General features: G+C 43.1%; 12 protein-coding genes across 41 annotated transcripts; 7 read left to right on the forward strand and 5 right to left on the reverse strand.

Annotated features, from left to right (window-relative positions):
* The first annotated feature begins 66118 nt into the window (after positions 1-66118).
* DCBLD2 (discoidin, CUB and LCCL domain containing 2) lies at positions 66119-147104 on the forward strand. Of its 5 annotated transcripts, none has more exons than XM_075914424.1 (15): positions 66120-66357; positions 95565-95792; positions 102069-102206; positions 103704-103755; positions 105957-106029; positions 108107-108240; positions 112359-112399; positions 113808-114023; positions 120097-120221; positions 136195-136342; positions 136763-136888; positions 139501-139594; positions 140200-140249; positions 141846-141986; positions 143209-147104. In XM_075914424.1, the coding sequence occupies exons 1-15, from the start codon at positions 66261-66263 to the stop codon at positions 143634-143636; spliced, it is 2091 nt and encodes a 696-aa protein (XP_075770539.1). In that variant the 5' UTR covers positions 66120-66260; the 3' UTR covers positions 143637-147104. The 5 variants fall into 5 exon arrangements, with proteins under 5 accessions (XP_075770593.1, XP_075770539.1, XP_075770710.1 ...); XM_075914595.1 differs by lacking the exon at positions 66120-66357 and adding an exon at positions 80385-80516; XM_075914478.1 differs by lacking the exon at positions 95565-95792 and having other exon boundaries at positions 66119-66357.
* An 870-nt stretch (positions 147105-147974) lies between these two features.
* Positions 147975-175037, reverse strand: LOC102443686 (uncharacterized). Of its 3 annotated transcripts, none has more exons than XM_075914979.1 (10): positions 173443-175037; positions 169777-170488; positions 169367-169429; positions 165732-165834; positions 163759-163877; positions 160548-160649; positions 154159-154385; positions 152079-152142; positions 149721-149783; positions 147975-148172 (listed from the first exon to the last, which is right to left on the reverse strand). In XM_075914979.1, the coding sequence occupies exons 2-10, from the start codon at positions 170476-170478 to the stop codon at positions 147975-147977; spliced, it is 1641 nt and encodes a 546-aa protein (XP_075771094.1). In that variant the 5' UTR covers positions 170479-170488; positions 173443-175037. The 3 variants fall into 3 exon arrangements, with proteins under 3 accessions (XP_075771094.1, XP_075771020.1, XP_006130743.1); XM_075914905.1 differs by having other exon boundaries at positions 173224-175037; XM_006130681.3 differs by lacking the exon at positions 169367-169429 and having other exon boundaries at positions 173224-175037.
* A 6457-nt stretch (positions 175038-181494) lies between these two features.
* On the reverse strand, positions 181495-198489 carry LOC102444078 (cell cycle control protein 50C-like). The gene is made up of 7 exons (XM_006130683.4): positions 196101-198489; positions 193451-193561; positions 191672-191773; positions 189076-189166; positions 186277-186417; positions 185095-185304; positions 181495-182851 (listed from the first exon to the last, which is right to left on the reverse strand). The coding sequence occupies exons 1-7, from the start codon at positions 196302-196304 to the stop codon at positions 182655-182657; spliced, it is 1056 nt and encodes a 351-aa protein (XP_006130745.1). The 5' UTR covers positions 196305-198489; the 3' UTR covers positions 181495-182654.
* Positions 198490-201617: 3128 nt separating this feature from the next.
* Positions 201618-554531, reverse strand: CMSS1 (cms1 ribosomal small subunit homolog). Of its 9 annotated transcripts, XM_075915140.1 has the most exons (11): positions 372407-372706; positions 353230-353281; positions 227465-227565; positions 221739-221810; positions 218544-218673; positions 213925-213984; positions 211602-211704; positions 208850-208910; positions 207299-207386; positions 205599-205687; positions 201618-201882 (listed from the first exon to the last, which is right to left on the reverse strand). In XM_075915140.1, exons 1-11 carry the CDS (start codon positions 372689-372691, stop codon positions 201799-201801), a joined length of 1125 nt encoding a protein of 374 aa, XP_075771255.1. In that variant the 5' UTR covers positions 372692-372706; the 3' UTR covers positions 201618-201798. The 9 variants fall into 9 exon arrangements, with proteins under 9 accessions (XP_075771255.1, XP_075771417.1, XP_075771827.1 ...); XM_075915302.1 differs by lacking the exons at positions 353230-353281; positions 372407-372706 and adding an exon at positions 554201-554531; XM_075915712.1 differs by lacking the exons at positions 353230-353281; positions 372407-372706 and adding an exon at positions 407809-407831.
* On the forward strand, positions 246607-541193 carry FILIP1L (filamin A interacting protein 1 like). 5 transcript variants are annotated; one of them, XM_075914071.1, is made up of 7 exons: positions 246607-246882; positions 376374-376449; positions 415149-415423; positions 418466-418639; positions 434594-434772; positions 520342-523081; positions 539746-541193. In XM_075914071.1, exons 3-7 carry the CDS (start codon positions 415166-415168, stop codon positions 539932-539934), a joined length of 3540 nt encoding a protein of 1179 aa, XP_075770186.1. In that variant the 5' UTR covers positions 246607-246882; positions 376374-376449; positions 415149-415165; the 3' UTR covers positions 539935-541193. The 5 variants fall into 5 exon arrangements, with proteins under 5 accessions (XP_075770186.1, XP_075769956.1, XP_006130747.1 ...); XM_006130685.4 differs by lacking the exon at positions 539746-541193 and having other exon boundaries at positions 246611-246882; positions 520342-523449; XM_075913841.1 differs by lacking the exons at positions 376374-376449; positions 539746-541193 and having other exon boundaries at positions 246610-246882; positions 520342-523449.
* Positions 554532-558848: 4317 nt separating the features above from the next.
* TBC1D23 (TBC1 domain family member 23) lies at positions 558849-607213 on the forward strand. 4 transcript variants are annotated; one of them, XM_075914320.1, is made up of 20 exons: positions 561423-562166; positions 566434-566438; positions 569026-569137; positions 569380-569485; positions 572559-572763; positions 577485-577608; positions 581639-581763; positions 581869-581915; positions 582972-583075; positions 583746-583868; positions 586086-586178; positions 590071-590241; positions 592001-592043; positions 593309-593418; positions 594832-594974; positions 596195-596239; positions 599104-599192; positions 601834-601969; positions 603482-603676; positions 605501-607213. In XM_075914320.1, the coding sequence occupies exons 1-20, from the start codon at positions 562110-562112 to the stop codon at positions 605580-605582; spliced, it is 2115 nt and encodes a 704-aa protein (XP_075770435.1). In that variant the 5' UTR covers positions 561423-562109; the 3' UTR covers positions 605583-607213. The 4 variants fall into 4 exon arrangements, with proteins under 4 accessions (XP_075770378.1, XP_075770268.1, XP_075770345.1 ...); XM_075914153.1 differs by lacking the exons at positions 561423-562166; positions 566434-566438 and adding an exon at positions 559371-559527; XM_075914230.1 differs by lacking the exons at positions 561423-562166; positions 566434-566438; positions 596195-596239 and adding an exon at positions 559371-559527.
* Positions 607214-610642: 3429 nt separating this feature from the next.
* Positions 610643-639517, forward strand: NIT2 (nitrilase family member 2). The gene is made up of 10 exons (XM_006130687.4): positions 610643-610779; positions 621931-622049; positions 626669-626789; positions 626929-627017; positions 628621-628714; positions 630525-630599; positions 632590-632668; positions 633463-633561; positions 635867-635922; positions 638510-639517. The coding sequence occupies exons 1-10, from the start codon at positions 610692-610694 to the stop codon at positions 638599-638601; spliced, it is 912 nt and encodes a 303-aa protein (XP_006130749.2). The 5' UTR covers positions 610643-610691; the 3' UTR covers positions 638602-639517.
* A 3586-nt stretch (positions 639518-643103) lies between these two features.
* Positions 643104-706999, reverse strand: TOMM70 (translocase of outer mitochondrial membrane 70). 2 transcript variants are annotated; one of them, XM_025188459.2, is made up of 14 exons: positions 706824-706999; positions 706117-706334; positions 672197-672565; positions 663236-663409; positions 661942-662068; positions 658430-658539; positions 656361-656509; positions 653917-654124; positions 651089-651223; positions 650109-650216; positions 649283-649399; positions 647836-647933; positions 647148-647270; positions 643104-645193 (listed from the first exon to the last, which is right to left on the reverse strand). In XM_025188459.2, exons 2-14 carry the CDS (start codon positions 706165-706167, stop codon positions 645040-645042), a joined length of 1923 nt encoding a protein of 640 aa, XP_025044244.1. In that variant the 5' UTR covers positions 706168-706334; positions 706824-706999; the 3' UTR covers positions 643104-645039. The 2 variants fall into 2 exon arrangements, with proteins under 2 accessions (XP_025044244.1, XP_075770981.1); XM_075914866.1 differs by lacking the exons at positions 672197-672565; positions 706117-706334; positions 706824-706999 and adding an exon at positions 670183-670500.
* Positions 670617-704246, forward strand: LNP1 (leukemia NUP98 fusion partner 1). 4 transcript variants are annotated; one of them, XM_075915954.1, is made up of 6 exons: positions 671484-673757; positions 674254-674417; positions 680560-680793; positions 691714-691959; positions 701873-701965; positions 703395-704246. In XM_075915954.1, the coding sequence occupies exons 3-6, from the start codon at positions 680650-680652 to the stop codon at positions 703488-703490; spliced, it is 579 nt and encodes a 192-aa protein (XP_075772069.1). In that variant the 5' UTR covers positions 671484-673757; positions 674254-674417; positions 680560-680649; the 3' UTR covers positions 703491-704246. The 4 variants fall into 4 exon arrangements, with proteins under 4 accessions (XP_075772132.1, XP_014432765.2, XP_075772069.1 ...); XM_075916017.1 differs by lacking the exons at positions 671484-673757; positions 674254-674417 and adding an exon at positions 670617-670632 and having other exon boundaries at positions 703395-703778; XM_006130688.4 differs by having other exon boundaries at positions 671484-674417.
* Positions 707000-714822: 7823 nt separating the features above from the next.
* Positions 714823-741742, forward strand: TMEM45A (transmembrane protein 45A). 5 transcript variants are annotated; one of them, XM_006130690.3, is made up of 8 exons: positions 714823-715075; positions 720736-720798; positions 721651-721705; positions 727221-727431; positions 732269-732481; positions 733571-733755; positions 736522-736667; positions 738160-741742. In XM_006130690.3, the coding sequence occupies exons 4-8, from the start codon at positions 727242-727244 to the stop codon at positions 738251-738253; spliced, it is 828 nt and encodes a 275-aa protein (XP_006130752.1). In that variant the 5' UTR covers positions 714823-715075; positions 720736-720798; positions 721651-721705; positions 727221-727241; the 3' UTR covers positions 738254-741742. The 5 variants fall into 5 exon arrangements, with proteins under 5 accessions (XP_006130752.1, XP_006130753.1, XP_006130754.1 ...); XM_006130691.3 differs by having other exon boundaries at positions 721651-721695; XM_006130692.3 differs by lacking the exon at positions 720736-720798.
* Positions 741743-746505: 4763 nt separating this feature from the next.
* Positions 746506-795812, forward strand: ADGRG7 (adhesion G protein-coupled receptor G7). Its single transcript, XM_006130737.4, has 16 exons — positions 746506-746661; positions 761987-762088; positions 762954-763082; positions 764465-764574; positions 767200-767346; positions 767855-767961; positions 771569-771687; positions 771787-771897; positions 776225-776391; positions 782372-782524; positions 784827-784939; positions 788335-788666; positions 790754-790835; positions 791945-792106; positions 793642-793798; positions 795293-795812. The coding sequence occupies exons 1-16, from the start codon at positions 746550-746552 to the stop codon at positions 795503-795505; spliced, it is 2316 nt and encodes a 771-aa protein (XP_006130799.4). The 5' UTR covers positions 746506-746549; the 3' UTR covers positions 795506-795812.
* Positions 795813-809213: 13401 nt separating this feature from the next.
* On the reverse strand, positions 809214-811025 carry LOC142826875 (uncharacterized). The gene is made up of 2 exons (XM_075919826.1): positions 810275-811025; positions 809214-810018 (listed from the first exon to the last, which is right to left on the reverse strand). Exons 1-2 carry the CDS (start codon positions 810746-810748, stop codon positions 809854-809856), a joined length of 639 nt encoding a protein of 212 aa, XP_075775941.1. The 5' UTR covers positions 810749-811025; the 3' UTR covers positions 809214-809853.
* Between the last annotated feature and the right edge of the window lie 1595 nt (positions 811026-812620).

Consider the following 812620-nt stretch of genomic DNA (forward strand, 5'->3'; position numbering starts at 1 on the left):
CAGATCTGCCACATTGCCTTCGGTGAGTCATTTTACTACTTTGCGTCAGTCTAACCTTCTGTAAAATGGAGGTTCATTCATGTTTAAGATGCTTGACTGGGAGGTCCTGCAGAGATCCAAAGTACAGTAGACTGTCACTGTTATGAACCTGTTGGGAATGTTTGTAATTATGAACAAAATATTATGGGTGCTGTTTCAACATTTACATCTGAACATTGACTTAATACAGCTTTGAAAATGTACTATGCAGAAGAAAAAGCTGCTTTCACTATTTTTTGTAAGTATTTACATTTAACTCAGTATTGTGCTGTCTGCTTTTTTGTTGGTTGGTTGCTTGCTTGGTTGTGTCTGCTGTTGTCTGATTGAATCCTCCTGGTTCCAAATAATGTGTGTTTTTAATCGTTTAGTTTGTAACTGTGGTGGTTGTTACTCTGAGGTTCTCCTGTAATCTTGTTGTTTATGATCACTAGTCAATTGTACCCAAGCCACTGATGAAAGAGGGGGAAAAACAAGAAATGAAGGACTGATAATTTTAACTTTTAACAAATACTGCCCCCATACTCCTCCTATGTAAAGCAATCGTTGATAGCACATGTACTATGGCCAGGTACTGCTAGACATCTTGAGAACCATTTGTTCTATTTTACGTTTGTCAATCTCTCCATGGTCTCTGTGCAGCTCCTACATTTTAAAAGGTTAGAAATTCCAATCTCTGTCCCTTCACAGCATGTAGGAGAAATAGCTTGGCAGGTTTACAATGGGAAGGAGATGTTGTATGTTACTTTATATGAATGAATAGCTATGTAGAAGAATTTATTGGCATAAAGCTAAGTGGAAAAAATGACTTTTGCCTTTAGTTCCAATGGCGGTGATCTTTCTTATCTCTTGCAAGAGTGAGTCATATAACATAGGGTCAGCTCCTCAGAAGCCTCTCATTTAACAAGCCTCTCCTTATTGACTGACACCTTTATTGTTCTGATGGAAGGAACTGTTCTGAAAGGTCAGTAAGGGTACATTTACCCAGCAGTGGTATTTCAGAATAATGTCAGTTATTCTGAAATAACAAAGAGTGCGTCAACACTACAACCCTTTATTTCAAAATAATGCTGAGCTGGAGGACTTCTTACTCCAACTCATGGTAACCTTCATTTTACGAGGAGTAAGGGAAGTCAAAAGGAGTGTGTTCTTCCTTTGACTTCCTGCTGTGTAGACAGTGCCAAAAATTGAGTTAAGCTATTTCAACCTCAGCTGCGCAATTCCAACTTTAGTCCTGCTGTGTAGTCATACCCTCAGGAGGAGGCGGTCTCTGGGGTAACAGAGCCAATCCCATGGAGGACTTTGAATATCAGGATAGCACCGGACTAGATTCTGCATTCTGTGGGGAACTAGTGCAGACAGTAGATCACTGAAGGTACATCTACACAGCAGGGCTAAAGTTGAATTAAGCTACGCAACTTCAGGTATGTCAATTGCATAGCTGAAGTTGAAATAGCTTAACTTAACTTTTGGCACTGTCTACACAGTGGGAAGCTGAAGGAAGAACACTCTTCCTTCCACTTCCCTTACTCTTCGTGAAATGAGGGTTACAGGAGTCGGAGTAAGAAGTCCTCCAGCTCGACATTATTTTTAAAAAAACGGCTTGCTGTGTAGACATGCTCTTTGTTATTTCAGAATAAAATAGTCTCTCTGTCAGTGTCTTTAAAGCTCTATGGGAGGCCTTTCTATCACTGTTGTATCTATTTTATGTTGTATTGAGACTCCAACCCTTCCTCAGCTTTGTCAACAATGCTAGTCTTGATTTCCCATTTGTCACGTTTCCCAGCTAGCACCTTTGTGCATTCTCCCCTGCCACCGTAACGTATAGGAGCCCCATCAAAATCCTCAAGACCATCACATTGTCCTTTAAGTCTCTCCCATAAATTCACCTGTGTCGCAATGCCTACGCAGTTCAAAAAGGGTTAGGCAGCTGATGGGCTGTAACCACTTCTAATCAGGCCAATCATTGTTACCTCCTGCTCTCCCAATCTGTTGTCTCTCAGAGTATACTTAATTTGTAAACTCTTTGAGGGCAGGGACAGTCTTTGTTCTGTTTATACTCTGTGGCTCAGAGACTCTTTGGCAAAAGGTCCCCTGTTCTTTGCCAGCTCCTCACATCTCAGGATAGATAAACTCACTAAGGATGTAATAGTGTAGTTGATTAACCAAGTAATCAATAAGCAAAAGCTTATAGGTTAATGCTATAGACTACATGTATTCCTCCACATCCCCTCCTCCCCCGCCGGTAAATTTTTTAGCAGTCTGGATAGCAGCCCGGCTCAATCCTAGCTCACGCCAGGTCCAGGACCTACCCCTGCCGTGGCTCTGCATTTAAAGTGTATTAGGAGCTGGACAGGTAGACAGCCCAGTTCAGTTCCAATACAGAGACAGCAGCAGGGAGTGGCAGGGGGATCCTTGGGAGTGAGGTGCACTGGCTGTTGGCCTTACCCCCAGGAACTATAGAATAGTCAACTCACCGATAAGAATTCATGAGGTTACTCAACTAGTCGATTAACCGATATTTAACATCCCTAAAACTCACTACACCAGACACAAGTTTTAGAAGGTATCATCGATAAAGTGTAACATGGACGATGTTGTCAGTCTGGCGGGGTTGTCCCCATGGGTTCCTGCTCTGTCAATGATGATAACCAAAAGGCTGCTTGTGTGTGTACTCAATGGTGTGTGCTGTGTTGACTTACGCACTTGGTCACCACAGCAGACCCCAAAGACCACAAATCAGATGAGGTTCGAAGGTGCCCAGTCAGGTTTATAGTTAAGTGAAGTACAATAATAGTGGTTAGTAGACTCTACCAAATCACCACATTTATGTACTCATAACAATAGACTCAGCTCAACCAGTGGGAGATCCCCACTGCCCTCCCCAGTTGGACAAAGACTATCCCCCCAAGACACCACTTTATATACAGATACCAACAAGTTACACATCACTCCTGGCATTGTCAGGTTACCACCCTGTGATGCTACTTATTTACCACCCATCGCTGTACCTCGTGGTTTGATTAGATCATCTCTAGACTGTGACTAGTCAAGATTCATAATCATTGTGAGATGCATGTATAGTAATATTTAAGGAATAGTGTATTTATTTTTTAAATATTCTTGGGGTAAAAGTTAAGCTATGTCTACACTACTGCCTACTGCCTACTGCCTACTGCCAAAACATTTCACCTCCCCACCCCTGAGTGACAAACATTACACTGACATAAGCACTCGTGTACCCAGTGTTATGTCATTGGAGGAACTTCTGCTGACATACTCTGCTGGTGCAAGCAACCAAAGCTGTCTTCACTGTATTGGGACAGCTGCCCTGCTGCAGCACTGTACATGTAAACATGACATTAACCAGGGGATAACGTATCTGGGCTATGCCCCATTCAGGCAGTGGAAAGTTGTCAGCCTGCCCTTTCTAGCTGGCGACACAATGCAAGGCTGTTATTTAACCTTGAACAATGCTAAGATTTGCAGTCAATAACAATCAAAAAACAATTACAAATAATCAAAACCACTTGAAGGCAAAAAAGGAATGGCTCAGCAAGACATGGGTTTGCCTTATCTGTGGATAGAAACAAAAGACTGTTTTCAGTAAAAACACAGAGGAGGGAGAAGCACTTATTATCCATTCACTGAGAAAACCCCTTGTGGAGCAGAGGAAGGAGGAGGTTTCATTAACTAGCCAGCTCCACAACAGACTGAACTTCTGGGTGGGGGGAACCTCCTTTATTAAATAGGAAAGATAATTATTTAAGTATATATAGATTTGATTATTGGTTTTGTATTGGAACCATTTGTTTCCACAACTTTCTCTCATGTCTAGTGACATCTTTAGTCTTTCTTTAATAAGCCTCCTTTATTATAAGTGCTCACAAATGCTGTGCGGTTTAAGGTAAAACTATCAGACTGTGCCTTTGGGTGCAAAGGATCTGGGATGTCTGTGAGTAGCCGCTCTCAGGGCTGAATATCACAAGGGAAGGGCACATCTATTGGCCTAACCCAGAGCAGAGTGACTTAAGATGACTGAACAGCTGTTAGCATTAGGGTGTGGCCACCCAGGCAGACACAGGCAAAGACACCCTGATGCTGGAGGCAAGGGGGGGGGGGTATGTCTACATTACAGAGGGTTTTTTTTTCGGAAAAACAACCGTTTTTCCAAAAAAAGTCAATTACATCCACACTGCAGTCACATTCTTCCAAAAGAAAATCGAAAGAGCAGAGGGGGTGTTTTTGATATTGGTAATCCTCATTCTGCGAGGAAGAAGCCTTTTTCTGAAAGAGCTCTTTTGGAAAAAGGTGTGTGTGGACGGGGAAGAGGGAGTTCTTTCGAAATAGAAAAGAGGAAAAAGCACAGGTGCCCTGGTGGCCACTCCGTCCATAGTAATCACAGTTGAAACGCGAGAGAGCATCCATTCAGTGTGGACGCTATCTTTCGAAAAAGCAAATAGCTTTTTCGATAAACTTTTGCAGTGTGGATTCTCTCTTTCGGAAGAAGTTTTTTCGTAAGATCTCTTCCGGAAAAGCTTCTTCCAAAAGAAGCCTGCAATCTAAACATAGCTGGGGTGACAACTCTCTGTTCTGACCTGAGAACCGCCTCAGATAGTACCTAGCACAAAGGGGTTAAAGCTTCTATGTGCTTCTATAATCCAAGTAAAAAACAGTAATAATAATGGAGTCAGTTCACCTTTGCTATTTTAGCTTCCTCATTTTGTTAGCTCTTCCTTTTTAGACAAGCTTTTCATTTTCCTGGTTTGAGTCAGAATAACTGTCTTTTCCTGAGTCTTTGGATCATGTTCTACCATATTTAACTGATTTGTTGGTTTTCTGTTGTTAGAGACTTTCAAAGCAAACACCATCACCATCTGCATTCCTAAACTGATAACAGGATTTTATTGTTAAAATATCTTGACCAAAATTTTTTTTTAAAGTTAAAACAAAACATTAAAAAAATTGCTGTCCTGCTAAGACTTGAATGGAGGCCTGTCATAGCTGGTTAGCCAGGGAAAAACATCAGACTTCTCTACTCTGCTTCAAGTTTTAATGGCATCTTCAAGGGTGTGTCTAGACTACATGCCTCCTTCGACGGAGGCATGTAGATTAGCCAGATCGGAAGAGGGAAATGAAGCCGCGATTAAAATAATCGCGGCTTCATTTAAATTTAAATGGCTGCCCCGATCTGCCGATCAGCTGTTTGTCGGCAGATCGGGGGAGTCTGGACGCGATGCCCCGACAAAGAAGCCTTTCTTCATCGACACAGGTAAACCTGGTTTCACGAGGCTTACCTGTGTCGATGAAGAAAGGCTTCTTTGTCGGGGCATCGCGTCCAGACTCCCCCGATCTGCCGACAAACAGCTGATCGGCAGATCGGGGCAGCCATTTAAATTTAAATGAAGCCGCGATTATTTTAATCGCGGCTTCATTTCCCTCTTCCGATCTGGCTAATCTACATGCCTCCGTCGAAGGAGGCATGTAGTCTAGACACACCCCAAGGGAAATAAAACTGAAGGAGAATCTATTTTTCCAATAGCATCTTTTGGATCAAATGATAAAGTATCCTCCATGTGTGTACCTGGAAACTTTTGCCTGCATACTTTGGGTTAAATCCATCCACAGGTCTCAATTCTAGAGTAGAAGTGTGTGGGGGAGAACATGGGCATCAAGTGTAATGGGTGGGGGAAGGCACTACCTTCCCAAATTGCCAGCCTGGCTCTGCCCCCACTCCACCTCCAGAATGCCTACTATGCTCCTGGCCAGGGAGGCCGGTACTCTGGCCCAGGACACTGGAGCTGCTCCACCCACCCTCCTTCCTCCCAATGCTCTGGGGCAGGGAGGCTGGAGCGCACATGCCCTCCCTGTGGTGGGGGGAGGGGTGTGTGGAAGCAGCTTGGCTCCTTTGGGGATCAGGCCTGGTGGGGGGCTGGAGGCTGGTCTCCCCCAGCCCTATCTTCACAAACCACCCACGGGGGTGGAGCTCATCTCCTTAGCTGCCCCCCAGGTCATAGAGTAAATGCTGAGCCATTCTATGGGTATGTCTACACTACCCTCCTAATTCGAACTAGGAGGGTAATGTAGGCATACCGCACTTGCAAATGAAGCCTGGGATTTGAATTTCCCGGGCTTCATTTGCATGAAGCTGGCCGGCGCCATTTTTAAATGCCGGCAGTTCGAACCCCGTGCCGCGCGGCTACACGCGGCACGGAGTAGCTAGTTCGGATTAGGCTTCCTAATCCGAACTAGCTGTACTCCTCGTGGAATGGGTGTGTGCCTGCCTCTGGGGAATGGTAGGAGAGGAGGATTGGTCTGCGGGGGTGGTGTGCCTGGCTCTGGGGAAGGGGAGGAGAAGGGGATTGGGTTGGGGTGTGCATGTGTGTGTGTGTCTGGCTTTGGGGAAGGGGAGGGGGACTGGGTTAGAGCAGGCTGCTCTTCCCCTTCCCCAAACAGTTGGCATGCTTCCTGAAATGCCAGGTCTGTCTCACCACTGGGGACTTTTCTCCTTGCTGTCTTCCTGCACAGTGGGAGATGGGGGAGGGAGTAGGAATCCTGGGACTGCATGCCAGCTCCAACTTCTCAGGAAGCACATGGATGTCGTGGGAAGCAGAGGAAGAGCACACGCTTCCTGGGAAGTTGGAGCTGGCACGCAGTCCTGGGACTCCTACACACACACCCTGCGCAGGCAGTCAGCAGGGGGAAGGAAGTCCCTAGCGGAGTGACAGACCAGGCATTTCAAGAAGTGCTCTTCACGCTATCTCCACTGCTATTGTGGCTCTTCATCTGGAATGATTTGGCCACCCCTGTAATTAGGGAACCTCCAGAGACAAAGGAATAAATGAATTAATCTCTTTCAGGGATAGTCAATAAGTCTACCATGGGCCAAATCTAGACCACCAGACACTTTGAAATAGACCCTAACATATTTTTATTTACTTATTATCATCATGATTATTCTTATTTTGTATTATTTTCTCTGGAGTCAGGACCTTGACTGTACCTTGACCAGAAATTTGAACCTTGACAAAAACTAGTTGCTTCCCTCTCTACTGCTTGAGCTAAAGAGGCAGGTTCTGTAGGTGATGTCTGTAACAGATTTCCATGCTCCATGGTGGTCACATAAAACATACCGACTAGTGGGTTATCCTTACATACACACCCTGACACCTACTAGGCCCACCAAGGGCGGGGGAGGCAAAGAGGGCAGCTGCCCTGGGGCCTGGTGATTTAAAAGGGCTCAGGGTTCCCGGCCACTGTCACCACTACAGACGCAATGCCAGTAGCCAGAGCCCTGTATCCTTTAAATCACTTCTGACGCTGTGGGCAGCCCTGAAGGGTCGGCTGGGGGAGGCTGGCCCACAGCACAGTCCCTTTCGCCTGAAACACTGCCCCTTCCAAGGGCCTGAAGCCAGCCCCTTTCCGCCTCAGTGTACCCTCTAAGATTTCCCATCCGTGAGCAGAGTGAGTTTTGTCTCATGCACCAATACTGACGTCATGCGCGCTTGTTCGGATATGTGCCACTGTGACACCCCCCAGTTACTAACAAAATTATGTGAGTGTATATAACAATTTAAATTATGTATATAAGAAAAAATACTAACCCAAGGGATAATTAACAAGGTGCGTGACACTGCGGTAGAGGAATCAGGACGGGGGGAGTTCGGGCCAGGGGGTGTAGGATTCATGACAGGTGGGAGCTCAAGATAGGGACTTGAGAGGTCAGGGAGGTGGCAGCTCATTTTGTGGGTGGTGGCTGGAGCTGGACTGCCCATTCCTCCAGCATTTCCTTGCAGGGGGTGGGCCCAGGACTGGGTTGCCCAACCCTCCCTTCTTTCCCCCAGAAGCTGCTCGCTGGAGTGAAGCAAAGCTGGCTGGTGCTGCAGCCAACAGCCAGAGGAAACATTTGGGGATTACACGATGGCCTCAGATCCAGCGGAGCTGCTGCCACTGCCCACCATGTAATGGCCACAGTCGCTGGAGCTGCCGCTGCCACCCACCACCCAGTTCTGGCCGGGCCTGCCACAGCAGCCACTGCCTGCCACGTGGCCCTGTCAGCCAGGCTGCAGCATCCCGCCCGCTGTAGCTGGAACTGGGGCCAATGAGGCTGCCCTGGCATGGACAGCCTCACTGCGCCCCTGCTCCAGCCAGAGCAAAGGGGGCAGGGCACCCACACGCCGCCATGTGGCTCTGCCAGAACCCACCAGGCTGCCACTGCCACCACCACTCACCTTCTGGTCCAGCAGGGAAGTGAGTGGTGGTGAGCGCTGCTGAACAGCTCTGCAGACAAGGTGGTGGGTGTCAAATTGCTTGAGCATGGCTGTGCAGGCAAGCAGCTTAGAGGGAACCCAAGCCTCCCCCAACCTTATCCAGCACCTCTTGAAGTCTATTGGCCACCCTGACCCCAACACTTCTACCATAGATATATAGGATGTAATTAAGCCAAAAAGTCTGATGTAGTAATGCTTAACCCTAGACAACAATGGAACACAAGTTTATCATTAACCAATCTGAACATTAAAATTGCTTAAGTCCTCTCTCTCTCGCTCTCTCTCACTCTCTCTCATGTGAACACCCTTATGTAAGCTTCAGGAGGTAGCTGAGTTAGTCTGTACAGAAAAAAACAACCAATAGTCTGGTAGCACTTTATAGACTAACAAAACATGTGTCATGAGCTTTCGTAGGCACAGCCCACTTCTTCAGATGACCGGAGTTTTGAGATGACTGGAGTAGGCCTATGCTTCAGATGACAATATGTAAGCAATAAAGTGAAGAGTGTTATTTCACATACTCACATCATGTAGAATCTCTCTTTACATCTAGGAAAAGAAAATGTGCAAGCGCCCCAGTCCTCATGAGAAGACTCTGAAAATACACATCATGGTTTGAAGCTTTTGGTGAGAAGAGGAAATAATTTTGAGTTGGGAGAGAGAGGGAAATAAGTTCTGAGATGTTACCATTTATCACCACTCTGTTTATTATCTCAGCATCAGTCACCTCTGCAACAGGAGATGGCATATACAGTTTTCTCTTAAGCTAGGTCCATGATATAGCCTTTTTTTTTTTCAGAAAAAGCTACACAAATTATGCTCTGCAATTTGCGTAGCTTTTTCCGATTGCTTTTCCGGAAGAGGCTTTTCCATCATTTAGCCCTGTCTAGACAGAGCTCCCTGAAAGAGTGCATTTGCTCTTCCACAAAAAAAAGTAGAAGAGCAAATGTGTTCCCTGGATACGGAAGAGTTTTTCCGGGATACCTCCAGGGTATCCCGGAAAAACCCCGCAGTCTAGACATAACCTTGGAGGGGTAGCCGTGTTAGTCTGTAACTAAAAAAACCTTAAACAATAACAATGGTCCTGTAGAACCTAAGAAACTAACCAAAAAATAGGAAGTTTTATGAGTTTTCATGGGCACAACCCACTTCTTAAAGTTTTCTCTTGTTGCATTTCAAAGTGGCTAGGAGTCCATGTGCCATGGGTAAAGAACAGAGCCACCATCATCAGTCCAATAGCCAGAACCTTGCTAGAGAGGACCCTGAAGGATGGCAAATCTCAGAATTGCTGATCAAACCATATGGGCTGTGTCTAGACTGCATTCCTTTTCCGTAAAAGGGATGCAAATTAGACACATCACAATTGCAAATGAAGCGGGGATTTAAATCCCCCCCCCCGCTTCATTTGCATAAACATGGCTACCGCTTTTTCCTGGCTCGGAGCTTTGCCGGAAAAAAGCGCCAGTCTAGATGGGGATCTTTCGGAAAATAAAGTCTTTTCCGAAAGATCCCTTATTCCTTTTTTTAAGATAAGGCTTTATTTTCCGAAAGATCCGCGTCTAGACTGGCGCTTTTTTCCGGCAAAGCTCCGAGCCAGAAAAAAGCGGCAGCCAAGTTTATGCAAATGAAGCGGAGGGGATTTAAATCCCTGCTTCATTTGCAATTGCGAGGTATCTAATTTGCATCCCTTTTACGGAAAAGGGATGCAGTCTAGACACAGCCATGCTGTGCCCATGTTTCTCCAGCAGTGAGGTTTCAAGAGAAAGGGAGAAAAGCTCCATTTTCTGTCCCCTTTTGTGTGTGTTTATCTGGTTTTATCTTCTAGGAAATTTGATCTGCCTTAACAACAATAGCTCCACAGTGTCTCAAACAACTGCTCCTTTCTCCAGAAAAGACAGTTAATACCAACTCATAAAACACCAACAAGACTGTCAAATGGAGGAGTCTTTGTTGGCAGCTAAAAGGAAAAGGAATAAGGGATATTGTTAAAATGAAAGCCTTACATAATACTTGAGACAAGGTGGATGAGGTAATATCTTTTATTGGCCCAACTTCTACTGGTGAGAGAGGCAAGCTTTCAAAGAAGTTGGTCCAGTAAAAAATATTACCTCACCCCCCTTGTCTCTCAAATATCCTGGGACCAACACAGCTTTCTTAACACTTCACATGTCAAACACTTTAACTGTTTTTCCATCTTCCCCTGTACTATTGATCAAAGGTTTTTAACGAGGGTTGTTACAATGGAAGTCGCCAGGATGACTTGCCCCAAAACTCCAGATTGCATTTTATAGTTTAATAGTAAACAATGGTTTTATTGACATCTTATCCCTTGTTTGGCTGGAGCCACCTTCCTTTTAAACACAACAGATTTCCTCCCATGTCCCTCTAAAGCAAATGAGATTAAGGGCCTGGGCCTGCTCCCAATGATATCACTGGAATAATCTTTGGACCTCAAATTGGTACTTCTTGATCATTGCCCTGAAGATTATCCTGGCCTGAGGAAGGATCTCCTCAGTGGTGAGGCCTTACCTGGGGAATCCTTTTGCCAAAGGTGCCTGTTGGAACTTCTTGCTGGCCATTTTCAGGCCTTGCTGTCAGATTCTTTCTCTTGGGATCATTTTCTCTAAAGCACTTATTTTATCAAAAGACTGTTATGGGGGCGATTTTAATCATCACTGACTTATAAAAGTCAAAAGCTTCAGGGGGTAGCTGAGTTAGTCTGTACAGGATAAACTTTAAAAATAACACATGGTCTGGTAGCACTTTAAAGACTAACAAAACATGTAGATGGTATCATGAGCTTTCGTGGTCATCTGAAGAAGTGGACTGTGCCACGAAAGCTCATGATACCATCTACATGTTTTATAATAATAGAAATGTAGCCGTGTTAGTCTGGTGTAGCTGAAGCAAAATACAGGACTATGTAGCACTTTAAAGACTAACAAGATGGTTTATTAGATGATGAGCTTTCGTGGGCCAGACCCACTTCCTCAGATCAAGTAGTGGAAGAAAATAGTCACAACCATATATACCAAAGGATACAATTAAAAAAAATGAACACATATGAAAAGGACAAATCACATTTCAGAACAGGAGGGGAATGCGGGGGGGAGGGGGGAGAAAGGAAGGAAGGTAAGTGTCTGTGAATTAATTATATTAGAGGTAGGGAGAGTTAGATGTCTGTGAGCTAATGGTATTAGAGGTGATAATTGGGGAAGCTATCTTGGTAATGGGTAAGATAGTTAGAGTCTTTGTTCATTCCTTCCCGGAGAGTGTTGAATTTTAACATGAATGACAGTTCAGAGGATTCCCTTTCAAGTGCAGATGTAAAAGGTCTTTGTAGCAGAATGCAGGTGGTTAAGTCATTGAGAGTGTGTCCTTTCTGGTTAAAATGGCAAGAAACTGGTTTTTCTTTGTGATCTTGTCTGATATCTGTTTTGTGGGCATTAATCCTTTGGCGAAGTGTCTGAGATGTTTGTCCAATGTACATAGCAGATGGACACTTTTGGCACATGATAGCATAAATTATATTTCTGGATGCGCAGGAATATGTGTTCTTGATCTTATAACTCACTTGGTTAGGCCCAATAATGGTATCAGCAGAATGAATATGTGGACAAAGCTGGCAACGGGGTTTGTTGCAAGGGAAGGTACCAGGGTTGGTATTAGTGTGGTATGTCCTGTGGTTGTTGGTAAGAATCATCTTGAGGTTAGGTGGTTGTCTATAGGAGACTATGGGTCTGTCTCCCAGAGCCTCTTGGAGTTTTGTATCCTGTTCCAGTATAGGCTGTAGTTTATTGATAATATGTTGGACAGGTTTACGTTGAGGGTTGTAGGTGATCTGCACTTGACAGGGAATCCTCTGAACTGTCATTCATGTTAAAATTCGACACTCTCCGAGAAGAAATGAACAAAGACTCTAAGGGCATGTCTACACTACCCTCCTAGTTCGAACTAGGAGGGTAATGTAGGCATACCGCACTTGCAAATGAAGCCCGGGATTTGAATTTCCCGGGCTTCATTTGCATAAGCGGGGAGCCGCCATTTTTAAAACCCCGCTGGTTTGAACCCCGTGCAGCGCGGCTACACGGGGCTCGAACTAGGTAGTTCGGACTACGAGGTGTACCGGTAGTTCGGAATAGGAATCCTAGTCCGAACTACCTAGTTCGAGCCCCGTGTAGCCGCGCTGCACGGGGTTCGAACCAGCGGGGTTTTAAAAATGGCGGCTCCCCGCTTATGCAAATGAAGCCCGGGAAATTCAAATCCCGGGCTTCATTTGCAAGTGTGGTATGCCTACATTACCCCGCTAGTTCGAACTAGCGGGGTAGTGTAGACATACCCTAACTATCTTACCCATTACCAAGATAGCTTCCCCAATTATCACCTCTAATACCATTAGCTCACAGACATCTAACTCTCCCCACCTCTAATATAATTAATTCACAGACACTTACCTTCCTTCCTTCCCCCCTCCCCCCCCCCCCACATCCCCCTCCTGTTCTGAAATGTGATTTGTCCTTTTCATATGTGTTCATTTTTTTTAATTGTATCCTTTGGTATATATGGTTGTGACTATTTTCTTCCACTACTTGATCTGAGGAAGTGGATCTGGCCCACGAAAGCTCATCATCTAATAAACCATCTTGTTAGTCTTTAAAGTGCTACATAGTCCTGTATTTTGCTTCATCTACATGTTTTGTTAGTCTTTAAGTGCTACCAGACTATTTGTTGTTTTTTAAGTTTATAAAAGTCAGTTTGGGCACTTTACTACTGGCTAGTCCTTGGCTGGCATCTGTTATTTCATGGAAAAATATGGCCTCACTCAGGGCTTGTGCTTATTCTCTGTTAACATAAAGAGGCTTATTTCTAGGGCTGTGTGAAATTTTCATTGTGAACCCATAAATCCTGTTCATTATTTTTTGTTGTATTTGCTGGTAATTCAACCTTTTGGAGAAAGGGCTGCTCCATTCCAGCACACCTTATTTTTCTGCTTGTTCCCCTCAGTAAAGATACCATGTTGGATTTGTGTCACCACATCCATTATCTAGTCATGAGACTGGTGGGTCTCAGTCTTTTCCAAATCAGAACTTTTTTCCATCTGACTGGAATCTCCCTATCGTTTAGCAATATAAGAGGAACCAGAAAGTTTGTGACAGGAGAGGGAGAACTCACACGATAGATTGATCTCCAGGGGTGGTTGAGAGTTTTGCGGGGCCCAGGGTGCAGGGCCTATTGAAGCGTGGGGCCCGGGGCAGCACAATTTCGCACATGTGCCACGGCCACAGCCAACAGGAAGTAGCTCATGCACAGAGCCTATTGAAGCACAAGGCCCCGGGCAGCCGCCCTGCTCGCCCTGCCCTATATCCGCCGCTGTTGATGTCAGAAATATAAACTTGTTTGGCTTCACAAAAATGATCTGGCAGAAAGAGGAACTGGATTATAGGGGAATTAAAATGTTATCCAAGAGCAAATAGGCATATAATAGCAACAGGAATAACAGGCAATGGCTAACCATCTAAACAACTTTGTGTAGTGATAGTCCCTTTAATTGCTACACTTTTCATAGGGATATTGAGTAAAATGCTTAAACGGCAATGGATTATATATCAAGCCTGTGCTTGGAGACTCCCAAAGTTCTGCCAGAATGTAGAGAAGCAGAAATGTACAAACATACATTATATCATGTTACCAAAAATAAAGCCATTTGAATTTAGAAGAGACTGAAAAGGAATGTTTACTTACTGTATATATACTTAGCCCGCCAAGAACTGGAGTAGGTGGTGCTGAATACAGACCGTGCAAATTGGATCTGTAACTGCTTCCAGCTGTTTGAAAAACAGCAGGAGAGCTGGATAGGAAGATCTTAAGTATAGAAAGTGTCTTGATCTGCAACACACTTCAGAGAGGAAGGAATAAGTTTACTCTTTCATAGTAAGGCATAATGCAAATCATCTGAATTTATTTCCCACTTATTCTATACAGTACTTGAAAATGTTGCAAATGGGCCTTCTCTTCTGTGACACGCCAAACCAAAACACTGAATTTGCCTATCCCAGTATTCAAGGTGTTTGAACATCTGCATCTGAATTTTGCCATATGATCCTGTGATGTAAATAGCCATGAACCAGGATACCTCTGTCAGTGACTTGCCCCTTTAAATCTTCAGAGGTTTGCCTGTGATCAAACTCAGCAACTACTTTGTCCTCAGAGTTAATACAGGTTGTTATTGAAGAGATCTAAACACTTGTGAACACTGCTTGAGTTGCACTTAATCTAACCCAAAAGACATTCAGAATTAAAGCATCTGGTTGCTCTTTGTGGAATGAGGAAGAAAACAAAGGATACATCTACACTACAGAGGAAGATCGAACCTGACGCTGTCAATCTTCCATGATTCGAATTAGCAGGTCTAGTTAAGACAGCTCATTTGAAGTGAGAGGGGCACTCCGGTCAATGCCGGTAACCCTGCTTTCATGAGAAGTAAGGGAAATCAAAGGAAGGGTGTTCTTCCTTTGAATTCCTGCAGTGTAGAAAAGGCCAAAGGAGTTAAGCTACTTTGACTTCAGCTATGTGATTAGCATAGCTGAACTTGTGTATCTCAATTCGACTTTGTTCTGTACTGTAGACGTATCCTAAGAAAGCCAGACTCTTTTAGATGGGGAATGAAAACCCAGAGGAAATAACATTTTGTTATTTAAAGAGAACCCAAAATGTCCTACTTTTTGGAAGAAATGTCCACTTTATCAAGATAAAAAGCATTAAAATGCCTTTTCAGTTCTTCATTTCCTTCCTGTCCTTTCACTGGCATGTTCAAAGTGAAAAGAGGGCTCAATCCTCTGAAATTAAATCAAACTGTAAACAAATAACTCCATGGGAAAGCTGGCCCAACGTGGAATTCAGTGCTAGAAAATTATTTCTCCAGCTACATTAGCCTTCTCCTGTGGCTCAAATGTGTATCAACATTTTTCTGACATCTAAACACTGGCTGTTATATTTCTGTGTACAATACATCTGAGATGCTCGTGGGACATTTCCAAGTTCAATACAACTTTATTTCAATCAAGCTTTGGAGCCTGGAGCATTGTCAGACCCCTAAAAAACCAGCAGCAGGCAAATGACATATATAGACCTTAAATAAAGGTTTCTGTCTGAAAGCGTTATTTCCTATATGAGGAGAGTTGATTTCAACTGAGTGCAAACCTTAACTTAATTTTTTCATTGGGGAACAAGGAGATATAAATTATGTGCTTCTGATCCTGGTTGGAATAATCAGGTACCTTGGGAAGTATTTGCACAATTGTCAATTGTGCTGTCCCCCAGGAAGAGTTCAGACAAGTATAGATTGGAAAATTAAACTACAGATATGAGATGTTTGCAACCTTTGTCATGCTGCTCAGATGGTTAGGATCTGTAATTTAAAAATCTTTTAATTTAGGATAGGTGAATCAAAAAAATGGGACAAGGTTTAGTTTGAATGAACTGCATGTGTGATTTAAATACTTGTTGAAGAAAGCAGAATGACAACTCTGGAAGCTGAAATCCTGCATTATTCTGCAGAATTGAGAGAGTCAGTTGGGAAGCAGTGCAGATTTCCCCATGGTGCCCTGCTAATTTGCCTCAAATTTGTTCTATAGTGGCTGCTTCTAAGGCTGTCTGGGTAGGTCAGTTTCCATGGCCATTCAATTCTCAGCTTCCCTACTGAGACAGCTAGCCATGTTTCTGGTCAATGGAGTGTATGCCGGTGATGGGTTTTATGGGGTGATTTTACCACCAGCTCCTTTTGCATAAGCTATCAATCAGGCACATTTTTCAGTGATATTCAGACTGGAGAGATAGCAAAGAAAGGTTCTATATTTCCTAAGCATCTAGTCCTCCAAAACTGGAATGAGTTTTCAAGCTTGTCTGAACCTCATTGGCCTGAAAGTCCCAAAAGATTCCCAGTACTTCACAGTTACAGCTGGACTGAAGCATGATGAAAGTAACCTTTTATGACATTTTGTGCTTCATAGTCACAGATGGAAAACAAAATCCACATGCTTTTAAAACCAAAATATCTTCTGACCCTCAAAGTTTTAAATGTTGTTGTATTCTAGTTTTAACTGAAGGTTTGTCAGTTTTTTTAAACCACACTCTGTGCTAATAGACGCCATTATCTTGCATTTTGCTAAAGCAGTAAATAAATTAAATGACAGACTACAACGGACTCCTCAAAGATATGGAATGCCATACAAAATCTCCTGCAAATAAACAAATGCTTTTCCAGAGCCTGTGCAGTTTTGAGCTGAATTGGATGGAGTTTTTATTTAATCTGTCCCTAGATCTGTATTTGCTGGAGGAGGCTTTTAATTTATCCCACCAAAGTTTTAAAATAAATAATTAATTTGACATATTTTATCTGGTTTTCCCCATAATGCTCTGCTGAGATCACTAAGGATTTTCTCCAAGGCTGACTGAAATCAATGGAAAGATTCCCAGTAACTTCAATGGACATTGGATCATGTTCCAATTATGTGTGCTGTAAAAGTAACAACAGTCAGTGTTTTCTAGAAGCTGAGCACTTAAAGTGGCCACCCAGAAGAGATTTAAATGCTGCCTAGCTGATCAGCAGAGTGCACACAGTGCCCACTGTTGGCAGCATGTGTTTCTACTGGTGGGGCACATCTGCACATGCCTTGGTGCACATAACATTTATTCTGCAAAAATTAGAAGGGAACATTGAATAGCATGGTAGAAAATTATTTCAATATGTACGTGAACATGTCTACATAAATGACTCTTCACTGGGTTATTCTGTCAGGAAAAATTAGCTGGAGAAAACTCAGTCTTTTTGTAATCAGATTTCCTTTTTTGTAATGTAAGAAGTTAGCCCCTAAGGGCCAGACTTGGTTCCCATTCTAGTCAATGATAAAATGTCTCTTTGCTTTCATGGGGCTGAGATTACCCTAAAAATAAACCAGTCCCTTTGATGATCTCTTGAAACATTTTGCAATCATAAACACGCGATTTGTACAAGTGAATGCACAGCAAAGATGAAATTGACATCAATTCAACTGATGTCCTCAGGGACCAATTCTCTGCTATGCAGGCAGAGCCAAGCAGACGGAGAGATAAAGGCAGCGGCACATTGCTTTTTGAACTATCCAGATGCTGGGCTGACATATGTCTCAGCTGCTCTAGTTCATGGCTGCCCATGGGCTGCAACTTAGCCTGAAATACCCATAGCACCATGTGCTTCCTTTACATCAGCCCTGTGCTGAAGAAACCCCTTCTTGGCCACTTGCAGTTCCTTTGTAGCATCTGTATGCTGCCAGTCTTACCACACAGGGTATGTCTACACTGCAACATAAACCTGCGCTTGAGCCTAACTGCCCCCCCTTGTGTCTTCAATTGTATTAAGCCGGGTCTCAGACCCAGGATCCCAGGACCCTGCAGGAGAGTCTGAGCTTGAGTGAAGCTGGGACCCAATGACCAAGCCCTATTGCTTTGCAATGTAGATGCAGCTCTGCTTGACTCCAGTCCCTGGAATCAGCTGAAAGTATCCCACAATGTCATAGGGCAAATTCCATAGTCCTCTCCATCCCAACAATCTGCAAAACACTCTATTGAAAATGAAAGGCCTGCCCCCCCTTTGTTGATGGCAGGAGTTCAGGTCAGTATTAACCTGTTCTCTTCTAATCATGGATCTGCCAGCACACCACCAGAGAGCCTCCTGGGTTTGCAATGGAGAGCAAATCAAGCAAGCCTTTTGGAAAGCAGGTGGCTTCCTAGTAACATGCAGGGGGACGGTAAAATTTTCCCAGAGTGCACCAGTGTCATAGGGCTAGCGCAGACACAGTTTGGGGATGGAGATCACTAAGGACCCTGGGATATGGTTACTTTGACTTGGCTCCACCTGCGCACTGCAGTGTGAACACCAGCACTCTAGTTTCTAGCATAGGTTAGAAGAGTCTTAACATCGGATTAAAATATAATGTAGATGCTCAAGCATCTCTAACACGGGTCGGCTGATACAAGTTCTACTAGCCCATGGTTTGCAGCGTGGTGTAGACATGCCCATAAAGGCTATGTTCTACCTTTGAGTGTTTTGCAAGCCTCCCAGATGACATGACAGATGCCACAGACTGAGGACAGTGTGGAATCCTACATTTTTGTTCCAGCCACAGGCCAAAATGGAAATAGGCCCTCTCCTTAGCATGAGTTTGAGATCCCACGCCAAGGAGTGCTACCCCATTACAGCCTTTGAACAGTCAATCTTTGCACTCTGTGCTCTCTCCTTTGACAGTTTGTATGGCCCTAATCTTCCAGGAAAGAGGAGAATTTCAAACCCATTCCAATTTCATTTGCAGCAAAAAACAATGAGCAGCCTGTGTGGGATGAAAGGTCCCTGTGTGCCATGGGGATCTGTTTTAGCAGCACTTTACTCTTGCCATAAATGAAGGAGCTGGACAAAAGCTGTTTGAATTGTCCTATTTATTTAGTTCCTTAAGCAGCATGGGAGAAAGAACGGCACAAATACAATACTTATCTATCCAAAAGCACTTTCCAGGAGCTCTCAAGCATCACCTCTCAAAACAATGCTTCCACGCAAAGCCTACCTCGATGAGGGACAGCAAAGCATTTTGTCTCTGCATGCTCCGGTTGCTCTCACTCGGGACACCACAGCACTCTGCAACATGGAACCAGAGCTGCCCCTGGGCACTCTGGTGCTTCTCGTGGATGTGTTGCTCCGAGCCTGGCTGCACTTTCTGCAGGCTGCCATCTAGGAGGTCCATCGGGGGGCTGTCAGTATCCAGGAGGCCCTGCGGGAGAGCTTCCACCTTGAGGAGCACTAAGGGCCTCCCTGGTCTGCCCCAGTGGGGGCTTGTGCCTCATTCCTCCCTCACATCCTTCCACTTACCCCTCTCTAACCCCCTTCCTGATGTCAAATTAAATATATGTATTTTCATGAACACAAACTCTCTTTATTTAACAAAACTCAGGGGGGGGGGGATGAAACTCTGGTGGGACTGGGGAAAGGAGGCAGGAGAGGGGAGAAGAAAGGGTGGGAGAGGGGAGGGGGAAACCTGGGAGGAGGGGGCTGGAAGGGGGAAGCAAGGCGAAGAAGGGGGAGGGGAAGCTCAGGGTTCAGGGTTGAGGGGGTCTCGCTGGACCAACTTGATTGTCATGCAAACCTGCTCCTTGGTTCACATGTGGCCTTTGGTGGCCAGGCTGGCAGCTATCCTGCCATAGACGACCGTGTTCCTCCATCTAGTGCAGAGATCATGGATGTTGGGGGCATCCCCCGCAAACCTGAATAAGGTCCACAACCTCCACCCTGGACCAGGAAGGTGCCCGCCTTGTCTGGGCCCTGGCAGGTTCCTGGGAGCTGGCAGACTGCTCCTGGGGAGTGGTGGAGGGCTAGTTGCCAGTGGCTTGCTGGCTCATGTTTTGGAGCCACTGGGTCAGGGGCAGTGACTGCTGGCTCTGGGCTGGCAGGCTTGGAGCTGGCACTGGCACTGTGGCCAGAATCAACCCCTTTAAGGGCTCCAGGGAGCGGGGAGGGAAAGGAGTGTTCTTGGTTGAGGCTGGAGTGGCCACTACGGCACCCTGAGAAAGCTGGAGGCCTCCTATTTTGATATAAGTGTCTACACAGCACTTATTTCGAAATACCTATTTCAAATTTGGCATTATTCCTCGTGGAATGAGGTTTACCAAATTCGAAATAAGCACTCCGCTATATCGAATTCATTTCGAAATAGCAGTTTGGCTGTGTAGATGCTGGTAAAGTTATTTCGAAATAACGGCTGTTATTTCAAAATAACTTTGCTGTGTAGACATACCCTGAGAGCTTAAATCATAGAGAGCTATGTTAAGTGGGAACTCTAGAATTCCAGAGGGTGCCACGGACAAGTGGCTGGCAGAGCAGTAAGTGAGGCAGCTGTGGAGTAGTGACTGGAATGCCTTGTACCTCTTTCCCCCTGCCGGGGTAGCAGGTGAACTCAAACGAATGCACCTCTGAACTCTGATGACCGAGGACTGAGTGAGGTGCAGGGGAGCTGGAAGGGAGGGAGACATTAAAGAAACTTTTGGTTGTTAGACTTCAGCACCTGAGGCAAAAGACTCTGCCCAATGTACTTTGGGGTGGATGTTTTGACCATGGTGTTATGCTTATGAATCTAATGTTTATGAAACTTGCTTCTGGTGTTTCATGCCCGCAAGGTCATGGTGGATTCATTCCCTTCTTTTAATAAAAAGTGTCTTTTCAACATGGAGACTCAATGCTTGCGAGTGAGAAGTATCACCTCCAAGAGGCACCCTGGGGTGGTTTTCCCAAATTACTGGATAGGCTCTGGAGCCAGTTTTGTATTGTATTGTTAAGAGGGACCCCCTGGCTGTTGAACCCTTGTTTCTGCAGAAGGGTTACACAGACATTTTACAACCATCAGTATTTTTGGAGCAGGAGATTAGGAAGAGTGGCTAACCACTTTGTTGTAGTTTCCGTGGTACAAGAGTAAGGTAGAGCTGTTTTGAAATACCAGAGCTGCACTGAATCACTAGCATGTTCAAGCAGAAACATCGCACATTTGAATAACCCGGTTGGTTCACTTTTTGCCCAGCATCCTGGGTATGTGAGCCAAAAACGAAGGGGTTAATTTATCTAAGATGAAATCCTGAGATTCTTTTTGACGCAAACTTCACTGAGTTTCCTCTTGATCTCAGTGGTGAGTCAGAGTTGTGTTAGGCCCTTAAACTGTAAACTCTTTAGGACAAGCACTCAAATGGGCCCTTGCCCCACCATAAAATTGTGGTGGCAGAATGATTAAAGCACTCTGAATATCCTGCATTTGAGTCTCAGGCTACCTCCACTTTACCTACCTGTAGAATAGGTTAGCACAGTCAATGGTGATTAGGTGTCATGCTGGCCATGTTGTTCTGTTGGGTATGAAACTGACATGCCTTAGCTGACATGCCCAGTGATCCACTGATAGGGAAATGTTGACTTTTTACATTATGCTGTAAATAATATAACACAGAATTATAAGAACAAATTCACACATAGGAGTTTTCCAGTCTCACATATTTTCAAGTAAGTTTCAACTTGGCTTCTAAAATTGAAGTTACAGTTTAGAAAGTAAAAATTACTTTGTGGGTAAAAATTAATATAATTTGGTTTCAAACTTTTTTAAAGAAACAGAATGACTGACAATGTCAATTATTTGCTTGTATACACACTATACACAGTAAACGCTCATATCTAACTACCTGATTTCCTTGAAGCAAATTGTTCTATCCTATTCTATTCTATATAGGTTTTATACTGCACTGCGTACCTTCCCCTAGCACATTAAGCAGTATGACTACACATCATATCTCATTTGTTCTCGCATCCTTTTCCCAAAAGGAGAATCGTGTGTGGTAAAGTGTCCTGTTTTGGAGTTTGTAATGTAAATATGAATGTTATGTACTTATGAAAGATAAGGCAAGGTCAGAGAAATGTTGCCTTGCCCTTGAAGCAGAAAGTACTGAGGAGATGGTTCTTAGCTCCTGGGGAAGTTCATCCCACAGTTTCAGACCAGAGAGAGTTCTGTCAAGCTTTTCTCTTATTGCTGTGAATGTCATTGTGCCTGAGGAGCATTGTTGATGACCACAATCTGCAGCCGAAATCTGAAGAGAAAATAAGGGCTTTCAGGAAAAAAATGATAGATAGATAGATAGATAGATAGATAGATAGATAGATAGATAGATAGATAGATAGATAGATAGATAATATAGTTGTAATTTTCATCCTTATTTTGATTTTGGAGTGTGTATATATATACACACTTAAATCAAAAAATAAGAATAAAATATTAAAGTTCTGTGACTATACTGAACTTTTCACAGAGCATTTCTGGGAATTAATGCACCATTGTGGAGCATTGTGGGTTTTCTACCAGCTGAGGGCAGCATTTCCCTAAGATAGCCTCTCAACAAAAATGCTACATTGTTATGTTTTCTCTTACATTTGTTTACTGTCTATAACCAAAGGCATGTCTACTCAGCAGGGCAAAAGCCGAATTAAGCTACACAACTTCGGCTACATCAATTGCATAGATTAAGTCGAAATAGCTTAATTCGGCTTTTGGTGCTGTCTATGCAGCAGGAAGTCAAAGGAAGAACACTCCTCCTTCCACTTCCCTTACTCCTCGTGAAATGAGAGTTATAGGAGTCAGAGTAAGAAGGTCTCCACCTCAACATTATTTTGAAATAAAGGCTTGCTGTGTAGACATGCTCTTTGTTATTTTGGAATAACATCAGTTATTCCGAAATATCACTGCTGTGTAGCCCAAGTGAAGAGCCTTTCCTATATTTTACATTTAACTGCTCTCTGTCTTTTCTATTTAACTGTGCAGATAAATTCAAGTACTTGAGTTTCCACTAGTAAGAGTCTTGAATGATTATTGTTACTTATACAGCCATTAATGTCCACAGTCTTAGTAACCACATACACACAGATTCCTTGTATTAGGAGAATTTACAGCTGAACTAAAACAAACATGATGCATGAGATAGCAAGCATCTGCAGGAAGAGAAAGAAACAATACTAGTGAGCATATCAACATAAAAAGGCTCTACGATTTCTATGTGGCATTTTGAGACCTATTCTGAGTGTTGGAAATCAACCACTCTCATCCTTGTGCTTTTTTTCTCTGTCTACAATTTCACCAGAATAACTTGTTTAAAGCCTTATCTGTGAGACAATATTTTAAAGCCCTTTTGTTCCAGAATTTACTCTCCCCCCCAAAAAAAGGAACCTAAATGTTATTTTGCCAAGCCAGGCTCTTTTTATAAAAACTCTTATTAATCATTATTATTTATTTATTATCTTTGTTGTAATTTTATAAGACATACAATATCTTCCAGAATAGATTATTTTGAAACAGAGCATCCACACTACAGGGAAGTCTCAAAATTAGTCTAAGGCAGGCTCCTCTAATGTATATATGCTATCTCAGTTTAGAACCGTAGGAGGCACGGGGAGGAATAACTTTAGAATGGCCCTGATGAGGAGCTATTTCGACATAGCAGCAGTGGAGCATCCACACACACCCTCTTCTGAAGGAGCTTTTTTGGAAGAGGTGTTATTCCTCATGGAATGCGGTTTTCCAACATACGGAAAAGCCCTCCATTATTTTGATTTTCTTTCAAAATAACTCAATTGCTCTTGGACATTAGTATTGTTTTTCCGGAATAATGGCCGTTATTCCAGGAAAACAGTGCAGTGTAGATGCACCCGTAGCCAATATCCTTTTACCCAAGGAAGAGATTGTGGGGGGGAAAGAACCCTTCTTGCACAGCATGCTAGTACCACTGCATTATCAGCTAGACAAGGCGTTACTAAAAACACAAGTTTCAGAGGGGTAGCCATGTTAGTCTGTAACGAAAAAAACTTAAAACACAATGAATAGTCCTGCAGAACCTTAGAGACTGACAAAAATGTAGATAGTATCATGAGTTTTTGTGGGCACAACCCACTTCAGATGAAATGTGGGTTGTGCCCACGAAAGCTCATGATACCATCTACATTTTTTTAAAAACACAAGGTATCCTTTGCTGGCCAGAAAGCAAGAGATTAAAATGTGGGATATATCTGAGGTCAAACACATGGCAGAACTGAACATAATAGATCGTGGTGTCTTTACCTATCTTGCTGTACAGCTGTGTTTTGCCACAGGTCATTCCAATAGAGTCCTTCTGGCTTTTATATCAATGACCCTGGCTACCTACCCTTCCCTGACATATCTGGAATTACCCTAACCTCCAATATCCAGACCTTGTATGCTTCAAAAACTTCAGTTTAGCCCTTTCTCAGCCTAAAAAGTGAAAAAGTCCAGATGGATTCTGGGGGATTCCCCTTGGAAACTGGATCATGTGTTACCAGTTGAGTAAGTTAGTATAACATTTTAAAACTGGAATATTATTTCAGTGACCCTCCTCAACTTGCTTCATGAAACCCTTTTCTTATTGACACTCACCACTTGGCCTGTGGTCTCTGAGCCCTGGTCTTCACTAGGAAGTTATTTCAAAATAACCCCGCTTATTTTGAAATAACAAGTGGAGAGTCCACACTGTCAAGCCTGTTATTTCAAAAGAAAGGACTGGTTATTTCAAAATCTGTACTCCTGCGTTCCTCAGGGAATAACACTTCTTTCAAAATGATTATGAAATAGCAATAGTGTGGACACTGTGCTACTGCTATTTCAAAATAACTACTTCCCAGAGCAATTTGAAGTAATTACTTCCCAATGCTTTCTGGAGCTCTAAATTGAGGTAGCACGTCCACATTAAGGGAGACTGTCTCAGACTAATTTCGAGGCTTCCCGGTAGTATGAACATGCTATTTTGATTTTGTTATTTTGGGAGTTATTAAATCAATTGTAGTTATTTTGAAATAGTTTCCTAATGTAAACATGCCCTTAATGGAACTGATCTGAGGGTTGATGGTCATTTATTGGTTCTTCTTTTGATTTCAGTGAATAGGGGAAAGGACAGTGAATAAGGGAAAGGAGAGACTAGTAACAAGAAAAAAATCCCGTTTACCAATAGGTTGTTTGCTATATGACACCAAAAGACATTTTAAGGGGACCACAAGACTCTGGTAGAGCCAACTATTAAAAGCAGAACAGCTCGAGGAATTAGTTCCACTATTTAGTGATAAATACATTTGATTCTAGTTTAGGCAAACAGTCAGACAGTAAACAACAATGAAAGAAAACAAAATTCAAGTAATCTATTTTCTATCAGAATTATATATAGCAAGTTATTGGTATGCAAAGCAGTCCAAGGCATGCAGGTACAATAATGCAGACTGGCCTATGCCACAGCATCTGAAGGCAAATTACCAGTATGCAGAAGCAATCAGAGTTATAGAGTAACTCTAAAGCAAATTATCATTACACAAAATCAAAACTATTAATAGAAATACAGTTTAATTGCTATAGTTTAAAATAAAACAATACCTTGTTCACATATAAAAGGAAGGCCCTTTATTACGGCTGGACTATACTTTCTGTGCTGAAGAATGCACATCTTTTGGGCCTTGTGCTGTGGCTTATGTATGCTGCACCACTAACACAAAAAGTGAGGCTGAGGCCAACATAGCCAGCCATGAGAGGATCACTCCTGTATAAGAGGATCTTCTGAGGACCGCTCCCTGGCTGCTTATGTGTAAGCAGCGTCTGAATGAATTCTCCCGATCTCGTTTGCATGGACAAACACACCCTGGCTAGGTGTTTACCATGCTGGGATTGCTTGCCAAAATGATCACTTTTGGCTGATGTTGGATTCCCAGTCTCCTTGTTATAGAAGCAACAGTAATGAAGAACTGTTTTCTTTGTGTGAATCGAAGGCAGTAGAACTGTGCCTGGCATACCCCAATGGAGGAACTCCCCCTCAAGGAAATGACAATTCCAAAGCCAAGTGAGTTGAGAGGGGGTAGGGTCAGGTATCTGTAGGTGATGGTGTTGACTCTGCTTAAGGGTCGTAGACACCATTTGATCTCCACTGCATAATAAAAGAGTTAATCTAAACTCACTTGACAGTCTTGTTGCATGCTGTACAGCTGAGATCAATGATACCTACTTTTAAGTATTAGATCTGCTTTGGGACAGTATCTCTGATGAAGAAACTGTGCACCAGCAGTGAGGCTCTCTCCCTAACATTGAGAGGCTCTCTCCTGAAATCATTGAGAGCTTTGTTAAATGGTAAGCTATGAACACATCTTGTTGATTGGCCAGCAGGGCAGCTGTCTGAGAGAATTGGAGCAGAGAGAGGAGGAGAGGCACTGTGAATGGTCAGCAGGGTGGCTGGCAGGGGCAGCGAGTGTGTGAATGTCTGAGCATTGGAGTGAGTAAGGTGCCATCTTATCACCTACTCCACCCAGGGTGGGAGGTGACCCTGGAGATATCCCTTTGAACTCTAGGTATGCACTTACTGAGGGCAGCAAGGGGTATGTCTAGACCAGTGTTTCCCAATTGGTGCTCCGCGGAAGCAAGGGTTCTGTGAACAGCTGGCCCGCCCCCGCCTGCTCTTAAAAAGACAGAGCCGTGAAACGTGGCAGGGCCCTAGGGGTTCCGTGGCCAAATAAAATTGGGAAACACTGATTTTAGACTACAGAGTTTTGCCAGGAAAACGGCCATTTTTCTGACAAAACCTGAGTTACGTCCACACTGCAAGCATGTAAATCAAAAGAACAGAGGGGTTTTTGTGCAATTGGTATTCCTCATTCTACGAGGAAGAAGCCTTTTTGCGAAAGAGCGCTTTCACAAAAAGGTGTGTGTGGACAGGGAAGAGGGAGGTTTTTTTGGAAGAAGAAGAAAGAGGAAAAAGCACAGATGCCCTGGTGGCTATTCTGTCCATAGCAATCACTGCTTACATGCGAGATAGCGTCCATTCAGTGTGGCCGCTATCTGTCGAAAAAGCGCATCGCTTTTTCAATGCACTTTTGCAGTGTGGGTGCTCTCTTTCGCAAGAAGCTTTTTTGGAAGATCTCTCCATATTGGCTACAGCAGCCAGCACAAGTTAGCACAGCCCTCCAGTCAGTTTTTCATATCCCATGGGCCTGGCCAAGTATACATGTTCAGGAAAGCAAAAAGGTGCCTTAGAGGCCACTTTACACAAACGCCTAACACCTCTCCTGTTGTTGAGTTGTACATGTCTCAGCCACAGCTGAAGACGGGACTTTTTATCTTAAAGAGTAGGCCCAATTAGCTCTTTCTGTCACTTGCTTGGTGCAGTCCAGACATAAGTCAATCACATCCTGAAGCCCACTTCCTCCAGCTCTCTGTCCTTAGTGAAACTCTACAGAACTTTTGGGGTCATTTACAAATAATAATTTCTAGCAGTTCCTCTCAGTAACCAGACATCTTTTTGTTGAAGCTCACTTGATTGTGCGTAACAAAAAAGGGAGAGTACATTTACACAGCAGGAATAAAGTCAAATTAAGATTTGCAACTTACTCCTCATGAAATGAGGGTTACCAGGAGTCAGGATAAGAAGTCCTCCAGCTTACCATTATTTCAAAATAAAGGCTTGTAGTGTAGAGGCATGCTATTTTGTTTTGGAATAATGCTGCTGTGTAGATATATCCTTATTTAGCATAAACTCTTGCTACAGAGCATCACTGGAATTAGCAGAAGTATCTTCAAAAGGCTTCATTCTTGGACCTGGTTTCTGAAATAATGCTGCACATTAAGGCCTGGTCTACACTAGAGTAGAAGGTCAACTAAGATACGCAACTCCAGCTATGTTAATTGCCTAGCTGGAGTCGCTGTATCTTAAATCACCATCCACATAATGGGAGGTTGATGGGACCAAATTCTCCCATCAGCTTCCCATACTCATTGTGAGAAGCAGGATTACCCTTAGTGATGGGGCAACCTCTGAGTTCGATTTAGTGGGTCTTCACTAGACCCGCTATATTGAACCGCAGAAGATCAACTGCAGCAGCGTCGATCTTCCATATAGTGTAGACATGGCCTAAGACAGACATTCTGATTTCTTTGAGAGGTTCTAAAGAAAATGAGAATTCTTTCCTAGGAGAGGGTTGGAAATCTTGTTTTCAGTGGCACAGACTGCATTAGAGTTGTGACAGATTATTTGTTTAGGCATCAGTCACTGCCTGTGCATGATGACCTGTTCCTTAGCAAAGTTGAGGCCTGAGGTATCTGCCTCTTTATGTACCTGTCTGCCCAACCGTAAAGTCTAACTGAATGAGACCAGATCACGTAATATCCTCACTCTTTGGTCTCTCCTGGGCTGTCTGAAGCTGAGTCCTCATCAGATACAGTAACAACTATCTGATTTTTCTTGGGGTTGCTGAATTCATTATTTTGTAAATACATTTTTCTTACTTCCCAGTTCGTGGTAGACAGTCATGTGATGTAAAGTTGCCTTTATTCTTGGACTCGGAAGACTATAACAACTAAATTAGGGGCAAGTCATTGTCAATTTCAAAAGTATTGTTCTGTATACTTTTAATACCATTTTACATCTATTCTCATTATGGAAACTTATTTTCTGTTCTTGACTGAAGTCACCACAGCAATCTGTGATATTCCTCAGAAAGCATGTTCCTGACTGGAAGGGCAACATTCTTGCTCTGCAGGTGTCCTGCCTAAATATTAAGGGATTGATCCAGTGCCCATTAAAGAAAATGGGAGTTTTCCCATAAATTTCTGTGGGCATTGGAGCTGAACATTTGAAACAAAAAAAAAACCCAGATGTTAATAGTGACTCTTCCCCCCATCACCCAAACTTAAAGGCACATATTTTCCTAAATAGTGAAAAATTCAGCCCTCATTGTTACATTGGTCAGACAAATTCATCTCAAGTGGCAAATCACAAGCCATGATAATAAGGCAATTGCTCTTTTAAAATCTAATATTAGAACAATGTTTGTCTCCATAAACTCTTTAAACCCTGGCCAATCTTCTAGTCCTTCCGCTAAAGGAAATTAAAGGTTACAAGGAGACCAGGAGAAATATTTGCATTTTAAAACAAGCTACATGTCCCCCAGTATCCCACCAGAGATGACATTATTGCTCTTAACTGGCAAGGTCTGGTCACATGGGAGGTGATGGTTTTTATTATGATCAGCTGCAAACAGAACTAAAGTGGATGATCTCATCTGCAGCTGAATATGTTTGAACTTTGTACTTTTCAATATGCAGCACCAAACCCCTCTTACACCGAGGCATGCAGAATAGTCAGATTTCTGGTATAATGTGAGATATCAATGAATGTCTAAAAGAAATGAACGCTTCGAGAGTGGGGGAAGGGAAAGGTAAATAACTCAAGTGAACCCTCATACTGTATATGCAAATCTTTCAATCAGGTCCCATCTGGATTAACTACAAAAGAGCCTTTCTCGTGGTATAAATATCAGTCTTGATGCTCATCCTAAATTTTCAGAATAGTAAAAAGTAATTTTTTATTTTTTTTTAATTATTATTTAATGAAGTGGATTCTAGGGTCATGATACTGGAGACCTCCTGGGAGATGCTGAGAACCCTCAGCTCCCAACGGGAGTTTCACAACTAGGCTTGTAGTCAGGCCCTTGATCATGCGTGCCACTTCTGCTTCTCTGGGATAATTTCCAGGGACTGTGCACTTCCCTGGCTTTCAAGGGGGAGCGGATGGGAACCTAATGGCACATCTGGTGTTCTCTGCAAATCAGTTTACAGTAGCCAAACAGATATTTGAATTTGTGCTCTCTCATAAGTGTCCTATTCTTTGTTCATTTCATCCCACTCCCTGAGCTGCTAAACAATGAAGTTTACCTTAATTCAGATTTTGTTTAAAAAATGTTCTGATACTTTGTGCTATGGCTAAGTTCTGAGGCAGTTCCTGAAATAAAAGCAAATAACTCCTAGAAAAGTAGGAACTCTGATAACAGAAACAGTCATTTAATAAGCATATTTCTGGAATCAGGGCTAATTAACAGGATCAGCTTGTAGACAGAGGGAAAGGGAGCAGAGGGTATAAAAATATTTCTCTCCACAGCTAATCTAGTCAAGTTTATTTACATATTTTAAAGAGACAATGCTTTCAAAATAGCTTCCTTTCCAAGGTAGCCTAGGAAACCAACCTAAGGGAGCCCTGTGTTTCTGCCTACTATTAAGACTTCACAACCATTTAAAATGTATGCATTCGACTCATATTATCTGTCTTACCCAATATCATATATTCAGGTAACACTGAGTTATTCTGAGAAACATCTTGGTGAAGTCAAGAAGTAAAGAAAGCAGAACTTTGTCTGGAAAATGTTTCCATTAAACAGTCTCTCTTTCTTTTTCTCTTTCTCTCTCTGTTTTATGACATAAGTGAAGGCAAAAGGCAAGTGCTACTATACTATTTGTTGGTTTTTAAGTTTACAACATACTGTAATCATCCATAAGGATATTACCACAGGGCTAACTTTGAGTTAGAAATATACTTTCTGATCTTTCTGTATTCTAACTTGGGATGTGAAGTGTAAGTGGGAGCAGTTTGGCCCTGAGCATTTGTAGGAGTTAAAAAGTCTGAATTTGGAGATAAGATGATGGATTGGAACTCAGCATATCTGGTTCAATTCCTGATTTGGCTACAAATTTCCAAGTGGCAACCTCTGTCCCTCAGTTCCCAATCTGTAAAAGGAGGACCATGATATCTCCCTATCTTACAGATGTGCTGTGCCATAAGTACATAAGAATGGCCATGAATGGGATAGACCAATGGTCCATCAAGCCCAGGAACGTGCCTCCTGACAGTGGCCAGTGCCAGATGCTTCAGAGAGAATTAACAGAAAAAGGCAATTATCCAGTGATCTATCCCCTGTCCTCCAGCCTCAGTTTCTGGAGTCAGAGGTTTCTGTCACACCACACCCAGAAAAAGGCAGTAGAAAGCTCCTCCAAGCTGCCTAGAATTGCTGTTTGGGACGCAGCCAATCAAAGTACAGCTATAGCAGTGGTTTTCAAATGATGGATCATGACCCAGTACTGGGTCATGGAATGTCAGGCACTGGGTCTCATTGCTGCAGGGGGATCAGGTGACCAGTGGGGGTGCCAAGGCAGCTACCTGCCTATCCTGGCACCACAGACTGCACAGTAGGCCCAGCTCCTAGGTGGTGGGAGTGGGAGGGTGAGAGCACAGGATTCCATGTACTGCCCTTGCCCTGAGCATTAGTTCTGCACTCTCATTGGTTGGGAACCTGCTGCTGGCTGCTTTGGGGCGCAGCATGGTCTGCGGTGCCAGGAGAGGCAGGAAGCTGCCTTAGCACCCCTGCTGCACTGCTGACTGGGAGCTGCTCAAGGTAAGTCCCCTCCTGCCCCAGCTCTGACCCCCTCTCAAAGCCGTAGCCCCCTCCTACAACCCAAAGTGCTCATCCTTAGCTCCACCCTGGAACCCACACTCTGGTCAAATTTTGTTGCATCATGGGCATCAATAATTTTCTTCAACTGGATCATGAAAAAAATTTGTTTTGAAAACCACTGAGCTTGTATAAGGAGAGCTGCAAGGCCAGAGGGAGCTCAGTTCCTATCTAGAGCTAGAGGAGAGCAGATTGTGCTCTGGGCTGACTATTGGGACTCCACTGGAAAAAGGCCCTGAGGCAAGGGTGAAGAAGGTGCTGGGGACATGGGGAAGTGCCCCTGGGAATTATAACAATAACGCAGTTACTTAAAGAGATGTTGCAGACATCTGCTATCTTCAGGGCCTGTGGGTTGGGGCCTGGAGTAGAGGGCAGGCCCAGATTCTCCCCAACTCCCATTAGTCCTTGGGGAAGATGTGGCCTAGACAGTGAGGCACCTCAAAGCAGGGAACTGAACTTTAGTGACCCAGCTGAAGGGCTTGAGCCACAAACGCCCTAAGAGGGCAAAGACATTGTTTCTAAGAACGGAGCTCTGAGGCACTGCTCTGTTTTAGAGTGGAGATAAACAGAGGGCTTATTTACACTTACCATGAGATTGATGCTGCTCCCATCGACATCCGTACTCCACTGGATCGAGACAAGTAAGGGGAGTCAACAGGAGAGTTTCTCCTGTCAACCCTTTGCAATGGAGATGTTACAGTAACTCAAACTAGGATACAGAGACTACAGCTACGCTATTCATGTAGCTGGAGTTGCATATCTTAGCTCAACATTGCCCCTTACTGTAGACCTGACTAGAAAGAGACATTACAAAGGACACTCAGAGTATATCTACACAGCAAGCTGTTATTTTGAAATAATGTCAAGCTGGAGAACTTCTTTCTCTGACTCCTGTAACCCTCATTTCACGAGGAGTAAGGGAAGTCGAAGGAAGAATGGTCTTCCTTTGATTTCCTGCTGTGTAGACAGCGCCAAAAGCCAAATTAAGCTATTTCAACTTCAGCTACACAACTGACGTATCTTAATTTGACTTTTGCCCTGCAGTGTAGACGTGCCCCAAGGGTATGTCTACACTACAAGGGTATTTTGAAATAAGTTATTTGAAAATAGTAACACTCAAAATAACTATTTTCAAATAGCACATCCACACTACAGGGAAGCCTTGAAATCAGTCTGAGCCAGGCTTCCCTAATGTGGACGTGCTACCTCAATTTACAGCCCCAGGAAGCGCTGGGGGTTATTACTTTGGATGGCCCTGGGGAGGGCCTCTATCAAAATAGTAGCGGTGAAGCCTCTATGCTACCGCTATTTCAAAATAGCAATTTTGAAATTGGCATTATTCCTCATGAAATGAGGGGTTTATTATTCCAGAATAAGAAGCCTGTTATTTCAAAATAATTTCCAAATAGTGGGCTTGCTGTGTGGACGCTTACCTTGTTATTTCGAAATAACGGATTATTTTGAAATAACGCTGTAGTGTAGACTTGCCTTGAGAGAGACCACTGATAGACTTAAACTCTGGAAGGAATTTGCCTCCTTATTTCTAACACAAATTGTTTGTGATTTGGCCAGAGGGCTGAGTCATGAAAGAACCACCACAAACAGTGACAGGGTACTGGCACATGCACTTGTCCAGGAGGTACTGCACTCCGGGAGAGGTGAGTGCACCCCATTACCACTTCCTTATTTTTGTTACAATTTCATTGGTTGTGACCCAAAGTTTTGGTGTTACATGATGGAGTAAATAACACTTCCTTATTCACTTTATAGATCTATATAAATCCAGTCTGATCTTTCCGAGATCCAAAATTTAATAAAGGATTGTTTTGGTCTCATCTTAGTCAAAAATTTAGTTAAGAGCCTATTTTTGCTCTACTCTGCGCTGGTTAGGCCTCAATTGGAGTATTGTGTCCAGTTCTGGGCACCGCATTTCAAGAAAGATGTGGAGAAATTGGAGAGGGTCCAGAGAAGAGCAACAAGAATGATTAAAGGTCTAGAGAACATGACCTATGAAGGAAGGCTGAAAGAACTGGGTTTGTTTAGTTTAGAAAAGAGAAGACTGAGGGGAGACATGAAAGCCATTTTCAGGTATCTAAAAGGGTGTAATAAGGAGGAGGGAGAAGACTTGTTCATCTTGGCCTCTGAGGATAGAACAAGAAGCAATGGGCTTAAACTGAAGCAAGGGAGGTTTAGGTTGGACATTAGGAAAAAGTTCCTAACTGTCAGGGTAGTCAAACACTGGAATAAATTGCCCAGGGTGGTTGTGGAATCCCCTTCTCTGGAGATATTTAAGAGTAGGTTAGATAAATGTCTATCAGGGATGGTCTAGACAGTATTTGGTCCTGCCATGAGGGCTGGTGACTGGACTCGATGACCTCTCGAGGTCCCTTCCAGTCCTAGTATTCTATGATTCTATGATCAGTCTTTAACAAAAGATACTGATCTGTAAGCTCTTTTCCAATCTGGGTCTAACTGGAACAGTGGAAACCTGCCAAGATATTAATGGGATGCTGCATTGTGTAATATGTGAAATATTTGAGACAACCACTGAAACTTGGTTTGGTGATGATCATAGTGAACTCATTCTAATTAGCATCCACTCCAGGTTACGTCTTTATTTCCAATGATTTTATCACAGCTGTGATTTTCTGGCCATCTCTCGGCAAGATGAGACTCTCAGCCTCTGTATCTGCAAACCCAGAGAGACCAATCATATCTAAAAGCTACCTTACATGAACAGACAGGTTCCTAAGAGATCTTTTTGTTAAGGAACTGATGGCTTGGACGAAATGGTACTGTCATCTCATCCAAAAAGATGATAGATTTTGTGAGTAATGGAGAAAAATGCTTGTAATTGCCAGATTGGACTGTTGTTTTCCTAACTGGAAGTCTCCTGGCCCTGTTCCTATGGCCATATGTAGTATTATAGTATCATTTACTAAAGATAAAGTGATGATATTTTCAAAATTACAAATGGATACCGTGAGGTGACAATGCTTATACAAAAGGACACTTTGCTTAAAACATAATGCCAGTCTTGTCACTGCCATCTTCTGACTCAGCAGCAATGCATGAATATTTCTTGGAATGAAGGCTTTTTTCCAGTAGCCTTCTGAATGTTCTGAATTTGTTGTGTGGCATTGAACAAAACAACAGTTATGACTTTTCTTTTCACTCCAAATACTATTTATCACAATGGACACCCATTCCACTCGATGGTTATTCCCAGTAAACATGAAGAAAAATCTGTTTTCTATAATAAGTCATGAACAAATATTTTGAAAAACTTAAAAAACAACAAATAGTCTAGTAGCACTATAAAGACTAAAAAAACATGTAAATGGTATCATGGCTTTCGTGGGCACAATCCACTTCTTCAGATGACCAGTGTGTTGGAAGTCTAAATAAGACATAACAAGAATAAATAAGGGAAGGCGAGAGGGAGGAAGAAGGAAAAAAAATTGAAGGGGAGGAAGAAGAAAAAAAAACCAGTGAGTAGATAAGCTTCAGAGGGATAGCCGAGTGAGTCTGTAACAGGAAAAACTTAAAAAACAACAATTAGTCTAGTAGCATCTCAAAGGGTATGTCTACACTTGCACCCTCCTTCGATAGAGGGTTGCAGATGAAGACATTCGAAATTGTAAATGAAGCCAGGATTTAAATATCCTGCACTTTATTTGCATAATAGTGTTATGGCGCTATTTCGAAATAGCGCTATTTCAAAATAAAACATGCTGCGTAGATGCGTTATTTTGAGAGAAAACCCTTCTCTCGAAATAACTCTTATTCCTCATAAAATGAGAGAAAGGTTTTCTCTCGAAATAACGCGTCTACACAGTGTGTTTTATTTCGAAATAGTGCCATAATGCGATAATGCAAATGAAGCACGGGATATTTAAATCCCGGCTTCATTTGCAGTTTCGAATGTCTTCATTTGCATCCCTCTATCAAAAGAGGGTACAAGTGTAGACATATCCTTTAAAGACTAAATAGTTACAAAAAGCTGATAAGAACCATTAGTTAGCACTTGGAAAGGAAGATGAATGTTTTGAAAGAATATTTTGACAGAATATTTTGAAGTTACTTTAAAAATGAATATTTTGAGTGTTAGAATAAAAACCCTGAAAGTTCAAGAGACACCATCACATCAAATGAAAATCCTGGACTGTCCTGGTAAAAGGAGGACATATGGTCACTCTGCTTTAGTTAAAGAGTTATATTAGTTAGGTTACTTTTGGTTTGCAAGCCCTCAGACTGTTCTGGGTATCCTCAGAACAGGGGTGGACTGGCCCGGTGGGATACCAGGAATTTCCCAGTGGGCCGTCATGTGGTGAGCCATTTTGTCAGCACGCTGTTGCCCCTCACTCCGAGCGGCTCTGCGTCAACACTGTATGCAGCACAGAGAGCCCGACCAGCCTCCTGCGCCGCATTCCGGACATGACGCAGGAGGCGGGGCTTGAGGGGCACACAGGGGTGATGTCACGGGGAGGGTCTTTCTCAACCCATTTCCTGGGCCTATTTTGATTGCCACTATGCTCCTACCTCAGAATAATTCACCCAGAGCACTCTCTCAGGCTAGGTCTACACTAGATCCAGTAGCTTAGTTTAAGGTACGCTACTCCAGCTATTTATTGCCCTATAAATAGAGTAACTGACATGCATCTGATGAAGTGGGTCTTTGTCCATGAAAGCTTATGCTCCAATACATCTGTTAGTCTATAAGGTGCCACAGGACTTCTCGTTGTTTATGCAGATTCAGACTAACACAGCCTCTTCTCTGATACTTAACTCCATCTGCTTCCCTTACTCCTCGGAAGAGCATGAGTATCAGATGCCAGCGGGGACAGTCTCTGAGTTTGATTTAGAAAATCTTATCTAGACTTGCTAAATCGAACTCTGGAAGATCCATCAAGGCAGTGTCAATCTTCCACGGAGTGAAGACAAGGCCTCATTCAAGAGACACAGATGAACTGTTCTAGCACTTTATTTATAGGACAATAACCACTAGTCTTTTTTTTCTCAACGTTGGTTTTGGAGGCAGATGGATCAGACATACCATTTAATATTGCAGAAGCAAAATACTAAGAAGTGGGGATTAAGAACAGACCATACATGACAAGGACTGGTTGCAGAAGCAGAGTATTAAACTATTTGCGAATTTTTAGACAGATTGAAATAATATATCTGAGATATCAGCTGACCTGATGGATTGTTAACACTGGAACTTAAATATGATAATTTAAATACAGGCAGTCCCCGGGTTACGTACAAGATAGGGACTGTAGGTTTGTTCTTAAGTTGAATCTGCATGTAAGTCGGAACTGGCGTCCAGATTCAGCCGCTGCTGAAACTGACCGCCAGTTCTGACTTACATACAGATTCAACTTAAGAACCCCAAGCGTCCCCAAGTCAGCTGCTGCTGAAACTGATCAGCGGCTGATTCCAGGAAGCCTGGGGCAGAGAGACAATAGTTCAGGGGCCCGGCCTTGCTTCAGGCCCGGGCCATGGGGGAAGAAATTCTGCATATACTTCAGTCCCTTAACTCAGTTAGGGCAGGGCAACAGTCCTAGTCCTGGCCCTTTAAAAAGGTCCGGTCCGGATCCTGGCCGGGTACCAAGACCACCATACGGAGGCCCAGGCCCTCGAGCAGGGCAACAAATGGCAGCAAACCACAGTAAGCTGAGCCGGCCCTAACCCAAGGCAGGGCCGTAGACAAACACCCAGGTTTGTAGACGCTCCTAGTTCAAGAGCTGGGCAGGTAGTGCACCTGCATCAGTGGCAAAGGGGGGAGACTGCCACCCGGTTAGTGGGTGGCAGGGGGGGGGCGCAGGCCCACCCACTCTCCTGCGCCCCAGCCCAGGGGCCCTGAATGCAGCAGTTCAGCTGCTACGGGCTCAGCAGGGGCTCCAGCCTGCAACTTGCTGGCCTAGGGCAGTTCTCAGCCCATGCTACCCCCTGGGCCGCTTCTTGTCTCCCCCTTCGCTGGTACCTGTACCTTCAGCAGGTCTGAGCAGGGAGTCGAGGCGCTGTCGTCCCAGCAGGGTCCGGCTGGCCCAATCCAGGGGTCAAGGGGTTGGAACCCCGCAGCGTCCCGCGGGCTCACCCGGCCCCGGCGTTCCAATACCCATCGGGGTTCCAGCTGGTCCAGCGGCTCGGTCCAGTCCTCGGGGTCCCCGGGAGGTTCCGCTGGCTGGCTTGGCCAGGCCTCAGTAGCCCTGGCAGGGAAGCCTTGGCTGGCTTCCGAGGCGGCCGCTGAGGGCGGCCTAGCCCAGGTCTTAGCCTCCCCAGGCAGGAGCTCCAGACAGGCCACCGGCTCCTTCAGAGGCTGGGCCCCGACTGAGCTCCCCGGCAGCCTTCTTATAGTCCTAGCCCCGCCCTTTGACTTCCGGTCAGGTGAGGGGGCAGGGCTAGGCTGGGCCCAAAATGGCTCCCAGAGGGGTTCCTCCGCCTCTGGCTCAGTGGGTGGCCATTCCACCCCACTACACCGCGCTTCTGAGGCTTTGCTGTAGCAAAGCCTCAGAAGCGCGGGAACCCGCCGCTGCTGCGGCTTCAGTCCCGGTGCCCCTGGTCTGCTGGAGACGGTCTCCAGCAGACCAGGGGCACCGGGAGCAGCTTACGAACGGGGTTTTCTCGCCCCGGAGCTCGCAGGTAGCAATCCGCCACCTCGACCTCCAGGGCGAGAAAGCCCTGTTCGTAAGTGCGGATCCGACATAAGTTGGATCCGCGTAAGTCAGGGACTGCCTGTAGTAGCATTGATAACTGTTTCACTGCTGATAAGGCGCTTTCCATGCTTCTGCAGCTGCTGCAAGGCCCAACTCCCTCATGCCTGGCCACCACAAACTTGCTCTTCCCCCAACAGCTTCTACAATATGGTTATATATCAGAGGGGTAGCCGTGTTAGGCTGAATCTGCAAAAGCGGCGAGGAGTCCTGTGGCACCTTATAGACTACCTGAAGTGTAGGAGTATAGCTTTCGTGGGCAAAGACCCACTTCGTCAGATGCATGTCAGTTATATGTTATACGTTTTCTACACACAAAATCTGTGGCACAATGAAAATGGAGGCACAGCATAAAATGGATATCAACATAAGAAGCCCAGGGCTTATTGTGCTGAATGGATAGCTTGATGTAATATGCTGTTAATTAAAAACCTACATTTTGAAATTTAAATGAAGCTGCCATAAGATTTCCAGCTTGCTGTACCACAGTGCCGCAGAACTCAAGTATCTTGCTACAGAATTTAGGTCCAGCTTTTCTTTGAACACACAGAGCCTTGAATATAATAAAATAAATACAGCCTCCAAAATGTATACATTTGATTATTTTTTAGCTGAAAAGTTATCTTCTGTGGCTACTGTAGTCCAGAGGAACAGAAGAAACCAATTATACTATTGAGAAGACCTTAAAAGAGCTAATTTACATAATTTGTATTCGAAACTATATAAAATATATGAAGACATAATTTTGCAGCTCTAAAAATACCCTTCTTTTGTATAGCTTAGAGGATTTATTTGCATGATACAACCAAGCACTGAACAATTCATTCCCATCTATATAGGTACTATTTAGGTAACTAAAAGAGGGTCATACACCTAAGATTCAAGTTTAAAAAACCTTAACAATTCTGTCCCAACAAAATTCATTTTGGGGGTAAAAAAAGTATTTATGTTTAAATTATGGTTAAAGAGTTTAAGGTTTGTACTCCTTTTGGAGTATAGTTGTCTGTGTCAAGTTAGCATTGACTGGACTTTACATATACTTAAATACATTTTCATGAGACAACTCTAATTTGGAGTCCAAAATGGAACTGTAGGTGAGCTGGCCACACCCTCCACTGGTAATATTCTCTGGAGGTAATATTAGGGCAGAGGCCATTTAATCTCAGTTATTCCAATTTTGATGTGCTCACATTGGTTTAGGTTTTTTTTGTTTTGTTGTTGTTGTTTGTTTGCTTGTTTTTGTTCATCTCTAAATTGGAAATGTATGCCATCTTTATTTTATACCAGAGATTACGGGATTCATAGCAACCGCATATCAGCAGCATGCATAGGTGTTACAACTACATAGGCAGCCCCCAGATCCCTGCAGAGCAGAGGCACCCACACACGGATGTGAGTCATCCCAGGAGACTAGCAGAGGACAACAAAGGGGTCAGCCAAGTTCAGGGAGCATCTAGATGTTGTCAAGGTTGGGCTGAGACAAAGCTAGGGGTATCCGACTCCCACCAAAAGTGAGCAGAGCTAAGCAAAGCTGAGACAGGGGAAAGAGGGCATCTGAAATCTAGCCAAGCTCAGGTAGTTGTCTGAGTTTCACAGAGAAGGAGCGAGGCTGACCAAAGTGGAGCAGAGCTTCATAAAAGTCCCTCATTATTCAGTTGAACTAAAACCCACCACACTTTACACAGTAAATTCTGAAGCTGTCTAGCTCCAGCATTATAAAACAGTGCAACAGCAAGAAGTTATTTTATTGTGATGACAAGCTGTCTCTCATTCTCCCTCCCCCCTCCAGCCCGGTTAAGATAACATAACATATACATTCATTTCAGTTTGCATGCTGGTGGAAGACTGATTCACTCCATCCACAGCACTAACCGTTTCCTCTTCCCCATAAAGAAAAATGTATCTCTGATTCAAGCCACAGAATACTTGTCTGGGTGATGACTCAGGGCGAGATTCTGCCACCTCTACTCATTCTGGGTATTGTTCTATTTCCTGAGAATTTCCATTGATTTTAATGGGGCTAATTCCCAGTATAAAATGCTATTTTCAGAGTAAGGATGACATGATCTGTCCCTAAAAGGGTGCATGATATGTGTAGAGTTATTTGAGGGCTGTAATCTCCTAGGCTGTGTCTACACTGGCATGAATTTCCGGAACTGCTTAAAATGGAATACTATTCCGTTTTCAGTTTTTCCAGAAAAGGAGCATCTACATTGGCAGACCTTTTTCCGGAAAAGCATCTGTGGCCAATGTAAACGCGCTTTTCCAGAAAAGAGCCCCGATCGCCATTTTCACGATCGGGGCTTTTTTCCGGAAAAGACTACTGGGCTGTCTACACTGGCCCTTTTCCGGAACAGTGTTCCGGAATAAGGACTTATGCCTGAGTGGGAGCAGAATAGTTTTTCCGGAATAGCGGCTGATTTTGTACAGTAGAGCGTCGTTGCTTTTCCAGAAATTCAAGGGCCAGTGTAGACAGCTCGCAGCTTATTCCGGAAAAGCGGCTGATTTTCCGGAATAAGTGGCCCAGTGTAGACACAGCCCTAGGGTATGTCCAGCCCTCTCTCACTGCAGCAGCTTGGACTCAGATGAGAAGCTCCTCTCCATTCCTTTTTAACTTATTCATAAATGATCTGGAGAAAGGAGTAAACAGTGAGTTGGTAAAGTTTGCAGATGATACCAAACTGTTTAGGATAGTCAAGACAGAAGCAGACTGTGAGGGACTCCAAGAAGATCTCACCAAACTGAGTGATTGGGCAACAAAATGGCAAATGAAATTTAATGTGGATAAGTGTAAAATAACCCCAACTATAGGTACAGTATGATGGGGGCAAATTTGGCTACGACAAATTAGGAAAGAGATCTTGGAGTTATCGTGGACAGTTCTCTGAAAACTTCCACGCAGTGTGCAGCGGCGGTCAAAAAGGCAAATAGGATGCTAGGAATTATTAGGAAAGGGATAGAAAATAAGACCCAGAATATCTTACTGCCCCTGTATAAAACTATGGTACGCCCACATCTTGAATACTGTGTTCAGATGTGGTCTCCTCACCTCAAAAAAGATATTTTGGCCTTAGAAAGGGTTCAGAAAAGGGCAACTAAAATGATTAGGGGTTTGGAACGGGTCCCATATGAGGAGAGGTTAAAGCGACTGGGACTTTTCAGTTTAGAGAAGAGGAGACTGAGGGGGGATATGATAGAGGTCTATAAAATCATGAGTGGTGTGGAGAGGGCCGATAGAGAAAAGTTATTTATTAGTTCCCTAAATAGAAGAACTAGAGGACACCAAATGAAATTAATGGGTAGCAGGTTTGAAACTAATAAAAGAAAGTTCTTCTTCACACAGCGTGTAGTCAACCTGTGGAACTCCTTGCCAGAGGAGGCTGTGAAGGCTAGGACTATAATAGAGTTTAAAGAGAAGCTGGATAATTTCATGGAGGTTAGGTCCATAAAAGGCTATTAACCAGGGGATAAAATGGTTTCCTTGGCCTCTGTTTGTCAGAGGCTGGAGAGGGATGGCAGAAGACAAATCGCTTGATTGTGTCTTCGGTCCACCCGGTGCTGGCCACTGTCGGTAGACAGGATACTGGGCTAGAAGGACCTTTGGTCTGACCCAGTACGGCCGTTCTTATGTTTTTATGTTCTTATGGCTATTGCAGCTCCAGCGGGCACAACTGGGGGAGGGGTGCATGTGCCCATCTGGAGCAGGTCCAGATTCATCTCCCTGCTGTTCTCCCCAGCCAAAGTGAGGAATGCAGCACTGTACACTTTCCCCTCACTCCCTGGGGAATTGAAACAAGCACCAATGTTCCTGTATGACTCAAGGGGGATGGGGAGAAGTTCAGCTCCCCCATCCTCCCTAAAAGGTGCCTGGGGAGTGCAAGGCTTGGCTGGGGCAATCCAAGAAGGGGGGTGCCCCAAACCAGGCCCTTTCACCTGCTTCATAATTCTGTCTCTTTTTTGTATCGGTTTACTAGAAGACTTAACCCGGCGTAGCCTAGGGATTCTCCTTGGGGAAGATGAAGTCCATACATGCCATCAGCTGGCACTCCCTCGGCCCAACCGAAGGGGGAGGAAACACATGCCACACAGAGAAGCAGGGGCCACACCTACCACCTTTTCCCCGGGTGCAGTGTGGCCACTGCCCCAGGGCCATCCACTGGCCTTTTGCCTGGTGTGGCATAGGACACCTTCCAGCTTTTCCCTGGGAGCAGCAGGAACCTTGCATGCCACCTGCCAGCACTCTCCTGGACTGGCTCAGGGCAGCGGGGGCCATGTGGCAACCAGCAGCTGCTCCCCAGGGACAGCTATTGTGGAAACAGCCATGCTGCCAGCCAGCAACTGCTCACTGGGGTGCTTGCTGCCCCTGTGGTCATTTGTGAGTATCATTGTCGCCAGTGCTTGCTGTCCCACTGAGATCATCAGTGAGAATAACTGTTCCTGCTATCACACCCCTCCCTTTCCATTTGATACAAAACAATCACATTCCATGTACATCCCATTATCCTGGCACAATTAAACCCTCACCTTGCTTTAAATTATGATAAGAGGAAGCTGTATCCCAAATTTGGTGTTCCTAGCTCTGACCATTTAGGAGTTCTTGAATAAACAGACAGACACACAGACAGACATACTGTCTCAAATAGATAATAGATTTGCAGGTCTTTTCCATGTCTAACTTCCATAATTCTATGCCGTCTACCTCCTCCTTGCTCCCACATAGACATTCTCTCCATCATTGAAAGGCCTGCCTAATAAACCCCCTTACAGAGACTGTTCTTTAGTTTTCCCACAACATTTAAGCCCAAAACTTGGAGTATCCTTATATAGATTTCCACCTGCTTCAGTGGCCCTTAGTCTATCCTTCAGTTTTGTCTTATCTTGTTCGCTTTTTAAAATCTGTTTCCATCTGTTACTCAGTTCAAAAAAAGGGGGTGGGGAGGTGCTACTTAGTACTGCTGCTAATGAGAAAAACTTACTTTTAGGGCTCTGCTTGCAACCTGCATGTGATGGTCTTTTGAGCCAAAACACAAGTATTCTCATTCTTTCTGCTTAATATCACATCTTGAAGCTTGCAGTACCAGTGAGGGTGATTTTTATAGAACTGGTTCCCATACCTCTAATTTCTTCACAGTCTTTCTGTGTACATTATTAAATGTACATACATTCACTACTAATGTTGTGTTGGCATCATTCTTCATTTTCCAGTTAGTTAATCTATTCATATGTACCCATCTAGATCTGTAAGAAGTGTTTGCTTTTCAAAGCCAAGTTTTCTTACATCAGTTTGACATTTTAGTAACTTGGACAAGCTGATTAATGGTGTTAGCATAGTGCATTTGCTTTGTAATGAATACTAAGCAGCTGTTCTACTGGCTTGTTTCCTTACATGATAGCCACTAAGGACCTGATCCAGCAAAACCTTATTCATGTGATTAGGCCCATTGAAACTGATGGGTTAGGGTGATTAACACCTAAAATTTCTTTTCAGCATGAACCAAAATGGCAGAGAATTATACCTTCGTCTCCTACACTGATCCTGCTCTTATGTATAAATGATAATAATTTGTTCACCAGGTATTCTGAGAGTGTCTTTATTTTAGAGCTCTAGGGCCAAAACCTGCACCACCCCAATGCAGATAAAACTCCAACTGACTTCAGTGGGAATTTTCTTCTGACTGCAGATTTCATTACATGGTATCTCGCTCTGTGTATGCATGCCTGCGTGTGTGTGTGTGTGTGTGTGTGTGTGTGTACACATTTGTAAGTTCTGATTATGCTGTGTTACATAGGGACAGGAGTGGCTCTAGAGCTGCTAGTAACTGGTGCCCTAGGCGAAACGCATGATCAGCGCGCGATCGGTGCCCCCGCCACCAAAGCCCTCAACGGCCATTTATCTTGGTGCCCTAGCCAACCTCCAAGTTTGCCTGTATTGATGGGCCGCCACTGCATAGGGAGTAACATCAGGAGTAAATCCTTTGAAATAGAATAGGACCAGTGTCAAAGCTGTGCGAGAGCGGAATCAGGCCCATCAATATATAAAGTGAGCCTGAGTTACCAAGTTTGAATTCAGATCCAAAGTTTCTCAAAGTTCAGGCAGTCTTTAGACCCAGGGTTTTAATATGGGTCCATGAAATGTAATTCATAAAGCGTGCATTGTGGCTTATATCCTATGAATGACCGGCAAAAGCTTTGAATACGTGTGTATTTCAGATAGAGATATAACTAGACTAGTTGAGTCTGCTTTAACCTGGTTATTAAAAATCCCATAGAGTTATCAGTACACATTTATTTTCCAAAGTGATTTTTCCTTCATTCTACACATAGTAACAAAAATAAATAGAATAAGAACATATGATTAAGGCTATGATTTTGTCATGGAAATATTTAGTAATGTCAGAGCAGAAGTGCCGTGAAAATATGACAAATCACAGAAAAGTCATCAAATAATGTTGTTTTTTCTACATTAACATACATAAAAGAGTACATTACCATTCACGATGCAATTTAAGGCCCATTCCCCTGGGAGTTTGCCACATAAAAGAGCTTTTCACCAGTTCTATCCCCTTCAGACTCATTTTTTCTCCCCAATTGCATGTAATTTTGCAACTGGGGCCGTTACTAATGGAAACAGGGATAGGAGGTGGGAGAGGGCATTCTCTCTGCCTGTTTCAAATGCTTCCTTTCCTTGCAATTTCCATACAATCACTTCTTTTCACACTGCATGACAGAGGAGACCATCTGTCCTTTTATTCGGACAGATATTATACCAATGCATATAAATCAGCGATTGAAACAAAAAAATACCTTGAGAAACATTACACTGATTGGGCTTCTATATCAGTCTGGGTCCTCATGTCTCAGGAGAACAGAGTAAACAATCCTTTTGTGGCCCATTGACTTTCATTGTTACAGCTCGTGAATTTTATGTGACAGGGTGCAGGAGTGATACCTGGCCGTGGTGAGCAAAGGGTTAACTCCAGTTCAGCTTCCCACTTCTATTGCTATAGAATTATAAAAATGGCTGTGTAAGAGACAGGAGAAATAATGACACTGGGAAGGGTGCACTTTCAATATTAGTCAATAGAAAGCAGGGGCATACTTTCTGAAGAAAAAAAAAGGTTGCTATCTTTGATTAGATCTAGCTAGACTCCACATCTCAATATCATAGAACTGGATTAGATTGTAAACTGGGGAGTTTTCGTGTTTACCTTCAGATTTTGTTAGCATATTTTGCTGTTTTGTTATAAACACTGCAGGTATGTCTACACTACAAAGTTAATTCGAACTAACAGACGTTAGTTCGAATTAACTTTGATAGGCGCTACACTAACGCTCCGCTAGTTCGAACTTAATTCGAACTAGCGGAGCGCTTAGTTTGAATTAGGTAAACCTCATTTCACGAGGACTAACGCCTAGTTCGAACTTACTAGTTTGAACTAAGGGCTGTGTAGCCCTTTAGTTCGAACTAGTCGGAGGCTAGCCCTTCCCAGCTTGCCCAGCTGGCCACTCTGGCCAACACCAGGGAAACTCTACTGCCCCCCTCCCGGCCCCGGAGCCCTTAAAGGGCCACGGGCTGGCTACAGTGTTTGTGCCAGTTGCAAGGCTGCCAGCACCCTGCCAGCAGACCCTGCACCTGACACCCCATGAGCCAGCCACCCGATGCCCCCCAGCCCTCCCCCTCTTCCCAGGACCAGCCTGGCAGCTCCCAGGAGCCTGCACAGGGCCACAAGAGGAGGACGCCCGTCTGGTCTAGTGCGGAGATCGTGGACCTCATCCAGGTTTGGGGGGAAGCCTCCAATGTCCACGATCTCCGCACTAGCCACAGGAATGCGGCCGTCTACGGCCGCATAGCTGCCAGCCTAACCGCCAGAGGCCACCACCGCAGCAGAGAGCAGATCCGCTGCAAGATTAAGGACCTGCGGCAGTCCTACTCCCGGGCCTGCCTGCCAGGGGCCGACCCAGAGGCCTGCCCCCACTTTCTGGCTCTGGACCGCCTCCTGGGGGCTCATGCCATCCCTGCCCCCCAGGAGGTGATTGACCCCGGGGCAGAGGGACCGCTCCCTGACACGGAGGAGGAGGAGGAGGACACCAAGAGCCAGGAGCCTGCCGGCAGCCTGCCCAGGACCCAGGACCTCTGAGGCACCCCACTGAGCCGCTCGCCTGTGTCGTCCGAGGCCGGGGAGGCCTCCACATGTGAGTACCATCATGCTCCCCTTATGTGTACGGAGGGCTGGGGGGGAGAGGGAGCCCAGAGACCGTGCGCCTGGGCCTTGCCCACCACGGAGCAGCAGCTGGGTGTCATGCAGGGGCCCTGGCCTTGCAGAGGGGGGCTGGGTTTCACCCACCTAGGCCCCAGGGAGAATTGACCGCTGCTCTTGTTTCACCACAGCCGCAGCACCTGGGCCTGCAGGGCGCACCACCCCGCCTGCAACAGCCACCCGTGCCCGGGCCAGCAGGAGAGCCAGGAACCAGGAGAAGTACCAGCGGCGGCACCTCCGCTTCCTGGATCACCAGCTCCGCATCCAGGACCACTGGGTCCAGGAGGACCTGAGGATGCGCCAGCAGAGCTTGGAGGCGCTGGAGGAGCAGGGCCGTGCCCTCAGAGGCCACCTCCAGAGCCTCCTCAACCGGTTCCCGCTTCCTCCTGCTCCTGCTCCTGCTCCCCCTGCTCCCCCTGCTCCTGCTTCCTCTGCAGCCCCCGTTCCTCCTGCCCCAACCTCCACACCCATTCCCCCCCCGAGGCTCCCGCACCCGCAGTGCTGCAAGACGGGAGAGGCAGCCGGACCCCCACCCCTGAGCTTTCCATTCCCTTCCTCCCTTCCCTCCCCTTCCAGCTCCCTCCTCCCAGGTTTCCCCCTCCCCTCTCCCACCCTCACTCTCTGTCCCCCCACCCCACTTATGTTAAATAAAACGAGAGGTTGTTTGCCAAAACAGGTGTCTTTATTTGACATTAGGAAGGGTGGTTAGGAAGGGGAAAGGAAAAGGGGGGGAGGGTGGAAGAAGGCCCCATTGGGGCATGCAGGGAGAGTTCAGTCCTCCTCCTCCTCCACCAGGAAGCTCTCCCGCAGGGCTTCCCGAATCCGGACGGCCCCCCGGTGGGCTTCCCGGACGGCGGCGGTGCGGGGCTGAGCATAGTGGCCAGCCATGCGGTCAGCCTCAGCCATCCAGGCTGGCAGGAAAGCCTCCCCCTTTCTCTCACACAAATTGTGCAGCACAGAACATGCTGCCACTACAGGAGGTATATTGTGCTCGGCGAGGTCCAGGCGGGTGAGGAGGCATCGAAAGCGGGCTTTCAGTCGCCCGAAGGCCCCCTCCACCATGATGCGGGCCCTGGTGAGCCTGGCATTGAAGGTCTGGCGGGAGGGATTGAGGTGCCCCGTGTAGGGCTTCATCAGCCAGGGCTGTAGGGGGTAGGCGGCATCCCCCACCAGGCAGACGGGCATGTCCACGTCCCCAATCCTGATGTGGCGGTCAGGGAAGAAGGTCCCGGCCTGCAGCCTCTGGCACATGGAGGAGTTGCGGTACATCCGTGCGTCGTATGCCTTGCCGGACCAGCCCACATTAATGTCCGTGAACTGTCCCCGGTGGTCACACACGGCCTGCAGGATCACGGAGAAGTACCCCTTGCGGTTGACGTACCGGGAGGCCTGGTGTTCCAGGGCACGGATGGGGATGTGCGTCTCGTCGATGGCCCGCCCCTCAGTTGGAGAAGCCCAGGGCGCCAAAGCCCCGGATGACGGTGTCCGGGTCGGCGAGGCGCACCACCCTGCGGAGTAGCATCCGGTTGATGGCCTTGACCAGCTGCAGAGAGACACAGCAAAGCGCGAATCAGTGGGGCACCCGGGTGGCTGGGAGTGTTCGTGCCCTGGCAGTGCCCCGCGCCCCACTCCCAGAAGCAACCCCCCCGGGCGGCGTGTAGTATGGCTGGGAGAGACCGGTGCGGGGCACTTTCGCCTCCTCCCTTCCCCCCCCTTTTTCCCTGGGCCGGCCCATCCCCTCCTTGCAGCTCTCCTCCCCCGCCGGTCCAGTGGCCGGCGAGTGCTGTACCTGCAAGAGCACCGCTCCGACGGTGGATCTCCCCACGCCGAACTGGTTCCCGACAGATCGGTAGCTGTCCGGTGTGGAGAGCTTCCAGAGGGCGATGGCCACACGCTTCTGGAGGGGGATGGCGGGCCTCATGCAAGTGTCCCTTCTGCGCAGGGCTGGGGCGAGCCACTCGCAGAGCTCCAGGAAGGTGTCCCTCCTCATCCTGAAGTTCTGGGTCCACTGTCGGTCTTCCCAGCGCTCCAGGATGATTGTAGCCAGACACAAAACCCCATCTTGTTTTTCCACGAGCCCCATCTTGTTTTTCCCCCCCCCAGAGAGCAAGAGAAAGGCAGTCAGCCTTTGATGCCCTGGGAACACAGGTTTGCTGCCTGTCCCTGACTCTACCATAAACAGAAACCAGACAGTAAATGGGCTAGCTGACGACCCGGGGCCTCCCGTCGCCCTGATGGCTAGTACCAGTAATTGACACGCCTGCACTGTCCCAGGAGAGGAATCTTCGCCCATCACATACCAGAGGTGCCCATTGTCTGCATTTTCCCAGGTGCAAATTATGCTTTGCACCCTTCGTGGGAAACTTGGCATTCAAAGCCATTTTTCCTAATTGGCCACTTAAAACCAGGAAGAAGCCTACATGACCCAAGGGGTATAAAAGAGGTTCAGCAGCCCACCCCATTTGAGCTCCAATCATCTATATCTGCTGGCAGGTATTGATTGTCTCCCGAGGTCTGTGGGACGCCCAACCTCGCCCTACTTCTTCCCGAGGGATTGAGAGAAAGACGCTGGCCACGCCAAGTCTGGAACGCAGGGGTGAGAATATATACCTGCTATGTGTCTATTTTGCATGCATTTAATAAGAGCTCAGAGAACCAAAGGGTTTCATGGTACCTGTAAGTGACTTATTAGTGTAATTTCTGTCCTGTCCTTTGTAGTGTCTGTGTTATCTGTAACACAGTAGTAGCATTTAACAACTAAGTTTACCCTGTAACAATAAATAGTAACTGTTTAAGCTTTAACCTGACTCCTTCAGTTGCTGTAACAGAACCAAGCACAATTTAAAAGAACTTCAGCTGGTCATAAGGGACTTACTGCCCTGACCGTCGGCTGACAGATGATGCGGTCCCACCAGTCGCTGCTGGTGTCCAGACGTCAGATGCGGCGGAGCATGCCGGTGTCCGGGCGCCGCCGCGGCTCCTCCACGGCCCCCAGGGCGGAGAGGCAGGGGGCTGACGTGCACCAGGTGGTGCCAGGCAGCCTCCAGCCATTGCTGGCAGGCTTGCAGCAGCAAGTCCAGAAAGTGCACCAGAAGGTGCAGGGCGAGCTCTGGCTCCATGTTGCCACCTGCGGCGGCGGCCCCGAAGGGAAGCACTGACACAGACAGGCACAGAGACGAACGCTTTGCTGTCCCTCGGTGAGGCTGGCAAGCAAGCAGGACAAGCTGAGAACCGGCTGTCCAGGGGAGGTCCCTTTAAGTACGAGCCTCAGATAGCCTCAGACAGCAGCCACACAACGCAACTACTGACCTGATGCCCTGCCAGAACCGGTTTCAGGTGCCCTTAAATGCGCCCCTGCATCCAATCAGTGTGGATGCGCTAGTTCGAATTAGCGAAACGCTAATTCGAACTAGTTTTTAGGTCTAGCTGCGTTAGTTCGAATTAGCTTAGTTCGAATTAACTAATTAGCGCTGTAGTGTAGACATACCCTGAGGGTGTGTCTAGACTACAGGGTTTTTTTTGAAAAAAGTGGCCTTTTTTCAAAAAAACTTCCCCCGTGTCTAGACTGCTGCCGCGTTCTTTTGAAAGTAAATTGAAAGAACGCAGCAGTTTTTTCTACCGCGGAAAACCTGGTTTTACAAGGAATAATGCCTTTTTCCGAAAGTGCTCTTTCGAAAAAAGGTGGTATGTAATGCAAACTGTGCTTTTTTCGAAAGAGAGCATCCAGAATGCCTGGATGCTCTCTTTCTAAAAAGTGGCTTGCTTTTTCGAAAGTACTGGTTGTAGTCTAGACGCCCTTTTTCGAAAGAGGCTTGCACTCTAGACGTAACCTGAGTCTTGTGGAACAGCTCCTGCTGATTGCACTGTTTCTTTCTCTGCTAAGATCGGCTCTGGCCGTTCCACAAGCATTCATCTTTAATATATTCATATTTTCTCTCTTCTAGGGCTACGTCTTGCACTCCTAGCTCCCAAGAAACTCCTTTGGAAATGAATGAGTTTTGCTCAAATAAGGACTTCAAGATTTGGCTCCTAACTTTTAGAAACAAACAAAAAAGCATCACTTATTATTTCTTTTTATAATATAATAAATTGTGCTAGAGACTATACAAACAGGCAGTGCTATGGACTGTGCAAACATTTAGTAACAGATAATCTCAGTCTAAGGCAGGTCCACACTATAGGAGAAGGTTGGCGTAAAGTACTCAATTCCAGCTATGTAAAAAATGTAGCTGGAGTTGACATACCTTAAGCCAAGCTTTGGCACTGTCCTCACAGTGGAAGGTCAATGGGAGAAATGCTCCCATTGACTTCCCTTACTCCTCGTGAGGAGTGTGAGTGCCAGTGCCAACAAGGGTGCTTTCAGCTTTAGATTTAGTAGGTCTTTACTAGACCCGCTAAATCAAATGCCAGAAAATTGACTGCCACAGCTTGATCTTCCCACAAGCAGAGACCTGGCTTAAGTAAACACAAGAGAAAGGAAATATTATCCCCTTTTTACGCATGGGATGCTCACTTCTTAAACCTCAATTTTCTTCACTATCTGACACATCAAAAGGTAAAACACTGAGTCTTTAATTTGCCAAAGTGTTTTTTTTTTCACTTTACTTTACTTTATTATTATTTCTAGCTGTAAATTATGCAAACACAGATGGACATCTCTTTTAAAATGCAATGCATTAGGAAAGTAAAATTCTCTTCATTGAATGCTGTGTTTGTGATTCAAAGTTGATACAGGGATATGTACAGAGAATACAATAGAGCAATTCAATTTGGGCCAAATCCTGATGTTTTGTATGTGGGAACAAAGGGTCATATAAATATGTCTGAGAGCTCTGCCCTGGTTTGACTGAAGCGATGTAGGCAGGCATGGAAAAGGACTTGTGGAGATGGAGGAGGGCATAAAAAGGTTCTTCACTGTTAGTTGCCCATACAAGACCCCAGAGCAGTGGTGGGGATTGACTTTGGGTATGCATACAGAGTAATCAGAGGCTTGGCTCATGGTCAGCAGGAGGCCAGGGGAGGCTCTTGCCCAGAAAGTGTCAGAAGAGCTGCTCTGTGGTGCATTGCCCTGCTACTCCCTAAGGGTATGTCTACACTACCCTGCAAGTTCGAACTAGCGGGGTAATGTATGCATACCGAACGTGCAAATGAAGCCCGGGATTTGAATTTCCCGGGCTTCATTTGCATAAGCCGGCCGGCGCCATTTTTAAATGCCGGCTTGTTCGAACCCCGTGCCGCGCGGCTACACGTGGCACGGGCTAGATAGTTCGAACTAGCAAGCCATTCCGAACTATCTGTACGCCTCGTTCCACGTTGCTAGTTCTAACTATCTAGCCCGTGCCGCGTGTAGCCGCGCGGCACGGGGTTCGAACAAGCCGGCATTTAAAAATGGCGCCGGCCGGCTTATGCAAATGAAGCCCGGGAAATTCAAATCCCAGGCTTCATTTGCACGTTCGGTATGCATACATTACCCCGCTAGTTCGAACTAGCGGGGTAGTGTAGACATACCCTAACTGCTTTGTTGGTGCCTGACTGCAAAGGCTCTAGATTAGGGTTTCCAACATGATCATTAAAAACCAGACACTCCAGCAAGAGTGCCTTAACCTCCCCCACACTCCACTCACCTCCTCTCTCAAAGGCCCTGCCTCCCAGCCACTCCTCTTGTGATGAAGTGGGGATTGTATTTGCTCCGTTAGCTTTGTTGTGTTGCATGTGATTTCTGCTGTCCTGTAGTAACCCTATGTGTGCCTCAGTTTCTCTGGGCACTGCACCAATATCTTGATGGAGATGGGAATTTTAGTGTGAGTGTATCCCTCACATAACCTGAGGCTGGGAGAGAGGTGTGACCGGGTGTCAGCCGACTGTCAGGGCAGTGAGTGGTGTGTGTGTGTGTATACTATACACCCAAGACTTCAACTGCTGAGACCGGGGTCCCTTGCAGTGGGCAACCTGGAAGAGGTTGATGGGCGCCCCAATAAGTGTACAGGAAGAGCTTATTACACTTCAGATTTCAGCTGCTAGAATTCATAATTCCTTCACAGCAGGCAGCCTTGGGGAGGCTGAGAAGTGCCCCAACGGAATGTGCCACCTGGGTGTGACACAAATCCAAACGCCCAAGCTCTCCCTATATCTGTCCCTTTATGACCGGCTGAAGTTCTTTTAAATTGTGCTTGGTTCTATTACAGCAACTGAAGGAGTCAGGTTAAAGCTTAAACAGTTACAGGTTTATTTGAGGAAGCTTATAAATCATGTGGTTGCAATGGCTATTGTTCTATTTCTTAACTGCTGGCAAATATATATAGATCTTAAAAACAAAAAAAAAATGGTTACAAGGAAAATAAAGATAGAAAATAGAAAATAATGGTACCAAATGACAGCTTAATCTTTAAAGAGCTCTATTCTATGCATGCACTAAAACAAAAGGACACATACAGGTACAATTTTTACCCCTTTCTGCGTCACTCGGTCCCAGCGTGTCAGGCCAGGATTGATCCCTCAGTTCCTCGGAAAGACGAAAATACGAGGTGGGCGTCCCCGTGGACCTCGGGAGGTCAAACACCTAACCCGACCAGCAGGTAGAGGGCAGATTGACACTCGAAGTGAGTGTGTGCTGGCCCATCTTATATACCCATTGGGTCACGTATTTTCTCTTTCTTATCTGTAATGCCAAATGATGCTGGTCTGTCTTTTGTGAGACCAGTTCTTACAAGGGAGTTGTGAACTTAATTTATACTTGTAAGAGAGAATTGAGATGATTAAATTGGAAGTACTGGACATTCTTTTCTCAGTGGGAAATTCCTCTCCCAGGGACTGTGTGTGTTCGAATCAACATAGGTGCCAGCCTGACACTTCTTGCAGCCTCGAGCTTAGCTTATTTCCTTAATCGTTACTCAGAGTCAGCGAAACTCGCATATCCTGGTCAAAGCAGATCAAAGCTTAATGGCTATGCTGATCTTCTTATTGTTCCTTCTCTGCTCTGTATACAGACATCTCAGAGGGCAAGCAAGATTGTTTGAGATGGGGGGGGGGGCTGTCTGGCTACACCGGGTGACCCCTTTTCCCCAGGAAGCTGGACAAAGGCTGGAGGCAGGGCAGGGATGGGCTTCTGAGTGTGTGAGTTAGTTTTGCTGGCTTGGGGTGCAGAGATGGGGGGCAGGGCCCTTGACTCTGAGCCCCCTGTTCCCAAGATGGATTGTACTGACTGCTGGTTTCTGTGCTGACAAGTCTGCTTTACGCTGTATCCTTGTCAACTAATAAACCTACTGTTCAACCTTCTGGCTGAGGGTGACATCTGGCTGGGGATAGGGGTTAAGGGCCCAGTGACTCCTCACACCTCGTCTGGACCTCTACCCACCTCCTGCCCATTGCATGCTTCTTTTCCACTCCCTCCCTCTTGTCCAAGTCAGGAAGAACTTGCCTGTGGAGGTAGGCTGGGAGTTGAAGCTCCCCAGTACAAGTAGGAGGCAGCCCCTGCTGAGGCTGGTGCAGGTTATGGGCTGGTGCCTCTCCGCCTCTCCCACCTGCAGAAACCAGACTTCGGAGTAAGTCTGACTGGACACTCTCAGGTCCCCTTTTTGGCTGAAATTTCTGGTCGAAAATCTAACCACTCTACTCTGGATACCTCTGATCTCCCCCGTTCAAATGCTCCAGCCACAGATGAGAGTAAGCCAGTGTGTTTTGGTGCGGAGCATGGGTAAGAAAGTTGCTGGCTGGGGGCAGGGCCTCAATCCTGTCCTCCCTTGAAAGTTGAGGTGAGCAGCTGGGACCCTGGGCATGGGGGGCTGGCAGGAGAGCTCTGGGAACACGGCGCAGGCAGCTGGGACCCTGGCGCACAATGCGGGGCTGGCAGCAGAACAGCCCTGGATGCGTGGGCCGGCAGCCAGCACCCAAGGTGCTGGGCTAGGATCCCGGGGGCACAGCAGAAACCTGCCCACTCTTAGCTCTCCTCCCATTCCCATTTGGCTGGGAACAGAAGCAGCATAGGGCAGGGTCACCAGCAGGGGCTAGCCTCCCATCCTGTACTCCCCCCTACACACAACCACCCCAGCCCCCTGCCCTGACTCCGGCACCATGCCCCACACACCTCTAGCCCCCTTCCCAGATTCCCCCACACACCCCACCCCAGCCCGGAGTTCCACACACACTTCTACCCTGACTCTTGGACCCGCCCCCCCCCCACATCCCAAGTCCCCTGACCTGACTCCTACACCCTCTCACACCCATCAATCCTCTACCCTGAGCCCCCTGCACTCCACCCCACACTTAAATTTCTTACAGGTACTATCATATCTCAACCCCCCATATCCTGTCCTAGCCTCCCGCCCTCTCCCCGCCGAGGGGTGGATTGTGATAGGATAGTACTTGTAACAAATGTAAGTTACTTTCACCCCCTGGCTCCAGCTCTGAATAACCCACCCGCCAAGGCATAGAGCACTCTCAGAACTGCCAATAACAAGACTTAAAAATCATGAGTCGGGCTCTTAATAGTCATGAGACTGGCTTAAAAATAATGTTTTAAAAAAATAATAAATTTTGGATCTTTTTGTTTATCGTTGGCATTTTCAGCCTTTCACGTGCATGCAGGCCATACTTTCAAGCTTCTGTCCACAACTATGAGGGGAAGAAACTTAGGTTTGCTTTTCATTTGTTTTAATGAAAAGCGAGATTCTTACTTATTCACTTGTCACCAGCAGCTGGAAACATATATCATGAGATTCAAGATAAAATCAGGAGCATTGGCACTGCACTCCAGAGACAGATGCTGTCACAGTTTGACCTAAAGTATGCAGCTAGGAGTTTATGAAGGACAGTTCAGTTAGTTCTCTAATTGCCAGTACATTTTACTGTATGCTTTCATTTTTATATACAGAATTATTCATGTAGCACAACATTTCTTCTAAAATATGTAATTTTTGTCAGTCTTTTTTTCTTCCTTAATTCCAATTCCTTGTTTCCATTAAAGACTAAAGTGAATTATAAGGACCCATGCAATTTTCACCTACACATACCTGCTATTTAAATTCCAAATAGCCATCAAGCTGTGAGTGCCATTCAGCAACTGCACATTATTTAAACCTGTGCAAAAGTTGCATACAGTTTCTATCAGTGATCTGGTGTTCCTTGTTTTTATTTTCACACACTGATATTCTCTCTTCACTGAAAAACCTTTTTGCTTTCCATTTAAGTGATATGCTTGCAATTTAGCTCTGGTCATTGCTATGATAGGGTTGCATTCAACCATAAAAAACATTTAGGCTCCTGCCCAAGTTCTTTATCTGTAACAGACAGGGTTGATACCAATATTTTTCATGGTCTGATTCACAATTTAAGAGCAGACAAAATATAATCTTTTGTAGAGTGGAACTTCTTTGCTATTGAGATTCCTGACTTCATGTGCAAAACATATCCTAAAAGAACATATTTATCAAATACAAAATTCTATTTGGCGTTGTGTCTATTGGATCTTAGATTCTAGGTACTGTACTTTATGGATAAGATTGCTGGGTTTTTGGGATTCTCAAACCTTATCTCACCTCAAGTTTGCACCTTCATTTCTGGCTACTTTTTAAATCTATAGACAAGCATAAAACTCGAATCATACAGCTCAGCATAATTTGTCATATGTCCTTGACAAGAGGCGGGCACCTTCCTGGGCTAGTGCAGACATCGTGGACCTCGTCCACGATCTCCGCACTAGGCACAGGAAAGTGGCCGTCTAGGGCAGGAGAGCTGCCAGCCTGGCCACCCGGGAGCAGGTGTGCATGAAAATCAAGGGGGTCCACTGAGACCCCCGACCCTGAGCCCTGAGCTTACAATGGCCGTCCTGGGTCAGACCAAAGGTCCATCTAGCCCAGTAGCCTGTCTGCCGACAGCGGCCAACCCTAGGGACCCTGGAGGGGATGGACCGAAGACAGTGACCAAGCCATTTGTCTCGTGCCATCCCTCTCCAGCCTTCCACAAACCTTGGGCAGTGACACCACTCCTACACCCTGCCTAATACCACTCCATGGACCCAACCTCCATGACTTGATCTCACTTCCCTTTAAACTCTGTTCTAGTTGTAGCCTTCACAGCCTCCTGCAGCAAGGAGTTCCACAGGTTAACTCTTTGCTTTGTCAAGAACAACTTTCTCTTACTAGTTTCAAGCCTGCTACCCATTCCTTTCCTTTGGTGTCCTCTAGTCCTTCTTTATGGGAACTAATGAAGAACTTTTCTGTATGCACCCTCTCCACCCAACCCGTTTTTAGAGACCTCTATCCTGTCCCCGCTCCATCTCCTCTTTTCTAAGCTGAACAGTCCCAGTCTCTTTAGCCTCTCTTCATCTGGGACCTGTTCTCAACCCCTGATCATGTTAGTTGCCCTCCCCTCTCCCAGCCTTTCTCTTCCCCTCTCCCACCTCCTTTTCCCAGTCTCCCCCAGTTTTGTTCAATAAAGACAGAGTCAATGTTGGAAGAAACGTTATCTTTATTTTGCACATCAGGAAGGGGGCTAGGGAAGGGTAAGTGGAAGGAGGTGAGGGAGGAATGGGGTACGAGCCCCCGATGGGGAGGACTGGGCTGGCTCTGCGGGCTTCTGGGGGTGGAAGCTCTCCTGCAGCCCCCCAATTACCTCCTCTCCCCTGATGGCAGCCTGCGGCAAGTGCAGCCGGTCTGATGGCCGAGTGCTGTGATGTGCCCAGTGTGGGCACTCCGGGCACTCCAAGCCAGGACTGGTTTTCAAGCGGGGCACCCCTGAGAACTGTCTGTCCGGGGTGGGGGTCGGGTCCCTTTAAGCCCAGCCCTCGGCTAGCCTGAGACAGCATCTCCACGCTCTAAGTCCTCCTCTGATGCCCTGCCGCCACTGCTTCTGGCCATCCTTAAGCCCTGTTCAGGGTCCACTCAATGTGGACATGCTAGTTCGAATTAGCAAAACGCTAATTCGAACTAGTTTTTAGTTCTAGACGCGTTAGTTTGAATTAGCTTAGTTCGAATTAACTAATTCGAACTAAGTTAGTTCGAACTAACTCTGTAGTGTAGACATACCCTTAGTGAGGATACAATCAAAACAGTAGACTCAGAGGCCCTGATTCAACAAAGTACTTAAGCACATGCTTGAACATAAGCATGTTTTTTGGTTCCATTTATTTCAATGGGACTAAAGAATGTTAAAAATTAAGCATGTGTTTAAGTGCCTTGTTGAAATGGGCCATTCTAATGCTATTTTATTTCTGCAACTCCCACTGAAATTGAGGATTCACTTCATCCATGTGTTTTGCTTTTTGCAGCATCAGGCCGATGGTAACAACATATATTTCCACTTGAGCTTTGCTGTAACTTATTTGACATTGAAGCAGCTTTCTAGTGCTGGGCCTGGATCCAACAAACATGAGTCGGTTCAAGGGTGGAAAACCCGTCTGAAATTATCCCAAGTGTTTTCTTCCTCCAAAGTTAGGTTACACTGCCTACATAAACACAAAACATTCAGTTTTTCAGCATTTTCTTTCACATTTCACATTTGCAATGCAAGAGAAAATACTTTCTGTTATAAAAAGAAATTGTTCTTGGGATTTATGCCACAAGTGTTTCCCCAGATGATAATTCTAAGGTAAAATACATTTAACATATTTCTTGCCAAACCAAACCAGAGCTAAATTTAAAATCATTCATTCTGTATTCAGAATTCTCAAAATATTATTAAACAAGTATTTCCAGACACTAAAATACATATGCTCATCATGCAATTGTGAAATTCTTATCTAAAATTAATTAAAATTCATCTTTGAAAAAGTTCTGCTAGAAATCTGGTAAATAACTTTCTGATGAGATTAATTATACCTATTGATGTGAATAACAAACAATTCCCATTTTCTATTTAAAAATACTTGTAACCAGAGCCACCTTTGCACTTGGGCTTTCTTTTCTCTTAAAAATGAACACAATATGCAGAAAATACAGAGCAAAGAGAAAAATTAAAAGGAATCCCTTACTGAAAATTATATCATAGTGGAACAATCAAATAAGACTCAGGTGACTGGTTTCGGGATATAACAGCCTATCCGCTCTAAGCCTTGGTCCTGCAAACAATACGGCTGTGTCTACACTGGCATCCCTTCCGGAAAAGGGATGCTAATGTAGCACTTTGGAATAGGCAAATCCGCGGGGGATTTAAATATCCCCCGCGGCATTTGCATTAACATGGCTGCCGCTTTTTTCCGGCTTGGAGATAAGCCAGAGAAAAGCGCCAGTCTAGACGTGATTCTCCGGAAAATACTTGAAAGTAGGAATAAGAGATTTTCAGATGATTTTGCGGAAAAACTTGCTAGTCTAGACACAGTCTTAGGGTATGTCTAGCCTGCGAGGATCTATCAGAAAAAGATAGGTAAAATGCGCTCCACATTTTGTGTATCATTTTCCAATACTTTTGTCAGAAGAGGCTTTTCCAAAATTTTGGAAAAAAAACCCTCTTTTGAAAGCCCCCTTCTTCCTCGTGGAACGAGGAATACAGGAGCTTCTAAAATGCTCAAAGTGCACTAAGGTTGTTGCATTTAAACATGTGAACAACTCAATTTAAGTCAGCGGTTTACTAACATGCTTAAAATTAAGCACATACAGTACACTGAAGTCTTTTGCAGGCTCATAGAGATCTCATTACTTTGCAGGATCAGACCCTTATATCAGATGTCTCTGACTGGCTCTACTATAAAGTGAATATACAATAGTGAAACAATATCTTTTATTGGACCTGCTAGACTGCTGATGAGACAGACAAGCTTTTGAGCTTACACAGAGCTCTTCTAAATGTCTGGGGTATGTACTCAGAGTGTCACAGCTAAATAAAAAGTGGACCTGATTGTTTAGCACAAGTAGTTCACACATTTCAAGGGACCATTCAAGATGAAGTGACCAATTAGCATTTCCGTCCAGTCATAGGCAAGAAAGGAACTGGGGTGAAGGCAGCTGAGGGGGATTGTTAGTGGGTTATAGCTTGTCTCTCTCACCAACAGAAGTTGGGCCAATAAAAGATATTGCTTCCCTCAACTTGTCTCTCCAATCAGGGCTGTCCTTAAGATTTATAGGGCCCTACACAGTATTATTAAACTGGTACCCCTATGCCCAATGGCAGCCTGGGAGAATGATGATTTTTAGAGATGTGATTTTATAATCTTCAGCAACATACTAATGAAATATTTTTAAACCAAAATTTAAACTAGGGTCCTGTAGACTAACACAGTAAATTCTGAAACTGACAGCACATACCAGTGGTTGGCAAATGCCTGTTAAATGGCTTCATTACCACTTGAATAGCTCTTTCACAGGTTTGATGTTCTGCTAATAGATCTGGCAGACTTTTTCACTTTTAAGTTAAGTAGATCCTCTTTGGAGGAAGCGGAGTCATAGATCAGGGATAGGAAGAGGCAGGTAGGTGGATATTAAGACCCAGTATTGCCCCAAATTTTCCAGTGCCCTATGCAACTGCATATTCTGCATATGGGTATGGATGGGCTCTGTCTCCAATATTCTAGAACAAGGACAAACACAGCTACAATAAAACTCCACATGCAATAGTGAGACATTCGATTAATGTGTTTTGGTGTCGAGCTCTAAATCCAGCAGCCCAAATTGATTGTAGTGAAGCAAAAGATGTAATTTAAACAGCATTAGGAGACCATGCATGTGATATGCTTATTATGTAGATAGTATCATTATCTTGGCTAAAAGCCCAATCAAGCACTGGAGTGAATTTTGAGAAAAGAGGAACAAAACAAATGGACTAATTATTAAATGAATAAAAGAGATACTCTGTTGTGAACCTGAGTATGAAGCAAATCATTTTAGGTTTATAAAGGAGTGAGTACATCTGTGAACAATTATTGTCATAATCTACCAAGCATATCGTTAATTCCAGTAGGGGGAAATTATGCCCTCAGATGGACATGCAGAGCTCCCATTAGCTTTCAGGCTAATCACACTGCTATAGACCACATCTGGTCGAAATGCAAAATGTCAGGCTTTGTTGTATGGGAAAGAGAAGGTGAAGGTGTTTGTAAGGATATGAAAAAAATGAAATGTGGATGAAAAAAATAATTATTACTTATTTGTCCATTTGAAAATTAAGTAAATTCTTTCTGCTACAAAAGCAGAAGTAAAAAAGCCAAGTAAATCATAGACGTTAGAGAAAGAAAAATCGTATAAACTCATCTAGAGCATCCCCTGCCAAGAAAGATCTGTTCCCTGTATATCATCTAGTGATTTAGCCATTGAAAAATGCATCTTAAATACAGTAAAAGAACCATGAAAACTAAAGGGTCAGGGATGGGGAAGAAGCATTGTGCATCAGAATCCTCTCCAGGGAAAAGAGAGAGACAGGCAAAATGAACCATACACAGAGGTAATCATTCCATTTACCTCTGGAAATTGCTAGAGATGGAAAATAACCATCAGTGAAAAGCTCACTGATGCTTTTTCTTTAATGGGCTAGCAGTCTTGTATTATATATGGTAAAATTTGTTTCTCTTTTATCTCTGAAAAGGTTACATTCTTTGTATTTGTTTCTTAATATTTAATGGGAGCTAGCTTCATAATACTGGTGATTTATACATATTTTACATAATACTTTAATACAATATTTGTCTGTTGGTATTTGTTTTTTCTAAAGCATCTGTCACCATGGTATCTAACTGTAGGGCTCACTAGCTTTAGGATGTGCATATATAGACCAGGAATGGCCAAACTTACTGACCTTCTGAAGCCACATACAATAATCTTCTGAAGTTTGAGAGCGGTAAGATATGTATAACCTGCCCTGTAGAGTGGTGCCTATCGAGGTGTGGGGCTTCCTTCCACCCCCACTGACCTAAAGTCCTTATATCCCCTTCCCTGCAGGGCAGAAGCCTGTAGTTCCTCCACCCCACTGCAGGGCAGAATCCACAAGCCCACACCTGTACAGTCCTGTAGGTGGAATAGAGAAGAGGGAAAGGAGGCTCCGCAGCTGCATTTTAACTGTAAAATAGCCACATGCCGTTCCCGAGCCAGTTTAGCTACACCCTGACAGACTAAGCTGGGATCCATGTGAGCACCACTGTTCCTATTAACAACCACATTCAAAGGTTGCTATTTAAGGAATTCTGCAGTTATTCTAATTAAATCTGATTTGTGTTGAAATGTATTTCTAGAAGCCAGCAAGAGACTGTTTGGATATAGCTCTCATTCCCTGGAATGATTTTGCTGTGTTTAAATAAAAGGTATTAAAGTAATCACTTGTGATAGTTGTGCTCCAGTGGGACAATGCAGATCACAAAACCCAGAACAAGTGTATGAGAGCTTTGGACAAAGTGTTCTTAGTCAATGGGATCTGGTGATGGAATTAACTTCCAGGGGCAGTTAAGAAAATTCAGAACTTAACTGTCTTTAGGAAATTCTGCAAAAACCCTTCCTTTTAGATAATGAAATAGCAATCAACCAAAAGAACACACAAAAATTAAAATAAAATAATAAAGTAATTAAAAACCTGTAATGTAAAAACTAGCCCCTAATTAATGACCTAGAAAACATTCCCAGCAGATATTTTACCCCTAGAAGGGGAGAAGTGTTAGAGATTACATGAAGCCCAATAGGGACTTTCTATTGCTATTGATTGTGTGTGGAAGATGCTCAGACACTATGGTGATGATGAGGGCATAGATATATCCCAGAGGGTGATTTTTCAATATTTCAATAGTTACCACTAATTATGGCAAGTTCACACATTTTCTAATTCAGAAAGGATTATTTTACAATTATGTAGCTGCTTTATGTGCCAAAGGGTGAATTGAATTTCTGTGCCCGGTGAATAAAGCTCAAAGGAATGCATACATAGATGACTTCTGATTCATGTTTCATCATATGCTGCAGAATTTCTCAGAAATCAGTGCATCCCACAAACTGACATAAAACAGCCTTAGGGAGGACATCTTTCCTTGTTCCCTGTTTTCACATGCATCTCTTCATTGACTGTTCTGTTTCCTTTGCGATAAGGAACACAATCAATTTCCTATGACAACAAATCATCAGTCTAAAATTTCATTTTCTGCACATAGAAAAAATGAAAAGACCCTCTCCCACCATTCACCAAGTATTTGAGACACCAAAGTATGCACCAACACTTCGTTGTATTTTGCTTAAGACCATGTTGAATTCTTGCTGGATTTGGTATATATGGAGTGCCACAGACATGTATAAGGTGACGTAAAGGGTAGGGATGGAGCCAGACAAAATTCTGCAGGTTTCTTTATGAAAGAGGTTCACAAAATCTCCAAATACACCAGAATACAGTTACATAGAATCATAAAAGTGTAGGACTACAAGGGTCCTTGAGTGGTCATCTAGACCAGTCCCCTGCATACAACGCAGGACTATGTAATATTTAGACAAAATAGTATGGCTGTGCTAGCTGCATAAAACTGGAGTTATGTAGTATATAAAATCTCTCATACACCAAATACAGGAAGAGACCCTATAGTGTCTTCTTCCATTGGTTGTAAGACTTTAGGCAAACATGCTTCCAGAGAGAATCTCCTGTTAGTTTTGCATTGGGGCAGTTAATGGTTCAGGTAGAACTTGTTTTGTAAACCAAATCTGAGGTTGTTCTGGTCTCTTGCCATATGCCTCCCTTTCTCCCCCCTCCCCCCGGCAAACAAAACAAAACAAGGCAAGACTTCAGATATATAAAAAATAATTTGTGAATACTGTCCAAATAATAAAAGCAAAAGTCAAGGAAAACAACAGGTTGCAGGGACAAATATAACGCAATGATATGAATTACTGCAACTCACCTGAAGAGAACCATGTCCCAGTCAATGTGATGTGATCTGCCTTAGCAAATATTAACTAAATAATTCTCACAACAACTCTGAGGTTAGTAAGGTAAAGCATCTATAAAATCACTTCATCTACCATGAAACATAGCCGGTAGCCACCCTTAGCTCCAGTAACAATAAAGGTTTGAGAGGAAATGTATATGAATACTTTTCAAATTAAAACTTAAAGAAGTAAGAATGGAATCATATGAATTGCAGTTTGGCCAGGGGACACTGTGGCCAGTACCTACAATGACTTTTTAACAGGAGAAGAGAGGAAACTGTGGAATCAGGTTTCATGGCTGTAGAGCAGCCACTTTTCAGAATCTTGGGTTCCAGAAGCCCCATTTGCCAGTCCAAGGAGGTTGATGGATGGGAGGAGATTCTCAGAAATCTCAGTCAATGGGGCTCTGAGGAGGAAAAGATTCTGAGCTGAAGAATTTCAGCATGATTGCTGTCTCCTCTCTTCACAGCATGGTAAGGGTACGTCTACACTAGCTCGTTAGTTCGAGCTAGGTAGGGTAATGAGGGCAAGCGGAGTTGCAAATGAAGCCCGGGATTTAAATATCCCGGGCTTCATTTGCAACTCCGCTTGCCCTCATTACCCTACCTAGCTCAAACTAACCAGCTAGTGTAGACATACCCTAAGAGACTGGAACAGAAAACACTGTGCTTAACTACTCTGACAGGAAGTTATTAATAATATCTAATTTAAACCTCCCTTTATGCAATTTAAGGCCATTACTTATTGTCCTGTCCTCAGTGGCTAAGGAGAACAATTTATCCTCCTTCACTTTATAACGGGCATTTTATATGCTTGAAGACTTGTTATCATGCACCTTCCCCCACCATTTTCTCTTCTCCAGACTAAAAAACCCCATTTTCTTTCAATCTTTCTTCATAGGTTATGTGTTCTAGACCTTTAATCATTTTTGTTTCTCCAATTTGTACACCTTTCCCAAAGTGTTCTGTCCAGAACAGTACACAAAACCCAGCTGAAGCCTTATCAATGCTAAATGGAGTGGAAAAATTACTTCTCATGTTTTACTTACAACACTCATGCTAATATAGCCCAGAATGATGTTCATATTTTTTGCAACTGTATTACATTGCTGACATATTTAGTTTGTGACCATATATAAACCCAGATCCTTTTCTGCAGTACTTCTTTCTAGGCAGTCATTTGTGCAATTATTATTCCTTCATAAGTATAGTATTTTGCATTTTTGTCTTAATGAATTCAATCCTGTTTATTTCAAAAAGTTTCTCTAGTGTGTCAAGATCATTTTGAATTTTAATCTTGTCCTCTAAAGTTCTTGCAACCACTCCTGCACCGCAGTTTGCATACCTTTTTCCGATAGTTTTGTCGGAAGAGGCTTTTCCCAAATTTGGCCCGTCTATACTGGCCCAAATTTTGGAAAAACCTCCTCTTTCGGAAGAGCCCTTCTTCCTCATGGCACAAGGAAGACAGTGCTTCTGAAAGCTCACGTCTGCTCTTCTGCAAAAAATTGTCAGAAGAGCAGGCGCGTTCCCTGTATGCGACGGAGTTTTTCTGGAATACCTCTGGTATTTTGAACCCCCTCCCCACAGTCTAGACATAGCCACAGCTTGGTATTACCTGCAAACTTTATCAGTATTCTCTCTCTGCCATTATCCAATCATTTATGAAAATATTGAATAGACTCAGACCCAGGACAGATCCTACGGGACCCCATTCAATATGCTAACTACTTTTTGAGTATGTTTTTCCAACCAGTTGTGCATACAATTTATACTAGCTTTGTCTAGTCTATATTAATCAGACCTATTAAGACTATGATGAAACATGTAAGCAGTTAGATATTGGAAGAAAAGCTGAAATGATAGTTGTGATACACTCCTTTTTGCAAGCTGGACATTATCAATAGAGATTGAGTGACTCTCTTTAAATTCATTTCTTGGATGTGAAGCTGCTGCCTACAGACAAAACAAAAATAGTAATGTCAAAAACATCACATTTATTTTTCTTCCATTGAACTGCAAATCAAGGTACACATGTTGAACAGTTTTTTATCAATTATGATTTTTTTATCCTATGGAATACTTTGCAAGGGTGCATTTTCTCCAAATCAGTTTTTTCCCCTTGTATGGGAATGAAGTTTAATGTGTTGACACACCTGTTACGATTCTTGTGATTTTTTGGTGTTTTTTCTATACCCCCAGCTCTTGGAATCATATGATTACATAAAACTCTCAGCTTCTTTTTTTAAAACAGCTAGTTTGTAGCCCTCATTTTTGCAGAATAAAGTTTATAGACATGAACCCTAAAAGGTTCAAAAACTAGAAGACAAATAAAAGGACTGAACATTTTAATACATCATGATTCTAAGCCAATCCTGACTTGTGATTTTTGAATACTTGCAAATGGTTGGCAATACTGAGTCCAGTTCTCTTATGTAGGTGTTTTGACACTGCAAATTCATATTTTTCCAGAAAAAAGTTGGACATATGCTTTGTGAAAATATAGGACACTTAAAGGCATGTGCAAAACACAGAGAATATATGAGTGTGTGGATGAGGCTTTGGGATATTTTAGTCCATAGGCATGTTTCTCCTCAGAAGAATTTGACTCAGATTGAGTGACTGGTAACAGAGAGGTAGCAGTGTTAGTCTGATCTTGGTAAAACAAACAAACAAAAGTTATGTAGCGCTTTAAAGACTAACAAGATGGTTTATTAGGTGATGAGCTTTCCTGACTGCTGAGGCTTTGCACATTTGTAATGTAGGGCATGTAACCTGTGCACCTTTTCCTGTCTAGATCTGATTAGATGGGGGGGGGGGGGGGGTTGGAGCTATTAAGGGCAACCTAGGGAAGAGAGCAGGAGCTGAAACTATAGGAGTGCAGCTACTCTAGTGGGGTTCACAGGGGCCAGATTCAAACCAGGAGCAGGTCTCTCCCGCTGGCATTCTGTCCCAGTTCCCTACGTTGCCCTCTGGCTTGGGCACGTTCCCGCCCTGGGGTGTGCGGCGGGGGCTCGCTAGGCTCTGGCTGCGGGTACCCGAGGGGCGGAGAGGACGTGGCTCTAGGCGGGGGGGGGGGGGGCAGCGGGCGCGCGTGGGGGAGGGGCGGGTTGTTTCTCGGTGGCGCCTCCCCCGCGCCCGCGCCGCCGTGTGCCTGGGCGGGAGCGGCCCCTCGGCCCCAGAGGCGGGGCGGGGGCGGCCGGGGGCAGAGCCGCGGACCCGGAAGCGGTTGCGCCCACGGCAGGGGGGCGGAGAGCGCGGGCTCGGCGGCGGGATGCGCTGGAGACGCCGCGGGGCATGCTGAGCCCGGAGCGCCCGCTCCCCGCCGGGACCCGGCCGGCGGCCGCGCTGCTGCTGCTGCTGCTGGTGCTGCGGGGCGCCGGGGCGCAGAAAGGTGCGTGCGGGGGCGGCAGAGGGGCAGCCCCGGCGGGCGGGAGGGGGTGGCCGGAGCGGCAGGGAAGCCCCCCCCCTTGGCTCCCCCAGGAGTCCCCAGCGCCCGGAGCCCCCCCCCCCCGAGGTACCGGGAGACCCGGGGGCGTTGCATCCCCTCGCTCCCCCGGGCCTCTGGCTGGTCCCGCCTGTGCCTGGCCGCCCTCGCCCCGTTCCCCCGCGGCTGCTGCAAACAAAGGGGGCAAGAGGGGCCCTGTGGCCGTAACCCCCTTCCCCGCCCCTGCTCCGGGACCTTCATCGCCGCTCCGAGGCGGGGGGTGTCTGCTGTCCTTGGCCTCGGGGCTTAGAGATGGGCCACCCGACCCAGCCCTCTGCAGTGGGGGCAGAGACGAGGGGCTGCCTGCCTCTGATATAGCCCCTCTTGCTGATTTCAGTTTCCCAGGAGAGCCGTGGTCTCTAGCGGAGGAGATGCCTTATGCAGCCCTTCTCTTTCCCATCAGTCACTGAATCCCCCTCCCCCCCCCCGCGATTGGACAGGGAGGTGTGGAAACGCTTCATCGTGGGCCCTAATGTGGGAGAAAGTTGGCTTTGGTTGTATCACTTTAATGGTGCTTCGGCTCGCATTAAAAGATGAGGTGGGAAGCTTTCCTGCAAATGGGATGCATGTGGGAGGATGGCAAATGAAAGTATGATGGAGATGCCTTCTAGGATTTGGGGAACAGGAATCCCTTTCCTCTTGTGTTTTGCATCACACTGTCATGTATGAATTGTTGTGTGTGATTTTTCTGGCATGCTCTTTTTCTGAATTGCATGTTGCTGTATTTCTGAGGTGATTTGAAGAGAGGCATGGAAAAAAAACTTTGGGAAATGAAAGTTCAGGAGCTAGAGAGCAAAAGGGCTATACTAATGTTAGAGTGGAGGGTGTATATTTTAAATAAAACATAACTTCTCTAGGATTTCATTAATTGACAACTTGCAGGTTTTTTATCTCTCCACCATGTATACAAACTGGCATCAGGTAGAAGGCAGGAGTTAAGGGTGGTTAATTTATGAAAACAATTACAAACATGGGAGATATATAACATAATGGCTGCGTCTAGACTGGCATGATTTTCCACAAATGTTTTTAACGGAAAAGTTTTTCCGTTAAAAACATTTGCGGAAAAGAGCTTCTAGATTGTCATGGACACTTTTGCGCAAAAGCGTCCGTGCCAATCTAGATGCGGTTTTGCGCAAGAAAGCCCCGATCGCCATTTTTGCCTTCGGGGCTTTTTTGCGCAAAACAGTTTTTAACTGTCTACACTGGCCCTCTTGTGCAAAAGCATTTGCGCAAGAGGGCTTTTTCCCAAATGGGAGCAGCATAGTATTTGCGCAAGAACACTGATAATCTTACATTAGATCATCAGTGTTCTTGCGCAAATTCAAGCGGCCAGTGTAGACAGCTGGCAAGTTTTTCCGCAAAAAAAACTTGCCAGTCTAGACGCAGCCAATGTGTATAGGAACATCTTTTGTAAAACAGATCATAAAATGCACAATTATTTTAGGGAAATTGAGGAGTCTCCTTTTTTGTGAAATAACTGCACTTTAATTTGCTGAAATTTACAAGGCAGCATTTTTTTTAAGATGGTGAAAGAAGTGGGAATGTAACATTAACTATCAGTTTGATCGTATGCTAGAGAAATTGGTTGAGGGGAATTCTCTTAAAATATTAATTCTGTAACTAAGTTTTTAAATAAAATATTTTCCTTTAAATCACTTTTTTCCCCCCAGTTTACTTTATTTCTGACTATCCATTAGAAATAGTGATTCTGGCTATCCAGATATCTCTGTTCTTGCATATATCTTTCACATGGTAAAACAGTAGAAGAAAGCATTTTTTTTAAATTGCCAACTTCAGTGGGACTCAAAGACAGATGTGATTGTTAATCAACATTTAACTCGTTTTTTGAACGGTCGGAGATTGCCCAAAAAGTGGTCCATAGAGCATAGTAATACTATAGTTCTGGCTTGCCATCTTATTTCCAACTATACACATTTAAAAAATATTATTTTTACACATGAAGTAGTGTATTTTTAACATAGTAAAGCAATTGCCCTAGTAGCCACAGGAATGCCACATTGTGAATTGTAAGCAGCAGGAAAAACAGTCCATTTGTTTGTGATTGGGAAGGCTGTTGAACAAGATAAACTCTTAAGATATCAATGAAATAGTATAGGAGTTCCAAAACTAGTTTTCAAGCTGATGGTGTATTTTGAAATCACATTTTAGGACGTCTCTCCTGAATTTAAACATTGCTGTTGTGAGGAACATCACAGAAAAGTTAAATTTCTGTTATGGTGTTAGTTTGAAAAAACAAAAAACCTTTCAAAATACTTCCATCTGATGTAATCCATGAAACATTCCATGCAAAACACGAGAAACTATTATATGCAAAATGCACACCTAAACCTATGTTTAAAAGAACATTATTGAAATTGCAAGGATTAACATGCAAAAGTAAGAAAATTCCTATGTAATCTTAATTCAGCCCCCTTGTGCATAGGCATTACGATGCAATCTTTAATTATATGATCATGCTATTTTTTCCCCAAAGGACCCCTGCCTTATTCGGTGTGCATTATGAACAGTGCTCACTTAATGAGAAGCTGATAACTATTTTTTTGCCTCATTGCCCAGTACGAGGGCCTAGGTTTTTTTTCTGATCTGCACAAACCCTACTCTGAAGATAGCATAATTAATTTCCTTGAGAGCTTTTCTAAGATATTCATTATAATATCAAAGTGCTTGAAAAATGTTAAATTATCTTCACAACACTCTTGTGAGATTTAGCAGGTCTATGATTTCCATTTTACAGATGGAGAGTTGCGACACAGAAGAGTAAGATGAAAAGTGTCCACAGATTTGGGGTGCTCCATTTGAAACACTAGGACTTGAATTTCCAGAGAGTTTAGTGTCACACAGCATTTTATACATTCAGAGCACAGGTTCCATTGACTTCATTTGTGGATATTAATGCTTCTGCTAATCAGACACCAGGGTCTCAAGTCAGTCATGCATAAAATGAGGAGCACATCATCAGTGCCATCCTCTGAAAACTTTGGTTTAACTGATGTGCCCAGCCTCACAAGGAATCGGAGATGGGGAGAGGACTGATTTCTCTGGGGACATTTTCAACTGCCTTAATGATGAGACCAACCTTTCTGTTCTGCAATCCTCTGCTGCATTTACTAAATACCTTCTGCAACAAAGAGGTTGGGGTCATTCATTACACAGTCTTGATTCATCTCCAGAGCAAGTCCATACAGTGCACTGAATGAGACAGGGATTCTGTAGAAAAATGTGATCATGTTGTTAGATTGTTATTAATATGCCCAAGGCAGGGTGGATAAAAATCAGATATTTTTATTAAATCACATTTTTTATTTTTTAAAATCATCAATAAAACACTGAATTTCTCTCACTTAAAAATAAGTTACAATTAAATCGTATCACAAGCAAGCTAAACCTAGACTTAGTCTCATAAAAATGAATTAATGTCTCTAGTCTGTTCAGCCTAAGTACTACCTCCTTGCTTCTTGAAAGTTCTGAGATTCAAGTTTCTGTTTCTCAGCAAACTAAAATCACGTGCAAAGAAAGACACAGGCTGGATAGCATTGTTGTTCTGTGCTTATGTGGTGGTGGAGCTGAGCCAAGCAAGGAGGAGGAGTTAGGCACTGTCTTAAAGACAGAGAAGTAATATATAGGAAAGGCCGGAGGCAGAGTTGAAAGGAACAGTGGAGAGGACAGGAAAGAAAAAGGAAAGACGTTATTCAGTACATGCACAGCTTCTCATATTCCTCCACACTTTTGCCACAGAAAAGCTCAGGGCTTCTGGGTGTAAGAGGAACCCTATCAGAATATATTGAAATTCCCTCCCTGGATGAAAAAGGAAAATGTAAGCAAGTGCAAGGAGATGCAAGGGCTAGCTGCAAGAATGAAATGTCACAAGGAAAATTATTGGGAGAATATTAAGTGGATGAAGATATGGATGTGTCCTGAAGTACAATGCGGATCAATTAGCTTGTAACTTTAACTAATTCACTTTGCAATGCAGCATTGTTCAAGACTCTCTCTATGCCTTTTAGTATAAATGTAAATTCGCAAGTTGTCTGTTTGTTAGAAGTTCCCAGGGAAACAAATTAGCCTACCTAATCTTTGTTTAATTAGCTAACTAGGTTTAGGATCTATTATCCAAGTGTACTGCAGATTTCTGTACTGTAAGAGAAATCTAGAGGTGTCCAGTAGTTACTGGGTAGGGATGTAACAATATAACTATTTAAATGGTTAACCAGTGTCCCGATCTTATCAGTTACCATTAACAGTTACATGCATGTTTCTTGTCCCACTCCTGGGGAGCCAGTTGCCATCCTGCACTGCTGGCTCTGTATCCGAGACTGGTATACCAGCTCCCAACCCTGAGATCAGGGTTGGGAGCTGGTATGCATTGGGCCCGAGAAGCTGGTACACGCCGGAAGGCCAGCTGCCATTCCACGCTGCATATTTTGCAGTATAAAGTTTATACTGCGGGGCCTGCAGTGCATTGGTTCCCCAGTAGTGGGGCTAGCCGGCTGTGCTCCTGGGGAGCTGGCTGCACTGTGAGCCCAGCAGTATAAGCCTGCAGTGTGTAACCACTGAGATTCATCAGTTACATGGTTACCTAATTAACCGCCTTATAACATCCCTACCATTGGGTGTAATATTCTTATGTAATAATAAATAATACATGCCCCTTGTCTTGGAACATCATGGCCACAGATCATAATGATGATACTATAAGTCTAGTCCCCGTTTCAAAGATTGAAATGCCCCGCTGGTGGGGAGTCCCTTGCTGACCTCCGGCTTCATGGGGCACTTCTGTTTTGAAATGTACAAGAGCCGCACCAGGGACCCTTGTACATTTCAACGGTGAAATGCTGCTGCTGCGTCCCTGCCCCTCCCACAGAGCTGAAGCTGGGGGCAACCTGCTTTTAAGCTACCTCCCCCAGCACCTCTCTTCTCCCCCTCCCTTGTTCCCTCTTTCTGATAGAGGAAGCATGTGGGGGGGAGTGACTAGCTGACTAGTGTGTTAGCAAACGCTTATCAGATAGTTTATTGGATAGTCGATTAGTCGCTCACATCCCTAAAAGATACTTAGAAGAAGAAACAGAAGAGTGATTCTTTATTTAATGATATATTGCTGCAGTGCCCATTTAATGCATTTTTTAGCCAAAGACTTAAGTATGTTTTCTCCAAGAATAAAAAACAAGTTTCACAAAATACTTCTGTAACAATCATTTTGCTGCAGCTTCACTGAAGAGAGCAAGAGGATCAAAACTTATTCTCCTTCAAGGTGTTCAATAGAATTCTGCACATGATCATTTGAACAATTTATTAAGCACTGGCCTATTCTCATAAAACTTTGTGTGGGGGGGGGGGGGTAGAAGGATATGATAAAATATATATGGAAGTATCTCATCCAAAGTATCTAACATTGGATTAAAGAGGAGTGTAGAGTATATGCTCAGTATACTGAAGCCTGCATTCATAGCCTTAAACAAACTGCTGAGAAATTGCTGCTGCATTGCTGATGTTGCTGAAATTTGGAAGGCACTTCTGGAGACATTGACAAAAGAACTACCTCACCAGAAAGTTAAACTGCAGGCAGTAAAGAAGCAACTCAATCCTGCACTAACTGCAGCTTAATTTCTTGCAAACATTCTCACCCTAAGTATAAAGATAGATGCTAACTTCTGAAGAAGCTAATAATGCCATGGTGTGGACATCTCAGAATTAGTTCTCAGTTATGCCAGTCATAATACATCTTAGGGCTGGAGAGAAACCATTTAATCAGTATATGTTTACTGATGATTTTGTGAACAAAGTCACTACCCTGAATTGGTGTAAATCATTAGCTAGTTACCTTGAAACAGAATTTGTTCAGTTTCCAGGCCAACTTTTCATAACAGTAGCTTCCTCTGCTGCACAAAGATAATATTTTCCAGCCCTAGTATTCTGATTCTATTTTCATTTTTTGGTGGTATTCACTCAAAGCTAAGAAATTGACTGGGAGTTGCAAAGACCTGTTTAGGTCTGTGAATAAAAATGACAATGGGAGAAGGGAAGATCATAACTAGCTGTAAAAGTTTTAAGGACACTGTTTGTTTAGTTATGATGACTTGTCTTTTAGAGTTAATTCATTTTTGAAAATTAAAAAAAGTTTAAAGTTTAAAGACAGCTAGCAACTCAGACTGCTGTCATTGCAAATGTGAAACATTCATGTAGCAGTAGAAGACTTTACCACTGTTGTGAGTGCATGCCTCCCACCAGTGTTCCCCGGGTGGGAGGCCTGGGGAAAATGAGGAGTACAGGATCTTTTGAAATGGGGCATTACTGTTGAAAATGCCCCATCTAAACTGCCATTTTTTTTTTAAAAAAGTCCCGTTTAGGGGGAAAAAAAGCAGTGGCTGCCATTATGCAAATGATATTTAAATCCCAGCTTCATTTGCACTTTCCATACATCTAGTTTACAGCTCTCTGCCAACAGAGGGGTGTAGTTTAGCCGTAGCCAGAGACGGGGCCCCCAGCCTGGGGCTGCACAGAGAGCCTGCCTTCGCCGTCCACCATGGCAGTGCTGGGTAGCTTGGTGGTGCAGGGAGTGGGTGGGCTGTGGAAGTGGGACCAGCATTCCTAGGGCCAAGGGGTAGGAGTTTGTGAGGGAGTATTAACCTGGGGCAGTGGCAGGCAAGATAGTGAGCCCTACCCCCAGCCGTCCCCAGCCCCCTTGGTGGTATGGCTGCCTCCCACCGCTTTGGTCACTCTGCAATATAGTTGTCCCCTTGTCTCATTGCCCCTAGTGGTGACTGTGAATATAGCATCCCTCTGCTCAATCCCCTCCCTTTCAATGTTATGGAAAGCAATGGAATTCCTGACACAAACAACCCTGACTTTGCTTTAAGGAAGGCTAAGAGGAAGCTGCATACCAAATTTGGTGTTCCTAGCTGTTACTGTTTGTTAGTAGTTTTTGAACGAACAAACTCACAAATTGATGCACAAATCTCAAATATTTATGATTTAAGTTTTAGTTTAATAAAATAAGGAGTGCTATTGTGTGTGTTTTAGATTTAGTTCTTACCATCCCTAATATACTGGTGCAGCATCTGCAGCTTGACACAGGTAATGAGTAAAGTTAGCTAAAAATAACACAGAGTGTACCCTCCTAGATGTTGTAAAATGGAGTATCGAGTTATAAATTAACAAGTTTTGGTGGTGATATTTGCATAGTTCTTTAAAAATATGTGAAAAAGTATCAGTGGGAAACTTAATTTAAATCAGTGATTTTTTTCTTGATTGTTTAAATCAATCCACCTTAGAACAAGGGGGCTTCTTTAAGGGTTGCAAAGGTTACCCACTAACTTTTGAGTGTTGGACTTTATGTGCTTAATGTTCTTTTAACCTTTTTTTGCACAGGTTGAACCTCTCTAGTCCGGCACTCTCTGGTCCGACAAGATCTATGGTCTGGCATGATTTTAGTTAACCAGATGTCCACTTATCATGAGTGTGGCCAAGTTTGTTTACTGCTACCAGTCCTGGCTCTCAGTGTTCTGTGCTATTATTTAGTTCTAATTTACTTCTAAATGTCTTCTAAGAGCCCAGTAAGCAGTGGAAGTGTTGGTAATGCTGCTAGACAATATTGACCGCCCATGGTTCGGCAAATTCTGTGGTTTGGCATCAGTTAGGTCCCCGAGGAGCCAGACTAGAGAGGTTCAACATGTACATGTAATTTCTCCTAGGTTAAAAATAAAACTAACACAGAAAAAAAATTCCGTTATGTGCTATTGTATTGGCACAAGATTGGAATCTTTATCCATCCCATGGTCCCCTGTTTGAGTTGACAGCAATAGTAATTTGTTATCTTGTATGTGTAGAACAGCACTAGAGCACGATGAGACAGTTTGCCTTGAGTTTTATGGCTATTTGCTAACAACAGAAGAATGGTGAAAATCAGGAATGTTTAATTCCATTACAGCTGCGAAGGAAAGTGTGCTTTATTGGGCATGGATTCTTCTGCCATTCCTCCCAAGCTTGATCCATTCTGAGCTTCCCCCTCTTCCAATACAGGGTAAGTCTAGACTACATGCCTCTGTCGACAGAGGCATGTAGATTAGGCTACCAGGCATAGGAAAATTAAGCAGCAATTTAAATAATCGCCGCTTCATTTAAATTTACATGGCTGCTGCGCTGAGCCGACAAACAGCTCATCAGCTGTTTGTCGGCTCAGCGCTGTAGTCTGGACGCGCGGGTGTCGACATCAAAGGCATTTGTCGACCACCCAGGTATACCTCATCCCAGGAGGCATAGGCCATAGGCCATCCTAGCCTCTTAATCTGGATTCCTCATAACAGTCCAAGTCTCTGGTACTCCCTGGTCTTTTGTGGCTCCTTTGCTTAGCTGTGCCTTTCCTGCTCCTCTGATGTCCCCAATCCCACTGGCTTCCAGTTTCCCTACCTGGCCTCCTTCTCAGTATCTCATTCTTCCCTCAACAATTCCTTCTCCTAGCTGTCTCTGACACATACACACATGGTCTCATCTCCCCTTCCCATACCTCGTTCCTTCTCCCACACTAGTTCCCAGTTGTCTTGCCCAGCCATTCAATCTCCCTTCACCGTTTCGTCCTGGACAACCTTTAATCCCTGTTTCCTCATCTCCCCTCATTCACAGCTCCTTGGCCCGTGTACTCCCAAACATCTGACTCTTGTCCCATCTGCAGTTGAATCTGGCAGTTTCCTCTTCTGTGCTCCCTGGGCTCAGCAGGGAAGTCATTGAGAGCACAGGAGACACAGACTCCCTGTTCTGAGTCCTGGTGTTAGACCAATGCTGTAGTTACAAGGAAAGTCCTGCTTAGGCCCAGGCTTGGGCATGCCCAGGCAGAAGGAATCCTCAAGGAATTTAGCTATGAAATTCTGGCAAGTGTTGACTGACCATGTGCAAATTGGGAATTTTCAAAGGCAATAACTTATCCACATTTGGGTGGATTTTCATGGGGATGGCAAGAGACATTCCTGACAGAGAGGCAAATTTCAAGTTGTGTGCGTCAAAAAAAATTCAGCCAGAGGCAAATACCCAGAACAAAATATTTCAGTTTAAAGGGCTACAGTTCAGTAAAGTTATAAGCAACTGAAAATGGAGTTTTTTAGTGGGAAGTGCTGGGTAATCTTAATTGGTTGTGCTGTCGCCTCACCGATAATAATTTGAAGGAAGTTTGATAATTTCTCAGGATGCCTGAGTGCTGGGAGGCTTCCAGCTGGGGCATGCCTGTATGGGAGGGTACCTCCAGACAATCCCTTCACCTGCTTGGTGACTGTCTCATTTCTGTATGGTTCTATAAGAAGCAATCCAATTTTCCTGGCACAACCAAACCCTTGCCTTGCTTTAAGTTATGTTAAGAGGAAGCTGTATGCCAAGTTTGGTGTTCCTAGCTCTTAATATCTAAGAAGAGTCCTTGAACAAATAGCTAGATAGACACGCTTAGACAGACAAACTCTTTCAAATATATAGTAGATAAGAAGTAATAGCAGGTAAAATATGCATGCCATCTTGTAATGTTTTTATTCAACATGGAAGAATGTACACTATGATTTCATCAGTATGACAGTAATTGTGAAATATGCAGGATCATTATAATCTCATTTCACAAATAAGAAATGCTACCAATTGCTAGAAAGTTCTTGTGTGTTCTTGGAAATGTTTAAGTTCTGTACTCCACAGTTTCTTCCACATTCTCATTAACAATCAAAAATTAATGTATCAGTTTTTGAGTCTTATGGCCAGAGCTCGACAATTAGTGAAATCTACTTGCCCGTGGCGAGTAGATTACAGGATGGCACAGCTGCGCAGCGCGGTCTGTGCATGTGCAGCGTGCCGAACCGTACGGCTGGCGAGTGGGGCTCGCCGCCGCTTGGCGAGCCCTGCTTATGACCATACTGAACTGTTATCATACATTTGTAAAATTGTCTGCTGTTATAAACACAATGACTATAGATGATAATGAGTAATTAGTGAGGTATTCAACATGCTGTTTCACAAGCTACTTTGTAGCAAGGGCCATATTTAATACAGATTCTCTTGGATCACCACTTATCCTGTTCACATTTGTGCAGACCAAGTTCCTTTGCTCTCATGATTCTATAACATCCCTGGGGTAATGATAGCAGTTGCTTACATGGAAAAGTGATATTGGGAAAGTATTTAATGTATTTTTTAAGCTGCTTTTAATGCAGTTTACCAGCTGGAAATGAGAGAGAGCCAGCATCACGTAATCAGCCAGCTCTCTATGGACTGCATTTTGGGAACTTCTGCATGTAACAGATGTTCAGCTATTGTCTTTTACTCAGTGTGGCCTATTTGTCAGTTAAACCTAAGTAATTTTGGCTGTCCAGGAACAAAATGACCAAGTGAGAAAAGGATGCTTACTTTTTTTCAGCATAGAAATTAAAAAATGTTTCAGTAAAGTGGAATTTATTTAGATCGCTTTCTCTTCTTTATATTAAAGCAATTGGTACAGTTGGGGTGATATATTATGGCGGCATTTGTAGTGACTCCATACTTAAGGTTGTGCTATGATTTACACTTAAAGAAGGAATACATTTCCTTTTTTTCCCCTTTGAATTGAGGCTCTAGATTTGACACACGCAAATGGTTGAGGATGGTTGAATATTCTGTGTCCATTTTTCAGTAACATCTTTTAACTCTTGGCTATGAATCATCTTACAATGTACCACTGTAAATTTAGTATTTTCTCCATTATGCTTTCTTTTAAATGACTATCACCACCACAAATGCCAAACTTCAGAAATACACATGTGGATATAAGCTATATTGAAATTTCAAAATTAAACACATGAAGAATTATTTTCCTTCTTATATCCAGGGTGTGAAAAATCCACTTATCCAAATATTCATGATGAGTAGAAATCTTTCCAGGATGCATGTCACCGACTTCTCAACAGTCTAAGCCTGTACTTAAACAACAGCAACAAAAATTTCTAGTCCTATGGTTGCGAAGATAACCATCCATATGTGAAAACTTCAATTTTAAAGCAATGCATCAGTGTCATTGCAAGCCTGCAGAGACACAATTCAGCTGACACCACTGGTGTTGGATTGCAGGGAAGCACGTGTGGCTGTGGCTGCTGTTAATTAGCCAGTGTAAGCAGGGCTGGCTGCCATTGGGGATACCTCCAAACTTCTGGAGCAGAGGGCAGTGGAGGAGTGCTTCCCCCTAGAATAGAGTAATGTATGTGTCCAGTGTAGATTGATTTAAATCATGAAACAGGAAACCTTGAATTGAATAGCCAGTTTTAATCTTGTTTTGCATTTGCACTCTTAGTTGTTTTCCTAAAGGAAGGTTTGTTTGTTATTGGTTGGTAAACATTAAAACATGTTGATTTGCACCTAAATTTAGCCTTTCTACTAAATTTGATGCTACTTTTAGATGACAAGGAAGATGTATGGTATCTATACACATGTAGTTAAGTACTTTTTTTAGCTTTGCATACATTTATTCAAATTCTTAATTTTTCATTGTTATATTAAAAAGTAGTGAATGATGCATTTTTTGTTTGCTAGGGAAATGTTTTAGCTGTAATGTTAAATAGCATTTGGATAAAAATGTGCATTTAATTAAAAATGCACCAAAATCAGCATTTTAAAATGTATTATTAGCTACAGAAAATATGTGCAAGATATAGAAGGGAAAAAAAGCGTATCAAACATGTTTTGCATTTAAAACTGATTTTATTAAACAAAGTATTATCTTTAGGTAGTGACAAACTAGTTGAATAAACTTAAATGAAGAAAATATTCTTCCTGCATCTGCAGAAGAGGTTACTGTTGTCAACATCTGGATTAACATGTCAATAGACTATGGCTCCAGATGTTTAGCCAGTGACTTCCATTAGTTCTGTGGATTGACTTATTTGAAGCTGGTCAGCAAACATACTGCTTAGCATTAATTATTTAATATAAATTATTTGAATAGATGATAGTAAATGTAAGCCTCTTAACTAAGTTGTCAGCATTTCAAATTTAATTCAAGATAGATTCCTTTTTTTAAAAATGAACCTGTTTTATAGTCAGCTTAGAAAAAGTCATATTTTAAAAAAAGAAATAATTGATTTGTATCCACCTTGTAGTGTTTCCGAAAAGCCAGGTAGCAAACTGTCTGGCTTCTTGGTACTATTTAATAGAGATCTACTAGACAGAAAGGAATTTTCTAAAGCTTTTTGCTTGGGTGAGTGATGGTGACCCAAGACCACCCCCATCCAAGAACCCTTTGCTGAGGTGGAAAGCTGGAGCTTTGCTGTTGCTGATCATTGGGTTCATTGGGATCTCCCTGCTCCTCAGACTCTTTCTCTTTGGTTGGTAGGACTAAGATCTGTTCCAGGAGGAAGGAAACCTGTATCTTTTACTACACCAGCAAAGGACAATGTGTTTGACAGAATTTATGGAGGGGAGCAGGGGCTTGTCTGGTAGTAATCTGTTTGTGTGGTGTTGGTAACGTACTTTCTTTTTGTGGGATGAGGGGCAACACTAATTTATTTAGTATTTGTATGGAGCCTCTGGCAATAATTAGGATTGCAAATGTCAGCCATCACGAGATAGTGCTCTTTATAAGAATGTAAAATCCCATTTAATTGGTTAACCGGTTAAACTGTTTAATCGATTAACCAATTAAAGGGGGGACTGATTGGAGGGCTGCTCCAGCCTGGAGTAGTCCCTCCCTGTGGGGCACCTGGACCTGCTGGGGACAGAGGCAGCTCCAGATGGCCGGAGCAACCCCCTGTCTGTGACAGGCCCCATAGGGCTGGAGCAGTCCCCTGCCCATGGCAAGCAAGGAACTGCTCCAGTCTAGGGATGTAAGTGACTAGTCGACAATCTAATAAGCATTTGCTTAGTGATTCGACTAGTCGCCTCCCCCCCCCACCACCTTGTCTGCCTCTGAGAGAGAGGCAGCAAGGTGGGGGACAGGATCTGATGCTGGGGGGAGGCATCTTAAAAGCCAGTCCCCCCCCTCCCCCAGCACTGTCTCCGTGGGGCAAAGGTACAGGGGTGCAGCGGGGAACTGGCAGCACTTCTGCCTTTGAAATGTAGCAAGAACACGGCTCTTGTTACATTTCAAAAGCAGAAGCATCACAGGGAGCCTGGGGCAACCTGGGGACTCAAATAGTCCCTGGCTGGCCCCAGACTCTTGGTGGCGCTTCTGCCTTTGAAATGTAGCATGAGCCGGCAGGGCTCTTGCTATATTTCAAGGGCAGAGGTGCCCTTATCAACTAATTGAATAGTTGATGCAAATTACATCAATTGGATTAGTTGATTAATCTAAATTTAACATCCTTATGACAGCCCCCACTGATTAACTGGAACCCGTAAGCATCACCCATTAAGCATGATGCTTAAGGGTTAACCTTTCACATCCTTAGTTCTTTGGGCACAAGAATTTTAGGGATACCTAATCAGGAGGGAGTATAGCCCAGAACACAGATATATTTGACTTTGCCTGGAGGTATTAGGTGACGTTTTCAAGTCCTGGTCATAACCTAATGCAGTTCTGTCCAGTTTAACTGACAGCTGCTGCTATCCATCAGCTAATTCTGTTTTGACTCTGCCTGCCTGATTCACTGCCTGTATTTTGGACATACTGTGGTGAGTCATGTTGGATATCAGGGATATGGGAAGATGGGGAGAGATGAAACTTTGAGGAAATGGATTAATAATACGGTTAGCAAGGATGTTCAAGAATCTTGGGAGGAACAAGCTTGTATTTGGAGGCTGTGGTAGAAAATATGGGAGGAGAGTGCAGTTCTCCTTGTTGTTGGTTATAGGCATTTGAAAGCCTTCCATGGGACTCTTTAACCATTGGTGCTAAAATTTACCAGTAGTGGTAAATTTCAGAAGAGATGCCTCTTAAGAGTCGGAATTACAATATACTTTTCCTTTTTCTTTTTCTTTTTCAGGTAGTGGTAGTCCTATTGGAGCAGGTTAGATACACATCTGTCAGGGATGATGGTGCTTGGTCCTGCTGTGAGTACAGGGGACTAGATTTGATGACCTCTCAAAGTTCCTTCCGTTTCTAGCATTCTATGATCGTAAGACTTCATATACTGCTCTGTGAATAGTTTCAGTAGTTGCTGTGTTTTCTGTTGCACTGAGCTTTTCCAAGCTGCAACAAAATTAAGTTGAGGTGATTTTTGTTGATTTCACTGCTGCCAACATTCATCTGAAAAATGGAAATGAAAACTGACAGTATTATTGGCTGTGGCTTGTGGAACCTGTGAGTCAGCTGCAATGGAGTGGTCTGATGGCTTAGCAAGACAGAATGCTTTGGTTTAACCTTGGTTTGTGCTATCTGCACATAACTATGAGAGCTAGAAATCTGTATTTAAAAAAAAAAAGGAAGGGAGAGAGAACATGCTCTTGTTTCAGAATATTTCCAGTAGAAGCCTTACCCTTTGGCCTCTTCACTAAACCCAGAGATTTTACCAAATGCCTAGCTTGGATAAGTATGTAAGGAGGCAAGTGATTTTTATCTTCCATTACGTAGACAATTGGTTACTGAAGCCCTTGCCCAAAGATGAATTAAAAAGACATGTTCTCCATTCAGAACCTTAGGTTCCCTCATAAACAAGACCTTGTCTTTCCTGGTCTTTGTCAGCTTTTGGGAACTGCATACTTGTACCCTTGAAGCTATTGCCTATCCTCAGTTTCCTCATTAGGGCACAGGTTTGTATAGCTGTTTATTCTTCGAGTGGTTGCTCATGTCCATTCGAATTAGGTGTGCGCACCGCATAAACTGCATCTTCTGGAGCGTTTTCCCTAGCGGTACCCATAGCGCCAGCAGGGCGCCCCCTGGAGTGGCATAAGTACCCCTGCTGGTGCTTCCCTACCTCAGGGTATGTCTACACTACCCTCCTAGTTTGAACTATGAGGGTAATGTAGGCATATCGCACTTGCAAATGAAGCCCGGGATTTGAATTTCCCGGGCTTCATTTGCATAAGCGGGGAGCCGCCATTTTTAAAACCCCGCTGGTTCAAACCCTCGAGGTATACCGGTAGTTCGGAATAGGAATCCTAGTTCGAACTACCTAGTTCGAGCCCCGTGTAGCCATGCTGCACGGGGTTCGAACCAGCGGGGTTTTAAAAATGGCGGCTCCCCGCTTATGCAAATGAAGCCCGGGAAATTCAAATCCCGGGCTTCATTTGCAAGTGCGGTATGCCTACATTACCCTGCTAGTTCGAACTAGCGGGGTAGTGTAGACATACCCTCAGTTCCTTCTTACTGCCCGTGACAGTCGTTGGAGCGTGTCTCTCTGTTAGTTCAGTTAATGGTTTTCGTTTCTCTTAGCATTGTAGATAGTTCTAAATAGTTCAATTAGTTAGATAGTTAGTGTCTCTTTGTTTTCTTCTCCCCCTTCAGGGGTGAGGAATGCCAGGGCTCCAAGGCTTTAAGGCATGCGCTGTCTGTGCAAAGTTTATGTCCGAAGGAGACCCTCACAACAGTTGTCTGAAGTGTCTGGGTGAGGCCCATCTTACAGACGCCTGTAAGATCTGCAAGTTGTTTAAGCCGCGCACTAAGAGGGAGAGAGACTTTTGTCTAAAACTTCTCCTCATGGAGCCAGCTTTACAGCTAGCACCAGCTGGACATTCTGCGGTGCACAGTGCACCGGCGTCCACGCGTGATGCACCATCTCGAGACCAGGCCTCGGTGTCGAGGGTTCGGCACCGGTCTCACTCCCTGGCACCGAAGAGGTCAAGAGCGTCCTGTGGTAGGTCTCCAAGCTGGAAGTCCAAGTCGGGCCTACACCGCAGTGCTGAGTCTCCGGGGCACACATCCTCATCATGGTGTGGTGTAAGCGAGCGGGGCGCCCATCCAGTCCGGGGCAACTGCCCTCGCACCACCCTTCCACGCCGGACACTTTTGAGGCGGTGCATGATCTTATTAGCCTCACTACCTCCCCTCTGTCGTCGGTTGAGGCGGAGAGGTTGAGGTCGCCTACACCGGAGGCCGTGTTGGCTCCAGTTTCGCCTCAGCACCGGCACGACCAGACGGTACTGTGGGACCAGTACCATTTGCCTCCACATCAGTGCCGGCCTCGATGCAGGCCACCAGGCTTCACTCGGTGCCTGACTGGAGTTGACCTCCCTCGATGTTGGGGTCTCTTCCAGACCCTGTCTTGGCTGCACCAGTTCCGTATCACCCAGGCCTTGCGGCACCGTCTACGGCACCATCATCGGTACCAGCACTGAGCAGCTTTCCCGGGGTGCCGTTTCAGTCGTTGGCACCAGGCCCTTCAGCATCAGCCTCTTCAGACCGATGCAAGTTTCGGCACCATTACAGGCACCGGCATCGACCCCTGGCCATGCCGGTGCCGCCATCACCGGTGACGTTGGCCTCTTCGGGGTTCGTCTCGCTACCGATTCCGACTTCGGCACCACAACCTGCATTGGAACCTGTCCTCCCGGTACTGCAACCGGCTCCAATCCTGGCACCGGGCTTTGTCCTCCTGGCACCGCTCCACTCCCGGCACCGGGACTGGTTTTCCCAGTGCCGCAACCAGCTCCGCTCCCGGCACTGGGACCCGTCCTCCTGGTGCCGCAACAGGCACCGCAAATGGCACCGGGACCGGTTTTCCTGGTGCTGGCATGCCCTCATCGCGTGCACGTGGGCAAATCCGAATTTATGGCCAAGTTTGCCCCCCACTTGGTGGCAGGGCGTTCGTCATCTCCAACTCCCTGGCCTTAGTCGGACTACTCGTCGGATTCTGATGGGGCGTCATTCAGGTCGGAGTCCTCGGGAGCTTCCTCGACTCATAGATCCCGTTCTCAGCCCCAGCGTGATCGTTTGCGGGTGCAGCAAACTTGGCCGCCTCAACCGCAATGGCCTTTCTGGACGCCGTGGGCTTACCACCAGTGGCAGGGGCCTGTGCCCTCCTCTGTGGTGTCTGGTGGGTCGGGGCACCATGCGCAGCCGTTGGCGTCACTGTCACAACCCCCTCTTTTCCCCTCTGAGGTCGGTTGCTACAGATGCCGCTGCTGAGCCACAGGCCTCAGTGCCAGAGCCGCTTCTGCAAACGGTGCCGCCTGCCCAGCTGGCTCTTCAACCGGGCCCTACACTGGATCCGGTACTTGTCCAGGAATCGTCGTCATCATTGTCTCCTGATGAAGCCTTGGTGGATCCCGCACCAGCACTGCCTACTATGGATGCTAGAGCTCATCAGGCTCTGCTTAGGTGTCTGGCCTCCAATCTGGGTGTCCCAGTGGAGCCAGTAGTGGAGGACACGGATCCCATAATTGACATCCTCTCGGATGATGCGCCCGCCCGTTTGGCTTTGCCACTTAATAAAACCATGGCCAAGATTACTAATGCCCTGTGTCAGACCCCGGCGACCCTGACCGCTACCTTAAAGGGAGTTGAGAGGCGCTATTACATTCCCCAGTCAGGGAACGAACACCTATACTCCCAACCTGTCCCGGGGTCCTTGGTCGTTCAGGCTGTGGCTCAAAAGGAGAGGCTTCCCCAGCTGGGACCGTCCCTGAAAGCTAGGAAGCCTAAACGCCTTGACCTGATGGGCAGTAAGGTGTATGCCACTGGCGGGGTGCAACTCCGCATTGCGAACCAGCACACAATGCTGAGTCGTTATGCTTATAATACTTGGCAGGCCATGGATAAGTTTAAGGATAAATTGCCTGCTGAGACCCATCAGGAGTTTGCAGCCATGACTTCGGAGGGCAGAACCATTGTCCGCACGGCCCTTCAGGCTTCCCTGGACGCTGTTGACTCTGCGTCCCGCACCATGGCGTCAGGTGTGATTATGTGCTGTGGTGCCTGGCTGCAGGTGTCTGGAATACCTCCAGACGTCCAAACCACGATCCAGAACCTGCCGTTTGACGGAAAAGCCTTGTTTTCAGAGCAAACGGACTCCAGGCTCCATACGCTTAAGGACACGAGGTCTACTCTCCGGTCCTTGGGGATCCACACGCCAGCCCCTCAGCATCATCAGCTGCCCTACAGACAGCAAGGGAGAATGCAGTCCCAGGTCCCCCATGGGGATTACTGGAGATGCCGTCCTCGTGCCCCCCATGAGGTGCGGGGGCTCTTGCGGGCCCCTCGTCCGCAAGGGGTCGTCGACGTCGCCCAAGAGGGGACAACCTCCATGGGGTTGGTCAAGGCTCCTCCCAGCAGCCCAAGCACCAGTTTTGACGGGCTGCTAGAGAGTTGCGCACCAGCCTCCCACCCTGGCCCCCCCGTTTGGGGCCAGGTTATCCTGGTTTGCCCACGCCTGGACAGAAATCACCACTGATGCCTGGGTTCTAAAAATAGTCAGAAATGGCTATATCATCCCCTGCCTGGGCTCGCTCCCTTCCAACCTGCCCGCCCCATCCCTTTTCAGGGACACCTCTCATGAAGGCATCCTCCGTCAGGGTTTTACTCCCGGTATTTCGTTGTCCCAAAACCCAAGGGTGGGGTTCATCCCAGCTTAGATCTCAGGGACCTCAACAAGACTGTGGTGAAATCCAAGTTCAGAATGGTAATCCTGGCCTCGGTTATCCCGGTTTTACAGTTAGGAGACTGGTACGCAACTCTCGGTCTCAAGTTACTTCCATGTGGCAATAAGACCCAGCTACAGGAGGTTTCTACGTTTTATTGTTTCCTGATGTCACTTCCAATTTACAGTGTTTCCATTTGGCCTTTCAACAGCACCCAGGGTCTTTACAAAATGCATGGCGGTCATAGCGGCATGTCTCCACAAAAAAGGGGTACATGTTTTTCCGTACCTAAACGACTGGCTGATTCGTGGTCGTTCCTATGAACAAGTGGAGGCCCATGTTTCCCTCACAAGGGCCCTCTTTGTAAGGCTGGGGCTCATGCTAAATGAGGAAAAGTTGACTCCCTCCCAGCACCTTGAATTCGTAGGTGCCCTCCTGGACACCAGGGTGGCAAGAGCACTCCTCCCCAAAACCAGGTTTCTGTCCATAGTGGAGCTGGTCTCCGAGTTAACCTGGTTCCCCATCACGACCGCTTGGGTCTGCTCGAGGCTGCTGGGACACATGGCGGTATATATGTATGTGGTACGCCATGCTCGAATGAGGCTCAGGCCTCTGCAAGCCTGGTTGGCAAGGGCATTCAATCAGTCCAGGGGTCTCTGGGACATGGTTCTCACAGTGCCTCCGGAGTTGATAGCCTCCTTACAATGGTGGACCGAGGAGGCAGTGGTGTGAAGTGCGGTTCCGTTCACTATACCTCCCCCCTCACTTACACTGGTCACGGATGCTTCCGACCTGAGTTGGGGAGCACACCTGGGGTGTCACAGGACCCAGGGGTTATGGTCCCCTGCAGAGCGGGCTCTGCACAAAAATGTCTGGGAACTCAGGGCAGTCAGGAGAGCCTGCGAGACCTTCCTGTCGAAGCTCTTTCGCCGCTCTGTCCTGATCCGCCTGGACAACATGGCAGCTGTGTTGTACCTCAACAGGCAGGGGGGAGCCCGGTCGCCTCCCCTCTGCCACGAGGCTCTGTGCCTCTGGAACGTGTGCGTAGAGCACGACATAGTTTTGCAGGCAGAGTACCTGCCAGGGTGCAAAAACTTGCTGGCCGATGCTCTGAGCAGGTCCTTCGGAGCCCACGAATGGTCTCTCAAGGATTCGACACTCTGTCAGATCTTCTGCAGTTGGGGTTGTCCCCTACTAGACCTGTATGCCTTGGCACGCAACACCAAGTGCCGGAGCTACTGCTCCCTGTTGGGACTGGGGGAACACTCCTGGGGGTATGCCATGACCGTCCTGTGGCCGGTGGGCATCCTCTATGCTTTCCCTCAGTTTCCCCTAATTCCCAGGGTTCTGACCAGGGTCAAGACCTTCAGGTCCACGGTCATCCTGATAGCCCCTCGGTGGCCCAGGCAGTTCTGGTTCCCTATCCTGGTGGACATGCTCAGTGAGGAGCCTGTAACACTCCTGCTGGTTTGGGATCTCCTGACCCAACCCTGGGATGGGGGGACCATGGTTCACCCGAATCTCAGCTCTCTCCACCTGACGGCCTGGTTTATCTGTGCCTGACCCAACTGGAAAGGGAATGTTTCCAGGAGGTACAGATGGTGCTCCTAAGTAGTAGGAAACAGTCTACCAGGCGGTCGTACGCAGCCAAGTGGCGGCGCTTCTTGTCTTGGGCGTCCAGAAGGGAAATGCACCCGTCCCATGGACCAGTCCCGTCCATTCTGGACTACCTCTTTGAACTTAGGTCCAGTGGCCTCTCTACCTCCTCTATCAAAGTCCATGTGGCATCTCTCTCCGCCTTCCATGTTGGTTTGGCAGGAGTTTCTCTGTTTTCTGACCCTGTAGTCAAAAGGTTCCTTAAAGGTTTGGATAAGTTGTATCCCTCGGTTAGACCCCCTCTTCCCGCTTGAGACCTTAACCTCGTGTTGTCTAGACTTGTCACCCCCCTTTGAGCCACTGTCCTCATGTTCTTTGAAGCACCTCTCTATGAAGGTTGCGTTCATAGTGGCCATTACGTCGGCTTGCAGGGTCTCCGAGGGCGTTAACTGCGAACATGCCCTACCTAGTGTTTACTGACAATAACGTGAGACTCCGCCCTCATCCGGCCTTTCTCCCCAAGGTGGTGTCACCGTTTCATTTGTCCCAAGAAATTTACCTCCCAGTTTTCTTTCCAAAGCCCATGTCTCCCCTAAGGAGCAAGTGCTCCATTCCCTGGATGCTAGACGTGCACTAGCTTTTTATATTGATAGGACTAAACCCTTTCGCAAATCCATATAATTGTTTATTGCTGTTGCTGACAGAGTGAAAGGCTCCTCATATCGACCCAGAGGTTGTCCAGTTTGGTCACAGGGTGTATCAGGGAGTGTTATGCCTTGGCCGGGAAGGTCCCATCCCGGGTTACAGCACATTCCACCAGGGCACAGGCGCCCTCTGTAGCTTTTGAGGCACAGGTTCCAATCACTGAAATCTTCAGGGTGGCCATGTGGTCATCACTCCATACCTTTATGGCGCACTACGCGCTGGCACAGCAGACTAGGGAGGATGCAGGGTTGGGCTCTGCGGTCCTCAGCTCTGTATTGTAAATATGTTGGTTTTATCTGTGTCACATTGCACTTTCTACAGTTTTTCTGTGTTCGCTTAGTTCAGGCATGTCCAAAGTCTGGCCCGCGGGCCAATTGTGGCCCGTGTTCCGGTTTAATACGGCCCCCGCTTCCTCCCCCTCTCCTGGCTCCCCGGCGCTCTTTTGAACTGGCGCGCCTAGCGCGCCGCTTCCGGCTGCACCACCGCCGCCGCCGCCCATGGCCTCCGCGGTCCTAGAGCCTGCCCTGTAGGGCACGTCCGCAGCCCCGCTCCCCTGCTCGGCTGCGGGTTCGCCCTGTCCCCGTGCCGCCGTGAGGCCGGCGTGCCCTGCGCTCTCCACCCGCCTCCGACCACGTGGGCCCTCCGCCTTGGGGCTAAGAGTGCAGGGACGGCCCTTATGCATGTTCACTTCTTCAAATCTGGCCCTCTTTGAAAAAAGTTTGGACACCCCTGGCTTAGTTGAATAAATTTGTTTGGATTGTTCAACTTTCGTGGACTTCTCTTTCTGGGTGCTCCGACTCCTCCTCCTTGAAGCAGGGTTGGCTTGGAAGTCACTTAATTCGAATGGACATGTGCAACCTCTCGAAGAAGAAAAGAACGATTACTTAACTGTAACTGTTGTTCTTCAAGATGTGTTGCTCATCTCCATTTGATTCCCTCCCTACCTCCCCTTCGTCGGAGCGTCTGGCAAGAAGGAACTGAGGTGGGGAAGCGCCGGCAGGGGTACTTACGCCCCGCCATAGTGGTGCCACTACAGGGGGTGCCTTGCCGGCGCTACGGATACCGCTAAGGAAAACGCTGTGGAAGACGTGTTACGCACACCTAATTCAAATGGACATGAGCAACACATCTCGAAGAACAACAGTTACAGGTAAGTAACCGTTCTTTTCTCTCATATTCCCGTACCCATTTTTTTGAAGCAGATAGGTTAGTTTGTGTACGGTAAAGAAAACAAAATTTGAGAGAGTTCTGTTTTAAAATTGTTACTGTATCCTACATGTTAAATTTAAATTTAAAGTCCAAATACTAAACGTTTGCTGAAAATAAATTTGGTGTCAGAAAGCGGTGCTTCACTTTTTCCATCTGTGATAAAGTGGAAGTGATGGATACTCACCTTACTAAAGCTTTTTGACATCTATGCATAACATTCATTGATTGCTAAGTTATATTAGTCTAGAGCATGGTTAGCACTAAGTAAGTGAAAAAGGATCAAATTGTTATTCTGACATATTTAAAATTGATTCTTTTAATGTAAGAACAAAAGGTTGTAAAATCCATCAAGCACGAAAGGCGTGTTTAAGGCTTTTGGCTTTTTTTCTCTTTGATCCGTAATCCATTGTTCACTCTTAACTCCTTTCTCCATTTGCTTTCTTGCCTCATACCAATGTTTTCTCCCACAGAATAACAGCAATATATTTTTATTTATATTTTGTTTCAAAACAGAACTGTGTGCTAGAATTTGCATTCTCCCAATGTAAAAATTGCATAAACATAAATGATAATGAGTGTGGATAAAGGGCAAACCTGCTTAGCTAGAAGGGAAGGAGAACTCTGAGAGGGAGGTGTCTGATTTTCCACACAATGAAGAGCCACTCCCGCTGAAGTCAGTAGGAGTTCTATGAGTGGGATTGGGTCTGAAAGCGGAAAAAGACTGAAAGACATTTGTAGTTTGGGAACCCTGTTTTCATTACTTTTTGGTATTTCTTTTCCATTTTTTTTTTTTTAAGTTTTCCTGCCTTGGTTGAAAGGAATGTAAAGCTGACATGGTATCTTTGCTGCATGGAACAGCAGAACAGTTCTGTGCACATCACCTTATTGGCTCCTCAGAGCAAGAGAAGCCTATCAAAATAGAGGGTTGCATATTCAGAGTTAAAATGAGCAACTTGAAATTCCATTCTTTGCTAATTCATATAAGATCTCTGGTGCTGCCATCATTCCATGCAGTCGAGAGTTAATTTTTCATGATATTGTCTCTTGAATTCCCATTATTTGTTTTTAGAATCTAGTACCTTATGCAGACAAAATCTCAAGAAGCCTAACAGCTATTCTCTCTCCAAACATACACTGCATGCATTAAAATTCATTTATATTTTGATATGTATTTTATATATTTTGCATCCTGTACACTTTGCAGACTGTAATCAAAGTGTCTTTAGATTTGGTTTCGTTTCATGCCGTTCCCTTCTCCATGTTAGGAATGGGAAGATAATTTTCTTGTATTAAGTTTCAGATTTTTAAAATGATTTTGATAGAACAACACTAAATGTCATTTGAGCTGCGGGCTGTAGTTCAATTTGTTCTCCAAACAAAGGTCTCCAAGGAAAATTAGAGCAGATTAACTATGCAATGCAGATCTCTAAATTACAAATTGCTTCCAAGATTGGTCTTTACTTAAACACCCTCTTCCACATAAGTACTGTCTTCTAACTTGCTACAAGGGGGTTAGCAGGCTTTTCACATTTTGTGTTGTACCTCATATGGTGGCTATAGCTTTACAATGTCTTTGTATTGGTTTCACACATTTCTTTTGAGAAATTGAAAAGTTAATTGTATTGCAGATTACTCATTCAATCACTTGGCCAGAGCAAATTTTCTGGATGATCTTTTCAAATGTCAGAGATGCCATTTATTAAATACAATAGAACTTGTCCTCCCATTCAAGAAAAATGAGGATGAAGGCTATTAAGATTCTCTGTCTGAATGCTAGTAATCCAATTTAATGCCCGTGTGTCCAGCTCATGAGAAGCTTGATCCTATGATAATTGAGTTTGATGATGACCTTCAGATCAATAAAACAGATGTCATAGTGGAAATGTGCCTGGAGTGCAAAGCACATTTGCAATGAATGTTTCCTCTTTTTCTTGAACTTGCCTTTAGAACATTGCCCCGGATCAAAGACGTCTGCCTCATATGATCAATAATGTCACGTAACTTAGAAACAGAGAAACACTTCTTATGCAGAGAGGTTCAAGTACTACCCTCTCAGAGCCAATAAAACAAAACAAGATTCCCTTGTTTAGCAAGTCTCAGTGGAAACAAATAAAAATAATCCAAATAGTTCTTGAATGATGATGATGTCCTTGACCAACAGTACACTGGGTACTAGACATGCAGCAATAATCCGTAAATTTTTCAGGCATAAGAATCTGAAATTCTGTTTTGATCCCAAATGAGACACTTACCAAAAAGACATTAAAATACATGGCCAGTGTGAGCCACCAGAGACAGTTGATCCTAGTTTGGGCTGCACATGCCAGGTGGCACAAATCAGACCTTCTATGAGTACATGTAATTTAGCAAATATACCCCGCACCCGAATATACCTCGCGTTTTTTTCTATTTGAGTAAAAAAATCTTGTATACCCCACGCACGAATATAACCCGCGGGGTATACAAGACTTCTCTGTGCCGGGGGTATATTTGCTGGGGGGTATATTTATGGTGCGGGGGGGGGGGGGGGGATAGCCATTCAACGCCCCAGGTTCCAGCGCAGCTGCCAGCCTCTGGGCGAGGGAGTGCTCATCCCACAGGTTCCTCTGCAGCTACAGGAAGGGGCGGGTGTGCAGGGTTTGTAAAAACAAATATAACACGTGGGTTATATTCGCTAAATTACAGTACCTTGAATATTTCCTCCTATTTCTACCCCTGTCTAGTGTCTGTAAAGCTATTAAGGCCTGATCTACACTGGTTAGATTAGTACAGCTTAAAAAAATAAATTCACACTGCCTAACCATCATAATTACACTGATATGAACCCTTACGTGAACTCAGTTATATTGGTGTAAAGGTTCCTTATGTTGATATAGTTATTTCCCTTTCCATGTGAGAATATTTGTACTGGTACCAATTTAACTGAAACCACACTAGCAACATTGTACTGCTTTATACCAGCATAGTTAAAATTATACAATTTATGCAAGGCCTGACTGTGATTTTGTTCACTTAACTTTCAGAGATTCTGAAGCAAAATGTACACTTTTGTTCATAAACGGATAGTCAGGTTCTCTACCAGTAAATAAGAAGAGGTTACTTAAGGCCAGTGGAAACAAAACTGAACTTTCTGTACTTTCAGGGGGTGAAACTGTTATATTTATATTGTGTTTAAAAATGCATGTTAACATGTTTTAACTGATACATTTTAAATCCCAATCAAAAAATTTTGCCCTCCCGGTTCAAAGTCAGTGCTGGATGTTTGGGTAATTATGATGATGACATAACTATGTACTACATTGAATACATAATTAACTAAGTCATTCCACATCATGATACAGGAAAAATGTAAGTAGGAAGTATAGAGAATCAGCTGAATAGTTTATTACTTAATATACAACCTGTAATCAGTTGCCATTTATGTTGAAATTATTTTTATGCTTGTGATATATAAATGGTTTTGAAATGTTGGCTATAGGTAAAATATATGATCTGTATGGATGGGCTAAAGAGCTAGATATTTATTTTATAGTTATTAACCCACTGAGTGAGTTCATGCTTTTGAAAGATAAAAATTTTGTCCTCTCTTCTCAGCAGGAAATCCTTTGACTTTGCTGATTACTAGCGAAGGAATTGGAATTTTTTTCCTGAGTTCTAAAATATTCTGAGCAGCAAGGATTTTTACAATTAAGGGCTGTTTTTAGTCAGTTTGCTATAAAATTTCTTAATAAGAAATCTTTCATTCACAATCTTTCTTTTATTGCGAAGCTGAAAAATCTTTTACAAACAAACAATATACAGCTGGTCCCTGACTTACGAACGCATCGACTTACGACCAACCTCCTATTAACCCCATTATGGCTGGTCCCCAACTTACAAACGCACCATCCGCACTTATGAACAGCGCGGCTGTATATAAAAGCATGTATTTCCGACTTACGAACAAATAGAGTTACGACCAGGTGTTTGGAATGTAACCTGTTTGTAAGTCGAGGACCGGCTGTACAAAGTGCACATACACCGCTTCAATGATGAAATGAGGCAACTATTTACTACAGGTTGAACCTCTGTAGTCTGACACTCTAGTTCAGCAGCATCCGTGGTCTGCCATGATTTTCATTAGTCAGATCACTTATCATGGGTGTGGCCAACTTTCCATAAAGTTCCTTTACAACCCACCAGTCCTGGCTCTCAGTGATCTGTGCTGTTGCTGTTGTTTAGCTGTCTTCTAAGAGCCCGTTAAGTAGTGGAAGTGTTGGTAAAGGTGCTAGACAATACTGACCACCCATGGTTTGGCAAATTCTCTGGTTTGGCACTAGTCACATTTGGTATACAGCAATGCCTTTTTAGGATAGTAAATAAAAAAGACTTTGTTAATGGGGAATTTAGTTAGAGGTTATATACAGGCAGTCCTCGGGTTACGTACAAGATAGGGACTGTAGGTTTGTTCTTAAGTTGAATTCGTATGTAAGTCGGAACTGGTACATATTGTAGGGGAAACTCTACCCAAACATTTCTCCAGAGCTCAGTTTTATTCTCCCACACCTCACTTCCCTCAGTCCTTTATTCTCAAGCTGAGGTGTCTGCTGAGAAAAGCCGCTCCGCGTCTCCCTGGTCTGCTGGGGGGGGGGGGGGGGGGCGCTAGCTTCGCTTCTCCCTGGTCTGCTGGGGGGAAGCAGCTAGTGCGGGGTTGCCTTACATCGGATCCCTACTTACAAACGGGGTAAGTCGGATCCATGTAACCCGGGGACTGCCTGTAATTATTTCCATTTTGGTAATGGGTCAGTATTATGGAATATAATATATCAAGTGATGATGTATTTAAAACAAAATGCTAAAAATAAGATAAAACAAAGCATTGTCAAATGAGTGCTTTATAACAGAACTTGTGAGTACACAGAAAGCCATTTTGAATACGTTACCTTTCCCAAAAGAAAATACACACTAGGGATGTAAAATCCTGTTTACTTGGCTAACTGGTTAAACATATATTTTAACCCAGTTAACCGTATAGCTTGACTGGTTAGCCAATTAAAGGGCAGTTACCACCCCCCCCCCCCCCACCTGCTACTGAGCTGGAAGTCCCCCTCTGCCAGTGCAGGCAGGGGCTGCTCCAGCATCCTGGTTGGAGCAGCCCCTGCTCGTGGGGTGCCCTGGCTTGCCACAGACAGTGCTGCTCTGGAACAGCTCCTGTTCATGGAGGGTCCTCTGTGGGACTAAAACAACCTCCTGCCTGCTGCAGGTGGGGAGCTACTCCAGCCCCACCATTTAACTTTAACCAGTAACTCTCACCCACTAGGGGTGAGGCTTACTGGTTAACTAGCAATCAGTTAAACCTTCACATCCATAATATATGCTATAGTTTTAAGACCTGTGACTCCTTTCTGTTTGAAATGCTAATCTGAATACTAGCAGCACCAGCAGCTGGAATTTTAGAACATACACGTATCTTGCCTTTTTGAGGTCCTTGCGAGTGCAAAGAAAATAGTTTTTTTTAAAAATGGAAGGCTCTGCAGGATTAAATCACCAAATATTAGTTTTTGGAGGCTTTTCTGTGCAGTCAACTTGCTGCTACAATCGTTCTAGCAAAAGACACTGTCCATTTTAGGAGGAATTTCTTTTTTGTGCGTGTAGTCATTACATAGTCCTTTGACTTTTTAGCATGGATTGTTTTTTTAATCTTAGGGCACAGAGTTGAAGTTTAGTTTATAAAACAATGGCATACCGTGAAAGCTTATATCTATTGTATCAGAAAGCTGTCTTGAAGAGTAATAATAATGATGTCTTCTGTTGAGAGCTGGATTCCCTAAAGAAAAAAGTGAGGGGTGAAATGAATCTCTGAATGGGGAATATAGTGCAGGGAGGGCAGTACTTTTAAAAGACTGTTGAATTGGATTTGTACCTGCATGTCTACTGTTCTTACTTGAATGTGTAAAATAAAGGCTTATTACCTGTACTTTGAATGTGATCTTGTGAGCTGTTGAATATTTCCAAAGGGCCCCTCTGGAAGTGCACTACATCTCCCAGGGTCATGCATTACAGGAATAGCGCAAACCCTAGTATAGTAATTTCATACAACTGACTTCAGTGAGTTGGCTCCTTTGCTTCAAGTGCTAACACAAATATTTCAGTTTGCAGAGAGTTGTTTTATTTCAAATGTTACAATTTAGCTGGGTTGTAGACTTACAGTGAGAACTACTTTCAGGAGAACAATGTTCATTGAGTCCTTATTGTTACTCATGTAGCACTCTCATTTTCAAAGCAGTTTACAAATGCTAATGCATCTTATTGGCTACAGTTCCTAGTCTGCTTTTGAGTAAATACTCATAGGCTGCTTATTTACTTTGCCCTTGTTATAGATGTTTTGCTAATGTGTTTGTAAATTTACAAGCATAAATCAATCACATGAGATCTTTCTACTCACAAATTCATAATTTTCTATACTGTATTATTATTAATACTTTATTATGCAATTATAGTGGGTTTTTTACATTTATAAAGTGGTGGTTCAGAAACCTCCTAGGCATTACTTAAACATAGAAATTGCAGTCCCTGCCCTAAAGAGTGAGCCAAGATTAATACAAATGTATTTTACTGGCAACCAAATACAGTCACCACCTTAAAATTATGCAGTTTATGGCCACACTTCTCTTTAGCTATTTCCAGGGAGTTGCTTTGTTCTCCATTTCCCAAGAGATCATGTTGCGCATCTGTTCCTATTGCCAAAATATTAAGAATGCAGAACCAGCAAATAAACTGTCTTCCTAATTAGAATCACAATTACAATAGGTTTGGATTTCCTCTCTCCTTTTTGTTAAAATAACTTTTGCGTGTGTGTGTCCATAAAATTGAAGAAACACCTATCCCACTGTTTGTGCTATATGCGCTTTTTAAAAAAGCCATCACAGGCATTACCTATTGCAGTTCCCCTGTCAGATGTGCTCAAGATGTGTATTAGGTAATGTTGGACAAATCCTATTTTGTCAGTTATAGTTTCACCCGTCTATTTTGGTTTTGAGCCTTTTCACAATTGTAGCTGGTAAAAATGTCATTTTGAAAAAAATCTCCTGCTGTTCCTAAAGATCAGTTTGACTACTAATGAATGAACGATTTGTGATAACGTTTTTTCTTGTTTTAAGGTGATGGTTGTGGACACACAGTTCTGGGGCCTGAAAGTGGAACTCTTACTTCAATAAACTACCCCCAGACTTATCCTAACAGCACAGTGTGTGAGTGGGAGATCCGTGTAAAATCTGGACAGAGAGTTCAGCTCAAATTTGGTGATTTTGATATTGAAGATTCAGATGCTTGCCATTTCAATTATTTGAGAGTTTATAATGGAATTGGACCTACCAGGACAGAGATAGGTAGGAGCTTTTGTGTCCCTTTGTTTTGTAATGTTTGAATGCTGTTGTGTGGGATAGAACTTGAAAATTTTTCACTCACTATTTGTTTGCTTTCAGAAATACCTTTCAGTAAACTGCACTGTCCAAGAACTAATGTATTAATAGTATATACACCGTAAGTCTTCCCAAAACTCTGGAGGATTGTTACAATTACATTGGGTTCTAAGCAGGCTGGGGCCTGGTCTACCTGTGTATGTGCACAATGCCTAGTGCAGTGAAGGACTTTGGGTGCTACATATATAATGAAATAGAATGAGATGTTTATTATATATGGAGCTAAAGAGTAAATAGGGTGAAGGAGAAAATTTAGTGTATAGTAAAGCCAAATATTCTCCTATTCCCAGAGCAAGAAAATCATGCAAAATGTGTACTATGATAGCATGTGCTCTTCACACTATCAGAAGAAAGTTCACTAGAATGCAGCCAATTTGCTGATGATAGCTCTGTCCTAAAAGCACTCTTTTAGAAGACTTGTTGTTGTACTGTATGGTTTTCTGTTACAGTGGAAGGAAGAATAGAGGTGAAAATCTAACCGTATAAAATGTAAGAAAATAATCCAAAGAAAGGGATTCTCTAGATTTTCTATGCATATACATTTTGGCTGTTTTACACCACCTTCTACAGATATTTCTTTTGGCAATTGTGTGTTTATGTATAATCAAAGAATATTGAACTGGCTAAACCAAATCTTGCTGTAAAAGCACTTGTGGAATACTGCTTTTTTTTTTCCCTTCAATCTGACTTGTCTTACTGTTACCTAGATGACTGTGTGAAAATAAGTATGTACCATCTGAGTTCTTGAGCCAGACTCACTCTAAAATAACAAAGCACTGAGGTCCTTAAATGGCAAGGAACGTCCACTCTTGATCAGTGTTACTTTTACAAGTGAGTTAACTGACTCAAATAAATGTTCTACTTCATTTGTTTCTTTTGTCTTTCAGCTGCAGCCAGCTGGCGTGAGTACAGTATGTTGAGCAGTGTCTTTCTGCTAGTAGCAGATTAATTCATGGAACTAATAAGGATGCTAAAAACTTGCAGCCATGGCTAACTCAGTTTCTTGAATTTACATATTTTAAACAGCAGACAGTGGAGAATTTAGACATCTGATTCACATTTTGACCCTGGCTCTTGATGTTGTCTCTAGGCACTTAAGCAAAATATTAATATAGAATTAAGGTGGACAGCATATCTCAGCTGCCAAAAAACTCATAGGAAAATGTTCAGGATTTCATCTCTTCCTTTATAGCCCCTAAAAAATATCTAGGAAATTCCAACTCAGAATTCAGTTTAGCAGGCTTTGGATTTTAGGTTTTATTTATTTATTGCACTATTACGACCAGTAAAAGAATCTTCACTCTGAAGTGTCATCTGAGAACAACCTGAAACTTGGAGGCAATCTTGTGCACCCATGTGTGTATTTTGAATACTCCTTGCCTCTTAACTTTTCTGTGGCCAGCATTCAGACCCTTCTGGTAAGATTACCCAATCCATCCCTGCTGAGCCTCAACCACCTTCATCTGGACTAGGGATATAAAATCCTGTTTAAAAATGTGAAGTGGTTAAACTATATTTTTAACCAGTTAACTGAGATGTTACTGGAGCAGTCCCCCACCCGTGATGTGCCGTGATGGGCCTCGCCAGGCTGGAGTGCCTGCGATGCGGTGGGCTCAGCCAGGCTGGAATAGGCCCAGCAGGTGGGAGTGGGAGGACTGTTCCAGATGGGCCAGGAGCCAGTTAACTGGTTACCCTGGTAATCATACTGGAAGTGCTTACCGGGTAACTGGTTATCCCTTTATATCTCTAAGCTGGACCCCCCCCCCCCCCCCCAGCAGAGTCCCATTTTCCCTACACTCAGAACTCCCTATGCATCCAGATCTCCCACTGAGATGCCTTCACCCATTGTCCCGCATAGAACCTCTTTACCCCACACTTCGATCCTCATTCCACACTAAGTCCCTCCACACTTGGATCTTGCTTGGTTGAGCTTGCCCACCCGTACCTGGTAGGTACACATTCCTGTGTTTTCTGGGGCAGGCCTGACCCTGGTGCTTTGTCAGGGTTGGGTGAAGCCTCATCACTGAGTCCTTGACTGGTGGAAGTAGTAATAGTAAATTAGAAAGAGTTGATGTTCCATAGTGACCATCACTGGCTAGCTGCTCATTTCAGCTATTAATTAGTACCCAGATATGGATTAGGTAGTTGTTTACTATTAAATATAAAAGCTTGATTAAAATATACTTTCTTCTGGGCTTCTAACTTTGGGATTTAATGCCACTGGTATGGTGCAGTGTGAGAGGCATGATGTATTAATGGAGTCTGCTTTATGACCTTTACATATGTTGGAAGATAATATCTGAATGCTCAAGATGATTTTAGTGAATATTAAATTAATTAATTAACTGCGTAACTTGTCATCTCTAAATGTAATAGTTCATGGATTCATCCTCAAGGAGTAAGGGGCTACGTCTAGACTGCAAGCCTCTTTCGAAAAAGAGTGTATAGACTGCAAGCAGTACTTTCGAAAAAGCAAGCCGCTTTTTCAAAAGAGAGCACCCAGGCAGTCTGGATGTTCTCTTTCGAAAAAGCCCTGTTTGCATTCAAGAACGCCTTTTTTCGAAAGAGCACTTTTGAAAAAAGGCGTTCTTCCTCGTGAAATGAGGAGTACCGCCATCAAAAGAAAAGCCGCATTCTTTTGATTTAATTTCGAAAGAACGTGGCTGTAGTCTAGACACAGGTGAAGTTTTTTCAAAAAAAGACTACTTTTTTTCGAAAAAACCCTGCAGTTTAGACACAGCCAGGGAGAAGTTTCTAGTAGATCCCTAAAGAGATTAGTTGTTAGTTCAGGTCTGATCGATATTTGTATAACTAACTGGAAAAAACTCCCAAAATAATTTCTGATCAAGTTTGCAGATGGAATCATGCAAACACATACATTTTTTTCACGCTATCTAGTAGTCTTAGCCTTTCAGCTAGTAGTTACTAGCTAAGATTTTTATGCCTTTTTTCTAGCTTCATGTTTGGACTTGCAATATACTTATGCTTGGCAGACTTCCATTTTTATTTTTTATAATTTTTCTGGATAACATCTATTTTTAAGCATTTTTTTATTTTTATCTATTTAAATGTTTGCCTTTGTAGGAAATTGTGGGGAGTGATGTGTCAGACAATTATTGAATGACAATAGATGTTTAGATTTAAAAAAATTAAAGCTTTATAATTGTTGAGAGACAAATAGTCCTCATCACATAATGTACAAAGTAAATATTTTTAAATCAAACTCTAATAAATTCTGATGCAATATTTGACTGTGTTTGCCTATCTGTACATTTTGAATACAGGCAGTCCCCGGGTTACGTACAAGATAGGGATTGTAGGTTTGTTCTTAAGTTGAATCTGTATGTAAGTCGGAACTGGCGTCCAGATTCAGCCGCTGCTGAAACTGACCGCCAGTTCTGACTTACATACAGATTCAACTTAAGAACCCCAGGTGTCCCCAAGTCAGCTGCTGCTGAAACTGATCAGCGCTGATTCCAGGAAGCCTGGGGCAGAGCAACTCTGCCTCAGGCTTCCTGTAGTCAGCGCTGGTCAGTTTCAGCAGCGGCTGACTTGGGGACGCCTGGGGCAGAGCAGCTGGGGTGCTGCTGGGTTGCTCCAGTAGCACCGCTCCTCGGCGCTACTGGACCAACCCAGCAGCACCCCAGCTGCTCTGCCCCAGGCGTCCTGATTCAGCCACTGCTGAAACTGACCAGCAGCGGCTGAATCAGGACCTGGGGCAGAGCAGCTGGGGTGCTGCCGGGTTGGTCCAGTAGTGCCCAGAGCGGGCGCTGCAGGACCAATCGGCAGCGCCCCAGCTGCTCTGCCCCAGGGTCCAAAAAAAAACCCTGGTCTGCTGGGGGGGGGGGGCACACTAGCCGTGCCCCCCCCCCCCCAGCAGACCAGGGACACGGAGCAGAGCGGCAGCGGGGTGCGCGCCTCTGAGGCTTTGCTCTGGCAAAGTCTCAGAGGCGCGGGACCCCCCGCGGCTGCGGCTTCAGTCCCGGTGCCTGTGGTCTGCTGGGGACGGTCCCCAGCAGACCACAGGCACCCGGACTCAAGCGGCAGCAGCGGCGGTTCCGCGCGCTTCTGAGGCTTTGCTCTGGCAAAGCCTCAGAAGCGCGGGAACCTGCCTGGTGCCCCTGGTCTGCTGGAGACGGTCTCCAGCAGACCAGGGGCACCCGAGCAGCTTACGAACTGGGCTTTCTCCCCCGGAGCTCGCAGGTAGCAATCCGCTACCTCGACCTCCGGGGCGAGAAAGCCCCGTTCGTAAGTGCGGATCCGACATAAGTCGGATCCGCGTAAGTCGGGGAGTGCCTGTATTGATGGAAATATTTTTCATCAGTTTGTATATGTGTAACTTGACTTTTATTGATATTTACTAATAAAAATCGAATCCTTCCAATCCTAGGGTATACGGTGTTCATTAGGAGTCTGGGTTCATGGTAATCATCAGGCATTGCTACCAACAAGTGTTTTCCCAGAACTAAAACCAGACAGTATTTGAACTAGGGACATAAGTGAGTAGTCGACTACCCCATAAACCCAGGCTTATCGGGTAGTTGACTTGACTACTCGCTACTGTATCAGAGGCAGCGAAGTGGGTAGGAAGCAAGACCCAGTGCTGGGGGGAGCTGGCTTAAAAGCCGATTTCTCCCCCTCCCCCCCCCCACGCTCACCATCTCCATGGTGCCACCTGCACTGCTGCAGAAGCACCAGGGGGAGCCAGAGGAGGCTGCTACAAAGCAGCCTCTGCTCACCGCGGGCCCAGGCTCACCATGGGTAGAGGCTGCTCCAGCAGCAGTCTCTGTCTGTGGGAGGTCTCAGCGGGGAGCTGGGGGACACACCCCCACCGTGGACAGGGGTTGCTCCCGTGAAGTAGCCCCTGTCCATGGTGGCCTGTGTTGGCCGCAGGCAGAGGCTGCTCTGGCAGCAGCCCCTCTCCATGGGGGATCCCAGCTCTTACCTGAGCCCTGCACCTCCAGCTCTTACTACTTTAAACTGCAGAGCACTGCGGGGGTAGCTCCTGGCCCCGGCATAAACTGGGACTGAGCAAGCCATCCCTTATCAGCTAACCATGTAGTCAATACAACTTTTATTGGCTACATGATTAGTGAATTACTCTCCTCTTAACATCCTTAATTTAAACCTGTTTTGTGCCCTCCAGATCTTAATAATATAGGAACCTGTTGATTTAGTCTTGCTGATATTGGGGCTTAATTCTCATGCAATCTGCCATATGATATTTTCTCCTATTTTACAGTGGGAAAAGGTTTAGGAAAATGTTATCTGAGGAAATGTTTACGAAAATCTGGAAATACTTTGTCTTGAAAAGAGAAGCGTAAAGGGGATATAAGTCTTCAAATGTATAAAGGTCTGTTATAAAGAGGATGGTGATTGGTTGTTCTCCACTGAAGTGACACATGAAATAATGGGCTTAATCTGCAGCAAGGGAGATGTAGGTTAGATATTAGAAAAATCTTTATCTACAAAGCTAGTTAAATTCTGGTAATACGTTACCAAGGGAAGTTGTGGAATACTTATTGGAGGTTTTTAAGAATAGGTGGAACAACCTCCTTTCAGAGATGGTCCAGGTTTATGTGGTCCTGCCTCAGAGCAGGGGTGATGGGTGAATGATCTCTTGAGGCTCCTTCCACCCTGACACTTCTATGATTCTGTGATAGTCCTATTTAAGACTTCTGCTGTTTTAAGATCAAGTTCATAGGTATCTGTGATTGAATCAACAATTGCAATGCAACCGCCTTGCTCTACTACATTTAAAAGGCAGAGGCGCAGCACGGAACCCCGGTGACTCTTACTACATTTAAAAGCACAGGTGCAGCATCTGGGACTGGGTGCGAGCTGGGACAACTAAGTCCCAGCTCGTGCCCAGTCCCCTGCTGCACCTTTGCCTTCCCTATCCCTCTGCAGAGGCGGTGCCAGGGGGAACCTGCTTTCAAGCCAGCTCCCACTAGTTCCTGCTCCCTCCGACCATTGCTGCCTCTGTCAGAGGCAGAGAAGTGACTAGTCAAGTAGTGACTTGACTAGTCACTTACATCCCAAATTTGTACTCTCCATCCAGTCGAATTACTGAGTATATTCTTCACTTAGGCATGTTTCTTTTTAGTATCCGTGTAGTAAGAAAAGTTAATGTGAACTTACACTGAACATAAACAGATTTGTTAATGAGTTTTTTCTTCCTAGGAAAATACTGTGGTCTGGGCTTTCCAATGGACAGTTTAATCGAGTCAAAAAGTAATGAAGTCACAGTACAGTTCATGAGCGGGACACACATTTCTGGTCGTGGATTTCTTGCCTCATATTCAACCACTGAAAAATCAGGTATTTGTCAGATTTAGTTGGTTATTCAGCATAATGATTAAAGTTAGACCTGTATGATGAGTACAAACTTTTTTTTCTGTGTTCTCAACATAAACAGTGGATATCTAAAAATACAAACTCTTACATGTCATCTTAACACTTCTCAACTGTCCTGCCCCCTAGATGCACTAAGTTGTCATTCAGGGTGGGTTAAGGAACGAAACACATGAAGCAGCTGCTTTAGATAGAAGATTAAATACGTTGTTTGGAGTATAAAAACCAAGATGTTAGATGAAAGATTTTTAGAGTAGATCATAGTAATGTGGCAGTACTATGGAATTCTGATCTCTTTCTCTCTCTCTCCGCCCCCCCCCCCCATTCATAGTCTCCTGTAATCTCTATAACTGTTGCATTTTTCTGTTGTGACACACACATATCAGTTCTATTTTTTCTGTCTGATTTAATCCATGTTACCTTGTCCCTGCAGAATCTTATGACTAGAGCCCAGCTTGTGGCTTCTTGTTTGTTTTTCTGCAAACTGCTTCTTTGTTCATCTTTCTTACTTTTATCGTACTGTGGCCTGAAATGGAGACTGCTATACCTGATCTTCCTCTTTCTTTATATTTGATTCTACTTGTGTTCCACCTAGACATCATTAAAAGTGGATGTAGAACTATGTGTGATCCTTTAGTTTTCTGTGGACCACCAGCAAGTATTTTGCTGGCCATATTTTGAAAATCTCATGGTTAGGATTGATGCTACAAAAACGTGGATGAGGTCGTCTTTTCATTCTAAATTTTCATTCTGTGTGTTAAATTTGTGCAAGTTAAATTAATGTGTATTTAAACTTGATAGCTCAGACTGACAGAAATAAACATGTCAAATTTTGATAATGTGGGAAAGGCCGTCCTATGCTTTGTACTTCATCCTGCTCCACATGTGCAAGGTGCAAGTGTTAAAACTCTTATGTAGCGTACTGATTTCATCCTCTCAATTCGGTTTCCTCTTGTAAGCAGAGAATAGGAAGTTCTGACTTAAAACATGCTAGAGTGCACTTATAAGCATTCTGTGAAGCAATACTGTAGATAATAAAAATTAAATTATGCAATATAAATGAACAAGAACAATTTTGTTATGAAGCTTCCGAGGGGTAGCTGAGTTAGTCTGTACAGGATAAACTTAAAAAACAACAATAGTCTGGGTAGCACTTTAAAAACTAACAAAACATATAGATGTTTTGTTATGATGTAACCTTAAATTTGTAAAGTTTACATGTTAAATTCTCAGTGGGTTTCCCAATCATTAGTACAAATTATCAAGGTTCTACTGTACTAAATTCACAGCTAGTATGTTATTTATCAGATATGATGTTTACATTTTGAGGGTTTTTTATTGAACCACACACAGAACTGATGAGCCTGAGAGATTCAATTTGATGGTCTTCATGTATTTTCTAAAAAGTTGGCTAACATCACTTGTCTCTACCTTCTTCCTGACTTAATTTTTTTTTCTTTCCAGACCTAATAACCTGTTTAGATAATGCAAGTCACTTTTCTGAACCAGAATTCAAGTAAGACCGATTTGCTTAGTTTCTCCCCGCTTCACTAGATGGTTATTTTAAAGTGGTTTTATTCAAGCTGTTACACAAATCATCTTCCACTATGTCACTTGTTTCGAAGAGAGTGCTTTGGATGGCAAAATCTAAATGATTAAATAACAATCATAAGTTGTGACCTTATTGTTACCAAAAATGAAGATAATTGTTTTATTATGCAGTAAACCTCGCTAATTTGCAATAAATTCACACACTGAAAAACCAGCAGTGTTCCCACTTTCCAGCCAAAAGTTAATGGTGCTAATGAGCACTCATAGCACTAAGAATTCATTGCTTTTACAAAATAGATTACAAAATGTGCATTGCTTAAAGGGGAAATACACATGTCATCCCAGGTGATAGTACTTTTCTGAAACTGTTTACAGTGCTAGTGACCACCATCACGTCTCCCATACACACTGCTTTTTCATTCCTGGAGGAGGTGTGGTGACCACTCCCCCACGGCCCTTAAACATACTATGGGTGGCTACAGTATCTGTCATAACTTAAATCTAACATTTATCACGATAAAAGCACATTTTGTGATGCATTAGATCTTGATTTTCTATTATTCACTTACTAATTTGTAAATTAATTGCCATTGGCCTCACAATTGGTGTAAATTAACGAGGTTCTTCTGTGATGTAATAGACAGTTGTGTTCATTCTTATGAATGGTATACAAGCCTGGACATCAAGATACACTTATTTGGGAAAAACATGTATTATTTAAAGCTAGAAGGTATTGTAAAGCCAATAAATTAATTTGGGTTACAATACTTACATTTTGGAGGAGCTGTAAACTCATGGCATCCCCACTCTTTCAAGATTTAACCTTTGCAATCCCCACATATTCCACATTAAGGCCCCAATGAACCATTTGCCCATTTATTCAGCAAAGTCTTTAAGCACTTGCTCAAGTCCTACTGACTTTATTGGAATTTGGGCACATGCTTAAGTATTTTGCTGAATAGGGGGCCTAACTGATACCCGTGTATTCCAACTTTCTTCCTCAAGTTTTTGCTTATTTGCAGTAGAGAGTGGCACTACAAGGTGAATATGTACTTTCATCAGAAATACAGCTATCTTGCCTCCTGCTATGCTCTAAAATAGGGATGTAAGCGACTAGTTGACTGTCCGATAAGCATAAGCTTATCGGAGAGTCGACTAGTGATGCGACTAGTTACTCCCTCCCCCCACTTTGCTGTCTCTATCAGAGGCAGCAATGTGGGGAGCAGGAGCCAGTGCTGGGGGGAGCCAACTTAAAAACCAGTCCTCCCCCTTCCCCCCCCCCCCCAGCACCGTCTGCGTGAGGCAGAGATATCATTTTAAAAATAATAATTATAGATCTATAGGCTAATATTGTATAAAATAAAAATTACTATTGCAATTTTGACAGCTTCAAAATTTTCAGATATGTAATAATGGTACCAGATATAGGGATATATACTTATTAAAAATGTAGTTAAAGCATGTGCTTTTATGATATTCTTGTCAAATGCCTGGTTTTTATTGTTCTAACTCTTTTTTTCCTGTATATGTATATATATATATATATATATATATATATATATATTTCTGATTTATATGCAGTGTTGTATAGCCATGTTAGTCCCAGGATATTAGGGAGACAAGGTGGATAAGGTAATATCTTTTATTGGCCCAACTTCTGTTGGTGAGAGAGACAAACTTTTAAGCTTATGCGAAGTTTCTCTTCAGGTCTGGGAAACATACTGAGTGTTACAGCTAAATCATACTAATCAACACATTTTTCAACAGACCAATTTAACAGGCCTCTTCATCTTTAATGGCCCCTTGAAATGTGTTATCTACTTGTGTTCAACAATCACTTCCACCTTGTATTTAGCTGTGATGCTGAGTGCATTTCCCAGACCTGAAGAGCTCCTTGCAAGTTTAAAACCTTGTCTCTCTCACCAACAAAAATTGGTCCAATAAAGGATATTGTCTCATCTGCCTTCTCTCTCCATTTCTGGCTTGACAGTTGTCAAATTATAACACACTGATAGATGGTGGTTTTACACAGCAATACAGTACAGTATTACAATCCTACCATGTGATAAGTTGTCTGTTCAGAGTTTGAGATACAAAACTAAATTACTTTCTAAAATGAAGTGCAATGGCATCCATATATTGACTTTATATTCCTTTTTCTTCCAGTAAGTACTGTCCAGCTGGATGTGTGATTCCTTTTGCTGATATTTCTGGCACTATTCCTCATGGATACAGAGATGTAAGTCTATTTAGACAAAAACATAATGTTCATTTTAAGTTTGATATAAATTTTGCACTTTTTTAATACAAAATCTGCTATACAGGCAGTCCCCGGGTTACATGGATCCGACTTACATCGGATCCCTACTTACAAACGGGGTGAGGCAACCCCGCACTAGCTGCTTCCCCCCAGCAGACCAGGGAGAAGCGAAGCTAGCGCCCCCCCACAGCAGACCAAGGAGACGCAGAGCGGCTTTTCTCAGCAGACACCTCAGCTTGAGAATAAAGGACTGAGGGAAGTGAGGTGTAGGAGAATAAAACTGAACTCTGGAGAAATGTTTGGCTAGAGTTTCTCCTACAATATGTACCAGTTCCGACTTACATACAAATTCAACTTAAGAACAAACCTACAGTCCCTATCTTGTACGTAACCCGGGGACTGGCTGTATATACTTGTTTTCTATCAGCTCTTTTTCTTTGGCTCTGGGAGTAGATTCTTCCTAATGTGACATGTTACTGATTTTGCTTGGCTATTTAATGGCAGGATCTCTGGACCTTGTCTCTAAGTAGTGGTTAAGCACCTCGTGCTTTTGATTATATCCTCTGTGAAATGTAGATCACTAGAATAATCTTTGGTACTTATAATTCTGTTGGTGGGCTCTCTCAAGCCTGTAACATTCAGGTTTCTGGAAAGGAGTCTAATTTCTTAATGGCATCTTCTGATTTCATGACACTGTAATGGATTTCAATGAACAGCAGTCATATTCTAGCTCTTCCTTACAGAATGGAGTTTATCATGTTCACTATACTGTACTCTGGCTACAAAAATAACTGGTTATGTAGTGTTTACTTTTGTAATGTGCATAAAAGTATCTAAGTTGTGTCTTTAAATGCTAAAAAGAGTATTCTGTGCTGTCTGTTGTCATGGATGGTGCTCTGGCAACAAATAAGTATAGTGAGCAATTATATCTTCTTATACTTTCTGCTAAAAGAAGCAGGTTACAGTAACCAGTTTTTTCCAACTAACTTTTAGAATGTGTATATACACATATTTCCCTTGCATAGTCTAACCTAAAAGATTCTCAAGAAAATAATCATAAACTGAAAATCACTTGAATCACTTCAGTATGTAAGTTCCAGATGAAGACCTTATTCAGTCATAATGTTGTATTCCATTCACGTTCATTATACTTCTCTTTTAGAAAACAGAAAAATGCAAAGATCAACATTTCATGCCCTATAAATTAAAAAATGAATAGTGCCTATGGATAATGGGGAAACAAATACTGTAAAACTCCATTAGTCCGGCATCCAATGCTCCGGGACTCCTGATGGTCCGGCACCATCAGCAACCCGGAAGTGCTGGGGCAGCCGGACAGGCTTCCCACATTCAGCTGCTGCTGAAACTGACCAGCAGCTGGGGTGCTGCCAGGTTGGTCCTGTAGCGCTGCCCCTCGGGGCTGCGGGACCAACCCGGCAGCACCCCAGCTGCTCTTGGGGATGCCTAGGGCAGAGCAGCTGGCGTGCTGCCGGGTTGGTCCCGCAGCGCCAAAGGACGGCGCTGCGGGACCAACCCGGCAGGATCCCAGCTGCTCTGCCCCAGGGGTCTCCGATTCAGCCGCTGCTGAAACAGATCAGCGGCTGATTCCAGGAAGCTGGGCAGTACCCCAGCTGCTCTGTCCCAGGTGTCCCCAAGAGCAGCTGGAGTGCTGCTGGGTTGGTGCCGTAGCGCCGCCCCTCGGCGCTGCGGGACCAACCCGGCAGCACCCCAGCTGCTCTATTGCAGGCATCCCCGATTCAGCTGCTGATGAAACTGACCAGCAGCGGCTGAATCAGGGACGCCTGGGGCAGAGCCGGACTATCGTAAGGGGGGGCTATGAGGGGTCTGGGGTGGCATCCCCTCCCACCCTACTCCAGACGCCTCATAGCCCCCCCTTCTGATAGTCCCGCATATCTGATAATCCGGCACCCCCTGGGTCCTAAAGGTGCCAGATTATCGGAAGTTTACTGTAGCAGTTTCTTTATGGTATAAAATGTCACTGAAACAGTTTGGGGGAGAAAAAGAATTTGAATGTTACTTTCTGTTTTCTTCAAAGTCGTCTTCACTGTGCATGGCTGGTGTGCATGCAGGAGTGGTGTCCAATATTCTGGGGGGCCAAATCAGTGTTGTAATCAGCAAAGGCATTCCATATTATGAAAGCTCTTTGGCTAACAATGTCACCTCAAAAGTGTAAGTATATTTGCCATGCTGTATTCATATATTTAATGCTTACCTCTGGTTTTCATCTCCTATTACCAAATCTGTGATCATCAGTTGTGTCAAAGGGAAAATTATAGTAAAATTACTCATCCATAGGAAGAGCAGATTCTATTCTAAGTAGGTTTTTATGCTGTACTAGTCATTTTTGTAGTATATGATTTCCTGTCCAAATTACTGGAACATCTATGCCATAAGTGAAAAATAAGACTTCATTGCAAAACTAGGGAATTTTCCTGCAAAATTATGCAGCATGAACATAAACTCCTAATAGTTTTTTGTTCTAAATAATAATAATCAGGGCTCAACAAATAATGTAATCTACTCACCTGTGGCGCGCGCATTACAACCTGGAAGAGCCAGCGCAGAGCGATCTGCGCATGCACAGAATGATCTGCACATGCGTAGAGCGCAGAACCGTGTGAAACCACGTGGCTGGTGAGCGGGGCTCGCCACCACTTGGTGAGCCCTGATAATAATAATTATTTGATTGAATATATGCTTGTCTTGCTTGCTACTTTGTAGTTTGTTGTTCATATATACAGGCAGTCCCCGACTTACGCGGATCCGACTTACGTCGGATCCGCACTTACGAATGGGGCTTTCTCGCCCCGGAGGTCGAGGTAGCGGATTGCTACCTGCGAGCTCCGGGGCGAGAGAGCCCCGTTCGTAAGCTGCTCCGGTGCCCCTGCTCTGCTGGAGACCGTCTCCAGCAGACCAGGGGCACCGGGCGGGTTCCCGCGCTTCTGAGGCTTTGCCAGAGCAAAGCCTCAGAAGCGCGGGAACCGCTGCTGCTGCCGCTTGAGACCCGGTGCCTGTGGTCTGCCGGGGACCGTCCCCAGCAGACCACAGGCACCGGGACTGAAGCCGCGGGGGGGGGGGGGGGGGGGGGGGTGCCGCGCCTCTGAGACTTTGCCAGAGCAAAGCCTCAGAGGCGCAGCACCCCGCTGCTGCTCTGCTCCCCGTGTCCCTGGTCTGCTGGGGGGGGGGGGGGGGCGCGGATAGTGTGCCCCCCTCCCCCCCAGCAGACCAGGCTTTTGTTTTGGACCCTGGAGCAGAGCAGCTGGGGCGCTGCGGATTGGTCCTGCAGCACCCGCTCTGGGCACTACTGGACCAACCCGGCAGCACCCCAGCTGCTCTGCCCCAGGTCCTGATTCAGCCGCTGCTGGTCAGTTTCAGCAGTGGCTGAATCAGGACGCCTGGGGCAGAGCAGCTAGGGTGCTGCTGGGTTGGTCCAGTAGCGCCGAGGGGTGCTACTGGAGCAACCCAGCAGCACCCCAGCTGCTCTGCCCCAGGCGTCCCCAAGTCAGCCGCTGCTGAAACTGACCAGCGCTGACTACAGGAAGCCCGAGGCAGAGTTGCTCTGCCCCAGGCTTCCTGGAATCAGCGCTCCTCAGTTTCAGCAGCAGCTGACTTGGGGACGCCTGGGGTTCTTAAGTTGAATCTGTATGTAAGTCAGAACTGGCGGTCAGTTTCTGCAGTGGCTGAATCTGGACGCCAGTTCCGACTTACATACAGATTCAACTTAAGAACAAACCTACAGTCCCTATCTTGTACGTAACCCGGGGACTGCCTGTATAATAAAACTATATCATTTTTGTCATTCTTACTTCAGTTTTCTTACAGTGGGGTAACTTTTATTTTTTTCCTCTTCCCTTTAAAAAAAATAAATGGCCAGGGAAGGATTTAAACACAATCTTACCCATTTCAGCGTAAAACTTCTGTTTGAATCTGAAAAGCTAAACTTATAGCATGCCCTGTGGCTGACTGATACATTGAGGAAAGAGCAGGTGATTGCTCTTTTTGTTTTAACTGAAACCTGTTTTTCAAGGCTGACTGCTCAGGCAAACCTGAAATTCATGGTGTATGTTTAGATAAATTGTCTGTTTTGAGACCCTACCCCCATCTACATTTGGAAAAATTTCTGAACATTTTCTGCCATTGCTTACCCTTCTTCAGCCCCATTGATGACAGCTGTGTTGGGAGCACTAATGTAGAAAGGCTGTTGGCCACACCTGGCATCTTTAATACTGTATCCTGAAAACTTGTTCAGAGCACATCTAATTGGCATGGAGGAAGTGCCAGTGTGTCTTCTACTCTAGGGATCCCAACATTGCTAATAATAGTGGAGCTGCACTAGTGTGGGTTGCAATGGGAAATATTTAGAAAAAGTTAAGTTTAGACATGTTCTGAATGAGCAATTAAATTTATTTTTTAAGGTATTCATAGCCATGTTTTCTTCTGAAGAACCAACATACCATGTTACAGAGTCTCTGGGACTTTCTGAGGATTAAAGGTTTATATATTGTCAGAAGATCAAAAACTGAACTGGGCTGTTAGTATTTGTTTAATTTTGCAGCATCAGTGCTGCACTGCTCTTTGAAATATCAGAACCTGTAGAACAGAGCTTAGATTCAGTTTGATCTGTTGATGTTTCAAGTATAGTTGTGCCTGGACATTGGGAGAAGGAATTCAGAGTAAAGTGGTGGTACTCTTGTTTTAGAGTCTCTGTTCTTCAAAAATCCCTGTAAATGAGAGAGGTTTGATTGGGGGTAGTATTTTCTTGTTCAGCTTCATCATTTAAATAGCCAAATGTTTTTAAGTGGCTTTTCTTTTAGATCTATCAATAGCTACACTTTTTAAAAACTTTTATTTGACATTTGAAATCTTTTAGAGAACAGGCAGTCCCCGGGTTACGTACAAGATAGGGACTGTAGGTTTGTTCTTAAGTTGAATTTGTATGTAAGTTGGAACTGGCGTCCAGATTCAGCCGCTACTGAAAGTGACCAGCGGCTGACTACAGGAAGCCCGAGGCAGAGTTGCTCTGCCCTGGGCTTCCTGGAATCAGCCGCTGATCAGTTTCAACAGCGGCTGAATTTGGACGCCTGGGACAGAGCAGCTAAGGCGCTGCTGGGTAGGTCCCCGCAGCGCCACATCTCAGCGCTGCGGGGACCAACCTGGCAGCACCCCAGCTGCTCTACCCCAGGTGTTCCCAAGTCAGCCGCTGCTGAAACTGATCAGCGGCTGATTCCAGGAAGCCGGGGCAGAGCAACTCTGCCTCGGGCTTCCTGTAGTCAGCCGCTGGTCAGTTTCAGCAGCGGCTGACTTGGGGACGCCTGGGGCAAAGCAGCTGGGGTGCTGCCGGGTTGGTCCAGTAGCGCCGAGGAGTGGCGCTGCGGGACAAACTCGGCAGCGCCCCAGCTGCTCTACCGCAGGCGTCGTCGGCGAGAAAAGCCTGGTCTGCTGGGGGAAGGGGGCACACTAGCTGCGCCCCCCCCCCCCCCCCCCCGGAGACCAGGGAGATGCAGGTGGCGGGACCGCCGAGACGCGCCGCGGTCCCGCCCGCATCCTCCGCGGCTTTGCTCCACGTCTCCCTGGTCTGCTGGGGGGGGGGGGGGGCGGGGAGGCGGGCCTCCCTCCAGCAGACCAGGGAGACGCGGAGCAAAGCCACGGAGCACGTGGGCAGCGGGACAGCCCAGACGCGCTGCGGCTGTCCCGCTGCCCGCGTGCTCCGAGGCTTTGCTCCCCGTCTCCCTGGTCTGCTGGGGGGAGACCCCCCCCAGCAGACCAGGGAGACGCGGAGCAAAGCAGCGGAGCATGCGGGCAGCGGGACAGCCCAGACGTGCCGCGACTGTCCCACTGCTGGGACAGCCGCGGCGCGTCTGGGTTGTCCCGCTGCCCACGTGCTCCGCGGCTTTGCTCCCCGTCTCCCTGGTCTGCTGGGGGGGCGCGGAGCAGTTTTTCTCGCCCGGGAGGACGCAGGCGGCGGGACCGCGGCGCATCTGGGCGTCCTGCTGCTCGCGTCCTCCTGGGCGAGAAAAGCCCCGTTCATAATTGCGGATCTGACATAAGTCGGATCCACGTAACTCGGGGACTGCCTGTAGATGCTACCTTGTAGGCCAGGTTTTGGACTGGAGTGCTGAAACAGAGTACACAGTGGTGTTAGCAGGGCTACTTCAATAAGAAAAAATATTTGGGTATGAATAGGTTCCTGGTGTGATGCAGTAGTAGGGAAAAAATAAATGTGAGAACAATTTGCCTTAAATGTTTCATTGACAGTCACAAAAATAGCTTTCTTCTGTTTCCTGCAGAGGACAATTATCTTCAAGTCTCTTCACATTTAAGACTAGTGGTAAGCATTATCACTCTCATATTAATTTTTATATAAACTTACGGAGTGGGAAAAGTGTGGTGTTTTTTTTAAATAGAGCTGTTGTGCTTGCAACGAAGACTTTTTTTAACTGAGTTAATTAAATACCTCTTATGTATTTATGAGTTTTCACTGGATTGTTGTGAGAGTGAATCAGAGTTTAAGGGCTTTGAATATACGGATAAAGGCTTAGTATGCTTGGTATTGACAATTTGATTAAATGAAACCCTTTAATTCAATTGCTCTGAGTCCTATTTCCACTTCCTCATTCTTAAATTTAACCTCTCCATTTCTAGATTTGAAACATTTGAAAATGTATTGTCTCCAGCCCCCAAAGTTATTGTTTAGCCTAGTTATAATTATTTGTCCTTTGAATCTTTCCCCGTATGCTAGTACTCAAGGTTTTTTGTGCGGCTACATAGAAAGAAGTTCTTCTACCTTTTTGTTGGTCTCTTAATGTAGTTTAAAATATAAGAATGTAAATATAAGTATGCTGAAAAGTGGAAAGGTCAGCATTTGCTCATTTTATATTTTTAGTAATTTTTTTACATTCTATTCTATTTTACTTAGTTTTTACAGCAAATGTATTACCTATTGCTGAGTGTTAACTGAGTTTGTTAAAAAATATAACCTTCAAGCCTCTTAATTTATATTCTTCTTTCTTAACTTTCTGGTATTGAGACAACACCTCTTCTCCCCTCTCCCCCAACTGAATGTAACATTTCAATCCAGATGTTTTCTTGCCTGAGCCTTAGCAAGAAACTGTCACACCCTTGCAGTGGTAATATGAATACTCCTGCACATAAAACCACAAACTTCTTTGATCCTTTTTATTGGTGAATATGAAAATTCATATTTATTTGCTGTTCAGCATAATCAGTGTTGCACCTTTTAGAGCATTGCTGCTTTTCATGTTTTTCCCTTCCTTCCAATATATTTTCCAGATGATTTTCTCCAAGATACATTAGCTGTTGTTTTCCACATTGAATTTCACTTTTCATTATTTTTGTCCCTATTGATGTTTGTAACCCTTCCTAATTTAATTTCCTTTGTAAATTTCATTGATGTGTTGTTTACCCACTATGTAACTCCATTAATGAAGAAATTAATATCAGATTAATGTTGCTCAGTAGCCTACTTGACAACTCTTCTGTAACTGTGTGTTGCTTTTTATCCTTACCCTTTATTTACAGTTTTCCAGTTTGAATTAACTTTGTGAATTTTTAGACACTGAAGTAGATAGTTTACCATGGTATACAATTAAATACCAGATTTGAAAAATCATTTTATTACACAATATAACTTTAATTTAAAAGGAAGAATTCAGAGCAAGAAAATTTGGTTGAGTAACTTTCGATTTTGTATTTTAATCATTTCTTATATTGTTCAGGTTGCTATGGGACACTGGGAATGGAATCTGGAGTAATCCCTGATTCTCAAATTACTGCATCATCAAGTCTAGAGTGGCCTGACCAAACAGGCCTGGTAAACATCTGGACCCCTGAAAGAGCCAGATTGAAAAGGGTTGGACCTCCTTGGGCTGCTTTTGCCACTGATGGATATCAGTGGTTACAAATAGACCTGAATAAAGAAAAGAAAATAACAGGTAAGCAGATCTAAGGTGGCTTTTAAAAGAATATTTGGAAATGTAGGGAATGGGTAGGTTCATAACTGATGGAGTTTTAATCTGGGGGTTATAAATGAATTTCAATTGGCTTCTGACTACGATCAGAACAATATTTCCATGGTCCCTACTTACTCTATCCAAGAAATTCTAGAATTAGAGATGGACAGCTTAGCGGATGGTTTCGCATAAGAGCCACTCAACAAGTTTTGTGTAACTGTTTCTGGTGATTGTTCTTTTGGATGAAAAAGGCTTTCCTGGCTTTCTTATATATATGTCAATTCTGAATTAATTCTTTGTAATGTAGCAGTATGCATTCTTTGAAGTGGATCACCCAAAGAAAAAATTACAGTTTTATGTAATACTTAACTTTTTTTGATCGTTGGCTTCAATCTTTTCGTTTTAGTGCTATCTACATCTTAATTTTCCTCCTTGTTTGTGGAAAAGAATGAAGACTAACAGATATCACTTTTAGATCTTGTTACTAGTCCTCTTTTCTGATTATGTAGTTAGATTTTATATCAACTAACCTTCCTGAGATTTCTTTTCCCCTTGACATTAACAAAAATTGCAGGGTTATACTTCTACTTAAGATCATTCTTAATTTGAAGAATGATGGATTCCAAGACTCATGCCTTGTGTTGGTCTGATGCTTTCTTAATCACGTTGAAAGCCCTGTACATTCACTTCTCATTTCATCATCTCTTTCCTTTTCCTGTGCATAAAGTGATATTCTTCTCCCACTTCAAAACTCACTATTTTCACCTTTCCATTTCCTATTAACCTGAACTCTAGCTGTTGTCACTCATCCCTCATTATATTAAAAATATGTAAACAGAACCAAAAAAACCCCAAAAAACAACCCAGGAAAATCACTACATTGAACATTGTCCTTTGCTCTCCCAACAACTGTTTAATTTTCCATTATTCCATGTGGCCTGTTGTCAATTTTTCCTGATTGTTGTACTTAGCGTATAAGGATGTATGAAATGAGAGCCTTGCCAAATGCCACTTTAAAAGGTTGTGTATGTCATGAAACTATAGAAATAGTTATGTTCTTCAAACATTTTCGGTCACATTTGTGTCATGGTGACTTTTTATTATCAGTTTATTAGTGTTTCATACCTTTGAACCCATATCAGTGTTGTAGACCAGAGTTACCTTATTTGATTACTTCAGATGATAAATTCACTTTTATTGACCTACCAAATTAACCAAGTTGGCATTAAATATATGCATATGATCTCCTTAAAGGAATTCCTTTGTTAGTGTTGTAGTTTTCTGTCTTTTAAAGACCTTTTGTCACAAAGTTGAGTTTGGGTGGCAAGATAACTGGTACATTTAATCTGGAAATTCAAAATTGATGCCATGATTTAAAAAAAGAAAAAAGACAGTGAATAGTTAAACAGCATTAACTCTGATCCTATTCACCGCCACTCTTGTGCCTATTTCATCTTGCATACAAAATAGAAGACATAGAATCATAGAACCATGAGATTACAAGGGACAGCAAAGGGTCCTCTACTCTGATCCCCCAGTCAAGAAGCAGGATTTGCTCTGGCTAACCCAGTCAAGAAAACTGGTTATCCAGTCTCTTTTTGAAAACCTCCAGTTAAGAAGATTCTATTGTCTTACTGTTCTTACAGTTCCAAAGTTTCTCCTGAGATTTAATCTAAATGTGCTGTGTTATTGTTGGAACCCATTGCCTGTTCTTCTGTCTGCTGTGGCAAGAGAGGACAGTTTTTCTCCATCATTTTATAACTACCGTGACATCTTGTTGAAGGTTTTTTTATAAGACTGAAATAAGCCTATTAAATCCAGGTGTATTTTGTCTGTGGAGTTGGGGATCTTTGATATAAATGTTACTTTATACTCATATTTATAGGATCCATCACTACCCCTCACTTCTTGTATGGAAACACAACACTTAAAAGGTTCGTCGTCTCCAATTAAGTACTTAGGAGTAATATGTAATAAGTCCTGAGGGAATTCTGCACCAAAAAATTACGAATTCTGTGCATAATATTTTAAAATTCTGTACATTTTATTTTTCAATAAATAAATGTGGAAAGTCCAGCATGGCAGTGGGGAGAACAGGCCATTGGTTGCACAGAGGTGGGAGATCACCCAGCAGCCCCAGATATGGCGGTGAGGCTGCACATGATCCTGACACAGCGAAAGGGCTGGGAATGGCTTAGAAACATCCTGGGGACCCTGTCCTTCTAAGCCAGGTGTGGGCAAGTGAGCTCAGCTTAGCAGGAGCCAAGTTTGGTGGAGTTTAGTGTGTGGGGGGGAGAGGGGAAGGGAGATTCAGATGTGGAATGAGAGGATTCTATGTGGGGCAGTTTGGGTAGTTCAGCAGGAGATCTGGGTGCTGCAGAAATGGGTGTCTGGGTGCAGCTGGTTGGTGTGGGGGGCTTTCTGATGGCCCAGGTGTGGACTTGTGTGCATCAGTGAGGTGAGTGTTGAAGTGAGGGGGTTTTAGGTGGAGGGAGTCCAGGTGCAGGGTGTTGCAGCTTGGCAGCAGGGGTTTGGCTGCAGTGGGGCTCCAGATATGAGGGGATCAGTGAGGGGAGCTGAGTGAAGGGGAGGGTGGAGTAGGGTAATTTAGATATATGGGTTCTGGGTGCAGGGGAAGCTGCTTCCTGTACAATGACCCCTGACTGACAGGTAATGGGGACAGGAAGCTGGGGGGGGGGGGGGGGGTGAGAGTGAGGAGGTTCCTGCAGCCTGGGAAGGTTTCTGGGGGTGAATCTGACCCAGTCATGGACATTCCTTGCTGAGGAAGAGGAAGTCCTGCCCTTGTGCAGCCCAGCCAGGTTTAGCAGCTGAGCCCATTCCAGGGTAGGAGCCACCATCCCTATCTTACAACCGTCCTTACTCCACTGGTAGTGATAAACCACACCGTTCCAGGCACCTGAAATGATGCACCCACATTGCTGTGGAGATGTGTGTGACCGCCCTTGCAGCTTCCTTTTGCTTTCCCATTGGAAAGGGATTTTTCTGCAGGGAAACAAAGAAATCTGAAGGGTTATGAATATTGTGCATGCGTAGTAGCACAGACTTCCCTCAAGAGTAGTTTGTACTGTATCTCATGTTTTGAGACACATTTGCATTAGGGATGTCAACGTGTAGTTTACTACATTAGTTAATCTTGTCAACTACACCCATGTCCCCTCCACTGTCACTGTATCCGAGGCAGTGGTGGGGCGGGAGAGCGGGAGCTGTTGCCTGTGAGGTGACTTTAAGCAGGCTCTCCACGAGCAGCTGATCTGCCTCCTCCCCCCACCTCTGCACTGCTGCCTGTGATAGCCAGCTCCCTACATGCGCCAGCTCTGCGGACCTGCCTTCGAGGCAGTGAGGGGGGTCAGACAGGAGCCAGTACTGGGGGGAGCTGGCTTAAAAGCTGGTTCCCTCCCAGCACCAGCTCCGTGGTGCTGCCTGCCCCCCTCGCTCATGCCACACTCCTGATTGTCTTGCCCCAGGAACTATCCAATAGTCGTGTAACCACTAAGGTTTGATGTGGTTACATGACTGTTCAATTACACGATATCTAACATTGCTAATTTGCATTTCAAACTGCATTTTTTCTTGGGATTTTTCCCTGAGTTGTCATTTCTTGTCAGGAGATGTGAAAGCCTGCCTTGGCTATGTGTGATCTTAAAGAAAACAGATGTAATTTACAATAACTACAGATATAAGGAAGATACACTTCAGTATAAATGCTACATTTGTGTGCAAGCAGCCTCTCATTACATCTGATCTCTTCTCAGTTTTCCTAGTCACTAATAGAGAACAAACTATGAGAGATCTTCCAACTCTAATGCTAGTTGAATATATGCAGGGCTTAGATTGTCTTCAGTCCATAGGCAGCCATGTGATGAATAGAGCTGTAAGGTCCATGAATTACAAAAGTATAATATCCTCAGATTGTAATCTCATTTATGACTGTGTGGTTTTGAGTGCATAATATTTCATGTTCCTTTTTCTACTGTCTCATTCCCCACACTCTTACCATTGTTGTACAGCATGTGTTCACATTGTTTAGGAGAGACTTTGGACAGACTTTATAGCAAATATATACTTTTCACTTTACTAAAATGGGGTATGTGACAACAAAAGGAGAAAGTAGCCATTTTTCGTTCTTCTATGTTGTGTGCATGTTACTAATATCCATGCATGTACTCTTTCAGCATTCATGTTTCATTCACTTAATCTGTGTGCTTCAAAAATATTTAATTTTAACAATATAGATGGCGGAAGTAGCAATGCTTATTTTAAATCTGCTTTCTGGGTTTTTTTCCCCTACTTTGTAATTTCCTCCATATTGTTACTAAGATATTTGGGTTGTGATCCAGCACAGCAGATATGTGTAAGCTCAACTTTTATGAATAGTCAAATGGGCTATTAGTCATAAAGTTAAGCAAGTGCTTATTGCTTTCCTGGATTGAAGCCTCAATGAGTGGGATGTTTGTGTCAGCTACTGCTACATAGCTGTTAATTCACTGATGTTTTGCAGTTCTACTGCATACTGAACAGGAATGGAGTTTGGAACAAGCAGGTGGCAACTGTTACATGAAGGGACTGATAACTATGAAACAGTTGGTCTTGGTCAGGGTCTGAGGATGTCCTTTACATCAGTGGTTCCCAATCTTTTTTTTTATACCGGGGACCGGCAAACCCATTCACAAACTTTCAGCAGACCAGCAACATTTTATTTGCATAGTCATTATTTACAGAAAATGTTACAGGTTCTCCAAAATACGTGCCCCAGGCCCCTCATACACTCCAACCCTGACACCTCTGTTATTCAGCTCTGGCCGCCAGAGCAGCCGCCCACTGGGCAGCCTTGGCCTCTGCAGCTGGAGAAAACCCTGGCTCCCCCCAACCACACAGCAGGCCCTGGCTCCCTCCCGTCGTCTCCCCCTCCCCAGCACCGCAGCTGCTCTCCACGCAGCCCCACCAGGCAGGCTGCATAGCAGCTGTCAGAGCTGGAATTGGGACCACAGTGAGGCTGCCCCAGCTCCAGCTGTGGCACACCTGGCTGCCAGCTGCCCCATTCACCCTGCTGATGCATGGGGAAGTGGGTGGGAAGGGAATCCCCTTATGGGGAACCCCTGTGGGTGGGACTAATTAAAAGTTGGGGGCATGGCCTGGCAATGTGCTGTGTCCCAGCAGGATGGGATTTGCGACGCACCACCAGTCCGCAGGTGTAGGGCAACCATTGCATGAGAGGTTGCATTCTCCTCTTTTTTCTCTTCTGCATTAATTCTTCAAAGTTGTTTCACCTTTTCCGTGTGTGTGTGTGTGTGTGTGTGTGTGTGTGTGTGTGTGTGTGTGCGCGCGCGCGCATGTGTGTTAATCTGCCTCATGTCAAAATTTAATTAGTTTTAGGTGGAGCAGATATGTTCTTTAACACCTATACTTCAAGAAGACAATCCTAAACTATCCTCTTTGAATTGGTCAGTTCAGTGTTACAGCTGTCTCAGGAATGATCTTTGTAATCCCAGATAACAGTCTCACTGGAACATCAACTTTCATACAACAAACTTTTGTTCTCCTCTTTCCATCTTTGCTCTGATCTTTATACTCTTCTTTTAATTTCATGTCTGTATCGATGCTTTCTATAAAAATGTTTCTTAGACTATTATAATACTTGTAAGTACATGCTTAAGAAAACTTGTGGTGTCTCAGTACTGCTTTATATATAGATAGTCTGTGAATTCAAAACCAGAGTGGCTTTAGTTTGTCTTTGTAAATCCAGAATACAAGGCCAAAATGCAGCAGACTTACTCCCTACAAAGAAATGCAAAGAAAAAAAAGTTAAGGACGTTTTAGAATAGTAAGTTAAAATAATTATAAGAACACAGTCACAAATGTTTAAAAGGAAAATATTTCAAATATTAACTGATGCAGAAGAGAACATATGCTTGATTCCTCTACCTAAAGTTGCCGTATCCTGGGTACATGCTTTGTATTCTAAAGCAGTGCATGAAAACATTGATGTAAACATTTTTCCAAGCAGACCTATAAATGGAAACCTTTATATTTACAGGTATTATAACTACTGGATCCACCATAGCTGAGTACTACTATTACATCTCTGCCTACCGAATTCTATACAGTGATGATGCACAGAAATGGACAGTATACAGAGAACCTGGTGTTGATCAGGATAAGGTAAAATTAGAATAGACTGTCTAAAGAGACAGTCATAATGAGTCTGTGTATACTGTGTGTATATATATGACTAGGCATAATGAAGAAAATCATCAAGTGACTTTTCTTCACAGCTTGGTAAATTAGTGTTGATCCTTGGGCCAAGAATAGCATATAAGCAAAATTAAATCTGAACTCTCACAAATATAATCACTCCTGAGATGTGGAAAATATACTATTATCCAAATTGATGAGGAATTCCTGGAGAGTATTCATGCTGAAGCTGAGGAAGCTGTCCAACTACAAAAGTCCATGGTACACCACTGGTGGAGGAGGAGATGGTTCAAGGGGGACATGGAAAGCTGGCCACCCCTGTACCCAACCCTCCCACCATGATTCTGGAGAACTGTTATGCTGTAATGGATGCGGGAGATAAGGAATCACCCCTAGAGCAGAAGAGAAGCCTCATACCCCCAAGGCTGGGAGGTCTGCAGCCACTGCTGCGAGAAGGAAATGTAGGGTAGTGGTGGTCGGAGACTCTTTTCTGAGGGGGACGGAGGCACCCATCTGTTGCCCTGACATTTCATCTTGGGAGGTATGCTGCCTACTAGGAGCCCCTATCCGAGATATTACGGAGGCAGTGTCAAGGGTTATCCAGCCTCTGACTACTACCCCATGCTACTCATCCATGTGGGAACTAATGATACTGCAAGGTATGACATTGAGCAGATCAAGAGTTGACTACATGGCTCCGGGAGTATGGGTGAAGGGATTTGGAATGCAAGTGGTGTTCTCTTCAGTCCTTCCTGTCAATGGTAGGGGCCCAGGCAGAGACAGGTGTATTCTGGAGGTGAATGCCTGGCTATGTAGATGGTGTTGCCAGGAGGGATTTGGCTTCCTTGAGCACAGGATGCTATTCCAAGAAGGACTGCTAAGCAGGAATGGGGTTCACTTTTCCAAGAAGGGGAAGGCTGTATTTGGATGCAGACTGGCTAACCTAGTGAGAAGAGCTTTAAACTAGGTTTGACGGGGGCAGGTGAGCAAAGCTCACAGGTAAGTGGAAAAAAAGGGAGACCTGGGAGATGGGTCAGAAATAGGAAGGTGCCTGGGCTATAATAGCAGAGATAAAGGATGGACAAGGCAGAACTGGGAGGCAAAATCAAATCAGTATCTTAAATGCCTGTATACAAATGCAGGAAATATGGGTAATAAGTAGGAAGAACCTGAAGTGCTAATAAATGAACACAATTATGACAAGTTTCAGAGGGAAAAGCTTAAAAAACAACAAATAGTCTTTAAGGTGCTACTAGTCTAACAAAACATGTAGATGGTGGTATAAGCTTTCATGGGCGCAACCCATTTCTTCAGATGACAGGAGTATTAGAAGTCCAGATCCAAGAATAAATTGGGGGGAGAAAAAAAGAGGGGGAAAAAGGAGAAAAAAATAGAGAGACTGTGAGTAAATGGTTCAAATAGTTGCAACAGGCTGCTAAGAACAATTAGCACCTCCGTTGTTTGGTTGGTAGGTTAAGTCATAAGATGTGGAAGATAGTGTGCGAGCCAGCCGATGTCCTTGTTCGTACCATTTGCATAAGAATTAAACTTGTAAATGAAGTTGTTCTAATCCTTCTCTGTGTATTTGGCTGACGGAATTGGCCTGAAACAAAACGGTGACTTGGAGATCCATTAATGATTGTCCAGGTAGATTAAAGTGTTCTCCAACAGGTTTTTGTGTATTGCTTTTTTGGATATCTGATTTGTGTCCATTAATTCTTTCCTGTAGGGACTGTCCAGTTTGGCCAATGTACATGGAGCTGATTGCAGGGGTGGGTTCCTGGATGATTATGACCACATGTCATGGCTCCTTCCCCACTCATGGCCCTCAAAAGTACCCCAAAACTGTATCTTTCCAGGCTTTGATAAAAGCTTCCCCCCAAAATCTTAACCTAGATTTTGGGGATAAAAACTTCGCTGCCACCACCCAACTAATGATAAGAAAATCAGGGGAGGGATCGCTTGGGAAATCTTACCCCTAAGTACAAACCAGGACACAAAAATTAACCAATACCAGGTTAATACAATGAAAAGAGAGAGAACTTTTATTATCAACACAATATTCCTGTTGCAAGCATAATGACTAGATGGTAGAGTCACAAAGTAATAACTCATGGAGGGGGGAGCTTAGTTACAAAGGAGAGCAAAACCCATTTTAAATGCATAAACATCAGATCCCACTTCCTAAACCATAAAACAATAAAACCTAAAAGATTTATCTAAACTTTACCCTACTTACAGAAGACTGAAGAGTCTATTCTTAGAGGGAGACATTCTGTTTGACTCCCTCAGTAGCTGGAGAGACAACTGCCCAGAACAAAGGAGGGAGAAACCAAACATTCCTTTGTTCTAGTTTGAAATTCCTACCTTCATTCCTCTTGGCCAACTCTACCTGGGTTAGGTATGTTAACCCCTTAGTCCCCAGGCTGCTGGCTAACCCTCATGATCATGACACCACGCAACACCCCTCCATCATAATCATAATCATCCCAGTGCCAACTCTGCCTACACATCTACACAAGCAATTTCATTACTGGATCCAACCACATCAGCCACCAAATCAGAGGCTCATTTAACTGCACATTCACTAATGTGATCTATGCCATCAAATGCCAACAATGCCCCACTGCCATGGACGTTGCACCCACGAAAGTTCATGATACCATTTACATATTTTGTTAGTCTTTAAGGTGCTACTAGTCTATTTGTTGTTTTTTAAATTATGACATAGTTGGTTTCACGGAGACCTGATGGGATAATATACACAATTGGAATATTGGCATAGAAGGGTACAGCTTACTCAGGAAGGATAAGTGGGGGGGGGGGGGGGTGCCATGTATATTAAAAATGTATACATTTGGACTGAGGTGGAGATGAACGTAGGAGATAGACTTGTTGAGAGTCTCTGGGTTCGGTTAAAGGGGTAAAAAACAGGGGTGATGTCATGCTAGGGGTCTACTACAGACCACCTACCCAGGCAGAAGAGGTGGATGAGGCTTTTTTTAAACAACTCACAAAATCATCAAAAGTGCAGGATTTTTGGTGGTGATGGGATACTTCAACTATCCAGACATATGTTGGGAAACTAACATAGCAGGACACAAATTATCCTATAGTTCTTGGGCTGCATTGGAGACAATTTTTTTTATTTCAGAAGGTTTAGAAAGCTATTGGGGGAGGGAGGGAGCTGTTCTAGATTTCATTTTAACAAATAGGAAGGAACTGGTTGAAAATTTGGAAGTGGAAGGCAGCTTGGGTGAAAGTCATCATGACATCATAGAGCTGATGATTCTAAGGAATGGTGGAAGGAAGAACAGCAAAATGGAGACAATGGATTTCGTGAAGGCAGATTTTAGTAAACTCAGAGCTGGTAGGTAAGGTTCCATGGGAAGCAAGACTAAGAGTAAAAAAACATCTGAAGAGAGTTGACAGTTTTTCAAAGGGACATTATTAAAGTGCTTAATGACTTCTTTGTTTTGGTCTTCACCAGGAAGTTTAATGAAGGGATGCCTAATGGAGTTAATGCTAGTGGGAAGGGGGTTGGTTTAGACATTAAAATAAAAAAAGAACAAGTTAAAAATTACTTAGAAAAGTTAGATATCTTCAAGTCACCAGGGCCTGATGAAATGCATCCTAGAATACTCAAGGAGCTGATAGAGGAAGTATCTGAGCCTTTGGCTATCATCTTTGAAGAATCATGGAAATCAGGAAAGATTCCAGAAGACTGGAAAAAGGCAAATATAGTGCCCATCTATAAATAGGGAAATAAAAACAACCCAGGAAATTACAGGCCAGTCAGTTTAACTTCTGTGCCAGGAAAGATAATGAAGCAGGTAATTAAATACAGTAAAACTCCATTAGTCCGGCATCCAATGCTCCGGGACTCTTGATGGTCCGGCACCATCAGGAACCCGGAAGTGCTGGGGCAGCCGGACAGGCTTCCCCCATTCAGCTGCTGCTGAAACTGACCAGCAGCTGAATCGGGGAAGCCGGGAGCAGAGCAGGTGGGGTGCTGCCAGGTTGGTCTCGTAGCGCTGCCCCTCGGGGCTGCGGGACCAACCCGGCAGCACCCCAGCTGCTCTTGGGGACCCCTGGGGCAGAGCAGCTGGAGTGCTGCCGAGTTGGTCCCACAGCGCCAAAGGACGGCGCTGCGGAACCAACCCGGCAGGACCCCAGCTGCTCTGCCCCAGGGGTCCCCGATTCAGCCACTGCTGAAACAGATCAGCGGCTGATTCCAGGAAGCCTGGGGCACAGCTGCTCTGCCCCGGGCTTCCTGGAATGAGCCGCTGATCTGTTTCAGCAGCAGCTGACTTGGGGACCTCTGGGGCAGAGCAGCTGGGGTGCTGCCAGGTTGGTCCCACAGCGCCAAGGGGCGGCGCTACGGGACCAACCCGGCAGCACCCCAGCTGCTTTGCCCCAGGCATCAGGATTCAGCCGCTGCTGAAACTGACCAGCAGCGTCAGTTTCACCAGCAGGCTGAATCCGGATGCCTGGGGCAGAGCAGCTGGGGTGCTGCGGGGTTGGTCTCGTAGCGCCGCCCCTCAGTGCTGCGGGACCAACCCGGCAGCACCCCAGCTGCTCTATTGCAGGCATCCCCGATTCAGCTGCTGCTGAAACTTGACGAGCAACGGCTGAATCAGGGACGCCTGGGGCAGCACCGGACTATCATAATGGGAGGCTCTGAGGGCTCTGGGGTGGCATCCCTTCCCACCCCACTCCAGACCCCTCATAGCCCCCCCTTCTGATAGTCCGGCATATTTGATAATCCGGCACCCCCTGGGTCCTAAAGGTGCCGGATTATCGGAAGTTTACTGTAATTCATCTGCAAACATCTGAAAGAAAATAAGGTGATAGGTAAGAGCCAGCATGGATTTGTAAAGAACAAATCATGCCAAACGAACCCTGATAGGATAACAAGTCTTGTGGATAAGGGAGAAGCGGTGGATATGGTATACGTAGACTTTAGTAAGGCATTTGATAGGGTCTCTCATGATCTTATCAGTAAACTAGGCAAATACAACTTAGATGGGTCCACTATAAGGTGGGTGCATAACTGTCTGGATAACTATTCTTAGAGTAGTTATTAATGGTTCACAGTCATGCTGGAAGGGCATAACAACTAGGGTTCCACAGAGGTCTGTTTTGGGACAGGTTCTGTTTAATATCTTAATCAACAATTTAGATGGTGACATAGAGAGTACTCTCATTAAGTTTGCAGATAATACCAAGTTGGGAGGTGTTGCAAGTGCTTTGGAGGATAGGATCATAATTGAAAATGATCTGGACAAACTGGAGAAGCGGTCTGAGGTAAATAGGATGAAGTTTAATAAGGACAAATGCAAAGTACTCCACTTAGGAAGAAATAATCCGTTTCACACATACAGAATGGGAAGTGACTGTCTAGGAAGGAGCACTGCAGAAAGGGATCTAGGGGTCATAGTGGACAACAAGCTAAATATGAGTCAACAGTGTGACACTGTTGCAAAAAAAGCAAACATGATTATGGGATGCATTAACAGGAGTGCTGTGAGCAAGACACAAGAAGTCATTCTTTTGCCCTATTCTGCACTGAGTAGGCCTCAGTTACAGTATTGTGGTCAGTTTTGGGAACCACATTTCAAGCAAGATGTGGAGAAATTAGAGAAGGTCCAGAGAAGAGCAACAACAATGATTACAGGTCCAGAGAACATGAACTATGAGGGAAGACTGAAAGAATTAGGCTTGTTTAGTTTGGAAAAGAGAAGACTGAGAGGGGGACATGATAGCGGTTTTCAGGTATCTAAAAGGGTGTCACAGGAAGGGGGGGGGGAGTGTTCTTCTTGGCCTCTGAGGATAGGACAAGAAGCAATGGGCTTAAACTGTAGCAAGGGAGGTTTAGGTTGGACATTAAGAAAAACTTCCTGTCAGGGTGCTTAAACACTGGAATTCTAGGGAGGTTGTAGAATCTCCATCACTGGAGATATTCAAGAGCAGGTTAGACAGACATCTGTTAGGGATGATCTAGACGGTGCTTGGTCCTGCTGTGAGGGCAGGGGACTGGACTTGATAATCTTACCAGGTCTCTTCAAGTTCTAGTATTTTATCCTATTCAGACATGTCATTCCAACACTTGGTTCTCTTGGGCAGGACCAGACTTTTCAATCAGCAAAAAGGAGCTTGGCTCACCCTTCTAGAAAATTTCCTGGTTCCCTCTGCCTCTTCCCATGAAAGCATTGCAAGCACTTAGAGGAAATAACTCTGAAGTCAGACTAGAATTATTTTGTTTGGCCTAGGTGGGAACATCTGTTTTGGTGTCCGGTATCTTTTGGTCTCTTCCCTCTACCTCAGGGCCACCCTCCCCCAGCTTCAAGCAGAGCCAGAGATAAAAATGCCTTACATGGACAGCTGCCCTGCTCCCAGAGATTCCAGGCAGAGAAATCTTGTTCTTTCTGTATCCGGGGGAACCCTTTTCAGTGAGTGCACTCCTGTTTCTAAAGAGCCCTCCTGCCAGTTGCTCAGATGAATTGAGGAACCTGGCAGGCTGGGATGAAACACATCAGCAATAATTCCCAGCAGTAGCCAAACAGGAAGTCCTAATCAAGAGAATTCAATAGTTGAGAGCAACATCACCATTGCTATAAACAATGGTGTCCTAGTTACTAGTTGTATGTAAGCTGACATACCAGTAACCCACCTCCAAAGCATCCTCAGATGCCTCTTTCTGCATCTTCAGTTTCCTGCATGCCCCTGAGAGTTTGGAGCTGATAGGTTGAATTCTGCTTCAGAGCAGAAAACCTTATTCAGCCTACAGTCACTGAAGAGTTGCCAGTGTTCTCAGCCAGCTCTGGGATAACTAATTCACCATTGCTGATTTTAAACCCTACAGTTACCTGAGAGGGTACCCTTCTGCAGCATTCATTCAGTGGCTGTTGCCAGTCTCAGACAATGAAACTGCTTGGTCGGCATCCCAATCATCAGTATGGATAGTGTAGGATAGCCCACCAACTGAGCTGGTTCTGAGAGCATCCTTTTCCCCTCTGTATACCAAATGTGCCCTCCCTCCCCCGGGAAGGACAGTAAAGGTTAAGTATGTGACTCAGAGGGAATTTCAAACGAGGTGACAGTGATCCCTTCTGCTTTGGACTCCTTTCTCTTGGAGGCGGAGAGAGTGTTCCTGCAATCTATGAGAGGAAGCAAAAGCAGTCTTCATCCTTCCCTGCCTAGCCTCCACCAGAATCTGAGAGAAATTAGACTCAGATCTGAAACTGTTGGAGCTAACCAGTCTCACTCATCCCTCCGTATAAAAGATTAAATCTATAGTTCTAGTGGTGAGAAGCCAAAAGACAGACAGGCATGTACTTAGCTCTCTTAGGATACATCTACATTAGGAAATTATTTCAAAATAACGTATTTTGAAGAAATAACTCCTGAAATAACTATTTTGAAATAGTGTCCACACCACAGGGAAGACCTGAAATTAGTCCGGGGCAGCTTCCCTTAATGTGGATGCGCTACCTCGACTTAGAGCCCCAGGAAGCACTGGGGAGTAATTACTTTGAATGACTCTGGGGAGTAGTTATTTCACAATAGCAGCAGTGGAGCATCCACACTATTGCTGTTTTGTTGAGCTGTATGTTACTGAGTGCTTTGCATGCATAGACAAAGCAGTTCTGGAAGTTAAAGATTAGGATGAGAAAATCCCACCTCTGGCAAGATACCAGAGGAAAGATTTACAAACCTCCAATTTAGGAACAAACACTCCTTTTGAGGTTCTTCTTCATCTGACTTCTGCCAATGAGACAGTAACTTGATGGAGAGAGTATTGGAGTGGATCCTGCAGTAAAAAGTACCAGGAATATTTTCCCCAGCTATCTACCCTGAACAACCAAAATACTTCCCTTTTCTTCTGTACCCATCCAAAAAGGGGATCCTTGTGAATCCATGCTTTTGTCAGCCAATAGTGCACCCCCTTCTTGGATCAGTGGGAGACAGAAGCCTGTAGTAGAATTCCAGTCCTTTTCCACTGATTCCTCCCACTGTGCCCCTTTCTCATTTCCAGTGTCTGATAGAGTATATCCAGAAGCTGGCTGCCCTGAGTCCTCTGCTCTGAATTTCTCCCTGCCCTAAAATCATGTATATACCTCTGTCCTGAGCTCCCCCACAGCCCCACACAACTCCCAGTTCTCTGCCCTGACTGCTGCTCCCCTACTTCCTGCCCTGAGCCCCCACAAGGACCTGGACAATGCTGGGTAAATCCTCTAGTTGCTTACATTAAAAAAAGACATTGATCTTTGGTAATCCTAGGGAAATTAATCTTAACACATAGAACTGAACATATTTGTTCATCAGAGTCATCATTAGTGTCATCTCCACACATCACATTGACCTTCCTCTATGATGCTGCACTCCCACATGTTCAGACAAGACAGGCTACCAAACGTTTCCATGGTAGTGACCATCTTTGGTCTTGCCACACAAGCATTTGATTAGTTGAAGGATTGACTTGGAGCATGTGGTATTTCGCATATCCTCAGCATCAAGCACAAAAACATAATTGTGAGGAAGTCTTGCGTAGCATTTCCAGACCAACGATGTCTTATGCGAATATCCAAAGCTTAGTAGCACCTCTGTGACACAGTCTCAAAATTTTGTCTTTAAACTTTGTGTTTCTAATAGTTTCTAGGTTTAGGTCAGTCAGGTAAATTGTTAGCTTCGATAGCTCTCAGCATTAGCTTCTTCACCTCCCACTCAAGAACCAGTGGGGCTGACAATGACAGTGGGCCCCAGGGCACGTTGTCGGGGGGTGCGGAGGCTGTTCACAGCGGCTGTGGGGTAGCCGCAACACAGTGACAGGACTGGTCCTGCTTGCTGAAGCTACCCAGGAAAATTGATTAGGTACAGTGAACTTTGGGCAGCCTGAGAAGAAATATATTCAACCATTGACTTTTAATTCTAGCTTTGACTGTCCTCCTCTGGCCTTAAGGTAAAATCTTCACTCTTTAGCCTGAGAATTAGACTCTATGATTATTGTCGAAGATGATTTAATTGGATCATTCTCCTGCCTGAGAATAGAAAGATTTTCTATGTTTTTTTACTTGGATATAAAAGTGTATTTGAATTGTGTTTCTTACCCCAATGTAGTGATCTCCTGCAAACTCCTAATGTGGAATGTAATATGTACTTTGGAATTCCATTGTACAACCAGGACTTCCCTTGTCTGGCAGCATCTGTGGTCTAGCATCCCAATGGATGCTTCAGCCTCGGAGTACCCACAGGGAAAATCTGGGTGCCCTGCCAGCGGCATCAGCATCTTCTCTCCCGTCCTCTCAAAGCTTCTGGTGTTCAAACTCAAGAAGGGGGAGGGGGAAGCAGTAGCAATGCGGGGGGAGACGCTTGAGGGAAGAGGCAGTATGACTATGGAGCTCTGCAGCCAAGAGTGCATCTCTGTGGCTGGCAGGGGGGCTGGGAATGCAGGCCACTGAAGAGAGGTATTATTTACACGACTCTCAAATAACCACATGAGTAGACTATAATTAGTATAGTATTTTAACTTTCAGTACTCCCTGGCCACAGCAAATTTGCTGTGGCCTCATATTTGGCCACAGAGAAAACTCATTTGAGGTGCCCCCTTCATAGATCAGGACCCCATCCTACTAGGTACACAACAAAAAGACTGTCTCTGTCTCAAAGCGCTTACATTGATCCACAGTCTGGCAGAAAATGCGTGCTTTCTAGGACGTACCGTGATTTCTAGGGGATTTGGCTTTATCTAGACTCTCTTCCATCCTATGTAAAGCAGTGCAAAACTTGCAGTTGACCAGAATATAAGACTGTTGTGCATTATATGACTGTACCAGTGCCATAATTTATCTCCACAATTAGATCTTTGTATAAAAGCAAAGACTGTATTGGTATGTGTGTATCTCCACAAGGTGGGAATGAGAGGTTTAGGGTACATGTTCCTGCAATGGAAGACTGCCAATGATTTCTTCTATTAAAGCATGTTTTATAATCCACTGCAATTTGCACTCCATTCTTTTACTTATTTAATGACATAAAATTCCTGAATGAGAGGTCTTATGTTAATCACATGCAATTTACAGTAGATACATTTGTGTTATTGTATAAATAATCTTAAAGTAAGAACGGAGAAACTAATAGAAACAAATAGGAAGACAAAACTCACTCCACACATGGATTGAAAATCTCAAAGGGAACAATACCTCTGGTGTAGATGGGAGTTGATGTATTGATGGGGGGGAGCGAAAAGGCAGGTGTTTTGACTTTCAGTAGGAATTAGCTGTCTTTACAGCCTTTTTCCTGTAGATGGAGCTAAAAGTCCATGTGATTTGTTCTATTGTCAATCCTAGTTATCAATCTGGTTTTCTCAGGCTTGCTAGTGATAGATTATTTCAGCTGAAATTGCCATATATGAGTAAAGTTATCCTATTAACATGCCAACAGAGAAGTGCAGGCTCAAATATACCTTGGTTCCCAGGTTTTTCCCCACCAAGAACGGTCTAGTGATTAGTATTTTTCAAGGCATCCTTCTGCTTACAGTGCAGAGGAAGGAAAATAACTTCCTATTGGGAATCTCATTTCCCTCTCCCTCTCCTCCCCTTTGTAGTTTGAATCAACCAACTCATGCCCTCAAATTTTCAGAGTTGTCTGATCATGTTCAGTATCTCATAGGCAGTGGATTTGGTTTCTCTTTTCCCATAATACATTCAAAGTAGTCATTTTAATGTGTGTATCAAGTATAAGTGGTGATCTAATAGTAACTCTATAATAGGTAGCATTCGTTTGATTTATTTGGTGAAAATGATTTGTGGCCAGTAAAGTTCCATGACCAAAACCATCCACTATTTTTTACCATAAACAAACTTAAGGAATTGTTCTTTGAGTAACTACTCGTGCATTTCAACAGGTATGCGTGCCGTGTGCATGATCATGGGAAGGCTTTTTTTCTCCCCACCGATACTCATTGGGCTGGCTGGGGAGCTTCCTAAAGTGACACCTGCATGGTGCGGTAGATGGTGCTCAGCTGGCCCGCTACCTCCTCAGTTCCTTCTTATCGACACTGATGATCGGTGGAGCGCTTGTGCTCTTGCTCTGCAAGATGTTTCTTTTACCCATTTCTTGTATATACTTCAGTAGTTAATACTGTTGGCAGTTAGTTAGCCGAGAGTGCAGTATTTGTAGGAATTTCAAGCCTCGGACTAAAAGAGCAAGATCAGCACTGGAAACTCTTGCTCGTGGAGTCAGCAGTTCAACACCCTGTGCTGGATGGACCTCAACACAGTTGTTTTCAGTGTGTAGAGTGCTGGTTTCTAGGGATGTTAAAATGTGATTACTTTCCTAATCGATTAGTCGTCAGATTTTCTGTCGATTAGTCAATAAGGGTAGGCAGCGCTCAGTCTGGCGCGGTTCACACCATAAACTCCCCAGCTGCCGCTCTGCATTGCACAGCCTAGGGAAGCTGAGTATGAAGGTGCTGAGTCAGTCCCTGCTCCATTCATTTCTGTTCATTCATAACCACATGCACGCAGACTCACCAGGCTGAATGAAAAGAAACACGTGGAGGAGGGACTGACTCAGCGCCTTAGCGTGCGGCTTCCCTAGGCTGCTCAATGGAGAGCGGCAGCTGGTATCTGTATGGGAGGGGGAGAGGGGTGATGAATGAAAAGAAACATGGGGAGGACAGACTTACTCGGCACCTTCGCACACTGGCTTCTCTCAGCTGTACAATGCAGAGTGGTGGCTGGGAGATGCGACTAATCGATAGTGCTAATTGATAAGCTCCTGCTTATTGGTTAGTCGATTAGTCGCTAACATCCCTACCGGCTTCTGTGCAGAATGCACCAGCTTCAGTGGGACACATCAGTACCTCATAAAGAAGGCCCAAAAGAGCACTAGCATCACTCCCCAGCACGCAAGACAAGCTCCTCTGCTCATCACCTCTCTCCATCTCCAGTGCTGCATAAGGAGGCCAGGCCTAGCAGAGACCAGTTTCCAGCCAAGGCGACCAGCAATCACACAGTCTGTCGGTGCACCCTGCAGTGGGTCATCTTCAGGACAGTATAGAGCTACTGGCACTGACTCCGATCCCGAGGGAGAGGCCATCAATGGCATGGTGTCACTGGGCTCCCCTGGGCAGAAAGTCCTCAAAGACCACCTGGACCTCTCTTTGATGCTGGATACCTTATCTGAATGAGACAGCATGCAGCCCTGGCTCCGTTGCAGTCTGTGCCTCTGGCACTGAAACCAACTGTGGGCTACTATGCTCTGCCCTGGCCTCTGGCACTGTCCTCGCAGTCACCAGTCCTCATGCAGGCACCAGCCACCGTACGGCACTGAGGCAAGCCATGGTCAGCCGCAGAGTATACGTCGGTGTCAGAGGTGGAGTCTGTTGTGTCTTGCAGTGGCTGGTACTGCTCCAGTTCCTGCTCCCAGTGCCATAAGTGGGAAGTTCCTTCGGCCCCACCACTGGCTTGGTCCCCCATTGTGGTAGGTCTTTGCACAGTAACCATTTTGGATGCCTTGGGCTTACCATCAGGGTCAGGGCCTGGTGTCATGAGAAGCTTCGGCAGCCTCATTCCATCAGACACTTGTGGTTACTATAGTGGCTCCTGATTTTCCCTGAAGGACCCTAAATCTGCTCCAGTTCAAATGATGACTCAGCATTTGCCAACAGCCACTGAACCACTAGTCTCTCAGCCTTCCAGTGTCTCTGGGGACACGAGGAACCCCAAAGGACCGGATGATCCTCCCCCACGGGAATCTTCCTCTGCAGACAAGACTGTTGCAGATGCGTCCTTATCGCTTCCTGCCCCTGATGCGAGATAACGTCAGGACCTTTTGTGGCAGGTGGCCTGCAATCTAAATGTGCCCACAGAAGAGGCATGGTAGATGCAGAATCAGCGGTGGACATTTTTGCCCCTCAAGACTATCCAGTTTACCACCAGGGTGGTGTGGTAGAACCCAGCCTCCCTTCTTCTGATGATGAAGATGTGGAAAGATGCTACTTGTTCCCCTTGTTCACCTTTTGTTCACCCACCTCCTGAATCCCTCGTAGCTGACATGGGTAACTATAAGAAGCAGCAGGGGCAGCTCAGGCTGGCCTCTAAAAACAAGGAGGCAAAGAAGCTGGACCTCATCAGCCGTAAGGTCTGTTCAACTGCGGGGGCTCCAGATTTGCAGCTCAAATCAACAAGCACCATGGAGCTGCTATTCCTACAGTTCTTGGCATGTGCTGTACGCGTTTCAGCAACTACCTGCAGATTTGCGCCCGGAGTCATGGCAGCCCTGGAGGAGGGCAAGACTGTATCCCACACTTGGTTTCAAGTGGCCCTGGATTCTTCTGACTCAAGTCACTAGATCAATGGCTACAGGTGGCTACATGAGGTGCAACAACTGGCTGCAGGTGTCTGGTATCCCTCTGGAAGTCCAGACTACTATCCAGGATCTCCATTTTGACTATGTGGGTCTCTTCTCTGAAAAACCAGAGGCGAGACAGCACAACCTTAAGGACTCCCAGGAAACTCTTAAGTCTTTTGGGAGTCACACACCAGCACCTCAGGGCAAACTGTTTAGGTCCCAGCTTCTCTCACACTTCTCCCAGGGCCCCTTCGGCAAGACTCTTCCTGCAGATGGGGCAGAAATAGCGGTCGGTGGCAGCTTTCCCAATTCTCCTCAGCCAGGGACAGGGCCACTCTAAACCACCTTCTGGCCCTAAAACAAGGTGTGCTCAAGGACAGCGCACCAGTCCACTTTCCAGACCTGTCCCCCAGTTTGGCAGTCATCGATCCCACTTTTACTGTGTCTGGGCCAGTATTCCCTTAGATGGTTGGGTCTTCAGCCCGGTAGAGGCAGGATTTTCCATCCAATTCTCTGCCCTTGCACCTCCCTTCCCCGTTTCTCTTCAGGGACCCTTTTCACAAGCAGCTTCTCAATTCAGTCCCTCCTGGAGTTAGGGGAGATAGAGGAGTTTCCTCAGGAATTCAGGGGCTGCGGTTTCTATTCCCAATATTTCCTTATCTCCAAGATCAAGGGTGGACTCAGGCCCATTGTAGATCTTTCAAAGCTGAACTTCTTTGTGAAGAAATTCAAGTTCTTTATGGATTCCCTGGTCTCCATCATCCCTTCCCTAGATCCGGAAGATTGGTATGCTGCCCTCAATGTGAAGGATGCATATTTTCGTCATTCCTGTACACTGGCTATTTCTCAGGCTTGTAGCCGGTGGCTGCCACCACCAGTTCACAGTTCCCTCTGCTGACATCTCCATGGCACCAAGGTTGTTCATGAAACGCATGACAGTGTTCACTGCCTTTCTACACAAAGTCCAGATACCTCAATGATTGGCTAATGCTGGCACAGGCAACCTTTGCCACGCTGGGTCTTAGTCTCAGCGTTCCCAAACTCAGCTGGTCTTGGCTCAGAGTATAGAGTTCATATCCATGTGAGGGCATTCCTCCCTGAGTTCCACTTTCACATGCTCACAGAGATTATTCCCACCCTGCAGTGTTTCCCTACCACTATGGCCAGGAATTGCATAAGTCTCCTGGGCTACATAGTGGCCTGCAGGTTTGTCGTATGGAACACCAGATTCTGCCTTTTGGCCCCACCAGACTTGGTTTGCCATGGTCCACAGGCCCAACAGGGATCCGCTCGATGTTCTGGTCACCGTAAGAGTCAGTTCTCCACTCTCTGAATTGGGGGCTGCCGTCCCCAAGAGATAAGTGAGTGTGTGTGGCGTGGGAGTGAGGGGAGCTCACTAGCCCCCAACCCTCCCTGTCTCTGTTCACAGATGCTTTGGAGATGGGTTGGGGAGCGCACCTGGGTGGACTCGGTACTCAGGAGCTGTGGTGTCAGGCAGAACTCCCCCTGCACATCAATGTCAGGAAACTCAGAACAGTTCGTCTTGCTTGTCAGGCCTTCCTTTGCCATCTATGGGACCAGAGCATGGCCATGCTGATGGACAAAAAGGCCACAATATATTATCTAAACAGACAGGATGGTGCTCACTCTTCTCCCCTCTGCCATGAAGCACTCAATCTGTGGGACGTTTGCATCACTCACCAAATCCACCTGCAGGCCTCCCACCTGCTGGAGGCCCAGAACACTTTGGCCAATTCTCTCAGCCGCTCTTTCAACACCCATGAGTAGTCTTTTTAGACAGATATCACCCTCTCCATCTTCCAGAGGTTGTGTCATCCCCACAGGGACCTGTTTGCCATTTGGAGCAACAGGAAATGTCATAGGTTCTGCTCCTTTCGGAAACAGTCATTGCTCCAGAATGGATACATTCCACATTTGATGGTCAGGCCACCTGCTGTACCCTTTCCCTCTCTTCTTCCAGTGTACACAGTCCTCAAAATTCAGCAGGACAGAGGTAGATGTGGCCGTGCTCTAGTGTGGCCGTGGCAGCATTGGTTCATGATGTTCCTCAGCCTCTCAGTAGACATGCCCAAAGGGGCCAGGGAGTGTCTTATATAGTATAGCATATGGGTGCCACTGCTGGCCCTTATGGGTACTGCTGAGGGAAAAACTTCCAGCACTGGTGCATGTGGCAGGCACACGCACCTGTGTTGAATGGACATGAGCAACACATCTCGAAGAACACTAGTTACACAGGTAAATGTCTTTTTGGGTTCATACTCTCTGCAATCTTCTTAGTGTATGCCCAAGGTGCCTCAGGTGTTCTCTGCTCAGGATTCATCACTGAATTTGGTCCACTAGTTGGATCATTAGCTTCCCAGACTGGGTACTCTGCAATTAGTCACTCTTTCTTTTTGAGAAGGTTGATCAGTTGTTCAAGGAAACAGGAGGGAGACTCAAATTAAATTGCACTGCCTATTTGGTTAATTGAAATTGGTAAATCTTTCATAGTGAACAGTGAACTGGTGTAGCATACATTGAGCTAATAATTAAGTTTTAATGGTGGTTTTTTTCTTTTTTCTAGATATTTCAAGGAAACACTGAATATCATCAGGAAGTTCGCAATAACTTCATCCCACCCATTATTGCACGTTTTGTTAGGGTTAATCCCTTAAAATGGCATCAGAAAATTGCAATGAAAGTGGAACTGCTAGGATGTCAGTTTAGCATAGGTAAGAAATTAAAAATGTTTCAGCTGTGTGTAAGAAATCACTGTGAACCATTAGAATGTTTGTAAATATCACTTAACTTCTGGACTTGTTTTTAGAAAGAAATTGGCTCAAAACTTTTTTTTCTCTAAATAATGTATTGAGGACATGCAGTAAATCTAATCTGATCATTTAACATCCACTGGATTAACATTTATACAGCTTGGAAAATGCCTGTGTGAAGGTGCTACATGGTTAAGATCTTTGTATCAAGGATCGTAGTAATTTGCTTTTTCTTGTCATGGGCTCATGTTCATTTTGATAAGTCAGAAAAGTGCTCTGGTAAATTGGCAGCATTTTCCTTCCGTACAAAGAGAGCTTCTTGTATGTAAACCAGCACGATGATTGGGTAATCTTTTTTTTTTCCTAAATATATTTATACAGTTCGGGCTCCAAAATTTACACTACCACCGACATCACAAAGTAGCAACGACTTCTCCATCCAGACTGATAAAACAACCTCCAGTCCTGAGATCAAAAACACTACTGTGACTCCAAGTGTAACCAAAGGTATCAAGTCTTAAGTGGTGATAGTATTTGAGAATGATAGTAAAAGGTCTTATGTGAACTTATTTTCCATTGCTGTTGGTTTCAGGATATTGGAGACAAGGTGGGTGAAGTGTTACCTTTTTTGGACCAACTTCTGTTAGTGAAACAAGAGTTTTCAAGCGTCACAGAACTCTTCCGCTGTGTAGCTCAAAAGTTTGTCTCAACAAAAGTTGGCCCAAGATAGTACCTCACTCACATTATCTCTCTTATGCCAATGTAGTTTATGTACATGTAAATCCCAAATATGGGATTTACTTTCTGCCCTTTATGGTGCTCAGAATTTATTTTGTTCCCAGGCTGCTTCGTAACAAAATATATCACCCTCAATTTTTTGTCTTTAAATATTTATATTACTATAGTAGAAACCCATATGATGGGGGGTGAGGACGGTATTTATAGTGACAGTCTGCCCTCAGATATACAAATCCAGGGGAACAGTGGGGTGTGGCCCACCTTCTATATGAAAGATTTAGAAGACTGGGACTGTTGAGCCTAGAAAAGAGATGACTAAAGAAGGTATAGTAAGAGTTCTATAAAATCATGGTGTCGAAGAAATGAGTAGAGGAATGTTATTTACCTGTTCACATAATACAAGAACTAAGGGTCACCCAAGGAAATTTAATAGGTATCTTGTTTAAAACAAAACCAAGGAAGTAGTTCTTCACACAACACACTGTCAACCTGAGGAACTCATTGCCAGTGGATGCTGTGAAGTTCAGTAGCATAACTGGGTTTAAAAAAGATTTGGTAAGTTCACAAGTTTGCAAGATCATCCCTAGGGGACACGGGCGTAGAGCATCCTCCCTCCCAGTGCCCTAGGCCAACCCCTCCCCTGCCAAAAGCCTCTCTCCCCCCCCCCCCCCAACAATGTGAACCAAACTGGGGAAGGGAGGGGCTTGCACAGGGCAGCAGCAGGGCTTGGGCCCCTTTCCATGCTCACAGGAGCTGTGGGAGCTAGAACCATCCACAAGCCGTTGGAATGTCATTGACACCTTCAAGGCAATTTTAAGTACTGTAAACTGTTCAGGTTAGGGATGTTAAGGACTAGTTGATGATCCAATAGGTCGATTCCTCCCCCTTGCTGCCTCTATCAAATAGAGGCAGCGAAGAAGGGGGTACTTCAAAGCGGCAGCGCCACACAGCTGGGCCCAGGATATCTCTGGGTTCTGGGGAAATGCTGTGCAGAACTCTGTCAGCTGGAAAGTCCCCATCTGGTCCCGGGTTGTGCTGAAATGCCTGCACGGAGCCAGGATCAACTGAGGGGAGTCTCCAGCTGACTCTGGCTCCGTGTGGCATTTCAAATCAACAGCACAGCATGGAGCCCGGGGTCAGCGGGGGACTTTGAGTCCCCCACTGACCCTGGGCTTCATGCTGCGCTGCTGCTTTGAAATTCACAGGAGCCCCAACTGCGGACTCTTGTACATTTCAAAGCTGGCACCACATGCAGCCCGGAGTCAGTGGGACTTCCCACTGGCCCCGGGATGCATGCGGAGTTCTGCTTTCCTCCTTTGAAATGTACAAGAGCCCTACTGGGGCTCTTGTACATTTCAAAGGAGGGATGCAGAAGTGCCTGTCAAGTAGTCGATGGAAATTCAATGAACTACTTGACTAGTAAAATAACTGTTACTTAACATCCTTAGTTTAGATTTGCATATTCCTGTTATCTAATTTTCTTTAGATTGATGTTCAGGCAAATAGTAATTTGAACTTTGTTTTAAAATAAACAAATACAGTAAACTTCCGATAATCCGGCACCCTTGGGACCCAGGGGGTGCCAGATTATCGGATATGCTGGAGTATCAGGAGGTACTCCGGCGGGGTGCTGTGATAGATCTGCCAGAACCTGCACTGCGTGGGGGGGTCAGCAGGGAACGGCGAAGGGAAGGGCGAACCCTCCGCCGTGTTGCGGGGAGGGGGTGGAAGCCCCATGCAGCCAGCTTGCAAATGGGGAAACTTGTAAGTGGCAGGCAGCGGAGAGGGGGTGAGAAGCAGGCAGCTGTTTAAGGCAGGCGGTCAGGACTGTGGGGGAGAAGGGGGTTGGCAGGGAATGATGCCTGCCTCTCGCCCCCTCTCCGCTGCTTACAAGTTTCCCCGCTAGCAAGCCGGCTGCATGGGGCTTCCACTGCCTCCCCGCAACAAAGCGGAGGGTTCGACGCCCCTCCCCTTTCCTTCCTTAAACAGCTACCTGCCTCTCGCCCCCTCTCTGCTGCCGCCTCTGGGTGGCTCCAATTGTCTGGCTGGCCAGAGCACTTCCAGGTTCCAGTTGGTGCTGGACTATCAGGTAGTGCCGGACCACTGGTTGCCGGACAATTGGAGTTTTATTGTACTTCAGAAATTGAGTCTGAGGCCGTAACTTATAAAAGCTGCTGATTGAACATATATGGAAAGACTGAGCGTTAAATGCATTATTATTATTTAAAATAAGGTGGCATATAGAGGCCAGCCTGGTCAGGACCCCTTGTGTTAGGTGCTGTACAAAACACACAGAAAATTATGGTGTCTTTCCCAAAGAACTTATGAACCAAAAATGCAAAAAGTTATTCTGTCCTACACTTTTGTTTAATGGATTTCAGATGTGGCACTGGCAGCAGTCCTGGTTCCAGTTTTGGTGATGGTCTTCACTTCTTTCATTCTGATCTTAGTGTGTGCGTGGCACTGGAGAAACCGGTAAATGAATAAATAATTAGCACTCATGTAAAATACTTTAATGTAATCTATAGGTATAAAATACACTGCATATATAAGTATGAAAATTGTAGTTAAATCATTTCCAGAAGTGATGTATTAGTTTTAAATAGTCTCATGTACAAAGAGGAAAGGGTCTGCATTTTGAAGACTCCACATTTTATTGATTGGTATTATGAAGGTTGCCTCTATTGATGCTTTTCTTGAATTTTTGGGTGACATTAGTTTGCTGTGGATTTATATTTTCAAACTTGAGCACCAGCTACAGCCAAGAGCGAGCAATCAGGATTTTCACTTTCCAGTCAACCCAAAGGGATCCATCCTAGTATAGGAGCCCAGTGATCTCCTGTCCTGTTGTCCAAGTGAGGAAAAGCTTGCAGAGAGCTGAAATTGGAATGTTCCAGCTTCGTATCCTCCAACAATTGCCACCAGTGATCAGGAATTACAGAACTCATACTAATCTGTAAACATTTTAGTGCTCTAACTTGTCAGTTTTTCTTCTGCAGGAAAATGTTTGTTAAATCAGTATTAATGTTTTTGTATTTGAAAATGGTAGAAAAATGTGCTCAATTTTTTACTTTTTCCAGGAAGAAGAAAGCTGAAGGAACATATGACTTGCCTTACTGGGATCGTGCAGGTAACAGAATGGTGGCAAAATCTCTGGACTCAATGCCAACTTTCATCAGCATTGTTTAGCACACATGGGGCATGTCGATGCAGTATTATTTTGGAATAACATTAGTAATTCTAAAATAACGTAGTGCATGTCTACACAACAAGCCTGTTATTTCAAAATACATTAGAAAAAATGGGCTTCTTACTCTGACTCCTGTAAATCTAGGAGTGTGTGAGTAAGGGAAGTTAGGGAAGAGTGCTTGATTGTGAAAAAACAACGGTTAGACATTGCCAAAAGCCGAAATAAGCTATTTTGACTTGAGCTATGCAATTAGCATAGCTTATTTCTAGTTTAGCCCTGCTATGTAGACATGCCCACACTGTAATGTATGTAATTTCTCAACCAGTGTGGACTGAAAAATGATTCTAACAGTAATACTGAAATCTGAATTTCTATTCCATTCAGACTTGTAACTTTTATTTCTGTAGCTTCAGGGGGTAGCCGAGTTAGTGTTACAGAAAAAAAAACAGGAAGCAAATGATCTGGTAGCACTTTATAGACTAACAAAACATGTAGATGGTATCATGAGCTTTCGTGGGCACAGCCCACTTCTTCCGATGACCGGAGTTATGATTAGAGGATAAGGAAACTCGAAATAAATAGAAGGGAAGTGGGGGGAGGGTACGGGGGGGAAAGATGTTCTGTTGCCCACCCTCCTACCTCTATGCATAAAGTATCAGGAGAAAGGGTATTAAACCTGAGTAGATAAAGATCAAAGTCAGTGGATGGATAAGGCAGGAAGGATACTATTCGGAAAGTAGTTAGCAACTTCATCGATATTTCTGCGCATTAGTTTAAATAGAAAGACTTTGTTTTTTTCTGACATATATTATTAGATTGCCACTCAGAATCTTATTATACTGACTTGAAAATCTATTATACTGACTTGAAATTCTATAAGGTTCGAATTTAAGGTTTCCCATTTAATATATGAGAAATAAAACAAGGAATCTCATTTGAGCAATAATTTTGTATATACAGTAATCAAATATCCTATGAGTTCTGAATATTGAAGAACATATGTAGGTCTGACATTTTGTAGGACTTTATAGTATTGAAAGTACGTGGCTGTTACAAGAGGAAGGAGAAAAGGTGGAGGGTGGTTTAAATCTGTAGCATAGGAATTCTAATACAGGAGTCCCTTTTTACAAAGAATGCTTGTGTTGTTCAACACAAGTAAGCTTGTGTTTAAAATTACCTAAATGCCCCCAGTAATATTTTCCATGTTATATTTTGAGCCTACCAAAATATCTACATCTGCACAGCAGGACCAGCAATGGTGGTAACACAGAAATTCAGGGCTAGAGTAGTCATTCTGTCCCAGTTGCTTTAGTGAAATTATATAAGTGAAAATGTCCTGTACATAGGGTTAACTAATGTCTTGACATGTCATTTCTGGGGGGAGAGAAGAAAAGGTAGGCTAGTCTCACAGAGACTAAGAAATGTGTAGGATGCTTTTAGCTTCTTTAGTAATTTTACTTGAATGAATTACCAGGGTCTTTTTATTAGCAACATTTTAAGTTCTTACATTATTCTTTTATTTCTAAAATCTGGAAGGATGGTGGAAAGGCATGAAGCAGTTTCTCCCTGCCAAGTCAGCAGAGCATGAAGATACCCCTGTTCGCTATAGCAGCAGCGAAATTAGTCACCTGAGAGCAAGAGAAGTCCCAGCCATCTTACAGACAGAGGAGTCTACAGGTACCAGTTTTTGGCTTAATGTGTGATATGTTTTATACTGCATGAATTTGCTATCATTGAAATCCGGTTTGTGCTCGAGACAGAGAGCACAAGACTTTACTTTGGTATGTTCCTCCATCCTCTTTACCTGTTCTGTCATCTCGTTGTTTAGATTAGGCAACCATAATGTTCTTTCAACTTAATTTGTGTGCAGATGCCTGATGCCAGGTCTATACTGTAAACTTACAGTGGTATAACTGTCACTTAGAGGTGTGAAAAATACACACTCGTGCGATGCAGTTTTACCAAGCTGATAGCACTATATTCATGGGAGAAGCCCTCGTCAGAGGAATAGCATTCTCAATATAGCACTACAGCAGCACCACACAAGTGTTTTCAATAGGCAAACTGAAAAAACACATTCCATCATATGAAATCATATTAACCCTTTTAACAGCACTGTAGAAACCCCTGCCTCCACAGCACAGACCTCTACTATTTGAGTTAACAGAATGACTAACAGAAATAGTAGGTTCCATCTTCTTTGTGGACCAGCACTACAGGGGAATGAGGAAAGCTGCTGCTGACATCAGAGGAACGTAGAGATTCAGGAATCCAGGGTTTAATTCGACTCTGTAGTGGGCTCAAACCCTTCTGCCTGCATGTCGCCCACAACTTGTCCCAGACGTATCTTCCCATCTCCTCATCTTAGTCTCTTCCCCACCCTTTGGAATTGTCTTAGGGCTTCCCTTGCCAGTCTCTCTCACTCAGGATTTGTTTTCTTCCCAGTCTGCACCTCAAGTGACCTATCAAACTAACAAAACTCTACTGAGCATGTATAAAATTATTTTTCATGGGTGAGCAAAAACCACATCTTTGACATCTGGGAATTGGAAAGAGCTAAACCGTTTTAACTGAAATGTAGATCTACCAGGCAGATATCCAGCATGTGAAATTTTCAGCCCAAACAACTGAAGTTTGGCAGTTATAAAGCAAGTGAAATCAGGGTCTTTATAATAGGAAGTCTGTCAAGATTAACTATATATGGTGCTACTGCTCACACTAAAATAGTCTACTGCTGGATTTCTTGTACCTTCTTCTGGAATAGATGGGCCATTGGAATTACCACACTGGACCAAGTCAGTGTTCCTAATGAGGGGCTTCTCTTTTTAATGTAATGCCACTATACTAGACTTAAACTGCCTATCTGTAAATTTCTCTCCTTTTTTGTGGTATTATACAGAGTATGCTCAACCACTGGTAGGAGGAATTGTTGGCACACTTCATCCAAGATCTACCTTTAAACCAGAAGAAGGAAAAGAAGCAAGCTATGCTGATGTGGATCCTTACAACTCACCTGTACAAGAGGTTTATCATGCTTATGCTGAACCACTGCCTGTCACTGGACCAGAATATGCAACCCCAATAATAATGGACATGTCAGGTCATCCCACTGCACCTCTTGGTGTCTCTTCTATTTCTACTTTCAAGGCTACAGGGAACCAAGCTCCTCCCATAATGGGAACTTGCAATAAAGTTACAGGTAGGACAGATAGCTCATCATCTGCACATGCATTGTATGATACACCAAAGGGGATGCCTGGACCAGGTTCTGTAGATGAATTAGTGTACCAGGTACCACAGAGTATATCTCATTTCACAGGAAGTTGAGGAGAACTGAGGTAAGTAATGAATGAGCTTGGGGTAGCAAATGTGGGTTCTTAAAACAAAATTCATTGAAGGTGACGGGATCATGTCAGCTTGCAATCACATTGAATTTTTGTATTATTAAGTTGTAATGTGGAGTTAAACAAAATGTGATATATCTAAGGTCTAGGAAACTAACAATTCTGCCATTTTGTGAAGGTATATACATATGATTAATGCTTGCCTGTTGAGAAATCATGAGAATCCAATTTACTACTGTAAATGAGGAGCATGCTCTAAGATGAACTTCAGAGATTGATAGTGGAAATACTGCCATGCTGAATGAAGAGGAATGATACATTTTCTATAACCTAAGCGCCAAACATTTAGACAATGCTGAAGGTACTGTTCCTGAAATCCACAACTAAGAACTGAGGAACTGCACCCATCTTCCCTAGAAGAAAACGTCAAAAATTCTTACGGAAGTTTCTGGGACTGTTCCTGTTAACTGAACTACAGGACAAAAGTCCCACCACCAACTGTATTGGAAACAGGATTTAGCACAAGTGTTATGCCTTTTGTGTGACTGGCAATCGAGTTGCTGAAAATCTCTAGGTGAGTGACTTCTGAAGGAACAATTTTTTAATGTTATCTTTGCCACGTATTCCAAGTCTCATTGATTTTTAAGGTCAGAAGGGACCACCAGGATCATCTAGTCTAACCTCCTGGCACATTACAGGCCACAGAACCGCACCCCTGCTCTTTTCTAGGGATAGGTTCCTCTCTGTACAAAGACTTGACTCTCTTCTAAACAGCAACTACATTATGATTAGTGTCCTTAATAATTGTTACTTGTGAGTTTATTGCTAGGAAGTGAGACTACTGAATTATCCTAATTGAAGCCTCTGATGTTCCCAGTTGCCTCTGCCATGTGGCTGACAATTTAGTTATTCAAAGAAATTGCAGGTTTATTTGAGACTAATCTTTTTAAAAACTCATAGTGGGTTAAATCAGTAGGAAAGTATTGCTGAGAGAGGACAGACTTTCAGACTTGTGCACAAAAATGCCCAATGAAAGCACATACATGAGTGAAAGTTTGTGCATATGGTTTATTTGCAGGTGCACTGTAAGCAGGTATGTTTTGGCACAGGTGCACTTGAAAATTGGGTCCTCGTGACCCTTCACTAGAATGAAGGGTAAAAATAAATTTTAAGAATCAAGATTTTTTGTGTGCGCAACAGGTCAGAAGCCACTATGTAACTCATGGGATTTGTCATATACTGGATTGTTTCTACTTTACCTGTATTTTATAATAAAAGCTGTGCTCAATTTCATATTAAGAGAAACAATTTTCTAAAAAGAGATTAGGTCAAAGACATGTAGGTAGAAGTAGATTAGAAAACTCCATAGTTTTGTCAAATGAAAATTAAACCTTCTCTAAATGCTGTTTGAAGATGGCAAATACTGTGACAAATTATTTTAAATCACTTGTCTTGTGGAAACAAAGCACAGCTTGTTATGAGTAATGAAAAACAGCTTTATTTTAATAATATAATAGCACTGTTGGGAAGATAAACAATAATTTATAAATAAGTGACATCCTTGACTACACAGTAGCCCAGTTTTATGGACTTTAATGTTAGAATGTTTCCTATATACATATTTCAAAGGAGCCTTGCTTTTTGTCCAAGGACTGTATAAATGGATACAAACTAGTGACTGTGCCACTCCCCAGTGTTAGAAAATTTTATTCTTGCTGCAAATCAAAAAGATTTACTGACTTTTCCCTTGCTATTTAGTTTTTATAAAATGTGATACGTAATTTATTTTTCTCCTGTTTCTGAGGTACTAAGACTTATCACATTTGTGATTATCTACACTGTTTTAAGGACTGATCCTGCAAACTCTCAACTCATAAGGACTACTTGTACTGATCAGAAAAGTTTTGTAGGATTGGTCTCTAAATGTGAAAGAGGCCTACAAGCATCCGCCTTCTGATGGAAGTTTAAACAATGGACTAGTACAAAGAGGGTTAGTAATTTAGTGGAAGGATAAAATTCTGACAGCTGGTGCTTGTTCTGTGGTATGTGCCTAATTGTATTAATTTGTTTAAAGGAAACTAAGATGTTGGAGATTCTAACTTTTAAAGTGTCTGACAATGCTTTTAAAATAAATTTAATTACACGAACCTATTTGGTCCAATAGGACCATCAATGAAGCTGGACCAGAAAACCCCAGCAGCAGAGCACTGGTCCAACCTGTCAAAACAAACATCACAACTTATTTCATAATAGCTTGAATGGTGCAGGGAAAAAAGATTTGTGTCTGTACCAATTGGAGCACATGAGAACAAGTGAATTTTATTCAAAGCAACTCATTTCTTAAAGCAGATTCAAATGTTAGTAGGAAAAACCATCACAATGCAAAATCCTTCCACAGCAGTAAGTCTCTATAAATAGAAAGCAGCTGATGAAATCAGTAATGACTTAACTTCTTAAAATTTAGATTCTTTAAAGTTGATTTGGTTGTTACTGATCTTAAAAGATCAGGACTTTTTAAAAAAGCCTAAATATTATACAGTTCTCCTTCCAGGTTTACAAAATCTGTTCAGGTTTCTTTTGCTACATTTAAAACATTTGCCCCATGCATTTGATGAGTTAAATGTATATGCTGCAATAGCAAAATATTGTTAATGTACAACTGCATAATATACATTTGGCAACAAACTTGAACCAATGGGCGTAGTGTAGATTTAACTCAATTTTTGAATGTGAGATGGACAGCTACAGGTGGCATTGTCCCCTGTATAATAAAACCAGAGGTACACTGAAGGGTTCTTTGCTATAGTGGGGGTGGGTAATAATTTGAGGGGGGAATGCACTCCAAGAATTTGGTCAAGGGCACTCTTCCATATTAATGGAGGAGGTTGGGGATAGAGGTTAGGAGCTTGAAGTTAGAGATTGGGATGCAGAGTCTAAGAGGGGGACTTTAGGTGAAGGGCACAGTTGTGATCTGGTTTGGGGTGCCAGAGGCAGGCTCCAGCTGGGAGACTTACCTGCTCAGACAGCCTGCCACACCCCCCACACTGGCTCCAAGACCCTGTGGTTTTTGAACAGCTTGGAGGGGGAGGGAGGTGCTTCACAAGCTGCTTGTGGACAAGAGGCAGCTCCCAGTGGCCATTTTCCAGTCAATGGGATTGTGTGGGGGGCAGTGCATGAAACCTCTCCTCCCTCCATTAGACTCAAAGATGTTCAGACCCCCGCAACAGCTGTTCTCCAGCAATAACAACTACAAAATATTGTAATGTTTTGTTTGGTATGAAAAATGTCTATTCTTCTCCCAGAATGTACTTTCTTACCTCAGCATGTACTGTAGTTACTGATTTGTATATATTGCTAGAATTTAGATTGCATAAATAATGATTATGTATTTTAAATAAATGTGTGTATATAAATATAAAAATCATGTTCAAGAATGATCATTTAAAACAAACATCTAGGTTGTAATGTGTATCTTTGACAACTCATACTGAGTCTAAAACTAGAATGCCCTGTACACTTATTTTGTATGGAGGGTTCATTTTTAGGTTGCAGTGTAATTTCAGTGCCCTTAAATTATGACACTATTTCTAGCCTACATACGTTGCTCTTTTCTTGTAGGAGCCAAAGATGTACTCCTTCCACACTATTATGTATTCAGTTTTTGCTTAGGTGAATCTAGTTCTTCTATAATACATTTAACAATAGGAAGAGAAGGGGCCCATGCTATTTTAATAAATGTAAAATTATGTACTCTCATGGTTTCCTATAGAAACTACTAGCATTAATTTCACATTTTGTAAAAGTTTATTTTACTATGCTGACTGTAACTCAACTCCATTTATTACTTGTTTTAAAGCAACAGGATTTCTAAAGAACAGTTTAGAGGGAAAAGGCTTCCCTTTCCCCACCCCTCCATGCTATAGTATGGTGAATGAAAAGCACTGTTTCTTACAAAAATCCTGGTGTCATGTTGCAGCTAAAATTAATTCCTAACCTAAGCAAGTACTTCTAAATTCACACAGGCACTAATACATAAATTATATATAACTTATATACACACACACACACAATGTGGTAAAAAATAGTTTAACTTTACCACTCACCTTCAGTGCAAAATTCCTGATGGCTTTCACACTTGATGGTTCAAGCACATTAGAGTTCTCTTATGTCTTTCTCTCTAAACAGTCATTAGCCACAAATCTTATGATTCTGGCTGCATCTAAATTGTGAGTAAACAGATTATATAACGTGGAGAAAAATGCACGTATACTGCCAGCCTTAAAAGCTGAGTCGACCTAGTCATCTGAGATTTGATGCAGACTCATTCCAAAAGACCAAGTCTTTTGATAATTTTTTCCCTTTCTAAAAATATATCTGTTCTTCGCAAGAGTCTGTTAAGTCTTCTCTTAAGATAATCATTGTCAAAACCTTGGACATTTTCCAGCACCTGAGAAACAGTAGTCTTCTCTTTTAAAGTGTGCCACTTCTCTATTTCAACTCTTGTGTTACAGAGCTGTACCTAAAAGGCAAAAAGTTAAATACAAACATATTAACTAAAATTAGATGTAGAGGCTATTCATATTTTCCCTCAGCCATAAGTTTTAAAAAAATGCCTGGTGTTTCAAAGCTGCCTTGGGGGCAGCAGCTATGACACTGATAACCAAGGTTTCAATAGTTGGTCAGGTTTTTCTTTGAACTGAGTACTGCATTGACCACACTGGAAAGATTCAAATGCCATCTAGCTCATCAGTGGAGTACCCACAACTGCCAGCAGCATGTGTTTCTATTAGTGGAGAAAATCTGCATATGCCTCAGTGCACATAACATTTATTCTGCACATGCATGGAAAAAGTCAGAGGGAACAGTAATCATGACTACACAGCCACCATACAGACTGTTCAAGGGTGTTAATGTTAGTAATTCTATGTGCACTTTCAACCTAACCTTAATCTCTTACTATGTTGAACAGATTGGGGGAGGAGGGCTGATACAGAGGAGTGAAGGTAGTAGGATAGTGAACCTGCTGCCACTTCAAAGCAATCCTCCTTGAAATTTAACAATTACTTTGTAATTAAGTCTCTATATTAGTATAAGGGAATGTATAAAATACTGAATATTGGGACTAGGGATGTGAAAGTAACTGTTTACAGTTTAACTGATGAGCCTAGGCTCATCAGTTAATGTGTACGTTATACACAGTGCCTTTCCCCTCTCCCCCTGCTGCCTCTGTATCAGCCTGCGGGGGGGAGGGGAGGGGGAGAATACATGTAGAGAACTGACTTAAAAGCCCCTTCCCATGCACACCAGCTCCTGCCTGCCTTCCCCCTTTCAGCAGTTACACATTTACGTAACACTTTAACATCACTTAAAAATACATTTAGGAACCGTAGTTCTCTCATGCTACATAGCCAAGCTAAGATTGATCATGGAATATATATAGGTCAATCTGTCAAGGACAGCCATAAAAGTCTCAATGGGAATAATATCCTGCCAGGTGACATGCAGGGGAAGAGGGGAATGTAATAATGTAGTTAATTAACTGATAAACAAAAGTGTATAGACTACATGCCTTCTCTCCTCCCCCCTAAAGTAAATTTTTTAAGCATGCTGGCCAGCAGCCCAACTCAGTGCTGGCTTGCACCAGGTCCAGAACCTACCCCTGCTGCAGCTCTGCAGTGTATTAGGAGCCAGGTGGGCAGGCAGCCTGACTCCATTTCAGCTTGCATCAGGTCTGGGAGCTCAGTCCCCCCACCCACTGGGCTACTACCACCCTGCACTGCTGCCACTGGCTCCCTTCACAGACCAGCTCCCACCTGGCAGGGAGCTCCTTAGGAGCTGCCAGCCCCAGCCCCAGGGACTACAGAATAGTCAAGTAACTGATAAGAATTCATGAGGTTAATCAACTATTCAATTAACTGATGATATTTAACATCTCTAGTATGGGCAGCTGAACAACAAAAAAAAGCTCAGGACTATAGTTACTATTTCTGCACAGTGGAAGCCAAGCATTTAGAGTGTGCCACAGCCCCACCTCCTCCAAAACACTGCACCCACATTCATGACTGACCTGAACTTCTGCTAGTTTTGACCTTGCTGCTTCAATTTTGCATTTCAGATGCTCCACATCTTCCTGGTAGAAAATAAAGATTAAATGCAATAGCTATTAAGTGAATTATAGATGGCTAATCCCATGGACAGAGTACAGCAGCCCCTGCAAATGGTGCAGGGCATAATATGTACTGGAATTTCGTATCTGCTCCCCAATGCCTGTGAAAATGATGGAGAAGCCACACTGTACATACATTTCTTGTTATCCTCTACAGTCACTGAAAATCAAATAGGAGGGCACCTTAAAGAAGTGGTCTCCAACCTTTTTACATGTCAGAACAAGCCAAGATCTACCATCCCATCCTTCCCCCAAGACCCTGCCCTGCCCTCGCTATTCTTCTCCTCTCCATCACTTGCTATCCCCAGCCCTTAAGCACTCTACACTGCTGCTTTTTTTTTTTTTTTTAGATTCTTCTGTAAGAAGAGGTTTTTTCCAATATTTGGCCTGTCTAGACTGGACCAAATGTCAGAAAAAACCCTTCTTTCAGAAGCCCCCTTATTCCTTGTGGAACAAGGAATACAGGGGTTACCGAAAGACCATGTTTGCTCTTCCACTAAAACAAGTGGAAGAACAAATGCATCCCTGGATTTAGAAGAGTTTTTCCATGATCTCTCTGGAATCCTGGAAAAACTCCTGCACTCTAGCCGTGTTGAGACAGAATGTGTGGGCCCTGGGATGGGAATGAGGGATTTGGGTGCGGGAAGGGGTGAGGTATAAGGTCTGGGAGGAAATTTGGATGCAGGAGAAGGGGACACTTGTGGGGGTGGAGGCTCCAGGCTGAGGAGGGTTGGTGTACTAAGCAAGCCACAGGCTTGTGGATGTGAGAGGCTCGGGGCAGGGGGGTGCAGTGTATGATGGGCTCAGATCTAGGGTGTGTGCACGTGTGCCCAGGAGTGTTATGAGGCTGTGGCCAGATGGGGGCTTGGCCCCCAATTGAGGGTTTGTTGGCCAGGCTTCATTTTTAAATAAAATACAGTGTCAAACAAAAAAGTTTCTACGTTGTCTTTATGAGAAAGGCAGGGAACCTGTTTTGAGTCAGGGGTCACTGACCCAAAGAAGAGTCATTTGGAGGCTATACATGCGAGATGCAAAAACAAAAACAAACAAAAAAAAAAAAACCACGCCACCAAAAAACTGCCAAGCCTCACTAATATGGCCCCAACTGTGCTGGTGGGAGGAAGGGACATGGTACTGGGTAAGGGTGCTAGTAGGGACAGGGGCAGGGTGCCAGTGGGGGATGGGGAGAGGGGACAGGGTGCCAGTGGGAACAGGGGACAGGGCACCCCCCGCACCTGCCTCCTCCCAGGATTTCCCCCCCTCATCCCCCGCCCAAGCAGGGAAGCCCCAGTATGTGCCTCCTCTGTTGACTCTGCCCCCCCACCCAAGTTTCCGGCACGCCACACAAACCTAGGGGAGGGGAACAGCCAGCACACTTCCAGAAGCTCCGGAAGTGGCGCGCAGCTGCAGGACTTCCATCCACCCCGCAGGAAGCTGGCACCATCTCCATTGTCGCTGGAGGTAGGTAGTGGGGCTTCTTGGGGGTGGGAAAAGATGGGGAGGGCCCCCAAACGCCTCACAATTGACGGGTTGGTGACCAGGGCCTTAAAGGAAATGCTTACAGCACAGTTCCAGGCTACAAAAGTTCTGCACTTCTAGTTTACTTATCTCTAGAGATGAGCAAAAAGGTTTTTCACATGGAAGGAAAAAAAAGTCAACCAAATTTGCTACCGATCCGTAAACAGTCCAAATGTTTGGATGTGTACAGCTTAGTTTTTCTTGTCAACATGATCAGCCTCATGTCCTTCCTTTGTATTTCTAGGCTGAGGCTCCCCCATAAACTAAACTGAAGGTGCTGCAGCTGCCTGAGCTACTAAAGCATAATCTTTATTTTTTAACCAGAAAATTCATGAAAGCTCCATAAAAAACGTGCACAGGCTCTATTTGTAATAAGCAATTTTACCGTTCCCGCACCCCTGCTTTACAAAAGTAAGTAATCTTAACCTGCAAGCTTTGTAATAGTGAGTGGGGAAATTGGGCTTCAATCTCTGCACCTTTATCATGCCGCCACCACCACTTACTACAAATCACCTACTTTCAATGGACCAGGCCTCATTGTCTTTTTTCCATAAACACACTTTTTTCTGTACTCCCATAGCCCTTCCATCATCTTATGCTGCAAACCATTTTATCTGCTGAACTTGTATCCCAGATACTATTTCTTTACAAGTCTGTATACTGTACTCTAGAAAGCCATGGGAATTATTAGGAGGAGAGGTTATTTCTGAAGATAATGGCAACAAAGATAATGGAACATACTTGTGCTTGCTGTACGCTGTGTTCTGCTTCCTGTATCCGTTGTTTACAAAACCCTCTTTCCAGCCTGGAAAACACACACATTAAAAGTGTCCTTAGTATGCTCTCTAATTCTGATGGTCATCAGAACTCCTTTATGGAATTACAGCCTTTTTAATAAATTGGTGTCAACAGGCCAGAGGACAGGGACGAAAGGGGAATATTTAGTTAATTTAAGAATTTGCATGAGGTTATGTTAAATCCTTCAAAGAAGTGACTTCTTCAAAGAAGGGTTGTTCGAAAAATATAGGTGGTTTTAAGCCACAATGAAATCAATGCAGCAAACTGCTTCTTAGATACAGTTCAAAAGACCATTTAGTGCCATCAGTATTCTCAGATAGGCTCTGCATGCTTGTACCTCAGTATGCTTGCCACCACTGAGGAGTTATGCACGCCGAGCGGCGGTAAGCCCCACTCGCCAGCCGCGCGGTTCTGCGCATGCGCAGATCGCTCCGCGCCGGCTCTTCCTGGGTGTAATCTACTCGCAACAAGCGAATAGATTACACTATTTGTTGAGCCCTGTGCATAAGGATCATATTCACTTTTAAATAGGTGTAATTCCAATTAGCATTGGGCATGGAACTCAAATCAGTTCAAATGCTGGTTATTCGAGTTACTGGCAAAAGTCTTAAATAAATACAGTGCCATTCTATTCTGAATGGAGCCTTGAGAGCATGATTTGAAATATGCACATTAACTGAAATGCAGTGAAATTAGACTTTTCAAGGGCTTAACAACTGGGGAACCTCTTCTGACACAGTGAAATCAGTGGGACTTGTTCACAGCAACTTTTGCATGCACCCACAATTTGGACCCTGATGTTTTGTATTTGTGACATTTCTTATCTTCCCATATAAGGCATATGCTAACACTTGTTGCCCTCCCTCTCTGTACAGCTGAATGGACAAAGTGTAGGGAACATCCAGCCAATTGGAATTTGGGATGTAATAGTGTGGTCAATTAAACAGTTAACACTACCCCAATACATGCATCCCCCCCCCAGTAAATTTTTTTTTAGAGGGCTGACCAGTAGCCCAACTCAGTCCTGGCTGGCACCGACTCCAGGAGCTACCGCAGCTCCTACAATACTTTCAGTGCAGAACCACAGTGAGGGTAGCTCCCAGAACCCGGCACAAGCTGGGACTGAGTGCTTGTCGTCAACACTTTTGTCAACTATACGATTAACGAATTACACACTTAACATCCCTAACTAGAGTGCAGCATTTAGACATCTATTCAGTATGCAGTTAACCCAATATCAACACAGATAGCTTAGGAACTGCACAAATGAGCCCCATGCTTGCCAGAATATATATTTATAGAAAGTTTCTCACAGCTCAACTTTTCTACTCCCGCAGAATGCGCTACATACATGGTAATAAGTCCACCACACTTAGTTTCTTCTCTGCATCCCTTTAATGTAATTCAACAATCCAGCCTGAGACACAAAACCCAGCTTGCACTTGTATTATATATAAGGATGGCTTTTAAACAAGGGATGTTAGAGCGCAAACTAAATGTTTAAACAATGGTTAATGGTGTCAGTTACACTAAAGTCCTGGGGAAGGTGACTTCGCTGCTGCAGGTCAGTGAACTTCCTCGCTGGGAACTGGTTAGGCAAGAGCTGCTCACTCTGCTCCAAGGGAGGTTTCCCTCTGGCAGCAAAGCTAAGTTTTCAGGGGATAAGTTATCATCGGTTAATACTACCGACTACATGCATTCTCTCCCCCTACCCACCCAGTTATTTGAGTTACTGGCAAAAAAAAAGTCTTATGTAAATACAGTGCCATTCTATTCTGAATGGAGCCTGAGGATTCAGTTGCCCAAGCACAGCTTTCTTACATTAGGCTTCCGAGTCCTCAAACTGGGAGAGGAGAGGGGTTGAGGGAGGAAGGGAAGCTGTAGCTTACGTTTATTCCACAGTCCTACTTTAGTCATGGTATGTTTAAACACTATGAAGTTGCAATTAAGTGTATTAATTAGAAAAAGATTTTCAACCTCCCTCCCCTCCAAAAAAACCTCTAAACCTACTGGTTTCTTCTACCTTATTTCCTGTTTCTGAGGCAACTGGGCAAGGGAATGTTTTAGCATCTTTAGCTCTTTTTGTAGTGCCTGAAGTTCAGCCTTCTCCTTCTGTTGGGTAAGCTGCAGTTTCACAGGATTCAGTTGCCCAAGCACAGCTTTTGGTGGCAACTTTTCAACAGCGTCAGGATCCGTTCTCTTACCCAGGAATGCTCTTCCAAGTTCGACTGTTCTATCATAAGAGGCTTTCTAAAGTAAAGACAGAAAAGAAGAGGTTACTTACCTCGTAACTGTAGTTCTTCGAGATGTGTTGCTCATGTCCATTCTGATTAGGTGTACGCGCGCCGCGTGCATGGATTCCGGAGCTTTTTTCCCTTAGCAGTATCCATAGGGCCAGCAGGGAGCCCCCTGGAGTGGCGCCAGTATACCAGTGCATATATACCCCTGCTGGCCCTCCCACCCCCTCAGTTCCTTCTTGCCGGCTCCTTCCGACACGGGGAGGTGGGTGGGATGCAGAATGGACATGAGCATCACATCTCGAAGAACTACAGTTACGAGGTAAGTAACCTCTTCTTCTTCTTCTTCGAGTGCTTGCTCATGTCCATTCTGATTAAGCGAGTCCCCAGCCATGTCCCCCCTCCGGAGGCGGGGTCGGAAGGTGACTAACTACTATTTTATTATTCTGCAGAACACAGAACTGCCGTCCCGATGGCAGCATCCTCCCTGGCCAGATGCGTGATTGCATAATGCTCTGCAAAGGTGTGCACCGATGACCAGGTTGCTGCCCTGCAGATTTCCAAGATTGGCACGCAGGCCAGGAACGCCGCCGACGTTGCCTGGGCTCTAGTGGAATGTGCTGTTATGCGCGGCAGTGGTCTACCCGCGCCCTCGTAGCACAGTTGAATGCAGGAAGTAATCCACAAGGATATACGCTGCGCTGAGACTGGCTGACCACACATCCTTTCTGCCACTGAAGTAAACAATTGAGTTGACTTATGAAACTCTTGTGTCCTATCTATATAAAAAGCCAACGCCCTCCTAACATCCAGGCAGTGCAGAGCCTGTTCCCTGGGCGACGCGTGTGGCTTGGGGTAAAACACTGGCAGGTAAATATCTTGGGACATGTGGAAGTGCGAGACCACCTTGGGAAGAAACCCCGGGTGTGGACGCAACCTCACCTTATCTTTAAAAAACACCGTGTAAGGTGGTTCTGAGGTGAGATCCCTAATCTCTGACACCCACCTGGCCGAGGTAATGGCCACGAGGAAAGCTACCTTATAGGACAGATGTATCAAAGAGCATGAAGCCAGGGGCTCGAACAGGGGCTTCATAAGGGCAGTCAGGACCAGGTTAAGGTCCCAAGCCAGTACCGGAGGTCTCTCATATGGCATCATCCTGTTGACTCCCTTTAGAAATCTTTTAACCAACGGATTGGCAAAGATAGACCTTTGGCCCCCCCGGCGTGGAAGGCCGCTATGGCCACCAGGTACACCCTTAGGGAGGCTGTAGCCAGGCCCTGTTTCCACAGGTGGAGAAGGAATTCCAGGACAGTCGGAACCGCCCCTTCACCTGGAGCGAGCGTCCTGCCCTCCAGCCAAGAAGTAAACCTCTTCCACTTAGCCTTATAAAGGGCTCTAGTGGACGGCTTTCTGCTTTCTAAGAGGACCTCCTGGACTCCTCTGGAGCAGGCTCGCTCCGACACTGGGAGCCACTGAGGAGCCACGCTGCTAGGTGGAGAGATGGAAGGCTCAGGTGGAGTGTCACCCCGGCCTCGCAGCTCTGAGTGATTAGATCTGGCACTGGGGTAGCCTGAGCAGGCTCTCTACAGTCAGATCCACCAGGCTGGTGAACCAGTACTGTTGAGGCCATACTGGCGCTATCAGGATGATCCGGGCCCTGAACCTCTGCACTCCGAGGAGTGCGTCGTGGATCAGAGGGAATGGGGGGGAAGGCATAGAGTAGGCCCCTGGGCCAGCTGACCTGCAGTGCATCTCCCCGAGAGCCCAGACCGTGCCCCATGTACGAACAGAACTCCCTGCACTTGGCATTGCTCAGAGTTGCAAACAGGTCCAGGCGGGGAAACCCCCACCTTTGGAAGACCCCGTGAAGTACATCCCACCGTAGCACCCACTCGTGCGCCTGGATCGAATGGCTGAGCCTCTCCGCTAGCCCGTTCCTGGTTCCCGGAAGGTGAGATGCCTCCAGGAAAATACCGTGGGATACACAGTTCCCATAGATCTAGGGCTTCCTGGCACAGGGGAGAGGAACACGCCCCACCCTGCTTGTTGATATAGAACATGGCTGTAGTGTTGTCTGTCAGCACCGCCACCACTCTGTTCTGTAAGTGGGGAAGGAACGCCCTGCAGGCCAGCCTGACCGCCCGCAGCTCCTTGATATTTATATGGAGGTGAGCCTCCTCTGTTGGCCACGTACCTTGCGTCCTGAGGTTGCCCAGGTGAGCGCCCCATCCCACGTCCGAAGCGTCCATGACCAGCTGCACTGACAGGGACGGTTTGGTGAATCGGACCCCCGCACACACCATGCCCTCATCCTTCCACCAGTCCAGCGAACGAAGAATGTCCTGAGGGATAGTCACTACCTCGTCTAGCGGCGACCTCAAGGGGTTGTGCGCTACCTTGAGCCACCCCTGCAATGGGCGCATACGCAGCCTGGCGTGTTGGACCACGTAAGTGCCCGCTGCCATGTGGCCTAGGAGCCTCATGCAGGTCCTCGCTGTAGTAGTCGGGAACTCCTGCAGCCCCTCTACCCGAGAGCGAATGGTCATAAATCTGTCTCTCGGTAGGGACGCCTTGCCCAAAGGCGAGTCCAGATGGGCCCCCACAAAGTCTATGACTTGCGTGGGCTCTAGCAGTGATTTGGCCTCGTTTATGAGGAGGCCGAGACACTCGAACAAAACCCTGGCCCTTGAGACATGATCCAACACCTGTTCTCGAGACTTGCCCCTTATGAGCCAGTCGTCCAGGTATGGGAACACTTGGACCCTGTGCCGCCGCAGAAACGCGGCTACCACCATCATACATTTGGTAAAGACTCTCGGGGCTGTACATAGTCTAAAACGGAGGACCGTAAACTGGAAGTGGTCCTGTCCCACCGTGAACTGTAGGAATTTTCTGTGACTTGGAAAAATTGAAATGTGGAAGTACGCATCCTTTAAAACAAGAGCAGCATACCAGTCCCCCTTTCTGAGCGATGGGATGATGCAGTCTAGCATCACCATCCTGAACTTTGTCTTCCTTATAAAGGGTGTTCAGGTTTCGGAGGTCTAGTATGGGACGCATACCCCCTTTCGCCTTGGGTACTAGGAAGTAGTGGGAGTAGAAACCCTTTCCCCTTACGTCTGGGGGCACTCTTTCTATGGCCCCTAGCGTCAACAGGTTGGACACCTCCTGCTGAAGGAGTGTCTCGTGAGAGGGGTCCCTGAAAGGGAAGGGGATGGGGGGGTGGGAGGCAGGGTAGGAAAGGAAGGGGATAGTATATCCCTGCTTCACCAGATCTAGGACCCAACGGTCCGACATGATCTTTAACCATTCCTGGTAAAAGAGGGAAAGATGGTCCCCAAAGGGTGGACAGATAGGCGCTACTGGTACTCTGCCCTTCAAAATGAGGGCTTAAGTTTGGTGACCGGGTGACGGACCTGAGCCTCTCTCGGAGTCTGACCGAGGGCCCCTACGCCTGCCTCTGAAGAGGTCAGGGCGGCTATTTTTGCGGCCTCTCCTGTGACCCCATCATTGTTTTGCCCCCTTCTAGGGTAGAGTCTAGTCTGGAAAGAGCGCCTCTGAGGCGCCGGGGTATGTATCCCTAGTGACTTCAGGGTCGCTCTTAAGTCCTTCAAGCTACGCAGCTTGGAATCACTCTGCTCTGAAAACAAGGCCGGCCCCTCAAAGGGTAGGTCCTGAATGGTGGTCTGCACCTCGGGTGGGATGCCAGACACCTGCAGCCAGGCACTACGCCTCATAACAACCCCTGTGGCCATAGTGCGGGCTGCCGAATCAGCTGCGTCCAAGGCCGCCTGGAGAGAAGTACGCGCCACTGCTTGTCCCTCTTCCGTCAGGGCCCCGAATTCCTGGCGGGATTCGGGAGGAAGCTGGCTGGCAAATTTCTGCATAGACACCCATGTGTTAAAAGCATAACGCCCCAGCATCAGTTGCTGGTTAGCTATATGCACCTGGAGGCCCCCCGTGGTGTAGGCCTTCCGGCCAAGTAGGTCCAATCTCCTAGGCTCCTTCGCCTTCAGAGTAGGACCTGGAGGCCCTTGGCGCTCCTTCTGCCCAGCGGCCTGAACCACTATGGATCCCGGAGCTGGGTGGGTAAAAAGATGCTCGTGCCCCTCCTGGAGTACACAGTACCTTCTCTCGACACCCTTCCGGGTCGGTGCAATAAAAGCCGGCGTCTGCCACAGAGTTTTAGACAGCTTGTCCACCATTTTATTCAGCAGGAGCGCCACTCGACCAGGGCCCGCTGCCGCTATGATGTCCACCATAGGATCCAGGTCCTCGTGAACCTCCTTGTGCTGGACCGCAAGATTGACCGCCAGCCTTCGGAGCAGCTCCTGGTGCGCCCTGGAGTCCATCGATGGGGGCTGGGGCACGGGGTCAGCCAGGGCCTCGTCTGGTGAAGAGGACGAGAACTCCCTTGAGGGAATTGCCTCTTCCTCAGCTATCTGTGCCCCTGGTTCCCCCTGGGCAGAGATTTCCACATAAGTTGAGCCCGGCTGGGACATAGCCCCCTGCCCCTACCAATAACCGGGGGTCTTGGCATCACCACCATAGACAAGCTGTCTCCAGGCGGGGGGGGGGCTGTCAAGGGGGTGGCAGACGGGGTGCTACTCCTTCGGGACGACCCCGCTGCTGGCCCCGTAGGGGGAGGCCCCTGGGCCTAATGGTATGCCCAGGGCGTCCAGAAAGCCCACTGGGGTTGCCCCTGCCACTGGTCCGCCGGCTCCCAGTGAGATGATCTGACCGATAAGCGGAACCTATGACGGGGCCATGACCTATATGAAGACCTGGCCAATGCCACCAACTCGGCCTCCGACTTTGAAGAGTACTCTGATGCTGACCAGGGAGGGGCCGATGAAGCCTGCACCCTTCCCTGGGCTGCCATGGCTGGTGGCTTACCCCTGTGCACCGCACGCAGTGCTGGTGGGGGCATGAGTGGAGGTCCTTGCTGCGGCGGTACCCTGCCCAGCTGCATCTGATAGGCCGGTACATAACCCTCCGGTGCCGTCATGTGCAGCGGCGCCGCACCCTGCTGCTGCGCTCCCAAGGTGTAAGCAGGGATCGGTGCCGGGAGAGGCATCAGCGTCGGTGCCGTGCGGGGCACCTGCTGTGGCACCGCAGATGGCGCATAGTACGGTGCGGGGCCCTGCACCGGTATACCGGCACCACTCCAGGGGGCTCCCTGCTGGCCCTATGGATACTGCTAAGGGAAAAAAGCTCCGGAATCCGTGCACGCGGCGCACGTACACCTAATCAGAATGGACATGAGCAAGCACTCGAAGAAGAATGCAGTGTTTCATTAACAGGAAAAAACACATTTATTGCACAAATCAGCAGGTTTCATATGTTAGAATGCACATATACTTGGTTAACAGATGGTAAACGCTATTAAACACTCATACTTCTAAAAACTACAAATGATCAGGTGTTTATTAGAAGATGTCATCTTAAAAGCAAGATCTGCAGCAGCATAAAGGTGTCTAGCACCATGCTTTGCCATTGGTTCAGTAGCAACTAATTTAGAAGCGTGACACTTCTGAATCAGTAAGACTACTTCCTGCACTATCTGGGTATTTTTAGATCTTCCACATCGAAGTTCTGATCCAACACAATAACTTATGAAATACAACGATCATAGCACACCTACACAAGCATTCTTCATATGAAGGTTTAAACCACCTTCACTCACAACCACAACTCCTTTTAGGTCCTTCAAACAAACATAGGCACACTAGAGAGCAGGCAAACAAGTTATTGCTCATTTTCTATAAGTTGCTGTTTAGCACCACAAGGAACTCCCACCCTATGCACTCACAGGAAGATACTCTAGCAATACAATAATAATAAGATGATATATGGAGATATACCATCTCACAGAACTGGAAGGGACCTTGTGGGGTCATCAAGTCCAGTCCCCTGCCCTCACAGCAGGACCAAGTACCATCCCTGACAGATTTGCCCCAGATCTCTAAATGGTCCCCTCAAGGATTGAGCTCACAACCTTGGGTTTAGTAGGCCAATGCTCAAACCACTGAGCTATCCCTCTCCCTATATAGAACATTAAACCACAAGACCTATCCAATCAATATAAAAACTATTACTTGAACTGAAGAAAGGAAACAAAACTTGGCAGTATTAATCATGCATCATAGCTTATACAGAATTGGTCAGTTACCATATGTACAATCTCTTCGTGCACTTTCTTTCGCTGTGCCAGGAGCAGCTCCTTTGTCTGAACCACACTGATTAGTTCCTTTTGTAGATGTAAATATTTTGCCTGCAAAAGCAGTTTGGATCTTAGTATCACATACAAAAGTTATTTAAGTACTGTATATAAATACAAAGCATTTCCAGTTAATAAAAATAAAAAATAATCTGGAGTATACAAAAATAAAACAAACTTTTTACTAAAAACATTTGTGATTCATTTAAAAACAAACAAACAAACAAACAAACAAACCCCAAGCCACTGTGTAAAGTTAAAAATCAGATAAAATATTGGAGCTGGTTGCTTACCAGTCTGTATTGCACATAACTTTGCTTTTACTGTTACACACATTTACAGAGCTATTCATCAGCATCTCTCACCCTAGGATGGCCAATATCTGTTTTTATTAAGCCATGTAAGTTGCAAGCTTTATTTCTGTGTTACCGTACAAACACAATACTATATTGTTACAGAGAAAATGACCTGTTGTATTATATTTCAACTTCATAGCTTTTCAGATCATTAGGTTCCCAAGTGATTTTAATAGATGCTGGCACTGAAAACCTAGACCAGCTGTGTGCTGGAAGCAGGAGCCGGAGCAAGCTGCATGAACCAAAAAAGTGCAGTAGATGCTGCCAAAAGTCAGTAAAAGTACTATCTGCTCTGCACCGTAGTGAGGAAGCCTGGCACTCCATTGCCAACAAGAAACTCCACGGCAGTTGTGTCAAGCCCAGGAATGTATGTGAAGGGGAAAAGATGGCAACAAGGTCAAACAGCCAGCCAGCCTCCAGCCTCCGCCCTGATGTCTAAGCAGAAATTGGGGAATGAGTTAGGGCATGAGACTGCATGCTCCACCCATGCATCAGATCTGCCCTGCACCTTGGTGATGAGCTAGGTGTCTCCAGGCAGAGATCTGGAGGTCAGTGACCCTGTGTGCTCTGCCCACCCTCTGATCAGCATTTTTTTAAAATACAGGCAGTCCCCGGGTTACGTACAAGATAGGGACTATAGGTTTGTTCTTAAGTTGAATCTGTATGTAAGTCGGAACTGGCGTCCAGATTCAGCCACTGCTGAAACTGATCAGTTTCAACAGCGGCTGAATCTGGATGCCAGTTCTGACTTACATACAGATTCAACTTAAGAACCCCAGGCATCCCCAAGTCAGCTGCTGCTGAAACTGATCAGCGGCTGATTCCAGGAAGCCCGGGGCAGGGGCTTCCTGTAGTCAGCCACTGGTCAGTTTCAGCAGCGGCTGACTTGGGGACGCCTGGGGCAGAGCAGCTGGGGTGCTGCTGGGTTGGTCCAGTAGTGACCAGAGCTGCGCTACGGGACCAACCGGCAGCGCCCCAGCTGCTGTACCACAGGCGTCCGGAGCAAAACCGCGGAGCACGGGGGCAGTGGGACAGCACAGACGCGCCGTGGCTGTCCTGCTGCCCTCAGGCTCCGCGGCTTTGCTCTCCTTTGCTCCCCATCCCCCTGGTCTGCAGACCAGGGGGACGGGGAGCAAAGCGGCAGAACACGCGGGCAGCGGACAGCCCAGACACGTCTGGGCTGGCCGCGTGCTCCGCGGCTTTGCTCTGCTTTGCTCCCCTGGGCTGTCCGCTGCCCGTGTGTTCTGCCGCTTTGCTCCCCGTCCCCCTGGTCTGCAGACCAGGGGGACGGGGAGCAAAGCAGAGCAAAGCCGCGGAGCACGCGGCCAGCCCAGACGCGTCTGGGCTGTCCGTTGCCCGCATGTTCCGCCGCTTTGCTTCCTCTCCCTGGTCTGCTGGAGACCAGGGAGAGGGAGGGCCCCGTTCGTAACTGCAGATCCGACATAAGTCAGATCCGCGTAACTCGGGGACTGCCTGTACCCCCACAGCAATAGTAGCAATTTCCAGAAAACATTAGCCCTAATTATGACCATACTAAGCCAGTAGGTTCATACTGTACTATAATGTCAATCCTGGAGACATTGATCAAGAAATTTATAAAAAGTAAGTTAGTTATGCTCTTTCCCAAACTTACTAGACTGACAGCTCTGGAGACCTCCATTACAGATAGAGCACTAGCAGTGCAAATGTCCCCAGCTGCCCTGCTAGTTTGCTTCAGCTCTGAACACGCATGGATAAAAGGATGCCCATTTAATCTTTGGTCTCTCAGACTACTAAAAAGGGTACAAATTATACTACCAGAGAAATTCTGCACCAAAAACTTAATTCTGCACATTATTTTAAAATTCTGCAAAATTCTGTGTATTTTATTTGCCAAAATAACACAATATCACACCAGTTTTAATTATTTTCTCAATGTATTTCAAAATGCCTATCAGCAAGTATGCTGTCAATGCAGAAAACAAAAATGATTCACTCAGGAGCAGACACTTAATGAAACCTCTAAGACAACTCATATCCAGTTGAGGGTGCTAGAGAGGGCTGTGAGGGACTCCCTGACCCAGACAGATGTCCCCTACCTCTCGAGCCCAGCTATAGGCTCTTCTCTGTATACTTTTTCCTGACAGAAGGGACTGGGCATGGCCCTGGCCTTCCTCGCCCTTTGCCAGAGTCAGATCTCCCAGGTCCACTCCCATCCCCAGGCAAATGAGGGTCAAGCTGGTCAGCCAGAGTGAGCACAGACTCTATCCCCATTAGGATGGCCAGTGGCTCTGCAACCCCAATTCTGCAGACAAAACATGAAATTTTACGCAAATTCTGCATTGCACATGCAGAATTCCCCTAGGAGTAAAATCAGTACCAGGACACAGTTTTGAGCTACTTGACTACTGGCTAGACTAAACTTATTTCACACAAATTACAAACTGTTATTAGATATTAACAATCTGGACTGAATTTGAAAGCTAACCCCCCCTCACCCTCACAAATGCAGGGATACATGTCATCAGAGGACAAATGAGCTGCCCAAAGGGGAAAAATCTCAATAACTGTGTAGGAGAGCACACCAAGAGTGGAATACATATGTACAATAACTCAAAAGAAGTGCACAACTTTGTGGCAGCAAAGTGATACCAGAGATTTAGAATTTGGTTTCTTATTAGAGAACTTGCACTGTTACAAAGTGACCAATAGTTCTAAGTGCCCTCTTCCTAGTCTATGTGGGGGTGAGGGAGTGGAAGAGAGATGACTAAACGGATTTTTGTGATCCTTACATTTTAAGATGGAGACTAAAAGACAGACAGCCTTACCTTCAATTTCTGTGCTTGTTCTCTATTTTTCATGTATCGAAGGAATTCTATATCTTCTTTAGTGCATTGGTAGTCTTTTATTCTGTTAATCATCATTGATACATTCATCTCATTCAACCCTAATCAAAACAGAAAAACAGTTCAAGGAACTAGAAGCTGAAATAGAGGCTCATTACTGCCAAGTATCTGTATATGCTCCAAATCTCAGGATAGATCCAGTGCCACTATCGTCAATGGGAGTTATTTAGCATCAGTTTTAATAGGAATAAAGATTTAGCTCTTAAAATGCTCTGACAATTATGAGGTGAGCAAAAAGTCACTTATTAGCATGGTAAAAACAGGAAAGAAGCTGTCTGCTTTGTATTCGATAAGCAAAGCAAGGACTTCCTTTCTAATAACTTATGAGACGCTACAGAGGACGGTACTGGGAAAAACACTGTACAGGGAATTTTAAATGAAGATCTCCTGCTAATCTTTAAAGCCGCAATAAAAACAAAACAAAAACAAACAAACCAGTGCTGCCTGTATCAGACACCTCTTTTAGAAGCTGCCGTGATCAATCATTAAAAAGCTTTAAACAAATAAGACACAAAGTCAGAAATATTTTCAGTGTCATAACTTTCTGAAAGTGAGAGGAAGCAGAACTTCAAGTTTAATAGCGATGCTCTAGCATGATAAATAGAATCAAAGTTAAGTAGAAAAACTGCAAACAGGAAAATGCTTCTAACAACATCTATTAAGCCATGGACTTGTCTCCTTGGGAAGTGTTGGAAGCCCTGCAAGTCATTTTAAATAAGGCTGGACAGCAATACAAAATATATTGTGAAGAAACTGACAAGAAGCTGTGAGGAAAGAAGACAGAACTCATGTCTTCTGTTCTCCAACTTCTATAATAATAAGTGTTGCAAGAATGTGAAAATACATGGGCTTGGTGGGACGCTGCACAGCGGGTGACTGCCATTACTGAAGAAGCACTAGGCATAGCTACCATGCAGGGAAAGGTGTCTCCTCTGTGGAAGTGTGGTCCATTTAAAAAAAAAAAAAAAAAAAAAAAAAAAGCAAAAATCAGAAAATGGGGACTGCATGTTAGCACTTTTCCCAGAGATTCATATACAAGGCCTCGGAATGACAAAGGAGAATTAAAGTCATCTACTTAGTCCAGCGCTTGGTGAATTGATTTAGCTAGATTTTGTTTTGAATTTTTTCTGGTTCTAGATGTTAGAACAAACATTACTAAAAAACAAGGTATGCTGATGACCAGGGCTTGATGAATGGCAGAAAAAGCCACTCGCCAGCCCCGCACTGCGCATGCGCAATATGGGCCTTGCACATGCGTGCGCCAAAAACAAACGGGGCGGGGCGCTCAGCTGAAATCTACTCACCACGGGCAAGTAGATTCAATGCTTTGTTGAGCCCTTCTGATGACAGTAACCTAAATAAATTACCTTATAACTATGAAAATAGGCACTGTTAAAATTAGATAAATATAGAACGAGCAATAGATTTTATTTGCAATGGTACCGATTGAAACTTTAGTTCAGCACCCAAGCAGTTTCAAACAAGAGAATTTTTCAGACCATGAAAGGTCAATGTTGTCTAGCAACATTTCCAATGCTACGAGGTTTGTTAGAGGACATTTGGGGTAAATTAGAGATAATTAACAGCACAGAATGCAGAGCTAGGCCTAGTGGCTGTAGACAAATTGTATGGGACCGGGAGAAACTTGGCCACACTTATGAAAAGTGGACATCCAGATAAATAAAATAATTCCTGATAACAGATTTTTCCAGACCAGAAAGTTCTGGACTAGAGGGGTTCAACCTGTACTACTAAAGTCTTCACACCCATCCTAAACTTGCACATGAATTGTGATATATTTAGGAACACATTAGGAACACATTCAGAAGCAAACTAATGGACAAGCATATTTTAAACAAAATGCTCTCTATAAAGATAACAAAACCAGTACATGCCTTGAACTGGTATCTCACTTATTCTCCTGTTTGTTGAAGTAGTAGTGAAACACTTTGGTACCGGACAATCTTGCAGCGGTTCAATTTGTTCATGTAAATTTCGCTGTAAAGGGCAGATGTTTACTATTAGTAAACCAAAAAGAGGCTACATAAAGAATATAAGCTTCTTTGTACAATAGCTGTTGAACAGGAGGATAGAATTCAGGAGCAGGTTCTATATACAGGGATTCAATATACAAGTGACTGAGCATTCAATCCTTTCTACATAAAGCCTGGTCTATACTGGAAAACTAGGTTGATGGTATATCTCTAAGCGATGCGGTTAAGCCAACAGCATGGAACAGACAACTCTAGGTTGATGGGAGAATTTTCTTGTCAACCTAGCTACCATTTCTCCAGGAGGTAACCTCTCCTATTGCTGTAGATAGCATCTACACTGAAGCATTAAAACTGCTGCAGCTGTAGCAATCTGTGTATAGACAGGCTCTTGGATTAGTCAAAATGGGCTGTAGAAAGCAGATAATAGCTTTAAATACCTTAGTAGTAAGTTTATTCCTGGAAAACCTCACTTTTTCCTTGTGAATTATTTTAGGAGTTTGTCTTTTAAGAGCTCTTCTTAAAATGGTCATCTGGGACTTTTGCTTGGCTTTGCAATGAATTTTAGAGGCATTTGTGAAAAAACAACATGCACTTTCTAAACAACTAAACTACTACCTGTAGCTGTCTTTCCTGAAACTGGACTCATGAAGGCAGATATTTACACTCTACAGATTTCATCAGGGCAATCTGTCCACAAAAAATCCTATTCAAGTAACTGTATCTCCACATGGTCACAAAGATCTGCCTGTGCAAGCCAAATTCAGGATCAGAACCTAACTATGCAACAAATTCCTAAAAAAACTACAGTGTGGACTTCAAACAATCTATTTTTTTAAAAATCTTCCTATTCCTATCTCTAAGACTACTAGAAGACTTACTGGGCATTGCCCAGATCCCGTCCAGGGCAGTATGGGCCAGGCAATTTGCCTGGCTGACCTAGGGGCCACAAGGGGAGAGGGCCACAATCAGAGTGCGTCAAATAATCGATTTTAAAGAAAATGTTCACTCTCAACTGTTTGATAACCATTAAAAGATGTTGATTTATAACTAAATATACACTTTCCACTAAATTTGGTTCTTCTTGCTAACCAGGAAGATGCTCTATCTACAGTAAACTTCCGATAATCCGGCACCTTTAGGACCCAGGGGGTGCCAGATTATCAGATTTGCTGGACTATCGGAAGGGGGGGGGGGCATGAAGGGTCTGGGGTGGGGGGGATGCCACCCCAGACCCCTCATAGTTCCCCCTTCCGATAGTCCGGCTCTGCCCCAGGCGTTCCTGATTCAGGCACTGCTGGTCAGTTTCAGCAGCGGCTGAATCGGGGACGCCTGCAGCAGAGCAGCTGGAGTGCTGCCGGGTTGGTCCGGTAGCGCCGACCCTTGGCGCGACGAGACCAACCCGGCAGCACCCCAGCTGCTGTTGGGGACGCCTGGGACAGAGCAGCTGGGGTGCTGCCGGGTTGGTCTCACAACGCTGCTCCTCGGCGCTACTGGACCAACCCGGCAGCACCCCAGCTGCTCTGCCCCAGGTGTCCCCAAGTCAGCTGCTGCTGATACTGATCAGCGGCTGACTCCAGGAAGCCCGAAGCAAAGCTGCTCTGCCCCAGGCTTCCTGGAGTCAGCCGCTGGTCAGTTTCAGCAGAGGCTGAATCAGGACGCCTGGGGCAGAGCAGCTGGGGTGCTGCCGGGTTGGTCCCGCAGCCCCGAGGGGCAGCGTTACGGGACCAACCTGGCAGCCCCAGCTGCTCTACCCCCGGCTTCCCCGATTCAGCCGCTGGTCAGTTTTAGCAGCGGCTGAATCGGGGAAGCTGGGGGCAGAGCAGCTCCAATGGTCCGGCTGCCCGGAGCACTTCTGGGTTCCTGATAGTGCCGGACCATCAGGAGGTCTGGCATCTGATGGTCCGGCACATCAGAGTTTTACTGTATCTAAAAACATACATATTTTATTTAAGCAATTCTATAGTACAACTTTCATTTGTTCAGATTAATATTAATATTAAAATTTACATAATTTTTACAAGTGATTTATGTCAAAAGTGCAGGAGGTTTAGAACTTGGAATTTAATTAAAATCCAGCTATATGCAAGTAAACATTTTAAAATTATTTTATTAAATACAATTTCCTAATGCTAAATATGTAAGCAACATATTATCAAAACATATTTTGCATTTAAAACTGACTAAACAAAAGTAGTGTTAGCTAATCAATTGATAGATTATTTCACATCACCATGGACCTGATTTTCCAAGATATTTTATGTGGGATTTTCTGAAGTTTTTAACCAGCTTAGGTGTGTAACAAATTAGTGGAAGTTAGACACCTACTGGGGTTTTCAGAAGCTTCTAAGTGCATCTTGAGATAATCTCACCCCATGCCTTCAAGAGGTTTTAGAATTAGTAGAGCTCTTCCTCTCTCACCAGGTTTTTAATTTATTAGCGAAGAAGAAAACAACTAATCTCTGGCACTGATAAAATTGATCTGCAAAAACTAAGGTAGGGTATCAGTGTTGTATTGTCAAATTTCACACGTCACTGAAAATGTAACTAACAGCATTTTCAACTAGGGATGTAAGCGACTAGTCAACTATTCAATAAGCAAATGCTTATCAGACAGTCCATTTGACTAGTTGCTTCCCCCCGCCCCTTGCTGCCTCTATCCAAGATAGACAGTAAGGGGGGAGGAGGGGAGGGGAAGAGTAGGAGCCAGTGCACCAACTCTGCAGGGAGCAGGGTAGGCAGAGGCACAGCGGGAAACGACGTAAGCGGGGGCTGCTTCAGTCCCTGTTCACGCTAGTTCCCACTGCAGGCGCTTCTGCTGAAATGTACAAGAGCCCCGAGGCTCATTTCAAAAGCAGAAGTGCTGCAGGAAGCAAGGGGGAGCCAACTCAAAAGCTGGTTCCCCCCAGCACCATCTCGGTGTGCCGCCTGCCTCACCTCCTGCTGACTCTGTCTGCAGGGGTCCCAGCAGGGAGCTGGGCCCCATGGCCAGGGGCTGTTGCCGCCAAGCAACCCCTGTTCACAGCGACCCCAAACAGGGGCTGCTTCGGCACCCAACAGTCCCAGCTCACACTGATCGCTGTGCCTCTGTATTTTAAATGCAGTAAGAGCCCAGTGGCTCTTATTATATTTAAAATGCAGAGTTGCAGCATGGGTGACTCTGGAGCTGACACAAGCCAGGACTGCTCAGTTCCAGCTTGAGTCGGCTCCTCTGGAGCTACCAGAGCTGTGGCTCTGCAGAGGCGCTTATCAACTAATCATATAGTCAATACAATAATTGTATTGCATTTTAACATCCTTATTTTCAATAGACATGCCCACATGTTTGCAGAACTACTGGTCTTTTTTCCCAAAAAAGTTTGCATGTTTATGACAGTTAAAATCGTACATAAATAATTTTATAAAATCATTACACTAAAATCTCTTTACTCTGGCAACCCTAGGAAACAAGGTATGCTGGACTGAAGATTTTGCCAGGCCAGGGAGGGTGCTGTGGGATCTGAGTCTGCGCATGAGCAAGATGAGGAGAGGGTGCTTACCTGGTACCCTGCTCCTTGGGGGACACACAGCTCCATGCTGCTCCCAAACACCACCTCCTGCCACTATGGGAGCAGAGGGGAAAAGCCACAGGGGAAATGAGTCACTGTACTGCCCTACCTGTGGGGCACCCTGGCCTGCCACAGACTGGGGCTGCTCCACTGGCATGGCTGAGCAGCCTCTGTCTGCAGCAAGCCAGGGTGCTTGGCTAGGTAGGATGTGTGTTTTTCACCTCAGCAGCGTCCTTTAACTGGTTAAACACTATGTTTAACCAGTTAGCCAATTAAACAGGATTTTACACCCTATTCCATGCCAGAGGTGTTCCCAGATTAGGGACACCTGGAGCATGGAGGGTCAAGTGTATTTGCATAAAACACAATATCAGCTCTAAAACAACTGAAAAATATCTTACCTCATCCTCAACAATAGGTGATGCCACTTCTTTGCCATTTTCTAGAATGTCAGTGGTGTTGTGTTTGTCATCCGGCTGCTGCGTATGTTGGCAAATGGAAAATTTTCTCCTGGGGTAAACCCATGTATCTGAAGCACGAGTCTTTACAGAAGTCTCCGCCTTCAAAAGCTTCTCTAACAGATCAGCATCAACTTGTAATTGAAATGCATCACATTCTGAACGACTAGGTTCAATTACATCTGTTGGATGTCTCTCATTCAGTACCATATGGTCCTTTAAAGCTTCTAATAAAAATTTCCCTTGTTGATTTACATAATTAGGGGTACGAGGAAGTTCTCTTCCTGTGGGAATAATATGGTCTTTGAAAGTTGTTATACTCCATTCTCCTAATTCAGGAATTTTTTTCAAAGAGTAATGTTCTTCTCCCACAAAATCAGTTGCTTCAGATGGCAACAGTTGTAGGATCCCTGAAGCACTTCTTGGAGTTTTCAGACCAAGACAGAGAACATTCTGAGGAACTGGACAAAGGCTTTCATATTTGATTTCAGATTTTTTCTTGTATTTGCCATTCTCTCTCTCAGTCATGCTAAGATTACTAATTTCACTGAGAATATTTTCAGCTTCATCTTTATTCAGGGCAGTTTTAAAGAAACTTGCATCTAATTCCCTTGTCTCCATTCTTCTCCCAGTTGTAAAAAGCATCTCATATAGACTAAGGAAAATGTGAAGAAAAAAGTTAATTTTCTTTGGCCTCCATAACAGGAAAGAGTCTTTATAATATCCGAAGAAAAAAAAACTATAAATTATTTTCATATAACTTGAGACAAAGGTCCATCTAAAGTATGGTTCTATTCAATAAAATGCCACTTTCTTATTCAAAAGTGGAATTCTACTTGTGTATTCAGAATCAAATCTATTTACATAAATGACTAAAGTCTATTGCTTTTCAGCACTGTTAGCCCTGCAGAGCCATTACAATAGCGTAAAAGTTGGACTGTCTTCTGGCTCACTAATCATCAGCAGAATTGTGGCCTTGGTCATTAGGGATGTAAAAGGTTAACCATTTAAACCAGTTAACATTGTGGCCTTGGTCACAAGGGATGTAAAAGGTTAACAGTTTAAACCAGTTAGTGTTTAAACTGGGTAACCAGTTGGATGGCCAACCAAGCCAAGCTGGAGCAGAGCTGGCTGCGTCACCTGCACTAGAATAGCAGGAATGCAGCCACAGTGGAGTGACCCACCAGGAATGGCAAGCCCTGACTCCAGCTAGGTGGCGCTGGCAGGCAAGGTCATAGCCAGAGCAGCCCAGAAGAACCCAGGCAGGACCCCAGCCTCAGCCAAGCAGGAGTGGTGGAACCCAGTCCCAGCTAGCCTGAGAGGGACAGCAGGACCCCATCCCAGCTGCACCAGAGCCCCAGCCATCCTGAGTTGGCCTTGACAGGCTGGTAGAATCCCGGGCCTGGCCACCCTGAAGTGGGCTGGTAGCTTCCAGCTCTGTCTGCCAACAGTTAACCAGTTATATTGTTTAATTGGTTAACAATTTTCATGGTCATTTACATCCCTATTGGTCACTGTTACTGAATTTACAATTGCCAAAATCCTGACGAGAATGTTTTGGTATTGAGGTAACCAGGAAAAATCACCTTTACTTTTAAATCCCCAATACGAACTTGCATGACTTCTAGTCGTAAAAATCAAGGTGTTGCTTATAAAACAAGCACTTTATATTGAGTCATTGAGAATCAACAAACATGAAGCCTCTCTATGCCATTTTAAAAGTCAATTTTCAGAGCAGAATTGCTCTTGAAGATCCTGAGAAAATCTGAGCTGCAGACTTCCTGGATTCTCTGCGAGAGCAAGTAACCTTGCAATAAATTACACAGGAAATTGCCATGATCAATGCAACTTCAGACATGTCAAAGGCTATAGTCATCAACATTGAAGACTTCTGCTGAATAAGTTTGAGCTACAGAAGGCATCTTTGAGAGTTAAAATAAAAAATTAAAATGAAACATTTTAGTCCACGTCTCCCTTGATTTTATAAAATTCCTGCCTCCTCCAAAAGAAAGTAAAAATTAAGAACAAAAAACCCATACATCTGGGCTTCCACTGTGAATGCAAGTTTCAGGCTAAAGGAAAAAAGATGTTATCCAATTTGGGTGGCAGAAACATAGGAGACTGAACTGGGGTAAGGTTTCCAGTGTATGTTTTTTACAGTATAGCCACCAAGTAAACTCACTAGTGGAGACACCACAAGCATGAACCTTAGGTCTTGTTTGTTTATAAATAACCCAGCATCACTAACTCAGAGGCAGGCAATAATTTTTAAAAGGGGACCACCTCAGAAATTTCTGAATTGGTGCTGGGCCTCCAACAGAAGAGGCAGGGCCTCCAGCGAAAGAGGCCAGGCCAGGCGACTTATTGTGCTCTCTCCCCATCCCTTGAAAGAAATACCAGCTGTTGTAAAACAGTTCCCTCTTGGTGCCTAGCAGGAGATGACCACACACACTCTCCCTGCCCCCAGACCAATCACTGTGTGAAGTCTGACACCCACAAGAGTGTGTGGTGGCTAGACACACAGCCGGCTGTTTTAAAACAGCCAGTGTCTCTCTAGCTGCTTTGCGCCCCTGGAAGGGTGGAGACAGGACACGAGAGACTTTGTGCACTCCCAGTTCCCAGGCCCTGATGGACCTGGGGGCAGGGAGCACGCAAAGCTAACCCCTCTCCCCCGGCCAAAGGCACTAGCTGCAGGCACTCTTGCAGGGGAGGGGAGAGTTTGTGCGCTCCCCTCCCACCCCTAGGCCCTCACTGGCCTGGGGATGGGGGAACAGCAGGGAACCCAGGGGACAGATCCATTGGCTTGGCAGGCTAGATTTGGCAGCAAAGGGCTCTTTGCCCATTTCTGCTGTAACTACTTTGACTTTGACTCTGAAATAATAGGACAAGCCAGGGTCTGCACCAGCAGACGGGTAAATTGAGTATTAGTTTGGTGAAAACGCTGGCTCACCCATGGTCCTGTTAAACCAGTTTTAACATTAGTGGTTTAGCAAAATTGATTTAAAAATCGGTCCTGTTAAACCCCTGAAAGTTCCGAGCAAAGGGGAACCTCAACCAGTTTAACACTGGTCTTTGATCCACTTTGAACTGGTCAGCTCAGGTCTCAGGTTTAACACACACACCCCGCCCCCGGAAGGGGAGAGTAAAGGAGGCAGCGCAGCCTGGCGGCTAAAGCACAGGACTGAGCCGGCGCTTGCTCCTGGATCTGGGCCTGGCTACACTTGTGCGGGAAGCACATGCCCGGCTAGCAGGGGTAGATGGCAGCGGCGCGGGCAGCAAGTCCCCTGCGGGCCTGGCTACGCACCCAAGCGGCGCCTCCCCCATCTACTCTGCAGCGCGCAGCAGCGGGACGAGGCCTCTCCCTGCCGCGCAGCGCCCGCCCCGCCTCACCTCAGGCAGCGGGGAACGTGCCACCGCCAGGCCCCGCGGGCACCAACCCCCACAGCGCCCGGTGACCCGACAGAACCAGTATCACCCCAGCGCGCGTCTACACAGGAGCGCCTAATCCGAATTCAGGCAACCGGGAGTGGGGGGAAGAAGCGGCGTCAGGAGTCCCCGGCGCAGCTGCCGAGCAGGACCCGCGCGCCGAAGCACTCGCCGCCGCCTTACCCGCCGCGGCCGGCCCCGGTCCTTATAACCGCTTCTACCTCGCAGCGCCCAACGGCCGCTCTTTCAAACGGCCGCTCCTGGGGGTTTCATTGGGCAGAACGATCAACGCTAGTCGCCAGCTGATTGGCCAGCCGCTCCAGGCCGCTTGGCTGGCTACCTCTCCAGCCAATCAGAGGCGAGCAGCCATGCCGCTGCACCAGTGATTTCTTAAGGGGTGGGAGGGGCGGCCCGCTCGCTGCTGGCTGCCCCCTAGAGGCCGGCCCAGGAAAAGCAGGGAAGGGAAAGCCCTTACCGCCCCCCCATCTCCTCCCTACCTGCGTGTGCGTCACACACCAGCTTCTGGTCGCAGTCCAGTTCCCCGAGCAGGGGAAGAGAGAGTGGTGCCCTTTATTTTCATTGACAGCCGCTGTAGCTGGAGCATCATTAACAGTCACACAGCAGTAAATAGGGAAGGGATGAAATGGAGTCAATGTGGATTTAATGCACAACACTGTAAATCTGACAGAAGGGAGCTGAATTTCACCAATATAAATGAGCTGCTTCAGGCCCAGGTTAATAATCTATAGGGTCAATAGAATTTCTTCATTCCAATAAGATACCTGGTGCTAGCAAAATGAACAAACTATTTTGGTTACATCTCATAAAAGGGCCATACTCTATCAGATCTGACCAATCAGGCTCCATTTTCAAAACACAACAAACGCTGAAAAAAACCATTTTAATTACAGTTATTAGGAGATAAAGAATAGTATACTACTGTTTATAGCATCTATGCCCTGCAGTAAACTGCAATAAAACATTATTTCATTTTTGTGACAGGTACTTAATACTTAGGAAGAATACAAATTACCTGATCAAAACCACATGTGCTCTGCAGAATCATCAGCAAATTTTTAAAGCTGAAATGTTTCCAAGTACTGGTTAAAGCATTCAGTTACTAAAGCAAGAAATACAATATAAATGCCTACAGACAAGATGAGCAAATATAGAGAAAATGCACATGACTTCCCTCAAATGCACAGGAGGATGTGAAAGGATTCTCATGATGGGAAAAATGTCACAAATGCAAATCTAGTTTTATTGAGACACCATGTGACGAGTGTCAGACTTTTCATTTGTACTTCCCATGAAAGATGGTGCCCGCAGGAGCAAAGAACTTCTAGAGCCAAATCAAGTTATTGTTTCAGGACTATCTTAGAGGAACTGAATCCCCAATACCTTTGATTTTCTTTGGAAACCCTTCATCCAAGTAATTGACAAGCCTCAGCTTGCGAGATCACAATCATAGCTCACAGATTCATTCATCACATACTTTCTGTAAGTCCATGCCAGAACTAAATCTACAAGTATGTCTGCCATGATGGTTTTGTGTTTCCAGTCTACCTTATTCTCCTGGAACTACTAGAAGCCTGTCTGATCTGCCAGTGAAAGAAGAGGGGAGATACAGCTCATATCTCCAGGAAATTCCTGCCTCTGTCCCTAAATTCATGTTTGCAGAATGCTTCATCAACCACAGATGACATCTTCAAGACAACTTTCTTCTCTTCAGTGACAGTGTCCCTTTTCACATAGGTATTTTTAACAGGCAAACCTAAGCAAAATTGGTCTAGGGGAGTTCCCCACACCCCACCAAAAGCCTCATAATAATGTAAAACAGTTATTCCTCTGAAAAGCACTCCCTAGCTACACCACCAAAAGCATAAAAATCATACTTGGGTGAAAATTGTCATTTTCTTTTATACCGTATTTCAACCATCAAAGCTCTGAATAAAAATCTTTAACAATCTAGTCGTTACCAGCTGTTAGACTTTTATGGCTTTCAGACTGAAAACAATTAAAAGCTACTGTGAAAAATCAGAGTCTCACATTAAAACCATCTGTCAAATTGTACTATCCAAAGACAGTTGACTTGTTCTTTTGATGACTCCTCCATGCAAGAAGAAATGGCACTGTTAATTGTACTATTATAATCAGTGCATCAAAATGTTTGGGATTAGGTTAAAAGTTCATGGCAGTTCTCAAGTAACAGCAATGTGAATCTCCAGTGCTATCCTCGCTGGCAACTGTATATTGTGAAAGCATCACTGGGAGAATGGCATGTCAACATGAAACACCGAGTCAAGGTCAGGCACTACTTACATCTAACACTGTAATTACCCAGATTATTATAATGACTAACATTTGTAGAATCTTTTTTATATCCAACACCTTTTATAGACTGAACCACTTTGCCCATCAAAGACAGCCTCCTCTGATGTAAAATGGAACAGTTATTTCCCAACACACAGTAACATTACAGAATAGACACTTAGGACAGTTGGAGAGGACAAATAGCATATCCAACTGAAACTGATGGGGAATTTATGCAGGCATAATACAATTACCCAAACTGGAATTCGGTCAGGCAGTCAGTTACTCTTGGAAAATGTGTCACAATATTTTTAATGACTGTGGAGGTCAAGAATAGGTCCCAACAGCCCTGTGTCCATAATGCTATACCAAAGCAGGGATTTAATACTGACTCAAAAGGAAACATGCCACTGGTGCCCCATTATTGCAAGTAATGGAACTTGTTTTAAAATCCTACTTAAAAATAAAGTTGTTCAGATACAGTTCTTGTGTAGGCTGGCAACATGTTGGTTTTACTTTGCTTGTTTAGTGGCAGGAAATGTGTTTTACACTGCAATGCATCATTAAAGTTTACAGCACTATATATATTATTAATAATAATCTCCATGCTGAAGAGCTACTTGTATAGAATAGCTACAGTGTACTATGCCTTTCAGTTACTGTAGATCATAGGCCTTTCACAATAATCCGAGAGTCCATCCTTCTTTTATTTTTGGCCCAGATGAGCTAAGCAAATGTGCCTGTTTGCAACAGAAGAAAACTAACCAAGGCAGACAGATGTTGGATGTTTCTGCATTAGTAATGAAACTAAAAAGCCTGAAAGGGACTTGGCAAATATTATAACCCATGTGCTATTGAAATGTCCTGTAATTCATGCTTCAGTTAATATATATTTCCTATTAATGAAATTCAATCCTGATGGGAGCTGGCAACAAAATATAAGCAGTGTATCAGTTTTTGACATTAAAATATAAATCCCTTGTATGCTGCACTCTCACTTACAAAATAGATTTGGATTCAAAATAAGATTTTTATAGTAGTAAGATATTTTTCTGTATGTAGTTTTAAAGTCAAACTACATCACTTTAAAAGGTAAATATGTCAGAATTCAAATTAGCAATAGATTCAAAATTACAAGTAAATTGATTAAAACACATACACAGACATAAACAAAATACAGAAAAACCCTACTAACCCTAGTCACATTAGCCCAAAATTCCCTCTTATAGGAATCTAGATTGTCACTTGATTTCAATAATTTACCAGTATTATTCAATTATTCATCCCTCCAATTATTTTATTATCCCTAAAACATTCAGATGAAATAAGATTTCATTTACAATAATTTTCTCTGATATTTATCTGCTCTGTAAACAGTTGATGACAAGAAAACCAGATGCCCTGCAACGCTTTAAGCATCTATGATGTCATCAACTCTGGCAAGACAAATTTAGAAGCTTGTGTTCAGCTTTTGGCAGGTGTCCCTTCTTTTTCTGTGTGTAATAAAAATATATAGATCCATATGCTTCCAAGTGCTGGCTACAGTTTAGCATTATAAGATCAGGTTTTAAGTAGTCCTGGCAATGGCTTTGCAGCACTTTCCTTTGCAAGCAAGAATTATGAGTGGAATTATTTTAGACCATTAGGCCACTTATTGGGAAGTGCCAGCATCTTTAAGATTCAAAACATGACTAGTTTTCACAGTAAACAAGTTGACTACAGGCCTCTGTGAACGTAAGGTGACACTGTACAACAAAGTATACAACATTTGTTCAGACAACTGTAATGTTCTATGGGGGGTGAGCAAGGAAGCCAGATCTATATATAGAAAAGGTGGTCACTGCGAGAATTGGGAAAGGCAGAAACAAATAATTGAAAATATATCCATGGTTGTTGCACAGATTACTTGGAACCCTAGCAATATAAGTATTACTCAGACCTGTCCAAACTGCTCACATGCAATATAAACAGTTGTAAGAATGGAGAAATTATGAATGAGGAAAGTATTTGGAAAAAAGAAAAGGTCTGTATGTGTGTGGGAGGAAAGAGAGGGAGAGAGGCTAGATAGGAAGAATAGGTATGGCAGTTGGAATACTAAAAGCAGGTGATACAGAAAATCTGTGTAGGAAATTAGATTATGCCATGAATATAGGAGCCAACCTATGAGAGGTGAGCCAAAAGCAGGTATAATTCCTAAAAACCACCACAGTCATCAAGAAACATTTAAAAATTGTTCTCCTTAGTCTAATTTGCAATCCCAGTTGGGGGAAAGACTGTGCTAAATGAGACATGGCTCAATTACATTTGTTAAACGATTTCCTAAGTATAATTGGGAGCTTATTACATGGACATTGGCCAGTAGTATGGAATTCTTTCTATTCTGTAAAATTGAACGTTAGTTTCAAATGGACCCTAGGTGGTAGAAGGTTACGATTTGTGAATGGACTCAATGTGCTGTACTGATGGTCAGTCCCTTGAATAGAACTCTCGTAAATACCTATCCAATCATTAATGTTGTCATTTTACTATTGAGTCACTCATGTGCCGTATGAAAGATAATAAGTGGGCAGTAAAGGATGAGGAAGGAATGCTTGATCATGCAGATTTCTCTGGGACATGTTTGGGTATACATGGAGCTCAACATGCAGCCCATAGGTGGGATCCTTTGAACATGGCTTCTGTTGAGAACACGATCCACAATGGCGAGGCATCTCCCAGGTGGAGTGAGCATTGAAAGATGCAAGCAGACGGGCTGGCTGGAACAGACGGGTACAGGGTGTCGGCATTTCTAGCTCCCAGAGAGGAGGTGCCAGGAGCGCCAGGGCATAGTGGGAAAGAAACTCTTTGCATATATATTTGCAGGTGTATGCACCCACACATAAGGTGCAGCCCTTGGCATGTGCTGTGAGTATCATTGTGGCCCCCAGGCTTCCAAAGTTGAGTAGCCCTGATTTAAACAATCCTGATAATGTGTCAAATATCACTTTGGAAGGGCACAGAAATTGAGTAATACTCTCAGAAGGCACACAGTGCAGCAATGTGTCATTAAAGAATATTGGGAAATGAAAATTGGCAAATGGTGCCCCCCCCCCCCCCCATCACTCAAAATGTAATCTGGTCAGCGAAGATTCGAATGAGAGATTCTGTTATCAATGCATTGGAGGGCCTTGCTGAAGTCAGCAGAGGTTGTATGGGGCAATGCTCAAGAAACAAGAGTCACATATCCGCAGGTTAAGTGTGGGTGAGATGGGAAAACTACCACAAGGTTGGGAAAAGACAAGAGACTAGTAGAAGCCAATAACTTGTGGGATGACTTAATGCATTTTAACATAGAAAGTGGAATACAACACCTGAAGCCAGTGATAATCATTTGTCTTATACAGAAGTTAATTATAATTTGCATGTTTTGCTTGTGTTTTGCTTAATAGAGTGGTTATGTGTCTATTGATGCAAAATGTTCACCAAGACATTGTGTGTTCTGGGTTCAACATTTCCAGGCCCATGAACATTAATTGGGAAAGGAGTCTCATGCTGGTATTCTTACATAAGAACATAAGAAAAATGGCCATCCTGGGTCGCACCAAAAGTCCATCTGGCTCAGTATCCTGTCTTCCGGATGCCCCAGAGGGAGTGAAAAGAACAGGGGATCCTCAAGTAATCCCTCTTCTGTCATCCATTTCCAGCTTCTGACAAAGACTAGGGACACCATTCCTACCCATCCCGGCTAATAGCCATTGATGGACCTAAACTCCATGAATTTATCTAGTTCTTTTTGGAACCTGTTAAAGTCCTTGTTTTCACATCATCCTCTGGCAAGGAGTTCCACAGGTTGACTGTGCGCTGCATGAAGAAAAACTTCCTTTTGTTTGTTTTAAACCTGCTATCTAATAATTTCATTTGGTGACCTCTAATTCTTATGTTATGGGAACAAGTAAATAACTTTTCCTTATTCACTTTTTCCACACCAGTCATGATTTTATAGACTTCTATCATTATCCTCCCCACCCCTTAGTCTCCTTTTTTCTAAGCTGAAAAGTCCAAGTCTTTTTAATCTCTCTTCATATGGGACCCATTCCAAACCCTTAATCATGTCTGTTGCCTTTTTCTGAACCTTTTCCAATTCCTGAGATATGTAGGGCATGGATTTGAGTTGTGTATAGCAAGTCCACTGAAGGACAGAGCTAGGAATAATCATCAAATTGATGGTCACCTGTATCGAAGGACTCTGCCACGGACTTATTCAGGCGTGACAGAGGAACAAGGCAGCTAGTGATGCTACTGTAATAATGGACATTCTGTATGGAAATATTAGACAAGAGTGGCAGAACACAGATGGCACCCTGTATCACAAAGCCCACGTATTGTACAGGAAGACATACTAACTGGAAGGAATGAAGAAGTGTAATAGAGTGTAGAAACAAGTAATGGGATAGTAAGTACACATAAAACAAGAAAAGGAGGTGACATGTAGGATGTAACATGCAGAATTGCATTAGGGATGTAAATGTGTAACTATTTAAACGATTAACCAAGAAGTATCAACTTATCGGTTTCAATTACAATTACATGCAGGCTCCCAACCCTGCTCCCAGAGAGATGGCTGCTGCCACATGCTGTGGGCTCTGCAATATCAAGCTTATACTGCAGAGCCCATAGTGCAGCTAGCTCCCCGGGAGCGGGGACAGTGGCTGGGAGCTGACACAGGCTGAGAGGCGGCTTATAAACTGGCTCCCACCATGTCCCGGCTCTTGGCCCCACTCCACGCTACTTATACTATAAGCCAGCTCCCATCTCTTGGCCCCACTCCCAGGGTGCTGTGGGCTCTTCAGTATATGCATAACCACTAGGATTTTTAACAGTTATATGGTTACATTTTTAACCATTTTTTACATCCCTAGAATGCATATTTTTAGGTGCTGGGACACGTGAAAAGAAGCCTGCTTGTCTGGAAAGAAAAGAGAACAACCAGCAACCTCATCCAGTAAACTGGGCCAGCAAACTAATCTTAGTGCTAGGGAGAAAACAAGTTTATGCCACATATAATGAGGAATTTCGTAACGTATTTATGACAAGCACCTGAATGTCTGGGAGGAGGGGGGACACTTGCATTTAATCCTATTCTGTGCACTGTTTCAGTGGACCTATTACCCACTAAAGCAGCAAATAAACTACATACTTCTTAGCTCAAAAATCTGTCTGTGTCTCTGTGCATTCTGGGTGGTGGGAAAGAATCAGGTCTGCACTATAAACGTACACTGGTATAACTATGTCACTCAGGAGTGTGAACAATCCACACCCATGAGCACTGCAGTTATATCGGCCTACCCCCAGCTGTAGGCTGCATAATGTTGATGGGAGGACTTCTCCCACTGACATAGCAACCAGCTCTCATGGAGGTGGATTAAGTACACTGATGGCAAAAGCCCTCATCAGCATAATAGCATTTTCAATGAAGTTCTACCATGGTGCATCCGCATCGGTGCAGCTGCGCCATTACAACATTTTAAGTGTAGACCCGCCTGTAAGCTCCTAAATGTAAAAACTCTCTTTGCCTCAACTTCCCCATTTGTACAATAAGGCTAATGACTATTTCACAGGGTGATGGGAGGATTACTTAGTTAATGTATGTAATAAGCTCTGGCGATCAATGTTAGGTTTTTTTTTTTTAATTTTGGGAAGTTTATAAATGACTATAAAATAGTGAACACAGAAACTCATTTTAAGTAAATGATATTAGCTTTAATTTCATTTGCACTTTCATCATGAAACCTCCCATTAATAGTCATCCACGTTCTCCATGGCAAATTTGACCTACATTCTGCAGCAAGGTTCCTAGATTCTGCAGCAGATTCTGTTCCCTTATGCTTATTTACATTTTAAAAAATGAAGGTTTATAAATGAACTAACCTTGAAAACGAATGACACAATTAAGCAGTCTGTGTATTTATTTTTAGATTAAATTCAATGAAGTTCATCCTGCCCTATATTTTCAATTTGTCTCTGATTTTTCAACTGGCAATGCCATAGAAGTCATCTGGTAAGAAGCTGGAGGTCTTGGCGACTGTAGCGGACTACTGAAGCTTTTTGGCACAGATGAGCAAGAGACAATTTGGGACTATGGTCTAAGCAAGTTAGCTAGATGTTTCTGCTGCAGCGATCGGCAGAGAAATAGTTCATACTGACATTTAAATGGTCATGTTTAAGTTTTAGCCCTATCTTTTTCTTGAGAGTCTGAACTTTAGCTTTTTGATCAGAGAAAATCACTGAACAGCTGACCCTTTACTCCAGCCTGACAGAAAACAGTCTTCAGCTAAATAGCTGCAAAGAAGGTTTAAATGCATTCAGCGAGGAATCAACTCTACTCAACTCCTTTCAGTTAAGCAAGATGATTCTCCCAACTCCTAATGTCCAAAGGTGTACTCCGAAAGGCCCAAATCTCAAGATTGTTACTCAGGCATCGACGCTGCAAAGCTCTTAGAACCCCAATTTTAAAGGCACTTAGGCACCTTACGCCCACTGAAATCAGTGTGAGTTAAGCCCTAAATACCTTTAAAATTAGACCCGTAAGCTTGTATGTAACTTCAAGCATATGAATAGTCCCACTCATTTCAGTGAGAGTGCCTGATGGGTTGGATCAGGGCATCAACTGTTACTCACAGAAAGCTCCCAGTGAAGTCAATGGGAGTTCTGCCTGAATAAGGACTTAGATCAGAAGACTGAGTAAGGACTTGGGCGGTTGGCCAGTTGGCTTGGGTATTTGTACTCAATATCCTTTCTGGAGTTTGTAGTTCTAAAATTGCTAAGATTTCTCTTACTGATCCTCATCTTGGACTTTGACGGGCAATCATTAGGGGAAAATGTACTTCTATGTAATTCATATGCTAATAAGACCATAAGCCACCCTGACTGAATTATGTTTGTTTTGGGTTATGACAAATCATCACTTTGCTTATGACTCCTTTGCATTTACCAAATCCATGTCATGACTGAAATGAAAGACAGCATGAAAGGTCCATAGCCCGCCCCAGTGCCCCCGTACACTAGCTCACAGGTGTATCTTGATGTTTGTTCAGAAAGCTATGTCATTTGGGATGTCTCTGAAAGTATGTTTTCTTTTTTCTCCGCTTTAAGTGAATTGCAGCAATGACAAAGCCTGCCAGCACTATTACTGCGCCAGAAACCGTGTAGGCGATTCCCAGAAAAAGGTTACTCCCTCCACTCCACGTGATGGTCGAGAGAACCAGCTGCTTTTTGCCTTGAAATTTGGTTACAGGGAAATCTGATTAGGCAAAGTTAAAGTTTCATTAACAATCAGGATGACATAAAAAGTGAGGAGAGTGCAAAAAATACTCTTCAAAGTAGGCAGGAATTTTTGCATTTTTTGTAAAAAAATTTATGGTACTTTTACCTATTCTATATCCCCTTGCCTCTTGTGGCTCCACAAACCCCAAAATGGTTGGGCGAGGGTAAGAAATTCATATACATTTGGTGCATCTACAGTCTTAGCAAAATTACACTGGATTTCTTTAATAATATGATGTCAGATTTATGCACATATAGCTTTGTACTGCAGTGGAGCTGCATCATCATATTTAAAAGCAGCCTGCAAAACTTACTGGGAAAATACCTTTTAGGTTGCTATTGTACTGAATGACCTTTTAGCATTGTCCTTGTCACTTCAGCCTCTGCTATGAGGACACTCAACATAGCATCTTTGTTATGGCCCCACCTCTCAATTCTAAGTCATATTTCTTCATCGAAGGCCTTGTCTATATGGAAGAGTTTTACTATGCATGTCCAAATAGCTATTCCGGTATAAGCCCATGTGTGGACAATTTAATTCAGTTTAACTTAAACCTCTTCCCAAGAAATGTAAACTGGAGGCTCTTAACCATCTAGTCCAGTGGTCCTCAACCAGGAGTGAGTCTACCCCCGGGGTACACAGAGAACTTCCATGGGATATATCAACTCATCTAGATATTTTCCTAGTCTGATAACAGACCACATACAAAGCACTAGCCAAGTCAGTACAAACTAATACAGGTTGGACCTCCCTGGTCCAGCACATTCAGGACATGATTGATTTTATAATTATATAGTTAAAAATGAGAAAGTAAGCAATTTTTTAGTAATAGTGTGCTAAGACATTATGTCTGATTTTTATAGGCAAGTCATTTTTAAGTGAAGTGAAACTTGGGGGTATGCAAGGCAAATCAGACTCCTGAAAGGGGAACAGCAGTCTGGAAAAGCTGAGAGCCACTAACATCAGCTGAGCCAGAAAGTAGCTCTCCCACAGTAGAGTAAGGGGCATCTACACTGCAGCCGAAGGTGTTAATGACAGCTCATGTAAATGTCTCCATGCTAGTGGGACTCTAGCTAGCCCACTAAAAACAAAAGGGAAGATTCTCCCACGATCTTCAGCACGGGCTCCACAAGCCAGCTTGACTCCCAGGATTGCGTACTCATGCACGCAGCCCTCATGGAAGTGCATGCCATGGCATTCTCACTTTTGTTTTTAGTACACTAGCCAGAGAACCACAAGCTGCCATTCACAACCTTGACTGCAGTGTAGAGAAACCTGGAGTGTGTCCACATGGGAATAGATAGTGCTTCCACTATCTGATCTGAGGAAGTGGGTCTGGCCCACGAAAGCTCATCATCTAATAAACCATCTTGTTAGTCTTTAAAGTGCTACATAGTCCTGTATTTTGTTCCACATGGGAAGCGAGAGGAGTATAATTATATCAGTATCAATCCATCCCTCCATTTTTGCTGTGTGGATAAAGCCCAAGTCTCTTATTTTCCCAGAATCTGTACCAAAGCTGGTGTTGCTTCCAGCCACAGTTCATGCCTGAAGCTGCCTCAGCAGTTAACTCTAGTGTCACATATTGGCCTGATAAGGACCATTTAAATGACATATCTTAACTGCACTAGCCCAGGCTGCAGGAAATCCAGGGCTGCCCCCAAACTAGGTTTTTTTTTGTTATATTACTGGCATACATTACCACACTAACAGGCATCTCCTTTTTTTTACTTAGGATGTTAAATTTAGATTAATCAACTAATCGAATAGTCGATGTAATTTGCATCAACTATTTGATTAGCTGATAAAGGTGCCTCCGCCTTTGAAATGTAGCAAGAGCTCAGGGGGGGCTCCTGTACATTTCAAAGGCAGGGAGCGCGGGGCCAGCAAGGGACTGCTCGAGTCCACAGCTAACCCCAGATTCCCTACATCACTTCTGGTTTTGAAATGTAGCAAGAGCCTTGCTACATTTCAAAGGCAGAAGCGTCACCAGATCCCCACTGCACCCCATGGAGATGGTGCTGGGGGGACCCGGCTTTTAAGTCAGTTTCCCCTGCACCAGATCCTGCACCTCCTCCCTTCCTGCCTCTCTCTGGCAGAGGCAGCAAGGGGGGCAGGGAGGAAGCGACTAATCGAGTCACTCATCAACTACTCACTCATATCCTTATTTTTTACCTGCCTAAAAATTAAGGAGTGCCTTGAACAAGAGGAAAGGATACTGTAGGTAATGTGGAAGGTGTAATTCCCTGCTGGGAGACCATCAGCAAATTGGTTTGTACGGCTGAGGCGACGGTAAAGGTTTCTGAACGTGGCAAAGGCTGACACCCGCATCCAGACGATAAGGTCATCGTTTATATAGCCATTGTTCCTTTCATCCTTCTCATCCAGTAAATAGGCTGGTTTCTGCCAGTAAGGAGGCCTTGCTGTTCCTGCAGAGGAAGATGGAGACTAGGGATGAGCTATAAATGGTTAGAACACCTCTAAGATAGGTAGTTAAAATTATTTAATCCTTCTGGATTTCTGATGTTCAACCAAAAATACAGACCAGACAAAGGTTCTATCCATTATCCACAAGACACAGAGCAGAACACATTTTCCATCCAAAGATCTCAGATCACCTCTCAGACATTAATGAACCTCACCTCACAAAACCTCTGTGGGTGTAGGTACATAGTATTAGCCTCATCTGATAAATGGAGAAACCATTCAGAAGAGGCAAAGTGACATGTACAGGAATAGTACCCCACTCTAATTATAAGGCAACTTTCCCTCCGCATTTCATTGTTCACCTTTATTTTTTTCTTTTTTATTCACTGATTCTTTTCTGGATACGTACAAATGCTCTAAAAGAGCAACAACCATATGCATCTTATTTGTCATTAATTTGAAAGGTGTTCTACAATATTTAGGTTGTTCGTTCTGAAGGGACAGGGGCCGTTTTCGTGTTCTGTGTTTGTACAGCACCTAGCAACATGGGGTTCTGGGCCCATGACTGGGACTACTATATGCTACTGCAATACAAACTAATAGTAATAGCAAAACAGTGCTGATGAACACGTATTTAATATGTGATTCCATTTGGTTAATGCATTTTGCCCCGGACCTTTAGTGGGTGAGGATGAGGAGGAACATAGTGGGGCTCCACTGTCCTGACCGTCTAGAACATCTTTTTTTCTTCATAGCATCTCCCAGGCTCCTTCCCAAATGTGGTGAATTTCCCATTGAAAAGCTGGAGAAGATCTCGTGAGGTTGCTCTCACTGTGCTTCTCCTGGGCAAGTTCTCCTGGGCCTTCAGGAAGAACATTTAGACCCTTCTCCAAGAGATTGTGCCTGTCGCAGAAGATTTCCACAAACAGAAGAAACACTTCTGTACTAAGGCATGGCAATGGAATCATTCTTACCTGCAAATGCAGAAGAAAGATTGTATGATGTTGGATTCCGAAATTTCACATTTTTATCTGACCACCAACTATTTCCATTCTTCAGCAATGGCACTTGGATAGCAGTGGATGAGTTCACATAGTAAAAAAGTTGAACAGTATCTGCAGGTAGAGCCGAAGTAATATATGTTATTAATAGGCCTACAACTTCCAAGAGTCACTCCAGTAGTGAACGTGACCAGATGAAACTCTGAACAGAGTGAGAGGGAGGGAGAAAGAGAGAGTCCTGTGAACAAATGGAAAGAAAAGACTAGGTGAGGGTTTTATCATTACTTTATCATGTACACATTTTGTGTGCTTCACAAATAAAGGACCATTTACCTTTCCTGAATTGGCAATGTAAAAAGCTGACCATATCCCTATTGAAAATTCTCCTTGTGTCACTCTGACAGAATACTCACAGATGCTATCTCATGATTCCTCTGTGATCAAATTCTTGGGATTGTGTCACCTGAAATTGTTTGTTTGTTCTGAGATGCTAGACCAGGAATGCTAGTTACAGTCTATGAAAGGGCTTACTTTTCTAATTACAGGTACTCTGCTTTGGATTTTGTCAGATAGGGTAACTGAAATGAATGTGATCCAGTTTGCAGTTTGAAGTTTCCACTTGCATTTCAGAAACAGGTTCTATTATATGCAAAAATCAAATGTCAAAGTCATATGGAAGAAGACTCATTAACTGAAGCTGCTATAGGCTAAAGCTCCTTTGTAGTTTGTTACCAGCAATTTCTTCTAATCATCTTTTCCAACATCCAAAAAGAAATGAAGGGAAAGTATACTAGAGTTATGTGCTACCCTTGCATTTTTATGGAACAGACTGTAAATTTTTGTCCATGTTGAGAAAAATATGCAAAGAGATAATGGAACAAATAGCTACCACTTTGAACTAATGGATTTTTTAAAAACCTGATAACTAATTATTTATTAATTAGCTTGTCAACGATAACTTGGTAGCTTCTGAGAACAAAATCAGAATAGCTTTCTCCATGTAAAATCCTGGTGGAGACAGAATACAGATAGTTTTCACCACAATGTTGCTAGCTGAGGTCAACACTAAACCCCCCCACCCGGGGTTTTCCTCAATAAAATACAAAGAGTTAAAAACTACCTGTCCCTTGTCTCTACCAGGATCTTACAGGAGAAAGTTACCTTGCTGTATAAATTGCACTTATTTTTCAGTAAAACTATAACCCACGCCATTCGTGCCTTGGAGAAGCATTCTGATTTGTCTTTATTTCTCTACACACTGAAGTTGTGAGAAGAGGAGCAAGATATACTAATATAACGGTGTCCATATTAGAGTTGCTGTATCAGTATAACTATATCGGGGGGGAAAAAGATACGATTTGCTGTAATTATGCTTGTACAAAAGCAGTTGATGTGCACAAGCTGGCTTTACGCTGATTTAAAACTAGCTAAAAGAGTTTAGTCTGCACATGTAAATTCATCGACAAGTTAAATCACTATAAGCCAGGGTTATTTAACCAATACAAGTGTATCCATAGAGAGTTTTGCATCATCTTAGAAACACAATTTTAGTTAAGACAGTGCAACTGTTTGTGCAGATCAAGCCTAAATCTGATTCTCCATAACAAGAATGAGCCACGCACTTTTAAGCTGGTCTCTCTATTGAAGTACGGGTTGGACCTCTGTGGTCTAGCACCCTCAGGACCTGATTGGCCCCGAATGAGGGAATTTGTTGGACCAGGCGAGGTCCCCTGTTACTGGCCCCCCAGCCTGCCTACCCTCTCTGCTACCAGCCCTAGCCGCTCCCCCTGTTGGGCTGCCATGATGGTGCGGCCCCGGCAGCCTGGACTGCCACTTACCCAACCCTGCTGCCACGGCTACAGCAGCCTCAGCCCTGGCCTGGGGCTGCCAAGTCCCTGCCTCGCCTCTGCTACCAGGGATGCTGTGTCCCTGGCCCCACTACTGGGGCTGCCATGGCTGCCGCATCCCTGGCCCTGGCCCAGCTACTGGGGCTGCCACAGCCCCAGCTGTGCTACCACGGCTGCCACAGCCCCAGCTGTGCTACCAGGGCTCCAGCCCTGGTCCCAGACCATGGATGTTACTGGATGAGGGAGCCCCAGTTTTTGGAGGTCCAACCTGTAGAAGTCGAGTTTTTCAGGCTCACCCAGGCAATGTCTAGACCACAGAGTTTTTCCGGGATACAAACATTTTTTTGCAGAAGGGCAGATGAGTTCTTTCAGAAGCCCTATCTTTCTCGTGCCACAAGGAAGAAGGGCTCTTCTGAAAGAGGTTTTCCTGAAATTTGGCTCAGTGTAGACAGGCCAAATTTCAGAAAAGCCTCTTCTGACAAAACTATCAGAAAAAGGTACACAAATTGCGGAGCACAATTTGCATACCTTTTGCCGATAAAAAGCGGCAGTCTAGACGTAGCCCCATAGCCTGTTGTCAAGATAGGAAGAATATAAGGTTCAGTCTGTAAAATACTGTCTTCCTCTTTTTCTAGGATACACATTCCACAGTTCCTCAGATCATCTGGGCGAATTCTTGCACTCGCATGGAGTCTCACTAGTAATGTAAGTGAAGTCATTGCAGTGCAGCAATCAGGGTGCTATATCACCTGCAAATGGTTTAACAGCCATATATGAGAGAGAGAGAGAGAGACAGAGATGTAAGGATCAGAGAACATGAGAAGATCAGCACTTAGACAGGGCTCTGTGAGGTCTCTGGGACACAGAGATATTTAAATTGACTACCTCTGTGCAGGTGAATATATCAGCTGTGGAAGATACTTACCATTGAACATACTGTTGGCGATGGCGCCGCAGGGAGCCATTGGAGTTCCATTTGGATAGGTTGCGAAAGGTGCACAATAGCTGTTCTGAATCTGAACTCAAGGTCAAAGAACAATTAGAAATGTCTTTTCCAGATCAACTTCTTTTGGTCAGTCTTTTACTCTTATTTCCCTCTTTCAGCAAACAAACAAGCAAGACAAAAACCCCTTCCAAAAACAAAAGCACCAAATACCCAAGAGTGCTAGGCGTTGCCAGTGCTTTCCAATTACATTAGTGATGGGCCCAAATAGAACGAGACTAGGGTGAGACTTACCTGCTGTGGTCTAGTGGACTGAGGGTTATGTCTATACAGCTGCTGGGAGCATACTTCCCAGCATAGGTAGACTGTTGCTGTGTGACAAATCCACCCAAACAGGGAAAACCAATTGACTACACAGGAGAAACTATGAAGGTGTTTATGCAGAAACTAAACATACTGAAAACAGTAGAGACTTGTTTTCTCTGGTCTTCTTTCTGTTCCTATTCATATTTTCCAGACAAGGGAATGCATGCAACACGGAAAAAGCAGCTAGGTCTGTTAACAGGATTATAAAAAGGCTTTGTCCCATCTGCAGTGGAAGTCCATGGTATAATCACAGCTGTGCTACAGTGATGTTGTAACAATGGGCCTTAATGCTGCTGTAAGGGCAGGCTGATCTGTTAAAAATGGTTTTGGTTGTCTCAGTCTGTCGGAACTCCATTTGAGACTCCTTAAAGGGGCCTGGCATTCAAAGGCTGACTGTTCAGCACTCAGGGCCCATCTAGTCTAGTACTACAAATAACAATTACAGCGAGTTACAATGTTATAGTCCCTGACTCAGGTGGTTCAATTTTTCAGCACAGACAGGACATTTAACTGTATTCCCAAACTCAGCTAAACACTGGACTTATTTAAGCCTTTACCATGGATTGAAGACATGCATAAAAAATGGCTAGGTGTCATCAATTCCCCACGACAAATGCCATATAGCTCTGTCCCCAACTCATGTAAATTGGGTCTAAAACTGCTAGCAAACCTTCAATAATGCTAACAATTCTCAGCACTGGTGAGCTGTAGAGACCTCGAAGCACATATCAAAACTCTTTTTCCAGGCACTGAGCTTAGGACAGCTTCCCTGTTCGCATGTTACAACTTCTAAGACAATCAAATCATTTATGTTATCAAAGTTAGAATACCGAATGTACTTAATACCGAAGCTTTGCAACATCTCTGCAAACTGTGCTAAGTAGGAAAGGTTAGCAGAAAGGCTTATAGTGCCTTCTAACCTCAAGGAAATGACACTCACTACAGAGCTGAGAAAGGGAACTTAGCCCCAGGGAGCTGACCACATTTCCTATTGCCCACAAATGAGATGGCCCAGATATAGAGCTTCAAAATTTAAAGAAACTGAGGAATAAAAACATTGAGGTCTGTTTTATAATTACAGCCTAGCCTAGAGGGGAAATAGAGGGGCTTTGTTGGAACAAGACACCCCAGGAGGAACTCTGGTGATCTGAAATTACACAGCAACAGAGGAGAAACATTTTTTGAAAAGGCAACTGTGGTTGTAAAACCAAAAAAAAGTTAGAAAGACCCAAAGGCAGGTGTAAGACTAGAAATGATTTTTTAACCAGAGAAATGGGGCACAGATTTATGACTCTCATTTACAGAGCTACTTTTAGTCTATTTCCTCTATAGTCAAGCTGTAGGTGCTGCGATCTTACGACATATCAAATTCTCATTATCCATTTCTGAATGATGAAGTCACAACCTTTTCCTCCCGACCCTATACTTCCTACCCAACTGCTCCTCCGAAAGAGTGAGAGAGATAAGAAATAGGTCAATTCAGAATAATTCCCTAGCCCATACTAAAAATACCATCCAACAGACATGACTTTGAAGTTGATAAGCATCACTTGTGCGCTCTTGTTTTAAGCTACTATTCCTTTCTAGTTAGTGTTGTAAAAGATGAAGGATTTCTCTGGAGTGTCAGCTGATAGCCTTTATTTATCCACAGAGAAACAATGCAGTACAGGCAGTTGCAGTGCAACCTTTCCCATGTTTCCCCAGCAATACCCCCAACCATGAACTGGACAGCCCATTTCTAGGGACAAGAAGACATTAGTCCACTGGGGCCACCAATAATAAATAATCTGTGCTTCTGTAACACCTTCTTCCAGATGATGTCAAAATGCCAAGAAAACTCCTGTGAATGAAGCCCTGTTGTGTCTTATCCACATTTTACCAATGAGAAAACTAATGCACAGAGCAGCAAAGTGACTTTCCCAAGTTCACAGCAAGTCTGTGGCACAGACAGGAATACAATCCAGACCTCAACTCTCAGACCCATGCTTTAATCCTCCCTCTCTACAAAGACATCATCATTTTCTCACTAGCTCATTTCACATGGGCCACTGAAGAACCAGGAGAAGGACCTAATAGTCAAATGCTTTGTCTCATTACAATTCCCCAGAGCCATCCAGATTCCCTCATTGTGAGCCTAAACGAGGCTAAGGTAATTCTCCACACACTAAGAACCCCACCCGATGAAAATATTGATGCTGTAACAATAACTTACATTTACATCTTGGCCTAGCAATTGTGCATCACTTCTGGAGAGAACATACCGACGATGGTTCTGATAAAAGTTTTGCAGGCGATAGTACATAAAAATATCACCCTAGAATACAAAAGAGAATAACATAGGATGAGGAGAACATAACTAATATAGGTCTTTTTAACAAACTGTTTTAAAAAAACATAGTGGGGAGGAGAGGGGAGGAGGGAATGACAGCCTGATGGATGTGTTGTTAACATTTCAGCTAACTATTTTACCAGAAACATTCACTTACCTTGGGCTTGTGGATTGAGCCTGGAGAGAATACCATAATTTCCCAAGCAAGAAATTTTGTTTAAAGTGGCACTGTTGGCTGTAATTCTGGAAATGTCTGAGTAGTTCTACTGAGGTTACAGTCTCTTTATTTGTAAAGGTTGCAGGATTGGACCCACAGTTTTCTAACTATGTTAAGATTATTAAATGCAATTATCATTTTTAAAAAATAAATAAATGTAAAGTAAAGTTAGAACTTGTGCTTCACTGAAGTGATATAGATCAAGGGTAAAATTTTCAAAAATGCTTACCAGGTTAGGAGTATAAATCTTATTATTTTGAAAAGTGACCTAGGCACTTTGGGCTCCTAAGTCCCTATTGAAAAGGAGACTTGAAGCTTGTCTACATGGTGCCAAAGACCAATCAATGAAGATGTGAACTGCAGAGTGCTCTAATGACCCCTTCAGTACCGCACACCATGCACTGGCTTAGTCCACAGTATTACGTTAATGCTCGGTAGATAACTTTTAATTTGCACCATCCAGGTCTACAAGGGCTAGGTAGAGAGCAACATGTTAGAGCAGTTTGCAGTTCACACCCCCATTGGCCTGTTTGCAGTGCAATGTAGACAAGCCCTTAGTTCTTTTGAAAGTGTTCTTGAATCTACAGACCAGCCCTAATACAAGCAGCAGAAGTACCAGTTTATACATACAATATGAGAAACTGACATTTTTACTTTTCATTTCAAATGTTCTTCAAATCTCAACCCATTCTTATGGCTGAGGGATTTTCACGTCTAATGTTTTATAGCCCCTTTACTCTGAAGAATCCTAAAACTGCTTTATAAATTTAAACAAACACACAGTTTAAACTTTAAAGGATCACTTTATTCACTACTGAAATGCACCCTCCCTCCCCCAGGACAAAACAGAAGGTTTGCTTTAACAGCACAAAACAACGTTACCCAGCAGTGTAGCACAGGAAATGAAGAATGCCTTTTCCAACTGAAACTGAAGAACAAAATCACTAGCTTTGTCCTAGAACACTGGACAATTAACACTGTAACTTGTGGAAATAGCTGGAGGAGTTTAACTGACTAAAAGTGGCCAGCACTTCAGTTTTATGTCTTGTTTGAAAGAAGGTCCTACCCAACTGCACAGTACCAATTAACACCAGGGAGTGGCACTGGGTCACTACTAAGGCAATGACTCACGAATGATTCAGAAGAAAGAGAAGTCACCTCTTGAATCAACAGCACTTCTTTCAGCTCTGATTTTCAGCTGGGAGGTTTCTAGTCTAAGTATTAATGTAGCTGATCTTGCTTAATTTATGGGAGTTACAAAACGAATAGCAACAATGGTTAAAAGGACATATTTTGGGTATAAAGAGCTGTAGGTTTGTGAAAGATATTGATATAAAGCCCTTCAGGAACTGGCTTAGTGTCATTTAAAGGGCAAAATGTATACTACTTACACATACAGAAACATAGGAACTTTAGTCTATGCTGGGTTCCACACATTTACCTACCGGCATATTTTCCTGCAGAGTGAAGTGGGCGAAACAGTTGCATTCTTTATCCCAGTTAGAGGAGCTTTCACGCAGTTTTGAACAATTCAGACATACATCTGAATAGTCAATCTGTCAAAGAAAGAAACGTGCAAACATTAGGCTGCAAAACTCCACTTGGACTCTCAGCTCTCAGGGTCTACAGTCCTTTCTCTTCAGGCTTGCTTGAGGCAGGCATGCACGTAACCAGGGGTAAAAATTTCAAAAGCCCAAAAGAAACTCTGGAACTTGTGTCTTATTTTTCCAAAGCGACTTATACACCTAGCAACTCTAATCTCACTGGACGTCAGCGGGACTTAGAAGCCACTTTTCAAAGACACATTTGAAAAATCCGACCCCTAACTTAAATCCTGTTCATGAGACTTATGTGCTGATTCCTGAGGGGCCAGTACCCTCACCCATCTGAGGGCAGTGCCTTGCCCTGTTCTATAGCACTCCACTGGTCTCACAATGTGATAAATCCACAGACGCTCAAATAGCTTGGTGCCTGCCCTTCTCAGCCAGACAGATGGTCTGAGAGTGAAAGCTCCGACTGTGATTCATACTCCAACAAAGAGGGTAAGTATACAGAGCTAGGTTCCCTGTTATGCCTAATATCCCACCGGAGGTCCAATTCTTATGTTACCCAGATTCTTTAGCAAGCTTTCTACCAGCCTGGAAGGAGTTCAGACTGGCCTGAAGGCTGACCTGAATTCCGTCAGATGGTAACCATCCCCATAGGTTGTCTGACAGATAACAAGGTCTGGAGTGTTGGGGATTCCTCCCCTCTAATCCAGAGTTGCAGGGAGTTTGCTATAGGAGCCATTTATGCTGTCGCAGCACTGGGGCTACATCTAGACTGCAAGCCTCTTTCGAAAGAGGCTTTTTCGAAAGATACTTTTGAAAAGCCTCTTTCGAAAAAGAGCATCTAGACCGCAAGCAGTACTTTTGAAAAAGTGAGCCGCTTTTTCGAAAGAGAGCACCCAGGCAATCTGGATGCTCTCTTTCGAAAAAGCCCTGTTTGCATTCAAGAACGCCTTTTTTCGAAAGAGCACTTTCGAAAAAAGGTGTTCTTCCTCGTGAATGAGGTTTTCCGCCATCGAAAGAAAAGCCGCGTTCTTTCGATTTAATTTCGAAAGAACGCGGCTGTAGTCTAGACGCAGGGGAAGTTTTTTAAAAAAAAGGCTACTTTTTTCGGAAAAACCCTCGAGTCTGGACACAGCCTCACTGGGCATCCTTAGCAAACAAAAAACAAATAGGGAAATCCCCAGTTGAAGTGTGGGGGATGAAACCAGTTTCTGCTTTTTTCGTCCCACCTGAGCAGCACAAAGAGAGCAGAGCATGAGTGAGAGTCAGGCAAAATCTATATAGAAAAGAGCATTATTTTTAATTGTGTTTAATAGTTTGCACTTATTTTGTATCTTTTATCCAAAACAAGTGCATTTCACAACTCAAAAATAATACCCTGCTACTTTAACATTTAGCAAAAATGTATAACGAGGGCCGACAATTTCTTTTTATTTTTATATTGTGTCCATTATAGTGCATACTTAGACTACAAACGGTAAGAGGCCCAGTTTGGGTTGTGAGACCATCCTAATGGAAAAACAAGCCACATTTTTTTCCTAGAAGGTAACTGTCCCACGCAAAAGACCTTGTACTATTTTGTTTTGTCCCTGCCCCCACCTCCACCTCCAAAGCAATAATCTGGCTGTACGTGTCAGTTCTAGAGGGTGATATATACAGTATGTGTATCACAGATGGCAATGTGCTTTAGCAGTTTGAAGAGAGAACTTGAAGCCCATCCTCATGTGCTGGCCAAATAATTCACTGAGAGACCAAGTGTAAATCATTCCGTGTTTTAACATTACGCACACATCCCATAGAACTGATATTAAATTACCTAATTACAGCTAAACCGGGTTGAATTATTCACTGGGAATACTATAAATTGCAGATTTATCCTTCTTTCCTGTTCACAAGTCAATCACAAATCAATCCTGATGTTTGCTGGTTCTATTAATTATCTAGGCTGTGTGACTGGTACTCATAGCATTGTACTGCTTCCCACGTGGATGACAATTGTTCAAAACTAGAGAAGAACAAATAATGAACTTCTAAACCAATTTATCAGCCCAGTAACAATTTTTGCTAGAGTTGACCATGAATCTTGAAAGATTCGCGGTCATTTACACAAACACTAGAATTCTAAACACTCAAAAAGGACAATGTAATCGGAGGTAACAAGTCAGTGGACTGAATCTAGAACTTTCATTTTGAAAATGGCCTTCAACCTTTTCTATTTGCAGTAGTCATGATTAACAAATGAGGAATCTCTTTGTGTTTTAGAATTCTGGCTTGGCAAATATTTGACATATTTCTAGTGCCTAACAGCATCAGAGTTACCACAGTTTATTTCCTCCCAGGGACAAATGGCAATGTGCCAGATATTTCCATCTGGTAAATTAGCAAATGCTGACTTTTACCACTTTCACATGATGGACTGTGAGCTAATTTGAGTACATCCATGATAGAATCACTACCCCTTTGGTCTGAAGCACAAACAGTTATTTTCTCCCAAACATGAGCCCCCCTCTACTAATACTCATTAAGAAAATAATCCCAAACAAACCTGAATTTCGTTGACGCTTCTTGCAGATAATATTAGGCAGATTCCCACAAGGAGGCAGAAGAGTCCAATGACAAAGAAGCTGGAGAGGACAGTTGAAGCTGTGAGCTTGGGCTTCCAGGCTGGCAGTTTCTGTTGCTTAAATGCGCTGCTATCTGGACATCTGGGGTTACTTTCCTGTGCACTTTGGTTGTCCTTATTTTTCATGCTGTTGCTGTTGGAGAGGAGTGTATCTTTTGGGGGGGGGGGTGGAGGGTGAGGGTATCTAGTGTGTTCTTAAGCTTAGTTTTAAAATTGTGAGAGCCTCTCTGATGTCGGACGCTGTATTGTTTCTACAATCCTTTGTTACTTCCTGGGATTACTTATTAACTAGACCTCTTCCTCAATACAAGCGCATCATGTCCGTTGGTGACCTTAATCACTTTAATCAGCTGGTGCTATCAGCCGCAGGTGTACTTTAGTCAGCTACAGGGACAGCATCCCACACACACTGACACTCTGGGAAAGTTACTAAGAGTCTTCTTCCGCTGCCCCACTTCGTACACTAGAACTGTAGCGTGATAAACCCCTTGGAAATGGATGGTTGTCCGAAATGCACGTAACTCTGAACAAAGCATTATGGTGGATTTTTCAAAAGTTTACAACTGAAAATTGATCTAATACAGCTTGGAAACTTTACTAAACAGAAGAAAAATGCTGCTTTCCCTTCCTCCCCCCTCCTCAGTAGTGGCTATATTTACTGTTTTCCTCCTCCTCCTCTTTTTTTTTTGGGGGGGGGGGGATGTCTCTTGATTGCATTCTTCCAGTTCCAAATGAGGTGTGTGGATGACTGGCCAGTTAAATCATAACTCTGAGGTTCTACTGTAAAGAGTTTTTTTAAGTTCCACTAGGTTCTGAGCTGCTGATCGCTTGCAGGAGTACTGCCAGCTACTTGAAATGTCTGTGCATAGTCTGGTCCCTTACTCCTTCTCTTCCTTTTATTTCCACAGTCACCCTAAACAGAGCTGTGTTAGCAAAAGCAAGAATGGCGATTACAAGAGGATTCCGTCTTGAATGAGTCCCTGTATAGGATGAGTCCCAAGGCAAAAACTGCAATGCCTTTTGTAAGGGCACAGCATTTGGAAAGTTGATATGACCCTCTGAGTTCTCCAGTGCTTGTTTTGGTACACCCCTCCCTCTATTGCACTTTGAGCACAATGAGCACAACTAGTCCAATGAGTGTATTTTACTCTACATGCTCTATAGAGCCAACATACCCAAGGGACAGCAAATTGGATTCTGACATCACAGTAATCAGAATTATCTAAAATTCTAGTAACAAAAACTTTATTTGCTGTGGAAACCAGATAAACCTCTTGAAAAGAGTGATAAGATTTCTACTCATCACAAGTGTTCAGGGCTTCAGTTTAAAGTCTATTTGAAAGAGGGTCCTACTGCTGCAGCACCATAGCCACTAACACTAGGCAACAGCACTGTCTCACTACTGACTCAGAAGAAAGAAAAGTCACTTCTTGATTTCAGATTCCTACCGGAGCTTGCAAGGCCAGCAGTATGCCAAGAACTCTTTTTACTTGTAAACTGAGCAGCTTTGATCTGCGAGACAAATATGGAGCTCCATGATACTATTATTTACAAGGCACTTTTCAAGATAAGACTGCTTCCAAAGAGAGAGCGGAGGTGCAAATACAGCTCATTTCATGAAGGGTAGTAGGAATGACATCAGATGCACCTGACAAAGTGGGCACCAGCCCACGAAAGCTAATGCCTAAATAAATTTGTTAGTCTTTAAAATGCCACAGGACCCCTTGTTTCCAGTGGAAGACTCAAATTCTGAACATTCTCGTGAATCATGGTTTGTATTATTCTCCTGCAAATAGTCATTTGGCATAAAAAGAACAAACAAGTGGATCTGATTAATTCTTTCCTGGTCCGACATTAGCTGGATTGTATTAGAACGCTACTACGCCATAGTGCACACATGCTATTTAGTAAATATATTAACATCCAGCCATGAGTGTTTTGTCACCCACAATTAGTTTAAAGGTCAAACTCAGGTTCTAATACCAGTAACAGATATAACAGTCGCTGCCTTAGTCACAATGTAATAAATCCCATGGAAGTTAGAATCATAAAATAGTTACATACCTGATATGACAAACGATAGAAAAGGTTATTCTAATAATGTTTTGTTTGCTTGTCAGTGACTTTTCAGGATCCCTCTATTTTGTCCCTACTTACTCCTACTGCTTCCCTCTGAGGAAAAAAATATCACATAACATGAAGGCTACGTCTACACTGGCATGATTTTGCGCAAGAACTCTTTTGCGGAAGAGTTCTTGTGCAAAAACTCTTCCAGAAAAGAGCATCTACACTGGCATCTACAAGAGATGTGCTTTTGCACAAGAGCATCCATGCCAGTGTAGATGCTCTCTTGCGCAAGAAAGCTCTGATGGCCATTTTAACCATCGGGCTTTCTTGAGCAAGAAATTCACGTTGCCTGTCTACACTGGCCTCTTGTGCAAGAACAGTTGCGCAAGAGGGCTTATTCCTGAGTGGGAGCATCATAGTTCTTGTGCAAGAAGCACTGATTTCATACATTAGAACATCAGTTTTCTTGTGCAAGAACTCACAGCCAGTGTAGACAGGCAACAAGTTTTTGCGCAAAAGCGCCTGCATTTGCGCAAAATCATGCCAGTGTAGACGTAGCCCTAGAAGATAGGTGAAGAATATTTGTACTGCTGTGACCACCCAAACTGCTACCCTGGCTTCAGTCCCCAGCAATGTAAAGGGATAAATAGCTGTGTATTGTCTATGTAGTTGGACAATTTAACAAATAGACAATCAACTTTCAATTTAATGCAGTTTAAAAGTATAACTTACTATTCAATAAAAGAACAGAACGCTTGGGGAATATACTGGGTTACTCACCACGTAATACTCGACCAGCCAGCAGAACACAACAAGAAAGTGTTTGACAAACCAGTTATCTGCTGAAGACTGGTGCAGTTTGCTAAACACTATTCAACTGCCTCAGCACATCAAAGGCAAAAGTCCCTGTGTCACAGGAGTCTCTTCAGGGAGAGCGAGTGGTAGGACTTGTACTTACCTCCTTCTAGAAAGATGTACAGCCTTTGTCATCTCAGAGTGTGAGACACAAGAGTAAAGTCAAGTGGCAGAACAGGTCTTACACCTCTCTTTTCTAAGGGCTTTAGTCTACACTAGAAATGCTTGGCCAGTACAGAACTCATTAGTACAGAAACCCCAAATGCAGACAAAAGTTCTTTTGTCAGTCCCCAAACTATGTTAGTTATGTTAACAGAACTGCTCTTCTTTCAACACAGTTGCACCTACACTAGAGTTTTTGTTAGCATAGCGAAGATGGGTATCTGGTGTGGTTGGTTTCACACTTAAGCCAGGCCAAGGTAGCTATGCCAACAAAACTTTAGACCTGGCCTCTTTTCCTTCCTTTGGAATTTTGTTCTTTAATGACAAATCAACCCTGTCTCCTGGAATCACAACGTGATTTAAAGTGATCTGAGGGCACTGCTAAGCCTTTCCATGCCAAATGGAGGAATGTAATGATATTTTTTGGTTGGAAGAGCTTGTTTAAATGCAATAGTTCTATTTCTTCCTTCAAAAGGGGCTGGGGAATGAATCTGAATCTTGGACAGCACAAAAAGATGGCTATCAAGGTAAAATCTACTAGTGATTAAGTGCTGCCTCTCTCTGCCCAGCTCTCTGGAGGGTGACCGAAAGCAGTGACACTGGAGAGTCTGACAAAACTGGGACCCAACTGCCAAACCGTTGCATTAAAAAAATCAGCAAACAAATCCAAAACAACTCTTAAAATACTCATATGGACTCTCTATACTGCTGAGAGAATCAGATCCTGAAAAGAGCAAGAAATAGGAAAATGCATCTGGGGATGGGCCACTCTGACCTGCCTGTGTTGCTAGGTGGAGAGCTGTCTTTCAGACCTCCCTCATGGCACTTTGTGACCCCTGCAATCCTGCTGTGGTCAAATCATGCTATGTTATAACCTAAGTAAATACTAAGTGAGGTTTAAACTTCTCACTTCTGAACGATATTCAATAATATAGAACTGGCTAGCTAGGTATATAAAAGCGCCCTAAAACGAAGCTCATTAGGCAAGTTCATTAAGCAAAAACATGAATCAAGATGTGTAGTCAAGTCCCCACGCCATTCCAGTTAAAAAGCAAGCGCACCACCAACCCAACTATCATCATGATCCTACAGCTTCTGCTTCCTAACAAGAGCAACACAGAAGCTGGTGAGATTACTTACATGAATAAGAGGTGCACAAATAGACCATTTTTATGCAGTAGGTATCATGGTAATTGCTCTGTCATAAGAAACACTCAGCCTCCAAAGTTTCCTGTCTGAGCATGAACAGTGCTGAGAGTGCAAGAGCCAATGTTATTTTCAGGATATAGCTTTATGAAATACAGCATTGACAGGCAGGGCCTTCCATAGGAGGGTGCAGGGCACTGAACAAATCAGCCTCCCCACTAGTGTCCTCACCACCTCCTCACCCCTCCACCTGCCACTCTCCTTCTCCTCACTGTCCACTTACTTGTCAAGGGCCTCCTCACCTGCCTGCCCACTAGTCTCCTCGACATGTATCTGGCACCCGCCTCATCCCCCCTCCTGTCGCTCTCCTCTTCACCATCCACCTGCCTCCCTCCTCACAAACCTACCTGTTAGTCTCACTGTCCATCTGGCATATCCCATTTGCCTACCTGCTGCTCATCTCAACATCTATCCACCTGCCTACCACTTCAACCCCTCCCACCTGCTGCTCACCGCCTCACCCACCTGTCTGCTGCTCCCCTCCCCATTAGACTCCTTGGCCTCCATCCCCTGCACTGTCCCCGTCTGCTGCTCTCCTCCTTGCTGTCCACCTGCTTCCTCACCCGCCCCTTGCCTCCCCATTCACTTCTCACCCTGTTTGTCCACACACCTCCTCACCTGAAATTGGGATAAAAGATGTCCCGATCATACATCAGTCAGAACGCAAGACAAAGATCTAAATATTAGGACAATCTGATTTTATCAAAGCATGGGGCCAATTTGCTTTTTCCAAGGGAGGGCTCTGGTGACAGGTTTCATAGAGGATGAGAGCGCTCTAACACATGAAAACGCGTTGGGGATAACTAAATAAGGTACTTAAAGAACGATATGGCTAAAACGTCCGGACTAACTCTGGACTGGTCTCGGTAATGGCCAAATCCAAATGGCAGCAGAGAATGATGGGAATTTTGGGGTCAGAAATGTTCAGAGCTTGCATAGGCTTTTATCACTCCTAGAGGGACAGTGACGTGTCCCTTTGGGAGAGTGGGAGAAGGAGCCAGAAGGAGCTGTGGGAGTCACTCAGGACAGGTACACTCATCGTCAGTATCCTAATGGTAGTAGAGAACCCACACCTCCTGTTTTACATACAACATACATCTTATTTCAATATCATACTGTGCATGCAAGAACAATCTCTGGTACAGAATCTACTTAAAACCCTTTGCTTTATTATAAGAGGGCCAGAAGCAGACAAAACATTGAGATACACGTTTCCGCCAAACATCTCAGAAACAGAAGAACTGAATCCAGTCAGCCACTGAACAGTTGCCTATTACAGACAGTGATAAGTGAAATACAGCTGTAAATTTCATCCTCATAAGTTACACCTTTAAAAGAGTCCCAGCTTCACAGAATCCTCTCTGCACAGCTTTATAATCCCCATTTCCAGAAGGTCAATTGTTTCTTTCCTGATCTGAAGGAAACAAAAATTAAACAAGACATGAAGCAAGGTGATTACTGAACGTGCTCTGTACACACAAAGTTATTCTGTTCAGCTACACACGTTTTATTAGAGGCTGAGTAAAAGAGAGACTTTCACGTACAATGCAAGTTTTACCACAGAAATAAAATGCACTTTAGAAACTGCCTATTTAGTTGAATATTTCCGAGCTTATCTACTTTAAATACCACAAGGTATTATTAGAGAGGAAATATCGAACAACACTTTAGCAAGGCCAGGAATTCCACTGCAGTTATGGTTACACAGAATTCCACCAGGTGAAAAATTAACTATGCACATCAACACGCCCAAGAAGGGTTGCTCTCTGCCCTGCCCTTAACTAGCTTACAGAGCATGCTCTTAGTCCTCAGCCTCCATCTGTTCTGCTGCCTTTTCCACTCCCTCCTAGAAATGAAGTAAATGGGCATTTGGTGGGAGCTGTGGGCACTTCACACCTCTGAAAATCAGGTTATGAGTTTTCCATACCCTACTATAAAAATGTGTGTGTATGTTTCCAATGGCTTCTATGTATTTAAACAAACAGTACTGTGTATTGGCAATAAGATGCAGTAAGTCATCCTGTTAACTCTATGCAACCAAAAGTTATTCTGCAGGCACAAGTTACTGAAGAAGCCACCATGGTTATATTGTAAAAGGGCCTCTGCCTAGTCCACAACTGTACTGGTGAAATTTTTCATCCATGATTACTTATGGATGCAAAAGAATTAGCACATCATCTGACTAAGTCTGCTAATTGAATTGCTAGCAGCTACACCTTTATCATCACTTCCACCTTCACTTAACTGGACACCCAATTAGTTGTGTGATCATTTGAAGGCTCAAAAACTGGAAGCCATTTCTGAAAATCAGGCATCGTCATGTTATTACTTAGAATGATTTATAGTGCTCTTGACATTTTACACAAGTAGCAGAACAAGATTCCTGGCTCAATGAGATTTTAATCCAAGTGTAAAGTTTTGTCTTTGCCAGCATCTAATGTAATTCATTAAAGATTTTTTATCAGATTTTATCTGTTATTTGGTATCTGAGTACAGTTTACTAAAGCCTTCCAAAGATACAATTTTCTGGACTCTGTCTAGTATATTCTGTAGAACCAAACACTGTGCCACAAGATGCTTCACATACATAAATCAGAGTCGTTGAGGGGAAAAACCTTATATATTGTGTTATTTGAGAGATAGCTCAGTATGATTGAAGGGTATTTCATAATGCAAAAGGTACACAAAAGGGCACAGTTTGGGTTACATACTCATCCTTAACTTGCACAATTCCTAAGCTTTTAATTGTGTATTCTTAATGTTTACACTATTTTTTGTCGGCAAACTAAAAGTTAGAGTCACTATTTTGCTACTGCTGTAAGGAATGATTAGGAAGCCTAAGTCTCAGGTTTGCAATAGTGCTGGTTCACATCCAGCCAGATCAGCCAGAATCTGCAGTTTACTGCCTGCAGCTAACTCACAGAAATCCTAGTCCATCTGTATGCCGCATAAGCCTGTATTGCTTTTTGTAATCATAAAGCTTTGTACCATGCCCTTTGCTAACATTTCTGTGATCTATTCCTCAGTATGCAACTAACTTACATATCCTTACAAAATACAAGACTATGTAGCACTTTAAAGACTAACAAGATGGTTTATTAGATGATGAGCTTTCGTGGGCCAGACCCACTTCCTCAGATCAAATAGTGGAAGAAAATAGTCACAGCCATATATACCAAAGGATACAATTAAAAAAAATGAACACATATGAAAAGGACAAATCACATTGCAGAACAGAAGGAGGATGCGGGGGGAGGGAAGGAAGGTGAATGCCAGTGAGTTAATGATATTAGAGGTGGGGAAGGGTAGATGTCTGTGAGTTAATAGTATTAGAGGTGATAATTGGGGAAGCTATCTTTGTAATAAACCATCTTGTTAGTCTTTAAAGTGCTACATAGTCCTGTATTTTGTTTCAGCTACACCAGACTAACACGGCTACATTTCTATCAATATCCTTACAAGTTTCAGTGCAAGTACTCCTATCAAACTCACAGGTTGAGAGGTCTACTACAGATTTACCACAAGGGGGAGCCTCTTTGCTTCACTAAGTGAAGCTACTCACTTTGCTAGTTGTTTTTTCAAGGTATTTTAGCAGACACTGTAGTTCATCCTGGAGCATGAACTTTACTCACTTGGTGGTATGTGATTCTACACACACTAAAATATGTTAAAGTACTGAGCAGGGTGTGGTTTGGGACAATTTTCTTCCTTGTGAAAAAGTCTGTGTTCTGTGCCAAACAGATTATTCTCTGGAGGCTTCAGGTACTGGCTGCTTAGAAAGTCTGGTAGCCCTGTTAGTCTGTAACTTTAAAAACAAGTAGTCCCGTGGCACCTTAGAGATATTCATGCATAGGAGTGAGGTAGCCTTCTCATACTGATTCAAGAGACTAGTGGGGAGTTCTCTCTCTGGGCTGAATACTACTTAGCTATATAGCCTACTACATGTGAAACAGCACAAATACGCACACTTAAGAATGAGAATCCTACAACATGCCACTGAGAAGCACATGGAATCATGAGGAGGAAAAAGTTCTACCGGCGGCCTACAGGCCCGTATGACTTGCTGCTTTATGGTGCCATATTGTTCTAGAGGAGGCTGTAGTGCAGCGATAAGAAACCTTTTTGAATCGGAGACCGCTGACCCACAGAAAAATTAGTTGGGGCCCACACACAAGCAGGAAGCAAAAAAACAAACCAAAACCAAAAGTCCCAAACCCTCACTGATGTGACCCCCAGCTGAGAAAGAGAAAGACACTCCTCACATTCTCCTCGCACACCAGAGCTTGGGAGGGCCCAGTCTAGTAAATTTTGTCTGCTTCAGCCCTGCAGTGGGACTGTGGGGGGGAGAAGAGGTTGGAGCACCAGTATGGGCTCCCCAATATTGGGGGAGGGGGGTTGAGACTCAGGTGCTGGATCGAGGCATGCAAGGGGCCACATCTGGTCCTCGGGCCTTAAAATCCATACTCCTGCTGTAGTGTGACTTAACAGGCCAATGTGCTCCTTCCATCTTGGGGTCACGTAATGTGTCTTCAAAAATTGCTCAATCTTATTTCCTTTTTTTTTTTTTCAGTTTTTTAAGGAATCTCTCCCCCAGGAGCAGCTTGCTGAAAGTCTTTAGGAGGGACAGTGTTACTAGCTCACAGACACCTCAGCAGGAAAAGTAGGTAGAGGGCAGCTGGACACAATAGTGCTAGGGATGTCACCATTTAACCTTACCGGGTGATACTTACCAGTTATAGGTTAACCAGCGGCCTGACCGGGTTGAAGCAGCTCCCCACCCACAGGATCCTATTTAAGCAGTTAACTGGTTGAATTTGATATTTAACCAGTTAACTAATTAAGTGGGATTTTACATCCCTAATTGGAACTGTTTACTGATGCTCATGAGATGTGGAATGAAGAAACAAAATTCCTCAGTTCTGAGCTGGAGACACGAGGGGTGCCGAATGATTGGGAAAATGCTAACTCCTTTGTGTTCCTTGAGAATTGATGTCAGAAGTTCATTTCAAATGGAAAGAAGTCCATTGAACAGAAGAAAATCCTGACTTCCCAGGATTCATGCATTAACCATGTCTAGACAGAAAGGTTCAAATAATTACAACATTTTTTAGAAAGGTGGTCATAGTGTACCTCAGGGATATCTATCATCCTCCTCAACTTCTGATCTCTCCAGTTCCAATCCAAAATGAGATACTTCAAGGAGTTCAAGCTAAGGCCATCTGAAAGGGCAACACAAGTCTTACTATGATACAGATAACATGACGTGCTTATCCACATGATTTTTGTCTTTTTCATCCTTTGCTGCCTGTTCCCAGGGCAACACGTCTTTGAACATTATGCACCACATTTGCTGGTTAGAAAACTGATGCAGTGACACTGCAAGCTTAGCTTCCTTGCACATAATCCCATTACTTTTCCAGAAGATAAACACAAAAACAAAGCAACTGCTGTTGCCAAGCTTGCCAAGAGCTAATATCCTGCCTGCAAAGAATTCCCCAGACTTCCTCTTCATGAAACCACAGGAGTTGAATTTCCATGGCTGACGACAAGCTGGTAAATTATAAGGACATGAGCCAGCAAGAACCACGCAGTGGGAACTAAGGATGCTCAGCAATTTGCACAATCAGGCCCGAAACGAGCTTCAGGTCAGCAGTATTGCGAAGGGCTTTGATCATCTTCCATCTGAATGACAGGAGACAAGGCGGCAGCTGGTTCTTTAGGAAATGACCCTCTGCCAGCTCTGCTAACTCTTCCCTATCTAGCTGGTGATGCCCACAACTTTTTTCACTAGCTTTTTCTCAATAACCTCCCACTGCAGTACTGAACTATCAAACAGCCCTAGACATGAAGAACACACGGCCAGCTTCTGGTCCTGGCCTGCCATCTTTCCTGTTGACATATCTTTGGGCCGATGCAGCAACATCAGCTGTATGATGTGTGTTGAGTTGAGTTTTTGTAACACTGTTGTTAAAAACAAAAACATAGCAACCTTGAAACATCTTGCTGTTCCTGTGGTTTCTGGAGGGAGACACAGTGGAGTCCCATGCCAGAGCCAGCCCTCACCCTCAACCAGGATATAGCTTGGCCAATTGACCTGAAGAAGGAACCATCACGACTGGACTATGGTTAGTATCTTGTGAAATCTTCACTACATTTTGTTTTTATTGCAAATATCTACTTGATAAGCAAAAAAATATGGGAGAAAAAAAATCTTAGAACTGGGAAAGAGAAGGATGATGAAACGGGCTTTGTCTTTACTACACCTTAAGTCAACGTAAGTTATCAGACATAAGTCGACTTAGTGAAGTAACTCACATGGGCTCAACATGGTGATTACACCATACTTCGTCAGTGGAAATACTCTCCTGTCAACATAGTTTCTGCCTCTTGTTGAGGTAGATTAAGGAAGTCAACACGAAAACGCTCTCTCATCGATTTATCCTGTCTTCACCAGATCTGCTAAATCAATGCCATTGTTTTGATTGCAGCGGTGCTGATTTAGCACCATACTGGTGACAAGCCCAGGGAAACTAAATTCCTACTCAAGACTTTGATGCCTGTCAAATCTAGATTTTTTTTCTTCATTAAAAGCTTGAATTTAATTCTGAATTATGCACAACTCAGTTCCTTTTGTCAAAGTCAATGTGTTTGGCTTCTTGGATTTTTCAACCTTATATTCTTGGCCAGCATTCGAGCAATATCTGAGAGAGCTGATCCCCAAATTCACTGGCTCAGGTTCATCCAAAACCTTCAAATTCCATTGAAGTTTCACTTATTCTGCCAAGTTCAGTATGTCCATTACCAGAGCCCACTGCAGCCTCTTCTCTTACCTTGCTCTACTAGCGCTTTTATCCTTCCAGGTGTTCCTACACCCAAGTGGATGACACCATTCTCCAGCATGTGCATTTGTTCCTTTATCTAATTCAAGGACAGACAAAGAAAATATTGTATCAGCAATCCCTCAAGTGTTTAGGATTCCCTCTTTAAAAACATTTTATTCCACATTGGAGGTAAACTCCTAATATCCCAATAACTCCTCTTAAAACACTACGTAAAGATAGGTCTAAATATAGGGAGTAGTGCACAGCAAGCTGGGGTATAATCTACAGTATTCTAGAACACTGCACAAATCTATCCAGGTGGGCTCTGCTACCATGCATTAAGAGTTCTGTAAGCACACTAGGAATTTTTAGTGTGTGGTAGCGGGATCCACGTGGGCAGTTAATGTGTAGCAGCTAAAGCACAACATACTAAGACAGTCAGACACATATTGTTCATCTCTCAGATTGTACAACTGATACATACAGGGGAAAAGCACCAAGGGCAGTGAGGTGTCCAACTCCCTTTGAAAGTCAAACATTGAAATTCAGTCAGTTGTACCTTTGAAAATCTCACCTCAAGCTCTTTTTCTGAGGTTTGAATAGCACTGGCCTCCCCACAAATAAATCAGACTTCTAGAACTAAGTGCACAACTGGATTCACACTAATCTGCCAAAGTCTGGAGAAGGATGAAATATACTGTGTGTGACATTCACCTGTTTGATGATATTTATATAGAACACAACTTTTTCACTCACCATTCCTTACTTCCTTGCTTGCAAAACACACCCATCATTTGTACTCTCAAACAGGCATTTACTTTGGGTAGCTGAGCATCTGATTCTCCGATTTATGTCCATGAGTGTGGGTGAGGGTATTGTTTTGTGAACGCAAACATATACACATACTGTTTTGGGTTTCTTAAATAGGCACAAAATCAGAGGCTGGTTTGGGGTACGCATGTTAAATATAGATTAATCGGCTAATCGAACAGTTGATACAATTTGCATTGACTATTTGATTAGTTGATAAGTGTGCCCCCACCTCTGAAATGTAGCAGCAGCCTCAGTGAAAGCGCTGCGGGAAGCACGGGGCCAGCGGGGGACTCAAACAGTCCCCTGCTGTCCCCGTGCTCCCCCTAGCATTTCAAAGTGGCAGTGATGCTTGGAGCCCAGGGTCTGGCCCTGGGCTCCACGTAGCACTACTGCTTTGAAGCACCCCCTCTTGTTTCCTCCTCGTCCCACCCCCCGTTCCTGCCTCTTTCTGATAGGAGGGGAGGAGAAGCAACTAGTCTACTAGTCATTCACATCCCTAGTTTGAGGCACAAAATGTTTGCCTGGGTACCATGCAGATTATACAGGTTACTGATGTTCCGATCATAATGTAAGTGCTCACGTGGCACAAACACACACAGGAGAGTTTGAGGAATGAGCAGAGGAATGGCTTGGTTGAATGCCCAGCACTGTGTTGTTGGGGTACAGAGAGGAAGCTATGTGCATGAAAAATATCCTTATAATGTCAAAAGACCCATTTTTATCAAAACTAGCTCTGAAGTTGCTTACCTTTATGTGTTTTGCAAACAATTTCATAACTTTGCAGTCTCCTTTGAATGCTGTCATTGACCTACCAGAGGATAAATTAAAAAATGAGCTCACATATTAAAACTCATATTAGGAATAGACAGTCGGCACAAGAGGGAATCAAAACTTAAGTCAGTGTTTAAGACAAGAGTTCTAAATGAGTTAGGTGCCCAACTCCCACTGACTCCTATCTGAGCTTTGAAAGGCTCCTAAAAAATTATTATTTACATCTATTTGGTACTTATAAAGAGCTACAACAGGACATACATACTAGAGGGTACAGTTTAAGAGAGATGACTATGTATCTGTCGCATAGAGGTATTTATGTAATATGTAAAGGACATGTACTTTTACAACTGACTTCTTTCAAGACTACCATCTAATCAATTGCCAGATTTAAATACAAGAACAATTACAATGTTGAATTATAGGCATATGAGAAAGCATTCTTAACTGGAAATTTAAGGTTTTATTATGATTTATGCAATGCAATTATTGGAGAAATCATCTCTTCTGGCCTGTCCTAACCCTTACTACACAAAGTAATATTGAGATTCACACTCAAGATTTGTGGACCACAACTTGTTTATCAGAAGACCAGACCTGTGTCCTGAGCCTCTGTTCTGGGGCATGGTTCTACGTATAGAAAATGTCACGATCTGTATAATAAACTCAGCAGGAGAAAATGAGTATGGAGCTTAGAAAGCCCCCGTTGAAACAGACTTTTTCCTGAATTCAGGAAGAAAACAATGCCCCCAAGATCTTCCTTTACAACAAAGAAGACTAGAAAGTTTTTTAAATTTTGAAACACGGCTGAGATTCAGCTGTCATCATTTGAAGTCTAGAGCCAGGAGAGGAAACATGACCATCGTTTGCCCACCCTCAACCCAGCACTGTGTTTCTCTGTTCTTCACTCCATGACGTATTGTGGGCTAATCAAGTACAAGGGGAGAATAGGGGAAAGAAAGCAGTTTTCAGCCACTCGGAGCAAGCAGCCAATACAAAGGGTTTTGCCCTGTGATGTCCAGGTCATAGTAAGGGGCAAAAGCCTGCTCTATCTCCAAAACTGCCTTGGCTTAATACACTGAGTGGAAGAGGTGTGAAGGAAAAGAGAGGTAGCAGGGCAAAGGTAAACCAATTCCATCTTCAAGGTGGAAATCAGTATGTGATCTCAAATGCTTCCAGGTTCAGTCCTCCCCTGGAGACCGCTGTCCATCCGTTTGGAAAGGAAAGAATATGACTCCCACAAGTTTGCCAGCCACCTCAATTAATCCCCTTGTTTGGAGATGCCAAGATGTGAGATGCAGAGGCTTAGGCTGAGAAGCTGTGACAATTTGCCCCATTGCTGAGTATGTGTGCGTGGTGCCAGAATGAACAATGTGGACAGTTCTATTCCAGTTTCTAGGGCATTACAAATTGCAGGATTTGCCAAGTAATACAGAGTGATTGCCAGAGAGAGAGAACTTATTTTAAGGCAGCAGCACAAGGGAACAGAGATACAGTGGATCTTTCAACCTTCACTCAGCACACACTGATGTCTGACTGCTTCATTTTGGTCAAGCAACAGGCACATTTCCAGGTGACTGGGGAGTAAAAAATTTCAAAATTCCAAAAGGAGACAATTTCAATTTCCACACTGACCTCCTACTAGGGGTAGCTGAGAAGGAAGAAAGGGGTTCCTGGCCAGGAAGTGTCATTCCATGTCCAGAGCACAGCAGGGTGATGGGGGGGACAGGACTGCTTTCCTTCGAGTTCTGTCAGGGGGCTACTACATCAGTGTCCTGAGCACAGCAGGGTGTACAGAGGTCAGGGCTGGTGTCTGCTAGTCCTGGTCAAGTGGTACGTTAAGGATAGCAGCCTTCCTGACTCCTGATCAAACAATAAATGATTTCCAAGGCTTCACAAGGCACAAGGAAAGCAAAAGTGTCTTCTTCAGCCCTACTCAGATGGTGTATAAGAGCCAGAGCTGTTCAGAGTACGTGGGAGCCATTATAAATATACAGGCACATGAAAAGAAAGGAGTACCAATCAAGAGGAAGTCCAGAGTTAAAGTAAATTCAGTCAGAGAGAATGCTACCCCTCTCATACAGGTAGACTAGTGTTTCTTAACCAATGAACTGTGACCTTGAGGAGCAGCAAGCCCACAAAAGCCAAGTAGGGCCGAGATATGAGGCACTGAAAAATGTATTACAATCTATGATCATGGCTACATTTTCTTTACTTTTTTTACTTTTCTAGTAAATGCAAGGGGGAGGGGGGGTTATGAAAATAATGGTGAATATGGGGTTGCCAATCTGAAAAGATTGAGAAACACTAATACAGGACAGATGCATTGGTCTACACAAGCTCTAGATCACTGTGTTTCTGTTGAACTTTGCAATGAAAATGTCCTGACTCTGCAATCGAAATGGTAGTGCTGAGCTATGCATCTTTATGCATTTAATCTGTTCTTAAGCGTGATAGGGTTGTATATCTTTCTAAGAGCAACTATACTTTACTTTTGGTTTGTAACAAAAGCAGTAGATCAGTGCAGCTAAGTTATTAAGTTCTACTTTAGCCTAACCCAAATACCACAGTACCATGGTTTGGAGGAATGAAGGCCATTGCATCAGTCGAGACTGTAATTGTGTTGGCTAGCAAAGGACAGTGTCCCAGTTTTGCCTTTATGTTTAGAGTTCCAGACAAAACCTCTGACCAGGTGCCAGTCTCAACATCACATTTGCTCTCAACCTACTTAATGAGCTCCAAACAACGGAGAGCAGAACTGCAGACGATCAGCATCAGCACAGACTTCTTCTCCTTGTGGTTTTTACGGAGTTTTGCCCATTTGGGACAAACTGTAACAAGAAATAAAACATACACAGAGAAAGCTATGACTTAAATACACACTGCAATGCTAAATCACGTAAGTACCTGATGAATAGCTGCTGGCCAAAAGAATATACTTCCTGTACACTATTTCACAATCTCAGTTTGCAAAATATGTAAATTAAGATATTTCAAAAAAAAAAATTAAACAAAATTTCTCATGTTCCAAACAATAAAATATGATTGCTAAATAGGTTACATGAGAAAACACATTATATAAGGGTCAAAATGCAGCCAGTGTGTGAACATGCACTAATCCATTGACTTCATTTGTCCTTAAATTTGCAATGTAATTTGATTTACAGCAGTGTTTTAGAAAGAAAACCTGTTAAATGTGATACACTAATTGCATGTGTACCACAAGAACATAAAAGCAGACCTACTTACCCAGGATAATTTCAGTAGCCAGGGATAAATAGAAATGGTTCAATAAAATTAAGACAACCCACTTAAGCCTTGTCTAACAGTGTTGGTGGCTATAGGATACACATAGTTACATCATGCAGTGACAAACGCAAGCTGCATCAACACTGAGGTGTGTAGCTACACATGGCAGTGAAAAGCTCTGGTGGCGGGGGAGGGAGTAGGGAAAGGCTCCAGTGAGGCATAGTTGGCAGAGCCTTTTCCTGCGGTGTCTCCACTGCCAGAGTCTGCCCATGCTGCCAGGAATCTTTCACTGATGCAGGGAAAGGCCCCAGCTGCAGGGAGCTGCCTGAGGCTATGTCTACACGGGGAAGGTTTGGCAACAAAAGTGCCGTCCACATGCAAAAGTCATCAAAAGTGAAAACTGGTCAGATCAGTTTTTCTGCCTCCTATTGTCAACATTTCATGGCCACATTGCTAGTTCCCCTGTCGACACACAGAGTGAAGTAATGCAGGTGAGCATCGCACAGTGCAGTGCTGTGGGAAGGCAGAGCTGATCCCAGTGCTTCTTGGGACTCCCTCTTAGCTCTGTGAGCTCTCTGTGCTGAGAAATGTCAAAGCAGCACAGCAGTCTCTCTAGCCCTCCCCCTGTAGCCGCTGTCTGCCTGCTGCTGTGTTCCTAGCAGGGCAGAACAGAAGCATTCAAATGATTTGTTCTTTGTTCCCCAAATGGACCATCTCACTCAGCTGTCAGATCTTTCTTGGACCTTTGAAAGGGGAGAGGTGCATGCTTGCAGAACAACAGAGATCACAACACACTGAGCACAGCCATCAGGACAGGTGTTGCGGGATATTGGCGGAAGCCAGTTCTCTCAACAAAGCGAACAGCAGAGTCCACACCGGCTCTTTGTTGGCAAGAAAGGGAGGGGAAAAGACAAAAGTCTCTTGCAGGAGTGGAAGTTTTTTGTCACCATACTGGGTGCTTTTCCTAACATAAGTCCCATTGTAGTGTAAACACTCCAACTGTTTACTCACCAAAAGACAGTTTTTGGCAACAAACATGCCAGTGTAGATAAGGCCTGAGCTTCTCTCTGCTACCTTGCCCTACTCCCTCCAGTTTTTCACCATGGCCAGAGCCTTTCCCTGTGGCAGGGAGAAGCTCTAACAGCAAGGAGGCAGTGGGTACTGCACTGCTAAAGACAGCAGTGCAAATAGGGCAGCACTATTTGGGCATGTAGAGAGCATGCAGGAGCGTCCCGAAGCCGGCTGCAGCAGCTGGCGCCCTAGGCGGAGCGGCGCAATCAGCGCCCCTGCCTGCACGTCTGTGACATCATCACGGGGCGCCGGGGCACGAGATGCCCTAGGCAGCTGCCTTGCTTGCCTAGGTTCATGGACCACCCCTGCCATATGCCATAAGGTTCTGGCATGTGTATATTTCACCAGCTACAATTCTATTTCTACCCACACTAGGCAGGCTTGCACTGTATGTAGTCTTCACACTACTGCAAGCACAAACACAACCTTACATATTTAACAAAGCGTGGTCAAATATTAAGTAATATTTCCTAAATATTATTTAAAAGCTAAACTGAACTGAACTATTTCAATGCAGAAAATTAATTTTACAGAACAGAAACATACAGAAACATAAAAGATGCAATATAACTGATTTTATGAATATTTCAAGGTCAAGATTAATGTTCAGTGCGTAGATGTGCAATACTATCTTGTGTAAATCATGAAGCTTCTACTTTCTCTTGAATACTGAACTAGAAAAAATGTTATAAACGTAATTCCGCACTTTCTGTGACCAATATTTTACTCACTTTCCTTCAGGTACGAAGAAAAACTATGGGTGAGGTCATTGGCTGGCAGGAAACAGGAATCTGAAACCGTAAGAGACAAAATGTTTTTGTTGACAGATTTGCAACAGAACAATGGAGTGTGCATACATATATATATTTCTTGGATTAAATCTGTCAGTAATGCTTACTCTTTGAAAACCATGTAGATTGCCTTTTGGAAAAGTAGAGCTTCATGGTCTCTTCTATACAACTGTAATGAGTTTGTGAACTGGTTAACCAAATCATGGTAAAATCTATCAACATAACTGAATTCCTCCTCAGTTATCTGAATGATTTCTCCTCTCACCTACCCTAAGTACAGCATTGTACAACTGATCACATACATAATGGAGGGTTTTCACAAGCCTTTCTAGCATCCCTCAGAAGTTACTGTCAGAAGCATTATGACTTGTTGGACCATTGGTCCAATCTAGCATGGCAAATCCTATTAAAATAATCAGGATTGTATTACAGAATAAAAAAAGACATGGGTCATTCTCTTATCAATTGGGTTACTTTCTCTCCGGACTCCAACATTGCACAACTTTGTAAATTACACTCAATAACAGTTACATAAATATTTACATTAATTTTAATTCCCTATCCTGAATAGCAGGCTTCATCCCAGATATAAATCTGCCAAATTTTACCCTATTCAGTTAGACCAATAGCCATTAGCCTACTACTTTCTGTGAGAACACAAACTCACAGTTTTAACATTTAACTTCCAGATGCATCCTACTGCACCATCATCATGTTGCATGAAACCCAGCTCTTCAAGAAACTTATCTTTAGGAGGGGTATGTTTGGTCATGTAGGTAGGTTAGATTTATTTTTTTTTTATTCTGACAATGGTAAAAATCTCTCTGATCATTTGTAAAATAGCTTACATGTAAATTAAAGGCAATCTGTAAACCCCAATGAGAGGACACAAAAGATTTATGTTTCCACATGATTTGTGTCAAGTACCAAGACTGGGCCGTTTGTTTCCGATACTGTCACTGTGATTCCCCCTTAGAATATGGTTGAAAGGTGGATGGCAGAAAATTCTAGCCTGAGGTATTTCAAAGTGCTAAATGCAGAATGACTTGCACTGAAATCACAGACAGAACTTCACTTGCTAGTTTAACAGCTGTCCTTCTGTTTGCCTCTCCTAGTCTACTACATATTTTACAGAGTTTGTCTGTTTGATCAACAACACCTCCTAAACAGTAAGAACTAGGACCACCAAAATCAGTATACTGCTTCCTCTTATCATAACTAAATCAGTGTAAGGGTTTAGTCGTTCCAGGAAAACGGAATGTGCCTGGAATGAGATTGCTTCTCATAAAACCAAACAGAAAGGAGACAGAATTACAAAATCAAGTACAGTTCTTAAAACTGACATAATGGAGTGAATGTTGAAAGAGACAGAACCAAGATGAGCCAGAAAAACAGGATGAACCTGAAACAGGACTGCTTCTCAATAAACCTTACAGAAAAGAGATAAAACCGAGAAATTTGGAGTAGTACTCTGTTTTGGAGCAGCTAAATCAATACTTAAAGTTTGAAAACTAGAAGACAATATTATCAGAAACAAATTGACTATAGCCCTTTTTTATTAAAATGTAGAGAATGATAAGAGTTTATAGGGATGAAGAAAAAAATATACTGGATGGAATTCACATTTTAAAAAATGTACTAAAATTAAGTTCATAAAAATAACACTGTATTTTGAAAAATACAATCATTTCAATAAAGCAAGTATATTTTTCTTTTTAATTTATTTTTTAAAAATTAAAAGGACCCAAGCAATGCCAGGTAAATCTTCTAGTTTTAAATAATTGATATGAATTGATCATGAGAAATCACTTTGATTGTGGACGCACTTGTAATTATCAACATGTTACTTGTTAAAATGCTGAACAGATCTACCCTCTAATCAGACTAATCCCAGCAGATATCTCTTGTCAGCTGATCCCCAGGCACCCAAGGGGGGAATCACTGGGATTCAAATAAAGTGGAGGCTATATTATCGCTGCCAACTTCACACCACCATTTCTGACTGGGTAGATGGGAAGGCAGACTTCATTTGTAGCTGGAGCACGGCATTACTGCAGTCTTACATTTATACCACCAGAATCTGACCCCTTGTCAGTTCTTATTTGCTTATGTAGTGGATGGGGTCTAAGAGAGGGTGAAGGTGCTCAAGACTTCACAGGATCAGTTGATTCATGCTTTTTTTTTTAAATTTACCGATACACCTTCCCTGCACTGTAAGATAAACTGCTAAGATTTCAACCGCAGTTTGAATTCCAAAGGTGAAGCTCTCAATGCTGAATGTGGCCAAAGGGCAGTACAGAAAAGACTTTACAAGGAGTAATTTCACAGCTCTAAATGTCTCTGTTTGGTGATGTCTTCTTATAAGTTCTTCAGGATAGTTGTGTCATCTGTCTTTGTCATTATTTCTCCTAATGAGGGCTCAGGCAGTCTGAATACTGTAACTCATTAATGACTTAATAATGCTGAATGAGTTCAGAGGAAGATATAGAACAGGGGGTGCCAACCCGTAGCTCTTCCTCCCCAAAAAGTGCAGCTCGCGAAGCCGCTCCTGCACCACCACCCCCCAAACAGTCCCCCTTAGTCCTCCTGTGCTCACCGGGGCAGTGATTCAAAATGGCAGCCTTCAACGGGAGCCGGATATGGCCAAAAAGCCTAATCTTGTTTCTTAAAGGGGCAGTCTCTTTTTTTTTTTGCTTGACAATTCGGGGGGGGGGGGGGGGGGGGCTTTCCTTTTTTTGGCTCTCTTTGTTAAATGGGTTGGCCACCCCAGATATAGAAGGATACAGTTATTTTAATTTTCTGACTTCAAAGGGAAACTAAATATAAGTTGTGGGTCAATGACTATTTGCACCAACCAGCAGAACTGGAATGCTAACAATACCTTAAAAAACCCAGAAAGGATTAAAACCACATAACTACAGTTTGCAGAAGCCAGAAACCACATTGGCTCAAACCTGAATATTTACGTTTAGTATTTTGCAAACACAACTAAACAACTTCAAGTAGCTGCTCTCTATACTGCCCAGTGAGTTGATATGAATGACTTGACAGCTACTGAAGCCACCAATGCCTTTAGCTTTGTACGCTTCCAATTCCTCCTTCAAAAAAAGAAAGAAAAAACACCCCAAGACCCAATCTATATGGAAATAAGCCGTTTCACTAGCCTAAAGGCCTCTCTAGATAGGAAAGCGACAGGGTATTGTTATTTGCATAAAACCCTATGGACAAATAGAAGTATAAAACGTAAGCGCTTCACAGCAATACAGAGGATAAAAGAGATTTTTAGGATGCAACATGGCAGCAATGGCAAAATTCTCTCCTGATTCAAGAAGAAAGCTAAACTAACCCCAGGGAAAGAAGTGAGGGTCAATATAGCATCATATGTCTCTGCATGAAGCTGGGAAGAAAGTGCAGTTAGAAAGACAAGATTTAAACATTCAAAAACATAGAGTGCAGCACAAATCAAAGGCTCCTGGTGGGGGCAGAAGTCACACAGAGTTCAGTGACTATCAATGGGATAAAACAAGAACCAACAATTTGTTGCTGGGGCTTTATTGTCTCCAAGTATACAATATCAATAAATAAGAGCTCAGCATATCTTCATATATAACACAACAATAAGAATTAATACTACAACTTGGGCTCAAAATAAGGAATCATGAAACTTTTTAGGCTAATGCTGTTAGGGGTAAGGTAAGCTACAGGAGAGAGAAGCCATCTAATCCAAAAAGAAAATTGCATTTATTTTTATTACAAACTACTCCTCCCATGCGCACACACACTTTGTGAATTCAAGCTTCTGGAAGATGCTGCATTGACAGCACTGGAAAATTAATTCCACTTTGTTCATAGAACGAAACACACTGCATTGTAGTTTCCTCTTCATCTCAAACCTTTAGAGAGGTGCAATGGGAGCTCAGTCTTCATGCGCTGCCCGTTTTAGCAGTGGGTTCACGAGTCACTCTCTCCAATCAGACTGCCAACACACAGCCAGTTTTGGTACAAAATCCATCCACCAGGCCTGCCAGCTCATTTCATAAAGCTTACTAAATAGCCAACAGGTGATAAGAGCAGTGCATTCAGCATTCCATAACTAATCCAGAATACTATCTGATTACTCTTCCTTCTTTAGAATGTACTTCAGCTCAAGTGAAGCCTTATGTTAAATGTCTGAGTATAGTTCCACTAACTTTAGGAATAAAGCCATTTTGCTGGCTCTCTTTCCCTTGGAAACTGTTACTTAGAAATCTCCATACTTCTATGAAAAAGATACTTCCTGAAATTAATTTTCTGCGTTGATTGGATATGTTGAAACAATGCTTCTTTTTATTTTCTTAATAGCACCGTTTAGAAAACAAAACCATGTACTTATTCCAAAAGAACTCACAACTCAGCTTAAACAGCATAGCAATACCTCAGAAGAAAAAAAAATCTTACAAACACCCCTAGAACTCAGGAGATCTGACTTAGGAAATCCTTTATTTTCCTAATACATATGAATCTCCATCCCCCACTCAGAAGGCAATGCACAAGATGTCTCTTGGATGCACACATTTTACCTGGCAGTTTTAACTCTTCTAGTTCAATCACTGAACGTTTACTACCAAAGTGTTGATTAAGCAGCTTTTGTAGGTCTTCAGGGACGCCTGGTTTTGGAGATGATTTTGCAAGAATATCAGAAATTTTCTTCTATTAACAAAAGCAAAAAAAAAAAAAAAAAAAGGAGATGTAAGGCATTTTCAATATGTTGTTCACTATTTGACAAGCTAACGACAGTCTGTAAGAGTATATTTCTTCATAATCTCAGTGCTAACGTCCTTATAATTGGGCAAATCTGCCATTGCTTTCACTGGAGCTGTGTCTAGACTACATCCCTTTTCTCGAAAAAGGGATGTAAATTAGACACTTCGAAATTGCAAATGAAGCCAGGATTTAAATTTTTTGAGGGGGGGGGGGGGGGGGAAAAAGCAGCCGCCATTATGCAAATGAAGCACAGAAAATTTAAATCCTGGCTTAATTTGCAATTTCGAAGTGTCTAATTTACATCCCTTTTTTGAGAAAAGGGATGTAGTCTAGACATAGCTTGGCGTGAAAATTACAGATTGGGTCTACAGCCTGTGAAGATGCACTGTGAAGTAAAAACCAAATCATTTTTACTGTGTACCTCTGTTGTGCATTACTGGCACACTAAAATATTCTCAAAGATTGTACTGGGGAAGGAGGTGGGGTTTTTTCGATGTATTACTTTAGCAGTGATACAAAGCCTCACAAACATATCACAAATCTTACAATAACAGGTGTTTTTTTCTCTTAAAACTCCAGCTACAGGACTCAAGAGATTACTAAACAATTTTAGCTCTCATTACATTAAAAAGATTGCATAGAACAGCTTGGAAACATGACTAGAGAATACCCTAACCACTCAAAACCCAAAAAGCTACAAAAAAAACCCCTCCTCAACTTTATTTGAAATGTTATTCTTTTTAAATTGATCATGATTGGTGGGGAAGGGGCTAGTGCATGATTTTTGAATGAGTGGGGTTGGCAATAATGTACTAGAAATATCAAGACGAAGTGGGTCTTTGCCCACAAAAGCTTATGCTCCTATACATCTGTTAGTCTATAAGGTACTACAGGACTCCTTGTTGCTTTTGCAGATCCAGACTAACATGGCTACCTCTCTGATACTTGATAGAAATATCAAGAATACCAGGTCTCCATTTATATATTTTTTTGCTGCAGGATATTGGCAAGATCTTCTAGGACAGGAGATAGCTCGTGGGACTGAAACCTAAAGTACAGTTTTCAGTCTCCAACTGGGTGATGGGAGCAGGGATTCTGGGTTGTATACCATAAGGACATTTGAGCAGTTGAAATTTCAACTGCAGAACTATATATAACACTTTGAGACCCACATTTTCATACATCATCAAGGAGAATGGCAAACATTTTAAAAATTCTGAGCAGTCCACCTTTAACAAGCAGTCAAGAAAATGGCATTTTTTAAAGGAAGACTACATTTAGGGCTTCATCTTAATCTCACTTCGTAGTTATAATTTCACTTTCTAATTTCATTAAACCAAAGACAAAGAAAGAGAACCTGGGTTCCTCTTTATTAAAATGATTTTACTACTTTTTAAAAACGGGAGATTTTCAAGCAGAGAAAGCATCTTGGCATGACAGAGGATATTACAATATGGACAATCCTAACAGCCAGACTGTGAACTCTTTATTCGCGTCAGTGACACGTTACTCGCTTGAATGATCCCAGCTAACTGCTCACCCATGGGACTAAAGGGATCATAACCTGGCCCTAAGAAAGCTCTTGAAACCACAGATATCAAGTTCTTTGCCCAGTCCCAAAGCACTTAGGCCTTGATCCAGAACCTTTTGAAAGCACTGGGAGCTTTTGTAACAGATTTTGGCGCAAACCCTTGCAGTGTTCTCAGTGAACAGCAGTAATTAAAGTTCCATCCTGATTTGGTAAAATTTTCCTGCTGTGTAATGACTGCAAGCTGGGCCACATTTTGGAGATGTTTTATAGGGGGCAGTTATCTAGCAGATAATAACCCAAGATCAACAAGACTCTTTCTGCAGAGTACCACAGGATAATTGCCATTTCACTGGCTCATTACGTCATTCACTGACTCACTCAATCCCTTCTGGAAAATTATGGTTCTCTTGAGGAAGATGCTGATGTTAACAAGAAATTCCATAACAGTCAATGCAAGGACACCTGATCACACTCTTTTTCTTCAAGGAGAGCTGGGGGAAAATGTTCTTCACACAGGAAGTTTTATTATTTTTCTTCCAATTCATTCCAGATGCTTAAGGAGCAAAGGATTTTATGTATTTAATTATTTATAAAAGAGAGACTTGTTAGTTTGGGACCTTTAGGTTAGTATGATAAATTTCTTCATGATGATTACTTGACAGGTTATGTGTGCAGACTTTAGTGGCATATTACCACAGAAATAAAAAGTCTAATTAAGCCTCTAATGTTTGCATGAAAACTGGAGGTTTATGATAGGTCTAGTCACTCACTCATTTTCATCCTGGGATGTATTTGTTTTGGCTGCAGCAAAAGTGACATGGTTATTACTGCCGGTGTTGCCTTTAGGGCAAAATCCTCCCATCCCCTGAGGTGTGTGCAAGGTCTAAGATGAAACCAAACCCCCGTGCATCTACTCTGTGAGATAGCTAAGCATTTTAGTCTGTACAGAAAGACAACAAACTTTGTGTTGTATCATCTCCACCAGGACTGTGGAGGGTGCCTGTGGGCGCACACACAGGTCATGGACAGAAAATCAGTACATAACAAGGCCCCCCAATATATCTGCTCTGGGGAGAAAGGGGACCAAAGCACTTTTGCCCATGAAATGCAGTAATGGATTGCCTGGCTGCAATTCCATCTCCCCCAAATGCTCTTGCAATACCTACATTAAGCTCTTTCAGTCAACTTTGAACACAAGCTGTGGCTGGCTAGGTAGATGTGAAGCAGGTATTTGAGTGGAGTTGAGAGAGGTTTCTCTTCTAAGACAGAGCTGATTTTCTCTTTCATAAAACTGGATGCAACGTTGTGTTTCCAGTAAACTACACACAGGGAAACCAGTTTCTAAAACCATTTAAAAGACATCACTGTCATTGTGCTGTCCTGAAACTGGCATGTTTTACTAAAGCAACTGTACCCATCCAGCCCCCAAACATTGTTTGTGTTGAACTTTATGGCAGGAGCAGGAGAGACTTTACAGTACCTTCCTTCTCCTCTTCACCTTCGCAGTGCTTTCTTCTTTTTCCTCAGGCCGAGTCAGAAAACATTCTGCAGGCTACAAAGCACATGTTGTAAAAAGAGATACATCATCAGAGATATATTACCCGGAAACACCACAGAGCATGATGGTGGGTGGGGGCAGAAGTTGCGTACTGAAATTTAGATTCTGGCAGAGAGAGGAGAAAAATTTATACAAGTCTGGGATAAAACTCTGCTCTATTACAGTGGTGTAAACATGAAATAACTTCTGGAACTACTTCATATACGCAATATGGTAACAGAGAACAGAATAAAAGCACAGAAACCTGAAACATGAGAATCACAGGCACACTTTTATCACCCAGTTTACAGCAGATTTAATACAATAAAAAATCAGATGGGAAATGCGAACAGAGCTTTCAGAAATTAAATACTTTTAATCTCTATTATTGTCTGAGATACTCATTCTAACTTTGCCAAACAGGCCTTTGTAATAAATGGGTACAACCAAACAACCAGCAGGTGAACCATACTGGACAGCCACGAGAGAATAATCAGAAATAATGATTTTTCTCTATTTCTGATTTCCGTTCTTTTATGTTTAAAATGTAACATTTTTCAAGAGACGTTTTCAAATTTTGCTCTGTGCTGTTCCTCATTTTATATCATGAAGACTAATTTTTAGCTCATGAAATGTCTCTTTGGTTCATTTTTCCCCCACTCATGTGTATTTAGGATGATTTGTTTATGAGCACTCAATTTGTAAAGGTGGCAACTAGTGATCTCTCATGTCCAGAGGTCACAGGAAAATTAAATACAGTGGCAGCTCTTGTGCTGTCAGTGGTACATATACAACAATTTGAGACCTGTAGGTGTAGCTGGTAGCTGGAGTATTATTAAAGGGGCTTAGTCCCACTAGCTCCTAAAACCTACCACTGTGAATATGATTAATACAGTTGCCATGTGTTACATTACTAAATTAAAGTCAGACCATCTTCCTAACTCTGCCTGAGATTATAAACGGAGCCAGCAAGGGGAAATCTTTCTGTTGTCCATTTCTTACCTCTTTTATCTCAATCCTACAGGTCACACCATTTCAGCTCCATTGTCTGTGCTGTTATCACTAGGGATATAATCCCGTTCAATCAGCTAACCAGATACATTTATAATTTAACCAGTTAACCCCTTAAATAGGGCTGGTGGGGGGCTGCTCCAATCCAGCCAGGCTGGAGTGCCCCGTCCATGGTGTGCTGCTCCGGCGGGGACAGGCCTGCCATGGACAGGGGCTACTCTGACCGGACTAAAGCGTCTCCATCCCACAGCAGACCCTGCTGGGCTGCAGCAGCCTCCTGCCTGTGGCAGGTGGGGGACGGCTTCTGCCCCTGCCAGTTAACTGCACTGGTAAACATCACCTGGTAAGGGTGGTGTTTACCAGTTAACCAATTAACTAGTCACACCCTATAGTCATCACTGCTATGAGAGGGACAAGACAGGTGAGGTAATAACTTTTATTAAACCAAGGTCTGTTGATGGAAGCTCTGTGTAGTTCAAAAGCTTGTACCTTCCATCAACAGAAGTTTGTCCAACAACACATATTACCTCATCTACTTTGTCTCTCATCTCCTGGGACCAACAGGACTACAACAATTCTGCAAACAATTATTGCTACAGCTTACTTCTATTGTGGTAGCATCTCCAGGATCAGGAGACCATTGTGCTAGATGCTGCACAAATATAATGCCCTGGCAATGTCTCTCTCCCCCTGGGTGCAAGTCTTTCTCTTCTTGTCTAGACACCCAAATAAACCCTACCCACAAGACTGATTCTATCTTGCTGGCCCAAACCAGTTTCATTAGTATCTTGTTTTTTTCTACCCTTCCAGATATATATGTCATAGCTCAGGGCAAGTCGACCTGCATTTTCCCCCTTTCCAGCCTCCTCAGAGTCACCTCTCTTGGGCGAAGACTCCAGACTCCCTTCCTTCTGACTTGGGTTCTTCCAGGCTTCACAGCTCTAGTCCATACTGTGAATTCCCCAATAATTCAGACCGACTAAGGAGCCCTGCTTTGCCTTCTCCTCAAAGGAGACAAGCAGCAGAGGTAGAAGGTACCACACAGTTCTTCATAGCAAGTACATTTTTTATTCTTAAAATAGTCTTATTGAAAGCATTACAGAAAATACATACGATAGAAGAGCCTACACATATGCTACCTCAGCTACACATATGATCACCTCAGCTCCCGTAGGGTTCTGTTAGGTGTCAGTCCTTCAAAACACACACCAGATTTTTTTGTCTGTGGTAACAAGTTCAAAACACCTTTTGCTCAGAACAAGACCACACAAGAATCTGAGAGTCACTGCTTTACACACTTCTGACCTTTGATATTGGGACTCTGAGAACATTTAATCAGAAGATAAGGAGAGTCTCCTTGAGACCTAGCTTCAAAAGGTTGGATCTGAAGGTGGGAATTTGCATTCTCCTCTTCCCCAGTATTTCCTATGAAACCCATTCAGCTAAAAATTCATTCTTGTTTGGCCCACTGTTTAAAAGAGTCCTTTGAAGATCTCGTAATACTTCCCAGCGTTTATATTAAGTCATGTCTCTCCTTTTAGCAATATTACATACAATTCCACATAAACATTTGCATTTTTAATACAGGTTGAATCTCTCTTAACAGGGACTCTCTGTTCTAGCAACATCCCTGGTCCAGCAAGACCATGGATGTCCCAGGACCAGAGAGTCCCGATGGAGAGCTGGGAGCTCTGTAGCAGGACTAGATCTTAGTAGCAGGACTGCTGCTTAGTGGTTGCAGTGTGCAGGGGTGGGAGGCAGCAGAGCCACCCAGCAGCACAACCAGGAGCCCAGCAGCCTTGCTTCCACCCAGCAGCTCAACTGTCCAGTGGGACTAGGAGGCAGCATGGCTGTCCTGTGGGGCCAGGAGCCTGACCGTGGGGCTGCCTGGTAGAGGGGCCAGGAACCTGGGAGTGGGGCTGCCTCCTGCAGCTCTGCCTGGTAAGGCTGGGAGGCAGCAGAGCTACCGACTGAGGCTGAAGCCCAAGCAGGGCTGTCGCCTGGTGGTGCAGCTGAGCCCAGCAAGGGGGCTGCCTTGCAGGGCCAGAAGCCCAGCAGTTGGGCTGTGCGGGCTGGCAGTGGGGCTGTCATGATGGGGCCAGGAGCCCTGTGTGCGGAGGGGCTGGTGGCAGGGGGACGCCAGCTGGGCGGTTGACAGCAAGGCCATGGCTGGGGGGGGGGCAGTGACAGGGAGCCCTGAAATGACCTTCCCTGGTCCCACAAAATCACTCATCAGGGACCGGTCAGGTCCCAAGGGTGCCACACCAAGGAGGTCCAACCTGCATAATGAACTCCCAAAATACTTAAGCAATTCAGTAAGGTTTGTACAGGATATTGCAGGAATGGCCATATTTGTCCCCATGTGGACTAGAGCTTCTCTCCATTCCTAGTCTCCATGTGCGCAGACCATGATTTTCCACTGGACCTAGCCTAGACACATTGGCTATTTTGTTCCACTAAGAAGCACAAGACTCCTTTGGGCCTGGGGAGCTGATGAGCCCAGGAAAACTTATTCAGACACAACTCCACACCATATATTACTGAAATATTCAGATAAATCTAATTACAGTGAATGACTGTAAACTTATGTAAACTTTTGTTGCTGGTTGGTATCTTCAGTAGCTTCAGCATCTTATCTACACGAATCTTCAGACCCTTGTATTGTTTCTCCTACTCTTGCTCATTCTGCAGCTTTTTGTAAATCGCCACTAAAAATAATTATTTGCATTTTTTCCTTCTGAAATGTACTGCGTAGACTACCCACTGATTTTGACCTGGCTCCATGAGCTCTGTATGTTTTTGTGCTATTTTTATATGGAAATTTTAAAAATGCAGAAAAACAGGAAATTTGTGTTGAGACCTTTGATTTATGAACTAAAATGCCATGAATTCCATGTTTGTTAATCATAGACAGAACATAAAATGTTTCCTGTGTTATGTTTCTTATGCAACATCTCTTCACATGTCGCCAAGTTACTGAAAACCCAAAATGTAAACTGAAAACATTCTTGTGTCTGAAAGAGAAAGAGTGAAAGTTTGCATTCCAATTAGTCCATCCACTGAATTTGGGAGTTACTGACAAAATAAACATTTAAAATGGAGACAAACTGTTCTTTTCATTGTGGGTCTGCTGACAGTCTGTGAATTAAACAAACTATCAAAATAGTCTGTAGACTGAAAATATAGATGTTAATAATTCCATTCATATCTCTCCTGACTGGTTCTAGATACCAAGTCCACAGTAAAATAGTTTTTGGAATGGATTAGACAGGAGTGAAATGAATTAAATCTGCAATATAATACGAAGCAGAAATGGAGGTTTCAGGTGAAATGCAAACATTTAGATTACAGGCACCTCTGTAAACATACCTGATTAGTGAACTTTCCTGCAACAAAAGATATTGTAATGAATTTGTGGCTTCATGACACCACACTTCATTGCCCCATGGAGCGTTATAGCTGCTATAGAGCTAAAACTCAGAGCCCTTCTTGGTCCAAAATCCAGGCTTTTAATCCTTAAACTAAAGATCTCTGTGAGCACCACATCATGAGTCACAGTTAAGCAGACTAATTCTATCCAGTAGGAGGCAGTGCTACACCAGCTTATTCTTTTGCGAGGACATTTATTTTATTTTAAATGTTAAGCTGTAGTTAGTGGTGAACTCTCTTTATCTGAGGTTCAAGACGGACAATTGTAGCATAAGCCTCCCCCACATTATTCTGCCAAAGGTCCCTTGTCATGACCAGGCGGTAGATAAATGTTCACTCTCCATGGCCCATTCATTCCCTGATGCCTCTGCACCAAAAAAGGTGGCAATAAATGCTAATGGTATTGCTGACACATGTCCATCACATGCTGGAACAATACCACAAACTTATTTCACCTACGCCACTGAATAGCCATCCTACAATTAGAACATTTGATTACTACTAATGACCTGGGTCAAATAGAAAACTGATGACCTAAAGCAGAAAGATTCTTATCTCATCCCTTAATACCCACCCAGTTCACTCCCATGTTTGTTACCTTGAAGGCAACCCTACAAGGAGACCTTTTAAACTCCATAGTGGGTTAAGGATGACTCTTCTTTCTGCCTACTTCTCAGCTTAGACAGTGAGCTTGCTGCATCTTTTATTAAGTGTATCCTGTGAGGTGCTGAGCATCCTCAATTCCTGCTGATTTCAGTGGGAGTTGAACGTGTGCAACATTTTGAAAAATTGGGTTCTAAAAACGTCCATTACTTGGGACTCAATCATTCCTCACTAAAGTCTAATGGTCTTTTCAATGAGGGCAGGTTCAGGTTGTCTCTCTGGATGCTGTAAATGATAAACCATAAGAATCCTCAGGCAATGTCAACATGAAAAGATTGGCACATCACTTATCCCTACACACACCACTGCACAGTCACCTGACATAAGCCTTGGGAAAGAGATGGGCTATGCTCCCCATTGCATCTGTATAAAATGAGACTAAAGTTATGACTGAACTCTCTTAAGATTAGCACCTAATCATTTCCAAATAATTCAGGCAACACTGCAGTACGAAGCAAGACTTCTGGACAGCAAGTGGAGAAATGCACCATTAATTTAGGGTGGAAAGCCTGATTTCACGATGCATTACTGTCTTTGTGATCAATACATTCACAAATCTTACCAACCTGCTTTCTTTTCTTCAGTGAAGCGGGGTTAGAGTCTAAATCATGCTGCACTGGTTTACTTGTATCGGTTGATTTTTCCATTTCATCATCAGCAGACGGATCTGAGAAAAAATACAGTTTTTTAAATCCACCTGTTAACTTTCCATTAGAAAAAAAACAACAATAATAGTGACAATGGTTTCTACTAAGAGGGGAGAGGGCTGTCACTATAACATCAGACCCAATTTATTTACATGAAACAACTTCAGCAGCAAGTAGCATAGTTCCAAAATACAAGATATTGAAGATTACTTCCATACTCACTCTTAATATTTTCAATCCTCTGCTCTATAAGGCAAGCTATTTTCCTAGCTTTGTGGAATTCAGTGACTAACCTGACACATGCAGTATTTTTAGTAGCAATTTACAATCCATCCAAGAAATCTCAACAAAAATGGTTCAGCAAAATGACCAAAAATATTCATTCAGTTTTACAAGTTTGGTTACATTGCTCAAATTTATTTCAAGACAAGTAAAAGCTGACCTTGATCCCTGACCCAAGATTTATTATATTCAGTTGTGAACCAATCCTAATAAATTACTGCTAGATCAGCAAACCAGCGGCAACTCTACTGACAGAATGAAATCATTTTTAAACCATAGAATTGCTGGGAAAACATCCCTTTTTTGCTTGATTTCATGGCATGTCTCTTGGAAGAAGTCAGCTACTTTTCCTCCTGCCCCCACTCTCCCAAAAAGACACAAGACTTGCAGTTTGAGAAAAAAAATACCTCAGGCCAAAAATCCAAACTGCTTTATTAATTACCTATAACAGCAAGAATGTGAAACTTAATAAAATTTTGTTCTATAAAGCTATATCTATTCAATACTAAGTGTAGAATTTTAGGCAATGCAACCCTTATTAGTGACGATTAAGCAATGGCACCATTCCCACTCTTAGAACAAAATGACTAGAAAGCAAAAAACGCTGATGTTTTGAGAAATATAATATGGGCCAAGGAACATTCTTAATTTTTTTAAGGTAGGCACAGGGAACAGAGGCCATTCAAAGACATAACATTAGCCTCTCACTGAAAGGAGATGCCAAGTTAACCCATGAAAGCAGTTTAGATGCTTTTATTCAACAATAAAACTTTCTATTGTAGAACAAATTACTATTGATAATTACTCTTCTGCTAAAAGCTGGAATCCACCTCCTCCTATCAATTTTAATTATTAAAAGTGACTAATTCAATTTCTGTATGAAATAATTTGTAAAATGGTATTTTTCTGCTCTTAATTCATACTGACAGTAGTTGAAATCACCTGAATTCTGTGCTCAGCAGTAGCCTGGTCTAAACAGTTTGCTATTGATTTCAAATGTGAACAATATGATACTGTAAGCCTCAAACTATAGAAGACATACCCATTCATTGTTATGCAACATCTGTGTGACCAGCAACAGTAAGTACTTACAGGCTCCAAAAGCTAATAGAGAGAGACAAAAGAGAGGGCGAATGACCTCTCTTTTGGTACTTACTAACTCACTTTGATTTATTTATTTATTGAAAAATGAAGCATCAGAATGAAAAAGTCTGTTTAGTTTTTACTCCTGCAGAGATGCACCAACACACATTAAAATTTTCTAATGGAAGTTTGGAGATTTTTATGAACTGTTTTTTACACATCAACACAATAATTTGGAAAACACATGGGAAAATCCTAGTATAACATAATGGCTATCAATGATTTTATATATTTATCCCTGGAGAATATTACATTCTAAGTTCCATGCCTTCTCATATTCTGGAGAATCTGAACAACAGTAAGTATCCTATAACTGGACTTTGACAGCTGCTGAGTATAAAGTTTGGAAGCTTGATAGCTAGTAATGGAAGAAAAAAAATCAGCAAACACTCTGTAACAGATTGGATATCCTCTGCCAATCTATTGGATATAGATGGGTGTATAGCAAACTGTAATCACTATAGAACTTTTTGGCATCACGCCCCCTTTTTGATTTTTAAGAAACCCTCACGCCTCCGCCCGCCCCGGGGCTGAAAAACAGAAAAACAAAAATAGCAGCAAAACTTGGGGGAGGTGGGACTGGATTGCCTCGTGCCCCCCGCCCCCGGAATTTCTTCATGCCCCCCCCCAGGGGAAAACGCCCTCCAGTTTGGGAACCCATGCTTTAGAAGGTACCCTGGGTACCACTCTAGAAGGAGGATGGGGATTGAAAAGGAAATGTGTTTTCTCTGTCACAGAAGTAACGGCCCCCTAACCTAGAGGGACCTATTAACAAGCTAATGAACTGTACTCACACCAGAATTGTGGGCCACGAAAGACTAGGCATTCATTTGTCACCTCTGAAAGACCATGGGAGATGTGGAAATCCTCAGAAGAAATTGAACAAAACCATATCCTAATATTGGAGATCTAGAATGGTGGTGAAAATAGGGTTGCCAGATGGTTTCAACAAAAATACCGGACACACTTGATATTACATCACAATCTACATTACATCTTATTTAGAAAATACTGGACATTTCTATTTTCTCATTTTGATTTTCTCAATTTGTTTCCTGAACAGAAAGCTCAAATACTGGACTGTCTGGTTCAAAACCGGACACCTGGCAACTCTAGGTGAAAAATATCCCTGGCTCTAAGTACTGAGTCAAAGGCCAAAGAGAAGTTAAGCTAAACACTTTATTATGAGGAGGAACTATGTACAGAAAAAGAAGTAACAAAAGTTTCTACTTTTCTGCATAGGTGCAGCCTGCAACTGCCTTGTTCTGGGTGTCTTTGTTTCTGGCCCAACAGAAAGGGTGGCATAGGAAATCTAAGGGAGAGTTTGCAGGAAGTGTGGCAAGCCGGAAGCCCCACATGGGGCCAGAAGCAGCAGCCCCACGCAGCACTGCCACTTCCAGCCCTGCATGGGGGCCACCCACGGCCGCCATGGATGGGGAGGCTACTCCCCGAGTACCAGTTAACTGTTACCCGGTAAGCATCACTTATTAAGGGTAAACAGTTACCCTAGTTGCTACAGTATCTTCAAGTGTTTGCTTCTGGGAACTTGGGCAAGCAGCCCATTATACATAGGTGATCACGTCTTCCCAAGGTGAACATGTCAAGTTCAATTTTATCCCATAGAATTGTGAGCTGTTTATGTGCTACCTTTGGTTCTTCCTGGGGATGTCAACATGTAGTCCACTACACGATTAACTGATAAGCCTTGGCATATTAATCAATCTTATCGACTACACGCACTCCCTCTGCCCCCGCTGCCTTTGTATCAGATGCAGCGGGGGGGGGGGGGGGGGAGAGGGTAGAGGGAGCCGCTGCCCATGAGGAGCTGGCTTTAAGCAAGCTCCCCACTCCCACCAGATCCGCCTGCCTGCTCCCAACCTTGTGCTGCTGCCTCTGATAGAGAGGCAGCAGCATAGAGGGTGAGGGGGGCAACCTGGAGCCAATACACGTGGGGAGTAGTCTTTAGCTCTCTGCATGTGCCGGCTCTACGGACCTGCCAGCCCCCCTCCTCACTGCCTCCTACAGAGGCAGCAAGGGGAGACAGGCTGGAGCTGGTGCTGGAGGCCAGCCTCTGTCTGCAGCGGGGCCCAGGCTCACTGCAGACAGAGGCTGCTCCATGGGAGGTGGGCAGCCACTGTCCACGGGGAGCTTCGATCTCCATGGATAGAGTTTGCTGCCACCCTATGCTGCTGCCTATCAGAGGCAGCAGTGTGGGGAGGCAGGCAGCTGGTCTGCACAAGGAGCTGTTTTTTAAACACGGCTCCCCTTGCAGGCTGGCTCCTGCCTGCCACCCCATGCTGCTGCCTCTGATACACAGTGGTTTGTGGGGGTACCCTGCAGCTCCTGACTGCATAGGATAGCGGAGCCCCAGGAGCTCTGAGCTACCAGTGATGGTGGGGATGCTACAGTTCCCAGTTGCTGTGGGCAGCGGGGGGACGGGACCCTAGAGTGCTGAGCCACAGCCCTACGTCTCCCCATTTTGCCTGGGCTCATCGATTAACCCTGACAGTTACATGCAGCCACCCTCCCCCACACTGCTGCCTCTATATCAGCCAGCTACCCATGTGTGCCACTCCCACAGAGCCATCTCCCCCCCCCTCCCATTGCGGCCTCCCACAGAGGAAGCAGCGTGGTGGGGGGGGGGGGCAGGTGGAAGCTGGCACTTGCAGGGAGCTGGCTTAAAAGCTGACTCCCTGCAAGCACCAGTTCCCCCACACACATGAAAAGGGGAAGTAGAGGGGGAGCTAGTGTTCCTGGGTAGCCAGCTTTCCGTGAGCAATGGCTCCCCCCCACATGAAAATGTCAGCAGTTACACATTTACAAAAATTAACGAATTTTAACATCCCTAATTGTTCCTCCATTAAAGTGTCCCCCACAACTTTTGACTCCAGTGTTTGGTGCTCTTTACATCTCTCTAATCCACGCCAACCTCTCTCGGCATGCCATCATCTGTACAGAATGCGCTGTATATACCGTATTTTCCGGCGTATAGGGCGACCCCCTAATTTTTTAATTAAAAGATAGGGTTTCATCTTATACCCCAGCGCCCCTCCGCCTCCTTTGCTCCCGGTGTCCCTGGTCTGCTGGAGACGGTCCCCAGCAGACCAGAGGCACCGGGAGCAAAGCCGCAGCAGCTTTGCAAAGCCTCGGGGGAAGCCGGCGGGGGGGAGGGGGGGCAGCCCAGGCGCATTCTGCACATGCCAGTGCTGGAACAATTTAAATAGTGGGGATGCTGAGAGCCATTGCACCAAACATATAATAGAAATCACTTCATGTCAGCGGGCACAGCTGCAACCCTAGCACCCCTTAGTTCCAGCACCTATGCCATCTACAGTCTACAGGAAGTGTGGCATCTATACACTTGCTGGATGACTTATTCTACTCTAGCATAACTCAGGGAACCTCTGTGGCTACAAGAAGTGACCAGAACAAGGGTCACAGGTTACATTTTAAAAACTTCACATAGAATAAGTTTATTCAAAAACATACATTTCAGTTCAGTTTAGGATATAAAGGCCTCTATAATCTAACCCTGGACAACAGCCATGTCTGTAATATTGTAGATTCATCCGGTTAAACAAATTCATCTAGCTCTTAGAGCTCAGGGGTCTGCATCAGTCAATCACATTTTCACTTCCTTTGTTCCCCTTATAACATAATAGCCTCTTAGAGGCCCATTGAGAGCGTTTCCTTTTCTGTGCAATAAATCCTATTTTCTTCCACTGTGCCTGTAGATTATGCTCTCCTGTCAGATAGGTGTAGTAGATGTGACCCTCCATTAGTATAAACTGGAAAACTAGGAGTTCCATTATATTTTTGAAGTTTTCACACACCTTTCGTGACCTGCTGGCATCAGAGCCCTATGTAACTCAGCCTAGGATGGTGTCTCTCTCCAGTCCCTTTACTAGCAAGTCTCCAAGGTGTCACCTGGGGGGAGCAACTTCCCTGGCTATAATGAAAAGGTATCCTGCTTTGGCAAATGATAGGTTCGCTCTCTGTTCCACCACCTCACAGGAAGCTGGTAGAGTTACCAACTTCTGCACAACCTGCTCTAACTCTGCAGCATACTCTAGGGCCTGGTTATGTGAATGCAGTCCACCCAACAGTTCAACTCCACCACCCAATCCAGCTGAGTCCATGCAGCAATATATTTGTTCATCTCAGTTCTCAGGATACTTGCCACATATTGTAACTACCAGGCACCGCACAGGGAACAGATAGCCAAGAAAACAGACAACTCTCTAAACATTTCTTTATAAATCCTAATTTGGCATCTCCAGAAAGGGAAGAGTGAGAGTTCTTAACAGCAAGTTATAAATAACCCCTTCTCTTGTATCTATCCTAATACTCTGACGGTTACATAAATCTAAGAGAGGACAAATGGTGTCCTAGATATAACCTCACAAACAATGCACCACCTGTTCACTGCCTGTCTGAGTTTTGGACCACACTTCACGATGCAAAATCTTTGTCCTCTTCCAGCTTGGAATAAAAAGAAGAGCAGGCTCTGAACACAATAATAAATGTCCTACACGCACAGGCCTCCAGTTGGAGCATGTCTTAACAACCTATTTCTTATTCTAGATGATATCTGGACTTGGCATCTGTTCTGGAAAGAGTCATTCATATGCCCCAATATGGCTTCAAACTATCACTGTTTGTGATGTCATGTCAACTCCAGTTCTAGCAAAGCTAGAATGGTTTTGTGGTGTGTGTGTGCAAATGCCAGAAAGTCAGATTCTGCCACCCTTAATCACATTAAGCAATACCTTATTCTGTGGATAGTTACCCTTACAGTTAACGGGGCTGCTCACGGAGTGAAGCATTGTTCAATGTGAGTAAATGTGGTAGCAGCAGGCTCACAGTTATCAGCATACTCACACTAGGCTAATATGATTTGCTATTGGCTATATTTTCAAAATCCAGGTTATCATGAAGATTTCTCTCCCACAGAAAGAAAGGCAAAAATAGTTCTTGCTTCATTATGTTGGTTGTGGGGTTCCTTAGTGTTCCTTTCAAAGATCCAGAATCTGGTTTGTTAATAAAATGTGGCTCTGCACCTATACCGGCATGTTTGTGACTTGATATCCATGCACAGATGGAACAGTTTGCTGCATGGATGGTGTTATTTAAAGTAACAGGTGTCTGTATCAATTTCCCTATACTGATGTTTACTCTCATATAAGGATATTGCATTTTCAGGTATGGCTTTTGATAGGGATAACTAAATAAAATGGCTATGGCGCTGTTTCACTTTTTCTTTCAGCACCACCAGCTCTATATCACGTCTGCAAGAACTGACAGACTCCCTCTGATCCCAGACACCCCATATTCACACTGTACACACAACACAGCTGCAATAATTCTTGTACAAAACCAGCCTCGTGAGGTACAACATGAAAGCCAATAACACACTGATCATTAATATTACTGTATGATGTTGTTATGACTTCCCTCTGTATGTTGTTTAAGACAAGAGAAGACAGCCTAGCCCAGAGGATAAACAAATGTCTCTTAGCTGAATGTGGTCTATTTCAATTTACATATTAGCAGTAAACAAAGCTATCAGAGTAAACCAGCAGAGAATCTCTTGCTCCTGAGCTTAAGAAATAGTGAAATAACCATGGTTCTTACGTCCCAGAAAAACAAAGGAGACTGAATCCCCAAGAATCTTTCCTGACCTGTAAGATAAAAAAATCTCTACGTCATGGTATACACTTGCTGCTGGGTCACCTCCTTGTGGCTGGGTAAAGGGATTAGCACTTGCCTGGCCTGGCCCCTCCTTCCATTGGTTCTTGCACCCTGCCTCTCTCTGAGTCTTGGGGTGCTCGCTCTTCATGACTCAGCCCACTGATGTGGTCACTATACAGTCCTCTTCTTCTGACATCACACTGGATCAACTGTCCAGATGCCACCTGGACCAGGACTGAGCTATTTCCCAGTGGCTGTTAGAGGAAGTCAGGCCGGCTGACTACCCCAGGATAAAGTTCAGGGACCCTTCCATCAGCAGCTAAATCTGCACAACTTCCACCCTCACTGCTTTTTACCTGGGCTTCTTCCTACTCTGCTTTATGTAGGTTTTCTTCCCCACAACTCCTCTAACAAATCTCTCCCTCACGGCTAGGATCCTGTGACTTTTGGTTCCCTTGGGTCTTCTCCTCCCCCACCTCTCTCAGCCCAGAATGTGGCTGCAGATTCTCCCTGTATCCTCCTTCTGCTGAAAACTTCCTGGCCTTACACAAGCTCAGTTTACTCCTGCCCAGCTGGGCTTATCATTAATTAGCTTTTTTCAGTCCCTAGCTCTCTAGAGAGAGACCATATAGGTTAACTGACCTCTTCTAAGACACCTTAACCCCTTCAAGACTGGTGAAGGATAAACACCCCAATACTATGCTATACATAACAGACAGACTCCATCTTAAGAGACAGGGGCAATGAATCAGTGTTCTCGTCACAGACTCCCTGAGGATCCAGTTCATACTGGACAAAATGATTATCCAATCAGCAGACTGTATTCAAAGTCCCTTCTAAGGCTGAATCGACCACTGAGTCTGACACTCCTGATGCAATTCTGACCTTCTCCCTCAACTAGTTCTGCATACTGCAGCTCAATTACTGAGGGATTGCCAGCAACTAAATGCAGCATTAACAGTGATTTATCTTGATTTAATTGCATGAAACATGAATCCCACACAGTCTACCTTAGACTGCTTTAGGGCGACTCTTTCACATATCTTAACCACCTGAGGAAATTGCAGCTAAAGTATGGATGCATAATAACCTCCTAAACAAATTGGTTGGCACTTCTAGGCGAGCAAACCCTCTGCTGTCCTATTATCTGATTAGCCTGCAGCAGAATGCTGTGCTCTGGTTCAGCTCCATTCACCTCACCTCAAGTTGGCTGACACGCAATTACACACAACCATGTGCATGGAAGTTGGGATGAGTACATCAGTGCCGTGGTTCCCTGTGTTAAGGAACATCACTCCTCCACACATCAATTGGTGAGGATGATACAGCCAGACTGGTTGAAAAGATCAAATACACATTCCTTTTGGACCACCCAAGAGCTGTTGAAGAACCTGTTGTAGGCCCTCTAGCCTTACCCAGATTTCTCTGTGAAGTCTGTGTAGCTTGAAGAATGGTCTGCAGCTGACATCAGAAACAGGTCTCTTATAACTGACTCAGCCACGAGTGTATCCAACTTTGTCTCCCTACGCTGTTTATTAACCCTTCTGAACTGATTTTGAATGGTCCAGGGTCAATGTATAGCCAGCCTTCCCATCTCGCGCCAATGAGAGGTTCCCACAGGCAACTGTGGCCAGACAGACAATGTCACACATCACTTATGACTGCCCTCTGACCAAAATTGATGGTGGTCTGAGGGCTCTGCACTTTGCTGAGGAGGCTGCCACAAACTAGCCTGGCAAGCACTGCATCTAGTAAGAAGATCTGAGGAGACGAAGAAACTAAGCAATCTGATCTCAGTGATGCCTGCTGGCCAGTAAAAAGCTGGAAAGGAGACTGTACATAAAATAAACAAACACTGTATCTTGCCAGAAAAAGCTTTAGACTTTTAGGTGCATATTATCCCTTTTATTTGCTTGTAGCCATCTTGACCTTTCTCTCTTTCCCTCAAAATAATCTAATCCATGCTCTTTTGTTAATAAGTTTGTTTTACTTTTACTATAAATCATTTCAGTGCTGTGTTTCAAGAGAAGGCTGTATTAACCCTCAATTAAATTAATAAATTGTGACATATTGACTCTAACAAAGTAGCGAACTTCATATTTCTGTGCATACAAAGTGTCAGGAGCTGTGTATTGCACAGAAACAGAGAGAAGCTATGGGGGCTGGAATTCACTGACTGTTCTTTGCCGGTGAGATTTGGGCTAGGAGAGTCTGGAGAGATTTGCTGTGAAAAAGACAGACTGGTGCAGCAGGGGGCTGACATACAGTCTAATCACCAGCAAAAGTCACTTTTGCTGAGATAGAGAGATAACACCATCACTCACAGCTCTGAGTATTCCTAATAGCATATTACATCCCCCCAGGCACTGGACATTTAAATATAGAAATACCGTCACACATTCATTCTCTCTCTCTCGGTAATCATGAAAGGTTTGCCATGCACATGTAAGATTTCATACTTATTTTTCAAAATTTTATCACATTTTGAACATATCCAGAGCTATAACAACTTTTTTCCATCCACACATAGCAGATCCCCTTTATTGTGTGTCTTATTAAACATCACATCTGCTTAACAGGAATATTTGCCAGGTAACTTTGTCCAGGCTGTACTATTTAATGACAAACAGCAATTTAATGATATACCTGGTCATGAAAATTAAGTACCATTTCTTAGAGAGGGATGCAAGTATGTTCATATTAGTTAAATTGCTGTGGATTTGTGTTTGCTGGCATGATCCCTCATTAATAAACCATTTATCCCTCTTCATGACACTCCTTTACTCTAATGTATGTGACAAATGAGTCAAAAAAATCTTTAACATAAATATCTAACTGCTTAAATGACTAAGAACAATTAATGAAATACATTTGAAATTCTTCCAGGACAACGCAGTCTTGTGAGCCACTGCACAATATGCTGCAGCAGTCAAAACTGCAAAGAAATGTCAGGATACAAAGAGTGCGAACAAATTCTGAAAATATGATCATGCCATTATGTAAGTCAATAGTATTATCTCACTAAAATACTGGATTCATTTCTGGTCTCACTCGTCACAAAAAAATTACAGAATAAAATAAAACAGGCTCAGAGATGGGTGATAAAAATGGCAAGAGGCATGAAGAGCATCTGAAGAGATTGTTAATTGCTTCCTTTAGGAAGGCTAATAGAATAAGAGAGGGATACAAAGTAATGGATGGCACAGACAGAGTTTATCAGGCACTTCTATTTACCCTGTTTCATAACATGGGAATAAGTGATCATTCAATTAAAAAGAAAGCAACAACTTACAAAGATGAAATACTTCTTGTTTCGTTTTTGATACATAACATGTTCCTGACCTACAAGAATCACATCTGTAAGACATCACTGAGGTCAAGATCTCAGCTGGATTAAGAAAACGACCAGATTTTGATATGGATAATTAAAACTATTCACCGTTGCATTAGGACAAAATGATGTTTAGAAGCCATATACTACTCCCGTTTTATGATACGAGGCAGCTGTTGTTACAGATTCATGAAAAAACTTCCCTTACGGGGAGACTAGGCTATCATTGTGCACTTTGGGGTTTCTTTCACCTTTCTCTGCAGCATTCAGTGCTATTCACTGTCAGCGACATGATACTGAGCTAGATGAACAGCAACTTTTCTGGTAATTCCTATATCCCCCTTCCCTTCTCCCCCATTGCCCTCTTTGTGCCATCATGTAGCTCTCTATGAATGGAACATACTTGAAACTGCTTACTTTCTTTTTCATCATTCAAATCATTCACTCCATCGTACATACAACCAAAACTAACCAAGATCAGGATACGCCTAGACTGCAGGCTTCTTTCGGAAGAAACTTTTCCGGAAGAGATCTTCAGAAAAAACTTCTTCCAAAAGAGAACACTGCCAAAGTGCATCGAAAAAGTGACCTGCTTTTTCAAAAGATAGCATCCACACTGAATGGACGCTATGTCACATTTAAACTGTGATTACTACGGACGGAGTGGCCACCAGGGCACTCTTCTTTTCTCTTTTTCTGAGAAAACTCCCTCGTGTCCACACATGTCTTTTTCTGAAAGAGCTTTTTCGGAAAAGGTGTTCTTCTTCGTAAAATGAGGTTTACCAATGTTGGAAAACTCCCTCTGTTCTTTCAATTTTCTTTCAAAAAAATAAAATAGAGTGTGAACATAAGTGAAGGGTTTTTTCTGGAAAAACAGCTGTTTTTCTGAAAAAAAACCTGCCATATACACGCACCCTCAGTCAGAGAATCAGGGAGTGTAACAGAAATGAGCAGGAAAGAAAATAAATTAAACAATAAAGGATAATGTAGCAGCCCTAGTCAGATGTTCTCATAAAAAACCCAAGTTACTACCTAATCTAAAATTAGAGTGTAAGCCTTCAGATTTTATTTGTTCTTACAAGGTGCCTTCTACCCCAGGTGCTGTAGAATAATCAGACTATTTTTTGGTATGCTGTCTTCCTAAACATACTGTGGCATAAAAACTTAATTTTTGATTCTGTAGGTAAGGTCCAACCAGTCAGGATATGAGGTCACCTATTAACAAGAGGGTTTTCTTGTTTAATCAATCAATCAAACAAACACACACCTACACCCACACCGAAAAAGAAAAAATGTGCCCTATACCATACTCATTAACTTAGGAAGAGTTTTATTTTGCATAGCTGCCAGCACAAAGAGAAGTATTTAACTCCTGAAATTACTATGCTCTTGCTTGAAATTTCAGATTACTTAAGGAATAATAAATAACCACCACCACCCAGGCAATTGCACATATTTTTCTTACCTCGGTCATTTAAAAATACCCAAACCCCCTCCCAAACCTCAGAACCTACACCCCCCTCTCAGAGCTTGTACCTTCTCCCATACCATAGCCCCCTGCCTCAGTTCATAGACCCCTCCCATAATCTGAACCTCTCGTCTCCACCACCCATCCCAGAGTCCCTTCCTGCACTCCAAACCCCCTAATTACTAGCCCCACTCCAGAGCTCACATCTCAAGCTGGACCCATCACCCCCTCTCTTAGTCCCAACCGCCTCAGGCCGGAGTCCCCTCCTGCACTCTGAACTCCACATTTTTGACCCCACCCCAGGGCCCTCATCCCCTCCAATACCTCGAGTCAAGGGTGACAATGAGTGAGTGAGGGTGCAGAGAGTGAGTGACAAAGGGAAGGGGGCTGGGCCTCAGAGAAGGGGTAGAGCAAGGGGCAAGGCCACAGAGGAGGGTGGGGTTGGGAGCACGGCAAGTATGTTTGGTTTTGTGTGTGCAGAAAGTTGGCAACCTTTTCACGCTCTCCATAAATTACTTCAAATGTACATTTTACTTCAAGTGTGCATTGTATGACCGCTTCAATCAGGTTCTCCTTTAAACAGAACTGCTGCAAAACAAAACTGCCTTCCAGTTCACCCTAGCTCAATTAGAATTTGCTCGGTTGCCTCCATGCCAGCGCTGCAAACCATGGCTGCTTTTAAAGTAGAAGTACCCCCACACCACTATCCCTCAAAGCAGCTTGTGACAAGCCACTTTCCCTCCCAGCCTAGCTATGATGCTCCATAATGTCTAGGGGAACAGATTGGCTGCTTTTAACAGAATGAGGCTGAATTGGGAGCTGACCAGCAGCTGTCGCATGGGGCAGATTAAAGAAAGAGGCATCTTAGAGGTAGAGAGGTAGAGAGAGAGAGAGAACTGAGGATGGCAGGTAGGAGTACTTTGAGCTACCTACTGGATGGGATCGTGCTACCCCTAGTAGATGATCAAATGGTTGCCAAGCAGCTTTATTACAAAACCAAAACTACATTTTACCATATTTTTTGTTCTGTTTGTTCAGCCCTAGGCACAATGGGGTCCTGGTCTGTGATTGGTCTTTAATAAATAAATAATAAATACAAAAAATCAACATCATAGAAGAGATCAACTCATCATCAAAATCAGCTACAAGTGGTTGCTTCCCTCACTTCTAAAGCATCACGGTTAATTGGACAAAGAAAAGACTCGAATGGCCAAACGTTTCTGCCCTCCCTCTTAAAAGACTGTATTCAGACGTGCTAGAACTAGGAGAGCTGGTAATACAGCAGCAACCCTGGCTTGAAGTGGATTCACAGTTTGGTTAAATAACTCTAAGCACTCCCACTGTGCAAGCTGTTCCTGTGGCCCTGACTGTTGAGGTCTTCTCTCCTCTCCCCCTCACCTTCCTTTTCCCCGCAATGAAGCAGTACACTGAAGCACTACTGAGAAATCAAGACTGGAAAAAATACTCAAAATGTTTCCCTCTTGGCTAAGAATTAGCAAAACATGTTAAAATTCAGACAATAAAACAAGATTAAATACTAGAAAGCATTAAGATACCAAGTGTAATGACAGGAAATGAAAAATTAAAGTCTAATCACATAAAAGGGCAGAATATAGCTCACTAGATATCCTTGATGTTATATGGAAAGACAGGCTGATTCAGTAAAGTGCCTCTCTTCTTTAAAAATTAATACCGATCTTTCCTTTCCAATGTATTGCACAGGAGATTTTTCAACTTAATACAACTTGTAGAAGTAACTTTTTCAGGGCCTTTTTGGTCATGGGTCCATGACATGGAATCCATTTGAATGCATAGGTATCTCAGCACTTGGGTTCTAACAGCAACAAAGCAAGTAGCTGGGAACTAGCAGAATTACTAGTAGGCACAGTTCACAGTAGCACATGAAGCTTTGCTTTACAATGACTGTGTCTCTTTAGTCCTAGCACCTCTGTCAACCTTTGCCCAGTCTGTTCTTGGCTGCGTAGGCAGAAACCTGACTCCATGGTTACATCACCTCTGAATCTTGCTTATGTTTGACATTCCACTCCTTTCACCAACCATCACACTACACCCTGTCCATCTCCTTCCTTCACTTCTATGCACTGGGCTTCCCTTTTCCAGAACAGGCTTCCTCATTTATTAAGGGCAGTGGACCTCCTAAGCTCTCAAATTGACTTCAAAATCCCTTATTTTAATTGCAATGAGATTCCTGAAATGGTGTGTGTGTAGCCAAAGAAAGCATTGTAATGCACATCTGAGAGTAGACCCATTGGCAGCTGCCCTTTCTGACTGAGCAGAAACAGGCAGTAACTCTGTCCTGTACAAGATATCTTCCCTGGAGATCTTATGTAGCCTATGCCTAATCTGTGGCTGTTATAAACTATCTGCAAAGATTTATATTTTTGGTTCCAAATGACCGTTTCATGAAGGAAAATTCCTAGCAGAATGTGAATATTCATCTTGGCCAATTCATAAAAGAAATTTCTGATGCTGAATTGCCACACAAGTCTGCCGATAGAGTCATCAACATAACTCCCTTCTTCCTTTGCTTAGTGGCAACTTGATCTAAAACTCCTATCATTTCAGCTGGCAAGAACAGTGCTTGATGGCAATGTTTCATGTTATTTTTAGATTCACTCTGACGTAGTCCAGCATGCTTAGTATGCCGATATTAATAGCTGTCATCTTCTGTGTCTGCAAAGAATTCTTCACGGAGCATTTCTAAGAATTTCTTGTTCCTTCAACTCCTCTTTTCATGTTCAACTTTCACCTCCCCAACCCTTTCACAATCAGAGCTGATTCTTTTACACGATTTGTGAATTCACCCTGATTCACTAATTGGAAATGAACCAGACCAGAAAAAGGAATCTAAGAGCAACAGACAGGTAGAAACATCTAACCTAGCACACTGAAATAACATTACAGATCTGCGTCATATGAGATCAGTTCTACAACACTGTAAATTAGACTGACTACTTGACATTTAAAAAAATATTGGATCAAAAAGTAGCACTAGAGAAAGGAGGAACTGTACAAAAATGATAGCGAAAGATCAGCTAGAGATAAAATAGACTGTTATCCTCTTTCTAACCAGCAGTACCTCCTGATACTAACCAAAATTATTGTGTTCCTCTATAATTGAGGGGTATGATGTATTTCACTTCTGCTTTCTGACATAATATGAATACTTTTACACAGGGACAGAAGGCAAATGATTTTAGAAAATGCTCAAGGATTAGGGCGTTCCGATTATCTAAAAATTCCGTTTATCTGAGGGTCCCATCAACCTAGGAAAAACCAATTCACAATAATAGTAAAACTGATGTTTTTAATATTTGGTAGTTTTGTAGTATGAGGCAGTTGGTCTCACATTTCTATTTTGAGTTAAAGATGATTAGTACTTCTTAAATAAAAAAAATTGCTAAACCAGTCATGGTAAACCAAGCCAGGCCTGTGCGCCTGAAGATGTGACAGAAGTGGCTGAGGACAATGATGGTTAACAACGTTTTCTGGTTAACAGAGTGCCAGATAACAAAGGTTTCACTGTACCTGGTTTTCAAATTGTAGGTGGTCAAAGAACAAACCAACAGATACAGTGTGAAGCATCTGACACCCCATTTTACTGTTTTCCCATTCTTGTTGACTTCCTCAGAACTAGCACCTCATTGGAACAAACTGGTGCTTCAAGATGCCTTTATATTTTAACAAGATATGCAAAACAGACCCATCACCAGCCATGACAATGTTAAAGTAACTGATACTCTGTGAACCTTCACTAAACAACTCAAATGCTGCCAGTATTGGATTTAACATTGCGAACACCACTGCCCATTGTTTAAAACAGCAATGGAATACTACATCTAATTGAAAACCATAGAAGAATTGAGAGTTTGATTATAATAACCACCTTAAAATGTGGACAGAATACAGGGGGTTAACACGTCTAATCTTGTGAAAAGTGAGACAGAATTTTGATGGCAACAACTATCCAGGAATTGTGATTTTCCTCAGAAGGTAAGTCAATTGAAAAGCATCATCTAATGAACAATGCTCTGCTTAAAAAATGCCTTTATGTGGAAATTTTAAACTCACCCACATACCCCATTTATTCAGTACTTCTGAAGTACCTTCCTGTAGGCCATTGCCTTTAACACTGGATATGCACATATTACTAGAACTCACTACCTTAGAAGTACTTTCCAAACATTCTAAGGAGAGCACAGTATACAGACAAAGAGACAAAAGCTAGCAGAAGGGAAAAAACGGACAATTCACTTCACTAGACAGAAAATGGGTCTTTTAGAAAGATTAATACAGGGAACACCCAGGCAAAATATCCATAGAGAACTTCGCCTCATCATGAGTTAATATTTATAGTTTAACTTTAAAATTAAAAGGCTTCCCTCAGGCTATGAGGTTTAGGAACAGCCAGAATTTACATAGCCACCTTGCATCTACACCAGAATGTATCTGCAGAAAAGAGCACCGTTAATAAATGCCGTAACAATGAACAATATTCACTTTAGAAAGGATTTTTTTTCTTACTCTGTTCAGGACTGAAGCAATGCAGTCTGCTGACTTTCTGAAATTATGATCCTTCCTTCATTTTGTTATGGTGTGAGGGATGGTGAGGCGGGAGCAGTCTGGCATTTCACCCATTGCTGGTGAAATGGACTGACAGCTCCAAAAACAGACAGATGTTCTCCATACACAGAAGTCATGTTGCATAGGCAGTGGCGGAGCAAGGTTTCCTTGCATTGCCCAACCAATGCATCGCAAATCTTACCTAGAAGAAGCTCCCTCCACACAACCACTTCAACAGAGGATTTGGTCTTAAGAGCACATTCGTTATATACAACTGCCTGCACTCTGCGAGGGAAAGAAACTGGAAGAGGTGTAGCACAACCACAGGCCTCTTTATTAAAAGCATGCTCAAGATACCACAGGAATGCAGTACCAGAAAGCAGAAACCTTGCTAATCCAGTCCATAAACTAGATTATAGATTACTAGAGGGCTGCGCCCCCTGGTTGCTCTGCTCGCCAACCCACCTCTCTCTGGCTGCTTTCGCGGCCAGAGCGCCTGATGATGTCATTCTGTCGCAAAACAGAAAACACTGTTTTATATATAGAGAGAGATTTTCTATGCTAGTCCTGATATCACCTGGCGTCAGGATGAGGAAACATATTACCATAACATCATAACAGTACCAGGGAGTCAATCCCTGAGAATGTACATGAAGAAAACAGAGGCTCCCTAATTCATTTTTCATATTCTCTTTCAAAGTCAAACACCAATTTCCTTTATTAAAGCTGGCTTTTTTGTCCTACAGGAGCCAGCCATAAGATGTGATAACACACAGTCTAATAAATATTCCATTTAATTAATAACAGGGTTTTTTTATATCTTTGACTTTAGCATTGCTGCTCAGGGTATTGCTGTTTTGCTTCTTTCTATTGCTATTCAATCTCTTTTTTTCTTTGTAGGCATAAGTTAATCAACATTAAACTTGCAGTTAAATAAAAGTTTAATACAAATCTGGGGTGTATCTGCAGGGGGAGGGGGTCATATGTATGACACAAGAGGTGACTGTTCCACTCTACTCAGCATTGGTGAGGTCTCAGCTGCTGTACTATGTCCAACTCTGGAGTCACCCTATAGGAAAGATGCGAATGAACTGGGGAGAGAGTACAGAGGGCAACAACAAAAAAGATAAAAGGTTTAGAAAACCTGACCTATAAGGAGAAGTTTAAAACATGGAAACCGGAGAAAGCAAGATGGGGGTGGGGGCAGGGTCTTGATAATCTTCCCACACATTAAGGGTTATTTTAAAGAGGAAGGAGGTCAGCTGTTCTCCATGATCACTGAAGGAAGAACAAGGAGCAATGAACTACTGCAGCAGAGACTTACATTAGATATTAAGAAAAGCTTTCTAACTATATGGATAATTAAATTCTGGAATCGGCTTCCAAGGGAGGTTTTTTAATCCCCTTTGATGGAGCTTTTTAAGAGCAGGGATGTCAGGGAGGGTTTAGGTTTATGTGGTCCTGCCTCAGCATAGGGGGCTGGGCTTCCTTACCTTGAGAGGTCTCTTCCAATCTTACATATCCATGATTCTGTGGTGTGACATTCAATACAAGGGAGCCAACTCGAGGTTGCCAACAACAATCATATTGAAATGAAGAGCACTATTGCAAACAAGCCTATGTCCTGACTTCCCCAATATAATAATAAATGTGGATATAAAAGTTGTTTTTCACACAAGTCAACAAATGACAGTGTAACACAGTTTTATAATATATAGCAAGGTATTTCTGCATCAGCTTAAGAAGAGATATCCTGATACATTACCTCTTAGGGTTAGTGTAAAGCTCACTGGAGTATAAAGATGAATATTGGTTTAAAAGTGCAGTTCTCCATCAAAAGCCCAAAAGGTTTTATTTGTATAATTCACATATTTCCTTTTGCACAACTTTTTCTTCTGCATATACTCACTCTTCCCTGTAAATTGGTGTCAACGTCCCTCACATACAGTATACTAATTTGTAACACTTTCATACATTAAATTCCAGGGTTTAACCCAAACTTTTTTCAAAATCTCAGGAAAACCAGCAACAAAAGGGGAGGGAGTGAGGGAGAGAGAGAAAGAAGGAAAGAAAGAAAATAGACATATAGATCTTGTTATAATGTTATTAATTGAAGCACTATACTACACACATTGCTTTCAGAATAGGAAATGTCATGCCCTTCCTACTCCTACTCATTGTACTTCAAGGCTCTGTAAAATTTTAGGCTGGAAGGTACAAAATGATTCAAAGCAATACCCCATCTGTTATCCCTGTTCCAAGCTTGTATGAAGAATATATGTCTGAAATGACCAAATAAAGAACTGTAACTCTTGATGGAGACTGTAATTACCATAAAAATAGAGTTCATACCTACACTTGTTTGCTACAGACAGATGGCTGCTTGCTTTTTTGTCCCATAACACTGCAGCTCTGTCCCATTAGATTCTCTTTGTGGAGAGTGACAGCCTGTGAGGTCAGTTTTCTGACAAGGTCATCTGCCTTCAGAGTGTGAAGAGAACGGCATAGAAAGTGGGTTGGTTATATTTAGAGTTTGGTCCAAGTCAGTGCCATGGTTCTGCACTGTCTCTCCCTTACAGCGCTGTCTCATGTCTCTGGGTCTAACTCTCTGCTGTTACTTAGTCTACTGAATACAGAGAAAAATCATTTTGAATGACTGTTGGAACTAGGTTTCTCAACTTACTAAAACAACTAAATTTGGAGCTCCGAGAAGGAGTCCTTTATTCTGTAGCTTTAAATAGACAATATTCTTTACGGGAGTGGATTTTCCCCTTTGGAGTAAAAGAGAGAAAATTGAAATTGTCCATAATACAACAAAGGAAGACTTCCTGCACTAAGGTAAGCCTATTTTACCTTGATGATATCAGCAACATTGAAAAAATTGGGTTGATTGTTTAATGCACCAGACATTATTCTTCTGTTATACCTATATTCCATTTACTCTTAATTTGAAGGCTTTTGGGGGTTAATGAACTGATTACAACTCTGGACAAATTCTCAGCTATTCAACTGATGTTGTACATAATATCAGTTTGCATTATTAATATAGGAAGGAAACAAGAAAATAATAATATAACAGCATGTGTGATACAGTAATCGCTGTATGATTAAACCAGACATAAGAACATCAGAGATATTACAGATTTATTATTAGAAAGAACGCTCCAAGAAAATAAACTGTTATATTCTGAAAGTAAGCAAAAAGCTTGTGTATCTGAGATTATATGTGAAAGTACGCATGTGTGTGCAGTTAGTGATTATATATTATGTGCGTTTAGTAAATGCAAGCTCAGAAAATATGCTGTCTATTGACAGTAAGCTTGCAAAACAGAGTTCACTGCAAGCTGCAAGGAACATTTTTAAATAAAGGTCACTCCAAAAGGTGCTCAAAGCGCTCTCACATTTCCAAGAAAGTTGCACATCTTTAGCACAGCTGCAGGCAGGAAACAGGGGTCATATGACAGAGGTGTTTCTTTTCGGCAGAATGCTTCAGACTGATAGCACATTGTTTCCTTATAAACTTAAAAGCAAAAACTGTTTAATTGTTTTCCTTAGCCTTCCTTGGTCTGTTTTGATGTTTAAAAAAACCACACAGATGAAGTATAACATGCCATATGTGGTAAGGATTAGGAAGAAATCTATGCAACTAGAGAGCTAAGACATTTATCAATTACACATTACTGAATAATATAATGCTAATTTCCTTTCAACACTCTCATGATGAACAAAGGAATCTGTTCACTGTGAAGTCTGATATAACTGAATCTTGGTTCATAATGGAGTAAAGAATCCTGAATTGTTTCAGTGCATTGAGGCACGCAGACTTTAGTTTTGGTTACAGTGAATTTCTATTTAGATCTAAAGACTTTTGGAGGGTGAAAAACTGGCTTTACTTTAAGAGGCTTTCCTGTGTATATGCCAGTCCTATTAAGCTGTTTTAATGTAAACAGAAATGATGCTCAAACAATATCGCTCCCATACTTGAAGTATAAAAGTACAATACACTTAATGAAATTAGTATTTTGTTACTGCCAGTCCATTCTTTGGTCCTGAAGGCCTTATGGAGTAATCTGTGAGGTAAGATACACCAAAAGAAAAGATGTAAGAGCAGTTTAATACAATAGCCTCATCCATGCTTATTTCTGTAGCCTTAATAAACAGCTCTACAAGCCTCTCCATTCACAGCAAATGTGGTAGGACCATCAAATGTAATACTTTAGAGTCTATTTTTGCTTTTCTTTTGCTCATGTACCCCCCACTGGAGTTAATGACTGTTATAAGGATAACTGATAAAGCTATTACTAGCCCCCAAGATTGTGACACAGTCTGGATCCATCCCTTGTTCTGCTGGCTGGCAGAACAAATGAAAAAGTCCCTAACATACTTCATCACAGGACGTGACCATACATCTTGGCTGTGTCTACACTGGGCCACTTATTCCGGAAAAGCAGCTGCTTTTCCGGAATAACTTGCCAGCTGTCTACACTGGCCGCTTGCTTTCCCGGAAAAGCAATGACGATCTACTGTAAAATTGTCAGTGTTTTTCCGGAAAAACTATGCTGCTCCCGTTCGGGCAAAAGTCCTTTTCCGGAAAAACTATTCCGGAAAAGGGCCAGCGTAGACAGCACAGTAGTCTTTTCCGCAAAAGAGCCCCGATCGCAAAAATGGCGATCGGGGCTTTTTTCCGGAAAAGCGCATCTACATTGGCCACGGACGCTTTTCCAGAAAAAGTGCTTTTCCGGAAAAGCATCCTGTCAATGTAGACGCGCTTTTTCCGGAAATACTTATAACGGAAAACTGTTCCGTTTTAAGCATTTCCGGAAAAGGCACCGGTGCCAGTGTAGACGCAGCCCTTGAGGAGGTTGTTACTAATTTACTATGTGATGAAGCTATATCACAATGTATTAATGCAGCGTTTCTCAAACTGTGGGTTGTGACCCCCAGGGGGGCCGTGAGCAACTTAGAAGGAGGTCACAGCTGGATTCAGTTTTTCACTTACGGCCCCTCTCTCCTGAGCTGCGAAGAGTGGCAGGGCGGCGGAAGGTAGCCGCCGGCCAGCCGTGCAGCGTGGCCGGGGCCGCGGGACTCCAGGAGCGCGGCTCAGCTGCAGCAGGAAGCAAGGCGGCTGGAGAGTGAGGCCAGCGGCAGCGCAGGACCAGACATGCGAGGGGTCGGCTGGGGCACGGTTGCCGGGCGACCGAACACTTCCCCAGCTGGGAGAGGGTGGGGTCCCTCAGGCAGCAGGCTGGGGGATTGGGACGGGGCAGAGGACCCAGAGGTAAATAAGGGCACGTGGGGGTCAGAGGAGGAGGCAGAGAAGAGGAGGAACCAAAGGGACACGGAGTGGAAAAGAGGCACAGAGGAGAAAGAGATGGGGGGAAGGAGTCTGCAGGGGGGAAGGGCATTGAGGACCGCAAATGCCTTGAAGGAACCCCAGGAGGGCAAGGAGTCTGGTGAGAAGGGGTAAGGAAGCGACCCAGGGCAGTGAGGGTGGGGGTGGGGGTGGGGGAGGTCACAAATTCATTTAGCATCTTAGGGGGTTGTGGTATCACAAAGTTTGAGCACCCCTGTATTAATGGAATGTAGGTGTATACACTAATTCAACACCACAATGGCTTTCTGAAAAGCAAATGCAATAGGTGGCCATTCTAGAAAACACTCAGCCAATAAGTTTGACATCATCGCACTAGAAGTTCTCCTTACCATCCCCAGTGCAAACTTTTTGCAAAAGCCTACACCTCAACTGAAGCAAAATGCAGGACAATGTAGCACTTTAAAGACTAACAAGATGGTTTATTAGAAGATGAGCTTTCGTGGGCCAGACCCATTTCCTCAGATTAAGTGGGTCTGGCCCACGAAAGCTCATCATCTAATAAACCATCTTGTTAGTCTTTAAAGTGCTACATTGTCCTGCATTTTGCTTCAACTACCCCAGACTAACACGGCTACATTTCTATCACCTCAACTGAGGCATTTGAAGGCTAGTGGCCTTTATTTTAGGAAGAATAATAAGGCAACAAAAGAACACTACCATTCACATGGAGTTAGTTCATCTATGTAACGCTGACCAGTTCAATTCCTGTAATTAATTCCGGCCTCCTTTTTTAATATACCTGCTATTAAACTCTTTTGTATAGCATAGTGTATTAGACTATAAAAATATAATGCTTACATTCTGGCACAATCTCTCACATGCTGAAGGAATTTATCTTGATCACTTCTCCTAACATATAGAAAATTATTCTCTGACCTTTCCTTCTTTCCAATTTCATTTAGCAATGTACTTGCAAGGCTGGAGTATTTGACTGATTTTTGGCACAATAAAATACATAATGGCTGACATCCATTTCCACAAAAGCTCTTCCTAAGAGTTCATGGCTTTTAACAAATAATTGTTCAAGGGCTCTGTCATTGCATAGATTCGGGCTAAGTAGGAGGTGATCGTTCAGATTTTCTGGAGGGTTTTTTAACGTCAGAAAATTGGATTGCATGTTGGACTGTGTGTTACCTTCATTACTGGTAAAGGACTTAGCAGTACAGGTTGTACCTCTCTTAACTGGAACTCCCTGGTCCAGCAACATCTGTGGTCCGGCAGGGACCATGGACGTTCCTGGACCACAGAGCCCAGGAAGAGGGAGGTCTGGCAGCTGGGTAGAAGCGTCATAAGGGGCACCGGCAACTCAGCCAGGAGTCCAGAATACATGTGTGTGGGGGGAGGACAGGCGGCATGGCAGGCAATTCTGGCCCCAGCAGCCGTGGACCCCAGTGGCAGCCAAGGAGCTCTGGCCCTGGCCGCACAGCTCTGGCCCCATGCCTCCGCCCCAACCCCAGAGCTCCAGCCCCAGCTGTGAAGACAGACAGCTGCAGAGCTCTGTCGCTGCTGCGCAGCTCTGGCCGTGGCACTCTGTCCCAGCAGCAGCGGGCCCAGGGAGAGCCCTGGGGGGCTGAAGGCAGCAGTGGGGCAGGCTGGAGTCCTAGCCTGGTGGCAGCATGTCCACGAGAGGAGGGACCTTCCCTGGCCCAGCAAATCCCCTCATTTGGGACCAGACAGGTCCAGAGGGTGCCAGACCAGCGAGGTCCAACCTGTAGTAAGCAGTTACCAATATAAAATAAAAATACCAACTAGTTTTTGTAGATAGAATTGTCTTTAGATGGATGGAAAGTGGTGGTGCTCTCACATATGCAGAAAGAGGGTGACGGGTCAGCTATTAGATAGCCAGCAAGAACAACAAAACTGAAGTTGAGCAAAAAATTCACGGCATTATTTCATTTTCTGTTGAAGAATCAATTTCCTCTCCTAGTTTCATTGGTGACAGGAAGGAAGAAAAATCAGAGTTGATATTCACAACACAAAGCCCCAAGCTTTGTCTGACCTGCTTTTACAAATTTATTTCCCACAGCCAGACAGAAAAAAAGAATTTTGCCCTTTGTGTGTGGAGATGTCCCAGTGACAACTGAGTGTAGAACAACAGATATTTTGCTCTGAGAAAAACAATGGACTCTACAGCTTGTGCGCTCTCTCACAGTCTAGTACATAGTATAAACAGGAGCATCTCCGACACAAGGCAAATGTAGTGCCCATCTTTAAAAAGGACAATCCAGGGAACTATAAACCAGTCAGCCTTATCTCAGACCCTGGAGAAATCATGGAGGGGATTCTCAAGGAATCCATTTTGAAGCACTTGGAAGAGGGGAAAGTCATCAGGCATAGTCAACATGGATTTACCAAGAGCAAGTCATGCCTGACCAACCTGATTAGCTTCTATGACAAGGTAACGCCTGTGTGGACATGAGGAAGGCAGTGGACGTGATAGACCCAGACTTTAACTAAGCTTTTGATATGGTTTCCCACAGTATCCTTGCCCTTGCAAGCAAGTTAAGAAAGTATGGATTGGATAAATGGACTGTAAGGTGGATAGAAAGCTAACTAGATTGTCGGGCTTAACAGGTAGTGATCAATGCCTCGATGTCTAGTTCATGGTCTGAATTAAGCGAAGTGCCACAAGGGTCGGTTCTAGAGTCAGTTTTGTTCAACATTTTTATTAATGACGTGGATGAGGGGATGGATTGCACCCTCTGCAAGTTCGCAGATGACACTAAGCTGGGGGAGAGGTAGATACGTTGGAGGGCAGGGATAGAGTCCAGAGTGACCTAGACAAATTGGAGGATTGAGCCAAAAGAAATCTGATGAGGTTCAACAAGGACAAGAGCAGAGTCCTGCATTTGGGACGGAAGAAACCCAAGCACTGTTAGAGGCTGAGCAGCAGTTCGGCAGAAAAGGACCTGGGGATTACAGTAGATGAAAAGCTGGATATGAGTCAACAGTGTGCCTTTGTAGCCAAAAAGGCTAATGGCATATTAGGGTGCATTAGGAAGAACACTGCCAGCAGATCTAGAGAAGTGATTATTCCCCTTTATTCAGCACTGGTAAGGACACATTTGGAGTAGTGTCCACTTCTGAGCCCCCTACTAAATAAAGGATGTGGACGCATTGGAGAGGTTCCAGTGGAGGGCAACCAAAATGATTAGGGGGCTGGAGCACATGACCTATGAGGAGAGACTGAGGGAATTGGGTTTATTTAATCTACAGAACAGAAGCATGAGGAGAGATTTGATAGCAGCCTTCAACTTCTTGAAGGAAGGTACCAAAGAGGATAAGAGAGAGGCTGTTCTCAGAAATGACAGATGATAGAACGAGGAGCAATGGTCTCAAGTTGCAGTGGGGGAGGTCTAGGTTGGGTATTACGAAAAACTATTTCACTAGGAGAGTGGTGAAGCGTTGGAATGGGTAACCTAGTGAAGTGGTAGAATCTCCATCCCCTAGAGGTTTTTAAGTCCTTGCTTGACAAAGCCCTGTCTCGGATGATTTAGTTGGGGTTGGCCCTGCTTTAGGCAGGGAGCTGGACTCAGTGACCTCCTGAGGTCTCTTCCAGCCCTATGATTCTAGGATTCTATGATATAGCTGCTCCCCAAGTTACGACCACCTCCACTTACGACCAAAGCTGTCGTAAATGCAGATCCGAGTTACGAACGGCGATCTGCGCTTACAAACAGTGCGGTCGCCATGTAACTCATTGGGATCCAAGTTACGAACACTTAGAGTTATGGACCAAATGTTGGTCCGTAACTTGTTCGTAACTCAGGAAGTGGCTGTACTGCATTTCAACTGTGCACTAGAAAATATTACCTACATATGGGGAAATTCACCCTCTCTCTCCCAAATACAAAGCAGTTGGCTTTGTATTTTCATCCCAGGAGAGTCTGGGTACAGCTGCCTGCAGTTGACTTATTATGCAGGAACCACCTGAGTTTTGCATGCATGCATTTCTGTGGGAATTTGTATATCTTCTTCTGATCGTATTTTTGAAAGAGGATCTTTTGAAAGTGAAAGTAGTCTGGACCAAAAAAAACCCCCTTTTTTGAAAAAAACTGCTCTTCCTAAAAAAGGAGGTTTACGCGGTTTTTCGAAGAAGGGTTTTTTTTTCTGTCCAGACTACTTTCCCTTTCAAAAGATCCTCTAAGACCTTCCTAAAACCAACTCCAGTAAGCAATCCCATTTTAAGGAGATATTTTAAAGTAACCTTTTCTCATTCATTTTCTCCAACTTTTATTTAAAGCCACCTTTTCTAACGGTCTGTTTACTACTAGCTCTATTAGGTCAGACATTTTCATGGAAAGAAATAATAGTGGAAAAGCTCTCTTATGCAAACAATAAACAGTATTTAAAAATCAATATTAGTTGTGCCAATGTATTTTAATTTACCAGAGTATTTGTGGAATCTCCTATTCCACAAACAATGCTGCATGAGAGAGCGAATGCATAACCAAAAGAGGGAAAAAATCAAGACACTTTCAACAATAGACTTTTTAAGATAAATATTTGGGAAGATATCTCTACAAAGAAGTTTAAACTACTTGAAAAATAATGTGCATAGTACAGTGAGCACCGGATGAGTTAGGCCAAATCTTCTTTGTCTTAGTTACATGAGTAGTCCCATTCAATAAGGCAGAAAATGTCACTTATTTTCACATCCTTTGTTAGGTGGGGCAGAAATAACGGTTTGAAGGGCAGTGCTTACTCTTTTGCTGATCCCCAAATGAGACACTAGCATTTGGCTTGTAAATTGTTAATCGGGATCACGCACTACACAAGGGACTTCAGTTGCTGTTGGTGTCACCATGTGAACTCATTTTAAGATTTGGTGTTTTTGTTTGGTCTTCAGAAGTGTTATGCCAAGATCAGCTGTTTGAACTCCCAGTTTGGAACAGAAACCTGCGGTAGCTGCTTATGCAAGTAAAGTGGGGCTCAGATATGCTGCTGACAAGAGTGGCATTAGACTCTGAATAGAACAGGACTGCCTACAAGTTAGTTTTAGTCAGCTACTGCAAAAGTCACTCTACCGCTCTCCCAAAAATAAACAAAACAAATCTCTTTTTGATTCCTTTTTGCACATCTTTAGGTTTCAGAATTAAACTCTCCCATTAGCTATATATCAATAATTAGGAGGGGAAATCCCACTTACAAAAGGGTGGGGGATGGGTTTTGTGTGTGTGTGTGTGTGTGTGTGTGTGTGTGTGTGAATACTTAATTTATTTGCACTCATGAAAAGTGACAGATTATAAACAGACTCTACGGAGGAGGGATAGCTCAGTGGTTTGAGCATTGGCCTGCTAAACCCAGGATTATGAGTTCAATCCTTGAGGGGGCCATGTATGAATCTGGGGCAAATCTGTCAGGGATTGTACTTGGCCCTGCCATGAGGGCAAGGGCCTGAACTAGATGACCTTTCAAGGTCCCTTCCAGCTCTATGAGATGGTATATCTCCATATATTATATTATTATTAACCAATTGACTGGATACAAATGCACAGCAATCGGTTGCTCTGCAGTTCTTCCTACATAGATGTGCCAGTGCACATCATGCCTCAGCAACAACATACCATGCGGTGTGAGTGCTCAGGAGATAAGTCAGAAAAATTGTTTAATTTCTTGTTGTTTAGATGCGGACAAGCAGACCTTTCAAGTTCAGACTGAGTTGACCCTCCTCGTCAGTTTGTGACACAGAACTTGTGTCAGAGTTAACTTTCTCAGTTAATCCCCCATTATAACTATCTTCACCTGCCCACTAATCAGTCTACATAGAGCAGAGGGGAGAATCCTTTTTGTTCAGGGGCTGCTGACCCACAGAAAAATCATTCGCATCCAACCCCCCCAGGCCTTAGGCTCCCCGCCCTGACGTAGAGGGACAAGTATATTGCACATATTCTTTGTATAGATGCCTGTTCCAATCATTCAGAGGAGGTGGCCCCAGACAGTACACTTGGGGTGCAATTATATGCAGATCTGTGGGAAAGGGTGTCAGGTAGTTTTTATTAGGAATCTGGGGGCAAGAATTCCTGGAGCAAATTCCTAGCTCTAAATTTGACACGGTTGGGATCTTTGGCAAGTCATTAAACCTCCTTTTGCCTCAGTTTGTCCATGTGTAAGTAAGGACCCAGTAACATTTTCTATTGTCAGGACTGAGCCCCTTCAACTGAGCCTGAGGACTGTCTGCCCAGCCTCCAGGCAGCTATATGAGCTCAGCCAGGTTCAGGGGCACGGGACCATTTTGTATAGCGAAGGAGCAAAGAGTCATTGAACCAAACTCTAAACCCTGTGCATAATGGAAAGTAGTTCAATCCAGGGGTGCAAGAACACCCCAGCATGCCCACTTCCAGCACCTATGACTGGGCTGCAATAGGACTGAGGGACTGGCAACCCACCCAATTGGCTGAAGGGTGCCAGGAGCAATAGCAGCTGCCAGGTGCTCAGCATACTACCTGACTGTTCATGCTCCAGTCTGGCTCCTGACTTGTTCCTGCCCTCTTCAGCCCTGTGTCCCTTTCCCGGCTTCTGACATCAACTCTTACCCTTCACTCTGCATCCTGGCTCCTGACTCTGGCTCCACCCCTTGGCTTTGGTGTCTGGCTCCCGACTCCACTCCTTGGCTCTGGTTCCTAGCTCCTGAGTCTGGTTCTGATCTTTGGCTCTGCTTCTTGGCTCCAACAATTGGCCTCCAGCTCCAGTTCCTGGCCACTCCCCCAACTCCCAGTCTCGTTCTAATCACTGAGCTGGTTTGCCAGCGTTCAGGTTTGTGACACCTACCTTACTGGGGTGGTTTGAGGGTTAATTAAATATCTGTAAAAGGCTATGAGATCCGTATGGGGAGGGGAAATGCTATAGACACACAGAATTATTAGTGAATTTACTCCCTTCATATTTCCCTGGTACAGTAAGGAGAGAAGGAACATAGAGTCTCTGTGTGATCCACTGAATAAGCAGTGGTTTGTAATGTGCTCCATGTATCTGCCATCGAAATGTCAAGATGAAAAACTAGTAGGCTGTCTCTACTAGAGAGGCAGCTCTGGCTAAATGAGATACAATTTAACTCTGAAATTACAATTCTGCATAGTAATAAGAAGTATTTGAAGTGTCACTTTCTCATAGCTCTATTAGACAGAAATAGTCTAAGAGAATGTGTTGACACTGAATAAAAAAATGGAGATGGATTAGTTCTATCCAAAGGGTTTGACTGCTGCACACAACCCTAAGGAATTACCGGAGAAAGATTTTGTAAAGACAGGATTGGAAAATATGGTATAGAACAGTGTTTCTCAACCTTTTTTTTTTTTTTTAATAAAGTACCCCTTTTTAAAAAATTATATATAAAGTACCCACAGTACCTACAGCTTTCAGACACACAACATTTTTTTCTACCATTGCAACACATTTGTTTAAACAACTTTATCATAGCCGGGCGAGTGATGAAATTTTTGGGTGTAAAATATACAAAAATAATAAAGTGCTATAAAACCTAAAACAAAAATTCAGTTTCCAAATTTCAGTTGTGTTGATGTACCCCCCCGCCCCACAGACTTCTCTCGAGTACCCCTAAGGGTACGCGTACCACTGGTTGAGAAACACTGGTATAGAAGATACAGAAGCAGTATGGGTATGTCTACACTAGCCCCCTAGTTCAAACTAGGGAGGCTAATGTAGGCATTCGAAGTTGCAAATGAAGCCCGGAATTTAAATATCCCAGGCTTCATTTGCATCTTCCCGGGTGCTGCCATTTTTAAATGTCCCTTAGACCGAACTCCATGCCCGCGGCTACACGTGGCACGGAGTAGGTAGTTCGAATTAGGATCTCTAATTCGAACTACTGATACACCTCGTTCCCCGGGATATTTAAATCCACGTGGAACGAGGTGTACCGGTAGTTCGAATTAGAGATCCTAATTCGAACTACCTACTCCGTGCCGCATGTAGCCGCGGGCACGGAGTTCGGACTAAGGGACATTTAAAAATGGTGGCGCCCGGGAAGATGTAAATGAAGCCTGGGATATTTAAATCCCGGGCTTCATTTGCAACTTCGAATGCCTACATTAGCCTCCCTAGTTCGAACTAGAGGGCTAGTGTAGACATACCCTATCTTCTCCAGACCATGAAGGTCTCAGTGCAAGAGACAATGCTTTGCAAAGCAGATATCCACAGATTCCATGCACAATTTCACACACTGAATTTCTGACTCTAGGCCCTGCCAGTTGCTGTGGTTTCCTCTTGTTTCATCTATAGCAAAACAAATGGCAGGAAAACACACGAAGGTGGAACTTTATCACTGTTATAGAGAAGTCTGAATAAGAAGCACTACTAGTGAAGAAGACAGCAGCATCTAAATATACCAGCTTTCACAGTTGTTTGCCAGTTACCAAAACTAGAATTATTCAAAAGCATTCAACGGTTAAACTACTGAAATAATAAATGTGCTTGTGTCAGGGTCAGTGTGATGTTTTATTAGTTGCACATTGCTGGGAAGGAACATCTATCCATAAGTCACTTCATCAAACAACCAGACCAAAGTAGTGAGAGAAGAATTAATCCTATATACAGTGTTTGGTGATGATGTCTGGTCTGGCTAGAATTCTGACTCAAGTGGCCAACTAGCACTTCTGTGGTAGAGAATGGAGGTTCGGCAGAGAAGGTGTCATCAGGCTTTCATTGAACATAAAGCTTTGGAGACCAAAAACACACACTGGTTGAATGGAAGTTTCAATTGAGTAAGATTTAATTAATCAGGACTGTCTTGTATTCTGAATTCCCATTTACCTCAACTAACTCCACAGACTGAAATACTGATTTTAGAACAGCTTTTAACTTTTTTTTTTTTAATAAACTCTCTACCATTTCTTGCAAGCCTCAGAGGTAACTTAAGTTATTTTCGATGTTTTCCCATTCCTGTGATGGAGACTTTCAATCCTCTCTCATCCTATAAATCTGTATGGTGACGTAGCTGCTAAATATTGCATATAAATTCAGATGCCAAATCTTTTTCAATATATTTTTTAATTTTTAGGATCCCGAGTTTCCCAGTTAAAAATGATTTTTTATAATTGCAGAACATTTTAAAGATATATAGAGCTCCATTATCTGGATTATTAACAACTCTGATGTCATGAGGTCTGGATATCAAAATATTATTATTACAAAGACATGCCACCATTATATGTAGTTAAAATATTTAGTCACACGTTAGAAAAACAGAATTACTTACGATTTTCTAACCATTCATTATATAACATATATCCAACTCAACAGTGACTGCAGATAAGCAACAAGTTATCCATGCTGAAATCTTGTAAAGTTTCCAGAATAACCCCCAAAGCTGTGATGTATAGTAATTTGTTATATTTAAACTTATCCAATGATATACCTTGACCAATGACAAACCATCAAGCAGTTTAGCCCGACATTTAATGTTTGGGTAAAAACATTGTGAAACCTAGTAGAAATGACTCTATGCACATTTTTAAATTTACAGTAAACACAGGTTTTTTTAAATTTTCTCATTTGCAGACCAAACATAGGAGAACCAAAATCAGAAACTGAAACTTTCTAGAAGTCTAGTTTTATTGCCAGGAGAAGAGGCACGCAAAGAACAAAAACAATATTAACATGGAAACTTAAATTGGATTGGTGAAATCCTCAAGTTTTATTACCCTGAAGTGTTAACAGTAACACTGGAAAGGAGAGAGCATGTCTTTAAATCCCGTATATACTCGAGTATAAGCCGACCCGAATATAAGCCGAGGCGCCTAATTTTACCACAAAGAACTGGAAAAAAATATTGACTCGAGTATAAGCCTAGGGTAGGAAATGAGGCAGCTACTGGTAAATGTAAAAAATGAAGATAGATACCAATAAAATTACATGAATATTTATTTCAAAGAAAAACAATAACCTAGCTCTGTAAGTGGAAAAGGGGGTCAACAAAAACAATATGGTATCAAAAATACCGTAACTCCCGCTCAAAGTCCTCCCGCCAATCCAATGAGCCCCTGAAGGGCCACCTGCAAGAAAGCGCCCAGCGCCAGCACCAGTCACACACGGGAACAGACGCTCGGACACTCGGCCCAACCAGCTCAGCCCCCACCGCCCCCGCCCGGACCTTTCCCAGGCCAGAGCCCCTCTCGGCTGCTCCCCGAGCCTCCCTGCCGGCGGCCCCGGGGTGAGGCCGCTGGCTCCGAGCAGCGCCTGCGGGCGCACCCGCAACCCAAGCGGCCGGCAGAGGCTCCGAGCGCCCCGCGCAGCGACGGCCCCCGACACACGGAGCCCAGCCCGCTCCCGGCAGCGCCCCCCGCCCCGAGCGCCTCGGTTACCGGGGCCGGAGCTCCGGGCTCACGCGGCTAGACCCGGCCGGCGGCAGAGACGCGCTGAGCCCGCCCGTGAGCAGGAGGCACGAAGCCGTTTCTGGAAAGGCCCCGCCGCGCAGTCCATAACATAACGACAACCTGGATGCCTTAGAACCTGACCAGCGTACTCACTTTCCTCAGTTCTCGAGACGCTGACTCGAGTATAAGCCAAGGGGGGCATTTTTCAGCACAAAAAATGTGCTGAAAAACTCGGCTTATACTCGAGTATATACGGTACATGCATTTATTTTAACCTGATAGAGTTTTCTTTCAACATTTTGAAGTTATCACATACTGAATGGCTACAACCAGGCTTCTCAAGTACTTCTCATTGCATAGAAAACCTGAATATTTCTCTGCTCCATTCTGTGAAGGCGATTAAAATGGTATATTCTAGGTTAACATTTGCCTACAACACAACACAGGCAATAATGACCAAGACATGGGACATTTCCTGAGGATTAATTATAGTTAATATTGTCCAGTCGCTAATCCCCAGGAAATGTCCTGAGCCTATATTTATTACTAGTATAAACTAGAGGAAAAAAAATCCATCTTATTTTCTTTTATAGTGGGTAATGCAGTTTCAGTTGGTCTATGCTGCCTGTTTCCATATACAGTACACAATATGAATGCATTGCACGATCGCCATGCAGACTGCATGAATGATTTCTTAAAAGTCAGCATCAATGATTTCTTAAGAGTCAGTTTGAGGTATACCATATCAAACTAGAATATATACTTTGCTGATCCCTTGTTTCAGGTCCCTGATTTCTTAGGCTTTTAACCAGTCTAGAATCTATCCTACTCCAACGAGTAAAACTCCATTTGCAACTTGTTTCTTTACTATATTTTTCAAATAACTGAACTTCAAGGACTTCACTCTCCTTAAAGGAGAGTGCATGTGAAAATACCTGGAACATGACGGCATGAACATTTCTGAAACCCATGTGTCTCAAAAGCGCAGCTGCACTTGATCCTGTAGCTTTAAATGGGTCCAAGATATCTAACAGGATCCTGGTTCAAAGATAGATATCATCCTCAGTGCTCTGATCTTTATTCTATTCTATTCTATTCTATTCTATTCTATTCTATTCTATTCTATTCTGACAGTCAATGTACTAAGTACAGGAATTTCACTCCAGAAGCTTTTACGGACAGGTCTACACTGAAATTAAATACCCATGGCTGGACTGTGCACACTGACTTGGGCTAATGGGATTCAAGCTATGGGACTGTTTAACTGTGATGTAGACATTCAGGCTTGGTCTGATAGCCAGATTCCCCGCCTCCCCCCATAATCCTAGAGCTCGGGCTCCAGCCCAAGACTAAAAATCTACACCGAGCCCCGCAAACTTGAGTCAGCTGGCACAGGCCAGCCTTCTGTGCTGAGTTCCAGTGCAGACGTTAACTTGCCAGAGTGCAGAGTGTTGCCACTTATAAGAAGAACTAGTGAGCAAATGAGTCTTTTCGTGCCTCATAAGTTTATCCCGACTTCTTAGGATAGAGAGTTCCTTGGCTCAATGCTTTTCGCTAAGAATGACAGCAGCACATTGAATGTACTGCTCACCAAACCCAGAATTTGTGAGCAGAGAGAAGGAGCTCTTTTAGAGAGATGGATCCTAGCCCAAGGAACACTTGAAAGAGAAGGACCATGACTCTGAATATTGACTGGGGCACCAGTGAAGAGTGTGAGGTGTTGCTGTCATTTTTTGTTTTTTGGAATATACACTTTGCTTAGGGCAGGGGTGAGGAACTTTTTTGGGTCAGAGGCCGCTGACCCACAGAAAAATCAGTTGGAGGCTGCACATAAGTGAAAAGAAAAAACCCCCAAATAAACCCTCATTGACATGGCGTGGCCTCTTACTGAGAAGGAGAAAGGCATCTCCCACTTTCCCCTCGCACACCAGAGCCTAGGGTGGCCCAAGCTAGTAGATTTTGTGTTCTCCAGCCCCTGGTGAGGTGGGGAGGAGAGGCTGGAGCACCATCACAGGCTCCCCAATACTGGGGGGAGCCCTGAGTCTCAGGGGCCGGATCCAGGGAAGTCGGGGACCGGAGACTGCATCCAGTTTCCCCACCCCCTGGTTTCGGGGAAATGCTGTTGTATTTTGCACATCTCCTTTGTTAGCCCCATGAACTCGGAGAGTAGCAGTAGCCCTTCTCTAACAAAGGCGATAGCCATTGTTTCTAGGCTTTTATCTGAGAGAGGAGGAGGTGCAGTTATCTTACAGCTAGAAAGTAGAAAAGGGCATTTCCAGCAATAGTGGTTATACGGGCACTGGAGTAGGACCATGCACCTCTCTGGCAGTCAATAAAATAGGTGATCCCTCAGGGGAATCATGAACCTAAAAGATCTTAAATGTGTCCCCTTACTACAAGCATCACACCCATTTTACTTGGGTTGCGTTTGAGACAGCTGGAGTTTTTCTGCACAACAGGGAATCTGGGTGACAGCACCGTCTGCCTCAGACAAGAAGAGTAATGTAGAGCTTCAAGGGGCAGGGGTCTAGCCTTTTGGAACGCCATGGTGAGCACTCACAGTGAGGGAGAGCAGCTGCTCATTTCAGCCCGCTGATGAGAATGAGATGAACCACCTGAGACGGTTTCCATTGCCTCACATTTGGTTCTGCAGTCAAGTTAGCGGTCTCTTGGGGATGCCTGTGTTGAAAGCTGCAGACAACGCCACAACCCCCGGAGAGCTCATTTTTCGGGTGTGTGCACTTTCCAACTCTTTGAGAAAATACCCCCATTATTCAAGGCCAGAGCAAGAGGAACCTCCCGGTTTATACTTGTGCAGCTGAACGTAAGGATAGTGCAAACAGGCGTGGTCCAAGCCATTTTACCGGCCAGGGTAGAAAATATGTTCACTGCCCAGCTCTGAACAGCTGAGCAAAACACAACACGCAGCCAGCCAGTCAGAAGAGGGAAGGGGAAAAACAGCAATACAGCATCCTCTGGAGACAGGTGCCCAGAGCAGCCACCCTGGTCCGCTAACTAGAGCAATCTTGAGTACTGTATGAGATGCTCTGAAGTAGATACTAAAGAAGAATTTGAGTGGGCAGCTGGTATAGTAGTTGCTCTTGAGTGAGAATACCTAAAAATTATTTCTGGTATCAGTCAGAATCTGATTTGAATAAGAGAATCAGTGGGACTATTGAATACTTTTCCTTGACTGTGTTGCTTTCTTTCCTTCAGTGTGTTTTGTAGTGGCTTGGTACAGCTGAATAAAAAAAATGAAGTCATAATATTCAGTACCCTGAAATGACTGAGACAAAAATAATGCTCTCATTTATAAAGAGGCTAGCAGTTACCAATCTCACCAGACTGTAAAATAGGCAAGAACTGCTTAAGCATTGCCAAGAATGACTTGCTTCATCCTTGTCTGGAATTTTTTGCTTCTGGCAGGTTGGTTCTTAAAAAGGAGAGAAATTCACGTATTTTGTTGTGCCTAAGGAAGTACAGGCAGTCCCCGGGTTACGTACAAGATAGGGACTGTAGGTTTGTTCTTAAGTTGAATCTGTATGTAAGTCGGAACTGGCATCCAGATTCAGCCGCTACTGAAACTGATCAGCAGCGGCTGAATCACGACTCCTGGGGCAGAGCAGCTGGGGTGTTGCCAGGTTGGTCCAGTAGCGCCAAGGAGCGGTGCTGCGGGACCAACCAGCAGCGCCCCACCTGCTCTACCACAGTCCCCGGGCTTTGCTCCACGTCTCCCTGGTCTGCTGGGGGGGGGCACTAGCTGCGTCCCCCCCCAGCAGACCAGGGAGACGCGGAGCAAAGCTGCGGAGGACCCGGTCCAGACCGCGGCGCTTCCAGATCAGCGCCGCAGTCCGGCCCGGGTCCTCCGCCGCTTGGCTCAGTGTCTCCCTGGTCTACAGATGGGGATTTTCTCGCCCCGGAGGACTGGAGACCAGGGAGACGCTGAGCCAAGTGGCGGAGGATCTGGAAGCGCAGCAGGTCCGGCCCGGGTCCTCCGCCGCTTTGCTCCGCGTCTCCCTGGTCTGCTGGCTCCCCCAGCAGACCAGGGAGACGGGGAGCAGCTTTTCTCGCCCCGGAGGAGGCGGGCGGCGGGACCAGGCGTCCCGCCACTCCAGTCCTCCGGGGCGAGAAAATCCCCGTTCGTAACTGCGGATCCGATGTAAGTCGGGGACTGCCTGTATCAGAATTCCTCAGTAGGAAAAAGCCTCATGGAAAGGTGGATACTATACATGGTAGAGATTAGCCCTCCAATAGTGCAGGATGGCATTCTAAATAGTTATTTCACTTAAACAGCCTGAATACTATGTATCAGGGATGTTAAAATCGTTTATTTAGGTAAACAGGTAACTGCTGAAAAATTACATGTTTACACACCGGGGGAGGGAGGAAAGAGCTAGCACACCATGGAGACGCTTGTACCCCATGCTGCTGCCTCTTAAAAGCTGGCTTCCCACGTGCACCGGCTTTCACCTGTCCCACCCCTTATGCTGCTGCCTCTAATACAAAGGCAGCAGCAGGAGGGCAGGGCTGTGTATAACCATGAAAGTTAACCGATGAGCCCAGGAATGTTTACACTTTCACATCCCTACTATTAATGTGTAACAATCACACTTCAATCTCCTTCCCCAAACTTTATTGGGGAGATATTACTGCATTTCACACATTTCTGGAGCAAAAACCAATTTCTTTGTAATATCTGGGTGAAGTGTTTTAGGGAAGTGAAACATACAAATCCCACCATAAGGAAACTTGTTACTCCAAGGTGATATTGACTCTTTTGAGCTGTGTGTGTCTTGAGAGCTCCTATATTAGACCTAATGAATTCTGGAGGGAAGTCTGGAGCTTAACCATGTTGTTGTTACATGTGTTTCTACAACACTCACCACTGTAACATGTGGGTATCCTGCAAAATTAAAGACAGATTAATTCTAGTTAGGAGAGACTTCCTCCCATGTCCTCTTAAGTTGCTCTGTTGTTCAAACATTCATTTTAGAGATAACTACTGGATATCTCACAATTCAGTTGTTAGGAAGAAACTCTTGCCTGCATATACACACCTAGCAAAATGATGTAAAGATGGTGCAATTCTGACATAATACTGCCAATCACAAGTGCTCACAAATCATGAGTCAGGGCCCCTAAAATGAGATTGGCATAAAATCTCATGATTTTTTAAAAAAGTGAATTCTTATTATTTGCCTTTTCATTCCTGAGCCTTTGCGCTTCATGTTTTCCTTTGTGATCATAAAGGCTGTACAGCTCTTTTTTTTTTTTAAATGAAAGCTTAGATTCTCTAGTAACCATGGTTCCAGGAGTTGTGGCTTTAAGAAAACCACCAAATATCAAGAGACCTATGATAAAATTTCTAGATCTATGACAAATGCAAGTCCACAACTGCAAACTCTCAGTGCAGAATGCCTTGTTTCTGACATCATGGTTCAAACAGAGCTCCATCCCTGCTAAGTGGGGAACAGAGAGGGGTGAGCATTGAGATAGCTGTGTGCTAAGCCTATTTAGGAACTGGAAGGTTGAGAATTAGGACTTAGATGGTAGCATTTGGGTGACGGGATAAGAAGTTATGCCCCAGCTATGCTTGTTAGGGGATTAACCTGAAGTGCAGCATATTGTATTTGCTTATTATTTAGAGGTATATAAATTGGAGAGTGGGAAGGAGAGATGAGAAATTAGGAAATTTCTAGATAAATTAAGGCAGTGCTGTGTGCACGCTGCTACTTTCAACCTTTCTTGGTGGGGGACTTCCCATTCCCATTGCTTGCCAGGGCAGTTAGATCAATAGTTACTGTTGTTCTGAGCTGAACCCAGTGCTAACCTTCAGCATACACAGCAGGTGTTAAATGCATCACTTCAGCTCTTTTGAAACCTGAGCTAAGCAGTCTGCTGGTAACACAGTGTGCAAAGTATCTGAATGCTTGGAACTTGCAAGTCTGTACTGAAACTGCTTCTCAAAGTCAAAAAGCTGGGCTTTTGCCTTGTTCTAATGCAGTAATTTGATGCTTTACCCTTTTGGCTTTTTAGTCTAAACTCTCAAGCCTTGGTTCCACAAGCAATTATTGCTAGACACAAATGGTTGTTTTCCAGTCTGGAAATAGTTTAGATGGGCCCAAGAATGTAATTGTCTTTATAAAGCTGTGGTTGTTTCTGCTACAAATTACTACTGTAATATTTGCTGTAAAACCCACCATAAAATATCATAGTACTGTCAGGTTAAAAACAATTAAAGGGATTGCAGAAAGGGTGCTTGGCAAGGGATCATTTTTCCCAGACAGGAGCCTATGTCTTTATCGCTTCGACTAGCGAAGGAAATCCACTATCATTACTGTAAAGCATGGGTGCATTTTATTGCTTTTAAACTGAAATGTTCCGACCTCCTCCCCCTTTTTTCTTTGTTACTAAAGTAAGTCTCATCTCACGTTTTCTTACTTTGATTTATGTGCAGCGGTCATGCAGATGCACAAAGGGAAGGGTGAATGCAAGGAGGCCTGACCCTTGCACAGAATTTGTGCTCCTCACAGGAAGCAGGCAACAGAAAACTAATCCATCATGGAGGAGAGTGCATGCTGTACTCCTTTAAGAGGTGTATTAGCAACCAACCACATTCCTCCTATACAAAGGGGAGCGCTGGGCTTCGTTCACCTTAACAGCTACTTCTGAAACATTGGTTCCACACCAGCCTAGATACAGCCTAGTGCCTTATATACACAAAAGAGTCTTCTTCCCCCCTAAAGATTGAAGACCTTGATGTCTCCTAAACATCAAGTATGCAGTGAAGATCTCTAGTTCATAGCACTGATTTTTTTTTCTGGGGGATATGGCAAGGGGCTATACATGCATACATGTGTATGTCTAAACCTCAAAACAGCCCACACATGATGCTTTTTTTTACTACAATAAAGAAACAGAACCCGCAAATGTGACTTTACCTATTTTTTTCTTTGTTATGGATTTGCACACAAAAATGTGAAAGTGTGATATGTTTACCCTCATCTTAGAGCTGTGAAATAATGGATTTTTTGTTTTGCTTGCAATCCATTTTTTTTAATTTAGTTAAAATGGAATGTTGAAATGTTTTGAAAATGAAAAAAATTGGAAAAAAAAGGTTCCATTTTGACCATTTCAGAGGATTTTTTATTAAATAAAACTAAGAAATGTATAACTGAAAGGTGGTTTGAACTGAAAATTCTACTCTATTCTTCTGTGGGTTTTGCACTATTGCCCTGTGATCTCAGTGCCTTTGGTGAAAAATCATCACCAAATAGTACGTTAGTTGCCTCAGAGCTAGAATTCTGACTGCCTCCTAATCCAGGCCTCCATAGCTATCTCCAGTCTTGCCATTGTACAGAGGCTATTGCCTCAGCTTTCATAGGCTTCTCTGCAGGCTGTCTTCTCTAATGAGCCCCCAGATCCTCCCCCCTCTTTATTCCCCCTATCTCCCAAAAAGGAAAAACTCACGTAAGTTGCTACCAGTGACCAGAAGTCAGTGCATTTAACAATTATTTTCTTCAGTAAAAATTGGATTTAGAACATGTTAGCATGATAAACTTAGAGTCAAAGGAAGCTTCCTAAAGGGTAACAATATAAAAAGAGTACAGATGAACAGTGTCACCCCACCCACACTTCACCATCAAAACAAGTTGGAAAAGATGTCATAGTTAATCACACTTTTTTGAAAAGCACATCTTTGATAAGATGAATTACCGATTTTCTGAAGTACTCAGCCCAGATCAACATGATTGGATTTATATCCCTGCCTACCTAAGCATTTATACCACACTCACTGTTATATTATCACATGGCTTCACCCAAAGTAAACAAAAAGTTGCAAAGATATGTAGGCACTCAACTTTATCCAAATATTTATACTTTGCACAAGACCGTGATTGGCAGCCAACATTCCCGTGTATCAGACAATACATGCACTAAGGATGTGAACAAGTAACCAGTTAACTTTACCGAGTGATGCTTACTGGTAACCAGTTAACCAGCAGCCACAGGGCTGCCAGTCCCATCTGTGGATGGGATCTTGCTTGATCAGTTAACGGATTAAATGGAACATTTAATTGGTTAACTGATTAAACATGATTTTACATCCCTAACGTGCACATTCAAGCATTTATCACAATGCATAAAAGCTCTCAAACACTAAGAAGGCTGAAAATACCAAGAGAGGAAACTACTTTTAAATTTCTCAATTTTTTGAGTTTTTAACTTGAGACCGCGTGAGCCTGATTTTCAGCAGTGCAGCTCAGCTTCTGAGGCTCCCACTGGCTGTAACCAAAGCTCTGGATATTCAGACCCACTGAAAAATCAAGTTTGCTCTTTCAAGGAATCTGTTATTTAAGCAATTTGAGGAGAATAAGGAGCTATATGTAATCATTTTGTTCTTTAGCTATACTAGTCTATTTACTTAACTAGTTCAAAGGAGATTCCTAATGCGAGGGCCACATTCAGAGATGATATATGTCCTACCCTAGCCAAATGGATTTGTGTCACCTGCAGTGGCTGTACCACATGAAGGGATTTATCAGTTTGCTACCACCTCTGAGTTGTTAGACTGGGTTTTATTAGCTCAAGCTGTATCTCCTGTTAGGTCCTGAGGTCTCAAGTTCAATCCTCACCACATCCGTTGTCACAAGATGGAAGTAGTTAGTCTCTTCATTCCCCAAACTCCACTGGACCAAATTTACTGTTATACAAGTGCTAGGAAGTCTAAATAGGTGGGAAGGAATCTTCAATCATCACATTGAAGGTCAGATAAACATGCATGTTGCACCAAATTAGATTCTTGGTAGACTCAGACTCCTCTGAATTTGGATGACAGATTAACTACAATTTTCTTTGAAACCATGGCCACATGGCAACAACTCTGAATTTCCCTATTGCCAGTCCACCAACTAAACAATAGTTTAGAGAATCTGCTAGCTAACAGACACAAGTTTTGAGCCAAGACCTTGCCCACGCATGTGGAATGTAGACACGCTCAAATGGACCTGGAGCAGAGAGTGGAATGTTGCTTATACTGGCCAGGGTAAATATATTTATTCAAGTAAAAATGCAAGGAGAGCAAAGAAGCTTTGAATGCTGAACAAAATTATGGTTGAGTCTCTCACACATTATAAATGTTTACAGAAGAGTTCATAATTGTTCTCAGAGTTGTCAGGCTGGATTACTGTCTGCTTAGGTGTCAGTGACAACAACAGACAAAACAACTTCTACTTTATTATGTATATTTTAGAGAGTTACTAATAATTAATCTACTATATATTTCAGTGAGTTTGTCAGTCTATCTGTCCGTCTGCCTGTCTATCTGTTCAAGAACTCCTCCTAAATGGTAAATAGGACCATCAAATTTGGAATACAGCTTTTTCTTAGCATAACTTAAAGCAAGGTCAGGGATTGGTTGTACCAGGAAAATGAGACTGACTGGAATGGGATTGATTGTCATTAAACCACACAGCAAAGAGACAGAATGACCAGGCAGGTGAAAGGAGCGGGCTGGCGTCACGCCCTCTCCCCTTCCCAAAAGTGCTACAGAAGAGCTGAGTGCTTTACAAAGGACGGCAAGTTATCCCCATAATAGGACATGAAGTACAGAAGGATAAAGTGACATATCAGGTGAGGGGTAGTGCCAGAAACAACACCCAAGTCTCCCATTTCCCAGTACGGCTCTTCATTCACTAAATCATGCTAAGTTATTAGTTATCTAACACAAGAGATGTCAGGATTAATTTTTGTCCAGTGCTTTAAAAATGTAATCGGCTATATATAAGCACTAAAGATCTCTATTGCCTTATTACATAGGTGTAATGTCACCGAGTTATTGCTACAGTGGGAACTATATATTCAAATAAATTGGCTTTGATGCAACTAAATTTCAGCCTTAATGCTGCAATTAGAATATGCAGTTGTGTGTTTAATGTTCTTGGATTTTTTAAGTACATTTGTGGAGCTACTAACCAAAGAGGCCCACTATACTTGGCCATGGGAGCAGGGAGGTTGGAGGACTGGGCAGTGTTCTGGCGCCACAAAATTGCTCACAGAGTGTCTGCTTTCTAGCGCCCTTGTCCGTGTGAATAGCTGGGAAGAATGGGCCCTAAAAAGGGTCTGACTGTACTTCCATTCCACAGCCTCTGTGAAGCAAATTCCTATTTCCTCAGACCCTGCAGAACTCCTCACCACACACACAGCCAGGTCACACAGGCTGTATGTGTGCACAAGCAATATAATATGGACCGGAGAGGCATTTTTTGACGATCCAATAATTCAATTGTTGCAATTAGCATGTTTATTCCCAGTATTAGGGCCTAGTTGTGCAATTCTTATTTATGTTGGTAAGCAGATACTTGGAAAAGTAGGGCCCCTTTATTTCAGTAACACTGTTCACATGGCTAAGAGCTCACCCACAGACGCAAGAGAGGCAAAATCAAGCTTGAAAATCAGTCCCACACCAGAAATAGGAAGAGAGTTGTAGTTAGAGGGTAGATTTTCAAAAGCAGTCATCATTGGACTAACATTTCTAACTGAAGTCAATGAACTTCAATCGGAGTAGAATTATGCCCACACTGACTTTCGCCCATAATTATTTAGAGAGGCTAAAAAATGATACAAAGCACGGCAAGTAATATCAACCTTAGAAGTCCCATTCCCCACCCCCATCCTTCTCCTGTCTTTCATACATCAAATTGTGTCAGATTCTTCCACCATTAGCCAAATGCAACTGGGCGAATAGTGATTTATTCTATGTTGGTGTAATCAGCTGGTGTAATCAGATCTAGCCTTACATTTCAGAAGGTATGAAGTTTTAAAGGCTTTATTCCCTCGCTTTCGCTCATACCTCCAGAGTGAGCAAGTAACATTTAAATATATTTTAAAATAATATGAGAACAAGAAAAACGTGGATGAGAACAAGAAAAATACCAGCACACAGGGTAACTTTTTGCAATATAGCATGAGCACCTAGACATAGGTTAAAACTGTCCATGCCCTCTGAAATGTAAGGCTAACTCTGGTTACTTTTACACCAGCATAGATTAAATCAGACTAAGAAGTGCCCGCAAACTCATAACAAAGATAAGAAAAAAATAACAATGTTTATTAAGGAGAGAGAAAAAAAATCTGAATTCGACAGCACTTTACCATCAGACTGAATCTTTTGGTGCCTACATAATTATATTTATTAGTGTCTGTGATTTGGGATCTGCAAATATCCACATAAGTTGAATTATACACATGATGTCCTTTTAAAATTGCTATACATAAGCCCTGCTTTCTCAGATTAGATAATTCATAGGACTCCAGCTCACAGATAAACTCACAACACTTAAATATAGTGAGTGGTATGATGTGTTGGGTCATAGAGATCCCCTTGAAACTGTCACCTGCTAGGCTGATCATAATGCTGAGCCCGCCTACCTGCCCTATGGGGTGCCCAACTACCAATGTTCCCTCTAATTGTTCTCATCCACGTACAGATTTTTTTTCCATTCATGTGTGGAATACATTTTTTCACGTGATCCGAGTCACATGCCAATGTGCACCACCAGTAGAAACACAAAACCTAGCTGTGGGCGCTCTGCTAAAATAGCTGGACAGCAACTGAATTTCTCCTGAGTGGCCACACAAGCACACAACTTATAGGAACACTGTCCACCACCTTATCCTGCTGAACCAAAAGCTGTAGTCTCCCCCCAGCAAAGACACAGAGTTGGGGTCACAGCCCACAGCAGAGCAACTCAGCTGTGGAAGGGCTCAGTCGCAGGGACCTGACAAAGTACCCAGGTGCACAGCTCCAGTGGGAACCAAAAGCCCAGATAAATCCATCTTATGCAACATGAAAGTTTTACACAGAGCAAGCTCATAAGTTCACTCCCTTTATCAGTGAAAGAGAGGTATATCCAGATGTTGTCTCATGTATCCCCCCCTTATTTACTCTGGATTTATTAATAAACAAAAGTGATTTTTATTTTAAGTATAAAAAGTAGGATTTAAGTGGTTGCAACTGATGACAGAAAGATCACAGTAAGTTACAAAGCAAAATTAAACAAAACACGCCAGCTAAGTTAATATTCTAAGAAACTTGTTACATGTAATTTCTTTTTAGGCTAGTCATCTTTCTCACAAGATAGGCAGCTTCCTAGTTTGGGCCCAACTCTTCTCTCTGTTCAGTCTTAGATGTTTCCAGCAGTCATGTTGATGATAAGCAGTGGATGTCATGATGTCCTGCAACTGCTAACTTCCGTATTGTTTGGTTCCTTGCCTATTAATAGATTTTGCCCAATGCTAGAATCCTTTGTGTTCCACTTTAACCCTTTCATTCCTCCATGGAAGAGTACCTCATTCAAAATGGGTTCCACCATCAGATGACTTGGCGACATGCCTTAGGACACAGGTGGGCAATAATTTTTGCCCAAGGGTCACTTCAAAATTTTTTGAAGTAGCTCCGGGCCACCCCAGAAGGGACGGAGCTTAAACAGGAAGGGATGTGGCCTAAACGGGAAGGGGCGGGGCTACCCCACTCTCAAACCATAATGGGGGTGAGGGTGTCCCTTTGCCCCCCTTTCCCACTAGGCACCTATGCCCTGGAAGAAGCTTGACATGTTCTCCCAGCCCCAGGCCAATCAGAGCCTGGGGGCGGGAGAGCACGGGAAGCCTCCCCCCTGCCCTGCGAGCAATGCTTTGAAATGCCACGGGCTCCTCGCAGGGACGGGTGAAGGAAGTTTCATGCAGCTCCCCTGCCCCCAGGCCAATTAGGGGCTGGGGAGCGCACGAAGCCTCCTCCGCTTTCCCCTCCGGCCTGCAAGCACCACATGGTGCCTCAAAGCACCATATGTCATGGCAGGGCGGAAGGAGGCTTTGCGCACTCCCCCACCCCCAGCCCAATTTAGACCTGGGGGCAGGGAAGCGCGCGAAGCCTTCTCCGCTCTGCCCCCACCCTGCCAGCAATACACAGTGCTTTGAAGCGCTGCATGCTGCTCATAGGGCGGGGGCAGTGTGGAGAAGGCTTCGCGCACTCACCCACCCCGTACCCCTAATTGGCCTCGGGGCGGGGGAACAGCAGGGCTTCCGCTGGCTGGATCCGGCAATCCGGCCCCTCAGAAGCCTTTTTGCTCACCCCTGCCTTAGGAGGACCAACTCCAGGCTTATGGGAAGCACAAGACTATTCACAGATCATTGTTTTGAGCACCAGGCCATTAAATTCCTTGAAAGCACATACAGTAAAACTCCAATGGTCCGGCATCTGAAGGTCTGGCACTCCTGATGGCCCGGCACCATCAGGAACCCGGAAGTGCTCCGGGCAGCCGGACCATTGGAGCTGCTTTGCCCCCAGCTTCCCCGATTCAGCCGCTGCTAAAACTGACCAGTGGCTGAATCGGGGAAGCCGGAGGCAGAGCAGCTGGGGCACTGCCGGGTAGGTCCCCTAGCGCTGCCCCTCGGGGCTGCGGGACCAACCGGGCAGCACCCCAGGTATCCCCGATTCAGCCGCTGCTGAAACTGATCAGCGGCTGACTCCAGGAAGCTCGAGGCAGAGCTGCTCTGCCCCGGGCTTCCTGGAATCAGCCACTGATCAGTTTCAGCAGCAGCTGACTTGGGAACACCTGGGGCAGAGCAGCTGGAGTGCTGCCGGGTTGGTCCAGTAGCACCGAGGAGCGGTGCTGCGGGACCAACCCAGCAGCACCCCAGCTGCTCTGCCCCAGGCGTCTCCGATTCAGCCGCTGCTGGTCAGTTTCAGCAGTGGCTGAATCAGGGACACCTGGGGCAGAGCCGGACTATCGGAAGGGGGGGCTATGAGAGGTCTGGGGTGGTATCCCCCCCTTCCCAGACCCCTCATAGCCACCCCTTCCGATAGTCCAGCATATCTGATAATCCGGCATCCCCTGGGTCCCAAAGGTGCCGGATTATCGGAAGTTTACTGTACTAGGCTTTCACTAACGCACCTAGATCAATAAACAGCTTTATACTTCATATTTTTAACTTCAACTACAAGAACAACAACATACACACAAACAGAATATACACATTAACGTGATTACAAGCTCTCCAATAATGTTAAATGCCCCATTTTCATAAAACATATTTGAATTAGGCATATTCATATTCAAACATAAAAATATGGGAGCAGAACATTACAGTTGGCCATAGCTAAATTAGCTGGATAGGTGAAGAATTCAAAACTCATCATATCTAATGAACAAACAGACGGCAACTTGGAATGCACATAACTGATCCAATGCTGAATTCAATAATTCAAAAAATGTAGGGTAAAAACTTCTTTTTGTTTTACATCATTTGACAGATTCCAAATCAGAGCATGAGCACACATTTGTGGGGCAGGGAGAAGGGTTGGCAGAAAATCTGACCCTAACTCTTGAAATGCAGGACTTTTCCTACTAGAAGACATCCTTTTTGTTTAAACTCAGGAATGCCGTTTTCATAACGAATGATTACCACATTAAGAACATTCTATTTCCTTTTTTCTTTTTTTAAAAAAGCATACTTTCTTTGAATAAAGAACCCTTGTAGCCTAATGCCAGGAATATGCCACAGGTGCCAGTGAATAAACTGACAATTTCAGTGTAAGGGTATTATTAAAAATATCCTCAAACATTCCAGCCCTCTATGAATCAACTTCTGTCATTTTAAGTGACCCACTCAGTTTATTCTCTCATTTCCCAGGTGATGACATGGCAGGTCCTGGGCTTGCTCTTCTGTAACCAGTGCAGGAGAGGCCACTGACTTGGCAATAAGAAAGTGCTTTCGAGCCCGCTGAGGGGAGAGTGTAGGGAAGCCTGTACAGCCCAAGCCACATGACCGAGAGGGTACGCTGATAGTTTGCTATCATTAGTGTATTTTTTCCTCCTTAAAGGCTTTAGTGTCACAACAGCCTGTTTATGAGGAAGTTTTGCAAGCAGCTCCTTCACTGGTAACTTTCCCAACTGTTTGAAGTGGTTGCTAGAAAACTTAATAGGATGCTCTCCCTTCCCCAACAGCCCATGATCAGGATAACAGAGCTGATGTCTGGAACTCTTCCATGGCAAACCAAGGGACTAAATGACCCAGTACAATAGTTCCTACAATTTTGGGGGCTCTGTAGCAGTTTACCTCAGTTCGGCCTCCACCCCCTGTTTTTACTCAAACGATCTGAATTTCACCAGTGGCCAGCAACCCCACTTATTACCTTAATGACAAGCTTTGGATTAACCTTCATATTTTTCAATACTTTGTGCACACTTTCTGTTCAGTTATGTGTGTGTTGATTTGCTGTGGAGTTTGGGCTGCCTCCTACAGCTGCCTTGTGAACTCTGCGAGTTAGAGAACAAGTACAGTAGGGGAGGTCTATGTTGGATATTAGGAAAAACTATTTTACTAGGAGGGTGGTGAAGCACTGGAATGGGTTACCTAGGGAGGTGGTGGAATTTCCATTCCTAGAGGTTTTTAAGTCTCAGCTTGACAAAGCCCTGGCTGGGTCGATTTACTTGGGATTGGCTCTGCTTTGGGCAGGGGGCTGGACTTGATGACCACCAGAGGTCTCTTCCAGCTCTATGATTTTAAGTAAAAGGAACACCATGAAAATGAAGTATAGTTAGGCACTGGGGATGCAGCCAGAGCACAGGACAAAGACTGAACCCAAACTGCTTATTAAGGTAGGGAGAGGAAGTCTACCAGGTGGGAAGGCAGCCAACCAGCTGTGTACTGACTAACTTCAATGGGAGTTCAGGACTGCTGTAAACAGAGATATGGGTCTTCCCCCTTCTCAATCCTGTAGCTGAACTGCCACTATATTACTGAACCTTAATGCTTCATTTGAGACATAAAAATATAAGGTGTGGTTGGTTTAAGAGGATCTCTGGCTAGTCTTGTACCTTTGTAGCAGTGATGCTACTTAACCATTATCCACTGCCTATTACTACCATTAAAACTACTATTTAAATCATTACTACTGCCACAAAGGCCAAGACACAAGATGCCTGCTCATCCATTAAAAGAGTGATAGAAGGATCCTTCACTGGAAAAAGTTGTGCCTGGGTAAGTAATGCAGCAGCATGTGGAAATAGTTGATGGAGATGGAGCAAGCAGACAGTGCCAGGAGGGAGAAACAGAGCTTGGTAAGGATGGCCATAAGGGAGCTGGTTACCTGTTTGAGGTCAGCGGGAGGGAGCTCTTGTTTATCCAGCTCTTAAAAGGTTCAGGTTTTGTTCAGAGGAAGAAGTGCAGTACTAACAGATGTCAAATCTGTTCACACGTTCCTGGATGACAGCAAGGGAACCGCTGATGGGATACCAATACAAGCACTTCCATCAACTGTGAGTACAACTAAGAAACCACGAAGCTATCCACATCAGGTGGCAGGAAGTATTAACTTAGTTTAAATACAGCAATTTAACAGACTTGTTCTTCCTCGGGCCATGCTGTGGAATTACTTTTCACTGCAGCCAACTCCCTTGCTGCTGCTGACATTGACGAAATACCAGGAAGACGAAATATTATTTCCAACAAGCCTGTTCTTTGACTTTGCTCTAAGACCTGTGGTGATTGACTCGCAGAGTTACTCCATCACCTGCTCTGGCTTGCGCACGAACTCCATGTCAAGTAATCTGAGGCAACTTTAGCAATTCAATGCTCACCGCAGCTTTATATCATGGTTTGACCAAGTGGCACAAACACTTAACCGCAATCCTTGACAGCAGCAGGCTGCATGTACTAATCCCCCACTGACATTTCATGTCAGCTCCTATTGTGAAGTTTCAATACACTTCAGTTTAATAACGCGGCTTTTCTAATGCTTTTGGAAGTAAGGAGATGTTTATTGATTATATCTAAATGGCATAACAGCCCTTCCTGGAAGTATGACACCTTCAGAAACATTGTGCCTTACAAACAGCTAAAGCATGGTCAAGATTGCCTTTGCTAAAAGTACCTTAAACATTGAAGTTCCATGAGGAAAAACAGCTAAGAAATTGATGCAATGTCCATGTTAGCTGGCTCTGAAAAGTGACCTTGCCAACAATGGAAAAAGAACATAATAGTACTATTAATAAAGAAACATTTGAGTACATTATTCATTAACATGGTTAATCCAAACACAGCCACCCACACATTTTCAATGTTCAATATGCACAGTAACAAGTAAAAGCACAATGTACACTGGGAAGCGCTAGCCACTGAAGGAGATGCCCCCAGACTGACACACTAAGTCCCAGCTACAAAACAAAACAACAATTTCCAGTAGTTTCTACTGGTTTCAGTCTTTCCAGAACTTTCTTGCAACAAGATGGACTATTACTGAGAATTACATGAGCAATTCAAATAAAGAAACAATCCAAAATCCATTCAAATAGTGCTAGTGCCCCATAGACAGTAATGTTACCTTTCCACAGAATATATAAGGAAGTAGCCTCCTAGATGTATTGTTGTCTCCTCAGTGAACAGTACAATAAAAAAAAAACCCAGCTAGGTGAACAAAGGAAAACTAAACCAATTATATTTACATAACATTTCTCTCAACGCAGCATTTTGATACTGTAGGTTAAGCAACACTAGTAGAAGTCTAAAGATGAACTAAAAAAACCAAACCAAGTAAACAAAAATAATGCACCTGACACATGCATGGTTTTTCCAAAAAATTAAAACAGTATCCAGTTTTCCATGCTCAAACATGCTTTTTTAGGTAGACTGAGGATAAGGGGAAACAGGTTCTGGAAGCAGGCATGCTGAGGGGTGCTACCGCAATATCTAGATTGAAGTGGTTTCCATTATATATACAGGGTTTGCAGTTTGGCTCAGTGGCTCTCAGCACCTCCCCTATACAAATGGTTTCAGCAGCTCTGGATTAAGAAAAGAGAACCTAGCTAAATGAAGTTAAGAAACTGTCCCAAACTGCTCGCAGAAAAGTCAGTTATTTCCTTCCAACTCATCTCTTTCAGCTAGGGCAAACAATGTACTCAAGAGACATCAATGAGTTCAATCATAGGGATTAACTGAAAAATTAGATAGCCAGTAATTTTTTAACGGGAAATGAAGTCAGAACATGTTTATTCTCTCAGTGACAATATAATTTATGAAGCTTATTACTTGGTCATATAGTAGGAACCAATGTTCTGCTAAACATGAGCTTAAAATTTGGATTTCCCCCCTCCTTTAAAACAGTAGGTCTTTCCAAAAAACCTCTACATATAATCCTGAAGTTTATAAAATAGACAATACACATGCTGTTGCACTTCACCACAGTGAACTACATAATGCACTGAAAATCTCGAAGGAAATGCTAGGATAATATTTAATGGTTGGGTCCCTGGAGCAACGTTTTTCAAAAGACCTCAAGTTTAAAGTTACTGAAACTTCAAAGCTGCTTTGCAGACTTGTAGCTCTGGGCACTGGCTCAAGTTCTTTTAAAATATACTTTAAAATGTACAATAATATAGAACAACAAGGAAAGCAAACCGAGGAAAACTAAAGAAAGTACCTAACAAACAGAAGTAGGTAGACCCTGTATGTAATTATTAGCATACCTGGAAGAGTTTGAAAAGAGTGCCAAGACGACACCTAATTCATATATCACAGTGCATTTTATTTCACACTCTCAGGTGCTAATACTAAGAGTTCTGGGGTTGCTGTTGCACCCCCTGGCTTGAAGTGTTTTCCATTATGCATAGAGTTTACAGTTTGATTAAATGGCTCTTGCCACCCCCACTGTAAAAATCATTCTAGGTTAGAATGTGTTCAGGTTTTCCAAATTTGAGTGAGACTTACTACTCAGTTATGTCTAGACACCTTATAGTATGAAAAGTCACACAACTGCCATGTGACACAATGGCTGCATCCCAGATTACTACTTCTGAACCTTTCAGAATTTTTACTTTCCCAAATTACAGTGCTATCAGCTATGACCAAACTACTATACAATTTCTCAACGCTTGCTCTCTCTCTCTCTCAATATTGGCTCAGAACCAAGAATTCTGCTACTGAACAACAAGTGCGGAAGAGCTGAATCACAAGATAAGTAAAAAGAATTACGGCTGACCTCATTAACTCTTCTCCATAGCACATCATCAAGATTGCATCAGGTTCCTGGAAATGTTTATGAAAATTAGGCTTTGATGTTTTACCATCCATGAGCAAATAGTAAATAGCGTTTGGCGCTAATTAAATATACTTGTTAGTCGAAGAAATTGAAAACAGAAAAATTGTAAAAAATGTTCCTAGGTTACAAAGTTACTAATACAATAAGGACACAGAGCTATGGTACCAAGAAATGGCAACATTTAAACCTGCAGATTGGACATATGTGCACATCTATAAACCTTTGGAAAGAACTACAGACCACAAGTTTTTGAACATTCCCTAATGTTCTGGTTTGCGCATTCTAGGGGTGAGATTTTTCAAAAGAACTCAGTGTTGGCTCATCTGTGATCCCATTGAAATCAATAGTAAAAGCTCCCTTTTCTGTCTATGGAAGAAAATTAACTGGCCAATACTAAACATTTTGAAAATTCTATCCTAAATGTTCTTTGTGTTGGGATGAGGACAAGGTGCATGATCCATGTAAATCATTATGTATTTTTCATTAAAAAGTCAAAAGCACAGAGGGTTTGTATTCAAGGAGGTGTTGCTAGCATTCCTTGTCACTGAGATTGTTCTTCCAAGGTGGTATGTTGAAAAATACACATGAACAAAGGCAACTCTAGAAATACTAGTATTTTTAGAGGAAGGGAAAAGGTAAACATTGTGTCCCTGTTTTTTAAATGATTTTGTGCCCACAGTGAAATGCATACCAGTCTTGTGCCTGCAGATCATTCATGTTTCTTCCTAGTACAATAACCCCCTAAATGGATGGTCTGTAGATTTAACATGGGATCTGTGGATCTAAAAGCCCTAGCCTCTGCTGACCAACCTAAAGGACTCAGTCCTGTAGCTAAAGACAAGGGCTGACAAACTTCCCTAGTAATCAAGTCATTAGTAGGGGACAAAGACCCACAGCAGGTTAGGGTGGGTTACACCAGCAATGCACTGCACATACAAAATTGAGAATACCTGATATTAAAAGAATCATGTAGCAATGTAAGCATTTTTTATTACTTGACTCTGGCATATCTTCCACTTTCATAGAGATGTATATAAAGATTCTTGGTACTAATAAAGGACTGTCGATATGTTTTTAACTGCCATAGTAATTCTATCTCAGAGAATCTGATAAAAGATACCAAATTGAACGAAGACGAAAGAGGAAAAAGCACAGGTGCCCTGTTGGCCACTCTGTCCATAGTGATCAAAGCTAACATGCAAGATAGCGTCCATTCAGATGGCTTTTTCGATGCGCTTTTGCAGTGCGGACACTCTCTTTCGGAAGAACTTTTTCCAGAAGATCTCGTCTGGAAAAGCTTCTTCCGAAAGAAGCCTGCATTCTAGACATAGCCTCAAGTGGCATCTGGACGCCAGACTCCCTAGAGACTATGAAAATTCCTGCCTCAATATTATTTTGCTCCAGCCCTGAGCTCTTGAAAGCTAACATGCGTTATCAAAAACTAGTCTTTTTATTTCACATGACTACTTAAATCAAAATTATATTGCAAAAGGTTAGCCCTGCAAAGATCATCTTGCTAAAGACATAAAACCAAGAATCCTGTAAAATAGAACAATTTCAGGGGAAGTGCTCTGTTGAGAGCAACACATTGAGCAAGACATTGAGCAACAAAAAGAGTATTTCCTTCCAACAGCCATTCTTTAATGTTCACCTATAATCTAAAAAGTTAACATTCTACAGATAGTGTTGGTTGAAAATAACATTGGTGGTTTTGGCTTTTGAGTTTTCTGACAAAAAGTCAAAATTTCCTGAGAAAGAGAAAGGGGCAAAGAGAAATTTCCAATCAGCTCTCTCTCATGCAACCTGGGCCATTTACACAGTAAAGAAGCACCCCCATGAACATCTGGAGCATTTAGAAAGCCCAAGTTTGTACGTTATTCCATTGCCAGTACACAGTGAAACAGGATAATGTGAATTTCTATATAATGCCCAATGAACGACACTGCAGATTTTAACTAATATATGCACATTCATCTCAAGTGTGTTGTGAACCTCAAGGCTGAAGGTCAAATGCTTACAAATCGCAAGTGCCTGTGCATTCAGTTCTGTCAAAGGACACAAAAGAATCACAAACCACAATATGTTCCAATAAACCAAAAAGTTTCTTCTGTCCTCTCTGCTTTGTAATTTTACATAGTACCTGGATAAATCCATCTTTAAATATGCTCAGTTTACAAAAGGTGGAGTAATCGTGTCATCTGATGAACTGTGACACACACAATGCACACAAGCATATTAGTAATAAGGACTGATTCCGAGCTCGCAACAATGTGAATGAGAAGTAAATCATCTGAAGTGAATGGTGTTACATCAATGTATGTGAGATCAGAATCAGGCTCCCTTCAGAATTATCTCTAATCCTAAAATCACAGTTACAGCATCCGTGGCCAATGTCCATATTAGCCACGTGTGCACTATCCCAAAAGGAGGTTTCAATTGTATTTATTGTGAGATAATGTTCCCATGACTATGTTAAAGTTATAGCAGGACAGACCAATTACATTTAATTCTTGAAGAGACAATAGCAAACATCTGCACCAATATAGCTACACAGGGAAGACCCTGTTTTTTTCATCTTTTTAAGTAACCAGTGACATTGCGCAATGCTTTTCCATAGCACTGCAAAGCTATTGACCCTGCATTTGAGAAGTCACAGCTGAGGCCAAGCACACAAAGAGACAGTATTTCACTTTGCCAGTTGCATGAAAAATGTGTAACACAACATTTCATTTGTAATGTAGTGTTAATTAACATATTTACATATTTAGTTTTGCAATGTAGTGTTAGTTAACATATTTACCACTCTTAGGGTGTGTCTAGACTACAGAGGTTTTTTTTTTTTTTTTTAAAAAAGTGGCCTTTTTTTAAAAACAACTTCCCCTGCTTCTAGACTGCCACCGCATTATTTCGAAATTAAATCAAAAGAACGCCGGGGGGAGGGTTTGACCATGGTAAACATCATTTTATGAGGAAGAATGCCTTTTTTCGAAAGTGCTCTTTAGAAAAAAGGCATTCTTGAATGCAAACTGGACTTTTTCAAAAGAGAGCATTCAGACTGCCTGGGTGATTGCAGTCTAGATGTTCTCTTTCGAAAGAGGCTTGTAGTCTAGGTGTAGCCTCAGCCAGACAAACCTGACTTTCACTTTCAGAACTAAAAATACATTGCAAAGCTTTTTTTATTAATAGCTATGACACAGACCTCATATTTGGAATTTTCTTCCCTTCATATCTGTGGATTTTCAGGGCATGCGCTACAACCCATCTACCTACCTTACTTGGATTGTAAGTTTCTTGGGGCAGGGACTTTTTGTTTTGTGTTTGTGCAGAGCCTAGTGCAATCAGATCCTGGTCCAGCCCAGGCACTACCAATAATATAAATATTACCTAGCCTCATCACTCCAATATAGGAAAACTTAAACATGGATGAGTTTTCACAAGCCTTCTTGAGCTATAGGAATATTATTAACTCCACTTTACAGATGTACAACTGAGGCAGCCAGTAAAATGGCTGATTAAGGCTTTTTTACTCAGGAAAAAAATGGTCCTTCTTCTATGCGTTAGCTTGTCAGCATATCCCAGTATGGAGCCCAGGTTTACCTCCGCCAACTAACTAGGTTCAAATTACAATTGACATGGTCTACACTAGGAATGATGCATCCTACTCATCCTACCCGACTAAGATGTTGTAGTCAGTGTGGAACCTATTGAAAGTTCCCCTGTGCCTTATATACCCAACCCTGAATTCTTTTAGCCAGCCCTATCACTTGAGGTCAAGAATGCACCCAGAGCCTCTTCGTGTTCCTATACATGGGCATAAAGAGTGTAGCAGCCATCACACTCTGTCAGCCTCCTTGCAATTGGAAGCCTATAATCTGATCAAAAACCACATTTCCTTCTTCATCCCCCCCATCGCACCCCAGTTTAGACATGGCCTTAAAATTGTATCTCTTATCTTTGTCGAATTGAAAGTACCAGCCACCATGCTGGGAAGGTTCCTATCAAAGTTTCTTTGCAGTGGGAGGATCAAGTATGCAAGCAGCATTCTGTACATGTAGAGTTGAAGTGAAGCTGTAATTAAGCCTACAGTGGCCTTGCTTTTGTCATATCCTTGACATCAGGCCAATACACACTGTGCTTATGTTAAAACAATCCTAAATACAGTATATCTGCAAGTTCATACTCTATGCTGGCTTTTTTATAAGGATTCATATACAAGGAGTTTTAATCTTCTTTGACCTCAGTTACATCAATGCATTTCAGTAAAAGGATCCTCTGGAAAAAGGACAATTTTAATTTAGGAAGAAATCAAGTGGCTATGGTCCACATTAATTGCATTAAGTAATTCTCTTGGCTGTTTTGACAAGTAGGTGTGCATGTAACAACATTAGGAACACAGTAATTTAATCCCAGACCTAAATATGCATTTTTTAACAGAACATACAATCACTAAAACTGAGAGATAACTTAAGACAAAATAAAAATGGGAACACTAAACTTCTCCATAGTTGCTTACAGCAGGAACAAGTACAGAAATGGAAAAATCTATGGAATGGAACAGGGAATAAATTGATAATGTTTCATAGAACTTAAACGAGGTTATTGTTATTGCATGTAACAGAGCAGTGCAACAGAAATACGTATTTATAGTCCGACATATATAGTTAGACGAGACAAATTCTTGTTTACACATTTGTTTTATTCAAAGTATGACCAAGAAAACAATATGTGGTCTTGTTTGTAGCCACTCTGCTCTTGACTAACTTTTGAATTCCAGTGGCATTCAATTATATCCTAGTCCATTAAAAATAATGGAGTAGCGATGGAACAGTCCTGGGTACATTTCCCACAGAAATGTAAATTAAAACTCTCTAGAAGTTTTGTTATGTTAATGCTTAGAGCTAATTCCCGAATGACAGCCCTAGAGACATACCACATGGATATATACGCCATGTGCATCTATGATGGGCATCTGCCCTTCACTGGCCCTTTAAGGGTAAAACCCACCCCTGGGAGAAGGCTGGAAGAGTGGAGCCCACAGCTGAGGCAGAGACAGATAATTAGGGCCCAGGTGGGGCTGCATAAATAAGGGCTCCTAGAGGGAGGGAGGGACAGGCTCTTGCTCTAGCTGTGGAGCAGAAGAGACCTGGCTGCCAGGGAAGCTGGAGGCTTTGAGACAGGGCACTGCTGGGGAAAGGCAGGCAGGGCTGGGGAACTCTGGCCTGACCTCACTCCCAGGCTGCAGGGCTTGAGGCAAAGCCTTAATGTAGGAGGGCTGCAGGGAAACAGCCAGGATAGGCAAAGGCAGCAGGTCCACACCCCCTTGCCAATAATGAGTGGCTGTTTCAGACTGCCGTTTGCCCTGAGGTAAGGAACTAGATGAAGACTGGCAGAGGGGTCGCTGAGGCAAGGTGGATATAGGGGGATTGGGAGGGAGGACTCTAGAGTGCAGGGGCACTGACCTAGAACGGTATCAGCAGGCGTGACACGCGCCGAAAGGAGGCATTCCAGGGCTGAAGAACTAATTCCCAAAGTGACCAGCAGGAGGTGCCCTTGGGAATAAGTGCCCACCCCATGACAGCATCCCAGTAGCAATTTGGGGAAGGAAAGCATACAGAATCAATGTGTAAGTAACCCATGTTGACTTCAAAGATGACAAGGACATACACATCATCTCATGAAAGATAATATCTCTGACATAGTTGCTTTGATGTATCCAATTTGTGTGTTATGTTATGTTGGCATAACTACAACAAAGTAAACCAAAATAAAACTGTTGCATACTTGAGAATGCTGCAGCCGCAAAGAGAAAAGAGCTGGTATGTTGGCAACAGCTTTTATTGGCATGCCAAGAGTTCTAGGTCCTGAAAGCAAGATAAAACTGAAACTGAGTTGGGTAAAAAAAAATATTGTTTGTGCTTTGTGCTTCATACAATCAAAAAATGTGATATTTCAAAGGAGCTTTAACTATGTGACAGTTTAACCAGCTGCAATGCACCGTTTTCCATTAAAGCCAGGATTTGCACTTAAACTTTATGAGCAAAACTAATTTTTCTTGACACTTGAGGATTAACTAGGACATGAGAGACAACTGTCTAAGGTACTTAACAAGGCCTCCATTAGCACAGTATCTGATCACCTCACAAACTTTTTACTGTTATCCTTACAGCACCCTCTGTGAGATGGGGGAAAGAATAGTTATTTGCATTATGGTATCTGTGGCTTTTCCAAGATACTGTAGTCAGTGTGAAACCTACTTAAAGTTCCCATGTGCCACATATACAACACTTTAATTCTTTTAGCCAGCATTATCACTTGAGGCTATCCATGGACCCGGAGCCTCCTCATATTCCCATACACGGGCATAGGGTGGAGCAGCCACAACATTCCCTCAGCCTCTTGGCAATTGGAAGACATATCTGCTGAAGATTCTGTAAGTAGGGACAGAGATTGGGTCCACAGCAGTGTTCCCTCTAAGCTCCTGGCAGCACAACTTCGCAGGTGATTAATCAGCCCTGCCTAGTCAGTCAGCTCCTGAGCCTCTGACTGGACGGGGCTGATTAATCACCTGTCAAGTTGCGCTGCCATGCAGCTTAGAGGGAACACTGGTCCACAGGATGCACACTGACTACATCTTGAAGAAACACAAATACTGCAGGGTGAGTAACCATTTGTTCTCTGCTTATGTGTCAGCATGAATCCCACTCTCCATGACTGGAAACCAGTATCCTCCTTGGATGGTAGGAATGAGGAGTCACAGTTGATCTAAGTTTGCAGTATTGACATTTCTGCCCTGACTGCCACATCAATTGTGTAAGTTTCAGTGAAAGTCAACAGCTTACTCCATGTGGTTGTCTTGCAAATCTTGGAGACTAACACATTTCTGAAGCAGGCTGTGCTTTGGGGCAATGCATCCTGATATTCATTCCCAGGCAGCTAGCAACCAACAGAAATGTACAATATAATACACGTGGTGAGTCTCTGAAAAGACTCTCTGGCTCTTTGATATATCTAAAAAGGCCACAATGAGAGATGGAGAGAAGGATGGAAGGACTTAGTATTGTCTGTGTACTAGAGCTGAACTCCTGAGATGTCCAGAATGAACAAGAGAAGAATGAGATTTCAGAAAGAAGATCAGCAATGGGATACAATTCTGAGATCGCATTGAAATTCCGAGATCACCTTGGGAATGCAGTGGGTGGGTGTCTGCTTACCTGTGAAATATGAGTTCAGCCATTAGGCTTGGATTTTACTGAATCGCCACATCGACATCATGACAACTAAAATGACCATCTTGATGGTAAGGTGGAAGAATAAACATTCTGAACGAGGTTTGAAGGGAGGTTCCATGAGCTTCAGGAGAACTGGTTCAGGTGTGAACTGGGTCTTTAACTGAAGGTCTGGCATGAAGAAAGCCTTTGATCAATCTTGAGGCCACAGGATGTGAAAAAACTGAATGTGACTGAACTTATACTTGATGTACTGCTATTGCTCCCAGTTGGACTCAGATTGCTAACTGCCACTCCTGACAGATTCAGGAGCAGCATCTGGTCCCAAATCTTTGGAACTGGGGCTTAGACCAAATTCACATTGTTCTGGGCTGGTTTGATGCCACCATTGGTGCTGGTTCTTTACTTGCTGCCACTTCTTTGCGGAGGGCCTTGGGCATCACCAGACTGCTTGATGAAATGTATAGGTTTGCTGGGTATAGGTGTCTGTGACGGGGCGAACAGGCCCCGCACTGCTGGGCCAGGAGTAGCCCAGGCTCAGCTGGCGGAGAGGGCCCCGCCCTTCTGGGCATGCTCCCAGCAGAGGCCAGGTATAAAGGCAGAGGGAGCCCAGCAGGCAGGAGGGCAGCTGGGGGAGGGAGGAGGCCAGGCCAGGCCAGTGTTTTTGCAGCCGCTGGGACCAGAGCCGCTGCCAGTGCTGGACCCTGACACCAAGGACTCCGGGAGACCGGAACGTCCCCACAGCCCCGGCAGGTCCTGCCTCAGAGGCCAATGGGCCCCAGGGGAACCGGGGCGGGGTAGGAAGCAGCCCAGGGCAGAGGATACAAAGTCGGGCTCGGCCTGTATCGGCCAGATCCCCCGCCGAGCCGGCAGGAGCCACAGACCCTGCCTAAAGGGCCCTGGGCTGGGACCCGGTGGAGAGGGAGGGCCCGGGTCCCCCTACCACGCAGCCCCCCCCCCCCCCCCCCGGATAACCAGGCCTGGGGCCAGGAGAGGCTCCTCAGAGGGACTAGGCCTTTGATACCGTATATCCCCTGATAGAGGGGCCTGGACTTTGTGTTGGGACATTGATACCGTATATTCCCCGATAGAGGGGCCTGGACTTTGTGTTGGGACATTGGATACCGTATATTCCCCGATAGAGGGGCCTGGACTTTGTGTTGGGACATTGATACCGTATATTCCCCGATAGAGGGGCCTGGACTTTGTGTTGAGACATTGGATACCGTATATCCCCGGATAGAGGGGCCTGAACTTTTGGGGACTTTGGGGGGTGCGGTATAGGCCCGGACTGAGACGCGGGTCAGTATAAGGGAGTCAGCAGCCCCCGTCAGGGGTGTACCCCCTGACAGTGTCTTATCTGCTGGGTCTTCTCTCCTGAATATTCTAATGGTTGAAGATGGGGTCTCAGATCCCATGATTTTCAGATCTGAGTAGAGAACAAGATGCAAACCAAGCATTTACTTGGGATGTGGAATTAATCTATGCAGAAAAGGCATTTCCTGTGCCTATGCATGAGCAGACTAACTCCACCATAGAATGGGGAAAGCATGGAGTTTGTCACCTTAATGTCCTAGATCAGAGGGGCTCTGCACAGAGAGGCAGGAATGTACAGGAGGGTCTAAACAAGGAGGGGAGGGACTGTAATGGGGATCTCTATGGATGGACGTCAAAGAATTTTGATCCAGGGTTATTCAGTCCAAGATGAAAGTTAAGCTTTGAAAGCTATTCAGAAGGTGTTTTCAGAAAGTTAGATGATGACAGCTAATGCTGGAGTTGTCAGTAGAGAGGATATCACTAGGGTCCATCCATGGACACACATACACGCACGCACACATATGCACACAATACCTTCACAGAGTATAACTGACAAGCAATTTGTTAAGAGAAAAGAAAGACAAAAAAGATCTACTATTCTTCCAAAGCAATATGTCAAAATAATTTTAAAAAATGAACACACCAAGAATGGTGGGAACTAAGTATGAAATCCACTTAACTGTCAGATATATTATTTTGAGATTTCCCCTCCTCAATTGATTTATTATTACAGACTTTTTTTGTGCACATGCAAAGAAAATGTAACTGAATCCTGAAATAGGGTCAAGATACATGTTTATCACTAAATGAAATTAGTTTGAAAACACAAAACAGAAATAAAGAACCATCTTTTTAAAAAATCACACTTTCTGTGAAAACATGAAAGTCAAATTCATAACAAGGCCCACACTCAAGTGGACGATGGAAAATACTTCTTAACATGACATTTCCGAAGTATGGCACTTCTGACACACTGCCAGCAATGTAGTAGATAAAACATGGCAGGATACTAATTGTTCTCATGTGTAACCACAGTGACATTACAGAACAGGTTATTTAAAGCCTAGGGGGATTTACTTATGACTCTGGATAAAGAATATTTTTAAAGTATTCCGCTGACACAGTCCGAAAATCTGTTCCAAAAAGCTGAAGCACAAATTTCACAGCTGCTAACACTGATTTACAGTAAGGCAGTTCATGACCTGTAAAATCATCAGAAATCTTTTATCTTTTTGGAATACTTGGCATCCTTTGCTCTTGCAAACAAGTTTTTATATTTTGCTCCTTAAACCATAAAAACGTCATGAGAGCTGTTGGTAGTTTGCAATGAGCTCAATAAGATCAGGGTTGTGTTTTTTTTTTAATTCCTCAAGCTGTCTAGTGATCAAAACTTAGCAAAGTGCATAAATAACATTTTGTAAGAGGACTGTAAGGTCAGCTGGCTTTATATTCAAAGAACTACAAAATAAAATACCCACAAGATATTATGGCTATCTATTTTTTTGTATGCCGATGGTACTGGCATGCATATCCCTCCCTCCCTCCCCCCAGATAGCCATTTACTTCCCTTTCCTACAAGAACATAGTTTAAAAGAGCATGGTTGCAGTACTTCCATGATATTGTTGTCAACTGGTCATTTTTTCTTTTAAAAACCCTGACATGGAGTCAGTAACATGACTACCAATTATTCTTTTGTGTGAGCATTAATTATGCCAAAATAGCCAGCAGGACTGAGTTATTAAAATGTTGCTTGGGTTGCAACATTTACAGGATGGGAAACTGATTTATAATATTTTGACAGAATTACTGATGCCAGATTCTGCCTTCAGTTCTATGAGGAAGCTGCACTAGTGTAGCGGAGGACAAAGTTTGTCTTACAAGAAGGATCTTAGCTAGCATTTCCATGTCAGTTTACATAGAAGGGAAAATGAGAGAGAGCTAATACATATTTAGTATTTGCAGATGATTCCTGCGTAAAGATTTAGGTTTTGGCTTTGAGCTATATGCCCTTCTCCTCAAATGATACTGTGAACGTTGTAATCATTTGAGACAATCCATCTAGAGGCCTCCTAGTTTAAAACTATCTCTGTAAAACATGTACTTACATTACCTAACTTCTGTAGACTATTCACCTAAAAGGTACAGTGGGACAGGCTAAGCAAGTTATTTCACGTTTATACCAGTATAATGGAGCAGAATCTGGCCTAGATTTAATTGCCATAAGGTGTAAACCCTGATACCGCTGATTTCTGCGGAATAGGACTCAGTTCCAATATTTCATAATGCAAGCACTTAAAAAGCACTTAGGGACCCTAAAACTTGCTCACTCAATATATACATGGAGGCAAAGTATTTTGCTACATCTCACAAATCATCACACAAAGTCAGTCAAAAATACTCACACAAAATTAAAATCCCATCACATTTATGCTCTGTAAATCACCATGCCCCTCTGTGGTATTTATTTACATAAATAAAAGCAATACGTTCTAACTTTACAAAAGAATAAATCAAACATAACAGACTTCCATGCACTCCTTCATAAATAGTATAAAATCAGAAATCAGTGCCTATAAGCACTTTAGTATTTTTTTTAAATAGAAGTTTCTTTTTGCAAGTCCAGTAGTGTTGTCAACTTTTTTCACTAAGAGAAAAGAGACATTGTGCAACAAATTAGAATAAATATTATTTATTGAACATCAAAAAAATAAGCGAAGTCTTGGCAAAGCAAACAACGATGTTTAACAACCTTTTTAAATTGTCTTGCTGGCTTTTATATTTAGGAAAAAAAAGAGTACTGCGCCATAAAAAGCTTTTGCTAACGTAAAAATTAAACACATGTCTGCTAGAGTTACGAGCATCTTACTCACCAAATGTGATAGCCTGCAGTTATTTGCCATATTTCCACTAATGTGTGTCATAGGCATCAATAAGAATTGTTAGAAAGGGTTTAAAAGTCTCTGAGGACAGTTTAAAATGAAAAACTATGAGCAAGCGATGTCCATAGCATGTCAGTGACAGACATGGAAGCTTTCCTTAGTCTCATGAACAGTTAGTTTTAGACACATACAGTAATTTATTGAATAATAGGTGATCTGCAGAAGCACTACAAAAGGACCATTTCACTACAGGTTGGACCTCCCTGGTCCAGCACCCTAAGGACTTGACCAGCCCCAAATGGGGGATTTTGCTGGACCAGGGGAGGACTTCCTGTCCCCTTTACTTCCATCACTGGCACCTCCCAATGCTGGCTTTGCTACCAGCCCTCCACCGGGACTCTCTGGTCCTGCAACATCCATGCCGGACCATGGATGTTGCCAGACCAGAGAGTCCCAGTTAATAGAGAACAACCTGTATTAAATAGCATATTATACACAATGCTCTGTTTTAAAGCATGTTCTGTTTTCTCATCCAGGAAAAGCAGCACAAAAGCTTTCTTCTTCGAGCCTGACGCAAAATGTATTTGTTGCATTTGGGGTAGAGCAAGTTTTATGTAACTCAGTGAGAGAAGAAGAAAAAGGGGGGAACTTGAGCTGAGGTTTGTAGAATAAGCAGAACAGCAGAAGCACTGCATACTAGTAGAATGAGCATCATGTCTGTCCACACTCACCTAGGATGGGGATAATAAAAACAGAATTACTCATTTCTTGGAGGAGCTGCTGTTTTTCTTTCCAAGTACACACAGCTCTTCCACAGCACAGCAGGATATTCACGCTCCCCAGGTCAAGAGGAATGTAACTAGCCCAACCCACACTCATGTCATTGCATCCCAGCTAATAAACCTAAGATACTTAGAAAGCACCTGTAAAAGAGAGTACTGTACAGAATACAGTACTGCAGTTAGCCGCATCAGAGAGTGTACCGTGAGGAGTTCAGTATGTCAGAGAATGGAAATGGAGATTCTGCAAGTAACTGAGTTTCTGTTCATCCCTTCCTCCATGAAGGCAATTCTATAGATTTCCTGAATCACTTACTAAATAGAATGGGAGCTTTTTTAACGAGCATGAAAGCAATGGATCCTGAAAGAAAGGGGGAGGGGAACACAATAGGAGTGATTTACTAGACTAGTGTAATAATGTTTCCATCTGTAATGGAGACACTGAGGCAGCGAGCTAAAAGGAAGACCAGCTCCCTGTCCAACCAAGAATGCACAGAATCATGGATATGTCCAGAAGTTCTGTGTCCACATACTAACCAAATCAGTATAGCCAACAAATCGCAGGATGTCTCCAAGACAATAATAGGATACAGTGACAATCCAAATATGATCTATGTATCGAGTTGCTTTTATTGTATTCAGTAGGTCTTACCAAAGAGATTCCCACAGCACACTTCTTCTTTAAAGTCCTCCTTTCAAAAATACACTCAAAATTTGAAATAGAAATCTCCTCTCCAACACATTGTATCTGGATTTACAAAGATGGACAATGTGGCTTCTTATTTATAAGTTGCTGCACAGACTCCTCCTTAAGGAGTTTCACCTTGAGGCAAGCTTGAAGCTAAAGACTTACAATCAGGGGCTGAGTGGGTGATAGTGGAGAGGAAAGAAAGTAATGGTACTCTTCGTAGGTGCAACCCACACAATTAGCTCCACTACCTGAGATACTGCTCACAAAAGCCCAGGACACTCAAAACATGATTATGTGCACTCTAGTAGGCTCACTGCTCTTGGCTACTTCTTAAAAACTGAAGCTCCTTGAAGTGCAGATCTAGTCTGAAAAAAAAATGTGAAACTGACAATATGTTACTCAATACACTTTACAATCTGGGAAAAAAACTCCTCAAAAGGACAGTTACAGCCACTCAATCTCATTCTATCAATTTGTCTGATCTCAGAATCTGAGATGTGATGGATGCAGCCAGTTCTTCAAGGGGAGGAATTACAGTGTTCAGAAATCACTTCAGAGATTCAGTACTTTACCATAGACTTTACTTTGAATCCTATTCAAAACATTCTGCTTAGGTATTGCTTTAGGGGTTCTATCTTTTGCCGGAAACAGAAAACATAAGTCTTACCCACTTGTGCTCACCAAAGATGTTAATTCCCAACTCGCTCTCCCAGGCTGGCTAAACTCCAACCTGAATGATTTCATTCCATCTCCCAAGATTCTCTTTACACTTTCAGTTGGATAAGAGATTCTTCAATTTCTGTCCAAAACTGCTACGGTAGCGCACTCTTAAACAGCAGCCATGTTTCATCCCAGAGACGGCCGCATTTCCTCCATATGTCTCTATCTGTTGAATGTTCCTAGGGCATAGATGCCAGTACACTTTTCATTAAGAAAAGTCAAGCTCAAGACTTGTTGATAACTTCAAAGTTTTTCCTTTTGAAAAAAACTTTTTTTTTTCCCAATGAGCAGTGTTTGGGTTGAGCAAACTACTAACATTTGAAGGAAAGTAACTGCTATTAACAGATACATTTGCAACTTCAGTGATGAATGAAAACAGAGCTGCTAGGAAAGTTTTAACAAGCCAAGTTGGCCAAGGATCAATGGATGAGGTGCTTGCACGCAGCTGCAAAATAACTGATGGAACTTCCTTAGCAATTTTAGCAGCACAAGGACAGATGTTATTCACATTTTATGCAGGAGTGAATTCTCACAAATCGCATCCATCAAGAAATGGAAGTTATGTTCTAATGTTACTAATCTTGTCAATCACAGAAACTGATTATTTCTCTGTGTAGAAATATTACAACCAAAACGTGGAGATGTGAGCAGAATGAGAAAGCAGCTAATGCCTTAAGGAAGCATGAGAGACATTTGTACTTATCTACTAAATATAAGATTTACCCAGACTTGCTCAGGTCCTTAACTAAATTTTTGTTTTTCTTCATTTAAATCATTGCTTTGGGGTGGGGCTGGGAATGAAAGGTGCAGTATGTAGGCTTCCCCAGGGAGATAGGACTACCCTAGCCTTCTCTCAGTGCAACAGCTTGGGGCCTTTTTCATTTCATTATTAATTTGTTAAGTTCCGATAGTAGACCTGGCATTGTACATGACACAAAATATGGATGATTCATATATCTGAATGAATATATGAATCATTCATAATTCATGAATAAGTTTACAGGCTGTAAATGTACATGATTGCAGTTGCACTATCTATATTTGATATGGAATGGCACCCTAATTGCCCTCCTTTTCTTTTACAATTTATGGACACCTGCTCTCACACTAGAGCACTGGGTCATATTTAAGGGAGGAAAGAGAAGCATTTACTCTTTATTAAAAACACAGATTGAGTAGCATTAGGAGACCAATCAACAGGAGGTCAGAATAGATGATTGCAGTGGTCCCTTCTGGGCCTAAAATGAATTAATCAATGAAATACCCCAAATTAAGAAAGTAAGAGCTGCCATACTGGGTCAAGACCATGATCCATTTTGCCCACTATTCTGTCTTCTACAGTGGTCCATTCCAAAGCTTCAGGGGGGAGTACAGAATAGGGCAATTTTGTCTTGATCAATCCCAATCTTCCATTCCCAGTTTCTGGTAAATACGGGCTTCGGGGTTATTTTCGGCATAGGGTTGCCTCCCAGATTCATATTAGCTAACAGCTATCAATGAACCCATCTATCACAAATTTACCTATTTTTAACCCCGTAATGCATTTGACCATCACAACGTCCCATGATAATGAGTTCCACAGATTAGTTGTGTACTATACGAAAAAGTACTTCCTTTTGTTACTATTAAACCTGCTGTTAATTTCATTGGGTGATCTTGGGGTTTTTTTTAATTTCATGAAAAGGTAAACACACACATCTCAGTTCACTTTTTCAACATCATTCATGATTCTATAGACCTCTATACTCTCCCTTCATAGTCATCTCTTTTCTGAGCTGAGCAACCCTAATCTTCTTAGTTTCTCCTTGTATGGAATCCATTCCATTTCCTTGATCATCTTTCTTGCCCTTCTCCCAACATTTTCCAGTTCCACATCCTTTTTTAAATGTCTGGTCAGAAATGGACACAGGGTACAAGGTGTGCACACCATGGATTTATCATTTTCTGTCCCTTACTACATTACTAACACACTGTTAATCATTTTGACCAGTACTACGTTTGAGGAGGAAGTTTTCAGAGAACTTATCCCTGGTTACATCCAAGATCTCTTTCTTGGTTAGTTAACAGTTCATTTAAAACATATCATTGCATGTGTAAAGTTTGGGATTATTGTTTGCAACTTTCATGACTTTGCGCTCAGCAATGCTGAATTTCATCTGCCGTTTTGTCATCCAGTCACCCAGTTTTGTGAGATCCCTTTGTAACTTCTCACCATCTGCTTTGGACTTAACCATTTGGCATATTTTAATATCATTTGCAAACTTTGCCACTTTGCTGTTTCCCCCCCTTTCCATATCATTCATAAATAGGCTAAACAATTCAGATTCCAGTGTTCTTTATTTCCTATCTTTTAGTCAGTTACCTATCCATGAGAGGCCCTTCCTACTTATCTCATGATAGCTTCATTAACTGATGAGCCTTTGATGAGGGACTTTGTCAAATGCTTTCTGAAAATCTAACTATGCTATATGCCCTGAATCACCCTTATTCACATGCCTGCTTGACTTTGACCCTTTTCCAAAGAATTCTACAAGATTGATGATTCCCCTTATAAAAGTCATGACTCTTTCCCCCAACAAACCTGGATACACAGGCTGATTTCAGTGAGAGGTTCAATAGTTCTACAGTTTCATAATGGCAAATTAAGGTTTGTAGACCTATTGCTGTCAATGGGAATAGAACATGATTAGGCACTAAGAGAGAGAACATCAAGTGCATTCAGTTTTAGTGAGAGGCAAGAAGTTACTATAGTCAACACCATTATGCCATAAATATAGTGCTGAAAGCAAATCTGTGTTATGGGCTCATGCCTACTTATAGTTCAACCATAGATTTACAGTAGGTATCTGTTTCATTGGTATCATGGTAACTGAGAAGAAAAACACACCAACCTGAAATAGTAGCACTCATATACCTTATTATGGAAATAGCCAAGTACAAGATTATCATGTGTCCTGAAAACTGAGAATGTTCCCATTTTCAGAGCCTGTCTCAGTTGTCAACACTGTTCTGAACAAAATAAGGTTGGTTTCAGGGCTGGCCTTACCATGAGGAGAACTGAGGTGGCCACCTCAGGTGCCAGAGGATGGGGGTGGGGAGCGCCACTATGATCCAGAGTGTGGAAAATTGTGTCTGCTGCTGGTGTGTATGTAGGTAGCAGAGCAGTACCATGAGAGGAGTAGAACAGGAAGAAGGCAGAATTGAGACCTTTCAAAGTTTTGGCCCAAGCGAGGGAGTATGGGGGTGTCATTTGAGCTCCCTGCCTCAGGTGCCAAAATGTTGTGGGCAGGCCCTGGTTGTGTAGTTTTTACAAGTCCTGCAAACTGTCCCCCTGAGGAAATGAAATTGAAAGGCTAGCTGAACAGAGGTGCACTTCCAGGATCTCTCCTACTTAGGGATGTGAACGGTTAACCAGTGAAGTGGTAAGCTTACCGGTTCCGGAGAACTGGTATGGGCTGGAACAGCTCCCTGCCCACAAGGCCCACTAAAGGCAGGAGCTGCTCTGACCTGCCGGAGAAGCTCCTATCGGGCGGGCCCAGTCTGCCCCCGCCCTCCGCCGCAGGAGGGGCTGCTCTGACTGGCTGGTGCTGCCCTTGTCCGCAGCAGGGGAGTGGCTCTAGCCCTCCTTTCCCAACCTTCCTCCCTTTAATCAGTTAACCAGTTAAACATAATATTTAAATGGCTGATCAATTCAGTGGGATTTTACATCCCTACTCCTAATCAGGCTGGTTACATGTTTCAACACTACCTCCTCCTGAGGCCTCTCAGTGAATGCTCCGATAACCCCCATTTAAAATCACTCACATGCAGGCCCTGATACCCACACTTCTAGACATCCAAGCTCGCCTGCAGCCACAGAGAAGTCCATGTGGCTCCATGGAAATGTGGGGATCTGTTCACGAGGATCAGTTTGCAAGATCAAGGCCAAAGAGCCAAATCCACCTGATCAGCCTCATCAATATACCCTACCACTATTCTCCCCCGTGCTTCCTCTGCAACTCTACAGGACTCCTTTGTAAGGAGAACTATAGAGTTTAACAGGCATCACATAAATAAGGTACTACAGAAAATACTGTAAAAGCCTCTGCAATTTAATAGACTGCAATTCTGCATCTGTAAGTTTTGCTGAATAATTATATAATTTTTTATTAAATTCCATATGGCTGTTCAAAAAAATCTGCAGCAAGATTATAAATTTCTACTAAAATTCTATAGGAATGTGCTCCCACCCCCAGTTTTTTCCATTTTGAAAACCCAGTCAAATTTTTCAGAGTGGGGGAAAAAAATGATAACATTATCTTGTTAAGCATACTTAATAATACCAGATTTGCCATTTCAAAATTACGTGTATTCAAGTTCATCCCACAAAAATAAAGGTAATCAGGATTTCATTTTGAAGAGATATTTTAACCCTCTTGTAACTGCTAAACATATCAAAGCATACCTCCTTTCTCTCCCTTGCCCCTCTCCCAAAAACCCCACCAGCCTTCACATTTCCAGTGGCAGTGCATGAAAAATATCAGCCTGATTGGTAAATGTTTCAGAAGGTTGTGAAAACAGGGGACTGGAATATAAATTCTTTTGCAGTTTTTAATAATAGTGATGGCAACTAGCCCATTACAATTATTGTGCACATTTTCATTTCCACTAAAGCAGTGATTTTCAACAAGGGGTCTGCAGACCATACTTAAGAGGTCAGCAAGCAGTTGTCATTACCACAGAAAAGTGATTTTCAGCCTGTGGTCTGCTCACCACTGAAGGTCTGCAGACTAGGCGTAAGATTTCCAAAAGGGTCCACATCTCCATTCAACCATTTTTAGGGGTCCACAAATGAAAAAAAAAGGTTGAAAACCACTGCATTAAAGTAAGACTACCTATAAGCCCCTTAGTGGGAAAAAGGGATGACAATTTTTGTTTCTTAGACTGTAATATCCATGACTCCTTTCAGTGCTAAAAGGTCTCAGACGGGTAGCCATCGTGGTCTGAAACCTTAAAAACAATGAGCCGTCGTGTGGCATGTTAACACCAGGAAATTATTTTGAAATAACTAAATTCAAAATAATGCCCATCATGTCCCCACTACAGAGGAGACTCGAAATTAATTCGAGGCAGGTTCCATTATTATGGACGCACTACCTTGACTTACAGCCCCAGGAAGCACTGGGGTAAGTAATTACTTCAAATTATTCTCGGGAGTAGTTATTTCAAAATAGCAGCAGCAGAGCATCCACACTACCACTATTTCAAAAGAAGTGTTATGCCCAAGGAAAGTAGGAGTACAGATTTCAAAGTAACCAGCCTGTTATTTCAAAATAATGGGCTTGGTAGTGTGGACTAGGGAATGTTAAATTTCAATTAATCAGCTAATCGAGTAGTCAATGGAATTTCCATCGACTACTCAATTAGTTGATAAGGGGTGGGATGGGTGCTTGGTGTCCTGGCTGCGCTTCTGCCTTTTAAATGCAGTAAGAGTGGCTCTTACCACCCACTTGCTCCGGGTTCTCGCTGCACTGCCTCTGTCTTTAAAATGTGCCAAGAGTCCTGCGGGGCTCTTGCTACATTTAAAGGCAGAGGCGGCACAGCAGGAATCCAGGGCAAGTGGGAACTCAAGCAATGCCCGCCCGCCCCAGGGATTCAGTCCCTGCTCACGTTGTTTCCCTGCTGCACCTCTGCCTCCCCTGCCACCTCCTTATCAGTAGTCGACTAATCGCTTACATCCCTATTGTGGACGCTCCGCTTATTATTTTGAAAGAAGGGGTGTTATTTTGAAATAACTCCCTAGAATCATAGAACCATAGAGCTGGAAGAGACCTTAGAAGGTCATCGAGTCCAGCCCCCTGCTCTAGGCAGGACCAATCCCAACTAAATCAACCCGGCCAGGGCTTTGTCAAGCCAAGACTTAAACACCTCTAGGGATGGAGACTCCACTACTTCCCTAGGTAACCCATTCCAGTGCTTCACCACCCTCCTAGTGAAATAGTTTTTCCTAATATCCAACCTGGACCTCTCCCACCACAACTAGAGACCATTGCTCCTTGTTCTGCCATCTGTCACTACTGAGAACAGCCTTTCTCCATCCTCTTTGGAAGCTCCCTTCAGGAAGTTGAAGGCTGCTATCAAATCCCCCCTCACTCTTCGCTTCTGCAGACTAAACTGACCCAACTCCCTCAGCCTCTCCTCAGAGGTCATACGCACCAGCCTCTTAATCATTTTGGTTGCCCTCCGCTGGACCCTCTCTAATGCGTCTACATAGTTTTTGTAGTGGGGGGCCCAGAACTGGACACAATACTCCAGATGTGGCCTCACCAGAGCCGAACAAAGGGGAATAATCACATCTCTGGATCTGCTGGCAATGCTCCTCTTAATGCAACCTAATATGCCATTAGCCTTCTTGGCTACAAGGGCACACTGTTGACTCATATCCAGCTTCTCATCCGCTATAACCCCCGGGGCCTTTTCTGCAGAACTACTAGTTAGCTGGTTGGTCCCCAGCCTGTAACAATGCTTGAGATTCTTCCGTCCCAAGTGCAGGACTCTGCACTTGTCCTTGTTGAATCTCATCAGATTTCTTGAGGCCCAATCCTCCAATTTGTCTATGTCACTCTGGACCCTACACTAACTCTCTAGTGTAGACCAGGGCTGAGAACTAACAAATACATTATATCGTGAGCTTTCGTGGGTAAAACCCACTTCTGTTTGCTTTTCCCCGAATCGATGTTTAAAACACAGTCACTAGAAATGTCTGGCATTCTTTTTAGGCCAACTCAGAGAGACCCCAGTGGCCATCTGGTCTGCAGTTCTCAGAAAACACAAAGCTTCCAAAGCACGGCTGTCATGTGCTTTAATAGAAATGGCATTTTCCAATGGAAGCAAATCTGTTAATGTTTAAAGAAAATGGTCATAAGGACTTCCCCTTTTGAGGACTTAAAAATGAAGACGCCAGGAGTTTTATGAGTGAGGCTAAATGACTAAGTGACAACACATTAGGAAAAAAAATTCCTGTGTGTTTTGTACACTTGAAATTAGCTACATTTCTTGTCTGACACAGGAGGTTTTTTTACTATCAGCTCTTATGAAATACAACTCTCAGATGACACAGCTGCGAAGTGTAGGGTTTTTCTGTTCACTAGCTAGCAATGAGGTTTTGTAATTATTTGCTATGGTTGTTGATTGTTGTTGTTATTGTTTATAGTGGGGGTGTTGTGGTCGTTGATGTTAGCCAAAAGCGTGTTAGGCTCTTTACAGACAAGAGAAACCTGAAGACAAAGTTTCTACCTTGTATCTGCTCTATACACAGTATCCATAAGATATTCAACCTATCTGAATACATCAGTTTTATTTTCACAAAATGTTTATAGCCAAGCCATAAGTTATGACACAAGAACACAAATACAATGTAAGCAATACTTGGCCTTCCCCCCCCCCCCCCCATTTCAGTCTGCTAGCTCACAATGGGATACAACTTGTTGTGGTTTTAAAATCTAGCTTCAGTGCTTGAAGAACACATTTGTAGAAGGGACTGGTATTTCTGGTGTGACAGAGGGAGGGAGAGAGAGAGAGAGAAAGAAAGAAAATGTGTGTGAGAACATACAGATGCTCATGCATTTTAAAGTGCAACTATGCAACAATAAGAAGCTATGTGACAGGAAAACACTAGTCGATTAGACAGACATCTGAAAATAGTGTGTCCTTCCCAAAGATTCCATTAACTCAGGACACAGGCAGGTGTGAAGCACCTCCTCCCTGGGGCCTGACCCTGAGGCACTAAAGAGGCATAATAGGCCAAGGAAGACTTGGGAGCTTAGCATCCCTAAAAGCAACTCATATTACATGGACTGCATGAGGAACATTGCTCATTCTCTACAGCCTTGATTAAGAGGGTCATTGCAGCAAGTCTGAGTAAAAGTGACAGCAAGAGCAAATCACATACAGAAAGAAATGGTCTCTCGGGGACAGTTTCCAAGCCATTATAAATCAAATCCAACACCTTAAACTCCACCCTGGAACTACTATGCAGCAACCGAGAGTGTCATGATCCTGCCAAATAGCAACACATTCAGGACAGTTTTTAAGTAGAGTGAAGGTGTAGGCCCAGGCAGAACACAATGTAGCCATCTAGTCTGAAAATGACAAAGGTTCATATCAAAAACAAAAGGGCTGCCAACCTTCTAGCCAGACATAAGAGGGAAAAACAAAAGACACTTTTGCTCAATACTGCTAGCTGGATAATCACCTGACAGCTGCTGGTGAGCTAAGAGCTCCAAATTGTCAACTCTATTAACAAGCAGTTGGGTACACAGTCTCCGGAGTTGATTAATTTAAACTCATTTGAGTGGGGAAAAAAGTAGAAAGAACCAGAAATGGACTCATTAGCTTAAAAGAGGCAGAGAGGAAAACCTCTGAAAAACAGAAGGGACAGATTTCTGGCAGGAGTTCATGTTAAATTGCTCTCACGGGGTGTTGCCTACTTGTGCAATCATAACATTAACAATTGGTTTGATTCATAAAATGCAACAACAACTAGATTCAGTAGCAATACTTCCTGCAGGCCAGACGATGTTTTCATAAGGCAACTAAGGAGATGTGCCCTCTTTCTGAAATCTTCAAGGGCTTTCCGATACGGATCTGTGGCACGTGAACTGCTGTCTAAACAAATTGTGGATTCTTGAGGAATGACAACAGCGTATCGGCTCCTTCTGAGGTGACAGTGAATGTTGAAAGGATCTATGTTTACTTTATCCCATTGTGGAAAAAAGTGTGCGTAACGTGGTATGGTGTGATGTGCTATTGTGGCAGTGTTTTCTGTCAGTGCTGCACTTCATTTCCAAAACATAGCTGTGTAGGATGAAGTAAGTGTTACACTTCAGTTTCTCTAGTTTACTGGTAAATATTACACTTGGGCTCTAATACTGCAGGAAGACAGAAAATTGAATGAGAGAACACAGTGTGACACATCCCAGGCACTAGGGATGTTAAATTTAGTTTAATCAACTAATTGACTAATTGATGGATTTTCCATTGACAAGTCAATCAGTCGATAAGCGGGGGAGCTGCAGCAGGATTAGCTCCCACCCAGCAGTGGCTCTGCCTTTTAAATGTATTAGGAGCCAACAACATCTTAATACATTTAAAAGATTGAAGCACAGTGGGGGACAGCCAATTCCTGGCTCGCACCGTGTTCCCCAGCTGCGCTTCAGCCCTTTAAATGTATTAAGAGCCTGATGGATCTTAATACAGTAATTCCTCATTTAACTCTATCGATATGTTTCAGAAAATGATCGCGTTAAGTGAAAACGTGTTATGTGGGGTCAATTTTCCCATTGAAAATAATGGAAAAGGTGGGGGTTGCGTTTCAAGCGGTGGGGTCTGTTGGGACTGGGACATAAGGTTGGGGGAGAAAGGGGACTGGGTTACAGCAGGGAGGGGAGGTGTTTGGCTCTGGGGAATGGAAGGGGAGGAGAACTGGATTTGAAATCTATTAAGTATAGCAGGAAAACCAGTCAGTTTTTCTATGCAGGATTATGAAAACCTAATCGAAATCACTTCAGATGGCCAATTAATACAAAAATTTAAAGAAGTTTCTCTGATTACGTTTTGAGGCGGCTTATGTAAAAAATATTCAGCTTTATCAAGATGTGCAGTTCGTCAGTTGTTAACCTTCACCAGCACATACTAGTGTGAAACTGGGTTCTCGAATTATGCAGCAACAAAAACAAAATACAGAAATCAACTGAATGCAGCACCAGATATGCAAATCCAACTTTTTAGTATTAAACAAAATATAAAAAGAATTTGCCAAGAAAAGAAGAAAAACCACTCTTCACATTGAAAACTGCTAATATAATTCATATTAGTTTTCTAGTTTTAATTTTTTGGACACATTAAATGTGATTTTAAAAAATATGTGCAATTAAATTAAATGTTGCTCTCATGACCTTATTTACCATTTGTTCATTATTATTATCCTTACTTATTTGGGAGCTGAGCGGGGTTGCATGTCATGGTGCTCAGGACCGGCGGCTCTTTTTTTTTTCCCCCTCGACAAAATTTCCTTAGGGGTTTCTCGAAATTCTCCCGAGTTTAAAAGGGTTCTATGGCCAAATAAAATTGGGAAACACTGCTTTACTTGCCCAGGTTTTTAATCTCAGATACGCCCCTGATTAGGTACAGCAATTTTACAATAGCCATTGGACTATACCAGTGCTCTGGATTTGCACTGGTGTAACTGAGCCCGTAAGTGGCCTGATATCTATTACAGACATTTTACTGCTGGTTTTCCATTATTTCAAATAAAATATTTCTTCTTCTTCTTATTATTATTATTATTATTTGCAGGGCTCGCCGAGCCATGGTGAGCCCTCCTCGCCAGCCGCACTGTCTGGCGTTCTACGCATGCGCAGATCGCCTGAACCCGGCTCTTCTGGGGTGTAATCTACTCGCCATGGGCGAGTAGATTACATAGATTGTTGAGCCTTCATTATTTGCATTATTGTGGGTTTTGCTCTAGTTACAAACCAGGACCCCACTGTGCTAGGCCCAGTACAAACACAGCACAAAAAGACAGACTCTGCCCCAAGGAGCTTACAATCTATGCAGATGGTTACTGACAAAGGAGGGGGAGTACAGGTGAACAATAAGACTACCATATACCTTGTTTCTCCATTGAGCATCGTGACAGGCAGTGGCCTCCACACACCTTCTATTCAACTGTGGTCACGTTTTTTGTAGGCATCACAAGAAAAGAGAGCTTTGAGCAGGGATTGGAAGGTGGATAATGAGGTATCTTGGCAGATATTTAGAAGGAGCACCCGAGCATGAGGATTGGCACACAAGAAGACAGAAAGATGACTGAAAATGTAACAAGTGGAAAATTGAGGCTGTCATTATGGACTGATTGGAGGCAAGCATCAAGAAATAATCAGTAAGGTGGGACCTGAAGGGATTCAAAGTGAATAGAAGCTGTTGGCATTTGATGCAATAAAGAAGAAGGGATGCAGAGAGAGGGATGACATGGCCATAAGAATAGCCATATGGGGTCAGACCAAAGGTCCATCTAGCCCAGTATCCTGTCTTCCGACAGTGGCCAATGCCAGGTGCTTCAGAGGGAATGCAAAGGATATGTACTCATCAAGTGATCCATCCCCTCATCCATTCCCAGCTTCTGACAAACAGAGACTAGAGACACCATTCCTACCCAACCTAGGCTAATAGCCATTGGTGGACCTAACTGAGATGAACTTATCTAGGTTTTTTTTTCACCCTGTTCAAGTCCTAGTCTTCACAGCATCCTCCGGCAAGGAGTTCCACAGGTAGATTGTGCACTGCGTGAAGAAAAACGTCCTTTTGTTTGTTTCAAACCTGCAGCCTATTAGCAACAAGCTAGAAAAAATTATCTTTGCTCCAGCACTGTAAACGGATTTAAGCAGGGAAAGATAGCATTTGTCAAGGACAGAGAGAAGTATGTTGCAATAATTGAGGTGTGAGCTGATGAGAGCCTGGAAGAGAGTTTAACTGTCGATGGGTAGAAAAAGAGAAGTTAGGTGGAAAGAATCTGAACGATTTAGACATAGCCAGGAAGTGAGGATCTACAGAGAGGTCTTAGACAAAATAGTCCTTTTTAAACTACTGCATTTTGTGGCATCTGAGATGCTGCCTAAAGGCTACTTCAATTTTGCAGTGACCACACTCAATAAACTGCTGCTGTGCTAATACACAATTTGTTACGTTTTCATGAAGTCTCATACTTTGATTTAAGGCCTTGCCATTTTAGGTGGACAAAATAAGATGAAAGCCAACATATACTCCTCTCCAAAGATTATATCCTTCCTATCTGGTGCAGTAGTGGTGACCATTTCAGGAAGAAAAATAACACTGCCAGCCACACATTCTGTAATTAAGAGGACTATTGACCTGGTCTAACCAGTTAGATTGCTTGTATTTGTTAAACTGGTCGTTAAAGCTACCTTTGAGACCCTGCCTAAGAATTCAGAAACATCATTTCTCATATGGAGTTCTGATTCTAGTTTCTGAATTTTTCATACTTTTATTAAAGTAGACTTAAAACTTTACATTTTATACCCACATAAATGGAACAGTTCTTCCTCTCCTCAAGCTCCCAGCCTCAAACATCCTGGCATACAGTGATCAAACACAATAGGTGACTTATGTTTTTACTGGTTCCTCCAGACTATGATGACATTTCCTAAAACACTGAGCCAGGAAACTATTAATGTTTCTGAAAAACTGAAAAGGATCAGGCTATTCTGAAGGGCACATTCAGCATACAGTGGCTCAGAAGGCTTCCTTTTAGCTGATGATTCAATAAAAAATAATAATATTTAACATTACCCAGCACATTCCAGCATCAAAGTACTTCACAAATTTGCTTTCTAACACCTGTCTGGCAAGGAAGTATTATCCCCATTTTCAATATCAAAATCTAGGTGATTTGACCTAGATCACATGGAGCCAGAATTATAATTCAGGTCTTTTTTCTTCCAGTCTCAGTCCAATAGAATATGGTGACTTTTCAAATCTTGATTGTGTTGACTTCAGCAGCAGAGAAAACAATTGTCTGAAGCTATCACTCTAAAAAACTAGAAGGATCATCTTCTAGGTTTATCTCCGGTTTGTTGCCTCAAGTCTACAACCTGGTCTTTAAAGGGGGGAGGGGCGGAGGGAAGAAGGAACAACTCTCACATGCTTCAGATGTATCCAAGACCAAGTGACAGGTGGAACTAAAGATTATTGAAAAAGTCAGTTGAAATGTATGCACTGTTCAAACAGCTGAGTTTTTCAATGATAGTATAGTACTGAGGGGAAGGGGAGAGTGGAAAGATCCTACACAATATCCAAAAGCGAATACATCAGAACACTACATCATGTTCTACAAAACCTTGTCCATAAGGTAAAACAGGTTAAGGATTAAGCAAGAATTAGGGTCCTCTGATAATATGGGAATGCTATCTTTCATATGTTACATCAAATTAAACATGTTCAAAAGGCATCTGTGCTTTTAAAATAGTAATAGGACTCATTTCATTTGCAAAATATTCTGGGCTTGATTTGGATATTGATTAAATGGGACCATAGCAACTCACCTGAAATCAACAGTGCTAAATAGTTGTAAAAGTGGCCTACAAAGAATCAGGCCCTGAGTGTTCACAAAAGAGTACTGCAATAGTGTCAAAGAAATAAATATTTAATTCTTCTCTCTAGGGACCCTATTCTGTGCTAGCAGTGAGTTGGACTCAACAATCTAATAGGTTTTTTTTACCTATTTCAATCCAATTACATCACATGGACACAAGATAAAAATCCCATTATTGCATAGTGCCATCTGCTGGGCAAGGAAAGATTGAAATAAATCCATGTCTGCAGCTTCAAAGCGTACTTCGTAGCAGTTGGGTCAGAAGTTACACTGTTCTCAATACACACGCAATGGATTCAGAAGACAGAGTTCAGTGTTCATGATTCCCCTGTAGTGAATTGTGGCTTGAGCAATTTCTGCTCTTGACTGCAATTATGTTCTCAGCAAATAAACCTAAACACTGAATTTGCTACTGTACTGCTGGTTAATCACAATGTACTGATCAGGGTTTCCTTTTAACATTGAAACAGGAGCACAGGAAGTGAAAGCACAATACATTCTTGTATGTTAACTAGTTAACACGAGGCATTTCAGTAGCAAGTTTTCTTAAAGTCCATCTAAAGCCAAGCACATTGTCTGTTCAGTTTCAAACATTTCATCTTTCTCCAACTCAAGCCATGTGTGTTAAAAGAGATATACATGTGTCACTCAACACTGCAGCCCATAAGCTTCACTTCAGTGACTGGAGAACCTCTGGCTGCAGTTTACAGCGGAGGATCCCACCCCATCTTAAACAGTTATTCAGACTGTCCTGTAAACTTCAGTGCCCATCTGAAATCCAATGCTGAGATTACTTTTCAGTCACTCTCTAGAGTGCTGTACCTCTGGTGGCCTCAAATTAGGAAGCAAGAGACTCAGATCTAACATAAGCCAGGGCTACGGTGCGGTTTCCGTTTACACGGGGTTCGACACGTGGCCCGTGGGAGGGATCCTTTGAACACGGCTTCCACTGGGAACATGCTCCACAATGGCAAGGTTTCTCCCAGGCAGGGTGAGCACTGAAAGATGCAAGCGGATGGGCTGGCTGGAACAGATGGGTACAGGGTGTTGGTGTTTCTAGCCCCCAGGGAGAAGGTGCTGGGAGCACCAGGGAATTGTGGGAAGTGCTTTGTATTCATGCCTGTCAGTGTAAAAGAAGCTATTTGCATATATACTTGCATGTATAAGCAATCACACTTAAGGTGCGGCCCTCAGCATGTGCTGTGAGTATCATTATAGCCCTCAGAGCTTCCAAAGTTGAGTAGCTCTGACATAAGCCCTAGTCTTCTCCTCATCCCCCACCTCCCTCAAAACCTCATTCTGCAGCTGCTCTTTTGTTGCAGCGCAATTGGGCAGAGAGAGAAATAGGAGTGAGAGTCACTTCATTAACACTCCCTCCTTACTCATGTCCAGGGGCGACCCGTGAATGTAGGCAACCTCAGCAGTTGCCTAGGGCGCCGCGTTATATGTGGCACCCAATGATGATGTCACACCATTGAGGGCTATGGAGGCGGGGGCGCCAATCACGCATTCTGCCTAGAGTGCCAGTTGCCAGCAGCTCTCCTCGAGCTGCTCCTGCTCATGAACTTGCAGGGAGGAGGAAAACACAGGTCAAAACATGGGGGGAGAGGGGGGGCATGTAGCCCTGGTATTGTGCTTCCTTCTTCTCCAAAACTGCTGGGTATAGTTTGGGAAGAGGAGAAAAGGAAGTGCTGAGACCACGAAGTGCTGAGACCACCTGTTCTCCCTCTAGCTCAAGATCTCCCATGGGGCAGAAGGAGGAACAAAGAAACCCTGCAAGTGAGTTGGAAGACCATGAAGAGTAGAGGATAGATGAGGGACAGGTTATGTAACTGACTGGGGTGTCAGGGCACAAGATAGTCTTCCTGGGGAACAGGAGATAGCTAGAAGACTTGACTGGAGAGCAAGAGTAAGGAGTCAGAGAATCAAATATTCATGGATTGTACGGGGGAACGGGGACAGAGGAGCAGCAAATCAGCTGATTAAGGACTGAAGCTAGATTAATGGAGCAGCAGGAGAGCAGAGCACAGACTAATGGAGAATAGTGTGAAAAGGCTAGAAAGAGATGGGAACCCCAGCAAGGGCAACAGAAAGGAAGAGTCGGGACACTGGAGAAGTTGGTCAGGATAAGGGGAGCAGCTACAAGCAGGAGGACAGAATACGGCTTCTTTTGTTTGGCTAGATGTGGGGATAAGCCATCATACGTCAAAAACAACAATTTCTCTGAAGTCCTTTGCTAAAAACAACAGGCCCTAACCTGTCAAGTAAATTTGAAAATTAACTGCGGGGGCTCTTGTACATTTCAAAGGAGGAATGAAGAAATGCCCATCAACTAATCGAGCAGTCAATGGAGATTCCATCAACTAGTCAATTAGCCACTAAAAGATGCTTTCGAAAAAGAGCATCTAGACTGCAATCAGTACTTTCAAAAAAGCAAGCTGCTTTTTCGGAAGAGAGCACCCAGGCAGTCTGGATGCTCTCTTTCGAAAAAGCACAGTTTGCATTACACAGCACCTTTTTTCGAAAGAGCACTTTCGAAAAAAGGTGTTATTCCTCGTGAAATGAGGAGTACCGCCACCGAAAAAAAGCCACGTTCTTTCAATTTAATTCCAAAAGAACGCGGCTGTAGTCTAGACGCAGGTGAAGTTTTTTCGAGAAAAGGCTACTTTTTTCAAAAAAAACCTGCAGTTTAGACACAGCCTAAGTAAGAGCCTGAGAATTTAGCTCTTGCATAGACTAACACAGTAGGTCATCAACCAAATTTTGCCCCCTATAATCCTGAGATCTTGGGTGCTACTGAGATCCATGCTGATGAGTTCCATAGAAAACCACAGACAACTACGTGCTTTCAATAAAATAAGACACAGACATGCTGCTTCTCTTAGCAGCATCCAATATATGCTCTGCTGCCAAACACTGTATTAAGTATCCACAAAACTGAAGATACTGTTGACAAATATCCAAAAAAGGAGTACAAATATTTCTTTTTTAAACATGCTGACTGACTGGATAAACAAGATTATACTGTAATGGATTATCTGATGTGTTTATCAAGGGTAAGACTGAAGCAGGCATAAAAATTTTCTGTGGATAGACCTGGTGTGTATATGTGTTGTGTGTGTATACATGTGTGTCCATCCCATGTGTGACAGGAGCAGAAATTCTGATGTTTGTGTGGCTTGAAGGCAGCAGGTGACCCATAAAAGGCTACATTTTAGCTAAGCCAAGATAAGTGGTATTTTTTGAAGCAAGTCACAGAAAAATGGGAGAAATGGGAAATTCAGGCTAAACTGTAGATGTTTTAATCTGAGATCCTGAATAGTGAGCTGGTCCACTAAGATTCATAGAAGGGTTGGGACAAGATCCCAGGGATAAGGAACATTACCGCCAAGGTTCCTAGAGGATATATGTCACTGATATATCACTAATATACATGCCATACTCAAAGTCTGGCTACAAATACAAATCAGGCAACCACAATTATCAGGAGTTTAAAGAAAGGGAAAGAAAAAACACCAAAGGATGCCAGTCAATCCTCCAGTTTTTCCAGATAAGGTCTTTCAATGATCTAGGTCAGTGGTCCCCAACATTTTGGGGCTGCCAGGCTCCCGTAGGTGGGACTGCGCATGCACCGCGTGTCCGGGGGCGGGGCTGCGCGTGTGCCACGTGCCCGGGGCACAAGAATGGCTTGGGCCAGCCCTGATCACTCGGTGGGTGCACAGAAATGCCCCGGCGAGCGCCATGGTGCCCACAGGCACCACATTGGGGACCACTGATCTAGGTCAAGGAATGCAAAAACTGGGGAACTGTAAAACAGCAAAGTGAAGGTGATTTCAATATAGAGACTGTGGTAACTGATGAAGAAAAGCAGAAAATGAACCATGTGATTCCAATCTAATGACTTCCAAAAATAGTTGAATGCCACAAGCTCAGAGGAAGGTTTGCAAGAAGCAGGAGAGAGTAATGTTGCGGTACTTATTGATTCCTGTTTTTTAAAGGATCCAAGATAGTGGCTCAAATACATTTCAGATTCTGTTGGTCAAATAATTGTTCCATCTGGTGCAATGAATTTCAAAAAATCATAAAAGTTAGTGAAGATATTGATGGCCACAGTTTACCTGCATTTCTTTTGAAATGTAAAAATTCTAACAGAGAACATGACTTGCTCGGAATGCTACTTACCAATCACTGTACAGCTCTCCATGTTCACAATTTTCTGAAGAGGAAGACAAACAAGTAATACAGTATACTGGTAAAAAGTGAATGATGTTTGCCAAGTTTGTAAAAATGGCAACATCTATGTAATAAACTTCCTGACTATGAAAAGAGCAACAGAAGATAAAACCAGCTGTTGCCAGTGGAAGGAATTAGAGCAGTCGCTGTCAGGTAGAATAGACGGGGAGATTCAAAATCAAGCATTAAGAGAAGCTGTGAGATGGAGAGCAATATTGGAAAGAATGTTGGATATTAGTTGATAACTCACTTCAAGAGGTTTTGCATTCCAAGATGATAATCTGACTGGTGATCCACACAACAGTAACCTTGTTGGAACTCTTGAGTTACTAGCTCATTATGACAGCATAACTCATGACAATTTGGCAGAAGTCAAACAGAAGCAGACAGGCAGAGGATGGATCAACCCATGAACTCTAATGAGAGAGTCAGGACACATGTATTGAATTATGCAGTGAAAGCTTGCAGAAAGCCATTCTTGCAGAGAGAGAGAGAAAAATCCATATATTATTTATCATATGGGAGGCTAGTCCTGATGACTCTCACTACAAACCAAATGGTAGTGTTCAGGTTTGTAGTTCAGGACCATGAGAGTAGTGCATTTCATATTCAAGAAAAATTTCTTGAGTTCACCAACTTTGATCAAAAGAGTAGAAAACAGATAAGCAGCCTAAATGCTAAGAATGAGAAGAAAACACTATAACATTCCACATGATGACCATAAAGGTCTGTGATTTAATAATAGTTCTAATATGTCAGGAAAATTAAAAAGCATTCAGGCCTGCATTATGTCAAAAAATAAACATGCTGTATATTCTCCTTACCCTTCTTATTCACTTCATTTCATAGGCATTCATGCTGCAACCACACATTCTGAAATAATAACTCTTTTTGGTAGTGTGCACTGACTTTTCAGGATTTTAGTTCCAGTCCCAGGAGGTAGAAGATAGTAACTAATTAGATGCTCTAATCCAGGGGTGACCAACCAGTTACAGACAAAGAGCCAAAATAGTGCTGGATACAGTGCAAAGAGCCGAGGGAAAAAAGTTGTTGAACCAAAAAACAAAAAAAATAAACCCAAAACCAGGCCATCACTCTTGGTCGAGCAAAAAGTTTGCCCTTTTAAGAGCAGAGCCATTTTAAGGCAGACATTTTAAAGGCCATTTTGAAGTCTGCACTTGACACCGTGACTCCAGCTCTGTCTCTTTTAGACAGAAACATGCTTCCCCTTTAAGAGCCGCGGGCATGGGAGCCGCAATTTTTTCTTTGAAGAGCTGCGTGCGGATTGCAAGCGATGGGATGGCCACCCCTGCACTAATCACTTCATTTTAAATCAGACACATGCTAGGGTGCATGTGCTGAAGCTATCTGTTCAATAACAAAATTTCTCTCAAGTATACTGGAAGCACTGGAATGGGCTCTTGACACACAAAACTTGACCAGAAGTGGCAGTGCTAAAATTGTATTTCATCTTATTTTCACATCTTTTAGTTGCTAGCTTCTGGTATAAAGTTCTTCCAAAATTGGTGAGAGATACAAGATTCTACAAGTGTGAGGAATCTTTCTCGGTTCAGGATCAGTTTTCATTGCCAATATTATGAAGAATTAAAGCAACTCAGAGATCAATGGCTCAGTAGTCTACTGGAAGCATGCCTTGTGGTGGTACTATGGGAATTTTACCATACTTACCACAGAAGAGAGAGCAAATGAAAAATATTTGAAGATGAGACACCTGAGGAATCATGTTCTAATGCCTCTGAAGATGAAACAACCTTCATTCAGAAGGAATGTGTTCTGTGGAACTGTGCATAATGTTACCTCTGAGCTGTAGCACTGATTCAAAGTAACTAATGACATATGTTTACCTTCAGTTCTAAAATATGTTACACTCCAGCCTGAGAAACAAGAACAAGCATCCAAGTGTCTAGTTCTCAAGTACCCCGTGGAACCACATGAAATGTTGCATGGAGGTTGGGGGGGCCTCCAGTGAACTTTTGGAAAAGAACTTGAAATAGCTTATCTGATTTCTCTGACCACTTATCTGACTTAGTGGAATTTAAAAACAAAAAACTATCACTAATTTTTAGTGAGGTATGCACAGTCCTACCCAATTTTTGCACATTGCCAGTAACTGTGGCAGAAACTGAAATAAGTGTCAGCAAGCTGGCACTCATCAAAACATGTGATTAATCTACAATGGTACAGGAACACTTAAGTTATCTTCCAGTTCTGTCCACTGGATGTGAACAGGGGCGGATAAGGGTTTTGCGGGGCCCCGGGCAACACAATTTCATGCCCCCCCCCCTTTGACATGGCGCGTGCGCCATGGCACCACAGCGCATGTGCTGGGCCTCTGGAAGCGCGGGGCCCAGGGCAGCCGCCCCGCTCGCCCTGCCCTATATCCGCCGCTGGATGTGAAATCATAAGCAAAATTACTGTAGTGATCCCATTTGTGATTTTGCAATGAAAAGGGTTAAAAAGGCTGTAAAGTGAGAAGGTCTAGCTATGCCATTTCACAAAATTAAATACAACTTTTTCTTTCAGTAACTGTATGGGATAGGTAGGGACTTTGTATAAGAGAACCCACCTAAAACAAGGCATAATGTAGTTTCACACACATGGTCCCAGTTTCTGGGAAGAGTTCCATTGCACATAGTTCTAACCGGGTGTGCGTGTGTGGAAAAGACAAGCTGGAATGCAGACAAGTAACACAGACAGATGGTAGCCTGAACCAGGATGGTGGGTGGCTCTGGGAGAAGCTAGAAAGAGAGTTTTTTGGTCTGGTGCTGGCTGATACCTGGAGCTATAGACAAGGAGGCTATCCCATGCATTTGGTTCCCCCAGAGTTGCAAGAAGCAGACCCTTGTATATTATTTGTAAATAAAAGCATAAAATAAAATATCAGGCTTCATCACCAATTTATATTTTCAGCCGAAACAACACACAAGGCCCCAAATTTTGACTACCTGCTGCAGTTAAAAATGGTAACACTACATATATGAGGCCCTATGCATAGATACATCTTTAGTCTGTATTTTTCTGTTGTTAATATACCTTAGGTCCTTGAATCTTATATGGCTTACACTAGTTTCTCAGATATGAGCTCTGTCTACTAAAATGAAACAACCAATGACTTGAAAGGGAAATAAAAAGTTCAAGAAAAGAAAAAAGTTCTTAATCTCCTCTTCCTCTCCACCACCACATACCTAAAATTATCCACTTTCTCATTCCATAACACCTACCTATTTACTTCCCCCCCAGTAGTCTTCACATCCTAGAATCCAGTGTTGTTTCTACCAAAACCAAATAAAACCACTCCACCTTCTGCAAACAACAACAACTTGTTGAGTTCATTATGCCAGATTTGGCCACCCTTGCTATTTACATATAAGGACATGCACTTTTGATAAATTTACATATAAAAATGAATACACTGTCATTGAAAATGGCATACATTGCTCATTCCTAACGCGTCTATAAATGTAATTACTGTATCTATTTACATTTGGCATGTATCCTACTAATGGCAAGAAAAATATTTTTTCTCATTAAAAATTGATATTATATAGAAAATGTCATTCTCCCATTCTTCACAGAAACACTAAAGAGGGTTCAAATAAACCTATATTTTACTGTTTGGAATTTGGCGCTATTTTAAAGATGTTGAGATAAAACATAAGGGTGACTGACCTGATTCAGCAAGGTGGCTCCACTGACTTCATTAGAACTGAAGAATCCCACTGAGTTGGGGCTGAACTTGAAATGCACAGGTGGCTCCCACTGGCTTCAGTGGGAGCTGTGTGTTTGTGTAACCACCACCAGGCGGGCTTTGAACCTGGGACCTCAGGAGTTGAGTATAGGAGCCTCTACCCTCTGAGCTAAAAGCCAGCTGGCTCCTAGCCCACGCTGTGGAGGTCTCTTGGTCTTAACTGTTGCTGTGATCTAGGTACTACTTGCATTGCTCAGTAACCACACTAGGGGTATGTCTAAACTATATGGCTGTGTCTACATTGGCCCCTATTCCGTAATAGGGATGCTAATGTAGCACTTGGGAATAGGCAAATCCGCGGGGGATTTAAATATCCCCCGCGGGATTTGCATTTTCATGGCTGCCGCTTTTTTCCGGCTTGTAGATAAGCCGGAGAAAAGCGCCAATCTGGACGCGATCCTCCGGAAAATAAGCTCTTTTCCAGAGGATCTCTTATTGAAAGTAGGAATAAGAGATCCTCCGGAAAAGAGCTTATTTTCCAGAGGATCGCGTCCAGACTGGCGCTTTTCTCCGGCTTATCTACAAGCTGGAAAAAAGCGGCAGCCATGAAAATGCAAATCCCGCGGGGGATATTTAAATCCCCTGCGGATTTGCCTATTCCCAAGTGCTACATTAGCATCCCTATTACAGAATAGGGGCCAATGTAGACGTAGCCTATGGCTCCGTCGACAGAGCCATGTAGATTAGTGTACTCAAAAAAGGGAAATGAAGTGTCGATTTAAATAATCGCTGTTTCATTCGCATCAAAATGGCTTCTGTGCTGTGCCGATCAGCTGTTTGGAGGCACATCGCAGTAGTCTGGACGCTCCGCAGTTGACAAGGGAAGCCAGTAAACCTCATTCCACAAGGGAGCCCTTGTCGACCGCGGCGCATCCAGTCTACCACGCTGTGCCGCCAAACAGCTGATCGGCAGAGCATAGCAGCCATTTTGATGTATTTAAATCGCCGTTTCATTTCCCTATGTCTAGAAACCTCATCTACATGGCTCCATCAAGGGAGCCATGTAGTCTAGACATACCCTAGGTGTGTGGGTTACATTTGCACATCAAGTGAAATAATCTGCGTTAAGGTTCCTCACCTCCCTGTTTCATCTGCAGTGGGGATTATAATTCTCTGAAAGACTGTGCTGCAGGCCACAGGTGCTTTTCACAAGTTACCTTTGTCACAGAAAATAGTAATTGAATAAAGGGAAACAGTCACCATGCAATCTAATTGTTTAAAAAGAATTAAAAGAAATGACACACACACACACACACACACACACACACACACACACACACACACACGTTGCCCTGCAAATTCTTACAGCTTTGCAATCAAAGTTTCCTAGCGTTTGAGAAATGCTTTTCTTCTCCCTCGTTTCTGTCAGAAATCCGCACAAATAATGGAGGGAAACACACTTGGTTAGCTGGCTAAACAAGCAGAACAGTGAAACAATATATTTAAAAGGTGCCAAATGTACAATTGAAAACAACTGAGAACTTTTTTTTTTTTTGCTCTGATCAATTTCAGTTAAAGCAGCTGTAGGTATTACTTGTAACAATTATGTACAAAAATGTTATGGCTGGTGTTTGAATTTTAAGGTGATGATGTCCATTTATTTTATCTGACAAAGTGTTGCCCAGGCCCGCCAAAACAGGCGGGTCGGGGGAGGCAGTTGTCCCAAGGCCTAGCGCTTCAAAGGAGCTTGAGGCTCCCAGCTGACACTGGTGCTATTGTGGCAGCAGCTGGAGCCTCCAGCTCTTTAAATTGCCACTGGAGTACCATGCTGCGTGCTCTGTGTGGCTCTGAGGGCCAGGGGACGGGGGCACACAACGCTCCAGGTGACACTGAGGGTTGGTTACCCTGGCTCCATCCCCTTTGCCAGAGGACCCACCCATTCTGGGCACACGGAGCTGCCCCCTCCCCCTTGCCCAGGGACCCCTAGAGGCTGTTGTCTCCTCTGGAGTGGCTACATCTAATAATAACAAGAACATTTTGAGATTGGCCATAGACTGGCATTTGTTTTCTCGCTCACTGTGGCATACTTTTCGTCTTACACAATACTTACTGTACATATTATAAAGACAGATCGTTGAAAGCTCTCAATAAAGCTTTCACAAACAGTCATGGGGGAAATTTGATACTCCAAAACACACACAGCACTTCTAATTGTTTTTCCTTTCCCTTTTTTGTACTCTTTGGTAGTTGTTAAACTAATATTTCCTGATTAGCTCTTCTAACCCAGTGGCTCTTACTTAATCTTTCCAGACCACTGTACCCCTGTCCATTTTGTCTTGTGTACCTCCAAGTTTCCCTTCACTTAAAAACTACTTGCTTACAAAATCGGACATAAAAATACAAAGGCACACTACTGATGAAAAATGGATGATTTTCTCATTTCTACCATAATTTTAAAATAAATCAACTGGAATATAAATATTGTCTTTACATTTGAGTATATAGTACATAGAGCAGAATAGTATACAAGTTGTTGCCTATATGAAATTTTAGTTTGTACTGATTTTGCTAGTGCTTTTAATGCAGATTATTGTAAAAGTAGGCAACTATAAAGATGAGTTCATGTTCCACCTCTGTGTACCCCCAGTTGAGAACAACTGCTGTAACCTCTCTCCCTGCCTTTATGAAGCCTTTTATCAGCCCAGTTTGAGATTTAGATTCCAGTTTCTGAGAGGAGAAGGGTTGGGTTTGCCATAAAAGAGACTGTGGGTCACCACACAAAAACAAACTGCACCACCATAAGTTCTGTTGATTTTACAGTGTCTCAGAGGAGCAGTAGTGTTAGTCTGTATCTGTAAAATGTAGGAGAGCATTTTAACTTCCCTGGATAGTCAATCGTAGATTTAAAAGTAGCCATTCTTCTACAAAGGAATTTCACTACCCAATTACAGAGACAGACAACAGAGCTGGAATTCATTTGCAAATGGCATTGTTACCCTGGACTTGAATAGAGACATTAACTGGTTAACACACAACAAAGCCAATTTCCCTGCCTTTAATATTCACATTCCTACATCCAAAAGTTATGAATGGGACACATCCAGCCCACTTACCGGTAATTAGCTTCATTAACACAGATCCTACAATTGACTGCTAAAATGCTTTTTGCTGTTTTATACATCTTAGATTCTGTTATTTCCGCTCCAACTCATCAGATAAAGTGGGTTTTACCCATGAAAAGCTTATGATTCTATATATACATTTGTTAGTTTCCCAGCTGCTACAGGACTACTAGCTGATTTTACAATATCATTCCATATTTTACACCCCAAATGCTTTCTTTTATACGATTTTTTTTTTCAGTATATGCGGATTCCACAATAGTTAGGAAACAGAGTAACTTTCTGGGGGACAGGGCAGCAGAAAGACCAATGAAATCTAGGACCATATTAGGTGGTCTTTCATAGAACAGTCCTAATTTAACTGTAGATGTCATCAAGGCAAATCTGTAGCAATCCTCATGAATCCAGGTGTCAATCAAGGTTTTAATAAAACTTGGAAGATATTTTCACCGAAGCCAAGTGTTTCATTAGCTATCTTTCTCTAGTTTCTCTGTTTAGATTTCTACATTTATAAAATCTTGCCAAAGCTACCTCTTAAAAGACTCAAGAATGAATTAGCTGATACTTTCCAGGTGGCTATTTGTCACTGAGAAAAGCTTGCAAATGTGGAAAGTTTAGCCTATTCGGATCTTGTTTCTTTTCTGTTGAGAAACTATGCTTAAATGTTATATTACTGGGCTGACTGTGAAAAACAGATGAAAAAGAAACATTCCTAGGCTCAGCCTCAGAGATATTTTAAGGGGTTTTAATTTTTTTATTAAATTATCACTTAATTATTAAAAGAGTGGAGTACTGCAAATGAGACCCAATAAAATAAACTATTTTAATGCCACACAAAGATCTCAAAGTTTTAAGAAGCTGTACAAAATGGAATTTTGAGAGACTAAACAGGTTTAGTTTATTATTAAATATTAAAATAAATTAAATAAATGGGAAATCACTTATTTCCCATAAATAATGAAATAAATGGGAAAGTAAGATGATATATACAGCCTGTTCATATTACAGTTCCCCTTTCTAAATAGCCAGAAGTTCAAACAATGTTATGAACTGCTGCTTAGCAGCAATGAAAACCTGCCTACCACTTCAAGCTACTATAAGGAGTAAGATCCTCCTTTCACTTAGGCCTTATCTACACTAGAGACCTTACAGCAGCACAGTTGTACAGAGGCAGCTGTGCCACTGTAAAATCTGCATAGCTGTTGTATGCCGATGAGAGACAGTTCTCCCGTCAACAATCACACTGCTCCCAAAAAGCGGTGGTTAGCAGGAGAGCATAGTTTGGTGAATTGTAATTTTGAAACCTAAACATTTTCAAAATGAAATCTCTACAACCATTCTTAAAATATTTTTGATGTCTTGTATTTTGGAAACAAAATATTTCTATCTTAGAGAAGGAAGGAGGGTTGGAAAAGGATGAGGAATTTGGTTTTTGAAGAATATCTCATAAGCTAAATAATTATTTGGACATTTGATTCGAGGGTTTGGAATACCAAAAGAAACGTTCAACAGCAAGGGTTAGTTTTCAAACTTTACAGTGATGGTATGCAGTTAACGTTTTGTAGGCTCTTGTGCAAAGGTGGAATTTTTAAGAAAAGATTTCAATGAGGTCATTCCAAGCAAAGGCAGCAGGGAAGAAGACAGACACAACTATGAGCAAGAGAAATGGAAGAGGAAGAGTCTGGTGTCACTATCAGAGCAGAGGGAGCTGGGAGGGGAATCAAAAAGTGAGGATAAAACAGAGATGTACGCAGGTCAGTACCGTGTTGAGCCCTGAAAGATAGAAAGTTAACATGTTCTGTACTGTGCAATGGAGAACGAGTGAGTCAGAGGGAGCAGGGTTAAGTGACATGAAGAAAGGAAGGATTAGGAAAGATGCTTTCGGCAAGCAGCAACTTGGACATGTTTGAGGAGGAAGATTAGCACAACGAAGATCTCAGAGGAACATAATGCAAAAGTTAAGGCACGAGATAAGTGATCCAGCAAGACAGAAAGGAGGGGTCATATTTTAAAGAACATAGGCCAAGAAGTAACAAGACTTTGTTATTGTCTGTGCATTGGGGGAGAAAGGAGAGGGCAGCTGAAGATGATTTTGAGGTTGTGAGTTTAGCTGATAAGAACAGAGAGATACATTTGCAGATAAGCACCTACCTTGACTCTCAAAGTATAAGTAATCTAATCCTATGGAGCACCTGGAACTCCTACTGACTTTCACTGAGAGATCAGGATGTTCAGTACCTTCTAGGATCAGACACCAAGGACTAAATGGTCCTTTCCAACTGAAGTTAGACACCATATTCCAGATATATACAATTAGACATGAATTTAGGTATCTAACTTGTAGGCACACGAAGATGGGAAATTCTGGTCCTAAGTGATTTGAGCAGCCAAATGAAAAACTCTGAACCCACAAAAAACATTCCATTAATCTCTCATATCACTGGAGCGGGCCTCAATAACAAAGGAACATTCCTCATTGTGGAGCCAATCTGACCTGAGGGCCACATGTACATCCTCAAATCTCAATTTTTACTTTTTACCAATTGCTGTTTTTTCCCCCAGAGAAGAAAGAACACTCACCCTGCCATCACCAATAAACTAAAACTGAGACTCACATCTGAGTGGTAAATCACTGTGTCTCAGTCCTGATGAGGATATTTCAGACCTGCAGGCAAGAAAGTAGTTTACTCGCTAAGCTCTCAGCCAAGACCCCAATTATTAATATTAATTATATGTATTACTGTTGCTTCCAGATGCCCTAATTACAGAGCCAAAGTCCATAATGCTAGGTGCTACACAGACACAGCAAAAAACAGCCCTTACCCCAAGAAGTTTACAATCTGAGTAATGCTAAATATGTGGGGTGGGGTTGCAATGTAGACAGTTGTCCAGTGGGAAAAGAACTGAAACTACTAATTCATTTCACACAAGCCACTAAACAGTTATCCAATAAGCCAGCGTGTTATCCAATTGTACCTTCTTTCTGTTACTACTGATCAAGGGTGGATTTCAACTGGCAATTTGGAGATAAAGGGCATTGATAACCAGGAATACCTTACTAATTCCCATCCTTGTTGTGTCACCCACCTTATTACAGAAAAAAAGATCCAATAATGTGAAAAAGTTTGAGGTCAAGTACATAAATCCTAGACAAGAGAGCTACCCAGGTTAGATGTATCGAGAGATATGGACACGACGTGTCCCACTGCAACCCAGAAAGAATTGATTTGTCAGGCTTTCTGTGGTTTTGCACAGCTTTCCTGGCATGGAATATATTTCAATAAAAACTCTGGCCATGCCCTAAGTGATTACAGAGACATCCCCAATGTTTTTGGATGACAAGGGCAATAGAAAGCTAAACCATGACCCCCAAATTCCTCTCAAAATGAGAAGTGTAACGTGATTCCCACCCAACACACACATTTTTTTAAACTGTGCCAGAATGCAAGGCATGCTATGACAAATCCTGTATTAAATTTTCCAAGATTTATGCACTCCATGGGGGGGCGGGGGGAAGGAAGGAGACAGTTTGAGCACAGTCCTACATCTCTCATAATGAAGAAGCAGCAGCTAAAGGCCCCAGAGCAGCACAAAGGTCAGCAGCAGAGTTCCCTATGATAACATGAAAATAAGAAAATAAAAGGAAGGACAGTTTAACTCTATGCAAACAGAAAATGACAAAATATCCAGTCACTTGCAGAAGATATTCTCCCCTCCCCCCACTATGTGCTACAAGATGCCAAAACCTACCACTATGAAAACCTTTTGCCATGACAGCTGAAAGCGTAAAGAAACTTGCCTGGTTTTTCAATGTTTCAGGTCCAAGATTCTGGGCTTGAGTTAAGAGTAAACTCCCTTCTTCTACAGAGCTTTTGGAAAAGCATTTAGGGTTTCATCTGAAAGCAGTGCTGTGTGAGGCCAGGCAATACAGGAACATTTTAATCACTGGGGTTTCTTTTCCTATAGCTATTTAGATTACAGTAGAGCTTCAGAGTTATGAAACACCAGAGTTCCAAACTTAACTGTCAGCTAAAAAATAGACCTCGTCCCCAAAGCATGTTCAGTGATGTGCTATGTTAACCGTAAAGCTCTGCTCCTCCTCCCCCTTTTCCTCATGATAAGACCTGATAATTTGCCTGATAAGAAATGGAAACAGTTTCTATTTCCCAGTTTCATTTGGAAAGTGTGTGGCCCCAGAAGAAGACACCCACTCCCCATCAACTCCAGCCATGTTTCTGCCAGCCTAGCTAAATCAATCTCAGTTGCAGCACTGAGCAACAGACTATAATGACAAAACTGTGGAGAAAAAGATTTGAAGCAGAAGCTTCTGCTTGGAGTCACAGGAAGACTGGCCCAGTGGAGGAAAAACTGCTCAGGAAAATCTCTGGAGCAAAGGGGGATAATTTGGGCTTTCGTTCAGAAGTCTGAGAATTCCATAAACAGACTGCAGAGAGAAAGTGCTGAGCTGGAATTTACATGCAAATTTTGCACCCTGAACCCAGGTCTAAATAAACACATGGGCTGCATCTAGACTGTCATGATTTTGCGCAAAAGCGGCCGCTTTTGTGAAAAATCTTGCTACCTGTCTACACTGGCAGCGAGTATTTGCACAAGAACACTGACTTTGTAATGTACAAAATCAGTGGTTCTTGCGCAAATACTCTGACGCTCCTGCTCAGGGATAAGCCTTCTTGCGCAAGAATTCTTGCGCAATAGGGTCAATGTAGACAGCAACGTTAATTTCTTGTGCAAGAAAGCCCTATGACTAAAATGGCCATCAGAGCTTTCTGGCACAAGAGAGCATCTACACCGGCACGGATGCTTTTGCGCAAAAGCAAATCTTTTGCGCAAAGGCACATGCCAGTATAGATGCTCTCTTGCGCAAACACTTTTAACGGAAAAACTTTTCCGTTAAAAGTATCTGCGCAAAATCATGCCAGTCTAGATGCAGCCACGGAGTAGTTCTGCCATTACAAGAGGTAATTTCCCATTCAGGCACTCTAGCTTTCTCACCGCTTTGGAAGATAAGCCAGATCCATTCTGATTTAGTTAGCGCTGTTGTCACACTCCCATAGCTGTATCCTTTTTTCTTTTCTTTTTTTTTTTCCCCTTCAGCATCTGAGGAAGTGAGTTGTAGTTCATAAAATCTTCTGCTCTAATTCCCTAATAAATTTGTTAGTCTTTAAAGTGTCAATGGACTCCTTATTGTTTTTCCCTCAAGAAAGAAATATGCAACTGACAAACAGATTCAGGGCTGTTAATTCACCAGCACTTGGCTGGTGAGCAGGACTCAACCTCTAGCCCGCATCACAAATGGACCAGGCCAGAAAAGAGGGGGAAAGAACAGATGGAGAAAAGAAGTTAGGAGGAGAAAAAGAAAACCCCAAAGAAGAAGAAGAAAAAAAAAAGAGGAAAAGGTGACTAGCCAAAACTCAAATCTGCGAGCAGGAGAAAGGCAGACATACAAATAGAGACATGGAAGTAGCCAAAAAGTTAACTAAATCTGACTTCCCTCCCAAAAAAACGGAAAGAAAAAAAACCACACTGAAATATAAAAGTAGAAGTGGAGGAAAAATAAGGCAGTGATTTTTAATAACTGTACAAAGTTGTTCTATGCAACAAACTGGGTTGAATATTTAATGGTGGCATGCCTGTTTCTAGCAGCATCAACAATTTACAAACTCTATTGGCTATGAACATGAATGGTGAAAGATCTTATGGGTGCTACCAGAATGATCTCCTTTTCTTTTTTGTTATTATTAAAATCAACTGCTTATATAGATGAACACTCAACTCTGCATGCTGGATCAGGGTAGACAGGAGTGAAACAGCTGCTGCTTAAAATGATAAATGCTTGCTCTTCCATTATGATGATTACTGCAAATGTCAAAAGGCCAGCAAATATGCTGAACCACAGAGATGCCAGACCTAATTCTAAAATTTTAGGGTGGGGGAGGGGGGACATTCCAACAATAGCATTCAACTCAGAAATAAAAAACATGATGGCCACAAAAGCAAAGCAGACCTTCCTTTATTGTCTGCAGATTGGAATGTGTCTCAAAAATAGCTACACAGCGATGCATGCTGTGTATGAGACTCGGTCAATGTTTTCATGCTAGCTGCCAATGTCAGAATAGTTTCAAGACCATTTCAAAAGATTACATGACTCCAGCAAGAATTAAAAGAAAAAACGTCTGGGGCCTTTAATAGATTTTTTTTCCTTACTCCTGTGAAGATGAAGCACACAGACAGGCTTTGTTTTAGAAAGGATAGTTCACTGTGAAACAAAGAGAACCAAGATAAAATCCATTATCAGTTTATTAACTGCTAATATGCGTCTCAATTTTCAAAATGGAGAGAAGTGACTAGTGGTGTTCCCCAAGGATCAGTACTGAGACCAATCCTATTCAATAATATTTATAAATGTTTTGGAGAAAGAAGTAAACAGTGAGGTGGCAAAATTTGCAGATGATACTAAACTGCCCAAGATAGTTAAAAGCAAAGCAAACTATGAAAAGCTTCAAAGGATCTCACAAAACTAGGTGATTGGGCCACAAAATGGCAAATGAATTTTAATGTTGATAAATACAAAGTAGTGCATATTGGAAAAAATAATCCCAACTATACATACAAAATGATGGGGACTAATTTAGCTATAACCACTTAAGAGAGAGATTTTGGAATCGCTGTGGAGAGATCTCTGAAAATATCCACTCAATGTGCAGCAGCCATCAAAAAAGCTAACAGAATGTTAGGAATCATTAAAAAAGAGACTGAGAATAAAGACAGAGATCATTTTATTGTCTCTACATAAATCCATAGTATGCCCACATCTTGAATACTGCGTACAGACGTAATCTCAAAAAAAAGAGATCTTGGCATTGGAAAATGTTCAGAAAAGGGCAACAAAAATGATTAGGGGTTTGGAACGAGTGCCATATGAAGAAAGATTAAAAAGATTGGGACTTTTCAGCTTAAAAAAAGAGAAGACTAAGGGGGAATATGATAGAGATCTCTAAAATCATGACAGATATGGAGAAAGTGAATAAGTAAAAGCTATTTACTTGTTCCCATAACTTAAGAACTAAAGGCTCACCAAATTAAATTAATAGGTAGCACGTTTAAAACAAACAAAAGGAATTTTTTTTCCACACAGTGCACAGCCAAACTGTGGAACTCTTTGGCAGAGGATGTTATGAAGACCAGGACTTTAACAGTGTTCAAAAAATAATTGGATAAATTAATGGAGGTTAAGTCCATCAATACTTATTAGCCAGGATGGGTAGGAATAGTGTCCCTAGCCTCTGTTTGTCAGAGGCTGGAAATGGATGACAGGAGAGGGATCACTTGGTGATTACACCTGTTCTGTTCACTCCCTCTGGGGCACTAGACATTGGTCACTGTTAGCAGACAGGACACAGGCTATATGGACCTTTGGTCTGACCCAATATGGCCATTCTTATGTCTTGTCTGGAGACAAAAACTAATCTGACTCATCCATGGTTTGGCCTAGTGTAAAAGCTGATAAAGAGTCTTTAAGGTAGAAAATGTATCAGGAGGTGGTTCTGAGTTTTTTTTGTTGTTGTTTCACGGGCAGGGAGATACATAAATAGGCACTAATGGCTGGTGAGGGGCTAATGGCAGGTCAACTGAGAGATACATTGACTCACTGTATCCTTCAGCATCTTCTGCCAGGAGACTTTGGCACCAAATAAAATTTGCTCCTACCATATCATCTCTCAGGTCAATGTGTGTGTGTGGCAGAGGGGGGAGAAACACTACTTCCCCTCACTGAGGTTGAAGCCCACAGCAAGGTGCAGGGGTTTTTATGGGTTGAGGGACATACAATTTACCCACCACTACACTGACAACAGTTAATTTGACCCTATAACAATCACTGAATGGATTTAAACAAAGAATTTATTGTTCTTTGACAGCTCAAACTCCTCCCCACAACTAACTCAACTCTGTTTCTTGAGACGACCAGCACTAAGGTTGAGGACGTAGTTCAGTTTGCCATCCCTTTCAGTTTATGGCAGTGTTTCTTAAACAATTAAGTGGCCACTGCCATGGTGGCTTCTCCCATTGGAATCTGCCCACTGGAAACTAACCTTGAATCAACCCATTTCACATGAACATTCATCAGCTGATTACAGATCTAAATTAGAGACTCATTGATAAGCAGTTCTGGATGCGAGTCTTCTGAGCTGTTCAAGAGGCTTTTGCCTACCCCCTTACAGCCAGTGCTGCAACTTCCCAGTCAAAGAGGAAGTTTCCATTAAAAAAACACTTGCAAAAATACAAATTATTTTTCATGCTCAATGCACAATTAAAATCTATATTTTTATTATATGCTTAGGTATAATAAGTGAAAAGGGGTGCACAATGTGCATGGATTAGATAAATACAAATATTTGTGTCATGAGCTAATTTAAACGGTTAAAGACTGATACTGCTACTTCAAAAATGGCACAGCATCAAAGGGGCTAAAATATTACAGACAGACACGAAAGTGAGAGAGCTCTGGCAAGTACTGATAGAGTAACATTTAATTTGAATGAGAAACAGGAGGAATTTAAAGACACATGGCTACAATTCATAGAAATTTATGACCAAGACATTTCTTTTACTGTGATTTTCTTTGTACCATGAGACATGTGTAATGGCTCATTCTTATAAGTGCAACATCCATTCATGTCATGTCTGAGAAATGTAAAGAGAGGGTTTTGAATTTAAGATCCATTGTCTGGCAATACTGTGTGTGTAACCTTAAGCAAAACATCTATCTAAGAAAATTGCCCTAAAGTACTCCTCAACTTAGTATCATTCTCCACCTCTTAAACATCTTTTCTATGTGTTTTCACAGTTCCACAATGTATTTTTGTGAACGTTGTGACACCTGCACTAATGGTCACTCCCAACAGGCTTGCTACATTCCCTTGCTTTCTCATATGATCCTGATCCTGGTCAGGCTTTAATTAAGAGACTGCTATATACTACTCAATTGATTTTTGCTAGTCTCTTGGATGGTACTTTTGCTAGTCCCTTAGGAGGCTTGTCTCTCACACATACACTATATTCAGGCTTATACGCCTTGTCATAAAACTACTGAAAGATAAAAATCACAGATGTTTAATTAATCTAACTCATGAAGTTATAAACAGTGTCCTCTTCTCCCTCATTGGACAATCAATATCCAGGATCCCAGATAAGTTGATGTACTTTATAAGCTGGTAGAAAGACTCTGCACAGGAAAAAACACAAGTCATAGGCAGTGAAGTTTTTTCCTGTATTTAAGTTCATACACCTAAAAATTAAACAGAAAAACTCCCCAGCATGATGGTCAGCTCTGCCCTCTGACTTGTGGATGTGATGCCTGACCCTCCCAAAGGCAATCTCTTACCATACCACCAGTCAGGCAACTTCTCTGACAGTTCCTCCTATAACCATTTATTTAAGGAGAAAGGAAAAAAGAAGCGTGAGATCTTAAGAAACCAGGTAGTGCACCTCCATCCTATCACAGACTACTTTACTAACTTACTTTGATTCACCTTGTACTGTTCTGAGAACCTCAGGTAAATGTGTCTGGCTGTTGAGACAACTTGTTTTCCTCTTTGTATAAAACTTCCTGGTGTTTGCAGGGCTGTTTGTTATACTGCTGTAACCATGTTGGTCCAAGAGTATGAGAGAAAAGGTGGGTGAGGTAACATATTTTACTGAACCAACTTCTGTTGCTGTGAGGGACAAGCTTTAAAGCTCCACAGAGCTCTTCTGGTCTAGAATACTGTCTAGTCAAAAATTAAATACAATGCATGAAAGAAATGCAGAGAATATATTTCTGCAGCGGGACCCTCCACAGTGAGTGGAGCCCAGCCTATGAATTATGAAGAGGTCTTATATTAAATACAGGCATATATCAGGGAGTCTATACAAAATATAGGGAAGCCAACAGCATGCTCTCCCTACCTGTGTTTCTTTATCAGATGTCAGCTAGGATGAGACACCAGGACAAAGAGAACTTGGGAGCTCCACACAGCTATAACTGCAGGAATGGGTAGAACAAAAACTCATATGGGATTAAAAAAAAAAAAAAAAAAGCACAAACTCAAGTAATTTGCTTTTGAGTTTTAAACTCATTTGCTTTTGGCCAGCAAATGAAGGCTGGAATTTGGAAAGAGTGCCTTTGGATAAAATTTCAAAAGCACCCCACTGATTTAAGAGCCCAATTTCAATTTTCAAAAATGACTGGCATAGTACTTTGGGCATCTACATCACTTAAGCACTTTTGAAAAAATACAGTATGTGCTGGTAAAGTCTCATTAAAGTCCAAAGAAAAATATTGTTCTGAAAGAAAGCAAAATAGTTTTAAGTAGACAGCCCTCTCCAGCATCACTTCATTAATTAAGGATAACCCCTTTCAAAATCATTCTGTTTTACATGCTTCTTATAAAAATAATACATTTTCCAAACAGACCATCTTGTTTTGCTTTTTTTTTGTTGTTGTTTGCTTAATAAACCAAAAACAACACTTGAAGAAAAAGCTCCATGTGGGAGAAGCACTCTTGGCAGGAAAAAAAAGCACTTCACGCACATAGCAGGAGCATCACCAATTGCATCACTCTATTGGAATGCTTTATAAAAACTACTTATATACCATTTGGTTTGAAATGCCATAACAGTTCTTGATACTTCACCTATATATTTTTGCATCTATCTATGAGTCCATTTGTTCAAGAACTCCTCCTAAACGGTAAGAGCCAGGATTACCAAATTTGGTATGGTGCTCCTCTTAGCCTAACTTAAAGCAAGGTGAGGGTTTGTGCCAGGAAAACAGGATGTGCCTGGAATTCGATTGTTTTTCATAACATGAAGGGGACGGGGCCGAATGGAGGGACGCTATATTCACAGTCACCACTGGGGGCAGTGAGCACAGGGGACAGCTATACTGCAGAGTGACTACTGGGAGCAGCCGCATCACCAAGGTAGTGGCCATCTGGGGAATTAACATGGAATTAACATGTTGCTGGCCACCAACCCTGGTAAATGGCTCCCCTGCCACAAAACCCTACCCACTTGGTCCTTGGCTCCAGCATCAGACTGGGGGGAGGAGGGAAGCATCCTTGGGAGCACTACAAGGGTTTGGTGGTGCAGCCCTGACCCTCATCACAGGAGCCACAGCCCGCTTTCCCCAGCACCACTGGGTTGCCCAGCCCAGCCCTTCTCTTCCCTTCCCCCAGCGCCAGGCTAGGCCAGGCCAGGCGTAGCCCCTTCCCCCCAGGCCAGACCCATGCACTAGTATCTTTGTGTGCGTGCGTGTGTGTATGTGTGCGTGCGCGCGCACATGTGCACTCCAAGCATATATACAGGCAGTCCCCGGGTTACGTACAGGATAGGGACTGTAGGTTTGTTCTTAAGTTGAATTTGTATGTAAGTCGGAACTGATACATATTGTAGGGGAAACTCTAGCCAAACATTTCTCCAGAGCTCAGTTTTATTCTCCCACACCTCACTTCCCTCAGTCCTTTATTCTCAAGCTGAGGTGTTTGCTGAGAAAAGCCGCTCCGCGTCTCCCTGGTCTGCTGGGGGGAAGCAGCTAGTGCGGGGTTGCCTCACCCCTTTTGTAAGTAGGGATCTGATGTAAGTCGGATCCATGTAACCCGGGGACTACCTGTACTTGGAACTCTCACAATATAGGTAATATTGTGAGAGGTCCTCTTATGATATTTAGTCTACTTCCTAACTTTCATAACCTGATTACTGAGTCCATTAGATTTCAATTTCCCTCTTTACAACACCGAAGAAAAAGGATTATCACCAAGGAAAATAAAGAGGAAATAACACTTGCTATTGGGTAACATTTTTAGACGCGCTCACATGACTGGGGTGCCGAAATTCCAGTCATTTTACATTAACTAAAACACCATAAGCTGTTACTTAGTCCCTCATGCTGACTGGAAAAGATGGCGGATATGTACTAGGATGAGCAGAATGCAACAAGAATTTTATACCACTGGAGATCTGACTTTCAGTTTTCCTGAACTGTGGCGATCTCTGCACCAATCCAACTATCCTCACACATCACATTGATAATTCAGTATTGAAGATGCTGAAAGGTAATGTTACTACACACAGCTCTCCATAACAATTTACATTATTCAGACATTTGAAAAATTCATGTTTTTCTGCCTTTGCTAAAACTTGACCCACCTTTGTTTCATTTACTACTGGGTCAACTATGAAAAAAAACCAGTTTTTAATCATGGAAAAATTAGGGGCACTGCCAGCTATTGATTCTGATAAGCTGCTTTAAAGCCTTTACTGATGTTTCTGAGGTTTTTAATTTCAAGTTCCATATTAAAATAGGAGATACAGTTACATAGAGATTACGACACATTAGGCTAAAGGATTATGAGACTTCAAGTGGTTCGACATGCACTAAAAATGAAGCTGAAATGGAACAGCATGCGGTATGGGAAACGCTCCTCCATTGCTGTAACAACAATTGACAAAGTATAATAGAAAAACACCCAAAAGAAAACAATGATTCACTATATATTTACACTCAGAGACGTGCATGTTTAAAAATGGTTTATATGAATTAATTGCTGTACAACATATAAGCAATAAAGCTACTCTGATTTACTTGGGGATTAAACTGTATTTTTATTTTTTATATGGAATACTTTATATAACGAGTAACAAAGTATAATCCCTCCCATAAAACAAATAAAGGGGGGCAACTTCTGGGTTCAGCAGATGGGAAGCAATCCTTTGGCTCAATGACTCCCAGAGAAGACAAACCCAGATGAGGTTGTGAGAGACAGGAGGTGGTGTGAAGCTAGGCCGTTGGCAGATCTTTCATTCTTGAGCTTTAAGGGCTAACCCTTCCCTCACCCCCCAATCATTCCATAGATGCAAAGGGAAAACTCTCTACACCAACATACAGAGCGAAGGATCCAGCCTAGTCTTTGCTAGATAACATGGATTGTTACACATGCTTATAATGTGGTCTGGTTTAGTTTACACAGGTGAGATCAAAACATGTTATAACATGGTCAGAGCTGTAAAGTGTTGGAACCTCATTATAGGAAAATGCATACTGTAGACAGAACTTGCCTGTACGCTACCGAGCCTTTTGACAGTTTGCCTGTGTCCCATTACTTGTATACTGTTGTTCCAGGGAAGAGAGCCTTGCAAGAAAATGAAATACAGAACAGTAGTATAGAGTCTGGCAGCTTCATGGGGTTCTATTTCCTATTTACACATTAATAATTGTATCCTTAGTTAATGAACTCTGAGGCCAAAAAAGCAACAACATTTGAAGACCAGGATGCAGTTATTGCCATGAACTGTAGCCATTCTTCAAAAGCATTTAACGTCATATCAGTGGGGCCTTCTTCACTTCCCTAAGAGACTATTCCACAGCCCAATGTGTGTGTCAGTCAGAAAATTTCTCCTGCAATATTATTTTAATATTTTGGAGAAAGGGAATTGCTCCTTACCCTGCCCCCTCAAATCCCTGCAATGTGGTAGTACATGTGCTTATTATATGGTAGAGCAAACCACTGCAAGCCAACTAACTTTCCTTACTAGGTAGTTGTAACGCCAGGGAAACATGAGAAAAGTTAAGATTTCCAATGGCTAATCCTTGTACTGAATTGAGAGTTGCAAAATTTCCTCCTGTCTGAAAAGGAGAGGAAATGGGGGTCAATTTAAAAAAAACGGGGAAGCAGAAAACATTCACCCTGTTTCACCCCTGCCTGTCATGCTGACTGCATTCTGTCTCTTTTTGTAACCAAAATGTATACAACTAATTCTGTTTTCTAGCACTGCAACTGTTGATTGTTGAGTCATCTTTCCTATAAATGTATTTTTTTAAATGATTTTGGCATTGTTCCTTGAAATTCCTGTCTAGCTATGTAATGGAAATTTTGACCTCACACTCTGGTTTCTTTAATATCTCAGATACCGAGATTATGAGTTTGGGAAGACCAGCCAGTTGATGAAGAGAGGCAGTGGAGAAATGCGTACTTTAGAAAGGAACAAAGCTGAACTAAACAAATGAGAAAGTAAATATTTAGTTCTATTGATGTTCGGGTACATTCATAATACTAGAACAACTCATTTGTTACAATTAAGGATATGTTTGGGGTTTTTTTCAGAAGTTTATCATTTGGCTATAGAAAGTAATTCTCAAATTAAACTTGGCATACAAGAACTCAGCCTGGAAGCAATATGTTCTTTTAAGCAGGCCAAATTATAGATTCTAAAAATGTTGTAATTAGTAGACAGAAAGCAAGATTAGTGATATAAGACTAGAGTTATGCATTTATGTAACTAGGAAGACCTCTAACATAATAAGCAATCCGTCAGCATAGTACCGGGTACTCTGAATGTTTTTGTTATTTCAATTATATTTAAGATCAGTGGTTCTCAGCCTCTCCTTCCCATTTGACATTGTGGGAAGAACACGCTGGCTGAGCCCCCTTCTCCCAGAGGGATAAGGCCTGGAAGTTGAGAACATGCGGCCCAGATATCAAAATTTTGTACTGCATCAATCTGCTTTGTAACAATAATACAGCAATAACATTATGTGAGAGATTAGAATGGATTTTCTGGAGGATCATATATTGAATCAGAGAAGCATATATGCACTTTTTTTTTTTTATTTACACAGGAAATTGGAATAGGTCAGCTTCTAATTAAAGAAGTAACTTCACAAGACATATAATCCATATGCAACTAGTGAACCCCATCCCATTTAGAATACAGGCAGATACATCTACACCAGACAAAGCTTTTGAGTGGTTCCCATGGTCAGCGCTGGGTAAATCATGTTGTTCCAATGATATGTAGGAAGGGTCAAATGCACAACTCTCTGCGGCTAGGGCTGCCAACAATGAAAGGGGGCTTAATTCCTAATCCCCTGTGCTATCTGGAGTCTTCATATGGAAAGATATTACAGTATGGCTGAAACTGTGGACCGATGACAATCAATGGGTTGAGCTCCCTCAAAGAAGGATACTATTCTGGTCCCTGGCGTTTCTTCAAAGTGATGCCTCCAACAATCGTCTCTATCCTGTCCAGATTTAGTTTAAGATGACTGGTTATTAGCCCATGAGGCCCTCATTATGGCTGGGGACTGCTGTGCCTATACTTAGTGAAAAGGAGACAGAATTATGCTCCTTCAACATACTGATGACGCTGCAGCCTACACTGCCTCAGTCTTCCCCACAGATTTCATTTGCACTTTGGACAAGACCGACCCCAAAACTGGACCTTCTAGAATCTTTGTGGAAGAGCAGTTGCCCTTCACAGCTATCACAGGTCTCTCTGAAAGCAATGAGCACATCCCACACTATTAAAGCGACTATCCATACATGCCAGGACCGGCAATAGTGTTGAGAGCACCTCACAACCAAATGTGTCAAGGACTAATGATAGGTTTTATAATACTAGCATAGATGTCTGTCCTATGTCCATTGCCAGGGGAAAATCAGTTACCATTGCTGTGACACCTGATTGACAAGGATCTCAAGAAAATTTTGTGGGAATCAGCCTGCAACAAGCTTCCCAGTGAAGTTCCCAAGAAATAAACTCTCTTTTCCGGGAATAAGTTATCAGAGAATCTGGAACATTATTCAATGACTTCTCTCTGGCCACCCAGCAGTGTAACCAGAGATAACAAACCGGTGAACAGAAATACCAAATCTCCTGCGTAAGTGTCCCTTGAAATAGTCTTAGGCCAAGATGATTTATGTGGAAAAATTCCTTCATCTGTAATCGGAAAGCGGGACATAGAGCAAGAATCAGGTTAAATATTTACACACACACACGCAAATGGAGGATGGCAGGATAAAATTAAAACTCAGCCCACTTGTGATTAAGTAAAATTCAATCCACCTGTGATCAAGCCCACTGACAGGGGTGGGTGGGAAGGGGGAAGTTGGCCCGTGTCCCAGCAATTTAAAAGGGTCCAGAGACCCTGGCCACTACTGCTGTTACAGCAGCAAGGGCAGAGGCTGGCGCTTCAGGCCCCTTAAATCTCCACCAGAACCCCTGGGTAGCACTGAAGAGCTGACTGGGGGAAGCTAGTCCTCATCACTGCTCCTTCCGGAGGCCCAGAGCCACCCCTCCCACACACCTTACCCAGAATCTTCAAAGTCGGTCAGCTGCCCTGCCTGTGATCTAAGATAATGCATAGACACTTTTAGTACAACGCATCCCAAAGCGTCCACTAACCACAAACAATCACTGAACACAGGAGTGGAAATGTCAAAAAGCTTCTTTATGACTGTGTTTCCTTTGCAAATAAAGCAGTCGTCGTACAAATCACCCTTTACAGGCCTATAAATATTAATGGTTTCAAGCTCAAGGCGTAGAAATGGAGCTATGGGGACCTAGCCATTGTAATGATGAACATGCAAATGTGCATAATTGAAAGAATTATGTTGGACAGAATATTAAAAAATTACCCAAGTTAATGTGTATGTAGTTATTTGAGCTCCTAAAGAAACTTGCACCAGATGTTTTTAGATGTTACCTCAGCTGCCTCCCAAACCACTATCACGTCTTGTTCTTCCTTATTAAAATACCAATGTTATTAACTGGAACCATGCATGTGTTTCTCCTGGGAAGAGTTTTAAATATTCCATTTATAGGCTTGCTGAGAACTGTGTCTTTATTAGAAATGAAAAAGCACAAGAAATGTAACAAGTCAAAATTCAGTAACAATGACTACATTTAAAAATATATAATATGCAAATGAAAGAGCAAGTAAATATTTTCCCCTGCTGGAAAATACAAGTAACATACAGCCAGAATCATTTTTTGCACACTGGCAGTACTTTCCTGTTAATTGTTAATGAGAAAGACTACAGTTTAGTTTCTTTTCCCCCATAAATCACATTTGGAAATCTGGGCAAATGTACCACAGTCATTACCACAAAACCAAAGAACCACAAGAGGGGATGTACTAAAAATGAATTACAATAAACACAACATAAAAATCACAGCTTTACTAGCCACTTCGTATCAGATGAAAAGGAACAATGTCAAGTGCTATACAAGCCTGAGATTTGGAAGACCCAGGTTCAATTCCCTGCTTTGCACCACAGAGTTACTGCAAGATCTTAAGCAATTAAATCTGTACCTACCTATTGCATCTGTAAAGCTCGTACGATACCACTTCCTCATCCAATGGTGTTGTGAAGATAAATGCATTAAAAAGCAGGAGGTGTTCTGATACTAGCTCACTTGGAACCATTGAGAACCAAAGATACATAGGTGAAAATTAATAACTGCATGTTATTAATGGGATTCACAAAAACTGTTTTATGCTTCAGTACTTTCTGTTGACTTTCTAGTATCAGCTAGCAGTCCTGTGGCACCTTCAAAACTAACAAATATATTAGATCATGAGCTTTCGTGGGTAAAACCCACTTCATCAGATGAGTTGGAGTCCAGCTCATCTAATGGAGTGGCTTTTACCCACAAAAGCTCATGATCTAATACATCTTGAAGGTGCCACAGGACTGCTTGTTGTTTTTAAAGTTACAAACTAACAAGGCTACCGCTCTGAGACTTACTATCAGACATAAATGCCACCCCAGTGGTTTCTGTGGGCCTATGAATCTGCTATAAGTGCTAGAACTAGCGGTGCTACCGCATCCCGTAGCTTGAAGTGATTTCCTTTATACACAGAGTTTACAGTTTGGTTCAATAGCTCTCAGCACCCACACTACAAATTGTTCCAGCATCCTGGATCTGCTTTCCTCAGCATAAATTTCTCTGTTGTGAATGCTGTGATATCCAGACATCCTCCACTCCTGTTGTTCTTCTGTTCAGTATGATTTAAAAGAACAGCAAGGGGAAAAAAAGATACACACATGGAGAGTGAGAGTAGGTAGAAAAGAACTGAAACAAACTCAGTGATGCAGGAGAAAGAAACTTCTGACACAGAAGGAGCCCAGCTCAGAAACATAATGAAGAGAACATTACATGGTGAAAGCGGCGAGGAGTCCTGTGGCACCTTATAGACTAACTGAAGTGTTGGAGCATAAGCTTTCGTGGGCAAAGACCCACTTCGTCAGAAAGCTTATGCTCCTACACCTCGGTTAGTCTATAAGGTGCCACAGGACTCCTCGCCGCTTTTGCAGATTCAGACTAACACGGCTACCCCTCTGATACATTACGTGGTGAATGATTCTATTCTTAGTCCTCTAAGATTAGTCCTCTTTTTCCCTGTTAGATTAAGGCAGCAAACATTTCTACCAAGGTAGTGATCTTTTATGTCAGGTCATCCTGGATCCAAAGTGCAGTAGCAGCTGAAGAAAGGTAGCTGAAGAAATGTCATCAACTACTGCTAAAGAAAAAAAGTATGAACTAGAGCACTGAGGTAGTATAGTAGTTTAACAACAATTAAAGACACATTGTCCAGTGGAGCAGTATATTTTATCTCAATACAAGAACAATAAGAGCAGGTCTACACTCCAAATTTACAGCACCGCAGCTACAGTGGCTCAGGTGCACTGCTCTAGCATGTCTGGTGAAGACACTCTAAGCCAGTGGTTCCCAAACTTTTTGGCATCACGCCCCCCTTTTGATTTTTGAAAAACCTTCACTCCTCCCCCCCAAAAAATAGCAGCAAAACTTGTTGAGTAAAACAAGGGGGAAAAAAAGGAACTGAGCGGGGCAGCAAAACTTGATGGGGGGGGAGAGGCTGGGTTGCCTCATGCCCCCCTGGAATTTATTCACGCCCCCCAGTTTGGGAACCCATGCTCTAAGCTGATGGGAGAGAGGTTTCCCAATGGCTACATGACCTCCAACCATACGGAGAAGAGAAAGAATCATCAGGTATGTGAAAAGGGCTGGCTAGGGACGTGTTCCCCTCCCCAACCAAAACTCCCCCAAGCCTCCCACCACTCAGACTCCCTTTAAGGAGGGCACCTCAGCCACTCTACCGCCATTCATATGGGAACATTACTGGCTGTTTCCTTTATCATTGAGTGATATAATTCTGGCTGAAGAGTGCATGGGGCAGATGAACCTAGACCTGCCCCAGATGGGGGACATACACTCCTTCCCTGGCTGAGTCCGCTGGAGCTCCAGCGGCCATGGAAAGGTGCTTCTCACCTGGCCCCCAACTACCACAGTGAGAGATGGCTGGGCTGTCCTCTCTCCCTGAGGCAGCCTGCATACTGAACCCCCCAGCCCCACCCCGGAGCAATGATTCAAATGAAACATGTACATTTTAATTTTATTTTCCAAAAAACAAAAATTGAGTTAAGGAACTGAGCAATGCTGGGTAAATTTTCAAATAGGACTACAACACTGAGACAGGATGTCAGTGCATCAGCATATTAAATTTTAAGTATTCAGTCCCATTATGAAGGTATTATTACATATATAAACAAAGTGCTAATGGATCATGCCCAGCTGACCTCTATCAGTTTACTGAATGTTCCAAATAGGTTTGCCACAGCCCAGGCTGTTTACTCTCCGCTCCAAATAAAAGTTTATAGTTATTTATTATGTACCCTATTTACTATTCAATAGGGAAAAAGCACAGTAGAGGTTCAACAAATGACTCACAGTCAAGAATTATGCATTCTAGTGACACTGCTGCTGACCCATAGAGTAAGACTGGAAAAGTCATTTAGCGTCCCTGTGCTGTCATTTGGGTGTCAGAAAAAAAAAAAAGAGTATGCACTTAATGGCCACAGAAGTGATAGCAGGCTTATTTAACTATTGAAAAGCAGCTTGGGACCACTAGACTATAGATGATACAGAAGTGGAAAGCATTCCAGAGTATGCAGCACACTGAAGATGAGAAGACACCTTCCCATCCTGACCATACACATTCGTTCCAAAAAGGACACATCAGAACTCTTATTTCCTATCTACAGTGCTCTGATTTTCATGACGTATGTAGGAGGGTTAGAGAATGGGTCTAGAAAAAAAGGTGGGGGGGAATACAGTAAGAGGCTCATACACTGGTGTAGTTTACATTTAGCCCCTTTCGGCATGGGAGCTGACCAAGGGCTTCATGTTGTTCAGTGAAACACAGCTGACTCTGCAGTACAGGATGGCACCCTCTGTACAACAATGTGGAGTGGGAACATTTTGTTCCAAGATACTGAGAACATCCTAAGGCGCTGTTAATAAGGGTTTCTTAGCACTAGGTTGTGCATGTAAGACTAAAACCCTGCATGAGGTGAGAGGAGGCATTGTGTATGATTCTGGGATCATGCCTCAAGAAATATCAGGTATCTGCAGAACAAAGTGGTCCTCCCTTAGAAAGAACACAGCAGGTGCAAATCCCCTGACCAGCCCAGATCAGTTGGCTGGTCAGGAGGGGGAGAAGGCAAGACTATAATCATGCTCAGCTTGCTGCTCTCTTTAGAGAGGCCAGCACCATGCTGTGCAGCAACTTAGACAAGACCGTGTTGCTCAGGAGCTGAGTGTGTAAGGAAAGTTCCGCTCTTGGTAGCAACAATGAAAGGTATAATGCAGGTGTACTTAGGGTTTGACAAGTCAGTGATTAAAACACTCAATTTTGCTCTCCATGATAGTTTCCAGTTGCTACCACTAAAGGAGATGCACCCATGATAAATAATGATTGCAAAGTTTGCTTGGGTAGGGTGCAGAAGATCTGAGAGTATGATGAGTCCGTTTGCAGGGTAAGAAAGAGGTGAATGGATAGAAAAAGCGTTTGGTATCCTCTCCCTCCACCATCTGTCCAAGTCTAGTCACAACCTAGTCTAGAGCAGAAAGGAATTTGGTTTAAAAGGCTTCCAACAACAGGAATGATCAAAGATATTTATATTACCGTATTAAAGGAATGTCATCTACTTCCTCTAGTCCACTTTAAAATAAGAAATAAAATGATTTTTCAGGTACCTGACGCTGAGTCTCCATGCCCGATGCTATGTTTTCACATCCACATTTTCCTAATTTCGGTTGATCTTTTTCTTTTCCTCTATCCCAGTGTCAAAGACCCATACAAAACAAAGAGATAAACTTACTCATCTTCCCTGACCGTACAAAGGAAACACTGAAAGTGACCACCCCTCTCCTCACCCAGCTAGGACTAAAAAAAAAAAAAAAAAAAAAAAAAAAAAAAAAAGCTTCCCTAATTAGTAGTAGTAGTCGTAGTACTTCAATACCTACACGCCCCGGTCATGGGCCAGGACCCTGTTGTGTTATGTGCTGTATGAACACACAGCAAATATCCCTGCTTCAGTACCTTTTGTTTTCAACAAATGCACTGTTTCTTGTAACAATACAGTGCAAATATTTTTCTGACAGAACTAGGATTTCTGAGTTGACTGTGACCCTTTAATCAGCATTACCTCAACTTGTAACTCTTGTAATATATGGATAATGGAAATAAACATTTCTCCCTCTGTGCGTCAATTCATGATTAAGCTAAACAAAATTAAAAGTGACAGAGGGCATAACACCAATCGGTCTCTCTGAGTGTTCATCTATACTGCACGTCTGGTTGTGGTTTCAAAGAAATCTGGATTAAATAACATGATTCATATGTGAAAAGGCTGACAATAAACAGGATTTTAGTATCATTCGGTCGTAAAACAGCCAGCATTTGCTCTGCATGTCCACATTATGTCCACAACAATTTTTTTTCCTTTGAGAGCAACATATTAGGTGTTTAATCTGTTCACTTCAAAATTAAAACCTGATTTCTCTCCTCCGCCTCTGCACACCTTTCTATCAACGTTTTAAACTTAAAGCAGAGACACTAAAACCTAACTACTAAAAATACAAGCACCCTTTAAAAAAATCTCATCAAGATAAATTTGTCATTTTGAATAAAGCCATTATGGAATGCTCTCTCTTAGAGAATCATGTTCACTGCAAACCAGGCCATTAATGGCTTGCTTCTGTGAGTCATTAACTGAAGTGGATCTGAAGCCTTTGATCAGTGCAAAAGCTGTTCACTTGTGCATGTTACGGTGTTAGAGTAAATTTAGGCCTATTCCAGGGCAAAGCAACAGAAACTCCTACACAACACTGCATGTAAAGACCCAACCTCTCCCATACTCCATAAGGGTTGGGAATTCTTCACTCCTGCTGTCTTGAACATTCTGTCATGCCTCTGAGTAACAACTGCCTGAAGGAGAGTTTAAGTATGGTAATTATTTAAGTGCATGGGACAAAAAATGACACACTCTTGTGTGGAGTGGAAAAGAAATGATGCAGTTGGGCTCATGTAGGGTTCCTAAGGATATCTTTCTGTTGAGTGTCCTAAACTGCGGTTGACTGAAATCCTTATCTTTTTGGGTAATAATTATGTGATACAATCACATATTGCAGCATATAATACAGTATATGGACGATGACTAAAAGAAGCCAAGCAGAGCAGTCAGGTGCACTTAAAGTCACACTATTTATGTGTGGACACAGAGATTACTATCAATATTTGCCACATTGAAGAACACCACAATTTTTCTGATATTTGAAACAACGACAACAACAAATCTGCAACAAGAAAATTGCCTATTGGGAGACTAGCAATAAATGAGCTATAGCAGCTCTGACTTGGGTTATGAAGTTACCAGAACCTCTGAACAGCATTACATCCTTTATTTACATGACTGCTTAACTGTAGTTTTTATATTTAACAGATGTGGATTACGCAAAGATACTTACAAATGTCTGCTCTGTTTATCAACTATTCTGAAGTACAGTGTTCTAATTGGGCAAAGACAACATGAAGTTTGAGTAGTTTACAAAACTCTAATTGTCTGGTGTCAAGAACCAGGGCCCCAGGATTTCAATCTCAGTCCTGAAATGCACGCTCCCCTTTGTTGCTCTGGGAAAGTCACGTATCATCGGTATGTCCGTTTCCGCACTTGTAAAGCCTACTTCTTACAGGAAGTATTGGGAGGTTAAATGAATGAACATGAAACATTTAATATCACTGTCTAAACTCAGAAATAATGACTTGGCCAAATCCTTCTGTCCATATTTAGGCAAAATGGTAGTTGAAGTCAGAGGATTCCAAGGTGTAGCAGGAAACCTCAACTTGAAGCTACAGAGCCTGAATGGGTAGCAGCTGAGGCCTTTATATTCCTCCACTAGACAATGGTTTTAGTGGTCAACACCAAGAGGCCTATTTATATTATGTTGCTGTTAGATCCACTCCTTCCTCTGCCATATAATTAATGAGAACAAAAGAACGGCCATACTGGGTCAGACCAAGGGTCCATGTAGCTCAGTATTCTGTCTTCCAACAGTGGCCAATGCCAGGTACCCCATAGAAAATTAACAGAACAGGGAATCATCAAGGGATCCATTCCATTGCTCGTTTCCAGCCTCTGGTAAACAGAGGCTAGGGATACCATCTCTGCCTGGCTCATAGCCATCGATGGACCTATCCTCCATAAATTTATCTTGTTCTCTTTTAAACCCTGTTATATAGTCTTACAATATCCTCTGGCAAAGAGTTCCACAGGTTGACTGTGTATTATATGAAGAAATACTGCCTTTGTTTGTTTTAAACATGCTGCCTATTAATTTTGCTAATTCTTGTATTATTAGGCGTAAATAGCACTTCCTTACCTAATTTCTCTACACCAGTCATCATTTTATAGACCTCAATCATATTGACCCATCATTTTATATGTATAGTTGTGATTATGTTTTCCAATGGGTATTACTTTCATCTGCCATTTTGCTGCCCAGTTACCCAAATTTGATAGATCCTTTAGTAGCTCTACACAGTCTACCTGAGACTTAAGTACCTTGAGTATTGTTCAAGAGTGTTGCTTTACCATATAACTACACTTCAGCAGACTTCAGCTTCCTGAAGGGAGGTTCCAAAGAGGAGGGAGAGAGGCTGTTCTCAGTAGTGACAGATGGCAGAACAAGGAGCAATGGTCTCAAGTTGTGGTGGGAGAGGTCCAGGTTGGATATTAGGAAAAACTATTTCACTAGGAGGGTGGTGAAGCACTGGAATGGGTTACCTAGGGAAGTAGTGGAGTCTCCATCCCTAGAGGTGTTTAAGTCTTGGCTTGACAAAGCCCTGGCCGGGTTGATTTAGTTGGGATTGGTCCTGCCTAGAGCAGGGGGCTGGACTTGATGGCCTTCTGAGGTCTCTTCCAGCTCTATGGTTCTATGATTCTATTGCAGCTAGCTGGGGCTCTAAGACCCCATGTGGTGGGAGAGTCCCAAACTTGGGCAGCATGTTTAACCCGAAAGTCTACACTGCAATTAAACAGCCCCTGAGCCTGAGCCCTACATCCCTGAGTCAGCTGGCACAGGGCAGCTGGAGTTTTATTTTCTATTTTCTTATACCCATGGTGATTTCACATTCAGAGAGCTCCCTAAGCTAAGGATTTTCCTCTTAACTTTCTTGGAGTGGCCTTGTGCACTACTACCAGTGTTGTTTGTTTGCCTAAATGCTGAACAAATAGTGTCGTTCACACATTAGCAAAGAATCTTTTTTTCCTCCAAGTGCAATACGACTGCCTACATAGTAAAAGGAAAGGAAAACAACTAAAAACACTAATTGAAGTGCATGCAGCTGGCAATCTTTCAATAATTTCCAAGTTATCTAACAGTGTGTCTAACTCCAATCAATCTAGGCTATCTTATATGATTACTTGTCACCATGCTGTCTCTACTGGCTGTATAGCAGGAAGCAAAATTTCACAGATGTGATATTGTTGTGTCGTCATGTTTCACACAGAGAATGGTTTTAGGTGATCTTGTGTGATTCAACAGATTCCAATATATTAATTCCAGAAGGGACTATTATGACCTGCTAGCCTGATTTTATGTATAAATACCAGGCATGGAACTTCACCCAGTAATTTCTGCATCAAGCCCATAACATCTGCTTGTGCTATAATATGTCTTTTAGAAAGATATCCAGTCTTAATTTAAAGACTTTGATGGATAATCAACCAAGGTAACTCCTTCCAATATACCCTAAGATGGTCAGTTTATTGTAAGTTCTTTTTTTCCAGTGTTTTTACAGCATTTGGCACAATTAGGTCCTGGTTCACAGTTGGGACTCTTAGGTACCATGGTAATACAAATGAACAAATACATAACACAGCAGTCAAATGTCAGACAAAAAGACAAAAAAGCTATCAGACAAAATGAGTACATTTATAGCAGTCATTTGGGCTGTAATAAAAAAACTACATGAATTTAGAATGGAGACTACTCTAGGCATGGACCAGACCTTCACTTCTACGTCCTGTAGGGTTCATCTACATCAATGGCTTTCAAACTACGGCTCATGACCCAGTACTGGGTTGGGGAATGTCAGGGTCTCATTGCTGCAGAGGGATCAGGCAATTAGTGTGGGTGCTAAGGGAGGCTACCTGCCTGTCCTGCTATCACAAATTGTGCTATGCCTCAGAAGCAGCTGGCAACAGGCCTAGCTCTTTGAGGGGAAGTCTAAGCACTACCCCTGCCCTGAGCACTGGCTCTGCACTCCCGTTGGCTGGGAACCTGCCATTGGTTGCTTCTGGGTCACAGCATGGTCTGCAGTGCCAGGAAGCTGCCTTACACCCTGTACAGCACTGTTGACCGGAAGCCACTCAAGGTAAGCCCCTCCTGCCCCAGCCCTAACACTCCCACAGCCAGAGCCCCCTCCTAGACCCCAAAGCTCTCATCCTCAAAACCAGCCCACGCTCTAGTCAAATTATGTTGGGTCATGGACATCAACAATTTTTGTCAACTGGGTTGTGAGAAAAAAGATTGAAAACTACTGGTCTACACTGCGGTGTAAGTTCAGGCTCAGGCTCAAGCCTAACCTGCCCTCCATCTACACACGCTAACCCAGGGCTCAGACCCAGGGTACAAGGGTTGACCCTACATTCCAGCAGATACCTAAAAGCCAACAGCTTTGCTAACTTTCTTGACCAGTGATGGGAGCAGATTAAGCAGTTCAAGCGCAAGTACCAGAAGCTCAGGGACCAGAATTGCACCTCGTTTCAGGCAACTTGCCAATCTCATGCCCGTTTCATGAGGAGATTGACAGGGGACTGGGCACTGAATCTAGCACAGAGCCAACCATGATGCATGATGACCTGGCTGGCTAGGAGAGTGATCTGCTGTCCCTTGAATACAGCATGTGGACTGCTGGGAGCCAACAACAGACTCTGAGCAAGGAGTATGAAGAGAGACTGTTTCTGAAACCCATTCCAGAGCAGGCTACGGAACAGGATCAGCAAAATGTGTGTCCAAGCTCAATGTCACCATTATAAAATATCCAAACAAATACATGATACACTGGAACTGACCAGCACCACAGTGTGATGAAGTGAATCACATGGGTCCAGTGGGGATTTTCATCTTATGTGCAGATCATACCACTGAGTCCACCACCTGCCCTCTGGGGCTCCCACCACCCTGTCCTGCAGGGCCAGAAGCTCTTGTCTCCCCCACCGAAGGCACAGAGTTGGGGTAACAACCCCCCAGAAGACACAGACATCGAACCAGTTCAGCTCTGGGAGGGCTCAGCAATAAGGCCATTGACAGCATCCAGGAACACAATCCCCAAAAGAGGACCAAAACTCTTAAAAAAATTCAAAAGTTTTACATAGAGAAAAAGCTTTACCCAGAGAAAGCTTATAAGTTTGCCTTCTTTATCAATGAAAGAGAGCAATGCACAGTGGATCTTCTCCCCCTTCAGGTAACAATTATATACACTGGGCTTGATAATAAACTAAAGCGCTTTTATTAAATATAAGAAGTAGGAATTAAGTGACTGAAAGTGAAAACAGATCAAAGTAAGTAACTAAGCCGAAATAAACCAAACATGCCAGCTACTCCTAATAAACTAAGAAGCTTGTTACATGCAAATACTTACTCTAAAAATTGCTAATTATCTCTTTCACGAGGTTGGCAGCCTCCTAGCTTGGGCCCAGTGCTTCCCCCTGTTCAGGTTAGATGCTTCCAGCAGTCATCTTGTGTGATAAGAGGGGGTCTCCTGGATTCTGGCCACTTCTCTATTGTTTAGTTTCCCCTATTTATGTCCCTCTTGCCCAAGGTGGAAATTCTTTGTGTTCAGTTCAAACCTTTCTCCACCTTGAGTGGAAAAGAACCAGATCCAAAATGAGTTCCAGCATCAGGTAATATGGTTATATGTCTTCGTAGTCCCAACCACAATTTGAACTTACAAGAAAAACAAAAAAAACAAGAAATAGTCTAGTAGCCCCTTAAAGACTAACAAAACATGTAGATGGTATCATGAGCTTTCATGGGCACAACCCACTTCACAGGTTGTTGACTTGATGACCCAGCTATTAAGCTCCTAAAGTATCACTAATGGCTTTTACTAGAACAGAGGGATGTAATAGTGTAGACATTTAAATGGGTAACCAATGATCATGTTCTCTAGACCTTTAATCATTCTTCGTGCTCTTCTCTGAACCTTCTCCAATTTCTCCACATCTTTCTTGAAATGTGGCACCCAGAAGTGGACACAATACTCCAACTGAGGCCTACTCAGCACAGAGTAGAGCGGAAGAATGACTTCTTGTGTCTTGCTCCCAACACACGTTGTTCTTGGCTCCCATGGTCCCAGCTCCAGCTGCAGCACACAGGGCAGCCGCCTGCCATGCAACCCCACCAGCTGGGCCTCATGGCTGCTGATGGAGCAGGAATCCACTGTGCCACCCCCTTTCCAGCAGGAAGGTGAGTGCTGTTGTGCGGCTCTGCAAAGGAGGCAGGTAAAAGGAAAATTTTTTGTGCACAGCTACTCAGGCGCACACCTTACAGGGAACTATGGCGACAGCCAGTGCGCACCAGGAGCCAGAGCATGCTTTACGAATAGGCAGTGCCCAGGTCCTGGCTCCTGGTGAGCAGGCTGCCGCCCTGTGCTCCAGATGCATGTAATCGCTGAAAATTTCAGCACTTACTCGGATAGCCAATGACACTCATTTAACATCCCTACTAGAATACCTGGGCTAATGAAACAGTTTCCTACTTCATAGTTCACACACACGAAAGATACATGCACATTGATACAATATACAGATTCAGTGGATTATAACTTTTAAAATGATGTCACACAATGTACTTTGCATAAAGAATTTTGAGTTATGTATATTAATAAGTCTAATTTTTATAAAGTGTGTGGGGGGAGGGCATGACAAACTGGATCAATGTCCAGGTGCTGAACATCACTATCCTATGGGAAGGTGTCATTCACATTACAGGCAGTCCCCGACTTACGAACGGGTTACATTCCGAACACCTGGTCGTAACTTGATTTGGTCATAAGTCGGAAATAACCTTAAACGCGCTGTCCGCACTGTTCGAAAAACTTGACGTACATGGTTCTCAATTCTAAAATATTATAATGGGGTTAATGGGAGGTTGGTCATAAGTACGGATGGTCGTAAGTCAGTGTGTTCGTAAATTGGGGAGTGGCTGTATCTCTTAATTAGATAATGATACACATTAACTAGTTTTTGTGTTCCTGTAACTACAGAGCACATGCATCAAATAATGGAATTATTCAAAATCCATCACTAATCTTTAACCTCCGTGTCTCTAAACCAGAAGCCAGCTGACCTCCATCTGGTGGAAAGATGGTTCTTTCTCGGGGTATACTTCAGCCTCTGTGCAGAATCTATTTTGGTATTTCAGTTAAAGAAATGGAAACTTGTGAGCATTATGTTACACTTTTCCAATTTCTGTCACTATTATGCTAGAAGAGTATCAAAGAATTACAGATGCCATGTCGCTGATTGTACATTGGATATGTGAAGGCACTCAAAGGATTATCCTATTCTAAATGGTTCCATTTATTTTTTGCCTGGAAACTTCTGGATGTCAAAACAAACATGGGATAAATGTTTTCCTAAATTGAACTCAGAGACAAATAGACTTTCTTTCCACTGTACATACCATTTGTTAGTAGGCCGGTGCATATTTTCCATCCCTTTACATTCACTGGCACCATCTATACTACATTCTCATCTCTTCTCCTATGAAGAATCTCCTCTAAACCTCATTAGCTAAACTGAAACAAAGTAGTGGAAAGACTCACAAGGACTAACATACATGTAAAAACAACATGTTGATCTCCAATCAACTGTAAAAAGTGGCATTGATTTTAAAAAGCCATTTAAAAACTGCACTAAGTAGTCCTCTGGCTTTTTGATATACAGTTTATACATATGTAACACACACAATAAGATGTTGTATAATTAAGAATCCTCACCACATTACAGTTTTGTATTCACTTAAGCAAGGTCTATTATTTTTAACATAGATAGGGATGTGATTTTTCAGAGACAGACCACCACCTACCATGAGTACAGCCCACAAAGAAATTTCTGTGAGATTCCTCTCATGGAAATCCCTCTCATCTCACAGGGGAATTAGTGGTTCTCTACCCTTCTCTGAAGAAAAGCCACAGGTCCCGCTCCCTAACATGGCATATCCTGGGGCATCTGCAGCTAGGTTTCCAGCATCAGCTCTGGATCTTATCCCTGGCTTTCTGGCATCACAGCTCCATTACAGTCATGCTACCAAGTATTCTCCTTGGCCATGGCTGCCCCTAGCATCTCCCCCAAAAAAGGTTAGCAAGTCCTAGGTTGCATTGTCGTTTCTGACTAAGTTTCACGGGGCTGAAGGGGAAATATTGTGTGTTCTCTCTGACACCCATCTCCAATTATTTATCTATCCCCAAATCCACACCTGTAGAGGGATTTCTGCAAGAGAAAGAGAGGGGGGAAGAACAATATCATAGATATGACTGATTCCCCCTTTCCATAAAAAAGTGGGACGATCCAAGTGTAGAAGGCCTCCTCCTTTCCTGGATATTGGTTTGAGTGGGGTAAACTTACTCCTAATTTTAACTCTGTGGTTAAAAAGACTAAGCAACCATGGAAGCCAAGAGGAAGTTAGTAAGTACCAAAGAACAGCTGAGTAAAGGGGCTTTAAGATTAGCCCCCACTGCATAAGAGTTTCTATGTAAACTCACAGGTATTACATGAGCTAACAATGCAGTCCATTTTAAATATTTTCATTTTCATTTATAGCATCAAAGGTATGCTAAGAAACAGAGAGCACAAGTTTAGGCAGCACCAGAAATTCCATGTTTACAGTACTTTTAATGTGCATAATGAAAATTCATAACTTGGTTCCCACGACTTCAAGATACTAACCGCTTCATCTCTGATGTAAGAGTTGAGGGGGCTTAACAACTAACAACAGGTTATAAACATCTCAGATGGTCCTGAGTACACACTTAAATTCCTATGGCAAATCTGTACATTACTTCATTCTTCATATGTCCTGGATTTCCTTCTATGCCTATAGATAGGATCAGCATCTAGATACAGTACTTGGCAAATGACTATTGTTCCTATTCCTCAACTAATGAGACAGCTAATATGGATATTCCTGCCTTTCTCCTTAACTATCAACAATATTTATTTTAAAGACAGTGCACCAAAGTCTATTGCATTAGTTCTTTCATGTTGGTTACATTGAAACAAAACATTTTGGTCTGGAAAAAAAATGTCAAATTCATGAAGTTAAAACTCAAGATGCACAAAACTGAAGCATTCCAAAGTTAAAAATAATCATTTTAAACTGCAAAAGCTGTGCTGTAATTTTGTGCAGTACAGCATGACATCATGATTTATATAGGGCCAGTACAATAAATCAAACCTCACCTAATTAGAGATCCTACTGCATATCTACATTATTCAGACAAATAATTAAAACAGCACAATCCATAACACAAGCCAGATATGTTTACTAAAATATGTTCTTTTCAATCTTTTTTAGCTTCACTGTTGCTTACAGAGCTTTCACATTTACTAAATTACAGACCTGAAGCTTTTATTTTAGTCTGACTTCACTTTCAAGGAATTCTTCAATTAACTTTACACTGCTTTAAACTCTTCATCCAATGAGAAAACAATCTGTGGTTTCTAACCCCTTCCAATGCCAATGGCTGCCATCCATGTTCAACTTTCAGACATACTTTTCAGAGCCAGGCTCTGTTTGCTTAAAACCAACAAGCTGTCATAGCATTTTGACAAGATATATATATATTATATAAAATGAAAATAAAGGAACATTACTTTGTAATAGGTAAATTTATATGAATAATTAGGTTTACCGTCCCTTTCTAAACAGATTACATCAAAACCTTGGTTAAACCAGAACAATTAACTCAAAATGAAAAGCCCTTATTGATCAGGTTGTTACCAAGTCTTCTGTGCATTTCCTGATCATCCATGACCTGCTCCTTTTTTTTTTTTTTTTTTTTTTTTTTTAAATTGTGGAGTTTGTTGAAAGCAGAAGTTTGTGAAATGTCAAAATCTTTGAAGTTCAAGAGAAGGATGCTATCCAGCTAAGGCTACCATCAGTGGAAATGCAAGAACCTTTTCGAATCGCCAGATACCCTGCTGCTGGTGCAACAATAATTTATGATGTACAAGATATCAATGAAAATCATAGAAGAGTTTTAATTTTCTATAATATTTATTAGGAGTAAAAATTAACCAAACCACACTTAACACTATCACATGCAATGCATAACTATGTTTACAAAAGACACGTCAAATGGATTTCCCGTGAGTACATGCAGGATAAATAGGTGGACAGAAGGATCCTTCCAAACTTTTGCTAGACATACTTTTGGTTAAGAAAATATTATGCCCAATCTGTGAAAAATAGAACTGAAGAAATGTTGGCAAGGTAGCAAGAGTGTTGAGGTCAATGGTGTACCTGGGGGTCCTTGCCCAGAATGTTTCAAAGAATCTGACCTATAGAAATAATCCAAATAATTTTTTTTACAAGCTCTCATCTATAGTCAGGTGCACAGCTATTACAATTTCTACAAACCAACAGCTAAGTTAACAGGGCAAGATGCTACTGGAAAAGCACAACATTACTCAATGTTCCTTCCTTTTGTTCTCTTTCACAAGCCTTGCTCCCAAAGGTCCTTGGTGGGGCACAGTAGGAAGCACAAATCTATTGCACTTCAGCTCACGTGTTTATGCAAGCTACATTCTAGAGCAAGTAATGGCAAGTGCTAGGCGTAGTCCTATAATTTAAGCAGCAGTAAATCTCAAGCCCCTTGAAAGAATACATGCAGACATGGAATTATACACGGTCCTCAGTAGCTAACAAGGGGATTAGCTAAATGCTTCGCTCTTAAACCTGATTCTTCCTATCAAGCATGAGTAGTTGGGTGGTGGCACAGGAGCACTCATTAATGCAGGATCACGTTCTGCTTATCACTTTATATTTTGTGTTTCACATTTGTGCCATACACAATTATGCCCTTAATCTTCACCAGATGGCATTTATATTATCACAGTTTTAATGGGCAGCATACACAGAACTATGATTAATTCTGTCAAGATTTGCTAAAGAAAAACCGATCTCCAGACTCTCTCCTCCCACCCCACCCAATATTCAAACCCTTCTTATCCTTTTCCACTTGACTTTATTTAAACACGGAATAAACAACATTCTTAAAATGTTCAGAAAACAAGTGGGTCAGACGTCCTATTAAAAATCATACTGCAGCAATGTACTGTAAAACTTTGTACATGAGCAAGGAGCATAAAGGTGGGAGGAAGCGATTTCAGTGACATCATTAATCTTAATTCTACAATCTCAAAGAAGCTTTTGGAGAAGTTGTGTAGGTCTTGAGGCCCACGTACGGGAAAGACCAGAATGGCTCCTCTCTATTATATTGTTTTTCCCTTCCCCTGCAAGGAAAAAAAGGGGGTAATTTCAAATTGTCCTGGTGGGCATCAGCATCACAAGATTTCTCTTCTGCAGCTGCCCGTTCTTCTTTCAGGCAAGTTTTGGGTTAGACAGGGATTCTTATTGTCAAAAAGCCTCAGGGGAGCTAGGGCTCAGTTTGAAGGCAAAGGACTTGTGAATCTTTAGGTTTTTGCTTGTTTATGAGGGTGGCATTCCAAGCTAGTTGCATGAGGGGGAGCAAACCCCACACACTTCGTGAAATTATACATGCTATGGTAATCAGTCCGAAAATTTTCCATGCCCCTGTGTGGGAATAACCCTATCAGGGATACGTACTGGCCCAGAATTATTGAATCAAGATCTTCTCTCAAGCTCTTCCACATTTTCCCCAAAACACTTGTCTTCCTGCTTCTTCATCTAATATAAACCATTTTTTGAACAATGGCCAATATCTAATATGTGAACTATTGCTCCTGTTAGTCTGATATGTAATTAAAAGAATCAAAGAAAGAAACCTTAAGTCTCATTTCTATTATAGTATGCCATAATAAACTAGTTTGTAAAGTAAATTTGCTTTGAAATGACTACCAGTCAGGCCAGAAACATAATGAATAATCTTTGGGACCACTATCATAAATGTTTCCTCTCATCACCAGGAAGTGACCAATGATCTTCTAACAAAACCCCAGGATTTCCCAAAATTACTTCTGCAAGCAATAGTAAAAATTAAGAGGTGTCCTCCCCAGAGCAAAGCCACAGACCTATTTTTGTAACATGCATTTGAAGCCCTATCCTTATAAAATGAAATATTTTCATTCTCTTGTGTAAACTTGTACAGATTGCATGCTATTGATCTTCTGAGTCATGTTTCTGGCAGTAAATTAGTAACCTAGTAGAAAATATAAGTTCTATAGAACAAATGATGTAATGTATTAGTACTTTAAGCCTGCATTTAACTCTTTCAACATACTAGCAAGAGGGAAATGTCTGTACGAATAGGAACATTCAAAGACCTTGAAAACAAGGAAACAAAATATTTAGAGTAAAATTTAAAAGATCACATTTTAATGGGAAGGATTTGGATTAAACTTACTTTAAAAAAATACTTTAAGATTGTGAGCTACATAACACACTCTTACTGCATTTTTTAAAATCAAAAACAGTTCTTTCAATTTAAATGCTATAACAGACAGAACAGGACTAATCAAGCTGCTGAATTTCTAATTGCTTTCTTGTTATCTTGACTCCACAGTAGAGCACCTGCATAAGCCATAAAGAAAACAGCCTTCCCAAAAGTCTTACAATGCTTCATAGGATCACCTCTATTCTATCTGTGCTTACAGAAAGCCAATTGACTAAAAGCTAATGGAATATAGCTGGGGTGGCCAATCTTACCGACCCTCCGAGCAGCATACGACAACCTTTAGAAGTTTGAAAACCAGGGTGCGCCTTCCGGGGCTCAGGACTTAAGCCCCGAGCCCTGGCAAGCATCTTTCATGGGGCTAAAGCCCTGAGACATCCTTTCCTCTGCTGGGCAGATGCTAGAGCTGACACATGCAGTTATGGAGGATCACGTCCCACACCAGATTTTTTGCCGGGGTTTACTGGACCCCTTCAGACACATAGTGCTCCTAGGCCCTTCCCTATTAGGCAGTTGCTGGAGTTGGCAAGCTGGAAGCTAGGGCCCTAAAAGAGAGGTATCAGCAAACAGCTGAGGGCTGCAGAGAGACCCTGCTTTTGCTGCTGCCTCTCCCTGTGGAGCTAAAGTAGTGGCCTCTTCCTGCAGCTCCCCCTTCCCACACAGCTAATACCTGGAACCTGCAGGGATGGGCCACTGAAGGTAAAAGGAAGGGTGCGTTTGGGGCATAAGTAGAGCTGTTGGGAAGAGGAAGTGAACCTTTAATTGGGCCCCACTCTCAGCAGGCATCAGTGGGTTTCTGGCAGAAGGACTCTAGCCACACACATCTCACGGAAGAAGCCCTGAAACTGCCCCTCCCCCCACGTTGGTAGACAGAGAATGGGAGGGTTCTGTGAGCCACATTTTAACGGTAAAAGAGCTACACGTTCCAGTTTGGCCACCCGTGGAATACGGGTTAAAGAAAATTACACACATACATAGATGGCTGCACTCTGGATAGTGTATGTATACAAACTGTATGTGCATTTCAGGCCAAATACTGCACAACCCAGAACAGATGCTCACCAATAATACAGGTTCAGGGGTCCCTCTCATAGGAAGAGCATTCCACCTTCCTTACCACAAATTCATCCAGATAGTTTCAGGAAAATCAGAAATAGTCCGCAGGGGAAATATGTATGTACAAAAGCCAAATGGCAAGGTAGGGCTTGGAGTTTCTGGTGCCAGCAAAGATCAGCATAAAAATCTCCTGCCCTTTACTGGCAACAATGAACAACATGCTCCCAGAATGTGACAGACTCTATAGTGTTAACCAGAGAATACCATCAAGCCATCTAACAGGCAAAAGCACAGAAAAGAAGCATGCCTGCATCTTCTGAGCATTAGAGGACTTAGCCACACAACTTGCACTGATTTTCGTGGAGTGTTATGGCTAAATTCCAAGTAAGTCTTTTCCAATAATTATTTGACTGCAGGATGAAGTTCTTTAGCCTGTGTTATGCAGGAGGCCAGAGTAGATGAACATAAAGATCTTGCCTAGCCCTAAAATCTATGGATATTCAGATGGCATAATTTAAAGATCAGGAGATCTCATTTCCCAGCATGTGTTGCATTACTTCTTTATTTGCTGTCCTTTATAAATGTACAAAACTCAAATGAATACACAGTATGTACAGACTGCAGAAAATGTGCTCTCAATTGCCTTAGATGCCAACAGCTACATACTGTCTAAGTGACACATGGTTTTGACCAAGGAGATAGCAGTATCAGTGTTTCCATAACTCTTTGTGAAGAATTGAGGATTTAAAATGCCTCTTTCCAACATTACCTCATGTCTGGGCCTCTTGCTGATTAATTAAAACTATATAGATACAGAAAAAACAAACATCAGCACTGCAACACTATGTACCAATGTACAGTATCCTTGGCAAAAAGAAATGGCCTGCTGTTCTCAACCAACTCAATTTCCATAATTGTGAACTGTGATCAGACAAGATCTCTTTTCTAAAAAACATTCCAGCAACTGGCAAATGTGTCCAATACACAGGAAATTATATTTATAGTTGCATTACTCTCCACAATGTACCAATTCTCCTCTCACTAGAAGGACCAGTGGCTATTTCTAAATGAATGGTTTTGTCCCTATAAATCTATCATCACAACATACAATCGTTAATTCTAGAGTCCATACTGGTGGGGGGAGGGGAAATATTGCAGAAAGAACCCTTCCACTGCTAAAGAATCCATAAAATAATGACCTATAAGACTTCTCTACTCGAAAGAGCAAGAGTTTGAAATCTTACTTTTGCAATTCTTTGTCTCTTCATTAAATCTGTCTCATGTTAAACATGTGCTTAAGTTTATGCAGAAGAGAAATCCTATACTATCCATGTCCCTAAGTATCTCCAGGAAATAAGGCCTAAACAAGTTGCAGACTCACCTGTACCTGCTAATTATAAACTTCTTTAATATCCTTATATTTTTAACACTGAAAACTGGTTAAAAAACAACAAAAGCATTTGATGTGAAACTTACAAATGCCCTTACAACAAGCATTTAAGAACATGTATAATTACTTGGCAGTCATCGTGTCCTTCATGTTTTTTGCTACGGTTCAGAGAACCATGCAAGTCCGACTTTGAAAAGCAGAAAGCACGAAGCTTTTAATAAAGATCAATGAATACTTTACCACATGAGAAACTCCACCAAAGGCACAAGCATGTTGCAAGAAGTGTTCTTACCTAAAATTAAGAAAAGTAAGAATGATCACTCCTTCTTCCTATATCACACTTTAAAAACACAGTAATTCCAATATAGGGAATGGTGGATATCATAATAACCATGGAACAGCCCAAAGAAAACAAGAACATGAAATTGCCATTCCTTTGATCAAGAAATTAACATTAACAGGGAGACCACTAATATATTCAAACAAGCAATAAAAGAAATTTTGCATTAGTACAGTGAAAGCCAAAGGACTAGGGTGGTGGTGTTTTTTTAAGTTACTTAATAGAGCTGGGGGTTCAACTAAAATGCTAACAAAACTGTACTGAGACCCACATGTGGAGACTTTCAGATGGTCACTTAAGAGAGAGCTTGCCTGCTGGCAATGAAGGTCCTTCATTGAGAAATCTGAACAGGACTGTTCCTATATTTTTACATTAAAATCTCCATGTGCAATGATGTTTTAGAGACGCTTTATTTGTTCAGTAAGTATATGGCAAGTCTCCAAAAAGAGTCATATTTTTTGGAGTTTAATGCACCCACATTACACACATCATATATTACTTGAAAGCTTATTTTTATGTCCATTTAGATGAGGCATGATGTAGAGCTAGCAAGTGGTGCTGCATGCCTGTAGGAGAGATGAAACAATGGTACCCCAAATGAAAAAAGTGTCCCCTTTTTTAAAATAATTCTAGCCATGTTGCAGTATGACTATGTCTACAGATTTTACTATTTAAGTTAATTTTATTTCTTTAATGTGATGTTTATTGGTCAAAGCCACCAAAAGAGAATGTATTAAAATATTTCTATTGGTTTTGCATGAGCAAGATTTATTTTCTCCCAGAAATGACAGCACTATTTAGCATGTGGCAAAAATGGTGAATATCAACATTTTGTGATAAGCTAACATGAAAAGTTTTCACATCACATATTCTTAATTCTTAAAGAATCTCACAAGTTTTCTCTATTTTTTTACTGAAATTTGATGACCAGTCAGTCTCACTGAAGACTCGGCACCAACAGGAGTATATTCCATGCCCTCAGTTTGTACTGCCTAGTGGGTAGATTGTACTGCCTAGTGGGTAGATATAAACGTATGTGAATACCTAATGTAATGCTATTCGATTTATGAGCTTTTGTACATACAGTGCTGCACCTAGTATGTCTAGTAGAACGGTATTTCTGAAAGTGTTCCGCAGAATCACTTTGAGAAACAAATTAATTGGCTGCCCCGGTTTGTTTATTTACCAGAGCCTTGGCCACAGAGCCTCGTGGCTCCTATTGGCTCCGTTTCACTCTTTGCAGCCCAGGGGAGCCGTGGGAAACAGTGGCCCAGCCCACACCGCTTCCCATGGCTCCCCTTGGCTGCAAAGGAGCCTTGTTACTTGGGGTGCTTCTTACTATGCTGATACAAATCCAAGCCCTGACACCAGTAGCTACCCTATGGCTGCGTCTAAACTGGCACGTTTTTCCACAAAAGCGCTGCTTTTGTGCAAAAACTTGCCAGCTGTCTACAGCGGCCACTTGATTTTGTACAAAAGCACTGATGTTCTACTGTCCATAATCAGTGCTTCTTGCGCAAATGCTTTGATGTTCCCGTTCGGGCAAAAGCCCTTTTCCAGAAATGTTGTTGCACAAGAGCGCCAGTGTAGACAGCTAAAAACTGTTTTGTGCAAAAAAGCCCCAATGGTGAAAATGGCGATCGGGGCTTTCTTGCGCAAAACCGCATCTAGATTGGCACAGACGCTTTTCCGCAAAGAGTGCTTTTGCGGAAAAGCATCCGTGCCAATCTAGACACTCATTTCCGCAAATGCTTTTAACGGAAAAACTTTTCCGTTAAAAGCATCTGCGGAAAATCATGCCAGTCTAGACGCAGCCATAGGGTAGCTACTGGGGTAGCCTATAAGTATACAGAAGAGGTTTCATAGTGTCTTCCATCAGCCTACTTACTCTTTGCAGGGTGGCCCAAGAAGCCATTCCAGTCCCATGTCTCTACAGATCCATTTATCCCTAGTTCTTAATTACCAAACACTCAGACTTTTCCCCACGTGGGTTCATCACCCTCAATGGAATGAAACTTGCCCCCAGTTATCAGTTCTTTCTTTCTCTCTCTCTCTCTCTCTCTCTCTCTCTCTCTCTCACACACACACACACAATGTGCACAACAAGGAACTAATCGGGATAAAAATAAACAAAGGGTGTTTTTGATAGAAAAATGACAGATTCAAATATGAGAGTCAGCGGAAAGCAAACAGAGACAAGTCACACAGAAAATAAACAAAGACAGAACCTCATGTTTTAAATTACTATATTAGCTAAATATCTTTTTCTAATACATTACCTATTTCCTCTGAACAGTTTCTAATGTAGTTCTATCACAAAAAGGAATATCGGTACAGACAGCGCTCCACCTAGATGTCCTTCATTTCAAACCCCTTGTCTTTTAAGGATCTGCAGGTTTTCCTTTCTTTCTCTCAGACTGTGGTTGTGTTGCTCAGGGGTGTGCATACGCCAGTCCCACTGTGTGATGTAAGTTACACTCACCGAACCACTGATATGGACAGGGCTATATCAACAGGAGAGCTTCTCTCACCAATACAGCTATTGCCACTCACAGGGGCTGAAGTACTTAAGCTGATGAAAAAGTTCTCTCATTGGCTTAGCATCTGCACTAGCCGTGTAAGCTCTTTAGCGTAGCCATAATCTAAGAACATGTCTACACAAGTGACCTTACAGCAGCACAGCTGTACCGATGCAGCTGCATCACTGTAAGATCACTCATGCAGCTGCACTAAATTGGCAGATTCTCTTGTTAACAGCATAAAACCACCTAAACAAGTGGTAGCAGCTGTGTCATATGAGCACTCCCATCAGCAAAACTTACGTGACTTTGGGTGAATTTTTCACACCCTTGAGTGACATATGTTTTGCTGACATGAGTGATAGAGTAGACATGGCCCATGGGGTTTTCTTTTCAGTTTCATATTATATCAATGTTTTCCCCTTAACTCTAACGGTCCACCATTGTCTACTCCTGGCTGGCCAATGGAGTGGTGCATAAAGTTAGCTTCATGTAAATAGCTGGCTTTGGAGAAGACCCTTGCTACTATGAGTTGTACCTGAAATTGTAAAACCAGTCATGAGCATGCGGCTAGTCTATAAACGTAAAGACACATATTTACAACCACAGTCTGTCACATAGCTTATAATGACCAGCCAATTGAAAACATTACAAGCATTCACAAAACACTCTCTTTGGCATATTCTTATACACAACAACAATGTACACAGCCAGCTGATTCAATTTCTCATTCTTTGTGTTTCTCCAATTGGGGTGTCTGGACGTTGATTGTGACAGTCACTTCATACTTCTGCATGTCATTTGTGATGCACTCACTCCTGACTTCTGCAACATACTCCCTCCTTTACACGCATTAACAGAATATGACTTTGTCACTTCCCTATTTTATATTGGGGGGGGGGGAACTGTTGCCAAACTGGGAGAGAGTGACTGACAAGCTGCAATTTCTGCAACAGGAAAGTTGATAATTGTTCTGTATGACCACCGTAGGAAACAAAACGGACACTTGAATTGCTTGCACCTCCATCTCACCTTCAAAAAGGACAAATCACTAGCTCAACTAACACCTGTGAAGGCTGGTTTGAAGAAGATGTCTAAAGAGCATCTTTGCAAACGAGATCTGGATTCTTTCACACTTAGGTGAAATGTTGGATCAAATGTTGGATCAACCCAGCAACACAGATGGAAAAAAGTGGATGGTGAACTACTGCCTGTGTGTCAAGAGCCCAGTCCCTGCAAAGAACTGTGTACATGTTAACGCAATGAAGATGATGGCAACGCACTGAGATCATAACGCTAAATAAGGTGGCAATGGTGATGTTGACTAGTCATGGCATCTGCAAGCCTACATTTCAATGATACCTGTACACACGGACTACTAGATTTTATTTTATCCTTTAGATTATTGGGATGCCTTGAAGCCACACAGAAATCCAATGTTGTGTCTTGAAATAAAGTACAGAGTCATTAAACTAACAGGAACAATACAGGTTGGACGTCCCTGGTCTGGCACCCTCAGGACCTGACCCGTCCTGAATGAGGGAATTTGCTGGATAAGGGGATGTGCCCTTCCACCGGCCTCCCAGAACACTGCCCCCCCCCCCCACCCCTCCAGCTGGCTCCACTCCAGTCCCACTGCCACTTGGCTCCAGCCCTACTGCTACAGGGCTTGGGCTGGGCTCTGGCCCTCTGCTGCCAGCCAACTGGGACTCTCTGGGAACAGAGTTCCCCAGCCGCTGTGGTTGTGCTTCTGTCCTACCTGGCCAGGGCTTCCCAGGTCTCTCTGGAACTCCATGGCTGCCCCACTGCTGCCGCGCCAGGATGGAGTTCCACGGCTGCCTCCCCAAGAATGGGGCTCACCTTTACCGATAGTGGGGCTCCCTGCCACTGGACTCCTGACCGGCTTGCGCTCCTGAGCACCAGGGCTCTCTGAGGGTACGTCTAGATTACGTGCCTCTGGCGACAGAGGCGTGTAGATTAGACTACACAGCATAGGAAAATGAAGCAGCCATTTAAATAATCGCCGCTTCATTTAAATTTAAAAGGCTGCCGCGCTGAGCCGATCCCAGGGCATACCTGGGAGGTCAACAAATGCCTTTGATGTCGACCGCGGAGCGTCCAGACTACCCCGCTGAGCCAACAAACAGCTGATCGGCTCAGCGCGGCAGCCATTTAAATATAAATGAAGTGGCGATTATTTAAATGGCTGCTTCATATTCCTATGCCGGGTAGTCTAACGTACACACCTCTGTCGCCAGAGGCATGTAGTCTAGACGTACCCTCAGACCATGGATGCCGCCAGACTAGAGAGTCCTGGATTTAGGAGGTTCAACCTGTATTTCAAAGTGCACTGTTTGCCCTCATTTCAAGGTGTAACGTGTGGATCGTGTCACTGTTTGCCCTCATTTCTATGGCAACAGCACCACTTGATAGCTCCAAATCATGTCTCATCTTAAAGTAGACATGTAAGCTTTCAAATGAGAGCACATTAAGTTAATCATATTGGTGATATCTGCTGCTTCCTTTATCACAAGGCTCCTCTTTATCAAAGTTCCCCTACACTAAAATGCTTATGGCACCTCATTATTAGAGACATTGGGATCCAAGGGAGGGATCTGGCTAACACTGCATATGATTGCCTTTGAGAAAGATTGAGACAAAAACCCACTGTATGCAGGCTTGTAGGCGAGCACCTTAGCCTGTCATCTACCACAGCTCAGTTCCTCCTCATGGTCTGTAGCATTTGGTAGCTGCTCTATGCACAGTGAAGTGGACAAGAAAGCCTAAGTTTAGGGAAGGAGAAAGAGTAACCTGAATAAAATAAACAGATAGAAACACTTCTGATGGTGAGGGGCTGGATTTTTTTTAAAGACTTTGTTTTATAGATCAAGTAATATTTAAATTATGAAAGGGGTTTTCCTATTCTCCGAAGCAGTTTCTTGCAGTAGTAACAGTAAATAGATACAGACCTCTGCTGACACTTCACACATACAGGGAGGGACTACCCCAGGATAAAAGTCTTGTAGGAGAAACAACAACAGATTCCTGGCTAAAAAACCTCATGCATACCTAACAGAGGGATGCTGGCTCAATAAAATAAAGGACATGCTTTCAATGGAAAAAAAAAATTACAGAATCCTCAAACCTAACAAAAATGTACAATCTAGCCGTCCCCACTAAACCAGACAGTCCAATGACCTTTTAAATCTCATTGCTGTAAGTAATGTAGCTTGGCATATTGCATTTAATTGTGAATTATCATTGAGCAATTAGTACTGCCCAAACACATAAGAGAAAGCACTTGCCCCCAACAGCTTACAGTGTAAATACACAAAATTGAGAAAGGAAGGGAAATGGGAGCAGAGCGAGAGAAATGGGCTTTATCTATAAACCATGTGGCATAGCCCCAGCTCAGGGCCTTAATGCCCAACACATTTTGCTAAAGTTACAGTCCCACACTACATCTGCCCCGGAATTAAGTCCTGTCTCTTTCCTGATTTTTGTATACTGAGTGTTATCTCTCACAACATGATATAAGCGATAGTTTTATTTCATTCATATAATATTTTGCTTTTTTCACCTTCAAAGTACTTGACAAACAGTAAACAACAGTACTGGAAATTTTGGGGGTTTGGAATTCTTTGGAAATTTGAAATATTAGTGAAAACTAAATGGAAAACAAAAAGGAGGGAATTGTGATTCATTTTCCCCTATATGTTCCTACTATTGATAATATTATCATCTCCATTTCACACACAGTTATTGAGACAGAAAGATATCAAGCATCATAGCCAAGCCAAACGGAGTGTTGGTGTTCAAAGAACTTGGGCATTCCTGGCTCCTTGTCCAGTGCTCAGGTCATTAGAGCATATCTTTTTCTCAGTAGCCAGGCATTTCGAACATGGTTAATGCTCCCTTTCACAAGAAGGAGAAGGAAAAGCAATCTTAAAAGGAGGCAGATAAGGTGGTGCCATATGTCCCCCCACCCCACACACAAATTATAACACAGATAGTCAAAGCTGCTGTAATTAATACTGCATTTTCTATTGGAACTTTCAATCAAGATCCTAATGATACAGTTGAGAAGGGAGCAATCTGACCCAACACATGACTCTCCTCAGTAAAATACTGTGCTTTGCATGTTGGATTCTGACTCTAGGTTCTAGCACTGCTTCTCTTCGTATCTTTCAGCCACATTACATCTGTACACTGCCACTGACTGGCATGCACTTGACTGCCAAGAGTATCTGCATCCTGGTTTTGGCAGCTCTGTTTCTATCTGCTTAAGATTGTCTGTCCTTCCTTTAATATCATTTCCTTTCCCCTTCCTTATGATATATGGCACCAGTTGTGTAATTCTATTGGTTTCGTTTTGGGTCATGTTTGTTGTTTTTTTGCTCATATGATTAATTTACATACTAAGAGTGCTAAAAAAATCCACCTTTTATTTATGGGAGCAAGCTAAGCTAACAATTGAAGAGCAGATTTCATGGATTCTCTACAGCACATAAGAGTAATGCCATCTAACAAAGATACATACGTCATCTGCATCCTCCCTTTAGTCTTATTACTACACCATTGTGATTTATACACTGCAAATGGCAATAGAAATACAACACTTGCTCCCATTAATAAAAGATTTTTTTCTGCTTTTTTTTTTTTTTTTTTTGAGGAAATAGCACAGTGTTTCTTTTAGTCCTGCTCTATACTAGGGCTTTATTTCAAAATAATCCCCCTTAGGTTGAATTTATAAGCGGAGGGTCCACATTACCAAGTCCGTTATTTCAAAATAAGGGGCTGCTTTACTTCGAAATCTGTACTCCTGCTTTTCTCAAGGAATAACACTAATTTCAAAATAGTTATTTTTAAACAGTGGCAGTGTGGACACTCCAATGCCACTATTTCGAAATAACTACTCCCCAGAGTTATTCGAACTAATTACTCCCCAGTGCTTCCTAGGGTTCAAGTTGAGGTGGGAGTTAAGTTGAATTGAGTTATGGAGAAATAGTTTCCTTGTGTAGACATGGCCTTAGAGACTCATGCTATATTTAGACTGCAAGTTTTTTTTTGAAGAATCTTTTCCGGAAGAGGTCTTCCAGAAAAGCTTATTTCAAAAGAGAGTGTCCTCAGAGCAAAAGCGCAAGGAAAAAGCAATGTGCTTTTTGGAAAGATAACGTCCACACTGTTTGGATGCTACCTCGCATTTAAGTTGTGATTAGCATGAACTGAGTGGCCACCAGGGCACCTGTGTTATTTCCTGGAGGCCTCTTTCAAAGAACTCCCTCTTCTGCATCCACACATGCCTTTTTCCGAAAAAACTTTTTTGGAAAAAGGCTTCTTCCTTGTAGAAAGAGGTTTACTGCTGTTGGAAAAACCCCTCCATTCTTTTGACGTTCTGTCAAAAGCACACAATAGCAATGTTTTTGCACATGGTTTGCTACTTAATTCAAGGAGCTAAGTGAAATTTCCGTTGAAAATTAACTGGGCTGCTGCTGAAGTATAGTTTTTCTGGAAAAACACTGCAGTGTAGACATGTCTTCAGTGAAGGATACTGTAATGTTGTTGGCCCCTTTTGCATATTAAACACTTGACAGAACACAAGAAAAGCTTTAAAAATGAAACATTGAACTGGAAAAACTGTTTAACTTCGGACATTAACAACCCTGATGATTACAGTAAAAATAGTGATGGTGAAGCACTGTGTAGCACTGGCTACAGACAAACAACATGAGAAGGCAAGACACTATAAAGTAATGAACAAAATAAGTTACTTTTGTTCTGAATAAGACATATCATGTATAAGCAGTATACAAACCCCTTATAGAAACTAAGAATTAGATAATCATATAATAGCAGACAATGCACTATAAACGTAACTTGCCTGTCCATTAAAATAACTTGGTTATTTTGGCTCGTTACCCTTGTTATTAAGCTACTGGAGCCAGGATAGTCTTTAGTAATATCTCTTTCTTGCTTTTGGGCCCTTCCTTAATCAGAACTCACATTGAAATGAGGAAGGGGCTTTGGCTGCATAAGGAACACTGAATAGGCCTATTTGCACATAGTTTGCTACTTAATTCAAGTAGCCAAGTGAAATTTCTGTTGAAAATTAACTGGGCTGCTGCTGAAGTCCTTCCTCAAGATCTCAGGTGATAGGTTTTTACATAATACAGTGAAAATATCTATTTATATTTTATTTTTACTTTATTAAAGAAGTTTATGCTACTAATTTAATTTCAGTGAACAAAAGGAAAAAAAATAAAACAATTTTTTAAACAAGTTTAAAATATTTCAATGAAAAGCTACTTATAATACATTTCTGAAACTTTTGCAGCTCACATAATGTTAGCATTAGAACAAGAAAGTGCAACACATCAGACTTGTTTCATTGCTCAAGCTGAAAATTATGTAAAAACCTCACACACAAGTAAATGGTGCAGAGTTAGATTTTTCAATTCTTTCAACATTAACATATTCACGGTTTTATCTATAACTCAGTGAAACCAATGCAGATTTCATAATTTTAAGTAGGAAAAACGTAAAAACAATGTTGAGGTGCGCATGAAATTTAACATTGTCTTTTTGAATATATGTATTACAATAATTTTTAATTTCACGATCACTTATTTCATAAATACAGTAACATTCATTTTCAAGCGTACATCAGTCTGAGGGATGTCATTCATTTCCGTCCCAACATTATCTATGCTCTACACAAACTTTGGTTCCCTCTCTTTTTTATTGTTAAAAATATAAGAAATTAATTATGAAACTGCGCTTATAGAAAGAGTTTGGCACGTTAAAAAAAAAAAAGAATCACGAGACATTTTAAAGTTTCAATGTGTCTTTTTTTTTTTTTAAATCAAACATTTTAGATCTTTTCCCACATATTGTGTCTCCTGTTAGGGCATGGACATGTTGAACAGTAACAGCTGGCTGAAACTTTTCACTACTGCCATACTTAATTTGGATTATGTTGTGTAAAAAGTGTGTGCTGTTTATACACATAGTTGCAGACACAGTGCTACCATAGGCTAAACTTGGGTGTATGAGTGTGCCAAAGACATCATGATAGTCTGATACAGGGAAAAGACTAAGCTTACAAAAGACTGAAAGCCTTCTGCACAATGGTTACTGTCCTCATGCCCACAGTGATCTCTTTAAATGGAACTTGAGACCAGTTGGCATCTCTCAGAATTATGCCCTAAGCCTAACAAATCTAGTGGCAAACTCTCAAGTACACACTACCAAGAGCCTGTCCGAAATCGATGTCTTAAAGAAGAATAGAACATAACAGAAAAAGGAGACTGAAAAAGCCCAGACTTGGGAAATCATGAGCCTTCACCTGGTTATATACTGAACACCCCCACACATCCCATGTGCCAGCTAATCACAAGCTAATCACAAGCCTGACTCCCATCTGCTGGAGAAGATCCAAGATTTTAATACACATCAGGGATAAAAAACTTTAGAGGGGTAGCCAAGTTAGTCTGTTACAGGAAAAAAACAACAAATGGTCTGGTAGCACTTTAAAGACTAACAAAACATGTAGATGGTATCATGAGTTTTCGTGGGCACTGCCTACTTCTTCAGAAATCCGGTCAACTTTTTAACAAGTTTTGTTAGCCTTTAAAGTGCTACCGTACTATTTGCTGTTTTTTAAATTTAGCAGGGATAAAGTTCATGTTCCATCTTCACCACTATCTTAAACTTTTTTGTAACCTTGTTAAGGAATCGATTTACAGTGCGCTTCCCTGGGCCTCAACTCAGGTGCCTGAAAAGCCACAGCAGGATTGAAACATTAGTGGCTTTGCTACAAATTTACCTGTGTGTTTACAATATAAACTTTCATGTGTGTACACATCTATCAGGATGACTAATGAAAGCCAATATCTGCATATGGTCCTAAAGGGAAGCTCATTACTGCTGTCAAGCTATTATCATTAAATCGTCTGGCATTTTAAAAGAGCTAAAGTTGATAAAAGCAGAATTCATCTAAGGACAACAATATCCCCACCGAGTCTTCACAGTTGCGTGAACCTTAAATATCAAATGGCTCTTTCTGCTTAAAAGCTAGGTCACTTATCTGCAAAAATTATATTTAATGCTTCATAAATATAGGGCTTAAAACAAAAGTGCTTCTAATCAGATCTGGCATGAAAAGAAGAAATGCATAGAATGAGGTAAGTGTGATCTTACCCCGCTGAAGAACAGGAGATGGCAATGCGTCAGCACATGACTCACACAGACACTAAACAGTAGAGAGCTAGAGATAATTCTCAGGTAAACTTTGCACGAGCCACTACGTCATCCCTCTTTAACCTTGCTGCATTAATCATGTCACAAATAACTTTATGCAACCCAAGAAGAATGTCTGATTTACAGGGAGAAGGGTAATGTTAACAGAACAAACACTTTGGCATGTCAAGAAATGCAAGACCAACCAGAATTTCATTTCAATTCCTTAACACACCCCAGCAGAAAATAAATCCTTTCCATTCCATAGGAAAATTGCCAGTTCAGGGATTACTGATTAATCAGTTATTGAGAATACAATAAATAATAAAGATGTGCAAATGGGGTGGAGTAAAAAGAGTCTGCTTGAACATGTAACTCAAATCAAAACTTTGTTTTGGAGCTTGTTAAGAAAGATGACAGTGTCTTTCATGGCAAGCGGGCCAGCGGGCAGCTGGAAGTATACACAAAAAAGCCAATCAAAAGAATCCCTCTGTTCAGGGGATTCTTGACTAGTCAGAGAGAGCAAACTTCTGAGATTTCACATAGAGGCCATACATAAGTATGGTCCAGGGTAAACAGGGATTGCTGAGCCCTGTTCATTCCATAAATGATACCTCTAACGGCACAGGAAGAATTCTGATCTTAAGAACAGAAGGTGTCTTCTTAGAAGGTGTCTGAAATTGTTGTGATCCTTTCCATAACATGACACCTGTGAATCAGTGATACAGAATCATGAAATCATAAAAATGTAGGACTGGAAGGGACCTCAAGAGCTCATCAACTTTAGCCTCTGGCAGTAAACCCAGACCACTCCTAACAGGTGTTTGTCCAACTTAATCTTACAAACAAACCCCCAATGACTGGGATTCCACCACCTCTCAGGAAAGTCTATCGCAGTGTTTAATTACTGCTATAGGTAGAAAGTTTTTCTTAATACTTACCTAAATCTCCCTTACAGCAATTATGTCCATTACTTCCTGTCCTGCCTTCACAGAACATGTTGAACAATAGATCCTTCTCTTCTTTATAATATCTCTTATTTGAAAACTATTACTCAGACTTCTTTTCTCAAGCATAAACATGACAATTTTTTTTAACCTTTCCACATAGGTCAGGTTTTTTTAAACTTTATCTTGTTTGCTGCTCTCCTCAGGACTTTCTCCAAATTGTCCATTTTTCCTAAATTTTAGTAGCCAGAATTGGACACAGTACTCCATCTGAGGCCCCACTAAAGCTGAGTAGAACAGGACAATTACCTTCTGTGTGATAGACATGACACTTATATGAACAAATCTCAGAACAGCAGCAGCCTTTTTCACAACTGCATCACACTGTTGACTGTCATTTGTGATCCACTTCACCGCTCAGATCATTTTCAGCATTACTACCATACAGCGAGTTAGTCCTCATTTTGTAGCTGTGCCTTTGGGGTATTTTCCCCCTAAGTATAGTATTTTTCTCTTGTATTTTCTGAAATTCATCTTGCTGATTTCAGACCAATTCTCCAATTTGTGAAGGGTCATTTTGAATTCAAAACCTATCCTTAAAAATGCTTACAAGCTCTCCCAGCTTGATGTCACCCATACATTTTATAAGCATACTCTCCACTCTCTTGTCTAAGTCATTAGTGAAATACTGACTAGTACCAGACCAAAGACAGATCTTTACAGGACTCAACTAGATACATCCTGGCAGTCTGACAGCAAACCACTGATAGTTATTCTTTGAGAACAGCCTTTCAATCAGTTGTACACCCATCTCATAGTATCTTCATTTATACTACATTTCCCTAGCTTGCTATAAGAATGTGACCTGGAACAGTGTCAAAAGCCCTACACTCAAAATTCAAGATTTATCGTATCTACTGCTTCACCCATCCATTAGGCCAATAACCTTTTCAATAAAGGAAATTAGTTTGGTTTGACATGATTTGTTCTTGATAAATCCATGCTGGCATTTCCTTATAACTTTATTATCCTCTAAGTGTTTACAAATGGATTGTTGAATAATTTGTTCCAGTATCTTTCCTGGTATTAAAGTGAGGCTGAATGGTCTATAATTTCTCTGCTCCTTCTTGTTCCCTTTTTAAAGAGAGCCACTGTTTTTCCTTCTTCAATGCTCTGACCAAACCCATCCTCCGAGTTCTCCAATATTATTGCTAACAGTTCCAAGGTTGTTTTAGCTAGATTTATACCAACTGTGCATGATTAACAGAATTGCACTGTGTACATAAGGCTATGTAGGACACATCATGTGTAGGCCTGGTCTACACTATCCAGGTTTGTTGATAAAACATATGTCAACACCTAATAGTGGACAAAACAAAAATCGCCAATGGGTGGTCACACTTGCTCCCTCTGTTGACCGATCATGTTCACATTGGGGGAACCATCAACAGTGTGAGCAACACATTGTGAGTATGTATCTCAGTGCAACGTCATGGGAAGGAGAAGTTGATTCCTGCACATCTTGGGATTCCCTCAGAGTTTTCCCACAGCCTCCTCAACTGCCGGGAACAGCCCCATGAGTAGCTTTCTGAGGTCTCTGTGCTGAGGAATGCCAAAACAGTACAGCAGTCTCTACCCTCAGTTTCACCCCTCTCTGCAACCTCAGTCTGCCTGTCACTGAGTTCCTAGTGCATGGTAGAACTGGAGTATTCTAATGATTTGATCTTTGTTTTCCAAACGGAGCTGCTTACTCAGCTACCAGATAGTTTCTGGAGCTTTGAAAGGGGAGGGGTACATGGTTGCAGGGCAGCAGAGATCAAAACACTGAGCAGAGCAATCAGGGCAGGCATTGTGAGATGCTGGTAGAAGCCAGTTGTCACAATACAAACAGAAGTGTCTACCTTGGCTCTTTGTCAACAATAAAGGAGGGAAAAGAAAACAAAGGTTCTCATAGGAGTCTACATTTTGTGTCACCGAAAACAGGCATTTTTTCCAACAAAAGTCATATTGCAGAGTGAACATTCTCACTGTTTTGACACCAACAAGCAGTTTTTGGTGACAAAACATGGTAGTGTGGACAATGCCTTAGTGTACAAGACAAATATTTTAATGAATATACTAAGACATCAATTAGGAAAATAAGTGTAAATGTAAACTGTGTTTAAAATTTTTCTTTTTAAAAGATTGCAATATAACCTGGTTTAGTAAAAATGTTTTGTGGGATATACAAAGACTGTTTGAATTAGAATGCATGGCGATTGTACCCTTTGATAGAATGGTTATTTGCAAGGATTGCTGATAATTTGCATGCACCCTACATGTGATTAAAGGTTAAACAATTTACTTTAAAGCTGAGGAAAATTATCCTACAACTGTTCCACTTACATTTCAATAAAGCTTTCATAGCAAGATAGGAATGCTGTTTATTAGACGCACTGCAAAACATGCAGGGCTTTTATCAGGGGAGCTGTGTGACTGACTTCAGTAGAAGCAGGTTCCTACTTGTATTTATTGGAGTGTCCATTGTACAAGAGCTTTCTGAAGTCTCTATATGTGTATGTAAATATCCCCTCAGCATTATTCAATATCCCAGAGCCTGTACTCGTTATTCAGATTATTGCAATTATAGGAAGTGTAATGAATAAGCAGGCAGTGATGCTAAACATGCTGCATGTTTCTCTCTTAGCTCCAGTTTTTTGGAACTTTATTTCATTATGTCACATTAGGGCCCAACCCTGTGAACTGCTGAGCAGCCTCAACTTCAGGACATCAAATCACAAGATAATGGCTTAATTTTCCATATCAAAACCATGTTTTTTCTTCTCCAAATTCTCACTACTCTCATGCATCCATCTCCTCCTCTTCCCCACTTCCATAGCCCACATCTGCATTGCCAGATGCTAGCTGTCAGCTTTACTAGTTGTCAGCTTTATTATTTCTGTATTCATTTTGTTGCTGCTCTCGTTTCCTTTGCACCATTTACTCAGCATGTAAGTATCACAACAAATAAATATAATGTTTGTAACTTAAATGTAATACAATACATATCTATATCTATTCTTCTTCGTCCTTGCCACTTCCCTATTAAGGGTCGGCAACTTTCTGCAGCATTCTTCCAAAACTCACGCTATCAGACTGGTCCAGCAACATCTGGTCCATGGACTGTATCTTTGGACTTCCCTCTTGGCTGTCTTCTATCCAATATCATTACAAGTGGCATCCTTCCAGTATAGCTCTCCAATCTCTACTGGCTACACCCACACCAACATGGCCTAGACCTCCGTTAACTTGTCTTCAGTTGGAGAAAACATGCCCCTTACAAACATGTTTCATTCCCTATCAGGAAGTGTCTAAACATTTTACCAGCTCAACATCTTCATTTTCATGACAGAAAGCAAACTGATTTCCTTTCTTGTCACTACCCACATCAAAGTATATAGTTTTACACCTTCTACCCTACTGGCATTTTTGTCACAGAGAACTGGGATGAGTTGCCATTGGCATTACTCTGCTTCAGGATGATCTTGGTATCAGGAGAGCACCAGCAACCATTTAGTCTAATGGCTGACATACTTCCACTCTTATAAGCTCTCAGCCAGCAATATCCTTTGTGGTGAGTCCTCCTCCCTCGGTTAGAGCCTTGGTCAGTATTCATGCTAGCATAATGTAACATGGTCGAGTAAGTGACAAAGATACAAACATTCTGTTCCAATACCTCTGATAGAGACAAATACCTACAAGACCTTTATCAAGCATTCTTAAAATTACAATACCCACCTGGGGAAGTGAGGCAACAGATTGACAGAGCCAGATGAGCACCCACCTACTACAGGACAGGCCCAACAAGAAAAACAACAGAACACCACTGATTATCGCCTAACAGCCCTCAGCTAAAACCCCTTCAGAGCATCATTGACAATATACAACCCATCCTGGAAAACGATCCCTCACTCTCAGACCCTCACCAGCAGCCCATACACCACACCAAAGGAACACTTACCCAGGAACCAATCCCTACTATAAAACTTGTTGTCAACTCTCTCCATGTATCTATACAGGCACCACCATCACAGGACCTAATCACATAAGCCACACCATGATGGCTCCCTCACCTGCATACCTACTAATATGGTATATGCCATCATGTGCCAGCAATGCCCCTCTGCCACATACATTGGACAAACCAGACAGTCTCTGTGCCAAAGGATAAATGGATACAAATTGGACATCAAGAGAGTAACATATATAAACCAGTAGGAGAACATTTTAACTTCCAACAGCTACAGCGCAACTACAAAGCCCTTGGCCCGAGCCCTGTGAATCCTACTCAACTGGCATGGGCTACTGCAGATATCCAATACTAGTATAGACATACCCAGAATGTCACAGCTATTTGCGAGATTGAGCAGATAGTTTACTATAAATAGTTTGCACATATTCTAAGGGACCATGCAAGGTGAAGTGGCTCATTTACAGCCCTGTAGTCACTGGACAAAAAGGGGAGTTAATGGATTACAGATTATTGTAATAAGCCTTAAATCCAGTGTCTTTATTCAGACCATGAATTGTAGCATCTAGCAAAGGAATTCAAGTTCCCAGACTTGTCTTTTGAAAATGCTGGTCAGGTTTCCTGTGAGGATGTGGTGTGATACATGGGTTATAGAGTGATTGCTTTGTGAAAACTGTTTCCCTACCGGGGAATATTACCTCACCCATCTTGTCTTGTTCATATATGTGATGTGTCAGTTTTAAACAGAAAAATGTAGAGAGTAAAAATTAAATATAAAGGAAACAATTTTTTTTTACATCACTTTGGGTAGTGTCTCTAGTGCATTTCATGTATCTTTTTTTAAGTGATTAAAGCTATTTTATTAAAATTAAAACTTGAAAGTCAAGATGGTTCAAAGGCTTATGTAAATGGGTCCTTTCCACCTTCAGTTCACCAATTTAAAACCTGCCGAGATCAGTGACTGACAGCCATTTTCTTCTGGCATCTATTCAGTGACCTACATGACAGAACTTGTTGATGTACATTTGCAACAGGCAGGCATCTGCCTCGCAAATGCATCTAAGCTGTTAATCTCAGCAGACTGGTCGAGGGCTGAATGGACCACAGAGACTAAACTAGCCTCGAGAAATGGTCCTTCCAAAAATAGGATTGAGGCAAACTGGCAGGCCAGTGTCAGGGGAAGCTTGCCCTGCCAATGCCATGCCCTGAAAATGTATTTTACACATTTCTGTGGATTTCCTAGTCCAACCCTATTAATAAAGTATTAAAGTTCACTTCGATGGTTTTTTTTAAAACACTTGGAAAAAATTGAACAAAAAATACAAAACTGAAAAGAATGCCAAGGATCCAGAGACTACGGGCTAAAGAAGGAATTTTGTGAGAAAACAGATTTTACTTTCAAGTTACTCCAGGTTTAGAAACAGTGAACAACACTTATGAAGCCAAACTTGACTGTGGTCTTAGAACAATTACATTCAGACTTCAAATACTGAAATTTGCTTTGTTTATCCAAATCCAAAGCTTTGATCTATGTCCTTAAAACATTTATTAGTGGGCACGTCAGCAGTTTGCCCATAATGGGTATATCTACACAGCCCATGACAAGTCTTCCAGCCCATTTGACAAGACCAGCTTGCAGGGTTCACACTACTGCTCTAAAAGTAGCTTTGTAGACAACTCTTTCAGGTTGTGACTTGGGCTAGAGATCGAGATGTGAAGCATCGGGAGAAGGGTGGACTTCAGAGCCTGAGATACAGCCTGAGCCACAACTTCAAAGCACTGTCTACCCCAGGCGTGGGCAATAATTTTTGATGGGGGGGAGGGGCACCACTCTTAAGAATTTGGAAAGCAGTCAAGGGCTACACTCTTCCATATTAATAGAGAAGGTGGGGGTCTGGGATGGAGGTTGGGTGCAGAAGGAATTTGCAGTAAGGGATTGGGGTGCAGGAGAGGGTGTAGAGTCTAGGAGGGTGTTTGGGTAAAGGAGGCAGTCGTGACCTGTGTCAGAGGACTAGCATGCAGAGGTTTGGGCTGTAACCTGGGACAGGGGATTGGGCTGCTGGATGGGGGTGCAGAGGGTTTGGGTTATGTGGGGTGGGGAGCAGAGGGTTAGGGTGCCAGAGGCAGGCTCTGGCCAAGAGACTTAACTGCTTGACTCCCAGCTAACAGCCTTCTCAAGCAGACACCCTACCTGCTCCACCCTTGCACAAGCTACAGGGGCCATGTGGTTTTTGAACAGCTATGAGCCTGATGAGAAGGGAGGAGGTTGACAACAGGCAGCGCCCATTAGCTGGAAACAGCAGCATACCAGAATGCCAAATTGACACAAGATACACAAGAGTAAATGGAGCCTTCCCTGCCCCCTTTATGTTCCTATACAAGGACCATTCACATTTGCAGATCCTGCTCTGTCCTGACTGAAAAGGCTGCTGATGCAAAGTTAATTATGTTCTTGCCACTGCTCCATCAAAATATACCACTCCTGAAATACACAGCTTAAAAATCCACTTTGCAAAAAGCACGTTTTTCAAGATTAATGATAATTCTTGAGACACTTTTTATTTTTGCGTAATTCTTTTACATAAAAAATGTACAGATGTTTGCCTGGGAGCTTTCCAACAATGTTTTCAGATAGTTCTCTGCTAAAAAATGTTCACTGTGAAATGGCATCTGATTTTGTTCCTTGTGTAAACTTGATTGGTTTGTCAACTTTGCAAAACACATAAAAGTCATTTTATTATAATGACTTCAGAGTTTGAACATATATTTTCATTCTAAATTCCTTCAATATATCTTTTGGCTTTAAAAATATTAATAAGCAATATTATGAGAGGGAGGTCATAGGAATTTATATATACTCCATTTAAATAGAAACATGTACTATAACAGTTTGGTGGTCCAGTGTGAAGGATTACTGTTAATTTAGAAGTGCTATTTTAATATTTAAAGGGCATAACTTCTCTTGCATATATATTATTGAAAGGGCAAAACTGCAGAATTGCAAAGAATAACAATATTTGATGTTTTCTTCAAACGATGAACATAATATTTTGTATATCATATTTTAGATTACAGACGTGTAATACAAAGCAGCCCTTCTCTATTATGTCTGACTTTCTGACAATGGAAGAATGGAAGGTCATACTGTGAAAACATGACAAATTCTGAGAAATTAAAAAAATGTATCCACAGGTTGAACCTCTCTAGTCCAGCACTCTCTGATCCAGCAACATCCGTGGTCTGGCATGATTTTAGTCTGCTGTCCACTTATCATGGGTGTGGCCAAATTTCCCATGGTCCTATAAAGTTTGCTTATAGCCACCAGTCCTGGCACTCACTGTTCTGTCATTTAGCTTTAACTTACCCCGAAATGTCTTATAAGTGTCCAGTAAGCAACTGAAGTGTTGGTAATGCTGCTACACAATATTGACCTACTGTGGTTCGGAAAATTCTCTAATTTAGCACTGGTCAGGTTCCAAAGGTGCCGGACTAGAAAGGTTCCACCTGTACAACCTGTCTGAAATATAGAATAAAGATGAAAACATTTATGGCATTTTGACAATGGAAAGATTTTTAAACATATAACTTTCGAAAGAAACTGGGTACCCAAATGCCTTTTGTTGATCTGGTGGGAATGCTGAAGGACCATATAAATTCGGGGTGGACAAAAGGGCTTCTTCGGGCCAGATCCAGCCTGCCAAGCGGGTGGATCTGGCCCACGGAAAATCTGCTGCTGCTCCGCCCCCAAACCAATTAGGGCCTGGGGGCAGGGGAGCACGTGAAGCCTCCTCACACCCTGCCAGGAGCACATGGTGCTGTGAGCACAGGTGCTGCTCACAGGGCAGGGGGTAGGTCAGGAGTAGGGTTTGCGCACTCCCCCGCCCCCAGTCCAATCAGCTTCCTTCGCCTGCCCTAGCCACGTGCTCCTTGCAGGGGAGGAGGAGGTTTCCTGTGCTCCCCCGCCCCCACGTCCTGATTGGCCTGAAGGTGGGGGAGCATGCCAAGCCTCTTCCAGGACATGGGTGCCTAGTGGGAAGGGGGGGCAAAGGGGCTCTCCCATCCCCAGACCACTTATGGTTTAGGAATGGGGTAGCCCCACCCTTTCCATTTAGGTCCCGCTCCTTCCTATCTGGGCCCCGCCCCTTCCAGGGTGGCACAGGGCTGCTTCAAAAAATTTTGAAGTGGCCCCTGGGCAAAAAATATTGCCTACCTGATATAAATAGCTTATACAGGTTGAACCTCTGTAGCCATGCACTCTCGGAACCTGACTGGTGCCAAACCAGAGAGTTTGCTGGGCCACAGGAGGTCAATATTGTATAGCAACATTACCACACTTCCATTGCTTGCTGGGCTCATAGAAGCCATTTAGGGGTAAATTAGAGCTAAATAACAGCACAGATCACTGAGAGCCAGAACTAGCGGCTTTAAACACACTTTATGGGACTGCAGGAAAATTGGCTGGACATCCAGATAACGGAAATCATGCTGGATCACGGATATTGCTGGACCAGAGTGTGCTGGACTAGAAAAGTTCTACCCGTATTAACAGGAGCACAACACTAAGGAGAGAAGTATGACAAAGAAAACAATAGAACTCTCCAGGGTTATTAGAAAAAAACAAAACAAACTAAACCCATCACTAAGTTTGCTGCTATCTAAAGAGTGATTAAAGAAAGCAAACAGCTGTTTGGTTCTTAACAAAACAGTTCTGTCACAATGAGTTAAGAGCTATTACACTGTCATAAAGTAACAAACAGCTGTGAAATTGGTCCAAATTTACTTTTCCCCTTTGGATTATTATTCTATTAAGTACTGCAATGAGATGGGATTTGCCACATAGAGCCAGCCCACTGGTCTATCAAGTCCAAATCTAATCTGCTTCTAAGACTGTCCAGTAACTGATGCATGAGAGAAAAGTGAAAATACATAATAAAACCATAGCTAATTATGCAAGATTATACATCAGTAGAGCTCTGCACAGATACAAACTTTGTATCGGCATCCGCATCTATATCCACAAAAATTAGCTGAGAATATCTGCACTGATGTCCGCAGATGAGGCAGACCCATGGATATAAAGTGTATATCCATAAATGTGCAGGGTTCTAAATACAAAATTTGTATTCACATACATATCTGTAAAAATGAGCCATGGATATTGCATCCTATTTGCATTCACATCCACATTTCTATAGATCAGGCAAAGAGTTCTTCCCCAACTCTGAAGCCTACATTTCAATTCCTCTTACTTTAGATCATCACTGATCATAAAAGTATTTGGTATTTTTTGTTTTTAAAGCTATAACAACTTAATGGCTTTCTTGCAGCCAAGAATTCAACTGGCTAACTATATGCAGGTGTGAAAAAAGTACTATCTACTATTCACTCCCACAAAGGAAGGGAGACTAGCTGATTGTCTAATATCTTGGCTTACCACTAACACCTACAATTTGTTATTTTCTTTTCGCTGCAAATGTAGCACTTTGCATAATAACTTAATTGAGCTACATGGGGAATATTCCTGTAACTTCCTCAAGTCCCTCTAAAAAATAAACTGCACTGGGGAATGAACCGGTTACCCAGGAGGAGGGGCTAGATTAGCTCCCTGCCTGCTAAAGGCAGGCTGTCACTCCAGCCCTGCGGGAGGAGAAGGGGGGCACCCCTCCAACCCAGTGGCATGCAAAGCCTAGCAGGGCTCGAGTGCCCCTCCCCCATTCCACCTCCAATTTAATCAGTTAACCCGTCAAACAATATGTTTAACTGGTTAAACAATTTGAAAGAAATGTAACTTGAAACAGAATACATAATTGAACTGAATGGGGCCATTAGGCAAATATCTTTGGATCTGTAAACTCTAGGGATTTAAAATCCCAAATAACTGGTTAACCAGTTAAATGTTAGGTTAGCGTTTAACCGATTAACCAGCTAAGCAGGATCCCTGGCCCCGGGGCTGGGTTGGGTTGGGCTGGGCTACTGCCAGGGAGGGGAGGAGGCTGCCACTGGCTCCCAGCCCCACTGGGGCAGCTCTCCACCCATGGCAGTATCCTGTAAGCATCACCCAATGACCAATTAACCAGTTACCTGTTCACATTGGAAGTAAACCCCAAAGTATATTTCATTAAAATGGACAATATTGTTCTAGCTAACAAAACATTAATCATCTTATTATAAAATTGACTAGAATAGGATTACAGTATATGGTACACTACCTGAAAAAGCACTACCTGTTGGTGGACTATGACATGACCTGTCAGTGACTTGGGAAAAGAGACAATTCATCATGTCAAAAATGCAGTGAGACATCAGCATAGAGTAGTAGAATTTCACAAATCTTCAGAGTTCACTGAAGAGTTATCCAGAATATATGAGCTAATGCAGACTAACTGGTGCCTTCTCCTTCTGCTCTGTCATTATCTATCAGTAATAGATGGTTTAATCCTAAAATTATATTATGTGGTTTTCAGTTTGGCACTAGATTCCAGATGCAGTGGGCAAAATATGAAATGTAATTTAGTTTGAAAGGGCTCTCTGTGTGAATTCAATAAATAAGTTGCCCAGTAAGACCAGAATAAAAATTGTTTTTGTAATTCCAAAAAGTCACATTCAGCTTTTGCTTTTTCTTCTTTATTAGGTTTTTGCTTTTTCTGAACACAGACATCGCTGATTTTATGCCTCAGAGTACAAGAGGCTTTTGGTATTTTTGTCTAGTGCTTTATTTTAGTGACCAGCCTTTATCTCCCTACATCATCAGCTCAACACTCTGTAACACACATGAAAAAAACAAAGTTCCTAACCATTTAATGATCAATATCAGTGCAACACCATTTCTCTGTCATGTCCCCAAATCTGCTATACAAGAGACACTGAACTACACAACAAAGAGGCATGCCTGAAATAGCTGTTTGCCCATTTTAGCTAATAAACATGAATATTTTTAATAGAAAATCCCAAAGTAAAATTTGCCGTATTTTTCTATTTTTCATTATGAAGAAAAATTACATTTTTACTGTTTTATAGGCAGAAGAAATATTTTTTAAAATAAAATACAAATAGAAAGAACACAATTTATATATTTCTTTCATGGACACAAGCCAATTACAAATGAACATGGTCTGTAGACTTTGTAATTTAGATTGTAGAAATTGTAAGGAGAAACAGACTTACTACTAAAATTATTTTTCAGAAATTTACCAAGTTAGGGTATAATCTGAAGCCCACTTAAATCAATGGATATCTTTGCATTAACTTCAATAGGTTTTAGGAGCAGGCATTTAAATAATGCTTACCTATGCTTGTTATAAAACTGTGTTATGAACTTTTTTTTTTTCCAGATTCATACTATGACACATATTTCTGGACACTGCTACAGTATGTGACCAAGTTTTCAAAAAGAAAACTATAAGACTGGTAGGAAAGATTTTATTTTCATGTTTTAAGAAGTTAATAAATAATCAGTAATGCAGGTTGAACCTCTCTAGTCTGTCTTGGAAAGTGTCTGTTAATCAAACGTGTCAAAGTTTTTCCAAAACTCCTGGTCCTTGGTTTCTTATATCTCCTGAGCTGAATTTAGAATGGTTCATTTATCTGAAGAAGTGGGTTGTACTCATGAAAGCTCATGATACCATCTACATGTTTTGTTAGTCTCTAAGGTGCTGCAGGGCTATTTGTTGTTTATTACGTTTTTTCTATTACAGACTAACACAGCTACCCCTCTGAAATTTGTGCTAAAGGGTACTGTGTTAACATAACCCTTAACGTGAAGTAGGTACTATTTCATTGCACTAGCAATGACTACATAGGGCAGTTACAGCTCAATTAATGCACACTTCAGTTTACATCCGTGTAATTGGTACTGTTGGCTTGTGTAGACAAGCTATCACATAACACTAGCAGTTTCTTTTAGATGTTGTGAGGAGGAACTGAACTGTAGTCAGGCCTACCAAGTTCTTGTCTCTATTAGTTCCTTGCTCTAACCAGTATACATACTCCCAATTCAGTTCTACTCTTTCAGGGCTGATTTGACAGTATCCCTAATTGCATGATTTTCTGAGGTAAACCTCCATTCATGGATGATAAGGTAAGGAAACCTTAAAACACCGTGCCATTTCTGTACAATTTCTTCCTCCAAACTCTCGCTCTTCTCTTCATATAACAAAATCTATCCAGGTTCCTCAACTAGTTGTGTCTCATCTATGATCATTCTTCCTCAGAAGCTTATGCCCTAAAAAATCTGCTAGTCTCTAAGGCAAGCTTGGGCAAAATACAGCCCCAAGACGGATCCAGCCCACCAAGACACCAGATCTGGTCCGCGGACACTGTGGGGAGCCCCAGGCAGGCTCTCTGCTTGCCTCGCCCCACGCACACGCCGCTCAGAAAATGGCTGCCAGGCCATTTCTCTTTCAAAACTTGGCCCAGGGTGTGTGTGGGGGGAAAAGGCTTCAGGCACTGCCCACATCCCCAGCACAATCCCATTTGCCAGTTTCTGACCAGAAACTGGTCAATTGGAGCTGCCTGTTTGAATAATAGGCACCACATGAAGCACCTCGCCTCCCACTCTGGGTGGTAGTTAATCACACATGCACATGACCCTGCAGCTTGTGTGGGAGTGGAGCAGGCTGCCTGCCTGAGAAACATGCTGGGCTGCTGGCCAGGAGTCACCCAGATAAGTCTCCCAGCCAGAGCTCCAGCCCTTCCCTTCCCCAACCCTTTGTCCCTCTCACTCCACATACCCAAACCCTCTGCCTCCCTTGTGCACCCATATCCCCTCCCAGATTCGGCACATCAATCCCCTGCTTCAAATCACAATCCTATCCTGTACTAGGTCACAATTCAAACCTCTGCCCCCCAGCCCAGTGCCCCAGGTCACAACTGCCTCCTTCTCTCACCTAGACCCCTCCTGCACCCCAATCTCTTACCCCAAGCTCCCTTCTGCACCCAAACTTTTTCCCAGACCCTGCATTTTCTCCATTAATATCATGGAAGACTGCAGCCCTCAACCACATTTCAAAATTTTGGATTGGCCCCCCCATCAAAAATTATTGCCCACCCCTGCTCTAACCATAGCTAATGGCTACTTCATGCCTCACAATATAAAGAGCTACCCACCAACTGTAATGCACAAATTCAATCAAAATCTGCATATCCCTGATCTGTCACAAGAACAATCTCAAACACAGAATTAAAATCACCATCCACAATGCCACCACTTTCCCTGTTAAATACATCCATGAAAATTGTCATCACTTCTCATTCTCCTTGCCCCAAAGAATCTCCTTCCCATTTGCACATTCCTTATTATTTCCCGAGAACGTAGGCAAAAGGAAGCAAGGAGTGGTCCTGTACCAGCAATGTCCCTCTGCCAGGTAGACTGGCCAGACCAGACAGTCTCTGCATCAAAGGATAAAAGGACACGAATCAGACTTCAGGAATGGTAACACACATAAGCCTGTGGAACAACTGGATTATTCTTTGGGCAATAGGCGAGGAGCCTTTGGACTGGAGCTATTGAAGCATGATTCATGCAGGACAATGGGAGTCTTTGCACTGACTTCAAAAGGCTCTCAGTCACGATATGAGATTCAAGGTTGCTTCATTTTTTTCTTCATCACACCACCTAGTGCTGGGTGTTGCACAAACACCTCTCCAAGGGGAAATCTGTCTCCTGCACTCGGAGTCCCCCGGCTGACAAATCATATCTTTAGGGGAAGGCGTTTGTGTCTCTTAGAAGGAGCAGGGCACACAAACGGGGGCGAGAGTTTCTTGTCTGAATCTGTCTCTGCTCAGGCTGTACCCAGAGAGACAATCTGCAGCTCCCTTTGTGCATTTACCAGCCAGTTCCTCCCTCCCTGTGGCTGTCCACTAAAGCCAGGAGGAAAATGAAGCTCTGGCTCAATTTTGCTTTCTTACTAGTAGCTTTGGAAGGCAGAAATTTCAGGGGAACTTCCCAGCACGTTATTCTCTCTCCAGAGGTGTCTCAGTCCAGCCTTACCCTGTGACCTGACCCTTACTCTGTCACTAACCCGCCGTAGCAGCCCCACTATGCCTGGGCCGGGGCTACATGGTTCAGTCTGCAATCCTCCTACAAATGGATAGTGATCAGGGCTGGAAGCAGTGCTAGGGAAACTGTCCTCTGTGGGGGCATCTGGTTCATCCTTTTCCAATCCACATGTGCAAACTGGGTCTCAATGCACGGCGTGGGCACTGCACACGAGGGACAGGACACCATCAAAACCAAATGTGGCCCACTAAGCCACCAGATCTGGCCCACGGATGCAATGTGGAGCATCAGGCAGGCTCCTTACTTCCCTTGCACCACCTGCACGCCGCTCAGAAAAGCGGCGGCCACAATCGTTTCTCTCTTGCAGCTGAGAGTCCAGAGGTTTAGGGAGAAAGGCTTCATGTGCTATCCTTCCCCCAGCATAATCCAATTAGCCAGTTTCTGGACAATGGGAGCTGCCTGTTTGAATAACAAGCAGCACATGATGCACCATGCCCCTCTCACCTCCGGCTCACAGTTATTCACACACATAGACTGTCTGAGAAATGTGCTGGGCTGCTAGCTGAGAGTCACCCATGTATTTCTCCTGGCCAGAGCCTGCCTCTGGCACCCCAGCCCCTCCCTTCCCCAATTCTCTGCCCCTCACTTCTGCCCCCCTACTCCACATAACCCAAACCCTCTGCCCCACTCCTGCACACATACCCCTCCCAGATCTGGCACCCCAATCCTCTGCCCCAGATCACAATCCCCTCCTGCCCTAGGTCATAACCCAAAACCCTGCCCCCAATCTCCTGCCCAAGGTCACAACCCAAACCTTGCACCCTCTCCTGAACCCCAGTCTCTTGCCCCAGGTCACAACAGCCTCCTTCCCAGGCAAACTCCCTCCCAGACCCTATACGCCCTTCTGCATGCCAGTCCCTTACCCCAAGCTCCCTTCTGTACCCAATCTCCATCCCAGATCCTGCACTTCTTCCATTAAAATCATGAAAGAGTGCAGCCCTCGACCACTTTCCAAATTCTTGGCATGGCCCCGCATCAATAAATATTACCCATCCCTGCTCTAAGGAACCACAGGACTCCTTGTTGTTTTTGCAGATTCAGACTAACATAGCTATCCCCTCTGGGACTCATCCACAGAAGTTATGCAGATCTCCCTCATCTTGGGAATCTGGGTTCAGAGAGCTTTCACTGTGGTATAACACTGATCAGCAGAATTGAAGATGGGACCTCTGGAGCTTAGTGCATGAGCTTTAACGCATGCACTTAGCTAATGCTGTAGAGTAGACTGAGTATTATTCTCTCTGCTTCCCGCCGGCTGGTTCTTTCCCCCAATCTCCCCCAGCCAGCCCCACTCCTCCCAACCCCCTCCCAGCCAGCCCCGCTCCCTGCAGCCAGTCCCTCTCCCCACGATCTTCCCCAGCCAGCCCTGTTCCACCCAACCTCCTCCTGGCCAGTCCTGCTTCCCGCCGGCCAGTCCTCTCTCCCGCCCCCCCCCCCCCCCCGAACCAGCCCCGTTCCCCTCCCAGCAGGTCAACCCCTCCCGTTCTGAGATCATGTGTGTCCTAATCCTGGCACCTTGACTGGGGAGTACTACAATACAAATAACAAGCCGATCCTAAATTCAGGTCATTATTCAGTGTTTCTTCTCTACTTGGGCAGAATTCCCACTGACTTCACTGTAAAATATAGTCATCATACAGGACTCCCTCCTAGCAGGGAAGTTTCTTCATATGCTATGAGCAATCACTTGAGTGTTGATGAGAAGCAATTTTACAAGACTGTGGCTATGTCTAGACTACAAGCTTCTTTCGAAAGAGGCTTTTTCAAAGCGAGCTGCTTTTTCGAAAGAGAGTCTAGATGCTCTCTTTCGAAAAAGCACAGTTTGCATTCAATAGCGCCATTTTTCCAAAGAGTACTTTTGAAAGAACGCGGCTGCAGTCTAGATGCAGGTGAAGTTTTAACTGCGGTTTACTGCAATAAAAAAACTGCCGCATTCTTTCAATTTACTTTCGAAAGAACGCGGCTGCAGTCTAGACACAGGTGAAGTTTAAAAAAAAAAAGACTACTTTTTTCGAATAAACTCTGTAGTCTAGACACACCCTGTGTTTGAGTAACATAACATAAGAATGGCCATACGGGGTCAGACCAAAGGTCCATCCAGCACAGTATGCTGTCTGCCGAAAGTGGTCAATACCAAATGCCCCAGAGGGAGGGATCACAACAGGTAATCCTCGCATGATACCTCTCCTATCATCCACTTCCTGAGAAATCTAATAGACATACAAATAATCACAGTGCATCTTAAATATCTAACTAACACAGCCAGTGGAACTCATGGCTGAGCTGAAGCATTATTTTATAATCTGGACAGTCCTGAAGATCACTGTGCCTGATTCGGAAAATGAACTAATTTAGATAGCTGATTATTTAAATCACAAAATAGACTGATACTTTCACTCACATGGATCATCGGCCTGTCTGAGCCCTGGTCTACAAAATAACAAGCAGAGTCCACACTACCAACCCTGTTATTTCGAAATAACAAGGGGCTGGTTATTTCAAAATAATAACTCCTGCTTTCCACAAGGAATAAAGGTTATTTCAAAATAGCTATTTCAAAATAGTGGTAGTGTGGACACTTCACCGCTGCTCTTTTGAAATAACTACTTCCCAGAGTCGTTCAATGTACTGTAATTGCTCCCCAGTGCTTCCTGGGGCTCTCAGTCAAGATAGTGCATCCACATTAAGGGAACCTGCCTTGGACTAATTTCAAGGCTTCTCTGTAGTGTGGATGTGCTATTTTGAAATAAGTTATTTCAAAATCATTTCCTAGTGTAGATATGCCCTAAGATACTTATCTGGCCCCAATGACTATCATAAGATAATTACTTCACAGTCTTCAATTTATTTAGCCTCCTGGAAGTATGGAGGTTATACCCATTTTCCGGAAAAAGACCAAGTCACGGAGAGACTGAGAGTCACTTTTTGACTGGAATTTAGGGGCCTAACTCCCACTGCAATCAAGGGTATTAGGTACCTACCTGCATTTAAAAATTCTGACTCTAATTGATTTGCCTAAAGTCACAAAAAATGTCTGTGGCAGAGCAGGAAATTGAACCCAGAGTTCCAGGCTAGCACCCTGACCAACAGGCCAATCTTCTAGTATCCATATAATTAAGACTGATGATACAGAGTCTACCAGTTGTAATCCAGGCACACTAATTTTATCCCATGTGTAGAGCCAGGTTTACATCATTGATGTGGAGGAAAAGGAGAAAATATTTGGGGCAGAACACTGAACAACATAGGTGCTGAAATCATGGGTGTGGGTGTGCTGTGGTTCTCACTATATAAAGGGTTTACAGTTTGATTCAATGGCTCTTAGTGCCCCCATTATAAAAACTGTTCCAGCATACCATGTTTTAAAGCACATCACAAGGCTCCTCAGCATTGCTCTGCAGAGTCCCACTTGGCTGTTTCGCAGAATGCAAAACAAAAAAATATTTACTCAGATGGAACCACAGCAGCATTCCTAAGGTTGTACAAGCAGCAGAAAGTAAATGTAATTTGTTTAGACTCCATCATAAGATGGCACCTTTATTTCCTTCCCCAACTATTACCACAAACTTTGTTTGAGTTCTCAGGCTGGAATACTGGTTGTCTGACCCTACCCTACACTCTTGATATCAGGAGGATTAACAGAAACCATTTTTATTTATTTTCTCAGAGGAATTTTGCTGCTTTCCTTTGCAGCATGGCATTAAAATTCTCTTATAGCCTCACTGTTAAGATTACATTGGATTTGATGAGGAAGAACCATGACCTTGCAAGACATCAGGATCAAAATTAGCGTCAATGCAAAAAATCAGGATCAAAATTAGCGTCAATGCAAAAAAAGGAAAAAAAGGAAGAAACAAACTTTAAAACTCGTGGCAATTGTTAAGTACTACTTGGTGATTGACCAAATAACACATGCTCCCTAGGAAGATAATTGAGAGCCTGAACAAGAACATCCAGAAATATTCCAGTTTGTGAAAACAACTTTAAAATTACATCATTCCTTCAGGCTTCACTAACAATACATTTTAATCTTGTACTGAACGTGTGGTGTGTATAAATTGGCATCTAATTCAGTTGAGATACAAGCAGCAAGGTTCTTCAAAGATAAATTATCTTGGATGGAATGAAAAAGTTGTTCAATACTTATATAAAATTTAAGGGATCGAGATTCATTTTCAAATTAAGGCCTTGATTCAGCAATATGTGCCTAACTTTAAGCATGTGAGTAATACTACTGACATTAATGGGACTAGACATATTCTTAATGTTAGGCACCTTCTGAGATACCTTGCTATATACAAGATTTAGATGAAAATTTAAATATCAAGATTTCCAAGTAACCAGCTTTCATTTTGAAACTCTTTCTGAAGAAAGGAAAAAGTAGTATAAGAGAATCTAACAAGTACAAGAATATGTACTTTACCTACCTTTTGTACGAGGTGTTTTACAAAGTTCACAGTACCCTCAAGAAATGAGTATCATTATATTATCTTGTAAGTAAGAGGCAGCATCAGAAACAAAACAGGAATCCATTTGCTGGAGTTATCAGCAATGCAATCCCTGTATGTTGAGATGTAAGTTCAGTTATGGAATCCTATAAAGACCAACATGATTTAGACTAAATATAAAGAGAATTTCCTTACATCTTAAGAAGACTGTGAAATAATTTTCCAAGGAGAATGGTGAAAGGCTCATCCCTGGAAATACTAAAAACTGGACTGGACAAAGCAGTAGGCAGTAACTGAAGAGAACAGCCCTGCATTGGTGAGTTGATCAATTATGAGAGACTCTTTTCCCCATTGTATCTCCAATAGCTATCAACATTCTCTAGGAACTTGATGAAGAAAGGTAGAAGTTTTGGTTTGGTGCTGCATACATACAAGGCTAGCAATTACAGTTCCATGTTAAAATGTCAATTAACATGCTCAAAAATACTTGCAGATTCCTGATAATGAATCAATCCCCTCTATTATACACTATGTCAAGAGAAGCCCAGATTATTTCAGCCTAAAAAGATGTATGTATGATAACATTTTTTTTAATCTTGTCATATCAGGTTGGCTTCATCATGCATCAATTTAATCACCTCTCCCCAGGCAGCCCTTGCGTAAACTCCATTGGGAGGAAGGAGATGTTGAAAGATAAAGGAGCCTGAAGCAGTTCCCATACTGCCTTTTTGATAAATGTGATAATCAGCTTGTAGTTGGTTTCACAATGTCAATGGCATTAAACTATCATAAGATGCTTTCTAACAGTGGGGATTACTCTGTCATCTTTCTTTTTAATGGCATATCTTGCAATGAAGACATTTGTTTTTTGACCACAATAGCACTTACTCTCATTTAGTGCTCTCATGGAAGTGACTGTTTCTTACTCAATAGTAGACCTGAGTCACAGTTTGATAAACATGTTCTAAGCTGCCCTCAAACAGTAGTAATACATAACGTTTTCCTCTGATTCCACACGCATATTATCGTTCTTATGAGACGCATCCCTTCACAAAAAAGCCAATTCCTCAGGATTTTGCAGGGTGTTACCCCAAACTTATATTGTTGCCGCTCATTAACCTAAGATTTTTGTTCAAATAGGGACACTGGACATCAGACATTTCTAAATTCCATTATCTCCCCTCTACAGCGTTTGTATAGTGAGTACAGAAGAGAAAACTGGCAATGTCTTAGGATTTAATATAGATTAGTTCCTAAAATTCTCCTTTCAAGAACTATTCCTTCCCAATGCTCCAAATGTAGTTAAGATAGCACGTATATAGGACTGGTTTGGTCAGTTCTGCCCAAAAGGCCTTTCTGAGTTAAGTAATATCTCCAGTAAGTCATTTAGTTTGACAGTTCTTCTATTGCATGCAGTCTAAGAATGCTCAGTGACAGCAAAATAAATCTTATTACAATTTATATTAAAAACAGCAAAAGTAGATCCTTAGTTATGGTCTCGGTGCCATCATGAAAAGCACCATAACTAACTGCCTTCTCAGCAGAGAGGTTAACGATTGTCTAGACCTGAAGAACCATCTAATGCCTGAAGATGGTTTCTCTAGATCAGGGTTGAGCTTTGTCTAGAACACTGTCTGCCTAGCTCATTCATAGCCACAGTCCATGATGTTTCTGATCTTTTAACGAGACTTCCTCATTCTTCAGGATTGCAATCACCTTTTGCCAGTACTAATTACCCATGGAAAGCTTCAGCGGCAACAGCAGACCTTAAAGTCTTCAACAAATCTGATGGAGAACATGTATTAAAATGTAATGTCTCAGCTCCATTCCATACATAATTTAAATACCCCTCTAACAGAAGGGTAGCAATTTCATTTCATTCCTGTCATAAGAACTTGGCACAGTTCTGTATATAGAAACATGAATAATTTTCTATGGAAATAATTACTCATGGCAACTACCATTTTCAATATAAAGCATAAGACAAGTGACGTTATTCTGCCTTGCCACTGTACAATTGTTAAAGGATGGAAAAAAACCATGTTATAATACCAACTTCCAATAACTGTAAGTTGACATCGAAATTCTTCATTACACACTATTACATTCGGGATATCATTGGAAGCCACTGATAAATTTATAAGCTAGTACTCCATCTAGAGCATTTATTTTACATATGTAAATATTTGAAACCCAATTAATTCATCAACTGAATTTCAGTGCATTACACTGGACTTGAATTCATTTTTATTATGAAGGGTTTTTTTAAATGTACTTTTACCTTGGAAAGATGGGTGTTAGCTTCCTATGCCTAAATTTGCTTTGTACAGAGCACTTTCTTGTACTAAACAAATGATTTTTCATTTTCTAAATTTCCATGAGAATTAATCTCTACTTTCAAAATCATGGATAATTAAAAAACAAAGTAAAATACATTGTGTACAGGCCAAAATGATTAAACTTTGATGCCTAAAGTTAGGCTCACAAATCCATGTTTAAGTATCTGCATGAAAATTGCCTGATTTTCAGATGTACTCAATGTCTGCAACTCCAAACAAAGTAACTTTTGGGCATAGCAATTTTCATTCAACTTTCCTTCTTCAAAGAGCTGTCAAACTCACTCCTCAGAAGAGGCCTGTGAAATACATCATTCAATATTAACCTCATCATTCAGAAAAAATGGAGGTATGGAGAAGCAACTTGCTTAAGACTACACACAATGACTGTGTCACTGGAGAAAGTTCTTGACTCTTTGTCTTGCTTATTGGACCTCCCCCTCCCCCCGGAAGTGCTTTTCCAAAAAGATTTTAAAGTACTCATCAGATTAACTTCCACTGTTCCACAAAGCTGAAACAACAATATTTTCTGACATTCACCCCTTTCCCCAATATTCCAGGTCCCATTTCCTCCACAATGAGGAGGAATTAGGACATTGTTTGTTTGCCTGTTTATTCCACCTATGCTGTCTCCTCCCGCCCCCCCGTCAAACGTGGGGGAAGAGAATGATCTATAGGAGCAGCCCCCAGATGCTAGGGTTGCCAGGTATCCGGTATTAACCTGGACAGTCCGGTATTTCACCTCCTGTTCGGTTAAAAAAAAAATCAGAAAATACCAGACATCTGGCAACCCTACACACACTCAGGAACTGGGCCCAGCCCCCGAGTCCCCCCCCGACCCAGTCCCCGGGCCTCTCCCAGACCCTCCTCCAGCCTCGCCGTTCTCTCCCCCCCCCATTTTCCTGTTTCCGCATGGCAGCTCTCTTCCCGCACAAAGTAAGAAAAGAAGATAGGTGCTGGAAAAAAAACCAAAAAACCGTAAAGGCCTTAAAAGGGCCATGCTGGGTTTTTTTTTGGGGGGGGGAGGGTTGCTGGGGGGGGTTGCTGGGGTTTTTTTTTGCGCTTAATAACTGTCAGGGTCCTTTTTTTTCCCAACAACTTTGATCTCCCTCCCTTTTCCCCCCTCAACAGTGGGTTTTTTTTTGGGGGGGGGGGAGGGTGCTGTTCGGTATTTTTGGTTAAACGTCTGGCAACCCTACCAGATGCTCTCCTTTCCCTGACCTTCCCACATGCTAGGTTTCCTCCCTTTCTGGCCTCTCATGCATGACAGAGCAGAGGGATTCACCCTTCAGCACCCATCCTCAACACAAAGCCAAAGGAAGTGACTGGGAACTGCACATTCAGTCTCTCTCTCATGCTCTATTCAGTACAGATTCTTATACCACCCTCATCAAAGAAGTATTTGCACACCATCCAGAAGAGCATGAAGCAACTAACATAGCCTTTTTATTTAGTTCATTTTTCTTTTGTCTTTTTCCTGGCGTGGGGGAGACTGCGTGTGTAGGGTTATGTTTTGGTAGGGTGTGTTTTCTCCCCATTTTCCCCTGCAGATTTTCCTTTCCTTCTGCCCCTCTGTAGTATGCTTCTGGGAAGCAAACTGAATTCTACACCCACAGGAAAGTTTATTAGCAGGGGGCGGGAGCTTAAGACCACAGTCTGCGCCTGCTAATTAAAGCTCTGAGACTGTCACAAGTGGAAACCCTGCCAGGGCCAGGATGGGAACAAAGGTCTTAAGTGCCTCCCCACTCACAATAGCAGTTGTGGGTACACCTGGCACTCATGCATCTTGAAAATGCCTGTAATTCCACTGTCACGTCTGCACACCAAAGGAGCAATAGGCCTTGGCTAAATGAGGCAACTGCAAATTCGACAAAACTATTTCTTACAAGTACTTACAAAGCCAAAAGGTGTCTAACTCTCAGGTGGTCTGTATAATTTCACAAGGATTCTGTTCTTAATATTTTTCAAAGTCTGCACATTTATTACTATAGTCTTGCCTAAGCCCTCAAAACTATTTTTATGAGGCCCTGAACAATAATAATAATTCCGGGTCAAATTAAACTTGCTAAAATGAATTATATCTAGTACAAAATCTTAAGATCTAACAGCCCAACAATCCCAATTACCAGGGAGAACACAGGGCTTGTACTGAATGGAATATTGTTGGCTCTATAAATATATTTGAGAGAGTTTGTCATCTGTGTGTCTGTCCGTCTAAGAACTCCTCTAAACGGTAAAAGCTAGGACTACCACATTCGGTATTCTGCTTCCTCTTATAACTTAAAGCAAGGTAGGGGTTTGGTTGTGGCAGGAAAATAGGATGTGTCTGGAATGGGATTGCTTCTCATAAAACCATACAGAAGAGAGACAGAATGAAAGGGGCTAGCTGGAGGCAAACCCACTTCCCCCATCCGTGACTGTCCCAGTCCCGAGCTCACACCTCTCAGGTGTTTTCTCCCCCTCCCCCCCCCCCCCACAATTTGCACAGGAACATTGCTGGCTATTCCCTTTCACCAGCGAGTGAGGGGAAGTGCATAGTTTGCTACATTCCTCACTCTGGCTGGGCAGTGCAGAGGGCAGACAAACCTGGGGCATATGCACCCCACACTAACTGTGCCTGCTAGAGCCAGAGTGGCCATGGAAAGTGAGTCTCACCTGGCCCCAAGCTACTGCAGGGAAGCTACTTCTATACTGCACCCTTCTTCCGCAAAAGCTTATGCAAATGAAGCACAGATTAGCATATTGCCATGCGTCATTTGCATAATTAATTAGGGGCCATTTTTGCGCAAGAGGCTTTTGCGCAAAAAGGACCTTTGTAGATGGCTCCTTTTTGCACAAAACCCCCCTCTTGCACAAGAGCTGTTCTTTCTCATTTTTTCAGGAAGTTCACTCTTTATTATCAATGTACAATTTAAAAGGACAGTACAGTAAGGTAAATTAGATACATGAAATGATTTTACTTCCATTAATAACACTGTCGAAGATTACTAAAATTGAAAGGATATTTAAAAATATCTTGTTTACCTGTAACCAGCAGTACTTTGCATTCACTTTTTTGCATTTTCCTTAGATTTTACTATGAAAACTATTCTTGGATCTATGAACAGCCCTGATGCTCTCAGTATTTTAATTGGAAATGCTGCAAGGAAATTACTATATCTGCAAGACAACACTATTTGCTCTTGAACTTAAAACAATTAATGAAAAAATATGTGCTTAATGTTAAGCTTTATAAAGTAGTGTTTTGACCAGATAGCCTCTTTGAAACTAACTAACTAACTAACTAATTTTCCCCATCAGATTTGTACTGGTAAGAAAGTTGCATAAATAAAGGCCCAATCCTTCAATTCTTAAGGCTTGTCTACATGCTACTTTAATTCTGTAGCATACTTCAGAAGTGTTGACACAATAGTTTGACGCAGTTTAACTCATCTACTTCAAATTCATACCTTATGTTCTTTCAAATACACTTTCCTGAGACTGGTTTACACTAGAAAATTGGAGCTACATCACAGTTGTGAAAAATTCACATTCTGGAAAGATGTAGTTAGAATGACCTACCTAAGTCTCCCATGTAGACAGCACTAAGTTGGTAAAAGAATTCTTCTGTCAATCTAGTTATTGCCTTATGGGGAGGTGGATTAGGCGTACTTCTTCTGTCAGCATATGTAGTGTCTACACTGAAGTACTACAGCAAAATAGAGCCTGTGCTGTTGCAGCATTTCAAGTGCAGACATGCTCGGAGTCTCCTCAGAAAGGCAAGCCCTACTCATATAAGTAATCCTAGTTCATGTGAATAGTCCTACCAACATCAGTAGGATTATTTGCATGAGTAAAAGTCAAAGGATTTTACCAGGTATACCCTCATTTCTGCAGCGTTCTGCTCAGTAGCAAGTGGAGGAAGGAACCTTTAATTTTTAATAAGGGTAACTCTGTTTTTTCTAACTACACATATTCAGACTGCAAAAAAAGTAACATTCTGCTGTCAGAAAAATATTACAATTTATTACCTGTGATCATGCCTTGCATTCTAAATGGCATGTACTCAAAGCAGGGGTTGTTCAAGTCTGGATATCCTCTTAATCAAGGTAAATCCACTCTACTATTAACGTGTTTTAAATACTTATTCACTCAACAATAACGGAATTGATCAGAATAGAGTGTTAAGAAAATTTATCCTCTTACAGAAATAATATATACTTTTAATCTGCTAGTATATTTTAACACTAAATTCTTACCCGTTCCCTGTTAAAGTACTCATTTCTTACCATTTATGAATGAAACGTCACACAAAACACCTTTAAAAAAATTAAGCAAATGTTCATAAACTAACCTCCTAGATGTTAAAATGTGAAAAACAATGAATGATCCTGGCAGCACCTTAGAGACGAACAAAAAATATAGATAGTATCATGATCTTTTGTGGGCACAACCCACTTCTTCAGATGAGTGGAGCAAGTGGTCGGCTATGTCTAGACTGCAAGCCTCTTTCGAAAGAGGCTTTTTCTAAAGATACTTTTGAAAAAGCCTCTTTCGAAAAAGAGCATCTAGACTGCAAGCGGAACTTTCGAAAAAGCAAGCCGCTTTTTCAAAAGGCAGTCTGGATGCTCTCTTTTGAAAAACCCCTGTTTGCATTCAAAAACGCCTTTTTTCGAAAGAGCACTTTCGAAAAAAGGCGTTCTTCCTCGTAAAATGAGGTTTACCACCATCGAAAGAAAAGCCGCGTGCTTTCGATTTAATTTCGAAAGAACGCGGCTGCAGTCTAGACGCAGGTGAAGTTTTTTCGGAAAAAGGCTACTTTTTCGGAAAAAAACCCTGAGTCTGGACACAGCCGTCCAGAGGTACAAATAAATAGCAGAAAACATGAGAGACTCCTAGATGTTGGAAGTGATTTTTTTTTCTTCTGATATAAATATCACCTCACAATGCAGGTATGAGCCTCTAGTCTCTAGCTAGATTGATTTGGAAAAGTGCTTTAAGTCATCAAACACAGAGGATGTGATGTACGAGGTTCATAATGAAGTGGACATACTACAAAATGCTAGAGTGCCCCTGTGAAGTGCTGAGCAACCTGAACTCCTAATCGTGTGGTGTGGAGGGTGCTCGACAGTTCTCAGTAGCTTCTATAGTGAGTCCAATGTGTGTTCAACTTTTTGGAGGGTGGAAGATTTGCACATGAACTCAAGTATTCAACAGCCATGTTGTTTCAGTCTCCATCCTCTCACCTCCAGCCAAACAACTGAACAAAGCCTACGTCTGTCCCACCACCAAAACAGCATGCATTGCAACCAAATAAAGGACCCAGTGATTTCCCTTCATTGTCCATGCTATGGATGTTAAAGACTAGTCGACTATCCAATAATATCCGATACTGCTTATCGGATAGTCTGTCGAATAGTCGATTTCCTCGCCCTCCCTTGCTGCCTCTATCAGATAGAGGAAGTGGGGGGGGGGGGATGGGGAGTGTGGGGGAGAGGATGGGGTACTTCAAAGTGGCAGCGCCACATAGCTGTGCTGCCCCAAGGCAGCATTTCAAAGGGGCAGCCACTGCACAGCTGATCCGCGGATGGAAATTCTATCGACTAGTCAATTTATCATATTTTAACATCCCGAGTCCATGCCACCTCAGTAGCCAAGGTCCAAAATAATATTTTAAATACCTCTGTTAGAGCCGTCTCACACCACCAGCACCCTGATTCCTACCGTTCAACAATCAAGCATCAGGCCAGCTTCAAGCAACAAACAGGAGAAAATTCACCACCACTCCCTTCTGTATCAAAAAAGGATACTTCAAAACATCCTTCCACCTAACCATGTTGTACTGGTGCCAGGCAGCTTTGCTGGGAATGATCAGAGCTTTGTTTAAAACTTTTATCAGACATATTTCTGAAAGTCCATGAGAATTTACACAGGGATTTACAGAGAACTAAGGGAGTTAAGGCAAACAAGTCCCATATACTTTCAGTGCCCTTATGCCCCTTTGAAAATCCAAGCTTTAAAAATAATATCATTGCATAGCCATGTGTGTTTCTGTGTCTTCCCTCTATCCTTGAATTCCAGCTACCATTAGGGTAAGAATTGCTACAACCCTCTTTATCTGAACAAGTGGAAAAACAGAGAAAGGAACAAATGACAATGTGTTCAAAGACACCTCTGAAATACATGTTACCCCAAGAAGACTGAATTACAACATAATCAGAAACAGAATGAAGTCACAGCTGTGGCTTCAAATCAGGAACATACTTCCTGACGTATGGAGCCTATGTAGCGGAATTGTGAAATCTGCTATCTAATAGCAGAGGACATTTACAAGTTCCACCTCCTCCCCTCCAATCAGAGATGACAACCTAAATACACAAAATTTCAACCAAATAGATTGGGGACATGCAAGAGGCAATTCTACCTTGCATACAGGCATCCATTCCACTTCCTTTTTTCGGTGTGAAGGCAATTTAATTTTACTGCTTTCAAGAAACTTCCTATGAGAAAGCTATGCTTTCCAATGGATTTTTATTGCATTTTCCAAAGTTACATCATTGGAGCTGGGTAAATTCCCAATGGAACTGAAGGGTCTAAAACTGTAAGCTACTACAATAAATAATAATGAATATCATGGCTTATAAAATTTGCAATCTGAACACACAGACAAAAAAGAATTTTCACCTTATATAGTTACTTCTTAAAAACCTGCACTTTTCATGCTCCTCTTTGCCTGCCTGCCAAACATGTACAGCCACCACCACCAATTAATAATATTAACCATGTAATATATATAAACAATCACTCAGAGCCAAAAGCATGATTTTACTTGGGCTCATTTCAGGCAATAAGAAAAAATTAATCACAACAAAAATACCTCTTTGCAAAAAAAGTAATGAGCAACAATAGAGCTCACGTGACAAGCTACATGGAGACTTGTATTTTCTTCAGATTATTATTCATTTGCCTAAGGCCTCAGACACTTTACAGTAGGTAGAAAGTAGAAAATAAAGGGCATGATCCTACTGCCAGTGAAATAAATGGACATTTTGCACAATGAAGTTTAACATAACAAAACAAAACACAAAATCCGTGCCCTAAAAGAGATTATAATCCCAAATCTCAATCATGCAGAAGTGAAGACTCCAACTCCAATCCCCTTCTCTGAGACTAACCTAAGCAGGGCCATAGGAAGCACTCTCTGGAAAGGAAGTCTTCAAGAGAACTGAAGATCTGATCCGGAGAGATCCATGTCCTACTGGTTCCAGTTCAAAAGGAGTTGTGGGAGCTCAGCACCTTTAAGCATTGGGCCCTAAATGTGCGCGGGGGAGGCGGAAGGGAAATGGAAAATATTGAATGACTTCCCATAGGGGCAAAAGTAGAGGTGAGGAAAACCCAGCAAAGCTTGTAAAATGTTTCTATTTTGTGCTACTTTTCAGATGAAGGAAAGCAGCTTAATAGAATATTTGACATAGAACACAAAAGACTTCTGCTGCCCAGTTTATGCAGGTTATTTGGTGTCTAGCATAATATTCACTATGTGTTAATTTACAATTATAAATGTTGTTGAATAAACAAACCAGAGAACAGTAACATGTGAGATCCCACCTTCTGTATTACACAGGGTGTACCCCGGGTGTGTGTGCAAAGGATGCAAAAGCACCCCCTCATGGTTCCCCAAATAAGCATGCCCTGGCCGGCTAGGGGAAGGCTGGGGCTGATTTCCCTGTGTACTTGGGGGGAGAGAGGAGAGTCACAGAGAATACATTCACACCCTTGCAGTCCACATTTACAAAAAAAAAGCGCACACACCCTCACACAGAAATTTGTGCGCACGGGCCTGTTACAGTGTGCACAGAAGGAAAAACCACGATAACACTATATTCCCCAAACTACTGAAGCACAATGTAGTGGTTCACTGAACATAAAGCAAATCTGAACTCGAGCTTTAGCATGAAAAGGGGAAAATCCAGATTATGAATTAGATGAATGCCCAGAAGTGACAGTACAAAAGAAAACTTACATGGTTTAATTTCTGATTGAATGAACTTTGATGCTTACTTTCAGATTTCTGAGTGGCTGCAGAATAAGGTCACAGGGCTGTGTGAAATCTGTTATGAAACTCAACACCCAAGAATTAATTACAAACTTGAATCTCAACCTAGTTTTGTTGTAATCTAGATGCTTAGATACTATGCTGAAGAGTATGGTATACAATGTCTGGAATAAAATGCTGCACTAAACAGTCTTAAAAATAAGGAAAGTCTCAAACGGGTAGATGTGTTAGTCTATAACTTTAAAAAGAAGTACTGCCTCTCTCCAAGTTACGAACGAGTTACAGACCAAACACTTGGCTGTAACTCGAGCTGTTCGTAACTCGGACCCAATTGAGTTACACGTGACCGCACTGTTCGTAAGCACAGGTCGCGTTCGTAACTCAGGGACCGCCTTTACAACCGCTCCCTGGGAGCTTTGGTCGTAAGTGCGAATGGTCGTAACTCGACCGTTCGCGACTTGGGGAGCGGCTGTAGTCCTGTAGCACCTACAGACTAACCAATAGATATAGATATAGAATCATGAGCTTTCTTGGGCAAAACTCACTTCCTCCGAGCACAGTGGAGAGAAATGAGGGAACACTCACAATTTATAACAGAAAAAGAAGGGGAGAGCACCTGTCAATTGTAGGACCAGTGCTAATGAGGCTAATTGAGTGGGCCAGAAGTGTCCCATACTTAGTTTTTTTATGTCAATTGGGTGTTGAAAGTAAGGAGAGCAGGTTTTATAATGGGCCATCCAGTTCAGGTCTTTGTTCAAGCCACGAGAGAGTGTGTCAAATTTGTATATAAAGGCCAATTCCCCACTCTCTGTAGCTGGCTTTTGAAATTCCTTTGCAGAAGAGTTTTCAAAAGTTTGAAAATGCTGGATTTGAGAGACATTGACAAACATGTTTAGAGCAAACTTGGGCGACTCATAGTTTTGAATGGTTTACATGAAAAACCAGGTCAATCCAGACACTCAAGCAAGCCAAAAATCAAAGTGTCGATGAACCCTTGTAAACCAAATCTGATTATTGTACACCAATTGTAAAACCCATAAAATGGCTACAACTGAATTTTTAAAATGTTAAGTTAATGTCCCCACTGCACTTATGAACATGAAAAACACCAAATATTTTTGTCTGAAATTCAAGTAGATCATCCCACACAATGCAGGGGAAGCACAGCAGAGGTCTGGACTTGTGCACAGTTGTTTTATTCATGTCTTGATAAAATTATGGGACATCTGTGGGGCTTTTTATCTTTTTCCCTCTTAAAACAAGAGTCATTTACACTCAGACTAAGTAGCAAATGATCAAACAAGTGGAATAATGATCCTAATTGTCCTTTTACTCACTCACCATAGACATGAGTTCATGAGTGAGACAGGCATGCAGTCTCATCAGACATTAGTAAATACTTTTGATCTTCCTTTGAAGAAACTCTTCTCAGGATATTCAAAAGCCTGTGGTTTATTTTCATGTATGCAGGAGAGCAATGGTGAAGAGAACACTCCCACATACAGAAATCTCAGCAAAGCTATGCTTGTTAAACTATCCCTGAAGGAAAAGAGCAGCAAATTAGGATGTGCTCACTGAGCTGTATTAAGTGTACAGTTTCACTCTTCAATCCATGCTGCAATCTCTATTTTCGATTTGACATTTCTTTTACATGTGTAGAGTTCCCATTGCTGTGTTTTACAGTTTACTGTTTTCATTATAGCCTTATCTCCAACTCCACAGCAAAAATCAATGAAGATGGAAACAGAAGGACGCAAGTGGTTAGGAAGCTAATGGGGTGCTGAGAGCCCACACTAACTTTTCTCTTTAAAAATAAAATAATTTTTAAAAATAAAAACAAACAGTAAAATCCCCAAATCTGGTGGTTACTTCCTTTTAATTCATCTAGAACTATAAAGCTGACATTATAAAACCATTTGTTTCTCAAACTGAATTATCTTGAGAGAGCTCAAATTAACAAGAAGTTTTCAGAATATTTTATGCCACTTAATTGGAGTCCACAAACACATATAACCATATACTTTATCACAAACTCTGTATTAGAAGAGCAATTCTGCCTGTCACCACAAGGGGATAATCGGTATATTGCAAGTAACATACTGGCAGGTAAGAGAGTGAAGAGGTAGACTTAATCACAGAAGTCAGGTATGGAAAAGTCACATTAGATGACATCTCATTTTTTTTCCTACCTCTCTCTACAAAATTGTTCTATATTTTGTATCATGAAATCAAACAGAAACTAGACAGAATCACCAAGTCAAGTACAGTCCTCAAAATTAACATAATTGAACGAATGTTTAAAGACATGGAAACAAGATGAGCTAGAAAAAAAAGGATGTACCTGGAATAGGATTGCTTCTCAATAAAGCTTACAGAAATGAGATTAAACAGAGACATTTGGTAGAGTGCTCTGTTATGGTACAGCTAAATCAATGCTTAAGGTTTGAAAACTAGAAAAAAATGCTATTACAAATCAAGTTAATTATAGCCCTTTTTTGTTAAAACATAGTGAATGATAACAGTTTACAGGGATGGAGAAACAAAATACACTTGATAGCTTTCCCAAATTATGGATCTGAGCAGTGCTGGGTAAATCTGCTAGTACAGGCAGTCCCCGAGTTACGCGGATCTGACTTATGTCGGATCCGCAGTTACGAACGGGGTTTTTTTCGCCCCGGAAGACGGGAGCGGCAGGACGCCCAGATGCGCCCCGGTCCCGCCGCCCGCGTCCTCCGGGGCGAGAAAAGCTGCTCCGCATCTCCCTGGTCTGCTGGGGGGGAGAACCCCTCCCAGCAGACCAGGAAGACGCGGAGCAAAGACGCGGAGGACGCCGGCAGCGGGACAGCCGCGGTGCGTCTGGGCTTTCCCGCTGCCCGCGTGCTCCGTGGTTTTGCTCACCGTGGTTTTGCTCCAGCAGACCAGGGAGACACGGAGCAAAGCCGCGGAGGACCCGGGCAGCGGGACTGCGGTGCGTCTCGGTCCGCCCCCTGCGTCTCCCTGGTCTGACCTCATCAGACCAGGATTTTCTCCGGCCTGTGGTAGAGCAGCTGGGGCGCTGCCAGTTGGTCCCGCAGCGCTGCTCTGGGCGCTACCGGACCAACCTGGCAGCACCCCAGCTGCTCTGCCCCAGGCGTCCCCAAGTCAGCCGCTGCTGAAACTGACCAGCGCTGACTACAGGAAGCCCGAGGCAGAGTTGCTCTGCCCCGGGTTTCCTGGAATCAGCCGCTGATCAGTTTCAGCAGCAGCTGACTTGGGGACGCCTGGGGTTCTTAAGTTGAATCTGTATGTAAGTCGGAACTGGCGTCCAGATTCAGCCTGTTGAAACTGATCAGCGGCTGATTCCAGGAAGCCCGGGGCAGAGCAACTCTGCCTCGGGCTTCCTGTAGTCAGCCGCTGGTCAGTTTCAGCAGCGGCTGAATCTGGACGCCAGTTCCGACTTACATACAGATTCAACTTAAGAACAAACCTACAGTCCCTATCTTGTATGTAACCCGGGGACTGCCTGTACTGTATAAAACTGTTTTGTATACAGCAGGTTTGAAATGTTTTAAATGTGATTACATTTGCCCAGTTAACCAGCATTGCAAGAAATTATCCAATACATAAAAAATTGTATAAATAATTATAATGTAGCCAGGGCCGTCCCAAGGGGGGGCAGGACACAGGGTCTGGCGCAACCCCCTCCCAGTGCCACATGTGGGGCCAGAGGCAGCCCCCACACTATCACAGGGCCCATTCCTTCCCCCCACCACAGGCCCCATCCCCTTGTCTCCTCCTGTGAAAGGCAGCCCTGGGGAATTACTGGGGCCTGATGCAGCGGCAGCAAGGTTCACCCGCCCCCACAGGCAGCGGGAGCCAGAATAGCTCAGCAGCCTGCTCCACCCGACTGCGCTACTCTCCCAAGCTGCTGCGCCTTGCTTTTCCATGAGCAGTGGGAACTGGAGCACCTAGGGTGGGGTGCTCTGCTTCCTGCTGCCCCTGAGAAGCCGCATGCCAGGGGCCGGAATACGGCAGCAGGACGGAATAAGCTGCCAGGCCTTTCTGGTTCCTGCTGCCCACATGGCACGAGAGTCGATCCTGCTGCTGCCACCGCCGTTGTGCCAGGCTCCTGTAATCCTCTGGTCCCTCCCAACCATAGGGCTGTTTGCGGGAGGCTCCAGTGGGGCACCCAAAGCATGAAGACTGGGATGCCTACCCCAATTCATCCAATGGATGGGCCGGCTCCAAATGTAGAACTAACATCAATAGCCTGTCAGTGACAGTAGCCTGTACCAGCTCCAGCAGGCAGTTATGGAATGACATGCCCACAGGGAAAGATTCTGCTTAACCTTAACCCTGACCATAAAGGCCAATTCTACACTATGACCCCCGCCCTCTGCCCCTACCATCGATCTAAAATATGAAACTTTGGCTATGCAAATAGTGCAGCTGAATTCGATGTACTTAGACCTACTTATTGCAATAAGGCCAGCAGCTGATGCTCTCCTGTCAACTCCACCTACTCTTCTCATCCTGGTGGAGTACCAGAGTCAACAGGAGTACATTCGGAGGTCAATTTATCTCATCTAAGCAGACACAATAAATCGACTGCCGGTGGATTGATCACTACAGTAGTTGGAGACTAGGCCTAAGAGTCTCTCTTGTGCCCTAAAATACAAGAATGTATATCGCTTCCAAAACTTTTTAAAAAAATATTTACTTTACCACCCTGGATATTTTTGTTATCTATCAAAATCACAGAAATGTAGGAATGGAAGATGGGACCTTGAGAGGTCATCAAGTCCATCTATCTGTTTTCACCATGTAAACCTAGACCAATCCTGACCGATGTTTGTCTACCCTGTCCTTAAAAACCTCCAAAGATTGGCATTCCATAACCACCCTTGAAAGTCTATTCCAGGACATAAATTGCCTCATAATTAGAAAGTGTTTCCAAATATTTAAGATAAATCTCTCTTGCAGAAGGGTAAGTCCATTACTACTTCTCCTACATTCTCTAGACATGAAGAACAACTGATCACTGACCTCTTTATAACAGCCATGAATGTATTTGAAAACTTATCAGATCCCCCATCATGTTTCTTTTCTCAAGACTATACATCCCAATTTTTCAACCTTTCCTCATAGGTCAGGTTTCTAAGCCATTTATCGGGGTTTTTTTTTTGTTGCTCTTCCCTAGACTCTCTCCAATTTGTCCACATCTTTCTTAATGACTGGCACTCAAAACTGGACATGATATTCCAGATGGGACCTCACCAGCATCAAGCTGAGCAGAACAATTGCTTCTCAAGTCTTACTTATGACATTACTGTTAGTATACTGCAGAAAAATATTAACTTTCCCCACTCCCAACTGCTTCATATTTTTGGCTTTTGAGATCTACTATAACCTCTGAGCAGTACTACTCCCTACCAATGTTCCCTGTAAGCCAGGGCTACTCAACTTTGGAAGCTCCGGTGGCCACAATGATACAGCACATGCTGAAAGCCGCAATTTAAGGGTGGTTGCATATATATGCAAATATATATGCAAATATATGCAAATAGCTTATTTCATACTGACAGGCATGAATACAAAGATTAAGGCAAGACTACACAACACCCCGGCCCCATTTAAGTCAGTTCTGCTGATTTTAATAAAATGCAATATTGACCTGATTTCCACCCATATGACAGCACTTTTAATGAGTAATGACAGTCCAGGAATTTAACTACTAAAACGAGCGTCAACAGAAGACTATTATATTGACTCACCGTTGTGGAGTGTGTTCCCAGTGGAGGCCATGTTCAAAGGATCCTACCTGCAGGCTGTGTGTTGAGCCCCACGTAAACCCAAACCGCACCGTGGGCCACAAACAAACGGGTTGTGGACCGCATGCGGCCCATGGGCCATGTGTTGAGTAACCCTGCTCTAAGCTTTTCCATCAATGTGCAGAATAAAATCTGTCATGTGCACCACGGCACATGCAGATGTGCACCACAAGTAGAAACACGTGCTTATGGGCACTGTGGGTGCTCTGCTAAACAGCTGGGTGGCATTTGAATCTCTCCTGGGCACCCACACAAGCACTCAGTTTACAGAGAACACGGCTCCCTACCCAATTATTCCTAATTTTGTAGTTGTGCATTTGATTTTTTCCTCCTACGTGAAGGACTTTTGCACTTGTCTTTATTTAATTTCATCTAGTTGATTTCAGGCCAATTCTCCAATATGCCAAGGTCATTTTAAATTCTAAACCAGTCCTCTCAAGTTCTTGTTTCTTCTCTCATCTTGGTATCATCCACAAATTTTAAAAGCATAAGCTTCACTCCATTATCGAAGTCATTAATGAAAATATTGACTAGTACCAAGCTCTGGAACGATCCTTGTGGAACTGCACTAGATACTCCCTTCCAGTTTGAGAGGAAACCATTTAGAGTACTGTATGGTTTTTCAACCAGCTGTGCACCCACCTTATAGTAATTTCATCTCGACCGCATTTCCCTAGTTTACATATGAGAATATTATGTGGGACTGTATCCAAAGCCTTATGAAAACAAGCCTTGGGTTTATTAATTCCCCCCATCCACTATACCACTAAGAAGGAAATTAGATTGGTTTGGCATGAGTTGTTCTTGAAAAATCCATCTTGGTTGTTATTTATCAACCTATTATCCTCTGGTACTTGCAAACTGACTGGTCAATAATTTGTTCCAGTAACTTTCTAAGTATCAAAGTTACGTTGACTGTTATACAATCAGGTCCCAAGATGCTGGACTAGAGAGGTTCAACCTGTAGTTAAGTAATCCTACAGAAAATAAGACAGGAAACTCCTTTTGTGATGACTACAGCTTGGACCTCCTTGGTCCAGCACGCTTGGGACCTGAGCTGTCCCGGACCAGGGAGTTTGCTGACCCAGGGGAGATCAGTGCTCCCCTGCTGGCTGAGCCGCTCCCGGGTTTCTCTCTCTAGGGGTCCCTGCCCTGCTGCTGGCCCAGCATGACTCCCCACCTTGCTGCCTGCCCTGCTGCCCCAAGGTCTCCTGGCGTCCCCACTGCCAGTCCTGCTGCCACAGATTGTTCTCTAGGGTTCTCAGCTGGGACCACCCACTTGCCACCGGCCCTGCTGCCACCGGAGGTTCCCCAGCTGGGGCTGCGCAGCCACCCCACCCCACTGCTAGAGCCACCTGCTGCCACTGGGGATACCGGTCACCTGCCTCTGCCAGCCTCACTTCAGCCAGGGGGTTACCCAGCTGAGACTGCCCAGTCACCCCAGCCCTGCTGCCAATGGGGGTTTCTCTAGATTCCTGGCTGGGGCCGCCCAGCTGCAGGCAGCCCAGCTGCAGGCAGCCTAAGCTGCAGCTGTGGATTCCCCAGCTGCCCCCACTAATGCCCCATGTGGCTCCACTAATGCCAGGAGTTCCCCAGCTAGGGCTGGGGTTCTCCAGCCACTGCCTGGCCCCATTAATGCTGGGGGTTCCGTGCCAGGACAGGGGCTCCCCAGATGCTGCCTGGTCCAGACCACAGATGCTGACGGACCAGAGAGTCCTGGATTTGGGTGGAACACTAGATTAGAATTAAGTAGTCAGGAATCTAGTTTAACTATAAAAGTTGTCATTGACAATAATTCCATGTTATATCAATCTCGAGTCCAGTGTCATTTCCTGCAGTTCCTTTGCTCATCTTTTTAAAGAAAGATACTATGTTTTCTCTTTTCCAGCCTCGAGGGCCTCACCCAGCCTCCATGAGTTCTCAAAGATAACTGCTAATAGTTCTGAGATTGATTCAGTTAGTTCCTTTTCCCTAGGGTAAATTTTTTATGTCTCTACCAACTTAAATACATCTAACTTTTCTAGATATTCTTTAACCTGATCTTTTGCTATTCTGGCTTGTGTTCTTCCCCCTTGTTAATACCATATTAAGCATCCACTCAAAATGAGCTTGCTTAGAGAAAAATGACAAAGTAGGCATTAAACACCTCAATCTTGGTGGTCTCCTTCCTCTTTAAGGCCACGTCTACACTAGACCTGGAAGGTCGGCTTATGGTCTGCAACTCCAGTTATGTAGAATACATCACAGGAGTCGGCTTACTTTAAGCCGACCCGTCAGCTTCCCTTCCTCCTTATGACTGCGAAGAATACAGAAGCCAGATGGAGCTATCCTGAGCATTCAATTTACAAGTCTATACTAGACCTGCTAAATCAAATGCCAGAACATCAATCTCTGGTATGGCAAGTGAAGATGTGCCCTAAGTGTCAAGCCTACACTTTCTTTCATCTTTCTCTTGTTCCCAGTGTATGTCTAGAACCTCTGCTTCAGACCTTTTAGGTCTCTTGCTATGTGAAACTCAGTTTGTCTCTTAGCCTCGCTCTCATTTTGTCCCTATATGCTTGTGCTATTCCTCTGAATTCATTCTTAGCAATCTGTCCACATTTCCACTTTCGGTAGGATCCCTTTTTTCAATTTTAGGTAATTAAAAAGCTCCTGATGGAGCCACATCAGCCTCTTACTTTTTGTGGGGATAGTTAGCTGTTGTGCCCTTAATATTATCTCTGTGTGAAAATGGCAGTTCTCCTGAACTCTAAGTTTTTCTTCTCCAAGCCTATGAACCTATGATCATATCCACCCAAATTTTAATCAATTTCCCAATTCACAACCAATTTCTCTCTGTTAGAATAAGGTTTAAAATTGCTCCTTCTACAGGTACTTTCTCCATGTTCTGAAACAAAAAGTTGTCCATAACACACATTCCAAGAATTTAGTGAACATTTTGTGTCTGCCACCTACCCCCTAACATCTAATCCCATCTTGAGTTAGTAATGTTGAGTTAGTAATGTTAAATTAGTAATGTTTAATCAGCTATTCAGGTAGTTGCTGGAATTGTCGACTACTTGATTAGTCAATAAGGAGGGAAACTGCAGAGCCACAGAAGGATTAGCTCCCAGCCCTAGGACCTAACCCCACTGTGGCTCTGCCTTTTAAATGTATTAAGAGCCTAGTGGCTCTTAATACATTTAAAAGGCAGAGGCGCAGTAGGGGGACCGAGCGCGAGCCAGGAATCAGCTGATTCCCGGCTCACACCCGCGCTGCGTTTCTTCCTTTTAAATATATTAAGAGCCTAGCAGCTCTTAATATATTTTAAAAGCAAAGGCACAGTGTCTGGGACTGGGCACGAACCAGGAATCAACTGATGCTTGGCTCATGCCTGGTCCCCTGCTGAATCTCTGCCTCCCCTGTCCGCCCACAGAGATGGTGCCGGGGGGGAGCCAGCTTTTAAGCCGGCTCTCCACAGCACCAGCTCCTGCTCCCCCCTTTGCTGCATAAGCTTATTGGTCAGTCAATTACTCAACTAGTTGTTTACATCCCTATCTTGAATCCAGCTTAACTTTCTGCCTCAGTGATATCCTGTGGTAATGAGAGCACCCCCAATGAGAGGCCATTTGAAAAAAAATAATTTGTTTAATCAGCTATTCATTTCCCATCTTTCAATTCCAATGAATGTCTCATATTCTGAAAGAGAGAAAATCAGTTTCTGGTCTACTTTCTCTATACCATTCTCTTTTTGTCCTTAAAAAAAATACGAGAGTCACATACATCTTCAAATATTGTAAAAATATAAGATCTTAGTCTTTCTGTTACACAGTTGTCTGTTAGCCACTTAATTTTAGGGTACATAGATAAAGGCTGCATTTGGGTATATAATTTGTAAGGTAGGAACATTTTTCTTTTCATGTAGCAGTATTTCCAGCTTTTGCTTTGGATAGTCCTGTAATTACAGACTATACTTATATACTGACAGCTAAATTACAGCAGATGCATAATAAATATTAAACCACAAAAGCTATTTAAATAACGTGAACTGTGTCTTAAGCTCATAAAAAAGGCAAACACACATATACTTGGAATGCAACCTGGCATAATAAATGAACTATAATAATGTTGTGTTTTATTTCAATGGGTGATACTGACGATCCCAGGTGAACATCATGTCTTTGTTTAAAAGGGAGTAAAAGATAATGTAGCTCAGTTTCAGATGTTTAGAACTGTGTTCTTTAACCAGGTTTCTTCAAACACATCAAAAGTGTTTGTCCTCACTGAGAACTAAGTTCCACAGTAAGTTCAATGTATTAGAAAGAAACCATTAAAATTATAAACTAAGCATGTGAATCATTTAAATACAGGTTGAACCACTCTAGTTCAGCACCCTCCGGACCTGAGTGGTGCCAAACCAGAGAATTTGCTGAACCACGGGAGGTCAATATTGTGTAGCAGCATTACCAACACGTCCACTGCTTACTGGGCTCTTCGAAGATATTTAGGGGTAAATTAGAGCTAAATAACCGCACAGAACACTGAGAGCCAGGACTGGCGGCTGTGAACAAACTTTATAGGACCACGGGAAACTTGGCCACACCCATGATATTTGGATATCCAGCTAACGAAAATCATGCTGGACCACGGATTTTGCAATGTCAGAGAGTTCCAGACTAGAGAGGTTCAGCCTGTAGTGAAAAAACATTTCCTTCAGACACTGATATCTCATAAGCAATCCGGTGGAGTTAAATGAACCTCCCCTCTCGGAGAAGAAGGAAGATCAATTTTAGCTAAGAGTAATCTGTCTCCCTTTCCCCCAAAGTTATAAACTCCTGAAAATAGGGTCGTATAATGGCAGAGCTTTGTCACTCATCACTACTTTATAGCAAGCTATATACATTATGTATAGAATAATTTAACTTCCGAATGACTGATGCTAATCATCTTTCCATTGAAATCAATGGAAAAATCTTTGACTGGGCTAAATTCCGCAGGAAATCTAAGTACGTCTACATCTTCAGTATTTAAGTTATATTAGAATACATTCTGATCCCACAGACTATCACCTACATAGAAAAGTTTAAACACCTTTACTCAATCTAGAGGATTTGCAGCCAGTTTAAATGTCGCATATGAAAAAGGAAAGCAACATACAGGAAGGTGCAATAGAACATGTGTTTTTTGAGTAATGGTCTAGGTCTTAGGGTATAGCTACACAGCAGCTGGAAATTACACTTGCTATGTAAGCAACTACTATAGCTGTGTGAACAGAAGAGATAGCCCATGTAATCATGACTTAGAGGCTAGCAGATTAGCGTAAATACAAGGGAAGGTGGTTGGTGGTATCAGAATCAACAATACAATCTGTAAACCACACTACAAACGATTTGGAGACCCCTGATCTGAAGATCGTAAATTGAAAATATAGACAGCAAGAGATCTTATCGAAAAGTAGTTCCTGGAGACGTACAATATCTGCAGAATTCTGGTAAAAAAAAAAGTCTTCCTATGCCAATTCTGCACAGTCTGTCAAATGATCCTTCCAGACCTTTCCCAGGCTCTCCACATCCTTAAAAAGGGGAGAAAAGTCATAAACTAGACTCAACTTCCACAGCACTGACAACCCACCGGCTGCTTCTTCAGATCATGAATGAAGCAAAGACTCAAATCTACCCATCAGCCTAGGAGAGTTTTCTGGAGATGCGCTTTCAGTGCTCTTTTGCAGGCTTGTATTGGCTTCTGAGGCCATGCTGTCAGATCTCAGCAAGGAGTAGCGATGAAGGAAGCTAGTTTATAGGGGAGGAGGGTGTGTCATACCACTTTTACCATGAGTTATTGCTATGGAAGAATGCTCTCTGATGACCTCAAAAGACCCCTGGTGGCAATCTCTGACCCAGATGGGCTCCCTCATGCAAAGAGATGGTAAACTAACCATTAGTCAATGGGAAGAATGTATCAGGCCCCCATCACAGAAATGGCTGTCAAGATGCTCTTTTTTTCTTTCTTTGGAAACATTGAACGTAATCTGTTGGAGCCAGATTCTTGCCCAGTTTGAATAACTACTCTTCTGTATTGTGTTGCAACTCCTACATGGTCCTGCCATGAGGGCAGGGGACTGGACGCAATGACCTCTCGAGGTCCCTTCCAGTTCTAGTGTTCTACAATTCTATGCTACTGCAGGATCCTTAAGAAGGTAGGACCAGGAGTGCAGTGCTCCCGCTAAACTGCAGTGGCAGCACAGCTTCACAGGTGATTAATCAGCCCCGCCCACTCAGAGGTTCAGGACTCTGTGCATAAAGCTGACTGACTGAGCCGGGCTGATTAATCTGTGAAGTTGTGCTGCTCTGCAGCCTAGAGAGAACATTGACCAGGAGTCCCAAGTTTTAACAAGACCCTATTACAGAGAGAAATCCAGGACACTTATTTACTCTCCCTGTGACAGCAGCTTGGCTTCCCTGTGATAGCACACCAGGAGGGTCATTGGAGAGCAAGAAGGGAACCTGTCCTGCCCCTGGATCTCCTGGACACCTAATTCCATCTTGCAGACCCTGTCAAGAAACAGAAGCGTTTGCTGAATCTTTGAGAGCTCCCAGGCGAGTTAGCTGTTGAAGAAAAGAACTCTCTTTTTTTGACCATATCCCTTTAAATAAGAGGGTTTTTTTTTTTTTAAAGAAACACATAATTCCTTGCTTAGTCATGGACTATTGGAAGGAATACCAAGTTCTCATCAATCCAGGACCTATATCATGGGATTAATGGACGACTTGCTCCTGTGAGCGATTTTGTTAGCTCATAAGTCAATCAATGGCTAAAGGAGAACATACTGATGGGAAAAGGAAAAAATATGTATATTACTTAAAACTGTACAGTATCTGTGGTGAAGTCATCTCTGCAGGATATTTCAGTCTTTCCCACAAAAACAGTGGGGATTTCTGAGCCACCTGCTTATCCACTACTGCCAAAGAGACTAATGCAGTTTCATCTCCCTCGTAATATGATTGAGAGAGTGAGACCAAATTAAAGTCATAGAAACATTCAATCATTTGTTAATGTGGCTCTTAAGGAGAGTACGTTTAAATCTACAGATTAGCCCACCAATACGATTTCTTTCTTAAATGTAAAGAACATTCATGTTAGGAGATTAGGGGGTAAAAACAATTTTACAGGACCTCAACCCCCAAGAGGAGATCCTAAGGTCTTAAACCTCCCTGAAGAAATTACTTCCCCTAACTTTGGCTTTCCAAAGGTGTGTCTACACAGCACCCTTACCTCGAAATAAGCTACGCAATTTACGCTATACAAATTGCGTAACTTATTTCGAGTTAATTTCAAAATAGCTTATTTTGAAATGTGGTGCTGTCTACACAGCACCAAATTTTGAAATAACTCTCTATTCTGAAATGCCCCTGAATTCTCATGGAATGAGAGTTACCGGGACGTTGGAATAAGCCGCCCGTTATTTCAAAATCTATTTTGAAGTAATGAGCTGCTCCAATAGACGCAGAATAGCTATTTCAGGATACTTCCGGTATCCCAAAATAGCTCCACAGTGTAGACATAGCCCAAATGGAGAGAGGGGGAGAGAGTGGAGAAATGCTGCAATTTAAGACCCACTCATTCGTTTCTGGCAATGTGACTGTGACAGGGTCTACAGAGCTGCACTGCCTCTGGTGAGCAGATATATCATCACCGTGCCATGTACACCAAAATGCCTTTGCAAACTCTACCATGAAAGCAAATAAGGGATCATCTGAAGGTAAGTAAACTGGCTGAGGTTGTATAGCTAGTCAGCAAGAGTTCCACATGGGAATGATCACATGGAATAGGTAGCAAGCATAGAATTCTATTGCAATGTTGTAACTAGACAGTAGAAGTACCACCACTGCCTAGTGAATGCTTTACAAACAATAAATACTAAAAGAGAGATGCAAGATGGTATAAGGTCTCCTCCTCCTCCTCTCCTTATCTCGCTGCTAGCAGCTGTTATTCTGTGCAAAAGTTACTGGGGGGAGACTTAATTAGCTCAAAAGAAGAAGATACTACAAAAAGTGATACAGTTGATAGCTCTGTCCTCCAATGGGGATTACATTAATCTTACCTCAGTATGATCTCCATCTCCGCTACAAGAGGGAAGAGTGTCTCTTGATGTGGTTATTATAGTGTATAGCTAAGAGATGGGTATGCAGAGGAAAACATTTTCCACTCATTAAGCTAATGTTCAGAGCCCTGGCTCTAAAGAGCTGACAGACCCTTTAGAGTGCCATGAGACAGCTGATATCCAGAAACTTCATGGTGCTATTAAAACGTTCTCCTCTTCCGTTCATTAACTTTCATGTGGGTGGAAAATGTTGCTTCATGTAAAAAGACAAAAACGCTAGTGGAATGTTTAATGACTTTGTTCCAATTTATGTGTTACACTGGAACCATTCAAAAGCTGACAAACCTTATACAGAAAATCGGTGTAGTCTACACTACAATAGATTATCTCTCTGCAGTGGCCACAGGATAGTACTCTGCAGCCAGTGGGTGGTCTAAACTAGAGGTTTTCAAACTCTGGGTCATGGCTTGTAGGGGCAAGCTGCTAGCAGGCCATGGGACACTTTGTTTACCTGTGCCTCCGCAGGTACGAGAAATTGCAGCTCCTGTTGACCGCGGATTGCCTTTTCCCACCAATGGGAGCTGCAGGAAGCAGAATGGACACAAAGTATCTGAGAACATCCACTATAGACTAAACAGCAAGCCAGCACAGAAAGGGATTTTTTTAACCTTATCTTCACAAACAATGGGAGCGTGAGAGTGATTCTCAATCTGGATTAAAGTAATTAACTGGAATAGTCTTTTGCATACTAATTCCCAACTGTTCTTGATCATCTGTTTATCTTTATTATTTGAAATACACATTGTATGATGTGACACAGTAATACAAATAAACTTTCTTGATTAAAAAAAAAACCGATTTGTAAACATGTACTAGAAGACATACCCAGCATTGCCCAGGTCTGGCCCAGGGCAGGAGTGGTGCCATGCATCCTAGCAGCTGACTTCTCCCTGGATCAGCCAGGAAGGAGCAGAGGGGACTGTCTTGGTGCTGGCTGCCCGGTGGTCACGGGGTCATCAGAAACCAGCCCAGGGTCAGGTGTGCACCTCAGACAGTGGCTTGACCCCGGGGCCAACTCGGGAGTAGGGGTGGGTCACAGAGAACACCTGCCAGCGCTCCCCGGTGCCAATCCAGGTGTGGGGGAAGCCATGCAGCAGCTTGCAGCTATTCCCCAGGGCAGGCCAGAGTGTCAGCTGCTGCTGGCCTGTAGCTTCCCACTGGGGCACTTGCTGTCCTCCCCCGCTCCTCGCCCCGAGGCCATTCCACAGAATAACTTCCTCTTACTAGACTCTTCCCTTTCCATTTTATGAAAAACAATCAAATTCAAGCCACATCCCATTGTCCTGGCACAACCAAACCCTGACCTTGCTTTCAGTTAGGATAAGAGGAAGCTGCATAGCAAATCTGGTGCTCCTAGCTCTTAAAGTTTAGGAGGTGCTCTTGAACAAATGGACTCAGAGGTGGACAAACAAACAGACACATTTCTAAAATATATAGATAGATTAGAAAAGTACAATGTTCACTCATTGCCAGATAGGCAGGATGCCATTACCACACCAAAACAATGACAGAACTTTAAAAAAAAAAATCAGAACATCAAAAGAAAACACATAAAAGTGCATGAACAAGAGTAACCAAGTGAACCATGTACAAAAACTCTCAACTCTGACATGTTCCTTGTTCTCCTTTCTCTGATTGCTAAACACTTGGTGCTAGGGAGTAGGGATGTTAATTTCGATTTATCAGCTAATCAAGTCGTTGATGGAATTTCCATTGACTACTCAATTAGTCAATAAAGGGGAAGGAGGGTACTTGCTATCTCTGCTGCGCCTCTGCCTTTGAAATGTAATAAGAGCCGTCTGTGGCTCTTGCTACATTTCAAAGGTAGAGGCGCAGTGGGAAACCCCGCACAAGCAGGGACTGAAGCAGTCCCCCTCGCACCAGATCCGGACTGCTTTTACATTTCAAAGGCAGAGGCATAACAGCTGGGACCCAGCACGAGGGAGGACTGCTTCAGTCCCCAATCACGTCAGGTTCCCTGCTGCACCAATGCTTCTTCTGTCTGCCCCCAACCCTGCACCATGAACATGGTGCTGAGATGAACCAGCTTTTAAGCTGGATCCCCCCCAGCACCGGCTCCTGCTTCCCCCCACCTCCTTGCTGCCTCTAAAATAGAGACCGGGGAGGGAAGGTGAGAGTACGTGAGTAGTCAACTCAACTACTCTTTTACATCCCTACTAGGGAGCTGGTGGAGGCATCCACAGGAGATGGGGCAATACAGAGGAATGATTGGCCAGTGTTGCCCTGCCCAGCTGCTCCTGGGGCCTGCTTGCCTGGGCCAAGCAGCCATGGAGATTTCCAAGCTGTTTCTGGTCAGCGTGACCTGGGACATAAGCCGTGCCATGGTCAATGCGACAGGCGCAGGTACGCTTGTGATCATAGTGTTTTCAACTGCTCAAACAGCTCTTGCTGCTGAGCTCTGCCCACCTCCCCCTGCCACCATGCTTGTTCCAAGAACTGCAAAGCAAGTGCTGGCTCCTATGCTGAAAGGCTGTCCTGAAGCTATGCAGCCAGCCTCGGCCTTCCCTCTTGTCTTTCCTCGAGCCTAAAATCCCTTTGCTTTGGTGTGGGAACTGCGTGTTGGCCCTGTCCAGAACTTCAACTACGAGTTCATCATGGAATCACTTCCTCTTGCAACGGTCCATGAAGGTACATTTGCCCAGGCTTCTGCCCCAGCATTGGTGAGCTGTGGAGGTTTTGTAGCCTCTACAGGTTGAGGGGCTGGACTAGGACAAGATAGAAAATTATTGTCTCAAAAAGCTCAGTGCAGGAGAACAAAAAAAAAATCCCTAAGGAATTTCTGACATAAAATGTTACTTTTCCAAACTGAGCTTCAGTATGTGGTGAGCAGGATGCTACAGACCACAGAAGCTCCCTAGACACAGCCTGGGTAATTGCAGCAAAAGAAATGCAGAGACAAAGGTAAGTACAAATTCAGACCTCTTTATGGTTTCCTAAAAATTCCAGAACTACGTGGATCTAGGCTACAGGGATATCAATGGCCATGCTAAAAAAGTTTTTTTCCTCCCTACCATTTCAGGCCTTTCATATTCTGGAGGACATATTTTGGTGGTGCCCAACTGGCAAGAGGAGATGCTATTCCAAACTACCAGTGGGACACTTAAAGCATATGCAACATAAGCATTCAAATGGATAGTGACCAAATAACACATCTATCAGTGGAGTAGGCTGGTCCTCAAACTGAGAGGAACACAGAACTTGCCATTGCTGTTCAGACCATTCCTCTGCGAAGTCCAGAATCCTGCTACTAGTTGTAGCCAAAACCTCATGTTTCATAAGAAGAGGAAAACTCCCTTTCACTGGCCTAAAAGACAATTCTGTACCTGGGGAGGAAATGCCCTCTTGGAACTCTGCAATGCTCAGTTTATAACAAGCAGGCACTTCAGTTTAGAGTGCTGCATAAAGACTATGCAGAACCCTGTAGAAGAAAAATAGAAGTGGCTTTGTGTATTATTTATGCATTTGATGGCATTCTACACTTGCAATATAGTGGTGTATAAGAATCAGATGACTGACTGACTGCTTCACCCCTGTATATATTGCAATGATTCTTAGTGACCAATTTTACTGGGTCCTATTGTGGCAGGCATTGTACACACATACAGTTATAATCTAAAAGGCAAGGCACCACTGGCAGATAAAACAAATAAGCATGTTGGGTGGGATGTGAGGGGGGAAAAAAGAGGGTAACATAAATATTAGGTGCGTCAGAGGGGTAGCCGAGTTAGTCTGTAACTGGAAAAACTTAAAAAATAACTAATAGTCTTGCAACACCCTAAGGTACGTCTAGACTACAGGGTTTTGTCGACAGATACTGTCGACAAAGCTTCTGTCGACAAAGAGCGTCTAGACTACATTCAGTTCTGTCGACAAAGCAAGCTGTTTTGTCGACAAAACCCTGTAGTCTAGACACAACCCTATATGCAATAACACCTTCTGTCGACAGAACTCTGTCGACAAAAGGCGTTATGCCTCGTAGAATGAGGTTTACCAGCATCGACAAAACTGCTGAGTTCTGTCAACGTTATGTCGACAGAACTCAGCGGTAGTGTAGATGCAGGTATAGTTTTGTCGACAAAAGTCCACTTTTGTCGACAAAACTCTGTAGTCTAGACACACCCTTAGAGACTAAAAAAACATGTAGATGGTATCATGAGTTTTTGTGGGCACAGCCCACTTCTTCAGATGAATGGAATTATTAAAGGTCCAGTTTCTAAATAAATAGGGTCTCTAAGGTGTTAGTCTCCAAGCAGCAGCAAAACTATTTGCTGTTTTTATAAATATTAAGATAAGCACAATTCTTAACCAATCAAACTGTAATCACAACATGCCACCTGTCTCGCCATAATTATATTGCGTCTTCCAAATACATTCTAGAAAACATAAGTTTTGAGGAGGCACTTGAATCAGGAGGTGGTGCTGGACTTATCGTGAGCTCCTACCCTTAAACAGGTATCATGAGCACTTTGCCCAAAACTGTTATATTCTGGCTCTGGGATACCAGAAGAAATAAGTTTCCTCCTATGAGGACTTTAAGAATACTTTAAATTCATTATGTATCTTTGACAATGAGACTTTACCATCATAGAAAATGTCCAACGATACAGGACTCTACTTACCTTTCTATAATGTTCTTAGTCAATATTAACTGATCAATCCATATTTATGTTGAAATACAAGCTTCCTCATCTCTCCTACTCTTTGAATCATCCTCCTGCGGTGAATGGAACATAGTTGCTACTGAGGGGTAGCCGTGTTAATCTGTATCTTTAAAAACCACAAGTAGTCCTGTGTCACTTTAAAAACTAACAAAGGTATAGGATCCTGAGCTTTCGTGGGTAAAACTCACTGCATCAGATGAGCTGGAGACTCTCTAACTCATCTGATGAAGTGGGTTTTACCCACAAAAGCTCATGATCTTTAACCTTTGTTAGCCTCTAAGGTGACATGGGACAACTTATTGTTCATAAATGCTATTATATTTGTTACTAGAAGATTTACCCGGCATTGCTCAGGTCCCTAACTCCATTTTTGTTTTTTGGAAAATAAAATGAAAATGCACATGCTTCATTTAAATCAATGTTCTGAGGCGGGGCTGAGGGTCAGAGGTTCAATATGCAGGCTGCCCCCAGGACAGGGGACAACCCCAGCCCTCTCTCATCACAGCAGCTTGGGGCCAGGTGAAAAGCACCTGTCCAAAGCCACTGCAATTCCAGCAGGCACAGGTGGGAGAGGAATGCACAACCTCCATTTGGGGCAGGACCAGGCTCATCTGCCTTCTGTACTCCTCAGCCAGAGTGAAGAATCCAGTAAACTGTGCACTTTCCCCTCGCTGTGTGACAAAGAGGAACAGCCAGCAATGTCCCCATTTGAAATGGGGCGAGGGGTTCCTTGGGTGGTAGGAGGCATGCCCCCATCCAGCTCCTTTCACCTGCATGGTGATTCTCTTTTTTCGGTATGATTTTATGAAAAGCAATCCCATTCCAGACACATCCCATTTTCCTGGCACAACCAAACCCAACCTTGCTTTAAGTTATGGTAAGAGGAAGCTGTATACCAAATTTGGTGGTATTAAATCTTACTGTTTAGGAGGAGTTCTTGAACAGACAGGCAGAGACAGACAAACTCTGTCAAATATATAGTAGATGTCGTGATAATTGACACTAATAGCCAACCTTATTTAGAGATGTGAACCACAGATCAGTGGTTCAATTCAAGATCAGACAAAAGGAAGAACTCTACTGGAGTATTATTATTCATAAATTCCCAGCAGATCTTTTAGAAAAATGCCCAATCTTGATTAAAAATTTTCCAGTGATGGAGAATCCACCCCAACCTTCGGTAAGTTAATTCAATGGTTAATTACCTTTGTTATTAAATATTTTCACCTTTTTTTTCACGTCTGAATTTCTCTAGTGTCAACTTCTGGCCACTGTAACCAATTGTACCTTTGCCTGCTAGATTGAAGGATTCTCAATTATCATGTTTCTGTTCCCCCTACAGGTATTTTTAGACTGAGGTACAGCCATCCGCTCACTTTCCTTTTGAGAAGCTAAATAGATTGAGTTCCCTGAGTTATGGAATGTTTGTAACAGTAATACTATTTATTTACAACAATGTTTAGGATGTTATATTTATATAAATAATAGTACAAAAAAAACCTCAGTAGGATTGGGGCTCCATTAGGCTAGGCACTGCCATCTGCTCCTTAACTCAAAATAGGATTGCCAGTATTGGTTGGATGTATTCCTGGAGAGGTCATTCCATGACCATCTTTAATTTCTGGAGACTGGAGAACAATCCTGGGGGGGTTAACAACCCTATCCTAAAAGCTTACCACAAAAAAGGGAGAGCGCTTTAATTCATAAAGATATCCAATAGCAGTAGACAGAGTATGGTACATTATAAATTCCTTCTTGGTGAAAACACTCAATGCATATGTGCCCAATCTGCAAAGTCTCTGGTGAAGTTCCCATGGTCTATATTTAACATTGGAATTTGTGTTATGGATGAAATTCACAAGGCACTAGTTAAGATCCATTTAGATCCTCAGGGCAAAGTTCATCTCAATGCAGTCAGTTCACACAAGTGCCTCTGGATATACTGACCATATTTTCAAACTAATTTCACAGAGATCAGTTGTGGGCCAGAGGCTGACACCCCCCTCCTTTATGTGTGTCTGCAGAACGTGCAGCTCCTGATCACAGTTCTGGCAAGACCAGTATGGCCACAGAGATACCCAGCAGTACCTTGCAACTAGTCAACATCCCCCAGCTCTTTACCCATCTGTTGCAGAAAACAAATGAGGCAGCCTGAATGGCCAGCACCTGCGAGGACGTGCTTGCTCTTGCCAGGGCAGGACTAGCTGCATAGACACCAACACAACCAAAGAGAACACAAAGTGCACTGAACCCTCCATCTCTCTCCTGGTCCAAAGTAGGGCATCTGAGAAAAGGACTGTAATGGTTGGGGCCAAACAGGAGAAGGAGCATTGCTATTGTGGGAGACAACATTAAAAAATTAAGAGTTGGAAGCTCTTTTGCTTATAAAATGGGTCTCTCTCTGACAAACCAGGAGACTTGGTCTCCTTAAGGACCATTTACACCACTAATATAGGATTTGGGTTCCACTTAAGTAGAGTACTCAGACTTCTGTGGACTCTCTCTATACTGAGGTGAATGTCACCACTGATAATTCTCTATGTTCAGTGATGGTTAAAATATTTAACTTCCTTCTCCTCCTCTCCCCTCCCCTTCTAGCTCCAAGGACATAAAAAATGCGCTCCAGAAGTAACAGCACAGAAAGCCCAACCAAATCAAAACAGTGCCAGCCAAGATTAAGAGGACCCCATACAGAAGATACAGTTTATGATGGGAGAGTAAACGTGAAAAGGGAAGAAAAGGAGAAAGATACCAGCACCATCCTAAGAAGCCCCGAATCTGAGAAAAAACAAAGAAGATATTCCAAAAAAGGAGATGACCTCTCTCGAGATGATCTATTATTTCTTCTTAGTGTGCTTGAGGGTGAATTACAGGTGCAGTCTTTTTTTGTTTTATTTTCATTGCATAATTTACTCTAAACTGAGTATGTGAAAATGTGGTTACTTTCCTAATCAGTAATCAATAGAATTTGTATGGACTACTCAATTACTCAATAAGGGTAGGCAGTTACAGTGTTTAGTCTGGCTCACACCAGGTGCCAGTACAACCTGCCCTGCTGCCATTCTGCACTGTAAGGGATGGGAGAGCCAACATGTGGGAAGAGGGCAGCTGGGGAGATTATGCTGACTGACGAGAGAGCTGGGGGACCAGGGACTGAGTCAGCATCTTTGCACACCGAATACCCTGTCCTTTAATATTGCAGAGCCACAGGGGGCTAATTGATAAGCTCCTGCTTATCCATTAGTTGACTAGTTGCTTACATCCCTACTGTAAATATATACTTGTTTTTCTATTTTAGATAGTATACCTATTATAACTGGTACAGGTGTACAAATGTGCAATGTGAGAATACACAAAAATATTCATCCAAATATCACAGAAAGGAACTCCCAACCCAAAACAAACACTAGAGATTTTCCCTACTCGTCCCAGTATATAGCACACATATTTGAAATGTCAGTGCCATGGTGGCCGAATGGTCCTATTACTCTCAAAGTGTGCAGTGACATGTGAATTCATTCCTATTACGAACTCATAAAACCACACAGTCCCCATCATGTATTCTGAATATGATATATTGGTTATATAAATATATTTCATGAATGTTTTAAAAAAAATTTTTAAATGTTTATGGGGCATTTCTTGTATCCCTCCTGCAAGGCCAGATGCATTAATTACTTGGAGTCTAACTATACAGGGTTCAGGAGGAGCAATAAAATCTCTTAAAATGTACTACAACAGACTTAAAATATCTCAAAAGGTCCATTATATCATGCCCTATAGAGATAGGAATGAGTGTTGGCTTCCACCAAGGCCATGAGATACTGGATTTCAAAATTGTGACATTTTCTATATGTAAAAGCTCTCAACGGCTGGGGCTAAAGGCTGCCCACCTAGGGCAAATATAATTTAGGAGTGAGAATGGAAGTCTGTATTTGCAGAAAAAAAGGAAGGGAGGTTTCTGAGGCAGGGTGATTTAATGAAAGTAAAGACAGCTGTTTGAAACTGCTCATGAGTTTGGAATGTGTGAGAGCAGAGGTCAGGTGAACTGGTCAAGGGTGCACGATAAATGGATTTATCACATGGTTTCACAGTTTTAACTTCTGGGAATTACCCATGTTAGTAATTTTATTATTAATATATGTATATGTAGACACATGTTAATACTATATATAATCTGCATATATGTTCCACTGGTCATTCAGACATATAAGCGACCAGCTGAGTGTAGCTACACGTGTACACCCCTCCCAAATCTATTGTAAATTCTAGTAAATTATGTTATTTTGGCCTTCTCCATAGGGAAAGTCCTAGCAACTCTTCCCCTCTCTCAAACCCACCAATTCTGCGCCCAAAATATAGGGTAAGTTATTTCATATGAAATCAGGAAGTGATGTGTACAATATATTAAGAAAAACATTGCAGTATGAAACTTTTCCAAAGTTATCACCCATTTACCTGACTTCCCTCCAACTCTAAATCAAAAACCAGATTTCCCAAACATTCTCTCTGAAAACGCAATTCTAAGAAAATACATCTCTGTCTAGTTAAAAAAAAGTTTAATCTTCTTTGTAGGTTGTTCCTATAGGTCAGAGAGAAAATACCTTTGCAGAAGAAAGTGGGAACAGAATTTTTTGAATTCTTTATTTGCCAGAGAACAGTACTGTCAACTCCACGCCTTTTAAAATTATGACTCTATCCCCAAAAATGATGAGATTATCTTAAAAGTTAGATTGCTAAACATTATAAATCTTGTCTTATTTGGCTTCTGTTTTCCAAGACATTACTTGAGCCCTTTAATCTTTTCTCCATCTCCAGAAAAGCTAGAAATTTTTTGAAGCTGTTACTTCATGAGAATCACATGACTACAGGAGCTGGAGCTTTAAGAAAAGTACGACACTCGTAATAAAGTTGTGAGACTTAGAAATACTGAGTGCACAACCTGAAGAGGTCATTACAAATTTTTTGTAGGAATTCTAGTATACAATTATTTTAACTGACTTGACTTCATGCATTTCTTTTTGACATTTTTAGATTTAATATTAACAAGCATTCCTTCCCTGCTCACTTCTTGTCATCTATCACCATGAAGAAGAAACAACTTATTCTTAAAAAGGGCATGACATTTTGGGTGGGAAACCTGAAACATCATCAAGAGGACTAGTTTTCAGAAGCAGAGCTCAAGACCTTCTCTACTCAAGATACTTTATAGTGCCTTGAAGGGGCACACAGGATTGAGAACTCTAATATTACTAGTTACTGTACTTTTGAAAATCTTGGCCTTATGTATTTCATACGCACATGCTCCCTTAGACATAGTCACTTCTGCCTGCTTTAAGGGCAATTAATCTTGTTTTAAAGAGCTGACATTATTGCATGCTTTTGGAATGCATGTTGTGAAAGATCACATCCTCTGCACCATGTACCTCACTGGCTTCAGTGTACAAACATGTATATGTAACAATAAAAGCTGACTACCTCCAAGTCAGTTTAAACAATAAAATGCTGCCTTTATATCCTGTGTGTACAGAGAATACAAACTTCTTTGCTTCCCAAAGTACATGAAAAAACTAAATGAAAATCTAAAAACAAATGCCAATACCTGAATGACATTTTGTTCTAAATTCTTGTACAATGTAAAGTGTGTGCTGGTACAAAAAAAATGAGTTATATAATCTATCTTTAACAAAATACTCATTTATACATTTTAAAAAATTAAAAATTGAATTTTGAAAATACAAAGACCGATATTTCTCTTATAATTTTAAAGTGTTCAGTTTACTAATTATCTCAAGGGTACTTAACATATAATTTGAAGAACTGAAAAAAATATTGCCAAATGTTAATGTAGAAGCTACTCTCTGAAGATGCCAATACATAAAACTAGTTCACTGGAATTCTTTGTGTTTCTGCAGGCTCAGGATGAAGTCATCGGAGTTCTTAAGGCTGAAAAAATTGACCTGGCTTTGCTTGAAGCACAATATGGCTTTGTTACTCCCAAAAAGGTATTAGAGGCACTCCAGCGAGATGCTATTCAAACCAAGGCTGCACAATGGCAAGAGGATATCTATGAAAAGCCTATGGGAGAGGTATGCATAGTAATATACAATATTCACACACAGGGACTAATTATGTTATCAAAGTCAATAACAAAAGTCCCATTGACTTCAGTGGGAGAAAGATATTGCCCTGAGACAGCACAGACTACCAGGTAGCAGAGCAAAGTACAGAATACAGTTTGTTATAAATTATAAGACAACATGATCCAGTTGATTTAGCATGGAGCAAAGACCCAAGCCAATCTTGGCTCCCACAGAAATCGGGAACATGACCCTGGAGAAGTAATTTGCCTTCAGAGAAGAATTCAGCAGGTGAAAACTCCACTGTAGTCAATAAATTTAACCTACAAGATTTGCTTTCCTCATTCACCAGGAACAGGAGGGAAGTTGTAGTAAAAAGTGTTAATTTCTACTCAAACCTTTAAAAGTTAGCTGAACATCTATGTTGTTTAATAGATCAGTTTGCTTTCTGGAGGATCAAATACACACCTGGTACAAGCGGATGTATCTCCATTAGTTTCATGTGAATTTCTCTGCTTGTGCCAGGTGTGAATTTGGTTGCAAAGGCACAACCTTGAGTCTCTTCATGCTCTATGCTCCCAAGTTATGGTGCACAATAACTGACTTTTTATCATTTATTAATATAGGATAGTAGGATCTGATTTTTTTCTATTTATTCAAATTACTGAAGTTTACAATCATCAAAGCAGAAATGTAACACTAATAATTAAGCAAAAGAAGTCCTCCTTTCTAAGCTGTTTCTCTGAATTTAAATTGTGATCCCCAGTGTCTATCACTTACACAAAAAAACTCTGTTAATTCAAATACATTCTTGAATGTCCTCCTTCCATTCAGATAAACACGATTGTAGTGTTCATTATAGATTACTGTTATTTTAAAAAGTAATTAACATGACTTCTTCCATCCAAGTGTTTTCCAGGTTCTGTAATAGAAAAATACCTAAGTATACAGAGTTCATTTCACAAAAAATAATGTCAGGCAAAAGGTCAGCAGTCATTCCAGGAGCTCCAAATTTAAAATCACTAGCTATAATCTAAAAACAGATAAAGTTAAATTGCAGAGGTTAATTTATTTTAGAACACTGTGGCATTATATCATAGATACTTTGAATATGAATGGAAATGATTTGAAGAACAGTCAAAAGAAGTTTATAAATGTTAAGTGCACTATGCTGTTTTGCGTAAGTTTAGGCACAGGGGTTATTGTTTTGTCCTCTAACACTTAATAGCACCAAAAGGATTTTTTTAACATCGCTGGACTTAAGCAGTTAAAAAGACAGAGCTACACACTGTGAACATGGCACAAAAGAAATAGATCCTTGGTACTCCGTACATTTCAGTAATCCAAATGACTGACAAACTTCATAGCATATTTTTAAATGTTTTAATTTATTTTATGTTTTAGGGATAAATTTAGTTTTTTGTTTGCTTTTTGAAAATATGTACAAAAAGTGAGGGAAAACCATACTGTGGGAAAAAGGACTCTGTGAACTTCCCTATGTAGCTCTGGTATATATCTCTGTTCTGGCTTGTTGTGAGCATTTTCTACTAGGGTTACCAGATGGCTTAAAAAAAAATACCGGACACACTTGATCTCAGATCGCAGCCAGGGGGAGGGAGGGAGAGAGGGAGAAGAGAGTGGGGGAGGGAGGGTTGGTGTGATGCGACCAGCTGGGAGAGGAACGGGGCTGGCCGGGAGAAGCGGCGCTGGTTAAGGGAAGAGAACCAGCTGGCGGGAAGCAAGGCTGTCCAGGAGGGGGGAGGGGGAAGCGGGGAACCAGCTGGCGAGAAGCAGGGCTGGTTGGGAGGAGGGAACGGGGTTGGCCAGGAGGAGGTCGGGGGGAGAGAATTGGCCGGCGGAGAATTGGCCAGGGGGAGAGAATTTGCCGGTGGGGAGAGGGGCTGGCCCGGGCGCATGCAGATCCCGGGGTACTGCCCGTCCCGCGCACAGTCCCAGCAGAGCGCACAAGCAAGTTCAGCCCCGGGGATTCCATCCCCTCCCTCCTTTCTACTGCATAGTTGCATACTGCCTGGCTGGTAGACATGCTCACGCAGTGTGACTCACGCAGCATGAGCATGTCTACCAGCCAGGCAGTATGCAACTACGCACTGAAACTCATAATAAGAAAACTTAATTAGAAAATACCGGACATTTATATGTCCGGTATTTTCTCAATTTCTTTCCCGGACAGAAAGCTAAAATACCGGACTGTCTGGTTGAAAACCGGACACCTGGCAACCCTATTTTCTCCCCATCTTGACAACTATGAGATGGTTTTGTGAAATATGTAGAACAATACCTTCAAGGGGTGAAATGTAGAAGGCCCATATTCAGTTTAAACTGTGGACTTGATTCAAATGTTAAGTCTGATTAAGAGCACTGCTAAGGGCAAGAAAAATACACTGTTTTATCTGTCCTTGAACAGATTCCAAGTGGCGTCGTAGCAGCAGGGAACTTGGTCTTTTAATCAGGAAAAGTTTGAGGATCCCTATGTGATCTGATTGATCTCCAGGGGAACGGACAGCCACGCCAGCCCCCTAAGCGAAGTGGGGGTTGGGGCCTGGCTCTATGCTCCCAGAAGAGGCGGGGCCTCTGGTGGAAGAGATGGGGCCGTGGCAGCAAGTGCGCCATGCCAGTCCCTGCCCAGCCCCGACTAGAGCATGGTGCACCCTCCCCCCTCCACAGTCCTTAGAGCCAACTGGAGCACACTGGGCAGTGCTTTGGCAGCAATTTAAAGGGCCCAGAATTCTGGACCCATTAGAATCGCTAAGCCCTGAAGCAGTTGCTCCCTTTGCACACCCTCCTCCTGACCCCCCATCGGTGGGCCTATTGATCTCAAAGGCTCTTAGGGCTTGTCTAGACTACTGCTCAAGTCAATGTAATTTATGTTGCTCAAGGTGTGAAAAAGCCACCCCTTTGACTTAAAGCGATATCTATACCACATTATGTCAGTGGAAGCACTCCAACCAACATAGCTTCCACCTCTCTTTGAGACGGAGTAATTTTGCTGATGTCAGAGCACTTCCTTTCGCCATAGAGCGTTTTCACCAGTCACACTACAACGGCACAACTGCTCAGATGTCAAGTGATAATGTAACTTAGCCCTTTGTTGGACTCTACTTCATTTCGTGGGTCACTCCACCTAATCATACCATAATGTTACGATTGTTTTAGGAGACTTAAAATTGTGCTGGGGGCTTTGGTGCTTGGAGAGCTGCTTTCTTAGGAACAAGACTGAGAACACCACTTGATTTCATGTAATCCAAGAAATCCACCAAAGCAGAGAACAGAGGCAAACTCTTTCCCTCATTGCAGAGCTGATTCTGAATAAGTGAGCTAAAAAGCTGGCCTTCCCTTGGCTGTGAAGGATTTTTTTTTTAAAGCAGAAAAACTATCAAATCAAATTTTCTTTAGTTAGGAGTAATTTCTCTGTACAACCAAAGGAAAGGTTCTTGCTCCCTATGGTCAAACATACAATAAATGATTTTATATTGATAGGAAACCTATTAAGAAAAAATAGGATTATTTTTATTTTGTTTTTGCTTTTTTAATTATATATAAAGAATGGTTAAAAGGATTTTTATTCCCTTGATAGGTTTTAATGGGAGAAATGCGGGTTCAGTCTCCTTCCCAGAACATAATGTATGACAGTAAAACCAATAGGTGTCATATCAAAATACTAATTTTTATTCAGACCAACTCCAACACCTACCAAAACATTCAGGGATTTTTGTTTGAGTTGTTGTTTTTCCTGGAAGGAGGTGGGGCAATTGTTCTGTGAAGATTCATTGCTCTCATCCAGTTAATAAAGGCTTCCCAGAATTCCCAGTGTATATACCTAAATTCTCAATGGAAAATGATGTGACATTTCTGATATTTTCAGCTGAAAATTAGAATGAAAAAACTTCAAACATCCAAGCAGTTGTCACTGTTTGGAAGCAGGTGATTCTGAAGATCCATTGCCCTACAGGAAGGGGAAGTTAAAAGACCCTAGATCTATGGCTGCTAATGTTGAATAGGTTCCATTTTTAATTTTTAGTACAGGCAGTCCCCGGGTTACGTACAAGATAGGGACTGTAGGTTTGTTCTTAAGTTGAATCTGTATGTAAGTCGGAACTGGCGTCCAGATTCAGCCGCTGCTGAAACTGATCAGTTTCAACAGCGGCTGAATCTGGACGCCAGTTCTGACTTACATACAGATTCAACTTAAGAACCCCAGGCATCCCCAAGTCAGCTGCTGCTGAAACTGATCAGCGGCTGACTCCAGGAAGCCCGGGGCAGGGGCTTCCTGTAGTCACCCACTGGTCAGTTTCAGCAGCGGCTGACTAGGGGACGCCTGGGGCAGAGCAGCTGGGGTGCTGCTGGGTTGGTCCAGTAGCGCCGCCGCTCCTCGGCGCTACTGGACCAACCCAGCAGCACCCAAGCTGCTCTGCCCCAGGCGTCCTGATTCAGCCGCTGCTGAAACTGACCAGCAGTGGCTGAATCAGGACGCCTGGGGCAGAGCAGCTGGGGTGCTGCCGGGTTGGTCCAGTAGCGTCCAGAGCGGCGCTATGGAACCAACCGGCAGCGCCCCAGCTGCTGTACCACAGGCGTCCGGAGCAAAGCCGCGCCGTGGCTGTCCTGCTGCCAGACGCGCCGCGGCTGTCCTGCTGCCCTCGGGATCCGTGGCTTTGCTCTGCTTTGCTCCCCATCCCCCTGGTCTACAGACCAAGGGGACGGGGAGCAAAGCAGAGCAAAGCCGCGGAGCACACGGGCAGGGAGACCAGGGAGAGGGAGGGCCCCATTCGTAACTGCGGATCCGACATAAGTAGGATCTGCGTAACTCGGGGACTGCCTGTATTTCAAAAACTGATCTAGCCTCTTTAAGCTAAAAATCGGTCTCAATTTTCTTAATTATTTGCTAACCACAAAGCACTGATCCGTGGTCAAGAACATGTTTGTAACTTATACATGAGATGTAACTTATTTTCACTGGGATCAAAGAGGAGAGAGTTGATGTTTTGGTGGAAAAGATTATAGCAGTCCTTTGACAGACTCCTAGGTTGTCTCGTGCAAGGGTGTCCCCCCTAAGGTAAACACTGAGGAAAAAACAGGGAGATTGGTTCATTCCCCTTCCTCCCCCCCAAAAAAACAAGATGTATAAGACAAGACAGGAGTTATTAGAAAGGATTCCTCCCTGCCTTGGACTGGACAGTAAAGAGCTCAGACTTCAATTCCAGCTCACAGAATGACTGGCACGTCTCAAAACAATTCTTTCATGTTAGGCGGAGAGGTTCTCTTCTTAGTGACCTCTTTCAGAATGGAGTCCAGGTGTTAGAGAAGAGGGAGGAAATGAAGCTATGGTGAGACTGTTCCCCACAAGGTGAATCTAGAAAAACTATGAGAGCGTCCATGAACTGAGGATATAAGCTTCAAAACGGATGGACTTCAGGTGAATGCTGCTGAGGTTGTAAAAACCTATCAAAGCACATGAAAGGTTTCTATGGATCAAGGGATGTTGTCTTAGATATGAAGTAGCTACCCTAGAGGTATATATGGTGAAGATGAAAGTCGTCATACTCAGCCAGCTGGCAGGTTTTCCTGACTATATTACACACTGTATGATCTGGAGCAGTGGTCCTCAACGCGGTGCCTGCGGGTGCCATGGCACCCGTTGGGCCATTTCTGTGCACCCACCGAGTGATCAGGGCTGGCCCCGCCTCCAGGCGCACGGGCGGAGCCAGCCCCTGGGCGCATGGGTGGCGCCGGCCCCAGGCGCGCGGCAGTTAGGCGGCCCCACCCCCGGGTGCGCAGCGCGAGGTCTGTGCTGGCCCCGGCCCTGGGCATGCAGCGTATGGGGGGTGCCAGCCCAGGTGTGCGGCACAGGGGCGGCACTGGCCTCTGGCGCGCAGCACATGGGTGGCCCCGCCCCCAGGTGAGCAGCACAAGGGCTGTGCTGGCCCCGGGCTTGCAGCGTATGGGCAGTGCCGACCTGGGCGTGTGGCATGGGGCGGCGCCGGTCCCAGGAGCGCAGCACATGGGCGGCCCCGCCAGCGGGTACGCGGTGCATGGGCGCTGCCGGCTCCTCGGCGCGTGGCACAGGTGCCAGCTCTGGGCACGCAGCGCATGGACGGTGGAGGCCCCACATCCGGGTGCGCGGGACATGGGCTGTTCTGGCCCTGGTCGCGCTGCGTATGGGAAGCCCCACCCCTGGGTGTGCAGCACAGTTGTGGCGCCAGCCCCGGGAGTGTGGCACACGGGTGGCGCCAGTTCCAGGCATTCTGCGTATGGGTGGCCTCGCCCCCAGGTGCATGCGCAGCCCCGCCCCCGGGTGCCCGGCATATGAGCAGCCCTGTCCCCGGGAGCCCGGCAGCCCCAAAAGGTTGGGGACCACTGATCTGAAGCCTTAAAAGGCTTGGGTGATACCCTGAAGAGACTGTACCAACCGCAGCTGCCACTGAGAAGCAGGAGTACAACTTAGGGACAATTCTACTCTATCCTATATTAGTTCTTGTACAATCCTCATCACTGCAGAATCTGAGCACCTTCCAGTAATGCTTTTAGTAACGTGACTAATGCCTGTCTCATGTGTTTCATTTGCCTGCCCTGTGAGAGAGAGACTGGACTGCTCATGAATAACCCTGACTTCAGACTGGTTGCCATTTGTCAGACAGATGATAGGAAATGCACCAAACTTATTGATGGCAACTGCATGATAGAAGCTCCTTCCCCAACTTTGAATTTTTTTAATGGGATAGGAGGATTAACAGTCTCCTCTCTTTTTCTCTTTTAATATGCCGGTCATTAACAAACATCTTCATAATTAGAACTCTCTATGGCCACTGGTAGCTTAGCTATAGACCAGCAATTTTGGACCTCATGTTCTGAAGCTCAGAAGCTTGCCATCACCTTCCTCTCTGGTCAGACTCCAAAGGGTCCTAAACTGAGATCTGTCCAGTACACCTCCCATCATCTTGAATGCTCAACTTCCAGATGGGGTGGGATGGGACAGGCACTAACATAGTGCATCTGTTTAGCCCTGATCAAGTTTTAATCCATCTGTTCAAGACCAGTGCTGAAAGTCAACCAGCTGTGAGAATGATACACTCTTACCACCTATTGAATAAAGCACATTCCATGGCGCATCTCTCTATTGTTGGCCCCAAATTTCAAATGTCCATCAAAGTAGACAGGCAGTGCCCATGGGTTACAGGAGGGCAACAAGTAACAACAGTACTGGAAACTTGGCAACTAGAACAAGCATATTTTCTCTAAATAAGCACTTGGCTCAAACAATGTCGGAAGGGAGAAAAAAAATGCCATTTATTCAGGAAGAGCTGAATCTCTGTCTGCACAGTGCTTTATCATACATAAACTTAAAACAATCTTATTTATATGCACATACTCTAACGGTACATTATTTATTAATTTATTATCTGAACACTGGATTTATATAAAGAAAAGCAACTCCGAGTTTTATACTGGCGCAGTGCCACTAAACACAAACCAGCCTAGAGAAAAAGTTTTAGAATCCAGCTCGAGCACAACAGATATCAGGCAAGCTATTCTGTTTTGCTTTTAGATAGCAGTGGGTGGTAAAAATGTTTCTAAATGATTAAATTCCTGTGACTTTCTAGCTTGTGAAACTATCCAGTCTTATGCAAGAACTAGGCTCTTATTTTTCCATTGTATTGTACGGTATGTCCAAGTGCTAGATGTAGCAAAAACAAAACAACAGATCATTTAATCAAAAATGTGTAATCCTATTTTTAGTGGATATTTGAAGGGTTGTTTGTCATCACTTTCTTGACTCTTTAGTCAGACACGGTATTTAGAGCCTATTTTTGCAGATGCAGTATTTGGCCAGGGAGATTTGAGAGGCAATCATGCCTATTCAGAATTCTTACATCCACTATTTATTGGGATTGCAGTTCATACCCTTCCAATCCTAGAGTTGCCGGTACAAAGTACAATGGTGAAGGATAGCGTTACCTTTTGCCCCCCCTCCCTCAAGCGTCTTAGAGTGCACTCCACCCCACGACAAGCCCTTCACCTGCACCACTCTCAAAGCAGAATCAAGGGGATTGCCACAGGTAGGCCTGGCTAGGCCCCAGTCCTCCCACTTAGCATGTAGGTCCATCCGAATCTAAGCAAGAGTGTAGAGCTGCCACGATCATGACTCAGGCAACTGAAATCCAGAACGGAGTCATGTGCCTTCCCTTCAAAAAACTACACTCTAGTCAGGGCCTACCCAAATCCCCATTCCTAGATACGCCACTGAGCAGAACTCCACAACTGCGCACTCTGATATCTGTCCCCTGGCTACAGCACTGTGTGTACCAACAGTGATTGCTCAGAAGCTCTGGGGTCAGCTACCTACAAAACTTTCCTTCAGCAGTGAACAGTGATCCTACCAACCTTTTCAAAACGGAGTATTGTTTATTTTCAAAGGCACAATCAAAGCATAACAAGCAAGGAGGAGGCTTTTTTAACACAATAAACACTCCATACATCTATTTGTCCTATCTAGAGGCTGAGGCAAGCCTCATTATCACCCTCACCCTTCTGGGAACTGGTGTTCAGTCTGCTCTCCAGGATCCTTGCCTCACTCTCCCTTGTTCTACAAGAACCTGTCCCTTTATCCACACCAAATTCTTTGTCCTAATTTTCTACCCAGCGATGTCCCCATCCCACCTGGTTATAGCCAGACTGTTGTCTCAGTGAGGCCAGAGGCAAAACATCAAAGTGAATGATAGCTGTGTTGTCCATTAAGTATCAACAAATGGAACAATGTGAATTTTTGTCCACTTTCTTGCATACATACAAGTACCACTGATTTAATAACCCCCCGGTAATTACAGCAAACACCACGATAAAACATCAACCAGATAGAACACATAATATTTATAGAATACTACAGGCAGCTCCCACGTCCCTCACACAAAAAAATCACAAAGAAGAATATTTTCCCCTTGTTAATACCATTTATTCATATCAGATTGACTACCGTGAGCACACATTTCCAACATTCATTTATGTGCTAGGAAACCAGCCATTCCTTTATGTTTAGCTTTAATGAAATGTAAGCCAAGAAGTTTCATACAGTTTTCTAAGACCGTAATTTCCACCCTTTGGGAATTGTATGCACATTTTTTGATCAGATGGACCTCTCAGCTTCTGGCTTCCTTCCTCCCTGTCCCCACAGATACATACCCTCAAAAATCTCAAGTCTGGCACCTCCTATCAAACCAGCGAGTGACCTGTGCCCCACGCTACAGAAAGTGTAAAAACATCAGGGCCTCTGCCAATCAGATTTGGGGGAAATTTCCTTCCAAGCCTCAAATATATGATGATCAGATAAGGCACTGAGTATGTGGGCAAAACCTTCCAGCCAGATGCCTAGGAAAGAATGCTCTGTAGTAACTCACAACCTTCCCCATATGTCAAGGAATTGAGAATTCTTTTTTATTTATAAGTCTTCTCTAACTCAGTCATTTAGATTGAAAGTAAATACTTGGATAATTGCAGTCTTCTACTTTACACTCCTCCGATAATTTTTTGCGTAAGAAGGAGATCTCAAGAGCATCATAGAGGCCCACGTGGAACCATAAACCCCAAATTAAAAAGGCCCAACATTACCATGCTTACCATTTGCACCCCAAAGTATCATACCAATCATAGACAATAAAGTATATATAAAGAAGAGTGTCATTACAAATCAGAAATAGTGCCTAAGTAAACAGGAAAGAGGACAAACTAAGGGCAGTAGGCTGATCTTTCAATTCAACAACCTTCAGTCCCTGGAATTCATGGCAGAATTTAGTCAAGTGTACTGTAAGGGGGAGATCGTGGTTGCTGGTAGAACAGCCATATGTAGATTTCAAAGAAGAAAACATTTTTCACAACTGAGAGAGAGATTCTTTTAGCCTGGGAAGTCAAGACTGTCTTGATCAAAGGACTTCCAATCCTGACTGACTGATGGAGGCTGGAGAAGAGCTGTTTCATTTTATGTTTTACTTAATCAGGCTCAAATACAGGTCCCTATAATAATAAAGGTCTTTTGCCACTTCGAAGAAGAACTGAAACGGATATTTACAGAACTAGAAAATGTCTTCTCATTCTGAATTTTGACTGAAATGCTGGAATTCATTGCATTCTGGTTACACAAAGAACTTTCCCTCACCCAAGAAATAATGGCTAGGAAAGACAGGAAACAATAACTGGGAAGAAGCAACATATGAAAAAACACATATGAAAAATAATCTTTTCTGTCTGGATTATCAACTTGCCAATGCTTCGGATTGCCACATGCAGCCCATCTGTCATCCTCCGAACACTGCAAAGTCATCAAGGCTGTCACATTTTGGAGAGCAAACATCTACAAGCCTTATAGCATTAGCTGGGATCAGCAGAACCTTCCAAGTTTACCACGCACAGCTGTTTATGTCGGACATTTCAACAGACGTCAAACAGCTACCAATCATCACATGCACAAAGAAGCATCAGTTGGACCTGCACAAAACCAACGTGGAGAAATATTATGCGGCACTGGGACAGAGCATAATAATGATACCATACCAGCACATCCCCTCAGAACAGGGTTACAGGCATTTCTATAGTCATCTACAAAGCAGCTACTAGAGCCATTCCATGCCCTGTCTACATCCTCTGCCTTGAAGAAGAGCATGCTGCTCTACTCAAGCAGTATGAGTCAACCAGTGACCTGGACATGGTCGAACACATACAACTTTGAGCTGTGCTCAGCATGCCAGATGAGAGAAAGAGACTAAGAACCCAGATTTTATTTCTTCCCACTGGAAATGCTTGCATTTACTTTGTTGCTTTGAAATAGCTCAGCAATCACCTACAGAAAACTGATCTTCTCAGAGTGCTAAACAAATAGCCAGGCACCTGCTTCATATGAGAAACGGACCACCAGAAAAAAAGCAAAGAATCAAATCCAGAGTGAGTGGAGAGTGTTCTACAAGCAACACAAATTCCATAGCTTGCCCCGAACCTTTCACAGTTCCGGAAAGAAAGTTATATAATACCACATTTGGCATGACATCATTCCAGAGTGCCAGAAAATTCTTGGCTCACATGCCTGCTCTTGGCTAGCTCAATTCTTCACAAGGGTCACCATAAAAGGAAGATTGCTGAAAAGCTGGCATATCAAGTCACTGGTCTCCCAAAACCTAGTGAAGACCACCACCTAGTAAAGAACAGGCATTATACTACTACCCAATATCATTGCTTTCTATGGGCTCATCTAGACTATGCTGAAGTATCGAAAGAGAATATGCAAATTCCAATCTCACTTTCGAAAGCGGAGCTTTCTTAAGTGAAAGTAGTTAAGATGCGTTTTTTTCGGCAACCCTCCCTCTTTTTATATGAAAAGACGTATAAACCTAATTTTTTGAGGAAAAGTGGCTTTTCAAAAAAGGGGAGGGTTGCTGAAAAAAACGCGTCTTGACTACGTTCACTTTCGAAAGCTCTGCTTTCGAAAGTGAGATCGGATGAAGATATGCAAATTCCCACTGAATTTGCATATTCTCTTTCGACACTTTAGCGTAGTCTAGATGAGCTCTAAGTGTCCCAAAGTTCTAGAGTACCTAATTTTACAGCAATACCAGAGTTGGAGAATACTTTGAATTAGGGATGTAATAGTAATCAATTCACCAATAAGAAAAGCTTATAGGTTAACAGTATCGACTTCATACATTCCCTGAACCTTTGCCGCCCCCCCCCGCCTGTAATTTTTTTTTAGCAGGCTGGCCAGCAGCTCGGCTCACTCACAGCTTGCGACGGGCCTGGGACCTACCCTGCTGCAGCTCTGCATTTAAAGTGTATTAGAAGCTGGGCAGGCAGGCAGCCCAGCTCAGTCCTGGCTCAAATTGGGTCCGGGAGCTCAGACGTTCTCTGGACAGGAGCTGCTGCCACCCCTTGCTGCTGCTTCTTTATTAGAGGCAGCAGCACTGGGCGACAGGCAGCCTGTCTGCAAGGGGAGCTGGTTTTTAAACTGGCTCCCCTCATGGACCAGCTCCTGCCGGGCAGCCTATGCTCTGCCTCTGTATCAGAGGCAGCAATGGCACGGAGTGGCAGGGGGCTCCTTAGGGATGAGGCCGGAGTGCACTGGCTGCTGGCCCTGCCCCCAAGGACTATAGAATAGTCGACTAACTGATAAGAATTCAACTATTCAATTAAGCAATATTTAAGGTTAATAAGGTTACTCGACTATTCAATTAACCAATATTTAACATCCCTACTTCGAATGTCAAGCAAGCAGGCTATCAACAAGGTCAAAGCACATTTAACCAAGATCTTGCACTAACCATATTCCTTGGAAATAGTTTTCAAAGAAACTTCAAAAACAGATGCTGTTTTTTGTGACCTCACCACAGTGTAATACATGATGTGGCACATGGGTCTACTTGTTAAAATATCAAGAAGCCTTCCCCTCATGGGTTACAAATGCCATCAATCTGCTACTCTGAGACAGATGGTTCAAGGTACATGTGGGTGAGAAAACAAGTGCTTGGAAAAAAAAACAGATGAACAGTTCCCCCAGGAGTCTGTTCTAGTCCCAGTCTTCTTCAATCTACTTGCCACCAACCCAGTCATGGACATTCATTTATGCACACAATCTCTGCTGTGGGCTAGACCCTGAGTGATGATGCTACAAAGCTGGTTGACTACTACAAGATCTAGCACATTCAGTCTTGCATCAGCAAGACTGTAGCACATTCCACTCCTCCATGCCAATTCTAAAAGGAACTACTCTTCATAATGAATGCCCAGAAGTTGAAGCATGAAGCATGCCCACTTTATCGAGGGCATGATCCTTGACTAAACACTGACATATATTAGTCACCTCAACAAGACAGCAGCAAAGGCCAAGACATGCAACCACCTTCTCAACAAATTGGAAGATTCTTTTTGTGTAGCAGATGCTCCAACAGTAAGGGCTTCAGTCCTTGCCATTTAATACTCGATAGCAGAGTATTGTGCCTCAGTAAGAGTGGGCTGGTGCACACTCAACTTGTTGACATCCAACTCAATTCAGCAATGCACATCATCACAGGCACTCTCTCTGACTCATCTTCCATGGCTTCCAGTTCTGAATCACATTGTTCCCCCTAACATTAGAAGGGAGAATACAGCTGGCAAGCTACTCGAGAAGCTCCGTACCAACCCACACTTGCCCTTGTTTGACGACCCTTTTAGCCCACATGTCTTTCATCATGACACCTACTGTGGTTGAAGCTGCCATGACAGTATATGACAGCAGAGTCTCTGTGGCAGGAAGACTGGTGCTTAACACCAACCATCAATCAGTTCCTCATCACAGAATCTACTGCTCACCCAACTGACTTTGACCTACCATGTCATCAGTGGTGCTTTCTGAACCAATTCCAGACTGAGTAAGGCCTCTGTGCAGCCAGCCAGCACCATGGGGGTCTTGGAGACAATCCAATCTGTCGCTGCAGGGCAGACCAAATATTGATACACATTGTTTAGAAGGCTAATTAACCAAATTCTGCTATGCCCGTAGATCTCCTCTTGGCTACTAAAATGCTATTGCTTGGTTTGGCGAATACACACGTGCAAAAATAAATAAATAAATGTGTCTGATTTTGTCACTAATGTCAGCATCACCAAATCAGTCAAGAACGATTAAAGAAGAGGAAAGACAGCCCACGAGATCTATTTGAAATAAACCATACACAGGCCAATAAACCTGCAGAAAGATTACAAAGAGTCTGGATTATGTCCTAGGGATGATACTGGTCCTGACTCTGGGATCCACAGGGGAAGAACAAAGAATGTTTGTGCTCATCCAAGGAACTTGTGTGTTTGTAACAGGTTGGCACGCACCTCACCTGAGCAACTCTTGTCTGGCCAAGCGCGTTTGCCTGTGCTGCCCTTTAAAAGCCTTTCTGGCTACTCAGCCCTCTGGCCGAGTCACACTCTTTTACCTAATCACAAACTCCTTCCAGGGTAGGCCCATCCTGGTACCCTCTGTAGAGTGTCTCTCTGAGTCAGTCTCTCAGTCTGTTTCTCCACTCAATAGGAGAGTGGTACCTTCAGGGTTTCTCTTCCTGGAGACAGAGTCCTGAACAGCTCCTCACTCTGAGTTGTCCCTGGTTCTGCCAGCCAGCCCCCTTGACCTTCTCCCTTCAGATCTGGGCTTCAACTGAGCTGCCTCTGGTTCCGCAGCTCCTTTTGGAGTCCTCCCTGACCCGATTGGCCGGTTCTTCCAGCTCCTCCTTAGCCTCTTGGAGGACTTCTCTATGGCCCCCTTGGCCTTAGGGCCTAGCCCCATTACAGCGTAATTCTAGACGTAAGGGCAGAGGTATAGTGCCTACATTTTCCATTGTCTCATCTTGGCAGGACCTTCTATGAGCATTAACTGAAAATGAGCATAATGCTCTTTGGTATTAAATTCTTTGTAATGAGTTGTGGCCTGGAGGAACAGGAAGTGACTTATGGGGGAAAAGATGCAGCAAATGAAATCAAGATCTGGGCCTGCTGTACCAGTGCTGATGATTTCTGAATCAGCATAAAACACTAAAAACAGTCATGACCTACTAATACTGAATGTGGTTAAAAGAAAGCCCTAGCCTATATTGAAGACTACCTTTCCAGAAAAAAAGGGGGGGAAAGCAGCATGATCAAGTCAGCACAGGAATAATGACAACCTTCAAAACGGAAGAAAATGAAGTAATGGGACATAGATTCAGAATTCCTTCTAATTTCTCTGGCTGCTAAGCAATTCTTCTCATACTTCCACTACAAAGGGTCCTAAGTGCAAAATCCTACCCAGTTTTTCACAAGTATTCCTGCACATTTTAGGGGAACTGAATTTTAAAAGGTATCAAGTCTTCTCACAACATTCAGCTTAATCAAGTATCAATTAATAAAGCATCACTCCAGTTACACCAATTGCAATATAAACATTTAAGCCACTTCAGAAAATTAAAATATGTAGCCTAAATTTTCAAAAAGTGATTAGCAATGTTTAAGCATAAGACATATGTAAAAGGGACCTGAAAATGGTGCATGTTTACCCTCTGCAAGTCATGCTCATTTAAGGTATCTCAAGTTGTAGACCTACAGAACAAGGCAACCCAAACCACTAACTACTTGTAAAAATGTAGGCTTCTATTTCTAAGATGCATACTTTTCTTTGAAACAATCCTGTCACATAATGAAAATAACTCCGCATTGTTTAAAATTAGTTGGTCTCCTACCAGTTTTGTTATTTTTCGTAAGGTAAAACATTCAATTGTGTACATCCCACACAGAGGAGGAAGTGCAGCCAAGTGTAATAAACATAGTATAGAACCAGAAACTGAGTTCGAATCTAGGCTTTACTATCCATTGATTATAGTTCCTTGATGGAAATCACTTCTTGATATATGCACCTACCTCACAAGGATGTTGTGAAAATCACTGTTATAGTTTGTAAAAGGTTTAGTGTAAAACACTGAATTGGTGCTTAGTATTATTTCAAATGGGGAGCTGAAATTAGGATGGCTATTTTGCTTAACAACAACAACAACAACAACAACATCTCCTGCATAAAGTAAAGAGCACTCTATGCCAAGACATCTGCTTCTCAACCAAATTATTGATGATACGAGCACAGCTCTGGGAACAGTAAATGTTAATAGCGGCTAAGGACCTAGCTGTTGAACACAGCGAAGTTGAGAATCCCACAGAAAAAACCCTTAATTTACTTTACAATTTCTCAACAACAAAGTAGTGGAATTAAATAATAATAGATTCCGAAGAACTTAGCCATCCGGTGATAAAGTCTATTTTACAGTAGGTTAAACTTTGGGCCTTCACTATTTAAAAATGTCTCTCTAAAAGATTATATTGATAGCCAAGAAAGAATTTAGTATAATCTGTGGTGAACAAATAAACACTAAAGCAAGTAAGAATTTTACACCACTGCAAGAGTTTTTCGTTCTTTTGCAGCTTGACAAACTTGTTGAGAAACAGAAAGAAACTCACAGACGAATGCTGGAGCAGCTTTTAATGGCAGAAAAATCACACAGACAGACTCTATATGAGTTAGAGGATGAGAAGAGGAAACATACAGAGTACATGGAAAAGAGTGATGCATTTACAAATCTACTGGAACAAGAACGAGAAAGGTAAGGTTGCCTTGTATTTGTTACCAAAGTGTTACTTAATTAAAAAATGACTTCTAAGTGGCTCTCTACTTTCTCACTCTGCGTTAAGTCTAAAATCAGAAAATAATCTTTAAAACAAAATGTTTTGAACATTCACGTGTCAAAGAAAATACTACTAACACACACACACACACACACACACACACAACCACACACACACACACGAAACCACCAATGTTCACAATTCTGTGCAGCCGGTGAAGTGAGCCTCATCCCAATCAACTTACAGCTTCCTATTTTAACAAGGATATTATACTATAAATCTCACAAATGTATGAACACGTTATAAGCTAAATGCAGCACGGAACAGGTGTAACTTTCAAAATTTTGAAGGACGTCAGTGTGCAGGACAGTATGAAAGAAAGGCATGCAGTCTGGGGTGGGGGGAAGGAGACTAATTATCTAGGTAGGAAATGGGCTGATTGAAAAGAACCAAGACAGGGTAGAAAAAGGCTGAGAGGAAGTTATTAACGGCTTCCAACAAGAGGAGAAAGCCTTCAAGCACCTTCAATGGTATCAAAACAAAAGTTTCTTTCTAACATGCAAGCCTGAATTGCCACAAACATCCTGCATAAGAACAGTATGAAGATTTTGTATTGCATCCCATAACAGAAGGATGAAAAGAGTCTGATGTTTGTCTGTTAGTTTACTGTCTTTAAGAAATAACTTTTAAAATATCTGGCCTCTTTGAAACAGAAATTATCCCTAAACATATCCCCAAAAGGTATAGGAAAAAATAATTGAGGATCATATCCTATTCCCTGGACAGCTACTCCAGAAGATATGAGAATATTGTCTCTATTTCCTTTTGCTTAAGAACAGCTTCCAGATGGAAATGTTTGGGTGTGAGAACGTCAAGCCTATTCTAAACCCACATGATGCGTAGATAATTCTTCCTCTGCTTCGCCTGTATAACATCACGTCTCATGTACTTTGGCAATGTTAACTACTTTCACCCTTCCTGCTGCACCCCTCTCATTCAGTGCTGTCAAAAACAGCATACATGCTTTCTACAAAGGACAAATCCATGTGTATGGAACTGCTATTAAAAATAAATGCTGTACACATAACAGAAGAAAAAACTGCCTTATTCATAGATAAATATAAACAGATGTAGAGGGACATGGACATAGAAGGCAGAGAAGAGCAGGGTCCTCAGGAGACACATAGTGGGCTTTTACTGCAAGCACGATACTGTAAAATATTGATATATCAGGAGCCAAATCACACAATGGTCCATGTTGTGGTCTACACTCTTCTTCCCAAGCATGCACACCTCTCTCAAAAAGTAAGATAAACTCACTTCCAAGAGCTTGAGCATAATAACCCAAGAAACTAAATCAAACAAAATGTTACATGAGCTATATTCAAATCAGTGAGTGTGTACACAGAAGGAGAGCTGAACTCCACAATCCTTGTAAAATTAGAGGGGGGGGGGCAAACATACAACTAAGAACCTTAAGGAATAAATAAATAATAATAATAATATTATAAAAGATTTACACTATTATCTGCTGCATTTAGTAATATCTGCAGATGGAGCAGGGTGGAATTACTGAGGTGACTAATTAGACCTTAGAGGATGTAATACTAGATTTCAGATTATGTCCCAATTTCTGTGTTTTCTTTGGAGAGCTCATTTTATGTGGAAAACCCTAAAGGAGTGTGATGTCACATGTTGAGCAGAGTCCAAAATGTTTGCCAAGTGATGTTGCCATCAAGATCTCTAAGCAATTGCCTGCCATATTGGGCGGGGGGCGGGGTAGGAGAGGGGGAGAGTAAGAGGAAATCTCACACAAGTTAAGGCAAAGCTCCCTTAATGTTATGCTGTACAGACTGAGGTTTGAAAAACACACACAAAATGATTTCTCCTTTCAATATTCCCACCTAATTATCAATATTCTGAGTACCTGAGGTTTACATCTGCTTGTGAACAAGCCGAGCAATGTGAAAAGCTTCCCATGTAAAGCAATGCCAATGATCTGGGGGTTTATTTTTTATTTTATTCTTTTTTAGAGAGCAGCCAGTTTTCCGTAAATGTAGTTTAACGGATTTTTCACATAAGAAAGAAGCAGTCTTCTCCTGCAACATTTCAATTTCAAAGCAAAATCCAGAACTTTTGTTCTACTTTGTCTCATGAAATAATGAAATTACAGTGTATTAAAGAAAGCTTAACTGTGGAAGGGTAACATGAATGAAAGCCAAATGGGATTATGAGTAATAAGGGATTATGCATCCAAAATAATACTTGGATCTCTTGGATCAGACTTTAGTTATGCTGGAACATTAGAGATTGTTATTTAAATGCTAGTGAGAATAGAAGAACTATCAGTCAGCTGCAGCTCTTATTACTGAGTGCCTTTTTCAAGGAGAGAATGATCATCTTCCAATCTCAACAGAAAGCAACCATCTCCTATTTCAAGGTGTGCAAGAGCCAAGAGCTGAAATGATGAGTCTTCAGTGACAATCTTGGTGATTAACCAGTCACTTATTTATCCCCTCCTCTCCAAAATAAAATAAAAACCACAATTCTCCATCTTTCTGCTGAGTTAGTCTCCTCATACATTGCTTTTCTTTGCAACCAAACAGATCTTATGGTTTAATCCTACAAAATGCTGAGTACCCTGGCTCTGATCCAACAAAGCACTTAGGCATATGTTTAACTTTAATCATCATAGGACTAGTTTGATCGACTTTGTGGGATGGCAACAACACATAAATTGCAACATCAGAAATTTAGGTTTGCAAGAAGACCAACGCTAGATTTTGTCTCATCTTGTCCCACTATCTTGTCCTATTGAAAACCAGTTTTTCTCATTGGGAAATACAAAATGGTTTCTAAAGTGCATTTGAATAGTTAATATCCCCTTTCTGAGATTAACTGTAGAGATCAGATGACACATATTGAATTTATTTTTCCTAGGGTTTTTTGCTTTTTGTTTTTTAATTGCTGCTGGTTTGTTAGTAACAGGAGGAAAACTGAACAATGCTTTCATTACTTTTATTCATTCACAATCACATGTGCCCATTTTATATTAAACTTATTTTACTTATAAAAACATAATAAAATAAATAAAGGAACAGAAATTATTGCAAATGCTTCAGTAAATGTAAGGACTGCAATGAGTAAACACTGGTTTTCCTTTATTTTTTAACACACGGCCAACTGTACAACAGATTGCTCTTTGCAATTTTTGCCAGCCAACAAAACAAGCAGAATGTTTTGAAGACTACAGGGGCCACTGGACAACAAGGTGCAGACAACAGATGATAACTGGAAATGTCTTTCACATTTAGGCGCAAAGTACAACCCACACGTGCGCTGGCCAGGCAGGAATGCATTTGCATCAGTGCTTCATATGTAATGATAGAGGTGCAAGCAATTTTTTCTTTCTTTTTACTTTCGTAACTGATGTGGGTGGTGAGTCAGGGAGGCTGGGAGAGGCAAATGCCTCCCCAAACAGCCAGGGATGGCCTCACCCACGCTCCACACTTACACCCCTGCTTCAGCTGTGCTACTGAGTTCTAGGGGGTGGACTCACCTCTGCCTGCCTTCCGGGATCAGGGATGCTGCCGCAGCACCACTATATATTCTTCTTCTCAGTGCTTCAGTGGTGGTGCCACATGCTCTCCCTCCTGGTGCTCCGGGACTGGGGCGGGTGCAGGTACTAGCTACCTTGGGGTGGGAGGCGGCTATGAGGTGCGAGCTCTGAGTTCCAGGAGGCACATAAGGGGCAAGGCCATGGGCAGTGGGTAAAGCCCTGGCTAAGGGAAGGAGCCCCCAGCCCTGCCTGAAGTAGGGATGTTAAATTCTGATTAATGAGCTAATCAAGTAGTCAATGGAATTTCCATCGACTACTCGATTAGTCGATAAGAGGGCGCTCGCTATCCCTGCTGCCTCTCTCCCTTTGAAATAGACAAGAGCTGCCCCTGGCACCTGTACATTTCAAAGGGAGAGACTCAGCCTTGACTCTCCCTTTGAAACGTATAGGAGCCCCCCACAACTCTCGTACATTTCAAAGGGAGAGAGATAGCAGGAATCCTAACTACTTGCCACAACATGCAATATGATTAATAAAGTGGGAGCCGTTTTACAAAACACTTAGGCAGTTTGATTAAAAAGCCTGAAGAATTTTAAAAAAAAAAGTTACAAGAAATGTTAGGCTTTCATTTTAGCATCGATCAAAACCAGACAAGGTTATATACACTACCAGCCCATGAATAAGGGAATACATACAATAACATTCTCCTATGAGGAAGGCCAGGGAAGAACCTACTCCAGGCATGAGCAATAAGTGGCCCATAGGCCGGACGTGGGTTCACCAGGATTAGCCCCGGTGGGCCACCAGATGCTTTATTTACCTGCATGTCCACCAGTACAGCCACTTGCAGCTTCCATTGGCCCAGAAACGTGATCCACGGCCAACAGGAGCAGCAAGTGTCTATAACACCAAGGGCTTATCCTTGCAAATTACGTCTAGCTCATGGGCTGCTTATTACCAGCCTGACCTTAATTTTCCTTAAATTGATTTCCTAGTAGAGGAGATTTTCATCTCCATGAGCACAACTAATAATATACTTTTTTGAGAAGAAGCAAGTGCAATGGAATATAGCATGAATTTCAGGGGGAGGGGACTCTTCAGACAGTTTCTCAGATACCCAAAGTCCTATCGCACTCACAGACTCTTTGCCTACACAGACCTAGAACACCGGAGAATCCTAGAGAAGGATGCCCCTGGCATGCATCTGTGTGATTCATTTGCCTTCATGTAACAAGGAAAACAAGAGTGCCTCGCAATTCCTATTGTTAGGCATGGAGGGAACAGAAGAATAGGTCCTTTCTCCCGCATTTAACTTGTCACTACTTGGTCAGACATCATCCATGCCCATCTTCTTAAAGATGTAAAACTTTTTCCTCTGTGCATTTTAGTTTTTCTCCAGCTATTTTTCATTCAAACTAAAGAGAAAAAAAATGTTACTATAGACTTTGTGGCATGCCAACAAAAGCCATCAATTAAAAAAATCCAAATATAAAATTAAATCAGATTATGGTATGCAACTGATAGTTTTACAATATTTAATTCTAGCAGAGTTATAGAAATGTTTCATATAGTTACGCATTGTTAGTGTCTGTATTTAAGTGACAGGTGAAGTAACTGACTATCAGACTATACTGACACAGTTATTCAATACTGATTGCAAAGACATTTGGAATCCATTTAGACAAAAAGGTACTATATACTGTAAATGTAACTTCAGATTTATTGTCTTTAATTCTGACATATTCAAGAGATACTTTATAGGATACAAAAACACCATACTGTATATTTTACAATGGAGAATTCACTATTCTACAACAACAATTCATATTTTCATTTTAAACAATTCATCTTTTTAGGTATTCTAAGAAGCATGACACTGTCTATATAAAATGTTACAAGCAAAAGTAAACACTTATGACTTATTTATTCTATGTGTGACCAGCAGTTTTTAATTTCATGCACACTAAACTATTGTTGTAGATTGCATTGTACTCAAATGCAATCATTTCCTTTCGGTTTTCTGGCAATGGGTTATATATTACATATGCCTGAGACTATGTCTTGCAAGTTGTGAAATGGATGCCAGATCTCTGTTCATTTGACCTTTTTTCATGGGTATCTAGTGTATGTAGGTGAATGAGTGAGACCCACCACAAACACAACTTTAGCACTGTAATTCTATACAACACCCCAATGGGACAGGTCTACAACTAATACCACTGAGGCATAAAGACAAACTTCAGGAAGTGATGCACACAGATTTTACCTCATGCTTGTGTATGAAAAACCTACATAAAATTACATAGCATAACTTTCAACAGATGTTGTGAAGCTTAGGTCTTGTCAAAATCCACATGATTCTAAGGTTTTCAGAGAGTTCCTTGAGCATAATGCAGGGTTAAAATAATGATACAAATATATTATTTTTTAAGTGAAAGTAAAATCAAAGAAAGCAGAAAGTCAGAGGTAGAACAGCTTTTGGACATACATTAAGAACTCGTTTTTTCTGTATGTTAGATTAAAATAAATGTCTTCAAAATGCAAAACAAACAAAAACAATTCACTTCCTTTACAATCAGTGTAAAATGCAACAGTAAAAGCATTCATTAGTTCAGTGTCATTTTAAAATGTTTTACCTATTACAAATTTGGATATAGACCAAAGGACTGTAAGTCAAGTTCATTTCTGCCTCACTGAAGCCAGTGAAGTGAGAAATAGGAATTAGGAGGCTATTACTATTTATTTATTTATTTATTTAGATAATCATTGAAAAGATGCCTACGTGCAGGACTAGACATCTTGAAACCAATTAAAATCATAGGCAACATTGCACAATACAAGACTTCAATCTGCTTAAAACTTTAACAAAATAAACAAACCAATAGTTAACTTCACCTCAGACATTTGGCTGGGGAAATTGACATGCCCTGTAACATACCCTAAAGGTCAATGGGGCTAGCCTGTATCAGACCAAGAAAGGAGAGTGAATTTGTAAATCATTTGGCCCTCTTAAAGTGTGCTTTACCAGTAGTTCCAAGTCTGTCTTTCTAGTTCGCAGGTACCAGAATATTTAGGGCTTCATAAATCATCACCAACTCCATATATTCTACCTAGAATTTAACCAGCAACCAGCACAGATCATTGAGCACTACTGTAATGCATTTCTCACAAGATGCTACTTTCACCAATCAGATAGTCACATTTGGCCTCGGTTTAACCTTACAAATTATAGAAGTGCAATGGCATCACTACAGTTAAAGTTGTGTTAACTTCCTTTTTATAGGTCATGCTTTATTACGTTTCTCTAAAACTGACATGCTTAATTGGTTTCCTTTGAAATTTGTATGCTTCCAGAGGACCCATGATCATCCCTAATGCTTCAGAGGGTGGTGTTTAAAAAGTAAACTACACAGAATATTTTTTCTGGGGGAGGGGTTGAGAGGGGAATCTCTGCCTTGCCCCTGCAAGTGGCTGGCTGAAACACTGAAGCATAGCTTTTAGAAACATAAGACAAATGGGAAGGGAGCCCCAATGCATTAAAGCCAGGCCCCCTTGAGTATCACAAGCAACCCCATCATACAATTACATTCACAAATTTGTTCATCTCGCTTAAAACTAAGTTATTTGCCCCCACAACTCCTATTAAGAAACTGCTCCAGAACCTCACTATTCAGTTGATTAGAAATCTTCTAATTTTCAGCCTCAGTTTGATTCTGACTAGGTTATAGTCATTTGTTTTCATGCCACCACTGTGCTTAAGCTTACATAGGTCTTTACTCTCCCCCATGGCTGCCCTGGTGGATTGAGGAAAAATGCTGATGCCACTGCACTAGTGAACGTTCCATCACTCACATATCTAGTCCGAACCTTTGCATATCTGTGTAATAGTAATTCATGTTTCTTGCTACAAGTTGTCTTTGTTATAACCTGTTTATTTTCTGGAGTGGTTTACTATGAACAGAGCAGAATAGACAGCAGCTGGTCTAAAACAATTTTTTTTATACTGGGTACAGAGAAGGATGGCTCACATAGGCTGTGGTGATGAGGCTAACACCATGATGAGCAATGAGGTGGGGTGGCAGACAAGTTTTTGGATTGGTTGTTTGAGAAAATATATATTTTACTAGTTCCTGGGTAATGGAGTGCAAGTGGCTATTTCTTGATCTAAAGGTAGATTAATATGGCTCTTACAAAAACACGTTGTAAAGGGTGTTTGGAAATTATAGTGTGGCTAGGTTGTGGGGGGAAGAAGGGTTATTGGTCCTTTACTAGCATTAGATAGGATCCTGTGGGGGAGATGAACAGGGTGTGAAAAAAGCTTGTACATTTCAGCAACTCTGGTGCTGGCAGAGTGAAGGCACGTGTGTTATTGGGCCATATTGGGGCATTGTGGAAAGGCAACAGAGTTAAGTTTCCAAGGGCAACCTTAATGGTTCACTTCCAGGTTTTCAGATGTTTTGAGTTTTCTTCAACTGTAAACTCTGCACAGAAATAAAATACCTCGAAACAATAATTAACTCTGCTCTTTTGTGGTGGAATAAGACTGGGCGTGTTGCTCCATGCATAGCACATTCTAATCTTAAAGTGACTATAAAGCATGGATGACACTAATAAGATCTGTGCCTGAAAGAAGCAGATATACATTTCTGGCTAAGGGCACGTCTTCACTACAAGCTGGATCCATGGCAAGTAACTGATCCAGTGGGGGTCAATTTATCACATTTTTATTACATCTAGTAAAGACATGATAAATCGATTGCCAACTGCTCTCCACTAAACTCCACCAGACAAGTGGATAAGCGGAGTTGACAGGAGAGCATCCACTGTTAACTTACTGATATGAGGACACAGCAGTAAGCAGACCTAAGTACATTGACTTCAACTATGTTATTCACATAGTTGAAGTTGCGTAACTTAGGTTTATGGTAGATAAGGCCTTAGTGGAAAAATGTGGCACTGACATTTCTAAATGGGAATCTGAAAAAATGTTTCGCGTATAGAAAATCTCTAGTTCATTTCCTTGGATGGAAGAAAAGGGTTGCGAAAGCGTTACTATGATTTTCCAAAATAAGATGTTGTCAAGGGAAAGGTTATATGCCTGTCTGAGAAGAAAAAGGTTATATGCAGTTAAGATCTCTTCCTGTGACAGAAATATTGATCAATGTTAAAGTGCTATAATTAGTCTTATAACTTAACAAGACAACAAGACAAAAATGACCATGAGAAGAAATAACATAAGCCAATCATCAGTAATGAGGCATTCAATCTAAATTCATAATTAAATTTCCCATGGCATAATATGAACATTAATTATTTAGGTCTTGGCTACAAAATTACTGAAGATTTTTACATTCGCTATATACCCATACATACAAGTGTTCTTATGGATCACATGTACTATTGGAGCTCAACAGAAAAATGAATGCCACAATACCAGGAATCTGTGCTTAAAACAGCAGTTTTAAACACAGGAATAACAAACACAAATAGGAAAAGGTAACTGAATTACTGGCTACAAATCTACTGAGAACTACAATAAAGACTGTTTTAAAATCACCTCAAAATTCCCTTAGCTGAAAATGCAACTTTTCATGCATCCACAAATATTTTCTTTCTTGAATCTGTAGTGTATACCACAAATGACAACCAAACGAACATGTACATTCAGAAAAGGTAATACATAAATGTACTCAAAAGTGTGACCATCAAGCAGAGTGACTAAGCTGAAATAGCAGTGCATTGTATTTGAACCACACAGTCTGTGTCTTTACTTAGGAAAGTTGGGACAAAGACATAGGATATGTGTATATGCAAAAATAGCTTCTTGGGAGTTACACCCCCCCCCCCCCCCAAAAGTTAGGATGTAAACTTGAATACATTTGCTTTTTTATTTCTTCCATTTCAAAATACAATATTAGGCAAATGGATGCCTCATGAAATAGCAAGACGGACTGGTACAGGAATATCTATTAGCCTACTTGGACTTAGTAGGATTGCTCTCCACAATACACTGTCTACTGCTTTGTCCAGTCTAGTTTCAAATGTCCTAAGCTCTTTCACTCATTGCTCTGGGCACGTTAATCCTGGTTAGAACCTTTGTACTCTTTAAATATTTGTGGACAGTAATGTCCCCAATATAAGTTACACATTTTGGTCATCAGCTGAAATCAGTGGGGAATAAAAGGCATTAGCCTGAATGCAATAAGCTTGTTTGTCTCAGTAGAGTTCCAAAAGTCCACCTCACCTCAGAACTCGGGCATTCGGTAACACGCCAAAGCAAGGCTTAAAAACTGTCTTTGTTGGCAGACTGAGGAAAAAAAAAGACAAGGAATGAAAAGACAAGAATCTAACATTCATTTTACCCTAGAGGCTCAGGTCAATGATGAGGGACATGGACAGAGAGAGGGGCATGTCAAAGCTTGAACTACTGATCCTCATATGACAGTTCTGTGGAGAGAAGACTTTAGTGTTCACGGCTATCCATACAGCACCTTTCAGCAACTATAAAATTCACTTTAAAGTGTACAATTAAAATTGCTGTCCTAGTTTGAGTGTGATCGGTTGATGAATATATCAAAGTAGTAAAAATATTTCTCCATAAGGCATATTTTTATTCCCCTCAGGGACACTTTCCAATAATTAGCTGGAAATACAATTATATTGAAAATGTGCAAATAACACCCTCCCCCCTCCCCTACCACACACCAGTGGGAATGAAAATAACGCACACACACACACACACACACACACACACACACAACCCCCCCCCAGAGGGAATGAAAATAAAAAATACCAAAACTGGAGAGGAGAGTTCAAACCACAGGTTCCCAAAATGCACGACTATGTTACAGCCAAAAAATTCATTCTTTATAGACTTAATTGTACCACTATAAGCCACATCTAACATCCAGGCTCATATCAGTCACTAGTACTATTGTCAGACTTCCTTCTGTGTTTCGTAAATGGGCCAACTCATGGAATCCAGAAAAGAAATTGGCCAGGCAATGTATCACCAAGAGCTTTGCTTATAGGACTGCCTTTGACAATTTGCCCCTGCATTCTTGTATCCAGGAAACTCTGTGCAACACAGAAAAGAGTATTGATAGTGTCAGCTTGGAGTTAAGTTATTATAAAAGGCCATTAAAGAGACTGCTCTTCAGAACAATAATACTTTATTTCTGTCTTGGGGATGGCTCTGAACATACATATCTTGGGCCAACTCCTGAGACCAAAATGCCTGTTACTATACTGACTTCAATGGTAGTTCCTGTTATTCCACACCTCACAGTGTTCGGTCCATTACCTAACACTGTAAAATTACTCATCCACACTGTTTGATGTAAAGAGCTGAGTATACTCAAACCCCAGGTTATCCAGAACCTTGAAGGAGATGCTTTACACCTCTCAGAATCAGTCCCTCACTCAAACAACTCCCAGTGAAGTAAATAGGAGTTTTAAATTAGTAAGGACTTAAAAAGGACTATATGATTTGGCCCATGGACAGCAATATTCCCTCTAATCTTTTCTATCCATGTGCGGAATAAAATTTTTATGTCCACCAAGGAATGTGTGAATGTACAGCACCAGTAATGCTCTGCTTCTCCTCTGGGCAGCATTTGAATTTCTCCTGAGTGGCCACACAAATGCATAGCTTACAGGGACCACTGATGAAGAGAAAATTCTAGTAGTTGCTTTGTTCTGTAATAGTTTGGTTAACAAGTTTCCTAGAAATACCCAGCGTTAAGGAACTTGATCTTCGAGTAAAAATAAGATTCTTCAACAGAACTGGGACAATTCAGTTTGGCATTTCTAACACTGTTTTCCAAGGCTGTTTTCTGTTCACAGCTTCTTTAAAAGTCAGATGTGAGGTAAGGGAACACATCAGAGGCAGCTTCAATTAAAGCTACTGGAACACATGGCAATTATTTATTTCCAAGAAAAATATAACGGTATTAACAGACAGACTTTTTAATACCTTTCAAGCTGTACCACTAGTTAAGACATCTCTGGTCATGAAATAGCAATGGGCAGAATTATGGAGCGGTCCTCTGAAGCAGCCAGTATTGACTGCTGCCAAGATACCATATTTGTTTTGGTGTCGCGATTCATGTTTTCCTGGGCCAAATCCTGAAGCATTTCTAGTCAAAATGCCAAAGACACTGCCTATGCAAACATGAGTAAACCGTGAATGAGGACCTAAGGATAGCAGTCGAAAGAACATTACTTTAGGTGAGTCATTTGCAGAGATGTACGCCCAGCTAGAAACGTTCCGGCAAGTAGCCACCTCTTTGTTTTTTATAATTAGCTAGCACAGTCAATGGATAGAAATATTTGTTCTTCAGTCACACATCTAAAAACATGATGTGATAGGGAAGAATATTTTATTTTTGTCTTCCTCTGTGTTTTCCAAGAACCTGTCACAACAGGGCCCTGATGCTGCTGGAGGCCTTTTAGCTCTACTGCAATATACATATTTATTTGGATTTGTGAAAGTGCACCCATCTGATACTCTTAGTGTATGTGTGTTAAAGACAAGTGATAAGTTACCAGCTCTTCTCCCTCTTCAAGCTGTCAAAAATGATGAATATGGCCCTACTTAAATCCTATTACACCCAAATCTAACTGCTCCTTCCTTGAAAGACTGGAAAAATCATCTTCCTGAACCCACATAGGGAAATAAAATTCACTAGACATAGGAAAATTCTTCCAACTTCTCTTGCAACTACCTCTTTTGCTCTGCTGCCTCATTTCAATTTGCACAGATACTTAGAATGTCATGAGATTGGAAAACTGACAGCACCGTACAGTAACCTGACATCTAACATCAAAACCAGTGAATTTGATTGAAAGTCAAACGGCCTGATTTTCAGGGATGCACAACACCTGCAACTCCCTTTCTAATGAAGTGTGCTCAATAGTTCTGAAAAATCACATCATTTATTTAGATGTCCAGACAGAAAATGAGGCATGCTCATACGAAAATTGAGACTATATTTTATTTGGGAGACTATTAGAGAAGAACGCTACATAACTGAAATCCTGAAAAGCCTTTTTTGTTTCTTGGAATAGTCTTGCCAGCAGAATTTTGAATTTATTTGCATTCGACCAGATGGGAGAGCGAGCCAGTTTGTGTCTAACTGGCTTTCTAACAAGAAAACTGAGAAATCTGATGACATATTTGGATAAACATGCTCACTGAATAGTTACTTCAGCTTTTATATCTCTTCAGTTTTCCATAAACTTCTGAAATCCGTATAGACAGGATGTAAGCTAACTTTAGCCAACACAAACAAAATAAACAATGAAAACTCAAAGGACCTTGTAAACATGCTTATCCAAGCCTCACAACTGGAATACAGTGGGACAGCCAGAAAATCTGAGTTATTAATCAGTAGTCACTCACATCTCTTACTGAAGCATCATACCTGTAGATCATCTTCATTTCAGAACTAAATTTTCTCATGATCTATGAGCATACGTTAACAGACAACACTGTAACTCTGACTGTCAGACTGATTAAAGAACAGAATTTGGAGAGTTCACCCCCAATTAAAAGTGACGGGAGACAATTGCTTGTACATCCTTCAGAAAATTTTTAATGTGATAGTCTGCCCTGGAAACAAGTGATGGTTGAAATATCTTATTTCAGCCCCACATACAAGGGCAAACACTGCACTGATTTGTATCCTCAAGAATGTGGCCCAAGAAAAAGTGACCCATTTGAAAATCTTTGCCCCAAAAGAGAATGAAACAACAGGATCTTCATTGCTCTTTGCCATTAAACATCACACACCCAATATCCCAAATGTTGAGGCAAATATTTTGCAGCGTACTACTACTGATCTGTTTGGGTTTCCACTCTTCTAAATTTTGCTGTAATATCAGCTTTTATGTCTAAACCATGTGACACCGTAAACTTTGCATGAATTCAGTTTTAAGCCACAAATCATTCCAGATTTGCTGGACAGGCCCTCAAACTTAACAAATAATTATAGAATTAGCTAAGTCTGAATTTCATGTATGTAACAAATCTTAAAACCATGACAATTTTACATAATGTTACATCATACTGCTAATATTAAACAGAGCACTGTAGCTTAAAAACTTGAGGTCATACCTACTGAGCGATCTCAGTCTTCTTAAATGAAGTATGCAATCCTGCAATGGAGACCTCAGAACAAAGCTGCAGCCCACCTCAGTGTAATAAATTAATACTTCTATTTAGACTAGCTATGTTATCTGCATTACAGTGTCACCCAGAGAACAATAGTTATTCCAAAAAACAAGATACATATCAAAATAGTTATCTTCCTGACAAAAGAAAAACAACTCACCCGTTTTAAATATGCAGTGCTAAGACAATGCAGTTCCCCCTCTGAAGTTACTAAATAAAAATGCTACCTCCTTACTCAACAGATCTGATCCCTGTGTGTATTAATTTATATCTGCTGACTGTGACAAAACATAAGGATTTTAGTGCTTTTTTATTTCTGTATGCCTTGCTGCAGAATTATTACAGCTAAAAAAAGAGACGCTGCTGGATTTGTACACCCAACAGAAATGTTTACCCCATTCCAGTCAGTTACATCTGTGCATGCCCATTTATTTTTATGATGATGATGAAGGAGAGTTTCCCCCCCCCCCCCCTTAATTCTCAGATTCCAGGCAGAGTCTGAAGGCCTTGAAGTTAGCAAACAATCCATTGAACATGACTTGATGACAATCATTCAGGGTCAATAAGGATGGAAATTCCTTTTATATAGGACACAGTTTCGAAAGAGAACTACACAAATTATTTGAAGGTACATATATGTCAACATGACAAGTTTGCACAAAAGAGATCTGAGGAAAAGATTTTGATCTGAGGAAGTGGGTCTGGCCCACAAAAGCTCATCATCTAATAAACCATCTTGTTAGTCTTTAAAGTGCTACATTGTCCTGCATTTTGCTTCAACTACCCAAGACTAACACGGCTACATTTCTATCACAAAAGAGTAGGACAGCTATATGCCTTAGCACAGTCATGCTGCTTGTGTTGCTGAATCACTTAAACACTTACAAATATCCCACCTGTAGTAATGAGTCCATTCAAATGAACCCAAAAAGTCAGAACACCTACTGTAAATTAGCGTATATAACCCACACCCATGCATAACCCTCAGTTTTTCCTAAACATGTAAAAAAAAGTCTAAGATAAGGTGCGCATGTGTATAGCCCGTGGGTTATATACGTTACTTTAAGGTACCTGGTAATTGCAGAGAGTGCAGGCGAGCTGGCTGGCCTGCATGAGGGGAGCAGCAGTCACGCCCAGGCAAGTAAAATTAAACTTGTATACCCCACGGACACGTATACCCCGCAGGGGGGTTGCGGGGTTTGTAAAACTTTGTATAACCCGCGGGTTATATGCGCTAAAACATGGTACTTTTTCTTGTAAGTTGCTGTTTCACTAAGCAGTAGCTCTACATTAAATCATGATATTTTCCACAAAGGTTAACATTCAAAAGCCTGCCTTTACCACACACAATTAAAGAGACAATCTTGTTTCTGAGGATTTTGAGATGTGGAGAGCTGTTGTGACACCTAGATAAGGAACAGAGGTTTGTTTGTTTTTCTTTAACAAAGAAACAGTGCAGGGAGGGAATTAAAAGCAGCTGTGCCTTTAAGAAAAAAACAATACTTTTATAAAGAAATATTTAACACCGGGATTTCCAAGTATTCAGCACCCACAAAACAGGCTCATTATGACAGTTCAGTGAAGTGAGGCCAGATTTTGAAAAGGCCCCCAGCACCTCCTATTGGAAAATCTGGCTCCTCAGTTTAGATGCCTAAATGGGAGCTGAGCTCCTTTGAAAACCAGGCTAATGAAGATTCTTTCTGGTGAAGCCGCAATATAGCAGAGGTGCTACATTATAACTGTGGCTTATTTGAATGCTTCACAGGTCCTGTTCAACAAGAACCACCCAAGTGTTGTAACCAGGCAAGAGACACATGTGATGCATCAATTCCTGAAACATGCAATGGGGGCTTCTAGGTACCTCCCTCCCATGCAGAGCATTCCTCTGCTAAATAGCAATATAGACAGTGTGGGCGGGGATGCTCAGACCCAGGATATTGGTAAACATGAGGGGCAGTCTACATTGTAGCTGAAGGTTTAATTTCCAGCTCAGGTAGACAAACACATTAATTTTGATTAAGTGAGCATGCTATAAATAGAGTGTAGTTTCAATGTCATGGGTGGTCCTACAGACAGGCTAGTCACACAAGTACTTACTGATGGTTTCAAAGGGAACCGTCCTGGGGCAGCTAGCCAGTGGTCCCATGGCTATACCGCTATTTTTAGCACCCTTGCTTAGCACTAGTGTGCATGCACCTACCCAACCTGTAAATTACAACTGCAGTTGCAGGGTACACAGACTAGGGATATTAAATATCTGTTAACTGAATAGTCGATTAACCTCATGAATTCTTATCAGCTGACTATTCTATAGTCCTCGGGCAGCCCCTGTCTGGGGGAGACGCAGCACAAGCAGTAACTGACTATGGCTGGCTGCCCGCCTGGCTCCTAATACACTTTAAATACAGTGCTGCAGCGGGGGAAGGCCCAGGACGCAGTGCAAGCCGGGACTGAGTTGGGCCGTTTGCCACCCTGCTAAAAAATTACTGGCAAGGGGTGGGGAGAGAAATGCGTGTAGTCTATAGCATTAACGTATAAGCTTTTGCTTATCGGTTAATTGGCTATACTATTACATCCTTAACACAGACCTTAAGACTGCTTTTGCAAAGCAAATTCAGGACCCTGTGGAAAGCCACACCAGGTTGTTGTAACTCTCAGGTTCCTGTCCTTATTCGGTAAGGAAATCTTTGTCGAGATGTCTTCTCTACTCAACTTTCCTAATTAGACAATGGAAACAGGAATCAAGAAATAACTTGCTGTGTGTGGCTGCAAGACATCTCCCAGCACTGTGCCTCAGTTTCTCCACATGTTAAACTGGGATAATGATAAAAAACTAAAATATCAGCACTGGAATAATCTATTACCTTTCACAAAATGCAGGAGGACATTAAAATGACAAACACACAAGATAAAAGCACAAACACAGGAGTATAGGTAGTACAGATTATGGGGTGTAATTAGCATACACAGTTCTCTTAAAAATTTATATTTTTAAATGAATTTATTACCCTGGGTCCATCCTTCCTCAGATACGTCAGCTGTTAATACATTAATCATTCTAATTCTCTTAATTCTTTTACCTTTGTCATCATTTTAATACATATTCTATACATGTATTGCTGCTGTTGAAACACATTTATTGGCCATTGTCACAAGAATTCTCAGTATGTATCTTTGCTGATTTTAAGTAAATCAGGCCCCTTCTCTGATACCACAATAGGGATTATGAGCGCTAAGTTCCCAGAGTTGGCTCATGCGTCAGTTTTCTATCACAGGCCTTTCAATTTGTGAAAATCCCAGAATCCTCTCTCCTGGGTCTTGTACTAATAGTTTGCTAATGGAATTTATGTGACCAAAACCCCAAAGTTAACAGGAAATGGTACAGCAGGGATTTATGCACAACTAACCAGAAACAAAATGGATGCCTTCTCATTAAAGGTCCCTGATTTTAATCCAAAAACTCTTCTCACATATACTTAGTCAGATATTTCTGGTCTAATGGCTAGAAGTGCACCACAGGGCCTCAGGAATTCCGAACTCTATTCCATACTTGGTCAGTGACTTTGGCAGCACCTCACTTAACTTTTCTGATACAGAAGCTTCAGGGGGTAGCTGAGTTAGTTTATAAAGTGCTCCCAGAGCACTTGTTTTTTAAGTTTATCCTGTACAGACTAACACCACATGTAGATGGTATCATCTTCAATGACCAGAGTTTTGAGTTTAAGATGTGCAGACCCAAAATAAATAGGGGAGAAGGGGGAAGGAAAAGAAAGGAAGGGGGTGGGAAACAAGGAGCAGAGGGTATGAAAATATCAAAGGGAAAAACAAGTAGGCAGAACTGGTAACCTATAAGCACCTAAAGATTGGATAGTTAAAAGATAGTTCCTCCCCCCCCCCCCCCTCCATTTATTTTGGGTCTGCACATTCTAAACTCAAAACTCCGGTCATATGAAGAAGTGGGCTGAGCCCACAAAAGCTCATGATACCATCTACATCAGGGGTCTCCAACCTTTTTAAGCACAAGATCACTTTTTGAATTTTAAGTGCAATCCAGGACCTACCTCAAACCCAAATACCTTTGCTGGGCCTCCTTAATGCCCCTTCTCCGGAGCCCCACCCCAGCTCACCCTACTCACTCCATCCTCCCTCCCTTTCATCAGGCAGCAGCAGAGAGTCGGGGACAGGCTCTGCCCTTGGTCTCCTTGGGCTAAGGGATTTGGAGTGATAGAGGGGCTCTGAGCTAAGCTTGGGGCAGGGAGTTGGGGTGCAAGAACGGGTTCAGGGTACAGGCTCTGAGAGGGACTTCGGGTCCAGGGGGCTCAGGGCTAGGGCAGAGGCTTGGGGTGTAGGAGGGGTTCATGAGCAGTTTGGGATTCTGGCTCCAGCTGAACAACTTCATATCTCAGGTGGCTCCTGGGTGGTGGTGCAGTGGAGCTAAGGTAGGTCACCCCTGCTCTGGCCCTGCACCACTCTCAAAAGCAGCCAGCAAGCTCCCTCTACCCCCGTTCTGTGGAATAGGATACAGAGTGGAAGAGTGGGCATCCTAACATCAACTCCCCCCAGCTTTCCCTTCCCTGCCCTGCCCAGCAAGCAGGAGGCTCGCACTGTGCATATTCCCCCGATACACATCTCCAGCCCCACCTGCAGCCCATGGCAATTTCAAACCCACCAGGAGCCCCCACCACAAGTGCAGCCGGGATAGATGGCTTCCTGCAGCTAGCTCCATGCCACTGTTGGCATGTCCCTGTGGCCCGGGGAAGTTGTGTGCAGAATAGGGATGAAATAGTGTAGTCAATTAACCAATAAGCAAAAGCTTACAGGTTAATGCTATAGACTACATGCATTTCCACCCTCCCGCCAGTAAATTTTTTAGCAGTCTGGCTCAATCCTGGCTCGCATGGAGTCCAGGGCCTACCCCCGCTATGGCTCTGCATATAAAGTGTATTAGGAGCCAAGTGGGCAGGCAGCCCAGTTCAGTTCTGGCTCCTGCTGTGTCCGGGAGCTCAGCCCGCTCCCCCCACATGAGAGGTAGCAGCGTGGGGCGACAGGCAGCCAGTCTCCAGGGGGAGCTGGTTTTTAAACTAACTCCCCTTGTGCACCAGCTCCCACCTGGCATCCATGCTGCTGCCTCTGATACAGAGGTAGCAACACGGAATGGCAGGGGGCTCCTCAGGAGTGGGGCCAGAGCACATTGGCTGCCAGCCCCACCCCCAGCAACTACAGAATAGTCGACTCACCGATAAGAATTCATGAGGTTAATTGACTATTAAATTATCCTTAGCACAGAACCGTCCTATCCATAGGTGTAAGCTGTGAAACTACTAACTCATTTTGTGAAATTAACTAAATATCAGTGATGCCAACTTTCCTGATTTGATCACACGCTTCCTGGTAATTGCCACTTCTTGTTATTTCTTTTCCCTGAGAAGCCCCAGCCCCATTATAAGAATTGAAACAGATCTGGGAACTTCACTACCCGATGCCTCCTGAAGCACTATCACCTGTGATTACTCTGACTTAGTAAGTTATATTTGTTTGTTGGGGCATGGTATTAGAAGAGACTCCCAGCCTTCTTTTCCTTTTCTTTTTTAAAAGGAAGACTTTGGGTCTCATGGTTTGTGGACGAAAGCTAGAAAACATGCCCCAAGTTCTGAACTTTTGGGGTTGGCAATACTGTACATGCAAGTTGATAGTGGACCCCCGTGTCCAAGAGCCCAGAGACCAGGATCCAAAAATGGACTGATCCCACAAAGGAAACTGAGCCCTCACCCTGACACCTCCATGTCCTCATGCTAGGATCCCCCCCCCCCCACTAACATCCATGTCCTTGCACTGATGTCCTGCTTCTTCCCACAGCTAACATATGCATCCTTGAGCAGGGATCCTCCGCCCATGCCCAGGGTAACCAAAACTGAAACCTACTGGCTGCAAAAGCTCATCAGCTCAGGTGGCTCTGGCCAGTGCAGTTTGCATCACAGCAGAGGCTTCCCGGACTAAGCAGTGCCCTCTGTGGCCAGAGGGGTCTGTGTGCTGCTGGCAGCTCTGTGCGAGGATGAATCCCTGTGTGCTGCCCACCTTCCCCACCCTGGACCAGCAGCTACACAGGCTTGATTAAATAATTTTTGACCTATTTCATGGGCCAGATTAGGGAAGTACTCAGGTCACAGATGGCCCCCTGGCTGGGAGTCTGAGACCCTTGTCGTAGAGGGAAAGCAAAGAGGCACCAGAGAAAAAGTCCTGAGGGACCCTGAGAGAGAAACAACTGAGAGGACTGGCTGCTGCAAAAGTATCAAGAAGGATAAGGAACAGAAGTTATCACTATCCTCTGTGTCTCCCAGTGCACCTCATTTTCTGTGTGTCTTTTGAAATGTAAGCTCCTCAAACAGGGTTTGTCTTTTGTGTCTCGTGTACATGTTGTTAGCACTTTCCTAATAACATTTATCATAAGGTCCCTGCCATAAGCTTACAACTTAATTCATGTTTGGAGTTCAATATTTATGAATAGCTGTGATATCTTCAGATGAAAGGTGCTCTCTCTCCTCCTCTCTCAAGTATTATTACTGCACAGCAGATCATTGTGCCTGTATAACAGATAGCTTGTGTGTTAGTTCTTTTCCTTCCATGGAAAACAACCTTTTGGAAACATCGTAAATTTGAAAAAACAGAATCCTAAAAGTCACTGGAAGCTATATATTTTACACATGCCTACCAACTTTCAGTCGCTCTTCAGTTGTCGGGAACAAAGGGAAGCAGGGTTGGAAAATAATCTGTGTGTAGAGGTTGAATTATTTCTTACAAGGTTCCACTTGGCAGTAAAAGACTAAAAGCAGTTAGAAAAATTGGTGCTACAGCCAAAAAAATACAATTAGGAGTAAAGAAAAATATCTTCCCAAAATTACCACTTTTTCCCCTCCATATTTAAGATCAATATTTTTATTTATCAACAAGGGAAAAAACTGAAATATACCCAGTCTAAGGGTGCCTATATTTTTTAATTACTGAAAACTTACAAAAATTTACATTTTACATTTACAGTTTACATTAAGAACCTGAGTTTTGTTTAAATGTTTAGTTTGAAAATAGGTAGAGCCAAGATACTGGTAAAGTAAATTGTGTATTATCATTGTCAGCATAAATTACAGGTCTTACTTTGCTGTAATCCTTTGCAAAGAGATGCTGGCAAAAAGCCAAACAAAAGTGCATAATTTAAAACACTCAATCACTTACATTATGAGGCATTTGGTTAGTGTTTAATAGCTTCTCAAGGGACAGGGAAATTGCTAAAGTGCATTGTTTTGACATGAGCTAAAATGAGTCATCTCTCGTCACTACATTTTTGACAATTTAGTATTAATTTTTAGATTAATTTAAAAATTATAATAGAACATCTTATATGTATGCATATACATACACACATACATATTATGCACAGTATAGACAAAATTAATTTTGTTAAACAATTTTTCAAAGAAAATGTCCTTTATTATTGAAGCTATAAACTAGAATGTTTGTGTTTAGGAGGCTTTTTAATTGACATTTTATCCATTTTACCTGGCTTCTATACACCATCTTGTTACTTTACATAGTTTTATAAGAGGAGACTTTATAAAAGCAACTTAATAACGTCTTCAGAAGGTAGATCAGGATCTTCTGTTCTTCCTATCTCGTAATACAAGACATTCAAGTAAATTAAAAGGTGGCAAACTCAAAACATAAAAATATTTTTTCATGCAATTTCATGCATATTTCAGCTGTGAAACTCATGGTCACAGCAGGTTTTAGAGGTCAAGAATTTAGTAAGATCCAAAAATTGACCCGCCATCTATATGAATGACAAGAATATCCTGTAGGGTTGCCAACTCTAGAAGCTATTTCCAGGAGATTTTTTCCCTCCAACATGACGTAATGTCATTTGCTTAAAATATTCTACAGGTTGAACCTCTCTAATTTGGCACCCTCGGGATTTAACTGGTGCCAAACCAGAGAATTTGACGAACCACGGAGGTCAATATTATCTAGCAGCATTATCAACACTTCCACTGCTTATTGGGCTCTTAGAAGACATTTAGGGGTAAATTAGAGCTAAACAACAGCACAGAACAGAGAGCCAGGACTGGTGGCGGTAAACAAACTTTATGAGACTGAAAGAAAGCCATAATAAGTGGACATCCAGCTAACTAAAACCATGCTGCACTATTAGGGTTACCAGGTGGCTTCAAAAAAAAAAAAAAAAAATACTAGACACACTTGATCTCAGATGCGGGGGAGAACTGGCTGGGAGGGGAGTGGGGCTGGCCGGGAGGAGATAGGGGGAGTCGGGGGCAGCGGGGCTGTCTGGAGATCGGGGGGGGGGGAACCAGCCGGCAGGAAGTAGGGCTGGCTGGGAGGTGGTCAGGGGAGCGGACCTGGCTGAGGGAAATTGGGGGGGGGAACCTGCAGGAAGCAGGGCTGGCTGGCGGGGGGGGGGGGGGGGAGGAGTGGGACTGGCCGGGGGGTGGGGAGTGGGAGGAGAGAATCGGACAGCAGGGAGTGGGACTGACCCGAGCACACGCACTCCCGGCTCAGCACAAGCAATTCCATCCTACCCTGGCTCCTCCCACCCCCATGTAGATGCGTATTTCCTGGCTGATAGACACTCACGCAGCGTGAGCATGTCTGCTAGCCAGGCAATATGCAACTACGTACTGACACTCCTAATAATAATAAAACGTACCTAATTAGAAAATACCAGACATTTTACATGTCCGGTATTTTCTCAATTTGTTTCCCAGACAGAACCCTCAAACCCGGACACCTGGACTATGGATGTTGTTGGACCAGAGGGTGCTGGATTAGAGAGGTTCAACCTCCAGGATTGCTTTCAGTAGTCATCGGGAGGTCAATGATAATTCTGGGAGACTCCAGGCTAGTCCGGGAGGGTTGATAACCCAAATACCCAGAGTTACAGCATTTAAAAAAAATTAGAAGATTTTTAATTCTTCACGGCTTAGGCCTACATCTCTTGGAGATCAAAATAAGATCTAGTGTGGGAGACAGATTACTTATATCGGTGAGATTGTTATACAGGCAGTCCCCGGGTTACATGGATCCGACTTACATCGGATCCCTACTTACAAACGGGGTGAGGCAACCCCGCACTAGCTGCTTCCCCCCAGCAGACCAGGGAGACACGAAGCCAGCGCCGCCCCCCTCCCCCCCAGCAGACCAGGGAGACAGGGAGCGGCTTTTCTCAGCAGACACCTCAGCTTGAGAATAAAGGACTGAGGGAAGTGAGGTGTGGGAGAATAAAACTGAGCTCTGGAGAAATGTTTGGCTAGAGTTTCCCCTACAATATGTACCAGTTCCGACTTACATACAAATTCAACTTAAGAACAAACCTACAGTCCCTATCTTGTACGTAACCCGGGGACTGCCTGTATCTCACTCTGAAGCAGCTGGTGCAAGCCAGTGTTGGAAACAGCATACTATGTCAGATAAGCCTTACATCTCAACCAATATAATGAGACCTAAGGCCTCTGTTACAATCAGCAACTGACATCACTGTTTTTGCCATTATATCATGCCACACGTAACATGACAACTCAAAGGGAGAACAATAATACAATCTCCTATCTATACCAGTTCCAAAGACTTGCTTCCAAAGCTAGTTGTGTTGCGTCCTCTTCAGTGTTTTCCAGCGGTAGGTATGTTCTGTAATTCTTTATACTGTCTGACTTGTTACCTCATTTTAAACCCTCTGAATATGGATACAAATAAATTTTGGATTGCTCCTGGGATCTGGAAATGCTGCATGTGATTAACTGGAAACAGGAAGCCCTTCCAGATAAGGTAATAAACCAGGTAGAGGACAAGAAAGGAATGAGATGCAATGGGCTTTGCATGTGGGAAAAACCCTTTATATAAGAAAGCAGGGAGAAATATTATTGCCATGAGGGCAACAGCACTTTTCTAATTTCAATTGATTAATGAAGACTTACCTCTCCCTTCCTTTTCAAGCTATTCCATTAAAAACAGCTTAGAATGTGAAAAACTGGGGAGGGCCACTTTAAAATTGTCATTGATTTATTTGTGATGTACAAAGAAGGACCGTTCTTAAGGAAGAAGGACTTTAAGGCTTGTGGGTGGTTCTTTTTATTTCTGCATGTTTTTCTTTTAGAAATTCAGATCCCCTTTGGATAATTAGGAGGTCTACGGACACCAAGGCAGTGGGTATCCTAAAATTAAGCTTGATTCATTGAGAAGGGAAGTGTATTTTATATACAACATTTAAAAGATGTTTGTGCATGGTGGTAGTGACAGGATGGAATGTCAGATTTGACTTTTTGAGCATATATTTATCATTTTACCTACTGGGATGAGAAGCTCTTTTTGTTAAACACTCAATACTTAAGAAGCTATATTTCTGGATGCACCAAGGGAGATGTCCAGCAGAAAAAGAAGGAAGATTAAAAATGGCACGGCTAATAATTCTTAGATTAAAAAAAATGAGAGAGAAGTATTAGGGAAAATTTTCTTGTGACTTTTTTAATCCATCATAAACAAAGGACAACCCTGCAACCAATGTCCCAGTCAAGTCAATGGGACTTCCTACATGAGTGATAATTTTCAGGATCAGACCACTGTGATTTGGGATGTAAGCAACTAGTTGACTACCTCATAAGCCTGGGCTTATGGGTAGTCGAGGCACTACTCGACTAGTCGTGTCACTACTCAATTAGTCCCCACCCCTTGCTGCCTCTGAATCAGAAGCTGTAAGGGAAGGGGAAGGAGGCAATGCTGGGGGGAGCGAGCTTAAAGCCCGCTCCCCCCAGCACTGTCTCCGCAGGGGACAGTGGAGGCAGCGGTGCAGCGGGGGAAACAGCGTGAGCGGGGACAGAAACAGTCCTCGCTCATGCGGGGTCCTGACTGCTGCCTCTCTTCCTGCTGCACCTGCCCGCGGCTCTTGGACATTTCAAAGGGAGAGGCGCAGCGGGATAGTGAGCGTCCCTCCCGCCCCTCAACTTATTGAGTAGTTGATGGAAATTCCATTGACTACTCGATTAGCTAATTAATCAAAATTTAACATCCCTGTCTATGATGTAAAATTTCCAGCCAATTTCAGTGAAAACTCTTACTCTTGCAGCACTTTAAATTAGACTTTTTAAACAATAAACTAGAAGTTATACTGTAGGGAACAATCCTTCCTTAACAGGGAGAGAAAGATGATCTAACAGATTCCCTCCCTCCCCCCTCCATCTTTGACACCAGAGATTCAGCCTCATAGTTCTACCTACACAGGGTAGGTACTCACTGTTTTCTGCACTCATGTAGATAAGTTCTGTTCCTGCCAAGCTCCAAACATACTTTGCTCACTTGCTGGCAGCTGTACTGAGAACATGTATCTATGCAGGGCCTTCTGTTCCAAGGAAGACCAGTGCTAAGTACAAACTAGAAATGTGGGAAAAGAAGCCTTGGAAAGAGGGAAATAGACTGTAGATGGTGCCAGCAATTAATTGACATTAAAAGGACATGGATCAGTTGAGATACATCCTATGCCCTCATTGTTTCCCCTTATCTCTCATGAAATATTTAGCATTACAAACAGTGTGTGTTTAAGAAAAAAATTTCTTGTGGTGTTTTGTTTTAAATTTTATTTTATGAACCAACAATTGTTGGGTGGTGGTTGCATTATTACACAAGAAATAGTTTGTCAGTTAACTTTACTCAATTTTAATTGTGCTATCATATGGGTTTTTAATTGTCTTTCATATGCTTTGGGACTTGCCATGGCTGAATTAAAGGGTTTTGCCTCAGTATACTGGTTAAATGTACCAATCTAACCTCCATTCTCTGCTAGTGGGAAAAAGCAGACGGTCCTTAATGTTCTCAGAAAGCCATGATATATTGCTCAACTGTGAAGCTGTGGTCACAAAGTATGATATTTTTATCCACTGAGAAACTCCACAGAATTTGCACAACCTTTTTAATCATCAGGGTTGTAGGGTATACACTGTCAAGATATGTATGTGCATGCAGGTGGGCATTGATTCATCAAGTGTCTGATTTTTATTTCCTGAAGTTAACTTGTGTAACTCCTACAACCCTTCCACGATAAGCGAATTCAGCGCTTCTCCCTTACCTTTCTCTCTTCCTATCCCCTGTACCCAGCTACAACTCTGCCTCCCTCCCATAGCCTGAATGCTCAATGAGATGTTTAATATTGATAAATGCAAAGCAGTGCAAAAACATGATCTCAAATATACATATAAAATGATGGGGTATAAATGAGCTGTTACCACTCAGGAGAAAGATCTGTGTGTCACTGTGGATAGTTCTCTGAAAACATCCATTCAATGTGCAGTTCCAGTCAAAAAAGCAAACAGAACATTGGGAATCATTAAGAAAGGGATAGATAATCAGACAGAAAATATCATATTGCCTCTGTATAAATCTGTGGTATGCCCACATTTTGAATGCTGCATACAGATATGGTCGCCCCATCTCCAAAAAGATGGCTTGGAAAAAGTTCAGTAAAAGGCAACAAAAACGATGAGGGGTATGGAAGGGCTTTCTTCTGAGGAGAAGTTAAGACTGGGACTTTCCAGCTTGAAAAAGAGAAGACTAAAGGGGGGGAGAGACACAAATGAGGTCTATAAAATCATGACTGGTATAGAGAAAGTAAATAAAGAATGCTATTTACTCCTTCCCATAACACAAGAACTAGGGGTCAAACGAAATTAATAGGAAGCAGGGTTTAAAACAAACTGAAGGCAGTATTTCTTTACACAATGGACAATCAACCTGTTAATCTCTGCCAGAGGATGTTTGGAAGGCCAAGACTATGAGTATGGCTAGCCTACAAGTTTTTGTCAGAAAAAGGTATGCAAAATACGCTCCACATTTTTGTACCTTTTTCCCGATTCTTTTGTCGGAAGAGTCTTTTCCAACATTTGGCCTGTCTAGATTGGGCCAAATGTCAGGAAGCCCCCTTCTTCCTCATAGAATGAGGAATACAGGTACTTACGAAAGAGCATGTTTGCTCTTCCACAAACGAAAAAGGGGAAGAGCAAACACGTTCCTTGAACACGGCAAAGTTATATCCCCAAAACCCCACACAGTCTAGCCGTACCCCAAAACAGAGTTCAAAAAAGAACTAGATAGATTCATGGAGGATAGTTCCATCAATGGCTATTAGCCAGGATAGGCAGGGATGGTGTCCCTAGCTTCTGTTTGGGAATGAATGACAGGAAATGGATCAGTTGATGATTACCTGTTCTGTTCATTCTCTCTGGGACCCCTGGCATTGGCCACTGTCAGCAGACAGGATAGTGGGCTAAATGCACCTTTGGTCTGAACCAGTATGGCCATTCTTATGAATTTCCTCAGACCCATTTTACAGGTCTCTCAGGCATTCGACTCACTTTCCCTGAGCTACTGCCTCACTCTGCCTTGATGCTGGAATGACTGCCTGCTGCTTATTGCACTGCCATCTCCTTCTAGTTCTTAAAAGAAGGACCTCGGAAACTGGGAGTGATGGCAGGAATCCAGGAGACACACATGCCGAGGAAAAGGGAGGGAAGACAACCAAACATCTTCCTTTTTTCCAGTAAAACAATATGTCCATGTCCAGAATCATCTCAGGCTAAAGGAGCCACCTCTTACACAAGCTATTACACGGTTGATATCTTAATAGTTAATCTTTTGTGATCCATCAAACACAAGACATGAAAACTATGAGGAAGATTATGCACATTTCTCAGTGTGTTGATAACACTCCAAATTTCCACTAGCTTTTTGGAGATTATCATATTCAGAAGAAGTTATCTACAAAAGAGACATCACATACATTGCAACCTTTGGCTCAATTTTGCATATCTGCAGCAGGACCCAGATATCACCGTGACCTTATTTTCCTCTACTGTCTGAGTAAGACAGTGATGGAGACCAAGTTGTCTGGGCCTCCCCTAGAACAAACTGAAGTGATCCAAGTAAGCTGAGGACCCATTTGGAGACTCTGACAAGTCTATTGATGGGGTTTGTTTGTCTATTGTTCATGTAGTTTGTCATTGAAAGCAGGGTTGAGTGTGTTCTTTCATTCTCACTTGCATCTGAATTATCTGACAACAGCAATAGCTTTGAGTATTTTATTTCATATCTGGCTAAAAGGTGGCATTTGTTTGCCTCAGTTGCAACCCCAACTTAGTTATCCTCAAGACTAGAGAAATGCAGTGGTTCTCTAACCTTTCGGGGGAAGAGGGGAAAGAGAGAGAGAGAAACCTTGTCATGGATCTAGCTTCTTTCCCAAAACCTCACTTGTGGTTCGCTAAGTACATCATTCTTTAGACCACTAGGAAGATGTTCAAAGACTGCAGTTTGAAACTACAAGACTAGACCAAACTTCTATAACTGTAGTCACTTATAAAGATCACTAAGAATTCAGCTTGTGCAGAATATTGTGACAAATATCCTTATTAAAAAATAAAACCTTTGCCTTCAAAGGTGTTGGCCAAATTAAGGGTAAGGTCTGTGTATAATTAGTTAGTAACAAAAGCCTGTGCATCTTCTCTGATTTTGTTTTATATCTGCCAACTCATTTTTCACTTGTTGTTTTAGTAATGCCTATAAAAAGGCCGGGAAATATCCATAATTACCAGAACTGACTAGAAAAAAAATCTAGTGAATTTAATTTGTTTGGTTTGGGAAATATTTTTATTCCCTATAACCATGCAGTTATAAATGAAGCTGACTGTTCTCATTTGTGACATATCCTACATAGACACACAAAAAGGGTCTTAAAATTCAAGGTTAAAATATATTTTGTGATGTTTATTCTATGAAAAAGAAGAAACATTTATTAGTGTTTTAAAGCCAAAAAATGTAAGTTCTTGTGAAATTCCTAACATGGTGAGCATGATATTTCAACATGTATGTATACAGCCTTCAACTCACAGTATCCTGTGTCATATCTTTTCTGTGCATACTTTCTAACATTTCATTTATTTTCCCATGAGTAAGCTATTTTAAATATATTTTAATTTTCAACTGCCTCAACTAGCCAGTATGTTAGTGTTCACATCATTTAAGAACATGCAAAAATTTGAAATTTATATACAAGGAGCATCAAAATGCATTACGGGCTTTAAAAAATAGGTTTACTCAGTATCTCCTCAATGAGCATATTACACTCCCGGATAATTTCTAAGCATCTGGTTAGTAAGAACCATGTTTTCCTCTACCTGTTAACAGGCTGCTTTGATTTGCTTATATAACACAGGGGTGGGGAACCATTTTTGGGTCAGGGGCCACTGACCCACAGAAAAATCATTTGAAACCCCACAACAAACCTTCACTGATGTAGTCCCCAACTGAGAAGGAGAAAGACACTCTCCACATTTTCCTCACACAGCAGAGCCTTGGTGGGCCCAGGCTTGAAGATTTTGTGCACTCCAGCCCCACAGAGGGGCAGGGGACTGGAGCACCATTGCAGGCTCCTCAGTACCGGGGAGCCAGATCCAGAATTCAGCCCCTGGGCCTGAGGCTGCCCACCCCTGATATAAAGGCTCCATAGCCAGCCTCGCAGCTCCCCTGGGCTTCACTTCCCATGGCTCCCCTTGGCTGGAAATGGCGAAGAAAAGTCCACGGGAGCCACAAGGCTCTGTGGCTATGAAGCCTTTATATAAACAAAACTCATTAGCAGCTTTTAAACCTCTATCACTCAAAATGAAATCTATCCAATAGGAAGGGATTGAGTGTGTTCAGAGGACTAGTAATGGGATATGAATATCATTTCTAGTTCACTATTTCAAATGCAGTATGCGTTGATAGTACTGGACATTTGTTCCCAACTAATGACTACTTGGCAGCCTAAGTCAAGTGAGCATGCTAGTCCTTCTAGCATGCATACAATAATTCATTTTTCACCTACACAATTGTGGCTAATTGGCGTCTCTCTTTTTGTCAGCCTCAGAAGAGATGGCAAAGATTGAATACTCCACAGAGACAAATCTAGCACCTGAACAATTGTGTCATGCTATAAAAGGGCAACAAATTCCAAGTGTAAGCTCCTGTAAGGTCATCTTACACACTGACTACCCAACTATAACTCTCCAGTGACTCAGTCACTATGCCAAGAGAGAAGAGAATACCTGGAGATATTTTGATGAGGACTGGTTGAAAAATCTCTGGTAGGGAAAAAAAAAATGAATCAATTCTGTGGCACTCCCACTGAAGCACCAGCACTCTTGGAGACAGATTATGGATAGAGTACTAGGAAACAGAGAGGGTTTCTCCTGACTTGCCCCATAGTAACCCACCTATTTCAAAACATGAATTAGACCCAAATGTCGGGGGTAGTAATTATGCAGCACAGTGGTAGCCATACCAGTCCCAGGATATTAGAGAGAAGATGACAGTAATTGTTCCAACACCAACACCCTAAAATTCAAGTACTAAATCAGTGTTTATTTAGCCTTGAAAATATTGTACAATATGCTATGCTACCTCTTCTTTATAGTAAGTATAGTGGTTCCCATAAGACTTTTACCACTTGATTTCCCAAGAACTTTGTTCAACTCCAGTTTTATCACTCAGGTTCCTTTATCTGGAATATAGGAAAGTTATGCTGAGTTGATCAGACTAAAGTGTTACACAGCAAACCTTTTCCTTCTTCTACAATTACAGATTTCATTGCATTTCTATATGTTGCATTACACGTTTTTAGCTTGGCTGGATTACTTGGCAGGAACCAACCCCAGTGCAGCATGCTCTGTCCACATATTATCCATGTTCAACCTACTTTTTACCCCATCTCTACATTCCTAACTTACTTCTGTGCTCATTGTTATTTTATTTGGGTTAAATGGCTCCCTGGGTATTCTTCCTCCTATCTAAGCTGGCTCAAATATTCTGTCTTCACTTTCGCTTATTTAAGTTATACAAATGCTTATTCAAGTTACACAAATACGCCATTTTCAGCCTGTTAATTAATTTAGTCCCCTACCCCTGTCTTCCAAGAAATCAGGCCTCCCTCCATGTTTGTTTGTTTATTTCTGGCCAATTCTACATTCCTACTATGAATGAATACATAAAGTTGTGTAAACTATGTCAGATTATTGTGAATTTAACGTGAATTAAAAGCCATTATACTTCCATTTTCAACTTTACTTACCCCCCTTCCTTATGATGTGCTAATTTTTTGTGTATGAGCAAGGGAGTGTTTTTATACCCAGGTTTCCTCACTCTACTTCTCGGCAAAGATTCCCTACATCACACACACATCCTTGTGTGCCACCCCCTTTGGAAGCTGCCCAGCCCTGGGTTTAACTTGCATGCAAGGCAAGCTATTAAGGAACTGGAAAGATACAGACTATATACAGAAATCCTGCCTAAGTGGGGCATACAGTTTTTTCTTTAAATAAATCATCCTTCAGTAGTTAAGTGTACCAATTATGTGGCTAACATTAGGGCAACAAATTTTCCCTTGCCTTCCTATTGCCATATGCCTGTCATTTTTTCCTACAGTTTCCATTCACTGTTTCAAACATGTGTTGCCACTTATGTGCCAAGAAAGGAATCTCTGAACTACCCCCTTTATGTATGATGAAATGGCAGACTGAATGGAGCCAGGGAGAGCACCATTAGCAGTTATTCACACTTCTGTTTTCTCTTAACTTCCTTTTCTTTAAAGTTTATTCCTTCTATGCAAGGATGTGTAACTATAAAGACATCCATGACTCATGCTGCAGAATATATAACTTTAGTCATGTATTGCAAAACCGAGGTTTTTTTTTAAAAAAAATAAAGGCCACCTTAAATAAACTTTTTCTCCTTTACATTTCCAGATGGCGAATTCTTTTGTGAATTGCTTACCGAAGCATCAAACACTGGTAATCCAACATTCTTTTCTTGTAAACTCATTGCTACAGTTTACCAGTGTTTAGGATCCTATCTTTTTAAGGATCACTTGTTCTTTTAGCATTAGATTAGGTTGTGCATTTTTAAGTTTTTCAAAAGCTGTAGACGTCAGAAAATAATGAAAAACAGCATTTTTCTCCCATAACAAAGCGATGAAGGGAAAAATCCCTGTACACATTTCTCCACAGAATACAGAAAGAAGTGTTCAGTAAGAAATTAACTTAAAAAAATCATCTTGAGCCAGTGCGATGGCTCCATCCGTTCTCCTAAGGATTGCTCCTATTGCGAAATGGACAAAAGTTGGAAATCCAGCTGAGCGAGAGCCCAAGAGAGCAGGTTATCTAAGTTCTGTGCTAGCTCAGTAAAGCAAAGTCAGTTGTTAGGTTATGAGTCATGCACTGAAATGGATGATAGCTCCAAACTATCCATTGTAGGTTTCCCAACAGTGGAGCGTGGTAACAGGAAGTTAACCCATCTGAACACATGTTAAAATATGGGATAAAAATAACCAAACATTCCCAAAGTGAGTCATTCTAGCTGGACAGCATAAGTATAAAATAGATTGTAAAAACAGAATGTGTTGAATAGAGCTAAAGAGATAAAATAACATTCAGTAACAGCTGTAATAAATCTTTCAAAAATAAAAGATTGAAAAAAATACTAAAGTACAATTGAATCTTAAAATTGTGAGGATTAAGTAGAGTTTCAACTCAAATATAAAAGCAATTGGATGTGTGTAGTTTACAACCAATATATTATCTGCACAAAATGTCAACTTTGTGGGATCACATCAAGACTATGCAAACTCTAGGCAACATGTACTTAACCACCATTAATGATGTACAGTAATGAATGGTAATTTCTACACACACACACACACACACACACACACACACACACACAGACTCTCTTTATAAGGTAAAAACCATTGTGAATAATTTAAGTGTTTAAAAATAATTGCATAAAATCATTTTTGTCTTAACATCATGCTTATATTGATTAACTTTATAAAATAATTTTTAAAGGTGTATTAAAAATAAGTTAAAATGAAATTACTAAAGAGAATGTATCTGCTAACAGCCACTGACTTCTAGAGCTCTTACATTCTTATGAATTTTATTTCATTTAAATTATTCAGTGGACAAAGAGCAACTCCCCATTACGTGTTCTTAAAAATTATTGCATTTAAATAATATGCAGTTAGGTATAGAGGACTGCAGAGGTTAAGTATTGTCAAAGGAATTTCAGGTTTTGCCCTGCACTGCACAAGATTTAAGTCAGGGTATAATCTATTAATTTTATATGAAGATACAGGTTGGACCTCCCTGGTCCAGCACCCTCAGGACCTGACTGGTCCTGAATGAAGGAATTTGCTGAATCAGGGGAGGTCCCCGCCACCAGTCTCCCAGGACATGGCCCTTCCCTTCTGCTGGCTCTGCTCCAGCCCAACTGCTACAGGGCTTGGTGCTTGGCTCTGGCCCACATCTGCCAGCTGATTGGGGCTCTCTGGGGATGGAGCTCCCCAGTTGCCATGGCTCTGCTTCTGTCCCGTCTGGCTGGGGCTTCCTGGGGACAGGACTCCACAGCTGCCCCACTAGGTTGGAGCTCAGTGGCTGACCGGCTGCTGCCGTGCCAGGCTGCTGCTGCACCGAGTTGGGGCTCTGCAGCTGGGCTCCTGACCAGCTTGCACTCTTGGACACGGGCCTTCTCTAGTCCAGCAACATCTGTGATCCTACCAGACCATGGACGTTGCCAGACCAAAGAGTCCCAGATTTTGGAGGTTCAACCTGTACTTAAATAGTTGAAAGTGTAGGTCTGCTCTGCAAAAGTCATTGTAAAAATGACAGTTTACAAGTGCTCCACATTAATTACCTCTAAACAACGTCCAATTAAACATGCTCCATTTACAAGGAAAATTATATTTTCCCTTAAGCGTCAGTCCCGCAAACTCAGCCTTTGATCTGAGAGTCAAGCTGAGCGTTCTTTTCCTCTTGCTCATCATCATCAATTCAAAAATTCTGCAAGTGACTGCTATCACTGATTCTTGTGCAATCTCACTGGCAGAATTTAGTAAGCAATTCTCTTGACTTGCAAGAAAGAGGGAAAAAATTCCAGTTCACAATCTCCTCATGGGGCTATCTGTGCAACCATAACAGACATAAAATGCACCTGTCACTTAATGTGAGCAAATATGACCTAAGAGTTCTCTAGAGTAAGTGTTGCACTATTTTCTCAGCAATTTTTAAGGAAAACTGTACTTCAAGTAGTTTTTACCAAAATGGTTTTTCAACAGCAGGAATGAGAAAAGAATTCATTAACGGGACCTATCAGCACATATTGTGTGCTTTGTGTCTTCAGCCTTCACTGATGGGATGCAGTACACAAGAAAGTTCTGTGATTTGAACAATCCCCCAGGAAAGAGCCTTTGGTATAAGCTAAGCAGGCAATGGACAAGATGGATCTAAACCTGTACTATATGATCTGTCAAAAATAGGTATGTCCCAAATCCCTCAGGAGTATATATCAGCCCAGATACCCATTCAACAAAGAATCCTTGTTTGTAAGGGCAGATGAACAAGAGGCACATTTAGTGCTCATAACCCATAATTCTTTGTGCTCACATCTGCTTTGGAACACTGCTAGGGTGGATACAAAGATTATTGGAAAATATGGAAAACAAGGGTATCTGCCCCCACCTTAATGAGCAACAAGGAGCTCTTCCGATGGAATGCCACACACAGAGGAACAGATCATTTGCTGAGCTGGATGGTTAGTGAGAGGAAGCAAATGGCAGGGCACCAATTCCCATCTTTGGCTTATAGTAATTACAATTTGCATATCATTTTACTTCTCCAAAAACACTTTTGAGACAATATTTACTAATTACCAAAGTAAAAAGCACAGCCTTATTCTTTCTCGGGAGGGTATAAGGGTAGAAGTATTAAATGGTTAGACGTAGAAACTCTCTGTTGTCAGATGTGAACGGATACAACTACTGCAGCATCTGAAATAAAAAGACTTCAAGCTTCTTTAGCATCTTTCATCCAAGGATCTCAAACGTTAGAAATGTTATAAGCCAGAGATATTGTCTCCAATTTATAGAAGAGAAAATGGATGCCTACACATTTGAGGGAAGCAGTCTCTGACTTTGGGTGCCCAAAAAAAGAGTTCAGGTAATAGTGGGGGTGCTCTGAAGGACAAATCTAAAATGTTTGTGATAAAATCTGACGTAAGTCAGTAGTGTTTTGTTATGGTATCTAACCATCATCAACAATTTAGATGAAGGCATGCAGTGGTTCCCAAAAAACCAAATAGCAGCAAATAGGGCCAAAAAACAAAAATAGCAGCACAACTTGCGCACAGGGCAGTGGTGGGGGGGAGGGGCGGGCAGGGTTGCCTCACACATGCCCCCCAGTTTGGGAACCCATGGCAGAGAGAGTATGCTTATAAAGTTTGTGGATGATACCAAGCTGGGAGGGGTTGTAAGTGCTTTGGAGGGTAGGGTCATAATTCAAAATGATATGGATAAACTGGAGAAATGTTCTGAGATATTAAACTTCATCCTAAGGACAAAGGCAAAGTACTCCACTTAGGAAGGAACAATCAGTTTCACACATACAGAATGGGGAGCGACTGTCTAGGAAGGAATACTGCTGAAAGGGATTTCAGGATCATAGTGGACCACAAGTTAAACATCAGTCAACAGTGACACGCTGTTGCAAAAAACCCAAACATGATTCTGGGATGCATTAACAGGAATGTTGTGAGCAGGACACAAGAAGTCATTCTTCCACTCTACTCTGTGCTGATTAGGCCCAGTGGTGGCCATCAATACAGGCAAACTTGGCGGTCGCCTAGGGCGCCAAGATAACCGGCCATTGAGGGCTTTGGGGGCGGGGTGCCAATCGCGCATTTCGCCTAGGGAGCCAGTTGCCGGCAGCTTGTTTAGGGCCGCTCCTGATTAGGCCCCAATTGGAGTACTGTGTCCAGTTCTGTGCACCACATTTCAAGAAAGATGTGGAGAAACCGGAGAAGGTCCAGGGAAGTGTGACAAAAATGATAAAAGGTCTAGAAAACATGACCTGTGAGGGAAGACTGCAAGAACTGGGCTTGTTTAGTTTAGAAAACTGAGAGGGGACATGATAGCAGTTTTCAAATATCTAAAAGGGTGTTACAGTAAAATGCCAATAGTCGGGCATCCAACTGTTCGGCACTCCCAATACTCCGGCATCAAAATGCCAAGCACTCCTGACCAGCTGATTAAAAAGCCTGCCACTCAGCACACGTGCTGGCTGTAACCAGAGGGAGCATAAGGTTGTGGGAGGGGAGGATGGAGTGGGATCCTGTTACAGTATGGAGAAGAGCGTTTTGCTTCAGGGAAGAGGAAAGGGGAGGGGAGGGGAGGGCGAGAAGGATCAGATTATAGCACAGAGGATATGCGAAGAGGAAAGGGGAGGAGAGAGAGAGGGAGATTGTGTCCTGGCCAGCTGTTAAACCGTGCAGCTGTATCGGACCTCCTGATTCTCCGGCAAATCTGATAATCTGGCACCATCTAAGTCCAAAAGGTGCCAGATTATCAGAAGTCTACTGTACAAGGAGGAGGGAGAAAAATTATTCTCCTTGGCCTCTAAAGATAGGACAAGCAGCAATGGGCATAAATTGCAGCAAGGGAGGTTTAGGTTGGACATCAGGAAAAACTTCCTGTTACGGTGGTTAAACACTGGTTTAAACTGCCAAAGGAGGTTGTGGAATCTCAATCACCAGAGATATTTATGAGCAAGTTGGATAGACATCATCAGGGATGATCTAGCTTGGTCCTGCCATGAGAGCAGAAGACTGGCTCGATGACCTCTCAAGGTCCCTTCCAGCTCTAGGATTCTATGATTCCAGCCTAAGGGCAGCTAATTACACAGACCTAATTCTAAAGTTATTGAAGATTTAACTATGATCCTCAAACTGAAAACTCAATCCACAGAAAAACTAAAAAATAAGTATATGCTAACCATATTGTTCAAGGTAGTGATTCTCAAACTGGGCAGCAGCACCACTCTGCAAAAGCTGCTAACGGGCGGCTCTGGTTTGTTTACTTAATGGCTTTGCAGCCATAGAGCCTTGCGGCTCCCATTGGTCGCGGTTCAATGTTTGCAGCCAAGGCGAGCTGCGGGAAGGGGAGCAGCCCATTAGCAGCTTTCACAGAGCGGGGCTACAGTCTACTTTGACAAACACTGCCTTAAGCTCAGTAGATCAGTTGCAATTCTTTTACATTGTAATTTTTGAGAGCTTTCATTTCAAACATGAGACACCTATTTTAAAAAAAATCAGTTTGTAAAAACAAACTTCATTAAAATTATATTAGAAGGAAAAATATCAGAACAATAACAATGATATTTTGATATCACTTTCACACAATCTGAGAAATATAAACCAATACCACATCCTCAATAAAATTCTTCCTCCATGTTAGATCAGTTTTGAATTTGGATATTTGAAGTGGCCTGGCAAACAATTTTCCACATATGGTATTTAACAAGTGAACAACACTAAAAGGGGTTTAAATTAGCATAATAAGACAAGCTTGATATTCTATAACTGAAGAGATTTCCTTTCCAAGATTTGTAAGTGGATCACTCCAATAAATTAAACCAATGATTGTGTGGAAATTGTGCTCTTTTATTTCAATTCATTACAGAAGCAATGAAACTATTTCAACAAAATGGTCAGTAAACCTAGCTGTAAACCCCCCCGCCCACAAACACACAAAAAAACCCCAACACACACACACACACACACACACACACACACACACACCTTACCCAGTGCTTACATATTTCTTCCTGATTTGACCAATACACTGGTATACTTACAACTTATAATGTGATGCCTGGGAAAAGACTGATTTCATAAGGTTACTTCTTCCACAGGTAACTACCATTTAACAACTAAATAAGACTTTGCTCTGATGGTGTAATGTTCTTAATTTTATATCCCACTACAGACCTTTTGTGCATGCAAAGACAAGTATAGAAATGATTCCCCAATTTCTGCAGAAAAGGACCTGGGGATTACAGTGGATGAGAAGCTGGATATGAGTCAACAGTGTGCCCTTGTAGCCAAGAAGGCTAAGGGCATATTAAGGTGCATTAGAAGGAGCATTGCCAGCAGATCTAGAGAAGTGATTATTCCCCTTTATTCAGCTCCAGTGAGGCCACATCTGAAGTATTGTGTCCAGTTTTGGGCCCCCCACTGTAGAAAGGATGTGGACACATTGGAGAGGGTCCAGCTGAGGGCAACCAAAATGATTAGGAAGCCGGAGCACAATACCTATGAGGAGAGGCTGAGGGATTTGGGTTTGTTTAGTCTGCAGAAGAGAAGAGTGAGGGGGGATTTAATAGCAGCCTTCAACTTCCTGAAGGGAGGTTCCAAAGAGGATGAAGAAAGACTGTTCTCAGTAGTGACAGATGGCAGAACAAAGAGCAATGGTCTCAAGTTACAGTGGGGAAGGTCTAGGTTGGATATTAGGGGAAACTGTTTCACTGGGAGGGTGCTAAAGTACTGGAATGGGTTAGGTAAGGAGGTGGTTGAATCTCCATCCCTAAAGGTTTTTAACTCTCGGCTTGACAAAGCCCTGGCTGGGTTTATTAAGTGGGATTGGTCCTGCTTTGGGCAGGGGGCTGGACTTGATGACCTCCTGAGGTCTCTTACAGCTCAATACGGCAGTGCACAGGCAATCCAGGAAGTTTTTGGAGAATGTTGGAGATAACTTCTTGGCACAAGTGCTGAAGGATTCGACAAGGGGTTGTGCGCAGCCTGACCTTCTGCTCACAAATAGGGAGGAACTAATAGGGGAAATAGAGGTGGGTGACAACCTGGGAAGCAGTGATCATGAGATGGTAGATTTCAGGATCCTGACCAAAGGAAGAAAAGAGAGTAGTAAAATACACACCTTGGACTTCAAAAAAGCAGATTTTGACTTCCTCAGAGATCTGATGGGCAGAATCCCCTGAGATGCTAACATGAAGGGGAAAGGAGTCCAGGACAGCTGGCAGTATTTTAAAGAAGCCTTATTGAAGGCACAGAAAGAAACCATCCCAACGCGTAGCAAGAGAGGCAAACATGGTAGGAGACCCGATTGGCTTACAGGGGAAATCCTTGGTAAACTTAAGCACAAAAAGGAAGCTTACAAAAAGTGGAAACTTGGACAAATGACCAGGGAGGGGTTTAAATATATAGCTCGAGAATGCCGGGGGGTTATCAGGAAGGCGAAAGCACAAATGGAATTGCGACTGGCTAAGGATGTGAAAGATAACAAGAAAGGTTTCTACAGGCATGTTAACAAGAAGAAGGTGGTCAGAGAGGGTGTGTGGCCCCTACTGGATGAAGGAGGTAACCTGTTGAGAGATGATGTGGGGAAAGCTGAAGTACTCAATGCTTTCTTCGCCTCTGTATTCACGGACAAGGTCAGCTCCTGGACTTCTGCGCTAAAGTGACGCAAGATGGGATGAAGATGGACAGCCCGTGGTGGGTAAAGAACAGGTTGGGAACTATTTAGAAAAGCTAAACATACACAAATCCATGGGTCCGGACTTAATGCATCCGAGGGTACTGAGGGAGTTGGCAAATGTCATTGAGGAACCATTGACCATTATCTTTGAAAAGTCATGGAAATCGGGAGAAATCCCAGATGATTGGAAAAAGGCAAATGTAGTGCCCATCTTCAAAAAAGGGAAGAAGGACGATCCAGGGAACTATAGGCCGGTCAGTCTTACCTTGGTTCCTGGAAAAATCATGGAAGGGATCCTTAAGGAATCCATTTTGAGGCACTTGGAAGAGAGGAAAGTGATTAGGAATAGTCAGCATGGATTCACAAAGAGCAAGTCGTGCCTGACTAATCTGATTAGCTTCTATGATGAGGTAACTGGCTCGGTGGACATGGGGAAGTCAGTGGATATTATATACCTTGACTTTAGCAAGGCTTTTCATACGGTCTCCCACAATATTCTTGCCAGCAAGATAAGGGAATGTGGATTGGATAAATGGACGGTAAGATGGATAGAAAGATGGTTAGAAGGCTGTGCCCAGTGGGTACTGATCAACGGCTCGATGTCAGGATGGCGGTTGGTTTCTAGCGGAGTGCCCAAAGGTTCAGTTCTAGGACTGGTTTTGTTCAATATCTTTATTAATTACCTGGATGAGGGGATGGATTGCACCCTCAGCAAGATTGCGGATGACACTAAGCTAGGGGGAGAGGTAGATATGCTTGAGGGCAGAGATAGGGTCCAGAGTGACATAGACAAATTGGAGGATTGGGCCACAAGAAATCTGATGAGGTTCAGCAAGGAGAAGTGCAGAGTCCTGCACTTGGGATGGAAGAATCCCAAGCATAGTTACAAGCTGGGGACCAACCAGTTAAGTTGTAGTTCTGCAGAAAAGGACCTGGAGGTTACAGTGTATGAGAAGCTGGATATGAGTCAACAGTGTGCCCTTGTAGCCAAGAAGGCTAATGGCATATTAGGTTGCATTAAGAGGAGCATTGCCAGCAGATCCAGAGATGTCACTATTTCCCTTTATTCGGCTTTGGTGAGGCCACATCTGGAGTATTGTGTCCAGTTCTGGGCCCCCCACTACAAAAAGGATGTGGACGCATTGGAGAGGGTCCAGCGGAGGGCAACAAAAATGATTAGGGGGCTGGAGCATGACTTATGAAGAGGCTGAGGGACTTGGGTCTGTTTAGTCTGCAGAAGCGAAGAGTGAGGGGGGATTTGATAGCAGCCTTCAACTTCCTGAAGGGAGGTTCCAAAGAGGATGGAGAGAGGCTGTTCTCAATAGTGACTGATGGCAGAACAAGGAGCAATGGTCTCAAGTTGTAGTGGGAGAAGTCCAGGTTGGATATTAGGAAAAACTATTTCATTAGGAGGGTGGTGAAGCACTGGAATGGGTTACCTAGGGAAGTAGTGGAGTCTCCATCTCTAGAGGTGTTTAAATCTCGGCTTGACAAAGCCCTGGCCGGGTTGATTTGGTTGGGATTGGTCCTGCCTAGAGCAGGGGGCTGGACTTGATGACCTTTTGGGTCTCTTCCAGCTCTATTATTCCATGATAATTATGACAATGTAATGTTACCACGGAAGTGACTTGGTTGTACCAGTTTCAAGCCTCTCAGCACATCTGCATGCCTGATGTGAACCAGAAGTCTGAGCATTTTGAGTTTGAGCTGATTTGCAATGTAACTGTTAAAGTGCTGTGCCTACTCTCCTGAACAACCTGGCTTGTGAGTTCTCCTTAAACTTCTGACACAAAATAATGTTCTCTCAAATCAAAGGTAGAACAATTATTTCAAAATTCACTTCATTTTCTAAATAAGTTACCTAAAAATATGGTTTCAGTTTCACCTAGCAGTTCTTAAACTGTGATCCATGGATCACAGATGGTTGGCTCATTAGGATGGCAGGTTATGTGGTCTAATTTACACTAAATCATACTCCAAATGGAATCAATCTCAAAAACTTGCATTTGTGATTAAGCCTAAGAATACTAAAGATATGAAGAATGTATTTTCTAGCAGTGTATTAAGATCATGATAATCATGAGAAATGCATCCAGGCAAAGGAAAACTTACATAAGAACTGCCATACTGGGTCAGACCAAAGGTCCATCTAGCCCCCCAATAGCCTGTCTTAGAACAGCTGATCACCATGCAATCCCTCACCTGTAACCCATTCCCTGCTTCTGACAAACAGAAGCTAGGGACACCATCCATGCCTATTCTGGCTAATAGCCATTGAGGGACCTAACCTCCATGAATTTATCTTGAATTTATCTAGCTCTTTTTTGAACTTTGTTATAGTCTTGGACTTCACAACATCCTCTAGCAAGGAGTTTTATAGGGACTGAGTGTTGGGTAAAGAATGTGTGTTTGTTTTAAACCTGCTGCCTATTAATTTCATTTGGTGACCCTAGTTCTTGTGTCTTTATTCATTTTCTCCACATTTTATCTTTAACTTTTTTCTTCCAGCAGCATCAGATCAAAGGAATATATGTAGGATCTGTGCATTTCTTAACAGATACCAGATACATGGGCAAATATTTTATAAATGCAATCTGTAACTGAAAGATGTGAAGGATTTTTACTAATCAGAACGTCCTTAAGGTTTAAGACATAAGTTTTACAATAAAGTCACACATTTCTACAATTCTCATTGTTAGATAAAGTGGAAACAGCAATATTTGTATGTCCTGTGACTACAGGTTGAACCTCTCTAGTCCAGCATCCTCAGGACCTGACCAGTGCCGAACCAGAGAATTTGCAGAACTGCAGAAAGTCATTATTGTCTAGCAGCATTACTAACATTTCCATTGATCACTGGGTTCTTAGATCATTTAGGGGTAAATCAGAGCTAAACAACAGCACTGAACACTGGGAGCCAGGACTGGTGACTGTAAAAAAAAACTTTATGAGACTGCAGGAAACTTGGCCACACCCATGCTAAGTGGACATCTGGCTAACTAAAATCATGCCAGATCACAGATGTTTCAGGATCAGAGATTGCCAAATGAGAGAGGTTCAACCTGTATTTACATTTTTTATATATCTCTGGCTTAGTCCTGGTCTATTACTAAAACTTAGATTAAAACATCTGGGAATTCATTCATTCCCTAGAGGGCTAGCTCTACTGCTTATAAGATATCCTTAAAAGATGCCTACAAGAATTAATTTCTGGTAACAATGGAGCAATGACAATGAGTCAAAATATATTTAAGCAACCCAGACTCTGACAGCTATATGCGTACAGTACTTGCATTGACAGCACTATTACAGTAATGCGTTGATGTCACCAAAACAAATGTCAATGCTGTATTTGAAGCAAGGTCTTGAGAAACACTGCTGATAAATCTCTCCTTCCAAAGCATACCCAAGACATCTCAAAAGCCACAAGAACTGAAGAAATCAGGAACCTCAGGCATATCAACCATAAGAGCTTAACCAGACCCCATTACATCACCCTGAGTCAAACAATGTTTAAAGTAGCTGATAAAAGAAATGCTATCATGTCCTGAAGCAAACTTCTTGGACATACTTTCAGATCTAAAAGTCTTTTAACACAAACATCTGTAAAAGATTTGAATGGGTGACAATACATTGCATGTGTCACTTGATTTTTCATTTCCAATTCAAAAGTAGTGCATTATTAGTTTCTGGTATTTGTGTACATGGGGGTACTCTTCTCTCTTCTTTTAAGGGTTAGAAAAATTAGTTTTGCCTACTGTCCCATTGCCTACTGTCTCTCAGACAGAACTAACAACTATGGTGTCATTATACCCTTTTAACAGTGCTAATGTTGTAATGTGAATACCTGTTCACTATGAATTGTATAGAAAAATCTCATTCCTGTCACAATATTCATCAATAACTTTCAGGCATTACTGACGCTGGTTTAGAGTCCCCATTAATATTACAAGTTAAAGTGTCAAGTACAATTTTCAGGACTCATAGGTCAAAGCCATTTCATCCATGCCAAATAAAACGTTTATTCCTATTGTATTTGCTTTATAATCTCGGCCATTCCTTAGCTGTGATAAGGCTTTCCTCTACCAGGATAGCTTCTGCTAATTTAGTGTCATTGTGTCCACTCCACCTTCTTCCTTTCAACATCAGAGATATAAAGTATTAACCAGTCACATGTGCTACCTCCTCTCTGTTCTCTATTAAGAATACCATGAAATAAACAAAAAAGACATAATGAGGCTATATCAGACTACACAAAAAATGCAAAGTATTCAAAAAATATTGAACATGCAAATAGTAATCTAGGTCCAATGGGTCATGACTGGATCTTACAGACCAGCACAGAAAGGTTCAGGGATTGAGAAAAGATATCTAGTGTAAATTATCCTTAAGTTCCTCATCACATGTTAAGTTCAAACTTTTGTATTGTATTGTATTGCACTGTAAAAACTTAAATACAATGAACAGTCCTGAAGCACCTTGCTGTGCCCATGAAAGCTCATGATACCATCCACATTTCTTGTTAGTTTCATAGGTGCTGCAGGTATTTGGTGTTTAAGGTTTTTCAGTAATAGACTAACATGGCTACCTCCTGAAACTTTTGTATTGTATTGTATTATTTACACATATAGAGCCCTATGCCCTGTACTTTGGAGGGCCCTGCACTTCAGGGAGATATGGGGTCCAAGATGGCCTGGAGGGGGACCTGGAGGAGGGCCTGACTGTGGCAGTAATGAATGACCTAGTCCCATCCTGCCCTGTTCTGTTCCGCTGGCTCCCAGCATGATTGGGAGAGAGACAGAAGCTGGAAAGAGGCAGGGCAAGGGTATGGAAGAAGGTATGGAAATGGGGGTGAAGCAGGGGCAGGAAGAGGCAGAGGGGCCAAAGGAGGTCATCTCAGGTCCTGCACCCCTCTAGGCATGGTCATGTGTGAGTATAAAATTAGCAAAAAAAAAAAAAAAGATAACTTTGTCATTGTACAGAAAAGATTCTAGAAGTGCTGTTTATTGTACTGCAGCAGAGTAAGACAATTTTCCTACCTCGGCCCTGACTTCTGGGTGTACCTATGAATAAACATTTGCATTTTCTAAGGAGAAAAAACAGTGCCTAAATCTCTTTTATCTATAGAATCATCCAAGAGCAAGTAAGTTTTACATTCTTGTGAAAACATTCTTCCGTCGCAACATCACCATTAGGAAAGAGAGACATGTAAAAGAAATAGAATAATTATTATATGGAATATGCCTTATGCTAGGCCAGCTCAGTTTATCTTTCTATTAAGTAACAATGTAACATCTCTCAGAGGATCAATCATTAATACCCCTAATTTTAAAATTAATTTTGCAGAAGAACTGTATACTTTATTGGACATTCGATTTTTTTGAAATCAAAAGTTCTATCACTACAGTAAAACAAACCAATGCATCTCTTAGCATATACTTAGTCATATACAAAACAAAATCAAACACAAACATATGTGCTGTGATTATAAGCCAACTTTGTTTATGGACTGCATTTATCCTTCATCTAAAGAGCATTAAACTTTACATTATTATTATTATTATTATTAATTATTATTATTATTTGCATTATTGTAGTTCAAAGAACACCAGTCATGAACCAGGATCTCGTTGTGCTAGGAGTTGTACAAACACAGAACACAAAGATGGCTCCTACCTTAAGGAGCTTACTATCCAAGTATAAGATAAGAAACTAGAAATGGATACAGACAGGTGAGGGACTACAGGGAAATAATATGGCAACATAGGTTAGTATGATCAGTAGTGGTCTGAGCGCACCAACAGCATAACCATTGAACTGACTGTGAGGGGCAGCACGGGAGAAAGCAAAAGGTGTTTAACAATTTAAGAAGTTGATGGGAGCACTGACGGCTCAATATGGAATGAAAGGTGATTCATAGGCTGGAGAACTGGCTGTGAAGCTTGTGTTTGATGCAATACAAGGTAAGGAGTCAGTGGAAAAATGCAAAATGAAGGGGTGACATGATCCAAAAGCAGACTAGAAAAATAAGAATCTGGGTTTGAAGGCTGGAGCCAATGTAAGCCAAAAGTGAGATTCTATCAAAATCCCTTTAATTTGGAAAAAGTTATTGTGGGCAATAACATTACAAGGAACAGAACATAAATTTTATCCACCCATTTTATTAAAAAAATTATAAGAGAGCTGAAAAGTTAATTGGAAGTAAGTGAGGTAACACACACACACAAAAACCCACCAACGACACAATGTCTTCACACTATAGAAAACCATTTGGAAGAGAGTGTATGAGGCAACTGGAATTTCAGAAAATGGAAGTTTTGGTGTGGGGTTTTTTGTTAACTATGAATTGATTTGAAGGCAGTCCCTTGTGCCCCAGCAAAGTTTCCTGGAACAAAACACACTGTGATTTATTCAAGCATTTAGATTATCCCATTATATGGTATTCTGAGCAACAGTTCAGTCTTCTGGAAGTGTACCTGGAGGTATCAGATTGATGAAAGCATTCCCAAATATCAACGTATCCCTATTATGGCTGAATTTAAGAGGATAGCATCTCTGCTGACTTCTCCTTCAGAAGTTTCCATAAAAGGGCAGGTTAACCAGTACCCCTCTTAATGTATTCCCTCTCCTCCTACCTCAAGGACATTGTGAAATTTTTGTTGCAGTCTTCAGCAGCAAACTAGTATCAGAAACCTGCAAACAAACTCTCTCAAAACCCAAGAGACTCCCTTGAGTAGTACCAGCTATGGACAATGCTCATACAAAAAATGAAGTATATATTATACTCTAGGAGATCAAGAAATTCCATAAATACTTTTCCAGACTAGAGAACTGAACCACACAACCAAGACAAATTCCTAAATCATTAATTCATCAGATAGCACAGCATTTCTAAATCCCAAATGGACCAAAGTTTTTCAAGTCATGTAACATCCCTAGAAATCCACAGTTCAAAACAGTCCATCTGGGATGTATTAACCACTGTGTTAGTTCATCATACATTCCTCAAGCAGATACCAAAATGATCAGTATCCTTAAAATACTGTGATAGCTATTGTGTTGTTATTCAGCGATTAGTGTCTGGCTATTGGGATAGTGAGAAGCAGAGCTGTGTTTACTTAGGAAGGAAAGAGAACATTTTCTTTTAGAGAACCCTAATAAATATCATTTGCGGTATATATTGTATTTATGTTTATACAGATAGAAAATAAGCAGTTGTGAAGCTGTAATTATGAGTACTGCTAACAACTCATTTATCTTTAGCAAAACCCCACTGTAATGGCTGTACTTTCACTGGCTAGAGCTGCAGGCAAGGGGAGATGGGAAGACACAGTAGAAAAAAAATCATAAGAATGGCCATACTTGGTCACACCAAAGGTCCATCTAGTCCAGTGTCCTGTCTGCCAATGGCGGCCAGTGCCAAATGCCCCAGACGGAGGAAACACAACAGATAATCATCATGTGATCCCTCTCCTTTCATCCATTTCCAGACAAACAGAAGCTAGGGACACCAGTCCTATCCATCCTGGCTAATAGCCATTGATGGACCTAACCTTCATGAATCTATCTAGCTCTTCTTTGAACCCTGTTAAAGTCCTAGCCTTCACCACATCATCTGGCAAGGAGTTCCACAGGTTGACTGTGCTGAGTGAAGAAAAACTGCCTTCTGTTTGTTTTAAATCTGCTGCCTGTTAAATTCATTTGGTGACTCCTAGTTCTTATATTCTGGGAATATATAAATAACTTTTTCCACACCAGTTATGATTTTGTGGACTTCTATCATATCATCCCCTCAGTCTCCTGTTTTCTAAGCTGAAAAGTCTAAGTCTTTTTAATCTCTCTTCATATGGAAACTGAGCCAAACCCCTAGTCATTTTGTTGCCCTTTTCTAAACCTTTTCCAATGCCAATATATCTTTTTGGAGATGAGGTGACTACATCTGTATGCATTATTCAAGCTGTGGGCATAGAATGGTTTTATATAGAGGCAATAAAATATTTTTTGTCTTAATCTCTATCACTTTTTTAATGATTCCTAAAATTCTATTTGCTTTTTTGACTGTCGCTGCACACTTAGTGGGATGTTTTCAGAGAACTATCCACAATTACTCCAAGATCTCTCCCTTGGGTAGTTGTAGCTAAATTAGTCCCCATCATATCGTATGTATAGTTGGGATTATTTTTTCCAATGTGCATTACTTTACATTTACCAACATTAAATTTCATTTGCCATTTTGTTGCCCAATCACTTAATTTGATGAGATCTTTTTGAAACTCTTCACAGTCTGCTTTAGTCTTAACTATCTTGAACAGTTTGGTATCATCTGCAAATTTTGCCACGTGACTGTTACCCCGTTCTCTACATCAGTGTTTCTCAACCTTTTTTTTTTTTTTTAAACAAAGTACCCCTTTAAAAACAATTACAAGTATCCCCAGTACCTACAGTTTTCAGACACACCAAATTTTTTTCTACCATTGCAACACATTTATTTAAGCAACTTAATCGTAGCCATACGGGCGATGAAATTTTTGGGTGTAAAAAGTACAAAAATAATGAAGCACCGTAAAAATTAAAACAAAAATTTCATTTTCTCCCAATTTCAGTTGTGTTGACGTACCCCCCAGAATTCTCTCAAGTACCCCTAAGGGTACTCGTACCACTGATTGAGAAACACTGCTCTACATCATTTATAAATAAGTTGAATAAGATGGGTCCCAGGATAGACCCTTGGGGGACCCTACTAGTTACCTCTCTCCACTCTGAAAGCTTACCATTTATTCCTACCCTTTGTTTCCTGTCTTTTAACCAGTTATCAATCCATGAAAGGACCTTTCCTCTTAACCCATGACAATGTACTTTACTTAAGATCCTTTGGTGAGGGACCTTATCCAAGGCTTTCTGGAAATCGAAGTACACTATAGCCACTGGATTCCCCTTGTCCACATGTTTGCTGACCCCCTCAAAGAACTCTAGCAGATTAGTAAGGCATGATTTCCCTTTATAGAAACTATGTTGACTTTCCCCCAACAAATCACGTTCATCTAGTGTTTAACAATTTTATTCTTTTATTATAACAACAAAACAATAATAATGAAATAAAATATTTGAGCATATTTTAGTCCTAGACTGGTCCTGATCTGTAATTTTTTTGGTAGACCATGGCCCTTAATGAATCTTATAGCATTTGGGATTCCAGAAGCAATACACTAAATGCCAGATCACTTCAGCCTGCATGTTGGGCCTCAGTTCCAAGGCATCTCTGGAGCAATGAATATCAAGCAGGGTACATGGTGGTCTCAGTTGTGCATGTGAAGAGTCAGACAGAAAGAGAAATAGAACAGTGCTAAGAAGCTGAAGGGACTTCAGACACCATGAAATGCTTCCCTGGCCTATCTATTGTAAGGCCTATAGAGGCAATCCTTCTGCTGACACTGTTTAAAGCCTTGTCTACATGGAAAAGTTGCACTGGTTCAATTTACATTGTATTTTAAAATGCATTCAGTCATGGGTGGCCCATGAGCCTAGGCAGACGAGGCGGTCGCCTAGGGTACTGCCGGCCCGGGCGCCCGATGATGACATCACGGCCATTGATGGGGGGGCGCAAATGCAGGTGGGGGCACCAATCGCGCCTTCTGCCTGGGGCACCAGCTGCGACAGCTGGCCTCAGGCCGCTCCTGCATTCAGTTAAACCAATGCAAGAGGGTCCATAAATGAGTTTATAATGTTATAACTAAACGGATGCATTTCACTTCTTAAGTTAAGCCAGTGGCCCTTTCTCAAAAACACAAAGCATGACAGGAAACAGATCTAAAATTGAAGAGAAGTAGGGAAAACTCTAAACCTGAAGTTTTAAGGGAATGATGTTGGCCTGATTAAACATAAATGTTAGTTCATCAGCCTTATCTGCTGGAACACAATGACAAACCAGAGAGAAACACTCTTTCATACCCTGTTTTAAGTAGTCATGCATGGAAAGCATACATACACGATCCTCTCCAAAGCACACAACTACATGAGAGTCTATAAATGATAATGTCTCTATGGGTATGTCTATACTAGGAAATAATTTCAAAATAAGCACAAATGAAATAACTCCCAAAATAACAAAATCACAATAGCATGTCCCCACTACGGGGGAGCATCAAAATAAGTCAGAATTATTTTGAAATAGCGTGTCCATACTGATGAAGCCTGCCTTGGATTTAGAGCCCCCAGAAGAACTCTGGGGAGGGCGGACACTTCCTGCGGCTGTTTGGTTTGGCAATCTGCAATGCGTGCTTTCGGGTGCTCCTCTCTTCGGCCTCGTCTCACACACCGTTCCTCCGTGGCCTCCCCACTTGCAGGACACAAAATGGACACAGTGTACCCTGGTTGCCCTTGCGGATGCCACAGCACTCAAAGCATGAAGCCGGAGCTACTGCAAAGCAGTGCCAGGCTCAAGGGCCTCGTGCTGCCCCTTGTGCCGCAGTATTTCCACACTGCCTCCATGCTGCTCCAGCAGGATGAGGAGCAGCCTGGACCCCAGGACCTCATCACCCAGGTCCTGGTGCTTCTGCTGCTGTCTGGACACCATGGCACACTGCTTCTGGCAGACGGAGACCAGTTCGGACTGGTGGGACCGCATCGCCCTACAGGGATGGGACGACCAGCAGTGGCTCCAGAACTACCGCATGCAGAAGGCCACCTTCCTGGAGCTCTGCGAATGGCTCACCTCTGCCCTCAGGCGACAGAACACCCAACTGAGATCTGGCGATGCGTTTCTGCACGGGGTTGGCAACACCCCGTGGAAGCTCACCACACCAGACAGCTACCGCTCCATCAGGAACCAGTTCAGCATGGGGAAATCCAGAGTCAGGGCTGTGCTCAGAACAAGTAGCGAAGGCCATCAACCACGTGCTGCTATGGAGGGTCATCGCTCTGGGAAATGTCAACACCATCGTGGATGGCTGTGTCGCCCTGGGCTTCCCCAACTGCGGGGGAGAGGGGAGGAATAAATGGCACTCACATCTCCATCCTGGCCCCCGACTACCATGCCTCAGACTACATAAACGGAAAGGGATACCCCTCCATGGTGCTGCAAGCCCTCATGGATCACAAGGGACACTTGCTGGTCAGGGAAAGTGCACAATGCCTGCATTTTCCCAAACTCCTGTCTGTTCCGAAAGATGCACACTGGCACTTTTTTCCCCAACCACATCATCAGATTCGGAGAGGTGGACATGCCCATCTGTATCCTGGGTGACGCAGTCTACTCCTTGCTCCCCTGGCTCATGAAGTACTACACGGGCATCCTGGACCCCACCAAGGAGCACTTAAACACCAGGTTGAGCAGGTGCCGCATGGCCATCAAAAGGGGAGGTTCAGGAGTCTCCTCTCCTGCCTGGACCTGAGTGAGCACAACATCCCCTTTGTGGTGGCTGCCGGCTGTGTGCTCCACAACCTCTGTGAGAGCAAGGGGGAGACTTTCCTGCCAGGGCATATGAAGAGCTGGACACTACCCGTGCCATTCAGAGAGCATATCAAAGGGCTTTGCTCATCAGGGAGGCCTTGATGGAGAGTTTCATCCAAGGCCAGCTGTGACACTCTCCCCCGTGTCTCCCCACAAGGGGCCCCTGCATGCCCTCCACGTGCCTTTCCCCACCCACTTCCCCTGTCCTCCCTTTCCACCTTTTTCCCTCTCCTGCAGAGCAAGTAAAAAAGCCTTAATTTGTGAAAAAACAGGATTATTTATTGCGGGGGGGGAGGGGAAGAGGAGGAGGAGAGGGCAGGATATACAATAGTGGAGAGACTGTGGAAAGAACCTGGAATGGGGAAGGAGGAGAGGGAGGCTCAGGGATGGGGCTGGGACTGGCATCTGAGAGGCTGCCTGAGAGGACCCACCACTCTGTGTTCTGGGGCCCCGGTTGGCCCCTGGGGGCTAGAAGAGGAAGCCATGAGGGAAGGGGAAGGTGGCTGGTGGCCTGCTCCATGTACGAGGCCATGCACTCCATCACCGAGGCAAGGGAGGAGCACATGGCCTTGTGCTGACGTGCCGGCTGGTCCCAGGCACTCCTCCGGTCAGCGACCAGCCCCTGCTCCCGCATGAGGTCCTCTTGGGTTCTCTTCTGCCTGCGGATCCCATAGAGTCATTCAGAGAGAGTTCTCCACATGGCACATGCCCTTCTCCTCCTGCCTGTAGTTTTAATCTCTACAGGAGAAGGGGAACAGTGGAGATGGCAGGTGTGGCCAGAGTAGTCACAAGTGCAGCTGTGAGAGGCCTCTGAAGGCCAGTTATTTTGAATTAGCAGTACTGGATCTTCCACACTAACACTATTTCGAAATAACAATTTTGAAATAAGTGCTATTCCCCGAGAAAAGCGGGAGTACAGATTTCGAAATAACCAGCCCAAATTAACGGGCTAGGCAGTGTGGATGCTCTGCTTATAATTTCAAACTAAGGGGGGTTATTTCAAAATAACTCCCTAGTATAAACCAGGACTGTGATGCTTCTGAAATACTTATTGATAGGGCCTTCAAAATCCGCAAATATCCACTTCATATCCATGAGTATCCACATCAGCAGTTGTGGATGCAGCTATAGTTGTGAATGCAAATACAAATTGTTTTATTTGTGCAAGGTTCTACTTATTGAAGCAGCTGCATCACTGACAGGGACAGCTCAACCACCCCCACCCCCACACCCCCACCCCCACACGGTAAAACTTCAAAGCACAACCAAAAATGTCAAGTTTCTAGGTAAGACCACAGAATGTATGAAAATTATCCCAATTCAGTGTGGTTGGTGGGGGGGGGGGGGGAGAACAGAACTACAACGGGGGTAGCACACTAACAAAACTAACATTACTATAGGCTTCAAAAGCCTACCAATTCATCAGACAAATAACGTTCAGATAACTAGTCAACTTACCACCTACAGACAAAATTTCAAAATTTCCCAATTTTCTTCTTTATGTCTCGTGTCCTCTCTCACCCCGTTGAGGCAAAGTTTGTAATAATTTATGCTACAACAGATTTTTCTAAAACTTTCTCCAGGTCACATATATACAATAAGGAACCAAATGCATTACTCTGTAGGGAACGTCTTCCAACTCTGTCAGAGAAAAGGAATCAGTAGCTAAGTGAAGAAATGCAGTTACTGTATGTCTTGAGGCTGTGCTTTGAGGAAATAGGACCTAACTAATCCTAATAAAATCTGGCACAGAAGTTAGACAGAATCTGCCATATAGGGTACAATACAAGAATTTGGATGGCTAATTCTCTCCCTTTGCTAAAAGAAGATCTGAAACTGCTTCCATTGATGGCCCATAGCAAAAGCCTTTAAGAACTTTCCACTGTTTCCCTCCACATATACATTCAGACTCTTATTTAGCCATAACAGCCTCAACATTTATTTCAGTAAAGTGCAGAAACTAAATCCAAGAAAGAGTTAGTCTGAAACCCAGAAAAGCAATTTCATAGTGAGATCTAGTAGTCTACAATGTAAGGTATTAAGGGAAGGGGAAAATAAAAATAAAGTGTTTTAATTATTTAATTAAAGGTTTAACAACGAATTATAAAAGGTACAGACTGATTTTGCTCGCATTTAAATTAATGGCAGAGTTCCCACAGACTTCAATAGGAACAAGGTTACATATGGATTCAGAAATAAAATAATACAAAGTTATTAGAACAAATATTTGGACATCATTTCACCTTGTTCATCAAGTATGTTAGGCAATGAAACTAGACCGATCAAGTTCACTTTGGTTTTCATTCCCTAAATCAACACTGCTTTCTGTTATCTTTAATTTTCCAACACTGCATGTAAATGCTTAGATCCATATTGCACAATCACCGTTCCCCAGAAGAAGAAATGGTCTCAAAATATGTACAATTTTAATTTAAAAAATTGACAAATTTTCTGTGTGTGTCTATTTGTTATAATCCAAAATTTGGACCCAAACTACTTGACAGTATCCTGGTAAAAGTAAAAAACAAGAATCGTTCAGGCAACACAAAACATGAAACTAGCTCACTGAGGCCCTATTTCAGCCAAGCATTAAAATATGTGATAAAACTTAAGTAGGTTCTTAAGTCCATCCTATTCAGCAAAACATACAAGCATATGTTTAAATGTTTTGCTGAACTAAGGTCCTTGATTGATATTTCCTTTATCTTAGACGCGAATCGCGAAGGGAAGAGAGTCAAATGCTAGAACGAACTTAAAAAACAACGAATAGTCTGGTAGCTCTTAAGACTAACAAAACATGTAGATGGTATCATGAGCTTTCATGGCAGAGCTCACTTTTTAGTTCTGGACACCCAACCCTCTGGTCATCTGAAGAAGTGGGTTGTGCCCACGAAAGCTCATGATACCATCTACATGTTTTGTTAGTCTTTAAAGTGCTACCAGACTATTTGTTGTTTTTTTAAGTTTTTCCTGTACAGACTGACTCGGCTACCCCCTGAAGCTTTTGAAAAATGATAGAATGGTTAGGATTATGAAATTGTAGATAGGAAGACTGGGTGATGGAAGGGAAGGGAAAAAAAAGAGATTTAACAGAAGAAGTGAGTTATATGTTTTGTCCTTAAAATTAAATTAACATACATACACACACAGAGAGTGATGAGGGTGATGATGGGTTATATATTTTCCCTTACCCTCATGTACTTGTATCATTTTAGTTCTTCAAATTAGGGACCTTTTCTTCATGCAAGCTCCTGCACAGAGTAGACACTATCACAATTTAAATAATAAAATTAAACTGAAGAGTAATCAGCAAACAAAAAAATACATTTGTGAACACGCTACAAAGAGCAGTCCTGTTCTGGCATAGGTAGGCTAGATCAGTATGTCTCAACCTTTTTTTATACTGTGATAGAAATGTAGCCATGTTAGTCTGGCATAGCTGGAACAAAAAACAGGACTATGTAGCACTTTAAAGAATAACAAGATGATTTATTAGGTGATGAGCTTTCGTGGGCCAGACCCACTTCCTCGGATCAAATAGTGGAAGAAAATTGTCACAACCATATATACCAAAGGATACAATTAAAAAAATGAACACATATGAAAAGGACAAATCAAATTTCAGAACAGAAGGGAGATGGGGGGGAGAAGGTAAATGTCTGTAAGCTAATGATATTAGAGGTGATAATTGGGGAAGCTATCTTTGTAATGGGTAAGATAATGAATGTCTTTGTTAAACCTAAGTGTAAAGTGTCAAATTTAAGCATGAATGACAGTTCAGAGGATTCTCTTTCAAGTGTAGTTTTAAAAGGCCTTTGAAGCAGGATGCAGGTAATCAAGTCGTTGAGACAATGTCCTTTCTGATTGAAATGGCAAGAAACTGTTTTTTCTTTGTTATCCTGTCTAATATCTGTTTTGTGGGCATTGATCCTTTGACACTTGGCCAATTTTCTTCCACTATTTGATCTGAGGAAGTGGGTCTGGCCCACGAAAGCTCATCACCTAATAAACCATCTTGTTAGTCTTTAAAGTGATACATAGTCCTGTTTTTTTATAAAGTACCCCTTTTAAAAAACAAATAAGTACCCCCAGTACTTATAGTTTTCAGACACACAATTTTTTTCTACCATTGCAACACATTTTTTTAAACAACTTAACGGTAGCCAGGTGGGCGATGAAATTTTTTGGGTTGTAAAAAGTAAAAAATAATAATAAAGTGCTGTAAAACTTAAAACAAAAATTCAATTTTCTCCAGATTTCAGTTGTGTTGTCGTACTCTCCAGACTTCTCTCAAGTACCCCAAAGGGTACTTGTTCCACTGGTTGAGAAACACTGGGCTAGATGACCTAAGAGGGTTTTTTTTCTTTTTGTCTCTAATTTTCATGACTCTTTGGTTTTTCTATCCCACCGTAATACTTGAAATGGTAACAACAATTTTGAAAACTATGATTAGTCACTAAGGAAACAGAGCTTGTTTTCAGGGAGACAGAGAAGCAAAATGACCTAAATAATAGGCTCTCTCCTCTCTTATCGAATTATTTTATTCGAGAGAACACTTTGTCAGCTAAGTGTTCTGCAGTCCCTCTCGATGCAGTAAGTTTCTGGGTTTTTTTTTTTTTTAAAACACTGAGTACAAGGTGGGACCAACCATTTTGCAGAATGAAGGTTTCTTCACCCCTCCTGCTAAAATCTTAACTGACAGCAATTTGGGAGTTTATGGAGATTGTACACTTTTTTGTTCTGTTAGTACACTGCATAACTAAAACACTAATTTATGCTGAGGGGACTTTCTCTACTATACAAAAATACACACACACACACACACACACACACACACACACACACACCTTGTAGGATTGTGTCCTGACACCATAGAAACATGTGAGCATAATCATTTCTGAAGGATGCATACATAGTTTTAAAATACAAAAATACACTTTTTTTTAAAAAAAGTGTTTTTATTGGTTGCCTATACATTTAATTTAAAAGAATAGGCTGCTCTAGCATCCTAACAACTTCAACCTCGTCACTGAAACCAGAAAACCTCAGCTTTAGCAGCTGAGTCTACAGAGGAAAAGTGATCACAGTCTGGATTTAAGCTACTCTGAGCTCTAAAACTTGAAGGTTCATGGGCAGCACAGAATGTTAGGTACATGCATTCATTATGAGAGAAACACGGCAAATCAGGATCATGACAAAATGGAGTCACTCATTGATTGGGAGAAGTAAATGAGTACTAACATGTACAAGGTGCATGGTTGCCATTGAGGACACGTCTATATTGTAGCTGACTGACTCCCTGCCCAGGGAGGCTCTGCTCAAGCAATTACACTAAAAGTAACAGTGTGGATGTTAACCTGGGCTAGCCAACAAGCACAAATCTGCTTTACCTACTTGTGTCACTACTCAGGTGGATAGCTTGTGTCCAGACTTCTGTTTTTCACACGCTAGGTCGGTCAACCTACACCACAGTATAGACACATCCTGACAGGGTGAATTGCTGGCTTTATTGATGTCCAAGGGAAATTTGCCATTGAATTCAATGAGGCCAGGATTTCACCCTAAGACTCTGGGCTAAAGATCTAAGAGCAGGGGCAGCAGGTATCATAAGCGGGGGAAGGCACTGCCTTCCCAAACTGCCAGGCATGGTCCCACGCACACTGTCCCCAGAATACTTACTATAGGCATAATGGGGGCAGAATGTTGCTGCCCCCAGCGCCTGCCATCCCCAGTGCACCAGAGTCAGGGAGGCTGGAGCCGCACATTGTCCACCCTCCTCGGTGCTCCGGCGCTGGGGCCGCACGCCCTCTTCCCTCCCTGTTGAGCCAGGGCCGGGGAAATTGGGACAATGCACCCTCCTCCATCCCATGGTGCTGGGAGGGAGAAGCTGAGGCCGTGCATAGCCCCACCTCCTAAGGTGCTGGGGGTAGGGCTTGGGCAGAAGGGGAGGGGTTGGGATGGGACTGGGCGGGAGCTGCGTCTTCCAGCCCTACCTTCACCCACTGCCCATGTCAAAGAGGCACCAAGGAAGGCTCCGGGCACACAATTACACAGAGACTAATGGAAAAAAAAATTAAATTCTTACTACATGTTTCCTTGACATACAATTCTTCACTATTTCAACTTAGTACTTGAAATAGTTTTTTATCTTAGGCACTATTAAACTGTGACATTGAAACAGGTAATTACAGACTTGGCAGATTCACTGTGGCAAAGCGGCTTTGCAACAGACCACAGATGTGAACATTTTTATGGTAGAGCAGGATTAATTAGGAACACTCCAAGGTCATACTTTGGCCATCCCTGCTGCAAACATGGATTTATAAACAGGGGGATTTGCATTCCCTCCCCCAGGCAAAAGAATGTCACAAGCTTATAATCAGAACTATCTGGGCTTTGTTCCTTAACAGCGGGATGTCCTTGTAGCAGCATCAAAACAGAGCCAGATTGGGAAGGATGGTCCTTTTGTTTTAGGGATGTTGGGACATGGGACCTTCTAGCCCACAAAGTTTTGCATTCACCATTCTAACAGACCATACTGTGTGGCATGGCACTTAGAATATAGGTAAACTTAGCATGGAGGTGGGCTCAATCAATGGAGCGCAGGCATGAAGAGAGAAGTACACAGAAAAAAAACAGAGTGGGGGAGGATGAAGGAAAGCAATGCTTACATTTCCTGTCTTAAAGTGTGATGTATTGCTGCTATGCTCTGTTGAACAGCTGCTGAGATCCACACTAAGGAGGTGGCTTTTCAGTGGAGAGTGAAGTGAGCTACAGCACCTCCCTGCAGTACGGTGATGGCTAATTAACATTTGTAAAGTACTCTGATGAAAGGTACTTGTACAAGTGTAAAGTATCATATCCTGGTCCAACAGGAGGGATCTAAGCACAAATGTCAGCCAGTGGACGGTTATCTGCCTATAATGCTAAATAAATTATTATGCACTTCTGTCAAGAGGACTGGTAAACCATAACAAGGCTTGAAATCTTGTCTCTCTCACCTACAGAAGTCGGTCCAATAAAAGATACTACCTCACACACACTCTCTCACAACAAGGCATATCAGTCTTCCCAAAAGACAGGCTTAGGGAGATTTCTATATTGATGTTTATAATGCTAACTAGGTTTGAAAGAAACTTAAAAAACTAGTGGACCTATAGCACCTTAGAGATTAACAAAAATATATATATAGTATCATGAGCTTTCATGGGCACAACCCAGGTCTGATCCCCTCCTATGTAAGCAGATAATAACCCTCCCTCCCAAAATACATACACAGGGGCTACGTCTACACTGGCCCCTTTTCCGGAAGGGGCATGTAAATTTCACGAGTCGTCGTGAAATAAAAATGTCCGCCGCTTTTTTCCGGCTTTTAAAAAAGCCGGAAAAGAGCGTCTACACTGGCCCCGATCCTCCGGAAAAAGTGCCCTTTTCCGGAGGCTCTTATTCTTACTTCAAAGCGTTTACTCTACTTATGTTTTTTCCTCATAAAATGCATATTTTTGGTATTTATTTTTCTAACACATGGAAACAATACCTCTATCTAAACATAAGTATTAGCCCTCACACTGGCCTTCTTAATCACATTTTAATAGAACATTTTTATTATGAGTTTTTAAACAGATTCAAGTAAACATACGTATCAACTCATCTGAAAACTAAAATGTCAGGGTGTGCAAATGAAGCAGATACATTCATAATCCATTTTGAAGAGCAAAACGTAACCGTTTAGAAAGCACTTAATGGTTTAATTCGGATATCAATTTGTAGGGGGATTTATTTAGTTAACTTCCTCTAACTCTAAATGGGGCTTCAGCAAGGATATCCCCTGCATATTGCAGATCTCCCCCCCCCCCCCCCAATGTTTTTAGGGAATAGTTGGCAAAAATGGAGGGGAGGAAATAAGAGATATATTTTAAGTCCCACAGTTGTATTTTCCTGTTTGGCCTCTCAGTTTCTTCATCAAAAGATTAGTTTCTTTTAAAATCTTCTCACTAAAAATAGTTGCTCAAAACTCTAATGGCCTTAGCTGAAATATAAACATGCAAAAAGGAAAAAAGGGTTTTGTAGGAAAAACACTGAAGGGGAGGGGAGGAAGAGATTTCATCTGGCCTTCCCATCATCACTTGAAGAATTGTTTTGTAGTTACATCATCAGGAAATAAAATACTATCCTCTGTGGACCCAGCTCTTTACAGAAAGTAAAAAGGAGAAGGCTTGAAGTTCATATCACTTGCAGAGGAGTTCAGCTAAACGTACACTTTTTGTCATCTTAAGAAAAAAGAAAAGAGACAAACCCTTTCAAGACAACTTATTAAGTAAGATGCCCATTTTTTGTTTTTGGTTTTTTTACATGCTGGGCTAAGAAACTAAGAGGTAAACATTATCTTATAATCAGCTAATGACTTTCCGTGACTTTATTATCAAAAATAAAGAGAAACTGCTGTTACCCGTGCCTTCCGCACATTCTTTTTGGCCATGAATTGGGTACACAAATGAAATATTTCACACAGTCTTGAGCGTCAGCTGGAGCCAGAACACACTAATAAGCTTTCTAAGTTCTGGCTATCACTGAAGTACACTAGTCAGACACTACGAGTCTGCACAACACTGAGTTCCTTATATGGTAATGCAATGACGTAATGCTTCATAGGCTTGGGGCATGCAAGGAGTCTATCTCTCATTGTTTGGTGTAACTGCTGGAATGCTCACATCTCTGATGCTTAGGAGAACTGAAATCCCAACACCATAGAGCAATAGCTAAACCAGGGAATTCTACAGTCTATGCATATAAGGTAAGAGAGAGGTGGGAGGAAAACTTCTTTTAGCAACCAATGGCCATTTTGGGTTAAAAATATCATCAGCATCAATAATTATTTCCAAAAACACGGGATTCAAAAGATATGTTTAGTTGCTCAAAACTAGAATAACTATTGAAACAATTTCTGAACTTTTTTTTTAAATAAAAAAATCTTGCAGATGCATCAGATGAGGCATTTATTTAATGTTAAGTGGGCAGGGGGAGAGCTATGAATTACACACACTTTCCAAATGGGCTGGACAGAATAATGACTGCATTTAAACTGTGGAAAGAATCCAACTGTATTGTAATACATTACATAGAGCTACTGCATTTCTCTTTATATGATGTGTTTATATGTGTATGCTATATATTAAAAGACATGCATACACACGTGTATACTAGAATGTATTTGTACTTTTGAGCATCTTTTATTGTAGTTTACAAAGAGGCATTTAAACTGTACTCAGAGTGTTAAAATACTGCTGGGAGCACTACTTTTTAATAAGATTACACTTTATTTAAAAGCATACATTAATTGAATGTATACAAACTATTCAAGTCCAATATACTAGTTCCCTCTTCTGCATCTTGTGTGCAAATGTCAGAGAGAGAGAGAGGAAAGAACTGTCAATTTCAAGAATTCAATATTGACCATCTAGCAAGTGATGATGCTTTAAAAAATAGAGATAACTCATTACCTTCTAGGGCAGATTCTGCAAGGTCCTAAATACCCAGCAGTTGAGAGCATTCAACACATATCAGGAGGTGTTTAGTATGTTGCAAAGTCTAATATGATATTGTGTTTGGTGTCTGCATCTTGCAGAAACACACTCCATTGTAAATTGTTACTCACTGGAGTAATCCTTACTTATAGTCATAATCCCAGTTCAGGAAACTAATTATGAAAGCAAGCACAAATTCAAGCACAAAGGTTTGCAGGATCAAGTCCCAAGTGTACATTATTGACTGCAGAATAATGAACATGTAAATTGATTGTGTAAATTAAATTCTATGAAATACAAAGTCAGACTAACACATCCTACACACTAACCCATCAAGTAAACAAAAAAGCCTATATGCATTACTTTTTCAAAGTAATTAGTAACTGTCCACACGATCAAAAGAAGTCTGCATAAACTATTGGCAGAGGTTTGTTTTTATTTAATGAAATGCTGAAAATCCTGAAGAATCTAGTTTGGAAATATACAGGGAAGAATGAAAACTATTGCATCCATGACCACTTCTATATTGTCACTTATATGTGGCTTTAAAGACAAGCTACAAAATTTACTGTTACGAATTTCTTTAAATAAGATCTTTTTTCCCCCACAAGAGACTAAGAACAAGGGCTGGCTGGAAAAGTAAATCACTGTCTTAACATACTCATAATAAAATGTTCTGCTTTTCAGCAAAAATTAGGTCAGTAGGCATTTCCCAGATGCTCCTACAACTTAATTTATAAACTGAAATTTCATGTAATGGTAAATTGGGAACTCCTGTATTACAAGCATTGGCATTTAAGTAGTAATCTCTCTCATCCTTGTTTACAAGATAATCCTTATTATAATCAGACAGCGTTCACATCTCGATTGATGCTTTCAGTCTGTCTGGCTACATAGCTGACAAGAAAATGCTATATTGATTTGCACAATGAAAAAAATCCTTGCTACCAAAACAGCTGGTATTTAAAAAAATAAAATGCCAAATTTGGATTCCACTGCCGTAATACCCACAACTTACTTTTGCCATACCTGGGCTTTCTTATCCTCTGTCCCCCACAATAATCTTTTAACAAAACAAAGAGGTAACAGTATTCCCTAATTATTATGTCCAACAGATTTAATGTAATGCCTGGTTTAGTAAATTAAACAATGAAACTATCAGATGTACATTGGAGAAATATCAGTGAAGTTAAAAAAAAACCAACAACCGCCAGATTTCTTAAAGCAAAGTCCACTAGCAGATTCCCAGAAACTTCTCATTTAGTCAAAGAACAAGAAGGTCCATAACAATTTGATGAGGAAACAACAGACAACTCAGTTCTATGGAAATATTTCATTTGCAATAGAAAAACTATTTGATTAAGCCTATAACTGGAAATGGCAAAATTCTACCCATAGGAGAGAAACGGTTCTTGAATGTAACATAGAAGGAGGGAAACAGAAACCATTAATAACTGTTACAGCAACTCCCACTGTACCATCTGTACTATAAACTGCAGTAAGCCTGATGCAAATCATAGCATCCATCAGTGCATTAACACCTGGGTTCCCTGTAGTCAGCCTTTTTTTTAGTTGTAAGGGGAAACACTTATTCTGCACTTTCTTATATTAATTCTTTTTTTATTTATATTGGCATAAATCTGGAAAAACTTCACTAAATTTACACTGAAGAATATGGCCCACTGAATTTACACAGCTACAGCTCTTTGCTTTGCCCCTTCCATCATTTTTACCTCTCATTGCTAGTGTGAATTATTTCTCTCTACCTCTAGTTGCTTTCAATGTAATATAAAATTATTTAAATAGAGTAAAGCTTGTTTCAGGGAAAGATCTCATTATGACATCAGAGGTGCGGTCTTTATCTTTTTTTTCCCACTCTTCAATATCAGTAATAGTTATTATTTTAATTAATTGCCCAAGGAATGTATTGAGAACATTTGATTAACAGTCTTCAAAAGTACAGCTCTTAATTTAAATGTAATATTATGGTAGAAAGCATTTCAACACTCAGTCTGAATTATCATGGACTGTTAACTTTTCATACTAACCCATTAGCTGGTTGTATGAAATACCATTTCTAAGTAAAAATCCATGACACTCCTATTTTCCTTTCCCCCAACAAAAGAAATAATATCTAACTGGTTTTCCATGTTTAAATAAAAAAAATTAAACTTCCCACACCCCAATCAATTCCAGATAAATCAGGTTACTGCTTGACTTTGCTAATTACTGACATTTTTGTCTGATTTTCATAATGCTGGGATGGATTCTTCAAAAAGCCCCAAAAAGCCCTTCCAAATTTCACTTCTAACTGCAATTCCTATTATGTACAAATTCTCAAAAGGCCCATGCCTTTTTTAATAAAGATCTCTGCCAAACATACTTAGAGATGGGGAAGTGAAAGATTACTAATGGTGTACATTCTTTTGCAATTGTTCTGCAAGCAACTTCTGTCAGCTCCTGTGTATGGCAGTAACTAGATAATGCTGATGCATTTAGAATTAAAAACTGGTATATAAAAGATAGCATCCTAAATATTTTATACTGTAGAAGTCATTAAACTTTTAAGACCAATAAGTAAAGTTTTAATTCCTAACTCTGAGAGTTCAACTCTAATATTTTCACCTATCATGTAACTGGTTAGAACACAACACTATACATTATTTCTAATGTAAACCATTTTGAATTGTTTATGTCCATCTGTCTGTGTCTTATTGAGTGGAACTCCTGAAATTTGATTAGATTGATAGGCTGCTCAGTTCAACCGCTGATTCCTCAAAAATAGTTTAATATTCAACTCCAGGTGGGCATGAGGCACTGCCAAAAAATTAAATGTAAGGCCTTTTTAGGTAAATTAAATCAGTGGGAGCTGAGGCGCTCAGTAACATTCAGGATTAGGCCTTTAGTTTGATATCTGTCACTGGCACTGTTTTCTCTTAAAAGAGCAGGTTTTTTTGGTGTTTTCAAGGTCCAGATTGTTCCTATTGAAGTCAATAATAAAACCTTCATTGACTGACCATGGGTGCAGGATCAGGCCTTTAGAACTGTCTCTCTCAAGCTTCATAGACTTAGGAGAAAAAGTCTATAAAGTTATAGACAGACAGAGATCAGTAATCTCCAGTCTGCAAACAATCCAAAGTCAAACTCTCTCCTGATGCTGTCTCCACATTAGGCTAGCTTACGTGGAGAAGAGAAATTAGAAGGGGGAAGAGAAAACTTTAAGCAACAGGTTAGAAACAGATTAAATTCTGTGAAGGCAACATTAAGGCATGTGTGACAAAATTTCATAATATAACCCTTTTTTAAAAATAAATGAAGTGGATGAATCTAATTAGAAACTGAACATTCAAACACATTAGAAAAAAGATTCCTTTCATCCTGCTCATTCAGGTGTAGAGTGCACCGTGCCCTTTTCTGCCGCAGAGGTCACCCTCTGCACACGTCCCATCATGAACGTGCTGGCAAAATCCATAGCCCCTTTTAGTTCAGCTTCAGGCAAAGCATACAGTTGGTTGACTTCCCAGGAACAGAGTATACAGAGGCTGAGTTATCTGAGCGGAACAGTCACCTAACAGATTAATATATGAGGGAGCTGAACAACTGGACTCCCTAAATTGGAACTGTGGGTGCTCAACTATTCAGAAAACTAGATGTTACGTATTTCAGGTTAGGCACCCAAAATAAGAGACTACTTTTCTGTCTTGAAAATTAAAACCTGATTGATTACCATCAGAATCAGGGCTTTCTGGTCCTTTAGAAGCTTCTGTGAGATTTGTGTGAGGTGAGTTTTCATTAGAAACAAAAAATAAAACAAACCCTTCCTGATCTTGCAAGCAAATCGTTCAAATAGACCAGATCTAAATGTCCCTTTCTATGTTTGAACAGCACCCAGCACAATCAGTCCCAATCCAAATTGGGTTATTTAAGTCCTATTTCAACTTTAAAAAATATAAAGCAAAACAATCTTTCTGGACAAAATTTTTTTCAAGGTTTTTTTTTAATAATTCTAAAAAGAAGACATGAGTCCAATTGCATTTTCCTTTGTAGGCTCCCACAGAGCTGCCAAGGAAGAACAGCCTAGATATAATCCACCAACGTCAAAGGTAAATTTGGCAATAAAGATAGGTCTTAAACCTAACATTTCAACTAAGTTTCTTTCAAATTCAGTGTAAACAGGTGGACTTTTAAAAATTAACTGATTTCTCCGTCAGTGTTTGCAAAGCAAATATTAGAGCTTGTGCATGACAAATTAAAGAGAAAACTAACTAGAAATGCATCTAAACTATGCCATGTGAATAATGGCAATGTGAACTGCAGCCCACATACTCTTACTGCCCTGAAGTGTATTATGTTGGTGCAAACTGAAATAGTCAAGATTATGTTAAAGCAAACTAGGTACCTTTTAGTTCATGCAAGTTGTATCCATGCAGTACAGTTACAGAGCAGCATGCTATCGTGCACTATAGTTTACATCCCCCATAGCCCAAACTCAGGGCCACATAGACAAATCCTCAGTAGCATATTGTGGCTGCCCTATGAAAATTGCATAAACAGAAAAAAAGCAGATGAGACCTTAAACATTCTTACCTATTAAACATGTATTTGTGATGTTATGTGTATATCGACTACAATTGTTTTAAAATTATTTTTAACTTCAGTGTTTCTTTAAAATAGTTGTCTGTATCCATTTTATGGCCTAAAACTTACATGAGCTGTAGTCATCATATCCAAACTGTTAAAATCTCTTAATTTCTTATAATCTCAGACTTGCCTGTAGATTTCCTAGAACTAAACATATGTATCATCCATCGCATCAGGAAAAACTCCTAAACCCTGAATATATTATAATTAGCTACAAATACTCCAAAGGGGGGAGGGAATGCCTAGTAATTTCCTTAAAACCTAGTTTTCAACTTTAAAATATTCCATACTTTTTCAGGTATAGCAGAACTTTCAAGAGGAACAGTTTTGTTTCAGATCTCTGTAAAACAACTGCATGAATAAAGTAGACCTAGTTTGTACAAATGGACACCTAAATAGAGCACCCAACTTCACAGCTGAATACCTGAAATGCATCACCCAACACACTAACTTGGATGTACATTTCTGAAAACTAGGATCTCCAAGTGCTGCTAATGAATTTGCGTGAGAACAAAACAAGTTTTCAGTTAATTTATTTGCAAAGATTTCTTCCTATTACAAAAATATTATTGATTTACGAAGTAGAACTATGCATTGTTTTAGATAATGAGATAAAGCCTTTCACTTGAGAATTTAATTTATGTTGCAAGTATAACAACTTGCATTCTGAACAGTGAAATTGCTGATACTATCAATTACAGTTTTCTTTCTGAACAGGTCTCCCTGATACAAAGGGGAAAATGATTAACCTTTTAAAATAGGTTCTGCAACAATCTTATTATTGCATATAGTAACAACTGTAACACAAACAAAACAAACCATGGAGATTTGATTTGTTGGGGAACAGAGTATACCTTGCCCACTGTACTTCACCTCCTTTCTGGCCTTGCAAGAGACTAGAAGAGACAAGACTCTTCAATTTAAACTCCTTGCTCACTTATGTAAAGTTAGCAGAAAGGCAATACAGTATCCCTTACACAACTACATCCCTCTTAGTACACTAAGGGCAACCTTATTCCAAATGGCCACTGATTTTGGATATCTCCATTTTTTGGTGCCCAAATAGACACCTTCTTCTTGATTTCCAGAGGTGCTGAACACCTGTCATCACTCCTATTTACTTTAATTGTAATTAAACCTCTCTGAAAGATGAGATTCAGAGCTCCTTGAAGTGGACACCTAAAATTAGTGGCCTTTTGGACATTTCTGGCCCAGACAAGCTGGGTTTGCTATTGCTTTCACCTGCTTCCTCAGCCTAGAGTTTTAAATTATTTCCACAATCTTTTTGAAGGCAGACTTTTGCAACTTTGATGAGGAGTCATTAAAAACGTGCAGGCTTAAAGAAGGCTTTGATTTAGTTTCTCTCATTGACCCTTAGATGTTCCTCAGGCTACTGAGGTGTGTAACAAATCAACAGATCCAGAGATACAGCTTTTTTCCAGATTCTACATTTGAACTGATTTTTAATGTAATATATATAATTATATAATAATAAACATTATTATTAATTATTATTATTATTAAGGAATAGAAGTGACAGCTGAAAATAGGGAAATATATCCTAAACAATATAGATCATCAAAGTCAGGAGTGCCATAGGGGTAGGAAAAAAACCCAGACAGAACACCCAAAATAATGCAGTTCCTACGTTGCATGAAAAAATATAGGTAATATAGATACAACAGCCACTTGTTTTCATAACAGCTTGTCTTTGGGCTTGGGTGTAATTTCTAAAATGCACCAACATGCTGTGCATTAATTGGTCTGTGTGGACTCTGCTGGTATGCTGTGAAGATTCTGTAGTACATTTTAACATAAAGATGAATGCTGAAGTGCACTACTGAATCTTTAGGGCATGCCAGCAAGGTTTACGTGGACCCATAATGCACACAGCATGTTAGTGCACTTTAAAAAAAAAAATCACACCTCCATAGTGTGCATTACCTACCATGTTGATAAATCCTTGGATTAAAGTAGTGAACATATTCAAAGACTATTAGCTATACAAAGATACAGAGACATAAATCAATTCTTGGTACAATTAAGTGCTATGGGAAATGCTGTAAAATGACCAGCTCATGAAAGACTATAAATCAGTACATCCACATTATTTCACCGGGGGAGAGGTGGGGGGAATTAAAATCGGCAGGGTGAACAAAGAAATATTTGGGTTTTAGAAGTAGGCATGTTTGCCACTGACAAATGTGTTTAAACAGCTAGACAGTGGCAAATTCTGGAAACACATTATACTGTTTGCATTTTAAATGGGTATATGACGAAAAGGATCTCCAATTATAACCTTCATGTTAAAGCAGAGAATGTGAAAGTAAATGCAGTAAAACAGAAAACCCTATTCTGATACACAAGAAACAATTGATCTTTGGTGCTTGCTATTCAATAGTAGACCAGTGGTTCTCAAACTTTTGCTTTTACTACCCAAGCTTAATACTATTATAAATGCTAGAGGTGAAATGGGGTTTTGGGGTGGAGGCAGACAGCTTGCAACCACCCCCACAATAACCTCATAACCCCTGATGGATCATGACTCCCCACCCCTCCCATCTGAGACCTCATTACCCCTTCTTTAATTAAAAGCGTAAGAATAGTTGCTTCAAAAGGACTATTTTTGCCCCATCAAGTGTTATTAAAGGGGTTATTTAAATATATCAAATGTACCTATGAATAGCCCTTAGTCACAATTATAGTAGGATCCTTATAAGAGTACTCATGATTCACTGAGTAATAGAAACATTAAGTTTTGATTGCAGATTTCCATTCTACAATCTACTCTTAAAACAGCCAAGCCTACCTTACAATCAGCCCCTCAGGCAAGAGCCTGAGATAGGAAATGTTCTTATTGACATTAAGGATATAAAAATATAACCATTTAAATGATTAACCGATAAACCTGGGCTTATTAGTTACCATTAATGGTTATTTGCAGGCTCCCACCTAGCTCTTGGGGAGCCGGCTGCTTACCCATGCTGCCAGCTCTGTATCAGAAACAGCAGTGCAAACCAGCAGCTAGCTCCCTAAAAGCAAGATGGCAGGCGGGAGCCGGTGCACACCAGGAGCAGGCTTAAAAGCCTGCCTCCAGCTCATACTGGTTCCCAGGGAGCTGGCTGTCACCCCACTTTGCAGGTACGTGTAACCCCTGACATTTTCAGTGGTTACAGTTACACAATTACCTGCTCTTTAACATCCCTAATTGACATGTCTGAGGCTTATGGTCAACAGGCTCAAGTTTAACAGGCTGTTATGATTCAATTTCCACGCTTTCAGCTTTGCCTTGTTCAAATCTAAGATGTTTAGCAAGAATGACTGAGCTGACCTCAATAGGTTGGGAAAGATCATAACCAGACAGGTTTTCCCCCCCATGTATCCAAAGATCCTATCAAACCTTGTATCGCACTTGAAAGCTAAAAAGCTATCTTTGTTAATTTCAGAAAATACATTATCAAATCTCCACTCTAAAGCAGACCTAGATGGTGGCAGTCTGCCCCAGTGACAGCTTCAAACTTGGATTGAATAATAACCTCAGATACACCATGCTGCCATCAGTTCAGGTTGCCACATTAGCGAGAAATGGATGGATTAACCTTACCACATATAGATTACAAGATTCCTATTTAGATCATAAATGAAAATTATGTGTAAGCATTTTTTCCCACTGCAAATATAGTTCCCATTTTCCTTTGCTTTTGTTATTAAACAAATCCAGGCCATTTTTGTAAACCAAATTTATTAGGGTCTTTTGTTTGTTTGTTTGTAAAGGCTTGATTATAAAACTTCAGAAAGTTTAGCATCAACAAACATTTTATCAATTAAAGTTCTCTTTTATTTGGGACAGAAAAGTGATTTCACCACACATGTATTTCCAATAAAGTAACTGCACACAATGAAACTATAACCATATTAGCATGAATATTTAATATAATGGCTTACTACAAGTGATCACCATGGCTATGTCAACACAGCAGCATTATAGCATAGTCCACGTCTACACAGAAAGCTGTTATTTCCACATAATGTCGAGTTGGGGGACTTCTTACTCCAACTCCTATAACCCTCATTTTACAAGGAGTAAGGAAAGTTGGAGGAACAGTGCTCTAACTCGGACTTTCTGCTGCATAGACAGTGCTGAAAGCTGCAATAAGCTATTTCAACTTAAGTTATGCCAAGGGTGTCCAAACTTTTTTCAAAGAGGGCCAGATTTGATGAAGTGAACATGCGTGAGGGCCGACCATTTTGCCTGACATTCTTTGAACCATTAAAATTAAATGCAAATTAACTATTTTATGCAAAGTTTATTGCAAACGGCATACTTTTCATTTCGTCACATGGATGACAAATCTAAACAGGTGTTAAATCACTCTGCCTTTCATATCTGAAGGCCAGATGAAAAAAAAATCCAGGAAGCTGAAATATATGTCAGGAACATTGTAAAGTACATTACATATTATTGGTAATAAAGGTTGTCTGTCAACTTTTAAGTTCAAAAAATATGAACAGGAACATAACACCAAGTATATATGTTGTGTCCAAATATATTTATAACTGATTTAGACCAACTGACATTAACTGAGATTTTACAATGTATTCATCTCAATACATATGGATTCGGTGGGGGCCATAAAAGATAGATATTGCCAAATTACCTGTGGGGCCGTATTAAACCGGAACACAGGCCGCAATTGGCCCGCGGGCCGGACTTTGGACATGCCTGAGTTATGCAATTGACATAGCTCAAGTTGCATAGCTTAGCCCTGCTGTGTGGACGTGCCCTATGTGAGCTAGAGGCTGACACTGGCACCTACAGTTGCCTGCTACCAACAGCTAAGGATTTCTGCTTTAGTTTCATAGTACTGCTGAAGGTGTACATGAAGAGGGCCATAGTTCATACATCCAGGAGTATAATATCATGCCACCCATTCTGCCAATGGCTGAAAATTTGGCCCAAGAATGTGTTTCTATATAATACATGTTAAAATTGCTTCAGAGAACATCCAGTTCCTGGAAATGCTGTGGGAAAATGACATTTATGGCCAACCAGCCTCCTCTGAGTAACATGATGAATTATTGTTGGAAAACAGCCACTCTCAAAGTCATCCTAAAAATATTAGCTAAATTTAAGTACTTTTTTTGTTTTGGGATACTTGCATAACAATGATCTGTGCTGGTCAAGATATCAGCACAGCTCATGATCAATCATATACCAGAAATACCAAAGCAATCCATGGATCTACATATTATAGAAAATAATGGAAGAACCAACAAATTATAGTTATCCATGTAGAAACCATCTAAAGGATGCATGTCAGAGATATTCTTTAAGAATTGAACAGTAATATACTATTACTGTTCATGGATAATTTGCAGAGGTTGCACTTCTGATAGGGACCTGAATTTGAAAGTTTCATAACAAGCTTCATCTGCAAGACACATCTTCAGCCAATTCAGTCATTTTAATCTTTAAAAAAAATTCTCATTAGAAAGCAGTCAAAATTCAGTCATCTTCTACTCAGGCATTTTCATAATGTTTGCAAAAAGTGTTCAAACATAGTTCCAGTTAAACATATTTGAAATAAAGGGCTCTGTCCCATAGTCTCTGAAGTCAGGAGCACAATTCACACAACCAAAGGCTGTAAGACCAGGTCTGTAGTTTACCCACGCAGTTTGGGTCAAAAACACAGTTTCAAATCTGGTTTATGGATTATATTTAAACAAAATGTAGATAGGCTCCTCTACATATTATTTTTACTGTCACCCTTAAAATGTAACTATCTAGAGAATACTGTAGTATGTATATTAATTAGCAGTAATTATGCATGCTTAGCTCTAGGATCTGAAATTAAAGCAAATTTATTTTCCCCTTGAGACTTCAGAGCTGGGACAGAAAATGTTATTTTGTAAGCTCTGCTGCAATTCTATGAACAATAAATAAAATTTACTTAGAAATTTCAAACTTTGGGACTTGTTAAATAGGTAGCATTTACTGCAGTGCTTAATCACAGACTAGAAAATATTACTTCTATTTCCATCCCAGCCAGAGACTTCTTTATATTTGACAAGTTAGTCTGTCGTTGACTTCATTTCCCCATCTGTGGAGAGAGAGGAAGAATACTGACCTACCACACAAAGGGGTTGGGAATATTAATGCATTAATTTTGGCAAAATTGTTTTGAGGTGCTCAAGAAAGGTTCTATAGAAGAATTATAAAAGATTTTCTACAGTAATCAAAGTTAACTCTTGCACATAATTTTCACTTGCTGTGTGATAGCAGCAACATACTAGCTGATAATCATATAACAAAACACACTTTCACATATACTTGGCCATAGAGAAAATTTAACAAGTTGTTTACCTGCAAGGCATTGAGCATTCTGTAACAGTAGATATTTGAAAGGATTTAATACCTGGCTACTGAGAAGAATAGAATTTTCCAGCAATACATTATACAAAATGCACCTAAAAAAAAGGTGTAGAACACAGCTATCCCCCATAAATACAATGTATTAAAAATGTAATCAATTTGTAATCTTGGAATACAAAAATTATCAATGTATTTCACTGGATCTGCCTTGACTTTTGAGAAACAGCAGTACATAGCACTTTTAAAGCATTTTTCTACATTAATCATCCAAAATGTACCTATCAAATAAGTCAAATTTGTTATCCCCGTTTTATAGATGCAGAAGTTGAGATACAGTATTTAATTTATTCAAGACAAAGAGGAAGACGGAGGCATAGTCTGGATCAGAAGTCAGGAGTTCTTGCCTCATAGTCCTATTTTTCTGACCACTATACCACATCTCTAAAGACTCATCTTTCCATTTCCTTCTGTAAGCTTTCCATCTGCAAAACTATAATTTCCTGGCTGACGTAAATTCAAGGAGTTCCAAATTCTGATGTTACATCTGAAGTTACTTGCTTTATATCTGGCTTCATATGCAGTTTGCTTTGCGGAAAGGAAGATGGAAAAAGGATGCGCTATGGTAATAGTAAAAACAACAACAAACCATGAGCTAAGAAAATAAAAGCATCCTCCAGGTGTGACCACAACATTAATAATTCATAGCTTCAATTAAAACTGACAGTCAAAGAGGAAACAAGCCCTCAGAATAGAAACATTTACATTCACGTTGCATCACAATTATATGCCACTGACATTAACAATAGTAGATGTCAATTCTAATAATGATCAAGAATGATTCAAATAGCAATTAAATCCAAGACAGGGAGTGAGGGAAGAAAACAGTATCTCAGAATGTAATATCAGAAAAGTACAGCTCAGAATTCATCCTGCCATGTCATCCAAAAGCTGCCCTTCATCTGTGGGAATTCCTCCGGAATAATCTCATGTAAAGTTCATTATCACAGTCAAGTCAGTATAGAGATCAATTGTAACTATATTTTTTTTTCAAAAGACCATAAAGTCAAATTTGAGAGAAAAAAAATCTAATTAAAGAGGCACACCAATAACTTGAAACCCACATTTCCATGGGAATTTTTTTTACAGCAACTGTAAGAAACAAGAAATAAGAACAGCCAGACATGCTCAAATCAAGGGTCTGACTGGCCAATGCCAGGTGCTTCAGAAAGAATCAACAGAAAAGGTAATCAGTAAGTGATCCATCCTTGCCATTCATTCCCTTCTTCTGTCAAACAGAGCCTAGAGTCACAATCCCTGCCCATCCTAGGTCAATCATTGGCTATTAGCTATCACAAGCCTATTTTTGGGAGCAAAAAATGATGCAGTAAAGAGCAGGGGTTGGCTTATGAATAGGTCATTGCATTTTACCAATTTATTTTTAATTGGGAGGGGGGGGGAAGGTTGCAAAATTCAGTTCCCAGCCCAATAGGGCAAACTGCTAGAGCCGTGATGTTTTATCTACCTGCCTTGTCTGGAGGCACAGAGCCCCTCAATTTCTAGTGGCTGCTGTTCACAGTTCTGGGTAACAGGAGTGGCTGGAAGTGGTGGCCAGCACATCCCTTGGCCCGCATTTCCCATTAGCTGAGAACAGTGATCAGAAACCAATGGGACATGAGAGGTTCCATGCCTGTAGACACTCCAGGAAAAACAAAATGTCTCAACATGCCAGCTGGGACTGGAAGTTTGCAAACTATCGCTATAGAGTTGGCTTACAAACGAGTTATTGTAATATTTACAAAAAAAATTTAACATGGGGTTGGGGGGGCTGGCATATGAACAAATGGACTTATGATCAAGTATTTACAGTAATTTCTTTTTTAAAATCCTGTTATAGTCTTGACCTTCACAACATCCACTGGCAAAGAGTTCCACGGGTTAACTGTGGATTATATGAAGAAGTACTTCCTTTCATTTGTTTTAAAACTACTGCCTATTATTTTCATTTGGTGGTCTCCTTGGTCTTATACTATGTGGAGGAATAAATAACACTTCCATTTTACATACTCCACACCAGTTATAATTTTAATAGACTTTTACCATATCCCCCAGTCATCTCTTTTATAAATTGAAAAGTCCTAGTCTTACTAATCTCTCCTCCTACCCCAAATCATTTTTGTTGCCTTTTCTGTATCTTTTTTAATTCCAATACATATTTTTGAGATGGGATAGCAGATCTGCATGCAGTATTCAAGATGTGGGCATACCATGGATTTATATATAGGCAATAGAAAATATTGTATTGCTTGTATCCTTTCCTAGTAATTTGCAGGATTCTGTTCGTTTTTTGACTGGTGCTGTTCACTGAGTGGATGTTTTCAGAGAACTATCCACAATGACTCCAAGATCTCTTTCTTGAGTGGTAGCATCTAATTTAGACCCAATCATTTTATACAGATAATTAGAATAATGTTTTCCAATGTGCATTATTTTGCATTTATCAACACTGAATTTAATCTGCCATTTCAGAATTTTGAGAGATCACTTTTTAACTCTTTACAGTATGCTTTGGACCTAACTATCTTGAGTAGTTTATCATCTGCAAACGTTGCCACCTCCTTGTTCGCTGCTTTCTCCAGCTCATTTATGAATATGTTTAACAAGACTGGCCCCCAAACACACCTGTAGGGTGGACACCACTATTTACCTGTGTCCATTTTGAAAACTGACCATTTATTCCTACCTTTTGTTTCCTATCATTTAATCAGCTACGAGTCTGTGAGCTTCCCTCTTATCCCATGACTAAAGGGGCTAAAATAAGTCATGGAGTAAGGGCTGAAGGTAGAGAGATGGGATGAATAAAGCATCTGCCTCCAGAGCCTAGGGTTAAAAACCTATGGGTGAGGGACCTTGTCATCTAAGTACATGATCATCCTTGTTCACGTGCTTGTTGATCCTCTCAGAGACTTCTAGTAGACTGGTGAGGTATGGGTTTCTTTTACAAAAAACATGCTGATTCTTCCCCAACAAATCATGTTCATCTATGTGTCTATTCATTCCATTCTTGACTATAATTTCAAATCATTTGCTTGGCACTGCAGTTAGGCTTTACCAGCCTGTACCTGCCAGGACCACCCCTGGAGCTTTTCTAAAAAATGGGCCTCAAATTAGCTATCTTCCAGTCATCCAGTGCAGAAGCCAATTTAAATGATAGGGTACATACCATCGTTAGCAGTTTTTCAATTTCACATCTGAATTCTTACAGAACTCTTAGTGAAAATCATCTGGTCTGGGTGACTTATTACTGTTTATCATTTTGTTCTAAAACCTCCTCTAATGATATCTTACTCCGGGTCAGTTCCTCAGATTTGTTGCCTAAAAAGAATGGCTCAGGTGGGTGTAATCTCTCACATCCTTAGCCATTAAGACTGATATAAAGAATTCATTTAATTTCTCTGCTTTGGCCTTATCCTTTAGCATTTTGATCATTCGTTGGCTTCACTGGTTGTTTAGCAGGCTTCTTGTTTCTATGTAAAAAAAAAAAAAAAAATTCCTGTGATTATGAGTCTCTGGCTAACTGTTCAATTCTTTTTTAGTCTTCCTAATTATATTTTCACACTTCACTTAGCAGAGTTTATGCTCCTTTGTATTTTCCTCAATGGGATTTTATTTCTACTTTTTAAAGGATGTCTTTTTGCCTCTAACTGCATCTTTTACTTTGTTTGGTCTTCTTACTACATTTTCAATTTGGGGTATATTTTTAAATTGAGTCTCTAGTACAGGGCTACTCAATACGCGGCCCATGAGCCACATGCAGCCCATTTGTTTGCAGCCCACAGTGCTGTTTGGGTTTACACGGAGCTCAACATGCAGACCGTGCATGGGATCCTTTGAATATGGCCTCCAGTGGGAACACGCTCCACAACAGCAAGTCAATAAAATGGTCTTCTGTTGATATGCATTTTAGTAGTTAAATTCCTGGACTGTCATTGTTCATTAAAAGTGCTGTCGTATGGGTGGAAATCAGGTAAATATCGCATTTTATTAATATCAGCAGAACTGACTTAAATGGGGCCTGCGTGTTGTGGCCCTCGGCATGTGCTTTGAGCAAAATTGCAGCGCCCGCAGCTTCCAAAGTTGAGTAGCCCTGCTCTAGTATGTCGTCTAAAACGTTTCTATGCAACTTGCAGGGATTTCACTTTTGGTACTGTACCTTTTAATTTCTGTTTAACTATTTCATTTTTGCGTAGCTCCTGTCTCAACTTATTGCTACCATGGTGGGCTGCTTTAATGTTTCCTCCTAAAGAAGGGGCATCAACAGGCTTCGCAGGCCCTGGCCTAGGCAAGGGGTGGCCGGGAAAGAGGGGGACGAAAGATGGCTGGTTCTGTGCTCACAGAAGGAGTGGAGCCTCAAACAGAAGGGGTGGGGTCAGGGCTGCCAGTCCTCAGCTCTGTCTGGAGCACACTGTGCTGCCCCTCCCCCACAATCCTTACTGCCACCCAGAGCACGTGGTGTAATACTTTGGTGACAATCTGAAGGGCCCAGGGTTCTGGCCACCGCTAGAGGAGCAGTGGCCAGGAGCCTCGCGCAGCTTTGAATCACCAGTTCCCTGGGCAACTCCTGCCTTTGTCCCCCTCCCCATTAGTGTGTCTGTCCTGAACAGAGATGATATATTTTACTATGTTAAGGATACTATTATCAAGCAGTTCAGCTATAGTCACCTTATTTATTTAGGGCACTGACAGTATAGTGTACAGTCATTTTCACAGATTTTTTTGTTTATCGGTTAGATTAACTTCTACCTTATGCACAAGATGGGGTATCATTCTTGTGCATTTCTGATGGGGAGGAGTTTTTAGAAACACACTTCCCAAAGCCCTGCATGAGAACAGTTAGCAATAACAGCAAAGTTTGAACTGAAATCAAGGAGGCAGTCATATACAAAAGCAGGATAAAGGGGGGAAATGGGTAGAATCTTGCATGGTTTTTGCTGCTGTTCTCAGGACTGTCCAAAAGATGTAATAAACATCAAAAGTGGAGGAAACTGTTGAGTTTTCCAAGAAATGTTGAGAGTCTGTGCTCACAGCTTCTCTCTCCATGTGTGCATCCAGAATGTGTGCGCGCATCCAAAGCACACAGCCTTCAGATCTCCAGATGATTAGGGCTATATGGATGGATAATTGCCAAGGCACATTTAGATAAAAAGAACTGTGGTTGATAACTCAAGAGCTACAATTTCTTAGCAGTCAATACTGAACAGGTGCCTCTGGGAAGATGTTAAAGAGGCAACCGCCTTTTAGAGTAAGACTAAAACCCAACTCCCAGTCACTGTTGTTGTTATAAAGAGCCTATTACTTTTCCCCCCACTCCTGAATACAACTGCTCTTGTGTGAGTGTGCATACCCAGGATCATAACTAACATCTGACTTAGATAAATATATTCTGGATACCTATTCTTTACAATTATAGATAAGGTATGCCTCATGTCTTGTCTTAAACTGTTGATGTCTGTGTTTCATCCCAGAGGTGGCAACAAGGTCGCTGTATAATTATTTATCTAGGAATTGTTTATAAAAATTAGGGATTATAAGGATGATATACAGATGTGATTAACCACCCAGTAGAAAACATAACTTATTGTAAGAGTTCCCATTTTAAATTAAACTGTCATATGACATTTGTCTAAAATTGCTCTCAAATCTTGTATCTGTGCCTTTAATTTTCTTTTAGTTCAAATCTGGACTTTATTTTAAAACAATTTTTTTTTAAATTATGTCAAATACTGAGATGCACAATTTTAAAATAAGGAGTTACCATTCTGTTGGGCAATGCTAACTGACCTAGACAAAGCCAACATATTATAGGATAGCTGTGGTATGATGTTGCTGCTATAATTTTAGAAGCTTTTTATATTTTCCTTTTATAAAAAAAAGTAAGCACCAATAAAGATAATGTAAAGGATATAAAAATAGCCAGAACATAGGTACTCAAACAGTATACATCAATAAGCAGAATTGTAAGGAAGGAAAAAAATACATGCATACACATTCTAAGACTGGAAAATAATTAGTAAAGTCAAGCTTTACTACTATAAGCTATGGAAGGGAATGCAATACTGGCTTTCTTCCGGAAAGAAATACTTAACTATATTGGTGTCAAAACTCGCACCAATTTGTAGGATTTACCAGAAGTGATGAAGCATGTTTCTTCTCTTGTTAATGACCAGGATTTGGGTTTTCTAGTTATTGGGAAGAATGCCTCAGAGTAAGACTCATGATTTTATATATATTTCCAACTTTCAGCTTAACATTTTTATTTGCATTTTACAAGGGAATTTCAAATATATGTCCAAAAACATAGAAGCAAGCCTCCTCAAGTTGACACCTGTATAATATTCACTGAATGACATCTTAAAATTAACTATAAATACATTTTAACCTTTACAAATACAGAAAATATTTTAGATTAACACATAGCTTCCAACTTAGACACCAGACTATAAAAATTCTATTTAAAAATATGAATCTGAAGCTTTATAAAAGTCTCTGGGTCTCTTAGACACTTAAAATACAGGCAGTCCCCGGGTTACATGGATCCGACTTACATCGGATCCCTACTTACAAACGGGGTGAGGCAACCCCGCACTAGCTGCTTCCCCCCAGCAGACCAGGGAGAAGCGAAGCTAGCACCCCCCCTCAGCAGACCAGGGAGATGCGGAGTGGTTTTTCTCAGCAGACACCTCAGCTTGAGAATAAAGGACTGAGGGAAGTGAGGTGTGGGAGAATAAAACTGAGCTCTGGAGAAATGTTTGGCTAGAGTTTCCCCTACAATATGTACCAGTTCCGACTTACATACAAATTCAACTTAAGAACAAACCTACAGTCCCCATCTTGTACGTAACCCGGCGACTGCCTGTATCTGTCATTTCTATGGCCTGTACCAAAATTCCAGCTAGAGCAGCTTCTTCATTATTTGAAGGGAGACTTGTCAAGGTCCAAATTTTGCAGGGCAGGAGTCTTTTCAAGAGTTCACAGTGCAGAAATGTTGTTTTGGTTTATTCTTAGTGTGTGTATATATATATATATATATATATATATATAAAATCATTCTTGAACAGACTAAATATGAGAAGAGGCAAAAGATTACAAAAACAAGAATTTTATGATCTCACCTCTGCCACAATCTCTTAAGTTTCCTTACAACACAAATTTAAAGACCGCACTTCCCCTAGTCTTCAAAAAAATTCCAGTCAAACTATACTGATGTAATGTAATACATGATAATACTGGAAAATCCCATTTACAAAACATATCACATGACACCGCAAAACAATGTGCTGTTAGATATGACTATCTGCCTCTTACAAAACATATGACACTTAATACAACTAGTGCAATCTATCTCAGGGAGCAGAGAAGAGTTGAATGGAGAAGAGTTGAATACATATGGAAACTCCAGCAGGCTATAATACGTGCACTGAAAAAAACAATTATGATTAAAAAAAAAAAAAAAAAAAAAAAAGAGAGAATTTCAAGGATGATCATTTTTTTTAAAAAGAACGGGCAACTATCATTCCACTTGTAAATGTGATAATACTGTAAACCAAAATCACAGAATCATAGAACACTAGAACTGGAAGAGACGTCGAGAGGTCATCGAGTCCAGACCCCTGCCTTCACAGCAGGACCCAGTACCATCTAGGCCATAAATAAAGGTTAATAACTTATATCATCATAGCAGAAGCTCTAAAGACAGGCAGTAATAATACACTGCTTTTACTCTGTTTACCTAACAAACATTCAGGTCTATAAAACAGTTTGCAAGACCTATTTTTGCCCAAGTGTATTCAGTGAGTACACTTGTAGAACAATGGGATCAAGTATTTGGCATTTTCTATGAATGCTTTGTGTAAATGATGCCTCTACCTTTGTCTAAATTTAACTACATTGTTATGAAATACATCTCAAAATGAAAATAATTTAAATATTTAACCTAATTGGACAGCCTGCTGATTAACTGACAATTTTCTGTCTTCCCTGATCATTCTCCAGTAAAATTTATTAGGGTCATTTAGAGGAGACTTGGCAGGTTTAAAAAAAAAAATCACATTTAAAAAAAATAAACTTAGCTATATTATGGGCAATTTCAACTACAAAAACTAAACCTCAAAACATCATACAAGAATCAAATTTGCTCTTTAATGTTATGGTATTTCAAGATTGACTGAGTGATGCATAAAAAGTCCACACCACCACTCAGGTGGCCAAGTACTAATCCTGCAAGGAGCTCCATAGAGGAAAACCCCTACAGAGAGCTCCTCAAGGTCTAGCCATACAGAGCACATTGCAGAATCAAGGTCTAAGTGTCTGCAGGAAAGAATTTTCCATCTGTTCAATGAAAGTTGACTGTAGACCCGTTTCATGTTTTTGCTGTCAATTTCACTTTGGTGTTCGCAAATCTAGTGTGATGTCTGAATTGCAAACACTACAGGCAAATGTTTACATCTGACCAAAAGAGACAATGAAAATGTTTAATGTTAAAGCAATTTATTTTACTTTTCCAATCTCGATAATGAATACAAAATTACACTCCCATAAATCTCATATTATATACACATATTGTACATGTCTAATACACAGAAAAAAAAACTAAAGTTTAACATACACATTAACATCATTGTCACCTTCCCAGAATTCCTTTAAAAAAACAACTACTTTTACATTTTTGGATGTGAAGAAATTATGAGACCTAAAAAAATATTCCATCTTGCATTTGATTTTTGTTTCAGGTAACAATATTTTTAAGAAACCTACAGAAAAATCTTAAAAATTGAAATATTTTATTATAATTACTACACTGGACTAAGTGTAAGAGGTATGTTATTTGACATAGCATTTTTGTTTCCACTATTTTTTAAAAGAAATTTTAGAAAAACAAAACAGGAAACCAATGTATTCTGTATTTTTAATTTTGCACTGTTTGTATGTACTTGCTTTTTTTTTTTTTACTAACAGCATATGTACATGCAACAGGATTTTAAAGAAAGATAGAAGCATTATTTAAACACATGTCCTCTGTGCATTTTGTATTTTCTAAATACAGAGGAAGATACAATCCATGCCTCCCAAAGCATACATTTTATAAGGACAGATGAAAAGAAAGGGAATGAAGCAAAGTGATGAAATTACATGTATTACTGTTACTTGATTTGGGGGTAGGTTTTTTACAGGAGTGGGGAAAAATGTATCATTAATTATACTTATGTTTAAACACACTAAAAATTCCTTTTTTCTTCTAATGGTTTTTGAAGTACACATCATAGTCTACATTAGCATCAGTAATGTGATTTTATATAAGGCTTCTTCCCTTATATAAAAAAAAGAGATGCATTTGAGTGTGCACAAACACTTTTTATTCCCAGTTAAGTTTTCAAAATTCCATTTTATTTTTACATTGGTTAGGTGAAAAATAATGTTTTCAATATACCACACACATCCCTTCCAGATCCTGACTAGCACTTCAGAATAATCACACAGACTGAGCCCCAGAGAATTTAACAGAGTTAGTCAATAACCCAGGACAGGTACCAGTAACAGAATTTGCTTGTTCAAATACTAACTAACACAGAGCAGACTTGATCAAAGCTCAATTTGTGTACCTCAGTCGAATCTCAGGACCTGATTCAGCAAGGACTTTATTAAGACTTGAGTTCCTTACTTTAACAAGCAAGCCCAGTTACTAAAGAGATAACACTATAAAAGAGCATGAAGATATGAACTGGAATGCGTAAACAGTATGCATGTTGAAAGATTTCTGTGCTTACTCAGACACCAGCCAACTGAAATTAAAGAAAATTTTGTTACCTAAACTGCATTATAAAATCATTATAGAAAAACCATGGAAAAGTTAGAATTGTTTAAGGTTTTGTGGCCAATCACGTGCTCTAGAAATAAAATTTTAAAGCACAACAAAGAGTTAAAACATTTTTGTTTGTTGGGCTAAATAGATATCACTAGCTAAAAGATAGATGTTGAATATATTTCTGATTAATTTAGGTATTACTCTTTAGGCTCTTGCCCAGATAGTATCCTTTTAAAAATGAATTATAAAAGTTAAGGAAACAATTTGATTAAGTAAAACCAAGACTAATAATTTGGAATAAATTCAGGCTGCATTACTGTAAGATGGCTAACCTCAGACACGGGCAAAAGCTGAACAAGTCCAAGTAAATCTGCTAGTTATGCTTCTGTTATGGTTTTGTATCTATGGTAACACCAAATCATCAACTGAACTTCTCTACTGAAGCACTCAAGGGTAGGACTAGGGAAGACAGGGAGATTTACACCGTTGGGAACACAAATACAAGTTGTAATATATACAAATGAAAAAGAGTTATTAAGTAGAACTTTTTTTAATGCCAAAAATGTAGTAATAAGTCTTTGACTCTGTTTTTCCTGCCATCTTGAGCAGACATCCTGAATTTGTCTGCTTTATCAACCCACTATCATTTTTCAAAGCTCATTTGAAAACAATTCTTCCCTTATCAACATCTTGTAATGTCCATTTCCAAATTATATTATTAAGCTCTATAAATAATTTTAAATTTAAATAATGGTTTTATAAAGTATTCCTTAAAATAAGGCTGTCAACTAAACAAAAATAGAATACCATTTATTTAAATATTTTGGTTGTTTTCTATAATTTCAAATATATTGATTTCAATTAGAACACAGAATACAAAGTGCACAGTGCTCACTTGATATTTAATTGTTATTACAAATACTTGCACTGTAAAAACAAACGAAATATTTTAATTCACCTAATACCAGTACTGCAGTGAAATCTCTTTATCATGAAACTTGAACTTACAAAATGTAGAATTATGTACAAAAATTAACTTCATTCAAAAATAAAACAAATGTAAAACTTTATAGCCTAAAGTCCACTCGGTCCTACTTCTTATTCAGCCAATCATTCAAGTTCAGTGACAATTTGCAGGAGAGAATGCTGCCCACTTCTTGTTTATAATGTCACCTGAAAGCGAGAACAGGCGTTCACATGCCATTGTTGTGGCTGGCATCTCAAGAAATGTACCTGCGCTAAAGATTCTTAGTCCATACTTCAACCACCATTCCAGCAGATGTATGTCCATGCTGTTGACGGATTCTGCTCAATAACAATCTAAAGCAGAGTGGACCAATGCATGTTCACTTTTTTCATCTTACTCAGATGACACCAATCAGAAGGCTGATTTTGTTTTTGGTGGCCTAGGTTCTGTAGTTTCCACATCAGAGAGCTGCTCTGTTAAGATTTCTAAAAACATGCTCTACACCTCATCCCTGTCAGATTTTCAAAGGCACTTCAAACTCTTAAACTCTGAGTGCTGTAGCTATTTTTAGAAATCTCAAATTGGTACCATCCTTTCGTTCTAATATGCTACGAAAGTGTTCTTAAAATAAAATGTGATGGGACATCATATGAGACTGCTATAACATGAAATATATGGACAAATGATGTACAATTCTCCCCCATGTAGTTCAGTCACAAATTTAATTAATGCATTTTTTTTATAATGAGCATCATGAACATGTCCTCTGGAATATTGGCCAAAGCACAAAGGGACATATGAATGTTTAGAATGCCTGGCACAAACACCTTGCAACACTGGTTACAAATTGCCATGTAAACACCCGTTCTGACTTTCAGGTGATATAATAAACAATAAGCTGGCAGCATTATCTCCCATAAATATAAACAAACCCGATTGTCTTAGCAATTGGATGAACAAGAAATAGGCCTGAGTGGACTTGTAAGGTCTCAAGTTTTACTTCTTCTTTTTTTTTTTTTTTTTTTTTTTTTTAAAGAGTGCCCTTACCTAACAAAAATATCTACATTTGTAAGTTATACTTCTATGACAAAGACATTGAACAACAGTAAGTGTAGGAGGTGAATTGAAATATACTATTTCTTTTGGTGTTTTCCAATGCAAATATTTCTAATGAAAAATAATAATAAAGCAGCAAGTGTACACTCTGTATTCTATCCTGTACTATACATTTGAAAAGATATTAAAAATCCAAAAATATTTAATAAATTTCAATTGTTATTCTGTTGTTTAGAAGTGCAAATAATCACAAATGTATCATGTTTTTAAGCACTTGAGTTCATTGTATGTGATTTATAAAAGCCCTAAATTTAAGCTTATCACATTTCACTATTTTTGTTCATGCTGTCAATATTGCACATAAAGAATTCCACCGCAGAAGCAATGACTTCTTGGCTGCAACAATAATACTTTGTGTACAGCAAAGGTGATGAGAGAGAGATTGTTGGTAATCTAATGTCTGAAACCTTTACCCATTTCTACCATAAGAAAAGGACAAATACCAGATCAATTTGTTTACCATCACTAACTTTCTATTACCATGTAAGAATCTAGACTCAGTGTACTGCGAAACGTAGGTGTTGCGGAGTCTGCATGCAAAGCCCTCAGGACTGTGTTCCTCACGTCACTTAATCACTTATTAAGGAGCAGCATGGATGGGAATACTACCTAGTTCAGTATCAGAGGGGTAGCCGTGTTAGTCTGAATCTGCAAAAGCGGCAAGGAGTCCGTGGCACCTTATAGACTAACTGAAGTGTAGGAGCATAAGCTTTCGTGGGCAAAGACCCACTTCGTCAGATGCATCTGACGAAGTGGGTCTTTGCCCACGAAAGCTTATGCTCCTACACTTCAGTTAGTCTATAAGGTGCCGCAGGACTCCTCGCCGCTTTTACCTAGTTCAATAGATCAAGATCTACTGGTAGAGCTTGGAGCCTCTGACAGGTGATTCTGACTGGTTTGGCTGGGAGGCTATCAAGTGCCTGCACTTCAGCTGCCCCTCCCTCCATTACCCTGCTGTTCCTGTCCAGAGCCTCAGAGCTGCCCCCAAGAGCCTCCTTGTTGTGCAGAGCAGGGGAGACAGACGAAGGGGGGTGTTGATGTCACAGTCCCCCTCCTCTGTACCCCATTTTCCCAGAGTGAGGAGGATGGGGCCTTGGTGAAGGGATGGAGCTGGTCCTCGGAGAAGAGGGGGAGGGGTATTTGCATTTGAAGTAGACCCTGGACTCATTTAAATTCAAAAAGTGATCTTGTGCTTAAAAAGGTTGTAGACCACTGACCTAGTTCTTCTTGAATGAGAAGGTGATGGTCGCAACATGGGCCTTTAGATAGAGTCCTACCACAATCTCTTTTTTCCTAACAAAGGTCATTTAGTACAGATATTACTTTTTACACACACACACACACACACACACACACACACACACACACACACAGAGATTTGTGTTTCTGTTTTATGTTTGTGCTTTTCTAATCTCTAAATGAGCAAACTTTATGGGAAAGAAATAAGTGAAGAGCTGATGGAAAGGAGGCAGAAATACTGAAGATGTCAAGATAAACTTAAAAAACAACAAATAGTCTGGTAAGTACTTTAAAGACTAACAAAACAGGTCGATGGTATCATGAGCACAGCCATCGACCTGTTTTGTTAGTCTTTAAAGTGCTACCAGACTATTTGTTTTTTTTTAAATTTATCCTATATAGACTAATTTTGCTACACCCTGAAGCTTTTGAAGATATCAAGTCACCTTTTATTTCAACCTCAAATATCACCAAGACAAAAAAGAAAAGCCAGTGAAAAACCCAAATACTAAGATTTTTTTTGCAGCACGCAAAAGCACAACCCTAACATAACAGCTGTCACAACTGAAATATCCTGCATCTCATAACAGGGAACGGTCATATTTGAGTGACATGTAAATCTGATTTTAGAAAAATCTCATGGAACACTTTAAGTCTTCAGGAAAAGGCAGGGTTTCATACTATATTTTCAGATACATCAGCAACTCAGAGTTTTACATAACGAATTTGGGGGTTTTGACGTTCAAAATAACCATGACCAATCAAAGCAGTTCCCGGTTGTACAGCAGAATTAGACTGCTACAAGATGGAAAAGAACCCTTTTCACTTAGGAGGTGCTGACACATAATATCTATTTATTAAACAGATAAATAGGAATAAAAACAGTGTGTTTAGACCAACTTTGGGAACCAGACAATTTAATTTTGTTCTAGAGTGGGGTGTGTGAAGCTTGCCCAACTGATGCACAGGAAAATACAGAAGCCTGAAGGTAGTACCTCTACTGCTCAAAGAGTAGAACCCACAGGCCTGAATAAGCCAGATGGACTGGCATGTCTGGTTAAAATGAAGCATTTAATGTGAGGACTTATAGTCCCCATGGCCTTTTCCATTGCACTGTAGAGTCAGAGGGCCTCGGGTTACATCATAGATTGCACTTTGTTCATCTCTACTCTAGATGGTATCAGAATTCTAAACACATCTATCTTGAAAAATCTACTGCAAAAACAAAATAAAACATCTTTTGTGTTTTTCAGATTGAAAAAGCTGATTGACCAAGAAACAGCCTATCAGGCAAAAAAAGAGAAGGAAAACAACAAGAAAATAATTAAACTGAAAGAAGAACTGACAAAACTGAAATCATTTGCTTTAATGGTGGTGGATGAACAACAAAGACTTACAGAACAGCTGAACCAACAAAGTCAAAAAATCCAAGAGCTAACCACTACTGCCGAGCAAGTACACGAGAAACTCACAATTGCTGAAGCAAAAGCACAAGAGGAAAAGCAGAAAGCCATCAGACTAGAAGCAGAATTGCAAGCCCAAACCAAAAAGATTTCCCAAGAACAAGAAATAATGATGGCCAAATTAACCAATGAAGACAGCCAGAATCACCAGCTCCGGTCAAAATTAACAGCTCTCACTCGACAAATAGATGAATTAGAGCAAACTAATAAGTCTTTACGAAAAGCAGAGGAAGAATTGCAAGACATACGGGAAAAAATAAATAAAGGAGAAAGTGGAAATTCCACCCTTATGTCTGAAGTGGAAGAATTACGGACACGTGTCTTGGAAATGGAAGGTAAAGATGAAGAGCTCATAAAAATGGAAGACCAGTGTAGAGAGCTTAATAAAAAATTAGAAAAAGAAGCAGCACAAAACAAGAACTTTAAAGCAGAAGTTGACAAACTCAACAAAAGAATTATGGAATTGGAGAAATTAGAAGATGCTTTCAACAAGAGCAAACAAGAATGTTATAACCTGAAATGCAATCTAGAAAAAGAAAAAATATTAACAAAGCAATTGTCTCAGGAGTTGGAAGGCTTAAAAGCTAGAATTGGAGAGCTTGAAACCACTGAAATCAAATTAGAAAAAACAGAATTCACACTCAAAGAAGATTTAACTAAACTGAAAACATTAACGGTCATGCTTGTGGATGAAAGAAAAACAATGAGTGAAAAAATAAAGCAAACAGAAGAAAAGTTACAATCTGCAACTTCCCAGCTTCAGGTGGAGCAAAACAAAGTGATGTCAGTTACAGAAAAACTCATTGAAGAAAGTAAAAAAGCACTGAAATCAAAAACTGATGCAGAGGAAAAAATGTCCAGTGTAACGAAGGAAAGAGATGAACTGAAAAACAAACTAAAAGCAGAAGAAGAGAAAGGAAGTGATCTCTTTTGCAAGGTAAATATTCTAAGGAAAAGGCTTCAGTCACTAGAAGCCATTGAAAAAGAGTTTCTTAAAAATAAACTCAAAGAGACCACTAAAGCAAGCACATCCTTACAGCAGGAGAACAACAAGATCAAAGAACTTGCCCAAGAAGTTGAGAGGCTGAAAAATAAGCTGAAAGAAATGAAGGCCATAGAGGATGATCTCATGAAAACTGAAGATGAATTTGAGTCTCTAGAACGAAGATACATCAATGAACGAGACAAAGCTAAATTTCTATCAGAAGAACTGGAGGGTGTGAAAATCGAACTGGCTAGATATAAGTTAGCAGAGAAGGCAGAGTCCAACCATGAAGAGTGGATTTTCAGAAAACTTAAAGAAGAAGAAGCAAAGTCAGGGCACCTGTCTAGGGAGGTAGATGCACTGAAAGAGAAAATTCATGAGTACATGGCCACAGAAGACCTAATATGTCATCTACGGGGTGATCATATAGTCCTACAAAAGAAACTCACCCAGCAAGAAAACAAAAACAGAGAGCTAGCCAGAGAAATTGATAGCCTTACTAAAGAATTAGAGAGATACAGACGCTTCAGTAAGAGCCTTAGACCTAGTCTTAATGGAAGGAGAATTTCTGATTTGCAGGTTCTCTCTAAAGAAGTCCAAACAGATCCAGCAGACAGTGAACCACCTGATTACAAGAGTCTTGTTCCTTTAGAACGAGCAGTCATAAATGGGCAGTTGTATGAAGAGAGTGATAATGAAGACGAAGACAACGATGAGGAGCAAACAGTGTCTTTCAAATGCAATTCATCCATTGCAAATGCAGTAAACAAAAAATTATGGATCCCATGGATGAAGTCCAAAGAAAGCCATCCTCAAAATGGAAAAATTCATAGCAAACAGAATGGAAATTGTGCACAGCCACGAGATTTAGTTCTAAATCACACGCCTGGTCAACCTCTTCATATAAAGGTTACTCCAGACCATGGACAAAACACAGCTACCCTTGAAATAACAAGCCCTACTACAGATAGTCCTCACTCTTACACTAGTACAGCAGTTATACCCAACTGTGGCACACCAAAGCAAAGAATAACCATTATTCAAAATGCCTCCTTAACTCCTTTAAAATCAAAAGTAGTTGATGGTTACATGAGTCCGGAGCAAGCCATGTCACCTATTACAATGGCAACTTTTGCAAGATCTCAAACTCCTGAGTCATGTGGCTCAATAACTCCAGAAAGGACAACGTCTCCATTGGCTCTGACAAGTTCTCCAGAACAAATGCTTTCTTCAGAGCCTTTGGAAATTGGTGCCAAGCATACTGTTTTCAGAGTGTCCCCAGACAGGCAATCGTCATGGCACTTTCAAAGATCTAACAGCACTGGTTCAAGTGTAATAACTACTGAGGATAACAAAATCCATATTCATTTAGGAAGTCCTTATGTTCAGGCTCTTGCTAATTCAACAAAACCTTGTACTCCCAGTCAGGATAACAGAACTCCAGCACTAACTAATGGAACAGCCATTAAATCTACTAGTAAAATCACAAGCAGTATCACTATCACACCAACAGCCACTCCTCTCCCACGGCAATCACAAATTACAGTAAGTAATGTCTATAACTGATCCCCCATCCATGCTGACTCCCTTACCAACAACCCATCCTATTTTTCACCCCAGCAAGAATTATTTGGAACACACCCTTTATTTTGGGAGAGACCTGTGCATGAACTATACAATGCTATTTGGAACTAACATTAAGTTTTGCCTGCTTAGTCATATTGAGTGTGCACTTACTGTATAACTTCTCACTGAAGTATCTCTATGTAAAATATGTAGTCTTCCACTTGTATAAATTCATCTTTATGTATTTCCATTTTCCATAACTCACATTACTTTTGATTACTAGGTGTTTTGGTGAAGAACTATTTTAACATTACAAAAACAGTAAATCATTGGTTGGTTTTACCATTGCTTGCAGACTTTTTTTGTTCTTTTGGTGGGGAGGTGTGCACGCGTTTTGTATTTTTGCAAGTATGACAGACCTACTTTAATCCTGGAAATACCAGCCAACTACAGATAAGAACAGTTTCATTATCTTCCTTCTATTCCCCAATTGTTCCTAGCCTTATTAGTCAAATTATTATTTTTAGATCAAACACACACATGTACAGTAGCAATTGAAAAGTTCATGATACATAAATCACATGTTTTGCAGCATGTCAATCACTGGGAACTTTGAGTGTGGATTTTTTAAAACACTTTGTCATTCTGTTAAAACTCAATCTGCTTCCTCCCTCAAATCTTTCCTTTGTAATTGAGTTGAGTTGAGAAGTTTATACCACAGAATTATTTTCTTTTTCCGTAAGGCAAGCTCTTGGTCTACATTAAAAATACTAGTATTCAAAAGACCTTGTAAAAAGGTTAACAGCAACAGTTACATTTTAAAAAGACTAACTAGAAGAATGGCACCACAAAATGATTTTAATATTCAAAGCATGAGAGAAGGAGGGTGCATGGTTGGAATCTAGATTACAGTCCATCATTCTACATATTAGATCTGTGAAGAAGAGAAAGCAAAATGAATGATAGGACAACTTATAGTTTCTGAAATGATAAAAGAAGTTTGTCTGTAGGATGTATATATTCATATTAGCTGGGCTATAGTATAATTTTTTAACAGAGTACAAACATTAATACAGTAGTACAATGTTGCTATTTAGACAAAACTGGGTCACATGAAACAGTACTGGATGCTATATTAGTGCCTATAATAAATAATGACAATATCATAAGCAATGCTGTCTCAATTTGTATTTAAAAAGAGTAAGCAATCAATGCTAACCTTTTGGAGAATATTACATCCAGTGATACTAGAACTTCATTTTTAATTATTTGTAAGACCAAACTGTCTTGAATTCATTTCCAACATTCCTCTTTCTCTCAATAAAGAGTTGCTACTGAAATTCACTCTTTTAAAAACAGCTTTTCAAAAAAATTAAACATCAATTTGAATTATGCATTTAGCAAACAAATCTATTTGTCACATAGCTAATTATCATCAAAATACTTGTGCTTAAATAGAAGCTGTCTACTTCATACATCCCAGCTCAAGATGAATGGGGAAGAATAAAGATGACAATCATTTCCGTGATTATGAACTGTGATATTAATTGTCCTTCAATCCCTGATTCAGCAAAGGACTTTAAGCATGCACTAAAACTGAATGGGGAGCTAGCAATTATGACAGAAAACAATGACCAATTGTAAAAGGAAAAGTTTCTATTCAGAAAACACAAAAATGTATCTTGATAATCAGCAATGATGGAAAAAGTAAAACCCATGGAAGTTTCCGTTAAATCAAAATTTTTAATAAGTGCTCTAAAATATTGCAGGAGCACTTTTTAAAAGATTTAAACTACACAAGAGAGCGTGAGCTCAATCCAATCTCATAGCCTGATCCAAAAAACAGGTTTTGGATCAGGCCCTTTAAACCTGTTTTACCAGTACAGGTTTTCCCTGCTATACGGCGCCCTGGTATACATCCGTTCTGCACTAAAGTCATTGATGCTTGTAGGAAGTTATGCATTATAAGTCCTCCCATTTCCTGCTCATAAGTTGTACACAAAAAAACTGAGCAAATGGAAGTCAGCCACGGGAAAAAGATTCCCCACTTTAAGTTGTTTCACTTTAAGTCCAAGTTTTCTGGAACGCATCTTGGACTGACAGCAAGGACAGTATGCAACTGCAATCACTTCAAAAGCTGAATTGTGAGAGATCAGAATCAGGCCCATTTTGTGACATTCCTAAGGCTATTATCCTACAAGATGCTTAGAAACCTCAGCACCCATTAACTTCAATGGGAGTTATTTCTCACTAGGTGCTTAGCATCTTATAGAACCCAAACCGAAAGGAGTATAATCTTATATGACAGTAATAACATACACTTTATTACAGTTGGCTTAAGCATTCTTTTCTACAGTGCCAATCCAAAACAAACATTAGATCTCTACACGAGTAATTTTCATCATACACCTTTAATATCCTGTACATACGCACATGTAGCATCAGTACATAACTCTGCAGTAAACTTCAATATTCCGTTAGTAGACATTTGAAAACACTGGAAATGCTCAGCAGGGCCGAAAGCTACCGCAGGCCCCAGGGCAAAATGTGAGGGGCACTGCCACCCTGACAGAAGGGATGGGGCCTCTATTGGAAGCGGTGGAACCAAAGGCAGTCAGACTTTGGTGTCACCCAGACCATGGCTCCTGTTCCCCATTACATGCTGGCAGTAATTCAAAAGGGGACTGTGGCTTCAAGCAGACACCACTGCTGCAATAGTTGTGGCAGCAGCTGGGAGCTCCTGACAACCTTTGAATATTCAAGTCCCGGGGATAAATGCCCTCTTTACCCCCACCTCCACACCCCTAGTCAGAAGGCCTGGAAATGATATGTTCCATTTAAAAAAAAAAAAAAAAAAAGTCCAATTCTAGTTCTCGTACAATTAGCTTTACATTTTGTTTTTATTTTACAATTATATAGAAAACCAAATATTCTGTTTTGCATCTCCATTCTACCCATATACACAGAAACTGATTGATTAACAACAATTAGGAAGCCAACTGGTATAACGTCTTCCAAAAACTACCTATACAGCAGGAATTAAGTTTAGTCATTTCTAATAAACACTCTTGTCCTTTGGACCGTTGTCTAATTCTTCTGAACAAAGACATTTAGAGTTCAATGTTAGGTGAATAAAAAAAATCTTAGACCAGTGATCATGCCATTAAAAAGTTTTAATTATTCAAAAGAATAGTGCTTATTCTTCCTTGTTAATTTTTTACTAAGAGACAATTTTCACTACAGGATACAAAAAAAATCAAATTTGTAATTAACAAAAGGCAAGGGAAACAAGCCATAGGATAATACTAGTCAATTATAAGTTGCATCAAACTTGCATGTAAGCAAGCATTTTTGTCACAGTTCCCCAGAACAGTATACCTTTTGGTTAAGATCAACAGATACACCTTTTGCCAAATCAGTTCCCTGACCTCTATGTGACCCCTTCTCCTAACAAATCTTTGAACAAATTCTTCCCTTCAACCAGGTAGAGTCTCAAACTGTCAGGAAAGGAGGATGGGGGGGTTAACTGGTTACAGAAAGGGAAGAGCCAGCACTCCACTCTACATAACCCTTTTGAGTACACTTCTTTGAAGCCCAACATGACTGTTCCAGGTATGTCCTCAACCACATCTTCCCATGACAGTCACCCCAGATTGTCACTTTGAAGATAAGGAGGATGGGAGCAGCTGGGTGCTCAGTATCCTTGAAAGTCAGGCCACTTATTTAAGATATCAAATACGGAAAAAAATAGTGTAATTTTAGGCACACAGATGTGAAAACCTTGGCCCATTTATTTTGGAGGAGAGCCAGCCTAGTAGTACTGCAGTACTCTCTACTGTTTTGCAAGAGACATACTTTTGACCTTTGGTCCCAGTCTCCTGCTGTGGGAAGGGGAGAAAAAAAAATCACAGGTTAAAATACTGAGAAAACAAAGTCCTCATCTGACAAGTGAGAGGCAGCGCCTGACATTATTCAACGACTACCCTTAATAGCCAACTAAGGAGATTGAATTTATGAAAACTGAAGGTACAGCCAGCTAAATGCTCCTTATCCAGAAGAATTTTAGAAAACAGTGTGTCTGGAGATAGTATAAAGCTGTAAGAAAAAAAATGGGACTACTTACATCTCTTACAAGGTTTTAAAATGCATCCTTTCACACACAGAAATTAACTGTAGGGCAGCACGGAATTATTAAAATGAAACTGATGCTGCTGAATTGGGACAGAGATGCCAGAACTATGTGCTTGATGACTAGGAAATATCAGCTATTGAGACACATAAAACAAAAGATGACAACTCCCAAATCTCCAGACTTAAGCAATGGGTAGAACAAATATTATGTTACCAAGAAACAAACAAACAAACAAACAGAAAAAGATCTTAAGAGTTCAAAGCTTCATGGGTGGTGTAAAGAGACATTTTGATGCTAAAATCAAGTACCATGAATGGGAAACCACCCCAGAAATGGAGGGTTTTGACAAATATAATATGACTGTGAAATTTTATTACAAGGACAAATCCTTCAACAGCCACAGAGCATAGCTGCATTCTCTACCTGAGAAAAGCCTTCTGGGACAAAATGCGGAGGGGACTCCAACATAAAGAGATATTTAAAATAATCAGATTAGTTAACTGTTACAACCAAACTTTAGTCACAACAGGGCACAGACTGGGATTCACATGAGAAGAGGTTTTTAAATATACCAGAAAAGGCTTTCATCTTGCTGGTGGTTTCTCTGAAATGTGACACTGTGTGTATTCACTTAATTATTACTACCTCCCTCCCTCAAAAATATTTAGTACATAGAGTAGGTAATCTTTATAATTAAAGTTCACTGTGCTCCATGAGGAAGATAAGAAACAATGTCTTCATTTTACAGCTGGAGAAACTGAGAAAGAGGAGTTAAGTGATTTCAAAGCAGCAAAATGAGTCAGCCCAGCACAAGATTAAAACTCCTGAGTCCTTAAACTCACACTCAGGCCATTATAAATCACATTTTTCTTTTAGAAGTAAACACCACAAGCAAACAAAAACAAACAAAATCACATCCCACTACACTACAAGATTTAACACACACACACACACACACACACACACACACACACACACACACTTAAAAGCTTTTTCACAGAAGAAAAACCTTACCCTAAAATCTAAAGAACTTCCCAAGAATGCAAATGTGGATCCCACTTGAGAGCTCTTTGAGAGCTCTTTATTATTTTTCAAGTGCTTGTGCACAATCCAACACAACGAAGTCCCTACATAGTTGATCTCCGTGTGCTCCCACCAAGTATATTAAATAATAATGGGGGGAGGGGAATATAGATTCAATTTTTTGCATGAACAAAATTGAAGAATATTGAAGAAATTTCTGCTTTAAAATATATTTACATTTGGCCCTATGGCTTCATATGCATCTCTGTTTAGGGTGACCAGAAAGCAAGTGTGAAAAATTGGGACACTAATTTTTTGTTTTTAATTGGAGTGGGGTGGAGTGCCCTATAGAAGACAAGTGATAGAAGACAAAGTCCCTTATATCAGGACATCTGGTCACCCTAATATTTTTCAAAACAAACCACTATAAAAAAAAGTTATCACAGCCCTCCTTAGTAGCCCAGGACCTGCACAAAAGAATCTCTGCTGCCAACAATCTTATGGAAGGAAAAGATAAACAGATTTAAGCTAAGAGGAAGTGAGTTTACTGAAAACATTACCAATGTACATGGAGGTAACAGACAAGTGTCAACTCTGCCCTCTGCTGGATACAATCAATCCTATGCCAATATTTCCACCGTTAGGGACGAGCACAAAGTGAACAAGTCCTCTAATCAAACTATTAACAGAAAACGGAGAATTCTCTTTAAGCTCATGCAGCACCTTGGTTTTGGAGCACAGTCTTGTCTTCACTAGAAAACTGTATTGCATTTAATCACAATTTTTAACTCCTGAATTAAGCGACACAACACTGACACTGCAGACAAGAACTAATTGTGTTCATCACCACATCAGCTACTCCTTGGATAACCCCTGGTCCCGGTAGAGTTTGTCCAAAGCTCAATGATGACAACCTGATGATGGGCATAACTAGTCTTTGCTTACACCGATCAGTTAGCACTATGTCAGCTAACAACCATTTAAAGTCAAGTTTGAAGATGTTAAAATATAGACTCATAGACTTTAAGGTCAGAAGGGACCATTATGATCATCTAGTCTGACCCCCTGCACAGTGCAGGCCACAAAATCTCACCCACCTCTCCTAGAATAATCCTCTCACCTATATCTCAGATATTGAAGCCTTCAAATACTTTGAAGACCCCAAGATGCAGAGAATCCTCTAGCTGTGATCTGTACCCCATGCTACAGAGGAAGGCGAAAAACCTCCAGGGCCTCTGCCAATCTACCCTAGAGGAAAATTCCTTCCCGACCCCAAATATGGCGATCAGCTAAATCCTGAGCATGTGGGCAAGACTCAGCCAGACACCCAGAAAGTTCTCTATAGTAACTCCTATCATCCCTCCATTGACCTATTTCCCACTGATAATGAATGGTCAATTAGTTACCAAAATCATGTTCTCTCATCAAACCATCCCCTTCATAAACCCATCTAGTTTAATCTTGAAACCAGATAGATCTTTTGCCCCCACTACTTCCCTTGGAAGGCCGTTCCAGAACCTCACTCCTCTAATGGTTAGAAACCTTTGTCTAATCTCAAGTCTAAACTTCCTACTAGCCAGCTTATATCCATTTGTTCTTGTGTCCACATTGGTATTAAACTTAAATAATTCCTCTCCCTCCCTGGTATTTATCCCTCTAATATATTTAAAAAGTGCAATCATGTCCCCCCTCAGCCTTCTTTTGGTTAAAGTAAACAAGCCAAGCTCCTTGAGTCTCCTTTCATAAGACAGGTTTCCATTCCTCGGATCATCCTAGTGGCCCTTCTTTGTACCTGTTCCAGTTTGAATTCATCCTTCTTAAACATGGGAGACCAGAACTGCACACAGTATTCCAAACGGCGTCTCACCAATGCCTTGTATAATGGCACTAACACCTCCTTATCCCTACTGGAAATACCTCGCCTAATACATCCCAAGATCGTATTAGCCTTTTTCACGGCCATGTCACAATGGCGGCTCATAGTCATTCTATAATCAACCAGGACTCCGAGGTCCTTCTCCTCCTCTGTTACTTCCAACTGATGTGTCCCCAGCTTATAACTAAAATTCTTGTTATTAATCCCTAAATGCATAACCTTACACTTCTCACTATTAAATTTCATCCTATTGCTATCACTCCAATTTACAAGATCATCTAGATCTTCCTGTATGATATCCCAATCCTTTTCTGAATTGGCAATAGCTCCCAATTTTGTGTCATCCGCAAATTTTGTTAGGACACTTCCACTTTTGGTGCCAAGATCAGCAATAAAAAGATTAAATAAAATTGGCCCCAGAACTGATCCCTGAGGAACTCCGTCCGCTAGTAACCTTCCTCCAACCTGACAGTTCACCTTTCAGTATGACCCGCTGTAGTCTCCTCTTTAACCAGTTGCTTATCCACCTCTCAACTTTCATATTAATCCCTATCTTTTCCAATTTAACCAATAAATTCCCCATGTGATACTGTATCAAATGCCTTACTAAAGTCGAGGTAGATCAGATCCACTGCATTTCCTTTATCTAAAAAATCTGTTACTTTCTCAAAAAAGGAGATCGGGTTGGTTTGGCACGATCTACCTTTTGTAAAACCATGTTGTAATTTGTCCCAATTGCCATTAGCCTCAATGTCTCTAACTACTTTCTCCTTCAAAATTTTTTCCAGGATCTTACATACTACAGATGTCAAACTAACAGGCCTATAGTTACCCGGGTCGCTTTTTTTCCCTTTCTTAAAAATCGGAACTATATTAGCAATTCTCCAGTCAAATGGTACAACCCCTGAGTTTAGAGATTTATTAAAAAATTTTGCTAATGGACTTGCAAGTTCATGTGCCAGTTCCTTTAATATTCTTGGATGAATATTATCTGGGCCCCCCGATTTACTCCCATTAAGCTGTTCAAGTTTGGCTTTTACCTCGGATATGGTAATATCTACCTCCTTATCTTTAGCCCCATTTGTTAACTTACCATTATCCCTAAGCTCTTCATTAGCCTCATTAAAGACTGAAGCAAAGTATTTGTTCAAATATTGGGCCATTCCTAGATTATCCTTAACCTCCACTCTATCCTTAGTAATTAGCGGTCCTACTTCTTTTTTTGTTTTTTTCCTATTTATATGGCTATAAAACCTTTTACTTTTGGTTATAATTCCCTTTGCAAGGTCCAACTCTACCTGACTTTTAGCCTGTCTCACTTTATCCCTACATGCTCTAACCTCAATAAGGTAGCTTTCTTTACTGATCCCTCCCATTTTCCACTCCTTATATGCTTTCTGCTTTTTCTTAGTCACCTCTCTGAGATGCTTGCTCATCCAGCTTGGTCTAACACACCTGCCTATACATTTTTTCCCTTTTCTAGGGATACAGGCTTCTGACAGCTTCTGCAACTTTAACTTAAAATAATTCCAGGCCTCCTCCACTTTAAGATCCATAATTTCTTTAGTCCAATCAACTTCCCTAACTAATTTCCTTAATTTACTAAAGTTAGCCCTTTTGAAATCAAAAACCCTAGTCTCAGATTTATTTTTGTTTATCCTTCCATTTAATTTAAACTAAATTAGCTCATGATCACTCGAGCCAAGGTTGTCTCCTACAACCATTTCATCTATGAGGTCCTCGCTACTCACCAAAACCAAATCTAAAATAGCATCCCCCCTTGTTGGTTCAGCAACTACTTGATGAAGGAATTCATCAGCTATCACATCTAGGAAAATCTGAGCCCTATTATTATTACTAGCACTTGTTCTCCAGTCTATATCTGGAAAGTTGAAATCTCCCATGATTACACAGTTTCCATGAGTATTTACTTCATTAAAAACATTAAAGAGGTCTCTATCCATACCCAGATTGGATTCTGGTGGTCTATAACACACCCCAAGCACTATCCCAGGGGAGGATCTGTTAGTTTTCTTCCCCAATGTGATTTTTGCCCAAACAGACTCTGTCTTCTCCATTCCATCACTTTTTATTTCTTTACAATGTACCTCATCTTTGATATACAATGCGACTCCACCACCTTTTCCCTTATTTCTGTCTTTCCTAAACAGCACATACCCTTCAATACCTGTACTCCAGTCATGCCTAGTATTCCACCATGTTTCTGTTATTCCTACAATATCTGGTTTCACTTCCTGGACCAATAGCTCTAGTTCCTCCTTTTAGTTACCTAGGCTCCTCGCATTGGTGTACAAACATCTTAATTTTTGCTGTTTGGCCTCATTCACATTCTTTACCCAATTTGGCACAGATGTTATACCTCCAATATGACCTATTGGACTAGTATCCACCCCACCCTTCCTCATGTTCATTCTCCCACCCCCAGCTATATCCTTTCTTACTTCGTTTTCCTCCCTCTCAGTGTTAAAATCTGGCGTAGAGATTACCTGGGCATCTCCCAACCGTCTCCCCCAAATTCCTAGTTTAAAGCTCTCTTAATCAGTTGAGCCAGCCTCCATCCTAGAAATCTATTTCCCTCCCCCTACTTAGATGAAGTCCATCTCTAGAGAACAGTCCTCTGTCCATAAATGCCTCCCAGTGACCATACATCCCAAAGCCCTCCTTATAGCACCACTGCCTAAGCCATCTATTGATCATCATAATCCTGTCACATCTTAGTTGCCCTTCTCTAGGAACAGGAAGAATCCCACTAAAGATCACCTGAGCCTCACTTTCCTTAAGCATCCTTCCCAGCCTAGCATAGTCTCCCTTAATTAGTTCCAGCGAGAATCTAGCCGTATCATTTGTTCCTACATGAAGGATGATCAATGGATTCCTTCCTGCTCCCTTAATAATTCTCTTCAACCTCAGTTCCACATCTCGTTTCTTAGCACCTGGCAGACAGCACACCCTTCTATTCTCTGGATCAGCTCTGGTTACAGGCCTATCTATTTTTCTCAATAAGGAGTCCCCAATCACATAGACCTGCCTTTTCCTAGCGACAGTGAAATTCTTTGGTCTATCTCTAGCTTCCTCTGGCTGCAAGTCCTTGCCATTCCTATTTTCCCTTGTAATCCTAATGCTCATTATTGGTGTTGTCTCCATTGAGTCTTCCCCTTTATCTATGGGACTAGCCACTCTTCTCTTCTTCCTTACCCTTCCATCTTCATTATCTACCTGCTGTACCCCTTCTTCATTTTCCAGCTCCACATACCTGTTCTTGAGCTCTATTTTTCCTTCACTGATCCATCTTTTCCTCTGCCTGGTCCTCTGAGTCACATGCTTCCACTGTCCATTTTCTTCACCCAGCAGTCCCCCCTCTGAGGCCCTTGATCCTGGTTCCATCTGCATATCTAAGCTTTCCCCTTCAGCCACGTCATGCCTTTGCCCCATCATCTGCTCAAACCCCCTTCTAAACTCGACCAGAGTTTCCACCTGCATCTCCAGTCCTCGGATCTTTTCTTCCATCAGCTCTATCAGACGGCACTTCATGCAAACAAAACTCCTTTCAGGTACCCCCTCCATCATGTACATACCACAGCTACCACATCCAATCATCCTCCTTGTGTTCTCTACTACTTGGGCCATGGCCACTAATGCCTCTGTGTTTTATCTACTTTCTCACCAAAATCCTATTAGTCCGGTGAACACAAAAACAAACCAAAACACCCTCTCTACAGCAAAAATAAACTCCAAACAAATCCCACAATCCCAACTCCCACTCAAACTCCCCTGTTTACAGCTCTGTTTGCTTGGCTCCTGTGCCGCTGCAGCTATCTGTGTTAAGACAAGCCTGAAGAGAAGATGTTGGTAGCTACGGCTTTTGAAAGGGACTCAGGCTTCTATACCCAACTCTGCTCGACTCCCTTTGTGACCTCTCTCTGTAACTCAGATGCTCACCATCAAAATAGAGTTATTAAGACTTGCCTTTTTTAATAAGGTGCTCAGATATTGTGGAGGTGAGCTGCACAGAAAAGTCTATAAAATATCTTTATGTGCTAGGCTTCCTCTATGTAGCTGGGCTTTTGACAAGGATCATGCCACATGCGTAGACACTGCATTTACTTTCAGTATGGGTTTCCCTTCTGAATAGCACAAGTTTATGAAATTAAGCAGGTCTATCCTGTCCCTCCCAACACACACACACACAAAAAGTGAAACACTCTACAATAAAAATCAAAATAACTTAGGGACATCATATGCATTGTAAAGCAAAAATCAACACCACAAGTTATTACAATTAACTCCTTCCCAATCTTTTCCTCTTCCAATTTAAACAGTAACAGCTAAAAATGGTAAAATCCAAGAATATTTTGTTCCACAGCATGAGCTGTCCACTATATGCAGAATTATAGGGTTAGAATTCTCCAGTGATCCAACTGGCTCAACAATCATGGTACTTGATAATATGGTAATAGTGAGCCATTCATTCTGCTACAGTTAAGGACCTGTCAGCATTTCTACAGACACACCAATTTCTAAGGCGTTTACAATTCAACCATAAAAACATGCTTCAGTTTAAAACTTGGCATGCAGGCCTGAATACTCAGGAGTATTTCTTTTCTTTTTTTTTCTTTTTATCTCTGTATACAATTCAAAGTTAATTTGTTTTTTTTAAAGCCACTGTCAGAATTTTTTTAATTTCTCCCACAAGTTTTGAAATGCTTATGTACACTTTCAGTATAAAAGCAGCCATCATACAGTGAAAATGGCTTTATTGACATATTTTTCCCCTGTACTAATTGTAACAAAGACATTGTAATCACAAATCAATAATGACATGCACAGACTTAAAAAGACCAGCCTGTCTTATCTGTGTTCAAAAGGTACTTTATAGCACAAGTAGTCCCATCACAATGGGTATCACAGTCTCACAAAAAGCACTTTACAAAGCATTTTACAAAGAAGGAAAAGTATCATTAACCCCACTTTACAGATGAGGAAACAAGTGCAGAAAAGTGAAGTGACTTGCCCATAGTCAAAAGTGAGTCAGTGGCATAGCCATAATTAAAACACAGGAGTCTAGATTCTCCATTCTGCAATGTAACCATGCACTCCACTCAGTTACTGTAGTGTTTATTTATGGGCACTGCACAAGTACCTACTCCTCTGCAGCTCCTGCAAGCATCTCTACCGTAATAATTTTCTCTTTATTCAAGTCTCATCTTCAAAATGTCTTCTTCATCCTCAGCTAAGGAGGAACTGCGGGTGCTCCAAACCTCTTAAAAGCCAGACTACTAATTCAGATAACTTTCAGAGTGTATGTAGGCTGCCTAAAGTTGAGCATGAAGTTGGGAATTCTTGGCCTGAAGAGTGTTTTATAGGGTTCCATAAGGCTACAACAGAACATAGTACATTAGCAACTGTCAAAACTAAATACTACATGCAGCAAAATGCAGCATTTGGGACCTTTGCTGCAGAACAGTACAGTGTTTCTAAATAATCACACCCAGAGGAAGGCAGAACAGCTGAAAAGTAAAAACCTTCATTCTGACTTCCTGAAAGATTTCAGAATGAAAACACAAGGGGGGGGGGGGGGAGGAGCGCTAAGTAAAATAGACAGAAACTATTTGACATCTGAAGAGAATGATACTGGTGGGCCCAATTCTGCCATTTCTACTTAGCTCTAACTCACTCCTGAGAAGAACAGCAAGACTGAGCTTCTAATGAGCTCAGGAAGCACATGGAGAAATGTTCTAAAATAAGGGGTAAGCAATCACCACATTTCTTTTTGGCAGTCTCATACAAGTATCTCAAGATGTGAATTTGGTGTTTGCATAACTGGGCTACACAGAGCCATCCCACCTCCAAGGGAAGAGTTTGAGCAGAACAAAAATTAAGAAAGGACTCCCTCTGCTGTTCAAATCTTTCAAACTACTGGAAAGTGCTGAAAGAACCAAACCGAATGTTATCATTCCTCATACATCTTTCTGCAGCCATTATGAAAATGCTTCTAGGAAAGTCATGAGCAGTACATGCTCCCCTTTGCTCTTTAATGAAAGGCATAAATCCCTAAGGCAAGAAACATGCAGCCACACATCATGCTATATTCCACAGAGAAGTCAAAATGAGGGTTTAACAGGGTGAAACTTCTTTAGGTTGATGGAAACAGCCTGATTGCTAGAATAGGTACCTTTTAACATGCCCATCTTGTCCCCACCCCATCTGCTTTTCGTGCCCCTCCCCCACATCAGTACCAAAAAAAAGGTTAGTTTACATTGAACACTTTGAAAACATAAAAAAAGGAGAAAAAAAATCTAACTTGTTAAAATGTCTGATAGTGTTCATTTTAAGTCAGGCCATCATTACAAGTCCTTATCAAAGAAATGCAAATAATAAGTTACAAACATATAGTGAATAGAGATTTTGATGATCAGAGCACAAGCCAATCACTGACTGCCCCAGCATGTTATTCCATAATTGTCCCTTGAAGAATTTCTTACCCCTACCCACTGTCAAAAAAAGAACTCAGGGCTAGCTGAGTCACTGGTCCAATTATGCATGAAAATTTCCACATTACTAGATACTTGCTCTTCTGACTCAGTTTCTATTTCTGATAACTGACAACCACACTGAAAATTAAATTTAAAAAGCAGGAAGACAAAGTCTGGTTATCAAATTACTGTTCACCCTGGTTCTCAGCACCTTGACACTTATTTGCTTGGACAATTAATTTTAATAGTTCATTTCAGTGACTACTGATATTATTGACAAAAATCATTACCATATTTTATGGGGATGTCAACATGTAGATGACTACACAATTAAATGGTATAAAACAAAGATTATCAGTTAATTCTGTAGACTACACACATTTCCCTCCCCCTTGCTGCTTCTATCAAGGGCAGCTGGGGGGGGAGGTGGGAGTCAGTGCCTGGGGAGTTGATAGAAATGCAGCAGTGTGGCGGGTGAGAGGGGCAGGCAGGAGCTGATAAGCTAGCTCTCCTCATGTGCCAGCTCCATGGACCCCCTTGACCTCTCCTCGCTGCCTCCTACAGAAGCAGCAGGAGGAGGGAGCAGGCAGGAGCCACCTTACCCCCGCCACCCACGCTGTTGCTTCTTTCAGAGTGAGTTTTTAAACCGCTCCCCTCACAGACTGGCTCCCACCTCTAATAGAGAGGCAGCAGCACAGGGGGATGGAGGGCTCCCCAGGAGTGGGGTTGGGAGCGCACTGGCTGCTGGCCCTGCCTATGGGATAAGGATATTAAATTTTGATTAAATCAACTAATCAAGTAGTCGATGGAATTTCCATGGCGGCTCTTGTACATTTCAAAGGGAGAGGCACAGCAGCAGGGATTCCTCTGCCTCCCTGCCCCTGCGGAGATGGTGCTGGGGGGAAACCAGCTTTTAAGCCAGCTCCCCCAGCACCAGCTCCTGCTCCCCTTCCTGCCTCTCTCTAATAGAACACTTAAAAAGCAACAAATAGTCTGATAGCACTTCATAGACCAACAAAACATGCAGATGGTATCCTGAGTTTTCATGGGCACAGCCAACTTCTTCAGACGACCAGAGATAGGCAGTGGGGGGGGGGGGGGGGGGTGAGTGTGTAAAGTGACTAGTCAAGTGACTACTCAACTATCTAACACGCTTATGCTTATCAGATAGTCATCTAGTTGCTTACATCCCTACTACAGGGACTATCGAATAGTTTTGTAACCACTACATTTTTATGCAGTTACATGTGTATTTAATTATCCCTCTATGAAATAAGGGATCTTTCGGAAAAGGCTTTATTTTCCGAAAGATCAGCGTCTAGACTGGCGCTTTTTTCCAACAAATCTCCATGCGGGGAAAAAAGCGGCAGCCATTTTTATGCTAATGAAGCAGGGGAGATTTAAATCTCCGCTTCATTAGCAATTGTGATACGTCTAATTTACATCCCTTTTACGAAGAACTTGTGGCTTATTACAATCACCCTGTGTAGCAATCAATCATCCCTGACAGAGGCTTATCTAAGCTGCTCTTAACTGAACATTATGTCTGTGTTCCCTCTGTTTTCCCTCTGTTTCCTAAATAAAAATGACACTATTATTCTGAAATCATGCATTTTTCACAGTGGTTTACAAGGCAGTACCTGTACAACAGGGGGCAAATTGATAACTGTCAAATCATTGTCTGGTCATTCATGAAACTGGTTTTCAAAGTCTCTCTGATGTGCAGGGCATCTTGATGTACTCTCCCTCAGGGGCGGTCCATGAGCCTAGGCAAACTAGGCAGTTGCCTAGGGCGCCGCTGGCCCGAGCGCCCCATGATTACATCATGGCCATTGACGGCCGTGCAGGTGGGGGCGCCGATCGCACCTTCTGCCTGGGGTGCCAGCTGCCGCAGCCGGCCTCAAGCTGCTCCTGCTCTCCCTTACTGCCCTGGTGTCTGGCTGCTCTTCATTGTCTACCAAGTGATCTGCCTCAACCTCCCCACCCTGTCAGAATATTTTTCCTCTCACAAATATGCAGCACACTGCAAGCAACAACAACAGGAATATTGATTTCTCTGAGCTCCAACCTAGTCAATATACTTTGCCAGCATGCTTTTAAATGGCCAATGACACATTCTACCACCATTCTGCACTTGCTTATCCTGAAGTTGAACTATTCCTTACTGCTGTCCAGGCTACCTGTGCACGGGTTCATGAGCCATGGGAACAAGGGTTTAGCTGGGTCTCCAAGGATAACTATTGGCATAGTCTCCAAAGGGTAATTTTCTGGTCTGCAAAGAAAGTTCTGTCTTGCAATTTTCTGAAGAGACTGGGGTTTCTACAGATGCACGCATTATGCATCTTTCCCAACCACCCCATCTGGATGTCAGTGAAACAGCCAGTGTGATCCAACACCATTGATAAAGCACCCCTTGTGGTTTATGTATGCTTTGTCAAGGTGGTCTGTGGCCAAAATGGGGATGTGTGTTCCATCGCCTCACCACAGTTAGAGAACTGCACTGCGGCAAAGCCATCCACTATGTCCTGCACATTCCCCAGATTCACTATCCTTCCTAGCAGAAGAGCATGAATTGCCTTGGTTACTTAGATCAGAGCAGTCCTCATTGTGGATTTACCCACTCCAAACTGATTCCTGACTGGTAGCAGTCTAGAGTTGAAAGCTTCCACAGGGAAATCTTTGCTAACAGGGCAGCTCCAGCTCTTTTTAGTGTTCTCCTGTAAACTCTCATCGGGGTTTTATAGCTGGATATATGAAAGAGAGAGAGGCAGAGAGAGTTTAACACTAAGAAGGTGCCCAGAACCTATTTGTGTAACTGCAAAACCACATAAATTTTTCTAGTCTTTGCTGCATGCAAAGTCATGAAGCTTGCAAGAATCCTCAAAAAGTAATAGAACACTCAGTTTTTCCCCCATCATTTTCACATTCAAAAACTAACATTATGTCACATGCTTCATGGTATCTTCAAAAAAACCAGAAAAATAAGGAAAGCTACACTGGCAACAGTTGTTAATCAGATCAATGTATTTGTTACTTCTGAAAAGCTGAGAAAAAGCACTAAAGAACTGTACAAACCACCTACCCTAACTGCTTACATTTTCTCTTGGTTTATTTCAAGATTGCTGATGTTTTCCATCGTACAATTCCTACTCGGATCCCCAAACCAAAGTCCACGAGCTTGACTAAATTACCTGTGAAAACACCTACTGGACATCTCAATAAACCACTTCAGGAAAGCAAAGTTGGAAAGCTACACATCATGAGAACTGTATCTAACACTTACCTTCAAAATGGAGGGAAAAGGTAAACTCCTTTCTGGAATATCAAGGAGTAAAATATATTTGTTGAGTAATATGAATCACTGCAGCAAATACTTCTAAAGGCTGTTTCAGAACCAAAAAAAAATAGATAATGTTTCCACAAGTAGTGAGATAACACTGGTCTATAAAAAAGAATGCAACAGTCACGTAAGAACATCAAGACTTCAGTAACACTGTCTGGACCAAACTCTGCTCTCCCTGCTCCAGTGTAAATTTGGATTTATACCAGGTTAAATGACTGAATCTGACTCTAAACATCAAGTGGCAAATTAAATTACAAATGAATTTTTATTATAAACCAAAATTTGACCTAAAACCTCTGCAACTAATAACCGCAATTTTAACTTTACCTTAATAGGATTATAACAATGTATTACGGTCATAATGATAAGTTATCATACAAGGATTTTGTTTTCAGTTGGTCTTATATTTGTGTTTCAACGTGGATATTTTTATGTTAAAATTTAAATGAGATGAGTTCACGACTGGAAACTATCCTGATATGAAAGAACATAAAGAAAGAGTAATAGGCCAACTTGAATGTGCAAGGAGCTCTTTAAATAAACCGAAAAGTAAAGGGGAATCCTACAAAAAGTGGTAATATAGGTGAATTGTTAAGGATGACTACAAAAGACTAACACAAACATGAAGGGACAAAATCAGAAAGGCAAAGGCACAAAATGAGTTACATTTAGCAAGGACCATAAAAGGCAATTAGAAATTATTTTATACATAGATTAGGAGTCAGAGAAAGACTAAAGAAAAATGCAGATACTCAGCTTTTGGAGTGTAGTGTAGTAGGAAAGAGAACTAATAACTGACAATATCAAGACGACTAAGCTGCTTAATGCTTATTTTGTTTCAGTCTTTACTAAAAAGATTAATTGTGAACAGATGCTTAACACAATAAATATTAATAACTAGCTGGAGTTACCCGGCATTGCTCGGGAAGCCGGAGGAACAAAATGTAGAAAAACAGTAGTCCATTATCTTTTTTTGAATGGTAGAAAAGTTGCACTGATTTCTATAGGGATTAAAATATAGATCCACGTCATCCCCAGAAATGGGAGGGGGGTGAGACCCTGGGTAGAAAGGAGGTTACACACAGGAGAAGTGCCCCAGTTTGCGCCCGGAACTGGAGGTGCCACAGGGGGGCAGGGCGGGAGCCTGAGCCGTTCTGTGTGTGGGGAGTCAGGGAACTGCATGTCAGGGTGAGGGGAAAGGGGGAAAGAGTCGTTTATGTAACTTCACAGGCGGGAGGGGGCAAGTCCCAGATGGCGCTGAGGGCTGCAGGCAGTGGGCACAGGACCTTCAGTGAGTGGAGTGGCCCCTCCAGCGCAGTATGACGGGTTGCTTTTTGATTTTTACAGCTTGAGCTCGGGCCTGATTGGGTCCAAAAGTACCTTAAAACCTTCTCCTGGAGGAAAGGTTATCCCATGCAAAGTTTGGTTGCAGTAGCTCTTATAGTGTCCAAGGGTATGGCTACACTAGCCACCCTAGTTCGAACGAAGGTGGCTAATGTAGTCATTCGAACTTGCAAATGAAGCCCTCATTGCAGGAGGAGTAATGGTAGTTTGAATTAAGAGTGTTAATTCAAACTATCTAGTCCGTGCCGCGTGTAGCCGCGGGCAGGTAGTTCGAGCTACCAGGCATTTAAAAATGGCGGCACCCGGGAACATGCAAATGAAGCCCAGGATATTTAAATCCCAGGCTTCATTTGCAAGTTCGAATGACTACATTAGCCACCCTAGTTCGAACTAGGGTGGCTAGTCTAGCCATACCCCAAGTTATTAGTGCACAAACATACATACATTCTCCTTTATATATTAGAAGATGGAGAAGTAACAGAACAAGTTACAAAATATTAGGTAAGTTAGATGCATTAAGTTGGCAGGGCCTGATGACTTTCACCTAGGACACTTAAAAAACAAACAACTAGCAATTGTCTTCGAGAATCTTTGGAAGACAGGTGACTCCCAGAGGAATGTAAAATGGCAAACATAGTATCTATCTTTTAAAAAGGGAACAGAGGACAATCGAATTGTAGACCTGACAGCCTAATGTTGATGCCTAGACAGATACTGGAATAAATTACTAAATCCATTTGTAGCGAGAGGATAATAGCGTGACAAAGAATAACCAATGAGAACAAATCATACCAAATCAAATCAATTTTCTTCTTTGGGAGGATTCCTGACCTACTGCTTGGGGTGAGAAGCAGTAGACATGATACATCTTGAGTTTAGAAAGACTTAACACGTGACTCTTTCATAAGCAGACTAGGGAAATGTCATCTAGATGAAAGTACTAAAAGGTTGTTGCACAACTGTCTGAAAGATTATTCAAAGAACAGTTATCAGTAGATTGCTGTCAAACAGGAAGCATGTATCTAATGGAGTCCCACAGATGTCTACAGTAGTCAATATTTAAATTAATGAGTTGGATAATAGAATGAAAAGTATGCTTATAAAATTTGCAGATGATACCAAACTGGGAGGGGTTGCAAGCATTTTGGAGGACATAATAGAATTCAAAATGACCTTGACAAATTGGAGAATTGATCTGAAACAAACAAGATGAAACTAAATAAAGACAAGGGTAAAGTACTACATTTTGGAAGGGGAAAAAAAAAAAAAATCAAACGTATGACTACCAAATGGGGAAGAACAGTTGTGTGGCTTAAAAGGATCTAGAGGTTATAGTGGATCACAAGTTGAACGGGTCAACAATGTGATTCAGTTGGAAAAAATTGCTAATATTCTGGAGTATATTAAGAAAAGTGTTGTATTTAAGACACGAGAAAAAATGTTCCTCTCTGCTCAGTACCAATGAGGCTTCAGCTGGAGTTCTGGTCCAGTTTTGGGTGCCACACTTCAAGCTCTGGGTAAATAGGAGAGTGCCAAAGAAAGCAACAACAATAATCCAATATTTAGAAAGCCTAAGCTATGAGGAAAGGTTAAAAAACCCTGGTCTTAAGAAGAAGGCTAAGGGGGAGGACCTAATAACAGTCTTTGAATATGTTAAAGTTGTTATAGAGAGGACAGTAATAATTTGTTCTCCATGATCATTGAAGGCTGGCAAAGAAAGAAACTATGGAGGAAAATAAAGGCATTTTTCTATTGCACAATAAAGTTTTAAAGCTGTATTAAGCTTTTGAAAAGAAAACCATTGCGTTTTGTTCAGATTTACAAACAATCTCCATTGTTTGTAACTCTGAAGTTTTACAGTATAAGGATAAACAAGTCCTCTGAACCTCTTTCAGTACAAGGAATCCTGTATCACCACAAAAAACTAACAATTGAACTACAATTCATATGCATGTGTGACACCACCAGAATGGGGCTGAATAGGGACTGGGAATGGCTCTTTCCATACAATAAAAACAACACATGGTCTGGTGGCGCTTTATAGACTAACGAAACATGTAGATGGTATCATGAGCTTTCGTGGGCACAGCCCACTTCTTCAGATGACCGGAGTTATGAGTTGGGGAAATGAAAACTCGAAATAAACAGGAGAGGGGAAGGGGAAGGGGAAGAGAAAGAAAAAAAAGAAGGGGGGTGGGAGACAGAGTATCATTAAGTATCTGGAGAATGGGTACTTAAACCTAAACTGATAAAAATCGAAGTCAATAGATACATTACTAAAACAGGAAGGATACCACTCAGGGAGCTGTTAGCACCTTCAGTGATTAAGTAGGTAGAGTCCCCACCAGCACATATCAGTATTTCAGTTTTAGAAATGCTCTATAAAGATCCTGTAGGTTACTGTCTCTGTCTGTGGCGTCGGAGCAAATCTGGTTGTATCGTAGGTCTTGGCTGTATACAATCGACTGAAAAATGTGTCTTATGTTACAATATGCCAACATCTTTATGGCTGACCTTGAAAAATGTTTCCTCAGCTCTCGCCCCCTAACACCCGTACTTTACTTATGCTACATTGATCCACGGTGAAGAGACTCTTGAAGACTTCCACAAGGATTTCAACAACTTCCACCTTACTATCAACCTCAGCCTGGACCAGTCCACAAGGGAAATCCACTTCCTGGACACTACAGTACAGTTAAATAATGGACACATTTCTACCACCCTTTATAAGAAACGTACCAACCGCTACACTTATCTTCATGCTTCCAGCTTCCGTCCCAGACACATTTTTCAGTCTATTGTATACAGCTAAGTCCTATGATACAACAGGATTTGCTCCGACCCCACAAACAGAGACGTTCACCTTCAGGATCTTTACAGAGCATTCCTAAAATGGAAATACCCAGCTGGGGACATGAAAAAACAAATTGACAGAGCCAAAAAAATACCCAGACATGAACTACTTCAAGACAGACTCAAAAGAGAAAACAACAGAACTCCTCTTGTTGTTGTCTACAGTCCACAACTCAGACCCCTCCAACACATTATACACAATGTCCAACCCATCTTGGAAAATGATCCCTCACTCTCAGAGGCCTTAGGAGAAAAACCTATTCTTGCTTACAGACAACCCCCAACCATGCCACACCACCACATAATAAACCTCCAGGAACCCAGCCCTGCAACCAAAAAAGATGCCTACTCTGCCCACATATCTACACTGGCGAATTCATCACTGGAGCAAACAACATAAGCCACAAAATCAAAGGGTCATTTGACTGTACATCCAGTAATTTGATCTATGCCATCAAATGCCTGCAGTGCCCCCACTGCTCTATATCTATATCTATATCTATATCTATATCTATATCTATATAGGACAAACTTTCTCTTCAAGAAAGCATCAATGGACACAAATCGGATATACCTAAAGGGAACATAAAGAAGCCTGTTGGTGAGCATTTCAGCTTGCCTAACTACAGTCTGACAGACCTGCAAGTAGCTGTCTTGTCACAAACCAGCTCTACAAGCCAAATACACAGAGAAGTCCTGGAATTCCAGTTCATCCACAAATTCAATTCACATGCTAATGGACTCAATCGTGATATGGGCTGGTGGGGACTCTACCTAGTTAATAATCACTGATGTGCTAACAGCTCCCTGAGTGGTATCCTTCCTGCTTTAGGAATCTATCTATTGACCTGCTTAGGTTTAAGTACCCATTTTCCAAATACTTAATGATGCTCTGTCTCCTGCCCCCCTTCCTTTTTTCTTACTCTCCCCCTTCCCTTCCCCTCTCCTATTTGTTTCAAGTTTTCATATCCAGGGCTCAACAATTAGGGCAATCTACTCACCCATGGCGAGTAGATTTTAGCCCGGCATGGTGCTGCAGCGCAGTCTGTGCATGCGCAGCATGCCAAACTACACGGCTGGCGAGCAGGGCTTGCTGCCGCTTGTCAAGCCCTTTTCATATCCCCAACTCATAATTCTGGTCATCTGAAGAAGTGGGCTGTGCCCACGTAAGCTCATGATACCATCTACATGTTTCATTAGCCTATAAAATGCTACCAGACCACCTCTTGTTCTTTTTCTGTAACAGACTAACTCAGCTACCCCCGAAGCTCCATACAATAAGTACATTTCCACTTTAGGTAGTCCCACCTTCTTATCCACATCTACCGTGATTGAATTAGTTCTGACCTAGCACTCCCATCACTGGATCTCTATTATCTGTTTCTTTTTCTTTCACTTCACCCATCTGACAAAATGAGTTGCAACTCTCAAAAGCTTATGTCATAATAAAGTTGTTAGTCTTTAAGGTGCCACTGAACTCCTTGCTGTTTCTGCTGAAAGACTAATGTGGCTACCTCTCTGAAAGAGGTTACCTAACAAGGTTGTGGAACGCCCTTCAAGTGGTTTTTAACAAGAGGTTAGACAAACATCTGACAGAGATTGTCTAGATATTTTTCCTCCAGACTCAGCGCAGGTACGGATGCACTATATGACCTCCCCAGGTCCCTTCCAGACTAATTTATATGATTCCATGAATGGAGGAATAAATTTAGCTTGCCATTGATTAAATAAGCTTAAATTAATGCAGAGCTTTAGATTGTGCACACCATTAATTTTTTAAAACGTAATCTGAAAGGGGTCGAGTTCCCTAATGTATTAGTTAACTAATGTGATGTAATTACACTTGTTTGTGAGCAAACACTACCTTATGAAAACATATGCAAGAATTACGATCTCCTTTTTTTATTAGCTGTATTAATCTTTGCAGGTATTATAGTATATAGATCTCAGTTTATGCATGCTGTCTACTGAAGCAGAGTTGAAGTTGTGGTTATTTAATTAAAATTAACATAGAATTGCAATCTTAAGGTCAGTCTACACAACAACTTAGGTCGACATATTCAGCATATTTGTAATGAGCTTGTCTACATTACGCAGTCCCTCCTATTGATCTAAAGGGCTGTTAAAATCAATCCCGCTACTCTACCAGTGAGTGGAATAAAACCTGAAGTGACACTCATGCATCAAATTAAGGGCATTGAATGTAATTTGGAGTTACTGGCTTCCAGGTGATGAACTAGAGTGCTCCAGTGTGAATACTCAGGCAAGTACTTTTAACCCGAATGCTCTTTAGCCAGGTTCAGGACTGTGCTGCTTCATGCAAAACCATCATCTTGGCACCCAACCAACACTATGTATTAATTTTGTAGCTAGAAATGTAAATTACTTTAATCAAAGATATTAAGGCAACAATAGGCAATCTAGGCTAGTGAGCAACCTGCCTAATTGGTCCTCCATCTCGGTAACCTGCACGATTGTCATAACCAAGATGGCCTCCTGGAATAGGGTAGTTTTGCTAACTGCTCTTGCATACCTAAGCATTTGTGGCAAATGAACTGTAGCAGCGCTTTGATTGGACGCAGAGGGAGTACATGGCTCTCACAGTCTATGTGTGTAAATAATCACACACCTCACTTCACATGCCCTTGCTTTACGTGCATATCATTTCAGTAATACCACTAGTCAACCAATGATGCGACTAGTTGGTTCCCCACCCTTGCTCCTTCTATCAGAGAGAGGCAGCAAGTGGGGAAGCAGGAGCTGGTGCTGGGGGTAGCCAGTTTAAAGCCTCCCCTGCCATCCCTCTTCCCCACTGCCCCATGGAGATGGTGCTGAGGGGAACCAGCTTTTAAGCCTGCTCTCCCCCAGCATCAGCTCCTGCTCTCCACCTTGCTGCCTCTGAAGTAGATGCAACAAGGAGGGGAGGGCGAGGAATCGAGTAGTCAACAACTCTTTTACGTGCCTATTACAGAACTATGGGCTTGCTGCAGAAATTACTGGGTAAAGTTCTTCAGACTAAATGATCATAACGGTCCCTTCTAAGCTTAAAAATCATTTAATAATTAATCACACACAAATAGCATATACATCCACATCACCAGAAAGTGAGAACTATTAGCAAAGTATTAATTTTTCTTTATTCTACAATAGTTGTGATGATATAAATATGAAAGAGGAGTTGACATAAAACATTCTAATGGTATTGCAAAACAATACACAAAGGATTACTTACTCCCATTCACATGCTAGGATATTATGTTTTGTTTTCATCTCCATTGGGTGAATTTGAAAATCTGTTTCACACACTTTGCTTTTCATGATTGTTTCTCCTAATTTTAAATGTTGCTAAGATAAGGAACACACCCCGGGGTAGGTTGACAGAAAATGTATTGATTAGCAAAAGAAGCTTAATCCATTGGTTAGTATATATTTTGTGCACTCAAATTGGTCTGAATTGTCCTGTCAAAAAAGTATGCTGTTTTTCTAATTGTGAAGCCTAAATATTATTCTGATAAACACCTACTGCTTTAGGAAAAACACTTTTCAAAATACTGAACAAATAAAGTTTGACAAGAAAATAGTATTTTATTTTTTTAATCCCAAAATTGGCAGAATATTTTAAATGTATGCATCTCACATTGTAAATAAATGGATTAAAATAATGGAAAATTCTGTGACAGCTTCTTAATTTACTGGTCACTTGCGTCAAACTTAGTGCTTTAAATTCAATTTGCTAGAGTGAACTTTGCTTCAGTAATTATCGTAACAGATTGTTACTGTGTGGCTACGTCTACATTGCACTCTGTTGAGCAAGAACATATGCAAATGAGGTGCAGCGATGACTATCGCCATGCCTCATTTGCATACTTAACGAGCCGCCATTTTTGTGCAAGGGGCTTTTGTGCAAAAAAGAGCCATCTACATGGCTCTTTCTTGCACAAAACCCCCCTCTTGTGCAAGAGCCGTTCTGCCTGAAAATAAGCATCAGAATGGATCTTGCTCAAGAGGGGGTTTTTGCGCAAGAAGAAGTCGTGTAGACTGCTCCTTCTTGCACAAAATGGTGGCTCATTAAGTATGCAAATGAGGCGTGGCGATATTCATCGCCACGCCTCATTTGCATATGTTCTTGCTCAAGAGAGTGCAATGTAGATGTAGCCTGTGTGTTCTAGATTGGGGTTGGCAATAAGAGGCTGATAGGACAGAGGCAATTCACCAGGGTTATGCTTCACCAGGGTTATGCTTTATTTACCTGTGTGTTCACAGGTAAGGTGGCTCACAGGTCCCATTGGCCGTGGTTCACCATTTCCAGACAATGAGAGCTGTGCGGAATGGCATGGGCTGGGTCACTGTTTCCTGCAGGTCCCAATGGCCGGGAACAGTGAACCACAGTCAACAGGAACTTCAAGCAGCTGTACCTGCACATGCTCAGGTAAATAAAGCATCAGGTGGCCCACAAGAGGCTAACCCTAGAAAACAGCATCTGGTCCAGGGGCCCCTTATTGCCCATGCCTGTTCTAGATAAACCGAGTAATATTTATATTTATGTGTTTATACTTGGCAGGTTTAAAAATTTTATGTCAAGGTCCTATCTTCAGGATAATTGATGACAAACTCAACATAAATGGAACTAAGATAGATAATGCAACTATATACAACATGCCAATTTGCTCACTGCAAGTTGTTACCACTTAACATTGTTGGGCTCTGATTAAGTGAAATTGATTAGGCCAGACCCAACAGGACTTGCACAACCTAAAAAGCTGAACTGTGGTTAGTGCTCACAGCCCTTTTCACAAGCCTGCAAATTCACCATATTGCATTTCAGAGCATTTTGTGTTTCATTTTTGCTGCTTGCTTCCAACATAAAACTCAACATCACAAGTGTAAAAATTCTAGGGAACTAGGTAGCCTAGGGAACTGGGGTTCAGAGCTTGTCACCTCAAACTTGCTGGTTCAAATCCACCATCTGCTGACAGTGGCCAAATGCTATTCCCACCTGGCAACTGACTAATGGAATGCATGAAACTGGTTGATGATGGCTGCACAGTTACTAGCAGAAAGCTAACCAGTGCTTTAATATTGACATCAGACAACACCATTAGCTGGCACGTTCAAAAGACAGGCCAAGGAACACAAATAAATATATTTCACTTATGTAGAGCTTTTCATTCAAAAATCCTAAAGCACTTTACAAAGTGGATAAATATCAGTAACTCCATTTTGCAGACTGGGAAGCTGAAACAAAGACAGTCTAAGTCAGTGGTTCTCAAACTTTTTGGGCTCCGGAGCCCTTTACATGCGTAAAAATTTATGCAGCACCCCAGCGGTCCACTGATTGTACGTGTTGAACGTATCGATGTTTCCAGTTTGTCAACCTCGCAGAGCCCCTGGAGATGTCTCGCGGAGCCTAAGGGGCTCCACGGAGCACAGTTTGAGAAACACTGCCTCCAAACAGCATCATTCTTCCGAGTAGACTTGGAGACTAAATTATCCCCAAAATTTGACATGGTTCACACCAGGTCTGAAATTAGACATGTTGGTAACAAACATTGAGATGCGAAGAGGAAAGGGGAGGAAAGAGGGAGGGAGATTGTGTCCTGGCCAGCTGTTAAGCTGTGCAGCTGTACTGGACCTCCTGATTCTCCGGCAAATCTGATAATCTGGCATCACCTATACCCAAAAGGTGCTGGATTATCAGAAGTCTACTCTACCATGTTTACACCCACACAAAAAACTGCAAGAGTCCACCTCACTTTACCTTACCAAATCTGACCGTGTAATAGTATTCAGTAAATCATGGAGGGCTGACTACAAGACAACTTGAATGTTACTATACATTTTATAACTGAGAGATACAACACAATTGAAAAATAACAGGAGGAGAGCACTGAGTTATGCAATCCATTACAAGTACATGGCCCTGCACCAATACTTCAGAATATAACTATCCACGCATTGGCCCAACATTGGCAATTTATCAAACATCACCCAATTGACTCCAGTTTATACCACACCTCACTCCTATCAGAAAATATTTTATGACATATTCCAGTAAGATTTATGGCCCATCGTTTTTATAAGACCATTTTGAGGATTTATCTATGTACAGTTTATGAATTCCAGTTTGGCATTATGAACTCTGTGTATATTTAGGGCTGTTTGACTGTCCAATGCATGCATTCGTGCATCACATGTCTTATGTTAAGAAGGGAAGAGGCCCTTGAGCATTTGACTCTAACAACGTGGTCTTTAAGAACCACTACCAACTGAATAGGTCAGAAGTGGGCAAAGGAGCCCCCGCGGGCTGGATCCAGCCCACCAAGCGGATGGATCCAGCCCGTGGATGCCCTGCCACTCCCCCGCCTCCAGGTTAATCAGAGCCGGGGGGAGTGCATAAAGTCTCTCACTCCCTGCCCCCTCTGCAAGGGGTGAACGGGTCCACTCTAAGCACTGCGCACCCCTTGCAGGGCAGGGGCAGAGAATGAGCGACTTTGCGTGCTTCCCCTCCACCCTCAGGCCCTGATTGATCTGGGGATAGGAGGAGCACATGAAATCTCCTCCTGCCCTGCAAGTGATGTGAGTGCCTAGAGGGAACCACCACCTATTCAGAACAGCTGACAGTTCTCTATAGGTGGGAAAGCAGGGGAAAAGACTGTACGTGCTCCCTCTCCCGTAGGCTAATCAGGGTCTGTGGGCAGGGGAGCACAGAAGTGTCCTGGCCCTGCCCCTTCTGGGGTAGTCCCCATTTAAAATTATTGCCCACTCCTGGAACAGGTCCTGCTCTTACTCTAGATGATCAATAGTTATGCCAAAGAGTAGGACCAAAGCTGCAATAAAACAGTATGTCTGGATTCCAGAAGGGTGGTGACCAAGCATCAGACCACAATGGAGATGGAGGAAGACATACCTTGAGGTTGACCAGGAGGTTCACAAGGAAAAGGGACTTGACATTATAAAAGGACTAAAAGGACCTGCTCTTTCTCTCACAGTCAAGACAAGAAAACAAAACAAAACAAAAAAAGAGCGAGAGAGAAATATATATGCAGGAGAGAAGAGATTAGTCCAGGAGAAGGGTTTTGGTACCTTGAAAGGTCAATGATGAAATCCCAAAGAATGCTCAAGAGTGATGAGTAAACTTAGGCAGGTAATGGCATAGAGATTTTTTTTTACAATGATATGTATGTCTCTTATACTGTCTAAAATAAAGAGTGACTAGTTTAGAAATCCCAATGCAAACTTTTCAACTATCAAACTGTAAACCAGAGTATTCATTGTGACAAACTGAGAAAATGTCTGTATTATCTTTTATAAATATGTGACTCTTTTCCCCTCTTGAGTTTGGAATTATCTTCCTGCATGCACATTGTTGAATCAAAAGAGGCTACAAAAAAAAGGGGGGGGGGGCTGTTAAGGAACCTAGAAAAGGTAAAACAATGACACAAAAGACAGCCTCTAACGTACCCAGCTTCAAAGGAGGTAAGATATCAATGGCTGGTTCCATTCAGGTTAAAATGGGGCACCCTACCCAGGTCTGGGATCAAAGGAAGCAATAAACTTAAAAGACCCTAGAAAAGGAAGGTAAATTAGAGGGTAATTGGAGAGAGGCTGGCCAGGATGTGTCAGTGAAAAGGCTGGTAGTTTGATTAAGACATACAGATGCCATAAGCAAGACGTGCTGATACTCACTGGAAGAGATAAAGTTAACTGGGCTGGAGGAAACTTACAAAGGTACCAACAACACCTTTGCATGCTGCCCTTTTACTGTTGTTGAACTTCACTCTAAATGCATAGTGCCTTTATGAAATGAATTAACAATACGCTTGTTTTGAAGAGGCTGTTTAAAGTCATTTTTTGCATCAACTGTTGTCACTGGTTCCCAACTGGAAACCCTGGTAGGGTCCATCTGCAGTTGGACCTACTGACTGAGTCATGGTTAGTTACCAAGGGGTTGTAACCCATGTCCTAAGGTCTATGAGAGGGCAAGTTATGGAACTATCCTCCCAGCAGAGATGAAAGGCCAAAGCCTGATACCTGTGGGGTACAGTCAGAGAGACCACTAGAAGGGAGAGCAGTGCAACTAACCCCGTAGCCAGGATGCATTCTAGCGTGGAGCTCTGAAAAAAGATGTCCCTAACCAATAGGGGAGTGCAGCACTGGTTCTCCCGGGAAGTACTCCCTGTAAGCTGTGCACTTATGCAGCTGCTCAGGAGAGAGTCAAATGCTGCCCAGCTGATTAGCAGAGTGCTCCCCAGCTAAGTTATATGTTTCTACTGACAAAAAAAAAAATCCACAAATGGATGGAAAAAATTAGAGAGAACACTGGTTCTGGCATGAAGGGAGTTAGACTGCCCAGTCCCACTTGTGAAAAGGGCACCAGAGAGTATATGCCCTGGCAGTGAGCCTAAAGGCTAAAGAGTGAGCCTACTCAGGCCTAGGGGAATTTAACACACATGAACTCTGTGTGTGGGTCCAAACATGGGCCAGGCCTGCAACATAAATGTATTCTATTTTTAATTTATTTTAGGGTTTTATATTTCCGCACATTACCATAATATCAAGCACCTTCCACATAAAATAGATAGTAAAAGTGAAGTCCCTAGAGGACTTTGTGAAATATTTCTCTGGTGTCTCGAACCACAGATACACTCTCAAAGTTTAAAAATAAACCATTGGAAAAAATCTAAAACTTTACAATAATTCCATTCTGAAAATTTCAATTACAAGATGTCTTACAAAAACAAAAGCACTCCATCCAACCATAACAATATCATACCACGGGATTTTTCTTAATATTCTCTCAATCTCCAATCCCTGTCTATGAATCCCTAATGTTCCCTCTACAAATACAATATAATCAGCTGTCATGTAAACCAGTTGCAACACAATTAGAGTTTGTGGCATAAACTGAAGGTTAATTATATTTTAACTAATTATATTTATTTATACCATAACTAGACACATAAGGGTCATCAACACTGCATAGTAAAACAAGGCTCAGACTCAAGTTTAAGACCAAACTCTATTCTGTTCATACACAAGTCCTTCTGATTCATGCTAGAAACAGGACTCAAAGGTCTCCAAACCTGCTGAAAGGCACTGGTCTGAGTCCCACTAAGACACAGGTTGAAGCCCACTTGTTTTGCAGACACAGTTTTACTATGCAACATAGGCATATTTATACAGGCCTCATTTTAATTGAGGGCAGCTAACAGTTTATTTGGCTAACAAATCCTACCCAAAATATCCTACTATTCAAAAAATAAAAACAAAAAAACAACTACAATGTTAACTGTATCAGCTTGGCAGCAGCCCAATATCTTTAGCTATCCTCTGTCAAGTGCTTTGAGAGAGCTACTGATGAAACATGCATTATAACAGTTAAGTATTAATTCTTACAGGGCAAAGCAGTGGTAGAGCATCAGCTGAAAAAACGTGGTGGAGGGAGAGCTAGTATTCAGTTCCTATTCTGAGGCACATGACAGTGGGGATAACTGGTGATCAAACCCACCAACTGCTGCACGTGTTTACCTCCAAAGATTTTACAAATGCCCCATTTCCTAAGTATCAGCCCTTCCAATACATTGAAGACCAGAAGTGATCAAATCAAGCAAAGCTTATAAAGCGTATGCTCAGTACAGCCAGGGGCAAGGTAAGTTCTAAACTCAAAAGCATCCAGTTCCTCTTAGTTATCTTAATTTACCTATAAATCGTCTGTTTCAGAGACTATTTCTCTTTGACGTGGTCTGTTTAGAACTCCTGCTGGGGAAGAGGCGTGAACATTATTGGGCATTTGGTTTACAAGCAAACTTGAAATACTCGCACCCAACGAGGGAGGGAGCGAGGCGGGTGGCAGGGAGGGAAGGAGCAAGGGCGTGGAGAGAGGGAAGGAGGCCCGGGATCGAGTGGGAGAGAGAACCAAGTGAGGAAGGGAAGGTGGAAAGCAGGAAGGAAACCACGCGAGGTGCAGCCAGCGAAGGAGCTGCTGGGAGCCCAGCATAGGGAGGAGCAAACTCCCCACGTGGCGAGCGGGTACCTGGGCTGTGACTGTCGCTGCTACTGTGTGTTCCGGGCTGAGGCTCCCACCAGGGCTCCTCCAGCGCGTCCCCCATGTTGTCCCACCGCTCCGCAGGCCACGCCGCTGCCCTACACCGGGAGGAACCGAGGACCAGCTGCAGGACGCCGCGGCCGGCTGCTGACGCTGCCGCCGGAGACACGCCCCCGCCCGCTCCGCTTTAGGACCCCAGGGCGGGTTCGCTGCGAAGCGCGCGAGTCAAGCACAGAAGCAGCAGCCGGGGATGGGCCCAGGCTGCCCGCACACGGGGTGTGGGTGCAGACTGAGACAGAAGAGAAGGCCCCCGCCTCGTTAGGTGAGAAAACTGGGGACATTTTGACACCCATTGAAATCTAGTAACGAAGGAGTAAGGAGAACGCTTCGGACCAGCATTTGGAAATAAAACGGGAGAGAAGAAGTTAAGGGCACAATTGTCATCACATGTAGTGGGGATGTGTCTTTAGTGTGCATGTGGCTCGCACGTGTGCGGGTGTTTATGTAATTTTTCCGATCCTTGCTTCATAAATATGTAACTATTTTATTAGTAAATAGCAAGAAAAAAATCGCTGCTTAGTTTTCAAGTGCAGGGATCAACTTAATGAAAGATTGACACGGGGAGAAAGCTGCAGATAGAACTTAATCATTGAAGGTGTTTATGTCCGATTTCATGTCTTGTTTGGCCCTGGGCGATCTATGTCTTTGGTGCTCCATAGCCTGTTCCAAGAAGATGTTATAAATATGTGAAAATATATAGTGATAGAAATGTAGCTGTGTTAGTCTGGTGAGGCTGAAGCAAAATACAGGACTATGTAGCACTTTAAAGGTCTGGCCCAGGAAAGCTCATCATCTAATAAACCATCTTGTTAGTCTTTAAAGTGCTACATAGTCCTGTATTTTGCTGAAAATATATAGCACTCTGTAACATTTCCCCCTTCACCTACAACATGGATGCTGCACGCTCTTACAGCATTTTTTGTAATTTTATTCCCAACAGCAATTATACTGAAGTCAAGGGTATTTGAATGGCACAATCAAACTAAATAAAGTTTATTTAGGTTCCTTAGAAATATAACTGGCTACAAAAATTCAAGTAGCAATTGCTTTGAAACAGTCTTCTCGTGATAATGTAATACTATTTGGTCATTGAGTGTAAATCTTCAAATTGCCTTGGACCTGTATAGCACAGTATAATCTTGCTATGTATATACAATCTCTGGAATCAATTCAAAGCAGCCCATAGCTAGGAATATGAAACTGGGAGCAGTATTAAGATTTAACAATTCTACTTTAAGGCAATAAAATATTGAGAACACATTTAATGAGAATAAAAAGGCCTGGTCCTAGAACACTTATGTACTGACTTAACTTGACTAACTCGAGTAGTCTTGTTGATATCAATGGGACTCACTACTCAATTTCTTGAAGCTAAGCATAAATGAAGTGTTTTCTGGATTTTCCAAGAATTCAAAGAAAATTGTGAACCTAGTCTGAGTGAAGCACAAGGTTTATAAGCAGAGCCTAAAATGTTAAATATATTTATAGTCTATTGTTCGCATCTGATATGCTTTAATGTCCTTTGCAACAAAAATGCTGTAAAAAGAAGCCACGTATGTCAGATTCATAGCAGATGTATAGCTTAAAGCTATACTCCAGTGGTGGGGAACCCTTTTTGGTCAGGTGTCACTGGCCCATAGGAAAATCAGTCCGGGACTGTACACAAGTGAGAAGCACAAAAAAAAAAAAATCACCTCTCACTGGGGTATCCCCTGACTGAGAAGGAGAAAGACACTCCCCACATTCTCCTTGTACGCCAGAGCTTAGGGAGGCCCAGGCTAGTAGATTTTGTGTGCTGCAGGCGGGCTGGAGTACCAGTGTGAGCTCCACAATGCTGGGGAGCCCCAAACCTTGGGGACTGGATCCAGGCAACCCAGGGGTCACATCTGGTCCTTAGGCTCCCCACCCCTGCTATATTCCATGGCTGTTCTTAGTGTCAAAGAATATACATGTGTAAACTTAAAAAACAACAAATGGTCTGGTAGCACTTTATAGATTAACAAAACATGTATGGTATCATGAGCTTTCCAAGGCACAGCCTACTTCTTCAGATGACTGGAGTTTATTCCCAACAGCACTAATGTGTAGTAATTTAACTGATCATTGGATGGCACTATTGTTCCACAGAACTTAATCTAATGCAGTCAATGCTTTTTTGGGAAAAGAAGAGACTGCATGTTTGAAGGCTACAGGGAGCTACATTTAGGCTTAATGATTCATTAGTCATTATAGAGGGCAAGTATTATAATAAAAGTAGCTTGTTATACATGTGGGCTGTGTCTACATTTGGCACCCTTTTCCGAAAAAGGGATGCTAATGAGACACTTCGGAATTGCAAATGCCGCGGGGGATTTAACTATCCCCCGCAGCATTTGCATGAACATGGCTGCTGCTTTTTTCCAGCTCAGGGTTTTGCCAGAGAAAAGCGCCAGTCTAGACTGGATCTTGCAGCAAATAAACCCTTTTCCGGAAGATCCCTTATTCCTACTTCCAATGCTTTCAAGTAGGAATAAGGGATCTTTCGGAAAAGGGTTTATTTTCCGCAAGATCCCGTCTAGACTGGCGCTCTTCTCCGGCAAAACCCCGAGCCGGAAAAAAGCGGCAGCCATGTAAATGCAAATGCCGTGGGGGATAGTTAAATCCCCCGCTGCATTTGCAATTCTGAAGTGTCTCATTAGCATCACTTTTCCGGAAAAGGGTGCCAATGTAGACACAGCCGTATTATAGTTCTGTAAAAATGACTATAGACAGAGTGATTTGACAGAGCTAACACTCAATAGAAGTAAATATAAAAAAGTCCATTACAACCATTTAAGCAAACTTTTCTGGGAAATTATGTCTTCCTAAATTGACACACTGTCTTAAATCTTTTAGAGGGGAATGTCTTTGGAACTGTTAATTACATCTGTTATTTTTCATGTTTTTTATTTTTTTCCCCTGCCATTCTGCTCTTTCGATGACCACCATAGGCCTCTGACTCCTGTAATTTACTTCTTGCCTGTAATCATATCATATCCAAGCTCTCAGTCTTCACCTTTGAGGAACCACATATTCTTCATCCCACTTACATGTCTGCTACCATTTTTTTAAGTTCTCCTGCTTTACTGCTACTTTGACACTCTTGGCTTTGTGGCTTTTACCATACTTCTTCCCCTTCGGTCTGGAACAGTCCCCACTTCTTGTATATCAAGGCAATGAACTGAACTAACAAAACCAAATATCTTTCCGTGTGATCAGTGGTATTCATAATAATTAAATAACCAGATGACAGAAGCAAAGCATAAGAACAGGTAACCTGGATAGACTAAATATTAAGGGATACAGAGTACAAGTGGCTATTTCATCCTACTACTGAAATGTAAAGTCCTAAGCAGTAAAAAAGAAATAAATAGCACAGATTTTTATAAAAGAGTACTGTAATGGCGTGTGACTCATCACCACCACCTCCTGCTGGTCCTTTTGAGAATTAGCTCTTAACCCCTCCAGGTCACCTTCAGCTAATGGTATCACATCTGCCATCAGTGCTGTCTCCAATTTTGACCCACATCACTCCCTGGACCACAGTGTCCAGTTCTAGGAACAGTCCTTCAACTGTCCTCTATTCAGTTTTTCCACCTCTGATGGGGGACCAACCATCTTCAGATCCAGCCACTTGACCCTGGGGCAAACTGCATTCTCAAGTCTAGCCACTCATCTCAGTGGTACACTGCAGTATGTCCTGAAGCCATTCCTCTAAGTGGCAAGTAGGGGAGAGACCCAGGCCCACCCACTGTACTGGGGCCTAACCACTGTTCCCTGGAAACTGTGCACTTGGACCACCACAAAGGAGAGGTTCAAATGATACTCAGCTGATTTAGCAGCACACTCACAGCTAGCAGCAGCTGGCAACATGCGTTTTTACTGGTACTGCACATGCACACATACCTCAGTGCATATAACAAAATGTATTCCACACGTGGTAGAAAAAATGGAATAGTGGATGCAATCCAGGGACCCTATAGTTAGCAGCCACATGTTACTTCTCCAGCTTTTGCTGCTTGTTTCCCTGGGCTTGAAGTTTTTCTGTGACATGGGGGGGGGGGGGAGGGGGGCGAATTTCTGCTGGTGCTCTTTTGTAAACTGTTTTGGGCTTAAGTAAAACAAAGTAATACCATTCAGCTACTCTGGTTTTACTCTACACTTTCACATCAGACTGACACACCTGTTGTTCTCAGGGAGTTTTTGTGCCAAATTATTAGTTGTAGCCGAGTTGCTGATATCTGCTATGCACATAAAATAACTGCAAGCTGGTGTTGACTTTGCTGCTCCCATCTGCTGTGATGCCTCTTGACAACTTTGCTCAGGGACTCAAAATCTTTCCATAATGTGGATCATTTAGCAGAGTGTTCTTGTGGATCAACTCCTCCCTCATTCACATGACAATAGGAAAATACATTTGGACAGTAATTGGGTTTAGAGTAACATATTGCCTTTTCGAAGAAAACAAGGTCATCACCCGGCAGGGGTAAAAGTAATTTAAAAATCATACCAGTATGGGGGCCTGGCGAGGGGCGGAAGGGGCAGGGCTGGGGGCTCTGGAGGCGCTGTAAAGAGCCTGGGGCTCAAAGTGCTGCCGTGGCAGCGCTGCTGGAGGCGGGGGAGAAGCAGCGCGTTCACATCTGCCGGTACTAGCGGCTACTGCTCAGCGGTGCATGCCCTACTCGCCTCTACCGACCCCCTGTCACCGCTCTCGCGTGGTCCCCTGCTCTTCAGTGCAGCTGAGCTCCCCACCAATGCCCCCACTCCCCCCGCAGCCTGGGCAATGGGTCCCACGCCGGGCCAGGGGGTGAGATGGGGGGAAACGCTTCCTATTGCATCCTGTGTATTAGCGGTGGTTGCACCGAGAGGCCCCGGAGCAGACCCGCCGCGTGCGAGGCGCTGGCCGGACCCAGCCATGAAACGGGCAGCGCCCAGCGAGGGGCTCCAGCAAACACTGCCCGCCTGCGGCGCGAGCCGAGCCAAGCCGCGTCCCCGGCGCCGCGTTCCAAGGGGGCGTGTCTGAAACCCCCATCGCAACCGCAGCGGCCCCTTCGCCTTCCGAGAGCCCCACGTCACCGACCGCCGATGCCGCGCTTTACGGCCAAGCCTGGACGTTACGACAGTGCCGGGGGAGGCGGATGTCTTCCCCGGTTGTCGAAAATAAACCGCGGTTTACGGCCAAGCCAGGGCACGTCAACAGCTATGGCGGAAGGGGAAGAGGCGCAGCCGGGTAGCTGGTGAGTGAGAGCCCGACCCCCCCCCCTGCCCGGGAGCGAGCCCCTGCCCCTGCGGAGAGGGAAACCCCGCCGCTTCCGGACCGGTCCTGGCTGGGTGCGCGGAGGACGGGGGGGAGCCGGGCCGGGGGAGGGGCTCGCGCCTCTGCCAGCAGCAGCGTCCCCCGCGAGCCCGGCTCCCTCCGCGCCCCCAGGGGAGGCAGCAGCAGCGGGGCTGGCGTCGCCCCCGGTGAACCCCTCGGCGCTGGTTCCGTGTCCTGCGCCTGGCTAGCGCGGGGGCAACTGGACCGAACCCCTCCCCGCCCGCGGCGTTCTCTGCCGCCTCAGCCCCGGCTCACATCTCCCGGCCTTTCCTTTCAAAAACAAGGCGAAGTCCGGTGGCGCCTTAGAGATTAACAGCTTCGTTTGGACAGACGGGTAAAAACCACTTGGTCAGCTGTGGTGGGTTAAAACCACTTGGTCAGCTGCATTGGAGTGGAAATGACTAGAGGCGGGGATTTATATGTACACACAATTATCTATCTCAAAGGGGGTTACTTGTCAAGTGGAGGGCCAGTGGTACCAGGCCATTTCATTCAGGGTGGATGGGGCTCATTTTCTAGCACTGATGGGGAGATGTAAATACCGAAATATACATACAGGTTGAATTGCTGTAGTCCAGCACTCTCTGGTCTGGCAACATCTGTGATCTGGCACGATTTTAGTTAGCCAGATGCACACTTTTCATGGGTGTGGCCACATTTCCTGTGGTCCCATAAAGTTTATAGCCACCAATCCTGAGGCTCTGTATTCTGTTCTGTTGTTTAGCTCTAATTCACCCCTAAATGTCTTCTAAAAGCTCAGTAAACAGTGGACGTTTTGGCAGTGCTGCTAGGCAATATTAACTTCCCTAGGTTCAGCACTAGTGAGGTCCCGAGGGTGCTGGACTGGTAAGGTTCAACCTGTATATATATCTGTATATTATCTCTGTCTCTTGTAATTTCCACACAAATGCATCTGACAAAGTGAGTTTAACTCATTGCCCAAATAAATCTTTTAGGCAATGTCTACACTGCATGCTTCTTGCGCAAGAATTGTTTTGCACAAGAGCATCCATGGCATGGCAGTGTGGATGCTCTCTTGTGCAAGAAAGTTCTGATGGCCATCCACACTGCCTTCTTGTGCAAGAGGACTTATTCCTTGTGGGGAGAGGAATAACTCTTGCGCAAGAAGCCCTCAGTTCTGAAGCCTTACTGTAAATTTACTTGCGCAAGAACGCACGTGCAGTGTAGGCGCTCCACAAGGTTTTGTGCAAGAACAATTGTTCTTGAGCAAAAAGCCTGCAGTGTAGATGTAGCCTTAGTCTTTAAGGTGCCACAGGAGTCCTCGCTGTTTTTGCAGATGCAGACTAACAAGGCTATCCTTCTTAGACTTGGTCTTTACCTTGTACCTCCAGAAAGTGTCATGCTGCTAGAGAAGCTCAGAGTGAGAGAGAGAGATAGCCCTTACATGCCTTCAGAAGCAATCTTCAGTGACCACTGTGATGCAGTTTTTGGTCTTTGTGTGCCCCATAGGCAACAAAAATGGCATTTGGAATAGTTATGTGACTTCTTATGGTCAATTGAAAATAAATGTAATTGTGGTTTTGGACAATAAAGTTAAGCACTTGCAGCACTATCTCCCTTCCTTTTTATTCCTCTTCTAGTATCCCTTGCCTTTATATGACCTTTCTCTGTTCTCTGCTGTCTCCTTGCTCTTAGTCCCTTCCACATACATACCTACAACCTTCCTTTGGTTCCCTTAGGGCAGTCGCCTGTGCTCTTGCCCCACTGTTTGTGATTGTCATCTGTATTGATCCACTTGTCTTACTGTTAGTGTGCATGTATCATCTACACTTAGTACTAGGTATACTTTCTATTGGTCAATCTGGTCCTAATATAAAGGAACTGGAGTTGATGTGAATGTTGGTGTCAAGTAAGGTCTATGACTAAAATGTAAATAATGTAGTTAGGTCAGACTATAGATGCAGGTAGGTCAATGGAATCTCCTACCCCCACCTCCCATGGGGGTGGATTTATTACACCAACAGAAAAAACCCAGTTATTGCTGTAGGAAGTTGCTGTGCTACTGCAGCTATGCTACTTGTAATGTAAACACATATCTTGCCATAAATAGCTCTCATTTTGTACTATGGCCCTATGACCTGCATGTATGGCTCCCAAGGGTTTAAATCATTCATCTAGTTTTGTTCACTTGCACTTGTAAACTGACTATTAATTTTTCTGTAACCAGAAGAATGCAAAGTACAGTGTCCATTAAGATATATGGGTCCGTTGTACAGATAAAACACCATATAAAATGTTAATTGTTGTCATTTCTAAATAAAGGTCTAGCCATATGAATATATTATCATACACTAAAGCACTCACGTGTAAACCTGTTGGGTCTTGAAACACTGAAGCATAATTTTTCAGATGAAATCTAAATCATGTGGAAGAATCTCCACTTCTGGCAGTTCCAGTAAGAATTAGTGAGAGCACATGCAACCTTGAAGATCTAAAAACATTGCTAAAACTTTTATTAAAAAATTAAACAGGGAGTTCTTCATGAGCTATGCTGGTTCCATACAGAATCACTGCAAAAATATGAAGTCTTTACTATGGGTGTCCTGTCTTTATACCATGATGAATCATAATGTTCAGTTGTAATCAGTGTTCCCTCTAATTTTTCTCAACCCTGAGTGGAATGAATTTTGTGTGTATCAATGTGGAAGAGATGTGAGACACGTCATCTTCATATTGGTGCACAAAATAAAATTTATGTGGCAGGAGTGGGGCAAAGGGATTCTGAATGTGAAAAGAGGCTCAGTCCTACGGTAGTGGGCTGGGGTACGTGGATCTGATTGCAGGAGAAACTTGTGAGAGAGTTTCAACTACAGGAGCGGCGCTGCGGGGACCTACCCGGCAGCGCTCCAGCTGCTCTGTCCCAGGCGTCCAGATTCAGCTGCTGTTGAAACTGATCAGCGGCTGATTCCAGGAAGCCCGGGGCAGAGCAGCTCTGCCTCTGGCTTCCTGTAGTCTGCCGCTCGTCAGTTTCAGCAGCGGCTGACCTGGGAACACCTGGGGCAGAGCAGCTGGGGTGCTGCCAGGTTGGTCCAGTAGTGCCGAGGAGCGGCGCTGCGGGACCAACCCAGCAGCACCCCAGCTGCTCTGCCCCAGGCGTGTCGGATTCAGCCACTGCTGGTCAGTTTCCGACTTACATACAATTTCAACTTAGGGACTGTAGGTTTGTTCTTATCTTGTATGTAACCTGGGGACTGCCTGTAGTTGAAACTTTCCTGCAATCAGATCCATGTACCCCAGCCCACTACCCTAGGACTGAGCCTCTTTCCACATTCAGAATCCCTTTGCCCCACTCCTGCCACATGCATTTTGTTTTGTGCACCAATATGAAGATGACGTGGAGCTGCTCTACCCCAGGCGTCGGCGAGAAAAGCCGACTAGCTGCGCCTTCCCCTCCCCCCCCCCCAGCAGACTAGGGAGATGTGGAGCGGCTTTTCTCGCCGTGGAGGAGGGGGCGCAGCTAGTTTGGGGTTCCCTCACCCCGTTCTTAAGTAGGGATCCGACGTAAGTCGGATCCACGTAACCCGGGGATTGCCTGTAGTTATTTCAAGCTGGTTTCTGGTGGTTTTTAGAGGTTAAAGGTATAACTTTGCTTTCATTGTTTTTTCTAATTGGCGAAGTTCTGGGGAAGAAATGCAAAGTAATGCCTTTAGTATCTTGTAAAAAGCATCATTCAATAATTGTGCTTCCCAAATCCATCCAAAGTAGCACAGGTGAGCAGGAAAGTTCTGCATATGTAATTATTCATGTATAAAGCGACTATTTAGTTATGGAGGTCACGGCAGTCATTAGGGATGTTAGTGTGTAGTCGTTTACACAATTAACCAATAAGCCTGGTCGTAATGGGTAATCCTAACAAATCCCACATTCCACCCTCTTACAGAGGCAGCAAAGTAGGGGCAGGTTAGGGTTCTGTGGGGAGCTGGCTCCTGCGGAACCACCAGCCATCCCCCACCCCCATGCTGCCTCCCACAGAGACAGCAGCATGGTGTGGCAGGCCGAGTTGGTGCCTGGGAGGAGCCACTTCTCCTCCTCTTCATCCCCGCATGCAGGCAGTAGTGTGCAGTGAGGGAGGCAGGCGGGAACTGGTATGTGCGGGAAGCCAGTTCCATGAAGCTGCCTGTGCCTCCCTTTGCCTCCCACAGAGGCAGCAGTATGAGGGGGGATGCAAAGCTGGTGCTTGGGGGCAGGCAGCTTAAAAGCCAGCTCCCACAGAGCTGCCTGTTCCTTCCCCTCATGCTGCTGCCTCTGAGAGAGCGGGAGCCAGTATACACAGGAAGCTGGCTTTCAAGCCAGTTCCCTATGTGTATCAGCTCTTGCCGAGCTGACTCCCCTCTCCCTACCCCCCTGCCTCTGATACAGAGGCATCAGGGGTAGGGAAACAGGAGCCAGTGCTTGTGAGGAGCCAGCTTTAAAGCAATACATGCATCGACTGAAAATTTCTGCAGATACACATTTACATAAATAAATGCATTTTAACATCCCTAGCAGTCATGGATTCTGAGACTTTACTGGACCTCTATGACTTCTTTGGATTCAGCTGTCAGCAGATGAAGTTGGGACGGGAGGCAGGACTGTGTCCCTACCCCACAGCTGGAAACTTCCTAGGGCCATGTGAAGAGATAGGTTTGCATATTTTTGACCAACTATGTGGGCACCAGTCAACCATGTTTGTCCTATGTGCTGAGGAATGCACATTTATTTTGCTTCGTTGGGTTTTATGCCTACATTGCAAGCACTAAAATAATGTAGAACATAGAGCTGATAATATTTACTGGGCAGTGCTATCTGCAATGTCTGGTGTTTATCAAATGGAGTTTGACCCTGTCGTTTTTGCCTTTCAAACTGGACTTCTGACTAGGGATGTAAGCAACTAGTCCCTCAACTAGTTGCTCCCCCCAAACTTGCTGCCTCTGATAGAGGCAGCAAGGCAGGGGGGACAGGAGCTGGTGCTGGGGGAGAGCCAGCTTAAAAGCCGCTTGTCCCCAGCACCAACTCTGCAGTGCCATCTGCCCCGCCCCCCCTCTTCTCCCATGGGAGAAGCAGCATGATGTGGCAGTGGAGGCTGCCATAAAGCAGCCTCTGCCTACAGCAGGCCCTGGTTCAACATGGGTAGAGATTCCTTTGAGGCAGTAGCCCCTGTCGGGTGCAGGGGGGCAAGGGCAGGTTCAGAACCCTCCGCAGACGGGCTGCTGCCAGAGCAGCCTCTGTCTGTGGCCAGTCCAGGCCACCGCAGACAGAGGCTGCTTCGCGGAAGCCTCCCTTGCACCCTTTGCCCTCCCAGCAGCCTCTGTCTGCGAGAAGCTCGGACCCCCCCGCAGGCAGGGGCTGCTGCTGCCTTTGTATTGGAGGTAGAAGTGTGGGCCGGCTGGCAGCCGGTCCATGAGCGCAACTGGTTTTTAAACTTTCTCCCCTCGTGGACTGGCTCCCACCTAGCACCTCACACTGCTGTCTGAGGTGCAGCGCGTAGTGACAGGAGGCTGCCTGGGAGTGAAGCTGGAGTGCACTGGCTGCTGCTTCCACCCACAGGAACTATAAAATAGACGACTAACTGCCAAGAATTTATGTGGTTAGTTGACTAGTATATTACCGGCTGCCTAACATCCCTAATAGGGAGGTTGAATTTTGATTAATCAAGTAATAGATGGAATAAAAAGCCAGTTCCCCCTAGCACCGGCTCCGTGGTGCCGCTTGTCCTTCCTTCCCCTGCCCTGCTGCTGGATCTGGCAGAGGCAGCAGCGCAGGGCAGGGCTCAGGGGAGGCTGCCATGAAGTAGCTTCTGCCCAAGGCGGGCCCTGGTTCACCACGGGCAGAGTCTGCTTCATGGCAGTAGCCCCTGTCCGTGGGAGGCCTGAGCTCAATTATCTCCACAGGACTAGTCATTTTTAAAGTTACAGACTAACATGGCTTTCCCTCAGACTTTTTTTTTCTCTTTGGGAGGTTATTCAAGTGAGCAGCTTGCTTTCCTCGTGTCTTTCTTATAGATGGGAATGAAAAGATAGAACTGAATTTTGTTAATGAATGACATCATGATTATTTATTAAGGTTATAGTAGGAAGCATTATGCTACAATGGATAAAATGTTAAACTTTGCAGCCTACTGCTGTTTCATTAGACTCCCGGTTGAGAACCATATTCCATGCTCTTCTCCCTCTTCACAAAACCATACTTCGAAGACAGGCATCTTTATTGCACACCTATGAAGACAGCTTTGTTGTTTCTCAACTAAAATTGGCAACTGCTCTAACGTAAACACGCATAACAGTTTTGGGAAAGGGGGCGGGTTCCTCTCCAACAGATATGTACCTGTAACCTCAGAGTCGTAACTAGCTAATTTGGCGTCTGAGGCAAGACCGTTCTTGGCGGGGGTGCTCATGAGGCATGAGCACAGTGTAGTAGTTGTCTTTTCTGCGCCCCCTCAGCTATGCACCTGAGGCAAGTGCCTCACTCGCCTTGCCCTGCGTAATCTATTTCAAAAACATAACTAGAACATGATGTGGCATCGGTAGGCAGCTGCTTATGAAACTAATAACTTTTAATTACAGAGTAATGTGTAAGAGCAGGTCTGTGGCTGTCCAGAGTTTCAGATTGTAAAATCTCTGTACATGTACAGTGCCTCTTACCAGTGAGATCAGATCTGGGTTTGATGAGGCGTTAAAAATACTTACAGCTAGAACTTCTTGGGTATTCTGTTAGACTGCAGTAATAGTGTTAAAAGCTTTTTGATATCTTTTCTATACATTTACTTGTTGGGAGGGGAGTTGTTTTCTTTTACATGTCGCATTAATTGTGCCAGATAAAACTGAAGACTAGGTTAGTTAACTGGCTAATATCTCATGACATGAATATGTCTGGGGGAAAAAAAGGAAATACGGAGTTAAGAGCTAATTATTGATAAACCACTGGAAAATATTTTCCAGTATTTAGGTAAGCTGATGTATTTTATGAGAGACTGCCACCTAATCTAGGTCTCAAATTTACATTTGAATCTGTTTGTAAAAAATGCTTCCTTAGAATCACTAATTTATCAATAAAAATTGTGTAGCTCATTAGGTTTAAACATTCTTCTCTAATGTTAGACCAGTTTTGTAGCAATATGCCACTTCATGAGAAAAATAAAATGAGATACAGGCAGTCCCCGGGTTATGTACAAGATAGGGACTGGAGGTGTGTTCTTAAGTTGAATCTGTATGTAAGTCGGAACTGGCGTCCAGATTGAGCCGCTGCTGAAACTGACCAGCGGCTGACTACAGGAAGCCCGAGGCAGAGTTGCTCTGCCTCGGGCTTCCTGGAATCAGCCTCTGATCAGTTTCAACAGGCTGAATCTGGACGCCAGTTCCGACTTACATACAGATTCAACTTAAGAACCCCAGGCGTCCCTAAGTCAGCTGCTGCTGAAACTGATCAGCGGCTGATTCCAGGAAGCCCCGGGGCAGAGCAACTCTGCCTCGGGCTTCCTGTAGTCAGTGCTGGTCAGTTTCAGCAGCGGCTGACTTGGGGACGCCTGGGGCAGAACAGCTGGGGTGCTGCTGGGTTGCTCCAGTAGCGCCGCTCCTCGGCACTACTGGACCAACCCACCAGCACCCCAGCTGCTCTGCCCCAGGCGTCCTGATTCAGCCGCTGCTGAAACTGACCAGCAGCGGCTGAATCAGGATGCCTGGGGCAGAGCAGCTGGGGTGCTGCCGGGTTGGTCCAGTAGCACCCAGAGCGGCGCTGCAGGATCAACCGGCAGCGCCCCAGCTGCTCTACCACAGGCATCCGGAGAAAAGCCTGGTCTGCTGGGGGGGGGGAGGGGCATACTAGCTGCGCGCCCTCTCCCCCCCCAGCAGACCAGGGAGACAGGGAGCAAAGCCTCTGAGGACGCCGGCAGCGGGACATCTGCAGCACGTCTGGGCTGTCCGCTGCCCGCCTGCTCCCCGGCTTTGCTCCCCGTCTCCCTGGTCTGCTGGTCTCCAGCAGACCAGGGAGACGGGGAGCAAAGCCGCAGAGCATGCGGACAGCCCAGACGCGCCGCGGCTGTCCCGCTGCCGGTGTCCTCAGAGGCTTTGCTCCCCATCTCAGCAGACCAGGGAGACAGGCAGCAAACCCCATTCATAACTGAGGATCCGACATAAGTCGGATCCGCGTAACTCGGGGACTGCCTGTAATTCATTTTCAGTATTTAAACTGTGTGGAATGAGAAGTCAAGCAAACATAAGAACAGTCATACTGGGTCAGACCAAAGGTCCATCTATCCCAGAATCCTGTATTCTGACGGTAGCTAATGTTAAATGCCCCAGAGTGAACAGAACAGGGAATCATCAACCAATCCCTTTCCTGTCACCCATTCCCAGCAGTGTACATAGGGGCAGCACTGCTGATCCCCGGCTCAGGTGTGCAGCAGCTGCCCCTTTGAAACGCTACCTCAGCATTTCAATGAGGCAGCACCATGGAGTCCAGGGCCAGTTGGGGTTCTGCGTGGCATTTCCCCAGAAGCCAGGGTCAGCTGGGGAGTCCCAGCTGACCCTGGGTTCCATGGCACTTTGGTGTTTTAAAGGGACAGTGCCGCACAGCTGAGCTGGGTATCCGCTGTGTGGTGGCTACCCCTTTGAAATACCGCCATGGGGTTTTAAAGCAGCAGTGTTGCACAGCTGATCTCCAGCTCAGTTGTGCGATGCTGCCACTTTGAAGTACCCCTTCTTCTCCCCTCCCCCTTTTGCTGCCTCTACTTGATAGAGGCAGCGTGGGGGTGGGGAATCGACTAGTCAACTGACTATCAGATAAGCATTTGCTTATTGGGTAGTTGACTAGTCCTTAACATCCTTAGACCCCACTAGTTACTTCTCTCCACTCTGAAAACTGACCATTTATTCCTGCCCTTTGTTTCCTGTCTTTTAACCAGTTATCAATCCATGAGAGGACCTTCCCTCTTATCCCATGATAATTAATTTGACTTAAGAACCTTTGGTGAGGGACCTTGTCAAAGGCTTTCTGAAAATCTAAGTACAGGATATCCACTGGATCCCCCTTGTCCACATGTTTCTTGACCTCTCAAAGAACTCTAGTAAGGCATTATTTCCCTTTATAGAAACCATATTTACTTTTCCCCAACAAATTATGTTCATCTATGTGTCTGATAATGTTATTCTTTACCATAGTTTCAAGTAAGTTGCCTGGTACAGATGGCACACGTTATGAAAGATAAATCAGGTTTTACAATATTTGGTTTATGTAATCTGAGTTTTTATGAACAGCCAATCAGGACGCTTATTTTAAATGTTCTTTTAAGTTGATGGCATACTCTAGCTTGCAAGAATCTTTAGCGGATACAACAGGAATGTACATACAAGACAATATTGAATAATCAAAACATTTTTCTGTTTAAAGTACTTTTAAATGTGTTACAAAATATTTTATGTAGGGAAAAAGACCTTGAAGAAGCTTTAGAAGAAGGAGGTTGTGATCTTGAAACAGTAAGAAACATAATTCAAGGAAGACCATTACCAGCTGATTTGAGGGCCAAAGTCTGGAAGGTAACTATCTCTCTAAGTAGTATAATACTTGTAGACTTTTTTTTTTTACTTTGAAACTGATGATTTCAGTATCATGAATAATTATAGAAGGATTATCCCCTCTTTGTGAGTGCATGTGTGCCATGCAGAATTCTGACATGTGTATATTAATTCAGTTTTGAAATGTTTATTCTCCTTTGAGCTTAATCTGAAGAGATGGCATAGGTAAAGCAGTAATGCTTTGAAGAACTGTTTATTTTCAGATTGCACTGAATGTTGTAGGAAAAGGGGACAATCTGGCATCCTGGGATGGTTGTTTAGATCTTCCGGAACAGAGCATAATTCACAAGGATTGCCAAGATCTGATTGGTAAGTTTGCTAATTACATTTCTATAATGCCTGCTCTCTTCCAGTCATGTAGTTAGCATAATTGCCTTCCCTATTATTTAAATTATGATGGGTGTTTTGGATATGGAAGGTAAAAGCTTAGCACAAAAGAATAATTGGATATCTTTGATGTGCAAGCAGAACTTCATATTTGAATGGAAGATATGAAGGAAGTGCCAGGTATTATCTGTTATGTGATGGGCTGCATAATCCAAACACAATCCAGTGGAAAAAAGGGACTGAGACTGTTCAAACTGCAAATTACCACTTAGCAAAAAGATTGGTCTGTTGCATTTGATAATTTTTATGTAGTGCCCTTTGTGTTTTGAACTTTGACGTGAATTGACAGCTCGTGCCAAAGAGCAACACAGTACTTCTTAGCATCATGATAAAATGTTGTTTCAGAGCTGACTCTCAAGTTCAGTATGCCCATCCACTTAACTATCAATACTACTTTCTACAGCTTTTGAGGGAGAAACAGTCTCCCACTGCACTACTTGTCCTGGCTTACCTCATTCTTGCACCATTGGATATTCAGATGGGGTACCAACTACCACAGTGTGTAATACTTCTGTAACACAGTTGCATGTATTTTGGGGATATTTGTAAAAGAAATGTAAAACAATGAACTCATTTGTGTATCTTAGAGCATGGTGACTTCCTTTGAATTTAAATTACTCTTTTGTCTAGAACTTTTTGTCAACTGTAGTTAGAAAAGACTGCTAAGTTTACTAGAACTGAAAGATGAGAAAGGGGTAAGTGACTGTGGCTTGTGGCTGAGGGCATGGAAAAGTGGGAGGCTGGCTGTGTTTCTGTGAGCTGCACATAGCCTTGTATAGATAATCAATGTTGTCAAGCAGGAAGACGGATTTTGCAGGACCAGAGAGTCCCAGCTATAGAGGTTGCAGGCTGGGAGCAGAGAGCCGATTTGGTGGCAGGCAACCTGGTAAGGCCAGCGGCCAAGAGCAGAGCCAGCCAGCCAGGAGCGGCTGTGCCTGGTAGGTAGGCCCAGGGCACCATGCTAGGTGGGCTGGGGGCCTGGAGGAAAGCCCTGGAGAACCCAGAAGCCTGAACTTTTGTAGGCTGGCAAACTCTCTTGTTTTGGACCACTTGGGTCCCAAGGGTGTCCAACCAGGGAGGTCCATGCTCTTGTGAGAATGAACCTCTCTTCAAGAAAATATCTAAAAAGTATAGTTGAAAAACATGATTAAATTGCAAGTTTAAATAAGTAAATGTAAATCAAGGATTTTGAGTTGTGATTAAAATTAGTGTTTTAAATTAATCCACCCTGAATAAAACTGTTAGTCTGCCAGTTACATCCTTTTTCCAATGCTGCCAGCTGAGCTTTTTGTGTACACCTCCCATCACCTTGAGCTTTAGGAAGGCAGTGACACAGGCTAGTCAAGCCTCCAGCCTTTATGCTTCCTTATTCCAAGGTCTGTATCCATCCCAAGCTCTGTTACTTAACTTGGTATTTGCATTTATAGGCTGGCTATTCTGAATGTAATCTGGTTAAATAGACAGCTGGCTCACTCATTAACCTATATTCTTTCTTCCACTCCAGTTATGTACTCCTCTTTCACTCCTTCCAGACTGCTGGTGACCAGTAATGTTTCTCAGTGAGAGTCCTATCCTGGGTTGTCAGATCAGGTTTCCTCTTGTGGTTCACCAGACAGACTTGCTGTTAAGAGATTCAAACTGTGTTTGTCAATCTGATTTTTCTGCAAGTCTTTCTCCTTTGTCTGCCACTTCCCCTCATTTCACAGTCCTTAGTAGCCAGAGGAGACAGGGTGGAGAAAGGTAGGAGGGGAAACTTTAAACTTTATTGAGCTGCCAAGCATAGCCAGCGCTAATACAACCTAAGAGATACATATTTTGTGTGTGACATTTCTACACTTTTGCCATCAGAAGACATGTTCTGATAGTTAATCTATCCAAGATCCAAATTTGTGTTTTGTATGTAAGTGGATTTTTGAGGCATTGAAGACGTACATTATGGAATAGTCTGTTGAATCAGTCCCTTTTGACTTGTGGAGCTTGGGAGATTGTGCTGAGTGCTCCAAGTTGGAATAAAAGATGGGCATTTAGCACATTTTAAATCTACCTCTTTGTTTCACATAGGCTGGAAAAACCAGTCTTATCTGTTTCCACTTCATTGTGACATTTCAACTTGCTTTGAAAATTTAGTCCAATGACTTTTTCTTAAAACTCATTTTCACATCACTTCAAAAATCTGATTCAAGCTACTTGTATGTACATAAGAACATAAGAATGGCTGTACTGCATCAGACCAAAGGTCCATCTAGCCCAGTAGCCTGTCTGCTGACAGTGGCCAGCACCGGGTTCCCCAGAAAGGGTGGACCGAAGACAGTGATCAAGCGATTTGTCTCCTGCCATCCCTCTCCAGCCTCTGACAAACAAAGGCCAAGGACACCATTTTATCCCCTGGCTAATAGCCTTTTATGGATCTAACCTCCATGAAATTATCTAGCTTCTCTTTAAATTCTGTTATAGTCCTAGCCTTCACAGCCTCCTCTGGCAAGGAGTTCCACAGGGTGACTACAAGCTGTGTGAAGAAGAACTTTCTTTTATTAGTTTTAAACCTGCTACCCGTTAATTTCATTTGGTGTCCTCTAGTTCTTCTATTTAGGGAACTAATAAGTAACTTTTCGTTATTGGCCCTCTCCACACCTCTCATGATTTTATATACCTCTATCATATCCCCCCTCAGTCTCCTCTTTTCTAAACTGAAAAGTCCCAGTCGCTTTAACCTCTCCTCATATGGGACCCGTTCCAAACCCCTAATCATTTTAGTTGCCCTTTTCTGAACCCTTTCCAAGGCCAAAATATCTTTTTTGAGGTGAGGAGACCACATCTGTACACAGTATTCAAGATGTGGGCGTACCATAGTTTTATACAGGGGCAGTAAGATATTCTGTTTCTTATTTTCTATCCCTTTCTATGTGCATTTATAGTTTTGTATATGAATGTAACTACCATATGAAACTATTCCTTACCTGTCTCGGAAGTATTTGTTATATTTTTCTATTTCCAGATCAGCTATCAGTGCCAGAAGAAGAGAAGTCAGTATTACTTTTGGATATTGAATCCATTATTACCTTTTATTGTAAATCACGTAATGTTAAATACAGCTCCTGCCTTGGTTGGATACATCTACTCAAGCCACTGGTGCATCTTCGAATTCCACGCAGTGATTTATACAATTGCTTTTATGCTATCATGAACAAGTATATTCCCAGGTAAAGTGTGTATGTGCGTGCACGTATATATGAGAGAGAGAAAAGAAACAACTGTTGCTGACATTGAATGTGTTAAATTTTTAGAACTAATTTCTTTGAAAAGATACATTAATGGTGAGTTTGGCAAACAATATACAGTAAAACTCCAATTGCCCAGCATCCAGTGGTCCAACACTCCCGATAGTCTGGCACCAACTGGAATCCAGAAGTGCTCCAGCCAGCTGGACAATTGGAGCTGCTCCATGCTGCTTCCCCAAGTCCTCTGCTGCCGCTGCTGAAACTGACCAGTGGTGGATTTGGGGAAGAGGCGCAGAGCAAAGCAGCTGGAGGCTGCCAGGTTGGTCCCGCAGCGCCGCCCGTTACCCCCCCTGCTCAGCGCCCGGCAACACCCCAGCTGCTTTGCTCCGCGCAGCTGCCGCTGCTGAAACTGATGAGTGGCGGACTTGGGGAAGCTATGGGGCAGAGTAGCTGGAGTGCTGCCAGGCGCCAAGCAGGGGGGTAAGAGACAGGGCTGCGGGACCAACCGGGCAGCACCCCAGCTGCTCTGCCTGTGGCTTCCCCAACTCCGCCGCTTGTCAGTTTCAGCAGCAGCAGAGTTGGGGAAGCCGTGGGGCAGGGCAGCTGGGGTGCTGCCGGATTGGTCCCGCAGCGCCGCTCAGGTGAGGGGTGGCGCTGCAGGACCAACTTGGCAGCACCCCAGCTGCTCTGCCCCGCCACTTCTCCAAGTTGCCACTGCCGCTTGCAGCCCCAGCTGGCCTGTCACCGGCAGCTGCGCGGGGCTTCCCCTGCCTCCCTGCAAAACAACAGAGGGTTCTCCCCATGCTGCACCATTCCCCGCCGACCCACCTCTCCTTCCAGAGTACCTCCTGATACTCCAGCATATCCGATAATCCAAAACCCCCTGGGTCCCAAAGGTACCGGATTATCAGAAGTTTACTGTAGTTTTCTGCAGTAACAGAGTAGCATTGTTTGAAGCAAAACTGCCAGATTCTCTCAGATCATTGCAAAATTGGAGATATACATGAACATGTAATTAATCTAAATGCTACATATGTGTTAGATATGATCCCAGAAAATAAATACTGAAGTTTTCATGGTACAGGTCGAATCATTCTGGTCCAGCATGATTTTAGTTAGCTGGATATCCACTTACTGTAGGTTTGGCCAACTTTCCAATGGTCCCATAAAGTTTGTTCACAGCCACCAGTCCTAGCTCTGTGTTTTGTACTGTTATTTAGCTCTAACTTACTTCTAAATGTCCTCTAAGAGCTCAGTAAACAGTGTAGGTGTTGATAATGCCCGTGGGAGGAGCTGCTCCAGCCACCGCTGGTTACCAGTTAAATTGGTAATACTTTCCGATTCCAGTTAGGGTGATATTTACTGGGTAAGCAGGTATCCAGTTAACCTTTCACATACCTATTTAGTATGTGATCTGAAATAGTGATAATCACCATAGAATGCTGGTGGATGATTGATAGTAATCTACAGTATTTCCCATCCTCTTTTGATAATGCTGGCAGGTGTTAGGTTAAGAATTCTTCTACATCTGTTCTCTCATGGCAACATTACTTCTAGTGAGGGATGGAAAACAGATTCCTCTTAAGGTTGTCTACTCCTTTTTCTTTGGCTAGAAAATGATGTCTAAATTAGCATCTCAAACACTTTTTTTCTTTGCTTCATATTGCCTTTTTACCTCTTCAGTGACTGAGGAGGTTAACTATTTGAACTCACTGCTCTTGAGAGGCAGTGAGTTGCATTTCAACTAGACAAGTGACAGGCTACTAGAGGATTGATTGACCTGGTAAGTAGTAAAGAGCAAAGTTATTCAGCAGAGCAGTTTAAGAAAAATCCTACTACATCTAAAATTGAGGTCTTATTTTTGTCATTGTAAACTGAAATTCCGATAAACTAATTTTCTAAATTCTGAAAGATATTTTTAGCCCACTTTGAATATTGGTAGCTGTAAAGTCTGAGTGACTTGAGCTTTTTTTATTAACCATTCAGATGAAAAATAATTTTGATCTTAAATTGTTACGCCAAAAATAAGACAATGGAATGTCTGTCTTCAGTTTGTACCATTACACTGTTAACTGAATTAGAAAGCACAGATTTTAATATCCAAAATAATGCATTTAATTTGTGGAATATTTCACTTAAGTTCTAACACCACGGAACTGCCAACATAAGAGACACTCAAGTTAACTACATTGATTGGGAGAGCTGTGTATTGAATGGGTTTAACTTAGAAAGGTCTATTTTTATTGTCTTGCATACTATGATTTGACTCTATTCTTTTCCTACTAGTTGCTTAATATGAAATGTTTATTCAGATGTACATGGAGATTTTTTTTAATCACTTTAGTCTAATGAAACTGACCAGTTAACAATTGTCTCTGTTTTGTTTGAGGCACACTCCTACCCAAAGAGCTTTTTACAAAAGAATGTTTAAACTTTATTATGATATTTAAATGTGGTGGCTTAAATTGTTTAAAAATCATAGAACACTAGAATTGGAAGGGACCTTGAGAGATGATCAATTCCATGGCAGGACCCAGTGCCATTCTAGAACATCCCTGATAGATGTCTTTCTAACCTGCTCTTAAATATCTCCAGTGATGGAGATTCCACAGCCTCCCTAGGCAACTTATTCTAGTACTTAACCATCCTGCCAGTTAGGAAGTTTTTCCTAATGTCCAACTTAAACCTCACTTGCTGCAGTTTAAGCCCATTGCTTCTTGTCCTAGCATCAGAGGCCAAGGAGAACAATTTTCCTCTCTCCTTGTGACACCCTTTTAGGTACCTGAAAATTGTTATCATGTCCCCTCTCAGTCTTCTCCTTTTCAAACTAAAAAGCCCAATTCATTCATCTTCCTTCGTAGGTCATGTTCTCTAGACCAGTGTTTCTCAACCAGTGGTATGCCTAACTTTAGGGGTATGCAAGAGAAGTCTGGGGGGGGGGGGGGAGGGTTTATCAACACAAGTGAAATTTGGCATAAAATGTCCGGGACTGCCCTGCAAAGGATCAGGGAGGGGGCGGTGGCACATGCCTGTCAAATTGAATGTTTGGAGCCGCACGCCTGGATGTTAACAGCCGCTATGCACATGCACCCCAGCACTGGTGGGAAAAGTGTATGGCTGTGGCAGCTCTGGTGAGACCCAAGACAGTTCCAAGTTGGGGGGTGGGTTTGGGCAGGGAAGGGAAAAAAATCACTTCCACGGCTGCGACTCCTAGTTCTTTGCCTCTCTAGCAGCCTCCCTGGGGTGCTCCAGCAGGGAGGGTGGCCGAACCTGGAGATATGCATTACCCCCACCCCCACCAGCAGCTCAGTACAATGCATCCCCATCGCTCCTTCCCCATGGCACTGAAAAGAGGAGCTTAAAAGGCTGTGAAGCTTTGCTCCAAAGGAACCCCGGCATCAGTGGTGTAGTGAGGCGGGGGGGCATTTTCTTCCAGGCGCCATGCTAGGGGAGGCGTCAGAGTGAGGTGGGAGTGCACAGCCCCTCACAGTGAGCCCGGCACTGGTAGGGCTCTTGTGCCCTGCAGACAAGCTGCCGAGGCAGGGCCAGGTGGTGGGCATGGGCACTTCAAATGTAGGATTACCATATATCCGGAGCCTGGATCTGATGCAGGGAAGGGCATTGGGTTAGAGTGAGGAGGGAGGGGCGCTAGGGATACTTAAAAATTTTTTTAAAGGGGTACTGTATAAAAAAAGGTTGAGAAACACTGCTCTAGATCTTTAATCATTCTTGTTGCTCTTCTCTGGACCTTCTCCAATTTCTCCACATCTTTCTTGAAATGTGGTGCCCAGAACTAGACACAACACTCCAATTGAGTCCTAATCAGCACAGAGTAGAGTGGAAGAATGACTTCTTGTGTCTTGCTCACAACACTCCTGTTAATGCATCCTAGAATCATGTTTGCTTTTTTTGCAACAATGTCACACTGTTGGCTCATAATTAGCTTGTGGTCCACTATGACCTCTAGATCCATTTCTGCAGTATTTCTTCAGTATTCCTTCCTAGACAGTTGCTTCCCATTCTGTATGTGTGAAACTCATTGTTCCTTCCTAAGTGGAGTACTTTTCATTTGTCTTTATTAAACTTCAACCTGTTTACCTCAGGCCATTTCTCCAGTTTATCCAGATCATTTTGAATTATGACCTTATCTTCCAAAGCACTTGCAACCCCTCCTAGCTTTGTATCATCTGCAAACTTAATAAGCATAATTTCTATGCCAATATCTAAATTGTTAATGAAGATATTGAACAGAACCAGTCCCAAAACAGTCCCCTGGGGAACCCTACTTGTTATGCCCTTCCAGCAGGATTGTGAACCGTTCATAGCTACTCTCTGACAACAGTTATCCAGCCAGTTATGTACCCACCTTATAGTAGCCCCATCTAAGTTGTACTTGCCTAGTTTATTGATAAGAATATCATACGAGAGACCATATCAAATGCCTTACTAAAGTCTAGGTATACCACGTCCACCACTTCTCCCTTATCCACAAGACTCGTTATCCTATCAGAGAAAGCTATCAGATTGGTTTGACATGTATTTGTTAATTCTCCCCACTATCTTATCTGAGTAAAGGATGACATGTTTCCTCTTAACACACTTGCAGTTCTATTTTCTTTTTAGCTGAGACTTGTCAATATAAGCTGACTCGATTATTAAGGTTTTTTTTTTTCATAAACACTGTCATCCTGCTTGCTTTCTAGGGATTGTTTCCTGAAGGGGAGACCATTTCACCTATTTAGGCTTCTCCTCCAGTACCATGAGCCTGAACTCTGCTCCTTTCTAGACACAAAGAAGATGACACCAGACTCATATGCACTCAACTGGGTAATAAAGTGAAAGTAGGGAAACATAATGAAAAATAAATTTCTGTAGAAACTTTTAATTATATACTGCCAAGCTATGTAATAGTGATACAAAGAAATTTGGAGGTTTTACTTTTTTAATCCCTTCAAAAGTATTTTGAAGTAGAGGAAGAACACAAAGATGTATGTTTTTTAGGATGTCACTTTTATAGCCTCCAGCCTTTCCATTCCAAATAGAAGGTGAGATCTTGTGAACATTAGATTCTTACTGTCGATATAAAACCTAAGCTATTGATACTATGGATTGGAAGTGCTGCTTAATATGTATGCGTAGCAATTTCATGAATCAACTGCAACTTCCAAGAAGTAGTTAAACAGCACACTTCCACACATATTCAGTTGTTTTGCATATCGACATCAGTTCAGAGATTATGGATTACAATAGGGCTGGTCAGTTTACAAATTCAAGTTACTTGTATGTTTTAAATTCCTCCCTCATAGCCCATTGGGGTTCTACATGTGGCCTCCACTGTTGCCCATGCATAGTCATCCGATTCTGCTGGTCATCCTCATAGGGTTTTTTTTTTTCTTACTAGTAATACTAAAATGACATGCATGTAAAACAAGGGCACATAAAGTGAGATGCGTGCTGATTGCATATAGCATTGACTGAGAGAGCTCCTTTCCCTCAGCATCCAATCAAAGCACAACTACAATTCAGTTGGCATACCCTGTAAATTTTAGGTGCACAAGTGCAGTTAGCAAAACTACCACATCCCAAGAGGCCGTCTTGATTATGAAAGTCTTGCAGCCCTCTAAGATGGAGGGCTACTCGTGGTCCACCCACTAGCCTAGGTTGCTCATTGCTAGGTTAGATCAAGCAGGGAAGATGAAGTGTACGCTAGGCCTAATACCCAAATAATTTTTTACAGTAGCCCAAGACTTTGCATCACTGTCTCTTAAAGAATTGGCTTTTCACAGACACACACACACCTTTAATTTAATGTGGTCTGGCACTTGTTTTATAGTCACACATCATATTGATGTCAGTGTGAGTGTATATGAAAAGACTGCAAGATCAAACTCAAATCTGATAACTACTGTTATGTAGTGTAGGAAATCCACAACTTTGTTTGAGACAATTTTCATAAATTATATTTTGCAGGATGAGTCTCTAAAATGCATATGTATTAGAGACACTGGTGGTAAAGCTGTTAAAGATCCTAGTAGTCAGGATGTCTTTTGTATCCTTGGGCTCTACCAAGTTTTTCAAAGGCTCTTCACTTTGCTTCAAGTTAAAGGGATAAGAAGCCAGAAAACTGGGTATAAAATAGCATCTTTTTAATTGGTGCTTTTTGTGCTGCCACCAACTTAATACTAAACTGCAGCAGGTAAAATCTAATATTAATATACACTAGGAATCTAAAATCCTGATTAATCAGTTAACTGGTTAAACATTAGGTTTGCCTAACATTTCACCAGTTAACTAACTAAAGCAGGATCCTGGGCTGGGGACTACTCCAGCCCAAGGGGGTCATCCCCTCAGCCTCAGGCTGGGACTGCTGCCATCTGGATCATCCCATTTGCAGTGGGCCCCAGCTCTTCAAAAACAGACGTTGCTCAGCCAGAGCAGTCCCAGCCTGTGGGTTGCCCACGCTCCCCACGGACAGAGGTTGCTCTGGACATGGAAGCAGCCCCTGCCTGTGAGGTTCCTGGTCCTGCCGGGGACAGAGGCTGCTTAAAACAAAAGCAGCACCTGTCCGTAGCAGGGCCCTTGCCTGTGGCAGCTGCTCTCAAGGTAGCTTTTAAAAGCAGATGAAGTGCTATTGTAAACCATGAGAGTAACAATCCCATCTGGGATACAGTAAGGCTCAGCAAGCCACTAAATCAGCCAAGTACTATGCCTTTTTCAGTTAAATGTCATTACAGGTGTTGTCTGGCATGACAGCAAATTCACAGCTTGTTTTCTTTCATTCACGTTCTATGTAGTGGAAAGGATGCATTTTTTACAGTATATGTGCCCAAAGATTAACTTTTTATGATGATAATAAAACACTCTATTCCTGGTAGATAGATAGATAGTAACTCAACTGTCAGCCTAATGATTTAAAGCTTAAGTGTGTCTAACTGTCACAATAATGTGTGACTTCTTTAACTTAAAAGTCTGTCTCAGCTGAAAAAAGTGGTCATGTAAAAATGGGACCACTTTAATAATAAGTGTACACTATTTCACAATATGTATTCAAAGTCACGTCTGCTTGCTTTACTCACTTGAATAAATACTGTTACTACTTTTTGTTAATTTTAGCCCTGCCGAGCAAATAAAACAATAGGGAACGAATTCTGTTATAGCTTATGCTTCATCAGAATAATTCAGTTAAATTTTAAAACATGTATTGCTGAAGGTACATGAAGCATAAATAAGTCCAGCTTAACTTTCAGATCCTGAGTTTGCGGGCCTGACAGTTAAAAATAAAACAAAACAAAAAACTTCAGCTGTGAAGTGAGCATATATGAGAAGACATGCAGTCTGGATCCATGCTGTGCCACTTTTTCAGGAGTATTGCAGTGGCACCTTAGAGACTAACAACTTTATTATGGCATAAGCTTTCATGTATTTCATCGGATGCATGAAATGAAAGAAAAAGATCGGAAGGCTGTGGATAAGAAGGTGAGAATACCTAACATGGAAAATTACTTATTGTAATGAGCCACTCACAATTTCTGTTCAGACACCACCATTTTGATGGTGTCAAATTTGCCATTCTTGATGTCTGATTTGTAGTTCACCTGAGCATCTACTAACATGATATATGCCAGCAATGCCCCTCTGCCATGTACACTGGACAAACCAGACTGTCTCTAAACAACAGAATAAATGGACACAAATCAGACATCAAGAGTGGAAACACAATCAGTGGGAGAACATTTTAACTTCCTTGGACACACAATTACAGACTTAAAAGTTGCCATCCTCAGGCAAAAAAACCTTCAAAAACAGGCTGCAATGTTAAATTGCTGAGCTAAAATACATATGCGTATGTATTCCACCAGTTCAGTGGAAAAAAATCAGAAAAGGGCAGCTAAAATTGTTAGGGGATTTGGAACAGCTGCCAGATGAGGAGAGATGAAAAAGATTGGGACTTTTCAGCTTAGAAAAGAGGACACTCCTAAAGGGGAATTTTATGTGATGTATAAAATCATGAGTGGTGTGGAGAAAGTAAATAAGGAAAAGTTATTTACTTGTTCCTGTAACACAAAACTAGGGGTCACCAAATGAAATTAATAGGTACCAGGTCTAAAACAAACAAAAGGAAGTATTTCTTCATGCAATGCACAGTCAACCTGTGGAACTCCTTGCCAGAGGATGTTGTAAAGACCAGAATTTTAACAGGGTTCCAAAAAGAACTAGATACATTCATGGAAGATAGGAACATCAATGGCTATTAGCCAGGATGGCTAGGAATGGTGTCCCTAGCCTCTGTTTGTCAGAAGCTGGGAATGGGTGACAGGGGAGGGATCACTTAATGATTACCTGTTCTGTTCGGAGGACAGGATACCGGGCTAGATGGACCTTTGGCCTGACTCGGTATGATTGTTTTTATGCTCAAATGGGTTTGAATAAGAAATGGGAATGGCGCTCTTATTACAATAAGTACTGGTAATTTTCCACTTTAGATATTTTCAACCTCTTATCCACATCCATCCTGATTTGAATTAGTTCTGATGTAACACTCCCATTCTCTGTATCCCTTCTATCTGTTTCTATTTCTTTCCCTTCATGCAACTGACAAAATTAGTTGCAACTCACAAAAGCTTATGCCATAAGGTACCACTAGACACATTGATTTTGCTGAAACAGATTAACATGGCTACCTCTGAAACTTTTTCAGAAGTCCTTGTCAAGGGTAGAATTATCCATTAATGCATAGTTTCACGTGTCTTGAATGTTTTTCTTTTAGCTAGCTTGTCTATCTGTTAGCAGTATTGTAATCCTGCTACAGTTGTTCCTTACTCTTCTCTTTCTCTCTGGCTATTCCCCAACTTTTCAGCTTGGAAGCCTCTTTTCATATTACTGCTCACCAGAAGTCACTCAGGCAATATGGGATGGATACCTACAACAAGCAGATCCATTTTTTATTTATTTCTTAATGTTAATCATCCTTGTCAATGCAAAGTGAGTACATAGTTAATAATGTGAATGTGTTGGTTACACAGTTTTGTCCATAATTGGTGTTTATTTTACTGACTTATTTCATACTTGTGTTTCTACTGTTTTCAGAGATGTTATTTTAGCACAAGAATCAGACAGCAGAGAAGAAATGATAAGTATGTATTGCTCTTGTAATGCTGCTACTAAAATAATCTTCCCCATTTGCCAGTCTGACTCACTCCTGCAGCTAATCCCTTTTCTAGCTATTTCTCTTCATAATGTTCCTGTTTGGCTCCTTCAAATATCTGCGTTGCAACATTGTTTTTTGCCCATATTCCGCTTTCATTTCTCCATCTCCGTTTTTGCATCCTACATGTTCTTTTTGTGCATTTCTCTTTTCTTCTCCCATACTTAGCAGCATGCCTTTCTTCATGTGCTTGAAACAACCACTCTCTATTTATTCTCCAGTCCCCTTACCAGTCTTTCTCTTTAGTCTTTTATGCACCCAGTTTTGTGTGGTGTTCTTTCTCATGTATATTGATGTATATGAATTAAACTGTAGGATCCTTAGGTAGGGATCTCATCCTCCATTATTCGTAATGTTGTGACCTTTTTTTATAAATCAAGTAATGCACAATAAAGTTGCTTGGGTTTTTTGCCACCTTGGCATACAGTGGTGATTTGCAGCCTTTCAGGATGGTGGCCAGATAAGCATCCAATAACTACTCAGAGTTTTCAATGCTTTCCCTAAATCTTCCTGAGCTTCCTCTTTACTAGCTAAAGTATTGGTTACAGATTAAACTTTAAATATAGACACAAATGTACTAAACATGAGCAATCCTGAGTTGAAGCTCAAACACTAGCAAATAATATGCTTGTGAGTGGTGTGTTTCTGAGGTTCAGAAACATTTAAGAGGATAACAGTTACTTTCTGTATTTTTCTGGTTCCATCAGTCTGTAACTAATGAGATTTGACTAGCAGTCTCATCCCATCATTCATCAATACAGGCAGCTTAAGAAGCTACTTCTGTATTAACAAAAGTACTGGTAAATACCACCATGTAGCTTTCAAAACTACTATGTTCATGAATGAAAAGATAAATTAACATGCAGATTAGTTGACACACATTCTTTACTAGAGCACAAAACAAGTAAGTTATATTTTTAGTGTTTGAAAAGACTGCCATGTTTTGTGTATTATTTAATTAATTTATGTATGTTGCATGTTACAGGATCCTTAGAAACTTCCCCTGCTAGTTTGGATATAGAAGATATAGAGGACCTTTTCTCGTTGGCACAATACTATTGTAGTAAAACTCCAGCTTCTTTCAGAAAGGTAATAGCCACGCAGTTGTGGAAATTACTGTATAATTCAGTGATTTTTATGAACACTGAATAACTCAGGCCAAACAGAAAAAGTAATTCCTGCAGGGACCGGTTAGCAATCTTGAATGTAATTTTGATAATGTGAGCAGGAAAAGCTATTGAGATGAAGTCTAAAGAGGGATATAGGGGATAGTCCTGCATTTCCAACTGTCACAAGTTTGGCTTCAGAATGACTGATAACTTGCAACTGGTACTTATTGCTTTTGACTTGCTGCTTGTGTTTTCTTCTGAGTGTAGTATTTAAATGTTTTGGGGTAGACAAGAAATGGGGATTGTCTATCCCAAAACATCATCTTAACACACACATCTGTTTGCTGAGATGAGGAAAAAAATTATATCCCTTTGACACAATAATAGTGATATAGGGTTGTTGAAATTTTATTTTCACAAACTTAATATAAAGGAAGTCTGGCTGTGTTAAAGGTTTTCAGAAGTTTTCTGGTGGAGAAACTCATCTGACCAAGATATGGTTTACTTTTAATTTTAACTTGTCTATAAGGTCCAGTGTACATACGATAGTAATATTGTAGAAATAACAATCTTAGATTGGAGTCTAATTTTAAAAAAAAGTATACTAGCTGCAATTAACGTTCAAGGTATTTTGTGTCTCACTGTAATAGAACAACCACAGTCTCTTTGGCAGCAGCTTGTTGGGACTCAAGGATGACGACACAGACTTGAGTCAAGCTCTTTGTCTAGCAATTTCAGTATCAGAGATTCTTCAAGCAAATCAGCAACAAGGGGTCAGTAATTAGCTGTACTACACAATAGTTTTCTAAAAGGGGAGGAGAAATCTTTCATTTCTTCCTCCTAGCTGTATATTTTCCAGGAGTTGTATATACGAGTTACTGTTTGCTGATTTAGAAATAATTCCATCCCCTTGTAAGTGATCTCCTGGCCCTGTGCAGATCTGCCATGAGGGCAATGATTTTATTCCAAAAGAAAAAAATCAGGCTTTTTATGGGAGATGAGTTTTAGTATAATGTTCACGTAGTTTGATTTCCTGAAATACGGATGAGGGAGGTTAAAAAAAAAAAATTAAAACGCACATACACAATTTCTGTGACAGATCAACTTTTTACCTGTGACTGAAGTTCTGCTACAAAAGAATTCTACCTTTGTGTTAAGAAATGTTACTTTGTACTAATGATCTAAGTATTTCTGTAATAGCTTGTAAGACAAATATACTAGCATACATAGTCTTTACTCTTGAGCTGTGTCTACATTGGCATCCCTTTCCGGAAAAGGGATGCTAATGAGACACTTCGGAATTGCAAATCCGCGGGGGATTTAAATATCCCCCGCGGCATTTGCATGGCTGCCGCTTTTTTCCGGCTCGGGGTTTTTGCCGGAGAAAAGCGCCAGTGTAGACGCGATTCTCCAGAAAATAAGCCCTTTTCTGGAAGATCCCTTATTCCTACTTGAAAGTCCCTTGAAAAGTAGGAATAAGGGATCTTCCGGAAAAGGGCTTATTTTCCGGAGAATCGCGTCTACACTGGCGCTTTTCTCCGGCAAAAACCCCGATCTGGAAAAAAGCGGCAGCCATGTAAATGCAAATGCCGCGGGGGATATTTAAATCCCCCGCGGATTTGCAATTCCGAAGTGTCTCATTAGCATCCCTTTTCCGGAAAGGGATGCCAATGTAGACACAGCCTTGGTATTTTAGTATACTACTCCGAGAATGCTTTCGTTTGATGTAAGCCCAATGTTTTGTCTTTTAAAAAGGCAGGTACCTTTCTAAAACAGCTTTCTGACCTCAGTTCAACAAATCATTGAATGTATGCTTATGTCTACCCTTCGAGGCTACATCTACACTGGCCAGTCTTGTGGAAGAACATATGCAAATGAGCTGCCATTTTTGTGCAAGGGGTTTTTGTGCAAGAAGGAGCAGTCTACACTGCTCCTTCTTGGGCAAAAACCCCCCCATGTGCAAGAGTCGTTCTGCTGCTTATTTTCAGGCAGAATGGTTCTTGCGCAAGAGGGGGGTTTTGTGCAATAAGGAGTAGTGTAAACTATTCCTTCTTGTGCAAAAGCCCCTTGTGCAAAAATGGTGGGTCATTAAGTATGCAAATGATGTGTGGCGATATTCATTGCCGCCACTCATTTGCATATGTCCTTGTGCAAGACTGGCCAGTGTAGATGTAGCCTTAGAGTTAAGCACTTAAGCACGTGCTTAGCTTTAATGTTGTGGTGTTTGCCCTTTTGTAGTGGTGTGTGCTGTTAAATAGAACTGCATTTGTCCTATGGATGTAAGGGAGTAGTTGAGTAGACTACTCGCTTGTTCCCTCCCCCTCCACCCCCCCACTTGGTGCCTCTGTAAGAGGCAGTAAGTGGGAGGAAGCACGAGCCAGTGCTGCGGGAAGCCAGCTTAAAAGCTGTGGTGTGATGCAGGGGTATAAGGGAGGCAGAGCCACAGCAGTCCTGGAGGTGGCATGACCTTAGGATTACTTAGTCCTAGCTTGCACTGGCCCCAGAAGCTACTCCTGCTGCAGCTCTGCAATTTAAATGTAGTAGGAGCTGGGTTGCCTGCATGCAACTCCTACTACATTTAAACTTCAGAGTTGCAGCAGGGGTAGCAAGCACCCTCCATCGATCAATCAAGTAGAGTAGACAATGGAAATTGCATCAACTATTTGATTAGCTAATTAATCACAACTTAACATCCCTAGCTTCTTCCTGGTGATTCCATTGTGTATATAACATTTGGTAACCTTTGGAAATGAAAACTGCTCTGTTAATGTAAGATCTCTTTTATTGCTATTCTACTCTAGCCGATGCTCCCACACTGAACATAGTTTTCCGTTAACTAGTACGTTACATCAGGAGACCCTTCTCTGTAGCATAGGAGTTCTTAATAAATGATGATTGCTTCACAAATCCATTGGGATGGTGTAACTTTGCTGGTAATTATTTAAACTTTAAATTTGTAAATTGCAACAGGTAAACTGTTTTTCTTTCAGGAAGCAGTAAGGTTCTTTGTAGTGGATTGTCGTCCTGCAGAGCAATACAATGCTGGGCATTTATCAACAGCATTTCACCTAGACTCGGACTTGGTTAGTATGCTTTTTGTTTTGGATAAAAGTTTTCCTTTAACTTCCTTAGTTAAAACAGAGAGAGAGAGAGAGAGAGAGAACTGTCTGGTTCCACAAACCACTGTTTCTCAAATTCTAGTCAATGGGCACTTGATGCTGATCTTCGATTCGTATTCCTATGTTTCAGAAGTGAACTTTTTCTAAAAGTCCTGTCATTGGATACATGCTCAAGGTTTTTTTTTTTTTTTTTTTTTTAAGTCTCCACCCATTTTTCCATAGATATTGTCCCTTGAAATGTTATATTGGCAAATAGTATTCCTTAAAACTTAGAGTATGTTTTATCTAAAATTAAACGTGTATTTACATTGAGTGCGCTGCTAGTAGCAGTCATCTTGCAGATGCATCGAATCCTTTAACACCAGAATATGAGGTGTAGACCATCCTGACACGTGATCCCAGGAGAAAGCCAACACAAGCAAAATTCTGCTTGATTCTTGGATGAGGAAACTCCAAAGCAAATGCAGGGTGCTAGGGTGGTGGCAATAATTTGTATGTGGTACTAATTTTTCAGTCAGTACTAGAGCATGATCACAGTGTTTTTAGGGGGTACTGTGCTGCTGGGAGATACCGCTGAGTTTGTCCCTTAGTCATTAAAGTTTTGATTACACTATGAGAGAAGGTATTTAGCCAGGGGGTTGGGATTTCAATCTGAGATCCTGTTAACTTATGCCTCTGAAATTTCTGTACAAGTAAATCCTTATATATTTCTTCTTGAATTTGTCTCTGTCATTTCAGTGGTCTTAAACTGACCTGTAGCTCAGTTGTTTTGCCTCAAAGGTGACTACTTTTTGTTGCTCTGTGCAATAAATATGATATATATATCTCTTATTCACTTCACAGAGAAACAAAGTGTGTGTAGGCATCATAAAATGTTCTTTGATCATCTTTTATCATAAACCAGTCTAATCACAAATGTGGGTGACTGGACAACAAAATTGTAGATGAAATTGGGTGTTGTAGTGCAAAATTATGTGCATTGGCCAACAATCCCACCTATACGTACAAAATGATGGGATCCAAATTAGTTATTATCCCTAAAGAAAGATATTTTAAGTCATGGATAGGTCTCTGAAAACACCCACTCAGTATGCAGCAAGAGAGGAAAAAAAAAAAGGTAGGAACCAGTAGGAACAAGATATATAATAAAAGAGGAAAATACCATTATGCTGCTATATGTATCTATTGTATACCCACCGAATACTATGTGTAGTTCTGATCACCCTATCTCAAAAAGGTAGGGCTATCAAGCAATTAAAAATTTAATTGCGCTATTAAAAGTTTAATTGCACGATTAATTGCACGTGCTCCCCTTTGAAACGCTGCCATGGTGTTTCAACAGGGCAGTGCTGCATGCAGCCCAGGATCAGCTGGAGTCTCCAGCTGACCCTGGGCTCCATGCAGCACTCCCCCTTGGAAGCGCTGTGGCGGCATTTCCAAGGGGCAGCGCATTAGGAGCCTGGGCTCAGCTGGGGACTTCAGCTGCACCCCAGCTCCACAATTGCAAAGCCCCTTTGAAGTGCCGCTCTAGCGCTTCAAAGGGGCTTTGCAACAGTAGAGCTGGGGATTAGCTGTGGACTCCAGCTGACCCTCAGCTCTGCTTGCGCTGCCCCTTTGAAGTGCTGGAGTGGCACTTCAAAAGGCAGCGCAGCATTAATACCTGCGATTAACGCATTAAAAAATTAAGGTATTAATCACAGGCATTAACGCAGGTCAATTGACAGCCTTACAAAAAATATAAATTAGAATTGAAAAAATACAGAGATGGGCAATAAAAATGATGAGGTATATGGAACAGCTTCCATACAAGGAGAGATTAAAAAGCCAGGGCAAGTTCTCCTTAGAAAAGATGACTGAGTGGGGATATGATAGCAGTTTATACAATTATTACTGGTGTGGAAAAAGTAAATAGGGAAGTGTTTACCCCTTCACATATCACAAGAATCAATTACCCAATGAAATTAATAGGCAGCAGGTTTAAAATGAACATAAGGAAATATTTCTTCCCTCAATGCAAGGTCTACCCATGGAAATTATTGGGATGTTTTGAAGGCCAAAATTATAACTGGGTTCAAAAAAGAATTGGACCTATCTTCCATGAATTTATCTATCTGTGGCTATTAGCCAAAAGGATCCAGGGATGCAATCACGTATTCAAAGTGTTCTTAAACCCCTGACTGCCAGAAGCTGGAACTGGATGGCAGGAGTTTGATCACATAATAATTGCTCTGTTCTGTTCATTCCCTCTGAAGCATCTGGCCCTAGCCACTATAAGAAGACAGGATACTAAATGATTAAATGGGGCCATTATTCTGACCCCCATATAGCGATTCTTATGTTGAGAGAAGTTTTAATGCCCTTCATTTACATCACTCGTTTTCGTGTTTCTGTAATATTGCTGAATCATCAGAAAATGATTACATACTGAATATTTAAATACAATTGTCTTTACAGTTAAGTTATTTTTGCAACTTAACCAATATTAGTACTGGGGGAATTCTGCAATTGTTGTATTTGGAACAATAGTGTAATTGCAGAATTCCTCCATGACTGCAACATTTATACAAACTGAGATTAATTGAAGTAGTTGACTGACTATAATTGCCTGTACTTGAATAAATAAGAAAAGCTGTCCTATAACCATTGAAAACGCACTCAATTCATAAAAATAACCTGTTACTGTTTCAATTCTGTGTGTGATTGGTACACTGTGGAGGATTTACTATAAGAAGCAGTATAATAGCAGTATGTTCACACAATTGTCAATTGAGAATAACAGCTGTTGAGGTAATTTTAATGAGTTTTATTCATGTGTACCAAGTGCAATACTTTCACAGGAGCAGCAAGCATTTGACTTCATGTAACTTATATATGGCTTTAATGATTGGAAGTAGTGTGTTTTCACCCGTAATTGATAATTACAGCATTTGTCTATAAGAAGATCCTCGTTCTAATTTGGGCTGAATGATTAACTTGCAGTGTCACCTTGGGCAAGCTGTTAGATCTATATGCCTCATTACTCAGCCCAGCTAGAAAGCAGAATAAAAACAAGTATTTTTAAACCTGTTGGGCAAGCTGAATGTTCCTGGTGGACTTAATTAAGTCTCCTTTCTTAAGCCTCAGCCCCTTTTGGGGAAAAACAAGTGTTTCACTGAGTTTTGGAAGTCCACTTTTCTTTCCCTTTCCTCCCTTTTTAACAGGTTGCTCGTGTTCTTATCAATAGTTGAGAGGCTAACACAGTTTTAGCTTTTGAACTGTACTGAGAACCCTTTCATCCATCTGGGTATGTTAAATCTGTCAGTTTTGTTTCAGGAGCTCAGAGTTATAAGGCATTACACAACTAGCTCTTCCCTACATTTCTGATTACCTCTTGTCACATCTTCCTCACCCCTCTCTGCTCTTGCAAGCAGAATTCAGGTACCAATATCAAAGCAACTTGGAAATGCCTAAATAGAGGCCGACTTCAATGTCCCATTTGTGTCCTTCTCAAGCTTTTATTTTTTGTGTCACTTTATACATCCTCCCACAGACATGAAGAATCCTCTTGATTCCAACTTGCTACCTTACCTCCTTTTCATTTGAGTCTTCGTATTCCTACTGTGTGAACAAGAATTAAGCTAATACAAATAAAGACTATTCCTTCTGAGAGTTTTTTTCTCAGAAATTATTCTATCTTTGTTATAATATGATCTCTGTGACAGACTGTCTTTAATTTGTGCCTTGTAGAGTGCTGAGCACACACTGGTTAGCAAATAACAAATAAATGTGAAAGCCCTGATGCCTTATTTTATTTTATTTTATTTGCTCTGGTAAGATGGATGCAAAATAGTTAACATTCTGTTGTTTTATTCCATAGATGCTCCAGAACCCATCAGAGTTTGCACAGTCTGTAAAATCCTTGTTAGAAGCACAGAAGCAATCCATTGAGTCTGGCTCCGTAGCTGGTGGGGAGCATCTCTGCTTTATGGGGAGTGGCAGGGAAGAAGAGGACATGTATATGAACATGGTGTTGGCGCACTTTTTGCAGGTACAGTAGGGATATTGGAATTATTATTTGAACAACTAAAGAAGTGTGTTCTTTCATTCATTATCAGTAAAAAGGGACAAAATAGACTTCACACATTAACAACACATGGTTTTGAGTTGTCATTTAATGACAGTCAAAATTATTTCACTTTAACCCAGATCTTGCCTACCTTCAAACAAACTCAGGGTAGAGGACTTTGGCATCAGGAAAAATCTGCAAGGATGCATTTGCCCAGTTCTCTCCATATTATTCTGTGGGGAGCTAAGATTCATTTTTGCCCTTCCCTCATGCTCTTTATTTTCCCCTGGGAAGATGCAGGGATCAGGCTTTCAGATACCTGGGCTGCATCAAAGAGCTAGGGATATAGATACAGAAGTGTTATGCCTCCACCCACTCACTTAGACTTCCAGGATCACTAGCTTAAATGGAACCACATTGTCAGAGTCCCTTATCTACAGCCTGCTTCTAGGCGCCTATAAGGATTAGTCTCATCTCAAGGAGCTTTGGAGGATAGTTCAATGCAGTCTGAAGCTACAGTCTCTTACATGAGCATTCCCATAGAAATCCTCCAAATATATGGCCACCAGTTCTATGATATCACAGTTACCATGGAGCAAGTCTGCAGAGATTCAGATAAGTGCTGCGGGTTTTTATACAATGACATGGTTTGGAATAGCAATTAAGAAATGTAATTCTGTATTGCAACAATGCTGCAGAATGGCTCTTACTGTACCTTCTCCAATTCTCTGTAAAAGCTGTCCATCACAAGATTCACTATGATCATTTATGTTTCATTACATCCTAGCTAAAATTATTGCAATTAACTCAAAGTTAAGTTTCTTTATAATTGTAAACAACATTTGTAATGCCGACTTTTTGCAGTCTTCCCATGAATTCATTCCAAAGTGTTGCTGACGGCATCTTCAGAAATTTAATTCCAAGAGAAATGAAATATTGTCTCCAAAATTATTACAACTTAGCACATATTGATTTTAATTTATTTTGGTGTCTTCAAGGAGTGTCAGATGGAAGACTTTTCCATTATTCTGTTCACTTTGACCATTTTTACTTCCCTTTATACCAGCTCTGCTTTTTGGATTTTTCCTCCACCTCATCCCCCATTGTTGGTGAGTGTGGCTGACTTTTCTGGGCATTCTTTTTTTAATGTAGTTATCAAGTGATTTAGGGCCTTGAAGATGGAATTTACACAAACTGGAATCTAATAAGTATTTTAAAACAAGCTTTTTAAAGCTATGCCTTAGCTAAAAATAAAATAATGTTGGCCTTTATGGAGTCACTTATCCACTTTGGTCATTGTGAAACTATAGATGGTGCATACTGGGGCATTACAGTGAAGAAAAAAGAACTGACTGCAGCTTTGTGATGTGAAGGAAAGTCAAAAAGCAAGCAACAAAAATATGTATCTCCTACTTGCAGCATGCTTCTCTGCAGGGTCAAGGCCAGAGTATCCTAAATAGTAAATATATATGCTTAACTTTACTCCATGAGTAGTCCCATTGGTTTCAATAAGAGCATTCTAATGATTAAAAGTAAGTGTATAAGCTTCTGTTGGAATAAGGCATTAGGCCATAACTCAGTCTCACACATTTGAAAAATAAGACTTGCTTGGTTCAAAGCAACTCCAAATGTATCAAATAAAGTATGCTAAGCATATGTCATTCAGGGCCTAATTTTCTGCCTTACATTTGAAAATTCATCAGTGTCACACATACGATTTCTGATGTTTTTCTTGTTGCAGAAAAACAAAGAATATGTAAGCATTGCCAAAGGAGGATTCATGGGTAAGCTTTTGATTTAATAATATCTTTTTATATTCGCTTTTGGCATGATAAAACTTTGATTTTTTTTAATGTTTTTAATGCAGCTAGGATTAATGCTGTTTTCAGCTATCGGTAGTTGTTTGGGTATCCGTTAAATGGATAATTTTTTCCACTAGCTTTTTGTCGCCTGTTTGAACACTGTGCAATTGTATGTTAGTTGTTAAGTAGGTTTACCATTATTACATCCAGAATTCTGAAATAATCATGAATGAAGCTGCCTTCCCAATGTCTTTATACTCCCTAGTGTTGTGTGCGTGTATAATGTTAAAACAACTACAAAGTTTCTTAATACTTGTTAACAGTGTAACAGTGCTGTAATTCTTCACTATTTTGTTTTCTAAAACATCAGTTACTAGGTTCCTGAAGCTGCAATTTACAATCATGGGCAAAAGTCAATAAGACTGCATGGGCTCGTCTACACTGGCCCCTTTTCCGGAAGGGGCATGTAAATTTCATGAGTCGTAGTAGGGAAATGCGCGGGGGATTTAAATATCCCCCGCGGCATTTAAATAAAAATGTCCGCCGCTTTTTTCTGGCTTTTAAAAAAGCCGGAAAAGAGCGTCTACACTGGCCCCGATCCTCCGGAAAAAGCGCCCTTTTCCGGAGGCTCTTATTCCTACTTCAAAGTAGGAATTCAAAGTAGGAATAAGGAATTCTTATTCAAAGTAGGAATAAGAGCCTCCGGAAAAGGGCGCTTTTTCCGGAGGATCGGGGCCAGTGTAGACGCTCTTTTCCGGCTTTTTTAAAAGCCGGAAAAAAGCGGCGGACATTTTTATTTAAATGCCGCGGGGGATATTTAAATCCCCCGCGCATTTCCCTACTACGACTCATGAAATTTACATGCCCCTTCCGGAAAAGGGGCCAGTGTAGACGTAGCCCATTAGTGTAGGAGTCTAATTGTGCTAAATTGTAGGATCCGGAATTAATAGGACCATTAGTCAAAGTGGAAACTGTTTTGACATGCTCTCCATCTGATCAAATATGAAACAGACAATTATTTCCTGGTGTCTGTTTTATGTATTTTTTTCTTTTATTTCATTACAAGAAGTTTGTTTAGAGGCTCTGTAGCATTGAAATGAGAAAGCAGAAGTAGGAGTAGCATTTGGCTGCATTTTTGTAAGTCATTTAGAGTAAATGTTGTCATTCAGCAGTCTGCAGCAAGACATGATCAAATGAGTCATTCAGAGTTGGCTCTGAACTTCTTTTAAAAATGTTCTTTCTATCAGCACTCCAGCAGCATTTAGCAGACATCAATGTGGATGGACCTGAAAATGGATATGGCCACTGGATTGCTAGCACCTCAGGCTCAAGAAGTAGCATAAACTCCTCTGTTGATGTAAGTGTATTTATAGATCAGATTATGCATCTGAAAATGACAGGATGCAGTGATTTTGTTTTGATTTCTGTGTCCATTCCTTAGTGCCTTTCCATCCTATAATTTAGGACCCAATCTTGCAGTTAGATTTGTGTGGAGATTTTTGAACTAGTGTGACACCAGTTCACATCTGATAGAAGGATTCAAGCCATAATTTGTTGCTCTGTCCAATAGATGTAGATAAGATGGGTCCTAGATGGCCTAAGTCTACCCTTCTCTTAACTCAAGTTTTTCCTACAGAATGTATTGCAACAAAACATAATTGTTCTTAGCTGTATATTAAATTGCAGATTATAACCATATTCAGTCCATCTGGAAGTAGCCTGAAGTCATCTTTTCTTAGAGAGAATCTTTAGAGGAAATCTCACATTGTTTCAATAAAATAGATACCATTTTTAGATATTCATAATTTTGGAGTACAGGCAGTCCCCGGGTTATGTGGATCCGACTTACGTCGGATCCCTACTTACGAACGGGGCTTTTCTCGCCGCAGAGGATGCAGGCGGTGGGACCGCCCAGACGCGCCGCAGTCCTGCCACCCGCGTCCTCCGCAGTGAGAAAAGCCGCTCCGCGTCTCCCTGGTCTGCTGGGGGCGTTCCCCCAGCAGACTAGGGAGACGTGGAGCAAAGCTGCGGAGGACGCGGGCGGCAGGACCGTGGCGCGTCTGGGCGGTCCCGATGCCCGCGTCCTCCGCGGCGAGAAAAGCCGCTCCACGTCTCCCTGGTCTGCTGGGGGGGGGGGGGGAGGGCGCAGCTAGGTGCAGCACTACTGGACCAACCCAGCAGCTCTGCCCCAGCGTCCCCAAGAGCAGCTGGGGTGCTGCCGGGTTGGTCCCGCCGCGCCAAGGGTCAGCGCTACCAGACCAACCCAGCAGCACTCCAGCCGCTCTTCCCCAGGCGTGTCCGATTCAGCTGCTGCTGGTCAGTTTCTACAGCGGCTGAATCTGGACGCCTGGGACAGAGCAGCTGGGGCGCACCTCCGTGGCATTTCTACATTCCTTCCTTTCTTGGAATATTCCAGGAAACACATTTCTTGAATCTTCTGTTCCCCTACTAGTAATTTTACTATAGTTGATAGAATCTGACTTTAAGTTTGATATGCAGTTACATATTTACAGATTAGATATGTTTCCTCTCAGTAGATTTTCAGAGTATGGTTCCAAGAATTAATGGAGCTTGCGAGCTTATTTTGTAAAACAGTCTTTACTCCTGTATGGCTGCCATGCTTTATAAACCCTAGTTTCATAATAAACAATATTATTTAGAACTTTCTGGTTAACAATTACAAGTGATCACACTCAGTATTTTGTAATTTAACAAATTTATTATAATAAAGATGTTGTCACATTTCATCTTAGAGCAGTTATTTTTACAGGGTGATTCTCCTAATGGTTCAACTGATGGAAAAGGAGTCAAGTCCTTGGTAAATAAAATGACTGTTGCTTTGAAGACTAAATCTGTGAATGTGAAAGAAAAAGTTATTAGTTTTATTGAAAATACATCAACTCCTGTGGACAGGTGGGTTATTTATATGTGATTATGATTATGAATGACTCCCCTTTTCAACTGGATGTTTTTGCAAGTATGAAGATTAGACTAAATAATAAGAATCAAGAGAAGATAAACTGAAAGTTATCTGCCTTTGAATGTGTTTTATTTGTCTTCTCTTTTCTCCTTCTCTTTTGGAATTTCATTCACTAGCATTTGCAATATATCATCATCATAAAGTGGCCAGTATCTTCACCTCTATCTCTGGATAGAGATAACATTGAAACTACCATTATATCACTGGACAGGTTTCTCTCTTGTAAACTTAATAAAGGCATTTGGAATGGGCTTTTAAGTGTTAGACTCCTATTGACTTCAGTATGAGCAGAGCTTAATGCTCTAGAAAATTTACCCTTAATCTGTATTCTAAAGAGTTTTACCCAGCTCATGTGCATTTGCTTAAAAGGAAGGAGCTGAAGCAAAAAGAAATATGAAAGGTGATTGGTTGACCTGACTTTGTGGCTTGAACACAGAACTGAGATTTGTGAAATCCTGGATTCTAAGCATAGTCCTAGTATAAACAACTTCTCCTTTCAGCTATTTGAGTCTTGTTTTCCCAACTATAAAATAGGAAAATTGATTTCACAAGAGGTTCTATGACCATTTTAATTTTAAAGCACTTGTAAAGTTGAATATCTGTCATCTAAATATTTGTTGCAAATAAGTCTGAATTTGGTAGCCTATTATTAACTCTTTCTTTAAAATTACTGTAAGCCTTAATAGTTGCAAGATTGTTAAAGATGAATGTAGTGCACTAAGATATTTCCTTGTTAGTGCAGATCAGGATAGCCAATATAGTGAACAATGGTTTATCAAATCCTCACCTACTTAATTTTTAGTCAGACTAAAAGGGTTGTATTCTCTGTTGCAGTGATTCATTTACCACTTGCAGCATGGTTTAGGGCAAAGTATCTTGTAATAAAAACGCTCTTTTGTTTCTATTGGACCAAGCATTCAAATAAGGCTCATGTACACATCACATCTGTTGTAGAGATTCCTCTTTAATAGAATTTAAACTTCCTGTGGTCTCTGGCTAGGTCTGCTGAAATATTGCTGGATTTTATTTGTAAATATCATTCCTGATGAGGATGTGTAGGGGGAAATTACTGATACAGAGCACTTATTTTTTACATAGGCTTTTTTTGTTTTGTTATTTATTGTGTTCTGTCCTCTGCCCCAATTTGCTATAGAATGTCTTTCAGTCTTCCCTGGCCAGACAGAGCAAGCATGGAGCGGTAAGCCAATGAATAGGCCAATCTGACTTAAAAAAGTCTTTGTCCTTTTTAGCATGTCTTCACAATGTTGGTAAGCATTGGTCACACTGACATAATCTCTGAAATTCTATAAATCAACTTTAAAAAGCTGTGCTTTGCATAAATCTGTTAACTTTTTCTTGTGCTTTTCTGCAGGTTAGGGAGGAAAAGGGCAATATTTGCAGTGCTTTCTTATTCTATTGGCTTTTCTTCAGTCTTTGTTTCCTTCCTCTTTATTTTTATGAAATCTTTTTTTTAAATCCAGTCACTTATGTTTTGCATTTTATTAATTATTTGTTGTAGGGAAAGGTGACAGAAGCTTTTATTTAACAGGCATCAGTGTTGAGCTTCAGAAGGGGAGAGACTTCAGCTTCAAAGGAGACCTTTTTTACACGGTTCAGAAACTATCTTCAGAGCTCAGGGTGATCTAAGACTGTTAAAGTCCTCTTGGAAATTTGTCAGCAAATTTTAAAACTACTGTATTTCTACAGAGACATGGTGAGAGAGAAGCTTTTGAGCTTACACAGACTTCTTTAGATTAGCTCAAAAACTGCTCGCTCTCTATCTGTGTGTGTCTCACAGCAGCAGAAGTCAGTTCAATAAAAAAAATTACCTCTCCCGTCTTGTGTGTCTAATGTCTTGGGAGTGATACGGATATTCCCAGCACATTCATAGCATGTGGTAATGGAATATGCTGTTCAGAAGGGAGATGGTCACATTATGAGACCAACTAACACTGAGCTACAGAGACAGGCATATCTCTAAACTGTCGCTCACCTCATTTCCAGAGTTAACTATTCCACACAAATTTGATATCCCTTCACTTTTAATCTTAAAATTATTTGCATCAGAACCAATAATGAAACTGAGGCTATAAAAAGTTATTTATGATAAACCCAAGAATCCTCAGCATTTTCTGCAGGAAAAATACTTTGAAGTCCCTCATTTTGGGGTCTTCGTCACACATTGCATCCCACATATGAGTCTTGGCAGGTTGAACTGTGTGGAGATGGGTGTTGAAAAAAATCATAACTTTAAAATATCAGTTCTGTTTTTAAGGATTTTGGTTCACTCGTTTCTAGTAGATTTGCACATTCTTTGAGATTGGGGAATATCATACTGTCTATGCTGGTCACCCAGTATTATTAGAAAAGGGAGATAGCATTGGGTGAGCAAAAATTATGATGTTAAGAGTATCTGTGTGTGTATTGGAAAGAAACAGGAATGACCCAGTAAATCTGAGACCTAGGATTATTTCAGGATTTATAAAGCTACTTTAAAAAAAACTCTAAGGGAATGTTAACATTAAACTATAAAATTGTTTGTTTACAACTTTTTATTTATTTTTATTACTGACAGACCATGCTACCTTTGTTTGTTATTAAGAAATATTGTGCATTGATTTTGTACTTGTCCCTTAGGAATAGTGCTCCTCTACACACAAATCATCTTTCCTTTTCCACTAAAAAGTTGTATTAAAAATATTAGCCAGTTAGTGCATTAGTTTATCTTGATTTTTAAGTCTATGCTTTTCTTAAAATTCAGATGTAGAAAATGGAAAGAAAACATTTGTCCCATTGATTTAGTCACATCAACTCTAACTTTACTTGCAACAACAGTGAGATTTTGTAGGTTATCAACTGAATGGAATTAGATTAAATGAGATCATTGACCTGTACCAAAAATTGTTCTCATTTAATGCTGTTTAACAGTAATTCCAGTAGAATTCCCCATTTCTAATTAATATCGTGCAAAATTTTATATAATACGCCTTTCTTTTTTTGCTTTTGCTAACCGTACTCTATTAATGCAAATATGATCTCTCTTTAAACCCTAGCTATGAATGTCAATTAACCTATAATATTTTTAAACATACCTTCTCTTGCCAAATCAGTAATCTACAGTATTTTTCCTCATTCTTTTTTTCTTAAAATTCCATATGCACAAAAGTCTAGCTAAATAAAATAGAATCACTGTCCTCTTGGATTGTCAGTGTCACTGATGCTTAATGTTGTTTGTCTAAAGTCACTAATGAGAACATTTTTATATTGCTTTTTTTATACAAGCATATTTCTGTTTTTTCTCAATTAACAATTCGTTTTTACATGTTCTTTCTCATTTGATAACTTCTACCCAATTAGTCCTAGAAGATTTAGTAACTTACTACTTTTAAATAAACATTCATGGATAGAAAAATATCAACTTTCTTTTATATAGTACTAAAGCTATAGGTGCCCTTTTGGACCCAGTTCTCAGTTGTACATGAATAAGTGTGTATCAGTATATTGGTTCAAAACAGGAACAGAGCTTTTTAAATGTTTAACTGAAGCAATTTTTTCTGTTTGTAACTGCACAGTGTCATCTTTTAGGACAATCTCGTCAAGAGTAATCCTCTTGACAGTCTAGTAAACAGTCAAATGTTCTTTATTTTCCATCCACCCCAATCTACAATCCTTCAGGGGACGTAGAGCATGTTAAAATGTTGTTCAGACAAACACTGGAGTGCTCATCTTAGTATGTCAAAGCACCACCTTAAATATGTTGGATTTTTAGTGTTTTTTTGCAGTTCGAGAGAATGGTTAGAAGTTGTATGTAAGATGCAGGACTGCCTACCTTTCAGTACAATGCTTAAAAGTGTTCAATCTGGCAAATAACTGCATTGTCACTTTCACTAATCTGGGGCTTGCTGGGCCACTCCCAACTTTCTTGCAGTAGGCTTTATGAGACTGTAGTTTCCTCTCTGGTTGCACAGATTCAGTTGCATTTTGCTATTGCATGCTGTATAGGAGATGTTATACCAATGGATCTTAAAATATTTCCCCCCCTGCCCTCTTCCATGCCAACAGACACATTAGCAGCAGTGACAGATTGGGAAAACCCTACCGTGGTGTAAAACCAGTATTCAGCATTGGAGATGAAGAAGAATATGATACTGGTATAGTAGGAAACTATTCTTATCTGAAATCCTCTTATTTTAGACCCATACCATCACCTCTTGTCTATTTGATTAAGTCTCACAGTACCATTGTTGTCTGTCATTAACTACAAATAACATATTTTCAATTTACAAAAATATTTTAAAATAATAATTATTCTTACTATTAATCAGGTTTGTTACAGAGGGGCTTAACAACCAAGGCAGACCAGGGCCCCATTGTGCTGGGAATTGTATAAACACAGAACAGTGAGAGTGGTTCTCCTTCCCTCCCTGACCTTCATAACTGCCAACTTTGCAAATTCATATTGCGGATCTGACAGTCAAGCAGCATTCTCTTTTTCATGCATTGTTATAAAGGTCTTGCAAGCCTATATCTGTCATCAGGTACTAGGGATGAGAAGGACTAGTCAACTATTCGACTATCCAATAAGCAAATGCTTATCAGATTGTCAAAGGATAGTTGACTAGTTGCTTCCCTTCCCCCCCCCCCCCCGCCTCTATGAGAAAGAGGCAGCACGGGGGGAGAGAAGAGGGTACTTCAAAAGCTACAGTGCCGCTTGAAGCCTGGGCTCCATGCGTCACTGCCACTTTGAAATGCCACGTGCAGCTTGGAGCCAGCTAGGGTGTCCCCGGGCTGAACGCAGCGTTCCAAAACAGCAATGCCATGTGGAGTCCAAGATCAGCAGGGGACTCCCCTGTTGCCCTGGGCTCCGTGCGGTGCTGCCACTTTGAAACGCCGTGGAGAGCCGAGCGTCAGGCTGCATGTAGCGTTTCAAAGTGGCAGCCACAAGGAGCCTGATGCCAGGTTCCCGGCAGCGTTTCAAAGCATCAGTGCCGCATGGAGCCGGGTCAGCAGGGGAGTCCCCAGCTGACCGCAGGTTCCCCGTGGCACTTTCGCCTTTGAAGTGTAGCAACAGCCTTAAGGTTGTTGCTACATTTCAAAGGCAATAGTGCCCTGTCTTCTAATTGAATAGTTGATGCAAAATGCATCGACTATTCGATTAGTCAATTAGTCGATATTTAACATCCTTATCAGGTATACCCATGCAACCTTGCTAATCTCCACTGATGGTACGCACTTTGGCCTGCAGCAGTGTTCCCTCTAATTTTTTGCCATGCATGTGCAGAATGCATTTTGTTATGTGCAGCAGTTGCTATGCATACCAAAATTCATGCTGTGAGGGTGCAGCTGAGAGGTTCAGAGTGTGGGAGGGGATCAGGGCTGCAGCAGAGGGTTATGGTACGGAGGGATGAGGCTGGGGCTGTAGGCTCGGGAGTGGGGCCGGGGATTAAGTGTTTGTGGTGCTGGGTGTCCTGAGACTATAGTGGGTAGAGAGGACTCTCCCTACAGCAGTACCGAGGTGCCTCTCCCCACAATGGCAGGGCTGGGACTTAGGCCACAGGATAGGCACCTTTCTTCCAGTTGCAGCAGGTCTGGAGCTTATTTAGGGACAGTAAAGGGTTGCTTGTTCCCCAGCCATGACAGGCCTGACTAACTGCAGGGTGCTTAATAAGCTGCTACACAGCTGTGCAGCTTGGAGTTTAGATCTGCAATACCTTTTATTACTTGTAACAACGAGCAAGAAGAAAATCGAATTTGATTGTCAAATCTTAAGTTGTTTGCTTGGCTGGCAGTTAGGCCGTGTGTATTCTGGCCGGCAGTTTAGACTCTGAGCGTATGAACAGCAGTGCAAACCAAAGTGCTAAGCTATAATTCCTCTGTGTGGATGCTGCGGTCACAAACTAAAAGATTTTCTTATTCATATTAATAGCTGTTCAACCAGGAATACATGTTCTTTAGATGCTTTCTAGTTGCATCATTGATTCAGTCACTGAATGCTGCAGTTATATAACTGCCACCAGGATGGGCACAAGCTTTTCCACTGTCATTTCAGTAAATTCTGTCAGTGTACACTTGTTCCCCCCCAAAAAACCTCTTTCCACACTTATATTTGCAAACAGCTTGTGAAAGTTTTCTGCCATTTCCATTTGAGGATGTGATGTTACTTAGAGTATGTAAAATGTTCAGGTAGTTTAGGTCCCCAATAAGACTTTATCTCTAGTAGTTGCGTTTTTTTAATAAAAATTATTTAACAATTAGCTTGTTGGACTTCTTTAAATTTTACATCTTTAAAATAAATTCTGCAATATTAGCAAAACCAGAATCGAACAGATACATTGTGCTAATGCAGAAGAACCAAAAAAAAACCAACCCACCCTATTTTCAGTTCAGTTGCACTGGATTTACAGTGGTGTAATTAAGAACAGAATTTGCCCCATAACTTGTAATTCAGTAAGAAATTACCTTTTTAGATGTGGATGTGCATAGCTATAACTCTAGATTGCCTTAAAGTAAACATTCTAACTAGAGGATGTAAACATAGCTTTGAAAAAAGAATAATTTATAAGAAAGGAGATGAACTCTCAAATGTGAATGCAAGATGGTTGAGCTTAGTAGTTAATGGGTTCCTTGCACTTATGTGGTTTAGCATCAAACATTCTGTTTGGAATTCCCCATTGTTCTAATTGGGACATGAAACTTAATTATTTTTATTTTAATAAGCAATAACATTGTAAACATTGAAGCGGTGACAAATGTTCTGTCTGTGTAAAAGTCAGTTTTTTCTCTTCCATATAGATGAAATTGATAGTTCCTCAATGTCAGATGATGACCGAAAAGAGGTAGTCAACATCCACACATGGATAAATAAACCAGATGTAAAGCATCATTTTCCCTGTAATGAAGTGAAAGAAAATGGGCACATGTTTCCTAGGTATTTAAAGAACTGTTTATTCGTACAAGTATTAAAAACCTATATGGAAAAGCTAGTGGTGATGTTAAATTGTTTCTGGATGTTGTCTATAACAAACAATAAGGCTGTGTCCACACTGTGCACCTCATAATGGCATAGCCATACCACTGTAAAGTACACAGTGTAGCCTTTCTTTATCAACACGAGAGAGCTATCTTATTGACAAAATAAAACCACTCCCAGCAAAGGGCAGTGGATTTGTCAGCAGGAGAGCATCTCCCACCAACAAAGTACTGTCCACATCAGTGCTTTTAATTGGTAAAGCTTTTGTTAATCGGGGTGTGTGTGGGGGGGGCAGTTTCCGTATCTCTGAGCAACAAAAATTTTACCAGTGGAAGTGCAGTGTAGACATAACCTAAGTGTCTGAGCCCATAACTAAGAGCTATATTATTTGTATTATCACAGTGCCTAGGAGCCCTGTTCATTGTACTAGGTGCTGTATAAAAATGCTTCTTGACTATTTCTATAGCACGTGTGCAGAATTTTATAGCTAGGATTACAATAGAAAGAATAGCGCTACCATCTTGGCAAAACAAGTTGTACAGAAAATATTCTCAGTAAGTTTGAGTTTATATTCAGCATCAGGGCCCAGACATCCTAGTGTTGGCTACATTCTAACTTTTTCAGTATCCCCACAATAATGTGTTGCAGAGGTACTGTTATCTCTAAATCAGGACACAGTTGCAATGACTTTTCATCTGGTCATTAGAAGACATTGGAGCATATATAGAGAGCATCTTCTATTAGGTGGCCCAGAGAGTGTGACTGAAGGGACCTAGCAAACTTGGATTGAAAGTGAAACTTGGACTTGGTAGTGAAAAGCATGGTTTCCTTTGCTCAAACCACAGTGCTTTAAGTTTGTTTCTCTCTCATTTAAAGAGAGACAGACAGCTACTTTTATATTTTTATTTAAAACAATCTACTGGAAGATATAACTTTAGAATTTGACCAGCAATTTGACCAGAGGCTGCAATCAATAATGTTTTACTCTTGCATTTTATCATAGTTCCCAAGAATCATACATTTAAACCACTTGAAAAGTCCATCTGGGTGGGGAGGGGGTTGATCTTCTAAGCATTTTACCTAGGATGATAAAGCCCAAAAGCTGTAAATATTTATGAATGCACATAGGATGCAGAATCAGGACATCTGAGATGGATTCCTGTAAGGTGTATATGTTAGCTATTGGTTTCGGAGAGATTCTGAATGTCAGGCTTCTTTGACAAACTGCATGGTGTTGCTATGTGATATTAAACAGCTCCCATGTTTGACTTCAAAAGGACTTGCATTGCAATTCTGAGAGAAGTTTGTAACCGTGTTTAGAAATTCATTTGAATTAAATATGCTGCATAAATATAAAACTTGGAATTTGAAAACTGTGAGCTAGCTCAGAGTATGAGTTAACGTTAATATTAAACTTTTTGTGTATTTCATTTACTCCATTTGTTGGTAAATGCTTTTTTCTTTTTAAAGTCATCTCTTAGTAACTGCAACACACATGTACTGTTTGAGGGAGATTCCGTCACGAAAGGGATTGGCTTACATACAGTCTCGTCAGGCATTAAACTCTGTAGTTAAAATTACATCTAAGAAGAAACACCCAGAATTAATCACCTTTAAATATGGAAACAGCAGTACTTCAGGCATAGAAATTTTGGCAGTTGAAAGGTAAGACTGTTTCTCAATTATGTACTGAACACAAAACAAAGGGCCTCATCCTGCAAAGGAGAAAGTGCCACTACCTTCCCTTGATATCAGTGGGAATCAGAGGCACTTGCCACTTCCAGAATTAGGCCTGAAGCTAACATTTTGTTTTTAGCAGCTGTAATATCCTGATATGAACCAGGACACCCAGCAGATCTGCACTATGTCTTAGGAAATACTTAGTTTCTGGATTTTACAAGAAACATGCCCTTATCAATCTGCAAGATAAATCAAGTGGCAAGAAATATCTCTCGCTCTCCATCCCATCTGTATAAATGCCTCTGAAATAATGTCCTCTTACAAGAGCCCCAAATGCATCATATGAAGAGGCATCATACATTCTTCATTGCTGAGATTTTGATCTTGGCTTATAATTTTGGAGAAGGGCAGAAAGGACATAGCTCTAAAGCAAGAGAACTATTTTGGGCTTGTTTCTCCTTTCATTACAGTGTATAGTTTTTCTCTTGGATCTTCATTTCTGTGCATGTGTGTGAAGCTCCAGTATTTAAAGGCATGAAGGAATTTTTTTTGCTTTAATACAAAAGGCTCACGACTCACACCCAGATCATGTAAATAATGGATTCCAGTTTCTTGTATGTCTGATTTTTTCCCAACCATAAAGAATCTGATCCAGAGCCTGTTGACTTCAGTGACTTGGGATCAGACCCAAAATAATTGTTTTCAGAACAAAATTAATCGAAGGCTATCTGTAAAATCTGTGTTCTGGAAGATATGCACCTAAGAGTGAATAAGGTAATGAGAGGAGCTACCTTTTTGTATGGAAAATGTCCCTTTAATCTTCTGCATTTTCTCAATGTCAGTATTGATGGATGATTTTGAAAATTATAAATATCTTTTAAAAACTAGCCCCTCAGGAATTGGACAACTGAGAATTAGTAATATGATATAGAGCCTTCAACCTAAAGATTTCTGTTGAATTCTTACATTGGACTCTTGACTTTAGTACAAAGAGCTTTCCAGTAGTATGTTCTCTCATCCTCTCCCTGGGGGAGAAGTACATACAGTGAAGCATCTTGTTTTAGAAGAACTTAAAAAAAACAACGAATAGTCTAGCAGCTTAAAGACTAACAAAACATGTAAAGCTCATGCTACCATCTACATGTTTTGTTACTCTTTATGGTGCTGAAAGACTATTTGTTGTGTTTTAAGTTTTTCCAGTTACAAACTAACTTGGATACCCCTCTAAAGCTTTTGTTTTAGAAAGGTATTTTACCTAGATCAGTAATGATTAAAAGTAACTATTATCTGATGCTTGTTTGGGTGTCCTGTGTGAAATGAGTTTGGTGGTATTGATTCAGTTCCCAGCAGTAAGTTGTCCGTACCACAAAATCAATCGACACACATGTCACTAGTTCTCTACTTAATTGGCAGCCTCTATATAGTGAGCAAGAACTGAATAGTGAGCATGGAAAATGAACTTTCTCTTGTCCATAGAAGTCTTTCCAGATTAGGATTGGGGTGCATTGGTGGAGTAATGTATGGAGAAATGTTGCCCATGCTATCTCTTTCGATGAATAAATCAGTCTTCTCTCTCCAGGATTCTCAGTCTAATACTTTTAATCAGCATTGAATTCACATGAAGAAAATTTTCTTTTCATTCCTACTATGAAGGATATTACTATTTATCCAAATAGTCTGCATTTTAAAGGCAGATTTTCTCCAGAATTTACTGAGACTAAGATAAGAAGATGAATTCAGACCTCAGTTTTTATGATTGGCATAGAAATTTGGTACAGTGTGTTGATGATCGTCCTTTCTCTTTTAAAGGTATTTGATCCCAAATGCAGGTGATGCTACCAAAGCCATAAAACAACAGATCATGAAAGTTCTGGACGCGTTGGAGAACTAATAACAACAAAAAAACTTTTAAGATAATGGTTTAAAAAAGAAGAGGAAGGCAAGATACTGTATATGGACACAAAAAGACTGCTTTCCAACTAATACTAAGCTTAGAGAACATCTCTACTGATGGAATACCTGAGTAGCAGGCTTAATATAGGGTAAATTATTAATTTCTCAGCAGGATTTCAATTCTTTTTCTGTTTAATAATTTTGTTCATTGCAAAGGTTGTTTATTATAAAGGTCAGGATTTTTAAAAGCAGCTTTAATGTAGCAGTTCAGTTGTGTAGAACTATAAAGGGAATGCAGCTCTTTCAGGTGTAGAAAAATAGTTGAAGTGTCTTAACCTTGAGAATTAGAAGTCAAAAAAACCTAAAGCCTGTAAATTTGATTTTGACTCCTGGTAGTATCAAGTGTTATCGGTCCTTAAATTTGTAAACAGAAGAGACAAAAGCTCACTAATGCTATGTACTCCTCTCAAAATGATTGGAACCCAATTCAGTGGATCTTCAACCCTAGATGATTGAAAAATGTAAACCATACCATGGAGGGGGAAAAAGTTTTAAACCTACTATGCACGATCAGGTAAATAATTTGAATGGTTAAATGACTGTTTTTAAATACAAGACTGATCTGTATACAATAAGAAATAACTTACCAGAGGATTGTAATTTTGTAATTATGCAAAATAAATGTTTCCTAGGTTGGGGCAGTATTACTATTGTAGTACAAGTGCATGAATAATTTTGAGTGAAATTGAAATTCGTGCTTCATACCACAAATTATGAGGTGAAAGTCTGCCTCCCTCAAAAGTGAAATATCTAATAAAATATATTCTTTTGGTTGTCGTTTCAAAATCTTTCAGTTCAGCACAGGTGGATTTGTACTAATGTGAAGGTGTGTTCTGCAACAAAACTAATGCATACAAATAAAACAAACTTATGATTCTGTGATTCTATGAACGTGGTCAAAACACTGAATATCTATGATAAGCATTTGTTGTTACCTGCAAAGCCATATGGATTTTTTTCCTTTGAATAACATTTTAAATTCCTTAATGCCAAATAACTGACAACTATTCTAGCAGCTTTCAGATTTGATCTACATTTGGATCACACATTAGCAAGTCTAATCCTGGAATGCCCTTATGGCCATGGAAGAGTTTCTGTGCATGCTAGTGCTGAAATTAGCAAAAACTGTGGAATGATGATTATGGGAATCAGCTGTACTGTGTGGAAACCACTTAGTATTTACAGTTAATAAAATGTAAAATTGATGTATCTTAAGAAAATAAACTGACCTTTATAAAAATCAGCCATTTTAAGTTATTTTAGTAGAAATCAAGCTAAGGCACCTTAATTCTGGAACAAATTTCCCTTTTAAAAAAAATCTGAATAAACACCAATAGAACTTGAACTATTGAAGGTATTTGCATGAAATTGCACCTGGCCCAATGCTCCTGTATTTATAGTTCTGCCTTGCGGCTGTTGTATTACATTCCCCTCTTCCTGTCCTCGGAGGACCTCTGGACTCTGTGCCTATTTCAGCAATGAGATTTTTTTCATAATGTTAATGTAAAGATGTTTGTGTTACTGTTTATAACTACAATTGTAAATAAACCAAGTACAATTTGAACATAACTTGTTCTGACAGAAGGTGTTTAATTTTGTATGGTTTGATGTCTGTTGGTCTAACTCATGTTTCTAAATAACTTTTTAAATACGGGGAGGAGAGGAATTACATACTTGAAGTGAAAAAAGTAGTTTCAGACTACAGTTCACAGGCTGCTGGTGTGTTTTATATTTTTATTTTCAAATACCTTCATATGTCAAAGGAAATATAATAGTAGAAAATCTACAAAGTTCTCTTATGTCTGTAATATAATTGTAAGTATATGGTTTGCTTATCATTAAAATTCATTCTGTTAATTATATTGGCTGATCATGGTCAGCATTGCAGGAATCCAAGCTTAAGTTTTAAACATTGCTGTTTGTAAGTGAACAAATGGTAGAATAATTCAGAAGCTGATTACAAAGCATTCCTAATTCTGTTTCATAGTTTGCTGTTATACAAAATATTGACAGCATATTAATATATAACAATTTTTTATCACTACAGGCAGTCCCCGGGTTACATAGATCCGACTTACATCGGATCCCTACTTACAAACGGGGTGAGGCAACCCTGCACTAGCTGCTTCACCCCACCTGACCAGGGCGACGCGAAGCTAGCGCCCGTCCCCCCCCCCCCCCCCTCTCCCGAGCAGACCAGGGAGACGCGTAGCGGCTTTTCTCAGCAGACACCTGAGCTTGAGAATAAAGGACTGAGGGAAGTGAGGTGTGGGAGAATAAAACTGAGCTCTAGAGAAATGTTTGGCTAGAGTTTCCCCTACAATATGTACCAGTTCCGACTTACATACAAATTCAACTTAAGAACAAACCTTCAGTCCCTATCTTGTACGTAACCCGGGGACTGCCTGTATTTGTGGAAAGAGTGAAAAAAAATTCTGTGGTATGTTACTGACTTGAAGTCGGGATATAATTGTTTAACAAGTAGCTGAAGTATTTCTACTATCTTGAAGAATCCAGTTACCTACAGTGAAAATCACGTTCTATTTAAAACAATTAGGCATGCTTATCTCAAACATAGGAAGAAGATAATATAACTGCATTAAACTTACTCTTATCTCTGTAGGTTAAACATCATATATGTTATGGAATTCCTAATTTATATAACCAAAAAGGGTGATAAAAAACTAATAATTTCTGAGAATTCACAGGTTGTTTGCATGCCTATAATTGTTAGGCAATCTGAAAAATATTTGCAATATTTTTTGTATGTCACAATGAAATTTACCCAGAATTGGAGGAGGAGACGGCCAGCTGCAGGATTTTAGTTTTAGTGTAGAATTATAAGCACATGCTCACCATACTTACTATTTATGAATTAATAAACCAGTTGGACTAATTATGTGCAGAAAGAGAAGCAAGTGCATAAATATTTGCAGTATTTTGGGACTTTATTGTTAATTCTTTTATTATTTCTGGTCCCATATCTAGGGACATAATACCTTCATAATTGCATTGTCCTCTTTAGATTTAATAAGTTTGCTGCTTTTTCAGTTTAGTTTGATATGAGCATACACCATTCTAGACTGTAACCTGCTTCTAAATAGCATTGATACTTACCGATTATGGTTTAAAATGTATTTTTCAAGTACTGAGACACACATTAACTTCCCTCTTTAGTATAGAGATTCTATTCAGTTTCATAGAGAATTTGCCCTTTGAAAGATACCTGCTGTGTACTAATTTGTGCGGTTGGGTAAAACAGTACCCTCTCCCCTCCCTTCCCCCTTTCTCCCCCCCACAAGTCTTCAGACCTTGTGAGTTCAACTTTTAAAAGATTGTTTTCAGGTTTTTTCAGTCATTGCAATATTACAAAATTTTAACTTCTATTTGATTATTTTAGTGGTTTTTTTAGGAGTTTTCCTAATGAGCTGGTTTCTCATGCCTCCAAGCCTCCCACTTCTCTCTACTGAGGCTGTCTTTCCCAATATTTAAGTCTGAGCTATGGCACCATCTCTTTTTCACACTGGATTGCCAACTGTGCTAAATTATGGGATGCTTTTGTGGGCTGAATAATTGTCACTAGGATGAGAATCAAACATCTCTTCCATTTACACCATCTGTAAGTTAACAAATTTAAGGCATTTTGTACTTTAACATACTGCATTATGCATATGCCCCTCTTCAAATGCATTTTTAGTAGGCTTGTAGTTTTTATAGAACGTGATAATCATGGGAGTTATTTTACATGAAATATTATTCATGCAAACTAACTCGTGTGTGTCTAAATACCTAGAATAAGGGTGTTGAACACTTCTTCATCCGGGTAGGTCAAGCTTACAAATACGGCAGTCCTCTGTATATTCCTCTGTTTCACACTAATAGTTTGTTCATTAGAGAAATGTTAGGTAATAGACACCACCCTTTGAATTGTTTGCTATAATTGGAACCTTGGCAGCCAAATGGGGAAAAAATACTTAAGAATGGAAAATAAGGAAATGAGGGTACAGGCGCATGAGTCATGCAAGATAGAATTCTGGGTCTTAAGGACTACCAAAAGTAGTCCTGTTGGCAGCCTGTAGGACTAGTTCTTTTTAAAAAAAAAAACTGTGTAGAGGAAGGCCTCCTTTGTAAAGGATGAATGGGATTAGGTTGATGTTTATGATAACCTGTTCACCAGAAGTTGGTTATATATAATCTCTACTGAATAGGCTTTAAGCATGCTAGTGCTGTTGGTGCACAGCTGGTACAAACCTAACTTCGCAGTACACTATCATATCAGAGATCTCAGAGGCCAAAATATACGGCTAGAATGTGTGAGGTGACTTTGGCCTATGAGCTATTTTCTCAGCTCCTCATCTGCCACATTGGTCTATTTTAAAGATGAAGGACAAGAAAATGATGATTAGTAGTTTGGGTGCATTCTTGTTTTAATCACAAAATAAATATATATTATAGAAGAATGTAATGCACACTTTAAAATGCTGTTTTAAATATCAAAGAGGTCATCATGTGGACTCCCCTATGGTGGCCTAGGCCCTTTTTTTGGTTTTAGTTTTCCCATCTGTGGCTCTTCATGCTGCATTGGCATAAGGTTTTGAGCTAACCACTTAATCTCTCTTTCTCTCTCTGCCTTAAAGTCCCACTAATTCCCCTTCCCCTGTAAGGGCTGGGATGGCTCTTTACGATCTAGCTGAAGTTTTAATTTGTTTGTTACTCCACTGTGCCACTTCTACGGCTAGTTCCCATGTGGTCTGTTTCATATTTCAAGTTGAGACTGGGCAGACTGTAGGCTAGGGATGTGAAACCTCCAGGAGGTCGGGGGGAGGGCGGGAGAGCATATTGCTGCTGTCCTTGCCCTGAGGGAGGGATATGGCTGCACTCAGAAGCGCCCTGCCCTACACTAATTCCCCAACAGAATAATGCGCGCAGAATATAGCAACTTCACTCCCCTCTTCTTCGCCAGCAACCACTGGCCGCTCCAGAGCGCCCCTTGGCTCAACAGAACTACATCTCCCAGCAGCCCCATGGGCGGGCTCCTCGATTGCGCATGCGCCGCGCTCTGCCCTGCCGTGATTATAAGCTGCGGCCGAGCTGGCCTGGGGCTGCGATGCTGCCGGCGCGAGGAGCCATGGCCAGTGAGTGACTGCCCCGGGGCCGAGTGCACCGCACCACGCTGCGCCTGCGCGGGGGGCGTCTCCAAGAGCAGCGTCCACTCTGATGAGGGAGGGGGCCCCAATAGGCCTCTGCCTTCCTCCATCTCCCCCTTCTGCCCCCCAACCTCCTCCTGCCCCCCATAGGCCTCTGCCTTCCTCCATCTCCCCCTTCTGCCCCCCAACCTCCTCCTGCCCCCCATAGGCCTCTGCCTTCCTCCATCTCCCCCTTCTGCCCCCCAACCTCCTCCTGCCCCCCATAGGCCTCTGCCTTCCTCCATCTCCCCCTTCTGCCCCCAACCTCCTCCTGCCCCCCATAGGCCTCTGCCTTCCTCCATCTCCCCCCTCTGCCCCCCAACCTCTTCCTGCCCCCCATAGGCCTCTGCCTTCCTCCATCTCCCCCTTCTGCCCCCAACCTCCTCCTGCCCCCCATAGGCCTCTGCCTTCCTCCATCTCCCCCTTCTGCCCCCAACCTCCTCCTGCCCCCCATAGGCCTCTGCCTTCCTCCATCTCCCCCTTCTGCCCCCAACCTCCTCCTGCCCCCCATAGGCCTCTGCCTTCCTCCATCTCCCCCCTCTGCCCCCCAACCTCTTCCTGCCCCCCATAGGCCTCTGCCTTCCTCCATCTCCCCCCTCTGCCCCCAACCTCCTCCTGCCCCCCATAGGCCTCTGCCTTCCTCCATCTCCCCCTTCTGCCCCCCAACCTCCTCCTGCCCCCCATAGGCCTCTGCCTTCCTCCATCTCCCCCTCCTGCCCCCAACCTCCTCCTGCCCCCATAGGCCTCTGCCTTCCTCCATCTCCCCCTCCTGCCCCCAACCTCCTCCTGCCCCCCATAGGCCTCTGCCTTCCTCCATCTCCCCCCTCTGCCCCCCAACCTCTTCCTGCCCCCCATAGGCCTCTGCCTTCCTCCATCTCCCCCCTCTGCCCCCAACCTCCTCCTGCCCCCCATAGGCCTCTGCCTTCCTCCATCTCCCCCTTCTGCCCCCCAACCTCCTCCTGCCCCCCATAGGCCTCTGCCTTCCTCCATCTCCCCCTTCTGCCCCCAACCTCCTCCTGCCCCCCATAGGCCTCTGCCTTCCTCCATCTCCCCCTTCTGCCCCCCAACCTCCTCCTGCCCCCCATAGGCCTCTGCCTTCCTCCATCTCCCCCTTCTGCCCCCAACCTCCTCCTGCCCCCCATAGGCCTCTGCCTTCCTCCATCTCCCCCCTCTGCCCCCCAACCTCTTCCTGCCCCCCATAGGCCTCTGCCTTCCTCCATCTCCCCCCTCTGCCCCCAACCTCCTCCTGCCCCCCATAGGCCTCTGCCTTCCTCCATCTCCCCCTTCTGCCCCCAACCTCCTCCTGCCCCCCATAGGCCTCTGCCTTCCTCCATCTCCCCCTTCTGCCCCCCAACCTCCTCCTGCCCCCCATAGGCCTCTGCCTTCCTCCATCTCCCCCTTCTGCCCCCCAACCTCCTCCTGCCCCCCATAGGCCTCTGCCTTCCTCCATCTCCCCCTTCTGCCCCCCAACCTCCTCCTGCCCCCCATAGGCCTCTGCCTTCCTCCATCTCCCCCCTCTGCCCCCAACCTCCTCCTGCCCCCCATAGGCCTCTGCCTTCCTCCATCTCCCCTTCTGCCCCCAACCTCCTCCTGCCCCCCATAGGCCTCTGCCTTCCTCCATCTCCCCCTTCTGCCCCCAACCTCTTCCTGCCCCCCATAGGCCTCTGCCTTCCTCCATCTCCCCCTTCTGCCCCCCAACCTCCTCCTGCCCCCCATAGGCCTCTGCCTTCCTCCATCTCCCCCTTCTGCCCCCCAACCTCCTCCTGCCCCCCATAGGCCTCTGCCTTCCTCCATCTCCCCCTTCTGCCCCCCAACCTCCTCCTGCCCCCCATAGGCCTCTGCCTTCCTCCATCTCCCCCTTCTGCCCCCAACCTCCTCCTGCCCCCCATAGGCCTCTGCCTTCCTCCATCTCCCCCCTCTGCCCCCCAACCTCTTCCTGCCCCCCATAGGCCTCTGCCTTCCTCCATCTCCCCCTTCTGCCCCCAACCTCCTCCTGCCCCCCATAGGCCTCTGCCTTCCTCCATCTCCCCCTTCTGCCCCCAACCTCCTCCTGCCCCCCATAGGCCTCTGCCTTCCTCCATCTCCCCCTTCTGCCCCCAACCTCCTCCTGCCCCCCATAGGCCTCTGCCTTCCTCCATCTCCCCCCTCTGCCCCCCAACCTCTTCCTGCCCCCCATAGGCCTCTGCCTTCCTCCATCTCCCCCCTCTGCCCCCAACCTCCTCCTGCCCCCCATAGGCCTCTGCCTTCCTCCATCTCCCCCTTCTGCCCCCCAACCTCCTCCTGCCCCCCATAGGCCTCTGCCTTCCTCCATCTCCCCCTCCTGCCCCCAACCTCCTCCTGCCCCCATAGGCCTCTGCCTTCCTCCATCTCCCCCTCCTGCCCCCAACCTCCTCCTGCCCCCCATAGGCCTCTGCCTTCCTCCATCTCCCCCTTCTGCCCCCCAACCTCCTCCTGCCCCCCATAGGCCTCTGCCTTCCTCCATCTCCCCCTTCTGCCCCCCAACCTCCTCCTGCCCCCCATAGGCCTCTGCCTTCCTCCATCTCCCCCTTCTGCCCCCAACCTCCTCCTGCCCCCCATAGGCCTCTGCCTTCCTCCATCTCCCCCCTCTGCCCCCCAACCTCTTCCTGCCCCCCATAGGCCTCTGCCTTCCTCCATCTCCCCCTTCTGCCCCCAACCTCCTCCTGCCCCCCATAGGCCTCTGCCTTCCTCCATCTCCCCCTTCTGCCCCCAACCTCCTCCTGCCCCCCATAGGCCTCTGCCTTCCTCCATCTCCCCCTTCTGCCCCCAACCTCCTCCTGCCCCCCATAGGCCTCTGCCTTCCTCCATCTCCCCCCTCTGCCCCCCAACCTCTTCCTGCCCCCCATAGGCCTCTGCCTTCCTCCATCTCCCCCCTCTGCCCCCAACCTCCTCCTGCCCCCCATAGGCCTCTGCCTTCCTCCATCTCCCCCTTCTGCCCCCCAACCTCCTCCTGCCCCCCATAGGCCTCTGCCTTCCTCCATCTCCCCCCTCTGCCCCCCAACCTCCTCCTGCCCCCCATAGGCCTCTGCCTTCCTCCATCTCCCCCTTCTGCCCCCAACCTCCTCCTGCCCCCCATAGGCCTCTGCCTTCCTCCATCTCCCCCCTCTGCCCCCCAACCTCTTCCTGCCCCCCATAGGCCTCTGCCTTCCTCCATCTCCCCCCTCTGCCCCCAACCTCCTCCTGCCCCCCATAGGCCTCTGCCTTCCTCCATCTCCCCCTTCTGCCCCCCAACCTCCTCCTGCCCCCCATAGGCCTCTGCCTTCCTCCATCTCCCCCTTCTGCCCCCAACCTCCTCCTGCCCCCCATAGGCCTCTGCCTTCCTCCATCTCCCCCTTCTGCCCCCCAACCTCCTCCTGCCCCCCATAGGCCTCTGCCTTCCTCCATCTCCCCCTTCTGCCCCCAACCTCCTCCTGCCCCCCATAGGCCTCTGCCTTCCTCCATCTCCCCCCTCTGCCCCCCAACCTCTTCCTGCCCCCCATAGGCCTCTGCCTTCCTCCATCTCCCCCCTCTGCCCCCAACCTCCTCCTGCCCCCCATAGGCCTCTGCCTTCCTCCATCTCCCCCTTCTGCCCCCAACCTCCTCCTGCCCCCCATAGGCCTCTGCCTTCCTCCATCTCCCCCTTCTGCCCCCCAACCTCCTCCTGCCCCCCATAGGCCTCTGCCTTCCTCCATCTCCCCCTTCTGCCCCCCAACCTCCTCCTGCCCCCCATAGGCCTCTGCCTTCCTCCATCTCCCCCTTCTGCCCCCCAACCTCCTCCTGCCCCCCATAGGCCTCTGCCTTCCTCCATCTCCCCCCTCTGCCCCCAACCTCCTCCTGCCCCCCATAGGCCTCTGCCTTCCTCCATCTCCCCTTCTGCCCCCAACCTCCTCCTGCCCCCCATAGGCCTCTGCCTTCCTCCATCTCCCCCTTCTGCCCCCAACCTCTTCCTGCCCCCCATAGGCCTCTGCCTTCCTCCATCTCCCCCCTCTGCCCCCAACCTCCTCCTGCCCCCCATAGGCCTCTGCCTTCCTCCATCTCCCCCTTCTGCCCCCCAACCTCCTCCTGCCCCCCATAGGCCTCTGCCTTCCTCCATCTCCCCCTTCTGCCCCCCAACCTCCTCCTGCCCCCCATAGGCCTCTGCCTTCCTCCATCTCCCCCTTCTGCCCCCCAACCTCCTCCTGCCCCCCATAGGCCTCTGCCTTCCTCCATCTCCCCCTTCTGCCCCCCAACCTCCTCCTGCCCCCCATAGGCCTCTGCCTTCCTCCATCTCCCCCCCCCCAACCTCCTCCTGCCCCCCATAGGCCTCTGCCTTCCTCCATCTCCCCCCCCCAACCTCCTCCTGCCCCCCATAGGCCTCTGCCTTCCTCCATCTCCCCCTTCTGCCCCCCAACCTCCTCCTGCCCCCCATAGGCCTCTGCCTTCCTCCATCTCCCCCTCCTGCCCCCAACCTCCTCCTGCCCCCATAGGCCTCTGCCTTCCTCCATCTCCCCCTCCTGCCCCCAACCTCCTCCTGCCCCCCATAGGCCTCTGCCTTCCTCCATCTCCCCCTTCTGCCCCCCAACCTCCTCCTGCCCCCCATAGGCCTCTGCCTTCCTCCATCTCCCCCCTCTGCCCCCCAACCTCTTCCTGCCCCCCATAGGCCTCTGCCTTCCTCCATCTCCCCCCTCTGCCCCCAACCTCCTCCTGCCCCCCATAGGCCTCTGCCTTCCTCCATCTCCCCCTTCTGCCCCCAACCTCCTCCTGCCCCCCATAGGCCTCTGCCTTCCTCCATCTCCCCCTTCTGCCCCCAACCTCCTCCTGCCCCCCATAGGCCTCTGCCTTCCTCCATCTCCCCCTTCTGCCCCCAACCTCCTCCTGCCCCCCATAGGCCTCTGCCTTCCTCCATCTCCCCCCTCTGCCCCCCAACCTCTTCCTGCCCCCCATAGGCCTCTGCCTTCCTCCATCTCCCCCCTCTGCCCCCAACCTCCTCCTGCCCCCCATAGGCCTCTGCCTTCCTCCATCTCCCCCTTCTGCCCCCAACCTCCTCCTGCCCCCCATAGGCCTCTGCCTTCCTCCATCTCCCCCTTCTGCCCCCCAACCTCCTCCTGCCCCCCATAGGCCTCTGCCTTCCTCCATCTCCCCCTTCTGCCCCCCAACCTCCTCCTGCCCCCCATAGGCCTCTGCCTTCCTCCATCTCCCCCTTCTGCCCCCCAACCTCCTCCTGCCCCCCATAGGCCTCTGCCTTCCTCCATCTCCCCCCTCTGCCCCCCAACCTCCTCCTGCCCCCCATAGGCCTCTGCCTTCCTCCATCTCCCCCCTCTGCCCCCAACCTCCTCCTGCCCCCCATAGGCCTCTGCCTTCCTCCATCTCCCCTTCTGCCCCCAACCTCCTCCTGCCCCCCATAGGCCTCTGCCTTCCTCCATCTCCCCCTTCTGCCCCCAACCTCTTCCTGCCCCCCATAGGCCTCTGCCTTCCTCCATCTCCCCCCTCTGCCCCCAACCTCCTCCTGCCCCCCATAGGCCTCTGCCTTCCTCCATCTCCCCCTTCTGCCCCCCAACCTCCTCCTGCCCCCCATAGGCCTCTGCCTTCCTCCATCTCCCCCTTCTGCCCCCCAACCTCCTCCTGCCCCCCATAGGCCTCTGCCTTCCTCCATCTCCCCCTTCTGCCCCCCAACCTCCTCCTGCCCCCCATAGGCCTCTGCCTTCCTCCATCTCCCCCCCCCAACCTCCTCCTGCCCCCCATAGGCCTCTGCCTTCCTCCATCTCCCCCCCCCAACCTCCTCCTGCCCCCCATAGGCCTCTGCCTTCCTCCATCTCCCCCTTCTGCCCCCCAACCTCCTCCTGCCCCCCATAGGCCTCTGCCTTCCTCCATCTCCCCCTCCTGCCCCCAACCTCCTCCTGCCCCCATAGGCCTCTGCCTTCCTCCATCTCCCCCTCCTGCCCCCAACCTCCTCCTGCCCCCCATAGGCCTCTGCCTTCCTCCATCTCCCCCTTCTGCCCCCCAACCTCCTCCTGCCCCCCATAGGCCTCTGCCTTCCTCCATCTCCCCCTCCTGCCCCCCAACCTCTTCCTGCCCCCCATAGGCCTCTGCCTTCCTCCATCTCCCCCCTCTGCCCCCAACCTCCTCCTGCCCCCCATAGGCCTCTGCCTTCCTCCATCTCCCCCTTCTGCCCCCAACCTCCTCCTGCCCCCCATAGGCCTCTGCCTTCCTCCATCTCCCCCTCCTGCCCCCAACCTCCTCCTGCCCCCCATAGGCCTCTGCCTTCCTCCATCTCCCCCTCCTGCCCCCAACCTCCTCCTGTCCCCCATAGGCCTCTGCCTTCCTCCATCTCCCCCCCAACCTCCTCCTGCCCCCCATAGGCCTCTGCCTTCCTCCATCTCCCCCCCCCAACCTCCTCCTGCCCCCCATAGGCCTCTGCCTTCCTCCATCTCCCCCCCAACCTCCTCCTGCCCCCCATAGGCCTCTGCCTTCCTCCATCTCCCCCTTCTGCCCCCCAACCTCCTCCTGCCCCCCATAGGCCTCTGCCTTCCTCCATCTCCCCCTTCTGCCCCCCAACCTCCTCCTGCCCCCCATAGGCCTCTGCCTTCCTCCATCTCCCCCTTCTGCCCCCAACCTCCTCCTGCCCCCATAGGCCTCTGCCTTCCTCCATCTCCCCCTTCTGCCCCCAACCTCCTCCTGCCCCCCACAGGCCTCTGCCTTCCTCCATCTCCCCCCCAACCTCCTCCTGCCCCCCATAGGCCTCTGCCTTCCTCCATCTCCCCCCTCTGCCCCCCAACCTCCTCCTGCCCCCATAGGCCTCTGCCTTCCTCCATCTCCCCCTTCTGCCCCCAACCTCCTCCTGCCCCCCATAGGCCTCTGCCTTCCTCCATCTCCCCCTTCTTCCCCCAACCTCCTCCTGCCCCCCACAGGCCTCTGCCTTCCTCCATCTCCCCCCCAACCTCCTCCTGCCCCCCATAGGCCTCTGCCTTCCTCCATCTCCCCCCTCTGCCCCCCAACCTCCTCCTGCCCCCATAGGCCTCTGCCTTCCTCCATCTCCCCCTTCTGCCCCCAACCTCCTCCTGCCCCCATAGGCCTCTGCCTTCCTCCATCTCCCCCTTCTGCCCCCAACCTCCTCCTGCCCCCCACAGGCCTCTGCCTTCCTCCATCTCCCCCCCAACCTCCTCCTGCCCCCCATAGGCCTCTGCCTTCCTCCATCTCCCCCCTCTGCCCCCCAACCTCCTCCTGCCCCCATAGGCCTCTGCCTTCCTCCATCTCCCCCTTCTGCCCCCAACCTCCTCCTGCCCCCCATAGGCCTCTGCCTTCCTCCATCTCCCCCTTCTGCCCCCAACCTCCTCCTGCCCCCCACAGGCCTCTGCCTTCCTCCATCTCCCCCCCAACCTCCTCCTGCCCCCCATAGGCCTCTGCCTTCCTCCATCTCCCCCCTCTGCCCCCCAACCTCCTCCTGCCCCCATAGGCCTCTGCCTTCCTCCATCTCCCCCTTCTGCCCCCAACCTCCTCCTGCCCCCCACAGGCCTCTGCCTTCCTCCATCTCCCCCCCAACCTCCTCCTGCCCCCCATAGGCCTCTGCCTTCCTCCATCTCCCCCCTCTGCCCCCCAACCTCCTCCTGCCCCCATAGGCCTCTGCCTTCCTCCATCTCCCCCTTCTGCCCCCAACCTCCTCCTGCCCCCCATAGGCCTCTGCCTTCCTCCATCTCCCCCTTCTGCCCCCAACCTCCTCCTGCCCCCCACAGGCCTCTGCCTTCCTCCATCTCCCCCCCAACCTCCTCCTGCCCCCCATAGGCCTCTGCCTTCCTCCATCTCCCCCCTCTGCCCCCCAACCTCCTCCTGCCCCCATAGGCCTCTGCCTTCCTCCATCTCCCCCTTCTGCCCCCCAACCTCCTCCTGCCCCCCATAGGCCTCTGCCTTCCTCCATCTCCCCCTTCTGCCCCCAACCTCCTCCTGCCCCCCACAGGCCTCTGCCTTCCTCCATCTCCCCCCCAACCTCCTCCTGCCCCCCATAGGCCTCTGCCTTCCTCCATCTCCCCCCTCTGCCCCCCAACCTCCTCCTGCCCCCATAGGCCTCTGCCTTCCTCCATCTCCCCCTTCTGCCCTCCAACCTCCTCCTGCCCCCCATAGGCCTCTGCCTTCTTCCATCTCCCCCTTCTGCCCCCCAACCTTCTCCTGCCCCCCATAGGCCTCTGCCTTCCTCCATCTCCCCCTTCTGCCCCCAACCTCCTCCTGCCCCCCATAGGCCTCTGCCTTCCTTCCCGCCCACACCACCGCTCCCGTCTGTCTGCTGCCCCCCGATAGGTTCCTGTCTTCCTTTGCCCCATATTTGCACCTCCCCTTCTGGCTGCTGCCCCCCCCCCCACCCGCTTCTCCCCATTCCTATGGGGCCCCTGGCTTCCTGCTTTTCACAGCATCTCCATTCCTCCCCTCCCCACTTGCTGCCCTCCCATCTTCCCCCCCCCCACACACACACACACCTCTGTGAGGCCCCTGGCTTCTTTTCCCCCATAGCACCTTTCCCCTCTGTCTGCTTCCCACAACCTCTTTCTCCCTCTATGGGGCTCCTGGCTTCCTCCTTCCACCATAACATTTTCCTCCCTCTTCTTACTACCCCTAGCCTCTTTCTTCTCCAGTGGGTGCCCCTGGCTTTCTGCTATTCACAGCATCCCCCCACACCTGCTGCCCTGCCATCTCCTCCTCCCCCCCCCCCTCCCCGCATGGCTTCCTGATCCAGCACCTGTCCCCTAAGCCTTCTGGTTTTGCTACTTTCTTTTTCTTCTCCAAACCCCTAGCACACCATATTCAGTTATGTACTGGGAGGGGGGAAAGTGGCTCATTTGAGTCTGTAATTTACTGTATCTGTTCTCTTCTTTTCATGCCTAGTTCTTGTTATATGGTGTGTTTGGATGCTGCCAGATCTGACCAGGTGTGTTAGATGTTGATGATTTTAACCCTTCAACCCATTTCACAGGCTGTTCCTTTATGAAATATTAAAGACACACATGATTAAGCAGGCTTGTGCATCCTGCACTTAGTGGGAGAATAATAGAATGTTATTGTGATATATATTGGTAGTTCTGAATATGTGTTTTCAAACACTTTGTCTCAAATTTATTTAGCTTTGGTCTTTCATAAGACCATGTTAGGCTATTCAATTTCTGTACTGTTTGCATGTGCACCCTCTCTCTCACTCTCTGGTCTGTCTGAATAATTGAGATTGTTGAGGTATAAAGTTTTTATTTCGGCAAGTACATTTTCTAAAATGATTCTCCTGAATTTTCAGAGGAAGGACTTCAGAACACCACACACTTTTGACAATTGTTAAAGTTGATGAAGTTGAAAGCTTTGGTGTCCGTCTAAATTTTCAGTGAAGTTTTATTTACTCAATAAACCAAATATTAAAGCCATCTCCATTGTGAACTGTAGCATAGTGAGGATTTTATTGTTTACTTGACCTTTAGCATTTTAGGAATGTGGCTTACTTTATTAGTAACTAAAGTTGGAAGAAGGTCTTTGAAGGTATGTTACAGTCAGCACAGCTGCAGCTATGCCGTGGTAGCGTAGACAGTTGCTGCACTGGCTTTGTAGAGTTTCTGGTGGGCTAGAAAAAAACCCACAGTGAAATCTGCTCGCCTAGCAGCTCTCAACCAGGGATCTGAAGATCTCTGGGTAGCCACAAGCAGTTTTCAGGGGGCCACCAAGCAGGACTGGCATTATTAGACTCAGTGGGGACCATGGCAGAAAGCTGAAGCCCTGCCACCATGAGCTCCATTACCCAAGGTGGAAGCCGAAGACTGAGCAACTTAACTTTGCAGGACCCCCTGTGGCATGGGGCACTGGGGAACTGCCCTGCTTGCTACCTCCTAATTCTGGCCCTTCCTTTTATATGCAGAAAAACAGTACTTGTAGCACAGGTAGGCAGTGGAATTTTAATAGCGTATTGGGGTGGGCCTCAGAAAGAAAAAGATTGAGAATCCCTGTCTAGCTGACATAATTCAGAGGACCCTGAAAGGTTTCTTCTAGTAGAAATTCAAACAAGCACAGTTCTGCTTTCCCACTGCATACACTAACATTACTGTGTAACTCCTGAGTCAATCTTTTGTCTTGATAGGGGATAACCATGTGTCATCTGTAATGCGGAGATGCATCTAACAGTAATTTTGCTAGGTCTGTTATGGATGAGAAGAAAATAAGCCATTAATATTATATAAGACTTTGTGTTTAGCCCAAAATATGCATTCAGTATCACTGTCTTATAAGTTCCAATAAGGTAATTCTTAAGCAGAGAAGGTAGGAGGAAAGAAGCAGATTCAGAAGAGACCAGTTGTGAAATAGAAAAGACAAGAAAAGCACCATTAGGACTGGCATCTGACCACTGTTAAACTGAAAGAGACAAGGTGGGTGAAGTCATATCTTTTATTGGATCGATTTCTGTTAGTGAGAGAGGCAGCCAACCTGTTACGGTCCACTTAGTTTTTCTTCTGATCTGGGAAAGGTACTCAACGTCACAGCTTAAATACAAGGTGAAACAGATTGTTAAACATAAAAGGCATCGCGCATGTTACAAGAAACAATTGCCCAGTTCATTTTGAATGACTTCTTGCCATATGTGTAATTTGCCTGAAAAAGAGCTCTATGGAGCTTGAAATTTTGTATCTTTTTTGCCAGCAGAAGTTGGTCCAATAAAAGGTAGTACCTCACCCACCCTGCTTCTCATATCCTGGGACAGACATGGCGGCAGGAACACTTCAAACACTATTAAACTGTCACTTTTGACCTTGTATACATAAAAACCTCCCCATTCCTTATACAGGATTTTGCAATCCAGTATTTAGTGGGGTTTTTTTTATAGGCTTGTCCACTTTGAATTAACATTTCAGTTTAAGGGTGTTAAACTGACTGAAGTCTTGTGGTGTGCAGCTCCTACCTAGTGGAAGGGCTGGCTATCACTACTCTCGGTAAAGTGGTCTCTCCAGAGGTGGCTGCAGGATCCTTCAGGCACTTATTTGGAAGTAGTTTGTGAAGTAATTAAGTACATCAGGACAAGTGCAAATTTTAATACTTATTCAATTTATTTTAAAAAACACTAATTTAGAAGTTTTAGCTATGCTGGTTATTTGTCTTCTCTGTCTTTAGACTTCCGTCTGGCGCTAATCCAACATCATGTATCTGCTGTCAAATCAGATAATCTGAATAAAGCATGTGGACTGGTAAAACAAGCAGCAGCACAAGGAGCAAAAATTGTGGCTCTACCTGTAAGTATAGATCAAATCGCCTCAGCCTACTATGCCACACACCCGCAAAAATTGTTTTTTCTTGGGCCAAGTCTGCATTCAATAGGAGAACCTCAGTAATGAGCCTTGTTAGAGGTTAATGTCACATGTAAGAAACTTAAGTGTACAAGGAAAGTTGGCTGGTGCTAACAAGCCATCTGTATGTTGGGCCAGATGCTGATCTCCCATTAAACTGATTTAAATCCAGAGTAACTTCAGTCAATTTACTTTGGATTGATAATGGTGTAGTCAAGATCAGAACCTGGACGCTCGTGTACTTTTCTTTTTTCTTTTCATCGCTCTGCTAGTACTTCTAGTACAGAAGCATTATGTGCTGCAGCAGCAGAGAGAGAAGAATTTTTCTACACAGGTGAGAGAACACGGGGTTCCCATGACTCTGTGCCCCATTCCCTTTTGCTCCTCTCTCCAAAGGCATGCTCAGAATAAATAAGTGAAACAAAATGGATTCAGATCTTTGCAGTAGCTCCTTCATTGCAGAATTTCCTAGTACTAGCATTCATAAATGCCTTTAAAAACATGAAAGCTATGTTTACTCAACTGTAAAGTTGAAAATAGTTGAACTTGCATCCAACCAGTGCAATGTGTCCTGATCCAGATATCTCACCTTCCTATTATTGAACTCTGCTTTCTTACTGATCTCCATGGGTAGGATCATGATTTCCTTAAAATGTGTTAGTGGATCCTGATCTTTCTCATTTGTATCCTTTACCCATTCTTTCACCACCTTCTATTCTTCACCTAAGACCAGTAATATATATACAGCACTGCTGTACCAATATAGCTGCACTGCTGCAGCTCATTGATAAAGACGCTGTATACCGGGGGTGGCCAACCCATTCTGGATGAAGAGTCAAGATATTAGTGGATCCAGTGCGAAGAGCCGGGGCAGAGTTGTAGAGCAAAAAAAAGGCCTGCTCCTTTAAGAAGCATGAGACGTTTCTATGCTTTTTGGCCTCCGCAGGCTCCCACCAGCTGCCGCCATATGGGAGCGCCGGATGGCTCCCTTGCCCCAGCGAGCACAGGGGAGGCAGAAGGCCATTCTCAGGTGCACGGGGGCATCTTTGCGAGCCGCACTGACCCGGGGGGGGGGAGGTGGGGGAGAGCTGCATGTGGGCCACAGCTGCTCTATATTGACAAGAGAACTAGAACTGGAATAGAAAGTATCCACCTCCATGAGTGGCAGAAACTACATCATCAGGAGAAGTTCTCCTGCCAACATAGTGCCAGGCACACAAGCTCATGTCAGTATAACTTATGTCGCTTGGGGAGGGTAGTTTATTCACATCCCAGAGCAACATAATTATGTTGATTATAGGTTGTAGTGTAGACATAGCCTGTCTGTTCGTGTAGAGATGACTTTTCCAATACATGTCAGCTTTTTTTCTCTTACAAGGCCTATTCATTAATCCTCTGCTGTGCAATACGTAACTCAACAGTACAAAGTTCTTGGCAGAGTGAACTCTAAATCTAACTTTTTAACCGGGGAAAAAATAGCTTGGCTCTCCTACTAGTGGGAGTGTAAGTGTTATAGGCAAAGTTCCCTGCTCACTTGTGCCAATGCAACTCTCACATAACAAATATGACCTTTGATGTTGCTGTACTTGGCCTTCTGTACTGAGATTACTAATTGTTTGCAAGTTCTGCATGTGAACAAATGCTGAGACCATCAAACTAATTTTTTTAACACTTAGAGAGCATAGCTCTCTATATAAAGCTTGTCTTCATGTACAGCAGCATAGCTGCCTGCTATAGCACTGCACATGAAGATTCTATTATGTCTAGGGGAGAGCTTCTCCTGTCAGTGTATTTAATCCAGCTGTGCAAGAAGCAATAGCTATGTTTGTGGAAGAAGCTCTCCTGCTGACATTATGCTGCCTGAACATGGGTTAGATCAGTATAACTATGTTGCTCATGGGGTGTGGATTTTTCACCTGGTCTTAATTGTTCCTCTGTTGTCTGATAAGCTCAAAGCACTGAACAAAAATCACTGAGTGAAGCCTCACCACACCACTGGGAAATAGGCAAGAAGAAGTATTCCCTCACCATTTAAAAAAAAAAAAAAAGATGGAGAAACTGGTACACCGAGAGCTGAAAGAAGAGTCTGCAATTCTCAGTCTGTGGCAGAGCTGAGCAGGGAACTGTCAGATGACTCCCAATCCCATCCTTACACCCCAAGACCACTTTAATCAATCCTCAACCCCTTCTAAGGACCCTAGTTCTGCATTGAGCTGTTTGCCACATGGCAAAAATGTTTGACGTTGTGGGGAGAGGAGCATTGTGTTTGTTACATGTTTACTGCTTGTTAACTTTTTCTCCCTTTCAGCCCTGAACAGAGAAATGGAAAGGCTAACATCAAGTTATAATACTGATAAACAAATATTAGACATGTAAATTCAGCTGCATCTCTATTGCAGTTTTGTTACAGCATTGATTTATTGTACAGCCCCATAGACCTGCACTGTAGTCACTGGGTATGTCTAGACTACGTGCCTCTGGCGACAGAGGCATATAGATTAGACTACCCGGCATAGGAAAATGAAGCAGCGATTTTAATAATCGCCGCTTCATTTAAATTTACATGGCTGCCTCGCTGAGCCGATCAGCTGTTTGTCGGCTCCATGCGGTAGTCTGGACGCTCCGCGGTCGACATCAAAGGCATTTTTCGACCTCCCAGGTATGCCTCATCCCAGGAGGCATATCTGGGAGGTCAACAAATGCCTTTGATGTCGACTGCGGAAAGTCCAGACTACCGCGCTAAGCCGACAAACAGCTAATCGGCTCAGCGCGGCAGCCATGTAAATTTAAATGAAGCGGCGATTATTTAAATCGCCACTTCATTTTCCTATGCCGGGTAGTCTAATCTATATGCCTCTGTCGCCAGAGGCATGTAGTCTAGACGTACCCACTGATACAGCTTTTCCCATTCTCCTTGGTAAATTGTTCCAGTGGAACTCAGCTCCTCGTTCTGGTGCTTTGATTCGTATTGTCCCAGCAGCACTAAAGTTGGGTTGATATTGTTTCAGTAATAAAGATCTGCTATCTAAGGAGAAATCTGCAGTGCTTCTGATACAGAGGCAGCAGCCTGGAGAGGCCGAGGGGCAGACAGTTCTGTGGGAGCTGGTACACCCAGGGAGCTGGCCTTTAAGCCAGCTCCTTGTGGGCATCGGCTCCCAGCAACCTGCCCCTTCTCCCCCCATACCGCTGTGTGTAAACGTGTAACCACTGAAAATTTCAGTGGTTACATGTTTACGTGAATAAACACATTTTAACATCCTTAATGGACAGACATTTGAACTGCTCTCCAGAGTCTTGGCTCTTTTTCTTTTTTTAATTATCTCTGAAGTCACAGATCATTAAAGGCAGAACAGACCATGCTGATCATCTAGAGCAAGGTTCTCAAACTTCACTGATCACAACCCTTTTCTGACAACAAAATTTACTTTACAACCCCAGGATAGGGAACCAAAGCCTGAGACTGCCCAACCCCACTGCTTTGGACAGGGAGACCAAAACCCAGGCCCCACCACTCCAGGCAGGGGGTCAAAGCTGAAGCTCATAGGAGTTCGCCCCAAGCTGGCAGCCTGCGACCTGAGTCCCAATGCCCAGGGCTAAAGCCTTCGGACTTTTGCTTCAGCCTTGGGCAGTGGGGCTTGGGACTGTGAGGTCTGACCCACAATTACAGAACTGTTGATGTAATCTGAATACCTACAAAGACATAGAATTTCACTCTGTGATTTCCTGTCTCAAGTTACATAATGTGTGGATTGTCTCTGATGACTTCAGCATTAATATGTCATGCCATCTCTGCAGGACATTCCAATCTTGACTTGAAGAACTTAGGTGCTAGAGAATCTCCCATAATCCTTGGGAATCTTTCCCAGTGGTTAATTCACTCTGTGTTAAGGATTTGTACCTGATTTCCAATCTGAATTTTTCTAGTTCCAGCTTTCAGTCACTGAAGGTCAAAGGAGAGCGGACACTTGATCCCACTAAACAAAGATTGCATACCACTTTCTGACTGATAGTAAATCTTAGCAATGGACTCAGTCTGGAAGACACAGTTCACTGGGTAAATAGTTTTTAACAGATTGCTTTGGAAGGCCTAGGGGAAAAAAAGAAAAACACCTTTAAAAAATAATTTGTCTTTAAAAAAAGCACTCTTCTGAACATGGGCTATGCACAGCCACAAATTCCACTGTGCTGATGGTTCTTCAACCCTTACTTGTCAACCCAGCCGTCAGGAGGACCAGATAGCAAGGAGTTACAGGAAATAGATATTTCAACTCTAGGTTGCTCATTTAAATTCTTAGCAGATCATTAAATAACCAAAATTATCATCATGTTTGGCCTTCCTTAAATGACTTGGTTGTGAAAGTTTGTTCACATTAACCCACTATCAGAGTTGGTACCAATTGTTGGTATTCCTCTGGTTGTCTGTTTGCCTTTGAATAACTTCATAGATGCTCGGATACTATAGTGCTGAAGGCTGTGTAAGTACCTAGAGAGTAAGGTTTCAGAGGTCACACCATGCCAGTGATGCTTTCAGATTTTAATTTTGTTTCTTTGTTTTCCACTTGTAGGAATGCTTTAACTCTCCCTATGGTACTAAATATTTTCCTGAATATGCAGAGAAAATCCCTGGAGAATCCACACAGAAGCTCTCAGAAGTTGCTAAGGAGTGTGGCATCTATCTCATTGGAGGTAGCTTCTTATTAGTGTTTATCTTCTGAGTTTAAATTTGGGTCTTATTTTGGGAGCAGCGTAAGCATTGTTGGCTTTTTTTATGTAGTTGGCGTGTCACTATGTGTAATAGTTGGAAATCTGTTTTCTTTTAATAAAGGATCCATTCCGGAAAAGGATGCTGGAAAGTTGTATAACACATGTACTGTGTTTGGACCTGATGGCACTATGCTGGCTAAACACAGAAAGGTGAGAAAAGAGAGAAATATTTTGCAATCAATAGATTTCTCTTGAGATGGCTGTGACTGATATTTAGCTGTCTTATAAGACATTGATGTGCTTTCTTTTTAAGTCTACATATAGGTTTCTAATAGGAATCTAACATCCACAGACTTCACAATTGAATATGAAAAACAAAGGAGGTAGTAGTTATGCGAATATGTTGTGCTGTAGTTTCATTATCGTATATAAAGTATTTTTAATTTGAGGATTTAAAAGAACTTTAAAAAAGGGGCAATATAGGTATTTTACAGATGAGGTAGGTGAAGTGCAGAAAGATGAGATTTCCTATTGTCATGTCAAATTAGCGATAGAACTGGTAAAAGAACCAGGAATTCACACTGAAGTCAGCGGCATAATTTTAGTTGATTTCAATGGGGTCAGGATTTTATCTCATGTCTTCCCATTCCCTTGCTCTATCTACACGCCCATGCTGTTGCTCTTTTTGCTGTTATGTTAGCCATTTGTTGTAAATACATTTTGGGATTAATTTAGCCTTTTTGTGTTCATAGAAGTTTGGATTTTCCTATTCGCTATTTGGTGAATAATTACAAAGAGTTTGTCAACAACATTTAATCTGCTGGGTTGTTCACAAGCTGTTCACTTCCGCTCTGCTGCTTGTGGTGAACGATTGGTCACCCAAGTCATACTTAAGTATTGTGTCTGTTCCCTGATTGGATGGTAGAAACTTTCTATACAGAACAATAGCAAATAATAGATCTCTCAGACATCTTGGCTCACATGAGAATACACCTTTGTCTGCACATCCGTTGACCGAACGCTTGGGTGAAGAATATCACTTTCTAAATACAAAGAGAATAACAAGAAGTGCACAAACATTGTCAAACTGAACAATAATTCAGAACTTGATTGAATTGGGCACTATTTATCCAGTCTAGTACTCAACTGCTCACCTATTCTGTAACTCAGTGCAACATAACTGATGCAGTTAGGCTGCCGTCCTAAATGATGTCTTAAAATTATTTTCTTATCTCCTTTTTCATGGGTGTTAGGAATGTTTGTACAGTTGAACCTAGGTTGTCAGGAGGGAACTCTTGTACTGGGCCATTATTTAATATGTGTATACGATAGTACCAAGAGGCAACATCAAGATTGGAACCCCTCTCCTGCTACTACTTGCAGAGACAGTGTAATCCTGCAATTGTTTGTGCATGGTACTAGTCATACTGAAGTCAGTGGAACTTTGTGACTGTGGAAAATTTACTTGCTTGATAAGTTTTGCAGGTCTGGGGCTAAGACCATGTTATCAGAAAGATAATTCTCTTTTATCTTTGACATAATGTCTTGTATTTTACTTATAAGTTCAATGTTGGTTTTGGAGGTGTAGTCGTATTAGTCTGTATCTGCAGAAACAATGAGGAGTTCTGTGGCACCTTAGAAAGCTTATGCCCGAATAAATCTGTTAGGGTATGTCTACATTGCATTCCTCTTTTGAGAGAGGAATAGTTTCTAAATAAGTTTAACATAGGCTCATAAATAATAAGGAAAACTCTGTTCATATCATTGTTCTTACAAATTATTCAGGAGTGTCTTGGATTATTTTTTTAAACAGATTCATTTATTTGATATTAACGTTCCTGGAAAAATCCGGTTCCAAGAGTCAGAAACTCTGAGCCCAGGGGACAGTTTCTCGGTGTTTGATACTCGTGAGTATGAGAGAACAAATTATCTTTGTAAGAGGCCCTAGTAAAATGACAGCAACCACCATCTTGACATTATTTTTTTCCACCACAGTAGTAGTTTTTAATGTTCAAGTGTACTAGGCATTTGACAAACACAGAGGAATACAGACCATGTGTTTCTCAAAAGCACCCAAGTCCTGTTGCTAAATGAATTAATTAGATGCTTTGGATGGATGGAACTTAGGCTCCTAAATCTCCCAGACACTTTTTGAAAGTTTACCTATTGTCTTATCTATTATTTAAAAAGATAAAGACGAGGTGGTGGAAATTGACGCAACATCCAAAAAAAATTATCTGAGCAGCACCGGACACGTGTCATGTAGGTTCCAGTCAGTAATGGTGATGGCTGAACGTTTATATTACTAGAAGTCTTATAATTTAGTCAAACAAATGAGTGACTTATGTTTTTGGAGGGCCTGGTTTGGAGTGTTGCACATACCACAATCTATATTTATTCGTAACAGTGATATTTCATAGCGATAGATGTTGGTTTTTGTCAAGCCTTGGCTGGGCTCTTGTGGTTTGGAGTTATGGTTCCACAATTCCCAGTTGCATGTTTACAGATGTTGCCCAGATGACTAAGATTTTTCTCTCAAACTAGAATGGAAAAAATGGGAAAAGCAGTTGTTGAAGTAGCTTTCTTATGAGGGTTCAGTATTCCCATAGTACATACTAGGCGTTCACAAAGTTAGTTTGAACAATGGAATCATTTTATTTAGATCATTTATATGTACCTCATTATGCCTAAAAGTTGGCTGGGAAAACAAAGTATTGGACTGGACCTGCTATGAGTATGACACGGTAGTGTGGATCTGAAATATTCAGCTAACATAGTAGAAAGCCCCAGGTAATTTGTTTTATATCCACTCCCAAGACAACTTGCTTCCTTAGGTGACTCTTGCACTTGTTTATAATCCCACCAAAATTACGCTGTCCCATTAACTGATCTCGAAATTCTCAAATCTCCCTTGGACTGTGGTCATCTCCTTCTTGCAATACATTTTGAATGGCTATGGGAGAAATCTTTTAGTAACAATTGTCTTATTATCTCAGGACATACATTGTATGCTTTTCTATCTGTATGCTTCATTAAGAAGTTGATCAATAATTTTTGAAGAGATACCTGTAAAAAACAGACAAAGACCTAATATGACAAGCTTCTTAGTGGAATGACTGCTTGATAAAATAACTTTTATTGATAAGTGGGGGAGCTGCAGCCGGGTGAGCTCCTAGCCCGGGAGCTAACCCCGCTGTGTGTCTGCCTTTTAAATATATTTAAAAGGCTGGTGTGCAGCGGGGGAGAGTGCAAGCCAGGAATCAGCTGTCCCAGCTCACACTGGGTAGGCTCTTAATACATTTAAAAGGCTGAAGCACAGCATCTGGGAGTGAGCCGGGAATCAGCTGATTCCAGACTCACACCCGCCGCCACCTGCTTCTCCTGCTCCCCACAGAACTGGTGCTAGGGGAACCAGCTTTTAAAACATTTCCCCCCCCCCCCGCCTCTGATAGAGGCAGCCAGGGTGGGGGAAAGCGACTAGTCGACTACATCCCTATCTCAGATTGGTGCACTTTTTTGGGGTAATACGTGCTGAAATGCACTGCAGGTACAATGCTTGTAGAAAAGAAAGCATGTGTCTAAAATCAGTGCTTATTTCTTGTGGTGAAAAGTATTATACAAGGGCTTTCATGATTGCTGGATGGAAACTTGAAACTCTTTTCTGGCATTCAGCATGACAGTGATTTCTTCTTTGTGTCCTTCTTGTTTTGGGAACAGCATACTGTAAAGTGGGACTGGGGATCTGCTATGACATCCGATTTGCTGAGCTTGCTCAAATCTACACACAGAAAGGTGAGGATGTGTTGCTAAATACATTTGCGTAGACTTAATACAACAGTGACTTGCCTTTACTTGAGAGGTGACCCATCCATAGAGGGCTGCTTCAGATATAGTGCTCTTTGGTGATCAGTCCACAGCTGCATACATATGATCAGACCACATGATTGTCCACAAACTGCATAGACCGTATCAGGAATAGAGCTTGTGAGCTTCTGATTCAAAAATACAGCTGTCCACTTGGCCAGTCATTGAGACAGTAGTGGGTACTGATCTACCTGTGGGCCAGTGCTTGGAAGTATTCGCTGCAGTTTACTTAGTACAAGTGCTTACAGTACCTACCCTTTGTGAAGGTTCTGCATATTCTAACCAGTTACAGATAGAGATGTCTGCAAAAAAAATACACTCAAAAGGAAAATACCTTTCTCTCTCCACCCTTAATCCCAGCCATCCAGGTTTTACTCCTCCCCCCTTTCTTCCCTCCCCCTCCACCCCCCAACTGTATGATTACCAGGCACTCAGCTACTGGAGAGGATGGAGAGTTCCTGACTTAGAGGAAGCTGGGCAAATCAGGACTCTTAGGTGGAATTGGTCCTGCTTTACCTCCCCCATAGTGCAAACTACCCTCCAAAAGCTGGATTGGGAGAGGGGAGTGAAAGAAGTGCATGACTGATGACATAAAAGGGAGGATGCAGGTAATGGTCTCTCTTCCCTTTCTTGTATGCTTTGAGAAGTGAAATAGTTAATAACTTTGCCATTTTAAAATATCAGAATTGGGTTTCAGAATCATTGACTCTGTTGTGATAAATCAGACCGTTCATGTTTATGGGCTGTTGCTTCAGGCAGTCTGCAGAGTGCAAGCATCTGATATTTGCTGCACAATATGAAGGTTTTGTTCACAACCATGGGGGAAAGAGACTTGCTTCTCTTTAAGGGAATATTGTGGAGCACAAAATGACACCTGTGACAGAAACAAGTTCACTCCTCCCTGGCGTAGGTTTTGAAAGGGGTGTGGAGGAGACAGGTCACATTAAGAGGTGAGATAATGGGGAATAATTTTGAGGTTGCAAGAGAGGGGAGGCATTGAGTTAAGCTCAGGACCCTGTACAGGAAATTTGAAAATGACCATATTCTGTCCTGGAAAGAATGCACATCTACTACATCCTCTTGGCTTGCTCCCAGAGGATGAGAGGCAGCAAGTTTGCTGCCAGGCACCCAGCCAAAAGCCTTTATGCTTCCCAATTGTCACATGGTTTTATAGCTATGTGACTTGTCCTGTTCTTACTTAGACTCATGCAACTTTCAAATGTTAGACAATGTAGAAGTCAAAGGCCAGTGACTTGCAAAGCATTTTAAAAATGAGAGAATACATCACCCCATGGTTACTGCAGGCGATGGAAGAACACTGGACCTCATACTACGTACAGGAGAGACTGGATTAGCCAACTAGTCATGGCAGTGGAATCAACCCTTGTTGTTCATGTTTCTCTAGCATCTTCCCTCTAAGGGTCTCAAAATACTTTCAGAATGTTGATTTGATTTAGCCTCACAACACACCTAAAAGATGCGCTGTCTACAGATGGGTTAACAAAGGCCCACAGACATTAACTTGCCCAAGGTCACATAGGAAGCCTTTAGCTAAGTTAGGGCTAAGGCCCAGATTGCCTATCACTCATAACAGGCAGGGATGGATGTTCTATGGCAGTAAATATAGCAGTGAGCCACACGGGTTTTAAATGTCTAAACACCAGCTGCTGTCTTTTATTGGAGGGTGGGCCACATTTTTAACTGCTAAGTACCAGTAAGTTTTGTAGTGATCATTGTTCAGGTAGCCTGTGCTGACTGACTCCTAAAGCCACCACGCTGTTTGACGCGATTTACTCTGGATTAACTGTGTGTATTGCACCAGTTCAGGTATACTGGTGCTCAGAACTGACATAGCTGTGCTTCCCCATGACAAGTGCCTTGTTGTCTTATAATACTGAGCCATTATTTTTTAACTAAGGTTGCCAGCTGTTAGTGTATCCAGGGGCTTTTAATATGACAACTGGACCAGCCCACTGGGAACTGCTACAAAGAGGACGGTAAGAATGAAGTAACAGCTTTTCCCCCCTCCTCCTCCTGAAAGGGATTTTAGCTTGTTGAACTGGGCTTTAGTGTGTCTCAATTCTTTCTAATCTAACTTCTTTATATATTCTAAGCCATGCACAACAGCCAGTAATTCCCACCCTCAATAGGAAAACTCTTAATACTTCAGTCATGATATAAACACCTTTGTGCCAGTCTCTCACATGCCAATCTCTAAGATCCTTAGACGTGGGAGTGCATTACACAGAGAGGTCACACGGATGGGGAAGCTTGAGCCACTGAGCAGTAGAAAGGGGTTAATTCTAAGAGTTGCTCGCTGTGATTTTTTTTCCCCCAAGATCACTCTGAATCAGCAAAAGTCAGGAACAGAATCTACGTCTCCTGAATCCTGTCACAGTTTAGTCACTCAGTTGGTATGTTGGCTCCTTTGTGGCATGTTACTGTCTAGATCCTGGAATGGAGGCAGTGGCTGGTATTCAGATTGAGTGTGATTCAACCAGCCATCCCTATTGAGCAAAGGATTTTTACATTGGCATTAATGGGAGCTTAAATGCTTTGGGCAATTAATTTAGTCCTGTTTCTTTCAGCTCAACTCTCTGGGTTTTTGCCTTGCTGACCTTGACATTACTTATGGTTTTGGCTAGTTTGTATCTCCTAAAATTCAGCAAGGTGGAAAATCTAGATAATTTCTTTGGCATAATTTTTCCTTCCCTTCTGTTTTTCTCAAAAACAGTTAATCTGTGGTATACAAAGATGTGGACAGGTTTTTGTTGTTCTTCTTTGAATACAGAGCTGTTGATAACCAAGTCTACGTGGCTACTGCATCTCCTGCTAGAGACGAGAGAGCATCTTACATTGCCTGGGGACATAGCACTGTAGTAAACCCCTGGTAAGTGGAAAAGAATAAAAGAATTTTTCTAACCAAACTTCCAAAGACACAATTGCACCTCTGTCTGAAAACGTTTCTACCTGTACTTAAAAGTATCACCTAAGACCGCTTTAATTGCAAATGACACATGCAATTCCCTATTTTTACAATTAACTTTATGCCTCTGACAGTACTTTATGGATAGCAGCTTTGCTGTTTGTGTGGGTTTTTTACATAACAAAAAGAAACTTTGATAAAATGGGTTGTAAAAATGCAGAAATTGTCTGAAGATTTCAGAGGTAGGTGTAGCACCTGGGATTAATTATTTCACCATTAAAAAAATAGAGGCAGGATTTCAAGTTGTTAGTGTCCATCTAAGGAAATCTCCTTTCATTAGTTGAGTCCTTTAAACTAATATCCTGCAGAATTGTGAAATAGTCTTTAAAAGCAGGATAGTAAGAGAAACTTCCTGTGAGCTTGTGCATCCCTTTTCTAACAGAGAAAATATAACTTGGCTGTCAGTGTGTAATAAAAAAAAATTATTGCTTGGTTAAAATATTTTTAAGGCTAAAAGGAAGCAAATCCTTTACTTCAATGTGATCAGGGCTGCTTGGACCAAACAAACTGGGTTTCGGTGAATAATCACTGTCGAAATAAGTTTTATTCTGAATACAATTGGAGCTGCAATTGGAACCTTGAAAGCTTTTTATGTGGATTAAAAACTAATCCCTGTTGAACTCTGCATCATCCACATTTTAACTACCTCTATATTTTTAACTTGTTTAAAAAAATCAGAGAAAAAGATCCTGTCACAAAATGTAAGATATACCTGTCTTGGTAAGGATAGAACAATATATTGAATTTTTGTATCTCATCACATTCCACATGAAATCTGCTAATTTACAAAACACTTACTTTCTTCCATACAGATATTCTGGTTTTAAAAACCAAACCATCATTCAGAAAAGAATAAAATCAACTTGATCTGAGAGACAGAATTAGCAGGGTATAGACCAAACAGGTCAAAGGGTATTCCATAAGCAGCAGTTAATTTTCATTTATGAGCTTGAGTAGCTTTGGATAAATTAGGATAAATATGTAGCCGAGAACATTTGTTGGCAATAATTACTTTTTTTCTTCTTCCAAATAATTAATTCATGTGACTTATCTGTAGAAAACTCCATTCTGAACTTGTGTAAAGTTGAAATCTCTCTTTGATTGTTGGTGCATCAGCCCTTTCACTTTGCTGCAATGGCATTACTATGTTGCTTAATAGTAGAGATAGTGAGAATGATTGATGAGCAATAATTATTATTAATCCTGATTTTAAAATAGACCCTTCTGTGCCTGCTCAATTTCTTGCAACACTCTGGTAGAATCTGAGATGGGAAGGACTTATTAATCAGTCAAACCCCCAGCATGTGCAGTACTGCTAGTGGATATCTGAAGTTAAAACTGATCCTACAGATAAACTTTACCTATGCAGCAAAGACAGTCGCCGCCCCCCCCCCCCCATCTAAAGGACTCTTAGATTTATAGATTGTGTTGGTTTGTCTACAGAAGATTCCTTCTAAACAAGAGCTATGTACAGCCTTATACCTACCAGAGAACTTGAATCTGTCTTCAGTCTGAAGTGGTTCAATGCATTCATGCTAGCCATCCTGCGTGGGTGAAATACTCACATGCATCCATCCACGTTACTCTGTTGCAATAGTGTGTTCTTTTAAGTATCTATCCTGCAGCTCCTTAAAGTGGTGGTCTGTGGGCCCTTCCCCCTTTAAGATATTGTGCCCCATGTTCAAGAGGCTTCTGGGAGAAGATCAGAACCCTGACATCTGATGTTCTGCCCCATTATTGTGTCAGAGTAATGTGAGGAACACAGCCGTGTGGAGACCTGCTCAGGGCAAGTGTAGTCATCAAAGTGCTGATACAGTTATGAAGAGAACACTAATGAAGTGTAATCTTCATAAAGCGGTGTGAATCCGGAATGATTTACCATTTGTGTATTATGCTTGCTGATTTTTCCAAAATCTTCTGTCTCAAGTGAGTGCCGTTTAAAAGCAAGTATCTGTGGTTATACTAGAATCTGACATTGTTGTACGGGTAGGAAACATTCTACTTTTTCAGGCTCCCTCAGTCCCAAGAGAACTTGTGGGTGTGACCATAACCTTGTGCTTATGTTAACTCGTAGATTGAAGACTAGCAGGGGCAGAAACCATCTTTTTATTCTCTGTCTACAACACCCAGTACAACTGGGTTTGAGTCCCTGATGGGCTCCTAGGTGCTATTGCAGTACAAGTACACTAAATATTGTTTCATTTTGCAGGGGAGAGGTCATAGCTAAAGCTGGCACTGAAGAGACCATTATCTACACAGATATAGGTAAGCCTGTATAGTGCAGTATAGTATAGTAGTTTTTTCTCTCTTCCTCTTCTCTTCCCCTCCCCCACCCAAAAAGGTAAACTGGAATCAGTGAGGTTAAGCCAAAGGCTTCCAAAATGGGGGGCATGTCGGCAGCCATAGGCAGCCACCACAGGGGGCAGAGAGAGAGTGCCACAACCTCAGCTCCTGGCCACAGCTGCCAGCCTTGTGTCCAGGGTCCAAACTGCAGGCCCCAGCCTTGCCCCCTCTTACTGAAATCCACATCCCACCCTGCCCTGAATGTGGGGAAAGGGGTATGTGTGTGGACAGAGTAAGGGGGGGAATAGAGGTAAAACATTTGGGGACCAGTGGGCTAAGCAGACTAGAACCCTCTGTAAGCCGAGCATCCTTGGGCTTATCTGACCATGTGTACTTAGATGTGGTATGTTTAAGTTTTATTTTCCTGTTTTTAAAGACATTCTGGTGAAAGGTAAGAGCCTGATGGGCAGCCCTCATCTTTAGAAACTGAAGGCTTCTAGTCATTCGCAGAAACTGGTATAACATAGGTGGCAATAATGCCAGACCATGCCAATCTGCCTCAACACTGACCTGGAAGGCTCTCTAAGGGCTAACAGGAGTTCCATTTCCACGAGCCCTTCAGTCCTCAGCTTCTCTGCCTAGGCACCAATCTAGTGGTGCCTAGATTTGCTGTGCCTGCCAGGAGGTCAGCTCAACTTGACAAGCAATACAAGTGCTCCCCCAGGAGGCCTACGTAGGCTCCTTTGTCTGTCTACAAATGTGGGATAGGCCCTTCAGCTGTCTCTTAGAGCATCCAGTTCTGTTCCAGTTGACACTCTCAGTATTTAGCTTTGCTACTTCCAAAGACAACCTGCACCCCCGCTTATCTGTTACTCCTCCACTCATCGTTAATGGTTATATTGAAAACAGACTTAAAGTCTAGTGTGGAGCATAGTGATTCAAATAGCAGCAAATAAATATTGGAACGAAATGGCTACATAGAAAATCATAATGCCGATTCTAGAACCTAGGCTTATAAGACTTTCCTGTTGTGAAGAAAGTCCTTTATATCTAAGTTAAAGTCCTTTTAGTATTTTACAGTCTGGGTTGGTTGTGATCTTAAATTCATGATACAAATCAGGCTGCGCGTTTGCCACCAAGGTGAAAGACCCAACATGTCTGTTTGCACGTCAGACATATCAGAACAAATCCATTGCCCTTACTGGAAAATAGGCTCTCACCCCCTTTCCCCCAACACATTTTGTAAATTTCTTCTCTTTAAGATTTCACACTCTCTTGATTAGCATTTGGCTTAGTATACAGACTAGGGATGTTAAATGAATAGTCGATTAACCTCATGAGTTCTTATTGGTTACTCGACTATTCTGTAGTCCCTAGGGGTGGTGCTGGCAGCCAGTGTGCTCCTGAGGAGCCCCCTGTCTGCACTGCTGCCTCTATATCAGAGGCAGCAGTGTGAGGTGCCAGGCGGGAGCCGGTATGTATGGGGAACTAGTTTAAAAAAACCGCTCCCCTCGCGGACTGGCTGCCTGTCACCCTGCACTGCTGCCTCTAATACAGAGGCAATAGTGTGGGCTGGCAGCATCCCGTCCATGAGGGCAGGTCTGAGCTCCCAGGCCCAGGGCAAGCCTGAACAGAATTGGGCTGCCTGCCTGCTTGCTCCTAATACACTTTATATGCAGAGCTGTAGCAGGGGTAGCTCCTGGACCTGGTGCAAGCTGAGCTGCTGGCCAGTCTGCTAAAAAATTGACCAGGGATGTGGGCAAATGCATAGAGTCTATATAGCATTAAACCTATAAGCTTTTGTTTTTCTGTTAATCAGACTATACTATTAATCAGACTATACTAGTATATCCCGAATGCAGACAGGCAATCAGTGAGAGACACATAGTGCTCATACATACTTGACCAACAAGAGGACAAGTATTGTTACCCTCTGCTTGAAAGGAACCTGTCCTGGACATGTCACCACCTGGCTTTCTGCCTTACAAACATAATTTTTAATAGACACAATTCCTTGTATTATCTCTCCATGTATTTTGCAGTAATTGATGGCTACTGGCTCTTCGGTAGAAGCCTCACAGGCCATCCTTTAGTGAATAAGGTTTTGCACTGTGATACAAAAATCTCTTGGTGCCGGAGGGTGCAGACAGTTTCACAGGGGCTCCTTATGCATATATCTGACTGCTGGGACCCTTGTGAAACTATCTGCACCCTCTGGCACCAAGAGACTTTTGCATCACAGCGCCAGTTGTGGCAATTGGTTTTGTGATCTGGCCAACAACCATCTATAGAAATGCACATCCTAGAGTTATCAAACCCATTCAGACAAGTTCCTCTGACTCGTACAATTCAGATAATATACATCATCCCTGCCTTGCATGAGCATCAAACTCTGTGTTCATTCACATGGGTCAGGTACACAGTATGTGTGCAGGTTTGAAAACCTCACATTTTTCTGTTCCTCCGGTTCTGTACAGACTCTCATAGATCTTTGTATACAAAGTGATGTATAGTTTTTTCCAAGCATCAGCTAGCGTTGGTCTAATACGTTCAATTTTTCACTTTACAGACCTGACAAAACTAGCAGAAATCCGCCAGCAAATCCCCCTTCATGCTCAAAAGCGCATAGATCTTTACAGCATAGAGGCAAAGAAAGAGTGAGACTTCAATACAGCGCCATGATCTTCAAAACTCGGCTCCAGAGCAGCTCTTTTGAGAACTGCTTGCATCTCCAGAGACAGTAAAACAATGATTGACACAAACTACAGCTGATCTTGCATCCCGAACTGTATAATTAAGCCAAAAAGCCTGTGCTTCAATGAACCCTAAGTGAAGATGAATATAAGTGGCTTCTATTGCCTTTAGCTGTTTCATAGCACTTTACACAGCAATCAGTTATCTGCTGGGGCAGAGACTGGAGCCAGACTCCCAGCTCAGCAGTTTTGCCTGAAGCTTACACTGTATTGGATAGGAGCGAGTCCTGTTGTGGTCTAGAGATAGGAGTATGGCTTGCACTGCCACATTGAGATTACTAATGCTATATTTTCTATATGTAATGATATACAGTAAAAGGTGTTTCTACAGTACCCCTCTCTATCCTATCTAAGCATGAAATCAATTAGTTTCTTCTTCCTTTTTGCCTTCTGCATCCCAGCTTGTGCATAGAGGATGCATTCCTACTCCCATGTGCTGCTCCTCACGGTTCTCTAGCACTTTCCTCTGTCTTCCTGCCTCACATTTCCATTGCAATCAATCCTTCACAGGAGTGGGAGTTGGGAGAAGGCTGCCATGTTACGCAGAAGCCTTGCAGCTGTGTTCAGCATCGGTACCTTCTGAATTAATTTTTATACTGTTCTTTATATTAAACACACTCTTTTTCTTAGTCTGGGGTTTATGCAAGTTATAACCTACTGGTGGTGCTGCAGCAGCATCCTTTTGATATGCTATAAGAGAATCCAGTTGAGACTGTCACTCAACATTGCTAACGGAATATCTTACACTGTACAAATAAAGCTTAACATGCAGAGGGGGGTGATCCTTCCACTCCTCCAGGTTTGGAATTCCCTCATGCGGGGGAGGAATTGTATGACTGGTTTTGTTTTAAACTGCAGATAATTTAATAGGTAAGCAAGTGTCAAGGTAGCAATTATAGTAAATTTGGTTATTGGAAAAAATGTAATAACTCCCCTAAAGAATGTGGAGCACCAAAAGCTAGGAAAGGAGGCTATTATACAGTTTCATATTTGTCTTAGAATCCCTGACTTTGTGGAGTCCTCTGGACAACTGAGACCTATTTCCTTGTCTGTCTTTTTAATAGCTAGGTCTCAAGATTTTTCTCCATGCTCTTACGTAAAAGTTTAAAAAAAATTTTTGATCAGTAGTCAGTCACTATTAGTTCAGCTAATAACCAGCTACTGTTCCTCTTACCTTGCTCTTGACATTTTACTCAAGTTTAACAAAACTTCTAATTTAGACTGAGCTAGTTTTGTAACTAAAGCTAGACTCCAGCCCCTGTAAACATACTGAAAGCGGGGGGCAAATTTTGCCCTGTAATGCCAAGGCAGAGCTGACTTAAATGTAATGCCAGCAGAACTGATTTAAATGGGGCCTGTGTGTTGTGTAATCTTGCCTTAATCTTTGTATTCATGCTGGTCAGTGTAAAAGAAGCTATTTGCATGTATATGTAACCACACTTACATTGCAGCCCTTGGCATGTGCTGAGAGTATCATTGTAGGCCCCAGGGCTCCCAAAGTTGAGTAGCCCTGCTTTATAGTGTAAGTTAATTATGGTGCAGTTCTTGGCTTTGGCAGGTGGTGGTGCAAATGTAGTGATGTGAAATACCTTGTGGATTGCTGGACTTAGCATGCAGACTCTGAGCTCCCGTACTACCTAAAGTACCTTTTTTCTACTTGTTCATTATACTGCCTGCTGTTTTGAATTAAGCAACGTGGAAGAGGTGTTAAAAAGGTACCTTCAGCTAAAGAGCTTTTGAAAACAGATGTATTACTGGAATTTGATTCTAAAGGCAGCAGGGATAGTAGGGAGAATTACATTTGAACAAAGTGGGCTTATACCCAAGTTATATTGAGCATCTGCAGCTCCTGCTGAAGACAACTGAACAAGGCTATGTCTACACTCGCAGCTTCTTGCACAAGAACATCTTGCACAAGGGTTCTTGTGCAGGAAGTCTTGCACAAGAAAACATCCACACTGCCATGTGCGCGCTGTGCTTTTGAGCAAGAGCTCCCATGGCAGTGTGGACGCTCTTGCGCAAGAAAGCGCTGATGGCCATTTTAGCCATAGGGCTTTCTTGTGCAAGAAATCCCTGCCGAGTGTCCACACTGCCGTCTTCCGCAAGAGGACTTACACCTGTCAAAAAAGAGCGTAGCTCTTGTGCAAGGAGCCCCCTCTTACCACGCTGCACTGTGAATTTACTTGCGCAAGAGCAGGCGGGCAGTGTAGACGCTCTGCAGATTCTCGTGCAAGAATGGTCATACTTGTGCAAGAAGCCACATGCGTAGACATAGCCCAAGTGTTTGCATTGCCTTGTAGTGAGGTATTTGCCATGTGGGCAGCGATGAAGCTTACCAGCTGCAGAGACTCCTTCATTTTTTCACCCTTCTCACTGAAATGAGACCGACAAACTTCATTAACATGCTCCATCATGATGAAGTTGGCAATTTAAGTGGTTAAAATACCTTTGCCATAAAATGTCTTTTCTACTATCAATTCTGAGCCTATGAGAGAGGCTATGGCAAGAACTTGGAAAAAAAACTGTCTTGAACTATCACAAAAAACAACCCTAAAAACCTGAACAGTGGCCACACTTTACACAAAGCTCTTCTACTAGCAATTACAGCAGCTTGCCTCTCAAATATAAAAATAGAGTAACTTCAACACTGTGGTTTCATCAAGTATACACACTACATAAGAATTCCCAAAAACAGACCGTAAGGTGAAAAGATTTATTAGTTAGAAAAATATAAAAGATTTAGGAAACAGTGCACCAGTTTGAGTCTAGTTTAATATAAATTTCTACAACGAGCCATGCCCCAAACCTCTCCTGTCTTACATTGCTACCTGCCACCTCCAGTATGATAACCCAAGACATAATCTATGACTTACAAAACACATCAGCTATTTGTTTAAGAATGAAAACATCTGATAGGTAGATGGATACTCCCCCCTTTTCCATGCAGTAGAAAGTAAACTAAAGTTTATTTTTCACCTTTGGAGAGTTAAAAAAGCAGGCTTCTGCACAGCATTATTCTTAATCTTGCAAAAGTAAAGTGCAATCCATATCTGGTAGTAGGATAAAGAGAAAATACATATATACAGTGGGGACAATTTTCCTAGAGAGCCAACCTGGAATACCATTTCTTAATGTGACAGAGGTCATAAAGGCTCAACCACAGCCCTGCTGACAATCTTCTTTCATTGGCTCTTTACGTGGCCCATTGCGCCTATATCAAAAGGATCTCAGTGTGATGTGTTGGAGGTTTTTTTTGTTTTCTCACACAACCAAAAAAACGCCCACACAGTCTTATGCTATTTACGAGTTAAAGCAGGCACTAAAGTGTCCCATGCTGATAGAAGACAGGCACTTCAGATTATATTATATACACATGCACCAATTCTATAAATATAGAAACCTACCAGTCAATACCAGCACTGTACTAGTATCAGGATATTCCCCAAAGTTAGGCTGCCAGGAAAAAGTAGTTTTAGGAATGACAGAAAACATGGAGACACCTTGCACTTCTATAGAAGGCAGAACTGGCAGAGCACTGGGCAGAGCTATCCCTACTGATTCAGCTGCTTTCATTCCACAATCCAATATATCTAGCACAGTTATGGAATAGTTACAATTTAGTTTTGGAAGGCAGTTCCTGCATTACCTTTTTTTTTTAACCTTTGGAACCTAGGTTCAAACCTTGATGATTTAAGTCACAAATGAAACATGAGCTCATCCTAACTTCCATTTATTCACCCTGAACTATTTGGCATCCTCCTCTAAGACTTTGTGCAAGAATTAGAATAGCAAGGATTTTACAAGTTCAGATTAAGCTGCATGGCAGAAATGTGTGGGGATCTTGCTTCTCTCAGTACCAGATGCACCAGGCCTGTATCAAGGTCTGCAGTATCTGTTCACTTTCTCCAGCTTTTTTTTTTTAAATCAGCTATGGAAGACATGGCAATTAAAAGCTGATTTATATTCCGAATTGTATGGCAATCCTTGGAAGCCAGGGCTTCAGCTCAACGGCCATTCCTACAGCATGCTAATAATGGGATTCTGAGCAGAAACTGCACAGTAAAGGAGTGTTGCTGCATACATGTAAATGGAATACAGACTCTGTTTCCTCACTACAGATATGCTGTGGTGGATGACTTTTCCCTCATGTTAAGTTCTTAACATTGTGCCTTAGAAAATGAGGAAAGTCATAATTTGGATTGTTTATTCCCTACTTCACCCCTCTCTTTTTGGAGAAGAAATGCGGAGAAGACAAAAAGGAGGTCTGAATATTCAGTAGTTAGAATTATTCTCTCAGACTCTCAGAAACCTCATTCACACAGAAGACAATTATAGATTTGCACAATTTCCACTGAGCAGGTAAGTAGTTTTCCACCATAACCTGACCTTATTATGTAAAAAAGAGAGATCTGAATGTAATATTTATTCAGTGACTTTACAGGTGGTAAGTCATTTACAAAAAAAAAAATTACAGACAAATGCATCTTTCAGTGTGGCTTCAACTATCTGAAGAACAGGCAACAGTCCATGATGTGGAATGCTAGTATTAGGCAGCACATGCTTTTTTCCCTTAATCTTTTGGAGGAGGAAGAGGAAAATTAACTTCAGCTGTAGATAAGGCCATGCAAATAAAAACCCTGCTGGAGAACAGGATACAATCAAGCTTAGGAATAGTTTGAGAATTTGGGCATGTTTTTATTCTCAACTCATAGAAGTACAGATTGAAAATTTCATAAGAAGCTCACTACTTTTCTTTAATGCAGTATCCTTTAAGACTGCTTGTGTCTTCAACACATCTTTCATTCCACACCAACACCACTGGTTCAGGAGAACAGGACTTCCTGACTCGAATAAATGGGAGGATTAAGCTGCTCTGTCTGCAGGCCCTCCTCCACCCCATTATTCAGAGCAATTGCTGGGAGGGAAGGAAAAGTAAGGGAAACTAAGGTAAAAAATACAGCTTGCCCCCTTAGATGCCAGAAATAGCAGCTGACAATTTTGCACTTGCTTAGCACGTTACTTTAAGTGACATGACATAGATTGGAAAGTCAGTATAGTTTTGCATATATTTTGATATAGACCCAAACATTAAGGAAATGCAATGCGATGAGATGTTTATTTTGCATCTGCAAGTTATTAAGAGCTCCCTGTGTCCCATGAAGCTAGTGGGAGGCAGCCATGAACTCACTATGGTTCCAAAAGAGCAATGTGCGGCATCTACAAGTCCTCTGTGCAACTCCTAACCAAAGAAACACTTTGTTTATACTAGTGTTTTAAGAAAAAGTCAATCAGAAGGAATGTGTTGTTCATGGAACAACTATGTTATTAGTATAGAATATTTATAGTTTAACAAATATAGACTCTAAATTACAAAAAAAAAAAAACCCTTACGATTCCGAATCCATTATTGGGCCATCCATATGAAGCTTTATTCATTCTCTCATCCAAGCTGGTAATGGGTATTTACAAGGACTTGGTTAGAACAAGGATGTATCCATTTCTGAACTGTCACAAGTTTGAACTCAGTAATGACCATACCTTGCCATTTTCAGTCTCAGCAGTATATTCAGTTTCTTGAAAAATTCTCAGCAGCACTGGGAAACTTTTGAACAATTTCCACTGGCATTAGAGCGAGCACAACTGTAGAAGGAAATGGTATTTTCCTTTTCAGTATAACCTATACCTTATCTAGAAAGGTTTTTTTAAATAGCTCTCAGTTACAGTACACAAGTGCTTAATAGCTGCCACAGGACCATTTCTAAGTAGTTATGCAGAGGGTGGAAGAGGTTGTAAGGGAAGATTGTGCATGCTTGGATTTATTTACAGGCTTTGTCTTCACATCTATAGGCTTTTAAAAAAATCCGTAATATTAAATAGTTTTGTATATTAAGTTTTGTTTTTGCAAAACTAAAATCAACCCATAGAAATTAACTGCATATAAAATAAACCTATTTTACAGCACTATTATTAACTATAAAATCAACAGGAAAACATGCTGTAAAATACTATTTTGATAAAGCAAAAATCGTCCATAGCAATATCACCCAAGTATTAAAGTTTTTTATTTGCATGGCCAAAATATCCCTTGTTCTTTGCAACTTTTCCTTTCCAGATGATAAGGTTTCCACTGCATCCAGAACAAGGTGCAGCACAACATACTTCCTGAAAACAGCCACTCCCACAACACCTAAACATTTAACAGATATAACAAATGACAACTCCACAAACGAGAAAAAACTAAGTTCCACCATTCAACATAGTTTGCAACAGTGTCTTCAAAGCTAGGTTGAAGTGGGCAAATTTACTTTTAAAAGGTCATTCTCTCCCTCCCTCCTCCATTGTTCTTTTACAATGTTGGTGGTTTCAGTCCATATTTCTTTGCAACTTCTGTCTGGGCATAGGCAGCATCACAGAGTGAATAGAGGTGGGCCATTTCCATTTCAGATTTGGCCAGGTTAATAGCTTTGTTGAACATGTCGATGGCTTTATCCAGATTGCCTCTGAAATAAACCAGATTATTAAATTCAGACACAAATTAACATCTTACATTTATAGAACCTTCATTTCCAGAGATTTTACCAACCCACAGATATTGCACCAGTGAAACACAGCAGCAAATTTGGTAACCAAAGGTACCACAAGAGAGGAAACTGTCTTACAGGTCATGGTTTGAAGCTTTCATACAAGAACTTTCCATGATTGATGCAAGACAGCAAAGATTTAACTAGCTTTGTTATTACTCAATTATAACAGCCTTCAGTGGGCTCTGACGTGCCAAAAGGGGAAAGTTTAGAGATTACACAAACAACATAGGGGGGACCCATGGAGCCCACAGAGAAGTTTTCAATCCACATTCTTGAAGACCTGGGCTCTGTTGCCCCATAAAAGCAAGTGTACTGATTTTGTAATAAAGTAGCCTTCTAGTCCAGGAGATGGCTCGAGTAATGGCTCGAGTAATTTTGAACAAAACTGCTTGCAAATTATTCCCTGCAAAAAGTACAACTGTCTGTTTTTCTGATGCCCAAGAATATCATGTGCTTGATCAGAATCTATACTGTACAAAACATTTACGCCAACCTGCTATTCCTTTGTCTCTCCCAAGTCAGTTTGTGAACCTGTAAGAATTGCAAGGGGGATGTAAACTCACATAACTGGAGGAAAGGGTAAAAGATAAAATACTGTAAAAGGTCTGAGCCAGTTGCAAGCTAACTGCTCTTACCCATATTAAGAGCAAAAAACTATTTCATGTTGTGCTAAATGTTTTCCAACATAAATGCATTTTCACAGTTGTAATATTAGTTCTTGTATAAGTACTTTCTATCAGCAGATCTTTGAGTATTTTACCAAGGAGGGTAATAGTGCTATCCCCATTTTACAGATGTGGAGACTGAGTCAGTAAATCAGCTGGGACTAGATCACAGATCTGGTGACTCATTACAGAGCCCTTGCCACAAAGACACACTGACTCTTAGACAAGACTTACAAGTAAAGACGGGGGGGGGGGGGGGGGGAGGGAAGGGAAGGGCACAGGGACTCTTTACTGAAACTAAATCAAAGAGGTCCCATGAGTATCTGGCTGAGCTTCCAAGTTTATGATTAGATACTCTGCAAATGGTTTCAACCTGAAATCATAGTGTTAAGACTATTTTGGAATTTCATGCAAGTAGTCCCAGAAAGGTGACACAACCCTCAGCCTCTAAGAAGAGCTAGTTGAGGCCAGGATGCCTGAAGCCTAGTGCCTGCACAAAGCTTCTTGGGAAAAAGGGCCTGGATTAAGGAGCCCTCTTTCATCGAGATCTATTACAGGAAATGACTATTAGTCATGGATGTGAAATGAGTTTGAAGAGCAAGAAGTGACATGTAGATGAGTATTTAGTTCCCTAGCCAGAGAAGTCTTTTTTTTTATAGGCTTAGGTGTGGATATTTTGAAGGTCACGCCAAGGGTGTGTGCATAGGTTATTTTTAAGCAACAACTTACACCAAGTTACTACCCTCAACTATCACCTGAACCTCAGCTGATCTAGCTGCCCTTCACAAATTGTATGAAAGATTTATTTAACTAACTTCTCCCATTCTCAGCATGTAAGTGTTAAAGGCTTGAATCATGCCTGGAAAGCAATTCATTGAATACACTTGAAACTTGCACTATACCAATTACAGACAAAGGGGTTACTTCCAGACACTATACTTATCTCACTAATAGAAACTCCAGGCAAATTAGGGAAGTTTATGGGGACACTAGAACATGAAATGTCAAAGAGAAGGGAGACCTTTCCCCAAACTTTACACAAGGCAAGTCAGGACTCTTGGGTCCTTGCCCATAGCTTCCCACTGTACTGAACAGGAGTGTGAACAAAGTAATTTTCAAGAGTGATGAAGAAACCTACTGGATTACTATAATTTCAGGGCATCTTTAGTCTGTGCAAATTAAAGTGTTATATTTTAAAATGTTACCTTTGCACTTCAATCGTTCCCATAGTTTCATATGCAAAATCACATTTGTTATCAATTTCAATGGCCTTGCTTATGAGCTCCAAGCCTTTGTCTAGATCCTGCTTCCACTGAAGTTGAAGTAAACTGCAAAAACACATTTTGGTTACAAGACCAGATTTATTTCTATATATTCTGTATAGTCCTGCCTATCTTACGAAATGTGAATATCCCACATAAAACAATTAAGTTCCTTATGCAAGGGGGCAATAATTTTCACTTTACTTATGAAAAGATACTTTAAAAACTAATGTAAACAACAGACTGTGGGCAATTAAAGGACAACAAAGAGAAATGATCTCCTCCTCATATGTATATAATTCTTTCCATTAGGAGGGTCAGCCACAAATTGTTTTTGTCATCATGAAAATTTGGAGCATAAGGTTCCATTTTAGAGTAGTTATCTACAGCATAAAGAAGTTTTAAGGTTTGTAAACTACCATTCTTACATTGATATCAAGTAGGTATGGGCTTTGGAATGCATGCTAATAAAACCTACTGAAATTTCAGTTTGATTTACATTTCATTATACTGCTATTTTGATAACACTGAAAGTACTAAACTACTTTTAAAGCAAATATATGTAATCAGGCGATAAGGTCTGAAAACAGCAACTTATTTAGAAACGCAGAAACAGTGGCTCAATACATACCCTTTATGAACATACGTAGTAGCATTGTCTGGCTCAAGGTCAATACATTTATCATACATTTCATCAGCCTTCTCAAATTGCTGCTGATCTGTTAATGCCTGCATGAGAAGAGAAACTCTTAAAAAAATGAATAACCAACACACTGTGCAAATCTAGAGGTCTTTAAAACTATGTCAGTGCCATTCCCTCCCAATTTGGAACTTTCATCATAGGTATGGGCAGACACAAGTACAAGTTAATCACCATTGTTACTTTCCAAAAATCAATATTTTTGGCCTTTTGGCTGATCAACTCTTTTAGAAACATGCTGTGGAGCTTTAACCACACAAATCAGTATTGACAATATGCATAATGGCAGGAGCACAATAACCTGTTCTAATTATACTGTGTGTGAGGAACAATAAACCAGTGAGAGTACAATTCTCAGGCTGTTAGCTATGCCTCACACTTAAGAATTCTTGTCTTCCGCAACTTTTGCTGATAAACACACACAAACGTAACAGGAATTCTATTCTGCTCCCCACCTGCATTACCCATCTGAAGTCAGGGTACCAGTGTATGCATTCAGATAACTTAAAGTCAACTGATTGTTAACTCCAGTCATCCTTTCTTATACAGGCAGTCCCCGGGTTACGTACAAGATAGGGACTGTAGGTTTGTCCTTAAGTTGAATTTGTATGCAAGTCGGAACTGGCATCCAGATTCAGCCACTGTTGAAACTGACCAGCAGCGGCTGAATCGGACACGCCTGGGGCAGAGCAGCTGGGGTGCTGCTGGGTTGGTCCCACAGCGCTGCTCCTCGGCGCTACTGGACCAACCCGGCAGCACTCCAGCTGCTCTGCCCCAGGTGTCCCCAAGTCAGCCGCTGCTGAAACTGACCAGTGGCTGATTCCAGGAAGCCCAGGGCAGAGCTGCTCTGCCCCCGGCTTCCTGGAATCAGCCGCTGATCAGTTTCAACAGCGGCTGAATCTGGATGCCTGGGACAGAGCAGCTGGGGCGCTGCCGGGTAGGTCCCCGCAGTGCCGCACTTCGGCAATGCAGGGACCAACCCGGCAGCCCCCCAGCTGCTCTGTCCCAGGCGTTGGCGAGAAAAGCCTGGTCTGCTGGGGGGGAGGGGCGCACTAGTTGCGCCCCTCCCCCCCCAGCAGACCAGGGAGAAGCGGAGCGGCTTTTCTCGCCGTGGAGGACGCAGGCGGCGGGACTGCCGCGGCGCGTCTTGGAGGTCTGCTTGGGGCGGGGGGACGCAGCTAGTTCGGGGTTCCCTCACCCCGTTCGTAAGTAGGGATCCGATGTAAGTCAGATCTACGTAACCCGGGGACTGCCTGTAATGCAAAACCATATAAACAAGTGTACTTAATGCAGCTATGCCAAATTTTACTTGCTTAGGGTATATGGTTCCTATCTGAATAAAACAATTAGTTTATAACACAGAAAAGATCAAACACACCTGAGCATAGAGTGCATAGCCTTCAGCACACCTTGGGAAAGCTTTAATGACATCCTCAAAGCCTTTCATGGCTATCTGAACTTGTAAAGGATTATTTCCTGTGTAGGCCTGGCGATACTATTAAAGAACAGAGTAAAAAACATAATAAGAATATAAGGCAGGAAATCAGCCTCCCAAGAGGGAGTTAAATGATATCTAATACGACCATAAGCAAATTACACAAAGTGGTACACAGGCCATACATGCTGCTAAGTCAGTGTTTGTAAGAGTTGGCCACACTTCCACCCATCCAGTAGCATGGACCTTTGGCATGATGGGGAGGCATGGTAGTCACCAGCAGCCTCCCTCCAGAAGATGTGGATCTCTGCTTGCTCCCATTATGCCAGCTCTCCCCTGCAAAGTCTCTAATAAAGGTGGAGTATCCACTTGCTTAAAATAGATACTTCTAGAAGACCATCTTGTTTTTTCCAGTTGCATTAGTAAACAGCTGCATTTGATGTGATTAATGAGAAAAAATGGTATTGCTTTGTTACAGGATGTTGATAAATAGACACTTGTAAAAGCATTGATATGGTAAGTATTGATACCCTATTGATAGGGTACTTGCCCAAATACAGAAAATTTATAAGAAATGACAAGATGAACAAAAGGCTGAATAAAAAGTTTGCCATTAGTTCTTGAATTTGATATCCAAGGATTGCAAAAAATATTGATGCATGATTTTTCTGTTCATTTAAGATGAAAACAGGAAACCAAAACATCAAAATAAACCTGGACAAGTTCAGTGAAAACAGCAAAAAACCCAACATACAAACGATATGCTTACCAATGCAAAACATTTCTGTGCTTGTGCCAACGCAGAATCCGGTCGTAATCGAATACATTCATCAAAGTCTTCCACAGCTTCTTCAACATGATCAAGTAGGATTTTCAGCTAAGGTGAGAGAATAAATCCTAATTCTGCATTTAGTCTGTGTTTTATTTTAAGCAGTACTTCTATGTTTTACTAGTTAGTTATGTGAAGAAGCTGTTTTTCAGTCGTACAACTGTAGCATAAACCCTTCAGGAAAGTCCCTGCCACTAAATGTGCAAAACTGCTGTCAAAGAAATTGACCTCTGGCTTCATTTACAGCTGGCAGTGTTCAAATATAAACATACAGCCTATAAGTCTGCACCTCCTTTTTCTTATTTCTGATGTTGGTTGTCTACACTAATACTATGGCACAGATTTTGTGTATTTACATGTTGCACACACTTCGTGCTTTATTTTACAAAGCCACTTGGCTTCACTTCAGGTGATACTAATGGATTATCTGGAGATTCATAATATAATCTTAGTTCTCTAACCTTGCATTTTAAAATATCTTTTAACAAACTTAGAGTTCAAATTCTTCCTTTTCATTCACCAGGCATTTATTTTATATTTGCCAAGTCAAGCTGAACAGAAGTTTCACTCCTCTCAAAAGTAATAAACAACTGGTGTTTTTGTTTAATATGATCTTATTTCAACAGTTCAAAGCCACATTCTGTATTAAATTGCTATCTAACTCATGAACGGAACCGTTTAGTCAAAGTGAATTTTGCCTATATTTTTAACTATTACCAGATACGTAAACATCCACTCCTTTCTATTTCTAGTGGATTTAATGTTATGGTTATCAGCATATTACTGATAGAATTCATAGTTTTTGTCATGCACCATATCAAGTGTGTATAATAATTTATTGATTTTTGTGCTCTGTTTCCCTTAGTTCAAACTAATCAAATATTTAAACTTAAAAGAACTCTGTGCAATGCAGCTTTTACCTGTCCTCTGTGGTGGTACACATCTGCATTCTGAGGGTCAATATCAGCAGCCATGTTAAAATCTTGCGTAGATAGCATAGGCTGTTGCTGCTGCATATACATACTGCCTCGTTTGATCAGGGCATTAGCACGGAGCTATAAAAAAATTCAAACATTTTTACTTTTAAAGATTTTATATTGTTACTTCTTGGGTTGGTCTCAAGATTTTTAGTTGTAATAATGTTGACAGCTTTAAAGTTTAAAAGCATTAATACTATTAAGCGCAAGGATACTAAATCAACCCATGCTTCCTCCTTGACTTAAGTTTGCTTCTTTTTTTATGTCTTGTAAGAGACATATCTACCAGAAACAACAGCTATTTTCATAGCAGTTTAAATGTGCAAAAATTGACTGAGCTATTGTTTTACTTACTTACAAATTAAGTTTATACCTGACCTTACTGACTTCAAATCCGATCTGCACTCTAATTTTCATCATTCAGCATAGGCAAACCCTTCTTGTTTCTTCTTTATTTTCTAAATGGAGATTCCTCTCCCTTATTCATTCTGCATAGGACATTAGGGATTTACCAACCTGAGCTTCCTATTCTAAGGTCATTTTTTTTTCTCATATGTAAACAGGTTGTCAATTAGGAAGTGATTTAACAGCCATGTTAATTATTTTCTGTATTTATATTTTTAGTCTCCTATAGTTTACAAACTATGATAACCACAAAGATAGATAAGCTGTGGCAATGAACATTTTCAGACCGACATCAGAGAACCACAATTAGCTTTTATTCAGAGACCACTCAACAGGACCATTTTGTAAGTTATTCCCTCGGGTAATATGTGGTACACGTGACAAAAAAGACCTTTCCAAATTACTATAAAGCTAACTGATACTTAGCTTTCTTAGGCAACGTTTACACGCCAAATGGGCCTACACTCCCCACCCCTAGCAATGGCAAGTAGTGCAACTGGAGCGACATGCTGCAGTGAAATGCAAGTTGCATCAACACTGCGGTGTGTGGCTACACATCAACGAAAGGTTCTGACAGAGGGGAGGCAATGGGGAAAGGCTTCATTAGCTTCCCGCTACGAGAGCTTTTCACTGGGGTAAAGAAGATCTCCAGCAAACAAAGAGCATGCAGAGCCCTTCTCCACTGCCGGAGCCTTTACCTTCAGTAGGAAAAAGCTTCAGCAGTGAGACAATACACTGCTAAAAATAGCAGTGTAGAAGGAGTTGAATAGCTTCAGCAAGCAGAGAGCTATGTAAGATAATACGCTAGGGATGTAAAAGATTAACTGGTTATCTAGAGAGCTGGGGTGGGCTATAATTTTTGATGGGGAGGGGGCCACTCCAAGAATTTGGTAAGCGGTCAAGGGCCACACTCTTCCATGATATTAATGAATGAGATACAGGGCTCTGGAATGGAGGCTAGGTGCAGAAGGGAGCTTGGAGGGAGTTTGGGTGAAGGAGGGGATTGTGACCTGGGGTAGGGGTGTATGGGTTTGGGTTGTGACCTGGGACAGGGGATTGGGGTGAAGGGTCTGGGAGGGATATGGGTGCAGGAGAGGATTCTGGCCTGGAGAGGGGTGTACGAGGAGGGAGTGCAGGGCCTGGGAGGGTGTTGTAATCTGGGGCAGGAGTGCGGGGGTGTGTGTGTGCAAGGATTTGGGCTATGGCAAGGGATAGTGGATTGGGGAGCAAGGTCTTGGTGCGGGTTGTGACCTCAGGAGGGATGCAGTGTCTGGAAAGATGTATGGGGTCTGGAGCACGGGTGCAGAAGGTATGGGTTACATGGGGCAGGGATGCAGGAGGGGAATAGAAGATTGGGGAAGGAAGAGGCTGAGGTGCCAGAGGCAGGCTCTAGCTGGGAGACCTTACCTGGTGGCTCTTAGCCAGCAGCCCAGCAGGTTCCTTAATCAGGGTCCCTGTCTTCAGGCCATATTTGCTGATGCGAACACTGTGAGCTGGGGGGATGAGAGGGGTGGGGCACTTCACATGCTGCCTATTCTGCAAACAAGCAGCTGCTATTGGCCGGAAACCAGCCAGAGGAAGCTAATGGGGGCAGGAGCAGTGTGAGAAGCCTTTTGCACCCTCCCCAGGGCTCTCAGAATTCACAGAAACACATGGCCCTGCAGCCAGCTTTCCTGACTGCCAAGCAGGTGCAGGACAGGCAGAGAGCTGGCTAAAGGCTCTTGTGGGCCAGATCCAGCAGCTTGGCAGACTAAATTCATCCCGCAGATCATATTTTGCCCAGCCCTGCAGTAAGCATTAGTCTTACTGGCATGCTTACTTGGTTATCAGTTAATTGGAGGGCTGGGCCAGGTGGGATCAGCCCCCTGCCCGCAGTGAACCCCGACAGGCTAGCCGGCAGGATCCCAGCTCGCAGGGACCCCTATCTAGAGCAGCAGATCCCACTTGCTCTGCAGCAGCCCTCAGTTAACCAGTTAAACGATATAATTTATTGTCTAACTGCTTAAGTTTTTTAATGGGTATTTACATCCCTAGTGTGTACTGTGGTATATGCTCTCTCCCTTCAGCTATGTCTTTACTCTTCTTGCCTCACCATGAACACTGCTGTTTATACCTGTGCTACGGAGGCTGCCTGAATATGTATTCTACAAGCTGGCAAAAAAAGTATGCAATGCAGACATACCTTTAAGCATGCCAGTCCCACTGCAATGAACATATCCACTCTCTGATAATTAGCATAAAGCAGGAATAATTAGACAAAGTGGTGAAAAGCTAATTACCAGAGAATCTGAAAACAGTGAACCGTTTTGCAAGCATTCACACTCTTTCAGTAGAATCAGCACAAAGTAAAATCGGAGATTTCTTACCTTTACATTAGCATCTTCCATACTGATGACCTGATCTAAATCAGGTTTGGCAGCATTTGCATTGCCAATAAGCAGATAGAAAGTGGCTCGCAGCAGCAAAGCTTCTGCCATATATTTGCCTTTAACATCAATTTCTTTTGTGCTCTCACTGATGATTTTGTCATAGCTTTCTTCTTCCATATACTGTTTTGCCTTTAAATATCCAGAGCTGCAAATTAAGTGTAGGCCAATTAAAATATGTGAATGTGTCACTAGGAATTCAGATTTCTTGATTACAGCACATCTGCTATGCTATCATTTCTAACAATTATTGGCACCATGAGTAAAGTTACTAACATCCTTAAAATATTTCCTGGATCAGGAACTCTCTAAGCAAACTAGTTTGGAAGAAAATGCACCTTATGCAACTCTACGGAGGAGAAAGAATCCACTCCAGCCCTCGAATTCCACTTTAGAAAAGATAAGTTTGGCAGGGGATTACCTGTGGTCAAAGAACAAGAGTTCCTACACTGGGACTGTTTGGCCCTAGTACTTATGTCATCAGGGTAATCATCACCCAAGCCTGGAATCTGGGAGACTAGGACAAGGATACCGATCAGGGAATAAAATATTAGAAGTAGGGCTTTTTAACTAATATTTTTGAAACCTCAACTAAATTAACACATCAATGTTTACATTATGAAGAGGATTTGGTAGAAAGAATCACACTTTAAACAATAGTGTGTGTGCAACTGTGTGGCTCTGAATCAAAAAAATTTCACAGAAGTAAAAAATCCAGTAACTAGTTTGCCCCAACTTGCTCTTAGAAACTTTCAATGCTGCTTACAATAGTTTCCATATTAAGGGTGAAGACATGATCTGACAATAACCCTAATGCAAAACAGTAAAATACACCAACTCCTCCATTACATTCAATATGCAAAATAGAAGTGCCTCAGCATGTGTTTTTCTTGGTAAACATACATTTCATTTTGGTATCTTTTAGATATTAACATTCTGAGTAATATCAGATGGGGCTTATGATATTTTTTTAAACTTTAGGTTTTTCAGCCTCCACTATTTTAGTTCAAAGCTGCTGCTAAAACAGGTGCTAGTTTGTATAGCACACTTTCCCATCTCTTCCCCCCAACATTATTACAGACAACACCAAAGGAAGGAAGAGAAACATCCCTCTCTAATCCAGAGTCTCCCTTTTTCCAACAGCACTGTTGCAGCTATCCACTTCCTCCCATCCACCAAACCTTTCTTCAGCATTGCTGATGTTCAGTGTCCCATCTCACTAAGCCAGTTACCCACACCATTACTACTATACCCTATGGAAATGCTAAGAGAGCTGGTATTTAAGGTGGAACAAAGCTATCAAAAGTTTGGAACGAATATGTCAGATCTAATAAAAATTTCATTTTACTTCAAAAAAGTTCCCATTTTGTATAGTGATGTGATAGCATATACGGTTAACCAATGAGCCCAGGCTCATCAGTTAACCTTCATGGTTACACACAAGCCTTCCCTCCCGCACCAGGCTGCTGCCTCTGATACAGCAGGTGGCAGGGAGGAAGGGGGGAGCAGGCAGGAGTCATTGTTTGTGGGGATCCAGCTTTTAAGCAGGCCCCCCGCAAGCACCAGTTCCTGGGGAACCGTCTAACCCCCCCCACAACCCTCCCCCACACACATACATGTAAACATTTACCCACCTCCCACCCATGTAAACATTTACAAAAAACCCGCTTTTTATCATCCTTAATTTTGTAGGTACATTAATACTATAGCAGTTCCTACTCTAACAGCACATTATATAATACTAGAGTTACCCAGCATTATTTGGGTCCTTCAGGCAAGGGCTTGGGAATGTGGGGGTGCTGGAGTCAGGGAAGGGAGCTGGGAGGTGTGTGGGAGGGCTCCCCAGGGCACAGGTGGTGCTGCCCAGCCAGCAGCAGGGCCATCACAAGCAGCACTGCCTGCCCAGGTTCCCGCCCCCCCCCCCCCCACCTTGCTGTCTGGCACTGGGACCGATATCTGGGGGGATGGGAGTGTATTGGGTTGTGACGGTGGGACATGGGGACCAGCACAGAGGGAGGGAGGGAAGGAGAGGTACTATGCCTGCATAGGAACATTCAGAGCCCCTCCCTCAGCCAGTCACGGTCTTAAGGTGCGCCACCCGCCCGTGGTCATTCTGCCATATAACTGTGTCTGCTAGCAGACTCCTGCCATAGAGTTTTACAAGAAACAATTCGCACTCCAGGCACATCCCGTTCTCCTGTCACAACCAAACTCTGACCTCGCTCTAAGTTATGGTAGGAGAAGCTGCATAGCAACAGCTCTTACTGTTTAGAAGAAGTCCCTGAACAAGCAGAGGCACAAGCTCGTAAATACACATAGCAGCATCTGAGTGCAGAATATCTGAGGCTGTGACAAGTTTTTGTACCAATAACTCCCATACTCACTTTTCTTTAATTTCTGAAGCTTCCCCCTCCTTGTCCTTATCTTCATCAGATTTCTCACCCTTAAGCAGAGGTTGAGAGATGATGTCATCTGTGAAAGAGCTGAAGTAAGATTTGATGAACTGTGGTGAAGGCATCAAAGGCTCACGGTTCTGAAACAGGGCAGAAAATGTAATGTTCGTATATTAAATATTGAGATCAGGCAGTAAAGAAGGATGTGGATTGAGAAAAAAATCCATTCTTGACTTTTCCATCCCTTCCGAGGATGAAAGAATATATTTTTGCACTGAGCATTTTTTGTAATCCCGTTAATAGGGCTGGCATGGGGTCATTACTCATACAGAACATTCTGCCTTACACAGGCAGATGCACTTCACCATCAAAAGAAGAAATGGAAACAAAGATTAAATGAAAGAAGAAAAGGTCTATCTTATAAGAAAATATAAAATAGGGAATTACTTCAATCCTGATTGCCCTTAACACATTTGGGTAGACATACATCTCTTCCTTGTCCCTCCCACCACTGAAGTTCATTTATGCCTAGGATGGGGACTGTCTTGTGCTAGGGGATGTACTCAACTCTGCCTAGCACTCTGTTCAGACATAGCTCATTTCACCTTTGATCTGACAATTACCAGGGGGTGAGCTCCTTTGTAAGGCTGTACATAGTATGTTATTCAAAGTGAGGTTAATACATAAGGGCTACAATTCAGTCCTTCCTGATATAACAACTTGCATGCACTCGCCTTAATTTTCAAAATCCCAATTAGCATTCAAGATAGCTTAGAGCTGTTTGAAATAGACAACCTTGTTCAAGATTATTCACATATTCATCTATTATCTTGGCTTCCCAGTTACAAAAACACTTGGAAAAATCTGATTTTTTTAACCAAACTTAAAAAAAAAAAAAATCAGACACGTGCCTTTCATCCACTGTTCAACACAAACCACAAAATATGCAATTTGACTTAAATGTGTCTCACTCCTCTACCTAGTCCCTCTATGCCATCTCCCAGCCTCCCTCGCTCCTGGCTACAGACATGGTTCCACAATCACAGTTTGTATCTAAACATCTCACAACTGTAATAATGAATATGGTTATACTCAAAACACCCCACTTACTGTCCCCAATTTACAGATGGGGAAGAGAAGCTAAGAATAAGTGACTAAACCAAGCTCCAGTCTATAGTAGGTTGAAAACAAATCCCCTGACAGAGTGCAGTCCTCTAATAATAAAGCCATATTTCCGACTGCATCCTGTTTCCTCATATAGCTTCTTCTGTTTTTCAACAAGCTATCATTTCTTTATTCTTTAAAAACAAAATTCTTCATTAACCCATCTCTTTCCCCTTATTTTGCCCTGGCAGTATGGAAAGATTTCAATTTCTAACTTTCTATGTTTATTAAAAATAATCAAGAACATGTAAAAAATATCTTGCCAATGCCCTTTTACATTTTAAGTCCATTATTACATCCAAAACAGAACTGATCACAACCACGCTTCATCTTTCTAATTACCACCAACTGCCTTGCCTAAATTGACAAGCAGCGTAATTAAACTGATAGCCTGCTGTCTAACTGCACATTTGGCTGATAGAACAGCAGCAGAGAAATAGCCTGGGGTGACATTTACTGAAATCTCTCAAAGTAGTTCCCATCATACTTTAATTCCATTAAAGTCCTGATTAAGACAGACATCAGCTTGCTCAGGGGTGTCACCTGTGCATAATAATAAATTGGGCTGAATTGTACACATTACTGAGATGAAATCACCAGTGTTTTACTCAAACACAAATTTACTTTTCCACAAAGCGTGAAAAGATGTAGTCTAGAAGTTAAAAAGCCTCTTTGCCCCCTTTTTTACAGTTTTTAAAATAAAAGCCTATAACAGCATCCGTAAAATAGCAGCTCAGGAAGACAGAATTCATAGCTAAATTTTTATAGTTTTATTGATTAAAACAGTAACTAATAAATAATCACTGATATAGACTATGAACCATCATCAGTGCTTTTGAAATCCATGCAACATATCAGATGAAAGCAGAATGTTTAAACTTGTATTCCAGTCATACCTTATATTTCTCTTTGGCTTTTTCTTTTCCAAGTAGTTTAAGAACTTTATCAGCTAATAACATGCTTTGCTGGTTTTGGAAACCTTCTAAAATACACACTGCAGTGACATCTGGGAAAAAACAACACAAAGGCAGGATTGTTAACAACTGCCAATGCAGTGGTATCTAAAGTGCTACACAAACAGCTATCGAAATGAGTCGCCATTGAGGAAACAAAATCATCCATTTCATAGGCTGAAAGTCTTCACATGAAATTTGCTACTTTGTCTAGAATATCAAGTTGTTTTTCATTTTCTACCTATTCAAGTTCCTATCTTTTTCAGCCCTTTATCCTGCACCTTCCCATTCTGATCAGCGTTCTGCATGAGTTCCAACTTAAACTACAGGGCCTTCATCCATGCCTGGGGAAGAGGGCAAGTTTAAAAGGAAATCTCACGACTCTGCTACCTCCTTGCCAGTGTTAAGCCCACACTGTATCAATTCCACCCATCCATGATGCTACCTCAACTGCAAGAGCAGCGTGACAGGAAAATTATTATTCCATGCTGCCCTGAAGACACATTAATAAGATTGTATGGGCCCATATAGTATCAAGACCTAATTGGATATAAAAATCATCTTTTCCCATGGTTCCTTAAGAGATGGGAGACAAATTGAGAACATTTTTTTGAGATTTTTTTTTTTTTTAAATACTCGGTATATGCATGCATGCAATGTTGGCAAAGATTTTCTCATCTTATCATACGTCTACTCAAGGGCCTCCTTCATTCCAACAGATATAGTGGGGTGAAAGAAACAAAGAAATACCGGAAAGATGCCTACCATAAATCAGGAATATCATTCCCATTGACTCAGCATACAAGGTTATTATTTTGCAATGAACAGGATTTCTATTTCAAATGTAGGAGTCAGTCCCCAAGTTATGTGAATTAAGGAGATCAACGTGTAGTCAACTACACAGTTAAATCGATAAGCCTGGGCTTATTGGTTAATCTTCTCGACTACATGCACTCTCTCCCCCCTTACTGCCTCTCCAACAGAGGCAGCAATGGGGGGAGGGGAGAGCAGGAGCAAGTGCCTGTGAGAAACTGCCTTTAAGTCAGCTCCCCACAAGCACCAGATCCACCTCCCCCCACCATGCTGTTGCTTCTGATAGAGAGGCAGCAGTGTGGAGGGGGGGGGGGCAGGCTGGAGCAGATACGCATGGGGAAACTGCCTTTGAGGAGGCACCCGTGTGTGCTGGCTCCACCTCCTACAAAGGCAACGAGGAGGGGCAGGCAGAAGCCAGTGCTGGGGGAGCTAGCTTAAAAGCAGTAGCAGCACGAGGAGGGGGAGCAGGGGAGGCTGCCGCCAAGCAGCCTCTCTCCACAGCAGTAGCCCCTGACTGCAAGGGGGTCCGAGCTCCCCGCAGACAGAGGCTGCTCCGCATCCCACCGAGGCAGCAGTGCAGGGTAGCAGGGGGCTCCTTGGGACTGGGGCCAGGAGCACACTGGCTGTCGGTCCCGCACCTGTCAAATAGTCAATTACAGGGACTGTCAAATAGTCATGTAAATGCTAAGAATTCATTAGGTTACACGACTATTCAATTAAACGGTATCTTACATCCCTAATGTGAATAACGTACTGGAATCAACGTAGCTTAGGCTGAATTACTGTAGAGTCTACTTGGTGCTTGATCAATGGGAGATGCTCTCCCATTGACTTCCCTTTTTCTTCTCAGAGTCAACCAGATAGCATTTCACAATAGATTTAGCAGGTTTTCACTAGATCGACACCTGCTGCATCAATTGCAATAATATGGATCTAACGGTTAGTGTAACGGGCCTTACAGTAGTTTTTGTAGTCCTGAATGGTTACAAGGAAAGTGTTCTCCACTGACCCATTATTTTTATAGTAATTCCTATAGTAACTAGAAAAGCATCTCAATCAATGAAGAAAGCAACAACCAACCAAAAAAACAACCTAAGGTTCTCTTTCCCCTATCCTAAGGAGCCTCTAATGAAAGCACCTGATGATTTCCTTACTACACCCACCAAGAAATGTATAGCATTGTTTTTCATCCCCTTTTTTGAGATGAACATCAGTATGGCTAAGACCAATTTCATTTTTCATGAACATATCAGTAGGAATGAAGTGCAGGCATGACCTAAGCAATGGTGTTTAAGGGGCAACGTTAAGTATTGTCAATTAGTGAAAAGGCAGTTTCAGGAAACATTTCACAGACATGCCAACTTATACATTGTTTGATTAAATGCTATGGAGGAACACAACACTGTATTTTTACTTATCAAGTGGCAGACTTGCCCCTCATTTGAAACTGAAGACAATTTGAAGCTTTCCTTAGATTGAAACAGGAGTTCTAGAAAATGCACATAACATCTTGCAATTTGGAAGATACACACAACTTGCCAAATAAACTTAAACAAAGGGCAATTGCTTATACAAGATTATGTACAAGAATATTCTCAGTAGTAGACCAAAGAGATGGGTGCAAATATAGCCCTTTTGAAAAGATACCGGGATAGGCAAAAATACAAAATCAATGAAAGCATGTAACTGAAGGTCTGCTAGATTCAGGGCGAGTATTTATAGTTTGCTTTCTCCTCCTCCTCCCATGTCTTAAATGTTCTCCCTATAAGAAGGATTGGGGTTCTCAACAGGGTTTTGAAACAGAGACCTGGAATGAAAAACCAACTTTTCTTCTCTTCTCTTTTTTTTGTAATTTCATTTGTTATAGTTAATAGTAGACAATGAGTTTTGTAAGACTGTTATTTTTTTTAAGTTGCTGTTCTTTTAAACACCAGATCACAGGATTTAAGGGAATTTTAACAGCTATTTTTGGGATGTCTTCCCCACCATTTTAATGCACTTCTCTCCCACCCCTAAAAAAGAATCTAGGTTTCTAGACTAATTCTGCTCATCCAAAATAGGCAAGGAAGGAACAATTTTGTTATGGCATGAAGTAGAATGATAAACAGTGTAGATTCCCTTTTTTAACTGAATCGTGCTTTAAGGCATAGGGTTGTTTACTGAAACATGAACATAACAAATAGCTGCAGTAAGAACTAATTTATCAGACCTAAACCAATTAATTGTTCTTAGTCTGAAAGATGCACCTAAGGTTAGAGAAACTTTACTGAAGAAAACATTAACATATAGTAGCTTTTAAAGCAGGGTTGGGAACCTTTTTTGGGTCAGGGCCACTGACCCACAGAAAAATCAGTCTGCGGCTGCACACAAGTGAGAAATAACAACAAAAAAACAAACAAACCAACCCACCCTCATCAGCGTGGACTTCCCAATAGCTCCCGTCAAGGGCCAGATCCAGGCAAGCCGAGGACTGCATCCGGCCCCTGGACCTTAGGTTTCCCATCCATTTTAAAGGCATCACTTTATTCCACCAGATGTGCAGAAACAAGCATCCAAGAGTTCTAGAATGTGCTCCAAAATTTCACTCTTAACTATTAATTCATTAACTTTATTTCAAGTACGTAACGCACAAGAGTACCCACCTTCTAAACACTCCTTCTTATTATCTAGTTTCTCATGCGCCTTTGCACGTCTGAAGAGCGCTTTCACATATTTAGGATTAAGCTCAACTGCCTTTGTGCAATCTTGTGCCACTTCTTTCCATTTTTGCTGCAGGTATAAGAACAGCCTAGTTAAAAAGCTATCATTCATTCAAGGGGCATTATAATAAGAGCTAATTTCTCTTAATTTCAGAGCCCCAGCCAAGTGCTTATAGCTGTAATTCGCATGACGCTGGTTCTTCCTCTGGTTTCCAGCTACTTCTGCATGTTTTTCAACTAGAATCAGAAACTGTGGGTCACTAATAAAAGAGAACAAAAGATATGGGAGAGGAATTTCCAGGGAAGGCAGGAACCAGGCTGCTAGGCAGACATGTAAGAGAAGACAACAAAATGGTAGGAAAGCATGTGCAAAGGAGCAGAGGACTAGAACATAACAGATGGGAAGGAAACATGAAATCATGAGCAAAAGTATACCATGAGATTCACTTTTTGAAGGAGCTCCTTCACAGGGATGTTATGCAAAAGCACACAGAAAAAGAGCTGATTCACAAGAATCTCTATTAAGGTGTGATCTACAGTATAATAAAAATGAGAACCTCTGAACAGGGTCTCATTCTTTAACATCTGTAGTATCAGTATTAAATCAACAGTGGTGTTTTAAAATAAAACAGAAAAGAGGGAACTCTCCCGTAACCTGTCACTGGGGTAGAACAGTTCATAAAAATGTACCTAAATTAAACTCTGGTATAATTACAGTCAAACTAGTGATGTTAAGAAAAAACACACATATATTTATTCCTTCTCTAACTTCCATGCTAAATTCACTCAGTTTTCAAGTTGAGATTTTTGTAACGGCTGGAGCCCAAGTCTCCATCTCATAGTTTTAAAATACAAAGCTCACATACAGTAGGCCAGTTCTTAAGCAGCAGGACTAAGGAGAGAAAGACAATCAGAATGCATATAAAACATACTAGGGAAAGTCAATGGAAATTAACTTTTAATTGGATCTTGAATATTTGGGATTGAGACCCTGGATTTGAGGGGGTTCTGTATTCCTCTGCAGCATGTGGCATGGGTCACTTGCAAGTTTAAAGTAAAATGGTGGATTCTATGTAACTTGAATATTGATGGTTCATGGTACTTAATCTCGCTCTGCTTTCTACATGCAAGAATGAAGGCAACACTATTCCGGCATGTGCTGGAGCGGGAGAGGCCAAAGAAAGAAGAAACAGCACTTTTTGGAGTTTAAACGCACTTTAAAATTCAAGCTTCATACCAGTTGTTCATATGCAGCAGCTCTGTTCTGGTAAAAAGTGGAAAGGTCAAAGTTCTTCTCAGGAGGACATAAACTGATGGCCTCTGTGTAGCACTGAATAGCTTGCTCATATTTTCCTGCTTTAAAATACTTGTTTCCTTTGTTCTTTGCTGCTTGGGCTCTATCAAGGGGGCTCTGAAAAAGAAAAAAGAAAACAAATGCTCAGCCTCACTTATCCTGAGCTACAGAGTGAGTAATAAACAAACATGGGAGGCTAACACCTAATTGTGTTTCTGATCATCATCCTTCAGAACATCTTTATGGCTCCTTGAAACACCCTCAACAAACAGAACCTTTTGTCTTTGGAAAGGTAGGCAATTTTGGATGGCGGGGAGGTTGGGTTTTTTAGGCCATATAATTGATAAGCTATAGAAAAATAAGAAGATGGTTTGTAAAAGGGATGTTAGTAAATAGTCGACTACTAGCTTATTGGGTAGTCAAGTAGAGTACTAAACTATTCATTTTGCATCTGTATGAGTGGCAGCAAGTGAGGGGGGGAGGAGACAGGAGACAATGCTAGAGGGAGGCAGCTTAAAAGGGGGGAGCCGCGAACAGGGGCTGCTGGACTCGGTGCAAGCCAGGACCGAGCAGTCCCGGCTTCCGCCAGTCCAGGACACTGCGCCTGTGCATTTTAGCTCTTACTACATTTAAAATGCAGAGCCACGGCGTGCGTGGCTTCCTGCAGACTGACTCCTGCCTGCTGCCCTGCACTGCTGTCTCTGATACAGAGGCAGCAGCGCACGAGTGGCACAGCCCCTGTCCGCACGGAGGGGGTGTGTGTGTGCGCGTGTCTGAGTTCCCTGCATATATATGCTGCTGATATGGGCAGCTGCCATGGAGCAGCCTCTGTCTGAGGGGAACCCAGGCCTGCTGCGGACAGAAAGTGCTTCGCAGCAGCCTCTCCTACACCCTCACCCACGCTGCTGCCTCTGATAGAGGCAGCGGTGTGAAGGGGGGGAGGCAGCATCATGGAGCCAGTGCTGGGGATTAGCCAGCTTTTAAGACAGCTCCCTCCCCCAGCACTGGCTCCTGCCTGCCCTTATCCCGCTTCCTCTGTAGGAGAAAGCAAGAGCAGGACAGGCAGATCCACAGAGCCAGTACATGCGGAGAGCCGGATCTGGCTCCCCACGCATATCGGCTCCTGCCAGCCCGCCCTCAGCCTCCACGCTGCTGCCTCTCTATCAGAAGCAGCAGTGTGGAAAGGGGAAAGCGGGGGGGGGGGGGGGGGGAGGTAGATCTGGTGCTCATAGGGAGCCAGGGAAACAGAGGCAGCAAGGGGAGGGGGAATGTGTCTAGTCAGCAGGATTAACTGATAAGTCCAAACTTATCGGTTAATCGTGTAGTTATCTACACACTGACATCCCTAATTTATGTGGCTAAACCACATTGGCTAATTGCCATCTTCTACTTCTAAGAAAGTTCTTCATAACACTCCTCAGGTGAGTAGATTTGCAAGGCAAATAAAACATCATTCATGTTTACATAATTGTAGTGAAAACCAAGATATTTGCATCCTGCCTGATAGGTAATATTAATTGTGTGAAACTTCACATCCAGTAAATTCTTTCTGCTCTCTCCATCTTAAAAATTCAACATGCTTCCTGGGATAAGAATACCCGTATTTTCAAATGTAAACTCTCAGAATTCTCAATCACTAAAAAGAGTTTCAAAGATCTTCCTTGCAATAATCTGTACTATCCTTTGATACATTAATAATTTCTGAAGAGAATTTTTGTTCACTTGTGATTGACTAAAGGTGTAACATCTTAAAATTTAGTTTTAGTTCTATTTGTTGGGAAACATTTGTTTGAACTTCCTCAAATCCTATCATTCAGGTCCAAGAACATTTAATTCCTTTAAAACCATAGTTAAGTAGCACTCATCCAAGATTAAACACTGCATTCTCTAATTCCATAACCAAGACAATATATGGACTGTATTTTTAATTGTTAAATGCAATCTTGATGAATCTGCTTTTTCAACAGGATATTCTGAAATTGTACACAAAAGGTAATAACTAAATGGAAATACTGGAATGCCCTGCTCCTAAAGGAAAAGAGAGTAGTCACAAGCATTCATTAGTGCCAGCATGGTTAAAATGACAATTTAAAATACCCTTGTAATTAAGGCATGGTGTTTTTTCCAAACAGAATAAGATGTCAGCCAACTGATGACAGTGATTCAAGATTGAAACATGAGTGGTACGTTTCAGCATTTTCTTTTGGATTCCAAGCACCTAGATGTACTTCACACTAAATGTATGAACCGCTTTTCTGACAGGCAAAATACACAGGTATGCTGCTGCTTCTAGAACCAATCCTTGTTGGTCAAGCTATGAAAGGTGCCCAGTTAACTAATGGTGATAAGCAGGGCTCAACAAATAGTGTAATCTACTCGCCCATGGCGAGTTGATTACACCCCGGAAGAGTGGGCATGGAGAGATCTGCGCATGCGCAGAGCGCAAAACTACGCGGCTGGCGAGTGGGGCTCGCTGCCGCTCAGCAAGCCCTGGTGATGAGGACGAGAGGTGCGCCTGGCTCCTGGGCCTGCAGGGCAGTCCACTGTCCTGCTAACTCACAGGGCTCTCAGCTGCCAGCCCTCCACCAGGACTCTTGGTCATGGAACACACGTGGTTCTGCCAAACATTGCCAGAACAGAGTCCTGATTCAGAGAGGTTCAGCCTGTACTGGTATTATGTAGGGATGCAATAGTGTACTTGATTAACCGATAATTGGGTGCTTATTAGTTAACACTAGAGACTACACGCAATTCCCCCCTCCCCGCCCCTGCAAGTACATTTTTTAGTGGGCTAGCCAACAGGCTGACTCGGTCCCGGGCTCGTGCCAGGTCTGGCAGCAAACACCGCTGCGGCTCTGCATTAATAGGTGATTGGAGAGCCAGCGCATAGGCAGGCTGGCTCACTCCCAGCTCATGCCAAGTCCCAGCATCATCCCCTGCTGCGGCTCTGCATTATTAGAGGATAGAGAGCGAGCCTGGACTGAGCCAGCGTGCCTGTGTGCCAGCTCCCCAGTTCCTTCATAATGCAGAGCCACAGCGGGGCTGATGCTGGGACACAGCACAAGCCGAAACTGAATGCTTTCATTGCTAACCTTTATCCACTGTGTAGTCGACAAAATACATGCTTAATGAATTGCACGCTTCTTAACATCCCTAATTTTATGACAAGGTTTTAAAACAACTTGCTACGTATGCCTAGTGTTATAGATATCATGAAAGTATACTAATGTCATTATTGTAGGATAGACAAAGATTTACTGAATGCAAAGTATTTAAATGATATGCTGGTATTTGCTACAAGAATACTTACAAAATTTCATTACTGAACCAAAAGTAACACAAAAAATATCAACACAGGGACTGAATCTAGAATGAAGCTGTTCTGATGCAACAAAATAATGTAACTATTTCAACATGTTAGGGTCCAAACATACACTCAAAGCAATTTTGACCTTTGTGACCAATTATGTTACTGATTAATCTGCATCCAATTTACCACAGATTCTAAGAGAAACAATGACAACTGCAATAGTTTACAGACTATGAATAAGCCTTAACAAGCTGATCTTCAAAGTAACATGTCTGAAGAGAAAAGGGAACTTCCAAAGAGCAGAGCAGACTAAACCTGGCTGTCTTAGGAAATTAGGCTGATATAAATAACTACATCACTCAGGCAATGGGAAGATTTTTGACACAATTAGTTACCACCTCTCAAGGAGCTGGAAACAGCAAACTACAATCAATGAAAGCTGTGAGGCTCTGTGCCTAGGGACGCTTAAATAAACAAAGTAGCTTATCTGAGAGAGCCCACAACCCAACTTTGAAAACCCCTAAAACTCCCATAATCCCCACATTCCCATATATAAACATTTAACTCCTACTTCAAGTAAAAAAAGTCAGCAAAACAGCTGCAGAACCACTGCATGCCCTCCATGTTTAGATGACAACAGGATTTGAAAACAGTTTTAGATAGCAAAACTTGGATTCATGTTTGTGTATGTTCATCAACTAGGTTTGCCATTTAAAGTTTTGACTTTAAATGACTAAATATATTTGTCAGTTATATCATCAAAAGGATCTACTGCTAAACTACACCAAAGGGATCTGTGAATTAGATTGAACACTTCTGCTAAAGTGGTCAGCAGTGAAATAACTGTCATTTAACTAAAATCTAAGAATGGTTATCCCATTGAGATAATAGGGTAATTCAAAACTCAAAGATATTTTCCATTGTCTGCACACTTAGGAGAGCAATATTGTCTTGATTTGAACTTTCCTAGTTTAATTTTTTTTCCACAAAAAAAGAGAGCTAGAAATAGTTTATTTTTAAATGAAGGCTGAAGAGCTCTACTAGAGGAACTTTTATACTGATATAGCTGCATCTATACTGGTGATTTTACCAGTATAACTATCTCAGAAAAAACTCCATAGCAACATATTAAGCAACATATTATTGGCAAAGCTTTCTAGTGCAGACCTGCTATCAGATAACCCCTTTGATAATGAAAATATTGTACAACAATCAGAATGTAAACAAAAACTATTATGGCTAATGAAAATAAATAAAAATGTAAACACTAAAAACTTACAAAGTAGTCTGTCTTACATTTTGCTATAATTTAGAAGTCAATTTTCAAATATCAGAATTCAAGAATTTTCTAAAGAAATAAAAAAGTGCAATTTAAAAAAAAATTACCCCAACCAGCTCACTGATTTACTTGAAAATTCTCAATGTTTATTCTGCATACATTCAGCCTAAGTGTGGAAATCCCACCTAATCATATATAGATTTAATCCTTGCTTTGAATACAAATGTCAATAACTACTATGGATCAGGAAAGGAAGATGATGTCAGTTTGGATCTGTGCAAGTTTCTTTGTGAAGTTGATCAGTTATGCTGGCCGCATATTTAAAGAAAATAAAATTTATACAAGTCTTCTGATCCTATGTTTATTTCTACTCTGTTCTACACAGCACGTCAGACTAAGAGGAGTCTGCACATCAGAGCCAATATCTACAATTTCCTTTTGCATCTTAATCTCAGAAACAATTTGCTTGTACGTATTTATTGTTTTAGAAAAAAAATATATTTATGGAGCAATAATATATTTCCAGATCCAATTACTTGTAGGTAATGCATACTGCATGATGTGATCCTCCCAATCATACACATATTCCTTCTCAAAATGGATGTATCAGCTCGGGGAAGCAGCCAAATTAGTGTTTCATAAGTCATAACAAATCACTTAAAAGACTAAATAAAGGAAATATTAATAACTAAAGAAAAAGCTGACCACTTAGGTTCATAAAATTAAAAACAAAAGCTAGCTGTGCACTGATAATAGGTAACAGAACCAAGTTAAGGCAAGATGATGCAGACTAACTATGCCTATTTCAGAACCACGCACCCCCTCCCACAGGCAGAAACAAAGACCACCACACTAGATTCAACAGTGGTCCATCCCATGGGGCCAATTCTCTTCTTGCACCATTAACCCACTGCGTTCACCATGTTACTATGCACTGACACCAGCAGGAAAGAGATTATGTCCACACTACGAATTATATTAGCATAAATTACATCACCTAGGAATGTGTAAATCTACACCCTTGAGCAATGTAAATTATACCAACCTAAGTGTGGGTGTAGATAGTACTATGTTGGTAGGAGAGTATTACCTCTTGCAGAGGTAGGAGTTGCTACTAGGGATGTCACTACTCGACTACTCGCTCCGCCGGCCCCGAGCTGCAGCAATGTGGGGAGAGCAGGAACCGATGCTTGGGAGAGCCATCTTAGAAGCCAGTTCCTTTCAACACCATCTCCACAGAGAAAGAGGAGGGCAGGGGAGGCAGAGGTGCGGCAGGTGACCCGGCACAAGCCAGGAGACTCAGCACTCCCAGCTTGCACCTGCTGCGGCTCTGCCTTTTAAATGTAGTCAGTGCCAGGCAGCTCTTACTACATTTAAAAAAGCAAAGGCACTGTGGTCCCAGAGCCAGATCGTGCCACCCCTGGGAGCTAACTCTTTTATTAACTAGTGATGGAAATTCCATTGATTACTCAATTAGCTTATTAACCACTACTTAACACCCCTAGTTGCTACAGCTACATATATGCTAGAACACTTACAGCAGTAGCACTTGCAGTGGAGATGTAAGAGAGTAGGAGAGGGTTTAATAACTTTTGCCTCTGCAATAGCTACAATACTGTCCATGCTGTCACTTTATGTCAGTGTAATTACTTCACTCAGGGGTATGGGTTAATATTTACATCCTTGAATGATGTAAGTTATACCGAAGTAACCTGCAGTGAAGACAAAGTCTAAATCAATGGGACAGCTCTAAACCACGTCCTTAGGGTATGTGTACACTACCTGCCTGATCCACAGGCAGCAATCAATCCAGTGAAGGTTGATTTATCGAGTCTAGAACAGAGGGCATAAATCAACAGCCAATTGCTCTAGTGTGGATTCCACCTCAATGAGAAGCACGAGGGGAGCAGCTGGCACACCCCAGTGAAGACACCCCAGTAAGCAGCTCTGAAGAGGTCCGCTGGGAAAGCCAGTGGTTAACTGACGGGGCGGCCCGGCTGGAGCAGCCCCCCCCTTGAAGCTGACTTCGGCTGCCTGAAGTTGCGTAACCGATCAATTCCCCTTTCCGCCCGGAGTCTTTCCACGGGAAAGGCTACCGCAGCGCAGCGCAGCTCCGCCAACCCCTCGCCCATTCGCCGCCTCAGGCCACGCGCTTTGCCAGGCTCGAATAAAAACCCCACACGCGTCAGATCAGGGCCCCGGGAACGGAGCCAGCTCCCAGGGCGGCTCCTCGCCCCGCCCGGCGGGGGCGCGGGACTCTGTCCCCGGGGGGGGGGAGCCCGCAGCGGCCCAGCCCCTCACCAGCTCCTCGTGCGCGAGCCCGTCGGGCTGGCTGTCCCCGTGCGCGGCGGGGCCCGGACTGGCCCTTCCCTCCGGAGTCTTCCTCTCGCTCGGGCCCTTCCCACGCGCCGGGCGCCGCCGCCGCCCCCACAGGTAGAGGGCGCCGGCCCCGAGCAGCAGCGGCGCCCCCAGCGCCAGCGCCACCTGCCAGCGCGGCAGCCCCGCGCCGCCGCCGCCGCCGTCTCCCCCCGCCACCGCCGCGGCCTCCACGGGCTTCGAGGCGGCCATGATCCCCGCTCCGCTCGCAGCGCCCGCCGGGGAAGGGTTGGGGGGGGGCAGGGAGAGGGGTCACCGGAAACGCACGGCATGCCGGGGCAGGGTCAGGGGAGCACTTCCGCCTGAGCGCGCGGGGGCGCTGCAGGACTCGCCGCGGACAAGGGGCGGCGGCGCCACCTGCTGGCAGAAAGGAGGGTAAGTGTAGTACCCGCCTCAGTCACGTGGGCGCCACCTGCCGGCGGAGAGGGGGTGCTGCAACGGCGCGCTCAGCTCCGCGGGGAGAGCTTTATGTGCATGGGGATTCTCTCCACCAACCCCAGTTAATGCACCCAGGCAATTGGTCCAGGCTGCAAGGGGCAAGAGCTCTGCTGCTTTCCAATGGAGCCATCTCCCCAGACTCAAAAGCCTCCTGATGTGGCTGCTGGGCGTGGACACTAAGGAAGCTGGGCCAGCCCCACTCTTCTGGCCTCCAAAGCCAGGAGATTTTCTTAAAAACAGTGCTGGGTCTTGCTTATTTGCCTTCTGTCATTTGGACTAGGGCTGTAAAACCCCGTTTAATTGATTAAGTGGCTCAACATACTGGCTGCGTCTAGACTGGCATGATTTTCCGTAAATGCTTTTAACGGAAAAGTTTTTCTGTTAAAAGCATTTGCGGAAAAGAGCGTCTAGATTGGCACGGACGCTTTTCCGCAAAAGCACTTTTTGCAGAAAAGCGTCCATGCCAATCTAGGCACGGTTTTGCACAAGAAAGCCCCGATTGCCATTTTCGCGATCCGGGCTTTTTTGCGCAAAATAATAGCATGTTGTCTACACTGGCCCTCTTGCACAAAAGCATTTGCACTAGAGGGCTTTTGCCCGAACGGGAGCCGTATAGCATTTCCGCAAGAACACTGACAATCTTGCATGAGATTGTCAGTGTTCTTGCGGAAATTCAAGCGGCCAGTGTAGACAGCTGCCAAGTTTTTCCGCAAAAGCGCCTGCTTTTGCGGAAAATCTTGCCAGTCTAGACGCAGCCACTGTGTAACCGATTAATCAATTAAAGAGGGGGACCTGCAGGCAGAGGGAGGAAGGAGGAGTTGCTCCAGCCTATCTGCTGGAGCAGCCCCTGCCCACTAGAAACTTACTGGATTAGGGTTTTTTTTTAATTATTATTTAAATGAAAGCAGAAGTTCTCCTGTAACCATATGACTCCAGGAGCTGGGACTTTCAGGCAAATCCCAAATATCACAAAAAGTGTGATAAAAGCACAAGAGTTGGCAACCTTATGCAATGAGATTTCAGTCATACTGAGAGAGATCCTAAAAGGTGCTGAATGCATTCCCCACTTATTGAAGTCAAAGGGGACATTTTTCCCATCCTTAATTTTAACTCATATGAAATCAATGGGACTCCTTACATGATAAAAATGAAGCATATGACATATTGCCAACCACAGATATTTAAAAAAAACATTTAGTCATCAACATTCATGAGATTGTCTTAAATAACAATAAATTGGGATGTTATTTGCCTTCTGGCTTTTGAGTCTTTTTGGTACACTCCGATTACATTATCAAACTGTTCTCTATAATCATGGAGTATGAAAACTGACTTTTTCTTTAAATGAGAGCTGTGATTCACCTGTGTGAACTAGCCAGAGCAGGAGAATTAAAGGAGGCACAGAGGTACTGTGGTCTAGATTGCACATCGAGACACGTCAGACCATCCCCATATAGAGAGGTGCCTTTGGTGCTGTCCTTGACTTGTCAGGAGCACTCACCTGAAAAGATGAGGTTGTTGCTGGTGGTGTTGATTCTTCATGTTCAACAGAAGGGCTCAATGGAGGCAGCAAAGGGGGTTTGATCATTACTCCTGCTTTCTTATCTAAAACATTCAATGGAGGAAGAAAAACCTTTGTAGTTGAGGAGGAGGAAGAGGAGAAAGACATTTGCTTTTCTGGAGCTCTTAATGGAGGGAATGGAGCAGTTGCCATTGATGATGATGATGGTGATTGCTTGCCTGATGCTCTCAGGGGTGGGAGATGACTGTTGCTCATTGATGGTGATGGTACTTGCCTGCTTGGAGGTCTGACTGGGGAGAGTGGAAAATTTGCCATTGCTACCTCTGTTTGTTCTTCTGGAGCACTCACCTGAGAGTAAATAGGAAAGTTTGTTTTGTTATTATTTTTTGCTCAGTTGCACTAAGCATTTTGCACCCTGCAGGTAACTTGTTGGCTTTCTTTATAGATGGGAGAGAAATAAGATTAGGCTTGTCAGATGCTTTCACCAAAAATCACAAACATAGCAGGAAAAAAACTTGATTGAGCAAAAAAAAAAAAAAAACCACCCCCACCCCCCAGAAAAATGGGGAAAAGTTTGTTTTGTTTTTTTTACCGAACAGGGGCCAGAAATAACGGACTGTCTGGGTGAAAACTGGACACTTGGTAACCCTAAATAAGATACTTTAAAGAACTTTGATTATTATTCCAAACAAAAGTGTCAGTGATTATAAACATCACATGTTAAGGTTGCAGAGTGAAACACTTGAAAGTCAGATGATGCCAAAATGAAGGTTGCACATGCAACTGTTATTCTGCCCCCTTGTTCTGAGGCATGATGACACTATTTGACATGATCACCCGACAGGATATTACCCCTCTCTGTTTTCCCCCTGAGCAGATTGCAGTAACCATTGCTGTTTTTTTTTTCTCTCCATTTTTTCTTTCCTATCAAAATGCTGACCAATATACTTATGTTTGTCTTTTCTTTAGAGCAGGAGTGGGGAACCTAAGGCCCAGGAGAACCTCCCCAGCACTGGGGAGCTCATGCTGAAGAGGGATGGGTTTTTGTTGTTGTTGTTGTTTTTCATTTGTGTGCAAACCCCTGCCTGATTTTTCTGTGGGCCAGAGTCCCTGACCCCAAAGAAGTTTCCCCACACCTGCTTTAGAGAGCCCATAGACAAGAAAACTGGATTCATTCACTGAAAAGCAGTCAGTTCCCCCTTAGAAGCTGGCATAAAACACGGTGAAACAAGGGTAAGCAAGGTCTGAAGGAATGCTTCCATCACAGCTAGCTGGAATGGGAGCGAAACCCTGGGTGTAACTATGTAAATAAAGTTTGCTCCTGCATTGCTTAGATTTGTTAGCTATTCAGCAGATGGAACGGTATTTTGCTTATTGTAATAAACTTAATTTGTGACCCAACACCAACTATGTTTGTATTCAATGCTGGGATAGCTAAATTATTATTATTGATGTTTGTAGTTTTGTGGGAATACAGAAAAGCAGAACTGTGCTAAATTGTTCCAAATGAAAGGACTCTCGGTCAGCAGAAAGAATCTTGGTAAGCAGGAACTCGGGCAGGGGGAGGGAAGGTTATTTTGCTAAAAAGGAAGCTGTGTAGCCTCTCTTGCCTTGACTGGTTTGATCTGTCCATTCTCTCCCCTCCCTGCTATTCAAAGAACAGACCTAAATAGGCATCATCAAGAACCTTTCTTAAGTTAATTGTATCAGAGTTGTATTTCTTCTACCCTGCTTCCTAGAGTTGAAATCACTGGGAGCTGAAATCATTTGAGACTGATGGGTAGAAGTCACAGCCAAACAGAGGATTGCTGTGGATGGTGGCTGAGACTCAGCAGGGTGGTGTCAGAGAGATATGATGAGCGACCAGCAGGGCCGCAGTGGAGAGTTGCAATAAAAGCAGCCACACAACAAGTGGCCAGTAGGATGGCAGAGTAAAGGCGTAATGAGTGGCCAGCAGGGAAGTGGCAGAGAGCAATGAGCAGGTGGATGACACGTGAGCAGCAGAGGGAGTAATCTCTTTACCTCCTCACACTCAGGATGGGAGGTGAACTCTGTGGATGCACCTCTGAACTCTGGGTCTGATCTAACCAAGGGCTGCAACTCAGAGGGCGTGAGAAAAGGGTTGGGCATGTGAAGAGGACATTTAGATTGCTGGACTTAAGAACCTGATTGGAAAAGGACACTGCCCAACCTACTTGTGGTGAGATTATTACTCAGTTTTTGTTTATGAACTCTGTGGTGTTTTCCCAAATTAATGCCCCGTTACTACTTTGTGCCTGCGAGTGGGGAAGCATTGCCTCTCACAGGTGCCCAAGGGTAATGTGTGAATTTCCCAGGTTACAGGGTGGGGGTTCAAACTAGTTCTGTATTGGATAGATGGAGAGGAACCCCTAGATATTGAACCTGGCCCTGGCTGCTGCTGACTTCACCTAGCAGAAGGGTTACACAACGGCACATAGCTGCAAAAACAATGTTAGTTGCTAACTCATGGTGTGCTTGAGAAGCACAGAATTCACCCCTTGCATTCCCGCTCCCCAGTACATGCAGAGAGATACCTCTGGTATGCACAGAAGGATTTAGTCTGTTTTTTTGCCTCCCCACAATGAGAAATGCAGGTGCCCACTATATGGCCTCGTTTGCTGTTTCTATAACTCCCTTTGGTAGCTTATATTTGAAACATGGCTCAGGATTTTCCAGGTTTACTTGGATAACAGAGGACAGAATGTTCCATCTCATCCAAGGTTTCATCTGAATGGTGTCTCACTCTTTTGAACAAGACTGAACATTCTCTCTTCTCCTGCATTTGTGTGGGGTAAAACTATAAGACATCTGGCAACCCTGGTATAGGAGAAGATCATTAGTGCTTTTGACATTACTAAGCTATGCTCTACAACAGTGTCCATCTTGTGTTGCATAGCAATGTTATCTGTGTCAGTTTGTAGTGCTGCCTCGTCCAATGCATATTGAGAGATATTTGATTTCTGCATCAACTGGGAATCAACAAACCTCGCTTGCAATTTCTCTGTCTCTGTTGGTGAGAAATTGAACATGTGCTAGTATCTGCCAGCAAAATGCTCATTATTATATACACATTCTTATTTTGAACCAGTGTCTTACCTGAATTATTCTTACCTATGTTTACACTGGCACTGTCTACAGAAAATCCAACACAGTTATCCCATGGCATCTCATATGATGTCATTCTCCCATCAATTTTGGAAAAAGATTTCTTTCCTGTGGCTGAATAAATGCCACTAGTGAGGCATAAGTCAAGTAAGTGTATTGTCACAAGATGTTTCTGGTTATCAGAAATCTTCACTGTCAAACAATTCATTTTGTCTAACTCTGTGTTGTTAGAACCATCAACAGAAAGAGAAAGGGCTTTAATCTCCATTTGCCTCACAAGACATGCTTGGAAACAGGGAGCAATGGCACTATTCAATGTACATTTTGACTCAGTTCTCATAGATGCACAATATTGAGCAATCTGGCTGCCAGGAAAGCTATCTTTAAACAGGTAACTCAGGCGGTCTGCAGTTGCAAGAGGTAAAATTGAATATTTTACTGAAGTGAAATATAAATATGGGAAATTAATAGGCAATTAAAATAATTCACACAATATAATCAAACTTTCACAAGCATTAATAATACACAAGTGGATATTTTAAGTGATATAATTATTGCAAGTTTGAGTCTGTATAGCTTTGTATAATATACTATAGTCTAATACAGGTTGAACCTTTCTGGTCTGAGACTCTCCTGTCCAGCAACATCCATTGTCCAGCAGGACTGACAAGAAATCTGGTGGCAGAGGGATGTATTTAACTCTCATCAGCACACACTGAAATCTATACATAAAACAGAAAATCTTGGACCCATTCAAAAATTAATTAATAAAAACAAACCTTTCTTGAAACAGAATTTCTGACAAAGTACTAAGAATAAATTATTGTACCACTGGAAAAATAAGTCTCCATGATTATATTTGAGGAACTCAAGGGCTCTGAAGAGGGTTAATAATAATAATAATACAAATAACACGAATAAAATAAATTAATAATGCATTAATAACAGAAATTATAATTTTGAAACATATTTGACTTACTTTATCAGTAAGGGGATTCACCATAAATGCAAAAGGAATTTGTGGCTGTAAGACACTGCTCTGCTGTTTCTGTATTTCACTTTCCAGATGATAAGATATATTTTTCTCCTTGCTGGCTGCAAGGAGAGCTCTCAGCAACACAGTGTACATTTAAATAAAAAAAGAAATCTTGCCTGCTACTTAGACAATGAAGGGTCATGAACTTGTCCAGTGTGGTTCAAATCTTGAACTGTGTTTTGCAGAACCTGCAAACTTTCTATCAAGTCCTACTCATTTTTTTGTCACCTTTGGGTATTCACACACTATTCCTATCTCCAGCATTGCCTCCTCTCTGCTCTCCTTGGGTCTGTCTACACTACCACCCTAGTTCGAACTAGGGGGGTAATGTAGTCACCCGGAGTTGCAAATGAAGCCCGGGATTTGAATTTCCTGGGCTTCATTTGCATGTTGCCGGGCGCCACCATTTTTAAATGTCCACTAGTTCGGACTCCGTGCCCCGCAGCTACACGCGGCACGAACTAGGTAGTTCGGACTAGGCTTCCTATTCCGAACTACCTGTACTCCTCGTTCCACGAACTAGTGGACATTTAAAAATGGCGGCACCCAGCAACATGCAAATGAAGCCCGGGAAATTCAAATCCCGGGAAATTCAAATCCCGGGCTTCATTTGCAACTCCGGTTGACTACATTACCACCCTAGTTCGAACTAGGGTGGTAGTGTAGACATACCCCTTCATAGGAGGGCCTGTAGTCTCCATGGTTACCACAGTACACAAGCTTGAAAAGCAGCTTTCCAAGCTCTAACCCCTGTACAGAGGCCCCAGGTGTATTGTTGTCTCTTTCAGCATACATATAAAAATATTTTAAATTTTTATATATTTGCACAAAACGAATGAGATAAGCTTAAGGCTGTGTGTGAGACTGAGACAGCATGCTCATGATGGAGAATTGACAGTTTCTGCTAAGGTTTGAGGGGGGTTGATTTTTTTTCCCAACAGCTAATAGGCTCCATCAATACGAGGCCAAAAGGCACTGCAGCCAACTGTTGGTTAGATACGCACTAACTCCTTGGGCCTGTAGCACCATAGAAAAAAATAAGTGGGTGCTTAGTGTTGTATATTGGGTTGTAGATATAGATCTTGTTGTTATAGTAACTGAGTTAGGTCACTGGGGTCAGCCCAGCTAGTTTGGGTTTGTTCTAGTTAGTTCTGTGCTATGCAATAAAATGGACACTTGCAACTACTCAAGCTCTCTGCATTTCCACTGATTTCTTCCTATACTGTGAAACTCCCCATGGCGTAACACTTAGCACCCACTGGCAGCCAGCTTCCCCTCACTCAGCTCCTTCCATCCATTAGTGGCTCCATCAATCAACTGTTCCACAGTGTGCAGGAGGTTGGGCAGGAGATGGAGGAGTGGGGGAGGGGATCAGAACTGAGCAGGAAGCGGCAGGGCAGGGGTGGGGTTTGGGAGAAGGGGTGGGGTGCAAGGACGGAGTTTCAGAAGGGAGCGGGGGGCAGCATCCGTGCACTCCGGGACATGGCTAGCTTTTCATGCCATTCACTGTATGCTAAGAGAGTGAGGAGACAGTACTTGCATTCTGTGCATTCCTCTCACACCTGGCGGGTGAGCTCCCTTCACGAGCCAGGTGTGAGAGGCAAGCTTGGATTGCAAGCACTTCCCCCTCACTCCCTGATAGCTGCATCCCAGAGCACACAGCTGCTTCCCCCCCACCCTCCCAAAATTCCATCCTTGGTGGGGTGGGGGCAAGGCCTTGTGTGGAGGGTGGGAGCTCCACTCTCAGGGCTCAGAGGAAGCCACTTGTGGTTAGTTGCCATGATCAAATGCCTTTGGAATGCTTTGCATCCACACGGTGAATGTGTAGTCTACAATAACCCACATTTAGGGGGAGAGGCACAGATGTTGCAATGCATTCCTCTGGTCCCTCAAACTTTATCTCAAAATACATTGCCTTTCTTTTCTATCTAAGGCCCCCATCCCCATAATATCTGAGCACTTCTGTGAGAGGAGGGCCTGAAGAGAGGAGGGCCTGGCATCACAGGAGTCAAAGAAAGCCTTTTGGCCCTGTTAGCCCAGCCCCGCTTTACCAGCAGCCAGTGCCAAGCCTGGAAGCAGGATAAAAGGAAGGAGCCCTAGGGGCTGACAAGCAAGGAGACAGGAGCACGGTTCTGTAGTTTTCAGGACTGGAGCCAAAGCCTAAGCCTGTACACTTGCCTAGTCACAGGAGCAAGTGAACCTCCAACCCCAGCTTCTGGGGCAAAAGTGGGGAACCTACTTGGAGCCCTCACTGAGGGAGGGGAAATTTGGACTCTTGGGGACATACCCCAAACTTAAGGACTGTACTCAGATAATAGGCTGAAATTCCTAGGCCTGGGGCACCAGCAGTAGGGATCTGCACCCCTCTTCTGCCAGCTAAATCTGGGACCTAACCACATGGTTATCCCGCTGGTAGGGAGACCCGGCCACAACCTCGTAATCTTTAACACATTTATCCTCACAACACCCATACAACATAGAGAGGAGCTATTATCACCATAGTACAGGCAGGGAAATGAGGCACTAACAGGTTGAGTAACTAGGGTTGCCAGGTGTCCGGTATTCTACCAGACAGTCCAGTTTTTGGGCCCTCTGTCCAGTAAAAAAATCTAGACATGTGCAATGTCCGGTATTTCCTGGTTTTCCAGCTGGATGCCGGATGGAAGCCTTGCAGGGGTGGGGGAGTGGCTAGGAAAAGGGGCGTGATTGGCGCTGGGAGCCCTGGCTGCGTCTGACGCCTTGGGGAGCAGGAGAAGCCCTCTCCCCACTCCTGAGCGTGTGGTGGAGCTGCAGCCAGACTTACTCGCACTTCTCCATACCATTTGCGGGACTGACAGCACCTTGGGATCTGCACATGCCCAGGTCAGTCCCGTCGCCCTCTTCCCCCGACCCTTCCCGACCAGCTCCGCTGCCCCTGACCCCCTCCTGGTCACCCCTGCTTCCTGCCGGCCAGTTCTCCTCCTCCCGATCTCCCCTGGCCAGCTGCACTGCCCTGACCCCTCCTTCATCTCCCTGGGTCAGCCGCGCTGCTCCCACCAGCCCCCCGTCTGATCAAGTGTGTCTGGTATTTTTTCTAAACCTACCTGGTAACCCTATGAGTAACTTGCTCAAAGCCACCCAGGTTGTCTGTAGTGGAGCAGTGAATTGAATCCTGGCCTTCTAAATCCCAGTTAGTGCCCTAACCAGTGGACCATCTAGGCACTCTGACTCAGAGTCTCACAGCATTCTCTGCTGCTAGTATCCCACTGGATAATTCCACAGGCCATCTCCATTGCCCTGTGTCTTGTGCAGCCCTTTGCACCAGTCCAAAGAGACCATAGCATTCTATCAAATCAGAACGGGAGCCTGTGTTTTAAATCCACCCTATGCTCAGTTTGAGCACACAAAGGTTAAGGCAAGGAAGAACTAGGCCCAGAGGGCCTAGCAATTCTTCTGTCCCATCTGGGGAGGAGCATTGGCCCTCAAACAATTCTGTTGCCTCAGAAATCCTTTTAGTAGCACTTGACACCCCTTTACAAGAATGTATTCCTATATGCACCTCTAGCACCAGTGTACCCTAATCTAGCCCCGATGGTAGAAAATGAAGTGGTCTTGGTGAAAGGCAACTGATCTGGCCTTAAAATGCTAAAATTCTGCAAACTAATATTGTTCCTAGTTGGTTAACATTGGTCACCCACAAAAGATGATGAGAAGGTTTCTGAGAAAAGTTCTGTGTCCTGCCATGCAGGGCATATTATTAAATACTAGCAGGAAGAGCAGAGCCAAAAGTTATTTCATAGAGTCAGTTAAGCTTCAATAAACAGCTGTGCCAGTTTCTGGCCACTGTCAATATATCCATTCGCCTTCTTCAAATTACAAGCCTGTTTCATATCAGTGTGCACCTTCCAGGCATGTTTTTGTGGGCAACTCTGCATTGTTATTGACAGTTGATGCACTCAGCAGCAATGAATATTAATTAGGCCACACATTTTTCCTTGCCACCCTCTAGGCTGTGTGACATTGGGCATTTCTGTAATGGAAAGATTAAAAGAAACCTCATTTAAAATAGATTACTGGGTATTGGCGTATATGTAAGCAGTGCCTAGGGCTGCATCTGGTTGGGTTTTTGGTTTTTGTTGTTGCTGTTGTTAATTTGGCAGTGAATGTTTGAAACTACAGTCCCTTTCCTTCTTGTTGACAGTTCAGTGTGGGACTATCTGCTTGGCAGTCCAGTCCAGCGTACATCTGATCTGTCTGGTTGGGAGCTCCCCCCAGTTTGGAGTATCTGTACATGGAATATGAAGAGGATGATGACATTTCCTTTGCAAAATGGATGAGCAGCTTCTGGGGCCACAGCGTGATTGATGAGAAAGAGGGTAGAGGCCACAGCAAACGCCAGACGCGATCCTTTAGTGAAAGGAGAGCCTCCCTTCCAGTAAGAAGTGTGTGTGTGCACGTGTGCATGTGTGTTGTGAGGGCTGGGAGGGTAAGTGCCACATGAAAGGTGTGATCCTGAGCTACTGTGGCTGTGGTACACATTTTGCTGAGCAAATGCACTTCCCGTGGGCTACATTGGAAGGTGTGGGTGCTCAGCATCTCTCAGCATCAAGCTCCCAATACCTTTTTAATGAAAGCAAGTAAGCCAACTTCATGCCAGAAATATAATGAAAATGTCACGAGGCTGGACAAGCAAAATGTTTTCACTCCGTAAGAGCTTAAGCCATAGGAGAGACTCAGAAGATATAGATGGGCTGTGCGTACAGCATTAGGGAGTACGTATATTTAATTATTTATTTAATGGGGATAAAGGGAGAGTGAGAGGGGTTTAGAGTTATTTCCTGATGGTTTGGGTTCTGGGAGGAAGGATTAGGTTATCTTGGAACTCTGAACCAGCTATTATATGTATCCTTTGCTGTTTAAGATTGATTTTAATGTAACTTTTTACTTGGAGTGCTATAGAAAAAAAATGACTAATTATTTGTTAGAAAATGCATCATAGAAAAGCAGCCCAGGATTAAGCCCCATGTAGAAGGAGTTTCCAAGAAGGTTTTTATCCAGGACCACCCTATTTCACTGCTTTTTCCTGTCCATCTCATGTTGTTCTTGTAATAACCAAACCTGTTCTTCTTGCTTGGGCAAAAATCCTATTGAATTCATTGGGAACGTTGCCTGAATAAGCAGTGCTGAATTGCAATCTCCCTCCCAAAAAAGGACAGTAATTTCTTAAACATTGTAGTATCAATAGTGGGGGCTGAAACAGATAAGCAGACAAGATAAACAGGGAATAAGTGGCTGGGGGGGGAGGGATTAATTAATTGGCTTGGGGTGAAGCGAGAGGGAAAGAGAGTTTGGGGAGGGGAGAGACTGAGGCAGAAACCCAAAAGTCTCTTCAACTCTCCTGGGCTGCAAAGGGGGAGGGTAAGGGGCTGACTGCATGGGATAGGTGGGAGAAAGAGGGGGTGGGTGGGTGCTGACATCTGTGCAGTGAGGTGGAGGCAGGGGGCAGTTTGTTTAGGGGTGTCCTGACTCACTTGTAGGGTTGCCAGGTGTCCGGTTTTGAATGGGACAGTCCAGTATTTGAGCTTTCTGTTTGGGAAACAAATTGAGAAAATATAAATGAGAAAATAGAAATGTCTGATATTTTCTAAATAAGATGTAATGTAGATTGTGATGTCATGTCAAGTGTGTCCAGTATTTTTGTTGAAACCATCTGGCAACCCTTGTCACTTGCTGCAGTCCTTGCTGTCTGTCTGGGTTGGAGAGAGGGAGGAAAACAGGCTGCCTGGTGGGTTTGTGTGCCAGGAGGATATTTGCATGATTACATTTCAAACAAAGTTTACATAGGTATTAATGACTTAAAATAAGAAAGAAGAAGATTATTTTAGCTGCAACACTCCAAAAAATTCTGAACTTAATGATTTTTTAAATCATGTGTTACTAATTAATACATAGTAAATTGTATTGCATTAAGGCCATAGCTTTGCTATGTGGTAGAGTTCTGGCACTTATGAGTCAGAAATAGTAATTAGCAGGTCTGATGCTAGTTGTTTTGTAGGATGAAACCTTATTTGCAAGCTCTTTGAAACATGCATCATGTAGCAGAGAGTGGGTCAGAGCGTCTCTAAGCCCCTACCCTCTCTCCACCTCTATCCCCTCGTGGCCCCTACTGAGCCACTCCCCTCACAGTCACCAGCAGCCCTCTACGGGGAAAGTTCCTTTTTAACTTCTCCTCCGTCCACCGCCTCGCATCCGGGTCGCTTGTCCCACTGGGAAGGTCTTGGCTTCCTGCCGCCCAATCCATCCCTTGGGCTACTTCCGTTCCGCCGGCTGGGGTGGAGTTCTCTCTGCCTGCTGGGGTGAGAGCACAACCAGCTCCTGCTTCCCCCCCGTCCTGCCGTCCGCCCTACCTTTTGTATCCCCAGCACTGCGTAACGCGGCATCCCTGAACAGGGGACGGCTGGCCACCTTGGGGTCCTGATACCCACAGATTCAGGCTGGGGCGCCCCTGCGCATGCGCGGTTGGCTGGTGACTTGTCGCTCGGCGCACTGACCTCAGCTGCAACTGGGCGGCTTCTAGTGTGGGGGTCTGGTCCCCCATCACTCATATGTCTACTAACCCTGAAGCCATGTGTTTATTTGTTCTGGGGTTTCAACTCTTCCTTAAATGGAAGAAGGCTAACTCTCTACCTTTGTACAGCAACCTTTGTACTTACTAAGGGTACCTCACAGCAACTAGACACAGGAATCTTATTTTAATATATTTTTGTCCACACATATGGACTGCTTTACACACACACACACACACACACACACACACACACACACACACACACACATGCGTGTGCATGTGCTTTGTTTGTATTGGCGATGCACATCCACATAGTACCTCAATATTGGTGTTGCACATAAGAAAATTCAACCCACCCAAGGATAGAAAATGATAGAGGGAACACTGATCACCATCTTCTTCATAACAGCCCTTAACATATTTGAAGACTGTTATCAGGTGGGTCTTCTTTTCTCAAAACTAAACATGCCCAAGTGTTTTAACCCTTCCTTACAGATCAGGTTTCCTGGATTGCTGCTGCTGTCAAAATTACTGATACTTTTATCTATGATAGTGGTTTTCATCACACAGCCCAATCAACACACAGCTGTGGTCCACGTGATATCCTCAGGGCCATATAAGGAATATACATATTGTGTGGATGCAGCCCACGTAACAAATAGAGAGCTAGTATGTGGTCCACAATGGTAAATAGGGTGAGAACTATTGATCTATGGAGAAGCAAAATGAATGGATTGAAGCGTTGCCTATCACAACCCTGTTAAAGAATATAAACCTGCTTCTAGGCTCAAACCATTTTCAGGCTTTGAATGCTTGGTTATGAGGTTGTTCAAGGGAAAGAATCATGGATTCCCCAAGGGCAAGTCATGGCTGACCAATCTGATTAGCTTCTATGATGAGGTAACTGGCTCTGTGGACATGGGAAAGTCAGTGGATGTGATATATATTGACTTTAGCAAAGCTTATGATACGGTCTCCCACAATATACTTGCCAGCAAGTTAAGGAAGTATGGATTAGATAAATGGACGGTAACATGGATAGAAAGCTGGCTAGATTGTCAGGCTCAACAGGTAGTGATCAACAGCTCAATGTGTGGTTGGCAGTCAGTTTCAAGCAGTGTGCCCCAAGGATTGGTTCTAGGGCTGGTTTTGTTCAACATCTTTATTAATTACCTGGGTGAGGGGATGGATTGCACCCTCAGCAAGTTTGTGGATGACACTAAGCTAGCGGGAGAGGTAGATACGTTGGAGGGCAGGAATAGAGTCCAGAGTGACCTAGACACATTAAAGGATTGGGCCAAAAGAAATCTGATGAGGTTCAACAAGGACAAGAGCAGAGTCCTGCACTTGGAATGGAAGAATCACAAGTATTATTACAGGTTGGGGACCGACTGGCTAGCTAGCAGTTCAACAGAAAAGGACCTGGGGATTACAGTGGATGAGAAGCTGGATATGAGGCAACAGTGTGCCCTTGTAGCCAAGAAGGCTAATAGCATATTAGGGTGCATTAGAAGGAGCATTGACAGAAGATCTGGAGAAGTGATTATTCTCCTTTATTCTGCACTGGTAAGGCCACATCTGGAGTACTGCATCCCGTTCTGGGCCCCCCACTACAGAAAGGATGTGGATGCATTGGAGAGGGTCCAGTAGAGGGCAACCAAAATGATTAGGGGGCTGGAGCACATGAGCTCCAAGGAGAGGCTGAGGGATTTGGGCTTATTTAGTCTACAGAAGAGAAGAGTGAGGGGGGATTTGATAGCAGCCTTCAACTTCCTGAAGGGAGGTTCTAAAGAGGATGGAGAGAAGCTGTTCTCAGTAGTGATGGATGGCAGAATGAGGAGCAATGGTCTTATGTTCTTATGTCTCAAGTTACAGTGGGGGAGGTCTAGGTTGGATATTAGGAAAAACTATTTCACTAGGAGGGTGGTGAAGCACTGGAATGGGTAACCTCGGGAGGTGGTAGAATCTCCATCCCTAGAGGTTTTTAAGTCCTGGCTTGAAAGAGCCCTGGCTGTGTTGATTTAGTTGGGATTGGTTCTGCTTTGGGCAGGGGGCTTGACTTGATGACCTCCTGAGGTCTCTTCCAGCTCTAGTATTCTATGAAACCCACTCACAAACTTTTGGCGGACTGGTAACACTGCATTTGCATATTCATTATATAAATAATGAATATGCAAACATGCAAATAAAGTATTGCTGGTCCGCAAAAAGCCCCAACTTTCAGAGCACCCCCAGTGCTAGTCTTAACCCCTAGAGCCCCCCCATCCCTCCATTACCCCCCCAGCACCACCCACAGACTCCAGGGTCCCCTGCACTCAGCCCCCGCCATGCCAGCCTCCTACCTTCAGATCCCTCAGTGCCAGCCACTCATCCCAAATGCCTCAGTGCCAGCCCCCTGCTCCTTAGAGCCCCCCACTACCAGACTCTCCCATTGCCAGCCTCCTGTTTCCAGAGCCTCACTGCACCCAACCCCCCGAGCACTCCCCATGTCAGCCCCCAGTCTCCAATACTAGCTCTGTTCCAATAGCCCCCCAGTACCAGCCCTGCCCCCATAGTTACCCACTACTAGCCCTGCCCCCGAGCACCCACTTTGCCAGCTCCCCACCCCAGATATCCCAGGGCTCCCCAGTGTCAGCCCTCTGCCTCTTAGAGTTCTCCACAACTAGGAGCTCCCAGTGCCTGCTCTGCCCCCCTCACCTAGCCCTGCGCTGCCTCCCAGCCGCCAGCTGAGTGCTACTGCCTGGGTTGCAGCTGCTCTAAGACTGCCGTGCCGGGCTCTGCGTGGCCCTTCTGCCATGCAGCAAAGCACTGTTCTGCAGAAGGAAGGAGACCCCACTCCTGCCTGGGGCTGAGAGGCGGGGCAGGACATGCCTCTCCCAACTGCTGCAGTGGGAGCAGTGTACCCCAGCTTGGCCCCCAGAGTTACCATGGCCTGACCATGGGCCGTGGACCGGTGGTTGGGAACGACTGACCTAGAAAACAGGCAGAGAGACCTTTAGTTGCCACATCTCTACATTTCCTCCAAACCACTTCCATGCCTGGTGTCAGTCTGTCTTCTTCTTTGTTTGGGGTGGAATCTAGTCTGACACACAACAATATGGCCCTATCTCGATGACCTGCACCAAGGTCTTAATCAGGTATCTTTAACATCGCCCATTCAATGATCTGCGCATTTTTGAGGAAGACCTTGTTCCATAGCTACAGCAATGTTGTTATGTCTAGTACAGTAAACTTCCGATAATCCGGCACCTTTAGGACCCAGGGGGTGCCGGATTATCAGATTTGCCGGACTATCGGAAGGGGGGGCTATGAGGAGTCTGGGGTGGGGTGGGGGGGATGCCACGCCAGACCCCTCATAGCCTCCCCTTCCAATAGTCCAGCTCTGCCTCAGGTGTCCCTGATTCAGCCGCTGCTGGTCAGTTTCAGCAGCGGCTGAATCGGGGACGCCTGCAGCAGAGCAGCTGGAGCGCTGCTGGGTTGGTCCAGTAGCGCCGACCCTTGGCGCGGCGAGACCAACCTGGCAGCACCCCAGCTGCTCTGCCCCAGGTGTCCCCAAGTCAGCCGCTGCTGATACTGATCAGCGGCTGACTCCAGGAAGCCTGAAGCAGAGTTGCTCTGCCCCAGGCTTCCTGGAGTCAACTTCTGGTCAGTTTCAGCAGCGGCTGAATCAGGACGCCTGGGGCAGAGCAGCTGGGGGGCTGCCGGGTTGGTCCCACAGTGCCGAGGAGCGGCGCTACTGGACCAACCTGGCAGCCCCCCAGCTGCTCTGCCCCAGGTGTCCCCAAGTCAGCCGCTGCTGAAACTGATCAGGGACTGATTCCAGGAAGCCCGGGGCAGAGCAACTCTGCCTCGGGCTTCCTGGAGTCAGCCGCTGGTCAGTTTCAGCAGCGGCTGAATGGGGGACAGCTGGGGCGCTGCCGGGTTGGGTCCCGCAGCCCCGAGGGGCAGTGCTATGGGACCAACCCGGCAGCGCCCCAGCTGCTCTGCCCTAGGCGTCCCCGATTCAGCCGCTGGTCAGTTTTAGCAGCGGCTGAATCGGGGAACCTGGGGGCAGAGCAGCTCCAATGGTCCGGCTGCCCGGAGCACTTCCGGGTTCCTGATGGTGCCGGACCATCAGGAGTACCGGACCATCAGATGCTGGACTATTGGAGTTTTACTGTATGTGCTTTTCAGTCTGACTTTCTTCAGGGCTAGTTCTATAACTGCCTATTGTGAATGCAAATTTAAAAAATGTGTGAATCCAAAATTAGAATTCTTTCACATGCTACACAGAAAGAATGATACAATGCATGTTGAAACTCTCTACACCGTGACTCCATGGTCTAGCAACATCCATGGTCTGGCACAGATGTTGCAAGACCAGAGAATCCCGGTGGAGGGCTAGCAGCAGGGATTCCTGCGGACTGAGCTACTGGTGGGGTCGCTTGGTGCACGGCAGCAGGGCTGCCCAGTGGGGTTGGGAGACCTGGTGGATAGCTATCTGACAGCATTGGGAGCCATGGCAGCGGTGGCTCAGTGGGGCCAGGAGCTGCAGCAGGTGGCTGCTCAGTGTGCCAGGAGTGCTGGTGTGCAGCTGCCCAGAGAGGCCAGGAGCCATGGTAGTGGCAGCTGCCCAGTGGGGTCAACAAGGCAGCAGGTGGGAAGCAGGACACAAGGAAGGATGCAGAGTGACAGAGTTGGGTGCAGAGTGTCAAAGAAGCCAGAAATTACTTCTCCTGGTCCAGCAAAATCCCTCATCCAGAACTGATCACGTCCTATGGGTGCTGGACCGGGAAGGTCCAACCTGAATAATGCTGCATCTCAAAAGTCCTTCTGGTTTTTTTGCCCAAATCTCCAAAGAATTGGGTCTAAGAGATTTTTCTAGTAACCGATACAGTTTCTTCTCATTTCTGTAGAAATGGGTAGCTTGGATACCTAGGGAATAATACTCATCGACCCAAGAAGTAGATTTCAAAGCTACAGTTTGGTTCAGCTTAACATAGTAGGCGTGCTTCCCCTCCAAGCATGATTGCTTTGATGTACTTTTAAACCGTAATACAATATGACTTAACAATAAAGAGAGCTTTATTGATCTGTTTGAAACAGTTATGCTTCCAAGTAAAAATAGTTTGACCAGAATCATTACAGCTTTTCTTAGAAGCGATCATACTGGTGCTTACTGAAGTAGTAAATTACATTTGGAAATGAGGACTGAGACGATCAGATGATTATTCCATCCGTAATAAATATGTGTGCAAAAGGCAAAGATTTGCAAAATTCTACTGCCAAATTGGGGTGTACAAGTTAACAATTAGCAGGACATGCAGTCACAAGAAAAATCTATAGAACAAGATTCCAAGAACATCTCTCTGGCTGCGTCTAGACTGGCAAGATTTTGCACAAAAGCGATTGCTTTTGCGCAAAATCTTGCCGCCTGTCTACACTGGCCACGACTATTTGCGCAAGAACACTGACTTTGTACTGTACAAAATCAGTGGTTCTTGCGCAAATACTCTGACGCTCCTGCTCATGGATAAGCCCTCTTGCGCAAGTATTCTTGCGCAAGAGGGCCAGTGTAGACAGCCAAGTTAATTTCTTGTGCAAGAAAGCCCGATGGCTAAAATGGCCATCAGAAATTTCTTGCGCAAGAGAGCGTCTACACTGGTATGGATGCTTTTGCGCAAAAGATGTCTTTTGCGCAAAAGCATCCGTCCCAGTGTAGACGCTCTCTTGCGCAAATACTTTTAACGGAAAAACTTTTCCGTTAAAAGTATTTGCACAAAATCTTGCCAGTCTAGATGCAGCCTCTGAGTATTGCTCTGAAGCTTGTTATATCTATCAAGTCAGTCTGAAATGTTGGAAGCAACTACAAGCACTGATGAGAGCTTTTTTTGATCATAACAACACTGTGAGATTTCATGTTCTCAGCCATTTTGACTTAACAAATTACACCTATGAGGTAGGTCATATACCTATGACAGGCCAAGAGTCCAAGACCATTGTGATATCAGAGGTAACTCTCCCAATCACCACCCTTCCTCTACAGTTAATATGCATGCAATAGTTTCATTGGTTGTATGTGGGAGACTGCACAGATGATGTATTACATGGTCCAAAAGCCACATGTGTGTGTCCAACTGACACAGCACAGTCAAACATAAATATCCCTGCATAACACCAACAGACACAGATCAGCACAGTCTTCCACACAACACTACCAACATACACAATAATCCCAAACTCACATAGCCTCTCACTGCAGCACATACCCCTCATTTGCCACCTGCACAAATTTATACAACTTTCTCTGCACAGCAACACAATCAGCACACACAACTACTCCAAACATCACTTTGAAGACTGTTTTGGGTCAGTGTGAAGCAAAGGAAAGAACTACATATTGAAAATATCACCAGGTTCAATCACTGGGATTTCCAGCCTGTTACTATCCAATTTTTAAGTTCTCAGCCATTTTGAGTTTGACACACACGACTTTACTAATTATACCTGAGCCACAGCATGGGCTTTTAATTATTAGTACATTTGTAATTACTGACAATGTGTGTAAATAGAAACAACCAATTAAAAAGTAAAAATCTTATGTATATGGGACTGTTGTATCTTGCTGAAAAATGCATAGCTCTTTCTTGCTTCAAATATGGCAGCATCCGGGTCTGTACAAATGAAAATGTCAATGAGATTTATTTACTTTTAGTCCCTTGGAATCTGCAACTTCATGTGTTCTTAAAAATCCACTCAAACTGCTTCATGCCATGCTGGTACTCTGATTTTTGCAGGCAGCCAGTTATTGTTCCCAAGAGCAGCGATAGGGTTTGCCTACACATCAAGGCTATAGTCGAATTAAGCTACGCAACTTCAGCTATGTCGATTGTGTAGCTTAAGTTGAAATAGCTTAATTTGGCTTTTTGGCACTCTCTACACAGCAGGAAGTCAAAGGAAAAACACTCCTTTCAACTTTCCTTACTCCTCATAAAATGAGGGTTACAGAAGTTGGAGTAAGAAGTCCTCCAGCTTGACATCATTTTGAAATAAATGTTTGTAAGTGTAGACACGCACTATGTTATTTTGGAATAATGTCAGTTATTCCGAAATAATGTTGCTGTGTAGATGTACCCATTGGCTGTGTCTAGACTGGCAAGTTTTTCCGCAAAAGCAGCTGCAAAAGCAGCTACTTTTGCGGAAAAACTTGCCAACTGTCTACACTGGCCGCTTGAATTTCCTCAAGAACACTGAAGATCTCATGTAAGAAATCAGTGCTTCTTGTGGAAATACTATGCTGCTCCCGTTCGGGCAAAAGTCCTTTTGCGCAAAGCTTTTGCGCAAAAGGGCCAGTGTAGACAGCTCAGATTTGTTTTGCGCAAAAAAGCCCAGATGGCGAAAATGGCGATCGGGGCTTTTTTGAGCAAAAGCGCGTCTAGATTGGCACGGACGCTTTTCTGCAAAAAGTGCTTTTGTGGAAAAGCGTCCGTGCCAATCTAGACGCTCTTTTCCGCAAATGCTTTTAACGGAAAACTTTTCCGTTAAAAGCATTTGTGGAAAATCATGCCCGTCTAGACGTAGCCATTGTGTGCAATGTACTTCATATAGTAAGCTTAGTTATTTATTTAGGATATAGGGTGTTGTAGTTTGGCTTTTCACTGACTTTTCCTGTGCTAAGATAGGCATCCCAATATTTTTTGGTTTTCTGGGTCTCATGTTTGGGACCATTTTTTTACTGTTTGTCAGTATGGCTAATCCCAGTATGCTTAGCTTTGTGCTACTGCTGCTAATAAAAGAGCCCTGAAAACCTTTGTGACTAACAGAGCAATTATTAGTCCATCAGGCCCAGAATGCACAATTCAAAAATTCATGTAAGAAATCAGAGAAGTGAGGCTCATACGTTCTGTCGTGACTCCAAGAACTAGAGTCATGTTAGAGACAGGAAGAGGAAATAAATCACTTGAGTAGAACTAGCCAGAGGTAGCAGACATCAGGGCCTAATTTTAAGAGGCACTGAACATCAGATGTAGTTAATGGGGGCTGCATAAGAAACTCAGGCTCTGAGCGTCTCTCTATATCTGGAGAATAGGGGAGAGCGAGCTCTGCAGTGGCCCTTGCTAGACCATAGGTAAAGCACCTAAACGGTGGCTTCATCTACACAGACATACTCACACAAGCTCTCAATAGCTAATGAACAGGAGTGTAGTCATGACAGCACAGGTTCACGCTGATATCAAGGTTGTGCTATCATGGCTACACTCTTGTTTTTAGCGAGCCTCCTCTAATAATTAGAATGAGGGCTGGTGACAGACTTCACCAAGCCTTGGACAAAGTGCAAGGGGCATGGTTCCAGGGTCCTGGAAGGACAGGTCCTCCAGCAGAAGGAGCAGGGCTAGAGGCAGCCAGCCCTCAGTGCTGCCTGGACCATGCCACACAGGGCTCAAGCAGCAATTTAAAGAGCTCAGGGCTCCAGCCTCTACTGCCACCATGGTAGCAGCGGTGGCAGCCCAGATCCCTGGGCCCTTTTAAATTGCTGGGCCCTGGGACAACTGCCCCCTTTCTTGCCAACAGCTCTGATTAGGCTAGTTATTTGAATGTCTACATTTAGGTATCCAGATTTGGGAAATTGGATTAAGGGGCAAATTCTGCTCCAGTCTCTGTGAAGGGTCTCTTGGTAGGTTACTTCCACTGCAGCGGGCAGGCAGGATATGAGAGGCTGAACAGGGTCCTTCTGTAGCAGAGTTTGATATACATAAATCGTTTTCTGCTTTTATTCATCATTCTGAATATTGACCTCTTCTATTGCAGGCCAAGCTTTCATCTATCCATATGACAAGACTTCATGCATCTACGAAAACCCCGTCCTCAGGCCACTTGAGGGGCTGCAAGGAGTTTCAAGAGAGCCAAGATATTAAATGCCATTGTCACATGAAGGCATGCAAAATATCTTCACCAGAAGGCTCAGGATCAAATAGCAGATCAAACTCCATCCAGGAATTTTCAGAATCCTTTGAGAAGCAACTACACTTCAAAAACAAGCGCTCATTTTCTTTGGTAGGTAACCACCATTATAAGGTGCTTAGTTCAGATAAGAAACAATGAGCCAAATTCATCTGATTGACTTCAGTGCGGGTATACCAAGGATGCATGTATCTTAAAGGAGGCAGTTTGTATGGTACTACAAACAGGCTTATTAAGATAATATACTTTTAGCCTGAACACTCGAAATGTGAAATTATGCATACCAGCTGTGGGCGGGATTCCAAAATAAGATAATTAACCTGGACTGACCAGAGCAGTAAGACATTTTGAATGGACTCTCCAGCTCAGCCAATCAAGTGTTACAATATTTAAAATGTTGCTATTTTTTATGGCTGATCAAGTAAGTACCTGCTCACCTTAGCTGTGAAACACTGCCCTCTTCTCATTGCTACTAACCTGTTTAACCAGAGTAAGATGCTAGTTAGTGGGCCCCTGAAGATCATAGGCATTTTATTCTATTTACTACCTTTTTTCGTTTCCCAGAATTTAACACCCATTCTTGTATTTTAGCTATTCCTGTTAGGGTTTTTTTTTTTTTTTTTTTTTTTAATCTTCACGGCCTTTCATAAGAGGAACTCTGTCAACTTGAATCATACTGCCTGGAAAAGATTTTATTTATTCTTACAAATGAAAACTAAGATTATTAGGACTGAATACATAGAGGGAAAAACATTTCTATTTTACCAATTTGTTTGCTTTGCATTTGACAATACTTTGTGTATAGTAATTGTCAGCTGTCTGTGAGGGTCTTTTATACTGTAATATGGAAATGACAATCTCCTTTTACAAGAAGGAGATGTGATTGTAAAAGCACCAAAAATTGGTAGATGGACTCTGGAGCAGACACTGAAGCTGAAATGACTTTTAACTCGTTGTCATTTTTTGTTTTGCTAGATTTTGGGTTGATCCTGATTCAGAAAGGCATTTAAACAGGTGTCTTAAGCATGGGACTTCAATAGGACTTCTCCCTTTTGTTACATTCAAATGGGCCCACTCACATACTTCAGGGTTAGACATCTGCATATGTAAGTTGCTGAATTCAGCCCCAAAGAGAAGAGATTGGCTACCCTATGTCTTTTAAAGACAAAAGTTGTTTAAAAAACCACAATTAAATTTCCAAGTTGTTAACTCTTAGGGTCAGATCGTAACCTGGCATTAATTTGCAAATCTCCATTTAAGTAATATTGGCCACACTGGTTTACATCAGCTGACCTGTAGTTTTAAAAAAGTTTTAAAATATCCTTTAACTTGATGATTTAGTATAAAGTAGATATAGAAAAGAAAGGGCTGGCAATGGAGAACAGTATGCACCAGATTCTGACTGACTTTGAATGGTGGGACAAAGAGAAGAAATATCATAAATGTCCTTTCTTTTGCTCATGCTCCTGGGCAGGAACCAGCCACAAAATCACAGTCTTTTGTCTCCTTGAACACAAGGAGTGCTCCAGGCTCATGAAGATGACAATTATCATGAAGAGGGTAATTATAGTGTATAAGGCCATTGTTATAACATTATGTACATCTCTGTAATCTCTTTTCTCCCTTTAGGGACTGCTGAGATGAGATTGTATTTAATTTAGGATTTGCACTGTCCCTTTTGCTTTTTTCCACATAACCATTCTGCTATATTTATTGTTTATAAGAGTGGCCTTGGCTAGATAGTCTGCAAATGCCCAATACACTTTGGATAAATGTTCTGCATATAATGCACAAAGCTCTTACTTCTGACTGTACTTTACAAGGAAACCAGAATGTGTGTGGATAACAATAAGATCTCCATGGGGTATAACTGGAGTATATTTTGGTTTGCTTTTCAGGTAGCGTGATACTTTAAGGTGCTGAGTTCTTTCAAAGCCCCTTGAAGTCAGTGCAAGTTGAAGGTGTTCAGCATCTTGAAATACTGGACAGTAAGAGACAAAAATATGAGAGAGAATGTGGGTGTGCACTTGAACTTGAGAATTATTATGTCTTTGAACACAATTAAAGTATTGAATCCATCCCTTATACTGCAACACAGGAAAGATACATGGGGAAGAGGTAATCCTATTAAACCTCATTCTCAGTGTATCGCTTCCCCCCTTGAAAGTTGCATGGATGACAGCTAATAACCTTCAACACCAGTGTTTGGGGAATCTTCAAAACCAACAAAGGACATCATCAAGGCATGTGAAGGCTTCATTACAACCTGGATCAAGTGAGAGAGTAGCAAGACAGAGGCTGGGTTGAAATCCCAGGGCTCTTCCTCCCTCGGGAACTTTCAGATGGGTGGTCTCATCCTATAGGTATGCAGCAGACCAAAGTTATAGGGGAATACATATTGCACCCTGCTGAAGTTTAGGGTGACTACTCTGGGGCCATGAGTTTGAGCCAGTCATGTTAATGCTGATTTTGCAGAGGTAGGTCACCAGTATTTTTTATAACATTTTTTGATGAAATAAATTATAAATTTTGTGTCTCTGTGAAGATTTGTTTCTAATTTTCTCCATTCTATTTGCCTTTCAGCAACCTGATGGCATGAAAGAGAGAAGAGAGAGAGCAAGATTGTGTGTGTCCAGGAGCAGGTCTCACAAGAAAGAGGGAGAGAAGAGGGAGCCAAAGAAAGAGCAGGAGGATGAAGAAGGTCCAGTGGCTGCTGTTGGGAAACAAAGCTAATAGCTTCCATCATAAGCAGGCATTAAAAAGAGATATTCCTTCTGCTTAAAAGGTTACAGAGAATTGGAATAATTCACTTATGCATTCTAATTGAAAGAGTAAAGTGAGTTTTGTCATTTTGTTTTGACTACAGGAAGGGCACTTAAAATAAAGTAAACCCTAATTTTTTAAATAAAATTAATACAATGATACCTCTGAAGATGTGTTTCTATTGTCCTCTGCTTACTTTCTCCATTAGAAATGTGACACTTGCTTTAGAGAAAGTGGACACCTAGTTATATCCAGGTTTAAGTGAGCCCTGCATCATTTCAATCTGGATTTCACCCAAATTTAACTTTAGCATAGTAGTAGATATGCTTATGTAAGAGGAGAATACAGATAGCTTGCAGAGCCTTACAAAAACACACATTACCCACTTAATTTCAATTTTTGTTATAAATTGGAAACTCAGTCCAAAATGTTTGGGGGAAGGGGAGGAAGTCACATAAACTGCCATGCACTGCATAGCTTTGACAGTTGGTTTGGTTTGTCTTGAAAATGAAAAGTTTCTTTTTTAACCACCGCCACCACCACCACCATTTATTGAATAAAACTAAAGGAATACACAGCTTTCACTGAATACGTCACTGGCTCTGTCTAAATCCTGCCACACTCTTCCTTGCTGTACCTTATCCAGCTATGCTTCCTCACCCATTATTATCCCTCAGTGTTACACTCCACCTCATCTCTCCCCCCAGTGGCAATTCCTCCCCCTCCCACGAGCTAATTCACCCTCCCACTTCTACCGCCCATATCTCACTCACCATCTACCTCAATCTCCCTTGTGCTGGTCTCTCCCTACCCCATTTACTATCTCACCCACTCCACAGTTCCTGTGTAACCTCATTGCTTTATTTCAGGTCTTGCCTCTTGTGTGCCTCCTTGTAACCTAAAGATTTCCCCAATAAAAGACGGCTTTGCCAACCTGTCGCTTGCCAAGCTGTGTTGTTCAGGGGGTTGACAGAACACTGCTCCCACAATCCAACAAAGCAGGAATGCTCAGGGAAAGGGTCACAGTCCTTTTACCCTTACCTCTTGCTCCCCTTCCATGATTAGGGTCTTTATCAAATAAAGGGAGCTGTGCTCCAGCACTACCCTTTGTACATAGGACCTAGCCTTATCTCCCAAGGGTTGAAGTTTTCCTATACTTAGGGGAAACTCCCACCAAATGTGGGCAAGATTTCCTGCTGGGCACAGGAAAATTCTGCTCTAGTGACAGAGCTTCCCTCAGCAGAAGAAAAAAAGAACTAGGTAAATTCATGGACGATAGGTTCATCAATAGGTATTAGCCAAGATGGCTGAGTATGGTGTCCTTGAGTTTCTGTTTGCCAAAAGCTGGGAGTGGACAACAGGGGATGGATCACTTGATGATTACCTATTCTGTTCGTGCCCTCTAGGGCATCTGGCATTGACCACTGTCTGGTCATGGACATTTGGTCTGACCCAGTAAGACCATTCTCATGAAACCTTGTCCATTGTGAGCAGGGTTTCACTAGGCGTTGCCTACAGAAAACAGGGATTGCATAACACCAGTAGGGAAGATGGAAGACTAATGATAGGCAAGAGTACATTTTTTTGGGTTGTCCTAACTTTGATTTTCCATGATTAGCAGAAATCTTGTCACTTTAAAGCAAAGTAATGTTTAACTTTGAATGTCCAAATCTTTTAAAAGTGTAAGTTGTCTGTAAAGCTTTTTAAAAACTTCGCTCCATCTTAATTTTTTTTGTGTTGGAGTATAAACCAGGTGACCTGTGGTTAATGTTCTGTAAAATGTTTTTCCTTTGTACCAAATGTTATCTAATAAATACAAATGAAAAAATAAAGATGTGCCCATTTGCAGGTGTCATTAATGAGTTAATTACAGGTTCAAACTGGATCTTCACAAAGTCCTTCTTTCATACGAAACTGCTATGCGGATGCAATTTTCTTTAACTAAAATTTGAAAATCACATTATACAATATAGGATAGAAGCTATTACAGATACCAGATGAGCTGTGCTTTGGACCCCTTTCCAGCATACCCGTCAGGTAGCAGGCTTCACCACTCTCAAGGATGGAACCCTGCAATTCAGCCAGGTCCTTTGGGTTGCAAATCCCCATTTCCCAACCGTGTTGGCATTTCAGGGAAAGCTCTGTTTGGTACCTACAAGAAACTTCCCTCCAGGAGCATGAGACCAGTGGCTGATTAAAATTATTCAAAACTGCTTCTTCTTCCAAACCCATGTATTGTTTATTTGGTCAAAGGCAAATAACAATCAGGAAAAAAGGTTAAAAGCCTATACACTGTGTATTACCCAAAGCTTAATTATGAATTGCAACTTGGAGGCAGCAGTGAGAACGTGCGGAGAGTTTGGAAGTTGGTTTAGAACAAGTAGAGGTACGAGACAAGGAGATCCGATATCACAGAGTATCTTCATGACACACCTAGAGAGAGCGATGGACAAGATCAAGGAACAGGTAGAAGGGATATCGGTGCACAGGATGAGAATTAACAACTTGAGGTTCACGGATGATATAGTTATCATTGAGGAAGATGAAGAGAAGCTAGTGAAAACGGTGCAGGAGCTAAATGAGGAAAGGAAGTGGTATGGACTGATTAAGAATATCGAGAAAACAAAGAATGGTATTTGGAGATAAGGAAATAGGAAGGAAGATCAGTATAGATGGGATCGAACTAGAGAACAGAGAAGTTCACATATTTGGGTAGCAACATGACGTATGATCTAGACTGTAAGAAGGAAATAGTGACTAGAATAGCGAAAGCAAGAGTGAGTTTGAAGGCAATAGATAAGATCTGGAAAAGTAAAGCGATTAGCTTAGAAATGAAGCTGAGCATCTTGAAAACATGTATTTAGCAGCACGTTGTATGGATGTGAGACATGGGTGATATAAGGAAAGATTTGAGGAGAAGGACATATTGGCATTCGAGAGGAGTTATTATAGAAAGATCCTGAGAATAAGAGGGATGCAGAAGGTCAACAACGAGGAATTATATAGGATGATACAGCCAAAAGAGAATTTCCTGCAGAAGGTTATACAACGGAAGTTACAGCTATTCGGGCATATCTGTAGAATGAATGACGAGCAAAAAGTTAAGACCCTGGCATTCAGCATAATGGATGGTCCAAATAGGAGAGGCAGACCCCACAGAGAATGGGCAGATGATATAGATTGGTGCAGAGCTAGTCTACAGCCGCTCTGCACTGGACAGGGAAAGTTGGAAGGAAATAGCGAGGGAGGCATCGGACACCAAAGGGGGTTGAGCCCAGGGTTGTGGATGACGATGATGATCTGGAAAAACAAGTCATATATTCCCTCAAAATCCTCATCAACAACTAGCACCAATGAACAGAGCTAATTTTAAAGCAAAACCCTCTACCACTAGAGCTAAAGGAGAACTGGCTAGTTGTGGGAAGGACCCCGGATTTTCCAGGACAAGAGAGTCCTGGTAGAGAGCTAGAGCATGGGAGCCCTAGCAGCTGGCAGGTCAGTGGGAGACTGATGTGCGGCAGTGGGAGCCCTACGCACAGTAGTGGGGCCACCCAGTAGGTCAGCAGGAGCCCAGCATCTATAGAGGCAGTGGGACTGCCAGGAGCTGCACCAGGAGCCCAGTGTGCATAGAGGCAACGGGGCTGTTAGGTGCTGCAGCAGGGGCTGACAGGGCAGCAGATACCATTGAAAGGGGGATCTAGCTGGAGGGCCAGTAATCAGGCCAGAGTTGTTGTGGGCTGGTGTCAGGGGACCAGAAATAAGCATCTGAATAGGAGGAGCCATCCATAACATAGGGTATGTTTAGACTGCAGTCTTCTATCAGAAGAAGCTTTTCCAGAAGAGAGCGTTCACACAGCCAAAGCTCATCGAAAAAGCGATCTGATTTTTTGAAAGATAGCGTCCACACTGAATGGACTCTATCTCACATTTAAGCTGTGATTACTATGGACGGAGTGGCTACCAGGGCACCTGTGCTTTTTCCTCTTTCCTCTTCTTTTGAAAGAACTCCCTCTTTCCCGTCCACACCCACCTTTTTCCAAAAGAGTTCTCTCAAAAAAGGCTTTCTTCCTTATAGAATGAGGTTTACCAATGTCGGAAAACCCCCTGTGTTCTTTCAATTTTCTTTCGAAAGAATGCAATAGCAGTACGGACGTAAGTGACGTTTTTTTCGGAAAAACGGCCATTTTTCCGAAAAAAACCCTGCAGTTTAGACGCACCCATAATGATTTTTAAAAGGACTATCAAACACGTTGAAGTGTCACTACCCATGCTTTTAGGTTTGTGAATGTAAAATTACACTGATGCTTCTGATGTATTATTTAATCAAAGCATGATTTTGAGGATGGATCAAAGTTTAGGTACACATTTACATATGACTATTATTCAGTGTAACCACTGACAAAGAAAGGTAGCATGAAATTGTTGCTACATTTATTTATACACTAGCAGAACATTCTGAGAAAAAGGGAAAAATCAGAAACAGAAAATCAAAAACAAATAACTCAAAAGAATACATAAAGTAGAATATGAAATAAACACAGCAAAAGAAAAAGCTAACTATGAATATGCAAATATACAAATGAATACATTTTGGATTTGTTCTTAGCTGTATGAAATAATACTGATGGATGCCCCTACCACACTCTTTGGGCTCTCAATAAACACATAGGCTATGTCTAGACTACATCCCTTTTTCATGAAAGGGATGTAAATTAGACGTATCGCAATTGCTAATGAAGTGGGGATTTAAATCTCCCCCGCATCATTAGCATAAAAATGGCTGCTGCTTTTTTTCCACATGGAGCTTTGTCGGAAAAAAGCGCCAGTCCAGACGCTGATCCCTTATTTCATAGAGGGATAAGGGATCTTTCGGAAAAGCCTTTATTTTCCGCAAGATCAGTATCTAGACTGGCGCTTTTTTCCGACAAAGCTCCGTGCGGAAAAAAAGCGGCAGCCATTTTTATGCTAATGAAGCGGGGGAGATTTAAATCCCCACTTCATTAGCAATTGTGTTATGTCTAATTTACATCCCTTTTACGAAAAAGGGATGTAAGTCTAGATGTAGCCATATTGAAAACAGTCTCTAACAGGATGCTTAAAATTATCCATTAAGAAAACCAGTCATAATCCCAGGATCTGCCATTATCCTAGTAGCCACCAAAGCCCTGGAAAAGATATAGACCTTTTAGCATGTCAAGAAAGATTATACATCAAGGGTCAGATGGACTAAGCTGGGAAGTGAATTCCAGAGTCAACGGACCTACACAGAGAAGCAGTTCCTTTTCTTTAACACGGGGGCAGTCCCAACTTATTCTCTGTTTAAATAAAGGAGGAAATAAATTCACTCATCACAGGACACATCACTAATGGGCCTGATTTTCATTTACACTAAGGCTGCTTTACACTGCTTTGGTTATTTACACCCACTTTCAGGCCTTTTTACACTGCTTGAGGTTTAATTTGTAATGGAAGAAGTGCTAGTGCTCAAGTAATGAGGCATCAGGATTAAAACAATTTTTTTACTTCCATAATTGTCACGGCATGTCCAGAGGTACCAGGGCCTTGAACTGCCAGACCTAGAAGTGCTAGGACTCAGCCCTGACAGGCTCTGGCACAAACTAAGCAGTGACCGTGTATAAAATTCCTTTAGGCCAATAGGAACCAGACTAAAAGACTGACCTAGCATAACATGGCTCTTTCCCTTCTCACAGACCTTCCTTTGCTAGTCTATAGAAGGATACACCTATTCTGTGGAGCTGATGGGCTGGACTCCACTCATCCTCAAGGAAGATCTCTCTGAAATCCAGGTTGCCAATCACAAGCCCAGTATGACCCCTCCTGACCTATTGGCAAACACAGATTCCATTTTCTTTAAGACCATGCCGAGATTAGCCAGTAAGAAGCTGTAAGAGATGGATCATAGCTTTATCCACAACCAGCTTGCATGTTTTTAAACATGTCTGTCCTTGTCCATGCTCATGGCACAATGGTGTTTAACATCAAGCTGATTAAATTTGGTTAGTTAACATATTTTCTAACATGATGGATTTTCCCAATGAAGAGAAGGCCTTGAAGACAAGACACAGATGAGGGATGTATGACGGTTGTACTCATCAGTAAGGCTGTGGAGTTTCTCCAGTCCTTCCCACATTGCATGAGGGACCCTAAGGGTGTGTCTAGACTACAGGGTTTTGTCGACAAAAGTGGACTTTTGTCGACAAAACTATACCTGCGTCCACACTACCGCTGAGTTCTGTCGACATAACGTCGACAGAACTCAGCAGTTTTGTCGACGCTGGTAAACCTCATTTTACGAGGCATAACACCTTCTGTTGACAGAGTTTCTGTCGACAGAAGGTGTTATTGCATGTAAACTGTCCTTTGCGTCTACACTACCATGTCGACAAAGCAGCTTGCTTTGTCGACAGAATTGAATGTAGTGTAGACGCTCTTTGTCGACAGAAGTTTTGTCGACTGTATCTGTCGACAAAACTTCTGTCGACAAAAGCCTGTAGTCTAGACGTACCCGTAGATACATTTATTCTACTCATGAGGCTGAAGTATGAATCAAAGAGGATCTCTGCTTCTGCTCTGCAGGCTGCAGGGAAGAATTCTTGGATGTTTTTCCCTTATACACATCACGAGTGCCTGGACAACTTATTCAGGCTGGGTTCCAAGCACAGAATTTGGTCATTAGAAGATAAATCTGCTCACAGATCTACACAGAAAATCACTGGCATGATTTAGCGCAAATACTTTTAATGGAAAAGTTTTTCCATTAAAAGTATTTGCGCAAGAGAGCGTCTGTATTGGCAAGTGCCTTTGCGCAAAAGATTTGCTTTTGCGCAAAAGCATCCATGCCCTGTATAGACGCGCTTTTGTGCAAGAAAGCTCTGGCAGCCATTTTGGCCATCGGGGCTTTCTTACATAAAAAATTCCTGTCCCTGTCTACACCGGCCCTCTTGCGCAAGAACACTTGCGCAAGAGGGCTTTTTCCCGAGTGGGAGCGCCAGAGTTCTTGTGCAAGAACACTGACAATCTTACATTAGATTGTCAGTGTTCTTGTGCAAATTCTCGCGGCCAGTTTAGACAGCTGGCAAGATTTTGCCAGTCTAGACGCACCCCATATGTAAGAGCACTCTTTGATTTGCTAATTTACCCAATACAATTTGGTTATTCTGCCACAATTTTTTTCTGGATTAAAGTAATCCTATGACTGACAGTGACTTATGTTCTTTTGAAGGATGAAGATTCGGATCTATGTGTTATTTGTCATGATGATCTCGAGGCCGGCAGCATAACAGAACTTCATTGCATGCACAGCTTTCACAAAGAGGTACAGCAAGAAACTCGAGGGGCCCTATTCCCTGTTTATCCCTAGATGAAGAAAGATTCCGTTTATGACCTTCCATGACAGCAACTAGACTTTGATCAAGCCCTTTGTACAGTTGGATGAGACAGGTGTATGTGTAGAAGCTGCTCCACAACATGATGCTCCTTCTACACTGCATGAATTCCCCAGTGTCCAGTTAAGCTGTCTCAACAACAACTTTGCACTAATAGAGAGTTCAGGGCTGGATCAGAACACCTTTATATATTTTGTATTTGTTCCTGATATCAGTTGATTGAAAAATATAGCAAAAGAATGGAAGCTGGATGTCTCAGGGCATGGGATAGAATTGGGATTAGGATAATGATAGGCATAAGAGAGTTTAACCTTAACAAGGTTCGAATCTGACCCAGGAAAGAAGTACCCAAGTATTGTTATAAATGTGGGCTGCTGAATGTGAAAGAGTTTGGTAAATTTGGTGCAATCCTGAGTGGACAGTTGATTAGATGGCAAAAAACACATATACATGGCATCTGTATTGGCATTCTATGGCTACGTCGACATTGCATCCCTCTTGCACAAAAGCCTATGAAAATGAAGCACGGATTAGCATATTGCCACACTTCATTTGCATAATTAATTAAGGGCCGTTTTTGCGCAAGAGGCTTTTGCACAAGAGCCATTCTTCCTGAAAAAATTAGGAAGAATGGCTCTTGCTTAAGAGGGGGTTTTTGTGCAAAAAGGAGCTGTGTAGATGGCTCCTTTTTGCGCAAAAGCCTCCTGCGCAAAAACGGCCCCTAATTAATTATGCAAATGAAGCATGGCAATATGCTGATCTGTGCTTCATTTGCATAGGCTTTTGCGCAAGAGGGATGCAATGTAGATGTAATAGGTAAAATGACCAAAGATCAAATTAGTCATAGAAAACGGATCATGTCCCTAGAAATTATTTTTCAAGCTGATGTTTTTGGCATCTCTTCTGTGGATAAATATACAGGATCTTTGTCTCAAGAATTGTCAATTTAGATGAGAGAAAGAGTGCGAGAAAGAGTGTACTAAGGTTCTTATACTCCTGAAAAAATTAAAATTGAACCCGATCCTGATCCTACTGAAATCATTTCAATTCAAGCAGAAATGAATCCAATCACAGCATTTATGGAGAAACTCAAGGAGGATGGGTGAGATTATCTAGATTTGGTTGGTCCTACCTCGGGAGGCTAGACTTGATAAACTCTTGAGTTCCCTTCCAGACCTATATTCTGTGATTCACCATAGACATGGGTTTTTATGCTGTTTTTTAAAAATTTTAGATCAAAATTTTAATAATGTATGGGAATTTAGCAGTCATGCCTCTCAAAATTCCTCATACTTGACTGTCAGTGCAACAAGTTTGGATTGCTAACTTTCTCTTTCCCATAATATTTTCCTCCAACAGTGTATCGGAAAGTGGCTGCTAAAGAAGCCCACCTGTCCAACCTGTCGCATCCATGTGCTTGTGTCAACTATTTTAGATCTTCATCGACCAGGATGAAAAAAGAGCTCAGAAGGACTCCATAGAGGACTCATTCAAAGCGCCATTTCACTTAGAAAAAAGAACAAAACAAAAAAGGATTGTCATGCCTTAGGTCACAGGGCACAAGCTAGTTAAAACCAGTATAGCTTTTTTTAATGATAGAAATTATTTAAAAAGACCAAAAATGACTTAATTGAAAATTAACTAACTCGTTCTGCCTGTGCATGCCACTGCAACATGCCAATGTTTGAGGGGGAAAAGAGGGGGAAATTGTTTTTCCAATTGTACAGACAACTGTAAATAAAAATCATACATTTGCTACAAAAAGAAATAATTTAATGGTGAATTTCAATCATTTTTGTTAAATGGCTGGATGATATGATTTTGTACAATAGAGGCAACACTTTAATCCATATCAAGAGAATTAAGTGCCACACCTGCATGAAGTTAAAAATTAATTACAGTGCCACTGAATGACTTCGGATTTACAGATATTACAATGAAAACAGGAGCAGTGATGCTGTAATCTTCCCTTGTTCTCTAAGCCTTCCTTACACTATTATTTTTAATCTGTATTAATCAGATTCATCTTTTGGATTCCAGGTTCCCAAACTTGTTATGAAAGTCAGTTGACTAGTTGGTTGATCAGATCATACTGCTCTGGGCCAGATGAAGGACTAATTTTTTAAAAATTACTTATGCAAAAGACACTTCAAGAAAACATATTAACAGTATATAATTCCACTAATGGGCTACGTCTAGACTGGCATGATTTTCCACAAATGCTTTTAATGGAAAAGTTTTCCGTTAAAAGCATTTGCGGAAAAGAGAGTCTAGATTGGCACGGACGCTTTTCTGCAAAAGCACTTTTTGCGGAAAAGCGTCCGTGGCCAATCTAGACGCGCTTTTCTGCAAAAAAGCCCCGATCGCCATTTTCGTGATCGGGGATTTTTTGCGCAAAACAAATCTGAGCTGTCTACACTGGCCCTTTTGCACAAAAGCTTTGCGCAAAAGGACTTTTGCCCGAACTGGAGCAACATAGTATTTCCCAAGAAGCACTGATTTCAGACAGTAGGAAGTCAATGTTCTCGCGGAAATTCAAGTGGCCAGTGTAGACAGCTGGCAAGTTTTTCCACAAAAGCAGCTGCTTTTGCGGAAACCTTGCCAGTCTAGACACAGCCACAGGATTTAAAAGATTGCAGATGTAATGATAAAAAATGAGATAGGAAAGAAAATTATTATAACTATAATCATATACCATTCAAATCTAAGGCTGATTCTCAGCTCATGTATCCCATAAAGTCAAACTATGCCCTTGAATGTGTATGTAGGATTCTCAATGGTGAGGATGGGAGCAGAACTTGGATCTCAGGGCAGAATTTGGCCTGTTACTTAGGGTATGTCTACACTACCCCGCTAGTTCGAACTAGCGGGGTAATGTATGCATACCGCACTTGCTAATGAAGCCCGGGATTTGAATTTCCCGGGCTTCATTAGCATAAGCGGGGAGCCGCCATTTTTAAATCCCCGCTGCTTCGAACCCCGTGTAGCGCGGCTACACGGGGCTCGAACTAGGTAGTTCGGACTAGGGTCCTATTCCGAACTACCGTTACTCCTCGTGAAACGAGGTGTACCGGTAGTTCGGAATAGGCACCCTAGTCCGAACTACCTAGTTCGAGCCCCGTGTAGCCGCGCTACACGGGGTTCGAAGCAGCGGGGATTTAAAAATGGCGGCTCCCCGCTTATGCTAATGAAGCCCGGGAAATTCAAATCCCGGGCTTCATTAGCAAGTGCGGTATGCATACATTACCCTCCTAGTTCGAACTAGGAGGGTAGTGTAGACATACCCTTAGGGACTGCAGCATATATTGAGTTAGTCAGTAGGGGATATTGCTGGTATATCTAGAACAGTCCTGCATCAATGTTTTCTAGTTACTTAATCATTATATGATGCAATTCCCAAGCTATACATCAAATCCCATGGGCCAGATTCTTCCATATCACCATTGATAAATTTAAAATATGGCAGTTCCCAAGAATCAGCCCTATATTCCAGGTTGTTTAATGTACTCTATATATGAGGTGTTCCGGGAAGATTGTTCTGAAACACAGGGGTCAGCATTATCAAGAGAATGATAGTATATCCATCTTGTCCCATTTGGTCTCTACTCTGAAAGAGTGTAGACATGATGTCTTATCCTAGATATTTCTTATTGAGAATAGGGAATATTTCTTTTTCAAGATAGCATGTTTTCTTCAATAAATGCAAGAGAATCTCAATTTTATGAACAATAATCATATGAACAGCCAGTTATATGAACTATATTTATCCAAACAGAATTTACGAAAAAGAAGTTAGGTTGATGAAGAATAACATCCCTTCATGTTTCTAAGCCCTCAGTGCATTACACATCACTTTGCTATGGTTTAAAGGAACAGAGGTGGGGAATGCACCACATTGCAGCTTATACACCTTACTTTTGTAATCTTGAGATGTTTAATTGTATAAATGTTTCTATTTTATGAACTTCTTGGTCCCCATTTTGTTTGTAAAATAGGGATTCTATTGTACATCTTCAGAAGCAGTTGTTTCTTAAAGCCGTCTGCCTTAGCAAGTCATTTAGAAAGAGCAATATTTTCTTACCTGACAATCTAATTTGAGTATGTGCTTAGTAGATCTATTCATGATTTGCATGAGAGGGTCACAGTTCTTCTTGTCTTATCAGTCAGGTAGATGGACATTTGGAACTCTGATTTCATTCCATCATCATTCACAGAAAAATGTCATTGCTTATTTTTTCTGGTCACAATGTCCGCTCTCTTGAGAAGTAAACACAACAAGCTATTTTCTGTGGTTGTTCTCTAAAAATATAATAGTTGAAAATCAGAAAAGTTCCCCATAAGTTTCAGAACATCTCCATTCATGACAGTATAAAGTGAACCATTAATCTTTGCTTAATATGTCACTGTTAATATATTTCATATAAAATCTAGGATAAAAATGATCCTTTTTCTGTAATATATTTCAGAGAAATTAAGCTGTACTGCACATTAAAACTTTGATTCTACAAACAATTGCACACATGCTTAACTTTAGTTCCTTGAAGAGTTCCAGGGAATAATTGTTTGCAGGATTGGGGCCTATGCTAATATTTTTTTCTGTTAAATAAAATAACACATTTCTGAAGCAACAAATAGGAACAGAGAGACATATAATACAGTTTACTTTTTCAAAAGACATCATTTTTAAAAGAAATTGGCAAATTGGAAATCGAAATAAAACAAAAATGGTAGAATAAATTTGATAGTGGATCTTTACTTAGTTTAGATAATTTACAGAAGGAGTCTTACCTCAGAGTTGAAGAAGGGACTGAACATCAGGAGTTACAGCTTTTATTCCTATGTCTGCCACTGACCAGCTGAATGATTTTGGGCTGGTCATTTAGACAATCTGTAAAATGAGTACTAGTTGTTAACTGTTACACCAGGACATTTCAGGGCTTAAAATACCATCACCAGATGTTCTTGTTAGCCAGAAGACATGCTGAAAAATTTAGGCTGTTATAGCACCAGTGATAAAGGTCATAGATCAGATGGATTGTTTTATCATTGGTGATGTCATAAAACAATGAAGTTCATTCTTCTCTTTAGTATGGCTATATACGTTTTTCTTCCAGTAAATAAATATATATTTGTAGCTTTACACGTATAAAACCCTATTTTATCTTTAGATGTAGAGATGCAACCTCAGAAGGAGTAGTTTCCAAAAAGCTGATCTCTTCTCTTTTCTTCAAGAAAGAGGATCGTTTACCCAAGTTTTGTCATTGAACAAGTGCTTCCATATATAGTAGAAGGTCACAGTATTAGTGGACTTTAGACAAAAAGAATAACTATGTGGCTTACTTCCTTGCTATTACAGTGAGCATTGGTGAAATTGGAATATGCAGCCTAGGCACAATAACTTATAGTTAAGGAAAGTTCTTTTCTTTTCTTTTCTTTTCTTTTCTTTTCTTTTCTTTTCTTTTCTTTTCTTTTCTTTGAAGGAGAATTTTCTCCATTTTCTTAATAAGTGTCTACATTGACAATTATTCATATGGAACTGCTGTCAACACTGAGGCTGTGTCTAGACTACAAGGAAAAGTCAGAAAAAGATACGCAAATTGCAAAGTGCAATTTGCGTATCTTTTCCCCCTTTTCTCTGGAAAGAGGCTTTTCCGATATTTGGCCCATCTACACTGGGCCAAATGTTGGGAAAAAAGATTCTTTTGGAATATCCCGTCTTCCTCGTAAATGAGGTTTATGGGGATGCCAAAAAATGCATCTGCTTTTCCGATTTTTTTTTTCGGAAAAGCAGATGCATTACTTGGACTCTGCAGTCTTGACATACCCTGAGAGAGAGAGAAAGAGAGAGAGAGAGAGAGAGATACACCCTATCACTCAAGCCCCCTTTCTGTATTCTGTGCTGGGACCTCATACACTAATCCACTTGTCTCCATGTTTCCCTGACAGTTCTGCTTCCCAATTCTCCTAATTTCTTCACTTCAAAACATGCTTCCCCCATAGCCCACCCCTTCCAATTCCTTCTGCTTTCCTATCATGCTCTGTTTTTAAGCTGATGCTTAAACCCCTAAAATGTGATATTTTCCCATGTATCGGTGTTTAACTGTATCCCTATGTATATGAATTCCTGAGTATATGAATCAGTGTTGATACATACTAACACAGAGACAGGAAAGAAATGTTGAAACAGCTCAATTTGCAAAGGGGGATATGTGGCAGAGAGAAGGAACTGTGTGGAGGGTGGACAGTAATATGCTGGCAGTGTGCCTAACATACCCACCCTGTCATCAGTAACTCTAATTCTGGATAAGAAAGAATTAAGTGAGTTAACTGAGCTGCAGCCAGCACTTTAACCCATCTGAAATAACTGTCAGAGAGGAAGCTGAATGGACTGGCCTGGTTTGAGGAGATACAGCTAGTGTTTGCAATGGTTTGTTTTTATTGGAAGAAAGCTGAAGTGGGACTGAGCCTGGAGTGCAGGTTTGGCTGGAGAGTTCCTATAAAGGTGTATCCCGTGAGGACCCAGAATCCTATTGGTGACTTGTCTGTGGGAAATTATTTGAGTGAAAAGATCAGAATCAAGGAAAGGTAAATGTGCTGGAGGTTGTGGGGTTGTGTGAATAGAGGAGAATCTATGTGGAATGACCTTGGGTAAAGCCTGAAGAACTTGGAGACTTGTTTAAAGTGTGTGGAGGGGAAGAGGGTCCTGCGTCCAGGGACCATCTTATGGAGCAACATGAGAGAGCACAGAAGCCTCTAAGAAGAAGAGGCTTGCATGGAAGAAACCCTGTGCCTCAGCTCTGAGGGACACGCCTTTTTAAAGGGATTCTTCAACAACACCATTTCTGTTCCCCTATGCACTTAGCCCTTCACTACTGAAGGAATCTCTCTCATGCACCCATGCAGAAACTTGACTCTTTTGGCATTGTTGCCTAGTGCTGGAGGTGGGGAAAGTGTTGCACCAGCTTCTGTTCTGAGGCATTAGCACGGAAGGAGGAGCCCTCCATGGCAGTGCTGCACTGGTGTGTGGAGGGAGCTGAGGTGGCAGCTAGAGCTGGGTGACTTTATTTTTATACTACCATTTTTTGGTGAAAAAAGGCAGGTTCAGTGATAAGAATGCTGTGAATTCATCTTGCCTTTGGCACATGCCATCAAACAAACAATTATACACAACATTAACTAGCATTTTGATACTTACAAAACATTTTGGTTTTGCAAATCAAAGTAACTTTTAATTTAAAAGCTTTGTCTACTGTTATTAAACAATCCAAAAACAATGAAAACTTTAAACTGAAATTTCTGATTTTGTTAAAAACAAAAAACCACCCCCAAATATTTTTCTTTTTGATACACCAAAATGTTAGAAAAATAGTTTTTCTATTCACTTCACATGATTTTTTAATTGCCAGTGGTCTGAACCATCCATTATTTGCCCAGCACTAGTGGCCATAACATGAGAAGCCTTTGCTGTACCCATGTAGAGATATGAGGCTCCGTTCATATCAGGTTGCCTGCACAACTACATTATTACTCCCCAAAAAGTATCTTTAGTTTGTGACACCTACAGACGCACACACACACATACAGAACCACTCTGATGTTCTCCAAATCACAACTCAACCTCATATAACCCTCAGGTCCTGCTTTGTCTGTCTGGCTCCCTGCCCACACACATCTGCTATTTCTATAGAACCAACCCAATATCCCTGCTAACCAGCCTGCTTTCCTGACTCACCAAAAGTACATGCAGAGGACAGCTAGTGAGTCAGAGACAAAGCTGGCTGGAAAAAACATTGATGAAAATGAAATTGCATCATAAAAATAAGGTTAAAATAACATTAAGGTTGCAAAGTCAGGAAATGCCAAAACTGCAATTGCCTTATCAATCTTAACAAAGTCCCCTTTTATGTATGTATTATGATACCATCTTAATTACATGAATGCATCCTATTTTCTTCCCCATAGCACTTGTGTCTTCAGTGCTTAGAGAACAAATTGGTTCTCTTAATTTGCTGTGTGGCTTTAGGCCTTATTCACTGTATATTATTCTAACCTCATTCTGGCTACAGAAAAATATTAATTTTTACATGAACATTTGTATGGTATTCTCAGCTATAGCATCTGAGTGCTTCATAAACTTTAATTAATCTTCACAAGGTAAGGTGGCATCTCTATTTTCTAAGGGGGAATCTAATTATAGAAAATCAGATAAAAATTAACCATTAATTTTGTAATACACCTAAGGCCTGACTCTGTACAGAGTATATTGCATTTTCTATCACTTTATAAGTTTGAAAGCACAGCTCCAAAGAATTTCCGTTTAAGTCATGCGTACATCGCACTTCTGCAAATCTGATGTCAGGTGTCTTATATTGGGCTGACTGCATGTGGCAGACTTGCCACTCATTTGAAACTGAGGAAACTTGAAACTCTGGTTAGAGTGAGGTGGAAGCTCTGAAAAATGCTCATAACATCATCCAGTTTAGAAAGGAAACTTGACTTGCCAAATAAATGTATATAGAAGGCCCTGCCGCAACTACTTATACAATATTACATATGCAAGCATATTTATAGCAAATACTGTATTCGAGAGGTGAGTGTGGATTTAGCCCTCTCAGAAAAACCAGAGACAGCAATAGGCACAAAATCAAACAGAAGTGTACAGTAGAATGTCTGCTAGATCCAGAATCAATCTGTAATGTAAATAGATAACTTTCTCCTGGGATATCTTAAACCCACCCACCAGTAGGAAGTGTGAAGTTGGGATCTTAAATAAGGTTGTGAGGCACAAATAGAACTTGAATGATGGCAGTTTTAGGGGTCTAAGGACTTATTCTGGTCAGTCCCATAAAACAGATTATTCAGTAGGTAAAAGACATGAGATTAGCATCTATTCTGGAAGCCTTGGAGGAGAGAGACTGCCACTACATCTTGTGTGTGACTCACTTCTTCCTAAGTAGGAACTTTAAAAAAATACTGGTGTACCAGTACTTCCTGGTAAACCCTTGGAAGGATAAACTCCCTCTGTTTAAGGCTTTTGGACTGTATTGATAATCTCTGACATCTAATATTGTGCAAGTAGTGTATGGTACCCTTTATAGTGCAATGTATTATTATGCTGTTAAGAGCCTTTTCAGTTTACAGTAATTCCTGGTTTTTATTTCTAGTTCTGCCATAGACTTTCCATGTGACCGTGGATAAATCACATAAATCTATCTGTGCCCATAGATTCTCTTTCTGTAAAATGGGAGCAATAACACTTCCCTAATTTTCTAAAGATTTTTATGATCTAGAAAACACGTTTTTTATAAGCAAAGACACATTTCTGGCTAATTAACTGGAATAATAGGGGATAGGAACAAAAGGTACTAGGTCAGATCAGTGGTCTATTGATGGATCTATCCTCCAACTAATCTAACTCTTATCTGAGCCCTGTTATTGTTTTGGGCTTCACAGTGTATCCTGGCAATGAGTTCCACAGGTTGATTGGTGAGATGACAAGTGCAAGGAAATGTAATTCTTACACTATAGTCCATTTTAGGGATATTAAATTTCGATTAATTAACTAATCAAATAGTCAATGGGATTTCCATTGACTATTTGATGATAAGTTGATAAGGACTAGTGCAGCATTCCACAAGGAGCTGGAGATGGGGGGGGACAGGCTTTTAAGCTGGCTCCCCCACAGCATCCCCTTGTCTTCCCCCCTTGCTGCCTCTTTCTGATAGAGGCAGCAAGTTGGGGGAAGTGACTAGTCAACTAGTGTATCAACTATCTGATAAGCTTTTGCTTACTGGATAGTCGACTAATCGATTAGTTGTTTACATCTTTAGTCCATTTTACATTGGAAAAAAAGTCAGCTGCAAAAAGAGCATTTCTTAGGAAATGTCTGCACTACAAAATTACATTGACCTAAATTAAGTTAACATACAGTTGTCACAGACATGAAATCACTTTTGCATGTCCACACTACACTCCTAGCCTTGTTGTAGTGCATCCTTAGCAGGAGTTCTTGCACTGATCTGTCAGGGTATCTCTACACTGGGAAATTATTTCAAAATAACTTATTTCAAAATAACTCCCAAAATAACTTTCAAAATAGCATGTCCACACTACAGGGAAGCCTTGAAATTAGTCCAAGGCAGGCTCCCTAGGGCTCTAGGTTGTGGGTGTGCAACCTCAATTTACAGCCCCAGAAAGCACTGGAGAGTAATTACTTTGAATGAGTCTGGGAAGTAATTATTTTGAAATAGCAGCATCGGAACATCCACACTACCGCTATTTTGCAATAACTATTTTGAAATAAGCATTATTCCTCATGACAAGCAGAAGTTATTAGTTCAAAATAATCAGCCCATTATTTTGAAATAACGGGCTTGGTAGTGTGGACTCTCCACTTGTTATTTCAAAATAACTCCCTAGTGTAGACCAGGGCTCAGTGTGGAGCATTGTGGGACAGCTTCTGAAAGGCAGCAACAGTTGATGTAAGCACCACAGTGCCTACACTGACACCGCATCGACATAACTATCTAAGGTTATGTCACACTACCAGCTGGATCGGCGGGCAGTGTTCGATCCAGTAGGGTTGATTTATACTTGATAAATCAACCGTCAATTGATCTAGTGTCAACCTCAGTACTCCACCTCAATGAGAAGCCGAAGGGAAGTCGATGAGAGGGCATCTCTCATTAACATAGTGCAGTGAAGACTCCATAGTAAGTAGGTTTACGTTTTTATTCACATAGCTGAAGTTGCATAACTTAGATCCGTGGTCACCAACCAGTCGATCGTGAGGTGTTTGGCCCCCCTCATTTTCCCCCCAACCCCGAGAAGCCCCACTACGTACCTCCAGTGACAATGGAGGTAGTGCTGGCTTCCCGTGGGGTGGACAGAAGTCCTGCAGCTTTGCGCCACTTCTGGGGGTTCTGAAGGTGTGCTGGCTGCTCCCTTCCCACAGCTCTGTGGTGTGCTGGGCGCACTGCGGGAGGGGCGTTGGCCCCGGAGAAGGAGCGTGGCAGCTTCCCTGTGCTACAGGAGGGGTGAGTTGGCCCCAGGGGAAGGCGTGTGTATGGGGGGGTCGGAGAATCGCCCGCTGAGAAAAGAATGTCCAGTACTCCCAATTTAGTTATCTCTCTTACACATGTAAATTAAGTTCACAACTCCCTTGTAAGAACTGGCGTCACAAAGACGAACCAGCACAATTTGGCACCATAGATAAGAAAGAGAATACGTGACACCACGGGTATAAAGATGGGTCCAGCAACACACTCACTCTGAGCATCAATCTACCATCTACCTGTCGGGTTAGGTGATTGCCTCCCGAGGTTCACATGGGGATGCCCAGCCTCGTATTCGTCTTTCCCGGGGAATTGAGTGACCGGTCCTGGCCTGACACGCTGGAATCGAGGGACGCAGAAAGGGTAAAAATTGTATCTGTATGTGTCTTTTTGTTTTAGTGCATGCATAGAATAGAGCTCTTTAAAGATTAAGCTGTCACTTGGTACCGTTATTTTTCTATCTTCCTTTTCCTTTGTAACCATTTTAAGATCTGTACTTGCTAGCATTTAAAAAGTAGAGCAATAGCCACTGTAACCACATGCTTTAGAAACTTCTTCAATAAATCTGTGACTGTTTAAGCTTTAACCTAACTCCTCCTGTTGCTGTAACAGAGCCAAACTCAATCAAAAGAACTCCAGCCAGTCATAGGGGCAGACGCAGTGAGAGCTGGGCGTTTGGGCCCTGCTGCTTCCACGAGGCAAACCCTTGGGACATCCGTCAGCCTTCCTTAGGCTGCCTGCTGCTGAGGGACCTTGTGTCCTAGCAGTCAAAGACTCGGGTGTAATAAGCTCTCCCTGCACACTCTTGGGGCGCCCGTCGGCCTTCCCTCAGCCGCCCACTGTGAAGGGACTTTGCGTCCTAGCAGTTGAAGACTCGGGTGCATAACACACACACACACACACACTGCCCTGACCATCGGCTGACAAGGCTACGTCTACACTGCGGCGCTATTTTGGGATACTGGAAGTATACCGAAATAGCTGTTCCGTGTCTTTTGAGCAAGCCCGTTATTTCAAAATATAACAGGCTCGCTATTTCGATGTCCCTGTAAACCTTGTTCCACGAGGAATAAGGGATGTTTCAGAATAGCGCTTTATTTTAATGTACGTAGCTTATTTCGAGGTAAGGGTGCCACGTAGACACACCCAAACCCTACTACCTTCTGACTATTCAAATGAGTGTAAGGGTGCCACTGACTGTGAGAAGTGCTGAGTCCTGCAGTGGTTTCAATGGGGGCCCCCCCAAAAGGCTGGTAGGGCTTTGAGGGTGGGCTCTGGCCCCCTGTTGTGCCCCTGTGGACACCCCAATGGGTAAAACACACAGAGTGATACAGGACTAGCGTCTGGTTGAAACGCCCTGCAAAATCCATCTTTCCCCCCTTAGGAGCCCCACAGGGCGGGTGAAATGATGCCGGCCGGGCAGACCCAGCACCTTACGCTTCCCAGCTGGGGGATATTGCGCTCTGCGCCTTCAAGAACCCAGCCCAGACGCTCCCCTCCACGCCGCTGCGCGCCCGCCCCGCCGCGCACTGCCACATCACCCCAGCCCTCGCCGGCACCGCGCTCCCCCTGCAGAGGGCGGCGCGCTGGCCCCCTGCACGCGGAGCCGGGAGCCGCCTGACTGACAGCGCCTGCAGCCCACGAGACGGCGCCGGGAAGGCCGCGCGACCAATGAAAGGCGAGGGGCGGGAGGAGGCAGCGCTGGAGTGTAGCGCCTAGCACAGCTGGGCAGCTGCGCTGGGGAGGGAGCCCGCATCCTCTGCAGAAAGCGGAGACGTTCTATGCGTGCTGCACAGGAGGGCCTGGGGAAGGGGGTGGGTTAATGTATCGCTTCCCCTAAGAGATGGGGGGCGGCGGGGACTCGGCGCACGGTCGGGCAGCGGAGGCGATTGAAGTCCCACGGAACAGCCGCAGAGTGGCCTCAGGTCAAGTTTAAGAAAGTAAGCAAGCGGGAGGAAGACATTGCAAAGGCACAGCCCGAGCTAGGTAAGGGGTTGCTAAACGGTGTGTTAACGTGGGTTTAACTTCGTACCGACTGCTGCGGGAGAGAGAAGAAATCAGCCCGTGCCTGCCTCCAAGCAGATGCCAGCCTCTGAGCAGCGGGAACGGCGTTCCCTTGCAGCCCCCAAAGTATTTGTTTTTAAATCTTGGTGGGCTGCTGTCTGCTGGGTGTGCAGCATTGCCTCCTCAGCGGGAAGGGGCTGCGTGGAGCAACTGCCTCCCTTACGCTATAGTAATGTCTTGCCTTCTCGCCTTCGTACAAAAGCTTTCAAGTCACCCCCGACTAATCAGTACACCAGTGGTTAGAGCAAAGAAAGAGCAAGGAGTTTTGTTTCATCCTGTGTACTAGTCTTGGCTCTGGGTATCACCTCTGAGGATTGCTTTGAGGACTAATCGACATCCTTAACTTTTTTAAAGGTTCCTCTGCTGAAAGACAAAGAGAAGAGCACAGCAAGGAACTAGGGGCTAGGCCCCCTCGTTTATGACCTTTTCACGATGTGTATTCTACTAGGCAAGCGATATTGACACACTCGTACATTCAGATACTACATAGATCTTAAATTTCGATGGGATTATATAACGATGTACTTCGTTTTAAACCCAGACGTATTCTGGACCGTTCCAGGCAAAGTGCGAGCGACTTCTAACTTCAGTTGCTCTACATCATTTACATAAGCCAATCTGAATCATGAAATGGAGGCTGTTGAAAATGTTATTCTGGATATGAATGAAACAAATCCTACTTAACTTTAAGTTGCTGGCACTGTTTACTTTTCTCCCTGGTTCTTGATCTTTCAGGTTGAAAGAAATCTGTGTTTCAGCTTCAATTTCTGGCTGAAAGAACAGAACTGGAATTTAATAACGATTACCTATTAAATGTTAGAAATCCCCAAACTAAGGAAAATGCAGGACAATGTAGCACTTTAAAGACTAACAAGATGGTTTATTAGATGATGAGCTTTCGTGAGCCAGACCCACTTCTGAGTGCTACATTGTCCTGCATTTTGCTTCAGCTACCCCAGACTAACACGGCTACATTTCTATCACCAAACTAAGGAGGCTCCCTATTTTACTTCATTCTGAAGTAACAGCAGGAGGAATGTTTAAAATCTTCAAGTTCTCCATATTATTTCAGTTTTCAGAAATCACTCATTCTCCTCTGATAGTTCTACAACTTTATATGTTCACTACATTGCATGTTCCAAATATTTTGTTACTTTTTAATAGGCAGTTTTTAGAGTTTTCAGCAGATGGCAACTGTGTTACAGAAGAAGTTACAGTTTTTCTGTAAAGTGCTACCAGACCATTTGTAGTTTTTTATAACATTTATACCTATGCATTGTAAATCTGAGTTTGATCATTTTGTATTGGCATACCTGCAACTTATGACTTATTTGGTGTTACAACTTTATTCTGATAGCATGTAGGATCTTGTGTAACTGTTTTTGTTGGCCTGTTGAGTAATGGCACACTGTAGTTTGAGAGTTACCAGAAGTAGGTCACCATTCTAAATAAAAACATTCTGGTGATGCTTTTGAGGACAGATTGATCATTCACACTGAAATCCCCATTCCTAGAATTAATCCAAATTAGAACTGCATGAAATTTGGTCAGTCAGTAGTATATTTTCTGAAAAATGGTTTTGGATGATCTGAAACTAGTTGCTCCCCTGCTGGCCACTGGCCCTGCTCCCGGGCTGCTCTCCATCCCAGGTACCCGTGGGACGGAGCTGGCACCCTTGGAACAAAGGGAGGATAAGGGGGCCCAGAATGTAGGAAGGTTGTGGGGTTCAGTGAATTGTTGAGTTCACTGAATAGTTTTGATCAGACTGAAAAGTCAAAATATTTCAGTAATGCCAAAATAAAACATTATACTCTGAGTCATTTCTATTTTTGTTTTACTTTTTAATTTGCCCAAAATATTTTTAAAAGTTGTTTTTTGTTTGACCCAAAATGAAACTTTTTCAATTATTGAATTGGCAGTGAACTGCTCTAATACAAAATTCCTCTTACAACTAACTAGCTTAACTCATGTAGACTTTCCTTATACAGGTTGAACCTCCTTGGTCCAGCACCCCTGGGACCTGAGCAGTTCCAAACCAGAGAGTTTGCCAGACCAGAGTTGGTCAATGCTCCCAGGCTACTGTGGGCTCTGAGTCGCCCAAGACTGGGGCTCTCAGCCCTGTTGCTGGCCCTGCTACCATTTGGAGTTTCCCAAAGTTCTCTGCTGAGACTGCCCAGCTGCTGCTGGCTCCACAACTGCCAGGTGTTCCCTGACTGGGGCTAGCACTACCCAGCTTCCGCCAGCCTCGCTGCTGCTGGGAGTTCCCCTGGGGTCCCTGGCCAGGGCTGCCCAGCCACCGCCAGTCCCACCACCATTCATGGTTCCCTGGCTAGGGCTAGGGCTAGGGCTAGGGCTGCTTGGCTGCTGCCAGCTCCATTGCTGCTGGGCGTTCCCTCACTTGGCTAGGGCTGCCAGGCTGCCACTAGTGCCAAGTCTCACCGGGCCAGCACTCTCCTGCTGGCCTAGCTGCTGCTGGCCCAGCCTCCATGGGACTCCTGGCTGGCTCTTGCTCCTGGCTTCTGGGGCTCTTTGGTCCAACAACATCCATGGTCCTGCTAGACTGTGGATGTTGCCGAACCAGGGAGTCCCAGATTTGAAAGGTTCAACCTGCATTTAGTCTCTGTGGGTATGTCTACACTACAGCGCTAATTCGAACTAACTTAATTCGAATTAGTTAATTCGAACTAAGATAATTCGAATTAGTGCATCTAGACCTAAAAACAAGTTCGAATTAGTGTTTTGCTAATTCGAACTAGCATGTCCACATTGAGTGGACCCTGAACCGGGGTTAAGTCTGGCCGGAAGCAGTGCCGGCAGGGCATCAGATTAGGACTTAAGAGTATGGAGCTGCTGTCTCAGGCTAGCCGACGGCTGTGCTTAAAGGGACCAAACCCCCACCCTGGACAGATAGTTCTCAGGGGTTCCTCGCTTCCTTGTCTACCTCGATGAGGGACAGCAAAGCAGTCCTGTCTTGGAGTGCCCTGAATGTCTACACTCGGCACATCACAGCACTCAGCTATCAGCCCGGCTGCACTTGCTGCAGGCTGCCACCCGGGGGGGTCAATCGGAGGGCTGCAGGAGAGCTTCCACCCTGAGGAGCCCGCAGAGCCATCCCAGTCTTCCCCATCAGGGGCTTGTACCCCATTCCTCCCTTAGCTCTTTCCACTTACCCCTCCCTAGCCCCCCCTTCCTGATGTAAAAAATAAAGGACACGTGTGTTCAAAACTAGAAACTCTCTTTATTTAACAAAACTGGGGGGCGGGGGGAGGGAGATTAATCTCTAGGGAGACTGGAAAAAGGAGGTGGGAGAGGGGAAGAGAGAGGGTGGGAGAGGGGAGGGGGAAACCTGGGAGGAGGGAGCTGGGAGGGGGAAGCCAGGGGAAGAAGGAGGAGGGGAAGTATAAAACTATGGTATGCCATATCTTCAGTACTGTGGACAGATGTGGTCTCCTCACCCCAGAAAAGATATTTTGGCCTTGGAAAGGGTTCTGAAAATGGCAACTAAAATGATCAGGGGTTTTGAACAGGTCCCATATGAAGAGAGGCTAAACAGACTGGGACTTTTCAGCTTAGAAAAGAGGAGACTGAGGGGGGATATGATAGAGGTCTATAAAATCATGAGTGGTGTGGAGAGGGTGCATAAAGAAAAGTTCTTCATTAGTTCCCATAATAGAAGGACTAGAGGACACCAAATGAAATTAATGGGTAGCAGGCTTCAGACTAATAAAAGAAAGTTCTTCTTCACAAAGCAAATAGTCAACCTGTGGAATTCCTTGCTACAGGAGGCTGTGAAGGCTAGAACTAGAACAGAGTTTAAAGAGAAGTTAGATAAAGTCATGGAGGTTGGGTCCATGGAGTGCTATTAGCCAGGGGGTAGGAACTGTGTCCCTGGCCTCTGTTTGTAGAAGGCTGGAGATGGCTGGCACGAGACAAATGGCTTGGTCGTTGTCTTCGGTCCACCCCCTCCGGGGTAACTGGTGTTGGCCCCTGTCGGCAGACAGGCTACTGGGCTAGATGGACCTTTGGTCTGACCCAGTACGGCCGTTCTTATATTCTAAGCTCAGGGATCAGATTCGTGGGTCTCACTGGACCACCTTGATTTTCATACAAACCTGCTCCTGGGTTTGCATGTGGCCTTTGGTGGCCAGGCTGGCAGCTATCCTGCCCTAGACAGCCACTTTCTTGTGCCTAGTGCGGAGGTCGTGGACGTTGGAGGCCTCCCCCCAAACCTCGAAGAGGTCTACTATCTCCGCACTAGACCAGGCAGGCGCCCGCCTCTTGCGGCCCCAGGCAAGCTCCTGGGAGCCACCAGCCTGGTCCCAGGAAGAGGCGGAGGGCTGGGTGGCAGCGGGTGGCTGGCTCGTGCTGTGCCAGGTGCAGGGTCTGCTGGCTGGGTGCTGGCAGGCTTGCACCTGGCACGGGCACCATAGCCAGACCTTGCCCCTTTAAGGGCTCCGGGGCCGGGAGGGGGCCAGAAGAGTTTCCCTGGTTGTGCCCACAGTGGCCACCAGGGCAACCTGGGATGGGCTAGCCTCCCACTAGTTCGAATTAAGTGGCTACACAGCCCTTAATTCGAACTACTTAATTCGAACTAGGCGTTAGTCCTCGTAGAATGAGGTTTACCTAGTTCGAATTAAGCGCTCCACTAGTTCGAATTAAGTTTGAACTAGCAGTTTGCATGTGTAGCGCCTATGAAAGTTAATTCGAACTAACGGCCGTTAGTTCGAATTAACTAAACCTGTGGGTTTAGTAGGTTAACATTACAGCTATTTTTTATCTGTGGGGAATATGGGTGGAGAAAAAAGCAGTGCTGTATTACTATAGTGGGAGAAAAGTAAAACGGAGTGAATGATCGCAACTACATTTAGATAAACTTTCTTTTTAACTCTGTTTCCTGTCTCCTCTTTAATATTGTATCTTTCTATGACTCCCATTTTTTTCATTTACTGCTTCAAGTGGCCAGAACAGTATGGAATGATTTAATTGGATTTGGTCCTGCTTTAAGCAGGTGATTGGAGTAGATCAGTGTTTCTCAACCTTTTTTTTATAAAGTACCCCTTTTTCAAAAAAATTATAAGTACCCCCAGTACCTACAGTTTTTAGACACAAAATTTTTTTTTCTACCATTGCAACACATTTGTTTAAACAACTTAATCGTAGCTGGTCGGGCGATTAAATTTTTGGATGTAAAAAGTACAAAAATAATAAGGAACTGTAAAACTTAAAACAAAAATTCAGTTTCCTCCAAATTTCAGTTGTGTCAATGTACCTCCCAGACTTCTCTCGAGTACCCCTAAGGGTACTTGTACCACTGGTTGAGAAACACTGGACTAGATGATCTCTTGAGGCCTCTTCATCCTAATCTTCTATGATTCTGTGAGTAGCACCAAAAGAGTTAAAGATCTTCTCCAGTTCAGTAGTCTTAAGACATTTTTGAACCATGATTTGTCAAAGACAAAAGCGCCCATTGATTTCAATTGAACCAGGTTATGGCCCGTCTTCTGCTACTTAGTCACCACAGAGTCATACCCCTTTTAGCTATAACAGACAGCAATAGTGATTTTTATTCTCCTCCCTCCCAGATGCTCACTGGACTAGGCAAAACTCCTGTGGCCATGGTAATTAGCTTGACAGAATTTCCATATGTAAGTAAAGTAACTCCTTTAAAAGTTCTTAACATTTATTGTGCAAAGAAAGGAGTGCTACATCCGTTCTTTACTTTGGGGCATGGTTCAGTACAGGCCAGACTTAGAGTTCATCTTAGGGATGTGAAAGATGAACTGGTTAACAGGTGATGCTTACTGCCTTCGGGTAACAGGTGGGGGCTGGAGCATCTCCCCATATGTTGCGGGCAGGGTGCCGCTCCAGTCCTGCAGGGGGCCCACTGTAGACATGGGCTGCTCTCATCTGGAGAGGAAAAAAGAGAGAGGGAACCAGCTCATCGGTTAACCATTTACACAGTTACATTTTCACATCCCTAATCTAGAGTGTGTTTGGAATGGCATAGGTGTCTCTCTCATGTTCCTAACATTATTTGCTTTAATAGTAAACAACGAAGGTAATCGGCTGCCTACTCAGCCCTCTGGCTGGTTCACAGGCAGCTTCTGTAGCTGTAGGTGTGGCAGGGCCACCTCTGATAACACTGACAAGAACAGTCAATCATGCTAAGACATGCTGTGTGTTGCTGAGAGTTAGTCCTGCTTCAGCAGTAGTGGCCAGCAATCAGTATAGCTGCTGCCCAGGCAAACATGAAATTTAGATGAGGAAAGCAGCAAATTGCATAGGATGAATTAAATTTGCTTGAAACAGGAATAAGAAGTAGTGTAAATTGTAGCTTTCTTTGTCTATGCCTTATAATCTGGACACAGATTGCTAAATCACTAGTATTGATATCTCTTGCTCTGTGTTACTGATTAGAGTGTGATTCAGGAAGGAGGGTTTTTTCCCTCCCCTTTCTGCTCATGTTTCCCATGGTGACTTTTCATCTTTCTCTGCAGCATCACGTGTTGGCCAGTCCTGGAGCAAGCATACTGGACTTGATGGTAAAAAAAAGTTAGTATTTTACAAACTGGCCTGGTTAACCCCTTCCACTAAGGTGCCCCACTAAGGTGTATTAAAGCTAATTGTCACATTTTATTTTTTAAATGAGTGCTCTTGACTGCTGCACTATTAGATGCATTCCTCTGTTGTGTCAACTATAAGGGTAGTTTAACTCTGGAATAGGTTTCCTAGGGAGGTTGCAGAAAACCTACTATTAGAGGTGTTTAAAAATAGGTTGGACAAACTCCTGTCAGGAGTGGTCTAGGCTTACTTTGTCCTGCCACAGTGCAGAGGGCTGGACTTTATGACTTTTTGAGGTTCCTTCCTACATTTCTATGATTTTATGATCTATGTGCCAACATTGGTACTGAAATCAATGTTGCATTTCAGATGTTATAAGCTTCCCACGATTATTTCCTGATATAAGCAGAGCGAAGGAAAAAATGCTGACAAATGTAGACTTTCTAATAGGAGTTATTGTATTGGGAATGCCTCTCTCATAAAATTTCCTGGATGGATAGAACAGGAGGGAGGCCTTAGAATTTTGCTACTCTGCATTATTTTTAAGTGTTTTTGGTTAAGAACAGAAGAACGGCCATATGGGTCAGACCAAAGGTCTGTATAGCCCAGTATCCTGTCTGTCAATGGTGGCCAATACCAGATGCCCCAGAGGGAGGGAACTTAACAGGTAACCATAACATGATCCCTCTCCTGTCATCCATTTCCACACAAACAGAGGTGCTATGGACACCATTCCTACCCATCCTGGCTAATAGCCATTGATGTACCTAACCTCCATGAATCTATCTAGCTTTTTTTTGAACCCTGTAAAGTCCTAGTCTTCACAACATCTTCTGGCAAAGAGTTCCACAGGTTGACTATGCGCTGAGTGAAGAAAAACTTCCTTTTGTTTGTTTTAAACCTGCTGCCTGTTAATTTCATTTGGTGACCCCTAGTTCTTATATTGTGGGTACAAGTAAAACATTTTTCCTTATTCACTTTTTCCACATCAGTCATGATTTTATAGACCTCTATCATATCTGCCCCCCCCCGCCCATTAGTCTCCTCTTTCCTAAGATGAAAAGTCCAAGTCTTTTTAATCTCTCTTCATATAGGACCGGTTCCAAACCCCTAATACTTTTTGTTGCCTTTTTCTGAACTTTTGATTGTCTTTTTTAGTGCAACATCCTGCAGGGGTTGATAAACACAGGAAATTACTAGACATATGATGCGGCAAAGGAATGTGCAGAGGAGAACTACATGCATGTATTGCATCATCCAACTTTATAGTAGTTTATTTCCTGATCCAGTATATGATATGTTGTCTCCTTTTGTCATTGTTAAAAAGGGATTGAATACTGACAAGGGTGCGTGAATAACTAGCGTGTTAGGTTCCATGTGCAGTACTGGGGCATGTAACCAGTCCTGTGTATCATATTGGTGTGGTGTGCACGAAGAGTCAATAGGGAATAGTCCAAGTGATGTTTTAACTTTGACTGGAATTTAATTTAGATCTTCAAATGTAGAAATCAATGCATGCAACAACAATGTTCCATTTGCTGCATGGCTTTTTTTATATCTAGAGAATATTGAATAGTAACTGACTCAGATCTACTTAAGAATATTAAAGCATAGTTTACCAGACTGCTCCCTAAGTCTGTGAGCCCACAGCTTTGCTCCCATTGGCTACGTCTACACTGGCATGATTTTCCGAAAATGCTTTTAACGGAAAACTTTTCCGTTAAAAGCATTTTCGGAAAAGCACGTCTAGATTGGCAGGATGCTTTTCCGCAAAAGCACTTTTCCGAACGGGAGCAGCATATTATTTCCGGAAAAGCACTGACGATCTTACATGAGATCGTCAGTGCTTTTCCGGAAATTCAAGTGACCAGTGTAGACAGCTGGCAAGTTTTTCCGCAAAAGCAGATGATTTTGCGGAAAAACTTGCCAGGCTAGACACAGCCATTGTGTGTTGTGACACCAAGTTGGGAGGTGTATGGTATAATGAGTAAGGTGTATGTTGGAACTAATGCATATGGATTTGGGGGACTTGGAAGATACAGATTTGTAGGAGACACATCAGTTTCAACCATAATTCTTTTTTATTTCTTTTTTACAAGTGGCACCTGGCTGTATAGTAAGGATCAGAGAGCATGTGTCTTCATGTGTGCTTAGTTTGTTTACTTTGTACACTTGACAGCACTTGTGTGTATTCATTTTCTGTCCCTACTTGTGTGGGCCCAATTTGGATAAGTGTGGGTTTCCCCCTTTTTACTTTGTAAAAGAAATGTGAATTGTAAATGGGCTATCTAGACATGTTTTAGAGAGGAAATACATTTTGCAATGTCTGTCTCTCAATACTTTATTGTATAGTTTCAAGTATGATTGACTGTGTACTAAATATGGCAATACCATGCTGATCTGCATTTGAATTGGACATAATGTAATTGTAACCTCCTTCTAAATGAAGGTTTCTTATTGATTTAATTTGCATCTCTAATTTCATATTTTATTTAATTTTGTATGATATACGGGAAGGCTTTGAAGCTGCAGTGAATAATGAATGTAGACTGAATAAAGCATTTCTAATAAATAGCATTCAGTGAGATCAAAACACATGGAAAGAGAAGATTTTCCTCTTTGCTCAGAGGAAAAAATAACATGTCTAAAATAAGGCAGCAGTATCATTCTGGTCAGCAAGACTAATAATTTCCAGATAAGTGGAAACTTCAAAAGCTTGAACCACAAGAACCTCTAGGAGGTGCAAAGGGGTCTGCCATCTAACAAACCTAGTATTTCAGATTGTGTTGGTGCTACAAAGAATGTAAGACCAAACTAGCAAGGTCCTACTGAATATGTGAGTAATAGCTATTGAACCAGAATCTCTTAAATCAGATCTCTATGGTGGAGATCAAGAAATGGACTTGCTTTGGCAGACAATGCCATGTCTTCCTGGTATATTCGTTCGGTAGCAGCTAGCTCACAGATGTTTCCTCTATATTTCACACATTTTTTTACTTCTTTGATGTAGATACTCGGATGGGAGTTCTGTGTTGATAGGGACGCTTTGTATTTGTTCTAGCCCAGGGGTTCTCTGACACTCTCACAGTATGAAAAAAATGCTACAGATTGGACTTCCCTGGTCCAGCACTCCCAAGACCTGACCAGTCCTGAACCATAGAGTTTGCTGGACCAGGGGAAGGCCACTCTGCTGCCAGCCTCAGGGGTCTACTCTTGAAAGGCCGCTGGCTCTTGGGCTGTGCTCTTGGCCCTGGCTAGGCTCCCTGCCACCACGCTCCCTAGTTGCATCCCTGACTGGGAGTAACCCCATGGGTGCTCCTGGGCCTGACTCTGCTCACAGCCACTGGCCTGGCTCTTCTCCTGGCACAAGCTCCCCCGCTAGGCTTCACACCCAATCACTGGGCTCTCTGGCTCCAGGCTCCTGGCCTTTGGGACTCACTAGTCCAACAATATCTGTAGTCTTGCTGCCATCGTTTCTCCCTCGAGTGCTCTACCCTTGGAGCACCAACGGAGTCCCTGATGATGCCAGACCACGGATGTTGCTGGACCAGAGAGTCCTGGACTAAGGATGTTAACTAACGAGTAATTTACTAGTCGAGTACTCGATGGAAATTCCATCGACTACTTGACTACTCAATAAGCACTTCCTCATTCCTCCTCTGAAATGCACAAGAGCCCTCCCCCCCCGGGGACTCTTGTACATTTCAAAGGAGGAATGCAGAACTCCATGTGCTGCCTGGGACCAGCGGGAAGTCCCGCTGACTCCCAGCTCCATGAGGGTGCTTAGCCTTTGAAATGCACAAGAGCCCCCAAGGGCTCTTGTGCATTTCAAAGTGTAAGGAGGCACGTGGAGCCTGGAGTCAGCGGGACTTCCCGCTGGCCCCAGGCTGCACATGGTGTGCCAGCTTTGAAATGTACAAGAGACCCCAGCGGGGGCTCTTGTGCATTTCAAAGCGGAAGTGCCTTCATGGAGCCTGGGGTCGGCGGGGGTCTCAGCAGGCTCCATGCTGTTCTTCCACTTTGAAATGCCACAGGGAGCTGACCCTGGGCTCCACATGGCAGTCCCCAAAACCCAGGATCAGCTGGGGACTCCCCAGCTGACTCCAGGTTCTGAGGAAATACCGCAGGGAGCCCGGAGTCAGCTAGGTAGTCCCAACCCAAACCCGGGCTCCACACGGTGCTTCCACTTTGAAATGCCATGGTGTCAGTGCCTCACAGAGCCCAGGGTCACGTGTGCAGTGCTGCCCCTTTGAATTACCCTCTCTTCTCCCCCCCCCCTTTTGCTGCCTCTATCTGATAGGGTCTGCAAGGGAGGGGGGAATTGACTAGTTGAGTCGACTATCCAATAAGCATTTGCTCATTGGATAGTCAACTAGTCCGTAACATCCTTATCGTGGATCAGAAAGGTTGACGCTGTAGCTGACTGTCTCAAGGATCTCTTCTCTTTTTATTTGTGATTATATGGGTCACCTCCCTTCCCTGTGCAACTGGTCAACATCCTTATGGCAACTTCAGCCTCTGCTTCTGGAAAAGTAATATTGGGAAGGAATTTGATGAATTTTTAGCTTGTAATAGAGTTTAGCAGTTGAAAGCAGGGGGGGCACATCTACACAGCAGGGCAAAAGTCGAATTAAGATACGCAACTTCAGCTATGTCAACTGTGTAGCTGAAGTCAAAATAGCTTAATTCAGCTTTTGGCACTGTCTACACAGCTGGAAGTCAAAGGAAAAACATGCTTCCTTCTACTTTCCTTACTCCTCGTGAAATGAGGGTTACTGGTGTTGGAGTAAGAAGTCCTCCAGCTTGACATTATTTCGAAATAATGGCTTGCTGTGTAGACTTGCATTTTGTTATTCCGAAATCACGCTGCTGTGTATATATACCCCAACAGAGTGACACTACATGGCCAACCAATACTACATGGCAAGTCAGTGAGTACTTTGAGGCCGCAGGCCACAGTTGGAAAATTAAGTTGAAATTAAGAAGGAGAAGGAAAAGGTCTAGATAGTTCATATTCTATTTATATCACATTGATTGCATAGAATGGGGATTCTGTGATAATAATTGCTAAAGTGAAAAATTGAATCCATATTTGCTCAAGAATCTGCTGACCTGAATGGTACTGCTGTTTCAGCATCACCATGGGATAGAGGCAAAAATGGGCTCAAGTATTTATAGTATCTATTTATCTAACTTTCACAGATCTCTTTACCAGTATAATCTCAACACCTGGAATGTTGTGTTGTAACTTTTTTTAAGCTTTTTGACCTTCCAGAAAATCTTATAATCTTTCTTGTTCTGCCCAATTATGCGAACTTGTACCTCTCTGGCTAGGATTTTTAAAGCAGTTTAAGGGAATTAGGCACCCAAATCCCACTGAATTTCAGTGTTATTTGGACAACTTTTTTTTAGGGTCCGTTGAAAATTGCAGCCTATATATATCAAATTGTAACTCATAATCTTCCTAAAATACCTTACTCAGTCAGCAATCTGCATTTCTTTTCAGGTTTTTGCATTATAGGGAGACATGGGCAATTTCAAAGGTCATGCTATGCCTGGGACCTTTTTCCTCCTCTTTGGCTTGTGGTGGTCAGTGAAGTACCCACTAAAGTATGTCTGTCGAAAGAACAAGAATGCTTGTTACCTTGGTTCCAGGGCAGGATTTCAGCGTTTGGAATTTATTGAGGGGATTGTCAAAGCAGTATTCGCCTTGATTGGTAAGTCAGACTCTGATTTTCAAGATATATAATAAAAAGATGAGGGTCATGCTAGTTAATACTGTATTTTTATCTTTTAAAATTATGTAGTCAATGTAAGCTTTATTGCAGAAATCATTGTTTTAAAAACAGAAAAAAAAGCCACAAATTAATGTCATAATAACAATGAGGATGATTAGAACAAACTACCAAGGGAAGTAGTGGATTCTCCATCTCTTGATGTCTTCAGATCAAGACTGAATGTCTTTCTAGAAAATATGCTTTATCCAAACACAAGTTATTGGGATCATTACAGGGGTAACATATTAAATGTAATGGTCTCTGACAGACATACCATATTTTAACGAATATACCCTGCACCCGAATATACCCCGCGGTTTTTGCTATTTGAGTAAAAAAAACCCTGTATACCCCGCGCACAAGTATAGCCCACGGGGTATACAAGACTTGTATTTCAAACTGTGCCGGGGGGTATATTCACTAATTTACAGTGCTGGGGGGGGATTTTGGGGGGGACTTAGCCAGCCTCCAGGCAGGGGAGACTCACACCCCTGGTTGCCGCGCAGCCGCACTTACCCCCAGGTGAGTAAAAAAAGTTTTGTATACCCCACGCATGAGTATACCCCACTGGGGTGGGGGTGGGGTTGTAAAAATGCATATAACCCGCGAGTTATATTTGCTAAGATACGGTATATACAGAGGTCAGACCAGATGTTCTAATGGTCCACTCTGGTCTTAGAGTCTGTGTATAATTGAAATCATATTCAGTCATTCCATAGTTAAGGTTGTAACATGTTTTCTGTCTAAAGTTGAATTCTGAAGCCATTTTAAGATCCTCACAAACTCTTTTGCATCACTTAGCCAGTTCAGGAGTTGGGATTGGGGATGTTAAGAAGCGGGTAATTTGCTGATTGCATAGGCAATAGAATTTGTATTGATTACATGATTAGTCAATAAGGAAAGGCAATTAAAGCACTTGTGCCAGGTTTGGGACCTACCCCCCTACGACTCTGCATTTAAAATGTAGTAGGAGCTGAGCTGACTGCCTGCCCAGCTCCTACTATGTTTTAAATGCAGAGCCACAGTGGGGGAAGGTCCCCTGCTGCATATCTGTATTTAAATGTGTGTAATCGATAGCATTAACCGATAAGCTTTTGCTCATCGGTTAATTGACTATACTATTACATCCCTAGTTGTTATAGAGGTTGCGGTGCAAATGTGTGGTCGTTGAGCCAGTGCTCTGATATGCAAACTGGCAACTGCAAGCTTAGCCTTTTTGAATGAACAGCATTATGATTTCTATCCATTGCTGTAAATTGGGTGTGAGGGCAACTCTGTGAGCACCTGTCAACTTTCAGATGTCACCAGCTTCCACTGACGTATTAATATAACATGGGAATGTAGAATGCTGCCTATCTGGTAACATTCAAAAATGAAAATATCTACCCTTTTGAAAAATGACTAGACCTTTGAGCTCCAGACCCACTACAGAGATTTCCACTTTGCATTCCACTAGGGGATGGCTTAGAAACAAAGCAAAATAGAAGTCAGATAGATGGCTTAGTGGACTAAGCAGTTGATATGAAACCTTTGCCTTATTCAAATCACAGCACAGTCTAATTTAACACTTTTCCCTTAGTAAATTGGATATTTGTGAGTTCACTGTATGTGGTCTCAAGAAATATGGTCACAATATGAATTTTAGCTATTTGCTCTGAGGGGGATAATAAAGATTCCATGGGATTTCGAATAAGGCATGCATTTTGTCCTCTTCTGATCTGTCATAATCTCTTTCCTGCTTGTCCCCATACTATTGTCCTCCAGTTGGCTACTTCTCTTCACCTCACAGATGGCTGTATTTCAGTGATGCTGTATCCACAGTACATAGTTTGAGATACTCTGAGAGCAAACATGTACAATATATTATCTGCTTACAGAAAACTTATCTTTGGATCCATCATGCGATCTGTAGAGTTGATGTTCTGTTGGGATGGGACATACTAAACCAACTAGGGATGTGAAGGACTAATTGACTATCCGATAAGCAAATGTTTATCAGATAGTCAGTTGACTAGTCGATTCTATCAGATAGAGGCAGCAAACGGGAGAAAGAGGAGGTACTTGCACGGCTTAGTCCGGGATCAGCTGTGCAGTGCTGCCTTGCGCGGAGCCCGGGGTCAGCTGGGGACTCCCCAGCTGATTCTGGGCTCCAGTGTGGCATTTCCAGGGAAGCCGGGATCAGCTGGAGACTCCCCAGCTGACCCCGGCTCTGTATGGCATTTCAAATCGGCAGCTCAGCATGGAGCCTGAGGCCTCTGGAGACTCTTGTTTATTTCAAGGCTGGTACACTGCATGCAGCCCAGAGTTAGCAAGAGTTCCCGCTAGCCCCGGGCTGCACGCAGAGTTCCGCATTAGAACATAAGAACATAAGAATGGCCGTACTTGGTCAGACCAAAGGTCCATCTAGCCCAGTAGCCTGTCTGCTGACAGTGGCAGCACAAGGTGCCCTGGAGGGGGTGGCCCGAAGACAATGATCAAGTGATTTGTCTCGTGCCATCTTTCTCCAGCCTCTAACAAACAGAGGCCATGGACACCATTCCTATTCTCTGGCTAATAGCCTTTTATGGACCTAACCTCCATGAATTTATCTAGCTTCTCTTTATACTCTGTTATAGTTCTACCCTTCACAGCCTCCTCTGGCAAGGAGTTCCACAGGTTGATTATGCACTGTGTGAAGAAGAACTTTCGCTTATTAGTTTTAAACCTGCCACCCATTAATTTCATTTGGTGTCCTCTAATCCTTATATTATGGGAACTAATGAATAACTTTTCTTTATTCACCCTCTCCACACCACTCATGATTTTATATACCTCTATCTTATCCCCCCTCAGTCTCTTCTTTGAAATGTGCAAGAGCCTCTACTGTGCTTATAGAGTAGTCAATTATCCATTACTTAACATCCTTAAAACGAACACTTTCATTTTTACTGAAGCAGTTTATTGTTTTAATGTATTATAACTTAGCCCTCAGTCCAAATTGTGAGAGAGAAAAGACTGAGGGAGAGGGAATGAAAGCTCTAGTGCTGAAGTAAGTGGGTGTGCATGGCACTGAAACAGATATGGGAAAAAATGTGCATTTGCGCTGTCATATAACAGCTTGCATCGTTTAGGGGCATATTGGTCTCCATTATGCTAAATATAACCTTCAGTTGAAAATATATATTTATATAGAATGTCTTGACACAAAGGCTACGTCTAAACTAAACCCCTCTGTTGGCAGAGGGATGTAAATTAGGCGTACCGAAAGTGCAATTTTTTTAGGAATACAGGATCTTTCGAAACGGGACATTTCTGTAGAAAATGCCCCTTCTAAGCTGCCATTTTTTTCGAAAAGCCCCATTTTGAAAAAAAGCAGTGGCTGCCATTATACAAATGAAGCACGGGATATTTCAATCCCGGCTTCGTTTGCACTTTCGATACATCTAATTTACATCCATCTGCCAACAGAGGGGTGTAGTTTAGACATGGCCAAAGTGCTTCATAAACTACAGTGTACACACAAAGTACAACTCCAATGCGACCTTCACTGAGAGGAAGAACTGAAGCTAGCTAATAAACATACATGTGTTGAAGGGGAGTAAAAAAATCAGCATAAATCCCTACTTTTAACAAAAAGCCCCATTGGAGTTTTAATGCCCATGCACCCAGCAGAAGGGACTCCTGCCTTTAAGGCATCATAGGAAAGATCCCCAGGAAGTCAACTAATCAGCATACTAATATACATACTGCAGAGAGGGGAAAAGCTAAGGTGACCTTGCTGGGCCTTGAACTTGTAGTTTTAAGGAAGCCAGGTATATTAAACCCATTCTTAAGCTACTGTGTATCGAGAGAAAAAGACTGCTAAAGATTTAGTCAAATGATCACAGACAATAGCAAATGTTTGATTAGAAAGCAATATAAAGTGGTGATCTGCACTGTTACTGTCCGGGTGTCATGCATCCATTAGCACAACTGGCATGCTGCCACGATTGAGTAAAGTACGATCTTCACTTGAATGGCCTACGTAACAGGGTGCACAATCAGCCCCCTCTTCTTGGGCACTGGTTGTCCTGTCAAATCAGGCTCAGAGAGACTGTGCAACACCCATGTCTTTATTCATCCAAGCTAAATACATTCCCCCCGGTATGTCTACACTACAGAGTTTTTTCAGGAAAACAGCTGTTTTTCCGAGAAAACCTGAGTAATATCCACACTGCAGTCGCATTCTTTTGAAAGAAAATTGAAAGGACAGAGGGGGTTTTCTGACACTGGTACACCTCTTTCTACGAGGAAGAAGCCTTTTTCTGAAAGAGCTCTTAGTAACATAGTAATCACAGCTTACATGCGAGATAGCATCCACACTGAATGGACACTATCTGTTGAAAAAGCAGATCGCTTTTTCGTTGCGTTTTCTCAGTATGGACGCTCTCTTCCAGAAAAACTTCTTCCGAAAGAAGCCTGCAGTCTAGACATAGCCTCTTACAGGCAGAGTCAGTCCTCAGCTAGGAGGCCTCCAGCCAGCCAGCCAGCTAGCTAGCTAGCTCCCTCCCTCTCTCCCTGACTGACCTCACTTCTGACTCCTTCCCAGCCTATATAGCCCTTGGCTTGTCAGGATGCAGGTATTGCTAATCCTCAGGCCAGCCTCAGGACTCAGCCCCAATCTCTTCCCCTTGATTAGAGCTGACAGAATAGGGGCTAATTAGGTGCTCTTGCACCAGCATCTTGCTACAGTTTGTGAGACTTGTACCTTAATTACACCCTGGTATAGCCACCAACTTCTCTGTTATTTCATATGCAGGTATGATAGCTGAGCAGTTTGTTCCTGATGGGCCTCACCTGAAGTTGTATAATTATGAGGAAAAACACTGGGATCACTTGATGAACTGGCAGCATGCCACTATGTATCTCTTTTATGGCATCTCGGGGCTGGTTGACATTATGGCTCATGGCACCAGTGCATTGCCAGTGGCCTTGGATAGGCTGATGCTTTCGTTAGCAGTTTTCATTGAAGGTGAGTTTACTCGTGTACACAGAGCTCGGAGGCAAATGAGGAGCCACTCAACCAAATATATTATTGTTATTCTTAAGTAGCCATCCTTTGGACTGGAATTGAAGCCTAAGGAAGTAAAGTGCCCAAACTTCAATGGGAGATGGGCACTTAAGGGAGTTTGATAAATCTCAGCTTTGATCCTCCTAGATTTTAACTAAGTGTATGGAAGATGTGAAGTAAGTGTATTATAGCATCACCTTTGTTATGCTGTAGAGACAGTTTAGTTATATTTTATGTTAATCCCATTTTTAATTAAGTTTTATAGGGCCAATCCCCACCCAGGGTATGTCTACACTACCCCGCTAGTTCGATTTGAATTTCCCGGGCTTCATTAGTATAAAGCCGGCGCCGCCATTTTTAAAAGCTGGCTAGTGCGAACCCCGTGCCGCGCGGCTACACGCGGCACGGGGTTCGCACTAGCCGGCTTTTAAAAATGGCGGTGCTGGCTTTATGCTAATGAAGCCCGGGAAATTCAAATCCCGGGCTTCATTAGCAAGTTCGGTATGCATACATTACCCCGCTAGTTCGAACTAGCGGGGTAGTGTAGACATACCCCCAGTTCCTGATCAGAATTACTGGGCTGGGCTTTGAGGAGAGCCGGAGAGGAACTATAGTGAGGAATCAACATCCTTACTCCCTGCCCTCCAACCTGGCTGTGGGGCAGTAACTGAGCTATTTTATGGGACTGCACCCTCCTTAGTGTTGTGTGATGATCGAATTATATAATTGTAAAACAACTAGAGAAGCATCTGTCTATGTACAATTACATGTCTCCCTCCCTCTCTCCTTTGTGCTTGCATTTGTCTTCTAGTACAAAGAGGCATAATCATGATTGGACCTCTGGGTGCTACCATAATATAAACATTTCCTTTATGCATTTCTGAGTTTAACTCACTATAGAATAAACATTTTCAAAGGTACTTGATCCAGAGGGAACAGTTCACCCTTTCTAGTGGGAGGTGAGGGGAACTGCGGGGTGTCATTAAAACAGTTGCTTGGGGATTGTACTATTCTCTCTTAAAAGATTGATCTGTCCCTGTATTGTCACAGGTTTTCTCTTTTATTACCACATACATGGGCGAGCCATGCTGGATTTTCATGTTCATCAGTTACTTTTAGTGGCTATCTTTGGAGCAGCTTTTTGCATATTTCTGGAAGCCTTCTTCCGTGGCAGCATTGTACTTGAGATGCTCCGGACGAGTCTCTGCATTCTGCAAGGTAGCTGGCTCTGGCAGGTGAGTTAACATTTCCAGCTGTTATATTTCCCTCCTTTTGTCTAGAATACTTGCTTTGTCCCTTTGCTGCTTCTCCATAGGCATGCTAGTACTTCAGACACGACCTACTGTGCACTTATCATTGCTTTGTTATGCACAGATCTCAAAGCACCCATTAATAACTACTAATCCTTTTTTCCCTGCAAGGATATAGACGTGCTTAGTAAACATTTTATAGATGGGGAAGCAATTATACCAGTATATTTGTTTTCCCAAGGCCAGTTACTGACTCAATTATTGAACTAAGAATAGATTTTAGGAGTTCAAATTTGGTCCTTTGCTGTAATCACTAAACATTCCCAACCCTGCAAAATACTGTATGAATTGTGTGAACCAGCGGTTCTCAAACTTTTTGGGCTCCGGAGCCCTTTACATGTGTGAAAATGTATGCGGAGCCCCAGCGGTTCACTGATTGTATGTGTTGTACTGATCCATGTTTCTAGTTTGTCAACCTCACGGAGCCCCTGGAGATGTCTCGCGGAGTCCTGGGGCTCCGCAGAGCACAGTTTAAGAAACACTGGTGTAAACCAACAGTTAGCAGAGGTACAAAAAGATAATTTTTTTTTACAGATAAAGCTAGGCCACTATTCAGAAAATCTGTAGAAAAATTAGTAAGTAGATGCTCCTTGAAGCACACTCAAGATAGAAGATGGAGGAAAGGCCCATCTGTAAAGAGGAAAGAAAGGGAGAATCATGTGCTGGATTCATCTCTCTGTTTCCTAAAACCCATCTCTACTGATCACTCTAAATCCTGATTCATTTCTTATAAGCACAGTTTCAAAACGTTGGAAGTGGAACAGGTAAAACAAGTTCTCCAAACATTAATACTTCAGCAATGTGGGTACTAGTCTTAGTCACTAGAATTAGCTCTTAAAAGTCTAATAAACATTCCTATCACTATTTTGTCATCCTAAATATATACTGGTTAGTATTCAGTAGCCATACACGAATTAATTTGCTATTCTCAGGGCAGTGTACTCAGAGAGAAATGGTGGCACATACACATTGCATAAATCAGTGTTGTCTTATAACAGAAATAGGAATACTAGCAGTCCTATGTGGAGAACTGTGGTCACTATAGTAACTTTTCTTTCCGTTATGTCTAGACTGGCTTCCTTAAAAAAAACATGTTGGTTAGACATGATGAATGACAATGTGTGGGGTTCTTTTGAAGAACTGGACATTTATTACCAAATCAAATATTTAAACACTTGAACTAGCAAATAAAAAAAAAAACCTCTTAAATGGCAAAATTTTCCATAACTGAGCTCAAGAAAAATATGGTGTCTGAGAACTTAAATGCTGTATTTTGTTGTTTGGGGAGTTTTTACACTTGACTATCAAGATTTACAACAGAATAATTAGATATAGTCATTTAGCTTTCCTTGTCTAATTATCATTAAGACAGGTAACTGATTAGCTCTGGAGGGTGTTTGGTCTCCGAGTAAAACCCAAGTAATTAAATAGAAAAATAAAAGCATTCTCAGATGCAAAGGTGGCATTTTTCACAGTGGTAGGACAGACTTCAACTCTATATGTGATTGAATACCACACATTGGCTGCTGAACTGCATATTAGTAAAAGATGAATGAACTTTCCTTTTCTATCACAAATGTCCTGATTTATCAGTTTCTCTGCATGTGAAGCAAAATACATTTAATCCACCTCCAGTGTTCTCAGCCAGACAGCTAAGAACTGAGGTGAGAGGAGACTAGGTAGCTGAAGGAACTAGTGCTGTTCTAGTGAAACCCTTGTCAACAGTAACAGTTGCTACCATCTGTTGTCTGTTTGATGGCTTATGTGAAAATAGTTTGATCAGTCTGTTACAATGAGGGGCAACCTAGGCTAGTGAGTGGGCTGCATAGGTGGCCATCGTTTATCTCAGTGGGCCACAAGATTGTCATAACCAAAATGGTCTCCCAGGATAAGGTAGTTTTGCTAACTGTGCTTGTGGGGAATGCCGATTGAACTGTAGCAGCACTTTGACTAGATGCAGAGGGAGCGACAGCTCTCACAATCAGTGTTATGTGGAATCAGCATGCACCTCACTTCACGTGCCCTTACTTTAAGTGTGTGTGTGTCACTTTTGTAATACTGGTAGGAAAAGAAAATGACAGGAGCAAAAACCAGCAGAATCTGGCACCTTGGTGCATGGGCAAGAGTAAACAAAATTTCTCATGGTGTCACACATAGAACCCCAATGGGCTGCAGGTTGCCCACCACTGATCTAGTAGAGGCTGGAAAAGTGTCCATGTCTTAAAAAAAACAAGTCACCATCATAATAGGCACTAGCTTGGAGCCTTAGATAAGTATGTTAATTTTTGTACTAATTTGGAAAGAAATCTCACTGACAGTCTGTAGAATACGTACAAGTTTCAGAGGGGTAGTCTGTTTCAACAAAAAGAATGAGGAGTCCTGTGGCATCTTAAAGATTTTTTTGGGCTTAAGCTTTTGTGGGCTGGAACTCACTTCCTTAGCTGCATGAAGTGGAAACATGGTAAGATTTCTTTGTCTTTCAGCATTGCAATACAATTTTAGAAATAATCTAATTTAATTATGACTCTGTAAAATTGTTTTGTTATAGTGTTCTTAGATGCCATCTTCAGTACAATTAAGGAAACATTCAGCAAATGATTGCCTTGTGCCCTGTGCCTCATATGTAATGCATGGTATGGCACAGAACAAATGTCTACTGAATGTAATTAAATATATTTAATGTATTTACAGATTGGCTTTGTACTTTACCCTCCAAATGGAAGACTGGAATGGAACCAAATGGATCACAATAATATGATGTTCTTGACAATGTGCTATTGCTGGCATTATGCCTTTGCTTTTCTTATTCTTGCTGTGAATTACGCTATTGTCAGCTGGTAAGTTAATTACAGAACTAAAACTTTGGAGCACCGTGTGTCAGTCGCACCACGAGTGTAAGGCTTTAAACTCATGGGATCACATTTTTTTCCCCCTTCTTACAAGATAAAATATAAATAAGCTTTGCTCATTCATTACCATTACATAACTGACCATTCTAGTGAAAGGGAAAATAAGTACTTTGTGAGCAAAATGGTATTTCACCCTTATTACCTGGCATCTTATATAAATTGAGCTATTTCTGACATTGTCTAGAATTGCATTCCAAAAATTAGAACTAGAAAATTTCTTCTAGATCAGTTGCTCTCAAACTTTCCAGACTAATATACCCAGGCCCGCTGACAGCAGCAGGCAAAGGGGGCAATTACCTCCAGGCCTGGTGATTCAAAGAGGCCCAGGGCTCCCAGCCGCTGCTACTGTGGTGGCTGCCAGAGTCCTAGGCCCTTTAAATCACCATTAGAGCGCCATGCGGTATGGGTGGCTCTAAGGGCTGGGGGGGGTGGGGGAGGCAGGGAACTTGCCATGCACCGGCTGGCAGGGAAGGCTGGCTGCCCCTAACTTATCCCTTCTGCCCAAGGGCCTGTCCTTTTCAGAAGCGCAGAGCCATTCCTCCCCCCCCCCCCCCCACCTTGCCCAGGAGCCCATGCAGGCTGTCAGCTTCCCTGACTGTACCCCTTTCAGTGGTCTGATTTGGCTTGCATAACCCAACTTTCACCTCAACTTAAGAACTCATTTCTCACAAAATCAGACCTAAAAATATAAGTGTCAGAGCTTTTACTGAAAAATTGCCTACTTTCTCATTCGGTCTGCATGCAGTTTTAGTCTGTACTGACTCCACGAGTGCTTTTTACGTAGTCTGTTGCAAAAGTAGGCAAATATCTAGATGAGTTGATGTATCCCATGGAAAACCTCTGTGCACCCCCAGCAATGCTCAGATCCCTGCAAACCATTGGTTTAGATCTCTTGATAGTCAGAGTCCCTACATCATGCTAGCAGATTGTACTCATCTGTGCCAGTTTTAAATTGCTCGAATCAGAAGGCTATTACCTTGTAGACTGTTGCACAGATCAAACAGACTTCATTGTTCATACTTTCACCTGCATACATCTTTTTTTGGCCTCTGCGATAAGTATGTGCTTGTGTTTAATCTGACAAAACCCTCATGGAAATCCTGATTTTCTGTGGAATGGTATATGGGAAGTATCAGGCTTCATCACTGTGACTGCAATATCTGGGCCATCTACCTGTTATATCATCTTCCTTTTTGTTTATACCCATTTTCATTCTTGTAGGCAATTATGTCCCTGATTGGTCAGCCTTTGGCCATATTTTAGTTCTTCCAGTTTTTCCTCCATTCTGGCTCCTTGATGATAAAAATGATTCACTTTGTGCCCCCTTTACGAATAGCAAGGTCAGCGTTTGACTCACTTTATTTTAGAATGTAAAATGATGTTGCAAACCTCTTCTTTTCTTTCCCCACATTGTCTCCAGGGTAGTTCGTTCAAAGATTAAACGGTCCCAGTCGATGGAGATGGGATTACTGAAAACATCTGAACGAGATATGGAATCAGAAGACGAAATCTAGTTTTGTATAAATTCTGTTTTACCACTTTGCCTTCTTCACTATTAGGATATTTTTACCTCATTTCTAGACATGTTACAATCTTGTTTGTTCTTCATATAACTCGCTGTGTAAGTATCATCCTCAAAGTACTGTATATTTGTACATGATTACATTCTCATTTGCAGAGTGTAGGTCTGAGATTAATTTGTGGTGTTTCCTTTAGTACATTGTTCATCACATGCTTTAATGGAAAAATATTTTCCTATTAGAGAACTTAGATTGGATGGGATGACATTGTCAAGTAAAAATCAATTCAGCCCATTAATAGCTTGACTAATATGTCGTCCTACTGTAAAAGAAACTGGTAAATTTCCATATAGTAATATGTCAAAAAAGTTGAATTGCCAGGCATGTGCATAAAATAATTGTACACAACTTTAAAACAATAGCATAAGCACATTATTGACAGAGACCTAATCTGCATTCTCAAGTGTATTGAAGAATGTCTTTGCTTGTAGTTTCAGATGAAATTGGGGGAAAAAATCCCTGCAAATTGCAAAACCATGTGGCATTTCTCTACACAGTCTGTCTTTGTTCCTTACCACATGTGCTCCACCAGATTTCTGCAAGGGGATCAAATAAATGTAGAAATGACCATTGGTCGCTCATCATGAGGGGAAGTTACTCATTGCAGTGACTTGACACTCCAATCACCCTGTGCTTTAACAAGCAGTAAGTACATTGACACTACTTTATAGCCAGGGACATTGGAATAATATTTATGGTGGAGGTGCTGAAAGCCATAGAACAAAAACAACCGTGTATGTGATGGAAACTTTATGTATGTGATTGTCATTACTACTTCAAGCCAAGGGGTGCTGCCACACCCCTAGCACTGTTTGTTCCACACCTTTGTTCACAGCAAGTGTAGCAACTGTGTAAATGCTGCTGTGTGTCAAACAGGGCAACAGCAGATGTCCAAGTTAATTCTGTACCCTAAATTTATCTTCTTTCCCATACTGCCATGTAGTGGGATTTCAGTAAGGCAAAGGGAGTGGATGCAGTGCACACATTCACCTTCTGTGCTCAGCAGTGGCAGCATATGCGTTTGGATGCATCCTGCAGCTGAGGGACCTGCTCTGTTCTCCCTGCACTCTTCTGGGGGATGTTGATCACTATAGAATAGAGTGCTTTGTGGACACACATACACAGTGATCATTTTAAAATCAACTCCACAGGCTTCTTTATGCAATTTCTGAATGTAAAGTAGTTTGCATTGTACAAATGTTTCAGAGGTGCACCAGATTCCTTCAGTTCTTGCTGCAGTAATGATGCAGTCCAATATGAACTGGAGGATTAGGAAGTGAATATAATACATGGCAAAGAACATTAGTGAGTTTTATTGCATGGAAGCATACTGCCCCCAGAGGGTTGAATACTTGAAGTGCATCTATAAAACAAATCTTTAAAAAGGCCTAGAGTAAGTAACTGGGCATAATTGAGCATCTGCTATTTGGGTGTAATATGAACAGCAATATTCAGGTGTAATAACAGCAATTTGTAGCAATTCCTGTTATTGTAATATGAAAATTCCAGCCCAGTGGGACTGTAACTAGAGACATACTTTTTTTTTCTCTCTTAATGTTCTCATGTTTTCATCATACACTTCAATGCAAAATCCCAGTTCTGCAGTCCTTATGTAAGCAGTCACACTTACTATTCATAGAATCATAGAACACTAGGACTGGAAGGGACCTCGAGAGGTCATTGAGTCCAGTCTCCTGCCCTCATGGCAGGACCAAGCACTGTCTAGACCATCCCTGTCAGATGCCTATCTAACCTGCTCTTAAATATCTCCAGAGATAGAGATTCCACAACCTCCCCAGGCAACTTATTCCAGTGTTTAACCACACTGATAAGACATTTTCCCTAATGTCCAACCTAAACCTCCCTTGCTGCAGTTTAAGCACATTGCTTAAAGTGAATTAAGTGAATACAGGCAGTCCCCAGGTTACGTACAAGATAGGGACTGTAGGTTTGTTCTTAAGTTGAATCTGTATGTAAGTCGGAACTGGCATCCAGATTCAGCCGCTGCTGAAACTGACCAGCAGCTGACTACAGGAAGCCCGAGGCAGAGTTGCTCTGCCCCGGGCTTCCTGGAATCAGCCGCTGATCAGTTTCAACAGACTGAATCTGGACGCCAGTTCTTACATACAGATTCAACTTAAAAACCCCAGGCGTCCAAGTCAGCTGCTGCTGAAACTGATCAGCAGCTGATTCCAGGAAGCCCGGGGCAGAGCAACTCTGCCTCGGGCTTCCTGTAGTCAGCGCTGCTCAGTTTCAGCAGTGGCTGACTTGGGGACGCCTGGGGCAGAGCAGCTTGGGTGCTGCTGGGTTGCAAAGGACCAGATTCTCCTATTAATTACACTAGTGCAGCATCATTAAAATAGAATTGTCTGCTGGTACAAATTAAGTTGAATACAAAGAAATTTTGCTTGTTTATGCCAGCAGGGGATTTAATGCAGTGTGGTTGTTACTGAGCCTGAAAAACGATCACAGTCAAAAAGGATGGCCATAGGGCAGCCTGGGGTTGATCTCAAGCTACTAATCAAAGTTAAAAGCAGCGTTGCTGTGTCTTAATTGCTATTCTAACCTGAGTTATCCAGTGTGGATTAGCTAACCAAATGAAGAATACACTTCTTTGTAGACATTCCCTAAAAGTTTGTACCTTACTGCTACTCCTTTCCCTGTCTCAGCCCTAAAATGTTGACTCTGAACTCTTGGAATTCCCAGAATTCATGTTATTAAACGGATATAATTCCATTAGTGGTGATAGTGCCATAGGTTGTTGTGAGGGAAAAATAAAATATGTTTCACAATCTGCTGCTAGCATGGGCGGTTGGTGAAGGTAGGTCTGGGGGAGGCAAGCCCCCAAACTCACCTCCAGCCCCGCCTCTTCTGCCCAGGACACGCCCCCCATAACAGGGAGGGTTGATGGCACACAGCCTGCCCTCCCTAGCCCCAGAGCACGGGGAGAGAAGAGGGTGCACGGCCCCCAGCTTCCCTGACTCTGGAGCACAGGGAGAAAGGAGGGTGTGCAGCCCCCAGCCCTGGAGCACAAGGAAGGGAGGGCACTCTGGGGCAGAAACATTCTGACCCCAGAATACCTATAGTAGGCATTCTGGTGGCAGAGCGTGAGCGAGGCCAGCCTGGCAGTTTGGGAAAGCAATGCCTTCCCCCACCTAGCATACCAGCTGCCTATTGCTACAAGGGGACATCGATAGCTCCTGTGCTAGATTCAGTGAATAACCTATAAAGTTGTCTGAGAATTGGATGGTCAAGTTTGCTGGATACATTATGTGTGCTTTGGGCAGATATAAATCTCTAGAAATGATATTTCCAGAATTCCAATTTAGAAGTTTGACTTTTAACACTTTTTGGGTATGTCTACACTACCCCCCTAGTTCGAACTAGGGGGGTAATGTATGCATACCGAACTTGCTAATGAAGCCCGGGATTTGAGTTTCCCGGGCTTCATTAGCATAAAGCCGGCGCCGCCATTTTTAAAAGCCGGCTAGTGCGAACCCCGTGCCGTGCGGCTACACGCGGCACGGACTAGATAGTTCGGATTAGGCTTCTAATCCGAACTATCTAGTCCGTGCCGCGTGTAGCCGCACGGCACGGGGTTCGCACTAGCCGGCTTTTAAAAATGGCGGCGCCGGCTTTATGCTAATGAAGCCCGGGAAATTCAAATCCCGGGCTTCATTAGCAAGTTCGGTATGCATACATTACCCCCCTAGTTCGAACTAGGGGGGTAGTGTAGACATACCCTTTGTGACTAATCCTATCATTTCTTTTATACACAAAATATCTCCTTTTACTAAAAATGGCATTACAAAGAGCCAAAATAAAAATGGATTTTCAAGTGTTCAGGATGTTCAGTAATTTTCCCTCTTAAGTTTTTTTCTCCCCTATCTCATGCTATTTTTACCAAATCTGTCTTGTAGGCAATCTGATTACTCTACATTATAGATGAAAGTGAATCTATACCTTACGTCTCAACAAGTACAAACATTGGCATTAGAAACTGAATCTTAATATCAAGTCTGACTCAAACACTGTAATGGATTAAACCAAAACTCCAGAGCTGAATACATCTGCATCCCAAACCTTGAAATGTTCATAATCCAGATCTGAATCTTTTCTCTCAGGCCTATCTCTACTCTAAAGTTAGTAACCTGCTGGCTGCTCATGGTTCATAGTGAGTAGTTTTTAACACATAGGGCTTGATACTGCTAAGAGGTGAGAAATCTCAAAATCCACTGACTTATATGAAGTAATGGGTTGTGCTCACAAAAGCCCGTGATACTATTTATATATCTTTTTGTTCATCTCTAAGGTGCTACAGGATCACTTGTTTTTGAAGTTTTTTTCAAGTTACATAATAGCACGGCTACCCCTCTGTAACTAAAGGAGAGAATGATAAACTTTATTTCACTGTTGCTTCTGTTCCCTTTTCCCAGAAATATTACAGTACAATACCTGCCTTGAAATCATAAAAAAATAAGAGACTAACTTCAATACATACACAACTCTTTGATGCCGTGATGTAAATGTCTGTAATTTGGAGAAATGTGATTTGGTAAAAACAGATGCTAAAGCCTCAAGTTTTAAGACTGCTTGAATTTCTGTACAAATGTTGGGTATTAAAATGATAAAATACAAGAAAAAGCAAAGGGAAAATTGTAATATATTTATAATATCTATAATATAAAAGATTCAGACATATTCTCAAACTGCCTAGTATTGTTATACATTAGTATGATAAAAATCAACCAATATCTTTAGGAATAACCTTTTTTTTTAATGCAGAAAGCTTCACCTGGTGTCTTGATTGGTTATGTTTTGAACACTGCTATATATTAACAAAGAAGTAGGACCTTTGATACTCCCTTACCAATAATTTGTTTGAATTCAAAGAAGGGTTGGAAGACTGCCAGGTTTGCAAACATACCATTTTAAAAAGGTAGTGCTCTAATTAAACCTTAAGTTATTGTTAAATATTGGTGCCTTTTTTTTTTAAAGAAAATGTAATAGTTTATAACAAACAAGATGTGTCTAATTTTATTTAAATAAAACTGATTTATTCATTGCTGAAGTCCATAATCTCTTCACTAGAAAGACTTGAATGTGTAAGGGTATGTGTGTGTATGTGTGTGTTTTTACACCTCTAGTACCCTGAAAAAACAGTTGACTGAGTGGTAACTTCCTGAATGGCAGTCATGCTTTGATTTCCTGCACTTTCCTTGCCATTTACAGGAATGAAAGAAGGCATTTTTGAGGCAGTGCCACTGAGTCTGTACAAAGCACAAATCCCCAAGAGTCAAACACCGTGTTGGAGGGGAATGGCAGGCTATATGTGCACCTTTCCTGCTCATCCCATAGGATCATAGAACTGGAAGGGACCTTGAGAGATCATCAATTCCAGTCCCCTGCCCTCATGACAGGACCAAGTACTGTCTAGATCATCCCTGACAGGTGTTTGTCTAACCTGTTCTTAAATATCTCCAGTGATAGAGATTCCACAAACCCCACCACTGGCAATTTATTCCGGTGATTAACCACCCCGACAGGAAGTTTTTTGTAGTGTCCAAACTAAACCTCCCATGCTGCAATTTAAGCTCATCGCTTCTTGTCCTAATAGCCAAGGAGAACAATTTTTTCTCCCTCCTCCTTGTAACACCTTTTTAAATATTTTCAGATACTTGAAAACTGCTATCCTGTCCCCTCTCTGTATTCTCTTTTCTAAACTAAACAAGCCCAATTCTTTCACTTTTCCCTCATAGGTCATGTTTTTTAGACCTATAATCATTTTTGTTGCTCTTCTCTGGACCCTCTCCAATTTTACCACATCTTTCTTGGAATGTGGTGCCCAGAACGCGACACAATACTCCAACTGACGCCAATCAGCGCAGAGTAGAGCAGAAGAATGACTTCTCGCGGTTTGCTCACAACCCTCCTGTTAATGCATCCCAGAATCATGTTTGCTTTTTCATCGTGCAGTCAGTCAGCAAGGCCATGCATGCTGAAGGCCTTGTGTCACATGCTGGAACTGAGGATTCCTTTGCTGCTCTGCTTCCAAGTGCAACGGGGCCATTTCTCTTGGTATTAGCATCAAATACTAAAAATGAATGAACATTAAAGAAATACAAAAGAGAACACATTCCAAATGAATTGATGTGATGGTGCCCTTCGCTGGCAGAAAAGAGGTTGGAGGCAGCCGATCAAAAGAGAGCTGAAGAGAGCAGCCAATCGGTGCCAAAGGAAGTCAGTTCTCCCTGAGAGCTTAAGGAGGAAGGACTATATTTCTGGAGGGCTGAGAGAAATGCCAGCACCTTGAACGGTGCAGTCCCCCCAGCATGGACTGAGGGAGCAAGAGACAGCTCCTGGCTGGCTGGTGAGGTGTGCAGGCTAAGGACCTGACTCAAGGCAAAGAGGGAGCTGAAGCCAGGTGGGAGGTGGCCCTGGAGGAAGGGAGTGCAGTTGGCCACTGAAGTAAGTGGTGAGAAGGTGAACTGCAGGCCCCTTGGATGCGGAGAGCACAGTGTGTGGCACTGCCAAAGGGCTGCATTGCTGAAGAGGATGTCGCAGCCCTTGGAGAGATATGACTCCTGGAACAGACATAAAGGAGGTGTGGTGAGGCACCACCTGAAGAGAGCACACTACTGTGCAGGGCTAATTGCCATGGCAACTAGCAGGAGGTGCCAGAGTGGCATGTGAATCTTGTTATAATTGGTTAAAAGGGATGAAGCCAATGCTCAGACCTCTATCTGCCCACATCATATATTACACATTGATGAGTATGAAAGAATTGCACGTGAGATTGATGAAAAATACCAGCAAGAATTCTTGAAGCTCTAGAAACAGTCTTCAGTGAATCAGAAAAGGTACCATACCTGTTATCTAGGAAAAAAGTGAACGTAGTGCCCATCTTCAAGAAAAAGGTGACTGGGAAACTGATGGCCAATTGGCCTCAGTGTCTTGTTCAACCTACCTGCATGAAAGGCCCCATGCAAGAGTATATGGGTAGGCGTTTTCTGTGCAGCTTTTGGCTCTAGATCTACAATGTTATCACTCATAAATCAACTCCTTTAAGATAAGTAGTGGAGGCTGCTAGAGATTAGGAATACGTGCAATGGATAAGGATAGGTAGCATTCTGCGCCCTCTAAAAGTTACAGATTCTGTTGAAAGAAAATGGAAACTGTCCTAGAAGTTAGCAGGCCAAGTAACTGTAGTGACTGAGGAAAGTATTTCTCTAAAGCTTCACACTCTGTTTGTTCACAATACTGCAGGGGTTGCACAGCAGTGTTGTGAAGCCCCAGAGTGTTATCTAATATATCTTTCACCTCAACATGCAAAATTGGGGCTTCTTTAGAAACCAGAGACTTGGTGTTGGACCATTTAACCTTTACACAGTGCTTACTGGATGCTCAAATCTGATAGAGCTGCCCATTCTAGGGGTTTCCCCCCCCCACACACACACACTGTGTGTTTGCAGACCCTCTGATAGGAAGGAGGGCAGTACTTTGTGGGGCAGGGGAGAGGGGTCACAAGAAGCCTCAGACTTGGCCAAAAATGTAGACATTAAAAAATGAGCTAGGTATCAAGACCTGAAATTTAAACACTTAATTGAAGCTGCTGCTACCCATTTATGATGGACCATTCACTCTTTGAGACCATTTATAGCACAGTAGAAGGGGAAATCCATCAGTCCCTGGAAAAATCCCTTTGGATGGGCTGCCTTTCCCTACTCCCTGACCTCCTGAGGTAGGACAATTGGAGCAGCTTCATATATTGAGTGGCTTCTTCCTCCCTCAATGCATGGAACAGGCAGAGTTCCTTCTACAGAGACTCCTCATTTGGCTCTAGGTCTAACTCATTCATGCAGATCAGGGACTTGGAGAGAAAGGGGGTCTGAGAGCGATGGCTGAGGTAATATATTTTATTGGACCAACTTCTATTGGTGAGAGAGACAAGTTTTTGAGCTTACACAGAGCTCTTCTTCTTTTCCCAGACCAGAAGGAGAATTCTGTGGAAGCTTGAAAGCATGTCTCTCTCTCCAACAGAAGTTGGTCTAATAAATGATAATCCTTCATCCATTTTGCCTCTGGTTTTGCCTCTCAATATTTCCTTAAATGGAACAGAAAGGGTTACATTTCTAGCCTTGACGATGAGAAAAGTAGTTAATAGTTTATCCATCACAAGGAAGTGAATTAAAAATATATTATAGTTGAGCATGCTTAGGGCATACACAAAATGCCTTCCTTTCACTGGGACAGCAGAGCGTTGATTGTGATTATTTTTGGGACAGTGACCGTAGTGCTTTGGATACTATGCATTTGGCAACTTGTTCTCAGGTTTAAATCAGGTAATACAAATATCTGTTTTATCCAGTTCACAAAATGATGTAATGAATACTGACTGAGTTCTTAGTGCCATTAGCTTCTTGAGCAGGAATGTCTCTTCTCACCATCGTTTGCAGTGTTATTGTAGCTGTGTTGGTCTTAGCAGGATTTTAAGGATGCAATACTTAAGGATTTTAAGGAGAGGCAATACTTTAATCGCTACGATGGTTATATTTTCTATTTTGGCTGAGACAGTCCCCTTTTTTAGCCATGTCCTGATCATTCTGACTTTTTTGGCAACAGTGGGCTTTTGTCCGGTTTGCTTTTGCCATCTGATCAAATGCCAACTTTTGTCAAAAAGTGGGGTGCAGTGTAGAGGAATGAGTGTTTGTGTGTGTGTGTGTGGGAGGAGAATGAGCAGTGATGCCAGTCCCTCATGAAGTGCCAAGATTCATGATGAGGAGGGAGATGAGTAGACAGGGTTTCAGCAACCCAGCCTCATGGAGAGGGTCAAGTGGCTTGAACCAGCCCCATGCTGAGGTGGGGAGAGCTCATACCAGCTCTGGGCTATGTCTCATTTTTCCTTTGGGAAATATGGTCCTACTATTGATTGTAGCAGTTCTCAATTGGGAGGTGCGAGGCCTGCTAGGAGTCCATGAGCAGGTGTCAGGATTTTCAGAGGGGTAGCCGTGTTAGTCTGTAACTGGAAAAACTTAAAAAAACAAGGAATAGTCTTGCAGCACCTTAGGGTGTGTCTAGACTACATGGCTCTGTCGCCAGAGTCATGTAGATTAGTTTACTAGACATATACAAATGAAGCGGCGATTTAAACAATCGCCGCTTCATTTAAAGTAAAATGGCTGCCGCACTGAGCCGATCAGCTGTTTGTTGGCTCAGCGCACTAGTCTGGACGCTCCGCAGTCGACATCAAAGGCATTTGTCAACCGCCCCGTTATGCCTCGTGGGATGAGGTTTACCGGAGCGGTCGACAAATGCCTTTGATGTCGACCGTGGAGCGTCCAGACTAGTGCGCTGAGCCGACAAACAGCTGATCGGCTCAGCGCGGCAGCCATTTTAATTTAAATGAAGCGGCGATTATTTAAATCGCCGCTTCATTTGGGTATGTCTAGTAAACTAATCTACCCAGAGCCATGTAGTCTAGACATACCCTTAGAGACTAACAAAAAATGTAGATGGTACCATAAACTTTTGTGGGCACAATCCGCTTCTTCAGATGAATGGAGTTTAAGGGGTCCAGTTTTCAAATAAATAACACAGAGAGGGGATGTGGAGGGGAGAAGAGGAGGAAAAAGGGGAAAGAAATTGTCAACATGTCCATGCTAAATGAAGCTGATAAGAATACTTAGTACCCACTCTAAGTACCTTTTTTTTTTTTTTGTCATTAGGATGTGGAATGTAGCGGGCCATCCAGCCAACGTTTTTGTTTAGATTTCTGTTGTAGGAATCAAACTTTTAAATGAAATTAAGCTTCCCTGTCAAGCTGGCTTTTAAAATTGTTTTGAAATAATACGGTGACTTTGAGATCCATTAATGAGTGCTGAGGCAAGTTAAAATGTTCCCGAATAGTTTTTGTGTGTTCCCTTTTTCAGATGTCTGATTTATGTCCATTAATTTTTTCTTGTAGAGACGGTTCAGTTTGGCCAATATACATGGCCAAGAGGCATTGCTGGCACTTGATGGCATAGATCACATTAGTGGATGTGCAGTTGTATGAGCTTCTGATGTGGTGGTTTACGTGGTTAGGTCCTGTGATAATATTGCCTGTATAGATGTAAGGACAGGGTTGGCCCCGGGGTTGATTGCAGGGGTTGGCTCCTGGATCAGTATGATAGAAGTGTGCTGCGTGAGGTTACAGCGTTGTCTGTAAGTGAGGATTGGCCTGTCCCCCAAGGCCTGTGAGAGGGAGGGTATGTCTACACTACAAAGTTGATTTGAACTAACAGCCGTTAGTTTGAATTAACTTTAATAGGGGCTACACATGCACATCGCTAGTTTGAACTTAATTGGAACTGGCGGCGTGCTTAATTCGAACTAGGTAAACCTCATTCTGCGAGGACTAACGCCTAGTTCGAATTAAGTAGTTTGAATAAAGGGCTGTGTAGCCACTTAATTCGAACTAGTGGGAGGCTAGCCCTTCCCAGCTTGCCCTGGTGGCCACTCTGGCCACAACCAGGGTAACTCTTCTGCCCCCCTCCTGGCCCTGGAGCCCTTAAAGGGGCACGGTCTGGCTACGGTGCCCGTGCCAGGTGCAAGCCTGCCAGCACCCAGCCAGCAGACCCTGCACCTGGCAGGGCACAAGCCAGCCACCCGCTGCCACCCAACCCTCCGGAGCCTGCCTGGGTCCGCGAGAGGCGGGCACCCGCCTGGTCTAGTGCGGAGATCGTGGACTTCATCCAGGTTTGGGGGGAGGCCTCCATCGTCCACGACCTCCGCACTTGGCACAGGAAAGCAGCCATCTAGGGCAGGATAGCTGCCAGCCTGGCCACCAAAGGCCACATGCGAACCCAGGAGCAGGTTTGCATGAAAATCAAGTTGGTCCAGTGAGACCCCCGACCCTGAGCCCTGAGCTTACAACATAAGAACATAAGAATGGCCGTACTGGGTCAGACCAAAGGTCCATCTAGCCCAGTAGCCTGTCTGCCGACTGTGGCCAACACCAGCTGCCCCGGAGGGGATGGACCGAAAACAATGACCAAGCCATTTGTCTCATGCCATCCATCTCCAGCCTTCCACAAACAGAGGCCAGGGACACCGTTCCTACCCTCTGGCTAATAGCACTCCATAGACCCAACATCCATGACTTTATCTAACTTCTTTTTAAACTCTGTAAGGGTATGTCTACACTACAATGTTAGTTCAAACTAACATTCATAGGCGCTACACTAGCGCTCCTCTAGTTCGAATTTAAATCGAACTAGCGGAGCGCTTAGTTCGAACTAGGTAAACCTCATTTTACGAGGATTAAGCCGAGTTCGAACTTACTAGTTCGAATTAAGGGGTGTGTTGCCCCTTAATTCGAACTAGTGGGAGGTTAGCCCTCCCCAGGTTTCCCTGGTGGCCACTCTGGCCAACACCAGCGAAACTCTATTGCCCCCCTCCCGGCCCCGGACTCTTTAAAGGGGCACGGGCTGGCTACGGTGCCCATGCCAGGTGCAAGCCTGCCAGCACCCAGCCAGCAGACCCTGCACCTGGCACGGCACAGAGCCACCCACCCGATGCCCCCCAGCCCACCATCTCTTCCCGGGACCAGGCTGGCGGCTCCCGGGAGCTTGCCCGGGACCGCAAGAGGCGGGCACCTTCCTGGGCTAGTGCAGACATCGTGGACCTCGTCCACGATCTCCGCACTAGGCACAGGAAAGTGGCCGGCTAGGGCAGGAGAGCTGCCAGCCTGGCCACCCAGGAGCAGGTGTGCATGAAAATCAAGGGGGTCCAGTGAGACCCCCGACCCTGAGCCCTGAGCTTACAATGGCCGTCCTGGGTCAGACCAAAGGTCCATCTAGCCCAGTAGCCTGTTTGCCGACAGAGGCCAACCCTAGGGACCCTGGAGGGGATGGACTGAAGACAGTGACCAAGACATTTGTCTCATGCCATCCCTCTCCAGCCTTCCACAAACCTTGGGCAGGGACACCACTCCTACCCCCTGGCTAATACCACTCCATGGACCCAGCCTCCATGACTTAATCTCATTTCCCTTTAAACTCTGTTCTAGTTCTAGCCTTCACAGCCTCCTGCAGCAAGGAGTTCAACAGGTTGACTCTTTGCTTTGTGAAGAAGAACTTTCTGTTACTAGTTTGAAGCCTGCTACCCATTCCTTTCCTTTGGTGTCCTCTAGTCCTTCTTTATGGGAACTAATGAAGAACTTTTCTGTATGCACCCTCTCCACCCCACTCATGCTTTTAGAGACCTCTATCCTGTCCCCCCTCCGTCTCCTCTTTTCTAAGCTGAAAAGTCCCAGTCTCTTTAGCCTCTCTTCATATGGGACCTGTTCCCAACCCCTGATCATTTTAGTTGCCCTCCCCTCTCCCAGCCTCTCTCTTCCCCTCTCCCACCTCCTTTTCCCAGTCTCCCCCAGTTTTGTTCAATAAAGACAGATTCAATTTTGGAAGACACGTTATCTTTATTTTGTACATCAAGAAGAGGGGCTAGGGAAGGGTAAGTGGAAGGAGGTGAGGGAGGAATGGGGCACGAACTCCCGATGGGGAGGACTGGGCTGGCTGTGTGGGCTTCTGGGGGTGGAAGCTCTCCTGCAGCCCCCCAATTGCCCCCTCTCCCCAGATGGCAGCCTGCGGCAAGTGCAGCCGGGCTGATGGCCGAGTGGTGTGATGTGTCCAGTGTGGGTAGTCCGGGCACTCCAAACGGGGCACCCCTGAGAACTGTCTGTCCGGGGTGGGGGTTGGGACCCTTTAAGCACAGCCCTCGGCTAGCCTGAGACAGCATCTCCACGCTCTAAGTCCTCCTCTGATGCCCTGCTGGCACTGCTTCTGGCCATCCTTAAGCCCGGTTCAGGGTCCACTTAATGTGGACATGCTAGTTCGAATTAGCAAAACGCTAATTCGAACTAGATTTTTAGTCTGGATCCGTTAGTTCGAATTAGTTTAGTTCGAATTAACTAATTCGAACTAAGTTAGTTCGAATTAACGTTGTAGTGTAGAGATACCCTTATAGTTCTAGCCTTCACTGCCTTCTGTGGCAAGGAGTTCCACAGGTTGACTATTTGCTTTGTGAAGAAGAACTTTCTTTTATTAGTTTGAAGCCTGCTACCCATTCATTTCATTTAGTCCTTCTTTATGGGAACTAATGAAGAACTTTTCTGTATGCACCCTCTCCACCCCACTCATGCTTTTAGAGACCTCTATCCTGTCCCCCCTCCGTCTCCTCTTTTCTAAGCTGAAAAGTCCCAGTCTCTTTAGCCTCTCTTCATATGGGACCTGTTCCCAACCCCTGATCATTTTAGTTGCCCTCCCCTCTCCCAGCCTCTCTCTTCCCCTCTCCCACCTCCTTTTCCCAGTCTCCCCCAGTTTTGTTCAATAAAGACAGATTCAATTTTGGAAGACACGTTATCTTTATTTTGTACATCAAGAAGAGGGGCTAGGGAAGGGTAAGTGGAAGGAGGTGAGGGAGGAATGGGGCACGAACTCCCGATGGGGAGGACTGGGCTGGCTGTGTGGGCTTCTGGGGGTGGAAGCTCTCCTGCAGCCCCCCAATTGCCCCCTCTCCCCAGATGGCAGCCTGCGGCAAGTGCAGCCGGGCTGATGGCCGAGTGGTGTGATGTGTCCAGTGTGGGTAGTCCGGGCACTCCAAACGGGGCACCCCTGAGAACTGTCTGTCCGGGGTGGGGGTTGGGACCCTTTAAGCACAGCCCTCGGCTAGCCTGAGACAGCATCTCCACGCTCTAAGTCCTCCTCTGATGCCCTGCTGGCACTGCTTCTGGCCATCCTTAAGCCCGGTTCAGGGTCCACTTAATGTGGACATGCTAGTTCGAATTAGCAAAACGCTAATTCGAACTAGATTTTTAGTCTGGATCCGTTAGTTCGAATTAGTTTAGTTCGAATTAACTAATTCGAACTAAGTTAGTTCGAATTAACGTTGTAGTGTAGAGATACCCTTATAGTTCTAGCCTTCACTGCCTTCTGTGGCAAGGAGTTCCACAGGTTGACTATTTGCTTTGTGAAGAAGAACTTTCTTTTATTAGTTTGAAGCCTGCTACCCATTCATTTCATTTAGTCCTTCTATTATGGGAACTAATGAAGAAGTTTTCTTTATGCACCCTCTCCACACCACTCATGCTTTTATAGACCTCTATCATATCCCCACTCAGTCTCCTCTTTTCCAAACTGAAAAGTCCCAGTCACTTTAACCTCTCCTCATATGGGACCTGTTCCAAACCCCTGATAATTTTAGTTGCCCTTTCGGAAACCTTTTCAAGGCCAAAATATCTTTTCTGGGGTGAGGAGATCACATCTGTCTACAGTACTAAAGATGTTGGCGTACCATAGTTTTATACTTCCCCCCCTCCTTCTTCCCCTGGCTTCCCCCTTCCAGCTCCCTCCTCCCAGGTTTCCCCCTCCCCTCTCCCACCCTCTCTCTTCCCCTCTCCTTTTCCCAGTCTCCCCAGAGATTAATCCCCCCCCAGTTTTGTTAAATAAAGAGATTTTCTATTTTTGAACACACGTGTCCTTTATTTTTTACATCAGGAAGGGGGGCTAGGGAGGGGTAAATGGAAGGAGGTGAGGGAGGAATGGGATACAAGCCCCCGATGGGTCTCTGGGGTGGCTCTGCTGGCTCCTCAGGGTGGAAGCTCTCCTGCAGGGCCTCCTGGATCCTGACAGGCGCCCTATTAAGCCCCCCGGATGGCAGCCTGCGGCAAGTGCAGCCAGGCTGATGGCCGAGTGCTGTGATGTGCCGAGGGTGGGCACTCAGGGCACTCCAAGACAGGAGTGTTTTGCTGTCCCTCATCGAGTTAGACAAGCAAGCGGGGAACCCTGAGAATTGTCTGTCCGGGGTAGGGGTCGGGTCCCTTTAAGCACAGCCCTCGGCTAGCCTGAGACAAGTTCGGTTCAGGGTCCACTCAATGTGGACATGCTATTTTGAATTAGCAAAACGCTAATTCGAATTAGTTTTTAGGTCTAGATGCACTAATTCGAATTAGCTTAGTTCGAATTAACTAATTCGTATTAAATTAGTTCGAATTAGTGCTGTAATGTAGACTTACCTGGAGGGGTCATTTTCCCAGATAGGTTGTAGATGTTGATAATTCATTGGAAGGGTTTAATTTGGGGGCTGTAGGTGATGACAAGTGGTGTCCTGTTGTTTTCTTTGTAGGGCCTATCTTGAAGTAACTGATATCTGGGTACTTGTCTGGCTCTGGCACCCTGTTTTTCACTTTTCTGGGTGGGAATTTCAGTTTTAAGAATGCCCTATATCATGGCTACTCAACATTGGGCCAATGGGCCACATGTGGCCCGCAAGCCATTTGTTTGTGGCCCACACCGCGGTTTGGGTTTACACGGGGCTCAACACACGACCTGGGGATGGGATCATTTGAACATGGCCTCCACTGGAAAGAAGCTCCACAATGGCGAGGCATCTCCCAGGAGGGGTGAACATTGAAAGATATGAGCTAGCTGGAACAGACAGGTACAGGGTGTCAGTGTTTCTAGCCCCCAGGGAGGAGGAGTTGGGAGCACTGGGGCATTGTGGGAAGTGCTTTGTATTCATGCCCATTGGTGTGAAAGAACCTGTTTGATATATTTTCACTATATTTGCATGTAAATGCAACCACACTTAAGTTGCGGCCCTTGGCAGCTATGGGGAGACTAATCCTGGCCCAGCTGTGGCTTTTTGTCCTATCCCCTCCCCCAGGTCAGGCCAGAAGCCAGAGCCAGGCCAGGGTAAGATCAGTGTGAGAAGCTATGAGGAGACACAGGCCCACCACTTGCCCTGGATGGGGTTTAGGAAGCAGGGACATAGGCTGAAGGCTGCTGTTGGATTCCCCCACCCTGGGCAGGTGGAGGAGCTTGGCTCTTGTTTCTGATTTGACCAAGGGGCAGAGACTTTTGGGGAAAGAAAGGGAAAGGGGCAGAGCCACAGATGGGGCGGGCCTTATGCCCCTGTCTCCACTCTTTTAGGAAGAATCCATCACCCCTGGATCTACTTCTTTGGTGGAGTATTCTTGTCTGGTGAAGGAGCTTTTACATGTGTTAAGGTAATATCTCAGGGTATGTTTACACTAGCCCCCTAGTTCGAACTAGGGAGGCTAATGTAGGCATTCGAAGTTGCAAATGAAGCCCGGGATTTAAATATCCCGAAGCTTCATTTGCATCTTCCCGGGCGCCGCCATTTTTAAATGTCCCTTAGTCCGAACTTCGTGCCCACGGCTACACATGGCACGGAGTAGGTAGTTCAAATTAGGATCTCTAATTCGAACTACCATTACTCCTCATGGAACGAGGAGTAACAGTTAATTCAAACTAAGGAGTTAGTTCGAATTAAAGTTTAACTGCCGCGTCTAACCGCGGGCAGTTAGTTCGGACTAAGGAGGATTTAAAAATGGTGGCGCCCGGGAACATGCAAATGAAGCCTGGGATATTTAAATCCCAGGCTTCATTTGCAACTCTGGTTGCCATCATTTGCCTACCTAGCTCGAACTAACGAGCTAGTGTAGACATACCCTCATGAATTGACATTATGCTAAAAATAATGTGTGAACATCTATTCCAAAGTTGATACAAATAGAAAAACTTAAAATCAACAAATAGTCTTGCAGCACCTGAGAGACTAACAAAACACGTAAATGGTATCATGAGCTTTCGTGGGCACAACCCACTTCTTCAGATGAAGATGATCCCATCTACATGTTTTGTTAGTCTCTAAGGTGCTGTAAGACTATTTTTTGTTCTTTTAAGTTTTTCCAGTTACAGACTTACTCGGCTACACACATTGCTTGGAGTCTTAATAGAAAAGGATGCAAATGTGGGAAACCCGTGAAAGTGTCCAGTAAGGAAATTCCCATGAGAATTACCCACTAGAGTATCAATGGGGAGTGGAAATATGTGGTGATTAACCTTTGTCAGGTATTATCAGCCTCTGTGAATTTAACTATTCTGTATTTCTTGAATGTCACATGGGAAGCTGAAAGTACAACATAATTATTTTACCATATATGACCTTTATTCATGAGGATAAAGAACCCTTTTGTGTGCTTTTGACTTTGTCCTATTTGGAATTCAGCTATCTGTGACCAACAACTGGTATAGACTCAAAACCCAAGTGTAGTTAAGCAAATCTGCAATTTGCATGGACACGCCTAATACATGCTTGAAACTGAAGTGACCAATGCAAACCATAACTTTTTTTCTCTTCCTACACTTAAGTTTTGCACCAGTGTAGCTGGGCTGAAATGGAGCAAGACTAATCTCAAACATAGATGAGACTTTAGTTCTTATTTGATATTGGACTTGGGCATGCTACCTATAGTCACTGTTATAAACTTGTCTGGTTTATAATACTGGAGTTTCAGCATTGCTAGCTGTCCTGGAAGTTGATTTTCTGAGAATGCAGCTCATGGAATAATATGAGAATCTCAGCTTTCATTTAAAAAAGTAAAATTAAGGTGCCAGGCATCATCAGTAAGGAAAAAGGTTCAAAAGGCAAATCAAAAGAACCATCCTCGTGGAATGAGGAGTAACGGTAGTTCGAATTAGGATCCTTAATTCGAACTACCTACTCCATGCTGCGTGTAGCCGTGAGCACGGAGTTTGGACTAAGGGGGATTTAAAAATGGTGGCGCCCGGGAACATGCAAATGAAGCCCAGGATATTTAAATCCCGGGCTTCATTTGCAACTCCGCTTGCCCTCATTACCCTACCTAGCTTGAACTAACAAGCTAGTGTAGACGTACCCTACTGGAGTATTGAGCTCATAACTGCCTGCAGAGGGTACAAGTCCTCTTCCCTCAAAAAAAAAAAAGAGTTTTAAAAAGAGGAATCCATGTGAAATGGCAAATGTGAAGACAATACATTCTAGTCACATGAAAAGAGTACGAGCAGCGAGGCATGGGAGAGACTAGACAGCAGCAAGTACAGCTATAGTCCCCATCTTTGAGTTGGCAGAATTTGTGGGATTAAGATTTTGTTGCAGAATGAAATAGGCTTGGAAATTCTAAAGGCAGGCAGCCACGCTGTGCTAGCTTCTGTTCTTAGCTCCCATTCAGAGTCACCTAGGTAGCCATGTTGGTGCAGAAGCTGACTTTTTGTCATCACAGGCTTTTATTGTGATTTTCTTGTTTTAAAATGGTATGCTTTCAAGCTGGAGTATCAGCCTTATTTTTTTTCATTCCTTTTTACAATTGATGACTACCATGTCCTCAGCTAGGCCTGGATTATGCACCCTAAATCTGTGTGTGGATCTACCCTCTGTTCCTGAAGACAAATGGGCTGTCCTTTCTATGAATCTATGGAACCTACCCTCTCCCACCTCAGCACTGTACCTCCTAGACACCCCTTAGCAGGGTTGGGTTCTATAGCTCGGGAGAAACTAGGAACAGCTGAGTGGGGCTGGGATGATCAGGGATCCTTCACCAACACTGAGGGGAATTTGTTCAGAACTTCAATACACCCTGAGGCTGCATTGACTTCTGAGAAGAACCTGTTGGGGTTTTTTGTCTACTGGAGCTTTGCTGCTTGGAAGCCTGGAGAGTAATGGGAGAATGAATGGAAAGGCAGAGATCCCTGGCCTCCAGTAGGTGCCCTAAAATTTATAGATTCTGAAGGCTAATCCCATTGCTCATTGCATACCATGTGGGGGAGAGGAGCAAAGCTCCTCTGTGTTAATGAAATTATTCCGTTCCTGGACAAGTTTTCTTTCCCTTCTTCAGGTTTTCCCATGAGAGAGGCAAGCTGGATTTAATGGTTAACACAATGGCTAGTGATGCACTACATGGATGCATTGAGTTATACTACAAAAAAAAAAAAAAGAAAAAAGATAGTGTTCCATATTTGCCATGGGCATCTGAGTGTAAGACATCTGAGGGCTTGTCTACACAGACATTTTATTCTCCGCAAGCTGACTGTCCACACGGTCCCTGCTGATGCACATTAACAGTTTGTTATATGTTAATGAATGGCAGGAGCGTCTGCACAGACAGTTACTCTGAGGCAGGTTAGTGCAAGGTGGATTCATATCCTGCTTGCTGCAAAGTATTTGTGTATACAAGCCCTGGATAAAGCCAAAATAATAGTGTTAAATAACAACCCCTTACCCTAGTACAGATAAGATCACAACAAAAACAAAATCAAGCAATACATGTCAATATTCCAAAACCAGAATTAACTCAAACTGCTTTTCACATCCCTTATATTTTATATCGTACTTTCAATGACAAATAGTATTATTGAAAATAGTAATGTATTAAGCTACTGATTTGCTGTAACAAGAAAATAAGAACTAGAAAATAGTGTGTATACATGCTGCCTAGGTTTGCATTTGCCTAGGTTTGACATGCATCTGACGAAATGAGTCTTTGCCCACGAAAGCTTATGCTCCTATATATCTGTCTATAAGGTGCTACAGGACTCCTTGTCGCTTTAGGTTTGCATTGTTGATGGAATTCTTTAATTTTTGAATTTTCTGATTTGGCAATGGTTAGCCAGTGTGATATTAACAATGTGCTAACAAGTTCTGCATGTTAGTTTATTTTTTTTAAATAAAAGACTTGCCCATGTTCAGCGATATTAGTTATAATTAGGCTGTGACCATGATGGTCCACTTAGGCAAATGGGTGATAAGTGGAGGTAAATCTCCAATTTTGTTGCAGCTAGTATTATATAACATAAAACAGTTTTCTTATTAGTTTACAGTGGGACAGCTTTATCTTGATAAAGAAAGGAGAAATTTAATTTTAAAGAAATCTTAGAGTCCAGTACTTCACAGAATGCCACAAATATTATGGAGTGTCCTGAAATTTCTATTATCTGATTTTTTCTTCCATTCCTGAAATCTTTCTCTTTTTTTTGTGGTATGAGTTCAATGAATAATTTACATTTACCTTCCTGCACACTGTCTCAGCAAGATCGTGAGAGTAGCAGTATGCTCTCTGCCCGTCATGCCAGGCTCTTTGAGAATATTGGTTCATGTTATAAATGGGCCTGGTTTTATTAGGTTTAGCTAAAAATGCTAGCATGATCAGAAGTGATGCAATTCACTGAACATACTCTGAAAGGGGGCATTCAGTTATCTATTGAGTATGTGTATGTGTCCATGTGTCAAATGGCTAGCCTCTTTGTTGACACTGTAATAAAAAAAATATGCCACCAAGCTTCACAGCTCAGATCAACTGACTCAGGCTTGTGAAACTCACAGTGGGTAGCTAAAATAGTGTAGATTTTTGGCTTTGGGCCTGGATGTGGTTCAGAGTCCCCCGCCCCCGGCTCAAGTCCAAGCCTGAATGTCTACGCTGCAATTATTACCCCTGAAGTAGAACCCCACCAGCCCAAGTCAGGTGACCCAGGCCAGCCATGGCCATGCTGCAGGTCTGTTATTGAAATGTAGATGTGTCAAGGGTATGTCTACATTTGAATTAGGAAGTGAGATTCCCACCAGGTGTCGACACACCTGTAGTAGCTTGGCTTGAGCCAGCACCTAGAAATGCAGTGTGTCCCCAGCAGTGTAGGTACCAGCTCTGGATAGCTGTCTTTGCAGGAACCCAGGAGGTTGGGCAGAGTTGTACTTGGGGTGGGCTAGCCTAAACAGTGCTTCTGCAGACATGCTGCTATTTTGAGGTACTACCTTCACCAGAGCTAGTGCACCAGGTACATCTCCACAAGCTGGGAAGCACATCTCCTCCCAGCTGAAATTAAATCTTAAGACTGTAACATCTTACTTCTTACTAAGTCCTGAAGGAGTTACTCCTCTAACTTACTGGTAAGGCGCTCTGTTTGATTCGACTTCCACTCAAGGTACCTTCACACATGCATGCTCAGGTAACAAACAAAGCGATTTTTCAATTGCTTTACCATGTTTATAGTTAAGCAAAGCCTATTCCACTGAGGGCTCTGTTCATGCTCAGTAATAAACATGGCAAAGCAATTTAAAAAAATATCACTTTATTTGTTACATAAGCATACATCAAACATTGGACACATGTGTAAATGTACCTTGAAGGTCAGCTGTTGTGCTCTCCATTTTTCTTGTGGCACTGTCTAGAATTGTTTTTGTGGGGAAAAATTGGACTTTTTCCTTCCTCATTCTCTCATGACTCAAAGATAACTACAGGGATTGTACTCAAATGCCTGAATAAATAGATCTCTTCTGCCAAAGACTAGGCATCAGAATTTACAGCCACAAAATTGAATATGGAAATAAAAGGTATTCACAGAAAGTTGTACAGCTCTATTGTAGTAGGTACGACCAGGTGTCTGTCTAAAAAACAAACCAACTGTAATTCCCTTGTGTATACTCTGAAAGGCCTGATTACATTATCCCAGAAGTGTTAAGAAAAAGAACAGGTGCAGCCCTGTTAGTTACTGTAACATAACTTTGGTCACGGAACTCCCCAAGCTGCAACTTTGGATTGCCCTTCAAGTTGCAGGTTAAAAGGAATCAGCAAGATTCAGGTCAGCTGTCAGTGACACCACTGTAAATCTAGTGATGCCAACTAAAGTTAGGGGCTTTAACTAGTTATCCCCTAGTCAGAGTAATGAAATGCAGAACAGAGTTTGGCTCAGTGGGTTTAACCATTAGAAAGTGGAACTAACCTAATACTTGATACAAGCTGACTTATCCAAATCTTTCAGCCAAAGACCGCTTTCAGTTACAGTGGTGTAAATTAAGAGTATCTCCATTGCCTTAATTGGAAGTATTTCAGATTAAAGCAGAATTTGATCCTGTATTTTTTAAAAGACATAATAATAATATCATTAATAATTAATAATAAATACCTAATTCTTACATAACATTTTCATTTATAGCACTTAAAGTGCTAAAGGAGGTGAATATCATTATCCTTATTTTACAGATGGGGAAGCCAAGACCTAGGGAGGTATACGAATTGTCCAGCATCACTGAGCAGGTCAATGGCAGGGCCAGAAATAGAACTCCTGTATCCATGCACCCAAAAGCTTAGCAATACACACGGACACTTGCTAGTCCTTCTTGCTATAGTTTTACAAGTGGTATTTTTGTACCTTTGGGAAAGTACTCATTTTCACTAACCTCCAACTTGCTTTATAGATTGGAATGAAGTTTTATTTTGAGCTTACAATGTAACCTCTATGTGGAAGAGTTTTTTATATTCTTAGATTTACATGCTTTTCAAAAATGTATTTTATGAGAGTCTGCATTGCAGGTCCTAGAGGTTTCATGTACAGATTCACAGTAGCCTTTTGTATATAAAGGTATTATATAAGGGTATGTCTAAACTACATGGCTCCATCGACGGAGCCATGTAGATTTGTTGTTTTGGCAAAGGCAAATGAAGCCGCAATTTAAATGATCGCGGCTTCATTTACATTTACATGGCTGCCGCGCTGAGCCGACAAACAGCTGATCAGCTGTTTGTCCGCTCAGCGCGCTAGTCTGGACGCTCCCCTGCCGACATCAAAGCCCTTTGTCGGAAGCCCCGGTAAACCTCATCCCACGAGGAATAATTGGGCTGCCGACAAAGGGCTTTGATGTCGGCAGGGGAGTGTCCAGACTAGCGCGCTGAGCAGACAAACAGCTGATCAGCTGTTTATCGGCTCAGCGCGGCAGCCATGTACATTTAAATGAAGCTGCGATCATTTAAATCGCGGCTTCATTTGCCTTTGCCTATCTGTCTAATCTACATGCCTCTGATGACAGAGGCATGTAGTCTAGACACAGCCTAATAGTGCTAATACTAGAAGGCAATACAACATATCAAGGATTAAAATATGGCTACTTTTTTTCTAATAAAATAACCTGTTCTGGTTAAAATGTCTGGTTTGAATGCAGGGAATAAGGACAAGTTGTGAAACTGCTGCCTACACCCACAACGCAAAAATCAGCATGACTGTGTTGCTGTGTTTTGGCTGCCTGCAACTTCAATATTGTTGGTTTTGCAGTCATAGGTGCATTTAATAAATTACACACTGTGGCCCCAGCTCAACCTAGAGCTCTTCTCAGTGAGTCTGGTCTGTGTGATTGTCTCCTTGTTTGTAGTATTTCTAGGGCTCCTTATCACTGTAGAATCAATGGCTCTCATCTTGCATGGAGCTCCATGTGGAATCTCATGGATATCTCCTGGATTCACATAGAATATGGATGTTCTCTCATGCAGAGCTCCTTGAAGGATGGGGGGGGAGGTCTAAGAAGGCATATATACACTGCAGCTGGGAGGGGTGATTCCCAGTCCAGATAAGCAGACTTGCGCTAGCTCAGCTCAAGCTATTTTGGTAAAAATAAGTGTGGAGGTCGCAACCTAGATGGTTGCTTGAGTGACACATCGAGTCCAAGCCCACCTGGCTCCCTGGGGCTGGGCCTGGTTGGCTAGCTTAAGCCTCTGCCGGTGCTGCAATTGCCACGCTGCTATTTTAGCATCTCAGCTCAAGTGGAGCTAGCACAAATCTGTCTACCCCCGCGGAGGCTCTCACCTCCCAGCTGCATGTAGATGTACCCTAAACACCCAAGCCATAGAATCTCAGTGCCTCCTGTTGCCTAAGTCTTTAAGGGAGCCCAGAAGCAGAGGTAGGATGCTTATATGCAGGCTGGGGATAGAGATGGCTCATCCAGGTTATATCTGTTGCAATGGGACTCATAGATTATAAGTATTGTGGCAGCTTTCCTTTGTCAACATTTTCCTTTTTTAAACAGAACCCTCACCTCCATCCCCTTCACCCTGTGAAAACAGTGGAGCCTATGAAAATGGATTGTGCCTTTGCCCAGGGGAATGGACAGGGCCACGCTGTGAAACAGGCTAGTATGAACAATGTTGTTTTTATGGAGCAGTTAGAGGAGCTGGGGGTGCTCAGCCTGTCACAGGATTGGATCATTAGGTCATAATGTTATCATGTCACATACTAGTGGGGACTATTCTATTCCAGCCATTTCTGCTGGGTTTTTAAAAGGGAAGTAGCAGAGGAAAGCATTTAGTGTCATCTGACTCTGGCCTGTTCCCAGACAACTTAGGCTGTCTCTGTTTCTTTGAAATCTTCTGTTTGAACCGCTGACCAACACAATTGTCTAAAACTCTGTATCAGATTGTGGGGGGGGGGAGGGGGCTGATATTGCTTCCTACAGGAGAGAGTCAGTTCCATGGCAAAATTAACCGGCCGACATGGGGGCCTATCTCTGACTTGTGGGATTAAGGAGGCCAATCTCTACCTTACATCTCTCTTCCCTGTCACTTGCACCCAGGGAATGAACCTCAGCATTGAAGGAATGTTCAGGTTAAAGATTTGGGAGCTTTTGAGCTATACTCAGGTCTAAATATCATCAGATTCACCAGCCCTTGCTGTTCATACATTTGTAGACATCTTATTGTCTCCTGTCTTGGTGTCAAAAAAAGATATTACCTCTGACTCTGTATTTGTCCTATTAAGGCAGTGGTTTTGAACATTTATTCATTTGCAGACCACTACAATGTTTTGAAGGGACCCCTCTGAAAATCTTAGATGGTCTGCGGTCCCTCAGGAGTTCACAGACCACAAATGGAAAGCCACTACTTTAAGTCACATTTGTAAAGTTACTATCACCTTCTGTCTGGTTTTATATTTCATGGTCTTGAAAATTGCTCTATATGATAATAGTATTTAACCTGAATGTATTTTTCCCTACACAGTGAATTTCTGTGGCAATAGTACTTACTTATTCAACTCTTCTCAAAACTCTTCAGAAATTTTTACTTTTAAAAGAATTGTAGTAGACTCATATGGGTATTCTGAAGAAAAATGTGAAGATGCTGGAAATGGTAAGTGTTTCCTTTCTCTCCTCCTCTACCCATCTTACCCTTCTGGCCACCCAAAAGTGAAATTCAGGCTGGTGAAAGATGTCAGCTTATTAAAGCAGGAGATGGAAGTCCTCTATTTAAACTCTGATCCGATACAGTCCTTCCCACACTGCACTGCCACTATCATAGAATCATAGAACCATAGAGCTGGAAGAGACCTTAGAAGGTCATCAAGTCCAGCCCCCTGCTCTAGGCAGGACCAATCCCAATTAAATCAACCCAGCCAGGACCTTGTCAAGCTGAGACTTAAACACCTCTAGGGATGGAGACTCCACTATTTCCTGAGGTAACCCATTCCAGTGCTTCACTACCCTCCTAGTGAAATAGTTTTTCCTAATATCCAACCTGGACCTCTCCCACTATGTGTTGATGCTGTTCCCTATGAAGGTGAAGGGGTAATTTGCTCTCCATGTATCAATGTAAATAAATATAATTTACTCTTTGTGTCCCTGGCCTCCAAGGTGGCCAGCAAAAATGCTAGTCCTGAATGGTGAGCTTTGTGAGTGGGATACCTGGTCACTTCCAACTGGACTGATATCACTAACTCATATCACATAAGCTACTGAACCGTTTTGTTGGTAAATAAGCCAGAAAATACTGCACAGAGATTTATTTAATTGCACCATATGACACAGAAAAAGATTTCAAGAAAAAGTTATTAAAATACCATTCATTTATTCTGATTTGATTGTGGGTATTTTATAAGTAAAAACAGAAGTAGGAAAGTGGTTTTTAATAGGGACAGTTGAATAGTATGTAACACAGTGAGTTTAAACTACTTACAATGTCTGATGATCTTGCAGTGGTTCTCAACCGTGGGCCATAAGGCTCCCCAGGGGCCACGCCCTACCTCTAGGGGGCCACATGGAAAAAATGGAACATTAGGTAAATTATGTACCTTTTTTTCCAACTAACAGTGGCTATGAGGGGGGGTCCACAGAGGTAAACGAGGCTCAGAAGGGGGCCATTAGCAAAAAAAGGTTGAGAAACACTGAATACGATTTGTTTTTGTTCAGTGACATTTATATTGTTACTTAGTCCTCTATATTTCTGCCGGTAACTTGTGACAAATTTTCAAACTCGTTGTGGGGAAAAAATTGTCTGCTTAAGGGGTATGATTCTCCAACCCTTACTTATGAGACTAATCCTTCCCTTATTTACATGAATAAACCAATGACATCAGTAGCATTTCTTGTTTGAATAAGCATTTCTTGTTTATATAAGCAAGAGTTACTAGAAAGAAGAAAGACGATTTTTAAAATCCTAAGGGTTGATGAGGACTTGCAAAGAGTGCTAACATGATATGACTGAACGGATTTCTTTTTTCTTTTTTAAAATTAAAGCTGCTACTCCAAAAGCAAGCAGGAAATGCTCCAAAATAAGTGGAAAACCTACGCTAGCTGATGTGAAAATTATGAATTGTAGTAGGAACCTGACAACGCTAATGGACGAGGTAACCCTGTCTTTTAATATGCCATGTAATAGGTTACTACAACTACAGTGAAGCTGTGGCTATAATAACCTTCATGGTCTGAGTTTGGCATATGGATTCCATATGCAGAGTTGGTTGAAACAAGAAACAGTGGGCTAAAATCATCAGTCCATTCTGGCTGCTTTGCTCTTCCCTAGCCCAATCCTAGGGACATCCTTTTTTTTTTAAGCAATAAACTTTAATATCAGAAAATTGTATAATTCATTAATTTATAAAGATAGGTTCATTAGAAAATAGGATAAACAGATTTATCTTCATCAATAAAACTGATATAAAATATTATGATGTTTTCAACCCATTTCAGTCCCTCTGATATGATTCAATATTAGAATACAGCCGCACATACAGAAAATAAATATAGGTGGGATTTTCAAAAGCACTCACTTTTGGCCCATGTCTTCCCATTTGACTTCAGTGGGAGCAGAGACCAATGATGAACATTTTTGAAAACTCCATTCTAAAATAAGAGAGAAGAGAGGAAAAGTAAGTTTACACATTGTCTCTCTGAAATGGGCATTCCAGATAATAGGTTTGTGCTAATTATTTTAAAACCCATGAGCCAACAACCTCTGTGAAGTTGCAAGGTTCTAGAACTCATTCCAACATGTAAAGAAAGTCAGTTGTCCTGTCTCCCATTAGGTTTTTGTTCTTCTAGTTGTTTTTAACCTTATAATTTACTTGGATGAAGTTTGGTACTTCCAAATCAAAATGTACACCACCTTCTTCCCCTAACCTTCACCCTTTCTATCCCTTGCTTTTTAAAAGTATTAGTGAGATTACTGGACAAATTGTAAAATAGTTAGTATGATTATTGTTATGATTTGGATCAACAGAAATGTTGACTCAGATATGACAATTCGATGCTTATTATCATTTATAGTTAAGTATGTTCATAGGTGAGATTTTCAAACATATGTAAGGATTTTAAGTACCTGAATTCCACTGAAAGGCAACAGGAATAACTCTAATAAGCACCTTTGAAAATTTCACTCAGGATCAAATTTTTTTACTTTTTTTTTTTTAAATGCCATGAATTTTTGGTCAGTTAAAATTTAATGTTTTACTTTGACTGTTCATGCGCTTATGTTTATTTTCTGTGAATATTTGCAAAATTTACTGATAGGAACATTCATGGAAATGATTGTAAGTATACCAGTATATTAGAAAATATTAATGTAAAATAATTATTGATCTTACAAACATGACTATTTAAACAGGAAATCTGATTGTGAAAATTATTTCATTCCAATTGGGATACTGAAACATGAATGACTTTCACATCTGACCTGGCCCGGAGATGTGGCAAAAAGCAGGTGGAAGCAGCTGTGTAGAGCTGCTTTGGGAACTGCTTTGTTCTTGCAGCGTAGTTTTGGGGGAGGGGTAATACCTCCAAGTCTCCCCAACTCTGCCCCTGAGCTCAGGGCTTTTGCCCTGTAGGGAACACTGGGGCTTGGGGCTCCAGAATTCAGACTGCTGCCCCCAGTTTCAGGACTTCAGCTCCGTCGCTTCCGGCTTAAATCTTGCAGGAGGTGCTGGGGCTTGGGCTCTAGGTTTTAGCCATGGGACCTATAGACCCCCCCTAAAAAAATTTGTGAATCCCCAATGTTGTTAATGTTCTTTTAACCTAGGGTTTGTATGTAATATGCATATAATCCATCTCCCGTAGTTATCAGTGCACACAACCACTCTGCCATCTGAAAACCCACCTCTGTAGCTCAGAGATTCACTCAAGTATTATCATTTAAAGGTTTTCATAGGAGAACTATTTAGAGAAGGGCCAGGCTACTCTACTGTGGTGATTCCTTTGCTCTTCTGGTGGCTTCCTAAACTCATTTCAATTCTAATTCTGTTTATGTAGCACACGTTGTGAGTGGGAGGGATTACAGAAGTCCATAGATTCAGAAGATCAAAGTACATCTACAGTGATAAAAGACACACAGATTCTCAGAGCCTGGGATCCAACCCAAGCCCAAACATTTAGCCTATAATTTTATAGCTTCATAGATCAAGTCTCCAGGAGACCAACTAAGTTGATCTAGCCCAGCTTTTTTTTTTATTGCAGTGTAAACATACCCTCAGTCATTTATGGTGTGAGTAGCTTATTTCAAGTCAATTTCGAAATAGCTTATTTTGTATTTGGTGCTGTCTACCCAGCACCAAATTTTGAAATAAACTGCTATTCTGAAACTTCCCTTTCTCCTTGTGGAATGAATGAGGTTTACAAGGAAATTGGAATAGTGAGCTCATTATATTTTGAAATAATGGGCTTTCTTCACAGATGAAGAATAGCTATTTCGGGATACCAGAAGTATCCCAAAATAGTGCCACAGTGTAGACGGACCTTTGGACAAAGTCTTATTGCATTTCTATGTGAGGAAGAAGTGGCTGTGAACAGTGGGCCAAATTTCCTGCAGCCTGATATAAGCTGGCATCGATCTATTGAGTTAATAGGACCTGTGTCAGTTTACAGCAGCAAATAATTTGGCTGTGGACCTGCTATTCCTTTATTTCATTAGAAAATGGATATTAAAATGGCCATTCTTTTCCCTCATGTTTTCTTTGTGTGATGTATCATTTTTCTAATAGTTACGCAACACAGATACCTCAAAGGTGAACATTTCTGCCATTGCCAGTGATACCCAGATCCTTACTTCCATGCCAGAGACGCTGACTACCGAGAAGATCTCTACAGCTGCTGATATTGTGGAGCAGATTCTGAAAAATCAGTCTGGGGTGAGATTCAAAAAAGCATTTTGTTACGTGGCTTAAGAAGACAGTCAGATTTTGGGGCACTTTCCTTAGACTCACAGAAAATCAGTCTAGTAATAGAAATGTAGCCGTGTTAGTCTGGTGTAGCTGAAGCAAAATACAGGACTATGTAGCACTTTAAAGACTAACAAGATGGTTTATTAGATGATGAGCTTTCATGGGCCAGACTCACTTCCTCACTTGATCTGAGGAAGTGGGTCTGGCCCATGAAAGCTCATCATCAAATAAAACATCTTGTTAGTCTTTAAAGTGCTACATAGTCCTGTATTTTGCCTCAGAAAATCAGTCTGTTTAGTTTTACCTTAGTGGATCTGAATTCAGGTCTCAAGTGTCCCTGGATAAGGGTTACTTATTCTATTTCCTTTTATATAAGGCCAGTGTTAACAAAAGATTCTGTCACAATGAAGCATATTGAAAAAAGTGAGTTTGTGTACCCCTCTTACTAATTAGTTCCTGCTTTTCTATTTGTCAGGCAACTGATGCTGCAGTGGCTGCAGTGGTAACAGTTAGCCAACTTTTGGATGCCAGAGAGAGTGAATTCAACTTTACAAACAATAATTTTACGGATATTACAGCAAGGTAATTACAATTTTCATTTCTACTCAAGTTGGCAAATCTAAACCCTGTCCATACATTGAAACTTAAAAATGAAAGGGTATGTCTACACTACAGCACTAATTCGAACTAACTTAATTCAAATTAGTTAATTCGAAATAAGCTAATTCAAATTAGTGCATCTAGACCTAAAAACTAATTCGAATTAGCGTTTTGATAATTCAAAATAGCATGTCCACATTGAGCGGACCCTGAACCGAAGTTAAGGTTGGCCGGAACCAGTGCCAGCAGGGCATCAGGTTAGGACTTAGAGCGTGGAGCTGCTGTCTCAGGCTAGCCGAGGGCTGTGCTTAAAGGGACCCGACCCCCATCCCAGACAGACAGTTCTCAGGGGTTCCCCGCTTGCTTGTCTAACTCAATGAGGGACAGCAAAGCAGTCCTGGCTTGGAGTGCCCTGAGTGCCCACACTCAGCACATCACAGCACTCAGCCATCAGCCCAGCTGCACTTGCCACAGGCTGCCATCCGGGGGAGTCAATCGGGGGGCTGTCAGGATCCAGGAGGCCCTGCAGGAGAGCTTCCACCCCGAGGAGCCCAAGGAGCCACCCCAGTCCTCCCCATCGGGGGCTCGTGCCCCATTCCTCCCTCTCCTCCTTCCACTTAACCCTCCCTAGCCCCATTCCTGATGTAAAAAATAAAGGACACGTGTGTTCAAAACTAGAAACTCTCTTTATTTAACAAAACTGGGGGGGGGGGCGGATTAACATCTGGGGAGACTGGGAAAAGGAGGTGGGAGAGGGGTAGAGAGAGGGTGGAAGAGGGAAGGGGGAAACCTGGAAGGAGGGAGCGGGAAGGGGGAAGCCAGGGGAAGAAGGAGGAGGGGAAGTATAAAACTATGGTATGCCATAACTTCAGTACTGTGTACAGATGTGGTCTCCTCACCTCAAAAAAGATATTTTGGCCTTGGAAAGGGTTCAGAAAAGGGCAACTAAAATGATTAGGGGTTTGGAACAGGTCCCATATGAAGAGAGGCTAAAGAGACTGGGACTTTTCATCTTAGAAAAGAGGAGACTGAGGGGGGATATGATAGAGGTCTATAAAAGCATGAGTGGTGTGGAGAGGGTGCATAAAGAAAAGTTCTTCATTAGTTCCCATAATATAAGGACTAGAGGACACAAAATGAAATGAATGGGTAGCAGGTTTAATAAGCGAAAGTTCTTCTTCACACAGCGCATAGTCAACCTGTGGAATTCCTTGCCAGAGGAGGCTGTGAAGGCTAGAACTATAAGGGTATGTCTACACTACCCTCCTAATTCGAACTAGGAGGGTAATGTAGGCATACCGCACTTGCAAATGAAGCCCGGGATTTGAATTTCCCGGGCTTCATTTGCATGAAGCCGGCCGGCGCCATTTTTAAATGCCGGCAGTTCGAACCCCGTGCCGCGCGGCTACACGCAGCACGGAGTAGCTAGTTCGGATTAGCCTTCCTAATCCGAACTAGCTGTACTCCTCATTCCACGAGGAGTAACGGTAGTTTGGACTAGGAAGCCTAGTCCGAACTACCTAGTTCGTGCCACGTGTAGCCGCGCGGCACGGGGTTCGATCGAGCAGGGATTTAAAAATGGCGGCGCCCAGTTTATGCAAATGAAGCCCGGGAAATTCAAATCCCGGGCTTCATTTGCAAGTGAGGTATGCCTACATTACCCCGCTAGTTCGAACTAGCGGGGTAGTGTAGACATACCCTTAGAGAGTTTAAAGAGAAGCTAGATAAATTTATGGAGGTTAGGTCCATAAAAGTCTATTAGCCAGAGGGTAGGAATGGTGTCCCTGGCCTCTGTTTGTCAGAGGCGGGAGACAGATGGCAGGAGACAAATCGCTTGATCATTGTCTTCGGTCCATCCCCTCCGGGGTACCTGGTGTTGGCCGCTGTCGGCAGAAAGGCTACTGTGCTAGATGGACCATTGGTCTGACCCAGTACGGCTGTTCTTATGTTCTAAGCTCAGGGCTGAGGGTCGGGGGTCTCTCTGGACCAACTTGATTTTCATGTAAACCTGCTCCTGGGTTTGCATGTGGCCTTTGGTGGTGAGGCTGGCAGCTGTCCTGCCCTAGACGGCCGCTTTCCTGTGCCTAGTGCAGAGATTGTGGATGTTGGAGGCCTCCCCCCAAACCTCGATGAGGTCCACGATCGCTGCACTAGACCAGGTGGGCGCCCGCCTCTTGCGGCCCCGGGCAGGCTCCTGTGAGCCGCCAGCCAGGTTCTGGGAAGAGGCTGAGGGCTGGGTGGCAGTGGGTGGCTGGCTCATGCCGTGTCAGGTGCAGGGTCTGCTGGCTGGGTGCTGGCAGGCTTGCAACTGGCACAAGCACTATAGCCAGACTGTGCCCCTTTAAGGGCTCCGGGCCGAGAGGGGGGCAGAAGAGTTTCCCTGGTTTGGCCCATAGTGGCCACCGGGGCAAGCTGGGAAGGGCTAGACTCTAACTAGTTCGAATTAAGTGGCTACAATGCCCTTAATTCGAACTACTTAATTCGAACTAGGCGTTACTCCTCATAGAATGAGGTTTACCTAGTTCGAATTAAGCGCTCCGCTAGTTTGATTTAAATTCGAACTAGCGGTTTGTATGTGTAGCCCCTATTAAAGTTAATTCCAACTAACGGCTGGTAGTTCGAATTAACTTTGTAGTGTAGACATACCCAAAGAGAATGAGACAAATTAATCTCCAAGGTAACTTCATTGATTTAGGAGATATCCCAGGGCTTATGGTATGTGATGATGGATCAAATGATAAAGCTGGCCCAGTTTTCCTAATCTGAGGTCTAGAGTTGGGGATGTCAAATGAAGTCTCCTGCATTTAGTTCCTAGCTTTGCCACCGACTTGCTCTATCATCTTGGGCCAATCAATTAATCAGTACCATGGCCAAAAGGGTTCTTACCCAACCTCCTAGGGTGATGTGGAGTTTAATGAATAAACACTTTGAGATTCTTGTATCATAGAATCATAGAGCTGGAAGAGACCTCAAGAGGTCATCAAGTCCAGCCCCCTGCCCAAGGCAGGACCAATTCCAACTAAATCAACCCGGCCAGAGCTTTGTCAAGCCAAGACTTAAAAACCTCTAGGGATGGATATTCCACCACTTCCCTAGGTAACCCATTCCACTGCTTCACCACCCTCCAAGTGAAATTGTTTTTCCTAAAATCCAACCTAATCCAACCTAAACCAACCTATGAAAGGGACCAGAGAATTGTAAAGCATTATTATTACTAGTAGCATGTCCAGAGAGTGGAAAAGCAGAGTTACTAGCATGTTGTCTCCTTAAAAGAGAAGGTTCTTGAATACATTAACACACTTCTCCCAGGTATCTATCCAACTATTAAATTATAGAAATATTCTAGATTTCTCCCTCTTGATGCATAAAAGGTCAAATCCTTGTTCCATTGAGGTCAAAGGCAAATCTCCCTTTGACTTCAACAATAATGGTATTTGGCCCATTAGAATTAAATTTGTGACCAATTTCCACCCTGTCCTACACTCTGTGGAACAAAATTGAAGTCACTGTGGGCGCATAAACATTGGCTCCACATTCTGATACACTTTATTGTGGTAAAGACAATACACCATGCCTTATTTCAATGCAGCCTCACACAGACACTGGAAGAATTCTCTTTGGGTGGCTCTTCTGTTCAGCCCAATATTGCAGTTCAAAACCTTTCATTGGAGGTAGGATCAACTACAGCTTTTCTCTCTGTAAAGAAAGGTAAGCTTATTTGCTTTGTGGGAATTACAAGGACAATGAACAAATGTTTACAAATTCTAACAATTAGAATAAATTCTTTGATGTCTTTTGCCTGCACAGGATCAAAAAATTTACAGTCTGAAAATATTAAAGTAGGTAACAGTGTCTCTGACTTTAAAAATGATGCCAATACTGAAGTTCAAATACTGATCAACATTACAAACAACAACAGTAAGTATGCAAAAACTTGTGCTGGACAAATTCTACACAAAAGTGTTCTCACACTCCCTTAACTAAAATCTACAAAAGAATGGTTTTTTTTATGTACATATATTAGGGCACATAGCATAGAACAAGAAATGTACACGACAAAACTAACTGTGACCTTATTTGTGAATCACTGCTGACTTACCTGTAACATGGCGAGGGATGTTAAATTTAGATTAATTAACTAATCGAATAGCTGATGGGATTTCCATCAACTATGCAATTAGTCCATTGGGGTGCCTCCATCTCCACCTTTGAACTGTTGCAAGAGTCTTACTGGGCTCTTGCTACAGTTCAAAAGCGGTAGCCCCACAGGGAGCGCGCTCCCTGCGGCATCTGAACCTTTGAAATATACAAGGAAAAGTAATTTACATATTCCCACACTATAAGAACTAGGGGTCACCAAATGAATTTAATAGGCAGCAGGTTTAAAACAAACAGAAGGGAGTTTTTCTTCACTCAGCGCACAGTCAACCTGTGAAACTCCTTGCCAGATGATGTGGTGAAGGGTAGGACTTTAACAGGGTTCAAAAAAGAGCTAGATAGATTCATGGTCCATCAAAGGCTGTTAGTCAAGATGGGTAGGAATGGTGTCCCTGGCCTCTGTTTCTCTGGAGGTGGGTGACAGGGGAGGGATCACGTGAGGATCACCTGTTGTGATCCCTCCCTCTGGGGCATCTGGTATTGGCCACTGAGGTACAAATATTTGAAAATTGACACTTCTCTTATGTTCCTCAAGGAAATGTTGACAACTTGCCAAAACAAAGGTGACATGAACCATATCAACCGTGCAGGACCAGGAAGGTCCAACCCTGTAGCAGTAGAAAGCTGTTTTAGTTTGGTAGTTTCACTGGTGTAAAAGTCTGTGCTGCAGTACAGGACAGTTAAATTTCAAATGATGCATTATAATTGGATTGTCAGAGCTGCACATAAGAGTTGTGTTTTGTTTCAAAGTCAAGCAGTAGAAAGTTAGGAAATGCCAGATAGACAATTTCCCATGTAACCTTAATTCTGTCCATATTTATTATGGTATGGGCTTTAATTTCATAATTAAAATGTGATTAGTTTATGATTAATTTCATTATTACAAACATTTTCCCTACAGGATTCCTGTCTCATTCAATGATCAGGAGGGTGGTGCAAAAGGACAATATAGGCAAAAGGCTTATGGATCTGACCTTTCCCGACTTTCAAGTGCTTGACTTTCTAATCTAAATAATAACATTCTTTTCACCAATTGTGATGTAATTTCTGTCTCAGATTGAGCTACTATATTTTCCCTCACATGCAGACTTTATATATTTTTTCTCTTTCTTGTTATTTTCCTCTATCTGAATACAATCAGGTAGGCTAAAAAATTTACATCTTTTGCTCTTTCTGTGATGGAAGACTTTACAATAAACCCAGGAGAACTGATTAAAATAGCTACTGTCTTTCCTCATCTTCATTACAACTATAACATTTTAAAAACGTAATTCTATTCTTATAAGTTCTTTTCACAGATGTCCATCTGTTTCTTAACTGCTATAATGTCACCTCTGCTTATTTGATTATTCATTGATTTGATACCAGCAAAAATGTGTTATACAAATAATTAAAGTGTACCTGTAGGGGAACACTTCAATCTCCTGGACACACAATTGCAGATCTAAAAGTAGCCATCCTGCAGCAAAAAAACTTCAGGACCAGACTTCAAAGAGAAACTGCTGAGCTACAGTTCATCTTTAAGTTTGACACAATCAACTCAGGATTAAACAAAGACTGTGAATGGCTTGCTAACTACAAAAGCAGCTTCTGCTCTCTTGGAATTCACATCTCCAGATCAATTGCTAGAAGTGGGCCTCATCCTCCTTGATTGGATCCACCTCGTCATCTCCAGCCTGATCCTGGCCTGCATATTTATTCCTGCCTCTGGAAACTTCCACTACATGCATCTGACGAAGTGGGTCTTTGCCCACGAAAGCTTATGCTCCTACACTTCAGTTAGTCTATAAGGTGCCACAGGACTCCTCGTCGCTTTTGCAGATTCAGACTAACACGGCTACCCCTCTGATACAAATAATTAAACACACCAGAAGTTTTTAAACTGGTGTTTTCTAATTGCTCTGTAGCACTTATTATTTTCACTGTCTCATTCACCATAAAGTAGAGAATTCTGATGCTTTGCTCAGCCTTCCCCATCCTAAAGGTGATACAGTCTACAGACTGATATGTTAGGGTAGGCTTGTCGATGTGGGGAGGAAAGAGGGCAAGTGCCCCACAGCCAGGTGATTTAAAAGGACTTGGGGTTCCCGGCCACTGTTGCTGTTACTGCAGCAGCCCTGGGAGCCTTGGAGCCTTTAAATTGCCACTGGAACACCGAGCCATGTGCTCCAATTGGTTCATAGGGCTGTTTGGAGAGGCAGGGGCATGGTGCGATGCATTCCAGGCAGCACTGAGGGCTTGTGGGGTGTGCTGTGGTCCAGGAGGCACTGAGAATCAGCTGTCCTGGTCACAGCCCTTCCACTGCCCCAAATACCTTGCTCAGAGGCCTGGAGAGGCTGTTGGCTCCCCTGTATTAGCATTTTCCTCTTTGTCTGCAATATTTTCTCTATTTTTTAAATATTACTTTAATTTGTTGTCTACGTTAATACATTGTATGAAGTGTTTTAAAATTAGGGGGTTTTTTGGTTTGTAACTTCTTAGGTTTTCTTAAATTGAAAAGGTAAATACAAATTCTACTATGTGCAACTGTAAACAACATCCCCCCAGCTCCACTCTGAGCCTTCAGCAGCATAGACTGCAACAGGAGTTCTTGAGGTACAGGTTTAACTGTGTTAGCTGGCAGAAAGAGGTGCTTGTTTTATCTTAGAGGGGCAGGTGGACCACCAGGTGAATGTGCTGTATTGGGAGCAGATGGGTGGAGCTTAGCCTGGCTTAGCTATTAGGTGAGAAACTGCTCCATCAGGTATCCTCAGAAGATGAGAATAAGCTGCTGAGACTAGGTGCTGTGTGGAGAAGGTGTATGTTTGGGGCAGACCCATATATCCCACTTCCTGTTCCATGTACTGCATGAGCCACTGAGGCCATGTTCTGGGCCTGAGGGGAAGATGCCAAGATCTCTTCTCTCCCATCCTCATAGCTGCTCTGATAACTTTCGTGTATTCTCAGTACCGTGTCTGAATCTTCTGTATTCTGGTTTTAATATCTTCATCAGTACCTCCCACTTTATTTACAATACTACCTAAATAAGTGAAGGTATCAACTTCCTCCAGTGTCGTTCCTCTCAGGACAATTGGGCTGCTGTTACTTGCTGCATTCACTTTCATGATCTTAGTCTTCCTCTTGTGGATCTTCAGTCCCATCTACTGTGAAATCTTGTCCAGCTTCACTGTTTTATTTTGCATTTGAAGTTGATTATTACAAACATTAGCTTATGGGAAAGAGCAAGGTAATGCCCAGTAGAGCAAGAGATTTTGAGAAGATGGCGATGGATTGGCCATACACTTAGGAAGCCACCAACTAGCATTACCAGACAATCCCTATCCTGGAACCCACAGGGAAAAAGGGGAAGAGGAAGGCCAAAGAATAGTTGGAGAAGAGACCTGGATGTGAATGTGAGGAAAATGGGCAAAAGCTGGAGAGAATTAGAAAAGGTGGCATAAGACAGAGAGGCTTGGAAAGAAATTGTTGATGGCCTATGCTCCCATAGAAGCTAAGGACAAAGAAGAAGATGTCTGAATCTAATGCTTGTGATTTTGTCATCATTGTGAACCTGGAGATTGGGAATATTCATGCATATTCCCTATTACCTATTAACACACACACCTAAATCTGAGTCAATGCTGGTTATGTACCATTTCTATCTTGTGATTTCCTAAGCAAGACTTTTAATTTTAAATAATCTGAGCATAACTTCAGATGCTCAGAGCCTTTTCTCTAATACTGTGTAATGTGAATTTTGATTTCACATATTAGCTTTGATAATTGTTTTTAATTAATTCTGGTAGAGTGCCAAAATTGCCCCAGGGGATGTGACTCTGAGAAAGGAAACAGTGATTTTTTTTAACAGTTACTGTCTCAGGAGAAACAGACTGGAATCTTAGGGAACAAAAAAAGGTACTTCCTTAGCTCAAGGGGTTTCCCTGGCAAATATTAAGGCCTATTGTGTATAACGGAGGAGTAAAAGCTTCTCAAAGGATCTTTTACAATGGAAGTGTAGGCAAGCTAAATATAGGAGTTGCTATCAGTTCTTCCTATAATAATCTATTTAATTAGTATTTATGACCTACATGTCTTTTCTCTTTGCCAGCTGTAGGTTCATCTACACCTGGAAGCATTGGCTTTGTCTTATATCAAAATGATAAATTTTTCCAATCCAAAACTTACAGGAGTCATTATAATTATACTAAACGAATTATCTCTGGCCGTGTTGCTAATGCAACAGTCAATGACGTCCAAATAGCCTTCAACCCATGGGTGAGTTCTCTTATATGTAGAACTGAGGGAAAGGGTATTCTAGAGAATGTTACATGGAACATCTTGCTGTTGCAGCCTCAATTATTTACCATTTAAATTCCCATAGCACCTACTGGCCACAATCTGATTGGACCCCATTGAGGTAAGCACAATGCAAACATATAGCAAATGCTGCTGTCCCCACAACATTATAGCCATATCGAGAGAAGGTATGAAGGTTACTGTTTAAAAAAGCGCTCCGGCTTTATTTATCTTTATTTTTTGTCTTCAAAAGAATAACATAATTGTATCATTGTTCAGTTATTGGCATGGGAGGGATGCCAACAAGACAGAAGAAGACTAAGGCCTTGTCTACACTTAGAAGTTCAGCTAATTGAGCTATGCCGGTATAGTTAAAATGGCAAAGCTGCGTAGTGTATATGGAGTTATATTCGAATAAAAGTGCTTATACTGGCATAGCCTTTTCCAGTTAGGTAAAGTGAAATAAACTATATCTGTATAAAGTGCCTTATATTGGTGATGTTGGTAGTCTATCACTGATGATGATGATGTTATTGTAAATCTCATCTGTGGCTACACATATATCTCTGAAGTCTGAACTTTGATGCATAGCATCAACCACTCTGGGGATATGTCTAGACTACACCTCTCTGTCGACAAAATTGCTAATGAGGCAGGGATTTAAATATCCTGCGCTTCATTAGCATAAACATGGCTGCCACTTTTTTTTGACACGGAGCTTTTTCGAAAAAAATGGCAGTCTAGACTGGGATCTGTTGAAAAATAAACCCTTTTTCAACATATCCTGCATTCCTCAAAAAATGGTGTGTCCGGGCTCTCCGGATGGCAGCTGTCCGGGGCTGCTCAAAGTGCCTCCCCTCCACATCAGCCTGTGTCCCCCATGCTGGGAGGAAAGCCTCCCCTTTCCTCGCCACTAGGTTGTGCAGCACACAGCATGCAGCAACCACATCGGGGATGTTGTGTTCCCCCATGTCCAGCTGAGTGAGCAGGCATCTAAACCTGCCCTTCAGATGGCCAAAGATGCACTCCACCTGGAAGTGAGCCCAATTCAGGTGGGAGTTAAAGAGTTCCCTGCTCGCATCCAAGATGTCCAGTGAATGGCTTCATGAGCCAGGGCATAAGGGGTTATGCCGCGTCGGCCACGATGCACATAGGCATCTGCACATGCCCGACTGCATAGTTTCACTCTGGAAAGAATGTCCCAGCCTGCAGCCTGCGGTACAGATATGAGTTCCAGAAGATGCGGGCATCGTGTGCCCAGCCTGACCACCCGACACAAATGTCTGTGAATTGTCCGTGGTGGTCGACAAGGGCCTGCAGCACCATAGAAAAATAGCCCTTTTTGTTAATATACTGGGCTGCTCAATGGGGTGGTGTGCAGATCGTGATGTGCGTCCCATCGAGTGTTCCACCGCAGTTTGGAAATCCTAGCCCTGCAAATCTGGCCACGATGGTATCCAGGTGTCCGAGGTGGACAGTACTGTGAAGCAGCTCTGAATAGATGGCCATCACCACATGCAGAAAGGGACACATAGAAACACACACAACAGGACATTAGAGGAGTTGCATGAGCTGATGAGCAGTGCTTCCTCACCCTTCCCGTCCCAGACCCCAAGAGCCCCCCTTCAGGCAACCCTCCATCTCCCTTTCCCCCTTCCCTCGCACCATGGCAGGGTGAGGCCAGGAGGACTTTTACCACTGCCACCCCCATCCCCCATTCCCTCTGCCTGGTCCTGACTGTCCCCCTTATCTGCCCCCCCTCCCCATGGACAGTCCCCAGAGAGTGACTTACTTCCATCAATACAGCCCCAACAGTAGACCTCTCCACGCCAAACTGGTGTCCCACGGAGCGGTAGCTGTCAGGGGTGGCCAGCTTCTAGGGGGCAATAGCGACCCACTTCTCCAGGGGGATGGCAGGCCGCAAGTGGGTGTCCTGGTGTTGTAGGGCAGAGGGGCAAGCCAGGCACACAGCTCCTGGAAGGTGGACTTCTGCATACAGACATTTTGGAGCAAAGCCTCATCATCCCACTGCTCCATAACAAGCCGGTCCCACCAGTCTGAACTGGTGTCCAGCCTCCAAACTCACCTCTGTAGGAATAAGTTCGGTAGCAAAGGCAGTGGGGCTGCAGCCCGAGTGAGAAGCTCAAAGCTGGGCTCTGAATCTAGCTCTGCCACAAACATCATGATAGTCTCATGAAGATGCAGCAGAACTTCCAGCATCATAGTGTGAGGCCATCGCCTGCCCAGGGGCATCTCAGGCTCCATGGCCAAAAACACAGTGAAAAGCACAAAAACAAAGTGAAAAGCACAAAAACAAACCTGAAAATAAACTGCTGTGGTGTCCGAGGAAGCAGGGCAACCAGAGCAAGCACTGCAGCAGCTTTGCTTTCCCTCCAGTTGGTAGACAAGGCAGAAACAGGAGCAGAGCAATGGCTGTCCAGGGGGATCCCTTTAAGCATGCGTCTCTGCAAAGGGCATGCAGCAGCACCTGGAAATAAAGACTGCCCTCATGTCCTGCCAAAAGCACTTCCGGGTGCTATATTTATTTGAAAGAGCATCTGGCAGTCTGGACACTCTTTTTCAAAAAAGCAGATAGATTTTTCGATCCACGTCATGCAATCTAGACGCTCTTTTTTGAAAGATACTTTTGAAAAAGCCTCTGTCAAAAAAGGTGTGTAGTCTAGATGTACCTTTAGATATTTTTTTAAGGCAATTGATCGACAGCACCTTGATCAACTGTGTTGACTGGCATAACTGGATCTACACTCTGCTTTTACTGGCATAACTGTGTCAGCAAAAAAAAAAATCACACCCTTAACTGACATAGTTCTGATGGTAAAACTTCTTATGTGTAAAGCAGAGCCTAAATCAGAAATTTGAGAGGGATGAAAATAGCTATTTCTCTACAGAAAATAAAATATAATAAATTCTGGGAACAAGAGAAGGATAACAGGGTGGTCAAATATTGGAATAAATTGCCAAGAGAGGTGGTGGAATCTCCCTCTCTGGAGATATTTAAGAACAGGTTAGATAGACATCTGTCAGGGATGGTGTAGGTGGAGCTTGGTCCTGCCTTGAGGGCGGGGGGCTGGACTCGATGACCTCTTGAGGTCCCTTCCAGTCCTATTATTCTATGATTCTATGATTCTATGATAACATATCAAATACATCCAAACATGCCTATTTGCCATTTGGTGTTATCTGAATTCTATGTTGTTTTTTACCATATTCCTTAAACTCTGCCTTCTTCAGAGATAACTCCAGGTGTCCCTTGAAAGAGTTGCATCTTTTGCTTCAATTGTCTTTCCCCTAAACTTGTTCCACATGTTTAATGACTTCTTTGTTTCCATTTTCACCAAGAAGTTTGGTAGTGATTGAACACCTAACATAGGGTATGTCTACACTACCCCTCTAGTTCGAACTAGGGGGGGTAATGTAGTCATACGGAGTTGCAAATGAAGCCCGGGATTTGAATTTCCTGGGCTTCATTTGCATAAAGCCGGCCAGCGCCATTTTTAAATGCCGGCTAGTTTGGACTGCGTGCTGCGCGGCTTCCTAATCCGAACTAGCTAGTTCGTGCCGCGTGTAGGCGCGCGGCACGCAGTCCGAACTAGCCGGCATTTAAAAATGGCGCCGGCCGGCTTTATGCAAATGAAGCCCGGGAAATTCAAATCCCGGGCTTCATTTGCAACTCCATATGACTACATTACCCCCCCTAGTTCGAACTAGGGGGGTAGTGTAGACATACCCATAGTGAATGCCAGTGAAAATTTGAGTATGTTCACAAGCTAAAGTTGGAAAAGAACAAATTAAAAATTACCAATTTAAATATATTCAAGTCAGGGCCTGATGGAATGCATCCTAAAATACTCCTGGAGCTAACTGAGGAGATATGTGAGCCATTAGCTATCTTTTAAAAATCATGGTATAAGGGAAAGAGAATACTAGAAAATGGCAAATATAGTGCTCATCTATAAAAGGGGCATAATGACAATCCAGGAAATTACACACTAGGTCAGCATAACTTCTGGATCAAGAAAGATAATGAAATAAATAATTAAGGAATTCATTTGCAAACATCTAAAAGATAATAATGTGCTAGGTAACGGTCATCATGCGTTTGTAAAGAACAAATAATGTCAAACCAACACAATAGCCAAATTTTCTTTGATAGGATAACAACCTTGTGGATATAGGGAAAGTGGAAGATGTGGTATATCTAAACTTTAGTAAAGTCTCACGTGACCTCATTAGTAAACTAGGGAAGTTCAACCTAGATGGGTCTACTATAAGATGGATGCATAATTGATTGGACAACCATTCCCAGAGAGTAGTTTTCAATGGTTACACTTTACAATCATGATGGAAGGGAATAACAAGAGAAAGAGAAAGGAATGCATATAGAGACATTGATCTTTAATCACTAGACCTAATGAACACTTGTGTCCAAATGCACAGGAATTAGTGCTTTCCAGTTAAAGTTCTTCATTTACATTACATGAAGCTTCTTCAATGTAAATAGTTGAAGAATTATAATAGAATACAGAATAGAATATTATAGAATATAACAGAATTCAATATATAATAGAATATTATATATTAAATATAATAGAATACATTATAATAAAATACAAACAATGGAAAATGCATTCAGTGTCCCATTAGTTTTCCATGAAGTTTAAACACTAAATACATTATTACAGGTTTAACAATCACTTTGATTTACACTAAAACACAAGTGAATTGGTCTGACATCTAGCTATGCATTTATAAGTGTTCAATAAGGCCTGGGGCACTGACATGAGCTGGCACCTAGTTTGCGAACATCACATGCATTTTTTCTGGGAGGTAATATTTGGCCTCTTCCTACAAGCCTTTCTTATCATGTGACTATGATTTGGAGGCTCAAACCCCTTAATGTGATGGATCAAGATTCTCTATGATAGATCATAAAACTGGGTGGATTTGAAAATAAGTATCATTCATATTGATTACTGTGAATTAAACCCTATCTTTAATTTCAGTTTATTTTTCATAATACAGCTGCATACTTTCTTTTATGTGAGCATTTCAGAAGTCTTTCATGTATATTTGAAGTCTGTCATACACAAATAAAACAAAGGCCATTTCAGTAACAAATTTCTATAGTTGTTATGAAAATGTAAAATTTCAAGCTTTACTTATTAAATATATTAAACAGCCGTATATCGAGGCGAGGACTGCCTGGCTCAATGGGTTGCCAGTGGAATGTGGCAGTTTCTACCTCTTGGTTGTAGTACAAACTCACATCAGTCTGGTAGCATTTGAGTGTTACTGTTATCTGATGATTGCTGCTAGGCAAGGGTGGCCAACCCATGACTTGTGAGCTGCATGCGGCTCTTCACCCCCATGAAAGTGTGACTCGCGAAGCTGCCCCATGCACCCCTACAAATGGCCCCCGGCTCCCTGTGCTCACCGGGTACAGGGGAGCCGTCCAGAGCAGCAAAATGGCAGTGGCAAGATGGTGGCGGCCGGTGGGAGCCTGATGTGGCCAAAAAGCCTAAGGGCAGTGTCTTTTTTTTTTTTCAACAATTCTGGTGGGGCTCTCTTTGTTTAATGGGTTGGCCACCCCGGGAATATGTGAAACAAGTTGGCCTTTGTCCAGCTGATATGTATTTCTATCATAATTAACAAAACAACTTCAGCAAATTGGCAGCTTATTGGCAGTCTCAACAATATTATAAAAGGAGACGGAACTATCATTTCCACTATCAAAAGGTGAGATGCACTGTCAGTTCATGAAGCCAAATTGTCTTTGACATAAGATCTCCCACAAGTTGATTGGAAACTTGGCAAGTGTCTCAGTGTATGTGTCAGCTCTGCCTTAAGAAAGAACAGTCTTCGCTAAACTCAGCTTCATTGGTGTATTTCTACTAAGCATTTGTTATCATTTTTTTCTTCTTGTATTTACGATCCACAGTACAATCCATCGATTCTGCTGCACAATTATGCATGTGTCTTTTGGGATTACAGTGAAAATGACTGGAACACCAAAGGCTGCAAAAAAGAAGGAGACATACTACAGGGACTAAGATGCAGATGTAATCACACTACTAGTTTTGCTGTATTAATGGTAGGACATTGGTTTTTTAGCAGCAAATCATTTGTCTTTTCTTCTCTGTTGTTAATGTCTTTATAATGGTAGAACTGAAGTATGAGGCCAGTTTCGAATATACAGGATTATAAAATATTTTCCCCCAATGAACTAATAACCTAAGAGGAGCAACAGAAGTGTATGGGAGGAAGAAAGAAAACTTTACAATCAAGATTTTTAAAAGATCAGCAACCCCAAATTCTCCTTTATAAAGACATTGTTACTTGACCAGTTTCTTATAGGTATCATGGTGTTACCTGAACAAAATGCTCTGTCACTTGCACACTCTAGGGCACCCACCCCTCCCTAGTTCTTAGGGCTAAAGGTGTAATCCTCTCGAGTTAGGTACCCAGCTGTACCCTGTTCATAGGGTTCAGGCATAACTCTGTTAATTTAGACATGCTAACTTTACCCCTCCTTGAGCTCCGGGATATACTCCTCTGGGTTCCAGGCTCTACTTCTCCAGGCTCTGGGAGGGAGTTTGGGCACAGGAGGGGACTCCAGGTTGGAGCAGAGAGTTAGGGGGTATGGGGAGGTCTTGGTTGCAGGCTCTGGGAGGGAGTTTGGGTGCAGTATTAGACTCTGGGCTGGGGCAGAGGGTGAGGTGCAGGAGAGGAGTGAGAGCTCTGGCTGGGGATGTAAGCTCTGGGGTGGACCCGGGGGTGAGGGGATTTGGGTGTAGGAAGGTGCTCAAGGCTGGGGCAGAAGGCTGGAGTGTGTGGTCCCTGTGGTGCTTCCTGTAGCCCTTAGCTGCTCTTGTGCCCACAGCTCCCATTGGTTGTAATTCCCAGACAATGGGAGCTGCAGACCTGGCACTTGGGGGGGAAGGAGGGAGGAGAAGGGGCAGCACACAGAGCCTCCCTGTGCCTGTAGGCCACAGGCACCCGGCAGCCACTTCCGGCAGCTGCAGAATAAAGGCAAGAACAGGGTCAGATTAATGCAGGGGGGTTAGGAGCTTCAACCCAGTCCCCCTGGGCTACGGGGCCCCACAAAAAGATCTCCAGGCCTCCAAGATGCCAGATCTTTTTGTGGGGCCCCCTTAGCCTGAGGCTCTTTGCTGCAGACACTAAAGCCCTTGCGTTAATCTGGCCCTGCCTGGCGGAAGGAGGGAGGCACCTCTGCACACTGCCATCCCTCCCCTCTGCTGGGTGCAAGTAGGTGCTGTGGTGGTGCGGTCTGCAGGCAAGGGCAGCGCATGGAGCCACTTCCCACCACCAGGGCTGCAGCCAGGGATGTGCTAGAAGTTTCCAGGAGTGGTGCAGGGCCAGGGTAGACAGGGAGCCTGCCCCAGCCCCATTATGCCACCAAACAGGAGCTGCCCAAGGTAAGCTTACTGCACTTTAACCCCCTGCCCCACCTCTACACCCACTCCCGCACCCTAATGCACCTGAGGGTGTACCATTGCATTGTGCAAAGAATAGGGATGTTAAAATGTATGTAATTTTGTAAACATGTAAGAACTGCAATTTTTAAGCGGTTACATATTTACATGCGGGGGGAGGGGAGGAAAGCCGGCAGCCTCTGTGGGAGTTGGCACACATGGGAGCTGGTGGCTCCTCATGTGTAACAGGCTCACACCTTGCGCCCTCTCTCCCCTCCGTCTCCCCTGGGCTGCTGCTTCTGATAAAGAAGCAGCCATGTGGGGAGAGGGAAGCCAGCTCAGTGGGAGCTGGTACATACGGGGAGCCGACTGATACAAAGGCAGCAGTGCAGAGGGGCGGGGAGGAGGCCTACGTGTAACTCTAAGGTTAACCGATAAGCCCAGGGTCATGGGTTAATTGTGTACACGAGTGCACACTCACATCCCTAGTAAAGACATTATATTATTTTCAGTGTTGTCTATACCAGTCATTATACATGCTAACATTTTGTTTTCTGCTTTTTCTGTTACTAGAGAGAGGATAGGTTTTAATTTGCTGTCCATAAGAATGCCCAGATTATTTTTCTACTGGTTACATTTAATTTATAATCCAGAATTATATATGAGTAGTTTAGATTCTTTCTTCCAAGGTACACTACATTTCTTAACAATGAATTTCATCTGCCATTTAATCTGCACAGTCACTTAGCACTGCTAGGCCCCTCTGAAGTTCCTCAAAAATGTTTTGACTAATTTTGTGTGACCTGCAAATTTTAACAGTAGCTAATAGTAGCCATAACATTAAAAAAAAACATCATTCTCATGTCCATAGACATTTTAGAGAGAAAACTATCTCCTCCACCACGTGCACACCCAACTAGCTAAATAACTTATTTATAACAAATAAAATTTATTTTCTAGAGCTTCAGGATCAATTACACATATGCAAAACCTCTAGAGATTGTCTCAGACATTGGTATTGGATTCTCCATTGGTGGTCTGGTTATTACCATTCTGTTTCAAACTCTCACCTGGTAAGAGAAAATACATAAAATAGTAATCTGCAAAAATATGTGTATGCTAATTTAACGTTATGCTCTGAGTATGGCCTGGAAAAGTGAGTGAAGTCACTTTATAACATAGAAGGATACTCTTAATATCTTACTATTGCACAGTATCAACAATCTGCTAAATATGTCGTAAGCCTAAGAGGCTGTATTGTTAGCTGTTAGAGTGAAGGACTGGAAGTCAGGAGATAAGGGTTGTCTTCTCATCTGTGTCACTCTCTTGCTGCGTGATCTTGAGCAAATCATGTAATCTTTCTCAGTAGTGGTTTCCTTTCTTTAAATATGGAAATAACAATGCAGTAAAATTAGTTACCAAAAGGCATCATGACAACTGATATTTGAAAATACTTTAGATTCAAAGAGAAGTGGCACCACAGAGTTCTGAAGAGTATCTCTCATGGCCCAATTTGTGAAGTGCTCTGCCCTTCCTAAGAGCTACTGAGTATTAACATCCCATTCTGACTCACAAAATGTTTAACCTTTGGTCCTGATCCTTCAAAGGGATCTACAGAGGTATGCTGTAGTGACACTGCGGAATCCCATTGAAGGATCATATCCCTATTTCAGTCTGAGTCCATTTGGTTTATGTATAGTTCTGGCTAATTGTATTTTGTTTTTTTAAGACAATCAGAAGTAACAAATGACACTTCATTGGCAATAATATGATAGATATCGCGAGTATCCTACTTTTGAATATGATAGAGAAAAAGAGAGATACAGAGACTGATGCAGGATATAAATGTATATTAGAAAAGTTAGTTCTATGGGATTAAAAAGAGAAAATGCTAGAAACTGCTGGTTTTAAGGTGTTCACTGCACTCAGGAGATAATATTTTAAAACCTTTAGTCTCAACACTCTATGGGCCAAATTCTGAAGCCTCTACTCAATGCAAAACTCCTGTTGACTTCCCTAGAACTTTTTGCCTGATTAAGGGACTAAGTAAATACCTCAGGCTTTGTCCCAGTGTGTTTTGATACGTGCTAAAATGATTTATTTTGCCCAGAATGTGCAGCAGCTTCTATAAAGAGAAACAATGTATTAATTAATATCACCTGATCTTTTTTCAGGCAATAGCCAAATGCCAGATTGCATCATGGCAGCTATCTCAGGTTAATGATAAAGGCTGTTTCTGGGAGTTGTTTTGATCTTGCTTACGCTACTGTAACTCAGGCAGGAGTGCAAGTAGGCCAGTACACTCTGTTATGCTGTACCAGCACGTTATTTTTAGCTGGCACAGCATATTGGCGTGACATGGGAAGAGCTGGTTGCCCCAAGCCTCCTCTTTGGCACAGCTGTATACCACTCACCCCCTGTCCTTCCATGCAGTTGCATCTCTGTGTACAGGGGGACAGGGCGGGGGACGGGGCGGAGGGAGGCAAAGTTGAGGGATGGTACAGCTGCCAGATGAGCTGCCTGCAGTCTGCTCCTTTCCCTGCTGCTCCTCCCAGCAGGGAAAGGAACAGAACGCCCAGTCCTGCCCGGCTGTACACTGATGGAGATGCAGCTCTGCAGAAGGACAGGGCAGAGGGTTCAGCTCCTTTCCATGCTGCGGTTCCTGGGGTTGCTGCGGTTCCTCTCCAAGGGTATGGCTACACTACATGGCTCCATCAACAAAGCCATGTAGATGAGCTTTGTAGACATAGCAAAACGAAACGGCAATTTAAATAATCGCCACTTCATTTACATCAAAATGGCTGCTGCACTGAGCCGACAAACAGCTGATCGGCACAGCATGGCAGCCATTTTAATGTAAATGAAGTGGCGATTATTTAAATCGCCGCTTCATTTTGCTATGTCTACAAAGCTCATCTATATGGCTTTGTCGACAGAGCCATGTAGTGTAGACATACCCCAAGTAGGTGTGAGGGAAAGGGGCAGAACATCATCAGCTCCTTTCTGGCACGGCTGTGTGGAAGGGCACTGGGTGGTCCCAGAGGATCTGCTGGAGTGAGGTTGTCTAGCAGTGCCCAGTTGTGCACCTTTCCTGAAGTCTCCAGTGCAGCAGGAGGACAGAATAAGCATGTCTCTCCCCACTCCCCCCTCGTAAAGTGGGATGGATTATGGGGAGGAGATCGGGAAAGCATGGGGACCCAGATGTGGGGATGACGTTGGAAGGAGACACGTGAAGGGTCATGTGCCTCTCATTAGCTGATCCCTCTCACCCATCCATCCCCACAGTGGTAAGAAATGGATTTTACTTGCACCACTGAGCTCAGGTGTCATTCTACTAAAGCCAACAGAGTTATACCAATGCCATGAAGGAGAGAGTTTTTCACAGGCATTTTTAAAAATATGTTGATGTGCCCAACTCCTTGTGTCTCTAATAGCAGGGCTAAACTCAAAATAAGCTATGCAACTGGCACTATGCTAATTGTGTAGCTTAAGTCAAAATAGCTTATTTCGACTTTTGGCGCTTTCTACACAGCAGTTATTTTGAAATAGAGCACCCTTCCCCCGACTTCCCTTACTTCTCATACAATGAGGTTTATAGGAGATGGAGTAAGAAGCCCATTATTTTGAATTTATTTCAAAATAATGAGCTTGCTGTGTAGACATGCACTATGTTATTTTGGAATAACTGGTGTTATTCTGAAATAATGCTGCTTTGTACACCTAGCTTGAATCTTGAGAAAGAATTCTGTTACACTGTTTTCTCCATTTTACACTTAGGCTAGCCAGCTTGAAAAAACCAGCAGAAAAATGAGGGAATATGTCCCAAATGGTATACTAAGGGCACAGTCCTGCAAGGTGTTGAGTGCCCTCAATTCTAATTGAAGTCAAGGACAACTGATTAATTTGAGAGAGAGATATGAAAATAAAAGTCATGTACAAGTTAGAGCTCTCTGGTCCAGCATCCTCAGAACCTAATGTGTCCCAGATGAGGGATTTTGCCAAACCAGGGAAGTCATTTCTGGTCCCCTGCCACCAGTCCCCTAGCCCCTGGCCTGGCTGCCAGCGTCCTGGCTGACTCCATCCCCTGTTGTTGGCTCCCCTCTCTGCCGCTCCCCTGAGCAACCCTACTGCCATGTGCAGACCTCCTGATCCCGCCAGGCTCCTCTGCCGCCCTCAGGGTTCCTATCCGCCAGCTTTACACCGGGACTGTCTGGTCCCGGCAGGACCACAGATGCTGCTGGATGATAGTGTCCCGATTTAGAGAGGTGCGACCTTAGTACTGTACACCAAAAGTTTATTGCTGGCGTTTTTTGGTTTTGGCTTTGTAAATCCCAGTCAATCCAACGTTTGTATTAAAAAAGCATACACTCCCCCAGCTGACTTCTAACATGTTAAAAGATGTATCATAATTTCTTCTCTTGCTTTGCTGCTTTTTTTTCAAACATGTATGGTGCTTACCAACAAATAGGAAAACACGAAAATTCTCAGTTACTTGGATGTTGGTGAATCTCTGCACAGCTATGCTGATTTTCAACATCATCTTCATCTCTGGAATTGAAAACCCAAATGTCGTGAAAAAGAACAATGGCACTCCCCCTGAAAACACCTTACTTCATGTGGAGCTGGAAGATCCTCCTGAAAATGCCTTGTGTACGGCTGTAGCTGTCTTACTGCACTACTTTTTGTTGGCAACATTTATGTGGACAGCACTCAATTCTGCACAATTGTACTTGCTGCTGCTTAAAACCCTGAAGCCCCTTCCTGGACACTTCACCTTAATCATGTCAATAATTGGATGGGGTAAGAATTAGAGTTCCATATGCAGAGGGCTCTTCAAACTGTAAATAATGCATTCAGTGTAAGTTTGAAATGTGTTAATCTGATAGACAAAATGAAATGCAGTCAGTTTCCTTGGTTCAGCTGTGTGGTTTAATAGCTAGCCTGCAGTTACTTCTGATGCCCTTTTACTGATTCACCTGGAGGCTACCAGCTTAGTCTGCTGTCACTGCAATAACATGGAGACCAGTAGAATTATAGGATATACATTCATTATCACAGCAGCTCCCCTCTGCTGCAGGCAGCAAGAATTTTGACAATAGTTAAAGGCTTCAGGAACGTTTTATCACTTAAAACAAAATTGTTTCTGATAAATGGTTGCATCTTTGGAGTCAAATTCTGCCCTTGTAAGATTTCCATTGACTTTACTGGGAGCCATGCATTCCCTCAACCAAAAATTGGCTTATATTATTTATCAAGTACAGTGAAACCTTTGTTATCCGGCACTCTGTTAACCAGAAAACTTTGTTAACCGGCATTGCCCCCAGCCACAATACTGACACATCTTCAGGTGCACAGGCCTGGTGTGGTTTACCATGAGTGGCTTAACAATTTTTTATTTAAGAAGTACTAATCATCTTTAACTCAAAATAGAAATGTGAGACCAACTGCCTCACACAACAAAACTACCAATATTAAAAACTTGAGTTTTACTATTATTGTCCATTGGTTTTTCCTAGGTTGATGGGACCCTCAGATAACCGGAATTTTTAGATAACCAGAACGCCCTAATCCCCAAGGATGCTGAATAGCACAGGTTTTACTGTATTATTTTGTAATAAATATTTAGCACATCTTTCAGTGCTTAGCAACAAGCAGCACTGCTGCAAGATTAAGGGAACTACTGGGAGAACTGAGGGAGGCCAGGCGTACCCACTGTATAAGATAGAAATCTCTGGGAGCTCAACCTCATTCAGTACAGTATTCTAATAAAACAGGCATGTATATCTTAGGTCTCTTTGCCACACTAAGCATGCACTTGATGTGAGATACTGTTAGGGTTACCAGGTAGGTTTAGAAAAAATACCGGACACACTTGATGGGGGGGAGGACCGGCCACGAGGGAGTAGCGGGGGCAGCACGGCTGGCCGCGGGAGATGGGCGGGGCCGAGAGTTGGGGGCAGAGTGGTTGGCCTGAGGAGATGGGGGAGGGGGAGGGAGCAGTGTGGCTGGCCAGGGGAGATCGGGAGGAGGAGAACTGGCTGGCAGGAAGCAGGGGTGCCCTGGATGGGGTTGGGAGCAGCAGAGCTGGTCAGGAAGGGTTGGGGGAAGTGGGGGTGGGGTGGGATTGACCCGGGCACGTGCAGATCCCGAGGGGCTGTCAGTCCCGTGCACGGTCCGGAGAAGCGTGAGTGAGTCTGGCTGCGGCTCCTCCACGCGCTCAGGAGCAGGGACAGGGCTTCTCCTCCTCCCCAAGGTGTCAGACGCAGCCAGGGCTCCCAGCGCCGATCGCGCCCCACCTCCCAGCCACTGCCCTGCCCCCGCCAGGCTTCCATCCGGCGCCCAGCCAGAAATCCAGGAAATACCAGACATTATACATGTCCAGTATTTTCTGGATTTTTTTACTGTACAGAGGGCACAAAAACCAGACTGTCTGGTAGAATACCAGTCACCTGGCAACCCTAGATACAGTTGTCTCATGGCCTCTACTAAATAGTTCTAAATTGTGAAAAGGGGCTAGGATTGCACAATTGCGATAAGAGAGCCAACTGCAGCACAGCAGAGGAATTGGCTTTGTTATCAGGGTATGGGGAGTCTCTAGAAGGCATGTTTAGGAACTGATGTACCACAAGTAAAGTCAGTAAGGTTTGGTCCTGTGCTCCATATAGATAACTGCCCTACACCACCCCAAATCCTGCCTTTTCTTCAAGGCCACTATCCCCACTAAACTGAATGCAGGACAAATAGAAAATAGGCCTTGAGGGTTTTAGCAGGTAAGTTTCCCCCTTATTGAGGTATTTGTGCAATAGGGGATGATCCAGACTTTGGAAATTAAACATTATAAAATTGATCTCTCTCTCTCTCTCTCTCTCACGCACACACTCAATTAGGATTTCCTGCTGTAGTGGTTGCTATAACATTTGGAGCTACTTACAGAGACGGCAAGCACTTAAACTACCGACGAGAAGAGTTGTAAGTAGATGAATGGTTACAACCCTTGTTTTACTGTATCTTTAATGCACAGTGGTATTCATGCTACCCTGGATTTGCCATGGTAGTAATTGTAACTAACAAATCCAGTCCTGAACCTTTTAGTCCTTATCTAAGCAAAACTTTTATTAGATTTAGCTTCAGGTTTGGGTCCTTTGTTAACAAATGCTGATTTGGCCAACATTTGCCACTAATGCTCATGCGCAACTCCTCATTGACTTCAGTGGCAACTGAAGCTCTCAGCCTCTTTGAAATTCAGACCACTTATTTAGGATCCTAAATAGGCATTTAAGGGCTTAAATTTAGGCTTGTAACTTTTAAAATTTTGGCCTCGCTCACTATTGTCCACAATAACCCTATGTTATTTGGATCTGCTTTTCATGTGACTACAGCCACACCATAAGAGGCTTTCTTATAAAATATAGTGGGTTGGGCACAGTCTGCATTTGGTTCTAGTGGACAGTTCATATGTAATCAGAGGTGGATTCTTTCAAATTAGATGTAAAACCAAAACCCTTTCCACTTGGATCATAAAATATCCTACGGTACTTTTCTCAAGACTTAGGGAGTATTAATTTCCTGTTTGTTAAACAAGAACACTATAGTTACACTGTAATCTCATCCTCCCTTCCTTGGCCCCACTTCTCTGTTTCAGCTGCTGCTCCTTTCATCTTGTCATGAACATAGGTTGTAAACTTTTTGGAATAGATGCTGTCTTTTATACTCCAATGGGGCTCACTGATCCTTGACTGGTGGTCCATAGGCTCTAGTCTAACATAGACAATAATAATAATAAACACCTATGTCCAGGTCAGTTTAGATAAATAAATTTTAGATAAATTTCTCCCCCCAAATTCTCCTGAGCACTTTCAGTTTGATAACATATTCTTCACTTTTCCTGGGGAGAATTTTTTAAAAAAAATAGCTTTATTAATGCTGAATGCATAGCTATGATTGCATTTCACTAGTGTGTGAGTGATGTCTATAAAGTCCTCTGAGATCCTCCAGGATGAAAGATGGTGTATTATGTTATGGTGTTGCATTTATAATATGTCTGCCAAATCTGTTCATGATTTCTCTTTATGTTTAAGTTGCTGGCTTGCAGCCCTGGATGAAAATGGGAATGTGAGCAAAGAAAAGCCCATGATATGGGCATTCCTTTTGATAGTGGCAATCATCCTTCTGTTTAACATTATCGTCTTTGTCAAGATCACAGTCTTAGTTATGTGGAAGGAGAACACAAATTTGACGAGGTAAGAGAGGATGGAAGAGAATTCACAGCATTTAGAATATTCAGATGACATGGACTCAAATGTTTGATAGAAGCCTGTTGCATTTAAATATATATATTTTTTCAAAGACACTAGAATATCACAAAGTGCAATAGCCCTCACTATCCCAGGGTATGTCTACACTACAAAGTTAGTTTGAACTAACGGACGTTAGTTCGAACTAACTTCCATAGGCGCTACACTAGTGCTCCGTTAGTTCGAACTTAATTCGAACTAACGGAGCGCTTAGTTCGAACTAGGAAAACCTCATTTTACGAGGATTAAGCCTAGTTCGAACTTACTAGTTCGAATTAAGGGGTGTGTAGACCCTTAATTCGAACTAGTGGGAGGCTAGCCCTCCCCAGGTTTCCCTGGTGGCCACTCTGGCCAACACCAGGGAAACTCTATTGCCCCCCTCCCGGCCCCGGACCCCTTAAAGGGGCACGGGCTGGCTACGGTGCCCGTGCCAGGTGCAAGCCTGCCAGCACCCAGCCAGCAGACCCTGCACCTGGCACGTATCGAGCCACCCACCCGATGCCCCCCAGCCCTCCCCCATCATCCCGGGACCAGGCTGGCGGCTCCCGGGAGCTTGCCCGGGACTGCAAGAGGCGGACACCCGCCTGGGCTTGTGCGGACATCGTGGACCTCGTCGACGATCTCCGCACTAGGCACAGGAAAGTGGCCGTCTAGGGCAGGAGAGCTGCCAGCCTGGCCACCCAGGAGCAGGTGTGCATGAAAATCAAGGGGGTCCAGTGAGACCCCCGACCCTGAGCCCTGAGCTTACAATGGCCGTCCTGGGTCAGACCAAGGGTCCATTTAGCCCAGTAGCCTGTCTGCCGACAGCGGCCAACCCTAGGGACCCTGGAGGGGATGGACCGAAGACAGTGACCAAGACATTTGTCTCATGCCATCCCTCTCCAGCCTTCCACAAACCTTGGGCAGGGACACCACTCCTACCCCCTGGCTAAGTTGGGGGAAAAAAGTGCCAGCGTGCATCTTTCAAAACATGCAGGAGTTCTGGAAGATGCACCTTCCCCATCCAGCTGACACTGACATCACTGAAGTGTCCCTTGTGATCCACAAGGGCCTGCAGCACCATGTAAAAGGTACCCCTTTCTATTTATGTCATCTGAGGCACAGTGGTCGCAGGCCAGGATGGAGATGTGGGTGTCATCAATGCTCCCCTCCCCTCTGTTGGGGAAGCCTATGGCAGCATAGGCAGTGATGGTGGGGTTCATGTTGCCCAGAGTGATGACCCTCCACAGCAGGATGACGTTGATGGCCTTGACCACGTATAGAATCATAAAGAGATAGAAACATAGGGTTGCCCCTACCGCTCCTACCCCCTTCCTCTAGCAGGGCTGCTCTGTCAGACACAGGACATAGCCTAGATTATCACTGAATAATCCTTAAATGCCGGGCACTACATAAAATGGTTTAATAAACCAAGACAATGAGATGTTTTATCCCTACATTTTATAACACTTGGAATGTTACTTTTTACTTTTCTCCTCTAGCAATAAAAAGAAATCATTCAGAACCAAGATACTTGGGACTTTATCTGTAGCTGTAGTGCTTGGAATCACCTGGGTCCTGGGCTATCTAGTGCTAATAAATAACAAAGAAGCAAATTATGTCTTCAGCATTTTGTTCTGTATTTTCAATGCCACTCAGGTACAGTATGTAGCTGTTTCAATACTGATGAATGAGACACTGAAAAAATGTATCTAACCTTTTCCCTCTATGATCGAGTATTTTAGTAGATTATTGGAAAAACATGTTGCTTCACACAGAAATTCAGAATCTTGGTTTAAAAATAGCTGTGAGTTGACATTTATTATTCATTAAACTCCTCTGGTATTACTAGCTAATAGGTAGAGTTCTGCACAGATACAAAATTTGTATGGGCCACTGCAGATCTGTAGCCACAAAAATGAGCCACGGATATCCACCTTGGTATCCACTGATGTGAATACCCACACATATAAGGTGGATATGTGCAAACTCGAAAGGCTGTAGATATACAATTTGTCTATAAAGTGCTACCAGACCATTTGTTGTTCTTTGTTTTCTAAGTTTATCCTGTACAGATTAACTTAGCTGCCTCCTGAGCTTCAAAATTTGTATTGTCATGCTACTTACTTGGGCATATTTCATCCAGTAGAGGGCACTATTGCCATTCTTATACATAGTAGCCAATACATGCAGCATTCTTGTAATACCACACTGTATTTCAAGATATTATTGTTATGGTTTATAATTATAATGATTAGGTGAGTAGACTAGGAATTGGAACACCCGGGTTCAGTTCCCTGCTCTGCCACATATTTCTTATGTGGCTAAAGGCAAGTCACTTAGGCTACGTCTAGACTGCAGGCTTCTTTTGGAAGAAGCTTTTCCAGAAGAGATCTTCAGGAAAAACTTCTTTAGAAAGAGAGCATGCGCACAGCAAAAACACATTGAAAAAACAATCTGCTTTTTTGAAAGATAGCGTCCACATTGATTGGACGCCATCTCACATTTAAGTTGTGATAACTATGGACGAAGTGGCCACCAGGGCACCTGTGCGTCTTCCTGGATGCCTCTTCTTTCGTAAAAAACCCCCCACCTTTTCCCTGTCCACACATGTCTTTTTCCAAAAGAGCTCTTTTGGAAAAAGGCTTCTTCCTCGTAGAAAGAGGTTTACCGCTGTTGGAAAAACCCCTGCGTTCTTTCAGCTTTTTGTCAAAAGAATGCAATTGCAGTGTGGATGTAAGTATATTTTTTTCCAGGAAAACAGCCGTTTTTCTGGAAAAATTCTGCAGTGTAGACAAACCCTTAGTCTCTTTGTGCCTCTGTTCCTGACCTATAGCACTTCTCTACCTGACAGGGATGTTGAGAGGATAAATATATTCAAGATTGTGAAGTGCTTTAAGATCTACTGATAAAAAGTGCTATGTAAGATATTGGCATGCGCAGATCGCCCGAACCCGGATCTTCTGGGTTACAATCTACTCGCCCTGGGCGAATAGATTGTATTATTTGTCGAGCCCTAGGTATTATTATTTATTAATTATTATTTATCAAGTATTATTATTAATTATTTTTATTTTATTTTATTTAAGTCACATAAAAAAGATGTTGGTCAATTTTACCATGATTAACTCTGAGCTTTCATTTAACTCACAGGGACTTCAGATTTGTATTCTATACACTTTCAGATCACCAATCTTCAAGAAGAAGGTTACTGAGATGTTGTCCTTTGTCTCACCACCAGAGATACCAATTTACCTGCATTCAAAGACTTATTATCTTTTAAAGTTCCGTCATAAAAAATACAAAAATGAGACCTTCAAACCATCTGAGACCTTTTCAGAGGAAACCTCCTTTTCTAACAATTAGACACCTTCCAAGAATTAAAATGTAAAATTTCAGCTTTCTGTATTTGTTCTAGATAGAGACCATTGGTTTTTTGGGTGATGTGACTACCTCTCCTGCAACAAACACTGGGCACATAGCAGAAGACAATAGGAAAACCAGAAAAATGTAAGGCAGGATAACAGCAGTGCAGAGCCTATGTATGGCACTGTAGTTGTACACAACTAAGAAAGTTCTTACAAGAGAAATTGAAGATCATTATAATACTGCACAAAATAGTCATGTCTGTCTGTTCTCTAAATTGCATCTCTTAGGACAGGGGTGTCCAAACTTTTTTCAAAGAGGGCCAGATTTGATGAAGTGAACATGCGTGAGGGCCGACCATTTTGCCTGACATTCTTTGAACCATTAAAATTAAATGCAAATTAACTATTTTATGCAAAGTTTATTGCAAATGGCATACTTTTCATTTCGTCACATGGATGACAAATCTAAACAGGTGTTAAATCACTCTGCCTTTCATATCTGAAGGCCAGATGAAAAAAAAATCCAGGAAGCTGAAATATGTCAGGAACATTGTAAAGTACATTACATATTATTGGTAATAAAGGTTGTCTGTCAACTTTTAAGTTCAAAAAATATGAACAGGAACATAACACCAAGTATACATGTTGTGTCCAAATATATTTATACCTGATTTAGACCAACTGACATTAACTGAGATTTTACAATGTATTCATCTCAATACATATGGATTCGTTGGGGGCCTTAAAAGATAGATATTGCCAAATTACCTGTGGGGCCGTATTAAACCGGAACACGGGCCGCAATTGGCCCGCGGGCCGGACTTTGGACATGCCTGTCTTAGGATATGTCTACACAGCAAAGTTATTTCAAAATAACAGCTGTTATTTCGAAATAACTTTACCAGTGTCTACACAGCCAAACTACTACAGGCAGTCCCCGGGTTACGTACAAGATAGGGACTGTAGGTTTGTTCTTAAGTTGAATCTGTATGTAAGTCGGAACTGGCATCAGCCGCTGCTGAAACTGATCAGTTTCAACAGCGGCTGAATCTGGATGCCAGTTCTGACTTACATACGGATTCAACTTAAGAAACCCAGGCGTCCCCAAGTCAGCTGCTGCTGAAACTGATCTATTCCAGGAAGCCCGGGGCAGAGCAACTCTGCCTCAGGCTTCCTGTAGTCAGCCCCTGGTCAGTTTCAGCAGCGGCTGACTTGGGGACGCCTGGGGCAGAGCAGCTGGGGTGCTGCTGGGTTGCTCCAGTAGCGCCGAGGAGTGGCGCTACTGGAGCAACCCAGCAGCACCCCAGCTGCTCTGCCTCAGGCGTAGGCAAGAAAAGCCTGGTCTGCTGGGAGGGGCACTAGCTGCACCTCCCCCCCCCCCAGCAGACCAGGGAGATGCGGGTGGCGGGACCGCCCGCGTCCTCCACGGCTTTGCTCCGTCTCCCTGGTCTGCTGACCAGGGAGACGGGGAGCAAAGCCGCGGAGCACGCCCGCAGCGGGACAGCCCAGGAGCAGGGGGATAGGAGCAAAGCCGCCCAGGCGGCGGGAGTCCCGCTGCCTGGGCGGCTTTGCTCCCGGGCAAACGAGCAAAGCTGCCCAGGCGGCGGCTTTGCTCGGGTGTCCCTGGTCTGCTGGGGGGGGGTCCAGCGGCTTTGCTGGACCCCCCCAGCAGACCAGGGAGACCGGGAGAAGCTTTTCTCGCTCCGAAGGGCATGGGTGGCGACCCGCCGCCCGTGAACTCCGGGGCGAGAAAAGCCCCGTTCGTAAGTGCGGATCCGACATAAGTCGGAACCGTGTAAGTCGGGGACTGCCTGTATTTCGAAATAAATTCAAAATAGCGGAGGGCTTATTTCGAATTTGGTAAACCTCATTCCACGAGGAATAATGCCAAAATCGAAATAGCTAAATCCCATCCCCAGAGCAGAGATCAGGGACCTAATTCAGGTTTGGGGGGATGCCTCCAACATCCATGATCTCCGCACTAAATGAAGGAACGCAACTGTCTACAGGCAGATGGCTGCCAGCCTGGCCACCAAAGCCACATGTGAACCGAGGAGCAGGTTCGCATGAAAATAAAGGAGCTGCGGCAGGCGTATGCCAGGGCCATAGGGGGCAGCTCCCAACCAGGGGCAGACTCAGGCCCCTGCCCCTATTTTGATGCCATGGACCACATCCTGGGGGGCAGGATGGTCCGTGCCCCCCAGGTGGTCATCGATCCTGGGGCAAAGCTTGCTGCCTTCTGCTGATCCGGCCCCTGCTGCCTCCCCAGCTACCGCTCCTCCTTCCACTTCTTCTCCCCCTCCCTTTTCTTCCTCTCCATCCTTCCCACACCCCCAGGGATGCTGAGGCCCCCACACCCACAGTGCTGAGAGACAGTTGGGCTGGTGAGACCCGCAACCCTGACCCCTGAGCTTCTCCTCCCACTTCCTTCCCTTGCCTCCCCCTGCCAGCTCCCTCCTCCCAGGTTTACCCCTCCCCTCTCTCACCCTCCCTCCTCCCCTCTCCCACCTTTTTTCCCTAGTCTCACCTCAGTTACATTCCCCCATCCCACCCCACCCCAGTTTTGTTCAATAAAGAGGCTTTGTTGTAATGAACACGTGTCTTTTATTGTACAGCAGGAAGGGGGATTAGGGAGGGGTAAGTGGAAGGATGTGAGGGAGGAGTGTGCAGTGGCGGTCAAAAAGGCAAATAGGATGCTAGGAATTATTAAGAAAGGGATAGAAAATAAGACCCAGAATATCTTACTGCCCTTGTATAAAACTATGGTACGCCCACATCTTGAATACTGTGTACAGATATGGTCTCCTCACCTCAAAAAAGATATTTTGGCCTTAGAAAGGGTTCAGAAAAGGGCAACTAAAATGATTAGGGGTTTGGAACGGGTCCCATACGAGGAGAGGTTAAAGCGACTGGGACTTTTCAGTTTAGAAAAGAGGAGACTGAGGGGGGATATGATAGAGGCATATAAAATCATGAGTGGTGTGGAGAGGTCAGATAAAGAAAAGTTATTTATTAGTTCTGTGACGCCCCCACGCCGCCCCGCGGCGTTTGCCCAGAGGGCTCGCTATGGTCCTTGAGTCTCGAGCTCCCTCGGCTAGTCTTTTCCGTGCTTTCGTCTTCGGTTTCCCCCCCGCAACAACGCAGGAGGGGAAGGGGGGCCCGGGCCCGCCCACTCTCACGGGCCCCAGCCCAGGGCCCTAAGGGTTCTGGTCCAAGTGACCCGAACCCGGCTGACGGGGTTCGACCCCTTAACTCGCCAGCCCACCAGTCATCCCTGACTCTGCCCTGGGCTGCTTCCTTCCCCTCGTGCTCCCGAGCTCACCAGTTCGCCGCCGTCAGGGGTACCCGCGAGCCTGGGGGTAGTCCGCTGTCTCGGCGTTGCTCCCCTGTCCGGTGTGGGGCTGTGCGGCGGGGTGCGGAGCCGCGCTGCGCTGCTCTGCGCCGCTCTCCACGGCGCTGTCCTCCGCCCGCGGTCGGCGGCCCCCCCTCCCCTTGGGGCCGCGGTCCCATTTTAAAGTTGGCGCCGGGGGCGCGGCCCCGGCGTCCTGCGCCGCCCCCGCCCTCCGCGCCGGGGCGTCTGTCCGTTGCCAGGGCAACGGGGCCTAGGCTCCGGCGCGCCCGGATGACGTCCTCCGGGGCGTCGGAGGCCAACGCGTTCCTCGCCGCCGCCGAACACCGCGGGCAACGGCGGGGGGCGCTCCGCCTCCCGCTGTACAGGGCGGCCGGTGCGGGGCTCTCCGCCGAGGGCGGGGCTGCCCCGTCACACACCTCCCCCTTTAACTGCCCTCCCTCTTCTTCCGAGTCTGCCTCGTACCTTCTCGAAAAGAAGTCCGCATTTTGATGCTGCGCGCCAGGTCGGTGGGCCACGTCAAAGGCGTATGGCTGGAGGGCCAGGTACCACCGCATCAGGCGCGGGTTCGCGTCCTTCATAGTTTGTATCCACCGGAGTGGGGCGTGGTCCGTGACCACCTTGAACCGTCCCCCTAAAAGATAGTATCTTAACATGTCTAAGGCCCACTTTACCGCAAGGGCCTCCTTCTCAATGGTCGAGTAGCGACGCTCCCGTGGGAAGAGCTTGCGACTGATGTACACCACCGGGTGTTCTTCCTCTCCTTCACCCTGCGAGAGGACCGCCCCGATCCCCGTCTCGGAGGCGTCTGTTAGGACCGTAAAGGGGAGGTTAAAGTCAGGTTGGGCCAATACGGGGTCGCGACTTAAACTTTCCTTTAACCTCTGAAAGGCTACCTCGCACTCGGTCGACCAGCCCACCTTCTGGGGCATCGCGGCCCGAGTTAAGTCCGTTAGCGGCGCTGCTATCGTCGCGAAGTTTGGGATAAAACGCCGATAGTATCCGGCTAACCCGAGAAACTGGCGCACCTGTTTCTTTGTTTTGGGTGGGGGGTAGCTCTTCAAGGCTTCAACTTTTTCTACCACGGGACGTATTTGACCCCTTCCCACTACATACCCCAGATAGACTACCTCCTTTTCCCCGAAGCGGCACTTTCGTGGGTTCGCCGTCAGCCCGGCTTCCCGCAGAGCCTGTAGCACGGCCCCTACGTGTTGGAGGTGTTCGCCCCATGTCTGGCTGTACACGACGATGTCGTCGATGTAGGCGGCCGCCCATCTTCCCTGTTCTCTCAGTACCCGGTCCATAAGGCGCTGAAACGTCGCGGCGGCGCCATGTAGCCCGAAGGGCATTCGTGTAAAATGGTAAAGCCCAAATGGGGTCGAGAAGGCCGTCTTCTCTCGGGAGGTCGGCGTCAGGGGAATCTGCCAGTATCCTCGGGTCAAATCCAAAGTGGACAGGTACCGGGCGCCTCCGAGCCGGTCTAGCAGTTCATCGACCCGTGGCATGGGGTAGGCATCGAAGCGCGACTGCGCATTGACTTTACGGAAGTCGATGCAGAATCGTAGTGATCCGTCGGGCTTCGGGACGAGCACTATAGGGCTGCGCCATTCGCTGAAGGATTCCTCCACGACTCCCCACTGGAGCATCTTCTGCACCTCCCCTCGCACCGTCTCCCACATCCGCCGGGGCACGGGCCGTACTCGTTCACACACCGTCTTCCGGGGTTCCGTCTCTATGTGGTGGTGGATGAGGGTGGTTTGCCCCGGCTCGGCCGTCAGGACATCCCCGAAGGTCCGTAGCAGCTCCTCCAGGTCATTCCTCTGGGCCTCGGTTAGGTCGGTTCCTGTGGGGAAGGCCTGGGGCGGGGTTGCCCCGTCGAGGTCCCCGGGTCCTAACTCCGGGTCGGGGGGCACTGGGTTGATCCAGAAGGCCTCCCGTTGCTTCCAGGCTTTCAAGAGATTAATATGGTAAATGCGTGTGTCATTCTTCCTCCCTGACACTTTAACCTCATAATCGACGTCCCCTACACGCCTCAGGATCTCAAAGGGCCCTTGCCACTTGGCCAACAACTTCGAGCCGGGGGTCGGCAACAGCACCAGGACCCGTTGGCCCGGGTCGAACACCCGCAACTGAGCTCCCTGGTTATAGTACCGGGCTTGCTTGGCTTGGGCTTGCTCCAGGTTCTCTTTCGCGAACTCCCCTAGCCTGTGCAGCTTTTCCCGGAGGTTCAGGACATACTGTACCGACCCCTGCACTCGGGTCCCCTGTTCCTCCCAATTCTCACGAATAATGTCTAGTATCCCCCGCGGGTGTCGGCCGAACAATAGTTCAAACGGGGAAAATCCTGTAGAGGATTGGGGCACCTCCCGTATCGCGAACAGAAGCGCTGGCAACAACGCGTCCCAATCCCGGGGCTCCTGCCCTACAAACTTCCTTAGCATCTCCTTTAGCGTTCTATTAAAACGTTCTACTAACCCGTCTGTTTGGGGGTGGTAGATGGCCGTTTTCAGCCGCTCGATCCGCAACAACTTACACAACTCGTTCATCAGTCTCGAGGTGAAGTTAGTCCCTTGGTCGGTTAGAATCTGCTCCGGCAGCCCCACTCGGGCAAAAATCTTCACGAGTTCCGCAGCAAGGGTGCTGGCGTGCACGTTTCTAAGCGGGATGGCCTCTGGATATCGTGTTGCATAGTCTAATAGCACCAAAATATACTGGTGCCCGGTTTTGGATTTATCCAACGGGCCGACTATATCCATGGCGACCCTCGCGAAGGGCACTCCCACCACGGGCAACGGCACCAGGGGGGCTTTGGGTACCCCCTTCGGCCTAACCTTTTGGCACTCGGGGCAGGAGCCACAAAAGTCCTGTACTTCGCGGAAGATGCCCGGCCAATAGAACCGCCGAATGATACGCTGCACAGTCTTTTCTGCCCCCAGGTGCCCGGCCCAGGGGTTAGCGTGGGCTAGCTCCATGAGGCGTTGTCGGTACCTTTTTGGCACCAGCAACTGCTCGACCCCTGAATCGCCCCCCTGCCCTCCGTCCACCCGGTACAACCGATCGTGTCGTACCTCAAAGTAGGGGCTGGTCGGCCTGTCGGCCTGGGGAGCGTCCTCGTCCTGCGGATCCCGGGCGGCACTCCATGCATGTCGGAGTGACGGATCTTCCCGCTGTTCCTGTATAAAGTCACCATCCACTAGCTCCAGTATTCGCGGTCCTTCTGCCTCGCCCTCTCGTGGGCCGGGGCGGGGGTCCCCAATCATACCCTCCTCTCTCTGGGGAGGCCCTCGTTCCCGCCATGCGTTCAGGGCCCGGCGGAAGCCCCGCCAATCCCGTCCTAGGAGCGCGGGGTACACTAGCCTAGGGGCGACCACCACGTAGCACCACTCTTGGCGGTCCCCATCCGATATCTGGGCCCACGCAGTAGCGTATTGGTGGGAATCGCCGTGTATGCACTGCACCCAGACCGGCGGGCCCCGTGGTCCTCCCTCCGGGAGTAGATCGGCTCTTATAATCGTCTGGCTGCAGCCAGAGTCCACAAGGGCTACCACCGTCTTATCCCCTATCCCTACGGTCCTTAATATCCTACCTTGCCCGTCGCTGGCCTCAGGTTCGGCCCCCGCCAAGGCCTGGGCGTAGGAGCAGTCCATATAGGGGCAGTCCCGGATGAAGTGCCCCTCTTGGCCACAGCGGAAGCAGGTCCCGCGGGCCGGAGGTGGGGTGCCCGGCCTCTGACGCCGGGGGGGTTCAGGCCGGGGTTGCGGTGCCTCCCGTGGCCCCTCCTCGCCCCGCGCTGGCCTCACTGCGGCGGCCCATCTCCGCGGCCCGTCCCTCTCTGGGCTCCTTCTCCTTTGGACTCCTCGTCCGATGTCGAGACGCGGTGAGGGGGTGGCTTTCCGCCCGCGGTCGCGCCCGTCGGCCCGTTCGGCGGCCTCATAGTCTGTCATCAACTCCACGGCTTCCTGGAGGGTGGAGGGATGGTGTCTGCGGACCCATCGCTGTCCGCCGGCGGGGAGGATGTTGACGAATTGTTCCAGGACGACTTGTTCTGCCACCTGGGGCCCCGTGTGTTGCTCGGGCTCCAGCCAGCGCCATGCGGCCTCTCTTAGCTTCTGGGCCATGGCCCGGGGGCGAACCTCGGCGCTGTAGGGTTCACCCCGGAACTTCTGTCGGTGCGTCTCAGGCGTGATCCCCATTTGGTCGAGTATGGCCTCCTTCAATCGGTAGTAATGTAGGGCCTCGCGGTCACTTAAACCCCTATATGCTAACTGAGCCGGGCCCGTTAGGTATGGGGCCAGTATTGTAGCCCAGTGGGATTCTGGCCACCGGGCTACCGTCGCCACCCTCTCAAAGGTGGCGAGGTATGCCTCAGGATCGTCAGCCGGCCCCATCTTAGTTAGCCGTATGGGCAGGCGTACCACCTCCCCCTCTCCGGCTGGCCCCTCCTCTTCGGGGCACGTTGGACTCAGGGGGGTCACCATTGCCGGTGGATATCGTCTCATCCACTCTTCCTGTTGCGCCTTCATTTGCTCGGCTACCTCCCGGATCAGTTGTTTTTGCTGCTCTTGTTGCTGGGTGGTGAGCTGCTGGATTAAGGCTGACTGCTGCTGTTGGCTTTGCCTTTGGGTCTCCTTGACCCACTCCATGAATTGCGCCGGATCCATGGCGTGTCCCGGTGCAGTTCTCACTCCCCTTTTTCCGAAAAACACCACAAAACACCCCCCTGTTAGTGCTCCCTAAACCTTCTCACACCCCCTTTCCCTTCCTAGGGGGGGGGCTGGGTTCGTGAGTAGGTGTGTGTTTTTTTTTTTTTTTTTTTTTTTTTTTTATAATCGCCCCTTACATCCGGGGTAGGATCCCCACTATGCCCATGTTCTCCACCATCTGTGACGCCCCCACGCCGCCCCGCGGCGTTTGCCCAGAGGGCTCGCTATGGTCCTTGAGTCTCGAGCTCCCTCGGCTAGTCTTTTCCGTGCTTTCGTCTTCGGTTTCCCCCCCGCAACAACGCAGGAGGGGAAGGGGGGCCCGGGCCCGCCCACTCTCACGGGCCCCAGCCCAGGGCCCTAAGGGTTCTGGTCCAAGTGACCCGAACCCGGCTGACGGGGTTCGACCCCTTAACTCGCCAGCCCACCAGTCATCCCTGACTCTGCCCTGGGCTGCTTCCTTCCCCTCGTGCTCCCGAGCTCACCAGTTCGCCGCCGTCAGGGGTACCCGCGAGCCTGGGGGTAGTCCGCTGTCTCGGCGTTGCTCCCCTGTCCGGTGTGGGGCTGTGCGGCGGGGTGCGGAGCCGCGCTGCGCTGCTCTGCGCCGCTCTCCACGGCGCTGTCCTCCGCCCGCGGTCGGCGGCCCCCCCTCCCCTTGGGGCCGCGGTCCCATTTTAAAGTTGGCGCCGGGGGCGCGGCCCCGGCGTCCTGCGCCGCCCCCGCCCTCCGCGCCGGGGCGTCTGTCCGTTGCCAGGGCAACGGGGCCTAGGCTCCGGCGCGCCCGGATGACGTCCTCCGGGGCGTCGGAGGCCAACGCGTTCCTCGCCGCCGCCGAACACCGCGGGCAGCGGCGGGGGGCGCTCCGCCTCCCGCTGTACAGGGCGGCCGGTGCGGGGCTCTCCGCCGAGGGCGGGGCTGCCCCGTCACAGTTCCCATAATAGAAGAACTAGAGGACACCAAATGAAATTAATGGGTAGCAGGTTTTAAACTAATAAAAGAAAGTTCTTCTTCACACAGCATGTAATCAACCTGTGGATCTCCTTGTCAGAGGAGGCGGTGAAGGCTAGGACTATAACAGAGTTTAAAGAGAAGCTAGATAATTTCATGGAGTTTAGGTCCATAAAAGGCTATTAGCCAGGGGATAAAATGGTGTCCCTGGCCTCTGTCTGTCAGAGGCTGGAGAGGGATGGCAGGAGACAAATTGCTTGTTCATTGTCTTCGGTCCACCCTCTCTGGGGCACCTGGTGCTGGCCAATGTCAGAAGACAGGATACTGGGCTAGGTGGACCTTTGGTCTGACCTAGTACGGCCATTCTTATGTTCTTAGGAATGAGGCTCAAATCCCCAGTGGGGCACACCAGGGAGACTGTTACTGCCTGCAGAACTTGCTGCCAGGCTTGCAGTAACAGGTCTAGGAGAAGCACCAGAGTGCCCAGGTGCGGCTCCGGCTCCATACTGCAGAGTGCTCTGGTGTCCTGAGTGAGGGCAACCAGAGCAAGCAGAGAAAAAAATGCTTTGCTGTCCTTCAGTGAGGTAGGCAAGCAATCTGGGAAACCTTAGAACCGGCTGTCCGGGGGAGGAAGGTGCGGGGTGCGTCCCTCTAAGCACATCTTAGATAGCCTCAGGCAGCAGCCACACAAGGTAACTCCTGACCTGATGCCCAGCCAGAACCGGTTCTGGCTGGCCTTACATGCGATTCAGCGTCCCGTGGACGTGCTATTTTGAAATAGCAAAATGCTATTTCAAAATGCATTTTGTGTCTAGATGCATTATTTCAAAATAAGCTATTTTGAAATAATGCTGTAGAGTAGACATACCCATACTGACCTATCAAACATGTTTTCTTTGAAGGTAGTCCTCTTTCCCTTTTCATAAGTAATTCCTGTTTAACTAAAAAAAACAAAAACAAACAAAATGAATAGCAGAGTTCACATTAGCTGTGTTTCCATATTCTAAATGCTATTCCATTCCTTAATGTAATTGCTATTTGATTGTCTTTTAGAAAAAAGGCCATTCTCTTAGAGTTGTCTATTGAGCTTCCCAGCTAACAGCTTTTTAGGATAAACTGCTGCTATAACTTGGCTGAACAATGATGTCTAATTCCATGTTAGGGAATAAACAAATAAATTCATGCGACGAAGCTCTTGCCATCCGTTGTGAGTATGTAAGGTGGTCAATTTGTTGGGGCCTAAGAACTAACCCTAGTTTTTACATTCACTCTATTGCCTCGAGAAAAACTCAGCTATACTGAGGTCAGTTCCTTATCTGTAAAATGGGGATGAGAATAATATTGGCTCTCCAATCCTATACAGAGTGTTAGGGAAAATCTGTAAGAATTAAATAGCTCCTAGATAAAAAGAAAATATCTTTTTTAGATTCAACAAGCCCTGATATAGAACATAGGCATGATTAGCGACCTCTGGTGTTAAAAAAAAGAATGCTTGTGGCAGAGGTTAAACAGCAGTCGGTCCTTAAACAATCTGTATACCCTTCTCTTTTGGTTTTTAATTAAATTAAATAAAATGAAACAAATGTGATGTATGGTTTGAAAACTCCCATGCTGTCTCATACCAGGTAGCAGTCTTGACCCAATATGACAGTCTGAACCTTGGTGGGTAATCTCTGGGGATACAAAGAACATGATTTGATGGAAGTCTTTAAAAATACCATATATCTGTACACATTCTGAGACAGACAATTCTGAAATAGGGCACAGCCAGTAACAAAAAGAGGGGCCTTTTGGTTTGAAGACCTCTCCAGCTTCCAGAAAACCATAGTGTTGGTGGGAGGGAGAAAGCAGAGTTCTCTGTTAGCTGGGGACCTTTAAACAAAAGCAGTCATATTTATCAGATATAAAGCTGGAACTAACCATCACTACTAGCAAGAATGTAGTGAGGAGTACTTAAACTTCAATGTAGTTGTCCCCATTAGTCTATCATGAATACACCCTAGCACACTCCCTATGGACAAGACACTAATTTTCTGTGCAAGGAGGTCCTTAATACTTAATGTTGTAAATCCCTCTGATGTCTTTGGAAGAAAGAAGCTTTGTACAGCAATGTATTTATTATTATTATTTTATTTTATTATTATTTTTAAACATTTGTTTTTATTGAAAGCCACTCCTTCAGTGGTGATTAATATTTATGATGAGTGTAATAATACTACCCAAGCTTTGTTCAATATATTTAATTTTTTGGACAAAAGCATAGTTATTCTATAGAATGACATCAGATAATTTTTCATTGTACATTTGAAATGAGATTATTGAAATATAGAAATAATTTCTATATGGAAGGCCCCCAAAATGAACAACAAAACAATACAGATTAGTGTGATTACTTTTGCTAGAGGTATTGCTATAGGTATACATGAAAGTGGACGTATTGTTGCTAGAGATCTGCAGTGATTAATGAATTATTACAACAATTTGTTTTGAATTCTGTGGACCCTCCCCACAGTAGAATAATCATGATAGAGAGCCAATTTTTATGAACGCAAAGTTTACTCTTTAAAAAAATCTTTTTAGCAATATATGATTAAGAGCAATAGTTCAACTCTTATCTACACGTGGAACATAGTGATCTTAATAATGGAGATGACCTTTGATTTTCTCTGCAATGTGGATGTTAAAGAGGTGAAGTTCCTTGATGGTACCTAACAGGAAGTGCTGCACCCATAAAAGCCAATTTGGTAGGAAGGAGTGAATTGTCTGATCAAAGGTAATGAAGGAGGAAGAAATTCTGAGTAGAAGAGAGTGAGTGTTTATGTGTGTCTAGTGGTGGTGAACAACAAAAGAAGCGTGACGTATATATTTGGTATTGGAAATCTATATTTTCTAATTTTTTTTTCAGGGGAAGCCACCTGGACTAATTCCCCTTTCTTACTAAGTAACATTGGGTATGTCTACACTACAAAGTTAGTTCGAACTAACGGACGTTAGTTCGAACTAACTTTGATAGGCGCTACACTAGCGCTCCGTTAGTTCGAACTTAATTCGAACTAACAGAGCGCTTAGTTCGAACAAGGTAAACCTCATTTTACGAGGATTAAGCCTAGTTCAAACTAGCTAGTTCGAATTAAGGCGTGTGTAGCCCCTTAATTCGAACTAGTGGGAGGCTAAGGCTTCCCAGGTTTCCCTGGTGGCCACTCTGGCCAACACCAGGGAAACTCTATTGCCCCCCTCCCGGCCCCGGAGCCCTTAAAGGGCCACGGGCTGGCTACACAGTTTGTACCAGTTGCAAGGCTGCCAGCACCCGTGCCAGCAGACCCTGCACCTGCCACACTATGAGCCAGCCACCCGAGGACACCCAGCCGTCTACTGCTCCCCAGGACCAGCCTGGCGGCTCCCAGGAGCCTGCCCGGGGATGCAAAAGGCGGGCGCCCGCTTGGTCAAGTGTGGAGATCGTGGACCTCATCGAGGTTTGGGGGGAAACCTCCAGTGTCCATGATCTCCGCACTAGCCACAGGAACGCGGCCGTCTACGGCCGCCTGGCTGCCAGCCTGGCCGCCAGGGGCCACCAGCGCAGCCGGGAGCAGGTGCGCTGCAAGGTGAAAGACCTGCGGCAGTCCTACTCCCAGGCCTGCCAGCCAGGGGCCGACCCGGAGGCCTGCCCCCACTTCCACGCCCTGGACCGCCTCCTGGGGGCTCATGCCGTCCCTGCCCCCCCGGGACGTGATAGACCCCGGGGCAGAAGGACCGCTCCAGGAGACGGAGGAGGAGGAGGAAGGCTTTGAGAGCCAGGAGCCTGCCGCCAGCCTGCCCGGGACCTGGGACCCCCGAGGCACCCCACAGAGCCGCTCGCCTGTGTCGTCCGAGGCCGGGGAGGTGTCCACATGTGAGTACCATCATGTTCCCCTTATGTGTACGGGGGGCTGGGGCGAGAGGGAGCCCCGGGACCGTGCGCCTGGGCCTTGCCCACCAAGGAGCAGCAGCTGGGGATCCTGCAGGGGCCCTGGCCTTGCAGAGGGGAGCTGGGTTTCACACACCTGGGCCCCTGGGGTAATTGACCGCTGGTCTTGTTGCACCACAGCTGCAGCACCTGGGCCTGCAGGGCGCACCACACCGCCTGCAGCAGCTGCCCGTGCCCGGGCAAGCAGGAGAGCCAGGAATGAGGAGGACTACCAAAGGCAGCACTTCCGGTTCCTGGATCACCAGCTCCGCACCCAGGACCACTGGGTCCAGGAGGACCTGAGGCTGCGCCGGAGGAGTCTGGAGGCCCTGGAGGAGCAGGGCCGTGCCCTGCGAGGCCACCTCCAGAGCCTGCTCAACCGCTTCCCATTTCCTCCTCCTGCTGCTCCCCTTGCTCCCCCTGCTCCTCCTGCTCCCCCTGCTCCCCCTCCTGCTCCCGCCCCTGCTTCCTCCACACCCCCTGTCCCTCCTGCTCCCCCCCCCCACAACCATTTCCCACCGACGCCCCCGGACCCGCAGTGTGGTGAGATGGGAGAGGCAGCCGGACTCCCAGCCCTGAGCTTTCCTTTCCCTTCCTCCCTTCCCTCCCCTTCCAGCTCCCTCCTCCCTGGTTTCCCCCTCCCCTCTCCCACCCTCATTCCTCCCTTTCCCCACCCCAGTTATGTGAAATAAACATACGTTTTTGTTTGAAAAACAGGTGTCTTTATTTTACAGTAGGTAGGGAGGGGAAAAGGGAAGGGGGGTAGGATGGAAGAAGGCCCCAGTGGGGCATGCAGGGAGAAGTCAGTCCTCCTCCTCCACCAGGAAGCTCTCCCGCAGGGCTTCCCGGATCCGGACGGACCCCCGCTGGGCTTCCCGGATGGCGGTGGTGCGGGGCTGACCGTAGTGTCCAGCCATGCAGTCAGCCTCAGCCATCCAGGCTGGCAGGAAAGCCTCCCCCTTCCGCTCACACAAATTGTGGAGCACACAACATGCTGCCACCATGGGAGGGATGTTGTGCTCGGCCAGGTCCAGACGGGTGAGGAGGCATCGAAAGCGGGCTTTCAGTCGCCCGAAGGCCCCCTCCACCACGATGCGGGCCCTGGTCAGCCTGGCATTGAAGGCCTGGCGGGAGGGATTGAGGTGCCCCGTGTAGGGCTTCATGAGCCAGGGCTGCAGTGGGTAGGCGGCATCCCCCACCAGGCACACGGGCATGTCCACGTCCCCGACCCTGATGTGGCGGTCGGGGAAGAAGGTCCCAGCCTGCAGCCGCTGGCACACGGAGGAGTTGCGGTACACCCGGGCGTCGTGTGCTTTGCCGGACCAGCCCACATTAATGTCCGTGAACTGTCCCCTCACGTCATACACGGCCTGCAGGATCACGGAGAAGTACCCCTTGCGGTTCAACTACCGGGACGCCTGGTGTTCCGGGGCACGGATGGGGATGTGCGTCCCATCGATGGCCCCCCTGCAGTTGGGGAAGCCGAGGGCGCCGAAGCCCCGGATGACGGCGTCCGGGTCGGCGAGGCGGACCACCCTGCGGAGCAGCACCCGGTTGATGGCCTTGACCACCTGCGGAGAGAGACACAGCAAAGCGCCAATCAGTGGGGCGCCCGGGTGGCTGGGAGCGTTCGTGCCCTGGCAGTGCCCCGCGCCCCACTCCCGGAAGCAACCCCCCTGGCGGCGTGTAGTACGGCCGGGACAGACCGACCCCTCCGGTGCGGAGCGCTTTCGCCTCCTCCCGCCCCCCCCCTTTGTCCCTGGGGCGGCCCATCCCCTCCTCGCAGCCCCCCTCCCCCCCTGGCTCGGTGGCCGACGAGTGCCATACCTGCATGAGCACTGCTCCGACGGTGGATCTCCCCACGCCGAACTGGTTCCCGACGGATCGGTAGCTGTCCGGCGTGGAGAGCTTCCAGAGGGTGATGGCCACACACTTCTGGAGGGGGATGGCGGGCCTCATGCGAGTGTCCCTTCTGCGCAGGGCAGGGGTGAGCCACTCGCAGAGCTCCAGGAAGGTGTCCCTCCTCATCCTGAAGTTCTGGGTCCACTGTCGGTCCTCCCAGCGCTCCAGGACGATGCGGTCCCACCAGTCGGTGCTGGTGTCCAGACGCCAGACGCGGCGGGGCACGCCGGTGCCGGGGCGCCGCCGCAGCTCCTCCACGGCCCCCAGGGCAGCCAGGCAGAGAGGCAGGGGGCTGACGTGCACCATGAGGTGCCAGGCAGCCTCGAGCCATTGGTGGCAGGCTTGCAGCAGCAAGTCCAGAAAGTGCACCAGAAGGTGCAGGGCGAGCTGTGGCTCCATGTTGCCACCTGCGGCGGCCCCCCCGAAGGGAAGCACCGACACAGACGGGCACAGAGACCAATGCTTTGCTGTCCCTCGGCGAGGTTGGCAAGGAAGCAGGAAAAGCTGAGAACTGGCTGTCCAGGGGGGTCCCTTTAAGCTCGAGCCTCAGATAGCCTCAGACAGCAGCCACACAAAGCAACTACTGACCTGATGCCCTGCCAGAACCAGTTTCAGCTGCCCTTAAATGCCCCCCTGCGTCCAATCAGTGTGGACGCGCTAGTTCGAATTAGCAAAACGCTAATTCGAACTAGTTTTTAGTTCTAGATGCGTTAGTTTGAATTAGCTTAGTTCGAATTAACTAATTCGAACTAAGTTAGTTCGAATTAGCGCTGTAGTGTAGACATACCCATTTAGAATTGAAAACATATTGCAAATTTAACTGAGGAGTCCTGTGGCACCTTAAAGACTAACAGATTTATTTGGGCATAAACTTTTGTGGGGAAAGACCCACTTCATCAGATGCATAGACGCATGTATGTTGACTGCATCTGACTAAGTGGGCCTTTGCACATGAAAGCTTATGCCTAAACTTCTTAGTTTTTAACGTGCCACAGGACTCCTCATTGTTTTTGCAGATATAGGCTACAGTACTTCTCTGACACTTACGAAAATTTGACTTTTTTAAAAATCTTTTTCTACTTCCTCCCTATTTCAGTCTGAGGTCAAGTCTACATAATGGGGCAAAGTAGACCTAATTTATGCAACTTCAGCTACATGAATTCTGTACTTGGAATCGGTGTACTATAAGCAGAATTATAGCAGGGTCACACTGTGGCAGGTAGACAGGACTTCTCTTATACTTCTTGTTCTGGAGGAGTACTGGAGCGTAGCAGATGGCGATTGGCTGTTGATTTAGCGGTCTTCACTAGACCCGCTAAATCAACCACCAAGGGATAGATTGCCACTAGTACTACGTACTCTGCTAATAGGGTTTTGCTGTTAGATCCTTCTGAGAGCTGGTCTGGTTTACCCCTAAAATTTAGGATGACCTTGGCTAAGTCTACACTTAAAACATAAAAGTACTGCTGTGGCACCAGCACTGTGTGAAAGCATAGCTCCCAGCAGTGGGATTCTGTTTTCACTGTTGCTTTACAGTGCTGTAACTTGCTGCCCTCAGTGTGTGTGTGTTTTTCACACCGTTGAGCCAGAAAGTTGCAGTGCACTAAAATGGCAGTATAGACACAATCTTAGTGTCTTTGTTTTACACTGGCAATTGAGTGACAGCTTTTGTTATTCACAGATGCGTAGTCTGTTCCTTCCTCCAGGACAAAAGCTTTGTCCCAGCAAGTGCTAATGTATATAGTGCTTTATTCATAGGCGTACTCACTTGCTGGCAAATCAAACACTGCTGAGAGGGGGGAGGGATCGTGGAAGATTTTTGCCATAACAAGTGTCGACAAACAGCATTTACACTGCCCCACTTGTACCAACATGGCCATGTCGCTGAAACCTGTATAGTGTAGACAAAGCCTAAAACTTCTGTAGCAATGTCTGCTCTTTGGTACTAGAGCCACAAAGTATAAAATGGCAGGTGCAGCAGAACTGGGAAGGTTTTGTCTGCTATCAGGGGGTGGACACCACAATGGATAGTGTACACCATCTGCTGCTGACATGACCTTGCCCACGCTGTGCAACGTCTGGGCCCCATGCCGTTCTGGGCAGTACTGTAATGTCCGGTATTTTGGGCCACCCTATCTCCTTCCCAACCTGGGGCTAGTTGCCTTCTCTGTGGTACCTTCCTCTGTTGCCCCCCAACTGTCTGTTTGTGACATCAGAAGTCTCAGAGAAAGACATGTTAGTTTTAGGGTTAAACAAGGAACAGTCCTGTAG

This window comes from Pelodiscus sinensis, chromosome 1 (genome assembly GCF_049634645.1).
Source record: "Pelodiscus sinensis isolate JC-2024 chromosome 1, ASM4963464v1, whole genome shotgun sequence".
NCBI classification, from domain to species: Eukaryota; Metazoa; Chordata; order Testudines; family Trionychidae; genus Pelodiscus; species Pelodiscus sinensis.

What these genes read in the sequence shown, in the direction of transcription:
- DCBLD2 (XM_075914424.1), top strand. Translation starts at nt 66,261, where the DNA reads ATGCTGAGCCCGGAGCGCCCGCTCCCCGCCGGGACCCGGCCGGCGGCC. An exon ending in TTTTCTGAACCAGAATTCAA is followed by an intron (nt 103,756 to 105,956) that starts GTAAGACCGATT and finishes TTTTTCTTCCAG; the next exon opens with TAAGTACTGTCCAGCTGGAT. An exon ending in GACTCCAAGTGTAACCAAAG is followed by an intron (nt 136,889 to 139,500) that starts GTATCAAGTCTT and finishes AATGGATTTCAG; the next exon opens with ATGTGGCACTGGCAGCAGTC.
- LOC102443686 (XM_075914979.1), bottom strand. Translation starts at nt 170,478, where the DNA reads ATGCTTTTTACAACTGGGAGAAGAATGGAGACAAGGGAATTAGATGCA. An exon ending in CCCAAGGAGCAGGGTACCAG is followed by an intron (nt 165,835 to 169,366) that starts GTAAGCACCCTC and finishes TGCCCTTTACAG; the next exon opens with CGAAATTTACATGAACAAAT. An exon ending in CCTCAGAAACAGGAAATAAG is followed by an intron (nt 152,143 to 154,158) that starts GTAGAAGAAACC and finishes TGTGTTTTCCAG; the next exon opens with GCTGGAAAGAGGGTTTTGTA.
- LOC102444078 (XM_006130683.4), bottom strand. Translation starts at nt 196,304, where the DNA reads ATGAAAAATAAGGACAACCAAAGTGCACAGGAAAGTAACCCCAGATGT. An exon ending in GAAGCGTCAACGAAATTCAG is followed by an intron (nt 193,562 to 196,100) that starts GTTTGTTTGGGA and finishes TTTCTTTGACAG; the next exon opens with ATTGACTATTCAGATGTATG. An exon ending in TCTTTCTTCTGCATTTGCAG is followed by an intron (nt 185,305 to 186,276) that starts GTAAGAATGATT and finishes CTTCCTCTGCAG; the next exon opens with GAACAGCAAGGCCTCCTTAC.
- CMSS1 (XM_075915140.1), bottom strand. Translation starts at nt 372,691, where the DNA reads ATGGTCCTTCAGCATTCCCACCAGATCAACAAAAGGCATTTGGGTACC. An exon ending in CGTTGTTTGGAGCTCATTAA is followed by an intron (nt 208,911 to 211,601) that starts GTAGGTTGAGAG and finishes ATCCTCTGGTAG; the next exon opens with GTCAATGACAGCATTCAAAG. An exon ending in AAAAGCGCTAGTAGAGCAAG is followed by an intron (nt 205,688 to 207,298) that starts GTAAGAGAAGAG and finishes TTGCCCTTTCAG; the next exon opens with ATGGCCTTAGCTTGAACTCC.
- FILIP1L (XM_075914071.1), top strand. Translation starts at nt 415,166, where the DNA reads ATGCGCTCCAGAAGTAACAGCACAGAAAGCCCAACCAAATCAAAACAG. An exon ending in ATGAAAAGCCTATGGGAGAG is followed by an intron (nt 418,640 to 434,593) that starts GTATGCATAGTA and finishes GTTCTTTTGCAG; the next exon opens with CTTGACAAACTTGTTGAGAA. An exon ending in CTGGAACAAGAACGAGAAAG is followed by an intron (nt 434,773 to 520,341) that starts GTAAGGTTGCCT and finishes TGTGTTTTTCAG; the next exon opens with ATTGAAAAAGCTGATTGACC.
- TBC1D23 (XM_075914153.1), top strand. Translation starts at nt 559,376, where the DNA reads ATGCCGCGCTTTACGGCCAAGCCTGGACGTTACGACAGTGCCGGGGGA. An exon ending in GCATAAACTCCTCTGTTGAT is followed by an intron (nt 593,419 to 594,831) that starts GTAAGTGTATTT and finishes TTATTTTTACAG; the next exon opens with GGTGATTCTCCTAATGGTTC. An exon ending in TGAAGAAGAATATGATACTG is followed by an intron (nt 599,193 to 601,833) that starts GTATAGTAGGAA and finishes TCTTCCATATAG; the next exon opens with ATGAAATTGATAGTTCCTCA.
- NIT2 (XM_006130687.4), top strand. Translation starts at nt 610,692, where the DNA reads ATGCGCCGCGCTCTGCCCTGCCGTGATTATAAGCTGCGGCCGAGCTGG. An exon ending in CAAAAATTGTGGCTCTACCT is followed by an intron (nt 622,050 to 626,668) that starts GTAAGTATAGAT and finishes TTCCACTTGTAG; the next exon opens with GAATGCTTTAACTCTCCCTA. An exon ending in GAACTGCTACAAAGAGGACG is followed by an intron (nt 632,669 to 633,462) that starts GTAAGAATGAAG and finishes CTTTGAATACAG; the next exon opens with AGCTGTTGATAACCAAGTCT.
- LNP1 (XM_075916017.1), top strand. Translation starts at nt 680,650, where the DNA reads ATGGAATATGAAGAGGATGATGACATTTCCTTTGCAAAATGGATGAGC. An exon ending in AAAGGAGAGCCTCCCTTCCA is followed by an intron (nt 680,794 to 691,713) that starts GTAAGAAGTGTG and finishes CTTCTATTGCAG; the next exon opens with GCCAAGCTTTCATCTATCCA. An exon ending in ACAAGCGCTCATTTTCTTTG is followed by an intron (nt 691,960 to 701,872) that starts GTAGGTAACCAC and finishes GTTCTTTTGAAG; the next exon opens with GATGAAGATTCGGATCTATG.
- TOMM70 (XM_025188459.2), bottom strand. Translation starts at nt 706,167, where the DNA reads ATGCAAATCATGAATAGATCTACTAAGCACATACTCAAATTAGATTGT. An exon ending in TGTACCACCACAGAGGACAG is followed by an intron (nt 650,217 to 651,088) that starts GTAAAAGCTGCA and finishes CTCTCACCTTAG; the next exon opens with CTGAAAATCCTACTTGATCA. An exon ending in GCTATGCACTCTATGCTCAG is followed by an intron (nt 647,934 to 649,282) that starts GTGTGTTTGATC and finishes CTTCTCATGCAG; the next exon opens with GCATTAACAGATCAGCAGCA.
- TMEM45A (XM_006130690.3), top strand. Translation starts at nt 727,242, where the DNA reads ATGGGCAATTTCAAAGGTCATGCTATGCCTGGGACCTTTTTCCTCCTC. An exon ending in AGCAGTATTCGCCTTGATTG is followed by an intron (nt 727,432 to 732,268) that starts GTAAGTCAGACT and finishes TTTCATATGCAG; the next exon opens with GTATGATAGCTGAGCAGTTT. An exon ending in AAGGTAGCTGGCTCTGGCAG is followed by an intron (nt 733,756 to 736,521) that starts GTGAGTTAACAT and finishes ATGTATTTACAG; the next exon opens with ATTGGCTTTGTACTTTACCC.
- ADGRG7 (XM_006130737.4), top strand. Translation starts at nt 746,550, where the DNA reads ATGCCTTCCTTTCACTGGGACAGCAGAGCGTTGATTGTGATTATTTTT. An exon ending in AGGGCCACGCTGTGAAACAG is followed by an intron (nt 762,089 to 762,953) that starts GCTAGTATGAAC and finishes TTCCCTACACAG; the next exon opens with TGAATTTCTGTGGCAATAGT. An exon ending in CTGTTTCAAACTCTCACCTG is followed by an intron (nt 784,940 to 788,334) that starts GTAAGAGAAAAT and finishes ACCAACAAATAG; the next exon opens with GAAAACACGAAAATTCTCAG.
- LOC142826875 (XM_075919826.1), bottom strand. Translation starts at nt 810,748, where the DNA reads ATGGAGCCACAGCTCGCCCTGCACCTTCTGGTGCACTTTCTGGACTTG. An exon ending in TCGGAGCAGTGCTCATGCAG is followed by an intron (nt 810,019 to 810,274) that starts GTATGGCACTCG and finishes CTCTCTCCGCAG; the next exon opens with GTGGTCAAGGCCATCAACCG.